The sequence below is a fragment of the Columba livia genome, chromosome 1 (genome assembly GCF_036013475.1).
Source record: "Columba livia isolate bColLiv1 breed racing homer chromosome 1, bColLiv1.pat.W.v2, whole genome shotgun sequence".
In the NCBI taxonomy this organism is placed as follows: domain Eukaryota; kingdom Metazoa; phylum Chordata; class Aves; order Columbiformes; family Columbidae; genus Columba; species Columba livia.
The window spans coordinates 80695275-81848707 of NC_088602.1; the positions used below are offsets into that span (position 1 = coordinate 80695275).

Consider the following 1153433-nt stretch of genomic DNA (forward strand, 5'->3'; position numbering starts at 1 on the left):
GATGGCACCACCTGAACCTTTAAAGCTTTAGAATTCCCACATGTTCTGTGGGAAAAGAACAGCTTAGAAGTACACTTGGGGAATTTCAGCATTGGGAACCTGTTACTTGGGAAATCCCATGCACGGTAAGATGAATATATGTGTTACCATTGCATTCCTCTGTAATGGCTTAAATTGGACTACAGAAAACCTTGGGAAAGACTTAACATTGTGGCACTTGAGGACCTAGCTCTTGCCCAAAGCATATTTTCCAGAGCCCAGTGTCCAGCTACACAGGGTGACTCGTAGATTCCCTCAAGTATGAGGATGCCAGAGCAACCCTGGTACAAACAAAGGGGACCCAGAAATGTGTCCACTTGCTTCTTTGAAACAAAACTTCTTCACAATGACCCAAGAAAACCATTTTGGTGTCTTTACATTGAACTCAGCTCTCCTCTTGAAGGCATGCAGCTGCATGGCAGCACCTGGAGAAGAGCACCAGAGGCTAGCTGTATAGGAAGTGGTTTTTTCCTTTTCCAGAGCTTGGTCATCCATGCTCTACCACTGCTTCTCCGCTAGTTTTTCACTCTATTTTGGTTTTGCCAACCAGAATGCTGATAGTAGTCTCAAATATACTGACAAAAGACTGACAAATGTCAGTTAGTTTACTTCTCTTCCTCTAGGAAAGAAAGAAAAAAAAAAGAGATAGAGAAAAAAAAAAGAAAAAAAAAAACTGAGGCAAAAAAACCCACACCAAACTTTGGCTTTGATCTACCCGAGTTAAATCAAATAAATTTGCCAGGTGCTCAAAAAAATGCCAGGTGGTGAGAGAGAGTCATCAGGACTCCTCCTTTTTAACACTAGCCTTCATTCACATGATGATCATCATGTAGACATATGCATGGAGCTCTCGGTCTGCACATGTCCTGCAAACAGCATTAGTTGTCCACATTGTTCTTTCACCTGTGCTGGCAAATTTTCCATATCAAGTAGATAAATACTTAAAATACCAAAGTGTTACTGTCCTTGAAACTCTCATTTTCATAGTGATTTTAATTCAGTGTACACTTTGGGGTTAACAATACAGGGAAAGAGGTTTTCGTCTGCTTTTTTACTTATTAAAATAGCAGTGTATTTTTTTGATGTTACTGTTCAGGCTACCTGATATTTTTGAGCGAATATATATTGCTGATTTCAAATACAATGTTGTATTCTTAAAAAAAAGTTTATTTCTTGTAATTTTCTGCATGCTTTGCAAACATTATTTTCAACAAACAGTGTTTTTCCTTTCTTTTTCTCCCATGGATTTTATTTTCCCTAATGGAAAAAAAAGTGAAAAGTGGAGATGAAAAAGAACAGGGAAGAAAAATAAAAGAATAAGGATAATCACCTCTGATTGAAGATGTATTTTCTTTTTGTTTTCCTAAATAAGTAAGTTGCTTTACACTCCCTGAAATATTTAACACAGATAACAGCTTTTACCTTGATTTTTTATAACCAAATAGGAAAAAAAAAATTCCTCTCTTTAGCCTTTTGACTGGGTCCAGTCTGCAAAATACAGACACTGGAAAAAAATATTTCACACATAATGCCCCCTCTAATTGTTATAGATGTATTGTAGCAAAGGATGGAAGATGAGTGTCTACCTTTCATGAAAGAAAAGAGTGAAAGAGGAAGAAAGACATCTGGAGTATCTTCACATTATACAGTATTGTTGTTTGAAAGACTTGTTATTTCAGCAAAGCTTATTTTAGTTAATTCTCAATTTTCCCAGAACAAGACAACACGGTCCAGGGAGGTGGCACAGTTCCAGGAGGTCCTTACTCATTTTCCGCATCCTGAGTGACAAGGTTTAGCAAAAGACTTTTTGAGATGGTTAATGGCAGATTTGACTCTGGGAGGTAATTATAGGTTTTGACAGGAAGTTTGAGACTTTGGGGATGAAAGTGACTGTGAAGGTTTTGCTGAAGAAACCAACCCCTGACAGGCACAACATGCTCATTACAGAAATTCTGTAAAAGCACAGAGATCTATAAAATAAGCTAGATAGAGCAGAATATATTTTTATTAACCCCACTGCTGCTGATGGCAAATTCCTCCTCCTTGTTGTTTGAGGACTAAAGTGATTTGTAACCTCAGTAACTACAGTCTTTTTAAGATGCAGAGCTTCATTTGCTTGTGAACTCCCTCCCATCCTCCTTCCTTCACCCTTTTTCTTTTGAGGGTTAGGTAGGGGGAGTGGAGGAAGGGAATATCGGACAGATAGTGTCATGAAAAATAAATTATGACTTATCAGAAAGTTCTTCCCATAATGCAACTAGTTACATTTGCTGTTATAATTTTTTATTGTTTGGGTTTTAGTGATGCTGTGACTAAAGAAAATATCAAAGTGACGTACACACTTCTGATTCTCAAAATACTTATTTTCAATATTGTGAAATGTAATATCTGAGAACTGGAGCAAAGCCTAATTAAGAGGGCTTCCTCTAAGGAAAATGTCCTTAAAGGCAGCAAGGCTTCTGGTAGGAGCTCTTAGTGCCAGCAAGTGCTTTAGGTTCTTCAAAGCAGCATCTTTCAGCTGCATCCACCTACTGTTGGGACTGACCGTCATTTTACTACAATTAAAAAATGCAGTGACCAGGCTTTTACTGCAGGCTCTCTGACTTCCCAGCTCTTTTGCCAATGGAGGGAAAATAGTCTGCATCACACAGCAGAAAACAGAGCCCTAACATCAATTCAGAACAGAACTTTTCCCCGAATAATATTTTTTTTCTTCCAGAGAATAGGAACATTGAAATAGAATCCAGCCCTAGGAAAAGGCTATGAAAAGACTTATTGTTGAATCTAAATTTATTTACAATTCATACACTCCTTTATACGTCTTGCAACTATCAGGTACAGACCTCATTTCAGCAGTACCTTCTGGCTCCTCTGTGTCTTTTTGTCAACATAAAGCAGCTGTAAACCTGCCTGCTCTGGCCAATTAAGTTGTTTTGTATTTCAGGAGTGGCACAAAGGAAACCGACCCCTCCTTCTCAGCTGGGTTTAATAAAATAGGGATATATGTGGCACACAGGAATCACAACAGTTGGAGTGGAACAAGAGTCACAGGCAAGATTCTTGAGCTGCAATAAAACAGTGTCAGTCCAAGGGAGACAAGGCAAATTATGCTAGCTGGGAGTCCCTGAGTTTCCACAAAAGCTGTTCTGTTAGAAAATAAAATTACATTATTAGGCCGCCTGTCACCATCATTCCCAAAATTATATGAAATCTTGTGTTGGATTCTGCAAAAAAGGAGTGTATGCCCAACTTCATTTTTATGAGATCAATTCTATTACTTCATATTAATTGTGAACAAATGCCCCAGTGCAGCATGGGCTTGATAACAAGATAGCCTGGGAAATGTCATGTATCTAGAGGGTACACCCTTGACTAGGTAGTCAACACGGGGCCATTTTACTTCCTTTCAAAGCCTTGACCTGAAGTTTTGAGCAAAACTAAAATTAGAATTTTTTCCTGGACTTCAGATCAGGAATAAAACTGACCTGCAACATGTAACAAAAACCTTCATAAGCAGAAGCGAGGTGAGCAGCAGAGCTGCTCCCAGCGAGGCAATAAGAATTTTGCTTTTCCAGGCAAAATTGAACCCTTATTATTACTATCCACACTCACAGATTCTGCTGCATTGAAAAAGTCTGTGATGTAGATTACCTCACTGTGTTTAGGCACCTAACATAAGCCAAGATTCATTTACCTAAAATCAGATATCTGTGATGTAAAGATTTCCCCTTGAGCTAGCCACCTTAGCATTGCGCTGCTTTAGGATAAAATTGATCATTGTCTAGAAACTCCTATTTTGTTGGCATCCTCTACATTTTAGTTAGATAAAACCTGTATTTGGCCTCCTGAGCTCTCACTGTGATAAGCAATGAGAGCAAGCAAGGTGATCCAGAGAACAATCCAGAGCATTTGTTATCCGAATTGTCCTTGTGTGGTTGCTATATCTCTTTCTGATTGAAAAGGAAGCCGAAACTGGTAGCTATCATGAAATACACACCTTGAGAGCGAGGCTCACCTCTTGAGCCTCACATAGGAACTCTCACTCCAATATGTTCATCTAATAGTCAGTCTTTCTAGAAAACACAAGAGTAATACTGTAGCAGCTAGTTTGTTTTGTGACTCACCTATAACTTATTTTCACCTTCAGTCCATAGTAAAAGAAGTAGCTACTGGAAAATCATGGTTTCGGGACTGGGCAGGTGAATGTCAGGAAAAGGCAGATCATGCCACATGGAGTAGAAAAAATTATGTAAAACATGAAGCCTCAATGGTGAACTTAGCTAAAAACCTGCAAAGGAAGAATGTTTGAAATCTTAGAGGAAGTTATTTCATTCATTTCATTCCACAGTTATTCAATACAATCCCTGAAAGCAACTTCTGTGTTATTTGCATGGGAATTGGCAGAAACTCATCTTTACTTCTGTACATAAAATGTTCATGTAATAATCTTTTTTTGTTTTCATGCAGCCAGGGCAGAGTATCATGGGATTCATGAGGCAAATCACAACTAATCAAGGGTGAGATAAAAAGCATCCCATGTATTTCAGCAGAATTAGAGTACACAGTTCCATTTTCAAATAATTGCTGTCAAGATATAAAATAAAAACTCAAAAAGACACCTGTCAAATAAAATTTTAATAACATATGAATCAGAATAAGTTGTGGCCTATTGTTTGAATATTCCAATAGCAGAAAAGGAGGTTAAATTCAAATAAATTATTCATTGAGAATAGTTGCTCATCTCTGTATCTCTGTATAATTTAAACAAAAACAAAGGTGTGCCACAGAATAAAATGAGATTTTTTAAATACTTCCTTGAATCTAGATCATGCAATTCCCTATCTCATTCCAAAATAATTATTAAACACACACACAAAAAAAGCATGAGGAATATATTGGCAGACGACCAATACATTATTTATTGCTTCAAGTTATTGATGAGCTTTCATACCACCTTGTCATTCTCTTTTGCTCTGTTGCTCATGAGCTATAAGATCATCAGTAACTCATAATAAATAATGTATCTATAGCCAGTCCTTTGGGAAGCTACCATTGTTTGTTTAGATATATGCACACATATATATATTGCACACTTATTATATATATACACTTTCTCACCAAAATAAATGGTAGATACATTAAACAATGCTGACTGGCAGGGGTTTCAAACTTATAGGCAGAGAACGAAAAAAGGGATTGAGGACTTTACAAATTTTGGGGCTGTGTATATTTTTCATGCTAAGAATGCATTGCTAGAATAATAGGCAAATATGTAAAGTTATAATGGATTTGTTCAAACCATACTTACAATAATTCAAAATCATAATGAAAATCTATTTTAACAGATCTAATATAAGCAAAGAGGTCAAAATTAATATAGAGATTTGTGTGACTATTGAGCCAATGAGCTGTACACTTTTAAGTTCATGGAAATAATTTGGTAAAGGTTAAATTGGAAAGTAAATTCAAGACGTAAGCTGGTCTTATAGAAATGACAGTTATACACACAATGTGATTGAACAGGTGTTGTTAGTAAGAATAAAATGATTCCAATATAATAACATCATTTATAATAAGTAAATCTCTAATATCTCTTCACCCTATAACACAAATATTCCTGAATATTTGCACTGGAATTCTGGTGTAGAGTGATCACTGACAAAAATGCCATTTGTTTTGACCTGCATCATTATTTCAAAGTATAGACAGTGCAGTTATTAACTCTTTTTCAGCTAATGAAGTAAGAATTGGGCTGGTTAATGTCAACCATACAATAGTGTTCAAAATGGTTAACCTGATTTACAATTTGCATTTTCAAAAAGCAATTTGAAGAGACCTTTCCTACACACTCTGTCTTTGGAGGAAAAAAAAAGGTGGGGCCAAGCACTAGAGCCTCCAATTCTGTATGCTATGATGTACATTACGTATTTTTCTATTGTTCTATCCATCTTGTTTTATTATTTACTATGCATGATCAGCAGTTCTAAATGGCTGAGAAGAAAATATGGGTATATTAGCTGCAAAAACTAGATGAATTGATGACAAGTATAAGCAAAATTAACATGAACCATTGGTGCATTTTTTATTTTTAAAAAAGCTAATATGATTGCACAACAATGCAAACCAAATATTTCCACAGGGATATGCAATATTCACTCTATTGTATAAGAAGATCTTGACAACAATTTATGTAGAATATTATAGGAATTTGTATAGCTCAAATCACATACAGTCAAGGAAGACATCTTCAAACTGGACCAGAAAGAAAGAAGGGTGTCTAGGTTAATATGAGGACTAGAAGAGCTTTGTTTATTTTAGAGAAAAAAAATTACTGTTCTTATAAGTAGACATGCATATTTTGCAAATGTGTGTGTGTGCGTTATAGGAAGAAAGGGATGAACATTCAAAAGAAAAGGTATTTACACTTAGAGAAAGTGCATCCCTTGGCACAAGAACAAAGAGGAGAAAAACATGGTCAGAAATAGGGTTGTACAGAAAATGAGAAGATTTTCAGAAGAGTGAAGTTTTTAAGCACATTTCTGGTAGAAGTAATAGGCAGCACAAGGAGCCTAACTGAAAAGGGAATTCGGTAAATCTATGAATGTCATTAGATAACACAAGGAAGGCTGTGGGTGCCCTTGACGACCTCAGGAACCTCTCCTATGCTCTTATAGACTACAATGTGATTTCTCCTGAATAAAGATTAGCACAATGACATACAGAACCACAAGGTCTCAGCTCTCAGTGAGCAGGGAAAAAAAAAAAAAAAAAATTAAAAAAAAATTAAAAGACATGCCTGATAAAGCCAAATCAACCAACCAACACCCCCCGCTCCAAACCTCCCAGTTCTCAGCTGCTTTCTCAGTGCCTAGCACTGGAGCCATATGGCTAGTGCCTTATCTTAGCAAGGCACAAAGAGCTACACTGCCGATTTATTCTTTTTGTGTAGCACCTTTCTCCTCTACTGCGAGGTGAGAAGCTGCTCATCAAGAAGTTACAAATACATATGGCTTTTACATATGAAGAGAGGTGCTTATGAAACAACAGTGACTCACATCAACTGAAATCAATAGGGACAGTAGCTGAACACACGGAAATAAAGAGCTGGCATGCCAAAAATCCTCAGTGCTTCCCACTGACTTCAAAGATTTGTGTTAGGAGAAGGTCCAAATTAATTTCATACGTGTTATTAAAGTTTTCCATCATCCAAGCCAGAGATATGCTGAGGCCCTGAGGCTCTACTGCAGAGTGTGTGCACAGCCACTCTGAAGCTGGGGAGAATCCAAGCACCTCCATCCAGATGTACATGATGGAGGCCTCTGCTTGAGTGACACGTAAGGCTCAGAGGCTGTCATATGTTGAAAATCAGAAACCAAACCCTGCCTTAGCAGAATGTAGCAATGGATTCCCCACATATGGGCTCATTTGACACAGTGTGCACAAAGCAACCAATTACAGCAGCAAGCCAGCAAAGTGTCTGGATTTTTTTTCCTAAGAATAAAATGAACTACTTCAATCCCCCACAGAATCTTATTCTTCTCCTTTTTAAATCTGACATCTGCTGTCATATCCCAAATTTTTCACTAGAAAGCAGCAACCTAGAATTTCTCAAATGTGTAAATTTTTCATATTGCACTCAGACTGCAACAGCCTTACCTAACCAACTGGATCTATCTGTCACCTGCCAAGCAGCACTTGCAATTTGTTTACAGTCAACTGCAAGGAGATATATAAACTCCCACAGATGAGGAAGATGTTGAATTTACACAGACAAGTGACAAACGAGCTCGGAATGATAATGCATACAAGAATAGCCTACAGTACGCCATTATATCATGACACAAATATATAACAACTACTCCAACCAATGCCCATGGCAAATGTTTCCCTGTGTTATCACCAGTTTCTCTGTGTTGCAGGTTTATTCCTTCTTTCCTTCCCCACCCCCGCCCTGTGAATGAGAGATTCATTCTAATGCAATAATGAATAAAAGACACCTATTAGAATGAGCAAATCATGCTGTATTCAGCAAGTTGCAGGACAACAGTCTGGTTATTGCAGTTAATGCACCTCATATCCTGTGGATGTGTCTGATTATCAGTAGCATGCTCCACCAAAAATATACAGGTATATACACCCTGTGTTAAGAAGAGAAAACTATAATCTCACCATGTTTATCATTACATCTAGACTCCAGTCACGACAAACAGAATAACTTACCACCTGCATCTGTAGAGTAATGCAAAACAAAACTCTCAGTATACATGAAGAGCAGCCTTTCATAAAAGTGGACTCTGTATAAGTGTTACTATTGGATTCAAGTTTCCTTCTCTCAAGCAGCATTTTCAGTTCTTTCAAAGCTTGAAAATCATGTTTCTGTAGAGAAACAAAATAGAAATCCTCTGGGCACAAGTGAAATCCTTCCTAATCTCCCAAAATGAAGCTTATGTTGCAGGAGGTGTTACAGAGCTTGGGCTAATCCTCTGGAAATGAAGGACTACCTTTGAAAAGAAGGAAAAAATGGCATCAATGGTGGCAACTTCCCCAATCTCACAGATTGTTATTGGAGATAAGACTGATCCTTGTTCCTACCTCTGATACATTTAAGAAGCAGCCTTTCAGTTTTAGAAGGGTAAATTTCTGTAGCCAACAAAATCTTCTATCTAAACACAGCCAGTTTAGGATTCTCCAAAGTGAGAATCTCACCTTTTCATCTTAAACCTCATCCTTGTCACTGACTATTCATACTTCTGCCTTGTTTGACTGGAAAGATACAATTTAGTTGAAGATGGTTGAAAAACAAACCACCTTTATTCAGAACAAATATATAAACCAAATTTCTTTGTCAGAGACAGCTGAAGCAAGAGTCACTGCCCAAATGCAGGCCAAACAGTGCTGGCTGAAATCTAACCAAAGAGTTATGACTGAATGAGTTTGTTTGCTTCTTCATTTATTTTAGGATGAATCCAAAACATCACATCAGAAAATGGAAAAGCCAGCAAGAAAATACTCTGTTTCTCAAAAGCACAAGTGGTAAAACCTGGAGAAGAAGAACTCTAGATTAGATACTGGTAGGAAATACTGAACTGTACCAAGCACAATGAATCCTAGATTTGATTCTGTAAGAGATCAGAAGACTTACTTTTTTTTTTTTCCCCCTCCTAAATCTAAGGACAAAGCAGCAAAGAATTATCTGATTCCATCAGCTGTTTCTATCTCTAACAAATATAACCCACAGGACACTGATGTCAGTTGAAAAAAGTTAATGTTTTCTTCTTTGTCAGTAGACATGTAATTGATTTTTGATGTCTCATGCAACTGTTTACTAAAAGCAAAGGAATAAGAGACCTTTAATTGTCCCTGAGTATCAGACAAGACACCTTGTCTATGCCAAACATGTCACCAGCTGCTCTCTGGTCTTTCTGCTTTCATGTTACAGAAACATAATCAGGGAAGGTGGCTGGGAGGGACACAGAGCATTTGGACCAAGTTCTTCTTCTGATTAACAAGAGGACTGGGACTTCATATTAAGCCTTGGTATTTGTTTATTTGCAGTAAAGAGTGCAATATTTTCAAATCCTGAAACCCTTATGGACTAAACACTCAAAGAATGCACCAGAATCATCACTTCTGCCACAGAAAAACTAGAATGTGAACAGAAGTTGCCTGAAGTTAAAAAATAGGAATCACACCAAGGAGAAAGAAACTTCATTATGCCCTTACGCAATCCAGTACATAAAGCAGTTTTCAGCTTCAAGAACAATATAATTTACATTTAGCTTTGCATAGCTCAAAAGAGCTGTCCCAGTTGCCAGGCAAAACCAGGGTAATTCAGGCAATTAACCACTGTGCTATTTTAGATACCCTGGAGTATTGCCTCCAGTCTTGCCTCCAGATGCCACAGATCTTCTCCAGTCCTACAGCACATTTGTTGTCCCTGTGAAGGTGTCTCAGGTACCCAAGGGCTTCTATCTAAAATGGTCTACACACTTGTGTCTAGGCAGCTGAATTCCGCCCATTATGTTTTCCCTGGTCTTATGCTGGAGCAGTAAAGAAGATTATAGTCCACGTTTCTCAACAGCCCTGGGATATATTCTATGCACAAAGAATGGCTGCTCCAGCTTGACAACCCCTTTGTGTAAAAAGCAGCATAAAGAGGTCATATCAGAGCTGAAAATTGGGCCAAAGAGAGTATATTTTCCTCTGGATGCACAGTTATAATTGCTATTATGTTTAGGGAATTGGGCTTGATCACTGAATGGAAAACACTTTGCAATTAAGGGGGTTGAAAGCATAACTAGATTTGAATAATTGATGTTAATCTCCATTTGCAGAGAAGAATATCACAATGCTCAATCCAAATGCCATGCAATCTTCTGGTCCAGTCCCTCATTTCTTGTTGCCGTAAACTGCAAGGCAATGCTTACTGGAGGGCCTTGTACAGAATTGCAACATGGATCACATCCCCTTATACATCTGAAATCAGGAAGAATCCGTGCTCACATCACTCATGCTCATGAAGCAAGTTCTTTCCTTATTTGGCTATACAATTAACTTGAATGAAACTGAATGTAATGCCTTGAAAACAATACTAAATTAAATGGTAATGCAGTAATCCATCAATTACAACAGGGCAACTAATGGCTTGAAATAGCTTTGTACAAGAGTTTCTAGTTGGATTAATAATATAATTAATGCTATGTACTCACCATTAAAGTAGGAAATAAAATATTGTTTTAGTTAATCTCTCTTTATCATTGATGGGGAAGTGCAATGCAACTAAAATGAATATTCATTGTAATGTAGTGCCTAAGTATCTAAGTACGTACCAAAAAAATTCCAAGAGCCAAAATTTGCCAACTATTGAAACATAGTCAGTACTGGGATTGCTGTAAGTATCAGAAAAAGTGAACATATTTTTAATAATCTTATTTATCCTAAATGCAATAATAGTCATGCTAGCATTGTACAAGTAAGAGAAGAGGAAGATTTGAGTGACTCTGTGAGCTAGTAGCCTCAGTATTTATGTGGTTCAGTTCTTTCAGAGACAGTATAAGAAAAACAGGGAACAGAAAATAAAAGAAAAAAAAAGATAGATGTAATTTATCGGGCCAGTTGTAGTAAGAAGGAACAGAACAGAATCTACATTTGAAGAAATTAAGGGAAGCTGTCTCCTCTGCTTTCTGATGTTACACATGCAGATGGTCAGTTACTTCTGATTTTCACACTTCCTGCTGACATCAAACAAAGCTTGAGAGCTGCAGGAACCCGAAGACATGTGCATGTGTTTAGTGTCCCTTCTGTGACATGCATGCAAAGGGACACAGAGCAGGTATCACCCTTTCTAGTCTCCTCCATTACACCTTGGCTCTGAATTACGTTAAATGCCCTCCTGGTTTATTTAATTTACAAATGCTGTCTGTTCCATTGACGACAGTTGCAAAACAGCCGCCAGGTTCATGTTACAGGCCAAAGTAGCCATATTTAATTAGCAGATCACAAAGAAGTGAGTGGCTTAATGACCGTTGCCATCGGTCAAGGATGAGGTGGGAGCAGGAGGAGGTTCAAGAGAGCAGAGGCAGGGTGAGCTTCCCCTCCCACCCAAATCCCACAGCAGGGGCATGCCTGAAGGCCTTGAAGGAGAGAAAAGAGGCTTTTACTCCTGTAATCTGTCTCTCTTGCATTTCATCCTGCCATGCAAAGCTGCTGCCTGGTGGGCAAAGTCAAGGGCACAGGCCTGCCCTCCAAGCACTGCCGAGGGAGCACAGCGGTGGGGGTTGAAGCCAGAAGGAAAGCAGCCAATTCCACCTCATGGCCCATGGTTAAAACCATCCTGCTCAAGTGATTTACAGATGGCAGAAGTCCTAATGTTCACAGGGGAAAGCCATGCTAAGGTGTGTGATGTGCACAGGCATGCTGGGACTTCAAAGCTTTGCATTCCACTCCTTTGAATACCTTCAGGTGAGACAGCTCTGAGCACAAGGCTGTATTTCAATAGTTGTTTAGCATTGCCTATGGACCTAAAACATAGCAATAAAAGGAATCCAAAGTTCTGATTTTATGCTTTTTATGGAAAATTTACCCCAAGAAACTGGTTAGTATATTATATGAGCTAAGGACTCAAAGATTTAAATATAGTATCTGTAAACAGAAGTAGGAACAAATATAGACACAGATACATTACAATCCATTGTGGTCTGTTTACAGTGGCCTTTGAAGCAGATATAAAAAAAATCTCCATTGCCATAGGGTTTGCTCAGATGTTCCCCAAGAGAAATTACTTGTTCCTGTATGTCTTTGGACCGATGAACTGGAAAGCAAAGGTAACGGTACTGGCTCCTCCTTCTATCACCTTTCCTTCTCCCAGGTTTTGTCTTGCCTGGGAGCTGAATCAATGCAGTTGTTTCTGACCTGGGGAAAAGCAAGGAAATGGCAGCTCTGCTTTGCTTCTTAATGCTTTCCCCTGACTCCAGCAGAACACCCCGTGAGCAAGGTATATTCAAATAGACTGTTAGCACAAGCTACAGGGGACACTTACTGAGTAAAAATCTGTCTTGTGCTATTTGCAAGAAGTATTAGATAAGATTTTGGCCAAGAAGACACAAAGAAGCATTGTGAGATCATTAAAGCTCTAAAGTAAAGCAGAAGGGTGTCTTTTTAAGAGATTATCAGAGGACCCCACATACGTATCAAGTCAACTCCAGTGGAATGAAAAAGAAATATTCATATTAATACTAATGGGATCTGCAGAGTAAGTAGGAAGGCGTTTGATTTGACTCTTCCTGAAAATAGGAAAATGCATGTTTCAGTAATACTGAGATTTTAACTCACTAAACATCATGCCTAATAATTTGCAAATATGTAACTTATCCACACAGGTAGATTTTTTTTTGTCATTTGCTATTTAGAGGAGGGAAGAGTGGTAAGGAAAAACAGCTTTTCTTACTGTATTTCTTTTATGCTTGTAATGGAAATGGAAGAAAACAACACACCATAAAACCCACAGACTGAGTTGGGAAAAGGTTAAAATAACCATACGGGACAGAGTCTCCACTGACCTTGTGCATTCCGTCCTTTAAATGTAAACACTGCCTTTCAAACCAACAGTACTTTGTATTTCATTAGTGCCTGTGGAAGAACAATAAAAATGCAGAAAGTATAAAAATCAGGCTTCTGTGAGATATCCTGAACAAGCTAAAATTAGGAGCATCTTCTATCCAGTTAAGGGCTTCTTTTGTTTTACAGTCATGCCTAAGTATTTTCAAATATTGAAGGAGATGATAATGAATATTTGTGGTTATATTTCTACATCTCCCAAGAAGAGGAAAAACTGCCTGATGAGAAGCTTGGATTTGGGGGGAAGTAGCACAGGAAAGAGAGTGTAATGAAAGCGAAGGTGGGTGGTAAGTGGAGGGGAAAAAAGAGACCGAGATGGAGAGAAGTCATTTGGGCTTGAGGTCGGGCAAGGGAATTGCTTAAGACTTTTTTTACTGTTTGACTGCCTACAAATATCCTGTGTGTCTGGAACAGATTTGAATTATTAAGGCAGTGAATAGCAAAAAGAACCCAACTCATTAAATTATTAATAGATACGTTTTAACACCCCTTTGCAGGAAAACACCAGTTCAAAGAGAAATCTCTTCAAGTGTAGAACAGTGTCCCTCAGAAAACACAGCTCCTCCTCACTGTTAGGGCTCTGTGGATAGTGGCATCAGGGATGTGAAGCCAGGAACAATCCTGTGTGATCACCTTCTCCTATAATTTATTGACTGCTGTCATAGCATGTGGTACTGTGCAAACACTGCCCTAGGGTGTTTATCCTCTAAATCAGACACAGAGAACAGAAGTCAGAAACAAAATACCAGGGGAGAGTCCAAAACAGATGGAGATAATCTATTTTACATTAGATGTGGATGTGACTTTGTCTTGGGCTGATTACTTCTTGTTAGAAGACTACTTTGCTCAAGGATTTAACTGAACGGTGGTCATCAGTCCTACTAAGACAAAGAGCTCTCTTGCAGGAGGTGCAGAGCGAGTGCAATCACTGTAAAAGAGCAGGGAGCACCGTCCAGGGACACCTTGTGACTAAAGGCAGTTCAGCCGAGGTTCTGGGTGCAGCATAGCCATATCACATAGTGTCACCCCTGAGTAATTACTACATTACAAAGTGGCTGTTCTGCATCTGCAGAACATAGAAATCATACAACGTGGACCTGCTGCCTTGTTTGGAGACTGCTTTTATTTCTGTGCCTGGTCTTACATCACACAGGCTATATTTTACTCAAGAGGAAAGAAGAAAATTTTGTGATACTAATGCAGTCTTTTGACTGCTTTAGCTGTTTAGACTGCAAGCTCTTCATGGATCTGACCATGATTTTGTGTAAGAGGAAGATGCCACAATCTGACATGTACTGAAGAATTCTAGACCATAAATTTTGGCAGACTTGCTGACACACCTTTAAAATCATTATCATAAATATCCTCAAAACAGAGTAATCAAGATCCTGAGGTCCCAGAGCTGCACTGCCCAATGCACCAAAAGTCTTTACTAAGACAGTAACCCAGAAAAGTGAACTCCTGGGCAATGAAAAAAAAAAAGCCCACATGACTTACATGAGAGTATTTCCCACAAAATAGCCCCTCTATCAGTGATCTCTGAGCCTTGATCTCAAGAGAAATGTGTAAACCATTTCCAGATACAAGTTTGGGAGCTAATGATTGTAAATCTACTGAATACTAAAAATATCATATCCCATGTAGTTGTTAGTTTCATAATTTTCTCAGTTTCTTGCTCACCTACACTCCTACTTATCGCTTTAAGTTCTGCAGGGTATGGACTATAATTTTCTTTTCTTCGACTTTATCATCCCCTCCCAGCAGTAACATACCCTCTGCTTCCAACAGACCTAATACTTTTTGTCTCATGATCTGAAATTCAGCTGATTAAACTCAGTTTATATTTGAAGCCGGTTATTTCTATTTTGAACCTGAAAGGCGTGCAAAACAGTTTCTCTCCTCTGCTAACTGTACTAGAAGCTTTACTGAAAGATGTTATCTATCTCTGCCAGTTTTTTTCCGTATATACCTTAACTAAAAGCAAAAGAAATACTATTTCAAATATTTCTACTACATAAATATTTCCATCTGAACAGAGATAATATTTTAGGCTGTATTTAGCACATGAAGGAATCTCAACTCCAGTACCATAAAATCTCATCCTCTCTAATCAACTCAGCTTTTTGCCAAATCACATCTTTTCTGGTATACAGTGGTCAGCCTTATTCAAATGTGTAGTGATCCCCCCTCCCAGGACTCATATCTGGCAATTATGCACTAAAGGAGAAGTCACCAAAACAAACTGTTCTTATTTACTTCAATAATTACTGCAAACTGGATTCTTTGAATCCTCGTTCACAACTGGTCTATTTTACTCTGCAATTAGTTTCCCTGGGATGAATGGGACCCTTGAAAACTAATGCATGCCTCAGTGAGGGTAAGTATAGTGGAATCAGGCCATAACAATGGATAAAGAAACACATTCTTTTGTTACCATCCATCCTGTTCTTAAAAGCCCTATTTAAAATAGTCATCAGACAAAGAAGATGATGAAGAGACGCAAATTGAGGCCATGAATAACAAAATAATTCAGATTACGAATTCTAACCCAAAATGGCCTTCAGAATTAATAGGCCATTCAAGGAAAAAGAATACCCTCAATAAAACAACTATTTATATGAAATCCTCCCTTTATACCTTTAATTTAGGCAGAGCTTTTCCTCCTGAGCTGCTATTTTGCATGTATTTATGTGCCTCAGTCCACATGTAGGGGGAAAGAGAAACTATCTGTTGTACATACTGACATATACAAAATGAGTAAGAATTATCACTGCAGTTACAGCACACCAAAACTCAGCTATTACAACTGCATGATGCAATTTGATTACTTGCATAACCATACCTAGATTACAACGTTTAGATATTACTGACTGATTTATTTTGGAAGTCACTGATAGCAACAGTGAGTATATCTTGTACATGAAGAAAGCATTCAGGTATCTGTAAACTATAAAATTAAAACCTGTACTTACATATAAAAGTTATTTTAGTGCATTTTTTTTCTTTGTAATACAGAGTAATTATAAAGTTTGTAAAACAATGTCATAAGATTGGGTGATTCATGCTTTGTTGCTCTCTGTGGTGACATTTTCCTGAAAAAATCTCTCACCAGCTCCACTCAAATATATAGTGATTGGCACTGCCCACTCCAAAGACTCCTGAGCAACTGGCTACAAAAATATATTTTCTAACAATTTGTTATGTTTTATTCCCCTGGTGTCTTATTCTTTATCTTCCTGAACAAGTTTTCAACCCATGAATGTCTATACAGCTTCACTGCTAACACAATTTTGTTCAAATTGCACTGGTTCTTACCTCAGGTATGAATGGTGTTTCTGGTAACAGTTATGGCTTTCCCAACATAGTTGAATTTCCATAAAAGCTTTCTAGTTAATGCAGTCAAAAGAGACCAAGTATGAAAATCAATTACAAATAAATGAGACTTTCCCACTATAAAGCAAAGCAAGTTGTGTTTTGTTTTCTTTCCCCAGCATGTTGTGCTGTGTTGAAAAGCCCATGTCTAAACATCACAGAATCACAAAATCACAGAATGTTATGGATTGGAAGGGACCACAAAAGATCATCGAGTCCAATTCTCCTGCCGGAGCAGGAACACCTAGATGAGGTTACACAGTAATGTGTCCAGGCAGGTTTCGAATGTCTCCTAGAAGGAGACTCCACAACCTCCCTGGGCAGCCTGTTCCAATGCTCTGTTACCCTCACTGAGAAGAAGTTTCTTCTCAAATTTAAGTGGAACCTCTTGTGTTCCAGTGCGAACCCATTACCCCTTGTCCTGTCACTGGTTGTCACCAAGAAGAGCCTGGCTCCATCCTCGTGACACTCACCCTTTATATATTTGTAAACATTAGTAAGGTCACCCCTCAGTCTTCTCCAAACTAAAGAGACCCAGCTCCCTCAGCCTTTCCTCGTAAGGGAGATGCTCCACCCCCTTGGTCATCTTTGTTGCCCTGTGCTGGACTCTCTCCAGCAGTTCCCTGTCCTTCTTGAACTGAAGAGCCCAGAACTGGACACAATATTCCAGATGTGGTCTCACCAGGGCAGAGTAGAGGGGAAGGAGAACCTCTTTCGACCTACTAACCACCCCCCTTCTGATACACCCCAGGATGCCATTGGCCTTCCTGGCCACAAGGGCACAGTGCTGGCTCATGGTCATCCTGTTGACCACCAGGACTCCCAGGTCCCTTTCCCCTACACTGCTCTCTAATAGGTCATTCCACAACTTATACTGGAAGCTGGCGTTGTTCCTACCCAGATGCAAGACTCTACACTTGCCCTTGTTATATTTCATTAAATTTTTCCCCGCCCAACTCTCCAGCCTGTCCAGGTCTCGCTGGATGGTAGCACAGCCTTCTGGCCTGTCAGCCACTCCTCCCAGCTTGGTGTCATCAGCAAACTTGCTGAATATTCAATTAATATATTGAATAATACTGGTCCCAGTACTGACCCTTGAGGCACTCCACTAGATACAGGCCTCCAACTAGACTCCGCCCCATTGACCACGACTCTCTGGCTTCCTTTCTTCAGCCAATTCACAGTCCACCTCACTACCCGATCGTCCAGACCGCACTCCCACAGTTTAGCTGTAAGGTTGCTGTGGGAGACTGTGTCAAATGATTTACTGAAGTCAAGGTAGATCACATCCACTGCTCTGCCATCATCTATCCACCTCGTTATGTCCTCATAAAAGGCTATGAGGTTGGTCAAGTACGACTTCCCCTTGCTTAAGCCATGTTGACTGCCCTTAATGACCCTCTTATCCTTGATATGCCTTGAGATGGCACTAAGGATAAGTTGTTCCATCACTTTCCCAGGGATGGAGCTGAGGCTAACCGGTCTTTAGTTACCCGGGTCCTCCTTCTTGCCCGTTTTGAAGACTAGAGTGACATTTGCTTTCCTCCAGTCCTCAGGCACCTCTCCCATTTCCCAAGACTTGGCAAAAATGACAGAGACTGGTCCAGCAATGACCTCAGCCAGCTCCCTCAGCACCCACTGGTGCATCCCATCCGGACCCATGGATTTATGGATGTCCAGATTGCCTAATTGCTCCCTAACCCAGTCTTTGTCAACTAAGACATTTTAAAATAGGGGAAAAGTAAAGAGGAACAAGAAACTGAATCCAGACTGAATACAGAACAAAACTGTGCAAAGGAAATGTCCAACTTGACAAAGAAGGAAGTCATTCTGATTGATTCAATCAGGAACAGTTGATAGAAAGTGCTCAGAGATCAAATGTCATTATACAAAATGTTACAAGGAGAGACATCTGATATTAAAAAAAAAAATCTCAAATCTTGTGCAAAGCTGGAGTCTGCAAAAGAATACACATGCTGTTGCAAAAGGAATATGCCAAGGCAACATCCCACCCTTAGAAAGAAGGAGCTGCATGGATTTTTTCAACAGAGGAAAAATTTCTTAAAGAGCAAAGTTCATGACCATTAAGGCAGAGTGTGCATGACATTCCTGTTCAGAAATGAGAAAAGATAAAACTCAGAATAACCTCAAAGGCAAAAACATACTTCTGTGGGTTAACAACGTAACAGTCCTTACTCCACCAGAATTTTCAAGGTGCAAAAAAGTCATTGTAGAAGTCATTGAAAAGGCATAGAAAACATCTCAACGAATTATTAAAGGGATGTGAAGAACTACAAGTGCTAAAGTCAATGGGCAAGTTCTTGTTCCTGAAGCTCCAAGAAACAAAAAGCAAAAACAAGGATCAAGAAAATCTGTACTCTCCATGATCACTGAAATTATTGTTTTTAGTAAAATAATATATATACATATATATAAAACTTGTTCACTACATACAATGATAAATAACCATGGGCAGATAATTGATACTGATTTTTCTCCTGATACCTCAAGTGACTGGGACATCCTAGATAGCAGGAAGGATGATACCATGCAGAATGCGATGTGTTCTGAAGATGGTTAGTCAGACAATTGTAAGGTATTGGAGGTCTAAAAGTAAATCTGAAGTCTACTAAGGACTGAAACCAAAGAATACAATAAAAAGAAGACTACAGAGTTCTATATTCATCCTAAATATACAAAATATATTTTATAGCAAAAACTGAACCTTGAACCCTGACCTGAACTTTTGCTAGAAAAAAAAAATATCAGGTAGTCATTGACATTTTTATATTGGTTATAAGAAAGCACGTCCTTGTCCTAGAACACTTACACTCACTTCTTTCCAATAGGCTTATTAGATAATACTTCAGTTCAACAGTTATTTTTGATACCCACTATCCTTGAAACAGTGGGTATGACTATGCAATTTTCAGCAAATTACATGTTTTGACATAATCTGCTGAAAATCTAAATAGGAAACATGGAAAAACACTCTAAAGCCAGACCTTTCTCCATATTTAGCAGTTCTAGATTACAGTTTGAGACCAATGAAATATAGGTTGCAAGTTGATAACATCTAGTTTGACAGAAATAAGAAAATAAGAACATTTTCACTTATGTGAGAGGCACTAGAGGCTTTCAGATGTACAAGACAAAACTCTCATTGTGAGTTGGAGGTGAGGAAACTTCTGTTAATTCCCAAAAAAGACAGTGAGTAGTCCTAAAGCCACAGACAACAGCATCACCTGGGAATTAGCACCAGAGGCTCACCATTTGCTGTTCCACTCTCAGGCACAGCTGGAAAAAGCAAATACCCCTTTCCACAGCGGCAGATAGTGAAAAAGACCAGAGGCGATGCTCCTGCCATTCTGTCAGACACAACAGACTGACACTGCTTGGCCTTGGGGCTTTGGCAGACCAGAAAAATTGCACTGCTGGTGACCATGGAGAAACATGTATGTCTTTGAAGACACATGTGGCACTTCAGAGGCTACAAGTATGTTACTGTTTTTTTGGAGGGAACACATCTGAGAAATCTCACCATCCTTTGTGTTGTTACTAATTAATATCACTGTGTTTGGCTGCAGAAGACGAGTATGGTGAGCTGTACCTATAGAAAGTTGTTGCCAGAGGGCTGAACCGCTGGAGTTGTTGTGCTCTTTACAGCCCTATGTTACACAGCAGCAATCAGCCAGACTCTGCATAAAGCAAAAAAACATCTGAGCCCCTGATGCAGAGGGACTATTGGCCAGGTGTACCATTAGTGAATGGAGGGCAGCTCCAGGGACAGCTTAGCTCAGGGATGTCAAACTCATTCTCACCAGGGGCCACATCAGCCTCACAGTTGAATTCAAAGGGCCAAATGTAATTTCAGGACTGTAAAAATGTAACTACTCCTGGCTTAGCTCATCAAAAGCTCCCATGAGGGGAAGGTCTTGTCTGGCTCTTGCTCTGCCGCTTCTCCAGAGACCCACACAGGTTTTTCCAGGTTTTGCTCACCATTCCTTAGCCCCTTAAGAAACACATGCAGAAGGTCTGAGGAAACCATGGGGTTAATTCCCCAGTCAAGGTAGGGAGCAGGAGCCAAGGGCCAGGATTACCAGGGGGAATAGGAAAGGTGGGAATGGGACCCCTGCCCCCTTTCAGTAGCAACGAGCTATTAATTTGCCTCAGCCATGTCTTGTGGAACAACAGCCTGCAATCAATCTCTGCTCAGCATTAACTGCAGCAGCAGAGCGTTTCTGACAGACTAAATGCACACAATGAATGGCGAGGAGAGACAGCAAGCGGTTTTGCTGTGCCATTCGCGAGCCTTCAAGTTCTGGAAACTGGAAAAACAAAGTGATACCCTACCCCTCTTTTGGAAAAAGACCTCACATTCCTCTTACCAAAGCAAATCTGAACAATACTGACATTTTTCATGTGAGTAGAAGCAGCAAATACTAATTATCACCCAGTTACTAAGTATGGTTATGGGCTGAATCATACACATATAGCAGAAGAATTGCTGCATCTGTTATGTGGGAGGCAGACATTGTACTGCAACAGGAATGAACCAAGTGCCAAGTAATGCTGTTTTCTTGTCATAGCTTCAGAACAGATGTAATTTTGTCATAGCTGCTGACATAATTTTGAAGATAAGATTTGGAGATCTAGTCCATTATGTTTTAAAGCTAAACACAGACAGGATTAGAGCTTTAAATTTAAACATAAACTGTATATGGTCTCACAACAGAGTTATATCAAACATACCCTAAAAAGCATTTAGAAAGAAACACCATGCCATTTTTAATTTATTGTAATTGTGGTACTAATGCAACTTCAATTATTATTTTACCCTCTCATATATTATTAACTGCTATTTTCACAGAATAATGTAGACAGAAAACCTGACTCAAGACTGCTGTTCTGAGAGGAAAAAAAAAAAAAAAAAATTAGAGCTAATGAGGCTTGATTTCCTTGGATTAAATTTTATTGACTTTCACGGCTAGGATGATGTAAACTTCAATGCAAGCTTTTCTCTGTGAGTGAGACCGCTTAAATGAACATCTCCTGTGTGGATTCTCTAGTGTCTGGTACTGCATGAGCTCATGCTGTAGTAATTTTTTTAATCAAGGATATTACAGTTTCTCAGTCTTGTATTTTCAAACAGCTCTGCAGTGTTAATAACTTTCAAAATGATGAAACCTGATCAGTTTTGACTGGGTTAGTCCAATGGGTTTGAGTCTGTTTGGTCAGAGAAAAGAGACACTAACCCACATTGAAGCCACAATGATCACTTAACCCTTGTTCCAATAGATGACTTTTAGTGGGTTTATATTTAAAAATATAAATACTACATAACAATTAAAGATGCAGTAGGAATTTCTTCAGCAATCTTCAGGTTAATATGGAGCTAACCAGCTTGCATACTGGTACTGGTAGAGACAAGGTGTGGAGTTAAGTACACAGACCAGGTAAACTAAGGGAAGGGTAGCCCATACTGCCCTCTTGTCTACTCCAGCTAACCTGCTGGCATTCAAACTAGTCTAGGTCAGTTTAAAGGCTAGATATGCTTTTATATCCAGGTAAGATTAAGTCACACTGATGACCACACACAGTCTGTCTGGCTATATGCCATTGTAGTCACAAGGTCTATCGGTATAAACGTAAGACAATTTCAGTAAAAGGAAATAGTATTCACTTCAGATGATCTAGTCCAACCCAGACGTGAGTAGAATAAAAGAAGGGCTCCTAGTGTTTTTGACAGAGACTGAGCCAGGTCTTCTGGGACCTTCCAAATCTTTTACTAATACCTACTCAAACCTCTCCTTCTAGACACAGAATCACTACTGAAAAAATTACTGAAATGCTGGATCAGTCTCTATTTCTTTTGATTCCTTTAACAAGACTTTCAAGTGAAGACCTCACGCATAGGTGCTGCCAACGGCCTAAGCTGGTAAAAATAGTTTTATAATACCTTTTATAATACCTAATAGTTTTAGAAAACCTACAGTGAATAGACTGAGCCCTCTGATTATCCTACTTGTTGTTACACATTTTAGTAATTCGTGCATGATCCCTTGACCACGTAGGTGTTAATTGCTCATGATTATTTCTAATGTGAGAGGTTTACTCTTCCTACTGCTTTGTGCCTGAAGTTCATTGCTACTGTGGTTCAATTATTTTAGCAATTAATACCCAGCTACTGGTCTCATACTCACAAATATAGAATAGGAAGAAATGTCAGACTAACAAAGGCAGGCAAAACTAGAATGGCTGGCATTGTATAAGTAAAATAACTGGCAGAAGGCAAAATATTTTTGCCTTCCTGTAATACTACATCATATACAGTATTTTACTGTTTCTTATGCTAGTAACACACACAAAATAATTTTCTAAAATGCTGTTTGAAATGTAAGCTGAGCAGGAGGAAGTCGAGAAACACAGAAAGCAACTAAATATCACATCAAATAGCTCTTCAGGCAAATAAAGAAATCAAATCTTTTAATGCAGGTATGGTTTTATATTTCAAAACTGAAAACAGTCCAATTTAAGTTAGAATAGGATAAATGGGGCATTCTGTTCAACCTCTACCTTGGTTCTGATCTCATCTTCATTAATCCCTGCAGGTATGTCTGAGTCTCTCTTGAGTTTTTTGCTTAATGTTTAAAATCATCTGCACTGGATTCCTGTACCATCTGGACTCAGGTAGCACTAAATTTGCTCCATTTGATTGTTTTACCTTGTGACTTCATTTATTTATAGGGATTTAACAACACAACATGTTTTGAGAGATAAAACTTATCTCAATAACTATAATCAGTGAGATATTAATGTGAAAGAACCTGTCATTTGCTTTCAAAAGAAAAAAAAAAAAAGGCTTTATGGTCATATCCATACAGGAAAAGCAGATTTAAGGCCTGATATAAAGTCACCTTCAGTAAATTTTGTTTAACCTAATAGAAAAACCCTAGACAAAGTTAGTCCATCAGAAGACCATATATATCGCTTTTGTTTTGAGGCTCATTAAAATTTCCAAGGTGTGGGAATATGGTTTGTTTTTCTGTTGTGGTGTTTTGTTTTATTGGGTTTTTTTCCATCTACTCTCCTTGAATTCTTTGCCTTAAGAACATCTTCAATGTGATCCCATTCCAGAACTTCACTTTTGACTTTCTCAGGACAAACAAATCTCATTGCAGTTGTCAATGTGTTATATATTATTATTATTTTTTTTTTTTTTTTTTTTTCTACTGAAATACTAAAGGTAGATTTTTTAAAGTCTGAAAGGCATCTCCTTTTGGGTGCTACTAGGGGCTGGGGTGAAGAGGACAACAAACCATTCCTGTGAAGTGCAAGGTGAAAGAAGAAGTTACCTTGTCCTTCACATCCATTAATTCCTACAGGTGACTATCACCCTTCCTGTTTCTCTCTATCAATTTCCTGCTACCGAATTTTCAGAAAAAAACAAATTTGAGAAGTCTGTAGCTGTCATTTTATACTCAGTCAGATAAATGGTTAAAGACCAAATCATGACACAATGAAATCCTCATAATCTTAAGAAATCATTGTAAACTAAAATGGTTTTGGCCCTCATTTGATTTAAAGGTTTTATTTATCCCACCTTGGTGAAAGAATTTCTTTTCAGGGAAACAGATAAAAGGTCTGAAAAACAAGCTCTACAGTCTTGTACTCTGATTAGGATACAAAAAGTGTTTACCAGTATAAAAAGCACAAATCAGTGTCTCCAGACCTAAAATAGATCTAAATGTTTGTACTAGGGTCATCACTCTCCCGTCTTAGCTCTAGTGGGATAAGTGCCAGCTTTACTTGATTTTAGCAGCCCCCTGGGAGGGTACCTCATGTTTGGCCAGGAGGCAGGCTGTGATTTGTGGCTCCTGGATGGCTCCTTACCTGTGTGCGCATGTGGCATCTGTGCAGCTGTGAGGATTCCTGTCTCCTCAGGGTGGGCTGGCAGGGAGGAGAAAGGAGGATATCACCTGCAAGGACTCCACCAGGGGACAGAGACTGAGAAATGTTCAAGAACAAGCAACAGCAGGTACACATCCAGACATTCAGAAGACAGAAAAGAACCCCCCTCTCCGCAAGGGACCCAGGTGCCAATGTGGGGAGGTTTTCTGTGCTTAAAAGATCTAGAGAACTTTTCTGGATGGAGAGCAAAGACAATCCTCTTTGTAAGAGCACAAAAGGGGGGAGATCAGTCTTATCCTGCAGATCCTGTGTAAAATACAAATGTTCTAGGGTGTCCTCCCAAAAAGCTTTGGTTTTGAAGGTCAAAATTTGTACATATTTTTTCTTGAAGAGGTATTAGCAGACCTACTTTGCATTTGCCTTGTACTTGTAGTCCAGCCACAGCAGCAGGGGAGCACTCAGCCCCAAATAACAGGGGTTTTATTTGTGGTGTTTCTTCTTTCTGGTTTGTTGCTCATTCATCTTTTGATGTTTTCCCTTTCATGAAGAAAACAATGTCTTCTTAATATTATTTTATGACCAAACAAGCACCTATTATTTGGAATTATGACTTTGCTCATAGTAACACGTCACACCCATCATCAGGTTCCAGTCCTTTTTGACAGACCAATGTGATGCAAAAACATCTAAAACCACAGGGGAAAAATCCTCTTTGATGGAAACTATCAGAAAAAGCCCCGTGCTGCTCTCATGGACCTCTAATAGAGGGCAAACCTGGGTGTGGGTGAGGGAACAGTACCAGTGACAGGACTGATAACAAGCGTAGCACTGTTGTTTCCTAGGCAAGCTGTGGCTACCAAAATAACTTAGCCTGGATACTGGATTCAAACATACTGATGGCTGCAAGCTTCTTTGCATCTCTCTTATCCTGTGAGATACTGAACTCTCCTTTTTTCTTACGACGTCTATTAAATAAGGAACCCATCCTCTGACGGCATAGAGAAAGAAGTATTTTTCTCAGGAAATGACACTGCATTTTTAAAATGAAGCTCTCTTAAAAATGAGTAAATATGATCAAATGTTTATGCAAATTTCAGAATTCAAAATTTTCTGTTGTCCATGGGAAAAAAAAACCCACTATTTTCCATATGCCTCTGCACACATCTATGTACACATACATATTTACATGTGTCTATGTACATATGTCTCTGTGCACATATACATAAATTGCATAGATCTGCAACACTCAGCATGACATACTCATATTTCCCATCACTCCCTATGCCCAAGAGCAAACAATACTGGTGGCCTCATAATAAGAACATAAAAATGACAACCATTTTTTTATTGTAGAATAATCCACACTGTCAGATGTACCACCATCTGTGTTATTCAGTACTACTGCTCACTGCCTGCTGCCACCAGCACTGACCCGTTGTTGGAGAAATTGCAGGAGAAGATGATTGGCTTTATGAGAGAGCTTGAAACCGGTCCCAGAGTCAAGTACGACATAAACCCCAAAACTGGACTCACGTGTTGTATTCAAATGATGGCCCCTGCTGTTACACAACCACAGGCATATCTGAAGGGGATGGGCTCCACTATTTCTTTGTCAGAGACCAATGAGTTAAAATAATCAAAGCCAGAAAATGCTTCGTATGGTTGTGAGAGAAGAACTGAAGATCCCAGTGACTCGAGCTTGCTTAAAACATTTGTCACTGCAGCTGTCATCGCTGCAGTACTACAGAAACACTCCTAGCACCAAGCCTATGCACAAATCAAATGTCAAACCTGCACCAGACTCCAATTATTATCAGGTGAATCCTCACAAGACAAAACTTTTGTCACAATTTGGGGACTATTCTCTTTTCATTTTCTGTTGCTGTGTTGCTTTGAAACCATGCCCTATTGAATGCTGGTCAACATCAGCATTATAATGAACCTGATCTGTGCAGAATAATAACTAAGACAACATTAATACCTTCCATGCTTGTAGTCAGCTCTTTTTCTTCCCTTTTCCTTCACATCCCCAGGTGCTATCAAAGAATGTTTTCTGATATGACAAATGCTGTGGCACCTTCAGTTCTAGTAGACTAGTACCTGTTTTTACTTTAGCACAGGAAGTTATAGGCTGAGAATGAAGAGCTTATAAAAGCTATTGTAAAATTTAAAAATTGCAAGACTGGGGGATGTTTCCATAATCATAACATTTAAAGTTGTTAAGAGAGAAAAAAAAAAAATCTAACCAAACAATTATCTTCAGTAGAAAATACAGTTTAATCAGTCTTTGACCTTTTTCTACACGTGCATTCATAATTCAAACCACCACCTACTGTATAACAAATAAAACCTGCCAGATGGAGTAAAGATTGGAGGTAATAATTACAGATTAAACATGGACTAGGCATGGTCCCAGTTGTCCCATTCTTCCTATAAAAGCCCGGTCAAAATGTAGGAGAGGTTCCTACACAAGTATTGCTCCAAGGGTGTTAAAAAGGTTTTTGACAGCCATAATATTTTGACATGGCTGTATTAGTAAAACCATAGTGAGGAAATGCAAAAATCTTCAGAATGTCTTAGCAGTAAGGCTACCTACTGTGAGCTCTCCATAGTTTTGCATAGTTTTCACATAGCTTACAAACACGGCTGTGGTGGCTGTCTTCATCCATTCCCACATACACCTTGTCTGTGACAAACCTTATTCTTTTTCTTATCATTCAGGCCTGAGTCCTTGAACAATCTGAAGTCAATTGATATCTGTTAGTCATCCACGAGCTGTTTCTCTAATATTTTCTGATATCTTGTAATAATACAGTAATTTCACATGATAATGCGATTTAATACTTTTTCTTTTTTTCTGAAAGAATCTATGAGTGAAGGCTGAAGTTTGTCTGATTCCAAAGTCATATCTTTCAAAGCTGACTTCTCTCTTCACTGTCTCCATGCAGATCTGATGTACCTCAACAGAGGAGGGTGGTGTAGCTAGGGAGTCCTCCATGTTATATTCTCTGTTGCAAGATATCACATTATAATCTTACAATCATGACAAATATTTCACTCACCATTTTGCTGTTCAGAACAAATGAAGATTTCATTCCTCCAGGCTGCTGTTAATAACTGCTGTATGTTTGCTGGAATCATGATAATATATCAACAGCTCTTAGAATTTGGAAAAAAACAAAAAAAAAACAAAACAAAACAAAAAAAAAAAGAAAAAAAAAAAAAGAAAAAATCTGAGCATGCAATAAACAGTGTAAAGCATGTCTGAAATGGCAAAAAAAGGTATAATCAAAGTAGATCATAACCCTGGAAGAAGGATGAGTCAAGAAGATAAGTAACCATAAAAAAACCATTGCAGATCTGAAAATGCTTTCAATAGGTATAAAATTTCTATTATATTACTGAAACATATATTTGATTGCTTTGTCTTTCACTTTCTTACTTCCTTTTAGTGCTATGAATAAGGAAGAAATAGAAAAAAGATTTAAAAAGAGAAATAAAGAAAGCATAAAGCAGAAGATTAAAATCTATATTTTTAGTTCAGCCCTGCACAAAATCCATCAAATTAGAAAAGATTAAAAACTTTGATAAATTTTATTGAAAAAGAAAAGTTACTTTTTTGTTAAAAAAAAAAATGTTGACTACCTAAGTATAGTGAATATAAAATCTTGAACCTGGTGTTTCTCTCTGAAATATTAAAAGGAAACTACAGGCATTAGAAGCTCCAGAAGATAATTCCTTTATGTTATACATTGTTATGCTATAATTATGCCATTTCCTTCTCTTTGTTTAAAAGATAGTTCTTCATCTGTATACCTATTAGCAGAAAAGCATGTATACAATTGCACTTCCACATTCTTAAAAATAAATGTCTTTATTAGAAACTGAAGTCTTGGTAAGTCTGGATTGTATTTAAAATAAATTTAGTTGTAAGAAAGGAAAACTACCAATACAAACTTCACTAAGCATGAGAATTAACTATGCTATGTTAACTGAAGTCGAATTTCAAACAGAACATGGACTTTTGTAGAGCTTCATTTACAAAAATGGCACATTTAGTTCAGCATAATAAAAGTGTTAGTTCTGCTAAAAACAGAAGGGTGTTTTTGAATTCAAAAGTCAAGAATTGTCAAGAAGTGTGAGCATCACATCGCACACAGTGTCTACTGAGCATGGGTGTTTTCCAAACACTGATAGGAGTAATATATTGTGTCACTAGGAGAGGCTTAGTGAATACCTGGTCACTCAAACTCATGTATTGCACATTACAAATGTTACCACATTTAGAACAAATTTTTGTCAAGGTTACTTCTACCAGCAGTTGTTTTTCGGAACTGGATTGACAGTTTGACTGAGCCCATAATTTTCACAGTTGGAGTTTCATGATTTGTCATGCAACAGTGGCCAGCTCAGCACAGTGGGAAATTCTACGATCCTATAAATACCCCAAAGGACATACCACGATTTACCATGCATGTGCTGATCCACTGGGACAGGATCCAATTCACATATCATTCCCCAAAGGCACCAGACTATTCCTGACCAACACCAGCACAAGGATACCATTCCAATCTGGAGGCTTACCTTCTTGTCGTTGTAATGCTTTTTTTTTTCTGTTTCTTTACGCTATACATGCGTATATATGTACCTGCACGCATATTGTGTTGGCGATGCAGATAAAGACAAGCAAACCTTTAGCTCTTGAGTGAAAATGCCTCCTTGCAGGATCTTTGGGCTATAATCTCAGTTATTATTAAATCTGTGAGCTGTTAAGCACCCTCATCTCCACTGAGATAACTAAGAGAAAAGAGTGGTTGGCACATGGCAGGACTAGGATCTAAATGATTTGTAAAAGCTCAGTATCTGCTTCTCCAATTCAGAACAATTTGTATTGAGTATGATTTTTTGGTGTAAAAAGGATTTAGCGGGCTCATAATAAAGACAAAACAGTGGACTGTAATGAGGATTGGCAAGAAAAGTAAGGAGAAAGAACACAGCATTATGGAAAATAAAACAGAAAAAGTGAAATACATAAAAGAGTGAGGAGAGCAGAGGGAGCAGAATAAAGCTCCCTCCATTTCAAATTCTCTTCTAGCAGGGCTTCTTTGTGCCAGTTACAATGTACTCATACAGCATCCCAAAAACCTTTCTCTTAGCAACCCCCATTGAAAGTTGTTGTTAGCAACATAGCAATGACTGAAAAATTCAATATTTTCTGGAGAGCAATTAGGTTTCCAGCCTTACAGCTAGTATTTCATCTTTCATTGATACTCTGCTCAGCTATCTGCATTTCTTTATTTTTCTTCTGGCAACATAGCTCAACTACTTTAGGTTCTTTTCAGCTCAGGGACCAAGGAATCCTACATCATCATCTTAAGTGAGATTCAGAGTAGTAGCTGAGACTACCAATTTACTCTTTTGACACAGACATTTTCTCTGGCCCAGAAGCCACAGTAGTAAACTGCAGTGCAAAAGGGAAAGAAAGCAGGGGGAGGATGAAAAGTCAGTGAAATATGTAGCTTACAAACAAGTGCAACCCAAAGGTGAAATGAGTCTGTGGGTAGCTATTGCTCGATTAATGGAAGAAATAAAGCTAAAATACTACCACCAAGACAGCTCGCTATCACAGTGTCAGAGCTCAGGTAAGCCGTTTTTCCCAGACAGAATGTAAAATAACTTCACCCTTTCATAACATGGATGTCAATGTAAGCTCCGTGTGAGCAGAGTAGCCCATACAAGTGAGCTCTGTTTCTTTGGGAGACAAACAATATGCTTCTGTGCCCCAAAGACAATACTGGCAGAATGATGCTGGAGCTCTGGTGTAGGTAAAAAGGATGGCAACCTTCAGCACTCCTAATTTTTTATATTCCCGAAACTGCATCTGAGCAGCTATTTAGCATCCTCCTCTGCGTATTAGGGAGTGCTGCATTTTAGACTGAAAACTTGCTAAGAGCCCAACTTAAAAGTAGCTACTGAAAACATTATTCTTTCTTTCATCTCTGCATTGCTTATTGAATATTAATGTGGCTCTGACTTTCTTTCACCATCAAAACTGCCCAGCCATATCATGGCCACAAACCTCTGTTTCAGGATTTTTAACCTCATTTCTAGTCTGATGGTTTCCTGGTGCCTGTTTATGGAATACCTCGCTTTACCCTTTTTTGTGGGGACAGTTTAAGTGCCCTCTTGTTCCATTATACAGCAACAGCGTACTATTACTCTTCTATAATTAAATATCTGCAAAAGAAGTGGGCAGGCGTGATGATGGATGTGTTGGAGCATGGCAGAGTGATGGTGGGGTGGGCACATCAGCCGCGAGCCAATACCAGAAGGAACATGCTCACGTGGAAGATCCGGGGCGAGGGGAGATGCAGAAGCACTGCGGTTTGGCAGAAATGACTGTGCAGTCATTATTCAGATGAGATGTCTCCAGCCAAACAGAGCACTAGAAACTACGTGTCTGTGAAATAAGTATATGGTTACAGGTCATTAAGTCTACAGTGTCTCTGTTCTCTTTCTGACGGGGGCAATAACATTTGACTGTAATTTTTAAGAATGTCTGTGGTTAAAGGAAGGTTAGATTTAATATTTGCCAGATCTATTGTTTGTTTGTTTGTTTTCCATATGAAAAAATGTATGTTTTCTTCATAGTCAAATGGTATTGTCTATGTAACCCTTTTCCATGGCTAATCTGAGAAAGAAGGGGACAACAGAACTGACCTGTAGTCTAACAACATCTTGTCTATACCTTTTATTCAAGTACTATGTCTGTTTTTCCTAGAGGTATACCAAAAATATAGATGCTCATGGCTTTTCCTTGGCTGAGGGACTTCTAGAGATAATAATCTTTCAGGCTAAACCAATTTAAACCAATTTTCTTTTTTCTTTTTTTAGTATGTCTAAATGTGATAGAGTCTTGTCCATCATGGTCTCACTTCTAAGTACAGTCACGTGCATGATTCAGAGGATTTTGATCCAAAGCACATGGGAAGAGATAAAGATATCCTTTTTGGTGACTACATCACTTCAGAACTACAGTGCAGATCTCATGCCATACTATTTTGATTTGTCAAGGTTTGTACTCTCATGATAATTTAGACTTCATTACGTACTGAAAATATGGAAAAAAACAACTGGAACTCAGTGTTTGGGATTTAAAATATCTATCCATTCTGTCTTAAAAGGAAAAAAACAAACAATACAAACATGCAAATCTCCTTAAGTTTTCCCTGCAACACAAATTTGCACTAAGCTTCCAGTTCTTTTTTAGCTGTTACAAAACATTAATTTCTCTTTTGGATAATGAGTCACACAAACATTTTCAGCTCCGTTATCTCATTTGTCCCTTAGAGGAAGGAAACATCTTTCAGCTCTAGATGCAGGGCAGTAGCGCTAAGGGATTTCAGTGTGGTAACAGCTCCCCAAAGCCCACCCATCAATGCAGCAATGAAATACAAACCTTTGCATTATTATTAATCCAAAATAATAATCAGCATGACCATTTCTGATGTCTCCTACAGCACTGAATTGGAACTTCCCTTGGCATCCATTCCTGTCAATCACTGTGGAAAAGCTGTGCCTGAAAGCAGAACTGATTCTGCTCAGCATGGAAGCTGAAAAATTCAGCTACAAGGCAGTTAGTGTTAATATGCTGCCAGAAATGACAGTGAAAAGTTGTGACTGATAAGAGTAAACAAATTAAAAACTCTGACAAAAACATGCTCATACATATATTTAGAGTGGCTTAATAGACTGAGTAATGTGTGACTTCTATAAAGACAGGGAAAACTAGTCGGCCTTTAAAGGTTCAGCAATACACACTGATGTTTGAAGTAAAAAACCTGAGCCCTTCTGAAAGCCTTGTTTCACAGCTTACAGTCTGTCCAGTCCTTATCTGCTCCATAATATACGTCCTTCTTAAAATTAAATTACCAGGATAAAGGATTGGATCTTTCAGTTAAACAAGGTCGTAAGCAGATGTTTAGCCCTTTTTTCTTGTACCAGTGCTAAATGCAAGCCTGTCTCAGCCAACAGTGATTGTCAATTAGTTACACCTTGCATTCATCTGAATAGAAGAAGCTGAAGAAAACTCTTCCCTACAAGAAAAGGGGCAGAAACTTTCTTTTTTCTTCTTTGGAAGTGGCAGGCGTAGCTTCTCTCTTAGCTCAGGAGAAGGGGAAGCAGTGGAAAGCAGATGCTACATCCCAGTCTGCCCCCGCAATTTGGTGCTATAGTACCAGGATTCTCCACTCTTCTCTTGCAGCAGGGGCAGGGAGCTGAGCCAGGGGGAGTAGCAGGGCTGGAGGGCAATCAGGCCATGGAGATGCATAAAGCAGATTATCCCATTGGCAGCTTTTCTGCAATTGCCTCCTAAATAAAAAATCCTGAAGTGACAGAGTCTCTGCTAGCTGGATCAGACCTTGCCTCCTCCATTAGGAGGACAACAGCATTCTTGCTTGTATCAGGAACACTGTGGCCAGCAGGACTAGAGAAGTGATTATGTCACTGTACTCAGCACTGGGGAGGCCACACCTTGAATCTTGTGTTCAGTTTTGGGCCCCTCATCATAAGAAGGACACTGAAGTATCAGAGAGAGTGCAGAGGAGGCGACGAAGCTGGTGAGGCGCCTGGATCACAAGTCTGATGAGGAGCGGCTGGGGGAGCTGGGGCTGTTTAGCCTGGAGAAAAGAAGGCTGAGGGGAGACCTTATCACTGTCTACAGCTACCTGAAAGGAGGTTGTAGCATGGAGGGTGTTGGTTTCTTCTGCCAAGTAGCAAGTGATAGGACAAGAGGAAATGGCCTCGAGTTGCACCAGGGGAGGTTTTGATTGGATATCAGGAAAAAATTCTTCACAGAAAGGGTTGTTGGGCATTGGAACAGGCTGCCCAGGGAAGTGGTGGAGTCACCATCCCTGGAGGTTTTTAAAAGTCATTTAGATGAGGTTCTTAGGGACATGGTTTAGTGCTAGAGTTAGGTTACGGTTGGACTCAATGATCCTGAGAGTCTCTTCCAACTGAAATTATTTTGTGATTCTATGATTACATTGCAGTGATGCCTTCAAACTTTATGAATATTGAAGTTTCTCCCACTCCCTCACTCTTGTTCTTTTGCTCAGTCTTTCCCCTTTCCTTTCTGCCTCCCCCTCTCCCTTTCTCTTGTTTTCTTGCTCTCTTTTTCTTCCTTTCTCTTCTTTTTGTAGCTCTGTGTGGGATACATTCTCATGCACCTCCTTTCACCAGAGAAGAAATTGCTGCCATGTGTGCAAAAGGATTCTTTGATGATGCTGCCAAGATGTTCAAGGGCACTGTAACATTTTGCAAGCTGAAATCTGCAACAGATCTTTCCCTAGGAGGAGTTCAAAAATAAACTGGGGTACAAAATGTTGTGGAGATCGCTCCAGTTCACTCGGTTTTCTGGAAAATAGCTTATAGCAGCTTATGCCTAAGTTGCAGGTAAGCTCAAAAAAGTGGTAAGATATCCAAAACCCCTCTTTCTTGATCACCACCCTTCAGATGAATGCTTATCCACCTGAGGACAATATTGAGCTCCACTTTTCTGCATAACAAATAGAAATAAATAAAATTATTTCTGGTTCATATATTGTACAATACAACAAACCTGTACTTGGAGCAATCTTTACAGCTGAGTCATGAAACTTGAAAGGCAGAATTCAAAATGAAAATTATGATAGTGCCATTGTTCTGCTAATAATATAGTCATTTCAGCCACTTAAAAGAATACCGTGGCACAGAACATATAGAAGTACCCTAGCAGACAGAAAGACTGAGCAAACACAAGTCAGTACAACCATATAATCAGACTCAATTGCTCGCTGTAGGGTAAATATTTGAAATTATATAAAGCCACATGATGCTCAGCAATATTAATGGGACCCCACACAGCTAAATCCCCCCATACAGGTACCCCCATATTTCTGATATGATAATTGAGCAATGGGATGCATGCTCTGTTGCATTCATACGTGCCTACCTTCTTAACCTCAGAACAGAAGCCAAGTACCACCAGTAGAACCAGGCTTAGGTCAACAATACACAAGTCTTGTACTGCACCCTATTGCTCTCATAAAATGTTAGCTAGAAATATCTATACAGCTAACTAAGCAATGACATTCTGGGCTGGAAGTGTAATGAGCCCTATTCACTGCAAGCAAGTTCAGTGTCATGAATGGTGTTGATTACTCATGGCTTGTAAGGCTTCCAGACAATCACAGTAGCTCATGCCCCCTTTCTAATTATGTAACAGAACAGTAAATGGATTTTTCATTAAAGAATTCAATAAATAATGTTCCCGTTTTCTCTGTTTTATGTAGCTAACCCTCCACCAACATTTCTACTTGGAATTTCCTATTGAATATTAGCAGGGTTGAATTTGGCTTAAATTCCAAAGACTTTACCTTTGATTTTACTTCTGTGTTATCATTTGTGATTTATCAAGGGTCTCACAGTTTCACAGAACAGCTAGACATAATCCTGTACTTAAAATGTCCAAATCCATTTGTTTTTAAACAAGCTTTATTAATGTTATTAGATTCTATTTTAGCTTCTTAACACTGAATAGGCTATAAAAATCTGCATATTTTAATGCAGCAGTGCCATAAGCCTAGAAAGTGAAAGCAATATAGACATACTTCAAGCATTAATTAAGAATGAAATAACTTTGTTTCCTTAATCACTAAATTAAGAAAAGTTAAAATACCAAAATGTCAAAATGTACGAGTAATCACCATCACCAGTAATCAACAATAATCCACAGGAGCTCAAGTTCTGCTGCAACTAAGTGGAGGATTATCTTCTAAGACTGCTTGGGTATCCATGCTAGGTGACTAATACAAGTGAGAAAGTACACAGGATAACAGGTCTGCTTGTTTAAAATCGTTTGGGAGAATACTTTTCCTGAACTATGTGATAATGCTATTAGCTCCAGTCACTTGAGCCTCAGGGTGATCCTATACTGAAGCAGTCAGACAATGTCTGAGCAGCAGAGTCGCCAAACCCAAGAGTTTTGTAGACAAAGACAGATGTAGACAAGATCAAGAAAATCAAGGATCAAAGAGTGGTAGAGAAGCTACAAGCTTATTCTGCTTGTACAACTTGAGGTTAATATACAATATTTATTCATCAGAAAGTATAAATCTAAGTGACTCTGAGGAAGCTTAGCAGCAAGAGATTACTTCTGATTTAGGTATATATCCAACTCAAAAGGATTATTTTAATACTGATATCAATATTACTGGATTTGCACAGGCTGAGCGTTTGCCATGCTGTGACTGGAATTGGGAACTACAGAGTATATCTTACTCTTTCAGTGCCAGTTTCATGGCTTGTTTCTGTCAAAAGAAGTCATAATTGTAAATCCTTGCTATGATTGCAATGTGAGGTACTATTATGAAGACGTGAGGGGAGGAGTACTTCTGTGTGTTACTTAGATCCAACATGAGATCTGTTCAGTCAGAATTACTCTACTGGTAAATATTACCCCAGATTTTCCATTGTTTTCTATGGCCTAAACATAGGAAAGTATTGAGACAAATTGTACACAGTTGAAGTACCTGTATCCAGTTATTGAACTTGGACTGATGATACAAGGGTCTTGGAGCAGAGAGATAAAATGTGAGCTTTCTACCCAGAGAAGAAAACAGCAAAGCACTGCACATGATAAAAAATATAATATCTGTACCCTTTAGATGGTATGTAAATAATAAATTTAATAATCACAATGATGAGTACTGACAATATCAATAATAAAATAACCACCCTAGAAAAAAGTCAAAGCCAGAAAAAAATGAAAATAATTAAAAACTAGAAAAACAGAATATTTGTGAAATATAGGTATAATAAGTATCCAGGTAACGAAGTATTAAGTGCTGAACACTAGTGGTTATACATGTATTCAGAAAGATTCAGGGAAGTTCTGTTATTTTTTTTTCGAGTTGGCTGCTTTCTTGCTAGCGCAGCTTCCAGATACAGATATTACGTGAGTGCATTGTGCAGATGTGCTCATGACAGGAGATGTATTAAAACTGAATAAATAAAATATCTGTAAAAGGGTTTAATGATTGTCAGTAAATGTTAATCTGAATTTGTAAATGCTACTGAATTACTAATTTTTAGAGATTCCACACACCACAACCATCAAGAATTAAAATGAAATGCCCATGAGCTATTGAAATACATCAATAAATATTTTGCTTTCCTATTGTCATGATGTTCAAGGTCATTTTGTGTTATAGTGTCGTGAATATTTAACAAAGACCTCTACTGGCAATTTGTAGGGAAAGCATCTATGTTTTAGTTTAGACAAAGCATTAATTTTTACATTCAAGTAAAGGTCAACTACCATAGCCAGATGCAGCTGTAATGAAAATGTGTTCTGCTGAACAATGAAATAGTTCTTTCCATATTCTGTGTCAAATGCCTCTCTAAATTAGCTATATTAAAACTGTACAAAAAAAGAAGTACCCACTAATCCTTCAACTGTCAGTTATAATAAGGAATTAGTGAGATGTGAATTACAGGCCTCACACAGAAAAACAGCATCAAGAAGAAAACACTTGAAAAGTCTTAATTATAACAAAGCTTGTGATTGCTTAAAACCAGCAAGGCCTAAACTGTTATGGATTACATTTTGTAGGTTTATATACCAGATTTTGTATTCATTTATAGAATTTATAGAATTATAGCCAATGCCTTTTAGAACAGAACAGTAAAATATTATGAATTGTTGGGTCATATTCAGTGACGAATTGGAAGAAATTTATGCTTAAAATACCATAGCATTTGCATTGATCTAGGAGTAAGGAAAGATTCTGCTCTAATTTATATGTGCTTTCACATAATTAGTTAAATGCGACGGTAAGACGTGGGTCAAAATTATTTACGGACATGATTCAAATGGTAACATTAGGTTCTCATTTTACAGCTCTTAATGAAAGCATATTCTGAGCATTAAAAATATTTGAAAAGTTATCGGCTACATTACAAAGCATTATGTATTATTGGTAAAAGTGTATCTTGATATTACCAAGTTCACATTGACTTTTAACAAAGCCATACGTGGGAATTTCTAGGAGAAAAACTAAATTATGTTAAAATTTGAACCGTAACTAAAGAATCTATAAAAGCTACCCGCCATAGTACTTTTCTTTCAAAATAAAACTACCAAACTTCTATAGATTTGCTGTTAAAGCTGTCTGTCTCTCTGTTGTCCCTTCTGCATTACTACAGACTATGGTTCTGTTCAGTTTGAGGGGTAGCTTGAAAGGCTGTGATACAGATCCAAGCATTAGAGTCCAAAAGCAAAGCAGACCTAGATTTTGAATGAAAACTCTGCTTAAAGGCTGCCAATCAAGATCAAGATTTCAATTGTAGTTGCATTTGTATAAAGCCAGAAGTGTTTGGTTGAAACTGTAGACTTTCCTAAGCCAGTATATTTAAGCTTCAGCATCTAAAGAAATCCACAACTAGACAGAAAACAGAATTCTTCTTGAATTTGTTTTTATTCCATATAAGAACCAAAGGCTTGTGTTTCAAATATTTTCCACTGACAGGATTTAAAAAAACCCAAACCATACTAATGCGGAGAATGTTGAAACCTTTCAAATAAATAATGTTTCATTTTTTCTATGTTAACACGTAGTGACAAAACAGAATTGATAAAAATAAGACATTAAAAATAACTCATTTCAGCAGTTTCCAAGAGAAAATAGCCTTAGAGGAAGCACAGCTCCATAAAACTTCCACATTCCAGTGAACTAACCCTTCTGTTGCCTTTTTTTTTAGGACAGCAATTCTTATTATCCTGAGAATAATAAAGGCAATATAAGAAGATCAAAAAAAAAAAAATAAAATCGGGAGTTCTTTTGAAGGAACTACTTGAGATGCTCAAATGTGTTTTGCAGTGTAATGTGAAAGGTAATCTTGGTGGTAAAAGTAAAGTTTGTATCTTAACAGTGTAACCTTTAAGTAAGGATGACAGGGATGGAATTAATCTCACCCAAGTTTAGTAATCAGCAGTGCAGATACCTAAATCTGAGCTGGTCCTCCTGGGCCCCTGGCATGGACCATCAATCAAAAGAAAGAGGCACTGTCAGAGCATAATTTCTCTGAACTATTCTAGATGCATATCTTAGGATGAGTCACACCAGAACTGTGCCATTTCTTCTCCTAAACACGGAGCCAGGACTCAGACCCAGCTCAGGTGTAGGCAGCAATGGTTGGGTCAGAAGACTCTCAGCTGTGGGCTGCAGATCACAACAACAAAAACCAGCAAGGTATCACTGTCCTATCTGTGAAACACGGCTTTAATCCTGGCAATTAAAAGAAGACAAAGGTATGTGTCATCCATGCATGCATATGCCCAGTTTATACAGCGTTGTTGCCTAAACATGGCAGCTGGAATGAAAAATTCTTTCAGACAAGTTTGCCTTCTCTCTTGCTTTTTTCTTTCTCCTGAAGGACAACATAAGATGTGACTTTGCAATTTAATTAGATGTGACATATGTTGCTATAAGCTACATACTTGCAAGTACAGTATTTATGCCAAGTATGAGCAATCCTAGAGTAATTATGGTTTACGTTTTACAGAGGGCATGTCACTCAGCAGACAAGTTTCATGAAAGGACTGAGAGAAAGAAATGCCAAAAAAAGAAAAGGAAATTATGGGCCAGAGGGTTTAAAGCTCCCAGATGAACAAAGTGAAACTGGAAAGTCTTTTAATGACAGAGGAGCAGATATGACAATAACCATAATAAAAAACTAGAGGCTGGAGTTTGAGGTCAGACTGCCAAACCAGGCCCTGTGCTCAGGCTGCTGAGAGGCAATTACTCCAAGACTTGCTAGGAGAAGTATTTTTTCCAAAGATCTGCTCCAGAGCCTTTGGGGTGTAATTCCTTCTCAATGATACATGCTGGATATGAAAGGCAATTTTAGGAGGTGGATGCAGAGAAGTAATGTCTACCGGGGGGTGCGCCTGAATGTGTTCATGGGTAGACTCCATTTGAAAAATCATGCTACATCTTTCGTGCTGCGGTGTATAACATCACTGGTGAAAGCCATAGGAGAGATCATGACAATGAAGAAAATACATAAAGATATTTCAGTACTGGATGCAATTTTCAAAAACACTTAAATGGAAACTACTCTTATTTCTTTGCCACAGAATAGCTACTCAGTTTAGAGTGGTTGATTTACTGCTCTATAAACTACTGTGATTACAATTGTACTGGCATTTAAGTATCATGTCACTGTTCAATATTAATAAAAACATAAACTATTGTAAATCTCCTCCCCCTTTCTGTGTGAAATGCAGCTATGCAGGTAGCAACATTGTTACATTAAAATATTTGGGAAGGAGGTTATCTTTAATTACATTGAGATATTAAAAACTGCACAACCATCATGTGAAGGGGCTTAAAATATTTGATTGTAGTAAAATGTGCTCAGGGGCTAAATCCTAAGCCTCTAAATAATTTAAGCCTAGTTGAAAATTATTTCTTTCATTTTCAAATTTAGCACCTTGGCTGAAAAAGATGTGCTCTCTGGACACCAAATTATTCTTGCAGTCACACAGAAAGGAATCAAGCAATGTGTAGCACCCTATGAAAAAAGCACCAGGCTGACAAAATTGCAGGAGGAGCTATGTTGCTTTGATTAACTGTATTAAACTAACATGTGAGGGAACTTGTTTTCTACCCTCAAGTTCAAGCAAGGCATTTATGTCTTGCTTATCATTAGTGAAGCATCAGAGAATTATCATGAGGCTCAGCAGAGCTTTCCTTGGGCCCGAGATGCTCTGCGCGACCTTACGAGCACCCTAGTTTCTGGCAATTCAAATTTCTTCCCTGGTGTACTTGTACTGCTTGTACTGCTCCCATGGCACTCCTGCTCCTCTGCACCTCATAAAATTTACCTTCTGGTTACAGGGTATTTATTCTCCCTGGCTTCCTGGTGACTTTCGTAATCTCATAGAGTTGTCCTCTGTTTATCTTCTGGACCATGCTGTTGAATGGGGGCATTTTTTAGCTTTACTGTTGTAGGGTTTATCTTCTTGCTTCTCATAGTCTCATTTCCACATGCTTACGTTTTTTTCTCTGAACTCAGACATTCAGATGGTCCCATCTGTCATCTTTCCAAACAGATGAAGATACCTCTAGTTCAGATTCAAGTTAGGGTGAAACATTCAACTCCGGATCCACCTCCAGAATATAAGTTACTACAGGAATGAAGCTCGTTATTTTCTATCTATCCACTTAGTCGTCAGAATAGTGAAACCAATTTGACCACCATATATCACCTCAAGCTATTGGTACTCCACCATTTCTCCAAAACCACTAAGATAACTGCTCAGTTTTCTCTTTCTATTTTCAGATTGAGGTTTAGATGGAAAAACCTGACTTAAGTATTAACCTTAATGTCTAGCTCTGAAAGTGAATGTGATAATAAATCATTCCAGTCTATTTCAGAAGCAGAATTTCAGAAGCCACTGTCAGGGAGAAGTTTCAACTTGTGCCTTCATGACTTCTGATGAGTCCAGCTGTCAAAAGTTCCTACTGAAGAGTGAGGTTTCACCGGAATTCTAGATCAATTACACTGAGACCAAATAAAAATCATTTTGGATTTTTCACACAGCAAACAGCTGTTTTTCCATATGTGTATAATAGTTCCTATCAAAAAGTTGCACAATGGCATGAATGAAAATCTCTTTACCACAATCCTTCAGTTTACAAGGAGCATATCTGATTACAGAGCATGGATACTTCTAATTTTACCACAGCATCAGCTCCACAAACAACTAGAATTGGACAAAGCATCCCATTTGTGGTTTTGGAAGTGCCTAGACAATGACATCTGCATTTCCTTCTCTTCCTACTGGAAATACATTTTATGAGATATCTCAGGTTTGCATTTATTTTGCTTTGCTTTTGTTGGCATAGTCTCACTGGGAGCTTATAAAACTTCCTGGGATCAACAAATTTGTTCAGGCCTTTTTCTTCCTCACAGTTTTTTTCAGCTGATGAATTTCCAGCATATAACAGGCCCTCATATTAATTCCTAAATGCATGACCTTGCATAGTGAGCTACTTAATTTCAGCCTTTTTCTGTTACTTCAGTCCTCAAGGTGACCCACTCCTCCTCTGTACTGGCAATTGCTCACAACTTCCTTGATCAGCACATTTCATTATCAGACTACTGCTTTTGTGCCAAGTGCTTTAATGAAAATATTAAATAAAACTGTCCCAAAATTGATCCTCAAGAGACTCTACTGATAGCCTCAGAATATCATTAGGCTTTACATTTTAATACTAATTATATTGTATTATTTATATAATGGCAGCAATGCTAGACAACCGTCCTGCAGCACTACGCACACACATAGACCCCTTGTCCAGAGGAGCCGACCACCTGAACTGGTGAGAAAAACGGAGACAGGCTGGAAGTACTAGTATTCTACGGCTTTGAGAGGCCATAATCCAGAATACGTTATGGCAGCTGCAATGAACATTTTCTGAGAATTTAACACTGTTTAAAATTTAGATTTCTCCTATTTGCAGTTTAAGAGAGGGGGAAAAAAAAGAAAACCTGCTCTATCTTACTCAACTACAGGAATGATGATCTAAGGTTAGTAGAAAACTGGAAGTTTTAAGCAGCTGGTAAGGAAATGGAAAACGATAATTTGCTGCCTATTATAATGCCCAAAGAAATATTCAGGATTTTTCTTTGATATTCTTCACAAATGAGCATGCAGTCACACAAGGCTTTTTGGAATGTGTCAAAAGAGATTCCTAACCATTTCACAGAAACATTTCTCAACATTAGTTTCAGCATTTCTGGGAAATTTTTTAACGTACCATCTTTCACCAACACAAAATTGTTTGGATGATGATAATCAGAAACAACAAAGAATTGCTTTCTTTCCGAATGTTAAAGTGTTACAACCAGCAAATACTTAAGCAAAGTACCATTTATACTTTTCTTTCAGTTTTCCTTTGGTCCCTTATATAAATTGGTGGTAGTATTTAAATTAATTTATTTAAAACTTGACAAACTGATTAAATAATTCACTTTGTTAGGAACTTTGTCAGTACATCACTGATCATTGAGAGTAACAGAATGTTCCTATTGTTAGCTGGACTAACATCCTCCATAGTTTGCCCTCAACAAGAAGTATAAAAGCAACTGAAATGAGTAGATATGTGTTTTCCCGGCACTTGGAATCTGCATTTCCCCAGAGTAGGCATGATGTCGAAGCGTAGTGACAGTGTGCATGCATCCAAGACAGCAAGCCTACAAGCAGTGAGCATGGAACAAAAAAAGAATCCACATAAACTCTATTTTTTATTTTCCCTTTTTTGTAGTATAAATTTATTGCACTTCAGTGGACTGGGTAACTAACTAAATAAAAGCTCTCCAAAAGCTATTAAGAAACCATCTTCACTGCGATCGCAAAGCAAAACTGACAGAAGTGCTGCTACTACTGAAGGCTTATACAGAAACGTTCATAGTCAGAGTGCTTGACAGACATTAAATTAATCCCGCTGTATCTTAATTCTAATTGCCACAGGGATTCAGACTGTTCTGAGGCATATCTGCTGCAAAAGTTAAGTGTCTGTAGCACCTTCCTACTGCAGCAAAAGCAGTTAAGCTCCAGCTTGTTATTTTAGTGAAAATATTCTTTCAAGGATTTTTCCTACATTTTAAAATTGGCTCAGACATTCTGCTTAGTATCTTGTTGGCACAGCCTTATTAATCTCTCAGTTGTTTAAAAAATAGATGTAGCTGAAACTTCTCACTTTGAAGTTTCATGATACTGTGACAGCCAAAAAAGTCAAACCCCATAGGAAATGTCACCTACTTGTTTTCCTAAGTTTCATACACAATACAGTAGGAACACCACATTGTTTACTTGTTCTTCTTTCAGGAAAAACAAAAAACCAAACAAACCCCCCCAAAACAAACAAAAAAAAAAAAAACAAACCACAAAAAAGTCACATTTTCAAACCTCCTCTTCAACTCCCTTTTTTGACTTTGAACTTTTGTTCTGAAACATGTAACATTACTGACTGACTCTTTCCAAGCACTTGAGTGTTGAATCAGCTCATCACAGATCAGAGTGCCAGGAGGACCAAATGTTTGGGGGTTTGACACCCTGATTACTTATAAGATTCTGGAAAAAACAGGTTCTTCAACTTCCACCACCTTACCTCCAGCTTCATGTTGCTGCCCTACCTGACTTCCTCCTTGGGGCACAGTGGACAAAAGCCTGGGAAAGGCAGAGAAGACCTACATGTGGATGTGGATATAACCAAGAACTGTGTGAGATGCCGCATTCCCAAAGCATCAGTAGGCTGAGCTTGTACTCGTGGCATTTACTACTGTGGAATGAAGCAAAACATTGCAAGGCTTCAGAAACTGAACATCAGCACTGTGCTAGTTTTTCTTTGTGATTTTGATAAATTCTCAGAAGAGCTCTGAGAATACAAGTTTCATCTTGCATTCTGTACGGCAGGGAAAAAAATGCTGCCTGCCACACTGGAACGTGATGAGGGTGCGTACATGAGAGGCTGTAATAGCATGAACAGGTACCTAACATGAAGGCAGGATAGTGCGGTAGTGATGTGCACTCTGGATTTACTGCTGCCTCTATTATAACCAGCCAAAGTGAGCTCTCAAGGATCAGGTTCCCTATGAAGAGGTGGTTTTGGTTTTGTAGTACTGTGCAGAGTTTTAATGGACAAATAAAAAGTTGTCCCTGAAGAGAAGCTTTTGCAAAATACTCGCCAAAGGCATGGACGTGCTCAACAACCAGCAAGGGTTTTAGCAAACTATACAGTCAATCTTCATCCTGTACACTCTATGAAACAGGTTTCGTAGGAAAAAAAAAAGGTAAAATGTAAGTGAAAAGTGAAATGTCATAATGCAAGCACAGAAGAGCAGAAAATTTCATGTTGATGAACAAATGTACGTGCTTTTCCTTTACATCTTGTACACATAAACCTGATGATGATTCTGATGCAGCCCTTCTGAAGCATTCCATGTCCATCCAGAATGAATCACATGAGAATGAGGTTAGTACAAGAAACAGAAGAGATATATGTATACAAAGCCATATCTATCTATCTCTATCTCTATATCTGTCATCTCTTAAGCCATATGCCACCCAGGTATTGTTTATATATGCCTAAATAGATTCTGTTCCCTACAAGACTGGGCTCCATTAGAGCCTTGGATTATTACACTATCTGTACAGTTATTTCAGGTACTGGTACTCAAAGAATAAAGAGTGCAGGATTATGACGGCTTTTGAATTTTAAGCTGTCTAAGCCATCAAATACTGCTGCCTTTGTAATATCTGTCAATGGCGGCTATGGAAAGTAACGTTTTGTTTCCTTTTAATTTGTATCAGTAAGGTGAGCGATCAGTGGGCTACAGACTTGGCACACTGATGAGACTGACTGTGTCAGGACCTAGTTCTCAGCCCCACTTCTTTTGATTTTGCTTGATGTAAAAAACTGCATTGCTCTGTACTCAGCTCTATATAGTGCAATTTCTTTTGCAAACATCTCATTCAGGAATATAATGAAACCTTTGATTTGGTGATAATTAACATTGCAGAAATAAATGTTCTTGCCCATTATTTTCATGCTATCCAAATGCTTTAGGAATACCCTATTAGTTATCATTTACTGAAAGGTTGGGGGGAGGTTTGTTGGTGGGTTTTGCCCTCCCCTTTTTTTCTTTGTTTTGCTTTTGTCCTTCTACGCATCGAAGTCCATAAGGGCTCCTTTACTGTTTTCCCTTGCTGCTGACTTTGAACCACACCTATGCTTGAAGACTGGTGGGAAGCCACAGAATAAAAGTCGATACTTAGTAGGTTTATCCTATATTTCCTCGTGTTGCTTTTGCTAAAAACATCTTATGGCTGAAAGAAAAATTCAATAAACCTTTTTTTTTTTTTTTAATCACAGCTTTGATTGTCATGCTCCAAAAAAATCGGAAAAGCAATTGGCTCCACTTTATGCCAGATAGAGAGAGCAGGGCCGAGTAGGTCCATCCTCATCATCTCATGTGACAAGAAAGCTGAATGTCACAGTGAATTAAAACCCACTTTCCTCTTCTGGCTGCTTAAAATGAGCCCATTTGGCGCATATTTAGCAAGGAGGCAGAATAAAACAAGCATGCAGGAAGGATTTCGCTCTTCTTCCAGTGTTCATCACACTGTGATGCCTATTGTTTGCCGGTCCATATGGGGGTAATTCACTTCCAGGGCAGTTCAATTCAACAGGATCTTTGCCATTAACTTCAATGAGACTTGGAGTTCCTCAGCTCCTTGAGTTTTTTTCTCTTGATATCCCTTGATTCCCCTTCTCCAGTCTGCCTTCCTGCTTTATGGCTTTCATAGAGACTGGATTCCAGTTCAACCAATTCCTTTTCCTCTTTCTGAGCAGGATGGAATTTTTCCCCATTCTCAATACAGATGTCACATGTAAAGGGATCCCCATCTCCATGGTGTCATCTCAGATCTTTGACTGTTTCTGTGATCCAGAATTCAGTGGCTTGATCAAACGAAAAAATAGTTTCAGAAATAATGCTCTTAATCTTTGGTTTCATGGTCACGAACAGCACAATAGGCTTTTGAACAGATTTATAGGAAACAGCAAAATCATCATTTACGGTGAAAAAAAAAGTAAAGAAAATCAAACCCGGGTAAATAGTTGTTGAGGGTTTAGATTGCGGGGTGACAATAAAAACCTGGCAGATGTACTGTTAACCTCCTCTCCCCCCACTTCCCTCTTCAGCCCCTCCCTCTCCCCCCTTCTCACTAAGTACAGGCGATCGGGAGGGAAAGAAGGACAGAGAGAAGAGAGCTGGAAAAATTAACAATGTTTTACTAATGCTACTAATAAGAATAGAGAAAATAATACAAAATACACAAAACCAATCTTGAAATTCTCAGCAACTGCAGAGCCAGCAACCAAAGTCCTGGATTGGACTCTGCAGCCAGCCAGAGCTGGATTCAGTCTGTCACTAGGCCTCAGTTTGCAGGGACGACTAGCAAGGTCCTCTAATATCTGCCATAAGGAAAAAGGGACAAGATCCTCGTGATCTCCCACTTTTATATGAAGTATTCACGTGAATGGAATGTTATACACAGTTGGTCAGTTTCTTGGTCACTTGTTTCTCGTCGCCCCTCTCGCCAGATGTCCATCCATGCTTATCAATAACTTCGCATTCCATTGCTATGTTTACCAAAACAGGTATCTTGTTCTCCAGGAAAATGCAGCTAATATGAAGCTTCAGCTGACAGGCAAATTCACTAAAAAAGACACTTGTTTTTTAACAAAACCAGGACAATAGTTCACACTGAGATCCACAGTTGCTGTCGATTTTAAAGATCTATCTTGTGATTTAAGTTCTGAAATTTTCAGTTAGTTCAATACAAAATGAAGAAGCTGGAGGACACATCCAGTGAGGATGACGTCCATGGCAACACTGGGAATTACTCATGTGTGTGTAAACCTCAAACATCCTTAAAAATGTTCGCCTTTCAGCAGAGTTTGGAAGAGACTCTCAGTTCCCCACCTTAATCTCAGCAAATACAAAACTGTATACACATGTAAATCTGCATTTGCAGATAGCAGTATCTTCCTGTGTACACACTAAACATACTCTAATTCTTCTCTTATACATAAGCAGTAAGACTTTCATTTCCAAAGAATTTTCATCTGTAACATAAGCAAAAACAATGAATAAAGACATTTTCTCTACTTGTAAGCAGATAATGAATTTGAAAGCTTCACTTAAAGAATATAGTATTTTTAATAGATGGTTTTGTTGCCAACAGTAAATGAATCTTTTCGAATTTATGAGTACAGAGGTTGGAGATTAACTTTTGAAAAAGCATATTGCAGAACAGATGTTAGGTTAGGCAGATCCTACAGTTTTCCCATGGAAGTTCTTTCTTCCTTAGGTTTATTCAAGAAAGATAATAGATTATGGAATAATAAAGTAGAAAATGTTAAAAGCAAGACATTGTACAAAATTTATACACTAACTAAAGCAATAGATTAAGTTGGTATTTTAACAAATAGCTGGTTCTGGAACACAGGAAGTAAGGTGGCAGTTCAAATGTATTTGCTGGAGTTGAAGCAAATTACATTGCTTAGGTTTCATCATCAGTTACAGCTAACCTCCTCCTACAGATTTTTTGCAAATACAGATCTAGGGTATATTTGCATTGCCCTAAAATAAAACCACTTTGTCATTTATGCTTCAAAGTAAGTACTCTTTGGAAAATAAACTGATATATAATGCTATAACGTGTGCAAGGCATTTACTAAAATTTTATAATTCTGATTTATTTAGACATCTTTCATAGTAGTCCAACAAATACTAATCTACTTTGAGTAAAGTCCGTTTTAACAGTAACTCACACAGGACACACTACAAGAAAAATCAATCTTATACATTCATTATATCAATTCAGCACGCAAATGCTATGGATTTTCTAGTACAATACTTGTTTTCTTCAGGTATTTAGCAAAATCAAAACCTCTGAACGCTACTTTCCAGTCACTGAGTAACTCTTTAGGTAAAGTAGCAACACATAAATGACCCAGCTTTACTGTACTTGAATGCCTAAGACCAAGTCAAGTGTGCATCAATACTTATTAACAGAAGTAATAACTTTAATTCCAAACTGTTGTATATTTTATCTTCATTACAGTATTTTTGGTAAGGCCACAATGCGCTGAGGACCCAGTGTGGGTGCAAGAACTCTGTGACAACTGAATGCAACGACAAAACAACCTAAGTAACTTCTTTGGGAATACTATCAAACGTCAAACAAATTTATAAAAACTCTTAATGAAAAAACCTCATTGGGCAAGATTCCCACTTACCGCTGTTTAAGTAAGAACTTCAGCTGGAGTCTGACTTCTAGTGAAAGTGCAGATGGACATGGACATCAGCTGGGGATCCGATGGGAGGTTTCCAAGCATGTCACCGTGCCAGTAAAGAATGAAGCAAGTATCTGTTATTTCAGGCACGCAGCACCAGCGTTTCTGAACGGATACACCTCACAGAGGTTTACACGCCACAGCTGCAACTACATCCCAGCTTTGTGCTGCACCACTACACCTTTGGCGGCAGCTTGAGCTTTAGTGCCATGGGGCTGACATGCCCAGCGACCCTGCTTGGAGCTCCACCTCGCTCTCCACAGCCTGGAAGTGGCTTGAGCCCAAAGTACAAGGCTGCTCCTGGTGCCAAGAAATCAGCTGCTGAAGCAGCCTCTGCCCATCAAATCAACCTCTCCTGCCTCCACCAAAGGAAAGGTGCAGGCCAGATGGATGTCTCCTGGGGGACACGCTGGTCTACGGCCACCCGTCTGGATTATGTCAGCAGCTCTAGCACATGGTGTTCTGAACTCAGGCAGGAGGATGGAAAATGTCCCCAAAAACTCTTTGAGCAACACAGAAAGATGAAATACTTATTCTACTTAACACCTGCTTCAAAGCTATAATTTTGAAAAGGAAATATATAATACTTGAGGCTTGTGCCCAGTTAAGTTGCCAAAGGTCTAGCAATCTTCTGTGGCAGGACATCACAGAATCACAGAATGTTTGGGATTGGAAGGGACCTTGAAAGATCATCTAGTCCAATCCCCCTGCCGGAGCAGGAACACCTAGATGAGGTTGCACAGGAAGGTGTCCAGGCGGGTTTTGAATGTCTCCAGAGACATTTGGTGCTGTAGCAGTGCTCTGCAGCACCTCAGGATCGGGATCTGGACTCTTTAAAGCTCTTGGGAAAGGAGAAGCGTGATACTCAAAAAGACAAGGAGCAAAAAGGTTTTGTTGAATAAAAGATGTACTTTCTTTTTTTTTTCTGGAATGCGCTGGCTATCTTGTTATCTTCCTTTTTTTTTTGGTTGTTGTTGGTTTTGTGTTTGTTTGTTTGTTTGTTTTTTTTGTTTGTTTTTAACTGGGATGATGGTTGTAGGGTAAGGAAGGGCAAGAACGAGGTGATCAGTAAGAGTACAGGTATATGAAAATGCACGAGCGGAAAAGGGACCATCATGTAGCTGAGCGTGATCCACAGCAGGACTTTGCTGACCACAGAATGGCTACAGGGCTGGAGGACAGCGGGCGGGTAAGAAAGCTTGTATTTGTACAGGCCCCAACAAACACATGACTCCTAATATTCATTCCCTTCACATATTTGGATCTTATTTCCTTTGTAACAACTGTAACTCACCCCTGAGGTGAATGCTTTTGTTGGTACAGATTTTCTTCATCAGCTTTCTCTGGAAATTGGCAGGCTAAGAGATGTTTTTGTTATCACAGCTCATGAAGCACCCAGAAATCAGATCTTTAAGGCAATCAATTTTAATTATGTAAAATCTTAGGCTGCATCCAGCTCTCCCGCTTTGCTCGTGCTACTGTGACTGCAATATTTCCGTGGAACAGATTCCGACTCTTACCGATAGAAACAAGATCAGAGTTGGCCACAGAATTACGTTTCAGGGAACACAAGAAACTACGCCAGGAAGATAATGTATTTGAGAACATTTTTAATAAATAATGTGACAAAAATTACTTTTTTGATTATTGGATCCTCAGTATGCAAAATTATGGCTAAAATATGAGGTTTCTTACATGAACATAATGAAAACATTAATCACATGGATTGTTCCTTTAGTACTGCACACCCTTTCTATGGAACCTTTCTTTAAAAATCAGCTAAATGAAAAATTTCAGTCCTCGGTAAACACCAAAACACTTTTTTTTTCTTCTTTTTTTTTTTTTTTTCATTGGGGCTAGTCCTGATAGCTGTCAATAAACAAACACACATTTTTCCATTAGCACCAATGACAAAGGAATTTTATAATTACAAAAAAGATCATAAAATCTACAGACAGAGGACATCATTTGGCAAATTTAATGCAACTAATGCCTCTATTTCAGCTTTAATGATAAGCCAATGTTGAGAGAGGCCACAGCAAAATTGGTAATTTTCTGTAAGTCCAGGAAAAGCGAGAAGTGTTTTGATTATGGCCCACATTTACGCTTGTTACTTTATTGTCTGTCATCATTCAAATATTCCAAATACAAACATAGAGCATTAACAAAAAGATGAAAAATATCCCAAACAAATGCTTAACATTTCAATAAGACAAAAAAAAAAGGTTAATAGTTACAATGGTTTACAAACAAAGTTTAGTGATTGTGCTTTTAAAACCAAAAAAAAAAAAAGATAAGCAGTGCATTACAAAAGAAATAATTGCCAAGATCAAACAAAACTTCTTTAAGTGGCACTTCTTCTTTAAGGTGAATTAACACAAGTAGAGGTCTGAGATTTGGGCCAGTAACATTTAATGATATTACCCAATCATTATTAAAAACGTCCATTTTCATAGGCATTGCTGAAGATGGAAATTAGAAAAAGTTTCAGATAAACTTGCTCACGCCATGATTAGGCAAATAGCAATCACATTGGCTTACCTCCTGCCTATCTCAAAGGACATTTTTAATAAGAATGTACTGAATGATTAAAATGGAAAGACAAATCAAAGTACCACAGGGGATTTAAAATGAGTACATATTTACAATAAGAGCCACCTCATCCCAAATTAATTTTACTTGCCTTGGTAAAACTGTATCATCTGCGAAAGGTTAGCAAGAGACTGGCAGAAAACAAGACACAAAGTCTGTATAGAAATTGCAAGATGCCATTTGCACTAACTGCAGACTACAGTGAAACCCCCGGAATAAAAGAACATTCTGCATGATGTTTGCCTGGGGGATCTTTTTGATCAATGCCGCATTACTTGCAATGTTATGGATTGGCTCACTGGTGTGCCGGCAGCGCGCCAAGCACCGCCGCGCTGGGGAGAAACCGCGGGCTCCCGGGCTCTGGAATCCCCTTCTGCTCTAATCCTGAAGCAGCAGCTGGCCCAGGGACCACCAAGAGCAGCTCACCTGCCTTCTTGGGCAGCAGGGGTGATGCACACAACATTATGGAGTAGGCAAGGGCCGTTCCTAATAAAGAGGGTTTACAAAGAAAGAGTAAAATAAAAACTAGCATTTTGATGGCGTGAAAATAAAAAAAAAAGGAAATTGTACACTCTGATTGCACTGAACATTATTTCTGGCGTCAAACATCATCAGACTTGAGGCATCTTAAGTGATATTTTTTTTTTTTCTGATTAGATTTTAAAAGCCTGTTACAGTACATGTCGTTGTCTTCAGCTTTCTGTTTCCTGTAATAAAAAAAAGCACAAAAATGACTACACGTTAGATTTCATTATTTAAAGTTTTTTTCACATACTTCTTATAGATTTGTTACTTTTCAATAACAATTAATACTTCGAATTACATGCAGCAACATGACTGCATGTTGGACACCCATTCTACAATCAGGAGTTAAATGGAATTAATATTGTTAGGCAGATAAAAAAGAAGAAAAAAAAGTTCATGCCTTAATATCTAATAAAATCTAGAACTATAAACTTTCAAAAAATATGAAAGGCAATGTCAGGGCATTCTTAGGTGCTATAATGCCTTCTTTTCACTTTTGAAACAATCTGGATAACGTGAAGTGCACTTTTACATACTGTATTTCTAAAAGTTCTGTTCCCTGGGCTTTATTGTGGTGACAGTTATACTATGCTACGTACTACTTGTTTTTTACGTTTTTTGGCAAATTCTTACAGTTTCTTTCTTGGATTTGGCATGAGGTTACTAGACAGATAAATGTACTCATTTCTGTGAAGAGCACTATTTCTAATTCAAAGTGTTTTTTTCTTGGCATCTGTCTAAGCACAGAAAATAGTCTTATTCTAGTCATCTTCAGTAGTACAACTACAGTTACCTCCATCTCTTCTTCTTCCTCTTCTCCTTGTTCATACGCTCCCAGTACTTGCATTTCTGCAACATTCCTTCGAGCTATATTTGCTTGATCTGACCTCTGTCTACCTCCTGATCCTCTTGATGACATAGAGCTGGAGGAGCTGGGATCTCTAGGATTATTTGATGTTGGAAACGTTGGTCTAGAATATGGCAGGATGTCCTCTGTATAATTAAATATATACATTGTTATGTTTACAAGCCCAGAGACACTGTGATCCCAAAATTTCTGCCTGCAGTTGATTTATTTTACTTTTTATGATCCTCGGTAGGTCTAAAGTGATGCCTGACCGGAATTCGGAATGCACTATTTTCATAATAGCATTATAGAAGCTTTCTTGAGGAAATTTATAGTGTTCACATGGTAACATTCACCACAGAAAAACTAATTCACGATTACTGTCCACTTCATTTAAATTTATGATCACTGCTCTATATTCTACAGGAAAATAAAGAAAGAAATTACCCTTGTAGTAAATTTTCAATATGACTGACTAGGAGGAAATGACAATATATGCATGATACTTGGAAGGAGCTCACTGCATCTAAATATTAGACCCTGTATTTATCAAACTGAGTTTGAAACAAAATTAGTGGGCATGTTTTAAAATTTCAGCACCATCCCCTTAAGGTAAACTTGTAATAACTTTTCTCTCTAGTAATCCACTGTAATCAATACCAATCTGGTACTAGTATGCCCATTTAACCATATTAGTGCTCAGTTACCCCTCATATGGGTCCTGGATATCTGCAGGAAGAAAGGACCAGGCGTTTGTATGAATCTGTTGAAAAGCTTGGTGAACACTTGGCAAATTAATGTTCCATCAATCAGTAATCTTACCACCTTCCATAAAGAAGAGATTCCTTTGACCAGGTCTGATCCACATAATGCTGTTATCAGTTAGTATTTACGCTTAAAGCCTTACTACTGTGGCTTTCTTATTTTTTAAACAGGACCAGGGTTATAAATAGACAAAAATGGGCCAAGTGCCAGTTCTTTGGTAGAAAAGTTAAATATCTGACTTATAGATCTACTATCTGACTTCAGCCACTTCCCTTGCAAATTAGATTATAACTAGATAGAATAGACATAACTAGACTATAAATGTATAGTAGGGGCAAGGATAATGATTCTTATAGCTCTTGCAGAAAATTTCTGTTTCAGCTTTCTCAGCGCTAGCTTTAATGCATGAGGGGTTCATAAGGAAAACAAGACAGAAAATCTATGTCTTTCATAAGCTTTTGTTTTCATTTTATGTTAATGAGAACCTGCATCATGACCTGTATTAGCACAAATAAGTGCAGTAAATGCTGACAATTCAGCAGATCTAACTTCACTTACACTGTCGTTGTGAGAGACCTGGAAAGAGCTGCCTCTTCCCTGTGACCAACACACAATACGTTATTAAAACCAGAGCATGCAAAATAACCTTGAGGAAGATGAGTTTTTGCTGGTGTGGCTTCTCGTTTTGGTGCTTTATTTCCTCGCAGTTTCCCATCGCTTTGCTGTTCCTGTGATTCCCTCCGCTCTCCAGAATTTGTCCGCACGTCCGAATGCTGTCGCCCCTCCACCCCGTCCCTCCCCTTGTAGCCGCCTCCTTTCCTTTCCGCAGACCTGTCTGTCCTCGCTTCTATAGAAGCAAGTTTTGGCAACATGACCGGCCGCACCTCCAGCTGTGATTTGGACTGGGCAGTTGGTGATTTTATAGCTGGAGGTGGCACAGGAGGCGGTGGCAAGTCTACAAAGTTGAAAAAGAATGATGATTACAATGACATCATACACCAACAAACTTAAGAAATAATATTTAAGTTCCACCGAAGAAACAGATGCCCTCTTCACTTTTAGCCTTCCCTCTGCCCTTTTCTCTCCACCCAAAAAAACTATTATGTTACTGTTACAACTGCTGATGGGTATTTTCCCAAAGCTTGAACTTTGAAAATGCAAAGTAAAAACCTCCCACTGCCTTTTCAAAACACAGTATTTTCTTAAAAATCACTACAAAAAGCTGTAAGAAAATTAGGTACTTGGATATTAATAAATCAGTTATGGACATCAACATAGAATTAAAGATATTAACATATCTTTGCTGATATTTATCCCCTAGTTCATTCAACACAGCAGCTTGTGCTGTAGTTACTCCAGGTCTTCAGTGGTCTGGGCGTTAAAGCAAGCTGGCTGGGGTGTAAGAATGCATTTCAGATGCACTGCTGATATACCTAAGCTATATTAATTATTGCATTCTTCCTTCAAAACAATAGGTTAATCTAACACACATATCTCTGGTGTCTCTGGGTATCTTACAAGATATTAAAAAAATCCACACTCAATGAACGAAGTAACAAGCTCTCTGGAAGAACAAAAAAAACCCTAAAACGACACACAAGACTTGTGAATTTCTCTCAAGTTAGCACAGCTGAAGTAGTTCTAAAATCATGTATATTTTTAAATAGTATTTATAAGGGTCACATATGTTTTACTTAGTCAAAGTTTTTTATTCCTGCATTAAGAATGTGTAGACTCTTCAGCAGGATACAATAGTGCTCTGCAGAATATGAAAAGTGAAGGAAAAAAAATGGAAAAGTCAAACAAGGAAGTGACAATACAAAAGAGGCTCACAACAAAGCCGTAGGAACAAATCACATGTGTGTAAGAGAACAAGAGGCTGAAAAAAGTGAGACATGGAAGATGTTTCTGAGGTTAATATTTTCAAGTGAGATTGCTAAAAAAAATAATAACTATTAAAAAATGTAACTTCAGCATTTTCTGATGGTGTGTATTCATTCTTTCTGCTTCCACAAAAATCTTGGAGCAGCTGTGTTTTTCAAACACCATCGCTACACATACAGCTAATTCACAGTCTATTCAAGAGAACATTTCAACTGAAAATTAACTAAATTGTGCCAAAAATAAAGGTAGTACTCCTGAATAAGAAATAAAATAGTCATCTGAAATACACCTATAAATTCAGTTATGGCAGACGCCAGATATTTTTGAGAAGTTTTCCAGTGACACAAAGCGCAAATGACTTGACCTAGCCTTGTGAAAAGGTGAAGCGATGCAGCACTCAGTGCTCTGTGCAGGCTTACTGGGCACCATCCTCCACGTCAAACTGGTGACATAACTTGGAATTGCCCTTGACCTGTTTCAAACAGGACTGGAAGTTAGATCAGTTGTCTAGAATGGGATGATGAGGAAGAAAGATGTCATAACACTGATTTCCTAAGGCTGAACATTCTTCAGGTAAAGGAGACCTGTAAATTCATTCTTGCTGCATTAACTTCACTGCCTTGCTAAAAAACAAAAACAAAAAACCACCAACCACAAACAAATAAACCAACCAAGCACAGACAAAAAAGGTGAGGGAAACCACAAAAAAAAACCCCAAGCAACCAAGAAAACTTCTCCTTGTTCCAATTTATGGCTTGAATAAGGGACAAAATCCATTTAACAAGAAACACAGAAACTACTTTCCTTCTGTTCATCTTAGCTAAGAACGAGTTGGACAACTGGCCTTATATTCTTTGTAAACTTTGTAGGGTAGTTTGTTTTTCAAACTCTAACGGTTTAGGGAACATGAGTTTTACAGAGTAGCTGAAGGTAAACAATTGAATACTGACACTTAACTTAAGCATCTACTTAACACTCACTATTCACAGATGTCTTCTAAGAAAAAGCACTGTCATTTCCAAAACTTGAGAGGCATAAGGGAAATTAGCTGGAAGCCTGAATATACTAGGTGGCTGACTCAAAATAATTTTACTTATGGAGTGGGAATTATTACGCTATAAGGAGGAACAAAGACAGATCTGTGGGAAATGGACTGGACTTGTTTAACTGAGAGAATTAAAACTGGAAAATGGAGAGGCAACTTCTGATTCAATAAGATATTAAATACAAGAGCTTTTGGCAAGAAAGCACAGACCAGTTACATTGCATTCTTTTGTTATCCACAATGCTTTAAAAACATGGTTTACAGTGGTAACCTCTGTCCAAAACACAACCTCAGCAATGAAACTCCGTAATTCCGCACATCAGAGCAGCGTTCAGACTACGTCCTCTATGCATCTAAAAATGCCCCGTAAGCTCTAGGCACCAAAGAGCGAAACCAAATCACTTTCACTGTGCTGCCCAGCCCTGTAGATGCTTGAATTCAATATGTGCCTACACATGTAGACATTTGGATCACAGGGCTTGATAGCCATATGAGCTTAAGTGTCAGTATCTCTCAAAAAACTCTTGGTCTGAAGGAGTATATAACCTCCTACAACTCAACAATAAGGTGAAAAATTGTGTGACGACTTCAGAATAGCATGTCATCTGTTCCTTGTAAGCTCAGTGCATCAGACAGCATCAGATCCAGCCCGAAACTTATCAAACACAACAACTGTCCTTCAAAAGCAATGCTGGAGATGGTGATGGCTCCTATCTTTTGCAGAACACTTTTAGTGATTATAGAATTTGGTCAAGATTTAAAAAATAAGATAAACTCGTCCTTAGCCTGAGGAGATTCAAGAAATATCTTCCTTCCTCTGGAAAACATCCTTCTCACGTCTTCTCTCAGAAAATGACACACCGAATTTTATGTGGATGAAGATACTCAAACTCAAAAGCGTAGGCTTCTGGAACCACAGCTGTTCATGCAATATCGCGTGTCTCACATTCCCCACTCACTGTCTCTATTAAGTTATCAGAGCACTGAATAGCCCTTCTGTTGAGCTTGCTGATGTAAAGGGAGTGCAGACACTTAACATCAGCCTTTTCAGTCACCCTTGGAGCCAACCTCCAACAGCTGTGGCACCGCGATGCACTGGCTGAATATCAAAGGAACCAGCATCTCTCCTGTAGCGTATAAAATACAACTTGGAACAAACTGCTTTATTCAAGAATCCTACCCAGCTACACGGGACAACCAACAGAGTGGTGTTAAGTCTTGACTATGGAAAAGAAAGATACATTGACATAAAAAGTTTCATAAAATGCCAGTAGCTCTATGGTACAGTAATAATTAAAGAAAAGCGATATTCTTTTTCGAGAATATTTTTGCAACCTGCAGGGAAACTATAAAAATCTTCATTATAACACAGTACTCCTCGCTGAGAAGAATCCTTTACAGAGGAAAAAAAATCTTTTCAGAGGTCAACACTATTACACCCCTGTGGTATTTATTTTAACAGCTCAGATCACAGACAAAATCCAGATTTAATCTGCCTCCTCGAGTACAAACTGGCACACTTGCTATTAAAAGGAAAATGGAAGCTTCCATTGTGAGGAATGAAAAATAAATCACAAAGCAACATCAAACCAATATAAAGAACTCAGAGGTATTTGTTAAAGGTCAGCTGTGCTCACATGTTTCATTCATGCCTATGTATTACTGTTGTACTGCTTCCCACGTAACTAAAACAATTAATGGATACTGATTCATAGTGCAGCCTACAGGGGAAACCTTCCGTATTTGTCTTTTGAAGGGAACGATGAAAATTTTCTAAATGAGAACATACACAGGAATACTGGAATAAGCAAAACACCAGTGAGGAAAAATAATCTGCTGAGTTGGTTTGCAAATGAAGTGGAGAAAACAAAAAGAATCACAAAAAGATGAATTGTAAGTAGTGACAAATGAGGGAATTAGGCCTTATTAGGCAACTCTATCTTTTCAGCGTTATCGGGGTGTACATTTCTACAGTCATGCCCTGAAGAAAACAGAAGAGTTATAGATTTGATGCAATATTGGGGAAGATACAGAGTGAATTATTTTCAACTGCATATTCACGCAGGCACGCAAACGATAAAATTGTTCCTGACTTAGTAAAGCTTTAAGATCATTTAAGATTCCTAGTTACATAATAACCCCAGCTACGATCATACATGTACTAAAGTTATGTTCATGCTTTTTCTTTCAAGAAACATGGCTTAAACTGTACACAATAAAAGCAGTGGGATTTTAGGTTGTAGGGTTTATTTGCCTTTACGTTCATTTATGTAATACTTTTATCAAAACGATTTTCACTTCACAAAGCCTGCCTGAGTATCAAAAACAACATTTACAAAATATCTCACAGTGGAATCAAAAGTAAGGACTCCAAAGAGAACAGGTATTCAATAAATAGCTGTTTTTTTAGCAGAGGTAAGAAATGCATTCCTACTTATTTTTTACCTTGCTGAAATGTGTGCAGAGTAGATTATTTGGTAGTACACAGGCAGAGGGAGACAAAAGTACAAATGGTGTTGGCATGCATAACAGCTCAACATTTCCAAGCGAAAATTCAAAGAAATATTTGGCAGAAATTCAATGGCCTTTTGTGAGAAATTCAGCTGCCCTAACATCATGTCACTGATAACACAGCTAAATAACTCAGTTACAGTCTCAACCAGATAGTTGTGAAAACGCTAGATTTTTTTTTTTCTGTCACTCAGAGGTTCAAAAAAGAATCCGGATTTAAAATCTCATGTGAACTATCAACAGCGCAATTTCTACTGAAAGACATACTGAATCGAAGCAATGACAAAGTATATTTTATCCTTTTTATCCAAATGCTTACAATTCTGAGGGCTTGTCATTACTACTAAATCACCTTAAGACAGTTCAGAAGATGATTTCATATATATAATTTTTGAAAAGACAAAAATATTCTTTTAAAATTAGATTTCTTAAATTAAATATGTAAGTAGGTCAGGCAAGGTTGAGAAGGAGGATACATCTGTTAGTTGGTTCTTGTAAAGCACTCTTAGTAGTTAACTCTCTGAAAGGCTAGATGAAGAGCAATTAAAAATTCATACATTTTAATCCTTGCCACCTACTGAGCAAAGATTTTTAGCAACAAATATGGAGAACATTTCTCCGCCTGGATGACTGTCAGTGAACAAAACAATTGAGCAGAAATCACATTCCACATAAAGGAGAAACTGATTTGAAGTAATGCAAGCAGAAAATACAAAAGCATTACTACTTCAACAACACAGAGTAGATCAGAGGGCACTCTCTTTAAAATAGGGTAGTAGTAAACCTTTTACTGCTACTTTCAGAAGTACCTACCTCCTTCACAAACCTTGCTGTACAAAGAAAAAATAATACAGAATTTGTTAATACTTTCATATATTGGCTGCTGAAAATACTCTTGGCATTTTCAACCATTCATGCAACGACTTAATTATTTATGTATCCTTTCTGTCAGCCAATAACATCATTGCTCCATGACATTGACTGGTATTTCATGAACTGCTAGCAAATACTAATTCAGGTAATTTGGGAATAGTACAAGGTTCTTTATATGTGAAATTAAATTCCATTTTAAAGGCTGGGAAAGTAATGAAGCAACGTATTCTTCTCTTTTTAGTATTCAGTGCTTCTGGCCACCAATAAATGCTTGAATTCAGAATATCTGCTTTGTTCTACTGCAAGCACACATATGTTCACCCACTAGGAGAAAAAAGAAAATCTTTGTATAATGCACCTCTTTAGAAAAAAAAATAACAGTGTAACATCAAGCCAGTAGAAAGACGTAAGAATATCTGGGAAAGGTCACTTGTGCTTAGATGTTTCATTCACATCTCTGGAACACTTTTCTTCACTTAAGGAAAAAAATTAGTAGATGTAATTGAATAGATAATTCTAAAGGGACAATATACTAGATGTGGCTATTAAAATGAATGGTTAGAATCTTCAGTAAGGTTCCAAATATGCTTATGCAAATGTATGGAGGGAAAAAATAATAATAATAATAAAAAAAAATCAAAACCAAACAAGCCCTTCAACCTTTGAACTGGGTTTTATTAGTTCTGCTGAAATTAAAGCCATAATTTGCTGTTCCCCAAATGACCACACTATATTGCACACTAAACAGGTTAGAGAAAATTCTTACCTAATTAGAAAATATGCTGAAGTAAGCAGGAGCTATATAACACAAAACAAATATTGATCATGGTTGCCAAATCTATTGCAATATCTAACCACAATGCGCTACGATTTAACTTTGTATAATTACTTTCACAAAAACCTGTCATCAAATACAGGCCTATCTCTTATTTATTCCTGTGTTAGATGAAAATGGCCACATAAAACTCCTGTTCAGATTTTATTTCTGATGTCCTAGCTGTTGTGTTTGTATTGAGGTTTGATTCTCAGCCAATTATTCAGTTAAGAGTATTCTCTTCAAGAGAACAAAAGCTCATAAAATGTCCACAAAATCTTGCAAAATGCCATTACAAGGGTCTCAAAAATGCTAGATTTCTGGTGCAGTTTTGGGATTTACACCTTGTGTTGTCCTTTCACAGAAGCAAACATGTACAAAACCACTGCAATAACCTCTTGAAATCAGATAATATTCCAACAGCTCAGTTTCACTGACAGAAGGGGCCTGGGCATAAGCCAAGAGGCCCAGGTGCACGGTGTCATGCCAGTATTTAATGCAGCCTAATATCAGATAGATGCTAGTGAGAAAAAATACTCAGAATAAAGTATAGATAATAGCACGGACAACCACTCATTGCTAAATTAGTTCTGCTCATCGTGCTGTGAGCTTTGTATTAAATTTTTTCATCAAGTGGCAGGAATCACAGGGAGAAGTGGCTCAAAACTCCCTTCTTGTAACCCTGGATAAGGATCTATAATATTCGGCTTTCATATGATAATGGCAAACGATGTCCCCCTTTGAAAAATTTCAGACTGGTAATGAAAGTCCTAATCAGATTGTTGTTCTGGAGAACCAGAAGGTGGGGAATGATGCCCTTCCTTCCCCTCCCTGCCATTAGCAAATTTAGTATACTTGACAAGATGGGTTAAGTCTTGGAGAATTTATCTTACATGAATTTCCAACAAAGGCCGTGGGTTGTTTTATAAAACTGGAAAGTAGTGCTTTAATAAAAGCTGCACCACCTGAGGCATTTTCATTAAAGGCTCTCTCTGGACAACATCACAATGTTTGCATTATCCTCCTGCGCTCCCAGGAGAATGCCAGCACTACCTTTGCAGCAAGAGTTGATATTGTGTGTGAAGGCATGAGAGAAGATGATTAGATTTTGCTTTTACTCACAAAGTAACCGCTTGCAACAATGCTGCGGTCAGGATTAAAATTCATTGATTTCTGTTGCTCAGCATTTGAATGGTAAATCGTTTTTTTTTCAGGGAAAGATACATTCTGAAGGTTTTAATAGTCAGTCATGTGAACGAAGATTTTAATCCTAACTACATATTATTCTCAATGACTGTACTATTTATGCTATCTGGGCTCTTAAATAATGACAGCAATTAGCCGATTAGGACACTACAGAAAACAGGTGCAAGGCTCTGGAGTGGAAGCATCAATGTGCAATATTAAGGAACTCAGGCATCTAAAATGATTAATCTGTTCAGTGTGTTTAGCAACAGGAAACACAAATCACTGAATTCTGAAACATAATGTTATCTCTGTGGAAAAATTTCACACGCATGCGCTGAATGCATATTTAGAGAGGTTCACTGACGTGTTCACCCGTTTCAGTGGACTCACCATCTGTGTAAACTTCTCTGCGCAGATGTCCTGGCTGGTGTTTTTGCTTTTTGGCAGGTCGGACCTTCTGTATTACAACAGCGCTCATGTTGCTGTCGGTAGAGACGGGGCTGGTGGGTCTAGGACAGTGTGATGCATGAAAATGTCTACGGCCTGGAAATTGTTAGACAACAATAGCAATTATTCTTCTTATCTAAAATAAGATGTTTTCATACTTTCTCGTTCTTCACTTCAGAATGACCTAGCTATATAAAACCTGAAAATACGCTGGTGGAACAATAATAAAACTCTCATCCTTCCTATCATCAGTTTTAGAGTGAGCTGTAACTAAATCAAAGCATTTGCTACCCTGTCAGTAGGCAGGTTGGCTTAGTTGCACAGAAATTATCCAGCTGTTTGACAGCTGGTAGTTCCTGCCCCAGGAAGCTGAACACCACCAGCAGTTGAGCACCAGCAGCCTCTTCCCTTCCAGAATCAACAAAATATTTCAGTTCCCAAAGGAGTTTCACGACCCCTAGCTTGGGCAGTGCAAGGCCACACACGCCATGAGCAGAACAAGCCACCAGCAGGTCTTGGATACAGATCCCCCCTCTGCTGTTTTGAGTGAATTACCAGGAATGCATCGGGGATGTACGACAGCTGATTTGCAAATAGGAAGTGTCACATTCTTGAGACATGTAGTCAGGTATCGGTACAACCCATACATAAAAATTACCGCATAACATGAACTTGGCTATTGTAAAATTATTTACTTGTAATAGTAACGGGATATAAAAAGACCTTCTCTAAATATATGTAAATGTACACATACACATTTATATGAATGTATATGTAAAAAATGGATAAAATCCTGGCCCTGTGGGTATGAATGGGAGTTTTGCCACCTACTTCAGTTGGCCAGGATTTCATCCAGAATTACTAAATTACCTCCTCTCTCACTCTTCATGATGAACAGCTGTGTTGGAATGAAACAAAGGACTGCTAACTGGGAGATGATATCAGAAATGGGAGGAAGGCTGCAAATCTGTGGAGTCAGGGTGGACGCAGTTCTGACAGAGTACCTCTTCTCCAGGTCGGATTGACTGGCAGAATATTCATGGATCTGCTTGAAACCTGCATCCCACCCTGCGCTATTCTTAGATGAAGTATAACAATATACATTGGGCCTAGTCAGGTGACTGATTACCTGTATACATCCAGTGTTGCTAGTAACCACTATGTTGTGAACCAATAAATATTTGAAATATTGTATTTCACAGGTCCAGTGATGATTTAGGAGAAAAAAAAAAAAAAAGAAGAAACATATGCATAAGGCCTTGCTGCATATGCATAATCTACAATCTGAACTGCAACTAATAACAGCTGTCAAATTATGAAGCCAGCACAAATCCAGTTCACATCAACAATACCGCAGGGAGAGCTTGAACAGCATTCTCCAAAACATAACAACAAAATAAAAAACAGAAAACAATTATATTATGATCTTTTTCAAATCCAGTGGAAATATGACTGCAAAGGTTTGCTATTTATTTGGACATTTCAGTACAGAGGGATTAAATCTCTCATGAAGAGTGACTGAAAACACTGGGACCCTTAAACTATGGAAAAGGATAGAATTCTGTAATCCTTTTTTTTTTCTCATTCAGTTCTGGGTGAAAATCCACCAGCAAGGCTGAGGTTTAGTAATAATCAATGCGACCAACAAATTAGGAACTACTTATGAAGAACAATGTAGAGCAGCAATTTATTTGAGCTGTTTCACCAAAACTCCTTTTCTGGCTTTTCCACTAGTGTAAATTGACTGCCCCTCATGAATTTCTACGTGTTATAAGAACAACAGGAATCCAGGGAGCGGTTGTCGATGAATACGTTTCACAATGGCCATTTTTTTGCTTCTCCCGTCAAACAGAGGACAAACTCACCTCCTGCTGCATCCTGCATTTGACGTCTGGCTACTTTCAGGCCAGCGTATTCCGCAGCTGCTGCAACAGCCTGTGCAAAATCTGCATCGGTAAAAAATGATCCATCAGAAGAGCTAACGCTGGACCGCCCACTTGAGATGTTATCTTCTTCGGAGGCTGAACCCCAGCCGTTGATCATGGACCCTGTTACAGAGCTCTCCAAATCCCCAACGCTGGAGGCAGGTGTCTGCTCAAGGCCACGCAAAAGGAGCTTTCTGTTCTGCATCTTGGCAACCTCCATATCTGCCTCGTCCTCTTCCTCTTCTGGTGCGTCAGTATCCATATCAGAGACCAAGGGTCCTGAGATATATCCGTAGGTATGCGGTGGGGAGATAGGCCTTGGAGGGGGTGGAGGACTCACAGGTTGACGTCTGTATAAACATACAAGGGTAAGAAGAACTGAAGCCACGTAACATAGTCAGAGGAAACAGCAGATTTATGAAAATATTTCTTTTATTTCTCAATAAGCTTGACTTGCCTTTTTAAATCAACAAATTTTATATCCGAAAGGTTCAAGGTTGTTTGTTGTTTTACTTTCTACTTTTGCTGTAAATCAGAACTGAGAGCTATGCAGTTTGAAATCTACCACAAAGAAATCTGATTTTTTAATACAGTTCCTTTATCACTGGTTTTTTATGAAAATTAGCTTATTTTGCATAAAGCTGATCCTCTTCCTGAAGCAGCACATGTACAGCCAGGCAAAAAGGTGGTAACAGTTCATGTGACTATTTAAAAAAATTTATGCACCCTCAAGAGTATGAGCAAAAGAAATGTCCATATATCGCTCTAGAAGCTTGAAACTATCAATGTCAACAGACGCTCCTATCCAGTTTGCTCCATAAATATTATCTTCCCTCCAGCCACCCCAGTGATTCAGAAAGATATGAAAAGAGATATTGTTATTTTATGATTTTTAAAATTGGTTTAGTTGATAATATAAAGAAAGAATTCTCTACTGTAACATTAGTTCTAGCTCTTAAGGATATCAAAATGCAATCAGATGCATGGGTTCAGTTATTTTGAGCTTAAATCATCAGCAATGGTGTCTCCAGCTTGCGGAGGCAAAGTATTAGATATCATGACATCAACATTCAGTTTAGTTAATACTTCACTCAAAAGTCCCAAAGAGTAACATTGTCAACAGTTTTTCTCCACAGGGCCACAGGCATGCTCTTTAATTGCCATTTGTCTGATAGGAAGCAATACTTCGTGCAGCAATGACTGTACTTCTGGCTTTGCTTACTGGGAATTTCTACTTCAGTCTGCTTTAAAAAAATTTCCAAAGTAATTTTCCTTTGTTGATTTTCCCTCTTATTATCTCATTGACAAAAGGTGACTCTCATAAACTAAATCTTTTCTTTTGGGGAGGATGCAATTTTTTTATTTTAATAAATCAGAATATTTACTAATTTTGAAAGGAAAGTTTAGCAAGGAAAAACCTAATACTTTGTTGGATGAACAAACTGGAACCTCCCTGGACTTCATCATCTAGCCACTATATTTCACTTGTTGTACTAAGTACTGAATGGAATGAAGAAAGGTCAGTTAGGGACATTCACCCAACAACTATTTAATAGCCCCTTTCTCCCCCCAAATCCTAGAAGCCATTGCTGCATGGGAATTTCTACCTGCTTTTGACTAGACTTCGCCCAATAAAGTTCCACTGCCTTAATTTAAAGCTCTTGTGACAACTGTCCTTGTAATATATTTGCCAGTCTTCGTATTCTCTAGGTTTTGGTATTAGGAGACAGGCAACCGGTTACAAAATATGCTCGGGTGCTTGAAAATATAGCTGGTCTGCCAGCCTTTCAGGACAGGCTAATTGAGAGCAGCTGGTTCATGGGCACACAGAATTAACACGACTTCCTTCACGTTATCTGATGCAGCGGTTCTCACTTTAACAGTGACATTGTCTTCTGTCCCACATCTCGCTTTAACATTGACATCATCTACTACTCACTAAATCTTCAGTTTTTTCTCTGCTCGTCTGCTCTTCCAGAGCACAGATTTCTATTTCAGTTTGCTATACTTCTAGCAAGCTGACTGAACAGAGAAACATTACCATACACTATCGCCACTAGAATCATGTTCTAGATGCCTGGTTCTGATCAGAAACTGAGATAATATTCAGCAGAGCTACAAGTAAAGCTAATAAGAAGTATGACAAATAGTATTTTAGACATGATTTTCATTATGAAACCACCATTTACAAAATCCCTCAAAACAATACAGAGAGGCACCACTCAAAATCTATTCTTAATTGGAAAGTATTGCCACACCGTATCCAAAACAGAAATCCCCCTTCCAGAATGGGCTACAGCTGTTGAGCACAGTGCATCCAACTCCTAAATAGCAATATCATGGGTCATATCAGTGCTGTTAGATGGAAAATGTAGGCAGCCAAGCCTTACAAATCAAGTAAATAGAATTCTGTGAATCTTCTAACCAACGAGGTAGATGTAGCAAAAAGAAACAATGTTTGAGAAAGTGCAATAAAAAGCCAAATGTAGTCACTAACTATTCTAAGACTTTCAGTAAAGTTAGAGTTAACCATTGTAGGAAGAATAAATATACTTTTTATTGTTTCAGTTATCTCAATGAGTAAGCTCTATGACCTAGGAGCTTACATTGGAACATCCTTCCAGATACTTCTGTCACTACTTTTATGACATTTATGGTGACTAGCCGTGAGTCTTTGTGTTGAGCAAACCTTCTACTTTCCAGGGAGCTGCTGCTGGTTATGCATGTTCGCAAACATCTGCTCCAAGGGCTACTACATTCTGTGTGTCAGTACACGTCTCCCACCTTTCAAGACATGGTAGCTGAGGCTCTGGAAAGGCACTCACAACACATTGCTCACCTAGCATTTCCCTTTCCCATTAGTGTGCAGATAGTTTAACCTCCAAATAACCCAGAAAACTTCAGTGATTAAAGTGAACACTTCTGTACCTCAACGTATCGGTGTCAATGAAAATTACAGGAAAACATTATTAGCCATTCACTAATAAAAGGAGTGATTGTAACAACTCAGGAAGACAGACAAGGAGAAGATACACAGTACAAGAAGTGTTGCCATGCAGAACAAAGAAAACAAAATAAGGCAGACCAAGTAGGAGTAGAGAGCAGAAGCAAAACCAGAGATAAGCCCTTAAAAAAAAAAAAAAAAAGAGATTAACAACTACTGCTTACTTGGAAAAGGGAAACATAAAAATGAATCAACTTTTCAAAAAACATTCTGGAAAATACACCCATAAATGTCAAGTAAGCTATATTAATTAAAAAAAAAAATAAAATTCTTCAGTCTACTCGTCAAGATCAGATTCATTTCATAATAACAGACCTGCATTTCACTTTGAATAGAAAGTATGATGACAATTTTGCAGGTAAAAGTGTGTATATTTGTGGTAATAAACAGTATGTGCAAATGACTGGAGGAAAAAAATAATAAAAGAAACAATTTGGGATGGAAAAGCTGTACCTTCTTAACAAAAAGCAAGACAAGTAAGCATCATACATAAAAAGCCTCATTCAGAATTCACCGTTTTATGGGAGAGAAGCTGTGAGAGTGTATATGCAAAATAGTCTGTACTAAAAGCAACTCAGAGGAGAAACAAAATTTCCCTGTAAGAAATATCTATCTTTATTAATATTGGTCATTCCTTTAAATAAGGGTAGGTGGAAATGTTAAGAAGATTTTGCATGCAATAATTTCCTGTATTAGGATTTATGAGAAAAGGAAAATCTATAGGTTATATAAATTATATATTTATATATATTCATATCTACTGGTGACAAGTTAATTGCACAGTTACTGTGAAATAATGCATGCTATTTTATGGTAATAATGCAGTAAATCTATTGGAAACAATGGAACTGTAATTATATGGTAAGCTGTGTTAACGATACCACTTTAATATCCTGATGACTGTGAATTTAACTTGTGTCAGCATTGTATGTACCGTAAAGTGATATACTGCATTTCTTTCCATGGTATAATAATAAACCAACTTAATTACGTATTTCTTAGGTTACAAATAGTTCCCGCATTCCAGACTAGAAGTTACATATTCACAGAATAAGTATCACAGGGAAAATCTTGGCCTCACTGAATTCAGCAAGAAATTTCAGGATGACTTTGGTCACATCTCCCTCGCTACATTCGCATTGACACACCTCCGGTCAGGCTGGTGCTGTATGTGTCCCAGATCCTCCTGACAGTCCTGTAACATGGGCTGGAGCTCCTCCTGGGGAGAGGGGGTGAGGGTGGCAGTTGACTGATGGCTGTAGGAGACAGCGGCTGGAGAGGAAGCTGCTCCTCGGATAGGTGGAGTAGGACCTCGCTCATCTTCTTCCTCTTCCTCTAGCTCATCCTGCTGCAGATACATCCTTGCAGGTGGGACAGGACAAGGAATTTCTTGGTCATAGCTGAAATTAATTTTCAAGAAAATAAAGACGTAATTACCGTATCTGATACATGTATAAATAGCCCAGGAAAAAACAAAAACAAAAACCAAACAACATTGTTATATGTGCTCTTGAAAACAGCTTAGTAAGCATGTACTGAGTGGATGTAAACCACTGCCAGTAAGTGATCGCTAAATAGCCACACTACAGCTAGATGAGGAGCACCAGAACAGTAGTGAAGGACAGTCTTACTGCCAGCTTGTAGGGCAAATTATAGTTCAATTAACTAGTGATTAAAGTGAGAAATGGATGATGTACTAATTTTTCTTACCTTTCATCCACCGAGAGACTGTAATCTTCACTATTGCTATGAGGAGGTGGATGTGCGGGAGGGGGTGGAAGAAGATCTGCCCAGTTCATGCCAGCTTGCTTGGGAGCCTTTGGGGTCCGAGCACCCTTCTTGTGCCCTTGACTCCCTATGAGTAAAAAGCAATACACATTTGTAATGCTTTTAAGTATCTCCTCATCGCTACACTTTGAAAAACAAAATAATCACAGTCTCTCCCACATCCTCTTGAACTCTTTGGGCATTTACTGTTGTCCTGAGTTGGAATAAACTAGCATTCCTCCTTTTTACACTCATTCGTAATTGTAGCTTCTTTGTAGAATTACTCTATATTTTTAAGCGGTTGAATTTAACCAGTAACTTTGCACTGCATGCAAAAAGCACATGGGATACAAAACCTGAATTGTTCATAAATAGTCAAAATGCGATAAAACCGTAAGTGAATTTTACAAGCAATGTCATTAAGAGTGAGCTTCCTCCTTCTATTAATTACATTAGAGATTATCATCTAAAACAAATGAGCTGTAGACATATTTTCTAAAGTGCCTTTATACTATTTAATTGCTTAAACCTAAAATACAATATGATACAGATATGATCTATTAAAGTTCCACTGTTGCATTAAGTCACTGAATATATGTAATTTGTACTTGTCCACTGAAACATTTTAGGCACAATGAAATTACTAGTTTTAGTCTAAATGGCAGGTGCAGTTGAAAATAATTGCTAGGAGAACTAAAATAACAGAAAAAAAGAAAAAAGAAGATCGATGGTGTATGGTACAAATGTTTTCAACTACTATTACTGGGAAATTATAGCTCACAATAGAACAGTACAGCTTTAACAGTTCCAATAACTGTGAATAAGACCCATAATTCAGGTGGTCTTGAATTTTAACTTTGGATATGGCTGTGATCAGAACTGACACTAGCCTTGTTCCTCGGTACACATTTTTATCCCTCTTTGTCATTGTTTCTTCTTTAATTGTAGATAAAATCACCATATTTTTGAACATGTTTTAGAATCCTTTACATTTCTCTCTTCAACTGAGGCACGGTTTTATATTACCATAGTTAAGCCTTGTACACATGATTGAATATATTGCAGTGAGACCTAGGAAGTTTATTTTTCTCACTTCTGCTGTCTCAGATTTTCCATTCTTATGGACTGTAGTTCTGCTTACTGTTGTCCCACATTAGCTGCCAGATACTAACATGTTTTAGCTAGGTACGACTATTTTTCTGGCATCTCAGTATATCAAGCAAGACCCTAACTATCCCAAGGCAACCATCATTCTCTACCCTAAGTGCTATGATATATACTAGATTCAGCACAATTAATTTATTAGTCTGTTCACCTTGCTCCATTCCTGCTAGAGTACTTGGCACAAGACTATAAATTTCAAGCATTATGAATAACCATAACAGGTGTCAGCATGGAGAATACCATCTTCTCATTTTTAATGTGCATGGGCTCATAGCCCTGAGGTGCGTCAAGCTGAATTTCTGTTCTTAACAGCATTGAGCACAGGCTGAGCACCACATCCTGATGCTGTAGACCTGGGAACGGGCAAAAAGCTGGCTCCCAAATGAACACCCCTGAGCAGCCGGGAGAACTGGGAGCTGTGCTTACCTCACCACAGGCACTGAGAATTCAGGTCACCCAAAGGCACAGCTGGCTCTTCTATGTGCTTATGCCTCTGCTGTGCCTCGGTCAACTCAGTTAAAAAGGAGCGCAGCTTAGCATTAAGGCAACTAGGCTACCAAAGGCAACAGCAGAACAAAAGGTGAACACAAAAGCCCTTGTTTTTATTAGTAGATAAAAAGTCCAGGGAATGGTGCTTGTGACTAGAACTCACCGTACAATTGGCTTGATGTAAATGAACATGGGCTAAGTATCAGACTTACGATAAACCCTGTGTGTAGTTTCTGCTTTAGCTCTAAACATTTCACATACGTCTACCAGAAATCAAAGCTGAAAGTGAACAGGTTGTACAATATGAGAAGCAATAACTTTTGAATTAAACTGTATTCTGTGGTTCCAAAGCACAGAATACAATTTCAGTGCCCTGGTCAGCATTCTCCAGCACAAAAAGCTGCCTTATTTCAAGATTTTTACAAAGGACTTTTATATATTTTGCACAGGAAATGCCAATGAGAAATGAAATTTAACTTTAATTATCTACTGACTACATTTTAATGATGTACAGGAGTAGTTTTGACATATAGCCACTGAAATCTAAATAAACTCTATTTAGGCACGCATGCTTTTCTACTCCACAAAATGCATGGTTTTAGTTTAAAAACAATGAAAAAATTATTGTCAGTGGGTCCCTTCCCATCATCCCTTCTATAAGCCCAGTAACTAGTGCTATCTACAGCTAGAGCCTCCAAACACCAAAAAAGCTACGCTTTGGAAAACAAGGTAGAGACTCACCAGATGTACTACTGCCTCTGTCCGAGCTGTTGTAGGATCCACCTGTATTCTGGTCATACGACTGGTTGTACGGAATAGTTGGAGCAATGTTGTCATTTGCCCGGTAATCTGCAAGTTTGATAGTATAGTTAATGCAATCCTTCAGAAACAGATCTACTTTTATATATCTGCTTTGTAACACAAAGTAAGATCTCCTGAAAATAATGAGGAAGAAATAAACTGATTTTTTGAAAGGAAAATCATCCTATAATCATATTTTATTTTTATCTCATCACTAAATGTAAGTTTAAGGAAAATCATGGCAACTTAGTAGCTCCACAGCAAAAATGGAGTAAAATAAAATCCTATGCACAGGGCTGACACAATGCCTCCGCAAGGATTAAGTCTCAATGGATACATATAGGATATGCATATGAACCGACTGCCACCTTGATTGATTTTCCATGGTCTCTGCTTAATTTATACATGCAGGGCAGCCAATGGACTGTGATAGCGACTTCTTGTATTTCAAAGGTGACAAACCCATGTAGGAGTCAGCCCTGCATTACAAGAGCTGAATGACCTGCTGGAGCAACAATGCAGCTTCACTGAATTTGGTTTTCAACAGAGAAGGTCTTTGCTTAAGGTCTGCTGGCTCCAAGAAGATTTCTATTTATATTGGGTCATGCAGGTTCTAGCTATAGGCAGGGCCTTTTTTTTGCTAATGCCTATTGCTGTAACTTCTTTCTCCAGTTCCAAAGCGCTTGATATACATATGTTACTTTTAAATCTAGATTTGGCAACCAGATCTGTAAAACTTATCAGAAGTAAAATTCTCATCTGACAAAACAGTACTCTCATGCCAAAAAGAAATTATAATTTACAGAGAACAGAAAGGAGCTGAGTTACTCTTCATGAAGCAAATAAAACTGTGTCATAAACAGAACCGCTGGGCATAAGGTAGTGACAATGAAGCACAGCATGTAACTCATCAAAACGGTTATTTCCCATCACAAAAGCTATAGGTATAATCATCAGCAAGATGGTTTTGACTTAGGGAATGAGAAAACCAAGATCAGAATATTGACTCATAAAATACCAAATCAAAACAAAAATAAACAAAACTAAGAATCCAGTCCCCATCTGCTGCAGAAATGTTTGTGATAATGTAAGCATGGGAAAAAGAGCAAAATGATAAATTCCACACCAGAGTGTATTCTGTAATAGTTTCTCAGCCTAGTTGCATTCCAGAGACCACGCTGAAGCCCTACATACTGCATGTGTTTACACAGAGGATAAACAGTAAATCAACACCCTGAGATATGTATATATGACTGTCAGCAGACAATGCTTTAAGGGGGCCTTTCCACACTACAATATGCTAGAGAATATGCAGCTGCAATATACACAGTTTGAAAGATGCAGTATCCTCGAGGGCATAAAAACCAAACATGTTTTAATTCCAAAATAGATATGTAATACACAGTTCATGAAAGAAAACATAATTACAAAAAATTACAGCTTTCACCCTCTAGTAAGGAGGCACAAAAATTGAATTTTCTTTGGACATGTTTATGTCAAGGGAAGGTGTCAGATTTCATATTGCCCTTTGAACTCCTCTGTGAGTAGATGGGTCCGGTAGAGCAATCAACATTCCTGTAATGAAATGTATCTTTTTATGGATAACTTATCACTATGCGATCACTTGAGTTACAACAATCCATGCAAAAAGTTCCAAGTTAGAATGGGTCCAGTTCCTAAGGATACAGTTTTGCAAATCAGGTTATTAAAAGAGGTTGCATGGTAGCCTGGAGGACTAGCAAGAAATCACATACCTATTTCTTCCAACTCCCACACATTATATTAAAGAAACGTACCCTCAAGGCCAGAAAAGTACATTCTGATGTTTCCCGTTAACACTGAAATCAATTTATTTTTAGCTTCTGGATCCACAGACTTCAGTCAGGGCAACAAAGGAATTCAGTTTCCAAAACTGTGTGCGGTAGCATTGCCTCTCAATATGTGAATCGAAGGCTTGCTAGGAACAAGTCTAAAATGAATTGGATCACTTCAATTGTGTCCCCAGTGTACAGCACAATAGAATTTTACAGAGTCTGATATGCAAAATTTCATTCGTTTACATGAACATGTAGATTTAATTAGTCTCCATCCACGACTGGGAAGAGTGGGTTGACCTATTTAAAATTTAAGGTAGAGTATAATGTGACTACCATGCATCTGGCTGATGAATAAAATATCTGGCTTCTGTCCTAACCAATCCCTTAACTACTATTAAATTTAAATTAATCTCAAATGCATAGGAAATGTATTTTATTTAACTCTTTTCTAAAGATACAGCCTGTTATTTTTTTTTATTAAAAACTGAATATCTAAAGGTTACTGTGGTGCTAATTAACTTTCTGACACTGCTAACTGTGGATATCTAAATCTGAAGAGGGAGAAATCTAAAAGCACCACAGAAGTCTGTAATTGCTGAACCTGAAAGCTTTAGACTCCTAGCACCAGAAGGTCAAAACTCCTCTGATGCCTAAAGGGAGGAAACAAGCTAAAAGCTCTTCACCTTTATTTAATTTGTTTTGCTCCATAATGTTGTACTGTATGGGTGCAACCTCTTGCTTTTGCTGAACAGAGGGTTTCCAGTGTTTCTCATTCGTATCCCCGCTGCCATTGTTAACATTATTGCTGATATTTGACTGGATGAGTTGAGTGGTGGCATAAGGAGTGGGCTGCCCAGGCTGGCTGACAAATCTTCCGTCCTTTAGATTTGGACTATTGAAGGTTTTCATCTCATTGATTTTGTTGCTGAGGTCCACGTCACCATATACAGTTGACTCAGGCAACATCAGGTTTGTTTGCTTGTTGTCCAGCTGATTGTTGTAATTTGCTATACAATCGGCTAACCACAGAGGAAAGAAAAAAGAAAAGGTCATTCTGTTCGCTTACACTATACTTTCAATGAAATTCCCTTTAAAAAATTTTTAGTGCATAACTATATGGCTTGCAGCCATGAAGCAGCGATATTGTAATTAACTAAATAACTTATGGAATATTATTTACCTTATGAGCTACTGCTTCAAAAGCAGTGTTCACTGCTTTCATTCACTGCATATTCAGACCTTCTGAATTGCACCTACAATGACTTACCTTGCTGGGCTTTTTCTACAGTGGCCATATAAACATTTACATTCTTAGACATTATTCTCAAAGGGGTATAGATATCCAATCCATAATTGTGATTAAGATAATTTGCATTTAAAGGAAAAACCAACTAAAACCTAATAATGAGAATAACTAAACATGACAGTCATCTCATGTCAATATAGAACAAACAGCATTTAGACTCTTTTGTAGTTGTGATAAGAAAGAGAGACACAACAGATTTTTATAAAAGACTGAAAAATGATTACACATAACAGAATTAAAGAGTACAATGTGAAAGGTGACTGAATACCCAGTAGCAAGACTTTATTTGATCATCGTTTCCTTGTACAATCTTATATTTTGGTTTGAAACAAAAAGACAGGAAAGCACTCTGGAATTTTTGCTAATTATTAGTCACTTTGGATATTGCAAAATAAGTAATACCATTGTCCTCTATGCTAAATACATATCACATAGACAGCATGAATTCATTCTTTTAATAGTTATTGCATTGTGATATCACCATTTATTGCACAGAGTAAATCAGACATGCACTGAAGGTCTGGCCATGCTGTGTGAAGCAGTGTGCCTGCCTTTCCCAGTCTCTTGCCTCTGTGTGACAGCAGCTCCACACACTTTTTTTCCTCTCCATATACAGTCCACTGGAAAAATACTGAATGGAGTAGTACAGTCTGTGGGTTGGCAGTTAGAAGGCTTAGCAAAACCAGTGCTCAATGATCATTAAGCAAACAATTCTCATTTGCCGGCTGATTAATGCATCAATAATTATGTAACAACCACTAGGAATATAGTTTTTCTCTTTTAAACGATGTGGTATTTATGCTAATGAGTTTGATCCAAAACCTGCATTCCATTACCTGTGGCCACAATTAATCTACTGGAGAGGGTGCTAAGCAAAACTAAGTACAGAATTTGGGAGTTGACCATTATACTAAAAGAAATACAGAGGATGTTCAATTTCAAAAATATTCCCTAATACATACATATTTTTTGAGAAATGTTTCCTGAATAAGAGAAATAAAATACTACTTGAGAAAGAAAACCATGGATTCACATTTTCAGTGATTAAGGAACAGTATCAGAACATGCCACGTACAGCTTATCATTGCACATTTCATGTCCCCTGGCTTGTGCTTTTTGATGGTCTTACTGTTTGATATATTTTTCTTTGTTATGTGAGGTGTTATTTATTGCTTCACAGTCTTCAGCTCTTGATTTCTAGTTTTTAAGTGTTTCCATTTCTGCTTTTTTTCTCACCTACTGAAACTATGTTAGCCTTTCCTCCTTTCCAAGTCTATTGAATTATATTGGCCAATTATATATCCAGCATGTTCTTCATTCTTAATATCTCATGCTTTGCTATAATATCCTTGCACAATCACTTACATATTTTTCCTTCTTCCATTTTCAGCTACATCTGATTTGTGTGTAGGGCAATACAATCGATACCGTATATGCAGTAGGTACATTTTTTTTTTTTACACAGACACATTAGAATTCCACATACAAAGTACTTAAACAAAACTGGCTTACCTATGTAACAGAAGATTTATTCTGTTAGATTTTTTATAGCATCTACTTTTAGAAGAACCCGTTCCCATTCTGTACAATTGGAGGACAGTACTACGCTTAAATTAAAAATGCAGTTACTTAACACATTCACAGCTACAGAGCGGTTATCCAACTCTTCTGCTTCAGAGCACAAGCCAAGCCCAAGCTGACATAATTAAAAATATTTGCCATGTTTTCCAGGACAGAAGAGACAACTATAAGCATCTTGTCTGACCCTCAAGCTCATAAGCTCTACTTGAAAGGAAGGAATCACTTTGCAACGCAAGCAAGCTTGATATAAAATCTAAACTGAGAAAGAATCCATCCACTGCACCTCATGATGAGAAGCTACAAGTTTACAACTCTCAAAAATGTGCATTCTCTTCCTTTTCCGAATTTGTTAAGTTTCAGTTACTAGGATGTGGTATGTCTGTACTTGCCACAACCAAGTATCTCTGTATCAGAAATCTATATAGGTATTTGTGGACGTGATATCCTTGGGCAGGGTAAGATACAAGTCTCTAATGTTAATATCTCTCACCTTCCTCTGAAGCACCTGGCACTGGTCACTGTCAGACAGCATATTGCAGAAGATGAATTACTGCCATCACATTATGGCTGGTTTCACATTAATTACAGGAGGTAAATGCTGTTTGCACTTAGGCAACGTCGCTATAGGTAACCATGCTCCCTCTCTGAAATGTTACTGGCAAAAATCAGCCAGAGATGTTTGTAGTGGGAAAGACCCATTTTCATTCCCCACAAATAACACAAACCAGGCTAAAAAAAAATGAATATGAGGTCCATTTGAAACAAAATGTGCAACAACTAGTGCTTCTAGAGACATCTCCCCAGCTGTGTTCCCATGGATCTCACAAGGTTTTCTTCGAGAGCATTCTGAGTCCCGACCAAATTCCTGGGAACTACCACTTAACCTAACATTTTGTAATTGCTTTTAGAGTGTGAAGTTCACCTTTTTATTCACACACCCTAAACAGAAAACCAGCTATGCAATTTTGTACAAAATGGCACCCCAAGGGAGGTTTTGAATGTGCCAAAGTAGACTGTCTCGCAAGTAGTGCAGCAGTGTTTTATTTCTTGCTTCTCATCACACCTAAGCTGGAAGTAAAATCTCACTAGTGCCATTGTGGTACTTCAGCTTCTCCATCCAAGCAACAATGATGTAGAGAACAACTTAAAAAATGACCTTGTCTGCTCTTTTTCAGATGCTCAAACATATCAGTTCGGTGTGACTTTTGGTAACATTGAACTTTTCAAGGGCTCCTTCAGCCTACAGCTTGCTACAACTACCCCAAGGGGACTGAAAAAAGGCACCCAAAAAGGAACCAAAGGCATAATCGTGACATAGAGGAGAAGCTATATAAAGTCTAAATGCACCAGAAACAAAAAACCAAACAAACCTGTACATTCTCTCAGGTATTAGAAGTATAAAAAAGATTCTATAGTAAGGTAGAAACATATCTAACCTGGTCGACTGTACGTCGTAAGGTTGCTATCACTGTTCCCATTGCCAGAGGTGCAGCAGTTGATGGAGCAGTCATTGTGATTGTTCCCTGTGTTAGGCCAAGTATCTGCTAGCCATGGCTGAGTGGCTGGTTCACTGATGTTTAGGAGTCCTGGCCTTTAAAAACAAAGCTTGGTCATTTCAAAAATTAAACAAAAGCATTTTCACATTGTAATTATAGGTTAGATATTACAAAATAATATCACATATTTAAAAGCATAAGCATTGGAAAATACAGCTTGCTTCAATTATTTAATGGTTTCTAATCTCCTGTATAACCTGATACTTGCTAAGACACTCTGAAGTGAACAGCCAAGGACAGCATCAATCCAGTTTGTGGAACCACACATATACATTGGTGTGCAACCTTTACCTGCCACTTTTTTTTTTCCCCTGGGAAGGTTTTATTTTTCTGTCCCTTCTCCCTTTCTTAAAGAAAGCAAAGTAAAAATGGGGAAGTTGGCAAGTTAAACAAACAAAAAATTCACACACGGAAGCAAGATGGATACGTGGAAATAAGAGCCGAGTTTGGATGTGAATACTCCCAGGTTCTTGGTGATTTATGAAGCCAAGTTCTCTCCACCATCAGATAGTGTTACTGTAGTGGATCAAAGGGAACAGCAGATTACAGAAACCTCTGTCACTTGGGAGTATTTGGATCTCACTAAACATATTGAGTGTGTGATACATCTCTGTTAATGAGTAAGCCACTTGCTTAATCTTTATATGGGTGGAAGAGCAGCAGCTCCTAAGCAAGTTTAAAGTAACAGCATATACTCAATACATTTTAAAATATCTGGATATCAATGCTGCATTTGAAATAAAGTGTATTCCTGCCATCAGTAGAAAGAAATAGCATTCCTTGGCTTCCATATTGCTGAATTTTTCTAGTGAGCATGCAAGACTCTCGAATTCTTTGTAGAATCTTTGGTGCCTCTTCAGTTCCCACACTAACAATACAAGTCCCATATATTAGCATTCCCTAGCAACTTAAAATTGCCTTTGATAACTAAGGTGCTTTTAAAAATAGATAATTTTAGCCACTGACATATATATACGTAAAGGAATACAGTGTCTTTCATCACAGGATTTAACAGGCAAATTTCCTTTTGAAATAGTGCAGGAACTAGTCTCCATAATATTAGATGTGATGCTCTTCAAAAATAAAATATGCTAATCCTCTTAAACAGCAAGTTGAGAATACAAACTGCATGCAGAAAGTTTCGTGGGATGTAGTCTGTCATTGCTGCAAGCTTAAGTCATAGTCTTAGAATGACATTTAGAAGATCTATACATATATGTGTATATATGTTTCTGTACTGCATGTCATCTGACAATTTAACATGGGAGGTGATGAGGCTTGACTTACTGTCACGCTAACAAACCAGCCAATACATGTACATTAAACAAGTATTTTTTGTAAATCTGAAATAAATTTATAGCTATGCAGTGAGCAGGCCAACTGATTTAAAACACCCTGTTTTTTCCCTGCTACTCTGCTTTTACAATTAAACATCTTCAGGCATTTGGAGTAGACAAAGCCTTCCAGAACATTTTGCTTTCAGGACTAGTGTAGTGAATTTTGGATGGAGAGTTAAAAGTCCTTTGCTTCTAAAATTTACTTTGCATTCACACCTACTGTCAGATAAGAAATATGGCGTGAGGTATATAAGTAGACAAAAACTCTACTAACTGGAGCCATTTAGGCGGAACTGTAGGCAAGAGATACTTGCATTGCAGCTCCATAGCCTGGTGATGATTGGACATTGTAATTTCCAAAGATCTTTAACCTTTGCAGCAAAGCCCTTGAATTAGTGTATTGGGTCTGGGATGGGGGTGGACTGAGCAAGTGGCTGTGTGTGGATTGACAGGAGTCAATCCAACTCATGGACCATAACCTGAATCTTGTGTAGGAAAGGGGTTGCCACAGACTTTTTTTTTTTCTGCATGACAGAATAGGGGATTATGTCGAAACATATCACTGTGACATTTTGAATTCTGAATAATGCTTTAACATGCTCACATAACTGCACTAGGCAAAATTGCTAAGCCTCTCCAAAACATTGCAAATATAATGTAAAAAGTGAAATCCTTAGGTTTGGAAATCAGAGGAAGGTTTTATATGTAAAAATAACTTTTCTTTTTTACATTGCAGAAGTATGTTTCATATTCTACAAAACCTGGTACATCATACATCTGATAAATGCTGTATATGCAAATGAACAAAGGCAGCATAGATGTCAGCTCCTTGAATCAATTACACTGCTAGATTGTGGCACTTATCCTTAAAACTAGGACAGTAAAAAATGAAACTGCTTCTCTAGCAGCACCAAAACGACTGTATGTGATGTAGACACTTCTGGGTTCATTTCTGTCCTCTGAGTCTATGGGAGTGTGCTTTGTCTAGCTTGTGCTTTGGGAAGGGCGAGACAGCACAGTGGCACAAAGAACACAAAGGATGTTAACTGCATACCTTTTTGAACAACCTTGTCAGGGAAAGAGGGTTCATCTCTGTTCTCTCTTATTTTCTCACTATCCTGGGGTGAAGGCAGCAACCCAGTGATTTACGGATTTGCCCACTCAAAAATCACATGGTAACTTGTTCTAGAGGTTTTCCTCTGTGGTTTTATGGCTACGACAACACAGCAGCATACAGTGCAGGACAGAGATACCTGCAACTGCTCCTAACATGCCAGGTTCAGCAGCGGCAGGAGCAGCAGCGCAGCCTCGCCTCTGCAAAACATTCCAGTAGACTGGGAATGTCTAATTTTATGCCTAATCTTTACTCTTACTGAATTTTTGTACGGTCTTGCAAATTAGGAATCACAAGATACCACTTGTGAAACAGGAATTAATATAGGACTTTATTGCCCAACTGCTCCCTGAGATTTTAGCATTTATTTCAGCATCACGTCGAATCTCTGAGATGCTTAGAAAAAGGTATGCTTGAATGTGACCTAGAAAAAAAAGATGTGCTACTGAAGTGACACTGCTTGGACTTGCCTTTTTGCTAAAACTGATATTTTCCCTTCTGAAGAAAACTCTGACTTTACACGGGAAATGCAAATTACTGGTTTGCCCATTGCCATTCATTAAGTAATGATATAAACCCAGTAAACATGTTTTACTTAAATCTTCAATCTGCAATGGGCTAGGTTATAAAAGCTGGGGGCTTTAAATTTAAAACCTGCTCCCTTCTCCTTCAGTGCCCCATCTCTTTTAAGTGATGCTTTAACTGCTTTGCATTCATAGCAAGATTTTGTCTTAAAAAGTCACCTTACAAGCTATTTATGTCTTCAGCAATTTTTTCAAATAAACATTTTCTTTCTTTGTAGTATTTGTGAACCAGCTATATTTCTTAATCTTCATAAATGCCACGACTTAATTACTTTTACTCCCTTAATCAGCTAGCAAGCCAGGTCTTTATTTTGAAGTTAAACTGCTCCCTCTGCTGCTCATTTTTTGAGATACAATTTTTACAGGTTAACAAAGCTGAAAACATTGCAACGCATTCTTTGGAAACCAACCTAAAAATTCAAACCATACATCCTCCTTCTAAACAGAAAAATGACCAAAATGTACAAATTAATACCATAAATTAAAACATATCTTTGCAAGTGATTATTCTGCCATTACTCAAAAGAACAGTTATACTCCTAGCATCCTTAAATGTAGTTGCACACAATTTATAGCTTTAAAAATAAAGCACATAATTACCTGCCTCCACTGCTTACGGCCTCTCCTCCTCTCTGATATGTTACTGAAATAATTAAAGATAAAAAAGGAAATAATTTAAAAATCATAAAAGACTTCTCAAATAGCAGTATTAAATTTGCCTTTGTTCATTTTAGCTGAGATAATAAACGTGCATTGATTATACATTAATCATTCTGCGAGCTATTCCTTCAAATGCAGGTTTATACATAATACTTGTGTTGCCTGATAACTGCTAGTCTTAGCTGCAACCCAGTTTTATATTTCAGTTCTGTTCCGAAAAACACAAAGACATGTATCGCTTAAGAAAGCAGGAAGCCATACATCAGGTTGAACTTATCCGTAACATAACTCTGCTGACTTCAGTGGAGCTACTCTGTGGAAGAATTTAGGTCATGTATTTATTTCCTGAATGGCTAGATGTTAAAGCTTTGCTCTACCTTATTATTTTGGTAAGATTAAAGAGGTATCATGATTCTATAACAGACCTTACTTCCAATGTAAACAATGGCTCATTACAGCTGAACCTACTGCAAAAACACATGCTCCTTCTGAATGTTACTGCACTATACTCATGGAACAAGCAAACTCTGAAAGTCCACAGGAGCTTTGCATTTTGTAACATTTTACAATGATATTTTTTAATCTAAAAAATTAAATGTATCTACCTTCGTAAAAAATGTCTGGAAGAAAGAATACTTCCTAAATTAGAAAGAAAAGTTTTGCTAGCATATCAGTAGCATTACAACTAACAAAGTGGATGTCCACATGCATTTATTTATTGGCATGGATTGTATATCCTTCACTGGAAGCATCATGACTGAAAAGTTAGTTTTTAGGATGCAAACATCCAAGAAGAAACAGTGCTACAAATTCTGCAGATTTGCACTGCATTTGGCAAAGGGTTTAGGAGATTGCCTCCCTGCAAATGCTGATGGATTCTACGTTTTCCAACTAGGAATGCGTTGGAAAAAAGCAGCCAAATTCTGCTCTTTAGAAGAACTCCAAACTGGAAGTCTGCAAGAGAGAGATAAATGCTGGCAGTAATTACAATAACAGGATTAAAATGTAGGATGCACTGCTACAGGTTAAGTCTTTTACTGTAGGTAATGCTAAAGCAGAGGGTCTGGTTCCATTTAAAGTCAATGGAACTAATGACTGGGATCCTGGATTGCAAAAGGATTTTTTTTTGCTTTAAATGTTTTACTTTTTTTTTTTTTTTTAATTTCTCCTTTAAAATCTCAGTGCTATTTATTTTGCAGCTCTGACATATCTTATAGAGCCCTGATATTTTCTTTTAATGTTAAGAATCCAACTGAGAAAATATATGTTAGCTAACCTACCAACCTCTGCATAATTTCCATAGTGTGCTACAATTGTGATTGCAATGGAAGCCCTCTGTTAAGCCAATTACAGTAATAGCAAAATAATCATAGTTTGAATTAGTCTCCACCGTGAATCTCAAAGGACTTCAGAAATATTAAGGGCCATTCTGACTCACGCTGAACAGTAAGGAGCTCCACTGAACATAACAGGATGACTTTGGAAACAAGATACTATTTCATGTGATTAACAGCACGTGGATAAGAATCTAAGCCGTTACAATTAGGTCTGTGTGGATGAACACAGACAGCCATGAGGTTGCTTCATCTGTGGTGCAACTTAGAGGGATGTAACTCAGCTCCTGCCCAGAGGCCAAATTAGCCCAGTGCTGATTTTGAGCTAATGGGAGTCTGCAGAGGAGGGGGCAGGTGGTTTTTACCATGCTTGGATATACGTGTCCTGCAAGTCTCATAGACCTCTTGTGAAAATAAGGGATTTAGAACAAAGGAGGAAGAAACAACGTGTCTGCTCACTCGGGCTGTAGCTAGAAGCAATGCCGAATATATTGGATTGCATCTGCTGCAGAGGAGGAGCCGCTGAGCTGCCGGACAGTGGGACCCACCGAAGGTCAGAATGGAAAGGCGCTCATGGACTTGGGTGGGCTATGGCTCAGGTTACATCATTTTTTGTACGTTTCCAAGTAAAAAGAAATAGAATATGATTTTAAACCCACCCTGAATTTGAGATGCATCTCTGTTTATGTAGAACGGGATGATTATTTTAAGATTTCATTGACCAAATGCAGTTTCAGGCAGCAAGCAGAGAAACCTAACTGCTACAACACTTGGATTTTCTGTATTTTCCTAAACAGACGAGTACTAGGACACTGGTTTAATGCAGATTCAGAGGAAAGAAAAGAAGCAAATGTTTCACCAACTATAATCCCAGTAATTCTTTTCAGGTCAGCATCTGGGCTCTGCCAAATCATTCCGCGTCCATCAGAAGCACCTTCGCATTGCTAGATGCAGAGGCCACACCACTCCATTATGACACTAAAGAGAGCCCAGGCTGTGCAAACTGATGGGCTCATGCTACGAAATGATATGCTTGCATCAAGTGGTATGTGACAAAATGGTACACACAAATGGGAAAAAAGTGTCAGCTACAAGGCAAATATACACTACTAAGAGAACAAAATAATATCTGTCATTAATGAAATTGTTTGAAAAACCTTCAGAACAGCTGGGCTGGTTATGTCAGAAAAAGAGAAACAGTACCACAAACACATGCTAAAGTAACAAAGAAGGGGGGAAAAGTGCAAATATATACCTGTTGGTGTGAAGGTAAAAGACGGGACTGAAAAATCAAAACAAAATACAAACTGGTTATTAAGCTGAAGAGAGAAAGGGAAACATACCACATTAGTATAAATCTAGCAGACAGCTGAACATAAAACAAATGTATATAACTAACCCAGTAGTTCAGTCACATTGATATAGAAATATAATTTAATTTGCTATTCAGAAAGAAGCTTGTCTCTGCAGGTACTACTCTGGGAAAAACAACAAAAAAGGCAGCTTGATATTCTATTGTGCTCCTGAGGGGACTGGACTGTGGTTTAGCCTTTAAAATACCCCTCAGTTTGGTATTTTAAGTCTTCCTGAAAATCCTAACACAAACAAAATCCCCACACTGTTAATCATTCTAGAATGCAGAATGACGAATTCCTTAACAAAGCCTTATCAAAGTCCTATTGAACCTTATCTGCAGTTCACTAAGTAAATGCTCATTACACTGAACTAATAGGTGCACTTAGGTATTCAGTGAGGAAATAATAATCATATAAAGGAACAAAGAGAACTGCTGTTTTACTGTCTCTGAATCAAGAATGGCACCAACTCTCACTGTAATAAAGTCATTAAAACCTACTGCAGCAATTAATTTTTGTTTTCATAGATGAGAAAACACAGTTGTTCTTTCTGAAATAACCACCAAAAAAAGGTAAAAAAATTTCCCTAAATGTAATACTTTTCTACCTTTCAACCCTTGGCTCTAAGAGGAAAAGGTTAACAATGGAACAACGATATTGCTTGACAATCTTCACTCTTGCAGCTACTATAAATCCTGTTTGGATCAATAGAGTCTCTAATCCAAATACAGAGCACCAGCGTCTTCTCTTCCTATTAGCACATGCTCCCCCTCCTGTTGACAAGACAGCATAGTTTTTCTTTCACTGATGGGCAGAAAAAAACTAACACTGCCCTTTTCAATCTAACGAAAGCAAAGACAAATCTTAGAGAAACAATAAAATATTCACTCAAAGTAGCCTTGAGACAGAATTTGATGAGTAAACCTTGCACAGAGAAAAAAGGTTCTGGCTAAGAGAACAACTGCTTCATCTCATTTTTACAATAACTCTGGTATTTGGGGGGAGTTCAGAGTGCCTTGTTATAACATAAGCTATGCTGCAGTTTCCCCTTGCTTTTACCAAGCCAATTTATTTCCAGGGATATGACACTAAGCAAAAAAAAGAAAAATCTCTGAGCATTTGCCCAATTCAGGCTTCATTTGTAGCAGAGCTCTTTATCTTGGGAATTCCATTGTATTTTCTTGGAGCTAGGCCTTTTCACACAGTGAAGTTTAATTTAGCTACATTCAAAAATACAGAAGTATAGTAGCGAGCTTTCATTAAAATAGAAGGTGCATTTAAACCAGAGCTATTCAAAAGAGAATCAAATGTCTCAAAATTAATTTGCAATCACAAGGACATGAAAAAAAAAAACCTTAAACTACTGTCTGATTACTTTCCTGTGAGCCAAGTACTAAACCTAGTTTGGTTTCTTAAGGAGCTCAGGAACAGATGAACAGAGGTTCAACTAAATGAAATCTTTATCACTACAACATGAAAGAACAACTTAACTCTCAGAGCTTCTATTAATAAACTCTTCTGAGTGTGTAAGACTGCTAGCACAATATGTATGTGTGGGAGTAGTGAAGTAGTTTAACAGATGTCAGGCCTGAAACTAAACATAAAAATATATAAATAAATGCAAGACTGAAGAAAGCTTGGGCTTATGGTGATGACTTGATGCACTGCGGAGTGGCAAACTACTTTGCAATTTATATTTCACTAAAGATGGCTTTTTTCCTTCAAGAATACTTGATAATGGAGAGGCAGACCTTACTTTTCTGTATGTTTTCATTAAAATCCCCACCAAATTACACAAAAGATATTTTTGCAGATATTGAAAAATACAGCTGTTTTGAACAATAGCTGGTGTCATTAAAGTAACCATTTTTAAGGACAAATTGTATGCCTCTTGCTTAATCATAGCTGCTGCTGAAAGCATAGTGATGTTAGTTTGATAGAACTGTAGAAAGGCAGTATGGCAGCATGCTATTAGTAAAACAAAACAGCGCAGGCCAATGCAGCAGTGTGTTGGGGTCTGTCTTATCTAAGAAATCTTGGCGGAACAAAATCAAAGGTGAAATGCATCCGTGACTCCTGAGGTTACAACTCTGCTACAACCACCGTGCCTGAAGCCTATGGCGAGCATTGATACTTCAATAGCCCAGAGGACACACAAACTGTAACAGTCCAGAACTACTTCCATGTTCCTACTTGCTATTTTCAGCAGTGCTTCTTTTTCCTAGCAGCACACTGCTACCGCTTAAAAATGTTTGTTTCATATTTTCCTATCTATCTTGCTCATCACACATTTGTTCTTGAAGGAACTAAAGAACATAAATCTCATGACACCTTTCATTCATTAAGTTGTGTGCACCTTTTAAGTCTAGGTCTACCTTTTGATTGCTAAATAACAAACATTCTCCCTCTATGCCCACGAAAGCAGGATCTCCCATTTTCTGATGAGTTCCAGAATTTAGGGTTCTCACACTATGAGTGACTATGAGGTACCGCTTTGAGATGTAATGAACTGTAGCTTATTGAATCCAGTTTCAACTTTGGGGCTTAATCAAAAGATTATTTAACCAGAAGAAATCGAAATTTTATTTCAGATTTTCCAGGTAGAGATTCTAGTTTTGTCTTTTACAGAGTATACTGTAAAGCATTGCTTGCCCACCAACAAGCTGATATAAAATGTATTAATAACATAAAAACGAAGAGTGCTTCAAGTTAGTCCCACTGCTACCATTCTAACCAAATGCAGATACAAGATAGCGCCCGAATTCAGTCCCAAAGAAGGGTCTCACCACTGCATTTACGAGAGAGTCTTGGAAAGTATCATTGACTGTTGTGCTTTCGCAAACAGCCACTTCACCACATCCCCCTGGAACACAAGGAAATTCAAGTACACACACCAAAAGCGTTACTGTTCTTTACACCACTGTTAGTACTCTTAGCAGCAGGCAAAGGACTGCACAGGACGGACAATGAACTACCATCCACTTGGCTCCTTTTCAGAGGGTAGTGTCAGGTAGCAAGGGCATATGGGAAGCTCCCAGCCTTAAATTCATCTTTACATTTGTCAATTGTAGGAGCATCTTTATGAAAAGCTAGTCTACATGTTTTGCTAAGGGCTTATGCTTTAAAGCCAGGTTTAACACGTAATGTAAATATTGCTGCTTTCTGCATTGGCTCCTGATCCACACTTCCTGAAGGTATTGAAGTAATTTCATAATTCCTGCATCGAGTCTTAGAAGAACAAGAGACTGATGATGAAGTAAATAGTAAACAAGCATTCAGCAGCCAGTGGATTAAAATATATAATACGGCACCTTTTCTGATACCAGCGTAAGTACTAGTGAGTCCATTTCGCTTCTTCCGGTGGCGATATAACCAGATGCTGAAGACCATAAGGATAATCCAACAGGCTGCACCGATTCCCGCAATAAAGGCAGGCTGCTTCACTACATCAGAAATCTGCTGGGCTAAACTGACTTGATCTTCTGAAGACACAGGGTTTCCATGAGAATCTGAAAAAAAGGCACCCAAAAAAACCAATTTATTTGAATGAGCAACTGTAAAAGGAAGCGTGAAAAGAATTGAAGTAACCGTAGTCCAGTTTTTCAAGGTTTTTACTTTAGCAAAGCAACACTAGGTTCGGAAAGCCACCAAAGAACACAGCAAGTAGAAGAAAGCTCAAGTATGAAACACTGGTAGTCTGTTCTTAGAGCTTTGCGAACATGTAGAAGTCAGCTACCCAAACACCCACTTTCATAACTGAAAATCACAGAAGAATTACAAATTCAAAGTACGTTCACATGAGGCTGATATTGAGGGATACACTTTAATTTAGTAGTTCCTGACAGATGACTTAAAACTTTTATTACATGGTCTAACTTACTCTTCACAGTATCTCACTTTGACTTCAAAAAAAAAAAAAGAGAATGTTTAGAAGTACATAAAGAGATAATAGTACAAAATAACCCATCCCGCCCTCTTGATGTGGATGAAAATACTAAAGGATAACTAAAACAGGAGTTATGAATTGGCAAAAATAGTCATGCAGTGTCATAATTACTGAACAAGCAGACCTTTTCGAAACCAGTTTTTCCTTAAGTATCTCACATCGAAACAAAGAACACGTATTTTTCCATACAGTTTAAATGTTTTTTAACAGAGCAAGCATTCTTACAAGTATCAGTCTCTTCTGCTCTTTCTGTATTGAACTTTTGCAAGAACCTTCTAGGAACAGCAGTAAGAATATTCAGTCAGTGACCAATGCTTTCTAATTGAAATGAAGGAACTCCAAGACAAAACACTGCCTTCCTGGGTTTTTTTGCCACTACAGTGAATGCTTACTGGAAATTTCATTACTGCACAGGGTGAGGGTAAGAATTTGAAACCTTTACTCAGAGTGGATATTGCTTTACACAGTCCACAGCTCAGTCTTTGAAATACCTATTTTTATTCTTCTGTAAATCCAAGAGTTAGTTGTTTTTTACTATGGGTAGTGATATCAGATTCAGAATGAAATTAGTGTTTTATGGAGAAAGGTGCTGTTATTAATTCTACTAATATAAACTATGTAAGAAATGAAAACCTACTTACTTAATTTACTTAACCTACAGACTAAGGAGTGAATAGGTGTTTTGTTTTGTTTTTTTTTTTTAATGATGATGTCTTGCCTTATTCCGAAATAACCCTAAATAAAATCTAAGAAACTGCAACACAAACAGGAAATGGAATCACAACAAATCATATGAATAACAGACCTCCTTTGGAAAGTTATACGTTTTAGAATGGGAAATTGTTAAATTAATAGCAGATTCTTCCAGTGAACGATTCCAGATTACAGTTTTTGCAACACTGATATCAAATACCTATTTTGCTGAGGTATCATCACTGCCTTTGACTGCTACCTTATTGGAAATTTTATTTCATATTTCAGGTTCCTTTATCTTCTGTGATCCTAAGTGCACTGCCTAGTCTGAAAGTTCACCAGACAGACTCATTCTTTTCTTACTAATACACTCTTTGTGTCTGCTGGGTTTATAGATTTCATGCCTATTTGGGCAAGGTTAAGATGGGTTGCTGCAGATTTTATGGAGACAGCCAAGTGAAGTTCCATACAAGTGGCCAGATGGGCTTAAATGTATAAACTATACTGTGACCAATGAATTAAATCTGTTACTCCCTATCTCATCTTTTGTATCTTTGCAGCTGAGGGCATATTAAGATATGAAAACTTGCATCATCAGTCTCTTTGCAAAATGAGTAAGTCTACTATTTCTATACTTTTAGACAGCTACGCTACCGTGCACATCGTAACAGGAGATTTCCAGAGAACTTATGGCCCTGAATAAATTTATTTCTCTGATCCCTGGAATATATATATTTAAAAAAATAAATTTGGGGAAAAAATAATCACAAACTCAAAAGTCAAATAAGACTGTTTTTTGAATATATCAACAATTAAGCCATACAGAAGGACAGGACTTTCATATAGACAAACATTTAGCATTGCTCAGTCAATGCATGTCTGAAGATTACAAAATAGTGAAGAGTCTTTTCGAACGTTTATTGTTCCAATCTTTGATTAAGGTTCATTTCATGGTATTATTTTGCTAGCCACTGCAAGCATAAGAACAGTAAAATAATATATTTGCTTTTAACAAACTAGGTTTATGGAGAATTGTACATAAGTAGACTGTTAGAAACATTACACTAAATTAGCTGCTATATATTTACACACATGGTGAAGAGAAAAATGTGTATATGTTCATATACAGTCATATAAACAGCATCATAGGAAAGAAGACGGAAGAGCTTTCAAGAGGCCACATTTGACCCATGTCCCGCTCCTCTTATAATTCAAAAATAGAAGGTAAGCTAAATATAAGCCAAAGGGAACAAAATCTAGTGACCTCCCCATTACTAAAAATTTCCAGGAACAGTATCTTGGAAGCCTTGCTTTGAGAAGGTCAGCTTCCCTCTTCATTATAGTCCTGAATGAAAAAAGCTCTTGAACTAATTAGAGTACTTTTTCTTCATCTCAGGAAATTTCTGGAAGCTTTGACTGGGATATAAACGGTTCATAATCAACATTCTTGTTCCTGCTTGCACTCCTTGGGGAGACGTGCCAAAATAATAAGTGAACGTAAACATAATACGGCAAAGCGCATCTCACTGCCAGAGCAGCAGCCGCAGCATTTAATGTACTTGAAAGTGCCTCAGAGTTGTTGGAGCAGGCTGATCCTGCAACTCCCTGAAACCAGCATATTATCACAGTGACTCATCCCTTCTTCTACCCCAAAATAAGAGCTTTCTTTTTAATCACAGATAATGTTGCTATGGCTATTGCTCACAGGCTACCTGATCTGACCGTCTCCAAGCTCCAAGTTTAAAACTTCAAAGACAAGTCATTAGAATTTACATCAAGAAGAACTTGGACGCCTAACTCTCGAATGTTAAATATTCATATGGATAATAATAATGATGTAAAAACTATCGTTTAAGATATTAAAAGATTAATACACAATTGAGGTTGGGATGCCAAAGACTCAAAAAAAGGACAGGAAATTCCAGGTTCACAGGTGTGCAAGCAACCCTAACTTTGCCCTGTACATCTATAATCTATGGAATGGTACTTTTCCACATGCCTAGCTCATTTAACATACAAAATGTACAAAAAATAAGTTGGAAGATCTAAGTTTTTTTGACATTGCTAACTCTGGCAATTCAAAACTTGCAAAACACCTGCAACATAATATCTGAGTGTTTCCTCAAATATATGTGCATGATGCAATATGAAAATTATTTGGTAAGGTATCACTAGGTTAGGAATATGCTGTTTTGTCTCCTTTCAGTTATATATGTTTCCAAAACTGGAAAAATATCAATTTGGTGTTTCAATCTTTTAATATACGATTTGAGGAGAGAGCACGGAACTGGTTTGTAAGGTCTTGCTGCAAGGGGAAGAAAAAAAAAAGATCACTTTCTTCAAATCATTTGAAGGCCAAAAGACAAAAAATATCAACAAAAAACCCTTACAACGATCACAGTAGATGTACTTCAAGGGCTGACAGAATGAAATCCCTGAAGGCATGCTAGCTAGTTCACAAATCACATTTCCTAAATGAAGCAATTAAAATACTAAAGATTCAGTGAGATTTTCCTGTGTTTTGTACACTTGAGACATCCACTGGTTGAACAACGCACTCAACATTTATTATAAATGTGCAGACGTCTCTTAATAAATAACCGCATATCACATATTAATACAAATTATGTGTTTAAGAGTAACATTAACTGCAGTTGTGGAGCTTCTCAGAGTTGGTATCCTGGAGAAAATATGTTGCAATATGTTCCAATTTCACTACTTGTTTGCCAGCCAGCACAGATAACAGTGCCGAGCTACAACAGGTTGTATCCCATCACTGTACAAAAGTTAGGCTAGAGATCAGCAAAAAATAATTTGTTGTGATAATCCTCATCTTTCTGTACAGAGCATTTTTGTACCCAGTGTCCTGAAGTTACATGCTGTGAGAAGAAAATAACTTCTACCAAAATTCTTCAGTTATTTTTTCTCCACGGCACAGTATTATAAGCACAGTATAGTGAGCTGTGGCTACCTCTCATGAAATACCATTTCTTTCCTTAACACCAAAGCTCTTGAGGTTCTTCATTATGTAAAATATCAACTTTTAAAACAAACAAACAAGTGGTTTTCAATCCCTTGGAAACACACAGAAAGCTTTAAAAGGTCATTCAAAAGCCAAGAGGAAAATTCAGAAGCCCCAAAGGGAGTGTTTGAAGAAGACGCATGATTTTTCAGTTGATCTCATGATTTTAAACACTGAAAGGTGATTTTTTAATAACAAGCAAGTATATTGTTGGCTCGTCCCAGGTGGCACGGGAAGCCTGGGGTACCGCAGTTCAGTGAGCTGCTTCACATCAGCTGAGAGATGAAAGATGAAAGAGCTTGGAACTCACAATTTGTACCTGTCTTTGTAGCAGGTTAAGTGTGTGCACAAGGTCAGTTATCACAGCTCAGCTGATGCATGGGACGGCGATTGCACGCCTCAGCTCTCCGAGAATCCCATTTCTCCTGTCTGCCCCTCTTGTTCCGAAAGGCAACCTCCGACAGGTGAAGCTTCCTCCTGTCACCCACCTGGCTCAAACTCTGCCCAGGCATTTCTCACAGGCACAAGCCCAGGAGCACCCAGCACAGCATGCAGACTCAATTACGAATTTGCTGTGCGAGATAGTAGGTTACATTGGGGAAAAATCACTCTTCTTTGGATTCTTCAGAACCAGCAACAACTTAGTTTCATTTTTCATATGGAAAACACAGATGATAGACATTTGATTTTGATGAAAAGTTATTTAAAAAACCCCAAAAATAAAACAAAAAAACTCTAAGTGAATATCTAAATCACACAGAATTCTTAGCTTAAAAACAAAACAAAAAAACCAAACCAACCAACCTACCAAACAAACAAAAAGGAAGGATTGTACTAATTCAGGTATCAGGAGAAGATTTCCTGAAGCAATCGCTGAGATCAGTGACAGAAATGTCAAAACTTGAAGTTTTCATTGTCAAACACTGAGAGAGTCAGGACTCTTTCAAACCTTCTAAAAGTAGCATCCTTGGTCCTCTTTCCTCCCCCCGCTCTGGCCTCCCTTCCCTTTCTCTGTAACCATGTAATTTATTGCTGGTGAAAAGTGCCAATTGATGACATCAACAAATTAATTTTCTTTCTTCAGAAGAGCTACCAGAAAACTGCAGCGTCTGCTCCACCCCCATGCTGGGAGCACATCCAAGAACTAAGAATTTGATTCCTTGCGGGGGCTGTAAGAGAACTTGTATCACAGGGTAGAGTTAGGTGAACTGCAGCCATTCTTCTGCCTTGATGATTTTAGGTCGGTCTTTGCTATTAAAGGGTACTCCCCTAAAATGTAAGCACTAATTTTCAGCAGCCTCTTGCAGTTGCCAAAAGGATTGCAGCACTGTCTAGGTATTTCTTTGTGCTGCTTTTAGAGGCATGGATCTCCACAAGACTCCCGTCTCCAGGTCTTTGCCATGTAACAAGCAAAGTATGGGATTTTCACTACAGTATATGTATATTTGGCTATGCCACTTAATTAGAAGCAAGAGTACAGACTATGAAACCAAATCCAACCACAAGGAATTACATGGATTCTACCAGGACTGCACATTTGAATACCCTCTGAGATGTGGGATTGCTTCATGCCTTCTAACAGAGAGTCAGTAAGGGCAGGAAACCAGAAGCAGGTAAAAATCTTACCACGAGAGAGTCTCATTTGTTACTTTTTTCACTTAGCAAAACACTACAGTGATTAAGTTCTATTATGAAACTCACCTTCATTTAGCACTTTCTTATCAAGGAAAAGGGGGGGGGAAAAGTGTTTACAAGGTCTTTGGCTTTGAACACCAAGGCTACCCCATTATTTTACACTCATACGCCTCAGTAATTTAAATTTTCAAAATCTAAGCTATATAGAACAAACTTGGCATTGACTGGAAATCTGGCTGTAGGAAAGAACCATCCAAAAAATAACTATGGGATTTTGCACACATTAATGGAATGTCATATAAGCTGTATGTAATTTTGTCACAAACCCCTATTGATATAACTGGGAATCATATGGCTGTATAAGTCAAGTAAGTTAAAGATGACCTTCATCTTAATAGCCATGGAAACGTACACATAATTTTCCAGAGAATATATTAGTCATTCAGTCTTGTTTTCACCTGCACGTACTATGGATTTTTAAATATAAAAAGTGAAATAACAAGGAAGATCTACTAATGATACAGACAGAGATATGACACAAAGCCCAAAGCAACACTCTGAGTTTGCTTTCACAATTATATACTGTAATGATAAGCTATATTGACACAGGTGTACTGGTAAAGCAGCATATGACTATACCTAAAGGTATTTTAAATAATCTTCAGCTAACCAACAGCAAAGATGCATTTCTCCCAGATATATCCAGGACCAAAGCCCCTGATCTGCATTTATGACAGAGAGATGTTTCATTTAAATGAAGTTAGAAGTCAATATTATTGCAAATCAGTTGTGTACCTCTTTTTCCTGTACTCAGGTTATTTACTAGCTTCTACACATAGCTGATACTGATTGTGCCTAATTTTAGTGTGCCCTTGTTTTTTTTGCTTCAACAAAGAAAGATAAAATCTGATCGAGACAAATTAGATCCCGAAACTAAAGTGAGCCAAAACTTAGTGACTCAGACTTCCCTACATGTTTTATTATACCAATCTTATGTGTGAAAATTCACTTTGAAAAATCAATATGCAAAAAGCATTGCTGAACTGGGAGATTAACAAAACCTGTGTTGTTATAATCCCATCTTTACTATGGAGTTCTAAGGCAAGTTTAAAACCAGAAATGCCAAAATCCTGCTATTCTAGGGATCAAGTAACACTATCTGTGTTTCAGTTGTCTTGAAAGTACTTCTGATGCCATAAAAGACAAAAGCAAACAAACAAAAATCACTGAAACCAATAGGTAGGATTACTAGCAGGCTTACCTAATTGGATAAACTGGGGATCACTTTTCACTCCAGGTCCTGCCCCGGTACTTGCTGCCACTTCCACGCTGTATCGAATACCAGGAACTAGGGAGGGGATGACTACAGAAAGGGTGGAACCATCTACCGTCTTGTTTATATGGTATCGACTTTCATTGCCAAGACACCAAACCTGCAGAGAAGTAAGCGTATGGTATGTACAAATGTTCAAAATTCAACACCAAAGGACATGTGGAAGGAAGGATGACACATTCCTTTCTGCTAGATAAAGAAATTTAGAATGTATCACTACCCTAACATCTGCAGTCACGGATTTCTGTCCTAGGCACTGTGCGGATACTGAAAAGATACTCCCAAGAGCAGCTCCAACTACTAGAATTATTTGATGGGTTTATTGTAATTCATTTACAGTTCAACCAGTGACTTTGTGCTAATAAAACTAAAAGCACCAGTAAAACAGAACAAATAAGGGAAGCCTGGTAGCCCAGAATCATTCCCATAACCAACAAGGTAAGAGCATTCAGTTAAATGAATTTACAATTCTCTTCATCAGGAAGATGAAGGCTTTCTTCACTCAAGTGCAAGGGCAAGTCTTTCATCACATGACATCACAAGAGGATTGATGTCACACTGGAATCCAAATGTTACTTTTTTTTGTTGAATGGCAGCAAGAGGCAAGGATTGAGCAATATGCCATCTTCTGTTGAGAGACAACAGCATGGTATCCGACCTCAGTTTTCAGATAAGATCAGGACAGAGGTCCAACAACTTCAATTCACCACTTTATAAATTAGATCAGTGATAACAAACGACTGGAATAAACAATATGGTGGAATATTTTCATCTCTTTAGGCCTGAAGCATTGATGTGGGAAATGCTTCTAAGAGTACGGTTGAACTCCCAACTGCTATTAAAAGTGAAGTAGCCACTAATCTAGATTGGCCAAAAAATTGATGAAGCTGTGTTGATTTCCTTTTCCACACATGTATATGCTCTACAATGAATATTTATCAGGGATATTAAATTAGTTAAATTCAGGACTTTATCTGTAAAGAAGCAAACTTTCCTGAGAACAGCAGCATTTCTGAAACTATGCCGATTGCACATGGGATGGAAGATTTAACTTCTGACATATGGAACTCCTAAAAGACTTAGTACCCAGATAGTTGCTCTTAATCTCTCGCGCAATTCTGCCGCTGTGGAGGTGGCCGGGTGAGTGAACTAGAGTTTCAAATATGGAACAACTGCTGGGGCCGTTTCTGTAGAGCCCTTTCTGCCTGGACACTGGAAATTTTATTTTACCTTCAATGTAAGACCCTTTTTCCTTCTCTGGATGCCAAGGATTGAAAGAAGGCTAGTGGGACACTGTGTAGATCTGAAATGTATTTTAAGCTCCTTTGAAATTTAATCCAAACACAGCATATACATAACTGCTGCTGCAGAGCAGGTCAGAAGACACAAAGAGAATACAATCTACTTTTTATATTCTGATACTAAATAGAAACTGTCTCAGTCAGTAGTAGCATTTTAATTATTAGTAGTATTAGTAATATTGCTCTTAAATGCTACAGGACAGTCCATGAAAATGCTCTTATGTAAATAAGAGCTCGAAAAAGTGAGGAACAAAAGATTTACATGTCCATTTTGACTTATCCTGTTTTCACAGAAATTGTTACTGACACCTTGCACAACGGTGTATGCGCAAACCATAACACAATTTATTATGTACTTGCAATTATGCGCTACTAATTCATAAAAATGTTTTGTTCTTAGGCACTCGAATACACGGAGAAATTCAAAAAACAAGAGTGCTAAGTTGTTTTTGCCATATGATATCTGATTTTATATCTAAATAGGCAAGTGAAAACAAACTTTTAGAATGTTAGGAAGAAAGGAGGAATTCAAATTATAATAGACAGATAAGTGAAGAAACAATCAGTATAACAAGAGAATTTCTAACTTCATGCTAGAGGAGGGAACGCCTTCTCCTGTGATGGGAATTTCTGCATTTTTGTGTGTGCTACTGAAACTTCTTCAATTAAGATGGTATCCTCCTTCCTATTTATTTTATCCTTTAATTACAGTAAGTAATTAGATCTGAGTTGCTGAGAAAACAAAGAATTCCCCGGCATATTTGTACCCTTTTTCTGGGAGAAAACAAAGGAGATAAAAAAATGAGGGGGAAAAAAAAAAAAAGAGAAAATTTTAAAAGATTCCCATTTGTTTGAGTTTTTTTTCTTGTTATAAGTTCTTAATCTTAAATCACTGGTTCTGCATACATTTAGTTTTTAGACAAAATGTTAATTATGTATAGCAACTTAAATAGTAGCAACATGCATATTCATTGTGTCTCTTTTGTGTCCATGGAGAAAATCATGAAGGAAAATAATGGCACCCACACAACAAATGTAGATGGAAAATGTGCCAGTGTGCCATCTACTGCTACACAAGCATTAAAAGATGCTTCCTCCTACACCTGGTGGCCTATTACCTCTAAATGCTAGGAGGTATATTAGGTATTACATCCACTTGGAAATGTGAATTTCCTAACTTTTATTGTTTTGTCCTTACAACCTTAACGTTCCTCTGATGCAGTTTCTTGATGGAAATAATTCTATCTCTTCAGCTCAAGGTCTGCCTTTAAATAAAATAACTTTGTATTATATATCTAAAACTAAGCCATAAACTGATTTTTTTACTAGTTGACCTGGTTCTGGAAGGCATTTTATTATTCTAAATTGACCATGAAGCTTAGTGATCTCTTCCCTTTCCCTTTTCTCCTGAGGAAAAAAAAAATAGCAGAATGAGTTCTGATGGCGAGGCATGTATGCCTATAGCACAGTGTTTTAACCTGAAAAAATAGTCAAGCCACTCTCATTTGAAAAAAACCTTCTCAATAATGCACATTTGAAGGAGACTGAAACCAAAGATCCTGCCTCTCTGTGGATATAAAGCTTACTTGATAACCACATTTAAAATATCTGTAGCTTGCTTAGGAAAAATAAGCTTCATTTACTTTGCTATGTAAATTATCGCAAAACAATTTGAACTGAAAATAAATACAGTATATGTTGCTAAGCAAACATCAAATAATGAACATTTGAAAATGTAGTTACAATTTGTTAAAAATTAAATGGCATAATGAGAACTGTGCTTGTGTGAAAGAAAAATTTCTATACACTAAATACATACAGTATTATACAAGCACATTCTTTACATGTAAGTTTTCGATTTGTTTTAACTACCCAGTTACGCATAATTTACTCAGATCTTAACACTGTTAATTATTATCCCCGAGCTTTTCAACTCATTAAGCCTGTTTATATTTATTACCTCGGCCAATGTCTTTGAGTCACAAAACAGTTCTCAAACTGGTATGGTTCCCTCTCTACTTGGGTGCGCATTTCTCAATTTATAATGAAGGTAAGAAGGTAGTTGTTTTAATTAAAAGTGTTGACCCCTAGCTTTGATTTATGGAGGCTGTTTTAATTGCTTTTTACCATCTAGAGAGAATTACTAAATATGGAGTTTGAATCAAAGAAGGGATTTTCTACCTCCTTTGCGCTGACTAACCAGTAGATGGAGCTGAGCACCCACAAACAGCCCGATCTGTCGGCACCTGGACAAGAGCCCCTGTGCCAGGGGACCACAGGGTGCCCGCTGTACCTTGTATTCCTGAACCATCCCGTTCTGGTTGTCCTCGGGGGGCGGCTGCCAGGTGACCACAATTGCTGTCCCGTTCCCATCGTTCTTAGTCACTGAAACGCTCTGAGGTGGAGCACTAGGAGCTGTTTGTTTGGAGAGAAGGATTGAATGGTTAAGTGCGTTGTGGAGCAGTGAGCTTTTTTATGAAAAAGCTGGTTTCTGGGCTACACAAATGCATTCTTTTATGCCTTACCCTTCATTAAGGGCAATTCTTGTCCACGAGCTAAAATGATACACAAGGAAAGCAACATGAAACTGCAGCCAGGCTGCTGAGTTTTGCTGTGGTCTGGCTGTGCAGGACAGGAAAAGTCACACTGGTCATCAGACCCTTCAAACCCAGATACCCGTTACCTGAATGCCAAAGTCCTGAGCACTGAATTCCTCATTGGTCTCAAATCACCTCATCCAGGATGAACAGTTTTGAAAAATGAAGTCTACAAATTGACTCCAATAGAATGCTAAACCTCAGTTCCTCTAGTGTGTAAATAATAATGAGTAATACAAAACTTAATAAAATCAGGACAGAATGTGTTAGTATTAACACCACTGTAATAAAAACTTCTGTTTTGCATTTTAAATATCTTTCTAAAAATGGGATACTTAGGATGAATACAGTTAAGCACACCTCTCAGTCACCTAAGGCAGTAAGCCAGAGCTATGCATTTATACTGGAGAGGGAAGAGAGAAAAGGAAGGGTATCACCTCCCAGCAGAGACACTGAAATCCCTATTCAGAGACACTGGACATCTCATATGCTTATTATGCCAGAACAGCAACAAAAGGAACAGCTTCATCAACCTCCTCTTTTCAGCACATGTATGAGATGGAAATACTTAATTTAGTTCACTATATCTCTTGCCCTCAGTCATCTTTTCATTTTGTCTTACTGATTGATCCAGATATGAAAGCCTTCTAAAAATGTGGCTTCCATTCCCTCAGCTACAGTGCTTTGATGATTTCTGTGGTGTCTGCTATCTACTCAAGATAGTGATTAGTAAGTGCTTGAACCTGACAGAAGTCACTTGTGACCAGACCCTGAACTCAGCAGGGAGGAGAGCACACTGCAGTGAAGATAAAAAACGTATTTCCCATTGTGTGTTAGACAGGATTTTTGCACATCCCTCTCTCTCTCTCGTGCCTGGTTCTGAATATTTACTTCTGTGTCACCAAACAATCCACATAATGATCAGCCCAATACAGCCTCTGCTGCCGCAGATTGCTGTTCTCAAACAGTGTGCACTTCAAACAAAATCAAATAATGAACATAGCAGAGGAAAGCAGACCAGATGACTACTTCAAAAAGGAAAGATGAAGAGAGTTGGGATCCTACTTGCCTTCTTCCAGGGTCTTTGCAAATTTCACTTCACTATCTGCTCCCTGAAACTCATTAAAAAAAGGGCGGGCCTTGATTTCGTAGTTTACACCTTTCCTCAGCTCAGGAATGATAACGCTGTTTTTGGTTGGAGTCCTCACTTCAAAGATTAACCACTCTGACTCTCCATAGGATGCTGGTGTAGGCCGGTACAGAATTTTATATCCTTGAATATACTGGGATTGCTGGTCCACCTGGCAAGACAGCAGAATACATAACACATACTTCAACAAATATGAACCAGGAATGATCTTTGTGACACTATGCAGGGTCCTCGGACTATCTGTTCATTTTACACAAAATAAACAACAGTGCCAAAGCAGATAAAGGCTCCTTGCATTACAGCAAATTATAGGCCTGATTCACAAGCGCATTAATCTGTTTGATGTTGGTAGAACTGTGCTGGTTTCCGTGGATTTATGAAGGCATTAAAGGGGGATAACGGAGCTGCACAATATACCCAGCTCCATGAAACAGGCATCCTTTGCATCCACAGAACATCAGAGGAGCTCAGGACAGAGCAGGCTTCTGCCCTCCCGAACCTGCTTAGTAGGGAGGGGGGCTCATGAGGGAAAGGAGGAGGGTGAGGGCAGGGGATCTACAGCTCTGCAACTCAGGGTGATGAATAAGGAGATCAAAGAGACCGCCTGACAGCTCTCCTGAGGTGTGGAAGCTTCCTCAAATCCATGAAATGAGCACCACTTCCTGCCTGCTTCCCTCTGGAGAAAGGGAATTGTGAGGGCAGTCAGCTGGCACTATCTCCATCACTGTGATTACGCTGGGCTCTGTCCCAGGGCAGGTTGGCCCAAGTGGCTCCTCCGTGTCCACCCGCTCGGTGGGAGGCTTCTCAGCCAGACGGAAAGGGCTGTTTTGAGAGGGCTCAGAAGAGGCTCACAAAACTCAGTACAGTAACACAGATGAGACTTGGAAAAATGAACTAAAATGACACATGGTGGTCCTGATTGCTTTTTTGTCCATGGCCATTTTATATCATGTGTATGGAGAAAGAGATCTTAACGTAAACAAGGGTGAGACTCAATGTGTTTGGCTACAGCTGAAACAGAAAGCTATCTTATAGAAGTGATCTCCTGTGGAGCATTCACTATCTTTTAACTAACGGTTTCAATTTCTGATGAGTAAGAAAGTCTCATAACAACAACAAAAACATTCTTATAAGGGCATCAGATTTTCCATATTTTTAAAAATCTCATACAGTGCTATAAGAATACTGCTTGCAGTTTTACTCCAAAAAGCAACGTTTCATTTTTAATAATCACATTAAAAAATGTGTGTGTTAGCTGAAACTGAGGTAATGCTCATTTTTGAAACTGCAGAGTAGCCACAGGCCACCCAAGAGACTGACAAAAACTGCCTGTCTGGAAAAGGTTGTTCTGTAAGTAAAGGTCAAACAAAATCATGCTAGGAACCTCAAAGATGTTTTAATGCTATTAGTTCAAACAGGAGATTGACTGCTGCAGGTGGTCGTACCACAGGTGACAGTGTAATTACTGTGCAACACAGGAGATATTATTTGTACTTCTGCAGCACCAAGGAGCCCTGGTCATAGACCAGGACCCCATTGCGTTAGGGCTCCTTTACAAAGTAAAAATATCTTTTGTTCTTATTCAAGGTGTTCTGCCATGGCATGGCAGGGGCTACACTCTGTACTCCCATACACTGTCTCTGCCAATATATTGACATGTTCAGACAGAAGTCATAAAAAGATCTCCAAGCTCACTCCTTTTGGATTTATTCCTACATCTGATATAATTATCCCCCGTTTTTATTCCATTCTGCATTCTGTTTAAAAACTGCTCTTCTTCGACTTACATTTTCTTATCTCATTGCTTGGTACTTGCTGTTTCCCGTGCTGTTCTTTCTCTTCATTTCTACCTCTTGATTGCCAAATGTCTCCCACGGTAAGCCACTTCTAATCCTTTTTCTCACTGAGGCTTCAGCCTTCTAAGCCTATTTGAATCTTTTTCCACCTATGTTCCCATTCCCTTTGTTTCAGGCCTCCTACAGTATTGTTTCCTCACTCCCTCATTTCCTCTGCTATATCCCCTATGCAGCCAGCTTCCTGCACCCTCCCACCAGAGCAACATCACCGCAACCACTGAAAACCATCTGACATTTTTGTCTCTTCTCCCTGTACTGTGTGTACTCATCACAGCATCATGGGAAAGGGTAGGTTCAGATGAGGCTATACAGGTTTAGGTGTGTTTCTCAGTATGTATGTAGGATGGAGGTAACACTTTCAAACAGAATTATGCAGTATTCCTCTCCACTGGTGACTGACAGACAGGCAAGTGCCCGTGTTATCTCATTAACGGGACTGATACACTTCCTACTGCAAGCAGTGCAAAAGCTTCAAATGATATGACTTAAGAAAGCTTTGATCAGTCCTTTAGCTTCCAAAGGAGGGGTCTGAAACTCTCACCGTTATTTTAGGCAGTACTTTCTATGGAGACATAAAATGGTGGAAATGAAACAAAATTTAATGAAGTGGAAAGCAAAGCCCAAGTAACACTCATTCCAGAGGCAAACATCTGCAAATATACAAAGTACAGAACTTCTTAAAGTGTGACTCCACTGCAGTCAAACAGAACAATTCAGTAATATACATTAGCACCTCTGTGATACATATTTTTACTTACTGTCCAATGAACTTCAATTGAGGAGGAAGAAAGGATAGTAGGGTTGTGTAGATGTAGTACCACATCACCTAGTTCTCTTTGGACCTGCTTGTGATCCACACCTTGACTTGTTGGTGGAACATCTGTAATAATTTAAGATTCCATTCTCAAAAGTATATACAAGTGTTAAAATAAATACATGTAAATACAAGTTCCATTCTCACAAGTATCTAAGATTGTTAAAATAAGTATATGTAAATACAGATGAATATATAAGAAAGTATATGATGCTATCACCAATAAAGTTTACCCAAAATACTTCCCAATTCTGTAAAAAAAAAACTACATGTAGTATTTTCCCAAGAAAATCACCAATGCCTAGGCAGTATCAAATCAATGCACTGCACTTTCTTCGGCAGAGACACACAGGAGGGAAATGCTGCATAAAAAGAAAAAACACACTCAGGGATGTCTTTGGTAAATGACTACAGCAGTATCTCTTTATTTTTTGCTGTTGTGAGGAAAAAACATTCTATTACTTTGCAAAGTCCCAGAGTCCAGGAAACCTACAAAGAACGGTAAAAGCAAAAGCTGTATCTTCAGATAAATTCATGGGCAAACTTACTGTTTCTAATTACAAAAGAAATGTAACAACTGAGGAAAAGAAAAAGGAGCCACGTGGCTGCAGGCTTCCTGATGACTTCTGTAAATGGGAGGCAGAGCAGAGCTGAGTGCTGTCCAGCTCTTCTGACATTTGGTCTAACTTGTAGCCAAAAGAATTGTTCATATGCATGAAGGGACAAATTCTCAAAATACACAACGGTACAATGGAAACATATTTTCTGCATGCAAAGCCCTTGAAAAGCATATTTAACTGAAATGGAATGACTGTCAGAAATATATAGAATTTATAAGACAATCACTAATAAGGTGTCTAAAATAGACAGGTACTATGGACAGCAGAGTAACATAGTTTCTGTATTCATTTCATATATGTCTCCGAGCGCTTCATTTTAAGGAAATACCATGCTGACTATGGCTAAAAATCACAGACTGAGAAATCTATTACAAGCACTTACAGTGATTTCTAATTAGTGATTAGTCTAATTCAAGATACAAAGTAATGCATTACATAAACTTTGCTTCCCTGCCTGACCTCCTCTAGTGACTATGCAAGATCAGGAAATCTTCAAGGGTTCTGTTCCATACCCATCTGCTTAAAAGAAGTGCCAATAAGAGAGTACACAGAAATTGCATATATATTTATGTACAACTACAAGTACAGTAATAAGTCACAGTAGGCATGGAAAGCACAGCTGATGCTGATATAGAAGACACTTACTAATGCAAGTGCAACAGATGCAAAGCATGATTTCTGGATGGTGGTCATAGTCTCAGTTTACCAGCTTTTGGCCTTGTCTAAATAATAACAAAAACCTAGTAATAATGGATTAAGACAAGGCATGAGGACAACTTTCTTTCCAAAAATGTAGCTCCTATTTGTAAATACAAGGCCTATGCCACTTTTTAACTTTTATCATACGGTTTCCTCAACATATATACAAGAAGCCAAAAAAGCAAAATGTGGCTAGCGTGTAGTTAGTGGGTGACAAATCTGGATTCTTAGCAAGGAACACTAATAGTAACAGAAAAACAAAACCAAAAACCCCACCACTGAGTCATTGCTGAATCCACAGGTAGTATGTTCCACCAAACAGTCCATTTATCAGAATATTTTCCTTCCCACAAAGTTTGAAAGCACTGAAGAGAGAAACTTCTGTTTGAAGATTTGCCTAAATATCACCCAGCTGAGAATGTAACAGGAAACTCGGTGGAATAATTAGTTCTCTCTTTGCTAGCCATAAAAGATGAGTCATCAACAATGTGAATCAAACTATTAATAGGCTCGGCCATTTGCACATCTGTGCTATAAAACAATATGTATGCTTCCTTATTTTGGCTCCAAGCTTCCAAGACAGGCACTGTCAGTGAGAACACCTAAGCATGTTGTTGCTGATGTTGGTAAAGCGTAAAGATGAAGGTAGGTTAGGCTCCTGGCCTGACCATGTATTTAGGACAAGATTATATCACCATATAGACAAAAGTAAACTGGAAATTTTGGAACTTATTTAGCTAGACCACAACTTACACAAAACTGAAACAGTATTGAAAGAAGAGTAGAACTGTTTTAAGGAACTTGACATTTGATTACATTTCTTACAATTTATAAAAAAAGTTATATATTGGTTTTTATTTTCACGCAGTCTTTGTGTGATTCTCAAGTCTTCAGCTCTATGAGATGCTCAGAAAACAGCAAAGCTTTTCCATGTCACTATAAACCATTCAGTTCTGTGACTGAACAGAATACTCTGCTTCAGTCACTGTTTATCAGAGTCAGGACAGTGATGAGTTCATTGGGACATTCAGACCTGAGACCTCATCTCATCTCCAGTAATGAAACCACACTGCATCAAAAACGGATTCATGCAGAACACTGCAGCCTGCCTGCATAATAAAACTTGTTGCCCTATTCCAAGGAACAGAGAAATCATTACATTAGGTTACTAAGTCTCTCTTTGGTAACAGACCAAGGAACCTGTGCAACCCCTATTTTCCGTGTGGCTGTGGCTCTGCTGTCTATATATCCACTGAAATGGTCGCCCACCGGAAGAAATGCGTAATAACAAAGGACAGCAATGTGAGACTGTTCATCTCCCATGGGAGTAGAGAAAGACTTGGTTTCAGACCAACTTCAGGAAAAATGAGAAGTCAGGAAATGAAAATGCTTTGTTTCCTTTAAGGAACTTCCTTTCAAAAACAAACATGTACTTACTTATGCAAACAAAGAAACAAACATACAACACAAGCACTCTTCAAATGCCAATGGGTCAATTCCTCCAGTAAGCAGGGAAAAGCAGGGGGAAAAAAAAAATGATCTCTATCATTTTTCCTGCCAAGAAGAATATGCCCAGTTTTCACCCTCATAAGAAGCAAAGTATTTCCACTGGAAAAACGCACACAGCAAAGCTGCAGTGCATTATTCCCTGTACACCATCATAAGTATAATTTATTTTCTACAATGAACACAAAATTATTTTAAATTTTACATAGCTCTATTTGGTCTGCATCTAGACCTCAATCACAGCTGGAGTCAGCGCATGACTTCTTCATTCACTATTAACTGGCCTTTTCTTCCACTTGGCTATCTGTGAGCAGTGTCTCTCTTCCCTACCGTTTCACTTTCAATAGCAGTACTATTGCAATACTTTTAGTATATTGACAAAAACTCTTCTTTACTGGCTCAGGATGCCAAATTCCTTAAAATTTTAAATTTCTCTGTTTCCTAATGCAGCAGAAGCCAAATTATACTATGTGCTCTTTCTGTCTCAGTCTTAAGCCTCATTTGTTTCACTGGACATAAGAATAACATTTCCAAGGAATTTGAGGATTTGTGTGACAACAAAAAAGTCAGAGATTACTTCTGTTGCTAACAAGAGCTATTCTGCAAGATATAACTATCTTTGGATAAGAGATACTAGGGTTCCTTTAGGCAGTGCAATATGCTGTCTAAGCAGCTTCTAGAATCCATGTTATAAGGAAATGCAAGTTTAAACATTGTATTTTACTATCTAGCATATATTATAGCCAAGACCGACAAATGAAAGCTAGCAGAATTCCTGCATCTGGTTTTGCTCAGTCAAATTGTGACAGCCACTGTGAACACCTACAATGTTCAGTATCAAAAGCTTACCTTGAGTTTTCACTGGATCAGATATTTGGCTTGGGTCACTTAGTCCATATGCATTAGCTGCCCTCACAAGGAATAGATAAATTGCATTAGGTTTTAGCCCTTTAACTGCAAAACTCTCTGTTTTCACATTTTCAGCTACAGTTTGCCAGCTGCTACCAGATGCATGGCTAAGGATAAAACACACACAACAGCAGGTTAGCACGTGCTTCTTAAAAAACATATTATATATGAGCATAAGTACAACAAGATCACATGAGACTTTCATACCTGAAGGCCTCAATTATGTAAGAGGTTGGTGTTGCACCTGAGTTCAAATTAGGTTGCCATGACAACGTTACTGTATTTCTGCTGACATCTGTAACCTCGGGTTTCGATGGAGCACTAGGAATCAAGTTTGGGTCAGTGGGTCTTGGTGGCTGCACTGGGACTCCAAACTCTAACAAAGGAGAGAGAAACGCTGAGTATAGACAGGAAGCAGCTGTAAGCTAAATGCTGTTCACATCTGCACTGGCAATTTATGACAGAGTCAGGTAACTTCTGCATTTCAATTTCTGATTTTCCTTTATGTATTTTCTCTACGCAGAGGAGCCCTAATTGATTTACCTTGGACCTCTATGTATGCACTCCATGTAGCTTCGCCACTTGGGGTTGAAGCGATGCAGGTGTACCGACCAGTGTCACCCAGCTGAGTGGGAGAAGAGAAGAATAAATATTTGAAACAATCAGGCACTCAGTGGGCTAGAAAAGTAATTACAGCTCTCTGTGTTCCCCCATGAATATGGATAAATGTATTAGGCTACAAAAACTTCGAACCAGAAACTTCTTCCATTAGAAGTCTGATTTCATGTGCTGCAAAATGAAAATAGATACTTATTTCTGAATATTCATTAACAAACTGGAAAAGCTGCAGATTCTAATTTAATGCTACCTATTCTGTAATGAACAAACTGAAGGCCTATTCTTGTAGCATTTATTCCTTACTCTGCAGAGGTCCTGACAAATAAATTGAGAAGGAACTCAAATGTCAAGAGCCCATGCAACTGTCAGCCTTCTGCCTAAATAATAATGCCTGGGGATTTGTCTGGACTGCAGCACTGGAGAGCATGTCATCCTTGAAACAAAGCTTAAATATTACACAGGACCTTGTACATCTGGGGTTCCCTGTGTTAGTATAAATTTCACTCTACGGCACACCCAAAAAAGAACCTCCATATGCTATTCTCATCCAGTTCCGAATGTTGGATTATTTGCCCATATGTGACTGAACCACATTTCAAAAGAGCTTATTTTTTTTCCCCCAAAATAAATGCTATCTTCCTAAGGTCCCAGCCTCAGCAGATGAGCTGAACAGAAACGCTCAAAAATCAGAGGTTCAATATCTAAGTCAGTGTAGCTCGTGACTGGTTACAAGGCAACTCTTGGGAATATAGTAAAGTAATGTATTCAGCCTAATTTTTTAAATATTACTACACTTCAGACCACAGGAAAGATAGCGGAGAATAGCCAGTACTCTAAAACTTAACAACATATTAAAACATCTTACAGCGTGTGAGGCATGACCAGCAATACTGACCAGGTACTTGCTATAATTCCCTAAGGAAGCTAGGTATTTGACAGGTGATTTACCATCTTAAGCTATGTTCAGAGAGTCAAGTGAATATGTTTAAACTTTAAAAATTGTTCTGAAAAAGCTGTGTGCATGGCTGTATTACTGCAGTATGCTAAACAAAGGTTTTCTTTATAGACATTTGAAATAATTAGATCATTTTAATCTATTAGTGCTAAAGCCCGAATAATCCCAGAATTCATCTTACTGAAATGCAAGTTTTGCTGTTCCCTTCATGTTTTAAGTAGCAAATAATTTCCTTAACTAACTAATACCTCTTAAAAGCATTTTCCCTTATGAAATCTGAAATAATGTGCCCTAGGCAGAATAAGCCAAGGTGTTAAGCATAAAGAATGAACTACCTGAAAGCACGAAATATCAACTATTTTAATACAATTATTTAACATTTCATTAATTCTAGATGCAGCATTTACTACATCAAAAGTGCCTGGAGGTAAATAACCAATGTGCAACGAGCAGCAAGAAAACCTGTTTGCCAGTTCAAGCTACCTTGGCATATCGGATCTGTAACGCTCCTGTCTCCAGCTGCTTGATGCGAGAGTCCTGGGTGGAAACGAGGATCCCATCCTTTTTCCAGAGGATAGTGGGCATTAAAGCGCCTGTGGCCACACAGTTCAGTACTAAAGTACCATCTACAGCTACAGTTTGATTCACAGGACCCTGTCGAATGACAGGGGGAGGCCGGTCTGCAATCACTGCCAGAAGAAACAACAGGAAAGAGATTTCTGCAACTGGAAGCAATTTTCTAATAATCTAAGCAACAGCAATTGCTTGAGGCTTTGAAAGAAACTAAAGATAATTAAACAAGTAATTCAAGTTGGAGGCATGCATTATTCAGGGCAGGGTGCACTATAATGATGAACAACTACAGAATTTTAACATGATACACAACACAGTATCTTCAGAAAGTAAAGAAGTAGGGCATATTACATAGTGGTATCTGCTAGGTAGTCTCTAATTCTCGTGTCTTTATAAAGTCCTAATGGAATGAGAAAGGACTTCCCAAATTCTTTGTTAATGCACAGATTACACCTTGTTCATCTTTTACCATGCCGCAGGCCTGCATAGCAGAATTCACACTTTCAGCATTCAAAGACAGAGAAAAAGGAGGTGGGCAGGCAGGGGAATAACCTGGCAAACAGGTACTGCTTAAAAAAATGTTACTGTGTACCACCAACTCATCTTGGTGCTGTTTCCTAGTTGGGAGATGTCTAGCAGTAGGGTAAACACAAAGCTAATAGGAACATATTACATTATTTCAACTAAGGAATACTTTTCCAGTAGCTTCCCACTTTTAGTTCTGTGATGACTTATCCTGTCAATATGACTTCAAAATCACAGCGTGTTTGCATCAATTTTAACGCACCTTTCACACAATGAAAATTAAATGTTATTGATGGGTTATTTAATAACTATGCACAGAAAGGTATAAAGCGGTCTCAGTATTCACAGAAAAAAGAATAATCATTAACATGAGGTTTTCTTTCCATTATCCAATAGAAGATCAAAACAAAGAGGTAAAAGCTCTTATTATCTTATTTCATTTCAGTGACCTCCTCTGCCTGGACCATCCAACAGGACATGGACTGGTGATCTGAAAATTGTCACAACTTTAAATGACATAAATCTGTTCAGCAATGTCATGAGAGCTCCTGTAATTTAAAAACTGGTTTGGTAGCCAAAATATAAACCTGAATTTCTTATAATTTGCGAACTTCAGATAATTTGACATTACTTTTCACAATAGGCAGGGCTTTAGTACTGTTTTTTTTTGGCTAAATTCCAACTCCTGTAATTTCATTTGCATGTTCAAATGACATTCTTTATTTTCAACTGTGTAATTTATCCTTTACTTCTTGTCCCAACCTGTTGCACTGCAATGCACTGCGAGGCCATTTGCATCTCTCTCTGCAGAGACAGGCAAAATAAGCTCACTTATAGATTGTGTTGTATTTGTCTTGACAAATTTGTAAAGAGCCTTGCATTTGTCAATGGTAAGGTGCTGACCAATCTGTACTCTACATTAGAAATCCAATGCCGCTGAAAACCATGGTAACTTTAAGTGCTGCTGAAGCTGATGGCAATTTCTGTTACCTATAGGAATATCAGGTATCATTCTGCATATCCTGCCTTCACTTTCATAAAAGTACAAAAAAAAAAATTACTGTCCCAAGATGTTATACAAAACAACCATCCATCAGATCAATCCAGATCTTATATCCATGGTAAAGATATTTAAAATAAATTGATTTTTCCAAGTTCAGATATCATAGGTCATTAAGAGAAGAACTCTAAAAGCTAAGATCCTTATCTTAATTTTCTATTTATTTTTTTTTTTTCCTCACCTTGCCCTAGCCTTGTCCCCAATGGTATATGAATAAAAGTGGCTTAAGAAATGTGGCTTACCACTTGTGAGAAACCAGAAAGGATTCAGTCCTATCCTTCCAAACAATCTCAGTCCAGTAGATGTAAATGAACAATTTTATTTTCCAGGTTCATGGCATGCTTCCAGCACTGTATTATTTCTATGATTTCTATAGGACAGAGGCCTAGCGTATGGAAACTTCTCTGACAACAGCTTCCCACCCCTCAAAGTCTCTCTACAGACTGCACTTATCCTCTTTTTCTGTAAGTAGTAAGATTATTACTTTTCCTGGTATCTTTGCTATTAAAATATGAAGTATTTCTGATAATTGGCAAGTTGGCCTCACACTAGCATATATTACTGCTTGCAGTCATGCTCCCTGTAGCTTTTTCAACTTAAACTTTGTCCCAACTGCTCTTTAAAGGAATGTATAATAATAATAATTTGTATGTTATTCTGCTGACTTCCAGACAGATTGAGGTTTTTTTTCCTTGTTATACAGCAATATTAAAAAAAAAAAAAAAAAAGGGAAAAAACAGATAAATAGAGATGGTATGCAAATGGACACAGTAGAAGGGATAAAGACCTAGGCGGCAAACAATCAGAAAGTAAACTAAATCCAGTAGGGAAAGCTAAGAAAGTGTCAGATAAATTAACAGACCTGATAAAAATCCATGAACTAAATACAAATACAAAATGGAAATACCAAATACAAAATGGAAACACTGTATTATACAACATCCAAAATTTTAAACCCCTGACAGAGATTGGCAAAACAGGACTTTTATGTTCAAAGACACATGCCATCCACATTTATGCAAAGTAGATACCAAAGCAGTGCCACATCATCGTGTTGCTGTCTTTAAGTGAAAATAAAAACTTGAGAATGATAAAATAAAGACATCATTACCATCAGTAACTTCCAAGTAGGCTTTTGTTATGATACTTCCCGCAACATTTAAAGTCTGGCAGATATAGTACCCAACATCAGATCTCTGGACGTTGGTGATAGTGAGGTCACCTGTCTGGGAAACTGAAAATCGGCTGGATGACTGAGGGGGCTGGTATGAGAAAAGCAGATTCTACAAGATGTACAGGAAAGAAAGTGAGGAAAAAAAAGGGTTAAACAAATTCAAACATCAATAATCTTAACTTTAATATATCTAAACATGTTCATGTTTTCACATTATATGTAAAAAATTCTGCTCTTCATATCTTAAGCATGTCTATACCACAATATTAATAGCTTTCATAGGATTGTTTGTGATAAAATGGGTGCAGATACGCACATATAATTGTGTGATTGCTCTAATGCTCTCTATGGTCAACGCTGGGCTTTACACAAAGTTAAAAGGGCACTAACAAAGATCTGATATATATAGCTACTGTAATGACCCAAGCAACCAGGCAAACCTAAGTAATTTGCTCTAACACCCTTTTTTAGAACTCACTCCAGGGTATTCTATTTATTTCATTTAAATGCAGATGTTGGTTTACTTATTTGTATTTTAACTTTCAACTTTCTAAGAATGGCACAGTTTTTTAAAGAAGAGATGCTGTTTAGGTCTCTCTAATCATAGCATGTGTATTCTATAATGAGCCTTATAATATAGAATTAAATCCCATGCCAGTTTCTACACAATAGTTTTGGTATGAAGCACATAGTATTTTAGGAACAGTGTTCAAAAGCCAGAACAGCAACCATAACAGTACAAGTCTGTCACATCAAATACTGGTTCTAAATTTCTACCTCTGGTTGAATAATTAGTGAAGGAGAATACTTCAATGTCACAGAGGCTATTTCTTATCCTCTCTTTATCTTGCCTAATTACATTTTGCATTTCCAAAAAGCATCCAAAGGAACAGAACACAAAATCCACTTTAATATTAGCAAACCCCATTCATTGACCTCTTTCTCCAGTACCATTGTTCATCACAATTGGTTACCACTCAGCAAAGTGAAAAATGAGACAGAAAAAATATCTACTAGCTAATACTTGTCAAATAAAAAAAATAATCCAGTTGATAGAAAAATACAAAAATAGTATTCCAATATATTTATACCATGGAAAATTATCATCTATATTTGGTTACTAGTTTAGTTGTACTTAGGTATTTAGACAGAAATGTTGCAAATGGAGTAAAGGAGTCAATCTCTAAGCAATCTCAATTTCTCTGCCCTGTTGTTTTGTAACACAAAGAACCCTGTCATATCCTTTTGCACCATTCATTCCCTCGAAAACCAGACTCCCATATTCCTTCTTTCCCTCCAATACGGAATACTTTGTGTTACACCTCTCCTTCAAAAAATGACTCTGAAAGAAAACTCTGATTCACTTGCTCTGCTGTATAGTGTTTCACCCATTGGCTTTCAAGAGCCTTTACAAAGAAGCTGAAAATAATTTTCCCTCCCATTCAAATAAGGAAGCTGGGAGAAAAAGTGACCTATTTGGGTATGAGAAGTCAGCCAACTGACTGGCTGTGAGAGTAAATCTCCTTCGTCCCAAACCGGTATCCACACATGTAGTGGAGCAGATCAATACAGCAAACAGTTTAGTTTGCCAGACACACACAAACACATGGCAAACTAGCAGCTGAACCCAGAGACAAACTTTCTGAAAATCTGGGAGTTCAAACAAACTTCAGCACTAGTCATCTTTTCATCTCTTTAAAGTTTCTCCCTGATAGGTGAAAAAGATTTACATAGCAGTGGAACATGAAATGTTTCTAGTGTCACAGATTTATTTTTTCATTCACGGAGAAAATAGGTAATTGAGCAAAACATGGATATTCTTTCTAGGAAGCCTGACATCGCCTAGCGTGACTGTGGCTTAGAAACAGAGAAGAAATATCCAGCTATCCAGCATCTCCAAGCTCCAGACCTCATTTTCACATCTTAAAAACAATAATGAACATATTTTTCTTTCATGTGACATCACCTCTTCAAGAAACTTCCAGGAAGGAGGATCAGAAAGTCTGTTTTACCTGACTTCCCTCTCTCCGCCAAAATATGGCTGGCTGAGGGTTTCCAGTTGCTTCACACTGGAAAGTCACCGTTCTCCCCAGTGCTGCTACCTGATCTCGCGGCTTTACAACAAACTGTGGAGGCTCTGAAAGAGGAAAATAATGAAGAAAATAAATCACACTGCTGTCAGAAGACCAAAGTCAGCCTAATTGAAGGCCACAATTTGCCTATTGACTTCAAATGTTAAGTTTCTTTAATAAGGAATGGCAGCACAAAGAGACATCAGTCCAACAGTCACACCATCACTGGGATCATCTTTTCTGTTGCTGGACCTCCCAATTAAAACTCTGACTTTGCACCACCGGCTTTTATTCGTGACAACTTTTACAAGAAAGTGAGTCCCACTGACTTAAGGAGACAACTTGCAACAGTCACCAATATGAACAAATTTGTTACAACTTGGTTTTTAATGGAGGAGTACGGCTGCAAGTCATAGAATCACAGATCTCAATTTGTAAGGGACCCATAAGGATCACCGAGTCCAGCTCCCTGGAAAGGAGTCTGAACAGAGAAACCTTTGAGGGGCAACTGGCCCACAGGCCACACTTTGCCGAGGGCTGCAATAAACACTGTTGAGTAACTATGTGAATTCAGGGCTTACTTGCACAACATCTTTGATTTAGGAAAGCTGAGGAGAGAAAAATCCTTAATTCCTTATAGAAGAGACTTTTGATGTGGTTGGGATTTCAAAAAAATTTAAAGTCAAAAGCCCCAGAAATACTGTTGAATGAATTATAATCATTTACAATCTTCAGTCCAATTACTGAAGAGGAATCAATTTAAAGGACCAGCAGAGCTAAATGTCTTCCTCATTTACATAGGCAAGGGCATGTTCAAACAAAATATATATGTAAATGAAGGCAAATTTGAAACAGCTGCTCAGCCTAACATTATAAGTATTGCCAGCATTGTCCAAGCTCTTGAATTTATACAGACTTCAAAAACCTCTTCATCCAGTAGTAAATAGAATGTCAAAAAATGTCAGTCACATAAAAAAAAAGAATCAGCATAGATGACAGCATTCAGTATCTTGATGGAGCTAGCACAAAAAAAAATAATCTGGCTTGTTTTATAGGCTGTTAACACTTACTTCTTGAAATATGTGCATTAAATGAAAGTCCATTTACTTATTTATTTCCAACTCCTTTTGATCATGTGTCCAAAACTAGTTATCCTCTCTTTTTTGGGTTGAGAATAAAGGGGATGTTTTGAATCTGACTTTAATAAGTCAAATGGTTTCGGTGTTTTGCTTTTTTCCTTACAAACTTTCCTGTATTTACAAGATTTTCCTTTAAAAAGAATGTGACTCACGTAATTTAAAGATATCACTCAATGTGTCCTTTCTAAAAGAAATGGCTTTCAGTGTTCACGCAGGCCAATACTTTCAGTTATCTGTTCCTCAAGCCTTGTGATTTTGCTCCCTACTGAGTTCACCTTAGAATATAGTCTTCTTATGACCCTCTTGCTTTGGGAAGAATTTTTAAAGCATAACACATTATTATTTACATTTGGATTCAAATTCTACCTATCATACGACCTCCTTAGATAAGAAACTACCAAAAGTAAAGGTGAGATTGACCTACAGTAATGAGCAGACTTCAAAACATTTAGCTCTGAAATGTTCCATCAATACTTCGGAAGAAGATGTGGGAAAACTTTGACGTGGCAGCACATTTAATGTAGAATGGAAGGTGAAACTGTTGGAGGTTTGACACAGGGTTGTAAGGTATGACGTGGAAAATGGAGATGAGGGTGAAGCACCTTTGAAATGCTGTTGGATTCTAATAACAAGAATAAATTTAGCATATAGTTAAATGTGGGGCTTGGCTGGTTCTGTACTGGTCTGTGACAAACCACAGAAAACAGAACTGAGGGTTTCTAAATCCTGCGCTAGTGCAGAGGATTTGTAAGGTTTCAGACTTCATTGAACCTGAGAATGGGGACAGCTATAGAGAGGTTAAAATGGTCCTGACCACTGAGAAATAGCTTAATTCTAGTACCTGAAGACTAATGTTCAGGGACAACTGAACACAAAAAACTAGGGGAAATCTAGTCTTTCAGATAACCATGGTAGAATATATATAAAATGTAATAGGTATATAGGTATATATAAAATGAATATAAATATAAAATGAAATAGGTAAATGTTTCTCCAGGTATTATTCTAAATTCATATTTTGTATGTATATTATTCTTATAATGCATATATGTCTTACTCTAAATCTATTGCCATTAAAGTAAAAAGTTAAAACCCTATTAGCTTGATTGTCAGAAGAATTCAAACAGAGTTAAGTGAAACTTTGTAATAAATTCCATTCAGTGTTTACTGTACAGGAAGTATTTTCACCATCCTTTTTTAATTTCAGTTTGCTTTCACACCTTGGGTCACATATGTGTGGTATGTGATGAATATACTGTAAAAGATGCTGAAATAATAATCCACTTAAGGAAAGAACAACTTCTATCCTTGAGACCTTTAAAACAGAATTAATTTTTTAGGGAACATTTTAAAGTTCAATAATGCATTCACCGAAGAAAGAAGACATTTGGATTTGACTCGTTACATCACGTAAAAACAGACAGAAAGTGAGCAACCCATTACCTTTCTCTTTGCCATTAAGTTACCCATACTTCATGCAGAATTTATTCTGTGCGATGTGTCTTGTCAATAACAAGTAAAAGATGGGAGCTGATTGGTTGAAGGACATGGAAGGGGATGGATGGGAAGGGGAGAAGAAGTTCTCGTCACAGTGATACGATGATTAGAAGATGGCCAATAAAATTTCAACTTACCAGACACAACTAAAAACGAAAACAAAACAAAAAGAAAACATGGAATAAATAAAATTGAATAGACATGAAACAAAATAAAGAATAAAGCAAAACTAAAAAGAAATAAAAGAAAATAAACATGACCCTTGGTAAGGACCTTAGAAAGCACACATATATTCTGATAGATGAAAATACCTTTAAAATAGCGAACCATATATTTTTATTTGACTTTTTTCACAGAAATCTCTATCAAATCCTGAAGAGGAAAATGGCTAACAGACTGAAATAATGATCAGGCAACCTGGGTTCTACTCCAAGCTTTTCTGATGAAATGTTGTGTAACCTTGAGTAAAGTTTCTTTGTTTTCATATTGTTATAATTTCTCTGTACTGAGAGCTTTCCATGGTAAAATTAACTTTAAATCTCCAGTAAATACCAATCTGCAACATTGCTGAAATGGAACAGTGACATTTACACCCTTTCTAAAGCATCAAAACATCTACCAAAGGAAAATAGTTTTCTGAGGCCAATAGCTATTAAAAAGCAGGTTTATTAAAAAATTAATAATAGGCTGAGACATTTAGCCCACACACCAATCTCTGCAGTATAAGATCACTGTATCAAAGTCGTTATACTCACTATTAAACGGCAAATACAAAGGAAACCACAATTAAAATTAATTTGAAAAGATTCTTAACCCTTTTCTTCCACTCCACCCCAAACCACAATTTCACTAAAATATTCAAAACTAGAGATTTCTTGCAAAATATTAGAATTTTCAACAGAAATTATCATTGGTAAATTATCTAATATTAAATTATCTTTCAACCACAGCTGAAAATTTTCACAAACTTTGAAGTGGCACAGATCCTGGCAGGCTGACTTTGCTTATAAAAGAAAGGCATGTTAGAAGGCATTCCAACCACTTATCACTGATTGAAAGAACAGATTGAATCTAAAAATGTAAAAATCATGCATTTCAGAAAGATACACAGATACTGTAAAAAAACCACCAACCAAAAAAAAGGGTAGTTTATATAAGATAATTACAGCAAAAGTCAAAAAATCATGTTTTTTAAAACGCATGTTACAAATACTTTGGTCTTATCACTTCATGTTGAGAGCAAACCAGCTATTGTTCAGCAGGGTCCACTTTCATATCAGGTAGGTAAGCATCTGCAATACACCATCTTCTGATAAAACATATGGAGAAAAACTAATAATACCCAGTCTGCCAACATTCATTAGACATGAGGAATACTGGCTTGCTGTTCAAATAAATACAGAGGACTCCAGGTGTATTATGAAAATGAAGCTGAAAGAATCAGATATAAAATTGGAATTTGGATCATGCTGAAGCCAAGAAGCTGCAATTGAACGCATCAAAACCAGATCATATAGAGAATTTGGATTTTCTGTTGTTAAGAGATATTTTTTTAGGAAATAATCCCAAACAGAGAAAGCTGAGATTTCAATTTTTCAAAGCTTTGTTTTTTAGTTAAAAGGAAATATTCTGGACACACAACAGCCTTTTTTAAGCGTGTGGGTTCAGTATTTCTCAAAGAGAAAATTGGTGTGCATTTTTATGTTCAGATTATCCTGGCAAGTCTGTGATTTGTAAGAGGAGTGGCCAAGAAATGATACACAAGAATTCCTGAAAGAAATACACCCATCCTCAAGACTCAGCTTCTAGCTACCCTTGATAAAGTGTAAGTATATTAAACAGTAACCACTCCTTTTTAACTGAAAAGCTCTTTACTAAACTTGCAATTACTGTCTGACCTGCTCTGGAATTGGAAATACTTCTCCATAAAACACAACTCATACTCCACATGAAACAGTCTGATAAGAGACTTAATGGGATGCAATTCTTGCACAGAAGAAATTACACTAAATTATCAAATTTCCATTACTCGAATAGTGCCCAAAAGAGAGTTTAGTCTTCTTGGTAGCAACGCAAAGCTGCTTAAGCTCCATACCGAAAGCTCACTTGAAAATTTCTAACAGATAGAAATCTGTCTTGGTTGCTCAGTTGCATTTCCACTAATTAAATTAACTTGCAAGTGCTGAATTTCCACTTTTCCTTTTACCAGACAGTTTTGTTATTGCAGTTCAAAAATAACCCTTCCAAGCAAATATATATTTTTTTCCCACCTGTAAAAACAGAGAGGATACTGATACATGACATAAATCCCTGTTGAAACAGGGCATCGCATTGGTAGAAAACTTGTGGCTAGGGCAAAGGGTGAAATTTCATAGAAAAACCTGAGCAGTTCTGTCAGAGGGACATCATGTGGTTTAAAAGAACAACAACAGCAACAATGACAACAAAGACCACTTGTGTAGTTTGATTTACATCCTACTGATATCTAAGGTTACTAAAACTGAGATGTAAATAGTTTTTCCTCTATTATAGCACATTTTACTTGACAGAACTTTCAATTATATAATTGTAAATTAATTTTCCCTGTGTTAATCGTGACTTTTCACAGGGCAATTAGGGGCAATAACCTGCTTGTAAAGACAGGAAGTTAGTATGTAAAACCACAGATACCAAAGGAATAATATTTTTGCCTTTCAAATAATTCCCTTGACATGTGAGGTTTTTTCTCGGAATACGTGTCCAGTCACTGAACAAAAAACAGAAGAAAAGTGGTTTCCAGACTAGTGACATGATCTTTTAATGCCTTATTCTTGCCAGCAACCCTATCGACCTCACTGGGACCACTGGTATCATTAAATCCACTTGCAGGGGGAGGAATTTGCAGTTTTAGGAGTTAAGCTACAGACTAGTATAGTTGCCAGATGTCAACGGAGCAACTATTGTATTTGACAGATGTAATATTGCAGGGTCACAGGATAATCAGGTTGGTGGAAGCAACCTTGGAGGTCGCTAGTCCAACCTCCTGCTTGAGCAGAGTCAGCTATGGAGTCAGACCAGGCTGCTCAGGGCATGATCCAGTTGGGTCTTGAAAACTTCCAAGGGCTGAGAATGCACAGCCTCTCCACCCAGTGAAGAAATTTCTCCTCATATCCAGCCTCGATCTCCCTTGTTGCAGCTTAAATCCATTCTCTCTTGTCCTCCCACCGTGTACCACTGTGACAAGCCTGGCTCCACTTTACCGACAACCTCCCTGTAAGTGTTAGGGGCTGCTTTTGTTTCCCCCTCGAAGCCACCTGTCCTCTACGCTGTGCAAGCACTATCCTCTCAGCCCTTCCTCACAGGATATATGTAAATACGAGACTTCAACATAGTCTATGTAATGTCTACCTCTCTAAATAACACATTTTGTAATTCTTCTCATAGAGGTGAATGCAAATGTTAATCTAGTGTTTCTCTGTAACTCACTGGTTTGCTCACATTCAGAATGAAATATTATGGTTGTGTCTTATTTCTTAGTCTGATATTGGACGAGCTATAAACTTCAAGTACCCTGTTCTTGAAAGCTGTGGTAGTAATTATCTATCTCAAAAAGAGTAAAATTATAGAAATTTTCATTCATTTATACTAATAAGTTGCTTTTGAGATCCTGAGAGTCAAGATGATACTTAATTACTAACCAGTATTCTGTTTTCCATATTAAATACTCATTAATTATCGTTCTATTACTATTTATTAATACCTTCTAGGTGCTCAGAAGGTATCTTGTTATTCAGCTAACACAAGCTGAATACTTTAGATTTAAGCTCAATACGTTTCACTTTTGATTATTTATGTAAGAATCTTCACATCTTCAAGGACTTCTTGACACCCACAGGGGCTATTATAAAGGAAGCAAGACAATATGATTCTATCCCAGAGAAATGAAACAATTCCAGTCTTCAGGCTGATAATTACATACAACAATCGGGCTCATATCCCCTCTTTAGCTTCTGTGTAATTATTTGGCCATATGACTGATCTAGGAAACAGCAGTCACAATGGAATTTAGATTGTTTTGTGATACATCAATCCCAGTTCAAGCGACAAATATGAGAGGTTGAATGTGCCTGAGAAACAAACTGGTAGGAGGTGGGATGAGAGCGTGAGCCCATGTGCTGGAAGAGACAGCGGAGCTCAGGAGGAGGCATTTCTGACGCAGTTGGCCAAGTAGAGACCAGATGGTGGGAGAGGAGAAACTCCAGAGCAGGCAACAGAGATAGTATAAGGATAGTTACATTATCTGTCATGGAGCATTGCAGTTCTACAGAATGGCTGAAACTCAGCTGTTTATAATCTCAGGAGGAAAGGAGTGGGTGAGAAACCCACTCTTTATAACCTCAGTCTGAAATGAGTGGGTACAGAAAAACTGGGTACTAGAGTTACATGCAGAAGAAATGTGAGAGTCTGAGTACGTTTAGCAAACTGTTCAAACTCTGACTGCTCACTCCTTAAAAAAATAAAGAAATTACGAACGATTTTATTTTCCAATTCCTTCTCCAATTCCAAATAAAAACTCAGCTAAAATGTTGCCAACCTCTTCTGTTCATAAATTTGTTTCATTAACTACTTTTTACCTTCAACCATCTCAACAAAACCATTTAATGCCTTTCTGCAACATGACTATCAGGTATTTGGTTGGTGTTTTGCAAAAACTATTACTAAGGGAGATACTTTAAGACAATGTACCGTGTTTCATTTCCTATCTAGTGATTTCTAGGCTGTTTGTTCTTATGAGAGCAACCCGAAACACCCAATATCCTGGACTGCACAACTCTTTGCAGTCATTTGTGGAAAGTATAATTTTCTGCAGAGAACTAAACAAATTCCAAAATCTCTTGTTCTGAAAAAACATAAATGTGGCCATTCAGCTGTCTCCTGGCTTCAACTTGTGAAAAATACGGGAAAATAACACTGGGTACATTACAAAAGAATTAGGGTATATCACTTTTCATTCTCATTGCTCTCTTTGTTTTCAGCTGTCATTTCTTGAGGTCTATATATCTCTATATCAATAATTCACATTTCCCCAGATTTTCTGCTAAAACTCACATTCATGCAAGACCAGACTGGGACACCCTTATTCACCATGAATGCTTCCGCAGTACGTAGTCCCAGGGTATGAAGTGTGATACAGTGCAGTGCAGACTTCTGAGGAAAGGTCTAACAGCCTGGCGCCAAGCATTCCACAGCCACACAGCTGAGGCAAAATGTTTAATGGAGATTTTTGATGTTTCAAATCAAAAGTGATAACTTGTAATTCCAAACCCCCAACAAGGGAGTGATCGTGCTTTATTACATTTGTGATGACTGGAAAAATTCTGTTTTGGATTGCTGCTGATGTGTCAGATAAGCACTTCTTAAGTTTAAAGGATGAAGTGACTATGATAACTTCAAAGTTACCAAAGGCAAGAAGACAGAAATCTAACTGATTGGAAAAGAAACTGATTTTTTTCTATGATAAAACGTGGAAATAGACTTTGCAGTGTGGTTTGAAAGGGTAGCACTTCTCAGGTTAATACATGTAGTACACAGTTTAAAACGTTTATAAAACCTGTAGTCCTTGCCTTGAGGTGACAAAAGAAATCTGAAACATGGGGGTTAGAGGACAGGGAGAGGGAGAGAGGGATTTAAGGTCCTTCAGAAGTTCCTCTCCTTGTGTCCCCTCCCCCTTCCTTGCTCTGTGTCCTCCTAAACCATCCTGTAAACCAAATACCATCTAGAAAGCACATTTAGGACAAGTCTAATTCCATGTATTTAAAAACTAGAGTGATGCAGTAAACTGTGAAGTCCTGTGTTTAAAAAGAATGCAGGTAATTTTGGGCACTGCTGGAATCAAAGTAATCGTGGCTACAAATATTTATATTAAAGCCTTTTAAAAGAGTGAAAAAAGATAGTTTAATTTTAAATAAGCTATGCAGAAGTACAAAAAGATTATGATAGCTGGATACTATTTGAAGAATTCTCAGGAGCTTCCTACTGCATTTTTTGACATACAGAAAAAGATAGCAGAGCTGAAATGGAAACAGAGTGGGATTTTTATCCCAGCTGTTTTTGATAACACAGTTTTCTTCTTGGAAAGAAGTACTTGAAATCCATAGTGACCTTCTTATAATAAGTTAAAGCTATTTGAGAAAAGTGGCCAAAGCCCCATGATCAATGGATACCGAACACACACTAAAAAGGGAAGGACAATAAATCTTTCCAGTGCAGTAACTTTTGATCATTAAAAATGTTATTTTGGACATGCAATACTCAGAAATGAATACCATCAAGTGAAACAGATACTATTTCAGAAGAAATCCGGACTTCTTCTTCTGGGGACACCACATCCCCCACATACAGACAACCCAAGACTGCATATGAGACACTAATACCCAAACTTACTTCTTTGGTAGTGTTATCTAGAAAGTGGCCATGACACATTAACAAATTTTAATTATAAGTAGCAAAAAATACAACATATAACAATTTTATATAAGATGGAATTAGCCATCAGGTACTCAGAAATTTTACTGTGATGGAGGTAGAAAAGGGAACAAGCTGCTTAAGGAAGTAAACATATTGTGCAAAAATAAAATGTAATAAAAAATCTGGGGACACTCAGCCTGATTTTCATAGCTGCAGCTATGATGGCCTAGGGATATTAGCAAATGTTTGGAGGTTACATCTTCAGTTAGGTTAGTCATACTCTTTGAGGAAAAAAAGCTGACCAGGTCTGAACACCCAAGAACTTTGAAGGAAGAGGTACAGAAAAGGCCATCATACCTTGCTGGTGGAAGACCAGACCACAGCAGAACTCTCAGGAGAGTTCCTCCTCTGTACTGAGAGCCAAGTATCACTGTGCTACCTTAACTGTGTCCAGAGTGGGCTCTAGTTATGCCCCTGAAAGATGCAAAGAGACCTGAATCCCCTTCAATGCTGTGTTTAGAGAGCACAGGACATTTTTCACAGATATCATAGAATGTCCTGAGCTGGAAGAGACCCACGAGGATCATTGAGTCCAACTCCTGTCCCTGCACAGGACAACCCCACAGTTCACACCATGTGTCTGGGAGTGTTGTCCAGTCTCTTCTTGAACACTGTCAGGCTTGGGACTGACACCTCCCTGGGGAGCCTGTTCCAGTGCTCCACCACCCTCTGGGGGAAGAACCTTTTCCTAATGTCCAACGTAAACCTCCCCTGGCACATCTTCCTGCCATTCCCTTGGGTTCTGTCACTGGTCACCAGAGAGAAGAGATCCGCACCTGCCCCTCCTCCCCTTGTGAGGGAGCTGTAGCCACCATGAGGTCTCCCCTCAGTCTCCTCCAGGCTCAACAAACCAAGTGAATTTAGCCAATCCTCATATGGCTTTCTCTCCAAACCCTTCACCAACTTCGGAGCCCTCTTCTGGACACTTTCCAGTAACTTTATAACCTTTCTCTCCTGTGGCACCCAGACCTGCACACAGTGCTCCAGGTGAGGCCGCGCCAGTGCAGAGCAGAGTGGGACAATCACCTCCCTGGCCCGGCTGGCAATGCTGTGCTGGATGCACCCAGGACATGGGTGGCCCTCTTGGCTGCCAGGGCACTGTTGGCTCATGTTCAACTTGCTGTTGACCAGAACCCGCAGATCCCTCTCCGCAGAGCTGTTTTCCAAAATCTCTTCCCCAGTCTGTATGTACACCCAGGGTTGCCGTGTACCAGGTGCAAAATCTGGCACTTGTCCATGTTGAACTTCATGCAGTTGGTGATTGCCCAGTTTTCCCATTTGTCCAGATGCCTCTGCAGGGCCTCTCTGCCCTCGAGGGTGTCGACAGCTCCCTCCAATTTCACGCCATAATCAAACTTATTAAGCAATCCCTCAAGTCCTGAGTCCAAGTCCTTTATGAAGACATTGAAGAGCGCTGGCCCTAAGATGGATTCCTGCAGAACCCACTAGTGACTGGTCACCAGCTCAACATAACCCCATTTACTAGAAGCCTTTGAGCCTGGCCCATCAGCCAATTACTCACCCACTGCATTGTGGGTGGATGTTGGCCATCCTCTCCAGAAGGATACTGTGAGAAACAGTATCAAAGGCTTTACTGAAATCCAAAAACTTTTATGAGAACAACACAAGCAACCTGATGTCCACCCAGACAGCTTTGTGGTTTTTTTGTTTTTGTTTTTGTTTTTTTTGTTTGTTTGTTTGTTTTTTGTTTCTGAAGCCCCTCATCTTTTTCCATATTTAAATGCAGAAAAAAGAAAAATCACCCCAAACTTTGGGAATTAACGTGTGGTCCTAGCAACAGAGGAACATGCAGCTGCTGCCTGCAGAAAACAATGTGAGCATATTTGGTATTTAGCAGTTTAACTAGAAGAAGCAGGTTCTTTTCCTTGCACTGGAAGATTCTGATACTGAGCCTACCAGGTGTATCTAGTTTGCCTATAAAGATTGCAAGATACTTTATTACCAGTTCCTGATTATTCAGAACCTAACAATAAAACAGTTTAGTGTTCAAACAAAACATAATTCACAGTAACCAATGGTACTCAAAACAGCTTATCAAAACAATGTTTGAATGTACTGTTAACTATAAGGCAGCACTTTTTTTTGTCAAGAACCAATTCGGAGATGACTCATTTTAATGATGCACGTCAACTAACAAAAAAAAGTGAGTGCACTATAATCACTGTATAGTCCCTATGAATTACTTATGGGCTATAAACAAGGCAAAACTAAAGTGTGTATTATCATTTTATGGATGTTTAGCATAATTGAATAAAGTCTATTTCAGAATGAACATATAGCAGAAGTATTGTTTAATGAACAACCAATGAAAATTATTATTCCTCACACATACATAAAACCAAACATATACATAAAACCAGAAATCTGCAAACTCAACAACTTGTACTAAAATTCTACTTTGTCTGTTCCAAAGGCAGAATTATTGAAATGTTATCTTTAGAACAGCAGTCACAAAATAAAGTCTGCAACAGTGATGCCTGATACAAAACCAATTTATTTTTCCCTAGCCATGGGATTTAGGAAATTGCAGGCAATTGAAAACAGTCTTCAGATTTTCTTTGCTACTTTTTAATTGAGTGCTGAAGTACGCTACACAAATCTACTTTCTTCAGTTCTCTGCAGTGAGTGAGGTAGAACTTTAAAGAACTTTACAGTAAATAAAACCCTTTCAGCAGGAGAAAGCCCCTAGCTTCAACTTACTTTTGTAGTGATGTTTCTCCAGATTATTTGGACTCCTGTTCTACTTGCTCAGAAACAACTGTTTCAAGTATTTGTTTCAAAGCACTAAATTGTAGGAGGGGATCTCAAAAGTTTTAAGCATTATTTCCCTGTAAGCAATTGCCACTATTGTGACACTACAAGTGAAAAAAAATGAAACTCCATTTAAAATCTTAAAAGCCATGGAAGCAGTTATTTATTAAAACATGTTACATGGATTTGAAGCAACTATAAATTACTTTTTAAAAATTGCTTAAATATTTACTGATTCCTTCTTTTACTCGTATTTTAGAAATGCTTCAGGAATCTTGGTGTTCACCACTTGGAGCAGTAGAACAAGCACCTTAAGGGCACTATTCTCTTCTTCACAGGGTTTCCCCAGTTCCTTCCGATTATCTTTTAAGATTTATATTCTTTCACCAGAAATAGGTGGCAGTCAAAGTCCTCAGATCCTTGATAGAAATCTGAAGTGCTGACATAGTTTACAGCAGTCACGAAGGGGGTAAGGGCTGCCTCCCTAAGATAGACAAATCACAAGAGATGGTTTCTCTCATTCATCCTGCCAAAAGTTTATTAATTAAAAAAAATCCTGAAGTTCATAGGAAAATCACTATTCTTCCTTCCTCTTTCATGAGGTCTGAAGACAGAATATGGCATAAAATTAGGAGAAATACTGACTTAAAGAGAGACCAAATACACAAGTTCAGATTTAAATCCAAACCCTAGTTTTAATATTCAAGTGGTTAAATTCACCCATGATACTGTGAGGTATTCACTGAAACACATAATAACCACCACATACCTCAACAGCATTTTTGTAATGCCATAAAAATCTCAATTTTGTCTTTGTCATTTTCATGTAGGTAGCTCAGGTGCCTATAAAGAAATTACATTTACAGCCAACTTATAATGTGTACCAGTGGCCTGACACAGTGGAAACATTCATATGGTATCTGGCAGATAAAAGAGCAAATTCGATTCCTTTTCATTCTGGGTGGTATTCTCAGCCCTGCCCAGAAGCCTTATCAAATAGGTGTCTTTTACGGTGTGCCTTGAAGCTACTTTACACAAAGAGGGAGTGGTAAGAGGAGGAAATTCCAGACCTGAAGCTTGTGCCATCTTTTCAGATTAAAATTCCTTGTCAGTTGACTAGTACAGCAAAATCAGAGCCAGAAGTCACTCATCAAAAGTTCTCACTATACACCTTGCCGACAAGCTCTGTCAACCCTAAAATTAATGACATCATAAGCTAAAACACCTTGATATCAAAGAACACCACTGTAAAATACGAATTGGCCAGAGCAATTTCCATAGGAATTCTTCTTTTTTCTTGCCAAACTGATAACACTGTGTTTAGTGTCTTTGAATGGCAAAATTTACATTTTACAGTTCAGTCACTGCTGCTGCATGTTGAGGTGCACATTAGGCAGGGCACTTTAACGAGGATTGCAACCAAGAAGAGTAAAGAACTTGAAGTTTGAGGATTGTTCACACCAACCTGGCACTGATCAAGTCGCATTGTCGGTATTATATATTCTTGTATAAAGTCCTCAAGTCAACTGACCTACTTGACCTGTTTCTCTTTCAACTCCTGCTGAGTAGCAACTACACTGTCATTGCTATAACGGTTCTTGGCCTACTGCCTAAGAGAATCTTCCACCGGAGCTGTAATTTCCACTAGTATCAGAGAGTAAAGCTCACTTCAGCATAAATTATAAACTTATTATAAAATTAGATGTTAAAAAAGACTAATTAAGTATTGCAAATGGGAGAGAAGCAAATGGAAGTAGTGGAAAATATGGAAAACCTTTGGGTGTTAGATTTGCTTAAAAGCATTTTTATTATTAAATATGAAATTTGCAGGTTTTTGAAGAAGCCCTAGTTCTATTTCCATTAAAGCTAAAACTAATTTTCTGTTAGAACTGAAGTTCTGAGGCATACATTTTTGATAATTTTGTGTCTTAGGAACATGGGCTTCAATTAAATTGCATATAATATCATAATTTCTACAGTCCTGCTTCAAGGCATAAAACTAAGCAAATTGCATAACAGAAATCTCAATGAAAACATGAAAAGCATCTTGCATTTATATTAAATACACAATAAATACAACGAACTTGCTAAGTGCTAAAGCAAACGAGAAATCCACTGGTTCCAGAGATACACTTTCAGCTATTGTTTCCTTTTGCTGAAGCATATCAGCTACTTGGTAAAACATAACATATTGGTAAAATATAATGTATTGTACTCTGGGCTTCTTCCTGGCACTTTGAATTGACTGGGGTATTTATTTAATAATTAATCATCTCCTGAATTAAATGCTTCCACATGTATTCAGGAATGTCTCTGGATGTCTTACATATGCACTACATACTGCTGCAAAATGAAAACAGTGGACCAAGACACTTTCGGGAAAATGCAAAGAACAGCAGATTACATTTTCTTAACTATTTAATTTTTCAAGGAGAAAGGAAGATAAATTGACAAACACTTTGAAGGATGAAAACGCTTTTAAGCTGCAACAGTAAAAGACTAAGTGAAGTGTTCAAATTTCTACGTCAATACAGAACTCCAAATTTGGTTTAGGAATATGACTGAAATAGCAAAAAAAAAAACAAAAAAAAAAACAGCATCTGTACTCCACTTATAATTCCCAAAGTTAGAAGTCTGTATAAGGGAAAACAGTCATTCCAGTAATTAGAATCTTTGATGCTGGTGCCGTGAGCAGGAAGAGCATTAACATGGAACTGATACTCCCTCCCCTCTTTTGCATTTTCTACAATTAGCATCCTATTATATACAGCTGAACTCTCCAAGCTGACAGTTCCTAGTCCGCAGCCCCAGACGGGGCCTGCGGGCTGAGCTGTGCAGTTTTCCCCAGACAGGGAGCACCGCCGGGCATTCCAACATCTGCCACGCCAAGCAGGGTCAGAGCTGAGCTGGAGGTTACATTAATGCCACCAGATCCAGGGCAGCTCTCTGCTGAGACACCACGTTAGCTGTCTGCCATGCTTCACGAACACATCCCTCACACCTCGGTATCTCAATCAGCCCCGCTGTGGCACGCTCTGCCTTTTAATACCCTAGATAACCCTGTATCGTGCAGAACATACACGGGTCAACTACAGTGCTTGAGGCCTGAAAATTGACGAGTATAGAAGAGGATGTGTCCTCTTCTCAGCAGCACTGCCAAGCTCAAGGCCCGAGTGGTGTCCCAAAGGGGCCTGCTGACAGCCATGGCTGCTGCAGGCCACCCTGCACACAGGGCAGCAGCTCCTTTCCTCACACAGACACGCAGCTTCTGGGGGCACCATCAACAACTCTCATATTCATTCTCGGAGTATAGCCTGGCCTGAAAACACCACAGCCTGTTGCTGAGATACTGAGGGGGAAAACCACCTGAAACCCACAGAAAAAAAAAGCCAAACAAAGCAAAAAAAAAATCCTCTTTATCCTTTGCTAAATTTAACAGGTCTAAACAGTGGAAGGTATAACTTCTGGGGCCATGATTTGTAACACAGCGCCCTGTTTGCAAAGAAATACCTCTATCTGGCATAGCAGAACACACATCTATTAATCTCTACAGTCAATACATCACATGACAATTAATAAAAGAGCAGAAGATACTCGTCATTTCCATTTCTTAAATTATGGAGGAAAAGCACTATTCGTACGAAAAAAATCTCCTTAAAGAGCTGTGTGTCCACAAACAGTAATAGTAATGTTATCTTGGCACTGAAACAAGATCAAATTTACCTCTCTAGATGGAACACAGTCAAAAAGCTGACCCTTTAGGGGGAAAAAAAGTGTTTTAAACAAGAGAGAAGAGGAGGGGAGGGAAAAAGATAAGGAAAAAAACAAAAGGAAAAATGTGAAAAAAATCTGGATGAAAAATGCATGTTTTTCTAGAGGCATCTTTTTTTTTTTCTGCCCATAAAATGAGGTCTCCTAGATACTCGAGTAAATGGATTTTGATCATAATTTACTACATTACCAACTACAAATTGGTCTTACACATTACAATTTCTCACATCAATCCTTTCTACAAAGACATTAGTACAGACAAATGGCTCAGGAGGTAATCCATTCACACTGGGAAACAAATTATCCCATAACAATATCCGCAGCGCAAAGCTGTTACAATGTAAATATCTACTGTGTAATACAAGTACTTCAAAATAATAAGAATCTTGCTGAATCAAGGCTTAGGTTATGATCATGTTTCTTAAAAGTACCGTTTTATTATCAAAATTCAAAAGATCTCACTCAAGATCTCTACCATCTACATACTTATGTTGTTTTATATCCACGTAGCATGGTTAACCTAAATGGGATTACAAGAATGTAGTTACTTATTACTTTGAATAGAACTGCAGGGGACTACAGCTACCAATAGCTTATTTCCAGAAATGTAATTGCTCAACCAGTTATAAAGCAAATTTTGTTAATACTAACATTTTACAAGATTAGCAGCTGAAATGTGATTTTCAGAACAAATCAGCATTTAAAATAATAATTCAGTATTTTTCTTCTGAATAAACTGTACTTACTGCTTATGTGTCAATCTTTTTTTCTAAAACACTAAGCATAACAACTGGTTATTTTGCAAACATAAGATATCAGTTTTGATGTATAAACATCATGGTGCAAACACAACAGAGCGTCTCAAAATTCTTGGTTTTATGAGAGCTTCAGCAAAAGATTTCCTATGTTCCTAACAGTGACAGATGTTAAGGACACCAAATGTTTCTGGTGGAAAATGGAGAGCAGGTTAAGGACAAGACCTTTCCTGTTATAGTAAGTGTGTCAAAATAGAGGTCTGTTACCAAATAAAATAACTTTTAAGCCTATACTTCCCCAAAACTCCGTAATGACTAATTCCCACTGAACAGAGAAAAGGACAGCAGGACCATCAGCGCTCAGAAAAAAGCATCGGGGTGACATCATTGCCTGTCTGCTGGCCAGGAAAGGAAGAGAGGGATTATCTGAATAGTGAACATCTGGATTGTGTATATAAAGGCAATGAAGGATTTTTATACATATTAGTTCACTGAGTTCCACTGAATTTTTCTCTTACAAAGAAACAGTAGTGCTACGATACGTTTTTATAATGAAAAAGCAGCGGGAATTCCAGTGGTCTGGGTTAGTGTATTAAAAGATACCATTCACTGCTTCTTTACTGTATTTAATTGAAAAAAATCAGGCAGATACTTGAACTTATAACTCTTTCTTTTCAAGTTAAAACAATGTAGTTTGGTAACACTGGTTTTCCTTTTTCCGACAGCATTTCAGATACAAAGACTGTAAGTGGCATGACTCTGACCATACTGAAGTTCAAAACATACTCGCTTCTCCACATCAGTACTTTGAAGATGGCTTACAAAAAAAATCTTACATGTGAAGTGCTTCAATTTCTTAAGAATACAACTCCAGCCAAATTTCTATTTTTGCTTAGCATAGACCTCCTGCATAAGTAGCAACTCTGCTGGTTGTGTATAGATGCAACTAGTCGGTATATAGCAACTCTATCAAGTTACCATGCAAAAAATTCAACTTTATTCTAGGTAAGAGTACTATGTAAAGAAAGGTTCTTACCTTGAACTGTTAGAGTTGCTGATGCTTCAGCTTTTCCAACCATATTCTCTGCAACACAAGTATACGAGCCCATGTCTCCTGCCATAACTTTCCGGATTTTCAAAGTATGATCATCACGGATTTCATATCTTTAAATATACATAGTAATAAACAATGAATAGGAATAACAGAACTTTGTGAAGGGCAAAAATATGGTGTGTTTACTTTCAAATATTTTTATTCCTACATTTCTCTTAGAAATAAAAACTTGTAGAAATATTTATAAATTGACAATTTAAAAATAAAGTTTTAAAAGCAAAATGTACCCAAATATTTGAAAACCTTATTTTGATTTCATTCGCAATGTGCGTCAGTTTTACTGATGTCAGTAGAATTTCACTGGCATAGTAAAATTGTAAAGTGCTAATGCAAAACATGTAAATTGCTAGAACTCTTTTTAACAAGTAAATATAATAACAGTTATTCTCTCTATAATTTTTCCATCTGAACGAAGGAATTTTTTTATATGATTGAAAAGAAAATATTGTTCTCAAGAAGATCACAATTGCTTGAAATTCAAGATAAAACACAACTCAGTCAATAATTTTTTTAAAAGAACAATGTGGCCTTTCACCATTTCATCTCCTTTTATCACCTTTTTTCTTTTCTTCGTATAATGCAGTCAATATGTTTCTCTTTATGGGAAGTAAATTTTTCTCTTAAAAACACTATGATTTTGATTAAAGCTATAGAATAGATTAACAGGAAGCTGCATTTGGATGACTGAAGCCAACTGTTACGGGTTTTCTTCTTTTTATCCCCTCCCCTAATAGGTTTTTAACTGACTTTTGGGAATTCGTAGTAAATAACTAAATAATCTATCTATCACAGAATGTACTGCTTTTTAATAAGGTGTTTTAATTTTTGGTCAGAATTAGAGCAGTGGCAGAAACAAAAATATGTATGTGGAAATTCAACAACAAAATAATGTATAACCAAGGCAGCTTTTTACATTACCAGGCTATATTTTATATCAATTGCAGTCCCAATATATACTTCTTCATGTTGTAATCTGTTTTACTATCTGTTACACACTCACCAAAACTTCTAGTAATAACAAAAGGCTCTTCAGGTGAAGAATTAATATGTATCAGATATTACTGACTGAGTTATTTTTGTTGTATTTGTCATGTGTTGTCACAACAAAAGCTTGAGAACAAGCTGTTCTTAAGTTTCACTATAAATTATAGCTTCAAATGGAGCTCGATGGTAATTAGAAATGTCTTATTAGATGAGCCAGGATTTCTCCATTCAAGAAAAATAAATGCTAGCTGTCGAATGTCGAATGGTTGCATCATCAAGCTAGATGTCACAAAAAAGGTAACTCCATGTACCGCACCTTCCTTTTGGTAACTCCCCATCATCTTTCCTCCACCTTACAGTAGGGACCGGGTCACCTCTTGCCTCACACTTAAACTCCGCACTATCATCCACAGTTACAGCCAAATTACTTGGTCTCTTCACAAAAGATGGTCTCTCTAAAAGGAAAGGAAAGGGGGGGAAAAAAGGGATTAGTCCAGCAGTTCTGTGCCCAAATTGCAATTTTCCCTCAACTGTGACTGTAAGAGTAAGGTGAGCATGGTGACGAATCTGACGGTGGTGTCTCTGCCACCGCTCCAGTCGCTCCCAGTGCCAGGCAGCAGATGTGCAGCCCTGACAGTGACCAGATGCTCTCAACAGTGGCTCAGGGTTCAACCACAGACTTCACTGGAGGTTTTGATTCAACGGTGCCTCTAAATTTGAAGGCTAAGTAAGGTCCAGCACAGCATTTCCATGAGGTTGCTTGCAGGTGTCAGGAGCAGCTAGTGTTCGATGCAATCATTTCCAATGCTACATTAGAAAGACAATGTTTTCTTTCACTAGCACACATAAAATAAAACAAGACAGAAAAACCCACAATGTCCTCTCATTGAGAAATTGCTGTTATCCCTGACTTACATTTTAGGACACAGATGACCCCAGTCCTGGCTCATCAGATTAACCGCCGCATACTTTTTCTCAGAAACAAAACAGGATGTCAGTACCGGCTGTGCTACTCTGGCAACCCAGCTACTAGCTGGAAATTTCAGGAAAGGAATTGACACACTTTTTTACCTGTAAAAGGGTTCAAAGCTTTACGGTGCTGGGCTATTCACGGTTTAATAGTTTCACACCAGGCTGGAGTGCAGTGAGGTTTGCACATACACAGGGAAAAGTGTTTTTTGCAATTTCTGGGATACTCCAGGAAGCATTATCCATATCGAAAGGCAGCAGCCGATGACAACAGGATGTCCATAAGAGAAGAGGGAAGGTTTAACTTGAGAGTGCTTGGCAGGTTCCTTTCCCTAAGGCAGATGACCTTTTTGCCTACAAACCTGTGGAAGCTCTGAGGGAGTTGAGAAGGCATTTGCATGTTTCGACTTGTATGTATTAAAGATATAAATATCATCTCCCTGGAAGTGGAAGAATCTGAAGCCATTGGCACAATCAGGAAGTTAGAATACCCAAAGATATGACACAGATTTCTCATAGGGGTACAAAAGCACCAGACAGAAGGATAAAGAGGCAATCCTATATTCTTAGTGTCTCACATTTGTGTTTGAAAAAGGTAGTTCTGAATATTATTTGGACTTTGTAGGTTAAGGTAGAGAGATTCAGTATTACAAAACCCTAGTGAATGGTTCAAGTAAAATGTGAACTGAACAAAACCCTACAAAAGAACTTCCGTTATTCTCGAGGATGTCCAAACCAACTGGACACTTGTTTGTAGAAAACTTACCTTTGCTTGCAATGCTAGGCAAATCATGTTAGAATGAAACAGCAAGTTGATATTTAAGCTGCCAGTTCTAGCCTAGGTTGATATACAAGAAGTGAGAAATAAAAGAGAGACCTACAGACATGAATCTAGCTGTCAATTAAAAAAACACAAATACAGACTTCCCTCCACCCCCCCAGCCCCTTTCTTCTAAGTGTAGTAAAACCACAATCTAAATGCTAGAAAAGAACATTCCGGATTAAACTAAGGTTTATTCAGCGTAATTATGCAAGAGAAATGGACTGATGCGGTAAGGCCAGGACTTACAGGACAACAGCAAACCCACAAGAGGCACAATGTTCTCTAGATCAGTTTCCTAAAGGCAGAGTAATAGCCCGAGGGCTTTTGTCTGCCCGTTCATAACACTCTTACTCAAACGTATAAATGGGTAAGGGAAATGAGCACCGATTTAAGTATCTATCTTCGTCACACAACTATTTGGTAAATACAAGGAAATCTTAGCAAGGATCACTTTGAAGCTTTCTAGTATTACCACTTCTGGCATGCAATCTTCTCTCTGATCTAAAGCAGAGACCTAAAAGCAAAAGTTCAACATCTAAATAACCAAACCCCATAAACAGATGATTTATGCTGAAAGATTTTAATATATGAAGTTGGCATGTTTCTCATACTTTTTGACGCATATCTAAGGCCCGAGTTGAAAGAATGAGGTGTATTAAAGATTTCTAGACACAGACTGATAAGACATTTAAAGCTTTACTGTCCTGTTTGAAAAGAAAACCTCACTAGTTTTCACAGGGTCAAACTCAAAAATACATTTGAAAGGAAAATTAGATGAAGGAAAAAGCAAAGAAGGCCTCTCCCTGCAATGCGTCCCTCTTACAGGTGTTCAGCAGGAGCAAAATTTTCCAGCTTGGATTACATAATGTTCCATGCCATGATTCCCTGGTTAGTACCAGACTAGTGATGAGCAATTAACTGGTACAGCTAACTAAGAGCCCAGTGTCAGGACTTTACTCATGTAACAACAACTTCCTTTCAATTCTAGATTTTGCTTGGAAGTTCTGAAAGCCTATTTGACAAAAAACTTCCTCTCCAAGTGCTTCAAAGATGTCTAGAAATTAAAAAAAAAAAAACAAACACAAACATTATGGTGGATCACAGGAAGTCTTCCGTAGCTTCTAAAAAGTTACATGCTATCTTGCTGGATATTCAGTTTCAACAACTATAAGATGTTTTGTTATGGAAAACCCTGCTTCAAATAAAACTGTGAACAGGACTTCAAGTTGCCCAAGATCTAACTCTAAAAAGTAGTGAAGACAGATAAAAGTGCCAAAGACTGAGAAGACAGATCTTAAATTTGATTTTTTTTTTTTTTTAAAAAAAACATGGCTCGGATGTTCTCATCCTATGATGATATCTACTCTTCCTGCAGAAACAATTAAGCTATCTCAAGCCTCTCCTCTACTTTAAAGCAACATGGGACACATTTTGAATGAAAACTACCAAAGATGCATCTACAGTGATAATGAGGAAATTCTCCCATACCAAAGGTATTCCAAGATCGCCCCTGGCATTACAGTTTCTTTTCTGCAAGAGCAACAAAAAAATGCAATTTTCAGCTAGGCTCAGTTATCTTAACTGGAAATGTATGTTGCAATGCTGAGAGGAACTATCATTAGGATCACTTGACCAAGTAGACCTGTTGTATATTTATAACACTAAGCACACAGAACTATAAATGAAAGGATAACTATTTAGAGCAAAAAATGTAGAACAATTCTGATTTTCTTCAATGACAGGGAAAATTAAGCTCCTTAGTGATGTTAATTTTTGTTTTACAATACTGATCCAGTCAGTGGACACTGGAATTATTTTAGTTTGAGAACTAAGAAAGTGCCTTCCAACAGCAAAGCCAGTCCAAGATGGATTGCAAAGCCATTAAATAATTTTCAACACAAACACTGAAAAGGAAACAGATGAGAATTATTCCTAAAAAAGTGCTTACTAGAAAAAACAACAGTTGGACATTTTTATCAACAGTCTTAAAGGAGGAATTCTTACCTAAAACAGTGAGCTCCGCAACTTCACTTTCACGTTCTCCAACCATATTTGTTCCAACACAAACATATTTGCCAGCATCATTCTTCCTGGTGTATGTGATCATAAGCTTTCCTCCTCTGATCTAGGACAAATCAAGAATAATAATATTAACTAACGGTTTAAGAATATTTATTAACTTGAAAAAGGTTTTGCTACAGATGACGAAAAAAACAAGCTATGAGTTATTTTCCAAATCATACAAAAAAGTGAAAAAATTTGACTACTAATGTAGTGTCCTCCCCCTATGCAAAAAGCTTGCCTCTTAGTTTTACATCAGTATTTTAAAACCTTTCAGATTTAGAACCCTATTACTCTTTCCTTCATCCTGTATAATGTAACACTGGCTGTTCAACAGCCTGTTTAATGCTTGTTGGCCAGAAGGACTACAATTCCTTCCTATGCGCTACTGCAGTGTGATATAATCAGGTGGAGAGTAAAAATTAGCACTAGACATAAAACCCATTTTCACATCAAGTGCTGCAATTACTTTTTCTTGACAAGAAATACGTGTACATTATTCTACTGTTGGTCATGCTCATTATTATTCATGAATTTTGTGTTTGTTTTTGTTTTCATTTCTAAAGGAAGCGAAGGAAATTTCTTATTCCTTATTTCTTCACCTTTAAATAAGCAATTTTAAAGGCTGATAAGCAGCTGGGCAGAAGCAATTAAGTCCTTACTGGGAAATGAATAACATTCTGCGTTTAATTCAGAATTCAGTTTTCAGGAGATAACAGAATTCCAGTAACATACTTCCCCTTTGTGATTCCAAATCTTATTATTTTATTTTAAAATATATATCAAATGCATATGAAAATATATGTTTTCTCTTTAAAAAGTCTTTGTTCTCCCACTTGATTGACAAAATGGTTGAACAAGTTTCAAAGTTCACCAAAATGCAGCAAAATTTGTGTACGCTACAGATTATGTACCATATTTCCTTTAATACACGGAAACATGATTACATTAATTACATTTTTAACGGACATACACTTATGAGTCAGATGACATACAAAAACCACTGCAGTTCAAGGCATGGGTGGAAGTAAATAATAAATAAAAGCCACATATGAAGCTACATGAAAGAATCTAATGTGGTCAGTGACAAGGAGGACAGTGTTCCCAATATGAGACATTTTGCTCCAGTTCCCTACAGCTAGTAACCTATCCGTGAAAATTTGACATTTTGAGCAGCGCTGGGATCTTATTATCATTGTAAGATGTATGTACACAACGATGACAGTTATTGAGATAAACGAACATGCACATGTAACGTAGATAGTGTTGCATACAAATTTCATGTTGTTGCCTTTGGCGCTCATTGTGTGATATGTCCTTTATCATCCAGATATCTAGTAATGCTGAAATTTCAATGGGGATTTGAGGCATGAACAGTGAAAAAATGAAGGTGACCTGCACATACACGTTTTTAGATTGTTGACTGCCTGAAAGAGTAAGCATGAGAAGAGAATGAAACATATTACTAAAAGTCTATCTATATCTATTCCTGTTTTCCGTCTCCCTAAATCACAGAAAGCTATTTATTTCCAATTAATCTATGCAAAGAATTATAAAAAAACATTTTTACATGCAGTTTGGAGCATTACTATATCCAGCTTTATATGCAGAAACATATACTTCTCATGTATATCAATCCTGAACGCACTGGATTTAACAAAGAAATGTATTTGCATATCACAAGAATTTACCAGCTCAGCTGATGATTTCAAGGCCCTGTAAACTGAAAGCAGTGATTTTCACACACATCCTAAGAGTTTAAGTCCTACTGAAATTCAGTAGCACTTGTTCTCCCTGTGATTTTGGCACTTCAGAAAATCCTCTTCAAACTCACTACGATATGACGCAACTGTGTATTTTGCACAAATTGTAACTTCCAGCAAGAATTATCCTGGGAATTTCTTCTAGGAACCACCACAAGACCCTCTTCAAAGCACAGATGGAGAGAAACATTACAGCAGAAACACTGGAACAACTGAAAAGTCATTGAAAGTTGCTTTTCTTCCAAATTATTTGGGAATTACAGAAGAGAGAAAATGCAGAGGAAACATTCCCTCATGGAGGTTGAGACAGACTTCCAAAGATGTGAAATGCCTACTGAAGGAAGTCGTGCTTCCAAGATGAAATTCTGAATGCATTTAGTTTATTTTTCCTAGGGGTTTTCCTTTGTTGGTCTTGTTTGTTTGTTTGTTTTCCTTAAAACAGAAGGGTTTAGATCTTTAGCTACAATAATGGCTATGCCACATTAAATTGTGATGAATTACACAGTTACAATAAAATATACTACAGGGGCGTGTGGAATTACATATGCGTGTAACTAGTGCATTCACAGATGGCTAGAAGAAAGCGTTCTTCCTCTGTTGGGTCACTGCCCAAGTTTTGCATTAAATTTTAACAATTAGGTACCCAGCATCTCAGTAAGATTCATCAAGCCCTTCTATTAACAAGACATTGCAAATCAGATCTGTAGCTATGACAAACTTACATTCTCTATGTGCAATGTTTACTACTTTTTTTTCCTCAATAGGAAATCCTAGAAATACTTATGGACCAATTGCTTTAACTAACAAAGTACTCAAAGAAATACATGTATGTGCATTTTTGTAAGAACACATAAGGAATCACTGCTACATTTCTTTGTCTTACTAACTTCAAATCCAGTATTTAGAGCAGTAAAGAGCCAAATCACCTTTGGGGCAGCATCTGAAATGCTGCAAATTAGAATAATTCATAGTCTGAAGATACTTAACCGTTAATCAGGGCGTTTTAATTTCAGTGGTTTGGCTCTTCTCATATTTGTGACCCTGCCCCCAGGATACACCAGCTGGACTTCACAGTAGTAAATGACATAATGGTTTGAAAAAATGACAGACAGTGTAACATTTCACCTCAAACCTCCAGAAGAGCTGTTACCACACTGAACACAAAGAGAAGTCCGTTCTTCCCAGTAAACAAGATATAGCAACCAGTTTTATTACACTGCTCTGCGTATCATGGGAAAAGAATTGCTTTGCTAACTGCCAAAGCCTTAAGCCCAATTTTGAAATGATGGAAGTAAGTATCATATTTCATTTATACAGAAATGATGCCAAGGCACTCTTTGACTTTTCATGCCTCTTCAAGGTTTTGTTGTGTTCTGTGCCTACCAGCAAATTTACTAGGGCTGTGCAGGTAGAGAATGCAAGAACAGCACTGAATACTGATGAGAGAAAACGATTGTGATCAGCGGTTCACAGATGATCTTCAGATGCCTGTCACACGTATGGATTGTTGTATGTCTGTTAAGAGAAGATGTGATAGCATAGTGACTCACAAAGACTTATTGAAAGCTATTTTCTATGACCTGCCTGCCTGACCATATTATGCTCCTCATGAGTGAATTGTTCATTCAAGCAAGTCCACTTCATTTATTGCTTTAAACAATAGTCAGAGATGTTCATACAGAAAATTCCAGGCACCCACAGAGTTAACTAGGTCCAGAACTGTAAATTACGGCCACCCAGCAGCAGAAAATCATATACAAATAATGAATCAACTCCGTCAGCCAATAAATCAAATCCATAAAAACTTACCCAAGGGTTTTACAGCATAACACCAAGTATTCAGTATAGCTGTACGCATATATATATATACTCATCCTAAGACCATATTTCATGTACCTATGCGTGTTGTGTGTGCGTGTGTAAATTTCTCTGTCTAAATCCATTCCCAACTGTCAGCATTAGGAAATATTTTTATATATGTTGGTGATTCATTTACTTTTCACAGAAATGTGATATGAAATATGAGAAAGAATGAAGTAGTGAGAGAAATGCTTAGGAAGTCCAAATGCAAAGGTGACTGACATTTTTTTTAACTTTGTTTTAGCTCATAGTTTCATTCTATGTAATAAATGAAATCTGCTCTGCTGCAAGATAGTTTTAAAGCAAATTTAAATTCACAAGAAAATGAAATTTAGACTACAGAGGAAAATATTGACCTCTATACAGGCAGGGCTTCTGCATATGTAATCTCACAAATTTCACATATTTCAGTCTTTTACAGTACAGCATACATAATATTACTTTTTTTTTTTTTCAAAGGAAATGTGACAGGTATGCGATATTAACCTGCCAGACACAATCTGTGCTTTAAAGCAGTACCATCTGATTGCAAATGACAATAAAACAGTTGAAGAACAAGGTGAGTACAGGCAATTGTAATTAACAGTGTCACTGATGGTAGATACAAGTACAATGGAGCTTTTATTTCTTAGTTAGGAAACACAAAGTTTGCTCATCCCCCTCTATGCGATCTAGCATCTCAAAACAGATTAGTATATCCATATTACGACTTACCATTGCATCATAGACTATAAGGCACGGAATGTCAGCAATGGAAAACAACTATTTTAGTGAAGTTGAGTAAGAGTATAAATTAATAACTATCTTAAATTTTTATTTAAAAATGTGTATAATTTTGTTAAAGCCTTGTGAATCCCATGTATTTTTCCCTACCTACAATAGCATGCTTACATATCAGACACTAGACATCAAAACGTGTTTGGAAAAGGTCTTCAACAATGATTAAAGTTCGTTCTTGTTCAGCTTCAAAGTTCAGACTGAGGAGTCTGTCCCGCTTTCGATTCCTTTCTCTGGGACCCCAGCAAGGTACATGATGCCTCCTCCAGATCAAACACACAAAAAATTCTATTTGAAGTTTAAAACATACTTTCAAGTGGTATTCCCATGCCATAAATCTGTCATGACAAAGTGCAAGTCAATTACTCCCTCCTACCACACAGACCAACAAAACAGTCCTGCAATGATGACAGGCCTGAAGGTGGAGTTTATAAAGGATGGTGTAAAATGCATAGGGAGATAGCTTTGCTTAAAAAGAAAAGATAAAACAACAATTGATTCAAGCTGCTGCTTCTGGCTCCCCTGTCAATCTGGCCAAGATACATCAGAGTCAGAATCGGATTCAAGTTCGCTCATGAGACGGCCTTCCCCTCTTTTATAGCCTCTTTATTAATGGCTATATCTGCAAGAAGATGCGTATCTACAAAGGCTTGTGGGTAATCTGTATCCTGAATTGTTTGGTGACTACAGAGGGAGCCGAAGGTTATTCAGCAGTTGGCATTATCACAAGACATCAAATATCAGAATTACTGTATGTATTTGACACTTCACCCAACTAACAAGATCATGGAATCAGCTAAGACATATGCAGAATGTCATTAATCAGCTTCAGAAAAGAAATATCCATACCTCAGTATATACAATTTCCAGAAGTTTAGAACTGTAACAGTCCAAAACTTACTTTCTACAAACATCCGGCCATTGTTAATCACAAAGGAAGATTTAATTCAAAATAGGCCATTTTTAACTCACATTAATCAGAACTATTAATGAGAACTAATTTCTGATCGGGCCACGATGTTTATATGAAAATATTCGAACCAGTAAAACACTTCCCTGAAATATTTTCACAGCTACAGTAGAAAATACTTACTAAGCAACACTTCCTTTCTTATTATAAACCAAGATGAAAATCCTCCTACAACAAAAACATCTTAGGACTACCTTAATGGTCTTAAATCTGCTTTACCAAGATCTAAGAAACTTAGAAACTGTTTTTCACAGTGCTATTTACCGAGTACAGAAAACACACTAAACGTAACTAAAATAGGCAACACATAAGCACATCCTGTGGATCAGTAAAAAATATACAGAAATAATCAATCTTTCTTCAACACCCAAAGAAAGCCCAACTGCGCCAAACAAGGGAAAAATGACGATGACAATATTTCTGTAAAAATGTATATTTAACCTCATGCATGAATCTCCCCTGGATGCAGTGGTCCATTATATGGCTTTCACTGCAATCAGTGCCTGAAATCAGAAATAAAAGTGAACTTGAACTGAACCCGGTGTCTGGTATGTCTTCATTTCTCTCCCCTTAAACAAGTTGCATGATTTGAAGTATCTGTTACACAGGAATTTTCTTTTAAGCATCACCACCACTGTGCTATTTACACACCTCCAAGGATAAAAATCCCAGACCAGCTGGGGTTCATTTGCCACACAAAATCTCTCAGTTTTTAATTATGTTACCTAAAGTATCACAAATGTAAAACAGAAAAATAATCCTAACAAACCACAAATCTTAAAACATCTAAAAAATTCCTACCTGGTAACTATAAAGGAAACAACATAGCCCAAATCTACAGAGGAATTTAGCAGCCTGTTTCCCACAGAGAGTGCCTACACTGCAAAAGACAGACCCCCAAGCCCGTTTGCGGGGCTGTCTCAAAGTCACCAAGAATGAAGCCAAGGGCAGGTCCAGGCTGGCTCTCTGGGGACCACAAGGGCCCATTTACACAACCAGGTGAGACCAGACCCTGCAGCAACCCTGCGCACTGCAGAGTCCACCTAAACCCTGCAGACAGCACGGGAAGGGTGGAGGGGGCAGGAGTAGCACCACCAGGCCATTTCAGAGGGACTCTGCTGCTGATTTCAAGGGGACTTCAGTCCCTAACCATCACTGTAGATACTGACCAACGTTGCCTTGCTTTTCTAAGACTGGAGTTAAGGTTGGCAGGACAATGATGTGGATTTAAGAAAACTCAGTATCACGGGCTGTATTTCCTCAATAGGAAGTTTTCTGCTGTCCCCTAAGGAAAGAGGAGCTGTGCCGACCACAAGTCTCCAACAGCAGAGTCCTAACTTTCAACTTCAAAGCTTAGAAGCATAAGTAGATAAAACTTCACTACGACTTGTAACCTGATGAAGGACATTTCTCAGGGTACAGATCTCTCACAGCCATCCTGCCAAAAGAAGAGATTTTTCAAGATCCTCATGTAGGGTTTTCTAAAGGACTTCAAGTTACCAAGAGCTTTGAAGCAGTCTACTCTGGGTGAATGTGCTCTAGCAGGTGGGTTGGACTAGGTGATCTCCAGAGGTCCATTCCAACCCCAGCCATTCTGTGATTCTTTTACGAGTCCCACAAGAAACTGAAAGGTCTTTAACATACAAAACCAAGGTTCTCCTAGACTTAAAAGTACAATTGTGAAACAACAGCAACAAAAACATCACTGTCCTGAGAGAAAAGAAATAAAGAATTATTCAAAATTTTTCTCTTGGCATGGCTCTGTGTAGCAGGTCATTATTTTCAGCTTTGGTTTCAGTTATTCAGTGACCTGAGTTGCAGTGGGTTTGTCTCAGACTCCCCCTTGTCTCGAGGAGAGGGCACATCCCCTCCAGGACCGGCTGCCCGCTGCCGGTTCCCACCAAAGGGGATGAGAATCCCTTGCGTCTGGATCCTTCCCGTGACCATTGTGCTTCCTGCACTCGATGGCCTGTGAAGGTTTTCCCCCTGGAGCTGGTGCAGCAGCCTCCCAAGGAAAGGAGGAATTTCTGCCTTCCTCTGGGGGTAAACCTGAACCCCTGATGGCACAGAATATAAACTGGCAACAAAAGTAAGCAGAATTTGTCACAGGTGGCAAAAACACAGTGGATTCTTTCATACATTTCCAAGCTGATATTTTCAGTTCTAGATTTTGAGATAGATTTGACTTCTCATTCAAAACATTTTCTTTTGAATCTTTACAAATTAGTTTACTGCACAAGAATTGTTGGCCCTACCAACTATACAGTAGAAATACACAAATATTTTGGAAAATGTAACCTTGAAAAAATAGAAAATGTTTTCTAACATAACTAAAAAACCTACTGACTTTTGACCAAGATGACATGTCATGGAAATGAGACCATGCTTCAAAAAAAGCATAGAAACCAGGGCTAATCTACCATTGCATTTGTCTCTGACTGAGCCTAAGCTTACTAGAAATCTAACTCCTATAGTAAGACTATGCTGGACAAACAAAGTTGTAAAAACATAAAATCTTTCACATAATTTGTGTAACACTTTAAAAAAAAGGAACACTTGCATCACATCGTTCATTTTTCATGAACAGTTAAACACAAAAGTCATATATTTGCCTGCCACATTTCAGTCTTCCATCAGCAATCACTGCAGCTCTTGTAACTGCAGCACATGCAAATCATAAATCACAGATTTCCTTGTATTTTCTTGTGGTCTGTGCTAGAGGACTGAGGTACAAACCTGCAGTGAAACGCAACCACAAGAAAATCTGATTGCAGCTTTCATGTTTTATTGAAGGAACACTGCAAAGTCACTGGTCTAGACATTTCAGCTACAAACAAGGTCCCTGCTTGGAAAATGCTAAAATTTAAACTTAGAACAAGGAAGAAAATGGACAGAGTGTTAAAGATGAAATTCCCCAATGTCCCCAGTTCACATGGCAGCCCTGCGTCATTATTTTCGCTTTTGTGCTCAACTTCAGACCCTCGAGACAGACTCAAGAGGCAGCAAGTGACCTGCAGATCTCAGTCTATTCACAAATGTTCAGCCCTCTGCTGCCACTGGGGACTATACAATATAAACTGATCTTTAGCAATGGACAGGAAAGCCAGAAGCTACTTGAAGTTTCTTTTACTTTTAAAGTAACTCAGCACAAGTTGCAATCAAACCAAACAAAGCATCCACTGTTCCCATTCTTCATTCGTACTGGGATCATTGCTCCCTGATGCTCAAGACATTTCCCGTCACCATCCTTTAGCTACGATACCCTCTGAGAGTTGCTGTTTGCTGGTTACTGCTGGCTTGCCACTGAGAAATACAGCTCCAGTGTTGGCAAGAACAGGCTGCCACCAGTTCTGCTCTTTCCACTCAGCCCTTGCCTTTGGAGCGGCAAACCGCTTATTGCTCAGTGTGTAAATGGAAGGGGTTACACTGCAAACAGCCAAGGAGACTGGAGAGGCTGAAGCCCGAAAAATGGTGCCTCTCTCTCCTTGTCTGGGCTGGGGGCTGTCTGAGCTATTCAGGGGGCTCTGGAGCCCTGCTGGGATAATTGCTTCCTTTGCAGCAGTTTCTTGCTATTCCTCTCAGATGCCATGGTGGGTTTAAACTCCTGGCCTAAGTTTTGTTGTTGTTAAAAGGGTATTGTAAACTGCACCAATGGAAAAGGGGGAGAAAAACCAAGTGGCTGGAAAAAGGGAAAAACTGTTCTGGACACTGGAAATATCAGCTGCTTGACTTTTTCCATTTGTATTTACAAAGCTAAGTAAACTACGACCTAGCTTGCCAAGTTCTCTATGGAAATAAGTGTCTCCTGTTTGTGGCAGTTTGCTATTGGTGGAGTGGGCTTGTAAAAATGGCAGAGAAATTGAAATTACTCAGCACTTTAATTTTCCCCGTTTTTCTTGTGGCTGAGTACATGCCTATTTTTACACTGGTACTATCCTAACATAAGTAAGAAGCTTTGATGTGTAAAAACACATAATGAATAGGAAGTTATCTTTACTGAAAACTAAAAGTGTTACCAGATCAGATTTCAGCTCCTTTGGTACAAATTACCTCCTTTATGACAGCAACAGGAAGCTAAAAACTGCAGTCACATTCCCACAGTAAACCTTCCTCTCTAAAACCAGCCACACTACGCTTCTAAAACAGACAAACTCAAATGTTCAGTCTGAAGTAAACACTTAACTTTTAAATATATTACTTTTTTCTTCACCAGCTACGTAGAATGACAAACAGAAAAGAAGATATACCTATGTATTTAAAAGACTCATCTAACTAACATCCTGGCCAAATTTTCCAAAAGCAGACGGCAAAAGTTAGGAGTCCTTGGTTGCTGGGTGAGGTAAGGGGCAGTCATCACTTCTGACTATCAGATGGACATGCTGTTTATGCCTAGACAGTCGAATTTGCAATTCCACTTTCAAAAGCTGGTCCTGAATGCACTGCCTGTAGCCCATAGCACACACCACACTGAGTGCCTTCCTGACCCATCGGGGGCCATTGACAAACGGGACGTGTAAGGGCTGCCCTCAGCTGAAGGGTACTCCAGCTCACCACTCCTGATGTACTGTAACTCAAATCAGCGCTCCAAATACATAAAAATATTTCTAGGAAAAATATTTATGACTACTATTTCTTTGTGTTGTTCCTATTAGTGTACATTCTTCCTTTGCTGGATTCCCTCCCATGCTGATGCACCTCAAGGCAAAGTAAGGAAAATGATGCAAAACCACACACCAAGGAATGCTGGGGAAAGCTGATGTATGTGAAGAGGCATAGAAGACAGTATTTAAAGGATTGTCTTGATAGCATCTATGCAAACAAAAGCTTTTCAATAAGCTTCCTTAGTTGTCTTGCCTACTTTTCCAACACAAACAAACATTAACAGGATCAACCACTACTGCAATATGTAAACAAATTTCACTAGGTCACATCAGCACCCTGATGACTGAATCAAGATAGAACCTTACCCAAAATCTTGCTAACAGCAAAGTTCACTCTTTTTTTATCTCAGAAGACACATTTGTTCCAACAAAGATCCACTGGTTTTGCTTATTTATGTCCAAAAAAGGTAACAAAATTATACTTGCTACCCTTGCAAATTCATATTTAATTGAAGACTAGTAATGGGGGTTTCAAATATTAAATACATAAAACTTTCAGAAATTAAGGAAAAGTTCTAAAACCCTTCAAGTATGATAAGCAAAAAAACAAAATTGTCAGCTGAATGAAGACTTCATCGGTGATTGTTTTGGGTTTGCATGGCAAGGTTTTGGTAGTAGGGGGTGCTCCAGGGGTGACTTCTGTGAGAAGCTGTTAGAAGCTTCCCCCATGTCTGATAGAGCCAGCACCTGGAGCTGCACAAGAGACCAGCTGCTGGCCAAAGCTGAGCCCATCAGTGATGTTGGTAGCGCTTCTGGGATAACTTATTTCAGAAGGTTGGGGGGAAACTACAGAAGAATAATAGCAGAGAGAGGAGTGAGAACACGTGAGAGAAACAGCCTTGCAGACATCAAGGCCAGTGGAGAAGAAGGGCAGGAGCCACTCCAGGCACCAGAGCAGAGGTTCCCCTGCAGCCCGTGGTGCAGACCATGGTGAGGCCGGCTGTCCCCTGCAGCCCATGGAGATCCACGGTGGAGCAGATTCACCTGGAGCTCATGGAGGACCCCACACTGGAGCAGGTGGATGCCTGAAGGAGTCTGTGACCCCATGGACACATGGTGTCCAGCCAGGGTCAACTCACTACGGTCCTTTTAGGTGCCCAACGTGGGCCAAAGGAGGAAGAAGCCTGTTCCACTCCTTGACTTTTGAATCGCATATTTAAGAGTTATTATTAAAATCCACATTCATCACACAATCTTCACAATCTTCACAAACTTCACTGACATCAACAAAAATAATTCCCCACACCAAAATCAAAAGAACATAATTACAATAACGAAAGAAAATCGACAATTTACACACAATCCACCCCTTCTCACTTCACCACAATTACAACCACCAAAATTCTTGACAATCTTTCTGCTTTCTAACATTGTTCAGTGCACTGAACATGCATTATACTATTAGGCATTATACTTCATGTACTTCATACAGGCTTTCTAAGACAGGTGTATTGTTAAGTCTGTTGAAGAAAAAGCAAAAAACAAAAACCCAAACCCCAACAACAGAAAACAAAGCAAATTTTTCTACTGAAAATGGATGTCAGTCATGACCAAAAATGTCAGAAATTCAGAAAATGTTTGATATAAATGGAAAAAAAAAGTGTTCTGGTGATTCTCTTCACCTTTCAAATAGTTTTATGTGTTACCACACATTTGACAAAAGTGTCATAAAACCTTAGTGAGTTTCATCCTTTGATGAGATCCACTTTCAGGCTGTTTTGCTTTAGTCGTTTCAGTGGCTTGCAGTGAAATACTACATGTTGCCCTAGACCTAAACTTTGGCAATAAATGTTTGCTGGCATAGAATATGAGTATTTCTACTATATTTCAGGAAAATACTTAAATAGTACTTAAATTTCTGAATACTGAATTCTGAATACCAAAATTCTGGAAAATCCAAATAGATTTTAAACTTTTGTTCAAGATCTCTAAGAACTATAGTACAAATGCTATACTATAGATATTATTACTGACACTTTCACACATCCGTACAAAGAAAAATCTGTTATGCAGGCCATTCAATGTACTGAATATTAAAATATCATATTTTCTGTACTTAGAGTTGCCTTTATTAACATGTTAGATTTTGATCTAGGCTCATTCTGCCCGCACAGCAAGCTAATTTCATAGCTGTGTTGTCTGGAAATACACCACAAAGGTATGAGCTTATGATCCTAATGATAACTTTTCAACAAATGCTTAGAAGAAATTCACCTTGAAGTGAAGGACTAGGACTGGGTCTCTGCTGAGCTTGACATGTTTGTAGCACAAAGCAGTAACTCTGTTCCTGAGACATGTGAGGAGGTGAAAACCAAAGCAGGAAGAGGGATTTAAGGAGATGCAGGCTTCCTTGAGGAGTGGAAGACCAGAAGCTCATTAAGTAGGGATTTGGAAGCAGGTACACATAGGGAATTCCATCAGAAAGACATTTTAGATATTAAATTAGTCACCTAGGAACATACATATTAGAGTGGTTTCAAGTGTTGTTTCTTTTTCTGTATAATCACATGGCTAAATAAACGATGCTTTTCCTTCTCAGAAAGCTCTTTTGTGTCATGACCAGCTAGTGTTCAAGATCTTCCAAAGGGAAATACCATGGGATCACACCTAACTGGAGTTAATGCAGCTGTTACATTGGTTATTATAAGTTTCCAGGCAAGTCTAAGAGAAGGAAAATTACATAACTCTAAGTGAAAAGGAATAAGTGATTTAAGGCTTGTTACCTAACAGGTTGTGTTCAGAAAGTTTATGGAGAGGACAGAAGAGGATGCAGCACTGACTCATTAGTATCCCAAGTCTCTCAACTGAATGTAAAGAGGATGTAGAATAACTTTGTATACAGTCTGAATGCTGCAGGTAGGTTCCTACGTGTAACACCTGTAGACTTTATTTTTAGAAACTAAGAAGGAAAGAATACAGGGGTAAGACCTAATGGACTATGTGCTGTTTGGGATTAAAAGTAATCTCCTCTGTCAGCAGAACCAAAAAAATGTGTTCTCCACTTGACCTGAATAAATAGATCTTATAAAACTTTTAAATAGTAGCTAGTGTCAATAATACAACAAGAATATGCAGAAAACATTTTAAACCATATAGGAGGCAGGGGGGTCCTGGTGGACAGCAGGATGACCATGAGCCAGCACTGTGCCCTTGTGGCCAGGAAGGCCAATGGCATCCTGGGGTGTATCAGAAGGGGGGTGGTTAGTAGGTCTACTCTGACCTGGTGAGACCACATCTGGAATATTGTGTCCAGTTCTGGGCCCCTTTTTCAAGAAGGACAGGGAACTGCTGGAGAGAGTCCAGTGCAGGGCAACAAAGAGGATGAAGGGAGTGAAGCATCTCCCTTATGAGGAAAGGCTGAGGGAGCTGGGGTTCTTGAGCTTGGAGAAGAGGAGACTGAGGGGTGACTTCATTAATGTTTACAAATATTTAAAGGGTGAGTGTCAAGAAGATGGAGCCAGGCTCTTGGTGACAACCAGTGATAGGACATGTGGCAATGGGTTCAAACTGGAACACAAGAGGTTCCACTTAAATCTGAGAAGAATGAGGGTAAGAATGAGGTACTCAATGAGGGCAACAGAACACTGGAACAGGCTGCCCAGGGATGCTGTGGAGTCTCCTACTCTGCAGATATTCAAAACCCGCCTGGACACATTCCTGTGTAGCCTCATCTAAGTGTTCCTGCTCCAGCAGGGGGATTGGACTAGATGATCTTTTGAGGTCCCTTCCAATCCCTAATATTCTGTGATTCTGTGAATATTTGGTATCTATGCCTTTTATTATTTCATGAACACAAAACTGATGGCCATAACAATACACAGGAGCAGACCTAGCATCAAATAGCATACGTGTTTTATCAGAGGACACGCTTGACAAGAATATGAACTTTTCTAAGCACACATTTAAAGGGTACAATGTATTAAAACAATGAATTTTAATACATATTCAGAAAATCTCTGTCAATATCTTTCTCTTATAAGACTTCCCTTGGCTAGATATCAGTCCCACAGACAAGAACAATATTTGCAAATGTAATTTGCTGAGTTAGCATATCAAAACCCATTTTAATTATAACCAGCTAATTATCCAACATGGTAGCTTGGTAAGACAATTCCAAATAAACAGTGTCTTTAACCTGTCAGTAGCTAGAACTTACCCCACAAGGCCAATACTTAATCATGCCCTTTTGTCTGTCATCACACACTTTTTTGCACTTTGTAGCTATGTAGTACTGTAAGCAACATTTCAGGTATGAATCTGACAATTTTCCAATTTAGAAAGAAAATGCTTACTCATTTTTTTTTGTTTTTGCTTAGAGCCATGTAGCTGTTATTTTAACAATTTACGAAAAACAGAGATAAAGTTGTAAGTTTTAAAATTTCACATCTATTTTAACACAAAATTAGGAAGAAATACAATTCATTCTAAAGAATCATGTAAACATATTCCTATGAAACAGCAGTGTGAGACTGAGGCTTCTGTTTCACTTGTCTGAAACAGCGTAGGTTGATTAAGGCTCCAAATGAACAGGTATCGCCAACATCACAAGCTGTAATGATGTGTTAACCTTGGTGACAGTCAGAACAGAAGAGTCAAAGGTTCAGCTGGCATCCCCAGGGATGATCCTTCAAGGTGAATTTGAGACTCATTGACAGGGCAGCACACTAAAACTGACACTGCAGTCTAAGACACGTATATGTTACAAAGATGAATAAATGCCTTTTTCTTCAACCTTATATTCATAGCAGTAGGAGAAATGGCCTTTGTTAAGATGGTTAATGCATGGACAACACAGTTCTCCACCAGCTGAAATTGTAAAACCAAACATTTTCAAAGGTTCTACCTTCTATTTTTAAATTGGAAATAATTAGCAAAGCAGGCTTGCAGGTTTATTTGTTCTGGTTGCTCCAGCTACTCTTAGTTTTGAAAATTTGAAGTTATTTTCCCATGTCCTACTTAAAATGTTCAGATTGCTAAAATTAAGATTTCTTCTCCTACTGAAAAACCCGTTACAACTACCTACATTTGTTAGCTTCAAGAATAACATACAACAGATGACTTTTTATATCACCACAGTCTTTTATTTTGGATGACAAAAGTAAAGTAACAGCAGTCACCTCCAGGTGAGTAATTCCTAATATTTAAGAATGACAAATGTGAAAGATACCAGCAAGTCATATAACATGGAAAATTTCTTAGCAGAAAGTCTCAATAGGATGAAAATGAGAATGAATATGCAGTATTTCCATAATACCCCAGCTGGGAAAGTAACTAGATGACAAACAAACCACTAAGAAAAAGTGAAGCAGTAACAACAACAACAACTGAAAAATGAAGACTATCAACTCATTCAGTGCTCCAAAAAGTGGCTTCTCCCTTGCTGTAAAATAAACTATTATATATACTTTCTTGGAAAGGGTGAAATATTAGTCTCGGTGGAGACAATGGTAATAATCACAATGATTTCCATAATGCCAGAATTTCACACTGAGAGTTTTGGACGTGTGCAAAGTGTATTTTCACGAAACATACTAATCATAGTCATTGTGAATGCAAATTTCCCAGGAGTTATAATCATGTAAAATACCTACTATAAAAACATTCCTGGTTTCTTAATAAACTTTTGAGATCCTTGAATACCAGGGACAATAATTTCAAAACCACTTTGATGCTTCAGCATATCACTTGAATGGTAAAGACATGCTTTTGTTAAAATAACATCTCAAAATGCTTGGAGCTGGGCTACATCCAGCAAGTATTACACAGTCACAAACACCTAGAGCAAAGCATGGCTTGAGCACGTAAGTGAGAATATTGCTCTGCTGTTTTGTCTACAAAAAAGAGCCTATTCATGATTTAGGACGGAATAACACTTTGCGCTTCGGTAAAGTGGCACAACGTAGCTTTGTTGCAACAGTGTCAGGCTGCTTTACGTGTATGAATGAATTCAGTCCCACGACTCATGAAATGCTGAATAAGAAGTACTGAACGACTTCAAGGCTTGCCCAAAGTCACACAGGAAGATTGAAGCAGCAGCACAGCAATCTGCTTTGCTTAGCTTGCAGACTTTCTACCTCAAGGCAATCTTTCCTTTACTGTACAGTAATTTTCTCAGTAGGAAAATGTTCTGCAGCTCACTTTTAAATATTGTGTTGCAATGAGTGTATAGCCTCATGGCAAAAACAGCTTACCTTTAATTCTATTCAGTGTACAGGTCTGCCAGAGAGCAGAACCACTCACTCCTGGAGTCTGGAATACCTACCACGAACCAAAAAATAGCTTTAGTCAGCTACCTGAAGCTCTTATTGTAATGCTTGCCCCTGAACAAGAAGTCTTTTTCCTACTTGATTTGCATCACGTCTTACTCTAAGAGAAATGCTCAAACCGAACACTAGAGTTCAAAGTAGCCATAAGAAACAAATGGTTTCAGATGAACGCGAAGAGCAAGATCTACAGAGGTTGAAATGTGGGCCGTGGTGGAGGGAAGCCCAAGCCATCATGTCAACATCTTTTGCTTTCAAAAACTTAGCATTCTGAATGGCACAACCACTTGGAAAAGCAATGATGCAAAATACAGAAACTTAGAGTTAAGTGATCTTGAGTCATCTCTATGGCTAGTTTCAAAATTAATATATTCCATGTAGCACTAAAAATATTTCAAGACATACACCGGGAAAGCATTTAACTTTCTCAAGTTTTACTTTTTTAACAGTATTATTTTCCCTGGAAGGTTTGTGGAGGTTTTTTTTCTCTCTTAACCTCACAGAGGGAAAAACTTATTCACTTTTCTCCCTCTTATCTCTGTGTGATTTGTTCTCCTTCATGCAGCCAGAACCAGGAGGCCTAGCAGAGGCAAGTAGAAAAGTGACAACGGCAGCAAAGAGACAGGCAAAAGCAAGGAGTGAGAAGAAGTTGAGTATAATTAGATCCAAGTATAATTAACCACCCACACTTCCACAGTAAATAGAAGAACAATCTTTAGGTGGCCATGTGGCAAGTAGATTCTTCTTACATAATGATTTTTCAGGAGAAAAAAAAAAAAAAAAAATCAATCAATTGCTCAGTGCAGTATGAATATTGGCAAGAATTGTTCTACAGCTAGATAAGGAAAGAAAGTATCTTTTTGTCTTTCCCTTTTAAGAAGGCAGACTTGGTTCTGCATAATATTACACAGGAGTTCGGAATAACACCCTGAAATGTGTGTGTTAGTCCCACACTACTGCACGTGGTGAGTATCTGAACTTGGCAGTAAGTAATTGTGAGTATATTATTACCTGGAGAGAGAGAAGTACTCTGTTGGGTCAAGGGAACCCAAGAACTGAAAAATTATTATTTTTGAAGTGCTGTGATTTGGATTAGACTTTTCACATAACCAGAAGCATCACAGGAAACTCAGTAAGGCAAAACTATCCAAACAAAGTGAAATAAGCAAAAATGAAGTTGACAGAATTTCAAAAAGTAGACCAAAAAAATCAAAGCAAACCAAACAAGAAGCTCTAATCACTTACATCTGTTCAAATCTCCAAAAATGGGCACTGTTCTTCTCTACTATTTTTATTCTACATTTTTCTTTTGATTAAGAGAACATAGTATGTGCAAACTCAGCACATAGATTGTTGAGGTTTTATTAAACATGCTTTTAGAGTTAGTGTCATTTTTACTCTACAAAACTAATTCCTTAAAAAAGCATGATACACAATAAAGTCTCAGTTAGCAGTTATCTGATATTTAGATTTTAAGTGACAACATGTGGCTGCTGTGGTGTGCAAGCGACCAGGAATATCAAAAATGCCAAGAACAATCAATTTTATAAGGACCACTAGAGACTTTCAAGAACATAAATGTACTTTCCCCTCCCCCTGCTCCCCTCCCAAAGGAAAGGATTTCAGTGTTTGTAAAACGGTGAACACAGTGAGGAATTAGGTTGTTTCATTTCACTGCTCTAGACTTGCCACAAATAATATATTGATTTCTATAGGTTATTTATATGATAAAAGGTCCTTCATGCTTTCTTAACGGAAACATCTCTGTATACGAGTATTAAGTAAACATAAATACAGTTATTAATTAATTAATTAATTAAAAAAGGGGCAGAAAAGGCTCACAGGTCCAGGAGTCTGCATGAGACCTTAGAATGCAGAAAATATCTAGTGCTTTTTTGCACATTTGATCTGCAGGGATCCTAAGTCCCATGTCCTATGGACGGAAGTCTACTCTGAACATGTTTTCTGCCTGTACACAGTGCGTGTGCTTCCCGCTGTGGGTCCGGGTGTCAGATTCATAAAAGGTTTTAAAAGTTTGATTCTTTGAATATTGCTTGGCATCTCATTGTTTTTGCTCATGATGAGGAATCAGAGAAAGCACACAGTACAGCAGTTGCTAAGGGGCTGTAGAGAATGATCTCTCCAGAAATGGATTTTTAACTTAGAGGAGGATGCTCACACTCTACATGGAGGATTTCCATACAGCTGATGGAGGGAGGGGACAAGAAGAATTAACTTTCTAAACCCAATCTTCATCTTTATTGTGCGTAATATAAGCAAAGGCTCCCTTCCTGACTGCTTAAAAAAACTAACCGAACAAAAATATTTCTTTTTCATTAAGAGAATAAAATGAATGAAGAAATAATTTCCCTCCCACATCCTTTCTTCATCTCTCTTACCCATCCCAAAAAACCCAACAACTTGACTGTCAGCCAAACAAAACAAAGAATTTACTTTCTCAGCATAATAAATCACCTTTGCTCCTAACAATTCAAATCATGAAGTTCTACATGCTCTGGGTAGCTCAAGTAACCTAATCTGAGATAACAACCACCTGGCTTTTTATTATTTTTTAAGGAGAAGCTTCCCAGACTCTACTTCTATAATTTCAGATGGTCCCAAAGGTTCAAAAATCTCAATAAGCCATTTTAACAAGAAAATCCTGATAGTCTAATGCCTATGCCTGTGGAGGTCTCAAAACTCAGATATCTAACACATACTCTATTTGCTGCAGGCATTTATTTTCTTTTACAATCTAGGTCATCAGTTCATGAGTAGGGACAAAAGAAATCTGTGGAGAATTTTGACTCAATGAGGAGTTTTCAAATTCCTTTAAGTCCGCAGAGTATCTGCAAAAAAACTTCATTCTTCATCACTTTACTTTTATATTTAAAAGTAGAAATCAGTGTAGAATACAGTTGACCATAGAAAAATATATATTTAGTTCACTTTAAAGGAGTACTTTTCACTACTGCTGGGTGAAACAATACTGAGAAACCATAGTTATGCATGTCTAATACCTAACATTTTCATTGGCGAGAAGGCAAATGAAATAGCTGAAGCAATGCACATCACTGATGCAGAAGAAGATATTCAAAAATTGTGAGAAAAAACAGAAGGAACACATTCTCTTTGCTATAAAGACAATACGATCAGTGATAACTTCGTTTAAAATGCCAGCAGTTAAATGGCCATAATGAGCCTTTTAATCTAACACTGTATTAAGATGAGTTTTAATTCCAGTAGTTTTGTTTAGTGTGAACAAAGTCTATACACAACAAAACCTCACACAGTAGGTTACACTATTACCAGGCATGTTTTGGGAAACACATGAGGTCAGTTTGGTCTCTGTGATAGCCAGCACAAGCATACAGAAACTGGTGTACTCCCCAGTCCACAGATCTTTGCCATTGGGCCACTCTTCCGCTCTTAATCTTTATGCTCCTTCCCTTTCTGCTAATTCCACAGACCAGTATTATCCTTTGGAGATTTCTACTGAAGAGACACATCCCATCAAGTGTGAACCAATGGTTCCCCCTGCTCTACACTTTATTCAGCAACCTTGCGTAGAAGATTCATGGTTAATAATGAGCCATTTAAACCAATTAGAACAATGCCAGGCATTGAGCATGACTCAAACACTTTAGACTAAATGGCTAACGGGCTTTTTCCTCACCCGTTTCCTTGCAGCAAACATCACGCTAATGGCAAAAGCATCTTGTCCCCCAAAGAAGTATTCAGGACAGCTGACTGTAAGAGCTATAGAGAAGGATGGGAATGTCCACATGGGTGTTTTCAAGCCATTTGCTCTGGCTTGGTGCACAGAGACTTGGAGCCAACATGAGCTCACTTTGCCCCTACCCTCAGTGCAACAGAAGCTGTGTGGGCATATTAGCACGACACCGTGCTGGAGCAATCTCGCCTGTCTCTCAGCAGGGCTTATTAGCTCAGGCTCGGCGCCACATTAACCACTGCCATATGGCTGCTGGTCGACTCAAAGAGCGAACTGAATGAGCTCACATCTGCCTGACAAAGTCTGCATAGCTCTGCTCTTTAAAATGGCAAACCTGCGCAAAGCTGCGAGGAGCGAATCTTGTAACAGGCTGGGATTTTCAATCCATGTTTTACTTCAGTGCTTCTAGAAATACAAGCTGTCACTATTAGCAGCTGTGGTCAGGGGTGGAAACTACTTGTGGATGTGTTGGAGATTAAAAGCTTCATCTCGAAGAGCTGAGTCTGAAAAATGATGTATGGTAAGGCTCCAAATAGGACAGAAGATAAAGAAGCAAATGAATACAAAAATAAAAGTATGTTTGATATTTTCTCTTCTTTCTGTTAGCCCTGGCTGTCAGTCAGATTCTTCACAGCCTATAGATGAGCAGGGTCCTCTCTAGCAAAAGGTAATGTTTTTTAGGGCTCAGCCAAAAAACCCACACATTATGTATAAAATGATGGGACAAATGCTAATGAAAAGACTAACAGAACACTGAAAAGAGCTCAGATATGCCGGCAATAATAAAAAAAATAAATTACAAAGAAGTGGCAGCATAGCAGAAGACACAACCAAGAACTCCTTGTCTTAACACAAAAAGAGTGCTTGTGCACATGTGCAAACTTCAGTGGTTTAGACACAGCAGGGGAAAAAGCAGAGAGAACTGAGCAGGAAGATGGGAAAGGTGCCCTGATGATAATGCAGGAGCACATGCCATGGTCAGAGCAGAAAACAAGTGAGATGATCCAGAAGACACATTTTGAATGATTTGTGGAACGTGGTGAGCAGAGAGACTCCAGCAGGAGCAACAGGCACCTGAAACAGAGCTCTAAGCGCGAATAGAAGAAAAAACTGTCATACTTTGGAAAAAAAAAAGAGCAAGAAATAGCAGGATTTAAAGCCATTCTCACTATGCTCTGGGACAGATGTATGGTTCCAAATTATTTTTCACAATCTTTTACATTTTTTTCCCCTTTGTGTGCCAAGTTAACTCACAGCAGCTCCAGTTGTGTCAGCAGAGGAAGCAATATTAATAGTAGAATAAATATAAGTCATTAACAAAACCGACTCTCGATCCTTGAGGAAACCACCATTGTAGGGATCAGTAGACAAAGGAAAAAGAGAGGTAGAGTGGGAAGCCCACCAGCCCACCCTCTCAGGCAGTGAGAAAAAGAGACAGAATGAAGAGAAAGGATTTGGAAGAAAGGAAACTGCTGGGGGGCAAGAAATACATATGGGAATCAGAAGAAAAAATACACTTCTCTCTATAACCCTCCTGGGGCACATAGGAAATTGCCACCTGCCCTTTAATCTGCCCCCAAAAAAGAAAAACAATTAAAATGAAATAAAACCCTGAACTGTAGGTACTTGCTCCCCCGCTTCCTCTCACCCCTATTGCTTCATGTGCTATGCACCCAGGCCATGATCTTTCACACAGGACAGACTATGTTACCATCAGAATTACATCTTCTACAGCAGGGGTGTCAAATGCGTTTTCACGAGGGGCCACATCATTTTAGGACTGTATAAATGTAGGAATAGTTACAGTCCTAAAATTACGTTTGGCCCTTTGAAGTACACCATGAGGCTGATGTGGCCCCTGGTGAAAATGAGTTTGGCACCCCTGCTCTACAGGAACATACATTCTTTTGCTGTGTATCTAGAATATGCAACTTTGGGAGATGTTAAAAGATTAATGATTAATAAATTAATGAAAAAAGAGAGAAGACCTGGGGAAAAAAAAAGAGAGACATGGGCAAGAAAGAAATATGGATAAGCATCTTGAATTAATTTGGAGTGGCACCACACGGTATAGTTTGTAGTATAGTTTGTGTCAGGAGCACAGACTGTTACTCCTGCACAGCACACAACAACGAATTTGATCAGTTTTTGTTTCCTCTGTCTTGATTCACCTCCACTCTGCAATTTTTGCCACTGCAATTTAACTTTGGAAGGAAAGGCACCTTTCCTAAATAGCAAATTAATTTCTGCTTTTTCCACTGTTCCCTCCAATACAAACAAACCTTCCCCTTTTCCTTTTCAAATGACAGGCACAGCAATTTCTTCAATCTCTTGTTATGACAGAGATCATGTTAGGATCACCTATGTAGTTTTAAACTTGGCAAAGCACAATGAGGCTTTGAATGATTCCACCAAGAAGAACGAACCAAGTCCTCTTTGACAATTTGTTAACAAAAACTTCAAGGCAAATAAATAAAATTTCTTCCTGGGGATGGTACCTTTAAGGAAGTTCTCCTGTCACAGCAGAGGATCAGGGGCTTTGTTTTCACACTATGTACAAACCATTTTCATCACTCACTTGTGTAAAAACAGCATTGTGCTTCGTATTTTTGAGTACTTTTTAAAGGCCAGGAAACAAAACAGGAATCAAGAATTCAAGTTACAACTTATCTGAAATAGGAGTGTAAGTCATTCAAAACTCTTGATGTCACGAGACAGCCACACAAAAAAGGAATGAAAACCTGTATGCATTATTCATCCTGTAACTTTGATCTTAAAAGCTACGAAACCTGAACAAGGAAAGATAAATGCCTTCTCAAGCTTTTTCTTTTAAAAATCAAACGAGGATGATTCAGGATAAATGATAGATAAGAGTTAATATGAAAGAGAGGGAAATTGCAATCACAGTACTGCACCAAAGTTTCAATGCAAAGGCTCTGCTTTTTGTATTCAATTACAAAGGACTTCTTTTTTAGGTACCAGCATTCTTTTTCATGTAGGTATATGTAAAAGATTTTACCTATTAAAATTTCATATCCAGTATGCATAGCTTTTTTCTTCTACCACCTATACCATGACTTCATGTGAACAATTAGGAAGCTTTCTGAATCATGGGCTACTACTTGTTTTGGGCAGGGAAAACAGAAGCTGTGAAATCCTGACCCCCAAACCTGGCTCAAACATCAACTTGTTCCAGAGCTTATGCAAGATATGTATACATTCTCCCAATGGGAAAGTATTGATAATTACAGGCACTTTCACATCATCCTGATGACAAATTGAGAAAGTGATCCAAAAGCGCATGGAGGTTCCCCTATCTAGATGGGAGATCCATAAAATCCTCTTTGAACACTTTGTGCTCCTAAGAGTCTGTAATTATTGCCAGATTTTGCCTGAAGATATGTCCCACCATCTTGGTTAGATTACTGATGTCAGCATCTTATATACAGGGAATTGCATTTGGGATTCACAAAGAAGATGGAGCAGCAACACAGTTCCTCAAGGGAGGCTCTCAGCAAACCTAATGCAGACAGACAGCAACTCATCCACTACAAATCAGTGCACACAGACATTTACATAAACAGCAGGCCAAAGCAAGAGAGCCTTTACATTGCAGCATACAGCAGGAGGTTTTGCTTATCTGAGCTTCCAAATTGTTACCTCCAGACAAGCAGCTAGCACTAATCGGATGATAGAGTGCTGCTAGACAGATAGGAGAATAAGGCTGGGTGGATGCAAGGGCAGGTGGTGAGGTGGAGGAAATGGATGGGGAATGAGGTGAAAATCGCATTGCAGTGCTGTGTGGTAGGAAGACAGTGGGGACACGATTTGAGAAGTAGTAGGAAGTTTCGGGGTACAACAGGAAAACGTCTGAGAAGAGAATGGAAGTACACTGAAGGTATTCACAGGATTATTAGCAAGCAGTATTTGCTGCAGTTGCTGTGAGTGCCCAAGTAAGTCATTGCTAATGGTACCCAAGGCCACTGATGCTCCTGCCAAGTGCATCTAGACAAAATACATTTGCAAACACCGAGCCCCGTGATTACAACAGTCAGCAGAAACTAGGAGACTGACTGCACTTCCTCCTCAGCCCAAGGGAATGCAAACTCACAGCTTTTGGCTCTAGGGTGAGGGCCTGAAACACATGGCTACCTCCTAATGGCACTGGGCTGCCATGCAAAGGAGATGGCTAGACTGACAGGGTGGGGAGCTGGCCTGTTCCTGGTGAGGACACCCAGAGGCCCGCAGTCCTGGCCTAGATCTTCACTGCAAGCAATTCGTGGGTCTATGAACCGCACCTGAGAAGACAGCGATTCCAAACACGTAAACACCACTAAAGGCTGGAAACAGAACGAGGAACATCTCCACCCTGCTGAGCTCCCTTCTCTTTTACTCATGGGCAAGACCTTGCAGCTTCTTTCTCCATCGTGTCTCAGCTCCAAGAGAAGAGTCACACAGGCTCTCCTAGTGCAGAAGGAACATTTCAGAAATTGGAAAAATACATTTTATTTTCACCCTGTTTGCAGTGAGAAATTAGAGCTATTCAGTGGACTGCACTAAAGCACTTCTTTTCAGCCACACATATTATGGAAAGGATTCTTGATTTCACAGTAATCCCAGGAGAAAAATTAACTAGATGAGCACAGAATCACACTAGTTCTGCTCTGGTCTCATGATAATTATTTTTCAATTCAATTAAGTTGAAGATAAGCATTTGCTTCACGTGCAAGACTGTCATTGCTGCTTCATTTGTAATATATGGAGAGGGATTAGCCACATCGAGCATATGCTTTCATGCAGTGGTATAAAGAACACACATGAGAAAAATCACGTTTTGCTCCAATACACTGAGAAAACTGTTTATAGACTACAGATTCAAGAGAAGAGAGAAAAACATGTTTTGATAATGATTCTTCATCAGACGCACCCAGTGGACATGAAGAGCCTTCACTGAGACCAACTTGTACTAAAACTGAGCGGTACTGGGAGAGCTGTGCTGGAAGAATATGTCTGTTTCTATAATCCCCATCACAGATAGCTGTGCCCATACCCTTACTTTCATTTTCTCTTTGTTCCATTCAGTACTGTTTTTAACCTGTATTCAAAGCACATATATTTGCCTTACAAATGGACCAAAAATACGCAAAGGCTACTCTGACTTTTATTATCTCACCTACACAAAGATACCGATTCCCTTAACCCCACCAGAACAAAATAATATTTTCTTTTTATTGCATTCCCGAGGAAGTTGTGCCTTAACTTATTTAACTGCTATTTATCAACATCTCTTGCTTCAAACTCTGTCAGGAACCAAGCTACCACCTCTGTTTCTCCGGCACCCTTTATACTCAATACGTAAATCCTAGTTCTGCCAACTCGATGATCAACACTGTCATTGCAGATGGAAACAAATGAAACACCTAAACTTTCATATATTAAAAATAAGGTTGTTTCATGGGCATAGCATATTTTTGAGGAAAGTATAGACGTGAATCAAAAAGGAGGTGTTGAGCGACATCCCTCATTCTGAAAAAAAATACATTCTTAATGTTTATTTTAAATATGTTGTCAGAAAGGAAAGCATTCATATGAAATGCTTTCAAACAGCCTTTGACATTTATAGAACGCTTAAAAAAGGCAATGAGTCAAAGATCAACAAGCCTTCAAGAATGAAAACAACCGGAAATGCTTAGAAGTGGAGACACTAAAGTATTTAATTGATGAAATCACAGTATCACATGCTCATTGGTATTATGTATATATTGAACACCAACACATATAGTTTGACATTTCCTAATCTGCTAATTTCATGGCTTAAAGGTAACATTGGTAAACTGCATTACCTGAAATTTAGTCTGAGTGAATGATAATTTTACCATGAAACGAAAGTAGGTGTTCATTTTAAATACAGGCACTTAAATGATTTTTTTTTTTTTTTAAAAAAAAAGGTTGATTTCATGTAAATGAAATCTATAACTTAAAACTGAACAACTTCAGCCTTATTTCAGCTGTTGTACTCTTTTAATTCTTTATGTTCCTGTTGCTAAACTGAAAAGTAAATGACCTAAGGGAGATAACAGAAATGGAATAATTCTAAGTCAGGTTTAAAATGAATATTTTTGCCCATCTGCCCTTAAGCATGTTGTCCATTCCAGGTCTCAGTCTCCCCTCACCTCCCAGACACTAGCGAGATAATACAGATGGAACTGCAAAGCTGTTAAGACATACATGTGAATTCATATTTATCCACTTGGCAAGATCCTGCTACAGCTTAAGTCGATGCAAATCTGCATTACAATGTACCTGCAGTCTCTTGCCTGTGTTAGAAAGCAGCCATAATATTAATAGTGCTGCTTAAGAGAACGCCAGGCAAATATAACATAAATGAATGCAGTTGAGTTAGCTATCCCAGCACTCTTAATTTACAGCTTGGAAAACAACCACTCATTTGGGCACCAGGAACAAGTGCATATCTACACCTAGATACAAACTGATTTTCATCTGTTTGTTTGTGGAAGCAGAAACTGATAATGCAAGATAACTCCACCAGATGTCATGGTGAAAGAATGCTATGTAGGTATGCATTTGATACAATTACCAGAAAAGAAAACCAAACTGAGGGGTTTTATTCCATCATAAGCACAGTTTTAATAAATACAGGTGGCACTGCCTGTCAGTGATAGTTGCATTTGTTCTGGGTATGTCTTTGTTCCAGCAGCTGGGAAAAGAGCAGTTTTCATGTATAAAGAAATGTACTTAACAGGCAACATCTGAAAATCCTTCAAGCGAATAAACTATAGCAATAGAAAATGCAAGTTTAGAAAGCATTTCCTGAAAAAAAAAGTAGCACTAGAATCTTCTCTTTATCTCAGGTCAATTGACTTGTCACAGTGGGAAGGAGATTTGAAAAGGAAATTGCAAGTTCTTAGCAAGTGTGATTGGAGGAATTGAGTTAATAGCCAGCAATCAGTATAGGTTGGTAGGGTACTTAAAATTTTAAATGTATGCATATGCCACAACTACAGAATGGCTGAGCTTTGTCTTGTTTGGAAAAAACAAATGGAACAACAGGCAATTTAAATCTCAAACAAAAATGGTAATTTTTTACATAGGCTGCTGGGGTTCAAGTGTTCTTCCATTAAAATCTTCCCGCATTTCAGCATATGATTGAAGTATATGAATTGCATGCACCTCTGATCTTGTTTTACACTAGTGATCCTCCCAGTACCAACAGGGTCCTATACGGTATGTGCTTTCAGATGATACGGTTTCTCACCATACGGTAAGATGTTTTGTATCACCATGCTGGCAGCATAAAAATTATTCTTCAACTCCATTTTCCATTGCCATTTCTTCAAGCCATTTAGGCTCAATAGCTTATTGTTTCACATGTCAAAAATTAAAATAAGGATAGTTTTCTGATTTGAGAAGCTAGCTTATCCATACCCTTGAATAATCGTACACTGTATTCAGCAAGCTACAGCTACAAATGAGAATGACAACACCTCTAATGAGAACACAGCTTAACTTGAGAGGCTGGATAAGACATCATCTCTCTAAAGAAATGTGACTATATCCCAAAAGCCACCTTATCCTTTCTCATACAGCACACAACTTTTCTGCACGTTTTTTTTTCAACAGATTTACAAAAGAAGGTCTCACCTAGACTACTAGTATCTCCTCTTTCCAACCAACGGTGGCATATAATATAGGTTGCAGAAATTTGTAGGTGGATAAAAGGCAAGAAAATTATAGGAGAGTGACAAACATAATGAATTTCATCTCCACAAGTTTCTAATTCCTCTGAGGAAGAGAAGAACATTGGTTTTGCATGGTCCTCTTTAACAAACAAATGCATACCCTGCAATGAAGTAGTATGAGACTAGAAGATGCATTCCAAGCTAAATGCAAACTAGCCCTGCCTCTGAGGCAAGGAAAGGACAGATCCTAGAAAGTACAGCATGGCTGGATGCCCACACGCTCCAGAGACTAGTAATTTTAGATTCCTTGATTTTTGCGGTGTTTGAAAATCTTTTTGTACTTACTGTAATTCTCTCATCTTTGTCATCTAGAGGGGTCCCATCTTTTTTCCATGATATAGTGGGTTCTGGGTGACCTCTCGGGGGTTGACATTCCATCACTGCAGGTTCACCCACGGCTACCATTACATCTGATGGATTTTGTCTGAAGTCATCCCGTAGAACTGAAAGAATAAAGAAAACAAAATTAAAATATTATCTAACAATACACTGGTAGCACAGCAAAGTGTTTAGATTTGGCCTTTAATGGTTCCTATTGTCATTGTCATTAATGAACAATTCAGTTTAAGAACTTCATTTGGCATCTGAGGATGATCTCTGGTAAGACAGAAAACCCATGTACAACTCATATTTATCTTTCAACATACAAGCCAAGTGAGTTTAACACAGATAGAGGTGAAAGGCTGACACAGACGTAGGAATGTCCACACAGAAGTCCTGCCTCACTTGGCTGGATGTGGCATTAGTGTCTGCCCAGCATGTGAGCACAGGATTCCTATCACAGCTGAAGAAAGCACAATGTCTTCTGCTCAGGTAGAAGGTCACCTGGGGAGAAGCACGGCAGAGATTGCTTTCCGCGCTTCTTCTTCTGAGACACAAGGTCAGCCTGCCAATAACTCAAAGGTTTTTGGTTCAAGACTGGCCACTGGCCATATGAACTGCACATATCCCTGAATTTATGGCAAAGATGAACAAGCTAGCTAAACCTCCCAGTTCTTCAATGACACTATAAGATGTCAAAAATTTGTGCAGCTTTAGCCAAACTCATCCTTGCAAGTTGGTTTGTGTCTTTTCAAGAACAAAAAAAAAAAAATCTTTCCTGATCTCTGGGAGTCATCTCTAAGACTGAGCCAGGACCACATCCTTCATTTGGAAGAAATCAATTTTACTACCTTTTCACAGAAGGAAACATTTTTATTGTGGCTTCATTACCAGAATTTGTTCTTTCTCATCATTTGGCCAAGCCCAGGTCTACGAAACTCTAGTTCTCTCCAGTCATCCACCATGAATTTTATCAATAGCTGTGGGATTATTTTCCCTTTTGGGAGAGGAGAGACATCATACCGTGCTCAGCAAAGCACTACACAGGGACACAGTTTAACAGAATAATGGCATTCCTAAGTCTTGCCAAGTAAGTGGTGTTAGGTTTAATCTAAAAATAAATAACTCAAATGATAACAAATATAACATTCTAGTCCTCTCCACTGCTGTTACTACAACAACATTGAACAAAGGATATGGTAATGGAAAAGGACATTACAACCAAAGGACTCTTAGGATTTGATGAAGCTGTCACTCTTGCTACCTGCAACAATCTTGTGTCAACAGCAAATAGTGCCAAGAATCTGCAGCAAAAAATACATTCCCTAAGACTTGGAATCACAGGTATGTGGACACTGACTACTGAATAATGGTTTGGTTGTTAATGCTGCTTCAAAGAGAGATGTGATTTATTGTTTGATGCTAAGGAATGTGGGTGTGCTTACAGATCAGCAGGTATAACATTGCCACCTAAACCATTCCTGTCCACAAGGTCTTTCATGCTGTTAAGAGCTTTTAAAATGGTCTGAGGGTAAATGGGTCTTATGCTTTGGGACAGAGGGATATAACTTTCTCACATCTACTTTCTGAAATGCCATATAACCTAAAATGAAGGGAGGGAGCAAAAATGACTCGTAGTTCTTTGTTTTGGAGGATTATTGGCAAATTGCCCTGTCAATAACCAGTAGGACTCATATTTTTTCTCCTCAAGTGCATCTACATTACGTTCAGATACCCTACCATTCCATAGCTACAGTCACAGGCCTATGTGCCCAGCTTTCCTCATTATAACATAATACACAACAGGGAACGTTCCAGATTAATATAGAAGTGTAGATGGGAATCAAAATCGACAAATACAAAATATTTTACCACTGTTCTAGAAATAGGATGATTTCTAGCAGTACCAAAGAACATCTATGTACCAACAAGGCTGAGGTATGCTGCAGATCTCACCAGACAACATCTGAATTTACCAGTCTCCTTCCATATTGAAGCACTAACATTTCAAATATTTCAGTTTAATTATTAGAGGTTTCTGGATGCCCTGGAGGCAGGAGATACTGATGCACTGAAAGAGAATAATCAAGGAAAAAATGTTTCTATCCCTTTAACAATACAAACTAATACAATGGAATGATAGGACTTAATGAAGAAATTATAGAATAATTTAGTTGGAAGGGACTTCTGGAGGTCATCTAGTCTACAATGAGAGGCTGTTGGATCAACATGTTCAACAGAAAAACATCCCCCCCTCCACCCCCCCACCCCCCCCAAAAACCCACAACAACACAAAAAACCACAAAACCAAACCAACCAACCAAAAAAAAACAACAAACAAAACCATTCCCCCCCCCCCCCACTTTAAGCAAACCATGTACCTATTTCTTGGTGTACAAAAACCTAAGAAAGCATGCTCTAAGAACAAAGAAATTCTCTATAAAAAGCAAAACGCACAGATATTTTCCTCTATGGACTAGGGAAAACTGACAGTCTTTTCAGCTTTAAAATTAATCCAGGTTACACAGAAAAGAAATAATATTTTTTTCGGAAAGGTAAGTCAAAAGACAAATCCTTTAGCTTCCCTTCTGTGTCCAACAAAACTTTATTAAGTTTAACCTACATTCTCTCACAGCTTCCTTACTACATTCCTCTAAATTTTGATGCATCAAAATTAGATACATCAAATTATTTTGGCTGTGGGAGCACTAAAATACTACTCACATACACTGAAAGCCTTGCATATACTTATTCCATTTAAATAGAATATGGCTTTAACAACCAGATGCAACTTCTTGTGTTCCCAAGTAGCCCTAGAGCCATACAGATACAGTAAAACATGTAGCATCTAAGTGGCTGGGCTGACACTGCTTCAGCTGAAGTCAAATAATTTCTTCTATTTACTTTAATAGAGACTTGATCTAGCTTGGAGCCACTGGACATAAAATTGCCCCCCCTGCCCCCACGTCCAAACTAGAGGACATAAAACATGAAACAGAAGCTGCACCAAGTTACTGAAAAGCCTCCATATATCCACTTCCCAGTGCCAACAGCACACGGAAGCACAGAAGCCTTTATTTGCTACAGCACGGTTCTATTGCAACATAATGCAGGGGTGTTTTGACCGTGAGTAAGAGCTGAAGATTGTATCACTTGACTAAAGCTAGGAGATATATAAAAAGAAGTGTCCTTAAGTTTGTGGGTTTTTTAAGTCTAGTGAAGTGATCTTAATAAACGCTAAGTGCTTTTCAAGTCTCAAAGGCCTCGTAAATCTAAGAGGAAAGCCTATCAGATAGCACCTCAGATGGCTTTTAGCACCTTAGAAGCAACAAAGAAGTCCAGTACTTGCATAACAAAACCAAATTACTTCAGTAATTTCTACACTCCTAACTCTCAGATCAGCTTTACAAACATAGTACCTCGCCTGTAAACCAAGACCTTTCACAAATTACCCAATGCATAATAGAGTGTTTTAGGAGGACATCAAAGGTCTAGGCTATAGATACATCAAAACAAGTATTTCTTTTCCATTTACTATGAATTATTTTGGCTCTAACCTTACGTAATGAAATGCTAACAAAATATAATCCATTAGAGATTACTCCACAGATAGTCGTTATGTAATTATTTTTGCAGCTGTAAAGTAGATGCATGCTCTCTCTTTTTTTGCCTCAGGCCCTGGCAATCTTGCATAAAGTTATAAATCTAAATTTTTTTTCCCTTACCAATAAAAAAAAAAACAAACAAAAAAAAAAAAACAAACAAACAAAAAAAAAAAAAAAAAAACAAAAAAAACCCAAAACAAACAAAAAAAACCCACCTGTCCTTCCTAGTCAAGGCTCACTCTAAATTAAGAATACATTTCCTTTTGAAGATATATTAGAAATATACTTTCTAATCCAGTACAGCATGTGTTTTCAGTCACCACAAGGTCAAATTTCACCACATGTACTTCTTTCTACATACATGCAGCTGGAATGAAAATTGATAAATTAAGAAGATGCTTGCCTTTTATTTTTTTTACTTTAAAAACAAAACAAACAAACAAAAATTCATCTCCATAGATATAAAGAAAATCCTATATTACTGACATACTGTGGGCAAGGTTTTCTAACGTTTTGCTCTAATATTTTCTGCAACACAATGAATAATGATGATAATTATTGTCATTGCACAGCTAGGACAACTCCAAGATCTTGCTCTGTGAACTCTGAGCTCGTCCCGTGTTTATGCTGTAAAGATTTTTATGCTGTGCTTGCTGAACTAATCAGGGTCAAAAGCAACTTTTGTAACTCCACTTTAAAAGTCAGCTACTCATAGAGCTATTTAAAATTGGGTACTATTCAATCAATAAAGCAATTGCACTTTCCCCAGAGAATCTTTCCCAGAACAGAAAGAAACTAGCAAGCACTTGAGGATAATTTTTTATTGACAAGCAACATAAGTAGAGACAGTATTTTTTGTGTAAAGCCTAAACAGTGCTTTTCAAAATGCAGCACTCAGTGCTTTTTCTTGAGTTCTTATTTGGCTACCATGAAAAAGAGTAGGGAGTCTTTACTGGGTGAAATGGGAGGTAGGTAGTCAGGGGATTTTTTGCATATGGACAGTACAGACATTTAAGAAAATAATATTGTTACAGTTTATCATTAAATATCTGTGATCTACTTCAAAGGCAATAAAAAAAGCTAAGTAAAACACAAGAAAAAAGAAACCAACCAGAAAGCTTTAGACAATAAGTGAAAAGAACAAATTTGTAAGGAACACACTAATAACTATGATACATTGTGGATATCACGCCTTAATGGGTGGTTATCATTTAAGAAGTGGAAATAAGAAAATGTGCTGGAAATTTTGGTTGCAGGTCTATTCTAGTCAGGCTGGCTAGATACTTCATGTTAGATCAGTTCAATGCAGTGCACCAAAATATATCCAGGATCCCTCATCAACCAAGGAATTACAGCCATGGTGACCCCATGAACAGAGGAAGAGAGAGAAATGAAGATGTTTGGGGTGCAGTTTCATAATCGGATTAAGGCAATCTTAATCCATTTCAATTATTCCAAAGGAGACCATCCAGACTTGTTTCCCGCTGAGTCTCCTGCATTGCCCTGGACAAAACACACTGTTTTGCAAGGCTCCTTCTTGGAGAGAGATCAGTGAGATAAAGTGTCACACAATCAGACAACCAAAGAAATCCCAACAATTTCCACTCTTTCAGAATGAAGACGACATAAATGTTCCTTTGTATTGGATCATGTGCCTCAAAAATGAGGAAAGTTGAAATAAATAGAAGAAATGATCATTTCTCACATTGCTTTATAAAACAACTAGCCCGCAAAAAACGAGCAGGTTTCCTCCCAGCAAATAAAAAACATGCGAACTTCAAACTATGTGCCAAAGCTGAGAAATGCAACCCAACTGAATGACCACTGCCCTGCCTTTTGGCTAATTTTGTTACTAAAACCAAAAACAAAACCACAAAAAACCCAAACATGATAGATTTTTTTTTTAATCCACCAATTCTATTTATTCCTGCAAATTTGTAACAAGTATTTAAATGTTTCTTTTCCCTCCTCCCAACAAAACAACAGTATTACAAAGAAGGTTTTCATCTAATATGAGAAAAAAATCCACCACCACCAACAATGTGCACTTGCTGTAAAATGCTCTAAGATTAAGAAAATGATAAATAGGATTCAGGAGGTTTTATAAATGTTCTAATCCCATGAACCCATAATCAAAGAGAAACCAATTATTTCTCAGTCAGGATTGAGCTGTTATTCAAAAGCAGAACAGTTCCTGTAATTTAGAACCAGCAATGATCCCTTTTCCCCACCACCTACTGAACTTGTAATTCAAATTTACAGACCAAAGCAGATGTTTTTGGCATTCAAATATACTGTGAGATGCTGGTCAGTTGGAACAGTGTTTCAAACCAGGTGCTTAATTTTCATTACAATTAACTTAAGCATCAGCCAGAACTATGATACCTTGTTTAAAGACTTTGCTGGCATGAAATAATTACAGATGTCAGAATATAATTTTTAATGCATGCATGCCACTAATGGGGAAGTGTTATGGCACCTAATTATGTTCAAGATAATAAAAAATGCACACATGATCAGATTTAAGATAACATGTAGGTTACCAAAATGTATTTTAGATCTCATTAAACTCTTTAAGAATGCTATCTGGCTTGAGAAAAATATGATCTTTTACAAATGAGAAGTATTCTTTTCTGAACAAAAACCCCTAAAAGTTTCCATGCAGTCATGTGAAGTTAAAGCAAAAACTTGTTTCCTGAAAAAAAATATTTCTTTTCCTCTCTGAAGATGTTAAAACCAGGTTAACACTGGCGCTAACTACAGTACATAGTCATTAAAATGGAACAGAAAGAGTAGGGCTATAAATAGTCAGAAATTACTGTTATGATCATAGGCAATAATTTTATGCAGTGACTGAGTCCAGCAGTATCGTATTGAATGTTTAAAAATATGTCTATGCTTTTATAAAGCCTCCATCAGGTAGGGACTAATTCGATCCAGCAGCCAGCCTGCCTCAGGCCTCCTCACTTCCATCATTGCCAGCTCTCCTCCGATTCCCACCTTCAAACACTTCCACCTCAGCTGTGGGATCTCGCTACACCTTTCTCAGTCCGACTAAAGAGCCCTTGACAGGCAAGCGGGTGCCAATCAGCTCAATAGCTCCATCTCTAATCTTTCAGCCTTCTCTGAGCTTCACAACTACCGAACACCAGGGATGCGGCCCAAGAGTTTAACCCTCTCACAGAGCCGGCCCTCCCGCGACACAGCACTGCCACCATTCCAGCCTAAGAACTCGCACTGCACAGGTTTCCAGGTATAAGAGATTGCTCGTTGTAAGGAGACTTATCATAAAGTGCAGTAAGACGTATGAAATAGTAGCAGTGAAATGAGATCACACTTCTAAAATGTTAGCAAAATGTACTGCCGCAATTACTGTAACCTTTAAATGTTTTAAAATGTTTTCTCTCCAAAGAGTAATGGTTTTGAGTGCTTTTTATACAGAGCCACCAAACTGGCATCTTACTATCTACTGAAGGTCAACAGTTATCTTCTCTGGGAAAAAAAGTCTCATTCCTTCATAGATTAAGCAATACATGTTAGAAAATGTAACACTTGCGTGCTTCTAAATCTAAATCTTCTAAAATGCGCTGATGAGAAATACAAGTTATAAGCTTGACTCAAGCAACATGTTACACTGCGAAAGCAACTAAACATTGAGGCATTTGGCGATACACATACTGAATGCATATGAAGACGTTAAAATAAATCTATTTATTGTCATTCGTTATTCAGTCATCAAGAAACTTAAAATTGTTAACAGAAAGAACTTGCTTAAGGAACAGGTTCCAAAAATGTCTTCTGTAAAAACCGCTGACTTGCAGCTACTGATGATAATGACAAAAATTATGGAAACCACCTGCAATCTGTCTGATTTTATTTCATTAGTTGAAGATTTGGGCTTTCAGCATTGCCAGGAATCTTACTGGGCAACATAGCTGTCATCCCAATACAGTATTTCCACGTGTGGAAAGGAAAGTGTCAATGAATTAGACGATGAATTGGGAGTAAATTAAATGACCAAATCTGATAAGCCATATGAAGAGTAATTTTAACTCCTGTGAGAAGGGCAACTGACAGGCCCAAGAGAGCATGCTGTAGCACTGGGAATCCTAATTAAACCCTGAAGGATCTGTGATGCCTCAGGCATGTGACTCTGAGAGTGTCCCTTGGGTTGATTGAAAATTGAAAACAGATAAGGAGAATAGACCTAATTATTAATTTGATTGACTGTGTACAGAATGTGGTCCCTCTCAACATCTTTCACATATTATGATCTGGGACACAGCATTTACCACCTGTAATCAGAATTTACCTCCTGGAAGAGTAGATTCATTTGTACAGAATACAGACAGCTGTTCACTTATCCTAATTATTTATTTTCTTTTAAATTACTATTATTATTTTATTGTACATTTCATTTTAGAGTTTTGCGGTTATTTGAATCATGCTTCATTACAGAAAATATTTTTAGTGGGACTAACACAGCATATTTCCAGACTTATGGACACAAACCAAGGGCTTTTAGATGCAGTTCACAAAAGAATTGTGTCTTTGGGGGAATCACAGATTAGTTTTCCCTAGGCAAAGAAGGGTTTACATCTTTAAATCCAAGGATTTGTGTGTGTTCTGTAAGTAAAGGCATCCTGACATCCAGTTTGCAATGGACTGCTAGCTGCACTAGCCCTCCTTCAAAGCAGATTATAATAGAAAAGAAGAATCAGATTAAGATACTGCAGTGAGGCCTTGTTTGGCCTTTCACATTAAAGCATAAAGAGGTAAATGAAATTACAAAGGTGATATAAGAACCAAACAATGAAAGAGAAAAGGTGAGAAGACACTACACCAAAATGCCAGAGTTTTCCTTAACTACTTATCTAACCTTGTTTTATAAGCAGAATGGTTTTCTCTTTAAAGAAGACATGAACCAACCCGGAAAAACTACTGTCCTGTAACACACGATTCAGGGAGAAAAATAAAAGAAGGAATACAGGCAGCAAGGACAGAAGCAAACACTTAGCCAGGTTTCAATGAGAACTTAAGGCTGGGGTTTAGAGCACTGGCAAATGGAGCCAGGTGGCAATTGATTGAAAAGGTGTTGCTGCCAAATAGCAAGCTATGCTGGCTTGAGATGTGAAAAACTGACTCTCTTCCCATAGTTTCTAAGCTGGAAAATCCCTCACCAGGCCAAACCTGAAGGAACTTTATTTGTCTTAACTTGTGTTGTTAAAAGAGGAGATGTAACTATTCCACAGACTTGCCAATGAGACTGTGGCAGCACTGCTTCTGTAGTACAGGCAAGGCTTAAATGGCTGATGCTTATAAAATTGCTTTTAATCATCCTTTCACTTGGAAGAAGCCAAAAACTTATCAGGAGATATTTTCAAAGAAATAAATTAACAGTGTTTCTGCAGCATAGCCCTAAATCTGCATATGCACTATGCTACTCTTTTGCTAAGGTTCTGCCTCAAGGCAACAATTTTAGCAGTGTTCTTCTGCTTAGCATCCAAATTTCAGTGTGTTATAAGTGTACCACTCCTATCAGTGATTTTTGAAAGCACCCTATTTCCATGAAAAAATCCCCATTATGATGTTAAAGTGGTTGAAAAATATGACATTTTAATATCAGAGAATATACAGTGTCATTATCACACTCAAACAGCTAAGTCACTTTTCCCTTCATATTCTGGAAAATTATATTCCCCCCATTATATCTGAGGTCAAGCCTGAAACATCATTCAGAAGGTGCAAGATGCAGGCACTTCATACACCTGAGTGGCTAATTCTAAATAACAGCAGAGGTAAGAACAGCATTTGTTGGTGTCAGACACTATAGCAAAAATGCTCAAAAATGTCGCTGAACTATTACATACACTTTTACTCTGTTCTGTTGTTCTGGTTTTATACACAATTTTATTCTCTTGAAAGGACCTACAGACCACAGAGCTCCACCATCTTTTCTCACCTCTCTGGACTGCTCTACAGCAGGATACACCTGAGTTAGACAAGGGACGTTTCGTTAATTATACTTTGCATTTCCAAATGCATGCATATATCAGTCTTATGGTAAGGTTATCCTGTTTCTTTACCTCCTAAAACGTACAAGATGCAAATTGACAACAGATCACCACAGCAGAAGCAGGTAAACTGTTTCAAAATTACATTTATGCTAAATATCATATAATTTTCTAATTACTTTTGCTGGTTTTAGGAAACATTCCAGGAAATCACCTCACGGAAAAATGGCAGACAGCCTTATGCAGAGGTCATAGAGAAACATAGTCTTCATCTAGTTCAATTAACTGCTTTGAGTTAGATCCCAAACAGTACAGGCAAATGTTCGTTCTATTTCAGGCATATTCTATGCTATGAATCATTCCACTTTCTCATCATAAGCACAGCACAATATCATATGCTCAAATGTTTTATTGTTCAGAATTTGACAAACCTCTAGACAGACATCTCCCTGATTTACAATGATAGTTCTTCACTTAGTCAACCATCCAAAGGCTTCAAATACTATAAAATTCTATGTAAAGCATTACTAAAAGTAGCAAAGTTAATAGATACAACAACGAAAAATGATTTCGTAAGCAAATAGACATTACCAAATTCACCAAGCTGGAACTCTGAATTGCATCTCTTGGAGATTTATAAGCTATTGTAAATGGTAAAAGACAATAAAATAATGCAGTAAAGTACTCCTGCGTTTGGACTCTTATTCTGGCTTCAATCCCTATGAGATATTCAAAGGCAACGTGCCAATTGATCAATACGTTAGTATTTAATGTGCAATAAGCGCTACTAAGTAAAAAGCAGAGAAACATTGCCTGTTAACAGAGTCTGCCTTATTGCTGGCAGGAAGGACTGCATGAAGTTTTGGATCACGCCATGTGGTAAAACAGCAGCCAGAAGTCTGATTCAGAATTAACAAAGGGAAACAGAGAGTGATGCTCAGCATGAACACAAATGCACATAAAGCCCGCCAGATTTCATTACTGAAGATTTTAATTTTGATTAAACGCTTCCTTTTATATTGGGTCACACTGATTGTTTTCAACCCTCTGTTTTCATTAATATTTTAATACCCACGGAACATTAAGTTGCGTAACTTCGGCGTTGCGGCGAGAGATAGCATCTTTAATAACAGCTACAAAAGAGGCGCTGGCATCCATCGCGGTCAGACTTCCCAACGCCGCGAGGCCCCGTGGGCTGGTAGGGACTTTGGGGAATGCCACACAACACCCCTGCACCACCACCCAGGAAAGAGAAGTGGATGGCTGTAACGTTGGCTTAGTCTGCTTGAAAGATGAACTTTTAAAGGCTTTCAAGACAAAACAAACCAAGGTCATGCAAACGGCTACTGAAGTCTAAAAGGATCAAGGCACTGAGGACATTTGGTGGAAATGCTGCTTCCATCTTTGTTTTACACCCTGTGAGATACTACAGTATAGTACAATCCCTGAAAAACTTCCTAGGAAACAATGGCGGTAAAGAAACTGTAACATGTGATTATATTAATTTGACTGCTGGCTTCCCCCCCTCCTTGTTTTTGCTGTTGCTAACTCCTACTAATGAAATTTAAGTTTGGACAAAATTGAAGAGACCGCACTTTTCCTTGATTCCATAGGAGATGGGGTTCCCTTAGCAGAAATACCTGTGCTCTATTTCCCTTGCCATTACAAACCTGAACTGTGGGGTGCCATGATAACCTCTACGAAGACCTATAAACTTCATTAATTCAATTCCTATCAGTCCCAAACAGCCCATATAGGTTAATTTCCTGGTAAATCACAAGACTCTTAGATTTCTATTAAGAATTGTTATTAGAGAGAAATATCAATTGTGGTATTGTGTGCAACTGGTATTCTTTGATTTCTCTGTGAACTCTGAATAAAATTAAATTTTCAAGTCAGTTCAGTGGACTGGTTCTTTTCTGTACGTTTATGCACAAAAGGTAAGCTTGAAAACAGTATGAGACTTGATCTAACTTATCAGTAGATGCATAAAATTAAAGTCATAATTTTCAGGACCACTTTAAAAAGCAAATATATCACAGCTAATTTTGGTAAACCGGACGCTTAGAAGCCAATGAACTTGTAAGATATAAGCTATGGGTATCTTCTAATAATTCAGTCAAAAACACTGAGTTAAGCAGAAAAAACCCACAACACCCAAACATTATCTGTATTGCCAAAGACCTTACACTTCTTTTTCTGATATACTGTGAGAACACATTTTTGCTGCTATAGGAATTACTAGTAAACAAAAACTCCAGCTGGTTTAGTGCTACTGTTTTCATTGCTAGACTTACTGGTGAATGGCACTGTGAAGGTTATTTACTGTTACTCATTACTATTAAGTGTCTTTAATGGGGGGGAGGGAAGCCTCAGCAGTCTGCAATCATTAAGAACTCCAGCTTCTGTTTTCCCATCCTACCTAGTTAGTTAGTGCAGAGAAGCTGTACCAGGCACATCAGAATTTCAGATAATTTGTTAGGTCTCTGGTCTGCATAGTTATATAGGTCTTCAGTAAATACACAAAGTATAATAAAAGAAATAAAAAAGTAATTTTGGCTCCTCTTGCTTCTCTTCAGTTTGCTTCCAAACACAGCAAAAACCAAACTCAAAAGCAAAATGGAAGTTCCTCTATGGATGTGTTTATGTTAATATTTGAGTTTGGATCAGGACTGCACTGCGAAGGAAAACTCCTAATTTTCTCCACCAGCCTAGCTTTGATTCATATCTTGGGACAGGGTTAGGAACGCAAAACCCCATTGTTTGGAGGGAGATGGATGGACTCAGACCAGAAGATGAACACCAGGTTCCAGGGGATGTTGAGGCAACAGACCAAACTGAAGTCCTCATGAAGCACGCACACTGTAGATGCTGTTTCTCAGGCCAACTGTTACCCTCTATAAATACATGAGTATTGGGTTGCAGTACTTGCTGTAGACATAACAAACATATAGCAGAACTAAGAACATCTTATTTCATAAAAATTCCTTAATAATATCTACTATAGCAATCTTACTAAGGACAGATAAGTTTTCAGTTCGTATTACAGGCTTCCTTTCAGTGTGTGTATTCGTTTATTAGATTTTGGCTAGTGATTACAAAACCAACTGGGAGCAAGAGGGCTAACAGAAAGACGATACAAGCCTTCTCTTGTCAGGAAACAAGAAAGTCCAGAAGAGTAAATAAGAATTTTCAAAGTCACTATGTTAATTTATATATGAGAATCTAAAGCAAAAAGATAAATTCTCCCTGCTAAAGAAAGCCCTTTGCTGCTGCATGCGTGGTTGAATGCAATTGACTGGCATCTTTCAGCAGCTGATCAGGACCAGTGATTATTCAGAAGCTTTCCTGAGCTTTCAGATTGAGGCACCACAGTTACTTCATGTAGAAAATGCTTTTAAATAGTAGACACTCCTAATGTTTACACAAACTATACGGTGTGTATAAAAACTTGGTTTGCTTTGCTTTGCTTCTTGTTCACTTTACAGCAATGAGAAACTTGTCTCAGAACTAAGATACATAGTATATTATGTGGTATCAAAAATGCAAAATCTGCACTACAGCTAAATGTTAAAATAAATTTGTATATTTTGGATTTATTGAGGGGAAGGACTGTATTTGTTGTGCCCTTACTACTGCCACAGAAATAATAGTATTATATATCCACAAATCCATTGAATCTATGCATCTGGTCTAAAATGGGAACCCTTAAGAATGTAATATTAAGCAGGAAAAAAACCCGACCAAACAAAAAAAGTGAGTGCTTTTACCAGTAAACAGAAGTAAGCAATGCCAGTAGCATTTATTCCCATCATTGTGTCAAACTTCCGTTTTCATTGTAAGTCTTTGTGAATAAAGCCTCGGTAGCCTTTGTTATTTTAACATATAAAACTGTACAACAGATAAAACTATCTATCTTATCTCTCAAAGGAATTTTTTTTAAAGAGCAAAGTGGTAACTCTATGCATATTCATCTCTAAAAACCAGTAACAAATACCTCACTAAATTCTGTCAAGGTTCATGGAAACAACTGGGATTTGTATATACATCATTTGGATACAGGCCATTATCAAACTACCTAGAGAGTTAATCAACAGAGGACACTCTCAGCAAAACAAGACGGATGCTACATAATCAGAAACACCAGAGCTGTAAACAATGGAAATGCACATTATTCCCAAACAGTATAAATAATTTAAGACTTTCAGAACTGAAATTAATCTACATACCATCTGAAGCACACAGAAACAACAATTCAGGCAGGATAAAAAAAGGTAAGGGAAAACTAGATGGATAATTAAAAGGATACTTTTCAAGTGGGAATACACTTCACTCAGCAGTGCTGGTAACAAGTAAAGAAATGCATATTGAGGAAATTCTATTACATGTACATATATTTTATATGATTTTTTTTTTCAGATTTCCCCCACACACTTTGGTGTGATCGGACACTGAAGCTGCTGTATCCATCAACATCTGTCTAATTAACCATTCAGCTCTTTGAAGTGTCGGTGTTTTACAGGGCATTATTTGCAGAGAGATGGAAACAATTCGATTTGCCCCTATTTGAGATGGGCATTCTTCTTTTAGACCCCACTGCCCTAGAAGCCCATACCCTTTTCATCCACAGATGAAGTCTCAACATATACTTCAAAGGAAAAAGATACTCATGGTGTCTTAACCTTTCCTTTGAAACTGAATCTGTAGATCCAGTATCATCTAGCAAGGCTAACTGCACAGTATGTAAGGGAATTACTATTATTTCAATATAACACACTATAAAGAAATGATGAAAGCTGAGGCGCTGTTCTAAAGACATTGTCTAAAGACAGCACTACAAAAGTACTATCAAAGGCAAGTGTCTTGCACAAGTAAAATAGGAAAATTTCACAAATGATCTTTATAACCTTCACAATTACACTGAAATATCAGTCAGCTTTTACCCTGCAAAGAAACCCTTGAGAGAGGAAAAAATAAAAAAATTTAAAAAGAGAGAGAAAGAAAAAGAATACAGACACAAAGAAGGTATGTGATTTTATGGTTAGATGTTATTATATATCTTTCATTATATTAACACACTGTGCTCTCTATTTATTTTACATTCAAATCCCCTTACCCTCTCTATGTTTGACATTTTTCTATAACACACGTCCAAATTGCACAAGTTATTTCAGATACAGAAGAAAACAAATGGAAATGCAACAGAAAACTAATAAGAAAATGTCATAATTAAAAATATATTTCTCATACAGCAAGCAACACTGTTAAAAAAAAATACTATGAAGAGAGCATCAGGTGCACAGGTAGAATTATGGCCTAAACAGCAATTTGGAAAACTCTTAACTACATGAAACAGCTTCTACTCTAAGAATGTAAAGAAAAGGCAACCTAAGTTTTAAAGTAAGGAAAAGGAACCTTCTACTCCTCACCATGAAAATTTGTACCTTCCATCAGTTCCATGATTTCCATCAACGAAAAAGTAAAAGAGGAATATTGGAAACCAAGTTAGAAAAGTGCTTAGGCATGTCCCAGTGTTTCTGGAGCAACAATGCGCTTAAGATACGCTTAAAAGGTTTTTTTCTAGTCAGTAAGAGACCTGTCAGTTCTCCCTATAAATGTCGGAAGCAGGAAAATGTCTTTGAGTTTCTATAAGTACAAGTATGGTGTTCAGGTAAAAAAAGAACAACCAACCAACCACAAAAAAGAAAACCTAACCAACCCAAAACAAAACTAACAATAAGACACAATAAAAATACCCCAAACCTTTAATAACACTTTCATTATTTTTACGGAATGAGAGCTGCCTTTTCTACTACTTTCCTACAGAAGAGTGAGGAGGTACAATTACATGAGTTACATTCAGCACCGCTTCGCTTCATGCTACCTGCGATTATTCACTGGGGACCATGTATTATAGAATCTTATTCAGAATGCAACAGTCAAACCCAAAGTCAGTAAGGTCTGGTACGCAGTATGAAGATCCAGCCCCGCCTGAGATAACAGGGATTCACAACAGCTTTGTCCATTTATGAAATATGTTCAAGGATTTATTTATTTATTTATTTTTTAATGTTTAGCATATGAGGAAATTGAAAATTGTTAAAATGCTTTTGTACATTCATATATATATATATATATTCCCATAATGTCCAGATACTCCGCCAAAACAGCTTTGTTTCCCTCATGCTTCCAAATCAACATAATGTACTAGCATGTGCATGTATTGTTTATCGTAAAATAAAATGTGCCTAGAATTTATTTAGTCAACATGATAAATCAATAACAATCAATCATATTTTTAAAGGCAGCCAAATTCTTCAAAAATGGAATGTTACTTTGTGACTTTAATTATTATTCTTTTATGTGAGTAAAAATATTAGTAGCGCTCACATTCAGCAAACATCGAAACAATTGTGCAGTATTTTTAAAGACATTTTATGTCATGTGTAAAGGCCTGAAATCATTGATTTAAGTGCTTTTCAGGAAACAGCTATGAAAAAAAGAGCAAAGAAAATAAGGTTACATTTAATTAAACACAGAAATTAATAACTAGTACAAAATAACACATTATTGATGTGGTAATTAAAATATTGTATTCTGAAAGATGAATGTATTAGCAAGCCAGAAGGAGCTGGCCTTATTTTATTACACTTTAATAGAGAGGAAACAGAGTTAAGCAGATGGCACTCAGGATTTCTCAATGAATTCAGCATCTGTGAGTACATGTTGCATAAGTGCCAATTAAAATGTGTCTGAGTAAATTTAAATCCCTTGCTGATAGAATGTAAACCAACCTAGCTGGCTTAAGATCAAGGTTAAACCTAACTGTCTGCTCAACTTGTAGCAAGTTGCTCTCAAACTGTACAGAAATTTCCAGTGAAATAATACAACAGCGTTGCTATTGATTTATATTTATTTACATTCATAACTCTCTTCTCAAGCATTGGGCTGAACAACAAAGGAAAAAAAAAAGCATTATGTGAATTGTTTGACAAGTCTAAACTCAAAAAAATATTTCATTTAAGAAGCTTTTGCAGAAATGTTCTACAGAACTTTCCCTTTGTGTAGTGTTATGAAAGAATTACTTTAGAAGCAACTTGATAATTTTTAACCACAGAAGCCACTTTTTACTTTCGTTTACTCTGTTACCAACTAATTACCAATATCTTATATTAGGTTGTCATCTAAATTTTTCATACAATGCAAAGTGCATGTTGATCATTATATAAAAAAAATACATACAGAAACTACTTGCATACACTGACAAGTTAAAGCAGTGTTGTTGTTCAACCCTATAGTAGTTCTAATTCAATTTGGTATTCAACCATCTTGTAATAATGCAGAGAGACAAACAGAAAAAAAACCAGTACCTCTGGTATAAAACCAAACCAAAACAAACCCAACCCAAGAGTAAAACTCACAAAACCTTGAGATTTTGATATATATTTCAAGAATAACAAAGTGCAGTCTAGTAGGCCTTCACCCCGGAAAGCTCAGCAGCTATTCTCGTAAGAGAAGGCATTTTTGTGATGTGCTGAACCATCCATAAAAATTTGGTATCATTGACTGAACTGGGGCAAACATACACCAAGCAAAGCTTAGATCTTCTGCAAAGCTAATCAATTAAGTCCCTTTATACATAATCCATGTGCGCAGCCTTTTCCCACACCAATTATTTCATGCTGGCAGCATCTTGTTGAGGGAATAGCCAGTCAGAAACTATAAAACATACAACACAACAGCAAATGAAATTAAATGCCTGAAGTGCAAATTACTATCTAGGAAATGAAATCTGAACTATTCATGCATGTATACATACGAGTAATAAATTAAATGATGGCAGCCAGGGAAAAGCCCTAAATGACATTAGGAAGAGTGCAATGGAAACACTGGTGCCCCACTCAGCAACTACATAATGCAAGCTTGCCTTCAAAGTGGGAAAACAAAAGGTTTATCACTTTTCCTACAATAGCAGGAATAAAGTGACCCAGTAGACACATATGCATTCCTACGTATTTTTAGATGATAGAAATAATACCGGATTTTAAAAAGATCACTAATTCAGAAAAATCTGCTTCTCAGGCACTTCTGCAAGACTGGCTGGAGAAGACATCCTCATGTCTTTTCCATAAGGCTAGTGCTCAACACAATGCATACAAGGAGCCTGATTTTCAGACCTATTTATCACTGAACTATTGAAGCTCTGGCTGAGAAGCATTTATGAAAATTAGGTCCCTACGCATTTTATTAACAATAGACAATGGCATTGGAGAAGAAAGGAAATTAAAAACAAACAAAACACACACACAAAAATCAGGGTCCACAACAGACATGCCTCCTAAATTGAATTAAGAATTGGGTAATATCAGCAGAATTTTCAGACATTAATTTAACTAAGGGCAGTATACCACTCTTGACTGCCTCATGACTTGTAGTCTTTTATTGCAAAAAAAAAAAAAAAACAAAACAAAGCAGATGGTCCAAAATAAGAAAACTTGTCATTCAGAAACCTGTTACCAAGAAAAATAAAACAAAAAACCTTCAGAGCACAGGTAGCATTCAGCAGGGAGGGAGGCTGAGGGAAGGACAGAAAGATGGACAGCATAACTTGGCATTGCTGAAAACATGACCTTGTGCACACTCAGGCAAGTGAACAACTGACAGTGTCCACTCAGGCACTTTCTGTTCTCTGTCTTTACATTCTGGGAGAAGCATTTTTGCTCAGCTCATCTGAAGAGAGGATTTTGGGGGAAGAACAAATTGCAGTGGACAAACGGAACAGCTCCTGAAAGTCAGATTTGCCTTACTCCCCTCCAGGAGAGCGCCAGCAAAGAGGAAGGAGAGGTCCGTGTGCCACGTTCTTCTGTATTTCTTTTGCTCTGCGGCCATTATCCCTGATTGCACCTCTGCTTGATTTCTTCTATTGGCTAATTTTCCAATCCTCTTCAGGTGCTTTATACCCTCATACTTAAAAGTTTCACCAAAGTCAGGACAGGCCCATTCCCCAATCAGCTGATAATGGTTGAATGTCCTGTACATCCCAGCAAACTACAAGATTTTTGAAAGTGGATTCAGACCTTTTGATGTCAGAAGCATCTCTAGCTTCACAAACAACAAGTTTGGCAACTGATGGTTCAGACATATGTGTCTCAATAGTCTTAAAAATGAAAGGCAGAGCACCTAATAGGATGGATGAGGTCCTACCAAGCACTAATCTTCACAATGACTTTAAGTACATTTGTATTAGATTCTTTACTCCAGCTTGAAATGCACACAATAGTACGTTTCAAAAATTGCTGTAATTCTCTGCAGTTGTGCAAAGAATGAACACTTAAAGATTCAACTGAGTGGCTTTTATTGTTTTCTATTGTAACTGCTGCTCTATTTATTCGGAAGGGTTGACCTTCTAGTAACCTTGTTCTGTGGCTATGAATGAATGGAAATTTGAGTTTGACCTCACTTTATGACCTCTATAAAAGGAATTATACTACAATGATCCCGCATCTTTATGTCAGCATGGCAGATAAATATTTATTCAATTGCTACCTGAATAATGTATTTTCAAAACAACTCTCAAAGATGAACACATTTTAAAAAATATATTGCTAAATGAAGCAAAAATGCAACTATTTTTTAATATTCAAATATATTTGACATTTAAGAAATATTAGACATATTTGCCTCAGTGAGAATGCACTACGCATTAAAAAAGTTTTATTTTCCATTAGGAAGCAGTACCTATGAATAATACATCTTTATCTAATGTCTTTTTACGTGCACAAAAACATCAATTTGTACCTAGCTTAAAAGAAATCTAAATTACAGGTAAGCCATCTAATGTGTCCCTTACTACCTTTTGGCAAGCTTAGTCTAATCAGAGGTTTTCCACTAAATTACCCAGATCAACAGAAACCCTGCACAATTATATCCTGCTCTCTAAAATAGCACATGATCTTTGCTCATGTGGGTAATTGCCAGGGTGGAAAATTGCAGTGAGGATGATGGTACAGATGTTCTTTTTCAGTTGACCAAACAAAATGAAAGAAAACAAAGAATTCCATAATGACTTCTGTTTAAAATGCATTGTTTTATACACATTCACACACATGTAAACAAATAAAAAGGGAATTTTCAACAGTTTGTGTTTTGTTTTTTTTTTTTTTAATGGAAGATTAAATTCTTCTGTTGATGGTACAGGAAAAGATTAGGTTTTAAGGGAGCGATAGTACTAATAAAGTATCAACATGTGAAAAACAAATGTTCAATGTTTGGAAACTATGAGAATGTACTTATTAATGAGAATGATACTTATTAAATTAAAGTTGTTGAATAGGTTTCCAAAGCAGGATAGATACACTGGAGAAAATATTTTTCACTTGTTTGCAAAGACAAAAGACAAGCAATCTCAGCACTGACAGGATAAAAAAGATTTGCCTGTCATCATTACCACTGCTACATTTACTGGTCCCCATCGCTGAAACTGCAAATTGCACTTCAAGGGGATACAGGTAAGTCACCATGAGTAATGTCCTGTGTGTTCACCAGAGACTGGCACAGAACCATGCTGACAGAAGGGACATCTCCGGAAATCCTGTTTCCAAATTTCACAACTCCCTGCCCTCAGCCCATCTTGTTCTGCTCTCCGCACAGGTGCTCCCGGCTCTGTGCACCTTTGGGAGATGTTCTCCATTATGTTTGTTCAGTGAGATTCTACCAAAATGTGGTATTTTTTTTGTTGTTTCTTATAATGAATTATTTTACACTGTACCCAAAAACCATCACTGAGCATTGTTGCTGTTAGTGGAGGTTTTTTAATATTTAGATTATTTCAAAAAGCACACTGCTTATTCTGAAATACAAAACAAAACAAACAAGCCCTGGCAATTATTTTGCATCAACATACATTGTCACCAGTCTTCAGTTATGGCAATACAGAGTGACTAAGATTTTCCTCTGTTATAGGCAGAAGCAACAAGAAAAGGAGACAGAGAACCAGGCAAAGGTGATGGAGAGCTTTGAAGAGCAGCTGTTGCAAGTCAGGACACCACAGAACCCCTTTGTATAAATGACAACAGTAATTTCTAGCAAAATATTGGAAAAGAAGGTGTTGGAACAGAGCTTGTGCTGACCTGACAGAACTTAATAAAAGTATTAGTGAAAACCAAATTTCCTGCCTTTACCAACACTCACAAATATCTGGGCTGAAGATGTTCCACCAGTGTACCCAGGAGAAAACAAGAGACCTGCACCATTTCCTGACAGTCCCTCATCAGTGAAAGTACTTGTATTTGAGAAGGGGAAGGACAAAACGCATGGGGGTGTATTATATGCATAAAATTTTGCCTTTGTGAGGGGTGCAATAACCTGCATCTCAAGAACAGCTGTGTAACTAATTCTGGTGAAGTCGGCACAGACCACAGAAAAGCACCTTCTGTAGTCTAAGCAACAGTGCTTTACTGTTGTCTGTCTTAAAGCAGACTTCCGTCTTAGTTTGAGTTGCTTGGACACAAATGATACTCTTTCTTATTCAACATGGATATGAAAAAGACCAAGAGGTATCCACGTCATGCTCAGACAGCAAGCTGCTACAACCTACCTTGAGGGCTACATTACATCTAAGTCTACTATTAGGGAAGGAAGAATGACTCAAAGTAAACAAGAGATTGTGCACTGCGTATGGATTAGCTACCCTCAGCCTCATTTCTCACAAAATCCAGATTTTGCTTATGCATCTGGATTAAGAGACACAACTGGAAATAACCAATAAAAATATCAGCACTTTTCACAAAATGCAGTATCTGTTTTATGGTTCACAACTGAATATCTTGCAAGGTGTGTAGCTGCTGCACCACTGATCATTTCTTTCAGATTATTCCATAACTGCTGCCTATGTGCACTGCTTTGCTATTCACTGTAAATATCATGTGTCAGAAAGGGAATAATCATCCACGTATGGTATAAACCGCAACCCAAAATCAACCTTCTTTTTTTCAGATGTCTTTTTACAAATCATGCTAAAAGCCATCTGCTCGGTGTTAGGCTAGACAGAAGAAGAACTAGAGGAACCGCCTTTCCCAAAGGTTTCTGAATACTGATAGAGAACAGAATATGCCATTATTTTACAATAATATATGCACTGCTATGTATGCATATTCCTGTATGATCTCGAACCATAAGCAGGGATCAGACTGTTCTTCCTGTCAACCTCAAGTATCTGTTTTATTTATCCTCGGTTAGAATAAAGTAATCAAAAACATCTGACAAGTGTTTAACACTAACCAATACATATTTACTGAGAGTTACAGATGGAAAGAGTAAATCCACTATTTTTCAGCACTTCATAGTGTTACCTATCTGGAGGAGAGTCAGTTCCCATTTGTTTCCTCTGCAGAGCACATACCCATAACTACAGGCTGGGCTCACCCTTTGTAATTCAGCTTTATGTGCAACTAAGACAAAAAATATAGCACCCTTTGGGCTATGTTTCTCAACCAGTTTGTCAAGGATCAGTCATGCAAGGCAAGATCCTGAGATGCTCACCATCTCTCGAATATGCAAGTGACAAAAAAAAGTCAGAACCATTTAATTTCTAAGTAACGGCCTAACAGCCACAAACTTAGCTGATGACCAAAAGATCTCTGTCATCCTCTTGACACTTTCAAATATTTGCTCCAAGGTAATGTAGGGGAGAATGGCTAAGTAAAGAGTAACTTATTCACTGCCTCATAACGAAAGTAAGTCTAAGACATAATCTTCCCCCTCCCCCAGTCCAAAAAACAGGCTGTGGTGCAGGATTTTAGCTACTTATGTCTGGTTAAGCTAAGCATTGAATAGCCTATTTCTCTTCGCCTTGCACTGGCCACAGCTCCAGCTGATCAATCTGAACTTCTCTGAGAACAGCTGAAAAGAGCTTTTTCTGCAAAATTACCAACTTTGGAAACTTTGTGAACTGCTTTTTAATTTGATTTGAATCACTGAATATCTTCAACTAATATGTGTTTAAATTTCAGGAATGTCACATGAACAATACTTGAATTGTCTCAAACAAAACTGAGAAGGAAAGGGCAGTAGCACTGACGCCCCAGTACGTTCACTGGTGGCACACACAGGTCACCTCTCAGACCTGGGAGCTCAGCAAGCAGGTTCACTTCCTAGAGAAACTTTTAATATTGTCTTTCTCAACAATGTCCCAAACAGTAAGCTTTTGGTTTATCTAAAAAATAAAAGAAAATAAAATTAAAAAAACTATTACAGGCAGCTCCATACTATTCTTATTTGTGAGCTCTGTCCTCTGCAAAAAGGTAGGCATATTGCCAGAGTAATGTAGCATGCAGCAGTTTTAGGCTACAAGCTGCTTTAAGCATTTGGTTTTGAAAAATCTTTTTTTTTTTTTTTTTACAGCAATACTGTCAAAATTATTCCTTTAGCAAACATGGTAGCATTTAATTTATGAAGTACTATTTGAGCTTCTAATAAAGCATGCTATGACATGGCCTGTATTTTGGATGCTGTGCTCACAGCAACAGCTGGATGTGCACACTATGGACTTCACCAAGGTTCACATGATGCTTCAGTGACACAAAGACAGACTAAACTCTTGGTGCTGCCAACAACTGGGAAGTTATTCAAAACAATCTTAATCAATAAATATATACTTATGAGTACCAAAAGGAGATCACCAGGACTCAGTGAGATTAAATTATTGTTGTTTCATGACTTTCTCTGAAAGCTTGCAAAAAAACAGCAATGTTAGAAATGGATCAGGTAGGATTATTGCTCGCTGAGTACACTGCTCCTCTGGGCATCACCTAAATGCTGCTCCAATTCCACCATAAATATCCTTTATGCCTTGCATGGGCCACTCAGGGTATGTCTCCTGTTGAAGAGAGATTGCAGGCTGGATCCAACCAAGTTAGTGCATCCCCATGGTGGGGTGCCAGTGAGGTACAGATTCCTCCACAGGCCTGAAATCAGCGGAGCCGCATAAGGCAGCACCTGAGCTTACAAAGATACTTTTCAGCATTTACAAATCTGGGAACAGAACCACGCTGACTGACTCCAGTGTGAACAGGCCTTTACTTTCTCTGGTCTCAGTTTCCCATCTGCAAAAATGCACGGCTTACCACACAGCTAAAGGTCATAAAACATTAGAATCGCAAATGCCGTCTGAAAACTTCAACATGTAGAACATGACCTAGATCTAAACGTAAATACTAAAACGTGGATAAATACTGAGAGGATTTAGACTACTGAGCCCTCCAGAAACTAAAATGGCTTTATGTTAATGAAAATCCTTCCATCCTCTCCATATTGCCAAAAGCCATGCACATATGTTAAGAAATTCAACTTACTCATAGCTTTCTGTGCTTAAGGTCCTATTTTTGCTACAAAGACAGACACATTTTCCTTGACCACACTATCAATATGTTAACATGAGAAGATATTAACAAGGTGTTTCACTGTATTTGTTATATCTGCAATAAATTGTGAAATGAAAGCCCACAAACAGTCATTGAATGGACTTAAATCACACTGAAACTGTAAAAGTGGGATTTTCTTTTGTCTGTTTATACATAAAAAGCACTGCAATCATTCATGTGATATGGATCTGATAATTTCCATTCACCTGTTCTAATGGGAGCATGAGGTTAATAAAATATGCTGTTTCAAATGAAAAGTACCATAACTGCAATCTTATCTTTTCATTTGCTCTCATACTATCAAATTCTGCAGAGTAAATGGGTGTCAGATTCCTGAGGTAAAATAGATGAGGACTTTACATCACTGTTGTCATACTGGGGTGTAGGCTACCACTTTAGGTACACTAAAATTAAATCTCCACTCCTTAAAGAAATCCTTACAGCTCTGTTGATGTTATGTATACTCTAATTATGGCTCTACTTTGAAGTTGTAAGTAATTATGTTAACCCAAATTCAAATCAGATCATTAAAGTTCAGGAATAGCTGCAAGAGGCGACAGGAAGAAAGAGGACAGCACTTCAATATATTAATGGAGCCGGCCTATATACAAGCACTGTACTCTTCCATGGGTCTCCATGTTTTCAAATTGCCTAAATAATTATAATTTTCAGTGACAAGACAAAAATTCATAATCTTACCAGAGTCCATGCTTTGATCAATACAATTCAGTTCAGACCACAAACTGAAGAAATCTTTCATATTGCCTTCCATCTCTTTTTCATATAAAAAAATCCCCAAATTAAGAATCAATACTTCCACATGCTTCAAACTCACAGCACATATATACACATGCACTTGTTCACTGTCTGCCTTCCTGTTGACTGAAGTTAAATTCTCTATCTCCTTGTCTTCTAACATCTCTTGTCATCTGCAGGGACTACTAAATAATAAAAACAATGCAAAAGAAACACAGAATATCTCCTACAAATTCTCACATAACTGCTTTATTAAGAAAATAATAATAATAAAAATCTAGGTCTTTAAGAAAAATATTTAATGTCCTGAAACTCTGAAGTGAACTGCAGGAACAGAACAGAACTGCACAGAACAAAAGACTGCAAGAAACTGTCCAACCCACAAGGTCCCTTCAGGATGGCTCTGCTTTCAGCTTCAGTTCCAAGCAGCAAGTGACCCACTGCAAGTCCTGGTGCCTCCCCAGACCCCAGCAGTGGATTTATGTCTCTGATGCAGCCCTGGGGTCAGAACTTCTATGTTGGCACTAACATGTGATACTGTTTTCCAAGCAAATTCACTTCCAAGGATTTTATTTTGTTGTTGTTTGGTGGTTTTTGTTGTTGTTGTGTTTTGGTTTGGGGGGGCTCTCTTTTGGTGGTGTTTCACCACCTTTTCCCTCCATAATTTAAAGAGACTCATGCACAGGCCATCTCATATGTAATTTACCTGAGAACATTTTTCAGCTCACTATCATGACTCCTCCTGCAGCTGTGGCTGTGGTTCTGTAACATTGCTACAAGCCCATTAATCACAAACATGGTTGAATTCATTTTTTTTTCAATAAAAGTATGGGGCAGAGGAGAACAAATGTTCAAGTAATGCAAGTCACCAAACTTATACCAAAAAAGCAAATTGAAAATTCAAGACTGAATTTGATTCTTCATTTATTGCACTCAGTAACTATGTATGATTTTATATTGGGTGCACTAGTGGACAGTACAAAATTTTGAAGCTGTGTATAGAACAACCCCCATAAAAAAGACCATTGTTCTTCTTTTTGTTTTCTTTGGTGTTAGCCTGTTATGATTTTGAGGTGGTTAAAAACTGCTTCCTGAAACAAACTTGTAGTTCACGTACCAGTCTGTTCATATTTGTAATGACTGCAATGTGTTTTTTAACACAATCAATAGAGTTTCTTGCTGAAGTACTTTGTTATCACAATCGCCTATATTCTACAAATTAATTCATTTTATAAATTCTAGGATGGAAGGACTACTAAAAATTCTTTCTAAAGACTGTAGTCTGCCTTTAGATTTGCATAAGACAGTTGTAATCAGGTGACTTGAGTAATTTTCTGAACTTAATTTAAATTTACACCTGGATAAAATGAGCAAATCTTGGGTCTTGTAACAGCAGAATCTTTGTGGAAGACGAGCCAAACCGGTTATTTATAAACCTGAACTCCATTTCAGTGACACTAAAATAATAGAAAGATTTATGAATAGTTTCTCTCCTTGTTACACTCAGATTACTGTGTCCTCTGGGTGAGGCTGAGGACTTAAAGAGTATTTCACCTAAACTAATAAACCTATTTACTGAATCTGAACTAAGTGCTGAAGTTTACTTCTAATGAGTGTTGACTGATCTTGGCAAATGAAGTGAATTAGACCACACATAGCTGAGCCAGACAAGTCATCACTAGTCAGCATGTCCTCAGGGGACAGAACGAATAAAAATTTCTTCCCAGCTTATTTTTTTTGAAGGATCACCACAAATGCTTATGTTGATAGCAGCACTATCTTGACATCCTTTCAGAGCTGTTCTCAGCACTGGTAATATCTTGTCTTGGTGAACTTAAAAAATTGAGCCATTTTAACAGTTTATTTTATTTTTATCTATCCAGACGCTTGTAACACACTCATCACCTCCATGTTTGCAAGCCTGAGATTTGAGTGTTGTCACACAAAGGATTAGTGTGCAAATCCCCCAGGGCCCGGAGTGCTCCTCATCAAACAAAGGGTTCCATCACTGCTTTCCCAGGCAGCAGCTCTGGGGTGGCTGGGGCTCTGCTCCAAGGGGCGCTGGGCTGGGGGTCAGAGGACCCGGCTGGTTTGACTCAACCTTTCGTGACACCCTGGACAACTCACATCACATCTCCCTGGATCGGTTTCCAAGTAGAGTGGAAGCAGCGATATCTTTCAAAAGCGTTCAAAAACCATGCTTGGAAAGCCTCAATAAAAATTCTCTATTACTATTTGCTATGAGAAATTCACAAAATATCACTGAAAGGTTCAGGGTATTACCACATTTAATTGCTTCTACGAAAAGCAAAGCTGTAATGCCACCCAGCGCTATCGCTCACCCGAAATCAAAATGGGAAAAACAATCCTGACCTAAAGAAAACATAAACGTGAAATACTGTGCATGTAAAAGATTCACTGCTTGAAGTGAGACCATGAAAAAGCATTTTTGTTTCCCTGGCTTCAAGGAGACCTACACACAGCTCAGACCAGGAACCAAGCGTTAACACATTCCACACGTCTGCCCTGATCGATGGACCTGAGTAGGGGTATAAGAAGGGAAATGCCGATCTTTTCGGACATCCCTCTCATCACAAAGGTAACTTAGCTGAATGACCATCTTAATGCTCCCTGCATGTTCTGACGGCTGGGGTCAGAGCACGGGAGCGCAGGAGGGGCCCCGGGCTGCCTCTCCCCACTGGGGGCCAAGGCCAACCCAGCCCCACAGCGCAGCGGGAGGCCAGGGCCTGCCCTAGGGGTGCGGGACCACCTGCCCCACACCCCAACACCAAAATACAGAGGGTTGCTGCTTTCAAAGCGAGCAAGGAAGGATGCCTGTACTTACAGCTTGTACTTACTTGTGCCAGAAAGACTTGGGAGACACCTCTCCAACCTCTCCACATCAGTAAATGCAGAACTGCATTACTGCACTTAGTTGCAACCTGATTTATTCTATCATGGGCACTTAGATCTGTGGTGCCTTTAACCTCAATTTGGTAAGAAGTTTTAGAGTCACTGGCCTCTCATAATTTTTTCCGTAGTTTTGTTGTCTTTAAAATAAAATTCACATACTGTGTTGTACAGAAATGCTTTAACAGCCACTTAAAACAGGACTTCCGTAAAACTTTTCAGGTGTGGAATCCGAACAAAGACAACAGAAACTCTTCCAAAACAATATACGAAGGTTCCATCTTATTTTTCATCTGCAAAAATTGCCACCACCAGTGACATCAGGTTTACTTAAAACCAAACCAAACCAAAAAAACCCACACAAATCACTCCTGCCCCCGTTTTTGCAAGGACTAGTATTAGAGGCAGATGATTTGGAACATGAGACTGCTTGGACCACATCATGCTACTGACCGTATCACCGCACAGGAAGCTGGAGCACTTCAAAGGTTATTTTAGACACATCAAAAACATTTGCAGCCTCATATAATAATAGTACTTCCTTAAAAGTTACAGTGCATCTGCTAAACCTCTTTGTGCAAAGGACACTTAGCTCATTTGTTCCCTGGAGATTTTCAGCTGCCCTGCATATTAGCTTGAATGATCATAAAAAAGCAAATATTACCTGCTATGAATTTTTTTGTAAGTACATTGTGAGGCGGTCCTGAAGTTCTTTTTTAACCACACCTTTTGTTACCTGTATGTTTCCCAGATATGTAGGATCTGAGGCCAAAAAAATGCCCACCCCACCAGAAACCAAAACAAAACCAATGTTGGTGTAGTGTTGGAGGAGGAAATTAGCAGGCCCTCTGCATCTGAGCTTCAGACAACCTGGAAAATTAGAAGCAATTGAGGTTTCCTCTAATTGAAACCTAATATCGAGATAAACTTGCACACATCTAACCTTTGTTCTCTTACTACAAAGCTGTTCAATTACACGTGGAAAAATGGAGTACAATAAAACTATGGCATCCATTCACACCACAGGAATCCAATTTAATTATTCCCACTAGGAGATATGAAGCATTTCCTAATGCAAATACCGGACTCACAGAACATCGACATCAAGGACCTGCACTATATTTTCCCCCACAGGGAAGAAGTATAAAAAGTGTTGCGTTTTACACTCAGTTTAAGCACAGTATTTTCCCATGATTCTGCTATGTAGTTAAAAAGGCAAATCTCTAAGTTTTCGGTAAAGTCCTTGCAGACTTTCTAACCTGAAATATGAATCTGCATAACGAATTATTGCAAAATACAGCTATTTCTGTAAACGTCGACAGAAATGTAACACAGTATGCTCTGCATTCATTCACAGACCTGCTGTTAAGATATAAGTAACTTTCTGTAAGCACCAAGCATTTTAGTGATGTCTTTCACTATTAGTACCAGTTACAGTCAAAATGGGTGATAAATTTGTAAAACATATCAAAGACCAAAACTATTTCTAAAGAAATGCCTGATGAGTGGCAACAAACCTTGGCTTTAAAGAGAGTAGATTGATTTGCTAATGGTTTAACCAACAAGTCAAAAGACTTTTGTTGCACAAAATTAAAACCTGAAGCTTCAACCGAAGCCAAATCAATATTTACTGCCAAACACTGAACACAACCTCTAGGTAGAGGAGTTTCATCCTTGCTCTCTGCCAGTGCTCCACCCTCTGCCCTTGCCCAGGGTCACCTCTGTGTCCCCTTTCATCGGCTGCTCCCACAGGCCTCTTTCTCCACTTCCAAGTTATTTCCAGTGTCTTCTGCTGGTCCAGAAACTGAGACAGTCTGCAGGCAGTGACTGTAGGCTGGTAACCTGGGCTCCACCACAGAGCTCGGCTGCAGCACACCTGACAGTCCTCTACACGGTGTACTCGAGTATTACAAAAATTAAAATGTGTATTTCCTAGTAAATATGAGAGGAAAAAAGGTCCCGAATCTACAGACTACCATACAAAGAGTCCCTTGTATCTCCCCAAGGTCTATATACTTTTTCTGAAGTTCCCTGAAACAGCAACCGAGTCCCAAATAACACATCTGTCATCAGCGAAACCTTTTATTCCAGCAACAGAAATAGGAAATAGATTTTAAGAAAGTATCTGTGTATTTTAATGAAATGCATCTGTCATTTGATCTGGGAGGAAAAAGCATCATGATTGTAAGGATCACAAAGTTTAATTTTGGGGGGAAATTGGGATTTAAATTGTCCTCCATGCTGTGCTAGCAATCCAAGCATTCTCATTTATACTGAAAATGCTTTGGTCGCAGATCACACTTAGAAATAAAAGGAAATTTATTGATCCATGTCTATGGTGAATGAAGTATACGCATTTATATATATACACATATATCTATATAATTCGTATATGTCTTGATCCAAAATACTGGAGCTAATGTAGGATCTTTTTTCCAGCATTATGTTCAAGGGTACCCTTAAGCATAAAAATTTTTTTCAATGTAACATTTTTAACTTCACATATCATTTTGAAAAAAGCTGGATAAACGAAATGTTTTAGACAAATGTGGTAAATTCACCATTTTAACTTCTGTACAGAGACATCTAGACATCTTTGTCATACACATAGCTTAAAATTGCTACCATGTGCCAAGTAAGCTTTCACAGATGTTCAGCAACAAGAGTTCAAAGAAATTACATTATGTCTTCCTGGATATATACCAGCTAAATATATAAAACCAAAGAAATGTCAAGATATCAAATGAAGAGTCGATTTGCTGATGTTCAGATAAATGAGAGATGCAGGACTGCTAATATTCTTTCTTTCCCATTACTTGAGCTACATTCAAACGATGCTCTCCAGTTATTTTGAGTTTACATCATGAAGCATTTCAACTAAAGTATGACATGTTTTAAAAGTGACTTTTCCTCTTGGCTTTCAAAAGGATATTTCTACATCATATTACATGCATGAAATCCCCTGATAAACTTTTGTGTGTGCACATAGAAACTGTCTGTCAGCATCAGACGTATTATTGAGAGAAAAATACACTCTTGTTGGGGTGAGATTACTTTCATAAATTTAATCACAAAAAGCATTTAAGCATTTTGTTTGGTAGGATCAATAATGTCCCAGATAAGGTATGCCTAAATAAGGTATCACCTCTGCCCCTAAAGGTCTGCTTTTATTTTTTATTGCTTTAAATATGTTACAAATTCATGTAATAAATCTAAAAAACTTGTAATGAAGCCTGTAACTGTATGGTAAGTTTAATTCATCATGTCCTGTTGACCACTCACCTGTTCTATACTTCTGTGACCATTAATCCATTTTCTCTAGGGCCATTTCTAACATTCCTAACTTTGAAACATTTGAACATCACCAATCACTTCTTAAAAATAAATCTCCCTCCCCCAGGAAACATTTCCTTTCTTTCTCTCCATTGTGGAATTTCCATTTACCTCTTTATCCCCAGAACACCCCCATGAACACACTCCAAATTACACTTCCCTAAGGCACAGGACAAGCAATATTCAGTCCTCGAACAGTGACAGGTTTAAAGTGTAATATTTCTTAGCCCATTAGGGCTGGAGAGGCTATTTAGCATTTAGTGAGCTACAAATTCCTCTTCCAATAAGAGATCCTGCTCCTACTCTGGGCTATTCACTCTGTATGTATGCATGTACACACATATATATGTACAAGTATACACCCAGCCTAATAAATCTCTCTTTATAAACATCAATCACCTTTTTTTCAACAGGAAATTTACAGAAAAGACATATTAGGCGATTTTTAAAGGTTTCTACAATTTATTGCTTATAATTTTCCTTTCTTTTCTGGTTCCATACAGGTGGATTCATTCTATGAGGGGAATTCAGTCAAGCAAAGGAAGACATGAGAAATAATTCAAGAAAGTTTTATGAAGCTAGATTTTTCTTTCATACAAGTTATGCGGTCCATTGAGAATTCATGGTGCTTTGGTATAACATAAAGGTTTTATTCACCTTTCCTTAGGATGAACTGCAGAAGTAATTTACGGCTTTCACATGTAATACCATCAAAAAATTACTACCAACCCTTCATGCTTTTAAATCTAAAATTTCCTCTCCTATAAAATAGTCTAGAGTTATTACTACTGAAAATTGAACAGTTCATTTTTATTTTTTTTTTAAAATGAAAAGACAATTCATCAGAAAACACAATTTTGTGAACAGTGAAATTAATGAAGCCTGATTTCTTGCAGATTTCTATCTCATAACCAGCAACTAACAAGGTGGCAACTGAAACTGTTACCTTTTCACTAGTTGGGTCATTTACAACAGCTCTGTGCCCTGGTGTCTCCTAAGGGCTGAACTCATGCGCAGGACATCCTCCAAGGTCTCTTGCTCTCTGGCTTTCTTATCTAGGTGGGTATATTTCAGGAAATTTGTAGGAATCGAGAATCTGAGAAACTGGGCCCTCTCCCACCCCTTCAGATTTGGTTGAAATTGGCCAGTGAATTAAAAAAATCTGTCGTTGCGTAAAACACTCCCATGCGTGTGGATGCACGTGTGCATGCACACCCAGGCACACATAGTATAATCACATAAACCTCATTTCCTTTGGAAACCAGGCTAAAAATGACATAGCAACAGCAGATGTGAACACAGTTATGGAAAGCAGCTGCATGAGTTTTCCAGGAAACAAACAAACATAAAGTCAACATGCATACAGGTTCCTTTAACAAAGCTCAACTGGCAAGCTTTTGAAATACTCACATAAATATTTTAAATATCCTCTTTCTGTGGGGCAGAAGACATACATCTTGATATCAGGTCATGTAAGGCATGTTTCTTATTTTCTCTGGGCCAAATTCTTACCCACTGAAGTTAATAGAAGCTTTATCTCTAAAATCTACACTCAGGATTTCTTTCTCTGGATATATTGATACAATTTATCTGTGAGTGCTCATACCTCCCCTCTCTCTGGCTGCATTTACATAAATAACTTTTTGATATCTTCTCCACACCATATATTTGAGTACTTCCAAAACCTACCACTGACAAAATATGTATGAAAATCTTTGTAAGAAAATGAATTAGAACCCAGACACATTTGAAAACAAGTGTCACCACAAAATAGCCCTATAGTCTTAACTAGAAAGATGAGCTTTTCACTGCTTCTGACAACAGAAAGCAGTGTGGGCTCTCTTAGACGAATGAGAGCCATTTAGCAAACACTTTGTTACATCCAACTTCAAAAGCCATCTGGAAATTATAGAGTGGCATATGTCATTCTGGTAATGTAAAAACACACAACTATGAGGGATCTTGAGGTGTAACAGAATCCAGCCTCATTGTCCCCTCTTCCACTGTGCAAGAGACATTTAATCCAGGGAAGTCTGCAGCAAACCCGCTTTTGATACCCCACATTTCTTCTCTCATCTGCTTCAGAAAGCTCAAAAAGAAAGCAAAGCCAGCACTCTAATTGCTCCCTGCCCCCGCCATCTCATGTTCAAGAATCTATTCCAAATATTGGTTCATACATGTCTTGACATCATTAGCTTACAGTACATCACAGGAGCTACATTTCCTCTCCAAGTACTCCTCAAGGAAAGCTTCCTGTACAGAACTTGCATGGTTTGAATGTTTCAACTAAAGGCAGTATTAGTTGCTGGTTTTATACCACTTCCAGAGGTAAAAAGGGTTATCTTAACAGCTTTAATGGCAAATGCAGTAAAAGATTAAAAAATGCAACTATGTTCATGAAAAACTCATACAATCATAAAATGGTTTGGGTTGGAAGGGGTTCTTTAAAATTACCTAATACAACCTTTTTATAAGAGGGTTTTTAATTTCCTAAACTCTAATTTCACTGGGCTTTGTAGTGAATTTAATGTAACTTCTCCTTTGAAATGCAGGATGGTTTCACACAGACAGAATCACTGAATGTGAGGGATTGGAAGGGACCACAAAAGATCATCTAGTCCAATCCCCCTGCTGGAGCAGGAACGCCTAAGTGAGGTTACACAGGAATGTGTCCAGGCGGGTTTTGAATGTCTCCAGAGAAGGAGACTCCACAACCTCCCTGGGCAGCCTGTTCCAGTGCTCTGGCACCCTCACTGAGAAGAAGTTTCTTCTCAAATTTAAGTGGAACCTCTTGTGTTCCAGTTTGAACCCATTACCCCTTGTCTTACCATCGGTTGTCACCAAGAAGAGCCTGGCTCCATCCTCGTGACACTCACCCTTTATACATTTGTAAACATTAATAAGGTCACCCCTCAGTCTCCTCTCCTCCAAATTGAAGAGCCCCAGCTCCCTTAATCATCCTTGTGGCCCAGCACTGGACTCTCTCAAGCAGTTTCATGGGAGATGGGAGAGTTTGGCCTGTTTTTTTTTTGCTGTGTGGCTGTTTCCTTGCTGACTAAAATAAGCCCCTTCAACTGAAATATTTGACCTAGAAATAATAACCTTTTTTATTTTTCTTTTTAAATCAGCAATCAAAATTTTAACAGCTAACTCACAGGCTGCTTTCCCAAATCTAACAGTTAGTCTCCTTTTTGTATGGAGTAAGACCCAAGTAAAACTCAATCACCTCTGCAAGAGAGAGCTGGGTAAAACTTAGATGCTAAAAGCTATATGCATCCTATACTCAGTGCACTGGCAGTCATATATCTTTAGGCTATGAAGCAAAAATAAAGACTATTAGGATGCACAGTGAACTACAGATACCCTAACATATCATAACTTCTCAATGTTCAGAAAACAAATAATGTAAGTCTAGAACACACTTGGTGAATACCAGCCTAGATGCTACAGTCAGGATTAGTTATCTAAGCTGAAATGCTTTCAGCTCACTCTGAAGTTTCTAAGCACTGCTTTGCTCTTTCAAAACAAAAATGGTCCATGTTCTTTTGCTGCTATAATTTCTATTTGGTAGAACAGATGGTATTTTTCCACATTTCAATAAATGAATAAAGGAGTTGTTGAGTGCAACTCTCTAAATACTCATGTGCATTTCTGTTTGAAACACGATTCTCATTTTCACCAGTTTTTCATGTTCTGCCACAATCAATCTTCTTCAAACACTGGGGGCACGATGGTGATTGGATTCTTATTAAGAATTTGCATAGTACACGTTTCTTACAATACATGAGATTCAAAGTACTTCAATGGAAATGATGATGCCATAAGTGCTTTGCCTGGTAAAATGGATGCCACCTCCGAGGTGAGCACTCGCTGTTCCATTTACTTAGGAAGGGGAGGAAGCGGCAAGTTCAAATGAAGCCAGAAAATTAAGATATGAAATGTAAACATCAAAATTAACTCTGTCTAGGATGACTCTACTAACATTTGAATTGCATTTTTCAACAACACACAGAAGTTGTAATTAATGATGTTACTAAATTTGCAGAGACAGAAGTAGAGTGCCCAGATTAATTTTGAAGGCCTATTTGTTGCCAGTGTTTATCTGATATATTGGGAATATAATTAGAAGCCAGTAATCATGGAAGGAGGTTGATCTGAGAAGCTGGTCTCCAGTGTGCGTGCTTTAGCAACGCTATCAGTGCTCCCTGTTGAGAAACATTACTAGCACCCGATCTTGTTTGGAGTCTGGGATTAGGACTGTGCTCTAATTACACCTTGTTAACTTTTTTTTTTTTTTTTTTCAATATTTGTTCTAATTTTCTAAGCACATGCATATTCTTTTACTTTGCTAGAATATACTTCTTTGTGTCTATAATCTTGTCATAAAATAAGAATAAGTTTAATGTAATTGGACAGTCATCAAGTGCATTATTTCTTAGAAAAATACACCTCACTCCTTGAAATATGTCAATATTATCTGGTGGCTTTTGTCCTTCCAGATGTGGCTTGGACTCTTCAGAATTGGGCTGTGCTTTTGGTCAGAGACTGTTGTCAGAGCAATGAAACCCAACCTCCACTGCAGCATAGAAACTGGTGTGCGCTTGCGTGTAACAGAGAGAATGATGCCAAACCACAATGCCAGGAGCACACCATCAACTTTGCAAGACGGTCACCTATCTCTCTGAAAAAATTAGCAATACTTGCTACAATTTATTTGGAAGAAGAGGAAAAAAAAAAAAAAACCAACAACCTCCAATTGTTTTGGTTGGTATCATTACTGCATATTCCTACATGAAGTACTAGGAATTTTCACACTATGCAGTTCTCTGCAGTAAAACTCAAACACAAAAGCTTTTATGCATCGCAATGTTACTTCAGTCCCTCTCTAAAGAAGAAGTAACAACTGTACTTTTTTCCTGTTTAGAAAAGCAAAACTAAACTAAAACCTAAAATGAAAGAAAAGTTCTTTTTCCTCAGTGACTCCTTAAAGTAAAGCATATACAACTGATTTTTGGTTTGCATCTGCCTCAGGATCTGGCACCTCCTGAATCAACTTGCCAGTGCTTGGCTGATCAGTTCACTGGAAAGAAAAAAAAAAAAAAAAAAAAAAAAAAAAAATATATATATATATATATTTTATTTTTTTTTCAATTTTTCTGTCTTCTGGCAAAGTCCCTCCTGGAAGCCTTCCCAATAGTTGCGGTTCCCAATGCTTTTTTCTATGGACAGCTCAGACATCTCTGGGCTAGCTTGCCTTTTGCAGTCCTCTAGATTTCTTTGCTGTGCTTCCTGGATCAAGTTCCCAAACCCTTACACTCATAAGCATTCTCACAACTCCTGCCTTTCGCATGCTCTTCTGGTTTCTGAGCTGATTCTGGCACCATTTTTTGCATAGCTCCTTTCCAGCAATGAGTCAATCTGCGGTGCAAGTCTCAGCACAGCAGCTGCCATCATCTTCCTCTTATTTTAATTCGCAGTACTCTGCTTAGCATCTTACACAAGGCCAAGCTTCAAAACGAGCTGTAGAAGGTCAGCAGCAGCTTTGTTCCCTTTTGCCTGGAATTCAGGGTTCCTCCGAGGCTCGTTCCTTCTCTAGAGCAGTGCTCCAACACAGACAGATTCTCGTCACCTTTCCGCCAAGTCTGCAGATGTAGGTGCTTACTTAGATGTCAAACCCACCCGCTAAAAAAATGGCTGCAGTTTGACAAGAAAACATGGCAAAATGTACTTCAAAGATGGGAGCTTGCTTTAGATTTAATCTACTGAAACAAAAAACCACTGACTTGCACAGGCACACTTCCTCTTTTTTTTTTATCCCCAAAAGTCAATGCAGCTCTGGAACACTGAAATAAATCTGACTTTGGATCCTAATGGGCACAATGAAATAGCCTAATCCTTGTCTCATTCATCTGATTTGCACATACTCAACCATAATGAAATGTAAGGCAACCAGGAACTCTTATATGAAACCTATGCTGCTAATGAGGATACGCAACCTAGAGGGGAAAATACCTTAGGGAGTCAGGAAACTTATTTGTTATGAAGACAAGATATCTGACTCATACATACAGCAGTATTTATATGCAAAAATTTTGCTTGCTGCTGTTACAGAAGGACTTCTGAACCAGATTCTTAAAGACAGCTCTTCCGTACCATTTAGAACAAAAAGCATGCATACTATCTTTTTCCTGTGCCACCAAATATCTGTTAAATTTGGGGATTTAGCAACAGTCACAAAGCCACTCATGAAGCCCTGAGATAACAAGGAACTCAACTGGCACCTAACTTCGAAAGTATAAGGAGCCCATTCTTCTTAATGTGGAGCACAGGTTACACTGGCACACATTATCAGTTCAACTTCCTATTTTATGCTTTTAAATATTGAAGACACTAGTACCACCACGAAGATCTAAACTAGTCTTCCTTTACAGTTCCTTACACAGCTCTGTCCTTTTTTGTGCATTACAACACAACAGTTCATATCCTATCTTACCTTTATGCGTTCCTTATTAAAAAGCTGCAACTATTCCCGAATACATATATATATATATTTTTTTTTTTTTTTAATTAGATAATCACTTCTGTAACCCTGAATTGTCACATCAAAGAAAGATTTGTATGCGATTAAGAGCTGAAGTGAAATCTAAAATAGGATTCTGGCATTTGAAGGTTATTTGTCATATGGAGATTCATGCCATATCAGCCATTTTATACATGGCTACAAGGGAAACATCTGCAAGGTCTAAGAGCTGATAAAGAGTAACCTGCCCTGCTACTAAAAAAAGGAAGACTGCATTCTATTCAAAGGCTGCAGATAAGACTTAATGAACTGAGATTTCATAATGGAGAAATGATGGATAACATACACCTAATATATTCCACATACACAAAACATGAAGAAAATGTGTTAAAAAGAGAATCTTAAGCTGTCATGTCTCCCCCTCCCCCAAGTATTTGAAGCCCTGCATCAAATATGGATTTAACAATTTTAAACAACTCTCAATATCAACTTTTCCAGAGATGCTGTTTCTAAATTAAGATCACGCAATTCCCTCCCTTTCTCCCACCCATGTTTTGGCAAGTGTTACCAAAACACATTAGTTTAATCAGGATACAGCAGGCAGGCTCAGAAAGGGCCTTGGGATATTAGCTTTGCTGGCCATTTTCAGATAGAAGAGGTTAAACCACATAAATTTTAACAGTACTCTTGCTGGTTATTTCAGAGAGAAGCAAAGCTAGTTGGTGGCATGGAAAAGAAGGGTGGAATTAGGAGTTAAAGGAGGGAAAAAAAAGGAAAACCTTTTCACTGACAATAAACAACAAGCTTGACCTTTTGGAGAAGGGTGCACCCTTTCCTCACACTGTAGCTCAAATGAGCTGAAAAGGAGATCTTTGCCCCACAGAATGATTTATAAAATGGCAAATACTAGAGCAGAAGAAAAGAGGGAGCCTAAATGACAATAGACAAAGGAATTAACCCCTGTGACCACAGGCAGCGTTGCACTTTTAGCTAAGTCTCAAATGAAATACATTTGCATCTGCATACTGATTTAACTCCTTTGCAATTGTTTAGCAAAGGCCTAGCTTTTTGTCTCCACTGGAATGAAACAAAACCCATATATTGTTAAGTAAGTCCCTGACACTTCATCTGGCTAAAGCCAGTACTATCGGCTGGTTTTAGTTTCTGAGGCATTAAGACATATGAGATTCAAAGCTAACAGAAACCTCCGAGAGAAACAGAACTTCCACTCCAGATCAAGCCTGTTGTACCACAGCCCTTTCACAATATTTGTAGCCTTGTCAACAGTTTTACTTGTAAAATATATGGCTGAATCCAAACTTCAATCTGAAACATTTTATTTGGCCGGGAACTGCTTCTTCTCAACCAAACGCTAATTGTGCCAACATTTTTTTCTTGTCTCAGTAACTCCGAGTTGTATTTTTGAGAAGATTGTTAAATATGTTACAAGGCTTGTCCTTCACAGCAGTGGAATCAGACTAGTAAGTGAAGGGGCTTTAATCACATAGCAACTCTTAGCTGCCAGCTTTCTTTACTGCATATTAGTGAATAAAATGGGATAACCATGTGTTGTACAAGTATAATTGGCTGAAGTGATCAATATGATCGGCTTCCACTTGTGCAGTTTTCATAGCTACATAAATATATTTGCCTAATTGCTCAGTAAGTGTTAAATAACCGAACGCGCATTTTAGGATTGGCATTTAAAAAACAAACATTAAAACCATTTCAGGTCAATAACTGCTCCTGGGAATGCCAAAGGGGAAGCATGATACCAAGATCCCTACATTGAACAACTGAAAAAACCTATGTAAGCAAACGCATCTGGTGAAAAAATTATGCATTGGAAAAGTAACTTCATTCTGTAACTACTTTCATAATTCAGCTCTTATGTTACCCGTAATGCTCCCAGGTTTGTGTGGGACAAAGGGAAGTTTGCATCCAAAAAAAGTGATACATATGGTTTTAATTGCTTTTTGCAGGGACGTCAGGGTCCAATGTAAAGAAAAGTTATTCCAAACTCCAGCTTCCAAACCAGGTTTTCATGTGAAAATTTCCAATAAAAAAGCAGCAACAGATGTGGCTGAGGCTATTAACTTCCTCGGGACCTTTTTTTCAGTCTGTCTACTTCCAATCTGCTGCCATCTACTTCTTGCTAATCAACACTGTTTTCACTTAGCACAGTGAAGCCTTCCTGCACAAAATCTCCTCCCATAAAGAATCAGCTGCACTTAGAGAGATGTCCAATATCGTCCTTTTCCTTCAGTTCTCTTTTTTAAGAATATGTTAAATATGTTACAAGGCTTGTCCTTCACAGCAGTGGAATCAGACTAGTAAGTGAAGGGGCTTTAATCACATAGCAACTCTTAGCTGCCAGCTTTCTTTACTGCATATTAGTGAATAAAATGGGATAACCATGTGTTGTACAAGTATAATTGGCTGAAGTGATCAATATGATCGGCTTCCACTTGTGCAGTTTTCATAGCTACATAAATATATTTGCCTAATTGCTCAGTAAGTGTTAAATAACCGAACGCGCATTTTAGGATTGGCATTTAAAAAACAAACATTAAAACCATTTCAGGTCAATAACTGCTCCTGGGTGTGTCTGATTTTTTCCTTTATTTCTGAAATAATAGATTTGATATAGAGTATCATTTTTTAATGAAGTAATGAGATATGGTATCAAGCTACTTCACAGCAACGAGGCTGTCTGTTCTAACACTACCCAGAGCAAAAGAACCCAACTTTGAACTTCTATAAAATATAACCAACATTCTCCTAATTTGATTCCTTCATCCTGGTTGCCCTAAATCAGGGCATTGGGCACAGTAAACCTTCACATACAGAAACTGTATGCTATGAGACACTACAATTTTAATGCCCTCAGAATAAATGCTACATTTTCCTTAAACAAATCCATCTAAGAATTTCCATAAATGAGTGGTATCTGCTTTTAAATACTCTTCCAACTACCTGTGAACGCGTTTAATTTTGCATGGGAATAATTCTTCTGCAGGTAGAAAGAAGAGGAAAATAGGCTATTCAAAACTAATGTTGAGGCCAACATAAAGGTTAGCAGAGGATACAGTGAGAAGCATTTTAAAATTTAAAGAATAAGAAAGATTATGTGAGAGATAATGAAGATAGCAGAGCAAAACCACCACTAACAACAACGTAAAATAACATCACCTAATATTCTGAGTGTAAGCTGAGTTTTTTAGGTCTGATTAAAAAAATAAATAGACCAAGCACACCAGAAGGAAATAAAAATAAAAATACTAAACAAATCAGATGAGCCAGGTGAAATTTTACAAAGCACTGACAACCAGTTCTATAGAAGACAGATACCATTAGGTCAAAATTGCTTGTCAATCCATACATATGAAGATTTGGTTTATTCTTTATGATTAACAGAAGATCACGATTGTTACCATCTGTGATAGACACAGAATAAGTAACTAAAACACAAGAATTCAGTTAAAAAGCTAATACATTTGGGGGCTGCAGGCAACTATTACAAAATGGCATCTGAATGAACTACCTCCAGAACAAATCTTCACTTACATTTTCAATAGAAGTATGGTTGTGATGACTGAAGTATGGGGTGAAGGAAAAAAGGCTCTACAAAGATGCATTTATCCATGTTTTCGTTTCTTGTGATTGCATTCTTTTAACTGTTACATACTTGGAGCAAAGATTATACATCTTTCAAATCCTTTTTATCTATTTTTCTGACATAAAATCTGTCCAACATTTGGGCTTTCAAAACAATATTCCACTTATAATCAAGACATGAAAAAGAAGGCCCAAACAAAAGAAAACCAAATGGAAATTAAAATACTGCAAACGCTGACTTAACACACAACTTGAAAGTGTATAAAAAGAAGAACATATAAATCTATAGTCTACTTAATGTAATTTAGGTATCTCGCATTTAATGAAAAAACATTTACCAGTAAGATCCAGGTAAACACAAGGATATGAAATGCTCTGAAAAGCAGTGAGGCTTTGCTTTTGTGCATATTCTTACCACAACACACCACTATGTAGATCTTTGATTTGTTGAGAGCTTTTCAAATGAGAACACCTGACTATAGCGAGCAGATCCATTAGCTCAATGATACTTCTTCTGTGATGAAAATTTTTGGTGAAGAATGTCATCCCAACAACAGATTTTAAAAAGGAAGCTTCTCTATTTGAATACTGAACTCAGATACTGTTTCATGTGAAAAGATAGCCCCAAATTGATTTGATGAGTTGTGCAGCCTAGCAATCCAAATCAATAGGAGTACTATATTTAAAGACGATCCAAGAACTGTTTTATGCTGTCCTTCCTAAGCAAGTTTGCACTCTGTTCTCTAAAGCCTTAGCATAAGAAGGAAGGAAAGAAAGGAACATACAAAATTCCCACAGGTTTCAGATATTTTTCACGTTAACATTTCTAGTTCTTCAATGGCTGTTCTATAACTCAGTGACTTATAATCGTAAATCCCATCTATGATGACACCTTCAATCTGAGAAAAAATGTCTGTGCATTGTTAATAATTATGTTGCCAACTACGTATTTTCAGTTGATTTGAAAGCACAAGCAGAAGTAATATAATTAATACACTTTGGCACATGTTAAGCCAGTGCCCAACACAGACCACTTTCAGGTTGTTCAGGAAACCTTCCCAGTAACTTTAACACAGTTTTAAAAGGAAATTCCTGGATATAACTGGGTGATATCTAGCTCTTTGGAGACTGCAGACACATGTATCCTCTTGAGCATTAATTTGTCTGCGAGGCTGGAAATATCAACAGTTTATGCACTAAAGCACAAGAACAAGAAGAAAAATAAATCCTGTTTATAAGAACATAGCAGCCATCAGACATTTGTTAATGTTCTATAAAGGGCTCCCAAAGTTCATTAAAAATTATATAAGCCTTTCTGCTCCCTTCTTGAGAAAAGGCATATTGCCTCTGTACATAATGACAAGGATGTACTGGACAGAGATTTTGGTATCCACAAATTCCTTCACCAAGAACAGCAGCATTGCCTCCATCATGCCCTCAGACAGAGGTTGCAAATTACTTGACCAGTGGAATTTGCTTGACAAATGATCCAATTAAAAAACTTCTGCCATACATCACTGCTGTTACTTTCTGTGCCTCCTTCTTTTTTCTCCTCTCTGACACTCCTGCTCTGCAGCAACATTCAAATCTCGATTTTTCACTGCTTTAGTATCTCTATTCTAAACAGTAGGTAGGAAAGCGTCACACAGGAATGGACTTCAGATCTGAAAATTAAACAAGTATATGGGCAATGGGCTTATACTTGTGCTTTACAGTCACCAAGACCAACAATATAAAGCTAACTACATAAATAATGTTATGTCATGCAAGCGGTATTAATGCACCATGCCACCCATGAGGCTGGGGGATGAAATATTTACAGTGCTTATCTACAGGATCTCTTGGGAGCCAGCAGCAGCAGAAAGCAGAGAAGATGGTTTTAGAGCAAGAAGCTTTGCAGGGTCTCACTTCCAGGAAGAGACCCAGGCTTCCTTCTGCGCACAGGAACCTCTACTGCCTACTAGGAAAAACATGCAAGCAAGAAAACTTGTTCCAGTACCTGCTTACCTACTGGCACACGTTTATTTAAGACAATGACTCAACCTTATGCTTCTCATTTTATCTGAATACAGACATTTTTTCCAATCAGAGATGAAAATAAGTAGCTGAAGACAAGAATGTCCTACGGACTAGAACAAATTCAGAAGACTTGAGTGTCACCCAGGTAAACTGACTGAGTTGGAGAACAACTATACAGTAAGTCAAGTGTACAAATAAATTTTCCTTTCCCTTATTTCTCTTCTTACACAAATCCAATTTCTAGATATCTAAAAAGTGTGCAAGTGCAGCATGTGAGATCTCCCACTGATGTCAATGCGCCTAAAGTCACCATCACACTTGAGAAATTCAGTGAAACACAAGGTTAATAAAAGCCAAGAACTGAAATAGACCAAGCAAGTGCTTGGCCTTCTCTGATTTTGAGACTGCAATTTTCTCAGTTTGATATAAATGGCTGAAAGTAATATACAAAACTAAGTAGTTCAATAATCACAAAAAAGGGACAGAAGTAATTCAGATAATTACCACCAAAATAATTATGAAATATTGGTGTTAGCATGCAGCAATGACAGAGTGGCTGAAACTCTACTTTGCACTTGTACTGCTGAAATATAGAGTTTAAGATTCTGATGCTGCTACTGCAAACGCTTGGGTTCTGGGTTCTAGGCACTCTTGACAAGTAATTTACAGGACATCTGTTGGGTGACCACTTCAAAAATTTTGTCTTTCTCCTAAAACTGAATTACTTCTTTTTTTTTAATATAGGTTATCCTCTGCCCATTTATTCACAGTGATTTTCTATTCCAGTGATTTTATTTACTTGGAGATCTTATTCCAGTTATTAAAGAATGATTTTGTAACTCATAGTCTCCACTACTCTGTGAGCATCATCATTAAAGAACGTGCTTCGTTCTTTCATGTGAATAAAAATAAATTAAAAAAATATCCACAATTCTGTTTTTGCTGGTTTTGGTTTTTGTATTTTTAATTAACACTCAGAATTTAATAATCTCTTTTTTCTTTTCCTAATGTTCTTTTCTACCTGAAAAAACTTAATACTATAGCATTTCTCTATTTCTCATGTGATTGTAACAAAATACAGTGGGAAATCTTTAATTTTATAGCTTCATAATTAAGATAAGTGAAGATAAAGAACTGCTCCTATAAAACCAAGAACACCGAGGAAAGATTTGTAACTAGTATGCGCTCATAAAGATTCTACAGAGAAAATGTACATTTTTGTACATTATAAAACATTCTTGCAAGGCCAATGCAAATTAATATTTACAAATTGTTCTGAATCTTTTTTCTCTAAGTATACAATAGTTCACTTGTTAACACTGACATATTTATCTGGCCTTTCCCAGTTGTAGGAAAAAATTATGTCAATTTTCCCTCAGACTGCCTTCCTATTCTGTCACACACATTATTTCATGAAACATGAATCCAAATGTTCTGTTTCTTTTCAATTTCCTTTCACCACAAATTCCAGAGCCCCCCTCTCCATGGCTTTTAGTAACAATTCAGCCTTTCTAGTCTAATGGCAAATACTCAGTACTGCTGTCTTTAATCAGGCTACTTTTCACTTCAGTATCTTCAATAGTAAAGATTCAACCCTTTGTTAGAACTGCTTCTTTGTAGGTCAGAAGTTATGCCTATGATTCTACTTTAAGCATCTATTCTCATAAGAAACAGCAAAGCTTGACAAGATGTCTGAAAAACACAGAACACACACAAAGAAAGACCAAAAAAAAAAAAAAGTAATGGATTTTAATAAAGAAGATATTTTACAAGTAGTCAGGCACTTCTAAATGACTTTGTACTGGGATACGGGTCATTAGAATTATAGTTAATGCAAAGGTAACCTGTATTACTTGGAAAGAAAAAAAAAGGGGTGATGCTTAAATAATTAGAGGGAGTATCTTTATCGCTCTCCTTTCCAACCATTCCCTAGTTGGCCCAAAGCACCTATGACTGCAGGCCTGTGTCAGACTTCTGACAGCTGAACAGATGAAGGTCTAAAGAAGATGCATTCAAATTCAGATCCCAAAACTGGCACGATCCTGACACTTGCTATCCTGAAGTGCTCACAAATGCAAGATGTAAGAAGCAAGGCTGTCCAAATAAGGGGACATGCTTCATTGAGGAGAAAAACATCATTAGTGAATGAATAGTCTTTTTTTACTAACTTCAGGTTTTGAACATTTTTTCCTGTGGACAACATACTGCAAACTCTAACCTCAGTGTGACAAAATGAGTCACAGGTTCACAGGCAAAGCCCTGTAAAAGTAAAGAATGGAAAAACATTTGCTAAGAAATAGCCATCTTTCACATGCTGCAGAAGGGCAAATCCTCAGCCTGTGACACAGTTCAATATAGACCGAATATGCAAGTCTCACACATTGTCTAACACATCTAAGAACACCCTTCATTGTGAAGAACAACCACCCTTGATCATCCACGTCTCTTGATCCCAAAGGAGTGGAATAGTCCAAAGGAATGCCATATACTGCTAGAAACTACACAGGTAATTAGAACATAGTAGCAACCAATATGTAAGAGACATGAAAAAAATAAACTTCCTCTGGATCTGTGGTCCAGCTGATGCTATGAAGATTAATGTTCTAAAAATCTTTTTGAACCTTCTTTTGTTATCAAATGACAATATACACTACAATCCAGCTGTGCTATATAAGCTGTGAGATGTGGGGGTTAAGCATTCTGAATTCTGTGCTCATATGATGGTCTCGCTTCCCACTGAGAGCTGTAGAAGGACAAACACCTGTGTGGATGCTTGGAGCCCACTTGTGTACACTTCATACACATCAGAGACCTGCTGCCAGCTGCAGGTTCTGTTCAACCAATAATATAAACAACATGTTCTTTAGATCTACATCCCACTGTTTATAGGGAGTGTATTTTGAGGAAAATGTTCTAGACATAGGCTACACTACAAACTGAAAATAGCATAAGAAGCGGATCTCAGGATAACTCAACATCAAAAAAACCTCAAAAAAACAAACCAGGAATACTGTTTGTTCCATTGGATTGTGTACATTTTAGAACTTTGCTCCAAAAAACCCCAGATGTTTGGTTTTAAAATGCATACATTAAGCTCAAAATTGGTTACTGAAATGAACAGCAGTTCTGATTCACATGTGTTTATAAACATAAGGGTTATGCTGAAAGATATACAGGCATTTTAAAATGCTATGTATATTTGTGTATGACTATCTGTATGTAAACTGGCCTCAAGTGTTATGCTTTGATTAATCCCTAAAAGGCAAACTTTCAAAACTAAAGACAATTTACAGTAACAGCAACCACTAAAATTACATAGAAATAAAAAGGTTTATCTATGGGAAATACAGTTTCTTCAAAATTTTGGATTTAGCTCACACATCCTTCCTTCTACAATACCATTCCTAAGGACACAGATGGTAGGCACAGATTTGCTTCAACAGTGTCAATACCAACGGAACACATAAGCAAGTCACAGGTTGGGAAAATCATAAAAAAATGTCTCTTCAGCCTTGAAACGATGCAATGCCTCATAGAGCCAGTAGCAAAAAAACCCACAGTTTGTCTTTTAACTGGGTAGGACTACGCACTGACTGAAAATTACCTAAACTCTTCCGTGTTTTATCTAGCCAGGTGACCTGGAAATCCGCTCAAATCAAAGTATTCTTTAATGGGATTAAAGTAAGGAAGTGTTAAAAAGTGGTTTTAACATTGCGGCAGATTTGGTAATAAAAATATTCAGCCATGCTCATCCTGTCCCAAGGGGAAGTCGAGCAAAACAGAACACAGCTAAAAACATTTCAAGATAACTCATCATGGAGAATTGCACATCACAGGTTCCTAACAGGCTACACAAATTACACCTCTTCATCACTGGTGTGCAAATGGACTGGATTGTCAATGGCTGAAAATTCTTGCCCTATGATGGTAGGGCTTTAGTGTTGAGTTGTAAAATCAGGTCTATGACCCTAATGCACAACCAGAGCTCCTTTTTATGCATTGATAATTATTTGCCCATTTAACTTTTTTTATATAGTTACAGTTTTGGAACAGTAAAAATTAATGGCTCCATTTTCCTCTGAGCTGGCAGTAGTGAAAGACTCACATTAAGAGAGAACTGTTGGAATACTGAAAGTTAATTTAATAACAGAAGAAAGACAGAGCAGTTTTCCCAGTGTTGAATTTCCTACTGAGAAACAATGGCACTGGAGAATATAGTTTTCTTCTAAAGTCATTTTCATATGTTTAAAAAGAAAGGGGAAAAAAAAAAGTAGAGCTGTGGAAGCTGCCTTGGACTGAAAAGTACTCATGAGGTCAGTGCTATATAAGAAAGTTAACTCTAGTGAATCAAAGAATTAAGGAAAGTGAGATCCTGCAACCAGGTTTTCGTCCTTAGATTTGATCCTAAGAATGAGAAAGAAATAAACTCTGTAAATGCTAGCATCAATAACCTTGAAGATGGTTATTAAAAGGTACAGAATTTGTACAAAACTCTGTAAGAAGGCTGTAATGGAATATACCATGATTCTCTACTTCCTATTAAAAGAGCAAACGGGTATTTTGAAAAGACCACATACTTTTGTCGGGATGTTTAAACAGATTCTCACATTTCAAATCCCCTGGTAGAAATTGAAGTGTCAAAGTTCCAGGTAATTCTTAATAAGGCTATGCAACTGAATTCATCTCATGGTGAACAAAAGGAAGGGAAAACTATTCCCAGAGTGTTATTCAGTCCTTAGAGAGTTTCCCAGAAGACTGATGCCTCAGTGCATAGTTAGAGCTGAAGAGGATTTTCATGATATACATGAAGGTAACTCATGATGTGTGATCAAGAAATTGCATTGCTCTGATCTTGCTTGTCAGGGTACTTGTAGACTTCAAAATGATCCTATGGCTAGGAAAACACTTTTATATGCTTTCTGCAGACAGACAACTGAAGCACAGATGAGCCAATGTGTCCACAGTCACACGAGTTGTCAATGAATAAAGGAATCAGGACAACCAGGCACCAGAGGAGCCCTCTGAGTCTTCCACTCACAGGGAAGCATGTCTGGAGACTACTCACTGTGCTATTTTAATGCCTCTTACTGTAAACTGGTACTTTGTGCTATCCTAACCTGGAACTAAACTAGATGTAAAACTGATGACTGCAAAAACGACCTGTTAGTCTGTTAAGGATTGAATTAAGCACTGTACTTGGAGGAAGACTGAACTGAGTTCTCCATAGGGAAAAATTCAATGTTCTGTTGCTCCTACAAACCCAAAGACAACTAAGATTTCATCCAGAGTTTTTAGCCCACTCAGCTGTAACAAGACTGAAGGCAGATTTGTTTAACAGATTCCATTTTGTCACTTCTACTTACTTGGCATGGTATGTATGTACAATACACCTTTGTGCATTGTAATCTGCGTATGATTAAGAGACTCGAAAAATGTATACTGTCTAACAGATATGGACAGAGTCAGCAACTTCCTATTTAACTTGATCTAGAATGCTAAAATCTCAACGTTTTAAAGTAGGCACAGCTTAACTGAAATCAGTGAAGCGCTGTCTATTTGCTTAGGCTAAGAATATGGCCCAAGATTTATAAAACAATAACCCTCTAAGTACCTCATCTCAACTGTGCAAACACTTTCTAGATACACTGATGATCGATTCCTTTTTAAAGTATTAGACTTGGTCTATACAAATTATCTCATTCTATTTCTTTGCTTGTACTTGGATTTTGCTGCTAGCAAACCAAACCTTTCTCCAACCCTATCTTATCGATGTTTATGGTACCAGGAACGCCAGAGCCACTCTGCAGAACTCAGTGCGTGTCAGAAGGGCTATTCTGAGTGTTTTGACTTGACTTTAAGCCAATAAGATTACTTTGCAGGAAACGGACAAAACTGGAACATATTTTCTATTTATACTGATAAAGTCAGTCAGCTGGAATATATTAAAGAATTTGCTGGAGCTAAATTAGATTTTCTAGTAACTGCACCACCTGATACAGAAGTAACAGAACTTCTCAATTAAAACCGGCTTATTTGAAGACCTGTTTCTTTCAGACTTTATATGCAAAACAATGACATATGAAACAACTTCAACTCTGCTCTATGCTGTACAGCTCAAGATCAAGCTCATACTCTTCTGTGGCTGGGAGTAAAACTGTACAGAATTTTAAATGATCTCTAATAAGCAGCATGTGCTAGCTCACTTGTCAAAACTGCTCTTTTAATAGCAATAGTGGAAGTAAGTATTTTTCAACAATTGACTCATATTCACAGATGCTGAGTTTTAATTATGATATACGTTGGTAATTAGGAAAAAGGCTGAATGCAAAACATTTCATAGAAGATTTGACTTTATGAGAAATGAATAAGACTCCTTAAGAAAAAGATGGAACAACTGAGCCAAAATGTAGTGATTCTTTGTAAGTCTTTTTAGACATTTGCTACTGCAAAAAGATTTTTCAATTTTCTAAGTTAATTTCTTACTTTTCAACCTACCTCTACACCTAAAAATAATTTAAATTATTAGAAGAGGTATACCAGTAAAAAAAAGTATGAAAAAGTAAGCAAGCCAAGGAAATACTATTACACACTAAAGCTCCAAGTACTCAAGCCTTGGCAACTATAAACAAGTAAAGTAAATTCATTGTTCTAACAATAAATAGTTAGGGCCTACAAATATCAATAATGTCTACCAGCAGGACTAGCAAGCCAACCTGTTATATTTTTGTGTTAGTGGTCTGTGTTGTACTGATATCCTAGATTTTCATTTCCAATTTAATAGCTGAAGTTGATTTTATAAAATACTTGCATTATACGTTTTCTCTTTTATGACTTCTTGGCTCACAAAGAATGAGCAGAAGTGCTCTAGGTCCCCAGGGACCTGTTCTTAGTACACTACTATTTCCAGCTGATTTGGGTTGTGTTTCATGGGGTTTTCTTTGTTGTTGTGTTGTTGTTTGGGGTTTTTTTGTTTGCTTCCCCCCAAAAACAAACAAACAAACAACAAACTCACAATAATCTAAACATAAAATCTGTATTGCAAGCATGCAAATGACAGAGAGACTGTAAGTACATAAATAATTAAAGAACTAACACACCTTGGCTACTGCTAAGGAATAGTCTACCAGGTTAAACAACTGCAAATCAACGAAGTATATTTTATATTGACAAATTGAAAATAACACCTTTGAGGTTAAGACACAACTTAGTGAAATAAAACAATAAAAGCTGAAGTTTGGAAGGTCTTCATACAGTACAACTAAAACAATATAGATGGCAAGCCCCCACATAAGCTACTGTTGGACGGGGAAGAATTTCAGCCGCAGAGGGATGGCTCCGTGCCAGAGCTCGACTCACTTTGGCACAGGACTGCTCTGGGAGGCAATCTGGTCACAAGCAAGTGAAACTAATCTAACATTACACCACCACTGAAAAAGGGTTACAAATTTCTCCACTTCTGGCCAGAAGGCAGCTGTAGTGCTCTTCATGGGGACTTGGATCAGCTCACCGACTCAAATGGAGACAAGAGTGGTGTGTTTTTTTTCTTTTTTCCCATGGTAGATTTAGTCAGATGAGTAAACTTGATTCACCATGCTACAACTCGGGTACAAGAGCCAACAAAGGGGAGGAATGGGAACGTGTGGCTCTGGCTGAAGGAGGAACAGCCCGTTCCCTTCAGCAGCAGCACAGGGTTCAACCAACTTTTAAGCCAATAAATAGCTATGCTGCTTCCAGAACCACATCAAGGAAAACATGCCATATAGCAATACTTGCAGACTATCGCCATAACATGTGTTTCTAATGTAATGCTGTGACCAAAAAGAAAAAAAAAAAGAAAAAGAAGACAAACCAGCAGCAATACAACAGTCACTGGTTGTATACAAAGACAAATTTCATGTACAAGTGAAAAACTGGCTACAGCTTTATACAGTGATAGGAGGCAACCTACCAGTTTTGGCTCCCAAAGCTCTAGAAAGAGAGGCAGTCGTCACTTCTAAGTCTTAAGAGAGAACCTAGTCTTCCAGACTAAACGTAGGACTGTAAGGAAATCACAGTCTTCATTTGATTCCCAGCAAGTCTAGATGTCTTAAAGTGATCATATGCATTCTGGTCCGACTGCTTTCAGTTTTCACATTTTATTATTATTTTTCCATTTCTGGGAGATGGAAAGCAGGCATAAAAGGAAAACGCCTAATTGCTTTAAAATTTTACATATAGGTCACCTAAAACTTTACACATTGGTCACCAACTACCAAAAAGTTACTATTCCTAGATACCGGTCCGTGTGCATCTCTTGCCCACAGAGAGCTATGGTGATCCCTCCATGTATATGGGATGTATATTTTAAGTCTGACTGACAGGAAGGGAAGGAGGAAACAAATCATCTCCCTTTTCAGCATGCATGATGACACACCTGCTGAGATCATCTTAACAAACTAATCATTTTGCATAGACCTCAAAAACTGATAATGTTTCTAGTCTCTGCTGTTTTCAGCTGTTCTAAAAACTAATTTTATTTATATAAAGTTGCGAGTCTTAGCCACAGATAACAGGGTGAAATTTAACAGATGTGACATGCATGGTCCCAATGAGAATAAATGGTTTATTGATCCTTCCCAGTCTTAAACATTATGAAAGCCAGACCTAGTGTGCATAGCAGACAGACCTGAATTATGATGAATCCCCAGGTGAAAACAACAATTGTGGCTAATGACAAGTCTTGGGGGGGGAGGGGATGTTAAGAAAAAAAAGAAATCAATGCAACATAATTTCCACTTTAATTTCATTTGACTGAGCATGCAGCCAGATGCATCAGATAGAGTGTGAAAAGACCTTTACTGCATGTGTGCTTCACTGAGTATATGCAGATGTGTGTACCATCAGGTAGAATTTATAAACCATTGATTGCCCCATGCTTCCCCTAATGCCACTCATCAAAGTAAATGATCTGAGTCACAGCCAGAGGCATAGGGGACAGCAAAAGCCTTCTTGCATTTTTCTGAATATATATCAGTTTGCTTTGGTTCAACATTCGCAAATAAAGAAAAAAAAAGCCAAAAAAAAAGACAATTTACATAGACATTTGGCTTGCTCCTGTTCTGATATCACTCAGGCCATGCACTGCTCTTGCTGCATTTGTACAGGATAGGCATAACAATGTCTTGGTCCTAGCACGAATCCCTAAGGTCTAGTGTAATATATGTAATGAGTAATAACGCAGCCTCCTGCTGTTCCTGTGTCTCTAGCTGCTACGCTGACCTTCTTCTCTTGATACTGCACATGTCAGCTGACTCCATTTGCTTTCGGAATTAGCATTAAAATGGCAATCCTTGGAGATTACACTACAGTCAGAGTAATGACAATGGAGATTTTGAAAGAATTTTTGGTTTTTTTCATTGCATGTTCTACAATACAACACTTTCCCTATGACAACGTGGAGCAAAGCTAAAACTGTTTTCTATTAAAAAAAAAAACACTTTAAGAAATTTGTGTCAGGAGATATATTCCTCCATCTCTGTCTCTCGTTGCCAAGACAGCCTCTGGATGTATTTGTCAGAGTAATGCCATTAACGAGCTCTTATTTTGAGTTTATCTTAAACGAAAGAATAAATGTTTTTCCTTTTTTTCCTTTCTAAAATAACTGCTACAGACATGAAAAATCCTGCAATCTTTGATCAGATTTTTAAATGAAAGACAAACTAGATTAGTTTAAAATATGATCAGTATTTCTGAGATGGGTGAAAGGAACTTAGAACTTGATAAACAATAATTTTCAGATATTGAAGTGATTCATTAATGAAATTTTGCATTGGCATTGCATCTCAGAGGATTCCTGTCGTGCTATATGTCAAAGTTGTTATATACTAAATCTAATTTCTTCTACTGAACTAAACTGAGTTTCCTACATTCGTATCGCCTGCCCTTTACCTGAGACTCAGTAGGAAGGTATTGTCACAATAGATTTGCAAGACCATATGAAAGTTCAGGAAGAAATAACATTAAGAAATAGCACACAACACAGCCCATAAAATAAATGCTTTTTTGTTCTAAGATGAAATCTTATTGTTTAAAACTCTGAAATTGAGTTTATGTTTATAGCTTTTATGTTTGAGTGTATGTGTATAGCTTTTTCTGCTGAACATATATATAGGAATCTGTATAATTGGATTATTTTTATATATGTATTATATTACTATATTTATATATATTAATGATGCTTGGAAAATATAAGGAAATACACTGATTTTGCGTCACAATGTAAAGAAATACTGTACTGTACACCACAATTTTTTTTTAACATCATCCTGATTGTGTTTGCAGCCTGTCAAGCCTTAAACGCTATTGCCTAGTTAAGTATCAAAAAGATGAATATTTCTAGTGAAAAAAAAAAAAAAAAGAGTATACTTTAACCTGGCAAGCAGAAAATTAAATTGCTGAAAGTTGTAACTGGACAAATTCAGTCCAGAAATTATAGAGAACACTCAGCAGTCAAGGAATATAGTAGATTCTCCCTCATTTTAAATCTTTAATTAAAACTGGATGTCTGTCTTAAAGATATGCTCTAACTCAACCACAAATTGCAGGTTGGATGTTGAAACTACTGAGTGAAATTCTAAGGCCTGTGTTATGCAGGACATCCATTCCTGGTCTACATTTATACCGAGATGAAAGGCACTCTAAAACTAAGTAGTACTTAATTTGATTTCTGTCAATTTTGAAGTCAATGCGTGTTCTCGGGGGTCAGAAAGAAAGAAAGAATGCAGTCACACGGACTGCAGTCTCTTTCTTCTAAACGAAGAGGACAATTTACCTTTCTTGTATGACAATACTTTTCTAGGTGTAGTAGTAGTATATATGCTTTAGAAAATACACCAATGTTTTAGAAAAATGCACAGTATTTTTAAAAATAAGAATAAATGTTACTTATTTAACTGATTAGTTCAGGCACCACCTCATCCTACAGTTCTGTGGAACAGCATGGCGTAACTTCGTCACCCTTAAAGATCAAGGGATTTTTATCACTTCAAATACTGACTAGCAGGTATGCATTTTTTCTTCCCATAAACACAAAATTGAATTAAACTATATTTCTAATAAATGCATAAAAAAAAGTTTCTGTGACATGATATAAAGATTTTATAATCTCTTTATATACAGTGTTGGGTGTGGCAGAGACAACATTCCACACAGTAACTCAAAGGTTTGTCAACAAAAGGATGGGGGCAGTAACAAAAAATGTACTTGAAGACAGAAAGGAACAGTTTCTGCAGAAGTATGCAGACATAGTGACTTTTCCCTTTGATAAGACAACATGAAATGGAACTATCACGAAAACTGTCTCTAGGTATCAAGGGCAGAAAAGAGAGGGTCTAGTAGCCTTATTTACATTGATAGTCATGCTGAGCTTTATACTTTAACCTGAAGCTCAGAACTTGCATGTATTACTGAACACCAGCTACGGCGCACAGAGCCCCCCAGATGCTTCAAGGCCAGACATCATAGAATCATAGAATGTTCTGAGTTGGAAGGGACCCACAAGGATCATCGAGTCCAACTCCTGTCCCTGCACAGGACAAGCTCACAGTTCACCCCATGTGTCTGAGGGTATTGTCCAGTCTCTTCTTGAACACTGTCAGGATTGGGGCTGTGACACCTCCCTGGGGAGACTGTTTTGGTGCTGCACCACTCTCTGGGGGAAGAACCTTTTCCTAATGTCCAACCTAAACCTCCCCTGGCTCATCTTCCTGACATTCCCTCGGGTTCTGTCATTGGTCACCAGAGAGAAGAGATCAGCACCTGCCCCCCTCCTCCCCTTGTGAGGAAGCTGTAGCTGCCATGAGGTCTCCCCTCAGTCTCCTCCAGGCTGAAGTGAGCCAGGCTGGCCTGAAGCCCACAGGGTTACAAAACCCTTCCCTCCCCATCCACCCCTGTTCCTATTTTCGGTTGTCCAAAGGATGTGGAGCCAGGACAAGCAAGGCCGGACTGTCAGGGAAAGGTGGCTGCTTCAGAGGAGACCTTGCCCATGTTAGCAGCAGCGTTCTGGAGACAACCTGTTCTCCTAGGTGAACCTCCCACGCTGCTGGCCAACATCTGTAGCAGAGATCGGTGCTCGTCCATGCCTGAGAGACGCTGCAGCCCAAAAGCCCTCCCTTCCACCCAAGGGTTTTTCTAGCTGTAGTTTCTGATTGATGCTTAGTGTATCATCTCCTTGATATTCACTGGAGCACAGAGAAAGGCAACTTGCTGTCTGAACAAAAGAATCAGAGAGAGAGAACAGGGTTTAGGGTTGACTGTGTGTACCAGCCCTATACCAGCCCATGTGGATGTGCCATCAGTACAAACCTGGGCAGCCCATCAGCACCTCATGTGCTGGCACCGTCTCCAGTCTGGGCAGCCCCCAGCAAACGCGGCTGTCGACCCACAGGAACCAGCCTGTTAGGCCCTATGGGCTGTGCACAGAAACCATCTCGCTCTTGCTGGCACAGCTGCTTTTTGCAGCTCCAAAGTGATGTGTTGGAATATGGTCATTCTCCTAATAGACTAATTTACACAAAAGCAAATAAAGAGAAAACAAAAAAATAAGGATGCGGCAGGGAGGAAGAGCGAAACTATCAAATAATGTGCAATTAGTTTGTGGAATGCTGCTACATTGATGTGAAAGATGCACCAATGTTTAAGTAACTTAAACATTAACTTAATTACTCTGCTTTGGGAAGTAACTGCATTGGTGATGGGACGAGGTAACAAGTTTCCTCTGTGAACCTTTGGAAGGAAAAGCACTTAATTTTAAAATGCTTACTTGCCAGTGCTGCAGCGTTATCACCTCTGATCATTCTTACAATACCAGCACCATTTCCCTATTCCTACTCAACGTTTAACTACGATGTCAAAGCTGTAATTTTAATTGATGAATAAAAATGTAATGCATTTTTAAATGGCAGAATTACTCATTAACTTCACAGACTCCCTTATCTACTACGGAATGACCATCCCTGGGCTAACTGAGATCACCTAAGGGAGTTGCTTCACTATCAGCTGAAGTAGCGGAAGTCTTTGAAGTCATTCTCTTGTAACATCAAGTTAAAAGGAAAACACTGCCTCCAAGGAATTCTCATTACAGTATTTCATTTCCAGGAACATAGTTTTATACTGACCCAATGGTTTGAGGTACACAAATCCTTTTCTTGTCATTATGATAAATTAATAAAGCAAAGTATATATTTTATATGCTTCCCATGCCAGAAGGTTTTAAATATGTGGGTAAAAAAAAAAAAAAAAAATCAAGGTCAGAAATCATCTCCAATAAAACAAATTAAACTGTAATGAGGATTAAAAACCAGGTCATTCATCCGCTTTGCAGTTCTATTTACAGTGTGTCTACATAGACTATTTACTAAATTGTGTACACGAGCAGATTAATGGGAGTGGAAAAGAACAGAATAAAATGTACAAGGAGAACGCCAACAGTTTGAGTTACAGTTTTTGTTGCTATAGCAGAAAACACAACAGCTAAATAGGTTGTAAAAAGTTCTATTTCTTTATGAAAGGCTACTTGACCCTTATTTTTAACTACAGTCAGATAATGGAAATACATCTCTTTCACTAAAATCTATGTGGTTTAATTTGGTAGTTTGGAAAACATTTTAGCATTTTGCCTTTTCGAAGAAACAGAGAAAAAACTGTTCATTAAATCTCCAGAAAGGGAGTCACAAACTGTGTGGACAGTTTCTAAGGAACAGAAATAAAAGTTCTCTGAGAATGAACATCACTACTGTTTGGAAAACTTTGTCCACCAAGTTTGAAAAAAGTGATTCAGTGTCATATGCTTCACAATCAATTTTACAAATATGGCAGAAATACAAAGAAGACTGAACTAAGCCTACACAACAGTAATCTTCATTGTTTACATTGCAAGACTGCATTCTAATTTTTCTACAGGGAGCACTTAGTGTTAAATTATAAAGCAATATTTTTTTACATAAAAATCCTACTGGGAAATGATATAACCTGAGTATTACAGAGGCAATATGTCTAACAGATTAATTATACCAATTTAAGAATTCCAAGTTGCCCGTATTTGACCATCTGGGAAATGCACATTTCATTGTATTTTTAATGCTGTATTAAAGTCCAGCATTTCAACTTACCCAGACAGTTAAATTATACATTTTGGAACAGTGCTGTGATATATCTTAACATCCCCTGCTATGAAAGCTTAAGTATTCATTAAGAATTCAGGTGCAGTAGAAAGGACCAATTAATTAGAAGATAAAAGATCTTCGGTTTTACTACTTTTTGAATGCCATTAAAGAAAGCAATAGGAGGCAATGGGATGAGCTTTCTTATAGTTACTTTGCCACCCTGTTTAGATCACTGATTCCGTTGAGCAAACCCAGCTCCCCAGAAATTCTGCCTCACTCCCACCATTCTTCTGGTCTCACAACTTGCATCAACCTGGATATAATGAGAAATCATTTGATTGAATTTCTGTAGCCTTAGGAACAAAACTTCTCTTTATTGTCTCACTGTATAAAATGGACTTGGGTATCAGCAGGTGGCCTTTTCTAACATTGTCACATGTAGAAAACCTACAAGGCAGCATTGCAGAATTTATGTCATAGAGTGAGCAACGTTAGAAGTAGACAATGGAGGAAATGAAGAAGAAAACGTGAAACATTTAGGAATCTCTATTTCTGCATTTGCCTACATATGAGTTCATGGACCCATGTGTTAAGTGGCCCACTAATCATGAATTCTCCAAAAATTCTGACGTGAGCAGGTGGCAATATTTACCAGCTATGATCTTATTCATATTACTTAGATATGCGCCTGTGTATTTAGGAACCTACTAATAAAAAAACCCCACCATATTTGAAGAGTAATATTTCACAAAAGAAGAAAGAAAACCAACATAAACAGTAAATTTCCATCAGCTTTATAAAAACAATAGAGCCTTTTATTTCTCTCCCCCAAATCTCTGCCCATACTGTTCTCTCAACTAAAGAATTCATTAAATATATCCAATATTTAATCAAACTGCATAATAAATTCAAAAACCTTGGTTGTTCCTGAAAACTCCTTAAGTACTTTAATCAATTAGTCTGGCAGGGTTTTAGCTGGAGATTGAGCTTTGCCATCTCACTTCAGAAAGATGTCAGCTAGCTCTATGGAGTTAAAAAGAGACCAGAAAAGGATAATCAGAAAGTCTAGATGTGTCCCAGAGGAAAAGGAGCAACAGTGTTCTAAAGAATGGATAAGACTGGGAGACATGATAACAGTCCTTGTTTATGTAAAAATTCCTTCCCTGTAATTTAGCAATATATCAGACATACTTCAATTTCTTAAACACTGCTGAGAAGTTTTACTTGGACATAGTTATCTTTTGCAAGATTTGGGAGCAGACTTGATGTGAATGGTTGAAGAAAAGTTATCTTAGAACTCCTGCATCCTATTACAATGCATGCCTCCTCTGACCCGCATGCAAAATATGAAGAGCAAAATTACTGTATAGCCAAAATTACGCAGGATATCATCCCCAAGTGTCAAAACCTCTGGTTTTGATTTGCTTCATTTTAATGCTTCAAGTTCAAACTTTCTGCCTGGATGACAACAGGATGATCCCTTGAGGCTTGTTCTTTCTGGAGATATAGATTAGAAGAATGATCTAACAAACCTTCATCCAAAAATGCTGCCACAGAATGAATTAAACCTTGGTATTGTGTAATGCAGAAACTGTGGCTTCTGTGCTATTTTATTTAAGTGGTCTCCATATCTTTACTTTGAAACACAAACTGAAAAAAAACCAACTATACCTAAACTCACATTATTTTAAGTCATTGATAGAACATTTCTTAATTTCCATGAACTGCATCCCACAATTCTTTGCAGTGACTCCAAGTAAACTTGGTTCTGTCTGTCATGATAGTATCTGGAGACAGGAGACTGTTTTTTTTTTTTCTTTTCACTCAGGTTTTTTTCATTTATTTTGGATGAATGTGGAGATATGTCAGCAAGTTAACAGATGTTAAATGCTAATTTCAGAGGTTTCACAATAGTTTGCAAATCACTATATTGAAAGGTTTAACAAGTTTTATGTAGAGAGATACGTAATGCAGCAGACTTGCAGGGATGAGAATTTCAAAGACTTTCTTCTTATTGCTAGTCACTATCATAGTGAATAAATCTTTCCGTTTCGGATTTGTGTGTGCACGTGCGTGTACGTGCATGTGTGTGATTACAAAGTCCCAAAACATCAGCAGTATGATGATGGAAAAACATAGAACTAGATAAATATGCCTAAATTAACAATATTTATGTGAATGGTAGAATCCAAGTTACTTGAAGATGCTAGCTCTTGACAAATAGAGCTCCCTACTCAGATTCTGAGAGCTACTCCAACAACATGTGTTTTCATTGGGTATATTCTTCTTTACTGCTAATATGTGATAAAAAGGAATTAATAAAAATAACCAAGTCAAATATGATACTGTTATATCATTACTTCTGTAAGAGGGATAAGAAAAACACTGTCACTTTGTCTAATGCCTAACTCAAAACACTTGAATGATAAAGGCACTACAGAAACATATAAAAGGCAGAGCTGTTCAATACTGGAGCCTGAAAATACTGCCATTGCTGCAGGGGATATTTCACCCTACAGGATGCTGTCTGTAAGAACAAGTTCCTACACAGTTCCTACCTATTATACCTGCAGGACATAATGAGATTTGAAAGATTCAGTGTCGTGAGTGATGCTTTTAAACAGAAGTAGCTTGCTACAGAAGCAAAGTTTATATGGATAAATTGCGAGTCTGCCTGCATATCTGTCTCCTTCTAGTAACTTTGTGGAATACAGTCACTTTCAACCAAATTTAACATCAGGCTATGGTCTCCGAGATAATTACACTCCCACAAATTCTGTGAAAATGAGCAGCTAGAGCTAGAAGAGTCTAAATCAGTATTTCCATCAAGAAACAGGCAATCAAAGCTTTTAGGCAGCAGCTGGCTCACCCATCTGCATAAACATACATTAAGCACAACAGCCCCATGGCTTACCTGAGCATCACAGTCTACACGGAAATTAAGTGGGGTTATACACATACGTACCCATACATTGGGAAAGAATCAGGAAATAACCACCAGAACTTGGTTTTCCCCTCTGAACATTATTTTTGCCTTTGACTATAGATTTGGGGTTTTAACAGAACTCCAAAAACCAGGACAGAGTGCTCCAGTGTGCAACCAATGTTAGGAAACCTTTCCATGATGCTTCTTTACAGCCGCCACGGAGGGACAGAAAATAACCTCTGACCCATGTCACTTCCCAGCCCCTTCATCTGTTGCTCTTAGAAGCTCAGCTCCATGCACACTGACAGAGATTATAGCAAATAGAAGGTACCATTATATAAGATATTCTTGACATTTCAAAAACATAATCAAAACAATACAGCACTAAAAACATTCTGGGTTTTATCGTCTAACTTTGTGTTATTCATGTGCTGTAAATTATACTGTGTTTCAACGAGCAAATGAAATGAGAAAAGGACTGGACAATAAGGAAAATTTGTGTCCCTTTTGATACAATTATATACACAACAGTCCATATCTACCTAGCCCAGTTTTCCATTTATCCTAATTAAAAGTAATAAATCAGGACAGTTTATCGCCATGTTTTTATTTTTTTTTTCCTAAAGAAGAATGTTTTGACTTATCAGTTTGACATCTTCAGCATCAATTAATAATTCGACCTCAAAAGGGCATCTTCTTCTAGGAAGTTTAATTTCAGATCAATTTCAAAGCCTATTAACGAAAACTGCAACCATGCTTACATTCACAATGGATAGCAACAGGGCTGATATGTAGGAGATACCCATAAACTAGCCCTGAAACAAATGGCCCTATCAAGCCCTCAGTGTTAACATACCACAGAGATGCCAGTTTGGGTCTTGAAAGCAAGAGTGTGCCTCATTGCTGCAGTACTGTGCCCACAGGAATAATTCTATCATCTCCATGAGAACACATATTATTTTAAGGATGTACGATATAATCATTGCTGGCTGCACTGTGCCCCATCACACAGACATACAAAATTGTATTCAAGAGTTTTTTTCTTAATCCTTATTTCATTTCAACCAGAATTAAGCAAGTTACACTAATAATAGAAAATAAGAGTAGGAGAAAACTATTTCAGTCAAGTTTAACACTTGTAACACTAATATCCTCTAAATATTATAGACAGTTTCATTCAACTGTTGAACTAGAAGATTGCTTTACATACCATAAAAAACATCTTTGAAGTAGCAGTGCTTTCTTTTTTTAGCTACATGTGAAAAAAAATGTATCAGGACCTTATGCTATATTTTAGTTAACTTTTCAAATTACTTGTAAATAGGCAGAATAACTACTGTGGTAATAACTTGGAAATTTATAGTATAAAAATACAGTGAACTTAGATTAAAACAGTAAAATTACTTTATCTCAGTGCTATAGCATCTGAAAAAACCCTGTTTCAAGAACTTCCAATTTTACTACGCTGATACACTTTTGTTGAAGAAATCAAGATTAAAGCAGAATACAGTAAGTAGCCCAAAGAAGTGAATTTGCTCATTAGAGCAAGCACAGAGCTCATTTTCCAAGTCCCTTCATGTGTAAGTGCTGAAGGAGCTGAACGTAGTTTCAGTCATCTGACTCTGGTTACGGTCAAGCAGAGTCTTGTTCCCAAAATCTCAATTACCACTTTGAGAATTGAAGTGTTGATGGAGGCTTTGTTTATGCCATGTAACTTCTGAAGGCTGTCTATAGCAACATACTTTTTACGGAGCAAGTAACTTGGATCCAAACGACAGCAGAACAATGACCACAATATTTTTCATAAACCTGCTGGTGATAGCTTTTTAACTGCTCCAGTCAATGCTACATATCTCAAGATAAATTCTAATCCTGGATACAGGAATGTAAAAGCCACTCTGACTTGATGAAAAGGCTCCCAAATCACCAAGTTTGAATGTCATTTTTGCTCCTGGTCTGTCTTGAACTGAAAGCTTTAGCAGTGGGAGGTGTTCAGCTCCAAAGATGTGGGAAACCCTCCCTGCTGAATTTAATACAGAATATTTACAAGTTATAACACACTTCAAACTATGTACTTTACACCATCCCAAAACCAAAATATTCGAGCACAAAAGGTGAAATAAGCAGTAACTACAGCAATGGACTACTTACCAATTTAGCAAAAATTTATGTAGGAGTATAATGAAATTAAGTATTTGGCATTTTATCTTCATCCTCAGATGAACAAATTAGGGTGATTCCAAAAAGCAATATGACTTTCGCACAATTTCTTATGACATACCACCAATCTTTTAAGTACTGCTATAAAATGCATTCTCTTATTCAGATTTTGTAAAGCGATAAAGATAAATGAGCACAGACAATAGCTAGAATAGCTGAGCCATGTTTGACAGATATATAAAAACATATACACATACTCACACACAAAAATATGCAGCTATATGTGTATGCAAAGAAAGCAAGTTAGACTTATGCGGTTGTGATACTACCTACTGCCCAAATAATAAAGTAACCAAACATTCTACTTTTGTTACAAAGAAAATCTGCTGTTTCCCCCCACTACTTCCAAAACAAGTGTACATACACCACAAGAAACAAAGATCTGTTCTTTGTGTATTTGGCTTCACAGACAAAACCTGTTTGTAGACATGTGATTAGAGATTGCCTGTGACTAGGTATAGTAAAACAACAGTAGTCAAACGAACAAGAAAAAACAAAACAAACCCCAAAAAACAAAACAACAAAAACCCAAATGCAAAACCTAAACAAACAAACAAATAAACCTACACATCATCATGTAGACCATATATTAGAACTGTAAGACAGAAAAGAACGTACAACTACTACAAAGGATGATGGGAAACCTAGACTGATGCTTTGGAACTACCTGATTTATTTTTAACTCCTCTTTGACATCTACTGTTTCCATAGTCAGAGTATTTAATACCAAATTAGGATGGGGTTTTGAAAAGCTCTCGATGTTGGCTAAATCTGCTACCGCTGAAGTTGATGGGGGCCAGATTCACAGATGGTGTAAATCGGTTTAATCCTATCAAATCCAGCTTTGAGTGTTTTAGCACTAACTTTACTGAGTACAGATTAGGCCACTGCCAAGTCTTTTGAAAATCCCACTCCTTAATTCTTCCGCACACAGCAAATTTAAAGCCCAGTAATTAAAAAAAAAAAGGAAAAAAAAAAAAGGAGGAAATAAAATTCCAAGTAAAATGAGGCTACTAGCTCCAGAGCAGTCCACTTGTCCTTTCAATGAACATCTCAGCTGAGGCCTGTAATCCCAGTTTTCAAAGACACACGACCTGTTTATATTATTATTAAATAATCCTGTCTCTAAATATTCTCAAAGCTGTTTGATAAAATCAGGGCAGGCCAACAACAGGTACAATAGCTAATTTTTATATTATTTTCACATGACTCAAATTAAGACTGTAATTATAAAGTATTCCTCTCATGATGCAACTGTACAACTGAAAATATCAGTTTGGTTAGTGCCATCGATCTTAAGAAGTTGTAAATCCATCCATAAAGAATACGTTGAAAGCAAAGACAAGGACTTTTTGCAATAAGAGCAGGAGGGATGATATCCTCTGCAAGGGTATCAATTTTTAGGGGTATAAAGTTTGTACTGTATAAGGTCAAGTGCACATTGCATGTGTGCTGTTAATTTTCACTTCTATAGTGTAGTAACAAATCCACTAGCTTCAGCTATGCAAAAAACATTCTGATTTGTTAGAAACAGTTTTGTACCACAGACAAAGATCTGGAGAGATCCAACTGTTGAAGCACTGAAATGTCAAAGAACTGATTAGGTAACATGATCAGAAGACTCTATTGGGTAGCTTATATTTCACACTGTTTGGAAAAGCAAAACCCTTTTCAAAGTCCCTGCCCACCTTGTTTGCAAACCCTCACTCTATATGTGGTGATTATTTTCAGATTAGATTTGAGCCAAGCAACTAGATTTGTAGAACGTGTGGATTTTGTACCACCTCATTTAGCGCTCAGTGTCTCCCTCTCAAGATATTCTGATGTTAAAAAGCCAGAGGAAAATAAAGAAAACGAAATGCATTTGATCAGCTGTGTATCAGGGAACAGCCTAACCTCCTGGCTGACGACACTGGTGGCCACACAGAACAGTCACTGACTGAGGGTCAGGGTTACGAGAAGGCTGAAGGTAACACAAGTGACTGTTCTCCCAGGGCCTCTCAAGGAATTACAAGGATCTCCCAGTGCTGTCTCTCTTGGGAAAAGCATAATATCCACATTTTAAGCATCACAAATGGATGTTTTCTTGCAGTTAGAAGGACACTGTTCCTGTTCTGCACACCTTTCTTACATTTCTGTGACATTCTCTCCATGCCAAATATCTTTAAACAAAGTGAAAAAGTTATGCGCCTGACTCGGAGTTTTCCATGTTATGAAGATGCAGAACATGATAGGAAAACAGTTTCTGAGGTTTTTACACTCATTCCAACACTGTCAAAAAGACTCAGTGGTATATGGTCATGTCTCTGGCACAGAAAAACAACATACTACTTAACTGAGACCAAAAATATGAAATAACAATTTCAATCTCATTATTCTTTGAGACTGAAACCTGTTCCACAACCTGTTTCACAAGTGGAGTCAGATATTTAGACAAACTCTGCCCTCTTTATCATGAGTTTTAGTCACACAATTGAAGCGGGCATGTGTAGACCATTTTTACTGTTTTGTTATGACAACAACAGCTCAAGTGCTATTTTCTGTGGTGATCATTATTGTTATTTTGAAGCCCCTTAACATCTAACTCCTCTGTCTTCTGCTTAATTAATATTTCCTTTACTCCGTTTTTCCCCACAGACAACTAACTCTGCGATTTCTAAACAGCATCCCTGTAGCAATAATGCTTCCAACAGAAGTCACAGAGCAGCATTATTGATGTTGTCCTATCGCAATACTTACACAGAATTCAAAAATTGCTAGGCTGCTGATGGGCTGTCATCGCCACTTACCATTTACTTCTTTCATTATTAGCTTATATTCCCTCTGGCTGTTTTTCTTTTTCCCATCTACTATCTCATATCATAGACCTATCTGCACTGTGTGTGGTATCAGATACAGCACACATTGTGTACAGTTTCTTTTCCTCCTGTTCCCTTGTCTATTTAGCCATTGAAATGACAAAACTACAGCAAGTGTGTACCGCAGTGTTAATAGATGATAGAGGGGCAAGCGGCCCTCCCGAAAGCGACAACCATCCTTAACACCCACATTCAAAATGCACTGCCTAAGCTTTCAGCACATTAAAACTTCCCAAACTCAGCACATGAAGAGGTCACGCAAAACCAGAGCAGGAGGAGGTGCTTGGGTTTTATTTGTAAGTGTACCTTTGCATTTAATTCCAGCAAGTACACACTCCTTGAAATAGTGCTTTCAGATTTCATGTTCTGTAGTAACACACGGTAATGAACACTCAATTTCTTTCTTCTTTTCATTCCAGAGAAATAATGAAGAGGGACAAAGTTGCAAAGGAATCAAACAAGATCTCTTCCATGATACACCCCTTGATAACTACATGTGTCCCAAAGGTCCTTACAGAAGGTGGGATTTCAAGAGAAGATTTTTGAAGACTGCTCTCCATAGAAAAATATAAGTACAGTAAACTCCACTGTAGTGTGCACAGGGATTTACATACAAAATCCAGACCAGAAATTTAAAAAAAAAAAAAAAAAAAAAATCCCTCTCAGGCGTTAAATCTTTAATCCTTGATTATTTGTCCGGCAAGGTGACAGATGGCAAATCTACTGTTATTATTAAAGCTCTTCCTCTGCATTGGCATCTGTTTTCCCTGGGGTAAGTAGAACGAGGGAGTTTGCCTGCCTAACCAAATCAGCCAAGTCTAGATATGACTCCTTCCAGTATATTAATACTGCAGACAACTACATATCCTCACATTGTCTTCTAGCATCATGCCTGCTAGCTATGTATTGTGTTGTCATGATATTCTGTTCCAGTCTTTGCATAAAGGAGAATCTAAATGGATATTAATTTACACCTATCTACATCTTTCTAGTACATGAATTGCTGACATAAATAGGCATCAAATACTACCAATCTCAGAGAAGTGCAGTTGTAGTCATGGAAACAAGATCCAAGCATCAATTTGAATTTAGAATTCAAAATGAATGGTCATTAAAAGGAAGTTAGTATTGACAAACTCTTTGATACAGCTGTGTGTTCCTGCAAGCATGTCTAATCCCCTATCATGCAGACCTAGACTGAGTCCTAGATAAAAATGAAGCTGCAAGGATATCTGCATCTATGGATGGGCAATCTGGGGTGGAGGCAAGGGGTGTGCCCGGATATTCACAATGCTGCATTAATGACAGAGTCATTGTTCAATATTAATAAAAATAATATTTCTGAAGGTACTAGCAGTTACCTATGACATTAAAAAAAATAATAATATCACCTTTTTTTTTCCAAGTAACTCTATAAAAACACTCAGGGTTAGAAAGAGAACTTGCTGAGCTTTCCTCATAGTGAATCATTTTGCTTTTTTGAAGGATATATAAAGTCTAAGTGGTGCCTGGCAGGGACATAGGACAGTTATGTTTTCTATTGTTTCAGAAGGAGAAACTATGACCTAGTTCAGAAGCCTTAACAGTTAAGGCTTTTGTTTTCTCTAAAACCCAGTTACATTCTTCCCTTCAAAATATAAAAGCTAATTTTTGCTCTAAGTTATGTTTAGCAACATTTATTCACATTTTAATGGAAGTACTTTCCATTACTAAACACAGAATGTTAGACTAAAATCATAAACTACAAGATAATAAGCTTTCAGACTGTGATGGTTATTGTATAATACTATATACCCACGCACCCCAAATGACAATAGCATAAACCATTTTCCATAAATAAACAACTGGTATTCAACATACGAAACTAGTTTTTTGTTTGTTTTTTGGGGAGGGAGTTGGGGAGGCATATTGGTAAAGAGTATAATTAGTCCATTAACTGCTTTTTACTAACAATTTCTAATAAAACAAATAAAGGCAAACCAAAGAAAAGAAGCCATCTGCACAACTAAATGGTCAGTCAGTGCATATAACTTCTATAAGCCGTATTACTGAACAGTGTAAACACTATCTCCCTAAGCTGACATCCTGGCAAAAAAAAAAAGCATCTTTCATGTGTTAGAGGTTGAAGCTGCTGAGAAGTGGTATAACTTGCTCTAGAGAAGAGGGCAAACAAACACTTTATCTATGAAGAAGTGGGAAGGAAACAGACCCTCTCAGTAGTGTTCTGTTTGTGAACAAGATTAAAAAGGAGGAAGCTTAAAACATGAAAACTGCAGCAATCACGATCCTGTCTACCACTTTTTTTCCTCTTTCTACAGATGTGAGTTAAAAGGCAAGCAAGAAGGAAGAAAAATGCACGTCATTACACAAGGCAGCTACTCATTGTGAAAAACACACATTTACTGTCTCCTGAAAAAACTCATTGTTTAATTCTGAGAAATACTTTAGGCAGTCAGGTTTTCTGAACTTCTTAATTATGGGCAATTTGCTTTCTCCTGCCACCTAAGTTATTAAACTGGCTGATTTATTTAGAACGAGCCTTTTGGCTTTTTGAATATAGTAAAAACCTATGAAACGGTATGACTCAGGCACGTACCATAATTTTTCCAGCAACAAAACAAAAGGTCAAAGGCTGAGCTTAGAATTGACAGGTTAGCTGTGCTGTAAATCAATACCAGCCTTTGTTGACCACAGTGATCACTTTATGGATAAAGGTCAAATCATTTAGAAGGTTCAAAGAATACTAATGAAACCTCATGCTCAAATTCTTCCGTTTTTCTGCACTCTCAAAATATACTTCTCCTGTATTAGTCCTTTACTGAACAGAAAGTTGAAATTATAAACTATAAATCATTCAGTTACCAGTCATAAATGGGAGAGAGACAGAAACCATCATCCATAAACTCCAGAAGTTCCCCTGACACCAGAAATTAAGAGGATGATGCCTTTCCCTGCTGGCCTAAGAGAGTGATTACTAGCGCTGTGCTACTGCCATAAAATACCACTTAATTTGGAATTCACCATGAGACTACTAATTGGGTCAATAGCCAGAAAGTGGAAGTCAGCAGTGACGGTCTGCCTCTCAAGCATGCTTTTGCTGTCTGCTTAGAGAAATCCTGTGCATCCGCAAGGAGCCACTAGGAACGGGATGCAGCTGCAGATACAGGAGGAGACGCGATGACTGGAGCAATACTGGCCAAACCTGGACGGAAGGATGTGGGGTCTGTACACTCCAAACTCTTCTGGTACCCAGCTCTAGCATTGCCTCCCTGACTGTCCCATCACAAAGCAGTGCTCTGAGCCGGGTCAAACAGGAGAAAGTTCAGGGCTAGGCTAGAAGACAGCATTTATTTTGAAAACAGAGGAGTCTCAACGAATCCAGAGTAGGTCTGACTGTCCTTTGTGAGACAGAAACATGTTCGTAAGGCTAATTCACACAGATCTTTTGGAACAGATGCATCTTATCCTAAGAGAATTCACTGTAAATAATTAGATAAAATTAAACCATAAAACAATTATATAACCTTCAGAGAGTCGTCACTGTTTTGTCAATCAGTACAAATTCTGTAAGTACAGTTTCCAGTGTTTACCTTGTGAATGTGTTCAGAAAGGCAGTGTTTTGTCTGATAATTTCTTTTGATCTATTAAAGTTTTACAAGTTTCAAGAATCTTTTGCTACTGACAGCATTTTGATTAGTTACCACACAGAATCTTCCCTATCAAAAGATTCCTATTAGCAATACTGTAAGCCACTTTGTCACTATGCTGAAGAGGAGAGAAAGGCTTTCTCCTGTATTTTGTCAGCTTGGCGATAACAGACTTAGGATTCAGAAGACAAATACTTTTATCTCAGTTCTTATGAAGGTCAGCACCAGGAGTTTGTCCCTTCTTGGTAAGTCCTGTACTGTTACTATTTTACACTTCACTGGAGTCGGTCACAAAAGGTTAAGAAGTCTGAGGTTCTCCCTGAGATCAGAAACATCAAGAAGCGAGTAAGCCCCATATAAGCACATGGTCTTACCATGAGGTCTCAAAAGCTCTCCTCCCACTGCTTTGCTTTTTTTAAATGCATTTCTGCCCAGTGTGTCAATGTAACTCATAAGTGTTTGTATGTCTTTCAGGAACGTTATCTTCTCTTTATAGCAAAACTGTTATAAAACCGTAGCAAAACAGACAATTCTGCATGCAACCTGATTTAAAGGTCATACCCTTATATGCAACTATCAGAAAGATTTAAATAAACCTCTTAAGCTCAGTCTTCACGTGCCATATATCCTGCTGGAATCACTGTATTTTCTTTCTCGTTTAAAAAACAGCATCAAAATTCCTAACCGGGCTGTAGGATGGGTCTGTCAGTTCACAACAGACATCATGCATAGATTACCTTAAAAAGGAAACATTCATTCCAAATGGACAGGCACTCCTTAAAAAAGAAGAAGAAGAAGAAAAAAAAAAGATCCTCCTGCGGTTTTGCAAAAGCATTCCACCGCGGTTACTTACATTGCTTTGAAATTGGTTTGAGTTATGGGAAGGCCACAGCCTGAGACCGGCAGCTGAGACAGCAACAGAGATGAAAGTTTTTTAGCTTCCAGATTCAAGGGGGAACACAGCTGCTACAGCTGGTCCCCTCAGATCTCAACACTTACTACAGCGATCGAGAAAGCGATAATGCTTTATGTCTCGGTTTGAAGAACGCATTAATAAAAACAGTCCTTAAATAGAATGAAAAACCCCCAAAATAATTAATCAAACACTAAGCTTTTAGCTCTGGAAATTGAAGTGCGCTGATTTTAGGGAAACTGAGTTCTGTTACATACAGAATTACCTGCTCTGCATGAAACTGCCATGGCTGTGTGTCAGTGCCCTTTTTCTTTTTCTTGAAAGACAGTAATTTATGTTAACCTTACAGTGATTTTAATTGATATACAGCTGCATATATATGAAAAAATTTTAGAAGTTTCTTGTAGAAAGACAGGGAAAAAGAAAAGCAAAATAAATACCATGAAGCATGGACCGAGGCAGATATAATGTGAGAGTGTGATATCAAGCACCTTTTCAAAGAAAAGCAGCAGTAATAACCTAAGTGGAAAGGACTGGAAATCTTCAAGATCACAGGATCTTTACAATCACTCTTCAACAGTGACTTTGTGAACAGTGACTGTTCCACAAATGATTGCGTGATACCTGTACATTCCCCTCTGGGAACTTCATCAGAAAGCTCAGGGGTTGGACAGGACAGAAAATGCATGAGCAGGATTTTGGAGGGGAAAAAAAAAAGCAACCTATTCCATTCATGTAGTTTTAACTACACTGCTAATTTTGGAGCTTATTTACAAACAAGTAGTGGTTTTAAAACAAAATTGTAGCATGGTTACAGTTGTTAAAGTACTTAAGTCTATTTAACCAGCATGAAAATTCATATTATTTTGATATAATTTATCCAGATGCTGGAACAGAACATAACTTTGTTAAAGCATAGAGGAAAGTGCCAAATCAGAAACTCATTTCCAGGCTCAGTTTACAAAAAAGTTTCAGTTCTCATCTGAGAACAATGCAAACTGCTGAACATAAAATAAGAATGATGATGACACCAGTTCAATTTAGATGTTTAAACATCAACAGAGCAACTTTGGAAATTTGCCTTTTGCAGTGGTATGGTTTTGGTCACTGTACTGGTATTGGCTGGGACAGAGTTAATTTTCCTCACAGTAGCTAGTAAAGGGCCATATTTTGGATTTGTGCTGGAAACAGTGTTGCTAACACAGGGATGCTTTAGTTACTGCCAAGCAGTGTTTGCACAGAGCCAAGGCCCTTTCTGCTCCTCACTTAACGCCACCAGTGGGCTGGGGGTGCACAAGAAATTGGGAGGGGACACAGTTGGGACAGCTGACCCCAGCTGACCAAAGGGATGTTCTGCGCTATATGACATCATGCTCAGCATATAAAGCTGTGGGAAAAAGAAGGAATGTGGGGATGTTTGGAGTGATGCCGTTTGTCTTCCCCAGCCACCATTGCACATGATGGAGCCCTGATCTCCTGGAGGTGGCTGAACACCTGTCTGCCCATGGAAAGCAGTGAATGAATCCCTTATTTTGCTTTGCCTGTGTGCTCGGCTTTTGCTTTACCTAATAAACTACCTTTACCTCAAACCACCAGTTTTCTCAATTTTAACCCTTCTGATTCTCTCCCCCATCCCCTGAGAGGAGTGAGCAAGTGGTTGGGTACCTACTAGGGCTAACCCACAACAGTCAACAACCATCTGTCAAAAAATAAACACCCTCTCCTAAAAAAAAATAACACTAATAGCTTCTTCAAAAAACACCTACAGTCATGGGTATAATCATTTTGCACGATGTTGTAGAGAAATCTAGAAAGGAGAATGTATTTCAAATGTGGCTTTTTTTTTTTTTTTAATGCAATAAAAATCTTCTTTTAAACGAGACTGGAAATTATTTTGGCATGAAAATTTTTCAAGCCAAAATCATAGAAAAACTCGAGAACCAAAATTTGACAGTTGTACCTGAAGGATAATATAATGATATTGCATCAGACCTATCAGAAAACTGTTTTTTTTCTTTAGTCATCTACAATATAGCACATGAAGCTGATGATTCAAGTGCCATAAGCCAAACTAACAGCATTTTCTTGTATCTTAAATTACCCCTAATTAGTTTTAAATGCTATGTTTTGTTTTTAATAAAACTCATCACTGGCTATGAAAAGAAAGGTATCCTTCCAAGACTTAATTCATAAATTCTCTCTCTTTCCCAATAGCGGAAAAAGCTGAAAGCAAATAACCACTGGTATCAAAGTAGTCATGGTTCTATTAAGTTAGCCTAACCACACAGGCAGTTGGAAATCAATATGAACTAAAAGCTGCAAGTTGCTATGCATGAAAACACATATTTACACATTCATAAATCAAGAACTGTTTACTAACAATTTGCTTGTTAACTGTAACATGATCAGTATTGATTTACATCACAGGATGGATAAAGAATTTTACAAAATCATAATTCTTGGTTCATGATAATTAATTAAAACAGTAAACAAAAAGTCCTTTTCCACAGTTAACCTCATTCAAGGACCACTAAGCAACAGATATGGCATGAACTACTGTTACAACACAAAGAAATCTCATATGTTTAGTTATGTACTGTACAAGTAAGTCTCAAGTCATGTTTTGATCAAATACCCTGAATAAATCTCTTTTGTCTGAAATGAATTCAATCATGTGACTTTAAAATAAACAGAAATTAACCTTTTTTCTTCTCTTTCCTGTTACTAGATTATATACTTCTGTTTAATAAGAAAAGGCAGATTTTTTGTGTCTACAAAACGATTTTGTACCTTTTATTGCAGATGCTCAAGAAATTAAGTTCACAGAGAAGTTAGTGATAAGTAGTTATATACTTTCAAATGTAGGTGCAAAAGCTTTTGTTTCTGCAGTCTGGGAAGTGATCCATTTTAATGTGGCTGGTTTTAACCTATATTTTAAAAATGGCTTTCAGACAAACAGCTTTCAGAGCTTTCAGACACATCCTCCAATTTTAAGAGGAAGTCAGGACAAACCTTTCTGAGCAGTCAGCACAACCTTTCTGAGAAATGCAGACATAGGAGGTAACTGTTCATCAGTTTACAGTATGATTCTGGACCTAATTAAGTAAACCATTGGCTATTGTGGGCCTAGAATTTCTTTCTGATCATCAAAAGTATATTTCTTTCTAAGCTCTCAACTGGCCACCCAAATTTTCAGGCTTTAGAAGCTTCCATTATCAATGAGTAGCCCTGTAGGTACTTAAATGCAAAAGACAAATTTTCCACTGAAGTGGATTCACCACATTCAGCAGTCTATAAAGAAGTAATGCATCACTTATTTCAGTTATTATATAATACGTAGCAAATGGTGCAAAGGTCTAAGAAGAGATCATGAAGCAGTAGCTACAGCCAGAAGCACAAGACAGCATCACAGAAGCCAGAACAGAGCAGGTCCTACAAATACGAGGAGTAAACTCAGAGAACACTTGGCCCTGCCAGGGAGAAAGCTGGGGAAGTCCATGAAAGTTTCATTTCCCACAGGATCCATGTGCCGCTCATGCTATCATTCCTCTGGAGGTAGACTAGACTTCAGAAAAAAGCTAGCAAAACACTATCACGCAAAGCGTACAATGTTTACAGAACAGATCACACTCAGCAGCTCTTTAGTCTTCCTACTGAAAACTGGTACTTCAGTTTTGTGTTTAGTAGAAAACGAAGTTTTCAGTGGCGGCGACACTTGCTTCGCGCCGCTCATATTCCTGGCCAGCCAGAGATCCCATCACAGAACGTTATTATGGTGGATACATATTCGAGCCAATTTTAAAAGAATAATCATTTTTCAGTCTCATACATTGTGTTTAACATCCAGACTCAGCTGCAAATCTCAGATGAGGAATAAATATCTAAACAAAGTCTTTTCATTCAAAGGCCTGGAATATTAACATGCCACAACCTTAATAACTCCTTTGAACATTAAATGTCAAATGTACAGCAGAGAGCAGGTTCGAAAAAAAATACCATAGAGACTGTTCTGCCTTACCAGAAATAACTGTTACTTGGGTTTTATGTTTCTTCTGCAAATCAAGGGTTGCATCAGGTACATCCATTTGGCTACTGTACATTAAATACAGTATTTTCCCTTAGGAATGCTTCAAGACAATTACACTACCTCCTTCTTCAGAACTGATACTTGCAATTCATCCAATAGTTGACTACCATGACTTTAGTAAGAATACTTAGTGTTTAGAACCAAACCAAAATCTCCATGACTTCACTGGAAGCACTGGTAAAGTACTAAAAAATACTCTTCTATTTTCTTAAACCTTACTTAGATCTATTAACACCAATGTATTACATTATTATTATTACATCATTTATTTACAACAAAGTTTTAAATTTTCAAAATGAAGCACCTAAATTTCCTAAGCTTAAAGTAACTGAAAACAAAGTGCATGACAGTGCAGTTCACATTGAGTGACATCTGTGAAACTTCAGAGGAAAACTAAAATCTAAAATGATGATATTTAATTTACTCAATTATCAGTTAGAACTCAGAAATTAATTTCAGACAATTTTAAGAAAAAAGATCCTATTACATGTTTCTTGGAATTTTGTGTCAGAAGTACATACCCGTGAGGCTCTATCAACAAAAACCCAACCAAGAGCTCATACCTTTTATGTTAAGAACAAATGCAGAGCTCTACTTAAGAGTTTGTAAGTGGGAAAACTCAGGGCATTTTCTAATGGTTTTACACTTTTCCAGTTAAAATATACAGCTATTATTCCTGACTTGACTAGGTAAGGCCTTTGCAATTGGAGCACTTGTTCAAGAAATGTTAGACTAAACTTCAATATTCCTTTGGGATTCACAAGAGATTCAAATTCACGACTCCTACATCTTGCACTGTTGCTTCTGGAGCCATTGGTCTAACAGGCTACCATGTAAAATGGAGCAGCATGATGAAAATTGGCTTTTACAGCCATTATCCTTCTAAAGTGAGGGTCAGAACCAATAAAGCTGCCATGCTTCAGAACCCATCCAACATAAAGGATATAACACTGGGAACCAAATTTCTCACATAGTACAGCAGCATTTAGTTTGCATGTCCCAAGCAGCTGTAGAAAGGAATTCAGAATGAGATGCTTACTTTAGCTGGGACAGCACTACTTGCCAGTCATCACAATAATACAGAAGTAGGCAGCTGATAAAAGCATGGGCTACCAGCAACTCAACACAGCTTTTTGGGAATCATTATTTGCATTAAGAACAGAAATTCTGCTGCATTTTTTTTTAGATACAGGTCTTAGACATCACTTGCACAATTTAAGTCATCATTTTAAAGCACTTGTAGTTCATTCCTTTTTGTTGAACATAAACAGGATATTAATTAAAACCGCAGCATAACTATCAGCTACAGCACATAATTTTTGAGCATTGCTTTTATGAAGTTAAGAAAAATCATCAAGCTTTGCTGTTGTTTGACTAAAATCATGAAACCGGGCTGGGGCGGGGGGGGGGGAAATCATGGACTGGGAGATAGAGGTGAAGAGCAGACACAAAACTTTGTCTTCCTCCTTTATTATGCCAACAGGTTTTGCCACAGGAAAGCAGCTGAAAGCTTCTCCTCATCTCCTCATCTCACCCTCAGTCTCAAAATACAAATACTCGCTAAAACTAAACCTATGAAGTGATGAACAAGGATCTGATCAACATCAGATGCCAAAAGTGATACTTGGAATCACAAGGATATCGAGATCTGCATGAGGGTACACCCTCCACACTTCTGTCTATCATATTTTGAAGATCTCACCATAAAAATCACACTTTTAATCCAGCTCAACTTTAACAAACTAATGGTGAAGTACTTGAATTAAAGTCGATACTAAAGGTTGTACAGGTACTGATTTTATTGTATTTTCGCTTGTGTTCATATAAAATCTGCTAACCCTAAACATATTACAAAAGTAAGTGAATGGGATAAGCCATTCTGTCATATCATTGCACTCCAAGTATGTGCACTAAGAGCAGAAAAATAAAACTTTATATTAGCTGTTATGATACCCCTGCTCTAGTGGCAGCCAAAGATCCTACATCTCACGGATCTACATTGCCTTTAACAAGGCAAACACAGTAATTTATACTGTACAACTAGCATAGACTCTAAACAAGTCCCAATGTTTTATGAAAGCAGTCGAAAGAAGACAGTGACTTCATGCTAGCAGTGTAAGTGATAGCATTCATACAGAACTACTGTAGGTACTTTTAAAAGTCTGACTGCACTCCTTTGAAGTATACTAAGTACCATTTTCCTGTTTTCCTAACGGTAAAAACAAAGAGTAGAAACAAAACTGAATTTGGACATGCTGCTGTTTCTGAACTACTTTATACCGTGGCTGAAACTCAGCCCTGTGAGGCACTATGGTGCAGACAGGTGAACTTCACCATACTGGAATAACCACTTACAGCAAACACTTGAAGGGAATGGAAACATTACATAAATGTCTCAGCAAAACAAGTCTGACCATCTCTCATTATTATCAGTACAACTCCAGAAGATAGAAGCTGCATTGTTTAGCAAAGGTTATTATACTCTTTGCTTCAGACTTGTAAATAAACTGATCCAATCCATATATTTTAATTTCAGAAAAAAATGCTTGTAGGATTAGACTAAGGTATTTAAAGGGTTTTACATCTTAGAGATTATTTTGTACAGTACTACAATCTAAAAGTTTTGTAATTTTTAATTATAGACTATCCATAAATAATCATACAGCAGAAATCATATTCAAAAGAAGTAAAGACCAAAGTCTTTATGATATTGTGAACACATCACGGGAAAGAGAAGGCAAAACAGGTTTGTTGTTGTTGTTTTAAACGAAGGGTTTGCAGACTGTGGGGCAAAGGGAACAGATTTAAATGGCAAAACTAGGGAAGAACGAAAACATGGCAAAATGGGGAGTGGTTCAACAGAACACAAGGAGAAAGTGAGAAAGAAAGTAAATCTTTTCAAGAAAATGGAATGGTCACTAAAGAGACCTGGAGAAAATGACAGGACGTGTACTTAGCAGTTACGTAATAGCCATGGAAAGAAGCCACGGGACTACAATGTCACCTGTTCCCTCACAGAAAACAGAAGGCGGGCAGAAGAAAGTGGAAGAGCTATCTGTTCTTGATAAAAGACTGAATGCTCATTTTCTCTCTGGCTGTGAGACAATCACACATAAATTAAAAATAATGTCTCTTCCTCCCAAAAAGCACACTAATGTGATTAATGCATAAAATTTTAAACCCAATACAAATCAAACCAAACAGAGTTAAGAATAACTCAGATATTTGAGTGCTCTCCTCCATGAGAGTAATAAATTTTAATTTTTTGACTTTGCAGCTCAGAGTAGCAGCAATTGAGCTCTATGGCTTACATTTGTTATATGTAAGAGAGAAAGCACTCATACTGATTCAAAAAGAGCGTTAAGTGAAAGTTATAGCACTTGCATTAAAGCATGTCATGGCTATTGTCCAAAGGGGCTTGAGCACTGCTCTTATCTCTAATTAAAATATAACATTTCATTCTCTGTATCTGTCAATTTAGAAAAGATATGACTTCTGAAACATCAAAGGATACCGCAACTAGAAAACGCTTTAGAGTTCAGAACAGCAACAACTGCCAAAGAGCCGTCCTGCAGTTCATCATCTCAGAGTTAATATGTCATCATTCCAGCAGCAGCATACAGTGAGCACACTTGCAAAAAATAAACCAGGCAAAAAATATTTAAGGAAACAAATGACAGTTGACAATATACTTTTATTTTATGTGCTTATATGTGAGAGAGCAGGAGGGATGGAAAGACACAACAAGAGAGTTAACAGCCTAAGAAAAATAAGGGGAGTGCATATATTTTGCTTAACATTCATTATAATTTTTCCTAGAACGCAGTCTCAGTCTTACAACTGATTTGTGGAGTTTTACCAAGGACTAGTCAGACAAAACTTTTACCCACTGGGGTACTATTCTTTTTGGGTTAAAAAGAAATAAAAAGCTGAAAAGTGTTCAAGAAACCTGCTTCTCCAGCCAGTCTTGAGCAACATCTCCACTGCAGGACGCATCAGTGTGGACTTTTCCATAACATAGTATGTAACAATTTTGTATGCAAAGCATCTCATGTGCCTACAAAGTATGAGGCCATATCTTTAATTACTGGTAGCTATTTTCTGTAAAAATATATTTCATAAAATTATAACGTTGCACAAGAATCTTTTATAATGGTGTAAATATTTGAACCTGAAGATACATTTACATTGCAGAAAAGTACAAACTGGCTACCCACATGAACTGGGCCTCTCTCTGCAAGCAGGCACGGCCTACAGTCCTCTGAAGCTCAAAATGGGCAACAGCCGTTCACCCCACTACTAAAGGATTCCGCTTATTTACAGATCAGTGATTTTACAGAAAATATCAGAAGTCAAACAACACGCCACCACAGACATACAGATATCTCAAGATTAATTCCATGATCTCCTGGAGGACTCCTCCTCCATCCAGGAGCTGGACAGAAACAAACATTGTAATATATACATTTGCCGAGATGATGAAAGAGCAGTGAGGGATGATGGAGTATATGACTTTGGAATTTAGACTGTGATTTAGTGGATTGTGCATGAACAAAGCATTCTGAAATCACTGCCCGCCACATGGATCACTGGTGATTCAGAAAATATTTCAGTGGAAAAGATACACACACAGGCCCTTGTTAGCATTTTGGCAACAGATCATTGCAGTTTTTCTGCCAGACGTGCAAAAGCTGAACTGGCACAATGTCATGCTACACACTGTACGTCCTGCACGTATCTTTCAGCTGTGATTGCTCTGGTATAACAAATGGCATCTGAGAACCCATAAATATCAGTAAACAGTTCCAGCCGACTAATAGCTTGTCTCTCTCTCTTTAATTTGGCACTTCATACAAATAACATTGGGCCATTTCTGCTTTTCTGAATAGAGTATTTGCTTTTAGGAAAGGCAGACAGAAAGACAGAAACCTAAATTTTAAAAAGGGGGGCAGGGAAGGGGATAGGGCACAATTCAAAAAAGATGCCCAAATTGCTTTTTTCTAAAACTACTGAATATATGCAGAATTTGACTCCTGTGCAATAACTTTACACATGTAACTGAGTGATTAAGTATAGCTAGGATAAAACAGATGCTTGACTTTTTGCCGCTGCTTCCAGGCAGGAAACATTAAGAGCCACACGCTCCCCACAGGCCACTGGGACAGCCAGGCAAGGCCCGTGGTAAACCCCCCCACTTCTTTACGACGTAGTTTCTTTTTTTTATCTGCATTGCTGTTGCAAGCCCAGCAGCACGCATACAAGAAGTCTAAATCTTCTTCCATCTAGTGCTCAAGCTCATTAAATGTCACAAAATGTTTCCAAACGGAGAAAGCAGAAAGGGCAAGGTTCATAATAGGATTTACAGAACAAAACATCCCTTTCTCTCACTGTAACTTGGGAGAACACTTACACCACAAGAAAAAATAAAAACCTAAATAAATAGTGGAAGAAGTTCAGTCATCTGACTGCCCTAAAAGCTGTTAAACAAAACTGATAAAGCTAACCTATTAATCCTCCAGCAGTACTACTGTAGAAATAATAATTTATGCAAGTCCCCTGGTTACTCTGATGTCTTTATCTGTGGAAGTGCAGTGACCCCCCAGTGTCTTTGACCTACAAGTGCTAACAGATCAAACACTCAACAGCTTTTAATATATTTTCAGATTTGTGTCCTAAACAGATGCTGACTCTCGAGTTCTCCAGCAATGAATATTTAATAATATTCAGCCAAATACTGTTAGACTCAGAAAGTATCAGCTCCTGTGGATTACGTGCAATAGATTCTCTGCATGCAATCATAATAATTTGGCAGTATTGAGTGATTGGAGGTAATAAGACCAGGCATGGTAATAACACTTAAATAATAAATCACTATGAAAAATATATGGAAATTTTCAGTCTGTAGCATTACATACACTTAAGCAATATTTCTTTATACCTGAAAGGTACACTTGATATATTAAATTCAGAAGTTTATACTGACAGGAAGTCTAAAGTGAAAATGTTGAACTTTTTTCACTGAAATTCTGTGTATGTTTATCATTTTGACAAGGAAATAAACTGTTCTTAACACGGCTCCACGTGTGGCATCATTTTACAAAAATAAACACATTTAATTATAAATTGACCTACTCTACTGTATTAAAATGGAAAAAAAAGAAACAGTAGCGCAATCAAACAAAAGCAGAGGGGAAATGAATGGGAAAGATTATCCAATACAAAAAACTAATGACCGTAAAAGAGATTACTTTCTTCGGTTGTTATCTTCGATTACCAAAGCAAAAGTAACAGGATCAATCTAACCAAGGATAATAATCATTTTAAGTTTTGTAAAATACTTATTCACATTAATATTCAGTTCTGCAGGTTTCCTTTATATGATGACCAGGGTTTTATAGGGGCTTTGTAAGGAAGAATAAAGATCAAGACAAATGTTCATTAAAAGCCACTAAAATCTGTACTGAAGAGAAAGACTGCCATTCACTGCAGTAAACTATTCTAAACCTAACCCAGGAGATCATCCATCCCTTGGTTCACTTTTACTGTCACACGAAGTACAATGTTATTTTAAGCTTGTCTCTACCTGGCAGAAATTAAATGTTATTCATGTTTAATGACTCATTTTCCAGTTAATCTACTACTTGAATGCAAAAATACTATGCTAAGTAAAATCCTTTCAAACATGCATAGTTAATAAATCCACAGTATTCAAAATAGGGATTGAGAAGGCAAACATAATTTGCAATGTGTGCCAGTATGTAGCTTACCTTCTCATGAACTCACATTTTACAATTGTTTCCTTGGTTTTTCAAGCCAAAAATTGTTCATACTTCAGCAGTTTGCCAGAGGGAAAACAAACTCTAGTATCTTATGAAGTATAACAACTGAAGATCAAGCAAGTGCATATTTGAACAAAACAATTTTACAATGTTGCTAAGCTGAGTTAACAATAAATCACCAATCGTCTTTAAAAGATGTATTCCTGCTCTCTCATTTTTATTATGGAAAACACATTACCTTATGAACAACAGTTTATTAAAATACTTTTGTCCAAGCAAGTTTTAATAATACAACTTAAAATGGAAAAAAATGAGCCTGAACTTTGGGGTTTGTTCTCCCTGCACACAAACTGGGAAGATTACGAAAAATTCACGATCTGACATCCGCATTGTCTCATCTTGCTGAAACGAAACTAACTGCCTGCATTCACTCACAATAGCTGTCTGAAAGGAAAGCTGCTAAAGCAGAAAGCCTTCAACACATCATTTGCCACTACATACCTCTCACATTGTGACTTGCATTGAACAGGCTTGCAGGCTCCACTGAACCTCGTTCGTCCTAAGCGTAGAAATAGGGTCCCAAAAGAAAAGAAACAAATAGCAGCAGCCATATCCTCTCTTTCTAATGTACAAAATAAGTACTGCTTGGGAGCCAGAAGGGGAATTTGAGTTTTGATCTTTCACCGAAGAATACTCTCTCTGAAACTTGGATTTATAAGCATTTTCAAACCAATAAAGTTGTCCAAACGTGTATCAGAGGAAGTGGTACTCTCTGCTTTCTGTGACAGTAGCATCCTCTGCCTTTCTAGAATTTATATGAACCAGCAGGAAGCACAAATAACTCCTTTGAGATCTATAACTGAACCACAGTCACGCATCACAGTAATTAAATAATAATATTCACAGTTAGTGTGAGAAAACTAGCAATGTGAAAAATAGCCTGTAAAGACGACAGTGATTTCACAGCTATCTACTCAACACTTCAGGTTGTCTATGTTCACAACATAAATTTATTTTTAAGTATTAGTATTTAATTAAAACAGGTTTTCCAACTAAACATAGAAAATATTCCCATGCAACTAGCTAAGGCAAAAAGGGAAATTTCATTGAAATCAGGAGGCAGAAAAGCACAGCCTCCACTTTTGTATTTCAGAGTATCACTCCAGTAAAGCCCTGATTTGGCAATAAACATGAAATACTTCTGAATGCTGCCGTTCTCTGAAGAGGGGAAAGTACATATTTCACTGACGCTGCAAACGCAACAATTCTCATACTAACCTAAAAGAAGCCTGCAGGAGTAGACTTGTCAGAAGAGGAGTCTAAGAGCCACTTCATCCAGGTGCTCCAATGGTTCTCTTCCAGGGTTGGAGACTGGCCTGGGAGAGCGGCGTGCCACCCCACAATGGGGACAGCCCACCACCCGGGGAACAGTGGGGGGAGACGGATGCGGAGCTATGGGCTGTCACCGCTCTCACTACTCGCTACAGTTGCCACCACCATTTGCAGACTTTCATGACTTTTTGGATTTGTATAAATAGAAGTGGAGGGATAAAACCCAAATGGAGGAAAATGGCACACAAGGAAGTCTTATTAAACAGCAAATTTCCTAGGTTGATGTTTTATCAACCATGATCTTAGCTAGACACAACAAAAAACCACTAAGTTTTGAAACCAGCAATGCATCACATATGGCACTATTCTAGTTGTTACAGGTATTAAATTAGTTTTAGATTTACTGGATGGGAGGCAGTAAAAATTCCCCTTCTGGATTACCTTCTCAGGAGGTACATACATCTAGAGCTACAGACAAGAAAGGAGAAGCATACCAATGGAGAAGAAATCAAGATCATTTCATCAAGTCAAGGATAAGGTGTTAAGCAAGATAAAAACTAAAATACATCTGTACAAAAACACACTCTTGCCACATTAAGTAGTGATTACATCTTGGCAACATTCACATGCAGAAATGAGACTGAGAAAAAAAAAAAGACCAAAAAAAAGACATTGTCCAGTTCAAAAACACGGCAAACTTGTAAAAGAATTCTGGCAAAAAGGAAGTTGTTTTGTTCTGGCTCATTCGAGATGGGCAGCTGGCAGAAGACTAAACCAATGTCTCTTCAAATATTTTAATTCCGAAAATATTTATTTAGACTTGAAAGAATGTACTTTTCAAATCCTGGAAAAAATGGCTTTTCCTCTAGATGAAAGGGGCAAAGCTTAGAATAGAGTAATAAGACTTGAAATATTTGGCTTTTCTGTCTACTAAGCAGATGTTTTCCTAAGTATTGTTAGGGTGTAAAAGACAGTCTGGTGAGTGCCAGCATTGCAAGCAAGTAGTTGAACCTGTGATCTTAGCCAAACATCTCACAGTGAGTCCCGGAAAGTGACATGACAGAATGCCAAAGCACACTACAAAAAACTTCATTTATTTCTACATATTAAATCTCATCAAATATCCAGACTGATTTTAGATTCCATTTAAAAGCAGAGAAAACAAAGAATACCTATAATTTATATCACTTCTACTCAGTAAATACTTTTGCCTCTGCTACCTTAACATGAAGAATGATATTGGAATAAGAAGCATCACAATAAGATTGTTGACGCTATATGTGAAGTGATGCCTTTTGTGCAAAAGTACAAAATATCATCAGCGGTAACTATATGGTAATCACATTTCTTTTATGTGGTTGATTATTCCCCATGACGTGGAAATAACAGCGTGCATTCCCAGTGCTTCTGTGCTACGATCAGGTTCTCCCAAAAACACATTCAGATATTACTGACACAAGTATTTAACCTTTAGGTAAATGATATTTATTCACCGATAATCAAATTTGCATGAACTATGACTCTGAAATAAGAAAGACAGAAGGTAAAGACAACTTTTATTGGCCTCTAAATTGAAGTACTTTTGAAATAAGCTTTAAAGTAATTGAAACACCAGAGAAAAGGAAAACACTTGGAAGGAAAAAAAAATCCCATGTGACACTAAACAAGTTTTATCTTTAGTACATGAAAATTATTTAACTGTATTAAATGAAATTACACATATTTAATTCAACATTTTAAAGACATATTTCATGAAAGGCCCAGGGTACAAATGTGGATAGCTTCAGAGTCCTCGTACTTCTCAAATTTTGCAGCAAACATAATAGAATTATTCTGTTATTTTAGTAAGAAATAAAAATCGTATGTATTTCAGGATAATTAATAGAGTCTGGAAAAGTGATCCAAAATATTATGTGCTTTGTCTTTCCCTTTTCTTTTTTTTCTTTCAGTTTGTTCATTTTTTAGAATTGCAGAGAATCATGGAGTAGAATACCAGTTTGGAAGGGACCTCACGGATCATATGGTCCTGCTTTTCTTGGCAAAAAAACCCAAAACACTACAGTTTTAAAAGCCATACTATAATTTTTTCCCCCAACGTAAAATAAACATGAAATGTCTTCATCTCATACTCAGCATAAGTGAAACACTTCAGATATGAATCAATACTGTTGAGATTTTCTTCATCATTTCAGTAGGTGACGACAAGTCAGTCAGAAAGCAATTGCAGTCAGTTGCACACATGCTGGCAGCGCAACCAAGCTCAGTTTTATTGTACTTCAGGGCCTGCAGCGTTTACATTGTACTATCAATTTTCTGTTATTATGATATTATTATCAAAATTCAAAACATAACACTGAGGTTCTTCAGACATGAATGCTTCTCAACCTACACAGTAATACTTTGAGGTTACCTGCATATTTTTACAACAAACCTAAGCAGTAAAACCATAACCAAATCTTGAGGTATCTTCTTTAGTCTTCAAAAGACAAAGATATTTCTCTTTTAGATGAGACCAATAAATCCAGAAAGAACAAGGTGAGCCAAACAAAAAACCAGAGAGGAAGCTTAAAGGACATAAATTCAGCAGAGGTGAAGAACGTTTATTCTCAGTTTGACAGTATATGCACAGGTGCATGAGCACACATAGACAGAAAAGATCTTCTCTTTATTAGCCTCTTGCTTTCTTTTCCAGCCTCAAACAGGCCACCTTGCTGCATGAGAAGACGTCACATCAAGATACAATGTCCCTAGCTTGCCCATCCAAATGTTGCAAGCACTCTGAACTGCCAGAAAATGGTTTCTGCAAGATGAAAGTCTCTCTGAAATTGCTAGCTGAAAATTCCATCTCACGCTCAGTGAGCAGACAAAAAATATTGAACATATTGGAAAATGAGGCCATTCAGCTGTATCTTCCATGCGTTATTTTACATAAATATTGGATTTGAGGTTTTAACAATGTGTATTTGTGGATTTTTTTTTCTACAGAAATAGTCATTAAGTTGAGGGAAGCATGAGAGACGTAGAGATGGACAAAAACATACATTTGTTCTTATAAACTAGAATCTACTACTTGAATACACAGCATTAGCTAGGGAAAGGAGACATCAGATTCTCACAGGATTATCTCATACCATAGCATCAAAGTTTATCCAATTCCTTGTTAGGCAAGTTTTCACAGTTCGATAATGAGAAACAGCCTGTCTCCTTGGCCCAAGATGGGTGCCAGTCAGGTGCTGAGAGCCCCATGAACAGAGCTATGAGAACCTAAATATTCATATTGGTATGAATGCTGATTACTTGGCAACACACTTTCAGAAGTATTTTTGTCCAATTTAGATAATTACCCACTCACCTAAACGCTTGCTAAGGTATTTCTAAGTCACACAAGACATCTATCCACGTATAGCAGAAGGCCCCTAAGTGTCTAATTAGACACCACCTCAACCTTCCACCTTAAAGTTCACCTTTGTAAAGCATTTGTGAAGTTTCATTATTACTCTTCAGAAATGTACTTATCAAAAATGCTCCATTTACAAGGATAAATACAAACCAACTTACCTAACTACTTTTTTCCCCTCAGCACTAACTGTATGACTCTACAGTCCACAAATGCTTGCCCTTGTGATGCTGGGAATACTAACTTTGATATCAGTGAGGTTGACCAATTAAAACGTTAATCTTGCTGGACCAAACCAACATAACTCTGACATAGCAGCTCCACAATCTACAAAGTAGATTTGAAAAGACAAGTCCACTTTTCTGGAAGTAAGGATCTATGCAAGTTCTGAAATATACTTGGAGTCAAAACTCTGAGAAGTTCATAAAAGCAGTATATAAGAGAATCTACGTCATAAAAAAAAAAAAAATAAAAAGCCACAGATTTTAGTATTAAAGCTGAGGAAGACTTCAAAACATGAATACGTCTATCTAACAGATCAACGGTACCTTACTATCTATGGAAGTACTGGGTATATTAAAATGATCAACACTCCGAAATTAGTTATTAATTACTTGGGAGATACAAGACTATAATCTGTAAATGTGATCTGTATGCATTAAAATATATAAGTAATTACTATGATGATAACATAACTTCTAACTGTATTTTTAATTATCTTATTGCACAAGTTCTTACTTTTGTTAATAATCATGCAGAACACAAGAAAACTTATAAAATGCACTTTGTTCAAAGTCCGGAATTCAGTACTGAAAAAAAAATATTTTTTGAAAAAAATTACAAATATTGTAAGAAAGAAATTTTGAAAGCTACTTCTTTATGTATTTTCTGTCTTAAAACTTTCATCCACAGAGACAGGGATGAAGAAGGGAAGGAGTGAGAAAACAACAGTTAAGCCAAAATTCAAGAGTCTGTAGCCTTTTCGCCTGGAAGGAGAGCGGAATTTTTTGCTTTGTTTTTCCTCTTCCCCTTCTACATACATGATTGAGCTACAAAGAAAATAACTACATGTGCCTCTACATATTTGATGTTTTATGTATCAACAAGCATTGGTACACATTAAATGTTCCCAGGTGTCTTCTATTTCAGTTATCGCCCACAAATATTTCCCCCTGATTCCAGCATACATATCACTAGCTCTAACAAAAGGCCTGGATCTCATGAGGATGTCTCTTTTTTTTCTTAAATCTCACAGCATAATCCTCCCAGCAATGAGCTATTCAACAGAACAATTCTTTCTCCCTTTAAAAAGATACGAGTCAGGAAGTTAGATATTGCATCAGGCAGCTCTGAAACCAGACCACCCTCCTAGCCACCACATTAGATACCGGTCCTTTGGAAGTCGCTACTAAAATGCTAAAAGCCAAGTCTGCAAAAAATTGGTTCCAGCAGACAGGAATGGAAACATCTGACTTAGTCTTGCTGTGGTGCACACAACCAAGATTTTTCCTGTCATCTCACCCGAGTCCATGCTGCGCCAGCAGACAATGGGAGCATTCTGAGAATGACACGATTAAGCTGTGCAATTATAGCAAAACGCTGACTGAAAAACGGATTTGTTTATGCCTAAGTCTAAGCACTATTTATCAATCAGATGGGAAGTAGCCCGCAGATAAGTTTCCTCTCCAATTCCATGCACTAGGTTCTTTTATTTCCGGAAAACTTTCTAAAAGCTCCAGTTAACCTGATCAAAACGTGACACGTCATGTCCGTAAACTCTGCTCTGTTCTGTAAAGCAGCTTACAGTACTAGCTTCAGCTCCGGCTTTGCTTTCTTCACATGTCCAAGACCAAACTGAAGCAAACTGCTTTTTCAGCTTGCGTTCAGCACACCACTGCGCTACAACAAAAGGCAGCAGATCAGAGATGATATTTCATTATGTTCCTTTGCATAATTTCAGTAACAGTTCAGTTCTCATTGGTTTCATCCATCAGCTGTCCTCTCCATGTTTCTTCTATGTTGCTCTCAAGAAGCTCACAAGGCTTCAGTGCATCAGGCCAACTGGCTTTGTTCATTTAATGCCTTACTGAAACAATTCTTTCTTGGCATTGACTAAAACTTATTCCTAGACATAAACTCTGTAGTAGAAGAAAAAGCAGAAATTTGAAAACTTACTTCATTTAATTCAACCTAATTATTCTCTATAAGTCTTCCTATAAAATCTGTCTTTTTCAGACTTCCATGTCTAAAGGTCAAAGACATTCTGGGAGCTGGATGTCAGCCAGGCACACCACCAAGCACTGTGAACACCTCATTCAACAATGTAAGTTATTCCTTTTCAGAAATGAAAAGTTATTACACAGACTGGTTGGTTGTATACAAGATAGTCTTTCACCTAAAGAGGCAAAGCATTAGAATATAAGCTGAAGAAACTCAGGTAATTTCACAGAAAGCACAACATCAACGGGTAAGATCTCAAGGCCAAACCAAAGGAGTTGAATCAGAGGTAAGGAAAGAGATATACCAGTTTATTTTAACTAAACAATTGCATATTAAATTCCCTATTATACCTCGGAAAGTACTCAATGGAACAGAAGTGCTAATAAAATGACAGATTTTTGAAGAAAGTTCTCAGCTGAGGTACGCTCCCTGCCACTCATCTCTGCTTCTGAAGTTTCAATTTTGACATATAATGAACCAAGCAAAGGCTCATAGTAAATACAAAATTTGAGTCAATGGAACTTGTGAGATGAAAGTGTAAATACAAACACTAGGGGAAACCAGTAAATACTGCAATTAGGCTGTACTTTTTTTTTGTGAGTTGAGTGAGGCTATTTGTCATTACGATTGTTTCATACTAGACTATCCTGATACTCAGATAAAGTAATAGCTTCCCTACACTTAACCCAAAGCTTTGGCTGAAGTTGTGAAAGGAGCCCTTAAAAACAACAATAAAATTGATGAAAGAACAAAAAACCTGATGCAGATAAGTCTTCCTGAGCAGGTAAGTTTTTCCATTGATAACAGCCAAACAAAACCCGAATACCAAACCTATTCCTGTCTAGAACTTATTCATAGTTTTCTCTTTATTGCAAAAAAATGGTTGCCTTTTTCTTCTAAAGACAGCAAGTTAACTGTTGCAACTGAAATAGATTTTATGACATGCACAATTGAGTGCAAATGTGAATGTAGCAGCGCACTTCACTCATTTTGGAGGAAACAGGTTAGGAATACTTCTGTACTTTTTCCATTTTGCCTCTTGAGGACTAACTGAAAGCTTGAGAAGACTCAGAATGACTTGTTGCATGTAGGAAAGTAATCAGTACACAACCAGCTGCAAACGCATTTCAAAGTAGAAAATATTATGCGGGGGCGCCTATATGTATACTCACAGACAAAACCATTAAAAGTCCTCTTAACAAAAGAAGAAAAAGTAACTCATAGAGAAGAAGCTTTTTAATCTAAACTATATAAAATGGTGTTTACAAAGAAACTACGCAACCATACTAAACTAATTATACTTACTAATTACTTAATAGGAGCAATCAGCTCAAATTTTACTCAGGTGTACCTGCAATATAGTAGGATATAATGGTGAAACATCCATGTTAAATTCAAGGTTTGGTAAGAAAAAATAAATAACTATTTTGATTAGTGATTCTTTTTACAAACATGCAGAAAATTAAAAGCATCTGGAATCTGCAGGATGGCTCTGTACATAAGATGTTCTTAGTACAAGTTCCATCAACACAAAAAGAATTTATCTTGCACTTTATTTGACAGAGGTGACTAAACTTTCTGACTGAGGTGACCAGGTTACTCAAACAATTATCCAGACTTCCATTAGCATGAAACAAAAGAATGACTGGCTCCTGCAATCTCTTTGTTTTTTTAACGGATAGACACCAAAGACTGACTGGACATACATAGTAGATTAGTACACACAAAGCAAAAACAAATGCTGCTTCATAACAAGAAATGACTAGTACAGATATTGTGAATTCACGAGGTTATTAGTCCCTAGTTCCAGTACAAAGTATATAAACTTTCTATGTATTTATTGAGATCTCTCTTAGAAAGTGACACTTTTGCTCCCAGTACTCCAATTGAAAAGCTGCTTCAAATGCTCGCATCTCTTCTAATTAAATCTCCTTTTCCAATTTCTAGTCAGGTTTTATTTAAGATAATTTTCTGTTTTTTTGTTCTTGCGTAAAATCTGGTCTTTTAATAGTAAGGAAATACCTTCCTCTTCTACAGCATCCATACAGTATCGATTTATTAGCTCTCAATTTCACTAAGCCAAGCAAATCTGCTCTTACAGTCTCTTCTTACAATCCTGATTCATCATTCTTGCAGCTCTCCTTAGCACCACTCCTAATCTCAATTCATATCATGGAACGTTTGAGATAAAAGTTGAATACAGTATTTCAGACGAAGTCTCACCTAGTCTTTCTACAATGGCACAGATGCTTCCTTATCTACTTAACAATAACATTTTTAATCTGAATCTTACCAGATCAGTCATCTTTTGATACTCAAACTTTTTCATTTTCAATCACTTTTGCTTCTTAAGATCATTGTTTATATTTTACAATTGTGTTATGCACCTTAAATGCACAACTTTCTGTTCATTGTTCTAGTACAGGGCTACAAGCTTCATCCAATACTGAATTTAAAAATATTTTATCCTCTTTGCTGGGTGAAGTCCTAAAACTAATATTTGTAGACTCATGATATCACACAAGACCAAAGGTGACAATGTTTTAAAGTTAATATTAGGAAAAAATATGTCATTTAGTGACAGACTAAAATGCCTTTTCCTTAAAATTTACTATCATTAAAAGTGTGAGAGAATAAAGTATGATCAGATATTCACCTGCTAAATTAAAAAAAAACTCATGATCCCAAACGATTATCAAAACTGAAACCAAATGACCTTACCCATCCACTTCCCCTCCCACTTCTATACTGTTTGATAGTCCCGCTACTGTATTCATTACTGAAAGAAAATCCTGAAGGTAAGGATTATGGGGAGTCAGACATTTATAATGCTGTTTTAATCTCTTCTCCCTAACACCAAAATGTAGCAGTTTCCATCACACACTATCTTTAGGGTAAAAACAGAGTAGGATACCAAAAAGCCATCAGGCTGAATAAAAAAAAAAAATGTAAGTCAGCATGTTCAGCAGAAAGTGCCCTGTCATTAGGTCACAGAAATGCTGAGGAAAACAATCTTAAACCTCACCACTAAAGCAGGCACCTTGGATTCTCCCTTAGTCAGGGAGATCCTAGCCAGCAGCTTACAAAAATGCAAACTCATAATAATGGATCATTACCATAAACCACAGACTAATTTAAAGACAGACTGGTCTTCTGGGGTTTGCTTCACTCTCCAGAACATAAAACTCACATTTTTCATGTTATCACTGCTGTAGAGCAGGGGAAGATTTGTATGTAACACCATCTCTTTACAAGATGCAATACCAAGATGTGGTACTTTCCATAAAACTCTGACCTACTTAGCGGTTTCAGACTTGGCCTGTCCACTTTTTGAATTATGTCCCAACTTCTGCTGTTGAAACTCAAAACATTTACAATATCAAGAATATGAAAGAATTACAGAAACAGTGTGCAGGATAACTATTTATTCTTACATTTAAAGTCAGTTTTAAAGTTTTTTCCACCAGAAAACAAGTGATATTTCTGCTGATACCGTACACTTTTCAAACTCCAGTTTTTGAAACCAGCACCATTGTAGCTTTCCTTGCTATTGCATATGGTTGAAAATACTTTTCTCCTCTTGCTACTTTATACAGTAGCAAGCAACAATTAATATGGTTTCCTTCTTGTGTGAATGATTTTATAATTTAACCATGTAATTTTACTTTAAACTTTCAAATTTCCAGTAATATCTTTCAGTATCAGAGAAGAAAGGGTACAGAACTACAGAAAAATATTTAGTCACAGTCCCTTTCTCACTTTGTCTTCAAAAATTCTTTAAGCTATTTATAAAGCCACTACATTAAACTATCAGACTCAATTAAAATCATCTTCCCTCATCTCATTTTCTTCAATTTGAATGTTCTCCTTCCTTTACAAAAGAGAAACCACCTGACAAAGAGAGTTATTCTTAGGTCTGATTTATTTTTTTCACCTTTTCAAGAGAACTGAGGTAACTGTGACTTTCAGAAGGATTTATTGTTTCGTTTGCACTATTATCTCCCTCTGGAGAGATCAGATTTTGCTGTGTTCCTTCCACCAAAAGAGAAATAGATGGGCTAGCTAAACTGTTAGATCTTATTTCTGTGTTGTCCGTATTCCTTTGTCCATCAACTGAAGCTCTGTCTGCAGTAGTGTGTCGGCACCAGGTCTCCCTCTTTTCCCAGGCTACTGTATAAGCATTTCGATACCGACAGGATCACTAAACAATTGCTTGAAAAGTTCATCAGTTTCAAGGTTCCTTTCATGCTTATATACAGCCTTGACAGTTCTTTATTTAGATTAAAAATCAGACACCTAAATAGCGGAAGCCTTGCCAAAGAGCTTCTGAATCAGCAAAATCTGATCTCACACACAGTGAAAAGATCTTCCTCTTGCCGAGTGTGACTACATCCAAATGAATTAATTCACCTTTGTACAGTGCACCTGGCATACAAAACAAGCATTTGTCCCCTCAATGAGTGATTCTAGGACTGTGGCATAGCCTCATGGTTTTCACTGTTGCATTTTGCTACTTTGTCATTTATACTATTTGAAAACACTTGTCCGTCTCCTGGAACTGAGTTAAGATTATCTTAGCAGTTCCACTTATCAACTCACTATACCAAGAACTCTTTTTTAACAAAACAGGTTACTCTGGAATGTTTTTAATACTAGTACATTACACAAGAAGAATATTCTGGGGGGATACTGAAAGATGGTGCTACATTACATACCCAATTCAGTGGTACTTAATATCAGCATGCTTTGTCATTTAGTATCAGCCTTAGGAGAAACTTGTATCTGTGTTTTAAAACATACCGCCCCAAATCTCTCCTTCTGACCACCTGCTATCTGAATGATATTCCCATTCTTCTGCCTCCCTTCCTGGCAGCTGGAAGGAACAAGAGAGCAGGGCATGTCCTGTCTCCCACTCCAGCGTGCCCCTGCCATGACACCAATACAACAGCTCCACCACCACGGACACACTTTAGATACAATATGTACTGTGAAGGGGCACAATGAGATAATCACTCTGTCTTTTCAATGTGAAGAACTAAGAGAGTTCAAAGCTGGACTAATGGGCAGGGCACCCAGCAAAGGTCCAGCTGCCAACAGAGCTGCAGGGCCACTTTTACCCCACCAAAAGTTCATTGTTTCTCACATCTCGCCAAATGATCATAATAACAAACCAGTGTTTTTCTTTCAAACACTTATTTTAGTTACATGAAAACGTGTTCTTTCTTTTATAACTGGAATCACTGCACATGACTTATGAAAATGACACTAATGTCTCAAAATCCACACCTTTAGCTGGGAGGAAAATGATATGGGGCAATGATAAACAGCTGTCAATTAAGCAAAGGTTGCTGTGAAGAAAAAGAGAACAATTCTTGGTATCCCTAGTAGACTGGAAAAGGAGTAGTGCATTTAAACTATAGCAAGGATAATTCAGGTTAGATGTTAGGGAACAAGATAATGAAACAGTAGAACAGATTACACTTGCTGAAGAGTGGAGTCTCCAACATTGCAGGCCTTTAAAAACGAATAGACAGACATTTACCAGGATTGATACTAGAGGATGATTAAAGAGATCTGCTTTGTCATTCTTCCAGAACGCTAGTGGAGAATGTCCCCTGTTGGCATTTTCTCTTCAATTAGGTGAAAAATATGGCACTGATATACAGAGTGTGTATCTGTCAAATACTGTCCATTCTCATTTCCTCGGGAGAAAAGACAATTTGAAGGACAAGTTTCGTGCAAGGCTTGCTGCCCACAGTACAAGAAAAAAACAGTGGTAGTATGCAGCAAGCTAGCAAAAGCCAGGCAATGCCAACAGTTATCAAATGACAATTACAATTTTGTTTACAACACAAAGTACTCACAACAGCCACGCATTAAGCATCCACGTTAAACAAGTTATTCCACACCTCTGCTTCAGGGCCACATAAGTCACCAAGACTTTCTTAGGCATTTTAGAAAAATATATGTAATGACAGAGTTCATATGCTTAACAAAAATAGCTTCCTTCAATTTCATATACTCTTTTTTTTTCATACCCATGATGCTAATAAAAAATCAAATACAAATGTCTTAATAAGATTAATGCAACAAGAATATAAAGTCACTTCTGGAAAGAATGTATAGTTCTCAATGCAAAACAAGTATTAGCCTTTTTCTTTTACTGGAGAGGTAGTAACTTGGAAACAAAATCCAATATTTGGAAATGTGGGAAAGCACATGTATCAAGGCTTGAAATTTGAACTTCATTACATGTAACTTATCACCTTTCAGATGACAAGCCCATGCAATGCTGCAGGCTTGAGGAAGAGTGGCTGGAAAGCTGCCTGGTGGAAAAGAACCTGGGGGTGTTGACTGACAGCCAGCTGAACATGAGCCAGCAGTGTGCCCAGGTGACCAAGAAGGCCAACAGCATCCTGGCTTGTATCAGAAATAGTGTGGCCAGCAGAAACAGAAGTGATTATCTCCCTGTACTCAGCACTGGTGAGACTCCACCTTGAATCCTGTGTTTAGTTTTGGGGCCTCACTACAAGAAAGACGTTGAAGTGCTGGAGAGAGTGCAGAGGAGGCAATGAAGCTGCTGAGAGGCCTGGAGCACAAGACTGATGAGGAGCGGCTGAGGGAACTGGGGCTGTTTCGCCTGAAGAAAAGGGGGCTGAGGGGAGACCTTATTGCTGTCTACAACTACCTGAAAGGAGGTTGTAGCATGGAGGGTGTTGGCCCCTTCTCGTGAGTAACGAGCAATAGGATGAGAGGAAATGGCCTCAAGGTGCACCAGGAGAGATTTAGATTGGATATGGGGAAATATTTCTTCATGGAAAGGGTTGTCAGGCATTGAACAGCCTGCCCAAGGAAGTGGTGGAGTAACCATCCCTGGTGGCATTTGGATGAGCTTCTTAGAGACATGGTTTAGTGGTGGACTTGGCAGCGTTAGGTTTACAGTTGGGTTTGCTAATCTATGATTCTATGTTTCTAATATACTTTGTTATGATTGTAAAGAATTAAATGGCATCCACAAACCCTCTATTTATTTATTTTTAATATATGCTATATTATGATATATTCAGGTTCCAGTACAGGTTGGGGAATGACCTATTAGAGAGCAGTGTAGGGGAAAGGGACCTGGGGTCCTGGTGGACAACAGGATGACCATGAGCCAGCACTGTGCCCTTGTGGCCAGGAAGGCCAATGGCATCCTGGAGTGTATTAGAAGGGGGGTGGTTAGTAGGTCGAGAGAGGTTCTCCTCCCCCTCTACTCTGCCCTGGTGAGACCACATCTGGAATATTGTGTCCAGTTCTGGGCCTCTCAGTTCAAGAAGGACAGGGAACTGCTGGAGAGAGTCCAGCACAGGGCAACAAAGAGGATGAAGGGAGTGGAGCATCTCCCTTATGAGGAAAGGCTGAGGGACCTGGGGCTTCTTAGTTTGGAGGAGACTGAGGGGTGACCTCAATAATGTTTATAAATATATAAAGGGTGAGTGTCACGAGGATGGAGTCAGACTCTTCTTGGTGACAACCAATGGTAAGACAAGGGGTAATGGGTTCACACTGGAACACAAGAGGTTCCACTTAAATTTGAGAAGAAACTTCTTCTCAGTGAGGATGACAGAGCACTGGAACAGGCTGCCCAGGGAGGTTGTGGAGTCTCCTTCTCTGGAGTAATTCAAAACCCATCTGGACACAATCCTGTGTGGCCTCATCTAAGTGTTCCTGCTCCGGCAAGGGGATTGGACTAGATGATCTTTTGAGGTCCCTTCCAATTCCTAATGTTCTGTGATTCTGTGATATGCTAATTCATCCATTAGTCCTCAGGCACCGAGATGATGCAGGTAATATTTGCTCATTGCTATTATTTTAATTCTACACAGAGTTTAAAAAGTTTAGAACGTAATTGCATTACACATAATCATGAAGTCCTTTCTCAGCCTCCAACTATCTGCTATTTTTGGCACAGTATCTAAACTGTTTTTTGGAGAAAACAAAACAAAACAAAAACAAACCCACCAACTGGCATTTACATCTTTTTTTTTTTCCTGTCCTCTACACTGTGACTGTTCTTTCTACCTCACTGTTATGTCAGATAATTCCCAACTTTCTTGCCTAGAACAGGAAACCTGTTACAGTTTCTCTTTTTCTCCAGTTGCACCATGACTTCTATGTTCACCTAGAGTCTCCGTACTCTACAGTCAAAAAATACTACAACTCAGACCACTCTCTCATATTCTGTTAGCATTGAATTCACAACATTTTGCTTAACCAGTGTTTCTTGACTGTTCTTTACCTCTCCTTATCTTCTGGTTCTGCACTCTGGATGTTATTTGCCTGTCTTTTTTTTTTTCTTTCATTTGTTCCTTTGAAGTTCTTATGAGAATCTCTTCAACACTTCAAATATGTTCGGTAACAGTAACAAAACATGGTAAACCAGTGTTTTATCAAAACAATGTGGAAAAATCCCACTTCACTTACCAAAAGCCCACCTTGGACAATTTAAAAGCTGCAATTTTATTCCAATTGCACCATAAAAATGCCAGACAGAATGAGAAACTGTCATTGTAACTGGCAAGTTCGATACAAGATTTAAACACAGCAAGTCTCAGCTTTTATGATGGCTCATTTATGTGTTATTTGTTGGTTCCATGGGTGATGCAAAACAAAATGCAAAACAATCATAATTGGAGGCTTCTTCAAAGCAAGGATGCAATTTTTCCCATATATAATATTGGGAATATTTATGTGATAGATTAAAAAAGCTATCTGCAAATGACAGTACAAGTGCTCCACTATAATGCATCTCACTCTGACATCTATGTTCTAAAATCTTTGTCCAAAATGCTTAAATCACACTATATAAAAGTTTTTAAACTTGAAAATTCAGTATGACTTTGCTAGCGATTATTATTTTAAAGAAAGCAAAGCATAACTCTTTTATAATATACTTAATATACTATTGGATAACACATTGGAGTGCTATAACGCAAACTTAGTGAATTTTACTTTTTGGGGTCAATGACCAAGATAATGAAAATACTTGCTGCCTTGTCACAAATACCACAAGTGTGGTGCAATGCATTTACTTATTTATTGTATGCTGTAAAGTGATTTAGTAAGAATTTCATTGTGTATTTAGGTTCAATTTCACATTTCTTTCCACCCAGTGGTCTGGCCCAAATACAAGGTTAAGAAATATGCAAGCAAAACCTATGTAGCATGTTTGATCTTATAAAAATTCATGAATATTGTTACCACATGCTTTCTTCACACACAAAAAGGAAGCCAAATACCATCTGTGCAAGATAGTCTAATTAGGGGATTAGGACCACAGAAGTTCTGCTCGCTCACATGTTCAAGAGCCTGCTCCCTTGGCCACTTAAGAAAAAACATAAGTGAAGAAAAGGGACAGCATCATCCTTCTGGATCCAGTATAGACAGGAGTTAACTATCCTCACAGAATTTAATAGTCCAACTCTACCCATGGGAGTTTGCATTTTTTTCCCTTGAGCTATAATGCCTGGCCCAGCACAAGCCTTGTGAATAAACTTGGCACCAGATGAATCACATTTTAATAAGTTCAAATGATATTCTGCAACCAACTGGTATTTAATGGCTGCAGCATACTTCAGGGACCAATTTTTTAGGATTTGGCACCAACAATAGAAAACTGAATGATAAAAGCACATAAGTAGTTCTTAAACAAAATAAATGAGGTATAACCATAAGTAAAGTCTGTACTGAATATATAAAAGAGTCTGACTACACAAAAAACCAAAGATCCATTTAGAACCACCTGATTTTAGAAATAAAAGTGATAAATGCACAAAGCAATCTTCTATTAAAACAAAGTCACTAACAAACGCGCTTCACCATCAATTTAAAACTGTTTCCTTTTCCCACGTCATTTTTCCTGATCACGCCATAATTTATGAATGCTAGTAACAACATGCAACCAAAACCCTTAAAGGTATATTAGAGCTTTGTATTTTGAACACAAATTCTTACAAGTTTCAACAGTCTATATCATATTTAACAATTTCACAGAAATTTGTAGATCTAAGCAATGAACTCACTCAGAAATGCATATTCAAAACTTTTTTTTTTCTTATTGAATATTCAAACACAGATGTGTTTTATTGGTTTAACATTTTAAACAAATTTATTTTTGCATTTTATTTTTTTACCGTTTCTGTAGTGGCTGCTGATAGTTCACTTTGACCGAAGAAAACCCAAAATGTCAGACTGGTCATGAATCACAATTCTGCGACTAGCCTGCTTCTTGACTGAACACACATGTATATCTTAGCTGACTAAAATTCGTGTTCTGAAAACATTTCCCAGTTTGAAGACAGGTAAGAATATCTTTATTGGAGAAGTATATATTTCCAGACTAAGGAAACAGTAAATGCAATGACCGCTGGTATCCTGATCTTATAGCTAAGGAAATACCATACAAAAGTCAAAATGATATACCATACAAAAGTCAAAATGATATACCAATGTTGTGCAAGATAACTGAGCCTGGGTCTCCAGGTCCTTGCAGCAGCATTGCCAAGACCAGATCAGGTCTTTACCAGTACTCAGGTAAAGCACAATTACCTTTTAAAAGCACTGTTTAATAATAAAGATGATCACTGTTGTGCAATAATTAAGCTGGAGAAGGAAATTACTCAAGTCAGTAAATATTGGAAAACTCAACATGATTACATCACTGAACTTAATTTTGATTTTCTATGTTATCCTTTGTTTAGTCTAGCACTGCTTTGGGGGACCAAATACTGATTACAAGGAATAGTGTTTTACAGTGATTTTGTAAGAACAGCTGGCCATCCAGAAGAACAGCAAATTCCCAAACATAGTTTATTTAATTACTAAGGGTAGATTTTAAAGCAGCTCTGAAACGTCAGGGTTCCACTTTCTTGAAAAGACTTGCTTTGACTAAAATTTCAGTAAATTCACTAAAATAAAAAATACTATTTTGATCAAGTAAATATTCAGTAACTGGCCAAGCCAGAATGGACAGGCTTCTCCCAGCATGATGATCTTTGCTTTTCCAGCTGAGCTATATAAATACTGGAGAAACAGAAGACAACAAATGCCATATATCCATGTTCCATCATGTAAGTAGTTGGCTCAAAGTGTTCAAATTCAGGGTTCTCACTTGTTATTGACTAACATTCCCTCTCCCATCCTGGACCCTTTATTGCCTTCTCAGATACTGGTTTCCGCAATGAATTCACATTGTCAACAGATGTGAGGGTGCTGCTTACTCAGCTTATGACTGGTTGCCAGAAGAGATTTGCTGCTTCAGGCTGCAGTAAATTAATCCCAGTAGAGGCAAGGTTTATTTGCTTCTCCAATAGTTTGAAAGAAACACTGATGGCACAATTCTGAGCAAGGCTAGAGACAAGGGAGCACCGGAGACAGCCTTGGAAAAGCCAGAGGTCTGCTGGAATTCTCTTTCAAGTCCACATCACCTACAGGGCATTCACCTCAGAAAATCCACTTACCCTTTACAAGATACTGCTGTTTGCTCTTCAAATGTTTACACAGAGAAAAAATGTTAGTAGCAGTGTATATATACATTTAAAGTCAAGGGCACAAAGCTAGCCAGTGAGCATAATAAAAACAAGTAAAGTGCAAGCCATAGAAGCTTTTCCTCAAAGCTCTAAACTAGAAGACTTTTTTTTTTCAGCAGAAATTCTTTCAAGACTGCTATTCTTAACTTCTGTATGGCTGAATTTAAATTTTTTATGACCATAAAATAAAATCTAAAGTAACAAAAGCAAACCAACTTGGTTACCATTTTCAACACCTCACCTAGAAGAAAAGCGAAGCTTTCCTTGCTGTTCTGAAAGCCAACTCAATGCTACAGAGCCAAGGTGGTACTAAACTGATTTTTTTCTCTTTACCTGCCTGGCGAGTCAAAGAACTGCTACAAACTGGGTACTTACTACACTGCTTCTCTGTCTTTGGCCTACCATGTTACATATGTTAAAATACCTTGCTTATCTAAACCACAACAAAATTCTAACCGCTACTTGAAAAAGCCAGTGCAGCAATACATTTTTTTTAACCTAATATGACTTAATTACTTTAAATATTTGAGTTGGGCAGCCAGAGTCAGTGACACAGGAAACCGATATGATGAACTTACCACAAACTCTACATATCTACTTGCAAATGCCCAGAAATAATGTACGTATTAAGGAAGGTGCAAACTGATCTTTCTAATCTTAATACTGCATGTAAGAAGTGAGAAGAAACTTCTCTCCTGCAATATTTATTCCTTTTATGCTGATAAAAGCATTACTGTCAGTGGGAGTATTCAAGTGCTAAATTGTAAGCTACATAACATAAAAGAGTTTTCCTGCTTTGGGTTCAGCAGAAAAAGAAATAAATATGCTAATTCTACACTCAACTTTCATTTTCTTCATGTAGGCATGGATTTTGTACAACCATGTTACACAGCTCCTACACAGAGTATGTATTTGTACAATATCTGACAGTGCGATATAGAACTTGTACAAAATTTTGTGTTCCAGGCAATTTTCAGTTTCATCAATATTGTTATTTATTTTGTCCAGCCTTGACCTGCATTTTTTAGCTTTTCTATGGACATTTATAAAAATCAAAATCATTGAGTAAAAACCTCTGAAGAACACTTTGAGAGCTTACATGAGGAAATGGAAATCTAAGTTCCGTCTGTAACATAAGTGAAAGGCAAATTATAATCTTCAGTGGTGTAGATACAAAAATAATGGCATGTTTACTAGTAATAAAATATTCTTAGCTAAAGCCAGTAGTTTCTGGTCTTGAAACATCCACTAACCCAAACTAGCAGATGATTCATAAAGCAGTTGGAAGTTATTAACTCTTAAAGTTTCTACAGAAAAAACTTTCCAAAGGTGAGCTGGAACCTAATTGTTTCTCCTTCTTGATTCAGCCAAGCATACTTTTCAACTGACCCTTTTGGCTTCACACTCAACCTCTGACTGAACTACTCATTACAATCTCTGCCAGTTTGGTATTCCTGATATTTACAACTTCATGTTGTTATTTTCTCAGGAATACAGCATTAAAAAAAGCTCTTGGTCTAGATAAATAAACTATTTACAATTTGAATGATTCTGCTAGATTCTACTTCATCCATCAACACTGGATGCAACGCTCCATCAACGCAAAAGCGACCAAGGTTGGCTTGACTCTGTTCCTGCCACAAGCACACCCAGAAGACACAGACACAAGAAGCCGGCTGTCGAACGGCAAACGCCAGAGCTGGGTTATTTGCCATAGCCATGGATTTGAGTGAAGGATACAGGAGCAAAACACTGTTGTCTTCTTTTCCCCTCTCCCAAAGGCAAATTGGTATAAGAAGAGTTAGATTTAATTTATCAAGCATTTAATAGAAAGAGCTTGAGGAAATTAAGTTCATGAGCAACAAGAGAAGAACGGGAGAATTTCAGCACTTCTCCCTGTAGGTTGCCTCTAGTAAGTCATCAGTTCCTTAGTTTTAATAAAGTATTCCACCTCTCTTTAATCATTTTTCCAAAATACCACTTTTGAACATTCTTTGAAAAAAAGCTACTACATTTACGTCAGTAGCTGCCAGTTCTGTATTGAGGTTCCTGAGATTCTGCACGCTTGGGAAAATGGTATAATTAAAAGGTATAATTAATTTTAAAAGATCACTTGGACAATCTGAACAAATCCTGAAGTGAGTTCCTTAAGAGGCACTAGCTAACCTGAGAGAAAGTAACAAAACCCTTCCCAAGCTTTCTCAGGCGTCAACCTTCCTAGAACCTTGATTTTGCTTTTCAAATTGATTGCAAGCAACAGAGAAAGGAGGGCAGTTTGTCAGCTGCCTTCTTGGACACATAAAGAGTTATTTAAATGCTTTATCAACATTTTGGAAAAGATCTTTCTTTCAAAACCAAGTTCCCACCATTTCCTTTGTGGTTCCACTCAAACAGTGGGCAACAGCATTAATTAAAACCAGCCAGCCAGATTTAGAGTATGCGCTCTGTTTGTTGTTTTAAATTGTTGAATATCAATTACCTTATTATTTTGTGATTAGCATGAAACATATGCATCTATGTCTTGTGGCTTTTGGCAGTGATTTAAAAAAAAATTCAGCAACTTTGCATACGGCTGTAAAACAGCATGTTTCCAGGCATTTTTAGCGCTGACTAGAGCCATTCTCAATCTGCTCACCAGCATGAAGTTAATTAGGAGAGGCATGGAGCTTATGGCAGGGTGCAGAAATCAGCAATGGAGCAAAATTATCCTTTTTTGGCTTCAGCCAGTAACTGCCACTGAGTCTACATGATTTTTTTTTTTTTTTAATGCTTTCACTGTTAAGTATCAGTTTAAGCTTTAACTTTGTATCTTATCCAATTTTCTAAGTCCTTCAATGAATGCAAATTGATGAACATGTGAGAACGGAAGGAGCTAATTATGTAGAGCTTGGGGAGGTAGCATAACGGCCTAATTTACAGAAAATCCAGTTTCAGACACAGCCTTGGGATTCCTTTATCAACCGTCTGTTTTTGACCAGAGTGAAACTGGACATTTTATGCCCAGAATGCCAAACCAAGCTTGTGCTGCAATGAGTAAACACTTTTCAGGAATATCCATGTAACAGGGAATCTCCCTGAACAATTCCCAAGACTCCTGAGTCATTATGGTCCACAGGGGGCAGGAGGAGTAAAAAAAAAAATGCACGCCACACGAACACATTATCTTGGATAAGTGGACTTCCTCAAGACCCTGTCTATTTTTCTCACATAACAAGATTAGTGAAAGCAGAGGAATATGATGGCAGAAGTAGACAGAAAAATCTTCGTACACATCTCCCTAGTAATAGATTTCTTTCCTTATATGATACTAGATCAGGGATTTTTAGGGGAAGAGGACACATTGTTTTTTGTTTTGTTTTGTTTGTTTGGTTTTTTTAGGAAAAAAAAAAGTCATCTAGGAAGAGATGAAATTCAAAGTGCTTTGATTTTCTTCATGAGGATGGATTTCATTGTCTACGTCAACTTCCACAGTAAAAGGACTGCTCAGCTACACAATAAGTTATCCATTACCCCTGCTATGCCTCAAACCATGCACATGCATGTGTATGCATTAGTTTTTCAATTTAGTAGATATGTCTACTTTTGAAATTACTCCCAAACATCCTCACTTACTGTATTTTAGTTTGCATTGTGTAACAGTCCTGCAGCACATGAACTGGATTCCCTTCAGATGAAGCTCAGATACAAGGCAGGGCCCTGAAGAGGAGCTAAAATCATTCAGGCCAAGCATCTGCATCTCAGCTAGTTGAAAGTAAAAGCTCTAAAGCCCATAAACAGCTGATGTGCTGATGTTGAGGCCTTACCACAAACCTTTTCATTCTACTCGTGTTGCACTGTAGTATTTGTCAACATCAACATAATCAGACTCTTCCTAAGTGTCCTTTGGCTTATGTTGGCAGAGTTCAACCAAAGACAGTTGAGTCTCACATCCTATGAAGTTGCCAAACATGAAGAAAACACCATTAGCTGGTGGGAGAGGACACAGGGGAGGAAGGAGTAACACTGTTTCAGATGCTAATGACAGGAGGCAGCTTGGGATATTCCTAGTCAGCCCCTTTCTTCTCCAGTGAAAGTGAAGAAATATAATGGGTCTTTTTTGAAAACTGCTACAGTCTCTTCTGACACCAACTTAAAAGTTGCTGTTCAAAGTACTTCTTTAGGAAGTGTCATAAGCTTATCACATTCAAAAAAAGAGACTTCCATTAGGTGAATTCTTTTGTGACCACTGCCCCCTCTGGAAGACTATCCACATTCTTTGGAACGTTGATTCCAAATGACACAGAACGAAAAATACTGAATGCCAGGAGATGCAAGCTGCAGTACCAGCCTCTCGAAGCAGAATGTATCCAGCACATTGTCACCTCTCGCATCAAACACCACCAGTGCACTTAGAAGCGAAAAACAGGACAAACACTTTGAAGCTAGATACAAGTTCAGACAAAACCACTGGGTATTTCAAAACTTCCTAATTATAGCATTCCATCACATCAAATTCATGTTAAAACATAATCAGAACATTAACATTTTGGTAGATAAATAGCAAAGATGATTTTTTTTAATGGGCACATCAATCAAATATTGGTATGTCTGATCTTAGCTTTTCTTTTTCTCTACTTTGAAGACGACTTAAAGACACAGTCAAGATATTACAAGCAAGAAACTCCAAAACACTACTCACAAGTGGAAATTTACACAGTCCTATAAAACATGGACATTTCCAAAAGGAAAAAAAAAGGTCACCAATAGAGTGAATGGATGCTGAAGACCAGAGAAGGCAGAAGGAATCAGAGTTTAGAGTTACAAGCTATATTAAGACTCATCATTTTTACTGTGTCTTTTTGTGTCAAAAAATACTTATCTCTGACAAACTTTTGCAAATAAATACAAAAGAATCCTTTCTTGTACTGAATATTCAAACAAGACATTATTGACAACTCCTGGATTCATAGAAAGACGAAAAGAGGGAGGAAACTGCTACATTTTTCTGTATTCAAAATGATGTCAGCATAATTTGGAGGAAGCAAAAACTAAAGCATGAAAGCACATCCCTGAAATGATGAAAGCTTTGTGATCCAGTGAAACTTTGGGTTCTAGTGAAAACACCTTGATATGGCTAATTCTTCTGGAGGTAGAGATGAAAAAAATACTTACGAATACTCAAAGACAATAAAAAAAAAGACTCATGAGTCACTACGTAGTAAGAAAACACACAAATCTTTACATATATTACTATAACTACAGTTCCCAATTCCAACAGTAATATTTTTGCCTATAACTGTGATGGGAATGCAAAAATAAACACAATTCAAGTTTTAGAAAAATTTCAGTTCTGCACAAATACAGCATGAAATATACCTACAGTCCAAACAAGCACGCACTTTACTGATCACAGAAATACTGCATTTCAGACTGCAGATATTTCTAATTACCATATGGGTATTTTTAAAGATACTTCTTCATTATTTATTCTCCTGTCATATCACACTATTATTTCACAGTGAACTAGCAAAAGGAAGGATTTGAGCTGTAAGGTGAAAAGTTTGTATATTAAATTCTTAGCAGTCTGAGGAACAGTTTTCTGTATGCCAACTAAATTGTCAATTAAAAAGTTGGAGGGTAGTTGATTTTACTAGACAGTCCCTAGTTTGTAGTAACCATTTTACATTCAGTAATGACCTGCCATATTTTTACATATATTTAGATTCTATATGAAGTCAATTAAAAATCAGGTAGTGGAAAGCACGGAAGAGTTTTAAGGAGTATAACAATACTCTCCTGTGTAGGCTTTGCTCCATTAATTGGCTGAATTGTGCGGGACTGCTCTGATCAATTGAGACTAACGAACTGAGGTGCCTCCCAAGGGCAGACAAAGCCCTACTCTCCAAGGCTTGTCACAGGGGTTTGTTTCAAAGAAGCTGGAGTATACAAATAACAAGAAGTTAGGAAGAATAACCTGTTACAAGGCAGGATGACTACCGAACTCTCGTACCTCCAGTTCCTTACATCTGTAACCTCTTCCAAGCCCAAAGTAAAAACTGGTGAAAAATCCCACAAATAAAATATTAAAACAAACAACAACAAAAACACCAAACCAAAAGCGAACATCTCACTCTAAGTTTAGACTTAGCCGTTCAGTCATCTGCCAGCTGAAGCTCATTTTCCACTTTGACAAAACAGAAGTCCTTAGATTACATACCCAACACAGCCGCGGGTCCCCAGCAGCGAGTGGCCTCGGGGCTGTGAGGCCCAGGGCTGGGACACGTGCCGCTGGCCTCTCCAGAGACTCCAGCCAGACTTCCCAAAGGCTCTCATTGCCCCCTGAGGTTGAGGCCAAACTCGGCCTGGCTGAAGTCCTGGTAATCAATTAGCCAAGGTCCAGCGCAGGCCAGGAAGAGAATCATTCAAAGAGAAGGCTGGGGAGCACACAGGACAAAGCTATCTCTCCCACTAGAAGAGCTTTTCATGTGCATATGTGCCCTGAGCATTGTTCTGCCACCGAGGAGCCACATTAATCAATGTTCAGAACTGCTTTAAATACAGAAGTACAGAGCTGGCTATTCACTGGTGATTTATTACCGGGCCCAACACGCAGCTGACATGAAGCTGCCACCACCAGACAGGAGAAGGGGGACGTGGCGGTGGGTGCAGGGGGGCACCGGCCAACCAGCTCCATTTAACCGCTTTGCGAGGGAAACGCCATGTTGGCAATCACCTCAGCAAACACCCACAGAGCGTCCCCAGGGGCAGAACGCCTCGTTTTGACTACCAGAATTGTATAATTGCTGAGACTCCAGAAAATTAAAGCTCACACAGTCATGAATACTGCTATTATATATACATAATGTCCTAAATGCCATTTAGAAGTGCCTGGAACTGAGGTTATAAATTAAGATCTCTACACCTCCCTCAGAAGGCTATGGAAGTTGTAAAGCTGTGTGTCGTTTAAACAGGAAAATAAAACCAATTTTCCATGTTCCTACAGTTCTAGAATCCTTGTTTAAGTCCTTATAATTTAACCCTGAGATGGAAGTTTCAAAAGCATCTTTCATTTTTTTATGACTAGGGAATTCCTATTTAAAACTTTAACCAAATTTACCTCTGAAATCACCTCCTGTCTGGTTATGTGCTTATGTCTCAGAGTACAAATGACAATCTAGTGTCTTCTCAGCAAGTCCAGTCCTCTTAAACATTACTCGAGAGAAAGGACAAAAAATTCTCTGACTGAAAAATACCGACATACATAAAATTCTTTTATTTTTTTCTCATGACAAATACTAGAAAAAATAATTGCACTTTTCCATTATTACAAGGCAGTTAAATTTCCCCTTGGGATGTACAGATTATTTTTAAAGCAAAATTACTACTATGGCACACCTCACATTTAGGGTTTGTTTTTTTTTGCAGGAGATACAAGTTACTGTACTGTGAACAAAAATAACAGAAATTACATGGTAGAATTCTTAACACACACACACACACACACAGACACATATTGCACAAAGAAGAAACAATAAGAAATTGTTTCAGGAAGAAAAAGGAAATCACTGCAATTCACAACACAAAGACCATGATAATAGCCAGAGGTCACAAGTTTAAAAGTGTGCTCAATAAGCTCTGACACCAGCCCAAAATAGGTATGTTGCAAATGCCATCTGTGCAATGTATGTAAATGTTATTTTTGTGATCTATCTGAAAACTCAAAGGAAATATAACCACAGCCTGCGGACAATTACACTTTGTCTCCTATTTCTAGGAAATTTATGTTTGTCATCTCCATTCAAGGAGTTTTCACATTTGCTTTAAAGGATACAACCCCTCTGATAATTCTGCTTTAAATACAACACACACACACACACAGTCTTCTGTGCCTTCTTGGCTGTTCAAAGAGCACTGCAAAACCAGATGTAGCATTTGGCTGTACAGCATTAAACCTATTAATATTACACCAACTGGATTTGCCTCTGTGTCTATTGGGTGTCCTTAAAATAAAATTAAAATTTTTTAAAAAGTACTCTTCTTCTCAAATTTTACACCATCTGAGCCAACATTTTCAACCAAGTAAAGCTCTCTGAGTTTCTGGATTTGGTCCTCACCATACCTTTATTTTCACAAAGCTTTATGGGAACACTTTATTATATATTCTAAACAAATCTGTCTTAGAAAAATTTGAAAACTTTTCCCAAAGCAACAGTTTCAAATTTCAGAGCCTAAAGAAACATTTCTAATCCATGCATTCTCATCTGAAAATTCTCTTTAAAGATACGTTACAACAACAAGAGCAAAAATTCTCTATGCTTTTTATTTCTACATTTCACTTGCAAAAACATTGTAAGTACACACAAGAATACATAAAACACAAAGATTTTACTTTTCATTGCACTTCAAGCCTATTAAATGAGATTGCTACAATTACAATATTAATTTGAGCACTAGGTTCAGTGCAATGGCTGGTTAGTGTAATATTGTAGCTCAGTTTAAAATATTCTCCAAAGAAGAATGTGCTGCTCAGAATCACATAGACAAAAGTAGTTTAAAGTTTATGGCATTTTCTAAAATTACCCAAATTAAAAATGATAAAATTAAAAAGTACTCCTAGAATTTGGCTATGAATAGTTACATTACACACATACATGCATATATGCTTTTAAATACCTTAAAGTGCTTGACAGAGGAAGCATAAAACAAGGTACAGCAATTAAAATAATAATAAACACGAGTTACAGAAAACAGAAAAATCTACCTTCCTGAGGAACAGCTAATTTAGGCCATAAAGCCCTGGAAAAATGCAGGACTGTAAATATAATGTTTGCAAATGATGTTGAATGAAGGAAAGTAAAAGCATTGTAGAACAGAAGCCGAGAAAGTCATCATATTTGAAGAAATAAATGATCAAAATCAGGCACGTGGGTGGAATATATCCTGCATTGAGGTTAAAAAAATATGTTCATTTTAACTACGAACTATAGGGGGAAAGCTGGAATGAACCTGGAAAACATTCAATATATTCACAAGAAAAACTCACACGAGGAAAAGAAGATTGGTGATTCCAGAAGGATTATAGGCTTCAGGCAGCCATTAGTAAAATTACTGAGTACTGTGTATGAGGATTTGTTATCTACGACAGTATATACTTGGTTCAAAGAGAAACTGAAAAGGACACAAGTATAAGTTTATTGAATATATTTGAATGTACAAATTAGACTTAAAATGACACAAAACATATTATTTGTGTAAATTTGCAGTTGACGAAGATCTGGATAGTTATTCTATGGTATTTATCTACATACTCTACTTTTCTGAGGGAAGAAAACCAGAGCAAGTCTGAGGCCTTTGATATCGGACATAAAGAATTTATTAGCTACTCCAGTGACAGCAGTCTTGGAGGAAAAAAAGGCAGGAATGAAGCAGATATTATGAAGAGCCAAGAATCCAATATTTAGCAAGCTATGAAACAATTTAAAAACAAATGTCCTTTTCAAAACCACATTATAGGATTAATTTGGACAGAGAATAAAATGTATTAAATCTCTCATAATACTTAGAAATCAAAGCTCCAGCCAGAGGAAGTCAAGCTAATTCAATCTAAGTTCTTCAAATTAAGAGAAGTTTACCTCACTTAACTAGTTAAGTTAGTCTACTAGCCTTAGCTGATTACAGAGCTCCCTCTTGAAATTAAGAGAGCAGGACAAGCAACTCAAGGCTGAAGCTTTGGATGCACGCACTGGATACTGATTTACTATACAAAGAGTCTAGAAAAGTAGCATTCACTAGGCACCATTCAAATGGCCACAGTTAGATGAAATATAGCTCCTACTAACACTACAGAGAGGAGTGTTTGCCTCACAGTTATATCATGGGTTTGGTCAGAGTTTAACAAATCCAGGTAAACTGATTTTTCTAAGTTAGAGCACAAGAGGTAAACCCTGCAAATACTCCAGTGCTTGCCCAGTGAAATATATCCCAAGCTTAAGGGCCCACAATCACAACTCCTTGGCATACACTGAGTCTACTGTGAAAAGCATTTGTTATAATTTGTTATCTGTAACACAGATGAGGAAGTGTCCAAATCAAAGAATTGTCACTCAGGCAACAGGATTTCTGTATAACTATTAAGTTTGAGTGCCATCACTGTGACTCGAATTTGAAATGGCAGCCTAGGGATTAAAGGCCCAAGATCCTCCAAGCTAGAGCTCTGGAAAGACCTTCTCTGAGTCTGAGAGGTACAATTCACGATTGTCATGATGTACATATCCACATGAACAGCTGTATCATACCAGCACTAGAAGGTATAAGACTAGCAAACCATGTAGATTCAGTTTTTTTTTTTTTTTTTTTCAGGAAAAATAGTTAAGATACAATCTGTCACCCAGAGAGGTGAAGTATTGTAATATCTCTTGGTTTTTTCTCATTTACAGCTAGATGCACATCAATGTGTGAGAGACACTTGAAGGTGACAAAACAATTTGATAATAAAACTCTGAAATACCCTTCATTTGAGAGCTGTTGAAGAAGCAGTTTATAATTAAAACTTAAAAACTCAATATGCTATGAAATAATAATTGTGTTTTCATCCCCAGAGTATTAGTTACACAATTATGTCTCCCAAAGATAATTTTTTGAATAGTTGTATTGAAATGCAAAAAGAATATTCTCAGATGATATTTTCTAAGGAACTGCTAAAAACAAACAAACAAACAAACCCAACAACCCTGAAGGTGAGCTTTTTACCTTAGTGTTTTGAGATTAAAAAAAAAAAATATTCATTGCACATTCCAGTTTCCAAGAAATTTCTCAATATAAATTAGTTATAATTCCTAAATGGAAATAAGTATGTGTTTCAATTTAAACTCCTTCAACTTAATCCTGTCTCTTGAAACTATAAATCCCATTCATTTTTGGAGTTGTCTGGTTAACAAGGTTGATGCCCTAGAGGAATCTTTGAAGACATGTGATCTGTTGCTACTGAATGACACAAAAGATCTCTTCCCAACCTTATGACTCTCCATGTAAGCTGTCCTTTAAAAGTGAAACTGAACCATCAATACACTCAGACTATGCTTGATAAGATGTTTCATGGGTCAACTGATGCTCTACTGACATATTTTAGTGGAAGGAATTTGTCTTAATCACAATACTGTGTTAAAATCAATCAGTGGTCATCTCTTAATGATCCAAATTTTATTTAAGCTACAAGAACCCACATGCAGAATAATTCTATTCAAGCAAATGAGAACTAAGGAGAATAAATTTACACATATAAAATGAAATATAATTAACTTTATGGGACAGAAGAAGAAACCTCCATAAAGCATTTACACACTAACTTCAGTATAAGTACTTAGATTTTTAAAGATTATGCATCAAGGATAAACACTGGAGGACTCAAGACTCTAGCATGTGCGTGATGATAAGCAGGACACTTTGTGCTGTTACTTCAGCTATAATTTCACATGTATGCCTGTGAAGTCTTTATATCCAAACACAACACTTTTGTTTCTGCTGCTGTACCAAACTGTTTTTAGCCAATTAATTTATTTTACACAGATATAAATTATTTTTTCCCCTTGTTCTAAAGAATTGCCTTGGTGCCTTGCAGCCTGCTCGGGTTCAGCTTCAGATCAAGCAGACCGTTCCCAGTGCATGGGCTCCAACACGAAAAGGGGCGGGGATGCAGTTCCCAGGCTGTGCAGTTGGTTCACAGTCTCTTTAATATTGGTTTTAATTAAAAACTTAAATCAGTGTGCCCATTGGCTCTCGTGAAATCTGGATGGTTCATAATTGGCTGTCACTCCTAATGTTTCATTTACTGATGCAAAAGTTAAAGGGGCCACAAGGAGAAACTACTGGCACAACCTTCCCCAAAGTAACAAACATGACTGAATGTATGTGCTGTTTTTTCCAGTGTTATTAAGCCTTACTTGGAAATGGGGGTGGGGTGAGGGGAAGGCAGGGGAACCCAATTTAAACCAGATACTCATGTATTCATCTTGCCTATTTTGTACTTGGGTTGATGTAATTTTGGTGGAAGAAACGCACCACTTGAAGGGAAGACACACTGATCTGTCAGATTCTTGAAGCTGTTTAGGATTATAGAACTTGTAAGTAAGACCTGATGAAACACTTTAGCTAGAAAAAAAAAAAAAAAAAGGCAAATGAGGCATTTGAATGAGCATTAAATTCTTTCTTTTCCTGTGCCACAGCTGTTTGTCAGGTGACTGAAGCCTGTGAGAAGCACAGCTAGTCACAGTGCACATACTTCACATACACGGGCATGGCTTTAGCTCACTGATGGACAAAGACATCCAAGTTTTTTCTGCCCCCCCCCCATATTTAATGGGAATCTGTTTACCATGCTCAAACGTTAAAGAATGGTGAAGCAGCCTCTCAACTGCAGAACTGTTATTAGTTCTTGAATCAATGTCTATAATTCATAAAAGCCACAACTTGGGCTTTATTACCTGGGCTGCCATGGGAGAAGCATTACAAAAGCCCTCACCGCAGGCAGGCGCTTCGGCCACAAAACAATTCAGATGATTTTACTGATACTACTCAGAGGAGCAGGAGTTATAGGAAGACTGCTAACCCTGCCTGTAAATCAGGACTACCATAACATTTCTATGTGTAAGAAACACACAAAGAAATTAAGTCATAAAAAATAATCTTTCAAAAACAGAACAAAAGTAGCTACTGGCCTTGCCTCATATCCTGCCAGCGCAAAGAATTCCTGCTCACAAGGAAAACAGCCCATGTTGAAAGCAAGCAGAGAGGCCTGTGGGAATTTGAGAAGTGTAAGGCTATTATTTCTAGGCTTTCATGGACAGAAATGTGATCAGCTCCAGGAATACACAGAAACCAGAAGACATGGCAATATCAATTTTAACCACAAGAACTCTGAAAGTGCAGTTATGCATGGCTGCGGCTCTTGATATTATATCAGTATTACAACATAAGCCTTCAAAAAACAGTTAAATTAATATTTAATATTATTCCAAGCAAGGTCCTTTTGACAGGGTAACCCTGCTCTCCACCATGCACAAAATGAATTCAGATACCTATCTTGAAAAAGAAAAAAACCCACAACATTTTCTGGATTATGAATGGATGACTTTTTTATTTTCCTAACTGAACTTCAGCACAAAAATATCTTGACAGGTACATATTTGAATTCAGTATTTCATTTTCAGTTCTGGTACTACCAGCACAGATTTGAGGGGTGGGGAGGGAGCCAAGAGGCATAGGGGGGTTGTCCAACAAATATCCTTAAGGGAACTGAAGTCTGGTCCACACACAAAGTTTTCATAAATCAGTTCAACTTCTCATGTTGACACACTTGAATGGCTCTACCACTGACTTGTATATTTTAACACGTGTCAGTAAATACACAGAAATAAGCCAAGCTGACATAAGCAGTTTGAAACCAGTACAAATATTCAGTTCGGACACTAAACTTATTAAGTCAGCTTCAAAACCTACTTTAAAAAGTAAACAAAGTGTAGCAAATGCATAACCCCCATGAGTCTGAGCCCTAAAGGTGCCAGAAGTTCAGCCAGGGTGCAGCTTCTACAGACTAAGTGAGAAGAGCGTTTGGGTTTCTTTGAGTATGTTTCAAACAAATTTAAACAGAAAGAGAAAACACAGGTATGTGTCATCCTTGTCTAAATCTGCTATTCAAAGACTATAAAAATGCTATAAATTTCAAATTTATCTTCAAAACCGTTGCTCTAACAAACCTTTGGCAAAAGTATTGTTCTTAAAATACATGAAAAACAATTATGGAAAGTCATATTAACATTAGGCTTCTGCTACTCCAGAACACTGCTCTGCATTATTCAACATTTCCCCCAACCATCCATAGTATTTGTAAACACTTATTATGATTTCTCCTGGATTTACATATAATAACCTATTTTTTTTTAAAAAAAAAAACAAAAACTGGGAAGACGGAAAATGGAATTAATGCAATTTTCTTGCTTTAGGTTCCCAAGTTTGAAGATGTGACTTGCAATACCAAATAAACCAAAAACCTAGGACTGACTGGCCAAAAGAGAATTCTGTTCACCTAATGTAATAAAGAGGAAAAATATTTCATTATCATCCAGTTTCCACATTTTAAGACTATATTTTTTAAATTATGCAAGTCTATGAAAAAATATTTATATTATTAGATGACATTATAAACAAAAGCACAAATCTGTTATCTGAAAACTCAGAAGAGATGTTTGTATTTTCTGTGTAATCTATCAAAAAAGACAGAAATAAATAAAAGTAGGGATCTTCATAAATATCTGCTTTATTGTCTTACATTTTCTCTTTCTTTGGTAACGTTCTCCTCTCAGATTACTGGTATATAATTGGAGTGGAAATTGCTAAATATATAAATCAATATTTAATAAACTGTAATTTCATAGATGTACCTTAGGTTTATTCCTGCTAGGAAAACCTAATATACAGTGTACATATTGCAGCAAGATCTCCAGGACCCAGGGGCCATCATCTCTGTAGGAGTCAGCACAGAAACTCAGAAGTTCTCCCCTCTGACAAGAGCTCGTATCCAGAGATTCATGATGACATGATGGCCATGAGAAGTGACATTCACCTCTGCACACCATGGAGAGTTAATCAACCAGCTTCATCTCATTAAACTACAACCTTGCAGTGGCATACATTATCAGAACATAAAAGTCGTGACCCATGTTAAACACAACACTTTGAAAAAGAAGAAATTTTGAGAAGATCACAGTAAAGACAAAAACATTTTTGTTGAAAGACTGAAATTTGAAAGGACAGCAGCATCTAGGAACTAATACAAATTCCGCAGAGTAGTACAATGCTAGTGACTTTAATGTAGTATTTATTGCAAAAAAAATGTTGCCAGTTCCAATTTTTTTTAAATGGGAAGGTAGGCAAGATACTGTAAAATTGTCAGTGAACAAAAATTCTTGTTAAGGTGTGGGAAAACAGTCTTGCACAGAAATGATTTAAATCTATAAAATGTTAGCCTGACAGGCATGAATTGGCTCCTGCCTGCCTTCTGATATGTAGAAGCCACATTAACTATCATTTCTTCACACTGATACCTTTGGTAAATTAGATCACATCAAGTGTCTCCTATAATAACTTATGTGATAACTCAGTTTTCCCTCTGCAATGGCCATTTTCATGCTTGTTTTCTTTCTCTCATTATGTCAGTTTTTCCCTGGTCTGTGTCCTCTTCCCCCAATGCTGGTTGAATATAACAACATACAAACACACACACAAAAAAAAGTTGATGGCCATGTCCAAGGGAAAGTGAATATACAGTTTGGATTTCTTTATCCACAATTTAAAACAGAACACAGAAAAAATGTAGTGTTTTTCTAGAGTCACTATAGTCCAACCTTTATAGATAAAGCAATTTTCCTATTCATCTTTCACTTAAAGATATTCTGTAATATTTTTTTTTTATTTTTATCAAGTCCAAGTAGTAAACCTAGTGTTCAGAAAAAGTCCAAAACATCAAAAGGAACCATTAGAAGTTAAATACACCAATAACTGTATCACGGTATAACTACTGAATTGGTCTAAAGAAAATGTGTTTATTGACAAGAATTTTTAAAGCTTAATTTTTTGAAAACCTATTTAGAGTGCACATACCAGAACAGGATGTACTTAGAATTAAGCAACCCTATTTCAGATCAAAGGATTTTAGAGCCATTTCTAGCCAGAGAATGACATTATTTATACTACTGTCTCCACAGAGGATAAATCCATTTCATGTTTGAAGAGGTTAGGCAATAAAGAGAGATTTATAAAACTAGTACAAATAATGGGTTTCCTTTCCCTTATCCTCTCTGCTGGCTTCAGTACATGTTGGATAACCTTAAACCTCCACCCAGTCTGGAGCAAAATGTTTTTACTAAGATTTTATATTACTGTTTTTCTAAGAGATCTGAATAATTATAATTAGGTTTGTACTGAATCAAAACCATATTTAAAAGGGAGGGACATCTGCATGTATTTTCTCATACTGTCCTGAATTTCACTTTAGGAAAAGCTGATTTTTCACAAAATCAGTTTTACTATTTCACTCAACTGTGGAAAATAACAATGTTAAGTATTCAGAAGATGAAAGATGGGAAGATATTTCTAGTTTATAAACAATGATATTACAAATTAATTTAACAGAGAATGAAGGCAGCAAAAAATAAGAAGATAAACAGTGGCCTTAATTATCTCTGAAATCTGCAGACTGATAATAGGTTTTATTATGGTTTTTTTTTCAGTTTAGTTTTTGATTAATACCAGTGTTAAGTCACTATATCTATCTATCAATTTTTAGATTGCAAATACTACTTAATTATCCCTTAAAAAATACAACAATAAAAAAAAAATTGGTTAGATAGAGGTAGCCCTTCTGAAAAAAAAGCTTTTTAATATTTTGTGACGGTCATTGAGATAATTTCCTAATAACATTTGTAAATCAAGTGTTTCAACATTTTATTGCACTTCACATAATGTCACTGATACTATCAGTAGGTACAGCCTATTTTTAAAAGCATGTCAGACTTGCTGGTAACTATCACTGACTACACTAGCGAATAAAATCACTGAAAATTACTTTTAAGTAAATACGAAGGGATGAAACTTCGAATGAAATCTTATGTATCTTATGTTCTATTTATCCATAGCAGAGACAGAACAATGCCAGAAAAACAGTATTTCTTTTCCTGTGTAACTAAAAATGAAATCCATCTAAACCATAATTGTAAAGGAGGGGTTACTCAGCAAAATGCTTCACCGCTAGTTTTCACACTCTAATTTAGCAATTTGATCCTGTTAAGCAAAAGACTTGGATACATACTTACTAGTAAGTTTCACATATTTAAAATATTTTTATTTTGAAGTGACATAAGTATGACCTTCACCCTTTCTCAAAATTTTTGATTAAATATTTGGCATTTCTTTGATGACAGCTTGACAATTAATGCAAATTACTACAGCACTTAATATACAACTTCAACACCTGGGTACCAGAAATTAGTAAATATTCACTTATTCATTTCACGTAGGCCACTGAGCAGTAAATCAGGCCTAATGGCTACAAGCAACTTCTTACCTAAAACAGACAAATTGAACAGAACAAAAGAATATTTAACTTGCCTTTAAATAAAAGCAGTTTTAGAAGCTTTATTAGTCTCTATTGGAAATACACAGTGAATACCCAGCCAAAAGGAATTATAAAACATCACAGAAAGTCATAGATGATGTTAGAGGAAGTGTCCCCTTACTTTTCCCAACTAAATAAATGAATAGCAAATGGCCTACAAAACACTTTTATTCTACAGAAACATAAAGTCATGATAATATCTTTTTGCATTTGATATTTATTTTAAATGTTATGTGTCTTAACATGTTCCCTTCAGACAGAGCTTCATATGCTGCTCTAGCAAAAGTAATGACTCTGATAACGTGTGGGATTGTGTTTTCAATAACTAGGTCAACATTTTCACACTGCTTCCCAATGCAAACATTTGGGAAAAAAAAAGGCATTAGGCATATAGATATTCTACTGATGAAATGCCAGACCTAGTCCTTAGCTAGCAACAGCAGCAGTGATGGAAGCCAGAGGTACAAGAAAACTGTTCTACTATAACGATTATACTGTATAAGGAAAATCAGTTTTATCACTGAACAGACTGAACAGCTAGATTGAATGTCAACTCATTCAAACTCTGACAAAAACTTCTTGTATGGGCCTTATCTTGTGACATTAATAAACAAGTTGTGAACTCACAGACTAAAAGGGATCTCCTCTGTACAACTACAGTTCTGTGAGATCCACTCTTTTCCCACAGTGTCCTAACTCTTTCTATCATCTGGAATCTTAAGAGACTCTGGACCTGTACGGGATAAGAAGATAAGCCAATAATACAATGCTGTTGTAAAACTATAAACAAACTTTGCATCAGTCAGGCTTCTGCTACAATACTGTGTCTAATTTGGGGTATCACTCAAGAAAATAATAAATAAAAAAAAAGTCAGACATCAGAAAGTCGATGGGAGTTTAACACAAATGATTAAAAGGTATGAAAAACTCGACATAAGAGGAAAGCTCAAGAGAGTCAGGATTTCTTAGGTAAAGGAAACAAAACTTAGGTGCAACAAGTAATAATGATTTTCAAGTAGGTGAAAAAGTTATTGCAAAAAAAGGCACTTGTGCTCTCCATCTCCACAAAATGCGGGACAAAGAACAAATTCTTGCCATTTCAATAAGAATCACACAGTGAGGTCAATGACTATGCAAATATTTGTAATGCTGGAGACTGCAAAGCATCACTGACTGCCTGGGGAGTTCACAGACTTCCCACTGGTGGTCTCCAAGAACAGATCCATCAGCACTGATACAAGTTATGGTTGGACACGAGTTGGGGCAATGAGTTAGGACTAAATGGCTTCTGAATTTTAAAGAAGCATAGAAAACAAGACAGATATTTTAAATTCATCCGTTCTAAGGCAAATATATAATACATTCAAACAACTGGTTAGCCAAATTAAGGGAAATCTTGTAAAAAGAGTGAAGCACGGTTGACAGTAGGCTCTGAATCCTTAAGAGAGGTATTCTAAGAAATGTAAAGAAACTGTTGACTTGGACTCAAGCACAAGGCCATCACTAATGAAGAATTAATACAGTGACCATAGCACACTACAATTAACATCTAAAAGGTGAAACAATGAACTATAATTAAAAGGTGAACCACAGCAATGCATATTTTTGTTAAAAGAACATCGAAGTTCTAAAGATAATACTATTGTAGCTGACATAGAACTATTCAAAGATCCCATGAGAGATTAATCACATATTGCCATTTTTAACAGAATAACTGGGTACACCAACAAAATTATCAGGCAGTGTATTTGGGCACGTCTTTTTAAAAATAAGTTGTGAGTTTGTCTTGATTCTAAAGACAGTACATTCTGTAAATAGCTCCACAAAGCTGATAATCAGTGAGGGTGCAAGGGACCTCTTGAAATTTTCCAGTCCAACCCTCCTGCTCAAGCATGGCCAGCTAGGCCAGGTTGCTTGGGTCAACTGTGTCCAGTCACATTTTGAATATCTCCACAGATGGAGAGTTCACGACCTCTCTGGGCAATCTGTTCTACTCTCACAGTAAAGAAGTTATTTCTTGTGTTCAGATGGAACTTTGTGTGTTTTAATTTGTGCCTGATGTCTCTTCTCCTGTCGCTGGGCACTGCTGAGGTTGCCTCCCTCTTACCCGTTGCTTTCCATGAGGTATCTACAGACATGGCTAAGATCCCCCTGAGCCTTGTCTGCTCCCAGCTGAACAGTCCCAGCTCTCTCAGCCTTTCCTCATATGACACATACTCAAGTCCCTTTATCATCTCTCCATGGCTCTGTGCTGGACTCACTCCACTAAGTTTCTATCTTTCCTGTACTGGAGAACCCAGCACTGGGCCCAGCACTCCAGACGGGTCTCACCAGTGCAGAACAGAGGGGGAAGGATCACCTCGCCTGTCTTGCTGGCCACACTCTTCCTAACACAGCTCAGGAAGCTGCTCACTTTTTTATCCAAATGGGTGCATTGCTGGTTTATGGTCAAGTAGTTATCTGCCAAGACCCCCAGGTCCTTCCACAGAGCTGCTTCCCAGCTCATCAGCCCCCAGCCTGTAACTGGTACATGAGGTTATTCTTCCCCAGGTGCAGGACTCTGCACTTCCCATCATTGAACTTCATAAGGTTTCTCTTTGCCCAGTTTGATTTCCTCGAAGTAATGCAAAAGGCCAAAACGCAAGTGCATTCAAAAGACAGACAAATTCTTGCTACAACCTTCTGTTCACCACTAGAAGCCGGGAAAGTGTTCCAAGCACACCTGTTGTGTTTTAAACCTTTCCCCACCTTAACATATAATACAATCTAGTCAGATTTTTGGCTTCATCCAGTGTGGCCCTCTTACATTCAGTAGGTGAGCACAAAAGATGCAGTAAAGGAGAAAAAAAGGAGGTTCAAAACAGAAAAAAAGAGAAGAAAATAAGATGTTCTCTTAACAATAATTCTTCTCACATTCATCCTCCTTATTATCAACGTACACTTGGCAAGAAATACCTCCAGTCCTAGTCTCTTCTAACCTAATTCACCTTTCACACATTTTTAGTGATAACATTCCAATCTATACTTTCCATATATATACTATATATATATATACTTTCCAATTACACTATCCTACAGTTCCTCAGTAATAATTTCCTACTGATTGTACTATTTGTCTGAATTATCAAAGCCTCTTCTCATTTACTCAGCTGTTAATACTGAAAAAAAGTGTCTACAGTGGTTATTCAGTACTACACAATTCTGTTCCAGTCCACCTTCTTCACCAAAATAATATTAAGTCATCAAATCCGAACAAAACTACTGAAACTGTAACCACGGACAACACATTGCACGGTATAATATCTCCAATACGGTGCAGGTCCAACACATGGGACCTATTTCTGATATTACATTTTATTTCAAAAACATCACCATTTAGAGAAAAGCATGCAATACAATTTCTAGCTATATATTTTCTTTTCCTTAAATATAACTTGATGAAAAGGAGCATTTCTTAATATATAATCAAAACCATCAAATCTGGCAGTAGCAGATATTTTGTGAAACAGATTACTAAGCAAAAAAATCCATCAACTTTATTTCTTTTTTAATCCTGTTCTAATTATCTTCCTAATCTCCCAGTTAATGGAAGTCTACTCTAAGTGCTATTTTATTCTATTGTGTTTCCTTTCACTTGTACTGCAGTGCTCATCTTGACTAATATATGTCTGCAAATCAACTAGGCTGGCTGTCTCTCCCAGTATCTACTGACCAGAAGGCATAGCCCAAAAGCTAATGAGCTGCTAAACATTGCTGCCATTGAAGAGATGTATTGTGAATTTGCAATTTTGCAAAACACCAAGCACATAACTGATGATTCCTGTCAGTAGCTGTGGTGCAAGATCACGACTGACTCCAAGATAACAATTAAAATGGAATACATTAAGTAACTTGTTATGGATAGAAGAAGCATAAAGCTTGTCACTGACTGTGGCTTCATTTCCCTGACATGACATAACATGAAAGCCTTATGATTTGTCTCAGAGCTGATGAGTCCATATAGAAAACTCACTTGGAATAGTCTATAGCTTTGCTCTACTGCAGGCAAATCACAAATTTTATTTACTTGGGAATATAAACCTCTTCCATCAGCATGCCCACACAGAAGAAAATGATTCAAAATAAAAGTATTACCATATAGCCATTTTTCTCATATAAAAATGAAAGAATTGAGTCACAAAAGGATGTCTTATTTTTCAACAACCTTAATTCCACATTGGTCTCTACCGCCCTGTGCTTTAGTTTCCATTTCACTGTAGAAGAGAAGGAGATGGCTCAGAACCAGATTCACACAAAAGGATTTTGATAATTGCATTCCTGGACTAAGTATATAGACTCTGCTTATGACTTCCTTTAAAAATCGATGCCCTGTTGTGAATCTAGACCGGTTATTCACTAAAGCTTTCAGGGAAAAAGAATTTTGCTGAAACTAGTAAATGCTGAAGAAAGAGCATGATATCCCTTTAGAGGCTTAGGCATATGTTTCATCACTGGATTCATAAACCACAATCCTCTACATATAGATGATAAAATTCCTCTTTTAAAATAAAAAGAGGGTGATTCTTCCCAACCACAGCAACATTTGGAAATGTATAATACCTTCTTCACATTCAGCACCTCAGTGATGAAGGTTCTTGCTCACAAGTCATCACATCCTCAGGGACAATTTCCCTAGACATCTGGACTGTTCTGAAGAGGGTTCAGGGGTAAGTTTGTGTATTTATGTAAACATAAATAAATAATAATAATAACAATTACAATTATTATTAAAAAGAAACTCTGAACTTGTGACCTGCTCCAAATAAATGTCACGTTTCCTTTGCTCCCTTTCAATGAACCTGCTCTTGCCACCTTTGAACCCTCCCGCACCTTTCTGACTCATTTCTAGAATAAAATCATTCACATTTTGTTTATGAAACTTAATATAAATATTTCTGTGACGCTCTGAACCAATATGACTTTTGTTCTTGTTACACCCATGTTCCTTTGTGACTAATAACAAAGTACATTTTCACTGACTGTGCTTTAAATGAATAAATATTTGTGCATACTGAGCAACTGAAGTATACGAAGGCACATGGAAACAGAAGTGACTTTATGCATTCTTAACAGTAACATTTCCAGCAGTGCATGTGAACCAATTCAACAGCAGAAAATGTGTTCAGAAAAGCCCAGAATGTCAGGCTGTAGATTTCAATATTTTCTTCTGATATTAACTTTTCATGCCACTTGAATTCTGAGGTGCAATGAATTTTATACAATGAAAATAAAGCTACAGTGGTCCAAGGCTGAGGCTTCTTGGGAAGACTGCTACTTTAAATGACAAATGAAAGCAAGACGTCATTAAAATTAGACACATTTTAAATCAGAGTTAGAAAGTAAAGGAATACACCTAGCCAACTTCAGAAATTTTCTATTTTTAATGTTTTATTACACTACTCACACTAGAGCTGATAGGTCTGGAGGTCTTAAAATTGTTTGGGTGTTTTGGGTTTGATTTTTTTTGTTTTTAACTACTTCGTTGTGATTCATTCTGTAAGTTCCAAGCTGGATTTCTTGCAACTAACGCAGCATTAAAGGACTAAATCTATGAACCACTGCTTTCATTGCACTCTCCCTTTTAAGGCCAAAATCCAGCTTTCAAGCAGCACTGAACATTATTAGCATCTAAGTGCACTGGCTCATGAAATATTGGACATTAAAATCAATCAGGGTTTTCCCTGGAAGTCGAGACAGAAAATGAGATGTTTCTAATGCCACTTTTAGAAATAAAAAAGGAAAATAATTTTCATCATTGTAGCTGATCATGGGTGGAAAACGCACATGGATAGACCAGTACAGACATTTTCATGCTTCGGAAGTACTTGCTAAACGCGGATCTGTAAGCAGTAACCAGAAAAGAACAAAACAAAACAAAAAAGCTGTTCTCCAAGGACATATATGTTTAACAAGCTGGAACCAATTAAAATCAAGCGAAATCCATTAGAACAGAAGATCCCCAAAGTTGTGCTCATGCCCGCCTTGGGTGGCTCTGCGCTGCCTAAACATGCACGAGCAACACAGCGTAGGACAACCAGGAGTAAAAAGTTACTTTTGCACCCTTCACATTGGAGAAGAGATTGTGTAACGTTATTTCCAAACGCTTTAGTACAACACTTAACGTAGTGTATCACTTAAGTATATTTACTAGTCAAGACAAAAATATATCATTGTCCTTCTACTTAGGTTTCAAAAACTGGTCATTTGAAAAGTAATACTATAAAACAATCCCAAGAGACACTGTAACACTTTAATCAGACCATGTTCGAAACATAAAAATCTCTCTTCTGTGAAATTAAAGACACCCTGATATATATACTTATTCAATAAAATAAGATTTGTTAACATTCTTTTTATTCCAGGCTAATTCATGTCATATATATAAATATATAAATCTTTCTTTGGGAATATCTTCAAAATATTAACTTGACAAAACTTGGATCCATTCCTAAACTTGAAAAGAATATTGGTATTTTCTAGCTTAACTTGCCTAAGAGAAAACCATCTCTACAACAGTCTTCTACAATGAAGGTTAATTTCAGTAGTTCTTTTATCTGATGTTTCTTCTACCTCTAATTTAAGAGAAAAAAATAAACTTTACCAAACGGCAATTAGCCAAGCAGAATGCTGGCAAAACTGTTGATTTTCCTAAGCTACTTAGTTTTACCTCCTCTATTTAGATTCTTTAGTTAATAATTTAATTCTAGTAAGGCTATTAAAACATCTTTTTTCAATTCGTTTGTAAGATAACACATTTGGCTGTTAATGAAGATTTCAAAGTTGAGACCACTTTCTTGATTAATATGTAAGTTACTAGTTGTAAAGTTAATTCCTCAGAATTATCTGAAGAATTTATGCTTTTACTTGTCTAATCTGTATTAGAAGTTTAAGCCTCGACAAGCACTCTGCTTGGACTCACTAGGCTACAATTTCACAAAGCTCCTGCTGCTCTTCTTGATGGAACCATCCTATCACAGTTTAGGATATAAGATGGGTTTTTTTTCCTCCAACTTTATTACATTCCTTTTTATTACTAAGAAGAAGAAAAAAAATAAAAAGAAAAAAAAAGAAAAAGTTGAAGCATAGACACGGTTTTTAAAACAACCACCACCACTAACCAGTCTATTCTGATAAAGACATGAAATTCTTTGTTATCCCCACCTAAAAATAAAGTATCTGAACGCTGGCCTCCCTCAGGCTTTGCACTCCCAGCATCCCTCTCATAGAGTCATTTAGACTGAAAGAGACTCTCAGGATCATCGAGTCCAACCATAACGTAACCCAACTCTGGCACTACACCATGTCCCTAGGAACCTCGTCTAAACGCCTTTCAAACACCTCCAGGGATGGTGACTCCACCACTTCCCTGGGCCCTCTCCTCACCCTGTCTCTTCCTTCAGTAGATGTTCCTCTTTCCCTTCTTTCCTCCAGGGCTGGTGTTAACTGACCTCACTGACACAGTTTCAAAGACAACTGCTGTGATGATCATTTCTAGAGCTTCCTCCCCACCCTGAATCATCCACTGCTGCCCTTTGCAGTAGCTCAGCATTATCACAGTTTGTCTGGGCCTCTAACCACACAATTAGGTGTGACAGAATAACCTAACTGTTGATTAATTTTATCAATTAACTGAACACAGCTACACATAGAGATGGGCAAGTGTGGCTCCCGCTTGCCAGGGCACAAAAGCAGAAAGCAGAGTCCTCCAGAAGTGGCGCCCGCTCCCTTTTGTGGAACATCAGTACCCAGTTCCCCCACAATTTACTCAATTAGTTAATATTTAAGAGAAAAATGAACAATGAACAATAAAATATTTGTTCCTAATTTATCCTTAGTGGGAAAAAATAAAAGGAGGCTAACCCATCATACTCATGCTGGGAACCAAATTAGTATGCAAATACAAGCAAAGCTACAAAACAATTATATTTTTTTTTCTTTATGACTTTTCAGATTCTCCTAAATGAAATGAAAGGGGGCTTATTCTCAAATGTTCCTTCAGTGTGGAACTTCAGATATTTTTAAAAAATCTATATAAATTATAAACTCTCCGAATTTTATCTACTATCTACTGATAAATATCATCACAGTAATGCATGTAAAGAGATCAGTAAGACAAGCTGCACGCATCTTGTATTACTAGAAACATTAAATCACCATGTTTCTGGACAGGCAGTCTGATATGTCATACATCACACAGGAACAGATAAAAGGGTTAATATATACTTGGTATTATTCTAACAAGCAAGATATCAGCTGGTAGGTGAGACCATGTAGAAAAGCACCACCGAAGCCCAAGGAAAATACCAGCTGTCTCCGTTCCGAGAAGACAGATGACCACCTGTCCTGTTATCTTCCATACACAATACAAGGCACGTTGCTCATTTTAACAGGGATAACTGTACCCATATGCCATTTAATTTTGCACCGCACTTTGCCTACTTGTAAATACTCGTGATGGATCATTGTAAATCATAGATTAGCCCAGTGCTGATGTTTAGCTTGAGGATGAACTTCACGCTTACTTTAGTTCCCTGAATCTTTAATCTGCAGTGTGCTATGTCAGCATTGCTGCTTTAGGCAAACAACAGAAAGCAAACACGAATGCGCACATGTGCATGCACACATACACACACACACAAAAGGAGAAAAATAATTTTTAAGTATATTAGAATTTTTAAAATATTTTAAGGAAGAACTGTCTAAAATCATAGTCTAGCTAAAGAGCACTTAACAAGCTTTGTTTTGTATACTGTGAAAAGTCCTGCTTACAGCTTAAGCAATGTATCAAATAGTGGGGTTGCAAAATCACAAATACTGTCGTAAAGCTTTAAAACCAACCAGGAAAAAAAAAAAAATCTGTTCCAGTAAATTTTACAATGTTAGTAGAACATGCCATTTATGATACAAATACATGATTAGCATTTTTTTTCCCTTTTTTTTAAAGATTAAATAACTTGAATCTCTGCAACAACTTTCTTTTGGTTTGGACCTTGATTCTTCCAAGTTAACTGAGTGATTTTGTGTTTGAAAAGTGTCTCTGAATAACTAGTTTTATAACACAATCCAAGTTCTATTAAGAAATAAGCAAGAGAATCATCTGGTGAAACTCTGCCACCTTCACAACCATAGCTCTGCCAAAAGAGCAGACTCAACCTGAATTCTCAGATCCTGTAGGAGTTGCAAACTTTACAAGAACATTCTGGTCCTTCCTGTTATTCTTTTTCTGGCATTCTCTGCTGTTGAAGACAAGTAAAATAAGAAAATAAAAATAATTCAAAAAAAGGGAATCACTGGCAGGGAATACCACTGACTGCTTTCTGTCAGCCAGATGTAAGTGACTAAAAGCTGCATCATTTGCAAGGGACAGCAAGGATGTTTGAATAGGATGGCATGAATACATTCAAAATGGGGAGTAGGACAAAGGATCTCAAATTTTGATGGTTTCTGAAACTTCAGAGATTTGGGGTCATCTCTAGCCTTGCGCAATTCCTGCAAATGCTTTGCCCCAGCAGCTGGTCAGATGTTTGTTTGAACAAATATTTGCAAAAAAGAGTTGAAATAATTATTTTGTATGAAGTTGTTGCATCATGGTCTAAACTGCAAGTTATTGAAGGACTCTGAGACAATGCACTGTGGTTTTGACCCAGAATCAAGTATTCACTTATGCCATTTTCAGTTTTAGAAAAAAGTTAAAGGCCCAGAGTCTGAAAAGATTCACACTGAAAGGAAGGAACACAGATTGCCTACAAAAGCTCTGGTCTCTCACTCAAAGAAGTCACTCTTTTAGGTCAGGTGTGAAATTTGTGATGAATGAGCAGAAACTTAACCCCATATTCATCTCCACGTTTTTTGCTAAAATAACGACACAAATCTGCCCTCTAGCCCTTTCATTATTTTGAAATTTACAACTTTTCAAACAATAAAATGTCACCACATGTTTACTCATAACATATTTTAATTTCTCCCTTTTCTGCAGTTACCTGGCACTCAGTTGCTGAGATAGGGAAAAAAAAAAAATCCAAAAAAACTCCAAATCCACAGAACATGATTTTCAACTGTAACATATGATTTCTTGCTTGCAATTACCAGGCTAAAAAACATAGAAATTGTAATAAAATTAAACCAAGGGAACTTTTAATTTTAAAACATGTTATAATGTAGATCAACATGCAAGAGATGCACAATTTATTTACAAATTGACTTAAAATATCTACTTATTTAATTAGCTTCTACTTTAGTGAAGCTGCTAAAATTTATTTTCAGCTAAAGCAGTTCAAGAAGGACAGGGAATTGCTGGAGAGGGTCCAGCATAGGGCAACAAAGATGATTAAGGGAGTGGAGCCCCTCCCTTATGAAGAAAGGCTGAGGGAGCTGGGTCTCTTTAGTTTGGAGAAGAGGAGACTGAGGGGTGACCTTATTAATGTTTATAAATATATAAAGGGTGAGTGCCATGAGGATGGAGCCAGGCTCTTCTCGGCGGCAAACAATGATAGGACAAGGGGTAATGGGATCAAGCTGGAACACAAGAGGTTCCACTTAAATTTGAGAAGAAACTTCTTCTCAGTGGGGGTGCCAGAGCACTGGAACAGGCTGCCCAGGGGGGTTGTGGAGTCTCCTTCTCTGGAGACATTCAAAACCCGCCTGGACATGTTCCTGTGCGACCTCACCTAGGCGTTCCTGCTCCAGCAGGGGGATTGGACTAGATGATCTTTTGAGGTCCCTTCCAATCCCAAACATCCTGTGATACTGTGATCTACATAGCAACTGAGATTCACGTGTTGCTTTTAATCAAGCTTCAAATGCTCTGAAGATATGTTTCTTTAAATATAAATTAATTTACCTTCTTAAAATTGTTTCCCTATTTTGTAAGTAAAATATCCTTGATTCATAGAATAGTTCGGATTGCAAGGGCCATCTTCAACTACATCAGGTTGCTCAGATCCCCTTCCAGCCTGGCCTGGAATGTCTCCAGGGATGGGGTATCCACCACCTCTCTGGGCAACTTGTCCCAATGTTTCACCACACCCATTGTAAAAAAAAATTCTTTATATAATCTACTCTCCTTTAGTTTAAAACCATTACCCCTTGTCCTACTGCAACAGGCCCTACTAAAAAGTCTGTCCCCATCTCTCTTACAAGCCCTTTAATATATATTCCTTAAATTAGATTTTAAAATAAAACTTGTAAATCTACTGAAATACAAAAATAGCTTTTATATATGAACTTTAAATACATTATTCACTCATATTCTGTCTCCAGGTACATGCAGAATTAGGTAAATTAATTACAGTACGTTTGCTCTGAGTATATTCAACTGAATATAAAAAAGGATTGTATACAAGTTAATCGTATAGCTATCACTACTCTAAGTCTGATCAACCGCTAAGTTAACTTCTCAGCCCAGTACTTTGTCACCCTGCCTGTGCCCCTGCCACATGTGCCAGAGTTAATACTTGATATTATTGTTGATATCAAAGATACAGCTCTGCTTCAACTTGGCAAAACTGCAGCTTTTGCAACTCTAACTAGACTCAAGTCTAACCACAATAGCACATTAAACAATGGTTATAATAATTGCACTAAGCAATCAGTCTTGGATTATTAGAAATGGACAAAAGAAAAACAACAACAACAAAAACAACAACAACAAATCAACAACTTCCCTTCCCTGGCCCCCTGATTAAAAAATACAGAGGACTTTTTACAGCAATTTTAACACAAATAAAGGAATGCCTCAGCTCTTTTACACATAGGAATTTTATTAAAGAGCAAAAAAATTAAGTTGACCATTAACATTTTAATGTTATTTCAGAGGTTTCATATGTAAGAGTTTATTCCCTATAGAACAGGCTAATATTTTAACTAAACCCTGCAGCAGGATATGACTATATCATACTAAACAGTAAATACTGTAAACACAAATTTATTGTGTTAGTTACAACATTAAATGTGTAAGGTTTTTTTTTAAACAGTCAGTTCAAACAAACTCTCCTTCTGGAACATGGCCTTATAAATAAGTGAACTTTAGTTTAGGCACTCAGAAAGAATAAATCTTCTGTGCAGTCCAAAATTTATTGCTCAGGTCTGATTAGACCTTTGTTTCAAGTAGCTGAACACATTTGAGTAAACCAGGCAAGAAACAGCAGTTCCTACCAGACATCATTACTTAAGGCTGATATATCAGGTGAAAACAAGGTATATCAAGAAGTGGAATTTTAAAAGTTCAGTTGATCCCTAGGTTAAATTCAAATAAGAAAAAAAAAGAAAAATAAATACTGTGTAAGAAGACAGGCATCACAAAAAGATGACAGAATCTGGAGGCATATGATTTTTTTCATACTGTTATCAAATACGTTATTATTGTCTGACAGCAATATGCTATAGCCTGCATGCTACCCTGACAAGATGAGATTACCACCTTTGGCTGCTTGTTCACGCTACTTTACCAAAAACTATCCTCCCTGATAATCTCTTTAAATACGTTAGCCTAAATATAGGCTAAGTAACAGCCAGCATATAGTCTTTCCCTAACTTAATTTTGTCAAAATAATTCTGTACAGGTCAAACAGCATAGTTTAGTTCATATTTTCTCAAAAGTGTTCATCTTGACCGTGGCTAGACATGCAGTTTTAGTGCATCTGAGTAGGGCCGTAATAACTGCAGGGGAAGACAGAAACAAACAGCTGGGACTAAAACCTCTAAATTTGGTTTATCTGTAACCAGAAGAGCACATCTGACCTAATTTGACAGAAAACCAGTCAGCATCACACTCAGCCAACTCCCCACCTCTGTGGGGTAGCACGTACAGAGGAAAGTGATGGGGTTATCTCCCAGTCCCCTCTTTCTGAGCCATGCAGCAACAAAGAGCAATTGTCTGTCTGGGACAACAAAGTGTTAGTGTAATACTTCAGCAGCTGGAATATGGAGAAGTAAGCGCCACACTACTGGAACTTTTTGCCCATGTACCCAAAATACTCTGTGCTTGCTGCTTGTCTGCATTTCCAAGTATTAAAAAAAAACAAACCATAAAAATATTTTTCAGAAGACTTTCAAAGAAAGAGTAAGCATCTGAAAAGGATTAGACTTTTTCTGCTGTGGCTCTTTTTTGGTGATATATCATCATTCAGGTATTTAATTACCTATTATATTACGCAACTATTCTATGGATTAAACCAATTCTAAGCTCCTACAGTGTTGGACTGAGATGTAGCAACCCAAATCTGCAGCACACTAGAACCAGTTCTCCATCACTGGTGTTTTTTCTGTGCAGTGTTAACTCCATGAACAGACATCCAGGCTGAGCTATCTCACATAAAGCTAGTAGACCACAAACCCTTCAAAACTATATTTAAGTTATTTTAGATAGAGACAAACTCATTCATGCTAACATCTATGTTGTCTTCTCATTCAGGACAATGTCTGCCAGACGTGCTCAGCAAAGCAGTGAACTACACAGCTGTGGGGCTCCTTGTGCCCTGTGAAAACAGACAAAGAATTGTTTCCCTCAACATGCGCAAATTAAGTTGCGGCACAGCATCGCAACACCTGCAACAGCAGGGTGGTTTTAGTCTGCATCTGAACTGAAAAAACAGAGACTCTCAAACCAAGCAGTAAACAGCTTTGGAACGTGTCCGTGCCTCTGCTCCAACTGGTACCTCAGGTGTCACGCACCCCTCCCTGCACACTAGTGGGAAGTTGTTTATGGACAAAGCCCAAGTGAAAAGTCCACAGAGACTCAGCTACTGGTATTTGCTACCTCTGCCTGGGAAAGGGTCTTTTTTTTGCCAGGTGAGGTTGGAGCAGATGATCATTGTGGTCCCTTCCAAGCTGGTATCCTCTATGATACTTTTAAACAGCACAGTATGTCCGCTCCCTGCAGCCTGCTCATCTCTTCTTTGTTTACTCCTAGGCTAGGTAGTAAACTCTTTGAACCTTGTGAACGTTGGATTTCACTCTATGGTCAGCATAAAAACAGAGGGCAAAACCCGAGCAAGTTTTATAAATGTCTCCCTGATGTGGTCAAGTGTCTGTGCCTATTCTGATTTTTTTGAGTGCGAGTTCTGATTTTACAGAAGAACAAGCTAATAAAATACTATTCCAGAAGAAAAAAAATAAGATATTAATAAATTAGAAGAACATTCATCACACAGTGATTTACATTTTCACACTGAAGAAGTTCCTTACAGATAAGAAGAGAAAGAATGGAGCTATGCAGATACCACTTTATGAAAACAATAAAATAAATAAAAATAAGCCAATCAAAGATACTACGATGATGATAAAGTAGATTATTTTTCTCCTTATAATATGTAATTTTTGGAAGATTTTTTTGCAAAATTTCATAGGAAATTGATGTAATAACAGTTAATACAAAAAAACCCACCCACACCATTTTCATTTGGGTTCCTTTAATTAAGTTTTTTTCCCGTTGCCTGGAATAACCCAGGCAGAACAAAAATATATTCGTAAGTTGTTTATGCTTTCCTCTATTTTATTTCTTTGAAATATTCATTACTAGTTCTTGATCAAAAATGAATACAAAGACTTTTACTTATTCAATGGAAAAGGTAAAGTAAGGTTACATTATATTTACTGATTTTTTTTATTTTCTCCCACACAGCTGTATACATGAAGTCCAATAAGAGACATCTGAGAGAATATAACTCTAAAAAGACCTTTGCTGGTTTGATATCCACTTTCTCACTGCATCTCTTGCTTTTCCTCTCAGGTGAGAAAGTAGTGAAATATGCTATGAGCAACACCTAAGAGAGATACTTTATTGCATCAGGTTTATAACAACCCGAAATCTATTACTTTCTCCTATAAACTCAGACACAGTTTGGCATTGACATTATTTTGAACTCTTCCATATGATTAAAAGCCGACAGGCTTGGAGGAGGGGGGTTGGACTGGGCATTCTCCAGAGGAACCTTCCAGCCACAGTAATTCTGTTTTAAAAACAACATTACACTAAATGTATCTCTTTAAATACTCATGTAAGTATTTCTCAGTTTGATTTCTAGTAGAGCTTTAATAATTCAACTACTATTCTTCTTAAATGAACCTAGCAACACAAGACCTTCATGCACACCAGACAACAAAACATTCAGCAATATTCACAAAGGCAATAAACATGCAAGGCCGCTTCATACAGCCTCTAACAAATCATTTTCTCTGCCTCGTTGTACAATCAACCTCTGCAAAAGCCTGAAAGAGAGCATTTGCTTATTTCAAACGTAAACCAAACAATTCTGAAACCTTCTTTAAATAAATAATTTAATTTCCATTGTCATTTCTGTGTGTTTTAAAAGGGAAAACATGCTGCTCGCTATACACAAAAACTGACCTGCTCACAAGGAGTACCTTTGAACTCAGAAGTCTGAAATGGTGTAACCAAATACGACCCCCTTCCATAAGAGACTGTATTTTTCTCCTGAGAACACCAGGCATGTCAAAAATACAGAAAGAGTTAGGTTTTGCTTTTTTCTTTTGTTGCTCTCTTAAAGTTCATTTTTACCTAAAATGAACTGGGAAATTAACATCAACATCAACAACATTTCTCATATTTTTTAACTTTAAACTCCTGCTCAAACTCACAAACCCTAATATCACAGCATCTTGAAGAAATTAACATTAAATCCTATGGGATTGTTCAAAATTAGGACCCTAAAATCTACTATCAGCATAACTTCACTCATAAAAAATCTTGTATAGTTTATATGTACATCAACACTGTACTGGCTTACATCAAGCTATATTTCCAATCTAAATTTTGCAGGGCTTTAATTGAAAGGACAACTATAAAGTTTTCAAGTAGTGAATTTTTTTAAAAATTTTTTTTATCAGGAATGTATGTAACCAAATAATATCTTTCCAATTTTTCTAAAGAAAACGTCAAAAAGAAGCCTGAAAATTATGCACCAAAAAATAATGCATTTCTTAGTTTTTAACCAGCTACTGCGGTTTTGCACATTCAACAGACTTGTACTTCCACAGATGGAACAAACTGTTTTCATTACCTTTTTACAATCTCCCCACACAAGTATTTCCAAATTAAATAAATTTTCTACTTTAGACTCATTTTTCTGTTGCTACTTCATAGTTACTGGAATTATAACTTTTGATCTAACATTTAACATTAAGCAATAAGTGACAGAGGGAAACGCAAAAGCCAAATCTTAACTGTACCTGCAACAGGAAGATAAAGTCTTTGGAGAACTCTTCCAGCTGCCTGGGGTTTGGTACAGCTCAGCTAAACCAGGAACAACCTCACTCTGAAAACTAAAGTGTTTTTGTATCTTCTACAGTTGTTACAAATTCCAGTTGGGAGAATTTAGCAGATCTCTCTAAACAAAACATGGACTATACATACGAATCACATGAACACCTCTTATTCTTTATTTCTGAAACTTATTGTTTCTACTAGTTTTTGGAAACATTTTACTTGGAATGAAACCTGAAGTTATTTTACTTACATTTTATTTGTTATTTTTTTTTTTAAATCCAACAATAAGCAACATTATGATAATTATCTGCAAACCTCAGTAAAGCTGCCCTGGCAGAACTGCCAACCTGCCTCAAACACTTGTCATTGAAGACTCAGCTGGCACTTCTTCCTCAAAGAACTGCCACCTTTGTTGTACAGAGCGCACGTACAAAGGTATTTCTATATTGCCGTAGGCCTCTTTAGACATATTCCGCTGAGACCAGGGTAGAACAGCTATACTGGTTCACGTTAATTCCAATCTGGAATACACTATAGTTTCCTGTCCTCAGTACTCTCTGACATAACTCCTTTAAAAACCTGTGGTGTTTGGTTTGGGTTTTTTGGGTCAGTTTATGTTTGTTTGTGGGGTTTTTGATTGTTTTGTGTGTGGTGGGGTTTTTTGTTGTTGTTGTTTGCTAGGGGTTTTTGTTGTTTGTTTGTTTGTTGGTTGTTTTGGTTTGTTTTTTTGTTCTTGTTGTTGTTTTGGGGTGTGTGTTTTTGTTTGTTTGTTTTTCTTTTTGTTACTGGAGGGTTTGGGGGTATTTTTGTTTGTTTTCTTTTAGGCCAGTTCCAACCATGTAATATTGTCTATTGTAAAACCCAAAGACACAACACAAACTAGTGAAAACTAAAAGCAAGTTGTGTTACTTGTAAAATACACTCCAATGTACATTTTGCTTTATTTTTTTAAATACTAATTAATTTATCACTTTTTAAGACAGCGAGGACAAAAATTATTTTATGGTATTATTTGCTTTGTAGAAAAGCCTTAAAAGAAGACATCTAAGGTTTTTAAATACCGTAACTTGTGCTTTACGTTCATACCTTCAAATGTTTGGCATGTTGAATGTTAAAGTTGTACATACACATGGATCACTTCTTCAAAGCCAGAAAAACAATGCTGTGAAGATGCGTGATAGGTGGTGTAAATATTGGGGGTATGAATTTATTTATACTAATTCACATTTGTAACAGTTGTTCACAAACAGAAGGACAGGCCAGTGCTTATCACTCTGAAAACAGAGTAGAAAGTAACTAGGATGTTTTGGCTAACCATCTAAAATGAAAAATATGCCTAGTACTTACTAAATGATGACTAATGCTATCAAAAACTACACTGAAGTTGACAAAGTCAAGTAAACAAGCTAAATAATCAAGCAATGCACTTCCAGCATGTGTATCTGCTACTTAAAGAAAGTGTCTGGCAATTCGCTACATAATACAGATGGTTACAGCCCACCCAGAGCATCAAACACCCCACAGATCTGATACCATACTACCTCTGTAATCAGTATTATCTGAATGATATTCACTATGCACAAATGCGCAACAGTTTGATTGAACTTCAGTGTAGACACAGCCTTCGTTCTTAGTTCATTTATTTCTTTTGCAAATATTCCAGATTAAACTAAGATCTTGCTTGTAGCCTTTGTACCAGTCTATTTTTACAGACTAATTTAATACAGATCACTTCATGGAGATATAAACCCCAGTTTGTGGAAGAAAAATCTGTAAAGAAATAAAAATAGCAAATGAAAGCGACTTTAAGGAGACACAAGTTCCTCAAGATAACTAGGCCTTCAGAAGACAAATGAAAAATAGTAGTAGTAATAGCAACAGAGATTAACAGCTCTTTTACTGGAAGCATGCCCAAGGCTGAAGTACAAATTGTATAGAGGATTCCATGGATAAAAGACAAACATTCTCCACATCACTAAAATAAATGAAAATCTTTCATGTTAATGCCTCCCATCCTTAACTAAAGGGAGCCCACTCCCCCAACCAAACAAAACTATATATTTCTGTTCCTGCCTGCCAGAAAGTAAGCAAATAATTGAAAAGCTCGTGGATTTTCCCTTTGAAAAGAGCCTTCTCTCCCCTCACTAATGGAAGAGCACTTCTGTATCATCAAAAGTCTGAACATAATTCAGCTTTGTCCTAAACTTCGGCTTTTTGGTACTTCATCTTTAACTACAATCCAGATATGACAAACTGCAAGATTCCCCACCTCCTAAAATTTTCCATAAAGAGGTTAAATGACAGTCAAAGCAGACTTCACATTAACACTTCCTCCAAAATCTTCCCATGTGTTACCAACAATCTATCTACAACTGCAGGGATTTGGCCTCTGCTACGCTAACGGACAAATTCAGGTACGTACAATCAGACCGTTAAGCTGAGTTTCCCCAGGACATACACAGATGGGGGCACTGGTACACAAATGGCTAGAGAGAAACTAAATGTTTCACTGATAAATAGAAAATTGAACATTTCCAAAATAATCTCCAAATCCCAAAAGAGAATGGAAGCCCTGAAAAAGGTGTCCCTTGTAAGCAAAATCTCTTTTAACCTTCACTGGAATGAAAAGCCCTTAAGACCTCCACAAGCCACCACCATATTTATCACCAGTTCTACTTGCAAACCATATTGGAAAGATTTGTATTGACTAACAAGTCTTACATGACATCACTAGTAATCCTCACCATAGAACAAAGCTGCAAAAAATAAGTTAGCTACTAGGAATCTCTTACTATGAATTAGTTCAAAATTATTGTAACTACTATTTTTCTAAACAAAATGGCAGATCATACTCAGAAGGCATTTGCATATTTTGACCATCTTAATCATCCCTGAAATGGCATTCTTAACAGCCTTTAGAAAAAAGTTTACTATTTTATCAAAAGAAAACATCCTACCTTACATTTTATTGTCACGAAGAAACAATTACCTTCCCATCACCATAAAGCTTATTTCTCCCCACCATAACAAAACACAACATCTGCCAGCATTAACTTTATTTCTATCCATATTTTCTAATTTATTTTGGATAAAATCTTCTTTCATAAAGAGGATTTCTTTCCCTCTAATTAGCCCTAGTGTAGCACTAGTCCTTTATAAGTCTTCTTGTAGAAACTTTCTCATTTCCAAGCACACCTTGAACTTCCTCAAGAAGGTGAAATCTGTAACATTTCCTAGTCAGTGCCTTAAAAAATACAGCTGCGAAGCCTGCTGTAACATTTTATATCAGCCATATTACTTCTTTTATAGATGATACAGTAAATCTAAGATAAAAAAATGTAACGCACAGGCTCATAAAAGATCTTTATTGCATGCAATAATGGAAAGTATGTTTTGCATTTTATTTTTAAGGTACGGTTTCTCTGTGTCTTAAATTAATAGAGCTTTGAACAAGATACCTGAATAAATTTGTGCACACAATTTTTATTTCAAGTGAGATATACATGAAACCTATACAATACACAGAGGTATGTTTAATTAAACTAATATTTTTAAACCAAGTTGCTAGCATACATTTAATTTAGAAGATAAGCACAAAAGATGTAGGGTATGTTATCTAAAGCTAAATTTTTTTTTACTTAAAACAGTTCATTCACTTTATTTGTTTCTACTTGCAATTAAAAAAAGCATTGTAATTTGTTCCAAAGCTTGACACACTGCAGTGCTTATAGAATAAACCAACCTGAAAAGCCTACCTGTGATTATTTATTGCAACTACACATATACATCTCAGAGATGCTTTCTTATTCATCAACCAGAAGAGTCTCCAACACATCCATAGCAGGAGAAATCAGGAATGAATAAAACATCAGGCATATGACACCAAACCGTATATCTCAACAAATCATCATAGCCAAAGTAATACCCTTCAAAGGAAGTAATGTTTCTTTCTCCAAATCATTTCAAGAGAAAGACAAATACTCCAATGGTTAAGGTCAGGAATAGAGAGATCATTACTCTTCATTTACCTTCCTGTGCTTCGAGTCTCAGCCACCACACAATGCTGAACTTAAGGCCAACAGCACATACTGGTGGGAACAATCCCCTGTTCACCACCACAGAGAAAGAAGTTACCAAATTCCAGAAAGGCCATCAACGCAGCCTAATATTAATCTTCACAAGTAACAGATGGGCAAAATTTTATCTAGCTTGGCAAGACCCATTAACAACAGCTTTCTTGATGTGTTGTGGGTAACAATCCCATTATACTTCCAGGCCAGCACCACAGCTGCCTTTCAAGCCAACCCTGTGAGAGGGGTTCCCTCCCCAAACCCTCCCATGTCAGCCCGTGTCCAAGGGTAAGTCCCCGTGGTGCTGGGCTGTCAATGTCCCATTTCTATGCTCTGAAGGGTAACAAAAGCCTGAGATCCAGCAAAGAAGACAAAGGACAGCTCATCAAGAACTAAACACAAGGAGTCTACATTTTGTACAGAAGAAAAGCATATTAAAAGCTACTACTGTTTTCTGACAAGTTGTGTTTCTGAAGTTTCGGCTGCAATTCTCTTCTGTCCCTTCCGCTTATTTGACTCACTGATTTGTGTATTGTATGAAAAACTATGTAATTCTTCAAGACACAAATGTTACTTAGGAAAACAGTCAGAATAGCACAACCCACACTCACATTCTCATCCTGGAACTTCCCTCACCATGTTCTTAATTGAAGAATAAATGGAATACTGAAATAAGCTCCATTGCTGCTTAAGTTCCCAGAGCAGCATAAAAGTCAAAGTGCTGCAGAATTAGCAACATTTTACCTAACCATTTATTTCGTAGGCACAAAACTGTTCAGACATTCTTCAGGGCTGTAACTGTGGTCAGGGTAGTGCGCACATACACAGCTTCTTATGGGACAGAATTACGGCATCTACTTTCATGTAAGAATGCTACTAATTGGAACTTTTATATAGTATAAGTGACTCATAGCGTCAAATTGCTTCTTAATATTTGCTTTTAAAAAACTATAAAGCAGAAGTCTCACGTACACCAAGCTTTTCAAATTTTGAATCATCTTTGTACCTACTTTCAGAGTGTGTGTGTGCGTACTTCTACTCCAGTGACTCTACATATATCTATCAGCTTTGCAGTTTTGTGTTTGTGTTTAGAAGGAATGGTCACTGCTTGATTCTTTCTATAAACCAGTAAGATAATTTGAAGAAAAGTAAATCAGTTTTTCACCATTAGTTTACACTGTTCTCCTGTGGACAACCTCTGCTCACACTCATCTAATCCTCTATGAAGGCTGGTTTAAATCAGATTTCTTTTTTGTCATAATTGAAGTCAGGAAAAGATTAAACTTACTTTCTTCTTTCCAGTAACAAAATATTTAAATGATGACAGCATACTGAAGGAGCAAAACCAGGGACTGTGACTTCTAATTACTGCTCCCATTTTCTACCCTCTTAACTTTGAAGCTCTGCAACTATTCCATGACATAGAGCAGACATATGCATAGTTGTGATTCTCTCTCTAGAACAGAAAAAACTAATTGACAACCTGAAGGCTGAATCCAGCCCCGCAAGATGGTTGCACTTGGCTCCCCTGATGGCCTAGAGCAGTCTGCATATCATGTACTGTGCTAAATAATTTGCTTAGCCCCTAGGGGAGCAGGAAAGAAAGAAAAGGGATTGAGGAAAAAGAGAGGGTGGGAGGAACAAAAGAGCATGGGTAATGGCTGAAGGGCTAAAAATGGAAGTGTAACCATTCCAGCACTTTCCTACCTTCCCAAGTTGCCTACTGGGAGAGCAGTTAGTGCAGAGCAGAGCTGGAGCAGGCTGGGTCCTTCACTGGGCCTGCCCCAAACATGGCTCCATGCTACAACCTCCTTTCAGGTAGTTGTAGACAGCATAAGGTCTCCCCTCAGCCTCCTTTTCTCCAGGCTAAACAGCCCCAGTTCCCTCAGCCGCTCCTCATCAGACTTGTGCTCCAGGCCCCTCACCAGGCTTGTTGCCCTCCTCTGCACCCTCTCCAGCCCTTCAGTGTCCTTTTAAGGATGAGGGGCCCAAAACTGAGCACAGGATTCAAGGTGTAGCCTCCCCAGCGCCGAGTACAGTGGCACAATAATTTCTGTATGATGACAGACCAGGAGTCAAACAGTGTCCCAAGAGCCCCTACAAAACAGAGGAGAGGAGGGCAGGACCATTCCTGCATAGGACCTACAATTTCTCCAAAGTGAGATCACACCGCTCAAGCGGAGACAGAGTGTGGATGTTCCTGGTCTGGGCACAAAGTCCTCCTCTTTACATCCACATGTATTAAAGCAAATGGGCCAAATTTGATTTTATAAGCTTTCCCTGAGCATGGGTGAAATTAAAATCAATGATACTCATCTGCTTTCTGCAGGAGTAGTCCCCAGTCCAGCAGAAATACACTAAATCAAAGTCAGAAAAACAAGTGTTCCTATACAAGGCTCTCCAGCACCTTCTATAGCACTCATGCATTATAAAGATTTATCTTTTGTACCTTTCTTCCTCTGGACAACAGAGGGTTAAATATACAATCATGTTGATATATTCAGCTGATCCATGAACAGCTGGTGGGGGGTTGGGAAGAAAACAAACAACAACGAAAAAAAAAAAATAAGGTGGCCCATAATCATAGGGAATCAGCAATCCAGGCTCTAGAGGATCAAATCCATAGAAGGTAAATCAAAAACTACAAATTAAGAGAAGTAAATTCTAAATTTAGTACCTAGTACCTCTCAAAAGGGATTTTTTTTTTTTAATATTTCAAAGAACTTCCAAAGTTACTTGCAATTAGTGCTAAAAATAGCTAGGAAATATTTCAAATAGTCCTTAAAGAAGAGAGATGAAGAGCAGTTTTGTGAGGAATGAATGTAAATGTGAGCCAGTTCCCGGTCTCTCCATGGCTGACAGACATCTTCGTGATCCTCTGAGACCAAGAGTTCGTTTATTCCTGCCTCAGTTTTTCTGTCTAGAGAAAACCAACAGTAAGACCTTCTTTCCAAAGTAAGAGTACATTTGAACATTTATAAATGATGTCATTTTAAAATGTGATTTGAAATACTTACACAAAAACAGAGGAGTGTGGGCTTTTCAGGGATCTCTTGCAAAAGAAAATGTCACAAAGAAGTGCTAAGATACCAGAATCAAAGTATATGCGTTGATCCTCCTCCTTCTCCACAGAGACAATATTTACTAAAATTAGCTGGCCTTTATGATTTTTAATTATTACTTTCGGAAAATATTGTGACTACTTTTTGTTTAAAAACCTAATTACTTCAGTTAGCATTTCAAAATGAAGTAATTTGCAGTGCCATCCATTACACCTTTTATTAACATCAAAGGACTGGTTGAGCCCATTAACAATAATAAGCTACATAGTGAGGAGATACTTATTATTTTTATTTTACTAGCTAATTCCAGCATGGTAGTTTTGAATATTTCCCTGTCCACTTTTTCAATAATTATTCCTAAAAGTCTAGTACATCTTACTTTATAAGGAAACTTTGCTATCATATCAAGTATTTTGCCAAAAATGCTGCTTGATGCCTATTTATGAAAGGACAGACCTTTCCACTGTATTTTAATTTATGTTTATTCAGAAATTGGTAGTTTTCATACATTTTGAAGAAAATTTGATCTGTTAATAAACCAAAACCATAGTTCTTAGAAAGAGCAGTCCAGAAGAAGACACAGTTTTATAAAATATCCTAGTGAAGTCCCACTATCAGTGAAGCCTTTCCTGTTTTAAAACCTCACTACAGACTACACCAAAGAACTAATTCCACTAATAAAACTGGAGCCAAACAAATTATCTTCAGATAAAGATGTCTACGAGAGCATTTTGCTAGTGTCTGATGAAAAATTTAAGAGCAGCATGGTATTCAAGGAATCTGCTTAATTATTGCCATCTTACACTTGTGGCATTTTTAGTCTAGATACTCTGTATATTTCAGGGTGAAAGATATTATTTTTTTGACATCAGAGAAAAACCTGCAGGTTTTTACTAAATAGTCTATCTATATTAGAACTGTTGAGTAAGGATAAGGCATTGAGCTGAACACCAGACTTTTAACAGCGACAGTTTCTGCCAGTAAAACATTTACTAATTGGAATGAAGGAACAAAAGCAACCAGGAATGCCTTCGCATCTGGAATTGGTTAAAGAAACCAAAATGGTAGCAGTGTATAAAGTAGCACAGTCATATAATACTTTTTTTTTTTTTTTTAAAAAAAAAAGGGGGGGTTGGAAAAAGATATTTGACACTTCTGCCTTTTCATAAAATTGAAATATTTTAAAGGTATAAATTAATTTTAAAAGCTCATTTTTAGGTTTTTTCAACTTTATTATTAACTTTTGGAACTGAATTATAGCACACAAATAAATAAAATAATCAGTTTCAGTCAAACCAGCTCTCGTGCACAGCTCCCCTCCAATCACTTTTGATAGCACAAAAGCACAAAGAAGCCCAGTTTAGAGAGTCCACATGTGTTTAATCTTTGATTAATTGAACCAAAACTAAGCGCCTCCAGACGTATTTCTTTTAATCAGGGGAAGATATCTTTTCAGTTGCTTTGCTAGTAGGAGAGAGTCAGCAGATGTCTGTCTGGTCTAAGGGGAATTTCTCTTTCTCTGGAGAAAACAGTTTAAATATGAGAGGAACAGACATATGCTGACTATGCACTGCTTAACAGATGACGTAGAGAAGCATCTACTACCGCAGGGAATGGAACAGGGCAGTTTTCAAATTAAATTTCTTTCAAATTCAAAGCAATCAGCTGAAATCAATTTACATACAGGATGCAAGTTAAGTCAGACAGTTCTCATCACAACAGCTCACAGACACAAAGACACAAATCTGTCTTTGTCAGCAGTATGATTAAGAAAGGTTTTAATGCTATAACAGTAAAAAAAATAATCAATTTCTTCACAATTTTAAACACAGGTCGTACTTCTTTGGGGCGATGATGATACAATATAACAATAATAAAATGACTATGAATATGAATTATTTGTCAAAGGTTCTACATTCATACACAAAATGGTATTGGCACAATGCAAATTTATCTCAAAATTTAACCCAGGATAAAGTCTTTCAATATAATATTTCAGGAAAACATGTTTTAAAATGTATTACTGGGGGGGCGGGGAAAGGCATCAGAACAATTAGTGCATGGGGATTACTACTCAGCATTTTATTTGTCTGACTATATTCTTTTGCCTACATCCTTTTGCCCACAGGCCTATGTCCTGTATCATTATCTAGAATATGAAAACATTGATAAAAATAGAAAGGTTCTCCCTCACTTCATCTAGTTTTACCAAGATGTCTTTGGAGGAGGGTAGAAGAGGAGAGCTTGGTGGTTGGGAGGAGAAGAAAGTTCAAGAGTTTAAAGCAGAAACTGGGAGAAAATACACTAGACACTTGAAAATGGCATATAAATCTCCCTTAGACCAAAAGAAGCTCACCAAGCAGAAAAAAAGAGGAGACAGTCAATGGTCCCAGTTCATTTGGTAAATGCCACCAAGGAGCTCCCTCTGAGCTCTGCTTGAGGCTCCGTCTTTCAGGGCTCACAGGCACACAGGCTCCAGAACTATCAAACAGCGCATTGCTCGGCACAGGGGGAAGGGGAGTACGCAGCAGAAACTGAAAACAGAAAGTGGTATCAAAACCTCCACCTCCTTCTTCATGTAATTAGGATGCTTGCCTGTATCGGTGTTTATACTCGATGTTACCAGTCTGAATTGTCTTCCACAGGCTCCTGAGTAGCAATAGCAGAACTAAGGAGAGCTTTGGTATCAATCCACATGAACAATTCAATCATATTCTTTCTCTGAAAGTAATGACTAATGAGTCTAAATCAGCAAGGCATAGCTTCCGCCTTGTTCTAAGAACAAGCTTCTCCAGTCTTGATTCAAGGTTTCAGATACTCAGAGTCGCCATTCCACAGAAAGACTGACACCACTTTCTGTGATTTATGAATTTGCTGAGCTGCTCTGCAATTTCTGGCAAGACTACAAAACACATAATTTGCATGATCATCCATCCCAGCATGGTCACCATAAAATCCTAAATTACTCATCTGCATAAGCATCATCACTACAGTCACAGCATCATAACTGACTAAGAACTCTGTTGGCTAACGGTAACCTCAATTCCTCTAACCCGCAGTTTCTGGGAAGACACAAATATTCAAGAATGGCTTTCTTGGGTTGGAAAAAGGACTCATGCAGCCTGTTATTTTGCCCTGACCTTCACAGGAGTAGATAAATGCAATGAATAGGAATCTTTTATTTACATTCTCTGTTTGTTGTCTCGCATGTATCAGCATCTAGAGAAAGCTTGCATTTGTTGTATCAGTATCGTTATTCACTAACAATACCACTGACTTGTGAACTGCCTTGAGCACACAATCAGCTGTAATGCTCAAACATATTGACACACATTCTCAATAAAAAGTCCGCTTAATCTGCTACCAAAATATATTGAATCTTAGAACTTCAGATCTAGCATGAAAGAAATAAACAATACAGGCTTCCAAACATCTCCATGGAACAACAAAAATCCTAAAACACAAATTTTACAACTGTAAGTTATACCACCTTCAGATCTTTAACAATTACTCTTCTATATTCCCAAATACATACATGTTGTATCTTAGATAATACACATACAATTTTCCTTTAAGAATAAACTTAGACTCACTACAAAATGAACTTCTACCATACCAAACTGTACCAGTTAGGAAATATGCTTACATTAGGGCATTTACAGTCAAGCTTTTGTGTTTTGGTTTTCTGTTGTTTGTGTTTTAAACCTATACATGATTTTACTCTTCAATGCACCAGTTAATCTTGTAACCCTCTCTGCAGCACGAACATCCCGTAACTCTGATAAGGCACATTCCTTATTCTCTTAATTTATTTCATGAGTACAAGTAAGGCTGAATCATTAAAACTTCGCCAAGCAACACTAAAAAAAGTAATTTTTTTGTCTCCCCCACTGCCCCCGCAAGGGTGGACACTTGCCTGAAGAAACTTAGGCTTTGAACAAAACAATAAATGAAAAACTCAAAAAAGAAAGACCATTTGGGATATCTTAAACCTACATGCAGACTTGGGGAAAAAAAAAAAAAAAGCCAACAACAACTTTTATGACACTTTACCAAATAAATTGTAAACAACATGAACAGCACGATTGCCATACACAGGCTACCATCATATCTTGCTGCAAAGTACTGCATACAGCATGCAAGCGCAGCAAACCAGCTCTTTCTAGTAGGAACTGTGTACCAGCAGACTCTGAAACCCATCACCCATTCTCGACAGCCTGCAAATGGAGGGAAGGCTCTCTTTCCAAAGAATTTACTGTGGTGTACCATGGTATACCACTGCTGACAAAGTTCAGAAAAAAGCTCCAGAACCTGTGGTGGAAGCAAAAAGTATTAAAAATATAAAGTAAAATAAAATAAAACAAGGCCTACTTTTGACTTGGCATGAATATATGTTCTTCCAAGTGAGTCCCCAGGCAACCAACTAAATCTTAGCTATCTTCGCTATAGAAGTTTTTATTTTGGATCCCATATAACAGATTCAATCTCAATCAATACGGAGGCAACACCTTTAAATCCAGAGGAGTCTTAACTTATGTGCACTTTGCACACCAATTATTCCTGTCATCACTGGAATGGAACCAGTTTTAAATACATTAATATTTCAAGAAGAATTGTACTTTGAGTTACTGAACATCAAAGTATTGATAACTAACTACAGGTTCTTCTGACATGTTAAGCACTAAATGGAAGCTGCAGCATGTACCACAGCATGTCTCTACTGGCCCACTGAAAAGAGGATGCAAATGAAATGACCATGAGCTAAAACTGAGTTAATAAACCTTTTAGTGAAGTGGCAGCAGGGATTATAGCTATAGTAGCAACGTTCCACCAACAAGTGAGGGGAGCTGCCCTCCCCAAGACAAAAAGAGAAAAGATCATTCTAAAACTAACAATAAATACCATAAAAAAATGCTGAAAGGTCATCAACAAAAATTGAGGGTGTTTTTTCCCTGATCTCGTGAAGTATGAATGGTAAAACAGCACACAAAAGAATTAGCTCATTAAAATCATTTTAGCACAGATTTTAACAACAAAATTCTCGAAGTATTTTTAGTAAAAAAAATGTGAAAATATAGTAATGTAAATGTAACAGCATTATCCAATATGTACCACTGTTAAGCACAGTCAGTTATATAGATCTGCTGATCCTGATAGCAAATAAACAGAACTGTTGTTCTCGTGTTCACCCAATGCTAAAATGATATGACCTGGTTCATATTTAGTTCCTCTCTTTAATGAAAAAAAGAACAAATGGTTTGGTTAAAAAGGACATATTTTTCTCTGAGGCCACACGCACCTCAGGTTGTAGAAATTCTGATACATGTCCGAAATGTTTCATTTACTGTCATGCAACTGAAAAAGGGAGTAACATGTTGCTTGCCTGACTCTTTCAACACACCAGTGACTACACATATACTTGAAACGACAGAACATGTATAAAAATTAAGTGCTTTGAATTTTGACAGTGTTGCATAACTTGCAGCTAACAATATGAACAGTAACATGGGAAGACCATGTCTTGCCTAAAGTTAAAAGTGAGAAAGAATTTTGCAGCTAGTTCAACAGCTCGTATTCTGCTAACACAGGAAAACTAAGTACTGGAAAGTCATCATGGATCTTTAGATTCTGTAGCAGCTTTTTATTGATCTGCCAAAGGAATTTCAGAACAACAGGGTATATTTCGTTTTACCAACAACAATTAATGAGGCTGCTGATGAAACCATCTTTTTCACAGAAAGGTTAATTCTGTTTCTTGTAATTCAAAGGACCTTGAAGTATTTTTAGAAATAAGGCACCTACACTGACTATATGTCATTTTTATTCCTTTTAAATAATTTTAAACGTGCAAAGTATTTTTTGAACCAGAACAGTAATCTAATATGTACTGAAGATTACATTGCAATGATGATAAAGCTACACATGAAAGAATCATGCCAAATTCCCTGTCATAATTATAATTCTTCTCTAAAAACTCATCATGACATGGCAAGGGGAGAAGGGAAAAAAAAAAAGAAAACAGTCTAATTCGGTGGGAAACATCAGATTTCATGTGTCCATTTCACCAAACAAAATAATCCTAAATTAATTCAGCCACCTTCTCTGAACCTCAACATGGGTCAGGTGTGAACTGCTTGCATGATAAGTTCTGTTCCTAAAGAACTCAAACGCAGAGACCCAACACACTGCCATCACATTGGGACAGTCCAATTGAAGGCAACCTAAAATTATGGCTTATTAACACCCAGTAGAGGAGATCACCCTAGTAATGTTTGTTCTCATTGGAGCCTCCTGAAATATTTTGTTCTGTTTGCACCACACTATGAGTTCAGACTGACATTCTCCAAATGTGTCACTATTTCATGTTTAAACCATGTTACAGGAGAGTCATGAAGAGCATTCAGTATAGCCATAGAAGCCTCATGGAAGACCAATTTTTCTAATCCTGAACTAGAAATATAAAGTTAACAATGATATGATGAAACCTGAGTACCATAGGAGTCATAATATTTAAGCAGTTCCATTTGCTGCACTGTTCGATTTCTGTGCACCCTCACTCCCCATATCTCCTTTTGTGTTTGGTTGATTCATGTCAGAATGTAAAGAAGTGACGTTTTTAAAGCACCTGCTATTTTCATTAGGTTTAACTCAATGAAAATGAAATTTCATTTCATTAGGTTTAACTCAATGAAAAAATAGAAAAAAGTACAAAGTTCAAACTTTCAGGGATACAATACTACTATGCTCAAGAGAGAGAACACGTGTGCAATCACATACAATCATCTAGAAATATGACAGTAGAGTTTCAATTAAGTTATTTTTTTTTTTTTTAGTTTCTCCACTTGTCATTCACTCTCATGGGTAGGTTTCTACATTATGCTACGTAACAGACACCCACAAGATCTGGAGATAGAATTTTCCTCAAAAAGGAGTAACTGGAAGAAAACAAAAGAGAAAGTTAAACACTGAATCAAACTATCACACACCAAAAACTGAATCTGGTCTTTATCAGGTGCATCCATTCATTAGGACAACTACTTTTCTTAGCAGTTTATAGTAATTGAGGCTTACTATGCAGTTGCAACAAGCACTGAAAGGGCCAAGTTCACAGCAAGCCTATCACTGATAAACGGTAGGTTTTAAAAAGGATTAGCACTACTATTAAAACCTTCTATGCCTCAAGCAACTTTTGTTTATGCCATTGGTTGTGGTAAGCAATGGGTACAGCTTCACTCAATCTTTTTTATATGTACACAGGAGCTTAATGAGATTCTTGTAAAACTGAGATTTGCCTTTGTTACACATACACATAAGCATTCAAATTAAGTCACTTATGCATCAGTAAGACATTACCAGCTTAGGTAACAAAATATGCACATTTTTTTCTTTAATTTCAACTTGGCTTAAAATACTGATGTTGTACAATGGCAGTCAGGAGGCCAAGTTTGCTAATATAGCCTAATACCATACAGACTGAATATACAATGAAAACAATACACAAAGAAATATGACTTCTCATTGTGAGAAAGATATTGCCCTTTTAGAAGTACTGAACAGACAGAGCTGTTAAATCATCTTTCTTACCAGTTCTGTGCTACATAAGTGTTTTTATTTGTTTGCTTTTGAAGTCACAGCATAGCAAGTCTATAACTAGGATGTTGCTGGGATTTGATGCAGAAAGTATTTGGACTATTATCCATTGTAAACTGAAAACAAATGTGAACAAACTTTCATACAAAACAGCCTACTTAGTGTAAAATATCCTATTATTGAGGTTTGTGGTAACAGACATGTGTATATGCTTTACAAACACTTTTGCGAAAGCATTGCTCTTGAGAAGGAGATGCATATATCAACGGAAAATGGAAATATCATGATAAAAGATACTCTAGAATTTTCACGGCAAAAGCAAAGTTTCTCTCAGAAAACCATGATTTTAAATGAAGACTCATGAAGCCACTGACCAAAAAATGTAACTAATTTCATTTGCATTTGTTTTTTCTTAGCATCCTCAAAAACTTCATGGTGCTGAAAGATGACCATACCCCTGCAGCTACTGTTGTCAACTCCTGACATGGGTAGTTTTCTTCATAATGCTATATAACAGACGGCCACGAGACCTGGAGATCTCAAAAGGAGTAAATGGAGGATAAGGAAAAATTAAACACTGAATCAATCTACCAAACACCAGTAACTGAATTTGGTCTTGATCAGGTGCATCTGTTCACCAGACAATCCTGAGAGACTCAAGTATATGCAGCAGCTGTAGCCACCCTCCAGTCTGCCACTTGGTAACTTTCCACTTTTCCAAACCTACTTCTCTGCTGTGAAAAATGACTTTTGTTTCCCAACTGTTTATGTGACAGCCAAATGAGCCTCTAGCCCTTACTCTGAGTATCAAGCATGGTTCCATTTTGTGCTCCCACCTGTAAAAGCTGACATTTATAGAGAGAATTACCCAGTTTCATTTTGACAGGGACATGCCCTTTTTCACGTACTTTAGGACCTTTCACCACCGGAGAATGTGTCACTGGTAGGCAGTAATCCGAAACCAGTTACATTCCTCAAAAACAAAACAGAGAGCTAATTTAAGTAGGTCTCCAGTGATCAAAAGGCTGAGTTCAGGAAGTCAAGAAGAGGGAGGCAAATGGACTTGTAGCAGCCTAAATCAGAGGGATGACTCCAGACTGTTATCTCTTTATCCCATCACCCACCCTTTCCGGGCTACTCTACTGAAACTTCATTCTTCTGCAAATTAACTTCGAACACATACAGCGAGTCTTCATTTCAGAAATTTTGTGGGAATAATGTTTCAAATAAAGATGAAACCAGACAACTAGTACAAAAAAAGAAAAATCCCCCAATTAAACAGAAGTTACATCTCTTTCATTTAATTGACTTGTAATTCAGCTTTCCACTGGGTTCCTATTTATGCAAATTTATATTCTTCCCATTTATGAAGTTCTTACAGATCTACATTACACAGAAAGAGTCATGTAATATTAAATTAGAAAGTTAATTTACACAGAGCTGTGTAGCTTACAAGAGTTTAACCAGTCTCTAAAGCAGGGGTGTCAAACTCATTTTCACCAAGGGCCACATGAGCCTCGCAGTTGCCTTCAAAAGGCCAAAGGCAACTTTAGGACTGTATGGATGTAACTACTCCTACACAGTTCCTAAAATTACATTCAGCCTTTTGAAGGCAACCGCAAGGCTGATGTGGCCGATGGTGAAAATGAGTTTGACATCTCTGCTCTAAAGTATCTGAGAGATTTTAATTCTTGAAATATCAAGTGGCTAGCTACTTCTTTAGAGAAAGTTACACTCCCTGCAGCATAACCAAACAGAATATAGCCAGTGGGGGTTCAAGTACTCCATTTCATAGATTTAAGAAAGATACCACTCTTCACCAGTCAGGACCACCTTATTTTTAAGATCTTTTTAGGGATCTGGATGGAGCGTGGTTTCAAGGAAAAAAAAAAAACAACAACAACACTGAAACTGCAGGAAATACAACTGCAAAAATATTTATATGTAAATGAAATAACATTATGGAGAAGAGATGACAAATCTCCAGTAGACACGTAGGATCTTCAAACATTTTAGAAAGGCCACAAGAAGCAGAGCCTGAATAATAATGAGACTTACTCAATTGAATTTGCTGATAACAAGTGGTATTTACATCACGTTTAATGGTATTAATTGAGGACTACACTATCACGACCAAAGCACGTATCAGCGGAAGAAAATGTAGCATCCTGTGGATTAAATGACACGCACATCTTAGTCAAGCCATCAAAGAAAGGCTGATGAACAGACAGGAATGAAGCAGAAACTCTCCCTTGTAATTTTATGATTTTAGTCTCCCCCGCCTTGTGGTTATCACATCTAAAGCTATTTTTAAAGTTGTTAAAATACACACGTATTTCAGAAGATAAAACAGCTTTTAGTATATCGCACTTCTGAAATATTTGTAGATTTGATATCTCTCTACATTTATGTCTTTGTAACTGTGGAATCTATGCACAGTGTACTTAAGGAAGATGTCCACCTTAGTCCATAAGGAGTTTGTTGCCCATGTAGTATCTTGAAAACCAGCATGGGAACTGCTTAAAAAAAAAAAAAATCTGGCTGAAGGAGTAAAAGACATGAAATATTATTTTTAGTATTAACCTGAAGTCAAATCTACACATCCATTGAACAGTAAAGGAATTTAATCTAATTGAAATTGTTACTATAAGAGGTGATGGAAGAAAACGTGATAAATTCCCTGTCACGTTATGAAACCAACTGCTTCTTCCAGAGAGCTACCTGTTACAGTGTGAAAAACACTTCTATTTTCTGTGTTTCATAAGAGTTTTTTGGTTAAACTTGTAGCATCAAAGCATATCACCAAATGAGTACTCTAAAGTATCTTGTGTACTTTTGTATATGGAAACCAAATGAAGGCAATTTTACTCTGCAAACATACAAAAATTCCACTATAGCATAAGGATTTCTTGAATAGCAGTTGTATATGACTACGTGTATACAAATGTAAAAGCTGTGGTGCTCAAACCAGGTTTATGGAGAAGCTCATCCAAACAGCTGACTTGCAGCAATTCACTCTGAATGTAGCTACGGTTTATAATGATGATAGCTTTACAGCTATAATGCACAGATTTTGAATTTAATGCGAATTTATTTCTACTAGCCTTCAACTCTTTCCTTGTTCTTCACTTCTCCTGTGCTACTTAAAGAGTTTTGGTGCTCTTGCACTTTCACATCACTACCTTTTCTATTAAAGCATAACTTTTCAGTTAAAATTCATTGCCTATAATCTGCTGGTATACATCTAAAACTATTTACCACTCTACTACAAACCTTATTTTCTAATATAGATCATGATTTTTTTTTCCCTTACAGCATTGTCAGTGTTTATTTTCTGACACTAGCCCTTGACATGAGAGTTATGTTGAGCTGGATTAACAACTTAATGCTATACTATTGTCAGGTGGTATACATTTGAACCCCTTTAAAGAGACACCCATCTTTTCCATTTTGTCATGAGTGTTGGCACAGGCTCTTAAAAAATGTGTAACAATATCAATATTTTCGATTCAGACGCTGTCATTTACGCTCTACTGTAATCACATGAAGATGATTTGATGCAGGGTTTAGCAATTACATGCCAGTTGAACTGATGCACACCATAGCATACCAACCACCAAGGTCTACCTCATGTTTCTGGGTTCTGACGAAAAATTGTGGAAGACACAGAAACACTACCTGCATTTCAAACATTACTCCACAGCATATCACAAAAGAATTGAAAATAAGCACGCCCATCCATGCTGCTTTGCTGCATGGGCAGAACATTAAAACTAATTCCAAGAGTCAGTAAGTGGTGCTATGAAGTAAACAAGAGCAATTAGATAAAAATCAAAACCGCTTAAACATTAATGCTCACTGAAAATTACACCTACAAAATACTGGATATAGTATTTGTGAGTAACCAATTAACAGATAATTTAAACAGGTTATACGTTTATTGGATTTATTTCCAGCTAGTCAGACGCTAACTACTTTTAGCACTAAATCCAGTGACAAGGCAACAGCACCGTCATAGAACTTATCTGTATTTACTGTATTATATGCGATGCTCAAGATCCTTCTGGTACAAGAAGGATAAAAGTCCTTGGGATTTTCTGTGAACGTGAGTGAGACTAGACAAATGGCTCAAGTAAATGCAGAAATTTATAGTCTATTTCCTTTGCTTTTGGTGTCATGAAAATCTAGACTTTTTTCTGAAGTTACACACCAAAAGTGGCATTTATTTAACAGGAGCCTCATCAGAGCTGCTTAACAACATTAATTGCTTAGTCAGAGTGATCCATGTTTTCAGAGCACAACTCACCCAGTTCTGAGCTAGCTCTTCAACATGACACCACATGAATTGCTACAGATTAAAGAGGAAGCCTATAAAAGCAACTTATAATAGATACCTAACTTCTGAATTGCAAGGTTTCCTCTCATACTTCAGGACCCCAAAACTGATATTTTTTGACCTACACTTTGCACTCCATTTAAATGCTTAAAACCCTTTCATGTACACTCTCTTCCTTTAAAATAAGTAGAGTTTAAAGGGCATACAGGAAGAGATAAGCATTACAAAGTGATGTGAACATACTTGACTGCTCCTTCCGTTGGCCAAATACTTAGAACTACTGAGATAATTTGTGGTCCAGTTCCAGCTATTCCAAATGTACCCTATCAGATTAAATCCTGGCTATCCTGCCTCCAAGTATACATTGCATTTTGCATGGTTGTATGGAGAGGAAAAAACATCTATAAATTGAAATTAAGTATACAAAACGTAGCAAACATTAAGTAATCGTAATTGCATAGAAACACAAAAGTAGCAAGAACGCACAAAAACGTCTCCGTTTCTACAGTGATGTGATGATACCTCTTCTGATTATTTTTCTATTATCCTCTGTATCAATAATAATTAACTGTACTGTTCTTTCACTGATTTTAAGTCGGTCCCTCAGAGGCAGCTCACACTTGTTTTTCTAGCTTCAAAGAACATCAAAGCAAGCAGTTGTTACCAAAAAGTGGAAAAAAAAAAGAAGTACTTACTTGCCACCTCCAGCGACGCATTATGACTTACAGCTTCCCCAAGGTAATTCCTTGCCACGCAGACATAGACCCCTTCATCTGGCCTACTCTTGCGCCCATGCACGATACGTAAGAAAAATAAAGATCCGCTGGGCAGCAGCATGCGGTGGGAGCGCGGATCATCCTTGTCCGTTTCCACTCTTTCCCCCCCCTTGTACCACTCAATGGTGGGGGTCGGCCTTCCTTCAGCTTTACAGTTTAAAGTTGCCGGTTCTCCTTTGGAAACAATTAGATCAGAAGGGTGTTCAACAATCCGAGGTGGGAAATCTTCTTGCCGAAGACGAGAGCCTGCAACATAAAAAAACGCAAAACTTTCTTAGATCGTTGCCAGGTACAGTCATTGTGTTTTGCAATACAACTACTTAACCATTATCCTGTAGTACGTGATTTAATAAGAACAGCTATTAGCATCTTTTTAAAGTGAAAAAAACAGCACCTTAATGCATTTAATTGTGTGCAAGGTCTTGCAAGTGAATGCATTCAAAAACATTTTTTTCAACAAGCAACCTACACTAGTGAACTAAACTGCCATGTTCCTAAATCACAACCATTTTTATATTCATCTATTCATTTATATAAATCTCTACTTACACAATTACGAAAAATTAATCCTACAGATACTCTATATGCATCGGACCACCTCTACCAGCAAAACTGGTACTGCTGATTAGTAACAAAGTCATAGTCAACCTCATTTGACCTTTTGGAAAGCCCATTAATTCATGAAGTGTCTGCAGAGTAAGTCAAACATCTCCAGTGCTCACAAAGTTGCTTTATCTCATTTGTACTGTCAACTCTTTTTAGTCACTTGTTAAGCAGTACCAGAGAGGTACAAACGAATGCAGTGCCCTAGCACTTCTTCCACCTCTTGCACCGGAGAAAACTAGAGAAACATTTTAAAATATAAAAATTTTTACTGCCTCCAACCTAGAACTCCAATACTATGTGAGACAACAGTATCCTGGGTAAAAGAAAAGCTACAAGCAAACAAGACACTCTTCCACAAAAGCATTTGATTTCAAACTAATTCAAGCTCCAAGCTGATACTTGGCATAAAAAAAATAATAACAATAAAAGTATGAACAGAGGAATATGGCAACCAACTGGATGCCCAAGAATTCCAAATCAGGAATAAGCAGCTACCAAAACTCTTGGGGTTTTATATTGTTGACTACATTTCAAACTACTGTTTTCCTTATTTCTCTCTTTCTTGATATACAACTCTGCCATGGATAGAATTAGTCTCTTGGATCACTGATTCCTGATTATTACAATTTTAAATGTCAGGATTCTTTATTAACATTAATAACATGGTTTTTGAACAGCTGTGAAGCACCAGAAAGAAATACAAGATTATTCACTGCAGGTTAATAGACCATAAACTGATATGAAAAAAAGGGAAGGAGACAAGGAAAGGAAAGTCCTAGAGAGAGATCAGTTTTCAATATCTACTACATGTGTGTATAATGTATATAAAATAAAAAATATTCTAAAATGCAGGACTTTCGTGTAAACTTTATTTCACACTTCCTCCACCTCAAAATAATCAATTCAAATTAAACGATACACTAATCAGCTAGCACAAACTGCACATTCCCTAATCTCTGGTATGGCTTGACTATATTGAAATATATTTGCATTCTTTATGCATTAAAAGAAAAAAGTTTTATATCAACATTACTGATCATTAAATACAAAATAACTCAAACAGCAATAAATCTACTCTTTAGTCCTTTGAGGAAAGAGAACATAAATAGTATTGTATTTAGGACTATATTCATATATTACAAGAAATATTTAACCACTTATTTAATTTGCCAATTTCTGTTCAGTTATTCAGAATATTGCAATAATTTGTAGTACCTAAAGCAAACAAGTAATTACGTTTTATGTTTACTTTTGCCTACAACAACCGCCTGAGACATGAAAACTGAAGCATGGGCCGACAGAACAGCAGCCAGAAAACTCCCGAATCCTTTTGCTGGCTACACACAACCCTCGGACACCATGCTAAAGCAAGATTTTGAGCTGCACTGCCTAGAGGTACAGCACAGGCCAGCTCCAGTGAGAGGAGAGCTAAAAGTGCAAAACAATAAAATCGTGCCAACCAGTATTGGTCTTCTGCAATAGCTACAAGAAGCTTCCGATACTCCTGTTTGCCCTGAGCAGACATCTTAGGCCTTGCAAACTGCATTTATGTCTACTCATCCTGAACTTCTACACGGCTTTTGTGAGAAGCCCCTCACGCAATAATGTTGCTGCCCTCATAGTTGGGGCCACCTATCTTAGATCTCTTTTTCCAAGGTAAAAATAACTAGACAGGGATAAAAACCTTGTTTTGTTTATACTTCCGCTCACTTACTATGTACCTCACAAGGAAAGACACAGAAACAAAGGATGCAAGAGGGAAAACCAGTTCTTATAAGTCACTCTGGAAATACAAAAAGCCAAGTTCAACACAGAAAGTTTAGAGAGAGTTAAGAATTGTTTTAAAAAACAAAGTCTGCACGTATGCTAGTATGCATCATTTTTATATTTTCACAGATAATGCTAGCCAACCAGCACACGATATAGTATAACCCTCCCATTATTTGTCAGCATGGTCCAGACCATAAATAAAATAAATATCCTTTTCAGATGTAGTTCATGCAAAACTTTCCATATTGACATTCAACTGACTCTACACTAACTTCAAGTATGGTACAGAATGAATGTTTAAAGACTAACCACTAAACTTTCTTTAAAACTGAGACTCAAAACTCTTAGAGGGGAAAAAAGTCCCCAGGAAATTCTAGGAATGCTCATTCATATACTTTTAAAATTTCTTTGCTGGGTAACATTAGAGGAGTAAAAACTGCAGAAATTTCCATTTATTTATATATATTTATATGTATATATATAAAATCCTAGCATTTTATGAACTAACATTTATCTAGAAAATTTCTTAAAACTGATTAAAGCAGAAAGGAACAAAAGTTGCACAAGTAGTTGACTGGCATATAGTGAGTATTAACCACAGATTTAGTGACAACTGCCTAAGGAGTATAATGGCCTTGACAAGAGAGTTATAATCTTTCTATGTATCTAGACTTTTATTTAAAACAAAAAATCTTTCCTTCCTTTTAGCATAGTTATTTAAGCTGCATTTACGTTTTATTGAGAAGAAGCAGCTGCAATTATCAACATAAATCATACAGTGGGCACCAATCCTGTAATTTTCCTGTCAAGAATCCTTCCCAAGGGGATATTTGGTAAAAAAAATAGAAGCAGAACACCCATTACATGCTGGATCTGCCATTAAACGCACAACAGAACTTCTTTTTCCTCTCCCCAAAGATGACAGCACTGTGTTATAGCAGCTAACCAACTAGTGCACCCTGCTTTTATTATAACTCAAGTCTTCCATAAAAAGTCAACAGGATGCCACCAATTAAAGTATGCCATACTAATTATTTCATGCTGCTACTTAAAAGAACAATTACATGAAATCATGTTTCCAGTTTCTTGGACTGTGCCACAACTATTTTTACAAGAATTCAAACACCAAAACAAACAGATGTGAAGTTTCAAAGAAAGTTAGCTCTAGATGAATGGTAAACTCGTAGAGACAAGATTTGCTTTCATGCCCACCTTAAAACTCCGTTTTGTAGCATACAGAAACAACGTATTGAAAAATAGCAGAGAATGTGTTTAAATGTGAAAGCTGCTGATACCAGGGTGCAAACACCACGCTGTTCTCCTTCAGGAGAAAAACAAAAGTTACATGGTACTGGAACAAAGTGCCTCAAATATGAACCATGCAGCCTAAGACAGTTAAAAATCAAGACCATATCTACAGTCGATCTAAACTTCAGCTCAGATGTATATGGAAAACGTTATTTCCCAAGATCTATATATCTAAATAGTAATTTATCCTGTCCTATAAAAATGCCACATGACAGATTGTGTCTTTAGCCAAGCACCAAAAAGCCAGTACACTCTTGGACCCATTTCTTTTCTTTTTCACAAGTACAGCATTTAACACTGATTTTCAGAGCACAAAATCATAGAATAGTTTAGGTTGAAAGGGACCTCCCAATGTCATCCAGTCCAACCCCTCTGCAATGTGCAGGCACATCTCTGGTCTTTTATTTATTTAAATACTTCACATTGTAACGTAAGATCTGAGCAACTGGCTCAATTGCTATCAAAGTTATTAGTAAAACACTGACAAACAAAACTACAGGTTTAAAACCAGCGCTAGGTGATACCTGCAACAGCTATACTTAATCTGAACGTAACACCGTTGCCCATTCCCTACTGTTTCCACTACACGCTACTTAATCTCTTTCAGAAGCTTTTCAGAAACGGGGAGGAATTTTTTGTGGTTTTATGTTGACTGGAAAGACGTTCCATAACACTCTTGCTCTAGCGGTTAGAAATCTTTCTCTAATCATCAGGTTAAACATATCCCTGAGTAGTAAATACCTTATTCCTCCTGTGCTTGAGCTCCCTTTAATTCAGATGTCTCCACATACTCCTTGGGATTTTTATCCCTTTGACATGGAGATTTACAACCTTCTCATTTTTACCATCCTCTGGGATTTTGTGTTCTTGTTGTTGTTAGAAGCCAACAAACTAATCTCATCTGATTTTCCCCTCATAAGACTCACTCGCCTTTTCCTTATCTTAAATTCTAGTTTGAGTTCATCCTTTTTGAATATGGAAGACCCAAACAACACACACTTAAGAGGCAAGTAGACTTTGAATACCATTTCAAGCACACACTGCAAAGCAACATCACGTTACAAAGGAAAAATAACTACAGGAAAAAAATCAAAGTGTTCTTCTGCAAGTGGCTTTTCTGCTTCAAGACACTCAGCTAACTTACCCTACTGGGTTTACCTCTTTTCACAGACAATAAATAATTTTCAAGGAAAAATAACAGAGCAAGGAAGATTCACAGAGACTTTGTTCCATTCACTTTCTCTCAACCTCTCCAATTTGTTAAATATTCTTACTCTTCATATACTACTCCCGTTCAGCCTAAATAAAACATCTGATTTCCCAAGCTTTGCAGCCTGCATATAAAAGAGCAACTAATTCAAGATTTCCTTTACAAGTGTTGTGGTCTTCTCTCCATAACCAAAGACATGAAATAATTAATGAAGCCAGCAATGCTGTGCCTATTTGGATTTTCCCCAATGTTAACTGTGTAAGAACAGAAATTCTGGTTTTTAATTCTACTTTGGCATAAAGCACAAGAGCCAAATCTGCATATAACTGGTATTTCTGAAACACCGATTTGAGAATAGCATCAGTCATTTTGTCACTTTGGACTCAGAAAATAGGTCTTTGCACAGAGAGTTATATTTACCAGGACTGTTCATCTCTATGAACTGAGTATTGAACATTTAGTCTAGAAAAAAATAAAGTTGTTTTGTACCTAAATCTTGCCAATACTTTGCTCAGTCATAGCCATAGCAGTGAACATTTCCATAACTTCTTTAAAAGGATACCACTTTATGGACAAAAATACCAGGTGACAGAGGTCTTACAGTCCAGCAAGTAAGTCAGTATTTGTATACTGAAGAGAAAAAATGAATAGCAGGAACGTAACAGTACCGTCACATCACCTGATTAATGCCCACCCAGGATTACAGGTTTATTGAAATGCATTTTAAGATGCACTGAATTGTTCCAAGCACTGATCCAGGAATATGTCCAGTTCTTTCCAACAACTTAGATACTATAAAATGTGACAAGCAAGGCTCTCACTTTGTATCAGTAGAGTCTGCAATTCCCCTACATATTCCCAACGAAGAGCAACACCTCCACTTCTTCCAAGAACGTAATAGAAAACAAGTGAGCAAGATGTAACTAAAGAGAAAAGCACTGAACAATAATGGATCATTCCTACTGTGAAACCACTGTGGTGTTCCCTGAAAAAGAAGTGCTTTTTTCAGTTCACACCATTATGTCAAAGAATCCTTTTGCCTCCCTCGCTTAATTTCTATTTGGAGCTCCTGTTCATAATGAGACATAAAATTATTAATAAATGTTCTTTTTCATTATTTCTGTTATTGTACTAAGGCACATTTTTGGGTAAGGCAAGTTGTACTTTAAATACTAAGTGACTGTAAGACAAAACAAGAAATTTTGTGGGTCTTGGCTTTCAAACTTAAGTTGTAGGCACCCACAAAACATTTTCCCACTTCGAAAGACAATCTTATAGTATTTTATGTTGCTAAGACACCATGAATTACAACTACATTTCTGTCATGGCTACCACACTATCAGGAGATGTCAGCAGCCCATGGATGGAATAGCATAGGATAAATAGGAATAGCATAGCCCATGATTTACTGTACACTTATGGCTAAAAAAGTACTAGAATAACCACGGAGAGCCTGGAGTTTTAAGCCATGTCTGTCTCTCTGAAACAAGAGATTAAATGGGAGCTGTGCTAAAAACGCCTCAAATCCAGACTGATCCTGTACCTGGCTCTTACACTCAGAGAAGACTTAAACCTAAATATTGCAAGCTACGGACTTCCAATTTACACAATACTCATGTCCTGATCAACTGAACAAGCATTAGCTTAAGTATTATAGTAATAAGCTAAATAAACAAGGGAGAAAAATAAAAACCATTTATACATCACATTTGTTTAAATGGTTTCTGTTCCTTACTTGCAGTAAATCCAGACATATACGATTAGGTCAGAAAAAGCCATAAAATTTTATGCAACAAGGCTTCTGGAAAGATGTACAGCATCTTACAGTTATTTAAATACTCTGCCTGGTGGGAATGAAAAACAATATTGGCAGGTACTGCACTGCACAGATATTAATACTGAGTCTTTGTTTTAATACCTAAAGACATATTTCCCAGGAGATGCTAAGAGAGACCAGCTCTCTGAAATCACTTTTAACAAAGAAGCTGAAAGCGGCAACAGTAAAAGTCATGCTTCAGTTTCTTAATCCAAAATTAAATACAGCTCTTTTAAATTGCTCTTGAACAAACCATTTATTTTGAAGAGAGGCAGCTTTACAGTCAATCTTTGTTACAAGAACACACACTACTGGTTTGTCCAGCAGTTAGCATAAATAACTCCTGACCTGGTTATTCATTAAATTAGCTAGAATATAAATTTAAAATAATAATATATATATTGAGCTCTGTAAGAGGCTGACATTTACATAAAACCTCAGGCAGTAGGTACTGTTTCCAGTGCAAAAAAGCATTCAGTTTTATTTTTTATCTCTCTCAGTTCCACTTTCTGGCAAGATATTTATCTCATCTGACTTTAGAAGATACTGGAATTGCCCAAGATAGCAGTATCTAGAGCACTGACTTTGGAAATCAAACCTCAGTCAATAAAAGCCACAATATCCCACAGCAAACAGGTGAGTTCAGAATAGCATTTTCCCTTCGAGAAAACATTAATGAAATTACAGGAGTGTTTTCATTAGTAATGCAAAATCAACTATGACATGATGAGCAACTACCCTGTATTTGAAAACAAACACACTAGTAATAAAGCCTACTTCCTTAGTCATTTTCTCTTTGAAATGGCTGCAGTAATGCTGGGAGATATTTCCTACCCTGGGATGATATTGAGAATAAGAACACAAGAACAAGACCGAGAACATCTGAGATACATCTGAAGGCAAGCTCATCTTTGGAGATTTAGATGTGACAACCTAGCAATGACAAGCTGCTTGGAGATGATCATGCTCAGTTGCAGGATGAGTGAAGCAGTGGGGTCAGGCAGGTCGAGGGGAACACAGAGAAGACCATGTCATTGCAATAGCTGCACAGACCCTCGGCTCACAGTCAAGAGTGTAAAAAGGATGGCTGGGAGGAAAAACATGGCAAAGGATTATTGAGAGGCTGCAAATATGAGGTAGAACTGATGTAAAGAGTGACTGAAAGACCATGAGGGAAAACTTGGTATCACTATGTATTTGAAATATATCAAAGTGACAGGATTTGATGATAATTGGATAATTCTGTGGGCAACAGAGCTGAAAAGATATTGGAAAGGGTCCCTGGTCAAACAGAGGAGTTGGGACAAAGCAGGAAGAACTGAGACAGCTCAGCCCAATCACTGATGCCCTTTTCATCCTTGAGAGATTGTGTTCCCTACAAAGAAAGGCCTCACAACTCTGATCTGCTGTCAGCAGCCTCACTGACACACATGAGAAGAAAAAATAGACACAGTAAATGTGAAAGTGTGAGGACAGAGGCTGCTGTGAGTCACATAAGAATTGTCATTTTCTAATGAGCAGTGAGGGATGACACTTAGAAAACACAACAGATACCGTCAGGCTCTCATCTCCATCTTCGATCCTTGTCCTCAATCATGTTTTATGCCGGACAGAAAGAGCATCTTGTTAGCTGCGAACCACTGCTTTGCCATTTGGGACAGGAAAACAGAACTTGGAGAAAAACAATGATAGTGTACGTAAACAAAGGAGAACTCTTAGCTGCACTGAAGGAAACAAATAAACTGTCAATTTAGTAAAAACCCCTAGGACTCAAAATTAAATAGATAACATATAAAAAAAATGTTATATTAATATATCAACACATTTTAGAAGGTGTTATACACTTTTTAAAACATATTCTATGTTGATTATTCAGATGTCAGCCATACTGATGCAGAAAAATTTTACTTCACCCTAAAGATTCTCTGTCATCAGTGCCAAAGACGTCACCTGTTTGTGGCATGATCACAACATGCTAGGCTATTTTAATCCAAAATTTTTATCTATGTGTCCAAACAAAACACAAAATATCATTCTGCATGATCATATTCATTAAAAATAATAATAATACCTGCTTTGGGGGTTCTTCCTTTTTAAAATCATTTAGTCACGAAAACAAATGTAATGCATCCTCTCCGTATTATTTCAGATGAGTTGCCCTCACATTCTTCCATACATTTCAAAGCCACCTCCTACCATGCTTAGGAAAATGAACTTCTAATTCATTTCCAACTCCAGATTCAGTGCGAGATTGAATCTGATATTGATCAACTACAAGTTCAAATGTCAGAGAGATGCTGAGAGACAGGAAAGATGATCCTCAATTGTGCAGGCTATAAGGAAGCCAGAGAAACAGCAATTCCCAATAGGGCTAAGGGTTTTCTCTTCTCAGCTCCATCAGGCAACACACTTCACCTCTGCAGCAACAGAAGCCCAAGTATTGTCACACGACAGGCAATAACATTCCTACGCTTATGCCTGTGCCAATTTTGGTACTTGTCATGCAATTGATATTGCGATTTATTCTTGTTTCCAAATTAGATTTAAAGATAGATATGAGGATTCAAAATACCCATCTGAAGCCCTACTTTTTAAGCTGATCACAGATTTGTTTCAGAGGTAAGGGTGAATGAAATATCAAAACCACTCTCATAAATCCAAATGCTAGGTATTAATAGGAAGGTTATGTCTGCTCAGGAATAAGTTTGAATTTAATTATTTAGTGCTACTAATTTAGGAAAGATGAACAACAGGACAAAAGAGTCTCTCTTAGGCAGTTCAGTTTCCTTATTTCTATTGTTACTATTTTAGTGTGTTAAATATTTGGATTAAAACAGGGTTTTTTTCACTCCATTTAAATCAATTTGAATTTTTGAACAACATTAAGTTTGGACAAGTACAAAAAGCCCAGACATTTTCAATTACAAGTTGTTACTGCGTTAACACAACACTGTCATGCTTTGGTTGCATAAAGAAAAATGGAAACCTAAATGAAAAGCTATTTTAAATTATTTGTTTAAATTACATAAAATGTACAGATCAGTATCAATTAAAATATTTTATAATTGATAGTTTTAAAAAAATATTAAATCAAATAACCACTTATTTAAAAGCCATCTATCTCTATCCTCTTTCCAAAGCATACTTTTCTTCAAATATAAAGCTAAGTAAATCAGTATGAAAAGCGTAAAAGACAACATGCTCTCAGGGGAAAGCAATAAATATCTCCTCCTGAGAGGACGAGAAAAAAAACAACTATGATCCCACCGGCTTAGAAATTTAATACCTGTTGAACTTGTAAGAACACTGCTAGTCAAATCAGACCACTCTGCTGGACACTAACATCTCAATGACTCTGTGAGAGATTAATCTTTTTGCCAATAACAACAATACCAATACAGTGTTTTCAGAGAACCTGTGAAATATTTTACCTTTCCATATAAATGCAAGTTAGCCACACAGTCCTCAAAATGTATTTCAGCCCATTTGTGTACTAAAAATCCATGAGTTACTTGGCATAGCATCACCATGATGTTCACTGCATGATGACTGAAGCTACCTTTCTATTGCTGTTTCTCACCAATATAAAGACAGGTCAAAACAGCAAACAAACTTTCACCTAAAAGAAATTTCCACCTATCAAAGCCATCAAAATAACCTCTCTCTGAGCAACTGTGCAATGTTTCCCCTTTGACTGTGTTTGAATTTCCTGTTCCTCAAAAGGTCATATAGTCCACTTGGTTTGGGTTTTGTTTCTTAAAAGGTTTCTTTGGCTCCAAATTCAAACTAAAAAAAAAAAATCAGAGATCTTTCACATGCCCATTTGTTTTACAACTGTTTTTACTTCCTCCTTTACATAAAGCATAACTTTACTATGCTAACACTGAATCCAGCTACAGGTGAATGGCATTAAGCACAGAAGGCCACAAGCCTGGACTTCCTTAAATGCACAACAGTATGGGCCCAGAACACTATCAGTGATTTTTCTTCTCTGAGGGACACAGAATTAATGCTGCTTTTCCATCTGTGGTCTTATTTCACATCCCAGAGCATGACTGAAAAAAATCTAGTAGAACAAATGAAAAAATTTCTGCCAGCATTTCTGCCACTCCTGTACCTTCCCAACTGGATTTTAGTTCTGGTTGTAGTGAAAATGGTACAACTTGAATACAACCACAGTGAAGATGAGTATTATTCAGTGGCTACTACAAAGTTTCCTAAAAACATGGCCTGAAGAATTTCCATTTATTAGGCTTATGTATTTACTCCTACATAAACCTGAAGTCACCTTGATCACCTACACCGATGCATCCAGAGCTGCTACACATTGAGCTCTGAATCATGTTATGAGAAAAGCTCTCTGAAAGGTGCCAAGAAACGAAGCCACACAGGGAGTTGCTCAGCTCCATATACTCACCGCCTACCAACACACACGGCAAAATTTCAGTTATCCAACATAAAATAAGACAGAAGAAAAGCTGTTTCACTATAAGACCTATGTTAAATGGATTGTGGTAGAAAACATCACCCTTTTAAATGGTAGAAAAGCACAAACAGGTAGTTCGGTGAAGTCTTTTCCATGATCTCATAGCTGAGCAGTGGGAGATATTTCAGCCAACAAGCTGGATGTTGCCCATAGGAAGAGGGAAGGGAAAGGCAGACCGTGGTACCTGCTATGAGAGGCTCCCAGCAAGCAGTTTGACGTGCTGCCAAGTGAAACATATGGGTATACAGGGAAATTAGAAAACTAAAAAGGACTCTCATTTTTATTTTACAATCTCTAGAAGATTGCTGAAATACGCTCTCAATTTTCTCAACATAACATGCCTTCTTGATAAAAGAAGATTCTATACTATATACGTAGCTATCTCTCTCTCTCTCTATATATATATATATATATATAAAAATATATATAATACAGCTAGCAATGCGGCTATTAGTGTTTCTATCACATTTTATACTACAACACAGTGTAAATAAAGAAAAAACTCAAAGGAAATAGCTTCAAAATTAATCTAAGTTTCAAAGCACTCTCTGTAGACAATAACTTCAGTCTTCAAGCATTAAAATCTAAAATTTAAAATCTCTCTACATAAAATTAACACAAGAAAATGTAAAAGCACACTTTATCTAGCCAAGTTGTTGCCAATAAACTAAATGGTAAAAATAAATGTTAACAGACTATTTCCTTGAATATTCATAGTGATCTCTTCAGAAAACCTGTAGCTAATAGCCTAAGTGTTCAGCAGCCTGAAATGTACTTAAACATTTAAAACAAAGCTTTTGATATGTCCTGTATGACAGGCACACTCAGGGAAGATATTTAAATAGCATCGGTTTTACGTGAATTATTAACTTCAAGAAAAAGTACTGAACCATAATTGTCTGAAGTCATTTACACTTTCAGAAAACAAAATATTTGAAATGGCCTTTTAAAGGATTAGTAACAAATCCCTAGAGGAATGCAGCCATCTCAGTCAATTTTCAACCTTAAAAGCAAATTCTGACATATCCAGAACATTAATGAAGACAATGTTTATCCCTTACATAGCATGCTAAATCTGAGAATTTTACAGATAAACAAAAATGCTCTTGACTCTGCCTACTGAAGCTGATAATGGAACGAAAACAAAGTTCAAGGGCAGTAGCTTATGGTTGTTGAGGATAAGATTTAAGGAGTGAAGACCATCATTGACAGTATAAGGGAAAAGTTAGAAAAATATAATTATTTGATCAAAATAAGAGTGTGGTTTTATTTTGTATATTTTAATTAATTAATAATTTGTTTTAATAGCTAGTTTAACAACTAGCTTTTGACTTACTAATATAAGGGGTTCTGGTAAGAGGATCAGAGCGCTGATAAAGAAAGAGAGATCAAAATTAAGAGGTCAAAAATGGAAAAAGGGACAACAGAGGAAAGGTAACAGAACAGAGTGCTACATAACCATGAGGTCAAGTCAAAAGTAGCAGAGATGAATATAAACAGCAAGCAAGGGAAGAGAAATAAATCTCAAAGAGTTCTGCAGAGCTGCACAAGAAATATAAAAAAAACAGTACATGAAAGTTAGAGGAACAGAAGTGTATGATTGGAGAAGATTATAATGTATAATACAAAACAACCACAGGCAAGCTGGCAGAGGTTTGCAGGTTTACACATATAAATGCAAATGATAGTGAAGCCTCAAAATTATTAAGAATAGCTGTCTGTAAACAAGGGAGAGCAATCATCATTATTATTATTTCTAGCAGCAATCACTACATTACAAGGGAGGGGGCTCAAACAGCAGAGAAAAATAGGTTATGCCAGGAATTAATAAGCCTTAGAGGAGTCTATGCCCAGAAACATTGTCTGTCCTTTTTGTACCTTTATCAGTACATCTAATAAAAGAGATTACTTCTCTGCACAAGGCTTGTTTCACAAGTTAAATAGCCCTGTACAGAGAGGCAAGTAGAAAAACAACAGCAACAACCTATAAAAAGGGGACAGCTAGATTCAAAGAATTCAGCTAAGCGTGCGCCTTTAGTAAAAGGAAGCTCTTTTTCTCCTATCTCTAAGACTCTAAGGTACGATTATATTATTAGAGTTTTCTTTCTAACAAATTAATCTGCATTTTACAAGCATGTAGAAATGCTGAGGGGGAAAAGATACTTATATTCATATAAAGAAACAAAATTAATCTCAAGTACAAGTATGTTATCTTTGACTACTCAGCTTCCATTATGCATGGAAGCTACCTCTTCACTAAGTTTGCATGTTCCTCTCTATTACAAAGTGAAATAGTTTTAATTATTACCTCCTGCTTCTCTCCCATGGCTACTCCATGCAGAACTTGCTCAGTCTCTCTGGAGAAATAAAAGTAGGCTGGGACCTTTACAGCCAAAAAATAGCACTAACCTCACTAGAAACCAATGCTGTTCAAGTAGCTGCAGCCACCTTTTTTACAGCATAGATAGGGTATCAACCATGACTTGAGAGGTAGATAAAAGGAACTAGAGGTTTTGTTCATTTTCATCCTTGCTAGCCAAATTTTCAGCAGGCTTTTTTTTTTTTTGTGCAACAGGGTTTTCAAGGCCAAACTATCTTTTTGTATCACAAATAGAAGTACAGCATGTTTTCTAATGGCTAAAAGACAACCAATATATGGGCTTTTCCACTTTATGTAAACAGCTATTTGAAACAAAACCCCTTCAACCTAAATTAAGGTTCCTGAATAGACTGAAAGCCTTCAGTGGGACTAATTAGACAGAACCACTAGGCCTTGAGGCTCACAGCTGCTCACCAGTACCCTCAGCAAAGGCTGAGAATTAAATGCTTGGCTAGTGGTTTAAATTGATTAATGGGAATCAGTTGTCCCTTCTCTACAGGTAGAGTCCTTATCTCAATCATTTTATTTTCTAATATACCATTATATGACTAATTAGTAGGCATTATAGCTCATGTATCAGTTTAAAGCAATTTTTAATGTCAATTAATCTGTCCTTATTTTTAATTCCTACTTTAAATAAACAGGAAATTCTCCCTCAGTGTTTTGATTAAAAACAAAAATATCTATTAAAAATTAATGGGTCTTCTCTTGAGAGATTGTACCATAAATTATCAGTCCTCTACATGTTACATAGGAATTCTACTCTTAAATTTGTTTCTATAATTTCATTTAAACTGGCTTATCCGCATTAGCAACAACACACTGGAATACCTACAGGACTTCATAAACTCAAGTGAATTTTAAGTAGTCAAGCTACATAGGACAGATTCAACACTATTTGATTCTTCATAAGGACAGCAGTAAACAGCCCACTTTCAAGACTGTTAGGTAGGAACCACTGGGCAAAGACTAGGAACTCTTTATTTACATTAACTGCTTAAATCTTAGCACAGAACACACCATCATAACTGAAAAACTTTACTATCAAAAGAGAAATTGAGTTAATTCCTAAACTTTTTAAATGATAACTCATGCAAAATAAATGAAGAAGAAACTGGTGTATAAGACTTAGAAGAAGGGAAGAAAAAAGTCTCTCAAATATTTCAGCCCAAATCCCATATTTTAGCACCAGGAAAAAATGAACTGGGCTTCAAGGAGAGCTCAAAGATCTCAAAGATTTCGTACCACTGAACTGCATGTTCTTCTTTCAGTTTAAAGAGTGATGTGGAGAAGAACCACTCGAAGTCCCCTCTGAATATACTCTGAGTATATTCAGTTAGGAACTGAAACCCCTATACAGAAACACCAAGCGGTTGGCCTTTGCCGTAAAAAAAAAAAAAAAAAAAAAAGACTCTGTATAAAAGATATTTTTTTTTAACATTCTAAGCAGAAAATGACGTAGATTGTGCCTACTTGGTGTAAAACTGCCTAACCGAGCCAAAATCAACTCCCTAGTTTCTTCATGCCTCACCACTTTAGTAAAGGTAAATTAGTTAGCTCCTTCTACCTGGAATGAGGAGTCCACAGACTTCAGGTGTCTTCAGGGTGATTATGCCCATTCTTTCAAAACTACATGAGAACACTTTTTCTGAGAAGAATCTGAGGAAGGCAATGAGGGGGCCCATTTGTACCAGCAATTGGAGATGTCCAGCAAACACACAAGTCTCAGCTCCAAGGGCTATTGATCAGTTCTTCCTAAGTGATTTAAAATACCATTTTTAAACTAAACTAATTGTGACTTGTTTATGAAACTCAATCTTGTAGGTCTGAGACAGACAGCTACAGAACATGTTAGTGGACTGAATGTCTTAAAGACCATAGGAAGAGTTGTAGATATGAAGAGTGGCACAGAAGGTTGGGCAGGGGAGGGGAGGAATTGCCTGGCAGCATCTAGGCTTGTGACTGGGAAATAAATGACGGAGGTTTCAGAAGAGCACCTTCAGACACAGTTCCACTGCAGGTATCCAAGTCCTTTTTGGATCCTACGCTTTAACCTAGGGGGCTTATTTCAAATCCAGAAGAGAGGCAGAAACTGTTATCAGGCCAATGTACTAACATTTCTGTAGCACTATTTAAATGGTACTATAAATAATGGAGAATTACACTCAAAACCTGAAAACAGTACTGAATCTAACCAAAACGATCAAAGCTTTTTTCTTCCCTTATCTCAAATGGTGGTTCTGGGCTGGTTTTAGTGCTATTTAGGCAATTTTATGACACTAAAAGGATTGAGAACCACTATCCAGAATATCCAGAAGTCCTAATGTCCAGCAGAAACACTTGAGCTGACAACAGATTTACAAGGCTTAACTGCTGAACACTAAATATGGTTTGTTCTTGGGGTTTTTGTATTTTGTTGTTGTTGGTTTTGTTTTTTTGTTGTTGTCTTTTTTTTTTTAATATTATTATTTAATTATCAGTTTAAAAAAATCAAACAACATAGTTGTAATCTGTGGAATCAAAAAATAGTTCTTACAAGTCAGCAACATTGCAATTTCACCAAGGTTTTTCTTTTTATTAAAAGCTGATTAATTAGCAACTGTAATAGTAGTCTACTCAAGACAGATTTCTATTTAAAAAGACAAAACAGTCTGAGCTAAAGCTGAAAAATTCTTAATTTTAAGTCAGGAAAAATAGTCAAATAACCGTAAGAATGAAAATAAAAGTCCGCCTTTCTCTTGTTTAAAGAGGACCATTTTCCATCTAGTTGCTGTATTAGTTCTTAATTGATCACACAGTATTATCAGTGCAACAAAAAAGTTCAATGTTTATACTTGTAATTCTCCAGAAAGTCATCCGTCAACTGATTAATAAAGGCTTGGGGAACTGAACTAAAGCCCAGCTACTGGAGCTTTGACCTTGTATTATTTACATGAACAGAGAGCAACTTTCGTACAAATGCTTACCTACTAAAAACCTATAAATGGAACATACTCTTACTTGGAGATAAATTGATAGCATAGGATAAAAAGTTAAATCAAACAAGAGTTCCTAAGTTACTTTGAAAAAACATATCAGAGAGATGACTGGGTTTCAATCAGGTACAAAAAAGTAATTTAAAACCAACATCAAAGCAAGCCTTTTTTCACATGCGAGACCAGAGCACTCTGAAACTAGAAAAAAAGCCACACAGCATTTATTTCTTTTCTTCTAATGACAAACTGAATACATCAAATAATATACATTCAATCTGTCATCCTACACACTTTATACGCACTGCAGAGAGTGTTTCATGTAGTACACAGCCTTCTCTAAAGATCTCAAAATGCACTTAATATAAAAAACGTCACAGACCTTCAACATGTATGTTCTTATCAATTAAAGTAATTCTCACCATTGTCTGGGACTTTGTAATCACATTAAAAGTACTACTTTCTAAATAAATAAAAATAAAGGTGCTCACAGACCTATTTTGAAATCATCAGGTTATGAATTTAGGCAAGAAAAAAGGTTCTATGAAGTATTAAGTCCCAGTGCATTTCAAAGGGATTCAAGTGCCTAGAACCTTGAAGCTCATTAGAAAACCTGAAAACTTAATAAATTGCTGAGAGAAGAGTGTGGAGGGTTTTTTATTGTGTTTGGGTTTATTTTATTTTTAAAATCCCTTGATCGTTGAACTCTACCCATGTTAGACCATGCCAAATCAAATGGGTTACCTCAGCAAACATTTGCCAACATTCATACAGTTTTCACTGGTCAAGCTCTAAGAAGGTAACATTGTGTGATGATGACTAGAAGCAATAAAGCAAACAACTAAACAGGAAGCTGTACATTAGGAGTGCTGCATACATATTTAAACACCATATCTCAAGTATATCATCCCATCCTCTTTATGGCCCAGTAGTGCCCATTGTTAAACAAGACTGGCTAGAGGAAAATGAGGTATGAAATACAGATTTGCATTCCCCATTTACTAAATACAAAAAATCTCTCCTTTCTTGAACTTGGCTAAAGTATCAGCTTACAATTCTTTGTAATTCTACCTGTAACAAAAAACGAAAAGAACAAATAGAGAATTGCAGTTCTTCAGCCTGACTTAACCACACTCAACTAGCTTATGTTCTTCCATAAGAAATCCCAGGAGTTTGGTCGGCCATCACAATCTGAAGTCTCTCCTGTGTAACCCCATAAATCCAACTCCAAAAATACCCACAAACTTAACAGCTGTTCCAAAACAACAAATCCAAAATATTTCTTCCACCCCAGTTTAAGTAAATATCCTCAATGACTAATTGCAAAAGGAACAGTCATATAAACACACAGAATCAAGCCATAGTACAGATCATCCCTGACCTTGAAAAAAGCCTTTTTGGGTATACTTCAGAAGGAAAAAATTCCCCATTTTCCTGTTAATGCTGTCCTAAAGCCCAGAATGAATTACTAAAAATCATTACTTTTATGTTAAAAGCTCTCATGATGACAAGAATGAATTAGCAGGGGATGGAAGTAAAAAGACAAATGATGCTAAAGAGGCCATCTCCACAAAACACTGCTGTGAATGCTAGTGCCTAAAGCCTTGCATGCTTATTAGTATTGCTCATTGTAGTCCCCCCTCTCCACAACAATTTACCTGCTCTCCTTCACTAATGCATTTTTTTTCTTTTTATTTTCCATTAAGAAGACTTCCTTCTTTATGAATACCTATCACTCACTCTCCAGCATGCTGGCTCTCCACTGAGACATAACTCTATTAATAACTACTGGTAAAAAAAATCTGCAGGGGTAGACAAAATTGTAATGCTAAGTAGTGCATTGCTAACAGCGCATTGTTTCCAGTTTAGATAAGACAGTATGCTACTGGAGATAATAACCCAGAAAAACTGAACTTTCAATCCTGGAAAAATTAATGTACTCCTAGGGATTATTTCACCACAGGGAGTGGAGACCAGAGCTGGGGGGGGGAGGGGGGGGGAGACGACACACACTCATAAACAAAAAAATCAAAACAAGCAAACAAAAAACACACAACAACAAAACTTCCTTAAAAATTCCAAAGAGAACATACATATCTACTAGAAATTAATCTGAATGAAATATTAATCCATAAAACTTAAAAATTCTATTACTCATTAAAGGTAAACATCATTAAAATAAAACATAACTTAATTAAAACAGTAAAGTTGGCTTGCCCATTTGCTTCAAGTAAATATGTTTTTAAGTTAAGCTTTCAATCAAATATGATAGGATAGCATTATATTTTCAGAAAACAAGGTACTATTCTCAAGATTAAAGACTTCACAAAGCTAAAGAAGAACAGATACATATTTACGACATGGAATCCTTTACAAAAAAAAACCTTTAAAACATTGTTTATATACATCCTCCTTTTCTATTTTTGAGGTCAACAAATTGCTGCATACAGATGACAGATTTTTTTCTGTCTTGCTTATGAAGATATGTTGAAGACAACATTTCATGAGGGAGACACAAATGAAGATAAGTTTGAAAGAAAATGTGGCTGAACATGACAAATTACTACATATACTTCATAAAAATCTATATAATACTGAGAAGTCTGTTTAAAGTTACATTTTAAACATAAAGTTCAAAGTTATATTGCATTCAAAGTAATACAGTTTGATGTTGAAGACGTTACTTATTTTTACACTTCTAATTTATTAAATTGTCTAACATTGGTGAAGGGTTTGGAGAGGAAGCCGTGTGAGGAGCAGCTAAAGTCACTTGGTTTGTTCAGCCTGGAGGAGACTGAGGGGAGACCTCATGGCGGCTACAGCTCCCTCACAAGGAGAGGGGGAGGGGCAGGTGCTGATCTCTTCTCTTTAGTGACCAGTGACAGAACCCGAGGGAATGTCAGGAAGATGTGCCAGGGGAGGTTTAGGTTGGACATCAGGAAAAGGTTCTTCCCCCAGAGGGTGGTGGAGCACTGGAACAGGCTCCCCAGGGAGGTGTCACAGCCCCAGGCCTGACAGTGTTCAAGAAGAGACTGGACAACGCCCTCAGACACATGGTGTGAAATGTGGGGTTGTCCTGTGCAGGGACAGGAGTTGGACTCGATCCTTGTGGGTCCCTTCCAACTCAGGACATTCTATGATTCCTTTCTTAGTATGCATTTGAGATGGGAGGCTTTTCAGTATCTTGGATGCAGCCACTGTTGGATCACTTTTGCTTGTGATCAAGTCTCAGCAAAAGTGTTGACTTAATATTGCAAAGCCATTTTTAAGAAGTAGAAATATTCTTGAAACTCCTCCTAAAGTGAGACAGACAATAAAAACAATACATTTCTATAAAACTAACGTGGATTTTTTTTCCCCACAACTCATCAGCTCCTTTATGATACAGATTTGTATCTTATCTGAGGAATAGGTTTTTCTTCATTACACCAAATCTTTATGTTTTCAAAGAATCAAATTTTTCTCTTCCTCCCCAAAATACACCCAGCATAACTGTTATAAGACCTGTCCAGGTCTGCAGAACCAAATGCAGCGCCTGAGAGGTGTGACGCATGCATTTTTCATAAACCATGTCCAAAATGTCTGCTTATACAAACAAGTGGAAAAAAGATTAAATTATGAAGACACCTTTTGTGACTTCATATTGCTCCCATCATCATGACGAACAGCTGATTTTAGTGCATGAATGAGTAAATTCAGCAGAGTACAGTTACTTTCCCTTGTCCTTTAAATCTAGTAAGAAGAAGAAATCCCATGAACTCCTACAGAAATAGGAAGTCAACTGAATCTCCAGACAGCAGAACAAGAATCTTGGGATATTACAGCATCATCATGAGGAAGACCAGTATAGGAAATTTAGGAAGGATTTATAGTTTGGTCCTTTCTTTGTGATCCCTGAAGAAACTCAATGGACACAAACAGCAGGTATTCTGAAACAATTTACTGCAAATGACATTCATATAGTTAGAACATATTTGTTGAATAGTGTTGAGCACAGTACTACTAAATTCTGTTTATATTTGGGTTTTCTTGTTAACATAAGTATAGTCTTGCAGAACTGGTAAGCAAAAGAACTTATATTTCTAAATACCATTAAACTACATAGATCAGGTGGCTCAGTTCAATCAAGAAAGTACCTACAACATTAGCATTGCCTTTATAACTTAAAGACTTAAATTGTTTAATATTAACCCAAGTTAAAGATTACAACAGTAGGAAACACACATCAGCTGAACAGAAGAAACTGGTTCATTACTAGCAATTAAACCTTAAGCCACTACCGGAAAGAAGTTAGCTCCCCTTCCCAGACCATCTAGCACTCACTGTGGCATCATCAGCTCACTAACGCTGCTCACAGCTGGCCCAACTTGAATCTTTACATAACCTTTTTTTTTCTTGTTTCCTTAATAAAACACCTCAGATCATGATAAAGGTATTTTCCTATCTTGACTAGGTCCTCAGTTACAAACTACACATTTTGCTTTGACTTGCTAGAACTTTCAGGAAGCACAAGCAATCACTATTGCTCTGGAGACTGACCTTACTATTTTCACTTCACAGATACTGGTGAATGGCTCAGCAAACAACCAGCTCCACCATGCTTCAGAACAACTTCTTTACAGATGTCTACATTTTAATAAAAATGTATATAATAATCCATCTAAATCATCACCATTAGCACCACAGTTTCCCGGGGCATTGCGCTGCTTCTGTCAACCACAAATGGCGAGACTGAGCAGCATTAGTTACCACTGTAACACTGCATATCAGCCTACGGACACTTTTCCCAAACACCTTCATACTACTCAACTAGAATAATTTTTAAAGAAATTGATATTCTAAGTAACTCCTCCTTGCACAAAGAGGTACTTTTATCACCAAACAGAAGTATTTCAGAAGATACACTATTAGATCTGGTTAATGCTCCACCAGTCCAATTCTAAAAACATTATCTATATACATCAAATAATTTTCAAAAGAACAAAACAATTTAAGTGAATTATCTGCAAAATGAGCTACTCATGTTTTATTTCTGTCCAGATTGCCCTACAGCTTCTATACTGTGATAAAATGTGCCAACATATGTAATACTGGAGATTCAACACAGAAATTTACTGGATGTGCAAAAGGAAGTCGGCAAGGGGAAGCTGTGGGAAATTCCAGTATGAATCACCACTGAGGATCCTTGGGAGGGGAAAGGGAGCAGAAGAGAAAGAAAAGAGGAACACAGAAAGAATTCCTCCCATAAAGAATTCTTTTCTATTGAAAACTAAACCAGACTTCGAAAGAGCGGCTGTGGATTCCTTAGACAGATGGTGTCAATAGATCTGTCTATTAGTCACTTTGGCAGCAGCAGTAAAGGGATGGGGGTTGTAAAATGCCTCTTAAAAAGTTGATATAAACACAACAGAAGTACATTAAGAAGATGGTTCAAATTTCTAATACATGACACTTTTTCTCCATGTATCACGTAAAACTAGCTATTGTTAATGTCTGTGAGTTTGTGGTTTCTGCTGCAGTTTTACAGACTGCAGTAGACAGGGACTTAAACCAAAAGCAAAGCCCCACATGGGACAGCTGGCCTTAACAGGTGAAAAGCCCAAACCTAATGGCTTTCCTGTCAAAGTCCTTCTACATCTTTGCTTTTACATACTTGTAGGAACTGACAACACACAAAGATGTTTTCTCACTGATATACCATTTAAAATTGGAAGTCATGGTTGTTCATCTTCCTCCTTCCCCTACTGCAGGATCTCCACTTCCAACTAGCATGATCTAACATTTATAAATAATAAAATCTTAATTCTTAGATGCTTTCATTTTAAATATATAAATATATCTGGTTTAATTCTCTGAACTTACATTCCAGAAATGCCTGACGCCAACAGATACAAATGAGGCATTCTTAAATGAAAACACATGAACTTCAGAATCCTTCACAAACTTGGTTAGCTTCTACTGAGAGGAAGTCGTTCACCAAAAAAACAAAAACAAAAAAACCCAACCAAACAAAAACCACCACGCCAAATATCACACAGATTTTGGAATTAAAATATTACCCTTTTAACACAACGTATTTTCATAGTACCCGATAGGTTAAAGATATCTAGAATTTGATAGAATAGCTAAAGGCATTAGGAACAAAGTCAACTTTATATTTATGCAGAATTACATCAGCTATTAAATGGCGTGCATCTGGCCAAGTTCAACAAGTACATATAAAGTAACACCACTGTATTAGAATCTAAATGTATTTAAAGCCCACATATTCCTAGGATTACTCTCTTCCTCATTGGTTCACTGATTAAGGTGGCAAGGAGCTCAAAGATTCACTTTTAATTCTCAGAAATATTTAGAACATGCAGAAAGTCAGAGTCTATCCCACTGCCCTACTTTATTTCTCCAATAAGAAATGTAACTCAAAGAAGCAAGACTTGAATTCTGATTTTTCAAGGTGAAGGCAGATGCTTAACATGGAACATGTGTCCTCAGAGAGGACAGATACATAGTTCCAATAATCTTGGTTGTCACCCATGCAAAAAAGAGCCAAAGACAAGGTTAATCTTATCACAGGTAATGCATATGGTGGGAAAACTCCTTGAAATATGGTCAAGATCTAAGAGCAGAAGAACTGTAATTTAATTACCCACTACAAAGCATTCTACCTGCCTAGCACAAAATCTGAGTCATACAGTTGCTGCTTTAATTATAAAAGACTCACTGGTTATAATTGTGCCTCCACTGGCATGGAAAATATATCTTCAAGAACATTTTCCCCTCTGTTACTGTGTTAAAAGGAAAAACATTTCTGAAAGAACAACAGGATGAACTTGGAGACGGGCAACGGCTCCTGATGTGAGTACGTGGTCATGTTCAGCTTAAGGAAGTCAGCAATACCTTAGCCTGCTTGTACGATCCAAGTCTGAACAAACAATATGCATATATGGAGAAAATAAAATATGTAAAACACCAACGACACAAAGCTCTGAAAAAGAAACAAAGAAGGCCATCTTCCTTCTTTTCTTGAAGATGGATCCTGCTCTGTAACCAGCGTGTCCTGTAAAACTTAAATTCACTCAGAGTTTTATGCTGTGAATCAGTATTTCCTCTACAGAAAGAGATGGACCAGGAGCAACATGGTCTTCTGTTCACACAGAAGGCTCAAGTCAGGCAGAGAGATAAGAGAGTGTGGATGCAGGGGGAAGAATGGCATTTCCTAAGGAAACTGTGGCATCATCATAGTGATATTCCATCTAGAGTCTTAATCAACAGATGTAGAAGGAATCAAACAAACTCTTAGAAATGTGTATGGAAGGCACAGTGATTTGCTCATCACTATGTATTTTTGAAGAGGTATTTTCTATTCTACTAGAACAGAAAACAAAATTTATAAACAGTGTTTTCCTCTCTGAAGCTTCCCAAATTATTACAAACTGTTTTAAATACACATATGAGAGATTACACCTTGTTCTTTAATTGTATATAAACTTCCTTATTTTAATAGCACTCTAAGACAATTCATTTTTTTTAAGGATGAATATTTTCTCAGAAAAAATACTTCCCCCTTCTCTAGCATGCCTAAACTTGTATTTGTAATGATGGATAGGCAGTAGCAGAGGATTAAAGGTCTACCTAAAAAGAGTTGCTGAAAATTGACAAAACTGTTGGCTATTCATGAAAAGGATAAATGTGCAAGGGAAAAAAAAAATATTATGGACCAATATTTGTATGCTGTGCAAGGATTAATCTTTTTCAAACTAATCACCTAGTTATCCTGAATATAAAATATGGCAGTTTGTTATCTGGAAGAACAAGTTCATCCTTTCACCTATCTCAGAGAAGAAATTTGAAGCAAAACAAATATTTTGGAAAAAAAGAAACAGACACTTTTACCTTATTTATGACAACTAATTGCCTTTGAGTTTGCAATTTAATGATCCAATAATAATTCGGTGCTCCATAGCTAGAACAGAATTATACCAAAGTAGTAAACAACCTAATTATAGATTATACATTATCTTTAAGAAACATTCCTTATTATCTAGTAGACTTTGCTACTTAAATGTATTAAGAGCAGTATTTGTTTATGTTCAGGATACATCAAAATAATTCTGTAGGATTTATTTCCTTTGTACAAAAGACCTTTGGTGACAAGTCAAAATAAGTGAGAAAGGCTGTTCAAGATACAGTTATAAGCATCTGTATTCAACTATTGGAAAAAATAAATAAATAAATAAATAAATACATAAAAATCAACAACAAATAAGCAATGCAATACAGAGAAGCTACCCCTTCTGAAGTATTTGAACTGACAAACATCCAATAACTGGCTATTTATGTATCTGTTCAAAAATATTATAAAACCATCAACCCTAAATTTTCTTGGAAGTGAAAACTCATATTATGCCACCTTAGTCATGTTGCCTACTCCCAAATCCAGTTCTCTCTCAATTCTGACACTTACTGAAATATGAGTGTACCAAAACCATCTGCCATTTGGAGCTTCTGACTTGATTGCTCTAACAAGTACTTAATGATTTTTGCATTGTTTTATTTTTCAAATTTACAGACTTAACTTGAAGTCTATTCCCACGACAAACTGTTCTCATGTCCTAGAAAGCAAGGACGAAGAGAAAGAGCTTATCTTTAGAAACTATCATAATCTCTGCTTACGAGGTTTACTCCTTAGGACTGTTCAAAGTGAAAAAACATGAAAAACTATAATCAAAATAATCAAAAGATTTTATCACTGTGGTGAGGATATCTCAATATAGTAACAGGAAAAATATTACTAAATGTAATCTAGAGAATTCTTCTCTTCCTGCTGCTCCTAAAATTGAAAAAATGCCTTTTTTAAATTATGTTGAAAAAATATGTAATGTTGTAGACTTCAATCACAAATACTATACCAAGAGTTATATGATTAATACTAGCACATTTCAAGCACATATGACTCTTCCTGTAGAATTCCAAAATAGCAAGGTGGTAAACACGGTTACCTTAAAAACAAGCAATAATTTCTGTATTAATTTCTGTGTACTGTAAACTTAACATCATGCTAGCATTCCTGTCACGGACAAACAAATCCAACTCATATTCCAAACTACAGCTTGAAGTAACTGGCCCTTATCATGGGAATGATGCTTGTAACATTAACAACTGAATGTCAGTAAAATTTCATGTTAACACACATCAGCAGAGAAGGTTACATGAAGTGAATATCCAATACAATAACCTATTGTAGGATATAAATGCAGTGAAGATAAAGGATTCTATCTATTTTTTGTTTATATTTTGTTTTACACTAATGAATGACATATTCAAATGTAGCTACATACACACAAAAACAAACGGAACTAATGCTTCATTGTTGAAGGACACATAAAATATTTACCCCTAACACAACATTCCTTCAACTCTGAGAATAAAACCACTTCCTTATGATGGCAAGATAATATTGGATACACTCTGCAAACTTCCCTTCATGTTGAATGCAGTGGTGTTCTAAGATTACACCCAAAAAGGTAAAATATTATTTCAAAAGCCAATATGTAGCTATTTTAATAAATCTTGTTTTCAGACTGTCTATTTTCTTCATGCTACAGGTGTTACCTTAAAAAACAAACAGTTTGAGTAGTGTCTACTTTTTATTGAATGCACATAATTAAAGCTTGCCAATGTAGCAACAGCCTAACACAGAAGGGCATTAATTAGCTCAACTGCTGAATACTTCCCAGACTGCAATTGCTTCTGATGGTTGGGTGTTGTGATCCTCTTCTGTGGCTTTCATGGCGTTTTAATTAGTGATTTCTTAATCCCATTAAACAACAACAACAAATCCAAACCACAACACAACACAACCACAAAAAACAACACAAAACCAACCTGAACCTAAAGTTAGACTTTGCCTTGTACAGACAGGTGGCCGTTTGCGCTAGGTCACACCAAAAGAGTCCACAAAAGCATCTTTAGTCAACGTGAAACAAAAGTAAAGAAAAATCCTGCCTGCCTAATCTTTCTAGATCCCAGCTAACTAAAACATACAGAGTCCTTACATTACAGATCTGCTGATATCCTGCCCATTAACACATGAGGAAGAAGTGGTGAATACATGAACTGAGTGGCTGTTGAAATGCAGTTTCCAAAATAAACCATTGAAAGACTGATCCCCTAGTCAGGTTCCAATTCAGAAGAAACTCCAATTGACTTTTCATTTTTTTCCCAGAATTTTTGTTTCCTTAGTCTAGATGCTTGCAAGCCAGATATATTAATCTCTGGAACTAAGCCATGTCCATGAAAACTGAGAAGCCTTACATGCAATCTTTCAGGTGTGTGTGCATACTAGCACACCTTCTGACACTTTTCACAACCAAATTGTGGAAACATTCTTTCCTTTAGTTTAATTCACCCTCAAAGCTAAAAAGGCCTCTACTATTTTGACTTGGTCTGTAATGTCATAGAAAACAAAGTTTAAAAGGAAGAGACCTGTCTGACACCTGCCCTGAAACTAGGTATTAGCCCTCAAGACTGCCAAGTCATTTCACAAATATTAGCAAAATTGCAGTATTACCAGGAACAATATTTAACCTAACTTCTCCAATAGAAACGGCTTTTGATCCTACTTCATCCCCATTAAAAAAAAAAAAAAAAAAAGTATGTAACTTAAGAGTAAAATAATAATTTCCTACACTACAATATACATAAAGGCATAATTTTCTTTAACAGTTGCCAGGGAACTACGCATGTTCCAAAACATACCAGATACATTATATAATATCTGACTTTAAAAAAATACATATGTATTTCAGAGACATACCTTGACATGTTCAAAGAAAAGTTAACTCAAGCTGTAATTAAAATCTATCCCTATAAGCAGGGCAGGACAAGCAAGATGTCTGGATAGACTGTTTAAAAAAAGAAACACTAAGTGAAGCATTAAATGACAAAGCAACCACACAACCAAGTCAAACGAAGAAATTTTCTGTTGTAAACTCCCACAACACTATCCATGCTCAGGAATCCCACACGAGGCAGGAAGGAACTGCTGAGGAGGTCCTGCATACGAGGCTTGTTTCTGAATTATCAGCAGGGATCCCATGCACTGAAGACCTACAAGTCTCAAACCCTCCATCTCCATCACTATCATGCTTGCTGTGTTAAACACTGCATGTCAGCAGTTTGAGAAGCAAGTGCCTTCAAATCCACACTGCCCCAGACCTAGAACATAATTTCCTCATCAGCAGGCATGCAGCTCAGGGCAGACCTTCAGACAGCTGCTCCTGCTGTCCAGCTGACAGACAGAAGGCAAGAGAATTCCCATGCCCTGAAAGTGATCCCAAATAAAATAGGTACCTGTGCTGGAGCATGCAAGCTCATCACAGACAAATGTGATAGAGACCTGACTTATCCCTGCAACCCTTCAGAATTTAAAAAAAAGAAACAATGCTTAGGTTAGCCTAAAAAAACACATATGATCCTCAGTTATCTTACATATACAAAGCACATTACAGATCTGGTAAAAGAAATATTGAGGAATCTTTCTTGCATTTAGCTATGTCCTTCTTCACATTCCATGAAGTCAAACAGGTAGCAGATGAAACATCAGAATATTCAAAGATCTCTTACAAGTCCCAGCTACAAATGGCAACTAGTCTTACACAGTCAACCAGGATGTAACCATGCTTATCGCCTAGATGGGGGAAAGGAGCAAAGCTGCATGTACTCTTGGTCTAATACAAGAGGTAGCATTCTGCATACAGTAATTCTTTTGCATATTGCGTATCTTCTTTGATTATGTGTTTATGAATATTTAAAAAGTAAAATATTGCCTTATTCCTGGAGCCATTTGATCACAAAAATAGGAAATACACATTAAAGAGCAAACATTTCACATGGCTGGAACTAGTGTAAATGCAGAGCAATTGGTATGAAAAGCACCTCATGTATGAAACTTCAATACATCTGCTTACAGGAGGAACCAGAGTATTGGATAATAAAGAGCTGCAATTCAAACCGAACAAAATAAATTTCTCCAGTCCTGCAAACACTTAGAATGACATTAGATGTAGTTAACTAAATTATCCCATCAGCTGGAAGGGTCTCTGGGCAGCACTGAATTGTTAAGGACAGCAACACCATCAAAAGAGTCATCTGGCATTTTCTTTCCACATTCACTGCACACTCCTCCAATAGGTATGTATGCAGTATGATACAGAAATGATATGCAGTATGCAGTATGATACCAGCTTTGTCATCTAGCTTGCAAAAAAGGTCAAAAATTTTCATTTGACCTGTAAGGCTATTATTTTTTGAACAACAGAAAGTTTTAAGTGTTACCAGTCTTGCAAATACACGTATTTGTGTCTGTAGGGACCAGGCTGATCCAAGTCTGCCTTTGATGTAGTTTTGAATGGACAGAGCATGCATCCTCCTGAGCCTCACCAAAGGGATAACTAGTCTACAGCTTGTTCCTTCTGCTATGTAAGAGTAAACACCAACTATAACACAGCAAAGTAAGCTCTTTTGGGGGCAAAATGCAGTGTTTATTTCATTTTCGCTAGACATATCAAAAACCCTCGGAGACATGATGCCTCTGTTCTGTGAATGGGGCAAAGCACGCATTAGCAGTCTCCACTAAGAGCAATCTTCAGTCTCTTCCTCCTAGAAGCTGCTAATTATGTCAGTCACGCTGAATGACGGCTGACAGGGCTTTTTTATGTCACCTGTTCTTCAAGTGAGCTCAGATCACCCACTCATTTTATTGGTAAAGAGAGGATCTGGAATGAGAAGCTGAAGTACCTATTATCCCTTTATTTCAAAACCAGCAAGAGTTTACAAACTTTTTGTTTGTGAATAAAATTCTACTAGCAATAAACACAGTAAGTATGTAGCAACATTAACTTCCTTCTCAAAAAAAGGAGGAAGAAGAAAACAAATACAAAACACTTAACTGATTTGAACTTTTCTTGTGGGATAAGCACTTGCCTTTGAATTTGCCAGTTGCTCATCTACTTGGGCAGATTCTCAAGCAAAGTAAATTAACACCGGTTCATTGACTTCACTAGAACTACACTCATTTACAACAGTTAAAGCTGACCTACATTAAAGCAGCATTTCACACGAAGGAAGAGCTGCCTAAAGACAGTTGGAGCCAGGAATTGCAGTGTATTTCTTCCGCCTACTTAATTGTTATTCTGAAGCCTGGCCTTCCCCTATTCCCAGGGCCAGCAGCCCACCTTACACTGCTGAAGTGGTAACAAGCTGACAGGTTATACAGCCACTAATTTCTCACTGGTCAGCCCTGGCCAGCACACAGCTGGTGGACAACTAGACAAAGCATGTCAAAGGCTGTGCAGTTGCCCTTGGAACTTGTAGAGGGGAGTGGTGCCCGTGCTTGCTGCATGAAGTTACAGATCTCCGTTTTCAGGGGAATTCTTATGAGTTTTGTCAGCCATCCTCCTTTCAACAGTCAGAAACGTGTTCTGCGTCAAGCTGGTGCTTCCTTCTCATTGGTGATGTATCATAATGAAAGGAGGTTGACACAAAAACTCAGAGATGAGGCAGGGAGAAAGAAGGAAAATTAGTATCATTCAGAAGGGAGAACTGTTAGGATACCTCCACACCCTCCAATTTATTTTCAACTATAAGTAAATGTACGTTTGAATACACAATCCAAACCACTAATGAAGGGAAAAAAACAAACAAACAAACAAACAAAAACAACCAAAGCCCACAACTGCTGGAAGTAAACAAAGACTGAATATACCTGGGGAGACATAATGCACAATTCAAGAGTGAAAGAAGGATAAGCACATCAGCTTCACAGCAAAAGAAAATAATATACGAAAGATGTAACTTGAAATAACGGTTTTAAGAAGAAGTCTCATTTTGAACTGGAGGCAAAAACTAACAATGACATATCTGCAGATTTTAAGGAACAGGCTCTGGGAGAGCTACAGAGATGTTCGAGTATAAAGTCTGACACCACAGTACCACTCACTAGCAAGAGGCACCTCCAAGCAAGCATAAAGAGAAGCCTGTACTTCTCACTTTTCTCTCTTCACTTTTACCTATTAACTGGTTAAATGAGGAAACAGAGGCTGCAACCAAATTTTGATATCAAATGAGTGCACCTCTGTTTTGTTTTGTAAATTAGCTTAACCTTGTTTAATCAATTCTTATACTTACCAGGGCATGACATTGTTTACATAAGACTGAGTGCAAAACCCTGACCTCTGTATTTCCATCATGACCTCAGAGAATAGAGCCCACTCACTCTACCCCAGTTCTTACAACTTTAATTATGTTCGACAAGGCTGCTGTGCTTTAAAGGTATCATTTACCAAGACCAAAAGCTGTTTATTTTTATTCCTGTTAATCACTTCCATTTTGTTTTATTCTATTTATATATCCTGGATTTTGCAATGAGAATTGCTATCATACTGGATCACTTCAGATGCAGCTGAACAGTTTCTTACACTAGTATGCAGCCCTATAAAAATTCACACCATTTAGCTTTTTATCTGATGTAAACTGAATTGATCACAAATTCAAAAAAGCTTCCAAATTGCTTGGATCTTTAAGAAATCTTTACAGGGGTAGGTGGAGGGGGTTGTACACAGACAGGGAACAGGGACAGGTCCTACCCATCTCATTGTTCACAATTTTAACATCATGAGTTAAGGTTTAATTCCAGCCTTTCTGTATAACTTCACTGCCATGCAAAAAACGGCCATTGTCTTCCCAAATACAGCTGAACTTAAACTTTTGACAATATTTTAAGTCAAATAATGCAGCGAAAAGCCAGATTACAAATGCAACCTTAAAACTACCTAGAAGAAAAGCTTAAACACAGCAGGGGAGTTTTATTAGGGCTTTATCTCAACAGGTTCTTCAAATTATTTAATAACATATGAGGAAATCTACAATAATACGTTAATGTTAAAAGTTAAGCTGTAATAGTTTAAAATAATCATCATTTACTTTATCATTATCACTTAGTTTAAGGCCATTATCCTTTCACTTTACATTTAGAAGATGAACAGCCTAAATAAAAGTTGTATTAGATACAGTTTATTTAATGAGACTTCTAAATTGAAATTAAAAGTATGCAGTTTGAACTTTATGGCAAACAGCACAATCTTCACATTTTCTTCTCTGTACCACATGAGCTACTTGCTCACTAGACATAAATGGGTAGAAAACAAGAGTTTCTTTGTTTGCGTACATTAACTTAAAGCTGTAAAACTCATTCAGCCAAACTTTCACCTTTAAACCTTCACCTGACTTGTAACAACATTTGTAGCCTCTAAAATTACACTGCATGCACCCAGACAGAGTTAATCACCCTTCACTTTTGATGCGTGGAATAATGATCTACCACTTAAACCTGAGCCCTTAAAAGCCTGAAGAAAAATATGTGCGTATCTGTGCCTTACATCAGCAGCGAAATCACAAAACTCTACCTAGCATTGCCCAGTTAAAAAGCAAAACAACACAAGACATCCAATTTGTAGCTCATAAAAGTTGAAAAGTCTCCTCAGAGATGAAATTCATGCTTCCCAGCACATGCTATTGATCAGACACCTGGTCATTTTAAGAAAAAAGGCTAAATACAGAGTGAGTGCACTGGCTTTTCTCTGTAATGTAAAACTTTTTTTGGAAAAAAAATTGGAAATAAGATTCGGAAACAGCATGTTCTAAAAGCTGATGAGCTTGTTATCATTTAAAATGGCTGGCCCCATTCTTTAATCAAGTGATCTGTGCTCAACACTTTGTTTAGAATAGATTATGGCTCCCTTCAAATATCATGCTAGTAAGAAACAGACTGTATTCATTTTCAAACCTGAGCAACAGCAATAGTTGAGTATTTTTGCTACCTAAACAAAACAAACAAACACAAACAAACAAAAAACAAAACAAAAAAAACAAAACACAGAACTATGTAATACTCTTAGATCTATGTACTATACCTTCTCTCACAATCCCAGCTAAATGCCACGTGGAAAAGGATATTATACAGCACAGGAAAATTCAAAGCCAAAAACGCTTTGAAAAAGCTATTAGACACACAAAACAAACAAATCAAATACAGCAGATAAAAACAAGAAACTAAAACAAAACCAATTCAGGTGTTGAGGAAGCAGGGGAATGACTGGCCACTCCAGGAAAAACACCAACAGCACCAACACACAATAAATCCAACCTTGACAAAAATGGATCCTAAATTGTAGAATTTGATTAGCCTTGAAACTTTTCTCCCTTTAAGTTTAGAAGTGACATTATTAATCACTTCTTTTTCCCCACTATTAAGCTTTTCTATTGTAGCATCACACAGTGGAAAAATGACACACAACTCAAGCCTTTGCAAGACGAGGTAAAAATTGAAATCAGTAGTTAAGCTTTCTTTGAATTCAAGGGGCTAAGGATTCATCCATGTTTGGGGTATTTTGTTTTGTTTTTTTTTACCTCAGGCCACAAAAGAAATGAGTTGCTGTTTCTCTTTCATTTATGCTAAAAAAGAACAGGGAGCTATTTTTATTCTCTCTTTATTACTGCTTTAAAAATAAAACAATCCTCTTTTAAAAACAAGTTTTAACAAGTACGTTACAGTCTGCACATATAATGCATTGGGTGGAGTCAAGCCCTCAGAAATGGTGAACAGAGCCAATAATGGACTTGTCGCCAACACCCTGCAACTTCATGACTGCTAAAACAAAAACAAATGCCACATTCAGTTCACTGCAAAAAAAAAAAAAAAAGTAAAAAAGGATTAATTAACTTGATGTGGCTTTTTATTTGACCTGTGTAAGGTGAGTAAAATAAAATTTAATTTCATGAGATTAAAAATGATCAGCTGCAAGCCTACAGGAATTATGATGAAATGACCAAGTTAAATGACTAACTCTGTTTAATTCTAATTATTGCTGGACTGTAGGTCACCATGAATTTTTAGCTGTGAGGTTGTTGCTTTCCTTCCTGCAATACAGTAACAGGCAAACAAAATGTAAATGTTTTCCTGTGAACTGATGTAAAATAAAATGTAAATTCCTGCTAAAGATGGAAATATGAATCCTGAAGACATGACAATCTGAATGCAGACCTTCGTCTTTTTGGAATAATAACACTTGACTTCATTGACATTTAAGTGGTGAATTCCTCCCTGTCCCCCCCCCAAAAAAAAAAAAACAAACACCAAAAAACCCACAAAAACACAACAACAACAACACACAAAAACAAAACCAAAAACTAACAAAAACACCACACAACAAAAACAAAACCACATAGTTATCAGTTGAAAATCAAGTGTCCGCAGTATCAATAATCCTTATAGTCACAGGAAAAGTAAGACCAAAGCCGCCAAACTTCCTAGTTTGCCTGTCCCAGAAAAGGCAGGGAAAAAAATAATCCCAATCTGATATGGAGTATTGGGAGGGGGAGTGAGCAGGCAGGAAATAGTCTCATTCCACATTATGGTAATGGCTACCACATAAATGTATGGATAGGAAAGAAGCAATCATTTAGCTTTAAAAAAATCTTACTGCCTTGCTTTCTGCTGGACACACCACTTGCCCCCCTCGTCCCACTCCCAGCACCCCTCCCTCCCCCCAAATCAATTTTAAAGAAAACCAAGACAGACACTAAACAAGCAGGAAGACTGACAAATCCAGAAGCCAAAAAATGTTGTGAGCAGAGATTTTTCAGCTATGCGGTTTAGGGAACTTCAGCCCCTAGCTGATAGAGATTAAAGCTGCAATCTATTTTAGTATTTGCAGTGATAAACCTCAGAGGGATAATATGTTATTCTAGAAGGACCTAGCTCCCTTTTATTTTCTACCTCTATATATTTACTGCAGAAAGGTCAACCATTTTAAGCAACAGCATCATAAATGATGTCCGTGTTTGTTTCCTTTTACAGTTCTAAGAAAATGAACACTTGAACACACACTTCACTGGTTTCTCTATTCCTTCCGCTAAAAACTTGGAAGTAAACAGAAGTGTATTTATATCAGTACTATAATCCTCCTGCAGAATGACAGCCTCTGAACATTTCGAACATTATCCTTGATATGATACCAAGCTACATTACCATTCATCACCTCAGTAACTGCCAGAATCATGCTTGAGAAAAGTCAAAATAAGTACTCTGTATGCCTCTAATCTTGTTTCTCTTTATAAATTTCAATATTTTGCCTTCCCTACAGGCAACACAGATTAACACTCACAAATGAAAGAGAAAAATGAAATAATTATTTTCTCATGTTTTCTAAGAAGCAAAGTGCTCACCAGCAGCAAAATTCCAACCTGCACACACCTTCCCGTTTCAAGGCTCTGATTGCTGCATACACATTTAAAAAGTGTTCCTTAAAACAATCATTCAGAAGTTCATTTCTTAGTTTCTAAACTTAAAAGCAGCATGTAGCAGATTTCTCCTTCTATTAAAAGGCAGGAAAGACTTTCTTCCACCTTCTGTATTCAATAGGTAAACATAAGTAATAGTCCCTTCTATTGGGATTGCATTGGATCTAGTTTTAAATTATTCCTTTTGATTTTTAAGGGCTGTATAACTTAAGCAATGAGTCTCATTAATCACTACTGAATGATTTAACCCAGCCATTCAGTTCCAGATGCCACTTAGTGCTAGAGATATGCTAATTCCTTCCAAGCTTTATGTCCTTTTGCAGTCGAAACCGTAATTTTCCATGTTGAGGGAGACAGGATTTTACTCCTTGCGTGAGGCCTCCTGCCAATCAATTTTATACCTTAGCAGGGACACAGCACAAGTTCCACTCCATGCTTACATCAGACACCTTTTTGTTAAACCCCTTGTTATATATACACACCCTCTCTCCTACTTTTTGCTGCTGCAGCATCATACTCCCAAACTCTGCTCTCTACAATGACAACCCCCAGATTGTGTAGCAAAAAGTCAAATAATATATTATACTCCCCTAACCCTGTTTTTTTCTCCTTGTTTCCTCACACTACTTTATTTTTTTTTCTCCTTTATCACCTCCTACCACGAAACACTTGGATTGTGAAGTATCTGCCAACTGATGTACCCAGGGCATCAGCTATATTCCAAAGCCAGAAAGTTGCACTGACAGAGTTGTTTGGCAAGTGGGAGGTGAGGAGGGGGAAACATTCACAATTTGCAAATCCCAGTTCTGAAGCCAACTAGCATCCAAGACATCCCAGCAGAAAGACAGAGCAAGTGCTGGGTTTAATATCAGGTGCCAAGAGGTTCTGATAGAAGAAAAAGAAGAAAAAGAGTGGTGACTTTGCTCAATGTTTGATCCAAAATCCATATTTCATGACCCTGTATTATGCACTCACCACATAAACACAGGCATAACCTATTTCTGTTTTTGAGGGTTGCTATCCTTATCTTAGGCTTACACGCTTGGGCTTATTTGGCCAAGATGAGATGTCTATGTTGAAAAGTCTGCTTGAGTGATGTTAGCAAAATGCACTACAAAAGTGACAAGCCAAGAAGATTCTAAAAGAATACATACTCAAACACATATCTTATTGGCTACTTATCCTACACAGAGCTACAGACGCACATGCAAATTCAAAGGTATACAGCTTTTTCCAGTTAATTGGCTCTTAATGAAATGTTCACCACAATCTCCATTTTCAGATGAGCTTAGTACTCAAAATGGTGCATAAGAGATAAAGGTGAACACTTTAAGCACTCTAATTTAAATATTAGAATCAATATCAGTAGTGCCTTTTGAAATGCTTAAGTGGCTCCACATTTAGGCTGTAGGCTCCCAACATCAACAACTCATTACGTTCTGGATTAAAAAAAAATAAAATATCTGTGTTTTAGTGTTTACTGAAAATCAAGCCACTCTTTAAAGCATGTCCATCTGGTCACTATCAAAAACACATTTCTTTCCTGCTTCACCTATTTCCAAAAGAAATAGAAGTTTGTCCTGTGCATATCTTTAGCCCTACATTATAGCCTTGCCCATATATTATATCCTAATCTCCAAGATGGTAAGCTGTTAATATCCACTATGCTACTGTAGAAGCAAATAGTAAAGTCTTTTATATATGAATTTAAAACCATGAACTGCTTTAGATATCTAATCTTCAATGTAAAGGCAGTTATGCAATTTGATAAGGGTGATATAACTCAGAATGTAAAATAAATATCTTGCCTGGGGATATGCAAATTTTGGAATGCACAAATATGCTAGCCAAGCAAGTTTTAATACAATACTAGCGCAAAACCGTTCAACAGCACTAAAAAAATCACAACTCTGAGTTATGTACAAGACAGTTAAAGGCGCAAAAGACAAAGACGACAAAACTGAGTAACATCAAAAGTATACAGACTATACAGCTCTCTCACATGGCTGTCACAGACAACTTCAGATTTCATTGGCTGGAAACCAACCCCTGATACACCCTGCACTCCACGTTTCAGAAGGCAGATTGTTCCAGCATTAAGCTTATGCAACTGCTAATTTACTATGCAAGATGAAGAAAATAAATTATTAAGATTTTACATCGAGAGCTCAGCACAGGCTTGTCAGCTGCACAGATCTTTAATCTACAGTAAGGGATGCTGATATTATTTTAATCGTTCACTATATTAGCCTTAGACTTAAGGTAATGTAACACCACATTGAGCAAATACTTGCCAAAAGAAAAGGATAGCTTGAATAATTTTGCATATCTGACTAGGCATTTCTTCAAAGGAAGTATATGCATTGCAGAACTGCAAGCAGTCCAGAAAACACACTTGTTTTCTGATTGAAAAAGAATATTTGTACCATTACAATATTATAGTCAACTAGTAATTACGGTCTAAGCTGCATTTATATTAAGTTATATTTCAATGAAATGCTCTATTAATTCAATTTACAGTGATTTACTTAAATAAATATAAGCATCTAACATGTACAAGACAGCCCTATGCCTCTCTAAAGGTATAAAGTCTGGTGGCAGAAAACAAGAGGTGAATTGGAATACATTGTGGAATTTACCCCTACCACCAGTCAACAAACCCACAAAGGTATCCTCCTCTTGTTTAGGTACAGAATCCAATAGTTTGGTATGGAATTCCTTTGAAAGCCAAGGAAGAAAGAAATCTTCAGCCACATACTTACTACTTTGTGAAAGCATATATGCTAATACAAGCATTAAATATGCCACTATTCTGACTGAGAAGATGAATATCTAAGATGCCCTTATAAAAACCTGATGTTTATGTACTAGCTGTATAGACTTTATATAAAAAAACCCTTAAGATAAAAAACAAATGTGTAAAAATGAGCATTAAAAAAATGCTACTGTGGTACTCAAAATCCATGCGGTGAACAGCTACATCACGTGAAGAGAACGCCCAAGTTACGCTATCAGGGCCTTCACTCCTGCAGCACCACCCTGAGATAATTTCACTAAAAACTAGATGGAAATGTGCTCAAGTTCTGTGTAGTTGTTCGGGCAGTGGTGCTGAAAGCAACTGCGCGTAAGCTTGAGGACCTGAAATGCAGTTTTACACAAAAACGTAAACTGGTTTTCTAAACTTTTAAAACATGCTGATCCTTGATTTTTATCTACAAGCTTATTCTCTGCTGGTTAACAGTAGATCCTCCTTCCAACTTTTCCAAGTTTCTGTTTCTGGAAAACGCAATTAACATTACTTCCCCCTAAAAAAAGGGAAGGCAAAATGTTTTTTGTACCCCTTCTCAGCCAAGAGTTCACCTCCTTTTGGTAAGGACACCTTAGTTATATACTATTCAATAAACCATTCTGTCCTCAGCAGAGGAGAAATGACATACCTGTTCATCTTCCCCTTAAGTGCAGCTGCTCAGATGAGAAATAGGCCTAAATTAAAAGACTGGCCTGTCAACACTCACAAACCTGATTATTGTCAATTTATCTATTTTGTTTTCCTCAGTCATACACAGACACATACATACACACAGCAGTCTTGGTAGGAAGCTTTCCTAAGCTTCAGAACAGGGAGACATGAAAGCCATCGAGTCTCAGAGAACCCTAGAAGAGTTCTCAACATATGACAGCATTTATTAACTTCCAGTTGTTCATATACTCCTTCACTTTCCCCACTAAAACCAGTTTCCTCATTCTGTTTTCAAAAGACATGCACAGAAACAGAATTTCCTTAAGCCTCTATTCATTGTTTTATTGAAGTGTAGGACACTTTCACTACTACTTATTCCTGGAGTATCCATTTCAGGTAAATTAGATGAGAATAAGTACTTGCCTACCTCTCCCCTGACTGACTTTGTGCTGTTGTTTTACCACCAGTTAAAACATATGGGCTTCTCATCTGAGCGGCTTACTCTCATACCTCTTATCACTTTTGTTGGTAAACTTGGGAAAATGCACAATTATTCTAATGAAGTCATTGTGTCAACTAACAAAGGAATTCTGGCATCCAGAATTAAAATCACCACCATCTTATTTCAAAAAAACTTACCATCACTTCCAAGGAAAGGTAACTTCCAGTACCTGGCCTAAGTCTTACAGTTCTGTGATTATTAACTCTTTAAAAACAGAAAACCCAAAACCATAATACAACAATGGAATAAAAGAACTCTGCACATATGACTAAAAACTGAAGTCATTATCAGCTTCCCAGCTGCTGCTCTTTTTCACCTACTAAGATCTTCCATAGTACCAAGTCTGAACCATGCAAGCTCAATGTAACTGGCTGCCATCTATGGCCCATGTCTCCAGACCAATATATTCTCATAAGACATTTTCTTTCTCCACATAAAATCCCCTTCTACCCACACACTGATTTAAGGCTGACATAATAATTGGCCAAGAGGCATCAGCATACATGTGAAACACACTGTTCAACAGTCATATTAGGACCTCTGTACATAATCCTGAAGAAGGTATAAAGAGAAGGTATGAACTAGTAAATTATCTGCCCTTAAAAGCACCTCTAGCTTTCAAGATAACTAAAAAGAATATGTCTTCGTAGCTCCACTCGCACCTCTTGGTCAGGCTTCTAGTTACTAACAGGAAAATACTCTTATTTCCCATGTTTACACAATTTATTGGACTTAAAATACACCTCAGTCACTACTTCAGTTATTTCACTATTTACTTCACAATTTTATGAAGAGGCACTCAGGTGAAAAGTTAAGGAAGGTTATCACTACAAAATGACATTATATAGCAAAATACACAAATAAAATGTGTCAGGACCTCAGCATATAAAAGTCTTAAGTGTCATTTAGTTTGCTTGGAAAGAGCAAAGTTCCTACCAGTTTCCTGACTCCAAAATAAACCTCAAAATATTAACAAATATTGACAACAAAAAGCCTTATTTCTAACCATTCAAGTACACAAAAAACTCCAACAAATTCACAATAACTTATATATCATCAAAGCTGATCATCACTATGAAAGAGCCATATTTTGAAGAAGAATCTGAAACAGGTACCATGACACTAAGGCAATTGACCGTTATTCACAAAACACACTGAATTATAACAAAAATAATAAATTGTACAAGTTGAGCAAGTGACTGGACTTGCTAGTCCCAGTACATTATTAAATTAATTAGACAAAGCTATGTCCTAATGAGACATAATATTACACTTGTTTAGGATTGTGAAACAAGACTCTTCCAGTTATTTAAGAAAATCAAGTGCCAAACCAAAAAAAAATATTATTTGGGAACAAGGGAGTAGGTTCTCAGATTAATTACAACAGTAGGTTTCTCATCTTGAATGTCTAAATATTTTCTCTCTCTACTTCTTACAAAAACAAGATTGGTTTTGATCCCCCACTGGACCTCTTTGGTCATCATTTCTAAAGCAGTTAATATAAAAACATCATTTGGCATGAATATCACACATTAATAATTAACATTAAACAATGTTGTTACCTAAGTGTCACTAGTTTCTGATATTTGTAATGGTCCATCCATCTTTGTACATGCAATCAGAACATTCGGCCTAAAGACTTCGGGCAGGAGATTCAGGAGTATCCTTCACATAAATTCATGTTTTCTAATAAAATCTTATTGACAGGACATAGTAATGCTCCAAAATTCAGTACCCTGAACATTACAGATGATCCCTACTAATGAAAACATTGTGCTGCTTCAGGACAATGGTATGGGACTACATGACATAGAAGCAAGAAAACATTTGACAAACAAAACCAACTGTGGTGAGCAAATGTCAGCTTGAGTTTTCTTTCTGTTTCTCTTTCTGTTTTAAACAGGTATTCAAATCAATTGCTAAACTATAGGAAAAAGTGTCTCTTCTGGTCAAAAGGTACCAAAACCACACTAATGCAAATTTTTAAAAAAAGAAGTCTGATGTCCACAGATACTATCAGTACTCACAAGGTTAAGAGGTTTTAAATCAGACAAACACCTGAATACTTGGAGAATATTCCATCATGAGTAAGGAATTATCAATTTTATACCATGCGGCTATTTCTTTTCTAGTTTGAAGTCCTGAAAAAACACAATGCAAACATGGCCAGCTTCTTCAATAGTAAGCAGCTGACTCATCTTTCTTAAACAGTCTTACAATAACATTACTTAAACAGCACACAACACACTAGGGGTAGGTGAAAAAGGCTGGTTTTTGTTTTCTTGAGTGACTTACTTGCTCTACAGAATAAGCACTTAGGCATTTATAATAATTTCAATTACTATGTAATATTTTTATTACTATTAGAGAATACGGAAAAAAGAGCAGAAACATTTCCTGAAATATTATAATGCCACTTCACAAAGGGAAGCTTTTCTCTTTAAGTACAAACTTATGAGACAAACAAACTGCATCAAAGAAATGGCTGATTAATTTACTCATATAGGTAGGCTAGCCAACTGGAAAGGACTTCGGGGACATTCCATGGACACCATTAAACTATTAACTGTCAGAACATAACTCTGCCATGAAGGAATACAAGACACAATTTTGCCCTCCACTGGCTAGAACTATCACTGGAAACCACGCCTGCTTCATTGCTATCAGAGCCGCCTCTTTTGTACAGCATGAGAAGCGCTCACGAGCAAATGTACCGACATCATCTGAAATACAGCGATTAGCATAGGATATCAGAGACAGGAGAGGGGGAAAACATGTTGGCCAGGTGAGAATCAGCTATGCAATGAAATACCTCACCAAAATAAAGATTTCTGCAGAAAAATCAAATGCTAACATATTTAGCCTTGAGGATTGCTAGAGCATTAAACACACGTGCGGAAAACCAGAGCCTTGACACTCTTATTCCCAAGCACAAGCGTTCTGCATCTTACTCCCCAGATAACTGAAAGCTTTTATTTTTCCAAGCATATTAATTTGATGCTGCTGTTTCTTGGGGGGGGAGAGGTGTAGAAATGAAAACTCTATGGATTATGAAAAATGCTTCCAAATGAAGTAAAAGGGCAGAATGCAGGTAGACACTCAAGAAAATGAGGAAAACCTGAAAAATACCCCTTAAAGCATCTTTTATTCTTATCTTTATGCAAAGCAGCATTGAAATTACACTGGAAGAATAATAGAGGAAAGCTGCTACATTCCAACGTTCAAAATTATTCAAATTTAAATGTATTCAACACTTATTAATCACAGGCTTAGATGAAAGAAGGTACTTCAGAGGATTGCACAGAGGCAACACCAGGGTAAAAATTAGGGGTTTTAAATTCTAAGTGGTTTACCAATTACTGTTTTAACAAACAGTAACCCACTTACCTTTCTATTATTAAGATTTTCCTCCTCCCCATCCCCCAATTGTTTCCCACCTCTCAGTAGAAGTTTCTAACATCCCATTTACAGTGTGGCCACACAAACTGTTGATTCAATATTTGCTGTAAGTGAGGGAAGTGAAAACCTTCAGTGGAAGAGGAAGGAAAGGATCAATCAACTTGCAAGCAGTTCAGCTGTCAGTAGAACTCAAAAGATTTCAGCGTGGAAACTGCTGTAGATGACTCCTGTCCTTCCTTCTGCACTGCAGCCATCTGCCCTCAGATTTCATCCTGCCAAAGGTTTCTGACATATCCATTGTTCTAGATGCAAGACTGACTATTTGATTATACTCTAGCTAAGGGGAGAAAGAAACACCTCTGGTGAGGGAGCTGGAACAAAGTTATCTTCTGGTGTTTGTGTCTATCTTTGTTACTGAGTCTGCTTACATGGCAAAAGTAAAAACCTCCATAAAAATTCACGGTTTGTTTGGTTTGTTTTTTTTTTCTTTCTCTCCAAAAACTCAGCTGGAATCAACATTATTAAAGAGAACATCCCCATCCTGAGGGGAAAGGGATTTAAAAAAAAGTCAAAAACCAAAAAAACCTTACATCCATCTTACTCTATTGAGCGTTTATGTGAGAAATAGATAAGGGGGGAAAAAAAAGAAAAAAAGACACTAACAAAATAAAACCAAACAGTTTCTTAACTTGGAGTTTAAGATACTCCAGTACAGTTCAGTACAGTTCTGAGTTACAGAGTACATTGTCTGTGAAGTCAACTTTTCCATGGTAGGGACAATAGTCATGGAAGATTTACATAGGCTCTGCCCCATTCCATTTGTTTCTTCCATTAGATGAAGGCAGCAATTCAGAGAAAAGCAAGCTAGTGATGGCATGACTGACATGGTCAAAAGTGAACCAGGCTACTTTTTTTTTTTTTTTAAAAGAAAAAAAAAAAGAAAGAGATACAAACTTCTCATATTCAAAGCCACAAGAAGCAAACATAATACCCAACAGCAAAAATTTAATAGTTAAATTTATGATATAATCTAGACATAGACATAAGTTATTGCATTTGGTGGCATAATTAAGACTTAAAGCTTCAGGCGGTGTACTTAAGTGTTTCAAAAACTTCATTCATTCATTTACTGACCAGGTGTCTCATGCTACCCTAACTTTAATGGCTCAAAAGGGTCCTCAGCAAACTTATAAAAATCAATTAAGGAGGAAAAGTTAGCACCCAAGCTAACCTTACACATAACGCAAGGTTTTACTGCGTTTACGCGTAGCTTAAATTATGACAAAAGGCATTGTTGAGAATGGGAAGGCATACTGCAAGCTGACAAATCTGGCCTTCTAAGAGCAGCAGGCAGCTTATGCAGAAGCAAAACCCAAAACCTCCAGCACCTTCAGGACCGCTTCGGTACCCGGGCTGGGCACCATCACCCCGAAGCAGAAGACTGCGCACCTCTTCTGAAGTCATTAATACGCAGCCCTTTATCGCATTCCTCGACACCACGATTTGACAGGGTGCTCACACAAGGCAAAATCTGCTATCAACAATCCCCTATTAGCGCGACCCTATCTCTCATCCACAGGCACGATAAGATGCCCCAACGCGCATAAGCCCCGCGCAAACAGTGACTAATGACCATTAATCCCCCTCCGATCTCCTCAGCGATCTCTCCCGCTCCCATTTATCACGCTGGCGCTTCACTTCGCACACGTGGGTAAACTTTAACCGCCAAGGTGAAGCAAAATCCGTCCACAAGCCGCCCCCCGGCCGCCCCGCCCCCGCGCTCCCCAACCAGGGCGGGTGCGCGGGGTTAACCCCTTCACGCGTGGGCCCGGGATCCCCCCGCGAGCCCCCCGGCAGTTGCGAGGGGGCAAACGGCCGTTAACGGACCGCCCGGGGGAGGGTGCGCAGTACCTGCGGCCTCTCCCCTGGCGCTGTATCCGCGGGGAGCCGCGGCCGAGCGGAAAGCGCAGCCCACCTCCCGCGGGAGGAGGGGGTCACTGCCTGCCGTCCCTCGTTACCGGCCGTGGCTGCACCAAACGACCCTCGGGAGCTGCCGGCGGCGGAGGGGGTGCCGCACCCGCCCGCAGCCCTGGGGCCGCACCCGGCGCCGCGCACCGCCCAGCCCCGGTCCCCGCGCCCAGCCCCGGGCAGCTCTCGCCCGCGGAGGAGCCGCGACCGGCGGCAGCTCCCGACACCGCGCCCGGGGCAAACGTGGTCTCGGCGCCCGGCCGGTGGAAGCCAAGCTTGGTTTCCGAGGAAGGCAGGGGGGCGGGAGGCGCGGAGAGGCCGGCTAGCGCATTGACCCCCGCCACCAAAGCGCGACCACCGCCGCGGCCTCGCATCTGACTCGCCTACATGTGGTGGTTACCTGAGGTGAGACATATGAATCCAAAGAGGTAAAAGTGAGCAAACTCCGCGATCATTGTCCTCGGGTGGCGCCTGCAAGCAGTCTCATGCCAGAAGAGCGGGGGTAAAGACGAAAAGCCCCCAGTTGTAATTCCACAGAAGCTTAACGTAAGCGAGGTTTCCTAATCCCGCCGGACTCCCAGGGTGAGCCCCCTCCCGGGAGGGCGCTGTCAGGTCCGCGGGGTTCCAGCAGCGCGCCAGCTCCCGCCGGCCTCCCCTCTCCTGGCCCGGGCTCTCCTAAGCGGCGCCTTGACACTTCCCAGGACCATCCAAAGCGACAGGACAAAACAAAAGATCCTTGAGTTCCCGCAGCCGAGATCCGCCGCCTCCCGATCACAACTTGCTGCTCCGCTCCGAGACTTTGTTCTGGATACCCGAGACGAGCCGGTAACGGAACGCAGCCGGGACGGGGTGCAGACCGGCCACCGCCGCCTTCCGCGGAGGCGAGAGACGGGCAGGGAAGCGGTCTCGGCAAAGTGCCCCGCCAAGTCACTGGGCAGCCGGCGCGGGCGAAAGGCGGGCGGCGGCGCGGGGCGAGCGGCGGGCAGAGCGCGGCGGCGGAGCGGTGGCAGCCCCCGCTCCCATCACGGGGGAAGGAGGCGGGCGAGTCGGGGGCCGCGGCGGAGCCCGGCCGCAGTCAGGAGGGGCGGCGGGCAGGGGAGCCCCGGCGGCAGCCCCTCGCCCTGCACAGCATCGCCGCCGCCCCCTGCACACGGGAATCCCAAACTCGCCCCTTCTCCAGCGCCGGAGGAGGGCACAGGAGGGGCGAGGAAAGAAAGAAAGAAAGGAAGGAAGAACAGACGGAGAGGGCGAGCAAAACTTCCCCGGGCCAACGCCCCCAGGCACCCACCCCACCCGCCCGCCCTCGGTGCAGCAGCAGCGGCGGGAGGAGGAGAAGGAGGAGCGGCTCCTCGCCTTCCCCCGCCGCCGGGGCAGGGGTGCACGAGTCGGGCGGGGCCAAGTCCGCCGCGCCTGAACTTTCTGGTATCACGTCGAGCCGCCCGCGGCCGCCGTGGGCTTCCCCTTTCCCTTCCCCCTCCCGGCCGCCTCCGCCTCCTCTCCGCGATGCTGCCGCCGCGGCAGGTCTGGTGCCGCCTCAGGACACCTTAAAGGAGCCGCACCTACACGGCCCCCGCACGCCCGGCGCGGCCCAGCCCGGCGGATCCCGCCCCGACCCGCCCCGCGCGGAGCTGGCACCGCCTCCCCGCCCCCTCCCCCCGCCGGCGGAGGTAACGCGCGGGGTGGCTGCCGCCGCTCCCGCCACCGGCCGTATCCCGGGGCACGGCACAGACCTCCCTGCCACGGTCTAGGGCCGGGGTGGAGGGCAGAGACCCCGGTCGGAGCTGGGGGAAGCATCTGCCACAGAAAAGGGCTGATTCCTCCTCTGAAAGCAAGCAAACAATCAGGAAAACCCCAACTCGGGTCTCCTAAGCCCCAGGTGGAAAAGTGCATGACGCGTGCAGAGGCCCCCCTCGAGGTTACTGACCACTTGGGTCACGGTTACCGGGCCATTGCGCACTGTTAGGCACCCACTTGCCACCACGGCATGGCCACTGCAGGCCCATGGCAGGTAGGGCAGCAGCCCACCTTTTCCCTTACAGTTCGCCAGTTTTCCTTCCCTCTGCTGTAATGATCTATGGCACTCACAGGTGGCATTGCAGGCAGGTACAGTGTTGTCTGGCATTCCTGCTGGAGCGAGGAGACTGTGGTTTGCCAGATGATCCCTGGTGCCTGCGGCCTGGCCATGCTTCAGCTATGTGCAAAACCCACCTGGGACAAGCATCCTCAAATCCTTGCTCCCTCAGCAGAACACATGGACAAATGCTGGGGTACATAAGCATGAGGTACTCTAACAGTTAACTCCACATGGTCATGATCACCGAATCACAGAATGGTTGGGATTGGAAGGGATCTAGTCTAACTCATCTGTCAAAGCAGGTTCACTCAGAGCAGATCGCACAGGAATGTGTCCAGGTGGGTTTTGAATGTCTCCAGAGAAGGAGACTCCACAGCCTCTCTAGGCAGCCTGTTCCAGTGCTCTGGCACCCTCAGAGTAAAGAAGTTTTTCCTCGTATTCAGATGGAACCTCCTATGCCTCAGTCTGTGATAGCTTTATCTTGTGCTGTGAAAGGTAGTGGTAGGGCAAGAAAGCTTAACACTGCAGGTGAAAAGGGTAGGTGTACCTGCAAGAAATATTGCTGCCCGACAAGTCAGGTGTATGGCAGCTCTACTACCTCACAGCAAAAGCACCAGCTGTTCCTAGGTTTGATTCATTAGGTTATGAGTATTGAAGGAAGTGTAAAAAGAAATTTCATTTCCACAAAGCATGTTGAATATATTAACCCCATTGCAAGTGAGCTTTTTCTCGCAGTGGGATAATAAAATGCCAGAGAAAGAACCTTCCTTTACTTTCTTTCGCAGGATTTACATGCACGCCATGTTGTTATCAGCTAAACAGGTTTGGATGCTCTCAGCCACCATCTATAAAGACACACTTATGCTAGCACACCACTATATTTGCTCCATTCCGCCTCCCTCAGGGTGGCGTAGGGCAAACTCTGTCTTAAAGTTCAACAACAGAAGGGTCCTGTGAGTTGAATGAAATCTATTATAGTCCGCTTTTATGCAAGATCAGTAAAGACAAACTGTCAAATAATGTAAAGCAAAACTGGTTCACATTGGAAGTTCCTGGTTGCATATATCCACTGTATATAGACCAGCAGCAAATAAACTGTCAAGATTTTCCACTAAAACTGATGAGAATAGATCAAACATTAGAACATTGAAAAGTTAGAAAAATAATCAATTGTTTTAACACCAACTGGACATTAACATTCAGAGAGAAAAATAAATTAGTGTCCTACTTCAAACACATTTAGAAAACATTCATAACTGTGGAATCAATAACAGTGAGTACTTCAGGCTGTACCTAGCCAACAATTTCTGTTCAGTGACCTCATGCCGTTATTCCACACTTTATGAAAGAAAACTGTATTAGCACTTCCAGAATTAAAACACACTGCAAAACAGTGAAGAGGTCCTAGATAATCCTTGAACTCTACTGACAACACTGAAATTTCAATAAATTAGGTTTGAAGTTGTTCTTTTTTAATTAAATAAACAGGAGTCACATGCAGGGCTGAAAATGAGCCTCAAGCGTTTATTTCACCTCCCTGTTCTGAGATAGGGTCATATATAAGTAGACTCCTACAAGCAAGTATTTTTAAATCCCATTACTATACATTTCTAATGACTGGGATTTCATATCCTCTTTAGGTGACTTGTTCCAGTTACTGTATAGTCAAATTTTTTTTCTTTTATGCCTAGACTAAATAGTCTCCAGAAAAAAACACACCACCACCACTGATAACATTTTGAAGGCATGTTTTTTACTGTTTTTGTATCAATACTTGACAGACTCATGTTGTACCAAATTATGTATTTTAAATTGATTTCTTCAGTTGAAAAAGCAAAACCATGAATCTACAAGTAGGTCACTCTATAAGGAATAAATAGGTTTACATTTTCTGTGAATGTACATACAAATATATTTTATATATACGTGTATTTATTTACTTGTAACGTCATTTTTTATGTATCCCTGGTTTTATATGAACTTGTCAAAATCCCCTGTAATCTATAATTGTAAAAACATAATTTGTAATGCATTTCTATGACATATCTATTATCTAGCTACATAAATTAATCCATTTACTTTGTAACTGTCAACAGGTATACATGATGTGCAGAGAAGGTAAATAAAATGTTTAGCTAACTCTCGTAGTGCTTTCTCTACTAAAGATAAATCTGTTTCCTGTGCATGAGTGAAAGAGTAGGTTTCTGGATTTACTCTCTTTTGCTTAGGTCATTCAAAAAATGGCCTGTAAAATTTTATGCTGTGTTGAAGTCTTATGTATGCTGGATGTTATTTTTTTTTTTAATTTCACATTTCACGTACAGAGATATTTGAAATACAGTGGTGGATTAAAGCTCTAAAGCTTACCATATGATCATGAGGTCAGCATAAGTAAAACAGTTTAAAGCTTTAGTGCCACAGTTACCCCATCTTTAACAGGCATCTAAGGCTGTTCCTATAACTTTCAAGAAATCTTTATCCTTCGAGAAGTATAGATTCATTCTACTTTAAGTACAAAAGTGAAAGTACAGTACAGCTTCAAAGACTTGTTCAATTTGTACTGTCTCAGTTACTTCATAAAATAATGTTTAGCTGTCAGTGTTTTCTTACTTCAGAAAAAAAAACACTAGGAGTGGGTATATACTGCTCTAATTATCTTTTTTTTAAAAAAAATATATTGTAATGATATATAACAGCTGCACAGCTGAGCGAATCTCTTCAAATTGTAAGACTACAGAAATTCATCAGAATATCTTGCAAGTAATTGACATCATCCTTAATTCTGCAGATGTTCTTACAAAATGTGTGCTATTCAAGCATCCTTATTGTCCTTGATGCTGAGACATATATACATATATATGAGACACGCACACATATACATATGTCAGAAAATGTTTCTAGGAAGAGAAATATGGCTTTAACCTCTTCAGATCTGGGAAACACTTCTTCTACGTGTACTTGAGGTGTTAATTGTGGAGTATATGGAGTGTGAATGCCTGTAAAATAAATGGATAAGATAAAGTAGATTTGGTGGCATCTGAAAAGGAGAAGTGAAAAATGTCAAAAAACTATATTCCACTCTAAATTCTATCAATGGATAATTTTTACTCCAAAAAGCACAGAAAAAAACAGCCCACTTCCAGTGACAAAGTCATGTTTTAAGTGAAATCTAAAACTACAGAAAATACAGTAATGTACGCATTTAATTGTATAACAGCATACATCTACTGCATTAATTGACGTGGAATATTAGCTGTAATTCCTAGCATTTTTTTTTTAATTTAAATTTCCAACAGTACTGAATGTACAGCAGTTGAATGACTGAATTTTTAATTTGGTATTTATCTTGTTTTAAATCTCATTCCCCCTACCTCCGCTGCCCTGCCATTTTTCAAACTTATGCAGACATGTAATGTTAGCGAGAATAGGACTACTCCTATGCACAAAATTACACATGCTGCCTGTGTTTGAGGCACAGGACTGTGGTTGGGAAACCTCCAAGAAAAAGAACAGGTTCTACAGAACTGATAGTTGTGATTCAGCAGATGGCACTCTTCCCTCGAAGTGACTGAAACCAGTGCTGCCTCTGATACAGGGGACAATGTGCTTTTAGAGATTATTTATTTCATTTTACTCAGAAGAACCTGAATTTCTGTGAGTCCTAAAGATCCCAGGGTACTTCACCAGATGATGTCTTGGATGTGTTATGGGGGCAACTGCACTCTCTCTCCACAAACCTTTTTGAACTTCAAACGACTCTTCCGTTCTTCATCTTAAAACTCCTGTACAGGCTTATGGTTATCTCCAGAAGCCGGCTGCCAGAAATACCTATATGTGTGCGTGTGTATATTATATGATCACACGTGCATGTGTCTGCATATGCGCACAGGGTTTATCATTCTGAGCATTCTGAGGCTGGCAGCAAGTAACGTTACATCAGTACATCAGTAACGTTATTTTGTATGCTACAATTAAACTTCCATTGACATCACAGAGAATTAGTTCAGATAAGAGTGCACTGTTAGTGTCACTGATTAGATTATTATGAAGACGTTTGTACAGTTTATTCAAACTAGAACTGCTTTCACAGGTTTTTGTCAAAATGTGCATGACGTCTGTCCTGGGTTTGCATCTGTTTTCATATGATCAACCATATGGATTAAAGAATCCCACAAAACAGCTAATCCACTTGCACATTCACCCATAGTAACTCACGCAATTCATGTGTCCTGTCTTTTGTGTTTTGTGTTTGGGTTTTTTTTTGTTTTGTTTTTCCCAGTTAACCTTGTAATCACTTTAATGATAGTCATTTACCTGCTATGGCCTGAAATATGTTTAAATTACTGTATCACATTGTGTTACCCTCAGAAAGTAATATTAATTTAAAAAAGGTAAACACCTAAAAAGTCCTGCCATTGTTCTATCAGATATGATTAAGTTTCAATAACTGTTTCTTTTAGGACACCACAGAAGGGATTAGTTGGATTATTTAGTAAACCATCTGAAAAAACAACTGAAAAACTTTTTTTTTTTTTTTTTCCTAAGTGTAAGCATTAATAAGCTGAAATGAAATGGAAAAACATGAGAAATTGTACACCTCTCTATATATATTATGGGTCTAACCCGTGGCAGGAATCTTAACTGAAATCAATAAACATACATGGCAGCAGAACAGTAGTTTTTTGCAGGTTTCAGTAGTAAAAACATGGATTTTTCAGTGAAGCTGTAAGAAGCAGCACTGTAAAATGTAACTGAATATAAAAAGTACATGGATAGCAAACACTTGGAAAGATACAGTTGCCACATAATTAATTTGGATAATTATGATGAGTAAATAAATAATGTTATGATTTCCATGTCAATATATGACAATTTCTATCTTTTTCTTAACCCGTTTGGTTATCGTTTAAACCTGCTATTCAAATAATTTTCTTGTGTTTGACTGATTAGGACTTTAACATGGTTTTGCTTTTATTTACATGAATTTTGGGATGCAACTCTTATTTCTTTGATGTTACTCTCAGTTGCACCACTAGTGAATTCATACTGACAGTGTCTTTCACTACGTACAGCATTTAGAATAGTAATCATAGTCATTGCAGACTAAGGAATACTAGCAATAAAATATAAGATTTTATTTGCCATGCTGAATTCATAGGCAGAGACCCTAAACAAGCTCAAGCATCATTATGCTAGGTGTATAAAAACAACATGACAAAAGATCCTTTCTTCAAAGGATTTATAAAGCATCATTATCAACATAAAAGACTACAAGAAAAATTCACCACTGGCATAAACATGCAAAATTCCATTGATGTTTATCCTTTAATACTCCTTTATATTAGGAGTGAATGCAGCTTTTCATTTCTGTTTCAAAGGTGCTATAGCACATCCCCACTGGAAAAAAAAAAAAAAAAAGACTGAAGCTATATTCCTTCTGTTCCCCCAGTAAAAATTGCTAAGGGCATATTTTCTATTCAGTCTAGTCAGCAGACTAGCTCAAATGCCTTTTAAAAATTATTATTATGGGGAATATTGCATATAGCTTCCGCTCTGTGGTTTTGTTCTTGTCAATGACAAAATGCTGATACAACCAGCACAATATTTATTACAAAAGCAGTGTTATCTCTAGTATTACTAAACAAAGAGAGACCTGTCCCTGAAATCTCAGTATTTGCTCTAAATGTTTAACAAACAAGCCATTCAGTACTATCTCCTTGTTTCTATACAGAGTATAGGAAGAGTATGAGGGTGTCACCTAGTGGATTGTTTGGACTGCCTATAAGAGAACTAACAAGCAAAATCATCCGAATGGCATTGAATGACCTAACAAAATGAAAGAGAAAGGATTCTTTTTTCTTTATTTAATTACTCCAGGAATTGTGAAGGCTTCAACAGAGTGTTGTTGTTCTGTAATATCTGCCTTTGGGTTCCCATTCATGTCACAGAATCTATTGGCACAGAAAAGGGCTGTAAGAATGATGCATCAACAATTTTGAAGAAAAAAAATACCTATCTTCCTGGCTCAGAGGAAAGGTTTAATATTACTACAGATGACCATTTAAAATGAGTTGCACAGAACTTTTGTTTAAGATTAAAAATAACTGGAAGAAATTATATACAGTGGCTCTAGATTCCATGAATTATACTTGAAAAGAAAGAACTGTCCCATGGTTTTCAACAGGCCATCAAAAAAGGGTTTTTTACATGTGTTAGTTTGAGATTGCTGTATGCATTTATAATTCATGAATAGTTCAAGTTAACCTTAGCAATATGGAGATGAAAAGGATTACATAAACTATCCATCCTATTTGTTTGATTGAATTACTGCACATATTTAAAGCAGACGCCACTTAAGAATGGAATACCTGCAGTGAATTAACTCAGTCAAATGCAAAGCAGACACCCAAGCCAGCTCACCCAGTACAATTTCAATGCATATTGAAATTTAAAATAACCAGCATACAATTTATAATTGCATGATGATGAAAGCCTATCTGATCCCATATATTTAACCTCTTTTAATTTAAAAAATGCTTACTACAGTTTTAATATTATGTTCTGCCCTTGAGTGGAGGAAGGGGGAAAAAGTAAGGATGGAACTACAAATAATAGAGACATCCTGTTTTAGTGCCTAGAGCATGCATTATATTACACCCCCTGAAATTTTTCAGTGTGTGTTGTGTGACCAGTATGGGAAGGGGATAAAGTCTTTGCCCCATGATGGTATGTTTATCTGCTGGTGTCAGAAGTACATACTACCTGTCAGCAGACACACTATGCTACTGGAAGCAGCAGCAAAAATCTCACACTAGCAGTACGCTTTGCTGGTGGTACCTTGCTTGAAGTGGTAATATGCCTGTTTTAACGAACAAGTGGAACTGCCTGCCTCTGTGTGTAAGGGCTAGCCCAGCCTTAGCCTTTTCTATACATATAGAATACATACTGACAATTTAAAATTCCTTGCAAAATACCCTAGGAGAAAAGATAGACCCCAGCAATGCTTATACATATTAAAAGCTCTCAAAACCACTCTTCAAGAGTACTGCGAAAATGTATATTACTTAGCTTTATTACCAAAGCAAAAATTGGTATAAATATATTTCAAGAGTTTGAATATAAACAAACTATCCCTACTTTTTGAGGTAGGAAATATGGAAAAAAGGAAAAAAGATTGGTTAAGTTCCTCACCCTTAAAACAGAGGACAAAGTTCTGTTGATCAGAAGCACCTTATTCACCTAGATATTTAGTGTTTTCTGGTCCTTAGAAGCATTTCTCTCCTCTTGGGACAGGAAGTTATTTTGGGATTTTATATATACATATATATATATATATATATATTTTTTTTTTTTTTTTTTTTTTTTTTTAATTTTAATTTTATTTTTTTTCCCCCTCAAAGCTATTGGCCTGGGTCCTAATGAATTCTGGTGAGAAGTGCCCGGGTGTTGTATATTGTGAAGTTCGGTAGTAGACACTGGTAAAGTACAAAATCTGCAGGACAGGTAAGGATTACTGCTGAGGGAGAGGATGCTGTCGGTGAGTCTTGTATACCCATTCATACAGCAGGTTGTTTTATTTTAAAACCGTGCTTTCCAGCTTTGTGCAAGGAACAGCAGTACCAGGCTCCCATACTACATACATCTCCTTTCTCACAGAAGGTCAGACTGCCTTCAGAATAATTAAAAAACACCAACCCCTCAAAAAAAACAAACTAGAGGGAAGGCCTTGGGCCAAAACTAAATATTTCATTAAAAAGAAAACTGGTCTTGCATGTGTTCTCCTTAAAACCTCCCAAGGGACAAATCTGTCAGGGTATGTCTACATAGATGGGAGCGTCCAGTAACACAACTCTTCCTCCCACTCTCTGAGACGACTTGACACGAGCCAGCTCCAATCCAGAAGCTGAGTAAATACGCTATCAGAGTGCCAAGCCTGAGCTAACACAGGTTGTGTCTCAACAGGCCTTATTAGCTCAGGCTCATTACTGTAATAACATGGTTCTATGGCTGCTGCACTGCAGCTGGCCCTGTCTGCCTGGCTTGCTGTGTGTGGGGTGCAGGCACTGAAGTATCTGCTCCTGACTGTGTAGACATGCCGTCAGCGTGTTCCTCCTCTTCTTCCCGGAGGTTTTGTCATTTAATTTAAAGTCAACAGCTGCGCCTCTCAAAAAAAAAAAAAAAAAAAAAAAAAAAATCCAAACTGTACTGGCATTAAAGAAGAACATTTAAAAAAATAGTATGGTTGTGAAAGGTTGTGGAGTGCTGACTGCCTCTAGCAGGTCAGAGGATCACTTCTATTACACCGTCATGGTGTTTTCCCAAGTGGAAAGCACGACCTTAAGCAAGGATCCCACAAGTATACAACGTGCAGCTTCATCTCCCATCACCTCCTAAGAGAGAAGATGCAAGAGTAAATTACACACTTGAGCGCTGGAGGAGGAGGCCTAAAAAAATGCAGCAATCTACTCTCAAATAAAAAGTGAAAACCTCACCCTTCTCTTTTATATAAATGGACAAGTTTTGAATTTCCCCAGTGTTACTGAGTAGACGCAATTTATCTGCATTTGCCCTCAACTGTTGTTGGACAAACATCCTACTTTTAGCTGGAGGGCGCAGTCACAGCTGCATGGACTCATAGCCAACCTCAAAGAATGCGTCAAGAACAGGAAAATTGCTCTTTAAATCTTAATGCTGGAAGGGGACAGCACAAGCATGGTAGTTCAGATAGTAATACCAGAATAAATAAATACTCAGACCAAAGAAAGTCTTAGGTGAAGTTCTTACAGACCACAATAGGGGAAGATATTAGCTGGGATCTGCCCCTTCCACACATGATCCCTGTAGTTGTACTTGTGGGTGGGAAGTAGGAGAGCAGCAGCGAGACACAAACATGTGCTAAAAACCTAATTCTAAACCCACATCTGCACCCACGCACAGGAAACTATTCCCAATTGGTTTGCATTATTAATTTAATAAATTATTTTTAGTTTTAGCTTTAAATGACATTTTTTATTCTTGCTTCCTAATGATGGAACTGGGAAACTGTCACTTCTGTGCAACCAAAATTGGCAGTCTCACATAGAGATAACAATCTCAGCCCAGGAGATTGCCTAGGCATTGAGAGGGTTTGCAATATTGAAACTTTGCATATTGCTATGAAAATGTGGCACTACCAATGGACCTTTTATTAACTGGTGGGGGAAACTATTCACCTAAGTAGAAGTTGGAGAGATTTCGTTTAAACATATTCATTTGGTTTTCATTATTAACAACTTTATTTTCAGTTGTGAAATTTTAAATTTGCTTCCCATCTTCTAAAAAAATTCTACACGTCTTTCAGGAAAATAGTTATCAAACCTCCAATGTACTTTGTCTAGTCTTACGTGGATTGTTTCCAAACAGTAAGGTTTTGGTTTTTAGGGAGCTATGCTGCAGTGCCCTCTGCTGACACTAAGTGTTTTGTTTTTATTTTGTGTTGTGTTTCCTTTGTTTTGTTGGGTTTTTTTTTGTGGTGGTGGTTTGTTTGTTTGCTTGTTTGTTTGTTTCCACCCCAGCACTATACTTTTCCATTTTAGGTGATTTAAAGAGGTGTAAAAATGGTTTAAAATCTGAGGACTCACACTACTACATACTCCTACCAGCCCCCTATGTTGGTGAGACTCTGTAAGAGGCTTTCAAGTAAAACCAGAAAAATTAATCTTAAACAATACCAAATTTGATATAAACTTTTAAAAATGTTGTCAGGACCTTTCAAGCTTTTACAAGAAAGAATATTTGCTAAAGCCTCAAAATTCTATGAAAAATTCCAGGGCTAAAGGAAGACACTATTAAGAGCATCAGATGATGTCCATTTAACTTCAAGAAGTTAATTCTGCATTAGCAAATCAATACTGTGGAAATCTAATCAGAATGGTCATGTCAGATTTCAGTATTTCAAATGGAATTTCAGAGCTCTTGGCTTACATTTTACCCAGCCAACACATGACAATAACCATAGACTGAAACCACTGTTCAAGCAAGGAACCGAATATATGCACTAAAACCTACATGATACTCTTCGTCAATATTTTGAATAACTTCAAAGAAAATGGCAATGACAATTTAGACAGTTAAGTATACATGTACTGAAGAATCCTGTTTCAGTGCTTTTATGGCATGAACACATGGAAAGAAGGAAATATGGAAAATTAACTTTTTTTCCTTCTCAACATGCTACTGTCTTACTGAAAGCTTAATGAGGTACCACCCATTCCCAAGGAGTTAATTAATACTTTCCATGAACAAGTATCAAACGATATCAGAATATCAAACAATCATCTTTGTGCAGTAAGATTAATCAAGCAATGATTTTTAAAGTGCCATATCATTTGAAATGTGTATTTCATAGTGGCTTGGTTAAAATTACCTTAATTAGGTAGGGTACTGATAAAAATAAGGTCTAGAATGTTCTTGTTTTTGTCTTTCAGTTCCATCTGAGCACAGAGTAGAAATTATAAACCTGGCCTGAATTTGGCATCTTGGAAACATGAGTGAGAGTTTCAAAAGTGCTTTGCAGAGGGGGATGTTCAACTGCCATTGAAAGAACTCCCCTCGGTATTCTTGAAAATCCCACCCTTAAACCTTTATTAAGAATCTCTTGAAAGAGATTTTTGCTTGAAGCCATAAATCTTCCCATCAGATATGCAGGGCAAATCACCAATTAACAGGAGACATGAAGGATTTTCTTGATTACGGTTTGGACATGCATTTCTCTGGAGAGCTGCTTTTGTTCAAAACCAGCCGGTCTTCTCCATGTTTCAGCACACAGTGTGTTTCACAATCAAAAACTAGACAATTATAGTGCAACAGAAATACGGTTTTGAATGCTCTAAAGTACTTTCATGACATGAATTGTTATACAATAGGTGACATCTTGTTGTTTTGACATAACAGCATTTCAGATGGCAAAAGCATTCTGCTTCTGTGTGACACGATGGTGTTGGAGCCAAATGATGAATACATGTGGATGTGGTAATAAACCTGTTAAAGGCAAACATCAGCACTCAAGACTATTGTGCAGATTTAGGCTAATCTTTAGAGGATTTTAGGTTCTTGGATCTGTGATGTCCTAAGCTGGCAGTAGCTTGAGGTGACAACCCACTTCCTGAGAGGCAGTGTGGAAGGCATTACTACCACTTTTCAGATTTGTATGGAAAGCTAGAGTCCATCTGTTTTCTTCCCCAACATTGTAATGATTTGCCATATCTCTAATTATCCATGTCATTTAAGCCACAGTGAAGACATCAGCATAATGTAGTTCTCTTTGAAATCTGCTTTGCTCTGATGAGGATTGTAGTTGTTTTTGTTTTGTTTGTTTTGGTTTAGGTTTTAAACTTAACATATTAACTGCAGGAAACCACTTCATGAGTGATCAGAGTTCCTGTCAGTGAAATGATGTGATGCTTAGCCTTTGTGAAATTTGCTGTGTTGCTTTTCTGGAAAACATGGCCCAATGTAGCCTGCCAAAGTAACATTCTTGAATTGCCTCTTATCTCCATTCTTCTCTATTAAATAATGCATTACAGGTAATGTTAGTCCCAATTCTATGTAACCATTTCTTACCAAAGAGGTTAGTATTGTGTCCAGTGGCTAAAATAAGACATCTTGAAGAAACAATGTATTCTGTTACAGGATAAGCTATTGATTTGACACTGACTTCTCACTTGAATAGTGGAGGGACTAAGAAAGCACAGTGAAAAAGCCATCTTAAAGAGAGGAGAGGACTTATTTCTAGAATCCTGGTACACAAACATACATCAATTGTTGTGGCACTTTAATAATGTAATTAAAGCATAGCAATCATGTAATAACCCCACCCAAATGCTCCCATGACACTTCACATAAAGCATAGGTCTCAGTTCTGAAAAAAAAGCTGTCTTGGTAGAGAGCAAACTTAAGCTGTTTCCAGGGGTGGCAGCCATTTCTGTGGCACAGCAATCGTCCCTGCAGCTCACAAGCAAGTGAGCACTGACAGCAACAGACCCTCAGGAAAGCTGGAAAGCCTTGTCTCTTCTGTGCTCTGTTGCTGCACAGGTGACAATCCCTGAAGTCTGACTGAGATTCCATCACCATAAAGTTGGATCCAGTTCCACATACAAAATAACAACAAAATACTGTCCACTCATCCTTCAAATATTTGCTGTCTCAAATACTGCCATGTCCGAATAAGAACACAAGCAGCACAACAATCCTGCTTCATGAGGCTTGAGGCCATGGCTCTGGAGCCATGTGAAAGTCTTATTTCTGTCATGTCCTGGAAAAACTAGGAACATTGTATTCGTACCCAAAGAAGAAAAAACAAAAAAAAAGCTTTTTGGGTGTATTTCTGCCAAACTATTAACAAGCTTAGTAAGACATATGAAATAGAGCTCTACTTTTGAAATCAGATACCAGCTTCTGGAACTGTTATTTACAAACAAATTATTATCATTATTACAAACAACCTATAACAACATGGTACTGAAGAGTCGGGGAGGAAGTGGAAACTTAATTTCTTAGTCTGTGCAAATTAAGATAATGTGCTTTTTCTGAAAGCTTTAAGCAAATAAAAGCATGTCTTACGGAGCCAAATACAGGTTAAATGGGTGAAATTTAAATAGTTCTGTTAATCAAGCAGTCTTTTCTATCTTAAGTGCTGCAAACATTCAGCTGATACTAAACCATGTTATCTAGGAGATGAACATCACTATTTTAAAGAGTTTCTATACTACAACAAATTTCAAAGGTTTCATTTGTGTCTGTAACTGTGCCACAGCTTAGAAAAGATTCTTTTCTATTCTGCTGAAAAAAATGAATATACATCCAAACCATGATAGCTCATACCCACAAAGTAGGAATGAGTTACTGCTTTCACACCTCTTCAGTTTGTGGTTTATAGACCACAACACGAGTTGATTACGCTCATGTTCCTAATTATAAAGGTTAAGAGAATTTTCATATCTTTCAATGAAGTAATGTCTTCAGTTGATTACAAGTATGATTGGAAAACAAATCTTTTAATGAAATATGTGACACTGTTGTACTAAATACAATCATACAATGCTCAGCAAAGCTGCCAATAAAGTGAAACAAATACAACTCCTCAAATGTTTCCATGAAATAAGTCATTAAAGGTTTTCTAGTATGCAGCTTCCTGGAGTACAAAGAATAAATCACAGAAAATAAAGGCAAGACACTAGCAACCCAATTTCATGCGGAATTCCAACTCCAGAAAGGTTTGAAGCCTCGGGCAGTTAGAATTTACTGTTCTCATTCAGAGAAATGATTTGCAGACTTAAATGAATATTTTAGGTTTTTTTCTTTGAGTCAAATGATCCATCTGTTTACTAAAACAATTCACTGCAAAGCCAAAGAGGTCACTTCAGGGTAAAACCTCCATCTTAGCAAAGGGTAAACCAAACAGTGTGTCAAGTTGAACTATTTGAAGTAGAAAGTGACATCAGATAATGTTTGATGATGGTCAGATTGTACGATCTTTCTGCCTCAGCATTTTTTAAACTGGGATACAAAGAATCATTTTCTTGGAAGGTATAACATTAACAAAGTTTATATTTCTATGTCATCCTAGTTTTACCCTGTCAAACAGAGTTGATAACAAGCTTTATATGTAAAAATGCGTATGCTTTGCAACTTACAGCCACCCTATTAGACAAAGAAGTGTTTGTCAGTAGGCTATGCATTTGGAAGTTAAATCAAGGCAATAGGCATATGCCAGAGAATGTATTCATCTCCAGTTTTAGAATGAGAGATTCTGTTTCTTTCGAATCGCTAATTTGCAGTAAAATTGGAATGCTTTGATATGGGACTTGGTGGCAGGGGGAAGAGAGTAAAACCAGGATAGAATATTTTTTGTGGAATCAGGACACTGAGTAGGAAAATATTTATCTAAAAGGAAATTATACCATACCACCTAAATTTAACATTACCAACAATTTCAATGGTGTTAGATTTACAATACAGCTTCTACTAAAATCAAAGGAAAACTCCCTTTAAATGGATTATATTCTCAAAATCAGAATCTAGTTTTGCTTCCTTAAATAGAAAAAACAATAGAGAAGTTGTTGTGATTCTTCAAATGCTATCACTGTTCCCAAGAATTAGCAGAACATAGAGAGAATAAGAGCTGTTCTCAGTGACGTGATTTCCCCCCACTTGTTTTTTTCCTGCCTATTCTGTGCATTGGAAACAGGCAGGTTGGAAATGCTGTACTAGTGACTGCAGATACTAGAGGGTCTAGTGGAGGCAACTGACTTAAACAAAAATAACTGTATTGGTGGTATTGTGTATACTCTTCCAACTCACAACCTTATCTGGTGGGTGAAAGTACCACACTGGGTCCCAACCAGAGTTTACTGATACATTTGCAACATCACAGCTCTGTGCAACCCGGGGCTTAGAGGAGCGTCTGTTCTGTTGAACCCAGATTTCCTTTCCTTGAACATGAATATCAGTAATTGCATCCATTAGGAAATTCCAGGATCATTTGTTTTACTCATATGTTTTCCAAAAGCTTTCTTAAAGCCATAATGGGTATTTGTAGAGCATTTTCTGCAGTAATGACTTCTGTATACCTGATTTGGAACAGTGTTTCACAGAAGGTCATGTGTATAAGAGTAACTCTGTCCCTATTCCACCTACAACCAACACAGAGAAATGGGCAACTCTAGAGGCTTTTAAATGGATGGAACTTAACACCTTAGAAGTGATGAATAATCTTCTGGAAGTGCCTGTTTCTGCCCTCTGACTGCAGAGAGGCATTTAGGATTGGCTAAGACTTGGCCTAACAACTTCTCATACACTTGACAAGAGGAATCCAACCATTACAGGTAATACTGGAAGTCCACTCGAGTGGAGGACTCAGGAAAGATGTTCATACAAAGACATATGTAATATTTACCTTTAGCCATATTTGACACAGGTCTTTGAGTTAGGAGTCTCTGCTGTAGCCAAAGTCTGTGAAGTAGTGAAACTTCTAAGTAAGAGCTCCAAATCTGAGTGCTTTGGCTGACTCATCAGTCATCTGATTGAATCATCTGAATCAAGCAGTTTCCTTGATTGTTTTTGCAAAAAATTCTAAACCAGCTGTCTGCATACATTAATTAAAACCTGAAGTGGCTATTAGAAAGGGATAGACTAATTATGCTGCAGTTTCTTTTAACCCCATTACATTTCTCCTCCTATTATGCAAGGACAAACAGACAAACACAACTATATTTCCCTGGCGAGCAGTTTTGCAGTACAAGAGGAAATTGCTCAAACCGTAGTAAAAGAATTCTATTGAGTCTTACATGTACACAATGTGTGTGCTTCTCTCTTTGTCCCCTTTGTCACTTACCCATTCTTCTATTTCAGAAAGAAACCATAATGAACTCTCTGTGCAATTAAGGTCTTGTCCTAATGTCTGTATTAGATGTCTCAACTCCCTTTGAACCTTTGAACAAAATGCTTAATTAAACTTGCTTTAAGATGGCTAGCTTCCTTGATGTTAAATATCATAATACTCTATCAACAGAAAAAAAAAAATCATTTCATGTTTTTCTATTATATACGTCTACATCACTTCTTGGCTTACAGAAATTATATTGTCAATATGCAAAAGTTGCATCAACAGTCTAATAAAGAACATAAGGCACATGATGATACTACTAATTCTTCCAATAAAAAATTCTAGGATGACTTTTCATTTCCATGACCCTGGAATTGCAGGAGATCCTTTCTCAGGGCCGTTGTTGCTTTTTCTTATTCACTGTTTTGGAAGATGCATTGTCCTTTGAAATTTGTGTGACAGTGAACGTGTAGTGAATCTGTGCAAAATATCAGCATCAAAATCAAGTCTTATTCTCCAAACATGCTATGCATAGACACTAAGCAGGTCAATAAAAGAATAGTAAATCTGGCTATTCTCGATGGAAAGCAGAAGAGTTCCCCATTTTCTGCCATGTTCTGTATAGTACTTGAGAAGTATGATGAAGGTGAGAAAAAGTTGTCTCTTGCTTTACTCTGTTTTCACATCTCTTTTGAATTTTAACACCCAAACAAGTGTTTAATCCTTATTGCTTGTTTTCAAAGCCATGGACAAACTCTTCCAAAACTCTTTAGATAAACGGTGACAATGCTGTTATGAAAACATGTGTTGCTCTCTTTCTGTTTCCTCTTTCAAATCCATTCCTTTATACCCTCTTTTATACTACTTTGAGATTATTTGACACACAGGCTAGAGGTAAAATACAGATTTTACATAGATTTAATCTCACAAGAAAACAGATGCCATCTTTAAAATGATTTAAAGAGTACAGGTGCTTTATATTAATCAAATTCTTTTTTGCTTTGAGTATAACTGTGTCAATTGAGGTGCTTATCTGTTCATGTTCTGTTCAGATAAATTACTGCTAATCATGTTTGAGGGCATGTTTAAGAGTTTTTAGACTGGTAATAGATATGCTGTTTCAAAACTATCATAAATATTATACTCTAACAGCTATAGTGCATCTGGATAGCATTTAACCTGATTCATAATCATTGCCACCTACTGTGCTACAGTAACCAAGCATAAAAGCATGTTGCCATTAGTCTGTGCAGACTACACTCAAACTACACAGTAAATATTTCTGAAGTGGCTATCACAGCCTCCCCTGCTTGGCTATCACTGTATATTCACATATTACAATTGTTAAGTATTTTTTGCAAGATTGTAGCCCATGCTATATATTCAAACTTTTTCCACTTTCTCATGGGAGTTGGCTGTTAGCAGGAGAGGCAGAAGAACCAAAGGTATTATTTTTATTACTCATTTGGAAATATAGTTTTAAACTGGGGGAGGACAACAGGAACCAAATTGTTACAGATAAAATCAAACCTTTTTTGACTCAAAACAGAGGGGCTCAGGTGAGGTACACTCCCAATGATTTGTAAGGCTGTTATTTTTTCAGTATCACCAAAAAAATTATCACAGAATAGCAAGATAATCAAGTTGAAACTACTAAAAACCTTTGCAAGTGGCAAAGAACACACTGGAAAAGGCAAGGTGTGACTTGGCTGATGTTGCAAGGCATAGCCATACAAAGCGCTCACTGAGAGTGGCAAAAAGGAATCTGAAAACTTGGCCATGAATTTCACATGATGATATTATGCTACTAGAAAGACATAAGGGGAAAAGTGAGGGAAGGGGGGTGGGGGAAGTAATAGTGCAGACAGATCGAATGGAATATATTGAAAGAAACCAGGGAACAGGCAGATGAAGAAGCTGAGAAGAAGTGACAGCAATGCTCTAATGAGAAGTGGAGAGGATTAGAATAGCTTCAGCCAGCCTAGTAGCATAGCAATAACCCTGAGAAACCTAATGACATTTGGGAAGTTAAACAAGGCCTCGTATCTAGTCTGGGTGCTATCAAGGTAAATGAAAACCTTTAGCAACAGCACCATTTGAGTTCTTATGACAGTTAGTCACTGTTCATCAAAAGACTGCACTGTTGAGAGGAGTACTGGGTTATGCATTAAATATCTGAACAGAAAAAAAGAATCATCCTCTGAGCATACAGGAGTTCCTATCCCTTTCTGAGGAATACTCCCTTCCTTATTTTCTTTGACAGGAGTCAAAATGTTCAGTGTTTGACAGGGACTGGGCCTTAAGAATAGTCTCCAATCATCACTGTCTTGATATCTTCTTCTCTGCTGCCTGTCTTGTAAAACGATTTCCCAAACCCAGTGCCAGTCTCCACTCTTTTTAATCAAATTCTTCCTAGAGACTCGCAAGTGTCACATCAACCAATCCAGCACCTCATTATAAAACAGGGTGTAAAACATTGGGAAAAGAAAGCAAACAGAAAAGAAAAATGTAAATAGCATCACTTCTTGGTTACCAGGTGCATCTTATCTTATCTCTCTCTGTCTCCCAGGCTGTAAATTCCTTAGGGGTAAGGGCTGTCTTAGCAAGTGCTTTGGAGAGTGTTTATCACGACATCATGCATGTGTTCCAGCACAGTGACAAATCTGTCACAGAGCTACTTGTCAGCTATTGTATGTTATCTTATGCAATACTACTTTGTGGTTAATATATGTCATATGATTTGTGTTTTGTGACAGCAAAACAAAAATCAAGATATTTAGATTTCATCATCATCTTTCCTAGGACAAAACCCCAGAAATCAGTGCCCAACCGAACTTCCAATTGGACAGCAACACGAGATGCATGAGCAAAATTAGTATTTCATTTGTTCCCTCTGTTTCTTTATGCTGAGATTTGCTGCTGCTTTGCTGAATTTCAACATGCTGGTCAGATTACATGAAATTTGGCAAACTAAACTGTCTTTATACCACATTGCAAAACAGATTTCTAAAAATTCTTCTGAAGTCGGGACTTGCTGTAGATCTCCACATTCTGAGCAATATTAGCTGGCACCAGACATTCAAAGCATGTCTTCTTTTATATATGTCCATCTAATTTCTGTTTGGCTGTGTTCCTGCATAGTATCTTTTCACTTTAGGTGTGCTGATTTCAGTTGATGTCAATGTAATTTAATCCCAAATTCCTGGCATATTGGCTGTTTTTAATCTAGTTCTTTCAAAGATTTTTCCTTGAAGCAGAAGCATGGGGGTGAGCACCTTCTTTGCACTGCCTATAGAATAAATTTGCATTTTTCCCTGCACCATAAGAAGAGGTGATACTGAAAGAGGAATCAGTCATTTTTATCTCTTCTGGTACACCGATCTTTTATACTTCTCATTTACTTAGTTACCTTTTTTCAGGTTCCTAACCTGCTTTTCTAACAATCTCAGTGGAGCATGTAGGTTGCATAAATAGAAAGATTTTTGGTCCAGTAGCTTAATACATTCTGTCAAACAGTACAAAAATTATAGTTTCAGGGCTGGGATTAGACCTAGGTGATCAGTTTGCCTTCTTAAACTCTCAATCAAATTTTACATCATCATCTACATATATAAAGTTGAATTGTAATTTGCATATAAGCTTAATAGTCCACTTACAATGCCACATTTTTAATACACGTTTTATTCTTTCAGGTAAACCAAGGCACGTTCATATTAGGATCACATGACAACAGGTCGTAAGGCTTATATTCCAACTATGAATGAGAGCAATATTTCACATTTGAGCTAACAAGACACAGGAGAGCTGTTCAGCAACTCTCAGCCTCTTATTTCTTGTGTGTGCACTGCGGTCGTCATGGACCTAATAGCAGCTAACATTAAGAACAGAGCTAAAAGCGAAGTTTCAGGTAGCTAACAAGCAATGCCTCTCTTGTCGCTCTGCTTCTTTCTAAAAGAAATGGGTGTGCAATTGCATAACTTCCCTCCACTTTCATGTGGAACAGAATTACACTCACTCATTATTTGTACCACCATTTTGCGGTGAGTCCTGGAAAGAAAATATAAACCCTTTTATTAGTGCTAGAACATGTCAATACACTTTAAAGTAAAGTAATAGAAAACAGCAGAGAATTTGGAGCTACACACATTTTTCTTCCTAAACCTCAGATTTTAGAGTATTAGTTCTTCTAAAGCTACTTTGGATGAAAAGTGCCACTGCTAAGCAGAACTGCTAAGTCCTACTTCTAGCCAAAAACAGGAGGTCTGAAATTATTGATTCCTTAAAGGAACTGCTTTGGCACCAGCTGCAGGCTGCTGAGAAATAGTGCAAATCCAACAAATGGCTTATTTTGTTAGAGTTTGATTTGAGTTATTTTCTCAGATGCTGTGTATGAAAGATTTAGGCATCTGTAAGGAGAGAGCTGAGATTACCTCTCATCTGGTGTGGGGGAACCCAGCCAGGGAGTTAGCATGGGGTGAAACAATCTCTCCAGCCAGGTTTTCTCCAGTAATTGCCATGGGGAAGTAAGGGCTCACTAGAACACTTTTTTGCTCTACCCACCAGTGCAGAAGCGGTAAAGCAAAGATAACACTTATTTAACGAGGATCCATGCCTATGAACAATATTTTCAGTCTCTGACTGAATTCCAGGTCTCAAAGTACGTGACAGAAATATATCAATTTACTACAAGATGAAACATTGCACCTAACCTGTAATCACTGGGAGGCTTATTTTTTAAAGGTCTCCATTCAGTATTGAAAGAAAGACCTTTTTTCTCTTTAAAATGAAAGAAGAGTAAAGATATCACGCTGAGGAAATTATGCAAATTAAACAGAGTCCATACAAACCAATTAGTTTCAAGATCAGAGGTGACATATTTTCTAACTAATACCAGTTTAAGCTTTTATTTATGAGCCTATAAATAAATACCCCCTCACACAAACATGTATGAAAGAAGATAGACTATCTACAGAAGAGGACCAGGTTAATTTTCCATACCACTAATATGTTAAATTAATAAACAATAACCTCTGAAGGACCGTTTGTTTGTAAATTACAGAATTCCTATTATTGTCCTGTAGTCATGAGTCCACACAGGGTTTACAGACTAAAATTTTGCTAAAACCATGGAAATAATGGCTAGATGCCTGGGGAGTCTTATAACAGACCCTTTGATTCAGAATATACCAGAGCAAGCATTCATTTGGTGGTTTTCCTTGTGTCCACAATAACACCACCTGCCTTAAAATGGCTGCTTTGAGTCAGCTCTCCCCCAGAACAGACAGTCGCCTAGTGCTCTCCAGTGCATTGCATGCTCTTAATAGCAATGTACTATTTTTTCCCAAATACCACAGCATCCATTCATTTGGGAATCTGTAGCAAGCTGGACCGAGGCCAGAGAGTAGTCCCCCTGCTTCTGGCAGAATCGCCATCCACAGATCTGCTGCTTGTAGCAGAATTTACTAGAGGTGCATGGGAACTGTACTCATGGCTTCATAAGGAACTTTGCAACTTTTTCTATTCAGGAACCAAACACAAAAAAATACACAAAACCTGAAGTATTTGGTTGCTGAAGAGGAGATTCTCTAATTTTGTCTTTGCTACTAAACTACATAACAAATTCTATGAGAAGTGTTTAAAAAAAGGAAAATTTAAATGTCTTGCCCAATCCTTATCTTATTTAAACACTGGGTTTTTTTTTCCCTTTTAAAGTGATTTTTTTAATTCATCTGAAATGTTTTGATTTTGATAAATCACCATTTCAGAGAAAAAATTGTTTTGCTAAACGTTAACTCCCATTTCACACATTAACTTTCCTGCAAAGGAATTACATTTTAAGTTTAATTTGGCCTCAGCTATCTTTATTGGAAGGCGGTGCCAAAATTTTACTCCTCTGATGCACAGGTGCCTTTTTCTAATTTATAAGTTTATTTATAGCCCCTTTATGCCTTTTTAGCATTGTGACAATTTCATTTTTATGTTAGATCATTACCTTCTCTTTCCTTGACGAATATCTCCTGATGAATGATTTTGGGAGCAAACATCCTCCCTCAACTTTGTTCCTGCATCACAGTTTACCAGTTGTCATTTTGAGATTGATGTATACACTCAGGTGTTTTTCCTTTATCATTTCACAATCATGAATTCTCAGATTTGTGGCAGACAATCTAAGTCCCCTGGTTTATGACCTTGTTCTTCACATACTCAGTCCCACTTCAGTTTTGCTAGTCCTTATAGTCATACAGCTTTCCCTCAATGATGTTCTGATATTTTTCTGTATTTATGATATTTCCACATCTTACCAGACGTCATGTTCTCATACAAGCATAGTTAGGAAAACTAGTAATCTAGGGCAGAGCAAAGATAAATATTTGAAAGATTCCACTGTTATTTCAGCTTCAATATTTCTGTAGTTCTCCCTTCAGCACCATGCTTTGAGTTGCTTACTCAATTTACTGATCTTAGACTAGTTTCAATCCTCTGCAGTGTGCTTTAATTTTTGCTTATATAGAACAGAAAAAAAGATGTACCCAAGCCCAGGTATATTGAAAATGTGCTTTTTTCTCATCTCAAGGAATCAGTTGTCTTCATAGTCATCAAGTACAGAAAATCTTATTCTACTTTCTTTTTTCCCCTCCCTTTCTCACTCATAAATATGAATCTCATTTAAAACCACTGTGATCATAGTGTTTTCCACAGTAAAAATCAATGTGCCTGTCAACACAGAGTCTTTTTCCATCCACCATACTCTAAACACAAATCATGCAAAACCACAGTTTCTCTCCAGTTTAGACATAATCCTACCAGCACACAGCTGTGAATGTGTCTTGCAAGTGTGGGTAACTGAAGAGTAGGGCATCTCACACCTGGAGTTTTTGACACTGACTTCCAGCTTACTACCAAACCTTTCTGCACTGTCGTTGGTCTTCCACCACCATTTCCTTTCTACTGTATTTTCTACCTCCCTCAGAGAACCCCAAGCCAATGCTCATTCCCTCCTGCTCCACCAGCACTTCTACTGCACACCTGTCCTCACGAGAACCAGGCTCTGCACCTTCTGCATTTTTCTGCCTTGGCTCCTCTTTGTGCACTCTCAGCGACGGGTGGAGCTCAGCAGTTGTGGGAAGGGGAAAGCTCGTGTCCCTCACCAGAACTTTCTCTGCTTCCAAACATCCTTTTGCCTGGATTTAGCCTCTTCCATTTTCCAGGCATCAATACTAGCATTTGTAGAGTCTGGAAAGGAATCTGGCAAGTCTGTTTGGAATATAAAACAAGCTGAAAATGAAATATAAGATTCAGCTGAAGTATTCTTTCCAGATTTGGTATTTCCTGCAAGGCGGCTTCTCTCATACCAGGACCTCTCTAAGTTTTAGATCAAAACCAGCATATCAAAAAGAATGGGCCTCAGCATCAAATTAGATCTTTTTACTATTCTTTATTCAAATTAACTAAAAATAATTTTGAAAAATTTCAGCACAGAAGCAAATGTAAATAAAGAGGGTAGATAACAAATCCTTCTCGTGGCTACTATAACTGGAACAGCAGCACTTTAATACTGCACTGATTTTCCCCCAATACTTTGTTTTTAATAACCCCCCAAAACACTAGAAGTATTCCAAGGCACCTTGTGGTCTTTGTGATGGTGGCTTCTGCAGCACAGTGTAACAGCTAAAGCTTCTGAAAACGCCTGATCCTTTGGGAAACAAATAATCCGTGTTTGCTTTCCCTGCCTGAATTTGTATTCTTGTGAAAGATGAGACTCCCAGAAAACTCCAAAGTAACCCCCTCACATGCACATTAAAACACCACCACTGGCGTCTGCTGAAGGCCCGATAGAATAGGCCCATGATTTGGGGGGCATCACGTCCTGTACAAAAGTTCCCACACTCAGATGGCTGTCAATGGTGGTGCCAGTGAACCGTTACGCAAAGTCCCCCAAACACTTTGTAAACGAGGATCCGGGAGGACAATAGTAAAGTTCAGCGCTGGAAAGAGATAGTGTACTGAATGCACAATGCCAGGCTTTGTCTGCGGGGGCTTCTGTCGAGGGAGAGGGCTACTTAATCTCCCCACTTGCCCTGGGGATTCTAGCTGTTCTAATGTCTCCTTTTTGAGAGCCTGTGAACTGTAGAATATAGGCTGGTAACAACTTTCTTTAGGACTGCCTCAGCAGAACCAAAAGCTGCCAACACAGAATACCAGCACAGTGGTGCTAATGAGCACAAAGAAGACCTTTAACTGTTTTTACAGCTACTGTGGCTAGGGTTTCATGTCATTCCTTGGTGAAGGAACTAATTCTTTGGCTTGTTTTATATGAGCCTAGCTTCCATCACGCTGCAGAGGATGGCCTCTTCACCCATTTTTCTTCCCCCCCCCCCCCCCCTCTTTTTGAATAATAATAAAGCCTGATGCATCTTTAATGAACTGTGGGGCTTTCAGGGCTTTTTTTCCCCCTTCTTACTATATGGTGTAGACAGTGTATATGTACCGACTGACACACACACAAACATATTAAAATTATTATTTATTTGTCTAAGCATGAACAGCAAATGCAAATCAAAATCATTGACATATATGTTAACATTCAGGGATAAATTCCCGAAGTCAGTGAAATTCCTGAATTGACAGTAGAATAAACCAATAATCTTTAGTTCAGGAATGTTCTAGTTTGTGCATTTTTAGGAACTGTTAATGTTTTATTTTATGTCATTTGCAACTTTGACTGTTTATGATGTGTTATGAATGAAACTGTGCTATAACTGAGAAAAAAACCCAAAATTGTAAAAATTATGCAATATATTAAAACGGATGCACGGTACAAGCACAAAGACATAGACCCTAAAACAATAGAACAAAATAAGAGATACCTTTCAGAGGAATGAATGACTTGAAGTATTTAAAGGAGCCCTGTGTATAAACATATGAGCGCAAGGGCTTTCCATTGTCCAGCCAAAAATGTTGTCTTTATTAGCTACATACCACATTGCCTAAATGCAAAAATAAAAAGTATGAATTTTCAGTTTAGGCTTTGTGAATGTTTGTCTCTGCATCAATCAGATGCACTCTGCATTCATCAATGCACTCACGACATTTGAATTTGACTCACCTTCTTCCCTCTAGGTATCTAGATATCATATAAAATCTGCATGTGTATATACCCATCTTGGTATCTGAATATCCTTTTGTTTTCTTTTTGTCCTTCTTCACTTCCCTGTTCCTTTCTACTTTGCTCTGAATTTTTGCATTAAAAATTAAAAAGGTACAGGGCAACTAAGGTTAAAGTGTTAATGAAATACTCAGGGCAAAGCACATATTCAAACCCTGCAGTTTGCTGTTTTTTGCTGCAGTAGCATAGGACAAAGCAGCACAGATGTTCTTTATATGTATATTAATACTTTGTATCAAATAATAAATGAACCATAAGTAACAGACTCTTGCATATGCAAACCCAAAATGCAGCTGCGTGTTTCAAAGCACACCAGTCTCTTTGTGAATGAACGTACTTTATGGTCTCATGAGAAATAACAGATATTTACTCATGTAACCAAATCAAAACCAGGCTGATCAGATTGTATCCATGAGAAATGCGCATGGTAACTGATCTGGAAGCATGAAATTAACTCTACTTTTAGTACTTCAGGGCTTCCTCTATCTAGAATCATTTGTGCATCACTAGCTTTTTTATGTGGAAAGCTCTACTATGAAGCAAAACTGTTTTAACATCTACCGATGCCTCCTGAGATTGGCCAGCAAGGTGAGAACTCATGCTGAGACACTAGCTTTACACCTGTATGTCACAAGCCAGATTCATGACCCATTTTATTAAATTGTTGCTCACTTTGCACATGATGTCACAAGATTGTCAATGAAGTTAACTGAATAACATGGTTTAAGGAGAAAAAAACCTAGGAATAAACAGTTTTAGGAATTTTCATTCTAAGCTGTACCTGAATCATGGGACGCAGATTTAGATATCTGGTAAAAAAAAGATAAACTACACATGGCATTTTACAGGCAATGGTGTTTTGCTTGGTGGTAAACATTTGCTGAGACCCACAAGTTGATACAAAACCAGTAACTCAGTCCTGGTCTAGAAAATCAAATAAACAATTTTGCTTAAGAATTTCTAGGGAATTAAACCAAGTTCTACAGGTTCATGATTCAAGGATTTCTTTAAGCATACAGGCTAATAGATTAGATTTTCCCTAGAAACTGTGGCTTCCATTCAAGCCCAAGCCCAGCTCCCATTTTTTCCCTGTGGTATTTCGAAAGAAACCTGTTCTTATGGAATGTAACTTACTTTCAAGGATGACTCCAGAATATATAGCTAAAATAGCAATGGTGTTAGTGATGCCAGCATTTAATTAACCACAACCTCAAACAAAATAGAGCAAAATGAAGCAGAACAGAAGAAAACAGAACAAACCAAAACAACATAGAGATTTGGAGTTTGTTGGTGTTTAAACAAAAGAGGAAACACATGAACATGATCTAATGCAAACAACTACTAATGAAAAATATGACATTTGTTCTAAATTTTGCAGGCAAGTGTAGGTTGTTGAATCCATGCAAACACTGTAGGATGAACCTGCAGAACAGGTTGGAAACACCTATTGTTTAGCTGTCATGTGGAATAAAAGGTCTTGAAGAACTACAAACCCAGTTGAATTTGCTTTGAAGTGCCCTTGTGGCAACAGGTTGGCTTGTATCTATCTGGAGCAAACCAACACAAGATGTGATATGTGTAGAAATCAACAAGTGACATGGTGTTTCTAAAGGCAGATTTTATGTCACTTGTACTTGCAGGCCCTGGTGTAGTGAAGCAGAAGTAAATATTTCTTGAAAGAAGAATTACTGTGGCTAGAGCAAGGTCATGTTCATTGACTGCCAGAACACTTGACAAGTTGGCATAAATTTGAATTATGCTGGTATTCCTCTGGGTTGTACCATGATATAGACAGCTTCAGTAAAAAAGGGTATGGATAGATTTTGTTGGTGGTTTGACATAATGTTTGGTTACCTTGTGGAGGAGAGCCCACTTTGGATAGAAAAGGCTAAGGGAAAAATCTGTTTTCCTGGCTTCAACAGAGAAAAGTAATCTTTACATGAGAAGTATAATTTCTGACCTAAAAAGAAAAGTTATTTGGCCACATGAGATTGGTTTTGGATTTTCATGAATCAAGCAAAAAAGTGGAGAGGCAGAGAAAGGGAAATTAATTATATGAAAGCTACATCCACATTTCCCTCTCTGAAGCTGAAGTCTGAAAATAAAAGCTTCCGTAGCTTTCCTGAGCGTGAAGCCAATGCCTGTGGCTCACTGTGGATACAGGGAACCCCTAGGTGACTATAAATTGCAGATCCCTGCAGGAATGCAAATATAGCTACATTCATACATCTGTGTTTTATTAGGTCAATATTGTTGCCAAAATAAGTATTATCATTTCCACTAATAAATAAATAGTATTCTTAGGACTAGTCAAGTCCAAACTTAACTTTACTGCCACAGACAACCCTGCTTCTACAGAAAAAAGTTAAGGTCTTGTACTTTAGGCATATTATTTTTGTATACAGAGCACGAGTTATTTGATAGTGGAGTAACACAGTTTCCAGAAATTATCTGGTATAGCTGCAGCAAAATCTTACTAATTTGTACTAATAAACAACAGTCCCATCTGTGAGTTATATCTTGTCTATATGAGGAAATGAATGCGCTGTGAACTAGCATGTGTATTAAAAGTATACTTGCTACTCAACACCAAGTCCTTGTATGGATGTGCTAAGATCTAGATTCATCCACTTAATTTTGGGCATTCAACTGAAGAATCTAAGTTAGGAGTGTAAAGCTCCTGCAGTTTTTCTAGCACCAATGAAGAACCTGTTTGACATTTCATTTATAGTCTAGAAGAATCTCTCTTTAACTATCACCTGCATAGGGCAAGAAAACAGGATGCCTCAAATTAAATACCAAAAGTTAGGTGGGATGTATCCTGGTGTAAGGGTGCTCTGAAACAAATATATGCAAGGAAGCATCTTGCATAGGAGTTGGCCTGGGTCTGTAATTTTTCCCTTTGTTCCCAGAGCAGCAGTGAACAGGAGTTCGGTGCTATGACTGCTTATGTTATGCTGGATCTCTATGTGAAAAAAGAGTTCTGTTTCAGGGCTGTCAAATCAATCCTTTTTTTACAAGCTTTAAAAGTTCACAGTTTTCTAGTGGAAAGGAAAGAGTATAAATAAAGAAAATATAATCCTTGGGCCCTTTCCCTCTCTCGCTTCCACCCCAAAGGACATTAGTATGTTCTGTCCGGTCTCTTTCAGCTTTAATGTTTCCTGCTACACTCAGTGAAATTTAAACAAAATCACTGCTACAAACATTTAAATGGAAGAGCATGGAGTCTTGTCATTTCCCTCCTCGTGTAGCACTAATTAACAAAGCCTTTTTGTGAAAGCAAAAAGCTTTCCTTTTTTAGAACTGGCATGCTCCTCCTTGCTGATTCCCAACTGTGGTGGCACAATCCAGTGTTTTTGAACAATGATGAGAACAGAAATAGATGGAATTCAATAGAAACATGAATAATGGCAACCAGAAACAGAGTGGTGACATAATCTATCTTCCAAACTGCCTTGAGATACAGTCAAGAAAACACCGCATTTTAACTTGTATGTTGCGATTGCCTTTGATAGGTATCACCAAATAATTTTCAGGACAGATTTATCCATTCTGGTTAGCCATTTAAGCATTTTTTTAAATGAAAGTTATGCTTACATACTTAAGTCATACATGCCTTCCGCTCCCACATCCTAATGATTATCAGCTGGTTGTTTTCCCTCTTGTGCTCAAAAAAGTGGACGTTCTACAGTGTTTCCCATGTGGTGGTTTCTGAAAACACACTTGGGAAGGACATGCCATGTGAAAAACATGTTGCATAAACATGTTCAAGGGGGCAAAGAAATGTAATGCTCTCTGAGCATAAAAATGCATGAATATGCAAAGAAATACAAGGGAACAACCTGAATGTGGTGTAAGGCTGTTCAGATTTCAAAATCGAAGGCGGTGGATGAATTTATGTTCAATACAACAAGCCTCACTTCTAGCTGATGCTTTGTTTTGTTTCCAACACCAAGCTGTAAACATGTTTTATCAATACTATATTAGGGTATCAGAGAGACAAATATATTTTTAAAAGTAGTATGTTTTTGCAGGGTTTTTTTTTTTTAAGCAAAAAAACTTACAATTCATTAATAGTAAAACAATCTATCACTGTGAAGATGCAAAGTATTCATTTAGTGATTGAATTTATGGTCCTCAGAGGGATATGACCTATTACAATTTGCTTATTATTATTGCTTTTGGGGGAACAAGAGATGCATGGCTGTTAAAGCTGTGCCACAATTTATCACAGTCTGCTGTTTTCATTTGTTTGTGACTTTCTGAAAGAGTCTTTTTTTGGACTGAGACCTCTATAATTGGTCTCAGCACAATGGAACTCCTCCTCGCCTCCTCGCTCATCCCTCTTCCCTTCCCATCCCCCTGCCTTCAATCTGTTCAGCATTTTTGCGTTAGTGGTGAGTGGAAAAAATAGCACTTATTAGAGACTATTTTGTTTTTACTTCGCCATGATTCAAAAGCTGTCTAAAAAGAAACCAAGAGAATTTTTATTTGGCACAGTGAACAGCACAAGCTGCCCAGTTTAAAGGTGCAGTCAAAGTGGTGCTTTTGAAGGATACTGGCAAAGTGCCCTAGGAGGCATTTTAGTGGATCTTTGCCACAAACAGGTAAAATCCTTCCAGTTCCTTCCTGCTCACTGACATAGCGCCATGCCCATAACTCTCTGGAACATTTCCTGTTGGCAATTGCCAAAAAGTAACTACTAAAAGCACACGAAAGTCAATACAGCAGCAAGATCAAATAGAGCATGGTGGAAGGAAAGGTGATTTTGGGGCTGCTGCAATGGTTTGCAAGCTCTTTAAGTGAAGACCTCCCCCCTTCTTTCAGGCTGATCTGTGCATGATTTTCCTCTCCATTTCCTTTACGTGCAGCAACAAGAGCTGCAGTTGACCCGTCCTTCTCCATCTTTTTTCCTTCTTCCCATAATTTCTTTCAGATCTTTCTTCTCCCTTTTCCTCTACACCATTGTGAGATTTGCTACTTGGAGTTCAGCCTTTTTCACTTGCAAAGCCATTCCCTTTGTTTTTGTTCTACTGCTAGTGTCAGTTCACCGGGGTTACATAGAGCTAGTAGTAACACATCCTTCGAGAACTGAGAGGCTCCATTGTGTTGACAAAAAAGGCAACTGTGAAAGAGAGCTCAACCCCCTGCCAAAGCAAGAGCTACAGTCCAGCCCTACAGATCTAGCACAGGACTGCATATCGGACGGCTGTCTATCAGGAGTTTATGTTCAGATTGATCTGTGACTTTTTTTTGCACCTGTAAGTGTTCCCTAAGCTCTATCTGCAATAACTAGAAACTCTTTGGAATGGTTCCTCAGTGTATGCAAGTGCAAGGTTTAGGACAAGAAGATACTGCTTTTAGTTAGGACCCATAAGTATGATTTCATTGCCTATAATTAATCACTGTAATTTTTGATGTGGGTTCAAACATTCAGACTTGCTCCTCTTTTTCCTTCTCTTGAGTTTTGAGAAGTCATCTGGGCAAAGATGGGCCCTGGAGTCTCCTTGCATGCCTGGTACACGTCAGTGGAATACCCCTCATTTCACTCATATTCCTCCTCAGCTAGATGAGGTCAAGGGGAGAAATAACCACAACCAACCAGTGCTATGTTGCTTGCACTTAATTAAATGTACTGACACTATCATTAATCAAAGTTATGTTTTAATGGTAAAGTCACAGTGAAATATATGAGTAATGCTATTGATAGCAGAAGAACAACCTTCTGTTATCTTGCCACTACTTTGTCTTCTTTTAAATGATCGCCAATTTGCATTTGAGGCTATACACGAGTGAATGAGTACACATGCTTATTTATTCCTGGCTTTTATGTATTTATCCTCAGTATCCATAATACAGATTTGCTTCTCTATATATAAGGCTGCCACATGTAATATGTGCAAAAGCAATTTTGTTATTTACATATGTGAATCACCAGTGCATGCTTTTAGAGCAGCTTGTCATACCATTTGCTGCCACCCAAGGAAAGCCTGGGGCAGCCGAGTAACAGCACTCGGCGGCAGGAACTGGAAGACATTCTGAATTAGAGAACTCCACTTGTCTGTAGGCACAAAACATGGCTGTGAGGTAAAGACCATATTGGGCATGACGTTGATTTATGGGGTGTGATGTACTCCTTCTGCATACCAAACACAGAGTGCAGGCTGGTGTGGAGATTAGAGGAGGTGAGGCCATACTTTATTTCCTATCCCCTTGAGAGCCTGCTCACCCCATAAGGACGAGGGATAAAGAAGTCTCTGTAAACACCTGTTTCTCTCCTTTTCTCTTTCTCCACTGTTTTCATATCTAGGAAGAATCTGACCTGTATATTAATCCAATGTCTTTAGGAATTAAAATTGCAACTCGTAAGGAATGGGTTGACCAAGCAAACAAATTGCCTTCCTAGCCATTCTTTAATGGACCCCTTTGTTTCAAGGCTTTGTAATTCCAGTCTCTGTGTATGCTACATACACTCTTTTCCCTAAAGGAATTGTCAGAATTTGTCTTGATTACTGAAAACAGATGTTTGTAGCATATGCATCATGTGTTATAGACACGTTGTATGAAAAATTGTGGAGAGAAATTAGTTTCATTGCATGCAGATGTACAGGCCTCCACTAGAGGGAGATACGTAGAAAGCAGAAAAACCCATTCTGTGTTCAAAAAGGATTGCAGTCGCAGGATCCTATTTTTCCCTGAACTGGCATTTTCAGGTAGCTTGTTGTTTAGGCATTCTTAATTAACCAGAATGCACCTATACATGCTTTTCAAGGTGTTTGCGTATTTATCATAGAATTTATGGATTTCAGCTGCTTCAAAACTGTCTGCTGTACAAAACATGAAATTTCTACATTGGAGTTGGTGATCTTATTAGGACTTCATGTTTAGCTTTTCACTTTGCAATTTTGGTTTATATATGTCTTATGATTGAAAAACATACATAAATACTCTAGAAATACAGCTACAGGATCATACCGATGTTTTGCTTTTGTCTGACTTCTCTACATTTTGTTGCATATAGTATAAGTCAATATTTCAGGAAATAGTTAAGCATGTAAAATACTCTGTATTTATGGATTTCAGATTATCTCCCCCATAAAAAGAAGAAGATAATTCTCTGAAGGAAAGGAAATAAATTCAATCATTTTAGCATTTTGAACATAATAACAGAAACAATAATTTGAAATTATGTCTTAAAAACGTATTATTTTACACTCAATAAAAAGAAACCAACACAATGCTGACAGTGTTAAAAACCAGGCAATGCCATATAATGTCATGTCCTGGAATTTATGATTTTTATTCCTTGTTACTATTCAGTTATAACCATGTTGTTGGTACACTGCCTTTTAAGAGAAGAATGTCTCCCTAGACTCTGTGTGTGTTTACATATTTTTCTAATGTCCATACAAGAATAACCACCACTCCTAAAAGCAGTGGTACCAACCTCTCTACAATGACTCTCTTGGTTCATGGTGTTATAATAACTCTGGTTATTCTATGCCTAGGAACTGGAAACTGAGAGTGAAACACTGATGATATAGAACTGGGATGTTTAGTCAACCTAGACAAAATGGGGAAGAACACAATGTGTGTTTATCTATCTATCTATCTATCTATCATCTCACACAATGCATAGCTATATACAAATACACAGACTTCTTTTAATGTATATGATTCAAATAGATTTCATGATACTGTGCAAGTGGTATAAAGAATTTTCTACAACTGTGTGAGTGCTTCTTTTGCAAATGCCCCAAATAGGTCAGCACAAAAGCAGTTTACTCAGAGACAGTTTGTAAAAGGCTATGCATTCTTTCTATTTCATAGATTTTACAAACACTATCACAGGAGTTAAAAGAGTTGATTTTCCCTAATAATTTGCCTGTTACATCTGAATACTTTAGGTAGTAGTCTGAATCTTGCCCAGCTTGTACCCAGAGCAGCTATAATGTGTAAAGTAAAATTCCATAACTGGAAAAAGGAAGAATTATTTCTTGGGCATTTTCAAGCCAATTATTTTGCTCACAAATAGGAAATAATTTCTAATGTGTTTGAAACTGTAAGAGTTTCTATATTCTTATAAAACACAGCCTAGCCAGCCCAAGATCTGGCCTCTAGGACTCACCAGCAACAAAGGTCAAAAAAGACCCCAATACATTTGTATTAAATTCTTTTTTTTTTTTTTTCCCCCAAATACACTATTTCCTTTTATTCAATGCCTACAAGGAAGCTGGAGAGGTACTTTCTTTACAAGGGCTTGTAGTGATGGGACAAGAAGTAATGGCTTTAAACCGAAAGAGGGGAGATTTATTAATAGTTAAGATAGAAGGAAGAAATTCTTCACCATGAGGGTGGTGAGGCATTGGAACAGGTTTCCCAGAGAAGCTATGGATGCCCCATCCCTGGAAGCGTTCAGTGCCAGGCTGGATGGGGCTTTGAGCAACCTGGTCTAGTGGAACGTGTCCCTGCCCATGTCGGGGGGGCTGGAACTAGATGATCTTTAAGGCCCCTTCCAGCCCAAATCATTCCAAGATTCAATACTACAGAAGAAAATATGGGCAGCTAGTCCAGCTTGGGAGCCACAGTCTAATATTTTCAAGGAATTGCTGCTTCTAAATCTATTATCTAAAGGTATCTTTGTGCATTTTTACATCACAGTTTGGACTGTTTAGCTGTTTTTCTTCAAGTTTTTGTGTATTTAAAATAACCAATTTTTATACAGTTTCATGCCTGTTTAACCTTTTTTCATCCAACCTGGGTACATGACATAATCTTTTTCATTTTCAAATTCTAATGTCTTAATGCTAATGCTAATTTGATTTGAAGTATGTGTATTATCACACAAGTAGAAGTAATACAGCAATCTAGCAGATCTGTCTTCTGTGAGTTCCAGTAGAGATTATGGCCATGCTTCCTTGCACTGTGGACTACACCTCTCCCAACATCTCCAAATCCTTTTTACCCTCCTTCCAAGATACTTAGTAGAAGCACCATTCTTTTTCTAATAAGGAATACAGTACTGAGGGTGTAAAATTCCAAATTTGGCAGGCACACTGCATTAAAGCACTGTCCATCAGGTGATTAATGGCACCTTGTGTCCGTGATGATATCGGCTTCCCCCTCAAAATGACTCTGGAACCCTGTGGCTGCCCTTCTCTCTCAGAGGTACATGAGTCTGACTTGCTCCTGTGCAAGGTGGTGACTCCAGCCTGTCCCAGGTGTCAAACGTTAATGCCACTAATAATGTTAGTGCCACTGATAACATTAGGGCACTAATGGTGCCACATTCAGAGGGTTCACCCTTCCTTATTTGCCTCACAGCTGCCATGCCTGCATGAAGGGCAATGCACTTTATTATAAATTCTTCAGAAGAATACAGCAACTGGGTTAACTAGAGAAAATTCACAATTTATATTGAAGTGCGCTAGAGTTTTGTCACCCCAGGCAATGCATTCTGTAAGGCAAATGGCTAAAGTTCCATTAAAAAAAGCCATGTGGTAGCAATTTGGTTCACTTACTGGTGAACAGATGTATTTTTCACATGTCGACATCTCTGTCTGGCTGTCCTTCCTTGTCTCAATCAAGCAACAACATACCTTTGGCTAGCAATAGATTTTGTTAACGTTTATGCTACCCAGATCTAAGAAAGCTGATATTCAAGTGGTATTCTAGATGTTGATTTTTAAAAGTTTAGGCTCTTTTTTCTTAATAGCTCTTAATAAAAAAAACCCCACTCTGTATTATTAGATGCAAATTTTAGTTGATGGATTCAGAATTAGAAATTTCTCAAAATTTCCTTACCAATCAGAAATACTAATCTGGCTGTAGGGAGGACTGGATATTAGGAAAGAAACCTTCATTGAAATGGTTGTGGAGTCACCATCCCTGGAGGTGTCTAAAAGGTGTTTAGACGAGGTTTGTAGGGACATGGTTTGGTGCTAGAGTTAGGTTATGTTTTGACTAGATGATCCTGAGGGTCTTTTCCAACATAAATGATTCTATGATTTTATACATATTAAAGATAATATCTTATATCATACGAAATACTGATTTCAGAGTACAAAAGGCAAGCTTTAAGAAGAATGGCAAGGAGAGAAATTAAATTATTAATCCATCTAAAAGGTGGCAGTTATAGCCTGGAAAAATTAGCATGCATGTATACAATGCAAATTCATTTTTATACCTATTTATGTTCACATGTATTTACATTTACATTCAGATAGATGATTCACCAAGCATTTTCATTCTGACAAGTATGTTGGGAAAGCTGGGATGAAAAGCATAAAAGTACAGCTGAAATAAGGTGTAGTCTTTGTGCTACCTGGCTATGATGGTGCACATGGGTTTTTTTTCTATCCCTTGGAAACTGCTGTCTTTAGAAGTATGAAAAGTGCGTGTTCTCCACTTGGTTGATTCCTGAACGTATTTGTTCATAAATATGGTGTACTGATGTTACTGTACACCCACAGAGGTGTCTCATTATTTTGGATTAATGCATACGGTACTATACTGTAGCTGGAACACTAGGAATTTTCTGTAATTTATCCTGTTATGAACCCTGCTTATATTAATGGCAAAATTAATTCAGCATAGCATTTATCTTCTTAGCTTTTTAAAACGGACACTGTGATTTCTACCAGATTATCCCATATAAAGCATTTCGATAATATGTACTAATTTCCAAAATGAGTTAGCTGAGCCATAAAAACTGATTATAATTATAATTAAGTTGTTGCCATTTGATTCTGAACCAAGCTCCAAAAATACAACAGATTTTTTTTCTGATAGGCCAATTTTTATCCCATAAGCCAATTGACTCAAGTATTTTTTTTTTCCTGTAATAAAAGTGTATTTCTGTTTTAATCTCTTAACTACACACAACTTTTCATGTGGAGCTGTGAAAATTCTGGACCACTAATGATTTGATGTATCTCATGTTCCCACAACAAAGAACACCTGTATGACTTTCAAGCCGCAACACCGAATTATTTGGAAAGACATCAAACAGAACCGCATTGTTTTCGATTGGTATTCATTTATGTGCTGCCAAAACACATTATAGCGCTTTTAAAAAGTGTCATGCTGATTACCACTTCCAAAGAAGACTGCATTTCTACAGGTGATGAAACCTGCTTCATCGTGTCTGTCAAAAATGAACACTTGCGTTGTTCATACTTTCCTAGGTTCTGAAACACAGAAAGGGCTTACAAAGTTTGTAAAAAATATGACTAATATAATTTAAGTGGTAGTTTTTGTCGGTATAACATCTAGTAAGCTTAACCTAAGTAGCACCACCTAGGCAGGTGTTGATGATGCAATTTTCTAGTTTTCTAAAAGACTGTGGGTCTGAGACAGCTATGACTGACATCAACAGATAATTCATCAGTGAATTTTCAGTTAAAAAAATTCAGAAAACTCTTTTCAAATGAGTGTGAATGGATCCATTTTATTTGTATGATTGAAGTTGTACATGGGAATTGGTCTTTTGGTGAACTGGGCCTTCAGCTGTCAAATTTTCTGACTAGTCCCATTTTCAGAATTTCAGCACAAAATCCACTTACCTATATGTAAATTAAGATTATTCAGACATTTGTAGCTATGCACCTACGTAGTTTGCAATTACAGTATGCCTAGGATTTTTTAGACTTCTAAGGGTGGAATCTGCTTATCACCCTCCCAAATTCCAGGCGACTGCCTCTTGATTAAAGACTTAATGTTAAGAAGTGTCAATTGAGTAAAATTTAAATACCGCATTTCAGCACTAATTTATACATTGTAGCTGTAAGTCATTTTCATGAGTAGAGTTATGTGTATCTTATTACAAAGCAGGTGTAGCTTTCATGGCTAGATTATGTCTTTTGGGTCAAAGTGAAGAATTTCTCAGTGAACAAATTGCTATGGCATACAGAGCACTGAGAAGGATTTGTGATGAAGCATAAAATAGGTTAGTTAATGAAATTTAATAAACGATTCAGTAACCGAGGTTTGTAATCTAAAAACACTTTATGCAAAACAAGCAACATTGTGAAACAATGAGACGCCCTCTTAAAAACAGACCTTTTGTTGACTTTAATAATAAATAAATAAACAAACAAGACCTTACAAAAATGCATTGCTTCCATGGACTTCCGGAAGCCTTTTCTGAACGCACATTTTACAGGATGAAACAGGATTGAAAACCCATGTAGTTTCTCAGTACTTCAAAGTTGTCCAAGATTCTTTGCAAGGCTTTGAAAGTATGAAGACGACATTACAAAATGTTACTGTAAGTTTAGTGAAATGCTGCCGTAAAAAGCTGTCCAGATGTTCTACAAAACTAACAATGTTATGATTCTTGCCCTACAGAATTTCTGATCTTTGAGACAACTACGTATGAATAGCGTTGGGGGAAGAAAAAAATAAGATTACAGAGAGAATTACCCTGTGGTCTCTTTGCCACAATAAGTTTCCAGCTGCCTGAACCACATTGCAATGTGTGAAAATCTACAATGATTATATTTTTCAACAGGGTTTTTAGTAAGAGACAAAATTTGTATGTTCATCACATAAAGCTAGAAAAGCAAAACAACTTAACAAAGATTTTTTTTTTCTTTTTGATTTTTTTTTTCCCACTACAGTTAGGTGGCTCTTTAATTTTAACAGACTCTCACTACCATTTTTATATGAATCAAAAGTTGAGAACATATGCAGACAAACAAACACCACACCAAAACCTGTGCTACAGAAATTCCTGCAAATGCAAACTTTGCAGTTGTTTTGAAATAGAAACGAGTTGGCCATTAGATTTTCTTTTTTTTTCATAAAATGTTTGTTCTTCTACATAGATTTCATCAATGGGAGTGACTTTTGATAAGCAGCACTGAACCTCCAACTGTTGAAAAATGGAAATAAAAGTAATAAAAAGTAAACAAGTTTTTACAGATGCCTTTTGTATGTATCTGTTTTCCTGCAACCTGCGGTTACACTTCAATTGCAACTGAAGCCTCAGGATCCCTAATCCTGAAGATACGCAAAATAAAATGCTTAATGCATTATAGCCATTTCTATTAATAAGAAGTATGTTACAAATTCAACTTCAAGTTTGCATGATTACTTTGATTAGTCTACAGTTCTTCTGTAGATCTATAGTTACTAGCCATCATTTATGCAAACAGTTTTAGTTACACCAAACAATTTCTTAAATTATTCCTCTTTATGGAGCTTCTTGGGCAATACCACCAGTTCTCATAATCGTTCTTCATTTAGCATTACAGTCTTACAACAAATCACTGAATTAAAATAAAAAATCAGAGTGGTGTAATACTTTGCTCGCTAAAATTAATGACAAACTTCATCCACTTAGAATTTTATTCAGAGCATTAGCATTGGCTATGGAGATCATTTAGTAGGCTCTTTTATCTGCCTATGGAACAAGTGTAATTCTAAAATTCATATTTTCTATAAATACATTTTAGGAAAAAAAGTTCCATTTGTGTAAACTGCATGCTTAGATCTGATTTGCTCCTAGCATTCCAACATAAAAGCAAGTAAAAACTACATATACTAGAATATCATTAGAAAGTGGCTTAAATACAGTCAAAATACATTTTGTGACTAAAATTTTCACGCTTGAAATAAGAAGTCAAAGATTTCTTCAATAAACAGATCGTTTCTATCAAAATAGCTAAAATCACAATCTTGCTTAAAACAAAGTTGCAAGAAAATTTCAGCCAGACAGAATAACAGCATAATAGACAAATCTAACAAGCAAAGATTAACAAATATTTTTCAGAAGTTCAGGGTTATCTCTTAAATTTTATGTACCACAAGCTCACTTGCACTAAAACACTCTGATCAGTACAACCAAAACTATTTATCCCACATATTTAATGAATGGTTTTGGGGAAACTACTTTTTATTAACTGTTATAAGCCAAAATAGGATCGCAGTCACAGTATGGAGGCTCAGAGCTAATTTTCCTAAAACACAATGTACATCTACATGTATTCATCAGAGGTGCTAAATGTCAGAGCCTGCCCTAAGGATTTTTCTCCAGGGACCTACCCAAATGTGGATGCAGACTCTTCTCCTGATCTGTTTTGGCCACCTGTTTTCGTGGAGGTTCAGACTCATATAAAAGAAAACTCAAAGGAATAGATGACCTCATGAGATTTCCACTCCTTAGGGTAGAAGTCTACTAAGAGCAGTTTTTTGATATTTCCCAGCTGTCAAAGTCATAATGAAAGCCTTGCATTCACTAATTTAATGTAATATAAACAAGTACCTCCAGACTCCACTGACTTGTCCAACATCGTCTGCATTTAAAGATCTTCCAAAAAACTAAAATCTGAGTTTATTCTTTACAAATCCATGTGTGGGATGATTCTAGAAAATATGCTTTACGCAAAACATTTCACATTTATTTCCAGAATGCATCTGTTTTAATTAGCTGAATGTGATAATGTAACTGTGTCAGTTTTCAGGTTTCTAGCATTTAAACCAAATATTTTAGTTCACAAGGATGAGAGCTGCTCTGTGGGATATTTCTGTGACAGGTGGCAGCCTGCTTTCTTTCAACACACACCATGCATGCATTCATTAAAAGAAAAAAAAAAAAAAGCAAGCATTGAATAAATTCCAATTTGGCATGATTATGTGATGTGTGGCCTTGTGTGCATGGAAACTCTCACCTATTGGCACTTGCAATTTTAGTATCATGTAATTAAATTGATTTTTTGTCAAGTCAGTTTTAAACTATGTCTTCAAGGTAAAAGGCCAGTGCATTAATCCACTGCGGTATTTATTATTTAAATAATAACCAAGAGGTCAATTAATGTTTTCATTGCTTTTGTAAATGAGTAATGGAGTACTGCTTAGAGCTCTTGCGGGAGTCTACTGTTAAACAGGAATCTGATTTCATTCCTTCTTTTCAAATGGCCCTAAATGTATTCATTGTGCGGCTTTTACCTTGTATGTAGTGAGTGGAGTGTTTTACTTGAACTGTAGTCCCTGTACTGTACATACAAAAGCCCAGACTTCTCATATATGCTAGGATTCTAGTTCTACTCTTCATATCTCTTTTGCAATGAAAGGATGTGATGAATGTACAGCTGATTTAATTGTAAGAATGAGAGTCCCTCCATGTGCCAGACATTAACTAGGAAGTTTCTATTTGATTCATATTACCCACAATATTGAACAGAAGGGAAATTAAGTCATCAAGGGTAGATTAGCCATTTTGCTAAAATTTATTCATGCTGATGGAAAACCAGATTTTGATATATACATTCCTGAGTTTACTAAACACCTGTCTGAGCTCTATTTTCCCTAATAATTAGAGATAATATTATTTAATGCATTTTGTGTTAAAGCCAGACTTCCAGTTCCTTTATCATATGAGACGACCTACTTCGTCACATAATGAAACTCCGGACTGCTATAAAGTGATCATGGTGCAAGGTACTTCTCCTCATGGTTGTCTGATTCATTATAAACTCCAAAATTATCCTAGCTGTCTCAGCTAGGAGCAGAGATGCCAGGCGTCAGTACAGAAAAGGTCTGGTTCAGGATCTTCATCCTAGTACTGTCTCTCTGGCATCTGTTACTTTTCACTCTGTTTACTTTGGTCCCTTGTGTGAGGTGGAAAAATCAGATAGACAGGGAGAGAGACACCGTCCTACCAGTTTTTATGAACTGTTTTAAGAAGTCATGCTTAATTTCTTCCTGCTGCTGCATTTGGGAATAAGGCTAATTGACCATCTAAAATCTGATTTCATTACTGCCTCTGATGTTACAGAAGCAAGGGAGAGCTATAGACGTGGCCTAGAACCTCCTACATTGTTCAAGTACATTCTTCAAGTTAGGTGTCTAGTATTATGTGGACTAATTGGGCAGTTAGAGTGGATTTTTTAGGCTAAGTTAATAACAAGAATTAATGGCAAGCAAAATATGTTTCACTGTGACAGTGATCAAAACTAGTTTTTAAAATGTCATAGACTACTGTTTAGAAGCCACTACTATACTGATAAATAGCAGAAAAAGAGAAATGCATACCTACAAGAGAGGGTTTGGGAAGAATTTTAAGAATTTTAGACCTTCAGAATATAAGCTTTACCCCAATAGATAGGCGAGTAAGACCCAAGGATGACCATTAAAACAGAAATGGAATAAAACATGAGCATTGAAGAGGGAACATGACTGAACTCTGTACTTATACTGAAAGAGGACAGAAAATTTACGTACTTTGTATAAAACGAGCCCTTTTACTTAAGTCAAATTGCAGAGTGTCTGCGTCTTCTTTGACCTTGCTCATCTAGCCCTCATCTCTGATGTATCAAGTGAGAAGCGAGGTGCTGACATGCAAACAGGACTACGAGTTGGATCATGTATGAGCATGTGATGCTGGGACCTTCAAAGAGGCTCTAAAAGCAAATCTACCACAGAAATCCAGCATTGCTGCTACACATCAAGACAGGCAGGCGCTCAAGGCAATCAAGTTGCCTATTGCTTAGCAGAGGTAGTTAATTAACAATTAACAATTCTCCACATCTATTTGAAGAAGGGTGCTCAATAATAGGATTTTCTGTCTTTGTACAAGGGATTCAGCCTCTGCACTGAGCAACTCTTTTTTTTTTTTCTTTTTTGCAGTGGACTTTTATCTGGAACTGAAGCTTTGAAGCCTAGGGTCCTGCTGTCAGGGATTATTTCCTTTATTGGCTCTTGCTCCCTCTCAGACTAAGGCAATACAGAAATTGAAACTGACAATTTTTCATTACTGATATGTTTTTCATAGTTTTTGAACTTCATATTCAAAGGTTTCATTTCACAGGAAAAGAAAATCACATTTTTAGTTTATGTGACAATAACACCCAAAAGCTTCCTTTGAGCCAACTGTAATATCATGCTCTTAAAAGGACAATTTCTGCTCCAGAGGCGTTACAATTTTATATTATTTCTAACAGTTCTATTTCTGAGTGTGCTGAGCACTTAGCCAAGATGCAATCTGACGAATGAGGTTCAGAATATGACTACTGCTAATTAGCAGCTGTTAACAACAGAAAAGGTGCATGTGGTACCAGTGCTTCAATGCCAACAGAGAGAAGGGCTCCCTACATCATGAGAAGTTATTGACATGGTTGCACTGGTTCCTGAAGCAAGCCTATTGTTGTTGGCACACACACTACAGTGACAAAGATCTTATCGTCTTTGTGCAGGCACTAAGCCATTGTCACAGATGGCTTCTGTTGTGGATAGAGCATGTGTGTTTTGTGCAGCACGGCAGGGCAACGATGCCCACTTAGGACAAATGAAGCGTCTGCCTTACTTTGATTTCCCACGCTGCTATTCCTCACTCAGTTCTGAAGTCAACGCATTTTAAAAACCTTCACATACAGAGGTACAGAGATCTTCAGGATGCCTTAGTATGCATCTCCCTTATGAGGAAAGGCTGAGGGAGCTGGGTCTCTTTAGTTTGGAGGAGAGTGAGGGTGACTTCATTAATGTTTATAAATATGTAAAGGGTGAGTGTCACGAGGATGGAGCCAGGCTCTTCTTGGTGACAACCAGTGATAGGACAAGGGGTAATGGGTACAAACTGGAAAACAAGAGGTTCCACTTAAATTTGAGAAGAAACTTCTTCTCAATGAGGGTGATGGAGCACTGGAACAGGCTGCCCAGGGGGGTTGTGGAGTCTCTTTCTGCAGAGGCATTCAAAACCCACCTGGATGCCTTCCTGTGTAACCTCATCTAAGTGTTCCTGCTCCGGCAGGGGGATTGGACTAGGTGGTCTTTCAAGGTCCTTTCCAGTCCCTGACATTCTGTGATTCTGTGACTTCACAGAGAGCTTGAAAGGTAAGAAAGATAAGGGTAATGACAGTTCCATCACTACCTCTTTCCTCCTTCAGCTAGATGAATCCAGTGAAATGAGCCAAAAACTTTTTGGTAGGCCTGCCAAGGTTTGTAAATATGTCAATGAGGGGAGGAAACTCTGCGATAGTCCCCATGCTTGAATGAAAAGCACATGTGTGGACAATTGAATCTCTACCATTTCCAGTTGAGAGAGCTTTCTGTATAACTGCTGCTGTGCTGTGGCAAAGTAGTTTTATATATTGGAGGTATTTTAGCTAGATGTACTTAGTTCCTCACTTCCCAGTAAGAAACAGTACTTTACTGAAAGCATTTCTCAATTGGCAGCACATCAACTGTTTTATTGTGAGGCTGATTCCTGATTTCTTATCTATTTACCTGCTTTGGAGCAGAAAGTAACATAATGCTCCTGGAAAAAAAAAAAAAAAAAAAGTTTTTAAGCCCCTAAAATTGTGAATGGGAATGTTAGTTTCCTTAAAACAATGACAATTTTAGAGTTCTTTAAATTACGTGGTAATTGCATAGCATAATCAGTGCTAGATAGTATATGACTAGTACAGCACATGGCATGAGAACAAATGGTTTCCTGAACAAGTAGTCAAGCAGTCCAAACAGAATGGGACCTGCTTTTTGGAGAAAAAAACCCAGGATCTTTCTCCTCTATCAAATTTATTTGACATCCAATTGTTAAAAACAGGGCTGCCATCACAGACATTTTGTTCATGTGGAAGTGCAGACAAATAAAGGCTGCTTTTGCCCTCAAATCTAAAATATTGATATTATTTTTATGTACTATTCTACCTTTGAAGCAAGTACTGCATTCAGGATTTTTTTCTTTGCTACTTAACATGTCCTGTTAACATATTATTGACTCCAAAACATCTGATTATTATGGTTTATATTCTCTACAGAAACACCCCCTGACCCTCTTCCTTTGCTTTTCAACAGAGATTTATTAGTAAAGGCTGAAGTACATAACAATGTTAGGGAGGCCTCATGATTTCCAGTATATCATGCTGCTGAACATTTATTCTGTTTTCATTATTTAACTGTTCTTTCTAAAATAAGTGTCTGTCATTTATCAAAATGTAATGTACCTTTAATAAATATTATACTCTCATTTTGATTATATTTACTCCAATACGCTATATTTGCAACCATAATTTAAAATGAGCTTTTCCTTCAGGAGTATGAAAGTGAGGGTCTTTCCTATTCAGTTGGAATTATATAGATCATAAATTCAAGAAAAAATGGAAACAACTGTGATCAAATCAAATTGTAAAACACAACCTTCTTATGAACCCTTGTAGTTCATTGCTTGCCGAGCTCAGTCTTATTTAACTAGAACCCAAGAGAGACACAGTGGAAAGCTCCTCATTGCATACCTTGCTGTGGAACATGATATTATATAAAACATAAAACATCATTAGATTGTTGGTAGCTTGTTGAAGTCAATAAGGACAGAAGATATTTTCTGATGTTTGTTTCACTTGAGAAACTTATTCTTGGTTTGTATTGATTCCTTCTGATGTACAGTAACAATATCATGAAATGTTCTAGTCTCTGAGTTCCAAACAAAGGTTATTTGGGAAACTTAATATATTAGTGTTATCATTTTATGGGATTATCTATGAAAAGCATATATCATGTGTTTAACATAAGTAGCCAGGCATTCTTCATTCACTGTAACAGTTTTGGTGCTGAAATAAAATGTATATCCATTCATTCTGACATATGAAGACACAATATTTGTTTCACCATTGATTTCAGTTTATGTTTAGAGTTCATCAATGGAAATGTGTTTCTATAATGCAGTCATCTATGAAATTCAACATGCTTTAATCCACAACTTCATTTGTTTAGTGTTTTGGACCAATAATGTAGGTACCACTCTTGTAATAAAGAGGATGTGTGAAAATTAATTACTCTAAAACCTTATTTCTGCTCTAAAACCTTATTCATCTTACACGAGGTTATTTATCTAGGTATTTATAATTTACCTTCCATATTTTTATTATTTTTCCTAACAAAATTCTGTATTTTAGGAGGGAGAAGTCTTATCTAAGACAAAAATACTAGAGTTTACCACTTGAAGAAATTGCTGGGCATGCCCTCCTCTCTTAGAGGTTGTTAGAAACATAGAAAACTGGTAACTGCAGAGTAAATGAGATCTTCACTGCTTAAATCAGACAACTAGTCAGTCTTATATTTGCACATCTATCTGAGTAGAATTCCTACTGCTTTAATTCCGACTAGACGTATTTTCACTAGTTTCCCTATAGAATATATTTGAAGAAGAGGGGCGGAGTTAGGCAGAGGTCAGATCCACAGCTAGGTGGAATTCTAGCATGGATCCATACAAATCTTTGTAAGGTTTAATCCTTGCTTTGAGCAGTGCTGAGTAAAAGACTGGAAACCACAAGCAGTAACCCCTAAATTGCTGGCCATTGTGAACTGAACCACATCTTTGTAAATGCTTGTGAATTCATTTGTAACTCTACAGGTTAGAATAACCAATATAAACGGGACCACAACATTTAGTAACATGCATGCAACATTTTTGGATGGAACAATTCAAGACAGAACTTGGCAAAGATCAACAGGCCAAATCCAACTAAATTCACCCATGCCAAAAAAGGTCTTTAATGAGATTTTACCCTGTGTAATTAATTTTTGCCAAAATAATGCTTCATCTATTAGCATTTCATACAAATCACAATGATATCCCAAACATGTAAAACACTATATACCTGTATTCAGCATGCACGTTTTCCAAGTGCTTGAAAAAGAAAAAAACCCAATAATTTTCTTGATAAATCCTTGTATTATAATTTTAAGTGGTAGCTAATAACACAATCCCTTCAATACTTCACTCTCTTGAATAAAAATAAAATCTCTAGGGAGATCATTTAAGAAAACGAATGATACAGAGCTACCACATGAAATTCAGATATCCTGAATGGGTTTTTTGAAAGAGCTTTTTGATATATATCAAGTGCTGCGGTAAAATCTCTTCAATGAATTAGAGTTTTCCATCATATCACACTGAGAGCCATACAATGTGGAACAAATAAGTATTATGCTTGATTTGGTGGTCAAGACGAATTTCTATCTATAAATCAGAAATGACTGAATACAACACATTTACCATGTACCTTGGGGGAACATAAAGCTGTGGAATGTAGTTAGAATGTAGTGATATGGTTAATTTCTACTATTTTAGTGTTGTATTCCCAGGCCTTCATTAGATGATCATTCTTTAAAGCAAACATAATTGTTTCAAATCCCTTCTGATTCTTGCCTGTACATGAAAAGACACATTACAAATAAAAACAATTTCAGAATTACACAAAATTGGTGCAGGAAGCTCCTGCTTACCGTTTTTGTTCTGTGGCGCTTTTTTTGGCTTATTTCAATACTGTGTATTTAACTGTTCAGTTTCTCTGCCATTTCTTTCTCATGCCAGCGGAGTCTGAATTAAAGTGTATTTAAAATTGGTACTTGGGCTGAACATAAGTGCTTTAAATTAGAAAGAACATATACAGGAAATCATTCTCAGATTATACAAGTATTGGGGGCACACTGGCTTAATTTTTTTTGCATCCTTAGCTTTTGCTGAAAGACCTTTCAGCTCTAAAGCACTGAAAAACCACCTTCAGTGGAACTATTTTACTATTTTAAAGGACATTATGTGGTAAAAGTCTGGTTGTGGTATATAAAATGAGGATCAATAAACACTTAGTATGTTAATATTTTAGTTACTAAATTATAATAATTTAATACATTTCCTGTTCATGTACATTTTTATATTTTGATCAATGGTATTTAGTCCTTTCACTTAACAACCTTGATAACAAAATGTATAAAGTGTTGTCATCTTAACATCATAGATAATATACTTTACTCAGATTAGTCTCTGTATTCTCCTAATCAAGGAACTTGTTGTCTTGGAAAATCAGGTATGTTATTTTCATTTAGTAGTTAATATTAATATAATAGATTAATAGACTCCATTTTAAAGAAAAAGGATCAGCTGTGGAGAATTTTTTTTCATTAATGTCCCAGGAAAGTAGTGTTTGCTGTGCTAATGGCAGTATCTTTTAGTTAAGTCTATTAATCTAATATCCTTGCCAGAATAAAGAAGAAAATTTATAAAGAAAATAAAACAGAGGAAAGGGTCTATTACTAGATGTATGATAAAAACATCAGAGTAAGATTTCATTTCCCAAAAGAAGGTAATCTTTTCTTCTTCTCTGAAAAACTATTTAAATGAGGTCTCATTAGCCTCAGTGGTTGGTGCTCAAGGTGTGCTGCTAGGTTTGCTAACCTTTTGATTAAATCCCCAGAGGTCTCTGACCTAGTTCTTCTGTGCTGACCATCTGAAATATATTCTGATGCATACTGTTGTTAAGGTAGTCTCAGAACCAGTATAATTAGTGAGCCTTAAGCTATTTAGAGCTTGAAAAGGCAAGAAACCATTCATATGGAAACTCACAGGCTTGATGTCTTTTAAGATGGAATCAACAACCATCAGTGCAACCCTGAGAGATTTTAATATACCTTCTAAGACTACTTTCCTATTTAACTCTCTTGCTGGCTTGCTTAAAAATATTGAAGTTTATCAATAAAAGAAATTGTGAAGACAAAAATGGGAGCACAATTGGATATTATAAATAGCGGTGCAAAGGAAAGACATAAGAAGTTGTAAATGTCAGTATTTTTTAAAATGTAGTTGTTAATTAACTGTGTCAGGAGTAGGAGATGCTCTCATACGATTAAAATTTTTGAGTTTTCTTAGGTTTTCCATATACTGTAAAGCAGTAATCATCCCTGACTAAATAAAAAGAAAGTTTATCTGGGCTTTATTTTGAGCAGTGTGCACTGAACCTTACAAATCATAAAGGTCAAGCTGTGTGGCTTGTCCTTCAGTCTGATTAATAGAATCATTGAATGGTTTGGGTTGAAAGGGACGTATAAGAACATCTTAGTTCCAGCCCCCCTGCCATGGGCAGAGACACGTTCCACTAGACCAGGTTGCTCAAAGCCCCATCCAGCCAGGCCTTGAACACATCCAGGGATGGGGCACCCACAGCTTCTCTGGGCAGCCTGCTCGTTACAGGCCAGAATACACTTAATACTGACCTAAGAGTCAACAGTCCTCTTTATCTGCTGAAGTATATTTTATACATGTCCTCTTCTCCTCTCTGTTGTATCTGCTACCAACAGAGCTGCTTCTGAATCTGAGTTTCATGAATGTAGAAGGGAAAAGAGATGAATGAGGGATGAGGGCTGGTGGGGACCTTGGGTGAAGGACAGAAGTGGGTGCTGTACAGCTCAACAGCAGGAAAAACAAGAGGGTAACTGCAGTCTGCCAGACCTACCCTATTCCCTTACAAAAACCTTTGATTGAGAGCAAGAGTATGGGCCCAGGACTTACGCACTTATTTGCAGCACTTCTGAGACTTTGCCCCAAAATATAGAATCTCTCAGCTTAAAGCCTCTGGTGTGGCAGTGCACGTGTTAGCAGGTGCTTGAGGAGGACAAGGAAACAACCCCCATCTTCTATCAGTTTGTCACTCCTTCCAATCTCTTCTGTTCTTTGGACACAGAGAAGACCTTTTCTATGACCAGAGTACTACACATGGAGAGGGGGCACAGGAGAATATGAAAATTGATTATGGCCCTTCAAGACGCAGGGTGAAAGTTGAAAATAGGAAGTAATGTAGCCTATTGCTTAAGAAATTCTTCAACTGAGAAATCTGCAGTGTTATTTTTAAAGAAACACATACCAATACCTGTGAATCAGAAGGCTGCATATGCTATGTGTCATGTCATGACTCTTAGTAGTTTATAACCAACTAACTGGACTTCTACTTGAATACAGAAATGTACAAGAAATATTCAAACTGTTTCAGTCCTTTTAATTTTCAGTCCCAGACTATCACTTTCCTTCCATCCACACTATTTTCTTCCTTGCATGCTTTTATAGTGGCACCGGGAAACAAAGCTTACTGACTCTACAGGAAGTACTGACTAAATCATTTATAAAGAGCACTTTTGCAGAGAAAAGGCAGGATGATCACTTCAGATCTTCTAACTCCTCACTGTTGCTCCATTACAGTAGAAGAGACAAATGGCCAGTGGGTATTTGCAGTGCTGCACCCACTGATTTCAATGTAACACTTACCTAAAAATATTCCACTTATATGGAATATTCCACCTTATTTCAAACTACAGGTTATTTCACAAGGGAGTCTCATTATAATCTAAGTCCCAGACCTGACTGTGTAATCTGTGTGCATATGTTGGAATCAGGTGGTTTCGGAAGAATCCAGAATAGATTTTTATTCCATTGGTCTCATCTAGTAACAGGATAAACAAACCCCACTGATTTTGAGATACTGAAAAACAAATTCAGGATGGGCTTTTATCTATTTGTTTAAAAAAACTTGTTGCAAGAGATAGACTTCAAATTTAACTTCAACCATACAGATAAATGACAAATTTGAAATCCACTTTTTCAATTATTTGAGTGCTCTAACATAGTCCTGAAAGTGTGGCAGAAAAAAGAAGGAAACTACATTTTAAAAGCTGCTAGAGGCTTTTGGATCCTGTGTTGTTCTAGTTGGACTCATGCCCTTAACTCTGTTTTTAGCTATCTTTTCAAATCTTCCCATTAATAGCATTTAGTGGATCTATTGCTTGCTGAATGGACTGCAGTAGGATTGGCATTGAATCGGTTTTACCACGAACAGATGTGCTATAGCCAGAGGGAAATTAATATAGATGGTAAAAGATTGTAGCGAATCATAATTTCTCACTATAGTCAGTTCAAGCTGTGTCCTGACGTATGTACAACACTTTCTGACACTGCGCTACCCTGCTGGCACTGCTGCAGAGCCCACCGCGGGGACACAGTTTTAGGAATGCTAACTCAGCCATTTGCAACTGCATCACTTTGATACACTTGTCTGCCTAAATACAACCGTCCCGCTTTGATCAGGCTGCCAAAATAAATGTGTCATGGTGCTTTTTCTTTATCTCAGTTCAGCTTCTGGACAGCAGATTTTAAGAGCATCTGCAGCTACAAAGAGACCTCAACCTTAATACAAGGACATCTTCCAACCAAATAAGTAGAAAACTCATAAAGATGCCATCTGGGTATTACAAAAGAATTAATGATTCAGATTTTAAAACTAGTTGCGTCCACTCTTCAGAGAACTTCTACAGACATATTAAGAAAGGGATATCATCATGTATATTCTTTCTGGGTATTACATCTACAGTCATGTGGCTTTAAAAAACGAAAAAACAAAAACACTTATCCTCTCTATTCTGTTCTCCTCTGCGTCCTTGCTCTCTTGATAGTATTTGTAGCTGCCTTGGTTTGGATCGATATTCAGCATGTTGGCAAGCATGGAAACAAGCCAACCTGACACACTTGTGTGCATGCTTGTGAATAAGCTTATAATTAACTCATATTGAATTTGTATACGAATTCATTTATAAAGCACTTAAGCAACAGAAGTATATTCTAACACATTTGTATAGCAAGAGCACATTCCCGTCAATAACAATAGAGCTCTACAACTTTAAGTTGTGGTGCCGGAAGAAAGAGCAAACAGTTTCTAATCTCAGTGGTAGTTTTCTCTTTTTCTGTAAAGATAAAGCTTCTGCATTATGGAATTTAAGAGCAGCCAAATCATATTGCAGTTGCTCATGTCTTATAAGTATTAGTTTTCCAAGAAATATTTTTGGCCAAGAAAATACTTAGCTTCAGGTAGGTTAGGATCAATAAACCTTTTGTTTGTTTTGGTTTGTGGTTTGGTTTGCTGTTGTTTTGTTTTGTTAAAGTTCTTACATTATGGAATCACAGATTGGTTGAGGTTGGAAGGAACCCCTGGAGGTCATCTTGTCCAGTCCCCCTGCTCAAGCAGGGCCACCTATAACTGTTTTCCCAGGACCATGTCCAGACACCTTTTGAGTATCTCCAAGTACGGAGGCTCCGCAGCCTCTCTGGGCAACCTGCGCCAGTGCTCAGTCAACCTCACAATGAAAAAGCATTTCTTGGTGTTCAGACAAAACCTCCTGTGTTTCAGTTTGTGCCCATTGCCTCTGGGCACCACTGAAAAGAGCCTAGCTCTGTTCTCTTTGCAATCCACCTATAGGTATTTATATAACACCGATGAAGTCCCCACCTGGTGTTACACTCTTTAATGAAATTTTAGCTCGGTATTATCTCTTCTTACTAAGCTTAGAAAATGGCTCGCTATGCTGATGTGCTGAAGTGAAGCCTAGATTCTGACTGCCCAGCTGTTACCAATGTGTTATAAGTAATCTCACTTGTGAAGAAAGTGCACACCTGCTTCATATGAACAAAAATTTAATCTGAACAGTCTTCAGTTCCTTATAAAGCCTTCCCTTGGGGATGATCATGCTGTTACCTGGCTTGTATACAGTTACAAGATCTTGAATTTTGAAAAGTTTCTATCAGGGGCTGTCTGGAATCAAAACATTGTGATTACAGAGCATTTTATTTTTTTTTCTTCCCAATCTTCAGTACTTTCTTGCAAAGCCCCCAAAGTTTGTGTAGAGTAGAGTAGAGTGGAGGGGAGGGGGAAGGAAGGAAGGAAGTCGAGTGTGATATCTTTATCAGCTCTACTTTTAAAGGATATTTTAATTTTTTTAGAGAGGGTTTATTTAATTGCATATTCCATACTATTTAACCGTTTTATGTTGTGGATGTAATTTCATTAACTAATTCTTAATGTACCCACAGAAATAATTACAAAACATAGAAGTATTTATATTTATGGATATGAATTTTACATGAAAATCCAGTTATCCCACGGGTGATATTTTATGCTCAAGAACTGAAAATCATGTTGACAATAATTTGTGCCCATATTGTGCAACAATTTTCACACTATTCCCACAAATTTCTATGGTATATTTTCCAAATAAGCTTTCTTTCTCTTTCATCCATTTTCTAATGGTCTGAAAGGTATAATTAAAAAGCTACAATTTTGGAGGAAAAATAGCCCCCAAGCCATTTTTAGGCTCCTGTGGTGTACTTACTTTTCATTAAGAATGGTCTCTAAACTCTCATATCTGAACATTGCGCAGTAGTTTTTTCCCAGATGAACAGGCATATTCCTCCTCTCACGAGACTCATGCTGAATTTGCCATACGTGGTTTTGTAAAAAATCTGGAACACTAACTTTATAATCATTTGATCAGTTAAGTTCATGATCCTTTCACCTTCCTTTGTCTTCTGTTTTCTGTCAAAGTTTACCATTTCCATGGATGTGAAGAATGCAATATTATCCCTTTGGTTTTAAGCAGAAAATTGAAGAAAAATAATATACATATGAAATTACGGAAGGCCTCATTACACAGGGTACAAGTAAACAATCTTACTGAAAACTAAACAAATGATACTTTGCTATCCAAAGGTCTAATTCTACTGAAGAGCAATTTGGTTTCCCTTAGACAATATTTACTTCTAATGAAAGAGAAAAATCTTATATTTGGCTTTGTACTAATCCAGAAACAAGATGAAAATCTATTCTGCTAAAAAAAATGGTTTTTCAGTGGGTAAGTTATGAGTATTTGGGTGTGCCGGTTACTCCATTCCAATTTTAGCCAAACTATGACCTTTCCTTTCCTGTTGGATATTCATAAATTAACCATGAAATTAGGAAAAGAAAACAAAAAAGGAGAATGAAGCAACTGGACTTTATTATCTCACAAGAGCCATCTGAGGGGAATAAAAGGAAGAGCCTAAGAAGAGACAGAGAATATAGACAAAAGCTAGTGCAGATTTGGAAGAGTTTATTTCATAATATTAATAGTTTGAAAAAAAAAATGAAATTAGGGTTCTGCTTATTTTTAGGAGTACAAAATAATTTGGGATTTTCTGCAATAATCAAGAAGCAGTGGGTTTCAGTAGTAATTTTTCACTGCTTTTTAGGAAGTATCAGACAGAAACTCTATAAATGATATATTGTCCAGTAAATTGTACCACAGAAAAATGTCTCCTTACTTATACAAGGGTCACTGAAAATCAATACAGCTCCTTCTAAAAGCTCTCTACACTGTTTTAACACTTGTAGGTGATGGTTCAACTTGTTAAGGTTTATGGATAAGTAATGTAAAAGAATCACACACGCACAGAAAATACTGAAATAAATAAATAAATGTTTGGTAGTACTTCCAGAACAAGCTGATAAAAATAAATTCTGGATCTCCTGAGAGATGTTGGTTTTTATTTTCTTATTCACTCTTGCTGAGTGAAGTTCAATTTCTGAGACAAGAGTTGCATTTATAGACAATGCTATATGGAGTGATCAGTTTTGATGGGAAATCCTAACTCAATAGACTCTTTGAGTTTTTTAGACTCCTATGTATTGGGTTCAACACTATCTCCCACAATATTCCTGTATCCATGCTGGGACGTTATAGTCTGGATGGGTGGACCACCAGACGGGTAAAAACTTGATGAACCATCATCTCAGAAGGTGATGGTACTGGAGGACAGGAACAAATACAGGGAGTGCCAGGTCTGTCCTGGAACCTGGCCTGCCTAAGATCTTTATTAGTCACCTGGAGGAGGAGAGGGAAGGCACACTCAGCAAGTTTGCAGAGAAAACCAAACTGGAGGAACTAGTCCATGTGCCCAACAGTAGGGCTGCCACCTTGAAGGGAGCCAAACTGGCTGGAGGAACGGGCCAGCAGGAATCTAGTGAAATTTAGCAAGGACAAATGCAAAGTCCTGATGCCGGAAGGAAGGAAGAACCTGCTGTATCCATACAGGCTGGGGACTGCCCAGTGGGGAGCTGCTCTGCTGGGGAGGCCGCAGGGCTGTGGGCCAACAGCCAGCTGAGATGGACCAGCAGCCAGCCCTGGCAGCAGGGATGGCTGGGAACATCTTGGGCTGTGTGGCTGCATAAGAAAAGGGATTATCCCCCTCTAGTCAGCACTCATCTGGAGTACTGCATCCAGTTTTGGGCCTCCCAGTACAAGAAAGACACTGATAAATTGGGGTGAGTTCAACAGAGGGTCACCAGGATGGTCAGTGCTGGAGCACTTGCCTGGGAGGCTGAGGGACCAGGGCTGGATCAGCCTGGGGAAGAGTCAGTTATCGGGGAACCAAAGAGCCACCTGCCCATACTGACAGGAAAGTCACCAAGGAGCTGGAGACACAATCTTTACAGTCATCCATGGCAGGGTGGGAGACAATAGATGTAAGTCAAATCAAAAGAGTTTCAGACTGAATATAAGAGCTGTTTTTGGTTGGTTGGTTGGTTGTGGGTTTTTTGTTGTTGTTGTTTGTTAGTTTATTTTTGTTTTTTGTTGTTGGTGTTCTTGTTTGTTTGTTTGTTTCCCCTATGAGGACAGACAGGCAGTGGAGCAGGTTGCCCAGAGAGGCTGTGCCAGCTCTGTCCATGGAAGTTTTCAAGCCATTACTGGATCAAGCCCTGAGCAGCCTGGTCTAACCTCATAGCTGACCCTGCTTGAGCACGGCATTGGACCAGAGACCTCCAAAGGTTGCTCCGAACCTAATTTATCCTCTAAGTCCATGATCCCATATAGTAATTATTATGAAAAATGACCAACAATGCTAACATCTGAATTATAAGAAACTACCTTTCAACATTTTTCTTTTCCTATAATAGTCAAGAAAGTACCGTATTTTAGACACAATAAAAAATGCTGACATCTATACAGTGCACTTTGCTATGCATTTAATGGGACCGTGTGCATTACTAACTTTCTACTTCTTTAAATAAAACAAATCGTCTGGCTAAAACAAAAGATGAACTTCTGTAACATGTCCTGATGAAGACAGGGAATCATCTCCTCTTACCTTTCTCATCTTGTAATAATTCATACTCTTTTGACCTCCTAGCAGAAATTTGCACTTCTGAACATCTTCACAAATTGCTTTGCATATTTAATTCACTGAACTGACAGCAGTGTCTGAGGGTAATTTGCTCTGTCTTTACTCTTTCTAGGAGGCCCTCAGTAGAAAGCCTCTCATCAGCTCCAGGGGTTCCTGTCAGTGACAGTCCAAATGGAAAAGAGAAAGTACAACATGCTGAGAACGCCTTTTGTTGTGATTTTACTTGTCTCATGATTAATGAGGAACACATGAACTGAAGATTAAAATGCTCATCCTGGGGAATCAAATCTAGTATGCATAGCCTATCATAGTCTATCACAAATTTAAATCTTCAGAAAGGAGATTTAAAACTCCTGTCTGAAAACTGCTCTAGAATCTGCTGCTGTAAAACATCCTTAATTTATATCCTAAATTACCTAGGGCCCATTTTATGCCTGCTTATTCTTTTTGTCAAGTAAATAGTAATGTATGAGTAAAAGCTTAGATTTACCCATTATGTGAGGACACATTCTGAGCACTGCTTGAAGATAGACTATTTACCAATTTCTTCAAGTTGTACAGTCCACATGCTCTGTAGCTAAAATATCTTCTATGTGTTCTCTGCGAACATAAAGCAGGCAACAAATGCCAATCACATCCCACTTTCATTAAGAACTCTGTCAAAATAAGCTTTATATTCCCTAATTATTTTAATAGCCTTGCTCCTTCTCTAGCCCAAATTCCTCTTCTTCAGGTACGTCTGTTTAAAATAATCCCTAGTATCTCAGTTATCAAGGAGCATATGCTGCCACTAATGTGATTATTAGACAAATTCTTCACACAACTTTTTGTTTTGTTTGTTTCTTTGTTTGCTATTTCTTTGCAGCAGTGAGGGGGTTGTCATCTTAAATTGGTCTGATGGCTACCAGGAAACTTACTAGCTGAGAAACATGGAACTTTGCCGTTTCTTCCTATTCTAATCAAAGCTCTACCTTGAAGTATAACACAATTACTAGAGGAAGATATTTTCTATAAACATTTTCATAAAAACTGGCAGTGCAAGATTTATCTAAGTAGGAGTATCTCTTCTCCAATATTGCGACTATATGTTTTAATTACATTATTGTTGTCCGAACATTGCTATAAATGACAGGCAATTCTTTCAACTGGTGCTATATTTACATCTATATTTTAGTATGTTTTTAAAAAAATCCTCAGCATCTATGTTCAGAAGAATGCTTGCAAGGAGAAGCACAAAATGTAAAGACCTTTCTGGCAGCATAGATTGACATGGGGAACAGAGACACTGCTGACAGACAAGAGCAGGGGATTTTTTTTTTTTTAATAAGCATAACAGTACCCATCTGTCCCTGGATTTAGAGTGCAGATGCACTCTAAGAAGTAACTTTGTAAAACTGGTATCATGGTGCTCTGTGTTCATTCTCCCAGTGACTCAAGACAATGCTTGCATGTTTTGAAAAGAAGAAAGACCATGAAAAACATCTTAACTACTGGCTGTGCATGTATCCTGAGTAGTAAAAGTCAAGCAGAAGTGTACTGTGTGTTACTGCAAGCAATAAAGATTCTGCAGCTGCAATTAAATTAATGTTGCTGCTATCTAACCTAGTGATTAATTCAGCTCTGTCAGATGTCTGTTGGTTCTGCAGTGCGAGCAAGTATTGGTTTCTCTCTTCAGGCTGTTGGACGTGATGAACTCAGTGCAACGTGAGATGTGCCAATAGCTTACTTGGAACACTTGTCCGGAAAAAAAAGATCTGTTTTTTGTTCAGGCATCACTATCTACCTCTTTCACATCTGAAATATGGTTTTCAATAGCCTCCTCCCAACCCGAAATATCACAACTCTAACACTTGCATCTTCATTCACCACTTTTTGTATCCCATTAGCCAAAATCTGCTTTTGTTTCATGTTTGTGGGTTTTTTTGTCTTTTTTTTTTTTTTTTTTTTCCCTAAGATCACGGATTCTTTCCAACTAATCCTTAAAGATGACAATTAGAAGGAATATCAGATCAAACAGCAACTATTTCTTTACAACATTCATGTTTGTTATCCTATTGCATATAATAACTTTTTCTCCTTTCACCTCTTTCTCTCAGCCACAAAATCTGTATGTGCATGTACTACCTTTACCAATCTATTAGAAAATAAATGGCTGAAAAAGACTCCATTTCTTATAGGAAAGGTATTATATTACCGTAGATTTCTACCTTTGATGCCAAAGAAGGCTTAGAAAAGTTTTCTTGAATGTGTTTCTAGAACTACCAATTTTCAAAACAAGCACTCTATTATAAGTAGGATAACCTATGTATAATTGTTGGAACAGAAGAAGGAATGTCTCAGCAATGGCCATGCAATGAAGAAAGATTTCCCCTTCATTTACTGAAATGCTCTGCAAGGGCAATCTGTCTTATTTGACACGGAACAAGCCGTGATATACCGTGAACAATTCTCCCAATCACATAACAGCATAGTAGTAAAAAAAGAAAGGTAATGTGAGAAAAAAGGATGGCATCCCTTGCCATACAAAAGAACACCACCACAATGATTTCATTATTAAAATCAGGGGAAAAAAATTGAAGACTAACTTTGATTCACAAGTGAGAATCGCTGGATTTCTTCACATACTGGAAGAGTCTTTTGAGAAAACTACAAATAAAAAAGTTTATTTGGAAAGATCCCTTTTAAAAGTCATGAATCTACTTCAATGAAGAGTGGTGATCCTCATCTGCAAATGTTTGACTGGACAGTGTTAATTTAACAAGCCATCATTCTGGTCTCTGTAACACAAGCGATACTCTATGATCTGTTAAATGATCCCCGATATTTATGTCACAGTTGGTTTAACAGGAAATGTGCTACTTCCTGGAATATAATGCATGCTCACACTTCAATAGCACAGCACAATGCAATCTCAGAGATTACTCTGCAGCCACTGATTATGTGGAAAATAACTGAGGCTCACACTTGATGCTTAGTGCCCTTGCACTATTTTGAGGAGAGAAAAAGAAGCCGGTGAGCTAAGAGTGAACTTTACTCATCAGGTGGGCAAAACACATTGGAAATCTGATGTGGAAATATGAATTACTTTACTCTTTTATTGAAAATCTGCTCTTAGAGGTAATTATTAATCAGAAAAATATGTTTAGTAGTTTTAGTCAAGACAGTTTTATCCTATGCTCTTCTTCAGGTTCCCTCACACTCTGCTGCAGGGTTGTGGCTCTCAAAGCTCCTCAAGCACTAGGGAACATCATTCAGCTCATCATCTGCTCCATTTGACCCCTAACCACAAGCTCCTCTCTCGGAAATCCTGATGTTTATTTGAGGCACTTCCTTCTATGAGTATTTTTCCAAATTCCCAATCTCCTGAGTTCCTCCAGTATCTTATTTGGATGTTTTTCCATATTTCTCCTCTGACACACAGTGGGAACTTGCCTAGATCTTTTTGCTTGCTTCCCTTCCTTTTCTGTTTGTTCCTGTAAATATCACCAGGACTTCCCCCCCACCCTTCCACCCCGCCCCCCATAGCAATAATCTTTAATGTATATGTGTGTACAGCCTCTCCATTTGGGTCTACAGTTACTATCTAACATTAAATTTGATAATAAAAACCTGATGAACTGGAAAAAGTGCAACAATCTATTGGATAACATATTACCACATTGTTTAGGGAAAGAAAATAAAAATCAACAAACCAGAGTTTAATCCTGTAATGTACTAAGAGTCATGAAAAGTCAAATACAAACTCATCACTTTCCTATAATAATCACCTTGAAGTTTATCAACAACTTCAATCTTTATCTGAAACAGCTCTGGTTGGCAACTCGTCTCTCTCTCCTGAAACTGTTGTTTCCTCTTAGGTAGGAGGTTCCTTCTCAAGGCAAGTGCTCACATCTAGAGCAAAGACAACAGAACCTAATGGGGCAGCCAAAAATTTCCTGCTTTAAAGCAGATTTTAGATGAACACACTGAAACGCTCTCCAGGTGTTGTGTGCCTCCACTTATGAACACTATGAAACATCTGCATATATTCATCCTGAAAAATACATATAGAAAGAAAAATACGTAGGAAAAAATAATAATATTAAACCCTGAAACTTCCCATATGAGCAAATGATGTGTTTATTTACCTCCTAGCTAAACTTATGTGGAACTGGAAGATGTGTGCTGTGGATGTATCACTGCTCTTAGTATGAGTAAAAATTTATTATTATAGTGTTTGACAGCAGTTAAGTGGCTTGTTTTGTTTTTGTCCATTCAGACACCATCTGAGGATAAATATGGAATAAATGGCTGCCTCTTTTTCTTTTCTCCAACAGGTCAAGACATCCTGGACTTTATCTGGATGATTTTAGGAATGAGTCAGATTATTTCAGTGCAAACAACCTGCTGGAATGTTTTTCATTTGGGAGAATGAAATTCTATAGGTAAGAGAGAACAAAAAAATGATCTAAGAATACTTCTGTAAAATCCAGGAACTCCATATTGGGCCCACATAAATGGACCCATAAATTAGAAGAAAATGTAACTTTACCTATAAGATTATATTACAGTTAATGTTATTTTTAATAATCCTTAGTGATTACCACAGAAATCTGTTGGACTAATCTTAATACACACTCCAGGGCTTTTCCATATAAACCAAGGTATATACACATAGTGTTGCTGACTACTATTACGTAGAGGAGAAAAAATAATGGATCATTAAATCTTTAAACATTAAAAACTTGGTCTTTCCTTCATTAAGTGCTCATTCAAATATAAGCACAAAATCTGAAATGAAACACAACCAGCCATTCCCTTGGCTTTGATTTTTTGTTCTGCTTGTGGTTGCTCTTAACTTGATCCTGACTTTTGTGTTTGCTTGGAAAACACCTATTAAACATGGCCTAGAGTTAAGATTGGAAGCCGCTGGGGAACTACCAGAGTTTGATTTTGTCAGTCCTCCCGAATGACCCTGTTAGTTTCTGAGAGGCAGGTTCAACAGCTGCAATGCCCCGCAGAGACATGTCCTTGGACATGGTGCCCAGATATACGTGTGCACCTTGGTATGGGTGAAGAATCCAGGTGGCTGACCAGACACAGAAGGGTCTGTGCTGTGCTTGGGAAGCAGTCCCATATCCCCATGATCACAGAGGAGCTACTGTCTTAAGCACTGGTTTATATGTCCTAAATACTGCCCTGTGAGGGGGGAAAAAGCGCTCTGTTGCAGAGCGGCACGGCCTGCAGCACTGGCACCCTCTGCCTGCCATCACCCACCCAGCGCACTCATAGAAGGGCTGGGGTTGGTAGAGACCTCTGAAGATCATTTAGTCCAACCCTCCTGCTAAAGCAGGTTCACCTAGAGTAGATCACACAGCAATGTGTCCAGTCGGGTTCTGAATGTCTCCAGAGAAGGAGACTCACTGGGGGGAGTCCCACACCTTGAGACCTTCTTCAAAACATGCCGGTGTGTAAAGGTGATAACCTGTCCCCTGAAATCTTACCTGTGTTAATCTCATGGTTAAAGGGGCTGAAGGAGAACCAATCTCTCCTCTCTAGGAAAAAATAAACAACCTTATTAATAATAGAGTATGACTCGTGGTCCCATATAAATTAGTGGCTGCTTAAACACAGGACCTGGGCATCACCATTCCCAGCCTCATTTTCTGAAAATGAAAATCTAACTTACAGTGAGTTAAAAAATGAATTATTTAAGATACATCAATTTTCATTTTCTCAATATGATGACCCTACGTGCATCAGGGACAGTAAATAGGCCAAACTCAGGGAGAGAAAAGGGGAGAATTAACAACAACAAAAAAAAAAAAAAAAAAAAAGGAATATTCAGATATTCAGAAGGCAGAAAAGTCTATATAATCCATATGCAGCAGGGTTTATGCTATGGTTTTCTAAGGCAGAATCTATTTTCTTGGTGGAGGGCAGGTTGTATTGCTTTGCTTTTCCACCTTTTCAGAAAAAAAAATGTTTTAAATTGGAATAAAATTATGTGTCAAGGTTTTAAACCACATGCCGGGATGATTGCTAGGGGTAGATGGTGAAAGCCGTAATCATTTTAAGTGGTGTATAATAGATCTGAAGTTTTATGAATGGACAAGAAATTATTCCCTCTTTCTTGTACCTGTCTATCCTCTTGTATCCTGTAAGACTGTCTTAGTTATGAATATCTGATTCAGAGACTTTTTTTAATAACTTGACTATATGCAATTTACAGTGTAAGCAACAGTAGCACTAGTAACCCAACGATAAAGTATTTAAAGAATATATTCCAGTTAAATGTCCAACACATTCTCCCTCTTCCGTTCTTTCTTTCTCTTTCCCAAAGTTACTGCCGCCAGAAGAATTAATACTTACCTTCACAACCTAAACGTTATTTAGATACAGAGTCTACCACTGTGCTGGGCCACCAGGAGTTATTGAAAACCCCAGAGTCAGGAGCTCCGTAGCAGAGACCAGGCTGGGGTCAGTAGCCTGACTCTTGGAGCTGGGGACCATCGCAGTGTGCAGAGGAGCTGCAGGATCAGGTCCCTCAGAAATCACTGCTGCAACACACCCTATGGTGCTGCTTATCTGTAGCTTTTCTTATTTGGCCTAGAGGCACATTTCTGTAGTTTATGAAAACCAGAAGCCAATGAAATAAGTTCCTCTCCAATCACACCAATCACGTTAGTTTCACTTGATTTTTTTTTTTTTTTCCCCTACTACAATATATTTTACTTTTGTTCACAAGAGAAACAAAGCAAAAAAATCCCAAAATAAACACGAGGAAACCCCCTTGCCTTTGATCTTGGAAAAATTGCTCTGAGATGATATATTGCCTCATGCACTAATATACACAGTTTGAAGGAAAATAATGGATACATTGTTTCAACAATAGAAAAGGACTTTAAACATTTAAATAATTGAAGTGTACTGACACACACACACACAAAAGGACAGTCATCTTGGTTAGTTAAAAGTCACAACAATATTTCTCAACAGTACTAACAATGTTGAACTTCTAGGGTGATGGTGAAAGACAGACAGCTAGCAAGGATGATTAAAAATCCATGTACAGGTGGTAATGACAGATGTAGGTGGAAAGTGTCAGAAGGAGGCAGTCGGGAATATTTTGGAAAGATGCACTCTACCTGTGTAGCCCAGTGAATTGTCGCCATTATCAGAGGTGGGGAGTGGCGTCCCGCTGTCGTTCCCCCTCTCTAGGTCGTCGGAGTCTGTCGGAAACAACACCAGAGCTGCTGATGGGGTCACAGGAGTAACAGGAGTTGCCATTTCGATCACAACACGTCCAGACACAATTAACTCCACACATGACAGCAAGAGCCACTGTACCAGTGCACGGCACAGTTTGTCCTTCCCCCTCCTGCCTGGTGGTGCCCAGCAAAAGGCGGCTGGGAGCATCACCCGGGGTCCCCAAAATGCTGCCCTGTGTCCCTCTCTGCCCACGCCAAGTCTCGCTCTGCAGCCCGCCGGGCGCGGTGGCCACCCTGCCAAGCAGCCAGTGCAGGCTGTGGTGAGCATATGGGGATGGGAAGGCAGGGGAGCTGAATGCTAGCATTGCTAATTTTCCACCTTATTGTTAATCAAAGCTATTGACTGTGATCACTCCCCATCATCGCTTCATCTCCTGGCAATTACAGACTCAGGGGACTTCACCTCTTTGTGGGGAGGAGGTGGCGGCAGGGGGGGGGGGTGACACACACCACTGTGTCTTGGCAAGCATGGGGAGGGGGCTGCTCGACCTCTTCTGGAATATGGGGCAGGGGGAAGGGGTAGAGCCCTTCTGTGGAAAGGCAACAGTTTAGCAGCATAAGAAGGTGCATTTTTCTGACTTGAAAGATGCTTGCAAGGAAACATTCAGTTTTAACGTCACATTAAAAACAAAAAGGAAGGGAAGGCAGCTGGTCAGCTAAACACATAAATGAACACGATTTAAGACCCCAAGATAAATTGCTGATCAAAACACCACAAAGCACTGTGAAGATAACTCATAATAATGAACTAAATAATTCAAAGCAAAAAATAAAATAAAAATCCCAATGGCTCTGAAAACAAAACACCACAACCCAAAGGAATTTGTTGTCAATATCGCTAGATCTTTTTACCCACATCTATACAGCTTAATATAAAACTGTTTATTACATTTAAATTATATATTGAAGTTACTATCGATAGTGTTCTGCCCAACAGATAACACCTAAAAAAGAAACATCTTTTTTTTTTTTTTTAAAACCTTAAAGAAGCAAATCTCTTTGCAAGAATATCACTACCACAACAATAGGCTGCTTATTTCTTTTTCCTGCTGACAGGTGTCAGATAATTTATTAATTATTGTAAAGACCCTGAATAGGAAAGGTATGTTTTCCTCTCTCATACACAGACATATTCTGGACCTCTATAATGACTAACAGTAACTGTTCCTTTTCAATAAAATGCACGTGCTGCTAAAAATCTTTCTGAAGTTTCACAAAACACGTAAAGAAATTAAACTAAAAAAAACATAAGTGGATTTTTCTTTTGAGACTTAATTTTACTATCTCAGTCAATCTAATTTTTAAAATGTGATGCCAAACATTCATACTCTCCATTTGTCTTTTATACAATCATATAGAGACAGCATCCTTACAAATCAATATTTTTTTAATGAAATACAAAACAAAAACAAAAGCAAAACCAAAATCATCAAGACAAATCTGGTTAAGGGGACTTATTGGAAAGAAAAATAATTCTTAAATAGTCAGTTGAAGAAATGATAGCGTGCCTTTTAAAACACTGTTGTGTAAATTAAGAAAATAAAAGACCAAAAAACAAAACCCAACCAAACACCAAGATGGTGTTTCATCTTGGCAGATGGAAAAAGTAAAATACGTTCATTTATTGGTCCATTCATCTTTGCTGGCTTCGTAAAGGCCAATGTCATGCACATCTTTGAAATTGGCTCTGAAAATGGCTGTAGAGTGACTGGATCAACATTCAGCTTCTCCAGATTGCTCACTTATTTGCATGGAAGGGTTGATTGGGTCAGAGTTTTAAATTACAGCAGTAAAGGACAGAAGGACGGGACTTTTTATTAAATTAAGAGGCAGAGGCTCTGCCTACTTTTTTTAGGGTAAATGTTTAGAGCTGACTACAGAAAGCTCAGACCGAGTTTTCAAGCAACGAACCTGCTGATCATCATTTTGAAAGATTAATTGCCTGGCAAGGAGATTTAATCACATGCTACTCAAAATAATGAAGAAGGAGGAAGATGCGCTGAAAGCTACTGGAGTGTTCTGTGTGTCAGTGTAATGTCTGGCGTCATGGACAAAACAGAATTTCATAATTAATTGATCTTTTTTACCCAAGATACTCCCTCAGACATGGCTTTCTCAGCAATGTCCACCCTCCTTGGAACACCTCACAAAGCAACCGATGCTGATGCCCTTTAGCAAGGCTCACATAGTTGTTAAAATAGGAGCAGTTTCCATTTCAGAAATTCTGTGCATTTAATATAGCAAACGGGACATAAGAACAGCAACTTTAAAAACTAGGCTACAACTACTTGAGCCATTTAGGCCTGAACATCTTGGCTTCAATCCCTCCACTGACGGAAATAAGGGAATTAGTCTCTTTTTTAACACTACTGATATTTACATTATATCTGTTAGTGACAATGCACTTATTTAAATTCCAAATGCATACAGGCATTATTCACTCTCTCTTTCTTTGAGAAATGCTACTTTTTGACCTGGTCGTAAAGAACATGATATTCAACTAATGTTAAATTATAGTATCTGGCTGGAAATTAGAATTACTAATGATGATTGCTGAAGTTCAGTTCTTCTTGTGGGTGAATTCTACCCATGTCACTGAATGACAACGCTATGCCCAAGTCCCACATTTTGTGCTGTGGGCCCCTGCACTGGGCTGAATTTAATTTCAGCTTCATCACAATATCCAGCTTTGCCTTTGCTTATGAGTCAGTTAAAACTTAATGGAAATAAGTACTATTGAATTAAATGACATATCTCACCATTAGACTGCTGCAAAGCCACTCTGTTGAAGGAGTGGTAAAGGGTCTGAATGTTAAGATTTGATGTATTTCCTATGACTACGTTGCTGTAGGATCAGGCAATTTTCCACTTGGCTTTGCTAAACAGAATGAATGATTTTACATTATTACGCTTTTTGAACTAGCCGCTGTGACAAAAAGAAAAAAAAAGTGTGTAGGGAATGAATTATATAACCTGGAACAACTCACCTGATGTATGAAAAATTTACAGCTCAAAGTGGAAGCTGAACTCGGTGTCTCATCCCTCAGAGAAATGCTGTGACCTCTCTATAACAGAGCTCTCATCTAGTTCAAACTAATACGAAGGAATAGACATTTCACAGAGCTATCAAAGAGAAATGTACCTCAAAACAACTCTCCAGTAAGGCTGAATGTCTTGGTTGAATTTCTGTATCATACAGGAGGAATTTAAACCAAGTTCTCTGATATTCTATCAGCTCAGAAAAGCCTATTTTCAGTGACATAAAACCTACACTTTAAAAAACACCTTAGCAGTAATTGGTTGATTCCTTAAGTAAAACAAACAAACAAACAAACCAAACATCAAAACGATAAAATCCCCACACCCCAAAAAAACAATCCAGCCCCATAACCGACAAAACAAACCCCAATATTTAATTCAATAGAAAATTACTTATATACATAAGTACGCAAAACTTCAGGAACAAGGTAAAAGGAATCCTACCCCCTCCTCCCCATTTATTTTTATAGTCCCAAACGGCTTTATTTTGAAGAGGAAGATGAAAAGTGAAGTCTTGACTAAGAAAGAGAAAAAAAAAGACCTAGCCACCCCTTAGCAGTTGTTACTACACTCTTCTTTCACAGGAGCATTTGAGATGGAACCGCCTCATCATGATGAAAAATATCTCATTCCCTCTTTCCACAGCTGTTTCCAGAGCCACCATTCATTAAGCTGGGCAAGTATCTTAAGTCATTAAAAAAAAATCTAGGAAACATCTATTTCAACTTCATAGGAAAGTGCTAGGTTTACCAGAACTGAGTATTCTAGAGTATTGCTGGAACAGTTTCAGGTTTAGTCAGCACAGCCCAAGCACAGAAGACACCTTCAAAGCAGCAAGAGGACTTGGCTTAATCATACAAATCATAAGGAGTTTTGGTGGTCTGATGGCACTCAGAAAGCACCAAAGATTTATGCAAGTGTGGGGAACCTTTTCCAATGAAATTTCCACTGAAATCTGTAAGTTACTCCATTTAATTAGACTGCCACAGGAGCTACTAAACACCACTCATGCTTTAAATTGCGTATCTTTAACTCTTCAAAATGATCAGGAAATCTAAATACTAAATGTTTGTAATTGTTATTCTGGATGACAGGATAAAGTGTACCCTGATGAAGTTTGCTGATGATTCCAAACTGCGTGGGGAAGTGGATGCTTCAGAAGAGAGAGCCACCCTGCGGGAAGACCTGGAGGAGTGGTCTAGCAAGAACCTTATGAAGTTCAACACAGACAAGGGTAAGGTCTTGCACCTGGGAAAACATAATGTAGAACTGCAGCACAGGCTGGGATCTACCCAGCTGGGAAGTAGCTCTGTGGAAAGAGACCTGGAGGCCCTGCTGAACAACAAACTCAATACGAGTGAACAGTGTGGTGCTGCAGCAGAGGCGGCCAACAGGATGCTGGTCTGCACTGAGGGCATCACCAGCAGAGCCAAGGAAGTCATTATATCCCACTCTACTCAGCACTAGTCAGGCCAGATTTGTAATACCGTATTCTGCTTTGGTCCCCACTGTACAAAAAGGCTGGAGAGGATCAAGAGAAGGGCCACAAAGATGACCAAAGGCCTGGGAAGCTACCATAGGACGAAAGGCTGAGAACTGGATCTGTTCAGCCTTGAGAATAGAAGGTTTAGGGGAGACCTCATCACCATGTTCCGGTATTCAAAGGGTGGCTACAAAGAAGATGGAGACTCCCTTTCTACAAGGAGTCACATGGAAAAGATGAGAGGCAATGGGTACAAGTTACTTCTGGGAAGATTCCAATTGGACACAAGAGGGAAATTTTTCACAATGAGAAAAATCATCCATTGGAATAATCTCCCAGGGAAGTGATAGATTCCCCAATATTGGACACTTTTAAGATTCAGCTGGACACGGTACTGGGTCATCTTGTTTAGACTGTGCTTTTGCCAAGAAAGGTTGCACCAGATGGTCCTTGTGGTCTCTTCAAACCTGGTATTCTATGATTCTATAATATGATTCCATGATTCCCTTGGCTCCTACAACATTTCAAACCAGACACATTTATTTTTGCAGTGACTTACATTCAAGTGTTTTGTGCAATCCTAACCTCAAAAATTATATTAGATGTGCATTTAACCATGGCTCTTCTATTCATAGAAAAGTGACCAGTAACAGACAGTGATGCCATCAGTCATTGGTTCTTTTGTACCAGGGAGGTATGTCTGTATGACACGTTTTATTGATGATACATCCTTGAAAGTCCCCAAATGATTCAGTATTGATGCTCTGACCCATCTTCCTGGAGGACGTAAAGAAAAATTGAAAAGACCTAAACAGACAACTTGTTACGACTGTAGGAATCTCATGTATCTAGGTTTCTACACAGGTTATAGTTTATCTGAAAGTAAAGCCACCTACTGAAAAATGTCTGAGTACAAATATAGTTGCCTTATTTAATTCCAAAGTATATAACTTCATTATTTCTTGTTCTGTTTCTCTAAATTTCATTATCATTATCAGCTTTGGGGTACTAAATTCAGAGGAAACAGCAAGAACAGCATTTTGCAAATGAACGTTAATAAAAGATTAGGGTGAAGCAAATTAGTATAAACTACTATCAATATTACAATTGTGTTTTACAAATTGGATCAATTCCCATTGATTCCTTTCTAGTGACCTAGAGGAATTCAGGAAAAGACATCAGAAAAAACCCGAACTCTGACCGCATCAAACCACAACCTGGGATAAGGAAATAAATTAGTAGCTTGTTTTGTTCAGTTTTTTTTTTTTTTTTGTTTCCCCCACCCCCCGATTTTCATTGGAATTACAGTAGAAATAGACTATGTCTTAAGGGGTTTTGGTTTAATTCTATTTCTTCGTTTGGTTATTCATAACGACAAAATATTTTATACTATCAGAGTAACGATAATACCTAAGGGGGAGCTACTGATAAAGTTAAATCAATGTATCTGTGAGAACTAGCTTTTGAAGAGGGAAGTGCTATCTGAAATATGTTTATTTAGAAAAATACAGACAAGGTTTCAAGAATGTAGACCTATTCTTCAAATCTACAATAAAAAGGAAAAACTTCAAGCTATGTGAAGAAAAAGGAATAATTATGACATCCCTTACACTATCACAGCATTCTAAACACACGTCTATATTGAAAGCCCATGTAGCACATTGCTGATTAATCTGGAGAATATCCTTAGCAATGTTTCATATTTGCTGAAAGAAAATATTATATTATTTTAAATAATACTCAATAGAACAACTTTCTAGAGACATTCACATTCAGCCAGCTACCTTTTTTAAATTGGATAACTTTAGGGAGTTATGACCATTTTCATCAGCTGAGAGTTTTTACAAGTAATTAAGTTATTTGTTAAAAGTTTACACTACTCAGCTGCCTCATCATAAAAGTTAAGAAAGGTTTAAGCTAAAGGGAAAAGGGAATCATTTGTTCTCACATAATGGCTCAAATCTGAGGATCTGCTGCAAGTAACTTACAAAAGAATCCATAAGGATGCTTTTTATTAATAGCCTGTACAAGTATGTTCTAGCAACTCAATATGTGGTTCTAAAAACAAAACCTACACTTATGCATAGGTAAAGAAATGTTTTTGTTATGCAAAAGAGACATTTTTCTGGTGAGAAGATAATAGTTTGTAGTGTAAAAAAAACCCACTTAGAAACAGATTTGTCTAAACCAAAGAAGAATACAGATTTTATTAAATGGTTTGAGTATTTTTTTTTATTGTCTTCAAAGAACAGTGCATATGACTGAAATACTGGCAATACCTCAGTAGTGGATGGTGTTTAAACACCTTCCTTTAATTTTCATGATTCAGTCAATAACAGCCTTTAACTCAGTGAAAAGGAAAGGAGGACTTCTGGTTATGCAAAAGCAGGCAACAACTTCTTTACATCATTATGTTGCCAGTAAACAACCTCTTAGCACCTAACTTAATTATTTATTTCTTTGGGAAATCAGCAGTAAGCATAAGCATTAGCAACTTCAACATAGATGCATATCACTTGTTTTCCAATTCTAAAACTGAAGTCCTATGTGGGATCAGTCATGCAGGAAACCATATGAACATAATTACATAGTGACATTTGTGACTGAAGAGCTAAATTCTCAAATCTTGGTATTTAGCAGAGAGCACATAAACACACACTGTACAACTTTGATGCTCCCAAACCTGTCTATTGTCCTGTCTCCACTTCCCCCCACACCTTGCCTTTTCATAGCTCTTCCTTGCACTTCTTGGGCTGTCCCTTGTAGCTCTTTCTTGTTCTGCATCTGATCCCATTTTTTTCCCTGCCAGACAAACCTAAAGGTAACAGCCATTCAGGCTAATTAAATGGTGCTGAAAGTGAGTTAACAGGTGGTGGCCCCAGCTGCTTTAGTTGCAGGGGTAGATAAGAGACCCATCACTAGCCTATATAAGGCACTATGATTAATTAGGACAAGAAGCCATTTGCTAAGGAGTGATATCCAGATTTATAACAAAATTTTCTTCTCTAAGGCAATGAGCAAACTTTCTCCAGAAAACACAGAAATTAATTACTTATTCTGAAGTCCTCACCAGTCTTCTTGACTATGTTCAACATGGCATGTGAAGAAACCTATGCCAAATAGGTCTTACGCGTATCAGTATTTTGTATTTTCTTTCTACTGCAAGATATGAATTTGATTTACTTTAGGAAATTTCCTCTCCCTTAGACGCTCTCCAATTTTGTTTTCTTCCAAGTAAACTTACATGTTTCTCAAGAGAGTTCTGATTACTGTGGGAACTACTATCAAGACATTTAAATAACAGCAACTAGCACAATGTACAGTTGTAGAACTGGTTATGCAAGCTTCCTATTGCAATCCTCCAACTCCACTGGACTTCTTGCAATAATCCCCTCACCATTGTAATCAGCTCTATAAGAACACACCCAGCCCTCCAGGCACTGACCCCTGGAGCTGCTGCTTCTCTGACTTAAGCCTTGTAAGGTTAATTTGAGGATAAATTATGCAGCTGCTTTACAAGTAGCTGCCCCCAAAATAGTATCAAAGAACTGGATTCATTTTCTCTTTACTGTAGAACTGGAACACAGCAAGAAAGTCAACATGCCTAATTACTTCTTATTTTATTCAGCTGAGTGGTAAACTTAGGAAAGGTGATTAATTTCCCTCACTAACGACCATTACAGACAAACAACAAAAATGCAGGAACTAATTCAACACACCATTAACAGTCTTGAAATTGAAACTACCATAAAGATGGATATTGAAGGGGATGTATGCAATTCAAGAGCTGAGAAAGCCCTTTCTCTTTCTCTTGCTTTTCTATATATGCAAAGTTATCTTCTGAGTTGTGAAACATCTATCTGCAACACAGCTGTGTCATTTACATTTTACTAGTCTATCTGCAGAGCTCAGCACGAAGAATAATATTAAATCAATGTATGTCAATGCCTGTTTACAGAAAGAATGGCCATACTTGCACTAATACACTGTCTAGCAAGGGAATACATTGGCACATTAAGCCTATTAAAACTACAATATAGGCAAGAAAGTCTCTCTGATATTGTAGGAATTGCAGGTCCTTTTTTTTTTTTTTTTCAGGAGACACTCCTAGCTACATTTCTAGCTGTCCTAGTTGTTCCCCACATTTTCCTCTTTTAGAAGGCCAGCGTTTTGACCCATTTTGCTGTTGCCACCTCTCAACAGTGACTTCAGCCACATCGTGATTACTGATACCCTTAGCATATAGTTTTCTCACAGGAAATGTGTCCTGTTGTTGCTTTTCCTTCCTTTTTGCCTCCCACAGTCCCAGCCCTTTGGCTACAACAGACAGGAGAGGCTCTGAAGGCCCTCTTCCTTTCATGTTTGAAACCACTCATTCTACTTAACCTGTCTTCTGCACAAAGCAAAGACCTGGTAATTCTATATCCTGTGGGGTGATGCAAGGATTAAAAAAATGAGGTTTCAGCCCTGTCATAGTTTGCAATTAAAGTTGTTGTGGCCTAACAGGAAAGTAATTTAGTAAGAGACGTACAAGGATGATTTTGAAATGAAGCAAAAAGTTGAATTGCAAGGTAAAAAAATATTCACATTGACTTGTAAAGAGGCGTGGAGTTGATAAACATACCATGCCAATCAGTACAGCTCGGCAAGAATAGGTTTAAAGCAAGCTACAAGAGTCATCAAATCACAAATACAGATCCATGCAAAGCAGTAGTAAATTGAGTCTGTCCAGAATTCCCTTTCCTATTAACCTTCCAAGACAGTGAATTACCCACAGATATCAAATGATTCTCACTTACAACATGACTATTTTTTTTAATCCAAAGAATGTTTTCTTTTATGCATACGAAGTAGAGGTATGTACTTCAGGGAAGTTTTTGTCTTTTGTTATTAGATCACAGAAGTTCTTTCTGTAAAGCTCTTCCTAAGAGCTACTGCTTTTGTGCAGCATAATGAAACATGTTCTACAAAGGGGGTTTTTAAGTTTGTCCCTTGGAGAGAAGCCGTACAACAGGTGTTCCTCCTTTCTTTGTTTACCTGAGCTGACTACTCCCTGCTCAAAATCATATCCTTAAGAAAACAAATGATGGAGCATGTAATCATTTGCCTGGAAAATTTGATATTAGGCTGAAGTCCTTTCTTGTTAAAGCAGCAAAATGCTCCCATTGACTGTATGCAGGGTTCTGTTAGCACAGCTGTGAATACTTCTGGGAAACAGGAGAAAGGGCCACAAATAAAGAATTAGCAATTACTATCTAGCTCATAATGAAACACACACATATGTCCAAATCGACTTCATAATTCTCAGTGTAAAGACGGAAAGATTCGTAAAATAGTGGTAAGTTAATTTAATAGTTCCTAGTGGTTCTTTAGCATCTTCCAGCTGGGAATCTCATTTCTCAGTATGATTAATGTCAGCCTCAAAAGAAAGCACAGGGTCAAAAATTACGCCAAGTTTATGAACCCAAAACCCAGACAAAATAGAACAACAATGAAGTGAAATAGCTGAGGAGGAAGATGGTCGAAAACTCTTCTATCTCATAAGAATTCAGCTCTGCAAAATTAATACCAGATCAGAAATCATACAACACAGTAAGGGGTACTTGGGTTTATAAGGACCTACAGATTTCTCCAGATAATGTCAATTTGTAATATTGTGTATGTTGAGCATGGGAATTACTAGCTAGGGGCAGTAATTTTGAAACAAAATAGGACCTTTAATAGATCTGTGGGAATGCTGAAATAATTAGAGCTATAACTGGAAGCACAGAGCCGAAAGTAATAAAGTATGAACACTGAAAAATTATATGTTTTAAAATGCACAATATGATGAGAATGATGCCAGTGTAAATAACAAAAGTAGTCACACCCATAGGGCTATCAAGATGGCAAAGATGGACCAAATCACATATCTATGTTCAAAAACAAACTAGACCTTTGAGATAAACTGCCTGGTAAGACAGAACCTTATCAGAAACTTCAGTTTGCGCATTGGTAGATATAGAATATCATCTAAATAACAAATGGAAGGAAACACTCATGCTACCCTGAAAAAGCAAAACCATAGTGCAAGAGATCGGGAAAATAGGCTTCTTGTAGTAAGGGACTCATTTACCATGACAGCAACTAATTGAAAATGGAAGCACAGACGACTAAGAATGCATTGTGTCAGAGTTACTTGTAGAAAGTTTCCCAAGTATATCATTGGTGGCTATGTCACAGCTTTAGTATCTCAGAACTAAAGTACAACGCTGTACGAGTGACAGCTCAAAAAAAAAAAGAAAAAATTCTTTAGCAAACCCTGATTGTTTGTTTGTCCTAACTTCATTAAATGTGTTGGTGCAGCTGCTTTGGGCAGGAAATAAAAAATACCTCTGAAGCAACATTATACATATCATATGTTTCTAGCGTGATTGGTTCCATATTGTTGGGGCCCTTGAGTGCCTCTAGCAGAGTTCCTCAGCAAATTTTAACGTGTCAAACTGGATAAAAGTCAGAAGAACATGCTTTATCCCTACAGGCTAGGACGACTGCTACGCAGCACAGAAACTCCAACAGGGAAGATGAAGCCCTGGCTTCGAAATGAGCACTGCTGCTCCCGCGGGTTCCTGATAAGAGCCTGTGGCCTGAGCCCAGAGGTGGCTGCCAGTAATCCCCTCCAAACTCCTGCATGCCCTGGTGCCCTTAGCATTCCCCTCTGGCTGCTCATGGTTGAGGCCTCAGCCCAGGGGTGCCCCAGCTCTGTGGCAGGGGGTTCAGCAGCCCCCAGCCCTTCCTGGGTGCTGCAGGTTGGCAACAGGCTATGGGAGCACAGCAGATGTGTCAATAGACCAATGAAATGTCTTTGAGCAATGCTTTTACTGCCTAATCAATAGGGAAACTTATAATCAAGTTTGGTCTCAAGATGAAAACCTTAGCTAGCTGCAATGAACCCTTAAAACTAATTACATCAAGCAGAAAATAAGTATACCACAGAGTATATAATATCAAGTCACTGATAAACACAGAGCTGTAGGATCAGATCTGTACACATAACCTGTCAAATGTGAGCAACTACTGGCTCACATGTTAATGATACATCATTACCACTGCTGAATTTAAAAGTCTGCATGCTGTGCCCAAAGGCTTACTAGTTTGAAACATCATCATATTATGATATTAAAAATTTCTAGGTGTGTCCAAGGTTATTTCAGCCAGTATACTGAACTTCTACTATACAGCCAACCAAAATGAAAAAAAACATGAAATATTTTTACAGCCTTCATTATTATTTTTTTTTTTTTTTTATATTGCTGGGAATAGAGTTATGAAAGATTATGGAAAAAGGAGACGAGAAAACAAAACAAAAACACAAGAACATGGAGAAAGAAAAGCATATTTAGCATATTAAAGGCAATTAATCATCTTACATTCTAGGAGGCCAGGCTACAGAAAATTCCTGGAAAAACACTGTAATTTCAGAAGGTGCTAGATAGGAAAAAAAGAGACTAACACGTTGGATCAAATAACATATCCAGCAAGAGACTGACCTGACATTGAACACTAGTTATAAAGTAGAGAAACACAAAGCAGAATGGTATTGTTTTATGACACCAATGTAATATTTCAGATAGAAAAAAATACTTGAAAGATAGTGATGAAATACGAACTTTAAAACAAAAGAAACAGTACTGAGTTTACCACATCATTCCCATTACCCAAGTTTTACAGTTTATCTAACTCTTCTGAAACTTCTGTTGTTATTCTACAACTGGAGAGTGACCAAGGAGATGCGATATGATCTTGAAAGTATAACACCGGAGATAAATAAGCTGTAAGTGTATGTAAGTGCTCAAAATTGAATACAACTGAAGCACTAAGCAAGTTGGTGAAAAAGACCTTACATATGAGATGAACACTATTTCAAGTGCACTTCAGCAAAAGCTTCTCGAATTTTTAAACTTTTTAGAATCTTTTCTTAGCTATAAAAGACTGAGCAATGAGAACAGAAATATTTGTCACTAGAAATAATATAATTAAAAGTAATCCAAGCACTTTTCCTTATAGTTCTAATTTTTCTAAATGTCTATAGCTAATGGCTATGTTTCTGAAAATGCATTTAGTCTCACAAAGGAATCCACTGACACATACAATATGAAGTTATGTTCAGTGATGAAAGGTAAAGCAGGTTAAAATTTGAAATAGATAAATAAAATCTTCCACAAACATGTTAACTAGCTTTACACTGCTTGGCACTCATGCCTAAGAAGGCTCCTATTTAAACCTTTCTCACAAGCTTGAAACTTGAGCGTAATTATGTTTGACTAGATTCAGGCTGAGTGTGTCTCAGGGTCCTGCCCCCCAAGTCATTCCAATCAGAGTCCCAGACAAAACCTTCCCAGGTTTCCTTGCAGCTTCCCACCATGGGTATCTCCCAAGGCAACCAAAAGACCGAATTTGGTGTGTAGTGAAGTCTTGTCCTAATATGCAGAAAAAATGTAACAACATCTCACTTCCACTGGTTCAGACATAGCTCTGAGACTCCTTCCATCTTTATTTGAGATTTTGGTTAAAATTAGCAAGTGAATTCAGAAGACACTACAAGAGGATACCCAACAAATGCAGACTACACGATAACAGAAACCAAAGTAAAACACTTCCAATCCCTTCCCCATCTCACTTGGCTGAATTTATGAATATACATTTCATAATCTGAATTAGTAACATGAATACAAATGACAGATTTTATAAATCTGAATGACTGACTCCAGTTCCACAATTTGAACAGTAATAAAGGTTTTTACTGTTGAAAATAGTGGCCATTCATAAGAATAAAAGAAAAATCACTCAATGAAAAATGCTATAGGCATATGAAGATTTTTCTGATGATATAGTATCAAAGAAAATTTAGTTGAATTTAGGCTGACCATTTATCATAACCTATGGACGAGTCATTTAATGACTATATTGATTCTCTTTTGTGTTCGTTCTTATATACATCATCCAACCAAGGTGAAAGTAACCATAAGATATTAATTTTAGACAAAAATATTTCAGTGATAAATGTTTGAAGTTAAGAATTATTACAATACAACAGATTTGCTGTACTGCAATTATAGGACATATTTGTATAATCGCAGTAGGAAATATCACAAAATACACGATAGGTGATCCCTAGAAGTAGCATATTGCTAGTAGCTAAGATGGGCTTTAACAGCTGAGGATCTGATACATGCTAAGTGCCACGACACTAAACTCAGGAGTAATGGATTGCTTGGGAACCTTTAATCATTAAGAGAAAAGTGTGAAATAGGTACCTGAGAGCACAGTTTCTCTAGCCTACCAGTATCTGAAGATGAGAAGAGGGAAAAATATTCAATTTCTATGCACATCTGACTTCACAAGTATTTTACCAAGTTTGTTTTCTCACTTTCACTGAAATGTAAAGAACAAAGCACATGACTCCCACTCTAATGCTTGTCTGTTTTGAAGAAAAGCTGATCAATGAGAGAAATAGAAATGGTCTTTCTTTCACAGGGAGAAAGGATGTTCTGTGCTCCATGCAATTGGCTTCAATCTGTGAAGAAAGGTATAGAGCAGACTGAACTAGCATGTGACTAAAACACAGCATAACTAATAATACCCTATCGACACAAAATATCTTTTAAAAATACTGGAAGCCGTTTTTTTTTTTTTTAATTTGACCTCCCTTTCACAAAATGTAACTATTGTTCTCTCTTTCTGGTTTTCGTTTTCCATCTAAACAGCTCAACTAATAATAAATCCTTGATTCCTAGACCAATTCACTCAGTTATATTATTATTATTTGCATATTTAGAAACTTTAATCTTTGTAAGAATATTCTAGGTATTTTCTCCATTTAAAAACCTCTTTCTCAATAGCAAACTTCTCCCTTAATCAAGCCTAAAGTCCCCTGGCATTTTTTTTCAATGTTTTGGGTTGCTCAGTGGTTGAGGTTTAGTTAGCAGAAAGCAAAACTAGCTGAAGATGCACCTTTGTGACAACTCTCTTCACAGAGGCTTCCGCTAGCTGCTGAAAGGTCACTGTGCTGAGGGAAGCTGCAAGGTGGAAAGTAAGTTTAATTTACAGTTTTATTTAAGCTCTTGGGAGAAAAGAAAGAGGGAGAGGAGAGTAAGCACACATTTGATCCAGTCTGAGGCTCCTTTTAAGGAAAAAATTTCCTCTGTAATTTTATTACAGAAAAACTGAAAACAGATATCTGAGGAAAACAGAACCAGATCTCCCATTGCAAGGACACTCAGTAAAATCCAGCCATATCTCACGCAGTGCTCAACTACAGGGAAAACCTGGGCTTGAGAGGAGCCCCCGATGGCTGCAGCTGGGGCTGGAGCCCTGCAGAGGTCAGGGAGGTGTCTCCTGGGACTGACAGAGCTGAGTTACAGCTGCTGCTCCTGGAAGGGGAGGAGATGAAATTATAGCGTGGCGGGGGGAGGCAGGGAGGGGAGAAAAGCAAAACGTCTGAAGGGATGAAAACACCACAGTTTCACTTTCATCTCTTTAATATTCTCAGGAATAGCTTTAGGGGATGAAAGACAGCACTTGAAAGTTGGATTCCTCTGTCTTTATGCTTTGCAGCCATCTACAGAGAGCAGAAATATAATGATAATGAACACGCATTGAAGACAGTGCAAACTGTTGCCTGAATCCCAATGAAATGAGTGCAGCCAGATACATGTTCCTTCAACAAACATTGTGACCAGTTATTATTATAGTCAATAGCATCAAATAATAGGAATTTACATCATCATGTCCCCCACCCACAAACAAAGATCCTTGAAAGTAAAAAGACTCTTGTACAGTCTTACGGTCGCAAAGACACCAACTTGAAACTTAGGAAAATGCAGAAGTGAAGCTGCGCAACTGATCTTACTACAGCTCCCTAGGCACATCTTAATCATTAATTCTACCACCATATCAAATTATTCTTCCAGTGTGGAGAGCAGACGATACTCAGTCAGTAAGCAACTACGCAATATTTGATTCATCCTTATTGCTATTACACATCCCAAACACTGCTCTAACGATAGTTGCATTTTGCTAAATGACTTTGCCTTATAGTAATAGAAGTCCAACACATTTCGAGGACGTGGACACTGAATGCAGAATAGGAATCAGACTTCTTCAAAAGCAATAAACTTGCAGACACTGCTGCTAAATATTCTCCATACACAAACTAATGCATTTTCCCCAAAACCTTGCAAGCTGGGGGAGGTACTATTATCATTTCCATTTCAAAGCTGGAGATCCGAGATGCCATTGTGGATAGAGTCAAGTTATCCAAAGAAAGTTAGTCTCTTCAGATGTCCACCACCAAGGCTTCCAGTTCCGTGTTCGAAAGCCTGGAGCTAGCACAGGGAGAAGAGGACACTGATGGTATCCCAATAGCCTGATGATCTCTATGTTTTGGAGCTTTTAGTCTGCTGTCTGATAGCACAAGGATGGCTAGTTTCAAAGTTTTAGCCTAGGTGAACTGAGGGACCAAGCAAACCAAAAAGTTGTTAGTCCAAATGGGGACATTTCTGGCCTTCATAAACATTACTAGACCAATAAATAATTTGTTGATTAACCTACAAAGGAACATCTCCAATTCTTAGGAAAGGATTAGTAAGTATGAAATATATTTATGCATTACATTGTATGTGTTTAAATGATATAATAGTTAATCTGTAATATTCTGAATAAGACTCATATTTGATATCTACTTTTGCAAAACACATTTAAATGTTACTTTCAATGTTTAAAAATCTGGATTTATGTTTGTATGGCTAATATGAAAGAAAATATAAAACACAGACTTTGATCCCCATCTTATCTTTTTCTCTCTTTTTCCCAGTCCTTCTCCCAACAAAGCAAAAATGTAAGCCCTATTGCCATTTTTAAATATACGTGTGGAAGAAAATTGCTGAGGCAATGTTCCGTATCTGCTGTAGAAAACACAGTCACACTAACAAAGGCTCATTTTATTTAAAAGAAACAGTTTGTGAGTGATTGCTTGGGAAGAAAACAAAGGAAAAGTTATTTCAGAGAATGTCTAGGCTCCTGGAATCAAGATAGCTTAAAGAAATCTTAATAAGAGACAAACAGTTTGAAAGAAAGACAGATGGCTAGCCTGGAAACCATCTCAGCTGATAACTTTGGAAATCAAGTATCTTAATCTGTCACTTTCTTGCTGGGTTACCACAATCAGATCAGTAGTACTCAAATCCAGAAAGGTACTAAGATGCCAGATATCCCTGTGATTCTATTCCAAGTCTCCCTTTATCCATTTTATAAAATGGTAATAAAAGATTCCTGAATTATAAAATATGTATGTCCTAATGTATTTGTTTTACTCTAAATTACACTATCAAAAATGTTTCATTAATAATTTCAGAAGGTGTGACAAGTTATGAGAGACATAAATTTATCTATGTCTATTTTTAACCACTTAACCTTCTTAAGCACTGAAAGTTAAAGAATTGTGTAAGTACAAATTTTATCTTACTAACCCTATACATTGAAGAGAATGTTGATTTGCATTGTAATTACATCTTCAGAAACATCAACTGCTACACCATGGAAAAGAAATAGTTTTATTAAACCTAAGTTCACCATCACTCCTGAAAGCTGGCCCTTTACTGAGCATCGTTATTCCGCAGTCTATAAAATAATTCTTTATCTCACATAACACCATTCACATTTTAGATGCAACTATGGTTATTTTCTTTGACACAAAGAGAAATACTAATATGCTAAGTATTAAAAGATTCTTATTGCTAGTATCCTAAATGGTCAAGTGACAACTTGGTATTACAAACTCAGCTTCCTTACAATGAGACTCCTAAACTACAAAATCTAACTATGCCTACCAGATAATATACTAATTTTAACAGATTAGGTTTTATCATCACTATCAACTAGTGTCAAAATTGTTTCCTATATTTCTGTGCTACTACAGAAGTCCCTAGCAGCATTTAAATATGACATTTTGCAATACCACCCATTGCAGTCCTGAAATGATATAGCTGGAAATACTTCCCTTCTTCCCAGTGTTTCACTGAATGCAAACCATAAAACATAATTTGCAAAAACATAATTAACAGCTTCAAAGACTGTTGACTCAGGTTCTGCTAATTTGTATTATGAAATGAGCTGCAAAATGAGTGGGTTTTTATTCTCTATTGTGTAAAGCACTCTGACACAAAACTGATTTCTGGGATCATGTCTGGGTGAAAAAACCACAACGGCTTGCTCTTTTGTAGTTTAAAGAATTAGTGACCTCTTAAATCTATCAAAAAATCTAATTTGGAAAGAATAAATAATGATGTGGTCTAAATATTATTGTTTCATGAAGCTGGGCTAGCTGCAGCACACCCAGGTTATTCTCAAGACAAAGGAGCTCAGACAAAAATCTTGGCATCTACAGATACCATATGGAGTTTCCATGTGTCATTGTCGTATGACAAAATTATCTTCCTTTCCCTCCCGCCCCACCAAGATATTTATAATACACTGCCATTTTTTGCCAGTTCTTTTTCTTCCAAATGTGGGATGGGGAGTTAAATTATTTTTGAGTCCATAAGCAGAGAGAAATAATTAGCTTAAAAACTCCAGCTCTAGTCTGAAATGGCTTTTCCAGGCATAAAACTGTATATTATTAGGCCTAGTGTTGTGGGACTTCCCATGGCTTGAGGCTAATGCTCTCCCCAAGTGAAGCTGAGGATCTATCCTTTCTCATGGTTTGATGCTCCTGTTTCTAACCTTGATGGTTTGTTAGGCAGGTGACCTTCAACCTTTGATCCTGGAAAGACTATTAGTGGTGACTCCAGGAGATTTGCCTCAATAGCAAGGCTGTAGGGGAGCATTCCCAGGTGCATTATAAATGCAACTTAACACATCATTCTACAATTAAACAATGGGATATCACAATACACTCAGAATGTGTATTTATAAATATAACTAAATACGTGTGCATATCAACAAAAATTGGTGTGTAGTTGAATTCAGGCTGCATCCATTATGCTGCTGTGACCCACTTTTTTGTGCATATTCCTCACTTCTCCTAATCCAAAATAGGATTTATGCAGGTACTTCGCTTCAAGCGAAGTTCTTTAAACAAAGCTGTGGGAATCAATGACACAAACTATCAGAGAAATTATCTATGTGTTTTAACAGCTTTTGCTGAATTGGGGTCTAATCCCAGCTCTTTAGACTTCAAACTGACATTTCAAAACTCCAGACAGGTTTGTCTACATGTCAAGCAAACAATTCAACACCTGCCATGTTTGGAACGCTATTGTAATACCGATAATAAATAACATCCTGGAACTTGGAGCTGTTTAGAGGAATTGCCAGTGAGGAATATTTTTTTTTCTCTCTCTTTTTTCACTGTAATTTCCACCAGTTGCACTTTTCCTTTCCCTTGAAGATTCTCTGTTGCATTCCTCATTGGTGTTCTCTAACAAATTTATTTCAGGATAAAAGGCTAAGAGGAAGCTTTCTATCGTGAAAATGTATCATTAGCTAAATTCTGCTGTGTTTGATGTAGCTGTAAAATGAAGGTACACCTGATGTTGTATCTAGATACAATATTTGAAAGCAATCCTTATGACAATTTTTCCCCTGTTTAAATCATGATTAAAATGAAAGTGTATGCCTGGGACAGGAAGAATAAGGGCTACGACAATAGAAAGTCCAAAGATGACGTCAAAATAACGTGTCCCTTAAAGCAAGTAAGATAAAACAGTATTGTTTTACTGAGTTTATGGAATCTGAAATGTATGTTTCATTCATAACAACATGATTCAAAACAGCTGACTTTTCCTTACAGAGTTAAGAAATTACTTTACTGACAATTACAACTTAAAATGGCTCCATTGACAAAACTGTAACGTGAACCAAAAGCCTCATATTGCAAAGACTTTTGTGCTTCCTATTATGTGCTGTGGGAAGTCCCCCTGACCTCATGGCTCTGAAGGTTAAGCATGCAACTGTGTCTTCTCCTCTTTATAGTTTAGTTGACTTGTGGTCTAACAAATGAAGAACTAAGAACTGTCAAGCTTAAAACTAAGCATTTTTATTTGAGGTTGGAGGGGGTGGTGGTGGCAATAATTATCAAAGGAAAGGAATGATAGATAACAAGGGTAGAGTCACAAGGATGGAAGAAGGAAGAAAAGCTTTGGCTAAGAATTGAGCTCCAGCTGCTGACTCATAGAGACATTTCTCAATGAACTTCATGAGGATACTACATGTGGATTCAGTATGTGTGTGACTGCTGAATAGTCCATGGATTAAGACTCACAGACACAGTTAATATCCCTCCCGAGCTTTTAAATTCTAATGATTATCGAGGCTGAAAGTTTCTTTTTCTTTTTTTTTTTCCCTCCAATAAGGTTTATGGGTTGTATAACATGCACTTAAAGGCTCTAGGGAGTTCCCATAAAAATTTTGGCTGTACAGTACACTTTAGTGATATTACTACATAATCAATCACAAAGAAAGGGGGGAAAACATTTTCCAGACTGTTTTTGTAAACTTAAGTAGTTGAAAAATAAATATTGAGTCTACATAACAAATACCTTTATCAGTACTGAGGGAAAGATTATAACCCTAAACAAGCATAAAACCTGCCTCCAGCTTTCTGCTCCTCTCATTCCACAGTTTCCATTTAAGACAGCAAGACAGGCAAAACTTTTCTTGACATTTCTCCATCACCATTACTAACAGAGCTACATCACTTACAACAACAACACGGGTCAAAGCACCAAGACAGTTCATGCTCTCCTTTGTTACACAGTCTGTAAATATATTATTAGTACAATAGGATGCATAAAATGTTCCAACTTCAGCAGAATGTTGAACAGATATTTAGGTTTATCCCTGAAGCAGCACTTAAGCATATACTCCATTTCAGATGAGTCAATATCCCTGAAGGTGTTCAAAAGATGTATAGATGAGGCTCTTGGGGACATGTTTTAGTGCTGGAGTTAGGTTATGGTTGGACTCGATGATCTTAAGGGTCTCTTCCAACCAAAATGATTCTATAATTCTATGATACGTTCATTTAAACAGGACTTAAGAGTGTGGGTAGTGGCAGTTATATGCCTTGCCAAATGTGGATAAAAGTCTTATGAAATGAAGATTGGTCCTATATTTGAATTTCCTGGTGTCTTTTAAAGACATACTTTGAAAGTAGTTTGTAAATATGTTCATTTATTATTGCATATTCACTAATAGACTTGTGCTGGGAGCCCTATAATACTACAGTGGAGATTCCTCAGATTATACCAAAAAATCAAAATACCTATTATATCCAATGTCTTTCCTGTAAAATGATACACCAACTTCCATAATCATTCACTATTCTCTCTTTAGAAAAATCTGATATCTTTTAAACCTCCTAATTACAATAACAAATAAAAACTCCTTTTTAGTAAAAAGGAAGGAAGCTGGCACAGAATCATAATAAAGAAAAGCCAGCTGAGGAGCCTACTAGAAAACAATACTATGTATAATTGGTGTTTAATTATGCAGAATTAACAAATGGCAGCAGCACTGGTTGTATTACTTGACCAAGGCTCTTTGCCAAGTCAACAAGCTGGTTTTAATGTAGGAAGTAACCCGTTCAGCTATCTGGCGCCTTTGAGCAGAGCCCTGACTGCTGTGTTCTCCATCTGTGTTGCCAAAAACATTTAGCAGAAGAAAGAAATCTGTTGATTTGCTAAAGCAAGATAAATTTCAGCCATTGATATGGGTGAATGCACCAATAAGATCATGAAAAAGTTTTCTAAACATTTTATTCATCTGGTGCCAATGATTTAGCAACACCATGAGAGCTCAAAATACTAATTAGTATGAATTTGTAGGGTTGATATATTATACAATAGAATATCGAACATGTTTATCTGAATATATTACCTCTACTAACCCTGTCCCTCTCCATACACACATATTTGAATGTATTTAAAAAACATGTTTAAATATTTATGTTCTCTAGAACCTCATTACATAATTTTCTCCCATGGTAAGCAATTAATTTGCATTTGGAAATGAAGACAACTGTGATGATACATACGAGACATTCCTGGAGAGCGTACCTACTGATTCACCCATACTCGCAACTGACCCCCATAACAAACCTGAGCACTGGCCTCACCAGCAGCTCCTCCTGCTTACCACAACTCTGGTCTGCTACACTCAAGAGATCTGGGCTGACACACTTGTGACAATGTGTGCTGATTCAGGGGAGCTCAAATTCAATTTGAAGATAAAAGCCTTTTTGAATTAAACACTGGTAACAAAAGCCTTTGGGGAAAGGAGAAGACAAAAAAAACCTCTTGGAGATCCTAAATGCATGTAGCAGTCTGTCCCTTCGAAACTTCACTTTCATGTGTAGGTTTCATTGAGGGTTGTCACCATGATAACTGGTACAATAGCAGACATACTGTCAAATGAATGAGAACCTTCAATAAGAAGTGCTTTGATACATCTGTTTATGTTGTATGTTTATGCTGCTTGCAGGAAGGTAGAATACCTATTGAAAACCATGGAGAGAGAAGCAAGATTTAGGCTTTGATAGAACATAGTATACAGATAGAAAATAAACAAATGGGGAAGTCTCTATCAACCGAACTCTTCTACAGATTTGCATAGATCCAGGTTCCCCTGAGTAGCTGTACCTGGTACTGCTAAGATCCCGACTACTTTTCTCTAGGTAAGATCAGGATATAGATTACTACAAGATATGGTGAGCTAGTCTCACCTGAAATCCCGTGAGAAAAGTTAATTTTGCCCTATCTTTCTCATGAAGAGCCATTGTCATAGGAATCTGATTGCAGCTGAAGAGAAACTAAGAACAGAAAGATTGGGTTTTGCTTTCACAGCTTCTCAGGACAACAGGGTGTACGCAAACCAAGGACACCAGTTTGTGGAGGACCAAGTGCAACACAGAACTAAATAGTGGCCTCTTTTACATCCTTAAAAATAACAGGCTTTAGAATTCAAGGCTTAATTTAACCTCCACGTTTAATGGCAAAGAACAGCAGTTTTCTCCTTCCTTCTTTACCGTACTTTTTCAATGACATTCAGCATCATAAAAAACAATTCTTAAATCCACAGTATGTTATGTTTACAAATAGAAAGTTAAAAAAAAATGCCCCTCTGTGTGTGCATGTATATCAGTACACAACTTCACAAAGTTGAGGTATTTCCAATGCAAACACAAGTAAATCTGGACATCCTCATATATTCAATATTTTATAGGCCCAGTAAAACTTGATCAAAATCCACTTATACTTGTCGGTTGTGTGACTTAACCTTTAGAGTAGAATAATTAGATTAACAGACCACATACTGTAGATTCCAGTACTTCCTCAATGGCTATTAAATTACACAGAAGGAATTATGTTTTAGAGTCTTGCTTCCTTAAATCAAATTCCAGCCCTGTCACCTTTCTTTCATTTATTAGACTGCAAAGCTCTTGTTCCCTTCATAATAAAAACTGAACCACTGTTAAATTCCATCCTTAGTACTTGAACTTATTAATGATTACAGCACTTAGGATCAGATAACTACAGAATTTGAATGTATACCGGGAGAATACCGTTCATGACAGGTATCCTGCTAAAGGAGTGAAAAGGTGCTACTAAATGTTGAAGAGGCAGGGAGTAGGGGACTATTCTTACTTTTAAGAAACCGGCTACAAGACGTACCCCATGCAGACCACAGCAGTGGAAGAGCAGAGTGGCCGCTGGTGTGGCAGAAGGGAGCACCTGCTCCAGGAGACGGGTACTGCTTCAAGGAGGCCAGTTCAGCTCTCACACCCGGGCTAAGGCATGGAGTTGGGCAAACAGGGCTTAAGAAATACCTTTGCAGCTTTCCCAGTGTGTTCGCTTTTTCTTTCTCAAAATGTTGTCCAGACTGTGAGCAAAGATTTTGTATACTCGTCCTGTATTCTCAGACACCAGGGAGCCTGGGCATGCCCATAAACATGAGCAGAATATCCAGTATTTCCCAGAAAACACCAGAGAAGCTGTATATACATAACAAAATGCCACTAGTAAGCTGAAGAAAAGAGACAAAGGTTTTGGGTTTTCTTGCATTCACATCTACCTGTACACTGTTCATGGTATATTACAAACAGCACAACAACTAAGAAACCCAGTTAAACACGTCAAGCCCAAAAAAACTAAGAAACGCTCAGTTCAGATCTCTGTTGTGGAAGGAATATAATAACAAGCAGTGCCAAGGGCATTTCTGCAATGGAGAAGACCATAGAATCTAAAATCTGTGACAGAAGAAAAAGACTACAGACATATAACCTACAGCATGCCTGCTCATGCACACTCTTAGACCTAAATGCCAGTGTGCTCCTGCTGTCTAAATTGCTAGAAACACTGAAATAGTTCATATGGAAAAGGTGGTGACAGTTTATTTTTTTAAGCTATCAGGATTCTTGGACTAACTTTGAAGCAATGACACACAACCTGGCACTGAACATGCCAGTGTGCCCAGCCTTAGTCCCCATTAATGCTCCAAGCATTGCAAACAGCATTCAGGACTGTCCCATCAGAACATCAGAAGAGCTTGACATCATCAAGACACCACAGTCACACCCTTATTTGTCTGCAGCTCATTTCCGGTCTGTGATATTAGTTGAACACTCACATCAAACTTTCTAACCCCCTTTGCTGCTGATAAGACTCTTTCTGTGCTCCCCGTATTGCTGGCAATGTGTGCTGGTGCGTCCCCTCACAGTTAGTACAGTTGCTTTAGTAGCCAGGGCGATCCCTGGCTCCTAATGGCAGGGCAATTGTCTTTGAGGGTAGCAACTTACCCACAATTGTATTTCTCCAAAACTATGTAATTAAACCCACATGGCTTCAGTAAATAGCAAAGTCATTTTGGAGGAAAAGCTTGATGAATAAAGACAAAAAGAATACTCCACCTTTATTTGGAACGTGTTAAAAGCCTCCTACTTGTATACATTTTTAAGATTGAAATTTCATTTCAATCTGAGCAGACAGGCAGATCCTTTAAGCAGCCTCAGACAAAGAGGGTTTGGAACAATGGAATGAAACAGCAAACCCTGACAACTCTGCACTTGTGATCAGGTAGCAGAGCCCAGGAGGGGAGCCTGGTAAAGCAATTAGGAGCAGGTGACGCTTGCCAAGAGAGACTTCAATCTTTAGGCAATCGGTGTTAGAGGGGCTTCCACAGAGCCTACGGAGGAATCCAAAGCTGCCCTAAATGCTCAGAACTTCTTCAGAATATGAACTGAGCCCCACGTCTGGTTCAAAGTATGATGAGCTGTGAAGGCTTCTTACAATAATCATGACAGTGCATAAAAACATTATTTATATAGTGTTATTTTTTTTGTATTGGACTTTTATGCCTTGCTGATGTTGACATCTTCACACTTTGCGCACTAGGAAGACTGTGCATATTTTACACTATTCCTGCCAGGCTCCTCCACCGTGATTTAAAGCACCTGAAGTAGAACTACAGGCTGGAAGAGTCTGTCCTCATTCATAAAGTACTTGTCAGATAGAGATAAGCAGCTAAAACTGCATGCCTAAAATAGGTGATATGATACTGCACTGTAAATAACACTAAAGGGTTTCTGCCTCAAAATTCTTTCAGTTCTTAATAAGAAAAGAAGGATAAATGGACAAGGGGTTAATTTACTATATGCCACAAGTTAGCAGCAGGGAGAGAAATGGTACCCAAGGTGCGTTTTCCATTCACTAGACTTCATTTGCACAGTCAAAGACCTTTGTATGACCACGTTTAAAAGCAAAAAAATCTCCCACTAAAGAAAATCCTACCATGAATATTAGAAAGAAAGAAAAATGTCCTTCTCCTTTTATTGAATCCTGGAAAAAATAAAATTCTCTAATGCCTTCTCAGTTAAGATATAAATCTGCATTCTGAACTCTATTTTTTTCCCATTTGATTATCGTACTGAATCTGGGGGGAAAAAGCACACAGTGAAAGACGCATTCTTTGAATGAAAAAGGGAAAAATTCTTAGTGTCACAGATGGCTGTCAGGATGAAATAAAGCTTGTGTCTGCTGAGGGAATCAGGCATTAGTGTGAAATCTGAATAGAAAGGAACATAGCAGAAGGCAACATTTCAAAAGGAGTTCAGCACCAACTGGCATTGTGAGGGTTAATTTACTGCCAGGAACTGCTGGGCTTTTCATTCTCAGTAGACACACAATAGACAGATCCCCAAAGTACCCATCATAATCACAGATGCTGGGGATTAATGCTAAAATGAAAGCTTCATGAATATTAAAAATATCAAAACTGCTAATGAAGTAGCAGAGTTTGGAATAACAACCAATCTGAAAATCTAAGAGTGTGCCATGCAGACATAGTGAGACACTGTCTTTTTAAAACTGATTAAACCTACTCAATTTGTAACAGAAAGAGGCTTATGCATATTAGGAGCTGAATTGACTGCCAAACTTTACAAATTGCACAAGCTAATTACCATAATTAAGCTTTGGATTGAAGAAGAAAATTCCATTTATCTCAGAATGACTCAGTGGAACTTCAACAAAGGAAGCAAAGTACATCAGATGGTTTGCCCTTTTTTTCCCCACCCCCTCTTTTTTTTTTCTCTCTCTCCCCTAAGTGGTGTCTCAAAAGCAGTTGTGAAAAAAAAATAAAATCAGTGACTGCACAGAAATACTTGTGCTTGAAAATCAGAAAAAAATGCATAGTTTAGGGGTCTGATTTTGGAATTTGTGGTAAACCCTCCCCTACAAACTTGTACAGTAAAATATGTTCTATTTTTCAAATATGAAGTCTGAATTAGGGTGTAGTACAAAACCACGTGTCTTTTATAACTTGAGGCCACATGTAACTCCTGTAAATACACTTCCTCAGTTTCCTGAAGAGGACACTGGGCAGCGTTTGATCCGCTGGACTCTCCTGATGCTATCCATGTCTGCTGTTTGCCCTCTCATGCCGATGCAGAGAAGTTATCTTGAAGGATGAGAGAACAGGTACCACAGTTTAAGATAATGATTACATGTTATTCTATGACTTTGAGCTGGATCCAAAGACTTTGACTAATCTCAAATGGGATTTGGATCTTGTCCTTTGGGGATACTTGGTCTGCAAACAATAAGAGCACAGCTGTGAAAACTTTATTATGGGATAAAGGAAAATGTCTCCCTGTATTTCCTTTCCTATCCCCATTCAGGAAGAAAACATAATATGAAGGTCTTCCTTGAGCTTACCTAGGCTTTTAAGTCACATATGCTTCAGACTGTACGTGCACAGACATCATGCAAAGGAGAGTGCTGAGATACTGGGGAAGCATTAGTCCTCCCACATATAATGTGACTCTGACTTTTCACCTGTCAGTTACTTCAGTTTTGTCTGCATTTATGTAACTTTATCTTCTAGGATGATGATATCTATAAATTTTCAGGTCTTGTTACAGAATGCCTTGAGCAAAATGGTCCTCTCAAAAAATATACATATAGGTTCATTTATAGAAAATACAGAAAAATCAAAATGCATCCAAAAAATAAAAAAAAGTAAATTAAACAGACCTGCATTTCATTCACTGTAGAACTCAGCACAGCTATAATTTATGCTTTCAGAAAACACTTTAATTTTCTGGAGCACATATTTATTAAAAATTCACTAACATTATAAAAGAACATACACATATGTAAGTGTGTAAGAAAGAATAAACTACCAGCTAATTCTAGTCCAGAATTTGCATCCATCAAGCCAGATTCAAATTTAAATGTGATATTATTCATTTATATAAGCCATATGTATCTGCTTCTATGCAATTCTAATCTCATGTAACAACTAAAATACAGAAGGTCCCACCACATTTACTCCTTGAGGAATCAACAAAAATAATATTAAAATCCCAGATCATGGGTATTTTTACAAAAATGTTCTATCTATGCATGCCACGCTTTTCCCTCTTTTATATGGCTGCTAAAACAACCAACCCTGAGACAGCCGCCAGCTGAAATTCCCCACTACGCACACTAAGCATCCTGGCAGCAACTCCACTCTGCATTCTGAGTAACCAGGAGGTGTTCACTTCACATACCCAAACTTAAGCTTGTGTTACTTTGTGTGGCAGCAGAAGAAAGAAATACAAGTTGTGGAGACCCTCTAGTCATGAGGAATTTCTGTGACTGGGATATGTAAGTGATCATGTTGAAGTTCCATGCATCTGAGCAATTTTGTCTGTTACTAATTCTGTATATAGAAATGTATCAGTCTCCTGGTATAAGTCGGAAATAAGTCAATCAGACATAGTAGAGATGCAAGTAGTAAAGGCGGAGGACAATCCCAGACCATTAAAAAGGCAAACAAACACATTATTTATTAACACACGTAATAATGAATACTATCCTTTTTCCTTTTATTTTTTTTAAGAATCTTTTCTTGTTCTTGTATGGTTCTGTTCTGGAAACACATGCAGCTGTTACTGGTTGAAACAGCAACAGTACAAGCTGAATTTAAAATTGTCTTAATGTGATTATGTCGTATTCTTTTTATATCAATCTGTTATCAGAGATCAAATTTCCTCTTTTTATTCTTCACATTTCTGCACCCAATGGAAAGCTCTGTGGCCAGAAACTGCTCAGGCAGCTTGCAGCAAGCAAACCACTGAAACATCCAAACTCTGCTTTTAGGTGGAGTAAAGATGTTAAGTGGCGTCTAAAGGCAGACGCACGCCAATCAAATAATAATTAAAAAAAAAAAATCATTATTCCTGCAGCGATACACTGACTGACTGAACTCAAAATCGACATTAACAGTTCAACACCTTGAGTGAAAAATGCCAGAACTTAAGATGTCCGCACTTCACTGGATCTTTTGAGGAACCATTCCTTGAGTACCTGTGGCTAGAATGAGCTTCATACAGGTAACATACTACTTAGCAGAACAATCTCTGTGCTTTCTCAGAAAATCTTTCCTTGCCCTCACTTTAAGGATAGGAAAAACCCTTTTGATTCATAGGTTTGTAATCAAGCTCTTAAACCATTAATTACTTGATATTTACACCCCTTTCAGCAAGAATACCCGTAACCTAAAGCAGATCACATGCAACTGTGTAAGGTGCCCATGCTATGCAAGATGCTCTGCTGTTGGTATTCCCTAATGTTTATCCCTCAGATAAGAACGGGAAAGATAAGTTCTAAATATTTGAGTTTTGAGTGAATGAATTTTCAGTTAATGATTCAAGATTTTACATAGTCTGTTCCCTTTAATTTGTCTGTTTGTTTTTAGTTTCTCACTTAAACAAACTAGCAAAACCACTTAAAATACCTCAGTCTAATCCAAAATCTTGCAGAAGAGGCACAGGAAAGAAAAGCCGCAGATCTGTCATTTTTACATGCAGAAAATATATGTCTTCACAATATTTAAAATTAGTAAGAGAGACAAGTAGACTCCTAAACTACTGATGTTTCACCCCCTTAATAAAACATTAAGGAACTTTAGAACCTGGTATATTTTTCCTCGAGAATAGTTTTTATTACAGTTTATGTCTGTTATTTCTAAAATCACTCAGGATTTTCTTGTTTTCTTTGCATACATGCCTGTTCTGTGACAGTGGGCTAAAATCTTCATGCTTAGCTCTGGTGTTAGGAATCAAGATGCTGAAGAATCCACCCTTGAGATCCTTCAGAGGGCTAAACGAGCTTGAAAGATGTTTTCACTAAAAACTCCGTTCTTGTGCCAGCCTGGAATAAATGGGGTAATTTTATCAGCTGATGCTGATGAGGCTCTGGAAGCCTTCTGAGAAGCATTCCATAGAATTGCACACTTGGATGTTAATCTGTCAGCACAGCAGAGCACAGACATCTAGGTTTTAAAAATGGTTCTTATTTTTAAAATATTTCCAGATATAGAACAGGAAAAAAAAAGTAACCTTAAGTCATTAGTATGAAAACATGTAGACATGATCTACAATACATCTGTAATGATCTTCAGAGTGAGAAATTTGAGAAACACAGCCAGGCTGACCCATTCTTTGGAAGAGAACATTTCTTTATATTGAACTGTGGACTAGAAATATGCTGAAATTTCATTTATTCCAAATCCTGAAATATGGACAAAATAGTGTCAGCATACAAATACTCAGAGAATTAAGGAATATATTGCCTATCACCTGTAGGTTACCAGTTCAAATTCTAGAAGATGAATAGTGACAGAAAGGCAATACAAGCCAGTGGCTGTTTCATGAACTACATGTGAATCAGGTAAGTGGTCCAAGAACACATCCTGGTATAGCATAACTCCTGATGAGGAACAGCTGGTAGTTGTAGCAAAAAAGCTGAACTGAACCCCTTAATAAAGATTCACGTTATAAAAGTACACATTTGAAAGCACGGGCTGCACATCATTTGCGCTGCGGAGTCAAAGGATCCATTTAACTTCAAATGTTGTTAATGTGGCATGAACATATACACAAAATCAATGTCAAAGCAGTAAAAGAAAATGATAATTTCAAAAAGGCTATATTGGTGTTAGGTGACTGAGTATTATTACATTGCTTAACCAATATGAAGATAATAGAATTTTTTATTATATGGTACTCATAGATGTTTTAAAAACTTAAACACTTTAAGAAGTTTTAAAGAAGGTTTTTGTTTTGTTTTATAAGGAAGTTTACAAAGGAAGTGAAGAAAAGGCAGGAAGATGCAAATTGACATTCTGACTCTTTAAGAAGAGTTGGTAATATTAACACCAAATTTCTGATTTTTACTTTAAGATTTTCCAGTCTAGAATTTCATTTCTGGCACATTTCAATAAGTGCTAAGTTACAAGTTAGTTTAATACCCAGGAATCCCAAAGTGCAACTTTTCATTTCAGTCTATCTAGAACCATGGGGAATATATCGTGGAAGCAAATTCACTGCTGCAATAAATCAAGTTACTTTCTAAAATTAATTTCCCACACTGGCCAGCATTTTTGAGAAAACAGAGAGGCAGCTCTTTGCCACCTACACTATAGATAGTGCAAAGGATTCTCCTAATACCGTCAGGCAGCATAGTTAAAAAGTTAAATTATTTATGTCACCAGAATTTAAATGACACATATTTTGAACAGATTTAAGTGGCTCCTAAATTAAATGAAATTAAAGTGTTGCAGAATAATAAACAATCTAGAAAATACTAGGGTGATATTATCAATGCTTTCATTCATACCGCACACATGATTGTCCTCTTTATTCCATATTTTCACTTTTAATTACTCTCAGATTTTTATAAAATTCCATCTATTTTGGAATCTCAGTCATGTTGTGGCTAATATAATACAACTTTCCATTAACTTTACTTAAGGCAACAACTTTGATCCTATGTGTTTTTAAAAGAACATCAGATATCTACCGAGTGAAAATCCTTGGATTTTTACTCTAATTTACTCAACTAATTTTCAGTAAATCTACCTTCTTTGAACTGAAGTACCTAAATCTTCTGCAATTTTTATTTGTCATTAGTTTGAAGAATAATCTATAAAGAAATCTCTCCTTTACTTTTTTGGTCAGATAACTTATTCCACCATGGCTGAGCTGCAGTTTTACCCATACAAGTTTCTGTACTACAAAGAGAGATGGAGGTGCTTAATCTCTCCTGGTTATAATACTGGAAAGAATGCTTTCAAAGAGTTGAGGAGTATCTGCAATGCATTTAAGATAATAATAATAATAATAATAATAATAATAATAATAATAATAATAATAATAATAATAATAATAATTATTATTATTATTATTATTATTATTATTATTGTTGTTATTCAAAATACTTTAAGCATTTAAGAAAACTCTACAAAAATCAAACACGCTTCCTCCGCAAACAATTTATTTCTGTAGAAAAGGACAACCTGATTTGTAATTACTCTGTGAATTCAATGTGCACCAACTTAGCGAAACCTCTTTTCAAACTGCACAAAATTGCGGACATCTGCGTCAAGGCTGGCTACTAGTCTCCAATATTGGACAATAATATTAAACACCTGCTTTTACAGCCTGCTGGATAAATATGGCTGTTTTTGACAGACAAGAACTGGAACTAAACCATCAAATTACAAACTAAGTTAATCTAGGCAGGAATAGAAAAGATGGAGAGAGTTGAAAAGGATACAAACGTCTGTTCATGTGCAAGCAAGTGATAAATCATAGCGTACAACATTATTTCTTGGCATCTTTTTTAATGTGGCTACAGACCGATGAAATACAGGACCAGCCATAGTAAATCTGATAACTGGTTCTATCAAGCCTAGATTTCTATCCGTGCTAGATGTTCAGAGAACTAAAATGTACCTGATCAATTAGACAGTGTTAGAGATGGAGGAAGACTGTAATTCCTTCATGGTTAGAAGAATGAATTAACTTTTTTTTTTTTTTTTAAAAAGAGAAAAGACTAAAAAGAAAATAAGTTATACAGAAACAAAATATACTGCACGTCAGAGAGACACACACCGAACATTTCAGCAACTGTGGCTAGCAGGAGTCCCAAACAACACACTGGGAGTAGAAACCACTGCCACATGTTAAATGTATTTAGGATGTGATGCAGAAGGGCAAGATTAGTACAAAAATTCCAAATATGTGCAGGGAAGGAGATAACCCCTAAGGAATTCCAGTTCCACACAATAAAGGTGAAACTGCTCTGCTCAGGTTTCTCCGGACTAACTGTAGCTACATCTGTGCTGCTATTCCCGCCACCCATTTCACGTGCAGCTGCACCAAAACCTAAATGTGAGGAGAATCAGAGAACCCATCTGTGTTTAGCATAATACCGCCACAGGCACCCGAGTGGCAAACATGCAAATGAGCTGATTAATCAGGAGGTAATTATGCTTGGGTTACTCTTTCTGTCACAGGACTGCTTTGATAGCAAGATTAGTTATTATACACAGGAGCAGCTCATAGGGGAAAATGTTGCACTACTCTGTGAGACAGTTTAAAGTCCTTTACAAGCACATTTCCTGTAATACTTAGATGAACATTTCGTTTATGAGAATAGGTTCATATGTCATTACCTAAATGAATCTTGACAGTGAGAAGTCTATAAAATATTGGTTTCCAAAATAAAACATGTACACGGCACTTTTCAACTGAAATAGTCTCCCAACACGGGGCACAGACTATTTACTAATTCTCTCCAAGGACTCTTGTCTCCAATTAACTGTTTCTCAGATCTTCCCACCTCTTAGGACTGTGCTGCTGTAAAATGGAAGGGACTAATCACTAAAGGAAGATTAACTTAAAAAAAGGAAAAATGGACTGAGCATCTTCACTGATTATACAAAAATTCTTTGTTTTACATTCAGATAGGCTAAAGAAAAAAACCTGTAGCAGAGGAAAAAATCAAACTTTTTGTGCCCAAAGTGTAAGGCAGTAAAATCTTTCTGTCTCCAACTTCCACAGAAATTGCTCTAGAGCACATTCAATTACAGGAATCAAGGAAAACTCTCCCAGCCTGCAACTTGTGGGTCAGAAGCTCCAGCTTTCTGATTTCCCCACCTCATTGATGGCTCCTCTGCAAGCAGAAGGAATTGCCACTGCTGTGGACTGGGTGCTACTCTGCAACTGTTCTGAATCTAAGTACATTCTCTGTGCTATTCTTGTATTACTCAGTGTTCAAAATACAGCTGACATTTTAACATTCATTTCTGTATAGTATTTAATTCCCAATATGTTTACATGTACTCATTTCCTTCTTTAGAATTTGCATAGGATCTGGTCCATAGGATCTGGAGTGCGAGAATCAGCAGAACAGCATGCACGCCTGCAGTTAATTCATGATATGTTTAATTTCACTGATGATAAATCTCTATGGACTCAAAGCTATGCTATCTCTATTGGTCAAGGTTATTTTCCCCACTGAGAAGATTGAGTACACTTCACTGAGAGGGCAGTATGCCCAAGTAGGAAGCAGACTTTCACAGATGTCAAACACAATAGCCTGTTCACAGGTGAGAGTTACACAGTGATTAGGATCACAGTAGTGGAGGTTCATATTTCTGGAGGGACCGCTAAATACCCCAGGATCCATTATTTATACTAAAAATATTTATACGTGCGCAGGTATCATATGTCCAGCTTTCACCTCCTGAAGGACCTGGCTTGGCTCAGAGTAACAGACTGAGCTGAGACTCAAGGGACTTCAGTACAGGCAGAGCCAGCCACAGCATGCCTGCTCCTCCCCACCCAGGCACCTGCCACTCTCCCTGCTTTCAGCATGAAGAAATCTTGAAAGCAAGACTTGCACCTAATATTAAATAAAAACGAAGATGAGAAAGGGTAACCTCCTTAATGTTTATAAATATGTAAAGGGCGAGTGTCACGAGGTTGGAGCCAGGCTCTTTTCGGTGACAACCAATGATAGGGCAATGGATAATGGATACAACTGGAACACAAGAGGTTCCACTTAAATATGAGAAGAAACTTCTTCACGGTAAGGGTGCCAGAGCACTAGAACAGGCTGCCCAGGGAGGTTGTGGAGTCTCCCTCTGTGGAGACATTCAAAACCCACCTGCATGCCTTCCTGTGTAACCTCATCTAGGTGTTCCTGCTCCAGTGGGGGCATTGGACTAGATGATCTTTTGAGGTCCCTTCCAATCCCTAACATTCTGTGACTCTGTGGTACACCAAGCATATTTTTCCCCTGCATGCAACTCCTTTGTCTCACATCTGTAGCAAGATGCCTATGAAGCGTGTTTAAGAAGCGATGTGTGATTACTGCACTCCAGCAATCACACAAGAGCACCCTGCGCCAATTAACTACAACATTACTCCAACCCACTTCAGTGTGTCCCTTTCCCTGTTGTCTGGCCTTCTCGCTTATGTGGCTGATTATATCTCTGATGGAAAGCTCTGCCAGTGATTTTCCACTGGGCTTCGTCAGAGTCTGGATGTCAGTTGCAAAAAATCAGTCAGTTTGAAACCTAGCTGATTCCAGCTGGGTTTTGGAACCCCACATCCATCTTGGATCTGGCTTATTAAAAAAAAAAAGAAAAAAAAAAAAGAAAAAAAAAGACAAGCTAAAATACATACAGCAGCAGTGACTGCTGACAGTAAATGACAATCTGTGTTGCGGATGGTCTTGTGGGAGCTGGCTGGCTGAGGAGACATCAGTGCCTGGAAGAGCTGGCTGTGGATCTGCCCCTGCTGTGCCTGGGGGGAGGCTGATGAGCTGCTGGATCGTCACACACTAAATGAGCTCTTTCCCATTCACAAACTCTGCAGTCCTTTCACCTGAGCACCTAAGCATGAGCCTGTTTTCCACAGCATGTTACATAAGTTTGGAAGCTGGAGGAGCACTGAAATCCAGCGTCAAATTCAGAGCCTTTGTTAGGGAGGAGGCTCCCACTGCTCACAGCTGCTCTCTGGCACCTTCATCTCTCTTGAAACAATGCTACATCTGTATCAACCAATAGAAAAAGAAAAATAGCAAACAAAGCTAAAAATCTTCTCCAAAATGTCATTCATTGCTGCATTATCGACTGTGACATTCTGAAGTAACTGAACATTCATATAACTCACTGCAATTCCCCAGCAACCCGAACCAAATTGAAACATAAAGATAACTAAGTAAAAACAAAGAAACAAAAAAAAAAAATAAAATCAACTCACTCCATACATTAAACAAGTAATACTGGACAACGGCTTTAATATCCCTGCTGAGTAGAGAAGCTGTGCTGTCTTGCAGAAACTGAACTTCATTTTATGGAAAGATGAAAACTCAAACTTGAAGCTGTGGTGTTCCATCACTTGGGCTTTTTTGCACTCCTTGCATGGTGAAATGCGATGTTGAACATGCCTACGCCATTCTCTTACACTGAGTACCCAGGACTAGAGGATCAAAACCCAGGTTTTATTCAAATAAAACCTTCAGCACTTAACTTCTAAATGAGAGAAAAGTCCACATGCAGAAAAGTAGTGTAAAAAGTCACAGGCAACTCCCACTGCTGTCTTTGCCTTGGCATATTTGCCTTTGCCCTTTGTTACACTCTCGGAGAGACTCTTTGATTAGAGCAACCCTGACCGGCCTGTGCTGATCCCTGGGAGGTTGTTTCTATCCCACCATTGGCTGTAATTGATTTTTGATTTTTTTATTTTTTTTTTTTTATATTAGTTCCCAGTTGTATCTTTGCTGTGACTATCTGCTTTTTCTTTTCCTGCCATTCCCATGCATTTGTAAAACTTATCTTTCCTAAAGAGAACAACAATTTGTCGACAAAAGCAAGTAATTTTCATTCAACATATCTGTATTCCTGAAACAAGAAACATTCTCTCTGAAAACACTTTTATCATTTGAAAGCTTAGAAGAGGTTTCACATGAAGTATGTTAAAAATCAAGTGAAAAAATAAGATGAGCTAGAGAATGAAAGACACTTACATGATCATGCTGAGACTCCACAAGCATAATTTTTTGCCAAGAGTGGATTATGCATAACGTATTTGTGTCAATAACACTAGTAGCACACAATATTGTATTTTGTATTATAACTTCTTGAAACAATTTTCTGAAAGACAAGAATCTCACCATATTTAGAAGTCTAAATAGGTGACTGTGCTAGAACTCCACACAGGTAAAGCCAGGTTATTTGGTTTTCACTGACAAATATCAGTAAGACATTTCAAAGGATTTGGCTTGATTTTTCTGCCTATATTCAGCAAAGAACGAGTTCTTGTCTTTTGAAAGTGCCAAGTCCACCAAAGTGACAGTTGCTATTATAGTCCCGAGGAAACACAAGACTTACAATTCACCTTTTTCTTCACTGACCATTTATAAGTTACACTACTTTCAAAACATGGTTCATCACAAGTATTCCTCCTTATTCAGAGATTTCTTCAGATTAATTCTGCATATAGTAATTCATTTCACATACCTTAGGTTTTCAGTTCTCCTAAAGAATAATAATGATGCTATTAAAATGGCTGTAAAATAACCTAATTAAACCTTCTATGTGATCTTTAGAAGCTTCACTAAAGCACTTTGCAAGCTCTCAAGATATTAATATGTTCCTGAAAAGTATACTAAATATATATTTATTTAATTTATTTTTTGGCCTTCAAAGAAAACGTGTAAAATACTCTCAATTTCTGCTGTTTTATTTTCCTTTCAACAAATGAAGCTTTCATCAGATATACATGGAGCTGATACAAATATGAAGTTGACAAAGCAATATCAGGCATTTGGTAATATTTGTTAGCACTTTCCTTTGGGAGGACAGTTACAACAAAATTTGGGCAGACTGTTTACTGAAAACAGTAAAAACCTAAATTGTGAAAGACCTGCCGGACTCTGAAAAGTTATTAAGGAAGCATTAATGAGGTAGCTCCAGGAACAACTAGATGCCATAACATTCTTAACAGACTGGAATGATGTGGAAGTAGAACTGAAACTGTACCAACATAGCAGGCCAGGGAAAGCTGCCCTTAAGTGATTTTTTAATTAGCATTATAAGCAGCTTCTGGTACTATGACTAAAACATGCTGTTGATATGCCTACAAATTTTAGCAAACCAGACAGAATGCTCTTTCAGGTTATTGATAGAGGCCCCAAAGGAAAATACGGCACTTCTTCCACCTTCGTATGTAGATTAGCGTTCAGATCCTCCCCGCATAACCTCTCGTATACTGTTTACAATGTGCAAATATGTAAGTGGAAATTTGTGAAACTTTGGTCTGTGCGATTCTCAGCTTGGGCAGCATTCAACGCTCAGCCATGTCATTCACTCAGTTTCACACAATTCAGCTGGTGGACTTCAGCAACAGAGCATTTATCGGCTAAACAGCAGACTATGCGCCGAGCATCTGATATAATACATCACTGATTGTGGTTTTGTTTTCTCTCTTATGACTGGATTTTAATAATGAAAAACTGGAAGAAAATTCTTAGGTCATCAAGTACAGTCCCTTGGTATTACAGGCAACCACATTTTGTAATCTCTTATGTAAACTGATCAAGCTCCCTCAAATCTGTAATATTTTTATGACCTTCAGAGATGGAAGCAGCAAAGTATATTTATTTTGTTTTACACTGGATGAACTCTCCCTGGCTTTTGTTATAGCCAAAGAAAGCCTCCCAGCAACAAGCACAATAGAATTTAAGAAAATAAAAAAGGTACCCAATTATTAAAAAAAAAAAAAGCTGTCTCGAAGTTAGCCAAATACAAATGAATACTATGCTATCTTAAAATTTCTTTTACATTATGAAATGCACGCACCTATAATCACAAAATCATATTGAAATGTGAATTTTATGATAAGCAACTGTGCCATACTGAGCTGCAGTTACCACTACAACTAGGGATGGGATCAATCAGACAAATTTAATTCAAAGCATTTGTGAAGCTGAAGTTGATAAAAGAATACAAGATTTGCCAAAAATCCAGCTTAATTTGATTTTATCTAATATGTAGAATCATCCCTACTGCAAACAGAAGAAAAAGGATAAACAACACAAATTGCACAGTAGAGTGTTTCAGCATCAGAAAAAGAGCCTAATGAGACACTATTATGACTTACATCTGGCTGATCCATCTATACATGTAGAATTTAAACTTGAACATATTGATACCATCTTTCAAGCCAAATCTATAAATTTGTTTAAGACCTGGAAATAGGAATGGCAGAAGATATTTCCGATCCAAGGCTAACTAAGAACGTTATAAGAACCAAACAACTGGAAGAAGTTTTATATTTTTTCTCCATGGGCCATAAAAAGCTGATAATTATTGGCAGTAGCACATCAGACATTATTTAAATAAAGAACACTGAATAGAACATTTGGTTATATTTTCAGATCACACTTCTGTGTTGTTCAGAAAGCTGTCTTAAGCAAAGCAAACATTTGCTGTACTTGGGTTTGCAGAACAACAGCATTATTTGTGGTCTCATGAAATACCTCATATCTTGCTGATGACAGACAAGTGCCTGCACTTCTTGTTCTAATACAAGCTGGAAAACAGGATTCCTGATCAGAAAACGTGTAATAATATAGTTAGGTTCATATTATGACTGTAGCAAGCACATGCTCAGTTTTCAAAATGTAGAACCTGCTAAGGCTTTCTTAGCTGCAAGGCAATTAGGAACACATGACAGCCTTCTCCAAACAGCCTGAGCTGCCATTATAGAATGAAAGGGGCTCAGACCAGCACCTGACTGTGGGGGGAAGGGGCGGTGGGGTATGGGTAGTGACACCTGCGTTGTATTTGGTTAGCAAGACCAACTTCAGAAACAAGTTCAGAGGATCAAGCTCAACTTTTTTTTGCAAACGCCTTGATGCTGTGCAGGGGAAAGCAAGACGTTTGACCCGGTGCCTGCTACTGTCAATCTCTGGGCTTGGCAGAAACACAGCCTGGCAGCAGCAGTTACAGCATCTCCTCTTCGGCTCAGTTTTTCATTGTACTTCATCTTGGACAGTCATTTATGTATCTGGGAAGAGATGGGAGGTTGACATCGTTCTAATGCAGTAATATTTACAGCCGCCTCTACCTCAGGCCCTCAGTGCATCCAAAAGCAAAAGTTATGAGTGCAAGAGAGCATGCTGAGCCATCTGATAGAAATTCCATTTCTGTCACTGCTGTCAAGCGCTCCAGACATATTTAATAACTTAGCTATAATAGCCCTACTTTTATAGTTCTAGAGCTAAGTGAAAACCACTTAAAACAAAAAAAAAAGTGGTGTGAAAACGAGGACTAACAGCCAAATTCAGGCCATTGCAACTCTCGCAATACCAGCTCCAGCTTTTCTTGTGAAACACAGATATCTCACCCAGAAATGGGGCTGTATTTGTTTTGCAATTTGAGTGAGTCAGACACATAAATATTTAAGTTTTAATTCAATTGCCTCTCCTGCGGTCGATGAGTCACTACTGCTCTGATATCTGAGGAGTCTCACTAGGGGAGGTCCTGGAAATGTGTTACGGTTCCCAAGTGGGTTCCAGCCGGAAAGTCTGTGAGCTGCACGTTTAAAATGTATAAACTTATTTTCCTTTCATACACTCAAAATATATGTAATGAACTAGAATGTGTTTGCTTCCTGGACAGCAAACAATCTTGCAGCCAGAAAAAATGTTTACTTTGTAAACACTATTTTCTTTTCAGAAAACTGTTTCAGCAATAGGTTCCATGATGAAAAACAGCCTAGGTCATAAAAGACCTAAAATAAATAGAAACTGTAACACTTTTCTTTCTCTCTGAGCTCCTGAAAGTAACTCTAATGTGTGAAAAATACAGGGAACATACTTTATACAAATGGATGATGCAGGATAATTTCAAAGCCTTTGATCAAATATGGAGTATTACAAAACTTTCCATACACAAGCTGCAAAGAGTGACTAATTAAAAGCTAGAAAGCTACATTTCATTGGCATACACTTTACAAATCAAGTGGGTAAGTCAGCTGCAACTGCAACATAAAAATAATTAATGTGAAGGTGTAAGAAAGACACTCCCTTTCCTATATGACACTCTGTAATATTCCTGTAACCTTTCTGAGTCATCTTACGAGCACTTAACATTAAATGTGCCATCACTTATTTACTTGTGACAGTTCCTGTTTTGACTCGTACTGGTTAAAAACATGGGGTCAGTACTGAAACAATAGATGGACACCAAATTCAGCCCCGCTCTGAACAGACTTCACGTGTTCCATCCTTCGAGGTTCAGGTGAGAGAAGAACAAAATAACCATGCCAGAGCTCAACAGGTCCAAAATAGGGACAATGGCAAATCAAAAGACAAAACTTCACAACCTTCATGGCCTTGTGAGCCTTGCAGCCCCTGAGGGACTCCTGACCCTAGCTGTGAACCGAGCCACCTACTTTGCAGTTGAAAAGTAAACCTGCTGCAGATGTCCTGACACAGACCAAAATCCCCAGGTCTCCAGCTCCAAGTTCTGGAGCCTCTGCAAATGAGCTCCCCACAGTCCACACCTGACAACTCCCAGTCCTCAGGAAGATCTCTACGCGTCTCAGTGGGATGAAGCCCAAAGTAACACAACTTTGCTGCACAGCTGTTAGTGTGGAAATATTAGGTGTGAGCAGAGTATTATTAAATCTTTCCCCCAATAACCATCTGTTCTTCTACCCTTGATCCCAATTCTGTATTTGCACATAAAATGCAAGGGTATGCATATACACTATGCACTTCTCCCCTAAAACAGAAACAAAACCCTTTGCTTTTCACTTCACTAGCATTTTGAAACTAGAATTGATATTTACCTGAAGTCCGGGTTTTCATATGCTGGTTGGTAGCTTTTGTGGCAGCTCAAACAGGTGTCACAATCTAATGATGCATATTTAGGAAAATACTATTTTCATGATAAGCAGTGATAAAACAGAATAGACACCCAAATGAAAAATATTTTTACAATATGTAAAAGCTCCTTTTACTATATGTAGCATGCTTTACACATTCTTATTATTTTTCTTTTTTCTTTTTTTTCTTTTCCTGCTGCCAGCCTATATTAATGAGGTGGTAGATATAGAGAGGGAAATGACATACTGCCTACATATGTTATTTCAGAATAAGTATTCCAAAAAGAACTCAGAATAAAATATCCCCCACATGCTTCAGTTTAAACGCATCAGCTCTCTTCTTTAATGGTTGTTACACTGGCTTTTCTTTTTCACTTTGCAATAAGCAGATCGATTTTCTGGATGCTACACTACTCTTGCGTGAGCATTTTGTTCCTTATAATTGCATCCACCTTCAATTAATTTCATTTTTTCTGAGATACTGGCGGGGGCGGTGAGTTTCCTACAGGTACCCTGAACGCAAAGATTTTTGGAGGGGGAAAATACATGCCACGGGTAATTTCATGGAGATGGAACGACACCGTGCCACTGGCGCCTGAAATTTAGCAGTTAACTGTGGGTGCTGCAGGGCTGCTTTTTGTCACTGGTGTCAAATTTACAAGAAAATCACCACAGAATGCCTTTAATGTTAGCTACAGTTTTCAGTTCTGGAAAGTACTGGGGGAGGCAATGTATTCCTTCCCATGTACAGAGGTTTGTCTTCCAAAGCTGGAGCTATTACAGATGATGGGCTGTGGTTTGCAAACAACAAAGATGTCACCAAACTACAAAGCATTTTTTTAATTTGCATGTCACTTAAGTAAGATAAAATTAAATTTTAAAGAAAATAACCAGGGTTTTGTTTGTTTGGTTTGGTTTTTGCTTGTTTGTTTTCTTTCACTAATTGACATCCAGATCTTGATGGTGACTTTTGACTCCACAGACTAAAGAAATTAGCTGACATCATACTATCGCCTGGGACATATATAGTGACCGATAGCTCTTGTCCACAGTGTTCATACAAAACTAAACACTTCATTTCAGATAACTGCAAACTATGCTGCTATTCCCTTTAAATAACGCACCTTTATTTATTAGAAATAAAAGTCTAGTGTATCATCATATGTAAATAAGCATTTTTCCATCAATTTTTCAGGCTCTGTCCCATTTAAAATAATCAAATAGCTAGTTTATTAACTAAATATTCACATTAGAATTGTAGCACAACAGTATCTGAATATGACTTATTACCACTGTAGCAAGAGTAGAGATTTTACATGCAATAATTTGGCAAGATTTGACATACAGTAGTTGTATTTTCCCAAAGGGAGAGCCAAAATCTGGCCAGATCTGTCATGATTTTGTAAGTGTGCCAGATACAACATAGAATAGATGTGATTAATTATCTGAAGAATTATACACACATGTATTTCCATTAAATAGTCACAATCCTCCCTATACAAATTATACCAACAACTGCCATCTTGCTGGGCAGTCTGAGACAAGGGAACAGAGAGAAATCTCACAGAAGCAGTGAGGTTCTATCCAGTACTGAAAAAACAACAACAACAACAACAACAAACCCCAAACCAACCAAACAAAAAACCCACCACCTCCCCCCAAAAAACCACAAACAAACACCACCTCTCCCCCCCCCTCAACAAACAAACAAAAAGTTAACTTGCATTTATTTCTTATACTAGAATGATTTCAAAAATCTCATCCTTGCTCAGTTTCTCCTTATTTTGTCCATGGTATAAAATTATATCAATGCATTCAAGATTCACAAAAGCATATGGCCATGGTTTGAAAACTAAATGACAAAATTCAGACTTCCAAAACAATCTTTAAATATATAATAAGTGGCTGGAATATTAAGTCAAGCAACAAATGTGTATTTAAAAATTTATTAAGAAGGCAACATTTTAATTAGGAGCTCCGTTTTAAGATGCTCTTTTTTAAATCTTTCCTTACTAACTACAGTAACAGAAAATACTTTTTTAAAAAATTCTTTTAGTTTCTAAACAATAAATACAGTAGCTTTCTGAACATACTCACAGAAATATTTGTCATATTAAATCACAAAGATTACAATGAAAATAAGTTTAAAGATAATAGTTTAGTAGATTTGACACCAAAACACTGTGTACTATATATACTGTCAGATTATAATTTCCAATTTAATTTGAATTACAGGGAAGCAGTATTTTAGACAGGTTACAGCACAACTTTAGTGTTCTTGCAACTATAAAGGAATTCCAGAATTCCTTAGGCACAGTTCTGATTTTTGTGCCTTGGGGAAGACATAAAACAATTGCTTTATGGTCAATCAGTGAAGTCTTTAGAAGGTCTTGCTGGGGAAATTGTTACTGCCATCTGTAGTGAAACTGTATAGGCATAACTAAAATGGAGCACAAGATATTCTTCCCTTATAAACTCAGACCTGCTGGAATAATTCCTGTGAACAGCCACCTGCTCCTACAAGACACTTGTTCTGCTTGTAAGATGGATGTTAGCTCCATGCTAACTTCTGAATGAGAAATTCATGAAGATAGCCAACCATTCACACAGCCATTCCATTGCAAAAATTACATATGTTCCTATACTTCAAAATAATATGTGATAATATGTCATTCAGATGGCATCACTCTTAGGTGGTTCAATTAAACCACACAAACTGCAAGACAGAGGTATGCAAGAGAAAAGGGTGTTATAAAGACAGATTTTGTAACTTTTCATATTTTTTTGAACTACATGTTGTATAGTAGCCCACATTTAACCTACATGGTCATCTCATGGCCTTTGAAGCCCTGAGAATATCCAGCAGCCAGGATAGTAATTAACTTTCATGCTGTCTAGTCCAGACAGATGAACAACTCTAAGGAAAAAGCTTGTAATTTTTTTGCACCAGAAAATGAAATCATCAAACAACCTTGTTTCCATCAGGCATTGCGAGGTCAATTTGGATCCAGACTTCGGCCGTCTTCATGCTGAACCCTATCACTATGGCTCCTCTTGTTGTAACAAAGTTGTATTCCAAGGTGGAGAAAAAAACCACACCAGCAAGAGGTTAATTGCCTAAGTTAATACCCTGAATTTTGCCCCTTCCGGATATGTAATAGATGCCAGAAATAAGCTGCAAATTTTAGGTGGGAATTTTCTAACTACATACTACAGTTAGCATATGGTACACATCTATAATATGATTGGGAAAAGCAAGAAGAACAAACTTGTCTACAATAGCAACCCTTGTCTACGGCAGGATACTTCTGGGAACATGGGCCAAAAGGGAAATCCAGCACTTCCAACCAGTACCTGAAGCACCACAGAAGCTGGAAACATTGCTGGGCCTGAGAATGCCAAGCCCTGGCACTTGCTGTCTGTGCTGTGAATATGTCAACAGCACTTCAGTGCCAACACATGAAGAAATATCATGACCTGTGTTACCAGTCAAATAAAAGTGAAATTCATACTTATATGATAGCCAAACCCAATAAGACTCTTAACCAAGGCCCAACTGTAAACAGAAAACTGTTCACTCACTTCATCCAGGCTCTCAAAAATATGAATGACCCTTTCTGTCCCTTTTCTGCATGTTTATAGTCCTCTGATGCCTAAGAATTAACACTGTAAAATCACTGTTCACCTTACAGTATGTTCCCAGAAGTTAATCCCAAACACAGGGGAAAGCAAGAGAGTAAAGATTTCTTCCTGAAGAATGCCCAGGTCTTTTTTTACTCCTATGACATTGACTGGTGGAATTAAAATAGATGGAACAGAAAAATCAATTTCATAGCTTTTGTTCACCAAAACACAAGTAGTAAATCAAAGCTATGAATTCTTTGAGTTAATTTTTGAAAACATCACCTGATGCAATGGACAGATTTGATGCGAGAAATTAATTGTATGTTTTTGATGCTTGTGACGTGAAATATGCATTTCAAAGTCTGCTGACAGTGGCCTTCCTGTCACCCAAAGAGGAAAGCAGCATTTTAAATCCTTTTTCTGCTTTTGTTATTTTTATTGTGTGCTCTCAGTAAGGAGGTGAACAGTCAGTCCCAGATGGTTACCAAGTCACATTCATCAGATAATTTCGTAGGTAGTAACAATGTCACTATTTTTTTTTTTAATTGAACAGTAGACAGTTTATATCTTCAGAATTAACTTTTTAAGTCCTAAAATACTGCTCTTGTTTCAGTGCCTAGATGACTGGTTTTATTTCTAGACACTAGTCTGAATACTTGAAAAAGCAACAGAAGTGAATTAGCAGACCGTATTTAGCCACTAAGTAAAGCCTTCTATAAAGATCTTGCTGTTTTGAGCCTACTTGTGGTCTGCAGCCTTATCACTGCTTTAAAAAACACACAAAATGATGCCAATTTGGGGTTCAGGTCACTTGTACTTGCTACAAACATCACACACACTTTCACATATGGTGGTTCCTCCCACCCTGGGCAGGGCTGGCAGCAGAGCTGGGCCAGCCTGGCCCTCAGGCAGCTGCCTGCTGGGAGCCAGTCACTACAGATGCCAAGAGTAAAAGCAGGTTTATAAAGCCCCCATTCTCCCTCCCCCTCTTTTTCTCTTTTTTTTTTTTTTTTTTTTTTTAAATGCCTCTGTTTTTCCTCTGTTAAAGCACTCTGCAAATGAAGAAAATGGTTTATCAGGTCACCCCTAATTAGCTCCATGAGTGGTTTCCAGCACAGCTATATGAGGGTTTTTTTTTGTTGTTTAATTTAGGACAGTGAACTGATGCTCCTACATACATGCTTCAACTACCATTTTTCTATTTATAGCCTGGAGAAGAGGAGACTGAGGGGAGACCTCATGGCAGCTACAGCTTCTTCACAAGGGGAGTAGGAGGGGCAGGCACTGATCTCTCTGATGACCAATGACAGAACCCGAGGGAATGTCAGGAAGATGTGCCAGGGGAGGTTTAGATTGGACATCAGGAAAAGGTTCTTCCCCCAGAGGGTGGTGGAGCACTGGAACAGGCTCCTCAGGGAGGTGTCACGGCCACAAGCCTGACAGTGTTCAAGAATGATTGGACAACACCCTCAGACACATGGGGTGAACTGTGAGGTTGTCATACGCAGGGACAGGAGTTGGACTTGATGATCCTTGTGGGCCTCTTCTAACACAGGACATTCAATAATTAAGTTATGAAGAATTTTTTATTTTTTTTCCAGCAGGAGCAGCACCTGCTGTGGTGTGTGGTGCAGTTCATTCAGGAATATCTGTGTCATTGGTGTGCAGGAGTGTCAAAATGACACCCCACAAAACGAAACCTGTAGTTCCGGGACCTGCCAGAGGGTGTGCGATGAAAGCAGGATGGCTGGAGGGTTAAGTGTGGGAAACACTGGCAAGGTGCTTCTGCTTTGTCACGTCACTCCAATAAGAGCCATGACTGCGGAAAGGAGGGAGATGGGTGACTTCTAGATATACCAGAGGTGGTTTGCATAACAGTCATCATTGCCAGCATCTTTAGTATTTAAAGCAGAGGAGGTTCTTTGTCTTTGCCTCTGAGTCTGAATAAACAACATCACCCTACCCTTCTCCTTTTGCTGTGGTGTGAACTGCCAAACGTTTCGAGACACTTCAACCAGCCATAACACACAAACTGAGTTTCCAAATTATTTTGTTAGTAATTATTTTTTTCATTGAGCTCATCTATACTGTGGGGATAATTTAGGCATAGAATGTGGAAAGTATTAGCAACACTGATAAAAACGCTAAGGTCATTCTCTCCTCACAAGAAAAGAGTAAGGCTGTGAGGATTAGAGCCTTAGCCTGATGAAATAAAGAATTAAGACCTTTTGTCTGACCTTGAAAAAAAAATCACTTTGCTTCTGAATCAGACCTTAAAGTTGGAGTATTGACACATACTTCTTCATTATCAATAAGGCCTGCAAGCCCATCAGATACCTCAGGAACAGAAACCATTGAAGTGCATAAACATCAATGCAATTGTTTTCTCATATGAATGACTTTAAATGGATCCCCAATTTTGCACACTGAAGCTTCTCTTTTGAATACACACATACGTACACGCATACATCTCTTTACAAAAAAACACTTTCCCTAGGTTTATGTGTTTGTTTTTAGTTTGAGAACAATGGAGAACAACTGAGAGGAATTGGAGAACAATTGTTTGAGAACAATTTCTTCTGAAACTCTCTCTGAAATGTATTGTTGCAAGCAAAAGTATGAATTCTGTCCTGTATTTTTTTCCTTACTACCTTTCCTTCTTCTGAGAGATCACATTAACTGTCACTCACATGCACAGTTCTAGTTATGTTTTGTTTATGGCTTTTCAGCAGTTCTGTAATCCTAGAGGATGAAAATATTTTCCATTTGCCACAGTGACACGTGCTGTGGAGAGAAAATATGAACAGCTGCAGGCTTCCCTAATAATGGGATCAGGTAACACACTGTTCAGGATTTTGGTTCATAATTTTTCCTTAAAGGAAAAAGCAGGTCTTCTGTCCAGACATCTCAGTGCAAGACTATGTAAGGACCACATTCTTGATCAGAAGTGAGTGCTTCAAATGAAACATCTCTGCACTGCCTGGCTGACAGACTTTCATCAACACAGAATTGGCTTATTTTAACCACCTTCCTCTGAACTGAACTTGCTGGCTTTAAGTTAACCATATGCGCTCTATGCAAGTACTCAGAGTTCAGTCTTTACAATTAAACAAACTTTTCAAAAGAAAAAGCAGCCTGCAGGTCAATGAAACTGAGGTGGTGAGTTGCCATTACCTTACTGGGCTACTTTCAATATTTGTCAGTGATATATTAGGTCCATAAAAAATAAGATATCATTATTTAGAATGTTTACTTTAGCTTGGCTCTGAGAGGCATTTGTGACCTTACAGAAGTACTTCATTGGAGGTCATTATTTAGACTAAATTCCAGATACAGAAAACAAAGAGCTCTATTCATAACAACTAAGACAGCAAAGTATTCACAAGATAAATGAGCAAGAATTTAAAAAAGTAGACTAAATAGGACTCTGATTCAATAGAGGTTCCCATCCAGGAAGCACCCTTGTAAAGCTAACTCTTTAATCACACACTTAATTTCATTCTAAGCAGCAGTGAACTCAAAACTTAATAAATAGTATAAAGTGCTTTCTTGACTATGAGCCTAGGATGCCTTTCAAACAGAAATTCCTTGATTACGCATAGGATATGATTTATTAGAAAGCAAAAAGACCCACTACAATATCTGGCAGCACCACAGCTACCAAGCACATCTTTTTCATGGTTCAGACTTAAAATTGTTCTTACCAAATGGCTGGAAGCATACAGGTCAGAAAGGAAGTAAGCTTGTGGACAAGCATCTTGCATTCATTGAATCAACAATAAATGTGTCAGCCAAAAGAGGGAACTTTGTATTCCCAGAATATGCTGCAGAAGGATAGCCTGTAATACCCTGAGATCTGAATGAGCAGATGAGTTTTTAATTAATAGCTCATCTTTCCATCTGTTCAGCAATCAACCCTACTGACAATATTGAACACAAATAACAAGCAATATCAGTGTAAGGACACTATTCTGGTTTTTACATGAAGGATACATCACTGTTTCTTGAAGAAAATGTAAGCACCACTTATGTCAGGTGATTTCAGAAATACTCAGGTATTTCAAGGTACCTACAAATATTCTCCAACATAATGAGGCAGATGGAATGAAAAGTTGAGAAGATAATTGCACAAGGCCAGAAAACATACAAAGACAACGAGCTTTTGACTGAAATAATCTCCATTTACAGAAGCTATGAAGAGTAGGTCAGTGGCTGGAGATGTTCTGAAGACTGACATGTCAGTAAGTATCAAGACTAAAAAGAGTTGGGTATGGATTTTTTCTGACAATCACCTGCAGTAAATACTCACTGATCTTCATTACCTTCCTCTTATATCAAGTGAGGATCCTTATTAGGGCTGTGCTGTCTTACACAAAATGAACTTGAAATGGAAAAAGTGAAACTACAATATATACAGGAAACTACAAGATATACAGGAATAGTGAACATTCTTAGTGACACTTAAGAAAAGGCTAGCTTTTAAATAAACAGTCATTAAAGTATTATAATGGAAAACCTACAGGAAATAACATTGTCAGTAAATGTCAGTGATTTACAAATGGAATTTTTTGGCTTCTTAAGTTGCTACCTTTACCATTGCTTCCATTTTAATGTGTTAAAATGTGAAGGCTTTGTAGAAGAATGGTTACTACCTGTACAGTCTGTACCACAGGGCTTAAAAAGCCTTGGAAATGTTTATGGCATTGTACTAATAATTATTGAGACATGATGCCAAGAAAAAATAACTTTTTACAAAATAACCTTGGAAAACCTCTCTCCTTTTCCTGTCTGTTTAACATGAAGGTTAAAAAGCATTAAAAGGACAGAGAAAATACTTTTCACTTTTACAGAGACTGTAAAATAAACCCTATGTAACACTCACTTATGGGATAGACATTTCACAAAACCACAGAATGGTTGGGATTGGAAGGGACCTCTGGAGACCATCTAGTCCAACCCACCTGCTAAAGCAGGTTCACTCAGAGCAGATCGCACAAGAACGTGTCCAGGTGGGTTTTGAATGTCTCCAGAGGAGACTCCACAGCCTCTCTGGGCAGCCTGTTCCAGTGCTCTGGCACCCTCAAAATAAAGAAGTTTCTCCTTATATTCAGATGGAACCTCCTGTGCTTCAGTCTGTGCCCATTGTCCCTATCACTTGGCACCACTGGAAGAGTCATAATTTCTGCATCTATATTTATTATTTTTGAGCCTTCACACTATTTAAAGACCACTTCTTTAACAATGTGTCCCAATCCTCCCAAAGCTGATTCCTTTTAAATTATAATTTATTTTTATTTATTTGTTTTTTTAAATCTTGGTTAAAAGCATGCAAACTTTTCTTTTTTTTTTTTTTTTTCTCTCCAAACAAGCTTTCATGGAAGAAGGCCTTCTATTCTCCTATAAATTATATGCACACATTACATCAATATATTTTATTGTATTATTTCAAGTAATTGTGGCAGATATCTTGATCCTGATGGATCTTTGTGTGTGATTGTCTTTGTCATCTCTGAAAAGATATTGATCCTATAAGGAAGGAAAGATCTCAGGTTCTAGAAGGAGTGTTAACAAGAAATTGAAAAACATCTTTTTCTTACTTTGAAGAGAGAGAGGAAAAAAATATTTGCAACAATTGGGATGTAGCCAAGAATGTACTCTGCCCTGTACATTCTTCATCTAATACATAGGTATTTTGTTGTTACAGGCACAAGCTCACTTGCTGTTGTTTTGGGGACTCTTAATGGTTCACATACTTACCAATTGGCTTAGTTGCAGCTAAGGAAACTCTGACATCACTTAACAAATATTTACATAACTGTAAGTCCTGATTTTGAACAATTGCCTCAGGAAATACATATATATAGATCTACAAATTTTTTATCAGCTTCATCTTCTGATACGACTACTTCTATTAAAAAAATACGCTTTGAAAAAACAGACGTGATTTTGTTTAATAGTGATAATTTGAAACTTCTTGAAATGCTGTATGTCAACCAACTAAAAGTTCTTCAGGAAAAAGCATGTGCAGTTATTAGCAAAATACATGCTTGAAGTGCAATATAGTTGGCTACAAGTAATAAGCAATATTAATACATTTGCAGCAGAGTACTTATATTACAATTTCATTTGAATCTTTCTGAATAAATACAACTGTGGACTTCTCCAAAATCAACCCTGTGACTCAGCTGGACCTGATATTTGCCTTACTTTACCGCCACACTAATGATGGTTGGCATTTACACTGACTGGGGTTATGGTTAGACCTTCTATATATCAGTCAAGGACCAAAGCCTACGAAGCACCAAAGCCTACAAAGCACCATTGATTATAGATTGTTTTTGCACTGCCTGGACATTTTCTGAGATTCAAGATTTGGCATTCTTAATTTTCCACCTTACAAAACAAAGAAAAATTCAAACCGATCCTTATCAATTGCACCGTTCTCATAGAAATTTGTATGAAAACATTAAATCCAAATGGAAAATTGCACTGGAAAAGTAGACTCCTATATATATATATGGGAGCATAGGAAGCTGAAAAAAGTGGAAGTCATTCAAACACAACTTCACTGTACAGCTAAATCATATCAAAAGTAGCTGAAAAATCTTTAATCCTAGCTTGCAGTTATTCCTCTGCCCCATGAAGTATGAATTATCGAAGCATATGACATTAATTTTAACACTGAATTGTATTTTTCTCTCATGTTCAAGAAGCCACAAATATTTCAATTTTCTCCTGTGTTGGTGTGTAGAACTGCTGAGTACAGATTCAGATTTCCAGATATCACCGTATCTATTATAGATGCTAACAGGATTAGCCAGCATTAGACCGGCATCCACAGGAAGCGTGATACACAGTAAGACCTGAGCAATTCTCTCAGGAGGCAAAAGGTCCAAGTTGAGGCATGCATGATTTCAATGCAATTCTTGGCACAATTAACTGCTTGACCTGCAAGATTAACAAGCATATAATCTCATTAATTGCCCATTTTTTTGAGCCATTCTGCTCATTTTTTAGTAAGTGTATAATAACATAGTGCTACCAGTTTTTATGGAGATGATCAAAGAAATTATACATTAAATATCCTGGTGATGAATGAGGACTGCATTTCACATTGCCCTCACTCTCTCTCATCAGCTCTGTTGATGTGATAGGTGTATGTATATTTATGCAACTTAATATTGCTCTAAAGATGAAGCAACACTAATCCTACTAAAAGTAGTTCTGGTTCTTACAGAGGTTACATAATTGGGTTTTTGTCTCCTTAATAACGTGGGTAGAGAAATAAACTAAAGAATGAAGAGATTTTAAAATCCTCCATTAAGCAAGGTGTGACATACCAAATTAATTCTGTTGTAAAAATAATTTCTGTTCCTTTTAGACTACAAACATACACTGTGCTAACATCTATACAGTCTAGATCCTGTAAGTCAGAACAAGAACTAATTCTCTTTCTCCCCACTCAAGTAAATGAGTGGATTTTTATCTTTTAATTCTATAGATACACACAAGTGTCTAATTTTTCTTTTAAATTGATATCTGCTTAGAAGAAAAAATTTTTTATTTTAATTATTACTATTATTTTTTTTATTAGTAGCAGAAACTGCATTTGGAAATCTATTCTTTAACTTACGTTATGCACAAGGAAGCACACATGCTTTAATGATTTTAATTTGGTTTTACCAGATTTCATATTAATTGTATGTAGTCTTTTGGTCAAATTGCTTTTAAAAAGAGAGGTCACCAACAACTGCTTTTTAATCTCTAGTGTTTCTTCTAATTCTTGGATTATACTGTTGTGTTGCTGTTCTTTTTCTCCATTCCCAGCCAATAAACATATAAAATCATTAGGTCATACCACCTGTATGAAGCCTATTGTAAATATAATGTAAGTGAAACAGTATTTGAACAACTAAGAAAGCTAATGTCTTTTTAGGACCAAGCTAAGCAAATGAAACATCATGGCTGCTTGACATTCCCTGCCCTAGTTCTTCCAAAAGGCAAAGCAGAGAACTGTCTGTATTTTGTTTGATTTAGTAATTTAGAAAAGGCTACACTTCCTTTCCCCTGTGTTTTGTTTTTTTTTTTTCCAATAACCACATCTTTTTATAATTTAGGTGGTAACTGATGAAACAGTTTTTTCCTTTCTTTGTAAAATGTGTATATTTATAGAACTGTATAAATAATAGAACACTCACAAGAAGCCTCTAATAATAATAATTTCTTCTCACACTAACTTTTTAGTCTAAATGATTTCTCTTTGATCAAAGAGCATCAATGTGTTGCAAAACGTGTTCCTTTTAACAGCTGGTGAAAGTATAACAAATTTTCAGGATGGCTTAAGAGTTTACTAAGGAATATGTGAGGCTAGGGCAAGCAACATCGTGACTTTAAACAGAAATATAATAGAAATTGGGTGGGGAGTTTAGCTGCAGGGATGAATGGAATTGTATAAATCTTTAGAGATGGAAGAAGCCAGCCTTGGTCTCAGAACTATTCTTCCTGACAGCGAGAGATTTGCTATTAAAAGCATTTCACTCTTTTCATTGCTTTTCATTTACAAAGTTCTAAAGATTTTCTATGACCTTATCAAGTCTTCACTTGCTCACATTCACCTCCACTCTAAAAAGTACCAACAAGAGTTTTCTCCTTAATTCCCTAATATAATTAAGTTAAGCTTGAAGCAACTCTTCTGTGATTAGCTTGAAGTTTGCTGTTTCTGACTTTGGTTCCTGAGAGCCAGGGAATCTATATTTTCCAACTGCGTCACCTAGTCTAATAAAGTACTGTAAGAATCCACAACAAGCCTTGTCCCCCGAGTCAAAAGTATCACCCAATTTGAAAGGATTTATAATTACACATTATTTCAGAAAGTGCAGCCCTTAATACTAGCAGATTAATTGTCTGGAAGAGGAGCCCTTCCACAGTAAAAATTTAATGGGAACACAGACACATCAAGATCCCAGTGAACTATACCAGGAAAATGTAAACAACACAGGGCAGCAAAAGGCAGAAAGTTTTCTATGTAATAAAGCAGTTTTTTATCTACATAAGGACATTCAAAAGAGGTAAGAGAAGTAACACCTCCAAACACAAAGCATTTTTCTCTAAAGTCCAATTTTTTTCCTCCTTCACTTCTCTTTGTTCACATATATTTAACCACAAGACCTACTGATGTCAGAGGAGATTAGAAATTATTAGACTGCCACTCCCACTCCTTTTAGCATGGAAGACTGATGGAGTCGAGACAGCCATAAAGACGGTGTAAGACAAAAAAGCAGCCCTGGCCTGCCTCCTGTTCTCTGATCTTTGGTGTCTTGTGGTCAAGAATATTCATTAGTAACACAGACAAACCGACTAACAGCATACAACTCATCCATACCCGTCTGTCAAATATTGAACAGACAGTCCATTGATTTGTACAGGTCACTGATCAACTGTTTTAGCAGTGCAATGTCACACAAAGAAGGACAAGTGGGAACTCTGACAAACCAGCCATATATTCTGCTGAAATGGTAGAAATGCGAATAATAATATTTCCTGATGCCTAACTATGCAAGTAGCTGCTTCTCCCTGTCTTCGAAATTATTGCTGGCATGTACAAATGCCAACATAACTGATGTATCTTCTGTTTACGATCAGATTTGTACATTTGTTGCAAATAGCTACAAATACAATGAAAAATGGCATTTACTGTTTGGAAACATAACATGCATGTGAAATACCATATGACTATTCCTGTAGGCTTTTTACCTGCCCTAAGGCAGGTGACTAAAATGCCTGCTGCAAATTTCCACCAAGTCCATCACTGTCCCCATCTCAAGAGTCACAAAGACACAAGCCAAGCAAGGCCACAGGGAATGAAGTGGCCCATCTAGAATGAATCAGAACAATATTTGTTTCTTCCTAAGGAAATAAAGGAAAATGTTTTAATTTGCTGCATGCATGGTAGCTGTCTTTTGATATTAAAAACAACCAAAACAACCAAACCAAACATCCTAACATCAGTTTTAGAAAGAAAAAGTGATTGGTACATTTAATCAGTTAAGGTAAGGAATTTTCTTAAACAGCGCAAACGTACCTACCCAGTATGTAGAAAATAGAAATGGTAGCAGACCTCCATACTTTCTTCCCCGCCAAAATCTTGGGAAAAGTAAATATGACCTTTTAATACAATTTTTTATGGTTTAAAATTTTCAGGGGAACTACTGACATTTTGTGCTCAGTGTGGATGCCCAGGGGCTGCAGGGGGCTCTGGAAGGCCCTGGTTCCAGCCAACGCACTGCAGGGCATGGCTGAGGGGACCTCTGGGAAAACTTGTGTAAGAAAGGGAAAAAAATGGCAAAAAAACCAAAAATGAACAAAAAAAAAAGTGTGAGAAACAGCCTTTTGAGGACCAAGGTGAGAGAAGTAGAAGAAGAATAATGTGGTCCAAGTGCTGGAGCATGGATTCCCCTGCAGCCCACTGGGAGGACCACGGTGGAGCAGATGTCCACACTGCAGCCCGTGGAGTACCCCATGCTGCAGCAGATGGACATTCCCTGAAGGAGCTGCAGCCTGTGGAGAGCCCACACAGGAGCAGGTTTATCCTGAAGGACTGCAGCCTGTGGAGAAGACTCATACTGGAGCAGGAGTAAAGTGTGAAGGAGCAGCGGAAAGGAGCCCTTATGGACTGATCACAGCCCCTTGTGCTGCTGTGAGGAAAGCAGGCAGAGGAGTCAGGAATGAAGTTGAGTCTGGGAAAATGTAATGGGGGGGCACGGTGGGTTTTTTTTTCCTCACTACCTTGTTTCTCACTGTATTAATTGATAGGAATTTAGTTTTCTCCAAATAGAGTCTGTTTTGCCTGTGAAAGTAATTGGTAAATGATCTGTCTTTATCTCGACCCACAAGCTTTTCCATCCTGTTTACTTCCCCTGTCCTGTTGTGGAGGAGGAGTGAGTGGGCAGCTGGGGGTGGTTTGGCTCTTAGCCAAGGTTAACCCACCACGCTTTTACTCTAGATGATGCTTCCATGAACAGCAGATCTGACGAGACCCAAGATCTTGTACGACCCTTGGCACTACAGAATTTCAACTGCGTATTTAGTAAGTATTAATATCCCATGAGGTTAGAACCATCTTGTCATCCCTAATTTATATATTTACAGAGAACTGATGCTTACAGATTGCTTCATTCTCCTAATATTTCCATTGCAGCAGAACTTGAACGTACGTATCCAAGTCTGACTCCTGGGTGGCAAGAAGTCAAACTGAAATATCATTAATACAATGCCTCATAATGTTGTTGAACTTCCTGAGGGAAGTAGCAACTCTGTTAACATCTTTACAACAGCTACATCTACTACTGCATGGTAACAGCATGTTAGCATCACTGATGGAATGAATAGCACCGAAGATATAAAAATAATTTTACAAACACTATGAAGTCCTCCTTTTTCTTAATAATGTCATCTAAATAAACCCTTAAGCAGAACAGTAATACTAACAAATTGCTTTCATTACATGCAGACCATGAAGAAAGTATGAGTGCATTTGTATCAGGGGATTATAGCAGATGATTTTGCTAAGATCAACCAACCTACTGCTGATTACTATTACTGAAATGGTCTCCCAGCCATAGCCTGTGCTACAGTAGAATTTGTCTGTGAAAAAATGCGCATCTCAGTTTCCACTGCAAAGAACTACCATTTGGAACAAACAGTAACCCTAGGATTTAAAACAAAATGAAGACCCAAGGGATTTTAAGTATACTGAAATAGGTTCTTCCTGCTACATATTTCTTTCACAGGGAAGATTAGTGCAAGGACACCAAGACTGGCAAGTAAAAATAGCAAAAAATTATATAATTAAAAAAGGCTCAGAACATAGGAATGAAAGGCCTACTAGCCTTTGGTTTTAGACTAAATTTTATTGAGAAGCTTCAGCCCAAAGGCAGCTCTTCTGTTTCTCTTCAATCTTTCAACAGATCCAGCTGAAAACTAATTTCAGTCCCTTAAAAAAAAGGGACACAGAAACAAAACCCCAGAAAACAAAACAGAAGAATGAAACCCAGAAGTCTGGTTTTAGCTGGTTTAGATCCCTTCTGTGGCTGCAGATGTGCCCACACGGTATTAAGACTTGTACTGGGTTATTGGTAAGAACCAAGTTTGCAGGTAAAAGTGGAAAGAAGAGCTGGACCATTTCCTCCATTCTGCCTTTAAAGAGATCCCAGTTGCCAGTGAAATCACATCCACACAAAAAACCAAAAAAAATTCCAGGTACGATTTTGAAAAGCTACAAAGGAACATACATCTTGTGAGTCTGTGTGAGTAGCTCCCAGGCAGAACTGTTCATCTTCAAGTCTGTCACCTGAATTCAATCTACAATACCTGGGGAGAGCTAAGCTCGTCACAATAACATGTACAACAAGCAGTACTGGGAACAGAGTGTATTTTAAGTAAGTAATATGAAATCCTGAAGAAGTCATCTCCGTCCCTGGAGGTGATCAAACCCCAACTGCACATAACTCTAAATAACCTGTTTTGACTGACCCTGCTCTGAGCAGGGGGTTAGACCAGGTATTCTCCAAAGGTCCCTCCTGCCTTGACTAGTCTGTGACTATCAGTGAAATTCATGCCACTGAGACACCTTTGGTAGGCTATGTGGTGGCTGGAATTCTATATCCCACAACCATAGAAGCCTGGGTTTTCCTATCACTTTCACTTTTAAAAATGCTTTCCATCCCACATAAAGTGGGTTTTTTAAAGTTCTTTGGAAGTACATATTTTGTCTCCAGGCAAATAAAAGTATCAACTATATTTTAAGTGGTAACATTTTGAATTTATTATGAATATTGCCACAACACATTAACTGACAAATTAGAAATAAAAACCCAAATCTATTAATATCCTGACAGATATCAAACAAAAAAATATCTCAATGTGTTGCCAACAAAACTTAAAACTTTCTGACTATATGTCCTTTCTCAGAAAAGATGCAACAATTTATTTTTTTCATGGAACAATTTCAAAAAATGTTTTTTATAATCAGTATTTTTTATGCCAGTCCTTTTAAATACTTTTTCTTTGACATACACAGCTTTCAGTCGCGGTTTGAAAGTCCTCAATAAACTAAATCGACTGCACTATAAGAAAACCATCAATCATATTGACTAGTACTAAGAAAGGCCAACACCATGTTAATTGCATGCAAAATTAACAGGAATTTACAAGTAATTTTCTTAAACTGAATCCCTCCTATGCTTTACATGTATTGAATTACTAAGCAGTCATATCATAGAAGTAGCTCAGGAAATCACTTAATATTATCAAAACATAGGAAAAATAGTAGGAGATGAACAAGTTTTTCTTTCAAAACTTTGGTCTCATCAAATAATAGCTACCATGCTCCTCTGAGGTTCTAGGGCAGGGCTGCTCGTGGTGTTTGTGCACCTTCTAGCACCCCAACAGCTGCTGCAGCTCTCAGACATCAAGCCCATGGAAAACCCTAGCCAAGTGAGTAACAGCATTCAAAACACAAGTAGTAGTAGGGTGACACACCTAACGAAGGACAATGGGTTCAAATTCACTGAACAAAAACCCCACTGCTAGTGTTGTATTTCTAAATTCCAGAAATATCCACTTTGGTGATCACATGATTCCTTTTGTAAAAGTCTTAGTGTAATTCCTTATGAACAGTATTAAAATCGTACGCACAGCTGTATCCATTTTAGTCTGACAAGCCTTTGTTCTTAGTTTCAACCCTCTACTTTTTTCACTTTATAACTTGGGGGGATATTCTCATATTGATGAGTTCAATGTTTCTTATATAACTCACTGTGCAGAGGAGATAATTATAGCCTGACTAAGGTTTGACACCTTCCTTTTTTTTTAAAGACTAGATAGATGAAAGCATGCTTTTTGAATTTTATATTGTATGTAAAATAATCGTACTTCTCTCCCATTTCATCTATATAATCTTTAACTAGCATCAGTCACATAAGCTTAAAAAACAACACAGGGAGATCCCATGAAAGCATTCTAGAGGGGCAGATGTGGAGATTAACAACTATGAGATGGATACATTTTCACCAGCCTTCCAGACAGATCATAACATCTTTTAAGACAAAATTTTAATCCTGTAAGTAACAGACTGGTGACCTAAAACATTCTCAAAATGTAGTATTGTGTACGACGTCTACACATGTTGGGGGAGCTGAAATCTCAAATCACACAAAAACAAGTAGAGATTTTGGTTGGTTTGGGCTTTTGTTTGTTTTAAAAGCAGCCTGTCAGCACTTCATGGTCTATTAAGAGAGTTGTCTTTCGTTTTCCTTCAAATATGATTCCTTCTGGGAGACTTTTTTCAAGAATATGAAGGGCCAGATTGTGGGTCACACTCTATCCACCTTGCATGTCTCTGTTGGCATAAAAAGGCTATAAAATTCAGAGCGATGGCAGGCAAGACAGCTCAGCTGACCTAAAAGGCTACTGTAAGAGGCAGTTCATCTACTCCTTTGCTGTCTCCTGATTCTAAATCTTTTACTCCCAGACACATGCTCTTGTGCCTCTTCCACACTGACTGTGTTACTAATCTGACTTAACAGCAAGCTGATGGGGCTTATCAAGGCAGCAAAAAATCTGGTTCCCTTTCCTCCCTCCCTTTATTACTTTTATGTCCCCATCTGAACTAGTTTGTTTACCAAGGGGTCAACTAAGCATCAGGACAGAATAAGGAGCAGAGAGAAAACACAGAACCATCACTTTCAGTGACAGTGAACCCTGCAATCAGCTACACCCTTGTTGTCCAGTTACATCTTAATTCAACTAATTTCAAGAGCTGAGAGCCAGCAAATGGAATATACTGGCAACAAGAGCCTGCGTACCACCCAGCTCTCTAGAGCATGTTGCTGGGTGCAGTCAGAGCACCACTGAAAGTTCCTTTTAAACTAATTCACAGAAAACAAACAAACAAACCAACCAAAAACCTCAAACAACAACAAAGAAACAAACAACTACCCCTGCTCCATCCTCCCCCGCCCCCCCCCCAATTTAGAATAGCATCAAGACCTTGAAATTTATTCTGAAAGTCAAGGAATGATAAAAGCTGTTTCATCTCACATCCTGTTAGCTCAGCTTATCTGAACCCCAAAGCCATCATAACAGGCATTAATTATATATATATATATATATACTGAAAGATTCATTTATTAACCAGTACCAGGCATTTATCAAGGGCCAAGGGAAGCGACAAGAAAAGAATCATAACTCTTGATGGTGACGGTGGAGAGAAGCAGGGTAAGTGTTTGGAAAAATTACAAGAGTCTTTGAAATATCAAACTGAAGAGGTGGTCTTTTAAAAAAATCCAGCTAGGCAAAACTCAAATACATCTAGAAGGTCTTAGATCTAGGCATCATATTTGTTATAAATTGAGTAACAAGTGAGCCTCCTGAAAAGCAACTCTGCTACTCTCCCAGGTAATTTGAACATTTTTCCTCTACAAAGTTATATAGCATGTGAAGATTACTCTGGTACTGGTTCTCCTGAAGACCAGAGAGGGAACACCTGAATGCGCTGATAATATTGAAGTATTGATTTGTTTGTCTAAACAAACTCACTATCTGGCAATACGTGTTATGTACAGTTTCATGAGCCAGAATTCTGCTTGATCGCTATGTTCCAATCTCTGTTCACCAAGCAGCAGCACCACTGACCGGAGCTGCGTATCTCCTCACAGCATCACATGCCCTTGGGCAGACCCAGACAGCAGAGCCCACATCACAAAGGGAACTGCACTCAAGAATACGCTCAGGCTAAAAAGAATCCGGCTTGGAGTTTCAGTACATGTCTCTTTACTCTCTTCAGATCATTTTTTTTTATTAAGTAATTAATACTTAACGTAACATAAAACCTCTAATATGGTCAAAGTAAACCAGATTTTTCTGACATGAATAAAAAGCTGCTGGTTCAGTCCCTCTCCAATCCTACCCCCAGCCATTTTTTAAACAAATGTGCAACAATTTGGTTTCATGACCACACTACACTAACTATTTGTGCCGTGTTAAGAGCTCAGGTAAGTAAGCTGAACCTTAACCGAGGATTTAATTAAGTATCCTCTTTAGCTTGTTGTATGTGTATTTTAGCTATAGTACTGACTGCACAGGACTGACACATTTTCAGCAACATTGGAGTCTCCTTGAAAATACTGACACCTTCAGTGAAGTACTGGAAATTAAATAAATACAGTATGCTACACAGCGACTTTATCTGCTTTAACCCGTAAATGCCAGAAATAGAGTAAACACAGGTTCAGAATAGCAAAGCCTAGTGTTTTGAGATAACTAAAGACAAAAATCAGATGAGAAAACAGGATAAATTCCAAAAGCTGAAGTCACAAGAGAAAATGGAGATAGGTGTTGGGTATTAAAATAGTTTTAAAAAAAGCACAATGCTTTTGAATGCCATACTAAGTACAACTCAGTGCAATATTCAGTGCAAACACACATATTTGTATTAAGGGGTTAAAAAACTGACCATTAAAGGCATGGTTAATTAAGGTGCATGCTTAATTACCAAGCAAATGTCTAGATAGTGAAACTGAGCCACACAAACCAGAATATATGTCCCAGGCACCAAGAGCTGGAGAAGGCAAAGACTGATCAATTTGCAAAAATACAGTAAGATATTCCTCTTGAGTAATTTTTCACGGAATATTTTTCTTTCCCCCCCTGACATCACTGATCTGCTTTCTATCAGATATTTAAATGGTTTATTCCCCCCAAAAGAGAACTAAACTTGACAGAAGGAAAAAAAAAGTGAACATGTTGAAGGCAAGCATACAACTTTTAGTGGAAAGCCTTTACTTTTCAGAAATTTTGATTTCTTGATGAAAGATTCTAACAAATGCACAGGCAGTGTGTAAACCAGCGCTAAAAGGAAGATGTTGGCTCAGAAAAGTTTCATCCTCTTGAAGAAGCTAGGCTTCACTTTCTCTTTGTGCAAGACACTTGACCTTAGTTTTAACCATGGTCAGTTTAAATATAAATTGGGTCAGGTACTCAACATAAGGGTCAACCAGCAGAAATAAACTGTATCTCAAAGAATTAGCAATGCATATGTGGATAAAGTACACTTTCTTAAGTTAAAACAGCATTGTAGGACTCAAATCCTTCTGCTAAATTATCACTCGTATCCTGCAGGAACATAGTGACATGTGTGCAAAATTGGGGACTATTTCTACAACCCTGGGAGTGGCAGAAAGCAGTGAGGATCTGATTGTCTCTGTCGGCCATTTTCACCCCTCCTTGAGGTCAACTCAGATCTTCCTGTGACCTCCAGAGACAAATCCATCAGGATCTGAATCTGACCTGGTTCTGTCTAAATGCCCCTGACTGGAAGCCAAGTCTCAGGATGGATACAGACTCATGCAAGTTACTCCACACTGAAGAGCTTCTAGCAGGGCCTGTTGCAATAGGACAGGGAGCAATGGTTTTGAATTAAAGGAGGGAAGATTCAGGCTGAACATGAGGAAGAAGTTTTTGACACTGAGGGTGGTGGGACACTGGCCCGGGTTGCTTAGGGAGGTGGTGGGGACATGTCCCCATCCCTGGGGACATCCTGGGCCAGGCTGGACAGGGCTCTGGGTGGCCTGGTCTGGCTGGGGATGTCCCTGCTCATGACAGGGTGTTGGACTGGGTAGGCTTTGAGGGTCCCTTCATGCCCAGGCTATTCTGTGATTCTATAATTCTATGAAGTCAGGCAAAGCTGATAGAGCCAGGAATGCATCTCTCTGGTGCTCACAGTGGGGATCCAGCTTTCCTTCATCTTCCCCAGAAGGCTGATCCAGGCTGGTCATGAGAACCTCATCCCCACCAAAGAGGTTTTGCTGCTCTTTGGGCTTGTGCAAAGCCATATGACAGCAGTGTCAGCCTGGCCACTGCCCTCCAGGTGTCACAGGAAAGACCTGGGAAGGACACATTTGGAAAATTTCATCATCCAGAGCATAGGGCTGTGTCCTGCTTGCTGGCACATGCTTCCCAGGTGAGATCCTGTCCTGGTGCAAAGGGAAACATGGACTGTTCTCATTGCTCTGAAATTACTTAGGTTAATGGTTGCACTTGATGATCTTGAGGCCCTCTTCCAACCAAAATGATTCTGTGATTCTATTTTTATTCATAAATTTAAGAAAAATCCCCTGATAGCCATTAAAGAACCAAACGTGAACCCTGTTTACGTCTGCAGTTTTACAGCAGCCACTGGCAGTGGAGCAACCTTCTTGCTGGGCCAGACTTGTCCCGACTGTAGCATCTGCTGTTGTAAATGAGCTGCTGTTTTCCAGCACCCACACCGAATGGGACCCTCCTGCTTCAGACATTCTGCGATTACACATAAATGACAGAAATTCAAGTATCCAAGAGGATTCACTCCTTCAGCAGGCACGGGAGCTTGATTGCAGGGGGCGAGAGAGTGGGACACAAATGCAGGACTGCTTGAATAAGGGAGACAACCTTTTCTACCACCTCTTCCATGTAGAAATTCAGCAAAAAATGCACTAGGTTACTTCCTGAAGTTTTCATCCTTTAGGACAACCCCCTTAAGCTTGTTTTTGCAACAGCCAGAAACTTGAGCCTGATGAAGGGCAGAGCTGGCTACAGTCAAATGGAATCCACATGCTTGTGCAACATGAAAAGGCAGAATAATAGAAAGAAGTTACTACATGTCATGACTGTAGAGTTTCCAGCCTGACTTCCTCCCATTTTCCTTACTGTCTGTCTCATTCTCATTCACATCACAACTCTCTAAAAAATAAATAAAACCAGCTGGGCTCCTTTCTGTAGCATTATATCCAGGAAAGTATAGCTAAGCCTAGTGTTCGAGTTACACAAAGTTAGATCAGCTCAGGATGAGGTCCATAAAACTTCTGAAGTAACTCACCAGTATCATAAAAGCTCAAAACCACTGGCCAAGCCAAAAGGTCTAAAAACACTGGGAAGCAGCTGAAGCTTGCAAAATTATAAGCAATTGAAAACAGACGTGGCAACATAAAGTGTTAAGAAACTTTAGCTATAGACATTGCTGCCAACGCTAACTATAAATCAGGCAAGTAAAACGGGAGGAGAACCTTCAGCAGTCTGTTCAGAGCTTTTTGGAATAAGAGCATGTCTGCTTATACACTTTTGAACAGTGCTAGAAAAATATGATAAGTAGAATGGAAATACTACATTTTGCTTTACACTAAGAACAGATTAAATAAGGGATTTCCAAACTTTACAGAAAAATACAATATCACAGAACTAAAGATTTCCCTTCAATATTTCAGTGTCCTCTAAGGTTTTGACAAGTATCAACGCTTGAAACAAACTACATCTCCCAGCCAGTTTGGTTGAAAGCGTCAGCGAGACATGCTCATCTTGATCTAGAATACCAGCATAATTCTCAATGGATTTCTTGTCAATCATCAAGCACACTTGTTCAACAGTAGGAAAATATTTTGTCCAGAACACTTTTTGAGTATCACAGGGTTAAGAGGTTGGTGAATGAGTGACGGTCCTCCAAATTTTTGTCTGTGGGCAACCTTCCTCAGATCTGTTCCTAAGTCCCTAAGTTCCTTCTTTCCATCTGAAATCCCCAGACAAAAGAATATTGCTTGCATCTTTTACAGTGTGGGTTGTTTGTGTTTTTATTTTTATTTATTTATTTTTTTTTTTTAAATCTGGGATACATTCACTCATCACAGAAATGCTGTTGTTCCATACCTTGCACATGAGGAAGAGAAGTGATTTACCCTGGTCCCATAGTAACTCAATAGGTTAAACAGATGGACCAAAATAACCTGAGCAAAGAAGCCAAAAACCACCTCTCCTCTCTTCTCAGCTCTGCCACTCGTCACACTTGAGAAGTGTCACATCCCAGCACTGGGCACCATGTCACCTTCTCACCCCCTCCTCCATTCCCAAAGCATCCTGGCCTTTGCAGGACTGCCCTCATATTACACCTACTGTTGCTGCTCCCGCAATCTACATATCTACTGATCATTTTTTGTGACTTTTAATAATGCTAGTCCTAGATAACCACTTGGACTGACACTTCAGCAGTGACAAACTTTGTTCCACACACACAGCCTCGGGCTGCTCCAATGAGCCAGCAGCAAGAAAAGAAAAACTGTGATGAGGAAGGCAAGAGAGAGTGAGAAGAGAGTTGAAAAAACGAGGGCAGAAGCCTTGCAGTTCACTTTTAAGTAATGGTGATTAACTGATTACAACTTATATGCCAGCTTTCTTATTCATACAAATAAGATTTACTTCTAAAATGCAATTTGCTCTCAGCTAGGACTTGTGTTACTAAGGCCATTTTTGAAAATATATATAAAAAAGGATTGCACAAAAAAATGCAGTGAAGTTTTTATTAACTGTTTTGTCCATTACCATTAATGACTTAATATTTATTCTCCCCTAGACAGCTTGATAATAAAATGTACTATTAGTTTTAAATCATTCCAGATTATCCTAAACATTGTTTCTCTAAAAGCTAAAATAGATCTGCTACTGATCTTGACAGGATATTTAAGCCAGCTAAGCATTTTATTCGTTCTTCAAACACTTACTTACCTTATTTCTTCTCAACTATATCTCTGTTTTTAACTGAATGGCTAAATAAAAAGTAAAGCTGTGCAGTCTACCTGTTAATTTCAGCCAGCTTATCTGTCAGAGCTGTTACTTGCATACAGTTTCAAGGATCCAGTATTTCTTGCTCTAAAAGCTACTGGAGATACAAAACAGCTGAGCAGCTCTTGTTTACTGCATTATGGAGCCAGGACAATAATTAAAATGACAGTTAAATGCTTCTTAGACATGTTTGAGTTTCTGCTGGATGCATTTCAGTATGACTTCAAGAATACACTGACCTACAGACATTAATTTTGGGTTTGCTCAACTAACACAAGCCCCAGAATTATTTTTCATTAAATATATTATTATAGGGGACAGTTTCACTTTGATTTAATCACATGTTGACTCAGTTATTTTTTTTTAAGCACCGAAGAAATCAGAAGGTAACAATTTTATGAAAATTTAGATTCGAAAAGTCTAAAATAAATCTCATTCACTTTGAAATAAATAAGGTAAAATGTAGATGCCACACTATAGAGCCCTTTTATCCAGAAGATTGGTTAGAAAATACTATTTTTGCATAAATAAGAAAGTAGAGGTATGTTAATATTGCTAGGTTTGAATATAGAAACATAGAGTCATTTTGGTTGGAAGAGACCCTCAAGATCATAGAGGCCAACCATTAATCTAACTCTGTCACTAAACCATGTCCCTAAGAACCTCATCTATATGTCTTTTGAACCCCTCCAGTGATGAGTACAGGGGGACGATCACTTTATCATATCTTTCTATATATTAGAATACATGTGGTTATCTAGAATAGGTATAGTTAGTAATGAAGTGTGAGATTGAACTATGATAATAACAACAAAAACATAGCAAGAAGTGCATACTCATTTTATATCAAGACACAGTTTAAGAGTTTCTATTTCATAAATATATAAAACATGGAAATAAGGTGTGAAATGCTTGTCTAAAATGCTTAAGGTTGGTGAGTTATCCTTAAGCAATTTCCCCAAATCACATAATACCTGGCTTCTGGTACGCCTACTTAATATAAACAAGATATACAACTAACTTGGATGTGAAGAATAAAGATTTGTCCTTTATTAACCTCTACTTTTCCTGTAAAAATCCCAGAGTTATTAGCTAGATATGAACTGAAAAGGTAAGTATGAATTCATCCATATCCAATCTAATAAGGAGATGATCAAAACCATATAGTTATTCCTGCATAAGGGTTCAAGAGTCAGTGTAGAACAAAACTTTCCATGCTTTGATTCACTGCAAAAAGATGTGAAGACAAGTGTTCAGTAGCCAGAGAATACATAGTAAAAGGGCTTAGAATGTGGGTTTCTTCTGCCAATGATAAAAATTAAACAGTTAGGGTGAGGCAGGCAACAATGAAATAACGAACTGTATTGTTTTCTTTAATTTTGAGCTTGGGAATGTCTCTAATGAATAGGAAAGGAAAACCACCGGACCAGCATATATTTAAACAATTGGCTGGACCAAGGTCAGAATGTTCAGTGTTTGCCAGGACTGAAAGGAATTCAGATACCAAATAACACTATTTTCCTTCCTAAATTACTCTCTCCTGAAATCTACAGTCACAGTGGTGGGAGTGCACAAAGCATGGTAATATTGAGCAAGAATTAATATATAATATTCATTATAATATCTTGGCCATTTACCACTTATTACCAATTAGAGTCGTAGTTGATTCTGACCCAGTGGTAATTTCCATGCTTTTTAGGCAACTGTACTATGGTTTCAGATGCTCATGCCTGTTTCATGTCATCCTCATGCATCCCGAGCACAGTGACACGTGACAGCCACCCTCACCTGGTACACAGTGCCGAGCTTTCAGGACAAGCCTGTGGCAACACCAGCACCGGACACCCTGAATTGATTCAGGAGCCATCTCGGTCCCTGGTACCAGCTAGACAGAGTCTGGCTTGGCCAAACTCTGCAGGGAGGGCAGGGTGCCACCAGGGAGGACAAGGGGACACCTGGCATTGCAGTCCTGTAATGCGCCATCGTGTCACCGTAAGTAGATCTGACAGAAGGAGAAGCATAGGGCAGAAGTACCCAAGTGGCTCTGCAAGACACAGCTCCTGACTTACTAGCTAGTTTGGGTTCCCTGTCAGACCTGAAACAACTCTCACTGGGGGCAATGGTGCTTCTGCCCAGCACTACATGACACGTTACAGTATTATCCTGAATAATGGAACACACAAATAACATTACTTTAAATGACAGGAGATCCTTTCCTGAAGAAAACCCTAGAATATTTTCTAGCCTTCAGGAAAGGGTGTGGGAGTTAATGAAAAGGACGAACAGAAAAGAGTGGTCTGAAAACTATACACCTATTTTTTTTTTAAATATTATTTTAGATTTTTTTTCTTCTTTCTTTCTTACACTAAACAGCTGCTTATTCTTCTCCAGGATGTATTATCAAATGTGGTTTTGACTTGGTCAAATATCCTTCTTCTGTGGTAGAATGATTAGGTTAATGGAATCACATTATATTTATTATTTACAGAGCACATGGGAATGGCTTAGGAAAAGTTCAGGTTGAACAAAGCTCAAAAGTTGACTTTATTTTTGGCACTTGCCATGTTTGCAGAAGAAACAATATCTAAGGAAGTGCAGTTAATGAAAGGAGTCTGTTTAATCAGCATAAAATAAACAGCTAAAAGCAGGTTGCACAGGGAAAAGCAATGAAAGAACAAGTTACTTGCTATGGCATTGTTTTCTTTTCAAGTTGTGCTCACAACAGAAGTTTTTCAACAACTGCACTTAAGTGCCTCAATTTCAACCCTGAAGTCCATAAAGAAGGAAAGAAAAAGCTTTCAGTTCTTTGTACTCCAATGCTCACAAGCCACCCTGGATCTTCCACAAGCCTTACAACATGCTTCCCAAGTAAAAGGTAAAAGCACAAAATCGATTAAAAAATAACAAAATTTGTACATAAGATGCAAGTAAAAATAGTAATGTGGCATAGCGACTGTATTTTAACTGAATAAATAAACTTCTCTTGACAAGACGTATGTAGACTGAAGAATACCCACTGAATTTGGGAATGTGCGCCCTGCTGGAAATCTTTATGTAATCAGATCCTTTTGCTCAGTGGGACTTAAAAATGAAACCCTGGGTTTTCTTCCAATAGTAAACAGTTATAATGCTATTTTAATTTTAGAGTTGATTCTAGAGCCAGACACAAATAATGCATATACTGTCTGTGGAATAATAATTTTAAAACAAAACAAAATAAAAAAACCCAACCAAACAAATCAGACTAACTTTCAGTAGACTTTCTTTTTAGAAGACATTAACATAATCTGACATTTTATTAAGTCACTGGAAACAGAGAGTTCAAATATGCCAGTTTCAAACAGAACTGGTTTCTGCAAAATGCTTCATAAGATAATGAGGCTGTAAATAGAACTCCTCCTAGGAAATGAGATAAAATCATATTTCCATACCTAAAAGAAGTGAATGCCATGCAAACTCCACTTTCTTTGTCTGCTAAGTTGTCTTTGAAGGCATCATACACAAGACTCAGCAGAATCAGTTGAAGTACCCAGCTGAATGACAGCAATGTGGTATACATGTGAGTTTGTTCTCTTATTGCTATAACCAAATTACAATCTCACTAGCATTTGCTTCTGTAATCTGAACCAATGCTTTCATACTAGAAGACGTGTACTTCTGCATCATATTTTGTTTTTTGGACTGTAGTTTCAGCTTTTAAGTAAAGTGAAACTGTTTTTACTGGCAAGATGTGAGACAGGTATGTAGAAAATATAGCTAAACCTTTTTCTATAAAATTGTCCATCAAACCAATTAGAGTAAGAAGTAGAGCCAAGTATGAAGAATGTACTCCTCTTCAAAAGAGATTAATAAAAGGAGTCATACAACACCACAATGAAAAACATTACAGACAAAATACCCTGAGTTTTTCAGTTCAACGTACCTCACAACACAAGAACAAGAGAATGGTCCAAGTGCTTAAGAAGCAGGAAGCTGAAAACATTTGAAAGAGAAGAATTTATTCATCGCATAAAGAGACCATTGAAATCACTGTGAAGAGGCACAACAGAGAGTGCACTTAGGAGACCTGGAGATATTTGTTTCTATTTTTTATAATAGTTGGTAAAGATGATAATGTCTGCTGCTAATGTTGTGTGATGCTGCAGGCGATTCTTTCCCTGAGGCCCAGCTTGCAATTCCTTATACCTTTCATTATTCAGGCAAAAGACTTTCATACTGGCTATAGCTGCAGAATAAAAGCTTTGTAGGTTAAAAATAACCTCAGAGTGTGACAATGTGATGCTACATCCTGGAATTTAAGATTTCTGGACTTTGTTTTCAGTTTCTTTCCTTAAAAGCCAAGCCTTAACAACAAGAGCAAGAACACAACAAAAGGCTAAACAACAATAAAAAAATCCACAAGCACACAACTTTCCTTCAAATTACCCATAACAATTAAATGAATCACTTATTACTGATGGCATTCTATGCTGAGGAAGAACCAGGGCAACATGGTGAAGAAACCTTCTGTCAGCTTAATTCTCACAAAAATTAAAAGCTGTATACTGAATATGTCTAGAAACTTTTATTGCTAGCTTTTGTTCTAAAATAGATGTTTTGCAAATAGGAATGAAACTAAACAGTGTTCTGTTCACATGAATAAGGATTATAGGCTATAATCTATAATTAGCCTGAACAGTATGGAAGGTAGAAAAAAAAGTAAGTACTCAACAGCCATGAACACAGCACAGAAGAAATGAAAGAACTGTGATGTTGTTAATTAACAAGAACCACTGCTCCAAAGTGAGTGTGTTCTCTGAAGAAGCTAGGGAGGACAGTACTTTATGACTTCTTTCTAGAAACTAAATGCAGAAGAGATAAAACTGACTACACTTGTAGTGCTTTGTATTTACTGAACAGCTGCCATGCTTGGAGAACCTAGGACCATGGCTGTAACATGTACAGAAATGCAATAATTCATAGAGCAGTTGCTGTGATGTGTAACATCTGAGAAGTAGCTCTGAATTTAAAGTACAATATGAAATAAAGCTCTCTCACAGATAAACTATGTTTAATGTTCTCCTCTTGTTCAGAATAGCCACAATACTTACGGTACCATCCGGCATGTTGATGCAGTTCCATGACATCCTTTTTTTTTCCATTAGGAGTTGTGTTTCTAATTACCGTGTGGGATCTTTGATTTAGAGGTATTTTTATGCACTGAACTACTACAAAGTTCTTCACTTTTGCAGGACGTGAAGGGAGAAAGGTGGAGGAAAGCAGAAACATGAAGGAAGAGGGATGGAATCTATATTGTTAAAGCAAGACTTGTAGGAAAACAGTTTACTTTTGAAGAAAATTTCCATGGAAGAATATGTCTTAATTTTAAACTTTTGCTTTAAGAAATTAAAGATTTTGCAATTTCGTACTGCATTTTACCATTTCTGATCATACTGGGCATGTTTGTAGTTGAAATGTATATGCCTATCTACACAAAAAGATTCTGTCAAGTTGTTTTCAGACCAAGAGACATTTTGGGAAAAAAAAAAAAAAAAAAAAAAAAAAAAGAGATATTTTACTTATCAGCAGCTGTCTGCAATGATTTTAAAAATGTACTAAAATAAAAATTATAGAGAACATTTTGTGATATTCTAACAATAAAATAGCAATAAAAATGTGCTGTTGCTACTACTCTATCATGTAGTGATACATAAAGAAGTAAAAATGTCACAGGTATAGAATAAAACATAATTTCAAAAATCTATTTTTTTTCCAGTAACATTTTAAACTCTTTTCTATAATTTCATTTTTATGGACAATATAAGCATATCCTTTAATTCTGAGGGGAAATTAAAATAGGGAAAAATGTAGGATTTGTAACAGCTGCAACTACATCAAGTGTTATTAAATCAATTTTTAAATTTATTTATATGAAGTTGTATATTAGGAGGTTTACCTGACCGTACTTCTTGAGAACTAAAACACTGACATGTAGCAACGCATCTTATCAATTTGGTAATTTATCAGTTAAGATCTCCTCTTCTTTTTATCGACTGTACAATAAATAGGATATATAAGAGGAGGGGCCAAATCTACTCTTGAAGGTAAATGGGGGAATTGCATCCACACCTGGCTTATGATGAGTGCTAAGTTCCTGAAAGAGGATCTGGAGGCTGTCCCTGCTTTTGCAGTTGTGTGCTGAAGTGAAGAACAAGCTGGTGCACCAGAAAATTTCTCTTCCACACTAATGGTTTGCATTACCAGCTTAAAACTTTCTTAAAACCACTCGAGAAGGAGCCCTGCTCCCAAGGTAGGCTTTTTATCTTGTGTAGCTGATATCAGAATACAAGAATTTTCCAGGTCCCAAATTTTAAGCCTTGTCATATCTTACCCCTACTAGCTTTTCAGTTAACCTGAAACCAGCCTTGACACCCAAGAGGTGTTAAGGTAAAAGTAATGAAGCAATTTACCCATTATACTTAAAATATCAAGTATGAGCAGGTCTACAGGAAGCCATACACATATAAGGAAACAATCCTTGCAGCTACCTGTAATTTAGTTGATTGCCAAGAAGCTTCATTTTTATCCAAGTAACCAGCTGCTATAACAGATGATCAAAGACTCACAGTTGGGATCCAGGCCTACCCAACATTCATCTGAAGAACTTCTTCCATTGGAGCGCATATTTGCTGGGATATATGTAACCTTTTATGTCCAAAGTCTCCCACGGATCAGACTCAGACCTTTCACCCATGAACATCTGATAATTTATAACTTAAATGGATAAATTTTATCACTTTTCTAACAAAAATACTGTCTTGGCCTAATTCAAGAATTATGGGTGCCCATTGGAAATGGCAAGGTGGAACTAATAGACCTGTAAAATATTAAAGGAGGTGCAATTTCTTTTTTAAATTGAAATCAATATCTGATACTAACATATATAAATATAAAACACCATATAGTCATATGAACTAAAATACGCAAATGTTTCATTTTCAATTCTTTTTGGAATTAAAGGCGTTAGTTAATTTAGAGTGAATAATCTCTTAACCAGATTTGTATTTATGCTACTTGCCTGTAATTTTTTTGGTTCAGACAGATACGTCACTTGCCTTCCACAGGAAATACCTGTATTATGAATTTTGTAGATTAATGCAATTTTAGGGAGTGTCAGATTTCAGTGCATTATTCTTAGTAAGATTTTCAATTATAAAAGTTATTAAAGAATCTGTAGAAGTAACTGAGAGGTTAAAAAAAAAAATCTCAGACTGTAATTTATGGTGTAGTAGGCTACTGTGAATGCAAAAAAGACATAACTTCATACCAGTTTGTAGAAAGAATAACTTCAGAAAGTAAGCGCTTGGGGAATTCACTAGAAATGGAAGAGTATCTTTGCCTTGTAGCCATGCTTAATGAAGGTATTAAATTTTTCTCTTCTGAGGCTGTCAACTTACCTTGCTGCGGTCCACAAATTCTCCCTCAAGAGACATTTGTATAGCATGCATTTCAAAAAAAATGAGCTGAAAGATGGATGTGAAGAATGTGTCTTACGAACATAATACAGCTAGCTGAATAAAACACTAGATTGGCTGCTACACAGAATCGTTTTCTTGCCTTGCTTTAGTAAGATAGCACCAATGCTTTTGCACAGACTTGAAAGAAAAGAACATAGGAAAGTTAGGAAAAGGTGATGTAGGAAACATGATGGGACTGTGAAAGAAGGAAAAAAAAAAAAAAAAAAAGAAAAGAAAAAAGGAAGAAAGCAAGGAAAAAAAAAAGGAAACTGAATATACCCATGGGTAAAAAAAGAGAATACAGATGCAAAAAAAATCTGGGAATTAAAATGAGAGGCAAATGAAAAAAAAATGGACATGAAAAACATGTAGAAGTCTATGTAGTAAAGAAAAAAGTAGGGAAAGAACTAGATACAACTGGGACAAATTAAAAGAAAGTAATTTTTTTAAGATTACAAAAGTGAGTTTGGAACATGAATCACTTGGAGTGATTAGCGTAATATTTAGTTCAATGATTCTCAAAGAGAAAAAGCTTTTAAGTAATTATATCTTGTGAATATGGGAGTCGAGATACTTTGAAACTTTTATTCAAGGACAGAAATTATCTTGAGGAAAGCAAAGGGATTTTGGAGAGAATAACAGCTTTAGACAACATGTACAGCTACAGAAAGGTTAAAATTAAAAAAAAAAAAAAAAAGAACTAAAAAAAAAAAAAAAAGGATCAAAGAGAAATTAAGATAAGAAAGTCAGTGAGAATAAGGGACTTTTCAAGCTTTTACCCAAATGCAGACTGAAGAAAGAAACAGGAAATGAATACAAATCAGGGACTTTCTTGACAGAACAAAGTTGAACATAAAAGGCAAATCTGTCATCTCAAATGCATGTGTTTGCACTCAGTTTTGGTACTTCAGTTTTCAGACATGACATTGAAATGCAGAATTAGTAACTTTGAGCAAAATACATCTCTTCAGTCATCATGTTACAAGGGCAAAATTGTGTTTTAAATTAACCTAATACATGGGATAGCATGTAATCGCTTTGCTTCAAGATCAGGCCAAGAACAGGAGGGTAGCTAAATCACATAGCCTCTTCATATTATCTGCTTGGTTCACAGGGCAAGGTATCACCATTTATTTTAAATGGTATTTTAAATATTTAAAATAAATAAATAAATTCTTATCAGTACATTTCCTTTTGTAGCAATACACAGATGCAGACAGCCTTAGCCTGCACTGAAGCAGAATAAATGCACTGCTTGTGTCCCCAGGTTTCTTCAATAGTTTCCTGAGCACCAGGAAAAATAAGCGAGAAGTGCCAGCCATGGAAAGCCTATGCCCTCTTGTGTCTTCAGAGTATGCTAAGAAAGGGATCACAGAAAGGCACCTTTGTGGAGTCACTGACCTTTCTGTTTGCTCAGAGGAAACAGCGTGGTCATAGATCAAAAGAGAGACTTGTGTAAAAAGGTGTAGCATAAAAATGAAATGGAATGAACTTCCTGGTCATGAGACATCAGCTTGTCCTGCCCTTCACTATTCATACTGGGCTGATCCCATTGCAGATGCTGGAGGTCTGGAGAAAGGCCGTAGGAGCAGTGGAGGGGAAGGACAGACTCCACATAATGCTCCTCTCCTCTTGCCCTGCCCTTTCCAGCCCAGGGCTCACCTGAGGTATGACAGATTCAAGGAAACTGGAATGTGACCTGGCGTTACTGGTATTAAAAAATACTCTTTAGTTGTCTATGGCATATGCCCACTCCTGGGTATTTTGTTTCTTATTCCCACCATGAAACAAACATTCATGATTACTTCTGGCCCTCGTCCTTTATGTTTCCAGCACCCACTGCAAAGTGGTGTGTAAGGCAGCAGTCTAATTCACTGGCCCTCGGAGATCACATTTAGGTCTCAGCCTGAAGCTGTCTGCTCTAATTAACATATATTCCTCTAGATACAGACATAATTCTCCTTTGTTTGTAATACTATCCATGTCTCAGTACTGAGGACTGTGCAAGAGATGGTCCCACCTCTAAATCTAGGCAATTAAGAAACACAAAGGCAACAGACACAGAAAGGTAAAAACAAAACCAAACCCTGCTGACCCTTCTATTAAAGCAGAAGTGGAAGACAAATCCTGGGTTTTAACTGCCACCACAGTGTTGTTTCACCCTCCTCCCCAATCTTCTCAAAGTATTGTATCTTGAAGAACCTAAGAATTTTTTCTTGCCCCCACAACAGATTTAATAGGAAATACTTAAATGGCTATCTTAGTCCATGGACTAGCTGTGGACCACTGGATATCTTTGTAGTCCATCATAATGCTGAAAGAACTTATTTTTAGAAAACAGAAATCAAAATAGTTCTTTGTTCACACAGTAACAATACAAAGACACTTTAAAAACATTCCTTAGATTTAAGTGCTGAGTTGAATTTTCATTCAAGATCACCATTTTAAGCAGTAGATTTTTGTTTATTTTTTAACACTCAAATTTCCATATCTTCTTCTCTAGTCACAGAATTCAATAATAGGGGAGAATCTGTATACAAAAGATGGTAAGAGGTAAGTCAACTTCCAGCTTTCCAGCTCTGCAAAAGATGTCCCTGTCTCCTGAACGTAACACAGGGTCAATAGAGTCTGTAGAGCCATGGTACACAAAACCAATCTGTATGAATGTATTGTGATTAGATAACCCACCATTAGGGCATCTGCCAGCATGTCAGCCGGGGCTAGGAAATGACATAACAGTGTAGGCAAACCTTTAAAGAACAGGAAAACTTCAGTCCCTCTATCCCCCCGCCCTTTTTTAAAAAAAAATGAAAACAAATCCAGCTTGCATGGTTTTGATAATGATTTCCATCTGTCTTAATACTGTTTTGAAGCATATGGTTGAATACGAAAGCACATCTAGAATTAGAGTCCTGCATCTGCAATTACATTTTCTGTATATCTGAATTACATATTCAGCATATCTGAAACCAGAAGTAAAATCTTGATGACAGAATTCACAAAGCAAAAAATGTTAGTTTAACCTTGGGAAGATGAAAACACCTTAATTTAATATTCATTGACCCACCACCTTAGTTTTGATCAATTTTAATTTCTGATGCTAATAAATCTTTACACTATGCCAAGGACAGGGGAGTCAATAATTGCTTATTATAGAATAGAAATGCAAGATTATATTTTCATTTTTCACATTTCACGCACAGCAATAATCAGCCAGTATTAGGGTTTATAGGAACATTTGTCTCAGGCTCCACCAGGTAAAAACAACTTAAAACTTTCTAGGAAGCCATGGTTGATTTAAACACCACAAAAATTTGAGTTATTTCTCAATGAGCCACAAAATACCACCTCATTTAATACCTGTTATGTTGCAAGGAGATTATTCCGTATGGACTATCAATAGACACATATCCCAAACAGTTTCTCATGGAGAAACTATTTAGTAGACTCAAACCTCACAACTGAACACCATTCCTAAATTTTAGGCTGAACACTCCTTTTCATTTTTTCACTGCCTTACATTTACTTAGGCATCAGGTGTTGAAAGAGAGCTCCTGAATATACTTAAGGCAGTGCCAAAATTCCCATTGATTTCAAATGGGACAGGGTGTCTCACTAGGGAAATGAAGACAACGGTCAGTAATATGGGGAAAGCAGCCAAATGGCTAAAATAGCCAGCAATTAAAGACTGTACTTAATTTCAAAGTATCCTAGTTTTGCCTCTAAAGACTGTGCCTGCTCTACCAGTGTCACTTCTGGCCAGTACCAGTGAATGAGCATGTTTAATGGGATGGTGGTGTCATGATAATAGGTCATGCAGATGAGAAGGTGATACATAATAACTTGACATATTGATGGTTTGGTTCCTCTAATTCCAGTCCTAAAAGGAATTTTTAAGGCCATATGTAGGCTGTACACTAAGCTTCCTGCACAAATAACTTTACCTCATAAGTCCACTTTTTAAGTTAGATTCTATATTAATTAGTGACTTTTGACTTTGATGATTAAGCTTTCTAATGTGATGCCACATGTTCACGGGGGCAAACAATCAATCAGTTCAATATTCAAACCTCTTCATCAATGACTGCAGCGATCGCTCTTTATCCCACAGTCAGCAATCTCCTGCTTTTAGTCATCAGCCACACAAAAGCTGCTTTAGTCCACTGCCGTTTTTGCCTCTTTGACACAAGACAGTATGCCATTTATAGATAGCTAAAGAAAGGCAGTCGCGTGTTACTAAGTTTTCTGATAGTTTGCTTTTGATAGAGCCTTTGTCTTTTTGCTAAAAAATGAAATTGTCATCTGATTTTGCTGAAATCTAATTTATATCTATGTTAATTATGCAGCCAACAAACCTCAAGGGATTATGTGGGAAGCCTATGGTACATTCTTTATCATCATAAATATTGTATTACTTCAAATGTACTTTGGAAATTCCATTCTCAGCATTTCTTAATGATATTCAGAATTCCAGGATAGAGTAGACCCTTATCATTCAATGTTAGAACAAGTTATACTGCTTGTGTATTATGTTTTCAATTACTGCAATATCAATCTTCCTTTATACTTCAATAATCCAGTAAAAGATAATATTATTATACTGCTCAAAGGGTTGCTGAGATTTCTATTTAAATGCTTTTGATCAAAAAATTTATAACAGTTGCAAAGCTTTTACCATAGCAAGAAAAAGCCTGCACACAATATTTTAGCCCATTAAAAAAAAAAAAAAAAAAAAAAGGAAAAAACCCCTAGCATATATTCAGATGTCTGTATTAATGTATTTTCTTCTTAATACACTAAAATGCATCTAGCTTTGTACAAGTATTAATTAAAACAACTCCATGAGTTTTGGAGGAAGATTTTATTTTGTGCCTGCAAAACAAATAAACAAAGCAATTTAAGTGCAATAATTACTTCCATCATTTAAAAGTCTTTACGGACCTCTATTCAAAACTGTTTTAGGATCTCTAGCTGACTTCCTACTGCTCTTTCATTTTTAAGGATGTTCTTGCTACCAAAACTGCTCTGCTTCCTAACTTCTTAAATACTTTGCAGTTAATTGTTGAGTACTGACATTAAAAACAAACAAACAAACACACACAAAAAACCCCACAACCTTGATACAAACACCTGATCTTCATTCCTTCTTCTTATGGCCCTTAGTCCGTAAAGGCACAAATGATATTTGTTCCTACTGGAAAGCAAATTGGGCAAACACTATAAAAGCAAAGAGCTGTGCAAATCCCCCAGTTCCAGGCAGAAGACAGAAGTCAGCTTTAAAATGTAATTTCTGTTTAAACACCCTGTTGTTCATTATGAGGATTCACAGTATAAAACCCGAGTCTGAAAACGTAATGAAAAAAGCCACTTTGAGCATATCACATAGAATTCTACCTGTGTGTTTGGCAATGGACTACGCAGAGAACAAGTAAAGCTGTGTGGCTGAGGGTCACACTCCTGCTGTTCCCCACAGATTACTTTCATACTCTACACTTTATGTTGTCTCTCTTACGACAGCTATATATAGTTGCTGGTTTGCCTCACCGTAAACAACATCAGAAAACCTGACCCAGAGCTGTGGCTTGCTTTCTGATTCTTCAGGGACCGGTCAAGGGTTGGGAATGGAATGGGACTTCATTTTCATGGCTTCCCTCCCATACCCCAGCACATCCATGTGGTTTCCTCTCAACCGCACACAGGCCTGACCAGCACAGCCAGTGGGACTAGTGACAGCCCAAAAGCATTTCAGAAACAGTATGAAGAAGAGAAGACCAATGTATAAAGAACATGTTTTCTATATGTAAAATTGGGTACACCCATTTCCCCAAAGTGTGTCTGAAAGAGGAGATGAAAAGAATGAAGCATCCAGCATTCCTCAAATTAAGGTATAATTTCCAAATGCAGTGAGTTCTCAAATATAATTTATTTATTAATTCTCACTGCCACTCTTCTTGTATCAGCATATTTGAGGTTTTACTGTAAACTGCAGACAAAATGTGTCTACTGTTTCTCAGGTACAATTTAAAGAGTATGCTGTAGGTCTAGATGGGCAATGGGAGATAACAAGCAAGCAGTAAGAAAAGGAAAGTATAATGATAAATATAACTATATTATACCAAATCACAGATTTTTTAATTTCTTTTCCAAATTCAAGAAATAATGAGTGTTCATTATTTTCAGACAGATCTTTTCAGTGGGCTTTGTTTTTGAGAAATGTTTACAATAAAGTAATTATAATATTTTTCTTTACTTGTTTTTAAAGACTGGCATTATTAATCCAAGTTTAGAAGTTAACCAAAGTAGACTTTAAAAAAGGAGATTTTATTTCTGTAGTTAAACAAAGAAGGCTGTATTGCACATGTTTTCCTTAGGCTTTTGGATACTGATACTTTTTTACAGATTGTTTTTTAACCATAATAGAATCACATTTGATATTAGTTAAATTAAGACTTCCATGGTAGAACTAAGAGACTGCACTGTCAAGAGGTGGGAAGTGTTTTTTGTCTTTTTCATCTTGAGCATGAACACAAAAACAAACAAACAAACCTCTTAAAAAAATTCTCACAATAATTTGATCAACAGACAAAATGTTATTGTCGGACTAAGGTTAGTAGTACCTTAAATGCAAGACAGTTTCCCTTTTGGAAGTTTCCTGTACTACTCTTCATTCATTTATTTGGACTACTTCATTGTATTTCTTCATCTTCAGACCATAATTTCTTCATCTGAGGACACCATATAATGAAGACTATATACACAATACTGTTATCTGTTACTTTCGTAATGTAGAGCAGCTTTGTTCAGGATTTTTCCCCCTAATTTATTATTTATTCTTTGTTAGAGGCACTTTTCTAAATCAGTATGATTTTAGTGTGATAGCTATTTTGGAAGGGAAAGCTGCAACTAAAGAATCATCTGGGAGTTTTTTGACAGGTCAATTGAGATTGAAAGCCCTGGAAACTGCAGAAAAAAAATATTAAACCTGAGCTACAGAGTTGAAAATGACTGAGGAGTCATCAAATATTGAGGAGTTAGAGACTGAGAAGTGTTCATTGCCCTTCAGAGTGCTTCATCCTGCCCTTGCGTTTCATTGATACGGCACTTAGTTACTTGGTCTGTTACTTAAAACATACATTTATCCATCAGAAGGGGGAACTTTCCAGTTAAGCTATTAATAACTCCCATCCAGCTTCACCTCTAGCTCCTCTCTTCCCTGCAAAAATGTCAAACCAAGCACCAGATCCACAGTTTATGTGCTGAAATGATCTGTCCACACAGCACTCATAATCCCAGGGCCTAAAAAACCCAAGTGTTTACTTCAAAGGGAACTTACTCAAAGTCAAAATCCAGCCAGAAAGTTTGACTGAAGGAGCAATTTTGCTGTTTCCTATCTCAGTCTTCATGTATGGTGCCTGGTGGCCACGTTGCCCCGAGCTAAGGGATAAGGCTCTGTATCCCTTTGGATTCCATTGCTCTGAGCTCATGTCAGATCTCATGTCACAATACCTCTGGTGGCTCACACCTGCCCAGCCTCCATGGAAAATCCTCATCCCTGATCAAAGATAACAGTAACCTTAATCACTGGTAACCTAGTATAATTTTTCGAAAAGAAAACTAAGCTTAAATTCACTGATATAATGAAGAGAAGTTTCTGCTGACCCATTGTTTGTCTAATAGTAGAATTTAATAATAAAATACCATAGATTTACATAGTCCTTTGCAAACATGTGTCTTTTTAATGCCTTATTGGAGTCGTATGACCACAGTTTGAGCTACTTCTCTGTCACAAAATTGCTGATTCCACATACTAAAGCTATCCATAGGTTTTCAGCATCTATCTTGATTTGTGCTGACATTGTGCTTTTTATACTACGTACCTCTTCCTTTATTATATATTGATTTTTATACCTATTAACTATACAATTGTTTTCATCTTTTTTCCTTTTTAAGGTACTTATGTCACATGAACTCATCTGTCATGGCTGGAGGTAGTCTAATTCAATAAATTATACTTTAGTTCTAATACATTGGTTCCATACAACACTCATGTGCTAAACAAATTATAAGTGCCTTTATGAAAATGCAAATATCTCCAAAGTGCATTCTTTTTTACTGCTTAAATATTTCATTGAGGTACTTTAAAATATAATGGCAAAGCTAGCCATATATAAACAGCAAGTATTTTAAAAATGGTAGCTTGACAGGAACTGGGTCCACAAATAAAGTCAACTTATTTGACTAAAAGGGTAATTCCTCTCAAGGTTTCCCTCTGTGACCTCCATGGTCACCTAATAAAAAAGGGCTCCTTTATGGTCTGGGCAGCTGCTCTTTGCACAGCATACATTGTGTAGAAATATGACTTTTGACTATTTCACCTGGTTTCCTCTAAAATAAGACAGGGTCTTATATTAATGTTTGTTCCAAAAGATGCCTACTTTTTTACACATATAGCTGCCTGGACACTATTTAAACTGACTTTTAAAATGAACTGTAACTAGCACTTATTTTTAGAGTAGGGCTCATATTTCGAGCACCCTTAAAAATCCTGAAAACTCATGATAAGGCTTATTTTTGGGAAAACAGGGTAATATCAGGGAGCAGCAGCCTACTCTAGGTGTCTTTCTACAGCCCCACAGCTGTACCAAGCACACTACAGCCACAGCAAAAGGCTGCGCCCCACAGCATGCAAAGCTCAAGTCCTACTCCCCATTGACACTACAACACCAAGACCCAAATTTGGCCAGTAACACAAGTATGCTGTGATGAGCATAAGGAAAGGCAACGTTTTTGAAAAGACATAACTTTTGGCACTTAAATCGCATCAAATTATTGAATGCTAAGCTGTTGACCACCTTAAAAAGGTAATGCTATTGAGTTTATGAGGCAGAAACTGAAATGAGATGGGAAATTACAAAACATAGACTATTCTTGTACCAATTCCACCTTGAGAGCATTATCAGAGTGCACTTAAGGAAGACGATTTTCAGAAGTGAATGAGGAATTGTCATACAACATGCTTTCCTGTGACTCCTCCCCACTGAGTCTAGAATCAGCTGGACCTCCTCAATTGCAATGTTTACAGCTTTGAACTTTGGACCCTCAGCATAAGCAATCTATGTATCTTAAAAAACTGGACATGAGAACCTAGATAACCATTAATGAATGAGGGAATGGAGTCATCCCAAGCCTGAACACAACATTCTATTTCTTTGCCTACTAATCTGATCTGATTTGATGTGACCACAGAGCATGATCCGTGTGCACCTACGGCTGTTTTCTCTCTCCGCTCTGAACCTGCAACAAACTGAAAACCCTGACGGGAAGAGTGTGTCTCACCACTTTGGATGAACAGCTCTTCCCTCTTCCATCCACCCAACACACACACTCAGTTATTTCCACATTGCTTAAAAAGTGAGGCTTGGCCTTGCTTTCCCCTCCCTCATGGTAGAGGTGTAGCTCATTCAGAAACCCTGCTTACAGTCAGTCATCGACAGAAAAAAGGGCTAAGCTAGAGCCTGATTGGTGCACTGATTCCCTGCTACAGATCTTTGAAGTTCTGTAAGTACACATATTAAAGAAAAAAAACCCAGGTGTTTCCTAATTTTGTTTTGCAGCCTAAAGGACCACCTATGTTCTACTGTTATCTGAAGTCTGACTGACCCATCTTTAAGGTTAAGACCATTTTTGCCAGAAGTTCATCAGCTTTCTTATAATCTGTGGTCAGGAGGTCAAAATCCTTCCACTTTGATTTTGCCTCAGGAACTTGGCTTGGATACTATCACATAACTATTTGGATTAAATCTGTAACCATGCAGTATAGCCCCAATTTCATTTACTAAATTAAATTCCAGATGTACATTCCATACAGCTACTTACCACTAATTGAAGATATTTAAAATAATTGCTTTAATGAATGAACCATTAAGAATCTCATCTTCTAATTGTACTCTAGGTTGTTCCCAAAAAAAACCCTCAGGAAATACAATCTATGACTGCATATACATCAAAAACACTGTTTAAAGTTTGGTATTTGTAAAGTGTCCTAAGCCTACTGTAACAAAAAATAAATGAGTTGAATTCAACAGTATCCATCTCTAATTATGTCAATAAGATATTAACAGATAATAATTTGGTTCTACAGCTCTTAAGAGCTTGAGTGTTAAATTCATAATGACATAAGAGCTGTCTTTCATTCAGCAGAGTCAAAAGAAAAACAAATTGCCAGAATGAATATCTACAGTTGAAGAGCCTGGTTTACTGTCACTGATTTTTATTCTCCTTTTCATTTTCAATAATTGCAGTAAAATAGCTACTCTTCAGGGACATATTAGAAAAAGAATAGTAATTAAGCTTAGGAAGGTATAATCTGTATAAAAATGAATTAGAACTGACTCAGTCTAAAACTAATGTATTACAGAGTCAAATGAAAACCTGGCTGTGCCATGTGAATAGCTTATTCAAAAACACTTCCAGATTTCTAGATGTCAGCTCTGTCACTTCAGGCACATTTATTATCCCACTCAAAATGTGTAACCCTTCAGTGTGAAAAACAGCATCACCAAGAAGCCAACACTTTCCCTTCCCTAAGGATCCATGCCTGGGAATAAAGGAAAAAAAAATCTTAAAACCAGATAAACAGAAACTCTATGAATGAGCATACACTGTTTATCAGTACAATCACTTAAATTGTCCATATTATTTTAGCAAAACATATAGCCCATGCTCTATTCTTTAAACCACTTCCAGCAGTGACAAAAATCAACATCTCAAGGGTTTTTAAAAGCTGGTTTTTGAGCATGGCTTTTTGAATTTAAGCAAGTTACTAAAAAAAATAAATCAATTTACTAATTAATAATTTCAGCTAGTGAACAGATAGAGGAAGAAAGACTAACAATCCATAAATGAAACATTTTTAGATGGTGTGCTTGGCAATGTAAAGTAGTGAAATCTGTAGCTGGACATATTTCATGGAACCACACCACAGAGTCAAAGGATACCGGACAAAAAAGGTTTAGGGACTATTGGAATATATATTAAGTACTAAATTTTTATAAAATACTACAGACATCAGTGAAAGATACCATCAGCTTCACTGGACTTCACATTCTTGCGAGGTCAAAATTGGTCTGCTTTCAAATTTATATGACATTGTCGCTTTCCTCTCTCCCACTCCCTCACTCCAGTGTTAGACCTTCCCTTATTGAAAGGATTAGAAATACACAGCTTATTCTGTCAAGTCTAAACACTAGATTTATTGTTAAAATTATTTTAGTCAATATTTGCACAGCAGAAAATAAAAGGGCTTTAACCATACCTCTTAGATTTCTTCACTATAAATTATAAAACCAGAAATTAAATTAAACAGAAAGCAAAATAAAGCATGACCCTCCCTAACCACTAAATCATCTGTGGCAACATGTACAAATGGATGTATTTTGGAATGTTCCCAAAGTTGAACTGTTAAAGCCAGCTTTAAAACAAGATGTGAATTAGCTTGCTGTGCTGCACCCTTGACTTAACCCTCAAAGATATGGCAAAAAATTTACTAGGCAAGCAGACAGGGAGGAAGCACAGTGTCCCTGAGAACAAGTCATACAATTTCTTTCCTATAGTTTTGGAAAGTACTGCCCTCAGTATAGAAAGTGTAAGGAATGTGGCACATGAAATGCTGTACTAACCCCAGAATAATCTGTTGTGTGAGAATAAAATTAGTTTCTTGTTTTAATTAAAAATTATATTTTCATGTTTATCATGTTACATTGCATTTCAGTATTTTCAGCTCCTATCTTCCAATGATGTATGAAAATCCTGCATACAAAAAAAAATTATAAAACAGTAAAAAAACCAGGTCAGAACAGCTTCTTCTAAGATACAGCCCTAAGACCTGAAAATGCGTGACAGTTGCTTATGAAATTTATGTAAGCGAGAAGGGTTAGTAAAGCTTTACTATCAGACTAGAAATACTGGTTTTGATGACTCTAAGAACATTTACAACAGAATTGTATAAAAACCAAGTAGATGTGAAATATTGTCAAGAACATTCTGGTCTATAGGTCCATGCACACACAGAACAGCTCCCTGTCATGTTCTTAATGCTGATGGATAAGATGCTGGCTCGGTTCCAGTCTGACACACACGGGCATGCATTACAGTATGTCTTGAAAAACAGGCTGTTGGTTTTTAGTGTGCAGGACTAGAGAAAAACTGCCTTCTGTAGCATGCTGGGTAGTAGAAGAGGTTTAAAATCTAATCTAAAGTAGTCTTCATTTTATTTATTAAACACTTCACAGCGCACAGTAAATACTGGAGAATATCACAAGGGATTCACCTACATAATTTATTTCGTAGTGCAATACAAACAGAGAAACATGCCCCAGCTCCTTACTGTATGTTAATATTAAATCATTACACACGTCAGCTGTTTTGTGTTCCGTGTGGTTTTCAGTTTCTCGCTGACAGGTGTCTAAATCACAGAAACTACCCCCACATACAGTGGCAGCTGGCCCCACTGTCATCTCTGAGATACCAGAAGTGGAAGAAGAGGGAGTTTGTTAACAGAGATGATTAATAAAATCATTACATAGCTCTCTGTTGGGTTTGAAAACCAAGCAGAACTTAGAACAGGGTATTTTGAAACATTTCAGAAAAAACAATCTTTATGAAATTATGGGAAAGATGATTGATTTCGTACTGAAAAAAAATGATAATTGCTTGAAATATCTGGCCAAAAAGATGAAATATCATTTGCAGAGTTTGCCTTTAATTTAGTGAGCTTTCCATAACATGGCTTTGTTCAAGTCAGGTAATCCCATCATTGTAAGAATTCATGATAATACACAAATATCATTCCTACATATCCGAATACAGATTGTTGTGTACTTTTTGGATGTTGTAGCCAGTTTTCTTCTAATAAGTGAGAAGAGTTAAAAGGCAACAGAGGTTTAAATTACAAAGGAACATTAGGTCAAACACATGTTGTCATGTTTTTATTCCATTTACACTGGGAACACAAATCAACAATACTACTTTCAGTTGCCTGTTGGAGTGACAGTCCATCTAATCATACAAGAATTGCTGATATGCACCAAAAGATATAATGCAATAACACTTGCAATACCCCATAAGGCAGAAGGTCAGTCTCTGGGGGCTGGTGGAACCCCACAGCATGTTGCTGTCCTTGCAACCGTGTGATCGAATGTCATTGCAGTGACAGCAGGACAGACAGGACTGGCCTCGACTGGTTTATAGAAACATATCTCAGTGAAGGAACCGCACTGAGGAGCAAACATTGGACTTCACTGAACGGGCTTTCCCAAACTCCTGAGTCTGCTCAATATGCTGTGATTCGAGCTTGGTCAAAGTTTACAATTAGAAAAAAGAGAAGCCGAAGTCTGAATGGGCTTCGTCTCATGTTGATGCTCCTCCCTTTACTCCGTTAACTTCCAGGCTTTAAAGGGTTTAGCGAATGATTAACCATCTTGGTTGCAGCCTCACTCCCTTAAGAAATTCAAAACCTGATATTGCAGAAAGGCATGGATACTTCATCCTCACACCTGCTAACCCTGGAGGGAAATATCTTTAAAACAAACTTCTGGGAATGCTTTAAAGAAAAAACATAATAATAAAATAAAACCTTAGAGCACATTCCCCAGAAATTTTAGAAATCTTCAAGAAGCTCTGTGCCTTTGAAAAGAAAAGGAAGCAAAAATCCCCAGCAACAAACAAGTTAATTCAAAGCATATTTACAAGTATCAGATGTGCTCAACTGTAGTAACTTTTGCTATCACAGAGCTAATGGTTGAGCACTGCCATTGAAATGTACTCTATTAGAAAAAAAAAAGTCACAATGGAAAAAAATGGAAAAAATAGTTTCCTTTTTTATTTTAAGTGGCTATAAGAGAAACAGGTCTTTGTTTTTCAAACAATAGATCTAATTTTGTTTATAAATGTGTGTACAAACAATAATGGATCCTGATTACCTGTAGTGCACTCTGAAAGCAGTTCTCTTTCTGTTTAAAATTACTTCTTAAAACATACATTAATTTCTACAACTAGAATTCACAAAATATGTTACCTTTTACCTAGCATTAAGTTTAGAAATTATATGTATTTATTATTCTGGGGAAGCTTTTAAGTAAAAGGTGCCTACATTTATGGTTATCAAGGAGGAATATCCTAAATACTTCAAGAGCCCTCAAATTACATAAATGGGGCTCAGTTTGTACTTTTTACAGGCTGTTACTAGTACGACACATGCAGGAAGGTTCTTAGTGGCATTAGCTTCCTTCCTTCAAACCAGCACTGTCTACAGCTACATCGGGAGCTATCCCCTGATATGCCATCAGCAATTTAGCACAGAAATCAACATGTCTGGTGTAAATGCTCACCAACTGAACTGATGAAATCGAAGTCCCACAGTGCTTTCTGTGTCTGTGCCTTACAAAAAGATAAATTATCTACCCACATAAGACAGAACAAAACAAGCTCAGAGGGGAGTTGTTCCTCAATAGCCTAAGTCATGTGCTGATAAGCAATCCAAAACTCTGATTTCAGATCCATACGAAACCAAAGAGAGCAGATGCAGAATTCACTGCTCTGGCAATAAATCTTCACCACCCCCATCACTGTGGTTTTCTTTATTGAACCAGCTCCCTTGGGAGTTCACAGCTGCCTCCGGAGCCCAACCTTCAACCTTCCGCCTGACTTGGTGTTGCAAGTATTATTAACATTATATCTTTTAGTGCATATCAGCAGCTTTGTTTTTGGTTTTTTTTGGAAGGTTTCTTCTAAACAGAAGCATAGCTGTTGAATATACACAGACGTGAGATACTCATAACTAATAATTTAATGAATTATTGCTGAATGAGCACTGATACTTGCTACTTTTTCAGATCATCACTCCAACTAAATGCAGTGAGAACAGCCTGTTACGTGATTATAGGAAGCCCATTCCTACCGGCCACTGAGAGCAAGATGCGTCGTTGCAATTCAGAATAAAATAATTAGGCCCCTCTCTTAATTTGAAGTGCACAGGTATTACTGTCTTATTTTAATTAATAAAAGGATACCCAGAACAGACTGCTGACTTCCCCTCTTCCCCCCGCTGCCCCGACAAGAAAAACAAATGCATAGGAAACAGTAGTATATTTTCTATCCTCCTTCATTGTCCTTCGTGTTGACACAGATACAGAATTAGGGACAGATCAGTGAATGTTCCAATTACTAATCCTGAAGAGTCTGGGAAGGTTTCAAAGTCTACCTGACCACATCCCTTATCTGATCATGTTTGAGTTTTGAAATTTTCTTCAGTGGTATCTGTCTTACCTGACACGGCTTGAGAGACTCTACCGGCACTACCTGATGAGGAGAGACTCACTTTTCTGCTATTATGCTATTATTTCTGCTATTTCTGCTATTATGAACTCATCTTTATGCTTTCATGAACATTGTACTACTAAGCACATGTTAAATATCACTAGTAATCATTTAAACCTATTAGAAAGACATGTGTAAATAAGCTTTCTATACCTGCAAAAATTTATCTGTGGTTCTGTTTATTTAAACTGATTGGTAACATAATCTAGTTATAAACTATTAATTATTTTTCCCATTCTGAGCCTGACACATTCTAATTTTGTTTGCAATATAGCAATTATCCCTGTGAATTCCAGTATATGCTTTAAAGCATTTTTTTCCGCATATGAAAACTACTTAAATTTCTAATTTTCATGAATGCATAATTCAAATCTGTTTACTAAATGTTTTATATTAGTGCTCTGAGACCAGGAAAAGGAAAAGATTTAAGTAACAGTATAAGGAAATTAATCTTTAGACCCAATCTGCCATTTTAAAATATCCAAATATATCTCTATTAGGCCAAAGTCAAAAGTCAACAGAAGTGCAGTCTGCCTAACCTCCTTATTCCTACATTAATCAATCTCATCCTGCTTCATTTTGCTTCTGGAATAGGAAATAAAAAGAAATAAGAGGGGGGAGGAGGGGGAAGATGATTACACAAACATACACTTCAAGGAGATAGATCCACTGTATCTAGACTGTTGAAAAATATTCAATAAAATAAGGTAAGATAATGCTTTCTTTCTGTAAAGGAAAGATCAGTTATATTAATGAAAGAGCCAAATGGAACCTTCAGGCCCAGTGTAGTAAATCTCCAGTAAATTCCAATTAGTATTGAGGTAATTATTCTGGAAATGATTTTTCTCCCTGTAAGTAATGCATATACTTAAAGAAAAAAGAAAATGCTAATAACTTGGATACCATCAAGGACCAGATCATCAGATAGCTAAATTTATAATTTATACACACTATATAATTATTATTAATGATTGATATATAGTTTTGCAAACACATCTTAAAAACAAACAAAAACAAACAGAAAGCACACATCAGTAAATCAGAACCATAATGTTGCCCTTCAATACAGTTGTGCCATTTGATGGCCACTTTCAAGCTGACAGTCTGTTCCACTGACAAATTGCCATAAAACATTTTGTATCCGACAGCAGAAACCTCACTGTTGTAATGGAAGTCTTTGACAAAACAAACTGAACAGAAATCTACATTATACTAGTGCTTTGTGAAACAGTGTAGGAATAAATCAAAATGATCTCAAGATTGCAGAGAAATCTTTACAAAAATACTTTGTGCAAAACAAACTGTATGCATTATATTAAGCTACTGCTGAATTTTCCCAAATGTTGTTAATTAATGATATTTCAATTAAGGACATTTAAAAGTGTCAAAATTCAAGACCAAACAATGCTTATATTACAGTAGGTAAATGCTGTAGATTTTTGACGAATACTATCATGACTACACATTACTGCATGTGAATCTCGAATCTGATCCCATCTCTATTGACATGATGATGAAATTGGAAGACAGGTGCTTACCACGCTCTCACCTATTCCTTCTCTATTCCCATATACATAGCACAAAGGTGGAGAGAAATCCTAGATTTACTGGTAACAGAGACAAAAATCATATGGACTACATAAGAATAGAGACTTCATCCCAAGGTCTGGGCACTGTGTCTTCAATTGGGAGGTTCAGCTCAAGACACGACTGATCCTTAACTTTCTGTTCTCCACAATTTTGCACAACACACTCCCACACGACATATACATTAAGTAATCAAACAAATCACCTCAACACCTTCAGTCAGTAAAACAGGTAATGAAGATTCCTTCCTCTGTCCTTACTTTCTGCCCTCATGCTGGCCAGTAAATCAGAGCTAACGCAGACAAAAGGCAGCCTAGGAAAATCTGCCCTCAGATGGAACAAAGAAGAATCTGTACACCCTTCCCAAGACCTGGCAGGCTTTTCTCCTTTCTATGGATTATGCCATGAGAGCAGTCCAATCGCAGACCAAAAGAACAAAGCAGAAGTGGTTTACCTCTTCACATCTGCTGTAATAATTTTTTTTTTTTTTTTTTTTTTTTTTTTTTTACATAGTATAGATTGAAAACTGCAAGTTGTATTTGTTTATCTGCTTCTATAGATGTGCTTAACACTGAAAAAAAACATGAGTATAACTCTTGCTACTACAAAGTGACTGATGTTTACACCAGTTCACTGCTGCATACCTCCAAAGACCCGGTCACTCACAGATTGCATTTTTGTGCCACTGTGATTTACAGAGTGTGAGGGGGACAATTACATAACTGTTTACTGAAACTCATAATTTCTCAGAAGCCCTACACAATCCTTTTGTTATCATAATCTCTAACGGCCACATGTAGCATGAATATATCATGGCATGAAACTGGATATAGCTGACTTTGCCTGTCTGGTGGCTTACTGAGTCCTGAATGTCTGAACTTCTGGGAAACAGCTGCTGGTCCCACACTGAAATGAGAACATTTGAGCTCATCTGATTTATGTTAATTCCCGTGGGAACGATGACATGAAAAATGAACACCACTTGTAAATAAAATACCAGTTCCCTCAGCAGTAAAAAAAATACTAAATAATCTATTTCAGAACACACTGATCTATTTACCACCTTGTTACACTGAAACATATACAGTGTAATGGCAACATAGAAAATGGAGCCTTGAGTATCCAGATATTCAAAAGAGGAGGTTGTCTGTCCCAGTCTTGCAATTATTTGAAGAATTAGTTTGCTACAGTTATTGGGTTGGTTTTAGTTGAAGAAGAAATACTATAGTGTCCGACTGTCAAGGAGTTCATATTGTCCAAAATTTAGAAGCCCCTACAGTTTATCTAGGTCTGATTGCTCAGCCTGACAGATCAAACATTTGAAACCTGATTTTTTAACATACTGGATTCTCATGGGAGACTCCATACAACATCAGACTGTCCACCGATCAAGGCTGGTATTCATGAGACCAAAGCCAAGGCAACTTGAAATGACTCCTCGAGGATTTCATAGCTTTTCCTGCACACGGGAAGAACAATCCCTTTGAATATTTAGTGCAGTCACAAAAATTAGCCAAAAGCTAAGAAATCACTAGATGCCCCTGTGTCCAGAATATGACTGGATCTTCTAGTAGCACAGCTGACATACTCCTCAGGTATGCATAGGTACTAACGGTTTTGACCATTTGATGACCTTTTATCATTCAGGATTTATTACTTCTGAAACTCTAGCAGAAAATCTCATCAAGTAGTAGGGTCTCTAAGTTTTACCTTGGGAGCACAGACAGCCTTTGAGCATATAATCAACTCTGGAGATTCTGTTGCTTGGGTTACATGAGGTATCAGAGCACAGGCAAGGTTACTTAACAAAAAGTTGGGGTTTTGCCTTTTTTTTTTTTCTTTGTTTGTTTGTTTTGGTTTGGTTTTATTTATTTATTTATTTATTTATTTTTAAGGAACATCTCTTCAAGACATTAAGTCTTTTGCTAGGCTAGCTTGGGAAGGCACAATAATAGAGGTCAGGGAGAAAAGAGGCACAATCATGTTTGCAACTGTAGAGAATCAACAGTTCAAGCCATTGCAAAGGACAGAACACTCACATGCCATTACTAGTAATTTCATTATGAATTTTAAATGCCAACCTCAACTCAGGATTTAAAAAGAAAGAAAAAAAAAAAGAAAAACAAAACAAAATAAAAGCAAATATGTTTCCCCCAGGCTTCTGCTGTTAAGATTTCATTTGTCAGCTTCATGTTTGAAAAGGCATAAGATAAACAGGTAAAATGTACATTTATATATTTAAGAAAATTGTGGATTGCTTACTGAAGGAAAGGAATCCATAAGAAGTTCTTAGTTTTTTCATCTGAAATTTGAAAGTGACAGACAACAACTTTATGGTGGTGTGTAAATGCAGATATAGAAATGCCACTGAAGCCAAAAGGCAGGCGTCAACAGTGGTATCTTCATACGATCTGCTAACGAAGTGTAATGACCCCCTCAAGTCCCCAAAAGAAAATACACACGTGAGACTGTTTGAATACCCCCACATTCTGCAGCTCTTCAGATGAGACTGCGCTTCAGGCAGAGAGTGACCTGAATTTAAATATTCCTATGCTCTTGAATGGTATAATTTGAAAACCTAGTTGACTAATCTGCAGCGGCATTAGTGCAAAAAGGGAAGGAAGAAGGGATGCTTTTTCCAAAGAAATAAGAAAACCTCTAAATATCAAAGGAGTGAAGCAAGGGCAAGGGAACAACATAGAACACTTTATACAGATGTTTCATTAATGATTGCCAATCCAATTGTGTCCTTCCTCAATGTGCTAAAGGAGATTAAAGACTTTACTACAGTCTTCAGGGCTTAGAGGTAAATTAATGTGGAACAGCACTCGCTGAAGATGGGATTTGGACTAAAGCAAAAAATAAACTCCTGAAAACTGCTATCAATAGAAGCAGTTATACGAACTGAAATTTGCCTTTTTTTTTTTTTTTTTTTTTTTTAACGAACAAACAAACAACAAGGCAAAAATAATTGCACTGACTGAGGAAGATGAGAGACAGAATGCACATGCTGGAAAGAAAGCTAAACCAAAAGGAAAAATTATCTATTAACACTTAATGTCTTAGTGTCACCATTTTTCTCAAAAAACATAGGAATGGCAAGATGAAACACTACTTGGTTATGTCAGGATGAAAACCTTGGGGTTCAGATGGTGTACTGCATAGCATGATTTTGAAATACATAATAGTAATTTGTAGCATTTGTAGCCTTACTTTAATATTTACATGCTTTCCTTTAGAATTTCCAGCAAAGGAAACGAGAAAGAAACCCACAAAACAAACTAAAAAAAAAAAATCAGCTCTGTTTCACTGGCCACATTCTACTTTTTCTAGTTTCCCTGAAGTTATAAGTTCCATGAAGTCAGCTTCTAAAATCTGTATGAAAAAAGCTCTAAAACTTGTATTAAAGTGCTTTGCCTTTAACATTTTGAGAACTCTTGAAGGAATATTTCTTAAACAATGGGTATCAGTTGTTGTCATTCTTTTTTTCTGGTTGCATCAAATAAAAAAAAAAAAAGCGCTATCTACACAGAAACTACATAAATGTCAAAGTACCTCACAGCTGTCACAATGCTGTTTCCAGTGTGAGATGTCTCCCTTAATTTTATCATTGGAGGAATTCATCAGGAACTACATGAGAAAAAACTCTGCAGAAGCTTCATTTTGAGCTTTTGTGTTACCAGTGATTTTGAGGGAATGCATGTCCTTGGCTATCACATGTGGCATTGTCCTGGTTTTGTTAAAAACAAGTTTCTCTTTTAGTGAATTTGCCTGTCAGCTAAAGCTTCATATTAGCTGCATTTTCCTGAAGAAACAGACACATGTTTTGGTAAACATAGCAATGGAATGCAAACTTATTGATAAGCATAGATGGACATCTCGCAAGAGGGGCAACGAGAAACCGGTGACCAAGAAACTGACCAACTGTGTATAACGTTCTATTCACGTGAATACTTCGTATAGAAGTGGGAGATCACGAGGATCTCATCCCTTTTCCCTTTTTCCCTTCTGCTTATGGCCGACATTAGGAGAGGACCTTGCTAGTCGTCCCTGAGAACTGAGGCCTAGTGAGAGACTGAATCCAGCTCTGCTTGGCTGCAGAGTCCAGTCCAGGACTTTGGGTGCCAGCTCTGCAGTTGCTGAGACTTTCAAGATTGGTTTTGTATATTTTGTATTATTTTTTCTATTCTTATCAGTAGCATTAGTAAAACATTGTTAATTTTTCCAGCTCTCTTCTCTCTGTCCTTCTTTTCTTCCTGATCGCCTGTCCTTAGTGGGAAGGGGGGAGAGGGAGGGGCAAAAGGGGGAAGTGGTGGGGAGAGGAGGTTAACGGTACATCTGCCAGGGTTTTATTGTCACCCTGCAAATCTAAAGCCTCGACAGGCATCCTGTCATGATGATGCAATGATGAAACATTCTAGTCAGCAGCAAGTATGGACACTCCATACATATATTACCTGTTAATCTAAAAGTTATCTACTTTTTGTTAAGTAGTATAATAATTGTCCCACTTCAGCAACTACTCTGAAAGTACAGCAATTATGGCATATGTTAGAGATCTTAATTAAGGAGACAGGAGTACAAGCTTTTGCTCATCAGCCATACAATCTGAGGAATAAAAACTGGATTTGTTTTTCTGTGTCCTAGAACTTTGTCTTCTCCAGAGGCAATGCTCAAAAATCAAGTTTTATGCAAAATATTTTACCACTTCACCAACTGTTGCACGATGCACAATAGAAAGAATTGAATTGCGCAATTCTGTCGCTACTTACCCTTGCTGAGGGAAACAGTTATTTTTTTTGATCAGAGGGCCAAGATGCATTTCAATTTAAATCTGTAAGTTGATAACATGCTTGTGAAACCCAGATCAGAAACATGAATATCAAATTTCACACCCAACGGATCCATATAATCGCAAGAATATTCACGCAGACAAATCCTGTTGCTGGATGTGCTACAGCAGAGTCAAGCAGATCATCAGCATGTAGTTTTTCTAGCTTTACTTGAAATACCGCACTATCTAAAGAGAAGAAGGTATTAGCAAATAAGAACAAGAGAAAGCAAGACCTGTGGGGAGCAGATAATGCTGTTGTAAGGCATTTGTACTCAGAAACTGGTTACAAATTTCTGGACTGTAGGATAAAAGAGTTGAAGCTATCTTTGCAAAAACTGACATGGAACTGACCATGGAATCAGAAAAGGAAAAAAAGCACCAAACAAAAAACCACCACCACTCCCCAAACATTCAGGCCAAATTAAAAAAAAAAAAAAAACACACAAAAAACTCCAAAACCTTAAATATTCCTTCTCATACAACAGTTATTGTGACGCCTTGATCTGGGTAATACTGCACAACAACAATATGAAGTGCTCCCCCCTCTTTTTCCTCCTTTATACTGTACAGGACATATTTTCTAGAACAGTTCTGAAAATTAAGTTAATACTGTATGTTTGATCTTTATTAAGCATTGAGGGCAAATTCTAAGATTAAATACTGATCAAACACTTTAAAATATATGTTCACAAATATTAGTGATTAGAATAGTTGAGTATTTTTTAATTATAATTTAACAGGTATGTGTTCTTCCATTGTCCTTGTTTTTAGAGATTATTAGTTAAGGTAGCTGTGAATTCAAACTGTGAATGATTCTCCATCTGTGACAAGGAACATCATTTACTAGGAACATGACTGAGATTTTTTTGTTTTGTTTTGGCAATACATCTTCGGACTATGACTGTTTTAAGCAGTTAAGGTTAGGCTTGGTAGTGAGAAAGTAAACTATTTTTTCAACTTATTTCCAAATAATTTAGTTTCTTCAACTTAGATAAGACACTTCAAGTCTTCAGTATACTGCTTTGCTTTAGCAGATAATATAACAGCTTTTACACAAGACCCTTTTACTGTAGGGGATGTTTTTGTTAAGATGAGAGGGACAGCCATGGTGGTGGAGCACATGCCTGTCTGACACACTATCCTTTTTCTCTTCTCTCTGCTTGGAGAACAGTTGTTTCCCCAAGATGTGCCTGCCCCAACCCCTGGGAAGCCACACTAGCATCTAATAGTGCAATCCAAGTTCAGTGTCTCAGTTTTCCTTCAAGAAAGATGGGAAGGCCCTCCTCCTATTTTATTTTTCTCTTTCATTTCTTATTTTCCAAATCTATACTAATCTTCACTTGAGAGTTGAGAGGACTTCCAAGGAAACATGATTAACCACATTTTTTCTTGTATTTTTCACATCTTAGAAGTGTTTCCTGGAGCAAAAATAAACAGAAATATATATATATATATATATATATACACACACACATACATACATAAGTATGTATATAAAACCCACATATATAACCTGTATATATAACCCATCAATATTTCTACTTCGACCTGACCTATCATCTTAGTATGGGTACTGTAACTCATGTTATTTATGATGTGGTTGTAATCCAGTTGCTCCCAGCAGAATATTTTTTTTTCTACTGTATTCCCACAAATAGGGCTGCTTAGATCCAACTGAAAGTGGTCCAGAAAGTAGAGGGAGAGGGGAAGATGACCATGGTCAGAAAGACCATGTTATTTTCATACAAACCAAGCTCTGGTGAAAGAAACCTCGAGGTAGACTCTGCTTGATCCACTTTCTGCCAGTTTCTCAGCACATTCAGTTTTGACCAAAACCAACATGCTTTTCCCACAGATTAAGAACACCGATCAACTAAATGCTTGTACATTTAACAACATTTTAGGTACTGGCTTGTGAGGGAAATCCATACAGTTTATCTTTAACCTGATCTGTAGTTTTTGCATACAGTGCTATTCAGCCATTCCTCAGGGCCTTTTCCTTTTAAACAAACATTAATCTTATAGCCACTTTACAGCCACAGAGCTAACGTCAAATATGGTGCACATCGTCTTGCTTTCAGAGTGATTCTTTTTAGTGAACAAACAAACAAAACAAAACACCACAATATTGAGAAGTCTGCCTGCCATATCAGCTGAAGTCCTCCACACATATTAAGTATTTTTTTCCCCTGTAATCCCCCAATGCAAAACAAAATCCAGTGGAAGGAAAACAGAACAGCAAATATTATGCCCTGCCAGCCCACATGAAATATTGATGATAACTCAAGTGGAAAAGAATTTAATGTTGAAGTTTATCAGCACTTGACACATGACACATTCCAAATAATTAGAAATTACTGTAGGTGATAGATAGACCAGACCTTTCTGTCAATAGCAAGGATCAGTTTCAAACCAGCCTTAATTTGTGAAGGTATAGTCACATAAGAAATATGTTATTGAATATGAATTTCTTATTAAAAACCAACACCAACAAACATACAACAACAACAAAACACAGAGAAAAACCCACTTGAAAGAAAATCCAGTTTTTTTCTCCAAGTGAGTAGTGAAACTCGATTCACACAGGATATAAAAATAGAACAGGAAGACTTAAAACCAGCAAATGCCTTTACACAGCGATTAAGGTTCCAGTGGATGTAGCTCAGAATTAATGAGAGTGAATTTTAAGACAATGTATGTGAGCGGCAAAATCTTTTAAAATCCACTCAGCTGAAGAATCAAAGAATATTTTCTGAACTACTTCGATCTTTGTCTAATCTGTTTCCTGAGTTCTCCTGTCTTTACTCTCCATAGAAGTGGTTAGGAAATAGTAGCAATTTATAGACCAACTAATAATTTTAGAATGCCAAGATCTATATGAAAAAGGAGTTAGAGAAAATATGGTTTTAGATCACATTAGATGATCTTTCGAGGTCCCTTCCAATCCCTAACATTCTGTGATTTTGTGTAAATGTCTACTTTTGAAATTGTTGTGCACAAAATTTAGAAATTTGGAAGTTGGAGAGATGCAAAGGAGGCAAGAGTTTAATTTCTGTAATTCTGCAGAAGAACGTTGTCTGAACAAATAAATATTACAAAAAATTAAGATGTACATTATGATACTAAGTAAAATAAGAAGCTGTTATACAAATAACTATAAGAAGATGTTTAAATAGAACATGGAAACATCTGCCTGTGTATTTGTCACTGTGCTTTCAAAAAAAATGTAGACTCTACAAATATCTGCCCATGGAAAGTTCCATGTTTTCTAGAAATAAGTGTTCTCAATTAAAAACTATTCTTTTCCATCAGTTACTATACAGGGCTGACTGCCATCATTATCTCTTCCCATCTCCATATATTCTTAGAATAGTCAAATCACAAAAATGCCTCTGATTTCTGTATGGCATTTATAATTTTGGGACAGAAGACAGAAAGAATTCTTGAATATATTCTTATAAAAATAAAAGTTATTGAATGTTTGGCAACAACTGAGAAGCAAGGCTGCATCTTTCATCCTCAATATGCTTATTTACAGCGCATCTTGAGTCATCCGCACAAAGAATTACCTAAAGGGATAACAACCAAGTGTCAGGTCTCTTTTTCATACCCACTGAAAAAAAAACAAAACAGTTGGGCTTTACTCAAGAGCTTTACTCAGCTTGTAGTCCCTTTACTGTCATTGCTTGAAAGAGAATTAAAAAAAAAAAAAAAAAAAAAAACACAAAAAAGACACAGAGACACAGAAAGAGGACTGGCGCAGAGACCCAGCAGAGCATTGAGCAGATGGAAGCAAGCGCATGTCCTGCAGGTCTGGACACAGCTCCTACTTGGAAGGAGATACGTGAGAAGCCGCAGGCAGCTGCCTGCCGCTGGCTAACTGGGCCTTGCTGGGGTTGCCTCTGCTGGCCTCCTGCGGCTGCCGTGGAGCTGACAGAAGCCACTTGCGCAGACCAAGCAACATGGCAAATTAGAGCAAAGGGTTGGCTGACTAACCCCAAACAGCTGCTGTTTCTAACGCAACTCCTGCCTGCTTTCAGCTCGCTCCAGCTCCCACTGCCCGGGCAGGGGTGGGTATGGCTGTGCCGCTGGTGGACAGCCAGGGATCAGAAATGCCCACACTCTCATTCTCTGGCCACACACTTAAATCTCCTCAGGCATTCGAGATCTTGAAATTCAAACCAAAGACTCCAGAAATACGGGCAGGATCACTGTAGTTGTGCACACCTTTTCTCTTTTTTTCTGTGATTTTTTTTTCGTTGTTGGTTTGTTGTGTGCATTTTTTCTTGTTGTTGTTGTTATTGTTTTTTTGTTTTTTTTTTTCCTTCCCAAGGCAGCTACAGCTATTCCTAAATCAGCAGAAAAGTGGTTCGACATAATTATTTGCCATCTCCCAGGTTGGCTAATCCCTCCTGAGTGAGGAGGCAAGGCTGCTTTGCAATCCTAGGAAGACAGCGAAGAGAAAGCCCTCTGGCAGCAGAACAAAGAGGTGCCCTATTTGCTTGAAATATGTAGAAGGCAGAAGCAGCAGATTTTTTATTAAGGTAGTGAATACTTTTCTTGTTTTGTCACTTAGCTGGCCATTTAGTTGACCATGCTGGTTATGCAAGGGAGGCACAAACCAGCAGACTACACACAGGGACATAAAGGAACCTGTAAAATTCTTTCCATCAACCTCTGAAAAAGCATACAGCTACAGATGGTTTCACAAATCAGCCATTAATTTACATGAAATTTGTAAAACTCTGTACTTAGTTCACTACTAGTAGAAGAGCAAATTAGAGTACTTTCTGTTTCATTTCACAACGTGTACAGGGCACAGGTGCCCGGGTGCTGTCAAGGGTGGCAGGCACCTCTGTGAGAAGAGGCTGGGGGTGCTGGACACAGCTGGTTCCAATGGCTCCAACCCACCACAGGGCACGGCTGAGCCCCGCAGACACTGTGGCGGCACCTCAGGGAAGAGTCTGTGTAAGGAAGGGCAAAACACTGCCCAGAGGTGAGGGGAAACATGAGAAACAGGAGATGCAACAAACACCAAGGTCACTGAAGAAGAAGACTCTCCATGGTGCCCAAGCAGAGATTTTCTGTGGGCTGTGGAAAGCCCACGCCAGTGCAGGGTGAAACCACAAGACAGAAGAAACATCAGAGAGAAATCGCTGTGTGCTAACTGAACCCTCCCCATGCCCCTCTCCCTGCTGCTCATGGCAGAGTTGGGAGCAAAGGAGTCATGTTGAGCCTGGCAAGAAGGGGTGGGGTAGAGGGAAGCTGTTCTAGCTTTTGTCCTTGTTTCTAAACATCTGACTCTATTTTTCATTAGCAAGACATTTAATTCCTTTTCCTTAAGTCTGTTTTGCCTGCAAAAGTGGCTGGTAAACCATCTTCCTGTCTATCTTGACACACAAGATTTCTCATCCCATTTGCCCACCGTTCCATGCACAAGGGGAGTGATTGAGTGGCTGGATGGGCATCAGACTGCCAGTCAAGGCTAATTTACCACATAAATGTTATGGCCACATTGTTCTGCAGAATGAAAAGCCTCCACAGAGCTTATGCAGGCTTTTAAAATTTGATTAAGATGAAAAGCAGAATAGAACTCTTCAGGAACATTTTTGAAGAACATATTGAAAAATCTTGAACAAAAATATTTTGTTATACCAGAATTCCCTGTAGATTGAAAAGAGTCCATGATCTCCATTCTAACACAGGCTAAAGAGTGCAGACTGATGCTCAGTATCTCTCTTACTCATATGTACCTGTGCACACTAGACTGAAGAACACACTGGATCAAAGCACAACTCTCCACAATGGCAGAAATTTTCCATGCACTTAGCGTATGTGTGAATGACTTTTCAAGGTGGAGTGAGAACTCCTGTTTTCTAATAAAGATTTTCACTGCAGATATAATCTTATAAAAATAAATTAATGAATTCAAATCCATAAATACTGCACCAGAAAAAAAAGGGAAATCAGAACCATGCATGAAACAATCCGTGGTAAGGCGTAATAATTTATAAGACCATATGTCAAGTCATACTTACAACAGAAATAAAGGCACCATGGTCTGTACAATGAAAAAGTCACTCCACAGCACTGTGATTGCTTGATAGTGACAGATGAGAGATAGAAAATTTGGCCTCCAGATTTCATATATCATATTGCATATTGATGCATACACATACCGCAATTTGAAACAGCTCCACCGTATTTTTGTATCATGACAAAATATTCTAAGAGCCCTTTGCCTTGCTGTATATCAAGATAAGCTGTGATGAGAAAAGCAAACATCTAAGAAAAAAAAAACAAACTTGTTTCTGTACATTTAGTAGATCTCCACGAATTAAATTCAAAGAGATATTGAAAATTCATGCAGGTTTTCTCTGAACCATGTGCAATTGTCACATGGACTTTTTTTTTCTTTTAAATGCACAGCTGTCTAATTGAGCATTAACAATCTAATAAGGTACACAACAGGACCTGAAGAACAACTTTTCTTTCAGACCCTGCAGTGCACAGGCTCTGTACCACTCCCAGCTTTTCAATTAGATCATAATTATAACATGCCTCATTTAGAGCTACGGGAACCCTGACCCTGTCAACAGTACTGGACCATAATGTGTCTGTCTTAATTAGATCTGATTAGTTCTGGGCCCAGATTTCATTGTGAATCTTAGCTCCGTTAAAAACTGCTCATCTGTTTGGCAGCTGTGTCTATTGCTTGCTGAGCCTTTTTCATCACACTGCATGGGTGTGCTTTGCTCCCCCTGACTCTCCTGAGGCATTAGGACTCAATGCAGCATTTTTGCTAGGCCCTCAGAATAAGACAGATTATGGAAAGTCAAGGAAATAGGTGAAAGAGAAGTCTACCTATTTCATGGACAATTTCACACTTTATCAGGCTAGCCAGTTATAACGTAATAAGGTTTAAAATTCGTAGTATCAACGCATATTTTTGTTGAAAACCCTCACAGATATATTGAAATTGAAGACAATGCAAAAATCACATATGTCATCTGTGGCTAAGAAAAAGGTCCACAAATAAGTACCATGATATTTTGGTTGTGAGTTTTTGCAACACACAACATAAAGAAGAGAAATCATATCTATTTCAACACCCTTTCTCTCTTCTACATTATAATTGATTTATATTCTGTATCATGTTTTGGGGGTGATATTAAAAGAATAACACAATTCTTCCTCTTATTGAGAGAATTACTATAACAGACATTCCCTTAGAATTAGTTAGCAGTCTACATTAAAAGCCCTGTTCCCATAGTTAACTTTCATAACTTTGTGTACCACTTAAAAAAACAAACTTCAAAAACTTAGTTTACAAAAAAATACTGCTACAGTTGTGTTGTTAGAATTTATTCCATATCCAATTTATACTACTTTGGCTACAAATGCCCCTTTCTAAAACCCCCCAATGGTGCTCATGCAAAGGCTACAATTGTGGTGGAAAGCAAAAACATACTCAGCATTGCAAACACAGACTTAAAAGCTGTCATTGTCTACAACAAATGCCTTGGCTAGAAAAGGAATTTCCAAGAGCTTCTACTATTCTAAAAAAATGCAGAAGTCAATTTAAATAACGGGATACTCAGGCCACTCACAGAAGGTTGTGTCTACGGAGCTACAGTTTTTAAACCTCACTCTGCATGCCTCTGGTTCTTAGCAAGTGAAGAGAGATGTCCCGCTCATCTAGTTGTCCATCCACTCAGACTGTAATAGCTTAACTTGGACACGGGAACATTTTGGGAGACATGGGAGAAAGTTCTGCTGAAGTTGAGGTAATTGACATGTACTGTTTTTCCCTTATCTACAAATCTAATTATCCTATTATAGAAGACATATAGGTTGGTCAGACATTATTTAGCCTTGGTAACACTAATTGTACCCAGACACCACCTTCATGTGCCTGAAATTTCTACTCAATGATTTCTCCGCAGACTGAAGTGAGGTCTGTAGTTCTCCAGATAGTCCTTTTGCTTTTTCTGAAGGTGAGGGGTGTATGACAGTTGCTGTTGATATACTCCAGGTCTCCCCTGGCCATTTACTAACGTCCACATGGAAGAGAAGCAGAAAAAACTGTCCAAAGGCCAGATGAGCCTTGTCGGTCTCCACAACATCCCAGCTCTAAGTCTCCAGCAAGTAGCAAGTCTTCCTGGACAGCAGGTCAAGTAAACAGATGGGGCCCCTGTCCTCTGCAGCAGGGAGCCTCCTGCCACAGTCCCTTGGCATCTCCTCCTGTGATAGACGTGAGGTCCAGACTCAGCAGCTGTGGTACTTCCCCAGAGTGATCTCCCAGACCCTTGTCTGCTACCCTGGTACCAAACCTGTTATCTGGGTGCAGATCCGTGGTGGCAGACAGAGCTGTCCTTCTGCTGCTGGAAGCCACAAGCCTCCAGGCCTTTGCAATGGTGCCAGTCCTCATTTGCAGTTTAATCAAGCAGCCTCCATCTGCCCACCTTCTACACAGGTGGGGTGCAGGCACCTTTCTACAGGCTCCCTGTGAAGATCTTCATACTCCCTTTTCCCTTTCCCCTGATGACACGAAGTCTGCTCACCTTCTCCTGCAGCACCCAATCTGGTGGGGACGGCCGAAGGTGGCAGCATGCACCTCCAGGGACAGGCAAGTGATCCACTACCACCCCAGCCCTGGAGAGCAAAGCCCATCCAGTCAGCCCCAGAACTTCACCAAGTCCAAACATCAGCTGAGCTTGTGCAGCTGCCCCAGCTCCAGTGTACAAGGTGGGGGACTTGGTGCTGTATCTTCCCCAGCAGCCCACAGCTTTGTTTCTGCCCTCCAGCCTGCTTTAATAATTAATAATTAATTTAATAATTACATGAACACCTCAGCAAACATATAATCATTTTGATTGGAAAAGTTTGCTTAATGTTTCCACTTCTTCTAACAGTTTTAAAGCCACTACCCCTTACATAAGCCACATCTAACCACCACTTACTGTAAACAAGCATTTCCAGTGTCTTCAGCAGAATCTGTACAGTTACAAGAACAAACACAACTGCTAAGGTTTACTGAGCAGGGACCTTGTTTTCTCCTAGGTCTGTACAGGAGCATACAAATGACTAGGGTTATAGACACATTAAGCAGTAATTACAGTTTGGCCACTGACCCAAGTGAGTTGCAAGCGCTAATTTAGGGGAAAATTTAATCTCATTTGCACTATAGTGATCGTCATTAAAGTCTCTATAAATTCTCTTGCAAGTAATTACAAAAACATAATATTTATTAGATATTAAATACACTGAATGCCATGGTAATCTTTGCAGCTTTATCCCTGTGAATAAATACGAATCATTGTACATCTGTTCAGATTTCTGCCTAATCTCTGCTCTCTATTTAGAGTATGTCATAGTGTTTGCAGAAACAGAACATTTATAATAAAATTCTATGCATGCAATAATTAATATAAATTTACAGAAATACATTTTGAGTAAGGAGATTATCAATTTTGCAAAACACTGCTGTAAACATTAAAAGTTAATTAACTCAATATTATAAGATACTGTGACTTCACTACATGAAGTTTCCTAAAGGGAAAAAAAAGGACACTTTTCCAATTTTTTATGCAATACTTACTGCCAGTAATCTTAGGATGAATATTTGCATGAAAAAATTAATGTGTTTTGTATAATAAGCAATGTAAATTAAAATATGCATTACAAATCATTGGGAATTATTTTATTGAATTTATATCAACTAACAAAATACAGTACAAGTTTATGTTCAAGTAATAAAAAACCAGAACTCATGCTGCATTTTTAGTTGATATATTTACATTCCTTTCGGTTCTGTTGAAATTTCAACAGTGCTGTTTTAGATTCATTCCTAGTTTCAATGCATCAGCTGACAGTAAAATGCCCGAGCATTTCATGTTCTAGTAGTAGTTAAAGGACATCAACTCCTCACAGAACATGGTTTTCAATTAATGTTAAAACTCCCATATATCCCATATAGAGAAGATTTCTACAAATTAATGATTTCTATCAGTTATCCATGCATGTGCTAAGTCAGAAGAATCACCTTTTCAGAAGTACACAGAGAACTGAAATTCTGTCTTCTGAGGACTTCTCAAATTTGCCTAATTTTGCTTTTATTTTAGAACATACAATCTCCCAAAAGGAAACAAAAGTTCTTCCTTCATTTCCAAAGCCTCTTGACTTGCCATATGCTATGGCAAGTGCACAAGCCTACTAGGACGAGAACAGCAGTGTGAAAATATCTGTTCCGTGGTACTGACAGAAACGTACTAATTTGTCTTCTTGACCCAGAAAAGCCAGCAAAACCCAATCATTTACACTGATAAAGAACAAGTCTGCCAGAGGTAACAGCACTGGATGTTTTTCAAAAAGTGAACACAGAACTATGAATTTCTTCTGGCTAGAAGAGCATGTGGAGACTTGATGAGGACATAACCCGTTTATGGTGCTGTGTGGCCTCCAGTGAGAAGCATCCCGTCAGTCATCACCTATTTCTACAGTAGCTGGTCTGCAGGTTTGGCACAAATGGGGTGGGATGTCAGAAGCTAGGAGAGCAGCCAAGAATAATCTAGTCCTGTAGACTCCAACATCACTTTCAGCAGTGTAACAAACATCCCATTTAGAAACAGGTTTCACTTGACGGAGCAAAATATAAATTATAAGAAATTTGCCCCCCATCGAGTGTTAAAAATATTTGTCATGGCAGCAGGCAGCGTGCAAAGGCAGAAATACAGCAATCAAATATGTGGATTTTTTTTCCTTTTATTCCCTTAAAGGTAAGTCAAGACCTCAGCTTTTAAGTCAATAAGCTATTAAAATTGCCTATGAACTACCGAAGCAAGAAAATATCTTGATGGTAAAATAAATTAGAACAGTGTTGTCAGTTTCTCCACACTATTAGCTTAAAATATTCCAAGAATTACCAGTAGCAAACTCTAAGTCTCTTCCCCTTATTACTGTCATTTTCTCTTCCATTCTCCAAGCATTCCTTCTCCCTTTCTTCCCTGCTCACACGAAAACACAAATGCAAAACTACACAAGCCAACCCCAGCCAAGAGTCCAAGAAACACACGAGCTAAATTCAAATAAACTTATAAATGGAAAAAATGCCTACAGTGGAGATGGATTGTTGGTGGGTTGTGAGGGAAGGCACTTTTTTTGTTTTTGTTTTAAACACAAAGGTGATTGTAGGAGATATGTTTTAATCCATTGCATACTGCGAGAAATAGATTCAGACATGCTTTTAAATCTTAATGAGTTCTTAGATTTATATATTGCCACTCTTAGTACTAGCCACCCAAAATGGATGTGAGGTTTCATCTATGTAAATATACAGCCAAAATAAAACTGGTCCATCATAAGAGAAATTAAATTGTTCCTAAAATAAAGGGACTTCTGGAAATGATGAGGAAGACAGAGTTCTGACAGTCAGATAGATTAATAGTGTGATGATAAATTAAACATAAACCACAAATCCCAGCTGCCTGTGATCTAATGGTCACTCAGAGACATTGCAAAGCTTTAACATCTGGTGCAAAGGGGGCAAAATTACCACTACACTGGCCTTTCACCTTCTAAAAACACTGGCCTGCATATGGCACAGTTGCATGTATACCAGATGCGCAGTTAAAATGTGCAACAATCCCTTCCCAGTAAACACAAAGAGTTTAAGTGATTTTAGCCCAAGTTAAATCACAATTAGTTTAAAAGAAAATGGAAAAAACAAACAAACAAACAAAAAAACCACACTACTAATTTTTTCCATATAAAATTTCTGCTTGGGAGACCTGATCTTAGATAAAAGAGGTACTTGTTTCACTTCAGGTCAGATGAGAGGACTGGCCATTAAGTCCTGAGAAAAAGCTTCAGAAAGCGTTGTGTAACAGTTGGCTCTCTTTAGCACATTTTCAGTATATCCCTTTTCAAATGAAAATGGCTATGCTTGAAAGCACAAAGTTGCAATTTAGAAAACCAATGCCAGAGCATACACAAACGATGGCCTCCAAACCAATAAAAATGTAAATCCAAATTTAATGGGGGATTAAATACACAGGGAAGCTAACATTAGATCAGTTTTATCTTGCATACAATATAATTTGTTTCACTCTTTCTTAATATTTGGGAAAATAAACACATCTAAGAGATTGACTGACTATACTATATTTAATTGTGTCCAGCAGTAGTGCAGCATTTAATTCTTATATAAAGTTGATTTCCGTTCTCCGAAGGTTTTGTTTAATTACACCTTGTATCAACATGATAGTGTTCCATAGGACTGCAAGAACTTGCTTTGAATAAATCCGATCTTTATCAGTAAGCAATGGAGTATTTGAGGATTCTGGTTTTTGTGTTTGTTTTCTTTTTTTCCCCTCTCTTTTCTTAAAACACTTTGGTTGTGTTTTGGTTTTTTTTATTTTACTTTTTTTTTTTTATTTCCCCCCTGCGTACCTTGCTGCTCAAGTTGTCGCTTACTATTTAACCAAATACTAAATTTCTAATTATTAATACTAATAACTTATTCCACTCAGGAAGCATAAATTAGTTGGACAAAGCAGTGAACTGTTAACCATGCCTTCCTGAGGCAGACAAACAGATGTGCTGCCCACCGGCCCATGACCAGTATGTAGTATGGCGACTACATGGTAACACAGCCTCACTTCAAACATGCCCCTGGAGTGGCATGACTTCTTTGAGAATTTTACTTCACAAAAAAAGTCAGTTTAAGGCTATGTAAATCTTTCCAGGAATTGTGTTAAGGCTTAATTCTCCTCTCACTATGAATTTTCTTCTCATAGTTTACTAAAATATTTGTACAGCTGAAGACACCTTGTGCCTACTTAACCATTTGTAATGTTGAAGTCACACAAAGAAAAATTTTTTGCCGTGTGAAGAAGAGCAGACAAGCATGGGACTGTTTGTTTCCCTGCGTCAGTCAAGGATTAGCAGCTGGCACTAAGACAGGCATTTTTTAATTACATGAAATATCACACCCCTAATCTTGCAGGGTTGTGAGATCACCAGAACTCTGCTGTCTCCTCCAAGGGAGAGATGGACAGCCTCATTTTTTTGACTCCTCCTCCTTTTTCAGGAGGATGGGGTGAAGGAGAGAAGAGAGGTGTGTTTGGGGAAAGGAAAACCCTTTAATACTGTAATTATACGTAGAGGAACTTTTAGGAGACAGAGCACTACATTTTTTGCTCTGGTTCTGTTTTACATGATGTAAATCATAATTAGGAAACATTTTAACCCTCCTCAAGGACACGCACTTTGAAAAAAGTGACATTACTTCAAAAAGGGTTGTCAGGCATTGAACAGGCTGCTCAGGAAAGTGGTTGAGTTGCTATCCTTGGCAGTATTTAAAGGACTTGATGATGTTGTGCTTAGGGACATTGTTTAGTTGTGAACTTAGCAGCATTAGGTTAATTACTGAATTAGGTTATCTTAAAAGGTATTTTCCAACTTACAGCATTATATGAAAACCTTATTCCCCCAAAAGGCCAAACACACCACAGTACACATGAAAAGTTAACCTGTTTGGTTTAGTAACTCAATGTTGAAACCAATTTTTGTTATACATTTCTTGTAGTTAATTTCCAATGCAGAATATGTATTCCAGTATAACTCAACTGCATACTTTTTGGCATCACAATCAAAAACTAATAGAGAGGTACAATTATACACACTGCTCAGTCAACTTGGATTTTACTACTGTGGTATCATCCTTGCATGGTTGTTAGAGTCTGAGATTACTGTAATGCTTCCAATAGAGATTTTGTAGGTTGCTTTTTTCTAGATGTAGCCTTCAAAACCAAAAATTTCTACTATGGCACATCAAACCGGGAATACAAGTCTGCTGTAATACAAGTCTTCAAGGATTAACTATGTTTTTATGTTTGACTTCCAGTTTACTGAAACACTTATTTTGAACTTCTGTTTTCTTTATTTGTTCCTTTCAGTCTTCAACAGTGCCACTTTTTTTCAGACTTCACAGATGTTTGTACAAGCCTCATGGGCCTGGTAGATTCCAAATATAAAGCACAAAGGGCTTTGGGAAGAATGGGAAATGTTCCCCCATACCAGACCTCCAGGCCCAACCCATACTAAGACATCAACTATTTCCACAAAAGCAGAGGTGGAGACTGCTAGTTAAGACACAGGTGATCATTGATCAGACCATGATTTTACAAAAATTATCATGCAATACCCTCTGAGATCGTACAGCACTCCCTAAAAGGTTCTGCATTTAATATTTTAAAATTTTTGTGTCCAAAAGACAAAGTATCATACAACTGAAGGTAAAAACTTGGATAAAGTACTTGTTAAACTGGATGCCACTGTTAAGCTGATTCCCAAACCAATTCTAAATTTTTCAAGATCATCGAGTTAGAGAACCACCATCCTAGTTGGGTTTCTACAGCAAGAACATGTTCTGAACAGAACCTCAAAAGCAAAGAGTTTTCAATTGATAAAAGGAGGGGAAAGGACTATCACAGCAATTATAAATAAAGTTTTTACCATCTCTTGATGAGTTTTATTCTTGTTTTATTGTTTCTTGTAAAATCATATTACTGATGAAATGTTTTGCACATGAACTAAACTCATGAGAGAATATCTGGATGTTACATTCCATCTAATAGAATTTTCAGGAACAGGCTGTTGGGTTGAATCTCTCTGTCACAGCAAGCATGTCTGCATTTTATTTGTTTTACTGTTGGGATCCTGTACACAAATGCCTGGGTAAAGAGCATCCACATATCAGCTGAAGGATGTACAAGGATTTAGAAAGTTTTCTTCTTCTGTATATTTGTGTTATATTAGAAAACTTAGATCTATAGTGTATCTAGTGTATTATAATGCATTAAGGTGAATTTCAGTACAGTATCAAGCACACAAGAGAGGTGATAAATATCAGTGAAGCTCTAATATCAAGCACTTTTGCAGAGCCCTTTGACTTCCATGTGGTACACCAACTCTGCAGAACACAGAAAATTTGAACATTTCTAGACTGCATCTCCTGAACAACATAATCCCTCAAAATAGGGAATCAAGACAGCAAAATGTGATATTCAATTCCTTGCACTTTCTCACTCTGACTGCTACAAATAAGTGAACAATTTTTATTGTTGTGCCACCATGAAACAATGTCAGCTTTATCATTTTCTCAAGAATTGGCTAACCCTTGTATAAGTAAGTTTTCATGTACACAATGCATTTCCAAAAGTAACTATTCACATCACGACTTACAGTCCCATTTTTAAGATTTCTCAATACAAATACTAGAAGGAAGTAGAATGCTTTAATGGCTAACACATTATTATTATTATTATTACTATTACTATTGAGTTTACTTCAATCTCCATACACAGAAGTTTCTATGATGAAAATACAGATATTTCGTATTTCAGAGAAGTAGCTCAGGAAGCTGTGAGTGCAACAGAGACGAGGGAACAACTTCCTTTGGTGTATAGGAAACAAGTCTAATGCTTGACCTGTTACGAAGGGATGTGTGCACGTGTGTGTAGGTATGCATTTGGGGAGAAACCCAACATTTTCCTTCTGGTTGTAAACAGTAGTCCTACTTTTGACTGTGAAAGCCACCTTCTTTTTTCTTCTTTCTAATTTATAGATCTGCCAGACAGACATCCACCTGCCAGCACATGAAAAAGAAAAGACAAAGAAAACCTAATCAAATAGCAACCACCTATGCATGATTGGTTTCTGTGGGGTTTTATAGCAGATAAACAAGTCTTTGTCTTACACATCCTCATTATCCATACTGGAAAAAAGAACCAAGCCCCAGGACCTCAGGCACTGAAGTGCTGTGACTGCAAGACTGATTACTGTGCTAGGAACAAGACACGCCACCTTCAGGAGAAGATACAAAACTCCAAGTCCATCCCTCTCCACTCTACATGAGACCGAATAGCTTTGGTCATGGGTTCCATATGTCATCTGGCCCTGTGTCACAGACTTCCACAACAGAGAACGATGTCATCAGTGCTGTCAAATGGTGTGAGGGCTGAGTGCCTCAGCCCAGCATTGTCATCATGAGCAAACTTTAGGAGTTCCAGGATTCCTCTCCATGTAGAATCAAGAAATGTCTCTAAATTCATTTGCAGTCTATAAAAGCAGTTTTATCTCTCAAATTGCTAACAGTTCTTATGTTTACTCAATGGAAGAATATATTATTAAAATTTTGGCAATGAAAAAACATCTGAACTGAAAGAAATGAAGTTTTGAACTTTTACGAGGTGTGGATACCCCTCCTGGGTTCTTGCCTTAGGGGATAAAAAAAATAAAGTGACAGAAACAGTCTGGTGGGTGATACTGGATATATATTAAAACTTTTTTTTTTTTTTTTTTTTTAACTGAAATGGAGAGAAACTGGATTAGTTTAAAATGTAGAAAAGCATTATATACAAACAGAGTTAGAGTGGGAGCAGGCGCAAGATGACTAGAGTAAAAAAACAGAAATAATGTTATTTCACGCTTGAAAGCAGCTTCCTCCTTTACAGAACTCAAAGGCAGTTTGTTTGATGCTACTGTTGGAATGTATTTAAGTGACTAACCAGCACCTTTTCAGCCATAGCCTGAAGGGGGGGGAACCACAAAGGAACCAAACAAACCCACAGTGCATTACAAAATCATTTCAGTCATCTGGCTACAGAGGGCTAACATTGAAATATGGAGAGGTTAAGGATACAGTATGGGAACTAGACTGTCTATATGCCCTCAAATTTAGCTGCAATATTATCTTCAAAGTTATAGCTTCACCCTTTCCTTTTTGTTGCTGCTTATATTGTTACTGGGCTTCCAAATCTTTACTACAATCAACATGTCACACCTGAACAAAGAAAGACAGAATCTGTCACAGCTTGAGGAAAATAAAATAAAAAAAAATAAAATATAAAAAAAAAAAAAGGTGCTGTGCTATCTGAGATGCCTATAAGAACCTGGATGAGAACTTTAGTTCAACACATGAAAAGCAACTATTATACTTTGGTATGAACAGGTGATCACAAGAAAGAGCTACCATGGCTTAAAGAGTCTGTTTGTTAGCTGAGCAGTAATACCTGAGCATACACAAGCTCCCAGCTTGCTCCAGGTACAAAGTCTGGTATTTTCCCTGTTCAGCCTGCATCAGCAAGCCTGCACTCAATCTGACACACCTCACTCCTGACCTCTCATACATCAGTGCTATGTCATTAATGTGCAAACATCGTGTTAGAGCTTGTGCGTTTAGATGGGCATGCTTAAGTACAGACACCTCATCTTTAAGGTACCTAACTGATTTCTGCAAAGCAAACAAACAAATGAAAAAAGTCAAGGCAAAAGTGTCCTGAGAGGAGATGCCATCTGCCACCAGCAGAGCAGCTCTCCAGGCAGGTTGACCTACCCTGAATACAGACTACCAATACATTTCTCTCTCACCCCTGGTCCCCCTCAAGGCAAACAAAACAAGAACTCAGGGCTCAGTTATATAAATAGAAAAATCAAAAGGCAGAAGAGAGCTGTTGAAAACAAGGTTTTTTACTTTGAGTGCTCCTGACTACTCAATAATAACAGGAAAGTTAGATTTTCAATCCTCACCATTACATTTCGACACCCTCACCTCCTCACTTTTCCACGAATCTGCTGATGAAACTCTTGCCTTTGTGTCATCCTTTTACTTGTGTACTCCAGCAACAGGCTGCAAAAAGAGTAATTCTAAAATTCTTCCTATTAAATTCCATGAATCAGTTTTCATAATTGTGAAGAATTTAAATAAATTTTAACAAAAAAAGCACCATAAACTATTTCAGAAAGTCAGTTTCTAAGCAACACTGAACACCTTCTATAATTTTATTGTGCATTTTCCGGTCACTTGAGTAATTACTACTTATTTATACATTAACCATTATAATAACAATAAAAAATGCTTATGTATTAAGAGACATAAGCAGTTAAAATATTTTATTGACAGACATATTTTGGCCAATATTTCATTGCACTGGAATACCATTGGTTGATATTTCAAAATTAAAAACAGTTCACATGGGAAAGCTGGGCTTTATCTATCTGTTTAAATAAAAAAAATGATAATATGTCTTTTCACCCTTTCTTGTCTTCAGATTAATTGCTGGGAGCACAACTGCAAACACTGTACATGAATTTGGCAACTTCCAGCACAGATTAAGTCATTTCTATACAGAAATGAAGGAGCATTGAGAAAATTCACTTATGCATTCCTCTCTCATACAGTAATATCAATAATACATGCCCAGTGACTTCTGGGTTTCCATTTCACACAGTATGAATAACCAGTTCCTGTAATTTTATCATAATCATGGTATTTTAGAACAGAAACTTTTCATAGCTTCATTATCTATGACATAAAAGTTAAAACTTTTTTTTTCCCCCCCTCTTTTGGCAGGGGAGTGAGGTGAGAATGCCAAAGCTGGACAAGGCCATCATTTCAAAGTGAAATGAAATCAAGGTTTTCATTACTAAAAATGGCAATCAAATCCCTGTCAGATAGAACAAACATCAATCCAGGCTGTATGAAAAACTGTGACCAGAGCTGACATATGAAAATGATCTAGAGGAAAAGAACGAAGAGGGAAGTGAGACAGGGGTCCTGAGGTCCTCAGGAAGGCAGCCGATCGCACTCACAGTCTCGTGTGCACATCAAGACTAAATACTGAGCCAAGTGAAACAAGTGTGGTGAGCATGTGAGCACGAAAATAACCAAAGCTGTCAAGATGCTTGGATTTTCCGTTATGGTGCATAGTCTTTTTTTCACAAGTTTTCTTTGTCCCTTGCCATTTGACTTGTATTTTTTTCTAGTCCTTCTCATATGAATTCAGCTTCTGCTGGTATAGATTCTTTCCAGGTTACTACCAATTTTCTCCCCAAAGCAAAGGATCACACAAACTTGACTTAGACCTTGTTCTCTGAATGAAAATGTAAGCTCCATCAATAACAAGGACCTGTCCTTCCCAGAGGGGATGGAGCCACCTGGAGGTCTGTGCCTCCTGGCCCCACAGCAGGTCAGGGACAGCACAGACATGCACTGGCCAGTACCTTGGTACAGGCTGAGCTCTGTTTGGGCAGGAGCTCCCAGAAACATTTGTCTTTCATTGCTGAACTGGCAGGGCAGGGAGTTATTTACCTCCTTGACACACACAGAATGGAAATGTCAGCAGACATCAGGAACAAATACATGGATTTGAAATGCAAATCTATTCACCCTACATGCTGTTGGGACTGAAGCTCTCTAACACTCCTTTCTTGGCATAAACAAAAAACAAGTCATACTAGATCTTAGGATTGGCCTTCATAGTTTAGCATGCCTTAGAATAAACACACTGCTTCATTTGAGTTTCAAACTTCATATAGTTTATTGCTCATCAGCACTAATCTTTATTTAAAACACTATTGTAAACAACTTTTCTTAAAGGTGTTTTTAGTGAAGTTTCTTTTCAATGCAGGGTACTAATTTGATTGTCAATTATTCAGATGTTTTTCACAATTTTTTTCATTTCTGAATTTCTTAATTCCAGGACAACTGTGATTAGTTTGAAGTAAGTGGGGAATCTGAAAATCTGAACATGTTTTGTCTGTGGATAGAAACCTGGAGAAAAATACTGCTAGCACTCAGAACATATTATGTATTTAAAGCATTCATAAAGAATGTTTCAAAATATTTTATTTAGCATTTAGGATTCTTAATTAATAATTCTTAATTCTTAATTAATTGAATTAATATTACTGACTTCCTAGCACCTCCTTCAAACCTCTGCTTTGTAAAACAAGTACCATTTCTTCCAGCTTAAAGCCTTACTACTAGCACTGGGACAAGTGTTTGACTGTTATGTTCTAACAGGGTGAAAACACTTTATGAGTGAGTTTCCCTTCAAGAAATAAACCACTCTCAATCACTAATTAACTTTGAAGGACTTATGTAGCATGTCTATGCTTTAAGCAGAAACAGACATCAGAAGTCTTGCATCTGGCTGTATACACGGGAATTGCTTTATGATCAGCCGTCATTTATATTCACAAAGGTTACTTCCCTGTAGAAAAATGAATTAAGAAGGAAAAATGTTTTCTATTCACCACTCTTCTCGCACTAATGATTTCAAGATATTCCATCTCTATCTGATGAAGTACTTCTAAAAAAAAAAAAAAAACAAAAACCCCAAACAACAAAACAAAAAAACAAAAAACATTAATAAAAAAAATCAACACTAACATCCAAACTTCAAAATTTTCCTTATTGTAATGTCCTGACCCCATACTGAGGCTTAGTTAATGTAAATTGAATCTATAAGTAATAATTGTGGTAAGTTTTCAACCATTAAGTCATCCTAAAATAAAAAATAAAAAAAAATCAGAAATAAAATAATTTCATTTGATTGTTTTCACAAGTACCTCATATTTGTTTCGTGGGAAAACGTGCACTATAGGTCATATTTCCAATATCAGTGATAGTGTAACCTAAACAACAGTTCATAGTTATTTAGGGCTGTCTTTAATCCACAGGAATAAAGTTGTTTAAAAATTATTTTTCCTTAGTGCATCTTCTGTATGTTTTACTCTGGATGTTATTATTTATTAAGAGTTAACTTTTTTTTTTTTTTTTAAATGATTCTGCTCCTCTAAAACATCAGAAGTAAAATTTTCCAATGAAGCTTTTTTCAGTCCACATGTGGTTTTGTCTTAAAGAGTTGTATCTGATAAAGAACCAGATAATCACTTGGATTTACAGGAATTTCTTGTCTGTTTCCTTTAACACATACACACACAGATGTATGCTAAAAGCTAATCAATGTGTACATAACCTTTATCCTGGAGCAACACTTTCCTACAGACATACTAAGTTATTTTATACTTTTTCATGTTCCAATTGCTTGTACAGAAAAATAAAGCTAACACCAACGTTTCTAAACAATCCCGTTTTCTGAAGTTCAAAATGCCTTTCATCGCAGACAGAAGACAACGACTAGAAGACCAGAAATATGGATGGAGCATACCTACATCTGGTAAGCAGAAGGAATATTCAGGCTCTAGTCCTTTCATTACCCGTCTCCACACAATTTGAGGAGAATGTGAAAGGTAACACAGAATAAACACAAGAAAAGCAAGACACAGGTGCTTACTAAGATCAATGGTCAGGCAATATGGGAGGACTACAGAGATGTTGCTCACCACTGTAGGGAGGAAATTTGTGCTGCCCAAGCTCAATTAGAATTGAAGCTGGCCAGTACTGTGAAGGATAACAAAAAAAGGTTTTAAAAAGTATATTAGTGACAAAAGGCAAAATAGAAGTGACATGGGCCCATTACTTATTGAGCACAGTCACCTTATAAACAGGAAAATAGACAAAGTTGAGACACTTAATGCTTTCTTTGCTGCAGTCTTCAAGACCCATGATGAGCATGGGGGACCCCATAACCCTGGGTTAGAAAACCATGGCTGCAAGAATGATAAACTCCAAATCAAACCAGAACTTGTACAGGATTTGCTACTCCGGCTAGATTCCTTCAAGTCGATGGGGCCTGATGGGATTCATCCAAGGGTGCTTAAAGAGCTGGCTGATGTCATAGCAAGACCTCTGTCCATGATTTTTCACCACTTCTGGGGATCTGGAGAGGTCCTAGAAGACTGGAAGCTGGCAAACATTATCCCAATCTACAAGAAGGGCAACAGCAATTATAGGCCTGTCAACCTCACTTATGTTCCTGGCAAAATCATGGAGAAGCTTGTTCTGGGAGTTACTGAAAAACACCTGAATAACAACACAGTCATTGGTCCCAGCCAGCACAAGTTCATGAGGAGAAAGTCTTGCCTGACCAACTTAATTTCTTTACACAACAAGGTTACCCACCTAGCTGACCAAAGGAAGTCTGTATTTGTGATATTTTTGAATTTTAGTAAAGCCTTTGATACTGTCTGTCATAGTGTCCTCCTGGACAAGATGTCCAGCATGCATCTGGGTAAACACAAAATGCAATGGTGAGCAGTTGGCTGGTGGGCTGGGCTCGGAGGGTTCTAGTAAATGGGGTTATGTCAGGCTGGTGACCAGTCACTAGCAGGTTCCACAGGGATCCATCTTAGGGCCAGTGCTCTTCAATGTCTTCATAAATGACTTAGACTCAGGATTTGAGGGGCTGCTTAGTAAGTTCGCAGTTGACACAAAGCTGGGAGGAGGTGTTGACATGCTTGAGGGCAGAAAGGCCCTGCAGAGGGATCTGGACAAATTGGCGAACTGGGAAATTACCAACTGCATGAAGTTCAGCAAAAGCAAGTGCCAGATTTTGCACCTGTAACACAGCAACTCTGGCTGTACATACAGGTTAGGGGACGAGATGTTGGATAGCAGCTCTGCTGAGACAGATCTGGCGGTTCTGGTTGACAGCAAATTGAACATGAGCCAACAGTGTCCCTGGCACCCAAGAGGGCCACTCATGTCCTGGATGCATCCAGCACAGCATTGCCAGCCAGGCGAGGGAGGTGATTGTCCCGCTCTGCTCTGCACTGGTGCGGCCTCACCTGGAGCACTGTGTGCAGTTCTGGGCAACACAGGATAAAAAAAAAAAAAGAAACTAAGATACTGGAGAGTGTGCAGAAGAGGGCTACAAAGCTGGTGAAGGGTTTGGAGGGCAATCCATATAAGGAGAGGATAAAGCCACTTGGTTTGTTTAGCCTGGAGAAGAGTAGACTGAGAGGAGACTGAGGGGAGACCTTATGGTTGCTACAGCTTCCTCACAAGAAGAGGAGGAGGGGCAGGTGTCGATCTCTTCTCTTAAGCGACCAATGACAGAACCCGAGGGAACGGCAGGAAGATGTGCCAGGGGAGGTTTAGGTTGGACATTAGAAAAAGGTTCTTCCCCCACAGGGTGGTGGAGCACTGGAACAGGCTCCCCAGGGAGGTGTCACAGCCCCAAGCCTGACAGTGTTCAAGAAGAGACTGGACAGCACCCTCAGACACATGGTGTGAACTGTGGAGTCATCACATGCAGGGACAGGAGTTGAATTTGATGATTTTAGTGGGTCCCTTCCAACTCAGGACATTCTATGATTCACTATTATTTTTCCTATTTTTCTACACATTAGAAACTGCACAGACGAATACATACTAGGATCCACAGAAAGGGAAACAAATGCTTTAAGGAATGGGTCTGTAGAAGATGAGCGATCTTAGAGTTTGGCTTTACAAGACACCTAAATTTGGAGGTTCCTCTGATACTGGAAGAAGTTGAAAGGCCATGATATCCCCTGAAGCAATAAAGCAATAGGCAATTGCTTAAATATACAGATGTCTTTCTTTGTGAAGACCAAAAACTGTGGCTGACTAACATGTTAACCAGTCAACATGCTCACAACGGCCAGATGCCTAAAACAATGTCCTATTTGTTTCTTAATGTGGACTCATTCTTGGAATCCTCCAAGGATCTCTCCCAAGCTTTGGCCTCAGCCATAGCCCCAAAAAAACATTCCACTCCTCATAAGCCTTTTCTGGTGACGTTAGCAACATTTCCTTACAGAACAGGACAATTTCTCTTCTGACCAACTGCACACACATAGGCTAAATAAAAACATTTTTGTTTTTGCATAATGCCTAATCTATAACAGCTCTTCACATCAAGACATGAGCTGTGCTCTGTGCTACCTGTACTTTATTAAGCCAAGTTACAGCCCACTTTCTGAAGACATATTCTACATCATTAGGCATCAGCCTGTAGCTAACAAGTTTTCCTGATCCTTCCCTGAAAAGCAAGACATTTTAATGACCTGATATCTCAACATCTCCAAAGAGGAAAAAGAAAAACTGTTTTAAGCTCTCTCTTCTTGGCTATAAGCCTACTTTTTATGATTTAAAACTTGGCTTCAGTAAGCATGATCCAGCATTGCTTTAACTTTCTGCCTAGTTCTTTTAAGGGATTTCTATGAAAATAAATTAATACATGAAGAAACATAATAATGCGTGACTTAAACTTATACAAATAATAAAAAAAAAAATTCCACTTTGTACAGCCTCAAAGAAGCAGCCCTTACATAGGCATTGCTTGCAAAGAGCTTCAAATTTGGAAACTTCCCCCTGTAAGAGCTAAGTGATTACACCGAAGAGCAACTATTAGTAGATGTGATAGATACGTGCAGGAGTCAGCTGTTTTCTTTAAAATTAGTAAGTGCAGCCAAGTTATTTAAAATACCGTGAATATGTTTCTGATAGAAATCACGAGAGTAGTCTTGGTTTTAAGCTCTTCTCTCATCTGGACCGAGTTGTAGCAGGCAATCATTAATAAAATGCATTGCAGAGTCCTTTTATTTTCCAGAAAGAAGAAACGAAAAAAGTGAACTTGCACAATGGCTACAAACAACATTGTCTATAAAGCCAAAAGCCAGGCACTAAGCATGGACTTACTATATATCATTATACCCAGAGGCTTACACCAAAGACTTCTGAACTGTAAGCACAGGATACAATCAGTTAAAGCAAAAAATCCTGAGGAATTCTAACAAGGTACAGGAAAACCTGTATTTCACTCATTGTACATGTTTTGAGATCAAACATAAGAAAAGTCTGATTCACTTGAGTTTCAAACTGAGGAGCTTTGGATTTTTTTGTGGACATGAATCAGAGTTCCTTGCAAAAGCTTATGAAGATAGTGCTCGTAGGTTCCCTCTGTAATCGGTGAAGAGAAATAACCTTAATTGTCTCCCACAGTGCTTCTCTCCAACTGCTTTGAAAAAGATGAATCCTGCCCTTAGCGCCCATTAAAAAAAGAGCACTTACTTCCTCCAGTGGAATGACCTCCTGAACCACTGAGCAGTTCGATCTCCCGCTGTGAGCTACAGGACTACACCTCTGGGAGTCATAAAAACCATACCAAACTCCTAACTTGCCTCCAGAAACAAAAGCAAGTCTGAAGTTAGTGCTTAAAGCCAAGGGTGATGTATGAGGAGAAGCTGGGACACCTCAGGTCTCTGTTAATAGTTACTAAAGTTTGCATATAAAATGCAGCAGTGTGCAGTATATAATACAGTAGTCTTGCAAATCACTTTCTATACTAGGAACAGGGAATTCAAATACATTTAAGCCTATTTTGTGATATAATAAATGTTCTCCTTATTACATAATATTTGAATGGAAAAGCAGTATTGTAACAGATAATCACACATGACATGATTTACTTTCCTGACATACAGAAATCCCTATTGCTAGCACCACGTGCAAGACCATCAGAACCATTCCTTCAAATCTTTTTTTCATCCTGTACATCACCAGTCACCGTGGACTGACTGATGGGGTCTCCAAGACAGGTTCCCAAATCCCAGTCTAGCTCTCTTGCTTTTGGAGTTACTGCTGTGAGGGATGATGGCAGCACAGATTGCATTTTACTGTCTTTACTGTGTGTATATAGACTACCTCCATCTGGTACAGAAATCAGAGTTTAAATGTTATTAACTGAAGTGCAGCAAAGTGACTGTGAACAAGGCTGCAGTGGTTTAAGTATCAAAGTCTGCCACTGCTGAATGTGATTTGACCCCATGATAAAAGAGGCCTTGGTTTCTTTTGGGCTGTGGAGTTTGGCAGTTTTTCAGATCACAGCTTCTCCTCTTTCTCAGAGCACTGATTTTAAACAAAGGAAACATTACATCTGATATTGCGCTTATCACTGTAGTAACATCCTTTTGATAAGCACACTACCCTTGGAAACATAACATCAAGGAAAAAGTTGAATATTACAAATCTCATAATATTGTTTGACTATAACGCAAAGATTTGTCTGGTTTTACTGAATGCAGTTGCCTAAACCTTGGTGACATTTGTATGGCTTATGATATTTATCCATGTCTCCAGCTGGCTATTTCATTTGCTTAGGGTATCCCAGACATCCCATGTGCAGCTGCAACATATGAGGCAGGACCTATGGGACAGCAATGATAATCCAGAGAAGCAGTTGGAAACTAGGAAGGATACTTCAAGATGACTTAAAGTAAAAAAAAAAAAAAAAAAACACATTTAAGCAACTGAATTCTGTCTTCAAAAACAACCAAAGAGCTACCACTAGTCTGGGCAACTGTAGAGAAGAGATGCTCTATGTGTTTGCAGGTGTTTTCAGCTCTTTACTCAGAAGAGTGACATGCCAAAGCAAATAGTACCTAAACATACACTATATCTACCCTATTTGTCTGAAACAAGTCATGAAAGAACTCAAGAAGCATTAACTGATGTTTACAGTGTGGTAAAAAAATAGGAAGGAATTTTACTTAGGCAAAGATCATAACTGTTTCATTTACCTTAAAATACCATACAAAATTAGTGTAGAATTGAATTACCGAGACAGATCTAAAAACACTAGCAACAGAAACCAGCAAGACACAAACAAACAAGGAAAACACTGTATATTGTTACAGTTTGTTGTACAGATCCCCATGAAAAACATTCTTTTATGGCAGTTGTTATATAGAATGTTCCTTCAAGATATCACCATTGGTTTTAATGGAGTTCACTCTTGTACTTCAGAAAATACATAGCAAGACAGTGTATCATTACGTTCCCCTAGATTCCACTGTTCTATTAATAACAAGAAAGACAACAGCCAAACACACCACTGCACACTAGCCAATGTAAAAAAAGATATCCAGGATATTCAAGAGTGATTTAGATATTCAGGATCACATGGTAAAACTCTGTAGCCATCCAAGTTGGATGTAACTGAGCTTTGAAGAAAAACTAAAAATCAAACAGGTCTCCCAAAAAGCCTGTTTTTTTTTAAAAAAAAAAGAAATGCTTACTACATGTACCATGGTAATCCTTTGCATGATGTGTGATCATCTATTTTTCTATCATATACCAGGATTATTATTTATTCAGACAAGGATCAATGCACAGTTGCAGAAAAGACAAATATTTAAGTTCTCAGCCCCTTCCACATAAACCTGCCTACCAGGTTGCATCTTTGGTTTAGAACAAGATCAGCTTGCTTTAGGATCTGCTCAACCTGTGTTAAAATTACTCAGTAATAAGGCAGTAATTTGTTTGCCTCGTCAGCATTTTAAGACAGGTTGATCTGCTAACAGCATTTAATGGAAATTAAATCACAAGCATATTATAGGGTAATTGGGAAGCATCAAAGGAGTTGCTCAACTATTGTCATGCACATCCTGTTCTTTGAAATTACAGTAATGAAGACTTGTCGGAGTTTCTTTTAGTTTCTCTGTAAGACAATGCAGTAGAATCTAGCACCTAAAAGTTATAAGATAAAGTGACTATTGAAGATAAAAATGCAGAACACAGCTTGCAGATTGCAGACCAGACACAGGCTGCACAGACACAGCGAGAAGGGAGACAGTCATGGTTAAATCCTGTGTGTTTTTATTCTGTCTTACCTGGAAGATTTGAGTTTTGTGTTATTTGAACAGTTAAATGGTGTAGCTTATGTTCTAACAGAACTTGATCTGTTAGTGTTTGGAAGCATTTTGGTCAGTCTCAGGCTGGTCCGTTAAGGAACCCAAACATAGGCTTCCCCACAGTTATTAACTCTTTAATGACAAGAAGTATGCCTCTGCATACCAAAAGTCTATTCAATATACACTACTGATACTTTTATCTACTTCACATCTTCAGATAAACAGACTCTCCTTCTGAAATTTCAGTTGAAAAAGACACAAAAGACTACGTATTTGATTACCCGTCCTTGATAATTATTTGCACTCTACTCAAAACACAGAAACTTGATACAGCCCTCTTTGATACCCTTGATTATTAACAGAGAACAGTTTTTAGTTCTGATTAAATAACAAAACAAATCTGAGACAAACCTGAAAACATAGTGAAACTTAGTTACATGAAGCAGTTTCCAACAAGTAATTCAGCCCATATTACATTGCACATAATTTTAATACCTCTACATTAAATATATATATATATATATATATTTTGAAGCAGAATGAATTGCACTAGTCAAGATAGAATTGTGATAGCTAAAGGCAGAAAAAGGTAAGCTGCACTCAAGAAAGAACATTGTAAGCTTTTTGATGCAAGTTTGGTACTTAAGAAGAGAGAGGTGCAGCAGAAGGCATGACTTCTGCATGTGCAAGGTCTGGCCCAGGGCCAGAAGCAGCTAATGTTTGGGTACAGTCTCTTTTGATGTCATTACCCAAATAAGTCGACTCTTAGGTAAGATGGATAAAATGCACTTGAGTTTGCACAGCCAGGTTAGAAGAGATTGATGCACTTCCTTGTAAGGTGCATTAACAGTGTTGCTTCCCCCTTACAGCTCAACATCTTTACTTGTTATCTTGCTGTAAAGAACAATTTGTTCCCCAAACATCATGTCCAGGCAAAACTGAACTTCAGTAAGAACAACAAAAAACCAATTAAGAAAATACTAACAAAAAAAAAAAAAAAAAAAAAAAAAATCAATGCATTTCGTTTTAAACAAAATGAAATTTGGAAGTTCAATTCCATTCCATTCATTTGCCTTTTAGTAGTCTAACTCTAGTTACAAACTGGAGTTAGCACAGCAAGTCTTGCTTTACCCTTACCTCAGTACAAGCAGCACAGTCCCAGATGGCCATCAGCTTGAACACCATATGCACAAGCAGGGTAGTTACAGGTCAGGAATGCTGTGCATTGGCAAGATTGTGTGGGAAAATGCATATGGCACCTGCTGACATCCTACAGGCACTTTCCAATGCTTTAGTCCATCAAGAACACTAAATAAACAAGTGAAATTCCTCATCCTGAGATTTACAATTTACAGGTGGGCAGATTGCTGTGCCTACATGGTGCCTCACTGAAGTCAGCACGCCTTCATGTAGGTGCAGCTGTCCATATGCACATAGTAAACTATAGGCTCAGAGCTTATACTTAGTATCATAAAAATAAATGAAGAAGAAACTGGTTTAGACTTTCCCTGCACTCTAAGTAAATGAATGTTTTGGAGAAAAATAAAAGAACTGATCCTGGTTCAATTTCTCTTCCTCCCTGTATAGATCATTGGGGTAACATCTCCCCAAAATAGATTGGGAAAAGCAGCGGCACATATTTTTGCTTGCAAACTGGGGATGTCAGAGTAAACTATAAAGAAGTATGATTTACTACTCCTGAATCTACAGGGTGTTTCAAAAAGATGGACCCAATTTGAAATCACTATATCTCTGCAACTAAGAATCACCTTTGAATTAACATATTACTACTCGAAAGCACAGGGCATACAGTTTCAAGTTATTACTGCTGGATACCTCTCTCAGAGCACAAACAGCCCCCAGCCTCAATCATTCACAAGAATATTGATCCACCAATGCCAAAGAACATTGGTCGTTGGTACTGACAATTTGAGGAAACAGGCTGTTCATGTAAGGGGAAGAGCACAGGCAACCACACTCTTCAAAGGAAAACACGAGAAGAGTTTTCTGCATAGCACGCACAAGTTCGCTCATCTTGCCAGTCAATTAGGTCCATCTTTTTGAAACACCCTGTATTTTGACTTCTTTATGTAGAAATGGATCCTTAAACAGAAAACATGTTGGCTGTAATATACTTCACTTTGTCAGGTCCTCAAAGCTTGGCTCAGGGTACGTGTGGGAGTAGCATAAAGCAGACAGCTGTTCCTATAATCTCCACTAACCTCCTGTATTGTAACTGCTCTGTCACACTATAGGGAAAGCACGTTGTAAGCATTACCTTTCAAAGTAACTTGGACTATACAGTTGTTGCTACAAAAATACTATATAATGGCATATGGGAGAGAAAGACTTTCTGCAGTCTGGAGAAGAAAGAAAATGGATCAGAACCCCTATCTCTTCTAAAAGTGTGAGAAACAGTGTGAGAAAACACAAGTCACATTTTCACCACCTGAATTCCTGGTTCTGTGTCTGGAAGTCACAGACTATAGACTCATTAAATCATGGTTTTTCAGTATGCTGTTCATTTTGTACAATTGCAGTTCATCACCTTAGCAGTGATTCAGAAACCCTATCCCATGAGCCAGCTAAGACTTGCAGAACTTATTTGATCAGTTTTCACATTTAATTAGTCTCATTTGCTTCTTGGTGTTTGAGAAAGCTCAAGAGATAGCAAAGCTTAGTATCATGACAGAAACCATTTTCAAAGCAAGATTATCTCCTCTCTCCTTTTGCTTTGATTGCATTTAATTCCCAGATTTAAAAAATGAAAACAAACCAAACAGAAACAAAAAAAAAAAAACAAAAAAAACACCAAACCAAAACAAAAGCACAAACAAAAGCCCACAAAAACCAAACAAACACCACATACAAAGCCCTCACCACATGCACAAAAAAGCAACCTTATTTGGACTTCTGATACAGGGAGAATTTCAAGACAGTTTTCCTCAAATAACATCGACCTTATGACAGAGATAGCAAGGCTCTTACATTAACATATAGCAAAGTTAAAGGGCCACCTTTGCAGCCTCTTCTCCGTCTTATCTTTGTAGCAGATTTTATGCCACCAGACACGTCCCTGTCACGTTTGAAGTTAATATACTGGGAAATTCATTCTTTCGCTGCTCCAACATACGCATGACAGATAAGACAGACCAGCCAGCACAGACCATGACTCCCCTCTGTCATGGTTTCTCAGCACTCAGAGAGACCATATGCAATGCTACTGCCACTTGGCACATTCAATATTTATCACCCAAAAGAATTAGGTTCAGTAGTTTTTGCTTTACTAGCTTTTTAACAGCCAGAAGAACGCTTTTAGCTTAGAAAACAGTTAGGACTGGCTTAGCTGCAACAGTACAGCAGAGCAGAGACCACAGACCCACATGCAGCTTCAACCAGCATTCCTTCTCCTTGCCTGCAGAATAATCCAGCATGACAGTTTGTTTGATTTCCATAATAGAAAACAGTTCAAGAATATAGCAAAATATTTTCCAGTCACTTGGTTGAAACTGAGTATTCTCTAGTAAGAAAAAAAGTTGTCAAAGCATTTTTTTGAGAGTCCATTAAACTCATTGTTTGGGGACTACTTTTAAGCCCCTGTTCTTCAATTTCCTGCGTAGGTCCTTGCGTGGCAGGTTGTAATCACTTCCATCCTTCACAATATTTTAAATATGCCTATTTCAATCTACAGTCAAAAAAAAAAAAAAAAGACTAAAAACACTCAACTACAGACAGTTTGTCTTCCTAGCCATCTAAAAAAAACATCTCAAAGGGTTATGACCTATAACAGCTTTTCTCTTGCAACTCCTTTTTAAAGACATTATGTAATAAATACAAACACTTGAAAGAATATGGAGTTTAAGATGTCTTTTCTGTCAGATATTCACTGAACAAGGTTGGTAAAACTCACATTTTTCTCCTCCCCCCTCCCCAAAATGAGGTAAAAAGCTTGCCTAATTTTTTGTGTGTGTGTGTGTGTGTGTGTGTGTGTGTGTGTGCACACGCACGTGCTTCTGGAGTTACAGCTTTTATGAGCTCAAGATACAGAAGAGTATCAAATCATCCACTAAGCTTCTGTACCAAGAGGAAGAGAAAACAAAAGCTTTATTGTATCTACAGTTCTTCCCATTCTTCTACAACAAATGCTTCTTAAGGAATTTTTACTTTTTATTAAATGATGAAAAAGTCCACTGAAAGTTTTATCTATTGATGCCTCCCATAGGGAAAACCAAAAACAAACAAAAAAAACCCCACTAACCTGGGTTTACACAAAACAGAAGTTGGAAACAAGTATACCGTTCTTATTAAAAAAATTGAGTAATTTGAAGGCATAAACTTCATACAAGCAAATTACACGTGCTCTTGTACATACCCATATTTGAAAATCAGGCCTACTTATCAACATCTTTAGACAAGTCTAACAATATTGAAAATATTCCCAACTCAGAACTTTTGGATTTAGTTTTGAACACAATTTATGGCACGAAGCAAAAGATCTCCAACATATTCTGAAGTAAAGCAAGAAACAGCAAAAGTGCTTAAACTTTATAGTGACCCAGTTGAAACAACTTTCTCCAAAGAAAACTTCATAAGTAGGATGTACTATGTTTCTAATATTCAAAGAAATATCCTTCAAGCACATAGCTCATCTGTTATATTGGTCTGCCATCTGTAGGTCACTGAGAAAATTCTTAGTTCCTGGCATTTCCGAGTGCTTTGTTCATTACTCCGTGGTTTTGAGTGGATAGTAATTAGAAGTATTACCATCAGTATTACCCTTTAAACATCATACACAGCTGATCTTCAAATCATTCCACACATGGGATCATCACGAGAGACTTAACGCTTCCCCACCCAAGAAATCTCACAATCCACATGCACAGTTGGTCTGTTATCCTCAACTCTAAGGGCATCCTGGGATTATTAAGATTTAAGCTGAAGCCTCAGGAATGGCCATTTATAGCTGGGTAATACCAGCTTTTCAGCCCTATGTCTTTAGGCATATTATCTCCCCTATGCCATATTGTAACTATATTATGCATGTGTGCGTATGTATACACACACACATATATAAAAACATACGTATGCACATACACATTCTTTCATCCCATGCAATTTCTCTGGAGGTTTCTTCCGAGTGTCACACTAGCACTGTTCTCCATGGATGCCGCATAAACATGATCTATCAGCCTTGAGATGTAAAACTCTCTTTCTGTTCTGCATGTCCTCAGCCAACCTCAGCTGCAATTAGTTGTGAGCACTTGGATTCTGCAGTGAACAGGAACTGCTGTGTCTGCATGTCATGCTCACAGATGTCATTTAGACTGCTCAGTAGGAACAAGTGTTCTCTTAGAGATTACTCCCTTCCTATCTGTTATGATAAAAATAAAATAAAATAACTCCAGAGTAGTTGAGAAAAGGTACAGATAAAGGGCTCAGTGCCAGCATCTCAGAGATTTGGGCAGGTTATCTGGCACATTTCAGGGTGAAAATTAAGTTACAGTCCATTGGCATTGTTGTGTACCACACCAGCACAGATACACATAAATTCTGCTTCAATACACATGTTCTTCTACTGCGGTGACACTTGGAGACACTTTCTTTCTATATTTCAGAGCATTTATGGAACTAAAGGCAAAGGTGTTTTCAGGTTTATAAATCAGTTAAGATGTTCATGCAGTATAGATTTGTCCATTGGTGAGATTAAGTATTTGTGACCACAGTTCCCATGCTTAGCTAAGTACAGATATGAAACTGTATACAGTTTCTATCTGTGAAATCAGAGATTCCTAACAAGTCTCTGATACTGCTTAAGTGACAGAGGTGTTCTTTTTATTCCAATAATTTCAGACCACTGAAATCTATGCCACACAGTCTTGCCAAGTTTTGTACAGAAAAGAACATCTGCGCTGCCCCATATCTATTGATCTGTCTGGAGAAATAACTTAGCTAGTTCTGAACAAACAGCTGGAGACCTAGAAGTAGCCAAGAGGTCCCTGCTTAGACCAGTTTTGGTGGGACTATGCTGCATCCAGATTTCTGGCTCCTACCACTGTTTAAACCTGTTTTGCACAGCGTTAGCTGACGTATGCACATTCACTTGGAGCAGCTGATATTTTTAACAGGCAGATTTTTTTTTTTTTTTACATTGTAAACATGCACAAAGAGACAGTAAAAGCATGGCTAGTGTATGTGCTCAACCCAGGCAGACCCTGTGCCTAAGTCTGAAAGATGTTAAGTTAATTATCACAAAAGAGCACAGAGGAAAAACAAACAAACAAATCTCAACCAAATGACATCGTCTATGATCCCCATATGTATCATTCCTTTTCATGCAATTGATTGGTTTTTTTTTTTTTTTCTGAAACATAACTGTATACTGCTGAGAATATAGACCCTCACCTGTTATCCCAGCCTTTCTTGTCCACAATTTAAAGGTGAAATATCTAGTCAAATCTTTTACTTCAAAGTAAATTATAACATTTTTCTGTCTGAAATCTGTATATGCCATACTACTGATTTATCTAAAAGTCAACCCAAAACCTTACCAAGGTTAATTTAACTGATATTAGCTCAGTTCTGCCTTGGATGGCAGCAGAGCTGGAACTTCACCTGATTGTTAAAAGAGCACAAGAGGAGGCTTCCTACACTACCAAAATCCAGAGCAGCACCCTAGAGGAAGAACAATGATGTCAAGATTCTTGCAGGCATCCTGAAGTGAAACTGCAAGGTATTATCACCATCATTAGCAGAAGCAAATGCAGACAGCCTGCACCTACCCAATATGCTTCCTCAGCGTTTAAAGGCACCTTGGGCTTATTATTTCTCAAAAAAATTATGCCTATCATTTCCCAATCCCATGTGAGCATCTTAGCAGTAAGATGGACTTAACTCCAAGCTAATTTAGAAAAGTCTTTCTATGGACATGGTTTCACAGAATGTTAGGGATTGAAAGGGACCTCAAAAGATCATCTAGTCCAATCCCCCTGCTGGAGCAGGAACACCTAGGTGAGGTTACACAGGAACGTGTCCAGGTGGGGTTTGAATGTCTCCAGAGAAGGAGATTCCACAACCTCCCTGGGCAGCCTGTTCCAGTGCTCTATCACCCTCACCTTGAAGAAGTTTCTTCTCAAATTTACATGGAACCTCCTGTGTTCCAGTTTATACCCATTGCCCCGTAGATGGTAAGTCAGATCAAAGATCCAAGTATCCTCTTTCAGATGGGTTTCCAAAAAGTTTTTTCACTTAAACACAGAACTGATACTTCTGAACCCTGAATTATCAGCATCCTGTATGTGGTCATAGGGTCTACAGGCACTTACTAGACCAGATTTTTTGTTACATGTGTTAAGGTTTTTGTTGTGTTTTCTCCTCCTATGCAGTCCTAAAGATACCTTTTCAGAACTTGCTTGTGTTCCTGCTGATTTCCAGCCTCCACACTCTCCTTTGGGAGAGAATTCTACAATGCAACTGCTGTGGATACAGAAACATCTTCTTTTGTTCATTAAAAAACAAACACACACACACACACACACACACACGCACACAAAAACCCCTCCTTTCCTTCCACCACCCAATCCCCTCAAAAAAAAAACCCAAATCCAACACCTAAAAAACCCCAGACAAAAACAAAACAAACAAAAAACCAAAGCATCAACTCAAAATCCCTTGTCACCTGATGTCTGCTGGACCTTGCACTGGATGACTACACTGTGCAGGCAATTGAGAACTTTGGTCCAGACCGCCAGACAAGTTTTTTTAATCTAATCCTAAAATGCCTCAGGAACAAAGTGTGCTGTATGCCTCTCTGTTGCTTCAAAACACATAAGGCTAAAGCCAAAATACAAATTTAGCCTTTATGTTGAGAAATGTTAAATCCAGAGGAGGATTTCCTATTGTGCAGTCCACAGCTGCAGGCTCAAGCAACCCACAACGAGACACAGCATGTGTGCAGTCTGTGCACTCCAGCAGGAACCCATCTCATGTCCTAGCCAGTGAAAAAAATTCCTGGCTATCCCATAACTACCACATGATTGTATCTGTCACAAATACCATGCCACGCAAGAGAAAAATCAGGGGCTAGAAACTTGAACTATCATTCGGAAGTTGAGAAAGCAAGGTATGTTTCTAATTATTTTACTTTTCAAATGAACTTTTTTCCTGTAGAAGCCTGTCTATGGCAAATAAATTGGAAACAAATCTGAAGTCATAGCAATGCACATCTGCGAGGTGAGACACTGCAAGTCTATTCTCACAGCTTGAAAACTGAGAGTGCACACAACTGCTGCGACCTCAGGCAAGATGAGGTGATCTCTGATGAAGGACCAGTTGGATTATTATAAACAACTTGCATTTAAGATTGGGTCTTTTCTTGAAACACCACTATAAATACAAGTTATTGGGTTCAATGTGAGGATATCCGGACAACTGCTGCATGTTAGTAAGACAGTAGAAGTCAGGCTAGGTTTTCCAATTGCTTTTCGGAAATAACAATCCTCCTATAATTACTGCTGTGCTTATGTATACACTTATGTATACACTTGGTGATCAATACAGGTGTCTTGTGGCATAAATAAAAAGCACTTCATGACTGGAAAATAAGAGCAATATTAGCTTTGTGAAGAGGACAAACAAAATTGTTTGAATCCTCCTAATTTCTCTGGCCACAATATTGAGACCCCAACATATTCCAATACTTGACTGTTCCAGCTGTGAAAACAAACTTTTCTAAGTTCCTAACCAGCAGGCTTTCACATTTCTGGGAAATGAAACACTGCTAGTTGTTTTATTTATGGTATCTTTCCTTTATGACAGTTAATGAGCTGTAATTTTATAAAAGAGAACAATAACAATACTTTGTGCCATCACAAATAGCCATCAGTGTTATTTATTGCAGATGTTTTAATCTATTGTGGTAATAATTAAACATTCATTGTTTTGCTACCCTGAAAAATCTGTGAGAAATTTAAAATTACAAAAGCTTGCTTCCCCTCCCCACCCCGAATATTTTGCTCCTTTCCAGAAGGTTCTGTTGCAGAAGGGGTAATGATGCACTTGGTAAAAAGTGTAGCCAAGGAAACAGCAAACGTACAGGAATAGTTTCATGATCAAGTTTAATCAATGCCTTCTGCAGAATGAAACTGTTTTGTAGACAAACAGGACATTACAGGCATTATTAAAACTTGAATATTAAGTCCTCGACTTGATAATATTCCTGCAAAATCAAGTTTTGCGTTATTTGTTCAACTTGAAGATGTACAAAAAGCAAGTTGAAGACCCAGCCTCTGCTGTCCTTACGAGCTACCATAGCTGTTCAGTGATCTTATCAAAGCCAAGTAGACAGGATCATGCATGCCAGAAAAGACCTGCCGGAGGTGACCATATGTACAGGGAATAGTATATTCACCCGGTTTTCCCAAGGTAAGCCGGCAGCTCTGCACTATCATCTGTCTTGATTCAGCAAAGGGTAGTGCTGGAGCCTGAAAAATGGCAACTCCTTCATTCAGATTCTTTGGCTTCCATCTAGTAAGTGATGGAAAGAAATCTGGAATGACTTTACCAGTTGAGTTGCATCCACACAAAATCATCGGGGTAGACAAAACCAAACCCAACCCAACCTAATCCCTGAGGGCTCCCAGGATGAAGTTTTTGGTCCTTGTTCCAGTGAACATTCCACTTTCCTCCTATTTCTCTGTTAGCTCAACTATTGACTAATGCAACCCCACTTCCCTAGTAAAACAAGTAGAAAACTTAATTTATAGCAGGTTTAGCATCTGTCAGGCAAGTAACCACCCAATCATTCACAAGGCTTTATACCTAAGAGAACAGGCAATTACTCAGCCTTCCGACAAAGACAAAAGGAAAACTGAAAAATTTGTAGTGTGGTGAGCTCATGTTCCAGTGGTTGACTTTCTGCAATAACACTAAGGAGCAGAGAGCCCAACTTCCACAGTTGTCCAGCATTTGGAAGCATTGTAATTTCACTTAAAGTCAAGTTTAATCACTGTGAAAATAGTGAACTGCAGAAAATGGAGATGCGTTGAGGAAAACCCATAGCCTAGATGAAGCTGTTTAGAGCTCATCTTTACAATCATTGTAATAATCCAGTCATAGAGAAACAAGTAATTTGTCTTTATCACAGGTCAAGTTTAACTCTTCAAAGACTACTATGTGCATTGCTTATTCTAATTTCACTGAAAATAACTCTCTTATAGCTGCAAGAATGCACCACTCATGTTCACAGGAAGAAATAACTTACACTCAGCTCCTTGCTCAAGTCATTCACAGGAGTTTCCAGCAAGTAGCAGCTCCTTGCCTGTGTGCCCAGACCCATCTCTTGTACGTATTAATCTTAGTCAGAATGACTGAAAGCACTAGATGACTTGCGATCCTCTGTGCCTACATTTCTACCCTAATTCTTAATTTCCACTCCTCATATCAACCAGACAGTGCAAGGGAAGCACTAACATCCAGAGATCTTGCCCTTTGTCACAGTTGATCAGAAAGGTTCTTTAATACCCAAAGAATTCTCTTTGCAAAATCAAGCCACATGAAAGAAGGCTGCAGCAACAGAAGATATTGTTTTGGGAAGTGCTGCCTACATTCCCTCAGTTACTTCTGCAGCAACTATAGATTGAACTGAACTGTGAACCCTGCTCATAGGTAAAGTGACAAAACCAGCATTGTTGTAGTTGAACTACATTACATTTCTTAAAGTATTTTCAAGAACATCAGGTACTATTTCAGACACTTCCGCCCTAGCTATATCACAGGTAGCATCTCAGGATAGGCTAGCCTATTTCTCTCTAAGTATATTAAAAGCCACAATCACCTAGCAACTTTCATTGTTGCATTTTCCTCATCAAGCCAAATCCCATATGTGTCCTCTAACTCCTCCTGTCCTTATCTACCTCCACAATAGCCGTGGCTTCAAAGCCCTCAATTTCCCCATTGAATCAGCTCAGTCATGCTGCCTCCTTCAGAAAGATATGGTCCCTTCAATTTAAGATTTCACAAAACTAACGTAAAAACTTGGTACTATTCATGTTAAGGCAGAGATCTGGGCCTTGATGTTTGATTTATAGCTTTCTAGAGTTTGTTTGTCAGAGCCAGGAGATCTGCCTCAACTTTAAACACTTTATTCACATAGCAGTCTTTCACAGACTGTTTTCAACAGGAATGCTTTCAAATGTAAAGCAAGGTAAACGCTGCTGACAACTGTCATGAATGGACAGCCAAATAAAGCTCTTTAAGAGAGTTAATTAGATTGCTAATTGGATCAAAAGACAAAGCAGCATTCAAAAGTGTCCTTAAAGTAATCACCATGGCACAGAACATGTAAACAGTCCCCATCCCTGTTTTTACTTGTGGCAAGCTGGTAGACAGGATAGTAATATTTGCTAGTGTTATGAATAAGGCATCTAACTTTTTAACTTACTTTAAACCAAGGAACCCCTCCTCCCACAGGTGAGCTAATCCTAGAGCAAGGCAACCAAATACTTAGTTCCAATAGACACTTATCATATGTGAGAATACTTAACAGAGAATATTGGTACATTAAAACTATTAGAGGCATACAGCTAGCCAGGAATAAGGCTCCAACAGCCTCAAAGATATATCAGAATTTAAGGGCACTGTGCCCTACAGTTACACTCTGATCTGCTTCGCAAGCTGGCAAGAAACGTGATTTCAGAAATGTAGTTTTGAACTTCAGCACCCAAAACCCTAAACACATGCACTGCAAAAGTAATAATAATAATAAAAAAATCACACTGTATCCAAAAAAAGCCAGCAAGCCAGTTGTAACTGTGCTGCACATACCACAGAACAGTGGTGATTCCAAACATATGACTGAAGTGTATTCAGGATCATCACAGGAAAAAAGTATGGTTCCCAAGAATGAAGACTGGGTCACTAAGCAAGTGTCCCTCAGAAGTATGAAGGATGATTTCCTGCTTCGCAAGACTCTGATAACCACTTAGAGAGACTCCATTTTTTGTTTGTTCATTTATTTTTAAAGACAGCAGATGTTGACATTAAAAACAGAACCAAAAAATACAATATACAAAAATACCAGCAGGGAGAGATAATTGCTAAAGAGATTCTTAGTCATCTTCATGTACAAACTTCATGCCCAAACCAATTACCTGCCAACATGCCTCATTTAGCTGGAAAATGACAAACCTGAAGAAACAACAGTTTTGTGAAACTACTTCCTCAAACTTCTTTGAAGAATGGTTTATAGAAAGGATAATGGAAGATTTTCCAGAGCAGGAAGAATTGTTCTCTTAGATGCAGAATATTAGCACACCATGCATTATAATATAAGAATTTTTAGAACAATTATTAGCTGCATTTATACAGCATACAAAAAAAAAAAAAAAAAAAAAGGAGTACATTACATTAGGCAGTTCTCATTAAGGTAAATGCAATTATGATTTACCCACCTTACAGTTCAATACAACTTTGACTACTCTTTGCTGAGTTGTATGTAGATTATGTATGTGGGCTGACAGGCCCACAATTTCATCTGGCTTTCAGATGGAAAAAGCCTCAGGTACCCTTCAGTCCATCTTAATCAAAAGGGTTCCTCTGCTTTTTAGTAGCCTTATTTAGTGAGATCAACAAGACTCAAAACTCTCTCAGATGCCACTTCCCTACAGGTGGTAGGGAGAGCTTTGGAAGAGAAATGAGTTTACCCACTTCAGTGTTATGGATTCCATAACAAGAAAACCTTTGACTCTAGATTGCCAAGATCAGAAATAGAGATATGCCATCTGCTATGTCAAACTGTTAGCCTCACCTAGTATGCAGCAACCAATGTAAGACTGCAGAAAAAAACAAAACCAAACCAAAACAACCACATCAAACCAGTCCACAAGCTAAACTTTAACCACAGAAAAATCAAACAAAACAGAGGAGGATTAATAAAAGCAACAAATTAAAAAAAATAGCTTTGTCTTCCCATACCATTTTAAACTACCAACACAAAACCAAGCCCACCACACTGCTGTTTCCTCAGGTAAAACTGCTTGGGCAACCTGTTCCCATCTCAGTGTTTCTCTCTCCCCACCCCTGCAAGGGGACACATACTAAGGTTTGCCTCTCCTCAGATTATTTCACCCGTTTCCCAGTGCGGTTCAACAGCAATCTCTCCAGACTGGACTGCAAGAATTCACCAGCTAAATGTCACCACTGTGGCTACAGGACTTAACAAAAAACCCCTCTGAAGACAAAACCAAGCTCAGATAGGAAGGTTGATAGGGAAAGCCACCAAGCCAAAAGGCAATACATAGTATTTTAATAACATAAGTAAGATAACCCTCTGTTCTGTCAAACAATTCCCTAACACATACCTTTAGCTCCCATGTAACTCCAAAGTTTTGATTTAAGCAAGACCAGGCTGCTAAAAGGCTGCAGTTTTCAGTCCCACTCTTGTCTTAATGGTGGGCCAGATCCACAGCTGGTACAAATCAATCTCATCACTAAATTAATTTCTGCCAGCTGAGAAAGGGGCCCCTTTTTACTCTGTATCTTGGAGTATACACCATTTACTCTGTCATTTGTCATTTCATGTGCAGCAGACCTAGCCCAGAAACGGTTATGTTTATGATAGACAGCTACTCTCCTTCCATTAAACAGCACCTGACTTGCACATTTGCCTGTTGAACTCTTGACAATAGAAACAATCTAAAGATCTGTAACAATATATTAAATAGTTATTGAAATCAGATGCAAGTTTTGAGTATGACAAGTAGGGGTTTATTACTTCCGTCTAAGGGTATTCTTACACTTAATTCTCTCCATAGAGAGATTCAAGGTAATTAATTGTGGTGAGTCAAACCACTTGACCAGTTTAACTGCAGTCTTTCGTTCTCCTTCATAAATAGGTGTGCACAAACTCTCTGCTCATTTAAACCCCAGAACCTGTACAGATAGCTGACTACCCCAAAGCAAGAAAATTCCTGAACCGTTACTTTCCTTATCACCTTGCTTTGGGACTTGATGAACATATGAATCATGTTGCATACAAAACTAATCTAAAAAGTGCAAGTACTATTTTAAGACTAGTACTTACTGATGCTCATCTCAATATACTACTTGCATTTCCCATGAGAATACAGTGAGCTGTTTTCTGCAGCAGGATTCTGGAAGGCTTCTTGTCTCAGATGTTAAAACGCAACTGTCTAAATAAATATTCTGTACAAAGTGAGATTTATACTGTAACTTTATACTACACTACACATGAATAACTACATTAGAAGAATTAATGCATGAATGGATCTTTTCTACATTATTTTGATCATCCTTCTGAAGTTCAAACTCATAACGTATGCATGCACATTTTGCAAATTAAGCAAAATTTCTTATCACCTGTGAAGCATGAAGAGTTGATTTCAAATCACCAGAATAACAATAGTTGACAGTTATGGAGCTTGAATGGCTCAAGTCCAAGTAGAAATGTTTTCTTGCTTGCAGTTTCAGAATTAAGAACTTTTTTTGACTTTTATATAAGCAATTTACTATGAAGTTAAAGCACTAAGGCTGAGGGCAAAAGAGAAAACAAACTTTCTCACAGTTACGAAAGTATTTTATTGGAGTACATGTGTGTTGCATTCTAAAGTACATTATTCCAAGAATCTTAGAGTTCATAATAAATACTCTTTAAATTATTCATAATACTCCTTTCAGTCCCATTTCTGTACTAACTTTTAAATAAATTTTTTATTTGTCAGAAATGTATGAATACATAACAACGAAATTAGCAGTCGAGGCAAAACTGAACAACAATTCCTTTTTACTGCCTTTTTTCAAAGAACCAATAACTTTTTTGAGCTTTCACCACTGAAATCCTGGTATTTTTCCATGTTGCCATCCCACATGAAGGTAATTGGTTTTAATCAAGCAAAAATACCTCTATCTGGCTTGAATGAAAGAACTATTTCTCTGTGTTACTGAGCACGCAAGTATGTTTCTTTTGCATAACTGGAGCAGGTGTAGCCTGGGAGATAAAATCTACAATACACGTATGTTTCATTAAGTAGTTGTGCCCACCTGCCCTTGAAGGTACTGGTTCTGTTCTAATATTGAGTATATGGAAATTATACACTAAATACGCAAAATACCTTTATTTCCCTGAAGTTGGGAATTGCATAATTGGAATGTGCTGTGTGAAGGTACAGAGATAATTAGACTGCACAAGTGAAATGTTAGGTCAGACATTTGCATCTTTGTGAATGAATAAAAAAAACTTGGTTTACCATAGACTTATTGCAGATGCTGTACCACAAGGCGTGAAAGGGCTGAAGAAGTGCAAAAAGTTTGCAAAAGTCTTTAAAAACCACAGAACTTATATGGAATGAATCACAGAGATTTTGTCAGGCATTGACCCTGAGACAAGAGACTGAGAAAAGAGTACATTTAAAAAGAGTGCATCAAAAAAAAAAAACAAAACCAAACAGTTACTATGAATGCTCCCTCACTTTAGGCCTGCAGCCTGAGTCTGTAACTGCTGTACTGAAGTCCTGTAGTAAAAATACAGTGGCAAGCAAAGAGCATGAACTCATGAATATGCACAAAGCAGAAAAACTGTTTTATGATCAAAGGCAGCTGGGTAATACAAATGCAAACTTAATACTGGATTTTTAATCTAAATTCTGGCATTTTTTGAGAGTACTCATCAATGCCTACATTAATACCATTTTGAGTATTTGAGCATGAAATCACATTCAGTGTAGTTGGCAGCTTTGGTGTATTCTTTGGTAATTTCTAATTTTACTCCAAATGCTAGCCTTCTGGAATAGATATAACTCAGCTGCAAGGCAGTGACATTGTTATTTGAAATATCATACCTGCATGAATACAAGATATCCTCCAAGAGCTCTACAAATAATCAGCAACACACCGTGAGGCTAAACAGAGCTGGCATTGTTATGTTCCACATCTCTGTGTATACATATAGGAGACTTGGGCCTTTGGGCTCTGTTTTCCTTTATCTATTTGAGATCAAAACTCAGGTGAGTACCTATAACAGTTTCACTCGAAGAAAATAGTAGAGTTAAGCATCACATCAGGTAAACTTGGGGCCAGGCTGGCTAAACTGGGGGCATTAAGGAGGCATTTTTACTAAATAGAACCAAAGGTATTGCAATAAGATATTCCTTAAAGTACAGTAATGCTTCACTGCTGAATGAGATATTTCTGTCCTGCCTCCCACTGAAGCAGCTAATCCTATGAGTGATACAAAACATGCCATAGAAGAACCTGGAATCTGTGCTCCATTTGTAACAGTGACATCGACCTAGCCAGCTCCTGCCAAAACAATTTTCTGTTGCGCTGGTGTAATGGTGAAAACTGGGCTGTTATGCTGGTTTCCTGTTTGTATGAAAAGTCAGTTGCTGTAACATGCAACTAAATTGCTTTTCTAGCTAAAAATAAAAAAAAAAGCAAGTATACTGTGAAAGCTGCTGAGAAAAACATAGACAGCTGCACTAGCTGATGTCACATCTCAAAATATCATGCAGATGTATTATTACTTTGTTTATGTTTTTTTAATACTTTCTGAAGTGGAGAGGTTTAATCCTAAAATACAGGACTGCATGTTTTGAAATAAACGTAGTTAAGTCTTCTGTAACCAACTAATGAGAACTTACTTTCTGCTGCTTCTTATTCCACAGCCTCATCTCATCATAGTAAGGGAACCTACTTTACAGCTCATGACTTCTTTTATCTAGAGAAAGTTACAATTAGCCAAGCATCAAGTAAGCACTTCTGGTATATATCAGGGACATATATGCTGCTGTGCATGCTTTACAAGCACTATAAATGTGTTTTCAAGCTCTGTCTCCAAAGAATTCATCCCTTTTGGTAATGACTTAACCACTGAGGAGATTCTACTTGGTAGACTATTTACCATCAGATTCTACTTTTTTAAATACTTCCTTCCCTATATAAGTGATGGAGTCTGCTGTGTGTGATCTGAAGTTTGATTTACTGTTTAGTAGTACCTTATTCTTGCTTAGTGAGTAATATTACTTAAATGTAGAGCAGGGTTTTTTATAAGAGCACAGAGAATCAGATTTTCTAAGGTGGTCTTAGCACACTATTGTGTAATTAAAATCTTCAGCTTCACATGTCAATGAGATTGATCCACTTGTAAGCATTCACTTCCCTAAGAAACATGCTTTATTACATGTTTTCTGTGTTCCTGGGAATCCTTTTCCTGGCTGCTTTGGAATTATATATCCCTAGGTAAGTTCTTGGCTCCTAAGACAGACATTTTTCTGTTCTATTGAGGACCCCAAGCCCATAGTTGAAATGTGTTGTCCAAAAACTTGTTGCACTTTGAGTGGTCCAAAGGCAAACTTTAGCCTAATGAGCTTAATTTCCCAAAGCTCCCCTTACTGGCTCCTTCAAAGGAAACTCTCTGCTGAGAAGCTTTTGGATAGCTGGGCTAAATTCAGCCTTTATAGAAATACCACCCTTATTTAGTTACTACCTTAATTGACTTATACATCTGGTCTCTTGGACTCCAAACAAGATGTTAAATTATTTGATTCTGCTACAGCCCAGAGAAAACACATTTTCGTCCATCATGAAAAAGCTGCTGCAGATTTTTCACAGCTGCTTAAGTCCTGAAACTATAACTTCAATTTTTATTCTCTTGCTTATCTTCATTGTCATAAGCTGCTGTCTTTACGAGAAGAACTGGATACTGAAAAATGTTCTTGCCCCACAGGAGAGAATATACTGCTATATATGTACACTAGATTATATGGAACTTTTACTAGAATCTGTGCCAAAACAGTTTTATCAATAAATACGTGTTTAAGCTAATCCAGGAATTACATTTGCTTTCTACCTCTGCCGCAATGTCCTCAAAAGACCACGTATGCCCAGATATTTCTGGATTGACCCTATTTCCCTAGCTGCTTATAACATATGGCAACACTGTCAGTAACCATCACATAACACATCCAGAGCCAAAAACATGTATAATATGCACATGATGCAAAAACATGTACATGACGCAGACTTGTTAGGTGACCATTTATGATTCCTTTAGTTAAATTAAGCAGTGACAATGAGTTAGAAAGGGAAAATTGTTTCATACTGATGATAGGCTTTTTCACAGAGCAGAAGGTGTTGCAGCTGAAGAAAGGGAGAGAACTTCTCAAAGAATCTGTTAGAAAACATATTAATAGCATTTTTTGCTCTCCAGCTACAGCATGAGTCCCCCAAAAGTTTATAGTTATAGGCTGAAGTTATGAAGTTATAGTATAGACTGAAGCATCTATAGTAGCGGAACGACAGATAGTACTTACAACATATGATAACAGATTGAATATATATAAAAGTCAGAGATGTAACCTTACCAGACTCTCTGTTCAAGATCTTAATACTTAAAATTAAAAAAAAAAAACAAAAAATAAACCAAACAAAAAGTGTGAACTTTATAATCTGGGTGGGATAAAATGCCTGTCAAAGATTTGCTTTGACACCTGCCTCGTCATTTTCGTATTTCTCTAACAGTTCATGTGAAAGGGGTTTCTGAAATATAGCAGACACTCCTGGGAGACAATCTGACAAAACAGGTAAAGTCTGCATCCACCAGGACAATAGCATCATTGCTTCTCAGTCTACAATTTCCACATTATCTGGGAGGTGCTTATGTACACAGACTATCAGATGTCCAATTAAAGCTTTAAGGTGCTGCATATAAAATGCAAACTGAAATGTTTGCAGTCATTAAAAAGAAGACATTAATGACGTAGTGCTATACGAAACTAAGCAGGCTTTGCTAAAAACAACAAACAGTACTATTCAGGGCCATGTGATTTTTAAATCAAATATTGGATATAAAACCATTAGTAGCTGACATGTAAAACTGTAATATTCCCAATGGTCTGTAAGAAAAAAGAAAAGTTAAGTCAGTAAGACTTTGTTTTCAAGAAAATATGCAGTTAGATTCTTTCTATGTTGCTAAACACACACACAATAAAGGAAAAAAGTATCTTTATTGGCACCTAAATATTAATAAATCACATCAACAGATGTTAAAGCAACTAGAAATTGATTGTGAGAAAAATATTATTTTTGGATATTGTTGTGAAAGGACAACTGGTGTTAAGAAAGAAATAGAATATTTCTGTAAGATTGAAAGAAATAGAAAAAAACAAAAAAATTGAATCTATATTTATTAGTTTCTGTGGTTTTATTGCTTTGTCTTATGTTTTTTCTTTTTAATGAAACAGACTGCATATTGTACACAGTGAGTTAAAAAGACATTATTTTAAGCAATATCTAAAACATTAAGTATAAAACTAACATCTTGTTACAACGTCCTGTAACCTACTCTGTTCTTATTGCTAATGTTACATGTTGGCTTCTCTTTACACAAAACAGTAGTTTTTCTCCATTAACAATACACAGGACCCATCTGTTTCTCATTAAATACCTTACTTTTTCTGTAGAGCATTGTGTTTCTGTTGCAGAAATCATTCTCAGAAAAATGGGTTTTATAACTAAGGATTTAGGTCAATTCTCGAAGTCTCCTCAGCTTTGACTTAGCCTATAGAAGGATCAGCAACTGGGGGACATTTTTTCCACACTTTCCACATCTCCTCATCCTGTGCCGGCAGAAGACACATGAGGTACCCCCAAAACATGAAGGGGCTTTCTCTGCACACTGTGTGACAGCCAAAAATTGCTTTGGGAGAGTGAGAATAAAGGGATGAAAGAGAGTAAGATCTACAAAAGGCAGCTCCTTTTAGCAAAGCCTGTTAAGGAGAAAATGCAAATAAAAATGCAGGCAAGAAAAGCAAGTCCATTTTCTGGACTGCAATATATCAGAGGAAACATTCCACAGGGGTAATTTCCCAGCCTGACAATCCAGTCCATTGGGTAGGCTGAAACATATAAAAACCTTGATGAAAGGCAGTGTAATTGAGAGTAGTGAACTGATTGATTCTGAACATATGTCAAAGAATAATAAATAAATGTGTTTTTCTGTAGCAGCGAAGTTTTTCAGCTCAAGTCATCACCAACAGATTTTTCACACAGAGATTTACTACACAGTATATCCAGGTTTTAATTTTTGTTTGTAATTCATCACATTAATTAGTCAAATACAGACTGTTAGTACGTTATGAATGGTCAGTCAGTGCCTTCCTCCACTCAAGTATGTGATTCACAAATGACAAATGCTTCTGTTCTATTTTGCTCAAATTCCTACCGAGCCCTTCAGCATGAAGTTTCTCAGAGACACTAAGATCGTACACATAGCATGAAAACAGGAGGTTGGGCAGAAGAGAGACACCCTACAAGCATCCTTTCTGCAGCAAAAGTTGCTGCCAAAGACAGAGGTTTGTGCTATGAATAGAAAGGGAGAGGAACTAAAAATATACACGTGCTTTTAATGATACTAAAAACATCAAAGTCTATAGGTTTCATTATTGCTGCTGTATGTGAATTTCCTAATTTTTGCCTTTTTTTTTTTTTGGTTTATATTGTATTCAATCTGGAGTAAAAACACACCAATATTACAAGCATTCTGCAGGGCACAAATTACATTTCATGGCATTTTACCTTAGATGTTTTGTAACACAGAAAAAAAATAAGGTGACATATCACAATACTAAGAAAAACTAGTTATGGTAAGTATATGAGAAGAAGTAATTATCTTTTTAATAAATATATTCCTTGCAAATATAGGCAATAGGCTTCTGAAGAACAAACTGCATATACATTGCTAAAGATACGTTCATGCGTATCTGTATAAAGTTTCTTTAGGTAGTAGGTGACTAGTCCCTGAACTAACATACTGTTGGTTTTGGTGCCTAATTGGATTGCAAACTTTTAAAGAGAATTACACCAGTTGAAATAGTTGTCATGTATTACTTGCAAGAATGCAAATATGGGCAATTATACAAAGAACAGCCATTCCCTAATCATTTGTGAACAAACCCAGTTTAAATGGGTGTTTGTAAAAAGCAAGTAAATCACATCACTGTTGTGGCCACCGAACAAACAGTAATTGAAAATATAAACTCATGATTACAAGCTATTTTTCAAGATTTGTGCCAAAAGTTGTCTTGAGTTTGCTCTCTTGTAGTCTTAGAATAGTGGAAGAAAGAAATGTAGCATTATCAGCCACTTCCACTTTTGGAAGAGTCTTCTCTGATTTGGTGTTTTTATATCCCAATAAAAAAATCCAAGGAATGTCCAGGAAACACAAAGTATGCATTACCCTGGAGGTGCTCTATATAGAGCAAACTTCATGTTTATTATTTTATTTCACTATTTTTCACACATTCATCCTTCCACAATACAGAAATACCTCCCCATTGACACTGGGTTGCATTTCAAAAAATACATACACGTTTTCTGGATTTGATTGTGGTACTTTCATTCATGAATCCCTCACATAGAAATAAGTATTTCTATGAGTATTTATTGCCACAAGGAATTTTTCTTTTCATCTGTAACAAGAATGTCAGATTTATAACATCAGTAGTTCAGTGTCATATCATTATAAAGCAATAATTTCACTGGAGGGCAGACCTGAAATGTGACATTGATGAATCAGGCAACCATTCATATTTATGGATGTAAGATAGCAAACCAAACAAACGGCCTATATGAAATATTTACAACCTATGTTACAATAAATAAAAGAAACTAACAACTAAATTTATGCTTTTATCTGGAAATCTATGTTGCATAGAAAAAAACCATAAAGCCTTCATAAGCAAAGACAAAGGACTTTGACTTAAGAAAGTCTTGAGGGTGGCAATGGATTCCTATGTCTGTCTCTCTCTTGAAGACTTGAGACAGGTATGCACAAGCTTCTTCACCTACAGTATCTGTGTAAACAAAATAGCCCTGTAGAACCACATATGTGCAATTCATGATACAGAAATCAAGACTTCCACAAAAAATCAAAATTAAAAGGAGTGCTTTTTATTATGGCTAAAACATGTCAGCCAATACAAGTAGCCTTCAAACACTGCCGTGTTCTAACTTGAATTTATGCAGTGGTAGCCAGAAATTCTGATCCTTCAACCTGCAACCGGGAATCTTAATCGGGCTGAAATTCAATAGGTGCTTCAGAGAGTCATGTAAAGTAACTCTGATGGTGGAAATACCAGTCAAGTCCCCAGTTCTGCAAGAAGTATGAAATAAAATCCTGAGGACAGGCTAGGATATTGATCACAGCAATACCAGGTTGTTCATTTTCACGAGAAAGCTAGTTGCCCAGGGACTCACTGCCATGTGGATTGGTAACACTCACACAAGGTACTGGCAAAGATGAAATAGACAAGAAAAGCTTGAAAAAGCTTAAAAAAAAATCACAATGAGGGCACCAGGAAATAATGTCATAAAGAAGAAAATGCAAGGATGAGGCAGAAGTGAAATGTACAGATGAGATGAAGGGAGAGAGACACTCCCAGGCACCTGCCCAGACAACACAGCACTGGTGTAGGCCCAGTGACTGTTCCCTGGAGGGGCCGGGCGGGACTGGGAGTCCTTTTCTCCTTTCTCTTTGCTGGCTGATGGGCTGGAAGGTTGCTGTAGGGTTTCAGATTCACAAGAAGAGGAGCCATATCATCAAAAAGAAAGCATCCTTCAAAGTGGGATACCTATAGTGCTGTGATTCAGAGATGATTTTTCTCTTATTAGGCAGTGATGCACCTGTGTCTGATAGAGTTGGCTTGCAGTTTCTTTAGCAGATGGACACAAGTCAGTGTACCAGTTACAGCTCCAGGCCCTGGAGATAAACAAAATTTACTTGTATCTTACTTGAATTGGGAAACAGCCTGAAAATGGAGGAGCTGATTGCAAGTGCAAGGCTGTAAGATCACCGTGAGACGAATGAGAGGGTTCTTTACTGGTCTTTTCTAAATCTTCAGATTTTTTTTTTTATCATGGTTTTAGATGTTCTGAGTTAATAACAGTGCTCTTCACAGGAAAGCAGACTTGGAACACCACAAACTACTTATCTAGGTACTAGGTGGCCCTCATGTTCCTGTTTGGATACTTGTGCCTAGTACTTCCATATATCACCAAGCAAAGAGGCAGAGGGAGATGAATTATCTGGGAGCCTGTCTATCTGAGATAAGGAGAAAAAAAAAGGGAATGCAGCCACTGAGGATTTTAGTACAGTTCATGTAGAGAACGGTGATAACTATTCCATTGTCCTTAGACGATAGCTAAAACAAGGAGTTACAAATAATAAAAAAAATAAAGCTACTCTTGTAGGTGTTAGGAAACACATATAATGTCTATAAGACTTGACTACAGAGTGATTAAAAAGAAACGTGATCTCACAGCAGCTCATTGACTATATGGTACACTGTACATTGAAATTCATTTCAATTCCATTCAAATTTATTAAAGGTCGAAAGTTCTGGTGCAGCAAATGTTCCAAATTTTAATTACTCTGAAATCCTTATGCTTTTCTGAATCAATGTCATCTCACTTCAGTTTCTATAATAAAATCTGACTGAGGCAATATTAAAATAAAACAGTTCATTTTATCCTCATAACTTAGACAAATTAAATTTCTAAGCAAATTTATTTTTTGACATAAGAGGTCATTTCCTAGATCCTACCAACAGTGTGATGAATGTGGAACACTAGTTAACAATACAGACTAAGTAGTTTGCATGAGAAATTGGAAATTAGTTAAATAGTAACAGCAGAAGTAGTTTGTTTTTTGCCCTTCTAGATTATCTTCTTTTCTCCTTATCTTTCTTCTCCTTTTTCTTTACTTTCCTTCAGCCTTCAGTTATTTAACTGTCACTTTTTTGTTTGCTTCCAATCTCTCTTCTTTTTCTCTCTTTTTAAATCTCTCTTCATCTTTTCTTAATCTCTCTTTTCACTATTTTTCTGTTTCTTATCAGCCGCATCTACTCAAGGAGAAAAAAAGTCTCCAGCATCTAAAGGCAACTGTCTTTTCTGTTCATAGATCTTGTTAGATACTGAGTTACTTGATGTTAAAATGCCTGTGATAAAACACTATAATCTAAGACAGGATTGTGTGAAACAAGATATCTTCTAAGAAATACAACGACCTGAAAACAGAAAAAAAGTACTTTGAAAGTGGTCTCAAGGAAAGGCTGTATTAAACCTTCCTGGTTACACCTTGACACCAAAGATCATTAAGTGGTTTTGGTTTGAGATTCTGTTTAAAGCTTCCAGTGAAGCATGCAGTGCAAGGTGATAATATTAAGAGGCAAACTTGCACATGAAAATTAATTGATACATATCAGGGTTAAATACTATAACAAAAGATCAAATTTGAACATCAAAGACTACTCTGTAGCGGTTCAAGAAGAAAAAAAAATCTCTTCTGTAAGATAGGGAACTTGCAGGTTTCTTTAAAAGAACACTTATTTTTAGCAATCTGAAGCAGGTGTACTCAACCTTACATTTTTTTTGCATCAAACCAGGAGAGTTCATCTGGGCAGATAAATTAATCTGTCCATGGTGTGCCCCCAGCAGCTATTTGTCTGGGAAGCCCAGTGGCAACTCCCACATGGAGCAACGGACACAGGGCCAGTGACATGACAGGGTAGCTCTGCGTAGGGCTAATGGCTCCCTGGTAAAATGGTGATTACAGCACAATCCATCTGCCCTAAACCTTGTGTCCTCCCTCATTCCAAAAGTACTCCTGGAAAAAGCGAGTCTGGGTTCATAGCAGTATATGACACCCCTGGATTATGCTAATTGTTTGGGCAGCAGCAAGCTGCAATTTTCTGTCCTCTGTCCTGCCACCCCCTTACCTCTCAGGTCACGCCAAAGCTGTGCACAGGTTGGGCTGGAAGCACAGGCTGGGCTGGACACACACCTTGGGTCTGTGCACCCACCACAAAGCCAGGGCTTCTGAACTACAAAGAGGATGCTCCTCTTTGCCTGGTGCTGGGCATGCCAGCCTGGGCCTGGCTGCTCTAGGAGGGCTCAGGTAGGGAAGGTGCTCCACCTCCTCCCAGTCACCACCAATACTGGGCTCCCAGTGCTAGCCTGTGGACCTGGGTCTCATTCAAAGTTGGAGATGAAGAAGTGCCACACAGATTATTCAAGGACTGGGAAACTGACATTGGAGGAAAGGCTGAGAGAAGTGGGCTTGAGAAAAGAAAGTTTAGGGGAGACCTCATTACCACGTTCCAGTATTTAAAGGGTGGCTACAAAGAAGACAGGGACTCCCTTTATACGAAGAGTCACAGGGAAAATACAAGGGGCAATGGGTACAAGTTAATTCAGGGGAGATTCTGATTGGACACAAGAGGAAAATTTTTCACCATCAGTCATTGGAATAATGTCCCCAGGGAAGTGGTGGATTCTCTAACACTGGACAGTTTCAAGATTCAGCTGGACACAGTGCTGGGCCATCTTGTCTAGACTGTGCTTTTGCCAAGAAAGGTTGGACCAGATGATCCTTGTGGTCTCTTCCAACCTGCTATTCTGTGATTCTATGATGACCTTTTCATTAAAGCAACAGATAGTCTTAACATGCTCTTAACACTGTAAACAAAGATTTTTTTCTTAAAGTGTTTAGGTCACAAGGTATTTCTCTTACTTTTTTCAGTACTGTCTTTGATCCTTTTTTGTTCAAGCATATTTATCTTTGAAGTAGCAAGATTACTGTTAAATCTGTTTGTTTGGTTTTGTTTGTTTGTTTTTTCATGGATCCACATAGATATAGCCACAAGCAGACTTATTTTCCTTCTTACAAAAGCTATTTGAAGGATATATTATCTGATAGTCAAATATAAAGCACGCAATAGCTTGCAATACTTAACGCCAAAGCATGCTTCAACTTCTCTAAATTGTGATAAGTATTAGGAAACTTGGAAAGAAACAGCTAATTTTTACATTAACAGAATTAGGAAAATGTTCCTTCATCAATGGAAGACAGGTAAAAACTACGGGCATGAAATACCATAATTTCACAATCAATCAACTAAACAATGAAGAGTGACACAACCTTTTTAGCTGAAAATATGTAAACGCTTTCAGCATATTTACTCTACCTAGAAAACACTGGATTAGGACTGCGAAATGACTAATACGTTGCTGATAAGCTTTTAGCATCATAACAGCAAATTGTTAAAAATTTTAAGAGTGTAAAGTAGCTCTGTATGGACCTACATGAAATGTTAGACTGATGACTCAGAAACAGCTGAGTCATACTGAAATATCAAATAGGCTTCAGATACAAGTCTGAACCCTGAAAAAGCCAAGAAGTTTTAAATCAAAAAGTAAACTATGATAAACAGTGTAATTTTAAGGAAATTGCTTATTCACTGGTAACTTATGTGAATATTGAAAGTAATTAGAGGAAATAATGTCTATTACTTTTTATCACACATTATAGAAATTTTAAAGCTTTCTGCCCCAATAAATCTCTCAATGGATTGAAAGTTTTAGGTATTGTCTACCACTAAATAAATCTGAAAAATGAAATACATTCACTGTCCAGAGGAAAAAAAAGGTGTGTTTTTGGTTAGCTTTTTTCTATAGGGAGATGGCAGTAGAAAAGTGTCACAATTACTTACTGATTTGTTTCACTATTTTATATATGTATCTAACTATTTACTTTAAAAAAAATAAAATTCTTAAAAACATTAGAAAAAATATTTTAATACAGTAATTTACATATGGATAGATTAGATTAACAAAAACATTGGAATTTTTCTTACATTTCTTAATTCAGTGTAATCTAGGAATAGCTCAGTAATTTTGAAATCCAGAAGATGATCACATACATGCTGACTTCTGGGGGGTTTGCTACTTCTAGTTGCTAGATTTATTGCTAAGAACATGTTGAAAACCTTATTATCTTTCTTCTGAATTGCATAGTCCATGTTTAGGTCTCATATAATTTAAGTACAAAACTCAGAAGATTTACTTTTGAAGAAGACAATATAATAATTATAGACAAGGACCATAATAAGGACAAAAATGCTTTATAAGAGATTATAGTTACTATGCAAAATATTTCTAATATTCACCAGCTTTGTACTAGTTCTATCCTCTGTTCAGAGACCTTTATTCTCAAATAAGTACTTTATTTTTAAACCTATTTTAAATTCATTATTCACAAATGTACAACACACGGCTCTAGAGTGGCAGTCTGAATCCTGTTACTGTGTGGATTTTCCTTCTTGATCATATTTTTGCCTTTGTAAAGTTCCTCCAAAGGAATGAGGCACGCACACATGCATCCTGTCCACCCACAGGATGGATGCATGCTGTTTATTTTATAAGATTCAGCATTAAAATTTGAGGTAAAAGTCAGGCTTTACTCAAGAATCAGTCCTACTGTGAGACCTTCTCTTTCAGATGTTTCCCTAGCACACAATTTATAGTAAAAATATCAAAATTCAATTAAAATAAGTTCTTCACAAAAAATAACTTAACTACAGGAAATTTTTACGATCACACTGGTCCAGCAGAACTAGATTTTGTCCCAGAGTGCTGAAGTGAGGAAGTTATGGAGTGTATGTATGCATATATTACGTCAATCTATGTATGTAAGCGTATATGTATACCTATACATACATGATGTCCAATATACAAAGAATCAGCCAGAACAGGTATCACTGTTCTTTGTTAATGACAGACTAATGACATTCCTAACAATGAGTAGGGCTAAACGAAGACCATGACATTTGACTTTCCTCATGACAGCTATTATAAATAATATGATGTTCAACTCAAGTTCTTTGCCTAAAATGCAAAATGAATTGAACAATAGAAAGCATAGTTTTAATGTCTGGTAAAAATGTTAAAACTTTGTACTTCTATTTCTACCAAAAATACAAAACCACATTTTTGATCCAGCAATTAATTCTTTGGCAACTTTAAATTCCGATCTTTACACATGACATTTAAATTTGCCCAGAAAGTTTCAGTTTTATTCTCTACAAGAAAATGTATTTTATTCATAGAGTAAGCAAACCATTTTGATTAAAATTTCCTAACAAAGAAAATTACATATAGTTCAGCAATAAATATACAAAGCTATAAATGTCAGAAAATACGCATGTACAGTCTCCAATATAAACATTATATGCAGTATGTAGTAATCAATAACAACTGTGGTATTACTCTATAATATATTTTTTCTGAGAGATAGTAAGACAGTCTTAATACATTGTCACTTCAGTATCAAAATAACAGTGAGATTTATTTATAGTTTCTGACAATCATAAGCATGTCAGTTGTAAAATACAGGTATTCAAACAATAACAGTTTAATTTCTTAAGAATTAAGTGAAGATAAAAAAGTTATAGCATATGTCAGAAGAAGACTCCATAGCATAAGCAATTAAGCAATGATGTTTTTTATATATTTAAGTGTCTTATATGTTTAATATTGCCTTCAAGATATGTATTGTTCGTGCACCCCTAGCCCACACAGTTGATGTTAGAATGAAACATACAGATGTATATGGGAATAAATTCTCTTATAATATTTTCCTTCCATACTATTTTTGGTTGCTGTTGTACCGGTGAGAAGTGGTTATTTTCTCCCTTTCTCCCCAGATCTGATTTCACTCATTTGAGCTGTGGTGGAGAAGAAATTAGGCTACAAAACTCTCAGCTCCAAGACCCTTCCATGGGAAAGCAAAGAACAAAACTTTGTCCAAGGAGATGTAAGCTCAGATAAAGCAACCACCACTCATAGAGTTCTGTTGCGGCCCTTGCTGGACCACTGTGGTCCTGCCCTTGAGACATATGGCTAGAACTGGGATTGACATGAATTTTTTCGTCAACTCATAATGCCTCTTAATATACCATGGTCTTGTTTGGAGAAGCATCACAGAGACACTAAAGAAATGCAAAGTTGTTCTATCTTCTACAAGACTACTTCAAGCAAAAGTATTTTTAAATCTCTGAAATAAAAAAGTCTTGAAAGCATTACTATACTGCTACACCTGAATTCTTTAGTGAAAATTCCTGTTAAGAGATGCAGAAACCAGTCACGTTCCTTTTTATTTAAAGTAATATTTTTGGCTTGGGTTATGCAATAAGTGTAATCCAATTAAATGAGTATATATTATATAATCACACACATTCTCAGAGGTTTTTTTATTAGTATTTTAACTACGATGTGCAAAAATAACCTAGCAAGATAACATGTTTGAGGACTCTACCTATTGATGGGTAAATATATACAATTAATAGCAATCAACAAAGAATCAATCAACTACAATTGTGTAACATTTTGGCTTTCTCCTTTTGCAGAAAGAAGGAGCTGGCTGCTTCCCACAGCATCCAGCTCTGCATGATATCTGCATTCTGCTACTGGAGAAATTTTTGCATCAAGGAAAGCAAAGCCAACTGACATACCGTTAAGATGACATTCCTGTAAAATCTGTCTTGCCCAACAGTTGTTCCCAGTATGAATATTGCCAATATTTAAATAAAAGTAACATTAAGGTCTAATCCAAACACCGTCTCTTAATTTCAAGAAGACTTCATTCAGATCCATAACTTTTAACACATTCCATAAATGATCTCTCTAAGCAATTAAGTATCACAGTATCAATATGACATAAAAACTAATTTACATCCTTGTTTTTTTTATTAACCAAATATTAGCAATTTGCTAATGTGCTGGAATGAGAGCTCCCTGTCCTGAGAGAACAAAACAATCTGAATCTGTAAGGTCTAATATCTAACTACAGATAACATTAAATGACCTATCATAATTGCAAAACAATTTCCAAAAGATGCAGTGCTCTTAAACTCCTGTATCTTTGTGTAATTTACTCACCATGGCTAAATACCATCCCAAACTCATTAACTTCAGTAATGCTTTTGTGAGACATTAATATCTATTTCTCCATCTACTTCAGTTCTTCATATAAAATAATTCAGACTAAATATGCAAACTTCCAAACACTTGAAAATTAATGATTCAAAACTGAAAATACAACATTTTTGCTCTGAGAACTGGCTTTTTCATAAAAGGTAGTGACTGAAAAGATATACAGATACATATTTTACAAGGCGTTTTTACTGAGCAAGAAGCATGCCTTGGAAAATTTCAGTCAAGGTATTTCAGGTCTTATTAGATTTGTGCTTCAGTTTCCACATCCATTATATTAAAGGGCTCTTTTAGTCATAATTAGTTAATATGCATAAATATTTATAAGCTGTGGGATGTTATTTTTATGCATCACTTATGCACACATTTACAGCCTGCAAGTTTGAGCAGTGGGGTTTTTAGATGTAAATTACTTGTGAATGGGTTGAGGCAATTCTCAGTTCCATGCAGTCCAGTGTCTCTTTCCTTAATGGTGCTGATTTGGGGGGGCAAATGAAGTAACAGATTTATTGATATGCATGATGCTGCACATCAGCTTCCACACAACATGACTGTCAAGATAATACCCATCTCAAGGATACTAACTGCCACCCCTACAAGTTCTGGTTATTTTAGGGACTTCCATCATATATATTTTCTAATCAACCACATCACATTTAAAACTGAAAACCATAATTAAATTTTCAATACTTTTTCATCATTTTGTAATCTAGATATTTCTAAAAAAAAAAAAAAAATAAAAATTGGCACATATAATTATAATAGTATGTTGCTCATCATGGGTGTGTTTGTTTATAAATAGCTGGACAGGAATAAAGCATATTTTCAGCAAGAAATGACTTGCCCTTTAAATGAATATAATAATCTGGCTATTTCAGTCCAGCAACTGTGTATGCAGTAGGAATTCTCACTCACAAATATTACCATGACTCATCTAATTTCCTTTTCTGATACGAATGTTCTTTTCTCTTTTAAGTGCAGCATTGATAAACCCTGCAGAGGCTGCAATGATGAGTTAAATTCCCCTTTCTAAATCTCTAGATCTTAAACTACAGTTACCCATTCATATCCCTAAATTTACCCAGTATAATCACCGTGGTTACAAGGTTCTTTCACGTAAACAGTAAACCTGTAAAAATTGCTGCCTTTATCAATGTTAACATTTGAAATAACGTGCAAAATGACATGACTATAAATAGGTTCAGCTGACTGTAGCCTGAAAGTCTCACAACTCTCTGGAAACGGAGGAGTTAATCAGCACAGGCAGTTCGGAAAGCTTGCCATGAAACACAGGACTGTACTGCAGATGTGTGGAGCATACAGAAGGTGTGGCCCGTGCTTTCTACATGCATATTTAACTATCTAAAATTATTTGTCCTTAATGTTATTATTAAAGAATAACCTCCTGGAGAGGAAGAATTACACAGCAAAATGAGGCCTAAAGCATTTCTTCAAATAAAGAGCTGAGAAGAAGAGAAGGAAAAGCCTGGGTTACTCACGATTCTTTTCACCTCTCCACCTTGACCCCGCTTTTATTCTAGGCGCGATGTCCGCAGCAGCCGTTACGGCTACTAGCCCAAGCAGCAGCAGCAGCAGTGACAGCACAGCCATGCCAGGTAACAAAAAAATAAATCACCTCTACCTGGGCTACTGATAAAGATCAATTAGAAGACTTTCCTTGGGAATGAATAATTGGAGCTAGCAGCACTTACTCAGCAGAGGCAGAGGGAGATGTAAAATATTATTCCTACTAGAAATGTTTATTAAAAATTGTATTTCCATTGCGTCAGTTATTTCCTTTATCTAAGGGATCTAAAACTAGAAGAGTCGTAAAGGCTTCCCCTAACCGGGAGCCTCTGGCACTCAGATGCCAGAAGAGATGCACCAGCAGCTTTCTGTGGTCCCTCGGAAGCCACCAGCTCCTCACCTGCCTCTGCCACCTCTCAGCCCTTCCCAATGTTTATCAACATTCCCCACAGCACCCTAGCAAGGGACACAGCCAGGCTCAAAACGGAGGAGTTTTTTCTTCTTCGCTTGCACATTTCACTGCAGTTTCACAGAGCAGATGACACGGAACATTTTAACATTGACACTTGAAACTCATTACCTTTATCAGTGGGTGCAAAACCACAGTTTGTAAGGCTTCCTTCCCTACCCACAAAGGGAGGCAAAGGAAGAGAGAAAAAAATAACACATCTAAGATGAGAAAATAAGGCTTGAAAAAATAATCTTTTTTTTTTTTTTTTTTTTTTTTAAAAAAGCTACTCAATAACTCTGTCTATTATTCAGCATGAATGTCTTCTATTTCTAGGGAAAAAAACCAAAAACAATACTACCTCCCACCCAGATTTCCATCAGCAGACTCTGTGTGAATGGAACAGTTCAGAGACAGTAGAAGCTCTGAGAATTTGTGTATATAATCTATATAATCTATAACCAACAAACCTTCACCCTGCAGCCCAACTGCCTCTGGGCAGCCAGTACCCCTGCAAGCAGGTTCCAGTGCTTGCAGCACTGACAGCAGTGTTGTTGGAAGCTATTTAACCCCAGATCTATCAGTGCCATGAAACTAGATCAGAAACTTCCCTGTGTTGATAAAAAACAGTCTCAAGGAAGAACTGCAACAAAAATTGTCTGGTAATCCTTTCACCACATTGATGAAATCATTCCACACAACCTGTGGAGGGCCAAGAAATGTTCACCCTGAAAAATCCTGAAAACCACTGTAATAAGACCAGAGCACTTTTCACTCATGGTGACAGAGTGCTTTTATCTGGATGAAGCCTACATTTATATTCAATAAAAGAAACTGCAAAATATCTAGTTCTTTAGCATCATAAACATCAGTCTCAGAAATACTTACAACGGTAACTTAAATAATGGTAAAACTTAGTTTCTTAACAGAATGAATTATCATTCTACAAGCAGATCTTCTGAATCAGACATTGCATATTGCTGTTGTACAGATGTTATGGCTATAACTGAGCTGCAGAATTAAGGAGGTTTTTGAATAAAGTATTGGCATAAATTTCTAGATACAACTTCAATTGCAAAGAAAGGAGAGACAAAGCAAGCATCTATTAATTTGTAGTGGTCACAGACACTGCTCTTTATGAAATTTGAGCTCAAAGTGATTAGTGCTATTGAAATACTTCATAGTGACCAGTTAAAGTATGACTATCTGAAGCCATTAATCTCTAGACATTTTCATGTCAGTGACAGTAACTTTCCAAAACAGGCAGGAGCAATTTTTTCACCTGAAGCTGGTGGACTTCAAATGACCACAGAAATACTGTATCAGAAAGTTTTCCGTGACTATTAAAGTAGTTATCCATGAGTCCTTTAAATGAAATACTCTGTGTCTTCATTCTGAGCAGCTGGAGAAATCAGGAAAGGAGATCTGCTCTTATTTCAATTTGGGCTAACTATGTTCAGCACAAAAAATGAAGTGTTCATAGCACAAGACATAAAGAGCTGGTCATCTGCCACATCTCCCACATTTTATACAGTACAAGTAGTCTTCAGGTTTGCTCTGACCCCAGCAGCCCCAGTACAGCTGTTCCCTCTGTGCAGATCTTTCTTTTTGATCATTTTGTTCCACAGGAGTCACATTTATGGGCTGAAGAACAATGGAGCATCACTCTTACATCTGTCATTGGGCCTTTGCCCCCTAGTAAAAATAACTCCTTTGGTAACATACAGTGTTAAAATAAATGGTTAGGGATTTCAGATCATCTTTTTTTTAAAGCACATTCTCACTGCACATCCTTCATGATCTTAACTCACACCAGGGAAGCTTGGCAACACTCGCTCTCTAAAGATGACTCATCATGTTTCTGGTTATGTAAGACACTTGAATGTACCAAATTGTTCACTGCATCAAAATACGGCACATGAAAAAACCCTCAGTTGATACAAGGTGGTCCTTTAGGAGCACATTAGCAGCAATGCAGAATGGTGTAGTTCACTCTGAATGCTGAAAAATTGCCTTTTCAAAAGACAGCTGCAGTTTTGAGCACTAAAACCAAAAGGCTTTTTGATTTTGCAGTTGCAGGGTACTGTCTGAAAGGTAGAAGATAAAGATGTTCAAGAAAAGATATAAAGAAGAAAGTGTGCAATTCCAGAATGAGCTACACAAAATGAATCCCAGCCAGATACTTGAGCCACCTCATAAAATAAACCTCTGCCTCATAGCTAATGCTTTCTAATTCTTTATTTGGTCCCAAATCCAACCTCATTGAGCTTTATGCTATGCAAATGTAAAATGGTGAATCCCATCAGTGTTTCAGCAGATGTTTGCCGAGCTCTCAAGCCACACAGTTTTGCCTGGTATGTAGTCTAACACAGAATTAATGGAAAGTTTCAGAACTGTAGGCTAGATGGCTTTTTCTCTTACAAGACTAATGGAAGAGTATCTTTATGGACACAAAAACTGCATGGATATTTTTGCACACGTTACATCACAGGAGAAGGAATTACTGCCTTCAGAAAAACTACCCAGTATTCTGATGGATGTGAAGGGATGCCTGAAGCAGCATCTCATAACTGACCATTTTTCTCTTCATTCACATCAAAAAAGGCAGTCAAACAGGGAAAAACCTACCAACAGAAAAGGCTTTTATATCATGTTGTCTAATGGAGTCCTTCATGTACTGTGTTGCTGGTTAGCAGGATAGCAAACAATTACTGCCATAGAAGCAATGCCAGTCCACTGCTGTCCCTGCTGGAGTAATAACAAGTAAAACCAAAGTGATTAAACATTCAGAGGTGTGAAGCCAAATAAAAGGTGGTCTGCTCCTATGTGATTCAATGTTTTATAGATCATTTAACTAGTTTTATTTTCTGCTGTATAATTCCTGCTCATGTGAGCTCCTCAGAAATTTGAAAGCTTACTCAAAAGCGGTGTAATTAATTCTCGAATTAGCCATGTGGACAACTTTTTCGGAGATGTAGTGGACCACTTGAAGATGTTATACCAAGACTGGGTGCCTTTCTAACTTATATGATGCAGCTTAGTTAGAAGTTAAGAACTAAGAGATAAAATAACAAAGGACTAAAAGATAAAATAACAGAATGAATTTATGATGCTAGTTCAATCTAGCTTAATATATGCAATTCTCTGAAATCTTCAGATATAGTTCTTTTCTCCTCAGCTTTCATTATGCCCTGGCCTTTTAATTTTTGTATTAGTGTGCTGGAGGTAAAAGTCACTACCAATTTATGACACAGTTCTTGCCTGGGATCATATGTCTTTCACAGAGCTTCTAATCCATAAAGAGCAGAACTATTTTCTAAAGTTCTCTTTCCCTTCATTAGAGACTTCACTTTTACCTTCTTCTAAAGAGTAACAGAGCTCTCTGTAGCATCTTGGTACAGCCTTCTAGGAAGGGTTTGAAGCAACTTTCCTCTGTTCTACTGAGGGACATTTCATCCAGCAAGATGTGTTGGAAGCTACGGCCTCTCTCACTGGAATTCTGCAAGGCCGTGGAGTCAGCCCTCTTGTGCACAGAACTCCTTCTCCATTCTCCTTAAAGCCAAAGCCACCTCATTACACAGGGACCTCTCTGTCTCCACTTCTGAAGAAGCACCGATGATTGTGTTGGAAATTGATGATCTGGGAAAACATTTTTGTTTGTTCGTTTGTTTGTTTGTTTTCACGGAGGTCACACGCTGCATTAGTGCCGAGAGAGGACAGCCTGACAAGGAGAGCCGGTCCACCACAGCACGGGCTCATGGGTCCTCCTCTCCTGAAAGTCGGACTAGTCAACTCATAAGTAAGGGCATCTATTGGTCTCTCCTTGTCTTATCATGGAGGGTAATGAGCCGCCCTTTAGGGTACTTGTTTTTAGGGCATCTTTATCAAGTTTGTAAAACAAAGCTGGTCTCTGTTTTTTCAAGTACAAGTCATACTGAAACCTCTGCCACATACAGTTCTTACATCACCTTTGAGGCATATCTGCAACAGTCTTCCATTTTAGAAGAAAGACAAAATCTGGTGACTATTGGAGAGCTATTGGCAGCCATACAGAGACTTAAAAGCATGACAGGAAAACAGTTACAGAACTCATTAAAGCTAAAAATAACCTGAGTTTTATTTTGCAGGCCCTATGACTCTAACAACTCTGGGGAGATCAACTCAGACAGAGCAATGTTTGCCATGAAAACAGTGCAGTTCTGTGAAGTGAAGGGCGCACTCACATAACACAGAACTGTGTGTGGGGACCAGACCTACATGTCATTTTAGCCCTGCAGGCTTGGGGAAATACTGAAGTTCTCAGGTCAGCTTGGTAGGGTTTATTTGTTTTGTTTTGCTTGCAGTGTAGAATTATTAAATACAGCAACCAAACAAAGGATCCTGAGACTTTCTGTAGCTCAAGGAAACTAAAAAAACATGCCTTATGTGTGTTTTTTTTCTTTTAAATCATCTAAATGCATAAAATCAATAAATATACAAAATTTACCATCCTACTAACATACTCTTAACTTTTTCTGTTTACTTATTGAACATCAGCAGTGCACTTGGCACTGTATAAAGGTATAAACCGATGTTACCTCTCTCCTAAAGACTTTATGGGATAGCACAACTATGTCTTAAAAGTCATCACTGCTGTGAGAGCACATGTTTGTTTGTTACTTTATTTCCCCACTTTTGAGCATTTATATTCTCAATATATTTATATTCTCAATATTCTCACAACATTATACATTTTGCTAACACCTTTTAAGTTCTTGCTGGCAGAGGAAACTAAATCTGCTTTGCATAAATGGTTACAATTGTACAAATCTTTAAGTGCCTCTACATGTATCTGTGTATACATGCCTCTGCTAATAAACTCACAAACACATAAAGGAAGAGCTGCACAATTAAAAAATCAGTTTTGATACATATTGTTTAACCTTGATTGAAGTAACATTTGAGTAGACTAATCTTGGTTTGAGTCAATGAGACATATATATATATACTCGTTTATTTATGCAACGAACATGGAGTGTAGTTCCTCTTAATAAAAATTTTAGAAGACATGATCTGTTTTTTGAGGGGGAAAAAAAAGCCACTTTTCTTATCCATGTGTCTTATCAATTTGCCATCTATCCTCATGCCCTCAATGTAACATGATTGTTATTATTTTTTTAAAATGCAAGGATCTTAGACTATCAACTATAAAACATATAAAGATTAAAGAATATTACCAGAATTATTTTTCCATCTGGCTGCGGAAGAGTAGGCATTAGACCATGTCCATAAAACTCAGTCAGCAACTACTGTGCCTTTTACAAGAAATTTCACACTGCTGACCTAACTAGCACAGAAAACCAATAATTATTACTTTACTTTTTTTTCCTGTCTCGTAACACACTTTTTTTATCTTTGTTTGCAGCAGACACTTTAAACCCATCAGGAAGTAAATGAAAGAAAAACTGATCCATAAACATGTGACAGAGAAGGGGTTTTGTTTTTGTTGGTAAGAATGCAAAGTAAGTTCCTATGAAATATCTCCAAACTTGCATTCACACACACAAAAAATCAGCCTTCCCAAGGCACCTAGACAGCTGAGACATTGTAACTGGCTAAAGTCTAGATAAGAAAACATCTCTTAAGTGTTGCTATTTGAAGTGGAGGTGGCTAACTTACCCTTCATAGAGTGGCATTCTAGGAGAGTTTATGCATTTACAGTCACAATTAAAGAAAACAAAAATAAACAAAAAAAACACAACAAACCAAACCAAAACCAAACTAAGCCAAATAAAACAACAAAAGAGCCTTAGCCACATGGCTAAGGACCAGAAGGTCAGGGCACTCCCACCCTAGCTGAGCCAGGGTATCTGAGTGATGCTGATGTTACTGTGGACCACCAAGTCAAGGCCATTCTTGTACATTCTCCTTCTACAGCCACAAATATAACAGCTTCTACACAATACAAAATTACTTCTTTAAAAGCAACAGGTACCAGCAGACTCTGAATACTAACCCACCGTTAGTAAAGTAAGCACAACTTTCACAAAAGCATCACATCTCAGTATCCCTCCTTAGCTCTGGCATTACATCAGCAAAAAGCCTGAATATCTCTCAAGAGCTCTCAGGACCCTCACACCATGGCACTTCACTCTTTAAAAGGCACTCTGTCTCTTACTGTTTTGACGCCATATCTGCAGCCACAGCATGCTTTCTTAATAATGGTTATTTAAGATTTTTGTGTGTAACTGTACAACTAACAGATCTACGCAGTTCTATGTGAATGGATATTTCAGCATAACTGATGTTTTATGTTAGCATAAATGAGAACTCATATGAGACTACCACATGAATGCTTCCCAGATCATGTTGACAGTAAAATTTTATAAGATAATGTCAGTGCATTTAACATCAAATTTATGGGTTAAACATGTCCCAAACACATTTAATATATGCAAGTCTTTTATCTGTTCTAGCAAACTGGCAATCTTTATCCTATTATTTCAGGCAAATGTAGGAGTGTTTACTGAGTGGTGGAAAATTAAAAGGATATGTTCAAACAAAAATAAACACAAGAAAAATAAAATTAATATTATTTAATGTAAAAATACACCAGCTCTCAGAATAAACTGCTGAACTGTGATCGGCCTTCTGTTTTTTAAAAAATGATTGTTAGGCTAATCTTATTTTCCTTTCCACCTAGCTCTGACTTCTTCATTCTCTGGCTCAGTGAACTACTCTCTTTTTTTTCCACTATATCTCTGCTTATCGTTCCTCACCTCCTTCTTCTGTGTCCTCCTTCAGAGCTGAGGTATTGCATGGAGTAGGTGGGAAGGAAAGGTGGTTGGGCTCAGAACTGTGCCAACATGGGTGAAGAACAGATGATGAGACACCAAGGCGAGGGTGGTGTTATCTCAGCAGCTGATTTTGAGTAGATGACATGAGATAAAAATGGGATACACCTTGTATACTGGTGCTCCAAAATCTAGAAACTGGAGCCAGCCTATAAAGTATATAAAAACCCATGTTATTTTTCCCAGAAGACAGAGATATTCCTGGCATTCATTCTGTTCATTTAAGAAAAGAAATTGCTTTATACACATGCTTGTTGAATGGACCATGATGCTAGAAGAGAAAATCAGCTAATTTTTCCTGGGATGGGTAACACCAGAAGCATTGGGAACTACTTTGACAGATGGGCAGAGCAGAGAAACTATGACAAAATATGTAAAAGCAGGTGTAAGAGTCTAGATGCATTTTTTTTTCTGCATCTGCCAACACTATTACAATACAAATTGCAAGTCAGTGAAGGCATTACACTTTCTTTATCCAAGTGGGTGAGGACATTTCCTTTGCAGTGCTTCCATATTGATCAGAACAAGAATGAAGGTCAACGCCTCACAGTCTAACAGAAAAAAAAATCCCAGTTGCAATCTGACTTTAACAGGTAATTGCATTGGTGTTAAAGAACGGATTAAAAAACAAAAAAAACCCAAAAAACCCAAACAATTTGCCATTTTTCCTTTTTTGATTTTAGCTGGTTACACTTAATTTTTTAATGCTGAATTTTGACATTGGGAGACTAAGTAACTCATAATCATTTTAGCAATGATATGGCTCGTGTCCCAAATGGTGCCTATAATTTACTGACCAAAGCAGAACTATAGCAAACTGTTAGCATCTGGCCTTCTCTGCTCTGATCAACATTTTCAAAGCCTACTTGAGAAAGACGGATGCTCCTTCCTATTAAGAGAACAATGGGAACTGGGTTTCCCTGTATCCAGAGAGACTACAGTAATACAATTTTCAGCAGTCAATGGAAGTTAGTGGTCTGACTTCTATTTGTGCCTTTGAACATCTCCCCAGTGAGATTCTTTGGGTGAATTAGAGCTATGGGGTAATCTCCTAAATTGGAACAGAATCAATAAGCTAAATGACAATATCTACCTTAAACTCTAATTTAAGTCCTGAGCTGATGGAATTAGAAATGTCATATCCTTAATAGCTGTACAGAAATAAAAAAGTCCCACCACTAACTGATACGTGACAAAGAGCATGGGGCTAAAATAAGCATATAAAATTATGTGCCAACTCTACGTTCAAGTGAAATAAAATAAAAATATTTTTCTATGGGTTGGGGTACTCAAAACACAGGCCACTGTGACTGGCTTTGATTTATGTATCACACAAAAAGATACTTTTATAGCTGATTCTGGGCAGCATTTCACTTTAAGTTTCATGTTATACTACCATACAGAGATGTGTTAATGGAAATCAGCCCAATAGCAAAAGTGCTTTCCGTGAGTTCCACACCCTCTAATCAAGAAAATCACTAGTATAATATACTGATGTTCAGAATGATATCAAAATAACTAAGACACAGGATTATAAACATTCCTAAATATACAAGCTACTCGAAATTAATAACTTCAGTAACAAAAGAAACACTTTTCTCATGGTATTTAGTAGCTAATTCCAATATAAGATCTTACTCAATTAATGCACAACAGCTTTTGTCATCTGTTAGGTGAATTTTCTTGTATGCCACTGTAAAACTTGCTTAAGATTTGTGTTCATGTTATCATTTTAATCTATCATAAAGAGAAGAATTATTTTGGGAAACCATTGAAAATATGCATGTGAAATAATGAGGAAATAACTGGAAACATCCAAGGGACTCTTTTAAAGATTATCAGATCATATTTTGGAGACAATCCTGGCTATTCTGCTTAGAAAAAGCATGAAACACCCATGAAATGCAAATGCACATTTCATTTATAGATAGGAGTTTTTAATAGAAAAAAAAAAAAAAAAGAGTACATTTAAGTGAAAGGCATGGTTTTAACAAAAACAGTGAGACTGCAATAGTCAAATTCTCCTTAGAAATATGAGGCTGAAACATGGCTAAATTATGCTAGGCAAAAGATGAGTTTTTGAGATGTGTGGCTATATAGTATCAACATGCCAGCATGCCATTTTTTTTTTCTGGTTAAGATACACAGAAAAAAAAAAAAAGAAAAAAAAAGAAAAGAAAAAAAATAAAAAAAAGAGTAATAATCATCAAAATAAAATGAAAAAAGCCCAAGCCCCAGCTTTGGTAAGGGAAGATGAGAGAGCAATTTTCATACCTTCTCATAAGATGGAAATGATCACTATCACCTTTTGAGTTATCAATATAAATCCCTGTATATGAAAATGAATGTGACCTAAATGCTATAAAATTACTTCAGTGCCTGCAGATGTTGCTTCCCACAGAAAACCTAATTAGGAAGTCTAGTCTATTCTTTATACCTCTTTTCCCCCTGATTATTTATTTTCCATGTTAGCTAAGTTAACACATTTGCTTCTCACTTACATGTGGACCTGTTGTCTGATACTTTTCACAGATTTTGCTCTGTTGACAACTATTCTGGGTGCATTCAGAGCTATTTTAAAAATGAAAGCTGTTAACATGACTTTCTCAGACAGGCCAGTTAAGACAATAGTTTCAAATTCACAAGAGTCTATAAAAAAAAAACATTAAAAAAAATTCAAAATTACTCCCTTTTTGTATTTTAATCAGATCTTAAAAATATTAGCAGTCACAGAAGTACTGTTAACCTTCCAGATAAAAGACTAAATTTTAAGTATAAAAATTGTATTGCTATCAAGGATTAGCGTAAAATCAAAGTATATTTGCATGCTATGGTATAATATGGAAAGTTTCTGAAAAGCTTAAATAATAATTTCTAAAACTTACTGGTTTTGCATATACTATATTTGCGCTGCAGAATTCATATGGAAACTGTAACCTATAAAAATGAAGTCTGTGGAATTATGCAGTGTGACAGCCTGCCTCGGCCTTGCAACTAAAGTACTACAGTCTTCTCAAATCGAAGACTTAACATTAACAAAAATAAAGACCAGGAGTATCACGAAAGAGGTAAGTGCAAAGTATGAGTGGCAGTCTAGGGATGGGTATGCGCCTGTGCAGGCTCCAGGCTGGCACAGTGGCAGTGACGGTCTGATGGAAACTCATACTGGGAAAAGCCTGAAAACACTTTTTTCGTGAGGCCCTGGAAGTAGGAGACAGCATTCCTGGCTGACTCCCACTCAAAATGTCCAATAAAAACCTAGAGGCCTGGCTGAAAGTTATTTTTTGTTTTATTTTAGATACACTCAATGTGCAATGTATAAATGAATCTCAGCCTTGCTCCACAGAAGACCTTTAATATTCAAAGCGTTTTTGCAGCTCTGTTTTTAAAAGTGTTTTTTCTCACTTCGTATTCTAAGATTTGCTGTTAGCTTTTGCTATGCAATGGGATTTTATTAATTAAGATTATTAAAAAAAAAATCAGTCAAAGAAAAGCCATGGTCAACTCTGATGAAAAGAGAACTCCACAGAAATCAAAAGCATTTGGTTCACAAACTTCAGGGCAGATTTTGAACCTGAATAAATCACTATGACAGCTGGAAACAAGGAAAGAAGGGAGAGAGAAGTCTGTAAGAACAGCAGAGAACTCTTCCCTTTGCTCACCCTTGCTTTCATTCCCTCATCTTCCTTCATCATCCTTCTCATTTTCTTCTCCTCCTCTCCATCCCCTACACTTCTTCACATAGCACACATGTAACTGGACAGCTTGAACAAGTCCCATGGCATAGCTTCATTATTTATGCCAATTCACTTTGTTTAAATAAATTATTAATTTAACATAAAGTTAATTGGTTTATCAGACTACACATTTAGAGGCTCTTTTTACAGAAAGAGTCGTTCTCAATTAAATTAACAAACTTGTCCTCTTCTTTCTAACTTTCTAGGGATTCTTTAACAGTTTGTTCTTTTCCTCTCTTTGGATCAGTTCAAGTCTTTTTAATGGCAATATGTATCCTTACATATGTATATGCCATATACATATGCTATGCATTTAGTATTTGTTTATAGCAAGGAAATACACTGAGAATAAAATGAAACAAATACCTAACCTCTTGTTCTGTGAGGTGATATCTTCTACTCTAACAAGCTGCTACACTTTGTAGCAGGCATTATAAGGCCACCTGTGGATCCATTGCCGTTTATCTGTAATTTAGCCTATTAGCCTTAACACTACATGACATAATTCCCTGTTTACAGCATATGTTGGCAGTTTCACTCTGTGAAGTCCATTTACTGAATCTAAAGTGTTAGTACACAGCAAAACTGTGCTGTGTATACACAGAAATCCCTAGTGTAACTTTATATTTGTAATCTCCGTTGCTGCTTGATTTGTTTTGAATTAGTATATTTTAAACTCATGATTCTGAGATTAATGTAATTGCTTCACATATTGCCATGCTTACTGTGCTGATTACGTATTGCAACATAGACCAGAAATTAGGAACTGCAACTTGCTATGTCACAGTTTAGAAAAAGGTATAAAAGGAAAAGAGGTGAAAACCCCCCAACAAACAAACAAAACACCTGAAAAAAGTAGGAAGAAGGAACTCAAGTTTTCTCTAAATCAGCAGGAGTTATAACCAAAAGAAAACTTACTCAGCACTTAACAGAATAATGAAACAGTCTATTTAATTTGCAGCTACCAGGAAATGTCTGAACTTTATTTCATGACTAACTCAAGCTCACCATTTTGGCTTTTTAAAGTTAACCCCAAAGAAAGTCTGTAAAGAAATCAGTTTTGAAAGCTGTTTTTTAAAACACATTTTTATGTTTTATTTAATAAAATTAGCATTGTAGATGTCACTTATCAACTGTTGTTAAAGCAAATTCTAGTAATTATAAATGGCACCAGTATAACTAGACTATTTTTAAACAACAGAATTTTAACATGAAAAAAAGCAATTTTCATTGGTATTGGATTTAAATAATCAACTAAAACTGAGAACATTTGGACCCAAAGTATGTAGTCAGCTGAAATGAAGGCTACGACAAGTGATGGTAGACATAATAAAGAACATTACTCAGACGTGAAAGGCTTAGGGCATACCTTCTAAATCCTTTGCTGTCAAATACAGACTTGGCTTTATTAGTTCAAATTCCAAAGGTGAGGATTCATCAGACCTACAAATATTCACCTATAACATTTTTTTCTTGTGCAACACAGAACAATTTGGGCTCCCCAGTTTAAGAAGGACAAGGAATTACTGGAGGGAGTCCAGCAGCAGGCTGTGAAGTTGATTAGGGGCCTAGAGCATCTTTCTTATGAGGAGAGATTGCAGGTCCCTTCCAGCCCCAACCATTCTGTGATTTTGTAATTGATTAACTAGTGTTTGAAAAAAATATTGATTTAGACCTCTGGATATTTTTTTTTTTTCTGGGCTAGAATCATGTGCTTTTGAACTTGAAACACTATACATTGATGAATAAATATGTGGCCTTGAATTAACTTGTCATGTTCTGCATCAGCATTTTATAATTGTCACACATTTTTCATTTTTATTGGCAAACCACAACTCCTTGGAATAAAAGTCTAATTTATACATAGCCAAATGGTATGATTTGTCAAATAGGAACATATGAACTTGGAAACAGTCAACCTTTTCCAGTAATTTCAAAGTTTTTAACTATTCTTGAAAGGCAGAGGTAATGTTTTTTGAATTTTCTAGAGTGCATATGAATAGCTTCAGGAGCCAAATCTTTTGTTCTGTGTTTCTGTGCCAGCAGATGGTTCCTTCAAAACCACCCACCCAGTTTTTACTCTTGAAATAGTACTCCATGCAGGATTTCTGGTTCTGGCAGCAGAACATCCAGATTTTCTTTTATTCTTCTTTGAATCTTAAGAACTTCTCTAACTCCTCATGAAATAAAGCATGAGAACATGATATTCCTTCGAGCACAGAGAACTGTAGAGAAGAAAATCATAAAGCAGAATTTGAAAAGTTAAATGGTAAAAGGATCCCTGGAGGTGTTTAAAAGATGTGTAGATGAGGTTCTTCAGGACATGGTTTAGTGCCAGTGTTAAGTTAATATTTGGACTCGATGATCTTGAAGGTCTTTTCCGACCAAAGTGATTCTATGATTCTATGATTAAAGAAGAATGAAGAAGTTGTCATATTATAAATCAAAAGTAAAATCAAAAAGGAAAATAAAACATAATTTAAAAAAGAGATTTCTTTTTGGTCAGATTTTTGTCAGCACTTTGTTGGGAGCCATGAAGCTGATAAACTATTCAAAATAGCCTTTGGCAAAAAAATAATATGAAATATAAGGTCTGAGAGCCAAGAAACTTGAAATGTAGCATAAGAATGACTTCATAAACTGAGTTCCTCACATAAAAAGTGGTCTCCACTCCAGCAAGATCGGTTGCAGTTGTACTTGCCACCCCTGTCTGAACATCTTTTTAATTTACAAAATGGTTAAAAAAAAATAAAGCTAAAATTACATGAGTTTTTTCTTCTTCAGGATTTAAATACCTGAAGATTCATTCTGTTAGACATTCCACACCAACATTGTTTCTGAAATAGTATATATGGCTATGATAGTCTATAACTAAAACCATTATAAATTTGAAGTAATCTGCAATAGTCTATCTAATACTTGTTGCTTTATTTATCAAGAAATCATTAAAAGTAGTATTATTTACTCAAAACTATAACATAATTGCTTTGTCATGTGTCTTGACAAAGCAGAATGCATAGATATATATACTTCACTCACTAGGAGAGGAGCAAGACAACCTTTAAAATTTCTCCATTGTGTATGGTACAAAATGACAGTCCAAAACTTTCAACTGAAGTCTAGTAAATTTTTTCATCACTGAAACTATGACCTCATTCTATATTTAGTTCTGACAAATGTGTATATAGTTTGCTTGCTCATTTGTTTAAAAAATTGAATGTAATACAGTGAATTTATTTTCATTCCAAATGCTGCAATCTCAGCTGAACTATGAAACAGGATAACTACCAGCTAGGAATTACAACATTTGCAAAGCTTTCAAGCCTACTTTTTTTACTAGTGTAAAAGTATCAGGTTCTTGATATGTATAGAACAAGGAATACCATATAATCTGAATTATATAACTTTGGACTAATTCTATTCATTTTTGCTCCAGCCAGACAGTGGAGGCTGGGTTATCCACCTTCTGGATAATGGGAACACAGCAGCAAGTCTTCAGTCGGCCATGGGGGTTGCTCCCAGCCCCATAAACACAAAAATAAAACCAGATGTCGGAGATCTGCAGAGGAGATGTGAGGATATCTTATGGCATTCAGGCACATAATAAAACTCCAATGAAATTTTTAGATGAGGTAGTAGGATTTAAATATCACAAAATGCTCACAGAGTACTTTATGTTGTTTCTACCCCATACCATATTAAGAATGATTCAATAATCTTAAAAACGAATACTATTCCAAGTTGTTTTACTCTCTTACTCTATTTCTCTCTAAATTAAGGAAACTGGAGAGTTATAAAGTCACAAAACCCCCTTGAACTTCAAAGAGAATGATCCAAAACAAGATACATCAAGCTTTACACACTATGGAACATGATAGTTATTTTTCTGTTGAATGAAATTCTGTTTAGCTTCAACTAATCCTCTGTATGTTGTAAATATTGGAAAAACATTGTGAAAGCAGAAGATCTAAAACCAAGATGGTGCAAAGCTGTGAAGCTCCACACATATGAACTAATTATGTAGCTTACAGTCACAAAAATATCTTTGAAGAATACTGTGCCCTTAGAACCAATTTAGCCATATGGAGGTCAGTGAAAATTTTTCCATTGGTTTGTATAGATTTTAGACAAAGACTTTGAGATAAAGAAGTGTCAGTGTCTCAAAAAGACCTTTGAATTAGATGACTGGGAAAAGAAGTAAAGCACAACTCTGCTCAGAAATTATAAATTCCAGAAAATATGCATCCGATAAAATCACAGCTAATGTTGAAGTGTTGATATCAAAATATGATATAATGCTAGCGAAATCCTAAAATATGTTATTTCTTTCTTCAAGGAAAAAAACATAAACTTGTTTTACCAAAATGAAACAATGTAGAAAAATAAGAATGTATTCTATTTTAAATTTTTAGATTGTTTGAGTTTGCTTTTAATATAGACTGCTGGAGGTTAATGTAATCTCTATTCATTGTATAAAGATCCAATAAAGAATTTCAATCACTTAAAACTTGTATGAGGAATTTATAACATAACATTTCATAATTTAGTAATTGTTAGATTAATTCATTTTCTGTATTATGTAAGAATCAGACAGCTGCAAAATTATAGACAGGGTTACGGTAGATTACTAAATGCACTGCAGTAGTTTTGCCTTACATTAAATAGGACAGTCCTATAGCGCTTTTTACTCATTGTGCTGGTTTTGCTAGGATCAAGTTAGTTTCCTTCATAGTAGTTATAGTATTTTCTCTTTAATAGCTAGCACGGTCTTTTGTTTTGGATTTAGTATGAGAATAATGTGATAACTCCCTGAAGTTCCCATGCCTGAGACCAAGTTATTTTTTTCTGTCCATTAGCTGGGCTGTGTTTTGGAGTTGGTATGAAAAGAATGTGAGAACTCACTGATGTTTTGGCTGTTGTGAAGCAGCCCAAGGACTTTTTCAACTTTCCAGCTGCAGGTGCACATAGAAGGTAGGGGAAACATAACAGGACAGCACCTAGATTGCCTGGCTGATGTTACCTACCATTAGCATCATGCTCTGTATATAGCTGGATTTTTCTCTTTTACAGCAGTTGGCTGTTGAAGAGGAGGGTTATCTCTTTTCTGGGACCTGCTGATCGACATGTTTGTGTTCAAGCATGAACTTCTGGCTGGATCTCCACTCTTCCATCAACAACTGTATGGGACCAGTGCTCACGAGCAATTGGATTGCGCATTACTTATTTCATACACATAGTTTTTGTTGTTATTATCATGATTATTATTGTTATTATTATTTTATCTTCCTTTGCTGTCCTATTAAACTGTTCTCATCTCTTTGTGGCGGGGAAGAGGCTGATGATGGAGCAGCTATGTGGTCCTAGTTGCTAGCTGGGGTCCAACCAAAGCACTCATTAGTGTGCATGCTAAGGAGGTAAAATGCAATTTTTTGAATAAAATTATTAGGCATATTTCACTGGATCATCCATCTGAAATTTTCTGTATGTTTCTTCTGCAGTTAAAGACAGCTTAATACTGAAGCAGGTTACAATAATGCATCTAATGCTTTTAGATTTTTACCAAAAAAGTTTAAAAAGAAATATTATTTACTCAAACTTCAATCTGATTTACTGTTTTTTCTAAACTAATTGTTCCAGCAGAGACCTCATCCATGGATCTTATTACCACTATTCTCCTCCTCCAAGAAGTTTAATACAGGAGAACGTGTTGCGGACCTCAGTGTTCTAAAAGCAAAAGTGAATTCTAACTTAGTGAGGTTTACAATGAACAATACACTAACAAAACAAATTGCTATTACAATTATATTAAATATTGCCTTTGAAGTTTAAGTTCTGTTTCATTAAGAATTCTAAATGTTAACCCTTATATATAATGCTAAGATGTGAGACTTCAGTGGACTAATTCTGACAGTGAAGCTAGCAAATACATAAAAAAATCCCGTCACCTTACTGATAATTTTAGTGAATGTTCTGTAACAAATAATTCAAAATATTTGTCCAGAAACAAGATGGAGAGAGGATGGAAACTGCCTACAGGTAGTCCTCAGTGGATTGTAAGTGGAAACTTCAGGTGAATTGATACAGTCAGTTCTGAAAAGAAAAATCTTACAAAGTGCCTACTGTATACCTGACTAAATGTCCAAAAAATGAAATAAAAGTCTTGAAATATTCTATAGATATAATTATCTTACAGAAGAAAATTCCTGTTTTCAACATAACTTAAAGAGTACAGAAGATAAAATGGAAAAGACAAGAGTAAAGCGATAAAAGCATAGTTGATAAAAATACCACATACTGTAAATTCAGTCAAGACAAATAAGGTTTCAAATTGATACATCACAGAAGTCAGGAATGTCAAAACTGTACTTTCTAAGAGTTCATTATGAAATGTAACTAGCATTGAAATTAATCTTTGTGCTCTCCAGAAATTACATTACAACATACAGCTCAGGGATACAGTGAACCACTTAATATCTGTCCACAGAAAAAGAAGTACCCTTTCCAAGGCATTAGTCAGCCCTGGACAAGAAAAGGCCCAAGAATTGTATTTATGAGGGAAGATGGGTTACCATAGGGAAGCTTATCAGTTTATTTCTCATGATCTTCATCCATCTCTTCTGCCTGACTCATAAACCAAAAATGAATTAGATCATAGATGTCACAATTTACAGTCCAGTGTTTCAATGCAAAATTGTACTGCAAGCAATTCAGTAGCTGCTTAACATATGCCTTACTCAGCTTCTCGAGGACCAAATAATGAGGGTAGCAACTACTTTGCCCTGATTGTGGTGTCTATTGTTTGTAACTCAAAAAGGGGGAAACTCTATGGGTCACTTTGGTTACTCAGCATCAATCAGTAACTTCCATCTGCCAAATTCAGGTCTGAGCTCAGCCTGTCCTACCATCCCCATAGTCATATGCACATTTGGGCCATGGATCAGGAACCTCCGGAGGAGGAACAACAAACAGTTCCTCAGCACCTTGGAGGGTATGATGGGTACATCAACTCTGGGAAGAGATCTGCACCAGATATCCCGCATTTAAATACTTGTAAGTTGTTTGTACAAGCTTTGGGACAAAGGAAACAAGCAAAAGTACAGACCAAAAGTTTATGCCTGGCTTCTGAGGCTGCACTAAACCATGCTGCATAAAAAACTCTTGACCTTTAAAAAAATGCAGTGCCATGGACATCCTCCCTCTCACTCTTGTCTCCATTGATCTCTATAGAAAGGATAGAAACTCCTAGTAACTGAGAATCTGGGTCTCTGCTAGCAAGTTATTCACTTCCAGCTACATGACACACCATGCAGATTCTGAAATCTCTTGATGTGATAAATACAAAGAAATTGAAAGTTGTTCTAATACCCACATCCACATCTTTGTAAGCTGTGAATATATCATGCCAGAGCAAGTACAAAGCCAAACTCAACAACATATTCACTCAAAGAGAAAACAAATGCAATTGTAAGCCAGCAAAACTATAACGTATGCACCAGAGAGCTACTGCCTGTCAGTAAAATCTACTAGGAATACAGTTCTTAAGCTTCATCCTTCCAGGCATGTGGGGAAAAGAAGTCATTACTGAAGTGGGAAAAGATGATATTCTTCTTTAAGGTCAGAGGGGCAACTCCTGTTCACCAGCAAATAGACTCCTTAAAGCATGATGTGATCAAAGGGACAATCTAGAACAAAGCCAAGGCACAATTGCCTGGTTTACTAATGTTACGTATGCTGAAGTAGATTTGATATTAAAAGAATGCAGTATTAGGCAGCACAAGACCTTTAAATTTTGTGCATGTAAAATACCTTGCTAAGAATACGAAAATATTTTGTTGTTGTGTCCATGCACACAGTCTTGTACGCATCGCACATGATGAATTAAAAATGGAATTCTGTAACAGCAGACAGGACAGGGAAATGTAGGGAGGACAAGGGAGGGGGAGGGAGAGGAATGGGGACAGAGAAAAGAAGAGAGAAGGAGCCAGGAAAATGTAGACCCCCAGGCTCACAGCAACAATTTATTCAACATGCCTGCTAGCTGTCAGGATACTTCAAGCTCACTGGAGTATGTTCCAGTGTTGATAAAAAAAAATTGTCACACAGAGGTGGAGGAAAAATAGAAACGTGTGTTGAAATTCCTGGTCAGGATCCATAATGCCTATTCAGCAATGCCTAGTGAATGAAAAAAGAACAAGCAGCAGTAAATACTTTTTACCTGACCTTCATCTAGGGTATTTTTACTATTGTTGGGATTGTTTGAGAAACTGGTAGAGATGCACCTTTGTTCAACATCTGCATCTCTTCTCCTCTGTGACTGTCTGCATGTGTGTGAGGGTGGGCATCAGGTTGATGACTTTTGCCATTTTAAATCCAGTTAATTTTGTGTAAACTGGTTGTGTTTATGAAAGTTACTAAACAAAAGTTCTTCCTCTTTGCTTTATGAATTTCTTGTGCTCACCAAATATTTTTACACATCTAGTGTCCAAATTTCAGCTGTGTCTTCAAATATTTACTATTTTTGCTTGGTATTGTTTCTGTGGCTTGGATGATTATGCAAATGGCAGAAGGGAAACTGAAAAAAATTCAGGAGTACCACACAAATCCACAATTTTGGCACAAATCTTCAAAGCGATGTATATTTGCTCAAACATACATTACATTTTCATTTTTTGAAACAATTTTCTGGTGGGAAGAATTCTCTAGAGGAGCTCTAGAAAGAATTCATCACTGAAAACAAAGCTGTTGCTTATCTATAGCTGCATGCTTGTCATTTATTAACAGACACTTAAAAAATACGGTGTCTTTTTAAGTTAGCTTACTTTCATTCCCTAGTTTACCATCCAAATATCTGTCCACAGCTAGTGTTTTTTTTTCTCAGTGACAAAGAATGCATTGCAAAAAAGTAATACCCTAGGAAAAATACTTTAGGAAAAATACCTTAGGAAAAACAGAAATTAATTTGGGGCTTGAACACCGTGGTGGAGACAAAAGTGTTTGTGCTTTAATGAAGAAAATAATTTCAAATGGTACGTTTTACAGTCTGCCTTGACTGTTCCTATTAGAAAATCCAACCAGATCCAACCTCCCATATCCATTGGATGACAACTTAAAAGGGATCTTAGAGGCTGATAAAGCCCTCAGCATTACACTGTAATGCTACTCTAACAAAGAATCTGATGATACAGTAGTGAAAAAACTGAGTCCTTTTGTTCCTCTGACAGAAAGCGGAAGATTAGAAAGAAAACAAGGCATCACACGCTCTGAAGTAACACACACACGTAAAATTAAGGAACGGTGTTTAACAGTAACACTCTTGCAAACGCCCTTGGGAGCACCAGCTGCTGGTAATGGTGAGTTTGAACAGATCTGGTAAGTTTTGGCCAGTGTGACTAAAGCAGCTAAAGCACAATTTTCAGAGGCACTCAATGTGTGCTTCTGCTGTTAGAAAGTTGAAATGATTCCACATACACAGAATGACTGAAGTTAAAACACATCATTCAAGATTTCTTCCTCAGTCAAGAGCATTTCCCTGTAGAAAATTAACTTTTCTTTTTTTTTGGGTCCCATTTAATTATATAATTACAGGATAAATATCACTTAAATTCTCAGAGGTTAAAGTCATGTCACTGAGTTGGATTTGATTTCTCACCTTAACTGTATGTGCTAACATGTGATAAGAAAAGATTTTATTTTAAAGTGTTGTACCTTGCAGGTACCTTTAGCAGACTAAATACACCTTGAAGTTCTGCTCCTAGGTTTAACAATCATTCTGGTGCATCAGGTAAAGTGTAATATTTTAAATCAATCTTTTTTATTCTTCCAGGAAATTAACAGAGTTAATTGTAGATCGGATGACCTAGGTGCTTTACCTTTTCTTTTATAATCATTATGACAGTAGTCTGTCAAAAAAATGAGGGTAAAATTGCAAAGATGAAAAAGAAAGTGCACCTGCCAAAATATCTCATTAATTAAAAATAATTTTAAAAGGAGGTTATTAAATACAATTTGTTCTGCATTTCATGTCAATGAAATATACTTGAACATTTCAAGAGCTTTCTCACCATTTTTTCTAGTGACAACTTCCTACATTGTCACAACTTGGGAATCCCAACGCATTATTTTTGCAAGTGCATACATTTACATGAAAAAGTGACTATTCAATTTATATCATCACTGCTACACCCTATCATTGTTCCCACCAACTGAAGAAAATATTCTGTTAACATGATGATAGATGGTCTGGAGTCAGAACAGTGCAATTAACCTTCCTTAAGCTTATTCTCATTTAAATGGGATAATAGAATTTGATTTTTCTTTTCAGGGACTTTGAAGTTTTCAAAATTATTTTACAGTATGCAGAAGCTAAACACTTCCAACATTTCTTATGGAACAGTTGTGCGATTTTTGTATTAAACGTGTGCTTGTCATTCAGAAGAAAAATAATTCTAATGATAACTAGTCCTTAAAAATATAACATTAAAGAACAAGACCTCCCAAATAACAAGATTTTAAAATACAGATCAGGTCTTCTTCTATTTTGTTTTCTGCTTTCCTGATTTCTCTTGAAATTTTTAAGAGAATTTTTTAAAAAAAGGTTTAAAATTCTGATGTTGTTAGTATGAGCTAGGAGCTGATGGGAATTTCAAGACTTGAAACAGGAGTGGAAGAGGTGGAAGTGTTGATTAACATACACAGGTCTTTTCCCGGACACAACAAAGGAGAACGAGTGCAGCTGAGTCCACTTGTGACAGCTCCTATTTAAAAAGGCCAAGTGACTTTTCAAAGTCACACCGGGATGACATCGCCTTCTGATTTTCTTTCCCTTGCTCCATTACATCTCTGCAGTTCTCCCCACACAAACTGACAGGATGATGTGCATGAGCTAGTCATGACTGACAGTTTGCTGTATTGTCATCGCTACATAAGAAATATTAAAAGAAAAAAGGACCTACAGATTACAAAGCAGGTTGCATAAAACCTTGAAATATTACTTCCCAACATTATAAATACCTCACTAGGTCAGTCAAAGTTGTAATTTTGTCTTAAGAAACTTCTTCCGGTTGTGTATTTAGCTTTCTATCTTTCATCCTCGTGGGAAGAGGAGATAAATAATGGAGTACCTCCCAGCAGAACAGAGGATGTCCTTGCAAATCTTTGCTCATGTGAAAACCTGTGTGGTTTTGTTTGGGGTATTTGTTTTTAAACCTTGAGTAATCCCAGTGATATTACATTTCATAAGATTATATTTCATAGAATAAAAGGGTATCTAGTAACTTCTCCAAATTAATTGTGAAATTTGCCCTACACTGGCCAAAGCATTTCCTTTGTGTTGGTTAGCCTGTCTCAAATTCAACAGAAAACAATGTGCTGTATTGTAACAGAGATGTTATTGGCAATAGATCACCCTGTTCCTAGTGTCACCTATCAGGACACCACCAAATAGCTGTAGAGCCTGCTGGAGTGAGTGGGGGAGATCCTCATGATATAGGCACTCAGCTACGAGGCTGACTCCTGTACAGCCTCTGACATTTACGCTTTCAAAGAAACATCTAGTGAAACAAGGAGACTGCCCAGAGGCAGAAACTGGTAACCTTCCTACAAGAACTGAGAAGGGTATCAGAGCAAAAGAATTTAACATCTGGCTAAAGATCCAGCAATCCTAACTTGAACGTCGCTCCAGATTCATCTTGGAATAACAGTCCTGGCTGATCAAGCTATAAATGAGCATTTCCCAGAGAGCAGGGTGGGCTACAGAGGTCTCTTTACTCCTCTGTAACCAGCTGGCTGAAGAAACTGAGCTCAACTGACAGGGCAAGGGGTACCAGGAGGAGCTACTGAGTGCATACCGGGATTAATGGTGGGAATAAAGCAAAACTGCTAAATGTATCCTTAAGAAACTAATATCAAGACTCATATCTTTACCTAATTAAGTAAATAAGTAAATACATTAAAAAAATTTACTGCTGGGTTCCACCATTTGTATCTGGTGGATGAAAGTATTACAGAAATTGTTGCTATAAACACATTTCTTTTAGTGTTGTTTTTGTTGTTTTGTCATCTTTTGTTTTCTTTTTGTTGTCTTCATTTCTTTTTTTTCTTTTCTTACAAAAGAACTGACAGTGCTAGTGCACTAGCACTTCCTTGCAGTGACTGAGGAGGAGTATGAACTAATTTCATAAATCTTTGTGTACAGTAAAAATTAAGATACATAGTTTAACTGAATTCTCCTTGCCTTACATAAATGGTAGGGTTTGTGTTCGGGATCTGAGACTGATCTTACGATTTCACACCTAATTTTGTTTCCTTTTGCTTGCATTGCTGAAATGAACAATTAAAGACTGATGATGGTCCATCTAAATTCATGCAGAGAAAAATATAAAGTCCATTATTTGATTTTTCTACCCTCAAAGAAATAAAAGTAAAAGCATACTTTACATGCTCATCCGATGGTTTGGTAGCGGAGGCAGAGTTGAGAAAACTTCATGTATTGCAGCTTCCTACAGAATTTAATTAATCTTTCACACCACTATGAATAAAGTAATGCATAATCCAATAGGACTTCATTCGTAATTTATCATCAATTATTGTCCCTCATTGTAGTGTTAAATAATACCACCTCATTTAATGTGTGAAATGAGTCCCATTGATTCCTTTGTCTTTGTAATTGAAAAGGACAGTCCCATCAATTTCATTAGAGGTTATCTGTCCTCTAACACATCAAACAAGATTTAAAGCTTAAATATTAAAAAAAAAAAAAAATCCATTACAAAACACAAATAAACCTAAAGGTGAAATTTATAAGGTGAGTGAAATGCTAATATTAGGTTCAGCTACTCAAGTATCCTGAAGACAGGGAGCATATTAGCAGCTAGTACATGATTTCCCTGTGAAAATTGCAATAAAAGAAATTACTCTAACTTAAAATCAATGTTAATATAGACAAGTATGACAATACACTTTGCAAGACAGCGTGCATTTCTGAAAAATGTACTTTCATAACTGCTATTTCAGTAGCTATACCAGTCACACTTGTGTCACGCTCTGATTTAAGTCCTAGAGAATGCTGAGACAGCAGAAGCATCACTATGCAATCATATTATTTTTGGTTTAGGAAAAGAACGTGCTTTTAAAGCAAGCAATCCAAGCCATAGATAAAAATCCGTCCTTCCCAGTAAGTACTGGAATTGCCAAAGGAGCTTAGAAAATATGAAGGAACACATTGACTAGCCAGGACAGTTAACTCTTTTTATGCCGGAACAGGCATGAAAGTCTAGTATAATAAAATCACAACTGAGACAGATGCTCAGAGCCACAGTAGACTGTAAATATAAGAGCAAATATTTATTTTATATACAGAGGTTCAGCCTATTATTATCCATTGTTTTTAGAATATTTTGTTTATGGTGTTAGCTGTGTTTCAGTTGTGTTCTTTAGTTAGTGTACTATCTTAACCAGGAATCACAATGCAGAAAAAAAAACCCAAACATTTAGCTATCTCAAAGAACTCAATCACCTGAGTATTCATTGAGTTCAATATCACTATTCATGTATGAAAAAGCTACTTGTGACAAGAAGTTATGGATTAGAATTGATTCCTCACATTAGGCTTTCAGAATGAACCTTTGCCTTTAACGCATTTCCCTGGTGTGACAGTTCAGTTGCCTTCCTCCTCTTATGGAGAGAAGCAAGGCAGAACTGTATCTCTGATGGCATGTTACCTTGAGGGTCCAATCTGTACTGCAGCCCAAACCTCTACATTATTGTCACTCTTCATGTGTTGGTGCACATTCTGGCTTTCTTGGCAAGAAAATCCAGATAAAAGATAGGGTCTGGCTGACACCTGAGCTTTGCTTTTATGACGAGCAAGAGTTAAAATGGTTCCAGCTCAGTTTTATCAAGAGGTTAGTGAAATGCACAAGTAATATAGTATAGCTTAATATTTGGTAACACATATTTCCTGCTTTCCATCTGAAAGTATGTTTTATTTACTGCACCAGAAATGTATCACCTCTGTATGCTCTGTCTTACCATTTTTTATCTTAGTCATGTTTTATTTTCTTATTTTCTTCATAAACATGTCAGGCATGTGTGTGTTTCTGAAATATTGGTTCACCTCTCTTCATACCTTCAGGATGGCAGGATGGACCTTTTTTTTTCCCCAGGAATGAAACTCAGGATGTTAAGAGCTAATTTCTCCTTTACGAAGCAACAACTCAGTTTTATTCAGAGACTTGAGAAAAATTAGCAATTATTAATGAGCCTTGGCATACAGAGTAACGCAAAAGATACATGCTTCCATAGCTTTATCTGAAATAATAAAGATATCCTGTGGTTTATATTCTTGGCTGTCTTACTAATACTGTAATAGAATAGAAATAGAAGCACTTATCTAAAAGTGAAGGACCTACAGGAAGGAAGTATCACAAGCCAAAGGTTTTCCCAGGCCTTGAATTCTGAAGGAAGAACGGGAAGCAACTTCTTCTCCAACACAGACATATACACAACAGTATCTCAGGTTTCCCCACCCTCTGTGAATACTGAATCAAGAGCTTTATAACAGTACAGGAAGGTCAATGGTCTTGGGCCACTTGAGGAAGAATTTCAAACTGAGAAGTTGCTATGAAACCTGAGCAGTCCCTGGCACCAGCCTCCTGCATGACAGATTCCCCCTCCCATCACAGCCCTGATGTGATACTGATGGAAAGGCATCTGCTGCTTTAGCTGCCCCTCTGGGGCAGGGAGCAGAGAGGAAATCTCAGGTAAAGGTCTTTAGGCTCCTACACAAAGCACGTGTCATAATTTCCATGTGGGAGATGATACATTTAACAGAAAGCTCTCTCCAAAATTCAGCAGGCAATCTATAAATCAAACTAAGGGCCCAACAGTAATATGAAAAGAAAGACAAAGGAAACAGAAGATGACAACTGAGGGCATTTTAAAAAAGGAGCTAATGAATATCAGCAGAATAGAGGCTAAGAACAAAGAAAACAAGGTAAGGAGCAGGGAGAGCTGAATGGAAAGTGTAAAGATATTAAAGAATTTCAACCTTCTCTTCAACATTTCTGATATCACAGAAGTGTTTGCAATGGTTCAATCATGTGTTTTCAGTGTGCACTTTGACTTCCTAGTCTCTAAATATTTTTCAGAATCATGGGCACTAGTATTTGACAGTTCCACATTCATTCCACATTTTAAGGCAATGTTGCCAATTTTGTGCTACAATACTTTTGCACCAGTTTGAAGAAATATTTCAATTTTATTTTTTGATTTATTCAAGTGTGAATCTTAAAAGAGCCTGGTAGAAATTTTAAGACACAAAATTGTCTTTATGGTTGGGATTTCCACTAATTTCAAAATAAACACATCCTGCTATCTTGACTGGCTTAGAATGGTCTTTATATTCCCTAGATTAACAGATGTTTTGTTTTTCTGCTCAGTTTGCTACCTTAAAGAAAATATCGAGTGTATGAAAAACATTCCTACACATCAAATGAAATTATGGATTTACAATATACTTTTTTTTTTTTCCACAACCTAACTGGACAAGGTAGAACGAAGTAAACTACTTTGTACAAAGGTATTCTTAGTGTGTGCTAGAATTAGATAGCTGGCCATTAATTCATATCTTACAGTATTGAACAGTACTTTCCCTGTGTTCCTTGGAAACAGAAAAAAATGAAGAGTGATGGGTGTGTTGTAATTGGAATCTGAAGGAGACTTTGTGTTTATGTTTGCTATTGTTCATTTTAATGTCTCAATACAGTTTCTCTATGATATCTGGTCAGCATTCTGAATTTCATTAAGCCTACTGGAATATCTATGAAATATGAAACCACATAAGCAAAAAAAAAAACCCACATACAAACCAAACAACAGTCTCAGCTTCGTTCTGTCCGCTTTTTTCTACTCAAAAAGGCACAGTACACTAATGCCAACCTCAGTAGTAAGCTTTGTATATAACCTTTATATTTTGTATGTATTAAGTATGTTTTACTGCATTACAAGGGCAACTTCTATACCACAAAAGGTGATTTCTGAAGAAAAATATTTGGCTGTGTCCATCCAGAATCTGTAAGGAAATTTAAAACACCATCCTAGCTAAAGTGTGATGCTCCCTTACGTGTTTCATTTTGAAGGATCATAACTCAGTACCAATATTCATATTTTTTTTTATTTTGCAGAGCTAGTATATATTTCAAATTTAATATGATTACAAAGGTCAGAATCACTACACTGAATCATTTGCTCTCTGATATGACATAGAAAGATAATAACACTATCACAATAACAACAGAAAAGTTCTTGATAGACATAGGTAACATTTCTATTTTCATTACAGAATTGAGCCCTTTTTCTGGTTCTTTGAAAGCAGTCAACTTCCTGAATATTCTTTTAATCTGTCTCCAGATTCTTGTAGTCTAGTGAATAATGTCCTTCCAAATAGATCAGTAGGAATATGTTCTTTCACTTTGCTGGTAATGTCAGGAGAAAAATATCAGATGGAATGAACTTTTTAATATGACTCAAAACAAGCATATTCTTTCTATATTACAGAATTTTGAAATATTTTTAATATGTCTTTATTCAAACATAATGGAATCAGATTGCTAAGTGAGTTCTTTTTACAGAATGAAAATCAACTTATTTGGTTTCCAAAATGTCAAAACATTGTTTGAAGTGCTTTTAAACTTATTTTTAACCAAACAAATGAAATTTATATTAAACCTTACAACTGTATAACTAATATTCAAATTAAAGATTTTAATTTCTGGTCAAAGGTCACAGCCTTCATTATTATGCATTGACATACTTACTGACCATCAACTTCAATGGGATGCCACTAATATAGACCAGATAATGATCTCAAAATTGCTACAAATATTTTAAGTTCTATATGCTTTTTTTCAGCTTTCCAGAAGAGAACCTGTTGGTCCTGGTGGACATTAAGTTGAACATGAGCCAGTGATGTGCCCAGGTGATCAATGGCATCCTGGGCTGCATTAGGAGGAGTGTTGCAGCAGGTGGATGGAGCTGATCCTTCCCCTCTGCTCAGCACTGGCAAGACCACACCTGGAGTACTGGTCCACTGCTGGGCTCACCAGTGCAAGAGAGAGATGGAGCTACTGGAGAGAGTCCAGCAAAAGACCACCAAAATGATTAAGGGACTGGAGTGTCTCTCCTATGAGGCAAGGCTGAAAGAGCTGGGACTGTTCAGCCTAGAGAAGAGAAGGCTCAGGGTGAATCTTGTCGATGTGCATGAGTATCTGAAGAGAGGGTACACAGAACACTGAGCCAGGCTCCTTTCAGTGGTGCTCAGTGACAGAATCAGAGGCGACGGGCACAAACTGAAACACAGGAGGTGCTGTCTGAACATCAGGAAATGCTGTTTTACCTGGAGGGTGACCAAGCACTGGTGCAGGTTGCCCAGAGAGGTTGTGTAGTCTCCATACTTGGAGATATTCAAAAACCATCTGGACATGGTCCTGGGCAGCCTGCTTTAGGTGGTTCTGCTTAAGAAGGGGGCTGGATGACATCCCTGCCAACCTTAGCTGTTCTGTGATCCTGTGATTATATTACAGAAATGTCTAGAAATCCTAGTCAAGATTGCACATGCTTGGTTAAACAAGATGAACAAAAGGAACAGAAGCAGGAATGGAAAAACTAATTTTGCTTGCTGGAGGAGAAACAACCACATCTGATTCCCAGAGCAGCACTGTACTGCCTGGAGCAGGGACTCTCAAGCTGTGGCATTCAGCAGCTACACGTCTGCTATACCATTGTTCCTTCAGGTATGCAAGAAAATAACTAGATACATGACCAGAAGCTATCATTGCTGATAGACAGACTTGCCTCCCTTGCTCCTGCCGAAGGCCTGAATTAGTCTAACGGAACAGGCACTCTTAATTTTTACATGTATACAAACAGAATATGTGAAAAAGTGTTGTGGAACTCCAGCACTTCTATGACATTTAGAACTTCAAACTTCTGTCTCTTTAAACTGCTAAGTGGTATCCCAACTACAGAGTATGTTTCTTTGTGGTAAATACCTTATACAGTCCTAAGGCTTATCTTCTTTAAATTAAGCTAGCCTTCAGAAGCTTAACATTTAAATCAGGATTACTTCTCAACCAAACCAACACAGGCTGTACTTGAATATTCCAAATCAATGCATGACTAACACGATTTTTCCTGCTGCAAACTGGCTAAATTCAAATATAATCTTAGCTACCTTTCTACTTATTATAGTCAAGGATGCAGCAACCTTTGCTGCTTGGGTGAACTCTTTCTGATATCTTAATGCAATTTACAGTACACTCTGGGATAATCCTTTGTTCAATATTGCTGAAGTGGCTTTTTCACTGACCAGTGGTTTTGAGGAAAGCTCAAGATGTTATCAGTTCACAATTGTTAATGAAAAAGGTTTACTTTGAAAATAATTTCAATACACATAGCTGAAAAATGGTTTAAAATCTTTCCTTGTGTGAATAATATTTTTTAATTATGTAAAACATTTATTTTTATCCAGACTATCTGTTTAGTTAGATGCCGATACCCCATTCAATGGAAATTAAGTCAAATATGTGTGCAAACTTATGTACACTCAAGCACTGCATTTGGTAATTTCAAAGACAGTATCAATATCAAGAGTATCTGATATCTCTATTTGATATCAGTGGAAACATCCTCCAGCTTTGTCATCAGAAGAAAAACTTCTTCATAATGCGAAAGAAATTTTGTAGAACACTCCTCCTTTATAAAATATCTCCCCCTTCTGATGCCTCTTCCTGTTCCCTGGCCAGGAGGCAGCTTCCGCTAAAACGCAGAGGTTGACTCAGATATTTCAAATGCAATTAAAGTGCCTTTCCTCTACTTTGTATTTTAAGGTTTAAGGCCAACTTTTGCAGGATGCTTCAGGTGTTACAGACTGACCCTGTTAAGGGAACCACGGTTGCTTAACATTGAGTCAAAACTGATGGAGACTCAATTAACTATTTCATCTTTCTCAGAGCAGGCAGCAAAGGTATCTAACAAATCATACTTCTAACAGTTAATATGAATGTTGTGATTTTTATCTTTTTGTGTGACAGCAATGTAGACAATACGCAAAACAAAAAATTTTACTAGTGGATCTTCTACTATTTAAAATGGTATTAAATAGCATTTTGTCCCGCTTTGACCCAGTTAAATTCCTTTGGGAGGCTGAATAATGATCATTGTCTCCTAACCCCTGCATGAGGCAGCTAAAGCAAATTGATAAAATAGCCTACTCCCTTTTGCCTCTTTTCAGTCACCCACATTTCTTGACCAAATAAACCCACCTTTTTGATCCTCCCGTAGAGTGTAATTTGCATGTGTGCTAGCAGCTTTCCCCCCGTGTTTGGGGACAAAAGCTATTTATGAGAATCCTTTGACAGCCCCTTCTGTCCTGGGCTGCACTGAGTACCCAGGCATGGTAAGCTACATCTACCCCTGCATTGCTGCAAAATAGCAGCACAAAGCAGCTGGAGGATATTCTTGGGAAAATTTCTTTACATTTTCCTCTAAAATTCTCCTTAAAATTTGACTTACCTATTTTCCTGACTTCCATGGCTTCCCTTGCCACATTGTCTAAGCGCCATCTCACTTTTTCAATGTACTTATGATACACCTGTGAGAATGGAGTATATTTATTCTACTTGCACTGACCTGGATTTGAGGTGTGGAGAATCTAAATGGAGGAAAACCACAGGTCATAGGGAATTCCCCTGTCCTTAGCCAATTCTGTAAACTTTTCAATGCATTAAGAACGGAAAAGGAAATACAATATTCCATTGAATCTGTTTCCTTCTTCTTGAACAAATCAGAATAACACCTAAGAGATAACACCAACCTGTTTTTGGAAAAGGGATATTAGCTGCTATTAAACTCTGTGTTTCCATAGAATTAAGGTCAACAAGTAGAGGTATTTAAGTTGAGGAGGACTACATTCAAAAACTCTAAGTTGAGCAGAAGTTATTCTAATCTGAAATACTGCAACTAGCTAATTCTGTAAGCATAGAAAAATCCTTTTTTGTTTTCTGGGAAAAAAAAACCCCAACAATTTAGTTACATAAGTGCATGTTTGGATGATATTTTGGAGGTGAAGGAATACAGAAAAATGGTCGAGTGTTTACGGCATTTTCCAAAGGAACTTAGCTGAAAGTCATGCTCACACTTTTTATTTTCTATTTTACAAGTGGGAGTTTCCTTCCCATTCTCTTGAAATGCAACAGAAGAAGGTCACGAGTTCCCGGGTGGCCATCTTTTGAAGGCAACTTCCATTCTTGTTCCTCCAGGCTCTTTTATATCAGCACACACCAAAGTCAAATGTAATTGCTGAACATAAAAAAATTCCGAATCAATGAGAAGGCCTAAAATGAAATAAACTAGTGAAACTAAACCATTAACTGAGCTTTGCTCTGTATAGGAAGTGTTCTAGAAAATATGCTGCAAGACAAATTAACCTGAGATATTAGTAAGGAGAAAATCTGAGACAATGTCTGCAAAACTATAATTCAATCTGCTCCAAAGAACAAAAATTAGATGGAACAGATATTTTCCATTACAGTGAAATGTTAAACCAGTTTTAAGAGACTTCCATTTCTCTTGCTATTGTAGACATTTCCGTACACTAACTTTAAATTTTGAAGCAGATCAACCTAAGCTTATTACCTATCAATCAGCCAAAGCAGGCAGACCTCACAGCACATTTTATATGGAGGAAAAGAAAAAAATTGAAACTTCTTTTCATTTTAGCTTTGTCCTGGTTTTAACTGGGAAAGTTAATTTTCTGCTTAGTAGCTTATATAGTGCTGCATTTTGAATTTAGGATGAGAATAACATTGATAACATGCTGATGTTCTAGTTGTTGCTGAGTAGTATTTATAGTCAGTCAAGGACTTTTCAGCTTCTCATACTCCCTTGCCAGTGAGGAGGCTTGAGGTGCACAAGAAGCTGGGAGGGGACACAGCTGGGACAGCTGACCCAGTTGGACCAAAGGGCTATTCTATAACATATGACATCATGTTCAGTATATGAACTAGCAGGAAAGTTAGCTGGAGAGCTGCTGGTCAAAGGGACTATCCTAGCATTTGTCAGCGTGGGGTGAGCAATTGCATTGTGCATTGCTTGTTTTGTGTATTCTTTTATTGTTGTTATTATTGTCCCTTCTTTTTCTACCTTATTAAACTGCCTCAACCCATGAGTTTTACCTTTTTTTTTTTTCTGATTCTCTCCCCCATACCACTGGTTGGGGAGTGAGGAAATGACCCTGTGGTGTTTAGCTGCCTGCCAGATTAAACCACAACACTCTTACACGTCACTAAAATGGAGACAGTGGGATGGATTTTAGCAAGTAATGATACAATCTACAGGTGGAAACAGGTACAGATAGCTCAGTAGCTGTGATCAATGAATGAACATATCTGCACTGTGGTGACCTGATTGCAAATACAGAAACCACAAAACCCCACTTTAACTGGAGACCTCACCCAGATGGTAGGCTTTGTATCACCTGAAAGACATCCTAGTTTTGATAATCAGGACAGAAAGTCAGAATACATTAAGCAAAGATCAGCTATAAAACTCAATTTAGCTTGCACTAAAGTATAAAATAAGAACTCTTGCTGTGCTGTGGATGTCCACGCAGTCACAGAAAGTACCTTGAAAGGTGTTACAGCCAAAATTCATAATGAAGAGCTGATATTTAGTCAAGTCAAAAGGAGATCAGTCCTTTGTTTAGTCACCAAAATTAAAGGTGAGTTACATAAGTTGGGGAAGTATAGTTCCAATTTTTCACTTCATGTTTTTCATCTGCTTTTAATAGAAATTTTCTGCAGTGTTCATGACTACACCCTCTGCATTGGCTGAAATCATAAACCTACAACTGATTAAGTGCTGTTCCTTTCCATAAAAGTGCAACCTGCTATCGAAATTAAAGACAGAAAATTTATTACAATGGACTTCCAACTTATGTACTAGCTAATTTTAAGAAATATACTGTAATACATGCTCGCACTCAGTTTTCATCTGCTGAATACATTGCTGTGGAAAATACTTTGAAAAGTATCCCAAATGTTATACTAAGGACTGATGGCATTTTCACTACTGGCAGAAGTGATGACAAACATCTGTCAGCAATAGAGTGAGACTAGACTGACTAGAGGCTATGAGAATTTGCTTAAGCTGTTTATCTTTATATAAAATCAGAGCATGTGGTCAACTGCAGAGACTAGAAGTATGAATTACTCCCACAGCAGTCAAGGTCAAAGTGATGACCCACTGAAAAACACAGATAGGATGATGCGCTATTAGGTTTTACCAAAAATTTTGGTTCTTTCAGGGAACTGAAAGAAACAAGCTTCTCAGGGGAAGGGCCAAGGGTCCCATCCAGGCACTGCCCTCCAAACCTTCTGAGTTACAGGATAAAAGTCTAATACAGTGCAATCCATATACGTACACATTCTGCACCCTGACAGACAACAACCACTTGTGGGACTTTTTGATGAAATGCGAAGGGGTGTTAGCCATGGCATCTGTTCAGCTGGGGGCCTGGTTTTGAATGTAGCCACATGAAGCCAGGATAATCAATTAGGTAGGGTGTCAGTGTGCCAGCACAGATGTCCTCAGTCAATTGCAGATAATCATCAAGTTCTTTGAAATTTCCAGAGGAGATTACATTACTCTTGGGACACCCTTGACCTGACATCAGGAAAGGTTTCCCAGATAAGAAAAATAAAAGGATCATATCCTTTCCTAGTGCAGCAATATATATTACAGGCTATCCATATCCTTGAAAGGGTGAGAGCTATGCACTGAGAGCTGGATGCATACTGCAGGGCACAGGAGCAGTGCTCCATCCACCCACACCGCCAGTACAAAATCAAAACTTTACAGCATGATGGGATCAATGGCATCAGTGATATCAGCAGACATTTCCCCTCATACTTTTTCAGGGAAGATCAACTTTTGCAAGGTCAAATGAAGGCGGGGGGGGGTTCAATTTCAGAGCACACTTTTTTCAAGATGGTACCTGAAATATAAAGAACTGTGTATGGAAAAATGAGGTGGAACTTTGTCTTACAGGGACTAACAGAAACATTTTGTCTAACAACGGTTCAAATTTTACAGGTATTGACTTCAAAAACTTCCTAGGAAAAAAAGGAAAGGAAAAAAAAAAAAAGGAAAAAAATAATACAAACCTAATAAAGTTTTTCTATATCATCCAGCTACAAATGTTATGGTAGAAAATGTTTAGAGCCAATCAAGGTTATCAGCGGCAACAAAGCTGTCTTGATTTCTTTAAAAATACAAGATGACCTTTGAAACTGAAAGAACATATTATTGAGAAAACACAAATGAAGCTCGCTCTGACTTAATCCATCATTGCACAAAGGATAGTTATGACAGAAGCAAAAGCCAAAATTGGCTACAATAACAAAGAAAGGGAGATGGATCGAGGGGACTCTTTAGACTCACGGTCACCATATTGTTATTCTTAGGAATACTAGAAAGACAAACTGTGCTTCTGATTTTGTTTTGTTAAAGGAGCTATTGATGTGTAGTGATGGGACGAGCAATAGTATCAAGAACTTGTCCACATGGGAAAGGACATGCAAGTAGAGGAGTCTCTTTATTCGTCTGAGGTGCACCTGAAAGAACCAAGGACAGAAGAATAGCTGGTAATGCTGTATGAATATCCAGGCAATTGCTGAGTGGGCCAGCGGACTATAAAAGCAGGTATTAGCTACTTGAGACAAACTGTAATGCCTCCTATTCACTCTACTCCAGAAGAAAGCAAAAGAAAAATAACACTTAAATAGAAAATGAGAAAAGATTACATGAGGACTCAGGCCAAAAAGACAAATACAGCAAAATAAGTATGCTAAAGTTAATCATGTCTTCATTGTAGTCAGTGCTATGTAAAGGAGAGATAAACCAGCCAATCTTTATCTGGCTTGGGTTTCAGTAGTCAATGAGATGTGACAGTACAGAGCTCACCACAGGCTAATTCATATATAAATAACTCCTGTGACTGAAATTTAAATATATATGGGCTTACCTGGGTATGTATTATGTCTCCTGTTTTCCAAGTGAGGTTATTCACTCTTCACACACATTTGCTGTTTTATCACATGGTTGAATTAAAGCGGCAAGTACCTAGCATACTGAATAGTATATAGTTCATTATTTTTGTTTCACTAAACATTACTCAAAGCCAAATAAAACACAAAAAACAATTTTCTTTGTTTTCTGTTTCTGGAGACTTTGGATAGCTAGCATTAATTTTTCCAGTAAAGATTGCTATAAACAAGGAAAAAGTCAATTTGAGTGCTCTGTGAAGACAATGATGTCTATCTCTGTTCCTAAGTACTGATATAAAGTGTCAGACATTATGTAAGTTACAACAAATTGTTCATCATACAGCCAGGCTGAAGAGAAAAGTGTGTGAAAAATTAATTATTTCACATACGTTAAATAATTTTCCATAGTTTGAACATTCTACAGTATTGGTCAGTTTTTATGACCATACTATATAAAAATACTGCCCATTTTGTGACTGAAATATTGATGCATCAATTCCTCTAAAATGAAAGTTGAACTATATAAAAATGTTTGCACAAAAAAAAAAAATTAGATGTTTAACTTCCTCATTTTTTAGAAGGAGAGAAATAAAAACACTCAGCCCTTATACTTTGTCAGTCTCAAGAAACCGATGAGTTTTATGCCAATGTCATTGATCAGATGTCAGAGTCTCACAGGACTGATTTAATTGTTTTGGACCAGGTTAGACCACCCTTATTCCATTAAGAGCATAATTGATTTTACTGTGATTACTTGCAGAGAAAAGTCCTATTCATTGTGTATGAGGAACGCAGGCTCCTGCCCTAGTGAGGCAGTGCAGGAAGACTAGTACCTTTATATATATATACACACACACATATATATATATATATATGTATTTTAAATTGTACACGCTGCAAAGGTTAAATCCTTTGGTAATGTACCATGAGCTTTTTAGGTTTTGTTTCGCTTTGGTTTAATTTAGTTTTTTTCCTTTTTTTTTTTTTTTTTTCTAAGAAACCTCCAACATTGCCATTAACCTACTCCAGCATGAGTATTAGCATATGCTCTGCTAACGTGTGACCTTTTAATAGCCACAGTATGCTTCTGTTACCGATAAAGGCATTTCCAATACAAAAATGCTTCTGTTAAGACAGTCCAAGTAATAAATGAAGCGTGTATTAAGCCCTAATTGTAATTAATCATAAGTACACATAACAACGCTTGTGCTCAGGACCATATAAAATAGGATTGGTTTCTATTAACACCTATCAATGTGCAAGGTTTAGATAACAGCACAAATTAATACAGAAGAATGTTAAATACAAAATCAATGAACTTCATCCAAGTCTATTGAAAAATGAAATGATTTTAATAATACTGTTGTAGCGAAATGCCTGGTACATGTTGCCCTCTTGTGGAATCCGTGATAAAGTGCAATCTACTTTGTATTTATTTTTATTATTTTGCAGTGATATTTTAATGTCTAGAATGTAACGATTTATTAAATTCACTATGTGAGTAGTTTATCATGATAAACACTGAGTATATTCTTTAAACGGTTGCATCTGACAAGCAAACCTAAGTAATTAACTCTAGTAAACCAGGCTCACATGCTGCAAATTGTAGAATATTAGTCAGTGTCATTTGACTACCAGGCAGTCATTTGTTCATTTGGGATTAAAAAAAATATATACATATATATGTATATAATTTTAGAACCTTGTTGAAGTTAAAATTTTTTGCTAACTATGAAAAATGGTATTTTAGAATTTTAAACTATTTTTTATTGAAAATCCCAGGCTTACCACGTCTATGACTGCTACTGCCTGTATCAGATACAAAATAAATCAAATCAATTGGATGCTTCATATTTCACTATCAAATCACTCACATTCTTTAAATGCAGAATAATTAAAATACTAATTTTCAATAAATTTAATAATTTTTTTTTCAATACATATTTTAGAGATAAGTATTTTCCTTATGAACCAAGGAAAAAAAGAGGAAACCCGAATGACACATTTAGTCAAACATTAGAGGACTAAAAAATAACTTCAAAGGCAGTTAAACAGGATACTTTAAAAGTATCCTGTTTTATCAGGATACTTTAAAAGAGATAAAAATTGTGCCTGAATTTTCCCTGGGAAAATCTTCTCATATAAGAACATGAATATTTTAATTCATTTCAAATGTCTTCTAACAGAAGGTAAGTTATATTTAACACATTTGCATAGCATTATATTTAGGACAACTTCAGATACCTCTTAGTGGTTGTTTTTGTTGTTTGCTCTTTTTTTCTTTTGTTTACCACCTCAGTACGACTTGAGACATGAGTCAGTTGAGTACAACACTTGTACCCTTGATCAAAGATTTCCATCAGCTGTGGACAAAGGTCAGGTGTCCATATTAATGTTATCAGCAGCCTCTGATACTGCTGACAGCTAGGTGTCACTGATCCGTCTGCAGGGTCTGATGGATTTGGTGCGATTGCTTTATTCTTCACCCACTGAGGTTTTATTTAGTTTAGAAAAAGGGGCTGAAGGGAGGTTGTGATTAGCTGATGTTTTTCAGCTCACCTTGTCCCATGACCCTTTTCCTCATGCTGGCACAAACGAAACATTTTACTTGATTTGCCTGAATGAAATCAATCCAAGAGGCAGGGGCTTCAAAGTTTAAATGATTGGTATCCCTGGATTGTCTTAAAAAAAAAAAAAAAAGAAGTAAATCTACAGGATGTTTGAATTCTTTCAATATATGAGATCATTTACGGAGACTGTGAATGACTTGGGGCTACAAAGTCATTGATAAATATTTGGACGAATGGAAGTTCTCAAGCTTTGTTTTGCTTCTAGCAACTCCCTCTTTTGTCCCATCTGCAGTTTTTGGCTAAGACTTCTTCCTGCTCCAGGAAAAAAAAATGATTAATTGGTATCCTATAAACTGAGGTTATGTTAACCGATAAGTCCATAAAAAAATTGCTAGCATCTTCAGATGATTATTCCATGTTTCTTCTAGCCCAGTTTTCTAAGAAAAGTCTTGTATTTATTGAGTTTTTACCTCAGAATTTTACCTAAATTATCCCTTAAATCTAGTTCTGTGCTTTCATAGTATTAGAATGTATATGTTTCTGTCTGTATCTGTTTGTGTGCACATATATATGTCTTCTAATATACACTTATACATGCTTATTGGTGTTAAATTACTTTGCTAAAAGAAAACAGCAGCTGCAACTTCTAATGTGTTATGACTTTTCTAACAGCAAACATATAACAAAATATAATCTCAATGTTGTTAAAAGAGAAGCCAAACTATTTTGTAAAGTTTATGCCAATATCAGCTAAGCTGATCTGACTGAAGAGTAATTTCTGGTCTTTTTGGTTGGGTTTGTTTATCAGGGCTAGAGTGATCAATTCTTTGAGCTGACTGACCATGTAGCTTCCCTAACATGAATGCAGGCTCAAGGGAAGCAGAAGGGATGGCTGGCAGAGAGCACTGGGGAGAACACAGCCATCGCTTTTGTCAGCGGTGTCAATTCACTTTGACTTGATTGAGATGTGAAGCAATATCACAGTTAGATGACCTAGGTGAATTGAGGCTTTAGTGGTTTGAGGTCAATAATGCCCAGACTTTAAACCCCAAACCGCCTGCATGTATCACAAAGCATTAGGCTCACGTGTTCACAAAGAACAGCAGTATTGACATAGTCCCTGCCCTTTTGACTGGCTCCTGTAACTTTATTAATGAAGGAGCATCATGTAGCAGAACTGATCTCCACACTGGAAAGGTATGGATCATGAAACTTCAGAAGCAATTATTGTAACCACCAAATGAAGGATAAATTAAAACATACATTAAAGTGACTGCTTTTGTATTCTTACTCAAAAGCAGACATAAATACAGCACCAGTAGCTCCAGTAATATCTGGTGGCAATTGCTCTCATTTCAAACACAAAAACATATTTTCTTCAGGTTCCTCACTTAACCATTTCTATCTTCATCTTGACTATCTGCTACATTGTCTTTGAATTCACAATCCAGAGTCATGAAGGAGCTGCCAAGGTACTTGACATTTCTGTTGATTCTGACAAATGATTCACACAGAACAGAAAATAATCAGTGTGCTCCAAACATTTTGTCCATGAAAAAAAAAACAGAGGAATGCAGAAAAAATGAGAAAAATAGTCCTTCACATGCAGCACATACACAGATGCACATACACACACACACAGAAAACTAAGTGAAATCTCTGCAGCTATCTAAAATAACTTTTGGGTTATCTGCAAAGCCAGATACAGGCAAATCGGTATTAGCAGTTTTGGTCTTGACGAGACTGATTCCTTTGCTTATTCAAAGTTTTTAGGACTTTGGAGCTAACAGAATTTCCCAGAGGGCCATCCTGTCTTTGGGTTACTTCTGCAGAGAAGAACTAGAAAGTTGTATCGGCAGAAAACTAGGGATGAAGATATGTGGTGTGAAATGTTCCAAGCAAAAATGTAGGCAATATTCAATACTGCAGTCAGTGTGGGGAGAGTTCTAACCTCCAGCACCCCTGCCATCTCCTCCATTTCCTCACAGCTTGAGGTGAAAACTACCAAAGGCTGTCCACACAAAAGCTGCATAAATTCATGAGTTATATGAGAAGAAAAATATAAATCTTAGGAAGCTTATCTGCACTTCAATGCAAAATAAAACAAAAAAGATGGGATTATAAACTCATGCTTAACAAGTAAATGGTCAGGATTAATCATAGAATCATAAAACCATAGAATGCTAGATTGGAAGGGACCACAAAGATCATCTGTTCTAAGCTTTCTTGGCAAAAGCACAGTCTAAACAAGATGACCCAGTACTGTGTCCAGCTGAATCTTAAAGTGTCCAGTGTTGGTGAATCCACCATTTCCCTGGGAGATTATTCCAATGGCTGACTGTTCTCATCGTGAAAAATTCCCTCTTGCGTCCAGTTGGAATCTCCCCAGGTGTAACTTGTACTCATTACCCCTCGTCTTTTTTATGTGACTCCTTGTAAACAGGGAGTCTCCATCTTCTTTGTAGCCATCCTTTAAATACCGGAACATGGTGATGAGGTCTCCCCTAAACCTTCTATTCTCAAGGCTGAACAAGCCCAGTTCTCTCAGCCTTTCCTCCTATGGCAGCTTCCCAGTCCTTGGATCATCTTTGTGGCCCCTCCCTGCATCCTCTCCAGCCTGTCCACATCTTTTTTGTACAGCAGGGACCAAAACAGAACACGGTATTCCAGCTTTGGCCTGACTAGTGCTGAGTAGAGTAGGATAATGATTTCTTTGGCTCTGCTGGTGATGCCCTTGGTGCAGCCCAGCATTCTGTTAGCTGCTTTTGCTGCAGCACCACACTGTTCACTCGCATTAAACTTGTTGCCTACCAGGCCCTCCAGGTCCCTTTCCACAGACCAGCTCCCCAGTGTGTGCTGCACTCCTGGATTATGTTTTCCCAGGTGCAAGACCTAACACTTGTCTCTGTTGAACTTTATATGGTTCTTGTTAGCCCTTTTCTCCAGCCTAACCAGGTCTTCCTGCAGGGTGTTCCCTCCCTTCTGAAGTGAGATGAGCAATTCTGTAATGTGGATATTTAAACGGCTTCTGATAAAGTATTTTGTAGAGATAAATAGACTTCAGGGGGAGTAACAAACACATAGATACTCCCACGTGTATGTGTGCATTGTAGGATTAAGACTGTTGTAATCCATAATTAAGATGACAGTCATACTAGATCTGAGTTTCACCACTCTAACACAGTGCAGAAGTACTCCAGTGTGGCCTGCAAAATTTTCACTGATATTTTCACTGAAATTTTCAGTGATGACTGTGTCAAATATGTAAAAACATTACTAATTTGCTCTTATAACACTTAGCTTCTCACATCTTCAGAAAATCAGGTTTTCAAACATAACAAGTAAAAGTGTTTTCTGGTTTCTTTCTGACACTAACACAGAAACACAACTTGTTACTTGGAGCTCCCTTTTACTAACACAATGATCAGCCCAAGGACTATTAAGAAAGCCTGCAAACAGTCCCTTTGAGGAACCAATAAAAGCTGTTCTGTGTACACAAAGTACTTTCAGTTGGATAAAACATTTCACGGGTCATGACCAATGTTTTGTATCCTGATAAATTTAGATTAGCAGCTGTACTCCTTTACAAAAGTGGGTGGAAAAAAGCTCCTTGTTCAATAGACCCTCCAAATGCTGCATGTCTCAAAAAGCCTCTAAAATAGCTTTTCTTCCACCCCACTCTGACCCTCCCGAAATCAATATGCTTTAAGCCATTTTACCTTCTCTTGAAGGTTATTGCACTTTAAAAAGGATGTATTTTTGATCTAACTCCCCCAAATACAGTGTTGTTATAACCAAAGATACTACAATCCAACATTTAATGTTGGGAACATACAGTGTTCTCTCATGATTATTTTTTAGTTTTGTTAACAAGAACTCAGACAAGATATCTTTATTTAACATACTTTGTGGGAAGTGGGAAGGGACAAGAGGCCACAACATTAGCCTTACTGACATTATTTGTGCTTTCCAGCTAGTAAAAGATTTATGTAGTACTTTAGTCTTCTGCTGACTTTGCTGCATGCTGAATGTGCATGTATAGCTACTTTACAACTAAAATAAATGTAAAACTTTCAGATCTCTTGGTTGTTTTTTTTTTTTTTTGCTAGTCTGTGAAAATAAAGCTCTTTTTTGCAGTAATGTCTTGACAGAGCAATACGTAATATGTTTTGTTACACTGAATGCTATTTTAAATATCTTTATGTAAGGTGTATATGAAGAAGGCATTGTTACAACATATTAAAGCACTTCATCCCATTTGTGGTCTAAAACTGAGTCATGAGAATTATTTTCAAGCAAACCAGATTCTGGGTACAGCAAACATAAGGAATATTAGCATCTGGCCACAATTCTCCACGAGTACATTAAAACTGGTGAGTTCTGAACTACTGCATTAGCCTTCAGCAACAGCCAAAGACTAAAATGAACCTAATGTTAAAGTCCAGCAACAAAAGGAGGTTATATCCCTTTAATCACATGATTTATGGCTTCTCTGTTGTTTCTTATGTTTATCTGCAGCTTCTATATCTTCTGCTCTCCACTGTTGTCCCATTTACTTTTAAACATCCATCAAGCAGAATGGGTGACAGACCCATACAAGACCATTCGCAACAGACATCTACAATATGATAAAGAAGAGGTCCTGGGCAAAATACAGCAGAAATCAACAGCATTTTACAGATGTTTGCATAGGTCTCAGAATGTAAATTCTAAACAGAAAAAAGTGTTTATGTAGGGTATTATTTATTTTATTCATTCATATAAAGACAGCATTGAAATGGATAGCGAAAGCTTGCCTGGGCCCTCCCTCTCCCTGGTAAGAACAGACATGGATCTGCCGAGTTGTTAGCCTGCACAGCAGTCCTGGAAAAATAGCCCAGGTTCCAGTCAAAGGGAAAGGTTAGGGCCAGTGATAGTAGCAGACACTGCTGGCAGGAGATATCTCTCATTTTCAATTTTCCACCCACGGGAGGAGGTACTACCCTTATGCCTTTTGCCTACCTAGTGGTTCTTGGCACATCCAACATAAAGCTAAAAAGTTTCTTCTTGCTCTTGAGCCAGCACTCTGTCAAAGCTCTACTCCACAGCAGCTGGGAGAACAAAATTTATTTTTGTCTACATTATTGAGAAGCCCTGAGTCAGCTCTGCTAGAATGATCCCTCATGATGAAAAATTTACAGCTTTTACTCTGCCTCCATCCCTCCCTTTTAATATCTTTCCCTTTTCCCCACAGTGTTCTTCCCAATTTGATTTGGCAACCTCCCCAATCCCTATTTAACTTTCTCGTTCATCATTTTTGAAATAAATAAATCTAGCATTATGCCTCTATTTGAAGACCTCTATGCTTTGTTTTTAGACTGATGGCTTTTAAACAGTGAGCCAAATCCCTAAAAGTTTTCAATCAATAATGTTCTTTATGAGTTGTTTTAATCACTTAGATGAGACACCTATGCAATTTATAGGAGCAAAGCCTCAACTCATGGAAAGAGTGAGTTATACAAGATACTGCCATCAGGTGTGAAGTGCTGTGAACATCTAGCGATGTTGGAATGTGCATAGTCAGTTAAAAATAGTCAGCAAAGCACAGAAACTGACTCTGAAATAAAGCAAATCTAGTAATACCTCTCTTTCCAGTTGCCTGAAAATTACCATTCTCTCCACCCTCTACAGGGCTCCAGCCCATTACAGTTGATGACAATCAGCAGCACAGAGAAAAGAATGGCAGTTTCCATCAGTGCCATGTATACAAGAGCTCTGACAGGAGTGGAAGTGAAGGAAAGGGCCACAGCCAACCAACCTACTTGCTGGTACATAAAACCAGCCCTAAGCCAGAGGAAAATGACCACTGGGTTTACTTCAGAATTTGCTGGGCTTAATTTACAAGGAAATATTCCATTTCAGAAGAAAGACACAGCTTAAAGAAAAATTTAAAATACATTGTTTGTTCCAGAACAGTATTTTAGAAACAACTTCATAAAAAACCAGACATAAACATGTTCTTCAGTTTTCCAGGAGATTTCTCCCAATTTCATTTTGATCTCTGTACTTTTCCCTTGCATTGGTTTATAAATACATTCTTCCTTTGTGATCTCTGAGAGTGTTTCTGCCACATCAACAAGTGAAGAGGAGAAAAGCTGACCCAGATACTGAAACACTTTTACATCTCGTTACTCATTTTATGTGTGTTCCTTGTTTATATGTGACACGACATCTGTGGGAGGTGACTGCTCTTCACACTCCACCTCTCCTTGCCTTGGGAACGGGGGAATGTTGCATCTGTGCTCAGAGGATGCCAGATTGCTGCCTGCACCTGCCTGGCTTCAGCTGGCAGGCAGCCCTCTGGGGTGCTGCAGCAGCTAGTAGGAGCTGGGACAACCCTGCATGTTTCTGCTGTTCTCCTAAATCTCTACCAGTCACTGTCAAGATGTAGTCAAAGTATCTGGATTCTCCTAAGCTACATACAGTGGAATACAGATTCCAAAGGAATACATCATGTTCCAAAATTGCCTCTTCTGAAACTTCAGATTTCCATGTTCGCTATTAACAGAATGCTATTTTAGCAGAAACATACCAAATTTCAAGTCACTCTTTCCTTTCTTCCTAAAAATACACCTAGAACCTTTAATAAAGAAATAGTTTCAGTTCAAGGATAGAAATTCCACAAAGGTCTTAAAAAATGGTTACCTGCAGGTAGTAGAGCTGAGAGGTGCCTGCTCACCCTCTGGGCAGAGAGGAGCAGCTTTCAGGGACTGTGTGGAGCTGGATCCCTGTCAGAACAGCTGAGGTAAATGGAACCAAGTATACATGCAAGGACCAACCCACAGAAATATTGTGAGCAGAAAAAAGTTTACAGAACCTTCTTATTTTTATTCTGTATGACCTATGATGGGAGGCCAAGTATTTAAAGAGAAGCAGCTTGAACCACATTACATCTCAATACAGTAATAAGAAAAGTAGTCCTTTAGGCAACAACAGCCAGGTGAGCAAAGCAGGGGTGGGGAGCATCCATAACAGCAGAAGAAATAGAAATAGTCTGTATGTTTTATATCCAAGTAGATGCTATGAGTCAACGTAACCTGACCTTCACATAGAATAAGTATTGTCTAGTTGCAGAGTTAGGGTTGAGCATCAAAATCTCATTTCCGATTACTGATCTGTGAAATCCTTGTAGACAGTGGAAGAGTTTCAGGGAACAAATAATAGCAAAAGAAATATCAGCAAATGAACCATGATATCTAATAAAGCATAAGATATATATTTTTTTTATATTTACTGACTGATGCATGCATTTGTAGATCTAGTATTTCAGGAAATACTGTTAACAATTGGAGAACAGCATTGTTGTTATAAAAAGTAGCATGTTTTGTCTTCATGCACGTTTTGAAGAAGGTAACAGCTTTACTAGGAAAACAAGTTGGAAGTGTTTTTATTATTTAGCTTATTTCATGCTTTTAAAAGAAAGATCTTTTTAAGCAGAAATTTTGTCTGTAAGCTGTATATTTTACCAAAACAGTTTTTTCTTAATTAGCATTAGAAATATTTCTGACAATTGAAAAAGATGCCAGTAATATTGATGTTATAAATTGTGAAACTTGAGCTGTTTAGAGTAAAAGAGATTGAATACCAAATAGAGGCCTTACTGACACCTGGGAGAGTCAGTTATATAAATGTAGTTGTTTCATTCTGGAAATAAATTAGGTCTCATTGGATTTTCTTGCCCACATGGAAGAATACAAAATAGAATCCAATTATGGTAAATTGATTTTAAAAATACATTTTTACCAACAGCCAAACAATGCAATTGGGACTATGTTTATTTACAGTATAAAGTTTTGTAACTGCAACTTGGAATTAATAACATATTTAAGTAGCATGAATCAGCCAAAGCAGCACCTGAGCCTGTGAAGCTGTGAGCAGGAACTTAAGAACTCCTTCACAGCTACAGCGCAATGTGTTGTAGTACATACATACATATATGTGCATACAGTATACAAGGCAAAATTGTACACCTTGATTACATTTGGAATATGATGAGGAAATGATTGTAAGGACTGAAGAACACTAAAATAATTTACACTTTCAATTTACAGTCTTTTAATACTAACATGCTGTGAGGTTCTTTCATTACTACTGACCAGAATAAGTCAAGATACTGATTTAAATTTATTTGCAATCTTTCATGGTACCCTATCTTTTACTTTCTTAAAGAGCCATTTCTATCCAAGAATTAGAAAAAAAAAAAAGAAAACAATCCTTTTTTTTTTCTTCTCATTTTTCCTTCCCATCACATCCTTTAGTGGCGTGTTCGTTCACTGGGTCTCCTTGGGCAGCTCTCCCCTGCAACCCTTTCATGTTCATTCCCATGCTGAATAAGCATGGACAACCTCTGGTTTATCAGTTTATGCTGCTACTCCTCTCTCCTACAATATTATTAGCAGAATTTGAGGTGTTAACATTTAAGAAACACTATATGTGTGAATTACTAAAGCTAAGAGGGAACTCCAATAGTTCATAGCAGTAAATAAGTAGTTAATTTTGAGAGAATCAGATAATACAGGCTCACAACAGGACCCTTTTTGTATTGTTCTTTAAATGTTCTGAGCACTACGGGACAAAGGCTGGTGTAGCACAGAAAATAAGCAGATGCCTGCTAATATCATCTGTTCCTGGAAGCACTAGAGGGACAATGAGGACAGAGAAAATATGCAAAAGAAGTCTACGTGCTTCTTCATCTGTAGTCACTGGAAGATGTATGTTTTGGGTGAGGAGGAAGAACGAAATCTGGGCCAGACAATCTTTACTTGTTGGCATGGCTTCTTTTTTATGTGCTGCTTTGTGATAAACCACTATGTTGTTCTGAACTTAGGGCAAAATATTCCCTCTCTTCTTTTATCTTGCACCCCTCTTCAGAGTTACATCATGTTTGCTTAAAGTTTCCTGCAAAATACAGACCATATGTTTGTTTAAGCACACTGAGTGTTTTGCTTTAGACCACAATGCTGAAGAAACATTGGAGGTGGGCTCTTACTGAGGAGGCACTTGCTGGCTCTCACAGTGTAAAAGTTCTCCTTCTCTAGGCAAGAGCACAAAAGTCTATTATTTTAGCCTTATTAAATTGGATATCAAAACATCTTTAAGCCTATTGTAAGATGGAAAGTGAAAATTTTATTTTCAGTGTCTTTTTCTTTATCTCCATTAGTGGTAATTATGCAATCAGTTTTCATTTTTTTTTTCATGAATGTGAACAATTACCAAGATACATAGATTAAAAATTTTGATTCAAAATGACAAAGCAATAGGGTATGCAAAAATGCAATCACAAAGGATTTGAGATTACTGGATGGCAAAAACATCACCTCTTCTTTTTGAGATGCAATTTTCCACATGAAATGTAAAAAATGTCTGCATCCAAGTAGAAAAGTAACAGAGCTATGTTGTGCCATCTCAATACACAGTTGAACATACTTATCCATCAGAGTTTTTATTACTGCCTAAATAATGTATATATAACTGACAGTTCTCAATAGGTATGTTGATTTTAACTTAAAAACACATAATCGTGTTTATCTGTGAAGAATACAGATGTGACTGGATGCTAAGAAGTTATTATGAAAGGAATAAAGACTGGATGCTGAGTGTTACAAAATTCAGACTGTATGAAACACTTTTGGATGTCTGAACCCTGATAAAATCAATTGACTTTAAAGGTTTCAAGAAGACATTCAGAAAGACCTGACTTACAGGATAAGGACCTTCTTCACTTGCAGTAGGCAGTTTTTTTAGATAACTTGTAAATGCACCAAAAATTAGCTTTCTGTCCTTGATTTTTACATAGTAGATTTTTTTCTATTTGGTCATAAGTTGCTTCATAACAGAAAATCATAGAATCATAGAAACATTTTGGTTGGAAGAGACCCTTGGGATCATTGAATCCAACCTAACTCTAGCACTAAACCATGTCCCTAAGAACCTCATCTAAATGCCTTTTAAACACCTCCAGGTATGGTGACTCCACCACTTCCCTGGGCAGCCTGTTCCAATGCCTGGCAAGAAATAAAAATTAAAAGGCTGAACACGGAATATTTGCTAACATAAATTTTACTTTTCTCAGTTCAAAAGTTCAGGGCTCAAAAAAGAGCAAAGATCCTATCCTACAAACATAAAGTTAGCTGCTAAGGTTATGAGCTACATCTGTCAGAAAGTAAAACAAAGAGGTGTTTTTGTTTTGTTTTGTTTTCCCTTTTTCTTTTTTTTTTTCTTTTTTTTAACTTCCTAAGTATGCAACATATAAATAGCAGCTGACAGGATCATATCTTCCAGAAAGCAGATAAAAACCACTGAAAAGTCTGTGGATGACAGTTCAGAAGTGAACTACTGCAGAGCTGCTTGGGCTGTAGCTGAAAAGGTTATTTGATAACAAGCAGTCCGTATACTGAAGGAGAGGAAAGGTAGAAACTTGTGGAATGCTTGGACAAAGGAAGTGTGTGGAAGATGAAATTACCATTCAGAATGTTGAAATTAAAAAGCAAACTAGGCAAACAGAATTTTCTTGCCTTTCTTCAAAATAAGAGAGAAAAACAAGTATTGTTACTGATATCTTAAAGATGCTGGGAAATGTTAAGAGGAACTTCATGGCCATGCTGTCTTTTCAATGATGTCTTTTTTTTACCTTTTGAAAAGTCAAGACAGCCAAATATGTCCCTAATTCTTCTAGTTACCACAATGACCAAAAAGGATTCAAATCTGAAGGAAAGGTGAAAGCATGGTATCATCAAAAAGATATGATGTAGAAGTTCCTGATCTATCCTTTTCCTGGAGATCTGTGCTATACTGTACTACTCAGCATGCCAACAGGATATTTAACCTGTTTTAGGTTCATCCTGTTAGCTCTTTTCATAGAAAATAACCAGAAATCTGCATAAATAATTCCTTAGACAGGAGATACTAAAAACTTATAGGCTCAAGTATGATTGATTTGAAACACATGATTTTGTGTATTTGTTATTATCCAACGGTATATCATGGCCTTCATGTGCATGAGCTGTAAGTTTTCATAAAAATAAAAAATTCTCAGAATACCTTCATTGCATAGCCCATAGTGAATTTGACAAAAATTTGGAGGAACAGCTGATTTTGATTATTTTTTTAATGTTTAACTCTTTTTACTGTCTTGCATAGGTAAAAAAGAAATGAAATCACTGCTGTAATTCTTATCACAAGATGCTTTAGAGTCATAATTTCTAACCAATGAAATCGAGAATTTTCTAGAAAATTGGTTAAATACCCCAATAACTTGATGAATTCAGACTCAGTTAAACAGTATCACTGAAAGAAATAATATTAACATAGTAGTTTATCCCAAAGGACCCTGAATAGTCTTGCATTCCAGTGAAATACAGCAATTTATTTAACAGAGTATAAAGCTTTTGTTAAATATTTGGAAACAAAAAAATAAGAAGCAAAAAAGTAAAAATAAAACCTGAAAAATGGCATGAACCATGAAAATATGGACAGTGCTAAACAGAACTGGAAAAACACACCATACATTTGCCAGAGCCATCAATAAATCTGTATTAATAATAAATCTTTCTTTATTACCTTTCAGCTTTTTTTATATGAGCATGCTTTTAGGGGACAATGCCCAGGGACCAATTGGAGATTAAAACTGGGTAAGGAAGGGGTGCCATGGAGAATCCATCATGCATATCAAACAGCGTAGTCTTTAGGCATTTTATGGAATTACTTTAGACATTCCTACTTAATCTGTAAATTTTGACAGGATTAAAGAGAGAATTTCAGATGTCAATGTAGGAAATGACCCTCCTTAAGGCTAAAGAAAAGTTCTTCCAGCAATTTCAAATTAGTGGAACTCCACCAAAGTGAAAGACTATGCAAAGGAGTCCACTGTTTAAGAATCTGATTGTTACTAAGCCTCAAATGTAAATTATGTATTTTCTTTACATAGCTTTGTATTTCTTTTATTTCTTTCCCCAGGAATTTCCTTCCTCTTTTAAACCTCTTTTCTCACACCATTTTCTTTGCCTCTCAGCATGGCTGGAATAACACTACTCCCTCTATTCCCATCTCTTCCATTTTTGTGGTCTAATGTTCTACCATGACTTCTTGCATGTGATTTACTTCCAGTTTGCAAATGGTGTTCCATTCAAGACCAAGAAAGGCACAGCACAGCTTAGTTTCCCAGACAAAATACATTCTCTCTCCCAATGTGGCAAATGCCTTTCCTTCAGTTTGCATCAGCGAAATGTATTATTACTGTAAAAGCGAAGGCACCCTTCTTCTTCCCATCTCCTCCCTTTCCTCAGTCAAATATCAAAATGACACAGACTTGCTTTTCAAGATCCTGACTCTTACATTGTAGATTTCTGAAAATGTTTGTTTGTTTGGTTTGTTTGTTTGTTTGTTTTCCCTCAGCCATATTACTAAATTCAACACAAATTTGTAAACAAACAAATAAACAAACCTCCCCCAAAAAAACTGAAAATAACCCAACACAGAAAAGCAACCAGCCAATTAAGTAGAACTTACTGACAGAAAATAGTGGCTGTGCAAGATTTGAAGAAATCATTAAGAATCACTTCCCTAACCACAAACTTTACTAGCCAGAGTATGAAATGAGCTGTAAACCAAGTACAATAAAAAATTGTGTTTAACCAATATGGTTTTTGTTCCAGAGTTTAACAGGAGCTTCAACAACACAGAAGACTGTGCTGTACTACAGCTTTCACTTAAATAAGTCTCCACACCGTCCCGAGGCAGAAGCAATCTGTCTGATAAAGAAGACCCCAACTGGTAAGATCTGAAACAGAACCAATTACCTTCTAGTTTTAAAAGCCTGTATAATCAAGTAATTATCCAGAAGTCAAACAAGGCACAAATACAAGTGTGAAATAGACAAAAAAATAATTCTGATAACTAATTATCCAAAGTGCTCAATGACCATTTATGGTAACAGATACGCTGTACAGAACATCTGGATTAACTCTTAAATAATTTGCTTTCAAATAAACAAATGACAGACAAAAATTGTGGGACTATAATAAAAACTTTTACAGCTCTACCAGTGAAAAATGTTAGTCTAAACGACAACAAGTTAATTTACTGTCTACAACCACCATTCCTCTTACAACACAAAAAATTCCATTTGTATTGAGTCTTCCCCCTTTTCTGTCACACTTCTTTCACACTACATCTCATTCTTATTTTTAAATGTTTTTGTCCTGAAACTATACTTAAAATATCACTGCTGAAGTTGAAATTTGATATGTCAAACACTAGATGGCAGAACAAGGCTGACGCTGAGCATCTGAAAACGGCTGCACCAGTTGAACTGTTTCAACTGGTATTTCTATGCAAGTTGTCAGTAGCTACATAAAAATTATCTCCACACATTACAAGTGTTGCATTGCATGTTGTATTTCTTCCCTGAAAAAAGAAAAGCAAGAGGCGTCACTCGGGCAGGGTTCTGGCACTTCTCTTTGGTGCTGGCTCTTGCCCAACCCAGGTGTCCACTTGGCCACTGCACGGAGGCTTTGGTGTCCCCAGGGCAGCTGCAGAACTGCAGAGCCCTCAGTAAGGTCAGCTCCTGAAGCCAAATCACATTGACTTCAAAGGGCTGCGTGTCTAAGTTGAAAATGACCAAGAACTGAATGCAGAATTTAGGATTTAGGCTGAAGTACAGATCAAGGAAAGGGATTTACCTTTCAGGTTTGTCAAGGAATCTAACAGTAAGGCACACAGAAAACAATACCAGGACACAAAACACTCAATACAGAAATAAACAGACAGATTAAAATGTCTTCTTCTACTCCCTCCTCTAAAATTTGAAATGGCTCTTTAAAAAAAAATTCACAAAATTAAGAGTTTAACAGAAATGAAGAGATTAACAGGTACACTGGCTCACCTAAGCAGTTTCATGCAGAAAAGAATGCCACAAATAAACACACCTAAACAAATTAATAAAAGCGAGGCACGATTCAGTTGTATCAGCGCTGAAAGCAATTAAGATAACATTTTGTCCACAATCAGGCTCACAGACTCCTGTATCCCACCATGCATTTGATGAATCCCACTGCACTCCTCAGTGGAGCAGCTCGCTCTTTGGGTAAGTGGAAAATTATATGTGTTGGCAATGTGAGCAGTTCTGTACAGCTGCACTTGAGCAGTGCTGCGTGTCATTTGCTGCTACCAGCACTAACGATATGGTTCAGATGGAATGGCAAATTTCACTGAGGCTGCACTGCGGCTCTGCCTTTCATTCCTGAGTGGTAAACCTTGTCTGTAGCAGCCAAAGGCTTTGCACAAGAGTGGCGATGCATCAATTACAGCTTAGACATGTTGGGTAGCACCACAAAAGAAGCAAAGTGTACAGACATTATCTCCTATCCTAAGCCTTGTCCTAGTCACATTATATTTCTTCATACACCTAGAATTACACTTCAAAAGCTTCAGTCTTTTTGGTTTTGGCAGAGGTCTCCACTGTCCATTAGGAGGTCTCTGAATATGCAATACATGAAAACAACAGGCAAAAATGTCACAAACTAAGGCAACAAATGGTTGGGGAAGGCTGCTGAGCTGCTCAGAGCTCTCCTCCAAGGGAAGGAAGGCGCATCCAGGCAGCAACGGGATGCACTTATATGCATTTTGAAATCAAAGGGAATGGCTTGGGCAACAGCATAGCTACCATTTATAATTAAATATATAATTCATTTTACATTATTTCAGGCTTCTAATCACATATATATAATATTTTGAGCTTCATGCTGAATGATAGGCTGGAGACTGCTGCTTTTGGAGGATGAAATTGTATTGTCTCCCAAAAATCAACATATGAGCATGCAAAATACCAATAAAAGATGAGAGAAGGGGAGGGGAGGGGAGGGGAGAGGAGGGGAGGGAAAAGAAGGTGGAGAAGCAGAGAGAGAGGAAAAGGCCCCACTGCATATAGCCACTCACTGGCTGTTCTTTTGTTACAGTTTTGCCTCATTCTTAAAATGGTGCATTTACCTGGAATTAATCCACAATTTTGGGCCAAACTGGTAGAAATTGGGAGAATATGGCTGGCCCACAAACTCCACTTTCCCATGACAGCAGCGATGCTGCCAACATGTCCGTTGTTTCTGTGGTCCCTCCTTTCCCAGCTCCCCTCTGCAGCCCCAACATCCAGGAAAAGGAATGAACTCCAAAATGACCAAAAAAAGATCACAGGGAAAATCAGATTACTGTACCCCAAAAGCTTTATTGTTGTTTGCTTTGTCCGCACAGATGCCTTGACATTGCACAGTTCAGAAAAAAGAGGACATAGTAAGCTAATAGGAATTTCCTTTCTTAGCTGTTCACACCTGAGCTATGTAAGCCTTTATGTCTAGGGTTTGATATTGCTCAGGTTAACTGGGCAGTGCAATTTTACTCCTCATATGCTTTAAAAACAGAACAAAGGGTAAACAGTGTTTTCTCATCCCTACTCATAAGTATCAAAATGTCATGTTACAAATATATAATAAGGATTAATTTCTTCTGTCTCTGAGATTAACTATCTGTGTATCAACTGAAATCAGTCAAACTAATGTAGAAGTACTACATAGGGGAAAGGGAGACACAAAATCCTCATAATTGAGTAGGTTTTCAATAGCTCAATTTTTCTATAATTTTTCTGCTTTTCTGTGCTTCATCTTATGTAGAAATGTCTTTGCGTATACACCCAGGAATCCATCTCTCTGTTCTCTTTCAACCCTTTCTTTACTGATGTAGAGCATTGCACACTGTGGTGAAGGTAATTTCATAGCTTCTCACATTGCTCCCGGCTGTTTCAGAAACATTATGCTCTTTTTTTCCTCTATGAGAACAAACCTGCAAATTTTCCTCTTCAGACTCTAGTCCCTGTCTAACTGTTGCCAAGTTGCTACTGTATTACCAGTACTCGATTTGCATTAAAAACAAAACAAACAATAAACATACATATTTGATAAAGAACAAGGCTACAAGTAGGTTTTCTGTTTATTACACAAATGAACCAAAAAATCGCCCTAACTACAATTCATCAGAGGAAAACCTACTGGGAACACTTTGATGCCCATAGCTCTTACTTACATGTATTCATCTGCTAAGTTCAAAAGCCTTTGCATTTGACTGAGCACAACATCCACTTTCATAGTTGGAAGTATCGGCTCTCTAGCACGTTTATTGGATTAAAAACAGTAATACCTAAGAAGAGGTTACTCAAGGATCGGAAGAACTCTTATTGAGTTACAACATAAGAGCCGTGGAACAGCAGAAATAGGTGGCAACATTTATATCCTGTAGAGCTGGGGGGGTGTGTCAAACTCATTTTCACCAGGGGCCACATCAGCCTCGTAGTTGCCTTCAAAGGGTCAAATGTGATTTTAATATGGTTTATATTAATATAAATTTTAATTAATATATCTTTAAATAAATGTAGGAGTAGTTACATTTATACAGTAGTGGTTACATTTATACAGTCCTAAAATTACATTCAGCCCTTTGAAGGCAACCATGAGGCTGATGTAGCCCTGGGTAAAAATGAGTTTGACACCCCTGCTCTAGAGTATTCACTTTTTCTCAAAAGCCAATGAAGCCATTATACTTATTGCCACAAGATAGAGAAGGTTTACATGATTTCAAAAAATATTTAGACAAATTAATGGAGAACCCACCGCAAACACATGAAAGGCTAAGTGAAAATTAATCCCTTGGATTGTTTAAGGAGGTGGGCTTTCCTTGCTCTTAGATTGCCTACGTATTTGCTGTTAGCAGTTTTGAGGCATCAAGATAGGCAGTCTATTCATAGGTCCTGTAATAACCTTTTCTACGCTGTTAAGCTTCAGTGTGTTTTGATGAGTGACATGTTCAGCTACATCAATTATTTCAATTATTGCTATTGAATTTAGCTAAAGAAAAACATCTTTACATTTGTTGATTTTAAACAAAAGATTCTATCAGTAAAGTCTGTGCATTATGCTGTCCCTAGTTAAGCAGGCAGTCTGGCAAAATCACTACCTTTTCCCAGCCTTCCTGCATTTTCCTGTGTATTTTCATTCAGATTAGGTCAAGTTCCTAACTAAACAGAATTACTGCTGAACACAGTTAATACTCTAACCATGGGTGAAAACATGTCATCCTTACTAATAGTGAGCATAACCAGAAACAGTTTCATCTAACTAAGACCTCTTGGACAGTAAAATACTATTTAAACTGATCAAGCATAACAGAATCAGTCAGTGTGTGAGTTAGTTCATATTATATTTTCTTTTCTGAACACAGAAATATTAGCTTCAGCTGTAATTTACCATTGAGAGCTGATAGCCATTTCTGACTTAAAAGAAAGAAATTATGTTGCTAGTTACATACAGGAATTTGTTGTTTTATTTTGAAAAGAAACACCTTGTCACTGGTAGTTACAGAAATTGCCTACAGCCTTCAGCTCTGTAAAAAATTTCAGACCAAATTAAATGGCTAGAACAGTCGCTATAAATAAACACAATAAAAATCCAAATCCCCTGGAAATCCTTGTATATTATTCTCTGACAGGGGAATTCAAACGGTCAGATTCTCCAGTGCTGCTCGTGATAAACAGTGGCTTAAATGCAGGAGTGATGCTGGGCCTGGGGCTGGGGCTGTCATGCAACACCAAACACAATGGGTGGCGAAAGCCAGACAGCAGACAGCAACATTCACTGTGTTTTGCTCAGGTGGGCATGCGAGCAGCTGTGCTTCCACTGTCATGGTAGGCTGACACGCCTGGAGTACAGGGATAGGTCCTCTCTGCGATCCCTTCTTTGAGGGACATAATTTCTTGCAGAGATCTAAAGAACACAGTGGAGGCTTAATCATTTTATATGTTAACCACCCCGGTGAGGTTTGCAAGAGAATGCTTTCTGAAACCATCTTCATGCTTTAGGTCTGACAATTTTTATGTGAATTAGAAAGTACTATGAATGGCTCTATCAGGAAAGTAAAGAGTACAGCATTTTGGTAAAAGTTGGTGCTAAAGTTTAATTTGAGAGAGGAAAATGTGTGGGTCGTTGGCTAAAATCACTCTGTACAGAGTAGTTTCAAGATTTTAGCAGGCTATGAAAAATACATAAAATTCCCATGAATGCATATCCACTCAGTTATTTTGAACCCTTATAACCAAATGTCTGAAATTTGATGTACTCTGGACTGATTTAATTTTCAATAATGTAATTCTAAATCTTACATAACAGTATTTTTGTGTATATGTCTGTCAAAACACAGGAGTCATACACATAACCGCTATTAACAGTAGTAAGTACTATAGGGAAAATATTCTGTGTACTAAGAACAGATTCTATTTTCTTTTTTTTGACATATTGTATTTTCCTAGTTGTCATACTACAATGAATCAGTAAATAAGCATGTCTAACAAGAAAATATGTTTATGAATGACATGTAATCACACACTCAGCCCTTCTTACAGATATGAGGAGGAGTCACAGCTATCCTGAGATACTACTGGTTCTCTTTCTTACCATCTAAGTGGAGGCATTACAATGTTAGGTAGGTTCATGAGGTTCATGAGTCTTGGAAGAAAACCAGCTGATAGGGGAAAGCAATTTTAGACGATCTGAACTACGCAAAAAAAAAAGAAAAAGAAAATTTGGATTCCACTAAAATGTCTTTATTTTTGACTCTCTTTGATTCTGGGTGGATTTGGGAGTCTAGGCGAAAAAAATCATTTGAAGAGATAAACAAAGGATATGAGAAATAATTCCTACTGTTGAACTCAGAGCCAGGCACAGACTGTACATATCTGCTCTGCTCTGAAATTCAGACCCACCACTCCCTCACTCAGTAGTATCTCACTGCTTCCATAATTCCACTAAAAATGAGTGGGAATACTCAAGTGATAGCTGAACATAAATAACTGCATTAGTCCATCTCTAAGCAGACAGAAGGAGGGCGGTGGAAATCTCACGCTACCGTTTTGCCAGTGCTGAACTTTGGCACTGAGTGGTACATTCCCCCACTGTTCGCAAGAAATTGATGGCGGCAGCAGCAAGAGCTGTGTGTAGATCTCTCGAGTCTCAGCCCAACATCTGTACTACAAGGCTAATATCAGCAATGTGTTCAAGGTGCTCACAGCCTTGTTCTCTTGGGAAGGTCAGTGCACAATGTCAGTTCTTTCCCAATGAATGCTTCAAAAAGCAATCATCTTTCTCATTGACAGACATTTCTCTCTGACAAACTGTTTTTTAATGGATCTCCACGTACTCTGAGTGACTTACATTTTCTCTCCCTCCCTAGAAAAAAATCTTCTTTTTAGAAGTGCGTGCTCCTATCCAACATAGATAAGTCACAACTGCAGTTAAGGAAAGAGTATTCTGCTTGCCCATCTCTAGGGGAGATGACCGCCACCAGCCTAGTCAAGTCATTGTCTTGGATTGTAAATATCATGCTGTAGCCTTCAGTTAAGACCCCCTGTAAAACAGCAAGGCATTCTGCTTTTATATTCTCTCACACATACTGCTATCAACTAGGACAAATTCACTGAAGTCAATCTACACTGATATAAAACCAGGTAATAGAAAAGAGAAAAGCTCTAAATACTCTGGTACTGCACCAAATCCAAAGAATAAAAAAACTACACATGCATGATCACAAAAACGTTTCACCAAATGAGAGCAAGATATTCTTTCATCTACCACTGGGAAGCAGTATAACCACATTTTTAACGACTTGTGAACAGTAACTATTCAAGTCAGACTTTTGGAATATTTAAAGAGTGGACGCCAGACAAAAATAAGGAAGAAAAAAAAAAAAAAAAAGTCTGATGACTGTATCAACTACTTATGACACTGAATGCTCCCACAGAAAAGTAAAACTAGAGAGAATTCTGAACATAATAGAAAAGCTTAATGTAAGATATTTGTCTCATGTTTAAAGGAGAGAAAACTTTGCAAGCCTTCTTTCATCCTTCCTGAACACGATTACCAAGCAAAATACAAGACAAAAAACACCACAGAGGGCCTGCTACTTTATTATTTTGCACCTTGCAAAGTGTTCAGTTACAGTTTTCAAAAATTTCTGATGTCTTTGTAGAATGTTTTTATAAAGGTGTGAGCTGTGTGGCGCATTTATAAAAATATGAAGATTACAATATAATCATAAAATCTAATGGAAAAAAGTTACCAGACTGGATTTTGTACTACGATAGTTTTTAAGGGATGCAAATATGTGGTAACTCTTGCTATCTACATCATATTTTGTGACAGTGTGTTTCATGACCATTTCTTGAGCAAGAAGAGTAGGTAGTAAGTATCTCATCTCTGTCCACAGGATCAATGGATCCATACTCTTCCTAACCCTTAAGCCCTAAACATGTCCTAATAATTTCAGTAGTAAAAATGTCATATTCTTCACCAAGATTCCATTAAGAAGAAAAGCCCAAAGGCTTAGATTCTCTTGCAATTCAAATATCACAACAAGATTGCTTATTGTGGTAATAACACTTAACATTTACACCCCTCATTCATCAACTACTTCACAAACATCAGCTAATAAGGCAGACTTATATTCTTTGCCTTCTAGACTAGAAACCCAATCTAGGGAAGTGATTCATTAGTCAAATGCAGTACGTGCCAGATCCAGTAATGTTACTTTCCTTAGCTTTTTTTACTCCCAGAAACTATCCTATTACACTTCTCTGTATATATCCTGTTTCAGGAGATAGATAAAGTAAATACAGTGATTTAATTTCTAATATTTTTATCACTTTCCAGAGAATTAAATGTAGCTATTTTACATCTTAACCTGCATATAAAAAGCTGGTCATTTTTGAGATATTTCTAAATGAAATTGTTAGTTTGATAAATATTTCATCACTGCCATCATTTACAAATATGTTATTGGTTTTATATCAATACACATAACGTAATTCTCTTATATATTTACTTATGCTTATCCATCTTACCGTTCTTCTAGGGACAAACTTTCAAAAATAAATGTTTTGTGCAAAATTACACTTCTTTTCAGTCCTGATTTATACTCTTGAAAGACCTGAAGTCCAAGCGGTATTATGAACACTTCTCAGCTGTTCTGAATCTTTCAATTTTTTCTTTCTGGCACATCAAGACATTTTACTTGTTCTTTCTAATTTAATTTCAGTAGTTTTAAAGACTGCTGACTAAGCCCTTGGCAAAACCTCCTGTTGGCATTTATTTTAGCCTTAATGTAAAATGTCATTGAAATTCACACACACACACAAAGGATCAGTGTATACATCACCTAAGAGAGTTTACATGACCTCCTAGACAGACGGGTCATCACTAGAAGGTAGATTATGTTGAACTGGGTAAACAGACTCACCCACTCCCATTTCATGCCTGTCTGTGCTCTCACATGAAATACATATTGCCAAATTAGCAGCACTAATATACTTGCTATTATGGAAATGATTGCAGAAAAATATATATTCTTATACAAGCATAAAAGCTTTAATATTGGATAGGTCAATGCCAAAGATACTGTAAGTCAGCCTGTTAATTGAGGGAAAATCTAGAAACAAAACAGGCCAAACATAACACAGGAGAAGCAAAACATAGACAATCTGGGAATGCAGCCCAGGCCTCTGTGAAGGCTGTAGCAAAAGTTGCTAAAACTGCAGAGTTAGGACTTCACTCAGACTTAAGACTTCCAAGCCTTTTGGTAAGGTTGTTGTGTGTATTTTGGGGAGAGGAGGAGGAGGAGGGAAGAGTCCTTTACAAATTAATGCATTTTAATACTTTTGCTCTATAGTAATAATAAAACACGCTCTTTAATGCAGCAGTACTGTGATTACTTTCCCCTCTATGAACTCTTTTAAATATAGGAAACAACACTGAAAGATAGTACCATGTATCATAGCAAGCATTATAAATGATACTGAAATAAAATACAGCCTGGCTGGCAGCACTCCAGCCTTCTTGGCTACTTGTCAAGTCTCAGATGTGATGATATGGTGCAGGAGACTTTCCTCCATACCTTTGACATGTAACCCTTATCTGACGGGGGCCTAAACAATGCTCTTTGGAGGAAATGGATTAGGAATGTGGCAGTTTGTATTTCAAGCAAAATTCCACAATTAAGTATGATTATGTGTCACATGTTTTCATCCTTTCAATTTTATGTAGTCTTGAAAACTAAATAAATATGTAGGCTTGTAAAATAATGGAAAGCGTTACTGCCATGGTGCAGCATCTGTGGTATACTGCAGTACATCTAAACCAAAAATACAATCTATGTAATTATTCTAAAATAAGTTTCCTGAATCACAGGATAGTTACCATATATATGCAGAATAGTTTTGAAAGTTTGTTTACCTATACTTTTTATTATATTCAGGTCCCACTTAATTTCTCTAAAACATACCACAATGGAACTGACAACAGTGCTCACTAAAACCAACACAATTTGCCCAGGTAAACAAAAGAAGATACAACCTCTTCTCTTATGTTTACAGTGATAACATGTTTTCACTTTCTTTTTCACGCAATCCACAACTATATGGCTCTGTAACCTTGCTTCTAAATTAATTTTGTTTTATAAAATTAAGTAAAATTTGATTTTTTTTTTAATTGAAATGCTTTAATATAAAGCAGTCACTGAAGACTGAGAATACCTAAATGAGCCCATTGCTCCAAAGCATGAATGCTTTTGAAGCTAATTTGATGAAAACACCTTTCCTGCAGAACTCAAAGCAAAGTTATGCATTACAGTGGAAGGTTTTGGCCACAGTAATTGCAGGACAATTACTAGTCATCTCAGCATTCTACAAGCTCACATACATGTCTACATTTATTGAGAGATATTCCACACTTGTGAACACAGGCATACCCCAGGCTTAACATCTTGTCTTCCTTTTCCTTTGGTGCAACTTCACACCTAGAATCAGCTTGAGCTGAAGCCCTAAGAAACATTATGGACCCTTGGAAGTAATTTCCAGCACTGGCTACAAGGGGCATAGGATTTCATGTGCTAAATTCAATTACTTATATGTAATTTCTTCATTTGGACTTGGATTTAGGGAGGTTTTTTGAGACATTTGCTTGGTTCTGAGGAAATACTCATTAATTCAATTAACCATTTCTCAGGTATTTCCAGGAAATTATTACATGTACTTTTTAAAAACATTTTTTAATACCATGCAAACCACAATGCAGAATACATCACTGAAATCTTATTAATTGGGAAGTGGTTTTATTTACAGAATCACGGTCTCCAAGATTGAAAATTACCTGTTTTAAGCCAGGATAATTCTAGTAGGGCAGACATATAGGCAGTTTATTTAGTTGACATTGTAGCAAAGTAATTATACTACTCTTTTATGAATCTGATCCTGAGGCGTATGTGTCTTCACATATAAAATAGATACCTATGCAGTTTTAATGGAACGTGAAAAAATAACTAATGAGCACTATATATGCACAATGCTGCTCTGCTTCTGATAGGATAAATATGAAAACAGGGCCTTTTTTGATTTTTATTTCAAAAATTGTGCAAATAATGAGCTCATAATGGAAACATTAATGCAACAATAATTACACTATGGCATCAACTACTGTCTAACTTGTTAGGCTGTGTTTCCTTACAAAAAATGCTCTTATTTTATTTTGTACTTTGGATTGCATATTTAGGTCAAGCTTTAAAATAAGCAATATACAGAGAAATACTTTAGTACAAGGAAAGTAGTTGATGACTGTGTTAATTAAGCTTTCAGGGTTCTCTACAATTAGTGGCCTTATTTTTTCCTCAAATTGTTATAAACAAACATGACAATCACATAGTTACTGCCAGCTGTTGTATATTGGTAACAGCATCCCCTATGGCAGTTTGTGTACACAGTAACATGCTAAAAGATATTTCTAGTACTGGAATATAACTACAGAACAAACCAACAATGCTCCATTTTATGAATCAGTGATGAAAGAGGGAAAAAAATGCAGCTTTAAAGACATTTGGGAACCCTTCTTCCATAGTGGATATAGTTAGTGGAAAACTGTTTGTTTGTTGTTATTATTATTATTATTATTATTATTATTATTATTATTATTATTATTATTATTATTATTATTATTATTATTATTATTATTATTTGGAGCTCAGTCAGGCACCACTGGATTCCTGTAGCATGCATGCAGGTGTATATTTAATATGATAGAAAAAAGTAGTAGGACCTTAGAAAATCAGTAAAAGAGCTAATGCAAGCGATTAGCAGAGACCAACAGTTTTGTTAACCTTCTCAGCATTTTGAGACACTACATGGCCTGCACACCCTGCATCAGTCTCTAGAGTGTATTTTCTATCTCCCTCCCACTCTCACTTAATTAGAGAGCTCATGCTATCTTGAAATCCCATAAGAACATGCTTTCGTGGCCAGCAGCAGAGTTCAAGAAGCATTTTGTGGCTCAGAGCCGGAACTGAGAGCTCACAACCTGGTCACTCACTGGTAACTCTAAACCTCTGCTCTGTTTCATAAATCTTTAAATAGCTTACACACTCTTTCCATTGATCACTTAGAAGATATTTAACAAGTTCTGTCCATAAAAAGATTAACTAGCCATGATCTCTTTAGATTAGAAAGGAGACAATTAATTGCTGATATAATAAACATATACATTCATGATTACCTGGAGCAGGTTTCTCTCATTACTAGGTAGACAGGTTATGTTAGATTCTGCTCCACTTCATTACCAATAAAGACAATAAACTTCCACTTTTCCCTTTCCTTCAGTATTTCTAGTGTACTAGAGCTTTAGGGTACTAAGTGATGTGAGCTACCAGGAAAAAAATTGTGTTAAAGTAAAAGAACACAAAAGCCTGTGGTCTTGGCCAGGCTACAAGATGATGTGCAGAAGCATCAGAAAGCAAAAAAAAGCTATAATGAGATGTGTACACTGACAGTTTACTGGTTTTACAGCATTGCATGAATCAGCCAGGGAGGAATTTTGCACAGAACAGTTTGCTGGGGATGCCTCTTGACTTTTCTCTTTCAGTTCTCACTGGCAATGGAACAAAATACAGCAGGTGGCTGAGGCTTCATCTGGGTCCAGTACTTAGTATTATTATGCCATGGCAGATAATGGCCTTGGTCCTGGATACTACATACAGGCAAAGGTACTATTTAGCAGAAATAGAAATAATATGGGTGACAGAACAAAATTGATGGGAGGCAGGCAGTAGAATTTGTATGAGGAGACATAAGGTAGCCTAGGACTCTTCAGGTGGTTTTAAATCTGAGACTTTACCATTTTATTTGATGCTGTTTAGTACTTTTGAAGCCATCTTCTCCATGCCGTTCTTTATTTTTACAACTTTCAACATTTATTTCATAATAACCAACAAAAATAAATTATTTTTCATACAATGTATGCTTAAATTACAGCCCTCATTGCCACAAAACCTTGTGAACATCAAAAGTAGAAACTGAGAGTGATTATCGAAGCTCTGCAGTGGAAGAAGGCTCTGAGGAGACAGGCAAGCCCATTGTGCTCATGAAGCTCGTGATATGATGTGGAGAGTGACTGTCCACTCCTGATACAAAAGAAGCTGATCTTACCTCAAGACAGAGAGATCCAGAGAGTGGCCTTTAGGTGACATCAGCTGTCTTCCTGAGCTAGCCACACTGGAGAGATGCACATTAATACATGGCTCAGCCATACACAGACTACAAAAAGTGAACAACAAACAGAACATACAAGAGAGCAAAGGGCTTGAGCTGTTTTGAACCCATGTACTCCTTCTTAGTGGCTGGGGACACCCAGCCATTGTATTGGGATCCATCTGTGCATTGCAATTGTTATATGCGTTTAAGTGTACACATATTTTGGTCTACATGCACTGTTGCATCACTGTGTTAAATCAAAATCCCGTGTCATGTCACATAGTGTCAAGTAAGTAAATCTTATATTAAACATCAAACCCTTCATGTGTGGAATATCCAAATAACCTGGTCAGAGATAAGTGGACTCTTGACAGAAATGCAGTCCAATGTGGTTAGATAACTTCATGTAAGAAAAAGCCTTTAAGGACTATTAAACACCATTTTTAAGTACAACCTTTCATTGAGATTCCCTAATCTGCATATCAGGGGAAATGCCATCTTATAACTGTTCTTCTTCCCTAAACTGTCGGCCAGGTAAAAACAAGCTGGTCCTTTAGCCTGACCCAGTACATTCTCCTCGCATGAGATAATTCAGAATGTCTAAGGTAGGTATCTATCTCTGTTCACTTTGTTTGTTTGTTGACAGGGGTGGGGGCGTGGGGTGGGAGGGTACAGGGGGAGAGATGGTTGACAGTGAAATCTGGTCATTTGATCTCAATTTTCATCTTCCATATCTAGGTCAGTTTTTGATATGATACACCACAACACTTAGAGCTTGCTTCCCATGACTGTTCAATCTTTTTATAAGTGTTGCAAGACATCTCTTCAAAGTCTCAGCACTAAACAAATTGTCAGTGATGATCTTCTTAATATGCTCATTTATTAACATGTTTGTAGAATGTCCACAGATCAAGAAGGGAGAGTTTTTCATACAGAGTTTTCTGCTTAGACTTTTCATGTCCTGATCTCCCAGGTCTTTCTTTTCACTAATAGACTAGGCTGAAGTATTTGGCTTGAGCTCAATAGTACCCTGGTTCCCTGGTTCCAACATGGATGTAGTATTTGTCACTCTCCAGTCCCCTGATTAAGAAAAACCTGCATATTTTAATAGCCTTTCATTCATTTTCTATTTCTGTTCTCTTAGCAGACTTGAATTTTGACTCTTTGTTTTTTACTTTGTTTTTTTTTTTTTGTTTGTTTTGTTTTGGTTTTGTTTTTCAATTCTCAGTAGTCCCAGAACCCCTCCAAATGCTCAGTCTTTATTGCCAAAAGAGGGAGGTATTTTTTCACAACCTACAGCATCAGCCAGCCACACATACAGTTCATTTAGCTGCTTACCACCTTCTGTAGATCCCCTGATTTCCTATTTCTACATAATCAAAATATTTCTTACTTAAATATTAAAGGAAGATTTTCATATGAATTCTCTACATATAATAGTAGCCTTTTAAATGAAACTCAATTAGGCCTAAATGAACAACATTGGGAATCTATTTTATGCTACATTGTAGCAGTTACTCTGATCAGTTTCACCTCTTGGTGCATGCATTGATAGAAGAATGAGAGCTAAAAGGAGTTTATCTGGTTTTGCAGCAGAGAATTTTTTATACTATTTTTGCTGTAGACACATATAAATGTCAAACACTCTCTGACATTAGAATAACTATACCTTTACTTAAAAATTCCATTTAAAATGCTTAAAAAATAAACCACCCAGAGATTAAACTAGACAGAAAACAAAAGAAGTTCTACCTTATTTTATGACAGTTAATAAATCAACTTTAAACAAATTAGAGCATATGCTCATAACAATCCTGTTTGAAAAATAATCTTTGGAGTTCATGGGAAGCGAAGGTGTAGCGAACAAACCTAATTTCTGTTTTCACATAGAAGTATGAAACAAAAGACTTCCTGCCTAAGTCTGTGGACTCACACCTTCAAGTTAAAGCCTGCCATAACCAACAAGCAGAGCATTTGACAAATTCCATTTGCTATTTCTTCTTTTTCTTTAGTCTCTTGTCACTTTGCAATTCATCATGCTAAAAGCTGTGATCCCTAGTGTTGAACAGACATGAATTTCCTAAATGACTAAAACTTATGGGCAAGTGTTTCCTTTTAGAGCTGTATGTAAATGCAATGTTGAATTTTATTTTTGTAATCTCTTTAATCAGAAACAAGGGAATTAGCCAGCTGTTTGGATCTCATGTTAAGATGTAATTAAGCATCTGATTGAATTTCTGTGCATATCAAACAGCAAAGGCTAGTATTTGCACACAAGACAGATCGCTTTCATTAAAATAAAAATCTTCTCACCAAATGACAACAGAAAGGTTTACTCCAGTGGTTTGTTTCTGAGATATCCCTCCGCAAAAAAGCACATATCAGAATGGCAAAAAAATTTGCTTTATGTGTCAATCATACCAACAGGATTCCTTACTGATTGACACCAAGCTTTCCCTTACATCTGTACTGCATGCTACTGCAATACGCTAAGGAATTGCTTGTCTTGCAGGCTTCACAGAGGAAAAAAAAAAATCCCACAAATTGTCAGTTACTCCATTGTGGAAATAAGCTTTACTGCCAGCTGTGCTTGTTTTGTTTTTATTTGTTTATTTTGGGGGGGAGAGGATTTCGGTTTTTAATTGCTAGTGAAAGGCTATTAGAAAGTATTGCTGCTGAGGTTTATGTATATATATCACACATAGCCAGGATTGTTCTGTCTGGTAAAGCAAAACCTAAATCTTCTCCTTTTCATGGGAGTTATCCAGAGATTAATATTAAGAAAGATGAAAATGTATTCTCACTTTTAATACTATCAGACAAGTAAAATAGTGAACCAAACAGAAAATATAGTTTTAAGACATAGGATGACACTTGGTAAACAAATCTTTAGAGAAAACTTCTTCTTTAAGTAATTTTGTCTCAAGAAAAGCAGGAGCAGCTCCTTGATTATTGCAATCAACTCTGGATCAAAGCATCCATATTTCCTTTGTGCTAGCTAGGAACAAAGCAGCTTCAGGAAGAGAGGATAGTTAGTCTTTGTCTCTTCAGTTTCCAAAGGTGGAAAAAGCATTTAATCAGTGAGTTATTTGCATGGCATTTTGGTCCTTTCTTGTTGCTCAAGGGATGGGGGAACGGAGGGATGCTGACTCTTCTAGGAACAGTCTGTAGGTGCCCCACTGCAGACCCCGCTCCCAAAGACTTTCCCTTGACTCAAGAGAGAGAACATGGAAAGCAGCTGACCAGAAAGCTGCATTACACCATCTGGCAGCACCAAACACCAGAGCTGAGAGCCAACAGAAAACACAACTCTTGAGGGACCTAACTGGTGCACCTGGTGCCACTCAGCTCCACATGGAGGTGAGGCTCACGGATCTAACAAATGAGTCTGGTTTTCTAGAAATCCTTGATATATAAAACACATGGTGTGACCCCAAAAGATTCTCACCTAGACAATCAAGGTAAACAAGGAGGGGGAGTGAAAAGTATCCAGAAAATGAGAATATCTTAGGCAAAGGTATTTAAGGAGTTTGTGAGACGGGTATCTGGCAGTTTGCTAGACACAAGTATGCTGTACACACCCAAAAAATGTCTCTTTCCCTGTCTTCTTTTTTTATGCTATACAGAAGGAACATATTGCCTAAAGATCTACTATGCAACACAAAAAGTCCTGTTGTGGTCAATGTTTGATAATTCAGAAGAAAGGAAGAACACAGGGCAACAAACAACATGTGCAATTCAGGTCTATTAGTTAGGCTTCTTCTGACCAAGACCGTCAAGAAAATACCCTTGTCTATTACTGTTTTGCTGTCCCACTGGTAATTAACAAATATGATAGAATTTACAAAACACCTAACATATACAAGGGATCAGAGATGTATTTGAACATGAACTTGAAAGAGAGATACTTTTGACACTTCAGTTATTTTCTGTAAAGCTGTCTCATTCAGCTTACCAGAATGAGTTTTTGTAAGTTGAATAACTTTCATTCAAGGGACCTTTTTAGGAACTATTGGGTAGAAAGTTTCCAGGTTTTGAGACAAAGATAATTTTAAAAATTCAGAGGGTTGTGCAAAGTCTTCTAAAAACAGCCAAAGTGATTCTAATCAGAAAAGACTGATTTGGTTTATCTCAGAAAATGGCAAGTATTTTAAATTCTATCTAGTCTAAGTAATATAAGGAAGGTATATTTTCCTAAAAAGGAAAAACCTAATATTGTAATGTTTTCAAAATGGTGACACAATTCAACTTTAAATTTTTGAGCAACTTTTATTGCTTGTAACAAATATCTACACAGCCACTAGAAAATGCCACGGGTGAAAGAAAGAGCTTGTTCTACAAAACAAGCCAAACAATATGCAAGCACCAACAAAGAACATTTTGTCTATTCCATCAAAACTGAGTATTTTCCACCACAAAGAATGAGCAGCAAACAGTATTTCCTAAGAAAAAACATCTAGTGTAGAATATTGGGCCTTATAACAAAGTTCCCAAAGCAAACACAACCTCTTCTAGAATCAATGATGCTGGAATGAGATATATACATAGAAACTATGTAACTCTATATCTGGAAATATACATGTAGAAGTAACTACATTAGACTCATGCACACATTTGCCCATACTGCAAAATCTCTTGCAACATTGCTTTTGTTCAAAATCCAAAGCATAATATTGACATGGTTATCTAGAAAGATGTCTCTCATAATCAAGACTCTGCCTCTCTCAGCACTTCTAGCCATGCTGGTCTGAATTTTACTGATAATACAGCTTTGACTGCAGAGGAGCCACAGCGTAATTTATGGCTATTAGTCTACACATGCTTCATAAGCAACAGAATAATCCTTTTTACCTGTTTACTCTGTTTCCTCCATTTAAATTCCTTTTTTATTTTTTTTTCTTCGAATCATAGATTTCTTTCTGCTGAAGTGTTTAGAAATGAATGTTCTAGATGAGGGGAAAAGACAGCCAAATAATCTTCTTCATGGTAAAACTAATCCCAGAACAATTATGATTGTTACTTATCAATGATGGTTCTTAAACTAGTGCTAGTTTGGACTTTTTCTGTCTCTTTTAAATCTTGTCCAGAAGAAAAATCAGATAAATTCTCTTGTCCAAGATAATCTATGTACAAAATTAAAGTTACACTGTCAGCAAGTGCAACTCTGCAAGTAAAACATGCTGTGGTAGGTAAGATTTGCTTTCCTCAAGCTCTGCTTCTTTTTACAGTATTTAAACATTATTCAAAAACATCAAGTTCTGTCACAGGAGAGGCATTATGCAGTTGATTTTGAGAAGGAATTCTTCAAAAAGTAGCACTTGCCTGAGACTTGGTCTGAGCTGCATTCAGCCTACATCTTTATAATATTTATTATGAGATGGATTCCACTACGCACTCTCGGTCCTCAGGTGCTTTGTGAAACGTAAATATCTGGTTCTCTTGTGATAGAATAAGGTCCAGTCAAGAACCATCTCAGTGAAGAGCAAGAAAACTGGTTCATTGCTATATAGCTGAGAAATTTTTTGATACTGCACAGTATTTCATTTCAGCTTTAAATTCTCAGATTCTGGAGTCACGTGATTCTGTCAAGCTCTCAACCCTCATGAATTTGTCTTAAGAGAGTGCAAAAAAAAAAAGCGAAGATCAAATATAAAGAACCTGTATCATTGAAAATGAAAATAAATCATTTTTTTTTTCTTAGTCTCTCTCATGATTTTTTAAAGCTTTGGATAGACACTGTTACATGTGTGTATTTTCAGCTTTAATCAGTTATATTTATAATAAATTTTACAGTTTCCAAGCGAAGAGAAATTATAAAATTGAAGATCAACTCCAATGCAACCATGCTACAGGTTAGATAAAGAATCCTCATGCAGCCCATACTGATTCTAAGAATGATTCCATAAGGCACTACCAAAGCAGAAAGTCTGTACACATTTCCTGAATCCTCAGTTCTTTTTATAACTGAGTTTGTCCCTAAATAGTTTTCAAGCCAAAACAAAACACAGGAAACTCCTTGCTTCCTGAGATGACCTTAAAACTCAATTTAAGTATTTGTCCACAGATGAGTACGAGTATAGTATTTGCCAGTATATCTGAAATCCATTGTTCTTTGTATAATACTATTGTCTGGAAACAAAACTGTCTTAATAGTCACAGGTATTACAAATAGAGGTGTTGTTGTTGTTGTTGTTGTTTTCCAGACAGCTGATTTTAGTTCTAAGTGTAGTAGACTCCATTTCCCTGTGCAATGGCATCATAGGCATTTCAGTCACATTTCACCTTGGGGCTCAAGTACTTGTTGCCTTGGCAACACCATGCTTAATGTGTTCCATTTTCCCTCTTTTCTCCTTTTGTGAGTATGAACTTTAAAAAAAAAAAAAAAAAGAAAAAAAAAAGAAAGTAATATATCACACCTTTTTCTAACTAAAATCCTATGAAAGTAAATGCTAATAATACCTATAATAATAATTTCCCAGACAAAGCATGAAAACAACATAGAAAAATAGATGACTTGTTCTCTCAGAACTGAACTGAGATGTTCAGTATTTCTAGCTTATTTACAGCACCATGTGCTGTTTCCTCTAGCAAATAAATATATTTTTTCCTCTTTGTTGAAAAAATACGTTATTCATTTTGTAGTATTTACATAACTGTGTACGCGCATGTATATTTTATTTCAATAAATATTAAAATAATTTATTCAAATTAGTGCTGTCATATTTTACATGTCAATATCTTCAATGAGAACATCGACATCATTCAGAATGCAGCATCTTTGCTGCTCTGACAAAGACTTTTAGTAATGCATCGGGCCAATAGCACTTTCTATCTGCAGTTACAGATATACCTACACTTATCTATACATAATATATGTGTGTATGCATACATGTATATATATATACATGCATATACATAAACAATACCTTAAGCTGAGATGCTTGGTAATGAGCACACCCTTAAGGTATGAGGATCACAAAGGGACTTTTTGATTATTTGCCAATCAAAAGAGTATAAAACATAACATATGAAACTCCTTTTGCACTGGTATAGATAACCGTAAAGAATGAGGTAAGAATGGGGCTTTTTATCACAAAAGGCAATAGTATGCTTTATGTATGTATGATTCTGTTAAAGAAAAGTTTTCAAATGTTTTCAAAAATTTTATTTAAACAGGAATATTTTTGTACAGATTGAGATTATAGAGTCTAAAAGGAAAGCATATTAATAGGGGTAGGTACTCTCATTAAACTTTTCTGTAAGTGCAAATAAATAGCATTATCTTTGAATCTTGTGCCATTATAAAGAAGTAGATAAAGACAACATTTTCTACTTTCTCCTTAGCCAAGTTCATGATTGAGCTCTTAATAATCACCAAATCAGATTTAAATCCAATACTGCTCCATTTTTTAAAGCCTGCTCAAATCTTGTTTTTGAATCTCAGAAAATACAAAGAAGCAAGCACCACACTTGACACTGAACAGCTAACCCTCTGAACTAGGGAAACATTAGAGTTTACATTTTGTTTTTGCACCTGTAATCTAGCACACGAACCGCAAATGACTTTAGTACTACAGTCATTACTTATGTGGCAGTAAGTTGTTCACAGAATCTTGAATCATTCTCTGCAAAGAGTCCACTTTACAGATAAATCTGAATGATTATGAATTCAAAGAAACAGTTTTCTGTCAGGCACGTTTTGCTTGTTATAGGAGTTAGAAAGTATGAATAAGGTACAGATGTAAGAGCAGAAAGAGTAGTTCTGGGGTTAAACTTGCCAAAAGAAAACGACTGAAGCATTGTCCTAGGAGGTGACATTGCTCACACGCAGGTCTACATGCAGCTCTCTGACACCTGATGCCCAAAACTGCCAAGCCCTCCCAGCTGCAACTGAGACAATGAGCCCTGGGCCCTGAATGCCTCAAAAGCTACAAAAACTGGGTCTGAGGTGTCCATAGAGAAAGATACGAAGTAGGTACTTCTGACTTAATTGTTCTATCTTGCTGAAGTCATGTGAATGTAAGTCCACAATATTTCTAAACCACTTGGATACTTTTAGAATTAACAAAATGGAAAAAGCCATTACAAAATCTATAGCTGTTTTCAAAGCTAAGCATTAAATTCAGCGTATTCATACAACCAAGAACATGAAATGAGCACTACCAACTGTTTTAATTACCCTTCAATTTGTCATGTTTCTATGCTTTATAATAGTTCTTGGTTTTATATGGGTATTTCAGAAGGAGTAGAGGATGACATGGTTTGGCAGATGGATTTTATGAGTGTGTATTTTATGATCGTCACTCATGAATAGCTAAATCAAAAATTAATTGTACAGATGAGTCTGAACAAATGAAAACAATGTATTTCTGTTACAGTATTATGTGTTTTATATCTAATGAACAGACCAATTAAACTATTTGACAAGAACCCAAGAGGCTTTATTAACTATTGTACTTATCTTCCTGTATGCAATAGAATTTAGTTATACAATATACACACAATATTTTTCTTAAGTCTACTTGACTAAGCCTGGGTTGAAGAAAAAGATCTAAATTATAAGTCTTTAAGGTTTTTTTCCTCCATAGCATTATGACCTTGTTTTGAAATACAATTAATGCTTTATGTGGAGACTTTCCAGGATGCAGCATTTTCCTGTAGCTACAGCCAAAGTAAATGCTGTGTATGCTCTGTTGGAAATGGAGATCTGCTTTTGTAACATTCAAAACATCATCCAGTTCACGCAATCTTTACTAAAAATAATGATAAATTATTCCTTCCCCTACAACAAAACATATTTTTCCCCGTTTCTGTTTCTTTGGGTTTAAGTTAGGGTTACAAAAGGAATATTAAGGTCCATGCAAACTTAAAGCCATGGCTGTATCTATTGTTCCTGCTCCTGCATGTTTCCCTTTGGGGTCGACATTTCTATTGCTCTTTGAAAAAGTTCTTAGAATTAAAGATTGTGTTTTCCACCATATTCTCCCTTTCTGTCAAGCACACAGATGTACACACATGCACACGCAAAAGTGGAGAACTTATAGAAACAAGAAAAAGGAGTGACTTTTCAAAAAAAGGAACATAATATATTAGTTCTGCCAAGCTATAGATATTTTTAACCAATTAGACCCAAACCTAAGTTCATATAAGTGATATTGTCCCCGCAGGAATAAATAAAGCAATGCTGACCTTTAACTGGAATGTTGATCATCCGTTTACATCATCACCAGAAACTGACACAAAGCTTAAGTTTTTAGGTTGTTTTCACTGTATATAGTTTTCTGGTAGTTTCTGGCTACATAGCCAACAACAACAGCTTTCTTCCATCAGCAAATTATCTGGCAGTAAACTGGACATATAGTGTCTTTAATGTTGACTTATGAGGACTGACAGTTAAACATCCTATTACTCAGGGTTGACCGTATACCCTTAAATGCATAAAATGAAAGGAAGATAGCAGATACAGAGCAGCACATTTTCCAGAAAGCATCACACTAAAACATTTCATCTCTGCTATTAAAGGCATGATACAAGTGTCATAAAAAAGTTGCTCATATGTTTAAGCTGTCACTAAATTGATTAATGATTAAGTGGAGGTGAACAGTTCAGCAGAGTTAAGTCTGAATCTAATACATAGCAAGGCACTAGCATTTGCTGAACAGAAATGATCTTGTTTTTATTAGCTGGGTTCAGATTTGATGGGATGAACCATTCACCCAGACATAGCCATAACTCAAGAGAACTATAAGCAACCACAAAATGTCTTTTACATGTCGGCATTTAATGGACAAACATAGTATGGATCAAATCTTACTCTTTGTATTTAGAATTAAAAAAGTTTGAAAATAGAATACTAAAAAAAAATAAATTATATTAATATAATCTCATCAAAGTAGAAGTAGTCATATACCATAATACTGCACAGCTTCCCAATTTAATCATCTTATGAAAAGAAATAAGGAGCCTTCTTGAAGATAACTAGTGAAACAGGGAATATCCAAAAGCACCAGAACCATAGCCGTAGAGCTCTATGCTTAATTTCACCATACTCTTGGCTTTCTTTACCAATGGAGCCCTGGGCCATCAAGAGTTCCCTTCCTGGCATATTTTTGGGTGTGAAGAAACACATAGCCCAAGGAGGGATTTAGCCTACCTCTTTTCTCTCCTTCTCTCTCTTTCTCTAGCTGAAGCACATGAAATATGCAGGATCTAATGAATTCATGTTTAAAGGGTATTGAAAGGACAATTTAAAAGTGTATTCACAGTTTCTAGAAAGATGTTTTTAATCTTTCATAGTTAACTACAGTTAGCTTGTTAATTTGTAATAGTGTGAATCAGCAAGGATACAGACCATAGCCAAGTATACTGGTAGAGGGGAAAAAAGGAGTAATGAAAATTAAGAATCAATGTATTACATAGGAAGCAACAGAACTCTATTATATGATAGGAAGCTATGGAGGTAAAATCTGACTATTAAATTGCCTAAATATTCCCAAACTTTCAACACAAAAAGTATGAAATAATCAAAATATATTTCAAGGTACGTTACCTCATAACTGGTTAATAAATTTGCAGTTACCAATTTCATGGGTACCATAAACTTGTAATAATTAATAATGTGCAATGATAATTAAACTGCTTAATAATTAATTTATTTATTGGGGAAGCGTCAGTGCCTATTATTATGTATTTGAAGCAGCAGTAGTTCTCAGGATGTTTTTATCTACTAAGGCTACTTAAGTTGTCCTGGTTTTGTTGCCTTAAACCATGACATAAGTGTATCAATTTTCTTATGTGATTATAATTATTTGTAGGCATTAATTAGAATCATTTTGGTAGATGCTATACAAGCATACATAAATCTTATGCAATTCATGCCTAAAAATCTTGACATTCCAACTGGAAGGAACAATAATGTGATTATAAAACAAACAAAGGGACTATAAAGACAGTCAAAGAGTTCAATAACAAACCTGTGTGCTTACAAATATAACCATATGCATAAATAATATATTCCTTACTCTTTAAGACATGACTTTTTCAAATGCCAGCTTCTATTTGATCTACTTTTCATTGGCTTCTCACTAGTATCACAGCTGAAATAGATTCTGATGCAAACTAATGTTCACAGTAAAAAGCGAACATCCTCTATCTGCAGCTAATTCAGAAACTTTCAGAAGTGTAGGTGTCAGTAGACCTGTTTCCCAGGGAAGAGTATGCACTGCAGTTACAATGCAAAACGTTGTAAAAAGTAACTATTCGTTATAGCTAAGACTTACACAAATATGTGTACTTACAATATGTGAATCAGATCAGTCTAGTAACCAAGATACAGATGTGTATCCTGTGATACTTAGGGGTATTAAATAAATTCCAATAACCGAGTTAAATTAACATGCAGAAGTTATGCATGAATATCTGAAATTACTTTAAACATGATTAATGAAGCCTGCAAGATAATTACATTAGGAAGCCACTAGCATTAAACAAAGATAATTCTGTGTAAAAGAACAAAATTCATCAAAAAATTTCACAAATGCATGAAAGATTAAAGATAAAAATCCAACTCAGTTACAGTCTATGGCCCCAATCCAGTAAACCACTTAGAGTATAAGTTTAGTTTTATCAAAGTTAACAGACCTCATCAGTCTGAAGATAAGCATCTGCCCAAGACACTTCCTAGACTGAGGCCTATGGATTCTGTGCAGCTACACTGAAACACACTTACCTCACAATAATTACATATTTAACTAATAATTAAAATACTATCTTTCAAAACAAAGTATCTTCTAAAAGGCTTTGGTAAAATGCAAATGCTTATGCTTCTGTCACTGTAACAGGCAGGGTGATCGAGAAAAATTTCCAGGAAGCTAAATAAGAGAAAGCTGATCTCTAATCACAGAAAGAGAGGATACATTTCATAACTATTTTTTTTCCATAATCTGTGCCTCTTAGGAGCATATATAACTGTTGAAAAAATCTTCCCATTTTGGTTGAATCAAATTTGAACATAGCCCCTCTGTGAGCATTTATCTTTTCCTTCAACTTTTTAGAATAGAAGAAATCTCCTAAAAAAAACAAAACAAATCAACCAACCAACCAAACAAACAAAACCCAACCAACCAAACAAAAAAAAAAACAACCAACCAAGCAAAAAGTGTTTGGGAGTAGTGGTAAAAGCACTAGCATTGGCTCTAGGTATCAGTAGAGACCTCTGCTGAAAATTAGTGAGTAAATCATACTGGTTATTATGTTTTACACTGAAGATACAGCTTAGAGAACAAATATTGCCCTTAGAAATAGACAAATCTAGATGTGATAGCTGACAATCTCTTCACCGCTGGATCACCTCACCAGCTAGTGACACTTTTTTAGACATGGCTTCAATAAGAAGAACAAACAAACAGAAGAAGGTATTGTAAAACTAACCTTAATCGATTATATGTTGGTTAACTCTAGAGCTACCTGATGTAAAATGCACCTGTAAACAAACACTTAAGTATAGTGAACTCATTTCAGAAAAAAGTGTGATAGAAAAAACAAACAAACCAACCAGACTGTGATATTGCTCTGGAATGTTGAAGAAAAAGATGAAAAAGAAAAACAAATTGTTTTCCAGCTAGAGGTAATCCTATTAGAGAATGGGCCCAGGGAGGATTAGCTGAATGATCGCAGGCATATATTCATGTAATTCCTTCTTTTAGGGCAAAAAAAATTGGGAAAATCTGAAAAATTGTGAATGCATTAAAATGTATTTTTTGTATTTTCTAACAGTATTTGATAGTACAATGTAGCATTGCATTTAAATTTCACTTGACTTTTTATTTTCCTTTGACAATTGTAATAAATGCAAACAAATAAGGGTTGACTTCAGCTAGTGGCTTGGTAACTCAGTGTTTCTTCCATTAAGGTAAAGATTGTGGTGGTGGTGCTTTTCTCTTCTTATAACAATCTGATATCTAGAGCAGGAAGGTCCCCACAAAAGTTTCAGTTTCTTCTCTCTTCAAGCATTTTCCATGTATGAAATTTTAGTATCAAATGTTTGAAGCACTAATGGTGGTACGAACAGGTAAGGACTGGACATGTTCTCAATCCAACCCTTTTTGAAAGGAGCAGGGCTAAAGTACGAAGATTGCAAATATGTCCTAACTACCAGACTGAACAAAACGCACCTTCTAAAACACAGATATTGTTGCTTGAACCCCAGTACAGACATTTTCATGCTATTGCACATAGGGAGACATTCCAGGGTGTTACAGAGATTCTTCTACTTTGCATAGTTTCATGTATAGGTTTTACACAGCCATTATTTGAAAAGATACAGAAACAATTGCTATATGGTTGTTTTACATTTCATTATAGGTGTTTGAACAACAAAACATATTCACAGAACATATACAAAACATTACTCACCAGAAACAACGATCCGTATGTAAGAAAGCTGTATACATGACTCAGGTTAATTTGTTGGATGCAGTTTAAGTAGCTAGCCATTAAAGCTTTTAAAAAAGAATACTCACCCTGTTAAAAATTATTCCACTTCTGAGTTAAATTTTTGGTAATTCAGGACTTTGTGTGCACATTAATTTAGTTAACTTGCAAAAATCCTTGAGGTGTAGGGTCTAAGCAATGTGTTCAGCGGAACTTGGATGTAACAGCTCTCTCTTTCCAAATGGTGGCTAAGACAGGAAATAACACCGTCACAGTGCAATTCCAGAGGATGTACATGATCAGGAACTGCCAATTCCTGTCTCACAAAAAAATGCTCTGTACTATGCAATTCTATTTGAGATTGTGCTGTGAAAGCACTGTGTGTCTACACAACCAATATTCAATTGATTACTTCGGAAAGTACTTGGGATAGGTGTGATTGGTACAATACCACTCTTCAATTAATGTATATTCCACTATGCTCTAAAAGCATTCTCTCCACAGCAAGGTAAATAAATAGATATGTGGACTCACCAATGAAATCAAGTATATATCTATTATTCTCAACTTCAGTAATTTTAGTGATTATTCAATGTATCAAATACACTGCATTGATTTTTTTTTTTTCCTTTTTAAGAATCAGAAGAACACTTTCGGTATTTCAGTAAGTTCTTATTCATACATCATCTATAAAGATTATAATATTTATTTCAACAATGAAAAATGTTTTAAAAATAGAATGAACATAGTTTCAAATGAAATGTACCACAGTCACTTTGTCTCAGGTCCCCCCAGCTGGGTTTGAAAATTATTATTACCCTATTTAGTCATAACTGAGGAAAAATAAATTACTTCAAATAAACAAATGGAAACATGGCTTTGTAAAATATTTCTTTCTTTCCTATTGTAAGTCAGAAACAGAATGCTAGTTCAGCAGGTGTGAAATTCCACTTTAAGTACAAGCTACTCTAATTTCACAGTTGAATCACAGAGTTACCACAGAGTCCCCATTGAGCAAATTTCACATTTGCATGCATTCAAGGTCATTACTGAAGGTGATAGAAATGAGACTCGACACCTCCATTTATTTATTGTCAGAGCGTGGGACTGAAATTTGCACTGACTCTAATCACTCTGATTCCACATCTAAGTCAAGGTTATTGCAGTCTTGTCTTGCCTTGTCAAAGAAGAATTTCCACTTCTAAAACGCTAGCTTTCAATAATTCCCATATTTGATCAGATTTCAAGCTCAATAATTCTGACACAGATACTCCACAATCTGCTTACACATTACTTCACCAGTTCATATTATTACTTCTCTATTGGATTAAAACAACATCTTTTATTTCCTTTACCGTATTTCTGAACACTTCATTCAATGATGCACCTCAGCATCTTAAATAACACAGAAGAAAATTCAAAATATATACATACATGTGTCTGTGTTTAGAGTATAACCCTGCATTAGTGGACATATTTACACATACATGCCCATGATGTATATAATATATATTTATAAAAATGTAAACATGTATACATAGACATTCACATAATAAGAGGGAATTTGGACTTTATCCAGGCGGAAAAGACAGATTATTGTGATGACTAATAGAAATTTGAATAATGATTACAGTAGACACTTTATAATGAGAATGAAAATCACTCATATATTAAAGTGTGCTGAATATATTACTGATTCATTACTTTTCATGAAAAATAATTCTGCTCAATAATTATTTTTGAAAGTCTTGAATTTCTGAAAAAATATGGTCTTGGAAAAAAAATTTAGTGTCAGTTTGATTAGTATGAAAATAAGAAAATTTTACAGGTCTATGAACAGTTCATTTGAATGGGAATGTTCTATCTCCATTACATAGATGGAAAAACTTACACAGAGTAAAATTACAGTACTTGTGCAAAATGACACATTGATCCAGAAGCCACCACAGACTACTTTGTGCAATTCCTTACTCTAAACATTATATGAGTATATTTCTTCTTTTCAGGGCTTGGTCAAGTCTCAGGAGCCATTAATTTAATTTCTTCTCTAGTATCGTGATACAGCTCCTGAAGTCTACATGTTTGGTGGTTTTCTTTAATTGTATACTTAGCAGTCTTTGAGCCTGAACTTGGAACATGTTTAATTTACTTTATTATTATATGTAGCTCTCATGGAATAAATTGATGATGTCATACCAGTTAATGAAGTCAAGCCATCCTAGTTTTTAAAGTCCAGATATATTTCTTGAATTAGCTTCCACGTTTAGATAATCTCTAAACAGACTAGAGAGGCAACTGCTATCAATTGATTTCCTTTCACTCATTAGAAAGCTTTCTGTTGATCTGAAAAATAAGCAGTGAATTGATAAGTGTGAAATCAATTCCTTTTTACTCTTTGCAGGCCAAAGATAAATACTTGTAATAGACTTGGAAGTTACATCATATGGCTAACTTTTGAACCTTGTACTCTCCGTATTGCACTCTATGTCAAAGTTGTGAATCAGAGTTTGTTTAAATCACATATCGATTTCTCTTCCCTAAGAAAATAAGGTTTAAATGTCACTATAAGGAAGCATAAGGAAGAATATCAACAAATTTGTTAACTGTGTTTATCTAAACTGGTTTTCCACTGAGCATTTTGCTTAGCTTAATATAGTGTATACTTATAGTTACATGTGTAAGATCTTTTCTAGGTATGCAGAAATATATAGTCACGGTAGTAGCTGACTTCTTCAGTTACCACTATGTTCATTCTCACCCATGATTCAAGAACCATTGCTATCAAACTTCAGAGAATAACTGAAAGCAGCACAGCACTACTAAATGAATTGAATTAAGCTGCACAAGCAGTCTCCACAAAGGCCAAGAAAAGAATACTCATCATTGAATGCTTTACTCATCAGCACTTACTGATACTTTCTCTAGGAGACATTACCTATACATCAAGAAAGTGTCCAATAATAGGAGAAACATTTCCTCAGTACATCACAGTTTTTAAACTTATTTCTAAATAAACATTTTGTTGCCATTTAAAACTAGTTAATCAGTATCAACCCTGAAAATTTAAAGATGATTTAATAAAATAAAAAAAAAATAGATGATTTCCCAATTTTTTCTGGTTTCAGTCCATTCAAAAGTAAAGGTCTGATTCCTTAGCATTGTTTGAACTATTCTAAGACAACCTATTTCTCCTTATTGTAGGGCTACACAAATATTTTGCAGAAAGGGAATTCTGGCTACAAAGGACAGAGGAACATCCCAGCTATCCTCTGGTCTCCGTCCAGCTCTCCTTCAGCAATATTACTTCAACAAAAGGGTTCAGAAACTTTGAAAATGGTGCTTTTTACTTTAGGGCTTCTAGGAAAACTATTATCAGATGTAGCATCATATGTTAATGTGACATACCATACTGTTAGCCCTGATATGCTAACACTAAAATATTTTAAATTATGTTTAATTTTACTGCTAGTAAAGCAATTTTATTTATTTTATTTTAATTAAAATCAATACTAAAATATCAAATACAACAAAACGAAACAAAATGTAAAGTCACTAGCATTATTGACATATGAGAATGAATCATACTGAAACTGTATAAAATATATTTGAAATCTACAGTGTTTGTTTGAAACTTTTTTAAATCAGTAAACTACTCAGTTGAGCTTTGTATTTTCTTTTTAGCAATGCCAAAAGAAAAAGAAATAATAGTTTTATACTTAAATATTGACTGATGGTTTTTCTGTCTCTAGGTATTACAGGACTAATTTGCTTAAGAAGGTAGTGAAACTTCTTGTGGTCTTTCTTTGGTTATCTATCTCAATGTTGACAGCATGGCAGATGACACAGAAACACAAAGCTCAGTTAAATCCCATCTTTAATAAGAAACCTAAGATGTTATGAATTAGCATTTTGTACCTATGGAGATCAGCAAATGTGTAAGTGGTTCACCACTTGCCAGGGTAATGACTTTGATCAGAAAACACTGCCAGAAATCTACGGCTCACCTGTGCAGGTGAGCACAGAGCTGATGCTCATGCCCAGTATCAGCTTTAAGACATCATTATATAGCTAACATTTGCATTGATCTCTAGATGTTACTATTTAGTTTCTTGATGAACATTAGATATTTCTAAGGTTCAGATTTCTTCTTTTAAGAATCAGATGATTGTAAGAGCATTTACTGAATCTTTCCAGGATTCATGGTTCTTGTGTGGCTACGATGGTGAATTAAACATGCAACTGAGGTCCTTTGGCATGGTGCAGCTCTTGTCTATGCCAGCAAACTGGTTTACTCTCCAAAGGATGGAGAGCAGCAGGGACAGTTCTCTGGCCAATGGGAACTGCTCTGCCATGCCTGGGTACCAACCAGCGCCAGCCCCCACGCTAGGGGCCAGATCAAGTACTCGTCAGTGTAAACTGCCAAGTTGCAGTGGCACAGTGTGTTCTCATGAGAATCTTTAATTTAGCAGGACAGGCATAATCTTACATGTGTGATTTCCATTACTGCCATTAAGCCAAAATTTTCAGACATAAGTGTTTTGTACATGCATTTCAGGATATCTAGCCTGTAAAACTCTAAACTGAGCTGTGACTTTCAGCAATTCAGCATTATCCCATTCAAACATAATGTACTAAATTATTTATCCAGGTATCATTCTCCTATCAGTTATGAATATCCTCTTGAAACCGTTATGCAGCTAGTATTTGCTAATAAAAAGGTTAGAGTTGTGGGGAGAATCTTCAATTTTACTTTGAAATGCAATAAGGCTCATAAATTGCTACCTTAAAGAGATGTTCCAGTTTCCAAAAGTTCTAAGCACTCAACAGGTTGCAATAACTTCAGAAGACTTTGGATTACAACCCTCAAGCAATTATTAGATTATACAAACATCTGATAGCAGTGAAACTGATAACTATGTAGGATGATATTTTCCAAATCTTTTTCTCTACTACAAAACCTAAAAAAAAAAAAGGAAAAGAACAAACCAAATCAAATACAAGCCACACAAAATCCTAAAACATCCAGATGTTTTAAAATTGCCTTACATAAAACACCAGCTGAGAACTTGCTCCTGAATTATACGTGATATTCTGAGTGACACTATATCCATTTTTAAAAAGACATAAACCACAAAAACGTGGGTCACAAACACTGTTCTTTCTAAAATACATTGCAGATAATAATAAACTAATTCCTGAAGTACTGACAACTTATTTTCTGAGACTGAAATTGATTTGTGTTCCTTTCCCATTGATTTTATGACAGAAAGATGAGAAAGATATCTGATGTGCATTGATATTTAATGATTAGAAGGAAAATACATGTTTCGAGTACAGACATCAGTGTTATCCTGTCTATCTGTTGTTCCCAGGGTTTTTTGTTAGTTTTCTATTGTGGAAGGAGTAATTTTAACTTGAGTTCTAAGCTGCATTTTTGAGAAGTAAAATACAAAATATAGAAGTGTATCAAGGAAACATTTATTTTAAAATATACCAAAAAAATCAATTTAAGCTGTCCCAGTAATCCAGTGAGCAAATGACAGTTTTGTTACTGGATTTATGGAATTCTGCCTTGTTTATAAGCTCATTTTCATACAGATGTATACATTCAGTATCTACTCACTTATCTTTCCTTGTTCACCTTGAAGAAGATGCTACCTATACTTTCCCCAAAAACCCACTTCAGGGTAAGGTAGTGCAGCCATAGGCCAAGATAAGCACAGTACCTAAGACATCACACTACTGCTTTATATGTTCATCTTCATAATATACCTGTCAGAAAGTACAGTACAGTCCTACTTTTCAGATGTGAAAGTCAGGAAAAGGCATCTGCCTAATAAAAAATTTAGGGACCTATACTAAGGTAAGTAGAATTGAGGTGTCGAAAACTTGTTCTTCTTCCAAGAGGGGAAAAAATGAAGCTCCATTAGCTTTGAAATGAAGCTCTATTTGGCTTTGAAGGTCCCTTGGTGTCTGGAACCATGCTTCCAAAAATGCCCAGAACTGCCTGTGGTCAGGAAGCCTATGAAGTTCAGTTCAACTACCCGTGACTACTCGGTCAGCAAGAAGAAGAGTTTTATTTCATAAAATAATGTTTGCTAGATAGAGACCAGTCCCCCCAAGCTGTGTGAGCATCCTACTCTCTGCCTAGCCTCCCTGCAAGCTCAGCAGCCACTGGCTTGAGCATCTCATCTGGGCAGGAACCACCCCTAGAACCACCATCATGGCTTCAGCCCACCCAGTGAGTATTCAATGCACAAATGTCTTCCAAGAACAAACACAGAGTAACATTGAGAGATGTACACTCCTATCTTCATAAAAGGAATGAAACAGAGCCACAAGAGAATATACATGTTCAGGCACATCTGGACCAACTGCAGTGAGTGACCAACAAAGGCGGCTCCTGCCGATGCTGCTGGACTGTGCTGTGCATCTGAGCAGAAACCGTCTAGTCCGGTAGGACTAGAACAGAATTAATACCTTTGATGTGAAAATGGCCCTTATATTTATATTTTGGGTTTAGAAAACTACACAGGAGTTACAGAGATATTAACTCATGTTATTACTCATCTTTTCCTGCTTGTCTTAATATGTGCAGTTGAAGACAAAATGATTTCTGTTATTCTGTGATCTCATGAACAACTTTTTAGTTCATCTGCTCCAATGTTACTATTTTTTTTCCATAAAGACTACACTACACTCTAATACATATATTTACTCGTCAATTCATTATATAACTAAAACTACTAAGGCATCTTCTTGGTGTATCTGAAAAGTATATTGCTTAATTTTTTTTTTAATCAATAAAATATTTTTGCTTAAGACCAATTAAACACAAAAACAGAAGAGAAGAAACATTTAATTTAAATAAAGAGTTTTCAGTTTTTGTTGGTATTAAGTTTGGGACAGGAAGAAATATAAATGTGAGTTAAAGGTTCTGGCTTTATAATTCTATTCTTAGCAGTTTGTACTAGCTCACAAAACTTCTTAAACTATTAAGTTGCGAACTACAGACCTGCAGGTCCCACATTAGCAATTGCAGTATATGTTGTAGATGTAGTAAATTCCAAAGCTGAAAATCAGGTATGGCAATGTTTGTTGCTTGTGTCTCATTTCTGCTTCAACTGAAGTCAAAAGTGAAATATCTATTGACTGCAGTTGAACACAATCAAATGCAAGTGCATGTGCCAATATAAATACAAAACAGAATTAGTATGGGAATGGGTGACATGAACACAATGGAGAACTCAAAGGAATCTGTAGAGTGAGCCCTAGAGAGGTTGAACTTTTATAACTTCATGAGCAATTTGAACTCTCTGAACTATTCAGGAAGACTGTGCTTCTCAAGAGCAAAGAAATTACTTCGGTGCGTTGGTTATGGTAAGAGCACAAATTTAAGCAAGTAGCTTCTAATAAATCAGGCAATTAGTTAGCTTATATATGTCACAAGCAAAGGTAGACTTGACAATTTGGATAACTGGTGTTTTAGAGACATCACTGTAAATAGGCAGTCTCATTGACAGTCTCTGACAAATGTTGTGTATATTACTTCTTAGCATCAAAATAAAAAAGTATCTAGAGTAGCATAAAGGAGGCTTATTTTTTAAGTCCAAGTCCAGAACTCTGCATTTAGCTGTACAGCTAATACAAAGAAAAAAAAAAAGAAAAAAAATAGAAAAAAGTTCCACCATAAATAAGTAGGGAGGTAGTTTTATACGTCTTGCCTAAAATCATGTCGTATATATGAATGGCTCTGCCAAGGTCTATCTAGTTCCTGCCTCTGACAGCAGCCACTGGTCAATGCCAGAGTGTCCAGTACTGGGGGAAGGGTCTAGTGCTCCTTCCTTAATATGTTTTCCCTATATCCAGTAGCTACCAGGTCATGGACTTTTAGTGCTAAAGGTATAATTTGCTATGTAATAGCACTTTTTCTTCCATTAATTTTTCCAGTAAATTTTTGACATGACATCCTGTGGTAAGGAGTTCCTCAGTCTGACTGAATATTACATAAAAGCAAAGCAAGCTGACTTACTTGTTTTGGTTGATTCTTTTTTTTTTTTCCCACAGATTTTTTTCCTGTAGATATTATTGAAAGTTTCCAGTTCCTGAATCTGAAAAGCTAGTGGGCAATCATTCCAAACTCAGCTTCTTCATTACAATCATGGTTTCTAAATCTTGATATTATCTACCTTCACTCGTCCCTCTCAAGGGCTGAAGAGTCTTAATCTGATGGATCATTATTTCTGTGCAGTCACATCCACCGTTTTTCATGTTTTTCCAGCTCCACAACATGCTTTAGAAATGGTAGGACTAGAACTAACTTCAGACAGTATTTGACATGGAAGTACACTACAGGTTTTTACATATGTATATTAATGTTTAATGTTATTTGCCTTATTCTATATGCCATTCCTAATAAAATCTGACATTTGATTTGCCTTATTTTTGACTGTTACTGAGTACTGAAATGGCATTTTCACAGAACTACCAATCATAACTCCAAGATCTCATTTCCATGTGATAATAACCAGCTAGGAATCCATCATTATATATGTAAAGTTAGAATTGTTTATTTCCCATGTGCATCACTGCAAATCTATCTAGATTGCATTTCATCTGCTATTTTACTGCAGTCACTTAATATGGTAATATCTCTCTTCAGTTCATCACAGTCAGCCCTTGTTTTTATTGTCTTGAAAAACTTGGTATTGTCAGTAAATCCTGTCTACTTAAATACAGCCCCTTTTTAGTATTAACGAAAATCCTATAATATTCTACACTGTTGTCCAGATGTTTTCTACAACAAAAACAACAGCAACTGAAATAGGTAACTATTGGGTAGAAGGTGGTTGGCACTGCACACAGGAATATATAAAAAACTTAACCCTCAGATGCAAACAAGCACGTTATGGGAAAACAAAACAGAAACAAACCCATGCATAAAAACCCCAAATATTTTATATCCATCAATTATATACAAAAGAAATCTCCATGTCTGAAGTAATGTGCCTAAAATGACTGGCACAAGCTGCAAACCGTCACTATGTTAAAGATTTGGGATACTTACTCTGTGAAGAGCCATGTGTTGTGTCAATGCAAATCACCTATTTTCCCTCCCTTATTATCTTGCCAACTCCTTAAAAAGAGTTACACTCAATGTGAATCATATTTCATCTGTACACCTTTAGAATGTGACTAACTCCAGCTTCGCTATATGGTTATTTAAACCCTTCTGAATCCCCTCACAGCAAAATTCAAGTATATGTAAATACTTATACATAATATATTGACAATATTAATCTACTACAAAATTTATTTCCCTTCCTTTGGCTTTTACTTGTATAGCCATGAGACTTTCTTTTGATACCTATTTACAGTAAGTGCTATGGGATAAAAGAGGTTATTTTACCTATTCTCTTGCTCTGATATGGATTCTAACACTAGAATGTATGTACCTGGGCCTTCCCAGCCAATAATTGCTACCTGCAAGCAAGTACCTAGGTATTAAGCAGGGGAGTTTGCTTCCTTGCAAAGAGGTCCATTTAATTAGCTTAGATGTACTACATGTATTAAATTGTTCCATGAGAAAGTGTAAAGTTCTATACTGCTACTCCCATCTTTGCTCTTTTCTTTGGCTCTCCTTCCCCTCCTTCTCTACTCTCTCACAAGCAGAATCAGAGAAAAGGGTTCTTCTTAGCTGCAGTGTTCTTCTCTTTTTCACTCCTGTCCAGTCCAGCCTAATGTCTCCATATGTTCACTTTAATTCTAGCAGAATGCATGGTATACCAGTACATTGATATAAGTAAGCCTTGGATCAGGATGACACATACCTTCCCTATTCAGTGAGGTAACTTTAAAAAAACAACACCACACAATGTGCCCTGCCACTCCCCCCCAAAAAACACACTACCTTTGGATATGAGAATACTATTTTTTTATGTATTTTTAGTAAATGTGATACATACTTCCAAAACACATTAAATTGATTGCTTTTTTTCCACTCAGCTGAGCACTTGAGCTTCCTAATTATCATCGGTATTTCTGTATATATATATGAATAGGCTCAGGGTGTCATCTCTGAAGTACTTTCTATAATGTTTTCCTTATTCCACTATTAGAGTCTTCTTTGCTTGCTATTTAAAATTCATTAAAAACAGAAAGTGCTGAACTAACTTGCATTTGACAGTTCATTTCAAATAATCTAATATGACAACTTATATATATATATCTCACGTTTGTAGAGAGAAACACGAATTATGCATCCCAGCTACTTTATGAATTTTCCTAAGTGCTTTATTCACACCAGTAGTTTTGAACACCTGAATACGTCCCAAAAAGAATATCTGAAAACACTTGAACTTCTCAGTTCTTTTCTTGATAATCTCTTAAATAGATTTTGCTAGCAAGCATTTGTTGCTAATAATACAGATATAAAGCTGGAATCTGAATCACTAAATACACTGAGTAAGAGCATAGACAAGTCAAATATGTAGCACAAATATTCATATCAAGTTCCAACTTTCTTCTCTGTTTCTAAACTATCACAAAAAACAGAACCAGTAGCAACATAATATGCATTAAACACAGCTACATGGAATCTGAAGTAATTATTTGAAGATAATTTTGAAGAACTTTGAAAAATAGATTAAAACTACAATAATAAAATTTTCAATACGATGTACAAGCATGAGACATGGCAGAAAAAACAAACAAACAAACATCCTTTTCCTTTCACAGACACATCCTGAACCCTGTGAGCACATTCATCTTTCACTTGAAATGTCCTTTAAAGTCCTAGAATTAAAAGGAATAAGTTAAAGAGCCCATCCCATCAGCCTTTCCCCACCCTGTATGTTAGAGTCGCCACAGTAGGTAAACTGAAAGAGGTAGTATTTCACATAATTAATTTCACAGCACGAATGTAAGGAAGCGTGTCACGGTAGCTGAGTAGTAATTCTGCGTTTACTTGATTTATTTTAATGAAAAAAATAACATGAATTGAGATAGGTTGGTATTTCACAATATGACCGGCACCCAAATATAATGTATGTGGGTTTTTTTAATAAAAATCATGGATTAATCACTAAAAACTATCATTATCTTTCTCAGATATGACTGTTTCACTTTGGAAAGACTGTTTGTGACCACTAAAGTTATTTCAATAAGTCACGTAACAAGTTTCCATTTAAACATTAAAAAGGATTATCAGTAAAGGTAAATGTTGCAGTAACATTTTTTCTGACACTGCAGATGAACCTACAGTATCATGCTGGTACACAAAAAGAGTCATGATGCATTAAGAAGGAGGCAAGCCCTTTACAGTGGAGGGAAAATGAGAGATGACTGCCAGGGTTTGAAAGAAAAGAGGTTCAGACTGGTTACAAGGTCAAGTTTCATCTCCGAAGGGACAGTCGAACATCAGAGAAGGTTGCTCAGACAGATTGTGCGAACTCAGTCTTTGGATATTTCCAGGAAGCGACTGGACACAGACATGAACAATCTGGACTGACCTGGGGGCTGACCCTGTTTTGAGCGGGAGGTTGCACAGGTGACCTCCAAAGGCTGTTCAAGCTGAACCATTCTACAGTCCTGTGATGGCCCACACTGGCTGCAAGCTTTTAAATAATCAGGATGACTCAAATTTGGTTTCCTTGGAAAAAAAAAGCAACCTTGTTCTTGGGTGTCCAGGAGGGCTGGTGCACATGTGTGTGCACATACACATATGTGCATCCTCCCTGCCTCCAATTTTAATGATACCTGATGCAACCATAAATTCCTCAAAAAAAACCTCTGGGTACCATGTTCTGATCTATGTAACACACTTTAACAGAAAAACTGCCTGCAAATGTCTTGTCATTTTACTGTGTTTTGATATCAGCTGGGGGAAAAACGTGAATATTAAGATAACATGAATAATGCATTAATATGTTTTGGAAGGAGACTTCTTTTCATATGGTGACTTCACAGTGATTCAGTGGACCAAAAGAATATAAGGATACGACTTTTAAGCTGCATGACAAATAACATTTACAAATATGCCAATTCTCCCCTACCTTTACCATAGCAATTAGGTAGCTTAGTCTACGGACTGGTGAGAAACATGTACTGGAACAGTATTAACAGGAATCATAATGAAACACATTCTGAATCCTCAGATTGGCAATAAAATATATTTTTAAAACAACTGTATCTATTATATATCAGTGAACATTTCAAAAATAGATACATAAAAATTATTTATGGTACATTCTCATGTTTTTTTACAGATGTCCTTATCCAAGTCTTTCCTGCTTTTAGCTTGAGTGATCAATATTACTATGTTACTCCCTAGCACTTCACTGCTACCTTCTGTGAATCAGTTTTTTATACCTTTCTGCTGTATTGTGCTTCCTCCACGGCTGGCAAGTGTCCAGATAAAAGACCTTTTATTTAGTCTTTCCTGTCTCTTCTTTATCAGTCACTGCTTTTACAAGGAAGCAAGGGTAGAAAGCGCTTTCTCCACTGATATGTTTAATTATGTCTGGTAAATCCCCAATCTGAATTCATTTCATTTCACTACTGTAGTCTACCAAAACGAAAAGCTCTTATCCTGTAATTTGGTATGTTTTAGAGTTAGTTCATTTCTGAAATTTGCTCTTGGTTTCAGAGTCAATCAGGAAATTCCTATTTGTATAATTGTGATTTATATTAAAAGCTCAGGAAACAGTTCCAAACCTTGAAGTCACAACAGTGTCCTACTGAGTCACACGGTAAAACCATGAGCTACCTTGCAAGTCAACCTGATAGAAACTTGCTTGGGGAAAATGGAATCTCTTGTTTATAGAAGCTTTTCATTGCAGACAGCACTGCTTCAGCAGCAGACTTCAACATGCACAACTTTATCTACAAAGAGTTGCCCTTATGCTGGACTCCAATTTTACTCGTTTTCTGACCTGTAAGTCTTCTTCATTGCTGATTTGGTTCCTCCAAAAAGACAGCCATATAAAGGGTAGGAGAATATTTATTTGTTATGTGGGATAGATTAGAAGAGATTTGTTTGTTTATGAACTTACAACACTTCCTTACCATATTGCTAACTTTCAGAAGATTACGTACAATGACATTGTTTTAATTCCAACAAAATTCATCCTCTAGATGTGGAAAATCTTAGAAGGCATCTCTGGCCCTGTATACTAGTGATACATTCATTGACCTGAGAAGAGTGGATCAGAACACAGTAATCAGAACAGTGATTTTTTGCATCTCCAGTGTACCAGATCAACTCATTTTGTATTATTTCAGAGAAAACTGAGAAATTATGTACTTTCTTTGACCTGTCTGAAGTTATTTTTATGTGGTTAAAAAAGACAATTTTTAATACAGTTGACATAAGTTTTGTATTATGCCTACATCTTTTGTTAATTTTTTCAAATACAATCTAATCTAAGCAAAGAGCTCCTCGAACAGAAAATAAATAAACTAGAAAAATGGAATATAAAGGTAGCATCACTGCACAAGAAAGAAATATCCATACATTAAAGAGAAGCACAGAAATGGTTCTTTTGAAGAATATAAAATGTATCATTTCAAACTGTGATGGATGGGACATTTCACATATTTGGGGACTCTCCACCTGTCAACATCTATTCTCCAAATGCAAAAGTGTGTGTATATATTGTTTAATTACCAATACAAATATGTGATAATACATAGACTATGTACTTTGGCAATATTATCTGTTGTACGTTCATGTACAGAGACAACTTCTTTCTCTTAATCTGCCAAGGATTCCTGCAAAACTGCTTGTGAATTGCATGAAGTAATCGTAGTTCAGTTTTATAAAAATTAGCTTGAAGTTAGAATAAATTTGGTAAAATTCAAAATTCCAAGTGAAAGGAAACTTAATCTTTATTTTGTAGCATTCTACATTAGAAGCACACAAACATGAATTTTCTTGCATGGCAGGGAGCTGTCAGACTATTGTCTACCTTCTTCCAGAATTTCTTTGAAACTATGCTATGCAGTCACCACATTCTATCAAATGAGATATAAAACAAAATAGGAAGTATTTTGAAATCATGTCTGACTTTCTTGCAACCAACCTGTTTACCAATTTCTCTTAAGAAATAACCTTTTCATTTTTGGTGAACTTCTCTATGACAAACCCTAGTGCAAAGTTCATAGGTCTTATTTTACAGGGATAAACTACAGTAGTATTCCTTCATCATATTGTTTCCCCTTGGGCTGACCTTATATAACAGCTGTTTAGATTCAACAGTAAATATTAACCCCTAGTTCTTTATCAGATTTTCACAGAAACTTCTATAGTCTTTATCATAGCAATAATTGAGATAGTATCAAATTTATTATTTTGAATTCAAATTCAGATAAACTCACTAGTAAAATTGTTTCCTATGGAATCTATTTAGAAATATTTCATACGTGACTATTTTCTTACACACTTGTCTGAATATACAGTAGTTGCCTGAGCTACTGCTGGATTTTGATATAAAAGTATTAAAGAGATACAGTGACTTTAGAGATTTCTGAGAAAGACTCAATGGCTGTCTGACATGTTTGAATTGTACTGTGAGCACTAAAAAGTCTCCCTGAGTGGCACATTGGGAAGTTAATTCATGTCACCAGTCATGTCATCACACAGAGCTGAATCCTTTAGTTAATGTTCTTTTTACTTCATATTTCTCTTAGAAAATAAATGTATTATTCCTGGGGCTCATTTCTCCTTTTCTCTTGCCTTTGGGCTACAGTTCCAATTCTCATATTGGAACTACTCACGATCGTCTATTTTTTCCCTTTGACAGCCAGCGTGTGTGTGCCACAAATGCTGCTGTAAGAATACAAGCTGTAGGACTTGCATCATCTACTCTCTCTCCTCTCCATTATGGCATTTCTTTAATTAATTTCACAAACATATTTAGTAAATGCCTCTCAGGCATTTATCTAGCAATTTTCCTCCCCCCTAACTAGTAATGCCCAAAATACAGATATTTAGTGCTCTCTTTGTCCCTGTTGAGTTCAGAGATCAGGGCTCCAGGGTACAAGTAATGTGCTCTTCCATTCAGTGCATGCTATGTCAAAGCCTTGGACACAGCTATTTCACAGAACAGAAACTCTTCTCTTTCAAAATATACTCAGAACATAACAAAAATTAGATATTACTCAATGGACTTTCTATGCTTGCATAAATTTCAGCTGAAGCAGCATTCACTACCCCAAAAGCAAAATGCAAAACCACTATAGAAAAACAGCAATTGAGAGACAAAAAACGGTAGGTTATCTGTAGTAAAAACCATCCATTTCCTTCTTTTCATTATCAGCATATAAACTGGGATAATTGTTCCTTTACTCAAATGAGAGTTTAAAATTTGCTGACTCAATTGCGCAATATAATTTTCAGGAATCAATAAGTAATTCAGCATTTCTTATCCTTAGGTATGGATGCTCACTGCTATAGCAAACAACTACATTGAATTACAGCCCTAACATGGAGATAACATCTGAACCATGCTGAGGTAATGACTCCTGTATGTACAAATTAAAAAGGCTTTTAATAATAGACAAATAAAATCATTCATGCAGAAGTCTTTGTAATAAATAGTATCAAAAGGAGAGCAATAATAATATGCATATTTTTACAGAAGTTGCAACACTGGGTGATGACTACATCTATAATTCACAAAGAATGTAAAAATGCAGGAGCAATAAAACACTAACATCAACAGGCTGAGGCATTAATCAGAAAATAAGATCAATTTATGAGTAGCAATTAATTTTAAAGGACTGTGACTCCTGTTGGTCCCACAATAATTCTAGGAGTAAGTCCCAGAATATTTTTAGACTCCAAAGGACACCAAATATTTATGTTTAAAAGTATGGAAAACATTAGGTTTCTAATTTTCATTCCTATTTTTTTCAGTGAGACACTGAGAGTTTTATAAATATCACAGATATATGATAATCCATGTGACAAATCATGAGTAATTTTGAGAAAATCTAAACATTCTCCAGCTGGCTGAAAATGTAGGAGGAATATTAGAAAATCAAGGTATCAAGAACTGAAATAATGTCGTGGGAGAAAAATGTCTGCGTATAAAATTATGCAAATATCTGCATGTCCTACAAATTACAAAATTGGGATATGCTTGCAAAGTTGGGATATGAAAGTCTACTTTCACACTTATGAGATGCATAGATAGATATTTGAATTTCAAGCAGCATGCCAAATGAAGTACTTCCTATGGTATTCTTTCTCAATTTAAATTAGTTCAATTAAACAGTTTCAAAGTAGTTATGTTATTTTAATTATTATAAAAATTTTCAATACCTTTTTGGAGGTCATTCCCTGAAGCAACAATCTTGATTTGATCAGGTGTACCCAATACTTATTTTTATGTATAATTTTACAACCTTTAAGCTTTAAGTGTGATTAAAAAAAACTGCAGCTCATAACAGAATTTAAAATGCCATTTGGAAGTTAAAGATTGTGATTACATTTTCTAACTACCATAAAGAAAAAAATCCACAAAATTATTATATTTGCAATGCACATAGCCTAAGAGCAAGTGTTGTTTCTTACCTCCATAGTGTTCTGTTCCCCTGTCCTCTGCCAAGGAAGCTCTCACAAGTTATGTATCTCACATACGCCATGTTCAAATATTTCCTTACAACACCACCACTTCCGAAAAAAACCTGTCATATCCTGCTGTCCTGTCTGTACTTCCAAAGCCACTATCTCAGTTATAAAGATGTGATCATTTACAAGGCTGCCTTGTAAACTAACAGTGTTACTGATACGGTTTATTCCATAACACCACAAACAGTTATGCTAGCACAACTGAACTTCATGCAGAAACAATCATGTGCGGTAAAAACTTGTTAAAACGTCAGTGTCACTGAGAAAAGCACACATAGAACCACACCCTCAGGAAAAGTTTCATTGTTTTAGTAGAAGAAATAAAAAATTTTGTTATTTCATTATTAGAATTTTTTATAACAGAAAATGCCAAACAACTTTCAAAACAGATGTTGATTTCTACCTCAAAAGTAACTGAATATTCTTTTGGCTTTATGCAAAACTAGGATATTATATGTGGAGGTGAGAGGAGGATGTCCATTTAAAGAGGAAATTATAGATCCTCAGATGACACCAAGCTGAGTGGTGCAGCTGACACATCTGAGGGATGGGATGCCATTCAGAGGGACCTGGAGAAACTCAAGAAGAGGGCCCATGCAAACCTCATGAGGTTCAACAAGGCCAAGTGCAAGGCCCTGCACCTGGGTCAGGGCAACCCCCAGTATCAATATAGGCTGGGAGATGAAGGAATTGAGAGCAGCCCTGCAGGGAAAGACTTGGTGACACTGGTGAATGAAAGCTCAGACATGAGCCGGCAATGTGCACTTGCAGCCCAAAAGGCCAATCGCATCTTGGACTGCATCAAAAGGAGTGCGGCCAGCAGGTCAAGGGAGGTGATTCTGCCCCTCTACTCTGCTCTGGTGAGACCCCACCTGGAGTTCTGCAGCCAGCTCTGGAGCCCTCAGTACAGGAAAGACATGGACCTGTTGGAGAGGGTCCAGAGGAGGCCACCAAGATGATCAGAGGGCTGGAACACCTCTCTTATGAAGTCGGGTTGAGAGAGCTGGGGTTGTTCAGCCTGGAGAAGAGAAGGCTCCAGGGAGACTTTATTGTGGCCTTTCAGTACTTAAAAGGGGCCCATGAGAAAGATGAGGACAAACTTTTTAGCAGGGCCTGTTGCAAAAGGACAAGGGGTAATGGTTTTAAAACAAAGGAAGGGAGATTCAGGCTAGACGTGAAGAGGAAATTTTTTACACTGAGGTGGTAATACACTGTCACAGGTTGCCCGGAGAGATGGTAGATGCCCCATCCCTGGAGACATTCAAGGCCAGGCTGGACAGGGCTCTGAGCAACCTGACCTGAAGATGTCACTGCTCATGACAGGAGGGTTGGACTAGATGACCTTTAAAGGTCCCTTTAAACCCTAATCATTCTTTGGGTCTATCATCCTATGGTTTGAGAAATGTCAGGATAAAAATTCTATGTAAAATATTAATTTCTTCCCCTTCTTTTCTTCTGTATACATAACACTGTAGAGTTTATTAACATGGTAGGACACCTCTTTCAATGCATAAGCTGAACATTGGTCACAATGCTTATCTGCAATATTTTATTTTGTTGTCATGTTTACAACTGTGAACCAATGTTCTATTTATTATTCAAGGCAAAGCCTGGTAATAAATTATTTCCTCTGGTGGCTCCTATGTTGTTCAGTGCTAAGAAGGGAGGAAAAGCAGTCACAAAAAGAAATAGTTTGCAGTTTAATCAAATGCTTTCTCACTACGTACACACTATGGGACAAACAGAATAAGGCTATTCAGAATTATCCTCAGAGCCTGACAGCTGAAGAAGCTGGGGGGTCTGAGGAGTGCAAAAAAAATTGTTGTTTCCGTACTAGAGCAAGTGATGCCAAGGCTACTTCAAAATGTTGCTGGTGTTTCTTACATAACATCCATTTCATATCTCAACAGAAAATGAGAATGCAGTTATTAGCCTGAAGAGTGTAGCTGATTTATTTCCTAAGAAGGCTCTTCAGTATCTAGATGAGAAAAAAGGACTCAATACAATTTATACAACATCACACACTCAACAGGTATCATTTTTGGTTCCTTCTTTAGTCAATGGTGAGATATAGGTAATTCAAGGAATAATTCAGCCCACTTTAACCTTGGCTGCAGCAGGACCCTGCCCCAGGTGTCTCTGCTTAATGTAAGTTGGAATGAATTCAGAGCCTCATAACTACTCCCTAATTTATTTCCCTGAGCTTTACAGTGCTGAGTTTTTGTTTCCTGAGACTGGTTAGCCTTTAGGCACTGTGCCTGGAGGTAAAACTCAAAGCATAACTTTTTTCCCCTTCTGAGACCCGAGATGCTCTGGCCTAGCTGCAGAAGCTTGTGACTCATGCTTCAAGCTCTTCAGCAGGCTCACTCCAGACTTCCTTTCAAGAGCATGCAAGGATGCTGAAGACTTTACAAAGGCTTTCAAAATTCCTCATTTCTGATAGCTCAGTGTCCAAACAAGGCTAGAGATAAATTGTTCCCATAGCCTCGCTTACTTCTGAAAATACCAATGAACCCCAAGTACTCCCACTCTGTGCACTAGAGCTACAAGCCTTCTGCATAGCTTGGCACTTCTGTCAGAATAGATTGGGAAAAGTACTTTCCCTGTAATATATCATCCTTAGGCATCTCATTAGCTTGAGAATGGATAAGGCCTCACATTTAAAATCTGACAAGGACTTCAATGCTACAACTAAATTAGTGGGGCTAGCAGTAGATCCTCAGCCTGACCTATTCTTCAGGCAAACACCAAAGGCCTTTACCCTATGCTTTAGTTTTCCTGGAAAGAGAACAGGAACACAAGGGCTACAAGACAGTCACAGTACACTTTGCTTTCATGCCTTTGGATAATTATAGAATGAACATGTACAAGATAAACAATAGTATATCCACTGTTTAGTCTAGAGGCAGTTCAGCTGTCAAAAGAGAATTAACAGACACCAAGGATGGGATTTATCTGACCAAAGGTAAATCCATGCTCTTTCTTTAATATGGGGAGAGAACAGGCAACTACAGAGGGCAACCCCCAAAATGCATCTAGAACACATTGATACTCTGAATGGTTTCTCCTTATTTCCTATAAAGTATTTAGAACGCGAGTGATCAATTCAGATGCAAGTATCTACAACTTTAGATATCTGTATCTGTGGTGATAGTTGCATAAATGAACATTGAGTGTCAGCACAGAGATAACATGTTGCAACTTTGTACTGTGCCAGACAATACAAGGTGAAAGTGTGTATGAAGAAAACTAGGATTTATTGTTTCAAGATGTTATTCAAAAATAATATTTCTTCTGTTTGCAAATATTTGTGTGTTGCTTAAGTTTGTTGATAAAAGTTAGAGTGCTGCTAGGCTGCTCTTTCTGAGCAGTTGCAATCAGAGATCTGCATACAGCAGTACTCCAATGTAATTGTTGGTAAGTACGTGCTGATTTTTCTCCCCAAATCTTGTAAACAACAACAAAAAAATCAGGCCTATGAATCAGTATATATACTAGAATATAAAATCATTTGAGAGAATTTTCTATCATATTATCTTAACATCCTCACAGCACACTACACTCTCAAAACATCTGAACTTCATAACTCGAAAATATAATTTTCCTCATGTAAGGTAATATTTCTTCCATTATACAGGTGGAAAGAATTGAGGGCTACCAACCATAATACCTAGAGTTTCCACCAATATGGTATAGGTAAACTGAGATGTGGCCAGTCTCATTTTTTAAGAATATTTCACACCTTAATAATCTTCCTTTGGGGTGAAAAATGTGACTGTGTTTAATTCTAATGGTGAATGCTCAGACATGATGGAAAATGTGGTCCTGCAAGTCAAATTCCACAACTCATGAAATGAGGTGTGGACTATTATTGTCCACCTGCTGGCAGTTTGTTTGAAGACTCTTGCAGCAGCACTTAAGAACCTGTGGCAGATGCATGGACGGACTCCAATTCTCTGAGGTTGCGCAGTAAACAAGAAAGGCAATATAAAGCCAGCAGTTCTTTACGATGTTACCCTGACTGCAGGCCAGTAGCTCTATGCACTCAAAGACAAGGGGATTCTGTAGGAAAATAAATTGTTCCGTAAGCAGTAAATCTAACAGAGCAAAGGCCTCTCACACATTCTTCCACCATAATTCCTGATCTTTATGAAATACACTCTGAAATGCTTTCGGCAGTGACTTAATTTTTCCTCCAGTCCCTCTACATCCTTCTGCATTTCTTCTCCTTTCTTCCTTCATTCTTTGTCCTCCATGTCCCCTAGCTGTATATGCCCAAACCTCAACATGTACTGGGTTCATTCTAAGGCACGCCATGTGCTGACGGGCAATAGATATCTGGGGGTACTAATCTAGATCTTACTCTATGGAGCCCAGTTCTCACAGAAATTTCATATCTCTCTGAATTATCATATTTTACATGCCAAAAATTCCATCAATGGGCTAGTGAAGGACAATTAAAAAAATGAGAGAAGAGTGGCTGAATTTATTAACATGCAGACATACATTATCAGATAAGCTGAATCATATTAAAAAGAGGACAATACTGTATTTTGAAAAAAAAGTTTCAGTATTCACACAGAATAATACAGTACACATAGCATGCCTGTAAAAGGAGTTTTGACAGTGTGGACATATAGCTGCTTGCAGCTTGCATGTTATACAAAACAGAACACTAATATGAAGTAAAGAGTTTAGGAGTGTGGCCGTTCTCAGCTGACACAGGAAACGCTCATTCATTTATCTTAAATACTGGTGATGAATTCCTGATAACATAAACATTTGATTTTGTGACTCTGATTTTTTTTATTGTAATTCTTTGTGTGGCATTTCCTTGTCTAACTCTGTGTCCTTCATCATGAGGAACTACACAGCCTCAGAATCAATGTATGGGGTCCAGGAGTGCTTCCTAACTCCTGAATATCACCTGGCATGTCCCCAGAGTGATCCAAATATGAATGGCAACGCAGCAACTCTTTCTTTATAGGAGTTACTCTCTACCTTATAGTTGGAAGAAGGCAAAGAGAGATCTCGTCATATGACTTAACAGTGAAGAGCACAAGGTAGTGAAGGATGAGACCCAGACTGCCCACATTTGTTTTCAGGCTCTTAGGACTGCTGTGCCTACAGAAACAGTCATTTTGCACCAATCCCTCTCTGTTCTCTTTCCTTGTCTTCCTCTTCTTGCCCCACTCTGTTTTTTTTCCCCATCAGGTCGAATTTCACCGCAGAATCTCATTATTTTCCTTGTTCATTAATATAAACATCCTCTGACTCTTTTCCTACATTGTTTTCACCAGACTGGCTCTTCTGTTCAGAGGCTCCCTCCTGGAAATCTATTTGGCATCACCCTAAGAGAACAGAGGATTGAGTAATCTTCCTGATTACTTTACCAAATCCAAATCCTACTTTTCAGGAGCAATGATCACAGAGAAAGTCTTGCTCATCCTCACTAATCTAAGAATGTTTGAAAATTTTATTCCAAATTCCATCAGTATTTTAAATCCAACATCAGCGGCTGAACATGAGATTTCATGGGATAATACAACTGGAGCACATTTAAGTTTTCAAAGAGCTGAAAAAAGATGCCATTTTCAAGTTCTAGCTCTAAAATGTTAAGCATCTACTAATAAAGGCAAAAAAGAGTCCTTTCATCCTTTTTACTTTTAAAAAACAAAAACCAAACCCCCACAAAAAACAAACAAAAAGACAAAAAACCCCAAAATGTGGACCATTTCTCTTACATTAAACATACATGTGAATTTGGTTGACCTGGAAACATGGAAAACTGCAAACCAAATGATTAAGCTAGTCAAAAGTTAGGTCCTAATAATAGGAACTATCAATCACATAGTTCATTGCTTCATCACTGCTGAATACTGAGATTAACTTTCCAAGTGATTGAGAACTTTGCTTTATGGTTGGAACTGAACTGAACAGGAAAAGAAGAAATGAAAATGTAACTGCAGAAGTATAAGAAATTCATGGTATTCCTGCATGGTTTACTTGCTTACATAAACAAGCTAAAAAAAATAATTTTTCTGTAGATGAAAGATATACCAAACAGAAATATCCATGAGGTAGGAATGAAGAATTCTGTAAAGAAAAGGCTGCAAACCAGTCTCTTACAGCTGAAGAAGGAAACATGATATACCTCTAAGAAACATATATTAAAGATCAAAATAGAAAGTAAAACAAAAGCTTTGGTAGAAGATCATTCAGATCACTTAACTCTTCACTTTGACAGGAGTCAATTCATTAGCAAGTTTTAATGGTGACTGCAGGTGCCCTGTGGCCCTTGAGTAGAATTTGTTATGTTGGCACTGTAGTATAAAAATATTGCTTATGCTTTGTTATTTACATTAATGCATATGGCAACAATTATCGGAATAAGTATTTTACACAACTGGCCGAGATGAAAGGAATTTTACTCTAGATCTTCCTTCAGTTTCAAAAAATGAGGAATAATGTGTTTTTTTATGAATTTTAAACATGTTACTACTGTAGCCATATAACATATATGCTTTTAGCGTTTCTTTTGAAAAGAGGATAGACTAGCTGGTTTATTTCTAGTATCAACATCCTGTCAGTCTTTCTAAATTAGCAAAATGGACTGCTCTGCAAATGCTGACCCAGGGATTTCACTTATTTCTAGCAAGGTGACTGTAACATAGATTGATTGGAATTTTTGCAGTAATAGAAAGGTTAAATATTTTGAACCAAAGCTCAAAGCCAGACTTGACAGTGACTGAATACCTTCATAAGCTTTGACTGACCTCAGACCATCCTTTTTCTCACTGTACTTAATTCCTTTGAAATACTAGATGATTCAGACTTTCCTGCTAAAGCACGCACAACTTTTTCCTTGTAATGTTCAAAACACCCTTTGCAAAGTCTTTCAAAAACCACAGGAGACAAAAACCTTAATGGAGAAACGTTTGTTAAAAAATTCAGGATTTGGAAGGCAATTTCATTTACAAGATATATGATAACTTTTTAATGTCTACAATAGGATAAAACACCATGAAGTCTCACAAGAAAAGCATCATTGTGAAATAAAGACAGCAGACAGTGAAAGAACAGCAGACCACAATGTAAAGTCAAGGTCCCAGACTAGCTTTAAATAAGCTAGCTCAAGTCCCAGAAGCAATCAAGCCATGACAGCAGGGAGCTCCATTCGAGCAAGCAGCATGAATACTGGAAAGAGCTGAATTTAAGTTAACATTTTGACCTCTCTATGCAGCAAGTCCTTCCAAGGACAGAGAAGTTCTGAAAAACATGTGTTTTAAAGGAATGGAAAATAAACTAGTCAGTAATTATTGTCCTCTTCCTAGTCCTAAGTTTCATTCATTTTAGTTAAAATTCAGAACTGTCTGTAGATATTGAAAATTTAGGACAGAGTACCATCAAATTCAACGACCAGTTACATCTGCATATTCACTTGTGAGACTAATTCAAACTGCCTTGTTCAACCCAAGTGCTAAAACAAAGTTAATGCATAAGAAGCTTTCTCTCCTGCAACAGCTGCAATTTAAAAACATGAAACCTTTCACGAGCACTATATCAGAAGCAGGCCACCAAAGTGCTGACATTTAAAAAGACGTTAGCTTTTTTGTGCAAAGGTAGCTGAAGTTAATCTAAAGTTTACAGTAAAGCTAATCACAGGTATTTCAGATTGTAAACAAATAGAAAACTGAAGGATAAAATTCTGAGAGTTTATAAACAACTGATAAGAGCACATGAAATAGTAAAATGTGGGAAATAAACCAATGAGAACTGGAAAAGAATGAATCCGTGTACAAGTTAGGAGACAAGAGTTTAAGAAGGCAACAGAATGTATAACAGAATGCATAACAGAAAGTATACAACCAATAGATGATTCAGCTCTTACTTAAACATCTGTAAACTCTTTCCCAATATTCCTCAGTGGAAGATGTAGTTGTGAACATCCACAGGCTCTAACCTACCTGCTAAGTCTAACTCTGAATTAGCACAATGCTTAGTCCTGATTTTATATCCAGAAAAAAAAACAGCTTATCAGCTAACACTACTAAGCAAAAGTACCTAAGTCACGTGCCAAAAGGAGATGGTAGAAAGCGATGAACAGAAGTGGCCATGGGTATTGCGTTGTTTAAAATTGTGATGTTTGTTTATGTATTACATGCCAAATCAGTAAAGAAGCCTAAGTTTGCTTCAAATTACAAGCATTAAGCTCTCATAGAATTTTTTTGTGTAATATAAGATTAAGCAATTAAACACAGATTAATGTCTAATGCTTAGACAATAAGTAATTTAAAAAAAATGCAGGTGATCAATTCTATGCTAGTTCTGTGCCACATTCTTTGATGAGTGTTAGTGAATATAACAAAATATGTTTTCTGAAATGGAACTGTACATAAGCGGAACCTTTAATTTTACACCTATACATGTATTAATAAGTGCCAGATGGATGTAAAGTGAACTGGAAATTGTGAACTGGGAGTACTGTAAGTGAATAAAATCCTGAAGGGCAAAACTGATCAATTTTGCAAAGACAAGAGAGAGAAAGGAAGAAAAAAGAACCCATCCTTTTGCTGCATACCTTTAACTGCCTTCTTATTTTCATATATTTAAAGTGTTACCCTGGATGTCACCTCAGCTGTGTGTCAAAATGAAGCAGGTGTAAAACCTCAGTCATTTATGATCTGATTTAAAAAACAAGTTCTTAATAGTATCATTAAAAATTCTACCTTTAGGGTGATGTTGGGGAGGAAAAAAAAATTACTAAGGAAATACACACCCCAAATGTAATTAAATAAATGTCTGAACATGGAAACTTAACAGTAATGGCTAACCTGATGTGCTTCACAGTACTTTTAAGGGCTCTTTTATCTTCATGGTAGCCTGTAACAATGCCTTGAGCAAAAATAATTTGTAAAGGATAGGTGTTTCTTTGTTTTCATACAACAGAGGAAGGAGAGTTGATTGATTAAGTGGTAGCATACATACAATATTTGACATGTTACTCTGACAACTAGTATACAATAAGTAAATTCATGTAGGAAAAATATTTAAGCTGTATTAACAAAAATAGGAACTTACTGAAAGTCATGGTATGATACCTGCAGCCTTATACTATTTAATTTATCAAATATGAAATACCTACTCCTCTGAATATGGGCCTTACATAAGTTTCTCTCCGGATCAAAATAATAGATGGTGATCTTTGAACCACAGAGAAAAGTATTTTTCTAAACATTTATAAAATTATATTTAAAAAGTTGGAATAAAAAAGACACAGCAACTAGTCACTACACATTGATGTACTGATAACATCATCATGGGCATAGTATAAATCCTTAGAATAACGTATCCCGTCAGTCTAACTCAACAATTAACGTTAGAGAAAAAATGCTTAAAACATAAGACTTGCTTGCTTTTACTAGGTCCACTTAGATTTAAAATTCATGTTAGACTAAAGGCAGTAATTTCCTATTTACTTTGTGCAAAAATAAGGTGGCAGTCTCTGAGAAAAGGTTTTTTTTCTGCATATGCAGATACAGGGCATATAAATCACCCTTTGTCAAGGCAGAAATTGTGCAAATATGTTCGACACTTATTAAAATATTTAATAAAACATCTCTAGACATTCTATTTCACAGCACTGAAAATAAATTAGCTAGTGTAGATATGCCTACAGTAACCCCTTGAGTAGACTTACATGTGAAAACACCCTTGTAAATTGTTACATTCTTTCACTGATATGACTGAAATTAGTTTTATAATTGATGTTAAAGACATTAAATTGCTTTGAAGCTCTAACAGATTAATCATCTAAATAAATATTAGATTCAATAGAGACTATGTCATTTCTGTTGTACTTTAGTAATCGAAGATTGTTCTCAGGATAATGGATGAATGATGTAAGGAAACATTTATTCTTGTTAATTTTAATATAGGTAGGACTACTTCTGGTGAAAATTCTATTTATATTATCTACAAGTATATACATAGTATTTATGCCAGTTTCTCCATTAACCATAAGAAACATGGTCTTTGCAGAAGAATTCAAGCAAATGCATTCTTAGATTGTATGCAAATGACTGTATATTAACCTTGCTATCAACTTTGGAGTGTCACAGAGGTATGTAAGTAGGAAAGATATTCAACATAAGTTTATAATGCCTGTGATAGATACTCAAAACTGATTATGCCATTCTCATAATCAGCATGTTTTTGTCTCTAAGAAGCTTAGAGCTTCAAGTAAGACTATTCGTGAAGCAAGAAACGAGTGTTTACCAACAACTTTACCAATCAAAGCTTCAGAATCTGGTCTACACATTTACAAAATCTTTAGCTGTAGCAAATCATGCCCATATATGAAAAACCCTTTCCCTCCTCATTATATATGCTCACTTTTCTTTTTTTTTTTGTGTGACCACGATTGTCATTGGTGAATTTATTACTTCTTGTTTATGTTTTATTTTAGTGGGCAGCCTTCCCAAAACCTTGCTTTTGAGGCCAGTGTTGGTGAATGCTCTGTCAGTGCATCCAAAACCAGTAGATTACCTATATGTTCTGAGGAAAACAACAGAGGCTTCCAAAGGGGAATTAAAAAAAAAAAAAAAAATAAAAAAAAAAAGGAAGAAGTGCCTCTGGGATTATGTCCTCAAAAGGTAAGAAAAAAGAAAGGGAAACAAAGCAAAGTGTGGCTTCTTACACATGCACTGAATTGCTTATAAAGGCACCTACCTGCAGACACAATAATAGCAGCTGTAGAATCTCACCTCTATCAGTCATAATCTAGAACAGTGCCACTTTCTATTAACCAAGCAATAGAGGAACTAAAATTACTTATACTGCTCTATACAAGTCAGTCAGTTTGCTCCAGTGCATTTTAATGACTTAATTAGGAAGACAGTGCAGCACATGTGGTTTTCCAGCCAGGTTCATCACAAAGGCCACATCATCAAACAGAAGAGTTGTGTCTTCTACAGCTAGATTAAAAATAGGGATTTCTTCATTAAGTGTCTTGCAGCTGACTGTGCCCCTTGGTTTGTCTCCTTCTATTCAGACAATTAAATAAAGCGTCATGCTTTATTTATTTCTTTTTAAAGGCTAATAAAGAAGCCGTGAATTGAAGTACAGCTGGCCATCTTTGTATTTATTAAGACCTCAGTGTACACAGTGACAATCTCTGTGCTTTGATTTTTTTTTTATCCCCTTTTAATATATATTTCAAGACACAACAGTTCTACTCATAGGACTTGCAAACCTTTGTCATCCTCTCAAGCAAAAACAAAACAAAAAAACAAGCACAACAGGGGAAACCTAATGTCACACTCAAAAGACAATAAAATGTGAAACAATCTGAGTACTTTGAAAATGTGTTGATGTCAATCAAAGTAAAAAAAAACAATAGGTAAATGGCAAAACTGTAAAAATCAGCTGGCACGTATCTGATAGAGTCAGAACTAATTTAGTCACAAAATTTCAAATTAAGAAAAAAAATTCTGTCTTTTTACTTCTATTAGCAGGGATGGATGACTAGATAAATTACATGATCATTATGCAGGTAAATTGACTGAAAACAGTATACAAGATTTACTACACAATTTCCATTTTCTGATAACAAAAACCGATTATCACTTGTGTTATTAAGTAATCTGTTTTGTACAGTCATCATGGAAATTATACATGGTAAGATCATACCATGGAAAGATCATAACGTTTACTTGATAACAAATACATTGTATCATATCACAATGTGATCTAGCATTAATTCATGAATATTGGAATATAGGAATATAAATTAGTGAAAAATATTTTTAAAATATTTTGCAAGGATGGCATATTAACCTGAACTTAACATGAGGTAAGATGACTTTTCAGTCTTAAGAGCTACTAACTGATAATTATATGTCATTATCTATACTTTCTGATACAAACACACATGCATACAAATATACAGTGGTCAAATTAGATCATCTTAGCTTTGTCTCTACAAGAAGTTACAGTCTGGCTGTGCACATTGCAGTGATAGGAGAGATGAAAGAGGCAGGTATGAACACAAACACAGTCTTTACAAGAGCACAGATGCCAGTTTTTCTCTTTTTAAGTTTTTATTGTATTTAGTCTTTTAAAAAGAGCCTGTTCTTTGTAGAGACTAGCCGAAATAGTGAGAGGCATTAAGTTTGAATCTTTTTGTTTGTTTATTTTTTTTATTATTTTTTTTTTTAAGATCTGAATTGAAGACTATAATCTGTCTGCTTCAAGTTAATTGTATGAGGATCATGGAAACACATGTTTGCACATGATTCTTGACCCCAACCAGGCCTAAACTGTCTACTCTCTCTGAATTTGAGCTTGAATACTACAGGCTACAAACTTGGTGGTACTTAAAACTGGAAACAATACATTAAATCATCATCCCTTGCTACACATCATTTACAGATGCATTTGTCACAGTTATATTAAATTAGGATCACAAAAATGTAATTTATAGTCAAGACTGATATTTCATAAAGACTGTGTAAATGAAATTACTGGAGAATGTGCACCAAAACATGATATTTCTTGCCACTACAGTTTGTCAACAGAACAGTTCCTCCAAGATGATTCTTTCTATGGTAAAAGTTATATGATGGAAAGTTAAGAACATGACAGACCAATCTGTGGTCCTAGTTGGTAAGCTGGATCTGAGCTGGCAGTGTGCTATTGACCCAGGGCAGGATAACAACATACTGGGGTGCTTTACTGAGAGCATAACCAGAAGGTCAAGGAGTGATTCATTCCGTCCAGTTGTCATTCATGAGTCTGCAGATGGAAGAGTGCATCTAGATGTGAGCCACTCACTTCAAGAGAGAAACTGAAAAATGGGAGAGTGTTCAGAGGAGAGCCTCTAAGATGGCTGGAGCATATGAGATACTGGGAAAGGATAAAGAAGATGGTTTGGTGTAGTGTATGAAGTCAAAGGTAGTCGTCTAATTACAGTCTTCAACTACCTTAAAGAAAGTTTTGCAGAACTGAGAGCCAGAGTGAAAGGACAAGATGCAAGGGTCACAAACTGAAACACAAAAAGTTCCAGCTGGTTCTAGATGGAAGTAAAACTTCATCTTGAGATTGGTCCAAAGAGAATATGAAATTTCCATCCCTGAAGGTGCTCAGAATGTAGCTGGACATGGGCCTGTGCAACCTGTTTTAACTCTGAAGACAGCACTGTTCTGAGCAAAGAAATCAGGCTGAATGACCTCCGCGTGCCTTCTAACCTATTTTTTTTCCATGATTCTATCAGTGTTCCTACATCAGAGCTACACACTTCAAGTTGTATATTTATACATATTACTTTAAACAAAAATAGCTAAAAGTTATCTTCATTTGGCCTCAGATTAAACAAAAGAATATGTGGAATTTATATGGAATTTAGGGACCCATATTTTAAAAGCTGACTCTGTCAAAACACATCCTTCTCTCTTTGGAGTCAACGTTCCTCTGGGACTTAAAGCTCTGTTCTTGAGAAGGCGTAGCTTGACATGAGGTTTGGGTCTGGCGTGTATCCTCTGCCTTATTTCCCCCATGACCTATAAACTAGGCTTTCCTGTTCAGGTGCTCTGAAATGCTCACTGGCTCATCACAAATTACTTACAAACATCACTTTACTTTAAAACAATAGAAAACTACAACCCACAAAACTGACATATTTTTAAAATATGAGCTCAGCTCTTGGATCACTTGCTCAAAAAGGGTGAAAACTATCCTCAAGTACCTCCCAGATGAGGGAATTTCAATCCATATCCCTTCCTCTCTGACGGGTTTCAAGAGAGTACTGGTGACTTTATTTCCTTAGCTCAATGAGTCTTCACTTTTCCTGTACAATTTCACAATCAGGAGCTTACAGTGATTTTGAGCATCCAGTTCTCTTTGCCTCTGAGCTTGTGTCAAAAGACAGTCAATAGTTAAACTATGGGTTGGGTTTGGATGAACAATTCCTTTTTAAACATTATTCTCAGAAAAACCTGCACAACCATAAAACTAGCTAAATTCTTCACCTGAAGTATTCAATGCCTTGTCCAGACCACTGAGAGATTTATTTTAGGTATTTGATTGAAAATTCATCCAGGCACTTAAAAAGCACAGAACAATGAATGAGTACGCATTATATTATACAAGACAGTGATCCTCTCTGTGAAGCAGCAAATGACCACCTTTCAGTGCTAGGAACTATTTTTTCAAGATACCTTCAAAAGTTGCAAGGTAACCAGAGGAATGCAGAATTTCTTGGCAAAATCACACATATAAATCTAAAGTATCATATTCAGACAGCAAATTCAGTATCTTGACAAGCGAGTAACGGGAAAACTAAAAACCTTGTTCTCATAGCTAGATCACAGATTCTTGAGTACTGAAAAGTTAACAATGATTTTTAAAAAAATCACACCAAACAATTTATGTTACTGAATTATGATTAACTTGACAAAAGCTCTGAGATAAGAGTTTTCAGGTTCAAAAAATGACTGCTTATACCTTAGCATGCTAGAGGAAGTGAAAAAAAGACAATTTGAATTCATGAAAGTTTCATTATGAGTAACAAGTGACTCCTGTTATAAAAGGCAGACAAGCTAGGATAGTGGATATTTTGCCTGTAGTGTTTCATTGCTAAGACAAGAAGTATCAGAGAAAAGGAAATTTAAAATATTCTTGTCTACCCTAGAAGAGGTCAAATCCTGGGTTGGTTCTCTTCAGGATTTCAATAAGCTTCTACAATTATCAGAGAGGGTTGTTTTAAGGTTGTTGCTTTTTGCTTGTTTGTTTTTAAACTTACACTAGCAAACTATATTTTTCAAATTCACATTTTACTATGTATATTATATGTATCTTATGATTTGTTATATATCTGCATCTCTTAAAGGAAACATGTTTCCTGGAGAAACAATGCAGTTCACAGATTTAAAAATAAAAAAAAGCAAGTATCAGAAAAACAGTCTTTTTTCTACTCAAAAATGATGGAAATATATCACATTTTCTAGGGCAACATCAGTCTTTTCTCAGTTACTGAGAGGCAGCATTTGTAGACTATAAAGGTCTACAAGCTTCTATCAAAATTTCTCCAAAATCAGGGTTTAAGAGAGGTTTTTTCCTCATCGTCCTCTCCCCAAGATCTCTAGAGAATTCTGTTTCATGAAAACTAATAGTAATCTATCAGGAGCATCCAAAATCTGTCATTCCATAGTTTTACAAGGCTTTCTTTATCCAGATGTCTCTGTAAAGCTCCAGGGTTGACTAGATCCCACATAGCTGGCGCCTGTTCCAGTTCAGGTGGAGGGCACTTCCACAGTATTGTCTGCTAAAGGCCCTGATCCTAAGCCTAATCAAATCCATGGGGAATGCTCCTGCTGCTTTTATTAACAGGGCACAAATCTTAAAGCTTGCACTCACTTCAATTGATGTAAAAAAAAAAAAAAAAAAATAGTTTAAATTATTAAAAACTTGTGGGATGTACAGTTCTTCTATATTTTTGTTGAGAACGTAGTAACTAGTAACTTTAAAACACCTCAGTGACTTAGCTGAAAACATAGAGCTCAGTGTATGCAGTTAAACATAATGTAGTATTTGTTAATACCATATTTTCTTAGATCAGTGCACTTTAAAATCAACTACCAAGTTTTCTAGCTTTTAAATATGCAGAGCAACTGGAAAGAAAATCACATCTTTCCCAGATAATGTTCAACCCCTGATTAAATAAAGATGTGCCAAGGCAGAGACACTTTATGCCTCAGGAGACAGCCATAGTGGAATTGCAAGTGTATTTTATATGTGAATTAGAGGTAAGATGTAATGACATGAGATGAAAGGCTCAGCCATGATTTTAATAAAGAGGGGAGACAGTACTTCCCTGTGGACCCCATATGCAAAAGACTGACACTCAACAAGAATATATGAAAAGAATCAGCACAAACTACAATAAATGTTTCAAAGTTATAAGACTACCATTAAAATTCATCACATTTTACTGAAGTTGAGAATTTCAGTTCTGCGAGTAAGATTTATCACATTTCTGATAGTTTGTTATATGAAATTAAGCTATGTCATAAATAAGCTGGAACAATTTTTTGGTTTAGGTAAGACAGAACTGGATAGTTTAAAACTATAAAATTTCATTTTTTACTGGTTTCTAACAATGAGATCTAAAAATAATTTAATTGAATCTGTTACTTTGAAAACGTGTTTTTAATGGATATAAAATAACACAATTTGGTAGTACTGGTTTTAGCTGCTGAGGGCTCCTCACAATCCTCACAAAAAGCTTTTACCTACTCCTCTATTCATATTTTTATGGATACAGAAGAATTCCAAAGAACCATTATTTTTTTCTTTTCACTATTAAATTGAGGGAAAAGTTTGAGATTTTGCACAGATATGTCTCTGGGCATTAAAAAATAATAATAATAATAACATAAGAGAGACATACCTTTGTAAGGAAAAGACATGAAAAGAGCAAAATGAATGGGATGAACTGCTTAAAGGAAAAATAAAAATCCTGCTTTGTTTGATCTCCTGTGATAATCACACTCCTGGCACCCTGCCAGCAAAGCTGAGCACGCTGATGTCTGGCCAAGTAGAGTAATCTCTTGGTTCAAGTCTGAGGTCTGTGATGAAAATTACAAAGCAGGGACAAAATCAAAACACCACCTGTGATTTTATTCTGAAATTAATTTGATGGGAAAAGTAATACAATGCAAACAGCCTTTTTAGTAGAGTCTACAAAACTATGACTAAATTGAAACCAGTGAAAGTGGATGAAGGTAGCTATCATGCAAATACATTTGGATCTGCAGGCGTTCCTTTTAAAAAGAGCGGTAGATGTCTTTGTGACAGGTAAATTGCTTTGAAATTATGTTTGAAGTCTGAGGTCAAACTTTTTAAATGATAATTTCAAGTTACATCTTCCTTCATTCTGGAGTCTTTTTGCATCTCCTGCAAGGCCATTTTAAACGAACAAAATCAGGAAGAAAAACCCCCCCCAAAATTATTTAATTAATTTACTTTCCATTTAATACATTTAATTAATTTACTTTCCATGAACCACCATTCATTGCAGGTCAATAAACCCTTGAAGGAAAAGAACTGTTCCTTCCTCTTTTCATTCAGTAGTCTCTATTTGAACTAGTTGCTCACAGATACATGGCGAAGAATTTTATGTCCACTAAATCCTGCATGCACAGAAATCCAGTTGGTAGAGTCCTCTCCGTTATTCAGATGCACAGCAGAAAAAAACCCAAACAACCCAACAACAAAAACAAACAAACAAAAACCAAAACAACAACAAAACAACAAATATACACCAAAAATCAGCACGTTACTTTTTTTAATGTCTATCATGTTTTCCCATATTTTGCTAAAAGGTTGTACATTATCAGCAGTATTGATCAAAGTTGCTTTGGTTTTTTCCTAAGAAATATTGAAGATGATTCAGAATTACTCAGAAGCTGTTTTTACAGCTTTTTGCAACACAACAAAACAGATCTTGTTTCCTATATCTTACTTTAATGAAAATCCACTGCTCGCTGAAGTGATACAAGTTACCTATTTTACCACCACCTTCTCTTTAGAGTTGGATAACATCTCACCATTTTCATACATGTTTACTACTCCTCTCTGCCCTAGTTAAGACTTGCCGTACACAAGCACCAGGACAACCCCTGATCTCTAGGACTTCACTGAAAACACTACATTTCAGCTATTTCACAGTTGCTGCTATTTTCTTTCTTCTTCAGGAAGGTTCTCTACGGATTTCCTATTCTCTTTGAAATTCAAGTCTGTTTCTGCACTCTCTATTTCTTCCCTCCACCAACAGTGCTAATCAAAGGAATGCTTTAATAGCCACCTTTACCTTCTCCTACTAATATTTTCAGGCCATTCTTTTCCTATATTTCCTTTGCAATTGAAAACAAAGAAGTAATTAATTGCAGCATAGACAATGCAGCACTTATTAAGTTCTGTGGTTTTAAATATGCAGATTCTGTGATTTTAAATATGCAGATATGCTCATAAATTTCTTAACTACACACGCTAAAACGTGGAGAAAGAACTTCAGGTATATACATGCACATATTCAAATTGACAGCATAAAAATGATTCATAAAATTATGAATATCTATGTTTAAATAAATAGTACCTACCTGGAACGAGCTGACCCAGCAACTGATGGCATCTGGAAAGGCTGAATACAGCTACTATGACCAAAAAAGGATAATGTTTCCATTTCATGATGTGTCCTTCCTTGCATTACACTAGCTCAGCAGTGCTAACGTGAATGTTACCTGCAATACACAATGGAAATAAGAACAGACAAATTAATGCTAAACTTAAGGTACTTCCAAATATTTTTGCTCATTGTTAACTCTAAGAAGTATGCTGGTTTCAATACAGTTTTAGTTATTAAAATGATATTAAATTCTCCAACAATTAGGAAGTTGAAAACCACAACCAGAATAATCATTATCCTTAGAGAGCAGACAACCCCAAACCAGATGTATTATATTAGAGGGAGACAATGAGCCCCATAGTGCACACATGTGTTTTAAAGTGCTGCATGTTATTTGGTCATGTAACCCAGATTAAAGAAATTGCTCAATTCAGCAAGATAATTCAGTGTAGGTTTAATCCATCCCAGTTCAAGGAAATACTTAAAACACTTGACAACAGTAAGATGTTTTTTAGACAATCTCTTTAAACACACAGAATCTGTAAATAGTGTTTTGTTTGGTTGGTTTAGTTGGGTTTGGTGAGGTTGTTTGTTGGGCTTTAAAAATAAGGGCCTTTATCTCAACACAAACAGAAACATGTGTGACTCAATGTCCCATATACTGCATAGTATCTGGGGTTAGTGACAAGTTCTTGATGACAAAAGAGAAGCTATTTTAAGTGTCTGTCAGGTTACTAGATGCGTACAATTTCTTGACCCTAACCAACAATTAGAGACCACTGAACACAACTGTAAATGTGAGGCAGGCTGATGCATGAAGCTTTACTCTAATAATTAATTACTATGTTATACCTTGATAACATTACGACCACACTTCTCATTTCTTGCTTCTCATACTAGTTTCCCTTGCAGGTAAGAATGTATACTCAAAGATGAACAGTTTGTATTATGACTCCTGTATTACCTAAATGCCAGCAGACAGAATTATAACATAGAAAAAACCTGTGATGCCATCAGTAACTTATTCAGTCTACTGGAACAAAGAATTTTCAGCTGTAAACCTAAAATATATTTAATCACTGCAGATAAAAGAGTTGCATCATTACTGAGAGTATTTGGTGCTATACTATGCTTTTGGATCTTCAAAACTACATAAATGAGTTAACTATTAACAGATTCAATCACCTACATATGCTGCATCTTACATTTGCTTTTTGTGGTACACCTGCACTTCTATTGTCTTACCAATCAGAAATAATAATACTTCATTTCCAACTGCTGCTACTATTCTACAAAATATTTTGTATTCGTTTTTCTTACTTTATCTGCACTTCACACAAAAAATCTAGTTCCTTCCATTCCCATTCTTTTCATTTTCCCCATCACTTGTATGACTGCTCTTCTGTTGCAAACAGCTTGACAGTCCTTAATGGCAGGGTTAACAGCAATTAATAACCAAGGTTGTTATTATACATGCTGCTCTAAATGCTATTCATGATATGATTCCAAGAATGAAATGAAGATTTACAACTTCATGCCTTCAAAATATCTATCTCTTCCTCTGTACAGCAATACACTCTTTGTTTATAAAACTATCTACCACTTTGGCTTCAGATTCCCATAGTTTCTTCATCTTTACTTTCTGCCTACGAATACAGGATTGAATGTTGTTTCTAATGCAAAGATGAGGAGGCAGCCCATTGAATTTGGTTCACCAAGTAAATATATGGCGCTTTCAGTTAAGGATTTAATTTGCCTTTGTAATGTGATGTGCTCACATAATATATGTCAATGTGAAAGAATAATTTCATTAATATAAGTTGCAAAATTGTTCAAGGACTCAGAGATTCAATAAAAGTCTAAGTCTTGCCATCCAGTGGCAGGACACAACTCCTTCAAAGTTCAATAGGAGTTAAAATCACACATTCTAGAGGCAGAATTGGATTTGTGGACCAAACTGTACTGGATTTATGCGGCAAGGTGTTGGTAGAGGGGGTGATGCAGGGTGAACTATCCGAGAAGAGACCAAGAGCTGCCCATCCCAAACACAGCTGACTCCAGTAGACCCACTGCAGGGAACAGCAGAGCCTGTCAGCCAAGCTGTTGGTGCATAAGGGAAAGTCTCTGTAAGAAAGAGCAAAATGCCAGATAGGCAAAGGAAAAGCGGGGTGAGGGGGGAAGGGTGAAAAAGAGAATCACACAGAATGGTTAGGATTGGAAGGGACATCTGAAGATCATCTAGTCCAACCCACCTGCTAAAGCAGGTTCACCCAGAGCAGATCGCACAGGAAGGTGTCCAGGTGGGTTGTCAGTGTCTCCAGAGGAGACTCCACAGTGCTCTGGCACCTCAAGGTAAAGAAGGTTCTGCTCATATTCAGATGGAACCTCCTATGCTTCAGTCTGAGCCCGTTGCTCCTCATCCTATCATTGGGCACCACTGAGAGGAGTCTGGCCCCCTCCTCTTGGCACCCACCCTTGAGATATTTATAAACATTGATGATATTCCCTCTCAGCCTTCTCTTCTCCAGGCTGAACAGACCCAGTTCCCCCAGTCTCTCTTCATAGGAAAGGTGCTCTGGGCCCCAGGAGAGAAAATACCAGGGTGAAAGCAGGAGGAAGGGGAGGAGATGCTCCAGGTGCCAGAGCAGAATCCCCTGTAGCCCATGGAGATGACCACAGTGGTGCAGATGTCCACACTGCAGCCTGTGGAGAACCCCAGGGTGGAGCAGGTGGATGTACCCTGAATGAAGCTGTTGCCCACAGAAAGCTCACACAGGAACAGGTTTATCCTGAAGGACTGCAGCTGATGGGAAGTAACCACACTGGGGCAGTGGAAAAGTGTGAGGAGGACACAGCTGCAGAGAAGAGCCCTTGCAGACTGACCACAGCGCCCATTCCCCATTGCCCTGCACCACTCCAGCATAAACACTGGAGGGGGCAGTAGAGGTAGAAGGGTTGGGTTGAAGGGTGAAGTAAAGCCTAGGAAAACCAGGGGAGGGACAAACGTTAGTTTTTTATTTTTCTTTCTCACCATCCAACTCTATTTTAATCAGCAATAGATTCTGCTCTCTAATCAAGGCTAACTCATCACAACTATAAAGTTGTGGGGGGAAACATGAATCCCAGCAAAATACTTTACGGCATTTGCCCTATCTGTGAAGGCATCACATGCACTAATTCAAAGTTTTGTATTTTTCATACCCCTCTCTTCCATTTACTTAATCGTTAGACAATGACTTCTTTTTAATCACTTTGTATGTGACAGAGCTCCACAGGGAGCTCAGACCATGACTTTGTGACTTGTTTGTTAAAACCTTTTGTGCCATGTAATTCTGTTTGTGGTTTATGTTTGAAATATAATATTTAATTCTAAAATCTGAAATTATTTCAGTGTCACTAAAAACTTATTCCTACAGAAAATTTAAGTGAAAATGTCTTTAATGAAGCCAAATAATTTTAATATGAAAAAAAAAAAAAAGAAGCTTTTTAGTCTACAGTTTAAAAACAATTATTTTAGGTATTACTTAAAAACTATCCTGAGTAGGAGGCTAATTCTCTATATCCAGAGTATAGGGATTTCTTCTGAAATAATAGCCCTGATCACATGAAAGATAAAGTGGAAAAAGTTGTCATTAGAATGGAATTTTTTTTTCTGGTAGAAGTTGAGTTCAGCAGAAGAGAAACAAGATATTTCTTATCATAGTCTACTGCCACAGTCCCGTAATTCAAATACTTCACTATAGCGGAAGAAACCTACAAAAATGTATCACACCCAAAGGGATTCAGCTGGCAATTTAAAACCGTGTTTCCCTTGGCATATACTAAAAGCCCGTGCAGGATCTGCCACATGCATTTAAAACTTCTATTCATATACCAGTTTCTCAGTGTCATAACATTTAAGTTTTTGATTATCGTAACCAAGCTAAATGTTTCTGTGTTCTGTCCTTCTCTGCAATTAGTCCGTCTTTTAGTGTCTGAAACACAAAACTAATATTGCGGAATAAGTGCTAGCCCTCATTATAGATGTCGCCAGTGACAGAAGCATGCACTCGCCTATGAACTTCAGCTGGCCTCAGACATCACTTAACTCCATATGAAATGACCGCAGAATGTGCACCAGAATGTGCAAGAAAAGATTCAGGTCCAATGTATTGTCCAGCATGCACAATGAAGATAAACACTGGCTCCTCTATGACATTATAATCATTAAAGAATCAATGGCAAATTAAACTGCACAAACCCAGAGGGGAAAGAAACACTATGGTAAATGCAGCAAAAGGGTCTAATCAATTATTTTCTTCCACTTCCCAAGTATAGTGCTATTTATCACTATAGCCAGTGCAGCATTCAGCAGCAGAAGCAAGGACACCAAGACAAGATCAAAACCAATATTAATGCTGGTTTTCTTTTACAATTTCTTTAGTATTGTTGCTTCTCTCAGAAATGGTAACTAGCTTGGTAAGACTAGATTTTGACGGTATGTTGAACAGAAAAAAGGACACAAAGGTGAGGTGATCAAGGTTTGAACTTGTAAAAATAACTTCCCTTTATTAAATCTCTGCATTTGGCAAAGATCGTGTTAAAGAAGATTGTTTACCCACAGGATGAGGCAGAATTTTTATTTGCCTTGTACCCAAAGGCCATTTTGGAGTTGACTGGCAAGATTTCACTGAAAGCAGAAAAAAATAGAAAAATCCTCCTTTTGAAGCATTGTTAAGTCATTTTGAATGCAGAAAATTCTTAAAGCTTGTTGTGCGTTGTGAGACTTGCTAGATAGTAGATGGAGCTTCCCATACTTTCAATCCTTTTATTATAAAGTCTTGATATCTATTAGTTAGACACCCAGTAATCTGGTCATCTCTGTTTAGACTGGCACTACTTTTGAACTTCTCCTGTGCATTCTCATCAGTAAAGTCATATATCACTGAAATTAAGAACTTCCCTCTACTATTTTAAACATCCTGTCTTTGTTAAACTAAATTTATTTTGAGTTCCAGGAGGATAAGAAGGAAACACTGCCATACATTGTCTCAACTGTTTCCATTTAGAAGTAAGAATGACAGAGGGTTGATGAAGTAGGGGAAAAAAGTCTGGCCAGCTCCTTTTCTGTTATAAAGTAGATCAACCCCACTAAGATCAAAGCAGCTAAAAAAAATATAAATCTATTTAAACCTGAGTACTTATCAGTACAGAGCATCTATGGATATGGGCTGTGATCCTTTCAGTGACAGTTTCAGCAGACATTCATGAAGATCACCTTTTTTAATCTTTTAATATACCAAAGCATTTGGGTTTTTTAGAACAAATTGTTAGGTCAGTGTAGACAATTGTGATGCAAGTTTTATACTTGACTTATTTTATGGGTTTGGTATTTGTTTGGCTGGTTGGTTTGGGATTTGTCTGTTTGGTTGGTTTGGGATTTGCTTTGCTTTGGGGTTGTTGTTTGTTTTTCAATTTGGTGAGAAAACCAATAGTAAAATCATCATAATTATTAATAATAATAGATTGAATGTGCTCAATATACATTTCTAAGCTGGCAGATCGTAAATTTACATGTAAAATAGACTTATCTAGATTTTAACTGACTTGGTTCTCTGTGTGGTATACTTACTGCCTAAGTAGTACCATAGGAATAGTTCAACAACAATAATTCAAAGAAAAAAAAAATCTGTGTCCATATTCATCCACCCCTACTGAAAGACGGTACCAGAAACCCCAATAGCAGTATCAGCCTGACAAACTGTGGTATGTGACATAAGCTGTAGCCTAAACTTTAAATATCCTCTACTATGCTTCCTACACAGGAAAGCTCAGTGTGAGGAGCCAAACTTATGACAAAAGAAATATCTTTTCTCCCACCAGTCTTAGTCTCATAAACAATCTCTCTACCAGAAGTTCTCATACTCTCTAACATTTGTTTCATGTGTCCAGCTATATGATCGGAGACTAATTTTGAAAAAGGAAGAACTTTAACAAATACATTTTCCTGAAGGAGAAGTACGTAAGTGAGACAGTGAGCAAGAGAACATGATTTCTGCACAAGGAACATAATGCAATAAATATGCAATATAAAGTATGAAGCATGAGGTGGAGTGTTAAGGATTGTAAAGAGAAAGAAAAAAAAAAAACAAAAAAAGACAAAAAAACGCACAAAAACCACCAAGTCAAATAATCCCATTAACTGTAACACAATGATTTCCAATTGCTCTGTGAACTGGGGCCATTTGAGAAAACTGACAGTTCTCTGCAGGCTCCTGCCCCTGCCTGACCCCCCAGACTGTTGGCCTCTCTCAAGGTGTCAAATTATGTTACTGAGTGCTTAGTGCTCTCTGCCTTTTCCGCCTGCTGATCCAGGAGCAATATAGAGACACTGTCCGAGTGTGTAGGGCCAGGGTTAGGAAAACAAGAGCCCATCTGGAGTTCAATCTGGTGAGGTTTGTGAATGTCAAGAAGAGGGACTTCTACAAGTACATGGAAAAGGCTGAAGTCTTTGATGCCTTCTTTTATCTCAGTTTTTGTTGGAAATATCAGCCTTCGGGAATCCCAGGCCCCTGAAACAAGAGGGGAGTTCTAGTCTAAAGAGGACTTGCTCTCAGTGGAGGAGGATCAGGTAAGGGGACACTTAAACTACCTGGACACACACACAAGCCCCTGGGACCTGACAGGATGCACCCATGTGAGTTGAGAGAGATGTCCAACATCACTTCAAATCTAATAAAGAGTGGCTGGACAATCCCATGATGTTCAGCAAAGGAAAATCCAAAGTCCTACAATTGGTGAGGAGTAACCCAAGGTACCAATACACACTAGAGGCCAACTTGCTGGAAAGCAGCTCTGCCAAGAAGGGCCTGGGACTCCTGCTGGAGAAGAGGTTGAGTCAGCATTGTGTCCTGGCAGCAAAGAGGGCCAAAGGTATCCTGGGCTACTCTGGGATGAGTGCTGGCAGCAGGTGGAGGGAAGTGATCCTTCCCTTCTCCCCAGCACTGGTAAGGCCACATCTGGAGGGCAGAGGCTAACGTTGGGCTCCCCAGCACAAGACTGACAATGGACCAAAATCAGCTAAGGGGCATAAAGATGATTAAGGGGTGGAAGCATCTGTCATATGGGGATAGGCTGGGACAATTCAGTCAGAAGAAGAGAAGGCTTTGATCCATGTGGACAAATACCTGCTGGGAGAGAAGGAAAAGAGGGAATCAAGCTCTTGTCAGTGGTGCTCAGTGACAGGACAAAAAGCACAAATTTCAACAGGAAATTCCATTTAAGCATAAGAAAAAAACCTTTTCTTTTCTGAGGGTGATTGAACAGTGGAATAGGCAGCCCAGATAAATGTGGAGATTCCAACCCAATATGCAAAACCTGGTAAGACAGTCCTGGGCAACCTGCCCTGACTGACCCCCCTCTGAGCAGGGCACTGGACTAAATTGTCTGCTCCTTTCTTCAGCTCTGATTATCCTGCTTCACTGTTTTGGAACCATGGCATCAAAATCAGCATTCCATATCCTGTTTCAGGAAATGCAGTACTATAAAGTGTCTAACAAAGAATGAGGACAGGCAATATCACACAGAAAACTAGTCACAAAACGGTCAGAAGCTGTAGTGTAAAGTGACTAGAAAACCTAATAGCATCAAATGGCCCTGGAGCAGAAGCTGACTGGATGGAGACAGTATGTTGGGCATGTGTTTCAGGGCTTAAAAGAAAAAACAAAACAGAAGAATACTAGAAATATCACTTATCCTGTGAAAAGTTCTCAGTGCATGGTGAAAAATTGGATGTTGAAGAGGTTTGTGATGAAGATTTTTGTGGAATAACTATAAATAATATAAATAATTATTATCCCACAGGTAAGCAGAATGTATGGATAGATTCACACTTAAATATGCTATGCAGCATTGTAAGGCATAGTCTGTCATTGCAGCGCTTGTTGTGTTCAAGCCGATTATTCCCTTGGAATGCAAAAATCAGTTCTAACTTGCGAACTGTTATTTTGCACAAACCCAGAGTACTGCAGGTTTTCTTCCCTACTTTATATTCAGTCACTCTCAGAAGAGCAATCAGAGGGCAAAGATAATTGGTAACAGTCACCAGTGAATTCATTGGACAAAACTTTCCTCAAATCCAGAAGGTGATAATTAGCCCCCCTTTTTTTTTTTTTTTTTTTTTTAAGCTGCTGATATAGCTAAAAACTGTGGGAAAAGAGAGAAAAAAGGAAGATATTTTTATCATTACTCTCAAGAAGCCATTCAAGACAGTGAGAAGGAAAATCACAGAATCACAGAATGTTAGGGATTGGAAGGGACCTCGAAAGATCATCTAGTCCAATCGCCCTGCAGGAGCAGGAACACCTAGATGAGGTTACACAGGAAGGTGTCCAGGCAGGGTTTGAATGTCTCCAGAGAAGGAGACTCCACAACCTCCCTGGGCAGCCTGTTCCAGTGCTCTGGCACCTTCACTGAGAAGAAGTTTCTTCTCAAGTTTAAGTGGAACCTCTTGTGTTCCAGTTTGAACCCATTACCTCTTGTCCTTAAGGTTTTAGCTAAATACTTTACAGTGCAAGAAACTCTGTGTGTGTGTGTGCACATGCACAAGCACTTGTGTGGGAGGAAGAGGTGATGTAGCTTTAGAGATATCTTTAATCTGGTAAAATTTATTTGTGCTTCAAACCTAGAGGAAAGTGACACTTTGGGTTCTTCCCTATTGTAGCCAGGCTGCCTGGCATACTTCTTGCTCACAGAACACTGAATTTCTCTATAATTAAAACAGCCTGCTGAAGGAGCAGAACTACAGTCTCCAGGAGCTTCAACTGACATATTCCTTGCAACTCTAAAACCCAAGACTTTTGAGACAGCTGTTTGGCTTTGTTTGCATTGTTTTTTTAATATGTAGTTTCATATTTTTCAAAATTGTATCCCCTTTAATCAACTTGGGTCTTCATTCTTGCATAATAAGGGAACATCTCTTAATAAGGGCAAGTTAGCAAATGTGAAGCAAATCCTTTACCAATGGCACTACGGAAAACCCTATGGGTAAATTAATTTAATTCAGAGATAGATTTGGATGTGATACCGCATACAAAACTCAGTATAAAGCAGGGAGGGGAAAGAAAAAAACAATTCTTGGTTAGTACCTAGGTCACTGACTGAGGCAGTACATCTGCAAAGAGCTTGAACATAGTCATGTGAATAAAACTTTCAACAAAATTACTGGATTATCAATGAGGTTGCTATATTTTAAATATTTTACCCTGTTTTAGTGAGATTTTCTTTTTCTGACTGTGATTCAATAACCAACAAGCAAAACTTCAAGATGATTCTGAACCCAAATTACAAGACCACCAAGCACCGGATACTAGTCTACACCTATTCAGAAGAAAGCAACATGTATGATATGAAATTACTTCCTCATCATTTCTCAAGTCTAGAAAACTGTATGACGAAATTAAAAAGGAAAGTTCCCTTAAGGGATTCTCTTATTTGTGAATGACAGTAAGAAAGAAAGTGGTACTCTGCTCCTATTATATCAGATACTTCCACCTTTCATTTCTATAAACTCCTTTCACACGGAAGTGATGCAAGAATTAAGTGTTTCTATTCAACTGTAAATAGAATCATTCAAAAAGGTTTGAACTTGTTAAAAGCAATGCTCTCTCTTCAAAATAATATGAATATGTTCGCACTCCAGTCTAAATTTACAACAAATTCAGTAACAGCTTAAAAAGCTCAGTGCTTTCCAATAGACAAAATTAAGAGCTGGCTAAATGTTAAAAAGTTTGTGCTTTTTGAAAATATAGCCAAGGAATTATCAAAATAAAATAAGAACTTTCTCATATTTTATATTACCAATGCAGTATCTCTTTTTGCCCTTTGGCATACTAAATCAACAACCGAAGTCTCAACTATCAAGATTTTCAAGGGAGTGTGTTTGGAAAAAAATTGGTACTATTGCAGATTTGACAGTATGAAATACAATGTTTTCCAACTACTTTTTAAAAACTACATACTCATCACTTTTTGAACAGCCAAAAAAAAATATCATTAGTAATTGATGTAATTAGTAATTTCTTGGTTTGTTAGAAATATTGTCAATGTTCAAACTCTATGAAGTAGTAGATGTCTAAAGAAGTAAAGTGGCTGCTGTCAAAAGTACTTACAAACAGATTCACATAGTAAAGAAACAATATTTGATAGAAAGAAAATCCAGTGTCTGAAAGGTTAAAAAAAAAAATAAAGATGACTGCATTGTGCCTCCTGTGTTACACCTGATCTAAAAAAGCAAGGGTTTTTCAAAGGCATTTAGCTTTAAACATTCACAGTACCTTTGAATGTCCTCTCAGCAGGGCCAGCAAAGAGGGATTCAATTTTCAAAGATAATTGTGTCAGATAACTGTCTCATCCCTTTTCAGAAACAATCTGATAAATACCTAATTACCAGCCAAGTGATTTCAGAGCCACACAGCTGGGCCTGAGAAAAGGCTACAGGGAATGACAAGGTCCCCTAAAGCCATTGAGAGCAAGAGGCAGTTGGCTTGTGAATTACTTCATTTATTCAGCTGATAAAATGCACAGAAAGCCCCCAGAGAAAACAAAATATCCATAAAATGTTGAAATAGTAAACAGAATGAATATTTAAGCAGAGAAGTAAAATATTAATTTTCAAATAAAATAGGACTGCGTACTAGAGAATAATTATGTTCCAAAATCCACTACAGTAAATATTCCTGTCTTTAATACCACTCATTTTTTCAGGAAACTTTTATACACTACTCAGTCTAACCTTGTCTCATGTTGATATATAATGCTGTATAAGAAATTTGCTTTACAGTATTTTTATATTGCAATCTTGTTGAAAATTTAAAAAGCATTCTGATCTTAAATAATTATAGTCTTAACTGACAAACTAGAAGGAATTTATAAAATGTCACTGATGTTCAAGAACTATATCATCCTTCTTGAAAACACTGATAATATGTAAAGCGATTCTTTCTAAAAAATATGGAGTAGCTTCTCTTCTAAATTATCTTCAGCAATTAAAAAAATAACATACAGGTATATGCAGCATCTCAGATTTCAGTGAACCTTTCAAAAATGTACATTATAAAAGCCAATCCTGCAATCTTGCTGAATTCCTTGTGCTTGGAGAAGTGTTGGCTCCTACTACACATCCTAAATGTTAATGGAGTGGAGAGCATGAAATATCAACATAATGATGCAGAGTTCAAAATCACAGATGGGAAGCAGAAGATTACTGATAATGCTTCAACATTAAATTGGCCAAGTTATATATTCCTCAGGCTTTATGAAATACGTGTTTGCTTTGTGAAAAATGCAACAGATCTGAGGTGGTAATCTCAAAAGTACACATTTCTGACCTAACTCTGCTCCCAGATTGCAGCAAATTGATCGGAATTTTGAAAATGCAATGAAATAGGATGGATCTATACACTGCTGTAAATCCCACTCACATAATTTAAAAATAAGGACACAAAAAATGTTACATATACATAGAAGAGAGGTGAGTCAATGGCTGTTGAGTACACAGTGTGGGGACAAAGATTTAAAGTAAGCTGATTGCCTTTACTTTGGATTGAAACAGCAGTGATCACACAGTCAAGAAGAGGGAGGGACAGGGTTAAACCCTGTTCCTTTAGATTCTCAGCTACTAAGTGACAGTATTTCTCCATGTGTCATTATTCAGCTTGCACATAAACATGAATTAAAGCTGACCAAGAAGAGCTGACACTGTTAGCATTTAGGTTTCAGCAGTCAGGTATGCATATTCAGTGGGGCAGGCAGGAAAAAGTCCTGGGGTTTTGCTTGTGTGAAAATTAAGATTTGACCTGAGATCACAGCTTTAGCATAACTGATGTTGTGAAAGTGTGTTAAGTGTGAAAGTAAAATTCCCAGATAAATTCTGTGCCCAGGTATGATTTAGCAAAAAGAGACCTGAGTGCTGGTCACTTAAATAAAAGCCCAAACTCCACTTCAGTGCCTGGTGAAAGCTTTGTGTTCATCCAGCCTCCAGGCTTGTCAGGCTTCTATCTGACATGACAGACAGAGACAGTAGATGCCCTCTCATAAATGTAAAACTCTCTGAAATACAAAAAGGGTGTACTAGACAAAGTCTCTGTGCACAAAGCAAAACGGAGGATGCTCTCCGCTGCAAAGCTGGGAAGCAATAAGCATTTTGGGACCATGGACTGCAGTCTCTGGAGGCAAAAGGCTTGACAGAATTCTTTTCCTCTGGAGATCCTAGTTTGAGGGAAATAAAAATGGCTTGGCTTTTGCCCAGTATCAATTACTAAGGATTTGCAGATCCTGCACCACCAATGAGCCTTCTCAAAAGCAGAAATTTAAATCAGGATTCAAAGAATATTCAGCTTCCCGATGGAGCACATTCATCCTCCTGGGGTCGCCAGTAAAGGTGAAGCTTAAACAATGTAAGGACTTTCAACCTTGTCTGCTTCTTGGTTAGACAGACCTGTGTGAAATGTTAACTCCTTGGGGGAAAGGAAGAAGATGCCAGCTTTCATGAAGATACTGGGGAGTTGCAGAAGCCCTTTGAAACTGAAACTGATCTGATAAAGGTCTTTATGGTTGTTAATAGCAACCCTTTCCCCTGCTCTCTTGGATGAAGCGTTGGCATTTAGCTGCAGTCTGGGGCAGCGAGCAGCCACCTTGTCATTGCAGGGGAATGCTGGGACTAGCAGCTCCTCTGGAAGGCCCCATCCTGCCCATATTTCACAGAATGAAGCTCTAATACCTGCTAGGTCAGAGGAATACTGTTGCCTTCTAGCCTTTCTGGGACCAGAGCTAGTAGCTTTTTGCTGTGCTTTGTACTTAAACCAGGAGTCCAGTGTGAAGAGAAACACAAAGATTGAAAGTTATTGCATTTCTACAGCTCCTGAGATTGCAAATCTTTGGCTCAAAGGTAAAAAAATCATGATGTTGGCACTCCCAGCCCCAAGAGGAATGCAGGGAGGAAAGTTAACACTCACTTCTGCCTGGCTAATGGGCCCATGCAGAACTCCATACCAGCTCCAGAGGAGCAAGATGCAGGGCATTGCAGTGGTGGCCTTAAAGAACATGGGAAGAAACAGAAAAAGAGATCTGGGATCATTTCAGAAAGTTTAGTGGATGCTGGAAGTTAATGTTTCAGAAGCCAAGTCCTTCTAGCCCTGCTGTTTCTGTTTCAGCCTCCTATACGGAAAACAAACAACAGGGGTAGGGGGACCACAGACTACCTGCAAGAAGGTGTTATTCTTTAAACCCTGATAACCTTTTGAGTATGCTTTATGAAAGTTATTTATTCAGCCTACATGCTGTCAACAACCTATGAAAAATTAAAGTATTTCCAACAAGCTCCTCCCAGAGCATGACAGGCTCCCTGTTCCTACAAGCAAGAGGGAAGAGAGAATCTGAGGCAAGAACTGGAATCTCAATTTTAATATTCGTATGGAATCGAAGTCTCAGACAATATATATTCAAAAATTGCCCTGAATTTTATTAAGAGCACGATATGCAGAGGGGGTTTACCTCATAATCTAAACATTAATTTGAAAAAGCAGATCACTCCTAAAAATAATATCGTGCCCCCCCCCCCCTTTTTTCTTTTTTACACCCTCCTCCTTCATTTCTCCTTTTAAGTAAAGTCTCTTACAGTATATTTTTAATCTGTTCACTAGTTCTGGAACGTAATTTAAGGTCAGCAGTTATCTGTTATAGAGGTAAAAGTAGCAGAGAACTCAAGTTGCTAAACTGAATATTTTGAGCCTGGAAAACTTTGCTTGTGATGATGCTCCCAGACCATTAATCTCAACTATTAGAAAAGGAGAAGCTGGTAGTGTCCTTTAGTATACGAAGTACAGTAAATAAAATCATGTGCTTTACCTTTTGCTTCTAAGTATTATTGTAGAAAAATAAATAAAATGGATAAAGCTCCTAAAAATGTCCTAACCAGGAAAGCACAACAGATATGGAAAAAGACAATGAAGGTTTTGTGTCTCAGAAAGCCTATCCAAACTTAGACATTCTGATGCAAATCTTGGAATAACATTTATGTACAAGAGCAAACATAAAAACCCCATGTCTCTCAATAACAAATTCTGGAGCTCTAGCTACCCAGATAGCACCATAAACCAAAGCCTAGCAATAATTTACATTAATATTTTCTCCTATCAATGCAAGGAAGTTTCCTGAGAGAAAACATTCAGCTCAAACAAAAAGGCTTTCATTTTGTCAAAATATTAATATCCTAAAAGTTCAGATTAACTGGCTAGTATTTTGACAGGTCTGCAGTTTTCAGCATGGGTCTTCATGCATTTTGTATCTGTCAGATGCACAATCAGATGCTCACACATGCATCATGCTCCCTGTAACTACAAGGGACACCAGCTATAAACATATTTTAAAAGTTATGGATGTGCCTGACATAACTGGTGTGACCTTTCCTAAGAGAAGAACTGCTGTATAATCACTCTCGGGTGGGCAAGAAAATAAAACATCTCGAACACTGAATTCAGTCACATCAGCAGGAATTTGAAAACGTGGACCAAATAACTAAACTGCTAATTCCTAAACCTTCAGAGACTAAAGCTTAAATATTCCTGAGCTGGACAGAAATAGACAATTGGAAATTTATAGACATGGACAACTGATTTCCTAGCAGTAAAACATAATGACCAAACTAACTTGCAAAGGATGAATAATTAGATAAGGGTAGCAAAAAAGGCTGAATCCACATGAATTGTGTATTCATGACTTAATAATCAGCTGTATTTCTGCATATTTCATTTAAACATTTCTCTCAATGTAGGACCACTAGAGGAGTGACTACCATGCAGGTATTGTGACAGTATAATTTTTAAAAGGCTGTCATTCAAGAGAAACATTTCTGTCTGATTTTAGAAAAAGTTTTATTTCATTGAAGCAAGTGGTTCTTTGGAAATACCTTTAATAAAGTGGCATTAATTTCCTTACATGCCCTACGCTATCAGAAATAAGATACCAGTGGAACAAAACAACAGTATCATATACTTCCTCTCTGAACTGGAACCTGAAATTAATTATGTTAATTAGATGTTAAAGAAAAATTTGCATGTATTGGCTTGTACTGCTGGCACTTTTGAGAGGCAATATTGCTTTGCTAGGACTCCAAAAAAGGCAACATTAACAGCTTAGTGAACACAAGACACTGTAAAATTATGACTCAAAATACTTTTACTCCATTTACCTCTTTTTAAAATCATAATTCTGTTCTGATATTTCCATTATCTTACCTTTCTACCCTCCCTCTTTCCCCTCCTTTCCTTTCAAATAAGTCTGGAGACCTGGGTCCACATAGATGGGTTCTTTGCAGCACTATGATTCACAATACATTCAGATTAACTAATCAATATTAATTGAGAGGTTTATAAGGTACCTTTTGAAGGTAAAGGGGCCAAAAACAGTTGGTTAGCATTCAGGGACTGCTTCTACCAAGCTCAAGATCAGAGCATTCCAAGACGTAGGAAGTCAAGGAAGGGAGTCAGGAGACCTGCGTGGTTAAACAGGGAACTGCTTGGCAAACTCAGGTGGAAGAGGAGAGTTTACAGATCATGGAAGGAGGGACTGGCCACCTGGGAAGAATATAAGGCTGTTGTCAGAGGAAGTAGGAAGGCAATTAGGAAAGCTGAGGCCACCTTAGAATTGAACCTGATGAGAGGGGTCAAGGACAACAGAAAGAGCTTTTTCAAATACATGGCAGATAAAACTAACACCAGAGGTAATGTAGGCCCAATGATGAGTGAGGTGTGTGCCATGTTGACTGAAAATACAGAGAAGTCAGAGTTACTGAATGCTTTCTTTGTTTCTGTCTACACTGCCAGAGTCTGTCCTGAGGAGCCCTGTACCCCTGAGGCCCCAGAGAAAATCAGGACAATGGAGGAGTCTGCCTTATTTGATGAGGCCTGGGTTAGGGAGCAATTAGGCAACCTGGACATCCATAAATCCATGGGTGCTGAGGGAGCTGCCTGAAATCATTGCTAGGCCATTGTCTATCGTCTTTGCTAAGTTGTGTGAAACGGAAGAGGTGCCTGAGGACTGGAGGAAAGCAAGTGTCACTCCAGTCTTCAAAAGGGCAAGAAGGAGAACCTGGGTAACTATATACCAGTCAGCCTCACCTCCATCCCTGGAAAGGTGATGGAACAACTTACCCTTGGTGCCATCTCAAGGCATATCAAGGATAAGAGGGTCATTAAGGGCGGTAAACATGGCTTCACCAAGGGGAAGTCATGCTTAACCCACCTCATAGCCTTTTATGAGGACATAACAAGGTGGATAGATGATGGCAGAGCTGTGGATGTGGTCTACCTTGACTTCAGTAGGCCTTTGACGTGGTCTCCCACAGCATCCTTGCTGCTAAACTGAGGAAGTGTCATCTGGACAATTGGGTAGTGAGGTGGGCTGTGAACTGGCTGAAGAAAAGAAGCCAGAGAGTTGTGGTCAATGGGGCAGAGTCTAGTTGGAGGCCTGTATCTAGTGCAGTGCTTCAGGGGTCAGTACTGGGGCCAATATTATTCAATATATTCATCGACGACATGGATGGTGGAATAGAGGACATGGTCAGCAAGTTTGCTGATGACACCAAACTGGGAGGAGTGGCTGACATGCCAGCGAGACCTGGACAGGCTGGACGGTTGGGCGGGAAAAATTTAATGAAATATAACAAGGACAAGTATAGAGTCTTGCATCTGGGTAGGAACAACGCCAGGTTCCAGTATAAGTTGGGGAATGACCTATTAGAGAGCAGTGTAGGGGAAAGGGACCTGGGAGTCCTGGTGGACAGCAGGATGACCACGAGCCAGCACTGTGCCCTTGTGGCCAGGAAGGCCAATGGCATCCTGGGGTGTATTAGAAGGAGGATGGTTAGTAGGTCAAGAGAGGTTCTCTTCCCCCTCTACTCTGCCCTGGTGAGACCACATCTGGAATATTGTGTCCAGTTCTGGGCCCCTCAGTTCAAAAAGGACAGGGAGAGAGTCCAGCACAAGGCAACAAAAATGATTAAGGGAGAGGAAAGGCTGAGGGAGGTGGGTCTCTTTAGCTTGGAGAAGAGGAGACTGAGGGGTGACCTCATTAATGTTTATAAATATATAAAGAGTGAGTGCCATGAGGATGGAGCCAGGCTCTTCTCGGTGGCAACCAGTGATAAGACAAGGGGCGATGGGTTCAAACTGGAACACAAGAGGTTCCACTTAAATATGAGGAGAAACTTCTTCACAGTGAGGGTGACAGAACACTGGAACAGACTGCCCAGGGGAGTTGTGGAGTCTCCTTTTCTGGAGACATTCAAAACCTGCCTGGACACCTTCTTGTGTAACCTCATCTAGGTGTTCGTGCTCAGGTGGGGGGATTGGACTAGATGATCTTTTGAGGTCCCTTCCAATCCCTAACTTTCTGTGAATCTGTGATAACGTGCCTCAAAATCACATTCTTGCACACATTAAACTGATTCAAAACTACTTTTCTCCACTTCTTTTCATGTTAGTGAGAGGGAAATAAATTTATTTTAAATCCTTACTTTCATCTGAGCCAACCCATATCACAACCTGCTTTCTATTCTCTTAATTTGTTTTCAGTCTACCTTGGAGATCTCCAGTATGTATTGGCAGATAAAAAGTAAATTTGTTGAGTATCACAAAGAGCATACTCTATAGAGTACAAAACATCCCTAAACTGTTTAACTGAAAAAAAGTAACAACTAATAATATTTTTCCAGGAAAATGAGTATGTACTAGCATACTTATATGTGCATATAGTAAAGACTGTATCTTGCACTAAAATTGAAACTTCTAACAATGTATGATCAAAAGTAATAAATTAATACCACTAAACCTTTATTTGCATAACCATAATGCAATTCAAGAATTTCAGTCTCAAGACCAAATTATTTTAATTATTCCTTGGTACTTTTCCCATTTCTTTTACGTCACCCACTGTGCACACTTTTACTACTATCTCTTCCACAGATATCAGCATCCTAACCCTTGGGCAAACTTGGCTGAATCTTTACCAAAATCAATACAATTGGACAATCTGTTCCTAAGCATGAAATCTACAAGTTTATACTGCTTGTTTATAGATAGTTCCTTCCAAGTACATGTGTAAAATTTAAAATAACACTGTCTTTTGCTCTCAGCTGAGGTGATGCTGCCATGATAATTTTTTCTCAGTTCCTCAAGGTGTCCCCTAGTTCCACAAAGACTCTGCCTATGTAGAGCACTCAGATACCTCAAGAGCCATGAACTCAAGTGCCAGCAGATGACAAATCAAAATCTCATTTTCATAAAATGAATACTATCTCTGCCAGCACATAAAGTTATTGTCTGAAATTGTCTTTGATGAAACAGGAAAGTTAAATTGAACTCAGGGAGAAAGAGAATATTAAAGTATAGTGCTATGCTCGGCAGTGGACCAACAAAGGCACACATTGGGACACACTCTAATGTAGGTTTTGAAAGACAACACCTTCATTGGTACACTGGGAAAAATTTTACCCTTACAAATGCCTATAGAAAATAACTCCCTGCTCCCCCACCCCAGTAAAATCAGCTTGAAAATACTCTCACAGCTAAAACATAACCAAATGCAAAATAATTCATGACTGACAAATTGTTGAAATTCTTCCAAGCAACAGATACTGCTCAACCACTGCAGACAAGGAAAAATAAGAAAAATAAAAATGTAGCGCATGAATAGAAATTACAGCAGGTTTGATTACAGTGAAAAATAAGAAAATCCTGAAAGGTAGTTTGAAAACCAACTGTCCTCAGTAAGAAAAAGCCAACCAAACAAACAGTTTTTCAGATGGCATTCAGAAAATCAAATTTCGCTGAAAAAAAAACAAAAACAAAAACAAACCTTCTCCTGTTTAAATATTCAGACTCCAGTCTTCAAAAGCCGATATTTATGAGGCTTCCCTTTCAGCAATTTGCTGCACTAATCTAAAATAACATTGCTCCCATTTACATATAAACTAAGCCAACTACACCATCACGTTCTTTAAGCAGTTTATTTATTCTGTCCTTGGCAAATCATCTGTTTTGTTTTTCCATAATATAGACTATATCACATAGAAAAGTACATCTTCTCTGGACTTCTGACATGGACTAAAACAAATGGTATGCTAAGAGTGACACAACAGTTTCAGAGTACAACATTAGAAGAACGAAGGTAAGAAAAGAGTGCAGGAACAACACAATATAGTTTTTCTGCTCTTCCATTTAGTGCAACCTGTCAGTCTAACTGTAACTCTAACCTGCTAAATTTCACACATGAAAGTCAGTCTGATCTGCTGGGCAAACATTCAGGCAATTTATTTTAATGGATCACTGTCTCCATTCAAACATAAATCAAACTCAGTGTTATAGTAATAGAATGTATGAGAAGAGCTCCTTTTGGTAGCCAATTCATTTTCAAGTCATGAAACCTGCAGTAAATACCCCCTTTATTAAAAAGTCTAGTTACCCTCAATGGCTTTTGGGTTTGTTTTTGTTTTTTTTTTTTTGTGACTGTGATACAGGCTTAATAAAACTATTCACTAAACAGAATATATACAAGCAGCTTTACTGAAAAATCAGACTAACTTCTCCACTCCTGATCTTTCTCCTTCTACATTATCTCCTACTTGAGCTGTCTCACTGACATCTCACCCAGCTGGCATGCCGCCATCTTAACATGGTCAAAATTGACCTCTTTGTCTTCTCACCCAAGCACTGCATCACTAGTCCTCCCTGTCACTCAAGCCTGTAATAAAAATGTCATTTTTGTTTCACCTTTCCCTAGCCTTTCTAATCCAGATCATAAATAAATCTTTCTGCTGCTTCTTCTATACATTAAAGATAATTTTCATCCTTTTTGCCTGCACAGCTAAATGCTCACTTAAGCTCTTCTTTCTCATTTTGATTCATTTATTCTCAAGCTCCATTACACCATATCAACCATTCCCTTTCAGCCCATTCTAAATGCAGTTTTTACTTTTATGTCCATTTAGGTTTCATCACAATGGGTAAAAATTCCAAAAGCATGAAACAGCCTAAAACCCAAGAATCCTTGAATCCATTTAGGATTCTAAATGGATATGGGTCATTTTTGTAAGCACTCATGCAGCTAAAGATGCAGATTATTGTTAGACACATGACCATTTACAAAAGCTTCTCTTTCTGACAATGGCACATCAGCCTCTAAGTATCTTGGAAATTGGGCAATTTTACACACTCATCCACTCTTGTAATCCTTCTGCCACCTTCTTGTGTTTCATGCACCAGTTTTTTCATATAAATTCTTAACTTTGTCATATAATTTCTTAACTTTGTCCCTTTTTGCCCTCTCCTTTCTCTTGGCATTTTAAATTCTACTCCTCTGCTACCATCTATTTTATGTACAGCTTTGCCACATTCTCCTATAAATGTCTAAAATTTCATTTCACTTCATGACTTTGGCATAAAACATGCTCTGTGAACTTCCTGTTTAATATTACACCTAACTCTAAGAAGCAGTTCACTAATGCCAGCTAAGTTTAAGATGCTTAATGCTACAATAGTAACAAGGCAAGTAACTATTCATTTAAAGCATATATATTATGTGTATATTTAAACATATGTATCTGATTGCATATTGTTACTCTTCTTACAATGATTTTACATTCCAGTCTATGTCATTTCTGTGTCTTACAATGAAATTGAATCTTCACTGGGAACAACAAAACGTCTATCAACATATATATTAAAAATGTAACTTCTAATAATTCATGCACAGAGACTATGTCGAAAATTATCAAACACCCAACACCACAAGTAAACCATATAAATATAATTAAACAATGTTTCATTTTTTCCTGATTGTTTCTGCCTAGGACTCCCCTGTCTCATATATCACAATATAATTTTGCTGAATTAACTAGTAGAAATCTAAGATTTCAAGAGTAAATGAACAAAAAAGAAAGTGCTAAACTACAGACAATTATTTTTTACATTGCTAGGCAGACACAAGAGATGAAGATCACATGGTGTACATTGAGGCAGCAGTAAATTAACAACAGTGGTTCTCAACTGACTCAAAGAACAACGTTAACTACCCATTGATCCTCCGTCAGCCTGTTCTGAACTGAACATAATCTGCTTAATGTCACAGAGGGATATTTATAGACCATGAAAAACACCTGGCCCTGTGTCTTTCTGAAATGGTAAGTGGTGATGGGAAGAGTAGTCAGTGGGCCATGGCCCTCAGCCAGCGTGTGCCCACTTCCAACCAAGGGCAAGTGGAAGGAAGAGAGGATCGCCTACTTAGGGACAGTGGGGTTTAGAGACTTTGTTAATTAGGAAGTTTTGTTGTTAGAGTCCAAATTAACAGAAATCACCCACGACACCAAAACAACAATAAGCAATTTCTCCTCCATTCGGTGGACTGGGCTGTTCTGTTCCCTATGCCCCTAACTAGCACTATTACTAGGTTTCATCTTTAATGTGTCAAAGTTTCTGTCCCTGTAAAAAAAGACTACTGCCTAGCTCTATGCTCAGTCCTGATGATGTTATAATGGCACTCAGCAAGCTACCCACTTTCTTTTTATGAGATAAGTTTTTCACTCAGTCTATGGTTGAGCTTCATAAATGCTACAGGGAGCATGAAGGACACAGTAAGAATGGACAGCCCTGACTATGCATGAGGAAGGGACGACTTGCCTTTGCTGACACTAGTGCCAAACTGAATGACTTTAAGACCATGGCTTTAGACCATGACCTAATCACAACTCTAACATGTCAGAGATTCTTAATCCTTCTGGATGGATTTTTAGGGCATACATACGTGAAGGAGCACAGCAAAACAACCCAAACCCCCAGGTATTCAACAGCCTTCACAGGTATGCTTTATACAAAGTGAAATTACTTAAAGAAATATTTCAGAGTTCTTTTCTGTCTACAATAGAAAATACATATGTTCTTTGATATACATATTCATTTCATAGCTGTAAAGTGAGATTTAGATATTCTAATCAAAACATCAGAGCCTGTTACATAAACATCAGAGCCTGTTACATAGTAAACCCTATTCCTTCCTTTTATTTTTTTTTTTTTACTATTTGAATGTTTTTGATAAACCTTTCTACAGAAAGAACCCTATAAAAATGCACCCCATAAAATACTTTTTTTTTCCCCTTAAAAGCGGTACTAAAACTTTCCCCTTTAATTCATTAGCTTTCATTCAACTTTGATTGTTGCTATAAAATCCTATTTCTTTTTTTTATGATACCATGATCAGGTTTTTTGGCTTACCGTAAAGGAAGTGAACATCAATCACTTGTGTTATTCTATCATGATCAGTGCTCAGAAGGGAATGTTCAGGTAATTTTATTAAATCATGCATTACCTACATCCTGCAGTTAAAGAAAAACAAACCACTGAATCCAAAGCTCTAGTTATCAAAGAAATATGAATTGCCTTTTTCAATATGTATTATTAAGCATACTGTACAAAAAAGTCTAGTACTGAAGCCAAAAATGATTCACATGAAATATGTTTAGGGATGAAGCCCTAAGAAATTTCTGGTAGAAATGTTAATTCAGCACATTTTCAATGATGGGATAAAATGGCCAGCACATATATTAATCGTCTGATATTATCTTTTGTGTAACAGCATATACTCCTCTCCCTTTAATTGTTCCTAGCTGAAATGGCATTTGAGCTAAGTAGACACTTGAGGATTAAGGTCATAATAATATACAAGCAGAACTGCTTTGCTATGTCTTCTGCTGAGTATATCTCGGCCATGACTCTCAAGGCTCCACTTCTGCTGAAAGTTGCAATCAAGAAACCCAGACAGTAAAGGATACTGAAATGACCCTCACTCCGAGACACACAACCTAGTTTCTCATGAAAGGGCATTCATGAGCAATAAAAAGCATTTTCCTCATGGCAGAAGGAGTAACCATCAGCACAATGCACTTTTCCACGTGGGAGTATCAGTACTGTCAACTCACTCATAAAGATGGTTCATCATACTAGACTTCATTACTTTCACCTCTGTCCAGAAGTTTGGAGAGGACTTCCTTCACATTCCTCCCTTTATGTTTCAGTGAACATACATCACACAAATGCTGCTGGATACCTAGCCCTGATTATGACTTGGTTACTTTCTACTGTATCATAACAAATAGCACTGTAAACACGGCCACTAACAACACTAGCTTATTTTCACTGGATCCCAGACTTTGGCTGCAAGTCTGTGGGAGTAGTAATATGGACTTTTCTGTATATTCCTTGGATCTGCATTTCTGTTGTTTAATTGTCTTCTAGCCATCAGAATTAAAATGGAGACATGCAAGTATGCTTCTGCATTCAAAATATATCTTGTTGAAGAGACAGAAGGGTTAAAAACCAGAGAAAATGAATGTTTAGGTTATATCTCCAGACAAGTCAAAACAATATAATTAAATGCATTAATGCCCTTGCCTGCAAAGAGATACTGTGCTAACAAATTTATCAAAATGCAATAAACTCCCAATGGCCAATTAGTTGCTTGCATATTTCAAAGAAGATGATAGAGGAAACAACCTAACTTCAACCCCTGGAGACATACAATGAATCTCTACCTTTAAAAGAATATTACTGCCTGGAGATAAGGGCTGAGAAAGAGCCAGTCACATTAGAAGTGGAGAAATACAGCCTAAAGCCATACTACAGAACACTGCCTCTAAGAAGCATCTTATGGGAAAGTCATGGCAGCATTCAGTTTCTATGATAGCTAGTTTGGTGCTATATGAAGACTTGCAAGAATAACAGTCTTCTCAAACTTCTAATGAGTGGTGTGTATCTTTTTGAGCTGCTTCAGATCAATGCTTATTTCCTATGCCAGTTTACTCAGAGTGGCTCACATCCATATTGTTCTTTGCAACCTTTGCTTGTAGTTGCCTGGTCACACTCACATCACACAGCACTAGAAGTAATCTGTGGCTTGGTACCTATAGCATGAATACTCACCCACAGACTTCTTCAGTACATTTGCATATAGCATGTTTACAACTGCTCACCAGCCACTTGGTTTTGCCTAGGAAAGCTTGTGCCATATCACACAGGAGCTGGAGAGCGATGTGGTACCATGGAGTGAAGATGATCCAGGGCACAGATGCCCGGAACAAAAGAGGGAGTGATGCAGCCTGAACCACAAAGGCAGTAAGAGTAGTTACGAGTGTACCGAATCCAACTCTCAAACCTGTACAGATCTGTAACACAAACCACAGTAACAGCGTAACATGATTGACGTATGTTGTCCCATTTTACAAGATCTATTTGTTTTCCAAAAGATATGCCAAGTACTGAATTGATGTCTAAAATACATTATTCTTGTTCTAGATATCCTGAATTGAAAAGTAAACAAAGAATGTGCTGAGTTTTGTTTTAACGATAAAATGAAGACATACATGCAACACATCTTCAGAGATTTTAAATGCTTTCCATATGATGTGAAGCAAAATTCAAGTCAGAAGAATACCTTTATGATCAGCATCAGTGATCTCCAAGGCCAACAGAAGTGCTAAGAGTAGAACTGGCAACACAAAGTTCAGGCCCTACAAAAGATGCCTTTTGGGTTTGTGGTTTTTGGTGGGTTTTTTTGTTTGCGGGTTGTTCGGTTTTTGTTTGTGGGTTGTTGGGTTTTTTGTTAGTATGTGTGCTTGGAAGAGTCTATAGCAATTGACTCAAGGAAAAAGTTTTAAAAGTTGCCTAGAAAAAGTAAGTCTGTTTTCCAATTATGGTTGACATAGACAACACTAAATTACTCGCAAATTCTGTTAGGATTCTATCATCTATCTCAGTATGTCCATATAATTACCTCTCTTTCCCTAGTGAAATGGTTAATCCTTACTGAGATTGTCTGGTTGTAAGGGTAAAAGAAAATGAAAAAGAGAATGGAAAAAAAAAAAGCAAAAAGCAAAATGAAAATAACAAAATATCAGGAGATACTATAAGATTCTGTGATTAGTCACAGAGTTAGCAAAGCAGCATTTTGAAGATGGAACTCAAAAGCTAGTACTGGTTAGAGTTTCTCATATTTATTTGTATATTTATGTGTCAACTCTACATAACTCAGTGAAAAAGAAAAATAAAATAATATAATAAACATAAATAACCAAAATATATTAAATACTTAATCTTTTGCAATGTCAGCTACTGGACATCTACAGTGAAAGGTTCCAAGGCACACCTGGCATCACCACTGGTCCCCATGTTTAAGATCAGGCATAGAAAAAACTGCTTATGTTCCATGCCTGCATAGAGTTCCCTCTCTATTTGTTCAGAGTTTACTGTGTAAAATTGCCAGGTAGCTAAGAGCTGAGACAGTTAAGAAATAAAAGTTCACACATGCCACCCCAACTGTGCCGTACCTTAGGGCTGTGGGGATGTCCCTACTGGAGGACTCCAGCCCAGGGAGATGCATTTCTTCTTTGAGTGAGCAACACCCACTCCTCTCTACTGGGCTCTGTGTCGGTATGTGTCTTCCTGTGCTTAGTGCAGGAGGGAAAGAAGACTCAAAGAAGTAGTTATAGTGATCTGGACCTCACTGTCCCCACAGAGAGACCTGCCCCATCTGCAACTGTTGGACCCATCCTTCTTATGTTTTACTTGGAGAAGTTTGAGACAGATGGATCTTCTCTCTCCCCATTCATCTGCCCTCCCGCAGCTTATTAAGTAGTTATAGCGTATTTTGGCAAAAGGGGTAGAGTCTTGCTCATGGGTATCAGAAATAAGCAAACCCTTCTCTCCTGTCTACTGAATCCTGAAAACCTGCCTCAAGATTGAGTCAAGACCTTTACTTATTAATATCGACAAAATAGAACAAAATATCAAGAATGTGAACTTCTAAGTTAGCTGAGCTTTCAGGGTGAGGGTTGAACTAGCTGCCAAATACTGAAATTTGAACATTCTTCATCTTATATGCCTATGTTCCAGCTACAAAGACATAGGAAAACAATCACCCTTTTCTCTACAGTTGCAGCTCATTAATCCCAATTGTCTGCTTGTCACCTGACCAAAAAGAAGATACTCACTAGCTTTCACATTACAAGCTCTAGTGTCTGAGAAACAAAAGGCAATATCCATATCCTTGACCATGTTGGAAATAAGGAAGATCATTCTCCTCAACAGGTGTTTTATACTAAAACATTAGGAACCATAATTCTGCCGTGACAATTCACATCACTTCATAATTCTCCACCTGAGCCTGCCTAAAGTTCTGGTACTGTACATGCAATTCTTAAGTGAGCTTAGATTTATACTCTATCATATAAATTTCAGCATTTTAATAGGCAATTTAATAGCTGGAATTCAAAATAGCTTACAATAAATTTGAAAGTACAGAGCGTATTTAGCTAAGAAACTTGTTGAAGTGCTTTTAGGAAAATTGTTAATCTTATTTTGTCCTTCTTTATTTTAACTTTATTTAAACATGCAGTAATAAGTTCCTATTCTAGAGCTGGGATTATAGCCAATATATATATATAGAGTCATGGGTACTTAGCTCATGGGAAAACAGCTAGTGAGTATAAAGCCCGTTTCATATTTGCTCCTGACAGAGTAAGAATATAATGAGTTGAAAAAAAGGATATCCTAAATACACGAGAGAGACAGCCACCACATAGGTTGTGAGATGCTAGAAAACAGTAGTCAGATAAACCGTAGTCTCATCACTTGTCCTGTTTCTAAAAATAACTACTGTCATATAGAAATTAATTTTTTTTACTGTAATATCAGTAGATTTTGCTATATAGTACTGCTCTCTTGCAAGATGGTCAATAGGTCACACACATCTAGGAATGACCTCTCATCTATTTAGAATAACTGTACATAGAGCTCATTTATCATGCCTTGGTAAAAAGCAGATCTTCCAGCCTGTTCTGATTCCTCTTTCTAATTTTGTTCAAAAAAAAACCCAACAACCCACAACAAAAAACCACCACAATATATACACCATAAATATATACAGAATTTGTCCAATTTCCCTCTGTGTCAGTCTGCATTTATACAGCTCTCTACTCTTTCATTTGCATCTCTCTGTTCCCAATAGTAACTTTGGCACTAGAGAGTTTTCTATTAAAGGAGAGCAGCATTGATTGATTGCTGCCTGGCTTCCCCCACCTCTCCCCATTCCAAGCCATTCACAATGGACTCATTTCTTCCTTCCATCACCTTAGCCTGAATGCCTGAAGCAATGTATCTGTATCTAAGCTTCAGATCAGACTTTCAAGGAGCGAAGGACCTAATTAAATCAACTGGAAAAGGAGTTTAATCAATAGCAAGCTATAAACTCCCATCTTTGTTTTATCTCTAAGTACATAAATTACCAAAGAAAAGTTGAATGCAGGAAAAGATATTTGAGAGAAGCACTGGCCAATCTACACTGTCCAATGCTTCTACTAAATTAAGTCTCGAACTATTAAAAAGAATAGTTTGAATTTCAATCAGGAAATTCAATATTCATTGTATGCTTTAATTGAGGCAGGTGAAAATAGTATCTTTTTTTCCCTGTTTTCAGCTTTTCAGTCTGCAATTTCTGCTCTTTTAGAAACCTTTCTTTCAGCTATTCAAGGTTAAAAAATCCTTTTCAATTTGCAGTATATCCTAGATAGCAGTTTTAACTGCATACTGCAATCTCTGCCTTTGCCCATTCAGTTTTGAATGAAGCATAATAGATACACATTCTTCTCAAATATGCCTTCATTATTCATAGTTCTCACCATATTTTTTTTTTTTTTTTAATATCATGTGTCCTATGTTATGTCAATGAGCTCCACAGCACATGGGCTTTTCTGTGCTGTTAAAAGGGACTTTGGCAATCCAAATAGCATTGATAACCAGAAGTACCACTTTCATTTCCTCTTTGCATGAAAGTTCTCTGGTTTTCTCCTTTGTTCACGTTATTATTGTCTTATAAGTCTTTATAAGCCATGGGCTGCATTACAATTTTGTATAAATTGTAATTGCAGGCTTCTGTACTGGACTAAACATGACTGGAGCAGTGTGCACCCCTTACAATGCCACATCTATGTACACATGAGTTCAACACTATGTGCCATACTGCACCACAGGCATGTTTGGTCTCAAGCAATTTCTTAAAGAGTGCATTTTAAGAAGTACAAAGGCCACTTTGCTCATAGGTTTATAAAGAGGACATCACACAATACTGAATTTCCAGTCTGTCCCAGTGGGCCTGCTTCGCTTATTTTAATTTGAATGCGAAGTACTAGACACATTCTTCTCAAATGTGTCTTCTTTTATCCGCGTGCGTGTATCTTCATACGCAAGATAAAAAAGAGAGGGTGCCATATTTCTAAAATAACACACGCAGCATTAATCAAAAGAACCCTCTATCCTGGAACTGCAGCTGGCTTTCCATACAGGTATATGTAGTTAAGCTTTTTGGTATCTCTCTTATCTTTCTTCGTGTAAGCAGAATTCTCCTCAAACCCCATGGAAGCAGATGCATCTGAATGTTATTTTCACTTTCGTCTAAACCAAATGTTAAACTGACATGGAAATTATAGTAAAAATATGGGTGAATATAATCTATATAGAGTAGATTCTTTTTTCCCCTCAGTAACAGCTGCTTAAACCAAAATGAACGAACTTTACTCTCCCCCCTGCCCCACCACTCACCCCAGTTTCCTTCAAAACAAGATTTATGCAATCATATGCCATATCCCTAATCTGAGTCCAAGAATGTAGTAGGTGTTAAATTTGTTCACAAACTGTAACCAAATTTGAGAGGTGAGGTCTCAGAGACAAACTTCTGTATTTCCAGTTGGTGAAAACAGGCACCTGAACAGAGAGATGTCCATCAGTGCTCTACTGAAGGGCAGCCAGCAGCAGGAGCTCTCCCTGCCAAACATCCCCCCTGCTTGGGGCCAGCCAGTTAATTACCTGTTGGGTAACTAAAAATACTTCAGAAGGTTTAGGCTACATTTGGAGGTGGACCTGGCATGACTCAGCTGCAACAGGAGGAATAAAAAACAGAAAGAACATGCTTGATTTCCCTACAAAAGCCCCTAAAGAACATGTTTACCAAGACAAAATTAAGGCAAGTAATGTTCTCAAAGGAATATTATTGTACTGGTCACAACCACCAATTAATTTTTCCCATCATTCTTAACTCTGCAAAGAACCTGCAAGGAGACACAAATCAAAATCTGTAACCATCTGTCCCTACGGTAATTACAGTAATTTACAATAAAAACTTCAAGAAATCTTAAATATGCAACGGATGTCAGATCTTGATTTTATAAAAACAGATTATTCCTAAAATCATGCTCTGCATAGCATTGAATCAGTATTTTTTTCAAGCTGTTATTCATCATTATACTTCAGAACTTCATCGATCTATTTGCCCTATACTGACTTACATTAAGCTAGCATGAATATTCTGTCCTCTTCACACATTGTGCTACTCATTTTATGACTGTCTATATTAAAAAAAATGATGTAGGGAAACATAAATTACATTTTAAGCCCTGCTTAATTAAAAAAGACCTCACATGTTCCTATAAAAGCTACAATTTATTTCTGGTTATATACATGCTGTTTGGATATACATTTTCAGAAAGAGAACAAACAAGAGACTTGGTCTTAGTTTGTAGTTATATTTTAGTTTAAGGAAAAAAAGGTTCAGAAAACAGTAAGAAAAAGAGTGAATAATTATAGTGAAAGTTATTTAAAATTTTAAATTTTATTTACTTAGTATACTCATTGCATAAGTAATTACTTGCTTCAACTTTGCATTGTGTTAATGACTGATAACTAACATCTCCAGAATGTTTAACTAATGCCTCTTCCCTAAACTTACCTTATATATGAGTATATGCATGTGTGTACACAAGGCTGTGTATATATTAGATGATGCTGAATGCTGAATCCCTCACTAATGTTTCTAAGCAAAATTTAAGAATGAAGTACAAAATTATAGACTTACAACTGATAAGGAGAAGAAATAATTTAAGGGAACATAGTCATCTTCAGCATACCACATGTGAATTCTAAAAACTTTGAACGATTAGTCACATGCTAAAATTTTTTATCTTCTGCAAAATAAATTGAAACACAGCACATTTTGCAAGTAAAGAGTGAAATTAGATCTTTAGCTATTTTCTTTCTTTAGAAATTTGATCCCATTGGAAAAGACTGAGCTTCTATCTTCATAATTTAAATTATAAAAACAAATAGCCACTTTACACAGGGAGTTTTAATCTGGATGTTGTTTATCACCTTTGTCTCTTGCCTTCAGATAGAGATGCCTGTGGAAAAGAGACTCTTCTACTTACTGATCATCAGCTGTTTTGGGTCCTGCTTGCAACTAAGCCTTGGGGCACTAACAAGCTGTAAGAAACCAATTCTCTTCAGTTCTACACTGAACAACTGGTGTGTATATTCAGTGTAAAATCTGCAGACATTTTTAAGGAAAGTAGTTCTCTGGTCTTTTGATCCAGAGACAGTAACAGGGAGAATCTTCCAAGAATGCAACTCTGAAACAAAAGTTAACTAAATGCTGAAAGTTTTAAATCCAGAGAAAGGGCTCTTTAAGGAGCAGAGTCTAAAATTCTTATATTAAGAAAAACATACTACTTTAAAATGAATATTTCATGATGGTAGTTCACCAAATGCCAAAACGGACTACAAGTGTTTACATTTATATAAAGGTAGTTGCTAATTTATAAACGTGGTTAATGAAAGGTGGTGTAGCTAAATAAAATCTGGTTTATGCTTACTAATTTCTATGTTTTGTTAATGTAATTGCTGCATTTTTTTATTTTAATGAAGTTTTTAATGTCTTTTGTTAGCTACTGTTAAATGACCAGCTTTTAACACATCTGGCTTCTAATTACATATAAAGAGTATCTGCTCAAATGTGCTCTACAATTTGAGACAGAAGATGTTCTTTTCCTTTACAAATACATGAGCACTATGCGTCATTTATAACAGCCAAAACCTCTTCAAAATTATGTTTCTCTATTCCTAGCAGCTGGGTTGGCTTTGCATTAACCTGATAAGCTTTTACAAGATGCACCAAAGAGCAAAATCAATCTGTGTGGATGAAAATGAAACTTTCTGGAATACCAGTCTGAACCTGACAAACACTGAAGGCTTTCAAGGCCTGTTGAAGTCAAAAGGGTGTACAGATGCTCAGCAGAGCTAATAATGAGACTTGTGGCCTTGGGTCATTAAGAAACTGATTAAGTAGACTAATTTGAAAAAAATATGAAACTTTAGAATAAATTTTAACCCATTTAATGCCTATGATTACTGTGACTTGAGGAATGGAACAAAGACACTCAAGTTCCCAAATCCCTCAAGTAATCAGACAGATGACAAAGGTGACATGAACAGATGACAGTGCTTTTCACTTCTCATTCTAAAAATTAATCCTGACCATATGAATTTTAATTTTATATTTCTAAATCAGAGATCAGAAAGTGGAACAGAACTGTAATGTTGCTGGCACATATGTAATTAGTTCCTTGGTTTGCTTTTCCCCATTTGGGGTAACATTTGACTTTGACCTTTACGCGGTACTTTGACGGATGGAAAAAAATAAATGCAGCATATTAGTGTTTTCTCACTTACGGCCCAGACATATCTTCCTTTGTAAAAAAAAAAAAAATCTTCAAGAATCAATTTCTAACAACTTTTGTGACTTCAACCAAGTATTCAAATTTTCTGTTTATTAAAATATAAGCCTGTAAATCCTAATGTAATTATTCTTCCCCGTTTAACTGGTACTGCCAGCTGAACATGAGCCAGCAGTGTGCCTACATGGTCAAGAAGGCCAACAGCATCCTGGCTTGTATCAGGAATAGTGCGGCCAGCAGGGCTAGAGAAGTGATCATCTCCCTGTACTCTGTGCTGGTAAAGCCCCACCTCAAATCCTGTGTTCAGTTTTGGTCCCCTCACTATAGGAAAGATATTGAGGTGCTCTCTACAACCACCTGAAGGGAAGTTGTAGCAAGGAGGGTGTTGGTCTCTTCTCCCAAGTAGCAAGTGATAGAATGAGAGGAAATGGCCTCAAGTTACACCAGGGAAGGTTCAGCTTGGATATTAGGAAAAAACTCTTCATGGAAACGGTTGTGAAGCCCTGGAACAGGCTGCCCAGGGAAGTGGTGGAGTCACCATCCCTGGAAGTGTTTAAAAGACACATAGACATGGTTTAGTGGTAGACTTGGTAATGTTAACAGCTGGATTAAATGATCTTAAACTTCTTTTCCAACCAAAATGACTCTATGGTTTGATATATATAATATAGATGCACATTTATTTTACTATTTTAGGCGTTGCAAAGTAAAAATGCAGTAATTTGCTACTATGATCACTGTATTTAAATAAATACTACACCTATTTAAGTGTGTTTTTCTTAACTTCCATTAGTACACACAATGGTGTAAATTAAGAATTTTAGAAGCTACAGTTTGGAATAGACACATCACCTCCAGCGTAGGGCAACAAAGATGATTAAGGGAGTGGAGCACCTCCCTTATGAAGAAAGGCTGAGGGAGCTGGGGCTCTTTAGTTTGGAGAAGAGGAGACTGAGGGGTGACCTTATTAATGTTTATAAATATATAAAGGGTGAGTGCCACAAGGATGGAGCCAGGCTCTTCTCGGTGGCAAACAATGATAGGACAAGGGGTAATGGGATCAAGCTGGAACACAAGAGGTTCCACTTAAATTTGAGAAAAAACTTCTTCTCAGTGAGGGTGCCAGAGCACTGGAACAGGCTGCCCAGGGAGGTTGTGGAGCCTCTTTCTCTGGAGACATTCAAAACCCGCCTGGACATGTTCCTGTGCGACCTCACCTAGGCGTTCTTGCTCCAGCAGGGGGATTGGACTAGATGATCTTTTGAGGTCCTTTCCAATCCCAAACATACTGTGATACTGTGATATCTCAGGGTTATAAATTCAAACGTAATATATTTATGTTGGTCGTTTTTCAAATTATTTTTATTTTTATTTTTATTTTTTAGGTTTAAATTATTACTCTGTATTCACTTATTAAGAACTTCCAGTAAATCTTACTTAAAGAAAGGGTCTGCATTGTCTGATGCTGAGCATCTTTGCTATCCTCTGTCAGTTATGCAAGGAACTCAGCACTGCACATAGCAGTGGTGGGGGGTACGTCTCCCTTTTTTACAGTGGCTTTCAAATATCCTTCAACTTTGTCCCACAGAGTGGTATGTTAAGAATGGGAAAGTTCAAGTGTTCTTTACATTCAGTATTGTAATATTCCATTTCAGTGTCTGTAAGGGTAAAACAAATTATTCATATCCCTGTTCAAATTATGATTGTCTGCAGGATGTCGACATTTAGAGATCTAGATGCCAGAGAAACTAGGTTGTGACACTTTTCCCATTTCTCATGGCTTATGGAACAGCTGTCAGATGGTAACAACTTACACCAACTATTAAGCCAGTCTGCATTTGAACTGGTGACCTAGGAGTGAAATATTCTCTCTCTCATGATCTTTCATTCTCTCATTAACAAGACTCCTGAGCCTTTTCCTTCCCACTGAATAGATCTACTTTTCTTCTCTCTCTTTTTTTTTTTTTTTTCCCTTAAACTCAAGAACATGGTTTTTCTTGATTATCCAGTAAGATAGCTTCAACTGGTGCATCTCTTTCTGACACTCATGAGCAGGGAAAGAACAATTGCTGGCTACCTAGAGTCTTAATTACAACATGCCAAATGTAAAAGGCAATGGTACATTCTGCCACATTTTTGAGATACAGACTGCAATTAATTTGAAGACCCAAGTCAAAATGAAGACAAGAATATAAAGAACAATGCTATATTTTTTTTAGGTGTACATATACACACAGAATCACACAGAATGCTGGGTATTGGAAGGGACCTCAAAAGATCATCTAGTCCAACCCCCCTGCTGGAGCAGGAACACCTAGGTGAGGCTACACAGGAAGGTGTCCAGGTGGGTTTTGAATGTCTCCAGAGTAGAAGACTCCACAAGCTCCCTGGGAAGCCTGTTCCAGTGTTCTGTTACCCTTATTTAGAAGAAGGTCCTTCTCAAATTTAAGTGGAACCTCTTGTGTTCCAGTTCGCACTCATTACCACTAGTCCTATCACTGGTTGCCACCGAGAAGAGCCTGGCTCTATCCTCATGACACTCACCTTTTATATATTTGTAAACATTAATAAGGTCACCCCTCAGTCTCCTCTTCTCCAAGCTAAAGAGACCCAGTCCCCTCAGCCTTTTCTCATAAGGGAGATGTTCCACTCCCTTAATCATCTTTGTTGCCCTGCGCTGGACTCTCTCCAGCAGTTCCCTGTCCTTCTTGGACTGAGGGGGCCAGAACTGGACACAATATTGCAGATGTGGTCTCACCAGGGTGGAGTAGAGGGGAAGAAGAACCTCTCTTGACCTACTAACCACCTCCCTTCTTCACCACTCTCACCACATGCACCTATAGTTGGCTAGTGCTGGGACTGAACAAGAGAACGTAGACAGGTCATCCTGACAGAAAAGCACTAAGTTCAGAGAAATTATATATCAATATATCTGCAAAAATCCCACAGTGATCCCTCCTACTAAAAACATAACATTTTTTTCTTGCTTTCCAAGCCCTGTAACATTATTAACTAACTGATACCACTTAAAGATTCAACAAAGTCCTGTAGGATTTTACTGAACATACCCTGAGGCAGTAGATGTTGTAGAACTATAAAAATCACAGAAGGACATACTAGAGAGTGAAAAAAATAAAAAAAAACAACCACCATCAAAAGACAGAAAACTGTCAATGTGACTATCTATCTATACAATAGAGATGCAGAAAACTAGATACAACATGAAAGAGGAAGAGGCAGCAATCACTTAATCCTCAATGTAAAGAAGAGTAGATGACAGCCAAACATCAAAGAGCAAGAAACATAAAAAAACCTATCCTTAAGAAAGGATATAAAAGACATCAAGCATTTAGCAGCTCCAAATCACAACTGTGTTTTCATGTCATCCTTCTTAACATAATGGACAAGTAGGAAAGTGGAAAGGGAAAGGAAATTCACAGCAGTTAGCTATATTTAATACTTGGCATAGATAATTCCATGGATATGCAAGACTAAATAGGAGTTAGCAGTAGAACAGTAACACACTACGAAGTTTGAAGATCTAAAACATACTTTTCTCAACTTTTTTTTTTTTTTTTTTTTTTTTACAATAGCAACTGAAATGAACCAATTAGAGGCCTCTATTTTTATAATCAGAATTTTTTTTTAAAGAAGGTTAAAAAGAAGTTAACAACCAATACATAACCACATATACGAATATATACTTACGTGACTCAGCAAAGGGTCTGACTCGTACATAAACCAGTCGTGTTTTACAGTCAACTAGGCAATTAAAATTAAATCTGGTTTCTCTTGCAAGTGAAGCTGCTACCTTACGTGTTTTAATGTTTAATTTAAATGGGAATTCTAAGTGCTTGGATGTTTCTGTAAGATAGGGGTTAAATTACTCTCTCCTCGGTTTGAACCATGACCAAAAAGCATTTTATGAGTGCAATAATGCACTTCAATAAAAGGAGCTCACAATGGATACTCACCTTTCTCTGGGGAATGAAGAAAACTTGTAATTCTCTTTCTGCCTCACAACACATTGGCAGTCTAAGCTATCCTTTGTAGTCACATAGCTTGTCATACATTACTGGATATATTTCACTTATATAGGTGCAGGAAGCAGTTAAGTATAGCCCCTGACTGAAGGTATAACTATTTTGATCTCTCAAACTGTGACTTTCCTTACTCGTGCAGAAACTAAGTTGTACTATTTCTCAACTCTATCTGAGCTATCATTTCAATTTTGGCTGAAAATGGTGAAGCAATCGTTAAAAAGAAGCATAAAGTTACACCCCATATATTTAAATTCTCATATTGATACTACAATAGCAATTCTATTACCGTTAAAGTAGGTATATGAATATAAATAAATGCTTCACTTAATTTGTGTCAGCATTTTCAGAAAATAATATGACAGAGAGCAGGGCTCCAGGGATTCATCTGACATTATTGAACAACCTCTTAGCCTAGGTTATGCCTTTAGCTGCCCTGCTGCAGACAGATTACACAAAGGAAGATCTACTCTCAGCTTCTGAATGAAAGTCTCAGAGACTGATCTGTGCAAAACAAAGAATTTGCTAATGGGAATGCAAATACTATCACCTTTATAAGACAAAAAAAAAAAAAAAAGACCAAAGCAAGGAAATCCTGACAACTTAGCACCCAGATAAATACTTTCTTAAAAATGTTTCTCTGAAAGGGCTCCTGTGAAGACTCCTCTTTCATGTGCCTCAAGCCCTGGAGCAATGGCTGAGATTTCTGATATAAAATTTAAATTAAATTTTTATCATTCCGTTTCAAAGGCAATGAAATACAAGTGAGTTTTTTAGCTTCAGAGGACATAACACTTAACAATAACGAAATGTACCCCAAAAGATAAGTGTTTAGTATTGAGTACTATGTTACTGGATAGAAGTCCCAGAACTCACTTCTGAAAACTTAATAGTAATTTGCATGTGGTATCACTACCAAACTAATTTTAAACCATTATTTCTAATGGAAGTGTGCCACATATTATAGACTCAGTTGAAAACTTCAAGAAATTTGGAGTGCTGTGCCTCAAAAGGATTTCCAGCATTCCAGTTGGGGAATAGCCTATACTGGTATGAAGAACAATGCTTCAGAAAATAGCTTGTTACCACTTTAAACTGCAGAAAGAAAATAAGGGGTGTGGGGAGAAATAAAGCTTCTCACTGGGGCTCCTTTAAGACTTGACTCCTGCTGGTCCTGTGTATATTGGATACCACCTCATGCCATGAGAAAAGTCAGGAAGGTCAGAATCATTATTCATAGCAGAAGGCTACTAAAGTAAAGATTTAGAAGAACATTCAAGATTATATAAACAATAGCCTTTAGTTTATTCAGCAAAATAAGGGGCAGTCTTATTTCCACATGTAATCAGAGGCAGATTCAGCCCTGCAATTCCCAAGTTTTGGTTTTTGGGTTTTGTTTTGTTTCCTTGTTTTTGGTTGGTTGGTTGTTTTGTTATTGTTTTCGTTTTGGTTTGGTTTTGGATTTGGTTTGTTTGTTTTAATGAAATGTGGCCAATTATCTGCTTTCTGTATTTTGTGCTTCATGCACAACTGAATGTAGAAAAACCACAAGCTGCCAATTCTTTTAATATCACATAGGGAAGAAAAAAAAGGAATTTTTATTTCTACAATATTAACAGTTTGGCCCATAAATTTGTTTAAAATGAACATGGGAGAACACATCCCAAAAAACCTATGGATCATGCTTCTGGCCTTCTAGCTAGAACTACAACACAAAGGTTCTGTACAAAGTCTCCTGAGTGAATTAGGTTAAGGTAGGCTCACAGCTCTGAAGGAATTACTTTTTTGTTTTAAAATTGTTAGTAACTTGATATGAAGAATTAATTTAAAGTCATAATGTACGAGCTGAGCTTTTCTATTGTTCCACTACTGATCTTTAACAGATTTTCAGATGTGCATCAGTTGAGGATGAATTTGGAAAGAAATGAAAAGCAGATTAGAAAGTTACATGGCTGTATCAAACAGCAATATAGGATAGCCATTTGTGAATATATTAGGCCTGACCTTAAACAGGCGGAAATCTACAATGCTTCATTTTACACTGGCTGAGAATCTGACCTATTGAATTTAAGGTGACATTTCCCATCAATCTTTTATTTATTTCACATCCATTGTCAGTTTTCTATATATTATATGAACCAATGTGAACTACACCTATTAGCTGTTGTATTCAAGAGTCAGCATGATGACATTAAAAATAAAAAGGATAAAGTTCTGCTCTTTCTTCCACTTTTTCTCTATGATTTATGATTCTCTTTCATAACTTGGTAATTCTTCTTCCTGACACCATTCAGGCTACCTTATCTCATTCCAGTAAACAATACAATCTGAAAATTAAAGTGGAGAGTGCAGAAAGCAAGTCAGAGATTAAAGATAAATTGAAGATTATCTAAAGTGGTAAAAAGGAATAGGTTTGTATATCAGTGAAACTACTTGCAATAGGTTGCTTCAGTAATCTTGTACCATGTGACAGAACCCTGACCTGCCCTACACATCAAAGCAGAGGAGGTGACATCCACTGCAAGGCCAGTTCTCAGCTGAGGTCCATTACTTGCACAAGTGGTGGGAGAATGGTGGGAGGTTCAGCCCCTTCCTGCAGTGTTCCTACTCACACAGTCAGGCTGGCATAGAGTTTGTGCTCCCTTGGAAAAACAAAAGACAAGCAGGAAATGAAATGTATTTAGTTTTTGCTTTTATATCCCAGGAGCATAGCAGATGCTGCCTTTTATTTGGGGTAGGTAATGAGATTACTACCTCTTATGCAGAGATCTCATATGTGGAATATAGCAGTATGGAAAGAAGAGTGTAACAAGGAAACGAACACAGAATAAGAAAATTAAATGGGAACTACTAATGAAGAATAAAATTAACATAGTAAGAGAAGCAGCTGTGTTGTGCAGTGGGTACAACCAGTACCCATTTATTTTACAGAAAGTTTAACGTAACTGGTTGGGCAGTACATGGCTTTGCAGTGGGAGAGTGCTGGATACTGGAAAGCTAAAGCCAACATTGCAGAGAGATACTCGAAAACTGAAGCTTTATTACTTAGTAAGAAACTGGAGTAAATGAACCAGTAGGTAATCCTTATGTTATGCAACAGAGATATTGCTACATGCAGCTACTTTGACAGTGCATTTACATTTTGGATGCACTCAAAGCTGCAGAATTCTGTACTTTGAAAATACCACAGAGTGTGGTGGTGGGAAGTAAGACATTCTGGCAGCTGTGAAAGAAGCAGTTTGGATACAGCATTTGGGAGACAGTAACAAATAATACAAAGTAGCTGACTGACTGTTGAGAACACGTTGTCATGTCTTGGTTAGTAAGCAAAGATGATCAGAGTAGAAAGCCAATTTCATTTTGCTATATATCTTTCGGACTTTCAACATCTGTTAGAAATAAATCAGCCCTGATTTTTGATGAAGTTTATCCTTTTGCACCCAATAGCATGCAAAAATGTTCTTAGGATATAGGAAAAGAAGCACAAGTTTTTGCATCTTCCACATCCCAGTCCCAATCTGTGAGTTCCAGCCACAACTCTACAGATTGCTGAGATATTACAAACTTGTCATTCAAATTCCATCTATGCATATCCTCAGTAAACACTTTAATTTTAATAAAACATCATGCTTATTGTGCAAAGATTTTTGTTGAAGCAGATTCCTCTTCCTAAAAGCATTAATTCATTAAAGTTCACAGCTGTATTTACCCACTCTTGAAAACGCTGTTTTCTCTCTACAAAAACCAAACAGCAACAAAAAAACACAAGAAAAACAACCCAAATGCATATCAGTGCCTGCATCTTGGAAAAATAATTCCACAGACATGAAATTTTTCTTTGAGCACAAGTAAGAGTGTCTTTTAACTAACCTTAATATAAGTGCCTATAACATATAAAAAAAAAAAATACAGATACCTTCAGGTACATGACTCATCTTCAATACCTATTTTAGGAGGAAGTCACCTTCTGCAGACGGTCATTGCTTCCCCATGACTATTTGTTCAAGCTGTTAGAGTTTATAGTGCAAGCCTAACCTGAAGAGGACTAATTTAGGATGGCAAAATCCTTCCCACTACAGATACTTGGTTAACATTTTAGTATAATCAAAAACTGGAAGGTAATAAAACTGTTCTTCTCAACACTTCTGGAAAACCATTTTTGATATGCAGCCTGCAAAGGAGTCCATCAGAAAACAGTTAAACCGGATTGTTTTCTCCTTCCTTCTCTGCATATCGAACGCTTTGCTCATTCCCAGTCTTTTCCTCATTGTCATTCACCTGTGACTTCACTCTCCATCTGTATTGCCGTATGCTAAGTGATAAGGTCATATCAAAATCCTATCCTGTTAGGTAGTAGCTTAGGCAAAATAGCTCAGATTTAACAGCAGTATAAAAGAAATCTCTAACCTCCTCCACAAACAAAAACATAACTGCTCTACAAGTACATGAGTATAAAACCAGTGTTACATACAATTCTGCTTGCTTTCAAGCATGATTTTGGATTGATTCAGAGTGTTTTTGTCAAATCTGATGAAGAACCTTTTCTCTTTATTATATATTCCTATATAAAGAAAAAATAGGCTGTGAAGTATTCTATATAGTAAGCAAATCCAGACAACGAAACTTGCAAAGTGGCTAAAGTAAAATATTTCACAACAATAAGGTTCTCCCTCTCTGTCTCATGTTAATGCCTCACTTATCCTGGCATCCTAAACTACCCCAAAAAATGGTGGCAAAATTTATGTTGGTAATAAGACCTCCAATGCCCTTAAAATTGCTGAGTCAATATCTTTTGCTCAAGCTGCTACTTCTCATGGGTGATGAAGCAAAGAACACCTTAACCTGCACATCAAGCTAAGCAAAATTCCTGTCAGCCTTTGCAAAACAGAACTACTGGTGCAGAAGGTCACTAAACATTTCAGGCCAAATTCTGAACTAAGGACCAGATCCTGCAAACTTTTCTTTGACAACACAAAGTCAATAGAGAACATTCAGAATACATGAAAGCAAGTGAGGATAGCCCTTGTTCAGGGTCTTTTGCATGTACAGGAAGTGTTGTCCTGAAAATTTTCAGTTGCTCTGAAATTCTGAAGTTGTGTTACATATTTAAAACTGTTAGTTATTCCTCTAATAATCTAAGAAGGGTTGTGTGTACATATAGACAGTGGAATATCAGTTCAGCAAAGCATTTAACCTTGTGCTCTACAACTATTTCTACTCAGCAAACTTCTTTCCCTCAGATTAAAACTTTAAATCCTCTAGGTAATAAAAAGCAACAGAGAAAGCCACCACATACTGGAATGACGAGCTCAGGGGGATAGTTTCAATGCCTGCACAAACTAACAGTAATATGTGAAATTGTATTGGCCCACATAGTCAATCAACAGCTATATACTTGCAAAATAAGAGTGAAGAAACAGATAGAGTACAAAATGTGCATAAAAACCATGAACCAGCTAGAATGTGTCACATCAGTGGTTTCTTCAGCTTAGTACCTTCTCTGAGCACATCAGTCAATGAGGACAATGAGGGACAAGAACAGTGCAGGTACACAGAGCTGCTTCTCTGGTGTGACTACCCAGCTCCCAATAGTTCCTGGCTGAGAAGGTTCCTAAGGTCAAACTTGCATCTTCTTGTATCTTTAGTCTTTATTTTTGATATAGATTTTTCCTCCCCTGAATTTATTTAACTGATATTTTAATCCATTTTGGCTATTGCAACATTTGCTAATGTGGTCTGTGTACTGCAAGAAGCAATTCCTTCGCATTTTGTAAATGTAGCGCTTAAACTGAAATATCAGAATCCATGAATCAAAACCATACTTGGCTATTTTGGTGCTCCTTATAGACAGAAAAAACTTTTAGTTGCTGACTCCTGATGGCCACTATGGATGGTGCAGAAAGGAGCTGGTGTGCTAGCACAGGCAGGTCGGGTGCTGCTCCATGTGACCAGAGACATCATGATGCCATTCTTGGCATTTTCTAAAGCTTCATATAAGAAGCATGATACATGTATATTTTGGATCTTTTCAAATGCTTTGCTCATCTGCTTCTAACACAAATCTCAAGTCCATTCCCTCAGCAGGTGGATCTAAAGAATGGTATGGTCAGTTTTTGTTAATCAGCCTCCTGCTGCTTTCAATGTAAAGGGAAGGCTGATGCACTTTACGTTGGTGTCGCCTCAGATCTATAAATGGAGATAGTAAAGCAGGTGTCCCTGTGCCATGCTGTCTTCACAGCTGCAGACTAAGAAGCAAGAAAGCCTTGATATTGATTACACTATTTTGGTTTTCCCATGGGAAACAATTTCTTCCAAAAAATACTTGATTTGCATTTGTTATCACAAGGTGTAACCCTTCAGATAGATGAAATATTCTAGAGATTAAAAAAAAAAAAAAAAAAATTGCCTTAAATATCTTTTTCCTCTCAGCATCCCTTGTGCATTGCAGTTTAGCTACAATAAGAGAGACAACCTAAAATGACCACAAGATTGGAAGAGGAAAAGCTCCAAATGTCCCTGTGTTTAATAACATAAGGTTAGTATAAGGAAACAATAATAATTTAAAAAATAGAGTACAGAAAAGGAATCACATTAAAACCACAAATGCAAGCTTAAAATTAAGAAGCTGCTTTCAGGTCTTCGTCTGCAGAGTCAAATAATCACCAGAACACCAGCTATTGGCTGCTCTACAGTGGATGTATCCCCTGGTACTTCTCTGGCAGGGTTTTAACTTTATTCTTTTTTACATGATAACAAATATCAGGGCTAGCCAATACAAAACAAAAACTTGAGGGAAAAACAAACAAACACATGGATAGCACAAGACAACAGGTTGCAGAGTTCTGTAATCATAAAATGCCACATAACATTGTTAGTGAAAAGTTTGTGTTCATAGAATCAGGGCTAACCTGAATTTGGACAGAAAAAAACCTAAAAGCTATTCTCGGTGTTAAAAGTTACTTGAGTAATTTACATTGGAGTCCTAAATTACTATGAAGCAGGCTATTACACTTCAGTTCCAGTTTAAAAATTTTCAGAAGTGGCAAGCATAGATTTCTGAATGAGCCTTCATGAATAGTATGTAAGGGACAACAAGACTGATCATGACCTAATTCACAGAAGCTAGTTTCTTTAATTAGAACCCCTATACATCCTGTGATTTCAGGGTAGTCGGGTAGAACTCCAATTTGAGATTTTCACAGAATTTTACCTTTTGTTAGTTTAAGAATTACCACATTTATATGTGAGACCGGGTAGATTTCAAAGGCAGTGGAAGGGGGCAGGATTCCTCTCCTCTCACAGGGATTTTCAGAAGTAGTTGTTCCAAATTCACCCCACAATCCCTTTGTATGCATATTATCACTCTTTCATTTGCATGAGGAAATCTTTCCTGCAAATCTCTCTGCTGTCATGCACAGTAGTGACTCTGGGCTATACCTTTGATTATCTTATAAATTAATATTTGTCCTCAGCTTTCAGTCAACAGGAAAGTGTATTTTGTCAAAAGGCAACACTCAAGCATATTCATGAGGGCTTAGCGGTGATTACGGTGCCGAGGCACACACAGCAGCAGAGCTGGTCTCACCACTGCTTTGTGAGCAACGCACCTTGCATCCTTCCTGCAGATTTTCCATAGGCTCTAATAGCTCCCAGTAGGCCTCCCCATGGCAGAGCCCCACACAGCTGGGAAGCTGACGTTGCTATGGAGCACCACCACCATTACTGAATAAAGGTGCAAAACAGTGCATTACAGCTGACATGCAGCTATGGAAGGCATTAAGTGTCTTTACCGAGCTGTCACTTACAGCCCTGTGGGAGATCAGAGGCAAGTCACGGGTCCAGGAAAATAATATAGTGCATTAGCAATAACTGTGACAAAAAGCTGAAGGGGTTACGCAGAATTAGTTATACCACATATGGCTGTACTTGGCAAAGGAAGACTGAACTAATATTGACTGAATTAAAGCATGTGACTCTCTTCTGGCCTTTCAGTAACTTTAAGGTATTGCTAGAGTGACAATCTGACAGGGCGCTATTACCTCTGTTAAATAAACATATACATGTATTGGGCACTATATGCATATAGAAAATAGACATATATGCATACATGTCTATTAACTTTATCTATATGGGAGTTAAGCCAAATCTTCTTTTCAGGCTTACACACACCAGTCTTATTTGCTGCCCAATGGGATATGAATGCACATCCCAACAGCACAGCTTGTGCCTTTTAAGTGTATATAGATAGGCTAAGTAGTACTCTTCATTATTTTATATTTCTGACATTCACTTGTACAACTTGGAAAGATTTCCATACAGCCAGATACAACGAATTAGGCATCATTACAATCCATCACGTATCTTTGATGTTGTCAACATCTTCGGTTCTTGTAGTCACTCATCATAAAATATGCTTATTCATAAATATTTTTAAAAGCAGATTTACATGGGTCAGGAAACCCAGACTTCGTTTTTTGTCCTCCAGATTTTTCCAAGGAACATCATGTCAAGAGGCACATGGCCATACAATATCCATCAGTTGTTGCTTGGTATAAAGACAAAGTCTGCTCTTGTATTAAATATAATTTACAGACTGTGTAGTTACTTCCAGTTAAGCTCTCATATTCCTTTTACATAAGTCTGCAAGTGTCTCACTAAAAAAAATGCACATCTGCAATGCAAGATAACATGCATCATACACATACATACAAGAAACCAAGATCTTCATATGATGTTCTGTGCATTTACTGACTATAAATACCTTAGAGTCAGGGAATAAGCAATTTTTGAGTTACAGTTATAGCTGCAGTACAGGTTACCTTTACTTAACATATTAGATCCAGAATTGTATCGAGTATGAATTCAATTGACTAGTGATAAACTGTTACTGCCCATCTCCTGTTATTTCTGAGAACAACACTGTACAGATCAATTCACTAATGATTACTACTATAGTACAGTACAATATTAGCTTTTCTGTTAAAGATTTTCCTGTATTCTGGTAATTTTTAGATGTTTTTCCTGGCTCAGGTCCTCTTCCATCACAATATATGCCACGTAAGCAAGAGTTTTCATCTCCCAAAGATCCCAATAGTTTTTTTTAAAAAGACTTCTTGTTTACTTATAGAATTTATGTCATTATTCCAGACTGCATTTTTTTTGAAAAAAAATTAAGGAGTTGAGTGGCTTAGTTAAACCCCAGTAAAGTGGAGACATTTTATTTTACAAGAAATCGCTTCCATGTTATGGGTCAGTTGGATAAAGCTTTGCAGAACTACGGAAACATAGCCCACTTCCACATTTCTCAGCTATCAAATCACACAAGGTGGAGTTAATATATCTCAACTATGAAAACAGGAAGTTAAATCAGACTGACTTAAAGCTACGATGAACTTAATTTGATCTTCAGCTAAGTAATTGTAAGGACAAACAGATGTAGAACTATTAAAGGAAGAAGTAAAAAGTAGTGCTGAGTAAACAAATTCACGCATATAAGTTACACCTAATCAGAAAAGCCTGGTCAAAATGAAAACGGTGGCAGAATTCTTGGTTAAAAAGTCATCCCCAAGTTTAAATAAAATTACAGTAAAGGAGGAATCATAAGGTATTACATATTTAATGGAGGATGAAAAAATCATGCTCTTCCCTTCTCCAAGAAAATGCTGTTCCTTTCAGTGTCCTTACTGAAGAGATACAGCATTGCAGAGAAGGACTGAAGAGTTTTGGTCAATAAGAGGTTGACCTTGAGTCAACAATGTGCCCTTGTGCCCAAGAAAGCCAATGGTATCCTGGGGTGCATTAGGATGAGTGTGACCAGCAAGTGGAGGGAGGTTTTCTTCCCCCTCTACTCTGCCCTAGTAAGGCCACATCTGGAGTACTGTGTCCAGTTCTGGGCTCCTCAGTTTAAGAAAGATAAGAAATTATTGGAGTCCAGCGGCGGGCTGTGAAGATGACTAGGGGCCTATAACACCTTTCTTATGAGGAGAGACTGAGAGAGCTGGGTCTATTCAGCCTGGAGAAGACTGAGAGGGGATCTCATCAATGATTATAAATATCTCCAGGGTGGATGTCAAGAGATGGGACCAGACTCCTTTCAGTGGTGCTCAATGATAGGATGAGGGACAACGAGCACAGACAGAAGCGCAGGAGGTTCCATCTGAATATGAAGAAAAACCTCTTTACCTTGAGGGTGGCGGAGCACTGCAACAGGCTTTCCGGAGAGGTTGTGGAGTCCCCTTCTCTGGAGACATTCAAGACCCACCTGGGCACGTTCCAGTGTGATGTACTCTAGGTGAACCTGTTTTAGCAGGTGGGTTTGACTAGATGATCTCCAGAGGTTCCTTCCAACCCAAACCATTCTGTGATATAGTCATTATTTCACATCTAAAGCTGCCTGCACCTTAAAACACACTTTGTCATATTCTGGCCAAGATTTCTTCTGCTATTTACATTTTGACCATTGTTTGACTCCATCCCCCTCTATAAAACGACCTGTTAATGAAACTGTACTCATACAATTCACAGAGTTCTGTGTTCTAAATGACATAGAGAGTGATCTCATCAACTCTTACCTGAATCAGTTAACTTTGTTTAAATATGTAACAGAACAGCACATTTGTGATACAAATGCTTGATAACATACATATCAAATTTGCTTACAAGTAACAGAGAATTTGGACTAATCTTAGCTGTGAAGGTGCTGTTGGTTTAACACCATTATATTAATTCCATTTTCTCCAGGTAGTAAGACAGTAGCATTGATGTAGTGAACAGGAATATTATTTCCATAAAAATAATTTTTGATAATTCAGTAAATTCAGTACGTGTTTTGAGGTTGGTATGTATTTGACTATGAAGAATGAACATTTTATATCAATTTTTAAGGAACTTTTAATTTCATATTTGTTTGGCATGAAACAAAAAGACCACTTCTTTCCAGAATTTCAAACTGAGACTTTCTAAAATATTTAGAGGAAGGAATCAAAGGTTATACAGTTGTGACCTTTTCTCGCTAAGTAACATTGTCTTTCTGATAACAAAATAGTCCACTGCTACTAGCCAAATGTAGGTTTTTCTTAAATTTTGTGGTTTTTTTTTTTTTCTTTTTTAAATTGCAACATACCTTTATTCTAGAATTTTCCCAAATAATTCAAATAAACACTGGTGAAAAAATGACAGATGCCCATTAGCATAACTGACTGCATGAAAAATAACAGTAATGCCTTATTACTTATAACATATTCATCCAAATGTTTCATTAACTTAGTAATGCAATATTAATGAGAAAGATAACTAAAATTTTCTGCACCCAACAACTGCAAACTGCCAGCTAATCATTAAATCCCAGCTCTCCTTTCACTTAGTTTCATCTGCACAGGTTCCTCACAAATTCCCATTCACAGATCACAAAAGAACAATTTGGGTTTCTTCAAGAATTAATTAGACATTTATATGAAAGCCACTAGAACAACTGCTCCTCCTGCGAGTTCATAAAGCTGTTTAATTTGCTCTTGTATTTTCATTCAGAGAAGCTGGCAACACCACAATAAAACACAGCATGCCGAGATAGCATGCCAAATTTCTTACTTAATTGTTCACTTTCATTTACTATGCTCGTTTAAAAGATGCAAGCACTAACACCTTTTAACCTCTGCAGTGACACAGCTGGGGCACTCTTCACACATAATACTGAGTGACTTAGAATAATGCACCCCTTGTCAATCTGTAAAGAGTATTCAGGTTGAGGTTTAAAGTCTGTACTTGCATTAGCAAAAGGATGAAAACCCCTCTCTTGTACAGTTTAGCTTTTATTATGTTTATATCTTAGCAGCTAATTGCCTGAAGAAAAGAAATGCTGAACAAGAAGTATTGAAATGTGCATTAAATGCTACAAAACAATAAGACAGCATATTTACTGATTTCTTTTTAACATCTTAGCTTCTTCACTGAGGAATTAAATAGCCATTAGAATGACACTCTTTCACCAAAGTTGTCTTTATAAAGCTTCTATTGAAGTCTGTAGATAGACTTCTATGTGGGACACAGGACAGATCAGATTTCTGTATTCAGCAGAGGTATTCTGCAAGAAACTTGGCTTAGTCATGGAAATAATATCACTGAAAAGTCCAAGTGTGCCCTGTGGAGATCTGTTTGAGGGTGGAGATGAAGATAATCCTCCCTCTGAACAGCAGCCCTGGCTAACCTTCTAAACATCTGTTTCATACTGCTGTAATATCTTTTCCTACTCTCCAGCCTTGGAGTTAGAAAGCACCGCTGCATCTTTTGCACCTTAAACATGGGAGCAGTTTTAAGGTTTGCAAATCTACTATCTGCAAAGGAAAAATGAAGCCACTCAGACTTATATGTGGTGTGAAAACTGGCTCTCTGGCATACCAGCACTGATGTCCATCTGGCAGCATGGCATTTAGCCCACACACAAGGTGGAATGCCAGTTCCAATAGGGCGTAAGTGCCAATTAAATACAAATTTAGAGTGATAGCCTGCAGAAGGCAGAAAATAGCATATATTCTGCAAAGAGGCATTTCTGATGGTAAATACTGCCAAATGTTTTATTATAAAGGATCACTTATGTTTATGATAGCAGGCATTATGAGTTGGATCTAAATCCCCTGAAAGTCAAAGTAGCCTTCCAAACACCACAGAAAGTATACATATGTAATATGTGTCAAAGTCTGCTCTTCCTAACTTGAATAGCAAGACTATTTAATTCGTCAGGCCTTAGAGAACATGCCTTTTCCCAATCAATCTACATGACAGTGAAAACTCTCTGTGCACAAAAAGTACTAATTACGTGTGATTGACAAGGTAAAAAGAGAGACTGCAGTGCTTACTCTTAAAAAAAAAAAAAAAAAAAAAAAAAAGCAACAAAAAAACCCCAAAACACACACCACAAATCACACACACAAAAACCTTGGCTAATCATATCTGTGTCTTCCTCCTCTTCCATGGCAAACAGGCTGCAATTAAATAATATACATTCCAGCTACTTCCCAAATATATATATATATATATATATATATATATATATATATAAAATAAATGTACTACTGAGATACACAAAATCTGGAAATTGGCATCTGTTCTTCAGAGAATAGTGTTCAAGCAATAAAAAAAACCAAAACCCTGTTAAGTCACTATTATTTATTGACAAAAAAAGCTATAAAATTTCCTTCTCATTTCCCTCCTTCTTTGTTCTGCTACTTACCATCCAACCTCTGCTACTCTAGCCTTTCATGACACTTTCCCTCCCGCAGAACATATTTCCCAAGTTAAAGCAAGATGGAAAAATGCACAAAACAAACCCCAATGATGTCTGTGAACTGCAAGTATTGAGAAGGGAAGAGCTGCGAAAGCAGAAGAAAAATAGACAGCAGCAGAAGACCAGCTGTTATCAAATAGGTCAGACCTCAGAGGTGTGAAATCTGAATTAAATACTATTGGAAACTACTGAGTGTGGGGAGAACAGAGATGTCAATAGGGCAGGTAGGTCAAAACCAGAATAGTTGTGGGTTGTCAGAGTTATGGGCTGTTGCCCTGTACCATGCCTGCCTTCAGCTGAGCTTTTGGAGGTCTATGGAGCCAGAGTTGGAGGAGAAGCAGATGGACCATATGACAGGGTTTCTCCTTCCTGTGAATGTGGACAGCATCACACAAGGCTTCCAGAGGCACAATAATGTCTTCAAATGCAAGCATCTCTTGCTCACTATTTATTTTTCCCCACCCATATCCTATAACTCATATCTAACTGTGCCTGTTGCATATCTTAAATGTTTACAAATGCTGTCGAATGTACAGATAGGCTATTCTGAAGGTTTTCAAGAAATATTACTGTGTTTGATGCAGCACATAAGTGGATCCTGCCACTTTTAATGGAAATATATTGCACATCTTTGTATTAATATAGTTCTTACTGCATGTTTCTGTGAGGCATGTCACACAACCAGCCTTCCCTTTCCCAAGTTTTATCTTAAGCTGTGTCTGAACAGGGAAATAACACCTCATTTCCAATGTCTGTCTTTGTTCTTCTGTTGAAATTACAGCATTTCAAAGTGTCAAATTCAACTATCACGCAGACTTCTCCCACGACAACAGTAATTTTTTTTTTTTTGTTTTAGTAGGGAGGTGTGAGTGGAATAGAACTGTTAATATTCAGAGACAGAAAACAAGTAAAAAAATCCAAATCGAAATAATCTATATGATGTCTTCATTGAACATTTGATAAGATTCTCAACATTAATTTTCATTAATTCATTCTGGAGATGTAGATAGTGTCTGTACTATAAGGAAGTGAACTTTACAAGTGGGTTTAAGCATCTGGTCTGCATTAGAAAAAGATACAAGAAGGATTTTCCAGAATCTTTGGCATCAAGTGTTTGTAATACCTAGTATCTGTAGGTGCAAGCTTGGATTGGGATGCTTTTTTGTATTCAGATCTTCTCGCAAAGAAGTCTTGAAGCATGAATTTTGTATTTTGGGAAAAAAAATCAAAAAGACAATGAAATAGCTCTGCATTTGTTTTCAGTTTTCTTTCTCTCCTAAAGCAACCTTATCATCCTCCTTCCTACTCTGAAAAATGTTAACTGCAGCACAGTTTCTATATACTGAATAACTGAAACTCATTTATTGAAAGTAGTTTGGGGGAGAGGAACTTCTGAAAGTTTTAGGAGCGAAGGAGTTGCAATCTGACTGCCAACTCCTGCAAAAGACCTTGGGAAAGTTACTTTAGCTGAGTTAACCACTGAAAAGCACAGATCGAGATATCTCTAACAACAATACAGAACCTAGGGTAATATTGCAAGTAATTTTTAGCACAGAACAAAATTAATCATGCTCCAGACCACATGAGAGCTTCACAAAAGAGAAAGAAGAAGCTGTCAAACACTCGAGTACAAAGCAATGATGGGTGCCAGAAACAGCAATCAGTTAGTCACAAAGAACTATAAGGATACAATGCAGTCCTTCAGTATGGTCTAAACAGTGTATGCCTTCAAATTTGGCAGTTAATTGTAAAACCAATACCCCATTATTGAAATTATCTTGCAAGTGGGGCTATCCTTGCATTCCTTGTAATAAATAACAAATATGACTTCATAGATTTAAACTGCTATGGACCTGAGATGGGAGAAAAACTGCCTTCTGATTTAATAGGATCCTAAATCATTAAAGCTAGTTAAACTATAATGACAGAAAATTTCAGTTGAATCCACAGTGTTAATATACCATGCAGAGTACAGAATCTTATCAGAGGATGCTCCTTCCTTGACCTTGCCAAATGCCAGTAACAAGTTTGGAAAATACACATAAAGTTTAACATTTTGATGTTTATGGCCCTCTCCTTTTTTTTTTTTTTTCTTTCCCCTCTTACCAAATCCAAGACCTGAAATTGTGGGAAAGTCTATTTTCTTATATAAAGATCCCTCAGCCTAACGTATGCCGTTGTTAGGAGAGTTCTAGCAAAAACACCTCTTTTCTACTGTGTGACAGGGTATGAGTGCAAATTTCCTTGTAAAGGCTCACAGAGCCTTCCCTGAAGAACATCTGCCATGCTTTTATATAAGCAGATGAGTTAAGAGGGGAATATTAAATGGTATCAAATCAGAGTGCCCTAATTTGTCTGCCTTGAAAACAGACAAAGGGTGATGTCTCAAAGAACATCTAAATCATGGAGTCAAAATAATACTAATACTATGGAGACAGGTTAATAACAGTAATAGTAGGATTCTTTTATGTATTTATGTATTAAGGCAACACAGCCTCTTTTGACACAGATAAGTAAACTAGGATCTCTTAAAAATAATTTGGCAAAAAACCTACGTGTTCTGAGATGATCATCAGAGTTTCTTATGGAGCCTTGCTACCTGAAGAGCTAAACTGGAGAAAGACATTATTGAAGTAATAGAAAAATCCATGGACTGAGAGACAAATTTCATGATCTCTCTGGATGTAAGACTCCTAAATGTAGGGTGTTTCACAAATTGACTTCAGATGGTCTAACCCCATAGCCTTACCCCCAGCTTTATAGTCTACACTGGATCATTATCTTGCCATCCTCATTTATGACTGCACAGCAGCCTGACAGTCATATTGCCATCAGTATGGTCTGCAAAACTGTCAGACAACTACAAATCAAATGCAATTAACAGTAGCATAATTACTTCCTTGTACCTGTATGTCACAAGTAGAAGAAAACCATGCTAGGAATTTTGAAAGAGCTGCTGTGCACTACCAGGGCATTTCTGAATGCCAGCTGTGATGCAAGCCCTTAGAGCCAAGTCCCACACAGACAAAAATAAGCATAGGTTTTGACTGCTCAAACCTCCACCTCCTAAAATACTGTGTTTGCTCAGAGAAACCTAAAGGAAATACAATCTTTCAAAAATCTCAGCCTTATCACCACTTCTTGTGGTCCCTGCTACACAGCCACTGAAGTATAAAGACAGGACTCTTGGACTTTCTTTTTCTTTTTTTTTTTTTTTTTTTTTTTTAAAAATAGAAAGTCTCCCTCATACTGAACTATCTATCACCTAAAGAGTTGTTTTTCTCCTCATTTAACAATCCCTCAGAGAAAAGTGCCTAAGCAGAGACCCTTTCTGACTAAGATGGGACTGGTGTAATGGGTTCAGGGTTCTTTTCCTCCCCTCCCCTGCTCTGGGCAGTAGTTGTCCCAACAGGGCACCAAGCGGGGACTATTTCACACATAGAATCACAGAATGGTTTGGGTTGGAAGGGACCTCTGGAGACCATCTAGTTCAACTCACCTGCTAAAGCAGGTTCACCTATAGTAGATTGCACAGGAATGTGTCCAGGCGAGTTTGGAATGTCTCCAGAGAAGGAGACTCCACAACCTCTCTGGGCAACCTGTTCCAGTGCTCTGAACCCTCAAAGTAAAGAAGTTTTTCCTCATATTCAGATGGAACCACCTGCGCTGCAGTCTGTGACCGTTGCCCCTCATCCTATCGTTGGGCACCACTGAAAAGAGTCTAGTCCCATCCTCTTAACACCCACCCTGGAGATATAAGCATTGATGAGATCCCCTCTTCGCCTTCTCCAGGCTGAATAGATCCAGCTCTCTCAGTTTCTCCTCACAAGATGCTCCAGACCCCTAATCATCTTCGTAGCCTGACACTGGACTCCAGTAATTCCTTGTCCTTCTTAAACTGGGTAGCCCAGAATGGGACACAGCACTCCAGATGCTGTGTTCTTTATCTCCTACCCATAGACAGTCTTCTTCACAGCTCCAAAAATGTCATAACTCTGGGCATGCCTGTGGTCATTGCCCCTCATCCTATATTTTGTTGATCTAAGCCAAAGAAAATAGTTAGCTGAGGATCATGCACTTCATATTTTGAAGGAAAACAGATGTCCTTTAAGCTGTAACTCCAGAAACTTGTTCTTGGTATCAGAGATGAGGAACGAGTAAATTAATCAGCCGTTTCCTACTTTGTGAGTCATTGCATCATTTTAGAAGCACACAGTGAGTTCTGAACCAGATCCACACTGTGCCAGGGAAATTCCTATTGTTAAGCTATAAACAGGAAAACATTCAGTGAGGTTACACATGGTCCTGAAAAGAAAAAAAGGAAAAAAATGTTTTGTAATCAACAGGCCATGTAATGGCTCATTAACCAAAACATCCATATTCAGAAGCCCAGCAGATTTAGTGAAGCACCCTACAAATCATTAGCACTAGAGCTAATAGCCATTGATTAAAAACTTACACATTGATCATTCGTTCTCACTTTTGATTTGCCTAAGGCTTTAGCCCAATTTCTTACAGCCTCCCACAGCACTTTATCCCATAGGTCATGAAAACTGTAGTTTCAGCTTCATGAACACATCCTTAGTCCATCTATTTATGATATTTATGCAGCATGTCCATTGATAGGTTCCTGCCTACATAATTTAGTCATAAAATCTTGCCAGGCCCATGACATGATTTGCTTCCAATTATTAAACCACTTTGTTCATTATTTATTATTGCAATATTGTTTGCCCTGTAATGGCTAAGGTTACGTTAGCATTTCCATTACAAACACAGATACATCAAGGGATTTAAAACTTGACTGTAAAAATCCTGCTCTAGGCTGGGATTCTGCAGAGAAGGTTTCAGCTGACAACAGATTGAAAAAAAAAAAAAAGAAAAAGTACCAAGAATAAAACCAAAATCCATCTCCTACCAGTTTGGCTATAGAAATATGAAAGAAAATAATTACCATTTGCTATCAAATCACATTCATATACATATTTTCCTAAATTAAGATTTTTATAGCATGCCCTGGGTCATTTTGTTGTATTTCAAAATTATAAGGCAATTTAACTCTGTGAAGCTGGCCACTATATCTTCATAATAGTTTCATATTTTATGTATGGAATTCTGAATTTGTACAAAAACATAATTCGCTGCAGATGTAAATGTAACAAATTGCTATTTAAGGACACATAATGGGCATATCTTGACCTCAATACCCATACAGAGGTGTTGAATATAATTTTATAACCAACCTGAAAAACCCAAATTAATATTAACATTTCTCTATATTGAAAAATGTATTGCTTCTCCATAAAGAGCTGATCCTATTGCCTATACCCACCTCATCAGTGTTTATTGTATTAGTGTGATTTTTTTTTTAAACGTGATTATTATTTCTTCTAGGAGTGTGTGTAGATGTAAACCCTGATACAAGTATGAAATTATCGTTCTTACCAGCATTAGGGTTTAAAATATTACTTTTAAAAATGAAGACTTCAATTTTGACAGTGCGTGTGCTAATAATTCAGATGCACAGAGCATCCTATTCTGATGGATTAGGAAGACAATTCACCTTCAAAGAAAGTAGAAGTAATCTTTGCTTGAGGCCCAGCAAGTTCCAATACAGATCACTTTACTAATACATAAGCAGATATACAATAAGGATTAATAATAGGGCTATATGGATTCCTGTACTAGGTTGTCTCAGAAATTTTAAGCAGAATTTCTCCATTTGTTTGTTTGTACCAGTTTATGCATTTATAGCTCATGGGTTACCTAAATTTAATATTTCTGTATATCAAATATTTTCAGTTGTAATGATTTAACGGATCTAGCCCTGAGATGGCAAGTTGGAAATTTAAATAATCATTTGATTTATACTTTCAAGTACTGCTATTTTATAATTGAAAGGATTCTGTATTGCACCTGATTGCAGTTTGTGGAGCGTGAATTCGAGACTGAAATGGAGAAAGAGGAACAGGTCACATTAGTTTGTGCTTCTATGTTGAGTTTCATTTCTATGACAGCTATATGATGTAACCAGAGTACCAGTGTTTTTACTTATGGAAAAATCACAGCAAAATTGTAAGTAAACATTTTTATCTCGATCTTTCAAAAAAATTATACTTGGTAGATAAATTGTTTCAGAGATTTCTAGAACAATACAACACTTTCATCTAGCAACAGCAAAAAGAAGCTTGAAGACTACACATTTAAGAAAAAAAAAAAATTGAGCCACATAACAGAATTCTTGTTTCTGTCAAGGTTCAATCTGTATATACTAGTATGATTTAACATATTAGATACTTTATTATATAGAGTCAATTATGCATGTGAATAGATTTATCCACACTTTGATCTGACTGCCTTTACAGTTAGGTACAGACATTTTACAGTGACTGCAGATACATTTGTGAACCTATCCTTATTTTGTTCTCCATGGAACCTTTACCTAAGTTGGTATTTTTAATTAAAATGCTATCGTTTGTCTCTGAGGCACTTCTTCCCAAATCTTTTCCACACTCCCTCCACTCTGACCTTCCTTTAGGCTTCACAGTCACATACACAAAAAGGACACCGAGAAATGATGCAGTATAGCCCTCTGATCAAAGGCTGCATCAAATATACCTCATGGCATACCTGACAGGTGTGTTCCCAAGCTATTCTTGAGGCTATCGTATCACAGATATCCCACAGTTTCCCCAACTAATCTATTTCACTGCTTTTCTATCTCTATCATTGGAAAGATTTATCAGAATTTGTCAGAAATATATAGAAGTCTTCCATGTTGTCAGGGAGAAGAGTTTATTTGCATCTATCTGCATGTGCAAAGACTGATGGCGTGACTCTGAGTTTTCTTGCCCCAGGAGTTACCTCTCTGTTTACTTCAAAATCCCATTTCTGAAATCATCTTTTTGCTTTCGTCTACATAACTCCTCTTCCTTGGAAATGTATTTTCAAATATATCTGGCACAGCAGATTCTCAGGTTCATTTTAAGTAGTTTAATTTGATCCTAATGTGCTGGAAAGCTTTACTCTCCTCCCAAAAAACTCTCTCCCTTTCCTTTCTAAGGTAACCCAATACCAGGCAGGTCCCAAAGAAGATATCTTCCTGGTTGCCACTTGTATGACTATATTAAGGTTACCACTAATCTTCTCCTTGTCAAGCAGGCCATAAACATGAGAGGGCATATATTTAGCTTTTTCAATATGGGAAAAAAAATAAAAATAAAGTCTGAGTTTCTTTCCCATGAATTACAATTCTGTCCAAAAAGCTTTTTTGAAATATTTAACACAGTCAAAAGTGAATGCTTTACCAAAGACACTTAGCTATCAGATTGCCTCATGGTCCAGCAGAGTTGATATGACGTCAATCTATGAATAGAGGGCAGTGTTTCAGGCAAGGCTGGATAATAACATGCTGAAAGCATGGTTATTACTGGGGGCACTAAGCATGTATCATCAAATAACATAAAACTGATTTGCAGGTCACCTTTAGGAAACCAATATACTCTATTGCTGTCAGCCTATCTTTCCTAGTGAACTTCTTGAAAACACTCCCATTGAGTGGGGAGAGGCAGCAAACATCAGACAAACATCCTTGGTTCACATTAACCATGTATCTTCATGAAAGACGGTGAATGGTATCTCTTCACTTTAGATGAGAAATGTGTTCTTACTCTACAGAAAAATAGCAGTTTTCCAGACCTTCAAATTTTAATTTATATTGTCTTTGCACCTTCCCTGCCATGCTTTTTAATTGCTTTCGTTATTCTACAACTCAAAACTTCTTAGAGGGCTGTACACTGACATGCAAGAGCAGCAGAAATCACAGATATGGTTAAAAGATTAACCAGACCAGATAAACCACAGTAACCTCAATAATGACAGACTCTTTCATCCTTTCCCCTAGTCTCTGCCCCTGCCCTGCCGTGCTCAGAGTCAGCACAACACTGCATGTGCTCAGCCGCTTCACGCAGACAGGGCTCTGCCCTTGGAAGAGAGGAAAGGTAAAATGGTTCTAAAGGCTCCCGCTTGCAGCTCTAGAAACTACTGCACCCATGACATTCCTCTGCTGGCTTACGCAAGTCAGTTCATTTCCTTTGGAGAAATCAGTCCATGGATATACATGGGGGCAGGGAGGGCAGAATCCAAGATCTGTTGTGACTTCCAAAGTGCATCATTAAAGCCAGGACCACTAATCAGGTGCTCTAAAAACTTTCATTAAGTACCCTCAAGTAACTGAACATTTGACATTTGAAAATGCATCAATAACTATTCCTGTTTCAAGCACTCTGCCTGCCACAGAGCGGAGGTGACAGATGCACTACAGCACCTATTGATCTGGGGAACTGAGCTTCCATTCCTTCTCTGGGCTTATCCCCTTTGACTGATTTAGAGAAAGACATTTCCACTATGTTTCTTGTCAACAGGTTACTATGTTATTAAAGGAGTGGTTATTGATTGAAAGCCATGACAACCTGGGCATCCCAGTAAATTTTCATTGAGAAGACTTCAAATCAATTTGTGAATGTGTTTCAAGGTGGAAATCAAAAATTAGTGTCTGAAATCACTAGGCAGATTTAAAATTAATATTCTGAAAAGTTCATTGCCAGCAACAGAAAAACAGAAATCCAGTTTTTACTAAGGTCTTTTCATATATATTTGTTTGCTTTACTTTTTTTTTTTTTTTTTTTTTTTTTTTTAATGTGTTGTTCATGCCTCTTAGCTAAGGTACGAAGGAATTGCCTGGAGACTTTGGGAGTAAAATTCAAACATGTTTTGTGAGGCAGCATCTATTTCCCTGTCAGCAGGAACTACCACAGGACCTCCTTCATGCCTCTCAGCACAGCCATGAGATTAAAGTTTTCTTCACAACACCCAAGGGAACACTCCAGAAAGCAGTTTAAAATTTAAAGAAATAGTTCAAAAGGAAGCCACTGTGCTATGACAGGGTTCATTCATGTGCTGACAGGGAAGTGAGCTAGCCAGGGGTTAGAAAACTCCCCCTTTAGAGTACAGACTGAGGACCTTCCTGTCCTACTCTGGAGATACCTGGATGTGATTCAGGGAAGATCCTAATTGATCCCACAGCTGGATGGCCTCTCGGTCCAGAGGAGGTGAGAACAAAACTACTGGAAACAAGACTAGATAGGCAGACCATTAAAAAACTTTAGGTTTTAAGAATGATCAAAGTTGGAATTACTTACTGATATTGATATTTCTCATTTCTCAAAACCACTTTAGAAAGGCACTTCTTTTAAAAGTTTTAATTATCTTCCCAGCCTGGAACACAGCGACCTGATAAATGGTTGTGTTGACAGGACACAGAGTGGGCAGGTGGGTGGGAAACTCCATAACTTGTATTGCCATTGACATTTGTCGCTCATGCAACCACAGCCTGGGTAGTCACTCCTAATACCACACAAACACTGATACAATCAAGTACAAGCACTGTCTTTCAGATAGTTTAAAAGTAAACTTCAAATTAATGACTATGCATTTTCTCCTTACCATCCACTGCTAGTCCTGCACAGATCAGACTACAGTCCACACAGATTTCATCACCTTATCTATAATTATACAAATAAACAAACCCAAGGCTCTAGCCGATACCCTTAATTTTGTTCATATGAAGGGAGCATTGATTTACCTTTATTTGTAAACTGACAGCCATAAACTATAACCATTTGAAACCTGACACTTCAGTTATTCAACTGAATCGGTATTTAAATCCTTTTTAGGTCAATTGGTGAAAATTATCTTTTTAGACAAACTAGATTCCTATTTTGAAACAAAAGTAATTGCTATGTTCATGCCAGAATCAGATCTTTTCTCAAAAAACATTTCTCTGCCCTTGATTCTCTTTGTATGTTTTCATTTCTTACACAATACTGTTTTGTGTATTCCTCCCTAAGGAATATAAACATACCATATATCATGTAAACTCTTGTAAACTCTTTTGACATACAAGGATAGTAAATTCTGAACAGTATCATTTCTACGATTTGAATAGCTTTACTGAACAATTCAAAGACACAAGAAAAAGTCCTCCACAAGGTGAGAATAAGAGAAATAACAGTATAAATTTTCCTTATTTACCAAACAATCAGATCTTATAAAAAATACACCTATTCACTCATAATAATGTGTAAATAGCTTTTACATTTATATTCAATGTAGTGTCATAGTGATCATGGTACACAGATAATCCACATGGTAACATTTGTAGAGGATGCAGTTCCAACAACTGCAACAACAGCTACACCAAAAAAAGCCCCAAAATTAGTAGACTTACAGAAATCAAGTCTAAATCTTTCTCTCGGTGTTATCCTTAAATCCAAGAACAGCACTCTTATAGACAAACTAAAATTATTTCTATTGAAGATAAGCTTTGCTTCTCAATTGCATTCTGATAAGAAAATGTCAAATTAATTATTTTGATGTCTGATGCAGTTAGAAATGGATATTCAAACTATTCATAGTGAAAGGCAGACAACAGTTACAAAGAACTAAGACTAACCTGTCACAAACTTACAAAGAAGTGCCTTTAAATCACAAGTGGTTTATTGCATTTTGTATCACTAAGGATAGTGATTTGTATCACTAAGGATAGTGACAGGCCTCATTTTGGTTGGTAAATCATCACACCAATAATTTCCATTACTTTCATTACTATATGTGAAAGTTGGATAGTTGTATCTCTGCAGCTCATTACATTCTAGATGTCTATTCAACTAATTACAATCATCCTGTATGCAAACGCAATTCATCATTTTAATAGGTCAAAATCTCTTCTTTTTTTTCCTGCACTGCAAACAAGCTGGATTAAACTTCAAGTTTCAATTTCATTCAGAGATCTTTGTTTTAAAATAAATGTAATGATAGCAGAAACGGTTGCCTACAAACATTTATCAGCTGGCAACCACGGAGATTTCTGTGACTACCTGCACACTATGACTGCTTTGTCCTTGTACACTTTGGTAGGCTTGAAGACCTCAAGGACTTGGTGGGCTGGGTGACTTAAGCAAGGTCTCAACAGGACTCCCAAACTGCTATTTCTCCTTGCTTGCTCAAATGAGGTGCTTCCCACGAAAATAACACTTGCAAGGAATGCATCTCCCTAGGCCTGAAGGCCTGTTGCTGCCCCACTGGGGTGTGAAGGCAGGAGTGACCCCTAGCAGCAGCAGGAAGGGTTGGTGCAGGGGAGGAGAGGGTTTTGGCTCCAGCTGTGCCTGGGCAAGGAAGGGGAGAGGTGTTCGCTTCAGTGCTTAATTGCTTATGCTTGCTTTTTCTCCTCAATACTCAAATCAGTCGTTAGAAGTTTGTGTTAATTGGCAACAAATTAAGTAAAATATCCCCAGGCTGAGACCATTTTGCCCTCGCCAATATGTTGGGCAGATAGTTTTATAGCTAGTTTGGAATTAAGCACTGAAGGAAGAAACCATGCCACAAAAGACTCCTCCTTCCTAAAGGAGTCTTGTTATTGTTGGCCCTGTTCATACCCCATAACCAAAGAAGATACATAAATTATAATCTGAAAAAAAGATACCTTTCTGAATATTTTACAATAAAAACATATAGAAACGAAAAAGAATAACTGTACACATTCACAGCAAATGTATCAGTCAAATTGCCTCCCTCAGCTCATCTCCCAGGGAAGGGAGAATGGAATTTGCCCTCAGAGGAGCTGAAGAATTAAGAGTGCTAAAAGTGGTAACAGAAAAATTTTAAAAGACAAATGGCTAGAAGACAAAACTAATTCTAGAAGACTTTACTTTTGTTTTGCCTAGCTAAAATCTGGGTTCTTTTGAATGTGGCAATTTAACAAGTAGGGATTCAAAACTATTTTCATTCAGTTTGCTCACATAAATTAATGAGAAGTGCTCTTCCAGTTCCAAGTGCCTCTGTCATGTTGGTTAAAGCCACATTGATGTTAAAAGCAAAGGCCAGAATACCCCCAGCATCTTCACAAAGTAGACAAAATGCTCAATGAATCACATGGTTCCAAAGCACCAAAACAAAAAGCTCACTGTAATGGATGATAACTCTTTAAGTAACTTTAGCAAAGATTATATAGCCAGAACAAAAGTTTTCATCAATATGTCCTTCAATAAGGCCATTTGAACTTGCAAGAATCTTAATGTAGCACAAAAATTAGTCAAAGAATCATAATTCTTATGAAATAAGAAAGTATAACACAAAAAAAAACTTGTTAACCTCACCACAAATATGCATGCTCAGTATTTCATGCCGCAGAGAATCACAAAAAGCAACACTAGTAATTCCCAAATCCCATTGAAAGCTGACTAATCTGCAAATATTTTATGTTCTTAACTACGCATTACATGATTTTCAGATGCCACTGCCCTACTGAGATCAACAGTATAACTCCTCTACTTTCAAGTCAAGGTCTTGCAAAAAATTTTGTCAAAAATCACAAATAGGAAGTTAGAGCCAAATAGAAAAATGACACCAGTGTGTGAGAAAACCAAGTTTGATTAATTCCTTAAAGGACTGAAGGTACTTCATAAAAAATCAGATTCCTGAAACACCAGCACCACTAAACCTTGACATCTCTTGTCCATTGACACTTGAGTTTTTGATATTAATATCCTCAAGGTACCCCATGTTGGTGCTTGAGAATTCTCAGCAGCACCAAAACTTGACAGTTTTCTATCATACCTATCTGACCTGCAGTAAACTCAGGACTCATGGACTAGATGTTCCAGTGAACAAGCTGCCCAAGGTGCTCACACCAAAGAGTTCACCTGAAAGCAAGTCCACAGGTGTTCACATGCAAAAAAAAAAAGTTACCATGTCTACTGTTGAGGTTCTGACAGAGGTGGGGGCAGTGGCAGTCCTGGTTTTGAAGCTGATAGCTCCTTGTTGGGGACAGATAGGACCATTGACAAAAGTTCCTTTTTCCCTTTTTGAAAGAACTATCACATCTCTCACAAGCCCGGTTTGTAACAGGATGGCTTGCCCACCCACACTCTCTTCAGTTGCAAGAATTCAGCATACAGTTCCACCGGAGCAGCAGGACAAGCAGAAAAGGAAGGAGAGACAGAACAGGCCCTTTTACCTGGCTGTGCAGACAGTCATCCTGGATTAGACAGAGGACTGTGAAATACCTCAACAAACAAGTGCTGTTTCCCACAGCTGCCTGTTAACTAACTACATGAACCAATAGAGAGAAACTTGATCGCCTGCTGCTCTGCATCATCTGCAGAAGCATCCTTGGCCAAACAGAGCAGCTTCCATGGCCAGAGTTGTGCCTGAACTCCCCACCACAGCTGAAACCCACCAGGGAAGCCAGGTGCACTGAACTCCAAGCTGCCAGAGCTCAAACCATGCAGCTGAAAGCTAGGCCCAACTCAGCTAGCTACACTTTCACAATTTTGTACAATGCAACTCTTCACCTCCCCAAAATATTGGTGCAGACACAAATTCTATCAACAGTGCTGCTAAGAAGTTTCAGATACGAATCATTAGGATGAAGAAATCCTGGCAAGTGGCTTGGTTTGGGTTATTCTGGCTATTACCCATACTCGTAGCAACTGAGATCAATGGAAATATCTCCTAAGTCCCAAATGCTACAGAGGTTTCAATCAATCTCTTGAAAGAAAAGAAGTATTTGATAGGTTTGTGGTTCTCTTTCATGTAGAAAATAACAAAAAAGAACCACCTTAAATTTGATGTTCATGCAAGATTAATATGAATGATAAAGTAAGACAAGCTCCTCCACCAGCTTTTAATATCAAAACTAGAAGAGAAAGCACAGTATGTTTAAAGCATTTGTTTAAATGTCAATATCTTGTCTGCTTCAGCAGAAATGCAGGTTTTTGTGTCACTTCTCCTGCCTGCTATCGATTAAACAATCATGATTGTTAATGAGGAAGCTAAAGGTGCTATTTTTAATTCCACACTGATTATTACCTCTGTTATTGCAAATGTGAAATTACCTTTGTTGTTTAAAAACTCAGTATGTTCTTTATTATACACTCTGAAAATTATAAGCATGTACATTATACTATTTCTCAATAATTCACACCCATGTCCAAAGATATATTTTTTCCTCTTTGCAGGATTCAATTAGCTTTAATGAATTGCCCCACCACAAACTGTCAGTCAAGCAGAACATATAATCTTTACAAATGAAGTTCTCAGAAAAGGTGGGGCCTAAATGTTCAAGTTCAGTCTGTTCAGCCTCACATAAGCAGGAGTAAGGAAAAGAAAATGTATCTGAAACTCATAGAAATCATGTTCTGAAGACATTGGCAAATGTCAGTACATAGAGTTCTTACTGCACATTTCTGTGGAAGAGTTGCATTCATCTTTTAATATAGATAATAAAGACAGTTAACCATTTTGCTCTGCAACAGAAGTGTGTCACGGGAAGAGATTACACCAAACCAATGCTCTGGGCTATGGAAAGCTATTAACTGTGCTTTGTATTCAATCATTACCTGTATACATGAATGGTGTCTAATTTCTAATGAATATTAGTAAAAGATCCCAGCTGTGACTCCTGTAGGTGACTAATTTAGCAAGGCAATGTTTTCTACAAACTTCCTAAAAGTAACCAAAGTGGGCATGTTAGATGTAAAACATTTCCCTTTACTTTAAATATGGGAGTTGGGTTTATCGTGGTTTATTATGTTGGTAAATACAAGTAATTGATTTTCAAATGAATGTGACTACTCCAAAGGATTTTATTGAGGGGGATAGTATTTTCTAAATTCACTGTAGGATCTTACTTCTTGATTCTCTCCTCCCTTTTGGGAAATCTCTTCCCAATTATTCAAGAAGCTTTTATATGGAATATATCAAGTACCTTGTTTTCTTATGTCAGGAGGCTGATCTCTTAATGGTTTATCTATCTCAAGTACTGGTGTTAGTACACCCATACTTAGGTCTCAAATGCCTTAAAAAGACTTTGTAGTACGTGAAAATAATATTTCATAGGATGAATTGACATGGATTCTCAATAAAGCCAACCAGATAGTGATTATTTGCTGTAGAGGCTGCACGCAGTTCAGCTTTTCTTCCAAGCTTCAGACAGCACATTGATGAAATGAGTTGGCAGAAGAACAGCTACAAAGTGGAATTATCTGACTTGTTAGCAGAGAATTCAGTCTCTATCCACTAATAAAATCCATAAAAATATTAGAGATACAAAAAGTAAAACAGTCATCTTAAGCAGTACTGACACGTTCAATGAGAAAAAATAAATATTAACTGGGTAGTAAATTATTTCCTCCAACCAGAAACAATCATTTTGCACAATAGCTCTGAAGGTGGCTTTGGTAATTCAAAGGTGACGGCTTCTGTGGAGTAAAAGTCCACTAAGATGGATTAAATGCTTATTCTAAAGCTAGATCTAGCCTGTGACATTTCTGTTGGTCAAAATCTGCTTCAAGACATAGGCATAAAAAATACAGAGTGTAGTACAAGACACAGTACAACACTTTGTGACGTGTTTTATAGCACACCACTTAACCATATTTGCTCTCACCTTTATCTCCTAGTGTCTGGAATGCTATAAAGTTACTAGCAGTGACTTTCAGCCATGTACAGGGGCACCATGCCTGAAAGGTGTTATTTCCACCTTTGATATGTGACACTAGTTACCAAAGCCCCTTGCCTCTTAGTGGGGATCTCTCAGATGGGGTCAGAGAGCACGGTGTTGAAGAGCTGCTGGAAGACAAGTAAGAGATTGCCACTAGTGCATGGAGAGCACCATGGGGTTACATCAAAAAGCTTCCTGGTGCAGCAAGACGAGAAGGAGCTCTGTTACAGTTTATCAGCTTCTTACCAGAATGCTTGTCTACTAATCTGTCCTGATGTGGTGGGTTGGCTCCTGGTATCCATAGCTGTCCTCTGATAAACATACTTCCCACACAGAGTTATATCTTTTATTGACCTCTTCTCCAAGTCTCTTTCTGCTGCAGATGAGGATTCATGTGGCATTTGATCACTCCCTGGAACTCCCCAGTCCTCCACAGGACATCTTCTAAAGAACACAGCTCCCAAAATGGTTTAATATGTTATGTGTTATACCACTAAAAGTTGTGACTGGAAGCACTTCATATTATGAAAATATTCCTCTTTAAGAAGAAATCTTAACACAACATAGTAAAAGAAAATACAGTGTCATGAACACCAGAGAAACAGATAGAAGACTGTTCATGGAGAAGCACACAATTCCTTTCTCCAGTTTTGCTGCTCTTCCCTGAAAATACCTTAAGTCATCAGCAAAGACACTTCTCTGTTACAGCCTCCAGGGAATTGAGAGAGGACAGGTAAACCAAAGATCCATAAACATCCATCAGACTAATTACATTTCACTGAGGGCCAGATCTTTTTAAAAACTGTATTTATGCCATGCACATAAAAGATGAATTAAAACCAGAACACTTTAAGGGGCTTAACATTACTACCATAAATTGTTGCCAGGAACACAGAAGCTTTTAGTTTTTCACCTACTGGAGCTTGGTCAATTTTCTTATCTGTCACAGCCTGTGCTTTGTTAAATTTCCTACAGTTATAGTTTTAGCTTTGGAAAATAAATAATTTATGAACACAATTTTCTCAGAATTGCTCATGAGAAAACAGTGCAAAAAAATCTTCACTAGAGTTTTGTGACTTACTGTAACAATTTTAATGCTTCAAAGCAAATCCACTCTTCTAAAGCTGCTTGACAGAGTTAATTTGGCTTATCTGTAAAACTCTGCACCATGTTTCACATAGAGATATATACATTCATATCATATTTGTGATGAACAAATCTTCCTGTGCTCTGTGCTTGACTGAGTTACCTGTTACTCGTACTGATAATACATTTTACAACATCATTCTATTTGGGAATCATTTAATGTTGGTCACTAATTCACTTTCAATTACTTGTGCCATGGAATTTGTGGTATAACGTGGCTTAAAAATATATTTCCAAATTTCTAGAAATTTTTATTCTATTAGCAATAATATCAGCTATGATTAAAATTAGCAAAAGGTGATAGGGCTGGGGACTTGATACTGCATTCAGATATGACAGCAATAGATATAAAACATATATATACATATACACATAAAATTATGTAGAAAAAAGGTTGAAAATACTATTTTTCATTTCCTAATGATTCCACATTAATAACCTTTCATATACAGTAGGTTGCACTGCACAGAAGGTCTTCATCAGGAGATCATGTCCAATGACAGACTGCTGTTTGAGCAGAGACTTTGAACACGTTTTTATGTATCATTTTGTATATAACTTCAAAAGGAAAAGGCAGGGGTAGGATGGGGAACTGCAAGTCCAGCACAAAGTTTAAAATAAAGCTATCTAGCAATCAGAAGATAGACTACTGCATGTGCTGTCTTATCCATCCAGCTTGACCTGCCTTGCAGTGCTAACAAGAGAAGTGCCCATATGAAGGCAGGGCCTGTAAGTCACACCAGAGACCAAGTATAAACTCTTAAGGACTCTGGGTAAGTATCTCATGTTCAAGCCCAGCTGACCACATTGCTGCCATGATCCATGTTATCTGTGGAAGCTAGTACATAACACAGGTGCTATAATCACAAGTCCTGGGTGTTTCAAAAAGATGGACCCAAGTTGAAACCACTATATCTCTGCAACCATAAACTGCCCATGAATGAAACACTTACCACTTTAAAGGGCAGGGCATGGAGTTTCAAATAGTTACTGCTGGATGCCTCTGCCAGCACACAAACAACCCCCCAGCCACAGTCTTTCACAAGATTTTTGTGTAATTGCCATTGTGAAATATACTGCTTTAAAACTGGGTCCATCTTTTTGAAAAAACGTATGTTTTGGCTATATGTCAGTTATTCTGTTCAATATTACTTTTAAGGTCTTCAAAGACAGCAGTGAAAATAGCAGTTACATCTTAAATTTTCTTTAAAAAGCCAAAACAGCCAAAAAAGCATGTAGTTTGAAGTCCTCCTATTAGATGTAAACCTTTTTTCTTCCTTTTTCACTTGTTTAGAAAGGAAATTTTGGGTATTTTTCTCTTTAAATTACCTCTCCCCCTCATGCAGACTTATCTTGTTGTTAAGAGTTAGACATTAATGATGATCAGATGGCAATTCTCCCTCATTTAAAATTAGTAATTTTAAATTATTGCATGGGGTACAATTATGCACTTGTTAAAAAAAAAAAAAAAGGTGTGGTTTATGTATTTAAATAGCAATTCGCTCTTACCAATATCAAGTTCAGGGTGATATGCCTCATTATAGTTATTTTGATGATGATGATTACTAAATATTGATCTTGTCTCTGACCCAAAGGTACTATTATTGCTTTCAGTTTCAGAGGTTAGTCCTAGATGTATATTAAAATACATATTTAAAGTCTCTCAGTATTCTGCTGAAGCATGACAATTTAATTTTCTAAGTTAAAGTGGCGCTACTGTTACGACTGTTTTTCTTTATGAGCTTCAGTGAATGATTATCTTTTCTTCAGTGTTACTCTAACTTTTCTCAATCCAGTTTTTGGTTACCTGAAGCATACTGCAGGTCCTAACAGATCTTGCCAACACTTTGTTTATTCAGATGCACTGACAAGCATACCTATCAAGGAGTCAAAATATAAGGATTATTCTGTTTAGTTCACAACTCCCAAATGGCCAGGTTATTCACAAATTTTTATTTATTGTAAGGATTAATGCAGAAAAATACCCTAAGAACTCTAGAGTGAGGCTTAAATTCGATAGCACTGAAAGCAACACAGAATGACACTCAAGAGCCTACATCCCAAAACCATACCAACAGGACTTGAAAGCAGTTAATTATTTAGTCATTACACTATCATACTAATTAATGAGCTCCTAAAATCTTGAAGGCCTTCAACTTTGAGGAAAAAAAATAGCTATTTATGCCTTTGGTTACATAATAATCAGCTACACGCTATTCTGATCCAAGCAAGAAACAATGCCACTACTAAATTTATGTTTTAATCTCTCAGGAAGCAAGTGACAACAGGAAAATAAATATCTAAAGTAAACTTTAGAAGATTTCCTGATGGCTTAGTGATTTCAGTGGATCTAAACTCCGTTGAAACTGAAACTGTGAATATATGAAGGTATTGGGGGATTTTCACAAGGTCCAAACCTGCACACCAAAGCCCAACTTTGCATTCACGATGAGCTACCATGGAGGAGTAGGATGCTGTTACAAGTTCTAAACTTCTATTTTTTTTCTCAAGTGACATTTCAAAGGTGGATGGTTCTTCTAACTTTTGTTATGCTGACTAAAACCTACTGTAGGAGGGGTGGCATGCAGACAACAGCACCGGTGAGAATCTGGTACAGCTCAATATTGAATAATCGTTACAATCTGTTAATGTGTTATTAACAGGAATTAAATCAGAGTAAGAGACACAGGCTGGCAACCATGCCAGTTGTTAATCTGTGAGGAGAGGAGGTTAAACAGAGGAATCCTAACAAACTCTCCAACCTTGATAAATATTAATAAATAAAAACATAAAACTGGTCTATCAACAGTGCGTGCAAGCCAGAGTTGGTCTCTAGGAGTGCTGTCTTGTGCCTTAAGTCCATTAAAATGTCACTATCCACACTCGCCAAAGTACCTTTTGCATTTCCTTTCTTTAAGCCTTTTTGTAAGCTATAATTACAATTAAGTAAAGATATGTTTATTGTCACAAAATGTATGCCAATGGCTCACACTAATGCAATCCAAACATTAGTATGAAACATTTTTCCAATTACTGCACAGACTCCCTATAGTGTTTCAAGCTGCTTTATGACATTTTAAACTCCGTATATAATGCAGTCCTTTTGAAAGCTGCAAAATCTTTCTATTTCTTTCTTATGACCCGAGAAAACCTAAATCTATTAAAAGCACATTTTCATAGCAGCAGGATAAAAATGCTTTTACTACATTTATCTTCAAAATTGGTGGTGTTAAATAGTGCCAGGGGATAAATAACCATAAAATATAACATCAGTGTACAGGGTACTGTTCTAACTAGGCATGATGGGATGTCTTTCTACCCTTTCATTTCTTCTTTCTATTTGTTCCATTAGAGCTATGCAATCATTCATCAGACACTGTGGCAAGCAGTGCTGCTCCATCCTGACTGCTGCCTAAAACAAGACCTAAGAAAGAATGCCATACAGAGCTAACACAGTCCACAGCAGTCCAGCGATGTCCACATCTGCATTCCTGACTGATTTTCTGCTAAAAGAATATTTTATTAACTTCACATATTAGTTTTGAAATTCTATTAGAGAAACATCCATTTAGCATATTGGACTGAACTAGCAGAAAAAGAATGAATAACCACACAAAAAAATACAACTTTCAGCTTTGACTTAAAACCCAGATGCTACAATCAGCTTCCACTAGTCCACTTCCACTTCCGCACCCTGGCACTTCCAACAAACTTATGATGCCTTAGTATACCTGACCTATCAAAGTGTTTGAGGCTGAAGCAGATGCTATTTTTCTAATAAAAATCCTAATAACATTATCATTGAAGTAATCCTAAAATGAACTTAATTTAACAAAAAAATGAACAAAATGTAACACCTATCCATGGTAAAACCACATAATTTTTACTAAAAAAATTGAGAAATACAATATGACTCATGAAAAAGATAGGAGATGGTTTCTTGGCATAGCTTTTGATAAAAATGTGTCTAGCAGTTCTCTACCTATTATGCAACACTCACCAGCTAAAAAAAGGGAGTAACTCACAGGAAAATCTGATGCTTTCTTATATATTTAGTCTTGCAAAAATATAAAAGAATTATTACCTTCTTGTTGAAGTTTGTTTTTCAGTAAAAAGTATGAAAGATAACTTTCTGAATTTTGAGGCAAAACTAACATATTTGTTATGTGTCTTACAGAAACATTGTCCTTTTTTTGTTCAAAGGATAACATGTGTCCTTTAAATAACTTATACATATTGAAAATTATGTTCAGAAGACTAAGATTCTTCAGAAAATCTTGCACTGAATTTCCTGGAAGGAAATCCTCATATCGGGCATTCTATCAAATACTCGTTAAGCACATTTTCATTACTTTCAAGTATGCCCTCTCACTGATGTCTTAAAGAAAATTAACTTTAAAAAAAAACAAAACCAAAACCAAACCAAAACAAAACAACCAAAAAAAAAAAAACCAACTTAAAAAGAATCCCAAAATTGCTGAGCTCTGAATAAAATGCAAGAAAAATATGAAAAAAATATGGAATCTTTCTTTCAAAGGATAAATAATTTCTTGAACTTGTAGCCACTGAGAGCTCTAAACCATCTGGATTTTGTTAATTTAAATTCTTTATGAAGTCAAGGAAAAGAAATATCCTACTTCAAACCCATGATGTCTGAAGTACAGAGATTGGTAGACATGCATTTCTAAATCACTCTAGCAAGACTGTGAGCCCTTTACTCAAAAGATCAGTACTTTATTTCAGTGAAATTAATGAGCGATCTTCTGAGAAAATTGCCACCAAAATAAACAGCAGAAGGCCTGTGTTGATGAAGTTCCCATTTTCATGGTAAGGCTAGGGGTTACTATATCTGTAGCTTTGATGACCTTACTGGACAAAGTACATGCTTTAAATTTTTTGCTTGTTAACAACTTCTGAGTCAAAGTCTAAATTCACAAACACAATGAGCCTAACAAGGTCATGGATTTATTTTCAATTCAAAGTGATTTTTTTGGTTTTTGTTTTTGGTTTTGGTTTTTTACTAGCATGGGCCTGAAACCTTAATTTGTTATGGAGACAAATGGGTTAAGCACAATGGGAACTCACCAACATGCAGATCAGTGAAAGTAAGGGATAAAAGAAATTCAAGAACAAAGCACGTAGGACAATAACCTGAAGTGTCATTAGCATCCACAAATTCAGAGAGGCATCTTATACGGGCATCACATCTGTTACTGCAGTGGATTTTGTCAAGTGTCTCAAAGCAACTTGAAGATGGCTCTTTTATCATAGGAAGTGCCAGATAAAACTAAGAGAGCTGAAATTATGGAGAGTCACTTTGCAGCACAGAACAACATACCTTCTTCATTTTCCCTCAAAGCCTGACACCCGTGCTTCACTGAAATTTCTATCTGTGTAGCTGTAGGAGTATACTACATTCCACAGTTCAAATGTTTGGATGGAAAGAAAGGCAAAATACCCAACTAAGATGTTTAAAAGAGAGACAGATCTCTGGGAAATTTATGGTGTGTCAAACATTTGACCATAGTATACTACAATCTTTGAGTACTCCCACCTAAAGTAAGGAACAGAACAAAAATAAAAGTTCGCATCAGACTTGCAGATGGAACATTTCATTAACATCATTGTGAAACAAAGACTTATTTTGAGAGTAGTTATGTCAGTTATTATGCTATCAAATACAGTCATAACAAAATAAAAATCAAGATGTCTGATCCAGTTGTGAACACCATAATCCCAGTACAGAATTCAGCCAGGACATTGACTTTGAATATATAAGTTGAATGCTTCTAGCAGCAAAGCTAAGTTAGAAATACAGACTTACATTTTTTACCTTCATCCTTCAATTTGTAATGAAGTGACCCCCCTGAAATACTCCTTGCTTCCTGTATGCCTAAAGGCAGAGACATCCCATCAACCACAGCATGTGGGAAGCCAAGAGAACAACCTGTTGGCAACATCTTAGAAGCACATGAGTTGTATGTATTTGAAAAGTTTGCTTTAAAATTACAGTAACACATTATGCTTAACATAAATAAACTCTCTTAGGGAAAGAAATTTCAGCACTAGTTGGCTCGGAGGACTATAGTTGGTAAATTGCCATTCAAACTGGTCTCACTGTAACTTTATTTTATATTCTCCAGATCTAAGTGCTATATGTCTCACAAAGAAAAAATACTGCTAGAGGGTGTTTAAATCTTTGGCACATCTCCAAAAGGTCTGCTGGTTTAAAGTCTGTGCACCCAGGAGGAGATATTCCTGACTTTAATTGTGCCTCAGACATTTCTATTAGCACTGTAAATATTCTGTACTGGAGGGAGAATGTCAGGACTCTACCCAGAAAACTATTCTACAGTTTCATAGTCAAAAATGACATCTCTGCTGCTAGCTTTTCCACATTACTTAATTTTTTACGAATGACAGTGAGGACATAAAATAATGTCTCCACATTAATATTCTGTAATGGATTTTTGGCCAGCTGAATTAAGACACAGCAGGTTTATTCTTTAATCAGAGCCGCATAATGATGGTAACCTTTCATTCTGAGGGGAAGTCACTGAACCACAAATGCTCCACTAAGAAGACAAAGCCTTTCAATTGACATGAGTGAGGATTCAGAGATGGCGCCAACTGATTTCAGGAATACTATTATCCACACTAGTATCAGATTTTGGTAGAGGGTAGGGGAGTTGTTTGGACCTTTTGTTTGTTGTTATTGAGAAGGATAAAATAAATATCATACTGAAGTCTTTGCAGAACCTTTGCAACCTTAAGAGACTACAAGTTTTTTTTTTAAATAACTGACATGACAACATCTGAATAAAAGCAAGACCAAACCAATATGTACACAGAAGTTGAATTCCAGTATATTTTGTGTACCTGTTATCACCGTGGCCTATAATAATGTTTCAAATACAGCAGTAAACAAAGTCTTCCCCTACATTTAGCAAAAACTTGAAAAGTTGCTAGAATACAGTTCTTACTATAAGGGATCCCAAGGGAACTCTTCATATTGAATTCTTTTTCATATGGTTTGAGATTATGGAAAGACTATGATTCCATGATATATGTACAAGATACACTCTGTCACAGGAATCATGTGATTTTTAGTTGTTGGATAAGAAATATGACGTAATATGAAGAGCAAAAGTTGACATCAACAAATACGTATAAACCCCATAAGGACTTATAATGTCCATAAGACGACGCAGATGAGACTTCATATTGCTAATGAAAAACAAAATAGCTTCAAGTTCTGATATTAAAATATTTGCAAATATTGTAAATTTTTGTTATATACTGTTTTCCGTAAAGAATTAGATACTGTCTATACAGATCTATGACAAAAAACATCATATGATGTAATGATAATATTTTAACTAAGCTCTAATTAGCATTTATGTTTGTAGGACCCTCTTTGGTCCTTATTTAACCTTCAACAATTTTCAGTTACATGAACATGTGAAGAAAAATTATGTTCATCTACCAAACATCTAGATTAGGATCAGAGGTCATTGTCAGATGCTGCCTTGTGTTTTCAAATTGTATGTAATACCTAATGTAACTATTAAATGATCTCTGTTACATCACTTATGATTGTGAAGGGCAGTATCACAGTCTTGTTAATTACTCTCCAGATCATTCACATGCTGAATGTAAAAGATGGACAAATTATGTATCTATTTTAAAAGTTTCTTAACACTTATTTATTTACTCCCAAAATTAAGGCCGCTTCTCCCTTTTTTTTTTTTTAGATAGATGACCCCTCTACAAGCATTGAACTCAGCTTAAACTAAATTTTAAAAAATACAAAGCCAATGTTCAGTTATTTTTCCATATATTATAGCCACTAAAGAGCAAAGAGATTCTTTCTGGAGAAACAACAATATTTTGTGTAACCATCACATGCAAGTTCTGCATACATAAATATATTAATTAAAAAAAAAAAATCCTCCCTTTCCCTCATTCCATTATTGCTGCTTCTATCTCATTTTTCCCATTTATGAAACTGTCAATGTGTTTCTATCAAATTGTCTTTGACAATGTTTTTATTTTTTCAGTCAGTTGGAGCCCAAATTAAGAGAGAATTGATTTACTTTTAAACGACTTCTGGCTTATGCCAGCCAGAAACACTATCTGCACTATTTGATGATATGCAGGTGTGGGTTATCCAGACTACGATGTGGGGCTATAGGATATAATGGCAGTATATCTTCCTTGCCAAAAGTGGGGGGGAAATACAAGAAACCAGCTCCTCTTGATTAATTTTAAATGTTATTTTTAAAATCTTAACCAGAATCCAATTTAGAACAGCAATTTTGTACTTTCTGTGACTCATGTCTCTTCTGTGTTCAACAGATTGGACTGCCTATCTGCAATAAATATTTTCATTACGTACATTTTTCTTTTTACCCAGACACTGTGGTTCATAGAACAACATCCTAGTAAGGTTGTTTTACAAAATATATAGGCTAGCAGAAGACTCTGAATGCTACATGGCCCAAACAGTACCATCTCTTAGGTAAATCAACAGTTTAGCTGAACAAGAAAAATAAGGGAGAAAGGGGAAATTTCATTAAAACCAATATTTTCATATATAATTATTTTTCAAAGCAAAACAAAAAGTTAGGTCCTACAGGTAAGGTAGTAATTTTTTACTTAGTTAAAATCCATGCAACATAATGAAAGTTGAGGGAATTTTTGAAGGATTTTTTTCCCTAGCTTCACCTTAGTTGTGTACTTAATGGTGAGTTTTCCTATGTAGATAAAAATTTCTCTTTGTTGGTAATACAACACTGGTCTTTATTTTCATGTTCTAGTACAAATAAGTTAGTCCTTAATATTATTTTGGTGTAGTTTCTGATTTTTTCTTGTTTAAAACTAGAATATTTCTTGGTCTGTTTCAAAAGTTCTGTGAGAATATGTATTGCACTAACGGCTGTGAATGCTCATCACAGCTACTCCACTGCTTATTTGTTTAGATTACTTTCATGAAAGTACAGAATTTATAATCCTTGTGAATGTCAGAAGAAGAAACAAGCACACTTCAGTTATGGATGCAAGATAGAAATATTAAGAATTAGAAATTGGAATAGTTCCTGTAATATATGCGGCCATGTCCCGGTTTTGTTAAAAAACAAGTTTCTCTTTTAGTAAATTTGCCTGTCAGCTAAAGCTTCATATTAGCTGCATTTTCCTGGAGAACCAGATACCTGTTTTGGTAAACATTGCAATGGAATGCGAAGTTATTGATAAGCATGGATGGACATGTCACGAGAGGGGCAATGAGAAACAAGTGACCAAGAAACTGACCAACTGTGTATAACATTCCATTCACGTGAATACTTCATATAAAAGTGGGAGATCACGAGGATCTCGTCCCTTTTTCCTTATGGCCGACATTAGAGGACCTTGCTAGTCGTCCCTGCAAACCGAGGCCTAGTGACAGACTGAATCCAGCTCTGGCTGGCTGCAGAGTCCAATCCAGGACTTTGGGTGCCAGCTCTGCAGTTGCTGAGACTTTCAAGATTGATTTTGTATATTTAGTATTATTTTCTCTATTCTTATTAGTAGCATTAGTAAAACATCTTTAATTTTTTCCAACTCTCTTCTCTCTGTCCTTCTTTCCCTCCCAATCCCCTGTTCTTAGTGGGAAGGGGCAGAAGGAGGGCCAAAAGGGGAAAGTCGGTGGGAGAGGAGGTTAACAATACATCTGCCAGGGTTTTATTGTCACCCCACAATCTAAACCCTCCACAGTCCCTCAAGTGGACTTCAAACAACAACTATTTAGCCAGATAAACTTTACTACCTCACTTGGGGTTTGTTTTTATTTTTGTGGTTGTTTTTTAAAAATCTTTTAATGGTCCTGTAGTTTTAGGCACCTAATCATCCAAAATGGATAGATGGATGGATGGATGAATGGATGGAAAATAATTTCAGAAACCATGATCAGATTCAATGTGCTATTTTGTTAAGAAAACTATTATTTTTCTCAATAAACATTAAACAACTAGTTTTGTGACAAACTATTGGGACGTACAATGACATAAATGCACTATTAACTCCAGACACTTCTTTGACAAAAACTAGGGCATTTTTATCTTATACTACAACTATTTAACATCTTGATTAAATTAAACATTAAATACAACACACGTGTCCTTAATATACATACTCTGGTTCCAAGGCTCTGTTTCATAAACCAGCTTTCTCCTGAGATGTATCCATTTAGGTCATGAATAGATAGAGATTAATTTGGGATTATTCTGAGGTTAATTCAGTCAGCAGAAACCCCCAGATATTCAGCTTTGTGATTCTGGCATGTTTTGTAGCCAAACTTTTCCTTTCTAAGTGGTCTTATAAAGGCTGAGAGCCAGAAGTTATCATGGCTCCATTTAAAAAAATTCAAAGTCACAAAATTAAGTCCATAAGCATAATAAACACTAAAAAGCTGCAGTGAAGGAAAGTGATTTCACATCATTCAGAGACCTATGATTTGGATGAGAGAGAGAAAAAAAAATACAAGAAGAATTTCTTTCTTCCTTTTGTATCAGAGCATTCGTTTTTCTCCTTAGGCTGCCTTCGGCCACCGATTCTGCCTGCCAATACATTTCTAGTGTATCTCTTATTCCTTTTTAACAGCAATTTCATTTACCTTGTCTGGTTTTCACTTTCCCTACTAACAGGAACAGGAGAAGCAAAACAAGGAAAAACCAAATCCTAAACAAGTATATCTATAAATTGACTCAGAAAACAAAATGAAACAAAAACCACATAGAAAGTCATAACATTAAAAGCTCAAAATACTGACTACAAAATGAGACAATATGGCAAACACAAATTAAACATATTTATCATCCTCAGGACAGCAAAGTTGTGTAGCAACAGTGCCTTTTGGAAATTCTTACTTTTTAAAAACATAGTGATGTTTTAATTTTAAATTATTACCTTATCCTATACTGGACATCTAAGACTAGAGAAGTACATGCTCCTACAACTTAAATTAGAGAACTGAAGTCATAAGAAATAATTTTTCCTACTGCTGAGGCCCACTAAGTTACCCTTTACATAGATCAAGTTAAGCATGCAATCAGGTTTTTCAGAATATGGGAGTAGCTGGATAATTTCATTTTAAGGATATAAGCAATAGTATAATTTATTGTACATTTCTGAAAAGCTCAGATTTCAATGCTCTCATGGCAAGCATTTGAATGTTTGGTGTTGGAGCAGATGGAACCTTTTACAGCAAGGCTTTAATTCTCAATCCAAAAGGCATAGCTTTTGCTTCTGGTCAAAGGTGAATTTATTCCCTTTTCTGTCCTGGGGCTCTCTCTAAGCAGGCTCTGTCAACTGTGCTATGCCTCTGCCAAATTACGTGATGATTTTGTCATGTGGGTTAATATTCCCCTGTGATTCAGTTTTAATCAAATGCATAAAAGTGAAGCATTGTTGAACAGCTCAGTAACAAAACCAACTGTTTTAGAGAGATATGAAAGAAGTAAATTAGGGGTTTAAAACTTGTGCACACTCACATGTAAAAACCCTGCCACACTTCAGAAAGGCTCTGCTCTTTTGTTCTGCGAAATAGTTACCACAGACAGTAACTCACACTCATAACTAACATCAAATTTGCAACATTTCTTGTTGTAATGATAGAAAATTTTCTTCATATTGGAATTTATACTTTGGAGCAAGGGATTGCTCTTATACATACTCCGAGAGTGTTCAACTAGTGTTCAACTAGAACTCTGCAGTAACTTGAATAATAACCTATTCAAACTTTGGGATAAGCTTTTAAAAATCAATGACGACAGCAAGAGATGGCTTGTGCCTACAGATGAAATATTTTTTGCTGAAGGATACAGACTCTGAAGGTTTTGCAACAGGTTACTGTGTACAGTAATGAAGATGTTTTAACCGGTTATCTTACTGAATCCATGTATATACTTATTTTGTGCTGTGCTATAGAAGTGTCCGCTATAGTTGTGTAGGAATAGTGTCTTATCCTTTACAAAGAATCATAAAGTAAAATATTACGAAATAACATATAAGAATTCAGAAACTATGTCTAGGTTATCAGATCATTTAGGGAGGGATAGCGACAGAGAGAAACGGTTGACACTGACAACACGTGTCCATAATATACACCTTTCAAGGCCTTTTATTTCAGATTAGGTCTAGTCTGGCCCTATGAACTGAATGCCCATTTGCAGCTGGAGTGCATTAGTTACGCTCCTGGAGTGTGCTAAATCTTCCAAATCTGAATCCTAGATTCATCTGAAAGGAATCAAGTTGAGGCACTGCAAAAGCTCCACATGACATGAACAAAAGCACAATAAGAAAGAAAGAAAAATATGCACTACAAAAGCATGCTCTTGATTCAAACTACCACACTAACAAAGATGTGCCCTGAAAATACATACGTATATCTCAGCCCACACATATATGCACATGAACATATATATATTAATAACATTAATTAAAACAGTGTTTCTAGCACAAACTGGTAGATATAATTTATCTGTTTTATTCATGAGTTCATTTTCTTTGTTTATTACAAACCAGCATTGCTCTATCAGGATTAATTTGCCCACTGTTTTTTTTTTTTTTTTAATTGCAGTCTAATTAAATTTTAAAATCTCTTAATGAGCCCTAAGGTACAATTTTTCCTCTGTTAAAATTTCATCTCAGAATAGTGATTCAATAATTTGAAACTAGCTAAAATTGTTCATTAGCATGAAATTCTGAATACTGAGTAAGATGTAGCACATACTTGTAAAATAAATGTGGGACATTAAACAAGTAGGTGTTCTGTAATACCACAGAGCCTGTCAGGGAACTATCTGTGTACATTTAGCTTATAATCTTGCCAAATACACCAGCTGATTTGCCTCAGCAATACTTTATCTATGTAAAGAACGAGTGTGTTTCATTCCTCGGCAGCAAAGGCAAAATTAGCTTTAAATCAGGATTCTTTGATGCCACAAGAACCATCAAAGATGAATGTGTGAGAATACCAGTTTAGAAATAAGAAAGTACTCACCCAAAAAACATTTTATTATGACTGAGAAGATAGAGAAATGTAATTTTTCAAATATAAGGATGGAAAAACAAACAAACAAACAACAAAAAAAAAGCTAGCTTATTTAGTCATTCACACTCACTAGAGTGGACTTAGAAGACAGGATTTAGGGACATGAAATGCTCAGTATTCAAGATTTCTATGTGAGTTTAGAAGACCCTATGCTCAATTCCAACCATCAGATATTTGGCCCTATGCTCAGTTCCAACCAGCAGCTATTTCGATTTTGTATTTTTATTTTTTTTTTTTAACTCAGGTTTGTTTCTCATTTCCTAAAAGACAGTTTCTTGTATGCATCTATAGCACTTAGTAACTAAAAAGTATATGTGGGCACTGTTGCTCAGGGTTTTACATAGCACAACTTGTAAACACATGCTTTGTCACCAACTCCTTTGCTTTATACTTATGTGCACTTATGCACACTGAAGAGTGTATGTTCAGTACACACAGGACTGTACACTGAAGAGCAATGTAATTGCACTGTGCTATAGTAGATACTCCAGGAAACACCTTCTTCCCAAAGACTCCAGCCTGTAACCACTTTTTATAGAAAGCAATCTCATTTATCCGTAAGGAGTTAATCTGGCCGATGCAAAGTAAGACTATGTCTTGTTAGGATGTCTTCATTGTGTAAGTATGCCAGAAAAATCAAGACCTGTCTTTAAATTTTCTCATACATTAAAAAAACTGCTTGTATTTCTGTCTATATGTACAGATTGAGTGCACCACAGTAGTATTTGTATATGTATCCCATTTTTATTGCAGTAGCTGAATATTTTAGACACTTAGATGGTCTGATATTTTAGATCCTTAGAATCATCTGGTATTTACAAGCAATTAATGACATGAGAAATATGGTGATAGGGTAGCACCAGCTTTGAAAAACTGTCCACAGCACAAATCCACAAGTCTTTGCAGCTGACACCATTGTTGGGAATGAAGATAGGCAATTTTAACATGGAAAACATTTCCCATGGAGTTCTGGATGAAAAATTGGAATGAAAATGCATTTTTTATGTATACTAAAGAAGTATAAAAATGACAAAAGCTAACATTTAAAATGCAGATCTGCTAGTGTTGTGTGACACAGTGTGAGATATATCTCAGAGTCTTAGGGCTGACTAATTGAATTGCCATTGATAAGATGTCACTTAAAGAGACATCTCTGCAGTGAAACATGGGTTTGTTGTAAATGACCTGTCATTAGAGCCGTGGGTAATGTCCGTGTCCAGACTGAAAAATATTGTAGCTCCCAGCAATATGCTCAGTAGGAGTTAAAACAGCAAGAATGGTAAGTCAGTGTATGTGAACCACCAGGGAATTATGCCTCAGGTGTTACGTTAATTTACTTGTTGGCATACATTAATTGAAGCCAATCAATAAAGCTGGAGGTACAAGAGAGAGAATGCAAAAGAAGTAATCGACTGCCACACTTAATGTTTTTAAACTTGGTAAACAGAAATAATTTTGTCTCAGTTTTTTCATTTCTGTCAATAAAGATAATAGGATTATTTATTTATTTTCTATTCTTTCAGCACTAATTATAAGAACTACTTCTTTCAACAGCCTTTGTGTAAACCCCAGTATTCATATCAGCAGCTGTTAACTTGCCTATAATGGGAGGGACCTCTTTCAACTGAGAAGTTAGAAAATAAACATTTTTTCTACTACAAATAGTGTTAATCATTTTGCCACAGTGAAATCAATGATATATTTTAATTACAATAAATTTGCAGTCATTTTTTTTCCATTTATGGTATACTGACTTGTAAAATTTTTCATTCCTGAAGGTAAACATTTCAAAGTACCTAAGAAGCACATAGAGAAATGATACTGTTCTTTTGAACTTTTGCATTAAATTTGCTTAACATATTCATTCTATATGTCCAGTGTTGACTGGTATGCTTTCAATTTTTAGCCTAGGTTGTTGATTCTTTTTTTTCTTTTCCCGCCTTTTTTTTAATAAACATCTACCAGAAAGTTTTGCATCTTAATTACCCATTGCCTTATTTGCTACCATTACTTCTGTGACCTCTATCAATCAGTTCTCAAGACCACACTACCTTAAAACAAACAAACAAACAAACCAACCAACCACAGAACTATATCTTCATAAGTGGAGAAACACAGTCAGAATTATCACCCGTATTTAAGGAAAACCACTCATCCTCCCTGATCTTCTGTTCCCAAAGAGATCAATGGAAATTAGAGTACTGCTATTCATGTCAGCTTTGCACAAGGTATGGACCTTTACATCACAGTAAGCATGGTGCCATACACTATCATTATGTCTTTGGTGGCACTGAGTTTTCTCCAAAGTTGTCCAGCAATGAAAGACACCTAAAAATTTATCCTCTGTCAAATAAGAAACACTTCCTTCTACATTTGTAGCAGCATTACTTCTGATCATGCTCAATGACGCATTTGCTCTAACTAGTAAGTCTCAATTTTTCCTAGTATGTTAAACTCCACATAATAGTGCTAAATTCAACCTCCAGACAAAACTGCATCTGCACCTGTTGTTCTTTGGCACAGGCTCATTAAAAACCAGGTAGTAGTACAGATTTGTATCAGGTGTGATGCTGGCAAGATGTCTTTGTAACTTTGTTTTCCCTGGTTTTTGAAGGCATCAACAAGACATGAAAGATGCTATACAGAAAACAAAATAACAACACACACACACACACACACACACACACAAAAAAAAAAAAAAGAAAAGAAGAAAATGACAAACTCAAAGACATTGATTACCAGTCCGGATGCTTATTACAAGATTGTTCGCACCTGGCAGTTTTTTCCCACATTGACATATGTTTTTCTTGTAAGTGAACTGAACCATCCAGTTGGAATGCCTACATATACATATTTGTCTCAAGAGTCTTGTTTAATTTGGTTTTAAAACATCAATTCTACGTGGATATTTTCTAATGCAGTCTAATTACTTTGATTCTTTTAAAAAAATAAATAATTAATCAACTATTATATTTTTGTTATACTAAAGATACTATAACCATGAAGACATTACTTTTACCAGAGACTGGCAGAATAGGTGAGTACTGGAAGCAAATAAAGTGAGGGTTTGCTAATGGTGGTGCTGTTGCTCGACAAGCCTGAATGCAGAACAGCAATTTACATCTGACCGGAAAGCAAATTTTCTGTGAATTCAGGTAAGTTTAATGCAGGCCTTTCAAATTACTGCTCGATTACAAATGAGGCAGAGATGATTTGTGAAATGCTGAGCAGCACTATCAAACTCACTTAGGTCCTTTTCCTTGACAATGCTGTACAGCAATATGGTATTGTGGATGATACATTTTTCAACAGGAGTTCTCCACCCAAAGGTTAATCCTGTTCCCAGAAAGGAGAAAGTACTAGAAGCCAATTACTAAGTAATATGTGGGACTGAATTGAAGGACCGAATCCCAGGTAGCTGCTACAGGAATTAAAACAAAGAGTTAGGCTGAAGCTCATTTTTTCTTCTCATATTCTCTAAATCCTATTCACAATTAACAATTTCAATAGCTTGAAGTAGTCTGAGTCTTTCAGTTTGAAGCCCAGATGGAACAATACTGAAATCCTCAGTCATAAGATAGATAGAATCAAAATGTATGGACAACAATTACAGAAACAGAAGTGTATACTTCCATCCCAAACTTTTTTTTTATTATTATTATTTTTTTTAATATACAGGTGAAAAGCTCTATGGCAGGCAAAGAAAATATAATATTTTACATCGGCCTGTTCAAAGTTTCTGCCATTTATTTGCAGTTCCAAATCAGGATTCAGAGCCAGCTATTAAATATGACTATTAAAATGAAAAATCACCTTTATGCATTTTGCATTACTCATTTAAGGTACTAACAATGAATGATAACAGCTAAAGACATTCTAATGCTTCTTTCTTGAAGTCATAAAGGCTAAATACTTCACATTTTATTCAGTCCCACATAATTGATCAACTTCCAAGGTAAAATTGTTTCATACAACTTCTTTTATTGAAACAGAGGGGTTTAGTAGCTGCCTTTGTGAGGGACAGAGCAGGAGCCAACTTATGGATTTGTTTCATGACAGTAAATCTAGGGAATGTTCTCACATTTTTAGGAGATATTATTGATGGTGGCTATATGCTGGTTTATTTTTTTTCCCCTTCCCTCACCTTGGAAAATTCTGCAGCTCAGCTTTTTCTGGAAAATGTAATAGGTGGGCCCTGTGGATGACTGCAATGAACAACTGGTGCTGTGAACCCTCCCTTCCTACAGGTTCAGGCCCTAAATCTCTTCTCCAGTTCTATGACAGTAATCTCAGTTACAATCCATTCTCCTTCCTTCCAGTCACAGCAGAGAAAAGAGTGCACATTATCAGGTCGAGTCCACATTTCCCAGTTTCCCACCAGTGTATACCAATGCCACTCAGAGAGACAAACTGGGAAAGGATCTGAGAGTGATCTGGAGCACGTCAGTTCTCATTAGCCAGTCAAGAAGTACACACCAATCAGTCATTCAGCAAGACAAACAGAATAGATAGATATTCTAGTAATGTGGACATTAATTTGGGTCTCTGTTATCTCCTCTGCTACTTCTAGGATATCTTTTAGACCTCAATCTCTCTAGCAAATTTAACTGAATGGTTGGAAAGCAAATTCCAATATTAGCTATAAACAGAGAATTACTTTCATTGTAATTGATCAAGCTTTTTTTCTTTACCTGTTTAAAGCATGTGAGAAGAACACAATGTTAAATTATTCCAATCACAGGTAGTAGACCACACATATGTTGGTCAACACCACTGTGAAACCTGGCATGAGTAACAGCATGACTGGAAGTCCTTTGTACTGTATTCTCCTCCTCTCAAACAAGTTTTTTCTTAAGGACTACGGCTCTATAAAACATGCATTCAATAAAACAACTTTGCAAAGGAGCAAGCTAAATGTATCCTACCCTGAGCTGTTAAGAGTCCTAAGATAAGAAAATAAAGAAAGAACAATTTCTTATCAAAAGGAGACAGAATAGATGGACAAGTGACTAAGGGATATTATTATTATTAAAGGCTTACTGAAGCAGCACTTGTCCAAGCTGCCCGGGTAAAAAACAAAAAAAAAACAAAAGCAAACAACAACACAAAAACCCACACACAAACCACTAGCAGATTTTTAAAGAGGTGAAGAAGGCCAGAACAGATCCAGAGTCCTTTGGCTGTATTTTTTAATTACCTTTCAATATACAATAATGCATTGAAATCTCACTTGGGAGGAAAAAAAACCAACTCATACCTATAAGCCAGTATGCTGTTTCTGTAAAACATACAATACTTGAATATCCTCAACCTAATGTTTGAAGTTTACATGCAAAGATCCACTTTTAAATCTTCGTATAAATGGCTTCACAATTTAATTAAAGGCTTATAAGCTTTATTGAATGACCTCTTCAACACGTTCTGTTTACCAGCTTATGACTACAAAGACATTATTTAGGGAACATTAACCTCAATCTTTCATTTGAATCAAACCTTATGATTTTAAACTTTTAAAGGTAAGTTATCTTCCACACAAAATTGCAAACAAAACGTAAGATTTCAAACACGATATAAAATAACTGCCTATCAATCTTCCCTACCAGACCTTACACATTCATACTGTCTTAGCCTGCAGATCCAATTATCCTCCAACATTTGCTGCTCAACCATGCTGAGATTATTCACCAGCTCTCCAGTTAGACTGTAATAAAAGGTCTGTAGGTACATCTACACTCAGAGAAATAAGGTATAAATGCTAGCATTACAGTCATCTCTTTTTGAGTTAAATGCAGAGCCATAAACAGCACAGTCATGAATCAGACTATTTCCAGCTACTCTATCCATTCATTTGCATGATACTCAGACTTGCTAATTTTGAAAAAAAAACAAAAAACAAACAAAAAACAAACAAACAAACAAACAAAAAAAAAAACCACACAAAAAACCCCCAAAACCCTAGGTGCAGCATATATTCAAGATGAGACAATTCTTGACCCAAAGGCCTTACAAATAAAAGTACCAATATCATATGGAAGATATTTCCTCCTGCGACCAAAGTATGGCTCCAACATGGATATGTGATTACCCTCTGTAAAGGCAATCTCAGCTCCCTTTCACTTATTTTTTTTTTAAGCTTGACATTTTAAGAAAGTAATCATGCATGCTGAAAATACGTTGACCTCTAGGATCATATTCTGCACAAAACTTGGCAAACTTTCTGCTTCTCAGCAAAAAAATTAACAGCAGATTAATGATAAAATGATTTCTGATATTCCAGTCTTCATGGTCTTTGCTCACTGCAGCAGTTGTACATCATGACAAAACAAAAACCTTCTGCCACAGGACATTGGTACATGTTGCCAAGAATGTCAGAACCACAGTTTTCAAACCAAAGCTGCAGCTACTTGAACTGCAGGAGTCATTTCACTAGCTGACAGCTGCAATAAGCTGTTCTTTCTCTATGTGGAGAAGCTACCGGTGGGAGGTACAACTCACACAGGCATACTCCATAAATCATGTACCACTTAAAGAAAAATATACTTAAGAAAACATTTACAATGTACTGTGCAATATCCTTCCTATTTATTATCCTTACTTTTTTTACCATATTCTTGCCTTAGCATTTTGTAATTCAAAGTTCACAATAGACTTTAAAGACATGGGTAAAATTCAGGAAAATTTGACCTTTTTGTTCCCATTTGTACTATTTCTGTTGATCCAGAAAATCTGGATTCTTGGTGTTCCTTGATGTCCTACTTCTAGTGAACATATTCCTATTGACTGAGAAAAAACAAAATTTGATTCTTTAGTTACAGGTTCAAATCACATTGATTCTGTTTATTTACTACATTACTGCTACGTAAGGTAATATAAAATTTTAACTTGACATGTAACTAGCTGAAAAGTACATTAATTGCTTTCAAAACTATATGGTATTAGTAAAATGCAGCATATCACTGAACTACATTAACACACTTAGACATTCTTGATTCTTTAATTCTGTGATAACCTTTAGCCTCCTAACCATCTACAGAAAGCAAGGGAGGTGATTCAATACAGCCAGCACGGCTTCACCAAAGTCCTGCCTGACCAACCTAGCGGCCTGTGATTGAACATCTACATGTGTGGACAAAGGGCAGGCTAAGGATGTCATCTATCTCAACTTCTGTAAAGTCCCCCACAACATCCTTCTCTTTAAATTGGAGAGATATGGATTTGATGGGTGGACTATTCCGTGGATGAGGAATTGGCTGGATGGTGGCACCCAGAGAGTAGTAGTCAATGGCACAATGTCTGGATGGACACCAGTGACAAGTGCTGTCCCTCAGGGGTCTGTACTGGGACCAGTACTGTTTCACATCTTCATCAATGACATAAACAGTGGGATCAAGTGCACCCTCAGCAAATTTGCAGATTATACCAAGCTGAGTGGTGCAGTTGACACATCTGAGGGATGGGATGCTATCCAGAGTGATCTGGACAAGCTTAAGAAGTGGACCTGTGTGAACTCCATGAGGTTCAAGAAGGCCAAGCCCGAGGTCCTGCACTGGGTCAGGGCAGTCCCAGGCATCAATATGGGCTGAGGGATGAAGGGACTGAGAGCAGCCCTGCAGAGAAGGAGTTGGGAGTGCTGGTGGATCAAATACTGGACATGAGCTGGCAATGTGCACTTGCAGCCTAGAAGGCTGATCATATCTCTGGCTGCATCAAAAGGAGCATGACCAACAGGTCAAGGGAATGTGATTCTGCCCCTCTGCTCTGCTCTGGTGAGACTACACCTGGAGTTCTGCATCCAGCTCTGGAGAGTGCAAGAAAGACATGGACCTATTGCAGAAGGTCCAGAGAAGGCCACAAAAACCATCAAGAGGCCTGGAACACCTCTCCTGCGAAGAAAGGCTGAGAGAGTTGGAGTTGTTCAGCCTGGAGAAGAGAAGGCTCCAGGGAGACCTTATTGTGGCCTTTCAGTACTTAAAAGAGGCCTATGAGAAAGATGGGGACAGACTTTTTAGCAAGGCCTGTTACAACAGGACAAGAGATAATGATTTTAACCTAAAGAAGGGGAGATTCAGGCTAGAAATGAGGAAGATATTTTTTTATACTGAGGGTGGTAAAACACTGACACAGGTTGCCCAGAGAGGTGGTAGATGCCCCATCCCTGGAAACATTCAAGGCCAGGCTGAATGGGGGTATGAGCAACCTGATCTTGTTGAAGATGTCCCTGCTCATTGCAAGGGTTTGGACTAGACGACCTTTGAAGGTCCCTTCCAACTCAAAGTATTTTATGATTCTATTGTTCTATGATTCTATATATGAACCCAAGGCAGGTGTATAATCCCCATTCTCATAGCAAACCTCCTCCATTCTTCATCAGTGGCCTATTGATAAACCAATAGAAATGCTATATTTGAACAAAAGTGACATTAATAGAAAGATGGCTAATGTAATATTTGATTTTTAACTTCTTGGGTTATTTTTGAATTTGTTAATTTTTTAATTAAACAGGATTTAATCCTCAAGAGAAAATACTAGCTTTACTTCAATAACAGAACACATTGAAAAGGATTGATATGGGCATTTCACTTCTGAACTACCATCATTTTACCCTAGATGATTAGTACAAAACATTTTAAAAAGCGGTGATTGAAGTAGAGTTTTGAAGAAAGGTGCCACATCTCTGCCAAAGACTTGGAATTAGCTGTCACACACAAAGAATAATCCCTATCAGCAAGGACTCTCAGAAGCAAAGTGGGGCAATACAGGCACCTTAGTCCTGCACTCCAGCAACAGCTCTGGCTGGTGGCTGGTCAAGATGGAGTAGCATTTACGGTGAATTAGCTGCCTAAAGAAACAGTTGTCATCTATTCAGTATTCTAAGGCATTTTAGAAAGTTATGGAGAAGAAACAGACATTTCCAAGCTTGCATATTTCCATCACTGTTCACCAGAATTACTCACAAGAACAGGACCTGTTCCACTAGAGGGAGGAGCAGGCTCAGGAACTGCATTTACAATTAGAGTTCCAGCCTTACCTACAAAACAGCCTTATTCCTATGTGAAGTATGGTCTGTTGTCATGAAGAGCTAAAAGGGCAAAATTGGAACATGAAGTTCCATTTATGCAGAAAAGTTTTTTAACAACAACAAGAAGAAAAAAAATAAAAGGAGAAAAAGATAATCTCTCCTGAGTTACATTTGATTTTCTGGTTTTGTTTCTGTTTTTCCAGTAAATGGGATGCATTTCACATTATATTTAGATTTCTAGATCACGCTTTCTTTCAACATTGAGATAAAACTACCTAAAACTATCTGAAACTATCTGAAACTACCTGAAACTATACTATCTTCATCTAAAAACAAATATATTTAAGAACTGATAGATTATGAACAATTATAAAGCACAAAGATATTAATATTTCTAATTGCAGTATTTTCCCCCAAAATATATGAGATAGAATAGACCTGGAGATTGCAAAGGTTCAATTTTTCCCTAAGAAAACTCAAGAACTGCAAAGTTTCCATATGTCTGTTTCTACATAACTGTGTAACAATCCACTGTAAGGAAAAGATTCAGGTCATTCGCTACTGAAACTATTTCTAATGACTTTGGTTGGGACAAGTCCCAGGACTAGTTAGTGCAGCACAGAGGAAACAGGCTCATTAGAACAGCTGTGTCTTGTGCAGACAAGCAAGCCTACAAGGAGACGTGGCTTTAGTCCAACCTATCCATCTCACCTGCCAGAGAACAGCTGTACCAGAAAAGGAGGACATTTATGGAAGAGCTGGAACCTGGTATGTGTTCCTCTTCTCCTCACCCTCTTGCAACAGTGGGCAGACTGATGTATGATCTTCCCTCCCTGGTAGTCTGCAATAGCATCCACGCAAGTGACTTTCATACTGTGCAAAGCACTGTGGCATGTTACTGACTTCTGGTTGGGTTTGACTAGCAGTTGTCATACATTTGAATACTTTCCCTAGTGGCTGAGAGGCACTCTTAAAACAAACCAACAAACCTCCTCTGTATTGTGTAATCAATCTAGACAAGCCCCCAACAAAGAGGAGTGCTGTATTTGTAGAGGAAGACAGAGTTAAATGTTGCTTCCTAATTCCCTAAGAAATCTGTTTCATAGCACTTAAACATGTGCCCTTAGAAAATTCTGTCTCTTACAGAGGTTACACTGTGATTTTATTGTGGCACATTCCATTGGGCCAGAAAAGTAGACATTATATAGAGAGCTTGAAAAATTTCTGGTTATCCTAAGCCAAAGACATTAAACTCCCTGGATATTAAGACAGAAGCCTTGAATTTGATGGGATGCAGAGAGCAGGGTCAATATGCTTACAGCAGTCCCAGAAGGAAATGTGCTGCATGATTTTTATATTGCCTAGTGTTTTCTAAATATTTAGGCTTCCATGCTTCTCATTACTGTAGCTCAGCCAAGAATCAATGAATATATGAGTTACAGAGGCCAGCTGAAATTTTGCTGCCTTCCCAGAGATGTCTGAGAGTTTGAACCATTTTCCCAAGCAACCTGCTATATTATAGTTAGCATAAGACCAGGAGAAGTTTTACAGTCATTCACAATCATCTTAACAGAACAGAGCAGTACTGTCTTGTACCCAACTCCAAGAAATATTTAGTAGTTGCCTTCGTTGTAGGTTATTCCTGAAATCAGGATAAGAAGCCATCCATGTGTAGTCTGTCATTAGAAGTATACTTTAGAGTTGTATCAAGGTCAGTGACAAAAAATATGGATTATTCCACTTTTCCTAAAGTATACTGGTTCCCCTTCTGAATCTCTTCATCTCTTGCAATAAGTAGGTGAGCCCAAAAGCTGTAGGGTTCAGACTTAGTTCCAGCTGTCAGAGAAAACATTCTGAATAATATCATCCCACCTGTAGCTGGGCTCTTTCTGCATCAGCGTGGGGTTAAAGCCACCATCTCCTTTGATCTCTGCTAATTAGCATAGAACTTGCAGTCTCATTAGTCAGAGCTGGGTGATACCAGGAATATAGGGTACTTTAGCAACAGCAGATTATTAACTATGTAGCATTCAAAAAAGTGAGGTATTTTGCTTTACAGTCTTCTGCATACCTTGACATAGATCAACATCAGTTTCACCTAGTTTCATCTTTGAAAGTGCTACTAATTGCTGCCAGTTGCATAAAATGAAATAATTTCATTGCCATGAAATCAATGGAAATAAGTGTGAAAGAATTATTGTCTTCGTACTTCAAGCTATTTATTAAGTGCGACAAACAGATACCCATTATGATTTGTCCTAAAATAACCAAGAAAGGACGGCTAAGATTTTGAATCAGGGAAAGATCAGGGAGCTGCTTTGAGTTTACAGGCAAATCAGGCACTATTCCCACACAAGTAGGTATCTGTGACCCCAGGTAATAAGAGATTTACTGCAATGACAGTAAAATTCTAGTCTAGCAGATTTATGATAACCATTCCTGAAAAAACAGGTTGCAGTATTTAAATTAAAAATATTTAAAAGATTTTTTTACAGAAATACAATTGTGAACTATGCTGTCAATGTGAATTGACAGTTCCATAGCTGCACATTGGCTCTTTTATACATGCCATTAAGGAATGAAAGCTGAGAGAGGAGTTATGGCCCCCAGAGAAAGTCATTCTGACCACCTACTTCAACCTTCTACCAAAGGTTTTGACAGAATTGTTGCTTATTGGAAAGAGTTCATAATCACTATGGTTGCTCATATTACAGACATAATGTGAGACATTGAAGATATATTTATAAATCACACACTTTCAATTTACCTGCAAACACAAGTAAAAATATTTTAATTACATAAGCTACTGATCGAAACACAACACACCCCTCCAATCAAGTAAGGCTGAATGTAGATGATGTTTAAGTATGGCAAGGCACAAAACCACCCATCCTTCTCTGACCCATTTATACTTAGTACATTTTAGCATTTGTTATCAGAACTTTAAGGATAAGAAAAAAAAGCACTATCTCGAAACATATCCAGAGCTGACTTTGTACCTTATAACTTACATATACAGTTCAAGATTGAAAAAAATAGTATTTTTCAATTTCAAATGTTATGGACAATGGACAGAGCTCTGTTAATTGGTTGGTTGTTTTGTGTTTTTTGTTTTGTTTTGTTGTTGTTTGTTTGTTTGTTTTGTTTTTACTTTTTCAACTGACATAATGCTTCAAGGTACAGAAATAACGCTTATTCTATACAATGTTCAGGAGCTAAAAAAATTAAAATCCTGGTTTGAGTAATGTATCAAATGCAACTCAAATGATGTAATACTTTTCATTCCACTATGACAGGCCATGACTGTAAAATTTTGAAAAATATACTTTTTTTCCCCTCCAAAGAGAAGAGGAATGTTTCTTGGTTTTGTTTACCATCTAATAATTATTTAAATATATGGTTTTCATACCTTGATCCTCTCCTTACTATGACTGTTTGAGATTAATGCACAGAGGCAATAAACTAATATAGCTCAGCAAACAAAGATAAAATTAACTTGCAGTGTCAAATCTCCATGCAAGATGAAGCATCTTTGGACTCTGTAATTCCTTTTGCCGTACTTTCCATGCTCCCATTCCTGTCCTATTAGAGGAAGTGTTCCTATCTTTTCATAACATAGTGTAGATAGTTCAAAAGTGAGCCTTGCTTTCATCCATAGACAGCACATTCCATCTAAAAGAAATTATTGGAAACAGTCTTTTCAGTGCTTTATTTTGATACTGTAGGCAAACTTGATACCATGCCATGATATAAGAAATAGTGATACACTTAAAATTTCTTTAGGCCTTAGGCATTCAATGCTTTCAGTAACAGCTTCTTTCTTAATTTTAAAAACATTCAGAAGTGCCATTAACCAAAAATACTTAGCTACATCAGAGGCTTATCTGGAGACTGAAGCTGGCTTTATTTTATTCAAAAATTTCAGTTAGAATTTTCTGCAACCCTGACTGCCTGCAATCTGTTTAATTTTTCTGTCTAATTTTTAACAGAAGAGGGTTTTTTTCAATTGTCGGTTATGAAAACTCAAACATGAGTTCAAAGAGTCAAGTCATATCCTTAAATGCATTTATAACTAATAAAATTCTTGACACAACTGGGGTGGATTTGAGGCATAAACTTGCAGAATAATTTATCCGAGTCACAACTACCACTGGTGATAAATGAGAGTAAAAGAAAAGCATTTGATTTTCTGATATTAAGTTGGGTGCGGCAGGACTTGCAGTTGGAAGCTGTTTAGCAAACTTGGAAAGTTTTAAGATGAATCAAAATGAGCCTACAATTCTTTTGTCTAACTGTTCTTAGTAAAACATTTCTCTTAAATCTTTGTGTTCTTGGAACAAGGGCAAGTTACAAACACTACTACAATTCGGTTAAATTTCCATATTTGCCAAGGGCAGCACCATATGCAGTGGATCTCCTATAGTTAGGTGATCTGTTCTTAGATGTTTATTGGTTTGGAAGATCTCTTTACCTCTCATGTTTATTTTTTGGTGCTTTCTAACACTAAATTATTTTGAGTGTGAAAGTCTTGACTGTAATGAAATTCCTTCAGTCTTGTTTTTTCTAGAATGTACTGCAGAACATTAGAAAAGTATGGTTACAGCAATTTAGCCCATGTACGCTCACAACCAGTGTCTTGTATTAACAATGTTTTTTCTATTACTTTTATACAGGTCCTTTTTAGAAAGTAAAGAGCTAGAAAGACCAAAAAAAAAATTATATATATATATATATATATATATATATATATATATATATATATAAAAGTATTTAATTGATTATCATGTCTGAAGTCAAATAGGAACATAAAATGCTATAAGCATTAAAGAGTGATATCTAAGATGACATATTACATAAGAGAATTTATGTAGAATTATTTCCCCTAAATTGAATACAGTGATATAGAAGAAACTACATTCTAATTGCTACTTAAGGGGTTTCTCTCTGCAGTCTGAAAATTTCTGCAGAGAGATGGGGATGATGCAAAACTTCCTCAACTAGGGAACTTGGTTAACTCCTCAGCAACACAGAAACAGTATGAAAGGTCTTTTGAGCTCAGTGCCACTCCTTGGTTGGAAGAAAATCCTGTGCTCTGAGCAAGATGAAGATCCAGGCAGCATGAACTACAATACAAACCATGGTAGCTACTTCACTTCAACAGACTGAGGAGAAAAAGAAGGAAGGAGGTATTGTTCAGGAATTGCTTCATGCAAAAGACGCTTCAATTCCAGCTACACTCTTGCCAGAAATTTGGGTCTCACGGCTCTTGTCTTCTCAGTAGAGATACCTCCTCATCCCTAACTTAAATTATTCTATGTTATGGTTCAATGAAGCTTCAAGGAAGATGGACAAATGACATCTTCCACCCCTATTGTGCTAGGCTGCAGGAAGAAAGGGATGACAGCTGGGGACAAAATAGCATGTAAGAACAGTCTGTGGCCAAGAAACTTGAGCACTTGGATAAAGATAAGCCTTTCTGGGCTCTGAATGCTTCTCCTTAGATCAATTTTGAACATTATAATCACACAGTATTGTTCTGAAGCAAGTTGTATTATAGAGAAGTCCGACCAGAATTATCAACATCTCTCCTAGGCTGGGGGCAACCAGTAAGCTACTAAGTCTCATTGCTGTTGCCTGCCAGCTCTCATTTTCTCTTTCCTGCCACATTCATTTTCTTGGTTTAAGGATCAACTTACATTGGCTCTGAGGAGCAAGAGGCCAGTTGAGTAGGGAAAGAGAACCAATACTCTCAATGTGTTCACTACTGACGGAGCAGAAAGCTAAAGCACACCCAGGGAAAGGAATTTATCGTATGAAAATGTGAGAAGTTCTCATGACTTAGCAGACCTGGAGCACAGATCTGGAAATGGCTAAGGAAAGACAGAAGATAAAGGACTGGAAACAAACAAACCAGGGTGCCCTTATGGAAGGTACACAGAGCTGAGCAGAGAAGGCAGGAGGGCGGTACACACTTAGACCTCAAGATGAACAAGGACAGATTAATGATTGAAGAAGTTTGGAGGAGAGAGTTAATTGAGGTAAATGATTGATGTGTTTGACAGACTATAAATTGATGGTGGTGAGAGAGGACTGATGGGACCTGTGATTAGAAGATGGATAGGGAATGAAAGATTTATTGATCGAGAATGTTAGACAGAATATTACAGGTGAAACACAGGATATCTGCTAAGTCTCCTGCAGGTTGGAAGAAATACTTCACTGTGTTCCCCTGTGTGCTGGGTGAGAATGACTTGAGTCTTCTGAAAACTTATGGTGTTGCTGAATGTTTAACTTACATGCTCACTTGCCTTACAATTGTTTCAAGGGTTATGGGGGTATTCAGCTTCTCCTTCCTACAGTTTGCTTTTTTTTTTTTTTTCTTTAAGGCTATTATAGTATAATTGCAGAGGAGGACACACAATTATTCTCTTCATATATCTATTGTGTGATGTATCACCTTGATCAGTCTAGAAATTTAAAGTTTTCTAAGCTTTTTTTGAAAAGGCCCTTTTCCCTATGAGAGAGACAAATATGTGTGCAAATCTACTGAAATTAGTTGAGTGATAGTATTAGTGAACACAGAAAGACATGGAAAAAGCATTAGACCACGGGCTCCTCCTGAACTTAGAACCAAGTTCTGAACCTGTATTTCCATAGGGCTTGGCTAATACTTGTAAAAATAAAGTGTTCACTAATAGTGGTACCAGTAAACTTTAGTCTTGATCTGCAATTATTCTAGTATTTTCCTCAACAGAAGAGATCAAAATATTTCAAGTTCCTGATCTTGTAGGTTAATAAAGATGTAGCTACGAAAGCAACAAGGACAAACAGAAACATTAGTAGAAGGACACAAGCTACATTTAAAAAAGAAAAGTTGCATTCCTGTTTGCATTTTAAACCACAGAAGAGGCTATCCAGAGATAATATACAGGTGGAAAAAAAAAAAAAAATAAGCCCACATTACTTAATTTTTCATCGCTCTCCTTCACAAAGACAGGTTTGTAGTCCCCTGATGGATTAACACATTGCACATACAGCTTGTTGCCTGCTATCTGGAAGTCCAAGTCTGGCTCTACACAAAGCAATATGAAAGTGCCAGACATTTCTGAGGACACAGAGAACACTTAATGGAGCAAGTGCAAAATTTGGACAAATAAAATCACAGTTCCCCAGTCATTTTCACTTTTTGACCTAGGGACTCCTGATTCCACCCCAGAAGGATCACAGCCCATGGAATTCCTCTCAGGTAAAAGGTCAAGAGAATATAAATCCCTTACTTCTTCCCACTTTATTTTAAATTTTTTACACTTACCTGTTGAACTGTACAAGTGTGCTAAATTTATGCCTAACCATATGCCATGAAAAAAAAGTCAAGGAAACCGAGATGTAAGAAGAAAGACTTCTCTAATTTCTATGTTATACTTTACCACATGAGGAAAGTATATAACATTTGCTTATCTGTATATATTGGTATTTCCTACAATTTCCTCAAAAAAAGAAAAAGCTGAGTCTCCCTTGGCTAACATGCCTCTCTGTCACTTGGGCTGAAGTTCAGATGTGCACATAGACCTTGAAGAGTCACTTGAAGGAAATCCACATGAACATTACATATATGGAGTATTATGTTGCTTATTGTGGCCCAAATCCAGCTACAGCAAGACAATATGAAAAACCCACAATGTAAAAAACAAAACATAAAAAAATAAAAAACAAACAAACAAAACCCACAAATAAACAAACAAACAAAACCCCCACCAGACGACACCAAAAAGGAATAGATTAAATAACGTCAACAAAGGAAAGGAACAGAGCTCAAATATCCTTCCCACTTGTTAAGAATTCAGTTCCCTTTAAAAACCTATCGGGAGGTTAATAAACCTTTTGTTTATTCTTTAGTGAACACCTTTGCAGGTACCTCATTGCAAAATTTGTCAAGTCCTCATTTCCCCAGTATTTAGCTGGTCAATATCCAGCATTGAGCATTCAGTATTACCCAGGAATGCAAAAGGCTTGTCTTGACATTTTCTCTCACTGAATAAAAAGTCAATTAAACAGCAACCAAAGCTGTTTGAGTTGCCACAATGGCACCTTATTTATTTATTTATTTATTGATGAGGATTCTTATGGAAATGAATGCAGCTTCTGAGCAAGTGTCAGTCATGGTACCAAAAATGCTTTCAGGAATCTGTTATTGCAGGGCTTGGGTCACAATTGCCATGTTATTTGCAGAAGTTTGGCAGTGTTTGCTGAAACACTGAAAAGCATCAACTACTCTGAGAAACACTAGAATAATTTTATTATCTTGCTGTCTTTCTTTCTTGTCCTTAATCACCAAAAGCTAGGTCTCTTTCTGCATTCTTATAGCCTGTTTACACCAGTGTAATGCCCCTGGAATTTACAGTGGTTTAAAATGTACATAGAAAACATTCATGCAGACAAAGATAATGCAGAAAAAAAAAAAAAAGTCAGATATTATGTTTAGATATTAGCCTTATTGCTCCATAATATAACAGGACATTCTTAAACCTGTTTTGTCTACAAACCGCATCCAACAAAGTCTTCTTTTCCCATTCATGAAGAGTATGAATTTTCATTTAACAAGAAGCCTTCTCAAATGAGAGATCTTGCCTGTCAGCTCAACCCCAACACATATCTACAACACAATGGTCCAGGATTAGAGAACTGACCCTTCTAGCCACACATATATGATACATAGATATGTCACAATTTTTTTTTTCCCCTCAAAAAAAGGTCTCTGGAGTTATTCAGCATACTCACAATAATGAGCAATTTTAAAGATTGTGTTTTTATAACTACAATGTGAAACACGAGCAAATGAAATTAAAATAATAATTGAAAAATCTTAAAGCCATTTAAGTCTGTTTTCGAGTCATTGGTCATTAATTCATCTTAACACATCCCAGTGAACACGGAGGAAAAAGAAATAACAACGCTTTACAGAAAATACGGATACTGATCGTGTTAATGGTAAACTTAATTACATCCTTATAATGTCAGAGTTTTACATTTCTTCCTCTTTATTCCATTTTTATAGCTTCACACTCAGGTGCGGCAACACTTTTGCTGCCGAGCTCGCACTGTAAGAGCCGCTCCGTGTTCAACCTCCCGCGTTCCCAAAACGCGCGGGGAATTCGCGGGGCAGCTGAGCGGAGCCTCCCGCCCCGCCACGCAGCCGCCCCGCCCTCAGCACCGCCCGCGGCCCCTGGGCGGGGGACGCCGGTTCCCCTCCGCCACCGGTTCCCCTCCGCGGCCGTCGGCGGCGAGAGCAGCCGCGGACCGTGCCCCCCGCGGGGGCGCAGGGTTGTGCGGGGCTCGGTGCCCCCGGTGGCCGGCCCGAGCTGCTGCAACGCGCCAGCCGCGCAGCTCCAAGCACCCTCCGCGGGGGCGCTGCCCTGCGGGGCGGGGGCTTGGGGGTTTGCGGCACTGCAGCAGCCGGAGCAGCTGCTGCAGCGGATCCGGAGACCTCCCTCCTTCTCCAGCTCCGCCGCGCCGGGGGACCTCCATTGTGCGGGGACGCGATCGCACACTCGCGGACTGCGCCCCGCCGCAGCGCCCCTGCGGAGAAGGGCCGCTCCCCGCCCCCGCCGAGTGCGGGTGGGTGCGCTATCACCCTGCAGTGCTGCTCTTTTCCATTTCTAAAGATATTTATATACCTATCTAAATATATATATATATATATATATATATACACACACACACATATTCCATCCCTCTCGTTGAATTTTGGTCTCCGCCTGCCCGCCCCGCCCGGGATCGGGCGCCGGTGGGGGAAAAAGGATGGCCCTTCCCACGGCAGAGCTGCTTCCTGGGGGATGCACCTCCACACGAAGGGAAAATGTTATTGCAAGCGCTGCGAAAACAAAGCCGGTGCTTCTCGCCCCAGCCACCCAGCTGCGGCCGGGACTGGCGGTCTGCAGGGACCGCCCCGCCAGAAGTTGCGGCGCGGATCACCCCCTCCTCTCGCCCCCCGCGGCGGCAGGTCAGCCTGAAAGGCGCCCCGGGGGCAGCGGGCATAGCGAGGGATGCCGGCTGCCCAAGCCCTAAAACTTCTTTGTTAATAACGACCGAGCCACAGGGTGGGAATACAGCGAGGGACGCCGTCCCGCGGCAACCCCGGCAACTTTACAGACAATAAGCGCGCCTCCGGTACCCGCAGAGAAACTTGTTGGACCGCTCCCTCCGCTCACTGGCTACTTTCGCATCCCCCTCTCCCGCTGTGACCCCTCCCGACGCCTGCAGGAAACTGTTGCCTCGCCCGGAGCCGGTGCCCGAGCGTGGCGGAGCAGCTAACCCCTCCCGGCACCGGCCGGCGAGACCCGCGCACCGGTCGCTACTTTGGTAGTTGGGGGACTTACCCTCCGAAAGCAGAAGGCTCTCAGAACACTAGCAGTTCCGTCATCCAGACAGTCCTTCGCAACTTTCCTTGCACGGAGCGAGAATATATCTCTGTATGTAGAGAGGGAGGGAGCGCGCTTAAGGCGACAAGCTGTTCAGGAGACTTTTGAATAAAAGGGGGATGAAACCGGATTTCTTCCCAGTATCAGGACCCTGGAAAAATCAAATCCTTCTTCAGAACAGAATTCTCTCAGACCCGTTATCTGTATTACTATTAATGCGCAGAGCAGGAGGCATCGCATACAAATAGATCCCAGTAGCAGCGTCTATTGGTGGCTGCGGAGGGCCCCTGGGTCCTACTGCTCCGGCGCCGAGAAACTACAAAGCCGAGCAGCAGCGAGCGGCCTCGGCGAGGGCACGGGCTGGGGGAAGGAGAGCGATGGAGGGAGGGAGGGGGGGGGGCTGCAGGGGCCGAGTCCCGTTCAATTGATTCGCTACCTCGGGTATTGTAATACATGTTGCAATGTTTAAGCGGGAGAAAGCCGCATTATAAACGGATGTCATGCAATCGCTCCTTTCATAGCTGCTTTTGCAGGGCTATTGTGCAGTCTGGTATGAGATATGTGTCTGATTTTTAAAAACAAGGCTTTATTTGTCTCTTTTTTTTTTTTTTTTTCTTTCTTCCTTGCACTGTCAAAATTATCCATCATATTCCCTAATAATTATGTAGTTACTTCAGTAATCAATTATTCATTGAATTTTGCTTACCTATGCTTTTTCTTTCTTAAGTTACGGCTTTCCAAGGGCATCTGCTCCTCTGCAAAAAGGTTAAACAAGCCTTCTTAAAAATTAAGCAACTGACTCCTAAATAGACAAAGTAAAAAGGAATCATCAGGGTAAGTTTCGTCCATTACAGAATACAAAGACAGTTGGTTTCAATATTTAAATCATGGTCCTTATTTGATGTAAGAAATCATTGGACTAAAAGCAAATATCCCCATTTGAAAATTCCAGCAGTGAAAAGAACCAAAAACAGATGCAGCATTTGTGTACTGACTGCTAAATGGAAAGTAAATGTGAGATAATTACTACATAGGTCAACATAACTGAGAGCTGAACTTACATATACCTGTGAGAGTTATAACCTGTAGCTAAAATTCTATTACTGCCTTGTAGATAATATACATTATACACTGAGCATACATCTAGATAATAAACATTAATAGACTTAAAATTGTAAGTATTTAATGAAGTTGTTTAGATAGTGTATGAAGATTATCTAGACATGAAGCCTGCAATATGTTGCAATGCATGACACAGTTAAAGGTCTAAACACACCCACTTGCCCTGCAAAGAAGAATGGAAACCAGTGACAAGACAACATTGTTCGAAAGGTTCTATGTGTAGGGTGTTGTTAACATGGCAAGGTCCTTACACTCTAGTTGGGAGCTACCAATGTAAATACAGACATTACAAATGCATTTTTACAAATATTATTGAAAAGCCATATCTACAGCTTAAGGTTACTTGACACTACCCCATTATTTCACCAGGTATATAGGTAGAAAGAGACAAATCAAGTCTAAAACAATATATAGAGGAAAATACAGTGTTTAAATAACTCTTGCACTTTGAGAATCAACAATAGTAGCTGAATCATCCTTTGAATGAAGTTCTCTGAACACTTTGGAGGGGAGAAACAGAGAGGAGAGAAGGAAATTAGAAGTTTTTTGCATCAGTAGCCTCTGACAAGACAAATATTATAGTACAAGTTCAAAATAAGGCCTTCATTGCTACATTTCAGGCCTGCCTTACAGCTTGCGTCTTTAAGACCTTGCGTCTTGTTGGAAGAAGATTCTCACTCTTTGTTCTTTGAATTCAGTTGCTGCTTTGGTTTGGGTATTTTATGCCTCAGATAACAAGTATATCCCTAAACAATATCCTTTCTGTTGTCGGAGATTTACTAGAAAAATTAAGACAATGATTCTGTAAGTACACTCTTCAGTTATCACTGTAGTTACACATTTTCTTTCTTTTTGCTTAAGTTAACTTAAGTTTCAGCTACGTTACATTGAAAACAGGTGACTATTGAACTAGTAAACACAAGTTGTAAATTAATATATTGTAGCTGTTTGTGGTTTAGACCAAATTTTGTTTCACTGTTCTGTTTCTCTTTAGGTCTGCTTGGGACAAATTCTGCTTACCTGAGTGTTCAGAATACACCTCTCATCTCTTGTAGCTTGTTACTTTCATGGGCCTTACACTTGCTATCCTAACCTGAAGGAGATGCCCCATTAGCATCAATTCAAAAGACAACAGGCTCAGGCCTATTGTATTTAACAAAATGATGTAAAATCATGGACATCATCTGCAAATTTAACAAAAAATAGTAGATTAATGTAAGTGCAAACTCAGGAGGCAATAACCACCACCATCGCAATTAAGAAATTACTGTGTGAAGGAGAGAAATTCCCATGCCCATTGTAGAGCCTACAGAGATTAATGAAATATGGCTGTGTAACTGTTCTAATAGATAAATTGGGTGGGTTGTTAAACATCTGAGAGAAGATGATTACTTTGTAGTGAAACAAAACAAAGAGGAATAAATCACAAAGCTGCTCTATTGCTACAATTAAAAGGCAATTGCTTGATCAATTATCATTCTAGCTAATAGCCTGATGGAGGACAAGCAAATAAATAAAACATTAAACTAACCAAAGTTATTTAAAGTGTAATACACATGTATACATACGTGTTCCTTATTTGTATGCATTTATGTCTGATACATACATAGTGCATTGTATAATGTAAGGCTATATATAATGTGTTTGGGGTTTTATTTGTAGTATACAAGTAAATATCAATGGTACGTAATTATGATAATGCATGCAGTGGGTAAATAGCTAATACATGTTTAGATTATTGATATAATATATGTCAGTATTTTCTAGATCTCTAAGAATCTGCTTTTTTTACATAGTTACCAGCTGAAGGTGTTCTGGAACAGTTTCCAAGGGCAGCATATGTGAAGACACATGTTGGTTTCTAACTTAACCTTGGAAAATGATGGCCACTTACAGGAGTTCATGGGCATTTTAGGACAGTTGTAAAGCAAACTGGGACTGTTGTATATAAGCATTACATTTTTATACCTAGTAATCAGCAAAACATGCATTCCTATAGAGGAAGGTAGATGGTAACACATATGTTTATTTGAAATAAAATCTAGTGCATAAAGGCAAATACTTCGCTTATCTATGGTAGGAGCACCCTGTGATAATCTGATCTAAAGTCAGTAGCAATGAGCAGGCTTGTCCCTTTGATCCAAAGTCTTGGTCAAATATAATTATAATTCCATCTATGGAAATATTCACACAATATAGTTTGAATATGTAACGAACAAATACTTTATAATGATTATTAATGTAGAAAGAATTACACGTATTTATGTTGCCTATTAGCAACACAGATTCAGTTGGAAGTTGAATAAGATTTGAGAAGAAACATGGGCTCATGGTGAGCTTCTCAGGTATCAAAACACAAATAAAGGGGAAGTAGTACATACATCCCATTATAGAGAGGTATGTCTATGATTTATTTTTGACACTTTAGTGCTTTGTCTTATGCAGAAAGATGACACATGTTTGACAAACTTGTCTTGCCTTTCCTAGGGCCAGAGTAATCGGAAAATACACAAGTTTGAAGGTATTTAAAGTGAGAGATGTACGTGTTGTAAAAATGTAAGTACTGCTGTAGTGTGCTAACAAAACTGCAGAATTTGTGCTCCTGCAAAAGTAGTATGAAGCTACATCAGATCTTGTGTCCTGTTATTCCCTCACATGCAGGTATAATAGCATCCATATTAAATCTCTTCACGTATGTATTCGCAGTTAATTTTTATCCTTGCATATCTGTGTTTGCTGGGCTATTGGAAGAAAAGTCTGAGAGACTACTGCCATTTCATCACTTCTGGATGAAATGTTTTAGAAAATGGGGACTCCTCTCTCTCTACCTTTCTCATTTATAAAACTTTGAGGTGACCCTAGACCAAAGTACACAATTTCAGGATCTGTGTTCTTTTTGCTCCTGGATTAAAAAATTACAGCAGGGCCAAAGACATGCGGACTTGAAGTACAGGAAAATGGGATTTGTACATTTTGGGGAATGAGAGCTCTCTATTCCTGTTTTTTGAAAGTGAAGGAGAGACTAAACATTTTTATGTTTTCTATTGTAGTTCTCTGGTATTACATTTTTAAATGTATTGTGGAATTTCAGACCTGAACATTATATGGTCGTTCTGTAGTTTATTTTTAGGGTTTTTTTCAAGCTTAATAATAAATAAGTATATATATAAAACCCAAAGGCTAACCCAGATGCTGTAGTGATGCATATACAAAGACTGAAGGTTAAAGTGAGCTTGAAGAAATCATGAAAAATGGGAAAGCATCATATATGCAGTTGGTGAGGGCTGCAGGGAAAAGATAATGTCAGGAAAAAGCAAAATGAGTTAGTGCTAACTGAAGAGTGTAGGAGAGAAAAAGAACTCCAAAAGTCTTTATCAGAGGAAACCAAAGTGCCAGAGTGAAACTTCTCCTATTAGCAAATGAAAAGGAAAATGAAGATTGGAAGAAATTGATTCATTAACACTGAAGTGTTAATATTTAATTTTCCATATTATTTTTTCCTTCTGTTAAAGCAAACTAAAAGGTCGTTGTGAAATATTTTTAATGGAGTTTCTATCAAAAGTGAAAAAGCATGCCTAAAAAAAATGAAATAGATGGAAGATATCAGTTCTAGATTATATCACGTTTAATCTTAAGCTTGTCAATGTAGGAGGATGCAATGTCTTTAACTAGGCCCGCTGATGCAGTTGAAGCTGAGACTGATGACCGTATCAGCTCTTTCAGTCAATTTATCTCACTTACATCCCTAGAACATAACAGCTACACCAACATGACAACTTGCATTTTCATTTGAAATGTGAACTTGGAAAAGTCCGGCTTCCAATATTTGAGAAAAACTTGACAGTTTTTCTCCAATTTAAAATGTACTAAGGCAAGTTGAAAAATGAAACTAGGCTGGAGCAAATATTTTTTAAGGGGTTGTAGATAATGCTGGTTTTAATATGAGTTGAAACAACAGTATAAAAAGCATATACAATATTCGATACAATAGGATTAGGTTCCCATGAAGGCTTGGAGTGGGTACCACGGCTAGGCTTGGAGCAACCAATACCTCATTTCTAGTCAGTCCTCTACAGGAGTGTGTGAATCTCCTGCTGCCACTGCTAGCAAATGAACATGTCCTTCAGCTCAACCTGTGCTCTTGCTGCAGCAGTAGGTACAAAAAGGGTGGCAACTCTACCTGTTCTCCCTCTGGTATTTTTATGCATGCTAAGATCTTGCTGGGTACGTGAGTCTTGAGACAAAGTTAACTGTTAGTAAGCAGGCTGTGTTTTTTGTACTTATACATCCTGTTAAGCAAAGAGTTGTAAAGGATGACTCATCCCAGCTACACTTGACTGTATTTGAAAGGTTTCTAAGTGTGTACAGCAGAAGAGATTTTGTCAGGAACTCAATACAACACTTGAAACTGTTGGTGAAGTGAGTGTTGTGTGGAATCATTAAAGGGCTATAATACAAAGTAATTATGTCAGCAAGTTTACTGCTGGGTATAAAAGAAAGTCCTGTATTGTTTTGTATCTTTGTTGTTCAGAAGTAGAAGAAGAACAGGAAGTTTTTCATTAAAACTATGATGAAGATAGAAGCCAATTCTTTCTCCATTAATGTATGTATGTAGCTGTTGGTCAATACTGTTTTGCTGATGCAATATTTTGGGTAGGGAATTGAGCATTTAAAAAAAAAAAGAAGATCTTCTTTAGGGAAATTCTAACTTCCTATTGAACAGCTGTATGCTAGAAAAGCAGAAATAAAAATTAACTGAATGCCTGAATTCATAAATATTACCTTTGTATCCCACTAGTACAGCTGTGATGTTTCTGCACTATTTTGGCCTTTTTTTCCTCAGCTGAGCTTTATTATGGTTTGTATATTTCTTATGTACTGAAAATGGGTTTTGAATGGGAAGTAGTTTTTTATTAGTTCCAGCATCTGTATGCATCAAAGGGGAGAAAGTTCTTTCAAAGAGCAAAGGAGCAAAGTCGTCCTCTCTGCTTTAACAGGTAGGAGGAAATTATCACAGCCAACAGGAAAAGCAGGTGTGTGGATGGGGAGTTGGTTGTGGGGAGCAAGCTTTAAGGGACACTATTTTTATTTTGAAACATGGAATTTATTTTTTAGCTGCACTATATGATCTATAGGAAGAATAAAGCCAGATCTAGAAGACAATAGTGAGTCTGCCTTTTCTTAGCCAAACTCCTGAGATAAATTGCTGATAGCAGATGCTGATAAAGTCATTGCCAATATGTGCAGGTGTTTCCTTTTTGTTTGGGAAACCTTGAGTGAGACTCATGAGAAAGAAGAGGTGGGAGGGACAGGCTGAGGAACGTGGTAGAGTTATTATGGTAGAAGTGCTGTTGTTGTTGGTTGTTGTTTTGTTTTTAGGTTTTTTTTTGTTGTTTTGTTTTGTTTTTTTTTTCATTGTTATTCTAGTACACAAGAATTTGTTGAATCTGGAAACTGAGGAATGAATCCTTTGCTACTTTGTGCAGGAAAGGAAAAACTCTTTCTGTTTAGAAGGTGAAGTTAGCTAAACTAGTTACGCTTAGCTTATGTTAAAAGAATTCTATTAAACTGGTAAATGGGTATCATTATCTAAGGTAATTCTGTGGCATATAAGCCCTGTGTAAACCATGGGAGGCAACAATATAAACTGGATGCAAAAGGGACAAAGAAAGAAATTAAGATGTTAAACTGGATTATGAATATGTTTTAAAGAATGAAAATGAGCAATGTAATATCTGGAAGGACTTCGCAGGAACTAGGCTTGTTAGGTGATGAAATAAGAACTGAAAAAAAGAACAGAAATATATTAAGTTGAAGTACTTATGACCGCTCTGCAAAATCATTTAATAAGTATTTCACAGGGAGAAATTCTACTGTTTTTATAAAATGACTACTTGTAAATTATACCACCTGTGAATCTAAGAATTTTTCCTGTTGCTTTTGATATATGTTTTTTCCTACAATATTGTCTGATTGTTACACTGATAACTTAGATTTTTAGGTGTAACTTTTTTTTTTTTTTTTTTTTTTTTTTTCTGAATAAAGTGTTATGGGCTCTTCAGTTTATTTTGTGATGCTTCCTGGATTTTCATCCCTAACCTGTACCCATGAAGAACCTTTGAGAACATGATGTTTTTTAGAACACATTAAATCCACTTTACACTAAACTGATGAGGAAATTTTCAAACGGTTTCACTTTACAAAAAAAATTTGTGATTCAGAATTGTTCTGAAATGTTATGCCAGGAGGCGAAAAAAACCCTCTCTCGCAAAATGTCTCACTGAAACACCTTCAAAGAATTGGCATGATTTGGGCATCAGCCAAACCATTTCTAAACCATGACCTTTAATTTCATCCAAATGAGGTTATACTGAGCCACTGAAAGGATGTTTTTTTTTCTTTCTTTCTGTTTTTGTGGGGTTTGTTTGTTTGTTTGGCTGTTTGGTTTTATGTTTGTTGTTGGTTGGGGTTTTGTTTGTGTTTTCTGTTTCGTTGGTCGGGGGGGTGTGCATTTTTTATTGTTGTTGTTTTTCGTTTGGTTTTTTGTTTGATTGTTTTTTGGGGTTTTTGTTTTGTTTTTTGTTTAGTTCCCCCCCCCCAAAATGTATTTGCTGTACTGTGGTTACAAAGTTCTCCAGGGAGTGTGTCACAAACTCACATAATCTTTCTTCAAACTTCATATTGTATTTTTGGCGATGTTTTCTACATTAGATAGATGATTTTAAAATTTCATCTGGCAGGTTAGTTCCATATCAACTGTTCATTAAAGGAGTCTCAAGAATATACATTTTTTTTCAGTTACATTTACAAGAACCTGAGATCAGTAAACAGGCTTAATATCTATTTCAGCCGATTCTGTTAGAAGAATTTATGTTCTGCTTTCCATATCTGTTTCCCTTCTCTTTTGATACTGGTAATTACAACTGTGAATGAATGGTTGGACTTTCCTTGGTACACATGAGTGCTGCTGAAGTATTAAATATTGTTATTTGGTGTCTTACTTGGTGTATTGGATAACAATTAATACTTCTTGAAAGACAGCCCAGACTTGATTTGGCCTACATGGATTACTACATGTCTGGCTGTATGGGGGTTTTAAAGCACGTTCTCGAAGGATCCTCCAGTTTTAGGAAGAAATCTAAAAGAATAAAAAAATATTTCTTTTCTCCTTTTTTTCTTTGTTTGTGTGGAAACATGATGCAAAACCGTCTTATTTCAGTGATATGTCAAACAGAAATAAATCCCAAAAGTTACGCATGCAAGAATAATTTAAGATTACTTAAAAAAAAAAAAAAAATCTATATCTGTTGTTTACTTGATCATTATTTCCTAATAGGTATTTGCAAGATGAAAACTACAGACAGGAAAAAAGACATTATTGTGGCATCTAGAAAGAAATGTGAATGACGGGAATGAAATACTTAATTTCCGTTTCACATCTTTTCATATCATAGAATAGTTTCGGTTGGAAGGGACCTTCAAAGGTCATCTAGTCCAATCCTCCTGTCATGAGCAGGGACATCTGCAACTAGATCAGGTTGTTCAGAACCCTGTCCAGCCTGGCCTTGAACGTTTCCAGGGGTGTGGCATCAACTACCTCTCTGGGCCATCTGTGCTAGTGTTTCACCACCCTCTTTGCAGAAGATCTCTTCCTCAGGTTTAACCTGAATCTTCTTTCTTTTAGTTTAATACCACTACTCCTTGTCCTGCCATAACAAGCCCTTTTAAAAAGTCTATTCCCATCTTTCTTATAGGCCTCTTTTAGGTACCGGAAGGCCACAATAAGGTCTCCCTGGAGCTTTCTCTTCTCTGGGCTGAACAACCCCAACTCAGTGTGTCCTCACAGCAGAGTTGTTCCATCCCTCTGATCATCTTGGTGGCCTCCTCTGGACCCTCTCCAACAGGTCCATGTGTTTCCTGTGCTGAGGGCTCTAGAGCTCTAAAAACTTTTTAGATACTGGCTGTATCTAAGTGTTATAGTTAGTTGTAAATAAGCATGTGGCATGTAAGCTGCAAAAGTGTACCAAAAAGACTGTCAAAGATATCTTTGGAGCTGGAAGATTCATGTATGTGCTCTTGATAAGGGGAACACAGGCTTTTGGCAGAGTTGCAGCCATTAACCAGAGCAAACTGTGTAAAAAGAGCATCTAATTGTAGCAAGTGATGAAGCAGAGACAATGAAGAGGAACGTGGCCTGGAGTGGCACAAGAGGCAGTTCAGCTCTCCCAACAGGTCAGGAGCAGTTTGGTGAGGATGGACTCACCAAGGCAAGGGAGTTTCTTCTGTTGCCCACTCTGAGAAGGGTGTTATTATGGAGGAGGGGAGAAGTTTGTTGCTTTTTACCTTTTCATATTTCCTAGTGAAGCCACTGATTTTTGAGATAAAGCTGGCTTTTGGGAAATAAGTCTTTAATTATTCTACATTTATTCTCCTACCACTGTTTCCTCTCCTTTCTTCAATTTAATGCTGCTTGTTAAGCCTCCTCATTTTCCATTTATGTGAAGACATTAGCACATTGAGTCCAGAATATTTATTGTATCAGCTTTCTAAAATTTGTAGCTATTACTACTAGTTCATTTTTGGTAGACAAATGATGATTGTTTAAACTAATTCTTAATAATTAGGATTATTTTGTTTGTGAATAACAAGCATCAGTGATTTTGTAAAAGAGAAAAAAGAAGCATCTTTCAAAATAATACAACTAAATAGTCACTTCTTCTGATGTTGTCTTCCTTCATCTTGTGGCAATCTCTAGAAAATGAATATAGATTTTTCACTTCTGCATTTTGCTCAATTTGAACCAGACACTTTTTGCTTCTAGTGGGAATAGAAGACAAATAGCATGAAAATGAGATGCAACTGAATCTGAGTGAATAATCAGTGGTTAATTTTCTTGTGTCTTTCATTTGTACCACTCTTAGTCTTTTTGAAACTTTGGTGGTGAGACCCAAAGGTAAAGGGACAAATAGCCTAGAATGCCTCTGGAAACCTGTATAAGCTAGGCTTGTCTCAACCACATTGATTTCATAACTGTGAAAGCATCTTTCTTCCATTCCCTGTTTCTGTGAAGTGTGTATCACCCATATACATCTTTCATTAGTAAGGATGCAGTCTGGCTTGTCTGTTCATGAGCCAGATAAATAAGCAGTTCTTTCGGCAGTGAAGCGATGCAAGAAATGTTTCTGTGCTCTGAGATTGTAGAAAATCGATGCATGCCTCTCCCACCAACAGCTAAAACCACTGATAGCTACTTTGTGTTAGGAGAGACACTTGACAACTTGGGAAGATGAAGGAAGCTCTTTGGAAGTCAAGAACTGAAACTCCAGGGTGTGTATGAGGGGATTTTAAGGGTGCTTTTAAAAGTGACTAAAGGCAGCACGTGATTTTTAGGAAAGAAAAGGTGTCCCAAGCAGCAAATAATAGGCAAGGGGTTAAAAAAAAAGAAAAAAGAAAAAAAGAAAAAAGGAAAGTATTGAATAAGCAAACAGCAGTCTGTGAAAGCGAGAGAGCTGAGGCAGACAGGCAGGCAGTCTCCCAGAGGTCAAACTGAAGAAAGAACATGGACTGAAAAGATGAATAATGACTAGTCAAACATGATCTCTCTGGGCCTCAGCAGGAAAACCTAACAGTGAGGAACACTGACAAGCTGAATCTCAGAGGCTGAAACATTAAGACATGATAATGTCCAGACCAAGGAAGAAAATGGAGCATGATGTGAAGCTGACGATAATGTCTGAAATACAAATAAGATTCTTTTTTTAAAAGCACAGACACAACAAATGATGAAAATGTTAATTATAATGATGGCCTCTGCAGTGAATACTTTGTATATGAGGGGAAAAGTAGTAATTTTCTGTGTCTTGAGACAGTGCTTCAGTTTGTATATGGGGAATAAACACAGGACTGCTGTGCCTGGGGAGCAGGTTATCTTCAAGGACTGTGGTGTGGTATAGAAGGACCATGAATGAAAACTTGAATTAGTGGAGCCTCTTCAGAGAAAAATGTCTATAGAAATATTTTGATCAATAAGTTTCTGTTTGTTTTTATAACACAAATATAGTTGCTACACACTCACTGAATTTAAGGCTTCTGTCTATATCAATACGTCAAAGGAAGACTTTACTATTTCTTCATGGAATAACCAGGGAAAAGCTGTTTTTAGCTCACTTCCCTCCTTCTTCTGCATAGAACCAGGGAAGTCAGGTCAACTAAAACTGTTCCTGATATAATAGCACTTATGCTTGAAATTAAATCTGGATGCAAGAGTTGACAGCTAAACTAAAATACTTAAAAAAAATTTAAAAAAAAAGAAAAAAAAGACATCAAATGTTTGCCATATCCACTATTATAAAAGAGTAGTAGAAATACTGTACCTTCTAACATTTCACAACATTTTTTCAAAACTTTTCTAATTTGAATTTTAGCAGTGCTTTTAGCATTGAGGTAAACAAGCTTTAATGAAAAACGTATCTATCTATTTTACAGTCTTCAGTTTGACCTTACCTAATCTCTCTGTGTTGCTGGAAATGATGAAATGACTGACATATAAAACAACTGCAAAATCCCTGAATTAAATGTTAAACGAAGGCCCACAACAGAACTTTGAGTCTTGATATGCACTGAAACTATCTTAAAGGATTTGAAATGTCCATTTAAATTGATATTTTGGCAGAAGAGGAAAAACCCTTACGGAAAGTAAAGTGTTCACAGTTTTTAAGTGAATTTTGTATGAACAAGTGTCCCATTTTGATGCATAACCTGAGACCACTATTATCAATGCTGAAACTTCCATTGCCTGGTGGAACACTACTAAAACTTATTTGTCTGTCTTTAAGGCAGTTTTCAAATCCTTGGAAGGTGCATTTTCTTCATGCTAATTTCAATCTGAAACTTCATTTTATTCTGTAAAAAGAGCAGTTTAATGGATCTAGCAAAAAGAAAAAAAAAGGCTTTAATTTTGAGTGAAGAGCTTAATATTGGCACCACTGCAACAATGGTGTCTGCTCTAGAATGAGAAGGTGGTAGCTTTGTGCTGAATTTGCTGTAGCAGAGTTGCTGTAAACTGAGTTGAATCACAGCCGAGTTACATCATCTTCTATACCCACCACTTCATGAGTGTTCCCTGAAGAGCTGTACAATTATTTTTGGTGTGGATTACAGGCATTATTATTTAAGTAGCATTGCACAGTATATGGATATAGATAAAAGTACCTCCTGAAGAGACAGACACTTTGAAAAGCTAGATTCACAAAGAAGATAGAGAAGCATATTCGAAACAATAACTTTACATTTAATTGTGCCTAAAACGGATTAATCTTTGTCACTCACAAGCTTCAGTTGTTGAGTTTTGAGATGCTAGAAATGAACTTGCCAAGTCTGGAACTTATGAAAGCTTTAACATGTAGTTGTGTATACTTTAAGTATGTACAGTGGAACTTTTTTGGCAGCCCTTTGTTTTGGTAGAAATTTACACAGGCTGATTTGATTTAAACTGAATTTCAATTGTAAACACAATAGGACTTGCTCACCTCAGTGATTTTTAACATTTTTCAAAAAACAGCTATAAAAATAAATGTAACTGATGTATCTAGGAGTTATCCAAGATCTTCAGGCTTTGGGACTTGAGGATTTTAGTCAAATCCATTAAAATGCTTAATTGCATAATTTACTTGTGAACACTGAGTAGTTGCAATTAATAGATGTTAATGGACTACTAGCATACCTTAATAACTTGTGTGGGTCATGAGTGCATGGCACATACTAACTTCTAATCACCTAGGAATTTCTGGAATATGAAAGAACTGAAACAAAGCAACATAATGAGTTGGGCTTTGTTTTCTTCAGTTCATTGATATGACCAAGCTTCAATTGGATTTTCATGTAGGTTGCCTCAGTCTGCATTTGCATTACAAATTTTATTCTTATTGGTGTTAAATGGATATATAATATTCATATGGCTGTAACAATGAGCTTACAGGATCACTTATTTTGTTTTATAATTCAGTATTGTAGTGAAATGAAAAGCAAATATTTTGCTATAATGGTTATGCTAATTGACTTTTAATGTTGTTTTATTTTCCAGCTACTCACCAGCAGTCTCCAAAGTTTAATAAAGCTCAAAACATTTAATTTTATTGCCTTGGACTATTGATTATCTGTTTAACACTGAGAACAATGTGATCTGTTGTCTTTGCCATGCTGATTGCCTGAATTATCTTGAAGAAATAAGAGATGTGCATGAGGAGAATCTCGTGAAATAAAAAATGTCACTTGTATGCATGACTCATGGCTATCATACGAAAACCACAAGCCTTTAAGGAAAGAAATGTTATTGTTTCACAACTGAATGTGATATTCCCTTGGCATTACACTACCATTTATGTTTCTCTTTCTTGATTTTTACTGCCAACACAAGCTTATTTAAAGGAATGAATAGTATGATGTCTATTTTGAGACAAATATTAAAATAATACTTCAAAAACCCTACTAGATTTATTAGAGAGGGTTTATTTCAATCTTAGAAGTTTCAAATATCAAGGAAAACCGTATCTGTTTCAAAGACATAACAGAAAAAAAAAACAAAAACAAAAAACCAACCAAAAACAAACAATGTAAGGACACATCCATTCCACTACTATGTAATGTTTTTCACTTATTGTAATGTGGTTATGAAAACTTGGACAGTGGGAAGACGGAAACAAGATATTCAGAGAAAAAACGGGTGACTTTTTGAAATAACTTACCAAAACTATGTTTTGCAGCAGTTTATCAGAATGCAATGTTTCATTGCAATTATAAAAACTTTTTTTTTTTTCTTTTTTGTGCAGAACTATATTTTTGATGTCTGCTGATCACACGGTTAAAATGAACTAGTAATTTCTGTCAAATGTATGGCTCTCTCATCTTACCATACAATTAATTCTTTTGAAAGGTGCTGTGGTATTGATTGTGCTGAATCAGTTTTCTGTTTGTGAAGTAGGACAAATTCCAGGTGTTGTGGCAGCAGATGTTTTACTATCAATGAACTCATAGAAACTATAATTCTAGTGAATCAATAAATGTAATATTGAGCTTGGTGAGCTACAACAAATCACATGTCTTTCATGCTAACTTTATTTTTAAGTATATCATCTCCTGTGTCTACAAATTTTTGGAAAAGTGTGTTGCACACTTGAGAAACACCTCATTTTTCAACATATCTGTAACTTCAGTGATTGCCCTGGGAATATCAGTTGCATTCATTTGGGAGAGGAAAAAGAATGAGTTGACAGATTATCCAGGAATATTACTTCTGAGGCGGTAAACTGATGTAAATTTGTATGGAGTGCATTGATTTTTGTTATTAGGTTATCTTTTTAAGAAAATCTCTGTGTTTTGTTTTCATGTATTCTAGAATATCAATGTTTAATTGTTAATTGCTTCATAAATATGTGTTGTTTAACCTGACGAAAGCTGAAAAATAACTGCAAGTCAGTTTTGACAACCGTAGAGTTTCTATGGTTAAGAAATAGGAAGTACTATTGACTCCATTCTAAAGATCCACTCATCCCTCCCAGTTAATTTTTGTCTTTATACTGTCAGGAAAACTGAACATAGGCTCACAGAATGCTTTGTGTTTAGTCCAACCCCCAATATGCAGGGACAACTTCAACTAGATCAGGTTGCTCAGAATCATGTCCAACTTGACCATGAATGTTTCCAGGGGTGGGGCATCGACCACCTCTCTGGGCAACCTGTTCCAAAGTTTCACCAGATATGACACGTTAAGGTTATATATGAAAGTAATAATGTGCTCATGATTTGGATTAGTCTTGTCCTTGTTGTGGTCTTTTCATATAAAGAAAAAAATATTCTGAAGGAAAAGCCTTCGTAGAGGTCACAGTATTTTGTAGGTCAGAAATGAGTTGCATACCTTCATTTTGTGATAACCTCCTGAACAATTCTAGTAAAGCTGTCTAGTTTCTGAAAAACACAGAATTAAAATTGAATTTTGGGACCCTCCTTGTCAGTAATTTGGCATATGTTTTGTCTCTTATGGTTGTGGAGAAATTACAAAAAGACATGCATCTGCATTTCGTAGTGTTTAAATTCAGGGGGATTGAACTAATCTTCTTAATCAGCAAAGATTATTTTCTCACTCCACCTCTCCAGTTCTCTCTAGGATTAAGCAAAGTATAAAGGTGATTTCTTCTTCCTCTGATTTTACAACTGCTAGTTTTCAGCCATAAACCTTCCTTGGTCTGGATCACCATTGTCACTGCCAGCATAGGAAACATAGGAGAAATGAGTAATGAAACAGAGAAATGGAATATTCTGGACTTACACTTTAATAAAATTTAACCGTGGTATAAAATCCCTCAGCTAAGTATTTTTCCTTGAGATAAACTGCTTTGGGACAGACAAATTAGCACCAGAGAATGAAGATTCTGGTCAGCGTGGCTCCAAAGCTTCAGGTAATATATGATGGGCACTCTGTAAGCTTCTGTCCTAGGCAGCACTTGAATCATGTTACCTCCATAAACTCCCTTCAGTAATCATTCTTAATAAATCTTTTGTGAGCCAGGATTTTGAATGTGCATGATAGATAAGCCAACTGTTATAAAGGGAGAGTAGAACATTCAGTTATTTCAGAAAATTATCAGAAGGAATCTGCACATAAGCTTTTGACTGATGTGTAACTATTTGCAAAGTTTTTTAGCTCTACTTTAAAACAGAATTTCAGTCTAAAAGCAATCAATAAATCACTGTGCTATTTCAGAGTTTTGTATAAACTTTTCTTTATAAAGGTGATATTCGAACAAGGACAAAGTGTCATTTTGTAATTTTTCTGAGAAAAATGTTTATTCACTTTTTTTTTTCTGTTGCATTTAAGTCTGGATCTAGTTGAACTGCGAACTTATTCGTACCATCAGTTGTTATCTAGACATCTGTCTGCAAGTTTGTGAATTCTACCATTCTTGGTGAAACCTGTTAAAAGTTTTTCAGGAGACATTGTTTTTAGTATGCATTAAAACATTGTTTACATAGGAGCCAGAATGTACCTAAGTGCTTGGTTTCCTTCTTTGGACAAGTAAGTCACTGATTGCAATTATTAATTTCAAGCGCTTTCACTGTGTTATTTTATTGTAATACTTTTTAATATGTGTATGTTGCAAATACAGAAAACTGCAGACTTCAGTCAGAAACAATTGCCTTTTTCAACAAAAATAGGTTAGAAACTTTATTAACATTCTATGTGATATAAATATATATAATATGGAATTTCAACATACATTTTGTTGTATCTGAGTATTGATTATTATTTTCTACATTGTACTTAGAATATCTTCATTATTTTATATATATATATATTTATTTTTTTTTTTTATTATTAAATTGTGATAAGCCCACAAGAAAAAGGATTAACTATGCTCTGGAAAACATTTTTTAAAAAGCTCTAATACCTAGGATGAAAGATTTTTTTTTTCCTTTTTCTTTTTCATTTATTAAGGCAAGATAGATATAAATATGAAAGGATTTGGAATGGAAAGATTTAATTGTAGAAGTACTTAGACTGCTTTAGAATTTAGGACTTTTAAATTGTAATGGAGTATCTTAATGGGCCACCAAATGTGTCTGTATATTTTCTCTGTCAGCTGCAGTAATGACTTAAGATTTTCTAAATAATGTATATAAATTATTTTAATGTGGCCCATAAGATTGCCACAAAACAGGGTATAGCACTGTGTGGCAAAACTGTCCATAAAAAACCTGCAAAACCAGGAGATGTAATCTAAAAAAGTGGTTTTTACCATGTAAGATTTGAGTAAGGATTAATTATATCTTGGTGGCTCTGCTTCTCTATTTGTAAAACAGAGAAAATTATGCTTTTAAGAAAACATTCTGCCTGCCTGTTATGTTAGCTAAATTGTTTATGTGAATCTGCCTTATTCCTGTAGTACCTCCATCCATCCCTGCAGTAACTGTTCTCTCACTTTTGCTGACACTCTGAAGTGTTTGAAAGGAAAATGCAATATAAATATAGAGCAGAACTGCCAAACTTCATTTTTCTGATAGGATTACACGTTTCCCAGCACCTGCATGAGGGTTTTGTGGCTGGTGCTCAGTTTCTCCATGTTTTTTAATCAGACACTGTGAAGATATGAAAAGTGAAGGCGAGGGTAGGAAGAAAAGAGAAGTTAAGTTCCTGATCTCTTCTGATTTCACCAAGGCCAAGGGCAATGCATGGCCATGATGTGAAAAGGTTGAGGTGTCAAAAGTGGTTGATGGCTGATAAGAAGGCAAACCAGGTCTCTCTGAATGAGCAGCACAGTTATCTGTGTGCTTGCAGGAGCATGCAGAGCTTTGACACCCATGATGGGCAATTTCTGTTATCTTGCTCTGTGCATTCAAGACAAGTCTGGCACCATGAGCTCTGGGGACACAGAGGTTGGTGCCAGGGTTGAGTGGGCCTTCAGGCCTAGGAGTCCAGGATGTAGGTGTCATGCTTTGAAGCAGCTTTCTTGTAATCTCCTTGCTTTGGGATCATCAGTGTTTTAGAGCATTTCTGAGCCTCCTACATCTGCGTTGGTTTCTGGCTGTGGTCTACGAATTTTGAGGAGCTCAGGAATAAAAGTCACCTCATATGTTGAGCTGGAAGGAATAAGCAATGGAAAGCATAAGGAAGTTGAAAATACGAAAAATTATATTCGTTCAGTTCACTTAATGCAACTGCTGTCATTTTTGTGCATGCAGTACAGCTAGCTTTTATCAGAAGTCTCAGACAACTTGTAGAAAGAGTATTCTTTTCTAACACTGGGAAACTGAACTGAAAAGTGATTAAATGATTTTTCTGAGTTCATCAAAGGCAGAGCCAGGGATAAAGCTTACACTTGTGAGGCCTGGACATGTAGTCACTAGCTCACATTACTGTCAGAAATATGATAAAATTCTGAGATACAGTTTCCATTACAATGCTAATTATAACATTTCTATGAATGCTCTCCTTTACAGGTGCACTAGGAAAAGGTTATTAGTACGGATCATACGGTATTCTCCAACACTTGTGTCCTACAAGCGCTTTGGTCTTTCTTTGGCCTTATGATAGTTTCACCATTAGTTAAAACACTTCATACAGTGAGCTTTATTTATCTGTTGGTAGTGTCTGTCTTTAAGATTTCATTTGTAATGGTTTTAAATTATAATTCAGGTCTAAACAGGTTAGCATCAAATTTTCAGGTTTGACTTGCTCTGTGTGAGCCAACTGACAGTTTAAATTCAAGGCTTCTTTTCCCCTTGCTCTCTCTTGCATACTTTCAGTCTTTCTTCTTTGTGTGATTCTTAAACCAGAAAGAAGAAATGTGATTGCTTTGCGAACTGAAACTGAAAATCAGTTCTCTCATGAAATAAATAGACAACCAACCTTGAAGTTCTTATTCTTGAAGGCTGACATTTAAATTGCTATTGATCAGAAAAAAGTTCAGTTTGAGCAAAAGAATAAGGATAAACTTGCTGGGGCTTTACAAACAATTTAGATATATAACAGACTTAACAGAAAAATCTATGTCTGCTGAAAGTCATCAGCTTTTGTTAACTCTGTAATGCTCTCAACTCTTTAAATGTCTATTGTTAAAGGATAATTTTGAATGCTACTTAATTGAAAGCTATAGAAGAGAGAACTAAGGCCTTAAAGCTAAATTTTGCTATATTTATTTTTGAAATTAGGAATATGCAGTTGGGTGGGAACTTTTTGGTTGTTGTTTTGTGGTGGTTTTGTTTTTTTTGTTTATTTGTTTTGGGTTTATTGGCAAGCTTTGAGTGTGATGGGGTTTGTTTGTTTGTTTGTTTGTTTGTTTGTTTGTTTGTTTGTTTTTAAGAACATAAAACCTAGACAAGTTAGTGATATGCATGATCTTCCTGGAAGGTGAGTGTTTCTCCCTGTTCTGTGGGATAGCTGGGTTTATTTCTGTTTTGGAGCCCCTTGCCCTACTGGAGAGCAGGTGATTGGAACTCTCTGAAGCAACTGCTAGCACCCTTGGAAGGTGTTAACACCCTTTACTGCTAAGCCATGACGTGTTAGTGACATTTTCAGACAACTAAAGAGTAGTTATTAAAATATTTTTTTATCCTGAAGGCTTATTGTGATGTTGACCTTGCTGCATGTAAAAAAATCAGGCTAACAAACAAACAAAAAAATCCCTCTCTGTTAAAAGTAACCCAAAAGGTCTGATGTCTCCTTAGCATCCATTTCAATTCAAAAACTCCATCCCCTGAATTTTGATGTCTAGAATATTTTCCTCATGGTAACTATAGTTTTCTTTTCACATTTTAATCTATTTAGTTTATTTAGGTAGGATCTGAATACGTTTAAATAATTAAAAAACATGAATAATAGTACCGTTTTATTTCTAGTGCCTGTATCAAGCAATCTTAAAATTGTCTTGTTTTGGTTGTGGTGTATATTTCTGTGCTAAGTTGTCTTTCTGAAGTACTTTCAGAAAGGTATTAAGCTTTCAGAAGGGACCTTTTTCTTTCCATTTCTAAAAAGCTGGGGATTTCAGTCTACTTGTCTTCATTTTAAAAAAAATGTCCATTTTATTTTTTTTTCTCTTCTATTTGTTTCTTAATGTATCTTATCTTACTGTTTATCTTTTCCTTCTACCTCTACCTTTTCCATTGTGCTACTGACCCACTATGTGTGCATCTTAAGGTACTCTTGTCCCTCCCTCTGAAGCATCTGGAGTAAGTTAGTGCTAAGGTCAGGCTACTAGTGGGTGAATTTGTGCTTTACCTAAGATAACTGATGTCTGTCAGTGATTCTATTTGAAACAGATCAAACTCAGCATTCAACATGTCATTGCCCTACAAGTCAAGTCATTAGGTGTATACACCTTTACAGAAAAAGGACAACACTCAAGGGGCAAGATACAGCATGGTCTTTTTTTTTGAGGCTGAACTTTTTGGCTGTAAAACTTAGGGTTTTCCTGAAATAGGGAACAAATAAAAAAAAAGGACAAAGGGAAGTAAAACAGATATTCTAGATTTATTTGTGAATTGTGGGGCTTTGGAGGCTTAGGTCAGTTCTTTAAGATTGCTCATGGTTGGTAAGATAGGGGTATCTGAACTGATCCCTCTTTATGCATAAATAAAGCATAGCAATAGGTTGCTGGGGTTTGAAGAGACGTTTTACTCCTGTCCTTTTTAAATGCTCTTGTTCCCTTGGATACAGATAGCTCCCCAAAAGAGCCTGAAATGTTATATAATCCAATTTGATGGACACCAAAGCTGCGATTTCAAACACAAATGACCTCGTTTTAATGGAGGTCTCCACAATGTGCATAGTGAAGTTTGAGCTGTTATTCATCAGAGGGTATGAAGTATATTGTTGCAAAGATACACTGATACAAATGAATGGTTATGAGAATTTTATGACCCACTCATTTCTTTAATATCTTAAGTAGGATGAGGCAATTGGCTGACTAATGAGATCTTAATGGGAATAGTGGTCTGAGTGAGGGGAGTAAAACTGTCTTCATTTAGTCTAAATCTGTCCGGCTTAGAAATTTACTGTCCTGAGAATTTTTATTTTAATACTGCAGAACTGGCACTGACAACATTACTAGTATATGTAATGGTTTGGAAAGGGCAATGACAGCAACAGAGGAAGTAATCTTAGCAAATGTGAGTATTGCTGGTGAGTGTTTTGAGAGGACCTGCATATTTTCAGGAACTAACTAGAATTTTATTTTATTAAGCTCCAGGACTTTAAATCTCCATGGCCCAAAAGACAAAGCTTTCATTTTCGTTTCCTACCAGAGATACGCACCCTAATTTAGGAGTATAGTGAAATAAATCTCAGTTGCATGGACATTTGTTTCTTTGTTTGTTTGTCCCCTCTAATTTTATCTTTTCTTTCACTCCTATTTTTTCCTGTCATTTTTTTTTCCTCCCTTCTGATAGTAAGAGCTCTTTACTTGAGGAGTTTACTTTTAGCTGATGTATCTTTTCTACTTTAAGAAATTTTTTTGCTCTCCCTTTTTCCTTCTCACCCCTTTCCATCTGATTCATTCTAGTCTGTCAGCAGATGAGCATAGTAACTATGAGTCTCACAGTTTATATTTACTTTCATTTGCCTGTTGGTCTAAAATTGCTTTCACAGATGTCTCTCTTACGCCTATGTGTTTTGAGGTTTAACATCTATAAATCAATTAGATCTCTCAAACTTATGTAGCACTTCATTACAGTAACGGTACTACTGTAACTGTTATGATCTATGATATTTTGGCTGAAAGTAGCATCTTAGACAAACCAATATAGTCTGGAAGAAAACCTGCAGCCTGTAGGGATATATGCTCTTCCTATCTGAAAGAGAAACACCAATCTTTAATACTAAATACCAGTTGAAAACTATTATTTTCACTTAATTAGCTGTGTTACTTAGACCGTAAGATAATGGATAATTGGCATCTGTGTCTGTACGGAGGTATTAACCATGTCTTTACCTTAATTCCTGACTTACAAGAAAGGAGGAGAGTGACTTTCTCATCTGTGGGATGTTGTTGGTTAACAGAGAGAAATTGCAATGTTCCATAAAAGCGCCTCTATAGAGTGTATAATTGTGAGTATCCTCTAGTGTGAAGAATTCCAGTTTCCAGTTCGTATGGGAATTAGTTAATCTTTTACAGGCTTTTTGGGAGCCTCACTAGGAGTGGAGGAGATGGTGACCAGAGCTGACTCATGTGGCAAATGCCCTTGCCTGGGTGCCCATGCTCTTTGTTGACCATCTCTACAAGGTCACTGTGAGGCTGCTGTTTCACCCAAGTAGTTTGGTATATGGTATTTTGGAAAGGGTGTGGATTGGGTATGGGGCATATTTTTCTGCTATGGGAGGCATCTTCTAGGGTTGTGCAGATTCATGCTTTTTCCCTAGATGTGGGCAGGTCACATTTGATGTATGCCATGGGAAGTTAATGATAAACAGGGGCTGTTTGGAAAGTAGGCGGTTCTGGGAAATATCTTTGGAGATTGACACTTCTTTTAGTATGGGCTGTAGCTAGTCAAGAGTTTTAATTTTGCAAAACATTTCTCCATAGGAAATATTCTCCCAGAACACTGTTCTAGTTAGGTAAAAATCCTTTTTATGTAGTTGAGTTGTACCACAGCAGTCCTCAGAAAATATGGCGGTATTTAAATGGATGTCTCATAACATTTATATTGTTGTGTATAAAAAACCTAATTTATAATTACTAATTAGCACAACTGCTACTGCTACTTTTACAGTAACAGTATCAGTAAGTAATAATTCTTGGTTCATAAGACATGTATTGAATTCTTCTTCATCTGGTTGGAAAGATTGCTGGGGTTTTGGAGGTAGAAATTAGTCATGGAAAACTCTTGATTGTTTTCTGCTAAAGCTTATCATTTAGAGAGGACAACAGGAGGCTCAGGGCTCCTCAGCATAAACCCTTTTTTTCTGTCTTTAAAATGACAGTTTGAGTATAGACTATGACTACCACAAGAAAGAGAGAGATATAACACCTTTTTAAAATTTGTTGTGGTGGACAATCTCAGAGCTTCTTGTCAGCCTCATTGATGTAGTCTTTCCATTTCAGGATTACTATCTCCTTTCTTTTGTCTGCTGCTTTAATTACTATTTCGTGGTTATGGACAGTATGGATTTTTCTCTCTGAAAGATAACACCCTTTTTCTCTTCGACAGCAGTTTCTGTCCTGTAGTGAGAAGACATCTTTCTTTCAGCTGGTGTGACTAATATATGTAGTCAAACATAATCATTTGCAACTTGTATGCAGCTTTGAAATTTCTTCTGCTTCAAATCTGAAGAACTTGTGTACCTGAAACTCTATTTTCTCTTTCTGCTAAAGGATCTTTTTCTGTAAATCTTGTCTTAGCTTGGGTGGGAATCTGTTTTTAACATGGATCATTATCCTAAGTAAGATATTAAAGTGTGATTGAAATATATTCCAGGTACAGCCTGGCCATCATCAATCTGCTTCATGTTTTGGGATGTCTTGGACCCATACTATTTGAAAGAAGATAGCAAAAATTCAGTATAACTAAGATAGCTTTGTTTTAAAAGCAGTGAATCTAGGAAGCCATTTTATTAGCGTGTTATAGAATATAATTTTTTTCTTAATAAACTTGCAACTCTACATAGGCAGCTAAAATTGTAACATTGTCATTTTGTAAGCTTAGTCAGATAAAGGCAGCGAAGCCCAAAAGGCCTATGCACATTTAGGAAATTAAAATTTCCTAAACAACCCTAAAGGGGAAACAGTTGCCTGGCATTGCACAGAGGTACCATTTAGGTCTTAATTTCGGTATTGTGATTTTCAGACTTCCCAGTCCTCTAGCTCCTGAAGTCTTAAAGAATCTACATTTTTATTAGGTAAATATCCCTAAGAATCTAGCATTTTTCTTTACGTGCTTCACTAAATCAGCACTACTTAGGCAGAACTGAATAGTTCCGCAAGTTTCGTTGGTGCTCAGCTCAGCTACGTGAGTAGTACCAGAGCAACACTTTTTTTTCTTTCTTCTTCTTCTTTCTTCTTCTTTCTTCTTCTTTCTTCTTCCTTCTTCTTCTTTCTTCTTCTTTCTTCTTCTTTCTTCTTCTTTCTTCTTCTTTCTTCTTCTTTTAACAGTTTTTTTTTTCATGAATAAGTACCAGGAGACAGAACAGCTCTATGCGAGGAGGGAAAATGGAGGATGAAAGCACTGGCATGGACTCTGCTGGCCTGCTACTCATGTGGACTCGCTGACAAGGAGGGTGAAGGTGGCAGTGGCTCCAGGAGGGGCCTCCTGGCCTGGTTCCTACAGTTTCTCCCAAGTGTCTTGGACTGCCCAGGGCTCAGGTGCAGTGAGAATAGGCTGCAGGGTTAGGCCCAGTATGCTTGGACCCAAGGAAATTTTCTGCTATAGGCCAACACACACCTTTCCTCTATGCAAAACTCTCAGCTCAACCCAAACCGCATCTTTCAGGCAGTAACAGAAACAGAGGAGATGGAGCTGCTGGTGGTACACTTCCTGTGTGATTAAATATTAGCTAAAGTATGCAAACTTTAGGAGTAGGTTTAAAATTACAGTCTTCCTCTCTCACTACGATGAATATCTTAGTAATGGAAACAAAGGGTTATGGGCTGTTTCCTCTACAGAAGGTCAGGGCTTTACATTGCCAGTGAGGCATGGTCACCATAATTGAGCAGAAATTCAGGAGAGATAAAGTAAGAGAATAAGAGCCACAAAGTCTAAAGCTTCATCTTTTAATATATATATTTTTTTCTTGTGCTAAATTAGCAAATTTTACATAGTAAGTGCAAACATGCAAACAAAACACCTCAGGCCATCTGGAGGAATGACAACTATTTGAGAAAATCGAGACAAACCTCAACAGTTACTTTCCTGGAGACAGTTACAGATAGTATTTTGCAACAGAAATAGCATGTTGCTCTCAGTTATTGGCAGTGGGGAAAAAAACCAATATCAGCGAAAACAAATTAAAAGAAACAGATTTACCATAGTCACTAAACAGGTGAGAACAGAAGAGTCTGACATCAGTTTGCCTTCATGTGATCAGAAAGCCATTACTGCAGAGGCAGCAGTTATGGACAAGCATCCACCAGGAGAGAGGATATGTTTATTTTTCAGAAAGTTTAGGCCACTTACACTAACCTCTTCTGCTTGTGTGGTGTTTCATTTACCTTCGAACTTCCATTCCCAATCAAAGCAGGAGAACCCACAACAGAACCTCCCTGGGTGGCACTTTAGATTCTTCTTCTTGATGATTAAGTTCAAAACAGAAAGACATGTTCCTTTTTCTCTGGAATGATAGACTGTCAGAAAGTACTTAAAACTTGTGATTTATATTGTTCATAGCTTTACCTCTGACTATGTGTTTTAAATGAATTTTAGTTTATGTGATGTAACTCTAGGATATAAGACTGGTCTGGTCCCACTGTTGTTAGTGGGATTGCTGTAATCTTCCAATTCATTTTTGTTTTGGCATTTAGTTTGTAGGTCTGTTAAGTCCATCAAACCTTTTGACAACCAGTGCTCTAGCATTTACCAAGCTGGCTATCTTTAATTTGAGGAAGAAAACAGTGATAAAGTTGGTTTTCTTTCTCAGTGTTGATGATTTTCTTTACAACATCGAGTTCCAGAAGTGACTCATGCATGTCTTTGGGAAGCAGTCTATACATCACACTAGCTGATAGGAGTTCCTGCTTTATCGGGAGTAGGATGAAACGTAATGCTGCAAGATACCATTCCTATAATTTTTTCTTCTACTCAAGCAATAGTCTTAATTGTACGTGATAATACACATACAATTGTACTATGGATAATTAAATGTCATCTTACATTAAGTACATTTGCTCCATGTTAGACTCTTGATATAGCTGCTGTAAACTGGTTTTGATTCAATGGAGCATTTTTATATTGGTTAAGGATCTGTTTAATTTTATTCTACTTATGTCATTTTGTAAGAGGAAAATAACAAGGAGTAAATTCATAACCTCGTGTCTCATTAAGTACACCATCAAACATACAAAAAGTTCATTAAATAATAATTCTATATAGCTAAGCAGGCTTGGCTGTGGTTTAAGACACAGATAGAATGCATGAATAATTGACAAGATAGGAAAACAAATTGCAAAAAGGGCAAGTTCAGCATAACCTCAATCATGTGTTAAAATTCATTCAAACTCACCACCGTGAGTTTTGCGGAATGTCTTTGTTTTTATCTCAGAAATAAATACAATTTGAGGAAATTAAGAGTACACTAAGATAACTAAGTCAGTATACAAATCCTCATCTTGACATGTGGACCTTCAAATAACCATGTACAACAACTTTTGTAAATGTCTGCTGATGTGGTTCCATTTGTCATTCTCAATATTTCAATTCTGATAGACTGTTTAATATCTGATGAAAGGAACTTTTTGACTAGAATGTGGCTTTTTTAAACACAGATGATGAGAAAGTAATATTTTGTTGGAGAGGCACCAATGTGTACTTGTAAACATTTTAGGTGTTTGAGATGCTAAATTTAAATGCTTTTGTAAATAAGACTAGGATTAGTTATGGGCTTAAAATCAAGCATGTTATCAGACTTTACTGAACTGTTGTCTAGAACTAGATAAAGATATAACCATACATCTTTATTTCCCCTGCACTTTGTAGAAAGATACAGTTCTATATCCTTGGGCCTTATTTTTGGATTGAGTTCTATTGTTTTGCTTCTACTCGCTGCCTAATATCTGAAAATATTTTAGTACATTATTGTTACTTTAAAAAAATTAATTAGAAGTAGTTATTAGAAAAAAAAACCAAGACTTTTTACTATTTCATGGCTAATATTCTCCCTTGTAGGTCTAAATTATTACTTCTTCTCCATTATAAAGTTTGCCAACATTACATATTGTTTTATATACAATACTATTTCTTCAGTACACTGCTCACTGTGCTGCTATAGATGGATCTTTGTGTGGGCTGACAGGTCTGCTTTAAATCAACCTATATTATTCTAAACTTTGCCTTTTGTCTACTTGATTATGTATTCAAGAAATAACATAGCAGAGAACTACATACTTTACCTAAGTCATTTAAATGTGTGAGATTGTGCCTAATAAATTGGATAAGGTTTTGAAGATCACTTTTCTTATGGCACAGATGTCCATACATTCTATATCTGTCAAACAGGACAGATCTGTGTAACTGTCACAATTATCTCTTTGCTAATTATAAAGTTCACTTTATTTCAACTGCAGTGGCTAATCTTTTTATCTGAATAGATGCAGGGGTACATCCTGCACAAGGCAACATCTTTATGGCATGGAGCCTAAATCTTCTCTACCTGCTATCATTCTACTGTAAATGACAGGGGTATGTATTCCTGGACCTACTTTGCCAACCAGTATTTATTTTTTTCTAGACTTATTTTTCTCCTTTCTTAATTAAATTGATAATTTTTACCACTACAGATGAAATTATCCAATAATATCTGGCTATAGTGGTGAAAATAATGAGCAAATGTTATTTTAAATATAGACAATGTTGCTTTTGAGTTTCTAATCAAATTAAGTGGAGAATTAAGTTAAAACAATCATTGAATTTTGGGGAAAGCATTGTACCAATTGAATTTTAAACTGTCTTTTAATAATCTATTTCAAGTATCACTTTCTAAAGTCTGTCTAATATTCTTTAGTCATGTTAGAGTTTTCTGAATCACCATAACCATATGAAATGTCTTTTTAAGTAATTTAGACAAGTGAAATTTTCAATATTGATTCTTAAACTGTGTGCCCTTGATTTGATGTTACTTTTTTGTGCCATAATCTCTGCTGGAATACGGATAACAGAAGCCATGAATTTTTGAGTAAAAGTTAGAACCTACTGGCCTATGTGTAAGATTGTAATTTGGAAAATCTTGACTTCAAATCTGTCTTTGTTTTTGATATATTTTTTTTTTTGCTGCCTCACTTAAAGCAGCATTTTTCTGCATGTATATCCTGAAAACTTTTCCTGGGACTATGGGTTTATACGTATTTTTATTTGACTACCTGCACTGGTTTAATTAATGGTTCGTTAAATAAATTCAGATAGTTTCCTTGTTAAAAGATCTTGCAGCTTAAAGAAAAGTGAAGTCATCTAAGGTCACAGGTTGTGTTCCAGAACTTCGTATCGAGGCTGTTTCGGGTTGTTTGTTTAGTTTAGTTTTGTTTAGTTTTGTTTTGTTTTGTTTTGTTTTGTTTTTAATTTAAGCAGAGATTAAAAAAAATGCAAAGCAGGAATTCAAGGTTGTTATCTTTCCCATGTACAGATGGGAAAACTGAGGTATAAGGAACCCTGGTGACTGACTCACTGCCACCAGCTGTGTCAGTTACTGGTACAATGGCACTGACAGAGGTGTTGTACTTGAGAGCCAGACAAGGTGTCTGCTTGACCAGAATGCTGTTGAGTTGAATGACATTTTGCAGCTTGAATGGGGGTTGACTCTTTTTTTTCTTTGTTTACTTGTGCATACAAAGTCTTAATGATCTTATTCAGCTTATTGTCTTGCTGATATCAAGGGACAATATGTACGTATGTATGTAACACTATGCACTTATCATCTGTCTTGAGAAAGAGACTACATACAGTAAAAGTAAATGTTCTGCAGACAGCTGGAGTATGCGAACTTTGGGAACTGGGGACAGTGTGCAATTCAGATGGATGTAGGAAAAAGACCTGTAAAGGGTTAAGAAGTGCTTGCTAAAGCACAGCAGCAGGATAGGATGAAAGTGGATGGGAGTATGTAAGTTCATCCGGAGTAAAATCTCCAAAACTATTAACTGTTAATATAGCTGTTAATATTATTAATAAATCAAAGTAGAATACTGGTAATCGGGATCCTGGAAATGTAATAAGGTAAATCACCAGAATGTAAAAGTGAGAGGAAAAAAAAAAAGAAAATATATTTTGTCTCATATTTGCCATTAAAGAATGAGACACATTATTTTTACTCCCACTTGCAAGGCCCAGTGGATAGAAAAAGATTAGCAGTAAGCAGCAAAAGCTTGGGGGGAAAAATGACCAATGTCACCTTTCAAGCCACAAAAGCTGCAGTGACTGAATTTTTATGTTGCTTTCCAGCTTGCCAGGATGACTTACAGTTAACATTTGCAGCACTGTGCTGCTGAGAACTAAAGGCTTACTCAGCAGAAGTAACGTAAGGTGAGTACATGGTGCTTGTTCATATGGGGTCAGTGTGCGCTGAAAACCCTTCACACTGAACCATCATCAATATTACTAGATAGGGAATGCAACCAAATGATAACAGGGCTAGTTGTGACCTTGGTGTAAGTGACAAACATCTTACATTATAACAGTTCACAAGTGGCAATAAGTAATAGAGCTCACAGAGGTGGCCATCAAATATAAGTAATTAACTGAAGCAATGTAGGGAGAATACATGAGCCTGGGAAATGGTCCAAGAAAGAAGTATAAAAAACCCAGATAAACTGGAGGAAAAAGACATTTTTGTTTTAAGACAGGAGACTTATGAAGGTTGCTGATAGCATCCTGGACTGGCTGGCAAATGGAGATAAGTTGGATGAATGCTATATAAAAAAATATATTGGAAGCTGGGATAATATCACATTACAGAACTGGTATTTTCTTTCCTGCTCACAAGTGAAGCATATAACAAACTAATACATTTATCATGGAAGGAGGGAGACAAAGGCATGTCCAGATAAAGGTTTAAACATAAATAAATCCAGGGCCAATATCCTGGACTTGCAGTAAAAAAAATGATAACCTTAGCTTCCAGTTTTAATAGTTCTTTTTCTGATTCTCACCACTGTGGACAGAAGGGGACGAGGCTTGAAAACATCTCCAGCATGTAATTGAAGTAGTGATGTCTTCCTGAGTCAGCAGTCAGGGAGTGGGGTGGGGGGAAATAAAATTAAAAGAAAGACTATTCCAGTGCAGAGGTGTGTCAGAACTACAGGTCATGCAGAAAGCATTAGTCCTGCAGAGGCATTTCTAGCAATGGAGTGTGTCTTGTAGACTTTGCAAGCATGTACGCCCTTATTAAAAGTATAAATCCAGAAAAGACATTTCTACTAGCTTTATCTCAGTGTATACTTTCAAAAGCTTTAAAGTCTGTACTGTGATGGAAGCTCAGCCTCCACTCTGGTTCAGTCTCTCACTGTGAGAGGAGTGTGCTATCTTGCAAATATCAATATTGTTTCACAGCAGATCAAACTTTATTATCAGTTTTCATCATATCCTGCTCCCCATATGCTGAAAACTGAGTGTTACGAAGTGAACAAAGAACATTTGCAGTTTCTTGCAACAGGAAAGAGCTATACACTGTACAGCTGCTAAACCCAAGACTTTATACTTCCATTTTGTGTAACCTCTGGAAAAGGCTTATGTTGAAATATGAAAGGAAAATACAACATACCACTTTTTCCCCCTCTTGGTGGTTTCTAGGGATTGTTGCAGAATTGAACTCGTTACTTCAGCCCTTTGGGTAGTCAAGGGCTGGGGCAAATGATCAGGAAATTATAAATGGGTCATTCATTTGTAACTCTTTTTTGTTTGTTTGTTTGTTTGTTTGTTTGTTTGTTTGTTTGTTTTCCCTCTCTTTGATTGAAGAATCTCATTTTTATAGAGGGCAATAAGCACTTCTGTGTGCAGAGGGAAAGTCTGTCGAACTCTTACTCTGTTTTTCTGGGATTCCTATAAATGGATGAGAAATCAGACAATATTCCCCCTTTTTTGTGGCTTCTCCTTTCAGTTTAGTAAGCAGGGGCAGTCTTGGGCAAGTGCTATAGAAAAGAAACAACAATTGCTTAAGATTGCCCTATGGCTCATATCAAAGGTGCTTCTGAAATTACATGACAACCAGGGAGATTTGAGGGGGAGACAGAAATAGAACTTCTTCAGAGGCTATGGCTGGAGAGATGTGACCCAGGGAACGTGTTATCAGTTCATGATCACACAGAAGCCGGTTTCCTTAACTGGAGCTGTGGACTTTTTAATCTATACCAGATTTTGTCTTTAATCTGCACAAGCAGGTTTGCAAGTGTTCAATGTTTGTAAATTGGCCGGAACTTTGTAAGTACTCAGCATTCAATGTGCCAAGTCCATTTACAGGTAGTGATTTTCCGGAAGCCAAAAGGAAAGTGGAGCCCTCTTGAAAGTCAAGCCCAGATACTTTCAAAAAGTAAAGACAATTTTAGCTTATATGCACTAGCAACATGATGACTTCAGATCCTACAAACAAGTGGAAATTGGTGGTTTTCAGCCTGGGGATTTTCAGTGACTCTTGAAGAAAGTAGAAGAAAGAAAGTAGAAAACAATGGTAGGGAGATTGCTGGAAATCTTAAGTCTACATGGGAAGGTATTTAAGTCCTTCATTTGCTCATGAATAGGTCTGAGAATACTTGAGAAGTGGAAATAATTATATGATTACCTTGAAAAATCTTCACTTTTGCTTATTGTTTCTATTGTAGCAGTCTATCAGTTATAAAAATGAATACATGCTGGTGAATAGCTTCGAGTACTGATTTTTCAAAGATGCTTTATCAATGAGTCAGACACTTTTTGATGGTATCTGAATCCTGTAGTGAAGGCCAAATATTCAAAATCACTAAAGGATTTAAATAACACACTTCCAATGAACTGTAGAAAATGAGATGCTTATAGGTATTTCTATGCTTTTGAAAATCTGCTTCTGAATAACACTGTTTGGAAACATATAAAACACCTAAAGAAGTACATTATATGCAGTGTACAACATGCAATTTTAAGGTAAAGTCTGTGAACAATTCTTGAGTGCTATCTACTTGGAGAATAATAAAAAAATCAAGTAATTATTACTGTATATTTTTCTTTTTATTGAGTATTCTTGGGTAGTTAAAAATTTTCATTCCCATGTTTTCCCAGGAATGTACCATGTTTGAAAATGGCAAGTAATAATCTTTTTTCTTGAACACTATCTCAGCTGGAAACCACATTGAAAACAGTATAGTTGACATTGTTCATACCGTATGTAGAATCATTCATCTTTGCTTAGGTTTATAAACTGGCTCATCTTGTTGAATATTATTCTGGTAAAATTATGTGGGACACTTTGGAAACTCCCCAGAAAACCTCTAAGTGAGAGCTGGTAAGTTTTCTGCAAGCACGGAGTTTTCACTGGCTGCCTGTAATTTCCTGAATTAATGATTCTTTCTTCATTTTGTCCAGTCTTCCTAAAACGTAAGTTCCCCTAAAATTAATAGATTCTTGTGGGTGTGTGCATATGGTTCTTCCTAAGATAGGAACATTTTTAGAAGACAGAAGAAATTGTTTTACTACAAAACCACCCAGAACAGTTGTTAGAACATATTTCTATCTACAGCTGATAGCCAGCTGGCAATGCCTCCTTGCAGGCTGCAGATGCATGCCAGAACTAAATGTGGTTTTCTTCTCCCTTCCTTACAGTTTTGCTTTATCTATTTTAATGTTTTCTTTGTTTCTAATACTTCAGAATCATCTACCTCATGGTATTAAATTATTTTTCATTGACTTTTTTTGCTTTGCAACATTTACCAGTTACCTGTTTGATAGCAGGAATTTTCATACTAGAGAATTTCCTTTGCTTCTGCATTTGATTTACCCTTTCAAAGACATGACGTCTTAGCTGACCGACCCTACGTAAGGCAGCTGTAAGGTCATCCCACTCCCTTCTTTAAGACATATTATTGGGAGAAAAGCAGTATTTTTCAACTAGATTGACACATATTAAATCAAAATTTGATACTTTATGTTGCACTTTCTATATATTCAATTTGGGCATATTTCATGAAGAGGCTTCTATTGAAATGTTTATCAACTATGTCCCTAAATAATATCCTTTTATCTTAATAATATTGTTTCAAATAGATAATTTGTCTATTATTGATGCTTTGGGGCATATTATATATCATTTACAGAAACCGTAGTATCTTTTAAGATGCTGGACGTTACTATTAGCATTAGTTAGAGCATGAAACATGAAAGAGTTTAGTGGACAATTAAAACCAGATTTACTTCCCCCCCCCAAAAAAAAAAAAAACAAACCACAAACACCAAACAAACCAAAACAACAAACAAAAAACCCCAAAGAAACAAACAAATACAACAACAAAAACAAAACAGGTGTCTGGCTACTGGTAGAAACTACAATTTAATGGCTTTTGTAGGGAAGTAATAGTTAATATATGCTGGCATTGGAATAACTTTGAGCGATTTTTGGTTTTAGTTTTTTTTTGTTTGAGTATCTTAATTTAAAACAAAAAAATAGCACTGTTGAACTAAATATAAACTCTACATAATGCAAGAAGACAAAAGATGCACTTATACTTCATAAATGTATTATTATTTTGTATTAAAAGCAAAAGCAGTCAATGTATTATGCAAATTATTTTGGTAAATCATGGCGCTTTTTTGTTGTTGTTTTGTACTGTGCTAACTGAACAAAATTTAACTGGACTGATGGATATTATTTCACGTGATGATATTTTTATCAATCTAATTTATTAAAATTTGTCTTTTCAGTCTGATGCCCAATTATGATAACTGTCACTTTGTAAATGTTTATGTAGTGCAGGAGTCAAAATAACCTTATGAAAACCATCTCTAGAAAAGTGTTACCATCTGTTTGCTTTATATAGAGTCCTAGATTCTCACAGATACTTCCTAAACATGCTTGATTTTTTTTGATATTTTTTTTTCTCTTGGCTAGACTTTGTATAAAACTACTTTTAATAAAAAATCCCACTGTATTTTCTATAGTGCCTCTTCAGATGTGCTACAAAATGGTGTAGCTCCACTACATTGTGGGCAGCATAAAGAGCTATCAACTTTACAGTACACCTGATGTTGAATTTTCAGGAGTTATTTTTGCTTAGTTTTCTTTTAAGGTTCAATGCAATTTTGAAATCACTATATTTCTACTGTTCTTCATGCAATTCTAAAAGATAAAATTGGTGAAGGTAGACCCTGCCCTTTCCCTGCTCTACTTTCTTGCATTATAGTGCTTTAAAAAATGGAAAATCTCTATAGAAATTATGAAGAACTAACAAATACTGCATACCTTGTCTTTGAAGCATGTTTCTTGTTGCCTTTCGAATCAGTAGAAATTTATTGCAGAAAACTGAACAGAAAATGACAGTAAAGATATCTCGTGCAAACTAGCAGTAGGGCAATGGTACTATAAAATATTTTTAATTACATATTAATTCCCTAGCAATAATCATAAAATCAATGCAGTAGTAGTTCTGGAATTTGCCATGGCTGATCGCTGCTTATTAGTTTTGAAACACTTTAAACAGTTCTTTGTCCTAAGTGCACAGAGCATTCAAATCCATTTCCATGGGCTCTAATGCTCTAACCCTTTACATACATCAAATATTATCTAGATTTTTATTAAATATATCAGATATGGTATGTTTTACCCTCAATAGCATTCACTGTCTAATTGTAAATCTGTAGTAGTTTTGCAACAGATCACAGAAATTTAAAAGCTTTTGTTGTTGTTTTTTTTTCCTTGCATGTGACTAAGTCTGAGACAATAAAGCTGTAGGTTTTAGAGCCTGTCATAATACAAAAGCTTATCCATGGTTCTCTGGATGAATTTTGAGACTTTGCACATACAAACAAAGAAGCTACAAGTCTGTTAGCCCTTTTTGACCCCTGAAGCAAAAATAAGATAGAGGCGAAAAGAAGGAATATTGAATCTGAAACTCACGTGTGCAGCAGGGCAATGGAATTTCTTTTGAAGGGAAGCAGGGTGGTAATGATCTTACGAATTTGCTCCCTACATGAATAAGGAGGCATAAAAAAGCAGCAATGGTAAGTGAGAAGAAAGAAGAGGAAGAAAGGTTATTACAAAACTAATCATAAATGAGCAGTGAAGACTGATAATGATGTGCAACAAGAGAGAGGAAATAGCTCAAAGTGTGATGGTGAAGGGCAAAAGAAAGAAAAGACTGGGACATCTTCTTCGTTAACGAAAACATAACAGAACCCAGACTACAAGTAAGAATTCAGATAAAAATAACATAGGTATTTCTGTATTTTGCACAAAATTAGTTTTACCTGTCTGTAAACACTGGACAGCTTTTGCCCAGTGGTATGTTTGTAATGCACTTGGTCTGACAATAAGCAGAGAGCTGTGATCGATCTGGTTCAACATTAGACTTCTTAAGAAGCAAGGAGGACAAGTACTTGCTGAGTAACTTGATCAACTTGACCTTTGTGTGTGCTCACTCAGGTGAAGACCTCTGTACTGTGACTCATGAACTTGCACCAACAAGCCCAGTACTCACTGTATTGTCTGGCAACTGCACCATGGACGGTCAAGGTTTTCTGCTCTCCCACAGTCTATGTCCCATAAGCCTTGGTCCCTTTTCTATCCACTGCATGTCCACTGGGAAGTGTAGCCTTCATCAAAGCTATGCATTTGTCCTAGTTTGGAGGCTGCAGTTGGAGCTCCATTCTCTCACCTCTTCACAGTATCACAGTATGTTTGGGATTGGAAGGGACCTCAAAAGATTATCTAGTCCAATCCCCCTGCTAGAGCAGGAACGCCTAGGTGAGGTCGCACAGGAACATGTCCAGGTGGGTTTTGAATGTCTCCAGAGAAGGAGACTCCACAACCTCCCTGGGCAGCCTGTTCCAGTGCTCTGTCACCCTTACTGAGAAGAAGTTTTTTCTCAAATTTAAGCGGAACCTCTTGTGTTCCAGCTTGATCCCATTACTCCTTGTCCTATCGTTGTTTCCCACCGAGAAGAGCCTGGCTCCATCCTCATGGCCCTCACCCTTTATATATTTATAAACATTAATGAGGTCCCCCCTTAGTCTCCTCTTCTCCAAACTAAAGAGACCCAGCTCCCTCAGCCTTTCTTCATAAGGGAGGTGCTCCACTCCCTTAATCATCTTCGTTGCCCTACGCTGGACCCTCTCCAGCAGTTCCATGTCCTTCTGGAACTGAGGGGCCCCAGAACTGGACACAATATTCCAGATGTGGTCTCACCAGGGCGGAGTAGAGGGAAAGGAGGACCTCTCTCGACCTACTAACCACCCCCCTTCTAATACACCCCAGGATGCCATTGGCCTTCCTGGCCACAAGGGCACAGTGCTGGCTCATGGTCATCCTGTTGTCCACCAGGACCCCCAGGTCCCTTTCCTCTTCACATGTATATACTTCTTTGCCCCATATCTGCAGAGATCTGTCACTAGGAGACATAACATGCACTTAACTGGCAAATATTACACCATTTATTGGGTTGGCATCCCTAGTCTCTGGACAGGCTAATTTAATATTTTCAAAATGAAGTGGTTATGCAATATCATGCCACCATGATGTTTGTATATAAGACCAACTCGAAAACTGATTCAAAACAAATTCTTTGAGCTGTGGCTGTCTCCGTGAGGATCCCTCGGTTGCCCAGGATGGCATTTTTTCATAGTTTTTTTATTGATACTGCCATATATCTTTAATACGGAGAGTGCTGCTTCACAATCCCACATTTATCTTATAACATGACACTGAACATGTACTGGTTTTGCACAGGAACATCAAATGATGGCATGGAAGATTGGCACATAGGGAAAGAATATCGAACTTGTTATAGTCAGCCTGTGGACAGTTTGAAAGCAGCACATTAGGGAAAAACAACGACCAAATCAAAATGATGATATAAGCACATATGGGAGCATTCACCCATGTTTCCTCTGCAATCCAACATAATGTCTAGCTCCAAACATTTGACTTGTGTTTTCGTAAAGGCCATTGAAGCTTTGGTGCTCACCAATGAGGGTGATATGTGTTCAGAAAGATGAAAATAATTCTAAACATTAGAAATCTGCTTGCAAAAAATTAAAGAGGAAAGTGTGTTCACCACAAAGACTGTAGTTATTGAAAGACTGTAGTTATTACTGTGTTATTGAAATTAAAGCTAACGTTTGCTCAGCTCTCCTCCATTATGTTTGGCTTGTGTTGAGTAGTGATGATTACATGACACTGATGCATGGACTAATATTATAATAGATTTTTAATTGAACTGAGGAAAATACTTGTGGGGTCAAAGTTTTTAATAAATGAACAGATTAAATGTCCCATGAAAGATACCGTATGTTTTTTTTAAATCTGAAAATTAGTTGCAAAGTCATAGCTAATTTAATTACATGGTCTCTCTGTCTTGGGATAATAAAGTAGACTGAGAATTATAATAAAGAATTAAACCTTTGCTGTTGATAGGCGTTTTGAAAACGGTATGTTTTGTCAACTGCTTTTAAATGACTACTCATATTCATAAGGACATTATTTCAAAGATAATATATTTAGGTCATGACCCAATAATGATTGGTGGTGTGTCATCTTCCAAGTTGTACCTTCTTATGCTGGGTATCTCAATCTTTACACATACACATTTTGCTCACAGTAAAGCAAAGACACTGTTGCAAACAGGTGGGAAGCAAATATCTTGGGCCACTGATAGGGTTTCCTATTTTTAAGTATGCTGACCAACCTTTATGACCAGTACTATGAGCATGATTATTACAGAACATCTTTGTAAGAAAGCAGCTGCCTTCCAATGTAACTGCAGCTCTCATTAAAATGATTAAGAAAAAAAAACCCAAACCTTATGTGTAATAAAAAACAGAATCTGCCATATTTTCTTCTTGACCAATAATGTATTCTGATGATATTTCTCCATTTCTATGTAATATGTGCTTGTAAGTTTTGAAATTTTCAAATGCCTATTCTTTCCAAAGCAGAGCTGTGATCACCAGCAACAATTTTTGTGTGTGAGTGTACAAATTCTCTACCTTCATTGACTTTTTTCTTTCCAGGAGAATGATAAATAAAGTCAAGCCTTTGACTCATTAATTTGTGTACCTACGAACATCATGGACTAAAGTTTATCTATCTTGTGGTTAACACACAAGATAGAACTTGTATAAGGAATTAAAATTTAAACAAGATTTTTCACAGGAATAAATGCTTTCTACACCCATGAATATGCTGCGTTAACGACGCAATGAAATCAGAAGTCTATTCAGCAGCAAGTCAGTCACTGGTAAGAAGTAAGGCTGGTTTTGATTGCATTTTTTTCAGATATTGTGTAAAAGAATATTTCAGTACTAGGGCTTTTTTTTTCATTCTAGTCAAGTGACTTTCTTGAAAACATACATACACTTGGTGAAATGTTTTATATTCTCCTGAAAATTGTTTATATATTTATGGTGTTTGGAGCAAAGTAACTCCAGAAATCTTAATAATTGGTAAAGAATTGAATGTAATTATAGAAAATGAACTAATTAGAAGTGCTTAATGAAAAATATGTTTTAAAAATGCATTACATAAAAGTAGATGGAGAAACTGAAAAAAAACAAATCACTTCTCGGTAAAATCTAAAATATTGTTGCTCATCATTTGCTTTTTTTTAACAGCTGATGAACTCAATATCTTTGCAAACAGAGTGATGACCAGATTTCTTAGTAAGAATCCACTCTGACTTCTTATAAGAAAATGAAGTTATAGGGAAAGGTTAGAAGCTATGTCATCACCTACTGAATAGAAAAAGAATGGGCTTAAAATAGTTAATACCCAGAGGAAAGTGTAGTTGATAACCTGAATCATTAAACCACATTATTGAGAGAGATTTAATATTTTTTTTCCCTGATCTCCTCCTATTTTCAGGGGCAGAGGTGTTTTATTGACTTGTGGTACTATCTTCCATTATACAATTTCCACCTCAATTGTATTAGCCTTTCCTTTTTCAAATGAACAGGTTTGAATACTTTCAATCACTAGTGTACATATTAGGCTAATATGGTTAATCTTATTGATTATAATTATGGAGAAATATTTACTATTTCTTGTCATAGTATTAAATTATGCAACATAGTTCCCTTTATGTCATTATAGTTTCTATGTATACAAAGAGTTCTTGCTGATCTAAATGACTGTACAGCTCATGACTAAAGAAGTATTGCGTGGGAAGTAAATGAATTGGAATGCTCCTCTCTGGAAAATGGTTTTGTTAAATAGGTAATGTTTCCTTTTTCATCCTCCAAAAATTTCTCACTGAAGACAAAATTTGTAGACAGATTGACTAGCATAGGAAAACAGTTTGATTTTTACTTCTGCACCCTGAAACAGAAATTAATCTCACCATTTGCTTGAATCTCACTTCCCTGAAACCTATACGCTGAAAAAAAACTTAATACAAAGCACATGAAAACAAAAAGATGAGGTTAAAAATTTGAAAACCATTTTGCATGAAGCTGGTTGGATAGAAACCTAGGTAAAATACTTTAAAAGGTAATAGCTTTAAAGGAGTATTTTGACCATTTTGGCATGATTGATAGAGCATTGTGTTCAGAGTTATGGAGAAAAGCATAATAGTTGGCTTGTGTTACAGTGCTCTGAAGCATAGATGTATCTAGTACAGTTATGTCATATAAATAAAAGGCCTGAGTTTACTATGGCTTGTAGAGGCTGGAGATCATAAAAATCTGACCTCACTTACTGAGCTGACTTTGATCATGGGTGATCACTGACTTACCATAAGAAAGGAAGGGAAAAGTGTTCAAATTCTGATTAGATGTGTAATGTGTGATGAAAAAAATGAAAAAGCCAGTGGAAAATATGTGGATTTTTTTTTTAAGTTCCTGTGTCAATAATATCAAAATGTTTGATATTGCATCACTATGAGAAACAAAATGTTTGTTTGGATTAGTAAAGAGAGAATGAAAATCATATTTAAATCTTCATTTTAGAATGAAATAAATTGAACGAACGATATAAATATAATACTTTAGCATTATAAAAAAGAAAAAAAAATACTCCTTTCACTCCATGTTAATTTTGGTATTTGTTACTTCTGACTGTCACTGTTGATACGAGTAAGGGAGATCACCCTTTCTGACTGTCACGGTGGTGACACTGACATTGTTACTATAGTTATTGCTTCTTTATACTCTTGTTTTTTGCTGTGCTTAAATTAGGCTTTGTGATGATCCAGACTATAAAACTCTGCAATTTAATAATTCTGATTGAGTCTGTGTGGTCCATGTGTGTTTCTTAGAATAGTACAGTGCTCTGCCTGTCATACAACACAACTAATCAGAATAACCTACTAAACAAAACAAAAAAACAAACAAACCAAAACAAACTGGACTGCAACATAAAAAGAGGGATCTGATATTATAACTAATTGCTGAAGAAGGAAGGTATGCTAGGTAAATAACCAAGGCTGGAACAGTTCAGTTTTCAGAACTAATGAGGAAAGAGGAGGGACTGTTGCTCAAGTTGAAGTTTCTCAGCTGGAGAGCAAAATAAAATGGGCTGATGAGAGAAAAAGAGGGCAAGTCTTTATCGCTTGAGAAAGACACATAATCATGACTGAAGAATAAGTGATGGTAAAAGACTCTTAGCATAAAAGTCAGAGATTCTGATTTCTGGACTTTTTGCATGTACAGAAACAGAGAGATCTCATCTCTGACCAGTTACACGTATGAAAGCAGACTGGGAGTCGGTGGCTGGCAGAGATGGTACTGTTTTCATCTACACTGTTGTCCTCTCCAAGCTACAGGAAGACTTTTTATGCAGAAGGTCTGTTTGTTAGCTTTAACTCTTCTATTACTACAGCGAGAATTTATTCAGAAGCACCTGCTTTTTTAGTGTCTGATCCTGAAAATATGAGCACAAAGTAACTTTCTGCATGAGACCTGTCACACTGAAGTAGTATATTTGAAACTAATTACATGCCCAGATTGTTCTTGTGAACAAGCATTTGTGAGTAGAAAGGAGATATCATCTTCCTGTATCTTCAAGATGAAACCCCATCCGTCTGGATGAGGTAAAAACTCTTCCATTTCCATTTGTGTGCATATGTAGACCTTTACACCCTCCAACCATGATAGTTCCAACCCTAAGAAAGCTGCATTCGTCAATTTTTTTTTAACTCTCTTCAAATCGTCTATGGCTCCATTCATTGCCTGTCCATAATTGGTGGGTAATGATGAGTGAGCATTTAATATATTAATCATTAAGTACACTTAGTGTTTTGTGTACACTATTCACACAGTCCTTTAAATGTAGAATAACAGAGAACTTCATGCAGATTTCTGTGGTACTTCAAAATATTTTAATATTGACCTTATCCCTTTAAAGGTGTAGTGTTTTTATTAGGCACATGATTAGCTGTGGATCTAGGATTTCCTACTTCTTTTTTTTTTTTTTTTTTTAATCTAACTAAATTTTATGGAGAGGATTCAGTTTCATGGGAGTATTCAAAAAGCAAATGAAAATCAATAAATGACATCTTATAATCACCTGCACAGCTGGAACATACCAAAGCTGTTGTAGAGATGTTTGCTACCTGACCTAACAGGGTAACTAATAATAGTGACAGTTCACCATTTTGTGTACAAACTGTTACAGGTATGCTTGGACATACTCAGCTGCTGCATTTCACAATTATTTGCTGATAGCTTTAGGTAAATGCTACAGTAAGCATCATTTTGAAACATGTCAAGCAGAAGTTCTGGTGGCAGCATGTTTCAAATCTTGTAATAAAGCTAAAAAGCTAAAATGTATTTTTTATATAGGAGATTTCAGGGTTAATTTTTACACTCCTTTTCCATTTCATGTCACTGCCTATTCCAGACACCTTCTGTTTCCACCACTTTCTTGATGACTTCACAGCACAGCCAACTCTCTCCTCCACATCCAATTCTTCCGCAGCCCCGTGTCCACAAGTAGAAAATTGAAAGGTCCCTTTCCATGCTCTTCAGCTTGCACTCTGCCTCTAATATTCTTCATCTCAGTCCTTTATTCAAGATTTTTGTGGTGGGTCTCCTTATCTTGGTAGAACCATTTCCCCCCCTCTTTCCTGGCCTAAGTTCTTGTGCAAGTATTGCTTCAATGTCCTTCACACAAGAACCTAATTTTATGCTTTGTCAATTACTTTTTTTTTTTAATCCAGTTTCTTGTATTTACCAGTTCTATGGATTTTTTTTCTCAGTTGGCTTGCATTTTTCCACACCAGCTACCAGTCCTAATTTTCTTCTGACGGTTCCCATCCTAATCCCATATTTTTGTTTGTCTACTTTAAAGTGTGGACAACCACTTTGCTGCCTTCTCACCCGAGAGACTGTGGAGCATTTTGGTAAAGATTCACCAAAATGCGACTTTTACAAATGAAGTTGTTAGTCTATGTTGCATGAAGATATTAACTTCTCAAATACTTTGTAGGTGCCGATGATTTAAGGACATGTCCAGTAAATATCACATTGTCTCGTTTGTATTCCATTTATCATGTTCAGTTACATAAAACAGTATTACTTGTGAAGAGAGTAACGACTTCGCAAGTTTGAAACAACTGGTATTAGTGTACTACTTGTCTCTGTTATTGCTGTTAAGTATTGTGGTATGTGGGCATCCAAAGTGCATCCTTTTTTCTTTCCAAGTGTGGAGGACTGATGACAGCAGGTCCAGATTTGCTAGCATTAGGATGACAGGCTCAGCAGTGCTAGGAGGCTGAGGCAGCTTTCCTGTGCATTTCCAATTGATCCCAGCAGGTTGTCTCTTCGTGGCGGGATAACATATAAAGTGTACTATAAGATTGTGGTACTTTTTCTCCTACAGATGGTAGAGAAAATACTTGTGTCTATATTTCAGATAGATGGGTACATAGAGATTGCCTGCGATCTTTTATACATGCATGTATTTTGAGTATTCTGGAGTGTACAACACAATGAAGCAGGTGCTGTTTCTTAGCTAAAGATCCCATTACTTATTTTGAAAATCAAAAATAAAACCTGTGCACATAGTAGAAAAATAATGAGTTGGTAAGAGTCTAAGCAGACAATGATTATTATTAAAATTACTGGTTTCTTTTCTTGTTTGGCATGATTATTATTGATATGCTTCTTGTGCAGGATCTTATCCATATAGATACATGACTGAATTGTACTAAGAACTGCTGGTACATGTCCTACCCCTGATGATGAGTAAATGAAAGCATGGATTTGTGTTACTGGTAAAGAAGGGTGTACTTACACAGATTCTCTTACAGTTTCTGTAAATGATCAATTAATTAATTCATTAATTATAGACAGAAGACTTAGTTAATCAAAACAAATTATCAAAGTCATTGAATGCTATAGTTTATTACAATAGTATATATTTCTTATAGACTGATATTGTTATGCAGGCATTTTGAATTGCAAATGAATAGCTGTGCATCTTTCGGATCTGTTAATGCATGCCAGATCAGAGCCAAATAGCCACTAGCTACACAGATACAGTGTGACATTCTGAATTCTCTTTTTCTACAGTCAGGTTTGTAGAAGTGGAAGCAGTGAAAACAGCAAACATTTTTCTTAATGATTTTGTCAACTGTGTTGAAATCCTTTTTATGTAAAGGCATAAATATTTTCCTTAACTTTTATATGATGTTTAGAAAAATGTATGCATTTCACCCGTTTGATGATCCAAAATTAAGCTGTTACTATATGTTTATATATCCTATATATTCTTTCACATATAATTCAACCCTTTCTTAGAATTTACTTGCTTGTGATTTAGATTAAAAAATCATGTTTCCCCCTAAATCTGCTTATTTTCCAAAAATATGTATTTATCTCCTGCAATAAAATAGGTAACTACTTTATGTTTAACATATTTGTGTTCTGACAGATTGAAAAAAAATATAATAATATGAGATTAAAATGTTACTTTCAGTCTTATTTTAAAATAATTTATAAATATTTATAAATATGCTATTTATAAATATGTCCTTACTGTACATGTTTAGGAGAAACATACCTGCAGTGATTCCTATGAATTCCTATGAATCACTGCATATTCATTAGTGAAAGATGAGCCTAAGGTCTCATTTTGCAGTGAAAGTGTACAGTAGATGCTTGAGCTTTAATAGTGAAAACAAAATATTCAATTCAATAGGCAAACTCAAAGCTCCAGTATGGTGGTAAAATAAATATTCTTGCTGGTAACAGCAGGAAACATTGCTTGATATGTTCTCTGGCAGTTCAGTACAAATGAACCCTACATGAATGCTGACAGAATTGGAAACTAACTGGAAGAGTCAGCGTCTAAAACGTATTTATTTACAATCTTGTTTTGGCATTTGGTATTTTATAAATACGGAAATAAGTCAAACCAAGAAATTTTGTATTACCAGTCTATACAATGAATACTTTTTTCAAAAAATACTATGAAGATGTTTTTGAAAGAAGTGTTTATGTTTAAAGGTAAAAATCATGGAGGCTTTTGAATAGTGAATTTATAACCTATCTGGAAACCAGTTTTTCGAAAGGTTTGTGTTTTTTTTTTTTTCAGGTAGAACAAGAAATTACGATTCGTGTTTCTCACAAAATCTAAAGATTTCTTAAAATTGTAATATTTCATTTATATTGTTCTTTGGGGGGAAAATGCGTTTCAAATAATCAGAAATCCAAATTTGGGGGTGTCAGATAGCTAAAATGAATTGAAATATTTTGGTTTTCTCTTTTATATTGTTTACCTGTGTCTCCATGTACTTCCCTGATATTTCAGAAAACAGACTGAGCATCTCTTATGCACACTTTCTGTATGCCACACTCAATCCAAGTAACTTTCCCAGTATAAGTAATGGCCAACTTCCTCCCCTCACGTAGTCCAAGGAAAAGCCTCCCAAGTACCATCATATATGTACTTCAGCCAAGGAGAAGCCAAACAATACTTTCTATAAAACACTCTGGTAGATTAATGAATGGCTGTAGGTGAAATTTTTCTTCAACCTACAAAATATTTGTAACAGAATAATCTGTATGTGTGATCATGCTTCCTTTGGTACCTGACGCCCTGGCCTCAAAAGCTGGTGGGAAGATTCAGGCTGCAAAATGGGATTTGGGGCTGGATTGAAAGCAAGGCAAGGTGAGAAGTGAGTCTCTGGTTTCCAGAGACCTCCAATATGGTGCATGGATAAACTGGTGCTCTGGATCCCTGCAGACCCTCACTGTTGCAGCCTGTTTAGGTGTGTGTGCGCAAGCAGGGCCTGGGCAAGCAGCAGCGTCAGCTGGGCTTCTTATCCCAAAGATTGCGTGGAAGGAGGGAGAACATGGAAGCCTCTGGTCTGTTATCTGCTGATCCAGAGAAGGTAACAACACTGAGGAGCTGCTGAATCCCTGCAGCATTAGGGGTCTCTAGGGAAAGCATCTCTGATGGGAGGAGGCAAGGGCCAATGGAAAGCTCCCATGTGGAGACTTGATTGTGGAGCTGTAACACTTTTATTTTCTATTATGAGAGCTGACTAATGCAGGAGTGAAAGACAGCTCTCTTTCTGTTTCCAACTATATCCTTGGCTGCATCAAAAGAAGTGAGCCAGCAGGCCAGGTAGGTGATTCTGCCCCTCTGCTCTGCTCTGGTGAGATCCCACCTGGAGTTCTGCATCCAATTCTGGAGACCTCAGTACAGGAAAGACATCGACCTGTTGGAGATGGTCCAGAGGAGGCCACCAAGATGATCAGAGGGCTGGAACACCTTTGCTGTGAGGACAGGCTGAGAGATGGGGTTGTTCAGCCTGGAGAAGAGAAAGGTCTGGAGACACCTTTTTGCAGCCTTTCAGTACCTAAAGGGGACCCATAAGAAAGCTAGAGAGGAATTTTTACAAAGGCCTGCTGTGATAAGACAAGGGGTAATGACTTTAAACTAAAAGAGATAGATTTAGACTACGCATAAGGAAGAAATATTTTATGGTGAGGGTTGTAAAACACTGGGACAGGTTGCCCAGAGAGGTGGTAGATGCCCCATCCCTATAGACATTCAAGGCCAGACTGGACGGGGCTCTGAGCAACCTGATCTAGTTGAAAATGTCCCTGCTTATTGCAGGGGGGTTGGACTAGATGACCTTTAAAGGTCCCTTCCAACCTGAAATTTTCTATGGTTCCATCCAAAAACAAATGCAAGCTTGAGTCAAAGCAATCTACTTTACATCCTGTGTAGAATACAATGTGATTTATTTATGTGTTTTCCTGGCTGTATAACAAATGGAATACCTTGGAATAATTTATTTGAGAGATAACATATATACACTACTTCTAATTTATAAATTATTACATTGCACAGATAGCAAAAAGAGGGCATAACCTAGCTGCTTGCAATGAAAATTGAAACTGGAAATAAAATACAGATGAACTGTAATCCTCAGAGAAAGCTTTGGATCCCATGACTGCTATCATGCTCAAGAATGTTTTACTGAGAAAAATAGAAATTACCCTTTCCAGGGAAGTACCACAAGATTCCAGTCTTCCTATTTTATAAATTCTGTGTTAAAGAAAGAGAGATCAAGATGATGCTAAATTTGTGTGTAATCCAATAATTCTTGAAATAATCACCTCATCTAAATTGAAATGTTTCAAACAAGTGTAAGAGACTGCACAAGATTGCCAGAGATGAGGTGTTCTCAATTACCTCAAGTGCTAGTGACATACAGAGCAAGGATGGGAAGCCTTGGTTTTGATGACCACTTTGGAAAGTGGGTTATCATAGATGGAGAGTGATCCTGGCTTTGAAATTTAAAGATACTGAAGACAAATTACCTCCATCAGATGGAGGAGTTGATTTTTTTTTTTTTTCATTGTTGTATGGATCAAGTTTGATTTATAATGGCCAGAAGGATAATCATTGCTAAACAACAGAATCTGTTTTGCTTAACTGCAGGCTTTATGGGGTTTTGTATTTTGGCTCTGAAATGATTCAGGCTATTAAATAAAATGCCAACTGCAATGTCTATTCTGAAGAAAAATTATTGAAATGTGGGAAATGGTGATAGTAAAGAGGAAGAGATTTAGCTATTCTTTTTACTTCAATAAGGATGTGACATCTGCTTACTAAATTTGTTCATGAAATTAGTATTTCTTAGAAATAGGTAGAGAGGAGAATGAGCAAATACAATATGGAGTTAAAAGTTTGAAGGCTTATCTAATGACAAACTCATGTGTCAGCAGTTCAGAAGATGAAGAATTTTTACAGCTAGGTATTTTAAGGTAGCACTATTAATACAGTTAATGTTCTCCTGACTATGGAGAAGTCAGAGCAAAAAGCTTTCCTATATTAATTTGTTGCAATGCTTTGCCAGCAGGTATCTACTTAATTATATATTAATTTGTGATTTTAATGAATGCTGTGAAATTTTTTTTGGCTGTTTGTGGTTTTTTTTGTGTTTTGTTTTGTTTTGTTTTGTTTTGTTTTTTAATGCTGTACTCAGTATTCCAAGAAATGGAGTGATGCGAAATTTATTTTTTTAAAATATATCATAATAGATTGACATATAGTGTATGATCATAAAGGTATGCTTTAAACAGCTGCTGTAAATAATATTTGGTCCAAAGACTGAATTTCAAGTACGGATTGAACTTTGGTCCCATTAAAGTTGAGAATAAAGTTCAGATTTTCTTCAGGGAGTAATGCAGAATTAAAAAAAAATACATATATATATATATATATATATATATGTATATATATAGTTACATTAAATGAAACAGAGAAAAGAAAAACAGTGCATTTTGTGTATCTCTAATAATTTTGAAGTTACATAGGTATAGAATTGCATATCTTTGTAAAAACAGTTTTATAATATATTGATATATAACTATGCATCTGCTGTGGTTTTACAAGATATAAGCTGGTTTATTTTTTAAAATATATCTATTGATTCAGGAAATGTTTCTGTATTCTTATTCTCTCTTTAGGGGGAAGGAATAGCAATAAGGTTGCGTAGTTCTTATTAGATGCACATACCTCTCTGATTAATGTTACTGAAATCAGTCCATGACAGGAAACTTCTCAGTATAAGAAAAGTAGGCAGCATAAAGACTAACCTAGACCAGTCTGTTATTTTGATCTAGTAATATGTACTCCAGAAAAGAAGTATCAAGGCACTAGAATATATTTGCAGAGAAACTGAAATTATTCTTCTTACTGATGTTTGCTATTTCCTGGTACTCTCTGATGAAATATTATTCCTTACTAAAACAATCTGTAATATTCATTCACAGTATAAAACTCTCCCAGATGATTATTTAAGCCAAACAAGATTTCATTGTCACTGGGGAGTGGCAAGTAAGAAGATCCTGGGATTTGCATAATAATTGGCTTGAAACAAGTGATATTCCATACAGTACTATATATACAGAGTGTAATGAATATGGTAGCCACAGTCTGTGAGATCACTATCAGGACTATAATGAAAGCTGAATATTTTTAGTCTTTGGAGGTTTTCAAACATCCATACAAGCTAATGAGCTAATTTAGATAAGCATTAAACATGAATTTAATCACATTACTGGTAATTATTAGCAGACACAATATGAAGGCCTTTTAGTTTCCTTCAAAGTTGTAATTAACCATAAAAAAGTAAATTGTTTGACCTCAGGAACTACATATAAATGACTCAACTAAATACTTTTAGATTTAATAGGATGCTTAGTGTAGAGTAATTTTTCCTTATATATTATTTAGCCGAAAGTAAATGTGTGTTTTTAGCTACATGTTAACTAAAGTGCAAAATCAAAATACATTTCTGAAAATGTTATTCACTGAAATGAACCTCAAAGCCAAACCCATTTCCTAAGAGTATACAGCGTATGTTTATCTGATGTGTGGTCACATTCCCTCAACATCTCCTATCCTGGTCATGCATTAACAGGTGAGCTTATACTTCCAGTAACCAACCCAGCTCCTCTGAAATGTTTAAGGTTAAGCATGTGAGCAAGGGTCTTGTGGATTAGGACAACGAGTGGGCTCAAATAAGATTGAGTGTTTTACTCGGCAAACATCCTGCAGACAGGCATACCTGGCCCAAAAGACTTGAGGAAACAAGAATTTCCTCCCTGGCTGCCTACACCATGCCAAGGGCTTCACTCCCCATACATTTCAGTGACAAAACATAATGGCTAGAGTATATAAAGAAGTACATAAAAAAATATTATAAAAGTATTTTTGAGACGAAGTTTCCATCTAATTCCAAGTAATGCAAGTGAACTGTTTTCTGAAAGTTGGCAAAAGACTATGGCTATACAATTTCTCTCAGGCAGTGAGGGAAAGTGTTGCTTATTTAACAGAGTGGTGAGCTCAGCTACTTTTTCATTTATCAATGGACCATAGCTCAAGAGCACATCTTCCGTGCCTTTACTCACATTACTCAGAAATTATACCTTTTCAGCAATATTAAAAAGCGAAGATTTATATGAAAACAGATAAAATGCTTTTTTCCAATGGATTATCACTGATAGAAAACTATTATCTTTTAAGAGGCTTGATGAAAGCAATTTTTTCACTGTAAAAATTGGTGGAGAAGTAATTTTCCGTTGAGTTAATTTTTCAGCAAAAAATGTTCAGATGGTTTTTCAACCAGCCATGTTATCCATGCCTGTGATTATGCTGAAGACTGTCTTTGGGCTCTAGCAGGTCAGCTGTCAACCTAAGCTAGCTTTTGCACAAAGCCAAGTGGATGAAGCGGAATCAAACCAAAGCTACACTTTTGCTTTCTCAGAAATGCTGCTGAAATGGGCCACATATAAAATTTTTCCTTCAGCATGCTGTGGCCTTTCTATGAAAACTCACTTCCAGCCCCTAAATTCCACAATATATGTGATAGGAACAAGGAGAATTCATCAGAAGTGTAGTTAATCAGCTATGGGCATGTAGGTGTCAACTAAAAAATGGAGTAACCAACAGAATTGGGGCACTTTCTTCTATTGTGCAAAATCATTCTTCCTGCAACTGTTTGTCCTTCTGACCTTCCACCTGACTTTGGTCTGCAGCTCTACTGTAAACATTTTGCTCTTCTCCCTGCTTCCTCTTATGTAGTCACCCTTTCTTCTTTTGTTGCTTTTCCAGCTAGGTAATCCTTGCTGCATAGAGCATTCCTGAAGTACTGTGGAGCCATGATGGTTCCTGCAATTACATTCTTCAGTTTATTTATGTTATACATCTTTCTCTTAAGCTGTGTTTATATAAGCAGTTACAACAGTGGAGCGCACTATCTATAGACTAATTAGAATTTACCATAATAAACACAGCTATTAATCATGGCTTTCAGTATTTTTTGCTTTAATAAACATTTGATATAATCCAGGACAATGACAAGAGAAAGATCATTAATAACAAATAATATGTATTTATGATTAATTAAAGCTGGTCATTAATTTATTGGAAGGATAAAGATTAAAGGAACATGACATTTACAAAATTTACTGTAAATGAAGAACAAAAATATCTTCAACTGGAATTAAAATTTTTATTAATCTTTGTGGAGTGCATTAAGGACCTTCTGAGGGGAAAGCTATACCTGTCCAGTGAATAAAGTTCATTGCTTAATTCTTAGAGCACTCAGAAACTGTATGGTATATATGTGAAATTGTGTTAGGTAAGTAAGAAAAAGTATTCTGTTCTGCACACTCTGCATTGGAAGAATATCTCTTTCTAGACTTTTTTGTGCTTTGTCTACAGAAAAGGATAGGTGACCTTATCGCCATGTCTTATCTTGATATCTCCTGGTTCTGTTATGTTTAGCTAATATAATACAAAAATAGGAAGTATCAACTTCTTGCAAGAATATAAAAGTTGACTGAGAAAGAGAATTTAACTTTTTTGTTCGTTGCCTCAGGCATGTCTCAAATTAAGTTACATTCATCCCTATGAAACTGATTTTTCCAACCTATCTACTGGAGTTACCTTACACCAGTACTGATGTCTTCTTTTACATATGCGTTTCACAGTCTCTTTTCATAATACTCTAATTGCACTTAGATGTACTCCTGTTTTTTCACTATGTCAAATTTGAGTATGAAAATTTTCTAGTTGCTAAGAACTCATTTTTTATTAATGAAGATATGATTTTGTCTTATTTCTTTTAGATTCTTCGTTAAGAGTCTAAAGCATTTTTTCTCCTGTGTTGATGAGCAAATTTTTCCCTGAATTTTGCTGTTTAGTAATAATGCTGCAAAAGAATGAAATGGAATGAAGACATGTGGTGAAAACTCAAGAAAGAGAAAAGCTATTAGAAAAACTACGTAGAGTATGAAGACTGTAGTCTTTCCTGTTTTTAACAATGATCATATTTCATGGCATTGAAAAGCCCCACTGTTGGGGTGCTAAGAAGGCTGTGCAAATACACAACTCACTTTCCAGTGATGGCGGTAAATGTACCAAATACAGAGCAGGACTAAATTGACTGCTTTGGCTCCACTGCCTGCTGTGTGGAAATCCACATCTGGGCTGTTGGATCATGAAAACTAATTTACTTGAGGTGTGTTGAATGCATCTATGCATTGAGTTACTTCTGAGTAGTTTATTAAAGACAATATTCTTTAGCAAACTTCAGGAATATTTTTCCAAACTATGAGAACAGCTTTTGAAAGCAAAATAATCAAAACATAAATCTAATGGATGTCGGCTGAAGAAATACTCATTTTTGTTTCTGTTTCTTTTTCTGAGAAATCATTTAATGACTACTGTGTCCTATGTTTCCAAATTTACAGAGCAAAATGTCTGACCTATGTAAACTGCATTCAGAAACTCATTTGTATTTGGTCTCTCTGAACTCAAAATTACCTATTCACATTGTAAAATTTGGCTGTGCGTTCATTTGAGTAGTGCAATATGTGGTAAAGTTTTAAAAATTGCATTCCAAATGCATTTTTTTTAAAGTCCTTCATGGTGGGACTAGATCTTTTTCCTAGATCATGGCAGAGGAAGCAGTGCACTTTCAACAGCGTTTTAAATTTATCGTAGAAATTACTGCATTTGATTGTATGTCTTATAACTGGATTTTGATTTTGATTTTTTTTTTTTTTTTTAATAAGCATAAGGGGACAGGTATTCAGTGAGAATCCATGACAGAGCTATGCTAATTTATGTCATGATGATCCAAAATGCTTGAGGCAGCTTTTTTTTGTCTCCCCCCACCTTTTTTTTTTTTTAATATGAAAGGCACTATGTAAACAATAGTCATTTTTTTTCTTGTCTCAGTGAATCAGTGTGTGCTGCAAAAGGTAGAAGAAATATTCCTACACTATGCTTACCATCCTACTCCTCTTAATCTTTGCATCATCAAATTAAAAAAAAAAATCCATGGTAACTTTGTCCCAAATAGGTCCTTCAGTCAGTGAAATGTAAAAAAAAAAACAAAACCCCTTACTGAACAAGTTAAAAATTATCTGTCTGCATGACTATGGAAGCAGAAGGTTCCAGTGGGATCTTGTTCATTCTGTGAGTTTTTGTGACCTCTGGATGAGCAGAAAGTTGTGTATGAATTTCTAGTCAAGCACCAGCAAGGCAGATGTTATGTGTCCTGACCTTCACTCACTGAAACTGGTAATAAGTTTGGCTGTCATTCATTGTCCTTTTGAGGTTTTCTCACAGCAAATGAATGCCAAGGAGACATATTTGATCATGCAGGTCCTGCCAGAAATTAGGTTTGGACTTGGATATTTTGGAATGAATCCGAGTGGAGTTTGACAACAAAGGGATGGCTGCTGCAGTAACACATGCAGATGATCCGCTTCTCAATCTGTTTGTATGCTCCAGAGCAGGGGGACATCAGGGCCATTTTGTGCCTTTCATTTAGCTGTGGGTGTGAAGGCCAAATATGTAATAATGTCAACACATGCAATTCATTTATGCGGACAAACTGGCCACTGCATTTGCACCTATGTAACCTAGTGAACCTAGTGAAAATCATCAGTGTTTCACCTAATGGCAGGTAAATTATTAATAACCAGGAGCAGAAAGCCTTCTGCTTTGCGATTTGGACATTAGAATAGGATGAGAACACACATTATTTAATAGTAAGATAAACATTTTGTCACAGAGTTAATATCTTCTATACTTGAATGACTCACTAGCTATCTTTAATAAAAAACAAATTTTCTGTATTTCTTAATCACATTTTTTCCTAACATTTCGTTAATGGTTTTCAGAGATGCTGCAATGCTATATGAGGATGAACAGCAGTGCACCTGCATATACTAGGTAGAAGAAATGTGGCAACAGAAGCATAATAATGTTAAAGGACTAGAACATACAAGTGTTTGTAAGACTTCAGAAGCTGCAGTGGGTTAGTAAGAGAAGGTTGGTTCTTAGAGAAGTAAAGGCTAGAGCCAATAAAAAAGGTACACATACTGATGAAAAAGTTACAATCAATATTATTTGTAATGATGTGACATGTTATATATGACAAGGAAACACTTTATTTGTCCCTTTCATGAATAAAGGGAAAGTAGGTAATCCTTAATTATTGTCTATTTTCATCAGCCAATTATAGTTTTCCATCTTTTGCCTTGGTGACTCACCTTATCAGCATATAAAGCAGGAGAAATAACATGAAGACCCATTTACTGGTAGTCTGGTTTCTATACTTCTTCAGCCTCCCTCACAGGCTACCTGCTCCATCCTGTTTATTTCTTTGATGTTTGCCATCTTCTAGATTTCAATCAAATTTGTAAGAGTATCTAAAGTGTTAATGACAAACTGTATGGTGTTTTACAAATACAGGATAAAAACATAAAGCTAATTATAGCGAAGCAAGAATCCACCATGAATGCTGCAACATTCACAAGCACATTTGGTCATTGTGTGTATGATGTAAAAACTATTTTGCACACACTGTATGAAATAGATCTTGAGTTTTCCTATTAATTTTAGTCCAGTGAATATTTCACACAATTATATGCTTCCATTCCAAGAAAGAATTGCACCTTAGTATTTCTTTTTGTGTATTGCAGTAGAATTTATTAGAGTGATACTGAGATAAAACACCTGCTTCAATAGACCGCTTTCTTCCCCCTTCCCCACCTTTTTTATAGAAAGCTCTTGATTTCAAATTATTTTTTCTGTTTCTGTTTTGCTATACTTATGGTCAAGTTCATTGATAACCAAAACATATTACCTTCAATATCTGCTTTCTGAAAATCCATTTATCAGCCTACTTCTGCTTCCAGTGTAAAGTCCTTTCCTATGCATTTCATTGCTGTTGGTACTTTTTCCTGAAGCAGCTGGATTTAGATGGAATTACTGTTAACACCCTTCTACAAAAGATTCTGGGAAGGCAAGAACCAGGATCTTTTGAAGTTCAAAAACGGGGGAGCAGTGGCCTTGAGGCTTGTGTAGGCAGATGCTGCCTTCTTGTACTGCTCCTTGATTCAGCACTCCCATGGATGCTCTGAACTTCTCCAGTGCCTGGTGTCACACAGGCTGGTGCCTCACAGCCATCCAGAAATTCTGCAAAGCAAAAAATTCTGAGTGTAACTTGAAAGTAGACTGAAAGATGTATGCATTAAAAAAGAGAGAAACTTAATTAGTGGTGTACAACAAATATAGTGTTGGGATGTACTTGAGTTTAGACTATAGGGCTGTAACTGCAGCTTGCAGCTGAGGAGCTGTGCTGGTTTGACTGAAAGTGAGTTAATATTCTTCATGCAGAAGGAAACTTCTTTTTTTCAAAGCTAGCATGGTCATTGTTTGGATTTAGTTTGAGAACAAGAAGAAAACACCCCAGGACAGAATTGATGCTTTTCTTCAAGTAACTTTCCAGTGTTTTTGAGTTGGAACAAAGAGATGTAAGAACTTACTGATATCTTAGCTGTTGTCTGGGAGCCGAGGTCTTTCTGAGCTCTCTGCCTGCAGGTTCAAGGCAGTTAGGAAAGGGGTCATGGATGAGGCAGACCTTGATTGACACCCAGACTGATCAACAAGAATATTCTATGCCATTAGCGTTGTGCTTCATATTTAATGAGAGTCATGTTTTCTGGCTAGGGAGACGGAGACCCGTCCTGGTTCTACTTCATTTCAGTTGATTTCCATTTGGGAGTTTCTTTTAGTCCAGACTTTTGCCATCCTGTCATTTGGCAGGAAGCCTCTGGGCCTTTCTGCCTTTTTGTCTGTCTCTGGGATTGGCTGTAGTAGTGGTATATAAATATTATTTTGTTATTTCATTAAACTGTGTTTATCTCAATCCATGAGTTTCTTCCTTCCCTTTCAATTCTCTCCTGTATTGGGTGGGGAGGAGTTGTGGGGAGTGAGTGAGTGGCTATCGTGGTTATATTGCTAGCTTGGGTTAAACCATGACAGGAGCATACAGGACAGCTCATCGGGAAAGTCAGCATGGCCTTTTTTCAGTCTGCAGTTTTGCATGTGCTTATCTGTTCTTCCAGCACCACTGTACTTGGCCAGGAAGGCTATAGTGTGCTTTGCAAGCAGTTATCCCCCTATCAGGACTGTATGGTACAGCAGGTTTGGCCAAGAAAGCCTGGGCAAGCAACTCCTTCCCTCTACCCTGGGGGAGAGTAATTGGAAACAGTGATATGATCTCAAGATTATTAGGGTGATGCCTTGATTGTTTGGGCCTTCACTTGCTTTTCCATTACTGGTAGTGAACCGGTGAAATACAGGATTGAGGAAAAGATGTACAATCCTGCTTCTAAAATACTGCAAGTGTATTTCTAAGTTACTTAGATGCCTTTTATCACTGTGCTGACCAGTTGACCTCCCAGTGTTACAAAGTCTTCAGGGTGTTGTTTGCCTTGCCATGTGGGGTTTGCACCTCAAATCAGAACCACAGTTGGTACTGACCTGGACTGTTAACGGTGCCACATGCAATTTTGATGTCATAGTTTGAGTTTGGGAGCACTGTCCAGTTGTAAGAGTTTCAGTACCATTTGCTAACCCAGGGTATTTCTTATTCCAGAGCTTTTAGCCTCTGTTTCCATGTCACTGCTGAGTGCAGACATGATCCATGCTATTTAAAAAGGTATTCAGCAAGATGAAGTGAAATAGCTTTTAGAAAAGACTGAAATAGTAGCTTGCTTGACTCCATTAATATGTTTTTGATTTTGAGATTTTACGCAAGGATTTTTTTTCCAAGAAAATTCACTGAAGAGTTTTAAGATTTGTGAAAATGAATCTTAAGAGAATTATTAATAATAAATGTATTTACATTAAATACACTATGCATAATATCTTATGGGTGTAACCAAGTAAATTTTCTTTTTAACCTAGGAAACCACCTCAAGAAGTTCAATTCTCCCCATTCTCTTTTCTCTTTGTCCACTTGTGTATTCTGACTAGAAAAAAACCTACTGTCTTCATGGCAACTAAAATCTTATCAGCAGCACAAAATTGTCCCGGAGTGATACACAGCCACTTAATCCTCTGAATCCTGCTCTTGCCCGAGACCTTAATCTTGGCTTCAGAATGAACAATTTTTTTGAAATGCAAAAGACAATTCAGTTTCTAAAAAATTGTAATCCTAGGGTTTTCTGCAGCGCAGGCTCTCAGTTCTGAAGGCAAAATGAAAAAACAGAAGAATACTTCTGACTGTGCTACTGAAAATTGGAAACCAGGTAGGGTGATACGAGAAGATTCTAAGCTTGCAGTTTAGAGAATTCATGAAAACGAAGCTAATGCCACTTTTCCAGGCTCTTTGGCTCAGAAAAAAATATTACTCACTGTTTGTTTATTCTCCATATATTAAGGTTTTCAGAGTGACATTTACTATTGGTCACAAATGTGTTAAGGGGGTTGCGTTGTTTTGTCTGTTTTATCTGGGGTAAAGCTTCAGTTAGGTTGCACTTCACACAATATAAGTTGTTGCTGGGCTTACACATGCAACTAAAAAATGAATCAGTTAAGAATTGTTTATTGCTTACAGTGGTAAATATAACATAATGGACTAAGTAAGGTATATAGTGGCATAATAGTATCTGTCACCCAATTCCAGTTTATTTGTTGAACGAAGTATCATTAATGCCTGTGAAGGGATCCAATACCACTGGTGCTAATGATGTCATGCTTAGTCCTGTGAGCTTGAGAGCAGTTGGTTATAGCTGAGAAAAATAGTAAATAATAGGACTTGAAACACTGTTCCACAATCGCCAAGGCACTGCCACTGAATATTCGTTTTACTCTGCGAAAGGGGACTTTGTGTCCAAGCAGAGATGGCAGAGAAACCTCAGCTGTCCTCAAAACTGAATTTGCAGGACTGTATGAGGTAGTCTGAATCTGGGAGTCACGTATCTAAATCTGTGGTGATGTGTGATGTGTTGTGTCCAAATTCAAGCTGCTCAGGCTTCGTTGATCTGTATGTTTTTAATATACTCAGATCTCCTCCAATCTTAGTACCTGCTTTATTTGTGCTCTCCCATTGCACAGACTCTATGTATCTTTAGATAGGTCAAAAATGCTATTAATATAGTTAAGCAGAGGAACTCCCAGGTCCTCTGCTGAAGAATTATTAAATAGATTTTTTTTTAAATTGTTATTAAACAGATGGACATAGAAATCACTTTCCGATAAACATGTGGCATTAATGCGGTGGTGCCATATAGGTCATTGGTAGATCAAGAGCTGTTATCATGCTGGGGCCTTAGCCAGTGATGGGCAGGAGGAATTGATTCACTCAAGTCACCAGAGAGAGTCCAGAAGTACAAGTCATCCGTCCTGCCTAAGCAGAAGGTGATCCTGGCCTTGGGACTGTCATCGCTTGTTTGGTTTTCCTGTGGCCTGACTGTTCCCTTGGGGCAGAACAGTGCATGGGAGGAATTCAGAGTCTGCAGTTTTCTTGTCGGATACTGTGCAGACGATGTAAACAACTGCATTGCAGTTGAAAGGGATCATATGGCAGGGAACTGCACCCTGGAGTGCCTCTTTCTCTCTTTACTGGGCTAGAGAACATCAGTGGGATGTACTTTTTTCCTTTGTTATTGCCAGTACACTGTTTATACACTGTTATTGCCAGTACACTGTTTATAATGCACTGAAATAAATTGTTGGGTTTTTCTTTGGCATCTTGGGTGGTGAGGAAGAAAAGGACTCTAAGAGGGAATCTGGAAAGGACATCACTTTGAAAGGACAGAAGGAAGGCTACAGAAAGAAATACAAACAGGACAGGGATGATTTGAATTACAGAATACTCCCTGGTGTTACTACTGAAAAATATCAGTACACCAAGAACAGTAATTTGGTACATTGGTATGGGAAGCAACATGTTTTGTTTCAGCACAAAATGTGTTCCGGATACAGCAGAAACATATATGGGAAGGTGAAATAACTTGTATTTCCTGGCAGCTTTGGTATCTCATAGAAAATAGTGTCAAGGGCAACACAGAATTGTAGTCACCACAGCAGACCAACACCACAACAACCTAGAAAAAGGCTAATCTTGGTACCTGTAGTGGAGCCTGTTGAATAAGACAGAGCTGCTTAAAAGGAAGATTGGAGTCATGTGAACTCAAAGGGACCAATTATTTTTTTTTGAGCTGTTCTGGTCTCTCAGCTGAAAGACACCTGCTGAACTATTCCTATTCTCATTTCAATCCAGAAAATTCACAGGTGGTTCATGTTAGATTGTGACGACCTTCATAATAATAATTTTTATGTTATTACTTCTCTGCTCACTGTCTTTCAGTGTTTTGATCAGGGGACTGGCTTTCCTTATAGTCACAGATGGTTGCTGCTTGACAGGCTGACAGGCAGACATAAAGTAAATAGGCATGCAAATAACATATTCCTTTGTTTTGGTGAGTCAGGACAGTGTCATGTGGCTAAACACTGCTCTGCAATCCTTCTAGCTGCATGAGGATGGAGAGAGAATATTGTGTATATTGGTACACAGCAATCTTACATCATTCTTTCCTGGACTGTCCTGTTGAGGATTTGATCAACAAATCGGAGCTTACAATGAAATTTCATTGTCACTTTTTCGATTAAGGTGGTAAGTGTTGCCATTACATAGCACTGTGAAATTTCAAGGGTTTAGTTGCGAAAAATCCCATCTGGGAAAGGTGTGCCTGATCCTGCATATCAATGGGAGTTTTGAGCACAGATCAATAGCAGGATGAAATGCTACACAATTATTGCCTGCCTGTGCCTGTATCTACTTGCCTGTATTCACAACACAAAAAAATGAAGAGTACTGCAAAAAAAAACCTTCACAACCAAACTCTTGGGGTCACCAGATATACGGATCCTAATACAGCAACAAACCAGTTACCTAGGCAGTATAAGTGTTTTTATGACAAATTTCTTTATTATAAAACCAGAAAACCAATAAATCAATAGTGATTTTGAAATTGATGAAATGCTTTGGGTTAAGAACTGTTCCATGAAATTGGTGGCAACACTTGAAGAAAAATGACATCTGGTCAGTGAACTCTCCTGGGGTAATTTTGTTAGATTGGAAATCTGGTTTTCCATAAAGAAACTGTTACTGACCTATTGATGGGATATGACATGGTGTCCTTTTTGTCAGGTTAGTCAGTAGTAGAGAAAGTTAGTCCCACCTGCCCTTAGACTGAGCTTTTACCACTTAAAGGAGAAAAAGTATCAAACTGGCTGACTGGCCCCAGAAGAAAGATAATAGCATAACAAATTTCTCTGTATATCAATTAAAGTGACCCTAAAGCTATGCTTTCTGTCATTACATTTCAATTGAAAATAATGAAGCTACCAAGAAAATAGATTTTTGTTTTATTGATACATTACCTTGCTAAAGACCAGTTCTTTATATTTGGTACTTAAAAGAAATGATCTGGTTAATGTAAATAGTTGAAAAGAAGCTCCATCAGCAGGGAACTGTATACAGTTCTCTCTTTTCTGTTTCCTGGATGGTTTTACTGGATCGGGTTTAGCTGTTCAATGAAGCTAAATAGCAGCTTGTCAAATAGTTCTGTTGAAAAGGATAATCAAGTCTGTTATTCCTAAGGGCACTGGGATGGGGGAGGGACGGGGAAAGAAAAGAAAAATATTTTTTTAGTGTTAATTTTTATTTAGGATTTAATTCTTTTTGGAACCTAGTGGTGCAAAAAAACCTACGACTCTCAGATCATAATTCCAGAGTAGAACCTTTGAGGGAGCTCTCAGTACAAAGACTGCATCCATAATTAATAGAACAAAACATACTTTTAGAGTGGTTTGAGGTCTCCAGCAGGGCTGATGAACAGATGGGGAAGGCAGTGAGAGGGGGCGCAGCAGCGGGGTTGGTGGGAGTTCAAGTTCCCCGTTTCCCCTGCTGGCGGCCGCCCCTGTGCAGTGGGCCGGGAGAGGCACAGCTGGGCCGACCAGGACCACGGCAGGGCAGCCCAAGTTGCACTGGGCTCCCCCAGCGCCCCAGGACCAGGGTCCTTGCACCCTGCAACCCTGCCAGAAAGTGCTGTGTGCCACGGTAAGGCACTCCCCGGTCAGAAGAACACAAGGCAGCAGAAAGCAGCTCGCTCCGAGTAGCTAAACTTCATCATGAAAGCATCAGGGGTGGGGCGACACCCAGACATCTTCCAAACTCTGGAAGCCCTGAGTTCTGCCAGAGGTTTTGCAAATGTTGGTCTCTAGGTGTTGGCTTGGTTTGGTAGTTCAGATTTGATGATCCTCCTTTCCAAAGACAGTTAGCAATAGTGGCTGTTTCTTAGAATCATAGAATCATTTTGGTTGGAAGAAACTTTCAAGACGGAGTCCAACCGTAACCTAACTCTAGCACTAAACCATGTGTTTAAGAACCTTGACTATACACCTTTTCAACCCCTGCAGGGATGGTGACTCCACCACTTCCTCGGGCAGCCCGTTCCAGGGCTTCACAACCATTTCTTTGAAGAATTTTTTCCTAATATCCAATCAGAACCTTCCTTGTGCAAGTTGAGGCCATTTCCTCTTGTCTTATCACTTGCTACTTGGGAGAAGAGACCAACAGCCTCCATGAAAACAATGTGGGTTTTTGTTGTTGTTGTCATTTTTTAAGGAAGACACTTGAAAATATTCAATTTCTTGAAAATGTATTGTAATTTTTTAATTGAATTTGCTTTCCTCGATATGCATAAAATTCCAACAGGCTATAATTAATTAAGAAAAAGACTAGATAGAAATTGTGAAGTGTTGCTTTAAAATATTTTGCCAATGTAAGTACAATCAGGAAATAACCACTGTAAATTTGTATTGATAAGTCACCTTCAGTTGTGTAAATCAATGCCCTGAGGTAGTAAAATTATGTGTCTGTCAGTGGAAAAAAAATGTAAATACAGACAGAAGAAAAAGTGTTTTCACAGAAGAAATTTCTTGGTGGTTGTTTGCAATTTTTTTTCCTAGATTGAGATAAATTAAGGTCAGAGAAGACTGCATCTTGAAAAAAGAGCAGGAAGAGAAAATAGATAATCTCATGAAGAATTAGCCAGCAATTATATTGTAAGACCATACAAAAATACATATGGAACACATATATAGAAATTTACTGAATATTTCCTAGATATTTGAAGTAGATGTTAATCGTCAAATCCTTTTTGATCCGAAGTATTTAAAAAAGTTAAAGACATCTTTGTAAAGCAGTGAGTAACTGAAATAAGGATTGACCATGACTAGGTCAATCTACATTGGAAACATTTTTCTTTGTGTTTGTACCTATATTGGATTCTGATATCCTTTCAACCATGTTCTGTTGCTTCTGTCAGAACTGCAAGAGGCTGATTTTCTCATTTTTCCAGCCCCGCATTATCAACCAAAGATTTATCAGAAAATAGTTAAAAGTATTTATGAATATAAATGAATAATTAATATTGAATTGCATTATGAAATGTGAGGCTTAAGGTTTTCCTGTGAGGTATGTGAAGGTGGGAACGGATACACAATGGTTCTTCTAGCTCAGGTTTTTTTTGTGAGTAAACCCAAAGCTTTAATTGTTTGCCACATCACAGTTGTCATCTTTCTCTTATGTCAATGGCAGTTCCTCAGTCTGCCACCTGAAGAATCCTACAGGCCCTCTACACTGCCAATCTCACTCAGGTCTGTGAGAAGATAAGCTGATAGAAGTATTTGTTGGATGAGTCCCATGGTATCAATTTCTACTGTGCTCAGCACCGGAACTTTTTCAGTTCATTTTCTCTCCCTCACCTTCCATAAAATTTATATCTTACATTTAGTGAAATGAAAATAAACCACAATGACTAAAGCAGTCTTATTATTTAAGTTTAAATATTATGACTAAGCTGTTAACTTTGGTTACTACTGGCAAGAGTAACATCATCCATCTAAAGTTCCCTTGTATTGAATTAATAGATTTTTTTTTTAACTCACTTGTGTGGTTTTGTTGTTGTTGTTGTTGTTTTGGTTTTGTTTTTTTTTTTTTTCCTTCACTTTTCTTCATGTGTTTATCACTACAGGAGATTTCATGAGTCAATATTGTCCCTCATTTCAGAGAACTGAAAATGAAGAACATCATTCAGCTTGTGTCTTTGAGTTAAATCAATCCTGAAATAATTTATCCTTCCCATGTGCCTTTCAGATACACAAATCTTGTTTATGCAGCTTCTGTGCAACTTTCTGCACAGCTTTCGTCTGATTTGCTTATCCATGTGCTTCTGCGTGTTTGCATTGGATCCCAGGCTTAAAGGATGCATGGCAAGTCTTCATGCTGTTTCGGGTACTGTGGGTAAATCAGATCATTAAAATACAGCTTAACCTAATGTATCACCCTGCAGTGCAAAAAAAAAAATCATCCTTCTCTATATTAAAGTAAACAAAACTTTTTTTTTTTTTTTAAAGCAACTTCCCTGACACTTAAATAAACATTAAATTATACGTGGAAAACCAGTATGAAACAGTATGTTTGACTTATTGCTCCCTAAAGGTCACAGTTTTGACTCTTCTCTCCACATATTCATTTTGGATTTTATTTGAGGGAGGGGCCATCCTGTCTTTTGTTTGCACAGTGTCCTGACACATGGTTGAGGTTCCTTGTTGCTGCTGTTGAATGAATAGACTTGGTATGTAATCAGAAACATCATTAAGAAATTATTTATTATGGGGTATTCCAATCTAAGTAAGTTTACATATACCAAGACCTTGGTCACGGATCTAAATGTATTAAAGAATAAAACAAATTTGTGTGTTTGATGAAGTACGTTTGAATATATTTGCTTTGTCTGACAGGTGAAATCATCTCATAATTCATTCCTGCTTAGACTGCAATGGCTGCAGTATCTCTCTGAGCACTGCAGTACCACTTTGGTCCCAGATCCAGAGCCCCCCAAGGTGGTGTGTTGGGGAAGGCTCACTCTCAGCCGCCAAGGACATAGGCTGAGTCTGGACTCAGATGCCAGAGCTCACTGGGGCATGTTTTACGGTCCTGATTCCTCACTCTCTGGACCAGGTTCTAGTCTCCCATTCATCTTGTGCATGTTTTATTTGCTTATCTCTTAATTTTATTTTGTAGGGATCAGGGTGTACATGGAGTGACTGGTGCCAAACTGGCTCTTGCCCTGACAGTGCACTGCGATACAGCAGGGGCAGGTCTCCAAACCTGAGAATTAAGAAGTTATCCTGGCCAAAATTAAATGGCAGGGAGACCTGATCTGAGGAGGACTGGCTGGAAAGACAGAGGTAAGAAAGTATTCTGATAACTCTTTACCACATCAGAGAAATACATGGTATTTCTTGGAGAAAAATGCCATCATGTAGGATTTGAACACTGGTAAATGTGCTTTTCAAGCACAAAATGAATGAATGCTTCCAAAGACCTTAAAGATTCTTTATACATTAACACCAGTGCTATATATTTCTTAATAGAGATACTAGTTTTCAGTAGGCTGAAAAATTATTCATTTTCCTATTCTACTGCCATTTCACACAGTTTCTGTTTGACCTTGCTCTGTTGTTGTGTTTGGTTAATCACTGGTCAGGACTTTAACCCCTAATAGCAAACTAAAACAATATCAGCATTCAAATGCTGCTGTGATGTGGTGCTACTGTATCAATGTGAACAATGTCTTGTTTCCTGACCCATAGGCCAGCCTGTGAAGATGTGCTACATGGATGTACATGTACAGCCTACATGTGGTTCATGCAGAACAGCAAACATGAGACACTACTCTTGAGATTACTCTCAGAGCAAATGGACGTGTCCTTGTGAAAGAACAAGGACTGGAGCTGCTGCTTCACAGGCTCTAGTGTTGGTACTTCTGGTTTAATGACAATCACACATCCCACACACATTCAATGATTGGGCCAACTAAGTATTGAAAGGGAAATTTAGCACAGAAAGAGGAGTTTCAAAAAATTAACAGAAAAGATGATTGCTCACATTTTTATTAAGCCTCAAACAAATAAATGTAAACATAAATAAAAACAGCTAGGATAAAACAGAAAGATATATAAAGTCTGTATTTTGCCTTTCATCATGACTTCCTCCAGGTCTACCAGCACAACTCTAAACCAAAATCAGGCCTCAAAAGCATTCATGAATCTAGGATCTGAAGCGCTGTTTTCTCTAAAAGCTGAAGAAAATATAAAATCAAAATAGAAGTCAGAAGCTTCAACAGTAGGCTCATTAGGAACAAGACAGGAAAAACAAACAAACGAACAAAACCCCCCAAAACCACCAAAAAACAAAGCTGAAAGCTTGCTCTGGACAAATATTTGACTACTTTTTTTTTTTTTTTTTAAATTTACGTATCAGAAAAGACACTATCAGTTTTCAAAAATACAGAAATGGTGTTGAAACCTCATTGGCTGTACTTTTGTCAAAGAAAAGGCCAGATTAAAAAATATTTTCCATCTATTGGTTTAATGTCAAAGGTAGCTTTTCTGGATCTCAGTTTTTGCATGATAGAAAGGCTCACCACATTTTGTCTAGAAAGAATAGTTCCAGGAAGAATTTAATGGTGAAATCCAATTAGCTTTTTATTTTAAGCTGCAAAGCTCTTCACAAAAATAGCTCTCTGAGTTCATGTGCATTGAGCAGTTCAAGTGAAAAGCCATCCGTGGAACTGAATTAAAACCATAGAGCCAAGGTCTCTCCTGGTATAAATCATGTGCATTGCTATAATAAAACAACATGTAACAGAAGCAATTCTTCACACCACTGAATTTTTGGCATGGGAGCTGGTCCCAGAATCCAAACCTTACGGCTTCAGCTTCCATATTTCTTAATGTATAGGAAAACCTAAACTACAGCATGCTGTACTAATTTTGTGACATCTGAGAACAGAATATATGTGACCTAAGATCTAAAAAAACCCTAAAATAAATTGGGATTTATCTTATTTTTATTTTTAATAGTCTTGATTGTGTTAGTAAATGCCATTTTCTTATCTGTAAAATGTAGTGGAAGTATTGTACCATGTCCTGATTTTAACAGTTGAAGTCTCTTTCTTTTTTAACAGTCATAAAATATATGTCAAGCACTATGAGCAACTCCTTTATGCCTTGCTTGCAGTGCTGCAATTAGGATCATACTGTGTCATATTCGAAGCTCAGTGACTGTTAAATGTGCTACGGCTGCATCACACTAACTACTATATCAGTCATTTTAGATGACCCTCTTGAAAATTGCTGCCAAAAGTTTATATGTCAGAAATCACTTTCAAAATGGTTATGAAGTGAAGAATTTTCGCAGCTCTTTACCTACTCAAATACTAAAAACTGTCAGTCAACGAAATCGGGCTCGACAGTTTATATTCCGAGACTCACTATTCAAAGATTTGCTTGAAAAATTATTCCTATCATCTGTCAGCAATTGGGTTTTCTGTTTAGTCAGTTGCTCACTTTTATATTGTAATAACCACTGGAAGCTGCTACAAAAGATTTGCCAGAACCCTTAGCATTATTTTTAAATGAAATGAATCAGGGACATGTACATCAGCAGTGCAGCCCTTGAATGTGGCCTGTTGTGAAAGCTGGAAATTCAGTCCTCTTGTCCAGGTGCGTGTTTGATTTCATTCAGAGCTCTGTACTGTTTCATCAGCATCTTCAGTCCCAACTGACAGCAGAAAGTATGACCCAGGTACTGAACTAAGGAGATTAATTTACAAAGCAGTTAAGAAGTGGTAATATTCTTAGAGAAGGGAGTTAAAGAGTTTTCTTAAGTTTTAAGAATTTGAACTGTAAACTTAACCTATAGGCCTATTACCAAGGATGAAATTTGATTTAGGACTGAAACTCTATATTTTTAGTTTTCTGGAAAAATACACCAGTCTACTCTGCTACAGGTGGGACTTCAGTAATACGTCTTAGGTCTAAGCCTAAACCTACAGAATCTATAGGTTAGAATACAGTGCTTGCTTACACAATAACAACTGTATGGTCATCAATATAGTGGTAAGAGTCAATATCAACATTGAACTGTTATTAATAAAAAGTGAGTCACTATTTTATTCATCAGTTCAAAGCTGTATCAACATCTTGTTACAACAAATGGCAAAAGTGCTATAGAACTTGTCCCGGTTTTGTTAAAAACAAGTTTCTCTTTTAGTGAATTTACCTGTCGGCTAAAGCCTTCATATTAGCTGCATTTTCCTGGAGAACCAGATACATGTTTTGGTAAACATAGCAATGGAATGTGAAGTTATTGATAATGAATTGATGCACCTCTTGCTAGAGGGCCAACAAGAAAACAGGTGGCCAAGAAACTAAGAAACTAACCGAGTGTAACATCCTATTCACATGAATACTTCATATAAAAGTGGGAGATCATGAGGATCTCGTCCCTTTTTTTGCTTATGGCTGACATTAGGAGAGGACCTTGCTAGTTGCCCCTGCAAACTGAGGCCTAGTGAGAGACTGAATCCAGCTCCGCTTGGCTGCAGAGTCCAGTCCAGGATTTCGGGTGCCAGCACTGCAGTTGTTGAGACTTTCAAGATTGGTTTTGTATATTTTGTATTATTTTCTCTATTCTTATTAGTAGCATTAGTAAAACACTTTTTATTTTTTCCAACTCTTTTCTCTGTCCTTCTTTCCCTTCCAGTCACCTGTCCTTAATGGGAAAGGGGGAGAGGGAGGGGCGGAAAAGGGGTGGAGAGGGGGTTAACAGTACATCTGCCTCGGTTTTATTGTCATCCCGCAATCAAAACCCTTGACAAACTTCATGTGCCTTGTTGACAACCTGTACCAAACATTTCAATTTCCTCACTTTGTAACGCAGTTTCACTGAGGAGTTTCCTCAGTGCAGTTGGTCCATTTGCTCAGCCCGAGCAGTTAGGGGGCCTGGGTACTGGGGACCCAGAAAGGAAGGTTATTGGTGCTGAAGGCTGTCATCAACGCCTATCTGACAGACCTCAGAGAGTAACAAATGTCTGTATGACTAGGTTCTTCACAAAGCAAAGTCATAGAAAAATTCTGCTGCAGTCATCTGTCTTTTACATAGTAAAAGACAGCCTCAGTGATCTCCTTATTCTCAAAGGATTTAATTTCTCTCTTTTGGCTTTCCAGGAGATGACCCAAGCTATAGATCAGGGGCAGGACTTTGTGTCCTGTCTTAGGAGAAGGGAAATTCAAACAGAAAAGGAGGCCTCTGTTCTTTTCCTTTCTTTGCTGCTCCCTTTTGCACTAAACTCTCATTGGATAAACAAAAATAATGCTAGGACCAGGACAGGACTGTAACCTAACCACTATGTGTTAACCATGGATATTTTTATAACTGCTGTAAGGGTGCTGCTTAAATTTTCCTACTGAGCCAACTATCACTGAAATAGAAAGAGGTTTCTTCCTTGTTTAAAGCTGTGTTGTTTTTTTCTTTTTCTCCTGTGAAACAGGTTCTGTAGCCCCAGGAGGAGCGGTCAGTCACCAGGTCATTCAGTGTGGTGCTGCCTTGCCTCCTGCAGGGCGGAGGTGCAACTTCCAGACTTGTGTCCCCACCAGTAGCAAATGCCCAGTAACCATTAAGTCTTTGCATGAAAAGTATAAGCTATATCATGCAGCTCCCTGTCAATATGATATGCCATTTATAAGCATGTGTGTATGTTTCTAAATATGTTTAGGTGTATACATACTTATGGTAATATAGGCATAAATAAAAGGACCCTAGCTGATGTTAGATGAATGCATAAACCACACACTGGAGTCAATGGGAACACTTTCACTGACTTTCATGGGCATTCAAGCAGGCTCTCCCCAGAAAAACAGATTTTGGGCTTCACTGCTGGGTACAGAGCGTTCTGAGAATCAGATTCCACTTGAACAGGAGGAGAGACAAAAGAATTTCTAACAGTCTGCTTTTGTTTTTCTGTAGTCTGGTGAGGAACCTTTTTGCTGTCTGGCCTAGCCATTTTAAACACCAAGCCTTTAGATTATATTTCTTTGACGTTGGCCTCATTTCCCTGGCCTGTCGTGGCATGTTAGCTATCAGAAATTCTCTAAAAAGCAGGCATCCAGCAGAGAAATTTCTACAAGAATGGAGCCGGTATATTTTTAATTACACAATATGAAAATCTATTGTATCTCCTGTTCACTTTAGATACTCTTCTCTTAGCAGCATAAATGTGTGTGACCTTTTATTACAGGCAAGAGAAAGTAGGATTTAGTCAGAACTAAATATGTTGTAAGCGAGTGGCTGCTTTCAAGTCTCTATTACTTATGTAAAAATAAATCTAAAATAGATGACTGCTAAATTAAGACTCTAAAGGAGATGCGAGTAGAATTATTGAAAATAGTGCTCGGGGTTTCATCAAATATATTGCCAAATGCTTAGTTTGACTGCCAAATAATGCTAGAAACCACCACAGGAGGCCTGTAACCATGGAATTTACTACAAAGCTCTTGAGGTTCCTGACTACCTCTGTTGGAGTTGCCTGTCAATATAAAAAAACAAGTCAGATTAGAAGGGTGAGTCTAAATAAAATTTGACTCCTTAACCGCTTTTTTGTGTTATCTACCATTGCTGGAGTGATAAATTTGCTTGAGAACAAAGGAATCATTTCACACTTTTTAGATGCTTTTAAAAGAGTTATGTGCCAGGTGTATAATGGAAATATGTGATACTCTGTGTATCCCCCAAAGTATGCAAAGTGATGATAGCTCTAGTATGAAGACTATTACCAGCTCTAATGTTAAGCCTAAACAGATTTTCTTGAGAACATGTTATACTAGGATGATGAAAGAAGGTCAGTGGTGTTGAAGAGGAATTTTACCACAAGTCACGCAGTAGTGAGTAGTGTTGTTCAGAAAAGCCATTTTTTTATAGATTAAATTATATAAGGTAACAAAAAGCAAGCCTTAAACAAGCAGAGCCAATTTAAGAAATGCTTCTGTGGTATTATTAAAGATGGTCCTCCAGGAAGAAAAGTGCTATCAAAACAATATTTACTGCATTGCATTTCTGGCCACAGGGATATTTTTACTTTTTTTGCTTTTTGATCATTCGCCAGTGGGGATCAGGTCTGGGCTGTCACTGATCCCAGTGGACAATGCAGTTTCACTTGTAATTACTATGGCTGTTTGGCATGCAAAATCCCTGGACCAGTTCAAACTCCCATTGCTGCATTTGAAGTCACGACCAGTCACAAAAATGGTGACCAGACAGGCATCTCAAAGTATTTATTGTTTAATGATGGGACCACAGTACACTAACAAAGGATAGTTTGTAACAACCAAAATATCTACACTCCTGATTATTTTACTTGAGTTTGTCCCTACCCTGCCTTGGAACCTAGGAATTTGGGGTTTTTTTATAGACTGTAGGAGTGGTCTTTATCTGAGTGCAATTTCTTAAGAGTAACTGCTTTTGTTTCCTGAAGGATTGTCTTTTCATACCCGTTTGAAATCCTTTGCCTTCCCATTTTCTTTGTGCCTTTTCTCTTTGACAACCTGGTTGGGTGAGTTCAACAAGGGGTCAGTCCTTGAGATCCCTCTTAAGTGTTGCTAGACGGGTAGTTATCTGAAGGTGTTGCATTCTTTTCTGCTCATGGGAACTAGCCATTTGTTAACATTATGTATTTGGACTAACATTTGATATATATAAAAATATATTTATATAATACTATCGCAAAATGACTCTTGAACCAGGGTTTACCTACCACTATTTACAAGCTCTTGCAAACATTCCTATTGTAGTTTTTAACCCCAGATTTGCATTCTGTCCCAAGAGCTTACTGCTTCTCAGCGATGTGTTAAAAACATGTATATCATCTTAGTTCAAATACCCTGTCAATCAGTGACAATCAGTTTCTCCTGACTATCTTGTGATAATGGTAAGCTCTGGAAAAAAAAACAAAAACAAAAAAACAGCCAACCAAACAACAAAAATATCAGTGGGAGAGTGTTCATTTCTACAGCACAGTTTGTTAGAATTTATCTGTTAATCCCAAACCATCAGCAGCCTTGCACAAGATAAAAGAAATATTTCTGTGGTCTGTTTCAGATCTAACAGTCAGGCTGGTCTCTCTACCAAGAGTGCTGTGTTATTCTTTATTGTTTAGAGCCCTGGATAGTGTTTAAAAATAAATACACCAGCTTCCTTCTAAAGTTTGTTGACCTATATTTTATTTAAGATCTTCTTTTGGCCAGATCCTGTAACTTTGTCTATGAGAAAACAAATCCTTTTTCAAAATAGTGAAGATACAAAATAGAAAACAGTTTATTTTTTTCTTGAAATGACTAGCTGAAGAACAACTTACACAGATGGCTTTTGGCAAAAACGTGCACATGAATGGCATTATCCAGGGAAGAAAGAGACCGTCATTAGGTAATACCACAGTGATCCTTTAATGGCATAAGTGTTGCAAGGCACAACTGCAATTGCTCAAGCACGGTAACATCACATACAGTTTCAATGGATATGTTTGCCAGCATGTAGCTCTGGTAAACTTTAGCATCTCAATAAGATAAACTATGGAAGACACCCTCAAATTGTTAAGTTCTCCCCTGCAAGACCTCTCTCTTGGTCCTGCAAGCCCATGCTCCTGCTGTGGGGGCTCCCAGGCTGTCCCAGCTGGGGTGTCAGGCTGTCCTGGAGAAGAAGGAGAGGCATCCACCCCTGTAGAAATAAGTTCTTATGCTGTGGTCTCCAACACTGCTTACCTCTGGTTGGTCCCACCTCTTAGTCATTGACTTACTTTTTTGTCCCCTGAAATCTCCGTGACTGGGGGGGTCTTCTTTACTCCTTTGTCCATCACAACCCGATCATTTGTCACCTCTGGGCATTTTGCTCTACACCTGCTACAGCTCCAGCACTGTTAATCTACTTACCTTACAGCTTGCTAAATGTTAAATCAGTATTTTGCTAAATCTGTTTAAACTAAGTGAACAGTTTGGTTATTGCCTAGTTAACTTCAGTCAGCAGTTTGGTTGGTTTCTGTCTTGCCAAAAGAAATGTTAAAGATATTTGTGTGGGTTGCTGACTCATCTTGGCACATTTCCATTTCCCCTGCCACTGGTTCATGATCTTTTGATGCCCTAAAGACAAAATATCTGTCTTTTTTTTTTTTTTTAGCCTGTTTTTCCTTATTTTCCACCAGTTCATTTTTTCTCTTTCTTTTCTTTCTTTCTTTCTTTCTTTCTTTCTTTCTTTCTTTCTTTCTTTCTTTCTTTCGTTCTTTCTTTCTTTCTTTCTTTCTGTCTTTCTTTCTGTCTTTCTGTCTTTCTTTCTCTCCCTTCCTTCCTCTTCCTTTCTTCCCCTTCCTTCCTTCCTTCTTTTCCTTCCTTTCCTTCCTTTCCTTCCTTCCTTTCCTCTTTCCTTTCCTTCCTTCCTTTCCTTCTTTATTATTGTTATTATTATTATTATTAAATTTTCTGTTCCAGAACTTGAAGGCTGTTGAAGGTAGATTTTGTGCAAGTAAAGGATGCAATGCTCTAGACTTGCCAGAAAAAAAGTACTTTTATGGTCTTTGCCCCTGCAACAAGCAAAACAATTCCTGAAGTGCTTTTTGGAGCTTCCTTAACATTCAGTTGTATCTGTACAGTGCTTGGTCACCTGTGTCCTTCCTGTGAAAACTAGGTTTTTGCTGGATCCACTCTCTTCTGTCTTGACTAAGATATTTCTGTGAAGCAAAGAGCAAGTAGTGAAGCAAGCGATCTCATCCCTTTGTACCTTCTCTTTCCAGACTACCCACTGTTTTTTGTTTGCAGGCAAACTAAGGAAGGCAATTCTCTGTGGCCAAAGAAAACAAGGCTCTATTGCTTGCTAAAATAATTGTGAATTGAAACAGTACTTAAGAACTGGCTTGAATCAAATCCCTTAACATATAACGAGGTTAAGTGATTTATGTGATAACATTGCTCCAAGTACCTCATAAGGCAGTTCATTTGTGGTCCCCGCACAACGGAATGTTAAAGAAAATGTTTAAATCGATCTTAAAACTGAGAAAGTTAGAGTTTTACTAAGTGCTTAGCTAGCTCAGCTGTTGCTTGTGATCCTTTCTTCATGCTATAGCTCAAATTTCGTTAGAAGCTTTTTTTCCTTCAACTTAATCCTTTAAAATCCTTATAAAAATGGAATACACACAGGCTTGAACTGTTTTTCTTCTACTAAAGCACACATTGTACAAATGAAACTGACTTTCAGATTATGATTTGCAAGTACTATATAATATAAATGCATCTGAAATTTATAGCACACCACAACTGTATAATACTCGGCACTTAAACTGCTGTGTTTCCACAGCAAGCTGTAATAACCAAAGATTTAATGCAGAAACAGATATCTGGATAGTTATTAACATTGTTTTCTCAGTATTTTACTGCCTACTTGTAAACACTAGTTTATTGAAATATAACAGTATGTACATGGTCATATAAACTGTGAAAAAGAACAGGTTATTTCTTTTGCCAGAGGTATCACAGATGTAAAAGTCTAGACCTTGAACTTAAACATCCAGTCCTATATACAGAAAAAGTAGATCCTTTCCTACTACACTTGTGACCTTGTGTAGCTGTTCAGGCTTTTTAAAAAGCAGCCAGAGGAAGCTGCTGCTCTGGAGATCTGTTTTGTTTGGGTTTGGTTTTTAAGCTCTGCTATTCCCTTTACAAAGTAGGGTTGCCTCCCTTTCCCCTTTATAATCTGTAAAAAGGAGGAAGGACACTTCAATGTAGTGTTATTTTTACTGCTGGGTCTTGTGCCAACAGAAATGAAGGGTCTAATTCTATTAGACTGCAGAGATTAAAAATACCTACAAAATTTCAGTAAATGGTTATTACTTGATATATTAATGTTCTAAAGTAAGTTTGTTCTCTGATCCTATTTAAGTATATTTTGAGATCTCTCCTTTCACTCTTTGTCAACTTTTATAACTATTTTAGAGCAAGACCTTAGCAACTGTACAAAACAGAAACAAACAAAAAAGGAACCTTTATGCATAGATAGGAAAACTCTTGTCCAGGTGTTGAAACCAGTGAACTATAATATTAACTGACTCAAGAAACTACATGTTGTCCAATAGATTTAAAAATTAGGATAGGTTGGTAAGGACCTACCTTCACTTACTTAATTGAGAAAATCCTAGCTGAACTGTCAGAGATAATCTATATCAGTCTCCACAATTATTATTGGGGAAGAAATCTATGTTGTTCATCAGGAAGTGGAAAAGCAAAGCAAATTAGCAAATTAGCAGCTGCTTTGGGAAGGGGGGTGTGATACCTTAAGCTGTCAGCTCAGCAAAATTAAGTCCAGAATCTGTACAAATAAAACCAGCTTTCATGTGTTTTTTGTCTAGACCTTCACTTTCTAAGGTTGGTCCTGTATTTTGAGACTTAAAGACATATCTTCAAATGCTTCTTCTGTAATCCATGACACATGATTTCCTGCTCTCTAGCTACTGCTCTTTGGCTAGATCCTATGTTTCAGAGCCCCTTAATGGATACTTTTCCTCCTTTGTCCAGAAATACAAGTAGCTGAGAAATGGAGCCAGGGTGTTACTTGATAAAGGATTCTTCCCTGTTGGTTAGTCTGTATCAATTTTGTTCTAAAAAAAGCAATTTCTAATTAAATTTGGTCTACAGCTAACTTCAAACACTGCACAGCTGCTTCATATATATAGTTATGTTGGAATTTTAGACACCTGACTAATACAATTTGTTTGATGGGGCTTTAGATCTAGACATTAGCATATCACAGATATGGCCAAGAAGGTATCTTGCATCTCTGATACCTTCTGAAAAGTTTAGATACATAGGGGCACTACCAATACTTTGGATATATTGAATCTTGGAGGGGAAAAAAAAAGAAAAGAAACAAAGGAGTAAAAAGTAGAACATTACCTTCATATGAGAGAAAGTAAGAAGACCTATTAGGCTAGTCACTACTTTCACAGAACCTGACCAACAGTGACGTTCTATGTGTGTGCATTCATGTCTGGTAGATGGAAAAGTATTCCAAAGAATTTTTAATGGTCCTAGTTTGTTTGTTTGTTTGTTTATTTTTTAAATTTTAGTCTGCAGTACTAAAAATACACATTCCAGTATTAGAAAAGAAATCTAAAAAGGAATAAACAGAATTTCCTGTGGAAGAACTGTGATTTATTTAAAACAGCAACTTCTTTTTTTTTATTTATTTTTTTTTTTTTTTAAATAAGTGTGAGCAGGTATTTTCTACATCTACAGATGTAGATGTAGAATAGACAGACAACAAAGGAAATATCTCTTACCAGTGTATATTACTACTAGCTTTGGGTTAATTCACACTCGCAGACAAAAAGAGTGAGCAGAGTAGTTCTCTGATTCAGGCTGTAGCTATTTTTAGCTACAGTGAGTGTATCTATCACATACTATGAGTTTATACCGAATGCAGATACCAGAGGAACTGTAACTAAAAGACTATAGATTATGCAACAAAGACACAGAGCACTACATTCACTGGTCAACAGCATTGCTAACCTTTTGCAGTTTAGAATGATGTTTTGAAAATCCTAATAAGATCTGAAAGGGCTTTAGTAATTATGTTTCTTTTTTTTTTTTTTTTTTTTTTTCCTCCCAGTAGAGAATAGACATGTCAGATAACAAAGTTTAAATGAAATATGAAATGGCAGGATGTGATATTTTTTAATGAAGTTTTCTCCTTCAAATCTCCCCTCCTTGGCTAAATAAATCAGCTGATATATATATATTCTGTTAATACAGTGGGAGATATGTTTCACAAACAGAGGTTTATTTACTATATTGTAGCATGACATGGGGTCTCCTATGTGCCTATAGTGTATAAAGGAATGTAGAGGGGCTTTGAGCAGAATCCAAGCATTTTAATGCTCCTCAGTTTCTCTCCAGTACTGAAGCTCATTTCCTTTCACTCTCAGATTCCCAATCTGTGAATGTACAGCCAATGCTTGACTGTTTTTTTGCAAAGACTGCTTTTGCTCCAAAGGAATTGTGAGAATCATGGCCAGAGGTCTGACAGCTCCAGCACATCTTTTAACATGGGGGGTGAGTTTTGCAAACCTTGATTTTGCCAGCCTAAGGCATTATGAATTCATAATCCTGACTGTGCCACTTAAAAATGTCTGAAGGAACTAGGACTTTAAGGAATATAACCTGAAATCTGTGATATATTTTCTGACATCCTAAGACTCAGGGTAAATAAAGCCTGTGCTTTTGGTAGGCTGGCTTGATGGTATTGTCTGGCACTAATGAGCTAATCTGTATCACTAAATTAAAACTGCGGGTATGTTGATGGTATCTTCTGTGTATAGATATTTAAGACAGAAAAGTGCAGGAAGAAATTTCATTAACATAAATGACAACAGCACATGAAAAATTAGGGCCTGCTGTCTAGGTAAAGACAGTACTGTGGAGAAATATCTTTTTCAAATCTGTCTGTATAGGATTAAAGTTTAAAAACCTCTCATAATTACCTTCAATGTAAATTTGTTTTTCATATCAGCATCTTATTTTAAAATATACAGGCATGCATAAGAAATAAATCCAAGTAAAGTATGCAAAATATGTATTATTAGGCCTCGTTAGTGCTTGATGCGTATTCAAAGTACAGAAGATGCCATCATCCTGTTTCCAAACTCCTGGGGGAGTTCAGGCAGGAAAGAGAGGTGTAGTGCACAGAATAGTATGTGAAAGAGCTAGCATCTCCTAGGCCACTGCCATGAACCATCATTTACACTTCAAACCTGAGAGCTTAAAGCCTTATCAAGCAAGAAAAGCTATGTTTCACACTTCTTTATCACAAATGTAAAATTTGCACAAACTGCAAGGCAGACAAAAAGGATCAGTTTGCACCACTTGTTCCTGTGTAGTCCATATTAAACATTCCAGTTCTGGTATGGAAATAGTATATAACCACTCTGCATTATAGATGATTACTCAGGCTGACAAGCAGTGGGAAACTGGCCACAGGAGATTTTCCTTTGTTCAAAGTCCAACACCGGTATCTCTTCCCAATGCTAATTCTCAGCTTCAGCCTTAAGCCTTGTCATCAAGCACATACGCAACCAACATATTTCTTGGCTGACAAATTCATCTGTGTCTGTTTGAGGGTAAAATGATAGGAACCAGCAAAAGATGAGATTTAATGCTATAGTAGCTTGTATGCTGATATGAAAAAGTTACTTGTTTTGCAGATTTCAGTTTTTCCATTCTAGCCCTGTCATTATTACTGTTTTGAAAATTCTTGTAATTATTAGAAAGGTTACTACTCAACTAACAGTGTGCTATTTTTTGGTTTTTAGATTCTGCTAGCTGATTATTCATCCAATGTCAAGAAAGTGTGACCTGGAAGGAGTAGCCTAAACTTAGCCCAGGTATAGATAGATAGATAGATAGATAGATAGATAGATAGATAGATAGATAGATAGATAGATAGATTTCAAGGTTGGGTGGGGGAATATAAACCTTGAACAGAATACTCCTCAGTCCACTATGGAACAAATGCTGTGTGCAAATAGGCCCCCAAAATCATAAAGTCCTCATTGACTTGAAAACATAAGACAGAATAAGGGTCTTAAATTCCAATTGTATTTGCACTGAGCATCACCAGATGAACTAATATATTAAACTAAAAGGATACATAGTTGAACTCAATAAAGCTTCAAAAATAGATGTGAGTTTTATTCATCTGCACATATTTTATCTTTCGTGTTGCTATTTTCAAGATGGAACAAAGTCGTGCAACATAAAATTAATTATCCCCTTTATGCTTAGAGGCATTAGCACTCCTAAAGATGTCTATCTGAATAGAAATATAGCAACTTACCAAGGCACCACTGTGTCTTTGATCTACCTATTTATCTATCTAATAAGCTACAAAATCATTCACTAAAATCAACATTATAAAATATTAAGATATCTTTAATATACTTATTATGTTATACATTTTTTTTCAGACTGTTCTTATTCCTACTTAATATTTTCTTGAAGGCTGAAAGGACAAGAGAAAACATACTGTAAATCTGTTGGCTCTTACTTGATAGATTCTAAAAAACTACTGATCTTTTGATCTTGAAACAACATAACCTAAAAGCTTTTTCTTTTTGGCTGGAATCCCAGACTCCAAATGTCATTCAAAGGATACATTTTCATTATATACTGTTTGATACTCTACGTGCTTGTATAAATTTGGATGTGTGTTTGTTTGTTTGTTTGTTTTTTTGTTATACATTAGTGCTTCCCATGAGCTTAATCATGTTCAACTTTGACCATTTCATTTGGGGTATACAAATTTCAAAAGGTAAAACAGATTAAAAAGTCTTTAGGCATAAAAATAGCAGAACTTGTAGAAGCAGAAATTTTAAGTGGAGCAAAAGTAATCTTTCTCCATTGCTAGATGAAACCAAAGAACTTTAAACAAAGTGGTACCATACTGTAATGAAGAAGAGAGATGGGTACTTGAGACAGAGACAGCAAGAATTGTTAGGAATCAGTATTAGAAAAACCTCTTACTCAAGTTTACTTGAGTAGAACTGCCTAACCAACACATGGATTTTCATTTTGTTTTCTCTTCGTGGCTTATTATCAGCATTTAATTCTCTGTTTTTAAAAATGTGGCTTACAGTTGAAGGCAAATTCCTTTGGCAACAGTGAAATGCACACTGTGGATAAATAGTGAATATACATAGAGTATGAAATTGATTTACTGTAAATTGTTTTAATATTACTGCATAAAACAGCCTTGCAAAATTGTCAAGAAAATTTACTGGCACAGATGCAAATGTCTATTTGTCTGCCTCGTTTTCCACAGTAATCAATCATCATGGAGAATTAATAATTTTTAATCCTTGCATTGCAAAATATTAATCATTTCCGGTAGTTACATGAGCAAAAATTTGCCATACTGCCATATTTTAAATACGTATTTTTGTATGCTTGTCTTTTGTAAATAAATTATATGTTGTAGCTCTGTAGCTTGCTCATGTGTTGGGGGTATAATCAACATTGTAATTGAAATAGAGTGCATGAAGATTACATAAAAATGACAATTGTAAATTGCATAATTTTCTGTTTTGTTTATTTTTTAATTTTAGGAATGTTACAGGCATGAATAAGTAATGTTAGCTACATGATAGGCCTAATCTGTAGATTTTAGATCATAGAGAAATCTCTTTAGAGCTTCAATAACAGATTTGTAGTGTTTTCCTCATAAATCAAAATTATCATATTTAACCTCCAGGTTATGTCATATCAATGGTGCAATGCTAATGATTCACTACACCTCTCTGTATATATTCTTACTTAGGAAGTATGGGACTAATAGATAGGTCTGGAGGTATTTCGTAGACAAGAAGATTGATGATTATTTTGGTGGTCTAACAATATACCTGGAGTGCACAGCATCAAACAATGCAATAAATATGTCATATTTCAACAACCATAGTGAGTTGACTCTGAGAAGGCTGAAATACCTCTATAGCTCAGCATATTACTTCGGGTCCTAGGAACAGTCCATGTCTTTTGATACATCTAACCCATCCCTGGGATTCTTCTGTTTCCATTGCAGGTTTGAATTATAACTTCCATGCAAACTATATATTTAGGTATTTAAAGGAAATGATCCAAGACCATTGCTGGAATTTTTGAAAGGAAACCATATCTAGAGATTTCTTAAGATACTGCAAAAGCCTAAAATTAATTTGAATTGAGAAAAGGAACCTATGTTTTTAATTATTTGGATACTGGCTTCATGATTTGAGCTGGGTGTAGAAGCTGTGGGGTTTTATGGAAGATCTTGGTTTCAGTACCAAGTTTAGCACAATTTAAAATGGAGCAAATTTCTGGTTACGAAGCCAAGTCCTTCATCATGAACTTCTGTGCCCCTGAATGGTTCAACTCTGTGGTGTTCTGAACCTGGGCTGGCATGTGACAGGTAAAACTGATAAATTACAAGCTGTCCTAAAATTTCATGACTCTTTTTTTGCATGGCAAAGAACCAGAAGCCTAGAAAATTAGGTCTCTTTTCATATGCTCTATGTCTATGGTTTTTAATGATGGTATTAGCTTTGACGAAACCAAGCAGGTTCCAGCATGAGCCACTGTTCCACTTGAACTCTCCTTGGATCTTGAATAACTTTCCCAAAATAAAACTGGGTTCATTCAAGTCTGTCGCTACATAGAAAAAAAGGCAATTTCTATGAAAAAAATAATCCACATTTTTCTCAGCTAGATGTAATAACTATCTATATGCTATCAAACAGCTACTTTGGCACTGGTTGAATGAAGGTAATCAGTTTCAACCACATTATTAAAAGCATTTTGTATTTCCTCAAAATTAACAAGAAAAATCTGTTTTGATGCCAAACAAAATTGTTTTATGATTTTGTCATTTGATTGTGTAGAGCTGGTTGGGATTCTGGAGATGGAATCTGTTGCAGGAAGATCACTGTTGATGGGACATTAAGGTGAGTGAGGAACTTCAGTTTTAGAAGAGAGAAGACTGACAGTAAAAAAACTGAGCTGTAAGTGAGAGAGGGGCAAGATTCAACAAATACCTGTAGGTGCCAGAGTTTATGAGAAGGTTTGAAGTTGTTTGAATTACTAATGAAAATCAAATTAGGCTAAGTAACATGCTATATAAGTAAACAAACTAGCTTTACTGATAAAGAGGAGGGAAAAGAAATGCTACAAAACCAACTACTTATTTGCATAAACAGAAACATTTTTTGTTGCAGAGTAAAAGTCAATAACTAAGGAGATAAAGAAGGCAACTACATGAATGTTTATGACAGCAATTGCATCTGCCAAACAGTGGAATATTTTTCCACATTCAGGTGAGTGATGCCAGAATTGAAGATTAACTTTAGATCTGCGATATATTTTATAATTTTCTTTTTGGCATCACTGATTTAAATATAAAGATTGAGCTATGCAAAAGGGGGAAGCAGATAAACTGTCATTAGCATCATTCTAGTAACACCAACTGCAATGAATACCAAACACGTTTATACTTAGCAAGGGAAAGTAAATGTAGCTGTACCAAGATTTGAATGTCTATTAACAGCTTGTCCAGTGACTGAGATTAGACTAGTCTCACAGCAGTTGATATGTTTTACTCACAAAGTGTTCTGCTTAACATTAAGTTAATCACTGTTTCTGAAAAAAAGAAAATAATAAATATCTACAATAAATCAGACTGATCTATAGTATACGAGGTCCATACCTGATCATAGATAGAATTTATTATTTCCTCTCTCTAACATCAACACACAAGATGAACTTTCAACAGTTCTGGCATTTAAAATGAAATTTAGAGTTTGCTTTTGTCTTAGGTTTCTCAGTGTGGTATTTTAATATAAATCTGTAATTTGTCTGCATTTTTTGTAGGAAAACAGCTGCCAAATAGTCTTTTGCTGCTGTAGAAATCATTTAAATCCATGCTATAAAAGATTTAACCTCTTCTGAATTTCCCACAAAAGAAAAAAAAGGGTATATTTTCCACACTTTTCAACCAGTGTAGATCACCCACATATTTTCCATTACGAAGCAATGTACAGTAACTAAGATAATTTCAGCCACACTAGTACCATCTTGTGTTCCATTGTGAAGTTATTTGGATTAATTTATTTTAGTCTTTAGTCACTACTTGGGGCATCGTCTTTAAAAATCAGTGGTAACAAACAAAACATTTTTACATGGACAGTGTGCACCAGAAAGGCTGTTTTGAGCTTCAGTGGTTGGGATTTGGGATAATCTCTCTCTGTCCTACTGCTACAACCTAAGTGTAGCTGCAGGACAGTGTCACTGTCCATTCACTTATGATCAGTCATGTTAACTCAGAGTGCAGCATGCCCTGGTTTTTATCCCAGTTTTCCAAGCGTGAGTCACTTTGAACTAGAAATAGATGAGTGCCACTGATTAGGAGCCACGTTGAGTAGTGCCAGACTGTCTATGAAATTCTTGCAGGTCCAGACCCAACTAAATTCTGAGGCCAAGACATGCAGAAATAGAGCCTTCAGAAAAACCGCAAAAGCATATGCTTAAGTGCAACTGATTTCTTCATTATTATAATTAAGTATTTGCTTAACATACTTCCCTCAATATCGTCTTTGGGTTGCACTGAGACAGAAAGACACTGAGGGTGTTAATTACCTTGTATGATTTTGCCAGTCGTTTAGCAATTATGGTGTTGGAGAATTTATGGGGATTTTTTCACAGGAAAGCAAAAAAAAAATCCTTCCTGGATGTTTATTCATCTGCAATAGTATCAGATGCAACCTGAGTATTTCAGGGGAAGTGGCAGAATGGCTATTGACTTCTCTGATTCAGAGACTGAATTTCTATATCTGATGAAAAAAGACACAGCTTTGATGGCAATCAGCTTTGACAGTGGAATCGGAGGTGAGATACAGTCACAGTGATAAAGAAATGCAAGTAACTTTCAAAGTTTTCTCAGGTATCAGTCAGCACATGTTAATTTATTAAGAATCTGTTCTAATATGTCCTAAATCCTGATTTTCCACTGATCAGATGCAGTGGTACTGCTGAATGCTGTGTGAACTGAATCAGCTTTAGCAATTCTAATCATCAAGCAAAACAAATTGTAGACATATAGCAGAGATTGACTCAAATCAATGTTAATTTCAGCTGCTTTACCAAACTAGGATAATACATACTGATTTTAAATATATTTATTTCCATAAAGAAAACAGTTTTATGCTCCTGTCACCAATAACCTTAGTAATGTTCTAGACCACTATCCTTTTCTTAGTTGACCGACTGCTATTATTAGAACATCACACTACATACAACATGTGGTATTTTTCTATTTTACTTTTCAAGGGGGTTATGGAAATTAAAACTTCAAAATTATCTAACACAAAAACAAAAATGCTATTATTTCTGAAAACAAACAAAAAGACAAAAAAAGACAAAAAAAAAACCAACCAAAAAACAACAAACCAAAACCAACAGCAACAAAACAAGCAAAAAACCAAAACCAAATTATACATTGAGAAGACAATATAATTCAGACTAGACTGGCTTCCTGTCTACATAGTACAGATGAAATTGGAAAAGAGGAAGCTTTACTTTATTCTTTTCTCCATTTCAGGATAAAATTGCTTGTCTCGTAGACTTTCTGAATCTGAGGGCTTGTGTGCTATAAGCTTCATTCCTTCTGAGAATCCACAAAAATTGCCCTAATGAAATCTCACATTCTTGACCAATACATGTGCCAGAAATATGAAATATCTATAATGATATATAAATTGGGTATTTCATACTAGGTCATATATTTACCATCCTTCTAGGAAAACCTGGTACAGTGGAATGATAAAAGAGAGAAAATGTTAAGTGTCGGATTCAATCTGTGATGTAGACAAGAACATAGAAATATTCTCTCATCTTTATAAAAATGAGTGGAGTTATTTGTCTTCCATTGTTAAATTTAACATTGGAAACACTGCTAAAACTAGTGCATCTTGCCTTGAAAAATGCAACCCTACCTTGCTTCATGTAATTTTCCATCTACTTCAGTCACCAGTTCACTTGTGTTTTGGCATAGGATTAAGGCAGGAATATAAAAGTCATATTGTAGCTCTGATCATTCTTCAGCTATTTTTTGTTTATTATCTCTCATTTAGAAATGACTATGAAGTACTGCCTTGAGGTAGGTCAAAAATAACACTGAGACTTGTCACCCACAAGTAAACTGTGGAGGCTGGAAAAGTCAGGTGAGAAAAAAAGGTTTTTGTGATTTGCCTGGTGCATGGTGTCACCAGTGGCTGAGCCCCAACAGAGGCAAAGCTGCCACAGCCAGTGGCAAGGCTGAGCATGTACAGCTGTGTACGTGTTCAGTATAGACTATGTCTGACTATCTGGATTGGAGGCCTTGCATCACAACCGTAAGTACCCACAGAATTTTAAAAATGAATTAGCTGTGCTTTGTAAAGTGAATTTTGGGAAAATTAATGTAGGCCCTTGATATTAGCATATAGATAATTTGAGCAACGACTACAGGACACAACACTTTTCTGTTGTACCACTGAATCTGCAGAAGGACAGCACGCAAAAGTCATGGCAGAGCTGACCTTTGTCATGCTGTTAAGTTAGACGCTTCACCCTCATCATGCCTCAGAGTAGCTAATTTTTGTCATGATAATCCAAATAGATGGGAAGACATTGACATTTGGGAAGATAAATGTAGTGAGATTGATTTTAATGTGATAATTGTCTGTATTGTCAATTTTTTTGTGAGTCTCAACACCTGAAGACTGTTTGAGTGTACATTATAAGGCTGTAGGGGCTTATGCTGTAGAAACAGAGAGCAAACTAGCTCTATTAAGATTGCCAGTAGTAAAATAAAATCCCTCTAAAATGTTATTGAAAATAGCTAAACTGTATTATATAAAATCTAAATTATTTCTTCATTAGAAAAGGAAAAACAGTTGCCTAGAAAGGTCTAACAGGCAAGGTGAGAGCATAGCAATGTAGGCTTTCTTCATTAAAATAAATCAACAACAACAACAAAAAAACCAAAATAAAACACTCAGCATAAATTATTTCTGAAATCTATTTTGTATGATGGCAGATGACAGTGATTATGCTAATTATAGTTATATTTTCTGCAAAGGTTTATGGATAATGTATGAAATTAAAATATTGCTTCAGATTTTGTCTGTCAGATGTTAAAACTACAGAGAGAAAAACTTTATGTGAACTTTTTGAGAGCAGCAATCTCAGGAAATGGGCAATCCAAGTTTAGCATTGTTTTGGCATTACATTCTCTTTGCAGTAAAATGCTGAACAGATGTATCTGATAGCAGTTGTAACCTATTCAGAAGGAAGACTGCCAGTGCTAACCTACCACTGGTAGAAAGCAATAAAGTGTCTCTGGAACCTGTTCACTACATATGGTTTGCCTGAGGTTACTGTCTTGCCTTTCTTACAGTGTTACTCAATAAATCACAGAAAATATGGATTCATTTTGAACTTAAATGAAACAACACAAAACCAAAAAAAAAAACAACAAACAAACAAACAAAAAAAAGAGCAGATTGTGAGGATGGCTGAATATTTTCATTTCAGACATGAAATAAGCCATTTATAAGGCTAAATTAGTTTTAAAAAAACCCTACAATTATGCTACTAACATGTCTTTGTTGTTGGTTAACATACTTATTTTATCTTCAGAAAGAAATGCTATTGCAGCCAAGACTTATAGAACATCTGCTGTGTTAATTATCAATATTTTACTAAGCCCTCAATTTCCTTACTCAAACATAATTCTTTAAAACATTATGAGAAACAATGGATTTAGGAGGATATCACTTGGGGATTTGATGTACTGTTCGGCTTAGATTCTTTCCTTCTGGACAGATGGAGCTCATAAGAAGTTGTGAGGGAGGAAACCTCTAAACTTTTGCCAAAAAAATCTTTACTGCACATGGAAGATCTGCAAAAATGGTGAAAGAACAAGTCATCCAATGATGGCTTAGTGGGAGAAAAAGCATAGATTTTACATATAAATCAGTTATGTCCTTAATGTAAATCCAAAGGTAATTCTGCTTCAGACTGGAGAAAGAATGTTTCACATACACTGCAGCTTCTATTTGAAATGAACCACTTATTTAATTCATTCCCACACCAGTTTCTGCAGTGTTAGTACTTAACAAGCCACAGAGCAAGAGGTAACAAGTTGGAGTCTTCCTATGGTAGGTATCAAACACTAGGACTTCAGAAGAGAAAACAAAGAAATCAGATAAATGGTCAAAAAAAGTCTGAATATTTGATTTTAAATTACATTTGGGGGGGTAAGGGGGGAAAAAAAGTGTATTTTCAGTTACAAAAGGTGTGATTTGAATCACCTGCATCTGAGCTTGGCACCTTGACTTGCCTTTAAGTCAAGAGAAATGAGCTCCACTTTCAGTGAGCCAGCTAACTAGGTTTTGATGATTACTGTGCACAAGGACAACTCCTAATGCTTGTATTTTTCCTTTGATGCTACAGGCAGCCTAGAGAGGCAAACTCAGATTTTGGTGTTTATAATGGCCAGGTGAATTCTTCCCCCATGGCCACTGGTATGTTATGCTACTGAGTTTATGCTGTGAACACAAATGAGCTGAGAGACAGTGCAGTTTACTTGTTTTCTTAATTTATTTCTTCATTGACTATGCACATTATCCTCTTCTGAGAATGTAAGTTGTCCCAGAATTCAGCAGCCAGGAGTCAAGCTCAAGCCAAGTGGCATATATGTTCATTTGGGTAATGGCATGAGATATAGAGAGATTAATCTTTGCGTCTACGTATGCTTGGGGTTGGTTAACCTTGGACCATCTTATTAGACTTGCCTTATTATTAGGCATGCCTTGTATGGATGAGTCCTTTGGACCATGCAGAGATTTGATGTGAATTAATTTGCTTTAAGGTCAAGGAGATTTTTTCCGCAGGAAATACGTTAATTTATTACACTATATTGTATATAGTAGGCTATATTTGAAAATATGTAAAACATTCTTTAGGTCTTCAGAAAATGTTTATTTAAAAAGGATTGATTATATAAATAAATTTAGAGAAAATATATATTTATCAAGTGCTACAACTAATATTCCTTTACTTTTCATCTTGGCAGTTCGAGGAACAAAAATTTTGCTCTTTAGCAACAATGGGCCTCATTCCTAGTGGTCATAAATCAAGACAAAGTAGCCTGGGGGATTTATACCAGAGAAGGATCTGCACCATCAGGTAAAATTATTCCCAAAGAAAAATTCTTGGTGTAATTCCAATGAGTTCACTGAATAAATGTGTCCCTTAAACCACACACGAAATAAACCAGCTTCCTCAGGTGATGTTACTGGTTTACAGAAAGAGAATTCTAATATGTGCTTTCCTACTACTCACTCACTGAATTAGAACTAACAAGACACCTTCAGCTGGTTTTCTTCTCCTATGCAGCCAGTATTATTGCTTCATTACTTCACACTATTTTTAAAACAGTGAAATATTTTGCCAGTAAATAAAGATTAGGTTGTCTCAGTAGACATATCTTCATGAGTTTTTATTAGAAAATATATATACCTGTACCAAAAATTTTAAAATGCATTCTGTAGTGTAGTGCAACAAAGCTATATTCTTTATCTTTTAAATTATCATCTGAATGGGTCAGCCTAATGTCTACGAAGAGATGGGGAAAACGAATAAAATAGTAACTTACGAGTAGCAAGATATATGTTCAGAATTAATTTGGCCTTGTTTTTTTTCTGTTCTCTGAACAGAACAGAATGTATTATAAATATTCTTGGGCTTTCCTAGAGCTTTGAAGCTGCTAATGTTGTTTAGAAGCATATTTTGTCTACTTTTGCAACTTTGAAATTATGTGACAGTAATAATTTTTTGCTTCAAAGTTAGTATCTTATTTATACAAGAAATCTGAGACCCATGCACAGTATTTGGAGTCATATGTTGAACTCCATAGAGACAGTTACTAACGTCTTTTTGCCATACCCTGGAAAATAAAAGTATTAATATGAGATGGGTCTACAGATGCAATAAATAACAATTCAGATAAAGAAAAATAGTTTCTCCACTGAAAATGGATTTTGTTATTTTCTTCTAGAGATTTATTTTGATCACATGTAGTCTATAAATGAAATAGCTGTGTTTGACAACAGACACTATTTGCTTTCACAGTTTAGTAGAAAATTAAGATTCTCTGCTAACTTTCATTTGAAGAAAATACGTAGTGAAGGTCAAATGCAAGACTTGGATAATTTCAAACTCTTTTTTTTTTTTTTTTTCCAAAGTATTTTAAAAGGTTCTGATTTATTGAAATGTGAATCAGGACTAAAAAGGGTAATATACAATTAAATACACAAAACCTATGTTTAAATAATATGAAAGTTGTGGCACAAACTGACAAAAGACAGGAAATTTAAAGTTAAGGCTGTAACTCTGGCTTTAAGTCATGTCATGGAAAAACAGAGAGCATTATGGATAGATTGTCAGCCTTAGCTTTCAATTTCCTGGCTTTTGTCAGTTTATGACACAACGTTAATTATGTTTAACATAACTTTTGGATTTAATTTCCTTGTCTGTTTTTCTGTAGCTTCTTCTTGTTGCTGGTGTTGACATAAGGGAAAATAAATTTAATTACAGTTAAGAAGGTACATGTTATTTAGTGGATACTTTTTTTTCTAAGTTTTACAGGTTTTGGCTGGTATAGAGTTAAATTTATTCATAGTAGCTTGTATAGGGCTCTGGTTTTAATCTGTTTTGGAAATAGTGTTGCTAACACAGGGATGCTTTAGTTACTGCCAAGCAGTGTTTGCACAGAGCCAAGACCCTTTCTGCTCCTTACCCGACACCACCAGTGGGCTGGGGGTGCACAAGAAGCTGGGAGGAGACACAGTTGGGACAGCTGACCCCAACTGACCAAAGGGTTGTTCCACACTACATAACATCATGCTCAGCATATAAAAGCTGGGGAAGAAGAAGGAAGGGGGGGACACTGGGAGTGATGGTGTTTGTCTTTCCAAACCACCATTATGCATGATGGAGCCCTGATTTCCTGGGGATGACTGAACACTTGTGTGCCAGTGACAAGTAGGGAATGAATCCCTTATTTTGCTTCACTTGCACATGCAGCTTTTGCTTTATTTTATAAACTGTCTTTTTCTCAACCCATGAGTTTTCTCAGTTTCACTCTCCCAATTCTCTCCCCCATCCAGCTGTAGAGGGAGTGAGTCAGCACCTGGGTGGGTCTAAGCTACCGGCTAGTCTTAAACCACAACAAACATTTATCAGGTATTTCTCAAAGCATAACATGGAAAGCCTGTGTTTAAATGTCCTGTTATTGGTAATGAAGAATTGCTAGGAATGAATTTTTTTTACCTACTTATTGAAGATAAGGGTCTATGTATTTTTTTCAAAAGCCTTTTACACTAAAAAAAAAAAAAAAAAAAGACAAAAAACCACTATGTATACCAATGACAAAAATCCACTATGTATACCAATTCTCAGCCTATTACAATTTTAAGGACAGAATAGATATCCTATACAAAGAAAAACTGTGGTTTCCTAGGTCTTATGACACTTTGTGTCATAATCAGTGAGTCGTGTTCTGCAACATAGAGTTTAGTGATTCCAGCCAACACAGTCTCATTGTACCAGGTAGAAAGTTTAACCAGGAGAGAAGTCCAGCCTTCCTGTCCCTGTAAGAGCCCCTGTAGAAGCTAATGGGGATGTCAAGCATATAGGAGCTCTGCTCTGAGTGAAAACTTCAGGACTAAGGCTGCACTTTCACTACTTTAATCTGTTACAATGAATGGATTGCAATCTCTTAAACGATATTGCTGTGCTGGTCAGTGTGTGAAATACTACCTGGATTGGTTATCACTTCTAAAAGACTGACATGTACATGGGGTGATTTACTTATGTCTCCTTAAAGTACAAAGGTCATAACATCAAAGGCACTTGGAGCACTGTCTTGTTACTAGAAATGTCACTGTATGACAGACTAAGAACAGACTTTACAGATATTTATGAGGGAAGTAGTGAAGGACAGGGATCTGTATCTTGTCTAACAAACATGACAATATGACATTTTGCAGGGGTTATGAATTTTTTTAAATATTAGAAAGTTGTAGGCTGCCCAGAGAAACAGAAGTTAAAATAATTTCATGCAATTGCTGCTGCTTCCCCTGGAAGCTGTTTATGTCCTTACGCACTGATGATTTCTAGTACTAGTTGGTACTAGTAGAGGGAAATACTTCCACACTCTGCTGAAGTAATTCTGCCCTCTACTTTTGTGTATAGCTCCATCTTGGTTCCCATATTTCAGTGGAAAACAGAACCATTAATTTTAAAGTACTTTTCATTACCAAAAGATAGATGTGCTTTTTATGTAGGTATTTAATTTATGCAGGATGTAAGGACATTTGTGTTAAGGACAATTGATTTTTACCTAAAGAAGGAGCCCCTAGGTACTGGCCATAAATTTGATCTCACTTGATGCACTCTTTGAAGTATTATATTTACCTTAGAGCTGAAGTCTTGTGTTGTGCTATCCTTAGAAACCTGGATATGCAACATAGTGACTTTCAAAACACCTATTCCCCAGGTTGCTGGCTCTTCAGGAGCTTATGTTTGGTGTGGCTGATGAGAAGCCCTTACATCCAAATCTGAACTATGAATTCAGAATAGAAATCTTTTAGGTGCATAAATAAATACATTTTCAAACTGTAAAAACTGACAACAGACTTTTGTCTTTTCTAGTTTGGCATTTTGTTATGATTAAATAAGACAACATTTCTACTTCAGTTACTGGAAATGGACATGCCAAATTAGCATTCCTTGAGGAAGGACAGATATTGGATCCTTGGTCTTGGTTGGAGGTTTTGCCTCTTGATGATTGCTTACGCCTGCTTTTGCTCTCCCTGTTCAGCAGGAAAATTCATCAAGTTTCAGTGACTTACAAATAAAACAGGCTTACATGGTCAGCTTTTTGTCTGACTGATACCAATTTTTTAAAATAACAGATAAGTTTCAGATTTAACCTGAGTTCACTTTAAAGCTGTATTTTGGTAGCTTACAGTTTCTGAAACAGGTGAAAATACCACAAACTGTGGGCATAGGTTTATAGTAAATCAGAAAAAAATATGCAAAGCCAGTAAAAGTAGATTACTTAAATGACTTTACTTGGTCCGAGTTGGAATTTTTCCTCTATTTCAGTCCTGGAAAAAAAATCTCTGTGAGAGACAATACTTGCAGGACTTCAAAACTATCTGTTTCCTGTAAGAGGTCAGGCAGCTTAATTGGTCTCTTTACTATTAAATACCTTTCAGTATATTTATTTTTAATAGCTAAAGTATTCATGAATATAAGAAGCATTGTGTCTATCTTAAATACAATAGAATTTTCTTTTGGATAATTGTGATTTTTCTCTATTTTAATTTAGTGAAATAATTTTGAATGACATGTCCAGAAGAAGATTCACACTCTTCTCACTAGTAGGTATTTGAGTAAATGACCACTGAAGTCAAAGGACGATTTCCTGTAGACTGGAGTGTGTCTAAGGTTGGGTCCAAAATTATTTTTTGTTTGCTGTTTGTCTCTCTGCTTTTGCATGCACTTTTTTTTTTTTTTTTTTTTTTTTTTTATACACTGCCCCTTAGATTCTCTAGTGTTTATATTCTGATTTCCATTCAAACATTCCCAGAAATCTAAGATATTCATAAGAAAATGCATGATTTTTTTAGGGAATAAATATTTGACTGGTAAGTTTATGTGAATGTATCGTTACATACAAATTAATTTTGAGGGGTTTTTTTTGTAACTGATAATGATAAAGCTCTCTGATGTGCTGTAAAGTACACTAGCATGGAAAGCTGCTTCTTAGTCACCACCATACATTATTTTCTAGAGAGCTATTCACTGAAACAGTCATTTTTATACTTTATCTGCTAGTTTTGTATGTTACCATATTTTTTTTCAATAACCCAAGACCTATGTGTTTAAAAATTAAACATTTCTCTATAAATGTTTTAGTGTGTGATCTCACGTGTTCTAGACTATAATTCTTATTTTATTTTACAGTTTCTCATTATTGCCAAGGTAGAGCTAAAGCTCCAAAGAGGAAGCTGTGCCAATAAACTGTTCAATTTTATGCCACCAACCTTTCTGCTTATAGTCTTCCTTTTAAAATTCATTATATACCACATTCAGCAGGACTGTGAACTGTTGCAATAAAAGCTACAGCTGTCTCTCCTTCTTTTTCTTCCTTTTGCCTTCTGCTAAATGTGTCCCAAATATGGTCAACAATGGTCTGCCTACCTAGGAAACAAGCATCAAAAGTCTCTTTTGTTTCGCTGCATTCCTCCTTTGCTGCCGAGAGGACAGAGTTTTATAGCACTTATAGCAGGGCAGCAGCAGCAGCAGTAGCAGCCACGGGGAAGACTGTGGGTCTTAATGTTCCATTAACACCCCCAATCGGAAACTCTCTGGGGTGGCCCCAGACTCCAGTGCCAGCAGCACCAGCTGCGCCAGCATCCATGTGGGCTGGTCTCTGCCCTTTTTCCACTTTTATGAGGAAGTCATTGTTGGGCCAAGACGGCCTGAAGGTGTCATCAAGCTGCCCTGGTGTTCTACCTCCAGAATGAGAAAGGGATAATGCCTCTGGCTGGGCATCTGATGGCACAGACATGACCAGCATTTTCATGGCTGGTGGTGTAACCTCCAACCTGTGATTTGGCACTGGGGACACATCAGCCCATTAGATCTGTTTGCAAATGTGTTTTTCTTCACCTGAGACTGGCTTGGTGGGCTTCAGATAAATTTCTGATATGAACAAGAAAAAGGCCTGGTTTTAGTACTTAGGAGAGCCCATCTAACAGCTGCTGATCTTCCTCTGTAATGTTACCTGGTTTATACTGACAACTGTACAGGAAAAGAAATTTTAAAGCACGGTTTCCCTTTGAGCACACAAGAATGAATTATTAAAATAACACTTTGTGAACTATATATTCTGTCTCATATGTATATTGTCTCAAGATGATCAACCTTTTTGTATTGTGACATGAAAGGAAAAAGTTTCTTTGATTCTGGAGAAAATGCAAATCACATTAAAAAAAAAGAAAGGCATGAGCTAGCACTCTTTGTTCTGTAGACAGGAGTTCAAAGAGACAAATGAATCTGCTTTCTACTCGTACAACCGTGATGTGGCCGATAGGATGTTTTGCCATCACTCCCTCCACCATGGAGCCTGTTTATTTCCATGGGTGCCTGACCTTGCAGTCCAATCCCTACTTTTTAGTAACTAAACGGTGTTATGTAATTGAAGGTGGCTGTACATTTCTTCTGCTTTTCTTTATGCATAATGAACTGGGCACAGAACTAATGATTAATAGAAAAAAGAAAAAGGTTTCATCCAGGCCAATCTCCTTTTTATGTGTCAAGGCATTATTGAAGAAGGTGAGGATGCATAGCTGAGGTGAAAAAGAGAACACAAGGAAAAACTGAAGACCTCATTTTAGAGGCAGCTTTTTTTGTTTGTTTGTTTGTTTTTTCATTTAATATAGTCTTTTGATTGTCTTTTCAATTCCAGTTTACCCAGTCATAATGTGAGATGAGCCATGGTTTATCATACCTGGTATTCTAAGGAGCTCTCATGCTGGAAACTTTTCAAGGTAAGTCACTACCTTGGCACCTAGAAAGTGGACATCACAGTACACTTCTTACATAAATTACAAGCTGTTAGCAGTTAAATTTCCTTTAAACCTTTTAATAAATGTGTACACAAAAGAAATACAGGGCATCATCAAACATGGTGCTTTTAGTATGTGAAATGCCACAGTAAGCAAGGAAAGCAGTAGAAAATGCACATGGGGGCCCGGTTTAAAGAAAGCAAGCTGCATCAGTGGAGTACCTGTCAGCTTTACATGGGTTTCCATGTAACTGGTAACTGGAGATGTTGAGATTGCCATGTCGTGACTAGCTCCTTCTTAGATTTATCTACTAGTCCTTGTAAAGAGACAGTATTGAATAGTGAAGATATTCTCTGTGTGTGGAGTTGGGATGAGCAGACAGGTAATATGGTAATAATGATTACTGTGTTTCCATTGATATGTAATCCTATTTACTGCAGTGAAAGTTTCCTGATACTCCTAGGTAAGACCACAGACCTTGACCTGTAACATGGGTATGCTTGTTTCAAGAGGCATGTACCACATATGTCTTCTATACTAAAAACTTTTAGATGTTACAAAATAATTAGTATTTTTCAAGATGAGCCTATGTGGTAAAGTAATAAAACACAATTAATCTACAGAAATGTCCAGTTTTAGATGGTAACTGAAAGTGAGGAAATATTTCATTCTTGGTTTAGGGTGAAAACAAATGAAAACAAATTTTAGCTGATTTCAAAAAAATTACTCACTATTCCCCGTTGTGAAAACTCACTACTAAAAGATGGTGTCTTGATCATTCTTAAGTACAGTGACCTACACCAGGCTGAGTATTTAGATGTGTACGTTAACAGCTATTAAACAAAACCAAAGATATGACACCATTTACCAGTTAAAATGAAGAAGATATTTTACATACAATTAACTTTATTTATAATATTAATTATGTTAGTAATTACTTCTTTAATTTTCAGTACTCTTCCAGTGGAAAACACTAAGTATTTGCCTTAAGTAAAATTTTTGTGCCATATTACTGTTTCTTGAATTTATGAAATGTAGTAATGAAGACACACTCCTTTGTTTATTTCAGGCTTCAGAATTTGCCTGTACCTAAGAGGTATTTCTTATCTCATAGTGCCATATCTCTCACCTGTCTTAGTGTTTAATTGCACGATTGCCAAGCACCATCAGCCATATAACCTTGATTAATCTAAACCTATTGTTTATGAAATTTCACATATTCATGCTGGAGAGGGCTCCATGCTCTAAAAAGTGAGAGATTATTTGGTGTTGTGTTTGTTATTTTATAGTAATAATTAGGAGATTGGTTGTTAGAAACCAATCATATAAGCACATAATGGTTTTGAAACTGATAAACATGTAGTTTATTTGTAAGTTGCTGTTCTAAGTTTATGATGCAGTCGGAAAAAAGAAAACAAACCCTAAAGTCTTTGCCAAAGAAAAACAGCCAGTCTTTGATTTTGCTGAATCTGTTCCATTTCAGAGTGCTTAGACCCACTGTGGGGAAATGTGCACTACCTGTAAGAGAAAAACATCACAAAATCTCATTCACCACCTAGACTTGTGCTACGATAAATTTATAAGTAGCTTGTTATCCTGAGTGCTCATTTTTACCACTATTCAGATGTAAAGTATTGAGTCAAATTATGGCTTACCTATTTTTCTTTTTTTTTTTTTTTCTGTTAAGTACCTGAAGCAATGCAAATAAGTTGAAAACCAGCTCTTTCCTGCAAGTTTTAGTTTTCAAGATTAGCACATTTGGTATCCTTTTCTTTGTTTATAACATAAGTACAGTAAATCTTTCAGTAAATTTCTCTTAAGTTTTTATGCCTTTCCCTATAACATGGAATTTGCAATACTGGCCCACTTTTTCCTTTTAAAAATGTAAAATCAAACCCACATGACTTGGAAAACATCACATAATTGTAAAAACATGTAGTAGTCCTTCCTTCTGTGATTTTTAAAAAGTTACCTCCAGCCTCTCTTATTTTCATAAACACTAGTAGAACAATTGTCTTGTATGAGGTGACAGAGGAGAATTGCTTTCTCAGGCTTCTAGGCAAAAATTACAATTAACATTTGCAAAAGGAAAGAAGAGGTAGAGCAGTATGATAGTAAATGATGGCAAATAGCCCTACCATGTTAAACTGAAATTGGGAAAGGATGTTAAATGGAGAGTCTTACTAAGGAAAAAGAGAACACACTTTATATAGCAAGATAAGAATTTATTATAAGTCTAATTAAACTCTTAACAGTTAAATCAAAAAAGCCCAAAGAGTTACTTACAGTCCAGTTGCAATGGTACTAAAGCCTGCAGCCAAATTATCTAATTAATGCAGAAAAATCTCTTTGATATTACAGTTTACATTATTTGCAAAAACTTGCTGCTATCCACCCCTTTTCCTATGGTGTTATGATCACCCTTGCCCTCTCCTCCTGATTCCAAAGGGCAAAGGTTCACCAGGGCAGGATATGAGGGGTTTTGGCAAGACATCAGTGTCCCGAGTACTTTTCTGCCAAGAGCAAATACTGTGGCAACCAAGAAGAGCCCACTCAAGTCCTGTAGCCCCATGTTGTCAGGTCAATAAAAAGTCTGGGGCCTTTCATTAGTATAATAAATGTAAAAAATTGCATCTACTGGGCTAAAAGAAACCTGCCAAATCTCCAGTCTTTGGCTTAATATCTAAATGTTTTAGTATTGACAGATAGGGTGGAGGTCTAATTGCAGGTGCCTGTTGTGTGCCATTTGGAGAAGAGTTTCAATTTAGAGAAAAAGGGGATTGTAATGAAATTTTGCTGATCTCTAACTGCTCTCCTTTCCCTCTTTTGAAAACTCCTGTTTCATTGATGCACCTGTCACAAAAATCAATCTAGCAAGAGATGCAACAAGGCTTCATAATCAGCTATTACAAAGCAGGGAGACTGAGCTTGGTGTCGCAGAAGAAGTTTCACTGTTGTCTGCAATTTAACTGGACACTCCAGAATGCTTCTCAAATATTACTTGTCCAGCTCCTTTACTCTCATCCTTCTTATTTTACACTCTAGCAGCCAATATGAAGTCACACAATGGAAAAAACAAAACAAAACAAAACAAACAACCAAACAAAACAAAACCAAACAAACAAAACCGTGAAACTATTATTTTACTGTCTGGTTTCTTTCTACTTTTTGGTCATTTGAAAGTCCTATTTGGTAAAATAATCACAATAGCAAGAAGGAAAATATTGGAGATCAGTGAAACTCTGCAGCTTAGGTAATAATCAAGAAAGCTTCCTGCTTTATTCTACCTGTAATGAATTTTGTTGTAGGTGTAAGCACCTGGTCCATGTCTTAGTGAAGTCAGCTTAACCCAAGCTGACTTTTTTTTCCTTCTAGATTTCTGTTAAACCAATGCAGAATTTAACAAATGCACAGGTGCTACTCTTGTTTGCTTTTACTTTCCCTCACATTGATGATAACCTCTGTACCCTTTAGATTTCATTAGCAGTGAGTAGGTTTGTTTCGTAACCTTGTAAATATTTTTAGATACCTCAGGGTGAATTAAAAATCTGTGTTTTGTGTGAAATGGTGGCTGTGTGTCACTGCTTATAGCACTGACAGCTTGACTACTGCAGCTGAAATTGCACAATATTAAAGATCTTCCAAGCAGCAATGAGCACCAGCAATAATCATAGACTGGAATTGTTTCTATTTGTTGCTTCTTTATGTAGAGATATAAAGTCAGGAACTGACAATCATATTATAATAATGTATGGTTACAAAACTCTCACTAAATGGATTTTTGTTTAACTGAGATCAGTATTTACGTGAGGGAGTGATGTCCAAATATTCTCATGTATAACTCTGTAGCTGGAAAAACACACTGGCTCATGTAATTCAGCGGTTCATGATCACATCTAGAAAAATCCACCATAGCTTTTTGTTAGAGGACAAATTCACAGAAAATGGGTAATATTGCTTACTAGAAATCCTGATGTTGAAAGGCTGAAATCTTTTAAGTGCATAAGTTATTTTAAGATCCAAGTACAATTTGAGAACAACGGCATAAATCTAATTTGACTATGTTACTCAGACAATATGAGAAACAAGCTTGTGGACTAAACTGTGACAATCACAAAAAGTAAGATGATGGTGTCAATGGGGCAATACTTACTATATACTTAGTACAGAGAAGTCAGTAAAGTTGGTATTTGAAAAAAATTATAATGTGATATAAACAAATTATCTAATGCAATAGTTGTGCAATATTTAACAAAACTTCCAGCAAAGTTAACAAAATCCAAGGTATCATCTGAAGCTATTTTGCAGATTTTTCCTGACATTCAAGGCTCCAGAAAGTCCAAGATCGTGTGATTGCTGGACCAACATGAGATTGGTGTTAACCTGATCTTGAAATATGTTGTGTCAGAAGCACATTTAGCAGAAAGAGTTCAGGTGCATATTACTATTTTACTCTCATTTTTTTTAACTACCAGAGAAAATTTTTGAGGTATTAGGAGACTTAAAGACTTACAAAATCTGTCATACAGAAACATTTTCACAGCCACAACTTTCTTCTTTATTTATTTGTTTGTCTGTTTGTTTGTTTTTAAAGGGATATTTCCTGACAAACAGCCTTTGAGTTGAGGACACCAGTGCTGCTTGTAGAACATTGCTTGTTTCTGTGTGAGCAAGAGTTGACATACCTATGAGTGGTCAAAGGTCTACACCTTAGCAAGTTTCTGCAACAGCAAATAATAGTCAAAGGCTCTAAGAAGTTGCACAGGAAAAAATATCAGTAAATTAGCAAATGAATCTTTGTAATTAATCTAGTTCTTCTACTTTGAGCTTGCTCTCTCAATTTCTCATGTTCTCTCTCTCTAAAAAAAAAAAAAAAGCTAAATGACTTTCTCAGTGACTATTTTGGCACTATTACATCTTCTCTTCACCCCGTAGGAGAGCTTTTGTCTTTAATTTTGGTGTATCCTGCTGTGGCTATGCTATTATCTATGGCAAGAGTTTTAAAACTACAAACATGTGGGGCTGGGGTTGCTGCATTTTGCTTTAACCTTTCAAAGTGGCTCTTTGATGCTAATATACAGCACCCCTGCTGTGCTTTTTTTCTTATTCTGACTTTCTTTTTTTTGTTACATTTTGCATGTGGAGCCTGAATGATTAATATTTCATCAGTTCTTCTGGGCAGCATGACACAAGGATGTGTTGCATTTGGCTTTTCTGGAGGTCTGTTGTCAATGAATTGTGACTAATAGCTGGAGCTGGACCTCTAATGGTTTCATGGGATCAAATAGAAACAAACAACTGTTTGCCACATCATTAATCTATAAGAAGTTAATTACATAATTTCCTCTTCATTTTAAAAATATTACCTTATCTACAGTGCGTAAGAAATTAGTGAGCACTATTTCAATCATGTATACCAGTGGCTTAATTTGATGTTTAATGTAAAATTCAATTTAAAATAGCATAGTTTAATTAATTAAATGATTTGTTGTAAAATGGAAGTGTTATAAAATTTTATGAAAAAATTATCTGTATATTTTCACTAGAGATGACATATGAAATAGATTCAAAAAAATATAATTTTTACAATTTTAAAACTTCTAAATAAAAAAGTATATATATATGCATATGTGTATACACACATACATGCATAAACAGCAGTCATCAGTAATACAGTCACCTTATCTGTAATATGCATTTGTTTTCATAAATGAAATTGAATGCAATATTTCATATTTAAGTTTAAATAATCTTGTTTTTACTAAGAAGTATCAGGAAAACTGCGTTGTAGAAGCTTCTGTATATGACCAGAGAAATTGTAACTTCTTTTTTTTTTCTTTTTTCCTAAAATTAATGCATGCTTTATGGATGCATATATTGGTATGTGATTCTTAAAATCAATTTTTCACATGCACATCCGATTGCATGCTTGGGTTAGCCTTGCAAGCTAGTTACAGTGGTGATGGTGGGTGGCAATCCAGAGAGAGATCAGAATGCTAAGATTACATCAGCACAAATAGGAGTTAAAAGTGGGGAATAAAATCAGCTTAGCTAAATCTGCAAGCAACTCAGGCTAGAGGGCTCTTTGATTATATTTCTATTAGATAACATATTTGAGCTGCAGTATAAATGGATAATCCACATAAGTGCTCTTATCAGAAGCCTTTGGCTCTTTATAGTTATCTCAGTAGGTTACCAAAACCTCAGTGATCACATTAACAATAAGCAAAACAGTTTATTGGTTTATTTGGTTTATTGGTTTACTAAGTTATATATACAAACATTTAGTTTTCTGTGGTCAATTTGCCACTGTTACAGTTACCTTTGTAAATAATTTTGCAGATCTTTCTGCCCATTATTTTCAAAACCTAAGGGAGTGTTTAACAGCAGCCTTGTACCCAGACTTAGCTGTGGAAGACTTAAAGAAACAAAGCAAACTGATCTCATATCAAGTATTGAGCACAAATATTTGAATGTGATACACTGTATTTTAATCTTTTAGAAAAATAAGGAACTTTGGAAAAATGAGAGTAAAAATATGTAATGAGTCTCACCTCAGAACTGTAATGAAACTTAATACTAATACAATGATAAAAGCTAGGTGTGGATGGCAAAACAATCCCTTTCCTGGAAACGGATAGGTGACCTGTTATGAAGCTGAGGAAGCATAGCCAGCTTATATCCCCTTTCATTGGTGAGGCTTGCTGTGAATAGATGAATAACACATTTCCCTGTGGAGCTCTTTGCCTGATAACTCTGCCCACCAGAATAGATTTGGACATGCCAGAGGCTGCCTCCAGTGCCTGGCAATACCGCTTTGTGTAAAGGAATGCAGTGCTGATGAAACAGGTATTGGGGCTGATATCTAAAGACATAGTAATGGCACTTGCAAGCTTCCCTTCACTGTTTCAAGTGCTTGCCTTTCCCTTTTTCTGGCACAGCCACAGTCATAAAATTCTTACTCAGGCTCTATTTCCATTCAATATTTGACCTGCTGAGAGCACCAATTAAAGTCAACTGCAGTTGAGTTTTCAGTTTGGGGAGCTAAATGCAAGAAATGTGTTGAAACAAACAATGCATTTTATTAGAGCAAGAAAAAAATCTAATCTCATGTAATGTATTCTGCCATACGTTTGCTGCACTATGACTGCAAGATGAGGCTTCAGATCTGTCTTGTTCCTGACCTGGGCTTAATCTGAACATTCAGTATAAATGTGTATAAAACTCTATATCTCATTACTAGTCTCCTGTGTTTCCCCTAAACAAATACAGTGGATTAAAATGCAAGTTCATTAGGTTAAAGTGCTTAATTATCTTAAAACTCATAGTGTAAGAGTCAGATGTCAGGATTTGATTAGCACTGCAGGGAGGCTCTGTAAGGAGCAAAATGGAAATAGCCATTGTCCTAGTATAGTTAAAATGCTATAAATATGTAAATAAGAACACAAATATGGGTCTAGATACATATGCAATATTTCTTAAGTCTCAAATGAAATAATTAGCATAAATTATTTTGATGTATCCCTATCTCTGATCCTTAATTATATCAATGCTACATTATTTAGTATTCCACGACAACTAGTCATAATCACATTCCTTTCAGTCTTGTTTACTGCCTTCTAAACTTATAAAAGTGTTTTCTATTTGTGTGAAGTGTAAAAGAAAAATTAATATCATTTATTATTGTTCTTTAATGCCCCAAGTTATAGAGTTCTGGAAGTCTCCCACAAGGTTTGGTAGAACGAGGAATTTTTACTTACAAAGACTACTCTAAAATGTTTAATGAGCTATCATCCAAGAGAGAAATGGAAACACTGTGCCTTAACATAAGACAGCAAAATTGTGTTAAAGCAGTCAAGGGATCTTTATTTTCACCTTCCTTGTTTAACTGGCTTTCTTTACTACTCAAAAAGACTTAGTGTATAGGAAAGACAGCAGAAGCTGTTTTCAAGGTGAGAAAGACCTATGATCAGTGTGCTGTAAAGGTTTCTTTGCTAGGTGCATATCAGAGGAAATGGGCTTGATGGTTTTCAGTGCACTGTTTGAAAATCAGTCCCTCCAGTAAGAGGAAAGTGTCATGCAAACCACCAAAATCCACAATCAGCTTTATTATTTTCTTCATATTCTTGAAAAAGAATAGGAGTCCACCTACTCAATAGCAGTAAACAGGAAATGAAGTTAGGGTTGTTCAGCCTAGAGAAGAGAAGGCTCCATGGAGACCTCATAGCAACCTTCTAGTACCTAAAGGGGACCTACGAGAAAGCTGGAGAGGGATTTTTTACAAGGCCAGGCAGTGACACAATCAGGGGTGATGGCTTTAAACTGAAAGAGGGTAGATTTAGATTAGATACAAGCAAGAAATTCTTCATCTTGAGTGTGGTGGGGCACAGAAACAGGCTGCCCAGAGAAGCTGTGGATGCCCCATCCATGGAAGTGTTCAAAGCCAGGCTGGATGGAGCTTTGAGTGACCCAGTCTAGTGGAAGGCGTCCCTGCCCATGACAGAGGGACTGCAACTAGATGATCTTTAAAGTCCTTTCCAACCCAATCCATTCTATGATCCTATGAAATTGAAAATTATAATTAGATTGATCTTGAACTTGCATGTCCATTAAGTTTTTTTTATTTGTCTATTTTTAGCTTCAAGGGGCAGCTAAGTCAGGCAGTAGCTATATTTCTTCTGTGTTATGGCTCTTTTTCTCTTAAGGACATTATTCTTAGGGCGTTATTTTCTCTTAAGAGCTTGACATATTATTTTTTTCTAACACAAGATGAAACCTGTCACATAGTACTGAATTGAAAGGTTCCTAATAGATGCAGTCTCAGATGTGCAGGTAGTTGCGGTTTACAAAGGCCAAGGCAATGAGAACTAAGCATGCCTTTGGAAGATGTAGCAATGCTTATCACAAACTTTAGTTTGTGCCAGGCAGTGCTGCATAAGAATCTGATGTGATTTTGAGATGAAATATTTAATCTCTTCCCTTTGGATGCCCAGTGTGATACACAAATATTCATGATGGATCTGCTCTGCTGAGGCTGAGGTATTTAATCTGTAGTTTGCTGCAGAGTTTTGAGACCTGTTAACAGGGTGGGGTTTAGGGAGCAACCTTCCAGCCTATTTCAGTCCCAAGTGTGACAGCTTTGCTGTAGGAATATTTCACTTGCATCTCTCTCTCTCTCTCTTAAATGACACTGTAATCAGATTTTGTACATGGCATCAAAATGGTTCCGTAAATAGCTGGGGCAAAATCCTGCCCCAGGGAAGGAAGTATCAACATTGTTGGAGGGAATGACAGTCAAATGAAAGTATGTGGGCAGGTCATCTCCAGGGCAGAATTCAGAAGGCAGAGCTACACCTGATCAAGCTTCCTTATACAAGTCACCAGCACCCGCACATGGGTTTGTTCGGAAGTGAGACAAGAGTCATCGGTTGAACAACGGTTGTAGCAGCAGGCAATAATTAATCCTTTGGAGAATAGCGACTCTGCAATACTGATGTCTTTATGCCTAGGAAAACAAACAAACAAACAAAAGCACAAAAACAAACAAACAAACAAAACACAAACCAAAGAAAAACACAAAGCAAAACCAAAACCAATCATCCAAACAACAACAAAAACAAACAAACAAACAAAACCCCCAAACAAAACCAACATTTTCTGTCAAAACCTGGTTTTGGAAGAAAATCTAACTGTTTTGATTGCGTCTAACCTTATGCAAGCTTCAGTTTCTGCTTTGAGACCCTGTATCCTCAAGTTCTATCTTGAACTGATGACTGTCTGAATTTTCTATCACTGATCCTAAAGTGTGTTCATGCAGACATACTGCTGTACATGTATTAACCCCTGAGTTTCTGTGGATGTTTATAATTTTGCTCTCCTTCTTCTATGGTAGGAAAGGAAAAAACAGAAAAGTACAAGCAGTGAGATGGTTAACTGGCTCCAAGACAGATGTTCGTGTTGCTCTAATTTTGACCAAAGTACATTGGCTTCCTGTGAAGCAAAGGATTGATTTTTAAACATAGTATTTGCAGACCAAGCAGTGTGTGGCTCAAGTCCAGCTCTCTTGAAAGACTTATTAACAGCCCCTCACATTCTCTTTGTTCTTTTGAAAATGATCAACTGCTTCAGACACCTACTGTAGCTTCCTGCAGTTCATACACTAGAATTCTTTTAACGGTCTCTTCTCTATTGAACATTTATGCTTTAATTTTAGATGTTTTTAGAACATTTTTAATGTTCTTCATTTGTTAGTTGCAAGAAGTCACCGCATTTTTTCTGTAAACAAGAATTTGCTTACAATTTCTTAGATGATGCTTTTCTGTTGGATCACAATCATTGGATTTTGTGTTCTAGTTCCAAAACATACTTTTAAGTAATCCTTTTAGATCAAGTTTTAAAAATGGTTGTGAATACTATAATTAGTATTTTTATGTTATTATTTCATTTATGTATATTTTGTATATTAGTACTGGTTTTGTGAACAGCTTTATATAATTTCCAGGCATTTCAGTATTAATATTTACCATTTTCCTCTGACACATGCCATAGCTTTACGACTAGTAATAAAAGAAAAACAACTGAAGCAGGTTTTTATGAGCTACAGCAGGCCCTTGCAAAGTGACGCTTGCACTAGATTTCCAGTACAGAGTGGCTGACAATTTCTCCAGTCAGTGCAAGTCAGGTTGCACACTTAAGACAGTAGGATGAGGCCTGCTAAGAAGCTGCTCTAGAGGTAATATTTAAACCAGCCTTGTTTTTAATGGGATGTTGAATGCAATAGAAGTATGTGTCTCTAAGAAGCAACTTCTAGGTATTTGCATGTTTGGTTATAAATCTATTGCTTTTTTATGTATTAACAAATTTATTTATGTATTTATATGTAAAAGAAATTATTCTCTTCCCTTAATCTTTACCTGTGCTGACTGCGTGCAATTGTCATCAACTGCGACAGTGTAAAGGCAGAATAGGTCCATTTAGCTTTCTATTTCGATTTCCAAATGACAAGTATTACTCCAGAAAACATTTCATTTAACATTTTCTAAACTGAAATCTGTAATTGAGTACATATATATTTAAAGGGGTGTTTGGTCCCATATAAAAGTTAAAGCAAAACCTAATAGAAACACAAAACTTTCATCTTTCTACCACTAATTTCCTGAGTTTCCTGTTTTGCATGAAATGTTTAAACAATAATCTAACATTACAATGACATTCACTTCTTACTTCCATAGACAGGGTTCCTTGTGTTATCACTTTTTGCACGTTTTAAGCAAATTGATTGTAGTTTACAGATGGTGAGAATCAGCCTTGAGGAAGGGGTCATCTACAGGAAAACACAAGAAGGGTCATGTTGCCACTCTTTCAGATCCAGTGTTATTAATATTAGCTAATGTCTTATTTAAATGTCCTCCAAAATAGAATTGTTCTTATCCTGAAGAAAGAAGTGCTGTTAAAATTTCAAAGCAACTTACCATGTTTTTCTAAGTAGTTCTCCTAGGACTTATGCAGCTGTACAATATTTTTATCGCATTCTTTTTATTTTCTTTGATTTCCACACATAGATTTGTAGAACATGAAGAAAAAGTGTCTGAGAAACTGAAGACTGTCATGGACTATCCTATGGATAAAGAGAGCTGCTAGCCTTTATCTAAGACTCCAGTGATGGTTTTAGAAAGAAATTCTCAGGGTGATCTCTTTTCTGTCTTATTTTTTTTCCATTTTTGTTTCAGAAAGTAACTTTTCGTCTTTATAACCAGCGAAACTGGTCTCATTTTATCACAATTTAGATCCTATAATTCCTTGCAGCAGACTCAATCTGCAGTGTGTTATGTTTGACATACTTGAGTCAGAACTTAAATTAAAACTTTCCTCCCTGTTTAAGAAGGCAGAGAAATCTACTGGCATAAATTGACTGAACCTTACTGCCTGGATTAAAATGTCACTTCTTTAAGACTCAGTAGTATCAATGTGCAAAATACCACCATGATGGACTGTAATAGAACAAAATGTTCATAGTGTTCCTAGTTTTCTTGTCAGTTTTATGGCTTTTAATTTCTTACTGAATTGTAAAATGCTACGTGTGATTCAGATTATTTTTTTCAGAATGCTGTGAGAACGGTGTTTCAAAGCAGTATTTACTATATTTATTTTTATTATTTTACAGTAAATGTAGAAAAACTTGAAAATAAGCAGTAAGAGAAGCATGGACAAACATCACAGCTGTTTTACAAATCAGAACCATTATGCTTACACTTTTGCTGAAATAGGAATAATTAAGGGAAAGAACAGTTACGATTCAGCCTATAAACATCTTTTTGTGGTGATTAATCATTACAAAAAATAGATAGGCATAATTTTCATACCAGTGTACTTAACCATCCTTGTCTCAGGGAAAATTACAAAGGAAATTTAAGTATTTTTTAAAGTACGATGAGACGTATCACACCCTTTTTTCTACCATCTAATAAGGCTCTCCAAAGACCGTGATGTTGGGGAACACTAGAGGTATAGATAAAGCACATTTAAGCGTATATTTGCAGTAAAGGATAAAGAAGGCAAAACAGAGATTGATTCACACAGTAAAAAGCCTGAGCTTTGGCTAGAGAGGTATTTCTGCAGGCTATGCAGTGGCTACAGCTCTGCCAAAAATTATCACCTGCAGAAAATCAGACTTTGTAAGTTCTTTAAAAAGTAGGACATTTTTTGCCCTGCAGCTTTTTTTCTTTCAGGAGGGAGAGACAATTTCACAAAGCATAGATCATTTCTGTGTGTGAATACTTGCTAAAGTTAAAATATCTCCCAGCACTTATGTCCCAGGGCAAGGCAATTAAAGATTCAGATGTCTACTGCCTGAGTGCTGCAACATCTATTATTTTAGGTACTTCTCCTTAATGGCACCTGAAGTTGAGGATTAAATGACTAAGCAGTGTAGCCCATACAGATTCATGATGTTTAGGTCTGTCTGCAGGTCTTGGGCACCACCGTTAGATGACATCTTTAGTAACATGTGCTATTCACTGCTGGACACAGGATCCTAGAGAAAATAAATCCTTGGCTACAGTCACTGTTAATGGACAGAGCTGTTATTTTACTCATATGACCTAGCTCTGCCACCCCCATAAACTGAGAAAACCAGACAAAAATAACAGAAAAACATCAAACTAAAACAAACCAAAACACACTGAAGTGCACTTTAACCTCTCTCCTGAGCACCTCAGCCAAGACTGATCCCTGCCCTCTCCATGACATATCCACAGCTATAACTGTGTATCACATTTCCCTTTAAAATGAAAACACTGTTAACAAAATGTGATGGTTGTGATTATAACCATACGTATTTTATACATGTGAAGTAGTCTTTACCTAATTTCATAATGGTTAGACTATTTGCTCAGGAAGTAGAAAGTTTTATTTATCCTAGAGTTCCCCTGCCCCATTTCTAATTTCAAAGTTGTTCTAGCATCAGGGCACAAGTGAAGCTGGAGAAATGGAGGCATTCCCCGTCCCCTTCCCTCCAGTGCCACTCAAACACCATTTCCAGCCCATGCTCAGCATACTTGGGAGGAAGGAAAATTGGCTAAAACCCACTTGCTTTGCACTGACTAATGAGATTTGCCCCCTACCGTCCCCACCCCATGTAATATATTATTGTCTTACTGAAGCTCAGTCACATATACGAGTGTTCCATGTTGAAATGCTGGTAGAAAATATGATTCCTCCCATTAAATATTTTCTAGTTGATGATTATAGTGGATTCTGAAGAATTATGTAAGTTTTAGGTTTTACTTTTAATTTGAATTTCAGTAACTAGCGTAATACAAATATGAATCTCATAGGCAGTTCAAAATATATCCCTTTTTGAACTCTCAAGATAGAAATAAACACTATAAAATAATATCAGCTCGCTAAACAAAAGTCTTCCTTGATTGATATCACTGTGAAGAAATAAAATCTAAAAGCTTCTGTGTGAAAATTGAAGGGTTAAGTATTCCAAGTATTTATGCATATATGTTCAGGTGTGTACGTGTATGTATATAAATGGAGGAAAATATGGATTATTTGGCTCACAGCATTTTGTAGTCCCTCATATGAATCTCGTGGTGAAACGTGTTAAGCTCAGAATTCTTAAGTGTCTGCATCCACAAGGCTGGAGAAGCATTTGAAGAAACAATTCTTCAACAAAATTCTTTACAGACAGTGTTCTTGTGGGTAACCTTATCTTCTTTGATGTAAAAACAGAAAGCTTGCAAGATGCAATGGTGTTGCAAAAGTCACTCCAGACTAGAAGATAATAAAACTGACACTAATGTCCCATCAAATTCATTGGTTTTGTACGAAAGTCAGAAGACTTGCAGTGGCATTAGAGTATAGCAATGAATGAGAAATAAGGAAATAAGGCAAGCACAATATTTAGCTAAATTTTGGAAAACTAATTTTAATTTGAATCTCTTGAGAGCAGGATAGGAAGTCACATATAATCATAGGAATTAGCATGACACGAGACATATAGAATGAGTGAGGCATAGAATTAGCATACAAGCATTTTTGGGAAGGTGAACCAGCAGCAAAGTACTAGGTGACAGAGTACTTCAGGTGACAGGAAAAAAACCCTGTATGCAAAAGAATGAGACGAACAATTTTTGGGACAGTTTCAGAAGACAGAAAACAAGCAGAAAGGAAGCAAACAGCAAAGGATTCAGGGCTTTGTCCCATAAACCTTCTGAGGTTGCTGGTATTGTTTTGAACAACATTTTGAGACCTTTATCAGAGATCGCTATCTCTGAATTGAAGCCACTGGCAGTAAGGGGAGGTTGTTTCCTCTGATAGGATTGACATTATGGAAGTTGTACTGAGTGAGCTTTTTCCACCATAAATAGAACATTCTTGCTCTTTCATACAGGAGACAGAAGAGATATCACTTGCAGCACCATGTGCAATTCTTGTTGCCTGTGTTCAGGAAGTGAAAATGTAACAGAATGATTGAGAAAGTTGGAGCCTTGCTTATAGGGGCAATGAAAGGACCTAGCAAAATAAAAGCAATGTTTAAATGTATAAAAGACAAGCATGGAGCAGTGGAAAATTCTTCTCAGCCAAAAGATAACACTTGTCAAAGGACAAATAGAGATAACCTTAGCATACATGAATTTATGAGGAAAATCATAAACAGCTTTCAAATCCTCAGAGCAATGAGACAGGAAAAAATAAGTGCTGGGAATTAACTGGCTATAATATTAATTCTGTTGCAGGACTGCAGAAGGGAGTGTCTGGTAAACTCGTCTAAAACAGGAGAAGGTCCCTTTCAGCACGTCTCCTGTTTTCTGGATAGTCTGAACTTGCAGCAGGGTTTTTCAGCTCAATACTTTGGAAATCCCCATTTCATCTTTCAGCAAAAGTGTCTGTCTTTGCCTTCCCTAAAGCTGAAATGTATCTGTTTGTGTTCAAGTATGTAGACTTGACCACTTGACCACTTTTGTGTGAAGAAATCAGTGCACTGATCATAATTTATATGTATATAAGTGTATTTTCTTTGCATGGATTACAAGCACATTCTGTAAGTAGATTTTCAAAACATTCAATGAGTGTTTAAAGGCTATTTTCAATAGAATTTGCATTCTCTAAAATAACCCGTTATTTAAATGTAAACTTTGAGTAAATCCTATTTTTATAGGTTGTTATTAGTAAAACATAAGATTATTAAGGGCTTTTTAAATATTCACATAATTTCTTTCTACTGACATACTAATTGAATAACAAGATTACTAAGATAACTACTGTGTTTCCGAAGTTGTTACCTCTGTCCAGCATATTTCTGATTTCATTGGGATGTTGTTGATTAAAATGGTTACAAAGTAATTTATGCATCACAATGAATTTTATTCACAGGGAATTGCAATGACAACTATATTACTGAAGCACTGTCTTTCTGTAAGGCTTTTAATTCAACCTTTAATAATGTAACCACATTCTTAAATAAGCAAATGTATATTCAATTATAAACATTAAAGGAATGGGTGTGGGAGAAATGGAATATTGCTATTGCATACTTGGTTATACAAGCAAAAGGTCAAACCTTCATTATCACTATATTCTCTTTGGGAATTTGAGGGATGTTATGTTATTAGGAAGATAATTAACATTACAAAAAGATTTATTTTTAAACTGATTTTTCTTCTAACAATTTATTTTCATACTTGACACTGTGGAAAATATCTTGTCACTTACATGTAATATTTTAACACATTTTTATTATGTATATTTTTGTAGTGAGACTGTAACAAGATAAAAATGGAACTATAGTCAATTCATTCCTTTAACACTGGACTGCAATGAATTTAATTTCCTGAAAATTGTATAAAAAATTTAAAAAGTCATTGTCAAAACTCCTGTTTTTCCAAGTGTTTCCAAGTATTTCCAAGTGTTTCCAAGTATTTCCAAGTGGAGCACAGTGGAAAGAGAAAATTAATTTCACCCTACAGTAACCTTAATTCTCCAGACTTATGGACTTCTCCATGTGTTGTTTTTCTTGCACAGCCTTATGCCTTTGTTTACTCTGCATTTTTAACCTGTATTTACATGGCCTTTGTTGTTAAAGTCCTGAAGCTAACAAACACCTGACAGCTGTGCAGCAGGTATTGCAACCCTCTTCAGTGCCCAGAAACACATCATGTAGTGCACATCCATCAAACTGGCACATGAAGAACCCTGGGAAGGATTTTGTGTCTTAATGAAACTTTGACAACAGTAGAAGTGCCTTCAGAGATTTGTCCCCAAGTGTAACATGGGAAAAGTTAACAGATTGGTTCCCTTTCTAATTTATCATTTGTCAAGCTTTCAGGTATATATACTTTAATCCTGAATTTTTCATTCTCTTGTATTCTGGACTTAATTTCCACACTGTGTTATGTCAAAACAAGAATAAATCATTATAAGGGAGTGGGTTTTTTTTTTGTTTGTTTGTTTGTTTTTTGTTTGTTTGGTTTGGTTTGGTTTGGTTTGGTTGTTTGTTTGTTTTTTTCATTTGGGCAGCTATAGCTCTTAAATGTCAACTTTTCTAGTTTTCTAAGTAAATAGACTGGATTAAGTAAAATCACATAAATCAATCACTAGTTTTGGTTTTGCTATCTTTAAAAAATGTTTGTAAATTTGTGAAACCTTTCATTTCAGAATATTTTAATTGTTTTAAAAAGTCTTCTTATGACACTGTATCTCATCATGACACAGATTTAAAAGGTACAGAAGTTCTGAAAAGGACTGAAAAAAAATCTTCAGTCTGGCAAAAAGCTTGAGAGTCTCACCAAACTAAAAAAATAAAATAACTGTAACATTTTATTTTCAAAAAAAATGCTATAGACAACTTCTAAAAGAAAAGCTAAAAAATCTTCTCATTATCATGCAATTTTCCGAAGTGTAAGAGTAGATGACATTGTTTAAGATAAAATTTATAAAGATGTTAAACTCTAATAGCAACAAAAGGCTAAGCTAGCAAATCTGTTTACTTATGTAAAAACTGTCTCTGCTCTTTTGTCCTCACTAGGAACTGTTCATGTAAGGTTTAGACGTGATCTTAAGAAAAAAAGAAAACATAAACCCCAGAGAGCCCATATCCTTTATTTAGACTTGTAAATAAGCAAAGAAAATTTCAAAATTTCTGTTCTTGCTGTCAGTCCCTATTAGCGTCCCTCAAATGTCTGAAACACTGGTCAGGTACGTAGTATCTGAATATGAGTTGAATATGAGCTTAGAGTTTTATTCTTGTTTGTTTGTTTGTTTGTTTGTTAATGTGTTGAAACATACATGAGCAAACTTAACAGACTTGAAGGATGTGGTTAATTATTATACAAAATATTGATGATAATTTCCCAGAAATAAAAAATGTGGTTAAATTTTGAAAACTCTGCTTATTGTGTTTTTCATACTAGTGAACTTCAAGAAAAATGATACTGTGAGATAAAATATTGTTTTGTTATTAACAGTAAAGAAAAGCAAGTATATTTACGCTTTATGCCTTCAAAGTATGTGATATGTAACTTCCTTAACAAGTCAGCCAGTGCTACAATTCCTTTGAAATCTTGGTATTTCCTCCTCTGTTTTTCTTCTCACTACCTCATTTTCCATTATTTTCTCCTAGGGCTTTTCTCCTTGTTATTCTCATCTCTGCTTTTCCTCTTTCTGTTCACTTTCCTTCACTGCCTCTCATTTTTCTGTTTCCCATTTGAGTCTGTTTTCTCTACATTTTCTGTAAATGTTAAGCCTCTCATCCTCCACTTTCCCTTTGGTTCTTGCTTGTATTCCCTTTCACTTCACTCTCAAAATTTCTTCAGTTTCTGTTTCTTTAATTAGTCTCTTTTTTTTTTTTTCTTCTACTCTCATCATCTGCCACATTCACATACACTGCATTTTCTTGCCTTACCCATGTGTATCCTCTGTATGGGGTCTCAGTGAAGGTTTTCTTTTGTTTTCTCTTTGTACTCTGCTTTGGAGTCAATCACTGTAAACACTGCAGATATCATGAAGAGCAATTTTGGAGGCAATTCCACAATCATTTTAGAAGTAATCCCAGCATGCTGGTTTCCCATGCATAGTTATGTGTGTCTGTGTTCAAGATACACACATGATTATATGTCTATCTCTGTGGTGATGTCCCATTTATACAATAACACTGCATTTTTACCATTTATGCATGATGGAGATTCTGGCCAGTGGGATCCTTTAGCAGATAAAAGTACCTATAATATATGAACTGTTTTAAAGAAACTTAGCCCTTAGACTAAGTAAGTGGAATTTAACCAGCATTTTTCTTGTCCTTTTATATTTTTAAACAATCTGTTTGAATATAGTCAAAGAACAGAATAAACACATTTCATATTTTTTCTTTATATTTTGAATTTTTTTTTCTCAGAAAGTTATTGGATGACAGCATTTATGTTCTGTGCTTACTGATGAAATATTTTCTAATGCTTGGCTAGCCAGTAATGCAAGACTTCTCCCAGGAAGGGGAACTGTGATGTTATAATGCCAGATCTGCAATTAGAGTCTGTGTTCCAGACTCTAAGTCAGGTTTTAAAGCATTTTAAAAGTTCAGGCATAAATGTTGCCAAATATGTCAGAATATTGCATTGGGGAAAGGGAGAAAGTTCTTGGCTTTTTCAGGTAGAAGCAAACTTCTCCAGTGGTGTGTAGCATAAAGGAAGATTAGTTATTCTGAACTGCTGAGGTTGAATGCAACTTGCTTCAAAAAGCATCAAAAGAAAGTTATGAATGATCTGGTTGACTAATGAGTAATAACTCATCTGTGCTAGGAGGACCTCGGGCCAGTAGCAATGCTAAAATTTTGTCCAAGGTCAACAGTAAAATTCAGGCCTCTTAGATGACTGTTCTTCCTTTAAAAAAACAGGAATAGAATATCAACAGGTTCATGTGACAAGCTTTTCCTGCTACAGATATGATGGTTATTGCAATTTTACTAGGGAAATGCTTGAGTGTGTACCACATTGCTGTATGTTTGCTATTTCACTCTGCAGGAGCAAAATCCATTAGGCTAACAACGTTTACGTTGGCTGTTATACTTCATAAGTGCTTTTTTCTTAACATAGGTTATGACAGCAAAATACTAATGAAATAGAGGAATCTCAAGTTAGATGTAAGATTAAGATATTCCATTTGGGATTTAGTAAGAACATAGATATATGACTCTCAAGTGCTGAGCTGGATAGGCTTACACAGAAGAAGTCCTGACTTTCTCCTGCTTGTTCTCTTTTAATGATAAGCTGTGTAGTATCAAAAGACACTTTGATGTTAAATGCATAGGGCAGCCCAGGGCACCAGTGTCTCCTAGGTCACACAAAAGTATAATGCGTACCTTTAGTGAAATTAGCCTTCCTTGCTTCATCTTAAAAGAAGAGCTTTAATGGGAAAGGAGGAAACTCCTTCCTTCTAGACTGCCCTTTAAATCTGGCATGAGGTGCTTCCTGTGGGAGCTAGGGAGTTCCTACAGTGTGATGAGTGTAAAAAGTCAATCTTTTTCATTTCCTGGGATAGAAGGAAAGAAAGAAAGAAAGTAAGAGAGAAAGAGAGAAAGAGAGAGAAAGAGAGAAAGAGAGGAAAAGAGGAAGAGAGGAAGAGAGGGAGGAAGGAAGGAAGGAAGAAAGGAAGGAAGGAAGGAACAAACGAAGGAAGGAAGGAAAGAAGGAAAGAACTCAAAAACACAAACAAAAAAAAACCCACAAAAGAAAACAAAACCAAAAACTGTAACCAAAGCAAAAAACTCACACCCTCTATTCCTTGAACTTTGGCTTCTAGTGGCTGTATTGTTAGCTTTGGTTATTATTATTCATTGATATTTTTGATACCAATGATGCATACATCCTTGATTAACAATTTTGATGTATGTGTGTGTGAAGTGCTCTGATTCACTCAGAGGTGGCTTCCTGAGAAGACTCAGCTTCTGAGGAGCTGTTGCATTTCTGGATCTGGGTTGGCAATGACAGGCACTGGACTATTCACGTTGAGGTGGTGTAAAAATAATAGTGTTAAAAATCAAACATTTGGTTTCATTTTGAATATATTATAAATAGATGTCATAAAGTTATAACATCTTTGATTATTTTTTCCTTTCACATTCATCTTCATTAAGATAATTAGAAATATTTAAACTGATTATGTGGTTTTAATAATGCTGTTTCAAGTACTTCACGTCTCTAAACCTGAATCATAAAGCTGACCATCTTTCTCTGGGTTAGGGAAGGACCTAAGAAAAATATTCTAAAATGTAACTTCAAAGGCTACTAATTTTAGCCTTTCAGCTGATAATCCTCCAAGATCTTAGAACCTGATGTAACTGCTCTGCATCGGGGGGGTGGGGGGTACAATGCTTTTGGGTTCTTGCAACAAATATCTTTCTTCAAGTTCAGAAGACAGATTTTTATCTGGAGTTCTCCCTGTCTGGGCTAGATACCAGTTGTCAATCAGCAGAATAAAATCCTGCATTTACAAAGTAACCGTTAGAAAAAGCAACACGCAATTTGCAACTCTCATTATCTCCAATGTTCACTTATGTCCCTGTCCTGGTTTTGTTAAAAAACAAGTTTCTCTTTTAGTGAATTTGCCTGTCAGCTAAAGCCTTCATATTAGCTGCATTTTCCTGGAGAACCAGATACATGTTTTGGTAAACATGGCAATAGAATGCGAAGTTATTGATAATGAATTGATGCACATCTCACAAGAGGGGCAACGAGAAACAGGTGACCAAGAAAGTGACCGACAAAGCATAACATTCCATTCATGTGAATACTTCATATAAAAGTGGGAGATCATGAGGATCTCGTCCCTTCTCCCTTTTGCTTATGGCCGACATTGGGAGAGGACCTTGCTAGTCGTCCTTGCGAACTGAGGTCTCGAGAGAGACTGAATCCAGCTTGGGTTGGCCTGCGGAGTCCAATCCAGGACTTTGGGTGCCCGCTCTGCAATTTCTGAGACTTTCAAGATTTGTTTTGTATATTTTGTATTATTTTCTCTATTCTTATTAGTAGCATTAGTAAAACATTTTTAATTTTTCCAACTATCTTCTCTCTGTTCTTCTTTCCCTCCTGATCTCCTGTCCTTAGTGGGAAGGGGGGGAGGGGGGGGACGAAAAGGGAAGCGGGGGAGAGGAGGTTAACAGTATATCTGCCACCATTTTATTGTCACCCCACACTCAAAACCCTCGACAGTCCCAAAAAAGTGAAGGAGAGGACCTACTATAGAATATTTTGCAACCAAACTAGACATAAAACCATAGAAGAAAGAACTGATGTCATCTTGTACTCTTAGTTTTACTAGTTTTTGCTACTACCTTACTTATTACTATGATTCTGGAAAACATAAGAGCTTTTAAAATCAAGACATTTCTAGGAAAACATTCCTTCTGCATTGCAAAGCAGTTCTGATATTAAATATCTTGAGAGGGAGTAGAATTTCTATATGGGGTGTATTTTGAGAGGGAGTAGAATTTCTATACGGGGAAGTAGAATGAGCAGAGTCTCACTGTATTTTCTCCTTTTTAAACCCTCTCTCCCTCCCTTCCTCTTCTTTTTTTTTTTTTTTTTTTTTTATTCTGTTAAAAAAATCAATGTTATTTGAGCCATATTATTTTTTTACAGATGCTGATAACCTGGTTTGCGTATTTTTATCCATTGTCTTATATTCCTTTTAAAAATTGTTATTATTAAGTTAGTCTTGTTCTTTTTCTGGAGAGTTTTCTCTCTTATACTTTCTTTATAACTTCATTTTATGTCTGCCTACTATAGTTTTCCAAACTAGAATTTCATGCCAGTCTTCCTGATAAGGCAGAATAGTGTTTCTTTTTTGTTTCAATGAGTGCAATACTTTTTCATGGTGGTAGATAAATTCAAGAATGGAGTGGGCCTGACCATAATTTAATATACATCTGAGTGGCCAATATTTGAACAATCTTGCTATGCTCTTCCAGATGTACTACTCAAAACGCGGTTCTTCTGAAATTAACAGGCTCCTTGAAGTCAAAGCTGAATGATGGAATGTCTTTCACAGGTAGGCAAGCTAACCTACAGATAACAGACATTGAATTATTTCAGACTGTAGTCCCTTAAGAAACATGGGTGAAAAGTCAAGCAATTCAGCAGAGTGTACCAGAATACTTGTGAGAGTGTCTTCAATATCCACAGAGGTATCCAATAAAGCAACAGTAACCAAAAAGGAGTTATGTATGGAACCTTCAATGGCAGAATTAATGAATAACTGAGATTTACTGGCTTTTGTTGCATTGCATTTAGGTTAGTATAGATGAAATACTGAAAGAGAATTGATTTGTTAAAAAGGGTTACCACTAAAATTAGTGTATTTGTGGTTATAAACAAATTCCATGTGTATTAACTATGCTGCCATTGTGCAGATGGCAGAATGGCTGTATAGTGCACTGAAGCATATTTCAGCTGAAAGAGCAGTGCACTCAGGTGACTGGAATACAACTGCATTTCCACTTAAGGTGAAGAAATAGTTAGCTTAACCAAATTCTTTTGCAGTCCCTACACCAGCCCTGTGCCGTCTGGATGACCTGTAATTAGTTACGTGTCTATTTGGGTTGTCTGATTTGGGTTATAATATCAATGTGGACAAGTGGATTTCTGCCAACATGAAAGCATCAATCAAAACAGGAAAAGATGATTCTATGTGTACTTACTAGTCAAAGGTAAGGAATTAATCTTAACGTATTTTATGATCTTAATCAATGCATGTGCATGAGAGACATATGCCACACACCAAAATCTGAACAATTATAGGTGCCTTATCTCATCTATCAGACCTGCTGGGAAGGCTTCTATAAATCTTTTGTGGCTTGTCCATTAATGTGATAAATTGGCATCTTTCTAAGTATCATTTCCTTGCATATGTGCTTTGACATACCCCAAAAATTCAGGCCTAATGTCTTTCTGAGGTAAACATAGTAAAACACTGGCATTTCATCAAGTTACATGTTAATTTGGTGCTTTCTCTAGTTGGTTTTATGGTGTAACAACAAACAGAACATTTGAGAGAAAAAAAATTAGGGCTCTTCAGTTTGAAGCCATATTCTTAACACAGTTTTTATACAAGCATGATGCATTTTATAACAAAGGTGTCAACATATCAAATAATGGCTTAATATGAATACAATTTTTGTCCTTTAGAAATCAAGAGGGACTTTGCTATGAAATCTGAGAGGATCAGGATTTCATAAACTGTGAGGAAAAGTGTGATAACAGTTTCTAAGTGTTAACCTTTTACATTGAGCCTCAGAAAATAAGGATGCTCCTTATTTTCCTGTTTTCTGTTGCAGACTGAATTGCACTGTGTTTTACTTCCAAGTATCAATTAGCACTTCCTTCACAAGATCAAACACTAAGACAATCCCTTGTGAAAGTAAAAATTGTAGAAATAATTTGTTCTGCTATTATAATCTGCCAAGATTTTACCCAGTTCTCCTGATATACAAAACCAGTTTTATTGTTTCAGTATAGTTTCTGTGTAGAATTCTGTATCACAGAATACAAAGAAATGATTAATCAACGAATCATACAGTAAATAAATTAGATGGTTATATTCTGCCTCTTATGCCATGGGCATCGTTGCACATGAAGAGCAGGATCCTTCTTCCAGAATGTACAAGCTCATCTCAATTCAGCCCCAGGCACCCACGCTCCCCATTGGAAGCTGAGTATTTAATTTGTTGGCAAATTTATATTATTAATTTGTATAACAGAAACAGTCATTACAGAATTATTAGGCCTGCTTTCATAATCAGCATCACATTATTAAAATATATAAAATCAATCAGATCAACACCGATTTTCATGAGGTGAAAATTTTGCCTTGTCAGTAGACAGAATAAAGAAAATATGTTTCTTTCAGAGAATGCATGTGATGACTATCTCTCCTTGGAGGTACACATTTAAATAGAAAAGATTATAAATGGCTATAGTCTTGCTATGAGCTTTGTATAAAACACTGCAGAAAAGGCATATTCTGTTACATGAGGCTAAAAAGACTTGTTGCTGAAATCAGCTATAAAATGAGAAGGGATTTTTTTTTTTTTTTTAATGATAAGAAAACGTGGATTAAGATTTCTGGGGATATACAGCAGAATCTACAATAGCAGCTCCCCCTTTAAGTCAGATAAGAAAGCCTATTAGGCAGATGGTATCACACATGAAAAAAGTGATCAAGCTGTGAGCAAGAGAGCCAGATCTACTTAGTGTGATAATTAGAAAAGAAAGAGCCCCAAAGGAAGTGCAGAATGGTAAAATATGAAATCACGGCTGGAAAAAGTAATGGAGATTGTATTTTGGAGCCAGGAATAGGTCAAATCAAGACAAAAAGTAGGAAGGATTATGAAATTAGAGGGAAGAATTTAGGGAGAATGTGCCTATTGTATTATGAAATTGCAGTTTGCTATCTCAATGAAAATAGGATTGATTTGATTCCCATCTGGTGCTAGTAGCAGTTCAGGAATTTGAACTACAATACCTCTGTTATTTTTTGTTGTTTTTGTTGTTTTAGTTCTGTGCTCTGTCCAGCAAGTTAAATCCTGTATTTGCTTGTCCTATACATATATGTAACCAAGGTAAAGCCAGCCATTTACTGCTGTGAGCTTTAATTCAGTTCATAACCATAGTGTAAAGTGGTCCCCCAGATACAAATTGATGTGTCTTAGTACTCAAAAGATAGCCATTAAGTTAGATCCATGCTGTTATGTCCTAGAATAATTGTACAAATTTCCCATCTTTGTAAGTTGCTTGACAATAAATAGTAAAAAATTATGAAACACAAGGTTCTTTTTTCCCAACTTCTCAGTGCTTCAAATCCTCTTTTCAGTTCCTATAAAGAAGGAATTTTTCCTTGGTGTGGTAAAGCACTCTCTTTTTTTCCTCCCTGCTGCAGAGGATTTTAAAATATAGAAATATTCAAAAACCACTTCCGTATTTAGTGGGTATCAAAAGCAAGTGCTAGACTGCAGTGCACAAGGCAGCTTCAACAAAGTATACACAAGGATCAGCTCTCCCAGAACCTAAGGCATATGGACTCATGCAGGCATTTTATTCCTTTGAACTTTTCTGCAGAAGATTTAAATAACAAGTGCCCTGCCTCCTCCACATATTGTCAAGAAGTTAGGTTTTTATTATAATTAAAAATATTATTTTAAGTCTCTCGATAGCTTATTTTTAAAAAGTTCTTAGGTTGACCTTCAGCTTCAGTAAAATTGGTGTTCAAATTAATCTTATTTCAAAGTTTCCCTTCCAGATAATCCTAGTTTCAGCCCTGAAGACAATTCAGTAACCCTACTGACTCAGCTTCACAACATACTGCTTAAGAAACTCATATAGCTCTAGAGTGAACATTCATGGGCATCAAGAAAAATTGTACACCTACTCAGCTCTAAACAAACTCAATGGGAAAGTTCCCATCAGTTTTGGGAGGAAATAACCAGAAGATTTTTTTTTTATTATTATTTTTTTTTTCATGATACTGCATTTAAAATGTTGACACTTATCAGCCAGTTCACACCAGTTCAGGTCTATATTTTCATGAGCAGAGAGCAAAACCACTGGTTTCCAAGATTACTAGAGAAAAAATCATGGTGGACAAAGATGATTCTTCCCTAAGGGAACTCTTTTCAGTCACTGTAATATTTTTTTCTCTAATGGAGGAGACTTACGTTCATTCATAAAAGATATAGTAATGCATTAGCCTGTTTTTATAGTGTGGTTTTACCTTATTTATTATTTTTGTGGAAAAAGATAGAATAAGATATAACGAATGAAGTCTAACTATGTATTGTATAAATGCACAACTGCTATCAGTTTTAAATTCTTTCCTTTGGTTTAATTTAATTCACTGTTGCTTCTGTAGATATTAGTAGAAGAGGTAAATAGTACTAATATGTACTAATTTTAGCACCACATACTTGTGTATTTCTGGGATCATTTCTTATTTAACCTTTCTTACACAAAACAATTTTATTTTATTTTTCAGGGCTTTTTTTGGTGTATGATTTTGTTTCGCTCATCTTTGAATGTCTTGTGTTTCTACTTTGTCTCAGTTTTGGTTTCCTTGTATGGGGGAAAAAAATAGGAAATTCTAGTGCAGTTGCTTATTTTTCTATTTTTTCTTTCGGATGGTTGTTTATAAAGGTAGAAGGATTTGGGGGAGTACTTAATGCAATTATTCCTTTTAATGCAGTTATTCCTTTTACATGTTCTGTTTTACTTTGCTTTGTTTTTCAAAACTAATTTCTACTTGGTCCAGGAAGAATTTTATGGAGATTCTTTTCCAGACTGAACAGGAGAACCTCGAAGTATCTTTAGTGGTTAAATAGGGAACCTGGTGAAAACACTTTGAATTTCCATCCACATCTCATCTAAAAATATTCAGTGTTTGTCATGAACACATTTCTACTCTGTAATGTCAACATTAAAACTGGAGAGATAACATTTATTCATACCCATGAGGTCCTCTGATTTCTAGGGTGGAGGAAAGGAACCAGGAGGATGTGTCAGTGCTTAGAAGTATTATATAATAGCCATAGGACCCAGGGAACGGCAGGAAGATGTGCCAGGGGAGGTTTAGGTTGAACATGAGGAAAAGGTTCTTCACCCAGAGGGTGGTGGAGCGCTGGAACATGCTTCCAAGCCTGACGGTATTCAAGAAGTAGTTGGACAACACTGTCAGACACATGGTGTGAATCTTGATGTGACAGGAATTAGACTCGATGATGATTGTGGGTCCCTTCCAAGTAAGCACATTCTATGATTCTATGATTCTATGCTCTTGATCCAAAGACTAATACTTGTGCTTTAATTTTATGTTGACTTGGGTGTTTTGCTTAGTCAGTTCATAGTTGTTGGATTTTTGAAGCCTCTGAGGCATGGAAGTACCATTTATTTCACTAGAATGCAGATATCTAGATAGTATTTAAAACATTATTCTGGATTCATAAATTCATTCAAGTGCTTTTCACTTTTGATATCAAGTCCTAAGTGCGGATTCTCAAACAAGTTTGTCAGTGAGGCACAGTGCTAATGGTGCCCAAACTCACACACACAGCAAGATCATTCAGTCATCTGAGCCCTGGGAGGGCCGAGATGCTAATATTGGAGTCCAGTCAGGGTCAGAACTGGAACTTTGCCCCGAGGAATTGATGCACCCTCCTTCTTTTGTGGACCACAGTAAAGTAGTAGAGAGACGAAATGGCATCAGTTTACCCTCATGGCAAAACCACAGTGACTAAAATGTTCCCTGTTACTTGGGACAACTGAGATTCAGTTTCTTCTCAGGCTGAATGGAAGCAAAGATTTAAATCCATGGTTGTCTCATCCCACAGCATAAACTATGGAACTTTGAGGCAAGTCTAAGTTCTCTTTGCCATGATAATTTGGATGCTTATTTGGCCCGACTGACACAGAGTTGCTCAGTTATATAATGATTAGAGCAATTACATGGGAAGCCTGAAAAAAATTTGCTATCTTTCACATCTTTGATTCCCCACTATGCATTTTAACGAACAACCATGAAAGAACTAGACCTTGGTGGAGTTGCTGGTTAATGCTGTTTCTTCTACTTGCTTCAGAGCAGGTAGTCTTGCTGTTTATGTAGACTTTGTGAATATATATGCATTGTGCTCACAGAAGGTAATGAATTAAAATACATCCATCTTTAAAAAATGATGAAATATAAAAGGCTCTTAGACTGTACTAAAATTCCATTAAATTATAGCATGATAATGTTCAGATAAATTATTTTTTTTTTCACTTAGATTACAAAAGCATTTAAAAAGTTATTCTTAGTATTTTTTGAGGAAAAAGTCAAATGTAAAAATACTAGCAAACACTGCTTAAAAATTTTGTAGTATATCCATTTAAACTGTTGCCTTGTGACATTCAAAGTTTCTGCTTTTGATGACACTGGACAAATAGAAAAACTAATTCTAGGTTGTTTTTTTTCATCCTAGAACAATCTTGAAAAATTCCAGTGTTCTTGCAGTATTTAACACTGGTTTGTTTATTTATTTATTTATTTATTTATTTATTTATTTATTTATTTATTTATTTAACCTAATATAATGGAGGTATAGAATCAGTATAAAAATAAACATTCTTCAACATTTATTTGTACTGGAATAGTTGCAGTTTTTCTTCTAGCTCTATATGGATGGCCAGACACCCACACTTTCACAGAAGTTGAACTAGACTTTAAGAATGGTTTCCCAGAAGGCTGTGGCATTAATAGTCTGTATTATTCTGCAGGAATATAGAGTTCTTTGCATCACAGAATAATTATTTTTCAAGTAATAATTTTGATAATTACTTAATAATAAAGAGTAATAAAAACCTAGCAATAATTTAGTAAAAAACATAGCAGGAAAATAAACCTTCACATCTCATTCTTCACTAGTGAAACAGCTTAATTGTTCACATCTGAAAAGCACTGTCTTTATTACAGCCTTTGTTCGTACCTCATATTTTTAATGTACTGTAAAAATAAGCAATTTATTGTCATTACCTTAAACTGGATTTGTGTTAGATTTTTGTATGTTGACCAAAAAGAGTTTTAAATCCCACAGAAAATCCAAAGAAAATCACTCATTTATATGTTTATTCACACGGTACTTGAAGGGCACTCAACAGGAAGGGAGAACAGAGCTGGAACTTCCTAATTGTCCCTCGAGGGAGGTGGTGCTGTCTGTCCAAAGATACAACATAAAATAGGTTTCTCTGCACCTGTTGGTAAGTTGTACTGTAAAAGATCTTTATGTTAAAAGAAAATTCCCTTCCTGTAACCTATCATTCATAAAATATTTCCCCTTACTACTACTCCTCTAATGGGAAAATTTTGTGTATTTCAGTCATATGAGGGTGATAATGCTACTCCAAGCTATAGACAGTGAGGCTGCACCCCTCAGATTTAGTCAAAACACAATTTATATCCTTCTACAGGATTTAATAAGGGCCAGATATTTCTCCCTCTGCTAGTGTCTTCTAGAGTAATGATAGCTTTCTACTTTGTCATGTTTTTACTCTGTGCATTCTCCATGGCTCGCCTATATGACTGGTCATTTCTTCTGGAAACACTAGTTTTTACAATTTATGATGCTTTTACATTGTTTTATTCATTTTATTTGCTGCATATTATTTTTGGCTAAGAGTCCTGTCTGTTAAAGACTTGTCAAAGTTGTCTTACGAAGCTGAGATATTTCTGCTAGGAATCACGCACTGCTGATATTTCCAGCCTCATGTTCATTGATGACAGACTCACACATAAACGCCCTTGTTTCAATTTGCTCTTTTCCTTCTAATTTTTCCTACTACATGTGTGAAAACCTGGAATAAAGGCTCATCACAGTAATCAGAACTCTTCATTTATTAGATTGCTTTTGTCATCCATTAGTCCTGAAGAGGTGCATTTTTTCAAAGCATGCTACAAAATAGTCTATGAATGTCATAGGTGTGCTATCACACCTGGTTTTTGTGGCTCCTTTGAATATATAATGTATTTTATGTATTTCTAGGAAGACCCAGAACCTCAACTGTTTTAAAGTGATTATAACTGTATTGATGTCATTTCCATGAATTACTGACCTTTATTCTACTGACTACAATATTTCAGCAAGCAGCTCCTCTCTGCTATTATTGTCTCAGTAAGAAAACATTATGAATTATCATTTCAGCAGGCAGAATTAATCCATGTTCTGTTTGTGTGGGGTTTTTTTGTTTTGTTTTTAAACTGCCTATATTTTTGATAAAGGAAAAGGGTTGGGTTTCATTTTGTGAAAAATTATTCATTTAAGTAGGTAACTTAACTCATAAACTAAAATTATATTTGCATCAGGCCCTTGATCAGTGAATTAATTAAGGAAGGAAGGAAGGAAAGAAGGAAGGAAGGGCCTACTCCCACCTTTCCCCTCCCACCCAAACCTTACTTTTCATTATTGAAAATGTTCTGCTTTGCACATACTCCCAACACATAATGAGTAGAAAATATTCAGTACCTTACTCCAGGTTTATGGTGGTGCAAATTTGGAGGGTTTTTTGCTAGTTGTAACTCCACGGAAATTCATTAACGTAATCCTGGAGTGATGAATGGAGGAATTAAGCCACTTACTTTTAATAAAACTCATATTATTATCAGAATACTTTTCTCTATTGAAATATCACTTTCAAATACAAAGCTTGATCTTGAAAACCTATGCAAATATATCCACCACCAGGACTAGATCTTCTGAAGTTATTGATTTTATTGAGGTTGGCTGGAACCCTGCATTTTGCTATGCCAGGACAGTGACACAGGGAGCTCAGGCTTTGCCTCCTTTGCTGGGGGAAGGCGAGACCATGATGGTGGTGTGCCCAAGCCTTCTCATATGTGTGGAACATGATTTTTTGGTTGAGGAGCACCTCTTTAACTATTTGCCAGCTTTTGTAGTCCCGGGCAGAATCAGTTCTGGTCAGGTCTGACAGCTTGGTTGGTTGCCGCAAAGGAACATTTGCATCTCACCCTTCTGCTGCTGCTCAGACACAAAGGTGACATTTTGTCAACCTGCTAATGGGAACTGCCTCCTAACTCAGGCAGTTTCAAGGTCATGTGATGGGTTCACAAGTCAGGATTGCAAAATTGCTTCTTCAGAGTGTGAATCTTGGTATGCTTCAAGGAGAAATACATTCTCCATTTCTCCTCCTACGACTAATTGCCTGGCAGCAGAGTAACAGAAAAGAAAGAAGGCCCTTCAGATTTCCACAGCACTGTCCTTGAAAACGTGAATCATACCTGTCATAAACAGATAGGGTACTATATTTAGTAAGAGAATTTAAAATAACAAAATGTAACACATAGAACATAGCATCCTTTGTTTGCAATTCTCTGAGTTATTTTAGACCAACAGTTTTATTTACTACGCGTGTTTTATATTTTTCTTCTAATACTATTAAGGAAGACAGCTTTGGATCAATTTACTTGGAAAACATTAACTCAACCAAGGTGAAATGTATGAAGCACTCAGTATTGCAGATCTGTTTGGCCTCTTTCCATCTATTTGTGTATTTCGCCCTTCAGGTTATTTTTATTAGTTCTATTTGTGTTTTTTCAGTGTGTCCTTTCCCTATGAATATAATTTGTTAATAAGTTAGAAAAAACCCACAAAACGTAAAACAAACTACAAAAGCAGAATGCTTGAAGAACCAAAAATATCACTTCAGAAGTTTCATTTTACTATTTCTTTGTGTCTTTGTCACATATTGGATCCTTCAGTCTTTTGCCCTTTAAATTCCTTTATATTTCTTACAAGCAGTCTCTGATTAGCCCCTGCAATTACTTGATGCTATTCTGAGAAACATAAATGAATGTTAACCTGCAAATAATAAATTGTCTTCTTTTCTTAGACTAGTTTATTTTCTTGCCCTATTGAATATCTTATAATCTGGGGTGGTTTGTAATACAGAATGGCCACAACTGCTGTCTGCACTGCAGGCAGAAATACTTACAAGACATGAAAGACTTTTCTCACCCAGTACACCATGGGGAAAAAAATAGCCTTTAAATGAGCAGCACTTACATGCAGCCCTTCTGGGTTTTTTTGGCTGCATTTCATGAGAATCGGACAAGTAATTTCAAAGTTAATTGATCTGCAGATTTGTGTAATCTGCAGGTGTTTTAACTTTCTCTTTCCTGAATGTTTCATACATTGCAGGTTACACTCATGTGTTCTTGTTTGTATAAAGCAAATATTAAATGTTAAGTTACATAGTGTTACATATGGAAATCTAACATGTGAGAGATTTTTTTACATCTATCATTTGAAACATGTGAATACAAAACTGAAGACTTAACCCTATTTTCCTTGAGAATTGAAGGAGGAATAGATGAAATTATGTATAATTCTTCATTGGTTTGAAATTTGTGCAAGGTCAATCTAAGAAAACAGTATATGATATCTCATATCTCAATTCCTCACTGGTAAAATCAAGGAAAAAGACTGAAAAAAACCAGATATACTCCTAGGACACTGAAAATAAATCAGTACATGAAATCAGAAAATTTTTAAAAAATATTTTGCACATGGCCACATCAAGAGTGTAAGAAACCATAATTCGCACCAGACTGTTTTTCCTGAAATAGAAAAAGGTCTATCCTTTCTTTCATTTTTTCCAAACTCATCAAGGGCTCTGCTTAATGCAAAAAAACCAACCAAACAAACAAAAAACAAAACAAAAAAACACAACAAAAAAAGGAAAATATCACATAAATTCACTTGTACAATATAACTGTTTCTGTGAATTTACTGAGGCTGGAAAGCTGCATTGTCTGTAATTTATTGTGGTTGCATCGATTGCCATAAGAATCAGTATCAGTTTTGAATTCAAATATTGCATTTGGTTTAAGGCAACCACAAACATCTTCATTAGTATCACACCAGAGTCTGTGATTATTTGGAAGTGCACAAAACTACAGAGACATTGCTAAAGGGCAAAGCTGGTAGTGGGAATATTGTTTTCACACATCTATCAATCATTGTCTTACTTTAAGCTCAGGAACAAATAAAGATGAAAAATCTCACCTATAATTACATTCATATTTGTTACAGAATTATTTTTATTTATGCTTGCTTGAACAATAATACAGAAAAATTCTCTTTTTCATGAGTGCTGTCCTTTATGCAACACAAAATAGTACATTTTTTAATACAACCTGAAGTGATTTACTAGAATTCTCATTTTAAAGATGCAAACAAATATATGCAAAAAAATTTAGCTTTAGAACATCATTAACACAAGTATCTCACCATTCACAGCCACTGCAGTTGTAACTGTTGTTGGAAACAGCAGGTTGTGCTGGTTTCACTGAAAATGAGTTAATTTTCTTCATGTAGTTAGAAACCTTTCTTTTTCATAGCTAGCACAGTCATCATTTGGACTTAGTTTGAGAATAAGAGATAACACCCCAGCACAGAGCTAATGTTTTTAATTGCTTTGGTCTTAGAGCTAAGAACATTTTGAGCACTCTGCCCACAGGTGTGAGACATTGAGTAAGGGGTGCATGGATGGGGCAGAGCTTGGCTGACATCCAGACTGATCAATAAGAGTATTCCATCCCATTAGCACCATGCTTCATATTTAAGGAGGGTCATGATCTTCTGGTTGCTCTCTTCCTTCTTGGGTTTCTTTGCTCTTTTTGTTGAAGCTGAGGAAGTTCTGTTTGGGATGTTTAGTTTGACCTTTTGCCATTTTGCAGAGACCTCTGGGCTTTTCTGCATTTTTTTTTGTTTGTTTTTTTTTTTTTGTTTGTTTGTTTGTTTTTGGTTTTTTTGTTTTTTTTTTTTTTTTTTGTTCTTTTCAGGATCAGCTGTTTGGGACCAGGTGCTGCTTCCTAGGATTGGCTGCTCAGTGTGGATGGAGTTCATGAGGAATTGCACTGAGTATCTTTTATTTTATATTCTTTTGTATATATATATATATATATATACTAGTAGTGTATTGGTATTAGTATTTTGTTATTTTATTAAACTGTGTTTATCTCAATCCAAGTTTCTTCCTTCCCTTTCAGTTCTTTCCCTGTCATGGTTTAACCCGAGCTAGCAGTAGAACCATGATAGCTACTCACTTACCCCATCCCCTACCCCTCCAACAGGGGACAAGATCAAAAGGGAAGGGAGAAACTTGGATTGAGATAAACACAGTTGAATAAAATAACAAAATACTAATGCACTACTAGTAAATATATATATATATATATATATATATATATATATAATAGAAATAAAAGATAGTCAAGGTAATTCCTCACAAACACTGTCCACAACTGAGCAGCCAGTGCCAGCAAGATGCACCTGGTCCTAAAGCTGATCCCAGAGAGAGAAAAGAGAGGAAAAAGGCAGAAAAGCCCAGAGGCCTCTGCAAAATGGCAATAAGCTGGGCTAAACATCCTGCATCAAAAAGGCTCCCAGCTTCAACAAAAAAAAAAAAAAAGAGCCAAGAACAAAAACAACATGCACAAGAGAAAAGCATCTGAAAAGCCAGAGAGCAAAAGCAAAGAGACTGACTCCTTTAATATGGACAATGATGCTAATGGGATGGAATACTCGTACTGAGCAGTCCGAATGTTAGTTAACCTCTGCCCGATCTCTGCCCCGCTTCCTTGATGCCTCACACCTGTGGACAGAGTGCTCAGAATGTCCTTGGCTCTCAGACCAAAGCAATTAAAAACATTAACTCCGTGCTGGGGTGTTATCTGCTTGTTTTTAAGTCCAAATAATGAGCACACTGGCTATGAAAAAGAGCAGTTTCTAACTACAAAAAGAAAACCCATTTTCAGTCAAACCAGCACTCTCCCCTATGTGGGAAGCAGGTTGAGTGAGTGGCTGTCATGGTTGTATTGCTACCTCGTGTTAAACCAGGACACAAGCTCAGAATTTCAAATTAACAAACACAATTATTTTGGAGGTTGTATTCTGCTATCTACCTTTTATTGGAATGTTTTTTTTTATCTTCATATTAATTAATGGAGCTACTTGTTGAACAAAGTATTTAAATGATTAAATGTGAAATATTTCAAAGGCTGGTCACCTGTAATGAATTTAGGTGTGTGTGGTGTAATAATCACAGTTGTTAAATTATATTTGGGCAATTAACAGAAACATTTCAGATGCAGACATTATATTAGACTGGAGAACCTCTTAAGAGAGACAAGTGACTTTTGCTTCGTCAAGAAAAGACTGAGAACATCTGGAAAAGGGAAGGGTGAATGACTAGAGGAGGAAGGAGGAAGAGATCCATGAGTAATATGGAGGTCTTACACTGCAATTTGAAAGTCCATTTCAGCCAAGAGGGAGAATTTTATGTGGATGACACTTAGCTTGGGGTTGTCTAAAATGGCTTCTATTCGGATCCACGTGTTTCTTTGTGATCTTGAGAGCTATTGGTAATGATAATTGCACCAGCTCGGGTGACGTTCAGCTCACTTGGTCCTGGTGACTCAGCTAGGGAAGGCTAAGCATAATGGCATGTGAGAGCTGTAACACTGAGATTATAAGTATGCAGATTTGCAGACTATTAGCATTGTGAAGGATTAAAAGTTAAGCAATAGTGATTAAAATGAATTGAAAGAAAAGGAAGCTGGAACTCAGAAGAAAGGAATGTGACTTAAAGATGTACTTTGAAACAATTTTTTTCCAAACAGAATGGCTACAGTATGTGGAAATAAGCAAGGTTGTATTATGCTTGAGATTGATACGCATTTCTTATAGAGATAAAAAATATTTATCTAGACAGAGATAACTGAAATACAGAAAACAGAGGTAGTTATTAATAGATGTGAATTAATGCAGCATTTTGGGATATTATGTGTGAAATTGCATGGACGGAAAAAAAAATTATAAAGAAGAAAATGAATGGATAGTACCTGAAATTCTGGAGCACAGCTAGAATGAAAATTAAAAGCAAAAGAACACTCTAATGCCCAAGAAAGTAAGCTTAGGGTTTAAGCTCCATGGTTACTGTATCACTATATGTATGCACTAGGCAACCTTTGTGGAAAATTCATGAAATAGGGTGAGAGGGCACTATACAGTGGAGAGAGTCAGATCCAGCAATATAAAAGTCAGTTCGCGTACACTGTAAGTTGAACTTCTGCATTGTCATCAAGGTAAAAACAATCAACAGCTGAGTTGACAGTGATTTATTTCCTGGGGAGATTACTTAAAATAATTATCTTCATAAACTACTTTATAATTCCTATTGAGACAAGAGATGTAATATGCGACTACACTTATGACTGTCTGTAGACAGGGAGAGATTCACCTGCATCCCAGAATCAAACTACAGAGCTATCTGGGCATGAAACAGGGACATGACACCTCTTCTACATTCTTAGGAAGAGTACTTGAATAACTGTTTCTGAATGGTCTTGGTATATTACACTTCTAGCATTTTTTTTAGTGTGTCTGGAGGCCCTAGTCCACATAATAATGACCAAGCAATTTGCATTTATGTGGGGTTTATCAGACTTGCAGAAGCTAAACACTTTTAAAAAATATATATATGTTTACATCACTAATACATTATGACAGATAAGATAGCTGACTTTAATCAGTCTATGGGGTGGGTAGTGTTTTCCTACTACTAGGAAATGTTTCTGATGACAGTCTCTTGGGTTATTTTCTATGTATTGAACTGATATGTTTTGTTGGAGCCATTGAGGGATTTAAGTTACCCTAGGAAAAAGTAGCAGTGACATTATAATGAGCCTTGTCTTTGACTTTTCAAATGCTTTTTCAGTGCCTTTGGTCATCCTTCATTGACAGCCTGCAGGCCATTGATCTCTCCTTCCCTCATCTGCTCTAGTAGAATTATGACCTTAAACAGGCAGAAATCCCTTTGTCTTCCTACTAAACACCAAAACACCCTCTATACTTAATAAGTAGTGTGTAAAGAGCTGGGGCAAGACAGGTTACTGTAAATCTGAAGTTTGGCAAGAAAAATGCTTCTGTAGGATGTAGAATTACAGAGGCTGGTTAGTGCTCTCTGAGTGAAAGTACTGAGAGCTGCTCCACGTGTCCCTTCCTCATTCGACTCATTTGAGGAAGCCATAAACATCAACAGAGGAAGACTCTGCTGATCAGGTCATGATATCATAGAATCACAGAATGTTAGGGATTGGAAGGGACCTCAAAAGATCATCTAGTCCAATCCCCCTGCCAGAGCAGGAACACCTAGATGAGGCTACACAGGAGTGTGTCCAGGCAGATTTTGAATGTCTCCAGAGAAGGAGACTCCACAACCTCCCTGGGAAGCCTGTTCCAGTGTTCTATTACCCTCACTGAGAAGATGCTTCTTCTCAAATTTAAGTGGAACCTCGTGTTCCGGTATGAACCCATTACCCCTTGTCTTACCATTGGATGTCACTGAGAAGAACCTGGCTCCATCCTCATTACACTCACCCTTTATATATTTATAAACATTAATGAGGTCACCCCTCAGTCTCCTCCAAGCTAAAGAGACCCAGCTCCCTCAGCCTTTCCTCATAATAGAAATGCTCCACTCCCTTGATTATCTTTGTTGCCTTGCGCTGGACTCTCTCCAGCATTTCCCTGTCCTTCTTGAACTGAGGGGCCCAGAACTGGACACAATATTCCAGATGTGGTCTCACCAGGGCAGAGTAGAGGAGAAGGAGAACCTCTCTCGACTCTCGAATGTGCATATCACTAGAGAAACCGAGCCTTTGCCGGGCTCTAGTATAGATCAGAGAGATATACCAGGTATCCAGCGAAATGTCAGGGTGGGATTTAAGAACTGTCTAGATGTTCACTGGATTATTTTTTTTTTCCTCTACCTTCTATGTGTGCAGGAGGAAGGAAAGACACATCTACAGTCAGAAGCAGCAAACAGCAGGTGTCTTCAACTCCTGCCCATATTTTCTATATGGTTATGACTAATCTTTCCTCCAAACTTGCTAATATCACTGTTTTAATTTCTGATCTTCCTGTGGCGATAATGTAACTGTGGTTGCTGTCTGATTAATTTGTGCTCCTACTATTCTTTAGAAGGAATCTAAAAATGCAAGCTTGCTCTTTCTGCTTCCATATGCACCAATGGAATCAGAAGTTATTCCTTTTTCTAATATCAGCCATTCATCCTCCTGTAGATGATTTGGCAACATAGCTGATATTGGCCTACTGTTGTCATTTATGCTTTTTTAGTCACTAAATTCAGCTTCTGTATTTCAGAATATCAGCTTCAAATTGTATTAGTTCATTTCAGTAGGGAAAAGGTGGATCGTGTTTTTCAGGGAGGGTAGCAAAATTTGGAAAGATTTAGTTAATTAGCAGAAAAAAAAAGTGAAAATCGAACCTATTAAAAGTAAAACCTATTAAGGAGACAGATGGGTAAACAAAGCTATTTTTACTTTTGGCTTTGGGTTTAGTTACTAAAGGTGGAAAAATCAGCATAATCCTTTCATTTGCTCCAAATTCTAGGTGAATATTCAAAGCCGTGTATGCGCAGTGCAAGAGTGTTGAAAATTTAGCTTTTGTTTTGGATACTCACACCATCTGGATTCTTGATTATAGTTGCCTACACAGGCCACCAGGACAGCTGTCAGGATAGAGCAGTTTGTGACTCCTTCTGCAGTACCTCTCTCTTCGCCATGTCTTCCTCCTTCCTCTACCTTCCACATCAAACACCCTCAACTCCAGGAGAGAAACAGAAAAAAAACTTCCCATGTCTACTTGGTCACTAGATGTTCCATCAGCAGCTCACACCTACTTGTAATTAGCCTGTGATCATCAAGTTAAACATTGCTTGCCTCAATGGAGAAAATCATGCATGGAAAATCAGCGTTGGAACAATACTACAGAAAACCACCAAAGTTTGGGATTTTCCATTGTTTCTGACCTATGTAAGTCATTGTGCAGCAAGTTACTGACCATTTCTACGGACTCCTTGGAAGGTCTACTATGTGAATTTATCACCATCATTTCATTTTGCACTTTCTTCACCCAGTTTGTCTCACCATGCTATTTGGACACGATCAGGTCTTATGCTGGTTTTCTGCTGTTTCTTGCTTCTGCATCCAGAAACATATCTTTGCTCCAGTCATTTACCTTGAACTCTACTTCTTTGGAAAAACCTTTGTATTCCAAGCATGCACTAATATCCAGCTAAAGCAAACATTATCTATTTTTCAAGTCTGTAGAAAATGTAAATATGCAGTATGTTGGTGGAATATCTGGAAAAAGACATTTCAAACTTATTCACGTAACTTGTGTTGGTTTGACTGAAATAGAGTTAATTTTCTTCATGCAGTTAGAAACCCCTCTTTTTCATAGCTAGCATGGTCATTGTTTGGATTTAGTTTGAAAATAAGATAGCACCCTGAGGTAGAATTAATGTTTTTCTTCAAGTAACTTTCTAGTGTTTATGAGCTGCAATGAAGAGAAGGTAAGCACTTACTGATATGTTAGCCATTCTCTGAGAGCCAAAGTCTTTCTGGGCTTTCTATCTGTAGGGCTGAGGAAGCTAGAACTGGGGTCATGAATGAGGAAGACCTTGACTGACATCCAGACTGATCAATGAGAATATTCCATGCCATTAGTGTCATGCTTTGTATTTAGTGGGAAGTGGGAATTTTCCAGCTAGGGACACCTGTTCCAGTTCTGCTCTGTTCCAGTTGAGTTCTGCTCAGGAGTGCCTTTAGTTTGACTTTTTGCCATCCTGCCATTTTTGTCTTTTTGCCTTTTTGGTCTTTTCTCTCTCTCTCTGGGATTGCCTGTTTGGGACCAGGGTGCTCTTTTTCTGGGACTGACTGCTTGGAACGAATGAAGTTTGCGAGGAGTTGCATTGAGTATCACTTATTTTATATTTTCATTTTATATATATTATTATATTAGTATTATTTTGTCATTTCATTTAACTGTTTTTATCTCAGCCCATGAGTTTCTCCCTTCCCATTTGATTCTCTTCCCAACTTGGGGGTGGGATGGGGACAAGTGAGTGAGCAGCTATCATGGTTGTGATTGCTATCTGGGGTTAAACCGCAACAAACTCAATAGAAGAACATACTCCAAACATTGTAGTGCTTCCTAACATTATGTGTAAAACTAAAAGGCGGGAAAAACTAATAGTTCTGTTGCTTCTGCAGCGCTGTGCAAAAGCTCTTTACGTTTTTTTTAAATTAAATTAATCCCAGAGCAGTAACTAAACACTCAATATTTTCCAAATTTCAAAAACCTTCCCTGTGCCTCATACAAAGACTTTTAGATTGATTTATGTATAAATTAACTACTCAGCTTTGATATTACTAGTTACCTACATTTTATGCATGCCCAATGTTTCTTTAATTTCTTCAAAATTTATATGAAATATTCATATGTGGATTGGGAGAGCTTAGTTCGTTAACTATAATTTAAGAGTTGGCATTCATTATTTACTAGTTAAATTCTGGCTTCCAGCTTTTATGCTTTTTGCTGTTTTAATTGTTGTTTTCCTAATGGAAATAATTATACAGTGGCACAATACTAAGTCAGAAAATATCTCCCCAATATTTAAAAGAAGCTTAAGTATCTGTATTTAGAAGTCAGAAGGTAATCCCAGTGTACAATGGTTGCTTAACCCTGCAGGGGTGGAAAGGCAACAACACATTTATTGCATGTTACATCACTTGTCTAACTTTTAATTAGAGTCGATATTTGTGGTGACAATTGCAAAAATAATACATATGTGTAGTATTAAGCTCACCTGTATGAAGTATATAAACAAGCTACTTCCTTAACTGTAACACAGTCTTGTTATTCTTGCTCACATTGTAAAGTCATGTATTTCCAGAGTAATTCTTCCAAAGCTTGTAGGAGTGCTTATGGATGAAGATTGTGCTTAATGGCTTGCATAAATTATTGCAGCTCCAGTGAAGCCAAGAGAATTACAGAGAATATATTTGCCTATCTAATAGAAAATAAGACCTATTAAAAACAAAATGAAGTAATTTTCAGGATGAAGGACCTGATCCTAAAGTAATTTGTTACTGTCTTTAAAAAGATAGTTTAGATATTTATGATGGAGCACCTACATCTGAGGCAGTCTTGTCAGACTTTCCTCATACTCATACAAGAAACAATTTTAGACCATACTTCTTATTCTAAGATTGTTATCTACTTAGAGGTGTAAGGAATCACACCTTACAGTAGCAGATTTTGCCTGCTGTGGAAAACTGAAGTGACTAACTCAGGCACGCATGTCTGCTTTAAGGAATACTAATCCCCTTGTTTTGATGGATCACATCCTAGCTTCTGAAATTTTCACTGTATAAAAGAAGAAACCAACAATAATAACAAAACAATATATCAAAGAAACTAACCATAATAATAATAATAATAATAATAATAATAATAATAATAATAATAATAATAATCATCAAAGGCCTAAATGCAGCGAGCTACCTCTACACCTTTTATTGTCTGTGTAATATTGTTGACAAGTAAAGAATGTGAAAGTATCAGTAACAAAAGCAAGATAACCACCAAAACACTTGTTGAAACAGATATCTCATTTTTTCCCCCCTACTATTTATGCTGTAAGAAAATAAAGTATGAGGCAAATGATCATAGTTGAATAGAAAGTATCTTAAACACTGATTTGGAAACTTACAGAATATTTTGAAATACAAGCTTGCTTTTTTTTTTTTTTCCTTTTTTGTCTTCACTTCTTCCCACACGCACTTATAGGTAGTGTCTGATTTGTACTTAGTGTTTGTATCTGATATGCTACTGGTTAAATTGCCATTACTTTTCCTGAAGCTTATAGGCTTTGGAGTTCGACTGGGAATTTATTTACAAGGCAAGGCAAAAGCAGAATGATGTTGTTTGTCTCTTGACACTCTTACTACCTTACCTGTCATCCCCATACTAAAAAATTCATTTTTCAGGTATAGGTTTTTTTCCCATGAGGACCCTTCTTTAGATTTAACTTACTTTTCAAAATTCTCCTTCTCATTCTTCATTCTTTGAATGTATTGATAAAACGTAAAAAAATGTGCTGATAGCAACACAAAATGTGAGATTCATCAATCATGCTTCTCTCTTTAGCATCTTCGCTAACATAGAATAGTTGGTACACTCCCAAAAATGAAAAACAAAAAAACCAAAACCAAAAACAAAACAAAAAAAAAATAGAATAACTGTCTTAAAGAGGCAAGGGGTTTGAAATGAAGGCTGATGGCAGCTGTTATTCCAGAAACTGACATGGGAGCTCAGAGGACAAGAGCAGACATTGCAAAATGTTCTTGGGGAAGCATCACACCATCTCATATCACCTAAATGTCTCCTTTATTTGATACTAATAACACAATTCTGTGGTCAACTATATAATAAAAATCTCATCAGTAGCTGCAGAGTTACTCATGCATGACTGACTAATTCCCCAGTGTCAACAGATAGAGTTTAAAAGAGTCTGTGACACAAAAGGTTAGCTCTGCTGTCACTTCATCAGTGGAAAGAAGTGCATCTTGTCTTTCTTGGGTCAGTATGATCCCACACCTAATTATTCATAGAAATCATAAACTGCAGATTTGTTATTATGTCAGTGATAAATAGTATAAAAATCTGCCCATTTTCAAAACGCTATTTTGCAACACTGACTTTTTCACAAAAATGAATGGAAATATTAAACTCAGACTTACATTTATTTAATCAGTATACTACTGTGTGATCTAAAAACATCTTAATAAATTAGTTGTCATTTCACAAACCTCAAATGCAACAAACTATTCATATTACCACACAGGTGTACAGCACCGCGATACCATCAGGTCTATGGTGCACAACAAAACCGAAAAGCTCTTCAGCTAAATTATTGTTAGGCTTTTCTTCTACTTAAATTACCTCATTTAAAACAATTATAAATTAGCAACAATTTTATGATTTGAAAGGAGATTATGGTAGCAATACATCTTTCAATTATGTCTTTATGACCATATGACTATTAAGGTGCCTTTGTTACAACCTCAGGCCCTTATCTTATCCTAGATGGACTTCATAAAATGATGGTTCCCACCTTTGGGATTTATTAAGCAGATACATTGTCCTTCACAGTCCTGACAAAGGTCAGTTTCAGAATGTTGCAGTTCCCTACAAGCAATTACTAGAAAATACAAGCATTGAAAATGCTCTATGTCTTAAACCTCAAGATAATGGTGCTGGGACTTTCCAGCTCCAGAGCAAGCTGAATCTGAATTCTACACAGTTGACTTCAGCAATGTGTTGAGTGCCTGCCATCTCTTTTAATACAGCCAAAGTGTTCTATTTTTAACAATGGGCTCAATTTAATCAGCATAGTTGGAATTTTGGCTATGATGAGGGAAAGGACTGTCATTATCTCATTTATTTAGTTTACTCCATTTTTCCAATGTGAATGCATTTGCTGAGCAGAAAAATCCTCATAAAAATTGTCAAATCTCGTTACTGCTTTGGGTCTAGTCAGAAATCTGCTGTGTGGCACATCATTTGGAAAATAAAGAAAAAAGTGCAATGCACTCCAGCAATGTAACAATAGTAAGTTTAGAATAATTGAATTGCAACATATTGTATGCCACCTTGTGACCTTGGGATCTGTGAATAGGTGTGTAAATATGCAAGGAAGAGAAGAGGAATAACAACACTGGTTCTAATAGTGCAGAAGGAAAGTACTGGTACCAGAGTTGCATAGGTGTTAACAAATTCTGATGAATATTCTAGATTTTGGGGACATTCAGAAATGAGAAAGTCTGTCTTTTTTTGAGTGACTATATTTAAGATTGCATGCACAGAGAAAGGAAAGGAGCCTTCCCTCATCTGAACTGTATTAAAAACCCAACCAAAACAAAATACCTCCCCAAACACAAAAAAACCTCAAACAAACCTGAACAAAAATTAACCAACCAACCCAACAAAACACCTTTGTGATATCTTAACCTATTTTCAATTATTTCTACCTGGAATGAGTAGCAGTTGACAAGTCCATATATTTACTTTAAGTCTAAGACTAACTGGAGGACGTCCTTCTCAGTCTTTCCCAGCTCAGTTCAATTGTAGCCTTTTTTCACTCCAGATACTATAGCTTTAGCAAACTTACCTGGAATAAATCTAAGTGTTAATCAGAACAATGAAAAAAATCAAGAGGAATGGGAAATTTATTCCTTGTTCCACCATACTCTCCAACAGAGCTTTGGGAACCACAATGTACTCATAACAGCCATTGTCCAAAGTACTAAATTTAAGTTTTTCTATCACTTCTTGCAAAGGCACTAGCCTTGAATTGAAAACAGAAAATAAGCCTAGTTTGCTGCTAAACTAAGAACGAATCTGATGCATCACCATTGACTTAGTTACAGATAAGCTGATGTAAAACCAATGTGCAAGTAGTGAGAAAATCGTAAGAACAATTTGAAAATATCTGTGCAATATGTGCTCTATGGATAAGCAGGAGCTTGCTGCAGAATGCAGCACATATAATTATATCTTTATATTTCATGTACAATTTTCTGTGAGCATTTATCACACATGAGTTGTCTCTTTCCAGTAATGACAGTTGGAAACTGTAGTGCATTAGAAATCTGATGAGTGTCAATTCCAAATTGCTTCTAGGGTGTGGTGTGAATCAATTAGTATCTTCTGTTCTGACATAAATTCAAAGGCTAGAAGTTGTCGGAGACATACACTGGTATAATTGTAGAATGTGCAATATGTATTGATGAGTATTCTAAGAGGAATATAGAGATAATTATATGCAACTGTACTTGAAATGAAACAAAATCAATGTTGTTTTCTACTAATCTTCACAGAGGCATAAAATAGATTCAATGCTAACAGTTCTACTAATTGCACATATCCTTATGCATATTTATGAATGCAAGGTTACCAGAGTACCTCAATTAAAAGAAGCACATCTCTTAGTAGGGCATTTACTAGCTAAAGCCACTAGAAAAATAAAGTTAGTTTATAAAGAAAACCAGAAGAGACCAACACAGAAAGCTGTAAGTAAAAAAATAGCCTGAATTTTAAGAACATATTTTTGTAATAATTCAGATGCTTTCTTCTAGTGTGTCTAAAACACATATTGTCCTATTTTATGTTGAATATTTGGAAAAAGAGGAACACTATGATATATATTTTTTATTTAAATATCTTCAACTGTATGAACTCCTTTTTCATGTAGCAGGCAGGTCTTTATAAACTGGAGAAACCCAACATTACCTAAATATGATTTGAAATATTTTAGAAATAATTAATATTTTCTGCATGTTAAAGCTGACTAAAATTTTGCTTGGAAAATCCCTTTAGAAACAATTATTTACATTTAAATATTTAATAATTTCTCCTTTTTTTCTGTTTCTTCTCTCTCCTTCCCATAGCTGCTTTTTGTCAGGTCATAATGCTTCTTTTTCATTGCTTTTCCTGCCCTAGCTTTGAGAGTCTATCTTCTACCCTTTCATGCCACAGTAATCAGACTGAGCACCAGACTCCTACATTTAGTGTTTCCTCCAGCTCTAGCCCTGGGACCTGCAACTCCATTTGCCTTCCTGAGATAAAATGTCAGCCCACACTGTCTCTGCCATGAGGGGTGGGAGGAGGAGACTGGTATGCTGGTGGATCAGCCTGCTGTTGCCCTCACCCTGAGGTGGGACTGGTGAGCAGCAATTATGGAGTCCTCTGGGAAGAGATGGTACTCAGCCACAGCTGTCCTGCTGTTTGTATCAGAGACAGCAGCCACCAAACTGGCAGTCCAAGCTCTCCAATTCTTGTACATATGCAAAGTAGTAACTGTCATCATGCATTAAAAATCATGCAGTTTTGGTGTCATCCAGGCATCTAATTTCTATTTTATTTGTGGTTGAAGTCAGCACTAAGACAAGTGCAGCAGCCACATCAGAATTGCTTCACATTGCAATCAAGTCCTTGTGTGAGGCAACAGACCTTGCAGTATCAGCTTATGTCTATGGCTGCTCATGGTGTTCTCATGCTTTTAGCTCTAAGCTTGCATGAAGGTCATTGCAGCTCTTGGACATGCGAAGACTTCATCTTGTCACTCACACACAGCAGCTCTAAAACAGTAGCAAGTTTCATCTTTAATTTTTATACAAAGTGTTATTACTATTATTCCTTCAAATATAAATATGAGTTCTTGAATTGCATTGTGCCAAATTATAAAGGTGATGAGAACACCTCCTGGGCGAATGTTGCAGAACCTAATAGTAAAATTTGAAGGCCCATCTTGTAGATGTTGGGAAGACAAATGTCTGAGAGCTGATCCACCAAAGGCACTTTGCTTGTAGCAGCCTCACCAGAAAGGCAGTAAAGGAAGACATTTTTAGAATGAGCACAACTGTGAACTAAACCAGCTAGAGTAAAAGAAAGTAGCTAGGTTGAGAGAGAGACACTGTGGAGAGGCTTGTTAGAGAGGAGTCAGAGCTCTTTACAATGCAAGCTGAGACCTTGAGAAGAGGACAGTAAGGGTGAGTCGTATTGTTTAAGTGTCAATATAACTTCTGTGAAGTGAAGCCATGACTTACAAACCTGTCTGAGTTCTGTGAAGGAGTTAACCAGCACTAGGGTAGCATATCAGCAGTCAATATAGTGCCTGAATTTAATTAAGTTAAAATGAAATTAAATTATATCTTTTATGCTTTAAAAAATATTCTATCATGAATAAGAAGTAAGCTCTTTTTTTAGATTAGTTAGTGGTTAAAAGAAAAATAGAAACTTCACTACAAACACTGGGCTGAATGAGAGAAAACCCAACTGAATATTTATGTCATTGGAAATTACTGAGTGGAAATTAAAATTGCCACAGCTTACTCGTGACTGCCTCACTGTTTATAGAAAATTGATAGATGTTGGCGGAGTGGCTGAAGAAGAAAATCAAAGCTGTGTGAAAAAGAGAAGTGGCTTATCTTTGGCAGGGATTAAAGTACTTAGACCAATTAATGTAGACTTTATATCATATAGCTACAAAGTGCCAATGTGTAAGAATAGTCTGAGTAGCCAAGATTTGGTCATTTGGAAAGTATTCTCAAATATTTTACTTTTTGTGTCTACTGAGATATCTAAGTCTTCATTGCATAAATTATGTTTTGAATATTTTCAGTGAGATAAATTTCACTGTTTTTATGATAATTTCCTACACACTTACTCTCTTGAATTGTGTATCCCTGGGATTGTTCTTGACTTTGTATGTTTTTGTTATGTTTCCTGCATTGCAGAACACTATTAACTCTTAAGCATATTATATTTAGAGAAACAAAACAAAGGCATGAGTATCACAGCTGAAAGGAAGAAAGAAAAGAAGTTGAATGGATATATTCTGGTTATAACTATCTGTAGTTTTGCCTGGGAGGAAACTTAATGTATTCCTCTCCCCGAGAGCTCAACATATCTGCGTCAGTATTGCTGCTGTTCATTGTAACTGGAACCTCAAGGAATCTGAAGATGTAATACTTTATTCTGTTATTTGCTGATAATTTCCTGATTTATATTTTTCTTCCTTCTTTCTTCCACTCTGGCTGGTATAAAGAAGTATGAGCACTTTGTGGAATTTGGCTTTCTTCTATTTCAACAGTACAGCAACCATATTTCAAGAGCTATTGGCTTTGTACCCTGCTTCTCTGGCTTTAGCAGTCCAGCGCTATGAGACATTTCCTTAATTACTTCCTTAATGCACATTGTTGTGAGCAGCCTGCACCTGTAGAATGTATGGTTGATGTTGTCAATCTTCATTCTGACTGCACAGAAGAAAAATTTATATGCCATCCAATTTGGTATTACCATGGATTAGAGTAAATGATGCAGACCTTTTAAGGCACTGACAATTTTCAATGTGATATTTCAGCAGATTTTCAGCATTAATGATTTATGTAGGTAACTTTATAAACTGCAGTTTTATAGAAGAAGTGTTAAATTAAGTCTTCATCACATAAATTGGTGGCTTTCCTTCTAGCTTTATAAATGAAAAAAATGAAACCAATACTGCAACTAAACGAAATTGTGATTTTATTAAATCTACCTTATGATTCAATAATTCTGTTGAACTGCTATTTGCATTTAGATATCAATCTTCTGCATGGCTTTTGAGAATTATACAAAATCCTGGACTGTAGAAATGAGGAAGAAAGTTAGGCTTATAAAGCTCCAGCTTGCATATAGCCAGGGCAGTGATTTAAGCTAGTGAAAGATAAAATCAAAGCTTGTATAATTAGCCTGTTTCAGAAAATAGTAATATAATGAAAGTTGGTCCGTAGTACTGCTATCCAAACAGATATGGTGTTGTGTTGGGTTGGCCATGGCTGGTTGGCAGATGTCCACCCAGCTGCTCTGTCACTCTTCCTTAATAGGGCAGGAGCAGAAAATAAGAAAAAGCTCAGGTTGATATAAAGACAAGGAGGTCACTTACCAAATATTGTCCTGGGAAAAACACACTTATTTTGGGGAAAATTAATATAATTCATTGTCAATTAAAATAGAATTAGATTGTGAGAAAAAAAGAAAAATTAAAACACCACCTTCCCAGGGTCAACTTCACTTTTTCAACCCCAATTCCTCTTCCTCTTCCCCCAGCCCAAGTGGAGATGAGGAATGGGGATTGTGGTCAGTTCTTAATGGCTCCTCTGTGCTCCTCCTTCTCCTAACATTTTCCTCCTGCTCCAATATTACCTGGACTTCCCATGGGCTGTAGTTCTTCAGACTGAAGACAGGCTGAGACAACTGGTCTTATTCAACCTAGAGAAGACTCCATGGAGACCTTATGGCAGCCTTCCAGTACCTAAAGGGGACCTAAGAGAAAGCTGGAGAAGGACCTTTTACAAGGGTGTGTAGTGATAGGACAAGGGGAAATGGCTTTAAACTGAAAGAGGAGAGATTTAGAATAGATACAAGGAAGAAGTTCTTCATGAGGGTGCTGAGGCACTGGAACAGGCTGCCCAGAAAAGTTATGAATGCCCCATCCCTAAAAATGTTCAAGGCCAGGTGGGATGGGGTTTTGAGCAACCTGGTCTAGTGGCAGATGTCTCTGTCCATGGCAAGCGGGGTGAAACTAAGATCATATTTAAATGTTCCTTTCAACTCAAACCATTCTATGATAAAGCTACTCCCATGTGGGCTCTTCACATGCTACAGTTCCTTCACGGCACGTCAACCTGCTCCAGCAGGTACATAAATACTATATATTTTATTTGAAAAAATTCTATATTTGGAAGCATGGGTTCATGCTCTTTTTCATATAATTGACATTCACAAGTAGCATTTGAACTTTAGGGATTGGGAAAAGTTTTAGCTTCTTTGGAGTAACCAGATCTAGACTTCTTATCATCTCAAAATAAAAATAAATTGTATACAAAGAAAATTTTTCTACAGTTTTAAGAATATTGTTGTTATGATTGCTATTTTGTGCTTATAAAGAAGATTGCAGAAGGGAAAGTAATTCAATGCTCATGGTCAATTATTTGTTGTTAAGACCGGTCTTCTTCAGATGAACTGTAAGAACTTTTATGGGCTAATTTTGTGGGCAGTTGAATTTTTATTTTTAAGTTTGTGTTTTCAATTGGTCTCCCCCCTCAGGAGGTTAAACTTGTATGTTCATGAGACTGGATCTTATGCTGTTAAAGGAGAAAGAGAAAGATAGCTAACATTTTATGTTTCCCTTCTACTACAGCCCATCATTTTTATGCTGCCTGGTTAATGTCTGAGAGTTAGTAGCATTGAATGGCACATTTCATGCTTCACTAAGGTTACCAATGTCTAATATTTTAATAATATTTAATGTAACGAGATAAAACATTTCAGTGGTTTGCTTGTTTCAGTGGTTATTACTGAACAAGTCTTTTCACAGTGAGATTTTGTTGATATAGGGATGCAGAGGCAAGAAATGACTTTCAACCAGGAGAACGGCTTTTTCCTCTGCAGGAAGGAAAAAAAAAATCCACCCCAAACAACAACAAACAACCCCCCCCAAACAAATAAACAAACAAAAAAAAATTACTAAAACCCCATCCCCTAAAAACCCCAAGAAACATTAAGAAAAAGAACAAGAAGAGATTTTGATTAAAAACCTAAGAAAAAGGAAGGAGGAAAAAAGAAGAGCAGCTAGGTAGAAATTATACAAAATCCATTCTTTTTAGGGGGAAAAATACCCTTCCTAATAACATGCAGGAGAGGATGACTGTTTTCCATTTATGTGATCAAGCCCCTGGAGTACAAACTTGATGGAAAAACTTTCACTTGATGATATTTTGCCACTATCCTCCTAATCCAGTGGGCAAGATAGTGAATGTATTATACAAATTGCCTATGTGCAAAGAGTTCAAGATAAGGTCTTGCAAACCTTATTCCCTGAAGGTACAGTAGTTGAAATGAGGCTCTTCTTTCTCCCATAGAAAGTCTAGGAAAATGAAATATATAGTTTTCTACTGACAATCCAACATTTAATTTGCTTTTCTTGACAGGCAAATGGACTTTTGCCCCTCAAAAAGAAAACAAAACCTAATTCTGTAGATTATATTTAGCTGAAATTTCCAGTGTAGAAAACTTAGGAAACTGCTTAGTACATCCTACATGCTTTAAAAGACTATGGAAAATATTTGACAAATCCATTTTGGAATAATTGAGAAGTTGGTAGAATTAGTTCCATAGGAAAAAAAATATTTATTTTATATAGCGAAAAATATGGTTAGTTTGAAGGAGAGTTTTTCTTAAATGAGAAAGACTGGTACCCTTGCTTATGATAACAGAATGCAATCCACATCAACAGAGTAAATGAAGAGAAGTCAGCAGTCAGTTTGACTAATCAAAATTGGTCTCCTGCAGAAGTCCAAGAAGCAACCGTTTTATCTACTTAGGTTACAATTTCTTATATGTATTATGTAGCTAGGTTTTTAAACAGAGGAAAAATCAGATTAAGTCCTAATTTTAAAAACAAAAGTCCCTTGTCAATATATATATATAATTTCTGAGGTATATAGCTAATAACCAAAGCCCTTGTTTATTTACTACTGAAGTTCTAAATTTCTGTTTGACAATAATTCTTTTTTACACATCTGGTTTCAGAACTTAATATTTCATCTGGAACTCTCAGCTAAAATCCAGTCACTACCCACATAAATAATCCATGTAACTTTTTGAATGCAGAAGATAATTTTCACTTTTGCAACTATAAGTGTTTTGGAGCAATGATCCCTGGTGTTAAGTAGTTGCTGTATTCTATTCTAGAAATGACTGCTTTCGTGTAATTGAAGTGATTCTTGTACAAGCATCACTTATGTAAAATGCTTTGAGGATACATAAGATAATATTCAGCCAGTGACTGAATAAGCAGCTAGTGTCCTTTATTATACTAGAAGTTTGAGCTATTTCAGGTTTTTGGGCCAATTTTAGTAGTAGCTCCCTTGAGAGTGTGATCAGCTCCCCTGGTTGTGGAATGGAGCTGGAGTCCTACCACGTCCACTACAAACTCTACTCAGCTCAGAAAGATCCTGTACACCATTAGCAGCTAGTCAAGATATGCAAGTCCTCTCTCTCTCCCCCATCTTCCCTCAGAGTCTTGAATATTAGCTTTTACCACTGATGTTGCATGCCAGTTTTCAGCTGGCACATTTGTATTAGGTTTGTATCTATTTATGCTGAGTTAAATAATTTAGATTTTTTCCTTTTAAAATAAGCAATTAAAAGTTAAACACTATTAGCCTCCTAAAGTACTTACAATGTTTTTTTAAGCTGGATCTTAACCTGGGCATCAATTTTATTTCAGCATTTGAGATACTGGCTCTGTTATAGGAGTTCAATGAAAGGAAGAACAATAGTTATAATTTTAAAGCACAATTCAGACGAATAGCAGCATCTAAGCTCTTTCTAAACTGATTTGACATATGTGATTTTGATTTTTGTGTATGCTTAGTACTGATGTTTTTAGCACAAAAATTATTTATCTTGGGAGGTTTGAAAATCATACTGTTTTAATGATGGTACATAAAGAAACAGACAGTAGGGGGAAAAAGTGTATTATGACAGCCTTTTAGGCTGTAGGGTATAGGGTAAAAGAGGGAACTGAAAATCGGGAAAAAAACCCCACAACAACAACAACGAAAAGTACAGACAGGTGGGTGGAAATAATGCTAGAGGGAACAGAAATTGCTGCAAGCAAGATTTACCATAATCATTCATGGAAGGTTTACAAAAGGATATTACAGCTACCTGGGAGACCAGAGCCCAGGGCCATTCTGGCACACAAACTAGAGAGAAACTGTAATGCAGTAATTCAGTGTTTCAGGATCCAATCATAACAGAAGTGTTTGGAAGGCAGAAGGTGGCAAAATGATCAAAATGTGAAAGTCAACTGAATTTCTTTAAGTAAATAATACTGATGCAAGGATACCATCAGAGGTTTTTGTCTTCCATGGACAGTGGAAGTAGAAGTCATACCCAGCTGAGAAAGTAAATAACCTGCTTATGAGGGTGAGCATTGTTCATGTTAGTTTAGTACTGGAGATTTACACCAGCTGAAAAAAGTAAACATTGGTGTTAGGAACAATTCTTATCATAGTAAGGAGGTCCCACTCTTTGGTCTCTGACAAAAAACACCTTTGTATAGATAAATCTCCTGAATTTTAAACACTCTTCAACAACTGTAGGTTAGTAATGAAGTGCATATCTTAATTGTTCTGACAGTAGGAAAGTTAATTTTTCTCATCTGTTAATGGCACCTTCACTATGGCTTCTAATAATAAATGTTGGAGTGCCTTGTAAATTTTGTGACCTTGCTCATGAGATTTCGCATGCTCATATCTTGTCTTCTTTTCTATTTATTTTCTAATTGAAAGGAACTGGGGCAATGTACTTTAATGGTAATATGTGTGTGTGTTATTTTTTTTTTCTTTCTACTGGCTTTAGTGTTGAAAAACTGACATCAAGAGAGAATGTAGAAATGCTTTCCACACTTGCGACCTGAAAACACTTTATTTAAAAGGGCTTTCAACTGCTGATGTGGCAGATCTGTAGTTGCAAACATCTTAAGAGGAGTTAGACATTGCATCACTTAGTTATGATGTTTCCTCTGCAGAGCTACAGCTTTGTAACTTGCTTAAGCTGTGAAAATGGGCTGCTATGAAAAGGGGTAGACCTGCCTGTCTTCTGCTTCCCTTTCTATGATGTATTCCAGACAGAATAGTTTCAAGGATTGGGAAGAGAATGTGCCTTTCACCAGAGGTAAGGAGGGGGTATCAGCCTGAGCTAAAAACAGCTTATAGTGTCCTGGAGCTGCAGTTGATGTAGAGGGAGTGCTCATCTGTATGATTCTGACTATATGTGACTGAGGAACATATTACAGATTGCCTTCCAACAGTCAAAACTGGAAATTTGAAGCTTCCTGAGCCACCTGTTAAACTGGTGTCTGAGAGCACTCGGTTCCTGGTCCCCGGGCTCTTTTTGCTTGGCTGTCCCTCTGTAAGCTGAGGAGAAGAACAAACTCCTTTTGCTGGGCTTTGTATGGCTTCTGTATTTCTGTAGCCAGGTTTTCAAGTGATGTGCTGTCCTTCTGCACATCTGTATGCAGTGCCCTTGTACAACAGCACTGTGATCTGAGGAGAAAGGAGGAGTTGAGGCTATCTCTCACTATCACAGTGATACAAATAAAAAAATAGCAATGTGTTTACTGGGATTGAAATCTGTAACCCTGGCCAACTGTAACTAATTCATTCTGATGTCTAGTGGATATCTATAAATCAAGTGTGCATCCTGGTGGCTGCACTCAATTAACAATTTCATTTTATTAAGTAGTTCTATAAATAATTATATAAAATCTATATAAATCATCACAAATGTGTTATAATTATCTTAACAATTATTCTGTATCTCAGTGGGTATGAGGGGAAATGAAACCTGTTCCTAGAGCATTTCTGGTTGCTAAGAAACAGTTACTTCAGTCGTAGAAATTGTCTTTCACACCAGATACATTATTCTGGCAAATTGGACTTTCAGATTGAGTACCAAGGGAAAGGGGAACATTCAGAAAGAGAGACAATTGCTATAACTGAGCTGCATGGGGTCTAGTATATGTGTGTCAAAGGTTCTGGTTTTATATCTGCCTCTGTTTCTGTTTTTCTATTTTCATGAACGCTTTTCTTTCATTTTTTTTTTCTTTTTCTATCCCCCTCCCCGTCCCCCCTCCTTTCTTTTTTTCTATCCCCTCCTCTCCCAAGAAAGCATGTCATAAGGCAGCATACCATAAAATCTGTTTTCTTCTTGGTGGGGGAGGCATGGTAAATGTGATGCTCACCAATTTCTACTTCCTTCATCTTTTTTAAAAAAAACCTACATAAGGGGATTTAAGACAGTTTTCAGCAAAGCCATGTGGGGCAAGAGCCTCTGCCTTTTACAATGTGTGAAGCAGATAGAAAAGGTAATAAAGTTCTGCATCTGTTGCTCTGTAAGGTGACCCAGACTCTTTCTCCTCGCCAAGCCAGTGCTGTGCCACAGCCTGGTGTTGGGGTCCCTGGGAAGGGCAGGGTGTTTACACTGCAGGAATCCCTGTGGGGCACCAGGGGCTGCCGAGCCCCAGAAGGGACAAGCCCCCTACCTCTGTCCAGAATGGACTGGGGGACAGGTTTACCAACAATTACATGAGTTGTGGGCTGGAGTCTCAGTGAGGACTTGAGCCTAGATTTGATAAGCTTGTTGGACTGTGAGAAACAATACCCATGCTGTGAGAATGAAAACATAAAAGTTTCTAAAGAGGCAGTACAGCAAGAAATAATGGAATTCATTTGTTAGGTCTGGGAGTAATTTGTGTGTGTGTTTACCAGCTCATTTAGTTTCAAACATAAATTATAAATTGGCCCTGGTCTTCTTCAGACTGACCTGTTTAATTCTCCTTTGTTATAGCTTCATATTTTGTTGACTTTGAGATACCTTTTTTTTTTTTTTTTAAATATTGTGATTATATTACCATTGAATGAAATAAACAACAAAACCCCAGCTAACTTTCTGTCAGAGGCAATGAAAACAAAAAATCAATCTTCGCTGAATTTAATGTTTTAAGTTTGAAGCTGTTATAAATTCTGAAGTACATTGCTGTATTTTCTGTTTAAACATCTTGGCTAATTAAATTTCTAGCGGAGTCTCTTCTGTAGCTTGCTCAAAGATTTATAACACTAAAGATCAGAAGGTTGAATCAAGGATTTAATAAAATATAATGTACAAAGAAAGAAGTTGTGTAGGTGCGCAGAATAATAAGTGCTCGTTTTAGCACTACTCATATGGTTGTAATGATAATCACTGCACATCTCTTTAAATTGATTTAAGTTTCAGTCTTACTTAGAAGTTTAAACATGTAATTAATTAATTACATAAATAGATGTGACCTGTTGCTGAAAACCTTGTAGGAAAAAAAAAAGGGTTGTTATTGTCACGCATGGATTTTCCCATTGCATCTCTGTATGTTGGTGAAATCCTGTGTCTGTGTATACACATAAACATAATAATGTGTTGCAGTCATTCATAGATCTTACCATAAGCATAAAAAGTATTATCCTACTGTGTGCTACTCAAATCACATTATAGTTAATGGATTTTTATTTTCTATGTTTGAGACAACAAAACTTCAAGAAATGTTTCCCAGGGCTTTTTCTTCCCTGTGACTGATAGGATGACACTTGTAAGAGCTATCTGTCTGCTGCTGTAACAGACAAATAAGGCAGCTGGAGAAAAGAAGTAAGAGAAAAATGTGTCCAAATTCAAAATAAATTGCTGGTTCCCTAGACGTTGTGTAGCATGGCAAAACATTCAAAAATTGTTTCTGTCTGATATCAATCAAACTGTTGTGTGTTTTTTGTTTGTTTGTTTTGTTGTTGTTTTTAAAATGATATCTTTCTGAAGTGTAGTGTGCTCCTTTGCATTGTTTGAAAATCAGAGTTATAAGCTGACATTTGAGGGAAGCTAGAGTTCGACTGCTTTGTAATCCAAGGCCCAGAAGGTGCAAATTGGATTGGATCCATATTTTTGTATTTAGAACTTAACAGATGCTTTGAAAAGCCTAAACAATGGGGAAGTTAGCTTTCTGAACTCTAACTTGCATCTCTTGCATCAGAGAATGAGTGAAGTGTTGCCACATGATCTTTAAATAAGCTTTCCTGGGCAAACATCTCTCAAGGGAAGGATCAATCCATGTTTCAAAAGATCCATGCTCAAAACTGGCATTAGTCATACCTTTGAAAAATGAGTTATTATTGTTGAACGCTTCTAAGGAACTGGTGCTGAATGGCCTGGGACACATGGCTTCTGTCTTTACATATTCCATCCAGTCCACTTACAGCCGCACCTGAGTGAACTTTATCTGAAGGCTTGCCAGTATTGTCTAGGATATTTTTTATATTTTGTATCTGCTTTCTTCATAAAGTAGTGATATTTTAGTATGTCTGATTTTGGAGGTTACAGCTTTGTTTTGAAGACAGTAGGATGCTAAAAGACCCCATACAAATCCAAACAATTCTGCACATTGCCACTAACCTATAACTCCCTAAACTCCATAGCAAGATCTGAACTTTGAATTCGATACCACTGAGAAATTATGGGCTCAGATGAGTCTCCAGACCTTTACCCTCTTTCATCTGTGCTTTGTCCTTGGGGGGACGGGGGGAGAAAAAAAATATAAACAAATTAAAAAAACCACCAACCCACCAAACAAACATAAACAATCTTTCAGCTGACCTGTCAAAGGCAGGAAGCCAGGGAAAATTGCCATTTTGACCTGCAGCTTGCTTCATGGTGTAAGGCCAGCATTTAGCATCCTCCATCATCCTTGTTGCTATGGAGGAGATTCAGATGAAAGCCCCCCCGCCTCATGGCTCTGCCTCCTTGGGCTGTTGACAGCTATTAGGAGCTAATGTGGGGCTTGGGAGGTTGCTCCAAAGTGGGGGAATAGGGTGTTTTTAATCCCTTTGTGTTTGTTTGTTTGTGTTTTTGTTTGTTTGTTTGTTTGTTTGCTTTTGTTGTGTTTTGTGTTTTGTTTTGTTTTGTTTTTGTTTTCCACAGATGGTTCATCTGTGGGGTGGACTGAACATGGTGGCTCTACTGAGCAAAGTGTAAAAATTAATAAAGCATTGAGCAGTAAACATTGTTGACTGGAATAATTATGCCATTGTTACGTAAGGAATTGCATGTATTGATTAACATCTCTTAAGAGAAGGGAAATGAGCTGATGACAGTTTAAAAACTATCTTTTTCAACAGAGTATGGCTCAAGGCCATCCAAAGAAGAGAAGAAAAAGCTAAATTGAAGTTAGGGAGAAAAGGGAATACGTTATCATCTCTTTGCTTAGACAGACAAAGCAAAAAACAAAAGAAGACTTATTTGAAATAAACTTTACTAATATTTTTGCAATATTACCAATAATATATTTGAAAATTAGGGATACTCTCTTTGTAAAATTTTGTTTGCCAGAAAGAACATCCTTGTTAATTTCTTTTAGTAATCATGTCTTTTATAGACATGGAATAAACATTAAAATGGCAAAAAGCAGGTACGTAAGTAATATACAAAATTTTACAGCTAAGAGCTACATAATTTTGAAATAATTACTTGAAATATTATCAAGTTTTACCATAAAAATAATATTTTTCCTTTCCTTTTTTCCCTTTTGTGATATTATGATCCTTTTTCACTGAGTAGAAGCTCAGAAAATACAATAATAGCTACAGTGGCTTGATAAATTACTTCTGTAGTATCAAGAGAAAGAAACCTTTTCTGATTCAGAGGCAAGTAGAACAGTAGATAATGTGCCCTATTGCAGACCGTAATGCAAGTCTCTACTGTCATGCTAGCATAAAGTATTTTAAGACAAATAGTATCTTTGTTCCATTTAGATTCTCTTTAGACAGCAGGTAACCTACAAAGACATCAAGATTCGCATATGTTCTTTCCATAAGGATGGTTTTTAACATGTCCTGAGTTAAAAGCAGAAGGTGCTATACATTGTGAAAAAAAGATCAGGTAGGTCTTTCAGTTGATTCTCTTCATTTTGAAATAGTGTAGGTATTATATTGTTGTAAATATGTACTCTATATGCAGGAACAAACCAGCAGAGTCAATATCTCATTGTCAATAAGCCAATAGCACTTTGGGAACACCTATAAATATATTAGCCTTTATTAACATTTCTAAAGTTTTATTAAGGTGAATACAGAAAGTATGCAGCGTTAGTGAACAAATCAATACAAGCGTATCGCCATAATGGAGGTTCAGTAATAAATCAAATGCCAAAATAATTATGCAAAGATAACACCAACCAACCTGTCAATATCTTGTCTTATTTCCAAAAAGACTATAGTAGGCAAACCAAAGATAAATAAATAATCAGCATAAATCGTGATTCAGAAGATGATGATATTGGAAACCCAAGTCCTACTTTCAACAGAGACGGCAAGTGGTATGAAAAGCTACAGGCAAATGGTAGATCATCATGTGCAAAACTTGAAACAGATCTTAAATCATAACTTGAATCCAGATTTTATGTCCAGTCTTTTACAGAAACTAACTTAATTTCCTTCATTAGTATATTGCTGTACCTTGGCATTGGAAAGCTGACTCTTGGAGATTAATGATCCCAAAATCCAGAATTCTCCAATACAAATGAACAGAGAAATATTAACAATAATAGGCAATCTAGAATAAAATTTCTAATGCTTTTTAAAAAGTTAAGATTCAGATCTAAATTTATTTCATTAATTGAAGGCCATGGATGTGGCATTTGGCTTACGCTTTCGTATTTCACTTTCTTTCATTACAGTGACTTCCATGTGATGAAACTGGACACCTTGTCTATTACAAAATGACACATTTACTATCATGGAAGTAATTTTCATGTTTCTGATAAAACAGAACTATAAGCACTTTTATTTAAGAAATTTATTTTCCCCTCCTCCTTCCTCGGCATTAACCTCTTGATTGCAAAACTATACTTGAAGTCTTTTTCCTTAGTTTTGTGGGCAAAATTAACCATTCCATCTCAACTAAAGGACAAGAAAGGATAGCAAAAGGAACCATCACAGTGAAGCAACAGGAAAAAAAATAATAAACCAAATAAATTTCTACAAAGTTTTTTATATAGAACTTTATTCTTAAGAGAAGTCTTGGCAATAGACTTCTTGTAACAAAACTTTAAATATTATACATGAAGAAAATTTGATGTAGACATTAAATAGAGCTGGAAAAATACCAGTCTTCACAAATATTATAGATTGTAACCTCACAAACACAAATTCCATTTTTGACTGTCCTGTCCCCCTTTTATGTTAATTTCCCACAGATCCATAAACATCTGAGATTTAATTTAGTGCTTCAGGCATTGATAGAGATGACCTTCTTGGTGGCATTTTTAAATGAAATATATTTTATACAAAAAAATATACTGTTTCACAAACAGAGGGATATGGGGGAGAAAGGAAAGGAGCTATTAATATTTCTAGTGGTACAGTGATAATACAACATCATTGTGCAAAGTTTGGTTCAGAATGAACAACAATAAACACATAACATATCACTTATGCGACATAAGAAGTCACATATCACTTTCAAAAGAAACTTGAGAACTTGAGCCATATTGGTAGAAGTGAATGGCTTTTAGGCTTCTAAGTGGCACAGACACCGAAAATATGTTGTTGTTTGATTGTTTGTTTCAGCTTCTCTTTTACGTTTTGTAATTTCTTATTAGGCTACTTTTAAAATTATTATTATTTTTAATATATGACAGGAAAGAAGTTTCGTAGTTGTTATAGTGCAGTCCTTGTTTTTACAAAGAAAAAATGAGGCTCTTGGGTGAAAAATTTGTCCGTGTACGTGTGAACTATCTATTGTGCCCTCAGCAAGATCATTATGGTCTATCTGGAGTGCTGTGGACATGCCACTGAACAAATATTGGATTACATTATATGCCTATAAACCTTAGGCATTGTGCACTTTTCTAAATTATTCACACATAATCACTCCGATTACACTTTAGGATGATGGGAGGATGCCTAAAATCAGACAGCCATGAAGTACCTTTATTCTTCAGTATGTTCTTGGAATACATTAATCTTGAAGCTTAAATGCACAGTGATAAGTTCACCTATTTGGGAAAGATGATGATGATTGCAGATCTGCCAGATAACAAGTTAATTGCTATATTTAACTTAGTTATTGTGGATGAAAAGCAGAAAGGCAGGCTTTTTTTTTTTTTTTTTTTTTTCCAAAGGACACTTCTAATGACAATTCTTTCTTCTGTGTGGCATGGCTAGTCATTTTCAGTGGATAGAGTTCCTGCTCAAAAGTCTTGCTGTCAGAAATAACAAGTGTGTTAAATTGTTAAATTCTCTTGAACAAGTATTAGAAGGTTACTGTTATTAATAAAACTATTTGCTTTGTGAAAAATGTAGTATGCCTAAGGATTTTTTAAAGTACAAAACGAGCAAAGATGATGATGCATCTGCTTTTCCTATTCATTTTTTTTTCCTATTGTGAACAGAATATAAAGTAATCTTAGATTCAGAGAGGAATTTTGGAAGTTCATAGTGTCTAGAAAAATGTCCTCATATAACCATTTGTGCCTTACATGAACAATTTAATGAATTAACAACTGTGAATGATGCATAGAATACAAGTAGAATATACTGGCATTCCTTCTTTCTTATTTCTCAGCCTGATCAGAGCATCTTAGTAGAAAGTGTTCAGTATAGTGAACTCTGGGGTAATAGCATCAGTGAATATTGTTTTTAAAGATGAAGTGAAATTTATTTTGATGACAGCTCACTTGAACATGTGCATCTGCTGCAGAACCTCACTTTAAAAGTGCATGAGAATATCCTGCAGAAACTATTGTAATAGCAGACAATTTTGAGATCAAAATGTAGAGTTTTCAAGCATATATTTCAAGCTAATGCTCATCAGATACACTTAAATGTCAGCCTAGCTGTGACTGCTCCTGTTTTATTTTCTAAAATGATAAAAAGAGAAAACATTCTTTTTCTCTCTCATTTTGCAGTAATTACAAAATCACAGAATAGCTGAGTATGGAAGGTACCTTGAGAGATTATCTGGTCCAAGCTTCTGCTGGAGCAGGATCAGCCACAGCACATTGCTCAGGGTAGTGTCCGGTTGGGTTTTCAATACCTCCACAGATGGAGATCCCACAACCTCCCTGGGCAACCTGTTCCAGTGCTCAACCATTCTCACAACAGAACAGTGTTCTCTTTACAACAGGTTCCTTGTAGTTCAGTTTGTGCCCATCACCTTTTGCTGCCCTGTCACTGGGCACCACCGAGAAGAGCCTGGCTCCCTCATCTTTACTCCCCCATCAGGTATTTGCTCACGTGGATGAGATTCCATGAGCCTTCTCTGCTGCAGGCTGAACACTCTCAGCTCTCTTAGCCTCTCCTCATAGAACAGATGCTCTGGTCACCTAATGATGTTTGTGACACTTCCCTAGACCTGGTCCAGTATGCCCCTGTCTCTCTTGCACTGGGAAGCACAGCTTTGGTCCCAGTGTGTCTCACAGTGCTGAGCAGAGAATGATCAAGCCCCTTGACCTGCTGGCAACACTCATCCTAATGAAGCTCAGGAGGCTGTTTGGTCCTCTATCAGTGAGGCCAAAAAATATCATTAATGCACTTTACAGTTTCCTCAGTTCATGTACTTGATGGACTTTTGAGTAGAAGCATGGTCAGGAAGGCAGCAGAAGAAAATAGGTAGCAAATAAAGAGAATTAAAAGCGACAGTAACATACTACTATCTTTAAAGTAAGAGACCTTAGCACTTAAATGTAAAGAGATTTCAAACTAATGATGGTGCTCTCACATTTTATTTTATTTACTTTTTTATTTTTTCTTAATCTATGTCTTTGGTGCAAAATACTTTTTGCTATAGGAAGCATATTTCTATTAAGGAAGAAACATAAGAAAGCAAGCTCCCATGTTATTCCCATGCAAAATTTTAAATGTAGCTAGAAAGGTCCCCAGGTTAAGAAACTTCAGTTTTATGGTTCCTATTTGTATAGAGATAATAAAATATAGCTACTAGAAGTGTTTCCAAGTTTGAAAAGGATCGAACAACAAAGAAGTTGAAACCAAAGCAGCAATTCAAATTAGAATGAGAGCTTCATATTGGAGAATGGACATTCTGAAGAAGCCCTATAAAAAATGCGAAAGCATTTAAAAATGTTGCCGTTTTACAAGAGATCATGCTCCAAAAGTGTGAAAAACTACCCATATTCAGAAGTTTTAGGAAGTGAGGTTTCATTCATTTTTTTTTAAGTAATGGTACATAAAGGTCTCTGTATGACTTTTTTTTTTTTTTTTTTTTTAATGGGGATGCCTCTGAAAAAATGCAATTAGAGCTTGAGACACTTATAGATAATGTTAGTTTTACACATATTAGAGCAAAACTCATGCTAGATAAATGAGACTCTACATATAGCGAGACCTCTCGAATGACATACCAGTGCTTGAAAAACAGAAAAAGTTTCTCTATGCTTTTTAGTTTATGATTCAAACACACAAAGTTGAAAAGAAAATGTTGTTACTAGAGTAAAAACAATGAATCTGTTCAAAGCAGTTAAAAATAACTCTTGATAAAATCTCCAAGAGAAAAGAGATTTAGGATTAAAGGAAATTCTTAATTAGATTAAAAATTTTCATCCTGATGTAGTTCACGAATGTAATCAACCTTCCTCTAAGACTGAAGTAAGAGAACATTTTATCTGAGTGAACTTTGCAAATTACCCAGGAAGTTAGTGAGTGAGGTTATATGGTTATATACATGTTTTCATTCCTTAACTTGTACATGAATGATAAATATGATTGTGGATGTTATGACTCTTACAAAAGGAGAAAAAACAAACAGACCCTTGAGGTCTTTAACTCCAGATGCTGCATCCCTACAAAAGCTTTGTTGGTGTTTCATACAGCTGCCTTGTACAGTGAAGTTTTGTCACTTCCCTGGGGAATCTTGTATATGCAAGAAAAGGAAACCTGCTTCATGTTCTTTGAAGTCATTATCTGAGAGGAAAAAGAAAATCAAGGTGGAGCAGATTTTGTGGAACAGAATGCAAGAAGCAGTGCATCTTACAGTTTGTAGGTGTTTCTAATACCCTGCTTCAAATTATGTTAAATAGGAAATTTGCCAGCGATCTTTCAGAAGGTGAGACAGTGAGCATGAAATAAACTTTTTATGTACATGAAGATTGTATTATATGACAAAGTACTAACACATCATCCCATAATATTTGCTAGTAATATATAATTTTCACAAATAAGCATTTCATTCTTTGATTAGTTTCTGTGTCAAAGTCTTCTTTCTTCTTCCACCACTGCAGTCCTGTACTATTTTTGCCCGTTTTCCACACTGTGAATGTAGCCACATCTGCCAAGTCACATATCTTCATTAGGCTTTTCTATTAGATGTCACAATGGATTAGAGATGATCAATTGCCTGAAATGACAGTAGAATTTACTGTACATGTAGGGTCGAAAAAAACAGCCAAACAAGAAGATGATGCCAATGCATGAATGCAAACATGTGCACGATCATCTATTTAAATTCAAATTTAAAAAGAATATATGCACTAGATAATCAAATAATAATAAAAATAAAACAACAAATTGATAGCTTGTTAGAGACATGTAGAAAATGAATATTACAACATTTTTGTCTTGTTTTGTTTTTGTTAAAATTGACCACATCTGTTACTTTATGTCTGAAAAAGTACCAAGGTTCCATACTGGAACATGGAACATGTCCCACGTTGTAAATACTCTTGCATGAAGTCCAGTGTCATCACACATACCAGGGATTTTATTTAACATTTATTTAACCAAGCTGGAGAAAGTTCTGTTTTGAGTCTGTGTCATTTCCAATAGTCACATCAAACAACCGGACAAAAATCAATGAAATCAGGTTTTGTTTGTTATCGTATTTGCAGAGCTACCTGCAAAATTAAACTTAGCTGTGAGTTTTAAAATGTACCAAGCTGTAATTCAGCAGACCTGTCTAAATATTAATACAAGTATGACTTATTGCAAAGGTGAACGTTAGTATGTTATTGATGTACTTCTGTAATTTTAGGAAAATACTGTAAAATTATAGCTAGAGCAAAATCTAGCTGCAAAAAATACTTCTCTAATTATATACTATGAAATAATATTTTATCTTTAATCTCATAAGCAGCATAACTTTCTATTCATCGTCCTATAACCCTCTTTCAAAACCCTTGAAGTGTATCTACTCTTCCAGGTGAAATAAAAGGTTTATTTTTTTTGTTTAGTGTTCATGTATACTAACAAAATATGTCATTATCATGGTAACATAGGGGCTGGTAAGTTAAGAATGTATTTTCAGAAAAACATATATTTTCACAGAAGATCTTAGTCTTTACATAGTGTTTTGCTTGTTTGTTTGTTTTCCTTTGTCATCTACCATCTACAAAATGGAATTTATTTTAAAAGAGAATGTCTCAGTTTTTCCAGTTACAACTTTCAATCAAACACAAAGACAGTAGGTCAGTCTTATAGGAGACCATAATTTTCCAAGAATATCAGGTAAAAGGTAAAGTAATTTGGCAGTTATTTTATACAGGACCTTTCTTTAAATCATCATATTTAAAAACACACACTACTAGAAAAACAGTATCAAAATAGTGCCTCAGATGTAACTGAGTCTACTTAGATTATCAAACTAAAGTTTTTCAAGTTCTGCTGACAGAGTATATGGAAATAATTTAAAAAGAAATTGTTCAAATCACTTGAATGAATACCAGTTGCTGACTATCAGCAAATATTCAAGGTGTTAGTTATGAATTTGGCCCATTCTGTAAGTGACTGTCATATATCAAGTCATAATGAAACCTGCTGGTAGCATGCTGGAGACATCAATATTAGATTTAAAATTGACTTGTGGAAAATACAGGAATTCTCAGATCCAATCGATCAAGGTTTTTTACTGTTGCTGTCCTTTTGGCACCGTGATGCCTGTGGTTTTTGGTGGAGGTGTATCATCAGACAGCTTTAAATGGATTTTGCTGCAGCTTGCTTATTTGAATTTTCTCAAAGAAGAATGGATTTGCTAAAGTGGGTAAGATGACAGGAAGCTAAACAAAATGTAGCTGATGTTTCTTCAACTCTTTTCAAGTTTGCAGCTTATGAAAGGCTTATTCCTTTAAATTATCTATACTTACCAGTCCTCAGAATGCACAGTGAATGGTCATTTGAGGCGTCTGTATTTAAGAACAGATTAAGTATTCTAGTTTCAATCAAAGGTCCTTCAGACTCAATATCCTCTTTCTGGTGGTGGACAATTCCTAAAGTATAAGAATCAGGATTTAGACAGATTGATTCACACTTTCGGCAAAGGTATATATTTGATGATTTCACTGAATAGTTCACAAGACAGTTTGCACTTGTGAGAAGTTCATCTTGCATATGAATACATCATTACTTTTCTGGTAATATGCAACAAACTTGCATCAAATACACTCTGAAAACAGCAGAAAACATATCCTGTACATGATTCAATTTGTAGCATAGGTATCTATGACACATCATTTGACAATTGCTGCAGTCCGAAAACAACGAGTAAAAAGTGATTCCGGGATAAAACTTTTAACCGTCTGTGTACTATTACATCAGTTTTCTCTGTGGGGCAAAATAGTGTATTTCAAATGAAGTTATGAGTGTCCTTATCAGGTATTAGCATATTGAAGGTTTCTGAAGGGTCCTTATGTGTCTTATCCTCTTCTGGTTGCTTAACTTAGATGCTGAAAATGTCAATTTAAAATTGAATCTTATGTATTCTTTGTGAAATTCAACTATGTATAATGCAGTAATATTTAGCATCATAAACCACTACACTAATTTATGACAATATCTAACCATCGTTGCCTCTAAGCTAAAGAAAATATAATTCCCAAGCTAATTTAGCATTGTTTCTTTCAAGAAACAGGTCAGGATCAAGATTTTTGAAAGACTATTAAGATTTCAAGTGGCTTTCTTTTACATGTTGTTTTGAAGATCTGAAAGAACATTGAACTAATTTATATGTACTTTTCAAAATATTGCTTCTCTCTTCATTTACAAAAAAGGGAAAAAATATGACAATAGTTCTACCTGCTGCTTGTATTTTAGGGGGAGCAGTTTATCCTGTTTTCTGAGTAAGGAATACAAAACCTCTAAGATCTGACAGTTTTTAGTAATACAGAGAGTGAAATGTAAGATTAGAGATGAGAAAACATGGTGGGATTATAGAAGTTTGGGGATATTTGACACTCTTATAATCCTGAGAATGATAAGACCTTCATGGATGGTCACATGATGGGGAGGAAAGATCCTTTGTAAGCTTACTTTGTATACCAGACTGAATTCTTTGTAACGATACTCTATTTTCTTTCTTTCTTCCTCCCACACTTCAAAGATTTGCTTCCTGTTCATCAGAGATACCTTTCATAACCTTGAACACACAACCTTCTAACTAGTATGTTGATGTTGTATGCATGAGGTTGTATGCTGATGCACGTAAGGAGTTTCATGCATGACTTCATAAATCCAAGAACAGATAGTATGTGTGGGAATTATTTAACTTCTTACAACTAACACTTAGATATCTACAGCTGACTAGTCACTTATTCTTTTCTTCATGAAAAGGAGCTGGCACCACTATGCACTTCTGCTTACATACTAGAATAAGTATCTTAAGTAGACACAAAGCACCACATCTCAAAAGTGTCTGCTTTTCTCTGCCATTTTTAAAAGGGATCCAGTTCCTCATCCCAGATGAAGGTGTCTCTACAAAGATGCCTGAAGACGAGTGAGATAAATCCCATCCATTGGGCCTTAACAAACAATACAGGCTCCTGTTCAAGTAACTTCCCAGTCCATCCAGTGTGGGATTGTCTCTGACTGCAGGCAGAAACCTTAATTCAGTGCTTATAAGCGTATTCTATAACTACCTCTGTTGCACCCCCTTTTGGGCAGCAGGACACTCCTGAATTGTAAGGTATACACAACCCCATTTGGTAGTTCTGAAATAAGGTCCCTTTACTCAGGAAGTGCTGAATCAATCTATCATTCTGTATGGAGGGGGAAAAAAGATGGTTTACTTTTCTGTACACTAATCATATATACATATATAGGCTTTCTGTAAGACCTCTCTTATTTATATCTGTATTCCTTCTTATGAACATGGGGATGTTATTCCGTAAAACCGACAGGTTTATGTTAAATGGAGATCATTGCATGCTATGGTCAAGCCTATAGCTTGTGTCTGGACATATTTGGATACCAGGATCAGTTAAATGCTTGACTGAGGTTTAAGACTCCTGGAAATGCTCTAGAATGCATTTTACAGTGATTGAGAAGCAAATGTACTTCTAGCAAGTACAGTCCTTTGATCACCTGAGTAATATTTACAGAGAGTTGAAAGCAGACCTTGTTCTCTTCTGAAATTTCTTGCTATGTGAAATTTTGTATTTTGTGTTCCATAAACCAGCTTTGAGAAAATTCTACAGCAAATATTTTGTAGTTTGAAACTGCTAAGAAAATAGCAAATGGCTTGGTGACACCTGCTGCAGCAGTAACGTTAAGAATACTGTCAAGAAGAAGCCATTTGTCACCTACCCATATTGAGAAGGCAAACTTAATCTACACTGGTTCTATATTAGTGGAATAGCTGTTCAATAAAAAAGGTTGGCCTAACAAGGGAAAGCCTTTCATTGTAGTGTAAAGTGAAACAGCCAACTCTGATGGGAATTAATGTTATCTGAGTTGCCCAACACTTTTTAAATTTACCGTATATCATATGCCTATGGAAACTTACCACTTTTTTTTTTTTTTCTTCTAAAATAGTGAGTGGAACATCTGACACTTACCTAAATGAATTTGTGAAAAATCAATTTATTTGTATGCCAATTTAAGTGAGAAATATGTAGACTTGCACTCTGAAAAATGTGAATATTAGATTAATATCAGTTCTGCTGTGGTAAGCAACTCAACTGGGGTCATAAAATAAAAACTGAAATCTACCTCTGATAATTAGATTTTTTTTATTATTCTTATTCTGTCGCATGCAACTTCCAAGGAAACTACCTAGGTTTTGCTTGCACTATATGGTTCCCCAGCATTGTATGAATTAGCTTGCAGCCGCCATCTTTTTAGCTTTATTCTAGTTCTGCCAATGTGACAGGTATTGTGTTATCTGTCAGGAAGAATAGAATTTCTTTTCATCTCTCTTTCATTTACTTTCTTAAACTGTTATTAAATCTTTTCTTTGTATGCAGAAGGTGTGAAAAATGAGAAATGCATTATTTCTCATTTGTCTGTTTGCTATGCAATAGATTTCTGATTAGGTGAAATAAAGGAACTTTATACTATCAGCTGGTTAACACAGTGTTAAGCTTTGTACTGTATTGCTTTTGATAAGCTGCTGTGCTTGGATGAGGGGATAGTGGGGAAATTACTTCAATGACCCTGAAAGCAAACTCTGTGGCCAGACTTTTCTGGTTTCAGACTTGTGAGCCTTAATCTTAAAATCATGTCTGGCTGGGCAAACCTCAGTTTGCCACAGGAGCTTTTGGAGTTTGGGATTCAAATGATTCAGCTATAGGTGATGCAAAGAGATGGTATCAGGTGTCTGCAAAGTAGATGTTTAAGGTCTAATTTATAGAATGCTCATTCCATTTTGCTCAAATCTTGTGTTTTTCAACACCGTTATTAATCTGTGGTGGTGATACTCTTTTGCTGAGATGATGTCATAGCTTATTCTCTGATGGGAAAGTGGAACTCAACTTTTTGTTTGTTTTTATTTTTTTTCTACAATGGCATAATCTAATTCAATCAGAACAGCATAAAAAGAATGAAAAATTTAAACGTCACTTTGAAAATCCTTCAACGTTGATATTTATAAATCCACTAATGTGGCTGAACTAATTTAAGCCTGTGTTAACATTGCTCATGAAGCATATCGAGTGTTTAATTGCAATGCAAAAAGAACAAATAATGAGAATAAGTTACTCAAATTATTTCATTATAAAATAATTAATGTGATGGGCAATTAAAGTATGCATTTAAGCGTGCTCGTTACATTGTCATTCAAAATTACCTAAGCTAAGGTTAAAGGTGTTATTAAAAACTTTAATTTAATTTGTTATATATAAGGCAGATAATTATCATAAAATATTGCAAATGATAATGAGAAACACTTTAATGAAGTCTTGCTTTAATTAGCGGGGGTATCATTATGATTTGCCTGTGGGTAAAATGGCAGACTGTTAATATATTTTCTTTTCATTATGATTAGAGTCTTAGAGAGTTATTTAACAACTTACATAAAGAAATACAGGCTTACATTTTTATCTTTGGAATGGTATCTCATTTTGCTTGCTACAGATTTATAATACTGTAAAGCTTTTATAAATCCAGTTTCTGAAGATAGTGTTCCAGGTGTTAACCTGCTTAACCTCTCAATTGCATGTAGTATCTACTGTTGAGAGTACCTTGCAAAAAAAAGTCTAATGGAACTCGGAAGAACCTGAGAACTTTTCCTTGGTGCTTTTGGTCTTTTCAGAGCATCATGCAAAATGTATTTGAAAAATACTTTAAAATTGTATTCATGTTATACTAGACCGTACCTCTAACTGAAGCCGAGAGTTGTTCTACAACATAAGCTAAGTCAAGACAGCTTTATTGGTATAAAATTCTAAGAGAAAGCACCCCTTTTTAACCCTAAGAAGTCTTTGAGTGAGACTAAATATTAAAGAAAAACTGAGTTTTCATTTCAACTTTAAAAATATTTTAAAAGCAAGTTCTTCTGCATCCCTTGAGAGAGAAAAATGCTAGAAATAGACGTTCAACTGGATATTGTTCTGACAGGGAGAAATGATTATGCTTGAGAACTTGTTATATTTGTGATGATGGTCTTTTCGTTTCCTTTCTGCTCTTCCTTCATCCATGGCTTCATGAAAGCTGATAAACACTGTCAGATGCTGACAGGTTGTTACTTAGAGCAATCAGGATAATGTGGGAAAATCCCTGTTGGTCCAGGTGGTTGCAGCTTCCTCATCTTTTCTGCTTGCAGCAACTGTAGTGAAGTTTTTCGTTTGGTTTGGTTTATTTTTTTCCTTGACAGCAAAAGGGTTATATTTCAGGGACATATCACTGTGATGAGTTTGGTGTAACTGTTTTTTTTATCCAGTGATGTACAGAAGCTGGAGAAGATTAAAACAGCTACTCTCATTTAACATCTATTTTCCATCTTTTTTTTTCCCCCATTCTTCTTCCTTTTTATTTCTAACTTTCATATATATGTCATATTTAAAATAATAATAAGGTAATGAATTCAGTCCTCACTATTTACTAACTGATGCTTGCAGTCCTGTAAGTACATTTGACATAAGCTTTTGTATGTAGTATTATGCATATGGATTCAGGTTTGGATAGATATCGGCAGAAGTTAAAGCCTCTTTTTTATCGAAACAAAGTGAACTGTGACATGCAAACTGTTGCATATGTCTTACAAGATGTATTATAACAAGATTATGTGAAGAGAAAGACCATAGGGTTTCTTAGGAAATCAGGTTATTTGCTTAGAGAAATGAAACTAACATGCATATCTTTTCTGAGGTTTGGCAACAGCTACACTTTTCCACCAACACCTGCCCAAAAGTCTATTTGAATTTCAATCTCATATATAAAATACTGAAATATTGAAATAAAACTCTCTTTGAGAATTCAGTTATTTGATTTCAATTAAATAGAACTATAATAGAGTGCCTATATTAACTGTATTTTGAACAGTTTTTTCTTTTTGATTTCTCAAATCATTGTCATATGTTTTACTAGGATAACAAGAGAAAAGGTCCTCATGGCAGCCTGACTACTCTGCCATGCTCTACTTCACAAGTGGCAGCCACTTTAAAAGTTACTGAGGTGTAGCTTGATATACAGCTGCCCCAATTGCCAATGTGATTCTTTAAAACTAACTAAAATGATTTAAATAACCTGTTTTTTTTTCTCACAACTGGCTATGTTATGATCATACCAAAGCAAGCATACCCATGTGTCTGATGAGAAAATGGGGCTTATGGTATACTTTCAATCTGAATTAAAATTATATTAGATGCAACTGGATAGGTCAGAAAATAGATGGACATCCATATAGTGACATAACCACAGTTAAAATTGATATGTTTGACAGATATTTCCCATGTAAAGGAGATATTTAAAAATGAGTTCAAATAAATAGTACTTTCTAAAGGAATAACTTTTATTTTTCTAAAGATGAATTAGTAAATTGTTATAAGTCACGAGACATTCTATGTAGTGCTTATGACATATTTTCATCACCAACTTAACTTTGGCATGAGTTCTTTGATCAGATATTCTCTGATGCTGAGGAAAAGCAAGCAGCTCATTTTAGTCTCTAACATCAGTCTATTCAGGCATAGTAACAAGTGGCTGAAGAAGGGCAAGTAAAAGAAGTATGTTTTTCATTAATCGATTCATTTGTCATGAGTTCTGCTAAAATGCTGAATATAACTAGGTTTCCTATGCTTTTCTGAAAATACTTCTTTGTCTAAATTTCCCACATCAGTCAATTAGATGGCTGGTGATTCCTGCTGAGCATATCAAAGCTCTGCAATATTTTATCATTTTTTCCTATTTCCTTCACACATAAGAAGTTATATTTATTTTGCTGTAATGAATGAACTTTTTACACAGGCTTCTGCTAGTGGTTTCTAGTTTGGTTGCTTATTTGTTAGGTTCCATTTTCTGCCCAAAGAACTTGACTGTATTTTAAATAGAATTAATGAAGAAAAATATCCATTGAAAATCAGTTTTGCATTGGATAGATCAGTTTTGTCAGTTGTGTGAGGCACCTAGCTCATCAAGGAACATGGAGAGATAATGTTACTGATTATCTAGATCATGAGTGTCAAACTCATTTTCACCAGAGGCCACATCAGCCTTGCGGTTGCCTTCAAAGGGCCAAAGGTAATTTTAGGACTGTATAAATGTAGGACCACTTATATTTATACAGTCCTGAAATTGCATTTGGCCCTTTGAAGGCAACTGCAAGGTTCATGTGGCGCCTGGTGAAAATGAGTTTGACACCCCTGCCATAGGTCATACCTCAGCATGATCGATGCCTAAGATCACTTTGTAGGCATGTTTGGTGCACTGAGGGCATATTATGTGCACGGTGCTCTGAGGCAGTTCAACAGAAGAAAACATGAGTCTATCTTTCAAATCACATAACCAAATAAATGTAAGGTAGGTAAGTTGGAGCCTTCATCTGAAACGTTCTCACACACAAGGCTGTACTGTGAGTCAAAAATGCAGATCTCTGAGCAGAGGTGATAGCAGTGAACTTGTTGCTGTAGCAGACTTTCCAAGGACCAAATTAAAGTAATTTGGTAGTCAAGGAACAATGAGAGATGAATGTCCTACTTTCTACTTGGTTTCTAGTTTTCAACCCAAGTATATACTTTGTCCTCAAAATTTTAGATTTGTATGGTGCATATCCTGCAAATTTCTGTGTTCTTAAAGGACAAGTCATGTGCCATTTAGGAAGATTTATGGGAAGGACACTGCAGATTGATAGCAATAGATTATATGATGTTGACACCTCAGTGATACCTGAGATCCATGTATGGATGCATTAACAACCAGTTTAAACACTTTGACTCATAATGCGAGATCCCTCCTTCTGTTCCTTTGGTCCTTTAGTATCCCAGTAGTGTCTGAATAAGCTGCTTATTAGCCTGCATAGATGTCTTCCAGCAGGATTTTTGTATGGATCAAAAGTGTACTTTTGTTCGCTATCCCCTTTTGGGATAGGGGAGAGAATCAGAAAGGTAAAACTGAGAAAACTCGTGGACTGAGATAAAGACAGTTTAATAAGTAAAACAAAAGTTGCACGTGCAAGGAAAGCAAAACAAGGGATTAATTCATTCCTTCCTATGGGCAGGCAGGAGGTGTGCAGCCATCGTCAGGGCAGTAGGGCTCCATCACGTGTAATGGTTACTTGGGAAGACAAATGCTGTAACTCCAAATGTCCCCCCCGCTTCCTTCTTCTTCTCCCAATATTTATGCTGAGTGTGACGTCTTATGGTATGGAATATCCCTTTGGCCAGTTTGGGTCAGCTGTTCCAGCTGTGCGCACTCCCAGTTTTTTGTGCACCTGTAGCCTCCTGGCTGAAAAGTCCTTTATTGGTACAAATATTGCTTGGTGACAGCCAAAACATCAGTATATTATCAACATTATTCTTATACTAAATCCAAAGCACATTTTATCAGCTACTAGGAAGAAAATTAACTCTATCCCTGCTGAAACCAGGTCAGTATTGCATGCTTATAACAAATGTCTGTGCCACCCTTTTTTGATGAAACCTGAAAGATATACTGTGAATGATTGCCACCCTTGAGTAGGTGTCAAGTCTACAGGACCAGACCAGAGTCAGTCCAAAGTAAACCCCATGAAATATAGATCTTATAGGTATCAGGTTCTTAACACACTTTTCACTCTCTATGTGTCTTCCACGCTCTTAGCTCCACACTACTTGCTCACCTTGAGACAGCCTACACTTCAATGCTACATGCGGTTCAGATATCCATTTGGGTAGAGATCTCCACATCACTTTCTGCCAAACAGTACAGAAGTACTCTGTTCTTACAAACAACTGGGGACCTTCCAACTGGAATTACACTGAAGCATAACATCTGATGCCATATCTTTAGCTGAGTAAACTAAACCACACTTAAATTGCCTCAAAGCTGATAACAAGGTTAGAGAAAAACCTCAAAGAGTCTGGATTAGCTTTGTAGGGGTGGAAATATTCACTTTCTGATACAGCAACAACATTTTACCTGGCACCCATAATGCAGTTAATGAGGCCGACTGCAACTAAGATAGTCCTCTTAGGGCAGTAGGTTTTCAGGTTTTTTGGTTGTAGACAGAAAAATTTGCCTAGACTGTTAAAATTTTTTTCATGTCAGAGACTGGAACTAGATAAAGTGCATGACCTGTTGCATGAGATATAATTAACTTAGGAGCAGCTTGGCCATATCTGAAGCAATAGAAAGCAATTTTCTTGAGAAAGGTTGAAAAAATCCATATTGATCAGTACTAAGTAGTAAAAATTTATTGCAATGTTGTCAGTTGCCTTATTCCAAATCAATACAAATCTCACCAAAAGCTTCTTAAATGCAATAAGAATCTGACAATGCCTTTTTGTCACAGATTAGTGTTAAAGCAATGAAAAGGCCCCCAAGGAAAACTGTCTCTGACCAGAATGCCAGTTGTATTCCATTTCAGCAGTACTCCTTTTGGTACAAGACATCCTTATTGACATTTTGGAGCCCTGAAGAAAAGCTTAATGTTTTATCAGTTAACTAATGCAAATGTAATAAATGCCTAAAGACCTTGGATTTTTGACTGTTTTTATCAAATTGTAAAAGTTGTTGGTTTTCAGAAGAAAAAAAAAAAATCAGTCACCTGATTAAGAATGAAAGATTGGATATAGAAGGAATGTTCATTCTGTTTAAAATTAAAAGAAAAAACTTTCATTAAAATAATTTTAGTCAGACTAAGATCCCGTGGTAAGAATGCTGAAATTAGCACACATGGGTACTAGAGCAATACTTTTCTTCTTAGAAAGGCATTCTTGTAAACAAGGATTAGTACCACATTCAGAACAACTTCAACTCCACTGTAAGACAGATTTGGATGTTGGTAAATTACCTTCTCAAAGCAGCACTGTCCAGTTTCAGGTGGTGAAGAACTAAAACAACATCCCTTGTACTTTTATTCTAAAAGTTTTTTGGGAATTCTGGCTGTACTAGTACGTGGTCAATTAATTTGCATTACCATACTAGCTTTCATGAAAAGAGCTATTTTAGTTATTAAGTTATCATGTCCTTCATTATTTCTACAGAAAACATGCACACACTTTTTTCATTAAAAATTTAAAAAATCTAAAATTAGTGATAAGTACCTACTTACCATTTTTCAAATCATGTGTTTTTCAAAGCTTGAAATGATCTCTTGATTTATTTGGAGGCTGTGAATCCTGTTGAAAGTCAGAGACATTTTAGATTCTAAATCACTTAGAAGCTGTTAAAAAATCCCACTCTTGCTGTCTTTTTTGCAAGATAGTGTCTATACACTGAAGTAATCTAGCTCTTTATCCCAAGCTCTTTCAAAATATGCTTCCTAACACCCTGAGTATGCGTTAAGTTGGTGTATTCACTTATGTTAAGTTAATCCACACTTTTAGAGCCAGACGTTCATCTCACTTGAAAGACGGCAAATAATAGGGGGAATATTCCATCTTAAACCTTCTCTTGAATGTTTCTTATAATACAGATGCTCTTGCGGTGTTCCACCGAAAACTGAACAAGTTGTCTTAAATCCTTGTCGCCAATCAAGACAGAAAGGTTACTTCATTTCCTAGGCAGAGTCTGATGGAGACCGTCCACCAGCTAATAAAAGATAACTGGCTATTTAGGGAGCTAGGGCTACATTCTTTATATTATTTTGTCAAAAAATTTAGTAATTTTCTCCTTATATACAAGGTTTTCCATGAATCAGTGCTTAAAACATAAGTGACAAAAAAGCAGGTAAAGTAGTGCGTATACAAATTAAAATACTAGAGAATATGGAAGGAAATCCTGCAGAATAGAGGACAAACTGTCCAGAATGTACAGCTCCAGAGTAGCTAGTGTCGAAAGAAAAAAAAACAAAGAAAAAAATGGAAAAAAAATCACAGAAACAAGTGAAAATGCTATAAAGGAGAATATAATTACTTTATATTGGTGCTGATGTGTTAAGACATTTGTCTGACAAGCTGCATCTGAAAGACAGCATATATTTGGAAGACTGCTGCATATCCATGAGGAGTGCACCCACTGAGGGTTACTGGTTCAACACAAGAACTCAGACCTCTGTATTTCTAATTATAAAGCTTTAGTGTGGCTAAACGCACAGCTAGAATTGTTTTTCCCAGACATGCAAATTTGGAAGCTTTCTGGAACCTTTCATTTTTTATGAGTTTGCAGTCAGAAAGGAACCAAAACTGAGAATCACACTTCCAATGTGGACTTAAATATAGGGGAAAAAAAAAAAGGTTTCCTCTCATCAAGTTGCAAAATATGACTACATTAGCACTTACATTTTCATTGGCAAGGAATACCATGGTATAGAGGATCAGAAATCCACAGAACACACAGCAACGAGCTGAGCCCTGCAAGCAACTGAAAAAGAAAACAAAGCAAGGTAAAAATGAAAGTGTATGGAAGATGTGGAAGCAAACCAGATTGTAGAAGTGGCTGGTATTTGGAAAGAAATGCTGCATTTACTGGAGCAAAATTAGTTTCCAGAAGCCTACAGGGAAAGCTAAAAAAACCCCCAGTCAACCCAAACAAACACGCCCCCAACCAACCAACCAAACCAACCAAACAAACAACAACAAAAGAAAAACCCAAACCCCAAACAACAACAACAACAAAACAAACCAAATCAAACCAAAACAAAACCACAGAAAACCCTAAAACAAAACTAAAACAAACAAACAAACAAACAAAAAACAGAATTCAGAAAGTATCTCATTTTTCTTGTCTTAGATAGCAGGTTAATCATTACATGCTAGTGGCACTAGTGTCTGATTGGATTAGAATTCTTTCAGTTTGGCTGCAGAACCACTTTAAACACGTTATCCAAAACCCCATGCAGTTATTCACAGAGTTCTTGGCTGCAGAAACCGTCCTCTCAGCTACATTCTGTCAATCCCTGATACCTGGTGGTGGAAGTCATGCTCCCCTGACCTCTTCTGTGCAAACCACCAGTGGTTTAAACTGCTCAGTCCAACTCAGCATTAGAAGTCAGCAGTTGCCAGCCTTACATCAGAGGCAGCAACTCCTACATATTGCCACTATTTTGCATTTTTTCAGTGCTTTTCAACTCCTGCCTAAGATGGCAGGATAACCAGTTTATTTAATTTTACACCCAAACACAGCAGGAGAGGAATAATCACATGGTCAGGCACCAGTTTAGGTGGATAAAGGAAGAATGGTCGCAGCAAATTCCAAATCTGGTGCCAAGTCAGCTTAGCTTAGCTTAGTGATAGATATGTTAGACATAGTATCTTGGCCAGTTTTAGCTGAAAAGCAATGCAAAAAGCTGTTGAGAAACTGACAACAAGAATTTAACATCTGAGATACTGACAATTCATCCGTGGCTTATGGGCCTATGAAAGTCCACATATTCATATTACAAGAGTCAGAACTAATTTTCATTCTAAATTATATGAACAATTTACCAACAGAAAAGAGGCTGAAAGTAATTGCTAGCATTCAGACTCATTGTCATGTGTTTTTTTTAATTTTTTGTCATCTTTTTTTTTCATAAGCCTATAATGTGCGTATCTTTGCACTAAACAAAATTGCTTCCAGACTCAGTCCTTAAGTCAAGTGCTTAGGGAAGTGTAATGCAAATGAAGCAAAAGATATTGTGGCTTCATTTCACATATTATTTTTCTTCAGTCTGTTGAAAATAGAATTCTTACACTGAAGTCAATGGCAAAACTGTCTGCTGAGCAAAATATTATATCTGGGTTTAACATTTCTGTGGGTGTAATGAAGTTTTTTGAGGGATTGATAGCCTGGTGTGGATCAGAACAACAGTGAGAGCTTGATGGGACTTCAGGGCAAGGAAAGGATGCCTCAGAGGACACTGACTTACGAGAATAGATCATTTGCTGCTCCCAGACATGATTTGGGATCTGGGTTCCAGCACATTTTTTTTATGTTTCCAGTACATTTATGGGATGCTGTAGATGGTTTGTAATATTCTCAACTGTTTCCCTCTCACCATAAAAGCAATACTTAATTTTAGTAGTTAGGGAAGGGAGATATTGAGTAGAAATGAGTCTGAAAAATATTTATTTTAACATAAATACAGCAGAACATGGGGAGAAGTTATAGTGAAGATGCAGTTTAGGAAGCTGCTTCCTCTCAGCTCTCAGTTGGTAGTCCTTTCAAAAAGGTCGAGAAAGTGACTACAAGAGTATTCATTTAGACTTTGGTGGCCAATGTAAGACTTAAAATATTTTTCCTAAATTTCATAATGAAACTCAGGGATTTCGTTAGCTGAATATATATTTTAATTTTCATTGCAAAATCAGCAAATGAAAACATAATTTTGACAATGCTAATGCCAGCTTCTCATTCTGCCTTCTACTGAGAATATAGATCACAGCAAACCAGAATAAACACAGTTATTACATAGGAGATGCATGTAAAAATGCATTCAAATGGTTAATCCACCGAGTTTCATTATAGTCAATAGTGTACACACAGAAAAATGGGCTTGAAAGGGTTATTTAGTGAGAGGATTGCAGAGGCAGCTCTTTTATTGACTGCAGCTCATGGAACAAAACACAGAAAAGAGGATTTTCGTAAGGCATTTGTAAGCCATAACTGTCTCTTTAGATGGTTTAGTTGTGTTAAAGGCTGGATTATGGAAGCATCCTTATGTTCTGTGATGAATTAAAAAAAGATTTGCTGCCTTGGACAATGGAAAGTCATGTAGTCCAATACTAAGTAACATCTGTTATGTACTTTTAGCCACTTGCAGACTGTAAAACACGTAGTGGGGATCTATTGAAAAGGGTGCAGATTTCAAGGTCCAAAATATAACAACAGCTAACAGATGTTTTGGTCAGATGATTAAACTAAAATATACTTTTTTTACTGATGTCTGAGACAGCAAATAAGACCAGATTTATAACTAAATGAACTCCTTATACAGTAATTTGTGTAAAAATCTCCTTACGATACAAAGCAACATTACAAATAAATTTCATATTCCTATCATCAAGTAATTATATTTTAGGTGTTTGTGAATGGATCCTCAATTGCAACTTGACTGACCCAGCACTTCTGTCAGTTTTCCAGATTTTCTATGTATCCAGCAAATTAATTAAAATTGGGCACTTACAGATGGCTTGTATGATTTCAATATGCATGTTGTGTGTTTATAAGCATCTTCTGCTATGTCTAGTGCTTCAGTAAGGAAGTGGCAACACAGCCTCATTGAATGCTCTTCACATTGTCAGGATATTTTTACATTTTTCTTCATATTAAGATATGACACTCCTTTTAGCAGTCTGGTAAGACTTCATTTGATTTAAGCTCCTTGTCCTTAATTGACAGAGCAATGGTAGAAAGCAATGAATATGTTCTCCAGGGTTCTCTGAAACGTGAGAGAAGCAGGAACCTGAGTATTTCACAGTGAAGCTGTTAGAGAAAGAGTTCAGTCAGTTCTTCTTCAGGTGCTCTGACTCCTCAGGAAGGCCCTCAAAGAGGTAGCCTCAGTATTTTGGCACTGCTGTGGGAGTGCGAAAGGCTGTCATGCAGTCCATCAAGAAGCTCTTGACTGATGAGACTCACTTATATTTTCAGAATCTCCTGGAACCATGGAAAGCTTCAGGAGTGGTTGCTTCACTCTAAGTAGTTTGCTAAGTATCTGTGCTGGCAATCTGCAACTATAAAGGGTAGAAGATCCAGAACTGGAAGAAAATGTGGATATTCACATAGAGACATTGCTGGTTTATCCCATTACAATTTGTGAAACATAATTCAGTTGTTAAAGTATTGTTGCACCCCTAAAAACTGTTTTCCTTGCCACATGTTATCTGTGTTTTGTTTGATTGCTGTTGCCACTTTATTTCAATTGATGTACTCAAGGTTTCTACCCTTGGCAGTGGGGAATCTGATCTTCCTCCAGCTTTCCTGTAGAACATCCCAGAACTCCTCAACTTGAATTGTCTTACACGGTCATATCTTCTTTATTAACTTGGAAACAGAGAATGTGACAGATTTTTTTCATTATTATTATTATTTTTTATTTCAAGGTCTGATATTTTTAATTCTGAACTGGGTGAGACAAAAATAAGCTTTTTTTTTTTTTTAAATTATTATTTCCAATTGGATTGATTTCTGTATTTTCACTTGTCAGATTCCTAAACTGACAAGGTACATAGAATTTTCAAAAATAAACATAAAGAATTGCTTATCAGAGCCCCGCAGGTTGATCTCTATCCTTCCCCATGGTAACACTTTTTCAGCACAGTAACAGCCAGCAGGGTAGATAATGGAGCACTTCTGAACCTGAAAATTAGATGCTGTCTGCCAAGACTAAAAAGAAAAATCTCACAGTGGAGGGATATGAAGAAAAGTGGATGAAGTTAATTTTTGTTTGTATTTAAAAAAAGGCAGATGGAAAAATAGAGGAAGTCAGTGCTAATAAGAGGTATGTGCACATGAAGTTGGAGAGATCACCAAATAAACCAACTTATGCGATTGCCTTAAAAGAATAACACAGACTTTTTTCACTCATTTAGTAAGTTGAAAGTTTGTTTGGATTTATTTATTGGAAATCAATGATTGGATAAAAGAGGCAGAGTCTCTTGTTTCTTTTCATATAATTCCCTAGCAAGATTATCTCGGTAGGTACTGTAGTGATTGTATTGCCATTCTTTTTACGGTAGCAATATTTACAAATAACAACATCAAACAACTAGGGGAATTTTTCTAAGCAGACAGAAAAATAAAAAAGTTATGGAATATTATAAAATGCAAATGATTATGAATATTTTCTAAAAAAACAATGGGCGGTGTCATGTGTATTGTGTCACGATGAATCAACTTCTTTAAATTGTCATGTCTACATACCTGTTAATGGATCAACTGACACAGGGAAGAAAGGAGAAAGAATAAATCTTCATTTTTTATTTTATTTTTAAACAAACAGTCCTTTGACTTTTATATCAATTCAAGCTGTTTTGTGCTTATGCAGTAAAAAGATGAATGAATTTCCTTGAAAATTTCTCAATAGTGGTTGCTGATGCTGGGCAACAATGCCCCTTTTCTGATTGACAGCTATAGCAGTCTAACTCTGTCTCTTATGATACAAACATCACAGTGAATCTTTCACGAATAGATGTAGTTTCCTTCCCTTTATTAGCTTTCTCATCCCATAGAGCACAGCCAGTATAGGCATCATTCTTGTCCTTTAGAGAGAAGTAGATTAGTCCATTTCCTCATGGGGGTTTGCAAAGTCCTTCAGTAGACGTGACTGGAAGAGGAAGAGGCTGAAGATGGTGGCCTAAGGGAATAAACTGCTGACTTGATAAATCTTTGGGTCTTAAGAGGTCATCTCTTGATGTCTGAAAGAAAGATTGACTTACCAGCAAATATGAGCACTAGTCTTTGTGGCTTTGTGAGGGCTTTTTTAAGTAATATAGTAAACATTTGTGTATGAGATACTTATAAATTTTCTACAACTACAGAAACAGCGTTTCCCTTTCTCAGGTCTTATGAAATTCTCATAGATTTATTTATTCTTTTTTACACTCTGTGCACACTCTCCATGAGATGTACCAGGAATTTTAATGAGCTTTTACACTAACAAATGCAGCTATGCAATACAACAGGAAAAAGTCTGAAACTCTGTGAACTGTTGTTACATGTGACACCTCATAGACCCTGAAGAGTGTAAGAGCAGTGAACAACTGCAACTGAAAATTCTGATGTTTGATATCCATTGTCCTGAGATGAATCAATTGCAGAAATGAGCAGATTAAACTTTTTTTTTTTTTTTCCCCGTAGAGTATTCTGTAACTTGTAAAGTTTTACTCTGTCACAGGAGAACCTACATATTTTTGGAAGGGGATAGTCCAAAAACACTTAATTTTTATTACTCCTTGTTACCTATAGATTCTAAAAAGTCATAGCCAGAACCTTGGTTATAGAAATTGAAGAGGTGTATCAGGAATTCAAGGAACAATTTGTACTTGAAAACAATTTATTTCATTATTTTATTTTCTTTTAGGCTGTATTATATAGACAGGCGCTGCAGACATAGAAGTTTAATCTGCACATCTTTGGACTGTGATTTAAGAAGGATTAACTTCCAAGACAGACAGATCACCCTGTTGTGACACTGTTTAGATTTGTTGTTCTGTGTTGGGACACAGTTTCAAAGGAGGTTAGTGGATGTCCTGTACTTGTCTCTGGCTGACATTAAATCTGTTGGTAGATCATGTTTTCTAGATACTTTACTTTTCTGCAGCTTGCTCTTGGCTGGTTTCCTGCTGCTGTTGCTTAGTACTCAGGGTCCACAAAAGCTCTGGGTACTTCTATGAGTGCAGAAGGCTGTCTAGATTGCAGAAGGAGTCTGAAAATGCCCTTGTTACTTGGGGGAAAGAGTGACGTGTTACTCTTTGATGTGACATGCTCAAACTCTCATAATTTATAGTTGAGCAGGGAGTTAGATTTTGATATAAAATCCAGCCAATTTTTAGATTTCAGTTTGGCTCCTGGTTGCAGAGAGAAATCCCATCAGAGTTCCAGACCCGAGCGGACGGAGGAAGAAATGCAGCCGACTCAATATGAGTGATAAAGCATACTTCAACTTTATTGCCCGAGATAGCGTGCATTTATACCAAATACCATAATTATGCATACTTGTCTCTATCTAATAGGCTAAGCACATTTACTTACTCCACCTACTTGGGTTTAGCTAGCTATGCGCATCCCACATTCTTCTGACTCTTATCTCTTCAAGGATATCCTGACCCTGCTTTAGTTAGTACTTTTCCGTTCCCCCCTTTCCCATGGCCTAACAGACAAGCTAACTAAGGCCTACTTATGTCAACTAAAATGGGCTCTGCTCGTACATTTGCTTGGTGGACTCATGTCCGTGCTCCTTGAGCCAATCCCCGACACCTGGTGACAAATGTAAAAGTTGCACACGTAGATCATAGTTTTCTGGAAGCATGACAAATCTGTGAACAACATCTGTGGCCTACCCCCATTAAAAGATATTTCTTAATTTCTTATTGCTAGAATCTTATGTAATGAAGTGGATTGGCATTTTTAAATAACAGCTGTCAGGACAAGCAGTTGGATACAGTGGATACAGTCGTGTGTTTTTTTGTTGTTTTTTTTTTTCTTAAACATCTCTCTCCTGAGAGCTCTATAATCTAAATCCAGGTTGTTGTTGTCCTCCCCTGACAGGCTGGCAGAGAAGTATTGATCCAGCATGGGAGGATGTGATGAAGTGAAAACAGCAGGGACTTTTATTTGCTCATCTCAGATAAAAAAAGGTACCAGGCGGTGTCAGCTAATCTCCCATGCTTAGAGAAGAAGAAGAAGATATGTGTAGAATAATAGAAAGAATGTGCTTGATACTTGCCTCCATTACAACTTGGACAAGGGTGTGTTGACACTAAAGTTGCTTTGTTGAGAGTAAAAACACTATAATTTTATTCAGCTCTACAATCATATGCAACAGGATTGAGACAAGCACTTGGGCCATAGCCCTACAATCAAAACCAAGAGCAAAAAAGAAGCTTTGTCCAAAGGACCCACAGAACACCTTGCCTACCGTCTGATAAAGGCAATAAAACATTGCAAAAATTTAGGAAAAATGTACACTTTAAATGAATGGGGGAAAAAATCACACCTATAAACAGGAAGGTGTTGCTTTTTGTCACAGGAAAATGTACAGGTTAAAATAAAGAGGAAGAGAGAAGAGTGTTTGGAGGCAGTAGCAAAAGTCAGCATTGAACAAAAATGCTTGTTACTATGAAACCTTTGGCAGATCACAGATTCACACCTCTTTTTTTGTGTGTAGAAGGAAAGAAGAATAACAAAATTAATTTGTAATAAGAATGTATATGATTTGCAAGTACAATCTGTATTTTTTGGTCAATAGTTCATTGTGTTCTGCATATGCTGCCAAAGAAATCAAATAAGTATAATCTTCCTGAAAAACAAACAAATAAACCAACCAACCAGCCAACCAACCAACCAGCCAACCAACGAACCAACCAAGAAACTTTTAGGTTTAGGAGAGCAGAGGTACATAGAAAAAAAAAATAAATCTGTTAATAATCAGCAGATATATTTGAATTCTAAATCCATAAACATGAAAAGTTATTCTGATGCCTAGGCATTGACTTCCACGTTTTATTTATTGCTGTCTTATCCCATGACCTATTAGGCTCCAGTTCTGTGATGTTCTCCATGTAGCTGGATTGTTACATTCAGACAGACTGCCATTAAGCTCCCAACAAATTCTAAAATTGGGGCAAAAATTTAGAATATAAAATTGGACAATAAGCATAATAATGTATTTATTTTTGCAAAAGTAAAAAAAAAAAATTCTCTTGGGGTAGCACAGGCTGGGATCAGGACATAAAAGTACACTATAGCACAAGAGCACTGCATGTACTGCAGTTTTCTAGATTTTTGTTCTGCTTTCTTTGTAAAAACACCTTTGGATGCAAAATATCTTGTGGTCTCTTTCCTGGGGAACACTTCTGAAGTGCAAGGAGAGATACTTATCACAGCTTGATACTGTTTTGTATGCAGAACTAAAAAAATCCATTTCACTATGCAATATAAAGCATCTTAACTATTAGCCATCACCAAATAACAATATACTGTCTATAATGTGTTTAATATCTTGTGAAAATTAGGGAAGTGTTATTACTATTTTCTGCTAAATAACACTTAAGTTCCTTAACTGTTAATTATGTTTTATTTGTAGGCTAGTTACCACCTTCAGGACTCTAGAATTTCAGTTGCTGGTGTCTAGTCTTTGCTGAACCTTCTCTCACTTTTAAGAACATTGCTGTTGTTCATATAGGGGCACAACAAACAAAGAGGTGAAAGGAAAATAGGTCATTCTTCAGGAACACTCATGTCTAGTCACCTCAGCTTTGTACCTCTTAAACTTATTTGCCATATCTAATATTTCTTAGCTGTGTTATAATAATTTTGGTAATATAGTAGCTGTGCCATAAAAATGGGTCGGAAAGATTGCATTAGGTAGATACATAAAACAACAGATGGAATATTCTCAAACTGAAGAATATAACTTCAAAATTATATTCTGAATTAAACAAAACCTGATTAGTCATCCACTTACCTCCTGACCTCTTAATAACTCTGCTGCTGTCAGTATGGAGAGTCATTCCCTTCCTTGCAGCCTCTGACTTTGACAAAATGTTTTCCCTTTTGGCAATGTGGACGCTTTTAATTGGCACATATAGGAAAAAAAAAAAGAAAGAAAAAAGAAAGAAAACATAAAAAATGGCAACAAAAAAGTAAAAGAAGTAAACAGTAGTGTCTAATAATTCTGGTCATTAATTTCCTAATATAGATTTATACTGAAGAGTAAATAGTAAATCCTAACATAGCCACCATGCTTTTAAGTTAGCATGATTTATAACACGTTACAAAAAATTAAAAACCATCTTCTTTTTTTTTTTTTTTAATCACAATGTTTGCTTAGCTTTCTGGGTAGCAGGAAAGTATAATGTCAGCTTGAAAAAACCTAAAACAACAAGTGAGAAAGGGATGAAAAATAGTAGCAGTATTCAACATCCTCAACTTAAAAATGTTTTTCTATGACTGCTTTACATCCTCTGTTTGAAAGGTAAAAGAATTTAATTCTGCTCCTTCTATGGAAAACATATGAAAAATGCTTTTTGAGGGACGCCTTTAAGAAGCTCTATTTTAATGTTGTTAAAACTTAAACTTTGCATGAAACCGTCTGGAATGGTGATCTTGAAATTTCCTTCAGGAAAGTGCAGCATTTTCTAAGAAACCTAGCTTTAAAGTAGGAAGAAATTGATTCTATAATTATGCCCTTTTACTACTATTTTGTTTCCGTTATACTAAATGTAGATATAATAATTCAATCTGATGTTGTTGCAGCAGCATGAAAATTGATGAAATAGATCATTATTGATCAGTTTCTTTGTGATTGGCTTTGCAAATCTGTGTGTTATTTCTAGCCTCATGCAGACAATCTAGCCTATCCAGAGTTAATCTAAACAAATGTTTGCATCAGCTAACACAGAAGGTTACAAGACAAGTGGAATATATAAAAATGAGCTGAACAGTATTATAATTGCACATAAACATGTATGAAAGCATTTTATATGTGCTTATAATTAGGCATGAAATTAAAATCACACTTAAATCTAGACATGGAATGAAAGTGCTTTACTTAGTCGTAGTCATGGTAGTCCAGTGTTCAGCTCAATTTATGCAAAGCCTTTAAAAATTACAGTTTCTAGGAACCATGCACTATAACCCTGAGTATTTCAGTATTTTCCAATTGAATTCACGTATGTGCTTTATTAATAAAGCTCTTATAAATGGTTGAAATATTTCACAGCATTATAAAAAGGCACATTGTAACCAGCACATTTAGCACAAAAGAGTGAAATAATGTTAGACCCATGCTTTGCCTACTTTTGATGTATTCTTTACATAGTTTACATACCCATTGAATGAAAGTTTGTGATTTTGTGACTGCATTCTCAGGAACCTCAGGAGCCTTATTTGGCTCCTGTATATGAAGCAATCTGTTTTGTTGTGTTGTTTCTCCCCCTTCCAACTTTAGTAAAACGATTTTTAATAACCAGTTAATCAAGATACTAACCAGCAAACCATGATAAGTACATCAGCTCCAAGTGCTTTTAACATCCAATTTCAAACCTCTAGTGGATAACGTGCTGAAAATCTAGTTATTTTATCAATCGCATGTTGTTCCTGGCCTGGTTTCCATGTAGAATGACATCTGATTAAGAAACTGTGTCACAGCACAACTATTTTTCTCCTTGTTTCTTTTTAACCTGTATCCAGCAGCATAGAAATGTGTGGTAGGAAGGGTCAAGTAACATTTGCGTAGCTCAACCTAAAAGGTCAGATTATGCTTCCACTACTCAGGCATCGTGTTTGAACTAATGTAATTACAACATTATCCTATTATGTCAACAACAAGAGGTGTCTGAATAATAATAATTATCTTGTTGCTCCATTGTTACCCACCTTCATTGCATTTACTTTTCCTCGGGGAAGTGTTTTAAAGAGAAATAAATTTATTATAATTTTTGTTTTTTTTACTTATACGCATCTTAGATTTTAGCCAGTGTACGCTGATTTTATCTTATAAATTATTTCAGAATAAGAATGGATAGTTAAAGGCCATATGCTAAGGACTGATCCTTTTGGCTTCAGGCACAGCTGAGAGTTGTTCCGTGTAAAGAAGATTATAGCAAAATCAGATTATTTAGGCCAATCTCAAAAAGCAATTTATAGCCACTTTGTGAGCTCTTGGTCTCTTCAACACAGACACCGTAACCTGCTCTAATAAGAAGGGAAGACCTAATTCCTTGTTAACATAAATTCTTCCTACCTCCATCTCTCTCTCTTTAAAATTTGAAATGTGCCACTGTGAGTGGCAAGAATAATAGAGAGTAATACTCACTGTAAATTAGGTTGATAAAACTGTAAAACATGGTTAGAGAAAAGCTATCTAAGTGGAAAGGGAGGTGCATCTTTAAGAGAATTGCGCATCTTTAAGAAAATATTCCAGCCAGTTGAATGCAGGTAAATCTCATGAAATTATGAATAGCCTGGGAAACATCCGTGCTTTGTGAACTAACACAAATGACAGTCAGCCTATGCACAGCTGTTGTCAGCTTATTACTGGGCCTGAGAGCAAAAAGAGGTTGCAACTTTTTAATCTTATGTTTCCAGTCTCAAAAACTTGTAAGTCAGGAGTTAAGCAGTATAGCCTACTGAGACTGCTTTGAAAACTCAAATTATTCTTTAGATTGATTTTATTGTGTTTTATTGTGACTCCTGAGCTTTTAGGGTCTATCCAATTCATTTTACAAAAGTGCTTTTCCTTAAAACAAAATCCAAAACTTACGTTAATTACAAACTACAAACTCATGTATCTTCATGAATAGTATAAAAATCCCCTGTCACATTCACAGTAAAACCAGAGAAGACTCTTCATGATCCTTTGTATACAATTCTGAGGAAGAGATCTCAGCCATAATTAAACCAGAAAGATGATCAGGTGAATTTAGAGCTGAACAGCCTTTCATTTACCAGGTAGAAAGGAGAATTCCCCAAGGGCTCACTGAGAACACAACTGGCCACCTGTTTCCAGGCACCAGTATCTTGGGCGTCACAGCAGTTTCCCACACAGTATTAACTTCTTTGTTCATGCAAAGTGTGTGGTGAAATCACTAAAAGTCTTAAACATTAATTATGGGATTTAAATCTGTTACAATTGTCAGATATTATAAATTAGTCATCTTTTTGAAGAAATGCATTCTTGGACATGCCCAGTTATTCCCTGGGCGTGGCTCAATATTATCTATTTTTTTCTGTCTTATCCCTTCTTCTTCAGCAATTGTTCCTTACCATCTGTAAAAAGCCAGTTGAAACAGCAACAAAGAACTGTGAGGTGTGCACCTTTTTAAAGGCACTCTAGCTGGAAGCAGATGATCCCTGTCAGTTGCTCCCTTATACATGAAACTTCCTTGGTTCTGACTGTCTTGCAAAATGACACAAAGTAGTACTAATGAAGCTAAAGGAGCCAGGAAGCTGGGTTGGATTTAGATTGGGTGATTTTCTCGCCACCAGGCATTGCTATGGGTGTCTGATCATGGACAACAGTAGTGCTGAAAGATAACATGAGGGCTTCCCTGGAAGCCGGGAAAGAAAGCCTTACAACCTTCACATTTTATGGTAGGAAATATCAGATATGAGGCATGATCAAACCTGCAGCATAGCATCTACTTTGTAATTCTCGCTTTAATAAAAATATTTTCCTTAGACAGAAAATATAGAACAGGGCTGTTTTCTATAATAATGAGTAATGAATAATATTATGTTGAATTCCAGGCCAGTTCTTCTTCAGCTTGTATTGTTGCAGCTACTCTAGCAGGGGAGAATTAACTTGTTTAACGATGTGGCATTACAGTGAGAGTTATGTGAATAATGGATTTCTAATGTGTGATGATTGAAGATCAAAAATTGAAAGAAAAAAGATTATTTTAAGTTGAGTGAAAAAAAAAAAAAAATCCTGGTCAGATGAAATCTTTGGAGTCTAAGATCGTTTATACAAAATTTAGCCAAATTTGATTTCAATATACGAAATTTATATTATACTTATATGCCTAAAATACTTTTATTTTTGTATTAATTTTCTTTTTTGAAAAAGCTACTTTCTAAATTACCTGTTACTTGTACATTAAATATTTTTACTTAATTGTCAAATGAGGATTAAAAAAAGTCCTAAATTTGAGCTAAGATGTCAAATTTCAATTGCACAAACTCAAATTACTCAGAGTCTGGGTGAAGCTGAGCAGGTTGTGGAACCTTATCAATCACATCCTAAAAGCATTCTGCAGTTTGGAAACAGTTAAAATCAGAAGTTAATTCCAGAGACCTACGTATATGTATGTGTCTCTACGTGTCTCTTTCCCCAAGCGCCCAATCTGAAAAGGATATTATCATTGAAGCAATGCAAACCCGTGAATATTCATCTACCACAGCAAACACTAGAAATACCTGCTAAAATACAGCTCACAGTCTGGCTTTTTATTCATTTATTCTCTAAATGAATTTGTAAATTGATGTTTAGCTAATAACCCATCATTACATCGACAAGCTTGTCATTTCAGCTTGTTTCATGGTAAATAAAGCTATTTTTTTCCAATATTACAACAGGGATCTGTGCAATAAAATAGCCATTTGCTCAATGGAATTCTGCAGAAATAGAATACTACGGTTTCTGCAGTATATTTTTAATGCATGTTTTCTTGAAATCCTTACTCCTGATGGTGAAAGCTGACTTATAGCAGAAACTCACCCTCTTCAGGATTATTGTCAATATATGTGAAGATGTAATTTGAGTGATAATGAAAGAACATTTTATTGAAAATCTCCAGAGAGGCTGTTTAACAAGATATAATTGGAGAGGGGCTAAGAGTCTCCTGGACCAATTTCCAAACTAAGCATGTGAAACATCAAGATGTGTATATTTTAAAACTGTCTAGGGAAAAAAGAACTAATGTAATCAATAACAATATAAGATTAGAATACAGCTATGCTGAAACGGGGACATGGAAGGGACTGGAGAAGAACTCTAAAACTGGTGCAATTTGTACACTGAAATGTTCATCGATATATTCTTAACCTTCCTTTTCATCTGTATGTTTGAACCTGCTGGGACTGATCTTCATGTTGGTAAATCATACAGCTGCACTGACTAGCTTGGTTTACAGTGATAGAAGACACTGCAAATATTTGTTTATTTGTTTGTTTTGGTAGACAAAGCTCTAGTTTCTTTGCAGAGTGTGAGTTTTGCTTTGTGACACTTCTGTTTCAGGACAGACTGAGAATACCTTAACCCTGCTCCCTCTTCTATGGCTCTAAAATCACAGCTGGAAATCAAAATGTTTTTTTGGTACAACTACCACATCTTGCCAGTGTATTTTCAGAGTTTATGACACCGGAGTTGTAAGATTTTGTTTGGTTGTATGTTTGTTTCCTGATAACATTTAATTCTTTAACATTTTAGGCCTAAATGATTTGAGACTGATTCGTTTCAGAAGTATCCTCACTTCTGTCTTGATTAGTGCTTTGGTCATGAAAGCTGAAGCTGGAGCTCATCATTAAAGAAGACAACAAATTACTGGCTCTTCACTGCAAGGGAATTTTGTGGATGGAATCTGCTTTTCTCCCTGACCCCAAATAGTTCAAATCAATCAACCCCTAGTCACATTTTGTTCTGTTAATCTAAGATTTTGTGAAGGAGCAGAAAGATTGGTATTTGAGAGTAAGGAGTCACTAGAATTCCATTTGATTGTTGATTTGTCATTTTTTTTGGTGCTGATGAAAGGCTCCTGATTATTTTTTAAAGCCATGTTGAAGGTACTGAGAGATTTTTTTTACCCATTCGTGTATTAAATTACTAATAATTTAATATATTAATAATAACTACATTTTGTATTCATGGTTGATCTTCACTTTTAAAAAATAATATTCCTTAAAAATCAGATTGAAAATAAATGAATACTTGTATTGCAAGCTCAACGCAATTTAGAAACATCACCTACATTCTAAATGCTGAGGAGAATATCATATTATTTGTTTTGAAAACACAAGCCAGGTTTTCCATAGTTTTGAGTGTGTTTTGTTAGAACATGTATTATTTATGATTTTTTTGGGGGGTCCATTAACCTCACTAGCAGTAGTGAGGGACAGTTTGCTTATGCACTACAAAGATTATTTTTGTACTCATACAATTTTCTTTCTTGTGGTTTTCCTGCTTCTTTCTATCTTTTTTTTTTTTTTTTTCTTAAAAAAAATAAATCTTTTCTGATTTCAGATATACCATCTTTGGTTTTCTGGGCTTAAAATAAATATTTTACTTGTAAGTACAAGGTGTTACATACAAAAAAAAATTCTAAACTATTATACTAGATAACATGGGAAGGATTTTGCTGTGTGTTGTCACAAAATAGGCTTACAATCTCGTTTGCTTCAAAGACCGAAAACACAGAAAATTATTTGTTTTAAAACTTTGCATCAGTTTCTTTCCATATGAAACTTGTCTTTCTTTTCTTCGCTCTGCTTACCTGTAGAGAGAGGTGAATGTTTAAAACTGATATTCCTAAATCATACTAGGACAACCTGAGCACTAAATCTGAATGTATTGGCGGTGATATTTCTGAATTTCTGTTTAGACACTGGGAAATAATTTATAGCATAGGTGCTTGACACTGAACAGCTTGAGAACCACTTTGGTGCTGAGCAGAGCTGCACAAAATGCACACGGTCCTAATAACCTCAATTTGTACCACCATTTTTATGTAATGTGTAAAGCCACCCTTGTGAATTTCCATAACCAACTGCATTTCTTAGTTGCCTTTTAGAGTAATTTAGTCATAGCTGGTGTAGAAGAGTTATTTTTCTCTCATGTATGAGTTCCCAGCAATATCTTGTACTCAAAGGTTGGTGGCAAAACCGTAAGGAGTCCTTACTCTAACCTTAGCAAGTACCACATTAGGACAGTTCATTTTCATCTTATCTACTGTATGGTGTTATTAGTCTTGTAATGTCATTCTCTATTGAAAACATCTGCATGGCATAAAGTTGTGCATTTCATTTAACCTTGGGGGGGAGGGTTGTTTTGGTTTGGTTTGTTTTTTTTAGTCCAAAATGTTTAATGATTATGAAATATTAACACTGGCATAAAAACACAAAAAACACACACAAGATAAAGCAAAAGCAGTTTGCCAACTGGAGACCTGGATGGAGAATTAATGTATTGGTTTGATGAAATAGTGAAACATTGACTGGACACTCCATCTGAGTTAATGGCAAAAGGAAGATAGTGAGAAAACATGGATTATAAAGGCCATGACAGTAGCGAGAGATACAGCATTATCCAAATATTATACTTCAAACAGAACCTGCTTAGCTTCAGCAGGGCTTGTTCACTTCAGTTCAGCCTTGATCCTGCTGGACCTTAACTGGTTCTTCAATGAGCCACGATTCAGATAAATCTACTGCAGATTTCTTGGCAGTGATGGTAATTTGAAAATCTTTGATCAAAATCCTTTTTCCTATCAAGTGGAAAATGCTACATTAATGTGAAGCATGAATGAACCAAACTTTACTATGAGGAGAAAAGAGGAAAAAATTATAGTTGTCTTATCTTTTCTCTTACATTTATCATGCTAATCCATATCTGGAAATATCTGAACATCCTTCCTGTTTTATTGTGACAGATATGCCAAAACTCAGAAATGCAAAAATAACGGTGGTGTTTCTACAGAGTTTGTTTTTGACCAGAGCCAAGTTTCAGCAAATTGTTAGGTAATGTGAGAGAGTTTTTAGTTTTACTTTGTTTTAAAACATGAAGTTATTCTGTAACAAAATAATCGGTCATACATCATGCTCTGAAAGCAGACGAATGGTCACCTACCTGAGCTGCCAAATGGCGAACTGACAGATGTGACCCTGGAAAAGCTTCATACATGAAAAAATTCTGGTACGATAACACTGCTCTTTAGAGGGGTAACATCCTCAGTTATTCAGTCATCTTACATTATACACAGATGATCTCTGAACCCTTTGGATCCTAAGACACTTTTATCTAGGAGCTGCCCACTGTGTTCTTCTCCTGCTTTGTGGAAAAGAATGCATGAGGGCATCCTAGACGTCCCTAACCCATTTTTGTAAGCTAGATGTCACAGATAGGCATGTATTTTGTACCATTAAGACAGGACTGCTAGACCTGAGTGCCCAGCACAGCTGAAGGAAGTTACAATGTTATTTTCCTATTAACATAAAAATCAAAAAACATGTATGAGAGAAGCCTGTGATTGTGGCAGCCATATCAAATCTTCCTTCCTATGCATATACACATAAATATTTTATACACACACAAACCCACATATTTATATGGTTTGGGCATGAAGCTTGGTGCCAAGTAACCATCATCACAGCGGAAGTTCCATTATAATCTCAAGTAGTTTTGCCTTTTGACAACTGAATTTATTTCAGAATAGTTGGATTGCATGAAAAATGCTTTTCTGTTTGTTTCTACAGTATGCCCATCACCACAGTATACAAGTTCTTGCTGAAATGGGTGAATGAATTTGAATTTGAATTGTGGTCATTTCAGAGGGAATGCTTACAAGCTACAGCTTGTATAAATTTCAGTGATCAATAGTACTCTTCAAAAGACACCACTTTATTTTTTTTATTATTATTTTATTTTCTCACAAGAAATGATTGATAAATAAGTTGAAGGCATGTTCTCAGAATGAAATGTCATTGCCACTCTTCTTTTAATTATGACAAACCGAGAGCATTATGCAATGAAGTGTTTCCACTTGTACAGTGAAAATGTTCTCTCTTAAGTGTCCTTTAGGGATGTGGCAAGAAAGGTCGGATGCCTCTTAACAGAAATAGAAATGAAAAGGACTACCTCATTGATTTCTTTTCCACTTCCAAAAATGAAGGGTTTTTTTTTTTTTTTTTTTTTAATCTCTGCCTCATCATGATCATTCTGGATAAGCACCTCCATAATAACAGACTCGTATGGAGAGTTTATAATGCTTCATTCAATGATATTCTACAGTAAGTTTGTCATAGATTCAATTCATGGCCAGGAGATGTGGCTACAGTAGCTAAGAGGAACTCTCAGTGAAAGAATTCATCTGTGCATGGAAGACAGTGAACTAAATTCATCCCTGCTGTAAATCATCTGACTTTATTGGAACTGCCTGAGAAAGAAAAGAAAAAAAAAGTCCCACTCCATTTATCCAACACATTACAGAAGGATGCCTTTCATAAAAGCTATTTTCCTCTTTGCTGCTCTGCTACTTGCATATTTCACCCTTTGAGCAGCGAAAGTGAATGATGGAGATTAATATGAATATTTGGTGCCTTACTTCTTTGACAAGGAAGTTATGCAAATAAATATAACTCTGAACAGTTCACTCTAATTGACTTGTGAAACAAAGGATAAGCTTGCCTATAGAGACTGTAAACTATGGGAAAAACAGCAAAATCTGACAAAAATATTAGTTCAGAAAAGTGCTTCAAGCAATCTAGCAGAAACTATGTTTAGATAGCATTTCTGTTCTTCAAGTTGTTGAACTGTTTGTAAATAACTTCCAGACTATGTCACTATCAATGGGGAAATGTTATTGTTCCAGGATTAGTGACATATTAACAGATTTGATGAACACTACAAACTGAGATAGGCATCTAGTCATCAGTTGAGAGTAGCTCTCATCTCAAATAAAATGTACATCCTACTAAAAATAAAAGTATTTTTGCTAACAAGTCAGATACACTTATTTAATTATGTTTCTGACAGCTCACTGATCATCTTGCAAAGGCCAAGGTGTAAGAGGATTTTTCACTTCTTACAGAAACCAAGTCGGGTAGGAGTTAAAATTGCAGAGCAATATTTGTTTGTGAGCAGGAGAATCATAGAATGGTTTGGTTTGGAAGAGACCTTAAAGATCACCTGGTTCCAACCTCACTACCATGGGCAGAGACACCTGGCAATAAACCAGTTAGTTGCTTCAAGCCCTGTCCAACCTGGCCTTGAAGACTTCCTGGGATGCAGCATCCACAATTTCTCTGGAAAACAAATTCTAGTGCCTCAGCACCCTCATGGTGAAGAATTTCTTCCTTACACCTCATCTAAATCTACCGTCTTTCAGTTTAAAGCCATTACCACTTATCCTATCACTACATACCCTTGTAAAAAGTCCCTGTCCAGCTTTCTTGTAGGTTCCTTTTAGGTATTGGAAGCCTGATATAAGGTCTCCCTGGAGCCTTCTCTTCTCCAGGCTGAAGAATCCCAACTCTCTCAGTCTGTCTTCATAGGACTATGCTCCAGCCCTCTGATCATCTTTGCGGCCTCCTCTGGACTTGCTCTAGCAGGTCCATGTCCATCTTATGTTGGGGGCCCCAAAGCTGAATCTAGTACTCCAGGTGGGGTCTGATGAGAGTGGAGTAGAGGGAGGAGAATCACCTCCCTCGACATACTGGCCATGCTCCTTTTGATACAGCCCAGGATACAGTTGGCTTTCTGGGCTGCAGGTGCACATTGGTGGCTCATGCTGAGCCTCTCATTAACTAATACTCTCAACTCTTTATTCTTAGGGCTGCTCTCAATCCCTTCATCCCTCAGCCTGTATTTGTGCTTTGGATTGCCTGGACCCACAGGCAGGACCTCACACTTGGCCTTGCTGAACTTCATGAGGTTCACATGGGCCAATCCTCTAGCCTTTCAAGGTCCCTCTGAGTGGCATCCCTTCCCTTCAGCATGTTGACCACACCACACAGCTTGGTGTCATCAGCAAACTTGCTGAGGGTCCAAGGTAATTGATTCCTCTGTACCATGTTCTTAGTAGTGACACTCAAAAATAGAATGGACAGAGAGGCCAAGAGTACACTGAAGTGTAAGACAAAGTGCTAAAAATCAAATTACTTCTTCAGACGTCTTAATATAAGCCCATGTCAATTTTGAAGTATTATAAAATAGTGTGCATCTCTCTAAATTGAGCCTACTTGTATCTATAATAAATACTTGTTTTGCATGAGAAAGTCTGAACATTCAGATGCAGGGTTGTGCTGCCATGTTCTCTAAACTAATGGCAGCTAAGAACATTTTATTCACTTTGAAATTCTCCCTTTCATATCATTCTGGTCTGGTGCACAATTTTATACTTACAGAAATATGTCAGTCATGAAGCACTTAAAAACTGTCAGAATAACAGAAGAAGATAGCAAGTGGCATTTAAAATATACTTATTGTTTGCATGTTATGTAAGGAGAAAGTTTAATTAGTATTCTGTAGTTTGGATTAGCGATGTATTGACAGCATGCTGGTTACATACTGAAAACCTCTCCGTTTTGCTTCAGCACCCAGCCAGCCTGACTCCGGCTTGGTTGCATACCTTAAAGCACAAATCCACTCATTAACAATATTTCAATCTGGCAATTTTTGCTTTAATGGTTTGAACCTATCCTATTGTTTGACAAATACATCAAGCAAAATTAGCTGCTTAAATCAGCAATTAGATTTTTAACTAATATCCAGGTAAAATTTCTTTCTTTTTCTGTTTTTTTTTTTTTCTCTTCTCTCTGAGATGCTGTGTATTTTGTCCTGCAGAGGGTGCAATACACAAGGGTTTAAGTATGTATTCAAGAAAAAACGTGGACACTAGTTCGGAGAAATCTGTGTGGGCTGTTATATAATCAAATGTGATTGATATGGCAGTGACCTTTTTCATGTACAGCTCTGGTTCTGAACATATTTGCTTTTTCTGTGAGTCTGAATTCAGTTAAAGCTGCACCAGCTGCTAGAAAACTTAACAGAAATACTATTACACCGAAGATGAAGCTGAAAGAACTAGGACCATGTGAGGCAAAGACTTTACAAATAACCTCAGCTTTTGGAAAGTAGAATAACTCCATCCATGTTAAATGGAGCTTTTTGACTATTTTATGTAAAATATGTATGCAAATCCTTTGCTGAAACACAGCCTACATTGCTTCCTTCTTGTGAAGGCAAGGTCTGCTGAAGACAAAAATCTGATCTGTCATTGGAGTTTCAGATGATCATATGATTCATAGATGTGATGTTTCTGTACTTTTGAATCAAAGTTAGAAAGAAAAAAAAAAAAGAAATAAGATGCCATATAAGTTAAAATCATCAGTGAAACATTGATTTCTATGACAAGTGAACCCTGTCCTGCAAGCTTAAGAGAATGGAGGCACTTACTTAATTTTTAGAAGGTCTGAATCATTTATTCATTCAGCTGAGAGAAAAAGAAAGATAGGAAAGTTGGCTGAGGTGAATTGAGGGGAAAAATTATTTTAAATGATGATATAATCTAAGTGGCAATATATACTTTAGCTAAAGAATTGGTTTCATCCTAAGCCCTCTCAGGACAATCTCATGGTGATTCAAATAAACTTCAGATCAGGCCTTGCTTGTGATTTGTTTTTATATGATAGGAGAAAAAGTAAACAGTCTTACTGCAAATATTTTAACTGGTAGTAGTCCAGAAGTTACAGAAAAGATTTTAAAAAATTATAGTACTATAATGTTTGTTGGAGTACTTAGTGGTGTTTGAATGCTGTATCAAAGAGTAAACATATCACATCAGCTCATCCAAGGTATCATTGGATGAGTGGGGTGGAATGTATTTAAATGTTTACCATGTCGCACATTAGCAAGCTGTGTATTGACAAGGAGCTTTCACACTCAAGGTGTTGATTTTGATTTCTTATTAAGCTCCCTCAGTGATTTGTGACTAATCTATATCTAATTTAAAGCATTCAATAAAATGCCCCACATCTCTGTTTCGAAGGCCCTCTTCTTTGATAGAAGTATTTCTGGACTTTATTACCCCCTGATTACAGTTAAAAACATCGTGCGCAAGCCTTGAGAGAGCTTGTCTAATGACTCATAATTAGTTTGATAGCCAGGCCTATTAGACAACCCAGAAAATTTTCTTCCTATTTGTTTGACGAACTGTGACCGCTTCATGGGAATTACACCATGAGATATTGCAAAACACACATTAAGATGAAATTGAATAATGTCATTTACTTGTGATTGCAAGTGTAATTGTTTAAGTATCGACATATATGCTCAGCAGAAGCCCGTGTCTCAGCTGCTTGTTCCGTTCAATGTAGTGCTTGCTTACCTTGCGAGTGTGGTACCAATGTTAGGAGTTCTATTTTCCTCATTATTGAATGTGACTTTGATTAATGTGAACGGTATTGACCAGGACACAGGAGCACTCAGTTTTTCTTTGAAAATCTGAAAATTTACCCCTAAAATCCTATACAAGTATTTGTTTCTTAAAAAAAAATTAAAATCTGGTGGTTGAAGGAGACAAGGCTGAAGATTATATAAACCATCATTAAATGAAAAAAATAATACCCACAGCAATAACAAAAAAATGGTTGAGAGGTCGTTCATAAGCTTTTTCCCACAATTTTTGGCAAGGAGACAAAAATGCATTAAAGAGGACAAGTAGATTTTATTCTGAATAAGGGTGTGCATCACAGAAATAAGGGGAAAACATGAAGACTAAACTGGGGCCTCTAATGCTTAATGTCATTGGCACTTTGATCATTACATGAAGGTCTGGGAGAGCCTTCATTCAGAGTACATATCTGAATTTATATTCAGACTTCAAATCTATCCCTTCAGCACTATGCACGTTGCACAGATATGGATGAGAGCAAGGGCTGGGATCCCTTACTCTTCCACTTCTACCTGCTGAGAACTACCAGATCAGAGTTTCTCTTCCCCAAGCGAATAATAGTTGTTTTGTACAAAGTGAAACATATTCACAGAGGAACACTGTCAGAGACCCATCTGCTGGTTGGCATGTACTTCTGTAAGGCAGCCTCAAGTCTCTCATAATATGAAAGGGAGGAGAGAAATGAAAGCCATCCCTTGAAGCTCAAAGCTGGAATGTCTTTTTCTTTTCTACTTTGTTTTGTTGTTTGGTTTTTACCATGTGGCCTGACAGGGCATTGGTTTTGAAGCAAACCCTTAAGGCTTTCTGAGGCTTAGGCATAAAAACAATACCATCCCACCCCTAAGCAAATGCTAAGTAACAAAAATGTTGGATGCTTAAATGACTTCTTGAAGACAGAGTATTCTTCAAATACTGACTTCTTGAAGGCAGAGTTACAAATTTGTTACAATTTGAGTACATACACCTAGTTGTTAGAGAGCTCTAGGCAGTAATACACTGAAGTCTCTGCAAATCTTACGCCTCTGAGCAAATTATGATACACTAGAACCTGACGATAGACTGATGAGTGGGAAGATACAGAAGTTGGTTTGCTTCTTATTAGCAAAGCCAAGACAGAAAAACTTATCTCAAAATATTATTATCCATTATGTTCCTGGGCAGTAAAACAATGAAAAAAACACCCCACCATCCATTGCCATTTATGCATAGTGTTTTCTCCATTTAAAAATGCCTTAACTTTTCATATGGAGTGGTGGTGGACAGCGAAAGCAAAATATTTGTTAAAATGGTAATTAATTCCTTTGAGAAAAGCAAAAAAAATATCCCACAACTGAGCAGTAGATATTTCCTAGGAGCATGTTCAGTATTTCTGTGTATAAACCACAGCAAGAGGACTCATCAGAATTCACAGACTAAGCTTTGAAGCCCTGTGTTCCAGGTGATGTTCCCACAGGGGACTCTGCCAGTTCCTGCTGGAGGAGTAAGCATAAATGAGAATCAATTCTACAATACTCTTAATGGCTGTCTTAAAATAAGTGTGTGAAATATTCCTCTTAGTGTATTTTGCAAACTGTTGCCAAAAGTAAGCAGAGCTTTTTTCTTTTGCTGAATAAAATTACATACTTTATTTACATGATTGTTATATAGTTTCCCATATTTATTCATTATTAAAGAGTTTTAACATAAATACACATGATGCCTTAGAGAAGGAAACATTTATTTTTGTGTAAAAAGGAAGCAGAGCTCCAAAACTCTGCAAAGAGGATATTAAATATTGCAGTTAAATCTGTTCAATGCAAATGAAAAAAAATAGGGAGAAGACAATTATTGTAGCAATTTCCTATATCACTTACTGATCTACTACGTAAAGAGTTGTCCATGAGAATAATAATAATAAAAAATGTAAATAAAGGGAAAAATAAAATTATTTTACCCTTTGGACAAGCAGTGTTTTCAGTACTCCTGGGCTAAGGAAGTTGCTTAATACTAAAGCCACAAAGTCTCAGGAGTTCATCTCTCAGTGGAAAATGTGAAAAATCTTCACAAGACAAAGATTTAGTATTACGGGACATGCAAAGGGATCTGTGGGCGTACAGGGGATCCACTGCCGTTTGCTCCCAGTGCCCATTGCTACAAGCCCCTCTCTTTCCTGAGGGTTTGTCCTGGCACACACACACACACTGACCTTCCTGTCCCAGGAGTCAGTGCCTTCAGTTAAACTGCTGGTGTCCTCTGATAACCAGACCCAGCCCACCTTCAAGCACATCAGGGTGAAAGTCCTTGTTGTTCAGCCGACTGTGTCTCACACACCGCATAGCTCCAAGCGAGAAGAACTACCAGGAACACAAGAACATGAGGGTATGCAATGGTTTTATTCTCACAAAACATGAAAGCAGAAGATTCCGGGAGAAATAAGGTTTTGTAAAAGGTTATTTATCCTCTTCTGGATCTAGATATGTCAGCTGAAGATTGGCTGCCTATAGAGGTTAATGAATTTTAAGCAAGTTCTACTATTCTACACACCTCTGACATTTATACTACAGCTTCATAACTGAATTCAAAGTCAAACCAAGTAGGCCATGTCTCATTTACCGGTGGTTTAACCTAAATTCATTGCTCTGCCTGAAAGGAGTGTTAAAACACTCCATTCTCTCGTAGTGGTACAGAATTGGGCGCTTTAAGCATAGCGACCCAGACAAAATCCATCAGTTTACTACCCTCTGTGCAAAGAACGCTGCTGGCAAAAAAAAAAAAAAAAAAAAGTACACCAGTCTACAGTTTAAAATATGTATAGAGAGTTTGGGAGGAGAATGGGATTGAGGAGTGCAGCGTGTGGCAGAGCGTGGCATAGGTTTGCTATTTACTTTGGTGTCCTAACAAGCACATGCCAGACTTTTCTATCTGTGACTTCTATTTGTCTGGGGAAAACAAATAAACAAAACAAACAAACAAACAAACAAACACAAACAAAAAAACCCCAATTCCTCCATTTCTTCAGGATTTCTAGGTGCCACATGACCGTGTTGCAGCTAAGCTGCCCGATGTATGGAATTTCTTCTCTGCTGAGATGCAGAAGTCCTACATAAAAGGCCCCAGCCTTCTGCATTTCTCAGACTTACTATTCACAAGCTGCTCAACTATGTTGTGTATCCGTCCATCCATCCATCCACCTATCCATTCATCCATATAACTACCTTAAATTTCACAGACAAAAGGACAAAAGACCAAACTTTGACTCTATTCCAGGAAGTAAAATATTACAAATATTTTAATTAATATATATCTGGTATAAAAAATGAGAGAAATGGTTGTAATATATTTTCATTCTTCTAGGAATAATATTAAAGAAGAGCGAGGTTGTTGTCAGAGGATGTAGGGAGGCAACTGGGAAAGCTAAGGCCTCCTTAGAATTAAACCTGGCAAGAGGGGTCAAGGACAACAGAAAGATCTTTTTCAAATACATGGCAGGTAAAACTAACACCAGAGGCAATGTAGGCCCACTGATGAATGACGTGGGTGCCCTGGTGACAGAAGATACAGAGAAGGCAGAATTACTGAATGCTTTCTTTGTCTCTGTCTACTCTGCCGGAGGCTGTCGTGAGGAGCCCCGTACCGCTGAGGCCCCAGAGGATGTCAGGACAATGGAGGAGTCTGCCTTAGTTGATGAGGACTGGGTTAGGGAGCAATTAAGCAATCTGGACATCCATAAATACATGCGTCCAGATATGATGCACCCGTGGGTGCTGCAGGAGCTGGCTGATGTCATTGCTAGACTACTCTCCATCAACTTTTCTAAGCTGTGGGGAACGGAGGAGGTGCCTGAGGACTGGAGGAAAGCAAATGTCACTCCAGTCTTCAAAACGGGCAAGAAGGAGGACCCGGGTACCTAAAGAAGGGTCAGCCTTACCTCCATCCCTGGGAAAGTGATGGAACAATTTATTCTTAGTGCCATCTCAAGGCATATCAAGGATAAGAGTGTCATTAGGGGCAGTCAACATGTCTTCACCAAGGGGAAGTTGTGCTTTACCAACCTCATTGACTTTTATGAGGACATAATGAGGTGGATAGATGATAGCAGAGCTGTGGATGTGGTCTACCTTGACTTCAGTAAAGCATTTGACACAGTCTCCCATAGCATCCTTGCTGCTAAACTGAGAAAGTGTGGTCTGGACGATCGGGTAGTGAGGTGGACTGGGAACTGGCTGAAGGAAAGAAGTCAGAGGGTCATGGTCAATGGGGCAGAGTCTAGTTGGGGGCCTGTATCTAGTGGAGTGCCACAAGGGTCAGTATTGGGACCAGTATTATTCAATATATTCATCAATGATTAGGATGAGGGAATAGAGTGTACTATCAGCAAGTTTGCTGATGACACCAAGCTGGGAGGAGTGGCTCACATGCCAGAAAGCTGTGCTGCCATCCAGCAAGACCTGGACAGGCTGGAGAGTTGGGCAGGGAAAAATTTAATTAAATATAACAAGGGCATGTGTAGAGTCTTGCATCTGGGTAGGAACAACCCCAAGTCCCAGTATAAATTCGGGAATGACCTGTTAGAGAGCAGTGTAGGGAAAAGGGACCTGGGAGCCCTGGTGGACAGCAGGATGGCAATGAGTCAGCACTGTGCCCTTGTGGCCAGGAAGGCCAATGGCCTCTTGGGGTGTATTAGAAGGGGCATGGTCAGTAGGTCCAGAGAGGTTTTCCTTCCCCTCTGCTCTGCCCTGGTGAGACCACATCTGGAATATTGTGTCCAGTTCTGCACTCCTCAGTTCAAGAAGGACAGGGAACTGCTGGAGAGAATCCAGTGCAGAGCCACGAAGATGATGAAGGGAGTTGAGCATCTCCCTTATGAAGAAAGGCTGAGGGAGCTGGGTCTCTTTAGTTTGGAGAAGAGGAGTCTGAGGGGTGACCTTATTAATGTTTATAAATATATAAAGGGTGAGTGCCACGAGGATGGAGCCAGGCTATTCTGGGTGACAACAAATGTTAAAACAGGGGGTAATGGGTTCAAACTGGAACACAAGAGGTTCCACTTAAATTTGAGAAGAAAATTCTTCTCAGTGAGGGTGATGGAGCACTGGAACAGGCTGCCCAGGGGGATTGTGGAGTCTCCTTCTCTGGAGACATTCAAAACCTTCCTGGACACATTCCTGTGTAACCTCATCTAGGTGCTCCTGCTCTGGCAGGGGGATTGGACTAGATGATCTTTTGAAGTCCCTTCCAATCCCTAACATTCTGTGATTCTGTATTCTCCTAGTTTTTTAGCATGTTCGTGGTGTTGTGATGAGCATGTGTTTTGTGGATCATCTGGAGAACTGTGAGAGACAGCGTAGCTGAAATGTTTGAGAACTAGAAAATTTCAAATGCTAACTAAAACAGATTATGCAGTAACTGCAGAGATTTAACCATGTCACTTCTTTTCCACCAGTCACCTCCCTCCTTCTCTCCATCTCTTTACAAACAGATGTTTATAAAAATTGTTGTTTTGCATGGCTTTGCTGGGATTTTCCTGACAGACAAAGAACATTGTGCTTTGGTTTGGCTGGCTGCCAGAGCAATAGTCATATCCAATGCCAAATTGCAGCACAAGGCTATTTTGAATGACTGACCAAAGTGTGTGTAAGGATGTGAAAACAGGTGGTCAGGGATGTCTGGTATCAACAGAGCATCTGGTCACTGGAGTGTGACTGCATTATACTTCGTACCTCTGATGTACGGTGGTATTAGCAGTGAGTGCGGAAACCTGCATCATTTCCAGGCCTATCATTTTGTCACCTGTCCTGCGTAGCCAAATACAGACAAAAGTTTTCTTTATGGCCAAAAAGATACTTTGTTAAATCTATACTTTTTTTTACATAATCTGTATTTTTTGAATGGCTAGGAGTCAGATTATTTTAACGTATGCCAGAATATTTGCACAATGTGGCTTTCCTTTCTTTTGTGAAGACACACAGCTGTTGCAAAATGGTTCAATAATTTTGTCCTCTTTATTCAGTTACACTGAACTAAATAAACATATTTTTATGTCTCCTTAATGTTACCATCTATATGAATATTAACCATATTAAATCAATGAAATAACTTAAAATAGCCTTTAAGAATTAGCATCCTTTCTCTCTTTGTAATAAAATCCTTGTTAATAACAATTTCTGAGCAATTTTAAATCAGTAGATTAGCAAAGGCCTGAACTTTCTATTAGCTGAGAACAGAAGGTTCTAGGGACAGACACTGCAGGGAATGTACTTTTTGCTAATATTGCAGGTTTTGCATCCTTTGATACAAATAGTACAATATTTTTCTTTAACATGCAAATAAAGTTTTAGATATGGAATTTAACAGCAGATATGACAGTATATGATCACATTAAACACATGAAATGTTCAATTTCATAGCATGTCAGCTCTTCCATGGTAACTCCTTATGTGCACATACTTTTCTGCGGTAAACAGAAAGTGATTAATGAGATGTAATGTAGGCCGTGGTTTCAGACAGCAACATTTTTCAGTCAGGTTTCCGTTAATGACTTGTTTTCTATAGAGTGTGACTTTTTTACTGAAATCTGTGTAAGAAAGATTTATTATAAAGTTCAGAAGTTTATTGTAAAGTTCAAAAGGATTGATGAAGAAGTCTGTAATTTTCTCTTTGTATAAGATGCTGTAATATCCATACCCGCATTTAAACTCAGACTTAAAAATAAAAATATTTTTTAAAAACAGCTCTCAAATCATTGATGAAAAAAATCTATTTTCACCTTCTTGCTCTCTTCTGTTACTCTGATAACGAAGTTGGATTTTTTATTTCAAATCAGGCTTTCCACAAGAATACAGCACCACTGACAATCATCCAGAAATAACTGTGGTGACAGCATTATTGATTTGCCCTTGTGAGCAAATGATAGCAATATCAGGGTGATACCTGATGAATATGCATCATTTAAAAAAATACACAACCAAGAAACACCAGTATCAGGAACTCCACTCTCTTCATGAAAAGGAAAATTATTCTGTAAAATATAGCCATTGCTGCTAACCATGACTGTATAACCTGTGATTGCAGACATGGTAGCTTTCAGTGTGCATATCTGATGACCTTTCCCTTAAATTTCAGAAGTTATTAAAGGAGTTCCTGTACAGTTGTTTGCCTAACCAAATTAGCTGTACAACCAGCACACTGAATTCTCTAGTCTAAACATACGTTGTAATTCCTTCAATAATGGGCAGGATAGAGATGGTAGTCCAGCTCCAGTCAGATTACAATATCGTAAATAAATAATCAATATTTAGTTGCTATTACATTTTGAGTTCCTATAAACGCTGAAGCAAAGCAGAGTGTGAGAAATAGAGTGTTCTCCAACAGGTAGAAACCACATTTCTGCCTCTTATTCCCAAACATTCTTTGGCTGGATTTTAAATTACCATATCTTGTTGTGTGAGATTTCACCAAGGAATAGCTGTCAGCATTAAAAAGTCAGCCTTTTAAGATGGTACAGCATGTATGTGTATGCTCTCCCTCCATCAAATAGCTTTGAAATGCCAAAGGTCATTACCTGCTCTAGTACCAGAACTCTTGTAACATGCTGTGGTGTTTCAGGCACATCTGTGTGTTCCTGTTAACTTTTGAATAGTGACAGCTTCATGGAGAAATGATTGTTGGTCTGAGGTGTTTCAGGCATTGTCCCTTCTTCTCTGTTTGATAGAGAAAGAATTTCAGGCTTTCCAACTGGAAATAAAGTTATTTTTTAAAACGAATGTATTTGTTCTTATTAATGTGATGTTATTAACATCACAATTATAAAACATGCAGGATGTGCAACATCGAGACAGTGTAGCGACAGTGAAAATAAATACAAACATGAGTCTATTTATGAAAATAAAAAATCTCCATTTCTGCAAACCCACTGAAATCCAGCAGCACACAGCATTCAGAAATATTCTCTTCTAAAAAAATAGTTGGTTCAGGTCAGATTTTAAGATACTTTTTACCTTTTTGACTGCCATAATGACAGAAGGAAGGAAGAGATACGGGTTAGCAATGGAAAGATCTTTGCTGCGGCTGCGAGTGTTGCCTTACATGCTCTGGATAGCTGTAGGTGCAGCAGTGGTGACTTATTACCCCCCAATAAGTCAAAATGACCTTTGGATCCACCAAAAAGCAGGCAAATCCATCGCAGACACTTCTGCAGGCCATCTCACCACCCCTTGACATCAGAGGTTGATGGGGAGAGAAGCTGAAGAGAACATGGGTGCACCTGCCTCCAGGCGAGGCCCTGGCACACACGAAGTAGCACACTTGTGGTTCTGGTGGGTGGGGAGTCTTGGGGTGCACCAGTCTGTTCACCATCATTATTGCTGCCCCCTGGTTTGTGCTTTTCCTCTACTTATCTACGAATAATAATTGTCAGCACGTTGCAAAAGTTTTGTTTGTTTTTCTTTTGTTGTTGGTGGTGGTGGTGGTAGTGGTGGTTTTAGTTTTGTGCATTTTTTTTCTGAAGGGTAGAATAAAGGTCTCATAGCACACAGTAAACATAACATTAAAGGCTTATCAATTTTACTTTTTTTTTGCCTCTGGCTGTTTGGCCAAAACCACATCTCTCAGCAATTAGTTTTGTGACATCACCGAATCAGGCCTGTGCTCTGACAAGCTTTTAAAAACTACGTACCTTTGGATGGTTCTGAAACAAAATATTCTTCTTCAGTTCATGCAGGAAAAAGGCTGTTTGAAAAGGTTACTTCTTTTTCATCCCACCTCCACCCTCATATATAAAACTGACTAATAAAAAAGGATGCTAGAAAGGGGAAGAAGAGGAAGAAGGGTATTTTCAAGCTGGTAATAGTAATAATAATAATAATTTAAAAATAAAAACAATTACTCCTTAGGTTTTCTCCAACATTTAATTTATATTTTATTTTATCTGTTTTAGGATTAAAAATTGGGTTATTTCCTAATACCTGATGAATTAGAAATATGATTTCATAGAATGAACGAAGGAAACAAATTGTCAGCTATTACTATGACACTTCACTAAAACATTATGGTGTTTTGAAGGGCGGGTAAGAAAAAAGCAAAACTGATAGGAGATGTATTTTAAATATCAGAAGTGCTCTGTATTCTTTCTGTATAAATCTATTGTCTTACCTTTTTAAGCAAGGGTATAATCTCTAGTATACATCAGGCTGAAACCAAGATCTTAAATTATTTTAAAATATTCTGCATTAATTTTGCTGGAGCTATGTTATGAATTAAAACTTGCACAGAAATGTAAGAGCCAGAGTAATAAGACTGGAACCAGAATTCAGGATTCATTTTGCCTTCTAAATTAGACTTTTATAATAAATGGTAAATTGAAATGCCATTACAAAAAGGTTACCATCTTTTATTACATGAAGTTAAGAACTTAAATTTTACTAATGGTGCAATTTTCTCTGTAATTCATCTTTTACTTAATAGCATATAATTGTTTAAATAACGTTTTAGTCCCTTTAAAAAGAAGGTATTGTTAGCCAGGAAATTCTGACTATTAGATAGCTCAGGAAAACCACAGAGATTCCCCTTTTTCAGATGTTCAGATACATTACTTCGTATTTCACTAAGCCATAGGAGCATATAATTTTCTACACTTCCAATTGATTTGTATTCTAGCTGATGACCTCAATCTATTTCCTCTCTTTTTTTTTTCTTTCTAGCAAATCACTTTGGGGAGGTTTGTTTAAAATTCATCTTTTGGAATGTGGTGCTCTTTTTTTTTTTCTTTTTCCTTACTAATCTTAATGAGATGCTATGAATGCAATTTACTGAAATAGATTTGTAAGTGAAAGAAAAATGTGCTCAGAATTGCAATTAAGCCTGATAAGTGCCTATAGACAAGAATGTGCAATTTTAAGTCTAAAACTTTCAAACCCTCTAGTATACTCTGCCCTTAAGGGATTCAGTCTCTCAGAATGCATATATTTCACAGGTCTAGATGCTTTTAAAAATGCTGGTAGGAAGATCTCACCTAAATGCTAATCCATTTTAGCATCCACAAAACGTATTTGGGCAGCCTCATTTCTTTTAGTGCACGCAGTATTTGACTGCGTGACCTTAGTCAAGTTGCACACCTTGTAGCCTAAAGCTGTTTTGGGACTCATAAGCAGCACGTTGTGCTTCTAAGTCTCCCAAAGCATAGTTAACATACTTCAACATGAGAGAGAATGTTAGGGTCAAGCAAGACACTGTCCTACAAGAAGAAAAGTTGCGTTTCTCTGCTCTGCATGCTGTTATGTATCATATCCAGAGACTTGATGCAAATGTATAAGCTGTCCCTGGAGCTGGAAAAAATCTATAATATTTCTATTACTGTAATATCTATGTGCCAAGTGCAGACATTTGTTTGATTTGGCCTCTGGTGTTTTTATCTGGCATGCTCTCCATGTCATTTTTCCCACTCTGTGTCAATTTTAAAGCTCCTTTGGTTAAAAGAAACACAACAAAAAAACACCCCATCCCCCCCAAAACAAAAGAAAACCAAACCAACAACAACAACAAAAAAACAACAAACAAAGCATCAAAAACACAAACAACCCCCCTTGTATTGCTTTTCAGTTGAGATGCAACTGAAAAGAGCCTTCTCTTCCAAAATGTTAGTACTAATATGGTGGTAACCCTAATGAAAACCCAGAGGAAAGTTTTTTCTGTTGTGCTTGCCTGTGAAAAACCCCTTTCCCTCTCAAGCCTGCTGTCATTCACCTCCTAAATAGTGAATGTTCCAGCTGACACATGCTTCACTGATTGGTGTAGCTCAGTGGCGCCCCAATCCTGGCTTGTCATGTCAGTTGAAATTGCTATGTTAGAACGTAAATTAACCCCAGAAATTACAGGTACACGTTGATAACTGTATATATATATTTTTTATTTTTCTGTATATGCATTTCTTCTCATCTAGGGGAGGGGTCATGGATGAGGTCATGTTGTACAGCAGAGGTGAAGCAAACTAGCATCTCAATTTGCCACTGTGTTAACTTGGATTTGGAAATGGTGCTTATGTTATATGAGCAAAAAGGATTTGGTTTGCAGCTAGATTAAATTACTAATAAAATTTTCTAGGTAATACTCCAGTGAGAGTTTACCACAAGTAGCCATAAAGGGTTGCAAAAATATCTTCCAGTTGTGAGGAATAGAGAGGCTCTTGAGGTATAAGAAAGCGAATTAAGTATCATAGGTTGTCACTGCATCAATATGTCAAAAGATTTACTACAAGGTTATAAAATAGCTTTGGATATTGACCCAAATTCAGTCAGTTCAAAGAAGAGGGTCTCCTGTTATTTAGCCACATGATAGACTTGGTGTAGACTCTAGATTCTCTCCAGATTTCTGTCCATTCGAGTCAGAGAGACCCTGAAATTAACCCCCTGAATCAGGATTATTGATATTGGTTTAGTATTTTATTCATTTAGTCTGTAAATGCTCCCTCAGGTTATGGAAATCTAAAACATGATCATTTTTCTCTACTTTATGCATTTTTTCATATTACCAGCTTTATATTTTATGGCAAGGATCTGAAAGTCATTAATTTCAAATGGCTGAATAAACATTGCTTACTTGACAGGCACTTATTTAAATGCATTATTTTTGGCATAAGATCTAAAATTACATTTGCAAGAGATGGCAACATTTTTTGGCTCTTTTTTCCTCCTCATCTCATTGCAATCTGGCCTAATTTTCCCAGTTTATCTTGTTTTACCTAACCATAGCTCAATAGTCAAACTTAAATGGATGAAAATTATCCATACGTAGAAAAATGTGTTAATGATTTGCTTAAAGCTTTTGTTAAGCTATCCTCTGATATTTGAATGTGTCTCTTTGTCTGCAGTCTCCACAGAGTAGACTGTGCCAGTTAGTCAACGTTTTTAAACTCCCCTTGTCAACAACCAAAATAGTGAAAAATAGTAGTTTCAACAATGGAGATCAGCAAAATTTAATTTTCAATAATATATTAAATAAACAATAGAAAACTGTTTTAATGAATTTGTAGTTCTTTTATGTTAATTGCTTCTTAGTTTAACTCTAATTATGCTTCTTTGTACAAGTATTTCTGCAGCTTCACTGGCTCTCTTTCCCTTCTATTGTCTGAGATCTAATTACAGGACTTGTCAATATAGTTAGATTGTTTTGAGGAACTGAAAAAATATTCTCTGTGGGAAGACTGTATTCTGAAGAATAGAAAGTAATTTATTGTGGAATACTGTTTCCTGGTATTCCCTGTTCTCTGTTCTAAAAGCCAGCAGAAAGTGGTCTGAAAAAAAAAAAGAAAAAAAAAAGCAAAAAAAAAAAAGGCAAAAAAAAAGCAGTGAAAGCAAGAAGATGCCCCCACACACAGTTGCCAGATATGTGTTAGCACTTGCTGACAGATGTACTTGCAGAATGTCTGCTGTCTTCTGCCAGTATCTGCAAGCAGACAGTGCTTACAGGCAGAGGTTCTTATGATATTTTTATATGTAAATTGAAATAAATATTTTAAATATTTAAATGAAAAGTTAATATCTGTGATAATAAATGTATTATTTCTATAAAAAGTCGTGTTTAATTAAATTTAAAGACACCAAAATATTAAGAGGAAGACAGTATCTTGATCTGGAGCTAATGTATCCATTTTGATATCCTTAAAAAAAAATTACTCAATCTGTGATCACAAATTATCATTAGGCTGCTTCCTAAGCAAGGCGAAAGTGCAAGCTGACAAACAATACTGAACATGAAACACTCCAAGGATTACAAAATATTGGAAGGTGTATTGAAATGGAGTTTTCAAGTGGAAAGAATGGATGTTGGACAAGGGGTAATGGGATCAAGCTGGAACACAAGAGGTTCCACTTAAATTTGAGAAAAAACTTCTTCTCAGTGGGGGTGCCAGAGCACTGGAACAGGCTGCCCAGGGAGATTGTGGAGTCTCCTTCTCTGGAGACATTCAAAACCTGCCTGGACATGTTCCTGTGTAACCTCATCTAGGCGTTCCTGCTCCAGCAGGGGGATTGGACTAGATGATCTTTTGAGGTCCCTTCCAATCACAAACATACTGTGATACTGTGCTACTGTGATGTTGAAACAGCATATTTAGAAGACACTGACGCTCTTTGCAAGGCCTTTATGTATGAGTCTGTATAGTTTTCCTATACATTCTGTTACCATATATAACTTGCGTCTTCTATAGAGTAAGAGCTACCGACATGTTATTTTAGAGACTTAAGACAGCATGCAGTCTGATTGGACATGCAGGGTTACAGGGTTTTACACTGATGATCCTATGTTAAGTATCTTGACTGAACACCTAGAGATTGATAAGATGAATGTGGGCCATATTTCAATCAGGTGACAGGTCTATCCAGGAGAAGAAGAAAAAAAGAAAAACAAACAATATAGAACTTCATAGCTAAACTAATTCAGGCCCTTTCATTTCAGTAGAAGGACCCAGTTTCCTTGCTATTGCCTTGAATGTTATGTAGCCATTTGTACCACCATAAACTAAAATATCTGCTGTCATGTAGCACCTTCATTCTTGAAGGGATTTGGGCCCAAATATGGTTTTTTTGTTGTTTGTTTTTGGTTTTGTGGGGTTTTTTTGTGTGTGCGTGTGTGTTTTTTTTTTTTTAAGTGGAATTATAATATAAAGTTAACTTCAAAGCAAGAAACTACATTTTGTTATTTTGATGGTTATCTGCATATAGATGTGCAGATATAAAATGGGCTTTATCAAGTACAGTTATGAATCAGACCTCATAAAGTAATTTTATTTCATGAAGGTCATTGTGCCTTTTGGCTGTAGTTGCTTAATTACTTCTCAAGTTGAGATCTCGTCTGGGAAGGAAATTGACACATGAATTTTCTGTTGCTGTAGATCTTCATAATATCATGAAAACAAAACACATGCCAGAAGCTTTCATAAAATGATGTATTTTCTTAAATTATCTGCATTTGGTCTTAAATACCTGAGTTCTTGTTGTTCAGGAGATGTGAAACTGAAACTTCCTTTCAAGATATGAATTTAATAATTAGTGAATATTTACAGAAATATCTGCATTCCAACCCAAGAGATATTTCTAACCAGGAAATTTTTGAGCTTTAGTAGGATTTTCTCTCACTGGATGATAAGAACGAAACTTCAACCACAGTTTCAAGACTTCAGAGATATTCACTGATTTTTGAACTATCCCTCTTTATTTGACTGAGTAGGGCTCAGTATGAGACATCCAAGATAGAAAGGAGCAAATGAGTGCAGGAGAGTCATCAGAAGTGGGTGATCATCTTGCTTCCAACTGGGGCACCCACCAGCCCTTGGACCTGTTCCTCTTACATCTTCTTATATCCAAACACAACATGGGTTTGCAAAGGAAGCTCCCAAGAGGAAGACTATACATTATCTGTATGATGGTACTATGTCAGGACAATTCATAGGACTACATCTTACAGACCAATTTTAAGGAGATCAATGTATGATTATGTATCCATCAGTATCTATCATTGCATTTGCAACTTAAGTTTGTTCTCAAGAGGAGGACTGCAGTGACACTGATGCTGTGTTCAAAATGAACTTTATTTATGCTGTTTGAACATGCATATAGTCTATTTTTAAATTATAAAAGAGACCAGAAACAAAAAAAGATTCCAGCAATGGGTGTTTTGGGACTGTGATTTTCTGTCACATCTGAGGAACCTGAAGTGCTTGTAACTAATCTGCTTTATGTGTACCAGCACTGAGCTTCTAGCTTTTATTGTAGAAGAGTGCTTTCAATCTAGAAAAAAAATCAATCAACAGAAACAGTAAATGGCACAGAGCTCCACATTTCTCTTCAGAAGCAGGATTAGAGCATTTAGTCTTGCTCAACAAGAAGTTTTATATTGCTTTGTTTATATATAGGATAACATAATAGGGATACAGGGCTTCCATGTAGAAAGGTTATTGACACTCTTGGTGCTGTGTTGGTTTTATCTGGATTTTTATCGCTTTTGATCTGTGGTATTTATGTCTCTCAAGTGAGAATTTTCATCATGGATACATACTCATAATTTCAGGATTGCATGGTGCCCTGATGTTGTCTGCAGGAACAGGGGATTAAAGAATTAAACAGGAGGCAGATATGAAGAGCAAAACAAGCTATTTCCCTCAGTATATTTATTTTTCAATATTATTGTCTGTTCATCAGAGGTGGCTGAAAAACATTGCCACACCTAATGACTTTGAGGGAAGCAAGACAGGTTTCAATAGAAGGGTATGAGAAAATGGCAAAGCACTTCAGGAAGGGGAATTAACCAGGTGGGATATGAATTCAGACTTTAATGGCAGTTTGAGCTTCCATGTTTCTCCTGTGATCCAACTTCCCTGAAACTGCACAGCATGGCTGAAGCTATTTTCACTGGCCTTTGATGCAGACATGTGCTTTTCCCTATTCCAGCTGTCTGAACTGACCATTACCAAGCTCCCTGGTGATTACTTTAACTGTAATAGCAATGACAGATCACTTTATTAATTGCAAATTGCACTATCTGGAGATGGTGACAACAGATATTGGGAAAGGTACAGAATATCCTAATTTTTCATAGCATAAATAACCTGTTTGGAGCCTCAGATAAAAATAGATTACCTCAACCTTACAATACACTTGACATATATTTATTGCAGCATTCTCTATCAGCAATTGCCATACCTACATGAGCCAACTTCTCACACATTACCCTAAAATGTGAAGAGGAGTATTAATAACAAAGTGTAGGCAAAACAGGGCCCCAGGAGCCAGATGTGCATTCCAGTTGTTGCAAGCCCCTTACGCTCAACTTGCTGCAGTTTGCACACCTAGGTAGTAGGCCCAGTGGGAAGTTTCTGTTAGACATCCTGAGAGTAAATGCATGACAGAAAAGGACTTTGTAATCCTTCAGCGGTAGAAAAAAATTCACTAGATAAATTTTACTCACGTATACAAAATACTGAAAAAGAGATTTCTTCTTGACTTGTAGAAAGACATAGAAAAACAATTCCAGTATCTTGAAAGGGAAAGCTGTCAACATTAGCTGAATTTTGAAAAAGTGAAGAACATGACTGTAGACCTACTGTTTATCTGTTCTCAGAGCTGAAGTTTACAAGACTTTACAATGGAAGCTGACAATTTTTCAGTTCCTGTTTGCTGTAGCTGTTTCCTTGATGTCCTGAATTGTTTGATATAAGGTCTAAATTAGTCTTGAGAAATGGGTTTAACCTTTCCAATCACATTTAAGGTGAAATTGCTTAACTACAGCACACACTGTCATGCTGCAGATAATCCATGTCCTTGATTAATGCTTTCATAATCAATTGCTGTCTGGAAGTGACTCCTTCCCATCACACTCTTCACAAAAAGAGCAGATGGTATTTAAAAGGTTATGGCAAAAGGGCATTTCAGAGGTCAAATAGAACATCGATCAAGTGGGCAGAAAAATTGCTTTTTTCCTTCCCCTTCTCCTTATCCTCACAATCCATGAGGGAATGTGGCCTATGAATTATAGTTTGATCTATAGTTCAAGCAATAAAATGTTTTCTTGTTTCAAATGTCCATGTTGTTTTGGGTAATGAACCTGGAAATTGGATTCCTTTTGTGCCAATAAAAAATTGTGCCCAATACACATATCTCAGCAACATAATTCTTAGACCCATAGAGATTTGCTTGCTACTACCTCAAATGCAGTCAGAACACTGGCGCTTAATAAAGGCTGTACTAATAACCACAATGTCCTTAGATCAATTTGTAGCAGTGATAACGACTCTGAAAAAAAGAGAGGTACTCTCCATTTCCATGCTCTTTTGTGGAAAACAATTTAAAAAATGAGGATACTGCATAACTATTTTCCCCATATATAGAACATTGCCATTCTGCAGCAGAGTCCAAAGAGAGATATTCTCACCTGGAGTGAAGGGGACAGAGAGACTACACCTACTAATGCAGCCTCCAAAAGCAGAAATCAGAACTTTACCATTGTACAATATATAAAATTTGTCAGCACCCTTTTTCCTCAGCTTTCCGTCTCCACCCATACTAACCACGCAGCATGTGACTGAAAAAAAGAGTAAAATTGTTTATGTTTTCTAGTAATATTTGAAATTTTACTAATGAAATTGTAATTTTTTTTTTTCCCATTGGTTTGGACATGAATATTGTAATCTTTGCTGCCGGATAAAAGTGTATTTTTGTCAGTTGTCATATCTTACTGGCCATTCATGGTTTTATCTGTGTGTGTTTTTTTGTTTGGTTGGGTTTTTTGTGTGTGTGTTTGGGGTGTGTTATACAGGTTACTGTGACAAGTGAAGTACTCATCCTGAATAGATCTCTAAAGTAAGCTTTCATCTGGGAAATAAATATGAAAATACTATAATCTTTTGTGATCAAAACTAGGATTGATTTACTAAGATATTTTTCAACATTGAAACTTACAGTTAAGGGAACAGTTTTCACTCACTTCACATGAGTAGCAACACAGGAGCCTGAGGAACTGTTAATGAGTCAGGGTTTTATCTTTATCCAAGAACAATTAATACCTACTATATATTGCATAACTAAAGCTGTTAAGCATGGACCTTTGAAACATGGACAAAAGCAGAACTTGATGAAACCATGCTAATTAATCCTATTGAAGTGAGATCTGGGTGTCTCACTGCAACTGACAATGCATTTTAAATACTCTTAATATACACAGTAATTTATAATACACTGATAGATCTTTCTATGTCCGTTCTGTAGTTTAATCTTCTTTGAGGTTTTCTGAGTGGATTTAAGTTTTAAAAAAGTTGCAGCCTATGAGACACTTCAACTGAGTCATGTCTGTCAACATTATATAAGAAAAAAAAATAATAGAAGTAGAAATGTATATTGCAGGACTTTTTTTTCTATTTCCTGGCCCAAAGAGAGAGAAAATTTTCCATATGCATGAGGTATTGCTGTTTCACCACTTAACTACAGGCTCTTTAAAGGCAGTGTATGATAAAAAGATGTTAACATGGGCATTTGCAGAGTTATGAATAAAGAGTTAGGAAAGGCTTACCTCTAGCATTAACTTAAAACACACGGATTTCCCAGAAAGAGTGACTCTTGGGGACTAGCTGCACTCGAGGCATTCTTCATAGGGATTCCTGAGCCAGGAGATAGTATTGACCCTCAGCAGCCTGTTAGTGTCAATTGCCTTGTTATGACTAGGACCCAAGTGATCAGAACTGCCATATCAAATGCAAATTGATAAATGAAAGTCTTTACTAGTAGTCTGAAGGCAAAAAAAAAGGCTGTGAAAATAATGCTAGATATATTGACAACATGCTAGCATTTTTCATAGTGTTTAATGTATGTATGTCATCACTAATCCTTTTGAATTTTTTAAACTAAATCTTTTGTCTTCTACTCTGTGTCCATATTGATCTGCTGGTGAAGCATTACTTGTAAGTGAGAGATATTGTTCATTGTATTTGGAATCTGTTCAATCAGAGAAGAAAACAATACAGCACGGTTTCAAGAGAAAGGAAAAATCAAATGAACTTGTATAGAGCAAAAATAAATAGTTAAGATGCACTTCTTCAACTTTATCTTATTTATTTTTCAAGGTCTTTTTTTCCTGAAGAGACTAGGGAACCTTCAGACAGATTGACAGTCTCTTAAGTAACCTAACAGACAGCCAAAACTGTCAGCTAGCTTTTAACAATAGAGACGTCTATAAATACAAATGTGTTGTTACAGCTGTTGGTTTTTCTTTCCCATGCTTAATTTCACCTTTTTTTTTTTTCTAATGTTATAGAGACTTAAATAATGTTCTGAATCAAGTAATATAATCATATGTATGACTGTGACCTGATTTTTTAAAATCTATTGCAGGTGAATATTGACTAGTCCTTACATGCTAAATGTGGGACAACAACTTCCTATATATTGCAAATCATAAAAAGGGAGGAATATATAGTAAGCATTAAAAGAATTTTTCTTAAGCATCTTTCCTCTAACTAAACCTGTTATACCTACATACACTTTCCATCACTCTCCCTGCACTGTCACTTTCCAAGCCATAGCTCACTCTTACCTTTCATAACCGTTCACAATCAATCCTATTTTTTTTCTTTAAAGTAGGAGAATACACAAAGGTTTCCTTTTCTGATGCCTCCTATTCCTGAGCTTACATACGGTATCAATCACCAGCACCACTGCATGTACCTGCCAGGTGATCACTCTTCCGTATCCTCTGAGTATTTCCTTGGCCCAATTATTTTACTGCCTGGGTTGTTTGTTTCTTTCTCAGAAATCTATAATACACCATCCATTGGAGAGGGGAGGGGGAAAATGCCTTAGGCTTTCTAGTGGTTGTTGGATTTGTATAGTTTACATTGCTAGTCAGCCCATAAATGTAACACCAAAATGAATCTGTGGTATCTGTGTTTGGATAACTATGAAATAACAAAAGCTGTGCTGTATTCTTGTACAATCAATAGCCTACATGTGAAACCTAAGACAGCACTTTAAATTACAAAAACAAAACAAAACAAAACCAAAACCACCAAGCAAAAAACCAAACCAAACAAACAAAAACAAAAACAAACAAACAAACAAACAAAAAACAACCGACCAAAAAAAACCTCCCAAAACATGAAAAACCAAACCCAACTAACCAAGAAAACCCAGAAAGTTAATATAGTATTAACAAAGTAACAAAGTGATGTCTAGATCTGTTTTTGCTTGCATTTTGTTTCTTTTTCATGCGGGAGTACTCTACACTGGCACATGCTAAAGAGTGACACTGATAAAGCATGTGCTATACACCCTCCACATTTGTCAGACATGCTTCCTTATGCCTACCTGATACAAGTGTTCTGGAAGGAAAAACCTTTATATTTTGAAAGGTTTTCTCAAATGTTTTCTAATTTTTAGGTGTTGAAATTTTAATCAAACCTGCTCTGTTATGCGCTGAGCTTCATCTGAATAGGTGAGAGAGCAGCTCCTTAATTACATGGGCGAGAAAGGTAGGAAAACAGGAAAGAAAAAGTGATTAGCAAAACAGGGTTTTCTTGGTCCTCGTGGTAAATTTAATCAAAATATGATTGTGAAACTGACATTGTTTGACATGTTCCAGGATGTAATAACAGCAGTGTGCTATTTAGTCATAGTCATAGTCACATTTTTCAGTCATTTAGGTTCAAAAATTCTACACCTATCTGCCTATTGATTATTTGAGGCACCTGAACTCCTGCATTACTTTGGTTTTGTGTTTCTAGAATCTCAGAGAGAGACACAGTAAATCTGCAAGTAAAGTATGCAATAAACAAATGAGCTTTGGTCAAAGAGATTATAGATTCAAATTTATTTTGTAAACTGATTTTTCTGGGGTGGTCAAACAGCTTGATCTGTGTAGCTTGCCTGAGGGCACCATGGTCATCTGGATGTCAGACATCAAGGACAGAACACCCCCATTTCCTTCAGTTTGGAAGACAAATGCTTACACGTGTCGCACAGAGTTTGCACATGGACATGGTATGCGAAGACTTACATCATACCTTGCAGGTCTTAGCTTCTGCAGTGACGTGTTACATCAGACATGTGTCAAAATGTGCCAACCAGATGGTCGTGCAATGGACTTTGTGTGCACAGGACCAGCTCTCCCCTAAATTCTGCTTTGCTGAACAACTAGCAATGCAATCATAACAAGTCTAATAGTACTGTGAGGTATTCAGACATCCTGCGTAGAGGTTCTATTTATTTTTTTCCATCTAGTTTCATTATAGTAAAAAAAACATCTCTAGGTTAACTAGGATACACGATATCTTTAGCTTTTGTTCAACAGTGTCTTTATCATACCTCAATTAAGAAAAATATCAGCCAATCCATCAGATGGAGTTAACTGATCTGGCTGCTGGGAAAAGAAATGGGTACTTCGCTTCACCAGTGAACTGAGCACATATCATGTGGAATTTTTTCCAAGATGATATACATAAGACTGTTTTGTCAGGAATTATTATATTCTTTTAAAGCAGTACTGGACTTTAGTAACAAAATAGGCAACTGACAAGAAAATCCAAGTATTTCTGTGTAAACGATGTCTTCAAATACATACCCAATCCCTTTTCAAATTAAAGGAAATTTCTTGGGCAGGGATATGTTGAAATGGAGCATTTTGAAAGCATCCTGACTAACAGTGAAATGAATTTCCTATCCTGAAGAGAAACGGGGAAAAAATGTGTTGACTTTTATTTAGTCCACAACTCATAATATGACTGTTCTATATGGAACTCCTTTGAGGTTGCCCTTCTCAGGGCAGGAAAAAACTGTGGGAAATGACGATCTGTACACATCATTAGAGTTTGACAAGGCTAGATGCTATTCTTCTTTATACGACTATAAACGTCGAATGATTGCATTAAAACCAGTGGAGTTCCTCCTGATTCGCAGCTCAGGAAGAGAAAATAACACTTCGCCTCCAAAATCTGAAACTTTTTTTTTTTTTTTTTTTGTTCAAGTACACAGACATTAAATCTGATGACATATTTTTCTTTTAACTTCGTTTAGTTTCCAGTGCATTTCCTATTTTACTCAGAGTAAGTGGATAACTCAGTACATCAGGTCAGATTTACAAGGATGATCAGGTTTCTTTTTGTCCCTGAGGAAAAATATTATTAAACTACTCACTTGAGGAAATGAAATGCATTAAAACATCTAAGGTGTATGATGTTCTAGTAAAAAAAAATACTATAAGACAATCACTGTATTGCAGTTTAAACAACATATATTTATTTGATGTTTACCTATTTGAAACAAAATTAACACATCAAGCTGACTATTTCACTTTTCTTCAGTCTCATGCTCACTCATTAAAGATTGACATGGGCTGGTAGACTCTGAAAGCAAACTGGCCACAGAGATATGCACGTGCTTTAAGGCAGTTGCTATCAACAGATGAAAAGTGTAACGTGCCTGACCCAAAAGACATGCCAAAAGCTACTGGTGGAAACAAAGGTTTTATACTGACTCAGATAAAAACAAAAGAACTAAACCCAGAAGTGGTATGAGCTGGACTAGGTAATTAGAATTTTAAGATGGCCTCTGTGTGACAGAGATGATAATATAAAAAAAAAATACTTTTTTAAGAAGTAAATGCAACAAGCATAAAGATAGCCTGAAAACATTTATCTCAGAATCATACACCATCTAATTCAGCTCTTTATTTTGTTTTTACTATATAAAACACAGTAAGAAAGTATATAAAATTAAGAAAGTAGTTTATGACTGTTTAAAATGTTAACATTCAATTAATTTGAACTGTGTTAACTGAGTTCTGTTATGTACAAGTGTGGCTATTTGGAACTGTTCTTAGATGACTAAAATATTTTTGCATTTAAAAGGCAAGCAAACAAACTGAATTGAAGAGATAACACTGGAAGCAAAACAGGAATTAAGGAGGGATAGAGAATACAACAAAAATAAAGAAAGAGGTACAGACTTGAGGAATTTTGTACTTGAGAAAATTTTAAAAAAAGAGTCTTGACTCCAGAGACCAAAAAATAATGTATTACTAAACCTTTATATTCTGATACCATCTAGAGGCCAAATGGCACAGCATCCCATTTTACTAGGAGCTGTACAAACATATAAAATGACCCTTTTTGACCCATGGAATGGGTATGGCAAACTCACAACTACTGAATGTTTATGTTATTTCTTCTTCGTGGAATATTTTCGGTCTGTGTCTATTCTTTACAAAATACCTGGATCGTCTTTGTGCAAACACTGGATGCATAGTACTTCCAGTCTGCCAACAGCTGTGTCATGTGCACAAATCACAAGTACATAAGGCAGAACATGTCTGTCTGCTGCAAGGACTTCAGCAGTTGCGCCCACCAAAACTATACTGACAAGAAATACAGACAGCATCAGGAACGAATACTTATTATCACCATGGTGTCTTGGGATTAGTTTTCTTTCTAAGACTTCCAAACCAATCTTTTGCTAGCATTCATGGTGGAATATGGAAGGCCGAAAAAGATATTTAACAACTGCAAATCCTCCTGCTTTTCAGTTGTGGAAGTTTTCAAGTGAGAGCTAAGGGAATATGAATACATGTTTTCTGCTACTGTTATTTGGATGCTGAATTGTTGTGAATGAGTCAGTGAAAGAATTTTTGAGCTGCTGCTCCAAGAAAGAGGCATGAAGATGGCAGTTTTCATGTCATTCATGGCAATTGAAGTGACCTGTGAATAAGTCAGCCCAAAGGCTGGAAGCCATTAGACAGGATTACTTGAAGCTCTGTCTGAGCAGACAGAATTAGGTAGACAGGGCAAATAGATGCAATTATCCAGGGTACAGCAGTGCATGAATAATGCTGTGCTGCTTCCATCTACCCAAGGACAGCTCTGGTCCACTGACTAAGGGGGCTGTTCATTCCTTAAAGAGGTCTGTTTATTGTTTGCAACTGGGTAATAAGTCAGTAAGTGACTAATTCCATGCTCAGTGATTTCTAAGAGGGTTATTCTTTTATTTCAATGGGATTTGGGCTGAGCTTTCTAACTGCAAGCATCACTTTATGTTTGTGCTTTGGGACTTTACAATTTCAGTTAAATTTCGCTTTACAGGTAAAATTCATTAAGTGAAATATAAAATACAGTGATACAGATTTGATCGCATGTTTCAATAAGGGTGTTCCATAGGTTGGCTGCAAAATGTGCAGTGATCATACAGAATACTTAAAAAACCTTATTAATTTTCCATATATTTAACACACAGAAAAGGTGATATTTTTTGCAGTGGAACTACAGGATTCTTTAAGCTTTCCTACATATAATACAGGAAGATCACAGAAGCCAATAAATAAATAAATTAAGGAATGTACTATTATAGAAAACATTCTGTCCTTGAAACCCTAATATTGCACTTGAATTAACTGAAGGAATTTGGATTTTTTTAATTTTACTCATTAGCAGATAGGTGTAAAGAATGTCTACCTTGTTCAAACATCTTTATACATAACTGAAAACAATAGTCTACTTCTAAAGAGTGAATTATGATATTCCTTTTAACTTCAGTAAGAGTAAGATCAGGTGCTACATTCTGGCAAACATTTTCAATTTTGGAATCTGCATGTAATATTTAAAGAGGACTTACAAGTAATATAGAAAAAGAAATATGTATATTTCTTGATTTCTCAGATGGTGAGAAATCATTTGAAAATACCCAATAACAGACTGCCTAAACAAACATTTCTTAGTCAGCGGCAGTGTTATAGTATAAGAATAATGTCTGAAGCAGCCTTCTTTTAACTGAAAATAAAAGAACTAGAAAAACAAATCAAGATAAGAGTGATTGACATTACTTGAGTTCCGCCATATGTACTTGATGGGACAGAAAGAATGATGATGCTCATGCTGACTAGAATATTTGATTTTTTGATCTCTGTTTCATCAAAAGACATTACTGCCTTTGCTTTCTTATTATGGCTCACTGCTTTTTATCTGATCCAATTCCTTCCTCTTAAATTGGTAACAGATATTGAGCATACCATTACTAGTATTGTTACTATGGGTATAATGTTTGCTGTCTTGACTTTCAAATTTATGTGTCTGCAAGATATATAATACTGATAAATTTCAGGTCTTACTGGAGTTGAAAGTCAATGATTGTATTTATTTTGGATGAAAACATATTTTCAATATTTCTCAGACTTAGTGTTTTCATATTGTGAAAATGGATTTATGTGAAATTACTGCCTGTTCATTTCGCATCAAAGTTAAGTCTTCTTTTTTTGAATGCCCATGTTTTTCACATAAAATTAAAAAAATATATTTCTGAAATGGTACTTTTGGAATTCAACATCAGCTACGCAAGCTCAAAGAGTGGTCTGAAATTCTGCTTCCAGTCCAGGGGTTGTATTAGTAGACCAAATACTTAGATTATGAAATCAGCATGGTCTCAATGACTCCAATCTCTCTGTAAAGAATAATTTGAAATGAATTATTTGATTAAACAGTTTTTACAAAACCAAGTCAGTTTGTCACGGAGAGAATTCAGAATGACTTATTTGCTTTAGAGAAAAAAAGATTTCTGGGACTCTTATTTAGCCAGATTTTAACTCTGAGTGACTGTTGATGATCCATGCTGTCGCAGATGTTGTGTTAAGAAAGCTATTGACCGTCAGTGGGTAGTAAAATTTTTCTGCTCTCACTTTATTGCTGCCCCCATTAAACCATCCTCTCAGGTCCTATATTTGTGTAACTGGTTCTGTCCCCTACGGTCTGGAGTCATTAGCCCATTCCTCAATAGTGGACTGTATAATGCTTTCTTAATTAACCCTGTGGATCATATTGCCCAAATAACATTTAAATGTGAGTTTGTAGCTGTAATATGTTGATATAGATTTCCACTGGAAGTGCTTGAAGGGAATACATAATTTCAGGAAGAAATCCTAAAAACCCACAAGACACTTTTGAGATAATTACAGCATTGCTTGTCATTTCAAAACAGAAGGACTGGATTTATTGTCAGGACACCATTCCCCTCTGAATGACATCTTTCAGCTGTAAGCCATTTGAGTTTCTGCTAATCCAAATAACCTGAAAAGAGTAATGCAGGACTTATCAAATATGATCACACAGATTACATACCCTAAAATATTACTTTGCAGAAACCTCATCAGAATTAATACTAGCCACTTAATTCAAAATTCTATGCCAACTATCATCTTTAATTGGTCAATACTTATTGCTTCTTGGATTAGAAATTAATTTATGGGATATTTTGTTTCCATACATTTTGAACCATTTGTCTCCAACACCTCTTTCTGCACAAATCTTCAGATTGGGTCCAATCTATTTGATCATAGAATGAAGTGCTCTTTTGTTGAGCATGTCAAGCATGTTCAGCATTAGGTAAGTGTACCAGAGTGAATTTATTTGTGTATTCTACTTTTTGTTTGTTTTTGTTTGTTTGTGTGTGTGTCCGGCAGCTATCCTTGCTTTCATCAATAAAAGTGGTCTTCCTCAGGCTGAGACTTGCTGGGGATCCATCCTTGTGGATCTTCTAAATGAAAGTCTACACTGCTTCTCACAGAAGAAATAGTGAAGCACTTTGTGCAAACAAGATTTTAATCACTATAAATAGCACAGAGGATAACCTAACAGTTTTATTTCTTTTTCATTTTATTTTTCATTTTATCTGGGTTTATTTTTCACCTCCAAAGTATTCTAGCTTCAAGGAATCATTCAAGGTTTTGAATTTACTGACACTGTAATAGTGGTTCTCTGACAACACTTCTCCATATGCTTTGTCCGCTGCACCATGATTCTTCTACATCATGCACAAGTTACTGCTAAAATTACCAGTGGCTTAAAATTCCAGAATTAGTGTCTGTTGTACAGAGCCTCCCAGGAGTCAAATCCCACAAATGTTCAGTGGTGAAGCTGGCTTACTCGGAAAGCATATGGGTTTAGCTGAGTAGGAAATGAGACAAGAGTGTCGAAACTCTTTAAAGAATAGAAACTGAATGGAATGCAGGGTTAATAGGTTGAGATTGTTCTTAAAAATAAAACCAGGATTACTTTCTAAAAGTACAAATTTAGTAAACACAAAAAGTTTATCTGCTTCCCATTTTGTAAAAGGATTATTACATGCTGTTTCATTTACAGGTGCATTATTATTTTATATGTTGATCAAATGAGAGTTTCGGATGAAAAATAATTAATTACAAAAGTATTCACTCTTTTCCCTGGACTGTGCAAGCCATCTTATTTGTAAATAATTTTTATATTGTAATTATGGAGAGATTTCCACTTGTTAACTGATTGTTCAATACGCCTTATTGGTTTTATTTGAGAAAATCTGCTAATGAGAAATATGTACCAAATGTTTGTTGTTACTGTCTCTTGAATAAATGAGATAATGAAAAAAAAACTGGCTTGTAGTTATTGGAATAGATCCCTTAGAAAGGCGTATCTTACAGAATGAAGATCTTTGCTTATTCTCTGTCTTTGACAAGTTTCACTTGTATCACTTCAGGAATAAAGAAATTATTCCCTTCTTAGGTAAGGAGAAACAAACAGAGAAAGTCAGACACCTCTGACAGAGGCACATGGCCATTTTATGCAATCTTCCATTTTTTAAAAATGCTCCTTAAAACTCACTGAGATTTTTCAGCTAACCTGTAACTGAGTTTTCTGATTGCTCATCTCAGTTAATAAAGAACGTGCCCCTTGTGTCCTTTCTATTACCTTTAGCCTCCAGCTTTTCTCAAAAATGCTCAGAAAGATTGAGTACTTTGACACTGCTCATTATGTGTCCTAGCTATTATGTGCTAAGTTATTATCATTTATATTTTTTCCCATTAAAATGGCAAATGATGAGAATCAAAGCAAGTGTGCACCTCTTCTCTGTGCATTTTCTACAATTTCTAAAACTGCAATGAATTTAGACATTGAACACACGTGCCAAGCCAGAGATTAATATTGCCACTGTGTTGTGATAAGGCTTTGTAAAGCCAGAGTTTCTTTTTTATTAGTCCAAGATGTTATCATGGAACCAAACGCTTGCTGTACTTCACTTCTTGCTGTCCTTGAGAAATGGATGGATAACTTACAACCACAATTATGTCTACTCACTGGTCTAATGAAGAGAATTAGAGAACAGATAAACAAAAGCTGTGCAGGGGAGAGTATGCATAATTGGCAACTATTAATCTAGTAGTGAGAGATGGAGATAGGTGAGAATTATTTACATAGGCCACACAGAATGGTCATTTGTGATAAGGATGACTGAGAAGACATTGACATTATTTAGCCTTCCGCACTGGCAAGGAGCTCATGAATAGAAATAAACTTAAACCCAGGATGCAGCAGCAGGTGTAGTGTAGCAGGCTTTCAGCACACACAATTTTATTTCTCTATAGAAAAATTGCACAAGTTTTCCTTTCCATGCTATTACTATCATAATGAGTGCTGAATGATGATGCAGAAAAGCAAACTTATTCTACTGTCACATACAGAGTTTTATTGTCCAAATTATCATCTTTTGGGACAGTAAAGTGCCTTGTGAGTTATGGGAGACAGAGGGTTAAGTTCTCATTTGTTTCACCTGTCCTCTGAGTGGTCCTTTCCTTCTTGCAGGCAGGGCAGTGACTGTAGGATGACAGAGAGTGATTATTAAAAGGAGAGAAAAGGTAAATAGTTCATGAAAAATAAGAAAATAGTAGTTCACTGGAAGTGAGAACAGAAAAGGCTGTAGGGTTTGTGAAAAGAAGCTGAGAGGAGGATAATAAAGGAAAACTGGGACAGTGATGACCTGGCATTTATAGGGTGAGGAATTAAAAAAAAAGTGTATTGGAGATTTTTCAGTTGTGAGGATGAAGTCCTCCGGTGGGGGTGGAACTGGGTGGAGGAATAAAAAATAGAAGGGCAGGAAAAACTGGCAAGAGACTAGGATGTGGAGAGAAGGGGTTGTAAAGAGTGAAGCTGGACCATGTGAAAGTGAGACACCCTGGCTGCAACATGGAAACTCCTTGTTGAAGATACCTGAGACCCTGAGACTGCAGCCAGCTGTCTGAGAAAGGGAATTAGAAATATTAGAGACACAAGGGACTAAAGAGAGAGATCAGACAGAAAAAAAGTGGAATTTGAAATGAGAGTGGCTGGATGGGTATAAGACAAGGTTGCATAACAGAATATGCGTACACTGCAGGAGACTTTCCTCCAGCACCTGGAATAGCAGCCAAGACTTGTAAGCATATTCTCCTGTCAGCAAGGAATCAGGCCACAGCTTCACCACGCACACCCTCCCTAATCACTAGCACAGGTTCATCTTATGTGCAGAGGTGGGGAACCTCAGGGAAAAATATACAAGGTAGTCATCTAGATAAAAATCACCTCATTAGGCTCACAAATATTACTTCAGTTTGCACTGGAAAATTGAAATCTAGTATTTTCTCAATTCTGTATTTGATTTTCCTTTACTTAAACCTGGCAGGTGTTTTCAGGTATGTCTATATACAGCTGCTATTGAGAAGGTATGCAGACTGCTGAAACTAGAAGGGGCACCAAGGGAATAAACTCTAGTTATCTGACCACCTTGTGTGAAAGTCCTTGGTTCGTCTCCATAGGTGCTGCTCTGAGAGTTAAGAGTCTTTCTATTAAATAGGTTGCTCCAAAGACAGGGTTTTTACCATCAAATTATAAATTTATTTTGTATTTCTTGAGGTTTGCCAAGTATAGCTAGAAGAAAACCCGAAGAATCTTAGAATCATAGAATGTCCTGAGTTAGAAGGGACCCACAACAATCATCAAGTCCAACTCCTGTCCCTGCATAGGACAACCCCAAAATTCACACATGTCTGAGGGCATTGTCCAATTGCTTCTTGAATAGTGTCAGGCTTGGGGCTGTGATGGCCTCCCTGGGGAACCTGTTCCAGTGCTCCACCACTCTCTGGGGGAAGAACCTTTTCCTAATGTCCAACCTAAACCTCCCCTGGCACATCTTCCTGACATTCCCTCGGGTTCTGTCATTGGTAACAAGAGAGAAGAGATCAGCACCTGCCCCACCTCCTTCCCTTTTGAGGAGGCTGTAGCTGCCATGAGGTCTCCCCTCAGTTTTCTCCAGGCTGAACAAACCAAGTGTTTTTAGCTGCTCCTCATACAGCTTCCTCTCCAAACCCTTCACCAACTTCGTAGCCCTCTACTGGACACTCTCCAGTAGTTTTATGTCCTTTCTATCCTGTGGTGCCCAGAACTGCACACAGTGCTCCAGATGAGGCCGCACGAGTGCAGAGCAGAGCGGGACAATCACCTCCCTGGCCCGGCTGGCAATGCCGTGCTGGATGCACCCAAGATACAGGTGGCCCCCTTGGATGCCAGGGACACTGTTGGCTCAAGGAAGCATTGAGAAGGCATAATATTAATCCCCAAACTCTCACTCTCATTTTTTATTTCTCAAAAGGACTGTCTCAGAATTGCATCCATGCATGTGAAAGAAATACCAGTGGAAGTTATGAGCTGGTCCTGTACTTTCCCAGTCACAGAGTTCATTCTTTTTCTTCCAGTAAATACCAAGAAAATCTTTCCATTGGAATCACGTGGATAGAACCAGAGAAAAGTACTCCAGTTCAAAACATCCTATGCCAATTATTGCTTCTGTTAAATAAAAAAAAAACCAAACAAAACAAAACGGGCCAAAAAGCCACCCAAAGACAAAACTAGAAAAAAATAAAAAAGAGACCACCTGAATTTCCCTGAAAGCTAATACTTCTCTAATTCAAGTTGAATCAGAGATTGTCCATCTGTTCTGTGGATGCTGCAAATGTATTCTGTCTTCCCATGTGCTCCAGAGACAGAAAGCTTCCAAAAACTGTGAGTGGAATGAAGTCTCTCCTCCTTTCCTCTGCTGTGGTTGTGATTGCTTGAATCAGATTCAAGTTCTGAGCTTCTATTATTGAAATTGTCTTCCTTTTACTGAGCATCATGTCCTATTTAAAAAATATATATTTACTTTACTAATGAATCACAGACTGCATCTATCCACTGTAGCCTGTGGAATTAAGAACAAGACTGTAGACATACTTTTCTTTTCCCATAGCAGTTTACCATCAGCGTAATATTTAGATTCCTGTGGGCTCAAAAACATTTATTTATATATATATATATATATATATTTTTTTTTTTTACACAGTCATGGAAATCAAGGGAAAAGTCTGTGTTAGTGTTTTTTCTCCTTTCAAAGTAATCATTTGTAGGTTTCTTGCCACTGAAATCTTTCCCTCTTTCATTTGTTATGCTGCACTAGACTATTTCAAAGATCATTGAGAATAGCCGGAAACTAGTTTGAAAACTGAAACATTAGGCAGGAAGTGATCTTTTAAATAACAATTTCTAAACAAGAGACTCTTGAAATACCATTTTAAAATTAAAAATGTTTCAGAAAATTTTAAGAAAATCCCATATACATATAAATAAATGAGAAGTATATGGTAAGTATCTGACCTCTAACTACTGACTTATCTCCATCCTCTGGTTCCTATCGCACAGATTAACACTTCAGTGATTTCCCTCTTGTGTGGCGTAAGCCAATATCCTCATCCTTGAAAATGTCAATTTGAAATAATTCTAACTGGTTTGGAAAGACTGTGAACTTCCAGCCACACACTTTTTTTTTTTTTTCGGCATTAGTGATAGCAGATAGCTCTGCAGCTGTTAATCCACAGCTAATCTGCGGGTCAACGGCTAGTGGTAAAGGGCTGTCACAACCTTCTCCAGAACACTGGGGATCTGTCATGCTCCTTACTACTCTGAAGCAAGCAGGAAAAATTTTCTTGGCTAAGTGAAGTAACGAAAAGAAAATCATGCTTACAATACTTCCACCAGGATGAAAAGTAGAAGTGTCATCTTCTCCCCATGTTTCCAGTCTTCTGTACTAGGCTAGACTAGACTAGACTAGACTAGACTAGACTAGACTAGACTAGACTAGACTAGACTAGAATAGAATAGAATAGAATAGAATAGAATAGAATAGAATAGAATAGAATAGAATATTTCAGTAGGAAGGCACTTTTAATGGTCATCTAGTCCAACTACCTGACCAAGGCTGACCAAAAGCTAAAGCATATTATTAAGGACATTGTCCAAATGTCTCTTAAACACTGACAGGCTTGGAGCATACTGTTTCAACTCAAAGGATTTTTTCCTTCCCATATATCCTGTCTCTGAACCTACATCATGCTCTTCAGATACAATCCCTTCCTGATGAAACTCACTGAATTTTATTAATACTTCCCTGAGTTTTTCTTGTAGTCTTACCATAGGATTTATCCTCCCAAAGCTTATCCACCTCTAATGTACCCAGGAGAAATACTTGTCAAACAACTCTGCAGTGCCAAAATGTATGTACTTTTTAAAAATATAGTTGAATAAATGTATAGAAGTCCATCCAAGGCTACTCAGTACAAAGAAACAACTTCTGACATTGAATCATTGATTTCTGGATACTGAGATACTTACCTGCTCCTAAAGTCCTTCCTGGGGAGCTATCTATGGGGTTTTGGTGTGACTGAGTCCAAATTTTAACTCTGAGAGATGCAGACCTGTAAACTACACACGTCTTTAACAAAGCTCAGAGTAGAGGGGGCTACTTTTTGTTGCTTTGAAGGCAAAACCTAGTGGCATCCTGTAATAGCTCTGCTGTGTTTACAGAAAACTCTTTCAAAATTTGGTGAGATGCCATATTCCTAGCTGACAGCAGTATGTTACTAACACCTTTTACCTGGTTCATTTTCAGCTGATCCAGTTGCTGCCATACCAAATCTTCCACTTGATTGGAAACAACTGCTGTTTCTAACAGTACTGAAAGAAGATGTAAGTCATTCTGGTTAAAAGGGTGGAAAATTTTTAAAATCAGATAAGACATCAGCCTCACCTTCTATTAAAAAAGACCGAACCTCTGTTGATCTAAATGGCACAAAACCTCATAGTTCTTTTAAACTCCATCTGCTTTTTAGATTACTGTGATGAGCTTTTAACCATAAATGCTTTAAATTCTGTATTTGCTAGAAAATGTGGCAATTCCTTACAAATATGGATTTGTCAAGTCAGTAGTAATGCATATTTTTTTGAGTTTCCTGATTAGTTTTAATTCACTGTACTTAGGAATCAAATGTTATGCAAATGCCTAGGAACACTGTCGATAAGAATACCTCTGACTTCTTTCCCATGGCTTTAGCTGCCAAGAATTTATCCAAAACCTAGCAAGGTTTTATGCAAGTTCCTCCAACAGCTTCCCAAGCCAGTTGAGGCCAAGGGTTTCAATTTTCAAAGCATTTTTCAATTCTAGCTCTGCTAAAAATCAAACTACAGTCTCTGAATCGCTCTCATATTTCAGTGAAAATGGGAGATAGACTAATTAGAGCCTTTCATCTCAGGTGCAACACATTTCTTGAAGAAAAAGAAGAATCTATAATCTCACTTTCTTCATCCCTAGACATTTTTCCTTTTAAAAAGCTGTTTGCTAATAAGGATATAAATAAGCAGGGTCTTCCCTCAAATAATGTCAGAAACATCAGTAAATATATATATATGTATATATATATATAAAATAATTTAATGTTATTTAAAAACCCCATCAAAATAACTAGCATAAAATAGATATTTTACACCAGAAAGGATGTTTCAATTGAACTCTGTCATGACCTCTCTGGGTTTCCAAGTCACTGCTGATTTATGGAAATGAGCAGTTTCAGTGGCAGGAGATGGCAGCCAGATGTCTGCAGGATTTGAAACAAGGATTTGATTGCTCATGAAGCATAGCTGGATAGAAGACAAATAAGAGAATGAGTTTTAAGATATGGCTGTGTTAATATCACACATAATGGAGTTGATATAAAGCCATAATCTCACTCACTGGTGATGTAACAAGGATTTCTATAGGCACAGGGGCAACAATGTATAACCAAGCATCATCCATGCTGTCACAGGGCACCATGCAGGGAATAACATGGAAGACCTCCTTCTGAAAGCAAAACGTCTACCAAGTAATCTCCTGAGGTTTCTTTCACCCCTAGGGGTCTGCATTTTTTTCTCTTAGACTGCACTGGAAGTGTGCCACCTCCTACATTTCATTTGAATGTCAAGATGCTAAACGTTGGTTTTCTTTACTTCATCAGGGCCTCCCAATGTTTTAAAGAACAGGAAACAGCTTCACTGTAGCCAGTTTGGCCTGGTGAGAATAATTTGCTTTTAGTCTTTCAGAGCAGACATACATCTCACTTGCACATAGGAAGCAGCTGAGGGTGAGGGGCTTGACAGCTGTAAAGACAAGGGACTGCTGTGGCCTGGGGAGAGTTTCCATTTGGGCAGTGGCACAGGAAGGAGCAAGAAAGGCAAACCACTTTTTGATGCTGCTGTGGTTTGCAGGACAAGGAGGGAGGTTCAGCCTTTCAGTCTCTCCATTGTGGATTTATTTGGCACGTTCCTTACCAGTTTCTGAAAGACTGCAGCTTGGGCTAAGCTTTGTTTACTTTCAGTATTAAAAGAAAACAACCACAAAACCCCAAACACTTCCCTAATAAAATGTGCTGGTAAAGTTTTAACTTTAAAAACTTACAGAGTTTTGTATTTTCACAGCCTCCCCAATGCAATGAAGGAGGAGCGAAGAACCAAAATTAACTCAGGCTGTACTGACAAATATTAAAAGAGTTGATAAAATACATAAATCATTGTTGTAAAGACTAAATTTTGTCCCGTGACATTTTTACAGAAGAGGCCCTGGAGCCATTCCAATTCTTCCTATGTTTTAATTTACTGACACTTTTTTTAAAAAAGCAGAGAAGAAACCTTCTTTTGCACTTTCATGAGACCAGAAATGTAAAAAGAATTCTAAAATATATAATAAGTGTCTTGGTGTGTTTTGTGTTTGTTTGTTTGTTTGTTTTCGACACAGAGAAAGAAAGGAATTCATTAAGGGATTTAGCAGTCTTTCTTCATCAATATTGTAAGAAAATGAAATTACTTCTAAAATTCTTATTATATTAAATAAAGAAGTGTGAGAGAACAATGTGTGGCTGAAGCAGGCTATGGTGTAATGCTGTTAAACTAAAATGTATGTCAAAGAATTAAATGCATACAATGAGTACATGGTATATGCCTTAGACATCTTATATTTGAGGCCATATAAAAATATTAATTTTTTAAATAATGAAGCTCTTTAAGGTAATGAGATAATCATCAGTATACCTTTTGGTATTTGTGAGAACATGAATCATGCTGAATTCAAGTGGCATTAAAATAAGTCATTCCCCTTAAACAATTCTAAATACATCAGGAACAGAAACAGATTTTCAAGGTGAAAGTGAGAGTAAGGCAATATCTTTTGAGTTCTCAATCCAGAACAAAACAAAGACTCAGACAAACTCCCTTACTCAACTGAGTACATTTGAATTTCCTGAAATGTAAAATACTATCCAAAGAAAGGTATCAGGTCAAATCAAGAAAAAGTTACTGTATGGTATGTTGCACATATCCTTTGGATACTAGTGCTCTGAAGAGGTAAACCAAAACCTCTCAAGTCTTGAACTTTTGGGAAGAGGCAGCTTTGCAACTGGTACATGTCAGGCCCTTTGGACCAAAAGATTATTTTTCTGTAGAATCTAATGCCACAGGGATCTTCAGAATAGTGACACAGTTTTCTTCCTCCTCAAGGAACCCTCCTCCATACCAACAAAAAGCCCAGCCAGGACCAGATCTTTACATTAAAATACATAAGTCCAGCATAGCAGGATGCTTGAGAGGCATCCCAGTTACTGTTCACCAGGGCAAATTTAACTAACTTTGGCAATTAATTAGTATACAAAAGTACCATAAATACTTCTCTGCAGAGCCTAGAGAAAGAATTTTCTAATCAAAACTGTTTGCACCACCTCCAACAAGCCCAGGGCTCTGCCAGACTCCCAGCTTGGTTAAGTTTAGGGGATTTTCCCAGCCACTGACTGCAGAGGCTGCCTATGCTGCTGCCACTTTTACTCAGCACTCAGTTAAAAAAATAATAAAAAAATCAACTCCTGACATGAAAAGAAAACATGCCTGTGAAAACAGAGTTGTAAGATATTTCTAGAATTCATGGCTTTCAGAGATCACTGGTTATTTTCTTCAAATATAATTATTACTTGATTACAATCACATTCTGTTAAAGATGTCATGAACTGTGCTTTTTGTTCAGATTACACAAAATAAAGTTATACTTGAGCATGTTCTGGCTTTGCTTTCTTCCCTCAGCTGTCATGGAATTAACAAACATTGTGAATTTAGTAATCACTTAAGTTTGTCTTTTTTTTAATTGAAATCTGGCCATTTCCTGAAAAAGTTCTCCCAGATTGGCACTATGTCATGCAATTTAAAGCTGACAGCAACTTCACTATGCTAACATCTCATTTGCATATCTTAACATACAGTAGTCCTCCTTGATTGGCATTCTCATTAACTTGACATTATAAAAGACTGCCTGTTAAACAATGTAAGCAGTATTTAAATGTAACTACTATTAATTCCTCTGCTTTAATGGAAGGAACATTTAATGTCGTCTTCTTTTTTCAAAGGTGCACTGGAAATGAATGTTGAAAGTCAGGCTGTCCACATTGAGAGTTTTTTTCTTTTTTTTTCTCCATTCAGTGTCATTTGGGTCCAGTATTGACTTCATGTGAAAAATGATAACACAGACACGAAGAGAACACATCAATTTTCAGAACTATGGAGTCTACTAGATTTTCAGCATTTGTGTATAAATGTGTAGACTAAACAGAGATTTTTTCTGATTTCAGCTGGAAAAAGGTCAACTCCCTAATGAGAAGGACTGCTCTGAGTTATTATTTGGAAATTAGCCTTGCCTTCCTGATTAAAAACAGATATCTACATGCATAGAACTACAGATTACTCTTTTAAATTTTAAAAGTCAGTCTTGAACCTTTATTTGTGTCTTCTATTCTGAAACAGGGGCTTAATACGAGCTTCTAGTCTTCCTTTTTGAAACCTTCAATATCTTTGGTATCTCTAGTACTAATATGTTATGTAGATTCCTATCCTAAATACCTTTTTTACAAAAACCTGAGGTCAAAATTACAGGTTTAACAGAATATTTGTGATTTGGTTCCTCAAATAAGCATAAAATCATCATAAAATGCAATATAAGCCTTCTAGGTTCCCAGCTCACATAGGAACCTGCTGATACTGTGATGGCAAGAATCCCAAAGATAGTAATATTGTATCGGTCAATAGCATCTATAGGCATGACTTTCTGTGACTCTTTCAGAACTCTGAAAGCTGCTAGGTTCTCAAAAAACCCAAGTTCTGCAAAATCCTATCAGGGTGTTGGTATCTCACATGCTTGACATGGCCTTGTCCAGCAATTAACTGATGTTTCTAGCCCATCTCTAGCCCAGCTCCAATTCATCCCGTTGAAAGTGAAAATATTTTAGAGGTATTTTTTTGGACACTGTCCCAAAAGTTTAATTTCCCAGGCAAAAAAACTTCTGGCTTAAAGCCAACTTTTCAATAAAAATATTTCTCACCGATCTGTCCAACAGATATTTTCGGGGTGATAGGTATGGAGAGAAAAAGCTGAAAATCATGTTCTTTGGAAAGCAGACTTAAGACCTTTGATTTTCAGTACTCTGGGTGAATTTCTGTGTTCCTCTGGGTCCAATTAATGTCTCCTTTGCTGTGAGGTTAAAGAAGCAATTTAGACCATGTCTTTTCAGAGATTGCCTGCTTCTTAAAATCTCAAAACTTCCATATATTAATACATCTTTACCAAATAAAAGGCAAATATTGTTTGGCTAAAGGACATTTTCCCCCATAATAACCTGATGCATTTTCTTCAAATTTAACTGGTATTTGTCACTGACCTTACTATGAACAATTCTGCATATTTTGCTGAAGAGTAGTGGTAATGCACACCATGTTTACCTTTCCAGGCCTGGAGCTCCCTGAAACAAAGGGCAACAAAGATGATTAAGGGAGTGGAGTACCTATCTTATGAAGAAAGGCTGGGAGAGCTGGGTCCCTTTAGTTTGGAGGAGACTGAGGGGTGACCTTATTAATGTTTATAAATATAAAAAGGGTGAGTGCCACGAGGATGGAGCCAGGCTCTTCTCGGTGGCAAACAGTGATAGGACAAGGGGTAATGGGATCAAGCTGGAGCACAAGAGGTTCCATTTATATTTGAGAAAAAACTACTTCTCAGTAAGAGTGACAGAGCACTGGAACAGGCTGCCCAGGGAGGTTGTGGAGTCTCCTTCTCTGGAGACATTCAAAACCCGCCTGGACATGTTCCTGTGTGACCTCACCTAGGCGTTCCTGCTCCAGCAGGGGGATTGGACTAGATGATCTTTTGAGGTCCCTTCCAATCCCAAACATACTGTGATACTGTGATACTGTGAAATTACTAGCAATTAGTTGATGTGAGATACCTTGGTTTAAGCAAAAGGGAAGCCAGTGGAGGTCTGGGCGCTCACCTGTCTACTCTTCTCTCCCCAGTAGTCAGTTATGTCTCCTAATCTAGATCAGTCCTATCTGCACAGCTTCTCTGTTAATTTTCACCTATTATTTCTCTCTATTCTGTAGCATCTCACTTTGCGTCTACTCTATACCCTTCAAAGAGACCACCAGTATTGTAGCTCCATTGGCTTTGTCGCTGTTCCTACTGGGAAATGTAGTTTTGTTCTTTGATCAAGGACTACCTACCTTTCCTTTCTTGAAAGCTACAGGAGCCATTTCATTGGTTTACCCCTTGCCCTGCACCTTCCCTAGATGTGGCACTGCAGGCTAACAAAAGGAGAGGGAGCAGACCAGCTGGGAAACTGCTTGCTTGTGGGTAGTGAAAGAGGTGGAGTAAAGCTGGATCTTTCCTTCTGGGAAAGTCGTAAGGTTACTGATGTGATAGGAAGAGAGCAGTCCCTGCTTATTAGGTGGCGGCCCATCACCAAAGAGCTGGAAAAGTAGGACAGACAGACAATTGTAGGGTTTTTTTGCAGGCTATTCCTGCTAGGCAAATGCTTCTGGGAGACTGTTGTTTCCCACTGAAGTATCCTGGCTCTTACCCTACTGTGATATTGAGTAATACTGGTATGATATTTATTTATACAGTGATTTCTTATTGAAGAAGTGTTGAATAAGGTCAGGAAAACAAATTGCTTAATGTTGGCCAAACCTACAAAAGTCTTCCAAACACACAAAACTTTATGTGCAAACTGACAATCTGCAAAGCAGCCACCTTGACTTGAGCAGAAGTAAAGTCAAGCTTACTTCTTTCTGATTACTGAATCTTAGAAGAAGGTTATGCAACAGCTGGAGGAAGAGGAGAAATTGAATGCCCATGCATGGGCAACCTAACCTATAAGCTAATAAACGAGCAGCATATTTCTTTTATCTGTTGACTGAAGCGAGAGATGGAAAGTGAGTGCCAAGTAGCAGCTATTATAGCATTGTGCACATGACACTGAAGTTCAGGGTCAGTAGTTTCCATTATAAACCTCATTTTTTAAGGTTTAAAACTCAGCTGGCTTAAATCATACCTAGCTGAAACTGGCATGAAACTTGTCAGGAGAGCTATAGGGGACCTTTTCCCATTTCTTTCATTAAAAAAAATCCTTACATCATTTAACCCATTTGTCTTTTTAATGCAGTTATAGGCTTTTTAGTCATTGCAGACACTTCAGGGGCACTGAAAGGTTCTAAGACATAGGGAAACACCAAAACATTTTATTCCGTGTATTCTGGGCTCTAGGAAAACTGAAGCTATGAATTAAAAATTTGCAGCTCAAGTCAACTCTGTGCTTGCTAAGGTGGTGTCAAGCTGTGTCTTCAACCATATAGACATATGAAAAAACATTTCTTACTACTGTTTTTTCTCTCCATTAATTTAGTGAGCTACTTGACTCAAAAAGCATAGTGATGTCTTTAGTGCTGAGATCTGTAGAACTCAGATCCCTCCATTGCTGTACTACAGGGAAAACAAGAGATCAGTATATTCTTTTCTTAGGTCTGTGAGAATGTAGGTGCAACAACTAGCAAGAGAATGGCTGAGGGAGAAATAAAGAGGAAAAAAACAAAACAAAAACAAAAACAAAGGAAGAAACACAGTTGTCATGAAATGTGGCATATAAACTCAGACCATTTACCATGCCTCCCTGAAGGAGGAAGGATGGGGAAACTGCAATTACAGTCACAACCCCCAAGTTGTGAGCAATTACTACTTCTTCTGCTCCCTCATAATGGTTCTGATGCAAACATTAGCTCACTTAACTGCATTTGAGGTACTCTTCTGAGGCATCCTATAGATGCCACAGCCTTCTCCACCACTCCTTCCTTTTACTCCTTCCAAGTAAACACATATATTATACACACCAAAGTGGGGACTGTCTCCTCACACTTTTCTTTACACAACCTTCTCTTTTCCGTATAATGAATAAAAACTCTTTTGGTACATCAGAGACCAGCTCAGAAAGTGTTTATTGCACAACATCTGGGCTATCTAGCTGATCTTTCACCTCTTGCAAGAAATGTGTGAAGAACACAGCGGTGAAACACATACTATAGAGAACATAGTGGTAAAACACTATACTAAGAAGTCTTAGGTTTTGTGTGTCACAGCACTGCATTTCCTGGCACATTAAAAAACATCTTGTGAAATTCAGTTTGAATAGCAATTGCCTGAAGTCATCTGAATCTACAGCTCCCCTGAGAACGAGATACTATCTAGTGGGGTGGAAACGGGTGTCTTTTCTTTGTTGTTGCTAGTTTTGTGATTTTGCCTTTCCAGGAGGGAAGATTAAACTCTTGCTGGCTAATCTGCACATAGGGTGTACCAGCTGTTGACTCGACTCATGCTCAAGCTTCCTCTCCAGCTCAATGTACACTTAACATATTTTCCAGCTCCAACAAAAAGCAATAAGGAAGCTTCATCTCAGACTATGCAACAAAAGCAAGTCTCTGAAAAATCCCATGCAAGAAGAGACAAATTGTATCTTATTGACACTGAGGATCTGACCCAAGATCTCTTGCCCTCAAATATATATCACAAGAAACAGACTTTAGTGTATTTAGAATCAGGACAGCTGCAACATTTCCTGCTGGAGATGGGTCACAACACACAACCTACCTATGTGTTAATTGAACCCATGAGCAAGTAGGTTAGCATGAGTCCTTAACCTTGTAACTGAGGTTCTCACTTGGGAGTTTAACTATTAATGTTGAATTATCGTGTCAGCAGGAAAGGTTGAGAGTAGCTGACATAGGATATGCTGTGACTAGAGGGTAAGAACGTGGTTTTAGTAAGTCTGAGAATGATACTCTTGGCTTCATATCTTTGAAATTAAAAACCTTCTGATGGAACAAACATTCTGATTGTCCTACTCTGGATAGTAATGTGATGTTACATTGTCTTTCCTCCTCTTTTTGACTGTAGTCCTCTTTTTTAAAATAACTGTTTAAAAAGTTGCCTGTCAAAGGAGATAGATTTCTCATACAGTGAGGTGGTTTTTGTGTACGTGCTTTTTGTTGCTCTATTTTTGTTTGGTGTTGTTAGTTTTGTTTTTGTTTTTGTTTTTGTTTTTGTTTTTGTTTTTGTTTTTGTTTTTGTTTTTGTTTTTGTTTTTGTTTTTTGTTTATTTCTTTGGGTTTTTTTAAGTTGGTGGGGGTTGATGAGAGAGAGAAAAAAAAAGAAAAAAGGAAATGTTTTAGTTCAGTTACTGATTTTATTCAAAATATCATACTTTAATATATTTAGCAATATTTTTCACACTTCCACTTGGAAGGTAAAACCTATTCTCAAGCTTCAAGTATTATGCAAGCATTTTGTCTGTGTTGGTAGGAATGATAATTGCAATGACATGGGTTAGATTTCTGCTGAGATTTAAGTGATTTCATTGGGGTTTACTAGACTATCAGCCATTTTGATTCTTTTACAAAGGAAGATTGCAATTTCTGTCAGGTCAGATATATTTTATTTTTCTGAAAAAATTAACAAACCAAGAAAAACTAAACTAACAAATAAACAACAACCAAAAACCCACCCAAAAAAAAAAAAAAAAAAGACCACAAACAAACAAACAAAAACTGAACAACCCTGACAGCTTTAGAGGGAAAAAAAATGATGGGAGTTGGCAGTTATTTTGTATGTGTGTAAAATATTGCATATAAGTAACTTATCTTGAGTACAATATGGAACAGACCTGTGATCTTAGTTTATAAAGCAAGACATTTTGTGTAAGAGAGTCCACTCAAGTTCCCTGGGGGAATCTAGGCACACAATTAAAGGTAAACACACACACACAAAAATCCCCAAGGAAAAACATAATAATAAAAAAGTATTTTTAATAATAAAGAACTATATTAAAAAAAAAAAAAGTTGAGCATTGTATAATAAAAGTACAAAACCCAAGGCAAAAAAAAGATGCAGTCAATCTTTGAAATGATCCTTATGAGGGCTAAGGGAGAGTTGGTGATTTCATGAGAGACCTTGCAGAGCGAGGTACATACAGTCTCATTATACAGCACTGTCTGGGCAATAATGTCAGCGGTAGGGAGATGGTAGATACAAAGACTATCATTTGGCTTGTCATACATAACTAATAAAGCAGAACTGGAGAGTACTTGACACTGACTGTTCATATGGGGCCAATTTCTGGCAACCGCTGACGACGAGCACCTGCCAATAACCCCAGGCAGCGCACTGAGAGCAAGCATCTTCTCCCGGCTCTCCAAACCAGAGGGGTTCTGATGTTAACCCACTGTGACGTGCCAAAGAGGAACATCCCAAGATGTTGCTGAGACCTGCCAAGTTTCTCTCCCCATCTCCCTCATGTGTGTGTGTCTCTCAGCAAACAGCAGCCTTAATCCACTTCTCAGTTTTGTGCTGAAGGCATTTGCTGCCTCCTCTGTAAGAAATGATCCAAGTGAATGACGGTGAACATGCATCCAAGGGAAATTTCAAAATTAGGAAGCTTAGTAGAGAAATGCATTCTCTTCATGTTAATTTTAATAATGAGAGCAACCATCAATATCACTAGGCCAGTCTGAGCAGAATTTAACCAGTAGCTTTTTCTTACACTAGTCAATCAAAACAAAAGGGCAGCTGCAAAAACGATTTCACAATTCAAAGTTCTTGTTTTATAGCCATGTGTGACACCATAGGCCTTATAAGCAAAATACCCTCTGAGACTGATGGGTGTGCCTGTCCTAGGAGTGCAAAAACAAAATCAGTGAATTTCATATTTAGTAGGCCTCAAGTGAGACACATTTTCTAATTGCAAGGGAAATGGATACATCGTATAACTCTCTAAATTACAGAACCAACAAACTATAATTTCAGAACTCTGGGAATTTAAATTATAATAAAAAGTATACCATGTGGCCATGTATTTTATTAATTTAGAGACAGAACTAGATGGAAGACACAACATTCAGTTGTAATCTGTTTATGAAGACAACCAGGCAATTATATCAGGCAAGGCAATTCATTTTGCAGAGTAAGAGTTAGTGATTAGCTCTGGTGTTCTCATTTTATTTTCAAGCCTATAAAATTCAGAGTTCTGAAACCTATCTAAAGGACTGAATACACCATTCAGATACCAGTGGCATTATTTTGGGATCCAATCCCTGCAGCCGTGAGCTACAGAAGTAGCTCATACAGAACTGGTCTCCAAAGCAGGCTGAGAAAAAATAGTAGTATTTTTAGTTTGTCACTTTCCCCTCTAAATACAATTTCTGGAAGTTATTCAGGCTGATTATTGCCTGACTGATTATCTATTCCACCCTATACAGACATTTTTCAGACATGTTGTTACATCCCACACCCATAAAACATACAGTATGTGTAGCATAGATATACTGTAATTAAAAAGAGACACTCATGTTGATAAAAAGATGGTTGTTCCCACGAAAGTGTAAAGAATGTCTTCTCTACCAATTAAGAATCAGCAGAATATGGGCTTTAATAGTTCTCTTGGGGAACTTGTCTTTTGTATCTATGATAAATACATGATTATAGGGACAAATTATATGAGCAGCAATAATTTCCTAGTAATGTGATCATTAAAAGCCTTCACAAATGCAATACATCAGTATTAATTGGGGACAGATGATCATTTTACTGACATGTTCGAGTCATTATCCATATTTCAGTACTTCGTGAATACCTGAATAGTCTTAACGATGCGATTTTTTTAAGATTCTCTCTTCAGTGGTCGTAACATGATTGTTTATCTAAAAATTATGATAAAAAGAGGATAGAATGAATTACAAGTAGTGCAGGTGGTTGTGGGCTGAAGGTGTTTAAGATTCAGCAAAATTTCAGTTTCTGTTTATATGTGAGAACAATTTATCACAACTATTGTGGAGAAACAGCAGAATAAACCCTTCCTGCTGGGGCTGGGTCATATTAACTCTGTGGTAAACATTTGCTGACACGGAGAACACTGTCACTCACAGCTGTTGAAGGTAAGTAGTCTACTACAGCAACCTGCTGAATCGTATTCCTTAATAATATTAATCTTCCTGACTGTCTGCTTCAAAGACCATTTCTCATGTGGGGAATGAACACAGATTCTCTGCTTGCACAGGTATTTTCTTTTATTTCCATCCCCTGTGACAGCAACCTGGTAAATAATTTTGTTACCTATCATGGATAGGCTGTTGAAAAAGCCACATTAACTTGCAGATAGTCTGTTTGCAAGAAGAATGATAAACTTAATGTGATAATCTCCTGAAAGCTAAAGTGAAATGACAGAACATAACTGCAGATTGTATTTTGTGTCTGAAATGATGTTATAAACCCACAGCTCCTGCTCACAGAGATATGGATTCAGGTGTTAGTCAGTACAGTATTTGAACCATTCCTTGGTATCATACCTGTTGATTTCTCTTCCAATATAGACTCATGTCATGACTCAATAAAAACCAAAGATTGTCCTGACTCTGTGCAGTTATTTATAATTGTAGAAGAAAGATACAAATACAATAGCTAAGGCTTATGAATAAACATATAAATTATGTTTGGATAAGGTTAACTGGACACATTAATCACATTTATACACTCATTAAAAAGGCTTGAAGAGCTAATTTTCACTGCAGTTGTTTAATAAGACACCAGGTGTCGTCATTAGGGCTGCTATCAAGAATATTTGTCTTGTCTAAGCACAAGGTAGTAGCTATAAAACAAAACAAAACAAAACTTTCGCAATCTAGACTGCACTGCAATCGTATTGTCTCTTAGTGCTCTCCTTCCAGTAGCCATGACTGTCACAGTGAGTTATCCTGACATAAAAATAATCAACAGAGCTAACAACAACATACCTACAAGCTCATGTGCATAATTATATACATACTGACTTGTAATAAACAAAACCTTAGTCAATATACTGCTACAGTAATGAAATTGAACATTCAGCTCCAGAATAAGTGTAATGTGTGTGTTTGTTTAACTCCAATTCCAAAACAGTGCACCTTCAGAATGGGATATTTATAAACATAAAACAACTATTATTTGAACATTAAGATCTTACAGTTAAATTTTAATTAACAATTTTTTATAGTTATATGTAAGTCTAGAATCACACAACAAAACCAAAAATCCTTTTCCTGTTGTGCTTTATTCATTCTTCCTGGGGCACATCACAGGGTGACACTATCAGATTATGCTTATATGTATGAATGTAGCTATTGAGTGTGGGTAAGGGGGGAAATGTCCTCATAGCACAGAAGAGAAAATCAGTTGAGATTAGCACTAAATTAAAAGGGTCAGTTGTTTTTGTTTTCCTCTAAGTTAAATGAAAAGACTGGTTTTGGTTTTAAGTGTAAATATTTTGTTGTTGTTTTTAACTTTGACATAAAATACAGGAAAAGGGATTTCTGAAGTTTATTTTATTTGCTCATCTTGGGTCTGGAATACCTTAATTCAGTTTCTTCCTCTACTTGAGGAATCTCGAATCCACTGCTCTCACCTAAGTCTTTTAATGGACAAGCTATTAGGCACTGCAAAATCCTATCCTTTATTTTTCATTTTGATGACGTTCTGTTTTTAAAAAAACATTTTCCTAGAAAATAAATTATTCTTTTGTTTAACAATTGGGACATTTTCTTATGATTTAGCTAGGTTGGATGAACTAGAAAAGTTCTCTGAGAGCCAGAGATACATGTCTCCAGAGTCTGTGATCAAATAATTCATATGGGAAAAAGGAATTCTTGGTCCAACAGCAACAGTTTCATGATTTATTTAAACTGCCTCTTTTAGATGATTCTATCACAGCTTTGGTAGTACTTTGAACAGACAAATTGTCTGGTTTGGAAAATTATGTTCTTTTTGTATGTGGAAAATATAACAAGTGCTTTTTGTTATCTTTTATGTACAGTGCACTAACTCAATAATCACTTGTGGCCAAAATATGTAGATGGTACATCAGAGGTCTAAACTGGTGTTCTTTGGAGTAATGAAACTATTATATTAAAAAAGAACATGTAATTTCTCCACTATTAGGAATGTTAGTGTATTGGATATTTACTATGGAATAATATCTCTGCTCTTTTTATTTGATTAGTTAAGAGGATGTCAAGAGCTACAAAAGTATAAATGTAGTCCAATAGTAACCATACAGGATGCAATTATATTAAACCATTCAAATAATTACACTTGTGCTCTGAAGAAAGAACAAATGTGCCAGATCGAAAAATGGCTCCAAAAAGCATAATACATCCCTAACACAATTTTGTGTAAAATTAGAACTTTAAAATAAGTTCTTATGCTACATTCAGCAAGATGGTGAAACTTTGTAATTACTAACTTGTTCAGTTGTTACCAAGTGCTATTAGAAGGAGTTGAGTCTTTCACGTGTAATAAAAGACAACATTCCGTTTTTCATCTCTTCTTTGTGAAAGCAGAGGACATGAATTGTCTGCCTGATTTTTTTTTTTTTTATCTATGGGAAATACAAATGAGAACATGGAGAAAATAGTTTTGTAAGTAATGAAAACCTTGCTTGTTTTAATCTTCAAACTGGGAAATGTAACTCTGTCATCAATTTTTTCTTCATTCTCTAATTTCTGTGACATAAATGTGATTCATTTATCAGGAAATCAATAATAGACTAAATTACTTGGGCTAAATTTGATATCACTGAGACATCCTATCCTCTCTTTCCCTCTATAAGAGAGGTTACATAAGGTTCTGGTTTGGCAGTAGGAAATGTACACTCATCTGCACAGAGACTGCTCAATACTGGGAGCTCACAAATTGTGGTCTTTTAATTGAGACTAAGCCAAGCCTGTTAACTGCTAAATCAGGTAACCTTGTAGGCAGTAGATTGTTATTGTTATTTTGCCAAAAATGAAATCATAGGAAGGAAGGAAGGAAGGAAGGATCACACTAAACATAATTCAAATAGTTATGATAACATGCTACTGCCTCCAGAGCCAGTCATGACTTGCCACTGTTCAAATTTCTCAGCTTTTATTCCTCCTATTAGATTCTTACTTAAGCGAAGTTTGGGGAAAGTGAGGCTTTTTAGATTTTTTGTCATACTCTGATCCAAGACGTTAAAACAAACAAACGAAACTGCTAAAAAAAATCATTTTTTTAAAACTGTTTATTGCAAGAAGTAAAAAATGTTTTTACAGAATTTTTGATATAATGTTTTCCTAATAAAAACTGCCATCCGATGCCTTTCTGATATCTTTCACTTACCTACTTTTTCCTTCTTCTAAATCTGTGTGAGTGATAACAATTCATAAATAAAACACCTTTAGAGATCCAAAAACATGTTGCTTCTGTAGGAATTCTTACAAAGAACACATGTATTGCATGTTGCTAGGTACACTCAAAGCTCTTTCATTTAAAGATCTCTGAACTGGGATGATGCCCTGACAAAAAAGACTGCGGTATCTGTGGGAAGTCCTCTGGTGATCCCTGCAGAGATTGCAGTACTGCGTCAGAACCAGAATGTAAGAGTTCGAGAGACAAAACCAGCAGCTTTCTTCCACAAAGCATCACGATATGACATCACTTACTCTAAATTTCAATTTCTTCATGAGCAAAATGGGAACAATGCACAATTCCACAGAAGGAGTAAAGGCTGGGAAATGCCCTTCTTAAGGCTTCTACACTTTCTGTTTCAGTCATGATTTTTTTTGCCCTGATTAGTGGTCTTACCCTCGTTAGTCACACTACTTTTTTCATTATTCAATTAAAGCTCCATGAAGATAGGAATCAAAATGAACAGAGAGTGAGGGTTTGTTTGTGTTTTGTTTTTTTTTTTTAAACTAACATGAAAGGTGGCAAAGAGAGCTTCCTATTTTATGGCTAGCATGCAGAAAAATCCCTGTTATCCTCAGAATTGTAGATACATCTAACTTCATCACAGCTGCAAATCACCTGCGAAGAAATTGGCAAGCGCACAGACAGCATGCCTAAGGTCTTCCTAAATTATATCTTCTCAATCAAGTCACTACCTCACCTTTCTGAGGAATGTGCTAGAAAATTATCAAAATTCTAGATAAATTCAAAAACTTTAATTACACAATCTAGGACTGTTACATTACCTGGTCTTTAAAAAAGTGCATATTGTTAGACATTCAGTTCTGCAGTATGGCCATGCTCTCATTCTTAGTATTATCTTCTGGTGTCCTACTGTTCTCCTAAATGCTTTGACTTTTCTTTTCACATAAGGTATGCCTCCACTATTCTGAAACATTACACCTGCACTTCAAAGCTCAGAATTAACAGGTGTTCTTGAGGTTAGAACTATTAGTCTTTATGTAATGAGTTCAGTAGACTTTTTCATGTAATTTTTAAGAAGTATACTCATATATATATATGTGCACTTACACACAAAAATGTTTAAATATATAAATATAACTTTATACATACCCATACCTCATTAAGTCAGTCGGCCTATCTGAAAAAAATGCCATTCGCATACTTTGTCCCATCAATTAGATAGAAGATAGTGTGTTGCTGGATTTTTTTAGATTTTATTTTCCAAACTACAAAATTTCTGAGTGACTGTGCCAGTGAAGACTAGGTTCTTTCAATACTGATATCTTTTGTCTTTAAGGCTGTGGGTAAATGGAAACTTCTGCACATCATTAAGCATTTCTACAAAGAGGAATGTGCTCCTGGTCAACTCTTGTCCTGGAACTTTTCTTTAGCTTTCACCTACAGAACACTTGACCTCTACTGTAAAGTCTTTTTATTAACATTTAATTAGTTTGATCAGTAGCTCTGCTCTCTTATTTTGATGCTTTTCTTTGAGTTTTCCAGACAGGCTTGGCAAGGTTGTTTTTTTATGACCTCATTTAATATGCAGAATAAGCTTCACTACCAGGTGCCATAGTTTTTCTTCACTGAGATTCCCCTTAGGACATCTGGCCTTTGTGTAAAACTCCTTGTGACTTGTTTCTTCTTCAAAATGTAGGCAGTACAGAAACTCCTAATTCTGCATTTGAAAATGTTCTTTCTGTGATTTTTTTTTTTTTGCTTTTCACTGAGATTCAGGCCATCTCCTTTCCAGTCTCTGTACATATTTTAAATGAAGTTTCACTGTCTGTCTTCCACAGCCATATTCTGAACTCTGGGGCCTCCCAGAACAATTTTCTTCCACTCAGATTTTGCCTCTCAGTTCTTATTCCGGGTCTTTTAATTGCATACACCTACTTGAAAAGCTGTTGTCCTATTATGTGCTGTCTCTTTCCCTCTTGGACCCATTGCACATTGTATTATAGTTATATATAGATATGTATTATAGTTTATCCTGTGTGGGTGAACATTTCTGAAGTAAATGTCAATCTTCTTCAAAGTTATAACTAGTCTTTTGTCTTTCATGTACTACTGAAGCTGTCTGTTGAAGCATGGAGCACAGCACTAGCTGCACAGAGCACTACACAGTTGTACAAAGCTACTGGCTCAGGTCTCCAAAGTCCAAAAGTCGTTGCTGGACTGCCAAGCAAGGCTGAACCACTGAGGTTCACTACACGGGGACACCAATTTTTTCTCAGGCATTTGTATTGTGTGTGCCCATTGCTCTAGGCAATAATGCCCCATGGCTCAGTTTTACTTAACTAATAATTGGTAATGTTAGGTCTTGTCTCATAAGGCAGAAAATATATGCTCCAAAATATTCATCCTCATATATGAGGCACTAAGCAAAAGTGTTTTCTTTTCATACATGATGCTTAGACTGCCCTACTGAAAATACCATATTGGCAGTATAATTCATGGGTGAGGTATGCACTTTGTACTTGTCTCCCAACACCACCCTGGCCTCCAAAGACTTAATTATATGAGATGGGAAGTAAAATTTTGAAAACTTAAATGAAGAATTTGCATTGAGTTGTTAATTCACTTTGAATTAGCAAGTATTATATTGCCAGTTATATGAAATCTGTTGATTCCATCTGTTTCAATTCAGCAGACTACTGTCTGCACAATTGTAGCTTCATTAATAAATTAATTAAGTTCAGTATATTTGCATTCCAAAAGCAAATGGATTAAAGCATTTGTACACTATCCTGAAAATAAATACTCTTAGGTACACAAAGTGAATAAACCTCTCTCTCTAAAATAACTATTTTACTGAAGAAAAATAATACACAAGTAGAATGTTACATTATCCAAATCATCCTCCTGACCTACCCAGTCTAGGGAATCTCTAGGAAATGGAAAGTGCATTTTACAAGGTAAAATCTTGATGTTTTTAGGACAAAAATAATATAAGAGACAAAGCAATATAAGGGTCATATAACATGGAGCAAACTTTCTCAGAGCCTCCTACAGGTATTAGCACAATACAGTTTACAGGATGTGGTCAGAACCTCAACAAAGTATGAGCCCACTGATGATTGTCCAGGTCAAGCCTTGGTCCATGACAGAATTCTACCAGTCAGCCCTACGGAATAATGCAGAGCTCACAGAACGAAGAGCTGGAGTCTCAGTATATCTCAGCACTTTTGGGTGATACTGATTTTTTCTGAGTGTAGAAAGAAAGCAGCAAGTACCATAGTAGCACTTTGGCACAGAGTATTATTTAGGCTACATCCCATAAGGTTTGCATGATGACCATGATGCTAGCTGGTGTGCAAGCTGTAGGTCTCCAGAGTCAAGATCCTGCGAAGCTGCAGTTTGAACTAAAAGAGCTTCATGGGTTCTGCTGCCATCTCCATACGCTGGGTAGCGTGGTCCCAGGGGAGCCATGTAATACCAGTGAGTTACATGTTCACACCTTTTGAAGGTTACTCCTAGGGATTCTCTGTCAAAAGCAGAATACTAATGCTTTTCATTATCCATCCTTCAGGTTCAGCACATGTCAAGGGAAGAGCTGCCTTGTACTTGTGAATACATCTGCCTGCAGGTGCGAGAGACTTCCAACAGAAACAGCAAGTGAAATAATAAATGTCTTTCAACTGAGTGCAGTTTCACTAGAAGGGCATAGCACTGAAGTAGGAAAATAAGGGCTGGCTGATTCTCCATCAGAACAGTGAGACAGAGAATGGCATGAAAAAAAAAAAAAAAAGAAAAGGATATTAACTAAGCTAATTCTTAACAAATATTATGTACTTTACAGTTCACAATCTTGTAAGTAGAAAGAATCTTCCTAGATAATATATATCTATGTGTTGACTTTCTTTCTTTGTGATGCTACATCTTCCAGGCTATCCATTCTTCTATCTGTTTGTTTCTGAACTAACCTGTTAGTCCTGAACTAACCTTTAAGGGTTTAAAAAGAGAGAATACTTCCCTTTGTTTAAAGCAGGATTTGCCCCCACCAAACCTATTTCAATCACTATCTTAAAAGCAGTCTGAGACTTTGGAAAGCCAATCATACATCAGGTGAATACATATAAATACTATTTTCCTTTAACAAAAAAAAATCACAGAAGGCTCTGGGTCTTCAGTAGCTCCACACTCTCATCTTCTAACTACACATTTACCCCCTGAATTTTAATGTCCATGAACGTGTAGGGGTAGGGAATCTGATGAATCAGTGAGATCTTCTGTATAGAATAACTGTGTCCTGTGCTGTCCACAACCAACAGATTCATTGAAATCTTCAATGTTCAGGAACATCTGCAGGTGTGGAAGAAAATGGTGGGGAGGGATTAAGGATGACTGTGCAGCCAAGATTTTTGTAAAGGTAAAATATGTGTGAATGTGTATTTATTTATTTATTTATTGTCATTCTTTTGTCTTTTTAGACAAAACATAGATACAAACTTGGGAGGGGGGGAAGTTTTTATTACTTTTCTTTCTTCCAACTAGTGAAATAAACTCATTTTAAATCAGCCTGAATAAATAATCAGGTAAAATATGAAAGGAGGTCATCATCTCTGCAAAATAAAATTAAGCTGTCAGAAACAAACTTAAAACCAATGTGATATCTCTGTAAGATGACTGATGAATTTTTCAGCCTGTAGTGGCAAATCAAGCTAGCAGAACAATAGTATGCACCAGGTGTTGACTGAATGAATAATGCCACCTTTTTTTAATTATTATTATTTTTCTTTTTTCTCTCTTTTTCTTTTTCTTTTTCTTTTTCTTTTTCTTTCTCTTTTTCTTTTTCTTTTTCTTTTTCTTTTTCTTTATCTTTTTCTTTTTCTTTTTCTTTTTCTTTCTCTTTCTCTTTCCCTTTCTTTTTCTCTTTTCCTTTTCCTTTTCCTTTTCCTTTTCCTTTTCCTTTTCCTTTTCCTTTTCCTTTTCCTTTTCCTTTTCCTTTTCCTTTTCCTTTTCCTTTTCCTTTTTCTTTTCCTTTTCCTTTTCCTTTTTCTTTTTCTTTTTCTTTTCCTCAAAGATGCTGGCTAGAAGCATTGTTGTTTTCCACATCTCCAGCAGCTCTTTTCTAACTGTGCAATATATTCACAGGTTGGCTATCATGCAGAGTTGTTTAGTACCAGAGCATTTCACTGGTCTGATTCACATTGCACTTCCACAACCTGCTATGTGTACATGTCCTGACCTTTGTAACCACGAGGGAGGATTTAATAAGAAGATGGCCAGAGGCTCCTTGCAACCTCAATTATTCTGTGATTCTATACACTTCTGGGGAACGTCTACAACAGATTCGATTCTTCTTCTGGACTGAATGTAGCTAAAGTAATTCTCCTCTGCACCCATAAAATCCTAGCCATGGGATGAAAATCAAGGTGTAACAACATGGATATTTGGAGTTTAGTACTATTCTAATAATAAACCTAAAAATATAGCTTAGGCTGTATTTTCTCAAAGTTTGCTTAATTTCTCTTTGTCTGGACTTTTAATCTGTACTAATGATGCAGTGCTGCTATTGGTGTAAGGTATATCAACAAGTTTTCATTTTCTGCAAAATCCTTTGTGATATTTTTATAAAGCAAATCTGTAGAAAGTCTACTTCAGAAACAATAAAATGATTTGGATATTTAAACCAGTAGGGATGGAAAAAACAGCTATGAAATGTTGTATCAATCCTGTAGAATTATCAGGTAATACTTTACTGATATGCCAGTTTTCTTGTAGTTGGCTACCTCCTTTGGCTTTTTCATGTAATACGGGTATATATTATATTTCAGTTAATCTAATCCCATTTCTATTTCTTCCAGTTTTAATTTAGGCCACTTTAGTGACACTTTCTTTTATTCTCACATACATTGTAGTGCTGTCATTTATAAAGAAAATCACTGACAAGGATGATACTGTGTATCAGAAAGGCATCTTGCCCATTAACAGTAGATAATGACAACAGACAAATGTCATTAACTAATAAAAGTCCCTTACAAATCTTTGTCAACACATGTGCTTGGAAACAAGTATATTTTTTCACATAATAATTTTAATGTAGGATTTTTCTGATCTTTTTCAAGGGACACGTTTTTAAGAACCAATATTGAGAACAGCAGTGTATGAGAAAGCAGTTGATAATGAGCTCTGACACAGTGAAGATAGAATTTTTGCTTTAAGGTGTGCGATTAAGGTGTGTGAAATTACAAGAACTAGGATGATGTGTGACACTCATATGATGAAAGAAAAATACTTTTAGCTTTGAATCACCTGCTGGTCTTTGTAAAATACATATTTAGAAGATAGTGATGTTATAAGAATAGAAATTCTCTTTAAAAAAATCAGCAATCTAGGAAAATAGAGTTTATCCTTCAGCACCAATCACTTGAATAGTTTAGGGGATGTGCTACTACTGTACCACACAGAAGTGTGGGATGTGTGATGCTCTTTAGCCTAAGGAGCTGAGTTTATTATTACTGACATTGCATGTATTTTTATCTACATCACATGGAAGAAGTGAGATATATGTAGTACAAACAAAATAGATAGGTGAGATAAAAACATTACTCACTCCTCTGAACAGGTGTTATAGTCCTCTCTAGTTGCACACAGATGTAACTGTGTGCATAAGAGCTATGCTAAAAGGACGAAATCACTGAAAGAAATTATTTAAACACGTCTCTTTCAAAAGTAACAGTCTAAAAAAAGGAGATTAGCAATCTGTCATTACCTACAGGATTATACATGTGTACACAGTGATTAAGAATACTGACAAGTCACAACTGTGAGGCACTGAGAAGACAAAAATGTAATTCCAAACAAATATAAAATTGCATACAAAAACAATTAAAAAACAAACAAACAAAAACAAAAATTGAAAAAATACCCCAAAACAAAAAAGCAAACAAATCAGATATTAGTTCCAAGAGAAGCTGAAGAGACTATACCAATATGGAGAGTGATTTTTTTGAAAGAAGGGCATTGTGAATGCATGATTTTAAGGAAGAATGAACTGATTAACAGATGATTTGCAAGCAAGAAGCTTGCATTTGTTTTATAAAAGGAATGAAGGCATGGAATTGGAATTAAAGACTAGCAGTTAGAGTAGAGGGAGGGGAGGGAACACAGAGAAAAAGCTTTCAGGAAAAATTTCAGAGCATTCTGAATGCAAGAATGAACCCAGCTAAATCTATGAAGGCAATACATGGGAACTTGAGTTTGAAGGGCTAAAAGACTGAACAAAAGAAATGGATAGCTTCAAACTGTTGTCCTAGGCCTAAAAATCCCTTTTAAAGCAATTAGGGTGCTGAAGAAGGACTGTTTGACTTCAGTAAACACTGTAGCCCCCTCTACATGGCAAGCTGGAGCCTGTGAACCCTTAACAGTCTGAAGAGACTTAATCCATCTTCCCTCTCTCCAAGACCCGCAACAATATGGTACACATATGCTCTTGACTCCAGTGGTGGGATCGTGACTTGGAAAACACTTCTGACCCTTAGCCTTTGGGGCCTCCTAGAAGAGCATTATGGAGTGTCTTGATTGCACTAGCTTTGCAGTGTGATTCAGTAAATAAGCCCAATAGAAAGGGAAGAAAGAAGTAAGAAGGAAGAAGAAAAAAATAAAAAACTGCACTGGGAGACCACAGGTCAAAGATACAGCTTCAGGAAATATGTTTACATCTTAATTCTGGTGTGTAAAATGTCCCTAGTGAGCATATTTCTGCCTTACAAGGCAGAAATTAAGATTTTTTTTTGTGTGTAAGATGTACTGAATGTGATAGTGAATTCACATGGCTTTTGCAAGAAGGTTAATAGAATTATTGGCACTGTGTCTGAAGAGAAAAGGATGTGAAGGAGCTTAAAATGGCCTGTAATTGATTCTGATATTGATTCATGGTGAAGGAATCCACATGAGTGAGGAGAACTGTTTAGAAATATTTGGCTTTTGGTATATCTGCTATAAAGTTATGCTATAAATGAAGCAGATGTTAAAAGAAATTAGGGGTAAGGGCACGAATAGAAAAGACAGTGCATTGCTAAATATAACACATATGCACGCATTTGTTAGGAACGTGAAAAGGGAAAACCAGACTACTATGGAGGCAGAGGATGATTGCTACCTATGCATTGGGACTAGAATGGTAATACATGGTCCCTGATGGGTCTTGAATTGCATTTGCTTTGGAACTATTTGGTAAAAATATAGCATAGGACCACAGGAATTTTGTTTCTGTTTGGTTTCTTCTTCAAAGAACTAGTGGTGATAGACTTTAAGCAGTAGTGTTGCATTACATCATACCACAAGTATCAAATGAATATTCTCTAGATCGAGTAATGAGTTAGATGATGGAAACACCATGTGAGAGGCTTCCAGTGGATTTCAATTACCTCTGACAGGTGACTGATTCAGTTAGGACCAAATTGTGGATGCTTGTCCTACCCATCAAACAGGGTGTGCTTCCATGTCACTGGGGGAAACTGTTCTAGTTTGCACAAATGACTTGAACAGATGTTTTGAAAGGAAGCACAAGGAGGTGCATGAGATTGAACCTAGTTTGTTCCTTTGAGACACTTAAGACACTTAACTGCTAGTCCTGTCCCAGCAAATGTTAAATACTTAATGGAAAAGCTACTTGAATTTCTTAGGGTGCACTAGTCAAGGTTCAGCCTGACGGAAGCATTGACAAAGATTTTCAAGGCAGGAGTTGGTTTCCTAATAACAGCTGAAGAAGGCACACATCTGTCCATGACTTCTGTATTGACATGACATTGTTAATAGTTTCGAGATTACTTTTTATTTGGGGGGGGCAGGGTACACTTGCCAAAATTACCTCTCTCAGAATATATTTTATCTTTGTTTCTACTGTATCATATAGAGTGAAGATAAGGTTGTCTCTGGAGCAGAACTGTTATCAGTAGAGGAGGGTGGTGTGGTAAACAGCGATTTCTACCTACATATTTGGAGTCTATGTGATAGTTAGTGAGCAGTTACTCAGGATTCATTTGCTCAGTGCTCCCATGGGATATGAACGACACCCAGTGTAGAAGAAAAGCAACATAATGTATAAAACAGACCTACAAAACCAAACACAGAACTGGACTGTGAAGGCATCCAGAACCATCATGGGTTATACCAGTTATGTAAAAAACACACCTTTGTAAAAATAGAAATGAGATCCTGTCCTGTTAGTTTTGTAAGAAGTTTTTTTTTTTGAATTTTTTTTTCTCATGACTGTTACTTTCTAAAACATCTTGTACATGTCAAACAAAAGATGACATAGTGTTTTCTTTGTGTAAAAAAATTTGTTATTGTGTCTTTTCTACCTCCTCTTTCAAAGAAATAATATTAAAAAAAAAAAAAGAATTTAAGAGAAAAATGTAATTGATCTATTTTTTCTCTTTCATTGACCATTTCTTTAACCTTCTCTCAGAGCATCTAGCTTACATGAGTTAGGACCTTCATTTAAAGGGAGGCCTTTGTGAGGCAATTTTTACCTTTCCCTCAAGATAGTCTTCATCCTACTTTTATATGGCCAGGGCCCTGTTAGCGTACTAACACAAAATGCAATGAGGACTGGATAGTGAAAAATCATACCATTAGCAGCCAAATATGTTCTCTATCTGTAGTAGAGAAATGTTTCCCTTTAAGATTCTTTTTCTTTTTTTGCTAGACTTGAGGCTTTAATTTCCAGTTTGTTGACTCTAGCATCAGATGTCAGCTTCAGAGAAAGGGCACATCATTAGGCTTTGTCTATAGGAAATGAATAAAAAAAAAAAAACCAGTGGTCTGGACTAGCTCATCAGCTAACAGTGAGATGGTAGTAAGAAATACACAAGAAAATTTACACTGTCTATCTAACTGAAATGCCATGAAACTTCATCAGCTTCCTTTCAGACTGCATGTATGTTAAAACAATGACTGGTATTTCACAGCTAAGCCTGCTGGTGGACCATGCAGCTGATTTTTATATTACAGAATAAGATTTGTTTGGAGGATGCTGAACAAGAAGATGCAGATATAAAAACATCTTAGAGATGCTTGTAACACTACATTTCTTGGTTTACTTAGAGATTGTAATAAAAGAAGTATTATTTATTTGGTTTTGGTCCTAAGAGAGTATTTCAGAAACACTGAACATCTTTAAGAGAGTGGCATCATTCAAATAGCGTATTAGAACCATTAATTAGCACCATTCCTGACAACTACAGCTATTACTTTGTTAGGCATGTTACTGGAGAGAGGACAACATGTGTGACACAAATTGTGTCTCTCTCCTGTGTGGAGACATCCCTAAGTTGGTTACATGTTCAAAATTTGCACAACTATTCCTCTCAAATGTACCAGATGTCAAAGTGACATGATAGCCAGCAACACAAGATGGGCTGGATAACTGGGCATTTGTGACAGGATGGTAAGTGATAAATTAGTTAGCAGCGTTACAGTGAAAATGGGAATGGGAATAATTAAAAACTGACATGCTGTTTCAACGAATGGGTAAAGTTCATGTTTTTCTTCCTACTATTGCTGAAATATATGTGATTTCTAAAGGACGTGGCACACCGTTTGTGTGGATAAAGAAATAATTATTTTAAAACAGATAATGAAAGTACTGGATGTCTTTTAGCTACAAAGGTTTGGTTTTTCGTTTATATGTCTAGCAAAATCTTAACTAAATACACATCTAGGCTTCCTGGTTAATAATGAGAGACTTCAAAAGAGTTAGTGAGATTTTGCAAGCTAAGGAGCTAGTGTCCTTGATTTCTGTGTTTTCTATCTCTTTGTGTTTATTTTGTCCAGACTGTCTTCTCTTTATGAACAGAAGCCTTAGACAGCTAGGCAGTCCCTTCTACAGTTCTGTGTTTATGAGGATACTTTATGGTACTTGTTCACTCCCAAGCAGCAGTAGAACTGAGGACTCCTACTGAAAGCAAATTTTGTGGCTGTTACACATCATTTACCATTGGCAATAATGAGAAAATATGACTTGCTTTAATTAAATAACAATAAATTAACAGTGGTGATTTACTAAGTATAATTATTCTTTATTAAAAAATGGAGCTTGATATCTGTTGTTCTTTTAATGCATCATCAACTTCTTTCTAAATAGCCAGCCTTACACTTGCATGGTTAGTATTTGCCTAGTGTTTGCTGTAAGGCTGAAAACAACTGGTAATTAAAAACAGTGTCTGCTACATTTTTGAAGGAGCTAATGGCCCCCTTTGGAGTTGCTAATTGGCAAGTTCTGCAACTCTAGGCTTTTGAGGTATGGTTGCCATGGAAAAATTGCTTTGAAGTTGGCAGTTGTGAATATTTGACCACAATTTTTCCTAGTTTGGAGACTGGATGAAAAGCACTGTCATCTCTCCCACTGGGCAAAAGATATCTGGACAAACTGTGCAAAATGATTATCCATCAGACTGGGCAGAACAGAGGCAGATGATGGCAAACAAGGTTCTCCCCATGGATTTGATTTCTCTGTCTGTTGTGTTTATTTGGAGCTTTTCCTGTTTCTGTTTTGGTTGGTTTGGGGTGGGTTTTTTCGGCCAGTCTTTGATCTGATTAGAGGATTTGTGGATGGATAAAGGTTAATAATTTCGGTTTAACCTAAGCTTTTATAAAGAAAATGCACTGTCCATCACTAAGAGGTAGGGTGACATTCCTGCAGTACAGTACATAAATATATATAAAACATCCTTCTGAAAAGCCATTTTGAAAATTCACATCATTTGTATTGCAAAAAATGTAGACCAGCTTGTTCCAGTACCACTAAAATGACTGAGAGGTATTTTTGTAAATTGTTTATGTTATACCACAACATCAAGGAAAACAATTCATGGCTTGTCCCTTCACACAATCTCATGTCACAGTTTGTGATGTTCTCCAGTGATGTATTCTGTTGCCTACTGTCTGCCAGAGAGATTTTGAAGTAATCTTTTTTTTGAATCAGTTTGCCAGTTTGCACAAATTTAAACTGACAGTCATTGACCTTAACCAATATATGCATTGACTGCAATAGAAACACAGATGGATGTTGCACATGAAAAAAGAGCTGCTTCTTGGTTTTCTGACTTTTTTTTTTCCCTCTATTTTTTTTTTCTCTATTACTGTCATAAAACTATGAAAGATGTATTGATATCACTGGACACTGGTAAATTATTCGGGAACAGCTTTGCTGCTATACCTCAGCTATATGCTTCAGTTTCCTCTAAACAAAAGCTACGCATCATTTTAAATTGTGTGTTGATATGGATATTGGGTATCAATCTGAGCAAAACAAACCTATTTCATGTTTTGATTTAAACTTAATTTGGAGAAGCTGTTTCAAGAGGGATGAATAGTTTATTATCTGGAGAGACGTTCATCCATGCATCATAAAAATATCTTGTCATGGCACACTGATAGAGCGTTTATGATTCTTGTACATTTAAAAGATGAATTTTGAAGAAATCTTTTCCTTATAATAGTGCCTAAAATACTAACAGTGAAAGAAGGATCAAAAAATAAACAAGTTTGAGTAACATAAATGCGATGTGATGGTACACAGGAAGAACAAGATTCTTATAAAATTTTTTAAAGTTACATAGTCTGACCTGAAGCAAGTTATACTTTCCTAACAGCTCTTGGAAAATTGGTGGTTTTGAGGCTAGGAGGACCATGCTGAAAATATGGAGTTGGAAGTGAAAAAACTGTAAGTGTTCATAAAGAGTGAATTTTTAATGCAAATCTGAGAGATGTCTATTCTTTTCTTGTTTAACATGCACAAGGTTTATTTCTGGAGTTAAAACCTAAGTCTTTTTGATATCAAAATAAAGTATCCAAATGACTAAGGCAGGGCATGCTTTTTTTGATATCTAAAGAAATTAGTTTTTCTCTGATAGATTTCACTGTTTCCATTGGTCACAGTGAACTATGGTTTAAGATACCACAATCCACTTTAGTTATTTTTAAATGTATAATACTCACCCAGAAGTTCTGCTTCGTATGCTAAATTCTTTTTTAATTTTCTTTTAAGTCACAGGAATAACCTTTAGGTGACTTTGTGGCTATCGAATAACTGTGACTAACGCCAGGCCTTCCCTGGTCTCCAGTTCTGTCCTGCTAGCTGAGTGGTGACATTTATTGTACAGGTTCAGAAATGTTGGTGTGTTTATATTCTGTCACATAGCAGATTTATGTAGAACACTTACAATTCAAATAACTCTATAAAGAAAAACAAGTCAACTCTTTTTTTTGGCAAGTCACTGTCGTAAAATGAACTGAAATTGAATCTGAGGTGGTCAGGAATGTCACAGAACAGCGTGAAATATTGGAGCAAAGAAAAAGAATGATGTGGGTACTTTTACTTTGGAATGTACTACAGAATAGATGAAAATTAACACTGAGCTGATATAGTTTATATGTTACATAGGAAAGAATGAGATGACATACGAAGGAACTAGAGCCTAATCCTAAAGCTACTGAAGTCCAAGCAAAATATTCTTGTTTGTAAGGCAGCAAAGATGACTGGAAAGGGAAAGATTGCACTCCTAGGAGTCGTTAATACAAGCCCAGAACTCTCTTAGGAATGCTTCACTTTACACAGTATGGCATAGGAAATGCCAAAACTCACTGGTTTGAACAGTAGGTGTGAAATGTCACTCATTTCTTTGCTAATGAAAGAGTAAAATATTGCCAGTGTTGATGGTAAAAGTAGAATGAGCTAGAAAAAATATGTTGCTCCACAGGAAGCAGATTTGGAGGGAAAACTCACCCTATATTTTAGTCTGACAGTAAACATGCTAGAGTTAGGCTATAAATAAACAGAAGGTGTCATTCCACTTAACAGCTTCTTCATTTGTGAAGCCTGCTCAATATGTCTTTTCTCTACCATACAGAGGGCCATTTCCTCCAGTTTCTCACTTATGCCAATGTAAATATTTATAATCTGTTTTAAAGGACTCTTTTTTTCTTTATGTCACTGACTAGGTTTAGAGCACAGATTATCTCTTACAGCAGCATAACTGATGAGCTGATAAAGAGCAATGGCACTTCGGGCACGAACAGACAGGGCACAACAGGACTCTCCATGTAGTTTTGCTGTGTATATCAACCAGTGCTCTGTGCTGCAAGTAGGAGACTAATATGCATCAGAAAACTAGGCTCCCCTTTCTTCTCCTCTGAAGCTATGGGTGTAGTTTGACAGGTGGTTTTACTAAACAGGGCCTCACACAAATGCTTTCATTTAAAACTCAATGGAGGCAAACAATGGAGCATTCATCCTGCAGGACCCTTGTATTTATGCCTAGTGAATTTCAACCTTCCTTCATTGATATTGGCAAAACATGGTCTGAGGACCAAACATTTTTGGATGAACAATTAATGTCTTATGAAGAAGAAAAATAAATATATAAAGAAAATCAAAATTCCTTAACTGATCATCTCTCCTTATCATGGTGTACAGGTCCAGCTCTGAAAGTAGATTTGGGCTCAGCTTACAAACTCATCTCCAAGGACTGTTCAGTCATGGACGATTATGAACATGCAGAAATGTTGCATGACTAAAATCAATCCCTTCCCAGGAAGTGTCATTATCATTAGACTACAGAATCATACATATGCCTGCACTTCCATTCTGGAATTTAAAAAATCTTTTTTTTTTTTTTTGTTTTAAGGGAAAAAAAAAAAAAACAACTTTGACATGCAGAATGTGAAATTCCCCATGGCTATTAAGCAAATCAGGGGATTCAAACTGGGACACATATACTCTACATTGTTGTTCTAATCACTGGGACACTACATTAAGAAATAAAAAAAAGAAAATAAAAAAAAAGAAAAAAAAATCTAATTTTCTATCATGTTTATAATCCATACAGAAATACAAAGGATATGCATGACAAACAAGAAGAGACTCAGAACTGCATATATCGGGTAAACATACTTGCCATTCTGATATAGGCTCCTCTGCTTTTAATTCCACTTGTAAGAAACCTGGTGAAAATTCAATTATTCTAGATCTTTTTGCAAAACAATGTAACTCTTCACAAGCCTAGGAACCATAGGATAACACTTGGGGACTAGATGTTTGAAACTTAGGTGTTTCTGCATTCGGTGGTTTTGTCTGCTAAATACCTTTCCTAGTCTCGCTCATTTGTGCAATTTTTTCTTTTGTTTTTCATTATCCTTTTTTACCTCTACATTTTCTTTCCTGCAATAAATCACAGGTTGATCTCGCAGGGCTTTTTTTATTATTATTACAAAGTATGTTTTGAGAAAAATAAAGTTTATTATCTTAATGACCATTTATACTTTAAAGTGTTATTTAAAATACGAGTATTTTTATGGGCTTGTTTTATTTCAATGGACACAGTAGATTTGTATATAATGGATATACTTGGCTCTATGCCTGAAATGCATTTTGCACAGCTCTTCTTTCTTTTTCTAAATATACCAAAAACTCAATTCCACTAAATTCATTAAGGAATGATAGACAATGTTATTCAAGTGCAATTCCACATGAGTGCTTTCAAGATGCAATGTTTACTTTCTTACTCCAACAATAATTCAAGGCAAGCTAGTAGCGGCCTGACGAGAATTCAGCGTGCTCGAAAGGGGAGGCCTGCAAGACATCATAAGCGCTATTGATTTTTCTTGAGTGCTAAAGCTTTTAAGGGGATTCCTACAAAGACACATGCTATATGGAGCAGGTCTCTGCGTTCTGTCAATTTAGCTGGACAGTGAAAGGAAGATACAGACTGGAAAAGACAAACAAATGGAGAGAGCTCTGGGGTTAATAAAAGTGGAGCTAGGTTCCTTCCAAATTGCTTTGTAGGGAATTGGAAAGGCATCACAACCATTCAGCTCCACTTCAGTGGAGCACCTTCTGTGGGAGATGTTATCAGTCCCAATCTTAAAAGGTTGCAGAGAGAGGCCAGAGATAACTCACAGGTTAAGTTACGCTTCAAAACTCTTCAGCACCAGGGATACTGCAGTTCGACAGTCACATCCATAACCTCAGATGAACATCAACCATATGCATGACAAAAATCTCTCTCTTAGTGTCAAATTCACAAATAATGTCACAATGCTAAATGATCTGTTTTCAACCTTCCATTACATTTGCTGTTCACTTTCTAACAGATTACTGTATGTGGCACTTGGCTTACCATAAAGAGTATACTTTCTCAAGGTCAATTGATGAGCAAGAGATCCATCAAAGTTGCTGAAATGCATTTTCAAAGAGGTTAAAGTGATCTGGTGGTGTGCTGAATATGAACAGGATTGCAAAATAAGGTTATTTATAATAAATTTATTCTTCCTATATAGGCAAAAACATGTTTTGAGGCTCTTTGTGAATGTTTTAACAATTTGAAATGAAGTATCAATAAATTAAGCTGAACCAGCTCTTAACAATTACTGACCTTTTAACTTCTTGTGGGGAAAATACCTATCAAAGATATCAAAGCTAAAAATCTAAGTATTTTGTTCTAAACAATTTACAGGGAGGTTAAAGAGTTGCAGCAGCAGCCCGGAAACATGGTGCTTACATAGCCTACAAACAAATTCTTCATCAGGTGAAAACAAGCCTAGATTTTTGCCTCAAGCATACTTTCTTCGGTATAAGAAAACCGATTTCTGTTTTGGTTTTGCATAGAATTACAGAACTATGGAAAAAGATACTGGCTATGTATAAATTCATCTTTCATAAACTCTGAGGGTTTAGAGAAGATTTGCATGTAAAGTGAAATTGGGTATTTTCAATAAACTGGCAAACATTAGAAACACTTACATTACCTACTTTCATTTTGTTTTCATGTAACAGGAGCAAAATGGAAAAAAAAAATCAGCAGTAAAGTTTTCCAGTAAAAGCTAAATAAGGGAAGTAGTGCATAGGATAGAGAGACAATTGCTACCTGGACTTTTTCTCTGAGCAGCTATGGCATATTGTGGGAGCCATTCTTGAAGCCTTCAGATAGTAGCAGGGCTATGTAAAGTGTAAAGGAGAAACAGGTAACTCTCCTAGGCTGATGATGGCCTTTTACCTAACTTTTGATATTTAATGCACATAATGAGGAGCAAGAGACCCAAAACCTTTAAGGTACTGTGGAAAGAGGAACATGAACACAGATGAACACATCCATCATGGAGATGGACAGGTTGTACACAATGAAACGCAAGATAGGAGCAAGAACAGCACCTATCCAGTAATGAAAGTAAAGAAATTTAAATAAAAGCTTATGTCCTGGGGTAAATATTGTGACGCATGAAACTCCTGTTTGTTTGTTTTTGTTTTTTTTTTTTTTTGAGAAAATTTATTAAATCTTACTGAGTTAAAATAAGTCCTAAGGGAAAAAAATAAAAGGTAAAAGGTACTTCCAGCTTTCAGACAGATTGATCAATAAATAACCTCAATGACATTACAAATATTTTTTATTCTCAGATATAAATAGCAGGGAACAGTCTGCAGCTGAGAAAAAAAAAAATCACACAAAAACCAAAACAAAACCCCAGCAAACAAACAAAAATAAACAAAAAAAACCAAACACAAACAAAACAAAACAGAAAAAAAACCAAAACAAACACAAAAAACCCCACCAAAACAAAACAACCCACCAAAACACCAAAACACAAACCACACAAAACTCCCACACTTTAGAAAGAAAGGCTTCTCCAAGATTCTGTCAACCAGAATAAGTTTGAAATGAGCATTCTAATATGACAAATTTGGTTTAACTTAGTCTAGCTTTTTTTTTTTTTTTTTGCTAAAAGCTTTGCCAACAAAATGGAACCCCCATTGCCTCTGAATTACAGAAGAGTGTGTACACATGTAATTGCACACTTCCAACCATGGTTCTTTCCAATTATCTCAGCTGTACTTTGGCTTTTTGACACACCTAACTTATTTTTCATGGTGAAAAAATAAAGAAATTATTATTAAGAGGGCTCCAATAGAAAGGAGTGCCAATCAAAATGTAACGTGTTGAAAAGGTCAAATACTTCCCGTTAATACATTCAGAGTCAGACCTCTCTTTGTTCTTCACTTTCTACAATGCTACAATTAATTCAATTAAACTAACTTGAAAGCTAAGAAGCTTTGTCATAGATCATAACCTTTAGAAATGTCTGCATTCTCTCTTACACATTTACCTTAGTTAGCATATTTTAATGATATCTCAGGAAGATATGTGTTAAATGTTCCTGGCTCCTAAAATAATTAAAAAAAAAAAAAAAAAAGTAAAATAAATAAGGCAGCTGTCAAAAGCATACGGAAAGATTTAGAGGTATTGTATTTAAAGATCAATACCCATCCATACAGTGAACTGGACAGAGAAAAAGTGGCAGGAAAAAACAGAGTAATAGAAAGAAAAATTACAGTGAAATTCTTAAGTATATCACACATCAGCACACCTCTGTACACTCTCTTTCAGGGAAGGATGATGACCATATGATGGGTTAAAGGAGATACTCCCACTGTCCATGTTCCTGACAAAGATGTTAAACAGCACCGGTCTGTCCTGGTTTTGTTAAAAACAAGTTTATCTTTTAGTGAATTTGCCTGTCAGGTAAAGCTTCATATTAGCTGCATTTTCCTGGAGAATCAGACACATGTTTTGGTAAACATAGCAATGGAATGCGAAGTTACTGATAACGAATGGGTGCACCTCTTGCGAGAGAGACAACAAGAAAACAGGTGACCAAGAAACTGACCGACAGAGTATAACATCCCATTCACGTAAATACTTCATATAAAAGTGGGAGATCATGAGGATCTCATCCCCCTTTTGCTTATGGCCGACACTAGTAGAGGACCTTGCTAGTCATCCCTGTGAACTGAGACCTCGTGACAGACTTTTCCAGCACCAGTTGGCTGCAGAGTCCAATCCAGGACTTTGGGTGCCGGCTCTGCAGTTGCTGAGACTTTCAAGATTGGTTTTGTATACTTTGTATTATTTTCTCTATTCTTATTAGTAGCATTAGTAAAACATTTTTAATTTTTCCAACTCTCTTCTCTCTGTCATTCTTTCCCTCCTGATCGCCTGTCCTTAGTGGGAAGGGGGGAGAGGGAGGGGCTAAAGGGGGAAGGAGGGGGAGAGGGGGTTAATAATACATCTGCCATGGTTGTATTGTCACCCCACAATCAAAACCCTCTACACGGTCCCAATACTGATGCCAGAGGAACACAACTCAACACTGGTCTCCACTTGGACATTGAGACAGTGACCACAATTACTTCAGGGATAGGTCTTTTGCCTTGTCCATAGATGGGCTCTTGTACTTCTTACACTCTTGGACTGTTTTCATCTTCCTCCAAATATACCACTGGTCTTAAAACAAATGTTTTACATTCAGGTGTTTGTACTCAAGAGAAAAAAAAAACTAGTCTCTAACAACCAACTTTCAGACAGAATCCTGTCCTGTACTTCTGTGTGTGCTAAATTTTAGTGGTCTTCCTTTTTATTTTCAAAACTAGAACCAGAGTAAGTAACATTTTCACAACCCACCCACACTTTTCCTGCAACTGTAGCCTCTCAGACTAGGAATATGCAGTATATGTATATGTAGGAATACGTATTACATAGGTATAAACTAAAAGTGTTGGGTTTTTTGGTTTTGTTTTTGTTTGTTTGTTTGATTGATTGATTTCCCCAGTGCCTAGTGCTATTCAAACAGGTCTAGCTGTCAACATGATGAAGATGGAGTTTAGGCTCCAAACTGTACTTATGATATAGAGTTTTGCTTTACAGTGTATGAAGAAGGGGCTAAATTTGGGGCTAAATGTAAAAATAAAAATTCCAGCATGAATAAGAGAATGTTGCCCTGAATGAATCACAAGACAGAGTCAGTGATACTTCAGAGCAGCAGATAAAGGAAATACTTTGGCAGGGCAGAACCGTATTTCTAGTAGTCTCTTCCCTAAATCCACACCTGGAAATTCCCTTTTGCAAATAATTGCAAAATAATGCTGAATAACCTGTGAGTAGGGGTATTTGACTTTGTGAGACCAGGTTTCAAAATCAACCCATAGCTCATCCATCATTGTCAGAGAATTACAAATACAGAAGAGACAAGATGGCTAGGTGGAGCTCTGAGCAACCTGATCTAGTTTAAGACATCCCTGCTTATTGCAGGGGAATTGGACTAGATGAGCTTTGAAGGTCCCTTCCAACCCAAACTATTCTATGATTATATGATTCTATAAGAAGAAAACAAAACAAACCTTAAATTAAAACCTTGTTGCAATTCATATTCCACTTTAAAAATATCTCTGTCACTGAAGTTCTCAATTTTGCTTCCCAGTCAGGATGAATTATTTGCATATTAAACCTTCTGAAAAAGTTATATGACTCCTAGGTGTTTTTTATCCTGTACATTCAACTGTTTATGAGTCATGAATTTTTTCCACTCACCAGGTGACTTTGTGACTTCCAAATCTGGAAATAAACAAACAAACAAACAAACAAACAAAAACCCAACCCAACCTTCTCTTTCCTCTATCATAAAGATGCTGAACTACCGCCAGCAACTAAAGGTGGAGACTGGTTCCCCAGCTGGTGCAAACATTTTCAGCCAGCAAATGCAGTTGCTGCTTTCCTCAGCTCCCATGAAGGAGCTGACCAATTGGCAACTGATGTGACTTATTCCAGTGTTTTATAATCCCTTTGATTTTTCAGACTGAAAAACACTACTCAAAGGAAAATTATTTCACATTGTTTGCAAGAAGAACTTAAGAATGACAATCAAATACTTTATAAGTTGGGCTCTCCCACCTCTTGTTTGACTCTACACATCACTGGCTTATGATAAACAAGAGATAAATTAAAACCACCCTCTTCTCATCCCTGCACTGCCCCCCATCAAGTTATATTCAAGAAGTTATGTTCAGGTAGGAACTGCGGGTTTAAAACAACATGGATTTGCAGGTTCCCTGTACAAATCTGGGCCAGTCTTCCTTGGTATTTTGACACGTAGCGAAAAAACAAACAAACAAAGAGCACATGCATAAAAAACCCAACCAAACGCAAACCACAAAAAAAAATCAAAACCAAAACCAACCAACCAACAACAAAAAACCCCTCTAAAAGTAGTCATTCCTTTCATGAAAGCATTGTTTCATATTGCTTTGATTTTTTCGGCAAGTATTATACCCAGTTGTATTTAGATATATAAATAGCTTTTCCCTTCTTTCCTATATAACAAAGCCCATGAAACCTCTGAATACCAAATCAAGACAAAACAAAACAAAATCTGGATTATTTGTGTTCGTGCTCTGTATTGTTTAGAAGCAAAAGTTTTTTCCTGAGCGATTTTTTTTGACGCAACTACCAATAAAATTTGTAGTTTACATAAATATACCACTGTTTGTTCAAACATGTCATCTCTGCAAGGCATTAGTTCAAAGATACTGTATTGATTTAAATTGAAATGAATTACCTTTCAGGGAAAATGCATTAACTTCAGTGGAGAGACATAGCTGTGAATATAAATGAAAAAAAAAAAAACATTATTTCACTATTTTGGCCTCAGTTCACAAGAATTTTTAGTTTTTATTTTTTTGTAAAATAAATTGAATCCAAGCCAACGTTAGCTTATGATATTGTGTATGTATGAATTTCTACAAGGAAGAAAAAAAAGATGGAGAAATGGAAGAGGTATGAAATATGAATCAAATGGCCTTAAGGTCCCTCCTTTCCCCAAGGATTTTACCTACCTACATTTATTTATTGTCTGATTTAATAGACACTTGAGGAATTTTATTTTATTATTTTGGGGGAGGGAACAGTAAATCAATTTAAACACTTAATGGGATTTCTGGTTTAAATAGTCCTGTGAGCAGACTGATTAATGTTTTTTATTTTGTAGATCTTCCAAAGCAACACAGCCGTGTGATTTTTGTCCCATATTACTTCTCATACATAATATTTCTATGACAGTCCCCCACTAAAGAATATACAGCTCATGTCAGAATTTTTCTTTATTTACTAAAATTGCATTTGTGTCTTAAACTTGCAAATAAAACTTGGTGTACTGAAACTAATCAATTATATTCTGACAATCACACAACAACAACAACAACTACATATAAACATATACAAACACATACTTAAAAATCCTTTCAGGTAAATATGATTCACCTTCAAAGGTGAAAAGGCACTAGAATATATTAACAAATGTGGACTAGTCAGTCAAGTAAAATGTTCAATGCTAAAGTCTTTCATCAAACTGAAGAAAGGAGCTGACATCTTTTCTGACATCTGACTTAAGTCAGTGTTATATACCCACTGTATTATACTGTTCCAGTATTAAACTGTATGTTAACTTACTTTGTATCAGTACCCAGAAAATAAAAGAAACTCCGTCCTATATTCCCTCTGTGCTTCTCAGCTATCATTATAGCTATATTCTGGTGAGTCTGAATTCTGTAGTTCTTCTTTGGTCCACAGAAATTGTATCTTTTACTGATTCCATATTGAGTCTTCGTTTCCCAGCTTACCTCTCTTGGAGGCTATGAAAACAAGCGGGTTCAAGCAAGCCTTGAGGCAACAAACTATGACATGACACTGAAGGACGATGGTCAGTGACAAAAATTATTGAAATGGTTTTGAAGGGCTGAAGATAGCAAACAGAATAAAGATCTGACTGTAGGAGAAGTCTTCCTGGTCAGAAAGTGAATGAAAAACAAGCTGCTGAAGAAAGCGCACTCACTGAAGATTCTTAAAATGCATGCCTTCGTACTCATGAACCAGTCATGGTCTGGGAAGGGTTGAATGTGTAAATTTTGACAGCAGAGAATTTTAAAGAAATCATATTACTGTAGAACTTTATTTGTTACTTTTATGAGGCTCTGTTGTCATTGCACCTGAACATACAATTAAAGTTGTGAATATTAACTTAGTCACAAAAACCCTATTAGAAGATAGTTATTACTCCATTGTCCTAATGAGTGCACAGCAACCAACTGAGTGAGCCAGACATGTTTCAGTAGAAGGTAAAAGAGAGTACTTTAGATGATTTTCTATTGAGTACTGTTTTTCATCTCAGTGTCAGTCCCTGGCATTTGAATTCTAACTCAAGAATGAAATACGATGGTTTGGTTTCCATTAATGGCATTTAATAATACACACCATGATGATACATCTAAAACTTAGATTTTAATCCAACATATAGAACTTGAAGTTGACTAATATATCAAAGAAGTAAGATATTCTTAATATTACTTGTTGCTAGTTCCTTATATTGGCTTCTACTCCAACATCTAGAGTATATATTGATATTATTATATTTGCAGGGATCATTTCGCTAGCCACTTGATGTCACCATAGCTCTACAGAAATATTGCTCTTCATGCACTAATGGGGTGCAAATAAGCATCTGAAATAGAAATGTGCTTGGAATTAATGTTTCTGTCGCTAGTCATATGAGCTAGATAGACGATGTATATCATTACAATCATTCTCTTCTACAGAAAGGCTATAGAAAAGCTCCTTTTCATGTTTGCACTGAAGATTACTTTTAATTAGGCAACTTGTCCAAGAATAATTAGATTTTGTAGCAAAGAATGAAAAATATTGGTGAGGAAAGAACACTGGAAAAAGCAGTGATACTGCAAGAAACCAAAAAAGCTAAGTCTTCTCTGAGCCAGAAAGACATCTTATTCAGTAATGAAAGAGGTGCCAACTTCAAAAGGAGGAGCTGGCTGTGAACCTTTTCCAAAGCTGAAACCTCACCTGGTACCCAGAAATTAATTTTTTGTATATTGTCATACAGAGAATGAAAATGAATGTAGGAGCTCACACAATCTAAGAAATAAATTGAACCACTAAACTACTGTTTAAATAACTAGCAGAGTTCAGGAGTTTAGGAAGTCACACGTGCACCCAGAAGTAGAACACAGGGCAGCTGAAGAGTTCTAAGGCCTCCAGGCCTCTAAGGCATCCAGGCATGCCCCAGGTCAGACACAAGGTACTGTAAGGCTTTGCATGAAATCAGTCTAGGTACACACTACTGTAGCATGTAACCGGTTGTTCGATAGGATAAGAGTTATCAGATTATGCGTGGTATAATGCTTCAAATCTCACAACCATCAAGAAAAAGACTTTTTTTGACTGTTATGTATTTTCAGAAACAATACTTTATATTCTCTAATTTAGCATTGCTCAATATCTTCAGTGTAGTTAATAGTTATTTACGGACATATGGAATAGTAATTTATGTGGAATATTCAGCTCCGGGGGCTTAGTATACATCTTCACTGTGTACCTGAGAAATGCACTTAGCTTTGAAATGCAGCTCTGGTCAGCTGCCGAAGGATTATGACGGTTTAGCTTTAGATCACAGAATCGTAGGATACCAGGTTGGAAGGGACCATATCATCTGGTCCAACCTTTCTTGGTAAAAGCACGGTCTACACAAGATGGTCCAGCAACCTGTCCAGCTGAATCTTAAAAGTGCATGACTGACTAGGTTGTCTGCATGTATTAACATTTTCTAGCAAGTGAATCAGCAGTCCCAAAGGCAGTCAAACTGATTAAAATTTAACATAGAACATGCTAATCTAGATGAAAGTAATTACTATAAGCTTTCACTTGGCATTCTTGCTTCCAGTAGGATCTAATTTCAGCTTCTTCACTTTTTATAAGATTTTTTTCTTTTATTTTTTTTTTCTCTCCAGTATTTATGCTATATGGCAGTAAGCAATACACACAGTATACTTAAGCAATAAAAGCAGAGGAACAGGGCTGCTTCTGAGAATTAACAACCTCCTGGGAGCCAGTGACCCACAACCCTGGAAAGGGTCGTTAGCCCCAAAGAAATGACCATTTCTGAAGTTGTTATTGATAGGAGCTGAAAGTGTGTGCATTTATCTGTGGAAAAAAGGGGGAAGGCAGAATGTTTGGAATTTATATTTCTACATGTAACAATATCTTTCACAAACCAAGTAAATGATGCTCCTAGAATAAGAACAATGTCCTTTACAACTACTCATCATAATCCAGAAATTTCTGTCAGTGGTATAACATGATGAAGTGTATTTGATTATATGGTTCTTGAAAGACTCCGGTGACGTGACATAAAAAGAAAAGACTGCTAAACAGTTGTGAGGGAAGAGAATAGACAAGCATAGATGATGAAGTTACCCACTAAACTGAGAAGACAAAGGCAGAAGAAAAAACAATTTCAGAGAGGAGAATAAAAAGAGAGGTAGTAAAGAGTTGAAGAATAAGAAAAAAAATCTGACTGCAACCATTTTCACATTGTAACAGTTTTCTCTATGGACTTGTGTGCAGAACCAGAGGTACTCTAAGATAAGAAATGCCTAATGGACATATTTCAGATGAAGTTCCTTTTTGCATGACTGATTCTATTCCAACATTATCCATGTGGATAAATGTAGCATGCCATTTATTTATTTATTTATTTATTTATTTATTTATTTGACTTTCCCCCAAGAACAGTGTGTTGTTATGAACAAGTAGAAATTCAGCAACTTCTACAAGAATTTGGAAACTACATTAAACTTCACAGACCATTGAGTTGAAGAGGCTAAGCAGAGTAACAATATGCTTTGTAAAGGGTAGAACACTAAAGTGGTATGGTTTTCCTTCTGTCTCTTCTCCCAGCATCTGAGAAGATGGTTTTAGTCATTCAACTGCTATTTTCTCTCTATATTGGATAACTCTTGTTTTTACTTCCAAGAGTACCAAAACTAGTTTTCTAAACAAAAGTCTTGAATAAAGGATTTAATCTGAATTGTTGTTGTTAAATTTCTTGACAGAGATTATTAGAGGATATTCTGGTGCAGAAAAAAAGAGGAAGTTAGCATGTTTTTATTAATTAAGTCTCTCTTGGTAGCTATGGGATATTGTTTCATCTATCCAGAACAGATTTAAGTTCTTTGACTCTAACATTTGCCTTAGGGCTTTCTTTCAAGTGTTACAGAACTTCAAAGCCCAGGAGCTTTGGTCTTCTCTGGTGTTGAAGTATTTCAGATATTTCATGCAATGTCAAGCTACCCAAACTGAGAGAAAAGCCTGACCCTAGATTTTTCATTCAGCCTAACATTATCTGAAAGTAAAAATTAAAGCTCTGAGACTAGATGGAGCTGCAAAAAAAAAGCTATTTAGAAAACTGGTTAAATATTATGTTTGATATTCTGTAGTCCAAGTTTTTAACATAAAGCTTGTAAAAGATGCAGTAAGAAAAAAATTATATGGATGGAAAATGTATTCCTTTATATATTAGAAATATTGTGGGCATTGAAGGTGACTGGTTTTTCATTCATTCTATGCAGCACTGTAGCGAACCATATGATATCAGGTGTAACATATTTTACAGTCAAATAATTTTAGTTCAGCCTCATACAGGGTTATGACCGGCAGTACACATCTATATGGCTATAAAAATGTCCTGTAAATAAATTGTATTTTTAATTTCTATTCATGGTAAGAGCAGCATATATTTTACCTAATATATAAAGTACCAAACCTTGGAGACACAATAAAGTACGTTAGAAAAAGATAAGCTGTTCAAAAACCTAGTGTTTTTTATAGTTAATAATAAAACATGAATATGTGCATTCATGTATATTTCACATTGCTTATTGCTGCCTCACTAGTGTTATCACTTAAATTTTCATCTCAGTAAAACCATAAACATCATTCAAAAAGAATCGGTATGAATTTATTGCCACTAATAAAAAAAAATAAAAAAACAAAACAGAAAATGCAATTTTCTATGATGTCTCACAGGGTTTACAATTAATTTCAGATAGAAATTGAAATTAAATTACACATTATAGTCAGTAGAGGCTTTTTGGGAAACCCATCAATAGGTCATTTTTCTGAAGGGTATGGTTACAATTGCACATTGATGAAATACATGCATTATAATGTAAATGCAAGGAAGAGAGTCTGGAAAAATGTGCAAAAGCCATGTTCCCCTTACAGTGAAAGTAATCCGATTTCTCTGTATATTCTTAACCTCTCAGGTATCTCCTTCCTGAAAGCATAATTCCAGGTGCACTAAAGCTCTTGGCAAGATTATAATTACCTTCAATGGTTATCAAAAAGGCCCTGAGATAAGAGAGAATTCTTCTATTAGCAGGTGCAAAAGACTGTTCCTATCTTATTTACTCACATTTTACAAAATAGTTGATAACTTGAGGCATAATCAAATATAATTTTCCCTGATTTTACCCTTGAATCTAATTCCACTGACTCAAGTGGGGCAGATCCTCATCTGTGCTGTTGTGAAGGAAGTTATCATAACACAAGTTTCTAAAATTTTTGACAAGGTTTTTACTTATATATCTGCTGCTAATTTGCTTCTAGTTACCCCTAACCTTTTTTTAATTTATTTATTTATTTTAAAGTTGTACTATAAACATCTAGTAAAATACTGAAGTTAATGAGAATATTAAATATATATTTCTACCTTATTGTCCTTAGATGCTTAAAGTAATGTTTAAGTTTTCTTTCAAGTTAGAAGTGTTTTCTAAATATGATTCTTCAACAATTCCTGAAATTAAATTAGCTTAACGTTTTAAAAAAAGTGTTCAGCACTAAGCTTTTCTGAATTGTAACTTAGGGTCCAAACACTACAAGTAACCAAGGCACTATCAATTTCAGCAGGTCTCTGTTTTCTTTGCTGGAGTTACTACTAGGAGAACAAGGTACCATGTACTCATTCTGGAAATTCTCATTGTGTGTACATCATCCATCTGTGTAATTCGATCTTTTTTGAGAAATAGCATACCTTCCTATCTGTCTGTGTGTGCATACTTTTAACTTTTGCAGGAGTAGATGTCTCGAGTGCCACATAATCCCAGATTGTACTGCAAACAGAGGCTTGCCTGCTTGCTTGAGCAGGATGATAAATACTTTCTAGGAAGGAATTGGGTTTTTGATGACAAGTTCAGTCCCTCAGTTTGGAAGAAGATGGGCCAAATTCACAGCTGTCTGAGTTTCTGAGGTTCTGTAGAGTTACAGAACTGCTGGTTACTGCAGATTAAGTAGCTTTCTTTAGCAGAAAAACATGAATGGCCCATTCTGCCCCCCTTAATTCCTCCTAGCGTTCTTTACCCCTCGTCATCTTCTGCACTGCAAATTTTTCTTCTAGTTTTTTGTTGTTTATTTACAATTTTTTCCTCACAGTAATAATTTATTTACTTTTCCTGCTTAGTACCACTTTTATTACTAAACTAGCCTCCCGGTTTGGAGATTTTGTTCACGATTAGATTTTACAAGCGGGCACTTTACTAAACTGTTGTCCAAGTTTTGATAGCATTAATGTCTTACAATGGAAGGGTTTAACAAACATCTACTTGTACTTGTTAATACAAATTTATTCTAGCAGAAAAATTCTAAATGACCATTTTCTTAGGTTGTGTTGATTTGTGTGGATTCAATAAATCTAATTCGATTTATACCTTAGAATGAGCAAGTACTTATTATGTATAGCATGTACTACATTTTCAACATAGGCATCTTTTAGGACCTTTGTAGTGAGAAATATGACTTTCTGACAAATGTCAGAAATAGGTCTAGCAGCATGGAGAGTATTATCAATTCTACATGTAATATTAACATGCCAATAGGACTATAGAAAGAGCTTTTTCCTCCCCTTTAAGTAGCATTTACATAAAGGAAGACTAACTCGCTCTCTCAGGTCTCCTTTTTCCCTCTAACAACTCCAAAACTTTCATTTTAAGTCGTATTTTTTTGATCACTGATCAGTGTTTTTGCTATTCTCCTAACATTGTCTGACAGATAAAAATTTTTATTCAAATGTAGTCCCAGAGATGAGGACCTTACTTGTGATCTGTGCAGCAGAAATGTTGTGCCACATACTTTACTGACAAACTCAAATTTTACATCCCAGTAGCATGGCAGTCTTTTTGAAAACAACGTCATATTGAGTTTTCAGTACACTCAATCACAGCATCACAGCATCACAGCATCACAGAATGGTTGTGGTTAATTTGTGTGAGATCATCTAGTCCAACCCACCTGCTAAAGCAGGATCACATAAAGCAGATTGCACAGGAGTGTGTCCAGATAGGTTTTGAATATCTCCAGGGAAGAAGACTCCACAGCCTCCCTGAGCAGTCTGTTTCAGTGCTCTGGCACCCTCAGAGTAAAGAAGTTTCTCCTCATATTCAGATGGAGCTTCCTGAGTCTGTGCCCATTGCCCCTCATCCTATCACTGGGCACCACTGAAAGGAGTTTGGTCCCATCCTCTTGACATCCACACTTGAGACATTTATAAACATAAACATATTTATAAACACTCCCTTCTTATAGGTCTTTTCTGTACAACCAGTAATTTTGAGGTGGTGCCTATTTGCAATATAAGAATTAATTATAAATATATGCAGTGGGAGAAATTTTAAAATTGAAACATGTTATTTTTTTGGCTGATTTCTCCAGATTGTTATGATCATTTTACATTCGAACTCATCTCCTAGAGGACAAACACCTTCCCAAAATGGGTCACATCTCTAAAGTGAATATGCCTAGTCTCTTCTATCAATCAGCTCATTAAAAAAAAATTACTAGTACAAGACTCAGAACTGACTTTTAAAGAATTATTTATATATCATTCCAGTTTGATAATGCATAATATTAAGTTACCCTTGAGTTGTTGTTTTTTTAGGTTTTTTTTAGGACTTTCAGTTTGGTTGTATTTTTCTTATCTTGCTGATTAATATAATATGCAACAGCATACAAAGCCTTACTGAAGCCAAGGTATATAGCATGCACTTCTCTTCTGCACTCTTATAAGCTACTACAGAAAGAAACTAGATAGATTTAACATAATTTACTCTCCATAAATTGGTATTGATGCATATTCATGTCCTAGGTCCTCTTTGATTACTTGAATATTTGTTCCAACATTTTACTGGAAAAAGGAAGGTGAGAAAAACACAATTTTAATGATCTTTCTTCCTCTAAAATAAAACAGCATACAGTCTTTCAGAATTCCTAAGAGCTCTTACATGTTCCTGCTTTAGATAGTTTTAACATTTCTCTTAAGTATATCACAATAAATAGTATCATTTGAAAATATCTGAGTGCATTCTACCTATCCTTTTCCCTATTTGTTTCCACATCTCATTCTTTTTCCTCTTTCATGACATTAATAGTATGAACTACTCAGAATTTACCTCTGAAGAAGTGTGATTTATGTTTGACTTACAGTCTAATTTGTTTTTCATATTTGATAGTCAAAACTAGTACTTTTACACTTAACTAGAACTTTGATTGATGAATTGTATCGACTAAACAAATAGGATCACTGTGCATATGGAACGATTTAATATCAATTTTTGCTACGCACAAAATCCGAATGTTTTCTTATTTAAATCTACTGAATAGGGAAAAAAACATAATTTTTGGACAAATGCAATTATAGACATACTTTCGTATAGATCGCTTTTGAAACTAGCTTTTTGATTTATTCTTCGGGCGCTTAGCAGTCTGAACAAAATTCTGTTCATCTTTTGGAATTTCAAGAGACATAGATATTTTCAACTTATCTGCACTTAACACAGTTTTCATACATTTTATTAAACAACCAGAAAGAAGAATCTCACTGTTCCTCTTCTGCACCTGCTTTGCCTGGTACCGCCAACAAAGATTAAGCAGAGAATTTTCCATCATTTTTATTCAAGCAACACATGAGATTTATAAATAATGAAAGACTGATTTAAACCCAAACTTTTTTCACCAGTCTTACAACTCCACCAGAAAATATTTTATTAATCAATTTGCCCTTTATCTTTGAGCTTCTAGTCAGCTTTCTCTTATCATCTCATTTCTTCTATGTCAATGTACTGCACCTTTGGCAATAACATTTTGAAAAATACTGGTAATTTTAGTGAACCCACTGGTGCCATATGCATTTAAGAAGTAGTCCTTCAAAAGAAGCCATGTTCTGGTTTTGGTAGAAATAATTTCTAGTCTAATAAAAACTGTTTGATATCTTCTGTTGATTTTTCACTGTCATTTATAGTATGTCTCTTGAAAATTTAACTGCAGTAAATTGCATACTTTTTCAACCTGCAACAATCAAATTTTCTCTGCAAGCTTTTCTAGGGAAGCAGTGAAGCATGATAACTCATCAGGATTTCTTCTGAAACTATACCAACTATTCATTCAGCTCACTGAATGGAAAGATACACCTAGACTGCATAGGCTACAAAACTGCTACAGATCAAGGGTGGCCCTTGAAGAAGTAACAGTCTTGAAAATATAACTGTTCATTTTTGGGTTGGATTTCTGCAAACCTTTCTAGACTCTGATAAAACCTTTTCAAGCAATTGTTCAGAGAATGGAATGGGAAAATGAAATAATAGCTAATATAATATTTTCACATCAATTGAAAAGAGAAAGTAACCTTTAATCCAGCAAAGGCTGGAGCAAACTTGTCACTGATCCACCACAGGAAAAATTGAGAGAACTCCGGCACTCCCTCTCTCCGGTGCAGCTCAAATTTAAACTCGATAAAATGTGTCCTTGTAGTATCCTGGGGTGCATTAGGGAGAGTGGGACCAGCAGGTCAAGGGAGGTTTCTTACCCCTCTACTCTGCCCCGGTGAGGCCGCATCTGGAGTACTGCGTCCAGTTCTGAGCTCTCCAATTTAAAAAGGACAAGGAATTACTGGAGGGGGTCCAGTGGTGGGCTATGAAGGTGATGAGGGGTCTGGAGCATCTTTCTTATGAGGAAAGACTGAGAGAGCTGGGTCTGTTCAGGCTGGAGAAGACAAAGCTGAGAGGCGATCTCATCAATGTTTATAAATATCTCAAGGATGGGTGTCAAGAAGATGGGACCAAACTCTTTCAGTGGTTCCCAACAATAGGATGAGGAGCAATGGGCACGGACTGAAGCACAGGAGGTTTCATCTGAACATGCGGAGAAACTTCTTTACTTTGAGGATGCCAGAGCACTGGAACAGGCTGCCCAGAGAGGTTGTGGAGTCTCCTTCTCTGGAGACATTCAGAACCCACCTGGACACATTTCGGTGTGAACCTGCTTTAGCAAGTGGGTTGGACTAGATGAGCACCAGAGGTCTTTTCCAAACCCAGCCATTCTGTGATTCTGTGAAAACTCCACTGAGTGTAGTTACATTAAAGCAGAAATTTGTTCCAGTACTTCCAGTCTCCTTGAGAAAGTGGAACATTTGTCAAACAACTAATCTATTTGAATTAAATAGGTGAATCTAACATTCATTTCAAAATCTTTTGTTCCTCCTCTTGTCAGCCTCACCGTGGAGGGAGCATAACTCTTGTCTTCCGGGAGCTCTTGCTATCAATGTAATTTAGATCAGCCTAGATGACTGTTGTTAAAATGTGTAACTGAAACACAGCTAGCCTCACGATTAAGGACTTAGAGTGCTCCTTTTATCAGTTTGACTCTTTTTTCTTCCCTATTATCTTGTAAAATCTAATTTTAAAGCACAAAATGCACTGGCTTTTATAATTTATTTTTTATGACTATTTTACTACTTCCACAGCCTCTTACTCTAAATTTTATGTTTTTTCATAAATTTTCCTTTCCTCTGCTGTTTATGATTCCAGGTTGTGCACAAAACAGTCTCTCCCATTTTGTGGTAAGTACTTTCAAAAAGGTTTTAAAGGCTTTTCATAATCCTAGCCCCATTTTTTTACTCAGAAGACTGCATGTACTTTGCAGTTATGATAAGTAGCTTGTCATTTACTGTCACTTTCTTATAATGGATTTCAGAGTATTATTATAGAATAACTTACAGGAGCTTCACAGACTGCTTACAGAAGCAGGTGAGCCATGGGCAGAAGGTCTCTCCTACCAGTTCTGCCACCAACATGGTAATATCCAGTGGAGCACACTGCAGTGTATTTGCTCTAAGTTGCTGGAGCAAAATGCCCTGAAATTAGTTTGTCGAAGTCCACTTCTAGATGATAAGCACAAGATTCATACTTCAGGCTTCTGTGTATAACAAGTGGGACAGGGGTTTCCGCAGTGCTCTGGAGAACTGGTAAATGATGACAAACAAAAAATTAGATGTCACCGAAGCACTATGCAAAGGATTTTTCAGATAAAGTAGACATGGATCTGAGTTAGGAAACTATCTAGAATAAAGCAAAGTCTTTAATTTACCTGAGCAATTAATCTAAGATGTCATAATTAAAACCTATGGTGTTTAAGAAATTACTTTGCTTGGATGGTCATATTTAAAAGTGCTCATACGACTCAAGTTTAAAAGAGGAAAATCTTCTTGAGAAGATTTAGAGCTAGCTCTCTAGCTGTGAAGGACTGGAACAGTTCCATTATTGCCTGTGGAGTCAGTTGGATTTATACCTGGCAAAGTTAGGACCAACAGTGTCCAATACATCATTTTGCAACACAAAACAGTGAATAGTGGTCCCTGTCTTTTCCCACATTATTTTTTCTTTTTTTTTTTTTATCTGTACTTCATGATTTCAAAATGTTATCTTACTTGCATTATAAATTGTTTCTTTTCTAAATCAGTGCATTCTTGTTACATACTTTTAAAAACCTTTTCATAAAAACTTGTTAAATGCAAATGCTTATCAAATACATCTAAGTGCTAGAAAGACAAATCAACATGGTGACTTGTATGATTAGAACTATTGTGGGTCATTTCTACATCTACAAAATTAACATTTGAAAAAACTAAGATTTGAAATATAATGTATAGCCATATATATTTTAATTACAAATGTTGTAGAAAGAATATTTGCATGTGTGTTTGCATTCACATATGTACACTTCTATGTAACAAATGGGGAGAGGAATTTCATTGACTCTCTGGTTTCAGCTACATAGGACTATGTTTACTAAATGGATAGTTACAATTAACTCATTTTATCCATTCCATGCAAACATTATTCATGGTTGCTAACAAAAAAAATATAGATAAATTAAAATACACTTTGATAATTAATCTTTATGGTCTCACATTTTATGCCATACTGTAGATCCTGTTTGTTATATGGAAAATGTCCATGATGCCCTTTACTTCAACTCCAAAGTTAAAAACTGTTCAGTAGAAATCCTTCATCTTCGTCTTATGTACCTATGTATAGAAGAGTCCAAAGAATGGGTGAATACAAACTTCATGAAAATCTTTCTGATGAAGACATAAATCTTATTTTAAAAATCCTATCAATCCATGTTGTTTTGTTGGGTTTTTTTAACAAGCATTTTAATAAGCATTTATGCTTTTTTTTCTTTTTGTTCATTGAAGTTGAATGTCTTAATTACACTTTCTCTAATTAACAAAAATTTTCATCTTGATCCACAAGACACTAAAATGTTTTTAACTTTAAAAAAAGATCAGAACACCTTCAAATTTGGTAAAAGATAACATAGAATTAATATGCGCTGTGCTGTTGTTATCTGAAATTGTCATTGTCTCATCTTTAGAAACATTAAATGACTATCAAAATAATTTCCTCACCGCAAGGTGCTAGGTCTATAGCTCTACCACTTCACATGGAACATAGGAAATCAGACTGAAGACATTCAAACTTTTGTTTGTAACACTACTGGTGCCTTTCTCTTCCTGCCCCCACCCCAAAAAAAAACAGTAAAAAAAAAAATCAAACAAAACAACTCCTTTTGTCTGCTGTTATATGTAAGAAATACCACAGAGCATTTTTTATTAATGCAACACCATTTTATGCTATTGAACTGAGTTTAGGTTCTTTACGGAAAATCAACATTATCATATTACTCATAATTTTTTTCCCAATACTGAAAACCAGAGAACTACTTACTGATACAAACTTTACCTTTATAAACAACACAAATAAATAAAAGATAAGTCATTTTGCCAGTACTGGAATGATACTGTCAAACAATTTACTTTACAAAGATTTGCAATCCAAAACAGTGTGTGCATGAGAAAGAATGGAAAAGAAACGGACTTAGATGCAAAACCACAAATATACCGGACTTAGATGCAAAGACACAAATATACATGCTACTTAATTAAAATAACTATATAATGAAAAAATAGTGCCTAGCATATGAATGTATACCTCAGGAATATATCAGCATTTCTTTCTTTCCTACAACTATCAAGCAGAATTTTATTATCTTAAACTGATTTAATGCTTTTAATGATGTAGCTGTGTCTGAGAACACTGAAATATACTGATAAAAAGATTCTTCTCTAGTCCCTGAAAAACTGACATGAACTATCTTTAGGAATGAAAGTCATATCTGTTTATAACAACCAGCAGGAGATGATGGAAAATTGATTAATTACATTTCAGGGCTTCAGTGATTCTTAATCCCTCTCAGCTAAGTTTTAAATGTGTCTGTCTATAGAAAGCAGTCTTTCAAGTGGCTAGTCTTCTTTGTTTTCTTCTGCTTTGTTTTTCTTTTAACAGATCAATTCTCTGAGAGATAATTACATAATTTACAATCTGTGGGTTGTCTGTTTTTTGCCATAGAAAAATCTGCTTCATTGAATCCTATTGTTCAAATAGCAATTTAATACTTATTCCAGTGCCTCATAATCAGACATATTTATTGTCTTATTCAAGCCCAGAGAAATGCTAGATAGTAATCTTTCTCGTCTCCAGCTCATTAGTAGTAAGCTTTGGTCTTGCAGGTATTTCTGTTAATGGTACTTAATTCTTTAAAGACTCCAGGTATGTTTTGCAATAAAAACCTCTTCATCTCTGGCAAGTCTTAGCATTTCTTATTTTTTGAATACATAAGTTAAATAAGATTGTTAACCTTGGGAGAAGTTCTTTCTGGAACAGATAATCCATTATGTGCTATGAAAAAGAAAGATGTGACCCTGGTCGTCTCCTCACTTACAGGGCAAATTTCTAACAAGTGCTTCCAGCAAAGTCCCTGGGACCACCTGAGCATGTGGTTGCCAGGTGGGCCAGCTGGCTGGAGGGAAGGAAGCTGCATCTGCTTGCCTGCCAGCAAGATCTCAGGAGAAAAGTGCAGGCCAATTTTTCCACATGAAAATTCAGGCAAATTTTGTGGGTCATCCCTGGATATCAAACCAGCAAGCAGAGACTGCAGAGCACTGCTAGCAAGTCAGTGAGTTCTGCCAGATTTTAGCTGACTTTAAGGGTGCTTTTGGATTGGGAATATGAAACAAATCTCAAAAAGGAGGTTTCATTTTCCTCAGAGTGACAGTTTATACACAATTCTATGTAAATGAAAGAGTTAACCCCCCCTATTTTCTTCACTACTGTTCAGCCAATAAATGGATAACAGGACATACACAGATTTTATCCACCTCCTTCCACATACAGAATGGACTATTGCAGAATCTAATGGAAAATAACTTGCTCTTTAGGTTTAGGATTACAGTTTCTGACCGTCCTCTCAGGTATATTGCGATATTTAATCAAATTCCAACCTTTGAGTGATTAGGGAAAAAGCCTACAGTCCGTAATTTGAAGAAACTGGCAGAAGTTCTCCTGAAGTTGCAAGCATTCTACTGAAATTTCTGTAATGTAGGAGGATTTGATCTACTTCAACTATTTAGTTGGATTTGATAACAGAAACAAAGACATTTTTTATTAAATTCTTACCGTTTAAAATCCTTAAAGAATACCAAACTCCCAACGATTCAGAAGAACTTTCAAAAGATAAGAAGAATAATTAGATCTGTAACTGACCTACTAAATTCCAGAAGATGCTGCTCCAAAAGCTGTTTGCAAACCTGTTTTCTATATTACTGACTGTAGAATGATCCAAGAAAGCAGATTTGGAAAAAACAAACTTTATGTTTTACATGTAAAAAATTGAGTTTTAAAAAGCTCTAATAGCTGCATAGATTTAATACTTGCCCTTCTCAAATAATTTTTTAGCTTTGATGGGCAATTTGAACAAAGAAGTTGACTCTTTATCCTTTAATGAGATAAATAGTTCATATTATAACACATTCATACAGGCCAGGAAATGCAGGCTGAGGCTCTTATTATACCTGAGGTCAGGCTATCACAGTTCTACCAGGCATATTTAGCCATACCATTCTCTTCTTATCCCTCTGTCCTGACTTCTTTCACTATTGCGTAAACTTTTCCTGAGACAAAGACTGAAAATATCGTACAGTCAAAGGGCCTATTACAGACCTGAGACCTATCAGTACTAAGTATTACACATATATGGAGCTCATACAGCATCATACAAAAGAAGATTTGAAAACACCAGACAAATTTCTTAAAAGTATTTAGATAGGGATGCGATAGAATATTAACAGAGATTAGCCTCTTTCTGTAGTCTTAGACGATATTGAGTGAGAAAACTAAAAAGAAACTAAACATTTGGATCTACCCATAACCTTGAAAAATTTCTGCTAATGAATATAGATTCCTATTTTCTCAGGAATTTTCTAAGGAATTTTTAAGATCAGGTTATCCATGGGGAAAAAAGAAAAAAAAAAAAATAATCACTTTAGCTTCAACTGAAGAATTTATTCAGAGGATTTGGTTTTTTCATGCATCTTAGGAGGAAACAATGAGATGTAATGCCTCATAAATTATAAAAGAAGCATGGGTTTTGAAGCGGCATGACTTCTGAAATGCTTGTAAGCTGTCAAAAATCCCCTCGTTCTGTTCATTTACAGGAAGAAAGAAAAAAAAAATATTTTTTATCTCATGCTTCAGGAATCACTCAGGAATAGAACATTTTGAGCCTATGTGGAGGCACAGAATGTTGTAGATTGAGACAAAGACTAAGGGTCCTGTAGTTCTTAACTGTTAACATCATCCACTTTAGCCCTTCAGTCCAAAATTTCCAGATGTTCAGGAGCCCTGTCAGACTGCTCAAAGCCCTTATGTCCTGAACAGATGGCAGAGTTTAAATGATTAGTGTGTGCACAGAAATGTGCCTGAGTGCTCCCATCCTGAAACACATGCCATGTGCAGTGGGGAGGTAGATCTGTGTGTAGTGCACTGGAGCCCCTTGAGTCCCTTCTGTTTCACAGAAGATTATTTGTAGAGTCAAGCTATGATCATGATGTGTCAGATTCAGTGTGCTGGCTGTTTGCCTTGTACGGGTGCAGCAGTTCTGGTGTGTCTCTACATGTCATTACAGGCAGGATTCCCTAATGTGCAGGGTGGGAGCTGTCAGCACCAGCTTCCCCTTGCATCACATGGCACTGGGGTTTTGTGCCACTACTGGGGGCAGGGGATGTCTATGCCTTAGCATTTCCACTTCTATATTTCCTTTTTTTTTCTCTGAAAAGATAGTGCTGATTACTTCATCCATCTCTAGAGAAGTGGGTAATTTATTTTCAGTAACTCTTGACAGAATCGAGCTAATTGTGAGAACATGCCGAGCTTAGGAAAACTGAAAGAAAATCCAAAAACAACCTGATAAATATATATGGAAATGAGGGTCATGGAGTTTATTTAACTTTTACGGACAGTTAGGAATAAATTGTTCTGAACAGAGATCTGAGTAGAAAGCCAAACTTTCAGCCAGAATAACAAAAATAGAAAAAACAGGCCATGCTGCAACTAAAGCTGTAATCTGAGGACCACTTTGAGTAGTTTTGAAACTGGCACCAGTGATAAGGCTTTAAGAGCCTATTGATACCTGAAGCGATAAACATTGGCTTAGGTAAGCTGTGTTTCAGCTGCTCCTTCTAAAATGTTTTCAGGAGAAATACTAGTGTTTGTGTCTGAAACAAACAGATGCATTGCACACTGCTCAAAATTACCAGTTCAGTTTCCCTACCCTGGAAAGCTTTACATTTTGTCTAGGTTTCAGCTGATGAAAAAAGGTAAATTTTGTGGCTATACTGGAGCTGGTAGATGTGTGGCATAGACACAGTGTGCCTGCTTCTTTGTATAGCAGGCTTATGGAAAAGAAAAAAACAAACCCAACAATTAACATCTGTGCTACTTCAAACAAAAAGAGGCTTACAGTGCCAATTCTGGCAGGTGAAGAAAGGCTAAGGTAAAAAGAACTGGAAGCTCAACAGGAGCTTAGATTGTCTAAGGTGGGACTGTGGTTTCCAGAGACAATTTTTGTGTGCCTATTCTGTCTAAATAATCTAAGGAATTATTTTTTTCAGATACACTTTACCAGGACCCGTAAGAGAAGGGTGAAGAAAAAGTCAAAGCATGTGGTATTGCGTATTTATTATACAGACAGAAAAACTTGTTTCATATTGCAAAACTGCTAAATGTGTATCGATATATTTTTTTCTCAGTATAGAAATCCTAATGTTATCTTCATGTTTAAGACCATTTCCTCTAGAAAGAAACCTAAATTAAACTGTTTCTTTAATTTCAAGACACAGTTCAGCAGACTATTCAGAACAACATAGCCCATGCTGCTTAAACTTCTGATTAATTTTATCTATATCAATTATAAGCTTGCAGTCAGTTATCTCTTTTCTGTGCCAGCTCAAGAAACACCAGAAAAAATACCACTTCTAGGCTGTATGGGTCTCTGTAAAAGAGTAGGGTTTAATTCGAGAGAAATTAAATGTATGTGATATTACCATCTACACGTTCAGATATCATAGTGCACCCATGAATAATAAAGATTATTATATAGGGCTCAAGCCCTATAGAGCTTCAAATATCCATAACTCTGAAGATGTAAACAGGGTTGAAAAGCTTTCTGTCTGTGCAGTAGGTAGTTCCATCAAATGGTTTGTTCTGCATGTAAATCATACTTGCTTTTCTGCACTCAATAGATGCTTAGCTGGTGTAGATTCACTGTCTTACTACCTTATTTGCATGTTACATGTCCTCACTTTTCAGGGCTGTTTTTACTGCAGTGAAACCACTCCTCATTTATACTATATGAGAGAAGGCAAACCAAGAGCACCACATGCAATTTACTCTTTTAATAAATCATTCATAACCATATGGCAGTGTTTTTTTGTGTTACCCACTTTCAGAATGTTCTTTTTCACAATATAATAAGAAATAAATGAACATATAATTACAAAAAAAGTATTTGTAATATTTTTGACTCGATGAAACATGGCTTGCTCATCTGCTAGCAAGACTTTGTCCTGAGCCTGCAGATGGACGTACAAGTAATTTAACAGGAATAAAAAAGATCTGACACACGCCTTTTCCCTTTTGATTTCAGAAGTAGTTAAAACGATATCTGAATCAAGATTTGCTTTAGTGAGTTCCTGTTTGTTTTCTGTTCTCTATCTGAAAACTATTTCACTGAACGTGTCCCGTTGGATTCTGTTGTCAATGAATTATGTAATTACAGAGGAAAAAATACATGCAAGTCCATGGAAAGAAATACTCAGATGACAAAATCAGTTTGAAAGCACAGATTCAATGTATGTAAACACAAACATAAAATATTCTCCTGAAAACCTCCTGGAGCTGAAGGAGAGTCACCTCCTGGACCTGTAGTCTTGTAATATTGTCATATCATAGAAAACAAAAAGAATGCATAACTCACCCCTCATCCCCTGAAACAAAAGACAACAGAAACTTGTGTGAATATGTTGTATAAACAGGACACTGTATGATTTTAATGTAGGAATATGTGGAAGGAGATTAAGTGAGACATTAGCTAATTTTAAACATTAGGAGGCATTCTGCAAGTATAACAAAATGACACACAGTATGTGTGGAAGAATCATTGGTATGACCAATTTCAAATATGTCAGTGGGATTAACCAACATACTCTCTTAAATATGTCCCTCCTTCAAGAAAAGATGTGGAATTTTTTTTTTTTTAATGAAACTCCTTTTTTTTTTTCCTTTTAGACACCTGAATGTGGTACCTCTTGCTTTCATATATATGTGTGTGTACATATGTGTGTATGTATACATACGCATAGTTTTCACATATATATTTTATATAGAATTCTATTCAATTTTACCACTTATTGTGTTCCCCCTAATCAGCCATGCTAATCTAATAATACATGCATACAAAATGATCTCCAGACTGAAATAAACTGTAATGTATTTTCTGTTCTTAGAATCATAAAATCATAGAATAGTTTGGATTGGAAGGGACCTTCGAAGGTCATCTAGTCCAACCCCCCTGCAATGGGTAGGGACATCTTCAACTAGATCAGGTTGCTCAGAGCCCCATCCAGCCTGGCCTTGAATGTCTCCAGGAATGAAGCATCTACCACCTCTCTGGGCAACCTGTGTCAGTGTTTTACCACCCTCAGTGTAAAAAATTTCTTCCTCATGTCTAGCCTGAATCTTCCCTCCTTTAGTTTAAAACCATTACTCTTTGTCCTGTCCTAATAGGTCCCACTACAAAGTCGGTCCCTATCTTTCTTATGGGCCCCTTTTAATTCTTTCTCTGTAACAGAAGTACTTGATACTAGTAAGAAACTGAAATGCTAGAGAGGAACAACAATGTATCGATATTTTGATTAAAATACCTTCTACCATAATAGACTATTTTATGTAAACCTTGTAACATACAAAAGTGCAGCATAGGAAAGTTAATTAAAAATTTAATATTTCTCAGGAGGACCTGACCACCTGTGAAACTTTGCAGTCATATTGTAAATTGTGTATATGGCTTCTGTTTCTTAACCCACAAAACTTAAGGGTGGAATCCAGCACAAAACCAAATAAGCACATCAGAAAATGGTTCACAAAGGAAATTATCAGTGTTGTATAATTCAGCATATTACTGTAAATTGCTCACAGTGTAATCTCAGACTACCAATGTTTTTGTTGTGATATCTGTCATTTTCAACACTGGGTCTGCAGAAGAAATGGTTTGAGGTTTTTTTGGTGGTTTTGTTTGGTTGGTTGGTTTTGGTTTTGGTTTTGGTTTTGGTTTTGGTTTTGGTTTTGGTTTTGGTTTTGGTTTTGGTTTTGGTTTTGGTTTTGGTTTTGGTTTTGGTTTTGGTTTCGGTTTTGGTTTGGTTTTGTTTGGTTGGTTGGTTGTTTTTTTTGGGGGGTGTTTGTTTTATTTTGTTTTGTTTTTGTTTTTGTTTTTTAAGAAATATTGGTAAATCTGAATTAGACAGAGGCTTTATTTCCTGAAACAAAGGCTGCCTGACTGCTATGGAATATCTGCTAGACTGAGGATGCCACCAAGGGCGTGTAGGACCTCCCAGATGCCCTCAGCGTGACACCTCCCTTTGTAGATTCCCATGTGCCTGGACTCTGGGGTGCCACCAAACGCAATTCTCCTTACACTGCCCCTGGGGTCCCTCCACTGTCCTCACAGAAACCCTCTGGCACTTTAACTCAAAGATGCCAAACTGCCAAGGACCTAAGGAAAGAAAAAGCTTGTATGCCTAGAGGTAGAATAATTCTTTCCATATGATCTTTCAGAGCTAGGAATATCCCACAATAAAGATTGTCCTTTGCCAGTAACCACAAGAAGAGTCCTCTAATATTGCCTTAATTAGAAAAAGCCATTGTGTCACTGTATGTGCATCAAAGACCACTGGTCACTTAACTGCCACTAAATGTCTGTAATATAGCACGACAGTTCACAACCACAGACTGGTACTCTGTGTGGCAGCTTATGTTGCAGCTCCTCAATTAATACCTGGCTTCAGACAAGGCCATCATCAGTCACTTGCTCCCACAATCACAGAAGCTGAATTCTCTCTCACTGTAATAGTACAGGCTGGGAAAGATAATTTTTTCCTCTCTGGAAATGGAAAATCTGACATGTAAGTGGTGGTGTGCAAGTGCCAGGAGAAAGTCTGGGATTAGTTTATTCCATTTTATATTACTATTACATATCACTAGTTATTTTTATTATTGTTCTGTTGTATATTAATCCTATCTGAATATTATGTACTACATCTATTTTTATTACTACTTTGGATACTAATGTATGTTTAGAGACACAGGTATGTATTGCTAAGATGAAATAGAAAACAATCTCTCAATTACTAAAACAGGCACTATTACCTTAACAGATCTTTATTTCATTATAAAAATCATTTCACAGGTACATTCCAAGGCCATAGTGTGCAGTAAGTTTTCAGGCTCCATCTGCTGCATCTGAGATTCATTTCTAAACGGTCTTGAGACTTGGAATAGTGTAGCATATCTGTGCAGAAAGCAATAAATGTCATAAAAGAACCATCTACCTAGGGCTAAAATACAAAAATATCACTGGCCCTGGACATTTCTGAACTACAGTTTAGTGAAGACTGCCTGCTTTGCATTTGACAATTTTGTTGAAAGAAACAAAGAGTGCGCATCACAGCCTACTCTTAAAGATTAAAGCAAAAAAAGTGTGTCCCCTTGCTTTGCCACCAAGGCTGTCTTCGGTAGTAATGTCAGCATTATTAATTCCTTTCCTTTACCTGATGCTCCTCATTCCTGTTTCCACATCTCAAACCACCAACCATTTAGCTATGCCAACAACACGGTGTGGCCAAGCTAATAAATCTGATCAGAATAAAAGGTTGAGTTTGGAATCTGTACACCAATCCAGTCTAGTCTATCATTTTGCAAACAACTATGTTAACCACAGTGAGGTAGAAAAAAATAACTGAGGCTGTAATTTCATGAGTCAATATTGCTACTAAAGCCAGCAGGTAGTGAGAATGTCACCTAATAAAGGCCACTGCATGGACAAATACAATCTCTCTGAAAAAAAAAAAAAAAAAAATGTGTTTTGATAGAATTTGTCTTAGAGAACCAGCTGTTTTATATTTTGCTGGTTTTGTTGTTGTTGTTGTTGTTGTTGTTTCATTTGTTTTTTAGACTGCATTGCTGTTTATATTATCAAAGTCTGTCATGAATTTTATTTTTCCATGGGTTTCTGATGGCCCAGGTCAGTACTTCAAACATCAGACCTGGTTAGGTTCCTAAGCAGGGCCTAATGAATGGATTATGTTAAGGACATTAAGCCATTCATCTCATTATGATTAGGAAAATATCATGTATTGTGTATATTCCTGAATCAGGGGCTGTTGGCATAGAAATGTACCATTATCAAGCTTGGCGTTATGCTCATCACAGAATACAATATTTCTTATGAGAGTTAATTAGAAGTTTGTTTTATTCTTCAAATATCTCAAAATATAAATATTTTATAAGGCCTTTTCCTACTGAAATGCCACAAACCATAGTTCACTATTATGAAAATGAAGAATTTACAGATCTCCAGAAAGGAGGAAGCTTATCGACTTTAATTCTGTGATTCTATGGGGGGAAAAACCCCGAAGAATTCTGTTGTGTAGTTGGGAAAAGAGGGTAAGCAAAGAAAAAAGCAAATAAACAACAAGGAAACTACTTCTGGATACTAAATAGATCCTTTTAACACAGACTACATTTATCACTTGATGAAAAAACTAACAGACTTAAACATTCTTCTGAATGAAAGACGCATCTAATTTCTATAAACAGGTAACAGCTAATATGTTTCACATTAACATACTTATGAAGGACATTATACATACATTCACATTGAACAAAATTCAGATCCATATTCACAAGCTACTCCTAATTTACAACAGTAATTTGACTACAAATTTCATTGAGGTCTTTGAGGTTTAACCCCAACACAAGCAAGACCTGGAGTCCCATCATATAAATGACGATGAGTTTAATGATACTTGCCTCACTCATCCTCTCATTGTGTCTCCTCCTCCCACCTCTAGTACTCCCGCTGCCTCCCAAAAACCTTCTGGGGCTGAAGAGCAAAATTGCAGCTTTCTTGCTGTGCACAAGACCGGACTTCAGCAGCCTTCTAACTGCTATCCAAATAACCATGCAGAACATGGCAGAACGATACCACCTCTAGTGAGGACAAACCTACATACCCACAGAGAAAAGATCAGAGCTTTCCCTTGTACTGAGGACTTGATAATGCGTTTAGTACTACTTAGCATACATCTTTGCACTACAGAATCATTCATGTATGCACAGGCTTTTTATTAAGTCTGTTTCTTTTACTGATAAGCTACTTCTGTACTTGATAACGGCCTTCTTGAAAATGAAAAAAATATGTGTTAGATTCTGCTGGTGACATAATGCACTGTGGAATAATTTAAAAGACCTCTTACTTATAACGTGCAAGTAACAATGTTGGCACTGCAGATGGAACCAGTATGGATAGTCTTGGATGCAGAGGACATTGACCCTGATTCAGCAAATTACTTAAGTACATACAGAACTTAAAGCACATGAATAAACCCTCTAAAAGCATATGAATAAACCCAACCATACCTTTGAAATCAGCCATACTTCAACTGGTAGTTGAGTCAATCCCTAGACAATACAAAGGAAAAAAAAATTAAAAAAATTAAAAGAGCCTCCTTCTGTCATGATTTTTTTTCTTATTTAATTATTCTGCTATAAAACAGAATTCCTTTTAGAATAAGAATGTTTTAAAAAATTCTCTCTCGTTGCTTCATGACTGTATTGTATAGGTGCCAACATACTCAGTAAATAGAGTTTAAAATCAAAATTTCAGGTGTTTGCAGAACTACTTCTAGCTGTGTTTACCAGGATTTCTGTGCTTTTGCTAATGTAATTGAGTAAGTTAATGGACAAGCATGTGGAATTAAGTTTTCTCTGAGCTGCAGTAGTGTGTATCTACTGAATATTTTTTTCAAGCTAGCTTTACTGGCAAGTCGTTCTCATTCTGATCATCATCCCTGAGGAAAATGGAACTGCTTCCACTTTCAAAAAAATATATAAGTTACTCTTGGGTTTATAATTCTTTTCTGGTTTTGTTACACGGATCCCAAACTTATTATCAGCTTTTCAAAAGCCAGATGTTCCTGGCAAAGAAACATGTTCTCTGAGCCCATAGAGAGCATGCTGCAACTGATTGAAGGCATACTGGGATGTTACAATTTTGTTTTGGCTTGCTTTCCTAGCCAAAGGACCCTAGGGTCACTAATTGTCCTGATAAACATCTCTTCTGAACCCTTTATTATGAAAGCACATAATAAATAAAAAATGAACTACCATTCTAAAGTATAAACCAACATGTAACAGTGCTACTGCTCATAAAAACACTTTGGCTCATAGGAAATTATTAATCACTAAATACAATTATGTGACTGCATATAGATAAACAACAAAGGAAGGTATGGGAAAATTAGGGGAGAAAAATCTTTGTTTTTCACTGTAAACAAGTACTTAAAACCTGAAAATGCAATGTTAAACCATTTCCCAAGTAATCCAGCAACTATAAGTTTGTTTATCATACCTTGTTTCTGAAGGCTTATGTCTACAAATTATTTTTAATTTAGATACATTTACACTCCAAAACAAGAACAGCAAATAATAATTATCTGTTTTCAGAAAGAAATATGTCTTTTTTAAAAAGTAGGAAAGCATTTACTATCTAATAAAGCATACACAGTCAGGTGTGTTTATGTTATACACAGGATTGTAATTAATGGGTCTGGTTTCATATTATTTTTATATTACTGCAGTTAAGGGTTCATTCTGGTTACATATAAGTAAACAGAATTTATGCATGTCCATTCTGGGCAATATCAGATTTTTCACTGGTGTGAAAAGCAGGTTAAGTGAACCCACTTATTTGTTTACCACTGTATCAATGGATATGACTCTACCAATTTGAATATTAATGAAAGGAAAAGTAAATTTTATATTGTTAATAATGACGTCTCTCTTTTAGCAGTCTAATAGATCCACAAAACTACTATTGTTCCTGGACCACATTTAGGTGCCTTAAAGACGTGGATGTTTTAAAATGAGAAGGCCTGCAGGGAAGCTTGAGACAGTCATTGCATATCAAGTTAGCCATGTCATGTCCTTGGCACTTCAAAAATGTTAGTGTAGAATTGCTGTCCTGCAAATACCAATGCAATAAAGCTAATACTGACCTTCTCCATAAAACACAACAGCAGAAGTGTGTCAGCATCATGAATGTACCCTGGTGGTGCTCGGCAGTGGTGATTAATACAAAGTCAGAAGCCATAACCCTGATGAGCCTTTAAAGCAGTAAAACAACAGAAGCAGTTAAGGGCATTGTCTGAGAGAATGGAGAGGAATTTAATCAAGTTGGTAATATACTTTGACCAAGACTCTCAGGTACTCTTAACTGACAACAAAGTCTTAAAGGGACTGCAACATTTCAACTCATGACTCTAAAGGGGCCGGTTACTCTTACAACCCTACCGAAAACAGAGAGCAGATCCTTGGTAAGCGTCCTTCACCTTTGGAAGGAAAAATAATATTTTGCATTCATTTGAGTAATCAGTTTGGGTTACATGTAAGCTATGGTTGTGATCTGATGAAGGATGAAGAAAGGCTGTATTCTTGAAAACTAATTTAGTTTAGCAAGATTAATATCCCTTCATCCAGTCAGTAGTCCATGGAGGATTCTGCACAGGGAATATCCAAGCTGCAGCCTCCTCCCAATTGTTAAAAAAGATTTTGCAACTGAACCAAAAACACTAATAAGGATTGTGCATACAATGCATTGCCTCTAACACTGAAAGTACTGCAATCTCGAAATGTAACAGGACTGCAAATCCACAGGCCTGGCACTCATTCAGATTGCCAACAGTTTATGGACTAAAGTAATAACTGTACCCATTTATACTTACTAAACTAATTGTGCTCAGGTCTTATGCCAAAAGATGAAATATCCACATATTAATCCACACTGGTCACTGTAAAAGAGCATAATGGCAAAGAAGAGAATTCAAATCTGTCAGGAACACTAATGTACATTAAAATAGGTGTATGTTGTAAATCCAGTTCTTAACTTGTTTCAATAATTCCATGAGCAAATATACTCAGACAGACGCAAAAATAGCCATCTGTCATTCACTGGTACTGCAATATACGAACACAGAGCAGTGTTAGAGATACTTTCTAGAGTAGCCTATACCTTTTGGTAGAAAATATTATTGATCCCCCTCAGACTGTAAATGAGAAGGTGATTTTAAAACACTTCTATATCTGTTCTTGGGGACATTGTGCTAATTAAAGTGGTACATCTTAATCAAATTCTTTCATTCTCTTCTCCATTGAACACACTGTTGGTCTACATATAGTTCAAATGACTCGCTTCTAACTAAACATAGCATTTTCTCAAAAATAATTTTGCATATTAAACTACAAAATTGTACTGAAGTTAGCAAGTCTCAAACTCATCAGCAAAATTTTCAGCTAGGATCTACAGTAAGTAATCTCTATGCAAGCAGTAGCTATGTGACTTCTACCATATTCCAGTAGTGACAGAGAAAGATATATTCTCAAAGGATTTTAGAAAATGAAAGGATTAAGTTTGCATGAGTTTTTGCACAGAAAATCTGATCTATTTAATAAGTGCATCAATATACATGTCTCTGCTTTCAGTGAACCAGGAAAAGAGTCCTTTATTGCTGAAATTTTGCATGCCAGACGCATGCCAGGGTCCAGTGTCTCTGACCAGCTTCCTTTAGATATTCTGCATATGGACGGTATAATGTTTAATACCAATTTGATGTCACAACATAATTATCACCATGCAAATGTGATCCACATACCGGTCTCTATAATCCCGACACTGGCAAGGTATACCCGAGTTGACGCCAGCTCAAGTCTGACATTCTCTTCCAAATTATTTTGTTAGTTGACCAGTTTCCATACCCTGTGTTGGGCTGAGGCATGCGTATGCTGCTCCATGCTGGCTTGGCTGACCCAGGGAGACATCCACACTCTTTTAATGGACTCCTGGAGAAACATGTCCGGCCATCAGTTGATCCACTCAGCTGACAGAGCTGTTTATCTCAAACAAGGGCACCCCTGGTCCATCCTTCATGTGGAGGCAGTGTCAGTTGCTTTGCAACAGCTGTGGTCTCTCACACCCTGCATCTATCCTGAGATACAGGGGCACATCACCGTCACCCAGCTCCTTTGAGCCTTCTTTCCATGGCAGAGATTTATCAGTTAGCCACCTGGTAATAAGAGTGGAAAAAAAAAAAAAAAGATAGACTAAACTTTTGCACAACACAACTTCATTTTTTACTCCTTCTTCCTCTTATAACTGCAGGAGATTTTTCTTATTATTTTAAGCAGTTATTTACCACTGCTTAGTAAGTGAGGGTAACAGCACGTGTTCAAGGGACTTAACTATTGTCAGTAAGCAAGCCTGCCTTACCAGGAGGCCAAGCAGGACCTAAGTGACCCCAGCACTAGTGGCATCCTACTAAAGGGGCACAACCCTGCAGGGCAAAGCCAGTAATGGTAAGGTGGCCATTAGATGACCCAAGCAGGGCAAGGGGATGAACTGGGTCACCTGGGGAGAACAGACAGAAGCAAATGGGGCCAGGGCCAGGGCTGGAGACACTAAAGCAGGACAGACAGCCCCAGGTTCAGCTGAAACGGGATTCTGTGTGCATGGGTGGGGCTGTGGAGACCCCAGGGGAGGCCTGGCAGTAAGACCTAACCGTGGCCTCAGGGCCCTGACAAGTGTAATCATAGAACCACGTAATGGTTTGGGTTGGAAGGTACCTTTAAAGACCTTTAGTCTAACTCCCTTGCCATGAGCAGGAACATCTTTCACTTAGGCCGGGTTGTTCAAAAGTTCATCCAGCCTGATGCTGAGCACATCCAGTGATGGGGTATCCACAGCTTCTCTGGGGAACCTGTTCAGTGTCTCACCATGCTCATTGTAAAAAAAATTCTTCCTTGTGTCCAAATAAAATCTACTTTTTTCAGTTTAAAATAATTGCCCCTTGTGCTATCACAGTAGGCATTGGCAAAAAGTCTATCTCCATCTTTCTTATAAACCCCCTTTATATAAACAGAAGAGCTGCAGCAAGGTTTTCCTGAAGCCTTCTCCAGCCTGAACAAACCCATCTCTCTCAGCCTGTCTTCACAGGAGAGGTGCTGCAGATGTCTGATCATTTTTGTGGCCCTCCTCTGTACCTGCTCCAACAGGTCCAAGCCTGTCTGCTGCTGGGGACCCTAGAATTAGATGAAATATTCCAGGTGGGGTTTGACAAGAATGGAGTACAGATGGAGAACCACTTTAACTGACCTGCTGGCCACATAATCAGACACTTCCATTACTTACATGGTTATATCTCCAAAGCAGTTATTTTGCCAGGGATGGAATAACAACATATAAATTTTTTAACTGTAAGCCTAACACAACTAAATCCACAAGATTTTAAGCTCTATGCTCCTGAGTAAATTTATCTCAGCCTAGGAGACAAAAGGATTATTAAGGTGTCTAACTGCACTGAGGGAAAATATTTTTAGTGTGTTTTTTTTTTAGTATTTAAAAGCCTGAATAACTCACTAGCTAGGTGTGGGTCTCACTCTGCATGAGATGTGCTTTGTGTTTCCTTCACTGAAGTGTCAGAGATCAAAAGTGAAGAGTTAAAGTCACAAAGAAAAATTGAAAGAATATCTGTAAAGGTTACTGACCTGGCCAGTACTTTGTTTTGTAGAAGGTAAGTGGACTAAATGACTGTACTACACAAATTCAGTTTTGTAAAGTCAGCTTAGTTCTCCAAAATGCCTACCAGTGTTTGCAGAACAAGCTGGTCTCTCAGCTGCCAGTGCCTTCCATAAATGAAGTGGGACTACTAAGAAAACTCTGAAAGACTTTATATCTACTGTGATGTATTTCTCCCACATTCTTTTAGTCTGTCAATCTGGCGAGAAACATGGTATCATGTTTCCTCTGCTCCACCACACAACCCCCTGACTTACTCCCCACCCCCATTTCTGTCATATGCACCAAGTATCTCCTTGTTTTTTATCACAAAATGTGAGACTTGAAATTTACATCTTGGTTAAGGTACTTGATTGCTGAGCAAGGTACCTTGGTTCAACAAGTTTCCACAATTTAGTTCCTGAAGAATTATTTATCATAGTGCTGTTGCGTAAAGGTCTGAGATGGGAAAACTTCTTAACTTCTTTGTCTTTTGAGGCCTGGGCTTTAGTTTGAGAAAACAGTAATTCAATGGGCAACTGGAATTCCAAAAAGTAACAATTACAGTATGTGTCTAATATCCTGCTGTAAAAACAATGTCATCCCAAGTCTGTGAGCACCAGAATTAATCTAGAATTAATTTGCAGAATCAGACACTCAAAGGTCAGCAACCGAAGTGACATAAGCCCTCTGAAATTCAAAAGCATGCCAACAGTTCAGTTTTTTCCATTAAGCTTGTTTGCAAGGTGCTAAAAGTTTAACCTGGAATAAAATTATCCTTTTTCCTCAAAACAGTGTTTCACATTCTGTATTTTTAAAATAATGTTATGTGCACCCTTTGCCCCTTAACTATCTTATCCCATCCTACGATGTCATTTGTTGCTGAGGAAAAGGATTTTATGTTTGTTTGTTGTGTTTATCTTTTTTTCTCATCCTTTCTGAAAAATAAAGACCTGAAAAACAAAACAAACAAAAGAAACCCCAAACAAATTGTTCATATTATTTTGTTCTTTATTGAGGGTACTCATTAAAAACAATATTAAGACCCCAGCAAATCACAGGTATAAACTCTTATCTATAGTGCAGCAAAGAAGGTCAATGACATCCTGGGTTGCATTAGGAGTGTAGGTACCAGGTAGAGGGAAATTATAATTCCCCTCTGCTCATCTGGAGTAATGGGTCCAGTGACGAGCTCCCCACTACAAGAAAGACACAGACATACTGGAGAGAGTCCAGGTAAAGGCTACTAAGATTAAGGGACTGGAATATCTCTTCTATGAGGAAAGGCTGAAAGAGCTCTTCAGCCTGGAGAATGTTCAAGGGGAATCTCATCAACGTCTGCAAACATCTGAAGGGAGGATGCAAAGAGGACAGAGCTAGGCTCTTTTAAGTGGTGCCCAGTGACAGGACCAGAGGAAAAGAAGTGCAGAAGAGTTCTTTTCCATTAGGAAATTTGGATTAGTTGCTGTTTTATTTATTTGTGGACAATTTGACAGTAGCAGCCCAGTCTAGTGTAACTGGAATCTTTGATTAATTTTGACTTAGTAGATGTCATTTAGTTGTTTACCAGTAAACTGAAAGTGCTGTTAACTGAAAGGTACTTTATACAACGGAGTGGCCCCATGGAAAGGGAAAATATTTTTTACACGCTGATTCTATAAATCCTGAAGCACTAACATAGTCCTGCCAACACTGGAGACCTTTTGTTGATTTACAGAGAGACAGAGATGCTTCTTCAAGCTTCCTTCAATGACTAATATTACCATCAGAACATATTTGGAGCGTATTAGAGAGCAGCATAGGTGAAAGGGACCTGGGGCTCCTGGTGGACAGCAGAATGACCATGAACTAGCACTGTGCCCTTGTGGCCAAGAAGGCCAATGGCATCCTGGGGTGTATTACAACCCGGGTAGTTAGTAGGTCGAGAGAGGTTCTCCTTCCCGTCTACTCTGTCCTGGTGAGACCACACCTGGAATATTGTGTCCAGTTCTGGGCCCCTCAGTTCAAGAAGGACAGGGAACTGCTGGAGAGAGTCCAGTGCAGAGCCACGAAGATGATTAAGGCGGTGGAGCACCTCCCTTATGAGGAAAGGCTGAGGCAGCTGGGTCTCTTTAGCTTGGAGAAGATGAGACTGAGGGGTGACCTTATTAATGTTTACAAACATTAATCACGAGGATGGAGCCAGGCTCTTCTCTCTGGCAAACAATGATAGGACAAGGGGTAATGGGTACAAACTGGAACACAAGAAGTTCCACTAAAATTTGAGAAGAAACTTCTTCTCAGTGAGGGTAACAGAGCACTGGAACAGGCTGCCCACGGGGGTTGTGGAGTCTCCTACTCTGGAAACATTCAAAACCCACCTGGACACATTCCTGTGTAAACTCATCTAGGTGTTCCTGTTCTGGCAGGGGGATTGGACTAGATGATCTTTAATGGTCCCTTCCAATCCCTAGCATTCTGTGATTCTGTGAAAACATTCATAGAGCTATGAGATTTACTATAATAAAAAATCCTTCTAGTGTCTTCTCTCATTAAAACCACATCAAAATTTGTTTCACATTGGAAGTTAAATTTCCTTCTGCTTCTCATAACTGGATCTGCACTTATTTATACTGACCTTTTATCTCTTAAACTGAAGCCCAGGCTTTCTTTTGTTCTCTGCAATAGTGATGTTCTGTAAAGTCTGTATTGTATGAGTGCTCAGATTTGAACTAGTCTGTTTTAAAGACTTTTGGATAACCTAAAAACAAACCTTCAGAGGTTGTTATAGGAAAAGCAGAGACACTTTAGCTCGATTGATATTCACAACTGAGAAGCCATTTCATTTAAAAACTGATCAACAATGAGATTTGTTTTTAATTTGACTGATATGTCATCCTACTGAATGAAAACTGAAGAGCAGATTCATGCTTAGTCTTATTTTCCTAGAGATAACTGATTGTAAGCTAAATCCACAGGTGGGAGAACTCTCCATATTTGCTAAAGCATACCAGAAAGGAAAAGTCCAGAACCAGCCACAATCTGGGAATGACTCTCTAATTCAGAGGTGGAAGTTCTCTCATCCAAGGAAAAAAAAGACCTGCATTTGGTCTCCTCTGCAAAACCAGCTCTTATATTTTATATTCAACACTTCTGAATTAAAGAAAGCAGTGGGTCTAGGAGTTTAGGTATATGAGTCTCAATCTTAAGCACTATTTTAGACCTCAACATTCTTTATTGTATTAACTAATAGTATTTTTCTTTGGACAAAAGCAATGGAGTAATGACCTGAGAAATAGTTGCTGGTGCAGCAGCAACACTTTTCACTAAGTTGCAATTGTGGCTTTGTATCCAGCTTTTCAATATGCAACTAATGGTGAAGAAACAACATTTGCAGTATTTTCCTAATGAAACATACTGGACTCTGCATTATTCAATGGGAAATTTTTGGTCTTTCTTGAGAAAGGAGGATTTTCAGTTCACATGTTTACAGTTGAAGGGAGATGAAGCTTGGCATGACAAGAAGAAATAGCCTGGGACAGTGACATGTGGCTTATTGAAGCACTGGAAGATAACAGTTTTGTTAACTACGCAAGTATGTCCAAACTCTGCAAGCACTATACCAGAATCCAGCTTCTCTAGCACAGGTAGTCTCACTTGCTGTGAAACAGGTGTTCACTGAAGTAAATCTAGACAGAGATATAAATACTTGAGTGATTACACTGTGACAGAAGTTTTGACAAAAGTTTTCAGTAGATGTATTAGTGAAACAGATATCTGTGTTGGCTCTAGTATGTGCTGACTTTTCAGTTTCAAACAGGTTTAAATGATTTTTTTAATGTCAAGCAATAAAATACATAAAATAAAGGACACATAAAATAAAGGATTTGTGAGTGATTTCCTCTCATTTTGCAATAGGTAGAAGAGGGAAAGTATAGATAGTTGGTAGGACCAGCAGTTCATGTTCTCAAATAAATGAAAGTACATATAAATAATTGTGGAAATGAATTTCAGATTAAGTTCAGTGACTCCATAAACTATTAAAATGGTGTGCAGCATCAGCAAGAATACTTTCTGCTGATTAGACTGCTAGGAAAATAGCAGGCATTCTAGAAACGTTTCTTTTAGAATATACCAAGAGTGAAATGAAATCTGATTCCTGCTGCCAGTGTAAAACCCTACAGTCTGTGTAGTAAAAAGAGCGCTTCTGTTTTCAACTACACTGAATGAATAAGGCCATGAAAATATTTTAGTTAAAAACATGTATATTCCCATTGTCCACATATTTATTAATTTGTACTATTTTAATATTGATTTTGCTTCTTTAGAGGTAACAGAATAACAGATTGTGTTTCAAGTGTATAATTTCTGCAGGAGAAGTAAGACTGTGGACGAAGAAATGGTATACACATCATCTCTTAATCATGCCTACCCGGGGGTATACAAATTGTTTGCAGATTGGATCCTTATTCTCAACACTGGAACCTGAGAGCAACGTTATACATCATGGTATGTGTAATGACTTTACGAGAGATTTAAGTTTCCTGAATTACTTGGCCACTTACAAATTTTGGTCTCTCATCTGACACTATCACCATTAGGAACAAAGACTCACAACAATAATAATTGTTAAAGAAAGCTGCCTCCAATTAAACAGTCCAGTCCCAATTCAAAAGTTTACTCATTCAAAAAAATCAGCTTCCACTTTTGCAGTATATCAAAGTGATGAATGTGTATCTTGAATTATTTAGTCATACTAAAGGTGTTTCAAAAATAATTCAAAGGTCATTCAAAAAAATTTACGGAAAAGAAACCCATAAATATGTTAAGGCATGAAATATTTTAAGCAGGATAGACAACTGAGCCATTAAAGGCAATATTTCACTCTTTTTTAAAATAAAAGTACATATATTCCTAAGTTCCACAGTCTTTTAAGGAATGAAGTTTTTTCTCTGCATTTTTTATATGTGGTCTAGACTGTGATCATTTGTGGTGACCACACATGATTTTCGCAGTATTCTTTTATCTGTATATCTGATCTCATTAAATCCTCCATAATAAACTGATTTCCTTCCACTATAGAAATGCATCAGTATGCCCAGTCTGCAGAAGCCCTGTTTATCAGAGGCAAATGGGTAAACCTCTGGAAGGCCTCCAGTCTGAAAAGCAAGAAAGTTTATAGAGTCAGCAATCACTGGTATTGAAGTGTAGAAATCCTGAGAGTGCTGGTTGGTGTTACACGGAATTATATGTCCTATGGTTTGCAAAGACATGAGCTTAAATGTTGTGGGAATTTCAAGTTGCTGGAGATACATCTGTAACCACTGGCATCATCTGGAATAATTTAATGTGCTGCTTGGCCAGTGACTGTGTATCCTGCTGTGGCAGCAGCTGCTCTGTCTTGTTGAACAGATTCTGTAGCCGTGCCTAGGGAAACACTGATGATTACAGCTCTGTCCCTGCTGCCCGCCTGAGCTCCTGTCTCTGGATTTCCCTGCCTGATCAGTACCAGCACACTGTTACATCTCCACATCCTTGCAGTTCTCTTTTGCATTTGCCAGCTGTGGCCTATAAGGTCCTGGGCTAACACGTGTTTAAGTAACTGGGAAGACTGATTGGAGGCAACCAAATGGGAAACTTCAATCATATTTGATTATCAAAAGTGACTGATGTTACCCAGTAGTGCTGGCATGGATTAGGTGGCTAGTGTGGTGAGGTAGAGGAACACCAAATTCACCACCACATCAGTTTGATAACACTGACAAAACCATCCTTGCAGCTCTTGCTTTGTACAGTCTATTCATTCTCTGAAAAAAAGGAATCAGTAGCCCTGATACCAGAAGAATAAAGGAAGAGAATGGATTAAAAAACAGAAGAAACAAAACAAAACCAAAACAAAACAAAACAAACAAAAACCACAAACAAACAAACAAACAAACCTCAAAGAACACGTCAGGGAGTAGCATGCTAGCAATTCTCTCAGCATGCTCCAGAGCATTAACCTACAGCTTGCCTTTCCTCCAGATTTTTTTACTTAGAGATTCAAGATGTTATCAAAGTCTGGAAGCAAAAAATCCATGAACTTGAGGAAAACCGTAGTCTCCTGATTAATACAGCATTCTTCATGTTGTGTTTAGTAAGCAAAATAACAAAAATCTTCTAATCAGTTTTATCAGTCCATTCAGACATGACATGTGCGAGAAATCTACTGAAAATCAAATTGAATGTTTCAATTTTTTCAGTTGGACACAGTTAAGAATTGACTCAAAAATCACTAGAGACTTAATTTTGATAACTAATAGGTAGTCCTATTGGGCCACACTAAAATAACAAAGGGATGGAGCTGTTCAGTCCAAGATCCGTTTTTGGAAGTGGACCCTCAGACCACTCTATGACTTGCAGAGGCTTGTGAGATTGCTGTGGATTTCAGTTCTGGAGTTTCGAGTGGACTTGCCAATGCTCACCTCCCCTGGGGATCTTAGGAAGTATCTGGAGGGAAGGCCTCACCTAGCTAAGTAGTGGGGGACCTATTCAGCATTCTGTAAGGTGAGGTACACCCTGCCACATCCTGAATCAGGCTTTTAATGTGATGACTTGGCCAAGTAGAATTTATGACTAAAGGTATAACTTACCAAAAATTCCCTGATGTAGGCCTTTTTTTTTTTTTTAATTTCAATTTCATAGTAAATTGAGCCAATCTCTCAGATGTTGCCTCACTTTCTCACTTTCTGTTTCTTACGTCTTTAGTTTGGGTCTCTAAATTCAGAGCAGAATCAAGAGTTTAATTTTCATGCTGAAAGGCCAAAATTAAAAGGCAGAGGAAGCCATATTTAGCAGACCATGGAAACAAGGAAAAGTTAAAAAAAAAAAAAAAAAAGGATCGGTTCAAGAAAAATTCTAACAATTCTTACATGGACAAACAAGTCCCTTACTCTTGCTGCCTGCAGGGAGAGGTGAGAAGGTGAGATGTTAGGCAGCAAGGCCAGAGCTCCCCAGAAAAGGAAGAAGGGCATGAAGCAGATGAACAGAGATGAGGGGTGGCAGGTGGCATAGTGAAACAGCACAGCAGGGGACAAGCATGACAAGATGCCTGAAACAGGTTTTCCTCAGCACCTGCAAGGTCTGGGTGCCTGGGCAGGCTAGAGATGAGCCAGGACCTCCTCCACAGATCTCAGGAACTGTGGTGATTTAAAGCCATCACCTCTGCCAGAAAGCCAGACAACACTTCAGTTAACCCATGGCTTCAAAACAGGCTCTGTAAGACAAAAGAAACCTGTGCAGACTTAGCTAGGGCCAAGCTCAACTGGATTGGTCTTTTAGCAATGCAGCCAGTCAGTCAAAGAGTCAAGCAATGGCTCAATTTTAAAGCCACTGCCTGCAAAAGCTACTTCTACCTAATGTGCAGATGAACAACAACCAGTGCCTGCAGCCAAAAAAAGCTATTTGCTAACTCTACCACAGCAAACCACCAGCAACAACAGACAGGAGTAATGGAGATTAGACTAATGCTATTTGATATGATGAATTCTGGTTACTTCACTTGACAGCCATTAGTTATGACATTTCATTATGGTTACAGCTACAGATGGTTCAGTGACTGCAACCCTTGCTGATACTCAGATGAAAAAATGCTTCTTTGCTTATAGCCTTTCCTCTGTGCAAGCACCTTCAGGAAGTGCTCACCACTGTTAAAGCACCTTTGAGAGAATTAAGGCTTGCTATTGTGAAGAGAATGGCCCTCCAGGCCCACATTTGAGCAGAGCACCCTATGTGTACCTTAAGACAGACCTTAAAGAGTCTCCTTTCCATTGACTATTGAGACAACCTAAGGATATTTTCTCTCTCACAATTAACTCTTTTTACCACTTCTTAAAGCTAATATTAGGGCTTTCCTATTTCCCTGCTTCTCAAGAGCTTTGTAAGAGTAAATGTTTAAATAATTTTAACACACTAACATGTTAATGCAAAGTGTACAAAAAGCATAGCTGTGAAAAATGAATATACATCCACCTACATATTAATATGTGTCCACACTTATATGTATGGTTATGTATATAGAATAATGTACATGAAACTAGATTTAAAATAATTTTTTCAGGCTACTGGAATTTGTTGCAATGGATTAGCTACAAAGCTCTCTCATGTTTCACAAAACACGAGAAATTATGAGCTAGTATGATCTAGATGTCTAAACCAAAAGACACAGAGAGAAATGCCATTGGCAGGAACTACATTTTAATTTACTTGATACCATGAGTGAAATCTCTGCTATAAAAAAAAAGTAAATATTTTTTCACAGGAGCTATTTAATTTAAAATGTGGTTTAGTCAACTATCAGCAACTAAATGAAAAACTAAGCGTAGGAGACCTGAGGACAAGGCATTTTCAAGTGAGGAAGACTAGCTACCTTATCACTTTTCTGAGGTGATAAAGTCACTGAGCACCACAAACTCTCTCAGGCATTACAGCACTTTTCAGTTTGGTGAAGGTTTTGGGCCCCGCTGTTGTCACATGCTGTCTTCCTTACTCTCCAAACATAATATATAAAGTAATTAAGTAAGCATTAAAACTAATTTCTGTCTGAAGTGAAAGTTTCTGCAGAATGTAAAGCTCATTTAGATCCTCATTGACCATGTACAGAAGCCACAAGGAACACAAGTAATACAGTGACTGAAAACAGTATAAGCACTGTAGTGAGTAGTGGGATAGCTGTGATTTGGATTTTTATAATACTCTCCTAAACCCACCATTCATGCATAGAAGTACTGAATTTTTTTTTCTTTTCATAAAGCAGCAATTGAGTGTCTGAAAAGTCTAAACATAGATATATACAATTCATAATGTATTTACACTTGAAAAATGGCTCTCCAGTTAACACTATTGGTATTTAACTTCCATATATATGCCTACTGACTTCGTAACTTGGATGATTTTTGACAGTCATGTATTTACGTCACAGATTCTTTTTCTTTTTTTTTTTTTTTTTTTTTTCCCTGGCTGAAGGTGTTATGAATTGAATACAAATGGTAAATCCTCTTTCAAAGAAAGCGAGGGTATTGTTCTTCTGACACTTTGATCATAGTATTTCTCAGACTGGAGACACATAGCTTTCTATATGTTTAAAAATAGGTGGAAAAATTCAATTTAAATGTTATAACTGCGTGAGGTTAGCATCAGGATAATAGTTATGTCTGATTTCAATTAGTTAATATAAATATATGGGAGCATGACTTAAAACCTTTTTTTTTAGGAAGAGGTTTTCATAGTAATACTATACAATACACCATTTTAATGTGTACAGTTCAGTATATATGCCTATCCAGTAAGTTCTTGATACTCTAGGTAGCTTACTACAATTACATCTATTTGTCATTGGAATGCTCATTAATTAATTTGTAATTATCAGCTAGCCAAATCTATTTTTATGTAACTGGTTGCAGTATAAATAAAAAATGTGAAAATTTACATAGAAAAGGGGAGCAAAATTAGTCTCTAATTAAGGTGGACTTCTGAAGTGAGGAATGTCAAGAATTGTATTTTAGTTTACTCTGAAGTCTTAATCTGTGCTCCAATGCTACATTTGAGATCAGTAAAAATACTCCACTATGTGTCCTGGTACCTGCATCCCCACTTTTAGATTGGTGATATACAGCGAACTGTAGCTGTTTTCTTTTCATAAAAAATGGGGTAGTCTTGCATCGGTCAGGATGGACATGTCCTGAACACTGTCAGAGATGAGGCTGGCACTGCTCAATCTGAAGAAAGAAATCCCTGTAGAAAATGAAGAAATATATTTTATTCTCAACTTCTTTGGCTGCATTTCTTATTTTTACGCTGAACATATCTAGCTATTCAAGTGAGAAGAGTTTGAAATCTGTATTTGTACAGTGCCTGCTTAACACAATGAAACATTGCCCTGTGTTCTGTCAGCAGAAAAAACATGATCACTATTAACAGAAATAAGATAATTAACTACTCTCTTGAATTGCAACACAAACCAGACATATCTGTGTTATTTGGTAGGGACAAAGTTGAGGATGGACTTCTGGGAAAAGTTCAGAAAGAAGTTTTGAAGTAAAAAGGTTCTGAACTCTACATCACACCTGCCTGAATAGCAACAGCAATGCAGGCAACTTCTACATGGATCCTTCACTAGGGAAGAGCCGCCCTTTCCCATTCTCCTCCCCTCCTCATTTTCTCTCTAGGCACAAGCTGAATATAAATCATATGAACAGAGAAATTTGAACTTCCACTTTCGCTTCAATACAGGTTACTGGAGAAAGTTATGCTAACCAGCAGAGTTGTGATGATATGCCATGCACAGAGCATCTTCAGAGAAGAAGTGAAAAATTCTGTTTAGTCCTGAGATAACTTTCACACATATATGAAATCATACATACAAACTTTGCTTTTAGTTCCATGGTTGTTCCAGAAAGTGATAATTCGTGAAAATAACGTGGTGAAAATTGAGAATGTGAAAGAATAGGAGAAAGGATTAGACTTATCTGCTTCTCTCCCTCCACCCCCGTGAAAACATGATTTTAAGTAAATGTTATGGTGGCACTTGTGGAAATGCAATTTAAGCACAATTTGTACCCTACCTATCACCTCTGACTCATACTGAGGAGGGGTTATAAAGACTGGCTTTATCATTTCAGGTCTGGCTGCCTTTTCCCTCTCATTTATGCAAAGCAGAGGAGATTTTTCTATGTTTAGTATATAGAATTCAAAATTGTAGTAAGGGACTTCTGTATTGCCAGCCTCGAACTTGTGTTAGTCATATCTATATATGTGTTCCTGAAACCATAAGTTTGTTATCAGCTTTGTCATTTTAGGCTTTGTCATTTTTGAGGCTTATCTGCGGCACAGTTTAACACTAATCATTTTTTTCTCATTTACTCCAAAATTTCTGGCTTTTCTTTCTAGGGCAGCCTCAGGCTATCTAATGCATCTCATTTCTGCTCCTCAGACCAGCTAAGGCTGTAATTAGAGGCTAGCAATTGCATTTTACATATTTGCCTTAATCAGGTATAGCAGAAAAAAATCTACAAGATCAGGCTTTAACATCATCCCTTTTGGTATCCTGGCTTTGTCAGTGACTTTTGTCAAACTATATCAAGAGAAATATATGTGGAATACATAAAACACTTAGACCTTCTCTCACTTTCCAGCCACTGAAGGACTTCATCATCATCATTAAAAATCAGTTAGACTGTCTTCAAACTTAACTTCAATTTGCATGCCTAAACTTGCATCATGAGCAAGACTTTTATTTAAAGACTATTTGAAAAGTTTTAGGCAAATATGGAGAAATTTGGAAACAAACAAACCAGCCTGTAATAAGTGAAATCAGCTTCCTGGTTTCCAACAGAAAATTTGAAATGGAACACTTCATTTTTTTCCCCCTCTGTGGACAACTTAACTGTAACAAGGCATTTCCCTCTATTCCCAAACCCCCTCCCTGTTGTAGTATCCAAGCCAGTCCTTCACTTCAAATGACAAACAGCTTATTACTCACGTTGGGATGTAAGGTATCTCCGTCATAATTTCTCCTTCCTTGAGGATAATCTTTGTACCCAGGAAAGTTGCCTAAACATTCATTTATGGATGTTACAGTTTGAGGAGATTGTCCACATCCTGCTGAGGCTGTCACACTCTGAATGTTGAACTTAATAGCTGCAAAAAAAAAAAAAGACAGAAAATTTACTGTTATCCTGCAGTCTAGCAGTTACCTTCTCTTTCTTGGATAGCACAATCTTTTTCAATGAACATTTTGCTCTTTCATAGGAAATATTCAGGAATTTTTAATGGATGTTATGATGTCTTCCTACAGAGGGGGAAACTGAAAGGCAGAGGGATTAAAAGCATGCTGTAGACACAAGACTTAGATGCAGATAGTTGAACTAGCTTTGTCCACTCTCTGAACTGGCTGAAGTTGAACCAGCTTTGATCCAAACATAATTTACACACACTAGCATGTGGTGGCACCCTAGCAGTAAATTGCCTATCAGCTTTGCAGAAGGTGGGGGGCATCTTTCACGTTCTTTACATCTCTGTCTCTCTCAAACCATATTAGCTTTTTATTCTTGTATAAAACCACCTTTGATTTCTAATACTCTATATACAACATGTATGCAGGAGAGAGCGACACCTAAAGGTTGCATGTGTCTGCTCTGACAGGTGATTATCAATTAACCTGAAAGTTTGCTCCAGTTTAAGCACCATAGAGAAAGTTACGCTGTGAGTAAAATAGAAAAACGAGATTGAAAGATATCAGCATGTGCAGAAGAGTGTGTTTAGCTGAAGTGTCCTGTTCCCTGACATCTCTTTTGTTATGTTTCATATATAGTCTCTGTGAGTAGACAAGCCAAAATACAGTTGAAAATATTGCACAATAGTCTCAATTTCTGATGTGGGATTTGTTAAAGGCTGCAAAGCCAAAAGATTTTGATAGTGTAGCTTTGACATCTATGAAGGTAGTTAATAGCTGAAATCCATTTGTGATAAAAAAAGAAAACAGAGAAGTGACATCCCAAAGAAAATTCAATATCAAAGCAGAGTGATGTGGTAGGCTTGGGGAGGTCCTACTAACATTCTCATAGTATTTCAAAAACAGATGAAAATGTACAGGTCCTTGTAAGTTAAAAGTGAAATTTTGAGACTTCCTCACATATTTTGTTGCTTTCTTTGTATTCAAAATAAATTGTATACCTTCTAGGTAAAATTTTAGAGAATTCCTAGAGGATACATCCTGGTCTCATTAATAACCTCCCACATCCAAGATACTGCTAGTTAAGTCATTTCTTCTGCATATTCAACCAAGGCTGCACCCAGGTTACTGCTCAGAAGTACATGAGGAAATCAGAGCCCCTCAGAGATTGCATCTTGCCAATTATTCAATATTTTTCCAACTTTGTTACCACATGACCTTCTCCTTTCTTGAAAACATATTTATATTTTCTCTTTTAAGCCTGGAATAAAGCTGACAAGAACACAGTACTTTACTCCTCTATGAATAACAGATATATTTAAAGCATAATATCAAACCGATCCTTCTCCCTATTTTCCTCCTCCAGAAGATCTTGTAGCCTCGACCCAGACATCTCAGGTGCCTGGAGAGTCTTCAGCCAACAGTGAACTCCAAAGGTCAAGGTTCGCATGTCCACAGACAAGCCCAGTTTCAGCCTAACAAGAAGACACTGACTACACTGGCCATAATTGCAGAAACCTCTCAAATCATCACAGTGTGTCTGTATAGTCTTTGCAGGGAGCTCCCTCAGTGCCCTCCCTCTGCCTGTACCCTGAAGAAATGCAGGTGTTTCTTTCTATTTTCTGTGTCAGACAGAAGATCTGCTCACATAAAAAATAAGCCTGAGATAATAAGCCTATGTACTCCAGTATGTCTTATAATTTTGGATTAACAAAGTTGTTCTGCCTGCTAGATCAGAAAAGGCTCAGGTCTGATTGGTTTGAAGTCTGAACAGGACAAGACTGCTCACCATACAAACAAAGATCTTTCAATGTCATGATATGCCCTTGACAGGGACAAAGGAGGTGTAGTTCTGGTAGCCCATGCCAAAGGGAAACAGAATGGGCTGCAGAATTGCATGGCAGTCAGCAAAGGAACATGTTGCAGCTCTGATTAGCCAATAGAGCATGTTACGTGGCCCAAGTTATGCTACTCCTCACCTGTGCACAGCTCAGAAAGTCTAACAACCATATTTATTACTGGATGTTAAGAGTGAAAAGCACCATTATAAACTCATGGTCTGACATCCCATAATGGCACTGGCTGTCAAACCCTCTATGGTGACTCCAGCACTAAAGCTGCACTAGAAAATCTTTTGTGAAAAAACAATTTTTATGTGAAAATTGATGGAGACGTTCTTTCCCTGATGAAGCCCTTAAAAATTAGCCATTAGCTTCAACGAAGACCAAAATTCTCTCATTCTTTTGTTGTTTTACTTTTGCCCCTCACAAAATTACATTGCCTCACATTCTAGAAGTTTTCTACAGAATATTCTATCCAATATGTTCATTATTAAGAATGTGTTTCCATGAGAGCAAGAAAAGCAACAACTGCTCTACTTTTGCACTCCAGGATGCTACAATTTCAAGAACAGATTTTAAATTAATGTCTATGCAGTGCTGAGCAAAAGTGAGAGGAGCCAAAAAAAAGATACTTAACACACCTTTGCTCACAGTGATATCATTGGCACATTTGCGTTGACTCCCAGCAAGAAAAAGTTGGTGTTTTACACAATCCCATTCATTATACTTGTAAGTCTGTAATTTTACTTGAAAAGTTGAAAGTGATGTCTCTGCTTTTTGATTTCTTTTTCTTATGTTTGCTTGGTGATGTAAGAACTGCTCTCGGGAAAATTCTGACTCCAGTTAAAATCCCAAACACCACCTTTCCAAATCTCTTTTTCTTCACATCAAATTAATTTGGTCCAGTATTTCGCACTGAGGGGTGGATGACTTAATAGACTACCAGGAGACTGATATTATGCAACACCAGAATTACCGATTTCTATCCTGATTGTTCCCTGATTTCACACCAATCAAACTGACAAAAGAATCACTTACACATGCACAGCAGCTGATCTACTGCAACTATCTACTGTGAATTCTTTTAGCCCATGGCAAATGCAAAATAAATTGAGTTTGCATAGCCTTCTTTCATGCTAACTTAATTTAAGTTGCATTTGCCACAGGCTAAGAGCCCTCAAGTAGATATTTATTGTGGATCTGCCAGCACATGGTAGCATGTGTGTTTGATGTGTCAGGCAGAGAAGTTTTAATGTGGCGAGTTCTCAAGTTAAGCAATGAAATTAATAAACAGTTTACAATTTCGTGCCAGATCCCATGAAGCAAAGTGGGGAAGCCAAGACTGAGTAGATCTGAATGTTAAATTCCAACAGACTTTTGTGGAAAGGGGATGTAGGAGCTAAGCTGGCAACCTGAGATCAAATACAAGTCCATTTAATTAATGAATAAAGAGAAGGCAAAGAAAAAGTAGGTCTTGATTTAGAAATCTATTCTAAGACAGTTTCCTTATTTTTATGCTCAAAGTAAATTTTGGATGATCATCCAAAACTCTAAATGACATACTTTCTGAAAGTATGGTTGTATTGTCCTTACAGAGAGTACAAGTTCAGTGACCATTTTCTGACTTCACAAAAGTAGCTTGACACCTTACAACATATCTTCATATACTACTCCCCCAGAGTTCTCTAAAGCCATTAGATAATGCTGGAGCTCCATGCATTTGAGAACACAATAGTCTTCATTTTACCATTTAAAATCCAGTAGTACAATTGAAAGCTTAACAGCAATTTACTAATATTAAAAATATTTTTAGGAGAGATTTGCAATCAGGAGATTTTATCTAGATTTGTCAAAATCTATCATACTTTTTATATGGGATGGGATAGGGTAAGACAGGACCTGGCAGTTCAGTTGGAAGGTACTTACAATGATCACCTAGTCCAACTGCCTGACCAACTCAAGGCTGATCAAAAATTAAAGCATGTTTTTAAGGGCATTGTCTGAATGCCTCTTAAGCACTGATATCCATGGGGCATCAACCACCTCTCTAGGATGCCTGTTGCATGGTTTGACCACCCCCTCAGTAAATAAATGCTTCCTAATGTCCAGTATGAACCTCCCCTGGCTGATGCAGCTTTGAACCATTCTCGTGTGTCCTGTCACTGTATCCCAGTGAGAGGAGCTCAGCAACTCCTTCTCTACTTCCTTGGGAAGCTGTAGAGAGCCATGAGGTCACCTCTCAGCCTCCTTTTGCCCAAACCAGACAAACCCAAATTCCTCAGATGCTCCTCACAGGACATTCCTTCCAGCATTTTCAGGATCTTTGTTGCCCTTCCCTGGGCATATTCAAGGACATGCACATCATTCTTAAATTGTGAGGTCTGGAGCTGCACACAGTACTCAAGGTGAGGCTGGTTATACTGTGGTTAATGCACCCTAAGATTATTATTGCTTCCTCAGCAACTTTGAGCTCTGCTCCCTGCCAGTAATTTGGCACATGGGCATGTCTACTCAATACATAGAACCAGGAGGATGGTGAAAGACCTTAAATCCCTCCACTCTCATGAACAGAGCTCAAAGAATTATAGCCTTTTTTGTTTATTTTTTATTGCTAAGTAATCATCATATGAACAACCACAAGGGAGATTAAATGGGTACTTATAAAAAGGATACGGTGCACAAAGGATAGAGTACAGCTGCATTGTCCTGCCAGACCTTTTCTAGCTTTCCGAGGTCTGAGCCCTGCAGCAGATCGCCATGGTGTCACGCTGTCTCTGGAGTCCTGCACAGTGGGAAGGAGAGTTTTAAGACCCCTTTGCAGCCCCTGCTCCCCCAGTAGCCTCCTGTCCCTGCCTTCTGTTGTATCAGAGCCTCTGTCTCTCCCACTGGACACAGTCCTCCATGAACTTCTCCAGCATGGGTCCTTCCCACAGGCTGCAGTTCTTCATGAACTGCTCCAACAAGGGTCTCTTCCACAGAGCACAGTCCTTCAGGAGCAAACTGCTCCAGTGTGGGTACCCAAGGGCCACAGGTCCTGCCAGAACCCCTGCTCCTGGGATGTTTCCTCTCCATGGGATGCACCTTCTATGAGGAGCCTGCTCCTGCATGAGGTCCTCCACCGGCTGCAGCTTCCTTCAGTGCACATCTGCCTGCTCTAATGTGGGTTCCTCCATGGGCTCTGGTGTAGATATCTGCTCCACTGTCGTCCTCCATGGGTGCAGGGAAACACCTGCTTAACCATGGTCTTCTCCAGAGTCTGCAGGGGAATCCCTGCTCTGACTCCTGGAGCACCTTCACCCCTCTTCCTCCTCTCCCCCTGGGGCTCACAGGGCTGTTTCTCACACTTTTCCCCTCACCTCTAGGCAGCCTTTTGCCCTTCCTTACACAGACACTCCTCAAGGTGCCACCGTGGTGTCTGCAGGGCTCAGCCATGCCCTGCGGTGGGTGGGTTGGAGCCACTGGAACCAGCGGTGTCCGGCACCCGGCAGCCCTGACCACTCCTCACAGAGGTCCATGCAGCCCCTGGGTGCCTGCATTCCTGCCTTACAGCTCATCTGATTTAAAATTATGGGGATATTTGTGAAATAAATTTGGGTCATCATTTACAAATATATTTATGCTGGACATAACATAAAAATCAATTCCTCTTCTTATAGTAACGGGGAAGATCACTTTGCTGCAAGATAAATACCATTTAAGCCAGTGTAACTGTGTTTTAAGATGAATAAAAGCAATAAAATGTGGCCCTAAATTAATTGAATAAATATCTTGGATTCATGTATAAAAATATTCTAGGGACAAATCTAGGAAACTCTTCGCATTTTTTCATCCTCCCTCACCTCAATACAGAAACCTGCTGTCTGCCTTTGGTGACTCTCAAGTATTTATTGCATCTGATAGTGGTTCTCTAAAACACATAGGATCATTTCTTTGGGACATGTGCCAGATTAGCAATATTGTGAAACTTTAGTACATAAGCCTTATGAAGTGTTGTTGGCACTGGTGGCCAAAGCACTCAGTTTAATGAGACGAGCTTGCCATTGCTGAAACTGCTGAATGCAGTATCTTCAACAGAGCCAAGGAAAAATCTAATTCATTAGACCTCTGAAACTGTGTTCAACTATTGTTATTGTCCTGCAACGTTTTGAATATAAATACAAAAGGCCCACAGAAAGTAGTATTTCACTTTTTGAACTTGCATATATTGTTGAAGGCCATTTTTGTTCTGCTACTGATGTATTGTATTGTCTTTCTGGCTGCCACAACAAAGCATACAATTACATACATGATGCCTATAAACCAAGGACAAAACATACAGTTGTTATAGAATGTACCTGGTGTCCTCTGTAATGACAAATGACAGCATGCTTTTGCAGTATGATGACTTGTCTGCTAATATGGAGAGTAATACAGAAAAGAAAAAGAAAAAGCAAAAATATAGTGTCATTATTAATAACTGAGTCTGAAATGGGAAGAGAATTAGATTAGAGCCTTTACAAAAACTTATCAATCCCCTTGTGCATGCTTTGAATTCATTCACTTCATAAAAGAAAACAGATGTAAAAGAAAATTATGACTAAGACAATGAGGAATTAAAATCTGAAGAAATTTGCTGTTTAATATTAGCCTATTACACTTTTGGTTTAAGATACTGAAATTTTCAGAGAATATGAAAGAAAAATATTTAGCTGGACTGAATTTCAGTAAAAACTGAAATTTCTTGTACCATATCCTGTATCCAGTCCCTTTGTAACTGCCTTGGTTATGATCATACCACAAGTAGCTTTACAGTAGCATAACTCTACCAGAACAGAGGATGAATCATGTGAACTGTGCCTCCAGCTTTTTCAGTTTATCTCATGTTCCAGTTTTATCTTTAGGAAACTGAAGGACAGAAGTTCAACACCTAGTGTAAAGGGATGCAAGAAGTGTGTATCCAGACCGCAGTCAAGACCAACCTGAACACCGGCCTTCTCCCTCTTTTAACACTGGCAAAACTCCCATTCCTGCCCCTCCAGTCCCCCATATCCTGGTTCTCTGCCTCCCTTGCACAAATGTTCCTTATCTTGCCAGATACTGTCAGCTCTCTGGAAAGCGGTATCTCAAGAGTGAGGTGCATCCTGGAATGTGTCACAAAACTTCAGATTACTGTACGTACCAAATGTTTTAGTTATTAAAGGTGATTTCATTATTAACTCTGGGGACAAATCTGTTTCTTCTTTAAAGTCTTCATAAATTACTCTTCAAAATTCCATCTGTGCAAGTATTACAAGGTTCATATCTATAAGCTAGGTTCTCACTTCAGGCTCAGACTATATACAGGCTATAGTATATGTCTATTGTATAATGTACACTCTATTCTCTTTATGTCCTGTCTAGCTAGAATTTTTAGAGCAAAAATAAAGAAGATTCAAATAAATAATTCATTTCCATGTTTCTAAGATCCTGTTAACGACAACCAACTTCATTACTCTAGGCTTGGAGACCTTTTTCAGATAAGAAAATTTAATTTAACACAGGGATTTACTACAGCTGCTAGAAGTGGGACCCTGTAATGTCTTTATGTGCTAGGGTGAACAACCTTTTTAAAGAGTTCTATTAGTAACAGCCTTATGCATTTACCAGTGTATTATTTGCAAAAGTGCCTAAAGCTGATCCCAAAGGAGATGCAGTGATCTTGAAGAGCTTTTTCCATGCAAGTGGCTTCATTTACTGCTTAGCTGCTTAGAAGCAGGGTCCTACCTGGAAAGACCATTCTTTTCCCATTATCACTGAAATCAGAGACCTCCCACAGATGCCACAAAAAGCTATGAATTCTGTTAGGTCATGACTGGTGAACAACTCTCTGGAAACCATTGCATGGCAAGTTATATTCTTTCTGTCCCTTATTTAACATTTGCATTATATTATCTGTTGTGTTGCCTTGAAAACTTTAAAGCTTCCTGATAGTTTTACTTTCCAAAGCACTCAGACCAAAAAGATGTGTGTATATGTACATGCCTATCCGAACATTTTAACCTTAGAATAATATATAGAAAGTCTTTCAGATTTGGTTAGATGATGGAACCCTTGATACTCCAACTATATTGAAATTGAAAGGCTAACATTCTCAATAACATACCATGTTTTGCAGCTTATAAGTATCTTCCTTGAAATGAAACTTTGCAATTCCTACTCTCTCCCAATTCCCAATTTAAAATATCACTGAGTTTCACTATGATTTTTGAGGCACACTAAAATGTTCTGCAGCAATTATGAGGGGCCAGAGTTGAACAAACCTACAGAATTTTAATGAGTTTGCAGTGGTAATTATTTTTAATTGCCTTCCATCTCATTAGAGTACCAGGTGGCAGCAACGTAACCTCACCATGGATGCTGATTGTCTATATGGCCACATATGTCTCTGCAAACACTAATGAACAGGCATTCAATGTCCAAAGCCTCTGTAGTGATCTACTAACAACAACTTGTTTGTTCTTTTGAACAAGAGGAGTCTCACTCTCTCCTCACACTAAAATTACCTGCAAAGATATCACTGCATCATACCACTTCCAGTATACCTTTCTAACCAACAGCTAAAAAGAACATATATGAATATATTTCATTCTTTTTTCTACCATAAACTGTATGAAGGCTTTTACTTACCACTTCAAAAACAATAACAATTGAGTTGGTTCCCAACGCACACAGCAATTTAGCAAAAACGAAATGCCCCTGTACACTTCTTTCCCTTCTGCAAAATATTTGTCTTCAAATAATATTATTCATAAAAAGAGTTAATTTCTTGTGTGATTGGAAGAAAGAATTTCAAATGGACAGAAAAAAAGCAATAACAACAGAGGTTTTCCTTATATGTTTGTTGACAGCTGAAGGGATTTGGATGCTGGTCTTTACTGAGAAAATGGAGAAATAAACAAACACAACAACAAAGAAAACCAAACAACCTAGCTTTGGCTTAAGAAAGAAACATAACATTGTGAATGTAATTCCATAGCTATGCAAAAAGTACAGCTCTGTAGGATCAGTACTTTTTAGTATATGTAGATTAGAGGCTTGCTAATAAAAACATAGATTATGGAAAAAAATCTAATCTATAAAAAGCTCTTCTTTTTACTACTGGAATAATATGGTTGTTACACCCTGTTATTAGGACTGCTTAAGAGTTCTGGCATCCAGATGCTTGAAACCAGAATGATCTCTGTTTAAATTATATGGCATATAGCCGTATGCAATATTTAGCTTTATGTTAAGCACAGCTTTTCAATATATAATGATCTGTGATGAACTACCTGTAAAGTTTACACATTTTCTGTGTTATTTTGTAATAGGATGAAGTTCTAGGACATATGACATGTAACACAGTACCGTTAGTTTCTCCTCTTTCTGTCCAGGTACATGTTGACAGCTTTATACCTTTTTTTTTTTCTTTTTTCTTTTTTTTTTTTTAAGAAATAAAATTCTACAGAACAATTGATTGATTTATTTTGCATGCCCTTTTTTTTCGTAACTGCATCTTGTGCATTTTTCACAGATGATTATTTCAGACACCTCCACTGCAGAGTTAGAAAATATGTGCATATTATCTGTTTTATATTAATAAATATATTCACAACTGAGTCCTAAAGCCACTATTTCTTTTAATTAAAATAGTTTTGTCCCTTGGCACAAGGCAGTGGATAGCCCAAGGCAACAATGTCTCAGAAAACAAATAGTTCCCTTTTCAGATATAGTCATGACCTGGAGGATTTTCTCAGGCGCTTAAACTGATTATCTAAAACTGGATTATTTGGCCAAAAATGCCTCCTCTCTCTGAGTTCCTACACTATGACATGACAAAATAACCAATAGTTTAAAAAAACTGTAAACCAAGCTTTTGAAAATCAAGGTGTTGCCAGCTGGGTCTGTTACCAATATTTTAAAACCTTGGCTAAGAAAACCCTTTCTTTTTTTTTTTTTTTTTTGTCATATTGAAATTGTACGCTTCATTTTGATACTTAAGAAACCTTTTGATTTCTGTATATGTTGTTTCTTTCAGATCAGTACTATTAGAAATCTAATAATAAGAAAATTTCTTGTTACTCAACAATGGTATATGACATAGAACAGTTAAACACATTCCTTTTTATCCAAAAGGCTAAATTAAGTACTGCAGATTAGATTATCTTTCAGAGCAACCATTTTCCACCAATTTCAGTGGAACTGAAGTAATTAAGAGAAGAGGAATAGGTGTGTGAATTGTTGGAGTCAAAGACAGATTACAGCAAGAAACAGTGAAAATTGATAATACCTAAAAAATGCAAACAAACTAAACATAATGTCACCTGCCCCTGATGCAACATGAGAGTGGATGTTATTTAGTGGGTGTCTTCACGGTCTGGAAGGACAGTCTGCATACTCCAGTCTATTTTTATGACCTACATGATTATAGAAACATAATGTATCAGAAACATTCATTTGCAAACACAGATGAGGAGTAACTCCAATCTCAATGAAATGTTGCAACACAAAGTCAATCAAAAAAGAAGTAAATTCAGCCAAAAACGATAACACTTTAAATAACATTAATTTTATATTCATAAGGAGACTTAAAGCCTGCCCTGGAATAGTCTATGAACAATAATGTGTATATGTAAAAGGCTGTAGGTGAATTTGCTTTAATCATGTAAGCTTTCATTGTTCAAGCAGTATTCTCTCCTTTGCAAATGTGTCTTTTTTCTGTTATTACCTTATAATTGTGTCAGGACTTTCTGTATCAGCACGTCTTGAACTCATCAGTAGCTAAGCTTGTTATGGATAATCTTATTTATTCTACTACCTCTCTGCTAGATAATCACATTATGGTTTTCTCAAGGGCTTATCACCTTGAATCCACCCAAGACCTGAAACATGCACAGACAGGGAGAAAGAGCTGTACAGATGTGTGAAAAACTTAGCTAAAGTTCTTGTTTCTTTATGCTTAGAATGCCTGCATCAAGACTCAGAATCATCACTGAATATATTAAATCTTCCAAAATAATAGAAATAATTGTCAAAAAAAAAGTAAATGTTATTAATGACACTTTTGATAAGGTAGGAGCATTTGCATCTTCTATTAAAAAGTTTAAAATTGAAAGCATAGTATAAAAAATATTCTTATCTGTAATGAGTTAATGATAATCCCAAAGAATACAGTTACAATTTCTGTAGGAAGACCAAGATAATATTTGCCTTTCAATAAGACTAAGTATAAAAAGTATAGTTTCCTGCGACCTTTTAATAAGCAAATGAGAAAGAGCAATTCATTTGTTGAATTACTGAAAAGTAGACATTGAAAGAAACTTAATATAGCCCCGACAGACATTTTGGACAGTGCCCAGATATCTGAAGAGGTAGATTTATCTATTATTTTATCACTTGGACTTCTAGTGTAAATTGGACTAAATGCTATTGAGTACTGCACATAAAACAATCTTCCACTGGCAAAGAAATGTATTAATGTGTTTCTACTTAGAGAATCTAATATTATGCACAGAAGTATATGGTAATTATGAATTCATTAGATATTTCTCAAATCTATACCATATAAAGGTGTCAGAGACTGCCTCTTAATATGTTCAGGTAATCCTTACTTCACAAACCTAGTTAAAATTATTTTTAATCCAGGGGATCCATAGTGTCCATTAGGGGTTCCCTTCGAAGATGGGCAGTTACTTGAACCAACATGTTGACCAAATCAGTAAAATTAAGCAACAGCTCTAGTTCTTAATTGTGTTTACAGACTAATTTTCCTCTCACTTGTGTCTGTTAAGACTAGCTTAAAAACATCAGTCTAGCTGCAAACAGTTCAACATATCTACATTTTTTTATGTTGCCATCAGCAGAAGTCCTGTGAAATAGGGGACAGAATTCTGTCTTCAGAAACACTCATGCTTCAGTAGAAATGTGGTGTCCCTGTAGGCAGAACATGATCCCAAATGTTAGAAGATTTTATTTGGCTGTACTCTTGAGTGACTTACACAGGTATTAGTTTGTATTAATAAGCATCAAATACCTCTTCATTCCCATGTATATAGCTCCTTAGTTAAGCACAAATGTTAGCACACCCTCTGTAGTATGGAAGGAGATGAAGTGCTATTTTGAATTTCAAGTGGATCCTTCTGCATGAAGTGCAACATGCTGTGCAAACTAAAAAGATTTTAGTGTTTGACCTGGTCTTCATTTCATTTCTCCATAGAGAATAGCTTTCAGTGTTGGGAAAAGAAGGTACTCATATGTCTTAAATCAGAAACAAAATCAAGTTACAGAATTTCACAAAAGGTATCTTTTGCTTTAGATGTAGTTCTTTTAAATGCTTATTTTCATAGTATTATCTTGTGACATAACTCTGCTGTGATATATGGCAGAAAAAAAAAAAAAAGATACAATAATGACATGAGATTGTTAGGATTTTTTTTTTTCCTAAACATTTGCCAGTGATATAAAAAAGTATCTAAAAGTTCACAGAAAAATTTTTTATAAAGGAAGATGTGGAGTACGTATTTAGTTAAAGTAACATGAATGAGACCAGCCAAACTATGTGTTAGAGTTAAGGAGGAAAAAGTTATGAGATACCAGTGTAGCTTTAATTCGCCCTCCTCCTGTACATGCATTATTAGCTTTTAATTTCATATTTACATTTGTATGTTGCATTTTCCACAGAACCCACCACTCACTTAACATTTGTTGGAAGGGGGTGTAACCATGGGCCAAAGGGGTCGTCTAGGGACCAGATCCTCTTCATAAGGCAATTTAATACATCTCCTTGGAAATTTCTAGAACAGAATTACACAACATTTAGTTCTCTAAATAACCTTTCTGAATCAGAAAGCAAGTTAGAATAAATGATGGCTAACTGGACAACCAAGGACCAAGCAAATTATTCTGTGTGTTCCTACTGTGTAACCCCACTTTAAACACCTTGGGAAGTGGTGGATGATATTAAAGGAAAATTGTAGAGACTGGGGAGGATATGGAAAGTGGGGGCCAGGGAAAATGAGGTTGCTTGGTAGACACCAGGACAATGTGGAAAGTTAAGAGACTGGCAATGGGCCTGAGGTGGCTGCCTGAAGCATGGCATGAAGCAATATTTCTTAACACTGAAGGTTCCTAATTAATTCTTTATGGTGTCTGTCCAATTTACCTTACTCAAATTATCAAGATTTTTTAATTTATTTATTTGGTAGACCCTCTCCCCTTGTTACCCCAAGCAGAGGAGAGCCGACCTATCATCAGTTCTACATTTGCAACCAGATGCTGAATAGTTTATTGGAGAAAAATGTCAGTTACTCCCTCTGCCCCTCCCCCATTTACAGAAATCAGGGATCCCACAGCCAGGTTACCAAGCTTTTAAAATGAAGCTGATGACTTTCATGTAGTGCACTCTGTGAGAAGAGGAAAAGCTAGCATTTCTCAGAAGACTGATCGTGTCTTTTCATGACAAAAGACAGATTACTTTTCCAGACTTCACTACTGAGAAATTAAAATGGTGGTAAAAAGAGCTAACTTGCTTCTCTAACTTCACTTCTTGTGAGAACATTTCACCAATTTTCCTTTATGAACTAGAAAGTCTCAAGTAACTTTGAGGATTGTTAAAGAATCTTCCACATACCCTACAGTGTAGCTACCTTCTCTGTTTCTCTGTTTCAAGCTTTTTTTCGAGATATCAACGTTATGCTTAGAAGTAAGGATCGCAGTCATAATTCAGTTTTAAAAAAAAAAAAAAAAAAAGAGCTATGTTATTATTTTTACCTGGTAATGGTCAGAAATCCTCCAGTACTCTACACCATGCATCAGACCTCACTGTGACCTCTTGTTGGTCTGATGCCACTTGCTGCTAAAAGGCAAACAACCATTAGTATGGCTCAGACTTAAATTAACACAATAGTTTCCTTTATTTGGCTCCATTTCTCCTTACTATGATTTAAACAGACCTGTTAAAATCAAGCAGTGTTTCAAGCCCTTGGTAAACTAAATTAACATCAATCTCAAATACTGCCACTCATATTTTGCTTACATGCTGTTATATGATTCTGAAGAGAAAACAGAAGGATCAATATAACTAAAAATAAAATTGTCTATTGCCAACTACATCATTTGAGCTAAAAAGGAATTTATAAAATAAGGAGGGTTACTTTTGCACAGATTTTAATGTGTGGAATTCTAGTATTTTGGATTTTTTGCTTGAATATACATTTTGTATTACTAAGGCCAGAACTCCTTCCAGTGTGAGTATTATTTACACTCATCCTGTGGACATATTATTTTCTTTGGTACTGTGAGTCCATGCTTAAGAAATCACATGATTGTTTAGTGAAATTCAAAAGGTTTCAGTTCTCTTGTTTCCAGAAATAGAAGTACATATTTTTTCTTTTGGGTATGCATGTGGCTGAAATGTCTTCTATGCAAATATATGTACACATCAGCGTTTACTGGAAATCTTCTCAGGGAAGACCAGCTAGAGAAAGATCACTGTGTTAAACTCTAATTTTTAGTACCCACTACTGAAAATATCCAATAAGTAGCTCTCTGGCAATCACAGGAAACAACTGCAGCTGCCATGTGAGAATACACTGAAGTAAAATCAGAAGATCCACGTATTTCTGTCCTCTTCTACAGAAAGGAGAGCCTCCTGGCTCCTTTATGTAAATATTGTCACATAAAAACAAGCAGTATGGGTCACAGTGTAGTCTAGAAGCTGTGAATTTATAATGGATTCTGTCTAACAGAGAGAAAATTCTTCTTTGCTTCTCTCCTCCCTTCAGACAATTTTACATATCAGCTCTAACGCATGTCTCATCCAACCTTGTAAGGTTACATATCCAGGTTTCAACATGATCAATCATCCTGGGTGCTCTGGCAAATTCTGTGTCACCAGAATACTCACTGCATAAATAAAACAAATGAAACTCTGAGACTGCTGTTAAGGTAGATCTTCCTCTGGGGCTTCCCATGGATACTGGGTGGAGTCTGTGAGACTTTCTCAGTTAAGACTGTGGGCTCTTACAGAAGGAATTGTGTCTTTCCTTTGCACCTTTATACAGAATTTGATATACTCTCAATGTCTGATCCATAATTAATTAACTAATATTAACTAATTAAATAGCTTGACTCTTCATTTTTTGTATGCTAAGTAGATGGATAGAATCAGAATCATAGAATAATTTGGATTGGAATGGACATTTAAAGGTCATCTAGTCCAATAACCTGCCATGGGCTGGAACATCTTCAAATAGATTGGGTTCTCAAGAGCCCTGTCCAGCCTGGCCTTGGATGTTTCCAGGTTTGGGGCATCTACCATCTCTCTGGGCAACCTGTTCCAGTGTTTCACTACCCTCACTGTTAACATTTTCTTCCTCATGTTTAACTGAGTCTCCCCTACTTTAGCTTAAAACCGTTACCTCTTTCTTGTCATAACAGGCTGTGCTAAAAAGTCTGTCCCCATCATTCTTATAGGCTCCTTTTAAGAACTGAAAGGCCACAGTAAGGTCCCCCCAGAGCCTTCTCTTCTCCAGGCTGAACAATCCCAGCTCTCTCAAGTTTTCTTCATAGGAGAGGTGTTCCAGACCTCTGATCATCTTGCTGGCCTCTGGCCCCTCTCCAACAGGTCCATGTCTTTCCTGTACTGAGGGTTCCAGAGCAGGATACAGAACTCCAGGTGGGGTCTCACCAGAGTGGAGAAGAGGGGCAGAATCACCTCCCTTGACCTGCTGGTCACGTTCTTTTTGATGCAACCCAAGATACAATTGACCTTCTGGGCTGTGAGCATACATTGCTGGTTTATGTCCAATTTTTCATCCACCAGTGTCCCTAAGTTCTTCTCCGCAGGGCTACTCTCAATCCCTTCATCACCCAGCCTGTATTTAATTGGTCACCTTAGATGAATGATGAGCAAGCTATGTTTCTACATTTCATGTTTCTATTTTCTGTCAAGACTGTCAACAGTTTTTCTTGTCTTCAGAACTGGAAGTGATTAGAGAAGAAACACATTTATAAGGCTGATCTAGTCAATTCACAGAATCATACAGAATCACAGAATGTTAGGGACTGGAAGGGACCTCAAAAGATCATCCAGTTCAAGCCCCCTGCTGGAGCAGGAACACCCAGATGAGACTACACAGGAATGTGTCCAGGTGGGTTTTGAGTGTCTCCAGAGTAGGAGACTCCACGACCCCCCTGGGCAGCCTGTTCCAGTGTTCTGTTACCCTCACTGAGAAGTTTCTTCTCAAATTTAAGTGGAACCTCTTGTGTTCCAGTTTGAACCCATTACCCCTTGTTCTACCCCTGGTTATCACTGAGAAGAGCCTGGCTCCATCCTTGTGACACTCACCCTCTATATATTTACAAACATTAATAAGGTCACCCCTCAGTCTCATCTTCTCCAAGCTGAAGAGACCCAGCTCCCCCAGCTTTTCCTCATAAGGGAGATGCTCCACTCCCTTCATCATCTTTGTTGCACTGTGCTGGACTCTCTCCAGCAGTTCCCTGTCCTTCTTGAACTGAGGGGCCCAGAATTGGACACAATATCCCAGATGCGGTCTCACCAGGGCAGAGTAGAGGGGAAGGAGAACCTCTCTGACCTACTGACCACCTCCATTCTAATACACCCCAGGATGCCATTGGCCTTCCTGGCCACAAGGGAACAGTGCTGGCTCATGGTCATCCTGCTGTCTACCAGGACCCACAGGTCCCTTCCCCCTACACTGCTCTCTAATAGGTCATTCCCCAACTCATACTGGAACCTGGGGTTTTTCCTACCCAGATGCAAGACTCTACATGTGCCCTTGTTATTTTTCATTAAATTTTTCCCCGCCCAACTCTCCAGCTTGTCCAGGTCTCACTGGATGGCAGCACAGCCTTCTGGCATGTCAGCCACCCCTCCCAGTTTGGTGTCATCAGCAAACTTGCTGATAGTACACTCTATTCCCTCATCCAAATCATTGATGAATGTGTTGAATAATACTGGTCCCAGTAATGACCCTTGAGGCACTCCACTAGATACAGACCTCCAACTAGACTCTGCACCATTGACTACGACTCTCTGGCTTCTCTCCTTCAGCCAGTTCGCAGTCCACCTCACTACCTGATCGTCCAGACCACACTTCCTCAGTTTAGCTGTGAGGATGCTATGGGAGATTGTGTCAAATGCTTTACTAAAGTCAAGATAGACCACATCCACAGCTCTGCCATCATCTATCCACCTCGTTCATTATTAAACAAACAGAAGAAAGTATTCCTGTATTAGCATACAAATGAAAATTGTATGTTTTTAATATTTTTAGTCTTGATTGTACCACTCTTTCTCACCAGTGGAAATTTTGTTTAGTAAACAATCACATTGTCTTGATGTGCCTGTCTGCAAGTTACTCAGGGCATTATTTACAAATGCTCCAGGGTTTGAGTAAGAAAAGAAAAATCTAAGACAAGCAACCAAGATTTAAAATAAGAGATCTCAATAGCTTTCAATATTTCTTAAATTTCTACACAATATCACCTAGGTTTTCATATACCTGACTATATGTGTCAAAGCACACCACACTGAAATATAAGAATGAATCATCCCTCAAGAGCAGCATGGACTGGCAGTTCATTGATGGATGCAGAAAAGAACAGGGTGATCCTTGCTGCCTTGGGATAACATCTCACAATCTATTCCCTCTGGTTCCACTATTCAGTGCCTACTTAGGTTAAAACATACTGTTACTGGCCTGGTCTGTGGCATATGACAGAATGGCTCTATAAGATCCACAGGGGCCTGAAGGAAATAGTGCATAAACAATCTATTTAAATCTAATAATAAACTATTATCTATATTGCTTTAAGAATATTATAGTAAATGAAAGACCAGAATCTGCCAGAATTTTATAATAATCTCAAAACTAGTCCCCTATGGTCAAATTACTAAAGTGTTTAGTATGCATTAAAGGGTTTACCAACAAGGTCAAACCTTTTTTCTGCTTTAATCCACTAGTAGTTTATCATATCCAACCTTTTCATTCTCTAGGTTTTAGCTCTCTATGAATCTGCTGCTAAGGTCTACTGAATTACTGGGCTAATAAGATGCCAGGTATCAGTGTGTGAATTGCTAGCCCACTCAGTGAAATTCTTAAAGGTATATCACATGAAGTTTTGTTTTGCAGTTTGTCTGTTAATATTTTTCTTACTGTAGATAACCATACAAAAGGAGATGAAACAGCATTAAAAGTAACTCTTTCATTAGCTTTTTTTTTTTTTTTTAATGGCAACTTCATATTTCACTAGAAACAACGAGCTTAGAGATTGTCAAGGGTTAAGATTGCAGGGTGACAATAAAACCCTGGCAGATGTATTGTTAACCTCCTCTCCCCAACCACTCTCCCCTTTTGACCCTCCCTCTCCCCCCATCCCATTAAGTACAGGCGATCGGGAGAGAAAGGAAGACAGAAAAAAGAGAGTTGGAAAAATTAAAAATGTTTTACTAATGCTACTAATAAGAATAGAGAAAATAATACAAAATATACAAAACCAATCTTAAAAGTCTCAGCAACTGCAGAGCCAGCACCTGAAGTCCTGGACTGGACTCTGCAGCCAAGCAGAGCTGGATTCAGTCTGTCACTAGGCCTTAGTTTGCAGGGGCGACTAGCAAGGTCCTCTCCTAATGTCAGACATAAACAGAAGGGACAAAGAAGAAGGGCAAAGAGAGGACAAGATCCTCATGATCTCCCACTTTTATATGAAGTATTCACGTGAATGGAATATTATACATAGTTGGTCAGTTTCTTGGTCACCTGTTTCTCGTTGCCCCTCTCGCGAGATGTCCATCCATGCTTATCAATAACTTCGCATTCCATTGCAGTGTTTAACAAAATATGTATCTGGTTCTCCAGGAAAATGCAGCTAATATGAAGCTTTAGCTGACAGGCAAATTCAATAAAAGAGAAACTGGTTCTTTAACAAAATCAGGACAGAGATGTATTTGATTCTGTGAAGTGTTTACCTTTTTGGAAATTGAGTGCTCTGAACTACTTGGTGAGTTATATTGAGTTCTTTAGGCTTCATTTCAAAAAAGGCCTATACAATATAAGTAGAATATAATCGATGTTGCTTATTAAAGACTGTTTTTTGAAGGCTGAGAGTTTATTTCACCAGTCTTCAGTTATTTTCTTATACTGTCAAAGAGAGAAAACTTGAAGACTGAAGAGGATCTGTGAACAAAGTAATAACAAATTGCAATTCATGCTAAGCCAGAAAGGTGTGCAACATTTCAATAACTTTTCTCGCAATGAATCCTAGCAAGTCACCACTACTCACTCAAATCATTCAGAATCAGTCACTAGGGCATAAAAATATACCAATCAAAATTTTTTTGTCATCTATTACAAGTGGTTCACAGACTGAAGCAGCATCAGTGAAAACTGAACCCAAAATGATCATTTTGCACAGCCCCCTAGGATAGATACTTAACTAGTATAAACCATCATAATACTGCTCACCAAAATGGGCACAGAAAAGTTTATTGTTTGTAGAGATCAGGCCACTGAGTTTAAGGGAATAAGGATCTTATTTGTATTTCTGTCATTTCTGGTATTTTTTACAAGCAAGCTTAGCACTTGTGAAGAGTAGTCTGGTTTGTTCTGTAACTTACTGTTTATCATTACTTCTGCCAGGATCTAATTTTATATAAGAACTCTTGGGTCCAAAACCCCAATAGAAAAAATCCATGTATCATTTAGCATGCTTCATTCACAGAGGTAGTGCATTTACTATATTAAGATAACCTTTTAAGGAATTGCCCAATTAAAAAAATTGAATGAAGGAAAAACAAATCTCTGGCACTTTAACCTAATTGTAACAGAAAATACTATGCTAACTGCTGATCCTCAGAGAAATCCAAAACCAGCAAGAGGAAAATATTACCACTCAATAAGTGTCTTGGCAACTTCCCACTGAGACCTGAAACACAATATGTACACATCAAACAGTCGCTAACTTATTGGATCATTAGGTAAAAGCCAGAGTCATTTGAAGGGAGTGCTGCTCTCCTTAGAGCTGAAATATTTCCTGGTGCAATAAATAAAGCGGGCACAAATAATTCTACATAATAGGAATTCTTAGGAATAACAAATATTAGGAAGGAATCTGCTAAATTTGCTTTTGTTCATTGTGAAGTTAACTTTTCTTTTTCATTATGCTCAAGAAAAGATACTGGTCTAAGCAATGTTACTTTTGTACTTTTGCAAACAGAAATCAGAATGCCAAGGACATGAAATTCAAATGTTTCACAGCGGAACTGGAAGAACACAGAAGGAAAATAAAATAGCATCTGAAAACATTCTTATAAATAACTCCCATTGCATAAATGTACAAATAATTGCAATATTTTTCTTTTTCTCTCTGTTTTTTAAGTAATATTTTTTAATCCCACTCACTCCCCTTAAAATATTACTACTATCTCTCTCTCTCTTTCCCAATCTTTATCTATCTTTCAGGAAGTATTCTGATTTTATTCCATCCATACCTTCTCGAGGCCCTTGCCCTTATTCCAGTCCCCTTTATAACAACGGTACATTGCACAACAATTCTCTTTCTGCCTCCTTACATGGCTGCTCCCTTCCTGACTAATCCGTAAGCTCTATTTCATGCCTCTCTTCTCATGTCTCTTCTTGCAAGTCTCCTTTCCCCTCTCTTCCACCTCCATCCTTTTCTCCTTGCTGCTCATGACTGAGAGGTGAAGATAACCTCTGCAGCGACTTAAGGAAAATAATCCCTGAAGATCCTCTGTAAGAAGACAGGCATATTCCAACAAACCAAATACTATCTCAATCAAGAGAAAAGTGACCTTTTCCATTAAGTTTGTATTTTTTCTTGAATTTCTTATAAAATTCCCGCTGGATATTTCCATTAAAAAAAAAAAAAAATCATGCTGGAAATATTATAAGAATTAGATTAATCAGGGACTGGTAAGACAGTACATGAGCAGGTGTAAAATTTCCCTGACTTCTACAATGCATCGTCCAGGTCAGCTACTATAAACAGTTGTAGCTACTATAAACAGTTGTAGATCTATTGACAGCCAGAGACATATGATGACTTATGCCAGCTAAAGAACTTCTTCTGTATTTGGAATGAAAGAAAAATTGTGAGCCCACACAAGCCCTATTTGAAGCCAAATTCAAATAAAGAAATGATTTTCAACAGCATTCATTCATGCAGAGTCATGAATATAGACATTTTAGCTGTAAGTAATTAACATTTTATGTAATTTTTCTCTTCTCAGAGAACAACTGAATGTGGTAGTGTTACATAGCTCTCATTTAACTAGTATTTTTAATATGCATTTCAGTAGTTTCTTGCTTACAAAAGATACAGAATGAAAAGACTATTTTGCATATATTTACTTTCTTTTGATAGTAAAATCTATTTGTTTTTCAACCCTCAAGCACAGGTAAACCCCTTTAAAGCCATAAGGCACAAATAACACATAAGATATAGCATCGTAGCATTTGTAATTAAATGGATTTGCAGGACTTGGACATAGGAAGAACAAGGAAATATGCAATTCTGTAGTTAACTATTAACCGGCCTATCATTATGCACAACTGTGGTTTTAATTCTTTGCTGCTTTATGCTTTGTCTTTTGCATGATGCCCTATTCAACATAAACTCTGTCACAATAAAATAATTGCATACTCACAGTTTTCTCTCACTTAATGTTGAGGAACATGTCTTCATCACCTCATCTTGGATGAAGTTGATAAGATAGGGGAAAGAAAGATTACTTGCATAAGAATATTTTCATGTGATAATTTTAAATTTTTTACAGTTTTTTTTACAGTTCTTGCTTTCATGTGCTCAAGAAGAGGTGAGTTTCAGAGAACAGGAAAAGAGATTTGAGCAAGGTCTCTTTCTGTATCTTTGAAGCTTGTTGTATGCACAGCTCAAACTCAGTAGATGGCTGGACAGAAATGTAATTTGGAGGGGAGTTCTTCTTTTCTTTATTTTTTGTTGTTTGGGTCAAGAAATCAAAGAGATCACTCACTTGAAATAACTGGGAAAATACTGAGTTTAATGTCTTTATCCAGAATATGTAAAAGAAAAAAAAAATGGTTTGAAAAACTTTTGAAAGATGAGATGTTAAGTACTCTTGGAGATGCAGAAAAACCAGAATTTTAAGAAATAAACACTTAAAAAAAATCTACTTTCCCACCACGAAAAAAAAAAAAAAAAGGAAACAACACAGCTTTTCACGCCACTCAGTGTTGCCTACATAAAGTTTAAAGCTTTTAACCTAAAATGCCATTGTCAGAGAACATTGTAATATTCTCATCATCAGCATCACAATTTTACTCATTGATTCAAATAGGGGTTTTTTTGTTGTTATTTAGGCAAAATCAATACTAACTCCTACATTTCAAAGGCTAAGCAAGGGTGGAAATGTCAGAGCTTGAAGGTACCTTTACCTTTCCTTGATAAACAAGGTGTAGTTTTCTGTCCCCTTTTTGCCTATTTTCACATTCTTGTTAGGCAGCATTGTCTTTGTAACAGTTACTCTCAGTTACAGTGTCTGGGCATTCTCTAGGCATTTCAGCCCAAAGCTGGTGGTTTTTGTTTGAAATGCAAGAGAGTCTCGTCCTCCCAGCAGCTTCTGTAGGTGTTCAGGGGTGGTGACAATGCTCAGCATACAGCAGAGTTACATAACAAAAAATTTCTCTGGCATCCTGTGTTTGTAGGTCTCCAGCAAGCAGATCAATAGACATGAACATTGCAGGCTCTTTGCCTTGGGGAAGAGAAAAAAAAAATCACATAAGCAGAATCAATGGCAATGTAATATGGATGACATTTTATGTGGCCAGGGACAGGAAGAAGAACAGTTATATTTATGAAAGCACACAGCCAACTGGATTTTGTGTATTTCTCACAGAGTGAAACATCATTCCCATTTTTACTGTGCAAAGCTATAGTTTTGATAAAATTTCTTTTTTTTTTCTTTTTTTTTTTTTTCTTACAGATAATCCAAAGAAAATTTATCTTCCTTACTGAACACTGGCATGTCAAAATCCCTATAAATTTACGGGATATAAAACATGGATGTAAATTGGTAGTTTAAAAACATCTCACATTCCCAGTACTCTTTCTAGTGCCCCATCTGCAGCATAAAGTCAGACTGATCTTTCTAAATCAAAATTGCATTTTTCTGGCACTTCATCTCTTTGTCATGTTGTCTTCTTGCAATATGTGTGCTACAAAACTCTGTTTCTTTATCCATTTATAACATCATAGGACACACATCAATTTTATAGGTAACAAGACTAATATATATAAAAAAATCTTATAAATCACATTTGTGGAGAGGAAAACTGTGTTAAACACCAGAGTCATTTAAAGAAAACCAATTTGTTTTGCAATTCTTTCAGTTGACGTGTAGTATTTTGAAATCAGGCCATGTCAGACATCTTTATTGTGATGTTATATATGTTATACAGTGCATGCTAACATAGAGCTGGGATAGTGTGTCAAAAAACAGCGTGGCTATCCTGAAGTGTTGAAATATCTGCAACTACTCTCTACTTTTCTCTCATTACAAAGCTCCTTACATATTTTGCATCTAATTTGTTCCCTCTTTGCCAACAGACAACAGGTGAGCTATAATCCTATATTTCTGACAAGCACTTTCCTTCTCCAGTAACCTTCTGTGAATTTATATCCTTACATCCTTCCTAACTGGGTATAACACCATTAGTGAATCAGTCTCTCCATAGGCACACTGATCTCTTCCTGATTTCTGCTATGCAGAGGTAAGACAAAGGGTATCACTGTTAATTACCTCTAGTTATTTCTAATGAGTTAACTCTAACATACAAAAGATACAATAGTAACAAATAATTCTTTTGAGACTTGCTCATCCTAAAAAGTTTTCACCCTTCAAGTATATTCGCTTTTGCCTTTATCATAAAGAAACACGTAAAATTGATCAAAATGTGCACTGTGTCTCCATTACTTGTATGCAAATGCATTAACTGAGTCTGCAGAGATGAATGCAAAATGAAGTTAGCACGTGAAACAAACCGTCCTTATTTTCAGAATATTTCAAATAGCTAAACTGTTCCTACTGGTAGTTCCATCTAGATAATGATTACACAGAAATATGCATATTTTTAGAGAAGTCTCTGGACTAATAAGAATGGGGGAAAACAAAACAAGCAAACATCCCTTGACTTTCAGCAGCCAATCCCAGATAAGAAAACACAATTCTCTCTCCTTATATTTCAACAAACTGATAGACTTCCATCTTGAAACATTTCATTATTCTTTTCAGAAGAAGCCATATCTTTGATTCAATATTCAGTTTGACACCCGGCCTTTCATCCATTATTCCCCTAGGCTTGCCTGCTGAACTGCCACAGATAGATTAAGAGAGTATTTTCCTATTCTAGTAGCAGCTGGCATTGTCTTAGACATAATTCTTAGCAACTATTAAAGGAGTATCAGGCTGGGGTTTGGGGGTTGAGTAAATTCATCTGCTTAATTTCCATGTTTATATGACCTAAGGTACCAGCTGTTTTTACACCTGTTTCTTTAACAACATTGCTTTACAGGAAAGTATGTATGCTTTTTTAGTCCCTCTGATATTGCACGTCTGGAAATCCCTGGCTTATGTCAATCAGTAAAATTTTCATTTGAATTCAGTTATTAGATCCCTTCAGAGGCTGAGGATCCAGCTTTCTGAAGTGAGACTCCTTCTGGTCTGAAGGCTTAACAAAAGGTTTCACTAACATGCAGAAAGTATGCCAGAACTCTAATTTTTAAAATATGAGAAATGGAAATGGAAATTTTATTCACACTCAAAGTCAGTTTGTTCTCTGAATTAATACTGAAATCTGAAATGTCTTCTGATGTTATAACTACCTTTTAAATCTTTTTGTATAGCTGTCATACCCTGTGGAGGGGCAGTCTGTTTATTATAATTCAGATGCACAGCAAAATAACACGTTTAAATAATGCACAGTGCTACAGTGTCATAGGGCCTTCTAAGTCATTCTCTACTCTTTTCATAGCAGTTTAATTCTATTGACATGCAGGTCATTAAAGCAGAATACACACCGGTGCTCTTGGCTTGCACAGAGCCTATGCATAACCTAAATCCTGCTTAACTTTCTCCATGGAGGTTTAAAAGGATTTATGAGGTGTGCAGCCTTAATAAGCCTTGTAGGCTGGGAGGTCAATGTCACCACTATTTTGCTTCACCTCTGCAAATCCTTAAAACAAAGTTACAGCAACTTCAGTTGTTGTGTTTCTTGAAACAGGTTTAACAAAGCTTGGCAGGACTCTTGTGCTCCTATCCATAGAACTGTGCTCGATCTTATTTTTGGAGCCTGGCATGAAACAATAGTTCAAGCTTTATAAAAATTGCTAAAAAATTAAGATCTAAAATTAAGACCTAGACTGGTAATTTTTAAACTCAGTTAAACAGAATATGAACAAGAAGTCATATGTGGATATTTATTTTACTACCACTTTCTTCAGCTTGTAAAGAAAAAGTCTTCCAAATATTCTTTATTATGACTAATTACATTATAGAGTATTGTGCTTCTGTATTGTTTAGTGAGAATTTGTGGGACATAGTAGCTACATAGGCTATGCAATGGGTGATTGTTTGACCCTTTCTTTACATTTACAAGGTGTTTGAACTTTCAAACTCATCTTATTGTGCTTTTCATATTTCACACTGTTCTAAGGTATTCTGCTTAAATACATCACATAATTCTCCCTGGATTCTGCATTAGTTATCTCATATTAGACATGAACAGTCTGATGAGCAATGATATTCTGGTTTGCAAAGGTAAAATAGACAGGTATTTTTGAAATCTGCCTTGCCTAATTTGTCTCATCTTGAATGTGACCTGATCAAATCTTCCCTATGTAACTAAACAGCAGTGACCTGATCAAATCTTCCCTATGTAACTAAACAGCAATATTTAACACTTGTTTGGATCATGTAAATTTAAAGTTGAGATATAGGCTGATCTTGCAAATTGCGTGCTTTTTATCCTTGAGATTGTCAATCAGCTTTTCCCACTAGAAAGTGACAGATTAAAAAAAAAAAAGAAAAAAAAAAAAGAAACCCCACAAACAAAAAAACAAACAACAAAAAACAACTAAAAGAACAAAAAAGAACCCAATTATTTCATAGAAAAAAAAAATCAGCTGCTGGAATTTAGGGTCAGATGATGATCCTTTATGCTGAGGAGCGGTGCTTACTCACCTGAGATAGTTCTTTGAAGTCGTTAGAACTATCTGTCAATGCAAAACATTATCAGTAAAATGAATCAGAGTGAAGCACTTTCTAAATGTGTGTAGCTTTAGATATTGTATTTCATGTGGAATTCTCTACAGAAAATAAACATCCACTAATGAGTTTTCACCATTCTTGAGTATTCGCTGTCTTTTAAGAGAATGTGATGCCTCTAATCGATGGTTTCTACACAAATTAATGTCACTCTACTATTTATGAAATGGCAGATAGAGCAATAAAGAAAATTTCAGAGCTTTTTCTCTGAAAATAAGATATTTGTCAAGAGAGAGATTTCAAAAAAAAAAAAAATAATAATTTCTTCTTTTTTAATCACTGCTATTGGAGCTCTGGACCATATCGAGAGGGATTCTGACAGCTTAGCCTTAGTGGAGAAGGAAGAAGAAAAAAAATATCAGCAGTAAATGATTGTATTTAAGGTTGACAATGATGAAATAGTAGAGGCCATGCTACAATTTCTGCTCCTTCATTTGTCTTTGTTGATAAAATGAGCACTGTCAGAGGCTCGAGCTCACAGCAAATTTAACGTGACTCTGTTTATCCCTGCGCTGAACCAGGTTTGCACATGATCGGATGATAAATGCACAAAGTTCTGGGATATTCCTTCCTTCTGTTTAACAGAAACATGAAATTCTACTTTTTCTTTTTTTTTTTTTTTTTTCCTGAAAGGAATGAAGGCAGAAAATTGCTAAATAGGTGTTTTTTTTTTTCAAGAAAATATTTCATAAAATAGCATGACTTATCCAAAAGTAACACAAATGTACAATATAACAGGTCTTTGAACACCATTTTCCTAAATAGTCTTTCAGCTTCTCACCTTGTTCTTCAGAGGTCCCTCTTCAACCTACAGGCTGAAAGAAGTTTTCTGAGAAAACTGGAAATCATAATTTAAGATGGAGCTAAAATTACAAGGCCCAGTTGAAACTACACATATGATTGAACTTGGAACAGTTTTCTCATCATACAACTAGATTTTGCTTTCTGAAAAAAAATTTGCCCAATACTATTCTACACAAAAATACATTACAGCTAAAAGATACACATAGAAAGGATTGAGACAAAAACCTGTATTCTATAAAAAACATACAGAGTACATAGAGAATGCTATTCCATTTAATTTAAAAATATGGATGTAAATCTAAAAGTACAGTATTTATCAGATTTCTACGATGTTCTGCAAATCTTACCTTTCATTGGTTTATGCTGATCAAACCATAACACGAAGTCCACATGACCTAATTTCAATAATCTAAAATTCACATTTCATACATGTAATGTCATTTTTCCAGGGCAATTTTCAATATCAATATGATAAGAATACCACAGGTTTTCTGCAGAGCCTTGTTTCTGCCTCCCAGGCAATTTCTGGATATTATGTCAGTCAGTAACTGGGTTTCCATGTATTATCCACTGAAAAGCCTGTTTCCATCTTCTGAACCCAGTGCCTTTCGAGAGGGATGTTACGACATGACATTTAAACTGGGAAAACTTTTTGATAAAGATTACTTAACACAGACCATTGATTTTTATGATCAGAATCCCATTATATAATTTATTTACTTTCACAGTTTCATTCTTGGTGGGATTTCTGTAAGAAGTTGTAACTGGATATGTACAAAGGTGCAGGTAAGAAAAGGAGAATGAGAAAATGTGTACTGTTTTCTTCCTTTTTTCATGTTACATTGATTTTATGTGCTGGGAGATGGTGGAGCTAGGGAATGAAGCTTAATTTTTAAACAAGGAACATTGCTCGTTCTAGGCTGTCACTGAAAACCTGACATATTTCTAGTTTCTGTATCTGATAATCTGTTTTCTATAAAGACTTTCATCTGTCTTGTTAAAGGATTAAATGTTGTTCTAAGTAGGAACAGGAAGTCTCTTTTGAGAAGCAGCTCCTAAACTGTGTTTTCTAGCCTCATCACCACACTCTTATATACAACATCTCAGGATAAATTTACTTGTCATTACCTTTCTTTTTAGTGGATATTTGGAACAATCTGTTTTTCTATTTGCATCCCTTACTATAACATCAAACAAATTCATTTTAGAGGTATTAAATTAAACAACAGATGTGACTGATGTGTATCCCTTAAAAAAAAAAAAAAAATCAGTGCAAGTAGTTCATAAAACAGTCTTCGTAATTGTCTCTAAAAACCCCTGATATTAAATCAAAGCAAATTGAATAAGTTGAGAGAAATAAATATTTTCTAATCTCTAAACAGGAGTAGGGCAGGGATGGGGGAATAAAAACCTAAATTATCACTCTTATTACTTCCAGTACCCTCTCAGTAATAATATTCTTCCTAAGTTTGTACTGCTTAGTTGCACAAGTCTATAAGGAGATTAAAGTCTGGACAGAATAAGAAGGTATACCAAACCACTTTGCTTAATAACATTTTACCTACTGGTATGGGCAGCGTGAGCTTTCCTCTAGGACCCACCCCCGCTGACCATGCCTTTCATTGTGAGCAAGGTCTAAACTAAGCCAGGTTTACTCCAACATTTTCTTTACATTAAGTTGAAGTTTCTTGCTGATTAAGTTTGCCTGTATTATCTGAGAGCCAGAAGCTATTTCATCTTTCCTTAATCATTTATTTTGCTGTAAAAAAATACACTTCATTGAAACAACTGTTTTGTCTTGTGTTATTGGTTTTGGGGTTTTCTTATATAATTACAATGTAGCAACAATCCTTTGATTTATGCAGGCAGACCAGCAGAGGGGGAAGAATCAAAGAACATACATAAACCAAACTGACTTTATAAGATAAAGATGCAACTTGACCTGTCAGTTAGAAGCATACTTCCTACGTTGGTACACTGTCTGCAACATTGCAACATAAAATAGATAAAAGGAGGAATTTCATGCGTTAACATTGCAACGAGGTGGATGTCACGACCACAGACAGCATCCGCGGCTTCCGACAGAGGCTGTCGGTCCGTCCCTCGCTTCCCAGCCGCAGCAGCGGCCGCCTCGGGGGAGCAGCGCCACCTGCTGGGCCGCGCTCGCCGGCAGCCTGAGCCGAAGCGGCTGCAACGGCGGCAGCGAGGGGGGGAATTCGTGTCGTCCTTCCAGCCTTCAGTTCCTTAAGTAGATTTTTGTTTTTCCTGAAAATATTAAGCTTCGGAATAGGTAATATTTTTACATTTAAAGATGCTGTCATATGTCGCTACCAGCAAAGCTGATGTAGAGAGTAAATTTACTACTTAAAGTTTTATCCATGTAACATTGAAGGCGTGTTATCTGTCCCTTCTGATCTCCTAGAAGAATAAAAAGAAATCTCTGATAGCTAGTGAAAAGGGCTTAAAGTTCGCATAAAACAATTTTGTGCTCATAAAAGCTCTCAGTGCTGTAAACTGATGTAACTTTTAAAAATTATCTCAGAGCACTAAACATTGCATTTGCCAGAGATTTACTGGAAAGCCAGGAGCAGTGCATCTGAGAGAGGCTGTGGCAGACAGCTGAGGTATGAGTTCCAGCAGCACGGTTCCCCGGTTTGTTTGCACAGAGGGGCTGGCAGCTCTCAGGTAGAAAGGTGTCTGGTTCCTCAGTCCCATGGCCTTCCTGTGGACCGGGAAGGGGATTGCCACAAAGCTCCGTCCCTGGGCTCATGAGCAGGTTTTGTCTCTTCAGTTCCTTCATCACTTCTGACTGAATTCGGGGTTAAAAGCAGCAGCAGCAACACTCCCCTATCCCCCAACCCTCTCCTCCCCTCCCCGCCTCAGACACACATACATGCACCCCTGTCCCCCTTGTGTAGAGCCTTGCCAGAAAGCTCCCCAGGGCCACACAGTATAGCCAAGTTGTTCTTCAGCTACATTGCAGGCAACAGCCGCAGGCTGGACATCCCCATTGTAAGGAATGGATAAACAGTCCTCTTTCATTTGTGTCTACACATGTATTAAAAAAACAGTGATATAATCTATGCTTTCGAGTAAACACAACCACTGCACTTGGAAAATATTAAGAGAAATACCATTTGGCATAGATACCACCTTACCTGGAGATTAATACTGCTGAAAAGAGAGCACAAATATTCAGCAGAATTAAAGCTTGCCTGTCATGTTTAAAATATGCAAGCTACCATGTTTCATTTCCATCACAATCAAATGGAATTATTTTTCAGGGTAAACGATCTGGATTTTTGGTACTGCACACAACTTTTGACTATGAGAGAGGCATGGTGTTTGAATTTAAAAAGCAAACACGAGATACAATCTCTGTTAAGCAACATCCTCTAAAGCAAATACAAACCAACCAGAACAAACTCTGCTTCAGGCAAACTAGCAGAGTAAACAGCAGAAAGCAAAGAGAACAAGAAAAGACCAGAGAGAGGCTGTGTTGTACTTACTTTGGAGCTAGAGGTCTTAAGGGTTTCAGTGACTCCCAGCTCCATCTGTCTACAGGAAATCATTTTTTGCCACTGGCATGAGAATTAAAATTCTGCTGTGGGACTGGGAGAGATGATGCTTCTGCTGCATTATAACTCCCTAATTAACTTATCTCCCACCAAAGAACACAGCATCAAAATATTTTAGTAGAATAACTAGTTTCAGGCAATTTCTCAGTCACTCCTCAGGATTTGATTTTGCAATTTAATGCACTGATAGCAGCTTCTGCACTGCTGACTTCACTGGAGCTCCATAGTTGCAAGAATCGTCTCTCATTGATCACTTTGCACAGCCAGGGCTTTCTTCTTTGTAGGCTTTGCTGGTGGAGGCTTAACATTCTGCCAAGTAATTTAACTCCTTCTATTGATATTTTAGTTTTTTGTCTTCTGTTCATATGTGCTTATCTAGTAGATTATCTGCTGGTTAGATTTTGTCCTGAGGCTCTGAACCATAAATCAGTCCTTCATTATTGTTACTCCTTTATTGTCCAAATGAAATCTCAGCTGAGATCAAAATCTTTTTTTTTTTTTTTTTTTTTTCAGATGGTGGTTGCCTTGCAAACTCTACTGTTAAAACAAAACTGTGAGTCAGACTGGATAATTCATGTTTTTACATTTGTCTCTGAACACATGGTAAGATACACTGCCTCAGTTCCCATTAAATTTTCATGTAGAACCATTAGCTCTTCAAAAAAATAATCTTGAAACACTACTGAAGAAATCACAATTGATTATAAAGATATTTTAACAGAAGTAATGCTATAGTAACATGATTTTGTGTGTATTTTTATTTATCTCTGTAATACTACAGATGAGGATGCAGTGTTCTTAATATAAAAAGACATTCAGCATGTATTAGAAACACAAACAATCCTTTAAAAAAGGTTACATTATTTTCTACTTTACATAATTTTTTTTCAGATTGAAAGTTTTTCAAAAGTTTTTAGGGTTACCGGGGTCAATAGCCTGTGTAAGAGCCTATTAGACATACAAGAAAGAAGAGCTATGAAAAGCAGACATGATGAGGAACATAAAAAACAATTATCCAACAAATACTGGAAGTATTATTAAGTACAGATGTTGTTTTATAAAGCAAGGCGTCTGATACAAGGAGAGGCATCCTTAGGCTCTGCAATGGCCAGTCAAAACATTGTTTGACCCTTTAAGGGCTGTGGAAGAAAGCTCAATGTATGAATATCACTGACATCTATTTACAATTAATATACAGAGGGTTTGTGGGTTTGTGAGATCAGAAGCAGGCTCTAGCCACTGCTTCACCTTGCTATTTTGCCTGGACTCTGCAGTCTGGCTTTAGAGCTTGCCTAAAGTGTGTGGTATTCTTCCTTACACCCTCTGATTGTTCTGGCTCTTTCCTATAGCTATGCACTATTCTTTGTAACTAGACTTATAAATTACATGCCCAGTTGTGGTGGGCTGATGTTGGCCAGTTGCCAGATGCCCACCCAGAATTAAACAGGGTGGGAGGAAAATAAGACTGACAAACTCATGGGTCAAGATAGGGACAGGGAGTTCACTTACCGATTACTGTCACAAACAAAGCAGACTTGACTTCGGGAAAATTAGTTCTATTTATTGCCAGTTTAAAGAGTTGGATGGTGAGAAACAAAGACAAAAACTAAAACTCTTTCCCATTACTCCACCCCTTTCTTCCGGGCTCAACTTCACTCCTTCATCGCTGACTCCTCTCTCCCTGCTGAGTGGCACAGGAGAATGGGGAATGGGGATCGTGCTCAGGCCACACCAGCTCCTCTACGATGCTTCTTCCTCCTCAGTTTTCCCCTGTGCCAGTGTGGGTCCTCCATGTGTGCAGTGGGACACCAGCTCCACCATGGTCTCTCCAGGGGCTGCAGGGGAACCCCTACTCCAATGCCTGGATCGCCCCCACCCACTCTCCCCTCGGGTTCTGCAGGGCTGTTTCTCACACATTTCCCCTCATCCCTGGGCAGATTTTTTTGCCCTTCCTTACACAGACTCTCCCCGAGGTGTCGCCATGGTGGCTGTGGGGCTCAGCCATGCCCTGCAGTGGGTGGGTTGGAGCCGCTGGAACTGGCTGTGTCTGGCAACCGACAGCCCCAGCCGCTCCTCACAGAGGTGCCTGCAGCCCCTGACAGCCCCTGGGCACCTGAACTCAATATGCAAATTTTTAAAAGTTTTTCCATTATCTCTCAATTGAAAGTGGTGCCAAGCATTTCAGAGTTGCTAAATCAAACTCAAGAAAGCCTGCTTCCCTAGTAGGCTTTTCAGCCTGGCCAGTTGAATGGGTAGGATCACTTTCTTAAGGGACCATATTTAGACATCTCCAAACCCAGAGAGTAGCTATGTTCCACACACCGCACTTACGACTCTGGTGGCTACTAGGGCCACCTGCAAGCTGAACCGAGCAGCTGAGTCACTGGCATTAGTGCAGGTGAACTGTTTTTCTCCTGCCTCTGAGATAGGAGCAGCAGCTGGGACCTTCTTGATGCCTGTGGCTTAATGTGCAGCAAAACCATGCTGGCAGCCAGGGCAGAAAAACAGAGCAAGGGGCTGCAAGGGGTGTTGGCAGAGGCTGGGGACAGATAAGAGAAATGTGCTGCTGCCTTTGGGAGGTGACAGAGCTTTCTTGAGCTGCTTTTGCTGTGAAAGCCACTGACCTCTGAAACGCACAAAAAAATTCAAGAAGCATTTCTTGAAACTCTTCCTGGCCTGGTGGCACAGGCCACAGGGCAATGAGAAGGCACCTGACAGCTCGCTGCTGGTACTGGCCCCTCCACCTCTTTCCTTTTGCACTCCCTGCTCTGGCTACTGCTCACTCACACCCCTTGTCAGAGCTTTCTGTGAGCTGATTTGAATCACTGAAGCTTGCAAGCAATACCTGCAAATTAGACTGCTTTAACTGTCTAATACTGAAAAAACAGATTGATTCATGTAGGGGTCAAGGGAACATCAGATATGGAGAAAAAAGGAAAACAGCACTGCTGTCAGGAACTGAGAGAGAGGTGTGAAAAAGAAGGGACAAAACCTCCTTTTCCAGGGACAAGAACATATTAGTCTGCCCATGCTGTCCTAGGACCATGGTCCTTCATCATTCTTACTCTCCCATCCTTCCTTGAAGTGGCCTCTGGATTTTAAAAGCACTTACTCATTACCAACTTTGCAAACATATCACTTCATCATTTTATATGTTAGACAAAAATAATGTCCTTGTGTACAGCCATATAAACAGACATTAAGACCTATCCTCATTCACCGAGTTAGGTATCACAAGCTACAAGATGCAAGTTTTGCTTGGTTCTATATTGGGAACACAGTTTCTCCTGCTTCAGGATGTTCTGTTTTGTACTGATTTTGGGAAGACAATGTAGAATTCATACATAAAAGATGACTTGTCACATAAAAATGAAATCACAGCCACATACCACCCAGACTGACCTCTTCAGGTTTCTACTCGCACATTTGTGAGCATCGGTCATCCTGGAAACAATGCTTGTGAATTCAGAGAAGTCAAACCCAAGACACATTGCATCTTCTGCTTTTGGACCTGCCAGCATTAGCCCTTATCCACACATACCATACTGCTTTGTGTCAGGAGACAAGGGGCATATAAAGACAAAAAGGAAACAAGAATTTCAACTTAACAGATGTCCAAACTATGTAAAAAAAATTAATTAGAAAAATAAAAATAATAAAGGCCAAATCCCAAATCTCTCTTCTTTCTTATTTGATCATTTTTTATAGCTCAAGTGAGAACTTTCTTTTTTTGTAAACTGATTACTGTTTTTCCATACAATCCTCACATGCCAAAATGACAATCAAGGATGGATGATCCAAAGCAGTCATATTTTTCACGTGCTTTTACTCCAACATTAAGAATTAAAAATGAAGAGAAAGAAACAGACTTTGTCATTTTCGAAAAACGATCAAAATGGAAGTCTGAAGCAGTCCATTCATTCAAAAATTCATTACTAAGTACTAGATTAAATCTCAGTTGGAACTGAGAATACAAATGCACACCAAACTCTCACCCGAAATTCATGATTTATTTATTTATGTATTTTTAAAAATATTCACCCATTAGTCTTTGTTTCACTCATGCTTGTTTTGCAGTGTCCTGTAGCTTGAAGTTCCTGATAGCTCTGGAGCTTGAGCACTGAAACACCACTCAGCAATGTCAATTTTTTTTTTTCTCTCTTTAAGACCATCTGAATGTAGGATGCACCTGAACAAATTCCTATAAAATACTATAAGTCCCAGGAGATTTACATAGATTGGTTAAGCTTCAGCTAAAGTTTTGAATCAAATTTTGAATTTTTTGAGATTACCTGTAAGATATTATCACTTCCAGTGACATTATTATTAATGCATTTCATTATAAAGTTAAATTCTTTTGTGTTTTTATAATGGAAACCCCCACAATTTACTTCAGTTTTGGAGAATGTTATGATTAACGTGGAAGTATACATAGAAGCAAAGGCAACAAACATTGCAATTTAAAGCTAACACTTGCTAATAGCTGTTAAACAGTGGTATCTCAGACTGCAGAATTAGACTTCTCCTAAGTTTAGAAAATTCAAAATCTCAAATATTGACATTAAATACTCAGATTCTCGCAAAAATTAAATAATAGATTTCTATTTCATTCCACTTTACAGCTTTTCTGCAAAACATTTGTAGTCCAGGTAACTTCTCTCATGTGAAATGTAATGAGACTTATATTTGATCATTGTTATGCTGAAACTGATTTTAACAAGAGATGTCTTCAATAGTTATGGTAAGGGTGACTATTGCATTTTAGAAGCTATGTACACCACCAAAGAGTATCCCAGCCTGTGAAATGAAGGTGAATGTAAGAGACCGGGTAATTCCACATCAATCCCTGTATATTTACTCTGTCATTTTTGTAACTTGAACAAACACAGTTATTTTATCTGAAAATCTCTCCAGTTATTCTAGTTTGTGATCTACAAAAGAATGAATGCTTTCTGACTAGGGGGTTTATGCCCTTGTATGTCTCATAGGTTCTGTACCATGTTGGTATGTTCGGAGCAGTGAGACAAACAGGAAAATGAATCAGTGACAAACTTATTTTTAGGAGAATCTTTGCCAAGTGTATGGAGTGATTTCAATCATAGATTTAAATATATGAAGCACAACAGCAGAAACTCTGTAATACACAAAAACACCTGGATATTATGTCAAACACTTGAAAATCTCTATGTTTGAGCAATCCTCATCCATACAACTAGTTAATTAAGTCAACAGTTTACTGTTGAACAATTTCACAACTAGATAGTAAGGTAACTTTAGCTGTGGGTTATCTTAGTTCCTGTTACTGTTCTTGAAAAGTCTGGGATCTGAAAGCCGAATGCTTATCAGGCAGATGGGGACAGGATGCAACTCAGTTCAGCTCAGCTCCCGAAGTATCAGGACTGCATTTTGTTTAATGTTTTTTCTCTGACAGCTTGTAGCAGTCAAAGGTAAGCAGCAAGTTAATGTCGTCCTCCCACAGCAGCAAATATTTTCAACAACATTCACTCTAGTCTTGTGACAAACCCTTTTGGTAAGCTTTTTCCTTCCAATAGCAAGGGTAATGAAGTTGGGTGATTTTTTTCTCTTCAGACTCAACAGCTGCAATAGACATTAAAAAAAAAAAAAAAAAAAAATCATAATTAAAAAAAAGCTATCCAGATCTATTAAACATGGTTTTAGTCTGTTACACTTGTTCAAATAATTAAAGATGCTATTGTACTGTAAAAGAACTAGAGGGTAGCATTGTATAGTCTAGTGGAAACAATCCTAACTAAAACGCTTCACATCTCCTTATATAGCTGCTGAACTTCAAAGAAATCCATTACAAGTCAATGATTTTCAAGATTTCCATGGCAACCTAATGAAAACAAACACAAGGCACAACAGAAAATTATGCTTGGGTGCATCAAAAGAGTAGTACTAATTATAGAAGCAACACATCCTTCAAGGAAAATGTTAAACTATAAAGAATCAGCATCCCTCTGGCAGGTCTTAGAAAATACTATGTTGTAAGGGTAAAACACAACAATCAAACCTGCAGCTGTGTATCTCTGACAAGTGATTTCAGTAAAGCTCATTGTGGTTTCTGAAACATTAAATGAATTCTCTTTGGGAATCTCTTAGGCTCCCATATGTACTTATTTCCAGATGCAATATTCAGCTGGTGTCTCCTGGGGAGAGTGTGATTTGAGTAAGAAAGGTTGATCTTGGCACAATTCTCTTTTACTTTTACCATCTGATCTCTTCCTCCCTTCATCTCTCTAGGTTAGTTTTCCTTGCAGGAATAGGAGGAGGAATTGTAATAAACCAGGCTACATTCTGAGGCAGCGATCCTATTTTGCTTACCTTTTTAAGCAGTTGTATCCTGATACGTTACAGGAGAATAAGAAGGTTACCAGAAGATGGAGGTATGTCATTTTGACACAGAGCGAACCAAGAAATTACGTGAGTTTATCAGAGAAGTGGGATCCCAAAGACTGTCTCATTATATGCAGTAGTAAACTTCATGAAAGGACTGACATTAAAAACAATTCCAAAGGGTAAAACGTGTTTTGGAACATTTGGAAGCAGGTAAACACCTGCATCAAAAATTTTGAATCATCCCATTATTCATGTCAAAGGAAAGAAAAACATACAAACCTAAACAAACATTTGTTGAATGAATTGGTTTTTGAGGTTTTGTTTGTTTGGTTTTTTTGGGTTTTTTTATGCATTGCAGAGAGACGGACTAGAAAATTTTGAGATCCAGGTGTTCTAAGGTTATGGTAAACAAGAGTCACAAACTTCGTCTTTATCCCAGAATGTATCTCATTACAAATTAGTGGTTTAAATGCCAATCTAATACGGATGGTTTTCAAAAATATCTCAGTCTTAAACTGATATCATCTGAGAAAAAAGCTGGATCAAACTATGTCAAATTAACAGCATGCATTAGAGTTAGAATGACATTTAGAATATTGAACACCTATTCATATCATCCCCTTTTCATAAATTAATAAATAATAAATAGATTAAAAAATGTAGTTTTGCTCACAAGTCAGGTTTTAAGGTAACTCATACAGACTGAAATTGTCTCAATTTCTGTGCCTAACTGTAAACATGTTTTTATTGTTGTAGCAAACACACAGCACACATCTACGATAAATTTTGGGGAAAACATGTATGTCTACATTTTTTGTGCTTTCTCTATGCCCAGCCCCAGTTTAAACAGGTAAAGTGATAAACTAATCACTGTTATTTCAAAGTTCTTCTGTGAAGAAAATATACAGGAAATAAGATCCGTGATTCAAGAAGGATATTAATTCTTGTACAACAGAGAAATCAATATTGAAGTCAGGACTGCACTGCTTCCAAGGCTGTACTTCAGTGATAACAAAATATTGACTTACTATTCTCAGCCTAAAGCAAAAAACTAAGAGAACATTTGAACTTTAATTAATGCACATATAATGTAGTTGCAGTTTACATTCATTGACTCCCTAAGAATGCCATACACTGACCTTTATTCAAACTTTATTCAAACTTTGAGGGAATATTAAATTGAGTTTCAAGTGTGCTGGGGTCAGGACCCTGTCTTACTGTCTGCCTATAAAATGTCTGGCATGTCTGTGGCACAATATAAATAATCATGTAAGTGCCACAGTAAACTAAACAGATCAGAAAAGCAAACAAACACCCTCCCCCACCCCTAATTCATCAAATTTAATTTTAAATTAGCTGTTAACTCTTTATGAGCCCCTACTGCTTCTTTTATATGAATTGCCAAGTTTTACTAATCTACATAAAGAAAGGGGATACTCTTGGTGCTTCTAGGCAGCTTACTTCCATTATCCAGCCAAGGGTATGAACCAAAGAACATTTCATTTGTCTTCTCCAGTCACAGGGCAAATGCTTTGGGCTGCAGTCACAACCAGGAAACTGATATGCACAAAACCATAAACAAAAATGCTGAAACTGTAGAACTTCTGATCACACAATCGGATTACATTTCTATCTGAAGATACTGATGTTTGTATTGCTCAGTTTTGTAAATATGTGACACTACATAATCCTGTATGCTCTACAAAGACTTTTTTTTTTTTTTTTATTTTAAATTGCTGTCTGTCCTAAGTCACATCTAGTCAAAGTGAATTACAATACAGGCCTAAGTGATCTGTTCCTAACAACTATCACTACAGAAGATTTCTGTGTGGTACAGTAGCAAGTACAATCTGTCCATAAAACAAAAATAAACAGCTTATTGCCAAGAATAAGCTGACCAAGATGAACAACAAACTTGTGCAAATCATGATTTGATTGCAGTCACTCTAATAGTAGAGGGGAAAAAAGGATAAAAATTCTTTTAGTGTATTATTCACTACATATTATTCACTCAGTTTCACTTAATCATCGAACCTCCATAGGTGCCCATGGCAACTCTGCAAACCTTTCATTCCTTTTTAGTCTCATTTAGAAGCTGTTATACAATTGCAATGTATTATTTCCAAACCACAACAATTTCAGAAATGCACAGAACAGAACTGATTGAGTCAGTTACTCTCTACTGGAAGAAGAAAATACCCTAAAATGTGTAAAAAGTTTGAAACATGCAAGACTGAACTTGCCAGAAATGAATTAAATTCATATTGAATTATTTTAAACATTCCTACTATTGTAACTCTCTAGCTCTTTTCTGATTCCCTGGGTTTAGGCTTGAATGAGAATTCCTAAAATGCAGTAAGATTTTAGTTCACCAAACAAAGAGGTGTTTTTCCCCTTTGTTGCTAAGGCTTTCAAATTTTTCCTCAAATGCAATAGCAACTCCCTTTCTACGGTGTGTAGCATTTTATCAGTTTTTCTCCCCTCTATAATCTCCATAATCTAACAGTACCTATTTTTTGTGGTACACTTATTAGATGGAATCAGAGAACTGAGTAACGTCATTTAAGAAACGCAGAGGGTTAGGGATTACCAATTAGGTTCTGAGAAGCCACACTACAGGGTGTAAATTTGCTCAAGTAACAAGGTCAGCAGATTTTACTGTTGTTGTGGGGGTGTGTGTGTGTTTGTTTTGTTTTTCTGAGCATCTTCTTTTTGTTGTTGCTCTTAAGGATTTTGTCTGACTTGCAGCCTCTGTCTTCCTATGGGATACCATACAGGCTGTAACCCTGGTTGAATTGATTCCAGAAATCTCAGTCAAACACTCAACAGGCATGTAAAGATCATAGGGATGTGCAAGTGCAGATCTGCTCCCCAGGCTTCAGCTCTTGTGTGCAGTGGCTGTAATACATCTGGGAAGTTATGAACATGTATCATACAGATGGGTCACACATGAGCTATAACCCCAATGTGTTTGGAATGGATTGGATAATGCATTTGCACATTGAAATTCAGTAGAGAAATATGGAAAATATCAATTCCATTCCTTCTTTTACCTCAGCAGATTAAACTCATATATTCTGTTTCCAGGAAAATACCTTTACCCTGTATTCTATTATTGGAAAGGGGAGCAGAGAGCTACCCTTTCATCTAGTGTGCCAGCTTTTCTAATTGTCCTTTTCTAATGTATTATGTGCAGAATGTAGAGCTACAGAGAGATGGAGCTTGCCTAAAATGAGTATCTTTCCCCAGACAGTGGAATGGTACTGTTAATCTAAGGGGATGAAATCTATACCTGAGGAAAAGGGTTCTGTCTTTAAACAGAAGGGTGAAATTGGTACCCTGCACAGTCCCCAGCTGCAACTGTTCAATTAAATGCTGCATAATTTACTCCAACATCACTTACTCCAGTGAGCAGGATATTCACTTGAGAAGCAAGTTACAAGTTACGGGGTTTTGAGTTTACATTCCCGGTGAAATTTTGTGCTGCAGAGAAAACGAGTGTCAGCTAGACGAATTAACAGTGGCTGGAGGAGAGTAGCTGGGATGTCAGTGCCCAGGGGAACCCCCCCAGGCAGGGCTTGGGAAAGAGGCCAGTTTAGAACCTGTCAGACAGCAGGTGGAAGTGAGTTCATCTTCCAGTGTTGGATGCCAAAGGCCAATTGCAAAGCAATGAGGAGAGGCCACAGGCCTGTTTGTCTCTTTCTGGGGCTTTGGATTTCTGAGGAGAGAAGAGAAAGGAAGATAATAAGGGTGGTTTTTTTTCCCCAAAATAGCCTAAAAATCATTCTTTTCTATGCAGAAGAAAAATTTTTCATGCTTTCATTTCAGGGAAGTGGGAAGAAGAAGGAGGTGTAATTTCCTTTTTATATTAAGCTATGATGGAATTATTTTCCCAGCACTGAGTTCAGCTGCCACCCAATGGCTTATTTGCGTAGTCCTGGAGTTTACTGACTTACAGCTGAAGAAACTTTGTGAAAACAGATACATAAAATTTAGTTCAGCAACATGGAATATTGTGGTTTCAACTTGTTTTATGGTGTGGCCCCAACTGTTTCACAACAGCTACTGCCATTAGATGAGAACCGAACATACAACGAACTAAATAACAAAAAAGGGTGTAAAATATGACAAGCTCTAAGCTATAGTTATTAACATGACAAACACTCCTATAAAGCAGTGGGAGATGAAATGCAATAACCCAATAAGCTGTTCTTATTGATGCTGAATGTAAGATGCACAAGGTCCCTGAGGAACTTATCTATGTTTTTAAAAATCTCAAACCAGGCACTGTGAGTGTTGGAAATCACCTTCCGTGAACCACTCTCATCTAGCTGTGGCAAAAGGTGATTAAAATGACTTGTATTACTCAGGAAAGAGGCCAGCATAACCAGTAAGGTTAAGGCAGAGACCTGGTAATTGGGCCCCATCCCACTGCCTCAAACCAGGAATCCGATTCACTGGTGAACTTTCTATCCTTGTTTATGCCAGTTCAAACTTGCATAAGGAATTTTACATTCAGTTTGTATCATCATCAAAAACTACAGTAATTTCTCCCACCAAATTTAGTTTACATCAGCTCACTAAGCGATGGGTCAAAAAAGAAAGAAAAAATACAAGTAATTGAAATATGTGTACATGGCAACCAGGAAGAGCTCACTCCAGGGGTGAATTCCATGCCACTTGAGACAAAGAGAAAGTAAATGGTGGTTTGGAAACCACTTGTTGGCCAAACCAAGCTGGTTTGAAGCTTGACCATCTGCAGCAAGTATGCAGCAAAGCACATTTTAGAACATGGAAAAAAGCCCACAGAGCATCAATTAGACATTCTGGCCCATAACATATTTACTTTAAATTAATTTTCAGAAAGTAGCATGTGTGATTTTGACAGTAGAATTTTGCCCATATGGATTAACATTTGTGTGCCTCTAAAGCAGCTTGGAAAGTTTAAACTATTTGCTAATACTTCAACAAATAATTTATCTCTCCCTCTCACTGGACCTTTATTTTTGAAAGATAAGATTTAAGTTGTTCTCCATTTTGTCAGTTGGAGAAGATGCATGACACTTGTTTCCAGATATGGAAAAATAACTGAAAAAGAAAAAATATGACCACTGTAACAATGTGATTTCAAGTCATTTCACTTGCTCCTTAACAAGAAAGTATCTTTTTGGGGTCAGAGCTAAGAAGGAGTCTAAAAGGAAACTCATCCTTCTGACCTCAGTATCTACGAATTTTTGCCCTTTTCAATGTTTGGGTCATTCAGGTAAGAAATATTCCCAACGGGACCTGACACAGTGGATTTTCTAAAACTGTTAAGTTAACACCAAGCCTGCTACACTCGTTTATTCTATAGTTTTGTGCCTATAGGGACACTAGCACACAATTTTCTCTGCAAGATTATTTTTCCCACATTTGTGACAAACTATAAACTATAGGATTGCATTTTAAAATGGAGGCTTTTCTCATTATGAATCATTGCTGTTGTAAACTAGCAGCAAACTTGCTCTTAAACCATATTTCTAGTGGCTCTCATTTTGCTGCAAATATAAATTCAAAGAGATATATGCTTCTTTCATCCCAATGTTACCACTGAATTAAAATATCGCCAATATCCATGAATTAAATGGGCCTCATCAACACTTTTTACAGCAGTTGGGATAACATTTTGTATTTTTTGTTTACAAACATCAATAAATATACTCATGTGTATTGATCTTTATTATCGTTAAGATTTATCAAGCAGCACTTATGCTCCTGGCCTTGCACAAACGGAAAAAACAAACAACTATAAAAACAAACAAACAAGTAAAACATGAAATCTCTACATGCCATTTCTACAACACCACCAATATATTTAAGATGTTGGAGTCCTGCATTTATATAAGGTATATATCCAACTACACATTCTTACATGGGCGTCAGTATGTCTGAGAACAAATTCAGCGTTAAGGTACCACATCATGTGCCATCATGTGCCGAAGCTCCTGAGAGATGCTATCTACTCAGCTACATGTATGCATCTTTCAAGATGAGACACAAGACTGTTGTGAAATATCCTTTCCTTAGGCAGGAGCAAGAAAGTAAGCTTGTCCTTTACAGTTTTGTGGCTAGAAATAAATAACAGAGAGAAAATTTGAAGGACTCAGTTCTAAGCTAGGATTTTTTAGACAACAGGTCTCTTTTCTGAAAGAAATTGGCACCAAGCTTCAATGAACATGTCCCAGGAGGGGGATGCTCACTGAACGGTACAACACCAAGTGCTGACTGGTTACATCAGAGCTGTATCCAGTCCATGAGATAGCACACAAGCTGGACCTGGAGCAGAGGTTGTCTAAGATCTGTCAGTGCACCTACGCGTTCTTCAGAAGAGATGATAGAAGCAAGGAAGATTCAGGGTCACTGTACTACTTCTGAGAAACAAAATTAATTGTCCACCGAAAGATTAAAAGAAGAGCCAAGAGGCAGCCCAAATTGGACTATAAACACACAGCAAATCATTACATTTATTTTTTTTCCCCCTCACCCTGTGGAATTTACTGATATCAACCTAGAAGTCTGGGAGCATTAAATTGAATATCTATCTCGATATAAAACACCTAAAGCCTTCACTCATCACCTGTCATCTGGATGAAGTTACACCTCAAAAAAGCAGTGGTTTTCAATAAGGCAAAGCTTTGCCTGAAGTTTGTTTGCCCACATGTAATGTAATCCTACTAATTTTAATGGAGCCTGACATTCAAGTAACCAGAGGCAGAGTCTGATCATTATTTTGGGATTAGAAGCACTTTATTCTTACTTTCAAGTATTTTATACACTGTTTCCTGTACAAAACATTATACCAGCCCAAATTAAATTGGTTCAAGATTAATTTAGTTAACATGGTGAAAAACTCCTGTGTAGACCCTCTTGAATTATTTTAAACCTGAAACAGCAGCCTAGGTTAAATTGATTCCTTACAAGATTAAGCAAAATCAATATATCATCCATTTTTAACCTGTTTAAGATTATCCACTAAGTAAATTAGTTTAAAAATGTAATAATTTAGCAACACATGCTGAGACTAATGTTTATCATGATGATCATTATTGCCTTCTTGCTTCCTGGTAGTTGCCTGTCTGTTATCTCATGTCTCTCTGCCACATTACTTGCACAAATTCTGTTGTCTTTGAAATCTGCAACTCAGATCTTGTATATAACCTGACAGAATGGGGGTGCTGTCATTGAGAGGGACTCCTGGCTACAATCACGGTATTCATAAAATTAAAACAGTACAAGTCTTCCTGCAAGTGTGGCCTTACTTTAAAGCTACAGTCCTAAATACTGGATTTCTTGCATTTTGGAATTTCTGTGAAAAGCGTTAAACTTTCTTTAGACCGAAGAACATTTTGAATTGTTGGCAAGAGTAAAATAACTTACAATCTTCTTGTCAGTTTTACAGTTGCTGTCTCTAAACTACAGATCCATATATAGTAAAGTTAAAAAGAATTTTAAAAAGTGTGGCAAGAATCAACATGAAGACTTACGTTTCTAACAGATTAAAACAAATTACAAAAATACAAAAAGCAAAAGTATCACCATTAACAGGTACCTCATGTCCAGAAATAATGAAATTAAACGTAACTAGCTGATTTTCAACTTCGAACAGAACAACATTTTCCCAATTAGGTGCAAGGAAGCATGCTGTTTCTTTTAGTTGATTCTCAAGGTCTCATTCCTTGGCAAGTGTAAAACTACACCTAGACAGCATGAACTGCAAAAGGAGATCATGTGAGTTTAACAGCTCCAATAAAGAAATATCAATTTGCTTTCTGGTTGCCATGTTGTTGCTAATACATGGCAAAAGCTTGAGAGAGGGGAAAAATAATTAAATTCTTATGATAAAATCTAAATTTGATTTCACTATGGAATAAGTTGTGATTCAATTGCTCTAATCTTTAAAATACCACTGCAAGCCATGAGTTATATCTTTCTTATTTCATATTTTGCAATCAAGAAGCCTTTTTAAAGATATGCAGCAGTAATTTTCAATATTAAATTCAGAAGCTCTTGTCTTTGATAGCTGCCTTTTATGTGAAGGATACCGAATCCTTTTCCAAGATTTATTCCAGTAAAACATATCTGTCACCAAGAAATTTATACCATCAAAGATTTCTTTCATATTAAGGTTTAAATACTACCGTCAACCTAAGGAAAATTGGGAGGACAGAAAAATATTAAACTAACATTTGAAATAGAAAGGTAGCAGGAAATATTTTATCAACTTGGTAAATGATGAGGAGGAAGGCAGAATTTCCCAGTTAGGCAAATAGGTACTTGTAAACATTATGCAGACATTGCATTAAGATGTCTGCTGTCATAGAACAGAATGATTGATAAAAATGATTCAGGGTCCAGACAGTGATAGTATAGAGCAAAAAAACATGGGGGGCGGGGTTCGGGCAGAGGGCAGAAATCCTTTTAGATTGACCTTTAACTGATAAATTGATGATGTCCTCATTAGCAGCAACCCTGCTGCTTGCCCTCAATAAAAGATAATGTCCTGCTGTTAACACTGTTCCCGTTTCTGTGATTTAACACTACTATTACAGTGCAGATTCTATTTAAATGGATTAAGGTTTAAATTAAGATAAAATATTGTTGGAGCTGCAGTGTTTGTCTCTGAACCAAGCAGTGTGCTTTCATTGCCTGTGACTGGAAATCGGCAAGCTATGGGGGCATTTATCAGATGACATTAGCGCCAAGGTTTTCACAAGGTAGTACCTATACAACACCCAATTTGTTTAGTATGCTCTCAGTAATATTTCACAGGCAGTTAGCCTGTTTATGATAAACTTTTTAATGGGTAGTTACCCACAGTGTCATCCTCCCTGAGGAAGAAAACCTTTACTAGAATTCCAGTTTTACCTTAGTATGCAAAATTTGTGGCATTCACAATGTAGTGAGATAATGAATCATTGATAACTATTACATATAACAGATGCACCATAAAATTTCATATTTTGCATGGTAATCAGTGCCATCTACACTGTTAAAAATACAGAAAGAGGTATCATTACTGATCTATGGCTTGATTTAGCAATGCTTTTGTTGTTTTCCGAAGACTGGTTTTGAACAAAGAAGTCTAAGCCTTTCAGTTTGATCCCCAGGTGTGCTTAACTTTCAATATTGTATCCTGGGAGTCAATTTGTATTTTCAAGATAAATGACCAAAATTCTCCAGAACAAAGATGTTTAGTGATGTCTGTCATTAAATGTAATTAATTATTTAAATTCACGCTGACCTAGCTTCTAGGATCCTTTATTAACAGTATCTCTTAACGTACAGAAATTCTATACAGTGGTTTAAGTCTCCTAATGCTGAAATAACATAGGAGCTATCACTACAGAACAGAAAACAATATTGTCACAGGAAAGAGCAGCATACTTTTAAAAATCCCATGTTATGTTATGTCAATACTCTTTACTGTTTCCACTGGTATATACAATCCACCATGCAATCTACCACTCAGCTTTGATCAAATGCACACTGACTGACTTGATGAATGGAATCTCTTTCCACGAGACTTATATTAATAGTAAATATGATTTAGAAGTGGAGACCATCCCAAAGGCAACCTTACATTGCAGTGGGGTTCTTGCATATAAAAATCTCCTCCCAGTTCAAGAAAATAAATATCAAAATATTTTTGTTTCCAACTAGGTAAAAGCAAATGGACGTTGTCCTGACAAGTTCCAGTGTAAAAACACAGAAAGTCCTGAGTTGGAAGGGACTCACAAGGATAATCAAGTCCAACACCTATCACTCTATAGGACAAGCCCAAAATTCACACCATGTGTCTGAGGGTATTGTCTAGTTGCTTCCTGAATAGTGTCAAGCTTGGGTCCATGACTGCCTCCCTGGGGAGCCTGTTGCAGTGCTTCACTACTCTCTGTGTGAAGAATCTTTTCCCAATGTCCAACCTAAACCTCCCCTGGCACATTTTTCTGCCGTTCCCTCAGGTTCTCTCATTGGTCTCCAGAGAGAAGAGATCAGCACCTGCCCCTTCTTCTCCCTTTGTGAGCAAGCTGTAGACCACCATGAGGTCTCCTCTCAGTCTCCTCTTCTCCAGGCTGAACAAAACCAGTGACTTTAGCTGCTCCTCATGTGACTTCCCCTCCAAACCCTTCACCAACTTTGTACTAGTAGTATGGTCCCTGTGGGCACTAATCATCAGTGTGATCCTTTGGAAGTGCTGCGACCTGTGGCCACCTGTGGGAATGTCACTGGAGGCAGGCAAGAGGTAGGTGTCCCCCTTGACCTGCCCCACAAAATTTGGGTCAACAAGGCAGTGGGAGCCAGAGGAAGGGTCTGGAGCAGCACAGCCCCAGCATCTTCCCTCCTTCCCTCCTTCCCTCCGTGAAGGCAGCAGCAAGCCCCTGTCCATGCTGTGCTGGGAGAGACCAAACCAGCCACCCCCAGGGCTGCGTTGTGCATGGGCTCCTCAGGTCCCAAGTCTTTCCAAATCAGGGACTCCCACTCCTCTTGGCTTTCTGCATGCACCAGGGGAAAGAGTAAGTGGTCTCCACTCCCTCTCTTTCTCTCCAGGCTGGTTTTCTACAGCTTTGTGAGCCCTCAGTCTCTCTGGTAATCAGCTGTCACATGCACCCTTTTTCTTTCACTATGCTAAATAGGGTTATAATAAAAAGGTTTGCTGCTTCATCCTGGATTCTTTTCAGGAAAAAAATTAAAAAAAATTCACACACACAATTTCAAGAAGCAGCTGTCACTCTAGAGAAAGGTATTCAAGCAACATAAGGAGTGACTTGAATAACAATATCCAAAAGACTTGAATAACATGAAATTATTCAAACCAAACCTACAAACAGAACTCATCTCATTTGAAAAATTCGGGGAGCTTGGCTCTTACTGTAAATAAGTTTAATATCTATGCTTTCTACTAGTAGTTTGTATCTGACAGAAGAAAAAAATCCATCTCTGTTATCCTAGCAAAAGCAGTGCCTGGATTTGCTAGCAGCACTTCAACAAGATTTCACAGGATTCATAATCCCATAACCAAAGTTTCTGAAACTTCATTAAACTCCAATTTGCGAAATTTTGATTATTCAAAGTTATCATTGAATAGTCCTAGTTTAGTTATTGCAATTGTTTAAGTATACTTAGATAGGGACACAATTATGTGAAATATTTTATCTTTATGTAATTTCATGGCAATTAGATTTTTTTTTTTAAATTCCTTCGTGCTGATCACAGCTCCTACAACTGTATATGCCGTGTCATATGTGTTCACATTTAAAAAGACAAAAGTATTTCTATTCAACGTGCTGAACTTTGACTAGTATATATCTTATTTTCCTTAAGCTACCTAATGTGTTTTTTGGGGTTTTTTTGGGGGAGTGGGAGGGAATAAAGATGATTGTTTAATAAGCTGCCCTTTGAAAAAATAATACAGTGGGTTAAAAATGTACTTACAATTATTCAGTTATGTACATGTGAATTCTTTCAAACTGTATTTACCAGCAGGAGGTTATTTTATAATTTTATGAACTTAGCAGGAGTGAGGGAAAAAAATCTATTTACATTAATAATGTAATTACTACCTCTGTCCTGTTTCTGTAGTTATCTTTGTCATTTTTGTTCACAAAAAAAATAACTGAAAAAAATCAAAGTGTTTTGAAGTTACACCTTTGTAGCATGAACACAACTGTGTGGAGAGAATAGACAAAATGCAATATAAATATCAAATACTATTAAGCCAGAAATTTTAAAGGTTGTGTATAACAACTTTTCTCTGTTAACCTGAAGTCCAAGGGAATACTTTAGGTGTGGGTTGGTTTTGTTGTTCTTGTTCCCCCAGGTTGATGACTACTGCCATTAGTGATAATTTTGGAGTATTGTATTGAAAAACCACTAGTCTCAGTTAAATTAGTATTAATTTGTGTCACTAGTCTTTTCAGGAAGCATTTCTGAGTTCAGCATTTGTTAGGGGAATATCTAAACATCAGCTTTACATTAAATGCACATCCTGGCTCTAGAAGAATCACTGGCAAGACTCTCATCAACCCCAGTTTTACTCATGCTGCACGGTGCTTTATTTCCCCAATAGTTCTGATGCTGGCAGTCTCTCACTGAAAGTGTTAGTTTTGTTCTTTCAAGCAGAACTAGACATAATCTAGACTGTCCTGAATATTATATTATTCTTTTTATAACTCCATCAGAACAGGATGGATTTCCAGTCCCTGGTTCACAAAGTCATCTACCCACATTGAATCTCCAGAAGAGACTTGAGGACAATGCAGAATTCTAGTTTGGGGGTGCAGCTTCAGGGCTACTACAGGTCTTCAAATACTGTTGTGCACTTTTTGTCACGTATTTCACCAGTTTATATTGTGACCCTTTTAATTCTTCTGCAGTTGTTTTTTGTGAAGAAACCATTACAAGAAGATTGGGGAAGCTTTACAAGACGAAAAGGATAAGATGAAGAGAATAAAAACCCAAAACAACAATATTCCCCTCACTCCCAAAAGAACCCCACCAGATCATGCATGAAACCATGCAACCATACATTTCTACTGGATTTGAAAAGCCACATCCTTTGTAAGGTGGGGTGATGCTGTGGCATTTATCTATCATGGCAACATCTTCAAGAAGACCTGCAGGCAGAAGAAATGCAACACTGCAAACCCCTCCTTGCTCAGCTAAGGACCTAACATGCTGGCAGGTGAAGAGAGAGGAGCTCTACCAGCCATTGTCTCTAGAAAAGGTAAAAATTTACAAGAATTTCTCTAGGACAAGGAGGAGGCAGAAGTAACTTACCTATACTTAAGAAGGTCCTTGTGGAAATGTAGGGGTTAGAATGAGGCACCGTGGATAATGACAAACTTGTATCTCTTTGTCCATGTAAGTTATATATGCAAGAGTTAGAGAAGACATGACCATATATGAGCTTCTTACACCTATATTCTGTGAAGATGCAGTTGCCACCCAGGAGCTGTTTGGCTTAAATATCAAACACACAGGTTACAATACCTCCCCTTTAAAATCTTTTGGAGAAGAGACTGAGAGGAATAAGATGTTGAAATAACTTGCCAAATGTCATAAAGCCAGGTCTTCTGGCAAAGAATGAAATTGCTCAAGTTTATAAGCCACCTCATTTCTCAAAAACAGTTACAGATAATTTGGATACTGAGAGCACAATGGCTGTTTTTACTGCCAGATGTTCTAGATAAGTAGCAAGATAAGGCAAACACATTCCTACTAACATCTAACAATGTGCACCCAAATCATTACTGCATGTCCTTTGCACTACCTGCAGATAGAATAAAACAGAAGAACACTGCAAAGCCATCTCAACAGAGTAAAGTTTCTCTGAAACTCTAAACAAAACAAAACATCAAAAAGCCACACCAAATCAAAATGCGTACACCAACAACCCAACAGTTTTCTGTCCTGTTACAAGCCACTTTGCCCATAAAAGGACATATAACTAACATCTTAACTGCAACAAACCATGTTGATGACAATGGGTAAAGTATCAATCGTAGATGTTTTCAGGTAATTGATCTCATTTTAGACCACATTTTTTCCTTTTCTCTCCAAGTTATTTGCTGTTGGTATGCAAAGTGAATTTTGTGACTTGATTTCATTGGGAATATTCATTTGTCTTTTTTAAAAAGAAGCTTTGAGTATGGAAGTTAGCATTGGATTCTTTTGGCCTTTCTCTGCAAATAAGTGTCTTGAATACTTTCTGGATTGCTCCATCGTTGGCATTAGTCTACTAGTTCAGCTGCAGAACTTGAATTTCTATTGTGATGAAACCTTAAAAAAATACACAAACTACATGTGTATGCGTGTACTCTGTATACAATACGTGGAGAAGCAGTAGTATAATAATGCTGAAAAACAGGAATAAAAAAAAATTATTCTTTGGACACAAAATTCTGCCTTCTAGTGAAAAAAAAAAAAAAGAAATCACCTCATGTTTGTTTTTTTGTTTTTTTTTGCCTTTTTTAAAAAAAAAAAAAAAAAAATCCTCCTCAACTTGAACACAAGCAACGTAGGGTCTTCTGAGAGCTAGTGTTACACAGGTGGAAGTAGAAACTGAACAAGAAAGAGCAAGTATTTTTGGAGATGTAAAGGTGGTTTTCAAGTTAATCTTGAAGGTTTAATTCTGATACTGCATGAAGTGCTTCAAAGGTCGCAGCACTGAAAGCAGAAGCAACAATCTGTATGCAGCTTTTCCTAATACTTGCAGCAAAATTCTCACCTATGATTCACACAGGCTTGTGAACGTTTACAGAAAACCCCATGCCTCATACGTGAACACCTCCTGAGGGAAAATTAGTCATTTCACAGAGCACTAATGATAGCTTGGCAGCATTAAATTAATGATATCCTTGGGGAAAAAGGTAATAACATTTTTTCTGATTAACCTAACCGGCTGCAGGACTCTGCTGTAGTTCTGTTCAAATTCATCAGGAAAACCATTTTTTGCACAGTGCCTTGAGTTGGAAATTTTGATTTTCAGAGCTGAGAGGGCAAATGGCAGTTTCTGGTGTTCTGCTGGTTTCTGTAATTACCTGTGATCACAAAATACATTTATTCTCATAAGACTTAGCTAAGATGTAAAATCCAATCATATTCCATAAATCCTCAGAATAACTTTTTCCATCAACAAATCATTCACTTGGCCTTTTTAAGCCAATAATTCATCTCCAGTATGACAGACAGTGTAGAAACCAAACCTGAATTAGGAGACTGAAATATAAACCTGTATGCACAGGTTAGAACAACTCAGTTCTGCAAATGAAGAGTTTATATGAGTATTCGTTTAATATGCACTACCTGATTGGCCATAACACATAACTTTATTTTGCCTCAAAAGATTTTGAGAGTGCTGTAAGAAGAAACTGACTGAAAAAAAGACAATCAGAATGTGAACATTTTCTTTCGGAGAACTTCCTTTGTTGTACAGTACCACACTATCATGCACACTCTTTGAAAGAAATAGGAAAAAATATTCCCAAAGAATTCTGTGCAATGTGGTGGCAAAATGCAGTGGAAATGAAAGAAGGGTATGCTACCAAAAAAAGAGGTAAGGACACGTTCATTAATTCTTCCTCTAAGGTGTCTCTGTTGTACAGCTCTTTAGCACTGTGAACTAGATTTTGCTTTGATTTGTTACTAATAATAAACTATCAGCATCAAGTGTTTGTGTCGGAGACTTCTTTAAGACTTTGTATATGCAATGGTGAAATTAGAAGCCTCAACAGTCAGCCCACTTATTTCAGTAATTGCTGTGATTGAACTAAGATGACCAATATTTAGTCCCCACTTGAAAGCTGAGGGGAAAATAGCTTTGGTGAAATACAGCACCACAATCCAGGCTGGAACTTGACCATTAGAGTGTCATGATGTTAAGAGCATCAGCTTTGTAGAGCACCATTAACTGTAGGAACAGAAATTAAAATAGAATTCTAATGCAAACTAACTATGGAGAGGTGTATTTACAAATTTGATTATTTTATTAAGCTAATCCTCCACTAAAGCAACTTGCATTTTTCTTGATAAGTCAATACAAGTCACTTGACATCCTATTACCCATACAACCCTTCAGAGAACTCATTTTGCCTTTCAGAGAACTCCTTTTAAAATTAATGGGAAACTACTGTCTAATGATTCATTTCATTAATAACTTGTCTCCCTGTTTCTAGGCCACAAATGCTCTGGACTCTGAAAGCTTATCCCTGTTGTTCATAAGAACATTTTAATCGCCTCATATTTGGTAAATGTGAAAGGCTGGATCAGTCTATGAAATTCATGACAATATTTTCAGAGAAACCATTAAACATGTTAAAAGAGAATCCACATGCATTGATAATAGAGTATTGCTCCTGCTGCCATCTGCAGGAAAGCAACCTTTATTTCAAACTATCGTCTCACTTTCTAAATATATAGTAAAAAAGTTAACAACAAAGATTTGACAGCTACTACTATGAGAAAAATGAGAAGTGATAGTGTCACGGAGGCACCCTGTAGGTTAATTTAAGGGACAACAAGGTTCAAAACCAACTTTAATTAAACCGGTGAGAAACAGGGTTTTAGCACTCCAAAAGTGACTTAAATAAAGGTTCGGATATCAGTTGAGGAAAATTATTGAGGCAGCAATTAATACAACAGGCGGTCCACAGTGTGCATGCACGTAGCTTCACCCAAAACAATGCCGGAGCCATCCCTGAGTCCCGGAGGAATACACACTTGCCTAAACACGGTGCAGGATTATTTTTAAAGAGATACACGCACTCGTAGTGAGTACAGGAAGTGTACACTCGCGATTCTGCGAGGGTAAATTTATAATACACCCGCAATCCTGCGAGAGTTAATTTACTTACACGTGCAAGTGTGCACAGAATCCTACACGTGCTTATGTGGAAGCACGGGAGGAAAATACACTCACGATTGTGCGAGGGGCTCTCGGCGGCCATTCGCGATTGTGCGAGGAAATAATTTATACACGTGCTCGTATTGGTCACGGAAAGTTACGCGTGCAAGTGTGCACGCAAGGAAAATACACTCACGATTGTGCGAGGAAATAATTTAAAGTACGTGTGCAAATGTGCACGGAAAGTTACACATGCATATGTGCACGGGAGGAAAATACACTCGCGATTGTGCGAGGATTAATTTTACACGCGCTCATACGGAGCGCGGAAAGTTATACGTGCATATGTGCACAAAAAGTATAAATATACTCGCAATCCTGCAAGAAGTTTTACTTACACACGTGGCGGCAAGACAAGCGGAGTCCCCATCCCGGGGAGGGGGGCTCTTGGCGGCAGCATCTTGTTCATGCTCTGAGAGACCCACACAATGGGCCGAGTCTTGACGAGAATCCCGTTTTTATCTGATCAGATCTGACTGTAGGCACTCTAGAAGCTTCTCTGCACCCCCCACACTGAGTGTGGGTGCCCCTGAAGCCTTCAAACATCCCCCACACTGGGCGTGGCTCAGTGTGCCTGGCACTCCCTTCTCCTAATGGCCCAGGAGCCAGGGTGCTCTGGGCCAAACAAAAGAAGCTGTTAGCCTCAAGTAGCAGAGAAAGAGGGAGATGTGCCATACTGAAGGAGGGAGGGGGGGTTTGCATACTGCCACAGATAGTTATTTAAAGCATGACAAAAAACAAGCCTAGTGTCAAAAGACAAAATGAACAAAACCTTAATGATAAATTCTAAAAAAAATGTTTGCTTCCTCTTAGTTATGTACTTCTGAAAGCAGAGCTCTCAATTAATACCCAGTTCTCGATATGCTTAAGACTGTTCTGACTCAAACTTTTCCACATAAGAAAGGCAGATTACAGTCATTGCATGTAGTTAATACCTCTGGCAAGAAGGCCTCAAGTGCTTCACTGCAGGTCCTCCTGCAGAGGTCTCTGGATGAGCCCATAAAAACATAACTCCTCCAGAGACCTTTTGCAGAGCATCCTCCCTGGGGCCATGGGAATTACTCCCAACTGCAGAACTGGTTGGGGTTTGCCAATACTCCCCATCAGACTCAGGCTGTGGCAAGGACATCCCTTTACTGCTGGATATTCAAATTAGCAATTCAGACTTAACTACATGTTTAAAATAAAAATTACCACTAAAACTGAGCTTAGTGGAATTTCTCCCATTTACATAGTCATTTCTGTATCAAAGGTAGCTCTCCTGCTTTTTCCGCCAGGAAACACAACATTTGTTCTAAGTTTTTAAAAAAACAGAGGTACGGAATGCAAAATTCAGTCATACTACTTCACAGGTAATATATTTAAACCTCAACTGAAAGCCAAGAACAAAATTGCTTTCTTTCCCACCCAGTGGAACTCAAATCTCTTATGAGCTCACCTAGAGACTGCTGCAGCACATTTAATTTGTTGTAAGTCCCAGTTTGCCAAGGTGCCAGAAGAATGGACAGATCTATTGGTGGCACCTAGTGGAAGCCTGTCCACTGGTGAGGGACTCCTCAGAGTGGTACTTCAAGCATCCTTTCCATCCCTGTACTCATCTTAAAGACATGACAAGATCTGTTTGAAGATTCAAGTAGTTTTACATATTAGATATTGTTTGAATAAGAAATGCTGTAAACTTTTGAAGTTGATACAATTTGGATTTTTATTGGTGCAGAACTGACTTCCTATACTTTGTATTTGCTCAGGAGTTAGATATGCTCTGAAGACTCCTCTCTCATTTCACATGAGTTTCTACAGAAGATTATCTAACTGAATATGTATGTTGTTGTTGTTCAAGCCATTGTAACATGCTACAATTACATTTATGTTGTGTAAATAACCTCAATAAAAAGCCTTACTTGGTAAATGCATTTGAATAACCTGGAAACAGCATGAAGAGTATTCCATCTCTCCTTACATATTTAATTGAAACTTCTCATGATACTTCAGTCCCATATAGTACCCAAAAATGAACTACAAACCAAGGAATTACAACGTTTCTAAACAAATCTTTTCTGAAATAGACAGTCTCATAACCAGAGGAAAGTCATTAAGTTGAAAATTCATGCTGAGCTGCAAAGTGCATTACATATTCTTTGATATATTACCAGCAAAGTACTTATTAAAGGAAAGTATGGTAGAATATTCAATAAACTCTACATCCATAACATTTACATTTTTGCACTAGTACTGAATGTTTATACATTTCTTTTTCAAATATATATTTATTTAAAGAGTTTAATCTTAAAAAAAACAACAACAGCAACAAAAAACAACCAACAAAGAAGATAATAGTATTTTTTGAAGGCAATACAAGATTTGTGGTTCCCCCCACCCCCAAAAATATATATATATATATATATATATTAATGGTTTCCAGTACTACTTAATGAGAACTTCTGCACTGTTTAAAAGCAGGATCTTATTACTTATTAATTTTTCATTTAACTAAGAAATATAGTTAGAGGACAAATTATTTTGATAAAATAAAGTAAGATAAAAAGAGAATAAAGGAAAGAAAAAACAAATCCAATTTTATCGTGTTTTCCATAGTTTGCACATCAAATACATTCTTCTAATTAATGAAAGAAAATAATCCAGACAGAATATCACCTCACCTGGGACTATTGAAAATATAGAAAGAAATCTCTTTGTTGTCATCTGCTGGATAAAAGAAATTTTTTTAAATTTTCCCTCACCTTTGTAATGTTTCCACCTGCTAATTGGAAAGTAGCACTAATGGAGTTACAAATCTTGACTGTGCATTTTTCTTAAAACAACTAGGAATAACAAAATTACAAAACAATGGTAATAGTTTCCCTAAACAAAAGATATATTGTTCACTAATGCTTTTCCTGTCAGAAGAAACCAGTGGTTGTTGTAATTCCCCAAGTCCCAAAGACTATTTGAGACTTCAAAGGTTTTAAATGATATCTTAGAAACCAAATGCTATGCAAAGCATAAACCCATGGGGTTCTGTTTTCGTTTTATTTTCAAATTTTAAAACTTGTTTCCAATTTCTTAAGAGCTAAACATCTATTTTGTTAGAATCATATTTTGCTTAATATCATGCTGTTGAAAGGTTCATCAGATCAGACTAATAAATCCAAAGTTCAGTTACATGGAAATTACAAATTCAGTTACGGTATTGAATGGAAGTAACCTCCTGTCAGGCTAAAAAGCATCAGAAATCACTGCAAAATGCCATCTTTGCAAAAGCTGAGTTCCTTGAGGAAGATCTTTAAAGAGAAAAAGGTGAGCAGGAAGGGAAAGAAAAAAAAAGTGCCGTTTTAAAATTTCTTTGTAAGCTGTCAGATCACCAGAGACTATGATACCAACATGCCGTTCAAACCTGCATAATGCATGCAATACCTGGCAGTGATTCTCACTACTTGACATAGTACCAGGAGTCCTAGGGAAATTTAGTCCTGTACTCTTTGAGTGTTCTTACAAGACTATGAAGATAGTATTTTAAATCAATTTAAAAAAAAAATAAATGCTTATATAATAAGCTTGTGATATAGTCTCAGTTTTATCAACAAACATTCTTAAATGTACCAGCCAATGCAGCATTCATTACTTGTAATGTTCTAAAAAAAGGGAAATATAAAACCTGTATAAACATGAAAACATGTATACGTCTCAAACTGAAGTGTTAGAAACCCAAAACCAAGAGTTTAAGCCTTGAATTGTCTTTAAATTAAGCAAACAAAAAACCCCACAAGTTTGTCATCAGAGCTGGTGAGATAAGTACCCAAGAGAATTTGAATGGTAGCTTAGGAACATGCAGTTACATAATGGATTTAACTTCAATAAGCAAAATTATTGTAGACAATCTGTGCAGAACCGGAAACTGAGCTTTCACCTGCAGCAGCAGGCAGCACAGGCAGAGCTGCCTCTCCATAGAGAGCAGCAACAGAAAAGCTAGTGAAACACCATTCTTCTGCATCCCCTTGTGCCAGGAGTGGGAGCAGAGCACAAGTGCAGAAGCTCCTCCCTTCCACAGGTGTTCACTCTCACCTGGAATTAGCAGGACACTTAATTTTTGCTAATTTACATCCTTTTCCATTAATTTTGCACTTTTGCCTGACACCAGATCTCTAAATCTGGCTATAATTTAGAGTCTTTTATCTCCCAGCATTTAAGATGTACAAAGAGGTATTGAAAAATGGAATAAATATACAGCACAAATGAAAATGGAGAATCTCAGCTTGTTCTGTGATCTCAGCCTTAGCTGTGTCCGTTGCTACTAAATCACCTCCCACCCCCCTCTCATGCAGCAATAGCCACATGTTTTTCTTGTTCAGCTTGTCACTGTTAAAGTGGCAACAGTAGCTCTTTTTGGCTACCTTTAAGTCCCTTGAGTCTTGAGTTTAGCTGAGCTTTGGTTTTCCTAAGACCATTCATGCACCCCCAGGCAATGTTGTAAAATTCTTCCTCTGTAACCGAACCTTGTAGCCACTTCTGCATCCTTATTTTTTTTTCTTTTTTTTTTTCCTTTTTTTTTTTTTTTTTTTTTTTTTTAACATCAGAACTGTGCCACAAGCTTTGAAATGTGGATGTAGGCATTTAGGGTTTTGCCTTCTAAAAAATCTTACTCATGCTATTCATACAAATTAATATTTCAGTAAGCTTTTTGAAATGTTACTCAGAAGTAAACAAATAATGGAATCTCATGGAATTCAAAGTAATTCTGTCTTTAAAGGAGTCTGGCTCTTATTCTTTGACACTTCATTGTGGGAAATGCCAACACTATAAAAGAGAACAATCTTTTGTCCCTGCATCCTGGCTTTTGTTAGGAGGTCAAGTCTATTTTAAGATTACTTTAAGATTATTCAGCAAAATCAAATACACCTTACAAATAACAAACTAAATAAAATTACCAGAAACACTCACAATTATGTTAAGCTCACCTACACTTTTAGTGCTACACTGGGCATACCTGATATCTTAAGTCTATACAAGTCAAATAACATCTATTTTTCCATACCTGCTCGCTTACTGTGAATTAAGCAAAAAACCTCACCTTGTTCAAGCACAGTGAATTAGAACTTAGAGCTATTTGCTTCTTTGAAATCCCAGGTTACCAGAGGTATGTGACAAATCACATGATTAAAATGTGCCAGATTGCAAAAACTGATTAGAAGATTCTGCCTCTTTTTATTGTGAATGTTAATAAGGGCAGAGGGAGAGATGAACTAGAGAAAAATAGGTAAGAAGAGCAGAGAAAACACAAAGGCTTGTGTACAACTCTTGTTTATCATTTGCAGAAAGCCTGCAAATCATGGTGCTATTCAGGAGACTTTAACAATGCTAAGGATGAGACAGACAAAAAAGCTAAATCCCTTAACTCATTAGAATTAAATATTGTGCATTTTTGTGTGTGTGCATTTATACGTTGTAAAGAGCTCCTGGCTTGGAGAAAATCCTACAGAGTATACAGAAAAACTGTCTTCTACTGCTCTTCCCTATCAAATGTAACACTTAAAAGGTGTTCACGTGTTTTGTCTGTGGGTGGAGATAGGAGCTTTATGTAGTTAAGGGAGACAGAGCCATTGAGAACACCTAAGAGAATTAGCTTTCACCTCTCTACATAGGCTGTATAGAAAGGAAAAACTAATTCCATACAGATAGGTGACACAGCTCATGTCCCACAGTTGCACAAAACACACTTATGCTTTGTTTGGACTGTAAAATCTTCAAATTGCTAGCTGGTTTAAAAGATACTGTAACTGCTGCCTATGAAAAAAACTTTTACCTTCAGCTTCTCAAGCTACAAAATAAGGAACCAGCAAAAGTTGTGACAGAAGGAAAAAATTAACAATTTTTTTTAAATTGTGGATTATGAAAAAAATAACACATATAAATATCATTATAGGCACACTGTTATAAAAAAAAAAAAAAAAAAAATAGGAAACCCCTTTTGCCAGCCCTGTGCTAGGATTGGCATAAGGGTGTTTGGTGTTGTTGGTACCAGTGCACATGCAGAGCAGACCCAGGAACAGACCCAGCCAGGGGTTGCCGGGTCTCACGTTAGTGAAAACACATTCACTGCAAGTGTAAGAGAGACGTGTTCAGCTTCTCAGGATTTACATTTACAGTTTCAGTGGCATGGACATCATAGATATTGGGTCTCTTGCACAGCAACTCTGTGGATCCTTTCAGGCTGGCAGCTCAGATTTCATCAATGAGAAGTAGATCCTTTTAATAAAAGGCTGTTTATTAATAAATAAGAGGGAAATAAATAAAACTTTACCTTTGCAAAGGAAAAAATAATAATGTTATAAAACACCATAGTCATAAAAAAGATAATAAAACAAAAAAACCCTAAAATTATAATAAGATGTATCCAAATTCTAGCCAAGTTATAATTAGGACTTTCTCTGACAAGTCTAAGGAAAAAAAAAAAAAAAGTAATCATTTCCAGATTGTGTAGCTGATGTGGAAATTTTCAAAAAGTAATTGTTTATTTATTAGTAATTTATAAGATCAAGGAAGTGCAACTGTATCTGGGTTTGGAAAAAAATCCCTGCTTTCACTGTCAGATTTTTATTTTTTTACATTATGGGTTAGTTTTATAACATATTGTACGTTAGCATGTATTGTATGTTGAGCAGAAAAGTCTCTAGCAATATGCATATTTATACTAATGATATTTGTATTGAAATGTTTATTTGTAAGAGGAAGAGAGAATAATGGAATGACTTTAAATTCATTTCTGTCCCATACATTGAATGCAAAAAAGTATATTGTTGTGCTTCCAGAGAATAACTTATTATACACATTCAGCAGAGTCTGTCTTTCTTGCAAAAAACACTTAAATTCATTGTAAGTTAAAAGAACAACAAAAATTATCTAAAGCTAAAAAACTTAAAGCTGTTCTTGAAAGAGCAATGGTTTTTAGCGTCAATCAAATGTGATTTCCATTGCAAGATTAAATCTATACAAAAGAGCTGAAAACATACTTCAGATGACAATAAATGACAAATCAATCAAAAGACAATATAAATGTGATCAAACTGTAAGAAAAACAAAACAAAACCACAAAAACTGCAGAATGTGGGTGGCACTTTGTCTAATTCAAAGATCCATTTTTGTTGTTGTTGTTGTTTTGTGGTTTTTGTATGTGCTTTTTTATTATTATTATTATTATTAATTTATTAAATGGAAGAAGTGACCATTTAATCTACTTTTGCTGTATTTGGAGAGACTTGACTTTTAGAAGCCTTTGTAAAATAACAAATTTGAGATGAGACAGAGACCTTTAATACTCTCTTATATTTGCTTAACAGAAGCACCATAACAGAATCTGGGATAAACAGTATAAAGAATAAATAGGCACTCCTAGGCAAACACAAACCTAACTGTCCAAGAATGTATTTTAAGAGGTTAAAAGACCATGACCACACTAAAATCTCCCAAAGAATGTGAAGATGTATTATGAAGTGTGAGAATAAGTTGATTTTCTTTTTGTTGTTGCATAACACAGGAGGCCAGGCATTTAATTTGTTTTACCATAAAGTCAGTAAGTCCTGGTTTTGGACCAAGACTGCTGCTGGAAAACACACAAATAGCAGCAGAGTAATGAGAAAGAATGAGAGAATGTTTCTCGTGAGTAAGGTTTACTTTAAATGCAAAAGGTATCTTCATTTTTTAATTTATTTTTTGGATTAAGGTTCTTAGTGGTGGTGGTGATGGTCATAGCACTAGCAGTAATATCAGATGGTTCCATCAGGCCCTTACCATGCTCTATTATGATTTCATAAAAAAAAGAACAGGAATATTCATGGAAACATGTTAGTGACTGTGCTAAGCACAGTCTTGATTAAACAAGTAAAGTTAGGAGATTCAAGTTAGGAGATATTTAGATTAATAGAAAATTGTTAAACATAGTGCATCAATTGCAGAAGTGAGGAGAGAGGAAACAGAAAGAAGTGCCCCCTCTTAAGACCCTGGTGACTGAAAAGCAGAATTCCTCGGTAAAACTAGTTACAGTGAGAAAAACAAACTGCACAAATTTTGTGTGTTTTATTGTATTTAAAGTGCAATAAATAAAACAAAAACTGTTTTTTTCATTTATATTTTAATAAGATCTTATTGAAAAAGCAGTCATGTAAAAACGTAACTTCTTAAAAATGCTGTTCCTGAGTTACTTAAGTAAAAACTGAAATAATTTAAATCATTCATTAAGTAATTGGCAATAGTCCATACTCTTAAACAGACTCTTTGCAAATTTCTTGTTGATAGAACACTGAAAATTTCACCTCAGACATTTGAGGTCAAGACACAATTTTACTATTCATTTTACTATTAATGCACAACAACATTGACTAAACTATCCTTGTGTTGGAGTCTGTCACTGTATTCTTGAAATTATCTTCCTCATGTTGACTTTCATAGGTTTTGACAGTACCCTTTTTGTATTTGAAGTAAAAAAACTCCATATATTTTTGATTATTCTGAAAAACCACAGCTGGTACACCTCATGTTGGACACCTAAAGTGGAGGCAAGCAGAATCTGTTATAAGTTTTGACAAAAGTTGTTTAATTGAGTATGTTTCACTTCACTCCTCTGTGAAAGATGTGCATTACCTAACTTAATGACATTATGAAACTTCATGTTGTAAATATACAAAAAATGTGCTATTCATACTATATATTTACATATATACGTATATGTACTATAGATGTGTATTTTACATATAGGTGTGCTTTTGCGTGTATGTGTCTTCATGTGTATGCTTTGAAATTGTCAACCCAACCTTTGCAATTGAATGCAAAGTGTAGCTGGGCAACTAAACATTCCCCCATCATGAAAAAACTTTTAAAATTAAGTGGAAAAAAAAATCATGATGTGTTTAAGGTTTGAACAAGATAATTCACGTTACAGTATAATGTGTCTAGGGGAAGCCTAGCCATATGAAGCTATTTTTTTGCTTGAAGTAAAATACCAGCTATAGTTATAAAATCAACATTTTGAACCTTCTTTTGATGTCTGTCATCAGGTGTCCCTACTGAAATTAACCACTCTGATCTGCAAGCATGCTACTGAACATCAGCCAGGGCTCACATGGTTTCAAAATACCTTTTAAAGAAGAACAAAGTAAGCTTTAGATTTTCATGCATGAGCTAAAAGCCAACAATGTGACATCCACTGCTTGCCTGGCCAATTGGAAGTTGCAAATATGTGACTGATTAGCTTTATAATACTTTTTTCTCTCTCTTTCTCCTCATAGATCTTTTTCTCCAGAGTCAAAGAGCAGAAAGTATTGTACATAGTGTGTTAGCACAAATTATATCAGCTAAAAAAATACCAATTATGAGAGGTTTTTCCATGCTCCTCACACAAGAGAGATTAACTACAAGGTTCATAGGTCACACAAAATGTCTTCCAAATGTGTTATGGCTTTAATCCTCTCTCCCAGTGTCCCAAAGAGGAAGGTGAGAGATCTATAATGATGTAGCGAGGGACTAGCTTGTTGCTCAGTTTATGCTTGAAAGTGTGTGATTGAATTCTTAGTGTCACAGTCTAGGTCACCAATATTTAGCAGTATTTTCATAGAGCTCGGTACCAAACATAAAGAAATGGTCCTTGGAGCATCTCCCTTATGGAGGCACAAAGGGCACGTGCTCTTGCTATGCTTTCAGTGACATGTCATATGTACTGCAGACAGCAGAGACATTTTTTGGTTTAGGGAAAACAAGATGAAAACTTACCACACAAGAAGATATTAACTACCATATAACAAGAACATGATAATTTTTTGCCTTGTTTATGTTTAATTAACCTAATCTAAAACCTAAGATGTAAGAGCCATTGAATATATTATCATATTAAAAAAAATAAACCAAAAAAAATCAAAGCTGGGTTGTGCTAGACATATAGTCTATAGTAACAAGTTTAATTAAATTTACATGACTGAAAAACACCAAATATAAATGAGACTTCTAGGTCTGTAAGAAGTTCCATAGAAATAAAAGGCAATTCAAGGCCTTGAAAACTACTTCAACACAGCAGAAAATTAAATTTTACTTTGCTATTGGATTTTTGTCTAAAAAAATGTCCGAATGTTCGGGCCTAATAGAAACTTTACAGAATCACAGAATGGTTGGGGTTGGAAGGGGCCTCTAGACACCATCTAATCCAACCCATTTGCTAAAGCAGGTTCACCCAGAGTAGATCGCACAGTAATGTGTCCAGGCGGGTCTTGAATGTCTCCAGAGAAGGAGACTCCACAACCTCTCTGGGCAGCCTGTTCCAGTGCTCTGCCACCCTCAAAGTAAAAAAGTTTCTCCTCATGTTCAGGTGGAACCTGCTGTGCTCCAGCTTGTGCCCATTGCCCCTCATCCTATTGCTGGGCACCACTGAAAGGAGTCTGGTCCCATTCTCCAGACATCTACCCTTGAGATATTTATAATTATTGATGAGATCACCTCTGTTGTGTATTGATAAGGATCATGGCTGAAAACATTGTGGTGAAACTAGTTCATTCAGCCGCAGGAGATAACAGATTCAGTGTAGGGGGAATTGTGATTAACATATCAACAACAAGCTAATGAACCACAGACCAGGAGAGCTGACCAGATGCTGGAGATGGAGGATGTGCTGGAGGGCACATAGCCCCATCTTCTGATACGCCCAGCTTGGCAAACAAAGGGGAAAAGCTGAGACCCTTCAGCTTGGCCCGGGACTTGTCGATCTTTTGCAATCACCCCTTCCCCCTGGATTTCTGCATGACACAAAGGAGAAAAGCTGAGACCCTTCAACATGGCCCAGGACTTGTCCAGACTTGTCGATCTTTCGCAACCACCCCTTTCATCCCACCAGACTTTCCTCTACTTCAAGAGCTATAAAAAAGCTCAACTAAAACAGCACAAGTAGGGAATCCAGCACCCTAAGGACCCTCAGCTCACCAGCTTCACCATAGGGAATCCACCCTCAGGATTCTTCACCCACCAGCCCAACCTCACCGAGGGAATCCACCACCCTGAGGACCTTCAGCCCATCAGCCTCACCTCGGGAACTGAAGCAGACATTGGAGGATGCTACGCTCCTAAAGGGCAAACCCCAGCATCCTCGCCATGGAACACCAAGGCCACACATCATCATACAAGTCTTGTCATTCACACTGTGGGGCCGTAAGGCTGACTGGATCCCTCACACTTTTCTTTCTTCTTTTCTCTCTGCTCTTTCATTCTCCTCCTTTTTTCTATACCCCCGTTTCTTTGTCTCTCCTTCCATATATTACTCTCTTTCTCTCTCTGATACCTTAGTTTTCCTTCCCTCTCTACCACTCTCTTCCTCTCTTTCCCTTTTGAACATACAAGGGTAATATCATCTTTAAGCTCTGCTGTTGGATTCTGGTTGAATTTCATATTATAACCACTAATGGTTGCCAATTCATCGCTCGTAATGGGACTTTTGCTGTTAGTGTGTTGATAAGTTCTGTTATACTTTTGCCAAGCCACTACTCACTGTAACTAATATTCCAACACATACTTTTAGTAAAACTCATAATTGAATTGGACCTCTTGGAGTGATTGTCTGTCATTCACTTCACATAACCGCACAGAATTAACCCAGAGTTAACTCACACCTGATCTCATCTGCTGAGTCAGGGCACGTGTCGCATTTAGAGTTAACTCATCCCTCATTCCATCTGTTGAGACAGGACAGTCTCTCAGCCTTCTCCAGGAAAGGTCACAGGAAAGGTGCTCCAGACCCCTTTGTAGCCCGCTGCTAGACTCCCTCCAGTAATTCCTTGTCCTTCTTACACTAGGGAGCCCAGAACTGGACACAGTATTCCAGATGCGGCCTCACCAGGGCAGAGGAGAGGGGGAGGATAACCTCCCTCAACCTGCTGATCTCACTCTTCTTAATGCACCCCAGGATACCATTGGCCTTCTTGGCCACAAGGGCACATTGTTGACTCATGGTCAACCTGCTGTCGACCAGAACTCACAAGTCCTTCTCTGCAATATTGCTTTCCACCAAGTCTGCCCCTAACCTGTACTGGTGCTTGGAATTATTCCTCCCCAGGTGCAGGACCCTACACTTGACCTTGATAAACTTCATTAGGTTCTTCTCTGACCAGTCCTCCAGCATGTTTACATCTCACTGAATGGCAGCACAGCCTCCTGGTGTATCAACCCTTCCTCCCAGTTTGGGATCATCAGCAAGCTTGCTGCAGGTGCACTCAGTCTTTTCATGCAGGTCATTGATGAACTGGTTGAACAGGACTGGACCTAACACTGACCCCTGGGGAACCCCACTAACGACAGGCCTCCAACCAGACTGCGTCATTGACCACAACCATCTGAGCTCTGCCATCCAACCAGTTAATGATCCATCTCACCACACATTCATCCAGCCCACAATTCTTGAGCTTGCCTATGAGGAGATTGTGAGAGATGGTGTCAAAATACTTGCTGAAGTCAAAGTAAATATTGGAAGCAGATCCAGCAGTGCAAACTGAGATTCTTGGAGCTTAACTGCACAGCATTGACCTGCTAACCTGCGATATTTTGAGGTCTGCTGTCATCACTCGAGATAAAAAAGGGTCAATGTATATGTTTGATTCTCAGCTGATGCAAAGTGGAATAGTTCTGCTAGCTTCTATGACACTATGATGATGTTTATAATCAAAGAATTTCAACTTTATGCTTTTTATAACCTGACATTTTTAAATACTAAAAGTGTCAGAAATCTCTTTAAAAATGAAACTGCTTAGAAAAACCCACAGGCAATCAAAATATGAGAATCAAGTGATGTTCCAAGAAGAATTTTCACAGATTTCTGTATCAATATAATAGGAATTCTGTAGCTGTTTCCTTTCTATAATTGTTTTACATGGATACTCAAACAAATCAGTTTATTCGGAGGAAACTTTATTACACTCAGCAAATACTAGGAAATTTTCAGAGGGTGTTTTAAACATCTAAATATGAGTATTTTTATCAGAAACTGAGATATCAACTTATACGATAAAAAAATACAGTTTCTTGCACTGAATTAATCCAGCAACACATCTCAGACATTGATTTTCAAACAAAGAGCTTGAAGGGCAGACATTGTCAGCAGAAAGTTAAGCAGAAAATCATTGGAAACGAAGATTTCTGCTTAACTTTCTCAGTTTCATCATTGTCTTGACTTTGTCTCCACCATACTGAAGTAACTCTCACTACTCTCCTTGCTAGTACACACCTCAGTCTTCCTCAGGGAGCCCTCTAGGGCAGAAACCATTTGTCCCTAGTGCAGATGTAGCCCAGGGCTCATTCTGCTTCTGGATTGTTTTCTTTAAATTATTTGCATAGCTCCAGCATTGTGGTTCATAGATGACAGTTACCATCACGCAGTGTGCCTGAGTAGTAGAGAGTTTCCTAAGAAATCTGTTAACACTATTACGTGAGTAAAGCCAATAAATATTTCTTATAATAAGTACTATCTAGTAATATTATTATAATAAACACAACAAAATAAAGTCATCAGCTTGGCCACTTTTTCGGTTCATGATGGAAAAGCATCCATACCACGAAGTTTCTCTCTCACTTGCATTTTAAAAGACTTTTTAATAGTATTCTCCTAAGTATATGCAAATTTTTAAGTTCCTGTAGTTGCATGTACCTGAACTGAAGAATTTTAGTTAGATAAAACAAAGCAATTTGGAAAGTTGCTGCCTTTTTCCTTCCCAGTATCTTGTGGCAAAAAGCTTTTATTCACCTGACTTACTGAGCACTTCTCAATTGTTTTGAAACAATGAAGTTTCTTTACATTTCACTTCCAATTATAGTAACACAAAAAACACTGAGATGATCATAAACTTTGAATAAAGTATTTGTTACTATTGACATAAGGAAAGAAAGGCTAAATTTAATTTACAGTTGCAAAAATTATGAAGGAAAAAATGACAGTCTAAGAAAACAAAAATCAGATTATTCTATGGATTTCTTTCATCCTCAATTGCTAATGGATGTTGTAGGTGCTGAAGGTCACTGTAATCTTCTGTAAAAATATTTAATTAACATTAGTCTAGGATTATGGTACATT

General features: G+C 37.1%; 1 protein-coding gene and 4 long non-coding RNA genes across 16 annotated transcripts; 4 read left to right on the plus strand and 1 right to left on the minus strand.

Moving 5' to 3' along the window:
• Positions 1 to 50003: 50003 nt before the first annotated feature.
• Positions 50004 to 786890, minus strand: ROBO1 (roundabout guidance receptor 1). 11 transcript variants are annotated; one of them, XM_065064416.1, is made up of 31 exons: positions 786478 to 786890; positions 688298 to 688438; positions 423506 to 423589; positions 315705 to 316031; positions 163221 to 163378; positions 135092 to 135212; positions 131612 to 131750; positions 130234 to 130361; positions 112697 to 112821; positions 110622 to 110793; positions 107836 to 108041; positions 106323 to 106404; positions 105987 to 106155; positions 105720 to 105886; positions 101990 to 102111; positions 99295 to 99526; positions 97922 to 98043; positions 94256 to 94427; positions 87010 to 87207; positions 83599 to 83625; positions 80950 to 80992; positions 77195 to 77349; positions 73555 to 73890; positions 70995 to 71102; positions 68544 to 68688; positions 67982 to 68233; positions 63770 to 64179; positions 61848 to 62000; positions 53789 to 54097; positions 52324 to 52523; positions 50004 to 51712 (listed from the first exon to the last, which is right to left on the minus strand). In XM_065064416.1, the coding sequence occupies exons 2-31, from the start codon at positions 688383 to 688385 to the stop codon at positions 51698 to 51700; spliced, it is 4965 nt and encodes a 1654-aa protein (XP_064920488.1). In that variant the 5' UTR covers positions 688386 to 688438; positions 786478 to 786890; the 3' UTR covers positions 50004 to 51697. The 11 variants fall into 11 exon arrangements, with proteins under 11 accessions (XP_064920488.1, XP_064920506.1, XP_064920541.1 ...); XM_065064434.1 differs by lacking the exon at positions 83599 to 83625; XM_065064469.1 differs by lacking the exon at positions 73555 to 73890.
• Positions 549771 to 574831, plus strand: LOC135579585 (uncharacterized). Its single transcript, XR_010472990.1, has 3 exons — positions 549771 to 553504; positions 573936 to 574045; positions 574638 to 574831. It is a non-coding gene; the product is annotated as an uncharacterized LOC135579585 (long non-coding RNA).
• On the plus strand, positions 576541 to 592969 carry LOC135579584 (uncharacterized). The gene is made up of 4 exons (XR_010472989.1): positions 576541 to 576839; positions 582603 to 582699; positions 586948 to 587099; positions 592839 to 592969. It is a non-coding gene; the product is annotated as an uncharacterized LOC135579584 (long non-coding RNA).
• A 2764-nt stretch (positions 786891 to 789654) lies between the features above and the next one.
• On the plus strand, positions 789655 to 872300 carry LOC110365323 (uncharacterized). Of its 2 annotated transcripts, XR_002424742.2 has the most exons (5): positions 789655 to 792638; positions 849420 to 849586; positions 861202 to 861328; positions 862585 to 862656; positions 865684 to 872300. It is a non-coding gene; the product is annotated as an uncharacterized LOC110365323 (long non-coding RNA). The 2 variants fall into 2 exon arrangements; XR_010472987.1 differs by having other exon boundaries at positions 861202 to 872300.
• A 3857-nt stretch (positions 872301 to 876157) lies between these two features.
• On the plus strand, positions 876158 to 897117 carry LOC135578344 (uncharacterized). Its single transcript, XR_010469857.1, has 3 exons — positions 876158 to 876355; positions 878382 to 878463; positions 893727 to 897117. It is a non-coding gene; the product is annotated as an uncharacterized LOC135578344 (long non-coding RNA).
• Positions 897118 to 1153433: the final 256316 nt, after the last annotated feature.

Coding starts and splice junctions, on each gene's coding strand:
- ROBO1 (XM_065064411.1), bottom strand. CDS start 576,834: ATGGCTGTGCTGTCACTGCTGCTGCTGCTGCTTGGGCTAGTAGCCGTA. Junction 112,822..130,233: donor AGCAACTCTAACAGTTCAAG/GTAAGAACCTTT, acceptor TTCCTCTTTCAG/AGCCTCCACAGTTTGTTGTA. Junction 83,626..87,009: donor TTACGCTGGTATCAGAAAAG/GTGCCGTATTAT, acceptor TTGATTTTTCAG/TCCCGTCTTTTACCTTCACA.